Source organism: Schistocerca americana, chromosome 4 (genome assembly GCF_021461395.2).
Source record: "Schistocerca americana isolate TAMUIC-IGC-003095 chromosome 4, iqSchAmer2.1, whole genome shotgun sequence".
NCBI lineage: Eukaryota > Metazoa > Arthropoda > Insecta > Orthoptera > Acrididae > Schistocerca > Schistocerca americana.
Genome location: NC_060122.1, coordinates 562,440,863 through 563,525,432, shown reverse-complemented (window position 1 = coordinate 563,525,432; position 1,084,570 = coordinate 562,440,863). Strand labels below are relative to the sequence as shown.

The 1,084,570-nt window shown below is 41.0% G+C and overlaps 3 protein-coding genes and 1 non-coding gene across 8 annotated transcripts; 2 read left to right on the top strand and 2 right to left on the bottom strand.

Moving 5' to 3' along the window:
• Positions 1-81,472: 81,472 nt before the first annotated feature.
• Trnat-ugu lies at positions 81,473-81,547 on the bottom strand. Its single transcript has one exon. It is a non-coding gene; the product is annotated as a tRNA-Thr (tRNA).
• Positions 81,548-83,002: 1,455 nt separating this feature from the next.
• Positions 83,003-246,693, top strand: LOC124612832 (abscission/NoCut checkpoint regulator). 3 transcript variants are annotated; one of them, XM_047141258.1, is made up of 9 exons: positions 83,003-83,185; positions 83,385-83,467; positions 144,599-144,774; positions 167,586-167,826; positions 167,901-168,083; positions 186,493-186,596; positions 224,818-224,908; positions 234,770-234,847; positions 246,406-246,693. In XM_047141258.1, the coding sequence occupies exons 2-9, from the start codon at positions 83,420-83,422 to the stop codon at positions 246,553-246,555; spliced, it is 1,071 nt and encodes a 356-aa protein (XP_046997214.1). In that variant the 5' UTR covers positions 83,003-83,185; positions 83,385-83,419; the 3' UTR covers positions 246,556-246,693. The 3 variants fall into 3 exon arrangements, with proteins under 3 accessions (XP_046997214.1, XP_046997215.1, XP_046997213.1); XM_047141257.1 differs by lacking the exon at positions 83,003-83,185 and having other exon boundaries at positions 83,264-83,467; XM_047141259.1 differs by lacking the exons at positions 83,003-83,185; positions 234,770-234,847 and having other exon boundaries at positions 83,263-83,467.
• A 26,765-nt stretch (positions 246,694-273,458) lies between these two features.
• Positions 273,459-544,670, bottom strand: LOC124612921. Of its 3 annotated transcripts, none has more exons than XM_047141413.1 (13): positions 544,560-544,670; positions 520,026-520,089; positions 472,739-472,863; positions 463,898-463,987; positions 461,545-463,787; positions 455,186-455,995; positions 404,129-404,339; positions 377,456-378,288; positions 377,230-377,359; positions 352,097-352,245; positions 329,426-329,630; positions 282,983-283,105; positions 273,459-273,675 (listed from the first exon to the last, which is right to left on the bottom strand). In XM_047141413.1, exons 1-13 carry the CDS (start codon positions 544,580-544,582, stop codon positions 273,561-273,563), a joined length of 5,121 nt encoding a protein of 1,706 aa, XP_046997369.1. In that variant the 5' UTR covers positions 544,583-544,670; the 3' UTR covers positions 273,459-273,560. The 3 variants fall into 3 exon arrangements, with proteins under 3 accessions (XP_046997369.1, XP_046997368.1, XP_046997367.1); XM_047141412.1 differs by having other exon boundaries at positions 377,230-378,288; positions 455,186-455,523; positions 455,557-455,995; XM_047141411.1 differs by having other exon boundaries at positions 377,230-378,288.
• Positions 544,671-544,953: 283 nt separating this feature from the next.
• Positions 544,954-762,985, top strand: LOC124613936 (DNA-directed RNA polymerases I and III subunit RPAC1). Its single transcript, XM_047142689.1, has 9 exons — positions 544,954-545,103; positions 603,508-603,576; positions 628,145-628,252; positions 689,573-689,705; positions 710,845-710,961; positions 714,633-714,815; positions 749,299-749,421; positions 751,763-751,879; positions 762,668-762,985. Exons 1-9 carry the CDS (start codon positions 545,044-545,046, stop codon positions 762,772-762,774), a joined length of 1,017 nt encoding a protein of 338 aa, XP_046998645.1. The 5' UTR covers positions 544,954-545,043; the 3' UTR covers positions 762,775-762,985.
• The last annotated feature ends 321,585 nt before the right edge of the window (positions 762,986-1,084,570 follow it).

Genomic DNA, 1,084,570 nt, shown 5'->3' with positions numbered 1-1,084,570 from the left:
TCTAATAATGCAGAAATGTTAGCTTGATTCCTGGTTCCTCCTATAAAACTGGCTTTAGTCATTTAATAGGCTGTTTAGGTAAATTAGAAGAGTCTCAGCAATAGAGACATATGCATGTGAACAGAGACAAGAATAACTTGGTACTCAAATGTGAAGTAATACATGATATAGTAGATTCAGATGCTAGTATATAGCAAAGTAAATACATAAGTAATTATTTACCATTTGGGCCACAACTTACAACAAAATCAGACAAAATAAATAATATAGTATGATAGAGAATGGTTACATCTAATAACACAGAAATGCTAGCTTGTTCTCCAGATCCTCCTATAAAATAGGTTTTAGTTGCTTAATAAAACAGACACAGTAAATAAGAAGGGTCTCAGCAATAGAGACATATACATGTGAACGGAGGAAAGAATAGCTTGGCACTCGCATAAGAAGTAAGAAAGGAAATAGAAGGTTTGGAGTGTTGGAGTTGAAGAAGAAAAGATGACAGACCTCAAAGACAGGAAACCCCCCTATACCGCTAACCAGGGCCCCCACAGTTCCAGCACTTTACTGTAGCACAGGAGGGAGAAGAGTGTTCAGCATTCCCTGCGGAACAGACTTGCCACAGCTTCACCTTCACAGTCCCTGAAAATTAACCCCAAGACTCCCTATTGATTGATCAACGAAGGGCGAACAAATAGCATTTTGCTGGACAGAGTAAATGACAAATAAAATGCTGTATTGGTTAACCAAGTAATAAATGCTAGATCCAACAGCTGATTTACAAGCAGTCCCTCTAGTATCTGGGGTTGATCAAATATAATGAATTACATAAACATATAATATTGAAACCTGCGACATATCTGAAACATATACATGAAAATTACTGTACCTACAGAATAACTGTATCTGTTGCTGCTCAAACATAAATTATTATATAAATCTAGCAATATAGAAATAAGGTAGCCAAATGCATGAAATACAGCATATCTCACATCAAAAAAATTAAAAAAAGTCAACTGCCTCACTGGGTGGATCATCCAAGTGTTACAATGTTCACATTAAGTGAAGCACTTTCATATACATCAATATATTTGATAGACATCACAGAATCAAGTGTAACAATGACAAAAGAAATTTTTTGTTATTTTCTCAAAATTAAGCAAGAGGCAGGTCTGAGATATAAAATTAAAGTTCCCAAATGTCTTGGTATATGTAAGTCTTACATTAAGTTCAAGGACATATTTCATGTGTTTATAGTGTTACAAAATTTTACATAAGGCAAAGACAAAAGATATTTAATTTGTTTTTCAAATGGCAGTACTTATAAGTAAACAGTCATAAGTATAGTGATAGAATCAATTATGGTTATGATATTGCTGTTAATAATTTCTGGGGTACGCTGTATGCCACAAGAAAGTAGTTTATCACAAATACTATAAATAATTACAGAGAATTAAGTTGCATGTGGCAGCGCATCATAGTACATGTCAGTACATCAGTAGTTCTAATTTTTTGCGTATAAGATGTAGATTAATTATAGTACAAGCATTTCTTTTGAAAAGAAAATAGCATTGGTAGTGATTGCTGACAACAGTATATCATTGTATTAAGTATAGACAGAAAATATTACAAGCAGCAGTGCATATGAATAAACACTCAAAGTTTGAAATTACACTGAAAATAGGTGATTATAAAGGAATATGTTGCATGTAACAGTATATGATTGTATTGAGTCTAGGCAGACCAGATTAAACAGATGACTATAGTATGCATTGTATCATGTATAGGTAGTTGTCAAGCAGTTTGCAAGAAACAGTAATTGTTAGCCTTTCAGACAACAATTTTCATGGAAAAATTGTCAGTTTTAAACTGTTGAAACGTACATAGACATAACGACTGTACCACTTGTAGGTCCAAACGCCATCCCTTTAGAAGTCAAACTTCGGCTTTACAACAACTGAGCCGACATGAACATTTCAGGCCAGGAAACCACAAGGACGGATAAAAGGATTTGCCCACAATAACTGTCAAAGGCACCTTGTCCTCATAGCTTGAATGTCGTCATCCCAAATTTTTCAGCATCTTCTTGTAGAGACTGAGAGACACCATGGCCACATGTCACTGTAGAATCAGATTTACGTTGGCAAATTAAGTACCAGCAGGTTACTTCCAGGATGCATAGTGCTCAACAACTAGTTGACAGATTTCTCGTTAGTCATCACCACATCGAACATGATGTAGCAACATCATATCAGACAGTAATTAAAATTAGGCACAGATGAGGCAAATTCCAACATAGGTTAAGGCAAATGGTAAATTACTAGTGGTTAAACGCCACTGTAGAATCAGATTTACGTTGGCAAATTAAGAACCAGCAGGTTACTTCCAGGACACATACTGCTCAGCAACTAGTTGACAGATTTCTCATTAGTCATCACCACATCGAACATGATGTAGCAACATCATATCAGACAGCAATTAAAATTAGGCACAGATGAGGTAAATTCCAACATGGGTTAAGGCAACGGGTAAATTACTAGTGGTTAAACGCCACTGTAGAATCAGATTTACATTGGCAAATTAAGAACCAGCAGGTTACTTCCAGGACACATACTGCTCAGCAACTAGTTGACAGATTTCTCGTTAGTCATCACCACATTGGACATGATGTAGCAACATCAGATCAGACAGTAATTAAAATTGGGCACAGATGAGGTAAATTTCAACATAGGTTAAGGCAAAGGGTAAATTACTAGTGGTTAAATGTGAATGGGTTAATACTAGAAGTAAAATGGTTATTTCAGCTACTCTAATGGTATGATAAATAAATAAATAAATAAATATATATATATATATATATATATATATATATATATATTTCCGCATCAGGTACATATTATTGAATCAACTAGGCTTGAATTGAAAGCAGATGTCTGCAAGAACCATAACTAGATCATGAATACAAATCTTCAATTTCTAACTTTTTTTCTACTCATTACACATGAATCATTAGTGGTCATCAGAGTATTTTCAATAAGACATTGGAGAAAATTTTCATTAATAATCAGATACTAAGCTAACATTTGTATGTATTGAAAAGCATGGAGTTGCTGTAACATACAGCAGTACTGAACAGTTCAGATTTGTGTAGGCATTCTGACAAAGAACACCTCATATCTATACTGAGGAGTAAGCATGACTTGTACAGATACCAGACATGTTGTAAACATCATCCATATCTCATAGTATTAAGATGGCAAAAGAACAATTAAACAAGACTACCAATGGTTTGGTCATTGAAGTGGTAAAAATTACATGAAAATAAAACTGTGTGAATCTTAAATCCTGGGAATCAGCACACTTCTATCCCAATAACTATCTCCAACATAAAATTCCATTTTCTTTATGCTCCACAGACGAATTACAGAAGAAGTACAAACATAATAAATTTCTTTCTGATAAATATTCCTTTCCACTTACATATTGGATCTAAAACATGTTAAGGACAAGATCATGACAAAGTATTTTCAGTCTTGGTAGTAAATCAATGTCTATCCAGTGACTTTCAAATAATAGGTATAGTACAGGTGAAACCAAATGAGAACACATATATAAGGCTGCAAACAGTCTGACCTAATTGTAATCACATCTCAGTTGTAAAGTAATAGTACATTGCTATTACAGCACAGATATTTTAAGTAATCTTCATACCAACTTTAAACATTTTCTCAGCTTTTCACAAACTCATCAGCATATTGAGATTATAACTTTGACAGCATAGTGAGAATAACTGTATAGACATAAGTAAATATTACACCAACTCTCCTCAAAATTCATACTATGGTTATATTATTGAACCACACATTATTAAATCTGCCCAAAGTTTGTACTCATATGCAGATAACCAGAAAAAAACAGCTTTCCCAGTATAAAATACGTGCACCAGGTCCTTTTGGCATCCAGTCTCTTAACTACTTGGCCGAATCAGAAAGTGGAAGAGGGTGAGTTTGTACAGATAAGTAAGAGAGTATGTCACTTGAAAAGGAAAGAGTCACACCAGCTCAGAGCCTTGGGTTCGCCACCCCCAAATTGCAAAAAGAGCTTCCAACGTCCAGAGGAAAATTTAGTTAGAATGATTTGAGACTGTCATCATTTGAAATAGCATCTGTTCTTACTATCCTCACACAATTATTATGCTTGTAACTACATGTTTCATCAGAATTTATAGCTTTGACAGAATCACACATCATCTGTCAGATATTTAATATCCATACCACACAGTCAGTCACATCATCTGCTTTTTCATTGAAGGTTACATGTAACAAATCCTATTCCTTCACATAGAATGATCATATACTAAATTACTATGTTCATATTTTACTGGTACACAGTAACAAATCACTACACGATGAATCATAATAAGAAAAATGGATATCATTCATTTTTGAAAATACTAGTTTCTAAAAAAAATTGAAATTGGTGTTGTTTTGTTCTTCCACACTCTTTAGTCAAGTGCCTGGTCAAGATATAGACTTGCGTCTTACAAATTGCACACTGTATACTCTAGGACAGTAGAGGGATCTTAACTGCTCTTACTAACTAGATAGGATAGTAAATAGATAAGTGATTCCAGAAAATAAATATGGAGCCACTGGCTGGGGCAAGGCACCATATGCCACATGGTGTATCTAAGAAAGTACCACAGATCTCCTACCTGTTAAATTTCAGCACAAACTGCTGAAAAATGTTTCTGAGTGGATGTACACTCCCAGGTTTTGCCTTGACTATTCAGTGTACTGTATGATTTCTCAACTACTTCAATTCCTCAAATCACCATTTAATTTATAATTTTGATGGAGATAAGAATTTAAAAATTGTTCAAGTATTCAGTGATAACAAAAATGAAAATAAATTTCCTCTTATTGGTTATTTCACTTTCACTGCGATATAAATGGCGGTGAAAAAAGATTCACGAAAATCAAGTTCCATGAAGAACGTAAAAAAGAATGAGTCTTTATGTATTAAGTGAAAAAAAATATCGTGGTTCGACCAGGTAAGTGTTACTACTGCGAAGTTAAAGCAAAAAACGCAAACGAAATCATTACAAGATCAAAATCTAGTGAAAAAACCGTGGGAAATGCAAATTCAGTGACATCGATATGTAAATATTGCTATGATTTTCGTCTCATTTAACTGCAAAAAACAGTGAAATCAGTGAACTTGAAAGGCCTGTAGCCTTATTGGAGAAACAGCTGCAACATCTTGGTTGTAAAACTCAACAAACAGAGCATCGTCTAAACCTGGAAGAAATATCAGCTACCAGTGATGTAAAAAAAGAAAGAACGACTGTGGAAACCAGCACAAAACTTGGAAACAATAAAATAAGTGCATCAAACAGTTATAATGACAAACGTGGTTCCACAAACAATGTCATTCAGAAACCAGGTAATAATTACAAACAACAACAGCCGTGCACTGCAAAATTTTCGCGCGTCTCTCATCCTAAACAAAGAAATGTGATTAAAAAATCAGTCGACTGGCGTCAAGTGTGCAAAAAAGAACAAAAAGTGTTAATTTTTGCCGATAATCATGGACGTCAGATAGCAGAAAAGGTAGCGGATACACAAACTAATGCAAGTATCCAAGCCTTTGTCAAACCAGGAGCAGGAATTGCAGAAGTGACAAAAACAGTGGAAAAATCGTGTGAAAACCATAACCCAAAAGACTGTGTCGTAATTTGCGCAGGTGCAAATAATGTTGCCAGAGATAAAGGTAGTGAACTCATCACTGTTCTTGAAAGTGCGCTACCCAAATTAGGCAACACAAATGTAGCTCTTGTGAATCAACCACACAGATACGTCTTACCTCCTTGGTCATGTGTTAATGAATTAATAGAAAGAGTAAACAAAGAGATAGATGCTGTATGCAAAAAGTTTCTATATGTGAACTTAATAACTGTAAGCACGTTAGGCAGGTCCATGCACACCAGCCATCGCCTTTATTTAAATCACAGAGGGAAAGAACTTTTGGTTGAAGAAATCTGTAGTCTAGCAAATTTGAATCACAATAGGTATAATATAGAAGCAGTCCAAAGTACTTTGGACAAATGGGTCATAAAGAAAGATGCAACGTCTTATAAAAATGCGAAAGACATTTTTTAGAGAAGTAGGCTGTATCACAAAAAATGTGATGCAGAATTAAATTGCAAATACACACCGAAGATTACACATCAGAATGTACAGTCATTAACAAACAAAGTTGGTGCAATAAATATATTTCTCAACAGTGAATGGAAATATGCTTCAGTTTTATGTTTTTGTGAGCATTGGCTACAAAATGATTATTTTCAGTACTTAAAAATAATGCATTTTAACCTTGCAAACTGCTTTTGTAGAATGGAATCAAAGTATGGGGGAATTTGTATATATGTAAGAGAAAATGTAGATTATAAGAATATAGCATCTGTTTGCAAACTTGGTTGTGAAAGTGACTTTGAAATCTCAGTTGTTGAGTTAATGTCTGAAAATACTATTGTTTTATGTGTGTATAGATCTCCTGTTAGCAAACATAAGTGTTTTTATCAAAAAATTGGAACTTGCTTTAGGCAAACTTAAGACAACTGGGAAAACAGTGGTACTGTGTGATAATTTTAATATTGACTTTCTGAGCCCTAGCCATCACGGGGAAATGTTTTTAAATATTATAAAAGCCTACAATCTTTGTCTGACTGTTAGCTCCCCAACACATGTAACAAAAACTATTGTCGCTCTCCCTGATCAGGTATGTGTAAACATGGACAAGTGTACATCAGAAAACTTTAATACTGGCTATAGTGACCATCTTTCACAATTACTGACCACACCTGTAAATCACATTTCGAGCAGTATAGAAAATGCTATCCATAAAAGAATTTATAGTACGAAAAATATTGAATACTTCCAGTACTTAATCAGCGAACAATCTTGGAGACAAGTATATGATACTTCTAGTACCAACGAAAAGAAGGAAAATTTTTTGAACATTTTCAAGCATAACTTTGACAAAGCCTTTCCACAAAGGAAAGCGATTTCCAAAAACACAGATAGATTCAAAAACTGGATTGCATCAGGCATTAGAGTATCTTGTAAAAGGAAGCAGGAACTTTTTCTGCAGTCAAAAACTCACAGCAATCCAGAATTTATTAATTATTTCAAAAAATTCAAGTTAAATATGAAACGGGTCATGAAGGAGGCAAAAATGAAGGAAAATGACAAATATATTATGAAGTCATCCAATAAAACTAAGTCCATGTGGAAAGCTGTGCAGGATCTTATGGGGAAGAAGATAACTCACAAAAATATTGTGATGCCACATGATGGCAAGAATGTCACTGGCCCTAGGGCAGTTGCAAACAGTTTCAGTTCTTATTATGGTACTGTTGCTGGAAAATTAGTGAAGGAAAAATTTGGAAATACACCTAATAAACATGTGAAGAACTTTCATCTATAGAAATAAATAATATATCCATGTTCCTCAGTCCAGTAAGCCAAACAGAGCTCCTCAATACCATTAATTCACTGAAGAGTAAGTATTCAACAGGTATTGATGATATTCCAGATTATATTATAAAAATAACAGCAAGACAAATACTTTCGCCTTTATTGGAGATATGCAATTCATCCTTATCATGCAGTGTCTTCCCTCAGCAACTGAAAAGGGCAAAAGTAATACACCTATATAAAAAAGGTGATCATCAATATAGGGTAACTATAGGCCTGTGTCTCTATTGTCAGGGTTTTCGAAAATTATTGAAAAAGTGTTCCTTTCAAAACTAATTACATTCGTCGACAAGAATAGTATTATTTCTGAATGTCAAAATGGCTTTAGACCACAGTGATCAATTGAAACAGCCACTTTCAATGTGATAAACCACGTTTTAAATGCAGTGGACAACCACAGAAATATCTCAGGTTTATTCTTGGACCTAACAAAAGATTTTGATGTGACTGATCATTCTATACGCTTGAGGAAGCTTGAATGGTTTGGTGTAAGAGGTGTGCCAAATCAGTGGATTGAATCATATTTGGAATATCACTCTCAGGTAACTGAAATTAAGTACACGGAAGGAAATGAACTCAAGGTATACCTTTCAGAATCATGTGGACTAAGCCAAGGTGTTCCACAGGGCTCCATTTTTGGTCCCTTTCTTTTTCTGGTCGACATTAATGATTTCCCATCACATGTTAGGGATTCTGTTTCAGTACTGTTTGTAGATGACACCAGTCTATTGATTGAAGGGAATAAAGAAGAGAATTTTACTGCATCTGCAAAAGATATTACAAAAAGAGTGTCTGAATGGTTTAACAGGAACATTAGTGCAGGCATAATTATATCAGTCTTGGACAAGATCTTAGGACCTGAATTGCTCAGAAAAGTTACAATTTATGTTGGCGATATGTTAATAGCCACATCAACTTGGGCAGAACACATCAGTATAATGGAATAAGTATTTCAGAGATTTACAAAGTACAGAGTAACAGCAAATCTAAAGAAATCTGACTTTGGCAAAGAACAAGTGAAATTTTTAGGGCATATCATATCAGAACAGGGTATATTACTAGATCAAAAGAAACTAGATGCCATACGTAATTGCCCACCCCCAAGGAACAGAAAACAATTGAAAGTATATCTAGGACTAACTTCTTTTTTCCGAAAATTTATACCACAGCAGCTTACGAATAGCGATGGCCTACTTAACCTGTTGAGAAAGAATAAGCCTTTGTTATTGGATGAGAGATGCCAGGAAGACTTTATCAAAATTAAAAATGCATTAACATCAGAAAACATTTTGAGTCATCCTGACATGTCAAAGACTTTTGTTTTAAGAACAGACACCTTGTCTCAGGGGTTGGGGGCAAATTTATTACAGATACAAGAGGGAGAGGGAAAAACCATACCCAAAGTCATCAGCTTTGCCAGCTGAACTTTATCAGAGGCAGAAAGATCATATTCCGTATCAGGACTGGAAAGTTTAGCAGTAATTTGGTCGTTTAAGAAATTTGAGTATTTTCATTGGGGTAAAAACACTAAAGTATATTGTGATCACCAATCATTATCTTTTCTTTCAACATGTAAACTGCTACACCAAAGACTAGCAAGGTGGTGTTTGTACCTGTAGGAATTCAATTTCATTGGGGTTTGTTTCATACACATACATAGAAGCAGTCAATATCACTGAATTGCTGGAGAAACTTGGGACTGGTCCTTGACAGTGTACTTGAATGAGGTCTTAAGTGACGAGCTATGTAGTAAGACTTCTCTGCAACGGTACTAGTGTAGAAACAGTTAGGGCTGTATACTTTGCTCATGTACGTTCAATACTGAAGTACGATATAATTTTCTGGGGAAATGTACACCAGGTCATAACAGTTTCAGGAAACAAAAGGCAATTAAAAGAATAATGAAATGAGTGAGCAGCAGAAAACCATGCAAACCTTTCTTTAAAGATCTAACGATCCTGCCCCTTCCCTGCATTTATATACTGGAAGTAGTCATGCATGTCAAAAACAGCATACTGAGAAAAGAAAACCTTTTTCCTCAAAACAAAAGTGTCCATGATTACAGTACCAGGTCAGACAGTGACATACATGTCAATCATTGTAACACACCATTATGCCAACAAGGTGTATATCATGCTGGAACAAAACTTTACAGCAGATTACCATGAAATATAAAATCTCTTCCTGAACTATAAAGCTTTAAAAAGTCTGTGACAGCCTACTTTCTGAAAAACTGCTACTATTCAATCTCACAGTATCTTATGCAAGAAAAAATGTAATATGTATCTTTAATTGTAGAAATAAGTTATAAATATACAGTATTTCAGAAATTTGTAATTATTAACTGTATAGATCCAATTTGTCATAAAAATTTAAATCATGTATGTTTGACATTTGAAAAACCAATAGCTGAAAAAGGTGTTCTGTACAATATGCTGTGTACAATATATGTACTGAAAAAGAGATTTATATAGACAAGTAAATAAATAAATAAAAACATAGAGTTTGTGAAAGTATACAGTATGACCTTGATTGTGTAAAGTAAGATGCATAACAAATAAATTTCCAATGGTATGTCAAATATCAAAGAACAAATATTATGATGCTAAAGGGGTGATTAAGGTTGTCTGTACAATATCAGCTGTGTCACATTCCTCCAAATAACAACAAATTCAAATGGTCCTACATAAAAATCAAACAACCCCCAATCCATGCCAGGTAAAGCATACACAAATGTTCAAATATACCCTTTTCAACCCCCACTCTATGAATAGACAAAATACACATTCACTAATTGAGTTACTGTTACATACCTGTTCCAAATTACCAACACAACTTTCCTTTACTAAATGCACATTTTGACAAATGTCATTTATGGTTTAAAACTTTTGGCCACTATGGTTACATCTGTCACCATAGTCACTAACTATTTTCACCACTTTATCACAATCACTACCTTTTATTACAGAATCTACACATTTACTAATCATATTACCCCCAGGAGACAGTTCCACATTTTTCATAGCAATTTTATCATCTGAGTGCACACTTTAACCAACTTCACTTAAGACCTTACACTTTTGATCACCATACGGACATTTGCTACTATAGTCATTGACTACACTTAGTACTCTCTCACTAATTAGATCTTCCTTTCCATTTTCACAAACACATTCAGACACAACATAACTGACATCAAATTGTAACATTAATCTATCAGGCACTGCTCTACTGGTTTCTAACTCATTACTTGAACATTCACCAGAAATTCCAGAATCATTCAGCATCAAATCATCAACTTTATCTTCTACATATACCATCCCATCTAATTCTGTAAGTAACATACCATCAACATCATTATCCTTATCATCTGAATCATTCTCATTAGAAACATTATCATCACATTTAATATTATTTTCAACACCAGACTCATTTCTCTCTTCACATACTTCAGCAACCTCGACACTGTGACTACTCTGTTCTACCACATCCTCATTTTCCTGTTTATTATTTACTGTAATTTCATCTGGAATTACTCTGTCATTCTCAATCCATTGCCTAGCACATGAACATCAGCTTCCACACATACAGCACCAGTGTCAGCATTTTCACTCATTTCATAGTCACTCAACAATCTCACTATGCCATACTCATCAGATCTGTTCTCATCACCATCAACAGCTACTACTGCATTACTACTGTTAAAGAAATTTGTCAGTGTTTCCTTCTAATTCAAATTCAGATTTTTTTACTTTTTTCATCTTTGTTTTCGGATAAAAATTTTCCCATAATTCCCTATCAAACTTCATTCTACTCACTTCAGGTTGTATTCTGAGTACAAAATTTTGGTATGTTCTATTTGTTCTCCCTCTTCCACTTCTGAGATTACTCCAATGTGCCTGATTCTAATTCCTACGTCTATTTGCCCCATTTCGCCAGGCTCCGAAACAGGCAATTCTTAGTTTACTGGACCATTTCTTCTGTTTTCAAAATTGTTACTGTTGTTTCCCTGATTTTGCCCCCCACTGCCTATTGCTTGGTTCGAAATTCCTACTCTCAGGTCTCTGCCTATCATTTCTCTCCCCATTTCCTCTGTCATCATTTCTAAATCTGCTATTCAAATGATCATTGAAAGCTCAGTTATTGTTATTCCTGCTATTATCAGGTCTGTCATTATATCTGTAAGTTCTCTCCCATACTAAATCCATTTTATCTATATATCTAAAGAATTGTTCAATTGTGTCATCAGGTCCATAGACAAGACTCCACTGAACCCTATTCGGTAACCTACATTTTAGAGCGAGAATTTGGATCATTTGAAAGTTTTTAACTGTTGTTTGAAATTTGGTCCATTAAAAAATTCTGACTTAGTTCTAGCTTGTTTAGTTTCTGACCAGATTTTGTTCATGAAACCTCGTTCTACCTCATTAAACGACATTTCAGTTTTGATTGCTTGGTTCTCCCATCTAAGAACTTTTAAAAAAAATTTAATTTTCAAATTATCGCTCATTTTATCAGTCACATTGTCTTTAATCTGGAACATGAAATCAACTGGACCTATATTGCCCTCCCCTGAAAATGTTTTTATGTTTACATTACCCCACAATGGACTGTAACTACAGAAAGATTTCACAGCAACGGAATCTTCGATTTCTTGAAATTTAGATTTGAAGTTTGAAATTTCACCTAAACAAGTGCCTACATCTTCTTTTAACTCCGCGAAATTATCATTTGTAATTTTAGTGAAATTTTGTATATTTGATCTGTTTCTGTGATATTTTTTTTACAAAATCTTTGTTGAGTATTTTCAATTGCAACACTTCTACAGTAGCAACTTTTTCGAAATTTTCCAAAGAATTTTGCTTCACTTCGAATTTTGGTTTTCCTGTTTTAAGGTAACAATTTCCCCTTCTATAGCCGACACGTCTCTGGAATTTTCGTTTACTTTATTCCCAACACCTCTCTAAACTGTCTTTTGTCTCACAAATTTGGGTTCTATGGTTGTCTAATTTTTTATCGATAGAATCAAGAAAAATTTTCTGTTCTTCAATTGATCTTTTTTGCTATTCCATTAACTGCACTAACCTATCTAAGGCAGATACATTTAATTCAGATCCACAAAAGGGTGTACATACACTACTGTGGTCACTATCCCCTTCGATTTCACTGTCCTGATTAGCAACATTATTAGCAGCAATATCTACGCTGTTTTCCAAGTTTCCATTAACCTCCCCGGTATCATCAACTTGCCTATTGCTGTTAACCTCTCTATTATCCTCCATAATGCCAAAGGAGACGAAAAACAGTTTCCAAAAGTAAAATTTCAAATAAGTTTTGTACTTACAATTGGTTCTCCAAGTTGCATTCTCACATAAGTATACTTTGTAGTGTTACTCACATTCTTCTTTGTCCTGTTCTCGTAAAAATGGAATATTATTTCAACAAGCAGATTAACTCTGAAACAAAATACAAGATTAGTTTACAGATTTACACTGTGTCGCAGCTCCATACACCAATTATAACATTCTTAGGGGTTGTTTTACTTATCATAGGTGGTAGTCTGTCGCTGCATGAGTCCTGAAACAGTAACTGTAAAAAAGTAACTACAAAGTTATTTTTTAAATAATTAATCCTGTTTTTTGTTTCCACTGAATACTTATTGTATTCTCAAATTAATTAAAAAAACATCTTGACAAATCTGAAATAAGTTGTAACATACTTACAATAATGAATTAATTATGCACAACCAGCTACATGCTCTCTGTCCAAAATCACACAAAGCACTGACTCCCTATGCCAATATGGCTATCCATGTATAATTAACAATTAAAATTTATACAAAAAACTGAAAATACATATATAAAAGTATGCCTGCTCAGTACAGTCAGTACACTATGATATTAGTAGATGTCTGTTATTTCATTCGAGAATAAACTTTCAAATAAGAAATTATAAAAATATATTTATATTTTTTTATTAATTACTGGAGACTCCCTTTGTGGGAACTATTCCCTTCATTTACAGAGCTTCTACACTTTGAACTGAGATGGATTAAACAGTTATTTTTTCAGTTATAAGTTTTTCCAGGTGAGTTACGTATTTTGTTTACATGTGCGATCGTGAATTACACTGGGAAATGTTTGTTTTAAATAGGTCTTAATGGGCTGTTTCGTTTCAATTAGCGGCTGTGCAGTTATTTTTGGTGCCCAAAGGTCAGCTGCGGTACTGCATGAGGCATGGTATTGTTGCCGTGCATCAGCCACTGCTGCAGCTGACTGTTTTTATTCATCTTCAGCATAGGGCCTTGTGATGGTGAATTGTAATTCACTCATGCGGTGAAATTACCCCTGTTGTTTGGGAAATTTCTTTTAAATCTTTTGTTTTTTCCATTTCCATTAGCGTACTCATTAGCTGTAGGTATGTAATTTTGCTGTTGTGTGTACCATCCTTGCTGTGTGTTTAGATCAGTTTTACTGACTCATTTACACAACTACACAGGCGTTCAAAAAGTTTCGCACAGTCGTCTCCAATTTTTTATTATTTGCAGGAGGAGAATGAAATTTTTTGTGAACATACTTGAAACATTTAGCTATACGTTGAGCCTACTCAATGTAGCCTCCATCAGCTGTGACACATCTGGCCCAACATTCTTTCTGTGATGTAAATGCACTTTGTTAAAATGCTGGGGATTGAATTTTACACTATCGCTTGACACAGGAAATAAGGTCCTTACTATCAAATGTTTTTCCTCGCAGGTGGGCCTTCAGGCGACCAAAGAAGTAAACATCAAATGGAGCCAAGTCTGGACTGTAGGGAGGATGAGGAACAATTTTCTGACCCATTTTCCTGATTTTTTCCTGCGTCATAAGGGCAGTATGGGGTCGGCAGTGTCATGGTGTAGTCTGATGAGATGACCCCAAAGCTGTGGTCTGTGGGTCTTGATGGCACGTCACAGATTGTCCAATGACAAATGCTCCCAGTTAATTGTAGCTGGCCGTGGTGGCCGAGCGGTTCTAGGTGCTTGAGTCTGGAACCATGCGACAGCTGCGGTCGCAGGTTCGAATCCTGCCTCGGGCATGGATGTGTGTGAACTCCTTAGGTTAGTTAGGTTTAAGTAGTTCTAAGTTCTAGTGGACTGATGACCTCAGCTGTTAAATCCCATAAAGCTCAGAGCCATTTGAACCAGTTAATTGTGGAGCCAAGTTCCAAAAAGCCAATGAAAATGACACCACACTGATCCCAGAAGAAGGAGGCCATCACCTTTCGGCCTGCTGTTCGTGAAGGTACTGGTTTCATCTTCCAAGGGGAACCCGGATGACGCCACTCCATGGATTGCGTTTTGCTTTCAAGTTCGGACAAAAACAACCATGTTTCATCCTGGGTAATGACGCTGTGAGAACACTGTTTCCACTCTTCAGGAAGGTCTTCATGAGACACTCCTACAGATTCTTCCTAATTGTTTTTCCATTTCTCTTGTCTATAATCTAGGCTCCCAACATCCACAGATTTTTCTGTACCATAGTGACTGTACCAGTGATACCACACTATTCAGTGACAAACTAGTCATTTCAGCAAGCTGTCGTGTCATCACACATCTGTCATCTTGGATGATTTGATCAATGGTCTCCTTATTCACATAACTCACTGCCGTCGATAGTCTGCCGACCGCATAGTGGATTGTCCAGTAGAGAGAAATCACCTTCTTTAAACCTCTGCGACCACTGCTGGATACTACTGCGATCCTTTCTGTCCACCCCATAATCAGGGAGCAACTTTCTGTGAATCGATGTGGCAGAGGAATCGCCGATCTTGAAGAGGAACTCCATCACAGACCGTTGTCGCAACCTGACATCTACTTCACTGTCCATTATGGCTCACCTGTAAATAAAAGAAATTGCTTTTATGTACCAACTTATAGCTAAATGTTCCAAGTATGTTCACCAGAATTTCATTCTCCTCCTGCAAAAAATGAAAATATTAAAGATGGCTGTGCAAAACGTTTTGAACGCCTTTCGTATGTTGTTGTTGTGCATGATTTTCTGTTGCTCTATTGGGTACACGTTTTTCCTCATAGAATCAAGCACTGAGAAAAAGTATTCAGTGTTGTACTCTGGCGTTGTGACTAATTTTTCTCTAATGTGCGATGGTACACGACTTTTCAGCATTTTTAACACGTCCACCTGTGATTTTTGTTGCGTCCAGTAGAGTGTCTTGTTCAGCTTTCTTTTGCCATTGAATGGTGCAGGGTTGAAAACCTCGCATCTGAGTCTTTCTTGCACTGCCTCAGACCAGTATTTGTTGAGGAACGCTCGTTCAATTTGGAAATAAGTGCTGCAACATTCGACCGCTTCAGTTGCCCATAAAGGCATATCACCTTGTGTATATCCCACGACAAATCTGATTTTCTGTGCTTCCTTCCAGTTATGTGGAAATACATGACGAAAAACACTAATAAATACTACGGGATTCATTCTTTTACCTTCGGTAGTGAATATAGGAAACTGTCGAGCTCTCATCAAACCTTCGTCTGTAAAAATAGTTGATAGACACATGGCATTTTCGGTTGTATTTAGGTAGTTATTGTAGTTACTTCTAATTCCAGCTGGTAAATGTTCAGGTATTGGAGTTGTGGGTATGTTTACATTTTGCACTCTACAACTGTCACTGGTATCTGCTGTGACACTCGTGACAATTTGTGGATACATACGAACAGGTTGTGGTTTGTTCACTGTAGCCTGTGTATTATTTACGTCCGTATTTCGAGAACCAGTAACATTTTCTTCTAAAAGATTGCGGATCCTATTTTACGTAGCTTATAGATTAATGTTTACATCTGTGTACAACTTACAATCTGTAACTAAGTTCTCTGCAATGGCATTACCCTTATCTAATGTACCTGCTTCAGCTTGACTAATGATATCACTCAAATTTTCATTGATCTTCTCTCTCTCCTTCTTAGCACATGCTGAGTCAACCTCTAATGTTGCTACCCTTAATGTAAGCTCTTCTACAGCCAGTGATACACCTTCATAGTGTTTATTTAGTTTGTTAACGACAGTTCAAATGGCTCTGAGCACTTTGGGACATCTGAGGTCATCAGACTAACGACAGTGGTTACCATTTTTACTGTCGAATACAATTGGTTTTGTGTGGCTTCAATGTTTGTGTTTAAGTCTGTGATTTTCTTTATCTGTTGTTCTACTAGATCATTATGGTTGTTAAAAAATCTACCTTCTGTTTTAATTCTGTAATGTCACTGTTAACCTCCGAAAGCACTTCATGCTTTACCTGTGTTTTCATATCACACAATTTTTCGTCGATTTCAGAGCGAAAATTTTTGGCTAAGTCATCGAATCTCTTGAGACTGTATCTTGCAAATCCTTGAATACTTGTTTTTGTTCTTGTTTCATTACATTTAGATCTTATGTGATGGTGTTCAGATTTTGTGTCAAATTATCAATTTTGGTGTTCATATCTTGCTTCATATAATTGAAATTGGTGTTCGTATTGTGTTTCACATCATCAAATTTCAACTGAAACACTGCTGTAAGATTGGAAAACTGCAATAATTTGTCCAATACACAAGAAAGGAAACCGAATGGAATGTGGAAATCACAGAGGAATCGCTTTGCTGAATATAACATACAAAATACTCTCAATGATCATTCTATCATTCTGGAAAATCTTAAACCTTACGCAGAAAACATTATTCAAGATTACAAGGCTGGATTTCGAACAAACTGTTCCACAACTTATAATTTGTTTCTTATACGACAGATCTTTGAGAAATACTGGGAATTTAGTAAAATCATCCACTGTCTCTTCATTGAATTCCAGCATCCACAGAAGTAGCCTCCACAAAACATTACAAGAATTTAGTATACCCAGTAAAATCATTAGGATGATACAACTGTGCATGGATGGCTCCGAGGCAGCAGTGAAGTTAAGAGGACCTATGTCCCACACCGTTCTAATTAAAACAGGCTTACGACAGGGAAATGCTCTTTCATGTGTCCTCTTCAACCTTGCATTAGAGAAAGTGGTTTGGGAGAGTAATTTACATATATACAATGGTCTCCGATTCGAACACAGTGAAGTAAAACTCCTGGCTTAAGCAGATGATATAGTGTTGCTGAGTGAAATTGAAGAAGAACTGAAAGACATGTACAGATCTCTCAGGCAAAGTGCCAGCAAAATGGGGCTTTTGATTAACCAAGAGAAAACCGAATATATGGAAATAGGTCGAGTCATAAACCCAAAATCCTGACTTTGAAATTTATCAGTATTCTAAATTTAGAAAAGTTCTTCAGTTTAAATACCTTGAATCACGGTTCAACAGTAAAAATGTCATAAAAAGGGATATAAATGAAAGAATAGCCTAAGGGTCAAGATTTCTGTACTCACAAAGCAACTCACTCAAAATTAAATCTTTGTCAATCACCAAAAAGATGAAGATATACAACACTATCATCAGTTCCATAGTATTGTACGGTTCAGAACGTTGGACGCTTACAAAGTATGAAAAACTGAATGTTTTTGAAAGAAAAGTAATGAGAAAAATCTGGGGACCTGTGTTGCAGAATGGTGTCTGGAGAATTCAAAGAACAATGAAATTTATCAGTTAATAAAGCAACCCACTATCATCCAGAAATCAAAAAGTAGGGGACTGCAATGGGCTAGACATGTGGCTAGAATGAATAACAACAGAATCACCAAGAAAGCATTTGAAGGAACTCTCCAGGCAACAAGACCACTGGGCCGACCCCGTACAAGGTCGAAAGATGACATAGAGAAGGACATTGCAGAATTAGGAATTTCCACAGGGTGGAGAGAGGCTGTGAGAGATAGAAGGCAGTGGATGCAGATCATTGATGCAGCGCGTAGTCTACAGGGCCTGTGGTCGCTGAGAAGAGAGAGCTCATCAAATGTCAAGTTTATGTTAGATAATAACTGCTACAGTATTGTTTCAGTTGTACCACTGTGGTTGCTGTCAGTTGTACTTCCAAGTTCATGTTTGTGTTGTGACCAAGTGGTGTTTGTAACATGTAGTCAAAATTCGCATCGGATTCGCTCTCCAGTGTTTCATTCATGAGTGGTAGGTCGCTCTGGGAGATGCATGACATTGTCTCGTCAGTTGTAAACATTGTGTCGCCAACGCCGTTCTGCTGCGAAGCGTCACTACCACTTGTCACTCATCTCTGATCTACTTAAATTTTCTGCAGTAGGCATGCGTGGCTCCTGAACTTCGATTGTTCGATCTCGCAATTCCACACCATCTTGGCTGATTGTGTTTTCGCTATTGTTATCAACAATGGGCATATATTTTTCAGCCATTTTGTATGAATATGTAAAAAATAAAATTCTCACAAAAATGTTCAAAATTCCATATGCTAACCACTACACTTGACAAATGCAATTCACGTGATGTCAAAGCCTTTTTTACATCTATTATGATGCGCAAACTATTGTGTTGCAATTCTTTTTGTTTTACTGATAATATAAATCATACTGAAAAATTTCTGTAAATTTTTCGTAAATAAAATTCAAGGAAGGGAATAAAGAGGAAAAGATTTTTATCTACATCAAAAGAGGTGCTACCAAGCGTAACCATACAAGCAGCTTGCATAGCCGTCCTGTCTTTGCCCCGCCGAACAAACCAGCTTGCTATGGAAAATTTTACGTGACCTGGGTCCAATTCTTATTATTTCAAAAATGTTCTCCTCAGTGTTTGCCTTTTTGTAATACTTGCTCCTCGTCATCATTCATACGAACAGAAAATACAGGTAATTACTTTTTATGGTTCATAACAGTGCCATAGACATTTCTCACTATAACAATAGTTAACCAACTCTACTCAAAACTGGTGCCCTGAAGTCCTGGCACACAGGTCGACAGTTGTAATTAAAAAGAGGGAATGAATAAATTATTAAATATTACTAAATATAATTGACTACGCATATGAAGACCCACTTTTGTAGGCTATAATACGATTGTGTTATTAAATAATGTTCTGTGCCAAAAGGCCATCGGACTTCACTTGCATTTTAATTCTAGCTGCAGACGGCAGACTCCAAGAACACCAGCGTTTGTCGTAATCAAGAAAATCTCCTTATATGTTGTTCTCTTCACTGCAATAAATAAAAAAATACTTGATACTGTTGTTCAGTATAGGCTAATATTATTCATTCACACATATGATATATAAAGGTCGCAACATTTCATATCTAAAATCGCACATCTTCAGCATTGTTCTACATGCGAGAGAGTGTATGAGTAAAAACGAAAAAGCTATGCAAGAATTGAATGTTTTTTCTTTCATTTGTATGTACCTTATCGCACATTCATAATTAGCATCTTTGCCAACTCCTTGGTCGCTCGGTGTTTCATTTTTTGTTTTATTTTTTTAATAAACCTTAATTTTACAGCATCCTGTGGGCCTTTCAACATGTACCTACAAAAACATGAGTAACTACATGATTCCCCCTGGCTAATGTTAATGACAGTTCATGTTGAATTCAACACGACGCCCAGGACGTTTTGTCACAGCACACTTGGATCGAACGACGTCTGGTTGAGAGTTGGGTAAGCTTGGTGTTGTCCCCCGTGCAGTAATATCCGGTATCTATTGTGGCATGTCAGCAAGGCAGCACACAGAAGGGACTTCATTTGCAGCATCTCCATTTTTCGTATCTGGTGGTAGTGGCTTCTTAGTGGCGTCTTGCACATTAAGAAATGCAGGCTTGATCCAATTAACGGCAATTGTGGTCAACACACCATGAATGTCAACTCTGATCATGTTGCTGCCCTTACTTAATACTGCTTATAGTCCCTTCTATGATGGTTAAAGATGATTGCGCACAGAGGTATTGTACAAAAATATGTGTGTGCAGCAGTAAGTCTGTGGAAACGATTGGATGTCATTCAGTTTTCTCCCTGGGGACGATGAGCCAAAGCTGGCGTATATGCGCTTTCAATTTAACAGCAAAATCCAATGACGCTACGTTGTCATCTGTCCCATTATGCATGAATTCTGCTGGCAGTCGTAATGTTTCACCATTGGCTTCTTTGGCTGCCATGGCTACAAAATTATTCTTTAAAGACGTTCACAGCCTGTCTCAGTCCCATTATCTGCATAATGACACCGTAGAGCTGACTGGAGCTGCCAATGTAGGCATTCTACCATTCCATTCACCGCAGGGTGACAGGTCATGGTGCATATGAATTTAATACTTAGTAACGTTGCCAGTGCCTTGAAAAGATATGCTTCAAACCGAGGTCCTTGGTCAGTAGTGATGTGTAAAGCTACACCAAATCGAACAATCCAACCACATAAGAATATCTGCACCACCATATCGCCCTTGTCTATCAATGGGAATGCTTCCAGCCACCTGTTCAATTGGTTCACAACTGCGAGACAGAAGCTGTAGCCTTCAGTAGTGGCGAGAGGTACTACAATACCGATGTACACGTCTTCAAATCGTTGGTTCGGGGTTACAAACGCGCCCAATGTTGCCATGATATGTCACGAGATTTTATTCTTTTGACATACCATTCAGCTCTTGACAAATGCTTTGCAGTCTGAATGCAGTCCATGCCATATAAAACCTTACTTGAGTAAGTTAATGGTGCATCAAACTCCAGGATATTTATTTATTTATTTCATTCGTGTTCTGTAGACCCATTAGCGATAAATCGCTTGGGTGTGGAACGTGTCATTTACATAGATTTGAGACATTTGTTTATAATAAGGGGTTGTACAATGAATAATATATTACATACAAAAAATGTTTACAAGAATTGTAATATGTTACAATTTACATTAAACAGACTTCAATAGATCAAAATCAATTCACATATTATCATACATAAATTCATCCAGTGAGTAAATGGTTTTACTTAGAAGATATTGTTTAAGTTGATCTTTAAAAGTAGGTGGATCAGTAACTGATGTTTTCATTGCCTGAGGGAGAGCATTAAATATTTTTATGCAAGAGTAGTGTACTCCTTTTTGTACTATACTTAGATTCTTTTGTTCAAGATGTAGATCATTTTTTACCCTAGTGTCATAGTTATGATACATGTTCATTTCAAAAAGGGAATGGTTTTTACACAAGAAACACATGAGAGAGAAACTGTACTGAGATACTGTTGTGAGTATTCTAAGCTCTTGGAAGAGTTTCCTGCAGGAATGTCTGTTATTGACACCACACAGAATCCTAATGATTCTTTTCTGGGCTATGAGGATTTTGTTTTCCTTTGGCTGGTTTCCCCAGAATATAATTCCATAGGCCATCAGTGCCATAAATTGCTAAACTTAATTTTTTATATAGGTAAGGAATGTGTAAGGACCAGTTTAGATTGTTATTAACAAATAGACCCAGGAACTTTGTTGACTCCACTCTTGCTAAATTCCCGTCATTGTATTTAACATTAATCCCACCTTCGCTGTTTTGACTTGTATGGAATTAAATCAATTGAGTTTTTTCAAAATTTAGTGATAATCCATTAGAGGTAAATCAGTTAAAGGTCTCCAAGGAAAATTGCATTTACAGTGATCTCAAGATTAGTATTTGTTGAATTGTCTACCAGAATCGTCGTGTCATCGGCAAACAAAGTAAATTTTACCTTAGCCCTTGTACACATTGGAGCCGGCCGAAGTGCCGAGCGGTTCTGGGTGCTACAGTCTGTAACCGCGAGACCGCTATGGTCGCAGGATCGAATCCTGCCTCAGGCATGGATGTGGGTGTTGTCCTTAGGGCCTGAGGCATGGATGTGGGTGTTGTCCTTAGGTTAGTTAGGTTTAAGTAGTTCTAAGTTCTAAGGGGCTGATGACCTCGGAAGTTAAGTCCCATAGTGCTCAGAGCCATTTTTTGTACACATTGGAAGGTCATTTATGAAAATAAGGTAAAGTGGAGGACCCAGAATAGAGCCCTGTGGGACTCCACAGTTTATTGTGCTTCAAGAAGAGGACACTGGTTCCCCATTAGGGTCGTTTACCATGACTTTCTGTTTCCGGTCCTTTAAATAGGAGGCAAGCCACATCCCTTCTCCAGTTAATCCATAAAATTCTGCCTTTCTCAGAAAAATCTCATGGTTCATGCATATGCCAGACTGTGTGCAGCTGCTATCGTCTGCATTAGAAATTATTGTGTACAAACGGTCGCGGTCTTGTTCTGGAAGTATCACAGTTCAGACCGGCGTTATTTTTAGGTGTGGTTAGCGAGAGTAGTTTCAGTCCTGATTGTTGCGCCAGCAACTTGCGTAGTTACTCGTCATGCTTCTGTGCCTGCATAAGTGCATCAAAATCGATAGCTGTAACCATATTTTCGATCTGCACTGTTGTATACTCTGGTACATTCAAGGTTTCATCATGGTATAGTGCATCTTTGGACACATTGAGGTTGCCTTGCAGATAAACAAAACGAGTTGAAAATTGCCCAAAGTAGTCTATAACCTCACCTGTCTTGGAGATGCTTTGTTCGGTTTCATCTTAGATATCTAAGTCAAAGGTTTGTTGTCTGTATAAATACTAAATTGTCAACCTTCCAACTAATGTTTGAATTTTTTGATGGCAACATATGCAACATATAATTCACAGCCATAAGTTGCTCACTGTTGTTGGGAGGGTAACAGCTCGTGGCTGTTAAATGCGGTGGTTGCCAAAAATGATCTGCTGACTGTTCCAGTTTTGCTCCAATATCGATAGCGTCAAGCATTAATCCAAGTGTATCTTGCACCATAGGATGTGCCAAGTGCGTAGTGTTTTATGTTGCCCTTCCTGTGGCCTGGAAAGCAGAGTCTGTTTCACTCGTCCACTGTTATCTGTCACTACGTTTTGGTGCTCGCTTAAGAAGTTCATTTAATGGAGCTGTGGACAGATCATGACTGGAATTGAAGCGATTGTAAAAAATTACGATTGCCAGAAACCGATGAAGCTCTCTAATTGTGACTGGATGTGGGTATGCGATTATGTCTTGTCTTGAGGAGGTCATTTGCCATTTGGAGTGTATCCCAGGAAATGAAATTCTGTTGCGCAAAAAATACATTTTCAAGGTTTTTTTTTTTTTTTACTCGACTGTGCATCTGTTATCTGTCGAATAACAAGGTTAAATGCTGTAAATGTTCCTCCTCAGACATCGACATTATGATAACATCATCTATGTAGACATAACAGAAATCAAAGTCTCGTGTGACTTCATCCATGAAATGCTGGAACTTCGTATTAAAGAGACCGAACGGCATTTTCATGAACTGAAACAGTCCCAAGGGTGTAATGACAGCTGTTTTAGGAACATCCTCCATGGCTACAGGAATCTGCTAACATGCACGCACTAAGTCGACTGTGGAAAAGATTGTCTTATCATGCACATTGGCAGTGAAATCCTCTACATGCACCACAGGATATCGGCAAGGAATGGTCCTCATATTTGACTGGATACCAACCATTGTTTTTCTTTGTAACAATGTGCAATGGGGCTGCCCACCTGCCACTTGAAATGTGACATATGCCTTGTGCAAATATACTGCAAAAATTTTGCTTCAAAATTTTTAACTTTTTAGGTGCCAGGCATCTAGGACAGGCACAGAGTGGTGAGATGGTGCTGTACTGTCATATGCTTAAGTGGCAGTAGTGTAGGTGACTGCTTTATAATTTCAGCCCAATATATTGTGCATCCTCAGCAATTACACACATTGTCATGGGGGCTGTGTGGTTAACCTTTCCTTGACCAATTAAATTTGTCATTCCATAGTTTAAATGCTGCTGTTGTTGGTCAGGAACCAATTCGTAAAGACAGGAAATCTGTTCCCAAGATTGGCTAAGAGATGTTGGCCACTGTGAACTGACATTCTAATGTTAAGATGGACACCAAGGCTGAGTATTAATGTAACTTGTCCATAGGTCTTAATCTTCGAGTCATTGGCAGTGTATATGTAACAAACATCACAGTTGTGACATGGTAATTTAGTTGTTGTATACACCCATACTTTAGCTTCTGTATTCATTAAATATTGCGTCCTTGTGCTGTGATCTGTAATGAATAATCAGAGCACATTACTGGTGGAGATAGCTGTAGCTGCCACAGATTCTGTACTGCGTTTCCATTTACATGGTGGTGTGCATTTTCGTGTGTCCTTAACAATTTATTTTTTGTGATAACAGCAGGTGTTTGGCGCTACAGGCGAATGGTTACAACTTCTCGATGAACATTGTTGCGGCCGTTGTTTGGTAGGTGCCATTTGCAATTTGGCAACCTGTGTAGGTAGTTCTACTAACTGAGACTCCAATGATACTAAATTCAAAGCAGGTATGTAATCCTGTTGCAACATCAGTGTTGCAACGCTCGTTGAGGGATACAGTTCTGTGAGTTCTTCAGTCTGTAGTAGTTTCTCAAGGCATTTTGCTGCTGACTGAGACAGACGCATAACCAGGGCATACTTTGTACCAGCAGTGTACCAGCTGACAGTGTTATGAGGATACCATGCACGTCGGCCGCCAAATTTACCGTTAGTGTCAAAACGAACTGGCTCTCTTGCTGCACAAATCCCAGTGCTGGACTGTGCTGCCAGAAGAGCGGTGTTTTCTTCGTGACCCTTCCAATCATTCTGCTATTCTGGTCTGGCTCGGTAATAGCTGTTGAAGTTTCATTTGCATTAGAAAGTTTACCCAATGTGGCTGGTGTGGAAGGAAAACGCATGTGTGTTCTGATACGAGTTGAACTCCGAAGCTGACATGGTATCAAAACGTATTTGCATCACGTCGGGGTTCACCAAATATGTGGTAGTCTGCCCAGACACAATTTTATTTCTAATATCTATTAATTATAAGGTGCATGCTATTTGTAGCGCTAGTTAAATTAGTGAATGAAAAACAAGGAATGATAAGAACAAGGTAACATCAAAGAATACATAACAGAGAAGTAGACACAGACTATGTACGTAATTTGCATAACTGTGTCTGCACATTCACACATATAGCATGAGCCACTACACACCCTTCTGGCCGATAAATGCTCAATTGTGGTAAACACAAGTGGAAGCCATCTTCTGTTTCCACCGCTTTTTGTCAGGCATGGAACAATTCACCATACTTATTGCACAATTGGACTTAATTGTTAGTGAGCAATTAGTGGACGTGTTCCATCATCAGTCTTCCACAGTTGGGAAGAAAAAATTTTGAATGTTTTGTGCTGCTGGCAGGATCATCGTTGCGTAAGATCGTTGACAGTTAAGCAAGTGACGGTGGTACTCTTTCCCAATTGTTCTGTTCACTGCGCACTCTGGCTCAACAGGACCTACTGTCAGAACAATCTCCCAAACTGTTTTGGCTCCATCGTTTAACTCAGCATGCTTGGGCTGTTTTATGAACCTTTACAGACCAGCCTACCAACGAGCTCACACGCAAAGCTGATACTATTGCTATTGCTTATACAGACGTTAATGTGGGTGCAATGACATCAGAGGTTATGGCGGGCACCCCCAAACCATCCACAGCTGTAAAAGTTGCTTCAGGTGTCCCTGCATCATGCATTAATATGCTACTGTCTCATAGTTCGATACTAGAGCTATCTATGAGCAACTTAATCAATGAATTAGGTCTCCTCAACATTAGATTGCAGTAGCAGGAAGAGGCAGCATATGTGTCTAGGCACAAACATCAAGGCCGCAAATGTTGTTGGTTTCACCGATGTTTCGGAAAGACTGCAAGAAGATATTGAAAGGCATGTGCCTACCCAAACTCCAAATGTGAGCGCCAGTATGTGGACGCTCTCATCTCCACAGCTGAAGCACCTGCAACCAACACGAATGACAGAGTTTCTGCAGTGACAGGCACCGCTAGACTTTTTGTGGAAGACAGACTAACCGGTGGCATTTTCCAATTGATAACAGGTCAGGGATAAAGGTGTAGCCAAAATCACAAACTGGGACCCTTCTGCCAAACCAGTATCTTTCTCACAGTGGCCAACAACTTGCCAATTGTTACGTTTGGAAGGATAGATTTCACTCTATTTGGATGATAACCTCCGCCCTACTTGGACCTTCATTGCGGTCGATATTAGTGGAGCTATCTTGGGTGCTGATTTCTTACATTATTTCCCCATAATAAGTTAGAATCACACACTCTCCTGTTTGCTCTATCATGCGAAGTCGCATATTGTGTGATGTTGGCAGGTCACATCACATGAAGCTTCCTGCATTGGTTGCGTCTCCTCTATCAAGATGGCGGCGGTAGATGTAGCAATGCTGCACTGGTGATGTCACCAGATGATGCCACAGGTTCCCCCCTTGTTGCCCCCCTCCCCTTCTCTCCTCCCCCTCCCCTTCTCTTACCTCCACTGGGAAATGTCATAGCCGCCGCATCGGACCCCACACTGGTCAGATATCCCCATAGGATCTAGTGCAAGTGTGTGGTCGAACTCATCACGTCCGATTCCAAGTCGCAGACAACAGTTCTGAGGTTGGTGGTCAGCCAGTCGTAGGATTTTGTACCATTTCTTAACGACTCCAAGCTATCACTGAACTTTAAGCGATTCCACACATAGGACCATATGGCGAAAACAGAGTTGCTCTGAGAACTGTGGGTACATCTTGAAACCACCGACGACAGTTTATTTTGCATCTAACTCACTTTCTTACACTTTTAGCATCACAAAGGTAACCAAATGTATCGTCACTATCTACCTTTTTTATGTCATGTTGTATGTCATGTATTGCGAATTTTGGTGTGTGCTGTGAATGTGATTCTGATTTGTTATGCATGTAGGGTGTGGCATGTGATGTTTACAATGACTAAAGTAGGAAGTGATTTCCGGAACATCCGTACCGGAAGTGCTTCCTGTGAATAATAGCACCTCATTCCAAACACGTTAGAGTTTGCAGAACGGTGGTGTGTGCTTGGGAAACATCCCTTTCCTAATCACCGAGTCGCTAAACAAAAATGTTCTCAATGTGAACATGGAACACCTGCACCAGAAATTCTTAGTGGTATCATAAAACCCTTTGATGAAGAAAAGCCCTTGCAATCTGTATCGCTGAGGTCTTCAAACACTTCACTATTTAGCACAAATATTAACACACAAAATGAATGCAATAAAAGTAAAGCCTTGTTGTAGTACCATTTCAGTAGCAACACGGTATATTCAGACATTATGCCACATCCCCACCTCGCAAAAGCGATAATATAACGCTACCGTAAACTTCAGCTGAGCAAAAACAGCCAGAATATTCGTCTTTCACGTTACCTCACCACATGTAAAAAATATGCTTTCTGCAAAACGAGACATATCAAAAGTGTAGACATTGTGAATCACCCCATTCCAAGCGCTGGTTCTAATTAACTACGGTTACATAGGTACTCTGCAAGTCACACTTAAGTGCGTGGCAGAGGATTTATCGAACAATCTTTAAAATAATTCTTTATTATTCCACTCTCGAATAGCGCGCGGATATAATGAACACCTACATCTTTCCATCCGAGCTCTGATTTCTTCCTAGCTACGTAGACGTCAATAAAATATTCCCGCAATCTGAGGAGAAAGTTGGTGATTGAAATTTCGTGAGAAGATCCCTCCGCAACTAATGACGGCATTGTATTAATGGTATCCATCCCAGATCCTGTATCATGTTCGTGACAGTCTCTCCCATATTCGCGATAATACAGTTCTCGATATATTCCGTTAATCCTATCTGGGAAGGATCCCAGCAGCAGCAGTACTCCAACAGAGGGCGGGCAAGCGTAGTGTAGACAGTCTCTTTAGTAGACCTATTACATTTTCTAAGTGTTCCGCCAATAAAACGCAGTCTTTGGTTAGCCTTAGAGTCATTTGGCAATTTTCGCACAAAAAAACTATCTTTGCTAAATTGTTTTTCAATTTCTTTTGATCTACTCATGACTTCACTAGTTGATAAACAACAGTGTCATCCGCAAACAACCTACGACGGCTTCTCAGATTGTCTTCCAAATCGTTTATATAGATAGGGAAAACACTTTCTTGGGGAACGCCAGAAATCACTTCTGTTTTACTCAGTGACTTTCCATCAACTGCTACGAACTGTGACCTCGCTGACAGGAAATCATGAATCTAGTCACATACCTGAGACGATATTCCATAAGCACGCGATTTCATTACAAGCCACTTGTGTGGTTCACTGTCAAAAGCCTTCCGAAAATCCAGAAATACGGAATCATTTTGAAATTCCTTGTCGATAGCACTTAACACTCCGCGTAAGTAAAGAGCGAGCTGTGTTTCACAAGAATGATGTTTTCTATTTTCGTGGTGACTGTGTGTCAATAGACCGTTTTCTTCGAGGTAATTCATAATTTTCGAATGTAATATATGTTCCAAAATTCTGCTGCATATCGAGGCTAATGATATGAGGATGTAATTTAGTGGATTACTCCTACTACCGTTCTTGAATATTGGTGTGAGCTGTGCAACTTTCCAATCTTTGGGTACAGATCTTCCGTCAAGGGAACGGGTGTATATTATTGTTAAGTATGGACCTATTGCATCAGCATACTCTGATAGGAATCTAATTGGTATACAATGATGGTCAGTAAAGCAGATGTCAGACTGAGATTCATTGGAAGAATCCCTAGCCGGCCTGGGTGGCCGAGCAGTTCTAGGCGCTACAATCTGGAACCGCGCGACCGCCATTTGAACCATTTTTTTGAAGAATCCTAAGGAAATGCAGTCCGAAAACAAAGGAAGTGGGTTTCGGTACACTTGTTCAAGCAGTGGGTGTGGGATCCGTGCCAGATAGAGTTGATAGGAGAGATAGAGAAGATCCAACGGAGAGCGGCGCGCTTCGTTACAGGATCATTTAGTACTCGTGAAAGCGTTACGGAGATGATAGATAAACTCCAGTGGAAGACTCTGCAAGAGAGACGCTCAGAAGCTCAGTAACGGCTTTCGTTGAAGTTTCGATCTTGAAGATTTTGCGTCTGTTTGAATTGGGCATGTTTCTTCTGTTGTTTCTGCAACAGTGTTCTGACCCGTTTTGTGTGCCAAAGAGCTCCGTCTTTTGTTAATTTATCTGGTATAAATCTCTCAAGTGCTGCCGATATTATTTGTTTGAATTAAAGCCACATCTTTTACGAGGGTCACTCCAAAATAAATGCGCACTATTTTTGTAAAAATACAGTTTTCATTCTGCATGTGTGAAAGTTTTACAGTGTGTAGATACATCCTTCCTGCTTGTTTTCAAGCTTAGTTCAACCAGTTCCCGTGAGTGAAGCCGTCACAGCATGTCTTCAAGATGGCTGCTACATTTGACGTTCGTCAGAAGCAACGTGCTGTCATAGAATTCCTGCGCTGTGAAAACGAGACGGTGGGAAACATCCACAAGAGGTTGAAAAAGGTGTATGGAGATGCTGCTGTAGATCCCAGCACAGTTAGTCGGTGAGCAAGCAGGTTACGTGATGAAAGAGGGCACGGCAGTATTGAGGACTGTCCTCGCAGCGGCAGGCCTCGTACTGCACACACTCCAGACAATGTGCAGAGAGTTAACGATTTCGTGACTGCTGGCAGACGCATCACAGTGAAAGAATTGTCACGCTACATTGGGACAGGAGAAGGAAGTGTTTGCAGAATACTGAAAGTGTTGGCGTTAAAAAAATGTTTGTGCCAGATGGGTTCCCAGGATGTTGACAGTGACTCACAAAGAAACAAGAAAAAGGTATGCAGCGAACTTTTGAAACAGTACAAGAATGGTGGAGATGAATTTCTTGGAAGAATTGTGACAGGTGATGAAACATGGTTTGAAGATGAAGACTCCCTTGTGCACGCTGCCAAATTGTGGCTCCAATAGGATGGTCCAGAACTTTACCGTGCGGATATACAGGTTCTGGTTCCAAGATGACGTAAGGCAGTTGAGAGGGATAGAAATTATGTGGAGAAATGAAAATATTGTTCCTAAAGGATGTATCTACACACTGTAAAACTTTCAAACATGTAGAATAAAAGATGGATTTTAAAAAAAATAGTGTGCATTTCTTTTGGAGTGAACCTCGTACATTGTTAATTTGAGGGGAGTGGACATTGTCTCTCAGGAAGGCGTGAAGTGAATTTTTATCTTCTTTTTCGAATAGGTATATTTTTCGTTTATTTTTGGAAGATTTAGAGGTTACAACCCTGTGTTCATTAATCCCTGTATCCTTTTAGATGCTCTTTATTAACTCAGGATTATTTGTTGGTAAGAGGTCAACTACGTTTTCACAACCGTTTACTATTTTCGTGGGCTCATGAACCAACTGCTCGAAATAATTTTCAGTTAATGCGCTTAACACAATTTCGGATGATGTTTTTGCATGCCTCCAGAATTAAACGGGTATTTTCGCCAACATATCGATGGTAAATTAAAGTCACCACCAACTATAACTGCATGAATTGGATATGTGTTTGAAATCAAATTCAAATTTTCTTTGAATCTTTCAGCAATTGTATCATCTGAATTGGGAAGTCAGTAAAAGGATCCAATTATTATTTTATTCCGGTCGCCAACAATGACCTCTGCCCATACTAACTCACAGAAACTATCTACTTCAATTTCGCAACAAGATAAACTACTTCTAACAGCAACAAACACGCCACTGCGAGCTGTGTTTAGCCAATTCTTTCAGAACACCATTAGCTTCTTCGCAGAAATTTAGGCTGAACTTATCTCCAGCTTGAGTCAGCTTTCAGTGCCTATAACAATTTGATCATCAGTGCTTTCTATTAGTGCTTGCAGCTCTGGTACTTTCCCAACACAGCTATGAGACACCTAAGAAACTGCCCAGTCCACTCCACACAGCCCTTGCTACCCATGTCGCAGAACAGTGTGGGTCTCTGATTCAGAGTGCCCACTCAGCACTTTACCAGAGGATCGCAATTGGTCCTGTTGGCTATGCTGCAAATGCTCAGCTCTGCTTTCATTTAGCAAGCAAGACTATCAGACTTTACCATTTCTGTTAGTCATTCCAAACCAGAGAAAATTTCTTCCGATCCAAAATGACACACAACGTGAGCCACCACCTGGAGTTGACTGCACCCCATGCTCTTCATGGCATGCAGTAGGAGCCCTTCCACATCTGGAATGACTCCACCTGGTATACACACGGAATACGCATTGGCTTTCTTCCCCTTCTTGATAGCCATGGCCCTAACTGGTCCCATAACGCGCCTAATGTAGGAGATCCCAACTATTAATAATCCCACCTTCTGTGATTGCCTGGATTTTGCAGGTTTCCTCTGAAACGTCTGCCTCTGTAGTATAGCGGTAGCATCACTGCCTACCACCCAGGGGCCCGGGTTCGATTCCCAGCAGGGGACTGGGTGTTGTGTGTCCTTCATCATCATTTCATCATCATTACCAATGTGGCGTCATCTAAAAAGGACTTGCAATACAGCCGTCGAACTCCCCCGAATGGGGCGTCCCAGCCAACAATGCCATATGATCATTTCCATTTTTCCTCTGAAACTGGACAGGCGATGGCATCTGGCTTAGCAACAGTGTCAGCCACAGACAGCACCTGGAACCTGTTTGTCAGACTAACTACAGAGGCCTTACGGGTGTCCTTCGCCACCTGCAAAGCCCCAGGGCGACCGCCCACTCGAACACTGGTGAGGGGTCAACCTCAGTGCTAGCAGTAACTGTGTAAGGTGTCAGAATAGATGAAGCTCAATTTTGCACCTTACATAAGAGTTTTATACATCATATTGGGAAGGTGAATATGACACCTAACTTACTTTGGTGGTAATGACCAGATTTGCCTATAAGTATGTAATGCAAAATGGATGACACTCAATCGATGGTATTAACTCACCACTCCTATATAGTTCATTTCAATGAGCAGAAGGTGAAACAAGCAGCAAGAGGCAACGTTTTATATGGAAGCCGGCGTGGGAAGACACAGAAACCGTACCCTGGGAGGCACCACAGAAAGCTCTTAAGGAGGGCATCCTGCACGGGAGTCAGCAACCGGACAGGTGACGCATACTGCAGAGCGAGTAACGGGCCACCAGAAGTAGGACAGAAAGAAGCTTTACAAAACTGCATTTCGGAATTCCAAATGGATACGAACAATACCAGTAATGCAGTTGATCGCGTGAACAGCGAATGGTACACATGTGTAGGGGGACGAAGCGTCCGATTCGCGGAAACGAACTAGAAAAGAGTAAAGTGCCGAGATTTCGACGCAGTTCAATGGTAGGGACCTTGCGACTGGTACAGAGAGTTTCCACAAAATAAGAGGAACGCTCCTACTGGTAGAAAAAAGCCATGATGTGGAGAACGAAAGAACCCAGGTGGGGAGAGAGTTCGGCTACGAAAAAGACGAGAGTGAAATTTTCGTGGATTCTTCTCTGAACTGGCGTCAAGTGGAGAATGGAGCGCATAACGTTCTGTACGACGCAGAGGAGACATTTGAGTGAACACTGCGTTCACTGCAGCTGACATTCAGCCAGATATTAGCTGCAGCATCGTTGAGCTCCCACTGTGGAGAAACGAACCAGCCAGTTAGTTAATTGTCCTTGTGAGGATTAAGAGGGCATTTTAGTATGTATGTTGTTCCAGCCATGTGGTTGCATATCGCCATATTCCAAGACTAGGGATATGTGCATGTTTTCTGGCATCACGAGAAACATAGGCAGAATTTCTGCTGAAAAAAAAAATCAGCAAAAGCTTATATAGATTTTATAAGAATTTCAGTGGGCGAGAGCAGCCATGCAGATGACAGCTCATTGCAGCTAAGGTAAGTACCATGCGCAGAGGTGTAAACTTGCTAGTTCACCAGCTTGTGTCCACTGTAAACTCTAGGGACCTTGGGTAATCTTTTGCTCAACTTGTCACAAAACTAACCATCGTCGATAGACTTGATCATCATCCTAAATAGTATCAAACTTTGAACCAGAGTAGTATGATTTATATTAGTACTGGCCAACATCATGGTGTAGTCATAAGAATAATTTTGTAAAGAAACTTCTCGTTAAAATTTACCATTATTTTGTTTAGGATTATTTCACTTTCTGAGGACGAGATGCGTTCGTTGACAACTGTCATAACGTTGTCACATTGTAAACTGTGTAAATGCGTGTATTTCTGTGATAAGTTCATAACATTAAACTATAGTTATTTACAGCTTACACAAATGTTGTTGATCCGAAACAAACCTTACAAGTGTGCTGGCCACCAGTGAGGACAGATCAGAGGACTCGGACGTGCTGGACGTCTGCTGTTGGATCTGCACGGCTGGCCCACACAGTGCTGCTCATCCACAGCAGTTTGAAGCTGTGTAACAAAAGCCATCACAGCCTGGTGCTGAGAGCGAAGTGTCACAAACTCAGCTCGCATCCACATACAACAATCACAGTCCCTATCCATACTAAAGACTGTGGAAAACTAAAGTACCCAGATCATGGACTTTGGCATGTGCTGCGGAACTCTACTGTAGATGCTGACGAAAACACAGGAATTGTGTCTAATAAATTAGATTAATTTGCAAAGATTCAAAAACTTAACTGCCAAATCCCTCAGATAAGAGTAAATAATTCTCCCCTCATTAGGAACTTGCAATATGTCACAAAATCGGTTTACTTTCCCACGCAAATGAAAACTCGAGAACTGTGGCTATTAGATATTAAATTAACACGCAGAAACTCAAGAAACTAAACTATCAAAGCACACAGATGAAATTACAGAATTCGCTTCTGATTAGTACTCATAAAATTATAAAATTGGTTACTTTCCTGTCACTGCGTCTGTCTCGGCCAGCTGCTGCTGCCTGACTGTCAATGTATGTGTCAGTTTGCAGCATCCAATCTAATGGACAATAGAAATACATTGTGACTAAAGGCCACAAGTCCCAAGGGCTAACCATGATCTTCATTTGGATCTTCCAAGAGCCAATTATTTTTTCATTCCATCTTTTTTTTCAGTTGAACGAAACATCTGGCTGAAACTACTTTCTGACGCCATGTCCGCTATGTGACTGTTTTTCATTCGCTCTCCAGGCTTGTGTGGTTTCACTTAAGACAGTTGAATAATGCGTGTGTCTATTTGTTTTAATGCAGCCTTTGTGTGGATGTGTTTTCACTTAAACACAAGTTCATCCTTTCAAGGTAGCTGTTATATCAGCTATGCCTATACTTGCCAACTTTATCAGAGACAGATAACATAGCTTATTTCAAGGAGAGGTAAGTGAGAAGCATATTTATAGTAAAGAGTTATTGCCAAATATTATGTATTATTTACTTATATTCGAACACTTAGTACTTTTGGCACTAAAAATATTTTTTTTATTTGTTTGAAAAATTGAACAATTTTAGTTAGATTGTAAATTTATGTGTAAATAAATGTACAGTAACTTTTTTAATTTAAATTTATTGAAATTCTAACTCTCACTTTAGCCATTTTACACTCAACACCAATAATTCTCTTGCATAAAATGCTGATGTGACGTGAACAAAAAGCATAAAAGGTACAATTTTTTAAATTGTTTGGTGGCTGTATTAGTTACTTTCTAAGTTCATAACACCTTTTGTCAAAAGCAATTTTTTGTGATAAGTGCTTGCCATCATACATTAATTTTCTTTGAACTGCTTTAATTAACATAGTCTCAAATTACAAATCACTCTTGCAAATACTGTAGATCACAATAAATTTATCTTGAAGATTACTTTTCATCCAGCCACGAGACTTTTGTATCCTACTTGTATTTATGTCTAAGAAATAGTTAAGGCTTCTTTGTTTCTATTTCTTATTGACATATCAGAATCAATTGAAACACAAAAATTTGAGTGGTACAACCTAAGTTTATCTTTAAAGGTGCTTTTATTTGCTTTGAAATGTGCCTGCAACTTAGGCTCATTATGTGGGTATGATTTTTGTATTGTATGAGTGAGTGTATTTTGTAACTGAGATGGAAATGGTTAACCTTCCCAGCATTCATCTCGATGAATGCAGAGTAAATAATCAAATCTAGATGGCTCTCACCTCTCCAAGTGCGGGACAGAGAGCAGATATTCCTCCTCCCCAATGCGTCTACACTTTTAAAACAATGGCTCAAAATTATTCATCAGAATTAGTGTAAAACTTCATGCACTCTTGTTATAAGAAATTGTTGGTGTACTTGCTCAGTGTCACTATGAGCACAAATGTATTTCAGTTAATTATCTTAGGCCATTGGGTTTTATGTACTTTTGGCACATTTCATAAAACACAAAAAATGTAGATAATAATTAATTTTTGTTGATTGTGTAAAATATTATTTAAATACATTTCAATTACAACAGAAGTATTAAAATTTTAACCATACCATACTTTCCATACTACAGATTGTTTATTTAACAATGTACTTCCGATTAGCATTTTAAATACCATCTTGTTCATATTCTCTGATCTTAACCAGCCCTTCCTCTCTGCGAAGACTTGTTGGACATTCAAAGAAAATTGCTCCAAAGGGCTCAAAGTGTCTGGAATGCACAAATACTTTATGGCAGCATACCCACAAAGATGGCATGGAATCATGGTACTTGTCCAAAAAAAATATGTGAATCAGGTTTCTCCTCTATGTCTAGAACCTTTTTGGGCAAGTAGAGGTGCATATCATCTTGCACATATCTCCCTGATTCTGACTCATTTTTGCTTTTTCGTTACATGAAACAGATGCAGATCTGCTTCTTCCTCCAAATCTGTATTTCATCTTCTTCTACTTGAGCCAGCGTGCCATCTACAACACTGGTACCATTGTATGGAGTTTCGATAATCTCCACTATGAGGCCACTCGCAACATTATAGCCGTCAACGGCTTGTCTGAAACAACACTTTTGAATCTAGGGTACAAAACAGTCACTTTGGAACAGATACCTTTCGTGACACCTTCACAACGAATTATGTGTTTTGAAATGCCCTCCACCTGACGTTTTCTGAAAGCTATGCCTGTCTTTGTATTTGGGCTAGGCATTGCACTGTAAGAAGCATACGGTTCTCCTTTATCCAAGGAGCACTATGACCTTCTACAGTACAGCTATGTCTACAATGTTGCCTGACTGGCAGATATAGTCAGTGTCATTAGAACATAGTTCTGGTCAGGTTCATGCATGGGGCAACTCTGACTAGGTGCGCCAATGCGGCCGCATTACTTTACAAAGCCGTCACATGTACTGAACTAGAGAGTGGAAAGCCGCATCACAGTGAGTTGTCTTCGCCTGTCCAAAGATTGTATACGAGTGTCACGAATAGCTCTGCGGAGGTCTGCACATGTCTATTTCCTGTGCAATGCTCCACAAGCCAGCGCCCCTTGAATGGGCTTAGAATATGGGATTAGTAAATTAGTTTCTTTAAGTCCTCATATCTAAAAGGTCATTACTGAACTTGTGTGCGTTACGCTGGTACTCTTCACGAATGTTAAAACTGTGTTTTCTTTACCCGTAAAAAATGTGGCCACTTTGATTCGGTTCTGTCACTTACTTAGCTGTATAGCCACCTTGTTAAACTGAGACTAAAATGTTGCATGCAGTACATCACAGGACAACTATACAGTCACAGAAAGTTAACATGGTGATTGTCTCCTGTTTCAGACTTAACTTGCTTTTATTCAAAAGACTGTGGCAGCCTACCAGTTTCGCAAAGGCTACAGTATTTATTTTAAAAAGTCCAACGATTTTGCAACATTCCAGTCTCAAGGAGCTTAGTTTTTCTGACTCATGGTGGCTAAACGCATCTGCCACTACTAAACTGAGCAATACAACTAAAATGAACAACATTCATTTTCCTTTCTACCTCCACGATAATTCTGGCAGTGTCAGTGACATGAGGAAACACTTTCTCATTTGTTCCCCATTGAGAAACAAATTTTAAAAATCTTGACAAAGCTGTAGGAAGTGCGCCAAAGAGCAGTTTGTGCAATGGCCAGGATAGCAAACTGAAGTTTGCACTGCTCAATAAGGTTTGACATCACTTTCAAAAACCCTTGTGTATTTATGTTGGTCCACATGTCCACAGTCAGTGCAACGTATTTGGTTTCAACCAGTTTATTGCCAATAGCTTCCTTTAATTTCAGACAATGGTCACTTAACATTTTCTTTCTAAAGGTGCTCCTGAAATGTAAAAAAGACCACAATTCTAATGAAATTTGTGTTATCAACCAAAAAAAATAAAATGAAATGATCATATGGCATTGTTGGCCGAGGGTCCCATGCGGGGAAGTTCGCCCGTTGTATTGCAAGACCTTTTCAGTTGACGCCACTTCGGCGACTTGCGAGTCAATGATGATTAAATGATGATGAAGAACACACAACACCCAGTCATCACGAGGCAGAGAAAATCCCTGACCGCGCCGGGAATCGAACCCGGGATACCGTGCGCGGGAAGAGAGAACGCTACCGCAAGACCCCGAGCTGAGGACTATCAACCAAAGAACTTCCTTGTCTCAGTCACAGTATCAACAAGCAGGTTGCCATCGCTTTAAATTTACCATTAGAGAGTTCATTTGCCTTCACGATACCAAAACCCATCACCTGCCTCTCTATTTGTGTCATTGCTAGTGGGACTGCAGCACCTGGCATATTCGAGGCTTAGTTCACTACAGTCCATTCAGTTATAAAGCTTCTTAGCAAATCAGGATGCATATTGGACATACCTGCTGAATCTGTGATCGTCGCAGTGCCAAATGAGGAAGAGACAAACACCTCGAGGTCAGAGAAGGTAGATCAACTGCGGGTTGGGTGAAAGACGGTCCATTGTAGCTTCTGACGAATTAGCTACAGACACAATATTTATTAACTAGTGGTGCTTCCTTTTCAAGTGGTCCCTTAGAATACTGTGTGAAAAACGGAAATTTATTTTGTTTTTTATGATCATGCAGACCACATCATCTCAGTTAGTTTTTGTGTAAAATGCCTGTGCAAATGGACGATTCGACATTTCGGTGCACACACGAAGTTCAGTTCCAACGTGCTAAACATGGACGAAAAACTGGAATATAAAAATTCTTATTGGTACAAACAAAAAGCGAATATTGGAGGGATAATAATGAACGACAAGCTATAAAAGCATGCAGTGAAAACAATTATTTAACAAAAACAAAATGATCATTTGATTTCGCTCAGATTTGAATGAATCAAGGGTCAAGCGAATTCACTTGTTGCACCCAGTATTCCAGAAATTAGGTTAGAGACTGCTTAAACTGCTGGCTAGAGCTGAAATATAGCTAGGGAAATGCCAGGCTATGCGGAACACACTGGGTGCCAACTCTGTAGGGATGACAAAACTTGCTAGGTTTTGTGGCACAAGTTGTAAAAATATTGTTTTTTCGTGATTTCCTTCCTAACAATTATGAGATCTGGTGGGCAACTCCAGAGCTTATGGATTGGGTCCGACACAGTTGCATGCATTTTACCGTTAAAATAGTCTGTAAACAAAAGCTATTTTTACACAGTACTTGAAACAGTTATGCAAATGATCTTACTCTGATATATGTTTTTGCACATGGGACATTGTTAACACAGCTTGTCAGCCAGTCAGCCACTAAACTGGCTTTACGATTTAGCTGCATTGTGACGGTTTTCATGCTGTTCTTATTTTGTAGTAAGTAGAGATTTATTCGCCTATTAACTATGGGCCTTGCTGCTAGTGGGGTGTCTTGGCGATACGGATATCCGTACCTTAGTGCAGTCACAATGGAGGGGTATCTGTTGAGAAGCCAGACAAATGCGTGGTTTCTGACGAGAAGCAGCAGCGTTTTCAATAGTTGCAGAGGCAAAAATCTGGATGATTGACCGACCTGGCCATGCAATACCAGCAAAAAATACCCTGCTGTGCTTGTACTGTGTACAACTGAAAGCTAGGGGAAACTACAGCCATAATTTTTCTGGAGGGCATGCAGCTCTACTCTATGTTAAAATGATGATGATGTTCTCTTGGATAAAATATTCCAAAGGTAAAATAGTCCCCTATTCAGATCGACAGGCAGCAACTACTCGGGAGGATATCATCAGCAGAAGAAACAAAACTGGCATTGTATGGACTGGATTGAGGAATGTTAGATACCTTAATCAGGCAGGTAGGTTAAGAAACTTAAAAAGGGAAATGGATAGGTTGAAGTTAGATATAGCTGCAGTTCTTGAAGTTTGGTGGCAGGAGGAACAGGACTTCTGGTCAGGTAAATAAAGGATTATAAATACAAAATCAAATAATATTAATGCAGGAGAGAGTTTAATAATGAATAAGAAAGTAGGGATATGGGTAAGCTACTATGAACAGCATAGTGAACCCATTATTGTAGCCAAGATAGACACAAAGGCCATGCCTACCATAGTAATACAAGTTTACATGCCAACTAGCTCTGCAAATGATGAAGACATTGAAGTGTGATGAGATAAAAAAATTATTCAGATAATTAACAGAGAAAAAAATTTAATTGTGAAGGAGGCTGAAACTCAATAGTAGGAATAGGAAGAGAAGGAAAAATAGAGGCGAATATGGAGTGGGGGAAAGGAATGAAAGAGGAACCCACCTGGTAAAATTTTGCACAGAGCATAATTTAATCTTCGCTAACATTTGGCTTAAGAATCATAAAAGGAGGCTGTATATGTGGAAGGGACCAGGAGACACCAGAAGGTTTCAAATTGCTTGTATAATGATAAAACAAAGACTTAGGAATCAGATTTTAAATTGTAAGTCATTTCCTGGGACAGATGTGGTCATGAACTGTAGGTTAAGACTGAAGAAATTGAAAAAAGGTAATAAATTAAGGAGATGGGAACTAGATAAGTTGAAAGAAGTAGAGGTAGTTGGAATACCAGTGGGAGCATTAGACAATGGTTGACTAGTACAGGGGAAACTAATACAGTAGAAGACGAATAGGTAGCTTTAAGAGATGAAATGGTAAAGACAGCAGAGGATCAAATAGATAAAAACACAAGATCTAGTAGAAATCCTGGAATAACAAAGGAAATATTGAATTTAACTGATAAAAGGAGAAAATTGAAAAATGCAGCAAATGAAGCAAGTGAAAGGAAAAATAAACATTTAAAAATGAGATTGTCAGTAAGTGCAAAGTGGCTAAGCAGGAATGTCTAGAGTGCAAATCTAAGGATTTAGAAGCATATTTCACCAGGGGACAGGTAGATATCACCTAAGAAAATTAAAGAGGCCTTTGGGGATAAAAGAAGGGGCTATATGAATATCAAGAGCTCACATACGAAACCAGCACTAATAAAAAAATGGAACACTGAAAGGTGGAAGGAGTAGAGTGTCTATATGAGGGAGATAACCTAGAAGGCAGTATTATAGAAAGGTAAGTGAATGTAGATGAAGATGATTTGGTAGATATGATACTGTGAGAAAAATTTGATAGAGCTCTCTAAGATTTAAATCGAAATAAAGTCCTGGGAGTAGACAATATTCTCTCAGAACTACGATGGCCTTTGGAGAGCCAGCCATGACTAAACTATTCCATGTGGTGTGCAAGACATGTGAGAAAGGCGAAATACCCTCATAATTTAAGAAGAATGTAATAACTACAGCTGGAAAGAAAGCAGTTGCTGACAGATGTGAAAATTACTGAAACATCAAGTTTAAAAATTCACGGTTGCCAAATAATAACATGAATTCTGTACATAAGAATGGAAAAACTGGTAGAAGGTGACTTCAGGAAAGATTCGTTTGGATTAAAGGTAAATGCAGGAAAATGCGAGGCAACACTGACACTGTGACTTATTTTAGAAGAAAGATTAAGAAAAGGCTAACCTACACTTATAGCATTTGTAAACCAAGAGTAAGCTTGTGACAGTGTTGACTGGAACACACTATTCGAAATTCTGAAGGTAGCAGGGGTAAAATGCAAGAAGCAAACGGCTATTTACAACTTGTACAGCAACCAGATGGCAACAATAAGAGTCTAGTGGCATGAAAGTGTAGCAGTGGTTGAGAAGGGAATGAGAAGGTCCCCGATGTTATACAATCCGTACATTGAACAAGCAGTAAAGGAAACAAAAGAAAAAGGTGGAGTAGGAATCGCAGTTCAGAGAGCAGAAATAAAAACTTTTAGTTTTGCTAATGACACCGTAATTCTGTCAGAGACAGCATAGGGTTTGGAAGAGCAGTTGAACAGAATGGACATTGTCTTGAAAGGAGGATATATGTGTAGTCGAATTAAATCAGGTGAATCTAATGGCATTAGATTAGGAAACGAGACACTTAAATTAGCAAATGAGTTTTGCTGTTTAGGCAACAAAATAATTTATGTTGGCTGATGTAGAGAGGATGTAAAATGGCAATGGAAAGAAAAGCATTTCTGAAGGCGAGAAATTTGTTGCCGGTAACATCGAAAAAGATTTCAGTGTTAGGAAGTCTTTTCTGAATGTATTGGCATGGAGTGTAGCCATGAATGGAAGTGAAACATGGATGATGAACAATTCAGACAAAAAGAGAATAGAAACTTTCCAGATGTGGCGCTACAGAATAATTTTATAGATTAGATGAGTAGATCACATAACTAATAAGGATGTACTGAATAGAATTGGGGAGACAAGAAAAATTGAGGCACGACTTGATCAAAAGACATCAAGGGATCAGCAATTTAGTATTTGAGGGAAGTGTGGGAGGGTTAAAATCGTAGGATACCAAGAGATGAGTACAGTAAGCGGATTCAGAAGGATGTAGTTGCAGAAGTTATTCCTAGATGAAGAGCCTAACACAGGACAGAGTAGTGTGGAGAACAGCATCAAACCAGTCTTAGGATTGAAGACCACAACAGGGATTTATTAGTGAAGCTACTATGATCACGAAAAAATTGAGGTTGTGAGTGGAGGAGATATTCAGTGTAGATTTTCTTGCATTCAAAAAAGTATTTTTCCAAAAAATGTGTTGCTGAATGTACATACCGCTGCATGTATATTGAATTGTGGTTTCTTCAAGATCAGTTCCTCTAGTTGATCGTATGTACACTGCTGGCCACCGTAAATGCAACACCAAGAAAGACAAGAGGTAGCACAACAAGATTTATTTTGTGGATAACATGTTGACCAAGTATCAAATGATTACGTTTACAGACGTCTGTGACATGTGGTTCCTGCCAGAATCAGTAGCCAGAGTAGCCGCCATTGTTGGAGATCACCGCTGCCCCACGTCTCGGCATTGAGTCAAAGAGACGTTGGATGTGTTCCTGGGGTACAGCAGCCCAAGCAGCTTCCACACGTTGCCAAAGATCATCTGGTGTGGCAGCTGGGGATGTAATCTGGGTCACTCGTTGAGCAACCATGCACCACATGTTTTCTGTCGGCGAAAGATCCGGAGAGCGAGCTGGCCAGGGAAGCAATTCAATCTGGTTATTGACGAAGAACCTTTGGACAATGCGTGCCACGTGTGGTCGCGCATTATCCTGTTGAAATATGGCTGTGGCCGAGCCCTGAAGGTAAGGAAGGACAACTGGCTCCAGCACCTCGGATATGTAGCGCCAGCTATTTAAAGTACCGGCAATGCGTACTAGAGGGGAGCGAGAGTAATATCCAATACCCCCCCATACCATAATACCCGGTGCAAGACCAGTGTGGCGGTGCATAATGCAGCTGTCCAGCATCCTCTCTCCACGGTGTCTCCACACTCGAATCCGACCATCGTGGTGCTGCAGACAGAAGCGTGCCTCGTCAGTAAAGACAACGTCATTCCATTCTGCCGTCCACATCCGTCTGTCATCACACCATTGGCGACGGAGACGTCTGTGGTTCTGCGTCAATGGTAGACGAAGCAATGGACGTCTAGCCGACAGACCACTCTGCTGTAAACGGCGTCGAATGGTACTGGACACTGGATGATGCGTTACAGACGCAATGTGCTGTGCTATGGTTCGGGATGTCACTGAGCGATCCCTCACTGCCATGCGCACAATTTGCCTATCAGCACGTGCAGTGGTGCACCGAGGTGAATGCGATCGACCACGTTGGTCCGTCGTACCCTCCTGCATCCAACGGTCACATATCCGCATTACAGTTGTTTGGTTTCGTCCAACACGACTAGCGATTTCTCTGTATGATAATCCACAATCTCGGTAAGCCACTATCCTTCCTCTGTCGAACTCGGATACTTGATCAAAAGATGTTCGCTGTTGTCTACGAGGCATAACTGATCGTCTTGTGAAACAACCACAAGGTAAACACACGTGCCGAACGTACACTCGTCGAAATCGTCAAGCCTTAAATGGCGCTATGAGGCGGCGCCACAGGCACGCGTGATGTGCGTCTGCGCTGAAATTCTAATCAGTTGCATATCTCATCGCTGCAAACCCATGGTGTAAATTTCACTTGATTCGGATGCTTCCTTCAGGGTTTGCATTTACGGTGGCCAGCAGTGTATAATAAAGAAAAGGTCGTTATGTTTGTTAAACTATTTGAGTGTAGTAGCACTTACTTTGGTGATGACGCTGTTTCCAGAACAGTTTTAATTTTCTTTAATTATCTAATGGAGATACATCAAAATGACCTGGAGAATTTTTGTCTGCCTATTCTGAAATTACCTACTGCAATGCGATTTCATTATTGCCTAGATGTTTCGAGTGATGTAGTTAGAGTTGTTGTTAATTCAGGTACACGCATATAAAACAAATGTGTCGCCACAGCTAGTGGCATTCTGCAGTTGCATTTGTGAAGGCCCAGTATACATGCACAAGTTAGGATAGTACCATAAAACGGGTTGCTTAAGCCACTGGGGTAAAGTTAGGTTCAAACATACGTCTGATGTGGCGCCACAGCTTGCAGCCTTCTGTAGTGACATCATGAGCTACCATTCACACAGGACGCCACAAATTCTCCATTGTTGCACAGCTTTCAGTATGGCGTCAATTGAAATCAAATGAGCAGATATGAATGCTATAGTGCAGGTTATGGCTTTGTAGAGCTGTGACAAGAGTTAAATACGAGAAAGACGAAACCCAAACGTTGGATCCGAAAATAGATTTTGTACAGGGTTAAATCAGGGCCCATAAACACCTTTATAATAGAAATAACATTCGGAGCCGAAAATGCTGTCTACAGTTGCAAACTAACCAACTGCTGGCATATAAATATCATCTGCAGATGCGCCACTATTCCAATTGTAGAATTTTGCTGTATTCGTTGATGCAGGAAGTTCGAGTAACTAATATTTAGTTTAACAGCTGTAAACCACACTCTAGGGCTATTTGCTGCATATAATACACAATATATAAAAAAGCAGAATCACGAAGTTTATAAGTCTCTCTTATTTGGTCACATATATCTTCTTCTTCTTCTTCTTTTGTTACTGCCTTTATCCTGCGTTGTCGGCAGAGGTTAAGTACGGATTTGGCATGGTTAATTTTTAAGGGGTGGCCAGATGCCCTTCCTGCCGCCACCCTATACCCCCGTTAACGAAGTAATGTACCTGAGCTGTCTGCATCTAGTGTAAATCGTGAAAGAGTGTGCATGTGTTTCAAATGTCTGCGAGTCGTGTAACTGAGGCGGGACATGGGGACCGGCCCGGTATTCACCTAGTAGGACGTGGAAAACCGCCTAAAAACCACATCCAGGCTGGTCGGCACACCGGCCGTCGTCGTTAATCCGCCGGGCTCATTCGATCCGGGGCCGGCGCGCCTACCCGAGTTCAGGAAGCAGCGTGTTAAGAGCTCTTGGCTACCCTAGCAGATCATTTGGTCACATATATGAAGTTTATTTATTTACTTATCAAAATATCTTTTAAATTGTGGGATACTTCGTTGGTTTGCAAATATTGCCCACACACACACACACACACACACACACAATGCTGCTGCAGGAAGTCAAACATTGGTTGCTACTCTTGTAGTTCCAGAAGTTGCGAAAGTGTACCTGCCGACCACTGCTATCACATTTGTCCGAAATAAAGTAAAAACACACTGAAATCGAATGGAGTATGGCTGCAAGAACTCCACGATAACTGCGACAAAACGCTCTTGTTTCGAAATACAGCCACCAGGGAGCAGTGGTGGTAGGAAAGAGACGCAACAAAGTACAACCAAAGTCCAACACAGCAGTCGCGACATCAGTACCGTAAAGTTGTTAACCGTTTGACATCTGGAACGACATTGGTGCTCCAAGTGGCGAGAAAGGAGAACGTCAGATGCGTCCTAAACTTAATGTTTGTTTTTCAAACCTTTCCTTCATGATTTATGAAACATTTGAATTATTTTTTGGCCTTCAAGAGGTTGTGTAATATCAGAAGACCTACACGTTTCTAAAGATGATTCTAAAATAAGCGCAAGTAGGGATAAAAATCATGAATTAAGTCTCGAGCTATAACACATTCGCGAACAAACACTTGGGACGTTGGCTAGAACTGCAGCTTACCACGTTGTTCTCAAAAGAATGTAAACACGTAGATTCACATGTAAGAAGCACAGAAATGTTCCTCCATGGTCAAAAGGGATCGACGCCCCATTTGTCGTTCAGTAGGTCTACTTTATATTATACTAAGTGGGACAAGCTACTGCCAAATAGTGGGAGAATTATTCTGTGATGTAATCCTCAAGTCCTCAAACCCAATAACACTGTCAGAAGTGCTGCAAATGTTAAATTTGCCATGAGAGACATTTCATCCCATGACATATACACTAGTTTATCAGAGAAATACTGTACATTCTGCTTTAAAAGGTAGGATGTATTGTCACTTATCCCACATTTTATTTGTATGCCTTTCACATAACTCTGTAATGTACTCACTGATGGAAGCATAAAACATATTGGCAAAACCTGTATGCCTGAGTACTGTAATACAATAAATTTAGAACAATGAGCTTATTTTCGTCTTTCCATCTTGCAGGACGTTTCTCCTTCAGTGGCATACTAATCTGGCTTAACAGGAAATCGAGGGCATCATGTTTTTAAACATTGGGATCCTGTAGTCATCAAAATTTTTGCCCTTCTTCACTTGATCCTTCTGATACAGTTTCTGTCCCCGTCTGTACTTAAAAACATAGGCACTTCTTTTGCACATTGTCTGCACGTTGACACGCTTTTCCAAATCATGAACAACTGCACTTAATCTAACCACTTCATCGTCCAAGCAGGTCCGTGTCGACGATTCAGGCACTGATAAATGGATAGTTGAGCTGGCTGCTTCTGTACCATAATACTGTTTTACAGCTTTAGACGAATTGTGGAACCTTTGTGGCAGTTTCCTCTTCTTCATCAGTTGAGGTGGCTTATTTGAGATGACAAACAGTGTGAGTACTGAATTCCACAAGAGTTTTTCATTGTCTGCATTCATGAAATGGTTTCATAAGAATGCATAGTTTTGTAGCGACGTATTCCGACAAAATTTTGTAGGGCTTCCAGCAGCGCCCAGTGGTTTAAAACCCACGGGCTTTCGGCCGAGTTCTCCTCGCCCATTGTCAAGTGGTGACTGTCGAATGAGATTGCTGCTGCCATCCTTATATAGTCGAGCTGTCTTCAGTGACATCACTGATGCTCGCTCCAGCGCCATATATGGTAATGTTTTCATTGCCCATATGCAGCACCCTCTTCAACTTGTATAGGTACATAAGGGAAAGCCCCGACACGCTACGGTAAAAGACAAGTGATGTAAACTTTTTTCAATTTTTTTTGGCAACTATTAGAGAGACTGTCGCTTGTTCACGTGGCAAGAAGACGTATTTCTTGTGATACAGTGTCTTATCTGAATAATAATTTTATGAAAATATGAAGTCTCTGAGTTCGTCTTTGTGCAAAAGCACGAAAGTTTTCTTTTCTTCCTCGCATTATCCGAATGTTATGTCACTTTAGCTGCCTTCATCAGAAGAGGAAGTCCGATTAAGAATCAATATCATACACATGGTCAAGGATGAGAACTAATTATGGTGGAGGAGAACCATTTAACCAACTTGTGTAAATCTCAGCAGCATAGCGAGTACAGGAATCGATGTAAGTTAGAAGTGAAAGACAAAGTGCGACAAAAATCAATTTGTTTAAGTAATTATTTCATATTTTTTAATATAAATTTGCACAACTGGAGACCTGGTGACATGACATTGAGAAGCCATGAAATCAGTTGTGTAAATTATTCAAAATTATTTATGCCATAGTGTGAACATTTTTTGCATGTACTAATTATTTTCAAATTTTCATGTGCAACATCACGACTGGGAGCAAAATAACCAAATCAGAAGGGAATCAAAAGTGAAACCGGAATTTACGGAAAATTTTGGAAAACGCTGTTTGTTTTATCGCAGCAAAGGTAGGACCACTACGCAACCGCTTGCTTAGCTATGTTTGGTAGCATCTCCTGCGTAGTAAGTAGACATCCTTTTCCGTAATTTCCCTTCCTAAATGTAGTGTAGTGAATTTTTCAGAAATTTTACGTAACGATTAGCGAAAAAAGAGGTTTGAAGATTTTGTTTCATAACATTTCGTGCACCATAAAAGTAGCCAATTAACAATTGAGGACACTTAAATTGTATGTTTAAATTTACAAAAATAATATATTTCAATTTTCTGTTTTGCAAAATTTTTAATTTAACATTCAATCAAAATGGCAAAAAGTCAGTTTCCATTATTGTTGATAATGGCAAAAACGAAATGAGCCAGGATGGTGTACAATTGCAAGACAGAACATCTGAAATACTAGCGCCATGTCTTCCACACTTAGACGTATTAAGTAGTTCAGAGATGAACGTAACCGAAGTGACAAGTGCTAGTGAGCTTTCACAGCGCTCTAACTTTGATGATACGTTGATGACAATAGATGAAATTACATTACGTATCTCAGCGAGCAACAGGAAAGCATAGAAAGTGCACATAACATGATTTTTGACGACACTTTACCATCACCCATCATACAAAATCCAAATGTTGATTTACAAAGTACAATTGTTAACAATCAAAGTAAATTATATGGCAACCAAAATAGCGCACTTGCCGCGATACTTCAAAATCTTGATAGCTTGAGCATCGAAATAAAAAATACAAACACCAAGTTGCGTGCAGACATAAAAAATAGAAACACCAATTTGCGAACAGACATAAATACAAAATTTGACAGTTTGTCACAAAACCTTACCATAGTCACACAAGACATAAACAACATAAAACAAGAGCAAAAACAAATTTAAAAGATTTTCAGGATACATTAACACAACAGATCAGTGATTTGACAAAGAATTTTCGCGAGGAAATGAATGTAAAATCTAGACACATGGAAAAAAAGCTAAAGTAAGATGTACTTTCCAAAGTAAACAATGACATTACGGAAATAAATCAGAAATTAGACACTCTTTAACGAGCAGAATGTTGCAGTAGAGCAGCAAATAAAAACACTTAAAGACACACACACACACAAACCTGGAAGCTACTCAAGCACAGTTAATTTCCACAATAAAGAACATCTCTACCGCAGTGAACAAACTGCACAAGGATTACGAAAATATACGAATAGCTACTGATGAACTCACTTTAAAAGTAGCATCACTTGAAATCGAATCAGTCTGTGCCAAAAAGGAAAGAGACAAAATTAGTGAAAATTTATCTGATGTAATATCATAAGCTGAAGCCGGCACTGTGGACAAAACCAGTAACGCAGCGGAAAAGGGTGAAGGAATGTAGATTAATCAATGATGTAGTTGAAAAAGTTATTCAGCCAAAGGAAAATAACATTACTGACAAAGTGAACACCAATTTGCAAGCTACAGAGCACAGGATACGCAACTACTTAACTGAAAATGATACTTGTTGTACACATAAACAAAGTGTCAGCCACAGCAAACCAAAGTAACGTATACACACAGGTAATTGCAATCCCTACAAACAATGCCAATAGTAATGACAGAATGCAGAGTGCAAGTTTACAGGGCATAACACCAGAATCAGTACCTACGAGAAATGTAAATAATTATGACAGCTATGTAGACGCAGCACAAAGCGCAAACAGCTTGTCCACTATATTTCCTGAGGAAGGTCTATTAAAACACCATCAATTCCCAACATTTACGAGGCAGGTAAGAAGATGAACCTTGTTGTATTTATTAGTGCTTTTCGACAAGTGTTTCCTATAAATTGGACGGAAGCGCAAAAGATCAAGTTTGTTGTTGGGTACTCGCAGGGCGATGTACTTTTGTGGGCGACCGAGGTAGCTGAGCATTGTGCCACATATTTCCAATTTGAACGGGCATTTGTTGACAAATAACTGGTCAGAAGCCGTACGGGAGAGACTTAGGCGAGAGGTTTTTAATCCCGTCCCTTTTAATAGCAAATATGGTAGCTTGCGAGGGTATTTTGTGAAGTATCTCACTAAAACACGTTATTTGACGATTTCTGTTTCTCATGTTGATGTCTTAAACATTTTAAAAAGTCGTTTGCCATCACACATTCGTGAAAAATTAATTACTACAGCCGAACACGACACAGAATATTTTCTATCCATTTTGGATTCAATCGATCTAATATATGAGGAGAAAGTAATAACAAATAGGGCGTCAGACAGCCAAACACCGCAACAACATAACTCAAATGGTCAATAAAAAAGGCAAACGTGAACATACAAGGCTGGTACGCGCAACCGCAAGGATACATTAACTGTGGTAATGGGTACGGGAAAGGAAATAGCGGGAACAAGAGATTTAAACAAAACTTTCCATACAACAGGAACGATTACCATCCACAAGCTAATTTCAATCCCTCCTCTCAAAACCATGCACCACGTGTAAATAAAAACAGTCAGCCGTACCAAAGTCCTGCGCGAGGCAGCAACAATACCTTGCCGCACACCGTACCGCAGCCAACTTTTGCCCACCAAAATCACAATATGGCAACATTCCACAACAGCCATATGAACACACGAGAAAGTATGGAGCGAACTGTAAATGATACACGCCGGGGAAACAATCACACAGTTCAACTGACAGAAATTGTCCCGCGTATGGAAGTAGGTCAGACTGCACTGAAGGAAAACCTGAGTCGGTCGTAGTTGAGCCCCATACTATAGACCTTATAAGCGATGGGGTCAAATCAAATTTTCAAACATGTTTCGTACGGTTCGATGACTGTCTGAACACGATTCAGAAATCCGAACGTTATTGATGCAAAGTAATACACAAAAATCAGACTACAAAGAGTTTTGTAAACAGATGGAAATAATACAGCACCAAGACAATAGGTGGTAAAAGGTAACACAAAATCTCAACCAGAATACCCAACGATAAGGTAAGTAAATGGTATCAGTTATAAACCATTGGCGTGTATGCCTTCCAGAGGAATACATCAACGAATTTATCAAACACACGCACGAAGTATGGGGACACTACTGAGTAACAAAATATACAGACAAGATTTCCCAATTTTGTTACTTTCCTAATTTATGACGACGTGTTTCGCAAATATTAAAGAAGTGTGCTATTTACCAAAGAACAAAACCATCCAACATGTCAAAGTTTACAGAACTACACCCCATACTAACCACAGCTCTGCTGGAAATGGCTTCTCTAGATATCACAGGGCCATATCGTAGAGCAAAAGGTGGTGTCAAATACATAATAGCTCTTTATGAATACAGCCAGTAGCATCATAAGGAGAATTGAAGATGATTATTTATGAAGAGTAGGGAAACCCATTGCAATATTAACAGCCAAGGCAGCCTGTTTCGTAGGAAGAATATGGAAACAATTCATGAATACACAGGGCATTAGACACATATTGGTAAGTTTTATCGACCCAGAACCAAATCCTGTGGAGAGGGTGTTTAAAGAATTCAATAGATTTATAAGGACATACGCTCATAATAAGCATTCACGATGGATTGAATACGTGACTCCATTTAAGCAAATAGCAAGCCATCTTCCCCACTCTTCCGCAGGTTTCACTCCTAATGAACTTATGTTTAACACAAAGCAAACTGATGGATGGGAATCACCCATACCAAAATTACCTACTAAAGAGTTAACTTTACATGATAAAATCGAACGAGCAGTAATTACACTGGAGAATAGAGCAGAATACAGAAAGAGAATATACAACAAAAAGTTCAAAAGAGTTACACATTTTTTGAAGGGCAACGAGTCCTCTTGAGAACACATCCCAAATCAACAAAGATCGGTAAGCTGAACTCAGGGCCATATATTATTGCAAAAATACATTATCGTGGAACTTATAGGTTGGTATATGAAAGAACAGGGAGAGACATAGGTCTCCGGCCTCACAAAGACTTAAAGGCTTTTCACGAATAGTGACACAGTATCACAGCAGTTTTTTTGTCATAAAATATAAGTAATGTTATAGTTTTTATTATTGTTATAATGATTGTTCCCCTTTAGGAGAGCGATTGAACTGGAATTCATAATTCCATCTCCGGGCGTTTTTCTTCTTTGCTTCACAAAACTCTTCATCCCCTCAGAATGTAATCAATGAATGTAATCACTGATGCTCGCTCCAGCGCCATATATGGCAATGTTTTCATTGCCCATATGCAGCACCCTCTTCAACTTGTATAGGTACATAAGGGAAAGCCCCGACACGCTACGGTAAAAGACAAGTGATGTAAACTTTTTTCAATTTTTTTTGGCAACTATTAGAGAGACTGTCGCTTGTTCACGTGGCAAGAAGACGTATTTCTTGTGATACAGTGTCTTATCTGAATAATAATTTTATGAAAATATGAAGTCTCTGAGTTCGTCTTTGTGCAAAAGCACGAAAGTTTTCTTTTCTTCCTCGCATTATCCGAATGTTATGTCACTTTAGCTGCCTTCATCAGAAGAGGAAGTCCGATTAAGAATCAATATCATACACATGGTCAAGGATGAGAACTAATTATGGTGGAGGAGAACCATTTAACCAACTTGTGTAAATCTCAGCAGCATAGCGAGTACAGGAATCGATGTAAGTTAGAAGTGAAAGACAAAGTGCGACAAAAATCAATTTGTTTAAGTAATTATTTCATATTTTTTAATATAAATTTGCACAACTGGAGACCTGGTGACATGACATTGAGAAGCCATGAAATCAGTTGTGTAAATTATTCAAAATTATTTATGCCATAGTGTGAACATTTTTTGCATGTACTAATTATTTTCAAATTTTCATGTGCAACATCACGACTGGGAGCAAAATAACCAAATCAGAAGGGAATCAAAAGTGAAACCGGAATTTACGGAAAATTTTGGAAAACGCTGTTTGTTTTATCGCAGCAAAGGTAGGACCACTACGCAACCGCTTGCTTAGCTATGTTTGGTAGCATCTCCTGCGTAGTAAGTAGACATCCTTTTCCGTAATTTCCCTTCCTAAATGTAGTGTAGTGAATTTTTCAGAAATTTTACGTAACGATTAGCGAAAAAAGAGGTTTGAAGATTTTGTTTCATAACATTTCGTGCACCATAAAAGTAGCCAATTAACAATTGAGGACACTTAAATTGTATGTTTAAATTTACAAAAATAATATATTTCAATTTTCTGTTTTGCAAAATTTTTAATTTAACATTCAATCAAAATGGCAAAAAGTCAGTTTCCATTATTGTTGATAATGGCAAAAACGAAATGAGCCAGGATGGTGTACAATTGCAAGACAGAACATCTGAAATACTAGCGCCATGTCTTCCACACTTAGACGTATTAAGTAGTTCAGAGATGAACGTAACCGAAGTGACAAGTGCTAGTGAGCTTTCACAGCGCTCTAACTTTGATGATACGTTGATGACAATAGATGAAATTACATTACGTATCTCAGCGAGCAACAGGAAAGCATAGAAAGTGCACATAACATGATTTTTGACGACACTTTACCATCACCCATCATACAAAATCCAAATGTTGATTTACAAAGTACAATTGTTAACAATCAAAGTAAATTATATGGCAACCAAAATAGCGCACTTGCCGCGATACTTCAAAATCTTGATAGCTTGAGCATCGAAATAAAAAATACAAACACCAAGTTGCGTGCAGACATAAAAAATAGAAACACCAATTTGCGAACAGACATAAATACAAAATTTGACAGTTTGTCACAAAACCTTACCATAGTCACACAAGACATAAACAACATAAAACAAGAGCAAAAACAAATTTAAAAGATTTTCAGGATACATTAACACAACAGATCAGTGATTTGACAAAGAATTTTCGCGAGGAAATGAATGTAAAATCTAGACACATGGAAAAAAAGCTAAAGTAAGATGTACTTTCCAAAGTAAACAATGACATTACGGAAATAAATCAGAAATTAGACACTCTTTAACGAGCAGAATGTTGCAGTAGAGCAGCAAATAAAAGCACTTAAAGACACACACACACACAAACCTGGAAGCTACTCAAGCACAGTTAATTTCCACAATAAAGAACATCTCTACCGCAGTGAACAAACTGCACAAGGATTACGAAAATATACGAATAGCTACTGATGAACTCACTTTAAAAGTAGCATCACTTGAAATCGAATCAGTCTGTGCCAAAAAGGAAAGAGACAAAATTAGTGAAAATTTATCTGATGTAATATCATAAGCTGAAGCCGGCACTGTGGACAAAACCAGTAACGCAGCGGAAAAGGGTGAAGGAATGTAGATTAATCAATGATGTAGTTGAAAAAGTTATTCAGCCAAAGGAAAATAACATTACTGACAAAGTGAACACCAATTTGCAAGCTACAGAGCACAGGATACGCAACTACTTAACTGAAAATGATACTTGTTGTACACATAAACAAAGTGTCAGCCACAGCAAACCAAAGTAACGTATACACACAGGTAATTGCAATCCCTACAAACAATGCCAATAGTAATGACAGAATGCAGAGTGCAAGTTTACAGGGCATAACACCAGAATCAGTACCTACGAGAAATGTAAATAATTATGACAGCTATGTAGACGCAGCACAAAGCGCAAACAGCTTGTCCACTATATTTCCTGAGGAAGGTCTATTAAAACACCATCAATTCCCAACATTTACGAGGCAGGTAAGAAGATGAACCTTGTTGTATTTATTAGTGCTTTTCGACAAGTGTTTCCTATAAATTGGACGGAAGCGCAAAAGATCAAGTTTGTTGTTGGGTACTCGCAGGGCGATGTACTTTTGTGGGCGACCGAGGTAGCTGAGCGTTGTGCCACATATTTCCAATTTGAACGGGCATTTGTTGACAAATAACTGGTCAGAAGCCGTACGGGAGAGACATAGGCGAGAGGTTTTTAATCCCGTCCCTTTTAATAGCAAATATGGTAGCTTGCGAGGGTATTTTGTGAAGTATCTCACTAAAACACGTTATTTGACGATTTCTGTTTCTCATGTTGATGTCTTAAACATTTTAAAAAGTCGTTTGCCATCACACATTCGTGAAAAATTAATTACTACAGCCGAACACGACACAGAATATTTTCTATCCATTTTGGATTCAATCGATCTAATATATGAGGAGAAAGTAATAACAAATAGGGCGTCAGACAGCCAAACACCGCAACAACATAACTCAAATGGTCAATAAAAAAGGCAAACGTGAACATACAAGGCTGGTACGCGCAACCGCAAGGATACATTAACTGTGGTAATGGGTACGGGAAAGGAAATAGCGGGAACAAGAGATTTAAACAAAACTTTCCATACAACAGGAACGATTACCATCCACAAGCTAATTTCAATCCCTCCTCTCAAAACTATGCACCGCGTGTAAATAAAAACAGTCAGCCGTACCAAAGTCCTGCGCGAGGCAGCAACAATACCTTGCCGCACACCGTACCGCAGCCAACTTTTGCCCACCAAAATCACAATATGGCAACATTCCACAACAGCCATATGAACACACGAGAAAGTATGGAGCGAACTGTAAATGATACACGCCGGGGAAACAATCACACAGTTCAACTGACAGAAATTGTCCTGCGTATGGAAGTAGATCAGACTGCACTGAAGGAAAACCTGAGTCGGTCGTAGTTGAGCCCCATACTATAGACCTTATAAGCGATGGGGTCAAATCAAATTTTCAAACATGTTTCGTACGGTTCGATGACTGTCTGAACACGATTCAGAAATCCGAACGTTATTGATGCAAAGTAATACACAAAAATCAGACTACAAAGAGTTTTGTAAACAGATGGAAATAATACAGCACCAAGACAATAGGTGGTAAAAGGTAACACAAAATCTCAACCAGAATACCCAACGATAAGGTAAGTAAATGGTATCAGTTATAAACCATTGGCGTGTATGCCTTCCAGAGGAATACATCAACGAATTTATCAAACACACGCACGAAGTATGGGGACACTACTGAGTAACAAAATATACAGACAAGATTTCCCAATTTTGTTACTTTCCTAATTTATGACGACGTGTTTCGCAAATATTAAAGAAGTGTGCTATTTACCAAAGAACAAAACCATCCAACATGTCAAAGTTTACAGAACTACACCCCATACTAACCACAGCTCTGCTGGAAATGGCTTCTCTAGATATCACAGGGCCATATCGTAGAGCAAAAGGTGGTGTCAAATACATAATAGCTCTTTATGAATACAGCCAGTAGCATCATAAGGAGAATTGAAGATGATTATTTATGAAGAGTAGGGAAACCCATTGCAATATTAACAGCCAAGGCAGCCTGTTTCGTAGGAAGAATATGGAAACAATTCATGAATACACAGGGCATTAGACACATATTGGTAAGTTTTATCGACCCAGAACCAAATCCTGTGGAGAGGGTGTTTAAAGAATTCAATAGATTTATAAGGACATACGCTCATAATAAGCATTCACGATGGACTGAATACGTGACTCCATTTAAGCAAATAGCAAGCCATCTTCCCCACTCTTCCGCAGGTTTCACTCCTAATGAACTTATGTTTAACACAAAGCAAACTGATGGATGGGAATCACCCATACCAAAATTACCTACTAAAGAGTTAACTTTACATGATAAAATCGAACGAGCAGTAATTACACTGGAGAATAGAGCAGAATACAGAAAGAGAATATACAACAAAAAGTTCAAAAGAGTTACACATTTTTTGAAGGGCAACGAGTCCTCTTGAGAACACATCCCAAATCAACAAAGATCGGTAAGCTGAACTCAGGGCCATATATTATTGCAAAAATACATTATCGTGGAACTTATAGGTTGGTATATGAAAGAACAGGGAGAGACATAGGTCTCCGGCCTCACAAAGACTTAAAGGCTTTTCACGAATAGTGACACAGTATCACAGCAGTTTTTTTGTCATAAAATATAAGTAATGTTATAGTTTTTATTATTGTTATAATGATTGTTCCCCTTTAGGAGAGCGATTGAACTGGAATTCATAATTCCATCTCCGGGCGTTTTTCTTCTTTGCTTCACAAAACTCTTCATCCCCTCAGAATGTTTCTTCTTCCGTTCTTCTGTTCATTTATTTTACCAGGCGAGCGTGATGTTTTTTTCCTCAAATATCACATTTTCAATCTCATAATGGCACTTAGTGTGGTCTTCGAGATTTTTATGTTGATCTGCTGCAGATCCCTCTGGACCCCTCTCAGCTATTCTATGCCGCATTTACTCTTTGTTATAATATTGAAAAGTTTCCTTGCTGTGTTTGGGATCTTCCATCCTGTAGAGATGTGTATAAAATAGTATTATAAGTAAATGTCATAGTTTTATAAGTAAAATTTTTTATTATGTGTATTTTTAAATGAAATGTGTATAAACTAAAGTAATTTTATTGCTTTGTAAGCAAAGACAAACATTTGACTATAAGGATGTGTAAAAACACAGCTTCAAGCGAAGCGAAATCCAAATTGGAGCAGCGTATGGCTCAGCTGTATGTGCTGAACAATGCATGGTTACGTCAGTACTGGGGAAGAGACATTGACCTTGCGCAAGCGCAACAGGCTAACTCGCAGCACAACCAAATAGAAAGGCGAAGCTACACAAGTATCAAGCCCAATTTCAAAATACATAATAACACGTAACAACTATATTTGCTATCAGGGAACGAAAGAATGTAATATTACATTTATATCAACATGGGAAGTTGCGTCAATACTAAGATACATACATTGTAACTATAAATAAAGGAAATCATTAGTACGAAACTTACAGGACGTGTTAGCTAACAAAAAGATAAGATACCATAGGAGATGTCACAGTAACTTCGTTTGCAGTAAATGAATAAAAGGAATACAAATGCAAGTAAATAAATATATAAACAAATAAGAATGAAATATGAAAAACGTCGGCGAACGACTGTGATGACCGAGTATATGAGTTGCCTATGGTCTACGAAACACAATTAGTTTTTAAGTTAGTAACAAGTTTTTTACATTGCAGCGACCAGTGCATCGACACGGCGCAGAAGAAGAGATTTACGACGGGTGTTACAGGTACCAAATGAAAAAACGGGCTGCACCTCAAAGAAATGATTTAGTTATTAGTATGTCTATGTGTATATTTTGGTCATCACACAATTGAAGAATAAGAATACACATCATCGCAGTGCAACTACAAAACATTTACCCATACCTACTGACTACAAAATGCACACAAACACAGAGACATGTGTCCTCAAATAAAACTAATCAATTCATATCGCGTCACATGCAAATATAAACGACGATATTTCCACATAATCGTAAAGAGGTAAGCATGAGGTAATGCAAAAAGTTTTGCATTATGAACACAAAGCCACACATAAACAATTATAAGCAACACAATGGTATATAGTACATGAATCGTTAATATGTTTCGTTTCCATGAAAAAGGAATTCCCTGATAAATGATTTAAGAAAGGACGAATAGCATTTCCTTCGTAATCCATAAACCAGTAGAACATTATTCCTTATTCCCTCCCCAACGCAGGAGGCGGCGCCAAAGCCTAGTTAAGCCAGCGTCGCTTAATATAGGATCAATTTGTTTAATTAGTTACATTTTTTTATATATTAAGATAGTAACTTCTCGAAAGAACAGATACCATTGATGACAGTGCAGCTTCTCTAGAATAAATGATTAATTGAAAGCCTCAGCTGCCGACAGGTGTTGTTGGCATACCTTGATGGGGACAGCTGAAAATATGTGTCCCCACTGGGACTCGAACCCAGGTTTTTTTATATACTCCTGGCGTTCTGAGTCCAACATCATCTTTCACAGGCCACATTAGCTGTCGAATTTTAGCCAGTGCCCTAAATACCATATCAATTTTGTACTTGTATAGAAGCTGGCTAATCTTTCCTGTTACTGAGCTGCAGCACAGCAAGAAGGCAAGCTTCTTCGTGCCCTTCTGGGAGGTCTTCTGCTTATGTTTCTTTGGCAAGATGGCTTGCGACATCTGGTGGTTATTGTAGCCGTTTTCATTGAGGACTTTCCATATGTGACACAGTTTCTTCGCAAACCCACCACACAGACCGATATCTGAATGCTACCAGCTATCACCACCCTTCGCTGAAAATTTCTCTTCTGAGGATATTGGTACATCGAGCAGAAGCCGTTGCAGATGCTGGAAGCCTTCCAAAGAAACTGAGCCACTTACGGAAAGTCTTCAAAGAAAACGGCTACAAAACCCACAGACTTCGCAAGCCATCTTGCCAAAGAAACATAACCAGAAGACCTCCAAGAAGGGCACAAAGAAGCTTGCCTACTTGTCATTCTGTGGCTCAATAACAGGAAAGATTAGCGGTTTCCAAACAGGCATAAAATCGATACGTTTTTTACGGCACTGGCTAAAATTCGACAACTAATGAGGCCTGTGAAAGACGGTATTGGTCTGAGAACGCCAGAAGTATACAAAATACGATGTGGATATGGACAGTTATGTATCAGACAGGCTGCACGTGCTATTGAACAGCGCCATGTGGAACACGAGAGGTGTTTTCGGCTACAGTATCCTGATAAATCAGTGGTGGCGGAACGTGCTTTAGAAAGCGGACACCATATGGCGTTTGCAGAGATATCTGTTATTATGCAGACTACTAGTTTTTGGGACAGTATTGTAAAAGATGCGATCGAGTTAAAAATTTCTGGCAACACCCTCAATGAAGACGGCGCCTTGCGGCTAAGCACAGCTTGGAACCTGGCCATAGAAAAGTTGAAGCAGGGACGGAAAGCGCGCAATAAAAACAATACCCATGTATGGCGCTGGAGTGAGCACCAGTGATGTCGCTGAAGACAGACTGGCTACACAAGGATGGCAGTAGCAACCATTTGACAGTCACCACTTGACAACGGCCGAGGAGAACTCGGTCGAAAGCTTGTGGATTTTAATCACAGGACGCGGCTGGAAGGCCAATAAAATTTTGTCATGAACTGGTTTTGTTCGATGTGTAGCGAACAGAAATTAACATTACTATAAAGGTAAACAGTGTCTTTTATCATAAGATCTTCTCGTCTGCTATTCACTTGCTATTTTCTGCTCCAAAAATGCAAGATTAATCATTAATACACATGTAGTTTGTAAGCGAAATCTGATGATATAATTTAGTGACATGATGGTACGTATCTCTCACAATCCTTAGGAAAGCAAAAAAAAACCATTTGGTGTCTTCTTCTTGTTGTTAGTGAAATTTATTGCCCTACAGACGCTCCCGTTTGTAGAAACCATTGTACAAACCAATCTAAACAACTACTATTCGCTTTCGCTTTCTCGATCGCGCCGAACTCACAGGTTTACTTACTGGCCGCTTGGCGTGCTGCTGGAGCAGTAGGGAACAAAATTGAAGCAAAATGTAGCTACTGTTACGTTAGACTGTGGTACAATCAAGCTGAACATTTTGTGGCGTGCCAAAATTTGCGTCCCTTAAGTTGCGCCTCTAAAATCTGGGAGTTCACACATGCAACTGCACTGCAACTGTGATATGCCATTAGCTGTGGCAACACTTTTGTTCCGTGTGTGAACCCGGCTTAGAAAAAGAAAGGCATTTTGCAAGATAAACGTTGAATGCTGATATTGGGGCGACATCGCTATCCCCACCACGTCGTCCCAGCTCTAACGAAGCGACCAGTGAAAAATCCGAACTGGAAGACAAATCGGAAAGTGATATGTTTCACCCACCTGCAAGTAAACACAGCTGATTTTTGTTTAGCATCTATACTCTAATAACTCTATTGCACTACTGCTTCTTTGAAAATTTGCCTACTTATGTGTGAAAAATGTTTCCTTTGAAAATTGTATTTATTTGCAATGATTGTACTTATTTGTGAAAATTGTGTTTAGTGTTTCTTTTCGTATGGCTGTTTTAAGTAGTGAAATCAGATAAACTACAGGGTTGCGCACGAAATGTGTTACCAATTGTTCCTTTCACAATTTACGACGCACATTAGATATCCCGCTTAGATCTCTACAACAGTACCACCAGAGCTTGGAAAAACAAATGAGTTACGAAATGACGTGTAATTCACGATACTGCGTCTAGGAGACTAGTAAGCGGCAATGGCTGACAATGGAAGACTGACGACACAGCAACGATCGGCAATTGTGTTACTTTTTCATGAAACGAAAAGCCCTGTTGTGACTCAGAGGCGTTTTCGACAACAGTTTAACACACGACGAGTCCCTTGCAAGGAGACCATCCACAGGTTGTACGATAAATTTGTACAGGAAGGAACAGCATTGGAAGCGAAGCGACCTCGGCCTAAGCCTGTTTGTTCGCCAGAGAATATTGAAGCGGTACGAGTTGTTTCACAGACAAGTCTCGGGAAATCGTGTAGAAAGGCAGCAGTGCAACTGGGAATATCCAAACGCTCCGTTCAAGGCAATCTTAAAAGTGACCTCCATATGTACCCATACTAGATAACCTGTGCACAGAAGCTCATTGAAGAACACCTGCAGCAGAGACTACTGTTTGCTCAGTGGGCGGAGGATAGGGAAGAAACTCTCAACAACGTTTGGTTTTCAGACAACGCGCATTTTCATTTAGACGGTGTGGTTAACAAACAAAATGTATGCTTTTGGGCCACTGAAAACCCACAAGTGCTTCATGAACGACAACATTATGCTCCGAGGATTACAGCGTGGGCAGAAATTTCCAGTCACGGACTTATTGGACCCTTTTTCTTTGAAGAAACTGTGAACAGCGAGCGTTATTTGAGCATGCTTCGCAATAGCTTCATTCCACAGCTTCTTGCTGCAGCCTCGCCCTTCAACACGCAGTGGTTCATGCAAGATGGAGCAAGGCCACATACTGCAAACACTGTGTTGAAGTTTTTACACCAACATTTCGACATGCGGATCATTTCTCTCAGGTTTCCAGGTCGCTTCAATGACGGACAAAGTTGGCCCCCCAATAGTCCAGACCTCAGTCCATGTGACTTTTTTCTTTGGGGTACCTAAGTGATTTAATGGAGCTCAGAAGACTTATTCTTCAAGCTTGCAGTGAAATTACGGAAGACATGTGCCGTAGGGTAATCACTAACTTCAGTGTTCGTTTGAATGAAGTTAGGAAACGAAATGGTGGACATATTGAGCATGCCCTGAGTTAGAACAAATCTCCATGGACGGCTCTTCATTGTAGTATATGTTCCTTTGAGATTGTATTGACAATATAGTTTATATTAAAAAAAAACAAAATGGTAACACATTTCATGTGCCACCCTGTATGTGTGTATGAAGTGAGATGTGAAGCTTCTAGAACAGTTTCAACCACGAATGTTGAATGTCAGTGCAGTGGTACAAATCAGCCCAGTACCATGAATGCCATCAGACAGTTACCAAATAAACTATCTGAAGTGCAATTATTTACATAGTGGAAACGCATATATGGAAAATTGGTATTTTTCTTAGTAATACACAGGGTGTACACACACTGCATATTGTAAATTGATACATTTTTTGTACCAGACATTTTTACATTTTGATTGACATGTTTCATTAAAACGTTATTCTGTTACGAAATTCAGGCTTTAGTGACGTAAACCGTACCTCCTGAAGTCCTTCAAACTAAGCCCCTTATTTTTTCATGTCTAAACTCTTCCCGTATTAGTGCAAACTCTCATTCCCTTTGAATTCTCTTGTTGATTGCGAGAGGGTAATAGAGAGGGTTGATCAAAGAAAGTGGAATCTGTCTAAAATGACTAAAGCTATTGATGTAGTTCAAAATCAGGTTAGCTGAAAGAAGGCCAGTGAACTCTTATGAGTGTGTCAGACATGAAGTACAGTACACATGAGGAAGCAGCAAAAACAAAATGAGACAGACCTACACTTTTAGGTAAAGATCTTGAAGAAGAGATGGTTTAGTGTCATCTTGCTATGGAAGCTTCTTTCTTCGTGCTTACTAGCAATATCTTGTGAAGAATGACTATACAGATGTCAGAAAGTTGAATGCCCTTTCAAAGACGAAAGTGCTAGGAAATTGGGAGGAATTAAACGACACAAAACCAAACTGTGAAAAATAAATCTCTTAGGAACATCCTATGGCAGGGCTCTTGAGTTCAGCAAACAAAACACACAAGAATTCCACAACTTTCTGGAAGATGTTATATTATACCTACTCTGAAAATAGATTATGATTTCTCCGATTTAATACTATATTCTAATTTAATTAAGTGTTATTCTGATTATTTGTGCATGGCATCCGATTTTGGCAGCTATTTTTCGAACTCGCTAAGTGTATATTCTATAAGAGTATTTTTCAAAATAACTTTTATTTTATTTCCTATTACTAAACTGTAAATGGTACAAAACATTATAAAGTAAATATTATACGCTTTTAAAACACAATTTAACTATTTTCCATTTTTAAAAATAAAAGTCGAAATGGAGCCTCTTTTAGGCACTTTGCAAATATCATTGCTGCTTGTTCACTTTTAGCAGTTTAAGCCGTATTCCCAATTTGCTGCTTAGCCACACCCAAGCAAATCGGGAGATAGTCGGAAAACAACATAAAATGTTTGTAACAATTATGAATACAAATATCATTGCTAGTCTCAGAATCCATCACAAATGTGAAGATGTGACCTTAGACTCAGTAATACGATACTTCTAAGTACACGTCTAAATGGAACATTGGATACGAAGGAATAAAGTTATTGTTCATGTTTAGATCTCTTGATAACCTTTTTCGTCAGTGTGTGTTATTTGATTTTAATTATAAGACATTCCTATCAAGAGTAACATGTCTGTGATAAATTTTCAATAGGTCACAAACAACTTTAGCAAGAAAACGATATAAACCTGCACTTTTCAATTGGCCTTCCAGTTCTGACGTTTCGCCAGCCATGTGGTTAGAGATGGCATGACATACTGGAGATATTGCAAAACCCTGTGTTGTATCCATTCTGGCAATACTGGGATCCTGTTATTACAATTTAAAAGCTTTTGTTGGTGCTATTCAGTATGTAATATTCCACAGTTTATCTCAATACCTTCAAATACTGTTTGGTATTTGAAGGTAGTTTAGGTAATTATTTTTGTTCCAGATCAATTTTAGTACAACTTTATACCCTTCAGAAATTTACTTGCTGTAATGGTGTTTACTTATGAAGTTTAATATCACCACTTTCCAACATAACCTCAAATATGCTTGAACGATAGACATACATTACTAATCTGGCAAAGACATAGCTTTTACCAACGCCACCTGGGAATAAGGCCGCATCTGTAGTCTTGTGACAGGGTGTGTGGCCAGCCAATGTCATCAGCCATTGCCTCAGCTAGTGCTAAAACCTAATATCATTTTCGCCACTTTGTAGCTGAGAATCCAACATGTTAATGCAATTTTATGGGCAGACAAAAACAATTTTGCAGACAATTAAAGAAATAAGACACAGCTGCATGGTACATCAGTTTGTTAGTTGTCAAGTGCTACACACGAAAATTATTTCCTATAAACAGGAAACCATTTGAAACAAAGCAATTGAGAAAATTTTAAAGAAGGGATATTTCTCGAAGCTTTTTGCCCTGTAGCCTCCTAAATATACAAAATCTTAACATTATTTCGGTGTTTATGAGAAAAAGTCATTTACTGTGTGGACTGCTAGGTAGTAGCCATGGGCTAGGTGTAGGCCCTCAGTTACAGTGAATTTTAGGGGCAGTGTACCAGGCTACCAGTATCTTCAAGACAAATGCAGGGCTGACATGATAAAGGACTTAGGGTCTTTATGTAAGGACTTTAGAAAAGAGGACCATGCAGTGATAGTGGGTGGGGCGGGAAACGGTTTGGACAGGGATGGGGCATATGACATAGGTGGTGACCTGGACAAGATAGCATCCCTACCGGCCACGGGAACTGTCGGCAGATAGGGTTTCATTAGCCATTGTCTACACCTAAACCGGACTGAAAAGGGAAGATTGGTACAGCTGATTCATAAAAGTATAGGAGGTGTATCTCAGGCCACATATGGTCAAATACCTGTTGTCATAGGTAGGGAAAGTAGGTCTTTGTAGGATAAACCCAGACAACAGGTTCCCCTGCCTAAAGATTATCTCCAGCATTTCAAAAAATACTGAAACAATCACTCAGAAGACAGTTTTTACACTTCAAATATCAAACACATCAGATGTCACAAGGAAAAACAAACCATTGGAAAGAGTAACATGGGGCATTTCACAGACTTGACAATCCTCCGTAAAAATATGCAATCTATAAAAAAGTAAAATACAAGTATTAAAAGTTGATCTCCAATCTTTGGATTGCACAGTAGTTTGTGTTACTGAGCACTGGTGTAGAGACACAGAAATATAACATGTAGTTTTATAATTGCATGAAAGGACAAGCTCTTACTGCAGAACTACTTCAAGGGGTGGAGGATCATGCATTTATATCAGGAAAGGAACACAGTTCAAATCAAGACATGGCCTCAGTACAGTAAGTGAAGACAAACACTTTGAAATATCAGCTATTAAATTAACAGGACTTGATATCACCAAGAAATTAATCATTTTGAGTGTGTATAGATCTCCCAGTGGTAGTGTGGACACTTTTTTCAATGAAGTAACAGAAGTTCTACATAAAGTGTTTTGAGAATTTCTGCGTAAATTCTAGAACCACTAAGGCTTCAACCATCTTGGACACACAATATTTTAGATATGAGTGTGAGAGAGCACCTACTGTGCATCACATGTCTGTGTGTGTAGGTTTAAATTCAGTCATAGGAAGAATGTAGACACGGCAGTCGAATGGCACCGACAAGAACCTGTCGGGCAGTCCATGGATGTTTAGTGAGCGTGTATGAGAGAACAATGGAGTATTTATGTAACTCCGTGATAATCTTGTCAGTGGCTATTTTTAGTGAAAAAAGAACTCTTAAAAAACTCTTACTCCAGCCTTGCTAGAAGCAAGACGTATTTCATGAATCCTGTGATATGACTCTTTTGTGAATGTAATTAGATTTGTTTCTGACATGAGGCGATACGAGTGACTTACAAGAAGTCAAATGCTTATGTGAGAAGGGAGAAGTTTGTTCTGTATGAAGTTTAAATACATCGTTAGTTAATGAAAAGTAACCTTCGAGTATCTACTTACTCCACAAGTAGAGGGAGAATTTTAAATATTCCTAGCATCACTCTTTGGAGAAGTTTAAAGAGATTCCAGAAGCCAGCGAAGAAGATCGTCTGCAGACAACAAGTAAGTCATCTTGTAAAAGGAGTGAAAGTTAGTATATCTTCTTCACACTTAAATCGTCATCCAAAGCGTTAGAAAGTCACAAGTACAAAGGTCAACATAATTCTGTGTGTGGACATTAACATCAACACTAACATCATAAATGAAACCAGCAGCACCCTTACAAATATCCTTCAAAGTTTTGGCATGTCCCTATTCTCAATAGTGCAACAAGGGTTACTACAAAGACTACATAAGTAATTGACCATGTGGTCACAAATATGGACAGGGAAAACTGCGATTTAGCCACTAAAGATCTTGAACTATCAGACCATCTCTGTCAGATAACAACAGTAAAATCAGGCATCAAATCATTCCCTAAACTACATGCCTACAAAGACATCTATCAGAAATCAAAATAAAAGATTTTTCAAAAGAACTAGCAAAAAAAGCTGGGATGAAGTGTATAGATGAAACCAACTTGCATATGAAATTCTCTAAATTCTCCACATTATTTAACCTGAACTTTGAAAAAGTATTTCCAAAAGTATGCCTGTCTGTATCAATTCTCACAAAACCGGATGGATGACGGCAGGTATTAAGAAGTCCTCCCAAACACTTAAATACCTCAGTTCCATGAAAAAGAGTTGCAATAATCCAGAATTTTTAAGGTGCTGACTGCTGCAAAAAAGTCATTTAATGACAAAATAATATACAATACAGAGAATAAAAGAAAAGCTGTCTGGGATGTTATAAAAAGGAAATGGGGAGAGGCAAACAAATGCAGAATAACGTACTGCTAAGGGAGGGGGATAGTTATTAAATGATCCACAACACTTAGCAAACTATGTAAACGACCATTTTTCAACTATTGCAGACAAGATACAGCAAAAATTCCCCAAACCAAATATAACTCCTGTAAATAATGTTGCACTATATACAATAATGTTACTTCCAACCACAGAGAATGAAGTCAATAAAACTGTTCAAAAACTAAACAATAAAAAGTCAGTAGGTTTAGATGAAGTATCAAAGTGTGTACTGAAACAGTGCATGGGGATTATACAAGGACCCTTAACAAATATAATAAATGAATCCTTCAAAGAGGGGCATTTCCAGAGCAGTTAAAACAGGCAAGAGTTGCACCTTTGCTTAAGAAAGTTAATGCAGAAGACATAGAAAATTACCGGCCCATTTCCCTGCTGTCGCCATTCTCAAAAATAATAAAAGCAATTATGAAAGACAGATTAATGAACTTGTTGTTGTTGTGGTCTTCAGTCCTAAGACTGGTTTGATGCAGCTCTTCATGCTACTCTATCCTGTGCAAGCTTCTTCATCTCCCAGTACCGTACTTACTGCAAACTACATGATTCTGAATCTGCTTAGTGTATTCATCTCTTGGTCTCCCATCACTATTTTTACCCTCCATGCTGCCCTCCAATGCTAAATTTGTGATCAATTGATGTCTCAGAATATGTCCTACCAACTGATCACTCCTTCTTGTCAAGTTGTGCCACAAACTCCTCTTCTCCTCAATTCTATTCAACACCTCCTCATTAGTTATGTGATCTACCCATCTAATCTTCAGCATTCTTCTGTAGCACCACATTTCGAAAGCTTGTATTCTCTTCTTGTCCAAACTATTTATCGTCCATGTTTCACTTTCATACATGGCTACACTCCATACAAATACTTTCAGAAACGACTTCCTGACACTTCAATCTATACTTGATGTTAACAAATTTCTCTTCTTCAGAAACGCTTTCCTTCCCATTGCCAGTCTACATTTTATATCCTCTCTACTTTGACCATCATCAGTTATTTTGCTCCACAAATAGCAAAACTCCTTTACTACTTTAAGTCTCTAATTTCCTAATCTAATTCCCTCAGCATCACCTGACTTAATTCGACTACATTCCATTATCCTCATTTTGCTTTTGTTGATGTTCATCTTATATCCTCCTTTCAAGACACTGTACATTCCGTTCAACTGCTCTTCCAGGTCCTTTGCTGTCTCTGACAGAATTACAATGTCATCGGTGAACCTCAAAGTTTATATTTCATCTCCATGGATTTTAATACCTACTTAGAATTTTTCTTTTGTTTACTTTACTGCTTGCTCAATATACAGATTGAATAACATCGGGGAGAGGCTAAAACCCTGTCTCACTCCCTTCCCAACCACTGCTTCCCTTTCATGCTCCTCGACTCTTATTACTGCCATCTGGTTTCTGTACACATTGTAAATAGGTTTTCGCTCCCTGTATTTTACCCCTGCCACCTTTAGAATTTGAAAGAGAGTATTCCAGTCTACAAATGCTAGAAACGTAGGTTTGCCTTTCCTTAATCTATTTTCTAAGATGAGTCGTAGGGTCAGTATTGACTCACGTGTTCCAACATTTCTACGGAATTCACACTGATCTTCCCCGAGGTCAGCTTCCACCAGTTTCTCCATTCGTCTGTAAAGAATTCGTGCTAGTATTTTGCAGCTGTGACTTATTACACTGATAGTTTGGTAATTTTCACCTCTGTCAACACCTGCTTTCTTTGGGATTGGAATTGTTCTTCTTGAGGTCTGAGGGTATTTCGCCTATCTCATACATCTTGCTCACCAGATGGTAGAGTTTTGTCAGGACTGGCTCTCCCAAGTCCGTCAGTAGTTCCAATGGGATGTTGTCTACTCCCGGGAATTTGTTTCGACTCAGGTCTTTCAGTGCTCTGTCAAACTCTTCATGCAGTATCGTATCTCTCATTTCATCTTCATCTACATCCTCTTCCATTTCCATAATATTGTCCTCAAGTACATCGCCCTTGTATAGACCCTCTATATACTCTTTCCATCTTTCTGCTTTCTGTTCTTTGCTTAGAACTGGGTTTCCATCTGAGCTCTTGATATTCATACAAGTGGTTCTCTTTTCCCCAAAGGTCTCTTTAATTTACCTGTAGGCAGTATCTATCTTAACCCTAGTGAGATAAGCCTCTACATCCTTACATTTATCCTCTAGCCATCCCTGCTTTGCCATTTTGCACTTCCTGTCGATCTCATTTTTGAGACGTTTGTATTCCTTTTTGCCTGCTTCATTTACTGCATCTTTTATATTTTCTCCTTTCATCAATTAAATTCAATATTTCTTCTGTTGTCCAAAGATTTCTACTACCCTCGTCATCTTACCTATTTGATACTCAGCTGCCTTCACTACTTCATCCCTCAGAGCTACCTATTCTTTGTCTACTGTATTTTTCCCCCATTCCTGTCAATTGTTCCCTTATGCTCTTCGTGAAACTCTATACAACTTCTGATTTAATCAGTATATCCAGGTCCCACCTCCTTAAATTCCCACCTTTTTGCAGTTTCTTCAGTTTTAATCTACAGTTCATAACCAATAGATTGTGGTCAGAGTCCACATCTGCCCCTGGAAGTGTCTTACAATTTAAAACCTGGTTCCTAAATCTCTGTCTTACCATTATATAATCTATCTGATACCTTCCAGCATCTCCAGTATTCTTCCACGTATACAACGTTCATTTATGATTCTTCAATCAAGTGTTAGCTATGATTAAGTTATGCTCTCTGCAAAATTCTACCAAACAGTTTCCTCTTTCATTTCTTACCCCCAATCCATATTCACCTACTATGTTTCCTTCTCTCCCTTTTCCTACTCTCGAATTCCAGTCACCCATGACTATTAAATTTTCGTCTCCCTTCACTACCTGAATCATTTCTTTTATCTCATCATACATTTCATCAATTTCATCATCATCTGCAGAGCTAGTTGGGATATAAACTAGTGCTACTGTAGTAGGCATGGGCTTCGTGTCTATCTTGGCCACAATAATGTGTTCACTATGCTGTTTGTAGTAGCTTACCTGCACGCCTACTTTTTTATTCATTATTAAACCTACTCCTGCATTTCCCCTATTTGATTTTGTATTTATAACCCTGTATTCACCTGACCAAAAGTCTTGTTCCTCCTGCCACCGAACTTCACTAATTCCCACTATATCTAACTTTAACGTATCCATTTCCCTTTTTAAATTTTCTAACCTACCTGCCCGATTACGGGATCTGACATTCCATGCTCCGATCCATAGATTGCCAGTTTTCTTTCTCCTGATAACAACGTCCTCAATAGTCCCTGCCCGGAGATCCAAATCGGGGACTATTTTACCTCGGGAATATGTTACCCAAGAGGACTCCATCATCATTTAACCATACAGTAAAGCTGCATGCCCTCGGAAAAGTTATGGCTGTAGTTTCCCCTTGCTTTCAGCCATTCGCATTACCAGCACAGCAAGGCCGTTATGGTTTGGTTTTACAAGGCCAGATCAGCCAATCATCCAGACTGTTGCCCCTGAAACTACTGAAAAGGCTGCTGCCCCTCTTCAGGAACCACACGTTTGTCTGGCCTCTCAACAGATACCCCTCCATTGTGGTTGCACCTACGGTACGGCCATTTGTATCGCTGAGGCACGCAAGCCTCCCTGCCAATGGCAAGGTCCATGGTTGGGATTAATGAAGTAACTGAATAAATATAATATTTTAAGCGAATCACAGTTTGGTGTCCAAAGTGGCAAAAATACGGATTCAGGCATAGCAGAATCATAGAAGTTGTACTTGACGTTCTTGATAAAGATGAGTATGTCACAGGCATTTTTTGGATCTTTTTAAGGCCTTTGATGCAGTCGACTACAAAATTCTATTACATAAATTAGACGCATTAGGAATGAAAGGGGTAGCCAATGACTGGTTTCGATCATACATAGCAGATAGGGTACAAAGAGTAGAGATAACACATACTTCAAATAGATCTAAATATTTAGCAAAACCCCTAACAGAACCAAAATACATTAATATAGGGGTTCCACGAGGTAGCATATTAGGATCAATACTATTCCTGAAATACATCAGTGACTTTCCCAGTATGTTACTTATGATGAAAAAACTCTCTTCACTGATAACAGCAATATTATAGTCACTGAGAAAACAAGAGAATTCCTTGCAGAGAAAGCAAATGAAACTCTCAAGGAAGTTTATGATTGGTCAATAAGCAATAAAGTGACATTGAACATAAAGAAAAGTAATGCCATGAATTTCATTTTGAGGAGAAAAAATGACAATGTTAAATTAACTGTAGATGGCATCTCTATAGACTGTGAAACAAATTCAAAATTTCTAAGAATTAATATTGATTCTCAGTTGAAGTGGTGTGAACACACATAGGTACTTGCAAACAGAATGTCATCAGCATGTTATGCCCTTACAATCCTATCATCAGTGTGTAACATGTAGGGTATTTTAGTTACATATTATTCATATGTACACTCAATTGTTAGCTATGGTTTTTTTTTGGGTGGGGGACAAATGCACAAAATATGAACACAGTTTCAGAAAAGAGCCATAAGAATAATAACCAGAAATACTAGTCGAACTCATTGTTAAAGATCTGTTCAGAACACTGGGGATTTTAGCTGCTCCATGTGAATACATTTACCAGTCAGTTGTACACATAAAAAATAAAATTGGTAATAGCTATACAAACAGCATTGTCCATGACCACGGAGCAACAGCTAAGCTCAACTTACATTTTCCAAGAAAAAATGAACATAAAACTCAAAACAGCATTTTCTACCAAGGAATAAAACTATACAATAAATTACGAAAAGAGATTAAAGAAATTGCAAAAATACACTTATTTAAAAACGTAGTTAAAAAGTACCTGTTATGCAATACACTTTATACATTCAAAGATAACTTATATAAAGCAGAGTAGGGGTTTGGTAAAAACTGTTATACAAATAAATAACAATAATGATTATAAAACATCCAACATCCCACATAACACCTTCACACTATGTTTTTTTTCCTTCTATTTTTCATTTTCTAGAAATACTTAACCCCAATCTATGCATAGCACAATACTGACACCTCTTCCTCTTTCTGAGCTCAACATCTCACTCGTTATAGAGATGCGGTAGATAAAATGGCCCAGAGATCACCAGTGTGTGTGTGTCTGTGTGTGTAGTTAAACAATGTGTGTATAGTGTGTGCAGGGACTGATAGTGAGATATGAATGAATGGTGTAAATCTAATGTTTGTCTCTAACTAGGAGTCTGTAAATGAATGTGTATACGAATGACCTTATTTTAAATTGGTCTAAACTTGTAAATACTTTGACATGTCCTATATCCTTGTAAAAAGAGAGCTACTGATGAATAAAGCTACTACTACTACTACTACTTATTAGTTGTCAAATGCTAGAAACGAAACCTATTTTCAATAAAGTCGAAACTATTTGAGGTAAGACGACTTCCAATCTATTAAAGAAGGGGTTATATTTTTAAGTTTTTTTACACTGTAGCCTACTTCATGTACAAACAACTGAGGTTATTGCAATGTTTATCAGTAAAACTCTTTTACTGTATAAAAAACTTATGTAAAAACAATGAATAAATATTAACCCTTGGATTTTACTAATGATATGAATCAAACTTATTTTAATTTTTTTCAAATAATTTTTATGCAGAAAGCATAGGATTTTATTGAAAACATGATTACACATAAATTTTAGATTTTAATTCATTCACATACAAGATTATATCTTAAACTTTTTTACAATTAGTGACACTTTTGTTCAGAGCATCATTCACTTCCTCTGTGTAATTGTTCAGTAGCATATTGATTGAGAAGTAGACAATATGCTTAAGCAGAAAAATTGTACTATGGTTGTTTATACAATGGTGGCCTGCAAATAAATCATTAGGCATGTTGTGTAGGCTCTGATGCAGCAAAATTTTCCTTTGATTAGTTTGTTGCAGTAATAGATTTTCTTTTTCTGTAATTATATGTCTTACGGCAACATAAGTGTAAGCTACACATCAAACATCAGGAGAAGGATGAGACAAGCCACCAGTGTCAGCTGCAGACATAAGACTGTTATTCCTCTTTAAATTACTTTCTGTTACCGCACTCACATTTACTTTTTTAATATAATTATTTGAAGAGTAACCAGTGATGTAACGAAGCAGACGCCTCATATTTTCATGTAAAATTTCAATATCATCATCATCCACTTCCACATTTAAATCCTAAGGGTAGTTACAAATTTGTTCATCCACTGTAATTGTAACCAAACTGTTTCCACTATCACCTGATTTCAAAACTTATGAAAGATAGCTCTGAATTTTCAGTTTACTTTCTACTTCAAATATCTGATGAAATAATACATAGTAGTTGCCACCAAACATCTCTCGATATTTTCCTAATCTATCCTCTAAATTATCCAGGCAGAAAGTAGCTCCTCCCCTTTTAAGCCAATAGTAAGAAAAATCAATCTTGGCCTCAGTTATGTGCTTAAGGGCATAATTTGTCTCTCTGCTCAGTCCACAAAATGGCATTTTCTGAGATCACTTGCTTAATAATTTTGCAAATTCTTGCATAAAACTGAAAATATGGGCAGAATTTTCTGTAATTGGCTCCTGGTACCTGTTCTTCAACTCTGATCTTTCGGTAACGTTTTTAAGTTAAATACATCCCACAATTCGTATATAAGTTCAATAAATGTAACTGTATCTTTTCAGTGCTCAATATTTTCCTTGGGACCAAATTCATTGGGAGCAATGGCTGTAGATGTACTAACAACCTGGAGAAGAGTTTAACATTCAGCCTCTCTAGTCAAGTAGGACCCAAAGATTTCAAAGTCAGTGCGTTACTAAATTTGAATAGGTTTTCTTCTTCAAACATCTGCAGTGTCTTCAGATACTTGACAGCTTCAGTGCCATAAGATATTTCAGAGTTAAATGATGGGAAATGTATAACTTGCTCACTTCGATTCAGCCAGTTGTTAGATATACATTTTACAGTATGTAGTATAGACACTGTCAAAAAATAAGTACAACTGATAACTACTACTGGCCTCAAACTAGGGTGTCAACCTTAATATTCATCTCAAGAGGACAGCAGAAATACGACATGGCCTTTCTGTTAAATGTTCTGCTATCAAAAACAACACCAATGACTTCATATGCTACTTTCTCCAAGTTAATTATGAGCTTTCTCGAAAAGTCAAACAAAAACTTAGCATCAGTGGCTTTTATTAGCGGAATGTAAGTCACATCTTGATACTGTGTTTGCAGGCTATGAATCATGAAAACATGTGCAGTAGATGCACATTCAGTACCAGCATGTGCTAGGCCTACAATAGGCCTACAAAGCATCTAGCGATGCTTTAAATGTATTTCATCAATGAGAAGTAGTACTAGTCTTTCGTCTGTGTTGAGCATTTCTGTTTTTCTAGTCAAATAAACAAGAAAATGTATTGGATCTTGCTCTGTTATGACACTTGTGGAAAAATTATTACACAGGCGAGAGAATGTAGCAGGACTTGGTGAAGTTTACACACCCGTACCATGTAGAAATTTGTGTGAGTGCGCAGATATTGAATAAAGCAGTGAACACAAGATTGTTGCTTCACATGGGTATCTCGCTCTTCTTTTCGTAATGTTCAACATGCTAACTTGCTTTGTTCAAACTGGTTGAAATGGCTCTGAGCACTATGAGACTTAACTTTTGAGGTAATCAGTCGCCTAGAACTTAGAACTAATTAAACCTAACTAACCTAAGGACATCATACACATCCATGCCCGAGGCAGGATGCGAACCTGCGACCGTAGCGGTCGCTCGGCTCCAGACTGTAGGGCCTAGAACTGCACAGCCACTCCGGCCGGCTAACTTGCTTTGTGCTTTCTGTCTTACGTGGTAGCTGGAGTCAAATGTTTTGCAGTAATGCATTAACAACACAGATGATTTCTTCAATATTACAACCATTTGCACAGTTAAACTTCATATGTGTTATTTTCAAGTATTGAACTTAAGCTATATAAATCGTCAGCCATAGCTGGAAGATTGTTCTGCCCACTTGCTCCACCTGCACATCAGCAATTTTCATATAAAGAACTATGTCATTACCAATGATTACATGACACAAAATGTTTGGGGTATGGCATATCTTTCACAAGCAAGAGCTGAATAGTATTTTCAGTATTCTGAAGTAGCCACTGACTACGCATTTCACATTTGTTTATCATTCCTTTCAGTTCATGTGACACACTTTTTATATACTCAGCCTGAAGATTAATACTTTCACTTTGAGCACTTTTAAGGTTCGAGTTCTCCAAATGTATCCTATGAGCTTCAGGATGTTTCCTCCTACATCTTAGTGTAGGTAGGTATTTGGCACAGCCAGGCATCTGAGTGGGAATTGCATATGGATAATTATGCTATATGATGAAAGCTACCTACAATGAATGATTAATTGAAATATTGTTATAGTGTACAAAAGTAAATATTTCCGAAAGCGTATTGTGGATGGGGCTCCATTTAAGCTTGCAATAACGAATCTAATGTAGCTTTCGAGCAGTTTATATCATGTGGCTGAAAATCTTGTTCACACACCTGTAAGAAAAGGGAGGTAGTAGTAAAAATCGTATTCTCAACATGAATTTGAGTGACTGGTAGACTTTTTGGTAGCTTACAATACGTTTTTCAGCATGCCACACAAGACAGTATGTTCTTTAGTTATATGTTTAGAGATGAATGAAGAACAAATTTATGGCATACTTACTACATACTGTTTCGTTGGCATAAAATTTTCTCTAAGTACCAAGCATGTCAACTTCTCATGTCATATTTTGTCAGTTGGGCAACTGTATACACTAACTTTAGGGCCTTTGCAGGCAGGAACATATCACTTCCTTGTCATTACACATACAATTAACAGAACGATCAGCACTCGAAACGGTCTACACCGTTAACACACGCTACAAGAGTGGCCGCCAGGTGTGACTTCACAGCAGCTTCAAACTTTTAGTGTTCCTGCCCTATTCCCAGGTGGCGTTGCTTTTACTGAAGAATGATGTTTGGTGAGGCAAGATGGCAGCGTCAGGAAGTTTGAGTGTGGTACTAACCAAGATTTTCTGAGAGGAAATGATGTACGTTTTATGAGATGGTTTGAATTTCTGTAGCTGAGCATATATTTGCGTACTACTCGAGTTTGATGCATACGATGTAGAATTGTGTTATGACAAGAGCACCAAGTTACATATATACACGTTTAAAGCAGACTATAGTTTTTGTTAAGAACACTTAAATGAATAAAGACACTTGTTATCAACGATACATATCACGTTCTACTTAAAGCAGCACTTTCATAACGATTGTACTACTCAAAGAAAAGTTGATGTTGATCAAAACTGGTTAAAAGCATGGCATTAAGCTACGCCTGTTAATACTAGACTATTAAACCCCCTAAAATATATACAAACTATTTAAACACTGCCTGTGTTTCGGATAAGACAAACTGTAATGTAATTATTTAGGCTCACGTACAGTAGAAAAGCAACCATATGTAAGATGTTTCTAGTTATTCTTGCATTGATACATGCTCCTCTCTTTGTAATATCCGCCTGCAGTACGAAAAATTACCGCCATATATTGACCATTATGTTAAAACTGTAATGGTAACTTAGTTATATTAGTTTATTCCCATTTTTAAGAGTATTTAATCATTAAATAAACAGCTGTTTACACGTCCTTCGCGCTCGCCTCCTAATTGCTATTATATGCTGCTGTATGTCTGTGGCTTGAATTTCTTTGCTACTTCACAACATATTTTTCCAGAACATTTATTTTTTGTGTCGAAAAGCTGCCTGTGAAAGAGTGGCTTTTGTTACCACATGCTAAACAGCACAAAGCTTAAAAGAAATAATTGGCGTATTTTCACTTCTTTTAGGAAACAATAGAGCCCAAAAAGTACAGTATCAAAGGCCTGTAGGAGCACGAAAGTATACAGATTACACGGAAAATGGATTAAAAATAGCTGTAGACGTGGTGAAGAACAGTCGCTCACTAACGTAGGCTTCTGAAAAGCATGGAATTTCAAGGTTTGCACTTACTGCAGTAGTGAAAAGATGAACAAACAAAGAAGGTAGGTCTTTTGTGTTCTCCAGTGAAAAACAAGAGCAACTGGTTGGATGTGTGTGGGTGGTTGGAGATTGGGGATTCCCACTGACTGTCTTTGATATTAGGCTGGCTGTCGGGGCCTGTCTTGACTGAACTGGAAAGAGCGAACTACGATTTAAAAATTCCAGGCATTCATTTTAGTGAAGGATACATGAAGAGACACAATAGTGCCCTTACTGATCGGTGGTGCCACAATATTAAGAGAAGTAGGGCAGCTGTGAGCAAAGGAACTGTAAACAACTATGTTGACGAACTCACAGTCTCTCCTAAACGTTGACCTGTGTATGATAGTGAATTAAGATGAAATAAACATGACAGATGACCCACATCGAAAAAAAAAAAGTTGTACGAAAATGCACACTCCATTCTGAACGGAAATGTGTATCACAACTGGCTAGAAAATGGTCCAAATGGTGCTATCTGCGACAGATATAAGAATGTATAGATAACCTTAAAAACATTTCAAGACCGGTTCAGGAAGATAGCAATGCCATATTTTAGAAAGTTCGACAAGAATGCTGCTAAAGTTCTGGTAGGGGTTAACCTGGCAAGCGATGTACCATCACATATAATTGAAAAATGCAAGAAAAACGACATTAGGTTTTTGTTGTTACCCCAGAATAGTGCACACTTTACCCAACCACTAATGTAGCTTTCTTTGGGCCGTTAAAGCCAAAGTGATGTGAAATTTTTAATGCATGGAAAAATAAAAAATCGTGGCACTGTGCCTCAAGATAAGTTCGCTCGCCTTCTGAAGAAATGTACCAAGGACTTAGATGATGAAACCACCAAGAACAACTTGAAGATGGGTTTTAAAACAGCAGATATTATGCCTCTGGACTGGAAGCAAGTTCTGAAGAGGCTTATGGGTGGTAAATTGGAAGAAGAAGAAAATTTGGATTCTAGCAATAACTGGCTTCAGTCATTTGAAAATTTTCTTGAAGAGAGCAGGAAAAAAAGAGACCCACCCTGTAAGAACACGAAAGAAAAGGAAACTGAATATTCCAGTTAGAAGAGGCACTGAAGGACCTTAACCTCTGGAAGAACAAGGCTGCAGCTTCGAGCCTGAAGCAAGTGCTTCAAGAAAGAGAAGGAAACATACCAGTATTCCAGATTCAAGTTATAGTGAGTTCTCACTGCAAGATTCATGTCAGTTCTAATTGTAAATTATTCTTCAGGTGATGACTTTAATATCGTAACTGAATCAGAGGAAACACCTGTTTTGCCAAGGGAAACAAAAATACATACATAAAAAGAAGTTTTGCATCACCTCGGTTCCGAGAGTTCCAGAACTAGTGCAGAAAATTGGAACAGAGACCGATATAAACATCATTTCCACCCTTTTAATTGCTCATGAAAGCCACATTGCATGTTGTACCACCATACAGCGAGACTTTCAGAAGCGCTGGTCCAGATTTCTGTACGCACTGGTAACTCTAATACCCAGTAGCACGTCATCATGCACTGATGCATGCCTGTATTTGTCGTGGCATACCATCCACAACTTCATCAAGGCATTGTTGGTTCAGATTGTCCCACTCCTCACCCGGCGATTCGGCGTAGTTCCCTCAGAGTGGTTGGTGGGTTACGTCGTCCATAAGCAGCCCTTTTCAATCTATCCTAGGAATGTTCAACAGGGTTCGTGTCTGGAGAACATGCTGGCCACTCTAGTCGAGCGATGTCGATATCCTGAAGGAAGTCATTCACAAGATGTGCACGATGGGGGCATGAATTGTCGTCCATGAAGACGAATGCCTCGCCAATATACTGCCGATATGGTTGCACTATCAGTCAGAGGACAGCATTCACGTCTCGTACAGCTGTTAAGGCGCCTTACATGACCAGCAAAAGTGTTATGTCGTTATCATGCCACCACAAAACATGAGGGAACCTCCACCTTGCTGCATTCACTGGACAGCATGTGTAAGGCATTCAGCCTGGCTGGGTTCCATCCAAACACGTCTCTGACGATTGTGTGGTTGAAGGCATAAGCGACACTCATTGGTGAAGAGAATATGTTGCCAATCCTGAGCGGTCCATTCGGCAAGTTGTTGGGCCCATCTGTATCTCGCTGCATGGTGTCATGGTTGCAAAGATGGACCTCGCCATGGACGTCGGGAGTGAAGTTGTGCATCATGCAGCCTATTGCGCACAGTTTGAGTCGTAACACGACGTCCTGTGGCTTCACGAAAAGAATTATTCAACATGATGGCGTTACTGTCGGGGTTCCTCCGAGCCATAATCTGTAGGTAGTGGTCATCCACTGCAGTAATCTTTGGGCGGCCGCAGTGTGGCATGTCATTGACAGTTCTTGTCTCTCTGTATCTCCTCCATGTCCTAACGACATAGTTTTGGTTCACTCCAAGACACCTGGACACTTCCCTTGGTCAGAGCTCTTCCTGGCACACAGCAACAATGTGGACGCGATCGAACCGCGGTATTGACCATCTAGGAATGGTTGTTGAACTACGGACAACACGAGCTATGTACCTCCAAATGTGTGAATTCCTAAGGGACCAAACTGCTTAGGTCACTGGTCCCTAGACTTACACACTACTTAAACTAACTTATGTTAGGAACAACATATACACCCACGCCCAAGGGTGGACTCCAACCTCCTGCAGGAGGCCGTGTACCTCCTTCCTGGTGGAATGACTGGAACAGATCGGCTGTTGGATACCCTCCGTCTAATAGGTGCTGCTCATGCATAGTTGTTTACATCTTTGGGTGGGTTTAGTGACATCTCTAAACAGTCAAAGGGACTGTGTCTGGGATACAACATCCACAGTCAACGTCCATATTCAGGAGTTCTGGGAACCAGGCTGGTGCAAAACTTCTTGTGATGTGTGTACAAATATAATTTTTGAAACATGATGTTTGTGTTATTGTCTCACTCATCTTTGACTAAATGGCAAAACAGGAAGTCTCAGAAATGTTCAATGCTAATATAAAAAAAATAAACCAGAGGTAAGAAGTATAAGGGTGAATTTTTTTCTGAAAATCTCCACATCATCGGCAAATGATTGTGTGTTCCCAACTGTAGATGATGAGATGAATGGCAACATCGCAAATATTGTCAGTGTTGTAGGGGAAGCTATACAGTCCGATTTGCACTTTAAGAGTGAACTGCCAACATTGTAATGAAAATGTAGAGCTTCCTGTCTAATAAACTTGATGTGTAAACTATAAAACTGTAATTGTTTTCAATCTTTTTATCATAATACGTGTTTCAAGCAATTGATACGTCTAATTTACTACGGTATATTGAAAGCTATGCAACTATACAGAAGTTGTGGCATCCACTGGGAACTGTAGCTCATGGTGCTACTACAGAAAGCCACAAGCTGTGGCATTGTATTAGTTATGTGTCTTAATGGGGCTATAGTATTTATTATTATTTCATGTTGAACGGAACTGAACTGAATAAAAAAATTGACAATAATTTCAGGGTGTTCTTGTAGTGCCAGAAGCTGCGACAGTGTACTTGTTGGTCACTGTCCTGTTTTTTTTTTTCAGTAAGAAGATAAAAACATTCTGAAATCAAGCTAACTATAGCAGCAATAATTTAGTTAGCTAGTTAGTTAGTTACTTTCATGTTCCATAGATCATTTTGCACGATAAATCATCATGCTGTGGAACGAATCACCTTACATTCATATTGTAAATTAATTTTACATCACCATATAATTTTTTCCCCCCGACATGAAAACAAGATATACAGATTGAGCTAGCGATTCCTACCCACTATCTTTTGCACATTACAAACAGAAATTCTTCTACGGAATAGGAGTTGTCAAGGAGAAACTTTTTCAATTTATTTTCAAGTTTTACCTTGCTGTCTGTTAGACATTTTATATGGGTAAGTGGTCAAAAATTTTTGTTGCAGCTTTGTGCACACCTTTCTGTGCTAAGGACAACCTTAATGTTGAGTAATCAATGTCATTTTTTTCTTCTTCTATTATAATTTAATCAATGTCATTTTTTTCTTCTTCTATTATAATTATGTACCTTATTGTTCCTTTTGAACTGTAATGGAATATCTACAACAAATTTTGTGAGGGAATAAATATACTGTGAAACAGTAGTCAGAATGTCCAACTTCTTAAACAGATGTCTATAAGATGATCGCGGGTGAGCACCACACATTATCCTTATGCACGTTTTTGGGCAATAAAGACCTTCTATCTTAAAGATGAGTTACCCAGAACATTATTCCATATGATATTACTGAATGAAAATATCCACAATATGTCAACTTACTGATTTCTCTCTCCCCAAAATTTGCTATGATTCCAAGTGCAAATGTTGCTTAACTAAGTTGTTTTAGGAGTTCCAATTCGTTATATATGATGGTAGTATTTGTTCTCGAAAGAACAGTTTCCGTGGATGACCATGCAGCTTTGCTAGAAATGAAATGATAATTAAATAGACACCCTAGCTGCAAACAGGCGTTGATGTACTTCATTCGGGACATGTTGAAAATGTGTGCCCCGACCAGGACTCGAACCCGGGATCTCCTGCTTACAAGGCAGACGCTCTATCCATCTAAGCCACCGCGGGCACAGAGGATAGTGCGTCTGCAGGGACTTATCCCTTGCATGCTCCCCATGAGATCCACATTCCCAACATGTCCACACCACTACATTCGTAGTGCGCCTAATAGATGTTTGCCCATCATACTCATTACTCGTGGCAGATTAATCTACCAAGTCCCATACGAGTTCGGGCATAGCTTGTGCGTTCGCACAAGAAGGTCAATGGCCGGGAAGCCATGTTTTAACTATATATGATGGTAGTATCTGTTCCCGAAAGAACAGTTACCGTGGATGACCAATGCAGGTTTGCTAGAAATGAAATGATAATTAAATAGACACCCTAGCTGCAAACAGGCGTTGATGTACTTCATTGGGGACATGTTGAAAATGTGTGCCCCGACTGGGACTCGAACTCAGGATCTCCTGCTAGGGAGACTTTTGTCATTGCTTTTGAACTTGTGTTCTGTCTTAATATATATGCAACAACTCCTCATTTTCTCACATTACTTCTGCATGAGTAAGATGCTGGACTGTAATCTTTTATATGTAACTTATCTAGCCCTGTGGTTATGTGGTGCTCAGACAGGTGTCTCTCTTTTCCTCTAAATTTTGCAAGTAGGCAAGAAGCTGTTCTACCTTATTGCTCAGTCCTCTAATATTTTGGTGGAATAAGCCAACCTTACTTTTCTGTGCATTCTTGTGGGGTTCTTCTGTTACACTGACTTATTTCAAAACAGGGTGCCTGAAACTTGATTCTAACCTAAAAAAGGTACCCCTCTAACACAAGTAATCACAGGGATCTTGCATTTTGTGATGGTGGCCCCTCATACATTTCCTGCAAGATGTTCAGTCAACCTATCATTCTCTCTCCTATTCAGATGCAGGCCATATCTAGTATAACCCCCACCTCCCAATTGTAGCAACGGGCACTGCACTCATATGAGAATTCATTTAAGTCAGCAGTAACCCGCTCAATTCAGAGTTAACACGGCTCACAGCAGTATTAACCCAGGACTGGTAATGCACTGCAGGACTCCATAAACTCACAATTGTGTGTGTAGTTGCTACTCCTATTTTATGTAGGTCACCCCTAATTCTGTAATCACAGTTCTTGGCCAGGCTATTTCCTGCTCCAACTACAAGATCCTCTTTGCCAAAACCTTTGCACAATTTTCCTATTTCCTCTGTCACCTGGTTAAGGCTAGCACTGGACTTCATAATACTTGTGATCTGGTACCCTCCTCCTAACTTTTTCTGCACTGTCTGGCCTACACCCAACGAGTTAAAATTTTAACTCGTTGCCTACACCCCTCCCATGGCTACTACCTGGCAGCAAGAGTCTTTTCTTCCTACTCTCTTTTGGTATCGACCTACACTGACTTTCTTGGATAGTAGTCTGCTGCACATTACTGGAACCTACGGCTGTATGATGCTCTTCCCCTCCTACGATGACTATGGCAGAATACTGGTGTCGAAATACAGAACCTAGCTGAGAATAATTATGTGCACAGATATCTGCGCAAATAAGTCTTTGCGTATAGAGCGGGATTACTGCCTCGTGTTTTGCATCAGTACATATTCTGTCATACGCGATAAACCAACCAACCGACCAACAGAGAGACAAGCGTCCTTCGAGCTACCTTTTCGCTGTGTACAAACCGAGGATACATGTTTAAGACACTTAGAGTTGCAGCATTGTCGTGCTTGTAATTGCTTTTCGTTTGTTTTGGACTGTCAATTTTGTCAGAGATAATGACTAACAAATTGCATAATCGGCGAGTGTTTGTGTGTACAGCTCGTTGAAGCGGAATTTACAGTTCATTTAGCACAGATTGGTTGAAATCTTATATTGTTTGGTTTCAGATGTAAATTTCACGACCTTCTAAATATCCGACACGATGTCATGTCGCGGCTGTGCTTCTAACTTCGGCTTCTTCAGGAAAGAGGTATATTATACTCACTGTTGTTTGACAGCTCAGTGTGAAAGATGTTCCCACTTTAAACCACACCGTTATACTTGCTAACGGAAATTATCACACTCAATTTGCGACCGTCGCTGAAATTATATAAGCCACGAAATTCTTCGAGACTGTCAGAATCCACTTGATTCTAAGTAATTAACCGTTCATTAGTGGTTTGATGGTTGTTGTCTCCTACAGTAGATGGCTGCAAGCTATATTTGTTGCTGGACTTAAGAGCGAAAAGCGAAGATTTTTAGAGAGTTCAGGTTCAGTCCCTTGCCTCTTAAACAGACAGTCTCATTGATTTTCTGACTTTAATGTATATTTATTTAGTAGTATCTGAAAACTGCAATAGGAACATAATTAGCCGATACATTATTTTGTTCCGAAATACATTTGTGAACATTGTTGAATATTAACTTCATTTTTGCACATAATTATAAACTACTCACCTATCTCTAGAGCTCCAGTTGCTTTCTCATTTTTCTTTTCCTGTATTACACTTTTGTGTAATTGCAATGAAGTTACGTTACTGTCATCTGTTGACTTATTTTCCTTTTGCCTAAAAATATAGCTTATTTGCTGGTATGCTGAATACATTTTCTGCCACCGTATCCAGTGTTTCATCAGTGAGCTCTGTGTTTGTAGGTATTTAGACTTATGTCACTTTCCCTATGCGGCACATTTAGTTCAGAATCGGTGTCACATTGGAAACATATTCTGTTAGGTTTAACTTAATATACATTAGCATGTAAAGGAGTGAATTATTGTATACAACAATAGACGATAATAAAATTCTGATGATGTATTCTTTATTGTCATATAATTGAAGCATGTGTGTTTATTCTTGTAATACTTAATACATCCCCTATTAAGGTGAGAGTTTGTGACCATGAGCCATAGAACAATTGAGTATTAGTTGAGTACCTAATAGTAAGTTTAGATTTGTAGTTTTCCATGTAATTGTTATACTGGTATGTATCATTTATCAGGAACAATTTGGGTATTGTTGGGAAGAGCTATGAGATTATTTTCCATTTTGAAACAATGAATAGTACTATTGAAAGGTTAATCAGCTCAGTTTAGGTCATTGTATTCATTACTGATGGTGTAATCTGGAGGCCAAGTGATTCTTCTGTTGCTGCTTTAACACAGTGGTATGTGGACATTCAAGCCCAAATGTCCAGGAATGTTGATGGGTGCTATCATCCTGTTGCAGCATAATGCCTGCCCACATGTTGCCAGGATTGTTTCAGCAGTGCTTCAGAAGTTTCGCTGGAAAGCCCCTTCACACTCATTGTACAGTCCCAATTTCTTCCAATTCTGTTTCTACAAATTTGGAGTTGTGAAGGAAGACATTCATGGCCTTCGATTTGCATTAGGTGAAGAACTGCATGACTGTTTAGTCATGGTTTCATAGGTAGGCACAACCATTTTTCTATGGAAGCATTGGTCATCTTGTCTCACTGCAGTAAATGTATTAACAGTTATGGCGGTTATTTTTGAAATAATAAACATTGTTCTTACTTTTTTCCAACTGTCTTATTTTCATTTGATTTCTCCCTTATAATTTTTGTAATCAGCAAGAGAGAGGATATTTTTAATATCAGTGAGATCACTACTTCAGTTACAACTGCAGAAAATAGAATTACATTAAACAAATGAAAGAAATGCACAGTACAAACTTCTGAGAGGATTGAATAACTTCAAACACAAGTAAGAAATTAAGAAAAGTATTCAGCTCATGGGAAGGAGTGTCTGAAGAGCTTATTGAAGGCCACTCTTAAGTACTGTTTACCTTTCCAAAAGACTGGCTGAGAAGGTGAAACATCCTGTGATATTTGTGATGTCGTAGTGAAGCTCATTATGTGTAGCATTATTCCCTGAAATTACTGTGGACCTCTGGTTTTGTGCTGAGTAGAAGGCGTTCTGAAGTAACCCATGACAATCTATGCTAAAACTTTCTAGACTTGCCTTAAAAGTTTTAGCTGTAATGCCTTCCTGAATGCATAGGTGGTACATTATGTACTAGAGGTGGCTACCAGAGCTGCTGACTGTAAAATGCATATACTTTTTTGTTTGTCTTTTTTGTAATATTTATGGACAGTATGAAGCATGCAGCTGCCATTGTTCCAATGGTACCCCTGTACTTCATCTTGAACAACAAAATTGAGATTTTCACTGAAATCCATTAAAATTAACACTGATCCTTCGTCAAGTGTTTCCTTCTTCATCTTCAGATAATCAGATTGTGATACAGAAATGAAAGAGAGTGGTGATTCAAACACTTCTTTCTATCAGTTGATACCCATTGACTGTACTGAACTATCTCATCAGGATCATAGTCTTCTATTTAATTTTCTAAGTCGGTTTGAAGCAATGAACTGGTGGGGCATTTTTCACACAGACGAAGCATACAGGCTCAGTTATTTATATCACATGTTATTATTTTGACTAGATCTTTTTATGTTTCTTTAATAGAAATGGAATTTAGAAGCAATTTAACATTTTGGTGGTACATGCACACACATATGGTGTGTGTTCCTGACTTTCTGTCAAGACCAAGTAGGCAGCTTAAGAGTAAGGAACTGAATTTTTTCACAATTATTTGCATATTCAATTTTCTGTTTGATTTTGTCCATGAGTTCATCATGATGTTTTGCCTTTTCTTCCAGTTCTGTTAAATCACTGTTAGGAATAGTGCTTGCATCAGCAGCCAACTCAACTTGATATGTATGTGAAATTGTAGTTTTCAGAGCTCCAGCTGCTGATTCCAATTTTTGTTTGGCTGCTGCAAACCAGCTATGTCGAGCAACTGAATGCAGCTTTGCAGGATACTCCTGATCTAGTTAAGCTAGTATTGAGCACAGATTTTTCAGGAGTCTGCACCTTCACATTACTGTCATTTACTTTCAAATTCTGAAGGTGGCAGGGGTAAAATACAGGGAGCGAAAGGCTGTTTACAATTTGTACAGAAACCAGATGGCAGTTATAAGAGTTGAGGGACACGAAAGGGAAGCAGTGGTTGGGAAGGGAGTGAGACTGGGTTGTAGCCTCTCCCCGATGTTATTCAATCTGTATATTGAGCAAGCAGTGAAAGAAACAAAAGAAAAGTTCGGAGTAGGTATTAAAATCCATGGAGAAGAAAGAAAAACTTTGAGGTTTTTGCTGATGACATTGTAATTCTGTCAGAGACAGCAAAGGACTTGGAAGAGCAGTTGAACGAAATGGATAGTCTCTTGAAAGGAGGATATAAGATGAACATCAACAAAAGCAAAACGAGGATAATGGAATGTAGTGGAGTTAACGGGTGATGCTGAGGGAATTAGATTAGGAAATGAGACGCTTAAAGTAGTAAAGGAATTTTGCTATTTGGAGAGCAAAATAACTAATGATGGTCAAAGTAGAGAGGATATAAAATGTAGACTGGCAATGGCAAGGAAAGCGTTTCTGAAAAGAGAAATTTGTTAAAATCGAGTATAGAGTTAAGTGTCAGGAAGTAGTTTCTGAAAGTATTTGTACGGAGTGTAGCCATGTATGGAAGTTAAACATGGACGATAAATAGTTTGGACAAGAAGAGAATAGAAGCTTTTGAAATGTGATGCTACAGAAGAATGCTGAAGATTAGATGGGTAGATCACTTAACTAATGAGGAAGTATTGAATAGGATTGGGGAGAAGAGAAGTTTGTGGCACAACTTGACTAGAAGAAGGGTTCGGTTGGTAGGACATGTTTTGAGGCATCAAGGGATCACCAATTTAGTATTGGAGGGCAGCGTGGAGGGTAAAAATCGTAGAGGGAGACCAAGAGGTGAATACACTAAGCAGATTCAGAAGGATGTAGGTTGCAGTAGTTACTGCGAGATGAAGAAGCTTGCACAGGATAGAGTAGCATGGAGAGCTGCATCAAACCAGTCTCAGGACTGAAGACCACAACAACAACATATAGTTTGGTGATGAGTCGTCACTTGCTTGTTTTTCATTAATAAGTTTGAGACAGGTTAGGCACATTTTTTCCCCAGAAATAACGCTAAAGCCTCTCATTTTGAAGGTCTTTGCCTTTTCTAAACTAATTTCACAGTCCAGATGAAACAGATTGTTTATGGTGCTTGAAGGGATCACAGCAAATTTTCTTATGTAGAGAGAATCTGCGCAGGTACTTAGTGTTTGTGTTTAACACACACACACACACACACACACACACACACACACACACACACATGAAACACTTAAATTACAGTATGAATGACTGTTGCTTCGTCATAATAAAAGTTCTAGTTCTTCATTGGTCAGTTCATTCACACAAGTCAGGGCATTATCACATATCTCGCAGATACTGTCCAAGGAAAAAAACACTGCCTGCTTGTACTTTCCATACTGCTTCAGTCATAAAACCAGTATTTGTCGTAAATAATTCAAAAGATGGTTGGTGTAACCTAAAAAGTAATTAAATAATGAAAAATCATTGTCGCATTGTTTCATTACAAAAGTATTCCACATTATTATTGTAACATTAGGGGACTTACTTTTGTTTTGAAATGAATAGTTAAAAGCTGTAACAATTGAATTTTTAACCAATAATTGACTCTGGGTACAACTCAGTACAAGAGCTCAGAACTGCATGCTCAGTGAACACAACTGAAAACGAAGGAACTGGATGATGCAATATGTGTAGCGGCAATAAAACAATCTTCTCAGATATGATTTGTTCCTAGGGAAATCCAGTGTAGCCAACTTCAGCAATTTAGTGGTGACATGTTAGTCATGAATTAGTAACCAATATTTCTTTTACAATGACATTGGTTTTCACACTTCCCATTATTTCTACAAACTGATTCCTTTTGTGTGACATAATAGAATATTTATAATAATATTATAAATTTTTCAAAGGTATTTATGAGAGGGCAATACCTTAAGAAAATTATAAAGTCCATGCATGGATTTTGTTTAAAAGAAATTGTTTACAATTTTTTCTGAGATGTAAATGATGGATATTCACTACAAGAAGCATGACTATAAAAATATAAACCTTCCTCTTGAACTAAAAATTTTTTTTAAAAATTCAAGCTTCCACTGCAAAAACTGTAGGAACTAATGCATTTTTAAATTATATAGGAGCTCGTCTATGAAAGCCTGAATTCCTGAATCTATACAACTTCTTTTTATCATAAATTAAAAAGTAATTGACCTGCAACATTTGCATTTCGGAAATGTGAATATATCTAGGTAAACTTCAACTACCCAAAATTTCATGGATTTGCGTGACAATTGGTGTCATTTCCTAAAATTTCTGTATGATTTGACGTGGAATGACCTGGTCAGTATGTTGTGTTCCACATGGAATTCCTCTCCTGTGCCAAACAAAAGTATCACTTGCACTCAGTGGCCTCAATTATTTGTTACATGTGCTCCAACATGTGTCTTCTTCTACAGTTTGTAATGCTTACAGTCCCTTCTAGTACCATGGAAATTATTCCTCGATGTCTTAACATGTGCCATGTCACTTGATCCATCTCAGTGTTTTCCATTTCTTTCTTTGTTCAACAATTCTGTGGAGAACTTCATTCATTATCTTACCAGTGCACCAAATTTCCAGCCTCCTCCTATAACACCACCTCTGAAATGCTTTGATTCTCACCTTTCTAAGTTTTCCCATTGTCTGCAATTTGTCTTCATACATTGATGTGCTCCAGAAGTACATTCTAAGAAACCAGTTCCACAAATTAAGACCAATATTTGATACTGATTGACTCCTTTGGGTTAGGTGTGTCCTCTTTGCCTTTGCTAGACTGCTCTTAATATCCTCCATAGTACCTCTGCCATATATTATTTGGCTTCCTAGGTAGCAGAATTTCTTCACTTTGTCTGCTTCATGGTAGTCAGTATTGATAAGTTTTTTGCTAATCTCATTTCTGGTACTACTCGTTATTTCCATCTTCATTCAGTTTGCTCTCAGTCTCTATTTTGTGCTCAGTATATGGTTCATTCCATTCAATATATCCTGTAATTCTTCTTCAATTCTGCTGAGGACAGCAATTCCATCAGCAAATCTTATCATTGATATTATTTCACCCTGAATTTTAGTACCACTCCTTAACATATTGTTTCTATATATATTGTATATTAGGTACGGGCTTTTCTGAATGTACCACCTCCTTTTGGCTCCTCAGGGCTAAATCGGCAGAAAGAGACCTGTCCTCTTATTTCCTTCACCTGAACTGACATAACTGTGTTGTCTTAAAATCTTGTTGTAACATCCACTTCTTCATAGCAAATCTAACACATGGTTCATAGCTGTTTCACCACCTGAATCTCTGATGGGTGGCATCCTGGGTCCATTTGATTCAGGTTGTTGGCAGTCGTACAGTCTTCGGAGATGTGGCAATCTGTTAATGTTTCTCCACAGACATACCATAGGGGATCTTGTCATGCTAGAAATTCTTGAGTTATTTTGTTATGCCCAATTCTGAGATGGTGTATGGCAATACCTGCCCTTCTTCAGCTTAATAGCAATGTCTCCCAGATCTTGGTGGTGTGTTGGACGGTACATAGTTTACTGGATCTTGCCATTATCTTCCGATGTCCTCTGATTGTTGTAGGATGTGGCATTGAGTATGTCACCACTTGGAATATCTAGTTTGAGTGTTTCCATCCCCGTTCCATCCTTGGCTAGTCTGTCAGTCAGCTGATTAGATGAGATTGATAAATTGTAACAATGATTATCCAGAGTGTGGCATTCCCCCAAATCAAACCAATTCCAGCAACAATAATTCAGGTATACATGGCAACAACACAAGCAAGAAATGGGCAGGTGTGTGGGGAGAAAGAGCTGGTAGCAGCGAAAATGCTGTCCAGAAAGGAGGTACTGGGGATAATCAGAGGGAGCACACTATTTGTATCTCTGCTACTTGCTGGTTAATCAGATCTACTGCAACATCATGATTATCCAATGCAATTGCAACAGCTAATTCTGACAACTCGCTGAATTTAAACACCTAATAGCACCATGTCCAACAGTTGGTATAGCCTTGCAGGAAACCTGATTCCCAGGAGAGTACTCTCTGATTTTCAGATATTAAAAAGCTTATTATAAAACTGAGCTAGTACTGGGAGGACATTGGGTGAGATTTTAATGTTGGTCATAAGACCAATTGCATTGACTAGATAACACTCAATATCTCATTGGAACTAGAAGTCGTACAGATGTAGACACACACAGATTTTGTTTCTTAATATGTATGTATTCCCGTGGGGGGGTGTCATACTCTGGATAATCACTGTTACGATTTCAGAATGAAATTTTCACTCTGCAACGGAGTGTGCACTGATATGAAACTCCTGAAAGATTAAAACTGTGTGCCGGACCGAGACTCGAAGTGGGATCTTTGCCTTTCGTGGGCAAGTGCTCTACCATCTGAGATACCCAAGCACAACTCACGACCCATCCTCACAGTTTTAATTCCACCTAGTCTCCTACCCTCTAAACTTCACAGAAGCTCTCCTGCGAACATTTCAGAACTAGCACTCTGGGAAGAAAGGATATTGCAGAGACGTGGCATTGCCACAGCCTGAGGGATGCTTCCAGAATGAAATTTTCACTTTGCAGCGGAGTGTATGCAAGCTGTGGCTTCCCTCTACAATGTTTATGTACCCGGCTTCCCCATCCCCCGCCCCTCCCCCGCCCCCCCCCCCTCCCCCTAACCTTTCAGCATCACAATTGGACTGCAGGTCAAAGGGTGGGGTGAAAATGTGTAAATCCCACAGGTGATGCAGGAGGCAAACTCCTGTGACACAAACTGAGGGCCGTTATCAGAGAGCAGCATTGCCGGAAGCCCTTCAATGGAAAATTTTTTTGACAGCCTTGCTGCTATGACAAGAGACTGAAGTTGATGGGCAGTGAACAACATATGGAAACTGAGAGTGCATCAATTACTATTAGCCAGGAGGGAAAGGACTGTCGAAACCGATGTGGAGAAGGTCCCAGACCTCCGAAGATTGCAGCCATGGAGACAACTTTGGCTGTTGGCTGCAGGGCTGCTTGCTGCGTTGCACATTGATAACATGCCATAACCAGTTGAATGGTGTCGATGTCCAAACCAGGCCAAAAAAAAAAAAAAAAATGGCAGGCTAACGCTTTGGTGCTTGAACCTCCCTCCCCCCTGCCTTCAGTGATCAGCGTGCAGCAATTGCAGGACCTCTGAATGGATAGCCGGGGAACCACTACTTGAAGCTGTATAGTCTGTATCAAGGAGTATAAGACCATCAATGACAGAGAAATGATGCCAAAGCACAAAGTAGTTAGAGAGAGTTTTGGATGCTCGCAATGTAAGTGACACAGGCTAGCCAAGTTGTATGCAGTGTATCACTGTCCGTAATATCGGATTTATAGCACTGGTCTTCATAACCTGAGCACTAGTGATTGGAAAACCATTAACAGTTTGTTGAGTGCATTCATAAATGTGGAAATGGAGTAACTCCTCCTGATCAGAAACTGGGTCTGGACTGGCCAGAAGACGGGAGAGTGCGGCAGCGTCTGCATGTTTAGCCATGGGGCAGAAGTGAGTCTGTGAGTGAGTTGTGTTGAGAGAGGAACAGCAGCAGCCGACGTTGAAGGCAATGTGCTGCTTGGTCTGGCAACATCGCTGAAGGGTTAAACAGTGAAATTAATTGCTTGTGATCCATGACGAGATGGAATTTCACACTATTTAGGAAAACATGAAACTTCCTTAAGGCATAAACAATGGCGAGGGCTTCTTTCTCTATTTGTGAATATCTAGCCTGAGCTAAATTAACCATCTTCGACGCATGTGCATTAGGCTGCTTGGAGCCATCAGAATATTTATGAGGTAACACCACCCTATCCCACGCTGGGACACATCTGTTGCTAACACTAAATGGTGATCCTGTTGGTAGGTTATGAAGCAAGTTGCAGATAGTAACATAGACTTCGGTGTGGAAAACACTATTTCACACACCTGCGACCGATGGAAAGATGCCCCTTGTGCAGCAAGGCATGTAACAGTTGTACAACTGAAGCCACCCTGAGCAAAAACTGATGATAATAAGCAATCTTTTATCTTTTTTTTCCTTAAAAAAAAGAAAAAAAAGGGGCAACTAGAGTTCCTTGACTGATGTAGGATGTGGAAGAGCAACAATGGCAGAAACATTTGATACCAGCACTAGAGACCTTGAACCCATGATAAACTATAGGTGACTGACAGAAGCAGCAGTTTTCCAAATTACATTTTAACCTGGCAGCCTGTGGCACCAAAAAGAGTGTACATAAGTTGTTGAGGTGTTTAGTAGTTGAGCAGCCGGAGACCACAATATCATCAAGATAGTTGGCACAGCCAGGCACAGACCTCGTGAGTTGTTCAAGAAACTGTTGAAAGATTGCTAGGGTGTTATCTATGCCAAATGGTAATCACAAGTGTTGCCAAGCTGAAAGGAGTGTTAATGACAAAGAGCTGTTCAGTCAGCATCAACAGGAAGCTGCAAATGTGCATCAGAGAGGCCAATCTTGGGAAAAATACTGACCACCAGCGAGCTTAGCAAAAAGTTTGTCAGGACGTGGCAAGGGATACATGTCAATGACAGACTGAGCATTGACAGAAATGCTGCAAAGACATAACTGCCCCAATGGCTTCTTGACAATGACTAAGGGGGTAGCCCATTCGGTGGATGCGATCAGTTGGATGACTCTGGAGGATGTGAGGCAGTCGAAATCCGCCTTGATTTGGTCACGGAGCACCATTGGCTCTGGGCGAGCCTGAAAGAAATGGAATCTGGCCGAAGGTTTCGTGTTGATGTTGACTTTGAAATTATTGGCACAACCAAAGCCCGTGGAAAACGGGGCAAAAAATTCAGAGCATAAAGAGTTGAGTAGTGTATAAGGCACTTGATTAGAGGTGAGATTAACTTCTTCAGAAAGAGCAAACTTGGAAAGGTTAAAGGCGTCTAAACGAAACAAATTTTCAGTGCGTGCAGTTCACCACCAGAAAAGTCAGCAGATGAACCACAGATTTGTATGGGACTGGGGCCAAGAAACTACCTAATATCAGAATGCTTTGTTTATTGTTGGTGACTAGAGTATGTGACACTGGCGCTAAAGGGGGAGAGCCCAAGTCCATCTACGTTTGCAAGTTGAGCAATGACAGCAGCACCAGTCTCGACTTGCATGTTCAAAACCTTCTGATAAACATTAACATCAATAAAAAGCTTATTGGGTGCAATGGAGATTGCCGATACACGAGTGACATCCATGTCAGTGTCTGCAATAGGCTGCTGGAATTTTGTGTTAAGAACAGGAGCAATGTGGCCTGTTTTGTTGCATTGGCAGCAAGCAGTCCACTGCTTAGGACAATCCCGCCTATCATGAGTGACAGAATATGATTGACAAGAGGGAAGCGTGGTGCACTTGCATTTGCTGTGTTGCTGCTGCGGTCGTTGCTGTCACAGTGAGTTGGCATGGTCACTGTGATGTTTTGCTCGTGTGTGGACCCCTGTCCCATAACGTCTCTTTGTGAACTGTCCAACAAACGGTGGAGGGGAAGCAGGTTGAACTTCTTTAACCTCACACCATGATTCAGACCTCAAAACCTCAAATGATTGTGCAATAGTCAGAACTCTGGAGAGGGAGGGCTATTCACATTGACGACCCACTCACTAACCTTGTGATTGAAGGGCCAACCGAATTATTGCATCAAGAACCATATGGAAGGCATACAACTCCTTATTTACATCAGTAACAAAGTGAAGCTGATGGCATATACTATGAAGCTCAACTGCCCAAGTCTTATAGGAATGTTCTGGTTTCTTGCAGCAATGTTAGAACTCCAATCGAGCGACAATGGCATGCATTATTTACAGTAGTATTTTGAAAGACCACATATTATTAAAAGAGAGTTGATACATGCGAGGTGGTAACCATGACAAAAAGAAAGCACTGCATAAAGTAACATCAGCCCATCCAAGCAAATGGAAATGCTGCTGCAACCATTTTTTTGTAGGGTTCCCATTCTTCAACAGACTCATTGTAAGCCAGAAATTGGGGAGGGGGGTTTTAGCGAAAACAGGCAAAATAGGAGGTGCAAGGGGTGACACAGCAGACAACATAGACTGAGACTCTCATTTGGTCAGCCCGATTTTGGTTTTCCATAGATTGCTTAAAGCCCTTTGGTAAGGACATGACTCATTTTCACTTACTTCCTTCTCCAACCCAAGCATTTGGTCTGTGTCTAATGACCTTGACATCAGCAGGATGTTAAACCATAATCTTCCTTCTTTCTAGACAGTGAGTTTGTTTTATGCAGTGGGTTGACCATCAAATTTGAAAAAAATATATATATTAAAAAAAATCACTTGCTACAAGTCAAGATTAGGCCAATTCCAAGGAACAGTAGGACAACACAGAACAAAATTGTAAGACCAGGCCTAGAATACGTAAAGATAAACAAAGACAAAATTATTGAAGAAATTAATCAGAATACAACAGAGAATTGGACAGACCAGGCGAAGACAATTCAGAAGGCAATGTGTTGGGGTCAGCTCCTCCCAGGAAATACAAACATAGATGGTGGAATGCAGTTTGTGCTCAGGCAATTGAATGAAAAGTTGGAAGGCATGGAAGTAGTTTAGCAGAAACATGGCAGGATTTCCACAAAATCCAAAAACAATCCTCAAAAGATATTAGAGCAGTGAAAAGGGGATATGAGAAAAACAGACTAAATGAAAAATAATATGAGAAATTTCTACAGAATATTCAGGGAAAATATAAAGTGCTATCAGCCTCCAAATATCTGCTTCAGAAGAACAAATGGATCTCCAGAAAAAAACACTAAAGAAAATGGCAATATTCTTAAGGATACTTTGATAAACTCCTCATCTGTGAGAAGCCCAAAGAAAAATTACATGTCATGGAAACACTGCCAAACCCAGACTTGAAGTTGCCTACAGTCACATAGGTAGAGGAAGTTATAAAACAACTAAAGAACAACAGAGCCCCAAGGGAAGATGGTATTGTCGCTGAGATGTGGAAACTCACAGACCAAAATATTACTAAGAAAATTCGTAAAATTCTCTTGGAAATATGGAGTATAGAGAATATTTCATGGGAATGGAAATGCACACTGATTCACTCACTCCACAAAAAGGGAGACACGACAGACCCTAATAATTACAAAAGGATCTCATTATTACTGGTCACTTACAAAATTCTGTCCAAGGTGTTACTGAACAGACTGGAACCACAAGGGGATACAAAGATAGGTGAATGCCAGGCAGGGTTCAGAAAGGGAAGATCTTGTATTGAACAAATTTGGAACCTGTGAATGCTCTTGAAGGACAGACAGGTGAACAACACTGTAGTTACATTTATGTACTTTAAGAAGGCTTATGGCTCCATTGGCAGGCAAACTCTTTTTGACACACTAGAAGTACATAAAATAGACAGCAAAAGTAGGGCACTGATAGAACAGACGCTCACAGACACCACATCCAAAATAAAATTTATGGGAGAACTCTCGGAGCCATGTGAGATACATACAGGTGTCAGACAAGCAGATGGTCTCTCACCAGTTCTATTCAACATAGTCATGGACAAAATTATGAAGCAGTGGGAAGAAAATGAAAAAGGAATTCAGTTAGGAAGAACAAGTGCAAAGAAGACAATTGTAAAATGCCTAGCATTTCCAGATGACTTGGCAATGCAGAGAAGCAGCACAAGAAGCCCTAGAATATTTACATGAAGTCTCTGCTGAAACAGGGTTACAGACATAATACGAGAAAATACAATATACGGAAAAAAAGAACAGTAATATACAAGTCATGCACACAAAATACGGATTGGTTAACAGAGTGGAAAAATTAAAGTCGCTTGGAGAATACATACAAATAGGAGGATCAAACAAGGCATTCAATAAAGAACGAACAGAAAAATTTTAGAAAGTGTACAAACTCACATGAATGCATTGTAATAAAAGAAGCATCTCAAAAGACAGGCAAAAATCAAGCACTACAATACAGTTGTACTACCAGAAGCCCTCTATGCGTCAGAAGCAATCATGATTTGGGGCATCAAGCATCACAGAGACAGAAAAGATAGAACTTAAAATCCTTAGAATAATTTTTTGAGCATTGCGTAAAGATGGTTTGTAGATAAAAGAGACCAACCAAAGAACTATACGAACATACAGACAGACAGAGAGAATGTTTTTAGTAGTACAACAGAGAATAGGACAATTAGTTTTCAGTCATGTTACAAAGGCTGTAATGAGACTCATACTAAGGATGACTGAGAAGAAAATTGAGGAAGATCCTGGGGAAGACCACTTCAGGTTCAGAAACTGTAAAGAAGCAACAGGTGCTATAGGTTGTCTGAGGATGATTGGAGAAAGAATGATATATATGAACAAGGGTATGTATGTTTGTTTCATTGATTGGGAGAAGGCTTTCAATGGAACCAGCTGGAGTATACTGCAGACAATGTTGAAAGATTGTGGTGCAGTCTGGAAAGTTCAAGTTTAGTGAAGGAGATATACACAAAACGAAAAGTAACAAAGTAGGCAATGAGGAGGTATAAAAGATAAGCGTTGGAAGGGATAGAAGGCAGGAATGCTCATTGTCAGCAAAGCTGTTCAGCAAACATGAAGAAGAACTATTAGATAAGGCCATAGAGAAAGCAAGAAGCATTATAATTGGAGGAGAAAGGATAAAGACTATAAAGTACACAGAAGATCAAGCAGTACTGATGGAATCAGTAGAGGAGCTACAGCACATGTTGAAAAGTATTGCAAGAAAGGGCAAGGAATATAAATATAGGAAAGGCAAAAGGGATGATAATAAGCAAGAAGGGCACTCCAATGTATATTTTCTTAGATGGGAGAAAGATAGAACAAGTGAGATCTTTTCTGTACCTGGGAAGTTCAAGGACGTGGAATGAAGGCTATAAGCTGAAATATCGAGGATATCTATGGGAAAGAGAGCATTTGAAAATGTGGTTACTAACATGTAGAATAATTCCAGTGGAGCTGAACAAAAGATTTGCTAAATGTTTTGTCTGTAGTGTAGTGTTTACACAGCTGAGAACCGTGGACAGTTAAAAAGAAACAAGAGATTTAGGTAGAAAATTTTGGAATGTAGCCATGGAAAAGTATGCATAACTTGAAGCATACAGACTGACTTAAGAATGAAGGAGTAATGAAGAAAATACGGGAAGAAAGATTATTATTGAAACTGATTAGAAAGAGGAAAAAGTCATTGCTTGGACATATGCTGCTTAGGAATTGTCTGCAACAAAAAACTACTGGGGGTAAACTGGTAGAAATGAGGGAAGGGATAGAAAGAGAATTTGAAAGATTGGCGGTGTTGGAAGAGGATGAACGTTCAAACAGATGAAGGAAGACACTCAGAACAGGTCACCGTATGAGCCTCCAGTTGAAACCTGTCATAAGACATAAGAAGAGAAGAAACAGACAAAAGTCAATCTTCTCATGAACCTCTGATCTTCCAGAGTTATTTTGGATTATGCCACTGGGGGGAAAAGTGATTTGTACATGATTGAGGCCTAGTTAATTTTACACACATGGTTTAAGACCCACCAATTCTTGACCACAGTGACACTTAAATATGTAGGGGAGAATCAATTGGAAATACCAATTACTGTAATCAATCACTTTTATTCTTCTTCCCACTATTTGGGATGGAATAACAATAATATGAAATTGCTACTCACCACTTAGAGGAGATGTTTAGCAGCAGAATGGCACCTTGAAAAAAGACTTGTAGATACTATCAGCTTATCACCTATCAAAGTCCTTTGTCAGGTGTAGACTAAAACCCACATGCATAACTCACGTAGAATACTGCACAGTGATTGCAGCGAAGTTGGTAGATCACGTGTCTGAGGTCACCATTGGCTATACCTTTGATAGATCAGTAGATGCCTGTGACAGGGTTGCAGTACGTGATAGTGGAAAGCTGGGACATGACTTGCTTCTAGATCTAGTGCAGGTATATGAGCTATGTCGCTGGTTGTTGGAAGCAAGGATGAAATAGGGACAGACAAGGATATTGCTTAGTTTCGGTGTGCAGCAAAATATTACTGTGGATGGTGGCATTAGCAATAATGAGTCATGAGAGGGTTGCTCCTTTGTGGCCTGTCAGTGAGTGTGTGGGGGTGGTAGGTGATTGAGAAGACGAGAAACTTGGTATCTATTCCTGGACAAGATGAGGAGGGTAATTTTGATGTGTGGAAACATGAGGGAGACTCTCGCCATATTTGGCTCGAATCTGTGGAAGGGATTTCTTGGTGGGGAATGAGTGGTGACTGTCAAAGTGAAGGTGTTTTTGGTGGTTATATGTGGACAGAGGTACATTGAGGAGGAGGTCAACACAGAGGAGGGTGGCTTGTCAGACTGAGGACCAGTGGAGAAAATGGGAGAGAAGGTGTTCATGTGTTCTGGAGGAGTGTAGATTTGTCCCTCTCACCTACATTTCAGGTCATGAAGATACCATCAATGAATGAATCTGAACCAAGCGAGGGCTTGTGAGATTCTAGGTGGATAGGAAGGATTCCTTTAGATGGCCCACAAATGTGTTGCCATAGGATGGTGGCACGTGGATACCCATAGCAGTATCATGGATATCTTTGTCGGTGTTGTTCGAAGGAGAATTAAAATGAGGATACAGTTGCTCATGGTGACCAGGAAGGAGGTTGTAGAGTTGGAGTCATTTGGGCATTGGGAAAGGTAGTGCCCAGTACAGCAAAGCCATGGTCAATGATGTCATCAGTGAAGGAGGTGGCGGCATTGATGGTGACAAGCAAGGTGCTGGGTGGCAAAGGAACAAGAACTGTGGAGTCAGTAGAGGAAACGATTACTGTCTTTTATATAATTGGGCAGGTTACAGGCAATAGCCTGAAAGTGTTGGTACGCAGGTGCAGAGATTTTGTAAGTGGAGTCATTGTAACCAGCCACAGTTGGGCATCCTGGGTGGTTGCGTTTATGTGCATCGGGAAGCTTGTGGAAGATAGGAGTGCAAGGTCTGGTGGGTCTAAGGAGGGTGATGGACTCAGGGGAGAGGTTTGGGGACGGACCAAAGGATTTGAAGAGGAATTGGAGATACTGCTGGATTTTTGGACTGAGGTCACTGTGGCATAGCTTGAAGGTGAGCATGTCTCTCAGCTTGTGGAGCCCCTGTACAAGGATTGCCATCACTACCCACCACTGCTAAGATTGCTGCTCACTGCAGTCACAACAGGGCCGTAGTACTTGGAGAGTTGAGCATTAAAACCAAGTATGCCAGCCAAACATAACTTCCATTTTTTACCAGATTAAAAGAACAACAGGACTTGGGTAATTAAAAATCTGTCTTATCCAACGATCTCAAAACTTGTAACCATTTGGTCACTGATATCAGTAAAAACCTTAAGATTGTCCACCTACAACGTAAAGGATGTGTGTATGACCTTCTAGAAGAAATAGAAATCCTACACAATCTTAATTGTAATCCTGCCTTTCTGTTAAATGAGTAAACAGTGCTCAGATGTAGGTCTATTCTAAGTAATTATGAGTTCCTGGAGCGCCACGATGATCACCCATATCTGTGTCTTACCAGTTTCCATAACATCGGGTATTGTTTGAGTAGTTATGGCAATTGTAGCTCTGTTCATTTCATATCTTTTATTTTAACTTAACACCTCACATTTGTGTGTAAACTCTAATGTACAGGAATTTAAGTTTGTCATGCACTTTATACAGGCACTTTTTTTTGTTTATTCTGTATTTGTATCTAATCTTGGTCCTTTCAGATGTTTTCCTGTTTTTAGCTGTTGGATGCGTGGTCATGCACTGTTCGGGGTTATGCTTGTAATGTTATGATCCCTTAGGGTGATACCTATTTCATTCTTGACGACTTTTTTTGTACACTAAATTTTATTTCTCATGGATAGAGGTATTATATGTTCATTGACAACTAAGCTGGCTTCTCTTTTTGCCACACTCTACCAGATATATATCTTTTTGGCCACACGAGCGACACAGTGTGTTAACATATTGTGTATATCCTCTTCTTCCTTACCCTGTGTTTCTGCCTGATACGTCTTGTTAATTTTGCATTAAACTTTTGTATATTTGTCCACTTTTATTACTTAAATTATTAAACTTTTAACAGGTATAATTTTTCTGATATATATTAACATTTTATTCATTGTAGTTTTCCTTGGCTCCATCTCCCCTTTATTTTGTGGTTGTTATGTGCCTGTAAGTGGCACATGAAAAATACATAATACGGGCAAGGGCACATATGCATCGGTACAGCCTGCCTCAAGAAGAGCAAGGAACTAAATGGCACAGTCTAATGGCTTACCAGCTGTGTGTAGCACCAGCTGCAACTGTCCTCAGAACTAAATACATGAGAAGATAACTGGGGGAGGGGGGATGCAGGAAACAAATGCTGTGGTTGAATATGGGCATGGTGACCTTGAGTTTCATGAACTGGGTATTGGCCAATGCCGCCAGACTACTTCTACCATAAACTGTGGGTGTGCTTCAGGGACCACTGTTGGACGCGACTATGGAATGTAGTGTGTTTCAGAGAATGGAGCCCCTGACTTCACCCTCTGGACCACAACTTCGTAATAGAGCATTAGTAGTTGAAACTTCCATTCCACACCAGGTAACAAAGCTTCTGGGATGCAAGATCTTAGGTGATTACCCTATTGTGATGAATTGCGTAACCCACTTAACTTTTGTAAATGGGTGTTTACCTGCTCTGATATAATGGAGAAATTATGCGAATAATGGAAAAAAGCAGGTGTCATGGAAGTGCAGAACTGTAAAGAGAGCCAATGGCACGTGCCAGAAAAAAATTGCAATATTTATTCTAACCTTCAACACTCGGGAATTATGTGAACATATCCTTGCTGGTGTGACCATTTTTTCCTAACCCAATGTGATGCATTAAAAGTCAAAGATTTGGTCATACCGCTATGGCATGTAATTTTTGGGAATCAGCGTGTGGAAAATTGCACAGAAAAAAAAATAGTTGAAGATGGAGAAAGGAGACGATATAATGTTTCATTTAGGAAACTGAAAAGGGGACAAACAAGCAGACCTCTGTTCCTATCAAAGATGTGTAATAGCAAACAGAATAGTTTCTTCAGACCTAAAATTTGTCTTTAAACAGGATAAATTAAAAAGTTTATTATATGAAGATCTTGGGGAAAGATAACGACATGCCACAAAATGTAAATTTGTTCTGGAGAGTACATTGTAAGTTGTGATTGCCTCTCTTGGTATATGTAAAAAATGTGGATTGTCACTGTCTAGCTCCAAGCGATTCATAAATATAGTTCAGATATGTCACTCACAAGAACCTAATCACTGCAGGCAAAGAGCCACAGCTTACACATCAGTGCAGTAATTACACACAATTAGGCATATTATAAGCCAGCTGTCAGTCAGTTTTATAATAAAACCATAAACCACTTAGCAGCACTGTTGTCTGTAACGTGTCTTGTTGCCTATTTGTTTTACTCATAAATAAGAACCATTTTGCTTTCACCAATTTAGAAGAGACTTGACTTAGAATATAAGTAATTCCAGTCACTGGATTACTTTCCACCTGACATAAAATTTTGGAGGATGGAACATTACAAGAGTCATTTTCAGACCAGTGAAAGGACGAAGATGCCTGACGTGCATGCATAAATCTCGCTGTTGCATCACTTTCCTCATCATTCACTTTTCAAAACAAAACCTAGATACCAAAAGGAATCATACACACAAACAACATACCAATTAGCATGCACATGAACTTCACACATTAATGGCTCACTTAGAGAGAAATCAACAATGCACTGAAGCTGACATCACAGCTTAAGCATTTGGCTCCAATGTGAGTCACTGAAAATGATGAGAATTGATGTGTGGCTTTAGTTCCAGAAACAGTTCTTGCAGATGAAAACATGCAGAAAGACAACTACGAACTTCAGCTAGCTCCTGGTCTGAAATAAAGAAAACTTACACTTGTTTCAGGTTTCCTTGACAAAATTGAAAAACTTGAGCAGCACTAATTATTTGTCCATGAAAGAGTCTTTGCAGACATGCATTTGTAACAAGCCTTTTCAAAGTGCCACCAATTCAGTCACAGGGTGATTTATCATGGCTAGTTACAAAAAAATGATCAGGTGCATTTCATTTTGAAGTCATGTTCATGATTATGTATCTTCAAAAAATTCTTGCAGTTTTTGTACTGTGCAGCACAACCATCTTGAAACAGTCAGTATCACATATAGGCAGTTCAAGTTCTTGTTTCAATAACTGCAATAGAGTCTTCTGCATTTGATGAACCGTGGCTACAGCATGCTCTACCTCCTCAAAAATAATGCAGAGGCTTTTAGATTGCAGACTCTGGTCTTTCTTATCGTACACACAAACTGTGTGAAGAGTGGAACTGCCATTATTCCTGTGATAACCTAGCTGAAATTTTACTGACATGCATTTACATTAAAACAGATCCTTCTTGAAGATTTTATTTTCTCATTTTCAAATAATTACACTGAGATTTTGTGATGAAGGAATGAGGTGTAAGTTTCTCTATCTTCAGTACCATAAATTCACAAATTTCTGATACTGTGTTTACTTAGAGGACCAAATTTGTCCTTCCTGTAGAAACCACTGGCTATATTAAACTCATTCACCCAGGCTCAAAATCTTATATCTGATTATGATTTTGCAGGTATTCCTGAAGTAGGGATGTAGGAAGACATTTGTCACAGAGATGAAGCATACAGATTCTGTGAGCAATGTTGCAAGTTATTACTCCCATTAGATCATGGTAGTTTTTTTTAAAAAAGATTAGTGGTATGTAGTAGCAACTGAACATTTTGATGAGTGGTGCGCTTACATACAGAATGATTACCAGGTGTGCCTGCTAGTACACACTGTTTCAGCCAAAGATGAGCAAATTTTGTACTCTGTCGACTGTTTTCTGTGGTAATATCTTTCCCCTTTTATGTTCTGGCAGTGATAAAATTCCCTTTTGTTTCAAAAGGGTATGTGACTGACATACCAGATATTCAGAGATTTGAAACATTTCACATACTTTTTGTTGAACCCTAGACTCTGGCACAAGATTCAAAAGTTGATTTTTTCTGGATTATTGGAATGTTTAATTTTCTCTTTAGTTTGTTCCAGTAATTTATCAAAATGAATTGCTTTCTGTTCACGTTCATAGTTTTCATACTCCTGTTTCTCTCCCTCAGTTCAACATTGTATACATGTGAAAGCATGTTATGTAATGTCTCCATTGCAGATTACAGTTTACGTTTGGTTATTGCAGGCCTCCTGTGTTGAGAAATAGAATGCAATTTAGCTGGAGACAGTGCCAAATTTGTTAAAATTGTGTCTTTTCTTTCTTAGTTTCTTCCCTTGCCATAATGTCACTTTACGCAAACCAGAAGACCCTGTTTTTTGCGACACCTGAAAGGGCCAACATGTAGTGACCACAGCCATCATCTGGTGTATGTTGTGTTAGTGCACGAGTGTCAACCCGAGTGCAAGTGTCAATTTTTGTGTGTGCACCGAGCAGTTCTGTGCTTTCCGCTAGGGGCATTATGTTTTGTTCTTGCAGTGTGCTGAGCTTTTATTCCTTGTTTTGTTACTTTTTTATGTTGCTAATTCTGTGTTTTTTACCTTTAGTCTCATATGGATTCCTTCGTATGGTGTACCTACTGATGCAGCTGAACAACGAGCTCAATACGCACAGCTGATCTGTTCTCACATTCCTAGTCTCGTTGTGGACTCCGTATTTAGCATTCTACAATCAAGTAAAGTTCCATTTTTGTGTTGAAGATATTCTGACGTAGGTGTTATTCTTGTAGCTGGCATAGCAGATTCTCAAGGCCTGTAGCTGTGTGACCCGGCCTTGTAGTTCGCTCAGTTAGAGGCAGATTTTTTCTATTCTGATGTGACTGCAGATGCTTTTAAATTTCCAATGCAGTCAGAGATGTTGCTAGATGCTGTGACAGAATTAGCCGACAAAGTACTGGATGCCTGTGCCCCTTACTGTAAAACTGTGCAATGCTTGAGTACAACCATCATGGTATTGTGTGCAAGTTACAGGGCATTAGCGGCAACACTCGATTGGCTGATGCAACAGATTTGCCAGCTGGTAGCATTTTGCAACATCGATGGAGATTGCAGCCGAAAAGGGATAGAAGGCACTTTCGCAGCAGGGCTGTATCTGGCTCGCCTGCGATGACACCTGATGCACAGAAGGACATCAGCTGGTACTGTGGGTGTTTTAGAGAATGTGCACAATGCTGCACCAAACTGTGTGCATGCAAAAACTCCAGTGGCAATCGACCATAGGCACTTCATCAGCGATTGACGTACTGGCCGTAAGTACCTGATAGACACAAGCTCCGATTTTTGCATCTACCCACTCATGCTGCCAAATTGGTGCCAAGTGCACACGACATTATACCTGGCGGCCACCAGTACCTCGCCTACCTCCCCATGTGGCCTGCACAGACTAGAGCTGGATTTCAGCCTCTGCCGCACCTTCCCTTGAAATTTCTCTGGGGCAGATGTAGGTGAACCAGTTATAGCCCTCAGGAGCTCAGCTTTCATTTGCTGAGAACAGGCTTGATGACCCCAGGGCTCCTAAGCTGGGGACTGGTAACTGCTACCGGTCTACTATTACCATAAGCTCTGGGCATGCTTCAATGACCACTGTATGGCACGGCTGTGGAATGTTGTGTGTCACAGGGAATGGGTATCTTTGCTTGACCACCCAGATTGCAAGGATGGTAAAAACCTATAAAAAAACCCTTCAATCTCAAGGTGTGCTGCGTGCTGATGAGATGCATGGCTGTTGAGTTAGAACAGTCGTTAGCAGGCAAACTCTGGGGAACCTGCCACACCTCAGTTGTATAAGGCTTATTGAGGCACGCTTGGTGGACCCTTGTTTCCCTAGCTCCTCATGGGTCCAAGATGGAACCCTCGAAATCTTCTCCTCCCAGTGGGAAGGATGTACTGCCTGGGAGTCTTCACACCCAATCCTCCAAACGAATGAGGGAGGCTAGCCCTCCTGGTAATCTGCATCAGTTGAATTATTGTAGCAGGGCTCGAGGAGTTATAAATAAAATGTGTTTTTGGTCATTAAGAGGAAGGAGGGGGCACTTAAAGAATTGTCCATCTTCTATATCCATAATGGCTTGGAAGGACTTGCTGGAAGCCTGAATTCGATCAAGCAGCTGCAGAATGCTTTCCTACTGGTTGAGACTAACAGGGCAAAGCAAGTGGAGCTACTTACAAAGACCAAAAAATTGGGTAAATATGATGTAACTGTTGAACTGCAACTACCTTAACCTCTAGCAAGGGTGTGGTTATATGCCCTGACATTATGGATATCGACATGGCTGAACTTAAACAGGAATGGGCTTTATGGGGGATAGTGGATGTAGAACAAAGGATGCGTAGCAATAATGGAGAAATTGAGAAGACTGCCACCTTCATTGTGACCTTTAATTCTCCAACATTGCCTGACCACATCATGGCAGGTTTTCTATGACTTAGGATTAGGTCTTTCGCACCTAATCCTATGCGGTGCTACAAATGCCAGTGTTTTGGTCACACAACGTTGAGTTGTGGGGTGAAGCGACCTGTGGGAAATGTGGAAAGGCAGGCCATGTGGCTGGGATTGATTGTCCATCTCCAGCAGTCTGCATTAACTGCTCCTGGAGCTACCCAGTCTGGAGCTGAGACTGCCCTGTTTTTTCAGTGGAACGAAAAATTCAGGAACTAAAAGTCATCTAGCGAATCCCATATGCTGAAGCCAAAAAGAAATATAACATGACGAAACCACCCATCTTTACCACTTGTTATGCTTCCATGGTGCAGAAACCTGTTCCTAAGGTTGATGCCTCGATGCAGACGTCATCCAATGTACAATCATCCACAACCACAACCACCACCAGCACCTGTACTTGCATGTGTACATGCCAAGACAAAACTAGTAATGATAAACAATCCAAGCAGCCGCCACAGGAAAGATCACAACTATTCCGTAGTGAATGTCCAGGAGGTACATGACAAGCAGGCTGCCTCTCAGCACCCCCTTTCCCCCTTGTCCTTGAAGGGACAGAGTGCAGGCAAAAGTTCATGACGTTTGGGTCAGAAGCTGTCCCGAACGCAGTCAGATATCATTCTTTCACGTCTGACTGATGAGGAGGACATCATGGTGTTCGATGCCTTGGATCCAGGCAGCCTCTCCACTCCTCCGCACTCTACAAGTGCTTCACCTCCATTGTGCAGAGAAAGGGGTAAATTAAAACCACATCAATGAAATGGTTTCCATCCTACAGCGGAACTCGCAGGGGTTCAGGATGCATGTGGAGGAACTCAGTCTCTTATCTTGGAGTAGACCACTGCATCTGTGTGTCTCCAGGAGGTGCATTTCCACCAATCATACATCCCTGAGCTACAAGGCCATGTACTCCAAAAAAGGATGACCTGAGTGAAGAGAGAGCTAGAGGAGGCGTAGGTATTTTCATCCGTACTGACTACCAATCCTCACCTCTCTCACTTAAGACGACTTTACAAGCAGTTGCTCTACCAATGTGCATGAGTCATCCGTTGACAGTATGTTCCTTTTACTTACCCCCACATGATGAACTTGATGAAGAGGCCCTAACCGGCCTTATTATACAGCTCCCCTGCCCCTTCATCCTCTGTAGTGATTGTAATGCACACAGTGTGATTTGGGGCTCTGCAACTACCTGCCCCAGGGGTAGAGTAATTGAGAGGCTTCTCGTGTCATTATGTGCATACTTGCTAAATGTGGGACACGGCACTCACATCTGCACAGCAACTGGGTTGTTCTCTGCCATTGATCTCTTGCTTTGCTTACCAGCTCTTGCTCACACTGCTTAATGTGAAGTGGTCAATGACTTGCACGGAAGTGATCACTTCCTGATGTGGATTCAATTGCCAGATGGGGTGGAACGCAAAAGGAAACCTCTGCGATGGGTGCTTGGTAGAGCTGACTGGACACTTTATAGCCAGTTGGTCCAATTCGAACATTGTGCAAATGTCAAGGCATGGGTGGATCATATTACCAAAATGATCTACCACGCTGCTGCAGCATATATTTCACGGTCCATGGGACAGCAGAAGAGGCAGTCTGTCCCATGATGGAGTGCTGAATGCCACTCTGCAATCAAGACCAGGCATGTGGCTCTGTGTAGGTTCAAGTGTCAGCCAACTGCAGAGAATCTTGCAGTCTTTCAGGTGGTGAGGCCAAAGTGTCGCCAAATTACTCGAGATAGCAAGCAGACGTCGTGACAACAGTTCCTGAACACCATTAATCCTTCTGCCAAAAGTTGCATTGTGTGTGAGACCATCAGGACAATTTCTGGGAGAGGAGGCAGGTGCCCCATAGCTGCTGTAATGGGGAAAAGCACTCTCCAAACCAATCCGCAAAACATTGCCCATACTATGGTGGCGTATTTTGCCATAGTCACTGCAGCAACCAGTCAGGATCCAGATTTCCAGTGCCATAGTGTTTGCTGAGAGGTGTAGTTTGGACTTCTGGTCCACCTCTGATGAAGATTACAGCTGCCCGTTTTCCATGTGAGAGTTTGATTCTGCATTGTCTGCGGCTTGTGACACATCCCCTGGTCGTGACAGGATCCATTACAGTATGCTGTGTTACCTCACAAGGCGACACAAACCGCCCCCTTGCCTGAATCTTAGAATCCAGGCAACACCTTAGTCGCGTTCAGTGTGGGTTCAGGGTATATCGCTCCACCTTTGATAACCTCACCCTCCTGGAGGCAGCTATACAACAGGCTTTCCTACGCTGGCATCATCTTCTAGGTATATTTTTGACATCGAGAAGGCCTAGGGTACTCCTTGGAGGCATTTTATCCTGGTGCAGCTTCATGAAAGGGGTTTTCATGGTTGTCTTCCCAATTTTATTCAATCCTTCTCCTCACCACAGTATTTTAGGTAATGAGTAGAGCCCAAACAGTGAAATATGCAAGCATTTATGACCTAAAACTTGCATAAATATCACCTTAAAAAATAAAATATGACTTAATAGAAGTTTATTTAAAGCATTCTTGAATGAGATTTTCACTCTGCAGCAGAGTGTGCGCTGATATGAAACTTCCTGGCAGATTAAAACTGTGTGCCCGACCGAGACTCGAACTCGGGACCTTTGCCTTTCGTGGGCAAGTGCTCTACCATCTGAGCTACCGAAGCACGACTCACGCCCAGTACTCACAGCTTTACTTCTGCCAGTATCTCGTCTCCCACCGTCCAAACTTTACAGAAGCTCTCCTGCGATCCTTGCAGAACTAGCACTCCTGAAAGAAAGGAAACTGCGGAGACATGGCTTAGTCACAGCCTGGGGGATGTTTCCAGAATGAGATTTTCACTCTGCAGCGGAGTGTGCGCTGATATGAAACTTCCTGGCAGATTAAAACTGTGTGCCCGACCGAGACTCGAACTCGGGACCTTTGCCTTTCGCGGGCAAGTGCTCTACCATCTGAGCTACCGAAGCACGATTCACGCCCGGTACTCACAGCTTTACTTCTGCCAGTATCTCGTCTCCCACCTTCCAAACTTTACAGAAGCTTGTGTAAAGTTTGGAAGGTGGGAGACGAGATACTGGCAGAAGTAAAGCTGTGAGTACCGGCGTGAGTCGTGCTTCGGTAGCTCAGATGGTAGAGCACTTGCCCGCGAAAGGCAAAGATCCCGAGTTCGAGTCTCGGTCGGGCACACAGTTTTAATCTGCCAGGAAGTTTCGTTTTAAAGCATTCTTGTTTGTTTATTTAATTTTTTATTCACCGTAAAGTAATAAAAAATTCACTTCTCAAAATATTGTAAGTATAGTTCTTTCTTACTGTAGGGTTTGTGGCTAATTTGCACCTATTTTTTGAACGTCTGAATGTTTTATTTTCTAAACACAAAGTTCAGTGAAAAGATCATCTATCGAAATAGTAAAACAATGTTTTTATTTCTACATAGTGTTTTAACTGTTTCACATTATTTAATACTGTATGTCAATCTTCAGTATCTGCAAAGTTGCACTGGATCACAAGGTGCATTTTCAGGTTTTCCGTTTTCAAAGATCTATGGTTGTTGCTGAGGTTAGTTTTGTACCTGGAAAAGCTCCTCTTCCCATCACAAGATGTCACTGGAGCTTATTTGAAGGCAGCCAGGTCACTGGAGTTCAGCTTTGTTTCAGTATCTTCAAATGTTGCCGCATTCCCTGAAAGACTGTCACTAATTTTGCACAGTGTAGAATATCCAGGATTATGTTGGAGAACACTTTGCAATTTTGTTTTCACTTTGTCAGCCACATGACTACAAGCTCGACCCAACTCGCTCTGCACATGTTGTGCAATACTCAGGGCCTCACATAACTGAGTGCCAACAGCTTCCAGTTGTTTGATGGCTGTTGATATCACTGAAAAATTGGCGTTGATGTATGCCAAGTTTCGAGACAATGTGTCTGTAAAAACTTCTTTCACAATTTTGATAGCACTTGATTCATCACTATCAAGCTCACAGAAGATTATTTTTATTTGGGTGTAGTTGGTGCAGTAATACTCAGCAGCATTAAGGCAAGAACCCCATTGTATAAGAACAGGTTTAAGTGGGAGGGGCATTGAAGGTGCATGTTCCTTGAATTTCTGCACCCGTAGTGGAGCCTTCACATAGATTTTCTTGCCATAGGAAATTAATTTGTCCATGTCAGGTTAATTTGATCACATCTCTTCGGCAACTCTGTGCAACGCAAGTGGCGTACACCATACTGGGGTAGAGAATCTGAAACCTTTTGGCTGCTTTAGCCATATATGAAGCACCATCTGTTACAAGCAGCAAAACGTTGTCTCTTTTCACACCATCTGGCCACAGTAGCTTCAGAGAGTTGTCAAACAAAATAGCAATCGTCAAATTGTTTACCGTACTTACTGGAATCTAAGCCGCTCTTTTTTTCCAGTTTTTGTAATCCAAAAAATCACCTGCGGCTTAGAATCGAGTGCAAAGCGCAAGTTCTGAAAAATGTTGGTAGGTGCTGCCACAACTAACTTCTGTCGTCGAATATATGTAGCGCTTCGCAGGTACAAAGATAAATACTGGCACCAAAACCTCTGCGTCAGTAAATAAATTAAAAAAAAAAGTGGAAGACGAGCTTTTTTTCTCCGCCCTGAGTTTCGACCACTGCATTTTCATACATTATCCAGCGAAGTAAATACAAATTCCGTATTGTTCATCTTCGAATGTAGCAGCATTTCAATGTACTACGAGAATCTGTCTTGCGTTCTGAATTTTTTGCTACCTGTGAGAAGAGATGGTTGCTAATAGGAACTTTTATGAATTGTGAATCATATGCAGTATTCTCTTCACCATAATAATAATACGAATATATACATTTTGCCATGTATTCTTTCGTGTTTGCTGCTATCTCATTTAAATCCTGTCTGCCTAATATACTATGAAACTAGAATGAGATAACAACAAACGCGGAAGAATATACATATCATGTCATGTTTATATTCGTATTATTCTTATGCCGAATAGTGATACAGTCAGAAATGAAGCACAGCAATTGATTAGATTTTTAAATCTAAGATGACTTTAATTTATGTGCAGAATGTAATGTACTAAAGAGGCGTCTGCAAAGATTTTCAAACGGAGAAGAATTTTCGCTAAACTTTCGTTCAACCAGACAAAGCACGTGAAGAAGGAAGGGTACCCGTATAAATACGGACGGAGCGCCGGACGCATAGCAACGGATACCTGGTAAAGCTTAACTGCTAAGCTTACGACTTGAACCAAACTACTATAGCTGTATCGTCATTCATTCGACCTAAATTGTGTCTCATATTACAATGGACCAACTTTGTTTTGATTTGGAGGTGCGGCCTCTCTCCTCTTGAATTTCGAGTCTCAGGTTTCAGGTGCGGCTTAGACTCGGGAAAATTTTTTTTCCTCGATTTCGAGTCTCATTTTTCAGGTGCGGCTTAGATTCGAGTGCGCTTAAATTCTAGTAAATACGGTACTCTATTGAGAGCTTCACACGTTAGTTGGAACATATCTCCAGGGCCATCAGCTTTTAGAAGGCCAACAACAACATTTGCAATATATCGCCCACTAATATCCGTAGTTTCATCTATCGACAGCCAGATCTTTTGCTCAGCAATAGTAATTCATATTTTGTTGAGCACATCATTGTAGCATACGGATAAATAGTTCTTTCTCAGTGTAGATTCATCTGGAACTGGATGTGTTGTGTACTTCTCCAAGAACCGTCTGAAGCGTGGATTCTTCAGCTTTTCCAATGGGATGTTGCAGGACACCATCATCTCACACAAATCCTTGCAGAATGATTGCACGGTTGACGATTGACCTGTCTGTTCAAATAACAGTGTTTGCTTGCTGTTATTTTCAGCACTTCAGCTGCTGTGTTTAGCAGTATTACAATGTTGCACATTAAAGTGCTTTTCTGCACTAACTTTAACTTCACACAGTTTACAAAATAATATTTTCCCATCAGTACTAAAGAACTTCTCTCCAAATTCTCGAACATATCCTCACAATTTCACACTGTCGGAGCACTTTTCCTTAGGCATGTTGAACAAGGCAAAAGCTGTTTTCAAACTGGTTACTGGGAACACCTGTGCGACTGCGATGATTATTACGGCAGAAGCCGCCTTTGTTGGCTCTGAGAGTGTATTGTCGACTCTGCGCAACAATGTTTTATGTTCATGAAACGACTGTTGTGGTACACCGATTTTCTCCTACAGTCCTGAGAAATAAAACTGTGCACTGATTTATCTGTTTACCTTTCATGATAGCACGTTAAATATTGTGAGCAACATATTCATTTTCTTATTCGTTTGTCCCGTAAGATACGAGAAAAACAGTATATGCATTTTTGGCAAAATTTGATGGAAATATGACCTACTATATTAAAATTAGCCGCAATATGACGTATTACTAAAATTTGTTGAAATATGACTCTATATGCACAATCAAAATACATTTTTTGACACTAAAATGCCTGGATTTGTGTATAAATTGTTCTAAAATTCACCCTATAGTTAAGAAAACAATGTGACTTGTCATTAAAATCCAAGCCCTAGTAATGAGTCAGTGACGTCCTGCCTGATCTTTTCGAGCAGCAGAACGGTGTCCCTCAAGGTAGCATTTTAAGTGTGACTGTCTTTGCGATGACTATTAATAGCTTTATGTCAATACTGAAAAGTCCTGTCCAGTGTTCCTTGTTTGTGGATGACTTCTCTGTGTATTGCTCTTCTTCAAGCCTCACAATGACAACATGTCAGTTGCAACTAACTCTTTGGAGTTTGGATGGATGGGCGCAAAAGAGTGGTTTTAAGTTTTCCACTGAGAAGTCTGTATGTGTTCTTTTTAACCATTCTTATTCCGTTTTAAATTTTCCTGAGTCGAGAATGAGGGACGTTGTCCTTACTTCCTTATTTGACTCTAAGCTTACATGGTTACCAGATCTTAAGGACATGAAAAAACGGTCACTTAAGGCTTTACGTATTTTAAAACATCTTAGCCACTGTACATGGGGAGCAGACAGGAATTGTCTGCCCCAGTTTTACAGGGCATTTCTTCAATCTCAGCTTGATTACGGGTGCATGGTGTATGAGTGTGAGAGACCCTCTTATTTAAAGATGTTGGACACGGTGTACCGTGAAAGGATTGGTTGGCCACTGGGGCTTTCAGAACAAGCCCCATACCAAGCCTCTGTGCAAAGGCAGTTGAACCGCCACTTCACATCAGGCGACGGCTACTTATGGTGTGCCAGGCATATAAAATACTGTCTACACCGCACACATCCGCCTACCATACTGTTGCTCGGCCTCCACTGGAAAGGCTTTTTTGTAACTGGCAACAGACAATGAGGCCATATGGGATTTGCGCACAGGATTGCCTTCTTTAGATGGATGTGACCGGTCTTCATGTTTTACTTCGCAGTGGGAGCAGATTTCCACTTTAGCTTCTCCAGAGGCCCAGACTTATGTTAGACTTCGTGAATTTTAAGAAAAATAGTACATCATATTTTACATTTCAGTCTCTGTTTTTTAACATTTTAGATATGCATCGCGGCTACACAGTTGTGTACACTGATGGCTGCAAACAAGGCAATTCCCTTGGCTGCTCTGTCGCATTCCCCGACCATGTCACCAGGATTCGCCTTCCTGATGAGTATACCATTTTCTCAGCAGAGCTCCATTTGATCCTGAAGTCACTGGACCAGATACCTGGTATTTGGGGCAAACGGTTTCTTATTTTCTCTGATTCCCTTAGTGCCTTACAGTCATTGCGGAGCCTGTACCCAGCTGAGGAGTTGGTCCGGCTGATATATGACCAGCTGTACTTGCTCCAACGGCAGGGTAAGCAGGTGTCATTCTGCTGGGTGCCAGGTCATGTACGGATATGGGGAAATGGTCTGGCTGCTCGGGCTGCCAAGGAGGCCAGGAGGACAGGATGTGGCACAGTGTCCTATTCCCTCGCAGGCTGTCATTTCTGCACTACACACGAAGTGGAGTGCAAGTGTCAATTTTCGCATGTGCACCAAGTAGTTCCATGTGTTCAGCTAGGACACTGTGTGTTGTTCTCATGATGTGCAGAGCTTTTATTCCTTGTTTTTTTTTTTTTTTTTTACTTTGTGTTTGTTGGTTATTCTTTGTTTTTTACCTTAAGTCTTGTATGGCTTCCTACGTACAATGTACCAAGTAATGCAGGCAAATGATGGGCTCACTAAGCACAACTGGTGTGGTCTTGCGTTCCTAGTCTCACAAGTCCGATACTTAGCATTCATTGTCATGGGCTCTCTCTTTAGCTTTCTACGATCAAATAAAGTTCTGTTTTTATGTTGAAGATATTCTGGTGTATGTGTTTTTCTGCAGCTGGCATGGTAGAGTCTCAGAGCCTGATTCTCATACACAGTGACCAAAAGCACATAACTTTGTTGTGAGAGTTGTAATAAATATATTCATTTGTGTTTAGAACGTAAATACATTTGATCTAATGGGAAAGGTACAGCACAACAGTGCCATAGTAGTAACTCCTGCTCTTCTTCAGTTACCTCTGAAATTGTTGTCAGGGAACCATTACGTTCATCTGCACCTCTGAGAACATTCCCTACTAGAGCAGCCTTCCATTACTTAACCTAGAAAAGATGGGAATATTATAGTCTTAATTTAGTAAAATAATATATCAGTAACTTTTTCAGTCTGTCAATGAAAGCTATGAAGGATGTAAAGTTATGTATACTTACAATGTTGCTCCAATCTGTCCATAAACTCAATAACATATAGGGATATCATGAGCATTTACGACTTTTACATGTGAAAGAATGCTTATAAAGACAGAGGAATGTTGCCAACCCAATGAGAATAAATGGCACGCAAAAACATTGTAAATTTAAAACAATAAAAAATTCCCTAAACTTCATAACTGGGGTGCATTTTTGTTATTATTGTCATTGATATCTACTGTTGGTAGATATTTTCTTCCAATTAAACATTTTCAAAATAAGAAAATATTTCCAATATTTTCAGAATATAGAAAGCTTTATGTATATCACTGTGAATATATTTTGTTTGTGTGTGTGTGTGTGTGTGTGTGTGTGTGAGTGAGTGTGTGTGTGTGTGTGTGTGAGTGTGAGCTTTCTTAACTCATGATTATTTATTTATCGTGCCAAAAGTACAGAAATATAAAAAAAAAACTTAACTCATGATAACAAGATGTAAATAAGCTGGTGTAAACTGATAGCAACCACAAAAATTAGGAATCATTGTCTTTCAGAATATACTTTGCAGAGGAACTTGTAGGGGAAATTTTTAAGTAAAACTGGAAAGTTTTGTCAGCTAAATATTTTTTAAGTCAGCAGTTAATAACATTATGTAAAAACCAGAATAAGTAATATCAGGAGGTGAATGAAATATTGATTTCATTATGTTACCCATAAATGGTTTACTGCAGTCAACTGTTTTTTATCAAGGCATTTTCAGTGTTGCCTTTTATTTCTCCAAAACAGCTGTGTTTTCCTGTGGTATCTACGTTGGTTACTAATGATCCTGTAAAAAATCCAAGGGAGGGAAATTTTAGAAAAATATATTAATTTGCAGGCAATGATTTTGTGTCATTTTTGTAAAAACAAGTAATAATGTAGACACTTGCATATAGCTTTTGGCCCTTCGTCAGTAAAGAGTTACACACACACACACACACACACACACACACACACACACACAAAAGAAAGCAAGCAAGCACACCACTTGCACACACAACTGCCAACTCCAGCACCGGAATGCAACATTACACAGGATGCAAGCAGCACTCTGGAGGGGGGTGGGGAAGGGGAAGGGTGCACAGGTGGGGAGAGAGACTAATGCTGTCTGTTGGAGTGTGCAGGGACCAGACTGCCAATAAACGCAGTGTCAGGATGTTGTGGGGCAGGGAGGTGGGGAAAAAAGGAACAAAAAAAGGAGACTAGTGTGGAAAGATGGGTGGATCCTTTGGCAGACGGCTGCAAATAAACAGGATGGGAGGCAGCAACGGGGAGGAGATAATAGGACAGAGGGAGTGGAAGCTGTTGGGTGGAGGGTGTGGGAACAGTATGTTATTATAGGTTGAGGCTGAGATAGTTACGGGATCAGAGAGTGGAAAATGTGTTGTAAGGATAACTCCCATCTGCGCAGTTCGGAAAAGCTGATGGAGGGAAGGATCCAGATGGCTTGGGTAGTGAAGCAGCCATTGAAATCAAGTGTGTTATGTTCAGCTGCATATTGCGCCCCAAGGTGGTCTACTTTGCTCTTTGCCACAGTTTGGCGGTGGCCCTTATCCTGGTTGACAGCTGGTTGGTAGTCATACGAATATAAAAAGCTATGCAGTGATTGCAACAGAGCTGGTAAATGACATGGCTGGCTTCACAGGTGGCCCGGCCCGTGATGGGGTAGGATAAACCTGTGACCGGATTGGAGTAGGAAATGTTGGCTGGATGTATTGGGCAAGTTTTGCAGCTGGGTCTTCCACAGGGATGTGGTTCTTGTGGCAAGGGGTTGGGCTTGGGAGTGGCATAGGAATGGACTAGGATGTTGTGGAGATTGGGTGGGCGATGGAACACCACTTTAGGAATGGTGGGAAGTATCTCGGTATTTCAGGGCACAATGATAGGTAATCAAAGCCCTGGTGAAGGCTGTGGTTCAGTTGTTCCAGTCCAGGGTGGTACTGGGTAACAAAGGTGACACACCTTTGTGACTGGTTTTTGGGGTGATGGGAGGTTTGAGGTTGTGAGGGGAAATGGCACAGGAAATCTGTTTGTAGAGTTAAGTCTGGGGTATGGTGCCTGTCTGTGAAGGCCTTGGTGAGACCCTCAGCATACTGAGCAAGGGAGTTTTTGTCACTGCAGATACGCTGTCCCTGGGTAGCCAGGCTACATGGGAAGGATCTTTTGGTGTGAAAGGAATGACAGCCATCAAAATGCTGGTTCTGTTGGTGGTTTGTGGGTTTAATGTCCACAGACATGCAGATGTAGCCATCAGAGAGGAGGAGGTCAACTTCTAGAAAGGTGGAAAGCTGGGTTGAGGAGGACCACATGAAGTGGATGGGAAAGAAATTGTTGAGGTTGTGAAGGAATGGAGATAGGGTGTCTTGGCTCCGGGTCCAGATCATGAAGAAATCATCAATGAACCTAAACTAGACAAGGAGTTTGGTGTGTTGGGAGGCTGGGAGGGCCTTCTCTAGATGGCCCATGAAACGGTTGGCATAAGAAGGTGCCATGCGGGTGCCCATGGCTGTGCCATGTATTTGTTTATGTATCTTCGCTTCAAATGAGAAGTAGTTGTGGGTTAGGATAAAGTTAGTAAAGTTTACGAGAAATGAGGTAGTGGGTTTGGAATCTGAAGGATGTTGGGAAAGGTAGTGTTAATAGCAGTAAGACCATGGGCATGAGGGATGTTGGGTATAGGGAGGTGGCGTCAACAGTGGCGAATAGGGATCCATAAGGTAAAGATGTGGGGATGGTGGAGAATTGGTGAAGGAAGTGGTTGGTGTGTTTGACATGAGAGGCTAGATTATGAGCAGTGGTTGGGGGTGTTGGTCAATAAGTGCCAAAATTCTTTCAGTGGGGACATAATAACCAGCCTCAATGGTTTGTGTATTTTGGGGAGCATGTAGATGGTGGGTGTGCAGGGTGTCATAGGTGTGAGGAGGGAAATGGATTCAGGGGAGATGTTCTGGGAAGCACCTAAAGCCTTAAGCAGGGATCACTATAGCAAAGTTTATACACTCCTGGAAATTGAAATAAGAACACCGTGAATTCATTGTCCCAGGAAGGGGAAACTTTATTGACACATTCCTGGGGTCAGATACATCACATGATCACACTGACAGAACCACAGGCACATAGACACAAGCAACAGAGCATGCACAATGTCGGCACTAGTACAGTGTATATCCACCTTTCGCAGCAATGCAGGCTGCTATTCTCCCATGGAGACGATCGTAGAGATGCTGGATGTAGTCCTGTGGAACGGCTTGCCATGCCATTTCCACCTGGCGCCTCAGTTGGACCAGCGTTCGTCCTGGACGTGCAGACCGCGTGAGACGACGCTTCATCCAGTCCCAAACATGCTCAATGGGGGACAGATCCGGAGATCTTGCTGGCCAGAGTAGTTGACTTACACCTTCTAGAGCACGTTGGGTGGCACGGGATACATGCGGACGTGCATTGTCCTGTTGGAACAGCAAGTTCCCTTGCCGGTCTAGGAATGGTAGAACGATGGGTTCGATGACGGTTTGGATGTACCGTGCACTATTCAGTGTCCCCTCGACGATCACCAGTGGTGTATGGCCAGTGTAGGAGATCGCTCCCCACACCATGATGCCGGGTGTTGGCCCTGTGTGCCTCGGTCGTATGCAGTCCTGATTGTGGCGCTCACCTGCACGGCGCCAAACACGCATACGACCATCATCGGCACCAAGGCAGAATAGACTCTCATCGCTGAAGACGACACGTCTCCATTCATCCCTCCATTCACGCCTGTCGCGACACCACTGGAGGCGGGCTGCACGATGTTGGGGCGTGAGCGGAAGACGGCCTAACGGTGTGCGGGACCGTAGCCCAGCTTCATGGAGACGGTTGCGAATGGTCCTCGCCGATACCCCAGGAGCAACAGTGTCCCTAATTTGCTGGGAAGTGGCGGTGCGGTCCCCTACGGCACTGCGTAGGATCCTATGGTCTTGGCGTGCATCCGTGCGTCGCTGCAGTCCGGTCCCAGGTCGACGGGCACGTGCACCTTCCGCCGACCACTGGCGACAACATCGATGTACTGTGGAGGCCTCACGCCCCACGTGTTGAGCAATTCGGGGGTACGTCCACCCGGCCTCCCGCATGCCCACTATACGCCCTCGCTCAAAGTCCGTCAACTGCACATACGGTTCACGTCCACGCTGTCGCAGCATGCTACCAGTGTTAAAGACTGCGATGGAGCTCCGTATGCCACGGCAAACTGGCTGACACTGACGGCGGCGGTGCACAAATGCTGCGCAGCTAGCGCCATTCGACGGCCAACACCGCGGTTCCTGGTGTGTCCGCTGTGCCGTGCGTGTGATCATTGCTTGTACAGCCCTCTCGCAGTGTCCGGAGCAAGTATGGTGGGTCTGACACACCGGTGTCAATGTGTTCTTTTTTCCATTTCCAGGAGTGTAGTTGGAGGAGTCAGACAGTTGACGGAGGCCTTCTGCTAGGTAGTCACCGCGATTCATAAAAACAGTGGTGGAACCTTTGTCTACAGGTAGGATGGGTCAGGATTTGTTTTGAGGATGTATATGGCTGTTCTTTCTTCTACTGAAAAGTTGATGTTCTGAGGAAGGGAGCTGGAGAGGGATGGTGCGGCTAAGTTGGAGGCAAGGAATTCCTGGAAGGTAACCAGAAGGTAGTTAAGTTTCAGAGTGGGAGAATCTTGGCTGGTGGTACAAACTGGGGTAGGCAAGGTTCAGTGTTGGAATTAGGGTGGTTTTGGTTGAAGGGATTGGCGACAAAGAAGTGGTTGCATTGCTGGGATCAGGAGAAGGAGAGTAGGTGTTTGACAAGTCCAGCATTGTTAAATTTAGGTGTAGGGCTAAAGATGAGGTCTATGGGTAGGGCTGAAACTTCTGTGTAGCGGAGGATGTTAGTGGAAAGCTTAACAACAGTGTTATGGGAGTGTTTTGGCTCTGGATTTGGTGGAGGGTTGGTATGGAGTTTTGGGAGATGTGGCAAGTTGAAAAGGTCAGCTAGGTAGGGTTTAGTTGCTGTGAGGGATGGACGAGGAGGACCACTGCGGCTACAATAGGGGCTGGATAGTGGTGCCCTGAGGTGGCAGTAGGATGTCAGCAGGTGGAATAATTTATGGAGGTGGTGTCTGAAATGCTCCTCCAGGTGCTGGAGAGCAAGGGATTCAATTTGAGAGATGTGATATATGGAGTAGGCACTGCAGGGTAGTGGTATCTTGTGGAGGGAGCAGAGGTGGTTCTGGGATGCTTGTGCCATTGAGATGTGTTTTTTGCAGTACCAGGTTTGTGAGAGCCAGGGATTGGCAGCATGCTGGCCGGTGTGGCCAAGTGGTTCTAGGCAATTCAGTCTGGAACTGCGCGACTGCTACGGCCGCAGGTTCGAATCCTTCCTCGGGCATTGATGTGTGTGATGTCCTTAAGTTAAGTTAGGTTTAAGTAGTTCTAAGTTCTAGGGGACTGATGATCTCAGATGTTACGTCCCATAGTGCTTAGAGCCATTTGAACCATTGGCAGAACCTGAAATGGTGTAGGTTATTGTGAAAGGAGGTGTGTGCTCCTGAGGAAGGAATCTTTACAGCTAGGCCAAAAGCTATATATGAGTGTCTTTTAATTGTACCTGTCTGCAACTTGACATATCTTCTTTATGGTAAGTAGCAATCTATCTTTCCCCACATTGTTGATACTCCTACCTGGAGTTTCCATTGTTTTTAAAAACAAGCAGTGTTAGACAAAAGAAATGAATGTGTGTAAAACTCATTGTCAAAAGTATGATCATATGAGATATCAAGTGAAATTTGTGACTGGATTGAGGACTTTTTGGTAGGGAGAACACAACATGTTGTCTTGGATGGAGTCTCATTGTTAGATGTAGAAGTAACTTCAGGTGTGCTCCAGGGAAGAGTGTTGTGACCGTTGCTGTTCATGTTGTATATCAGTGACCTTACAGACTATATTAATAGTAAAATCATGTTTTTTACAGATTATGCAGTTGTCTATAATGAAGTACTATCTGAAAGAAGCTGCAGAAATATTCAGTCAGATTTTGATAAGATTTCGAAGTGATGCAGAGATTGGGAACTTGCTTTAAAAGTTCAGAAATTTAAAATCTTGCAATTCACAAAACAGAAAAAAAATGTAGTCACCTATGGCTATAATATTGGTGAGTCATTGTGAGAGTCGGCCAACTCATACATATACCTTGGTGTAACACTTTGTAGGGATATGAAATGAAATGATCACATAGATTCAGTCGTGGGTAAAGCAGGTGGTAGACTTCAGTTTATTGGTGGAATACTGGGGAAGTGCAATCAATCTGTTAAGGGATTGCTTACAAGTCACTCCTGTGACCACTTCTGGAACATTGCTCAAGTGTGTGACCCATAACAAATAGTACTAACAGGGGATATTGAATGTTTACAGAGAAGGGCAGCATGAATGGTCACAGGTTTGTTTAATCTCTGGGTGAGTGTGATGGTGGTACTGAAGGAACTGAACTGGAAGACTCATGAAGATGGACATAAATTATCCCGAGAAAGTCTATTAACAAAGTTTCAAGAACCACCTTAAATGATTACTCTAAGAATACACTACAACCCCACATGTATCACGGACATAGGAATTGTGAGGATAAGATTAGAATAATTCCTGCACGCACAGAGGCATTAAAACAATCATTCTTACTGTGCTCCATCTTTCTGCTCTCCATACATGGATGGAACAAGAACCCCAAATATTTGGTACAGTGGGATTACCCTCTGCCATGCACTTCACGGTGGTTTTCAGAGTATAGATGTAGAAGGATGTGGCTTTCAAAGACCACACTACCCAAAAAAAAAAAAAAAAACAACAATATCCTACTGCAAAGATTGTAGGAGCTATAACATTATGTTCTCAGTGACAGCTAAAGCTTTCTAAATTATGCTTACCAAAGCCCCTAATTTATTCTGACTATAGCATTGTAATCATTTAACCAAATCCAATAAAATTTTGGAATTTGTCACAGAGGTTCCTGAACTTTCATCACACACAATTTGAGAGGATTTTGTAGGGATAAGGATTTATTTTCTTGAATTTGTGGATGATGTGACATGTAATGACCCTTGCTATTATGAAAAGAAAAGAGGGTTTAATTAGTTGTTTGGAAAATGCCCTTACATGTATTTTTGTAAAATGTTTTAGAGCTTGTTGCCAGAAAATATCTAAGCATCAGAATTTGGTCAAAGTCAGAGAGTTTATTATGTACGGATGACTGCAGAGTTGTGGGTTGCGGTAAAGATAACATCTGCGGCACAGCTGGCCACTGTAAGACTCCAGCGACAGCTGCAAAAAGAAACCAACTGTTGTTAAAAGGGAGAATTGGCGTGCTACACTCGTTCATTATAAATGGTACTTGGTTTGTCCCTTGATAAATTCACTTAGTCGTCATCGGTTAGTAGCTAACTAACATCAGTCTGAATTGGGGTTAGATTGAGGATTGTTTGAGTCAAATGTTGCAATCTTATAGGAGAATTCTGTGACATTGTTATCGACATGTTTGAAAGATATTTAAGCTGATCTGTGATAATTTTGATGTCACTTTGTGGGCCAAAAAGTGTCAAGTGATTGATTTGTTTGGGAACTTAATTTTGTCTGAGGTGGCATTAGTGGCTATGGTATATTGCAGTTTAGGATTGGTTTCTTATCATCAATGGTTTATGCTAAAACAGTTACTGAATGAAGTGTAGCTTGAAAACCACTTGTTTGTTGGGGATCTGCACCTCGATTAGATTGGAAATTTTCCACTTTGCAATGGGAGATAAGTGACATTATCAAGTGAAGTCTTTATTTAAATTTGAAGGTGGAGAAAGCATGCACTGAGGAAATAGTGCCTCTGTGTTGTTGTATTAGTGGATTTGAACATGAAAGCAAGCACTTAGGAAATGGTGACTCTGTGATATTGTGTTTGGGATTATTTTGTGAATTCAGTGTGAGCGTAAATGTATTTTTGTTAAGGTTTGGAAATATCTATATAGATATGCGGACTGTGTTATCTTTGAAATTAGAGGAATGGGCATTCTATGGTTGTATGTGATATAGTGAGACCCCATGTACGAGGGTAATCCCAAAAGTAAGGTCTCCTATTTTTTTATAAGTAAATAGACCTTTTTATTGCTACAACAGTTTACATCAGTTTACAGCTTGAACATTTAGCTATTTTTCAACGTAATCACCATTTCTGACAATGCATTTTTGTAGACGCTGTGGCAGTTTTTGTATGCCCATGTCATACCAGCTCGCCGCCATGCTGTTCAGAAAGTTATGAATCTCTTCTTTCACCTCGCTGTCGGAGCTGAATCATTGCTTTGGGAAACCTCAGGAACCAACGTGCAGAGATCATCCAGGGTGACCCGCCAATCTTCACACTGTCTTGTCAGAAATTAACGGTCTCCCTCTCCTTTGTCCATGTGAATTTCGGTTGGACCAGCTGCAAACTCTTTACACCACTTATGGACATGTTTGACATCCATGAACTACTCACCATACACTTCCATCAACTGGCGATGGATTTCAATCGGCACAGTGCCCTTTGCGTACAAAAACTGAATAACTGCACACAATTCGCTCTTGGCAGTAACATCCAGCAGGAGCTCCATTCTCAACGGCTGCCAAGCCAACATTGAGCGCCTCAGCGTGGTGTGCGCATTTTTACACACAGTGCATGAAGCACTCTTTGTAATAGTATGACCAACTGCCACACAAACTGAGTTCTGTACTTATAAAAAAAATAGGAGACCTTACTTTTGGGATTACCCTCATAAGTTAGTAGGAGCTTTGCCACACAGTCTTGAATTTAGTAGCTTTACTTATAAAAGCATGAATGACAAAGCAAGAACCATTGTTATTGAGGACAAGCTAATTCTCTCTCCTATTGTGTGAGTGCTGCGTTTTTTTAAATAATTTCAGTAGTAGTGGGTCCGCAGAAAATCAACACTTGAAGCGGGATTAATTTTATGTCTGTTCTCAAATCCAAGCAGTTTAAAAGTGGTGGTGACGCCCAGGTTTTTTGTTTAAATTTCTGTTTTGTTTAATTTTTTTCCGCTTGGAGGGGTTTGTTTGACTGGCCAGCACTCATAAAACCAAAGTTGACTTGTACCAGCAAATGAAAGAAAACGGGCAACAGAGCAGTTTCAGTTTTAAAAATAAAAATAGTGTTCCGAGTCTCATTTGCCCAACATTTAATGTCCAATGATATTTTAAAAGTAATTTCAATTTTATAACATGCAAACAGTTTGCAAATATTGTAAAGTAAAGTGGTAAACAGAAGACAAAGATGAGATAAAGAAAAGCCTGCAATATTATAAAAAGTAAAGATACAAGGGTGGTTTGAAAAGTTCTCAGAATCACCATGAGAGGTCAGCACTAGCACAACGAGTTGTTCACGTGATGTTCATTGAACTGTTGCCTGTAAACATGTGCCATGTCAGTGCTTTCATAAGAGAGTTGTGGCGGTGACGTGGCTCTGTTGTTGTTCCTGCACAGTGATTTGCAAAGATGGAAAAAATCGAGGTATGAGCAGTGATTAAGTACTTCGTAAAGAAAAGTATGAAAGCAGATTTTCAGAATACACTGGGGGACTTCGCTCCTTCATATTCATCTGTTGCCAAGTGGACAGATGAATTTAAATTTGGTCGGGAGAGCTTAGATGAAGATCCACGTAGTGCTCGGCCAAGATGTGTCACCACTCCAGAAATCATTGCAAAAGTGCGCAAAATGGTCATGGAGGATTGCCAATTGAAAGTGTGTGAAATTGCTCACGTTTGCCAGATGTCATCTGAAAGGATATATCACATTTTCACTGAAAAATTAGAAATGGAAAAAAATTATCTGCAAGATGGGTGCTGCGACTCTTGACGCTGGGTCAAAAACGCATGAGAATGGACATATTGGAACAATGTTTGGCCTGTTTTAGGAGAAACAAACAAGATTTTTTTCACCGGTTTTAGACCACAGATGAAACTTGGGTGTACTAGTATACCCCAGAGACAAAACAACAGTCAAAGCAGTAGAAACTTGCTGATTCTCTGCCAACAAAGAAAGCAAAGACAATTGCTTCGGTAGGAAAGGTGTTGGCATCAGTGTTCTGGGATGTGAAGGAGATTCTGTTTGTGGATTATCTACCCACTGGGCAAACAATTACTGGAGAATACTATGCTAACCTCCTGGACAAATTGCAACAAAAGATCCTTGAAAAAATGGCAGGTTTAGCAAGGAGGAAAGTCATCTTTCATTAAGACAATGCGCACCTGCAAACGTGCAGTCACCATGGCAAAATTACACAAACTGAGGTATGAATTGTTGCCACACCTACCTTATTCACCTGATATGGCTCTGTCAGACTTCAGTCTCTTCCCAAAACTGAAAAGTTTTCTTGGTGGACAAAGATTCACTTCAAACGAAGAATTGATAGCCAGAGTTGACAACTATTTTGCAGGCCTGGAGGAAACTCATTTTTGAGATGGGATCAAATCACTGTAACATTGTTGGACCAAGTGCATTAATCTACAAGGAGATTAAATTGAGAAATAAAAAATGTTTCAGTGTTGCAAGTACTTTTTTTCTATTCCATTCTGAAACTTTTCAAACCACTTTCGTATTAATTCCCAAAGAAACAGGAATGTTATTTCAGATTTGTTAATTTTCAAGGAGAGAGTATTTCATGTCTCAAGTTAAAAAGGAGAGAAGATGGTTCATTCTAGAAAGGAAAGGAACTTAATTCATGTTTGAAAGTGTGAGAATTTTAAAAGACCTAATACATTGATATTAAAGTTACGCAACAATATTGTTGTAGTGTGGTTGTTACATAAATAAGTTATCTCTGATTAATAATGTCAGTTAAACAAGAGAGTAAAATATATTTCTGAAAGTGAGACATAAAAGAAATATAATTTAAAAATGTAGACAAGTACACTGCCATTAACTGGTTCTATGTAATTTGGTTGTGGTTTTGAATTGGAAAGATATTTGTACAGTATTACCTAGCACAACAGCTCCTCTTATATATATATATATATATATATATATATATATATATATATATATATATATATATATATATATAAAAATAGAGGGAAACATTCCACGTGGGAAAAATATATCTAAAAAGAAAGATGATGAAACTTACCAAACAAAAGCGCTGGCAGGTCGATAGACACACAAACATACACACAAAATTCTAGCTTTCGCAACCAATGGTTGCCTCGTCAGGAAAGAGGGAAGGAGAAGGAAAGACAAAAGGATATGGGTTTTAAGGGAGAGGGTAAGGAGTCATTCCAATCCCGGGAGCGGAAAGACTTACCTTAGGGGGAAAAAAGGGAAAAAAGGACAGGTATACACTCGCACACACACACATATCCATCCACACATACACAGACACAAGCAGACATTTGTAAAGGCAAAGAGTTTGGGCAGAGATGTCAGTCGGGGCAGATGTACAGAGGCAAAGATGAAGTTGAAAGACAGGTGAGGTATGAGCGGCGGCAAATTGAAATTAGAAATTAGCGGAGATTGAGGCCTGGCGGATAGCGAGAAGAAAGGATATGCTGAAGGGCAAGTTCCCATCTCCGGAGTTCTGACAGGTTGGTGTTAGTGGGAAGTATCCAGATAACCCGGACGGTGTAACACTGTGCCAAGATGTGCTGGCCGTGCACCAAGGCATGTTTAGCCACAGGATGATCCTCATTACCAACAAACACTGTCTGCCTGTGTCCATTCATGCGAATGGACAGTTTGTTGCTGGTCATTCCCACATAGAACGCTTCACAGTGTAGGCAGGTCAGTTGGTAAATCACGTGGGTGCTTTCACACGTGGCTCTGCCTTTGATCGTGTACACCTTCCGGGTTACAGGACTGGAATAGGTGGTGGTGGGAGGGTGCATGGGACAGGTTTTACACCGGGGGCGGTTACAGGGGTAGGAGCCAGAGGGTAGGGAAGGTGGTTTGGGGATTTCATAGGGATGAACTAAGAGGTTGCGAAGGTTAGGTGGACGGCGGAAAGACACTCTTGGTGGAGTGGGGAGGATTTCATGAAGGATGGATCTCATTTCAGGGCAGGATTTGAGGAAGTCGTATCCCTGCTGGAGAGCCACATTCAGAATCTGATCCAGTCCCGGAAAGTATCCCGTCACAAGTGGGGCACTTTTGGGGTTCTTCTGTGGAAGGTTCCGGGTTTGAGGAGATGAGGATGTGGCTCTGGTTATTTGCTTCTGTACCAGGTCGGGAGGGTAGTTACGGGATGCAAAAGCTGTTTTCAGGTTCTTGGTGTAATGGTTCAAGGATTCCGGACTGGAGCAGATTCGTTTGCCACGAAGACCAAGGCTGTAGGGAAGGGACCGTTTGATGTGGAATGGGTGGCAGCTGTCATAATGGAGGTACTGTTGCTTGTTGGTGGGTTTAATGTGGACGGACGTGTGAAGCTGGCCATTGGACAGGTGGAGGTCAACGTCAAGGAAAGTGGCATGGGATTTGGAGTAGGACCAGGTGAATCTGATGGAACCAAAGGAGTTAAGGTTGGAGAGGAAATTCTGGAGTTCTTCTTCACTGTGAGTCCAGATCACGAAAATGTCATCAATAAATCTGTACCAAACTTCGGGTTGGCAGGCCTGGGTAACCAGGAAGGCTTCCTCTAAGCGACCCATGAATAGGTTGGCATACGAGGGGGCCATCCTGGTACCCATGGCTGTTCCCTTTAATTGTTGGTATGTCTGGCCTTCAAAAGTGAAGAAGTTGTGGGTCAGGATGAAGCTGGCTAAGGTAATGAGGAAAGAGGTTTTAGGTAGGGCGGCAGGTGATCGGCGTGAAAGGAAGTGCTCCATCGCAGCGAGGCCCTGGACATGCGGAATATTTGTGTATAAGGAAGTGGCATCAATGGTTACAAGGATGGTTTCCGGGGGTAACAGACTGGGTAGGGATTCCAGGCGTTTGAGAAAATGGTTGGTGTCTTTGATGAAGGATGGGAGACTGCATGTAATGGGTTGAAGGTGTTGATCTACGTAGGCAGAGATGCGTTCGGTGGGGGCTTGGTAACCAGCTACAATGGGACGGCCGGGATGATTGGGTTTGTGAATTTTGGGAAGAAGGTAGAAGGTAGGGGTGCGGGGTGTTGGTGGGGTCAGGAGATTGATGGAATCGGGTGAAAGGTTTTGTAGGGGGCCTAAGGTTCTGAGGATTCCTTGAAGCTCCGCCTGGACATCAGGAATGGGATTGCCTTGGCAAACTTTGTAAGTAGTGTTGTCTGAAAGCTGACGCAGTCCCTCAGCCACATACTCCCGACGATCAAGTACCACAGTTGTGGAACCCTTGTCCGCCGGAAGAATGACGATGGATCGGTCAGCCTTCAGATCACGGATAGCCTGGGCTTCAGCAGTGGTGATGTTGGGAGTAGGATTAAGGTTTTTTAAGAAGGATTGAGAGGCAAGGCTGGAAGTCAGAAATTCCTGGAAGGTTAGGAGAGGGTGATTTTGAGGAAGAGGAGGTGGGTCCCGCTGTGACGGAGGACGGAACTGTTCCAGGCATGGTTCAATTTGGATAGTGTCTTGGGGAATTGGATCATTAGGAGTAGGATTAGGATCATTTTTCTTCGTGGCAAAGTGATATTTCCAGCAGAGAGTACGGGTGTAGGACAGTAAATCTTTGACGAGGGCTGTTTGGTTAAATCTGGGAGTGGGGCTGAAGGTGAGGCCTTTGGATAGGACAGAGGTTTCGGATTGGGAGAGAGGTTTGGAGGAAAGGTTAACTACTGAATTGGGGTGTTGTGGTTCCAGATTGCGTTGATTGGAATTTTGAGGTTTTGGAGGGAGTGGAGCTGGAAGTGGGAGATTGAGTAGATGGGAGAGACTGGGTTTGTGTGCAATGAGAGGAGGTTGAGGTTTGCTGGAAAGGTTGTGAAGGGTGAGTGAGTTGCCTTTCCGGAGGTGGGAAACCAGGAGATTGGATAGTTTTTTAAGGTGGAGGGTGGCATGCTGTTCTAATTTGCGGTTGGCCTGTAGGAGGATGCTCTGAACAACAGGTGTGGATGTGGGAGAGGAAAGATTGAGGATTTTTATAAAGGATAGGAGTTGATGGGCGTGTTGATTGGCTGAGTGGATGTGTAGGTGAAGGATTAGGTGGGTGAGGGCAATGGATTGTTTGGTTTGGAACTGGTATAGGGACTGATGGAAAGAAGGGTTGCAGCCAGAGATGGGAACTTTAAGTGTGAGGCCTTTGGGGGTGATGCCAAATGTCAGACAAGCCTGAGAAAATAAAATATGGGAGTGTAATCTGGCTAGGGCGAAGGCATGTTTGCGGAGGGAATGTAAATAAAACTTAATGGGGTCGTTGTGAAGGTGTTGTGAGGGTGACATGGTACTAGAAGGTGGAAAGTGAAACACGAGGCTGAAATGAAAATGAAAATAAATATGAAAAAATATATGGGGAGAGATAAAGGTAAAATTAGAAAGCAAATGGAGATCTGGTGTGAAAAAAGGCGAAAAAGGGTTGGTTAGGGCTGGGCTATGTTGATCCTGTGGTGAACTTGTGTAGGTAGATAATGATGTGCACATGTGATGCACATCATTATCTACCTACACAAGTTCACCACAGGATCAACATAGCCCAGCCCTAACCAACCCTTTTTCGCCTTTTTTCACACCAGATCTCCATTTGCTTTCTAATTTTACCTTTATCTCTCCCCATATAATTTTTCATATTTATTTTCATTTTCATTTCAGCCTCGTGTTCCACTTTCCACCTTCTAGTACCATGTCACCCTCACAACACCTTCACAACGACCCCATTAAGTTTTATTTACATTCCCTCCGCAAACATGCCTTCGCCCTAGCCAGATTACACTCCCATATTTTATTTTCTCAGGCTTGTCTGACATTTGGCATCACCCCCAAAGGCCTCACACTTAAAGTTCCCATCTCTGGCTGCAACCCTTCTTTCCATCAGTCCCTATACCAGTTCCAAACCAAACAATCCATTGCCCTCACCCACCTAATCCTTCACCTACACATCCACTCAGCCAATCAACACGCCCATCAACTCCTATCCTTTATAAAAATCCTCAATCTTTCCTCTCCCACATCCACACCTGTTGTTCAGAGCATCCTCCTACAGGCCAACCGCAAATTAGAACAGCATGCCACCCTCCACCTTAAAAAACTATCCAATCTCCTGGTTTCCCACCTCCGGAAAGGCAACTCACTCACCCTTCACAACCTTTCCAGCAAACCTCAACCTTCTCTCATTGCACACAAACCCAGTCTCTCCCATCTACTCAATCTCCCACTTCCAGCTCCACTCCCTCCAAAACCTCAAAATTCCAATCAACGCAATCTGGAACCACAACACCCCAATTCAGTAGTTAACCTTTCCTCCAAACCTCTCTCCCAATCCGAAACCTCTGTCCTATCCAAAGGCCTCACCTTCAGCCCCACTCCCAGATTTAACCAAACAGCCCTCGTCAAAGATTTACTGTCCTACACCCGTACTCTCTGCTGGAAATATCACTTTGCCACGAAGAAAAATGATCCTAATCCTACTCCTAATGATCCAATTCCCCAAGACACTATCCAAATTGAACCATGCCTGGAACAGTTCCGTCCTCCGTCACAGCGGGACCCACCTCCTCTTCCTCAAAATCACCCTCTCCTAACCTTCCAGGAATTTCTGACTTCCAGCCTTGCCTCTCAATCCTTCTTAAAAAACCTTAATCCTACTCCCAACATCACCACTGCTGAAGCCCAGGCTATCCGTGATCTGAAGGCTGACCGATCCATCGTCATTCTTCCGGCGGACAAGGGTTCCACAACTGTGGTACTTGATCGTCGGGAGTATGTGGCTGAGGGACTGCGTCAGCTTTCAGACAACACTACTTACAAAGTTTGCCAAGGCAATCCCATTCCTGATGTCCAGGCGGAGCTTCAAGGAATCCTCAGAACCTTAGGCCCCCTACAAAACCTTTCACCCGATTCCATCAACCTCCTGACCCCACCAACACCCCGCACCCCTACCTTCTACCTTCTTCCCAAAATTCACAAACCCAATCATCCCGGCCGTCCCATTGTAGCTGGTTACCAAGCCCCCACCGAACGCATCTCTGCCTACGTAGATCAACACCTTCAACCCATTACATGCAGTCTCCCATCCTTCATCAAAGACACCAACCACTTTCTCAAACGCCTGGAATCCCTACCCAGTCTGTTACCCCCGGAAACCATCCTTGTAACCATTGATGCCACTTCCTTATACACAAATATTCCGCATGTCCAGGGCCTCGCTGCGATGGAGCACTTCCTTTCACGCCGATCACCTGCCGCCCTACCTAAAACCTCTTTCCTCATTACCTTAGCCAGCTTCATCCTGACCCACAACTTCTTCACTTTTGAAGGCCAGACATACCAACAATTAAAGGGAACAGCCATGGGTACCAGGATGGCCCCCTCGTATGCCAACCTATTCATGGGTCGCTTAGAGGAAGCCTTCCTGGTTACCCAGGCCTGCCAACCCGAAGTTTGGTACAGATTTATTGATGACATTTTCGTGATCTGGACTCACAGTGAAGAAGAACTCCAGAATTTCCTCTCCAACCTTAACTCCTTTGGTTCCATCAGATTCACCTGGTCCTACTCCAAATCCCATGCCACTTTCCTTGACGTTGACCTCCACCTGTCCAATGGCCAGCTTCACACGTCCGTCCACATTAAACCCACCAACAAGCAACAGTACCTCCATTATGACAGCTGCCACCCATTCCACATCAAACGGTCCCTTCCCTACAGCCTTGGTCTTCGTGGCAAACGAATCTGCTCCAGTCCGGAATCCTTGAACCATTACACCAACAACCTGAAAACAGCTTTTGCATCCCGTAACTACCCTCCCGACCTGATACAGAAGCAAATAACCAGAGCCACATCCTCATCTCCTCAAACCCGAAACCTTCCACAGAAGAACCCCAAAAGTGCCCCACTTGTGACGGGATACTTTCCGGGACTGGATCAGATTCTGAATGTGGCTCTCCAGCAGGGATACGACTTCCTCAAATCCTGCCCTGAAATGAGATCCATCCTTCATGAAATCCTCCCCACTCCACCAAGAGTGTCTTTCCGCCGTCCACCTAACCTTCGCAACCTCTTAGTTCATCCCTATGAAATCCCCAAACCACCTTCCCTACCCTCTGGCTCCTACCCCTGTAACCGCCCCCGGTGTAAAACCTGTCCCATGCACCCTCCCACCACCACCTATTCCAGTCCTGTAACCCGGAAGGTGTACACGATCAAAGGCAGAGCCACGTGTGAAAGCACCCACGTGATTTACCAACTGACCTGCCTACACTGTGAAGCGTTCTATGTGGGAATGACCAGCAACAAACTGTCCATTCGCATGAATGGACACAGGCAGACAGTGTTTGTTGGTAATGAGGATCATCCTGTGGCTAAACATGCCTTGGTGCACGGCCAGCACATCTTGGCACAGTGTTACACCGTCCGGGTTATCTGGATACTTCCCACTAACACCAACCTGTCAGAACTCCGGAGATGGGAACTTGCCCTTCAGCATATCCTTTCTTCTCGCTATCCGCCAGGCCTCAATCTCCGCTAATTTCTAATTTCAATTTGCCGCCGCTCATACCTCACCTGTCTTTCAACTTCATCTTTGCCTCTGTACATCTGCCCCGACTGACATCTCTGCCCAAACTCTTTGCCTTTACAAATGTCTGCTTGTGTCTGTGTATGTGTGGATGGATATGTGTGTGTGTGCGAGTGTATACCTGTCCTTTTTTCCCTTTTTTCCCCCTAAGGTAAGTCTTTCCGCTCCCGGGATTGGAATGACTCCTTACCCTCTCCCTTAAAACCCATATCCTTTTGTCTTTCCTTCTCCTTCCCTCTTTCCTGACGAGGCAACCATTGGTTGCGAAAGCTAGAATTTTGTGTGTATGTTTGTGTTTGTTTGTGTGTCTATCGACCTGCCAGCGCTTTTGTTTGGTAAGTTTCATCATCTTTCTTTTTATATATATATATATATATATATATATATATATATATATATATATATATATATATATAATGGAAGGAAACATTCCACGTGGGAAAAATTATATATAAAAACAAAGATGAGGTGACTTACCGAACAAAAGCGCTGGCAGGTCGATAGACACACAAACAAACACAAACATACACACAAAATTCAAGCTTTCGCAACAGACTGTTGCCTCATCAGGAAAGAGGGAAGGAGAGGGGAAGACGAAAGGAAGTGGGTTTTAAGGGAGAGGGTAAGGAGTCATTCCAATCCCGGGAGCGGAAAGACTTACCTTAGGGGGAAAAAAGGACAGGTATACACTCGCACACACGCACATATCCATCCACACATACAGACACAAGCAGACATATGTGTGTATGTTTGTGTTTGTTTGTGTGTCTATCGACCTGCCAGCGCTTTTGTTCGGTAAGTCACCTCATCTTTGTTTTATATATATATATATATATATATATATATATATATATATATATATATATATATATATATGGTTATAATAGAGGGAAACATTCCACGTAGGAAATATATATCTAAAAACAAAGATGATGTGACTTACCAAATGAAAGTGCTGGCAGGTCGACAGACACACAAACAAACACAAACATACACGCAAAATTCAAGCTTTCGCAACAAACTGTTGCCTCCTGATGAGGCAACAGTTTGTTGCGAAAGCTTGAATTTTGCGTGTATGTTTGTGTTTGTTTGTTTGTGTGTCTGTCGACCTGCCAGCACTTTCATTTGGTAAGTCACATCATCTTTGTTTTTATATATATATATATATATATATATATATATATATATATATATATATATATACACACACTCCTGGAAATGGAAAAAAGAACACATTGACACCGGTATGTCAGACCCACCATACTTGCTCCGGACACTGCGAGAGGGCTGTACAAGCAATGATCACACGCACGGCCCAGCGGACACACCAGGAACCGCGGTGTTGGCCGTCGAATGGCGCTAGCTGCGCAGCATTTGTGCACCGCCGCCGTCAGTGTCAGCCAGTTTGCCGTGGCATACGGAGCTCCATCGCAGTCTTTAACACTGGTAGCATGCCGCGACAGCGTGGACGTGAACCGTATGTGCAGTTGACGGACTTTGAGCGAGGGCGTATAGTGGGCATGCGGGAGGCCGGGTGGACGTACCGCCGAATTGCTCAACACGTGGGGCGTGAGGTCTCCACAGTACATCGATGTTGTCGCCAGTGGTCGGCGGAAGGTGCACGTGCCCGTCGACCTGGGACCGGACCGCAGCGACGCACGGATGCACGCCAAGACCGTAGGATCCTACGCAGTGCCGTAGGGGACCGCACCGCCACTTCCCAGCAAATTAGGGACACTGTTGCTCCTGGGGTATCGGCGAGGACCATTCGCAACCGTCTCCATGAAGCTGGGCTACGGTCCCGCACACCGTTAGGCCGTCTTCCGCTCACGCCCCAACATCGTGCAGCCCGCCTCCAGTGGTGTCGCGACAGGCGTGAATGGAGGGACGAATGGAGACGTGTCGTCTTCAGCGATGAGAGTCGCTTCTGCCTTGGTGCCAATGATGGTCGTATGCGTGTTTGGCGCCGTGCAGGTGAGCGCCACAATCAGGACTGCATACGACCGAGGCACACAGGGCCAACACCCGGCATCATGGTGTGGGGAGCGATCTCCTACACTGGCCGTACACCACTGGTGATCGTCGAGGGGACACTGAATAGTGCACGGTACATCCAAACCGTCATCGAACCCATCGTTCTACCATTCCTAGACCGGCAAGGGAACTTGCTTTTCCAACAGGACAATGCACGTCCGCATGTATTCCGTGCCACCCAACGTGCTCTAGAAGGTGTAAGTCAACTACCCTGGCCAGCAAGATCTCCGGATCTGTCCCCCATTGAGCATGTTTGGGACTGGATGGAGCGTCGTCTCACGCGGTCTGCACGTCCAGCACGAACGCTGGTCCAACTGAGGCGCCAGGTGGAAATGGCATGGCAAGCTGTTCCACAGGACTACATCCAGCATCTCTACGATCGTCTCCATGGGAGAATAGCAGCCTGCATTGCTGCGAAAGGTAGATATACACTGTACTAGTGCCGACATTGTGCATGCTCTGTTGCCTGTGTCTATGTGCCTGTGGTTCTGTCAGTGTGGTCATGTGATGTATCTGACCCCAGGAATGTGTCAATAAAGTTTCCCCTTCCTGGGACAATGAATTCACGGTGTTCTTATTTCAATTTCCAGGAGTATATATATATATATATATATATATATATATATATATATATATATATATATATATATATATATGCATTGTATAGTAAAATTACACAATGGAAGTTTTTATTCTGTTGCTGTGAGTGGTGAGGAGGTCGAGTATACATGCATTATGACATGGGCAGCGGATATTCCCAATACAGAAGTTTACACTTGCTGGTTATCTTAGGCATAGTCTTACCTGTCAAGTCGAGGCAAGTAATTCCACGATAGAGCTAACATAGCAGATTCTTGTGTTGTGCTTCTTGAGTACAACTGAGCAGACCTAAGTTGCTGATTTCTGTTGTGCCACGTTGCTCACCCCGTTACGTGTCACTGTGCTTCTGTAGTGTTCTAATTGTTTCATTATTTTTATGAGGGTGGTTGTGTCTGTTGGGTGGTGCAGTACAAGCACCATTCCCCTCTGTTCACTGGACTGAACTGTCTTTCAATGAGAATACAAGACTCTTGACCGACTGACGTATCAAGAGACCAGGAAGAAATGTGATTCTTTGTATGCTGCACGTATGACGATGATATATGCTACAGCTACAAAGTCATCCTCTCTAGCAGCAGTATCCTTGCTCTTTGTGCCTTCTTTGTTGGCCCGTCTGGGCTGCTCAACTACACTTGCTCTGATGGTGGTTGGGGCGTCTGCACCTATTGCTTCCCCAACACACACTTTGGGAGGATTGACTTCCCACTCATTGTGGCAATTATCCCCAAACCATAGCCAGAGAAGTATCATCCTCCTCCAGCATCTATCTCTCTCCAAGAAGGGGTCCCTTGGGATGCTCCCCTACCAGGTTTCTGCCAATTTGCAGCTGGATACCAGCGAGCAGTTGAAGGAGCCACAGGCTGCTGGTTGTAGGACTTAGTGTTCCTCCTCTCTCCCTGAAACTAGAATGGACAGGCCCTTGCGGACATCAAAACCACCCATGGGGAAGAGGGACAAAAAGAAGACCTCAAAGATAGAAGTTGTTGTGGTGCTCCTCTTGCCACCAGACCCCACATGTTCTGCCACTGTATCTGCGGTAAGTTCCTGATGGATCGTGTCGAACAAGTCCCCCCCCACACACAATCTGATTCGGAACCAAAATGTATTGCTGCTTTATCCTCGCAGCTGGTGACAGCAGGTCACTCTGGAGCATGACCTGCTGCCTTTGTCCTTTTACGTCCCCACTGGATACCAATAGTGTGAATCTCCAGTAGAATTGTAGTGGTTTCTTCCACCAAGTGGCTGAGCTTCAATGCCTTTTATGCATTTACTCTGTTTTCTGAATTGACCTCCAGAAAACTTAGTTCCCAGCAATGCAGACTTCCACCCTCCATGGCTACTGGAGCTATTTTGAGAATCAAGCTGACTATAAAAGAGTGTAGGGTAATGTTTGTATGTATATTCTGAACTCTGTCTATGCCAAGCATAATGCCACTCGATACATCTTTGGAGGCTGTGGCTGTTCATGTGAGGATACCTCTGGATTTTACTATCTGTAGTGTGTATCTCCCTCCTAATGGTGAAATGTCCCAAAATGTATTGCCTGCACTGATTTCTCAGCTCCCCCCCCCCCCCCCCCCCCCCCCCACCTCACCCTTCCTCATTTTGGGTGACTTCAATGCCCACAACTCTTCGTTGGGTGGAACTACAACCACTGGCCATGGTAAAGCTGTTGATACTTTGTTCACAGAGCTCAATCTGTCTCTTGAATACAGGTGCCCTCACAAACTTGCACCTTAGCTGGCCACTGATCTTTCCATTTGCAGCCTTGGTCTTCTCTCCTCCATCCATTGCAAAGATTCATCGATAGAGCAGGTCGCCACCTTTAAATGGCTCTGTGCCCACATAATAAAACAGCAGAAACAAGAATGCTGGGAATAATATGTTGCTGCCATTGGACTGCATACCCCTAAGCCTCAAAATCTGGGAATTATCATCCTGCATTTCATGTCCTCAAACAGTGGGTGGAGTGAATTCATTTACTACACACCACGTGGAACCATACAATGCTTCATTTGGTGAGTGGGAATTCCTGTGTCTTAGGCCTTTGCCTGTTGTGGCTCCAGGGCCATACCACATTTGTAATCAAATGATCAAACACATATCAGTGCATTGCCAATGTCAAGTCTTAGCCATTTTCTTCTGCTCTGGAGTGAGGTTGAGCTCCCATCTCAGTGGTGTTAAAGCATGATCATCCCAGTCCTGAAACTTCGTGAACACCCCCTTCAGATGAATGCCTATTGCAATGGCGATCCAGCAGCTGTGTTGATACCTTGTGTCCCAGGGCCTTTTGGGTCTGTCCCAGTGCATTTTTCACCATGGCCATTCTGCCATCGACAATTTGATCTTCCTGAAGTCTGCTTTCCAGATGGCTTTTGCCCACTGACACTATCTTATCACTGTCTTCTTCGACTTGCAAATGTCTTATGACACCACGTGGCATCATCCCATCCTTGTTATCCTACTTGAATGGGTCCCTGGCCCCCCCCCCCCCCCCCCCCAACACACACACATATCACATCACATCACATCACATCACAATTCCCCCCATATACAAGCAGTGGTTCAGAAGGGAGTGAGACTAGGTTGTAGCCTACCTCGGCGTTATTCAATCTGTACATTGAGCAAGTGTTAAAGGAAACCAAAGAAAAATTTGGAGGAGTTAAAATTTAGGGAGGCAAAAAAAAAAAAAAAAAAAAAAAAAAAAAAAAAAAAAAAAAAAAAAAAAGAGTGTATAAGATGGACATCATCAAAAGCAAAATGAGGATAATGGAATGTAATTGAATTAAATCAGGTGATGCCGAGGGAATTACATTAGGAAATGAGACAGCAAAAGGAAGAGATGAGTTTTGCTGTTTGGGCAGTAAAATAAAAGATGAAGGCCAAAGTAGGTACGACAGGAAAAGTAGACTGGCTAGTCCGACAAGTAAAGTGTCTCTGAAGAAGAGAAATTACAGAAGTGAAATATGGACAATGAGTAGTTCAGACAAGAGTAGAAAAGAAGCTTTCGAAATTTGGCACTACAGAATAATGGTGTAGATTAGATGGGTAGATCACATAACTAATGAGGAAGTACTGAACAGAATTGGGGAGAAAAGAGATATGTGGCATAACTTTACTAAAAGAAGGGATTGATTGATAGGATACGTTCTGATACATCAAGAAATCACTAGTTTAGTGTTTGAGGAAGTGTGGATGGCAAAAATTGTAGATGGAGGCCAAGAGACTAATACAGCAAGCAGGTTTAAATAGATTTAGGTTGCAAAGTTATCTGGAGAAGAAGAGGCTTGCACTTGATATAGAGTAGTTGGAGAGCTGCTTCAAACCAGTCTTCAGACTGAAGACAGCAAAAACATGTCAAATACTGAATCAGATAGGAATTTAAATCAGGAGATGTGAAAATTTGATGTAGGCAGAATTTCATGCCTGGAGAAAGAGGAGATTCCCCCTGCAATAGTACATTGCCCAGGGAAGAGTGAGATTTTTCTTGCATCAGTGAAAATTACTGTTGGTTTTAGAGCACTTTAAGCTGGACATTTTCTGTATGAGTAGCTAGTGGTTGTGTTTTCAGTCAACAGCCTTGTAAAAGACGAAACCCGGAGCACTGGAGAGATGAGAATGATACGCAGTCTCCCTTAACACAGTCATCATCTGAGGTAAAATGTCCAGAAATCAATACTTACAGTTCAGGCATCACTCTGTCCCAGTTTCTCAATAAGTTAGATCTCCAGAATGAGATTTTCACTCTGCAGCGGAGTGTGCGCTGATATGAAACTTCCTGGCAGATTAAAACTGTGTGCCCGACCGAGACTCGAACTCGGGACCTTTGCCTTTCGCGGGCAAGTGCCTGCGAAAGGCAAAGGTCCCGAGTTTGAGTCTCGGTCGGACACACAGTTTTAATCTGCCAGGAAGTTTCAAGTTAGATCTTTCTGAATCTTCAGTTAACAGTCAAGAACTAAGAAAGTCATGTTAGTGATATTTTTCAAAATGTCTGTCGGTAATTTTTGTGGTCTTCACCCAAGATTTGGGTCAGAAATTTCACGTGTGGTTATGAGTGAAGTTTTCTACATTGTCTTTATAAAAGAATAAACTCTGTACTAAATTTTGATTTTTACTCCAGCAGGATACTATGGATTTGTACTGAAATTCTGTCTTGAAACATTTCTGTTTGTCTGATCTACTTTGATAGTATGATATTTAAGGCTCTGTGAGTAGCCTTTGCCCGATGCCATATTGACATGAACATCTCCCTCTTTCCATCTTAATGTGTTACAGCAGAAAATGTAGGTCATTGCTTAGCATTAGTTACATTGTTTCTCATGTCTGCGTTTCCAGCAGTATCACATTATATACATTACTGGCCATTAAAATTGCTACACCACAGAAATGATGTGCTACAGATGCGAAATTTAACCAACAGGAAGATGCTGCGATATGCAAATGATTAGCTTTTCAGAGCATTCAAACAAGGTTGGCGCCGGTGGCGACACCTACAACGTGCTGACACGAGGAAAGTTTCCAACCGATTTCTCACATACAAACAGCAGTTGACCGGCATTGCCTGGTGAAACGTTGTTTTGATGCCTTGTGTAAGAAGGTGAAGTGCATACAATCACGTTTCTGACTTTCATAAAGGTCAGATTGTAGCCTATTGCGATTGCAGTTTTTTGTATCGCAACATTGCTGCTCGCGTTGGTCGAGATCCAATGACTGTTTACAGAATATGGAATCGATGGGTTCAGGAGGGTAATACGGAACGCCTTGCTGGATCCCAATGGCCTCGTATCACCAGCAGTCGAGATGACATGCATCTTATCCGCATGGCTGTAACGGATCATGCAACCACGTCTCGATCCGTGAGTCAACAGATGGGGACGTTTGCAAGACAACAACCATCTGCATGAACAGTTCGACGATGTTTGCAGCAGCATGGACTATCAGCTTGGAGACCATGGCTGCAGTTACTCTTGACGCTGCATCGCGGACAGGAGCACCTGCGATGGTGTACTCAACAACTAACCTGGGTGCACGAATGGCAAAACGTCATTTTTTCGGATGAATCCAGGTTATGTTTACAGCATCATGATGGTCGCATCCGTGTTTGGCGACATCGCGGTGAACGCACATTGGAAGCGTGTATTCGTCATCGCCATACTGGCGTATCACTCAGCGTGATGCTATGGGGTGCCATTGGTTACACGTCTCGGTCACGTTTTGTTCGCATTGACGGCCCTTTGAACAGTGTATGTTACATTTCAGATGTGTTACGACCCGTGGCTCTACCCTTTATTCGATCCCTGCGAAACCCTACATTTCAGCAGGATAATGCACGACTGCATGTTGTAGGTCCTGTATGGGCCTTTCTGGATACAGAAAATGTTCGACTGCTGCCCTGGCCAGCACATTCTCCAAGCCTCTCACCAATTGAAAACGTCTGGTCAATGGTGGCTGAGCAACTGGCTCGTCATGATACGCCAGTCACTACTCTTGATGACCTATGGTATCGTGTTGAAGCTGCATGGGCAGCTCTACCTGCACACGCCATCCAAGCTCTGTTTGACTCAATGCCCAGGCGTATAAAGGCCGTTATTATGGCCAGAGGTGGTTGCTCTAGGTACTGGTTTCTCAGGATCTATGCACCCAAATTGCGTGAAAATGTAATCACATGTCAGTTTTAGTATAATATATTTGTCCAATGAATACCCGTTTATCATCTGCATTTCTTCTTGGTGTAGCAATTTTAATGGCCAGTAGTGTAACTAATATATTTCACTGACTGACTGTTTCCATGACACTACAGTCCTCTGAGGTCCTTAGCCTCCTCAATCACAGATTTCCAATCGTCTCAGTCTTCAGCACACCTGCGCCACCTCCTCACTCCCACTGCTCTCAGGTTGGCTTCCACATCTTCCAGGCAACTCACATGCGGTCGTCCTCTCCTTCTTCTACCATCCGGATGTCCCATCATCATCTTCTTCAGGAGCCTTTTTTCTGTCATATGCTGGACATGTCCTAACCATCTTAGGCTTCCCGCTTTGATTGAAGTTACCAAATCAGGTTCTTTGTACAGAGCCCTTATTTCTTCATTAGTCCTAATTCGCCATATCTCACCTTCCTTTACAGGACCAAAAATCTTCCTCAGCACTTTCCTTTCCCATATACTTAGTTTCTTCTCCAAAGCCTCTGTCAGTACTCGTGCCTTGCTGCTGGTTGATCACTGTTTTGTAGTGTCAGCTTTAGTTTCCTACATAGGTTCTTATTTTTGAGCATGATATATAGTGCTCAATGTGATCTGTCGGCAGCTTTAATCTGATTTGTTATATCTGCCTCCACTTTATTTTGTGATGTTATTACTGAACCAAGATAAATAAAGCTATCTACTCTTTCAAAGTTGTACGCTTCTAACTCTAGATAATCTGTGTTTCTTTTATCTATCTCTCTCAGTTACCATATACTTAGATTTTGCCCCACTGATTTCTAAACCAAGGTTCTTGGAAGCGGCTTCAAACTCTTTGAAGGCTGATGTGAGCATCTCTGTACTTCTAGCACTTATTACTACAGCATCTGCATAGGCTAAGATTTGCAGAAGTCTATTGTAAATATTGCCTCCTGGGTTTGTGGTTATTGATCTTGCTGCATTCTCTAATACTAGGTTGAATAGTACTGGGGATAGTGGGTCTCCCTGTCTCAGTCCTACTTCCGTTGGGAATGATCTTGACAGACAACACTGAACTTTAACCTGGCTTTTGCTGTTCTCCAGGGTCACCTTAGTTAATTTTATTAGCTTCTTAGGAAATTTGAATGTCTGCATTGTTTCCCATAGTGCTGATCTTTAAACTCTGTCATAGGCCTGTTTAAAGTCTATAAAGAGATGTTCTAATCTTACATTATATTCATAAGTCTTCTCCAGCATCATACATACTGTAAAGATATGGTCATCTGTAGACCTCCCAGCTCTAAAACCTGCCTGGTACTTGCCTAGAGTCCATTCTGCTCTTCTACTTACTCTCCTTGTTATAGCCGTAGAAAGGATTTTGTAGACGATACTAAGCAGAGATATTCCTCAATAGTTCTTACATTGCTTGTGTGATCCTTTCGTATGTATAGGCAGATGGTTGCTAATGTCCAGTCCTCTGTTATTTTCTCTGTTTCCCAGGCCATTGTATTTATTTTATGTATCCTCCATACTAATATTTCGCCTCTGTGTTTTATCATTTCTGCCATTACCAGGTTGTGTCCAGGAGCTTTCTTATTACCAAGTTACTTTATAATGACTCTTTTCTCTTCTATTGATGGTGGTTCTATGTCCACTGCATCATCATCATCTCCATCCACCTCTTGTTCTTCTTCAGTTTCTTCTCTAGGCCCTCCATTTTGTTCTTCACTTACGATGTGTCTGTCTGACAGTAACAATTCAAAATGTTGTGCCCATGTTTCTATTATTTTTTCCTTTCCAACTATCGAACTGCCTGCCTCATATTTCAGCATGTTCATCCTTGGCTAATATCCTCTCTTTATTTGCCCCACCCCATAAAAGAATTTCCTCCCCTGCTTTTTTTCAAAGTTCTTCTGTATTTCATCCATCCTTTCCTCTACTCTCTTCTTAATCCATGCTAAATTATTAGCTACCCTTCTCTTCTCTTTAAACATAGCCACTTTATTACATGTAGGTCTCTGTAACAAACTTTGTAGAGCTTGATTTCTATTATTTAGCGCCTTTGACATCGCTTCATCAAACCATTCATGGGTTTTTTTCTGTTTCTCCAGGTACCTCTTGAGCTGTTGTATTTAAAGCTATCTTAGTTTCCTCCCATAGTACGTTGATATCCTTTCCCTCCATCCTGCTGATCTTTTGCAACTTCTTTTGCACTTTGTTCCTACACTCTTCCTTTTTCTTCTGATCTTTGAGCGTCTCCGCATTGTAGACCTTTCATTTCTCCGACCCAGCCCTTCTGGCTTTAACTGCAATCCTTTCTAAGGTTTTGATTCTTACCAATATACGGTCTGAGTCAATATCCGCTCCTTGGCGGCTAATCACATCCAGAATATCTGAGGCATGCCATCCATCTATTAGTACATGATCTATTTGATTTCGCGACAACCCATCAGGTGATATCTAAGTCTCCTTATGAATGTCTTTATGTGTGAAACACGTGCTTTTAATTACTAGTCCATTGCTAAAAGCAAATTCAATGTTTCCAACCATTGTTATGTGACTCCAGGTGTTTACTATGAAGACCTGCCACTGGTTGGTTCTCTTTCTCTTTACCCACTTTAGCATTACAATCTCCCAGTATAATTTTGACATCATACTTTGGCAGCTTATCATATACTTGCTCCAATTTCTCATAAAGTTCTTCTTTCTCTTCTTCAGCTGCATCTTCCATTGGAGCATGCACACTAATCAGCGACAATTTGGAGAATTTTTCCTTCAGCCTCAATCGACATAATCAGGGGTTTATTGTTTCATATCCATCACGGCGTGACTGATGGCGGGTTTCTTTACCATAAAACCTGTTCACAATATATTTTCATCTTCCCTGCTATTGATCAAGGTATAGTGCTGGAGATCAACCACCTCTGTTTGTTTCCATCTTATCTCTTGCAATGCTGCAACATCAATTTGGTACCTCCTCGAGCTTCCTACTGGCTACTCCTGAAGGATACTTCTTACATTCCATGTCTTGATATACCAAAATCATTGCCATTTGACGTGCGTTGGTTGTCATAAGTTTGAGACTAGTTCAGTTCTCTCTGTGAATTGGTTGCTGAACAACGAGTTGTTTTCCGATATGGGGTTGTTAGCCCCATGATCAACCCACAACCTGGAGGACCTGGATTTTTATCTGGTTTACTTGCTTAGGGAGACTGGCTTCACCATGCCTCTAGAGCCCTCCCTGCCATATGTTGTAGGGAATTGAAAAAGACAAGCAAAAACGATAGTCTTAGGATAGGATAGGATAGGACAGGAAACAGGCTTGATAGGTCACTGTGGGACACACTTTGTCTGGCTCCTCTCTTTTGGCCTGTCCTGCATGGGTGACCCTGCTGGTAGCTTCGCTACCACTGGCATAGTCCTCTGGATCCAGAGCACACAAACCTCCTCGCTCACACGGACAGTGCTACGTTAAGGCGGTGTCCCCTGAGGAAACTAATATGTTTGCTGATGCTATTAGTCCTTCTTTAATCACATGGACTAAAAGTGTAGCCTGCACGAACAATAATGAATGCCATCCCACTCTACACAGGAACAGACATGTTTCAGACCTAGTAGCTTCCTTTTGGGGGATGAGGTTTAGCCAGTGTAGGTCTGACCTTCAGTAAGTTAACTTGTGGCCTCTGAAAATAAAATCACTACAACTGTAGTCTGTACATCTAACCTTGTCCCTGCTTAGGGTGTGCCTGATGGAGGATTAATAATCTCCATACTTTGTGAGGAAGGGAGTGGAAATCGTACATTTCAGTGTGAACTTTTTTTGTTCTAGGTTGGTTGTCCAAACTGTGGCTTCTCGTATTGTGCAAAGTGCCTCAAATATAAGGTCATTGTACCTAAGCTTGGCACATCACATCATCTTGTTTGCCAGGACTGTTACAAGAAGCTTGAAAATCAACACATTGGCTCATCTGAACCAGTGTTGCCACCCTCGCAAGCAGTTATAAAGTAAGTTATGAGTTTTATTATGATTTTTGGCTGGTACATTTTTTCACACTTTTTAGTACTGTACATTTCTTAAATGTTTACAGCTTGCATTTTGTCTGGCTGTACACTTACCTTCGGAAGAGTGGTGCCAACAAAAATGATAAACATGACTCATCTGGTGGTAGTACAATATGATATGCCTCAGAATGGCAAGTATTTGATGGGATTACTATGGGCTATCAAAATATAATTCTTAATTAGATACTGGAAAATTCTAGGTGAAGTGTAAACAGTGGGAGTTGTAAAGATGACCACTCACTTTATAGTTTACATGCTGGCCAATATATAGGCACATAAATTAGAGTGAATTTATATCTAAACTTCACATTAGTGAACATACGACTGATTGTGAGGAAATTCTACAATCTTACGTGCCTGATGACTCCTTTGTGTAATCTCCAGATTGACTTTCCTGCAGCTGAATACCTACCCACAGAAAGACCACAAGGCTCCATAGGAAACAGAATTTAATCTGGAGGGGGGAAATCTAATGATGTGCTAAATAAAGCAGCAGAAATGTCTTGAAAAAGTCATCTCATTGTGATCCAGGAGTTTGGATTGAGGTATAAGGAGCTATTGACAACATATGGTGGCCCTCCCTTTGTATGAAATTCAGGGATTGCAGTGTTTGTGTGGCAGTTATCACATTGCAGAATATTGTTAATATGATACTTATTATTTTTTATGTTCTAGACTCTAACCTTTTGAAAGGCACACCCTGGACTTATTTTCCATCTGTATTTGTATTGTTGTTGAGAGACTATACTGCAGTTTTAACTATTTTGGAATAACATGAGAAGTCAATTTGTACAATAAACAGTGTACTGACAACGCACACACACACACACACACACACACACACACACACACACACACACACCATCAAATCAAGCTCTTTGGTGGGGTTCATGTGTGGCTGTCATGGTACTTCAGCTTAGCAGCATCTTTTCTATTCTCATCTCCCCCCCCCCCCCCCATCCCCTCCCCTTGGGGAACATATCTGGGGTGTGTTTCAGAATGTGTTCCACATTTTCAGTGGCTGACATCAAAACAGACTGTTGTTGGTTTCTTTTTTCTTTCTTTATTCACCTTCTTCTATCCTTCCTCCACTTCGGCATTTGAGTCTTCATTTTCTTCTTTCTTCCTGTGTGCTCCTGAAGGCGCAACCACGAGTCTGATATGTAATAAGTGACTGGGTAAAGCATAATTCCCAGCCCCAGGTCAACAGGTGAGCTTTGCATGTGCTCCCTGGTACAGCCTAGGCCCAGGGAGGGGTGATTGCTTAAGTTGCTACCTTCCCAAATTGCCAATTGGTCCCTGTGTCAGGTGTTTGGGAGGTGTGACCTGAAGTGTGAACAATCATCTAAGGCACATAAGCCCCCCTCTGAGAGGGGTCCCCAGTTGAAAAGAGCACGCCGTCGGAGATGCTGACAATCATGGGGAATTTTCTTGCAATGAGCCAGTCATCATCTTCGCAGTCAATGTTTACCAAACGTCAACAGAATGGAGCTCCTGATTGAAAGACCCTCCCAGCAGCACCATGGTTCCTTGTGATCACAATTACTGAAGATGGTCAGTCCTTTGCAACGGAAAATCCATTTCTTATTCAGAAAGGTGTTGATGCATTTAGTGGCCTTGTGAAATCATGCTCTCGTTCATGCAGTGGGGCTTTGCTGTTGGAGACTACTTCTGATTCCCAAGCACAACTGCTTGCACTTTGCTTCTCCACAGCTATTCTGTTCTTGTTGAGGCCCATAGGACTCTGAATTCTTCCTGTGGTGTTATTTACACAAGGCCGTTTATGATCTGACTGAGGCAGAATCCTAATATACTTCTCTGATCAGGGTGTCATTTCATTACGTTGTATTATGAAAAAGGTAGATGCATCCTTAGTGCCCCAAACTGCCGTCTGCTTCACATCTCCTGTGCAGCAAGCTACGTAAATTTAAGTATTAACTGTGGTTTTCTTGCTTGTCACTCCTTTTTCCGTGTGTTTTTGCTTTTAGGAAGCTTTAATTTTCGAGTACTAGTAATAGTGTTCCATAGATTTCGTGTTTGTTTTGAATACAGTCCAGAGACAGTTAGTGCTTATTTTCATTGTTTCCAACAAGAAGTGTCTAGTAACCAAAGTTTATTCAGCCATCAGCCACCTTTAGTGAATTAGCAGTCTAGTTAAAAGTTGATTACTTAACTCTCTGCAGTAAATTGTTGATTTCTTAGGATGGATAGGATGTGTGACTGCTGTGTATGGACGCAGGAGGAGCCGGCCACTGTTCGTGAACTACCGAACGTGCTAATGGCCACGGTCAGCTGTTTTCAGGCTGCTGCCTCTGAGTGTAGTGGCAGTGGGGAGTCTGGTGCATCACATACTACACCCCAGGTGTTACATGATTCACCCATGGTCCCTGCTGTCGAGACATCTTCGCAGGTACAGGGCGTGGTTGGGCCACCCTCTCCCCAAGGGGAGTGATGGGTTCAACGGTATTCGCGTCGCATGAGGTGGAGGGTCAATTTGGAGGCTGGCTGTGTGGCATCGCCTGCTCTGCCTGTGAGTGGACATGTGGTCGCTCCTTCAGCAAGGTCCGAGCAGGCACACGGGGGAGGGGTTTATTAGTGATTGGGAGCACCAGTGTTAGGCAGGTGATTTCCCTCATGGAAATAGCGGAAAGGTCAGGGAAGAAAGCCAGTGTTCACTCTGTCTGCTTGCCAGGGGGTCTCATCTGAGATGTGGAGGAGGCCCTGCCAGCAGTGATAGAGAGCACTGGGTGCACCCGAATGCAAATTGTTGCTCATATCGGCATCAATGACTCCTGCCGTCTGGGTTCAGAGGTCATCCTCAGTTCATACAGGCGGCTGGCGGAGTTGGTAAAGGTGGAAAGCCTCGCTCGGGGGTGGAATCTGAGCTAATTATTTGTAGTGTTGTTCCCAGAACCGATCACAGTCCTCTGGTTTGGAGCCGAGTGGAAGGCTTAAACCAGAGGCTCAGACGATTCTACGGAGATCAGGGGTGCAAATTTCTCTACCTCCGCTATCAGGTGGAGAAATGTAGGGTCCCCCTGAAAAGGTCAGGCGTGCACTACACACAGGAAGCGGCTACGGGGGTAGCGGAGTACATGTGGAGTGCACATGTGGGTTTTTTAGGTTAGAGAATTCCCTCCCTAGGCCCGACAAGACGCCTCCTGAGACGCAACAAGGTAGCAGCAGGCAAAACGCAACAGGGAATGACAATATTAATGTGGTAATAGTAAACTGTGGGAGTGTCTATAGAAAGGTCCCAGAACTACTCTCATTAATAAATAGTCACAATGCCCACATATTACTAGAGATGGAAAGTTGGCTGAAACCAGATGTAAACAATAATAAAATTCTAAACTCAGATTGGAATGTATACCACAGAGACAGCCTGGACAGTGAAGGGGGAGGTGTGTTTATAGCGATAAAATGTGCAATAGTATCGAAGGAAATTGACGGAGATTTGAAGTGTGAAATAATTTGGGTGAAGGTCACAGTTAAAGCAGGCTCAAACATGGTGATTGGATATCACTATAGGCTCCCTAACACTTGAAGGAAAGTTTGGGAAATATATTGAGTAGATTCCCTGACCATTTTGGGTGGAGATTTTAATTTACCAGATATAGATTGGGAGACTCAAACGTTTATAACGGGTGGCAGGGACAAAGAATCCAGTGAAATTTTTTTTAAGTGCATTATCTGAAAACTACCTTGAGCAGAACCGACTCGTGGCGATAACAATTTAGACCTTCTGGTGACAAACAGACCCTAACTATTTGAAACAGTTAACGCAGAACAGGGAATCGGCGATCATAAAGCAGTTACAGCATCAGTGATTTCAGCCATAAATAGAAATATTAAAAAAGGTAGGAAGATTTTTCTGTTTAGCAAAAGTGACAAAAAGCAGATTTCAGAGTACTTGGCAGCTCAACACAAAAGTTTTATCTCAAGTACAGATAGTGTTGAGGATCAGTGGACAAAGTTCAGAACCATCATACAATATGCATGAGGGATAGAAAAACAATCAGAGTCACTCAAAAGAGGAGAGGCTGCTGGACCTGATCGGATACTAGTTCGATTTTACCCTGAGTACGTGAAGGAACTTGTCCCCTTTTTGCAGCGTGTACTGTAGGTCTCTAGAAGAGTGTAGTGCTCCAAAAAAATTGGAGAAGGCACAGGCCATCCCAGTTTTCAAGAAGGGATGTCGAACAGATGTGCAGAACTGATCTCTAACGTCGATCAGTTGTAGAATTTTGGAACACGTATTATGTTCGAGTATAATGACTTTTCTGGAGACTAGAAATCTACTCTGTGGGAATCAGCATGGGTTTCAAAAAAGACAATTGTGTGAAACCCAGCTTGCACTATTTGTCCACGAGACTCGGAGTGCCATAGACATGGGTTCCCAGGTAGATTCTGTGTTTCTTGACTTCCGCAAGGTGTTTGATACAGTTCCACACAGTCATTTAATGAACAAAGTAGGAGCGTATGGACTATTAGACCAATTGTGTGATTGCATTGATGAGTTCCTAGATAACAGAACGCAGCATGTCATTCCCAATAGAGAGAAGTCTTCCGAAGTAAGAGTGATTTCAGGTGTGCCACGGGGGAGTGTCGTAGGACCGTTGCTATTCACAATATATATAAATGACCTTGTGGATGACGTCGGAACTTCACTGAGGCTTTTTGCAGATGATGCTGTAGTGTATCGAGAGGTTGTAGCAATGAAAAATTGTACTGAAATGCAGGAGGATCTGCAACGAATTGACCCATGGTGCAGGGAATGGCAACTGAATCTCAATGTAGACAATGAAATGTGCTACAAATACATAGAAAGAAAGATCTTTTATCATTTAGCTGCAATATAGCAGGTCAGCAACTGGAAGCAGTCAATTCCATAAATTATCTGGGAGTAGGCATTAGGAGTATTTTAAAATGGAATGACCATATAAAATTAATTGTTGGTTAAGCAGATGCCAGACTGAGATTCATTGGAAGAATCCTAAGGAAAAGCTGTCCTAAAACAAAGGAAGTAGGTTACAGTATGCTTGTTTGCCCACTGCTTGAATACTGCTCACCAGTGTGGGATCCGTACCAGATAGGGTTGATAGAAGTGATAGAGAAGATCCAACAGAGAGCAGCTCACTTCATTGCAGGATCATTTAGTAATTGCGAAAGCGTTATAGAGATGATAGATAAACTCCAGTGGAAGCCTCTGCAGGAGAGACGCTCAGTAGCTCGGTATGGGCTTTTGTTGAAGTTTCGAGAACATACCTTCACTGAGGAGTCAAGCAGTATATTGCTCCCTCCTATGTATATCTCGCGAAGAGACCATGAGGATGAAATCAAAGAGATTAGAGCCCACACAGAGGCATACCGACAATCTTTCTTTCCACGAACAATACGAGACTGGAATAGAAGGGAGAACTTATAGAGAACCGATAGAGATACTAAAGGTACCCTCCGCCACACACCGTCAAGTGGCTTGCGGAGTATGGATGTAAATGTAGATGTTTCGATAGAGTGGTGCTTCCGTCAAAGATCAAAACAGGCTATGAAGTTATCACAGTCATCATTTCAACCACAATCAAATGTCCTGTCGACACCCGGCCAAATGTGTAACCTGTGGTGGGGATTCTCAGAAGGTCGATTTCCGCCTCCTTCTCCCCACTGTGTCAACTGCAATGGTGACCATGCTGCCTGCTCTGGGGTTTATCCTCTGTATCTCGATGAGTGGGCTGTCCAGGAGATCCGGGTAAAGGAAAAAGTGCCTTACTCAATCACTCGCAAGTTATTGGCTAGTTGCAAAATCTACAATCTGCCACTTACAGTATGGTTCTTGCTACATCTTGCTCCATGGCCACGCAGACATGTGAACTCAAATTCAGCACTGCAGTTGTGAAATCTCCAGTGTCATGGTAGCATCACCTTCTTCTTGTCCAGTTGTGCAACAAGCCACCAGTCTTTCACCTCATGGGGTGAAGTCACCTGCTACACGACCGGCAGGCTGGAAAGGACAGAAGGAATACTCCTGCAAAGACTTCCTACATCCCTTCGGCCAGAAAATATCTGAGTCTTCCTCTGTCAACCAGAAAGGCTCTAACAAATCAAACAAAGGCAAATGTTCTTCTCCTTCACCGACTCGAAGATCCTCTTTGACGGTGTCACTACATGATATCCTCATGCAGCTGGCCTCTATGTTGCTGCAGCTGACCTCTGTGTTGCCAGTGCACATTGCCAACCGTTTTTCTGCCCTTGACTCCGCAGATCGACAGGGGGAATGCCGACGCCTGTGTAGACCACATGAAGCGGGATCCTCCAGCCTCTGCACCCTGCAGCCGCCAATGTGACACTCCTTCATTTTTTTCCACCTCCCTTTCCTTGTTATGACTCTCCTTTAATGGAACATTCATGGCCATTGACGAGACAAAGAGGATTTACAGCTGCTCTTATAATGCCAGCGTGTGCTTCTTCTCTGCCTCTAGGAAACAAAATTGCGTCCTCACGACTGCTTTGAGCTCTCACATTTCTTCCTGGTCCATTTGACCTTCTCGCTGAGGACTGCATTCCTTCTTATGGTGGAGTCACGCTGCTCAATGGGATGCTGTTCATAGTCCTCCTTCACTACCTGCCTTCAAGCTGTTGCAGTTTGCCTTCTCCTTCCTCACTTGATCTTTTCCCATCCATCATTTGATGTCACCAGGGCAGACTTCCTTCAGTTTATTGGGCAGCTACCTCAACCCTTTCTGCTGCTTGGTCACTTTAATGCACACCGTCCCCTTTCGGGTTCTCCCAGAACCTGTCTGAGAGGTGCCCTCTTGGTTGACCTTCTCAATCAACTTAACCTCCTCTGCCTTAATGAAGGAGCACCCACATTCCTTTCAGACTCCACACACTCACCTGTTCCCATTTGGACCTGTTCTTCTGCACTGCCCAGCTTGCCCTTCATCATGAGTGGTCTGTTCTCTCTGACACATACTCAAGCAACCATTTCCCAAGTGCTCTCTGTTTGCTGACTCCTACCCAACCCCCATGCACGCCAAAATGGCAGCTTACTAAGGCTGACTGGAGGCTTTACTCCTCCCTGGTGACCTTCAACGAACAATACTTCCCCAGTTGTGATGACCAGGTAGGATATCTTACAAACGTTATCCTTACGACCACAAAACATTCCATTCCTCGCACTTCCTCTTTACTAAGCCGCGTCCCGGGCCCTTGGTGGACTGAGGCATGCTGCGGTGCAATTTGTGAATGGAGACGTGCTGTCCGCATTTTTAACCATCATGCTACAATGGCAAACTGCATACATTATAAACAGTTGAGTGTATAGTGTTGTGGGGTTCTTTGGGATAGCAAAAAAGCTAGCTGGATTTCATTCACTAGTTCTTTTAACAGCTCAACTCCCTCTTCTGATGTGTGGGCTAACCTCCAACGGCTCTCTGTGACCAAGATCCATTCCCCAATTTCCGGCTTGACAGTAGTAGACGTCGTAGTAGACCCTATTGCAATCTCCAACACCTTGGGTTACCATTTTGCAGAGTTTTTGAGCTCCTCCCACTACCACCCTGCCTTCCTCCATCGGAAATGAGCAGAGGAGACTTGGGCGATACCCTTCTCTTCTCAGAATCATGAGTGCTACAATGTCACCATCACTATGAGCGAGCTATATCATGCTCTCACTTCAGCCCAGTCCTCCACCCCAGGGCCAGACAATGTTCACATTCATATGTTGCAGCACCTTTCTCTGGTGGGCAAGTACTTTCTGCTTCATACTTACAACCGCATCTGGACAGAGGTCACGTTTCCCAGATGCTGGTGTGAAGCCACTGTCATACCCATACCTAAGTTCGATAAGGACAGACACCTTCCTTCCAGCTACCGCCCTATTTCTCTCACTTCAGCAGATAGGCATGCTGTTTATCGGCTTTGTGTGGCCACCCATCCTATGCCGCCTCCTTTGTTGATAACTGCTTTGATCATCTTTGATCATCAGTATGGGCTGTGTCCCTCTTCTCTGTTACCTTCTGGAGTTCACTTACAGCTCTTGCTCCGGCAGCTTAACTTCATGCTACCTGCCACTTTACCGATGGTTGTGAACTCTCCACCATCTAGGCTTCATGAGGTGGCCCGTGTTCATTTTGGCCTTCATTCGCTTCCTAAGGACTCTACTCCAGCCTCCCTCTATCGTCTTAATTTCACAAGCTTCAAACGCAACTTCGCGATAGTACCTTTGTGTACATTAATGGCTCTCGGACTGACTGTGGTGTCAGGTGTGCCTTCATCATTGGCACCAACGTTTTCTGGTATCGGCTTATGGAACACTGCTTATTACTTACAGCAGAGCTCTTCGCCCGGTATCAGACTACACAGTACATCTGGCAACACAGGCTTTTCAATTGCGTTGTCTGCTCTGACTCTCTCAGTGCCATTCAAAAGTTGTGTGTGCTGTACACCATCCATCCCTTAGAGCTACGGGTCCGGGAAAGCTTTCACTTAATCAGTCTTGATGGAGCCACTGTGATGTTTATGTGGACCTCTGGTCACATCGGCCTGTTAGGAAGCGAGGCCACTCATGCTGCCTCCAGGGCTGCAGTCCTCGTACCTCAGCCTGCTAGTTCTTACATTCCCTCCAATGATCTCTGTGTTACCGCCTGTCAACAGGTTGTGTCACTTTGGCATTACCGCTGATCCTACCTTCGTGGGAACAAGCTGTGGCTTATTAATCCTCTCAAAGTGTGCTTGGACGACCTCCTCTTGGCCCTCTCACCATGAGATCATTGTAGCTAGGTTGTGTATTATGTACTGTAGCTAGGTTGTGTATTGTATCACCATGTGTTAAGTGGAGCTTCCATTCCACTTTGTGCTCATTGCACTCAATGTTTGATGGTCTGCCATTTCCTGATGGAATGCCCTTTTTTCAACCACTTGTGTTCTTGTTTGTGTTTGCTGTCTGAGTTATTGGCCATTTTAGTGAACTAGGCGCGTGCTACTCTATCCTGTGCAAGCTTCTTCATCTCCCAGTACTTACTGCAACCTACATCCTTCTGAATCTGCTTAATGTATTCATCTCTTGGTCTCCCTCCACGCTGCTCTCCAATGCTAAATTTGTGATCCCTTGATGTCTCAGAACATGTCCTACCAACCGGTCCCTTCTTGTCAAGTTCTCATTAGTTACGTGATCTACCCATCTAATCTTCAGCATCCTTCTGTAGCTTCCATTCTCTTCTTGTCCGAACTATTTATCGTCCACATATGGCTACACTCCATACAAATACTTTCAGAAATGACTTCCTGACACTTAAATCTATGCTTGATGTTAACAAATTTCTCTTCTTCAGAAATGCTTTTCTTGCCATTGCCAGTCTACATTTTATATCCTCTCTACTTCAACCATCATCAGTTATATTGCTCCCCAAATAGCAAAACTCCTTTACTACTTTAAGTGTCACATTTCCTAATCAAATTCCCTCACCATCACCTGACTTAATTCGACTACATTACATTATCCTCGTTTCGCTTTTGTTGATGTTCATCTTATACCCTCCTTTCAAGACACTGTCCATTCCGTTCAACTGCTCTTCCAAATCCTTTGCTGTCTCTGTCAGAATTACAATGTCATCGGCGAACCTCAAAGTTTTTATTTCTTCTCCATGGATTTTAATACCTACTCCAAAATTTTCTTTTGTTTCCTTTACTGCTTGCTCAATATGCAGATTGAATAACATCGGGGAGAGGCTACAACCCAGTCTCACTCCCTTCCCAACCACTGCTTTGCTTTCATACCCCTCGACTCTTATAACTGCCATCTGGTTTCTGTATAAATTGTAAATAGCCTTTCGCTCCCTGTATTGTACCCCTTCCACCTTTAGAATTTGAAAGAGAGTATTCCAGTCAACATTGTCAACATTGTCAAAAGCTTTCTCTAAGTCTACAAATGCTAGAAACGTAGGTTTGCCTTTCCTTAATCTATTTTCTAAGATAAGTCGTAGGGTCAATATTGCCTCATGTGTTCCAGTGTTTCTATGGAATCCAAACTGATCTTCCCCGAGGTCAGCTTCTACCAGCTTTTCCATTCGTCTGTAAAGAATATGCGTTAGTATTTTGCAGCTGTGACGTATTAAACTGATAGTTTGGTAATTTTCACATCTGCCAACACCTGCTTTCTTTGGGATTGGAATTATTATATTCTTCTTGAAGTCTGAGGGAATTTCGCCTGTATCATACATCTTGCTCACAAGATGGTAGAGTTTTGTCAGGACTGGCTCTCCCAAGGCTGTCAGTAGTTCTAATGGAATGTTGTTTACTCCCGGGGCCTTGTTTTGACTCAGGTGTCTCAGTGCTCTGTCAAACTCTTCACGCAGTATCATATCTCCCATTTCATCTTCATCTACATCCTCTTCCATTTCCATAATATTGTCCTCAAGTACATCACCATTGTATAGACCCCCTATATACCCCTTCCACCTTTCTGCTTTCCCTTCTTTGCTTAGAAGTGGGTTTACATCTGAGCTCTTGATATTCATACAAGTTGTTCTCTTTTCTCCAAAGGTCTCTTCAATTTTCCTGTAGGCAGTATCTATCTTACCCCTAGTGAGATAAGCCTCTACATCCTTACATTTGTCCTCTAGCCATCCCTGCTTAGCAATTTTGGACTTCCTGTCGATCTCATTTTTGAGACGCTTGTATTCCTTTTTGCCTACTTCATTTATTGCATTTTTATATTTTCTCCTTTCATCACTTAAATTCAATATTTCTTCTGTTACCCAAGGATTTCTAGTAGCCCTCGTCTTTTTACCTACTTGATCCTCTGCTGCCTTCACTACTTCATCCCTCAAAGCTACCCATTCTTCTTCTACTGTATTTCTTTACCACATTCCTGTCAATTGTTCCCTTATGCTCTCCCTGAAACTCTGTACAACCTCTGGTTTAGTCAGTTTATCCAGGTCCCATCTCCTTAAATTCCCACCTTTTTGCAGTTTCTTCAGTTTTAATCTACAGTTCACAACCAGTAGATTGTGGTCAGAGTCCACATCTGCCCCTGGAAATGTCTTACAATTTAAAACCTGGTTCCTAAATCTCTGTCTTACCATTATATAATCTATCTGATACCTTCCAGCATCTCCAGTATTCTTCCATGTATACAACCTTCTTTTATGATTCTTGAACCAAGTGTTAGCCATGATTAAGTTATGCTCTGTGCAAAATTCTACCAGACGGCTTCCTCTTTCATTTCTCACCCACAATCCATATTCACCTACTACATTTCCTTCTCTTCCTTTTACTACTCTCGAATTCCAGTCACTCATGACTATTAAATTTTCGTCTCTCTTCACTACCTGAATAATTTCTTTTATCTCATCATACATTTCATCAATTTCATCATCATCTGCAGAGCTAGTTGGCATATAAACTTCTACTACTGTAGTAGGCATGGGCTTCATATCTATCTTGGCCACAATAATGCATTCACTATGCTGTTTGTAGTAGCTTACCTGCACTCCTATTTTTTTATTCATTGTTAAACCTACTCCTGCATTACCCCTATTTGATTTTGTATTTATAACCCTGTATTCACCTGACCAAAAGTCTTGTTCCTCCTGCCACCGAACTTCACTAATCCCCACTATATCTAACTTGAACCTATCCATTTCCCTTTTTAAATTTTCTAATCTACCTGCCCAGTTTAGGGATCTGACATTCCACGCTCCAATCCGTAGAACGCCAGTTTTCTTTCTCCTGATAACGATGTCCTCTTGAGTAGTCCCTGCCCGGAGATCTGAAGTGGGGACTATTTTACCTTTGGAATATTTTACCCAAGAGGACGCCATCATCATTTAATCATACAGTAAAGCTGCATGCCCTCGGGAAAAATTACGGCTATAGTTTCCCTTTGCTTTCAGCCGTTCACAGTACGAGCATCAGTCAATCATCGAGACTGTTGCCCCTGCAACTACTGAAAAGGCTGCTGCCCCTCTTCAGGAACCACACGTTTGTCTGGCCTCTCAACAGATACTTGTCCGTTGTGGTTGCACCTACGGTAAGGCCATCTGTATCGCTGAGGCACGCAAGCCTCCCCACCAACGGCAAGGTCCATGGTTCAAGGGGCGGGGTCTCCCTCTCTAATACATTGTCTCTTACTAATATCATTGGTTAGGGGGCACCCTAATAATGGAAGCATCTAACAGCTTTGAAGCATTTATCAGAGATCTTCAGCTCCTGTGGTGATCTTCTAGCTTCAGAATTGGTCATAACCTTATATTTTGTCTTTGTTTCATTTACACCAAGTCCATTTCTTGTTCCTTCTGCTTCCATTTGTCCATATATTTCTTTAAGTGATTGTACATCCCTTGTCATGATAGCAATATTATCTGCATATGCGCATATCTGGCCGGACTTCATCATTACTGTTCCTCTTTTATCTACTTTTTGTATGATACTATGCAGTGCTAAATTAAACAGGACTGCAGAGAGGCCATCATCCTGTTTCACTCTATCCTTAAACTCAAACTGCTTGGTAATTCTGTTAGTGACTTTTGCTTTTGTATTGTTCATTGTTAGTTCGATTAACCTTCTCAGTTTATCAAAGATGCCCAATTCTTTCAGCCCTTTATAGAATGCTAGTCTATTAATACTATCAAAAGGTTGTTTAAAATCAATGAACAGGAAGTGGAGATCTATATCATATTCATAAAATTTTTCAATTATTTGTCTAATAACAAACAACTGGTCAGATGTACCTCTGTTTGGTCGGAATCCACATTGGTATTCTCAGAGTATCTTTTGGTGCACCTCTTTATTCTTTCATTCAGCACTCCAGAGAAAATCTTATATACTGTATTCAGTAGGGTTATGCCTCTGGTTTTCACAATTGAACTTTTCTACTTTCTTATATATTGGGCATGTTTTTCTAGTATTCCACTCCTCTGGCATGTTTTCATTTACCCATATGTTCTGTAAGGTTTAAATATTTCGCGTCTTAGAGTTTGCCCCACTGATTTTATTAGCTCTGACATGATCCCATCTTCACCATGTGCATGGTTATTTTTTAGTTTATTTACCACTGTTTCCACTTCCAGCATTGTTGGGTTTTGTGGCTCATCCCTTTCAATTTCTCTTGCCTCTGTGTTCTCTTCCTGTTCCTGTGTACCTCTTGGGGCCTGATCTGAGTTTTTTTGAGTATAGGCCTATCTTCAAAGTATTCTACCCACCTCTGCAATATTTCTTGTTCATCTCTTATTATCTCGCTGTTTCTATTTCTGCATGCATTTCTTTTTGGGGTGAAAACTTTTTCTCATCTTTTCCACAGTGTGATAGAATTTCTTTGTTTCATTTTGTTCTTTTAATTCTTGTATCTCTTTAAACTTTGATTTCAGCCATTCCTTTTTCTTGCATATTTTTTGGCGTTGGATCTTAATTCTTTGTACACCTCCACGTTTCTTCTTGTTTCTCTCTGTATCATACTCAGTCTTATATATTGGGCATGTTTTTCTAGTATTCCACTCCTCTGGCATGTTTTCATTTACCCATATGTTCTGTCTAAAAGTGAATCAATTTTTAGGGGACTCTGAGCTCCAGAATGCATTAAACTGAATCCTTCCTGATAAATAGTAATATGGTAGTACAATTGATGTGGAAGGATTTTGGGAGAAATGGGTTCACTTAAGTAAGAAGTATTAGTTTCAGAGGATAGTATTTAAATGACGACACCTATGTAATAAGGTGGCATGAAAAGTCACAGATATAAATGGAAAGGACAAATAAACAGTTCCAAGAGAGATCAAAAGAGAATTCTAAGAAACAGTTAGTCTGAGCACTCAGAACCTTGGTCTAGAGGGACACAAGATGTATGAACAAAAAGGCAGGCAAACAAGAAGTAGAGGTTTATTAGTTGAATATTGGGGATAAGGGAACAAACAACAAGGTCATCAGTCCCTTAATCCAAGAGGGGTGCATCCAGAAGTAGAGACATCCACCAAGGACATTTTCTGATCTGATCGTGAAATTCATAACAGTAAAACTGAGAATATTAAAAATGTGACAGTCATTGTTTGTACTGTCAATACTAAAAACCAGTTGAAAGAGATACGGAAATCAGCAAGTGGGCATCCCCACAGCTCTGCATGGGACAGGAAGGATCCCATCCCCGAATAATTACTTAAGAGTGCCCACTATACAACAATGTGTGACACCCAGGACAAAAAATTGGGTGCAACAGAAAGGGGGAAAACTGAACCTAAAAGTGATTGAAACAGAGTAAAAGAGAGATGAAAGAGTAGCCTCGTCAAAGAAGCAGGGTCAGGTATGCCCCAGGCCTAATATAAAGTGGGAGGTGGGAGAAGTCCTATCCTCAACCTACCTCCAAGACAGGAACAGAGAGATTAAAACCTTATAACTGAGTATAAAACCTGCTTTCATGAAGAAAACTGAGAACCAGTTCAACCATCCACAAATCTACCACCAAGATTAGAGGCATTCCACCAAGATATGCGCTACTGTCTGTAAGGCTCCACAATAACAATTTAAGAGCAGCTCATTACTAGGGCCCGGATTTTAATGACAAGTCATATTTTTTTCTGAACTATAGGGTGAATTTTAGAACAATTTATACACATATCTAGGCATTTTAGTGTCAAAAAATGTATTTTGATTGTGCATATAGAGTCATATTTCAACAAATTTTATTAATAGGTCATAATGCGGCTAACTTTCAATATAATAGGTCATATTTCCATCAACTTTTGTCAAAAATGCATATACCTTTTTTCTCTATCTTAAAGGACACACGAATAAGAAAATGAATATGTTGCTCACGAGACAATATTTAACGTGCTATTATGAAAGATAAACAGATAAATTAGTACACAGCTTTATTTCTCAGGACTGTAGCAGAAAATCGGTATACCACAAAAGTCGTGTCGCGAACATAAAACATTGTTGCGCAGAGTCAACAATACGCTCTCAGAGCCAACAAAGGCGGCTTCTGCCGTAATAATCATCGCAGTCGCACAGGTGTTCCCAGTAACCAGTTTGAAAACAGCTTTTGCCTTGTTCAACATGCCTAAGGAAAAGTGCTCCGACAGTGTGAAATTGTGAGGATATGTTCGAGAATTTGGAGAGAAGTTCTTTAGTACTGATGGGAAAATATTATTTTGTAAACTGTGTGAAGTTAAAGTTAGTGCAGAAAAGCACTTTAATGTGCAACAACATTGTAATACTGCTAAACACAGCAGCTGAAGTGCTGAAAATAACAGCAAGCAAACACTGTTATTTGAACAGACAGGTCAAACGTCAACCGTGCAATCATTCTGCAAGGATTTGTGTGAGGTGATGGTGTCCTGCAACATCCCATATGGGAAAAGCTGAAGAATCCACACTTCAGAGGGTTCTTGGAGAAGTACACAACACATCCAGTTCCAGATGAATCTACACTGAGAAATAACTATTTATCCGTGCTTAACAAAATATGAATTACTATTGCTGAGCAAAAGATCTGGCTGTCGATAGATGAAACTATGGATATTATTGGGCGATATATTGCAAATGATGTTGTTGGTGTTCTAAAAGCTGATGGCCCTGGAGATATGTTCCTACTAACATGTGAACCTCTCGATAGAGTAAATAATTCGACGACTGTTATTTTGTTTGACAACTCTCTGAAGCTACTGTGGCCGGATGGTGTGAAAAGAGACAACGTTTTGCTGCTTGTAACAGATGGTGCTTCATATATGGCTAAAGCAGCCAAAAGGTTTCAGATTCTCTACCCCAGTATGGTGTATGCCACTTGCGTTGCACAGAGTTGCCAAAGAGATGCGATCAAATTAACCTGACATGGACAAATTAATTTCCTGCAGCAAGAAAATCTATGTGAAGGCTCCGCTACAGGTGCAGAAATTCAAGGAACAAGCACCTTCAATGCCCCTCCCACCTGTTCTTATATAATGGGGTTCTTGCCTTAATGCTGCTGAGTATTACTGCACCAACTACACCCAAATAAAAATAATCTTCTGTGAGCTTGATAGTGATGAATCAAGTGCTATCAAAATTGTGAAAGAAGTTTTTACAGACACATTGTCTCGAAACTTGGCATACATCAACGCCAATTTTTCAGTGATATCAAAAGCCATCAAACAACTGGAAGCTATTGGCACTCAGCTATGTGAGGCCCTGAGTATTGCACAACATGTGCAGAGTGAGTTGGGTCGAGCTCGTAGTCATGTGGCTGACAAAGTGAAAACAAAATTGCAAAGCGTTCTCCAATGGAATCCTGGATATTCTACACTGTGCAGTCCTTCAGGGAATGCTGCAACATTTGAAGATACTGAAACAAAGCTGAACTCCAGTGACCTGGCTGCCTTCAAATACGCTCCAGTGACATCTTGTGAAGTGAAGAGGAGCTTTTCCAGGTACAAAACTATCCTCAGCAACAACCATAGATCTTTGACAATGAAAAACCTGAAAATGCACCTTGTGATCCAGTGCAACTTTGCAGATACGGAAGATTGACATACGGTATTAAATAATGTGAAATGCTTTAAATACTATGTAGAAATAAAAACATTGTTTTACTGTTTCGATAGATGATCTTTTCACTGAACTTTGTGTTTAGAAAATAAAACATTCAAACGTTCAAAAAATAGGTGCAAATTAGCCACAAACCCTACAGTAAGAAAGAACTATACTTACAATATTTTGAGAAGTGAATTTTTTATTACTTTATGGTGAATAAAAAATCAAATAAACAAACAAGAATGCTTTAAATAAACTTCTATTAAGTCATATTTTATTTTTTAAGGTGATATTTATGTAAGTTTTAGGTCATAAATGCTTGCAAATTTCACTGTTTTTTAGGTAATTAAAATCCGGGCCCTACACATTACACAAAAGAAATCTGAGAGTTAACCTGGTATGACCAATGTGGAGACAACATAGCACTGTGGATTCCTTCTTGGAGAAGTGGAAGGAAGGGCCCCAGGCTGCAGATTATCCTTGACAGGAGAAATAGAAAGCAATAGCAACAGACAGTAGTACTTTGGTAGGCACTGTGATCACTGTACAAGGATAATAAAAGTTAAAGATAGACTGACAGTAAAGATGATAGTAGATAAACAAGTAACAGAAAGAACAACACAAATAAAAATGGAAAAAATACTATTAAAGGCAAAAGAATATACGAATAATAAATAAAATAAATGTTCTAAAAAACACTAATCGAAGAAGAGAGGGACAGAGACTCTTGTGACATTATCCTGACTGCCTTGTCCGAGAATTACTTCGAGCAGATAGTTAGAGAACCAACTCGTGAAGCTAACGTTTTAGACCTCATAGCAACAAATAGACCGGAACTTTTCGACTCCGTGAATGTAGAAGAGGGTATCAGTGATCATAAGTCAGTGGTTGCATCAATGACTACAAGTGTAATAAGAAATGCCAAGAAAGGAAGGAAAATATATTTGCTTAACAAGAGTGATAGGGCACAAATCGCAGAATATCTGAGTGACCACCATCAAACGTTCATTTCTGAGGAAGAGGATGTGGAACAAAAATGGAAAAAATTCAGAAACATCGTCCAGTACGCTTTAGATAAGTTTGTACTGACTAAGGTCCAAAGCGAGGGGAAAGATCCACCGTGGTATAACAATCATGTACGAAAGGTACTACGGAAACAAAGAAAGCTTCATCATAGGTTTAAGAGTAGTCGAATCATAGCTGATAAGGAAAAGCTGAACGAAGCGAAAAAGAGCGTAAAGAGAGCAATGAGAGAAGCATTCAACGAATTCGAACATAAAACATTGGCAAACAATCTAAACAAGAACCCTAAAAAGTTTTGGTCATATGTAAAATCGGTAAGCGGATCTAAATCCCCTATTCAGTCACTCGTTGACCACGATGGCACCGAAACAGAGGACGACCGAAGAAAGGCAGAAATACTGAATTCAGTGTTCCGAAACTGTTTCACTGCGGAAAATCGTAACACGGTCCCTGACTTCAGCCGTCGCACGGACGCCAAAATGGAAAATATTGAAATAAACGATATCGGAATTGAAAAACAACTGCTATCACTTAGTAGCGGAAAAGCATCCGGACCAGACGAGATACCCTTAAGATTCTACAGTGATTATGCTAAAGAACTTGCCCCCTTTCTATCAGCAATTTATCGTAGATCGCTGGAAGAACGTAAAGTACCTAGCAACTGGAAGAAAGCGCAGGTCGTTCCCATTTTCAAGAAGGGTCATAAATCAGATGCGAATAATTATAGGCCTATTTCGCTTACGTCAATCTGTTGTAGAATAATGGAACATGTTTTGTGTTCTCGTATTATGACGTTCTTAGATAATACAAATCTCCTTCATCATAACCAACATGGATTCCGCAAACAGAGATCATGTGAAACTCAGCTCGCCCTATTTGCCCAAGAAATTCACAGTGCCGTAGACACTGGCGAGCAGATTGATGCCGTATTCCTGGACTTCAGGAAGGCATTTGATACGGTTCCGCACTTACGTTTAGTGAAAAAAATACGAGCTTACGGAATATCGGACCAGGTTTGTGATTGGATTCAGGATTTCCTAGAAGAAAGAACACAACATGTCATTCTTAACGGTTCAAAATCTGCAGATGTAGAGGTAATTTCGGGAGTACCGCAGGGAAGCGTGATAGGACCTTTATTGTTTACAATATACATAAATGACTTAGTTGACAACATCGGTAGCTCCGTGAGGCTATTTGCAGATGACACGGTTGTCTACAAGAAAGTAGCAACATCAGAAGACTCGTACGTACTCCAGGAGGACCTTCAGAGGATTAATGCATGGTGCGACAGCTGGCAGCTTTCCCTAAACGTAGATAAATGTAATATAATGCGCATACATAGGGGCAGAAATCCATTCCAGTATGATTATGCCATAGGTGGTAAATCATTGGAAGCGGTAACGACTGTAAAATACTTAGGAGTTACTATCCGGAGCGATCTGAAGTGGAATGATCACATAAAACAAATAGTGGGAAAAGCAGGCGCCAGGTTGAGATTCATAGGAAGAATTCTAAGAAAATGTGACTCATCGACGAAAGAAGTAGCTTACAAAACGCTTGTTCGTCCGATTCTTGAGTATTGCTCATCAGTATGGGACCCTTACCAGGTTGGATTAATAGAAGAGATAGACATGATCCAGCGAAAAGCAGTGCGATTCGTCATGGGGACATTTAGTCAGCGCGAGAGCGTTACGGAGATGCTGAACAAGCTCCAGTGGCGGACACTTCAAGAAAGGCGTTACGCAATACGGAGAGGTTTATTATCGAAATTACGAGAGAGCACATTCCGGGAAGAGATGGGCAACATATTACTACCGCCCACATATATCTCGCGTAATGATCACAACGAAAAGATCCGAGAAATTAGAGCAAATACGGAGACTTACAAGCAGTCGTTCTTCCCACGCACAATTCGTGAATGGAACAGGGAAGGGGGGATCAGATAGTGGTACAATAAGTACCCTCCGCCACACACCGTAAGGTGGCTCGCGGAGTATAGATGTAGATGTAGAGAAGGTTACACTAATACGTAGAGTCAAGTTGTGTGGAAGACACAGTGCATGTGCTGAAGAGCAAATTTTTATCTCTGGGGTTCAGGGGAACTGGTGCTAGATGTTAAAACAGAAATGGCCCAGCAGTATAGCTCATTCCTGGAGTCATTCTACACATCATTCTCAGTATCTGGTTAATGGATTCCACCAAGACAGACAGACACAGTACTCATTACTCTGAACATGAGAGATGTTAACTCCTACCCCTCCTCCCCCCCCCCCCCCCCAAATGTATCTTCTCATCATGTGACACATCATACATACCAGGCGCACTCCGTGAGCATGCATGATAGTGTGAGTCCTGCAAGCAACTGGTGTCAGATCTGCAAGAGGGGCTAGACGTGTAAATTAGTCAAAATACTAACACAAATTATTTACAATAGAATGGAGAGACTCATAGAAACAAAAATTGGGGAAAATCAGTTTTTGTCCTAGAGAAATATAGGAATATGTGAGGCAGTACAGACCCTAAGACTTATAAAACTGCGGATATGAAAACCTACATTCACAGAATTTGCAGATTTCAAAACATCATTTGACAATATTGAATAGAATACACTCTTTAAAATTATGGAAGTAGCAGGAATCAAACACAATGAGAGAAAGGTACAGAAACAATACTACATTTAATAGTGTTGAAAGAAATTAAAGCAAGACAGTTACTGAGAAGAGAGGTAGACAGGGTTGTACATTATCTCCAATGTTATTTGGATGTAAACTCTCTCAGGGGACACTGCCTTATCGTAGGCACCTTCAGTGCCCGGTGGGAGGATTTGCTTGCTTTGATGAAGTCGAGAGCTATGCTGGTGGTACTGTCCCAGAGAAATATAGGAATATGTGAGGCAGTACTTTTAGTTTATTGAGAGCTCAGTACACCATTGTTTCTTTGTTGTCTAAGTCAACTGTAATCTTCCTCTCCTCCATTTTTAACTACGCCATATGCACTTGAAAGTTCTGTTTTGAATTAAAATCCTCAACTACTATGTTTCATTTATTAAATTCACCCCTAGCCTTTCATGTTTCCTTCTCAAACATAAAGATTTTTAGTAAATTTTCTGTTGTCGCCTTTTTATCTGTGGTTATACCCTCACTCTTTTAATTGATCCTTTAATTTTTAAGACTTTCCAATATTATGACTAAGCTGTCCTATGCTGTGGTATCAGGCATTATCAGATAAATCATGTACTGGATAAACGATTGATGTTTATATTGATAAGTTAAAGAAAAATCATTAAAACATTTAGACTTGGCACAAGTTGTGTGTTCTCTCACATAAATTGTAATTCACACTTCTGTATTGGTCATGTAGTATTGCCTTGGGTTTTGTTCAGTGTCTGTCGTCATTGCCATTTCAACCGATTGTCCAGAATTGAATCCACAATGTTCACTGTGCAAAATCACTTCCCCCCATGTAATGATGACAACTTAATCTATTAATAGGAAAACTGCAAAGTTACAATTTCAGGCTGCTGTACTGGCTTTGGTATCATTCACAGATAATTATCATAAAATTAATCATTTCTCAAATTCTTCTCTACAGTTTTGACTCGTCCTAACAGATGTGAGTATTGGAACATAATACATGTTTAGGAGCCATTCAGTTTTAGTCCCCAACCAACCAAAATATATAAAGATGTGGCTACTTCTACTGAGCTAAAAGGAATGATTGTTGAAGGAAAAAAGGAAGTTCAGATTTTGTAAGAGAAGTTTTATCATTTCTATGTAGATTCAGAAAAAAAGATGGATTCAAGAATCTACTAGAGCCTGGTATCACCTAATATGAAAGACTCGTTGCTGAATCATGTTGAGGCTCTAGGGGTTACCAAATTTATTTATAATTTGAAAAAGCCTTGCTGAAATATAAGCAAAGAAATACCAGTTTTTTCCCTTCATCACATTAAAGATTCTTTATAAATATGTTGCTGGTAGCATTTTGATATGATTGGTAATAATTTAAGTGAAAAGAGTACCAAAGAATAAAACACTTAGAGATAAGACATGTTCGATATACCTGCTACCATTGGAGATGACGTGACACAAACAAATTGCGAAATTGTCCATGACTTTCTGAATGGCTGTTTTCAGCTCAGCAATGGTTCTGGGGTTATTGATGTACACTGTGTCTCTAAAAAATGTGTTCCGATCCAGAGAATATGGTAGCCAGTCAAGGCTCATGCCAGTGGCCTTTGTGTACCCTAGATCCAGAATTCGGTCCCAAAAGTGCTCCTTCAGGACATCAAACACTCATCTGCTTTGATGAGGTTGAGCTGTGTCTTGCATGAACCACATCTTGTCGAAATCAGGGTCGCTTTGGCTAATGGGGATGAAATCATCTTCCAAAACCTTCATGTACTATTCGGTGGTCACCGTACCCTCAAGGAATATTGCACTGATAATCCTGTGACTGGACATTGCACACCACATGGTCACCAGTTGAGGATGAAGAGACTTCTCAATCGTGAAATGTGGATTCTCAGTCCCCCAAATGTGCCAGTTTTGCTTATTGACGAACCCATCCAAATGAAAGTGGAGTTTGTTGCTAAAACAAACCAGCATGCCCTGCTGCCAACCTTGTGGTATGGACATCTGAAAGCAAACAATTCAGAAGTTATGACGATTTTATTTCATATAGTTCAATAATTTTCACCCTGTACACATACATTGTTTTCTTGTATTTTCGCACCTGTGATTCATTGCTCATGGTGCTGATATGGAAGACTTTAATATTCTTCCCTGTATATCAGCTATAGCAGTGTGACAGTTTGTGCTGCCTATTTTGTAACAGAAAATAGAACTTGATGTTAGCTTACCTATAACAGCCAAATTGCTAGACAGATGAAATACCAGCTTGAAAAACAAGCGTTCTGGCCTTACTGACACTCTCACACAGTAAGGGTCTTTAGTTGGAGAACATTTCACCCTATGTCCATCACCTGAAAGAACAATTCACTATGTTTGGGTTCCCCCTCTTGTGTGAAATCTTTTCTCTGATTTCTCTGAAGCACTTGTTTAATATCTAAATTTTGGTGAGTTTCTTCATTATTAAATTAAACTGCAGTTGAGAGAAAACAGAGAGCTGCAGTACTTAAACAAACTGTATATTATTTCTTTGCAGTCTTAATTGGCTTGTAGTTACATAATAATTACAGCCCCATGGACATTATTGTTGATGTTTTGCAGGAGCTTAGAATCTTTAGAGAATCCTGCTAAACCACCTATCATTGTGTATGTACAAGATCAACGTTTGAAGAATCTAAAGCATGGAATGACCAGTGTAGATCGTGAAATTTTAAATCGGCTAGAAAAACTAAGGGAAGAAAGGAAGCAACAACCTGCACCAAATGAAGAAGAAATAGCAAGGAGGTTGGCGACCTTAAAAGGACAGGATCCAGATTACATGCAAGCCATCTCAAGAAAGCAGGTTGTGCTTATACTTAATGTGACAGAGTGAAATTACAACACTTAGATTTCCATATATTAATAATCTTTTTATAGGTTTATATGATTCCCGATACACGGACAGAAACTGAGAAGACACACGATTTAGTTAAACAATTTATGGAAGAAGATGCACTAGCAGCTAAATTAGAAAAGCCAGAAGATGAAATAACTAGAAGACTTGCCCTTTTACGTGGCAAACAGGATAATTCTCAAAAGCAGCAAGAGAAGACACTTGAGGTAAGTTAATCTCCTCATATAATAATAAATGGGTAATTGTGTCACTGTTGATTTCTACTTCTTATGATATTACATTACTCATCAGACTATGTGGCATTCCTGAGTGCTACCCAGAAATAAAAGTATTTGTTTGGTGGCCATTTTTAGCCAGTCTCCTCTGTGTGATGTTATATTTATAGCTGTTCAGCATCTCCGATTTTTTTTATTTTCCATAGACTTTACTCTTTAACATTGTAAAACACTGAAACAATGTAAACTGTAGAAACTTTTATATACTTTTGGATTAATGGAGATCACTCAGTGAAAAGCAGAAGTGTGGGGTTGTTGACGAAAGGCACACACAAAAGAAAGAAAACTTGTTAGCTTTTCGAGTTATCCTTTGACGCGCGCGTGCGCGCGCACACACACACACACACACACACACACACACACACACACACACACACACACACAATGCCCCTATGTGGTGCTGGCTGGACTACTGACAGTGTCAGTACTGCATTTTGGTAGGTGGAGTGGTTGTAGTGGGGGTAGCATAAAGAGCGGTGGGTTGATAGAGAGTGATGTGGGAGGTGAGGAGAGGGAGTAATGGTCAGTGGGTAGCAGCTCGGAAAGAGGCAGCAGGTTTGAAGCAAATTATTCAATGAAGCAAAAGTTCCTAGGCAACTAGTCCATCATTTTACGAGTAACATTTCCTCATAAATCCTTGAAACAGCAGCTGAGTATTTCCTGTCTTCCCTCCCAAACAAGGAGGTGGCACCAAGTGTAGTTAGGCCAGCAATGCGTGATGTTTTAGTCCTATTTCCAGTGCTTTTCTACCTAAGTAAGAAATGAGTGATAAAAGCCTCTAACGTATTTTGACAACGAATAGCATGTAAGGTGTATTGCACTCTTCCCACTTCTCTTATACGAGTTGACTTACTTGGTGTACACAGCCGATCTTCTTCTCTGGATAGCCGGCTTCTGGAATCTCTATAAACTACTTCTCCGAAGAATGATGATAGTTACAGGAACCTTAAAGACTCTCTCTCTCTACTTGCGAAATAATTAGGTACTCGAAGAATACTTTTCAACAACTATAGCTATATTTGAGCTTCATAAAGAACAAAATTCACACTTCACACATAACATTAGAATTCTCGTGAAGTCACTCATATCGTCTCTCATTAGAAATAGATTTAAGTACATTTAGCAAAGAGTTGGCTTAACAACCATGTCTCCACTTCAAACATATCGTAAAATATGTGTTGCCTCCAGCAAGTCCAAGATAAGAGTTTTTTCACAATTCAGAATCCCAGTTGTTTTTTTGTCACTAACAGTAGTCACAATTACAAACAGCACAGAATAACACAGAAGTCCCTTGGTTCTTCCTTGTGCTTTCACTGCGACTTCCGTGTATCACCTGACAAGTACTTGTCGGTGCCGTTCAACCCCCGCATTGGCCTTTTGCTCGTGACTGATTTCACACCTACACACACAGACAGGTGACGCACAGTAGATAGGGTTCCTTTCTCCCACTCACATCTAAAATATCGTGTGTTCGAGATGGTGGAAGGCCAAGTGGTTCTAGAATTCATGCGGAAATTCTCGAAACACTACATATCCCTCCCCCTCAGATCAGACATGCAATATTTTATAGATAATCATTATGTACACAACATCACTCACAACAACATTTCATATCATAACAATATACTTTTCTCATACATGTTTCTACATACCGCTTTCACTTCAACAACAATCTTTTTTTCTCTCTCTAGACCAATCTTCAGGTGAGCATTCCTTTATTCTGTTGTTATTTCACCTTGACATCAAGACCTGAACTATTTTCGTGTTTTTAATCATCTTTTATAGTATTTAAGAATTGTGAGGACTCTTTCCTTATTTCCAGCTGTAAACTGCAGGTGTTCATGACACTTGAGTAATCTACTTTCTGTTCTCCCCTTTTGTACTACCTTTGCTAAGTATGTACTCATTCATTATCTGTTGTAATTTGGAGGAACTTGCTTGTGTTCTCTTTGATTACTCATGTCTCCTTTTTATGTACACTCAGTGTAGAATCATCATAGTTTTTTTTATATGATTCTACATCTGTAATTTTAATGTTTGTGTTTAAATATCTTCTTGTGTGTTCATGTAGTCTGATTCCTCGGCCTTCTTATCGAAAGATAAGATGTAGGTTATTAGAAACCACGGAAAGTAGGAAGGACTTCTGTGATAGAAGTATGTGAATATGGAAAGACGGAAAAAATAGATAGGTCCTCAAATGAGAAGTAAGAAAGGAAATAAATAGAAATGGTTGCTAAGATTGAAGAAGAGAAAGAAGATAGCCCTAAAGACAGGAAACCCTTCCCACCTCCCTTCCCCAGATTCCCTACCTCGCAGGTACTTGAGTGAGACGCTGGCAGACACAGTACCTCGCGCCTGCGCATAAACTGTATGATAGTTACTTGTTGGGACAAGACGCAAACTTAGCTCCTGACCTTGAATTTACTAGTAAAGTGAAATAAAAGGTATAGCTGAGGAAAAGGGCATATATGTTATCCTGTGCAGAATGTACCTAGAACAACTGTCTTAACATTTATGAAGTATTCATTGGTCATGATATGAGGGCGACATCATTTGCTTAGAAGGTATGGCCGGTCTAGGAAAATTTTGTGCTTAAGCACAAAGTTTAATCACCTAAAAAGAACCTAGGAGTGGGAAGGGTACTATAAAACCAACATCGTCATTATTATGAATAGGTCTAGAAATTTTTAAGACGTAATTGTTAAGCACTTGCTTAGCTATGGTTACAACACATGAACAGCCTATTGACTTAGCACACAAATGGTAATGATTGAACTTATGAACAAGTCTATATCTAATCTGTAACATCCGGCAATACAGTCCATATAAAATAGATTGTCATTACTCAAGATTAGTATATTTGACCTGAAATGGTCTAGAATCAAGTCAAAAACTATTGTGCGTGCCTGATATAGTTGTTCGAGTCAGTACTTACCTCATTGATGGATGCTGTTGATCAGGGTTCTCTCTGCTGAAAATGTGAGTACGATAGGTAATAATTACACCCAGGCCGTAAGAATGGAGATCTTCTGCCACAGCGTCGGATTTTGAACAACAAACACACACCCACTGCACCCAGAATGAAGACAAATGACATGGCAATTCTTCGTATGTGACACTCAGGTGAAAGTGTGACACTCAAGTGTTAAATAAACACTAAGAAACCTAGTGTACCTGTGTGCAACAGTAGCTTCTAGCATGTTGACTGTTAGTGTCTAGCTCTTAGCCGCCATATCGGCCAGTGCACCAGTGCAAAACCTGGCAGTGAGAATGAAGCAAACTGAACATTATTGTTAGTGCGCTAAATTCAAATATGTAATGTACTATCATATTACGTATATACTCTTTTAATTTCTTGTACAAGTTTAACATACACAGGATAAGTTGACATATCCATTCTGTTAAATAAAAAAGAAGCCAGAATGCAGATTTTCACTCTGCAGCGGAGTGTGCGCTGATATGAAACTTCCTGGCAGATTAAAACTGTGTGCCGGACCGAGACTCGAACTTGGGACCTTTGCCTTTCGCGGGCAAGTGCTCTACCATCTGAGCTACCCAAGCACAACTCACGCCCTGTCCTCACAGCTTTACTTCTGCCAGTACCTCGTCTCCTACCTTCCGAACTTTGCAGAAGCTCTCCTGTGAACCTTGCAGAACTGGCATGCCTGTATGAGACTACAGTCTACCATGGCACCTTACAACTGCATCTGGACATTGTATGGAATTACCAGCCTGTTCCTTGGACTGGAACTTCTACACTGGGACAACTGCCCAGAGTTTTTGCAGCTCACAAGCACCTTCATTACTATTAACCAAAGCGCTATTGTCTCTCTCTACAATCAGCGTTATGTCTTCTGTTTCCTGCCTTGGAGTGCTATCATTTGGTTCCAACAGCCTCAGGCTTAACAGTGAGTTAGTAAATAAGTTGTCAGGACACAACAACATCTTGTATTGATAAAGCAGCATTTAATCAAAAGTAATGCTCATTAAAACTGTAGTGGTCGTTAAATTGAATATTTGTCACATTAAGAAAAAGTTACAAGTGGATGAAAAGCACATTCCTTCAACTAAAATTGAGCCAAGATTAACGATACTGTGTTAATTATGATGAAACGATCAGAAGTGGAAAATGAGAAGTACATTGCTATGCTTACAGAATAAGGGCTATTAACTTTATATTACATCAGTAATTAGATAGATTTAGCAGAAGTAGTTTGTGATAGTATAAAAAGATTGCAATGGTAGAAGCTTGACCTGTGAATTAAGAGAAATAGCTGTATTTACAACAAAATCATTCATCTAAGTGAGGCAATATGTGATGTTACACACCACTTTGCAGGAGTGATGTGTGTCTATAAATCAACGTAGAGAAGAGTGCAAATATTGTTGGGCTCTGTTATTTTACTTGCATTGAAGAATCATGCTGAGGGATAGTGTGAATCTTCAACATTTGATGGTGAATGCACTAAATTCACAAGAGGAAGTGGATGCGCTGACTCGAATATAAAAATGCTTTCTGAGCAAGATTGTTTCAAACTCCACCATCATTAGTTTCTGTGGGACCAACATACAAAGACGTGTTTAAGTTAATGTGGTTAGTAATTTCTTCTCAGTGAGGGGTAAAACAAAAATGCGCTTTGGCAAGTGCTGCATGGTGGATTGCAGAGTATCGTTGTAAATGTAGGGATAGAAAAGGTGAAGTATCATGTAATAAGTTGTCTCATATAACGGCTGCTATGAATGCCCCCACTGCAATACAATGTATTATATATGTAATCAGCATGCTGCTTTTGAGTCATCAACAAGATTGGTTAAGGGAAATTCGAGGCGGATACTGGTCAATCTGCATGCATAATCAATGGTGAAACATATAGACGTGTCAACTCATTGTCTTTGGAGGTGAGAATACAACATATCATAAAATACATTAACCAGTCTATTGCTTTAAATGGCCAAATCACACAACTGATGTAAGCTGCAAACAAGTTTGTAGATCAGTAACATTTTTCAAAATTCCTTCATGTCATACATTGAACTTTTTGCATTGGATGCCTTTACATTCCTTGGTTTTCTGACTCTTCATTCAATGAATGTCTTTTTTACCAACAGTCAAATTAGTTACTGGGACTCATTGTATAAAGATTATTCCAGTATATTTGGTCCTGACCTGTGGGAGACACAAAGTTTTCAAGATTTATACTACATTGATGCCTAATGTTAGACCTTTTTTTCCTGTGCTGTGTCTGTATTCTTTTTAAGGAAGTAAGTAATCAAAAGGCAAATGTGATAGCTTATGGGAATTGAATACAGTAATGACAATAACGGCATCTAACCAGTTGTGCTAACTATAGAGCTTATCAGAACAATGTAAAATAGTAGTGATTTTAAGTCATATATCAATGTATTATCTTAACTTTGATGTTTACCTGAAACCTACTTTGAAAGAGCTACGGGCAAAGTATAAGAGTGAAGAAGGGAGGGAGTGGAAGTAGTTCTATTCTAAAATTGTTGGTACATGCCTACAATTGCCTTTCAGAGGAAAAATCAAAGTGTTTCACGGTATTCAATATGCAATTTGGAGTTATGAATGGTGCCACAAAATTCCAGAGATACTTGAAACAGCTGCTGCAGGGGGACCTGCCACAGGCTGAAAATTACAAATTATTTCCACATCATAATCACGACAGGGGCTACCCAAGATCAACACCTTGCAGATATATGAAACCTCATTGATAAACTTTTATAATGGTTTAAAATGCAGCTATTTTTTCAATGCAGTCTCCAATACCTTGAAGCAAAGATGGTCTTCAACCCATGTCAGTCCTTAATAAAGCAATGACAATCTCCCTGCACCTAAAAATTTGAAAGAGCTATAGTTATTCATGTGTAAAACAAACTATTATGACAAATTCATTCAGAAGACTATACAGATTTTGTACAACCTCAGAAAGGGGCCTAAATTCCTCTGGTTTGAGGCTAGTCAGGCATATTTTCTAAAACTGGAAAAGTATTTGAAAATTGTGCTGGCCACATTTATACCAGGAAAGGCTTAGGACTACTTGCAGATGCCTAGAGCATGGGACAGGTTTTGTGCTGTTACTTACGAACCCTGCTGGCACTAAGTAATCTGTTGTCTACATGTCCAAAACATGATCAGTGGCACAGATGAATTACACCCTGTATGAAAAAGTTCCATGTTTTCCTACATGGGACCAAATGTACCTTACTACGAACCACAAGTTAAAAATTTTATTTTTTGACCCCTGGGTAAACTTGCCCAGTAAAATGGTGCAATATCTGCACTGATGGACCCTTTTAGCAAACATTTAAATCTACTACTGGCTTACTGCTCAACATGCGAACACCAGCACTTTATCAGGCTTAACGAGTTCTAATTATGGCTTCAGGAGGCACTTTATCTCAAGTTAAATGAAAAAGTCTATGACCAGCTGGATGAATTTCTAACTGCCCGGGAAGTTGCAAAATAAATGGGTCAGGGGTCATATTTACACAGAGTAGCTCATTATATGTGTAGTGGTTGGCTGAAGCACCTGCCAAAATCTATGGATACTGCAGAATGCACATACTTCTGGGGTACTTGTGCTAGCACTAAATACTCAGAGTACCAGATGATGTCCTGACTGAACTCCAGCCAGCCTCTCATCTTCCAACTGTGACATTGAGACACTTTAGGGGGCGTCTAAAATGAAGGTGTTGAGGTTGGTATCAGATGTGGGGCTCAGATCTGCCAACTGTGTACAGAAAACTAGTCAGTTCCAAGTTAGAAATTTGCACCCTGGCCCACTCCTGATCATCTGTGAAAGTGGCAATACGTCGATTTTGTATGCCTGTTTGAGGGGCTATGTTTTAACTTGTTGTGGACACTTTCTCAAATTGTCTACACATTGGCTAGATCTTGAATGTCATCAATGGATAATGTTGCTGTAATCAGGAGATTGGCAACTCTTGTATGCTACCTACAGTAACCATCAAGGACGTAACAGAGCTAATTGACAACCTAAAAAATAAAAGATCAGCTGGATAGGATGAATTCTCTCCTTTTCTACTGAAAAAATGCAAGGGTGAGTTAGCCAGACCATTAGTCCATCTAATAAATTGTGTACTTGAAGAAGGTGTGTTTCCGAAGAAACTGAAACTTGCTTTAGTTAAACCTTTATATAAAAAAGGGGAAAGAAAACAACCACAGAACTACAGACCAGTTGCCTTAACGTCAGTGTTTGGTAAATTAATTGAAAAAATAATGCTAGAAATCCTAATTGAGCACTATAATATGAATAACTAAATAGGAGATTTCCAGCACGGCTTTAGAAGTGGTCGGAGCACCATATCTGCAGCAGTACAGTTTGTACACTGTCTGATGGAGAAAATAAATGAGGGATACGAAACAGCAGGAGTGTTTTTAGATCTTTCCAAAGCGTTTGACAGAGTCCATCATGGCGCTCTTTTAAGTAAACTTGCTTATAATGGTGTCAGTGGGAAACTGTTGCTTTTAATAGAATCTTACCTTAAAGATAGACAACAATGCACAAAAGTTGTGTATGATAATGGAGAGGTAATTGCAAAAAGAAGATCAAAGGTAAGGAACATAAATTTTGGTGTGCCACAAGGCTCTATCTTGGGCCCCTTCTTGTTTATTTGCTACGTGAATGATTTCCCAAAAGTATTAGACACCAGTCATCGTATTACTATGTGTGCTGATGACACCTCTGGGGTTTGCTGGGCACGTAGTAATGATGACCTAAATTCAGTGGTACAGAATTTTGTTGAAAAAGCCCAAACACATTTTGAAAAAGAAAACCTGAGGGTCAGTATTAACAAAACTAATTTAATTTATTTTAAGACAAGTAGTTCAAATAAAAATACAGTTCTAAATGAGGACATTCAGGAAAATACCTGTTCAGAATGTAAATTTCTGGGGATATATATACACTCCTGGAAATGGAAAAAAGAACACATTGACACCGGTGTGTCAGACCCACCATACTTGCTCCGGACACTGCGAGAGGGCTGTACAAGCAATGATCACACGCACGGCACAGCGGACACACCAGGAACCGCGGTGTTGGCCGTCGAATGGCGCTAGCTGCGCAGCATTTGTGCACCGCCGCCGTCAGTGTCAGCCAGTTTGCCGTGGCATACGGAGCTCCATCACAGTCTTTAACACTGGTAGCATGCCGCGACAGCGTGGACGTGAACCGTATGTGCAGTTGACGGACTTTGAGCGAGGGCGTATAGTGGGCATGCGGGAGGCCGGGTGGACGTACCGCCGAATTGCTCAACACGTGGGGCGTGAGGTCTCCACAGTACATCGATGTTGTCGCCAGTGGTCGGCGGAAGGTGCACGTGCCCGTCGACCTGGGACCGGACCGCAGCGACGCACGGATGCACGCCAAGACCGTAGGATCCTACGCAGTGCCGTAGGGGACCGCACCGCCACTTCCCAGCAAATTAGGGACACTGTTGCTCCTGGGGTATCGGCGAGGACCATTCGCAACCGTCTCCATGAAGCTGGGCTACGGTCCCGCACACCGTTAGGCCGTCTTCCGCTCACGCCCCAACATCGTGCAGCCCGCCTCCAGTGGTGTCGTGACAGGCGTGAATGGAGGGACGAATGGAGACGTGTCGTCTTCAGCGATGAGAGTCGCTTCTGCCTTGGTGCCAATGATGGTCGTATGCGTGTTTGGCGCCGTGCAGGTGAGCGCCACAATCAGGACTGCATACGACCGAGGCACACAGGGCCAACACTCGGCATCATGGTGTGGGGAGCGATCTCCTACACTGGCCGTACACCACTGGTGATCGTCGAGGGGACACTGAATAGTGCACGGTACATCCAAACCGTCATCGAACCTATCGTTCTACCATTCCTAGACCGGCAAGGGAACTTGCTGTTCCAACAGGACAATGCACGTCCGCATGTATCCCGTGCCACCCAACGTGTTCTAGAAGGTGTAAGTCAACTACCCTGGCCAGCAAGATCTCCGGATCTGTCCCCCATTGAGCATGTTTGGGACTGGATGAAGCGTCGTCTCACGCGGTCTGCACGTCCAGCATGAATGCTGGTCCAACTGAGGCGCCAGGTGGAAATGGCATGGCAAACCGTTCCACAGGACTACATCCAGCATCTCTACGATCGTCTCCATGGGAGAATAGCAGCCTGCATTGCTGCGAAAGGTGGATATACACTGTACTAGTGCCGACATTGTGCATGCTCTGTTGCCTGTGTCTATGTGCCTGTGGTTCTATCAGTGTGATCATGTGATGTATCTGACCCCAGGAATGTGTCAATAAAGTTTCCCCTTCCTGGGACAATGAATTCACGGTGTTCTTATTTCAATTTCCAGGAGTGTAGATGACAGACTTTCATGGAATCAGCAAATAGATCATGTCTGTGGTAAAATAACATCTAGTCTGTATTTACTAAGGAGATTAGTTCAATATTTAGATATCGAAGCAATAAAAATAGCGTATTTTGGGTTGGTGTATCCCCATCTATCTTATGGAATTGTATTGTGGGGTGGGTGTAGCCAATACAATATAAAAAGGGTATTTGTATTGCAGAAAAGAGTAATAAGAACTATGGCAAAAGTAAGACCCAGAACTTCATGTAAAAACCTGTTTATTAAGTTTAATATTATGACTATCTATGCAGTATATATGTTTCAATCAATATTATTAGTGAAAAAAGACAAAAAAGTGGGAAACAGGAATATGGAAATCCATGATTACAATACAAGACAAAAATCAGACTTTCATATGGTGAGCAGACGATTGAATCTAACAACAAATACCCCATTCATTAAGGGAGCAATATTTTATAATTCTCTGCCAAACAACCTGAAACAGCTTTCTGGTAGAATTTTTAAAAACGAGTTAAAAAAATGGCTTGTATTGAAGTGCCCATACAGTATGGTGCTGACATGATTTGACATCAGGAATGCTATATTAAATATACTTCAATGATATTTTACTTAGTAGCATGTAATCTATTTATATTGTGTATCAATAATCTGAATGTAATTATTATAACATTGCCCATGCATGTTAAATACATGTTTCGAGCTGTAAGATAAATAAATAAATAAATAAAAAGCACAACATACTTTAGTATTAAATAATGGACTGCAATTTGCATTTGCTTTGTCAAAGGGACAGGGAATGTATCTGACCACCGCTTCTTTTTGTGCAGCATCCAGTGACTATGCAACTCTCATGCACTCGTTCATGGCATCATTGTGTAATATGACCCACGGTTTCCTTCACTTATGTATTTCACTATGCTCATAATTATTTTATTTGTGATCATACTATTTTACAAAATAATGTTTTTATGTCTTCCTTTGTGTGCTGTGTGTTCTTTAGTGGGTACAGGAGCAAGGAACAGATGCTGTTCATGGACAGAGAATCCAGATATTAATTTATTCTACATCTAATATTAAATAGAAAAATAATACATAACTTGCCTGTGTTTTCAGCGTCAGTTGCTAAAAGTAGAAGTAGATTTGAATATGTTACCTGAGACTGCAAGTGTGTGTGTGTGTGTGTGTGTGTGTGTGTGTGTGTGTGTGTGTGTGTGTACGCACGTGCGCGCGCATGTCTGTTGTTGACAAAAGCCTTAACAGCTGGAAGCTGCAATTGTGAGAGTTGTTGTGCCTATCTGTGACTCAGCATCTCCACTATGTGGTGAGTAGCAACTTTTCTTCTCATAATATTGTTAGATTTGAATATAGGTATGTATACAGATAAAAAAAATTTATAAACTCATCACTGTTCAGTACAATGTTTATTCAGATGATGTGGAGCCCTGGCCGCCATGAAAGTCTTTAAATGTTATTCAGCTGGCAAGTACGCAAAATGGGCTCAGTGTATGAAAGTTTGAACTGAAGTACTCCTGCCACTGGAGCTCCAGAGGGGGGATGCTTGCATCTCATTGACAGTGGCATAATCACTTGTGGCAGTGCCCTTGTGCCGCGGTGGTGGCTGTAGGAAATGCGGCAGTGTAACTGGTGGTGTGCTAAATGCGTATTTGAAGGTGCGGGCGACTGGATCACAGCCGATATACACCCCTCCCTGCCCAGCTTTGAAGCACGGGGGGAAGGCTTGTGCTGTGGATAGTGATGAGGGTGGTTGCTTGGCGAGGGAGGGGAGGCAGAGCAAACAAACCTGTGTCTCAACATTGTGCCTTGCGAATGCCAGTGAAACTGCCGCCAAACCAGGTGCAGGACACATCCAATGGCACAGGTAGGAGCACAGAGGGTGCCCTTGAACTACCTGACGGTGACTGCATTGATGTCCATGAGAGAGGCTACCTGCAGCATTGGTAACATTAGGGTCGAAGATGGGCAGGTGGAGACTTACTTCAGCGAGATGGCAGCAGGTAGTGGCATCCACTCGGTAAGCCATGTAGGAAGCTGCATTGTGACATCATGCAGTGAAGAAATTGAAACAGATTGGTCCTCAGCAGGGTCACTGAATTCACAGGGCCGCAGCTGATATTGGTGGCACTGATGCATGCTTCCACTGCTGCAGTTAGTATACTGGTTTCAGGATACTAATGGGCTCTGTCAGCCGATCTGAGAACAACACTTGAGTCCCATAAATGTGTGTTGTTGTACACTTGATATTTAACTCTGACGTTCGGGTGAAACTTTGTGGTGAAGTCAATTGGAGCAGAGCAGTGAGGATGAAGCAGATGCAGCAAAGTCCAGTGGCGTTGCCCTTACCAAATGCTCTGCTAATGAAATTTCAGGAGCAGGCAAAGTACGATATGAACTCAGAAACGTCAGTAAGGCATCTTCACAGGAATGTGAAGCTCATAGTTTTGACATCTGTATCTTGAACATATGAACGAAACATTTGGTCTCGCCATTAGACTGTGGTAAGAATGGTGATGTCCCGATATGCTGTATTCCATTGTGTTTGCAAAATTGTGTAAATTCCTTTGAAGAAAAATGAGGTCCATTGTTGGAAACAGTTGTTTGTGGAAAGCCTTAGAGAAAATACAGAAGTGAGGGCCTTGATAGTGCTGGCAGCATTCATCAAATGCACTGAGATAACAAAAAGGTATTTGCTGTAGGCATCAAAGATAGTCATTCAGTGTGTTTGCCTAAAGGGGCCAGAAAAGTCTATACGCCCACTATATGAAGTATCAGAATGTGGCCAGGAGAAAAATTCCTGACAGGGAGCGTCCTGATTGTCAGTGTAAGGATGACATTGTGCCTTACATGATCTATTTGCTTACCTAAAGCAAGCTATGTACAATGTTGGAGCAGTAGTTACTTAGTATGAACTATCCCCCCAATTACTCTGTGCAGAAGGCTTAACACCTGCTGTTGGAATGAAGTGGGGAATAACTCTCTTGTTCATTTGTTAGATGTGTGAATCAGAATCACGTTATTCAGAAGAGAGAAACTATTGCACATTTTCTTGTATGGCTAATCTGAAGGAATCGAACACATCCATGCTGAAAATATTTGGACTCTTGTGTGAACGAACTACGGTGCAAGGTACTTCTTTAGTCCTGTTCTTGTATTTCGCAGGTAAGTGGCATGTTCCAAGCACTGAGATGCTGTTGCCATTAAAGGCGGTGAGATGCAGACTTTTTTCATATGTATCAACGCTAAGCAATGTGACAGAAGCTCCAGTATCTAGTTGAAAAGGCACTGACAGGTTACAAATTTGTAATGTAATCCACAGTTTGCGGTGTGTTTTGCGAATACAGTTGTCCATTCCATGTTGTGAAAAACTGTTTCCGCCTGTGCACTAGAGTGCTTTCGTGAACGTTGAGATTGGGAGAGCCTTTTTGAAGTGTGTGTGGTATTTGTATTAAATATGTGTGTGTGCATTTTCTTCATTTTGAGCAGGGGGTGCAGAATCTGAACATGAAATGACATTGACTTCCATTCATTTCTACTTTGCATTATTCTCGTGTGAAACGGCGGCTTTCCAGCCTTTTGCAGGCAGACCAGTTTTATATGTTCTGTACTTTGACTTGCCTGAAGAAACAGTTCTTCCAGTCATAGGTGACAAAGCATTTCACACAGGATTTCAGTTTTTGTGGAGCTGGGGCAGTGTAATTAGTATTCTGCTGGCACTGCAAAGGCCATATGTAGTATGCCCAGCCTTGTTTACGTGGAGCTGACTTATGAGTGCAGAGGCTGGAGCTGTGGGTGGGGTTGTTTGTCTCGAGTGAAGCGATAACTGGTAGGCAGAATTCTTGCTCAGCTAAATCTTGAACTTCGTGTTCGTCGATGACTTCTAGCACTTCACTAGTGCTATGGTTGTGATGCTTTAGAATTTCATCCTTCAGTCTCTGACCCATAGATTCTGAATAATAACATTACAAATCATTTCATGCTGGTAAGCACCACAGACACAACAGAATTTACAATCTCTAGTCATGCCCTCCATCTCTGCAATCCATTCTTTATAGAACTGATTACTATAACATTGCATTTGGAAAAATTTGTACCGAGCAGCAGCAATGTGCATTTGACTCTCAAAAAATTCATCTAAACTTGCAATTAAGACCTCCTAGGACTGGGTTTGGGACTCACTGAGGGGAAACAGTTTCACTAGGAGGCGGTAAGTATACACTCCTACATATGGCAGCAAGAGAGCGGAAGAAAACCAATGTGCACTCCGTGTGCATACCGGGGGGAGTCATTCCAGATGTGGAAAGGGTCCTTCCGGATGCCATGAAGAGTACAGGGTGCACCCATCTGCAGGTGGTCGCTCATGTCGGCACCAATCATGTGTGTCGCTATGGATCGGAGGAAATCCTCTCTGGCTTCCGGCAGCTATCTGATTTGGTGAAGACTGCCAGTCTCGCTAGCGGGATGAAAGCAGAGCTCACCATCTGCAGCATCGTCAACAGGACTGACTGCGGACCTTTGGTACAGAGCCGAGTGGAGGATCTGAATCAGAGGCTGAGACGGTTCTGCGACCGTGTGGGCTGCAGATTCCTCGACTTGCGCCATAGGGTGGTGGGGTTTCGGGTTCCGCTGGATAGGTCAGGAGTCCACTACACGCAGCAAGCGGTTACATGGGTAGCAGGGGTTGTGTGGCGTGGACTGGGCGGTTTTTTAGGTTAGATGGCCTCGGGCAAGTACAGAAAGGGCAGCAGCCTCAAAGGGTGCGGGGCAAAGTCAGGACATGCGGGGGCCAAGCAGCAATCGGTATTGTAATTGTAAACTGTCGAAGCTGCATTGGTAAAGTACCGGAACTCCAAGCGCTGATAGAAAGCACCAAAGCTGAAATCGTTATAGGTACAGAAAGCTGGCTGAAGCCAGAGATAAATTCTGCCGAAATTTTTACAAAGGCACAGACGGTGTTTAGAAAGGATAGATTGCATGCAACTGGTGGTGGCATGTTTGTCGCTGTTAGTAGTAGTTTATCCTGTAGTGAAGTAGAAGTGGATAGTTCCTGTGAATTATTATGGGTGGAGGTTACACTCAACAACCGAGCTAGGTTAATAGTTGGCTCCTTTTACCGACCTCCCGACTCAGCAGCATTAGTGGCAGAACAACTGAGACAAAATTTGAAATACATTTCACATAAATTTTCTCAGCATGTTATAGTCTTAGGTGGAGATTTCAATTTACCAGATATAGACTGGGACACTCATGTTTAGGACGGGTGGTAGGGACAGAGCATCGAGTGACATTATACTGAGTGCACTATCCGAAAATTACCTCGAGCAATTAAACAGAGAACCGACTCGTGGAGATAACATCTTGGACCTACTGATAACAAACAGACCCGAACTTTTCGAATCTGTATGTACAGAACAGGGAATCAGTGATCATAAGGCCGTTCCAGCATCCCTGAATATGGAAGTTAATAGGAATATAAAAAAAAGGGAGGAAGGTTTATCTGTTTAGCAACAGTAGTAGAAGGCAGATTTCAGACTACCTAACAGATCAAAACGAAAATTTCTGTTCCAACACTGACAATGTTGAGTGTTTATGGAAAAAGTTCAAGGCAATCATAAAATGCATTTTAGACAGGTACGTGCCGAGTATAACTATGAGGGATGGGAAAAACCCACCGTGGTTCAGCAACAAAGTTATGAAACTACTGCAAAAGCATAGAGAGCTTCACTTCAAGTGTAAACACAGCCAAAACCTCTCAGACAAACAGAAGCTAAACGATGTCAAAGTTAGCGTAAGGAGGGCTATGCGTGGAGCGTTCAGTGAATTCGAAAGTAAAATTCTATGTACCGATTTGACAGATAATCCTAGGAAGTTCTGGTCATACGTTAAATCAGTAAGTGGCTCGAAACAGCATATCCAGACACTCTGGGATGATGATGGCATTGAAACAGAGGATGACACGTGTAAAGCTGAAATACTAAACACCTTTTTCCAAAGCTGTTTCACAGAGGAAGACCGCACTGCAGTTCCTTCTCTAAATCCTCGCACAAATGAAATAAGTGTCCAAGGAATAGAAAAGCAACTGGAATCACTCAACAGAGGAAAGTCCACTGGACCTGACAGGATACCAATTTGATTCTACACAGAGTACGTGAAAGAACTTGCCTCCCTTCTAACAGCCGTGTACCGCAAGTCTCTAGAGGAACGGAAGGTTCCAAATGATTGGAAAAGAGCACAGGTAGTCCCAGTCTTCAAGAAGGGTCATCGAGCAGATGCGCAAAACTATAGACCTATATCTCTGACATCGATCTGTTGTAGAATTTTAGAACATGTTTTATGCTCACGTATCATGTCGTTTTTGGAAACCCAGAATCTGCTCTGTAGGAATCAACATGGATTCCGGAAACAGCGATCGTGTGAGACCCAACTCGCCTTATTTGTTCATGAGACCCAGAAAATATTAGATACAGGCTCCCAGGTAGATGCTGTTTTTCTTGACTTCCGGAAGGCGTTCGATACAGTTCCGCACTGTCGCCTGATAAACAAAGTAAGAGCCTACGGAATATCAGACCAGCTGTGTGGCTGGATTGAAGAGTTTTTAGCAAACAGAACACAGCATGTTGTTCTCAATGGAGAGACGTCTACAGACGTTAAAGTAACATCTGGCGTGCCACAGGGGAGTGTTATGGGACCATTGCTTTTCACAATATATATAAATGACCTAGTAGATAGTGTCGGAAGTTCCATGCGGCTTCTCGTGGATGATGCTGTAGCATACAGAGAAGTTGCAGCATTAGAAAATTGTAGTGAAATCAGGAAGATATGAGCGGATAGGCACTTGGTGCAGGGAGTGGCAACTGACCCTTAACATAGACAAATGTAATGTATTGGGAATACATAGAAAGAAGGATCCTTTATTGTATGATTATATGATAGCGGAACAAACACTGGTAGCAGTTACTTCTGTAAAATATCTGGGAGTATGCGTGCATGTAGTCCATCAACAAAGGAGGTGGCTTACAAAACACTCGTTCGACCTATACTTGAGTATTGCTCATCAGTGTGGGATCCGTACCAGATCAGGTTGACGGAGGAGATAGAGAAGATCGAAAGAAGATTGGCGCATTTCGTCACAGAGTTATTTAGTAACCGTGATAGTGTTACGGAGATGTTTAGCAAACTCAAGTGGCAGACTCTGCAAGAGAGGCACTCTGCATCGCGGTGTAGCTTGCTTGCCAGGTTTCGAGAGGGTGCGTTTCTGGATGAGGTATTAAATATATTGCTTCCCCCTACTTGTACCTCCCGAGGAGATCACGAATGTAAAATTAGAGAGATTCGAGCGCGCACGGAGGCTTTCAGACAGTCGTTCTTCCCGGGAACCATACGCGACTGGAACAGAAAAGGGAGGTAATGACAGTGGCACGTAAAGTGCCCTCCGCCACACACTGTTGGGTGGCTTGCGGAGTATAAATGTAGATGTAGATGTAGATGGGGTGGGGGGAACACACAATGTAATTCACCTGTGATTTAGTAGGCATTGGAACATTTATGCAGCTGTATTATATATTCTTTCCCTGTTTCCTTCATCTCAATGAACTGTTTTAAGGGTGAAGGCGGTAGCTGAATTCCTTCTTTAGCTTATGGCACCTTTCGCTACTGTGCTGCTTGCGCTTGTATGAGACATGAAACTGCTGACAGCAGTTCTGATACTTGTTGACTCCAAACTGAACAAGAGATGTTAGAAGCTACTCAGCACTGAGATGTTGCTGTGGGGTTCTTTAGTGGATACAAGAGGAGGAACAGATGCTGTTCATGAACAGAGAATTCAGATATGTATTTATTCTACAGCTAATATTATGTAGCAAAAATAATACACAACTTTGTTGCTGTATTTGCAGGGTCAGTTGCTAACAGTAGATTTGATGCAGAAATATATACAGATACAAAAAATTTATAAATCTGTCACTCTTCAATACAGTGTCTAATCGGAAGATGTTGAGCCACGGCCGCTATGAAAGTCTGTTAATGTTATTCAACTGGCAAACACACAAAATGGGCTCAGTGTATGAATATTCAAACTTAAGTATACACACTGCTGGAGCTTCGGAGGGTTGGATGCTTACATTTCATTGGTAGAGGAATAATTGTTCATAGCAGTGACCTTGTGCCATGGTGGCAGCTGTATAACTAATTACTTGTGTATTTGAAGGTGCGGCTGACTGTGTTGAATCTGATACTTCTAATGTAACCGACAAGAACAAATAAAAGCTGTTCATTTATTCTTTCTTATGTGCTTCCTTCTCTTTCTGTTTCCTATCCTTATCATAAAAAATGTGCCTGTTTTTCCCATCCCAAATTGAAGTTAGATATTTTCTTCCTCTGCAAGTTCTCCCTCAACTGGAAAACAATCACTCTTCTTAATGAATCTGATTTTCTGTGCTTGTCACGTATGACGGTACCTACTGGCCAAACATAGAATTTTGTAAACTACAAAGTCTTATAAGAATCTGCTTGAATATTGTGTACACAATGAGTTCCACCAAGGAACAAGTGGGAGGCAATTACTTGTATAAAAATTCATATTAGTAAGTATGCTGAAATCCCTGGGAATTGTTTTAATTGTTTAAGACACGAGCTGCAAAATTACTGGATAGAATTTGTAATGAACCTGACCACTTGTACTCGTGAAAAGTTGTATCGTGTACTACCACAGCAACATGTTGATAAGTAGTGATAGGTTTTTGGCTATTGAAAAGAGACGTCTGTACAGAAATGCATAGTGGTGCTGTGATCAGGAAACCACTAAATATGCAATTTATTTTCTTTTGATTTCTGTACAAGCAAGAAATCATGACACACAAGATCTGTTGTGTTGTGTTGTAGGATGTCAGTTTATAATCCAGCAAATGATATCCAAATTCTGAAACAGTTATTTATTTTGACAGGGTGGAACAGACACTGCAGTATCTGTTGAAAATCCTGATGCGTTACTTGCGAAGCTTACAAGTGAAATGTCTGATGCTGGAGAGGCTAAGGATTTGTCAGAAAGGTAATTATACTATGTTTTGTTTTCATAATGTGTTAATCGTTGCAGAGTCAATTGCAAACTATGGTGGTACTATTCGTTTATGTTCCAAGGAGTTTGTGAATGGACGTGTCTATCAGTATTTTTATCTGAGTTAATTAACAGCTAATTAAATGGTAATGCATGCATATACTTTTTCCCCTCCAGTTCACTTCTTGTGACTCACCACTTTTTGTACCCATTGTTTGCTGTAGTACAGTGTCAATGCTAGTGTGTCTGTCGGATTGCAAAAGGGTGTTCTTGATTTGGGTGTTATACTCCAGAGCTCTCGAATGTGGGAGTTTCAGTGACTTGTTTGTCTTCTTCTCCACATTCTCTACTGTTCAGTTCCTGAAATTTTTTTGGATTTGTAGTGATTTTTTTTTTGTTATTCATTATTGCCTTTTTTGTTCATTGTTGGAGAAGACGTTTGAATCTCGAGACACTCACTTCAGTTCTGTCATGTTAAAGGCCTGTGTTTCAGTTTTCAGATACAGCATATCAAAATTTGTGATGCATAAGCCTTAGAACTCCCACAGAGTTTGTAGTGACTGCTTGAACTTCATGTCTTGAACATCAGTAGCCACTGCTAGCAGCAGAACACCATGGTAGCTAACCTAAGTTTATGTGCTAATTATGCTGGAAGATTAACTATCTTTGTTGTCTGGATGAGTACACAGTACTTCTGACACATGCAGGTGAACATACTCATTTGCAGTTGGATTGAGGTCCAGGGTTAGCCCATATAAAATTAACCACAGGTTTGATACTCTTAGAGTCAGATATTTATTACTTTTTGGTTTTGTAGACAGAACAGAACAAACTTTCAAAAATAGTTTGAAAAGTAAGAAGTCAGAAAAAGCTATGAAGAAGAAAGTTTTGTTGTTAGGTAGTTCACACGGTAGAGGTGTTGGCCAACTGTTGCAGGATGTGAACTAGGGTCAGGTTAACAGGTCACCCGATTTTTTAAACCTGGTACAAGTCTGGGTCAGATGATAGAGGATGTAGGTTCACTTTGCAAAGAATTCACAAAGCAAGACACTGTGGTAATAGTGGGTGGGGTGGGCAACAGAATATATAGGAACCCTAGTTATTCAATTGAGAGTGACCTGGTAAAGATAGCTTCAGCAGTGAGACGTACTGGTGTTGGGCTTGTGTCTGTTCTGAGGCGCCATGACCAGCCTCTTTTTAAACTCTTCTGTTAGAAGAGTTAATTTATGTGGAACGACTGCTTGGATCAGATACGGGGTCTCATATCAGTGTGGTTCCTGTTGAGTCTATCAGCAGGTGGGACTATACTAGGCGTGGCCTTCAATTCAGCAGGAAAGGGAACGAAAAACTTCATGGGCTAATAGCAAAGCCTTAGGGGGGGAGGGGGGGGGGGGGGCTTTCACAAGTGGTAACGTACCAGTGGTTACACGTGACAGATCAGCAGTTTTTTAGGGTAGGGAGGGCAGAAACAAAAGATGTTCACAGACAGGCTGAAAATGACACTCACATTGATCAAGCAGTACACAATTCTTGCAGACAGCTTCTGATTGAAACTAGAGATACTCAAAAATTGGCAGGAAAATTAGGTTCATCCAGTTGTAATTCAGCCAGTGCACAAAATCAGTTATTGTTATTGCATCAGAATATCTGAGGACTAAGGGGGTAAGCTTAATGAGTTGCTTATTTGTGTTGAAGAATTAGAGTTGAGCAAACCAGTTCATACAATCTGCCTCTTTGAACATCATGTTGCCGCTGGTATAGATACATTAAATGTTACAGGATTAAAGTTAGCTTCTTACTTCTGTAGATAAAATATGGAGAAAGGAGGAGTTACCACATTTATCAGAAACTGTTTTGATTTCAAGACTATTGATATTAATAAATTTTGCTCAGAGCAGCACTTCGAAGCTTGTGCAACAGATTCAGTATTTCATAATAAGTTCTTTCCCCTCAGGGGGCTCAGCATTTAGTTGCTGGGCAAGGGCTCGGCGACCCTGGGGTCCCTGAGCTGGGGACTGGGAAGCGCCACCAGTCCTCAATACCGTAAGCTCTGAGCGTGCTTCAACGACCACCGTAAGGCGTGACGGTGGAACGTTGTACGGTACAGAGCCTGGGAATCTTGGTTTAACTGCCTGGGTCGCGAGGATGGTATAAACCTCTATAAAAAAAACCTCAATCTCAAGGTGTGCTGCGTGCCTAGGAGACGCATGGCTGTTGAAGTAGAACAGTTGCTAGCGGGCGACCTCTGGGGAACCTGCCACCCCCAGTTGTATTAGGCTTACCCAGGCAAACGGGGCTCTGTCTGGTTGGACATTCCTTCCCCTAGCTGCTCGTGGGACCACCATGAAACGAAATACGAATAGTGCACAAGCACGAGTCTCTAAGAACGGAAAGTTCAGTGCATTATAGTATGACCCCCAACCGTTCCCTTCCCTGTCCACACCAGGGGAGGAACGGTGGTCTAAATTACCTGGTGCGACGTATTCTCCCCGATTTCTGGTTTGCAGCTGAACAGATGGGGACACATTTCTGACCACAAAGCCTCAGTTTTTTTTGGAAAATTTAGAGGATAAGTTTGGAGAAGTTGAGGGCATGTCTAAAATGAGGTCTGGAGCAGTCCTCATACAGGCAGCATCCCCAGCACAGTCACGGGCATTGCTTGCTTATGACAAGCTCGGTGATGTTACAGTCTCCATTATGCCTCATAAGAGCCTCAGTATGGTTCAGGGACTTATTTTTCATCGTGACCTGTTGTTGCAGTCTGACTACAAGCTCCGTGCAAATCTGGAACACTGCGGTGTCCACTTTGTATGACGTGTCTTCAGGGGACCTAAAGATATTAGGGTTGCCACCGGCGCCTTCATCTTGGCTTTTGAGAGAGACACCCTGCCCGAGAAGGTCAAGGTTGTGATATATCAATGTGATGTTAAGCCTCATGTCCCTCCTCCCATGCACTGCTTTAAGTGCTGGAGGTTTGGGCACATGTCGTTGAGATGTGACGCCGACCCTACCTGTTGGGATTGTGGACGTGCCTCCCACCCCATCGTCCCGTGTTCACCGCCCCCTGTTTGTGTCAGCTGCTGACAGAAACATTCACCTTGCTCGTCAGACTGCGTGGTTTATCAAAAAGAACATAAGATTATGGAGTATAAGACCTTGGACAGGCTCACTTACTCAGAGGCCAAACCCAAGTACGACCGACTTCACCCTGTCCACATTTCATCGACGTTTGGTGCAGCAGCTATGATGTCGCCATCCCTGGTGACGAGCCCCCAAGCTCAGCCACTTTTTGTGGGCCCTCCAGCCCGGCCGTCTATTCCTGCCCCCCAGGTAGTTGGGGGAACACCCTCTTCCGTTGCTCCCCTGTTATCAACATCGGGAGTAACAACCCCTCCTTCTTTGGGGACTTCAGTCCCCAACTCTGAGCCGGAGAAGTGCCTGCCTCCTCCGGCTCCCCTCACGCAGAAGAGATCTCTTGGTGCCCTCCCTTCCATGGTTACTGCCCCTCCAGATGTCAACCTGTGGCTGAAAATGCCACCACCTGAGGGCCGTAGGGCTTCCAGGTCTTCCTCAGTCCATGAGACTGGGTTGGAAAAGCCCACCCAGCCTGATAAACCGAAGGACAAATGGGACCCTACGGAAAAGAAGAAAAAGCAAAAGGAGAAGGACATAGAGACAGAAAAGGAGTTCACCACAGCGCCTGAAGATGATGTGGAGCATCTAGTGTCCACTCAGGAGCTAGATGTTGCTCAACCCGCAGCTCCTATGGAAGTTGGATCAGGCTACTTTGCAATCGGCGGCGGCGAGCGCTTCTAAGGTGTAACCTAACCCCCCCCCCCCCCCCCCCCTCCAGGTTCTCTCATGTCTTCACAGTCGGATACCATTATTCTTCAATGGAATTGCCTTGGTTTTTTCCACCACCTTGCTGAATTGAAACAGCTTTTGTGCCGCTTCCCTGCCACTTGTCTGGCCCTACAGGAAACCTCGTTTTCTGTTCGGCAGACCCCCTTCCTCTGTGGCTACCAGGGTTACTATAAGAAACGCGTAGAATACAACAGGGTGTCTGGCGATGTCTGTGTTTATGTTCTTGCCACTGTTCCTAGTGCCCCAGTGCCACTTCACACGGCTCTTGAGGCTGTGACTGTTCGAATCCAGGCAGGAATGGAGCTTATCATCTGTTCGCTCTACCTTCTCCTGGATGAGGTTGTCCCTCTTGCTGACCTAGCTGCATTGTTTGCCCAGCTCCCCCCGCCATTCCTCCTTTTAGGGGACTTTAATGCCCACCACCCTTTATGGGGTGGGGCCCAGATCTCGGGCCAGGGTAGGACCATTGAGGCTCTCTTGGCAGAGCAGGACATTTGCCTCCTTAACACTGGTGCTCCCACATATTTTAGCTTGACTCATGGCACATACTCGGCCATTGACCTCTCTCTTAGTAGCCCTACCTCAGTTAGAGGGTTCACGACGACCTCTGTGGTAGCGACCACTTTCCTATCCTGGTTTCTCTTCTTCAATCCCAACCCCCTGACCAGCTGCCACAATGGTCTCTTCATGGAGCTGATTGGGCAACCTACACCTTAGCTACTATGGCCATTGCTCCGCTTCCTGGTGACATTGATTTGGCAGTGGACGAGGTCACTATGGCCATTGTTTCTGCTGCCGAGGCAACTGTCCCCTGCTCTTCAAGTACCCTAAGGCGTAAGTCAGTCCCTTGGTGGACACCAGAGATTGCAGAAGCTATCCGGGACCGCCGGCGAGCCCTGCAACGACACCAGCGTCATCCTTCCCTAGAGAATTTGGTTGCCTTTAAACGGCTGCAGGCCCGGGCTCGGCGGTTAATCCGGCGGAGCAAACAGGGCTGCTGGGAACGATATGTTGCCACCATAGTTTCTTGCACCTCCCCATGTCAGGTGTGGTCGCGGGTTCGGCGCATTTTTGGTTTTCGCCCTCATGCGTCTGTCCCTTGCCTTTCTCTTCGGGGTACACTTTGTACTGACCCAATCGCCTTCACTGAACATCTGGCAGAGTACTTTGCTCATATTTCTGCGACAGTAGGCTACAGCGCAGAATTCCGCACCATTAAAGAGCAGGCTGACCGTATGCAGTTGTCATTTCGCACGCACCGTTGTTAACGATACAAACGCCCCATTTAGTGAATGGGAGTTCCAAAGTGCCCTTACAGCTTGCCCCGATACCTCTCCAGATCCAGACCAAATTCACAACCAGTTTCTTCACCATCTCTCGGTGCACTGTCAGGGTGAATTACTCGCCCTGTTTAACCGCATCTGGACGGAGGGCGTTTTCCCAACTCGTTGGCAGGATAACGTTACCATCCCGGTGCTGAAACCTGGTGCAGGTCCTCTGGTGGTTGATAGCTATCGCCCTATCAGCTTTACCAACATTATGTGCAAACTCCTGGAATGGATGGTGAGTTGGCAGCTCATGTGGATCTTCGAAGCTCAGGGCCTCCTAGCCCAGCAACAGGGGGGCTTCCGTCAGGACCGCTCAGTGATTGACAATTTAGTCTCGCTAGAGTCGGCTATTCGTACAGCTTTTACTCAGCGAGAGCATCTAGTTGCTGTTTTCTTTGATCTTCGGAAGGCGTACGATACCACATGGCACCATCATATCCTTGCTACGCTGCACGAATGGGGCTTACGGGGTCCACTTCTGGTTTTTCTACGGAATTTTCTCTCCAATCGCTCCTTTTGGGTTAGTGTTGGCACTTATTTTAGCTCTGCTCTTATTCAGGAGAATGGTGCCCCGCAGGGCTCGGTTCTTAGTGTTCCCCTCTGTTTGGTGGCGATTAATGGTCTTACAGCTGTGGTGGGCTCATCAGTCTGTTCCTTTCTATAGGCCGGTGACTTTTGTCTTTATTACAGTTCCCCAAGCATCAGTGTCGCTGAACGGTGGCTGCAGGGAGCTATCCGTAAGGCACATTTTTGGGCATCCAACCATGGTTTTCAGTTCTCAGCCTCCAAGACCCCACCTCCATCCAGAGCTCAACCTGGCCAATGAACTCCTTCATATTGAGGAGACGCATCGCTTCCTTGGCATGCTGTTTGATGCTCAGCTCACTTGGACACCTCATCTTCGTGAGCTTAAACAACGGTGCTGGCGGCACCTCAACATTCTTTGCTGCCTCAGCCACACCACTTGTGGGGGCTGCACGAGCAACCCTCCTATAGCTCTATAAGGCCTTAGTCCTGTCCCGTCTCGACTACGGGAGCGTGGTGTACGACTCAGCAGCACCTTGAACGTTGCAGATCCTCGACCCGATTCTCCATTGTGGCGTCAGACTGGCCACAAGTGCCTTCCGCACTAGTCCGGTGACTAGCCTTCTTGTAGAAACTGGAATCCCTCCCCTGCAATTCCGCCAACAACAGTTGCTTGCGTCGTACATCGCCTGTATCCATGCCTCGCCCGACCACCCAAACCGCAGGCACCTTTTCCCATCTTGTGCACTCCCCTCCCCATGACGGCGGCCTAGGTCAGGTCTCCCGATCGCGGTCCGCGTTCATTCCCTTCTCTCGTCACTAGAGTCCTTTCCCCTTCCTCCATCCTTCCGGCCCTCTTCTTCTACCCCTCCTTGGTCCCTCCCTTGCTTGCAGCTTTGCTTGCATGTGTCCTGTGACTCCAAGTCCTCCGTTCCACATGCCAGTCTTCGTCAACAATTCCTGGCTCTTCTTGCCTCGTTTTGCGATGCAGGTGTAGTGTACACCAATGGTTCTTTGGTCGGTGGACGCACTGGGTTTGCTTTCATCCATGGCGATTACGTTGAGCAGCATTCCCTGCCTTATGGGAGCAGTGTTTTCACTGTGGAGCTGGTTGCTTTTTATCGTGCACTCGCTCACCTTTCCTCCTCCCCTGGGGAGTCATTTGTCATATGCAGTGACTCCCTGAGTGGATTGCAAGCACTCGACCAGTGTTTCTCTCGGGACCCTTTGGTGCGCGGTATTCAAGATGCTGTTTCTGCTCTCGCTTAGTGTGGTCGTTCAGCGACGTTTGTGTGGACCCTGGGCCACATCGGCATTCCAGGAAACGAGCGTGTCAATCGGTTGACCAAGCAGGCCACCACTTTGCCACCCATGGAGCTTGGTCTCTTGTAAAGAGGCCTCCGGTCAGCCCTACATCGCAAGGTCCATGATGTCTGGAGCTCTGAATGGTCTGTCTTGAACACGCCAAATAAGCTCCGCATGGTCAAGTCGTCCACGGCCGTATGGAACTCATCCTTGAGGGGCACGAGTAGGGACTCAGTTGTTCTCTGCCGTCTCTGAATTGGACATACGCGGTTGACCCACAGCTATCTCCTTCATTGTAAGAGCCTGCCAAGTGTCGCTGTGATGCAGGGCTGACAGTGGTCCATCTTCTGATGGACTGCCCCCTTTTACCCCCCTTGCGGCAGTCCTGTAATTTACCAGCTTCACTTCCTTTAATTCTCGGTGACGATGCCTCTATAGCTGACTCAGTTGTACGTTTTATCCGTGCAGCTGGGTTTTATCACTCACTCTAGTGTGGGTGCTCTCGCATGATTTCTCAGGCAACACCCACTCCAGCGACTTTAATTGTGACGTGGATACCAAAATAGTGTCTTTTATGGTAACAAGTTGTGTTGGCACCTCTATCAATGTTTTCCAGCTGGAGGTTCTTCGTTTGTAGTTCAGTGGTTGACCTTTTACCTGATCCATCAACCACTGTAGTCTGTTTTACTCTTGTCAACTATTTGCTCTGCTCCTTTTAAGTGTCCTCTATTTTGTGTTATTGCGGTGTTCATTTTAGCTCTATACCCCGTGGTGTTCCCTCCCTTTGGGTGCAGAGGTTATGCTTTTACTGTATAGGCCTTTTACAAGTATGTCTGTTTTTAACTGGGGACTGATGACCTCGAGGTTTAGCCCCCATCAAACCCCAAAACAAATCAACCAACCAACCAATAAGTTCTTTATAATAGTAGGTATATACAGATCACCTTCAGGAAAGTTTAACCTCTTCATAAATATCTAGAAGCTCTGCTGCCCTATTTCATGATTTAAACAAAAAAAAAAAAAAAAAAAAAAAAAAAAAATACAAAACAAACGGGGAGTGGTTGCTGGTGATTTTAATGTGATTTATTGAAAGGCTGTGTAGTGAACAATTATTGCAGTTAGTAACACTATCGTTCAATTTAGTTCCTACTGTGAACTTTGCTACTAGGATATGTAAATGCTCTGAGACTGCTGTTGATTATATCTTTGTGGTCAAATCTAGGGAAAAAAGTCATATCACAAAACCACTAGAAAATGGGGCTATCTGATCATGATATGCAGCATCTTATGTTAAATGTTGAAACTTGTCAGGATAAAAAAAAAAAAAAAAAATCTATTAAATCAGAATACAGGAGGATAATAAATAAGTCAAAAATTGAGAAATTCAGGAAATTGCTCAAAGACATGAACTGGATAGATGTTTACAATACTTCTGACTCAGATGGAAAATACAAAGCATTCATTAATGAAGCTACCTCCACTTTTGAAAACTGTTTTCACTGAAGGTACCTCAAATCGTACAGAAGTCAAAAAATAAACCGTGGCTTACACAAGGAATAAAGATAGCATGCAGGACAAAAAGGAGACTGTATCTACTATCTAGGAACAGCTCTGATGTTAGAATTGTTATGCAGTACAAAGAATACAGCAAAATATTGAAGCAAGTAATCCAGAAATTGAAGCAGCTTTATTATGAGAAAAAGATAATTACATCAGGCAACAGAATAAAAACTGTATGAGACATAGTGAAGACAGACAGGTGGGGCGAAAAAGGATGAGGAACATATAGTTCTAAAAATAAATGAGACTTTGGTAACAAGTACGTGTAGTGTTGCAAACCTCTTAAACAAGTACTTCATTTCTGTTACTGACAGCTTGGGGTTATCAGGTTTGGTGAACAGTGCAATGGAGTATCTGAGACCAGTCTTCAGAAATAACTTCAGTAAAATGGAAATGACATTCACACCTCCCAAAGAAGTAGCACCCATCATAAAATCCTTAAAATCTAAATATTCCAGTGGGTACATATCAACAAAGTTAATCGAAGAGTGCTCATGTGAATTGAGTTCTGTCTTAAGTTATTTGTGTAATCAATCTCTTATCAGCAGAACGTTTCCGGGCTGGCTAAAATATGCTGAAGTTAAGCCTCTTTACAAGAAAGAGATACCATCAAACTATCAACCAATTTCACTTTTGCCAGCTTTCTTAAAAATATTTAAAATATTGTGTTGAAGCATCTCCTTAAGCATCTGACTGCAAATAATATATTGCCCAAGTCACAGATTGGATTTCTGAAGGGTTCTGATATAGAAAAAGCTATTTACACTTACAGTGAGAATGTACTTAATTCATTAGATAATAAATTAGAGGCTACTGGCATTTTCATGTCAATAGCCTTTGACTGTATGAATCACAGCATTCTCTTAAGTAAATTGGAATTTTATGGTGTCACCGGCAATGCTGTGAAATGGTTTGAGTCGTATTTATCTAACAGAAAACAAAGTGTGTCATTGCAAAATACCTGTGCAGTACACAATCTGTCTTCATCTGACAGGGAATTAATTGCATGTGGTGTTCCTCAAGGTTCCATCTTGGATCCACTGCTTTTTCTTGTGCACGTTAATGACCTCTCATCTGTTACATTGCCAGATGCTAAGTTTGTTTCGTTTGCAGATGATACAAACATTGCAATAAGTAGCAAGTCAAGTACAGATTTAGAAATAGCTGCTAATAAAATTTTCACTGACATTAATAAATGGTATAATTCAATGTCATTGAACTTTGAGAAGATCCACTATATGCTGTTCAGAACCTGTAAGAGATTTCCTTCCAGCTTGTGTATAACATATGAAGACATGCAGGTCGAAGAGGTTGACAGTGTTAAATTTCTGGCATTATAACTCGATAATAAATTCAGTTTGTGTGTCTATCGACCTGCCAGCGCTTTCGTTTGGTAAGTCACATCATCTTTGTTTTTAGATATATTTTTCCCACGTGGAATGTTTCCCTCTTACCAAACGAAAGTGCAGGTAGATCGATAGATACACAAACAGACACAAACATAGACACAAAATCAAGCTTTTGCAACCAACGGTTGCTTCATCAGGAAAGAGGGAAGGAGAGGGAAAGTCGAAAGGATGTGGGTTTTAAGGGAGAGGGTAAGGAGTCATTCCAATCCCGGGAGCGGAAAGACTTACGTTAGGGGGGAAAAAAGGACAGGAATACACTCTTGCGCGCGCGCGCGCGCGCGCACACACACGCACACACACACACACACACACGCACACACACACACACACACACACACACACACACACACACACACACACACACACACACACACACACATCCATCCGCACATACACAGACACAAGCAGACATACGAGGGGGCCATCCTGGTACCCATGGCTGTTCCCTTTAATTGTTGGTATGTCTGGCCTTCAAAAGTGAAGAAGTTGTGGGTCAGGATGAAGCTGGCTAAGGTAATGAGGAAAGAAGTTTTAGGTAGGGTGGCAGGTGATCGGGATGAAAGGAAGTGCTCCATCGCAGCGAGGCCCTGGATGTGGGGAATATTTGTGTATAAGGAAGTGGCATCAATGGTTACAAGGATGGTTTCCGGGGGTAACAGATTGGGTAAGGATTCCAGGCATTCGAGAAAGTGGTTGGTGTCTTTGATGAAGGATGGGAGACCGCATGTAATGGGTTGAAGGTGTTGATCTACGTAGGCAAGGATACGTTATATATATAGGTTTGCTGGCTGTTCAGAGCATCCTCCTACAGGCCAACTGCAAATTAGAACAGCATGCCACCCTCCACCTTAAAAAACTATCCAATCTCCTGGTTTCCCACCTCCGGAAAGGCAACTCACTCACCCTTCACAACCTTTCCAGCAAACCTCAACCTCCTCTCATTGCACACAGACCCAGTCTCTCCCATCTACTCAATCTCCCACTTCCAGCTCCACTCCCTCCAAAACCTCAAAATTCCAATCAACACAATCTGGAACCACAACACCCTAATTCAGTAGTTAACCTTTCCTCCAAACCTCTCTCCCAATCCGAAACTTCTGTCCTATCCAAAGGCCTCACCTTCAGCCCCACTCCCAGATTCAACCAAACAGCCCTCGTCAAAGATTTACTGTCCTACACTCGTACTCTCTGCTGGAAATATCACTTTGCCATGAAGAAAAATGATCCTAATCCTACTCCTAATGATCCAACTCCCCAAGACACTATCCAAATTGAACCCTGCCTGGAACAGTTCCGTCCTCCGTCACAGCGGGACCCACCTCCTCTTCCTCAAAATCACCCTCTCCAAACCTTCCAGGAATTTCTAACTTCCAGCCTTGCCTCTCACTCCTTCTTAAAAAACCTTAATCCTACTCCCAACATCACCACTGCTGAAGCCTAAGCTATCCGTGATCTGAAGGCTGACCATTCCATCGTCATTCTTCCGGAGGACAAGGGTTCCACGACCGTGGTACTTGATCGTCGGGAGTATGTGACTGAGGGACTGCGTCAGCTTTCAGACAACACCACATACAAAGTTTGCCAAGGTAATCCCATTCCTGATGTCCAGGCAGAGCTTCAAGGAATCCTCAGAACCTTAGGCCCCCTACAAAACCTTTCACCTGACTCCATCAACCTCCTGACCCCACCGACACGCCTCACCCCTACCTTCTACCTTCTTCCTAAAATTCACAAACCCAATCATCCCGGCCGTCCCATTGTAGCTGGTTACCAAGCCCCCACAGAACGTATTTCTGCCTACGTAGATCAACACTTTCAACCTATTACATGCAGTCTCCCATCCTTCATCAAAGACACCAACCACTTTCTCGAACGCCTGGAATCCTTACCCAGTTTGTTACCCCCAGAAACCATGCCACTTCTTTATACACAAATATTCCGCACGTCCAGGGCCTCGCTGCGATGGAGCACTTCCTTTCACGCCGATCACCTGCCACCCTACCTAAAACCTGTTTCCTCATTACCTTAGCCAGCTTCATCCTGACCCACAACTTCTTCACTTTTGAAGGCCAGACATACCAACAATTAAAGGGAACAGCCATGGGTACCAGGATGGCCCCCTCGTACGCCAACCTATTCATGGGTTGCTTAGAGGAAGCCTTCTTGGTTACCCAGGCCTGGCAACCCAAAGTTTGGTACAGATTTATTGATGACATCTTCATGATCTGGACTCACAGTGAAGAAGAACTCCAGAATTTCCTCTCCAACCTTAACTCCTTTGGTTCCATCAGATTCACCTGGTCCTACTCCAGATCCCATGCCAATTTCCTTGACGTTGACCTCCATCTGTCCAATGGCCAGCTTCACACGTCAGTCCACATCAAACCCGCCAACAAGCAACAGTACCTCCATTATGACAGCTGCCACCCATTCCACATCAAACGGTCCCTTTCCTACAGCTTAAGTCTTCGTGGCAAACGAATCTGCTCCAGTCCGGAATCCCTGAACCATTACACCAACAACCTGACAACAGCTTTCGCATCCCGCAACTACCCTCCCCTCCTGGTACAGAAGCAAATAACCAGAGCCACTTCCTCATCCTCTCAAACCCAGAACCCCCACAGAAGAAACACAAAAGTGCCCCACTTGTGACAGGATACTTTCCGGGACTGGATCAGACTCTGAATGTGGCTCTCCAGCAGGGATACGACTTCCTCAAATCCTTCCCTCAAATGAGATCCATCCTTCATGAAATCCTCCCCACTCCACCAAGAGTGTCTTTCCGCCGTCCACCTAACCTTCGTAACCTCTTAGTTCATCCCTATGAAATCCCCAAACCACCTTCCCTACCCTCTGGCTCCTACCCTTGTAACTGCCCCCGGTGTAAAACCTGTCCCATGCACCCTCCCACCACCACCTACTCCAGTCCTGTAACCCGGAAGGTGTACACGATCAAAGGCAGAGCCACGTGTGAAAGCACCCACGTGATTTACCAACTGACCTGCCTACACTGTGCCGCATTATATGTGGGAAAGACCAGCAACAAACTGTCCATTCACATGAATGGACACAGGCAGACAGTGTTTGTTGGTAATGAGGATCACCCTGTGGCTAAACATGCCTTGGTGCACGGCCAGCACATCTTGGCACAGTGTTACACCGTCCGGGTTATCTGGATATTTCCCACTAACACCAACCTATCCGAACTCCGGCAACGGGAACTTGCTCTTCAATATATCCTCTCTTCCCGTTATCCACCAGGCCTCAATCTCCGCTAATTTCAAGTTGCCGCCACTCATACCTCACCTGTCATTCAACATCATCTTTGCCTCTGCACTTCCGCCTCGACTGACATCTCTGCCCAAACTCTTTGCCTTTAAATATGTCTGCTTGTGTTCTGTATATGTGTGGATGGATATGTGTGTGTGTGTGCGCGCGCGCGAGTGTATACCCGTCCTTTTTTCCCCCTAAGGTAAGTCTTTCCGCTCCCGGGATTGGAATGACTCCTTACCCTCTCCCTTAAAACCCAAATTCTTTCGTCTTTCCCTCTCCTTCCCTCTTTCCTGATGAGGCAACAGTTTGTTGCGAAAGCTTGAATTTTGTGTGTATGTTTGTGTGTCTATCGACGTGCCAGCGCTTTCGTTTGGTATGTCACATCATCTTTGTTTTTAGATATATTTTTCCCACGTGGAATGTTTCCCTATTAATTTTTATATATATATATATATATATATATATATATATGTTAGAATCTACGGCATGCACAAACTTGATTCTGCATGTAAATGTCACTACAGATATTTGGATTTAGGTTATGACATGTTGTTGTGCCTGCCATCATTGGCAATGATGTGGTGCAGATGAATAGTGAAATTCTGTATAATCGTGTCAGAACATTGATGCTGTCTATGACCTAAATGGCTGTTTTCAGCTCAGCAATGGCTTTGGGATTATTGCTGTACACCTCGTCTTTAATATAGCCCCACCAAAAGGAGATTTATGTGTTGAGAGCTGGAGACTCTGGCATCCAATTGAGGCCCATGCCAGTGACCCCGGGTACCCCAGAGCCAGGATGTGCTCCTCCATTGCATCAGACACACTTCTGCTTGGATGGGTTTGAGTTCTTGAACCACATCTTGCTGAAATCAGGGTCATTTTGGATAATTGGGATGAAATCATCTTCCAAAACCTTCACACACAATTTGGTATTCACTGATTATTCTGTGATTGGACATTGCACAGCATACAGTCACCCGTCAAGGGTGAAGAGACTTCTTGATTGCGAAATGTGGATTCTCAGTCCCACAAGTGTGGCAATTTTGCTTATTGGTGAACCCATCCACATGAAAAAATGGGCTCTGTTGCTAAACCAAACCATGTGCACACACTAATTCCCTTCATGACCTGCAGCCAACTGTGTAGTTTGAACGTCGTAATGCAAACTGTTCAGAGGTTACGATGATTTTATCTCATACAGTTCAATAATTGTCATCCTGTATGTCTTAACAGTACAGCAGAATGACTGTCATCTAGCAGTGAAATAAAAGCTAGAAAAAAATTAGATATTTGTTAATTGTTGACAATTCCTTTCAATATGAATTATGAAGAAAAATCAGTGTTGCACAGTATTATATTTAAAAATTTATTTCTTTTTCAACACATCTTTTTTTACATCTTCAAATTTTATCAGAGGTAAAATGGAATATGTAAGAATCATACATATATTTCTGAGAAAAAAATAAAAAGTGTGTTTTTGAGGTTTTTTAAAACCCAGAATTGTGTTTTTTGCAAGACTGATTTAATATCGCAGTAGTGTTGTAGTGAATGTCATGTCGAAGAATAGTTAAAGAGCTTTAAAATGACACCAGAGTCAACTTTACAACTACAGTACTTGTGCATTTATATTCAAGTTTACTCATCCAATTGTTCAAAAAATCGAATGGTTTTCCATATTTTGAGATGCAGAAGTCAAAACACTGACTAGGTCAAATGCTGTTAGAGTTTCCAGTATTTGTTGACTGTATAGGAACTGTCAGATATTGAAAAATCAGGGAAACCTGGAACATTAAGTTCCAAAAAATAATGAAAGTTGGCTGATTTGATATGGACTGGTCCTCTAATAAGCAGGATAGTTTTTGTTCACTCCTGCAATACATCTGTGTATCTTCCAGCCAATTTTAAGCACATTAAGAGTCATTCCTAAGTTTTATTTCACTGTTAAGGTATTTCAGTCAAGTCAGTCACATAGTTTATTGAAATGATTCTGTGCTGCAACTTTTGATGACAATGGCTGGTAACACCTTCCAGTTATTGACTTGAGTGCGAAACCACTCTTTCCTCAACAGTTTCATAGTTGGAAGCAATTACACTTTTTTTTTTAAACTAATTTTATGCTATGATGGGTCCTTAAAGATTCCGCAGTCCATCTCTAATAACGTTGTTGCTGATGAAATGTTATCTCTTAATCCTCCTTTTTCCTGCTTGAAGTAACATTGTTACTTGCAGCAATCTGTCTTTTCAGTACAACTCCAACACTAATTTGAAGATTTCCTTATTGCTTGCTTTGAGCGTCGACCAGTTCACAATACCCAGTGCCATACGATTTCTTTAAGATAAGATTCAATGAATTGTTCCAAAGGATGAAGAGCAATTTTGAGTACAGTGGAAATTAGCATGAAAATAAAAATAAATTGAGGTTGTTGCAAAACTTCTTTTACTGCCTGTGTAAAGAGAATTAGACTTTCAGTTAGAACATATCACAGATGATTTCCCTGTCGATTTGTGGATGTCAAGTTGCATTAGCTAAATAGTAGTGACATCATCTTCTTCTTCTTCTTGCTGCTGCTGCTGCTGCTGCTGCTGCTGCATTTTCATACAAGGCTTTTTGAAGTCATTGCTTCTTCAGTGTTTTTACAAACTGTTAGTCAAGCTCTTCCCTGCATTTAGATTTTATTAACATTTTCTATGTAGTATTTATCTATTTTTATTGTGAGGATATAGGTGAGTGTTCTTTTTTTCCCTTCTGAATCCAAACTGTGATGTATTAAGTGTATAGTAATAATAATAATATAGTGAAATACTATTCTTTAATCCATTACCAGTTTTGCAAGATGAGGTGAAAAATGAAAAAGTTAGCAACTTTTTGTGTTTCACCTGCTGCCACTTTTACCAAAGTATTTAATAATGGCATATTTTAATCTTTTTGTAAAAATCTTTAAGTGCAATTGCAACAGAGCAAGATGAGACTATCCTTCCCGTTATTATACCACTCTTGACAACAATATTTTTTCTCCTCTGAACTCTTTTTGTTTAATATATATACAAGATGTATAAATTAAATAATGAGACTCCGCACCTCCTACCACACAGCTAGATGGGGTATGTTGGTATTGAAATGCAGTTGACTTTGAACCTGTAAGAGCAGCCACCATTCGTTTTGTCTTGCCTGCTTTAGTTTGCTTTTGAGCCTTGGTTGAAGAGGATGTCTCTCTGTAGTAGTGCCGCGACCATAGTGAACTTGAAAATCAAGCAGCGCATTAGCCTCAAATTCCTTGTGAGATTAAAACAGTTGCTAATGGAATGTTTTCATGTATTAATGGATGCATTTGGTGATAATGCTATGTCATGTGTTAATTTGTGAAAGGCGCAAATGGTTTTCAGAAGGTCGGAATGAGGTGAAAATGATGAACATACTAGGTGAGTTCAAGACTGAAGCAAAACTTCAGAAAATTAATGAAATTGTGTGGAACTATTGTTGTCTGAGCATTGCAATGATCACACACATGGTGAACATGATTAAGAGGTGGTAAAGAAAATTATCATGGTGAGTTAAACGCAACAAATGTTTATGCAAAACTGGTTCCAAAACACTTCTCTCAGGCATAAGAAGAACACACTCTGATTTCATGGAATGGCTCAAAGAAAAACCGCACTTGCTCACACATGTCAGCATGTGATCAAATGTGGATCTTTCATTATGACCCATAAACAAAACATCATTGGGTTCACTAAGAATGGAAAAAGCATGAATGAGCAAGTCAAAACTGAAGGCAGTGCTGCCTTTTTTTCTGATAGCAGGGATGTTATCACTACTGAATGTGTGCCTCAGGGTCAAACTGTTAATCAGAAATACTACAAAGAAGTCCTGATCAAGATGAGTGAAACAGTAAGGAAGAAAAGCCTGGATTTGCGGAAGTATAACATATGAATTCTGCTTCAGGATAAAGTGCCGACCCATAATGTTGTATCTGCGAAACAGATTTTAGTGCACAAGCATATTCCATTGCTGGAACACACTCTGTATTCACTATATCTGGCTCCTTGTGACTTTTGTCTGTTCCCAGAAGTGAAGAGTGTATGCAACGGAACACATTTTTCGTCTGTTGAAGAGTTAAAAGCAAAAACAGCAGAGTTGTTGTAGAGGGTGACAATGGAAGGCACAAATGCAGCTGTGTGCAGGTATGGCAGGGACATAAGTTGATGGGAATAAAAGTTGTAACTATGTTTGCAGTAAATCACGTTTCTGACCTCAGTCTTGATTTACCTCTACAGTAGTTAGTTGAAATATCCAAATTCTTCCAGAATGGTCCCGAGTTCGAGTCTCGGTCGGGCACACAGTTTTAATCTGCCAGGAAGTTTCATATCAGCGCACACTCCGCTGCAGAGTGAAAATCTCATTCTGGAAACATCCCCCAGGCTGTGGCTAAGCCGTGTCTCCGCTATATCCTTTCTTTCAGGAGTGCTAGTTCTGCAAGGTTCGCAGGAGAGCTTCTGTAAAGTTTGGAAGGTAGGAGACGAGATACTGGCAGAAGTAAAGCTGTGGGTACCGGGCGTGAGTCGTGCTTCGGTAGCTCAGTTGGTAGAGCACCTGCCCGTGAAAGGCAAAGGTCCCGAGTTCGAGTCTCGGTCGGGCACACAGTTTTCATCTGCCAGGAAGTTTCATCCAAATTCTTATTCAAGCAGGGATTCATGAAACTTAATTATTCTCTGTTATTTTTCAGTTACTGATGACAGTAATATCTGGAAATACTGTCATGTCGTAACTAGAATCAAATACAAATCTGAAAGCAAGGTTGTTAAAGAAATACAACACTTAGCACTAAAGCATACTTATTATGAACATCAACATGCAGCCAGAAGAGAAGTGACTTTGTAAACAGACTGTGCAGCTGTTTGCATAAACATCAAATATCACAGAATGCTGGTGTATGTACAAACATGATATTTCGAGAACCTTCCTGAAATAATAAATATTAAACAACAAATAATTGCTGGTGGTTTGGTTTGAATTGGCAGCCCACAGCATCCTGGCACTGATGATAAACATCACACTATGCAGCACCACAGCTTTCAGTATTGCTCCCTCTCCTGGGGAAACTAACCTGCTTTAGAAGTTCTCGTTGCAGGCCGACTACAAGATGTTAGATCTAGATGTCGTCAATGGTCCTCTGTATGGCAGCACTGGTAAATCCCTACTATTATGAGCATTGAAAGTAGCCACTCCTGTCAAAAGCTTCATGACGGTTGAGTGGGTCTTCAGTTTCCTTTGCATCATCTATTTGCACCTCTGGATCATGCTATGGACTTGCGCTAATGCTGTGTATTAAATAAAATCTGAGATGAGCATTAGCACTGAAGACAGAGGGCAATGCAAGGCTCTGTTTAGAATTGTGGATCAATGTAATCATCAGGTTGAGTCCTACATGTCTGCTTTCATTTCCAACAGCAAAAAAAAAAAAAAAAAAAAAAAAAAACCTACAGTAATTCACTTCAACATGAAAATAAATTAACAACAATCTTAAAATGCAGTAAAGTTTGCTTGAATGTGTAATTAAAATGGTAGCAGCTTCCACAAATACTATTTAAACAACACCGATATGCGAAAAGTGAAGTCCCACTTCCTTAAACTAGACATCATATGTTCACCAGCTCATAAATACATAATTTCTACAACAGTGATCAACATATTAAAACTTGTGAAGTCACATACAAGGGTGCACTGATTGCCTCCGAATTTTTTACATGAAAACTGGAAGTTTTTTGAATAAAATAAACTTATTAACATTCTCCAGCTTTATTCCGCATGTCAGCATATTTGCAGCCCTCTGCCACTAGAGAGGTCTGAAGTGTACCACGTGACATGACGGTGTGTAACTAAACAATGTCGGTACATGGGAAACAGCATGCTGTAATCGGCATTTGAATCTGAAGAGTTCAGCCACATATGGAGCATCGTCTTCTTCAGCACGACAATACTGGATAACATACGAGTGCTGCGAACTCTGCAACAATCTGACACCTTGGGTTTACTGTCATCATTTATCCTTCATACGGTCCCAACTTGGCCCTATCCAGTTTTCATTTTCAACTTACAGAACAACAAAAAGGGCTTCACTATAATAGTAATGAAGCATGCGAGCAGAGGTGAGATGGTGAGTCCGTCAACAAAATCAAACATTCTACAGTGACAGCATCAACAAACTGGTGTCTCATTGAGAGTATTTTTGTTTGTTACTGAGCAGGAAGGCTACACTCTTAAGAACCTCTTAACGTTAGCTGATATTTTTGAATTTGTTTTAGTTAGTAGATACATATTATTACAAAATACGGCTGAGAACCAAAGTGCTGCACAGATACTTGATACAGGCCGTGATTTGATGATCACTACTGTACTAGCTAGGCGATACTCATAGTAGTTGTGAAGGAACTCGGTGGATCCTTAAGAGTTTGTGGGGATTTCAGAAGTACAAATAATACAATAAAATAAAGCACAAATACCTCATACTATGTTTGGATGAACTTTTAACTAAATTAGTACTCATAAAATAATTTTCTAAAATCAAATTCACAGACGCTGATATACAATGTATCTTGGAAGAGGCATCACAGAGAATTGATGTAATGAATACACATCTGGGTTATAGTGGTACAGTAGGCTATGGTTTAAAATATCAAGTGCACCATAACTATTTGAAAAGATTTTGGAACAGAAAAATAACATATATTACAGTACATGAACTATCTCAATGACAAGTGCATCATCAGTCAGTTTGCAGAATGCAAACCACTTAAAACTCTTAAGACTAAGTTATGCTGTTCACTGTGACTTGTAGCATTCTTACTGGGAAAACAGTTAATTTCTACATGAGATAAGTATAATGCTATCACCCAAAAATGTAGTCAACTAGCGAGAACCATGTAGCAAACACATACAGAATGCTAATTTAGGCTCAGGTTAAATACTCCCAAATTGAAAAAAAGACACCTGCCACCATAAGTACAAAATCAAACAATCCAAGGTGGATTAACAGTTACTGGCAAGATCTGTGGCTTATGAGCAGCTGCTCGACCATGAAATCCCAGTTTTCTCACCTCCCAGCTAACTATCGTAGTACTTGCATTGGATCCTGATGCAGTCAGGAATTCCTGTGCGATGCTCTGGATATATGTCTGCTTCTTACATATTACAACTCCCTTCAACTGTTGGCGATCTCTGTCAGTCAACAGATGAGGTCAGCCTGTACGCTTTTGTGCTGTACATGTCTCTTCATGTTGAAAGGATACCTTGCTACACATCACATAGAGGTGGTGTTGCATTGCAGAAAACCACAATGGAAAACAATACTAGAAATATTTCACCTTTCAGACAAAGTTTTTCCTCTGAAATAGAACTTTCACACATCAAAACACACACACACACACACACACACACACACACACACACACACACTTGCCTACTGACTCTGGGCATTAAGACCCAACTTTTGTCTTACATAAACAGCAATCTCCTGGGATGGGTGGTAGGGCTAAGGAGGAGACATGGTGAGGAGTGGGTGGGATATTGTGATTAAAATGCCCAACGGCCGTGTGCTGTGTATGCTGCTCGGTATCTTGGGCAACATCATCCAAGTGTCCAGACCTTTCACCAGATAGTTACGTTATTTAAGGAAACAGGAAATATTCAGCCACATATGAAACGTCAACCACGACCTGTAACAAATGATGATGCCCAAGTAGGTGTTTTAGCTGCTGTTGCGGCTAATCAGCACATCAGTAGCAGACAAATTGTGTGAGAATCGGGAATCTCAAAAACGTCGGTGTTGAGAATGCTACATCAACATTGATTGCACCCGTACCATATTTCTGTGCACCAGGAATTGCATGGCGATGACTTTGAACGTCGTGTACGGTTCTGCCACTGGGCACAAGAGAAATTACGCATTCTATTTAGCGACGAAGCATCATTCGCCAACAGTGGTAACGTAAACTGACATAATATGCACTATTGGGCAACGGAAAATCCACAGTGGCTGCGACAAGTGGAACATCAGTGACCTTGGTTGATTAATGTATGGTGTGGCATTATGGGAGGAAAGATAATTGGCCCCCATTTTATCAGTGACAATCTAAATGGTGCAATGTATGCTGATTTCCTATGTAATGTTCTACCAATGTTACTACAAGATGTTTCACTGCATGACAGAATTGCGATGTACTTCCAAAATGATGGATGTCCGGCACATAGATAGTGTGTGGTTGAAGTGGTATTGAATAGCGTATTTCATGACACGTGGATTGGTTGTTGAAGCACCATGGCCCACACGTTCACCATACCTGACGTCCCCGGATTTCTTTCTGTGGGGAAAGTTCAAGGATATTAGCTATCGTGATCTACCGACAACGCCTGACAACATGCGTCAGCGCATTGTCAATGCATGTGCAAACATTATGGAAGGCGAACTACTCGCTGTTGAGAGGAATGTCGTTACACATATTGCCAAATGCATTGAGGTTGACGGACATCATTTTGAGCATTTATTGCCGTAATGTGGTATTTACAGGTAATCACGCTGTAACAGCATGTGTTCTCAGAGATTATAAGTTCACAAAGGTACATGTATCACATTGGAACAACCAAAATAAAATGTTCAAACGTACCTATATTCTGTATTTTAATTTAAAAAGCCTACCTGTTACCAACTGTTCGTCTAAAATTATGAGCCATATGTTTGTGACTATTACAGCGCCATCTATCACAAAGCGAAAATAGTGGTCCAACTAAAACATTCATATTTCTTTATGTACAACACGAATATGGAATAAAAAATGGGGGTTCCTGTTTAAAAAAATGTAGTTGATAGCCGTTTGACCTATGGCAGCGGCGCCATCTAGTGGGCCAACCATAGCGCCATCTGGTTTCCACCTTCAAGCTAGACAAGTTTCGTCCTTTGTAGTTTTTTCGTTTGACGCTTATTTCGTGAGATATTTGGCCCGGTCACGATCAGTGGACCACTCTGTATTTCCCAATCAAAATCCTGGTGGAGAATGTTATTCAGCTGCTCTAGTCCTTGGTATTACTGAACTAAGAGCTCCTTTGTGTCCAAATCTGGCGAGAAAAGGCATAGACCTTTTTCTGGATGAGGTTGGGATGGTAGTTTTGCTCTGTGAAGGGGTCAGTGAGACCCTTGGCATATTTGAAGAGTGACTGTAAGTCACTACAGTTAAGTGAAAGTATTGCTGATGGTTGATAAGTTTGACATGGATGGAGGTACTGATGTAGCCATCTTTGAGGTGGGGTCCACATCGAGGAAGGTGGCTTGTTGTGCTGTGGGGATCATGTGAAGCAAGTACGGGAGAAGGTGTAGAGGTTCTGGAGGAATGTGGATGGGGTATCATCATCAGTGAACCTGAACCATTTGAGGGGTGTGGGTTTCTGTGTGGTTAAGGGGGATTCCTCTTAGATAGCCCATGAATAGGTTGCATAGTGTGGTCCCTCATGGTTGTCCATTGCTGTACCACAGGTTTGTTTGTAGGTGATTTCTTCAAAGGTGAGGTAATTATGGGTGAGGATATAGTTGGTCATGGTAACCAGGAAGGAGGTTGTAAGGTGTTGGGAAAGATAATATTCAGTACTGATAAGACCCACAGACATTGAAAATGGGTAGGTGGCATCATCAGTGATAAGCAAGGTGGTGAGGGGAATGGTAGGGGTGAGGAGAGAGGTAGACTCAGAGGGGAGGTTGTGGGGTGTGCCTAAAAATTTGAAGGGGGAGACAGAAGATCTTGCTGAATTTCTGGAGTGGGGTCACTGTGACAGGGCTTGTAGGGGGATGTATCTGACAATTGGTGGAGTTCTCCCACCAGACAATCCCTACAGTTCATGACCACAGTGGTGGAGGTTTGTGGCAGGTAGTATTGTGAGATTGGGATCAGTTTTTAGGTAGTGTGTTGCAATTCTTTCTGTAGATGAGATGTTGATTTCCATGTTGAGGGGTTTGAGGACTGACAGTGCCCCCCTGCGGGTTCGGGGGTTAGAATAGGCCCGCGGTATTCCTGCCTGTCGTAAGAGGCGACTAAAAGGAGTCTCAAACGTTTCGGCCTTATGTGATGGTCCCCTCTCGGGTTTGACCTCCATCTATCTAAATTATTCCGAAGAGCGAGCCAATTGGGGAAGGGCACCTTACATGGTGCACTGTATCCTTCGTGCAATTAGACCTATAGCCGTCTTTCTCGTCGTTGCAATGGTTTCCCGCTCGTTTTCGATCTCTTGGGCGATTACCACGCTGCACTCTGCAGTGTTTCTTTTAACTGTGACGACGACCTTGGCCATTTTTGCACCTAAGATCCAGCACGGTAGCCAGTCCGTTGTGGTGGGGTCGCCATGTACCCTCTTGGTTGTAGCCCCCTGACAACACAGGGATCGCTCTACTGATGCCTGCGCCGTTCACTCCCCACGTATGCCAAGGAGTAGATGCCCATCTCCCTGGGGCATCAGGACTCCCGGCAATGGCCATCCTGCCAGGTGGCCTTTGCTGTGGCTGGGTGGCGCCCGTGGGGAGGGCCCTTGGTCGGAGTAGGTGGCATCAGGGCGGATGACCCGCAATGAAGCGTGGTACATCATCTGTCGCTGGCGGCCAGCCGTCAGCAGTCTCTAAGCGTTCGAGAGCCCATTTTAAAGGTAACGTTTATGACCCCAAATCGTTCCCCTCCCTCGCCACACCATGGGAGGAACGACAGGCATTGCGTGACACTGAGACGTATTCGTCCAGATATCTTGTCTGTACCAGAGCTGATGGGGAATCTTTTCTATCCGTGAAGCCTCAGTTCTTTGTAGAGCATCTAGAGGACAAGTTCGGTGAGGTGGAGGGCTTGTCCAAGATGCGGTCTGGATCGGTGTTGATAAAAACGGCATCCTCTGCCCAGTCACGGAGGTTGCTCAATTGTGACAAGTTGGGGGATGTTTCCGTTAGCATCACGCCGCATAAGAGTCTGAACATGGTCCAGGGTATTATATTCCACCGGGATCTTCTTCTGCAGTCCGACGATGAATTACGCGCCAACCTCGAACGACGAGGTATTCACTTCGTCCGGCGCGTCCATCGGGGTCCGAGGGATAATCAGGTCGCCACCGGTGCCTTCATCTTGGCCTTTGAGGGTGATGTCTTACCCGAAAAGGTTAAGGTGATGGTTTACCGTTGTGATGTGAAACCATATATCCCTCCTCCGATGCGGTGTTTTAAATGCTGGAAGTTCGGGCACATGTCATCTCGCTGTACTTCCAGCATGACGTGTCGGGATTGCGGACATCCTTCGCATCCCGATACTCCATGTGCCCCGCCTCCTATCTGTGTTAACTGCGGAGAACACCATTCCCCCTGCTCGCCGGACTGTAGGATATTGCAGAAAGAACGGAAGATAATGGAGTATAAGACCTTGGACCGGCTGACCTACCCCGAGGCTAGACGGAAATATGAGAGGCTCCATCCTGTGGCAATGCCGTCAACCTACGCCGCTGCTGCAACGACGGTTCTCCCGTCATCACGAATCGGCTCTAAGATCGGTCAGCATCCACCGGCCCCCTTGCTTGTGGGGGGCACTTCACACCCTGTTGCTCCTGCTCCATCTTCTTCAGGAGCAACACCCTCCCAACCTTCGGGGACATCAGCTCCCCCTTCCCAGCCGGAGAAGCGTAAGACTTCTTCGGCTGGTCTCGCCAGGAAGGGATCCCTTGGGGACCTCCCTTCGCAAGTTCCGACCAGTGGAAAAGCGGACGCCCGCAAGTGGTTGAAACAACCGCCAGTCCCTGGTCGTCGGGCCTCGCGGTCGTCGTCTGTCCCTGAGACTGACCCAGTGAAGCCCATGCAGCCTGAAGCGCCGAAGGCACAGCGTGACAAGCAGAAAAGGAAGAAAGTCCCCAAGACCAACGGTAATGCGGTGGCACCGATCCCGCCGCTTCCTACAAGCTCTGCCTCTGAGGACGAGGTGGAGATTCTGGCGTCCGCTGAGGATCTCGCTCTTGCCGGTCCCACAGACGCAATGGATGGCATTTGCACGGATGCTCCATCGGAGGCAGCAGGTGACTCAGTGGCGTAATCTGCCTTCCCAGTCCCGTCCCGCCTTTCCCAGCCATGGACAACACCATCCTCCAGTGGAACTGCAGCGGTTTCTTCCACCATCTAGCTGAGCTCCGCCACCTTATCAGCCTTCACCCTTTCTTCTGCATTGCTCTCCAGGAAACTTGGTTTCCAGCAATGCGAACCCCCGCCCTTCGTGGCTATCGGGGTTATTATAAGAACCGAGCAGCTTATGAAAGGGTGTCTGGCGGCGTCTGCATATATGTCCTTCACACTCTGCACAGCGAGTCTGTCCCTCTCCAGACGCCTTTAGAGGCTGTCGCTGTACGCGTGTGGACGCCACAGGCTGTTACCGTCTGCAGTCTTTACCTTCCGCCGGATGGTGATGTCTCGCAGCATGTCCTGGCTGCACTGGTCGCTCAATTGCCGCCACCTTTCTTGCTATTGGGCGACTTCAACGCCCATAACCCTCTGTGGGGTGGGTCAGTGGCAACAGGTCGAGGCGCCATCGTTGAGCATTTATTGTCGCAGCTCGATCTCTCGCTGTTAAATGATGGTGCCTTCACACACTTCAGTGTGGCGCATGGCACCTACTCCGCCATTGACCTTTCAATCTGTAGCCATAGCCTCTTACCGTCTGTCCAATGGAGTGTGCATGACGACCTGTGTGGTAGTGACCATTTTCCGATCATTTTGTCACTACCACAGCGCCACTCTTCTGGGCGCCCTAGCAGATGGGCTATGAATAAGGCTGACTGGGACTTGTTCTCCTCCACTGCCGCTTTTGAGCCGCTCTCTACCGATGACATTGATGCGGTGGTTCAATCGGTCACCACCGGCATCGTTACTGCCGCCGAATCTGCCATTCCCCATTCCTGTGGGTCCCCTCGGCGGAAGGCTGTGCCTTGGTGGTCGCCTGAGATCGCTGAAGCGATTAAAGATCGCCGGCGGGCGCTCCAGCGTCACAAGCGACATCCCTCCCTCGACCACCTTATCGCCTTCAAACGGCTGCGTGCGCGGGCCCGCCTCCTCATCCGCCAAGGCAAGAAGGAGTGCTGGGAGCGGTATGTGTCCACGATTGGCCTCCATGTCACTCCATCGCAGGTCTGGGCCAAGATTCGACGCGTCTACGGCTATCGGCCACCTGTCAGCGTCCCTGCGCTCTCACTGAATGGAGCAGTTTGTACCGACTCCGACGTCATTGCAAATCGCTTAGCAGAGCATTTTGCTATGAGTTCCGCTTCTGCGAATTACCCCCAGGCCTTCCGCTCCATTAAAGAGCGGATGGAACGTCGGAGCCTTTCGTTTCGCACCAACCACCTGGAATCTTACAATGCTCCATTCAGTGAGTGGGAATTTCGCAGTGCCCTCGCTGCTTGCCCTGATACCGCTCCTGGGCCAGATGGCATCCACTGCCAGATGCTGAAACACCTTTCAGTGGACTGCCAGCGGCGCCTTCTCGATCTTTACAACCGTCTTTGGGTCGAGGGGGAGTTTCCGTCGCAATGGCGGGAAGGCATTGTCATCCCCGTTTTGAAACCTGGAAAGAACCCTCTGGAGGTGGACAGCTACCGTCCCATTAGCCTCACCAACGTTCTTTGCAAGTTGCTTGAACGGATGGTGAGCCGGCGCTTGAATTGGGTACTGGAGTCTCGGGGCCTTCTGGCTCCATCTCAGGGTGGGTTCCGTAAAGGCCGCTCCGCCGCCGACAATCTGGTGAGCCTGGAGTCGGCCATCCGTACTGCCTTTTCCCGCCGTCAGCACCTGGTCGCTGTCTTTTTCGACATGTGGAAGGCGTACGACACGACGTGGCGTCATCACATTCTTTCTACGCTTCATGGATGGGGTCTTCGGGGTCCTCTGCCGATTTTTATCCGCAATTTTCTGTCGTGTCGTACCTTCCGCGTGCAAGTCGCGGCCTCGTATAGTTCCTCCCACGTCCAGGAGAACGGTGTGCCACAGGGTTCCGTTTTAAGTGTCTGTCTGTTTTTAATAGCCATTAACGGTCTTGCTGCGGCCGTGGGAAACTCTGTCTCCGCTTCCCTGTATGCTGACGACTTCTGCCTTTATTACAGCTCTCCCGGCATTGCAGCTGTTGAACGTCAGCTACAGGGCGCTATCCGTAGGGCGCAGTCTTGGGCTGTAGCGCATGGGTTTCAGTTTTCGGCAGCCAAGACCTGCGTTATGCATTTCTGCCGGCGACGTACTGTCCACCCGGAGCCGCAGCTTTCTCTTAACGGCGAACTTCTTTCGGTGGTGGAATCACACAGGTTTTTGGGGGTGGTTTTCGATGCCCGGTTGACTTGGCTGCCTCATATCCGGCAGCTCAAACAGACGTGTTGGCGGCATCTCAATGCACTGCGATGTTTGAGCCACACCCGCTGGGGAGCCGACAGCTCTACCCTGTTACGGCTCTACCAGGCGTTAATCCAGTCCCATCTGGATTTTGGGTGCCTGGCATATGGCTCCGCATCCCCGTCTGCGTTGCGGGTGCTGGACCCAATTCTCCACAGCGGGATACGCCTTGCCACTGGTGCTTTCCGCACCAGCCCTGTGGACAGCTTACTCGTGGAGGCAGGTGTCCCTCCACTGCGGTTCCGGCGCCAACGTTTGCTGGCCGCTTATGCTGCCCATGTTCTAAGCTCGCCCGGGCATCCTAACTATCGTCTCCTGTTCCCGCAGTCAGTCGTCCGTCTGCCGGAACGTCGGCCCCGGTCGGGTTGTCCGATCGCTATACGCATCAAGGAGCTTCTCTCCGGGCTTGGGCTTGTCCCTGTTCCACCTCCTTTCCGGGCACCTCTGCGTACACCCCCGTGGTGCGTTCCTCGCCCTTGCCTTCGGCTAGACTTGGCACAGGGCTCGAAGGACTCAGTCCCTCCAGAGGCCTTCCGCCGCCGCTTTTATTCCATCCTGGCCACGTATCAGGGCTCTGGCATTGTTTACACCGACGGCTCGATGGTTGCTGGTCGAGTCGGGTATGCGCTCACTCTAGGGGACCATTCCGAACAACGTTCCTTGCCGGCTGGCTGCAGCGTTTACACTGCTGAGCTGGTCGCCATCTTTCGAGCCCTAGTGTATATCCGCTCCTGCTCAGGTGAGTCCTTCGTTATCTGTAGCGATTCCCTGAGCAGTTTACGAGCACTCGACCAGTGTTTTCCTCGTTCCCGTCTGGTGATGGCTATCCATGAGTCCCTGCATACTCTTGCGCGTTGCGGCCGCTCTGCGGTCTTCGTGTGGACCCCAGGCCATGTTGGGATCCCCGGCAACGAGAATGTTGACCGGCTGGCGAAAGAGGCGACTAGTGCACCATCTCTGGACGTTGGCCTCCCGGAGACAGATTTGCGAGCGTTCCTACGCCGCAAAATTCTGGACCTTTGGGACACTGAATGGCGCGCCCTGCCTTCACGCAACAAACTTTGGGCCATCAAGGGGGCTACCGGTGTGTGGCGCTCCTCCTTGCGGGTCTCTCGCAAGGAGTCTGTTGTCCTCTGCCGGCTGCGCATTGGGCACACTCGGCTTACGCACGGCCACTTATTGCGCCGTGAGAATGCGCCTCTATGTCGCTGCGGCTCCGTTTTATCCGTGGTTCATGTTTTATTGGAGTGTCCGTTTTTAGCTGCGCTCAGGCAGTCGTTCGCACTGCCTGACTCGCTCCCTGCCCTTTTAACAGATGACCCGGCTATGGCTGACTTAGTTTTACGTTTTATTCGGGCAGGGGGTTTTTATTCTTTAATCTGAGTGTTTCTGTTTTTATCTTATTGTTTTGTGTTGATTCTGGCCTTTGGCCTCCGGTTTTAAACTGATTTTTTAATGTGTTTCAAGTGGTTGGCTTTTCCTTTTTATTTCTCTGGTCGGCCAACCACCGTCACACTCTGTGTGCTTTTAGTTTGTTTTGTCTGGTCTTTGTCTCAGTTTCTCTCGTTCCGTGTCGTCTGTGCTCTATTCTGTTACTCGTTTTTTATTCTCTGTGGGTGTTTTTTTAGTACTTGGACAAAGGGACCGATGACCGTGGCAGTCTGGTCCCTTTAATCCCCCAAACCATCCATCCATCCGACTGACAGTGAGGCAAGGTTTTATTAGGAAATTCTGGAAAGGTAACGGGGTGATTTTGGGGGGAGGGGGGGGGGGGGGGGGGGGAAGTACAGTTTGGATGGAATAGTGAACTGAGTGAAGAAGGTTTCAATATTGGTTGTGGATTGTATTTGATTGGTAGGGTTAGTGGCAGAAAAGTGTTTCTGCTGTAGGGACTGGAAGATGGAGAGGTGGTCTTGAACAAGCCCTCACATGATTGGATTAGGGAGTGAAACAAAAGGTAAGACTTTTTTAAAAAGTCTGATACTTCCATAGGACCAAAGTTTTCATTCACTCAGGGGCCATCTAGAGGAATCGTTGGTAACCAACAGAATCCCAAACCCCTCACCTGGTTCACATCCACGATGACATCTTCAAGTTCTGGACCGAGGGACACCTGTCTATGTTCCTCAAGAACCTCAGCACCTTCTCCCTCAGTCACTTCACCTATCTCAGTGCAGACCTCCAGTCAAGGATGGCTACATCAGTACCTCAATCCACAACAAGCCTACCAATCACCAACAATACCTCCATTTTGAAAGCTGAAATTCTTTTCGCTCCAAGAAGTCCCTTCCATACAGCGCAGCCACCCAAGGTCATTGCATTGATAATGAAAACAATCGCTCTCCAAATATGCCAAGGGTCTCACTGAGCACTACACAGACTAACATTACCCTCCCAAAATTGCCAAGAAACAGATCTCCTGTGCCTTGTCCCACTAGGCATCTACCATCCCACACATTGCACAATTTGGCCACAAAGGAGTACTCCCATTGCGATTCAGTACCATCCATGAATGGAGCAACCGTATCACATTGTCTGTCAGGGTTTCGACTATCTCTCATCTTGCCCTGCAATGAGAAATATCCTCCTTGCTATCATCCCCTCTTCTCCCACAGTAGTATTATGCTGCCCACCCAATCCATGCGGTATCGTTGTCCGCCCCTGTTCTACCTATGCTGAAAAACCCTTACCTCATATCCTTACAATAGACATGGATGCAAGACTGTCCCATACATCCTCCTACTACCACCTGTGAAAGCAGCCATATGATCTAGAAACGTAGCTGCAGTCACTGTGCCACGTTCTAAGTGGGCATGACTACTAACGAGCTGTGTTTTCTTATGAATGCCTACTGCCAAACTGCCTCCAAGAGACAGCTGGGCCGTCCAGTTACCATTCATGTCGCCTAATAAGATGTGCTCCACCTTAATTACTGCTTGACAGCCTGTGCCATTTGGATTATTTCCATAAGACTAGCTTTTCTGAACTGAACAGGTGGGACCTCTCCATAAACATGTCCTTCATTCCTGTTTGTATGTTGTGCTGTTGGGGGATATAGACTTTCATACTATGACTTTGACAGTAATAGTGACTAACATTGAAGCTTCTGTGCCGTCCGGTCAGGATCTTGTTTCGATGGATGAAACAGTGCAGTTGAAGGCCTCAAAAAAAAAACCACACACACACACACACACACACATACACCAGCTAAGAGCACTATCCAATTCCCATCACTTCCTGCTGGCTCCCACAGGCAACACAAGTATCTTTCTATCACTTCCTTCTCCCCCTCCCTGCTGCATACCTTCTTATTACTCTCATCACCCAATTTGGATTGAGGAGGGAGGTGTGCTAAGTTAGTTCATGCAGTAGTGCAAAGCCATTGTGCCAGGGTGGCATAGTGGTTAGTGCATCTGCCTAGTGTGCTTGATAGGGAATGTTCAGCAGAGACAGGGTGACCATCAGGAATGCTGCAGGGAAGTGTGCTAGGACTGTGATTATTTTCTCTATGCGTAAATTATCTGGCAGAGAGGGTGGGCAGCAGTCTGTGGTTGTTTGCTGATGATGCTGTGGTGTATGGGAAAATGCTGAAGTTGAGTGACTGTAGGAGGATACAAGGTGACTTAGACAAAATTTTGAATTGGTGCGATGAATGGCAGCTGGCTGTAAATGTAGAAAAACGTAAGTTAATGTGGATGAGTAGGAAAAACAGACTCATAATGCTCGGATGCAGCATTTGTAGTGTCCTGCTCGACACAGTCACGTCGTTTAAATATTTGGGCATAATATTGCAAAGCGATATGAAATGGAATGAGTATGTGGAGGTTGTGATAGGGAAGACGAATGTCTGACTTTGGTTTATTGGGAGGATTTTAGGAAAAATGTGGTTCATTTGTAAAGGTGACTGCATGTAGGATGCTAGTGCGACACATTCTTGAATACTGCTCGAGTGTTTGGAATCCACACCAGGTCGGATTATAGGAAGACATCAAAGCAGTTCAGAGGTGGGTTGCTAGATTTGTTACCTGTAGGACTGAACAATACGCAAGTCTTATGGAGATGGTATGGGAACTCAAATGGGAATCTGTGGAGGGAAGGTGATGTTCTTTTTGAGGAACACTAGTGAGAAAATTTAGAGAACTGCCAGCTGATTGGAGAATGATCTTACAGTCGCCAGCATACATTTTTCTTAAGGACCATGAAGATAAGGAACAAGCAATTAGCATTTATATGGAGACATGTAGGCAGTCGTTTCCCTCTCTCTGTTTGCGAGTGGTACAGGAAATGAAATGACTAGTGGTGGTACAGGGTCCCCACTGCCATGCATCATAGAGTGGCTTGTAGAATGTGGATGTAGATGTAGATGTAGATATAGACCAGGTTAGAATTTCGGTTTTTGTACAAATTTTCATTTGTTGCTTCAGTCTGCATATGTACATCATATGTGTCTCTTAAAAGGAAACATGCTCTCTTTTCATTCGCAGACAAAATAAGAGTCCTTGAGCAATTAGACAAATGCATGAGTGGTAAGCAGTTAGCCGAGATGTTTAGCATGGGAACATTAGCAATTTCAGATGTGAAAAAAAGCCCTCAATTTTAAACATGGTCTGTTCTTGAGAATGAAGATGGAGTTCACTGAGAAAAGCAATGAGAACAGTAGAAAATAAAGAACTTGAAGAGGGCTTATTCAAGTGGTTCTTGCGGTAGCCAGCATTGGGCTGATTGTTTGTGAATAACTTTTAGCTGAGAAAATCAACAGTTTGTCTTCATTTAAAGTGAGGAATGGTTGGCTACAGAATTTCAAAGCAAGGCAAGGTATCGGTGAGTTGGATGAAAGTGGTGAAAAACAATTAGTGGGCCCAAAGAAACCAGAAAATTTTATTGAAAAATTCAAAACTGAAGCAGAATCTTATGACCCTGAAATTTTATACAATGCAGATGAGACAGGTCTTATTGCCTGAAACAATTTTAATTTATAAAAGGGAAACTGTTGCTCCTGTCCATAGGGTTAGTAGAGACCATGTTACTATGTTGAACTGTGTTAACTGTTTGGTAAACCCCAAAATTCCCCCTTCTGTTGATAGGAAAATTAAAAACAGTGCTTTCAAAAATGTTAAACTTTCCATCCATTACAACAGTCAACCAAAGGCTTGGATGACTGATGCTTTGTTTGTGAACGATACAATTCAATTTTCATACCTGAAGTAAAAAAATACCAACAGGCCACAAGGAAATAGGGCAGCAAGGTGATATTAATTCTGGACAATGCACCCACCCAACCCACAAAAAGCTTTCTTGTCTGAAAAGATTGATGTTTCAAACCACTCTTCTTGCCACCAAACAAAATGAGTTTGTTGCAGCCAGTGTACTTATCAGTTATCAAAACTATGAACTGAACTGACATTACAGAAGACAGCCATTGAGGAAAATTTTGTTAGAAGATAGAAATGAAGAAGGCATGTGGCTCATCACCAAAAATTGGATTTAAAAGACTGCTCATACATGATAGCAGAGAAGCATGGAATTTGGTGAAGGCAACAACATAAAAAAGAACTTGGACCAAATTGAAAGGCATTTCAACCAAAGATGAGGTACAAAAAAATAAGGTGAAAAGGAGTGTGAAAAGGAACAGGAAGAGGGAAGTGGCAGAGGACATAACAAAGATATTTTTGAAAATTACTGGACATGCGATTGCAGTACAGTAAATATAGGTTAATGGCATGATTTTGATTCTTTGGACCCTGGATTCCAGATGCTGAGTGATGATGAAATCATTCAAAGTATGAGAGAAGAAATTGATGGCCAGGAGGGTGACACTAACTGAAACAAATGCAGGACTGTCAGTGGTGAGGGATTTGTGCATCTTGACACTGCGCTAAATGGATGGAGCCACAGCCAGAGTGTGACCATATACTGATGCTCACTATCAAACAGATGTGAGACTTGGATGGACAAAAATGAATGATGACTGCATTCTGCAGTGAACAACACAAAAATTACAAAGATGAACATTAATCTTTAACTCTTATAACTATCAGATACATTAAAGATCAGCTGTTAAATATTGGAGGGTGACATCAAGTAACTAGATATAGAGTTTGCCAAATCACCAAAGTTTACAATCATTAATTAATAAAATGGCACCAGCAGGTATTTTGTGTGACCTATCTAAGGCATTTGAATGTGTGAATCACAGTATTCTCCTAGATGAAATGAAGTTTTATGGGATTGATGGTATAACCAAACAATGGATAATGTCGTATCCAAAAGAATGTTGAAAGCTGTACGTATTAATTCAACTAATATAGTCTGGGGTGCATAATTCTAACTGGGGAGCAATCATGTATGGGGTTCCACAAAGCCATCTCTTAGATCCACTATTGTTCCTCATATATGTAAATGATCTTCCATCTAATATACAACAAGTAGAATTAGTTCTTTTTGCAGATGACTCTAGTTATGTAGTCAGTCCAAGAGCACATGTACAGAAGCAGAAGTAATGGCACACAGAGTGCTCAAAAATACCATTCACTGGTTTCCTGTGAATGGCCTTGTTCTCATTTTTAAAACCGTGCAACATATTCAGTTCTGCACATCTAGGGGTACTACAGCAGTGATAAGTGTAACACATGGTGAATAAATAATAAATAGTGTGGAAATTTCAAAATTTTTAGGCACCCATATTTATAAGAATTTAAATTGGAAACAGCTTGTTTTGGAATGCCTAAAACGACTTAGTTCAGCCACATTTCCACTTAGAATCGATGCAAATCTTGATGAGAGACAAATCAGTAAGCTTACATATTTTGCATATTTTCATTCACTAATGTCACATGGAATAATGTTCTGGGGTAAATAATATGTGCTGTTCACCCGTGATCATCTTATAGACATCTGTTTCAGGATTAAGGATTTGGGCATTCTGACTACTGCTTAAGAGTATATTTATTCTCTTGTGAAGTTTGTTGTAAATGAAAGGAACAATGGTGTGCTTAATGACAATACCAGAAGGAAATAAAATGGCATTCATAACTCCACATTATGGTTGTCTTCAGCATAAAAAGGGGGCACAATGCAGCAACAAAAATTTCTGATGACTTACCCACTGATATAAAATGTCTGACAGATTGCAAAGTAAAATTTGAAAACAAACTGCGAAAGTTTTTCTTTGACAACTATTTCTACTGCATAGAATAATTTCTGTTGCTATATATTTCAAGCTCGATAAAAATCCTAGTACAACAGTTGTTGGTTATCTTATGGCCCAAATTCTTGCCAAATTTTTGAACATGACACATCTTAAAATTACATTTTGTATTATATCATAAAGGGGTGACCCACATCAAACATCAGTAAACCTGAAATACAGCCTCTTTTCACTTGGTACTGTGTCTGTGATGCGGGCAGCTGGTCATACTCAGTTATTCGGCACCATTCGGTATGAATGAAGAATAAGCGTTATGACTTTTTTCCGATGAAGTTTTATCTGTTAACATTTTTGCCATGTGTTCTTGTGCCCATTTTGGGCACATATGGAGCGCAGATTCTCATTCTATCTCAACCAGTATACTCTGTGCCTATGTCAACTGTTGTTAGTAAAATGGAAATTGCTTGTATTGCGTATGGAGTGTGCTTCAATTTTGAGCTACTGCTATGTGTATATTATGATTGAAAGATAAACTGCACGGTGGATAACAGTCATCTGTTGTTAATGTGTTTCCATTGTATGAAGACTTACTCCTTTTTTTTTCTTTCTTGTGAAACAATGCGAGACTTCGGTACATCTTTTTAATTTGTAGGCATCATGATAGTGGAGCATAGGTACAGAAGATTTACATTGCTTACATTTGGAGTGCTACTATTTGTTTATCAACTTATGTTTGAAAGTGCTTCTCGTTTGACAAAAGTGCTTTTTATTTGGCAAAAGCAATAATATTCTGTCTTTGCATTTAATCTTCTGAACTCGTGTTAGCTTGCATTTGTTTATCATGTCACTTTTATGTTGAGAGAATCTGTCCAACCTTAACCATTGTCAAAAAAATATATAACAGTATTCTTGTTTTTCCAGGTTCTCACTTCAATTGATATGATGGCTTGACATTGAATGGCATATGATAATATTGGGATTCTTTCTACTGTGATTCTCGTGTTATTCATCACTCTTTTGATGATGTTGGGATTTTATTGATTTTTTCATTTTTGAAGATAACAGTTTTGATAATACAATTCCTTTATGTGAGGCACTCTTTTGCCATTTTACAGTGCACAGGATAGATTGATGTTCTGTGGATTGTCATGCCAGTTGCAGTTCACTTCTTCTGAATGCTCATTTTCTGTATTTATTGAGAGACCCAGAAAATTCATTGTCTTTTTGGTGTCGTGTTCTGTGATGTACATTTGCATGCCATTTGTTGAAGAATGGACACAGCTTACTTTGTTTTTCCTGTCATTTTTTAAATAATGAATACTTTAAAAAGACACAAAACTGACTGTGTAAACATTTCAGATGACAAAATTGAAAACTGTAGTTGGATTTAAGATGGACTTTACATTTGGAAGACCTCAAATCCATGCTGTTGAACTCATGTATAGACAGTGAAAGGACCTGTATGGTATATGGCTTGTTTATATATTTGTATAAATGTTTCATAAAATTATTCATAAAAAATAATATAAATTAATTTCAATATTATTAAAATTATTATGCACACATCTATAATCCTTCTGTGTTCTCTCACTGCTAGAACAGCCAATGTCAACTTGATGTAACAGTAGAATGCACTTGTTTATATTACTTTGACTTGCCATTATTTATACTTTGACTTCACCTTGTCCTTGTTTAATCTCTCAATAATATTATAATAATAATGGTGGTGAAGACTGAAAACATGTTTTTATTGAGTGGAAGCTGTACTGCAATAGCTAGTACACATTTTTCAGTTAACAATGTGGTTGCAAAATTTTCAATTTTTTGCAAGGTAAATTATGCCATCCCTGAGATTATATTAATTAATTAGTTCATTTCAGTTCCACTAGGTTTGGGACATTTAGTTTGAAAATCACTTCTTGTTTCAAAGGTGTTGATTTTTCTGGCTATTGTTTCTATGAACCCGCTCGTGAAACTGTCACTGCTGACATGTCTACATCTGACATGTCTGTATCTGAAAGTGAACCAACTAATTTAACAAACAAAAGGAATTCCACCCTATGTCAAATGCAAAACATTTGCACAACATATCTGCAACTGAAACTGCAAGTCTTGTGGTACATTGCTTTCATACATTGAGTATGAATATTTCCCAACAGAAAGTTCAGAGTCTTCTGATTTTGTGATTTTAGCTTGAAACAATAAACAATGTAAGAGAAAACAATGTGGTACTGAAACTAATGGCAATGCTGAGATACGTTACCAGCTGATGGAACAAAATTTTAAAAGGAAGAAGTGCACAAGAAATCAAATGTCTGACCCAGCAGAAACGGGCTCGTAATATTTGAGAAACAGCCAGGATACTAATGAAGTAATACAGCAGCCAGATATATGACTGAAACAACCATGTAAAGGTAAAAGAAAATGCTGTGGGAGATTTAATGAACAAGAACTGGAAATATTTTTTATGGAGTCTATAATTATCGAGTGAGGCACAAAGTCAGCAAATAGCATGCTCCATACGGCAATACCTGAAGAAAAGTGTTTACTTAAGAGAAGGGAATATACCAGGTAACAACAGATGCCATTTTTCAAGAAAAAAATTTATTGCAGAAACCTAGTTTGGAAACAGTCAAACTGTGCCAGATAATATAGCTCAACACACTAGCTTTTACCTCAACATAGTGACTACTGTGCGGCCACCGGCGGCCTCAGCAGAGCCTCACGTCTGATGCTGTGTGGCTGTTGCCTGCCACAGCTAAGCCTCACACCCAGCACCATGTAGTTGGCTTGGCCAGGCTGTGAAACCTGTTTGAGTCATTTTTAAAAGAGATGTGTCTAGTAATCGTAGCAGATTTTCTCATGAAGACAGTAGAGGAAGATATGGAAAATAAAAACATATACCAAAAGAAGCAGTACGAAGAATTAAGAATCACACGTCATGTTTCATGCTTACTGTAATCACATACAGAAAAGAAATACTTAAAATTCTGACTTACCTATATCTAAGAACCTATTACCAGGCCATCCAGGAGAGTGTGTAGAGTACCTACCAGGTGAAAGTGATGTTAAATAACATTAAAGTATGAAAACTGCAATTTATTTGAGTTTTAAAGAGTTGTTTTATCTTTCCCTACTACAGACTAATTCACACAGTGACAATTCCAAATGTAGAGTGACTTGACTCCAATATTATTTCACTTTGTATAAACGTATCAAGATAAGAGTGAAATGTAGAAACATATTTTCTCTTAAAATATTTTAAACAAATAAATCTTACAGACATTAATAAACTATACTTTTAGCTATAGGTTTAATTTTATTTATGCAAAGATGGAATATGTGCCTTTTATCCATTAATGTTTTCAGGATGAAGAAATTAAGTGTTAAAAAGAAGATGTCCATCGATGGAAGTAGTTCTGATGATGAAGAAGAAATTACTGAAGAAGTTATTAAAAGGGTATGTGATACAAAGTTCTGTTGTTGTAGTTTCTTTCTGCCGTTTCGTTTCTTGTTACATAAGTGCCTGACAAGCCTTGGCAAACACTTCAGACAGGGGCAATTTCTACCTTCTGCAATCCAGAAAAGCTAATTTTGGGGAAGGGATGGGGTAGGGGGATGAAACACAGATGGCAAGAATTGTGGAGCAGCTGCTAATTTCAGCTGTATTATTGTCTTTCCATTTCTCTTTGCTTCACTTCCGACAAGATTGATATTGAGCTTTCACTACCTTTTTCAGATTTTTCGAGCTTCTGTATAATGTACAGATGTCTGATATTCCATGCTCTGGCTCAAAGAACCCTATTATTTAGCTGGTTATAAACTTTTTCTTTTAAGGGGAGATGACCATGTGAAAAGGATTCAAACTCCAGCGAAACATTTATACCCTAAGAGTCGAAGCATGGAATGTCAGAAGTAAGTTAGAAAATCTGAAAATGGAAATAAAAGAGTCACTCTAGATGTAAGAGGAGAAATGAAGTGAAGTGGAAAAACATGGTAAAATGAATGTAGAGTAATAACAACAACAGCAGCAGAAAATAGTAAAATGGGATTAGGATTCATTATGAATAGGTGTGCTGACCAAAGCGAAACCACACAAGATAATAAAGATTCCCAGGCAGTAGTGTACAGCCAACATTTCTATTACAATGCTGAGTGTACAATAAAATAATTAATGTCTGTTAACAAACCTGAAAGATTCCCAAAGTAAACAGATCCTGAATAAATTCTACAAGGATATTTGAAAATCGCTGTTCAAAAATTTCACAAAATATGATTGATTAACACTAATAGTCAAAGTCCTGCAAGGTGTAAATCAATGACGGTAACTACTGAATTTTCACTCAGATTCTAAGTTCAACCAGGCTGTATAGTGGCCCTGAAAAACAAAGTCCAAGGAGGCAGTGGTCAGAAGAGAATGATAGTTTTCGTGACAACTGCTTGGCTGCTAATGGTGCTTCTATGTTGATTATCTGGTACTGGAGCTTCAGTTGGAGCTGGCTCCTCTGGGGCCAGTTACTTGCTTCATGCCCTGGCAGACACGTGGTCGGTATAAGCAAAATTTGTGCAATTTTAGCACTGCCACCAGTGACACAGGTGCCAGATTGGGATGCTGCTGCCTTAAGGTTTTGTAAGCTAGCATGTGTATTTGGGCCAATGTGTTTGTTTACACATCGTGTACACCAGACCATGATGAGATGCTGGCAGTGGACCTGTAGCCAAGCAATGCAGTAGTATCAGCCAAGTAGTTATAGACACAGGATATAGCAACAGAGAGGTGGTGTCAAGAGTGAGTTGCTGGAAACAATGCAGTGATAGAATTATTCACATCAGAACTGACAGAAAATCAACACCAACAACAATGATCTAGGCAAACATGCCAACACCAGATGAGGGAGAGGTGGGGGGGGGGGGGGGAGAGGGGAGAGGGGAGAGGGGAGAGGGAGAGAGTGCTGACACTGAACTCATAGCCATAATTTTAAGGGAGTTGAAAATGTAATAATCATTGAAGATTGGAACACTACTGTAGGGGAAGGGACAGAAGACAAAGATGTGGGAGAATACAGGCTTGATAGTAATAATGAGAGATGTAAAAAACTGTTTCAGGACTGCAGTGAATTTGATTGTAGTAGGACATACACTGTTCAAGAATCACTAGAAGAGGCGGAGGTAAACCTGGAAAAGGCCTAGAGACACACAAAGATATCAGCTGCGTTACATAATGGTGTGGCAGACATTCCAAAATATGATATTGGATTGTAAACCATAGCTGTGGGTGAAGAAGTGGACCAAAATTTAATGATGATGAAGACTAGGCTGAAGTTTAACAAAATAACTGAGAAGAATTGTGTTGTTGTGATGTGGGCCATTGAAGTATTGAAGAAAGGTGATGTGCATATAAAGTTATGTGAGGCAGCAGAATCTGTGATAATGAATGCTACAGTAAGCAGTTCGTTTGAAGGGAAAGGGACGTATTTAAGAAAGGCAGTCACTGTAATTGGACTGACAGATATAGGTACAAGGAAGGTGACTGCAAAGGAACCATGGTTAACAGAACGAAAACTTCATTTGATCAATGAAAGAAGGAAATAAAATAAGTTCAGGAATAGGAAGGAATACTGCAATAAAAAAACACTTTAAAATCAAATCAGTATGACATGCAGGCAAGCTGAAGTGAAATGACTGCAAGAAAAATGTGAGGAAATTGAAAGGAAAACAGTTATCAGAGGGACATTGGAAAAACAAAAATAATATTAAGAGTGCAAAAGAAATGCCAGTGTTAAATGTGGAGGAGAGACCAAATAGGTAGTAAGAGTATGTTGGTGGCCTGTATCAGGGGAGAAACTGTCAGATAAGTGATGATTGAACTAGTGGGTGCCTCCGTTTGGAAGAAATCATGGATCTGTTATTAGCATCAGATTTTGACAGAGCTTTGAAAGACTTGCTAACAAACAAAGCAGAAGGGATTGATAAAGTCCTTTGGAAGTTCTAAAATCATTCAGGGAAGAGCCAGCAAATAATTATTAAAGTTATAGTGTCTATGAGACTGGACACACACACAGTTGGACTTTTAGTTCATCATCATCTATAAAATCCTGAAGATACCTGAGGCAGATAAATGCAAGAATTATTGTGCCATCAGCTTGACACCTCATGCACCCAAGTTGCTGTCAAGAATTATATTCAGAAGATTAGTAAAGGAAACTGAGAATTTGTGCGATGACAATCAGTTTGTCTTTAGGGATGTGTTGTTCATTCCCAGTCTGAAGAAGGTTAGTTGAACGCACACATGAATCCGTAAGTCTATACTGTAGACGGCTACCTGTTTGAATTTTGGAACACATTTTATGCTCACATATTATGGCATTTCTGGAGACTGAACATATTCTCTGTGGGAATCACCATGGGTTCTGCAAGCATAAATGTGGTGCCCTTGTTATAGGATTTCCAATATTTCACAATTTAAAAATTATTTCCATTTTTTCCCCATGATTGTTGGCCACTTTGTGCAAAGAAAGTATTTACACGTTTTTGAGTGAGTAGAATAATACATAGAATGTTGAAAGACATTAGTAAATGACTTCATTTCTCTTAACATTATGTGTGAGAGCATGCATGTGCACTCCACTGTAGATTACACTTGTTGGATTTTGCTTTTTAGGCTTTCCATGTTTTTCTGTCTTGTGAAATCAAAATGTATGATGAAAAAATAGTTGCACAAAAAGATAGAATATATGGAAAAAGTTTTTGAGATAAATATTATTAAGGGTACAGCTATTAAAAGAATGTGGTACACTAACTACAATGGTAACTCTCTAGAAAAAAAATATGTTTGAGGAAACTGTGGGTAACAATTTTTAATGACATTTGTGTTAAAAATAAATTTGTTTTATTTAGTAAGTACTTAAATGTCACCACTGAGTTGAGAAAGAGAAAAGGCTTGCAATGTTAAAGACGTTTCATGATTTATCTAGCAAAAACAAACAGCCGCCCCACCCCCACTTTACCCTAACTCTCAGGTAAAGGAAAAAATATAGTGCAGTCAACTACCGAGGTTTTTAACAGTGTCAGAACTGAAATATTTATATGACAAGTCCCCAATTATCTTCCATAATATTAAAAACACTCCATACCCCCCCAGTTCTAGGCCCCCCCAAAAACTACCGTATGGGTACCCTTGCCTAGTATGGACTAATTTGTGTCATTAAAATCTTTTACGTGTACTTACTTGCTTTTGAATTGAAAATATTTCATGTTACTTAGGCAACTATTTTCTCCATTTCAAAATATAAGTAAATGTTCAGTATTATTGTGATTAATTTGTTAAAATCATGTTTGAACAGTTCTCAAAAATTTTTTGTTTGGTCATATTGCTTAATGTTGAAAAAATTACAAGTGATATATTGCATATTGTACATATGTTGTTGGATTCTGTAATTGAAAAAAGAAATTACTGGATACTATCATAAAACAAATGAAAAAGGAAATGATGAAATTTATAAATTGGTCAGCCTAAAACTTTTTTTTTTTTTTTTTTTCAAAAAATGCAAACATTGGGACTTACAAGGGGAGGCCACGACACTTGGAACGTGGATTTACTGCAAACTATGTACACTCATAGTACTCCATTAGGACAACAAAATGATCATTGGTCATACAGTATCGAGTGTATTTTAATAGCGTCTTCACGAGAAGCAATTTCTTGTTCTCTTTCGATTAAATATGAACAATTTTGAAGACACGGACAAGCATACATTTTCAGTATCACTTTATGGGCTTGGTCGTTTAATAGTCTGTAGTTATGAATATTATATTATTTGTGATAATAATAATTTGTAGACTGCCCAATAACATTGTAAATTTAATACAAGTTCATCCGATTACACGTATTTTTCCCATTACATCAATTGTAATATAAATAGTAAAGAAAATGACTGTGTTAGAAATAAAAACTAAAAATAAAAAAACTGACGAGTGGAACTCGATCCAGCTACACAGCAATATTATGGGGCTTGAACGCTAACCACTCGGCTGCCGGCACTTCATGGTAAAAATGGCCACACACAGGTGTGTGTGTATGTGTGTGTGTGTGTGTGTGTGTGTGTGTGTGTGTGTGTGTGTGTGCGCGTGTGTGTGTGTGTGTCTATATATGATGACCGAAATTACCTTGAGATTTTCTCAATGCTTGAGAAGCACGGCGCTACTGCTTACACATTTTGTTGTCCTCGTGGAGTACTAAGAGTGTACAAAGTTTGGAGTAAATCCGCATTCCAAACGTCGTGGTCTCCCGTTGTTAGTTCCATTCACCAATTCAATTTAAACGGAGCATCCACATAATACTAATCACGTGTTAGGCAGTTGCCAGACTGAAATTCATTGGAAAAGTTCACAGCAAGCGTAGTCTGCCCATGAAGGAGGTAGCTTACCAAAACCTCATTTCGCTAATAGTTGAATACTGCCGGATCCATACCTGGTAGGGTTGATAGAATAAATAGAGGAGGGTGCAAAGAACAACAGCATCTTTCATCACAGGCTCATTTAGTAAGCACAAAAGTGTCAAGGAGATTCTGAACCAGCTCCAGTGGCAGGTACTACAAGAGAGGCATTAATTTTATCTTGGAACAAACAGTATACATGCAATAGTGTTTTACAATGTTTTATAATTATGCTATTTCTGCATGTTTTAGGTCTACAGACTCCACTGATGATAGTGATATTCAATGCTGAAACTAGTTAGGGGAATAAATAAATATCAAAAGTGTTGTGCATCAAGGTGGACCCACAATTCCCATATTGTTTTTTAAGAGATGCATTGTGCATTATGATGTGGTTTACTGTTCAAATTCTGAGAGCATATATTCCTAGAAGAGTGAATCAGAATTTGCTTCCTCCTAGAAATACCTTGTAAGAAGACCATGGAGGTAAAGTTACAGCTCGGATCGAAGCTTCCCAATGATCACTCTTCCCTCAGACTGTAACAGGAAAGGAGGAAAGTAACAGTACAACACCCAAAGGACCTTCTGTTACACACTATAAAGTGGCTTGAGAAGTGTAGATGTAAGAAAAGTACAGACAGTACTGAGCTTCATAATAAAGGCTACACTTAAGAAAAATCAAAATATCTTCATAAGATTTGCCATCCAATATAAAGTACTTGATGATGACAGGGAAAGATGGGGATTGTACAACATGCATGAGAAACAACTCGGCGGGGGGGAATAAGACTGGAAGACTAAGCGCCATGTGCACGAAATAAAAAGGGCTTTGGAAAGGGATCCAATCTTTATGTCCTACTGCTCAACTTGTGCACTAAAAAAATAATTGCAGAAAGGAAAGAAAGGTTCATTAGTGGGATTAAAATTCAGGTTCAAAGGATGTTAACAATAAGATTCACTGATGACATTGGCGTCTTCATTGATAGTGAAAATGAGTTACATGACCTGGTAATGGAAATGTTGTGTGGCTAGGGCCTTCCGTCGGGTAGACCGTTCGCCTGGAGCAGGTCTTTCGATTTGACGCCACTTCGGCGACCTGCGTGTTGATGGGGATGAAATGGTGATGATTAGGACAACACAACACGCAGTCCCTGAGCGGAGAAAATCTCCGACCCAGCCAGGAATCGAACCCGGGCCCTTAGGATTGACGCTCTGTCACGCTGACCACTCAGCTACCGGGGCGGACACACGACCTGGTGAGTGGAATAAATAGTCTAATGACCACACGATATGGACTGAGAGCAAAGCAAAGAAAGAAAAAAGTAAAGAGAAGTAGCGGAAATGAGATCAGCAAAAAGCTTAACATCGAATCTCGGGCCACATTGGAAAAAAAGTGAAGAATTTCAGCTGTCTGGGAAGTAAAGTAATCATGACACATGAAGCAAGGAGGATCTAATAAGCAGATGAGCACAGGAAAAGGGAATGTCCCTCATTAAAAGAATTATTAGTATCAAACAAAGGCCCTAATTTGAAGAAGAAATATCTAAGAAAGTATGTCTGGAGTGCAGCAATGTAGCGAAGGGCTCCACTTCAAAATCTCTTCCTTCCCAGTATCATTGGAAAACTGGAAAAGAAGAGATTTTGAAGTGGAGCAGGATGTTAGGATGTTTGTTAAGAAATAAGGGAATAATTTATGTGGTAGTACAAAGGAAGATGGAGGCTAGAATATATTCAACAAATAAATGAGTGGTATTCTGAGATGAATAGGTTGACAAAGGAAAGCAAGTTTTGATGAATCACATCAAATAAGTCGAGACACTAATGGCACAAAAATGTATATGATGTGGGGCACGCTCTGCAACTGGATGGCCTTGATGGGCACAGTTTGGGGATGGCCACTCTTATGATAAAATTATTTGTCTGCGGCCATAGCCACATGGATATCGTTATAGTAGTGTTTGCAGCAAACCGAACATGTATTAAAGATAATTTCAGATATTTTGTGTCCTAATTCATCTCGTATGTTATGATTGACCTTGTACAGTTGAATTTTCTCAATGTTCATTGTTACTCTGTTCGTGCAGGATCTTCTTAATCCCTAGACTGTTAATAATTATTGGACAATAATGCAATTGGCCCCAAATACTGTTCAAATGCTCTATTTCAGAGCCATAACCTATTTCAGGCTATAATGCTCATATTTAGATAGCTAACGTTTCTGGTTACTTTGATGTTTTAGTCACCAGCATTTCCACCGCTCCTGCTCTACACAAGACTATCCGAATACTTAGCACCATTTTAGAAGTTGTTCTGATAGTAAAAATGTGCTAATGTGCCTCATTTATTTAAAAGTATAAAGCAAAACAGTTGTATTCATTTACTTATGTCCCAGTGGAGGGTGCTGTCTTGCTGTGGTCCTTATGGTTTTTCAGGACAGTGTATGTATAAGCTGTTGCAGTGCAAACCGCACACATATTCTAAATGAACCTTTGTGGCACACAAACTCTTCATAACATTCTTCATATGAATTTAAGCTTCACACATGTGCTTTAATTACCATGTTCTTCTTTACAGTGCAAAGAGCATCCACTAAGCAAAGCTATCATTCATTTTCTATTGGGCAAAGATCAAAACTGAACAAAGGAAATGTGTTGGAGGTGCAACATGTCACCAATAGAAAAATGCTTATACTTTAAGAATGAACTTATTATTAAATGATCATACGACAAAGTGTTTAATGAGATTTTTTCCCAACAACTAGCTGCAGAAATTTTAACGAAACACTCTAATGGCATCAAATTGCATACTGTGTATGCACTGGTGTTTGGCATACTACTTCCGCACCTGCGATAATCTTGGCAACTAGATCCATGCGAGTATAGACCAGAGTCTTATAATTTAGGCTCTTTACATGCGCTGAAAAGTATTAGTCCATTAATGTCATGTTTGGTGCTGAGCTGGCCATGGAACAGGAGACCCCCAACCAATCCATTGTCTTCAGTGTACTCTATTTGAATGTGGTTTCAACATTGAGAGCAAAGTGTGCTGGCTCCCTGTTATGTTGAAACCACTTGAGCTGATGAATTCTCTGTGCCGCATCTTCTAAGAACTGTGGAAGGAATCTTTTGAACATGACACCATTTAGTGTATTAGCAAGTAGATAAGGTCCAATCATAAAATAGTTGACAGTACTCAGCCCATACATTCATGGCAAACTCTGTTGATAGGAATGACAGACTGGTATATGCAGATTTTTGTCATCTCATACATGGTGATATCCTGCTGTGGAACATGCCCTCTCGTGTAAAAATGGTTCGTTTGTAAAGAAAATTAAAGCTGTAAAATTAGGATTTACCCCCCTGCAGGAACCAATGTGCAAATGCCATTCGAAATAAGTAGTTCGCTGACTGCAATAACTGCACATTCTGTTGGTGATAGGGGTGCAATTATTTGTTCATGTAAGACTTTTAAAACCATAGATAAACTTCTATTCAGACGTCATGCAGTATGCTGACTACTAAAGGCAGGAGTATTACTAATTGTGTGTAACACATATTCTTCCATATCAGATGTTATAGCATATATTATACAGCCAGTATCTATCATTCTGACATGGAAGATGCAAGTTTCTTGCAGGTACCTATGTGCAGATGCGAAAGTACCGTGACGTGGCGGCCATTGGCGCGGGAACTGCCCAGCACAGCATAATGGTGCAGATGTTCCACTGCATACTAGGTGCATATTGGCCAACTCTTCATCAGTAAACATATCCATAGCACTGCTGTGTATCACTGTTAATGCACAACTAACACAGCTGGAAAGCCAAAACCTAGACAAAATCGAACAGTACTGAACGTAAACTTCAGGGCAAGCTGAGAGGGCATTACTGTTGTCATAAGCAGATACTGCGAATGAATGAAAACAAGACACACAGTGCATACTGTCAACATTTGCACTGTTGTGCATCATTTTTGATGTGATACAGGTACAAAGCTAATTAGGGCAAGGAAAAAATAAATGCAAGATTAATATAACTATATATACAAGTTATAATGATAGCATGTTTTAGGAAATGATAAAATTAAAAATATTTAAAACTCTGTGCCGGACCGAGACTCGAACTCGGGACCTTTGCCTTTTGCGGGCAAGTGCTCTACCAACTGAGCTACCCAAGCTTGGTCCAGAGTTCGAGTCTCGGTCCGGCACACAGTTTTAATCTGCCAGAAAGTTTCATATCAGCGCACACTCTGCTGCAGAGTGAAGATTTCATTCTTAAAAATATTTGTTATTCAGTTACTCTGAGTTTCTGTTAGTGTGTTGGATTTGGTCTCTGTTCCTACTCTTCTACAATAGTTGTTAGGATGTTATGTAGTGCAGGTGGTTTTCTATTTAAGTGAGGATAGTCTTATTCATATTTCTGACTGTTGGAGGTCCATGTTGTGTTTAATTTGTGTGAACAGCCCAGGAAAGTAATGTGGAAATCATCATTGTAATCAGAACATCAGCTGTCTGAAGATGGGTGTGATAGCCCAAAACCAGTTGTGGCATTAAAATAAAGCATATGTTATTCACAGTGCTCATGGTTGCAGAGTTGGGTGTATAGTGACATGCCTACCCAATTTCTCTAGTGCCAAGAAAATGGTTTTCGTGGAATAAACAATAACCAATTACATAAATGCATTCACCTGGATCTTCAATGTGCTGTAGAATAGTTACAGTAAGTTAGAATATTTTGAGATTTTCATAACAACCTGTGAAAAGCTGAAATGCATTAGTATCCATTTTATGTCCTGTGTTCCTTAAAGGTTAACAAATTTTGGTGAGAGAAAAATGTTAATGAACTCCAAAGTGTGAGACTGAAATGAGTTTCTGTGTTCTTTATACAGGCAGTGAACGAAGTGTCTCTGCCATCAGTGGAATCATCAGAAACAGGGACTCAGAACATGCAGTTTGCAGAAGATATGGTTTGTATTCAAGCAAACATAAAAGCTATATGAATGAAATATTTGTAGAATATCTACGACTCAATGTGGTGATGTATAAACAGATGAATCTGGCATTTACATGGGCACATAGTTCAAGAATATTGTTTTCTACTGTGTGTTTTCTGTGTGGAGTTATAGAGTTGTCTGAATGTGAAGTTGTTCAGTTGCAAAATGGCTTTGAGTGGAATACCGTCTTTGATTTAGGGCAATTAGAAGTTTCATAAACAATGCCATACACTAAGATTCTGAATTTAGTCATATTTCAGATGATTGTAGGGATATTACTTTATATGTTTACAAGACTGGCCATTATTCAAATGATGAAAGCAACAAAGAAAGTGCAAAAAGTGGTGGTTGTTAGGGTATGGAAATGGACTAAAAGTTAAAACAGTGTTATAGTATTCCTTTTGAAGAATTTAGTCATGTTTCAACAACATTAGCCAAAGGTATAAATCAAAGATATTTATGAATTGTATACATTGTTACACTATAAGATACCTTTGTTCTGTAGAATTGCTAGAGGTAGATGCATATGCACTGATAACCCAGCAGAAAATATGAAAGTGACAGGAAATTATAGAAGAGTTCCATTCTTGGCTACAGAGAATCAAAAGGTTATAGCAAAAATGTCACATGGGAATGACTGTCGGGCTGTCACAGGAAATACATACCTCCTGACAGGTAGATTGACAGTGAAATTTTTGAAACTTTTTTAAAATGCTGATATCTAAATATAACTGGTATCTCCCTTTCTGGACCTGGACTTTGATTTGCAACTATGTATGATAGTTTATATTTGTTTAAGATGATTATGGCTTGTTCATTGATACTGATATGCGCTCTCATTACTTGCAGTCATGACAATATGTCTTGAATGCATTTTCAGCCATTAACTTAGCATCAATCTTGATTTCAACACAATATGTGGTTTATGGCAGTGACCTGCTTGATTAGTGTTGGGCCATGACGACAAGTAACTCAAAACCTTGCATGGTATTAATGCATCATAGATGAAAAGTTTATTTACTTGTGGTAGCAACAGATGATGCCACAGCATAAGCAACAGCAAATTCAGGGATAGTTAAAGATTTTACAGAAACAGCAGAGCGATTTGCTGAAATAAATAGCAGAGTGAACCTATATTCTGTCAGCAGTATCAATACCACTAGTAATTATACCAGCATTTCCAGTAAATTTTGGGCATTTGACGCTTCGATGGCATATATATCCAACAGTTTCTGCCAATGTACTAGATGAGTAACAGTTATGATGCTCACTTTTAATTTGCTTTCTTAAGAGTGTATATGAAATGCCTCACAATTTATGATCATTCATAAAACCTAATATCATGGAGTTTGATATCATGTGTATTTGTTGTCCACTCATATCAAAGACAGTCATATGTTGATTGCAAGAAAAAGTTTCAACCAGTGCTAGAAGTAAGTGAACCACTTTTGCAAATCCATGTTGGCCACCTGCAGGGTCATAGTGACAGTGCAGTTTTCTGTGCTAGGTCTTATGTTAAATCTTTAATTTGGGGTATGGTAGTACATCTTGGTCCTGATACATTTCAGTCACTTGAAATTTTATCAGTATCACAACTTGTATTTGTGGCAAAAGTGTATTAAATATGACATTTTCTAAAGTCAGTTACATTAGATAGTTTGAAAAATTTATTCATGAATGAATTATTCACAGATAAAGGGATAAGTACTCTTTGTGGATACAAATACTTATTTATTATTTGTAACCCAATGAATAACATAGAATACCTTTGCAGTTTCTCTTTTTATTTCTAAAACACTAACTGTGTTGTTTATAAACAATGTAAGGAGCATTGTGGCTCAGCGCATTGTGGAACAGTATGTCTTCATAGCTAAGTAGGTAAGTTCCAGCGTACACAACTGAAGGCATATGAAGCTTAAGGTTTCGGGTTCAAACATCCTTGGTGCCAAATCTTTTTTTCTGCCATGTATCACTTCTTTCACCTCTAACAATGGAAAAAAGACAACTTAAGTTAAACCGTGTTACAGAGTACATATTAAACAATAGGCCTCCTGTAACTAAGTTTATACAAAGGTCAGAGGAAGGCAAGAGCATACCACCTCCAATAAACCAATGAATTGCAGTGTTCCAACCTTAGAGTTGAACAAAGTTGTACAGTATAACAAATATAACATAAAAATACTTCATCGACAAATAGCCTTAGAAGTTACACTACCGAAGCAGCCCAGTTCAACTGACTCTGCACCTACCAGTACTTTGTCCACTCACTCCCCCTAGCAACATGCAGAAGTACTCTGCATAACTAGGCAAAGATGAGAATGCAGCCAGTGGAGACTCAAATTTTCGATACGTTCCTCAATTTTACCAAGATTGCTAACACTATTTAATACAGGTGTCTCATTAATTTGCTTTTGTTCTTACTGCTAGAAAATTAGCGAACAAATAACTTCCATAATACGAATTTGAACCTCAGTACCCCAGCAGAAATAATATCCATCATAAAATCTTTAAAATCAAAAACATCTAGTGGGTATGATGAAATATCAACAAAGTTAATTAAAGAATGTGATTCTGAGTTAAGTAACATTAAGCTATCTGTGTAACCAGTCATTTATCAGTGGAATATTTCCTGAATGGTTGAAATATGCTGAAGTTAAGCCACTGTTTAAGAAGGGAGATAAAGAAATAGCATCAAATTTCCATCCAATTTCACTTTTGCGAGCATTTTAGAAAAAGTAATGTACAATCGGCTTTATAACCCTCTTATCTCAAATAACATACTGTCAAAGTCACAGTTCGGATTTCTAAAGGGTTCTGATATTGAGAAGGCTATCTACACTTACAGTGAAAATGTGCTTAATTCATTAGACAAAAAATTGCAGGCAACTGGTATATTTTGTGATCTGTTAAAGGCATTTGACTGTGTAAATCACAATATCCTTTTAAGTAAATTGGAATATTATAGTGTAACAGGAAATGATGCAAATCTTATATCTCTGGCAGGGGGGGGGGGGGGACGACACTGCAACTGCAGATGTTCATCCCGTTCCTGTTGCAGACACCATGCTGCTGGTTCTTGTCCTGTAAATGGGGGCTGAGAGCCATTTCTTGCAAGGGAGTACTTCAGGTGGACCTGGGGCCTGATTCCTGAGTGCAAATCTTCAGTATCAGCAAGTGCTTTTTGGTGATTGAGATGACGAGCTGGAAACCACCAGAATCTGGGGGTTGTCGGCTGCCTCGTGACATGCTTTGCTGCAGTGGCAATACTGTGAGTCGAGTACATGTCTGCCTTCCGCTGGCCTGGCTGTGGCACGGCGCTTTGGAAGACAGTCCTACAGTCCTGTATTACTGCGTAATAAATATAAACTATGTCCACAACACTGCCTCCCACATGGGTGTCTCCTGACGAATTTAGGAGTCTGGGACTGGACTCCTATAAAATGCCTGTAGTTCCTCTGCGTGCATTAGATGGCTGCAGAAAGTCCACAATACCCACACTGTGACTGTCAGTTGGCTGGATCTGCTGATGAGAGATGATGTACCCAAGTATTCAATGGAGGCCTGGAAGAACTCTGACTTCTGTATGTTGCAGTTAAGACTTGCATCCCACAGTAGTAGCATCGGAAATGACAGTGTTGTGGAGGTAATTTATACAACATGGAGTCTGTTGAGTAAGCTGTTCCAAGTAATGTTGAAAAACAGCATGTGCACTTGCCATGTTAAAAACCAAGTGTTTGTGTTAGCAGAGGCCAACCCACATGTTCAAGACAAAAAGTTGGTGTCAGTTGTCATCAAGTTGTAGCTGGAGATAGGCTTCCAACTAAGGGCATCCATATCTCCAGCAAGGTGGAGCCATGGCCTCCCATAGCTTTCAAAAGGAAAAAGTACAATGTAGTCAGGTGTTTTCTTTGAAGAAAATGGTTTAAAAGTCAGTATTACAAAAGTTTTTAATAAATCAGAAAGGGAACTTATTTCTGGCTACTTAAAAGTTGCCATTCGTCTTCCAAAATATTAAAAATACTCCATAGCTCCAGGGTTAGCCTCCTCCCCCCTACAAACCATCATGCGGGCACACTTACTTCAAACAAATTGAGTTTAGGTGCGGAATGGGTTACATATCAACTGCAGACAGGGTATTCACTGTCATCTTGAAGTCACCCTCAAAGACAGAATTTGCCCATTGGTTTCTTCATAATCACTGGAGGTGTAGTCCATTGACTGGATGAAATGGGTTCTACCATGCCAAGGACTGTCCATCTGTCTTATTCTTGCTTAACTTAACCGTAAAGTGTAAATGGAGCAGGTTGATCATGGAAAAAACGGGGCACAGTTTAGGCTTTACTTTCAATACGCCTGATGTAGTCCATGGTGTTGCCTAAGCCTGGAAAAAAAACGGGGACAAATGGTCTTTAACCAAACAGATTTTTTGTAAAGGCACTGTCTACAACTGGTGCTTTGTATGTCATTACCGCAGTAAACTGGTTGTAGCAAACAAGATTGTGCAGAGTAGCCGACAGTGGGGGTGAACAAAAGGTGCAAGTAAATATTGGAATTCAGTAATGAGGTTGTTGCACTTGTATCCATCTGAAGGCACATGGGAGTCCCATTAAGACACGCATCCATCAAAAGTTGATTTGAGACAGTAACAATGTCATCACACACAGAATTAACAAAGTTAATGTCCATAGGTTGAGATGCGATTGGCAATGAAAAAGTGGACTGAGTTAGCCAGACGGTTGCGATATGACCTTTCTTATGATAAAGATAGCTTATTATCCAATACTTTGGACAAGCCAGGCAGTCATGTTTAACAAAACAAGGAGGGCAGGGACTTCTGGAAAATTTTCCATCGTGGCCATGTTTGTGGAAACAGGGTGGCCTAGTCTGCTGTACTGTCAAGACCTCTGCTTCTGAGTATGTGCTAGAACGTGACTGTCTGTTGATGTCTGAATTGTGCACGTGTATGTTAGCCCGTGAATCTAAAGTAATGGTCAGTGGCTCAAGAAACTTGAAAATCTTGAGTACTTCTGCTAAAGATAGATCCTCGAATTGCAATGCTCGCCAATGATCTTCCTTATTGAGGGCTGCCCATATAATGGCGTCTCACCTCATAGTATCTGCATAAGATTCCAGAGATTTAACAGTAACAAAATGCCACTTCTGACTTAACCTGTGCAGTCACACCACCCAGATACAACTGGATTGGTGAGATTGCTTTCTGCACTAATGAAACTCCATTCTCACGGAAATCACATGCATATTGTTGCAGTAATAACAATTGAGCAAACAGCACATTTCATCAAAAGATAAAGGTGCAGAATCCTGAAGGAGAGCTAACTTCCCTAGGAAGCAATACATTTGTGGGAAAATCTACAGCAGGAAAAGAGCTTTAATAGAACCAGAATCTCTCATCGTGAAGACTGCAGAGTGTTGCCAAAGTGTTTTTCGTGAGAGTCCGTCTTCAGCAGCGGTGGCATCATTGGCGGGGAATGGCAAAGGGTAGGCCAGTAAGGCCTGAGGCTTATTATTATATGCCCATGAACATCTTGTCCAGCATGACAGCATGCTCCCACAAAATTCAGAACATCAGTAAACAGGCAATCACATAATGCATAAACCACCACACCCCGAAATACTTAGCAAGGTTGGTTCCAAGAAAACAATGCAAGATCTATGAGCAGCATGTAATGATCAGTCTCAAACAACATTACAAAATACGGAAGAGTGTTCTCAGCTCTGGGATTAAATAGCCAAATCATGGTTGTCTCCGCATGGTGGCAGAGGGCAGTGGCTGCGCATGCTACATAAGAGGTGCAGCAGCCTGTAGCGTTTGAGGGTGCTGTCTCCTTAGCTTTGCTGGCATCGACAGATCCAATGACAAGCACCTCACGTCCTTTTGACTTCTGACAGATGGCAATTGCTGTGGTAACAGCGGTGCTGTGGTAGCAACGGGTTACCACATAGGGTGTAATTCCTTCTTTTAGACAAACTGGTTGGCGTAGGAGATAATTTTATGGTGGGCTGCATCAAAGCAGTCAGAAGACTGATAACAAAAAAAAAAAAAAAAAACTTTTATTAGAAGTGTAGTCACCAAAATATTAGCACACTGTAATATAAAAGTATGAAGAGCAGACCTTATTTAATGAGTATTATGAGAAACATCGTAAAAATGTAACACTGCATTATTTAAAACAGTGAACTAATACCAGCCTAAGTAATAATTTTAATATAACATGAAAACAGAATAAAAAATTCTTCTTTAGTGCATAATATATTCTCATTATAAAGCGCATAGGCCTAATGTATTCTCATTATAAGCCCATGACGTGAATATTTTTTATATTCTTGTATTCATTTAAAAAAAATACGTTTCCTGTTGTAGTGAAGAAGAAGCAATACAGATTAAAACATGATAGATAATATAGATTAAGGTCTCATCTAGGTGAAGCATAACATGAAAAGGAAAGTTGGTACTCCCCATATAGCGGAGATCCTGACTCTCAGATAGGCACAAATAAAGCTTTCGGCCAGGAAGGCATTCATCAAAAACAGACTACACACACACACACACACACACACACACACACACAAAACTGCAGTCTCAGGCAACTGAAGCCACACTGCTAGCAGCAGCACTGGTGCGTGATGGGAATGGCGACTGGGTGAGCGTAATGAGGAGGCTGGGATGAGGAGGGATAGTAGTGTAGGGGGTGGCATACAGTGAAGTGCTGCTGGGGAGCACAGTGAAGTGCTGCTGGGGAGCACAAAGGGATGAAGTGGAGAGAGGGTAGGGCAGCTATGTGCAGTTGGGAGGTTACATGGAGGGCAGGGGAGAGGTGGGGAAGAGAGGGAGGGTTAGTGGAAAAGGAGAGAAGTAAAAGGACTGGGTGCGATGATGGAATCAGGGCTGTGTAGTGCTAGAATGGGCTGGATAGATGAGGACAATGACTATGAAGGTTGAGGCCAGGAGGGTACAGGAATGTAGGATATATTGCAGGCAAAGTTCCTACTTGTGCAGTTCAGAAAAGCTGGTGTTGGTAGGAAGGATCCGTATGGCACAGGCTGTGAAGCAGTCATTGAAATGAAGGATGTCATGTTTGGCAGCATGCTCAGCAATAGCAGACAACTTGTTGGTTCTCATGCCCACATAGAATGCAGCACAGTGTTTGCATCTTAGTTTGTAGATCACACGACTGGTTTCATAGGTAGCCCTGCCTTTGATGGGATAGGTGATGTTTGTGACTGGACTAGAGTAGGTGGTGTTGGGAGCATGTATGGGACAGATCTTGCATCTAGATCTATTACAGGGATATGAGCCATGAGGTAAGTGTTTGAGAGCAGGGGTTGTGTTGTGGGAGTGTTGGGAAGGATAGTGGGCAGGACATTTATCATTTCATGGCACAATGAGAGATAGTCAAAACCACAGTGGAAAATGTAATTAAGTTTCTCCAGTTCTGGGTAGTACAGAGTTACGATGGGAATTCCTCACTCCTCTGTGGCCGGACAGCGGGACTTTGGCAGGTGTTGGGAGACTGGAAAGATAAGGCACAGGAGATTTGCTTTTGAACAAGGTTGGGAGGATAATCACGGTCTGCGAAGGCTTCAGTGAGACCCTCGGCATATTTTGAGAGGGTCCACTCGTCATTGCAGGTGTGACAACCATGAATGACTAGGCTGTATGGAACGGGTGGCAGCTGTCGAAGTGGGGGTATTGCTGGTGGTTAGTAGGTCTGATATGGACAGAGGTACTGATGTAACCATGTTTGAGGTGGTGGTTAACATCTGTGAAGGTGGCTTGCTGGGTTGAATAGGACCAGGTGAAGCAAATGTTAGAGAAGTAGTTGATGTTCTGGAGGAATGTGGGTAAGGTATCCTAACCCTTGATTCAGCTCGCAAAGATGTCATCAGTGAATGTGAACCAGGTAGGGGGTGGGGGGTTAGGATTGTGGCTATTTAGGAAGGGATCCTCTAGAAGGCCCATGAATAGGTTGGCATAGGACGGTACCATGCAGGTGCCCAATGCCATACCTTGCATTTGTTTGTAGGTAATGCCTTCAAAGGAGAAGTAATTGTGAGTGAGGGTATAGTTGGTCATGGTGACTAGGGAGGAGGGTTGTTGGTTTGGAATCCATTTGGCATTGGGAAAGGTAGTGTTCAAAGGTGGTAAGGCCATGGGCATTAGGGATATTAAGTGTAATGGTAGGTGGCATCAACAGTCATGAGCAAGGCACCATACGATAAAGGAACAGGAACTGTGGAGAGTCAGTGGAGGAAATGATTTGTATCTTTTATGTAGGAGGGTAGGTTCCGGGTAATAAATTGAATGTCTTGGTCTATGAGAGCAGAGTGTCTCTCAGTGGAGGCACAGTAACTGGCCACAATGGGACATCCTGGGTGGTTGGGTTTATGGACTTTAGGAAGCATGTAGAAGGTAAGAGTGCGGGGAGTGGTAGGGATGAGCAAAGAGTTGGATTCTGGGGAGAGATGGTCGTAAGGAGTGACTGGAGTAGGGTCCCTGTGGCAAGGTTTATAGGTGTATCTGACAGCTGATGGAGTCCTGCTAGGTAATCCTTGTGGTTCAAAACACAACGGTGTAGCCTTGTTGTTTTGAACCTTAGAGAACTTAAAGTGTATCTCATCATTCCTTAGTACTTCCGTGTCCCACTTCTTTACGTATTGATTCTTCCTGACTAATGTCTTAAACTTTAGCCTATTCTTCATCACTATTACATTGTTATCTGAGTCTATGTCTGCTCCTGGGTATACCTTACAATACAGTATTTGATTTCAGAATCTCTGTCTGACCATGATGTAATCTAACTGAAATCTTCCTGTATCACATGGCCTTTTGTAAGTATACCTCCTCCTCTTGTGATTCTTGAGCAGATTATTTGCTATTACTAGCTAAGATCTATTACAGAGCTCAGTCGTTTCCTCTCTCATTCCTTGTGCCAGGCCCATATTCTCCAGTAACCTTTTCTTCTACTCCTTCCCCTAAAACTGCTTCCCAGCCCCCGTGACCATTAGATTTTGATCTTCCTTTAGGTACTTTATTACCCTTTCAGTATCCTCATATATTTCAGTGTGAAATGTAAAACAGAATAGTACACAGTGTTACTGCATTGCCATATAAATGCAATGTGTTCGCAATTTTCCCCTCTTTGCACTCAGGCTGTTGGCATGGTGGTGGAGGAAATGTGAAGTAGGGCTGAGTGCTTTGGCATTTGTGCCTGGGCACGACTCATGAGCTGAAATTTTGGCTGCTCCTGCTTCAGGTGCTAAATCAATTGTTCATTAAGTATTCCACTGGGCTAATTTTTCTCAGATTAAAGACCTCTACAACTTCTAGCAGGTGAAGTGTACACGCTTTTGGAACATTGCGGAGAACTGCATACTGTTTTCTCTGTCATCCAGTTGATGTCCAGTATTGGACAAATATTTGGTCAATTTGGACCCATTTTGTAGTCGTAAGTGTTCCTTAAGACTCAAATTATATGATCTATCAGTTTGGCCTACATAATAATGGTCACACTAGTTACAGACAATCCTATATACCTCTGACCCTGAAAAATTTGTTTTTCTTTTTTATGTCATGTATAATTCTCAACCTTAAACTGTTGTTTACATGGAAGCCACTCCTGATACGGGACTTTCTGAACCATTTTTCAATTTGCTGTTACATTTTTTGATGAAATGTTATGGGTACAGTTCAAACCTTAACTCTGCTTTTGCTACTATCCATTGACTAAGACTATATTTTTCATTTCTCTTTTTGTTTCTTTCTTTTTCTTTTTAACTTCTTTCTATTACAAGGGCACATTACAACTTTTGCGGAGTACCCATTAGCTACTGCTGCTTGTTGTAAGGTATCAGTTCATTTTGTATGTCTTCGTCCTCTGAAGGTAAATAAAGCACCTGACAAATAATAGATGTGAAGAAGCCCCCCTTGTATCTTGACACATGGCTTGAATTTGCATTAACAACTGTGCCAGTGGGCTTCCAATATAAACCACAAATTTGTGCTTCTTCCTGACCCCTATGATAAAGTAAGCGAAATAATTAAAAGAACCTCCCTCTTCCAATTCGGTAATAAATTCCATTTATGAGTACTTATTACCTATAAATAGTGACAATGCTTCGATATCTGTATTATTACTCTGTCAGGAATAGAAAACCATCCATGTAACATTTGTAATACATCTTTTTCTTTAACACATGGAAATTTCTAAAATATCTACATTCCAAACCATCTACAAAAATATCAGCTATCTTTCCAAAAGACAGTTCCCTATACACAAGCCAGGCCTCTCTCTATATGTGACTGGAATCTCACATGCGCACATGGTAAGAAAGAGGTGTTCACCTACACATTTGGCTGTACTTACATGTGGGACAAGCACATGCACTTGGTGAATAAAAACAAGATGCACGGTTGTAAAAGCAGCTTAAGGTAACAAAAATCTCTAGCATGTATCTTTAAATCTATTATTTACTATAGTTTTAAGTGAGGAGTGGGGGTAATGTGACAAATGTATTGCCTCTAGCACTCAGTGACTTTTATTGTTGAGGCAGAAAGTCATGAGTAACATGCATCAGCGGGATGCTAGTTTGAGTTACCTAGAACATCAGTTGCTCTGTAGCTTATAAAGCAGATATGCATCTTTCAACACCCCTAGATCATGTGTTTCCTAACTAATATGCAAAGCTAAATGAAATAAGAGGGGAAAAACTGAGATGCTGAAGATTTAGAGTGACAAGGAACAGTAGAATGACTGACAAGTAGAAGAAAAGAAGAGGAATTTGGGATCAAGGCTGATTGAGAGTGAAGCGGAATAGATTATCAGTTATTCAAGCATGTCGAACAACTACTATCATTTGATTTCTTAAAATTGAGTATCACCAATCAAGAGGTCATAATAATGAAAAATCTGTAAAACATGGTTTATGAGGTGCAGTAGTAATTTCGACACCACTCTCATCAGTGTTCAAATTACATATAGACTAATTAAACTGATTTAAGTTTTCTGTGTTTTTGTTAAATTCCTTGGTTATACATTGGAGATTACTTCACCAAGGCCTTGGCGTAGACACTTATCTGTATTAATATTGGCATTATAAAATAGAGAGAAGGCAACCACTCACCTATAGCTGACTGACATGTGCCACATAACAGTCAACTATGTGAGCAGTTGCCTTTCCTTTATTCTATGTATTATTCCATCCAAGGATTTCTGCTGTTGTTTGACATTGATGTTAAGTAAAATTTCTCCCCTCCCCCTCCGGGCCTCCTCTAAGAACAGGGAGCATTTGACAAGAATGAAAATGATTTTATCATAAGTTCACAAATTAGCATTACACCTATCAAAACTGACTATATTAAGCTTCGATATTTCCTATAATTTATATATTATAGTGGAAATTAAAAATAAAATGAACCTCTAATTTCCAGGAATTTGTGACGCATTCAAAATTTTGCATTACTGTGGTCAGATGCTAAGTAATTAAATGTAACACTTTTGATTTGTTTTCAGGATACAGAATTACCTTGGTGCATTATTTGTAATGAAGATGCAACAAAGAGATGTCATGGCTGTAATGGTGATCTCTACTGTGATAGATGTTATGCAGAAGGCCATGATGTCTGGGACATGAAAGAGCACAAGACAAGTCCATTCAAGTGATCCATTTGTGTTACATATTACACTGCTGCAATCTGATTTTTTTGTTGCAGATATTATGTATGCACCCATGTCATTTGCTTAAAAGAAGTAATTTAGCTTTTCCAATTGATATGAATGAAAAGTTAGTCACTAACATTATATGAGCCTTATGGATAATAGCATGTTATATTATGTATGCTGTGCCTTAAGTAACTTTTGAGTCCTGTTGTTATCAAATGTTACTAAATGATTGAACCACTCTGCTGACCAATTTAAAAAATGAAAGCATTTGTTAATTATTTTCTGGGAAAACTTATTATTCATGTTTTCCTCTCACTCAAAACCTGGAAAATACGAGCAAGTTTGGTAAACATCAAAAGCTCGGGAACATTCATGTGATTTTTGCATGAGGATCTCCACATGAAATGAATGATACCAAACTAAAAGAAATTTTAAGAACATATGAGGAGGAGGACTGAATGAGATGGTGTAAGTGAAATAACAAATGAAGAAATATTTGTAAAGTAATGTGTATGTAACACGGGGTAGGAAAGGAGTACAGGTCACTCAGATACCAGGATGAGAAGGGGCCACCTATGAGGACTACAGGATGCAAAAGTGAAGGGTGAAGCATTGGAGAATGTAGGAGGTCAAGGAACTACATAAGATGATTCAGAGTTTACAAATGTACTGGCTTTGATCTCCTACTCTGTCCTACATCTTCCCTCATCCAAACAATAGGTGTGTCCCTGTCAACTAGGGGTCTGAGTGACCTTCCTTTCCTTTCTAATCTTCCACAACCTATCCCTCTTTTCTCCCCGAGAGAGGAAGTATTCTCTCTGTATGCTAGGATAGTTTTCTGAGCACTTACATGTGACTGTTGCCTGTGGGCCTGACAATCAAAAGAAAGATACTTACTTACTCCATACCTGTTTAAGAATTAGGATGCCTGGATTGCTCAGCCCTAATACCAAAAATGGGAAGCTCTGACATAGACATTACTTTGTACGCAATTTACGTCATAAGGAGTTTTAATGGATGGTGAGGTAGTTCTACAGCAGGGGCCAGGACCTGGAATGGTTCAGTAGGCCCCTGCCATCAGTCTGACGTGCGTGTGGTGGACTGTGTCTAATGGTGCAATATAGTCACATGGACACACAAGATTATGTAGATCATAGTGATGTGGCAGCCAGGTATTCTTCTGATCAAATACGAAGCTCAAGAATTTCAATGAAATTTTAAAGCCCTTAATGGTGCCAATCATCTGGTAAGTAAAAGAATGACATTAATTATTAAAATATACACAAACCATCTTTTTTGTAGAGAATTTAAAACCAGTTGTATTAGCCCTATACTCCAGTCACTGCAGGGCCAACTATTTTTGAGAAGTTGTGGTTGTGAGACTGGAGGAAGAACAGACTACAGAAAAAGTCGCCCAAAGATAACATGACTGGACTCTGTATTGTGGAAGAGAAAATATTTATTGCTTTAATAAATAGGGCATTACTTAGTACTCTGTAGAAGGAAGGATTACAGCAATATGGGGAGACGCCCACAAGATCCCCATTCATGTAGTTGACAGAGAATGTTATGTCTTCTGATGCACCATCACATTTACAGCAAAACATTTACCTGTAACAGTGCAATTAATTACATTAGCACATAAGGTTACAGCAGGTAGAGTATGTAGGAGTTATTGGAGAGTTTCATACAGTATATGGACTCCATTTAAATGTGTCTTGGAAAGCTGTTACTAGCCAATAAAATATGTATGCTAATTTCAAGGAACAATGTGGAAAACAGGATGAATGGCAAACAAACAGAGATTACGAAGTGTTTTAGTTGAGATCCATACAAAAATGTCATCAGTCAGATGTGCAAATAACTGTGTGGGTTAAACTGAAAAGGAAAGATGTGAATGAAGCACAACTTTAACAAGCTCCGGACGTTAACTCACAAACCGATAGCAATGAGGGAGCAGAAGCCACTCACAACAAAGACACTGAAATTATCTTTTAGGGTAAGAGCTGTATTAGAAACACTGTTAGATAAAGAGCTAGTTTTAAAAGATTTTGTTGTATTACACCATAATGTGAATTCACTCACGAATAAAATTATCTTGTTGGAAGTGCTACACAAATTGACATAAACAAAGGAAAGTCCAGTGTTGAATAATAACAGTATCGTGTAATTACTGTACAGCATTCTATGTGAGCGTGCCAAATAAACAACTGTTGATTCACACGAATGGTCACTGTTAAACTGTGTCAACGCGCAAACTTGACAATCCAGTTGGCGAACAGCTGAACACCACAACCCAAATGACTTCAACAGCTGCTTCACTTAGTGAGCCATTTGGAAATTCCGTTCCAGCACTAGTTTCAGTCAGCTATGCAGGTGGGAATTTTCTCTTCAGCGTACCTGTGCTTTTGCAGTCTCTCTGGTTAAAATGCTGGTAACCTGTTTCCCACAGCCTCACCTTACCTTTTCCCTTTCCTCAGCCAAGCCTCTCCTTCCCCATTCTGATCAACTGATCAAGTACCTGGCTTCTCCCACCACTCCGCTCCCCCATCCCTTCCAAGCAAGCATTCTCTCCCTCTCACTTCCTTTTGCCCCCCCCCCCCCCTCCCCGCCTTCCACCATTTCCCATGCCTCTCCCTTCCTGTCTTCCCTTCCTTTCCCCCTCATCTCCACCTCCTTTGCTCTTACACGCCCTATCCCCCGAACTCCTTTCATTTTGTTGTGCAGCTTTGAGTCATCTGTGAAAAGACCTGTCTCACGCTGTCCTAATATTACTACTTCCTTGTCTCGTGCACACTTCCCTTACCCCTCCCCATGTACATCTGCCAAGGAAACTGCTATTGATAATCAATAGCAGTCTCGCTGTAGCAGAAGCAGAACTCTCACAGACTGACAAAGAACTCCCACACCCATGATGCCTGTCTCTGGGCGCTAAGACCTGAACACGACTACATCTGATGTGACCAGTAATCTGATGGGGAGGGAGGAGCATGCACTATGGAGGGGTGGGGGAAGATGCTGCTGTTTCCTGTAAGAGTGTTCTGGGATGTTGTGGGGACAGGATAGGGCAGCTAGTTGCAGTAACTAGAGGCTGTGCTTGGGGGAGGGGGGGGGGGGGGGGGGGGTGAGAAAAGAACTTGTACATGCATTGGTGGGGCAGAAGGCACGTCTGTACTGTAGTGCGAGTAGGGAACATAATATGCAGGTGGAGGACAGGGACTAGTGAGGGTTGAGGCCAGGTGGGTTATGGGAACAAAGGATATGTTGTAAGTAGGCCCACCTGCAAAATTCTGAATAGTGTAGCAACATACCAGAAAATGCTGCAGAATGGTTCAAATTGTATCTATCTAACAGGAAATAAGCGGTATAAATATGAAAGAGTAATGTATTAAGCTATCAGGCATCATCCAACTGGGAACAAACCTCTTGTACCCCACAAGGTTATACACTATGTGATCAAAAGTATCTGGACACCCCCAAAAACATATGTTTTTCATAGTAGGTGCATTGTGCTGCCACCTACTGCCAGGTACTCCATAGCAGTGACCTCAGTCGTCAGTAGACATTGTGAGAGAGCAAAATGGGGCTGTTGGAGAGCAGAATGGGGCTGAGAGAGAGCAGAATGGGGCACTTCATGGAACTCATGGACTTCGGACGTGGTCAGATGATTGGGAGTCACTTGGAAATATCCCTAGGTCCTCTGTTTGTGATGTGATAGGGAAGTGGAAATGTGAAGGAACACATACAGCACAAAAGCGTACAGGCCATCCTCGTCTGTTGACTAACAGAGACTGCCGACAGTTGAAGAGGGTCGTAATGTGTAATAGGCAGACATCTACTCAGACCATCACACAGGAATTCCAAACTGCATCAGGATCCATTGCAAGTACTATGACAGTTAGGCGGGAGATGAGAACACTGGGAGTTCATGGTTGAGCAGCTACTCATAAGTCATACATCATGCCGGTAAATGCCAAATGATGTCTCGCTGCTTGGTGTAAGGAGCGTACACATTGCATGATTGATCAGAGGAAAAATGTTGTGTGGAGTGATGAATCATGGTATGTAATGTGGCGATCTGATGGCAAGGTGTTGGTATGGCGAATGCCCTGTAAACGTCATCTGCCGGCGTGTGAAGCGCCAACAGTAAAATTCGGAGGCAGTGGTGTTATGGTGTGGTCGTGTTTCTCACGGAGGGGGCTTGCACCCCTTATTGTTTTGCTTGGCACTATCACAGCACAGGCCTACATTGATGTTTTATGCACCTTCTTGCTTCCCACTGTTGAAGAGCAATTCGGGGATGGCAATTGCATCTTTCAACAAGATCGAGCACCTGTTTGTAATGCATGGCCTGTGGCGGAGTGGTTACATGACAATAACATCCCTGTAATGGACTGGCCTGCACAGTGACCTGACCTGAATCCTATAGAACACCTTTAGGATGTTTTGGAATGCCGACTTCGTACCAGGCCTCACCGACCGATATCTATACCTCTCCTCAGTGCAGCACTTTGTGAAGAATGAGCTGCCAATCCCCAAGAAACCTTGCAACACCTGATTGAACATATGCCGCAACACCTGATTGAACATATGCCTGCGAGTGGAAGCTGTCATCAAGGCTAAGGGTGGGCCAACATCATACTGAATTCCAGCATTACCGATGAAGGGCGCCACAAACTTGTAATTCATTTTCAGCCAGGTGTCCAGATACTTTTGATCACATAGTGTATCTTAGGGCCCTTACTATTTCTTGTTTGTATTAATGACCTTTCATTAGTACCATATCCAGATGCGAAGTTTGTTTTGTTCACAGGCGAAACGAACATTGCATTGAAAAGCAAATCAAGCTTAGCTTTACAAAGCACGGTTAATGAAATTTTTGTGGACATTATTAAATAATGACAAAGACTTGGCTTGGAACTATTTAAAGTTCCAAATCTCTTTTCCAAACTAACAGCTCAGTTCATGAAATCAAAACTAGAAATAAAAATAATTTTCACAAATAATTAGAACCAAGTATATTTTATTAATAATATAAAGTAATGTGAATATTACATGAAAGCTGACTTCTGCATATATTCAGTACAGTAACACAATCAAAACAAAGAACTGTAGTAAACTCATTATCTCTTTGATACTGTCTGGATACAACAGGCTATGAATCGTCGTGTACATGTCAGTCTATTGTACATATACATTTGAAAATTTGCTAAAGATTTTTTGACTTCTTCCACATTCATGAGGAACATTCACTTGGGATCTGTGGAAGGCACAAACATTAGCAAAATCCTTTTCTTTGTAAAAATTTATTGTGCATTCTTATCTTTTGACTTTTTCTACTTTCTTCAGAATCTCCTCACTATGAGACCATTGAGTGAAAAATACATCAAATGTAATCTAATGTTGATTTGTTGGAAATCTGTATGAATATTTAGTTACCTCTCAATAGATTTCAGTTCGTGATTCTGCACTAGCTTCGCAGACCAATGGAAGCAGAGACAACAGAGTACCACATCAAGTTGCCTGAAAATTAAAGACCGTATGCAAAGCAGTTTCAAGTGCAGGAACCATGCAAAAAATGTCGTATCTCATAAGTTGCCAAGATTAAGTTAACGTTTTAGTCAGCAGATAAAATTTTAGATACAGAATTTTGTGAATTTGACAAAGTGTGGGAAGGGGCAAAATTGTTTTGACACAACAAGTCCAACTATTTGATTGAAAGCAGCTGTCTGTATCTAAGATCTAGAGGACGTGGCGCATGATCATTCATTCCAAGGCTTTCTTATATGTTTGATGAGGACAATCCCGATAATACCTATTTGAGAATAAAAAATCTTCTCGAGCTATCTCCCATGTAGTCGTCAGGAGTAAAACCACTAACTGCTCGGGTTGGCACGGTTTTCTGCTTATATAGCCATGATTGCGGCCTGTCACCAATCAGAAAGGGATGAAACGACGTGTGTGCGAAAGGCGTGTTGGGCAGCTCCTGCCCACCGTGGGACTGAGTGACATCTGGTTGCACAGTGGGTTGGTGCCACACTTGAAACTGCTGCTCCCACCTCCATACATGCATCAAGCATCCATTGTTGCTTCCTTTCGAAGTCAGAAACCCGCCCCCATGCCCTATTATGTGTGTGCCACGGATAGGGCATGGAGGCGGGCTTTGGATATCGAAAGAACATGCCCTACCCCTGGTATGAGCATAGTAGGGTGTGTGGGTGGGCTTTGGATGTCGGAAGGAAATAACAATGGATGTTGGCACTTGTAGTGAGGTGGGAGCAGTAGTTTCAAGTGTGGCACCAGCCTCTTGCACCACCTGATGTCACTCAGTCCCATGGTGGGCAGGAGCAGCCCGACAAACCTTTCGCGGATGCATTGTTTTGCCCCCCTCTGATTGGTGTCAGAGGCTGCAATTGTTGTTATATAAGTGGAAAACTGTACCAGCAGTGGCAGTCAGTCGTTTTACTCCTGATGACAATGGCAGAGACAGCCATCAAAAGCTTGAAAATTTTATTTGAACTGACACGGCTTGAAAACCATGATGATTTTATTCAGACATGCTACTGTGAGAAACTCCGAGGACACATACTTGAGGATGCTCAGTCTGTAACGTCCCACCAGTTAGTGAGTAGTTAAAAATGGTTTAAATACCTGTGAATATCTTGCCTTCAGTATCACTCGATGACCGCATACATGAGCTAAAATATGCTTGTTCAATAAATACAGGATACCACAATGGATTTCACTACAATGATGTTGGCCACAACTGAAGTAAAGTAAGTACATAGATTTATTCACTTCAAAAGCTGTATCTTATGAGCTTGTGGTCAATCTTCAGTGTAATAAACCTCATTGTTACTACTACAGCTAACCAATGGTAGCACATACTACACTGGCGATTTTAAATAGTACAGATGCAGTAATTCAATAGAAATGCATGTGTGAGGTCCATTGCATTGTTGAACACTAATACTCAACAAAGTACGAATGTAAATTCACTTATCATTCTGCCTTTTGCGATATTAAATCAAACTGTTTAACACTCCGAAATAATTCGTCACTGCACTGTTCTAATATGCTGTTTTAGACAATGTCCAACACACGAGTTGCTCTATTGTAAATTCAGACCTGAATCATGCACCAAGAACATCTCAACTGTATGCACAAATTTATCCTCAAGTGGGCCCAACATTCATCTGTCCTAACAATACTCGAGGCCGAGTATTTATACACTTCCTACAATGTACTACTTTTTCCTATTATCAAAAAAGTAATTGAATTTAATTATAGCTGGAGATATAAGAGAATTGATCTAGTAATACATAATGCAGGGGTGGTAACCATAAGCCTGGAATGTTACAAGTCCTCCCTAGGTTTCTAGAGAAGGATTAAAAGCTTACTTCCAGGTGTTGGGCAAATGTCCTAGCAACCAGATAAAATTAAATTGGGCAGGGAGGACTTCTTTACTTTATCCTGTGAGGTGCCACAACACGCTGCAATGTATTCTATCATACTCAGGTGATGTATGTTGAGACAGACTGTGTACAAACTCCAGTTCTGACATGGTGAAATGGCAGCTGTATATTTTATCATTAGTGGAATTTAAGTAAAAAAAAAAAACAGATATCTCTCAGTGATCACACTGTGATCCCTGGAAGCTGGATTATAACCGACAGTGGCAGTAACTCTGACAAAGTGTTCTACCATTGTTTGTGCTCTGTCTTGCAGGTTTGCAGGAAACTTTTATTTCACATTACAGCAGCAGCTGGGAACCTCCCATCTCAACCCTCCTGGGAGTCTTGCTCACATATATGCACTCTAAATGGACGGTGTTTATAGTGTTCAGGAACTGCTACTACAATCACTTCTTGCTTTTTCTAATAACTCAAAGATTTTGCCCTCATTATCCAACAGGTTGTGTGTTGGATCTTGCCCACTTGTCTCATATAGAGGGTGGCTAAGGGACACTGTGTTCTCAGAATTCTATGCAACAATTCAAGCAAATAACATTAGTAGTTTTATTTCTATAAAGCTGATTTGACAATAATTAACTTGAATGTAAAAAAATGTTGTCACAAATAATGGGCAACATGCAATATAATTCAGAGTCCTTGGTTATATGCAACGGTCCTGCAAGTTGACACACAGTTCGTGATCACTACTAACGGATATCTTAGCACTCTTTGCAAGGCCATTCTAATACTCCACTAATGTCCGGCCGAGGCTGGCAGCGGCAGCACTTATATTCATTTCTTGCAGGTCTGTGGCGCGGTCCTGATCAGCACACCATTGGCTGACGTCGTTTCACCGCCTTCTCTGGTCTTGCGTTCTTCGTCTTCGTTCCAGTGCTTGTGGTTACGCCAGAACATTATGAGTCCTCTAAAGCTAGCTGGCTCTTGAACACAGGCGGAGAGCTGTCCACTCACATGAGACTGTGGAGTGGATGCTTAAGTAGCAGAGACAATTGTCTTTGTTATATAACCAATCAATTCCTGGATGCTGCAATTGTATTTGAATGCACCAACTTGGCTGTACAGCATCCAGCTTGCCTTACTGAGCACCCATTGTGGCACCTTTGATTTAGGCATTGCTGGGAGGTGAATCATAGCTGGAAAATGTTCACTACTACAAGTCATTATCATTGACTTCCCATTGGGCCACATGTGCAAGAGCTCGAGAGTAACTTAGGATCATTACCAATGAATGACGTTGTACAATGTTTGTACATGGTGAACCATAACTCTACCAACAAACTTTCAGATGTAGGTTAGGAACATCTGATTATTCATTCATTTTGTTACTGCAGTTACCTTTGTTTCTGTGAAAATTACCTTCACAACAGTGAAAAAGCCTGTAATATGCAATACCAAAAAGCACAACACAAAACCCAGAGTAATGTAACAAACCTTAAATGTTAAGGGACTCTGATGAGGATGGCATCGCTGTGGGAACAGTTTGGTATTGCGTCGTCACACTTCTCTTTCACTGCACTCACAAGGAGAGACCACGACGTTGGGATCACAGATTTACTTCAGACTTTGTGTACCTTTAGTAGGCCATTAAAACAGCATGGTGCAAGTAGTAAGATGCACGACTGTGGCAATTTCGAGAAAATTGTAAGAGAAGCTTTACACGTTTGCTATGTAGCTAATCTATTTGTGTATATGTGCTGGAAGTTGGAGTTCATGGTGGTCAAGTGGTTAGGGTTTGAGCTATGTAAGACAATATATTTTATTCATCACTGGTCATGTTATTTAATTTATCTGAAGGTAGCATAATTAAAAAAAAAAAAAAAAAAAAAAAAACCACACACATATTTGCATGAAGTTTTAGCGAATTTCATGTTATTTGACTACGTACTATTTTTAATTAAATTTAATTATTAGAACAAACATTTATAACTATCAACAAATGAAATAAGAAATGCATAGCGTTTTCCTGGAAATGTATGCGTGTTGATATATGCAAAATCCCTCATACAGGATATCTGGTAAGGTACCCGAAACTGCTTTGCACCTCACCGCTTCCAGCTGAAGAAGCGGAGGCGAGCTCCATTTGGCAATTAACCTGCGTAGCAGTCAGGACATTGCTAATGTAGCAAGAACATATAGTGTAGGTGCAAATTTTTTGAATATTACAGAGTTTAACTTGTACTACGAAAAAGGTTTGAGCATGAGTTAAACTGTTGCCTCATCATGTTCGTCTTATGAAGCTCAAACGCTAACCGCTTGACCACCATGAATTCTCATGATCCCAACGTTGTGGCCTCCCCTTCTCAGTAAACCCATGCACATGATGCACATCAGTCAACTTTTTGTAAGTAAACGTGTCCATACTGCAGTCTATCACTGTTAATGTACAACTAAGCTGCTGGAAAAACAAACTCAAAACAAAACCAAGCAGTACTGAATGCAAGCTTAAAGGCAAACAGTAGATTTTATCAATACCAATCACTAAGAGCGAATGGAAATGAGACGCACAGCACACACCATTGACATTTGCACTTTTATGCCCAAATTTTAGTGCAATGAGGATGGTTAGCGATCATAACTGGGAACTGGATGGGCATCTTACACAGCCTTGAAAAAATTCAAACCATTCTACTCTTTTATTGATATAAAAGTCAGTATTTTCTTCCCTTATTAAAACAGGAACAAAAACTTATCTTCCGTTTTGCTTTCTCATTTTGTTGCAATGCGACTTTGAAGGTTGACAAAATATAGCTGACCCTGATGGCAGGGTATGTGGCAAGAACTGGACATTGTAAATAGCTGCACTGCATGTCTGTCTCAAAACCACACACCTAATATGTGCCATTATTTTGATATAAACACAAATATTATAAATAATGTTTACAAAGTGTAAGCTAATGAAATATACATCTTCATTCTGTTCTGCTTAGTCAGGTTAGAGGCTATGTTGGTATCACTGAATGTTAGATAAACTTCAGTTGTTGGTACACAGTGTGATTTGTTATCGTTCTGATTTATGATCAAGATGGAGGACGTGTGGAATATATAAAAATCAACAAAAATTTCACACATTCAATGTGTAATTCACGTTCTGAGTACAAGGAATATTTGGTTAAATTGCATTGAGATAGAGGAAAGAAAATGAAAGAGGAATCTCTTGAAAACTCCAAAGGGAGGTCAAATCAAAGAATTTGTTATTAACAACCAAACCCAATTCAAAAGTAATAGCAGTGTGCATAACTACAATACTAGGAGGAAGGATGATCTTCACTATTCAAGATTAAATCTAACTTTGGCACAGAAAGGGGCGAATTATACTGGCACTAAAGTCTTTGGTCACTTACCAAATAGTATCAAAAGTCTGACAGATAACCAACAAGTATTTAAGAAGAAATTAAAAGAATTTCTGAATGACAACTCCTCCTACTCCATAGAGGAATTTTTAGATATAAATTAAGAAATAAATAAATAAATAAATAAATAAAAAATAAAAAAATAAAATAAAATCACAAAAAAATAAAAAAGTTGTTATATTAACTTAAGTATGTTGTTAAATTAACTTAATTATGTCATGTATTGGAAAATTTGACTCGTTCCACATCATTACGAAATATTGTATTCATGATCCATGGAACTAATATTAATCTAATCTAATCTGTAAATACAGGAAATGAGATGTTTAGCTGATGCTGCTGAAACAGAATAATCAATCTCAAAGTTATGGAAAAACAAATTACTAGTAGTGTTTTTAAAATCTTACAGGTGTGTGTTGATCTTCCGCCATTTGGTGAGTGAGTACAGTACATTGTTCTTCTCTTTATTATTTTCAAGTTTGACAAATGATACTGACAGTCAGAGAAGACACTTTAACTTTAGGAAATTTGAATGTTTAAGAACACATTTAGATTGTAAGTAGACTGTAAGGCAGTATCATTTACATACTGTAAGATAAATAAGAGACCTGGAAAAAGTAAAACTGAACCTTTAAAACCTGGAAAAAGCCTTGAATTTTAATCTGTGACTCTTGCTTGCCATCCTAGCAAAACAGATACAAAGGTAACTGGGCAAGAAGCCACACGAAATGGAGTAACTCTGTAATGAGGCACTGGAGACCATGGGTCCCATGTACCAAAATACTAGTAAGATACCCTTGAACAACCTCTGAAAGTTTGTAGGTGGAGTTCTCGTTCACCTGAAACGTTCCCTGTTCCATATAAATGTATCTAGTGACGTTATGAAACTATCAGTGGTTCTATCCCTGAGTAAGGTAGTTTCTAAGCCTCACAGTATATTATTTACATTAAAATCCCTCACATAGAAGGAATGGTCATGGGAGGTGTATAGCATACTTAGTGAGAGCCTCTTGTGTTAGGACCTAATTGCTTCTAAACCGCTGATAAGGGAAAGTGAGATATGGTGTGCATGGTTTTACAAAAATAACTACTATCTTCAGTTCTCTTCATGCTAAGGTAATCCTTTTTGTGGAGTCTGTAATCCCACAGACAGGTGCATAAGAAAATTTAGTGCTCCTGCACAGTTCTGATATCTGACGGCACTATACATAGCCATCAGAGTGACGTTTGTAATGGAGGTGTGTTCCAAACAGAAAGCTGTCATTGAGTTTCCTTTGGCAGAAAACCAGAGCATCACAGATATTCATAGGCATCTGCAGAATGTCTACGGTGACCTGGCAATGAACAAAAACATGGTGAGTCATTGGGCGAGTTGTCCGTCATCATCATAACAAGGTCTCGTAGGTCCAATTTTCCACATGCCAGACGGTTGCGACTCCTGCAATGTATGTTCATTGTTACAAAACTGCAAACGAACTTCTTCTCCATGGTAATGCAAGGCCTCACAGATAACATCATTGGATTATTCTTCCTCATCCACCCCAAAGCCCAGATCTCGCATACACCTGTTTGGCCTAAAGGATGCACTCAGTGGGAAGCAGTGCATGGATGATGGGGAGGGAGGTTATTGACGCAGCGTGAAACTGGCTCCAGTGACGACCAGCAGAGAGGTACCATGCAGCCATACAGGCCCTTCCAGTAAGGTGGCATAAGCCTGTCACATTGAACAGAGATTATGTTGAAAATTAGGGTTTTGAAGCCCAAAGAGTGCAGAATAATATACTGTATTGGAATCATGAATAAAACCAACCTGTCTTCAGAAAAAAATGTGTTCTATTACTTACTGAACACATCTCATTTATTTATGTACCATATATATAAAAGAAAAATGCAGCCTAAGCTTGTATGAATGAAGCTTGTTTGAATGTTTATTATGGTATCATGAAAAAAAGTGAAAAAAACTCCACACATGTACAATGTGCTGCATACATGTGGTCCATGGTTTGGCCTTTCTCGCCACTATTTGGCAAGTCTCACTTGTATTAGGTACAGCTTGGTTATGCTCAGGTCTTCTTGGGACTACTCAGTACAGAGTGACATTTCATTTATCAGTGTGATGTGGCTGTTTCTTACATCATTTTTCGGTTGACACAACTTTCTTCAGTTTGACAGAAACATAATGGTAGTACTGTTTATACCTTGCTATTTGCTTGTGATATAAAGGAAGTTCAGAAGTATGTCGCTGTTCATGCAACACTCGAAAACAGGCAATGTAGTTAGTTACCTATCATTGGAATCACAGTTCTTTTCCGAAGAGAGTTCTCAACATCTGTTATGCAGTCACATAATCACCAGGCATTGCAGATTAGCTGTAGAAATACACCATGCACAAACAATTTAAAAATTTAGTTGGTGATGAAAGAGGAAAAAAACTGCAATGATCAAGAAAGAACAGTACATTTTCTGAAGTTGAATGGTTTTTACAGTGCAGGTTCAACAGTTTTTGATGGAACTGAAAAAAGAATATGGAGACATTATCAGGGTGTATACATGGACAAGGAAAAAAAATTCCCGGATTTTCCCCAGATCTCCTAGTTAAAAACGCACTTTCCCCCCCCACGTGAAAATACACTTCTTCCAAGGTGAAAATGCTTTTTCCAGGATAAGCGACAGTGTACTTTCCGTCAGAGCTGTAAAAATATAAATCTTTTGAGTGGTAAAGCTTTTGTATACCAGCATTTTAGAAAATGGAACACGGAAAAGGGGGGTGGAGGGGATGTGTTTTGGAAAGATCTATGATGTGTAGCAACATATGCGCTGCATATTTTCATATTACGATACACAGCATGTTTCCGTACAATGAAAGTGTAAATTCGAATTCTATGAAACACAGTACGTTAGTTTTCCGAAGCACTGAAACGGAAATTGCAATGCGCTTTTGTAAGCCAATCATAGCTCACGTCACGTGTTCTCGTCAGCCAATGACAGTTGATATTAAGAGCATACAACACGCAATGTATAGTCAGCCAACAGCAGCATCATTGTTAAGTAGTGTGAACACACAAACAGGAAAAGTTAATGGTTTAAATTAATGTATGAGGGTAGTTTGAAAAGTTTTCAGAACAGAATAGAAAAGAAGTACTTATATTACTGAAACTTTTTTATTTTTCAATGTAGTCTCCTTGTAGATTAATGCACATGGTCCAATGATGTTCCAGTGCACTGATCCCATCCCAAAAATGAGTTTCCTCCAGCCTGCAAAATAGTTGTAAACTCCGGCTATCAGTTCTTCGTTTGAAGTGAATCTTCGTCCACCAAGAAAAATTTTCAGTTTTGGGAAGAGATCGAAGTTTGACGGAGCCATGTCAGGTGAGTAAGGTGGGTGTGGCAACAATTTATACTTTAGTTCATGTAATTTTGCCATGGCAATGGCACATGCTTTCGATCCAGTGTCAGAGTCGCAGCACCCATTTGCAGATAATTTTTTCATTTCTAATTCTTCAGTTAAAATGTGATGCACCCTTTCAGATGACATCATGTGAGCAATTTCATGCACTTACAATCGGCAATCCTCCATGACCAATTTGTGCATTTTTGCAATGATTACTGGAGTAGTGACACATCTTGGCCGACCACTGCCCGGATCATCATCTAAGTTCTCCCGACCAAAATTAAATTCAATTGTCCACTTGGTGACAGTTGAATATGAAGGAGATGAGCCCCCACTGTATTCTGGTAATCGGCATGAATGTCCTTTCCTTTCATACCTTTCTTTATGAAGTGCTTAATCACTACCGAATCTATATTTTCTATCTTTGAAAAACACTACATGGCAACAACAACAAAGCCATGTCACCGCCACAGCTCTCTTCCAAGAGCACTCACGTGGCACATTTTTAGAGGCAACAGTCCAATGAATATCACATGAACAATTCGTTGCGTTAGTGCTGACCTCTTGTGGTGATTCCGAGAACTTTTCAAACCACCCTTGTACGTAGTGCAGCAACAAGAAAAGCTAAGCTTTCACATATAATGAAGATTAACAAGCTACAAGAAAAGCTGAGATTTCACATATAATATTGGTCTTTTTAGCGTATGTTACACTTTAAGGTGCATCACACAAATGTGCCAGTAAATTTTTAAACAGTGACAATGTCTGGTCTTCTGAGCTTGACATCATTATAAGCAGCTGGTACTCAAAGTGCTAGTTCTAAATGACAGTCAAATGCTCTGTGATTTAAGAAATTAGTTGCACATTCTCACACGAAACATAATTCATCTTGAGTAAAAGGAAATTTCCTTTGAAAATAGAGCTTTTCAAAAAACCATTTGCAATATTTTTCCACTACCTCTTACACATGGGTTCATTTCAGCATCTGCCAGAGAGCGCCAGAAAAACAGGCGTTACTGTGTGTCGGCAGCTACGATGACACAAGAAGCTCGTATATTCGTACATATGTAGCATTAATAGATCTTACACGATATCATAAAAGAAACAGTACATCAGAGCTTAGGAATTTCGTAAACAATACTGAAATGCAAAATTTGGCTTAAAGGACACATTCATATGTACAGATTTACAAGGAAGTAGGCCCCAACCCTGATATCTAGCTTTCCAGTGTGCTTTTCGGGAAGCAAATTGACTTAGTGTACCAATATTGTCTGTCTCATATTTGGTTCTTTATTATGTGCCAGCAGATGAAAATGTGCACTTGAACTTCAGTGAACAGTTGAAACTAGCCAATAGAGTGGAATGAAACACTTTGTTTCTTATAAATTGACTGCATCTGTGGAAAAGATTAATAAAAACCACAGTTATTTAGCAAACCGACAAAAATGTCATTGTTGCTAATTGCCAAAAACATAGAAATAAAATAAAATTAGAAAACTGAAACTAGTATCATATTTTAGCATTCTGTAATTATTTGAATGTATTTTAATTCACTTGATAGCTCCCGGCCACAGAAATCCATTTTGTTTTCATTTGATGTGTGAACTGTGAACGAAGGGGAAGCAGGAAAATCACGAAACGCAAGCCACACTTCAAGTAGTCAGAAGTGGATGGTGTTGCTCATGCACAACTCAATTGTGCACGCGCCCGCTGGCAGCTGTTGAAAACAAACTTAATGTAAACGGTTATGACGTCATGCTCATCGGAAGCAGTTTGCTGTTAATGAAGTATTCCATGGTCTTCGTCCTAAAGCCTTTGACACATTTTGATTTTGGCAGGTGCTAGTGTGTGCACTGTTTTGTTGTTGTAAGTGGTGCATTTCCTTTGCAACTTAAGTTTTATTTTGGTTTTATTCTCTCGTTTGTATTTTATTGATGCAGCAAAATATAGGGGTTCCGCAAGAAAGCATATTAGGACAAATACTGTTCCTGATATACATCAATGACTTTCCCAGTAGTGTTACTCATGGTGAAAAAATCCTCTTCACTGATGACAGCAATATTATAGTCACTGAGAAAACAAGGGAACTCCTTGCCGAGAAACCAAATGAAACTCTCAAGGAAGTTTATGATTGGTCAATAAGCACTAAAGTGACATTGAAGATGTTGTTGTTGTGGCCTTCAGTCCTGAGACTGGTTTGATGCAGCTCTCCATGTTACTATATCCTGTGTAAGCTTCTTCATCTCCCAGTACCTACTGCAACCTACATCCTTCTGAATCTGCTTAGTGTATTCATCTCTTGGTCTCCCTCTACAATTTTTACCTTCCGCGCTGCACTCCAATACTAAATTGGTGATCCCTTGATGCCTCAGAACATATCCTACCAACTGATCTCTTCTTCTAGTCAAGTTGTGCCACAAATTTCTCTTCTCTCCAATTCTATTCAATACCTCCTCATTAGTTATGTGATTTACCCATCTAATCTTCAGCATTCTTCTGTAGCACCACATTTTGAAAGCTTCTCTTCTCTTCTTGTCCAAACTATTTATCGTCCATGTTTCACTTCCATACATGGCTACACTCCATACAAATACTTTCAGAAACACTTGAATCAATGCTCGATGTTAACAAATTTCTCTTCTTCAGAAACGCTTTCCTTGCCATTGCCAGTCTACATTTTATATCCTCTCTACTTTGACCATCATCAGTTATTTTGCTCTCCAAATAACAAAACTCATTTACTACTTTAAGCGTCTCAGTTCCTAATCAAATTCCCTCACCATCACCCGACTTAATTAGACTACATTCCATTATCCTCATTTTGCTTTTGTTGATGTACATCTTATATCCTCCTTTCAAGACACTGTCCATTCCATTCAATTGCTCTTCCAGGTCCTTCGCTGTCTGACAGAATTACAATGTCATCGGCGAGCCTCAAAGTTTTTATTTCTTCTCCATGGATTTTAATTCCTACTCCAAATTTTTCTTTTGTTTCCTTTACTGCTTGCTCAATATACAGATTGAATAACATCGGGGATAGGCTACAAACCTGTCTCACTCCCTTCCCAACCACTGCTTCCCTTTCATGCCCCTTGACGCTTATAACTGCCATCTGGTTTCTGTACAAATTGTAAATAGCCTTTTGCTCCCTGTATTTTACCCCTGCCACCTTCAGAATTTGAAAGAGAGTATTCCAGTCAACATTGTCAAAAGCTTTCTCTAAGTCTACAAATGCTAAAAATGTAGGTTTGCCTTTCCTTAACCTAGCTTCTAAGATAAGTCATAAGGTCAGTATTGCCTCACGTATTCCAACATTTCTACGGAAGCCAAACTGATCTTCCTTGAGGTCAGCTTCTACCAGTTCTTCCATTCGTCTGTAAAGAATTCGTGTTAGTATTTTGCAGCTGTGACTTATTAAACTGATAGTTTGGTAATTTTCACATTTGTCAACAACTGCTTTCTTTGGGATTGGAATTATTATATTCTTCTTGAAGTCTGAGTGTATTTTGCATGTCTCATATATCTTGCTCACTAGATGGTAGAGCTTTGTTAGGCCTGGCTCTCCAAAGGCTGTCAGTCAGTAGTTCTAATGGAATGTTGTCTACTCCCGGGGCCTTGTTTCGACTTAGGTCTTTCACTGCTCTGTTAAACTCTTCACACAGTATCATATCTCTCATTTCATCTTCATCTACATCCTTTTCCATTTATATAATAATGTCCTCAAGAACATCGCCCTTGTATAGACCCTCTATATACTCCTTCCACCTTTCTGCTTTCCCTTCTTTGCTTGGAACTGGGTTTCCATCTGAGCTCTTGATATTCATACAAGTGGTTCTCTTTCCTCCAAAGGCCTCTTTAATTTTCCTGTAGGCAGTATCTATCTTACGCCTAGTGATATGTGCCTCTACATCCTTACATTTGTCCTCTAGCCATCCCTGCTTAGCCATTTTGCACTTCCTGTCGTTCTCCTTTTTGAGACCTTTGTATTCCTTTCTGCCTGCTTCATTTACTGCATTTTTATATTTTCTCCTTTCATCAGTTAAATTCAATATCTCTTCTGTTACCCAAGGATTTCTACTAGCCCTCGTCATCTTACCTACTTGATCCTCTGCCACCTTCACTATTTCATCTCTCAAAGCTACCCATTCTTCTTCTATTGTATTTCTTTCCCCCATTCTTGTAAATCATTCCCTAATGATCTCCCTGAAGCTCTCTACAACCTCTGGTTCTTTCAGTTTATTCAGGTCCCATCTCCTGAAATTCCCACCTTTTTGCAGTTTCTTCAGTTTTAATCTACAGTTCATAACCAATAGATTATGGTCAGAGTCCACATCTGCCCCTGGAAATGTCTTACAGTTTAAAACCTGGTTCCTGAACCTGTCTTACCATTATATAATCTATCTGAGACCTTCCAGTATCTCCAGGCTTCTTCCATGTATACACCCTCCTTTTATGATTCTGGAACCAAGTGTTAGCTATGATTAAGTTATGCTCTGTGCAAAATTCTACCAGGCGGCTTCCTCTTTCATTCCTTAATCCCATTCCATATTTACGTACTACATTTCCTTCTCTCCCTTTTCCTACTACCGAGTTCCAGTCACCCATGACAATAAAATTTTCATCCCCCTTCACTATCTGAATAATTTCTTTTATCTCATCATACATTTCATCAATCTCTTCGTCATCTGCGGAGCTGGTTGGCATATAAACTTGTACTACTGTGGTAGGCATGGGCTCCGTATCTATCTTGGCCACAATAATGCGTTCACTATGCTGTTTTGTAGTAGCTTACCCGCATTCCTATTTTCCTTCTCATTATTGAACCTACTCTTGCATTACCACTCTTTGATTTTGTGTTTATAACCGTGTAGTCACATGACCAGAAGTCTTGTTCCTCCTGCCACCTAACTTCACTAATTCCCACTGTATCTAACGTTAACCTATCCATTCCCCTTTTTAAATTTTCTAACCTACCAGCCCAATTAAGGGATCTGACATTCCATGCACTGATCCATAGAATGCCAGTTTTCTTTCTCCTGATAACAATGGCCTCCTGAGTAGTCCCCGACCGGAGATCCGAATGGGGGACTATTTTACCTCCGGAATATTTTACCCCAAGAGCACTCCATCATCATTTAACCACACAGTAAAGCTGCATACCCTCGGGAAATATTAGGGCTGTAGTTTCCTCTTGCTTTCAGCTGTTCGCAGTACCAGCACAGCAAGGCCGTTTTGCAACTACTGAAAAGGCTGCTGCCCCTCTTCAGGAACCACATATTTGTCTGGCCTCTCAACAGATACCCCTCCGTTGTGGTTGCACCTACGGTACGGCTATCTGTATCACTGAGGCGCGCAAGCCTCCCCCCCAACGGCAAGGTCCATATGAATATTGATTCTCAATTGAAGTGGTGTGAACACACAAAGGTACTTGCAAACAGAATGTCATCAGCATGTTATGCCCTTAGAATCCTATCATCAGTGTGTAACATGCAGTGTCTTTTAGTTACATATTATTCAATTTTTAATTTTTTTTTTTTTTGTTGGCGGGGGGCCTAATGCACAAAATATGAACACAGTTTTCAAACTCCAGAAAAGAGCCATAAGAATAATAACCAAAAATACTAGTCGAGCTCATTGTAAAGATCTGTTCAGAACACTGGGGATTTTAACTGCTCCATGTGAATACATTTACCAGTGAGTTGTACACATCAAAAATAACATTCGTAATTACTGCACAAACAGCTCTGTCCATGACCATGCAACAAGAGATAGACTCAACTTACATTTACCAAGAAAAAATAAACATAAAACTCAAAACAGGATTTTCTATCAAGGAATAAAACTGTACAATAAATTACCAAAAGAGATTAAAGAAATTGCAAAAATACACTTATTTAAAAAGGCAGCTAAAAAGTACCTGTAATGCAATACATTTTATACACTGAAGGATTATTTAGCTAAAACAGAGTAGGGGTTTGATAAAAAAATGTTATACAAATAAATAATAATAATAATGATTATAAAATATCCAACATTCCACTAACACCTTCACTTTATGTTTTTTTCCCTTCTTTTTTCATTTCTAGAAATACTTACCCGCAAGCTATGCACAGCACAATACTAACACCTCTTCCTCTTTCTGAGCTCAACATCTCACTCATTATGGAGGGATGCTGACTCAGTTTTTCAGGATAGCAAATGGGCAGTTGCGGTACAGAAAATGGCCCAGAGATCACCAGTGTGTGTGTGTGCCCAGAGATCACCAGTGTGTGTGTGTGTATAGTGTGTGCAGTGACTGATAGCGAGATATGAGTAAACCATGTGGTATTACATTATTTAATAAGTTATTTGTAAAAAAGTATTGTATACCAGGAGTAAATCTAATGATTGTCTCTAACTAGAAGTCTGTAAATATATATGTATACGAATTAGCTTCTTTTAAATTGATCTACATTTGTGAATACTTTGACATGTCCTATACCCTTGTAAAAAGAGATCTACAGATGAATAAAGCTGCTGCTTGTAGTGGTTAATAAAAAAAGAGAAGAAAAATAAGAGAGAAGAAAAGAGGTTGAAAATGTGGAAGAAATCGTGAATAAAAAAAGGGGTTTTAAAATCGTAAATGACCGTGAAAAAAAAAGGGAAAGAATGAAAAGCAAATCGGGCTTAGTATTACAGAAAAGCTATTGTTGGGGTGGTCCTTGTGGCGTTTTTGAGCAAAAGTTAAACCAATTTCCACTACAAAAATTATTGAAAAAGAACAGAGAATAACAAAATGTAACTGACAGGGGGAAATGACGTAGATAAGAGTTCATCCTTTAGCAGGTAAACTTTCATTTCTGCGTGAAAAGTCTGCTCCGAAATCTTGCAATCGTCCAGGAATCACTAATTTATACCAATTAAAATCATCTTGATACTGTATGCAATTTAATTTACTTTGCTACTTCCATCCTCCGAATTTCTTAACAACTTCCACAATATGTCTACACATTAAAATCAGATCAAGACTAGCTAAAAAGTTTTTTTTTTAACGTCTTCATCAGATCACGTCTGCCTTAAGCTTCGGCTATCAAGAGACAAAAAAGAAACGAATAGAAAACAAAAAAAGAGTTACAATTTTAGTAGTTTCTCTGCCGTCGAGCGCTCATACCGCTGCGACGGGATATTTTTTTATCTGAGGGAACGAGTGTAGCGCGGCGAAATTCGAAGTCCTGCTACATGCTGCTGCTGCTGCTACTACTACTACTGCTACTACTAGTTGTGTAGTATTCTGCAGTAGTGGGATACAGTAAAATTCTTTGTTAGACTATCAGTTCTTACCAGTCAAAATTACAAAAATTTAACTGAAACTAAAACAATGAAAAATTCTTGGAATTCTAAAAAAATTCCAGCGTTATTGCCGGTTTTCTCCTGGATAAAAAAATTCCTGGATTTACCACTTGTCCAGGAGCATATATAACCTGGTTATATATTATTGTGAAGTACGTTGGTCAAGGCAAGGGGCTTACTTTGAACCATTTTTCGATTTAAGACCCAGTACTGCAGAATTTACAAAGGCAAAAATGGAACAGGAATCAAAATTAGAAGATCCAGAATGGATTGCAGAATAGAAGTAGAAAGACTGTGGGCGTATTGGTGGAACAGATGGCTGGAATGGGAACAGGGAAGGGGATAGGTAGGGTGAAACAAAGTGACTAACAAAGTTTGAGGCCATGAGGGTTACAGAATGTAGGATGTATTGCAGGGAGAATTCCCACCTGTTCAATTCAGAAAAGCTGGTGTTGGTAGGAAGCATCCAGATGGCATAAGCTGTGAAGCAGTCACTGAAATGAAGAATGTTGTGTTGGACAGCATGCTCAGCAACTGGATGGTCCAGCTGTTTCTTGGCCAGTTTGTCGGTGACCACTCATGCGGACAGATAGCTTGTTGGTTGTCATGCCACATAGAATGCAGCACAGTGGTTGTGGCTTAGCTCATAGATCACATGACTAATTTCACAGGAAGCCCTGTCTTTGATGGGATAGGTGATGGTTGTGACCAGACTAGAGTAGATGGTGGTGGAAGGATGTATGGGACAGGTATTGTATCTAGGTCTATTACAGGGATATGAGCCGTGAAGCACTGGGTTGGGAGCAGGGGTTGAATAGGGATGGGCAGGGATATTGTGTAGGTTTGGTGGGTTGCGAAATATTACTGTGGGAGGAAAGGGAAGGGTAGTGGGTAGAACATTTCTCTTTTCAGGGCATGATGAGAGGTAGTCCAAACCCTGGTGGAAAATGTGATTCAGTTGCTCCAGTCCTGGATGCTACTGAGTCATGAGGGGAATGCTCTTGTATGACTGGAGGGTGGGACTTTAGGAGGTGGTGGGTGACTGGAGAGATAAGGCACAGGAGATCAGTTTTTGAACAAGCTTAGAGACACTGGCTAGGGTGTATGGAAGGGACTTCTTGGTATGGAATGAGAGGCAACTGTCGAAGTGGTGGTATTGCAGGAGGTTGGTAGGTTTGATACAGACAGAGGTACTGATGCAGCCACCATCGAGATCAACATCAAGGTGGACCAGGTAAAGCAAATGGAGGAGAAGGTGTTGATGTTCTGGAGCAATGGGAATAGGGTGTCCTCACCCTTGATTCATATCAGGAAGATGTAATCAGTGTATCTGAACCAGGTGAGGGGTTTGGTATTCTGGGTTGTTAGGAAGGATTCCTTTAGATGGCCTGTGAAAAGGCTGGCATAGAATGGTGCCATGCAGGTGCCCATTTGACTGTAGGTGATGTCTTCATAGTAGCAGTAATTGTGGGTGAGGGTGTACTTGGTCATGGTGACCAGGCAGGAGGCTATACATTTGGAATCCGTCGGCTGTTGGGAAGGTAGTGTTGAATAGCGGCATTGGGGACGTCAGTGTAATGGGAGGTGGCATCAATAGTGATGAGCAGGTAATCTCCCTGTATAAGTTCAATATCATTATTAGTCTCATACAATACCAGTTACACACTACTGAGGAATAGTATTGGATGTTCTTTGGATATTCATCACATTAGCCCATTGTCCTACCAATGAACCAAACCCTGCCACCCGATTTATCAACGACCGAGCTGACACTATCTGATCATTAGTATCCGGACATCCCTAAGGAATGCAGAATTAACCACTAGATGCCACAAGAGGCGGATCTGCCCCAGTTAAAGGAGGTGGGAAGAATTTGTGTTGTCAGCAGAAAAGCAGTAACAGCAGAATGAGTCAGTCAAGAGAGTCCAGTGACTTCGAACGTGGACTAGTCGGTGAGTATCACCTGAGTAACTGATCTGTAAGGGACATTTCAAGTCTTGAACAGCTGCCCAAGTCGATGTTTGGTGATATGACTGTGAAGTGGAAATGCGAAGGAACAACCACAGCTAAACAAAGACCAAGCAGGCCTCATGCACTGATGGACTGGGATCATAAAATGTGTGTGTGTGTATATATATATATATATATATATATATATATATATATATATATATATATATATATATATATATATATATAAACCGGCAGAAGGAATCATTAATGAGTTTCAAAGTGCTGCAATCAATCCAGCTAGCACGACAACTGTGCATAGGGAGAAAACAGAATGATGGATAATGGCTGAGTAATTCTTCACAAGTGACACGTTTCTGCAGACAGTTCTAAGCGATGCGTGAGACAGCGTAATGAGCGATGCCACTGGACAGAACATGAATGGAAATGAGTGATTCGAAGTGATAAATTGTACTGTACCCTGTGGCAATTCTGGTTTGTGTTCAGGAAAACGTTATCTACATCATGCGTAGTGCCATCAGTGACGTACAGAGAAGGTGGTGGTATGGTATGAGGGTGTTTACACATTGTGTTTAAGAAAATGCTGAATGTAGAAGGGGAGAATGCATTTTAGAGCAGAAAATCGTTCATGCAGGAGAATTGTGCAAATATACTGTCATTTGATGATTGAACAGACTTGTGTATGTGCAACATTGTAATAAGCATTTGTGGCGCAGAGAAACAAGTGGAGGAGTTGAAAAAAATAAGTCAACAGGTCCGAATGAAATCCCAATTAGATTTTTCAAAAAGTACACTATGGCACTGACCCCTTGTGTAGTTTGCATTTATTGTGAATCTCTAGTCCAGCACAAAGTCCCAAGTGACTGGAAAAAAGTGCAGGCAACTCCTGTGTGCAAGAAAATTATACACCAATTTCACTAACATCAGTTTTCTGCAGAATCCTTGAACATATTCTCAGTTTGAATATAGTAAATTTTGCTTGAGGTCGAGAATCTTAGGTCCATAAATCATTATGGTTTTAGAAAGCATAGCTTATGCGAAACTCAGCGTGCACTTTTCTCAAATGCTATACTGTGAATTATGAATGAAGGGCAACAGGCAGATTCCATATTTCTAGATTTCCGGAAAATGTTTGACATGGTGCCTCATTGCAGGCTGCTAAAGAAGGTACGAACATGTGGAATAGGTTCACAGATGCCGGTGTGGCTCAAAGACTTGTTAAGTTATAGAACCAAGTGTGTTTTCCTTGAAGGTGAGTGTTCATCAGAAAACAAGAGTATTGTCAGGAGTGCCCCAGAGTAGTGTGATAGGACTGGTGTTCTTTCTCTACATACATGATGATCTGGCAGACAAGGCAGGCAGCAATCTGTGGTTGTTTACTGATGATGTCGTGGTGGACAATAAGGTGTCGAAGTTGAGTGAGTGTAAGAGGATACAAGATGAGAGACAAAATTTCTAGTTGGTGTGATGAATGGCAGCCAGCTCTAAATGTAGAGAAATGTAAGTTAATGTCGATGAGTATGAAAAACAAATCCATAATGTACGGATATAGCATTAGTAGTATCCTGCTTGACACAGTAACATTATTTAAATATGTGGGCGTAACGTAGCAAAGCGATATGAAACGGAATGAGCATGAGAGGATTGTGGTAGGAAAGGTGAATGGGCAACTTTGGTTTATTGGGAACATTTTAGGAAAGAGTGGTTCATCTGTAAAGGAGGCTGCATATAGGATGCTAGTGCGACTCATCTTGAGAGCTGCTCGAGTGTTTGGGATCCGTATCAGGTCGGACTGACAGAACACATCAAAGCGATTCAGAGGCAGGCTGCTAGATTTGTTACCAGTAGGTCTGAACAACACATAAGTATTACAGAGATGCTTCAAGATTCGAAATGGGAATCCTTGAAGGGAAGGCCACACTCTTTTCGAGGAACACTGCTGAGAAAATTTGGAGAACTGGCAACTGAAGTTGACTTCTGAATGATTCTACTACCACCAACATACACTGTGCATTAAAGACCGAGATTTGCGAGTGAAACAGGAGAGAATGGCCATGAACTATGTTGTGGTTTGTGGAATATTTACATAGATGTAGATGTAGATGTAGAGGGGTTGGTAGGATGAAGTACAAGTTTGTGTGACACAGAAAGGTACAGAAAATAATATACAAAAGTAAGTGAAAGTGTCATAGGAAGAGTGATCAATTTGAAGGTCTAGGATTAATGATATCAGAGAGAGTGATGTGGGACATGAGATAATGCACCAACAATCAACGTGGTCATGTAGCTGTGTGTTGTGCATGGACGAAACAGTTTATACAGTGTGACTCATAAGTGTGGTGTGGTTTGGAAGGCAACATGTAAAACAGCAAGGAAGAGAAACACACACACACACACACACACACACACACACACACACAAAAAAAGACAACCGTCTCTGGCTGTTGAGCAACTGCAAGCAACAAGCAACAGCACATGATGAGAGAAGCAATATAGGTGGTGGAGGTAAGGAGATGACTGGGGTGGGGAGGGATAGCCAGGTATGGGTGGGGGACAGTAAAGTGCTGCTTGTGGCAGCACACAGGGATGAGGTGAGGAGAGGGCAGGGCAGCTAGGTGTCTGCCCCCAAAAGCAGCACTTGCTTCACAGCTTGTGCCATCTGGATCCTCCCTACCAACACCAGCTTTTCTGAAATACACAGGTGGGAACTCTCCTTGCAATACATCCTACATTCCTGTAAACCTCCGGCCATCAATCTTCGTTCGTCACTATCCTTCACCCACAAATCCCCTACCCTGTTCCCACTTCAGACTACACAACATTCTGTTCCATCAACACACCCACAGTTTTTTTTACTTCTCTCCTCTCCACCTCCCACCCTCATCTAACCTCCCCACTACACTGCACCTCGCTGCCCTACCCTCTCCCCACTTTGTCCCTATATGCTCTCACAAGAAGAAGTTTATTGTCCCCCACCCTGCTATCCCTTCCCTCCTCACTGCATCCTCCTCCTTACCCCCACCATCCAGATTGCTTCCCTCATCAAGGCTGTTGCTTGCAATCTGGCCTTGGCAGCCAGGGACAGTAGTCATGTGCATGCAAGTTACATTTGTTTGAATGTGTGTGTGTTTTGTCCAATGCAGAAAAAGGTCTTGTGGCCGAAAGCTTACCCTTTGTAGTAATCTTTTTGTTAGGCTGTCTGCGACTCAACATCTTCACTATATAGTGAGTAGCACTCTGTCCTTTTCATAATACTGTGAATATTTCTATTTTTCTGAGGAATCATAACAGGAATTTTGCAAGTCACAGTTTATATATTTTATCTACTGTTTTACCAACAATGTAGAAGATAGCTTAGTTTCAACATTTTTTATTAAATCTGTTAATGGTCACGTTACATAATATTTACAAAGAATACATTTTTTTTTTAAACCAGACATTACTTTCAGCACACATCCTTATGTGAGTAAGTACCTACATATGTTTGTATCAGCAACCAAATCTTTCCAAAATTTTCACGTACTGTTTCACAGCTTTGTAATAATTTTGTAAGAAATAGGAGTTTCTTTCCACTCCATTTGCCAGGTTTTTTACTTGTGTTTCACTGGAACAAACACAAAGAAAAACAGTTAGTTGCCATCATAAAATTATGACATGTACTGGACAAAAACTAGCATATTTATGGAAATATCCACTACCTAGTAAAGTATCTTATGATTCATGCTGTGATGCATTCACTTGTCCCACTGGATATCACATGAAATAAAAACAATGCTGCCACTGGACACTGACCCACAGAAATATTCCACCAGATGATTCATGTGTGTGGGTGTGGTACAAATGGTGTGTATATAAATGTGTTTTGGTGAGAGTGAAATTTTATGGTGGATGGTGACATTTGGGCCATTACCTGTAGTTCCACTGAGTTATCAATAAACTTTAGTTATTTTTTTTTCACTATGTACAGGGTGAATAAAAAAGGACTTTACAACTTTGTAATGATATAGAAATTTACTGAGATAACTTACTTTGTAGCAGACAACCTCAAGTTTCATACAAAAATGTCAAGTGTCATTTTGGTTCAATGTGACTACCATTTGTGATGCAGCAAACATCCTACCAGTAATCAATTTCTTCCCACTTGTTGCAGCAAACTAGGCATAACTTATGCAATGGCAGTGTGGATTTGATTTTTCTGGTTGACTAAATTGTTTGGTAGGAAAGGAACATGCACTCTGTCTTTAATGAAACCCCCAGAGAAAGAAATCCAGTAGTGTCAAAGGCCCTTCACGGTCAATCCTCCAATCTGAGAAGTGATTATCCAGGAAACCTCTAACTTCTGTGAGGAAATGATGTAGTGCACTGTCGTGCTGGTAGTAAATTGTCACATCTCGGTCACCTTTATCAATCTGTGGAAGTAAAATGTTTTGAAGCATATTCAGACACACAATAACAATGACAGTTTCCTCCACTAAAAAGAAATGGCCGTACACTTTTCAATTTGCTAAGGACACCAAACATGTTATCTTTGGGGCTGTAACAAACATGTTCCAGGGTTGCACTGGATTTCCAGTGTCCCATGTTCTGCAGTTGTGGGTATTCAACGTGACAATAATGTCTAATTGTCCTCTATCTGATGCACAATTTCTGCAAAGAATTCCCATGAGCAAACTCATCTTTATAGTAATTTGCTGTACCATTGTGTATTTGTATGGTTTCATGTGCAAACATGTATGCAGTACTCACCAAACAGTCTTTTGTGGAATGCCTGTTTTGCGAGATGCATGTCTCACTGATTTTCATGGGCTGCGGGCAGAGCTCTCCCTCACCTGTGTGACATAATCATTAACACACAGGCGACCTGCTGACTTATCATTTCGCAGTGAACAACCAGCCTTGCACAAAGAGTACATTGTAGGCCTACGTAAAGGATCTTTAGTGTATCTGGTGTGAAATTTACACTGAATAGTTGTTGCAGAGTTCATTTCATGAAACCAAAACACGCAGAGAGCATGCTTTACATCAGTGAATGAAGCCATTTTAACTGCGCACTATGGGGTAGTGATGCATTACGTGAACCAGATTTTAGTTTGAAACTTCCTGGCAGATTAAAACTGTGTGCCCGACCGAGACTCGAACTCGGGTCCTGGCAGAAGTAAAGCTGTGAGTACCGGGCGTGAGTCGTGCTTCAGTAGCTCAGATGGTAGAGCACTTGCCCACGAAAGGCAAAGGACCCGAGTTCGAGTCTCGGTCGGGCACACAGTTTTAATCTGCCAGGAAGTTTCATATCAGCGCACACTCCGCTGCAGAGTGAAAATCTCATTCTGGAGATTTTAGTTTGTTTGCTACAAAATGTCACACCTAATTATGTAAGTTATTTCAATAAAGTTGTATATCATTCCAAAGTTGTAAAGCCCTTTTGACTCACCCTGTATATTTATCAAGGTAAAGATTAGCTCTTTTTCAGGCATGAATGATAATCACCTATGAAGACATCTTGGAAATTTGAAAAACCTGCTCAACAGGACTACTCAACAATGCAGTGACAGACAGTTCACCTGTCAACAAGTAGTTTCATCATGGCAAACAAAAGTTTAACAATGATGATCTTTTGCAGGATTCTTCTGTTAACTTATCTGAAGCATAAAGGTGAAAAGTCGAGTGTTTATTAACTAGGCAGGAGATGAAGGCTAAAGCATGAAAATAAAATGCCACAATAATTGACTGTTCTCAGATTTTATTTGACAGAGGGAAAACTGTGCACTTCGTTGGGCATTTGACGTAACCACAGTGGACATAAAAAGATGCATTATACTGCCATTGTTGAAAAGTGTGTGAAACAATCTCAATCAATGTTGAAGAATTACTGCTAAATGCTGTATTCAACTGGCACTAAAATTACCACTGCCAGTAACTATAGTTCAATAATAAATGCATGTTAAATTGGAAAAAAGGGGGGAAAGGGGTAAGAGACCATTTTTCATCCATGGATAATCGGAGCAGGACAAATTTCAAATTGCTAAACAATGTATTGAGTTCTACAACACACACTTAAGACTAGGGTGTTCCAGACAGACCTGATTTCAAAAGACTATACCTTCTTAGTGAAAGAAGACAGAAACTTAGGGTGGACTTCAACTTTCATGACGTTACCAGTAGGGTCTTCCAGATGCAGTAAGCTAGCTTTTTCACTACCTAATGTGCTCAGAGTTGAGATGGTAATAACACACCAACAAAATGGTTTTGCATTCTGCCTTTCCACACGTGAAACTCAGTTACGATGATATAGTGTGGTTTTCTTTGTAAATATGGTATAACGAAGACTGTTTGAGCATAAAGGGTGTACGGATTTTGCGAAGCACCATTTGCCTACAAGGCTCCCTGATAACATAACCATTTTTCGAAATATGAAAAGGCTCCTAAAATTTGAGGAGAACTGTGAAGCCACATATGAAGAGCAGTGAATGCAGCAACTCCACACATGCTTGCAAATGTATGAACCAAGTGAGACCATCACTGGAAGTCTGTTGTGCGTACATTGGAGGGCTTATTGAACTTTTGTGAAAGGCAAACAAAAACTTTGATCTATACAAAATTGTAAAAGGGTGTAAGTGCAGGCATGTAAAAGATAAACCTTTTAAAAATGAAACTGTTATTTTGAAAAAGTGAACTTCGTAGTCCTATGTGTAAGTTAAAATTCATCCTAAGTTTCTGTCTTAATTAAAAAAGAAGTTATTGGCTTGTGCAATTAAATGAATCTTTTTGAAAAACTTTTATACTGATCTATCATTAACTAAACAGTCTTCTCCATATTAACAGTAATGGGTAACAAACAAATTAATCATGTGAAAGTCAATTCAGAACTTTAAGTGACACTTTAAAATCTCAGTAATCAGGAGGACAGTGTTTACTCTTGCCTAATAAACACAGACATACTTATTGCAATAGTGTTATACAAATTTGTCAGAAAGTTATCAACAGATATAGAAATGACACTAAGAAAATACTTTTTTTACTTGATCCATCAGAGCACATTACTCCGATATTAAAATTTTCGGCAAATGTTGCCCATCTTCACACATGTTAAAAAAAATTAGAAGCAAATGACAACTGGAAACTTAATCCTGAGTCTTAATTATAACAATGATGATAATGTTTTGACAATGACATGTCATGTTATTTGCTAGGATGCTGCAGAGATCTGGAGGGTGACAGAGGGTGGGGTCGGAAGGCTACGAGGAAGAGAAGGTTTCATTTCAGGTCTTGACTTCAGAAAGTCATATGTTGAGAAATTTGTTATGACATTCAAGGCCTGGGTGGCACTGGGCGACAAGGGGTACGGCAGGTGCCTTCTCAGTTTTTTGAAAATGAAATCTGTATCAGTCAGAGGGGTAAGCAGAGGAGAGACTGCCTGGGAAACATTTTTGAGAATTTTGCAGCCAGGGATTGGTTGTTAATGTAGGTGTTGAGGGATTCAGTAGTAAAGTAGATTATGTCTGCCACATCAACAAACTCCCCCTCGCTTTCCACCACTACTGATCTTATACATTTCTCCCAGGCAGGATTCTCCACTCACCCTCTCAATAATAAAGTTACCATTTCCAAAAAAATCAGACGCACTCTCCTTGTCACCCCGGCCTTGAATGCCTCAATACATTAATCCACTAAGGTTATCACTTTCTCAAGTCAAGTCCTGAAATTATATGTTCTCTCCCAGATAGTCTCCCTACATTACCCACTGGAACTTTCTGCCTTCCCTCCTCCTCTCCCCTTCTCCAACCAGTGTAACATTCCAGTCAAAGCAAGCAGCATACCCAAACTATGATCCCTACACCATGGTTCCTACCCGTGAAACACCCCCACTATAAAAACTGACCCATGCACCCACCAGACTTCTCCAATCATAAATCTAACAATATCAAGGGCAAAGCAACTTGGGAAATTGTGGATGATGTTTATCACCTATCTTGCTACCACTGCATAGCTTTTTACATAGGAATAACCACAACTACACTGTCTGAGCACATCAGTGGGCATAGAAGAAATGTTCATCTCAGGCACATGCTGCACCCAATTACTGAATATCCTCTACAGCTCGAATCAGTAGACCATAAGACACCATGCGACTATTTGGATCCTCTCACACAATACTAGCTCTCTGAATCTAGAGCTGGGAATATGCATTCCAACACTTCCCAACAATCTCTTGAATTTAACCTCCATCAACACATCTAACCCCACCCACCCTTTTTTCTCATTATAATAATGTTTTTCATTTACATTTTTATACATATATTTTTATTTATTATATCTTTATTGCATTGCATTTAATTTTCCATCTTTGTTCTCCTTTCAGCCCTCTTTTCTATCGCCCCCCCCCCCCCCCCCCCCCTCCAGTCTCTCCTAGTTCTTAATAAATGCACTATTCATTTCTCTTCCTCTTAAATATCTTTATTACTCAGCCTGTCCTCATTTTCTCTGGAGTTCTACCAATGTACCATCCTTGACTTACTACTATCAGAGATACTGCCCGCCCCCCCTTCATCTTTGTCTTCTTTTGTGCTCATAGCAGGTGCGTCAGTCTGAATGACCTGCTCTTCTTTTTAATCTCCCCTAATCAACCCTACTCTCCTCCCTGAAGCTGGAAGCCGGAACTAGAAATCTATGATCGTGGCCTATACTTCTATGTACGCGTGTATTGGCAGTACTAGGTATAAATATTCACCTCTTGAAGGTAAATACTGACCAGCAATTCTGCCTCATATAACAGTTTTCTCATTTGAATTTTCCTTTTGATTATATAATGTTTCAGTGTATCAAAGGTAATGCAGGGAGGGGGGGGAGGGGGGGGGGGGTGTAGGGAATTATAATGAAAGGCAAGAGGGGACATTACAAAACTGTGTGTACTTACAGGACCACTATTAAAACATTAATAACAATGCCAGTACAAATTTTTAAATACAAAGTACTGAAATGTCACTTGCATTATACAGGGTGTTTAAAAAATGACCGGTATATTTGAAACGGCAATAAAAACTAAACGAGCAGCGATAGAAATACACCGTTTGTTGCAATATGCTTGGGACAACAGTACATTTTCAGGCGGACTAACTTTCGAAATTACAGTAGTTACAATTTTCAACAACAGATGGCGCTGCAAGTGATGTGAAAGATATAGAAGACAACGCAGTCTGTGGGTGCGCCATTCTGTACGTCGTCTTTCTGCTGTAAGCGTGTGCTGTTCACAACGTGCACGTGTGCTGTGGACAACATGGTTTATTCCTTAGAACAGAGGATTTTTCTGGTGTTGGAATTCCACCGCCTAGAACACAGTGTTGTTGCAACAAGACGAAGTTTTCAACGGAGGTTTAATGTAACCAAAGGACCGAAAAGCGATACAATAAAGGATCTGTTTGAAAAATTTCAACGGACTGGGAACGTGACGGATGAACGTGCTGGAAAGGTAGGGCGACCACGTACGGCAACCACAGAGGGCAACGCGCAGCTAGTGCAGCAGGTGATCCAACAGCGGCCTTGGGTTTCCGTTCGCCGTGTTGCAGCTGCGGTCCAAATGACGCCAACGTGCACGTATCGTCTCATGCGCCAGAGTTTACACCTCTATCCATACCAAATTCAAATGCGGCAACCCCTCAGCGCCGCTACCATTGCTGCACGAGAGACATTCGCTAACGATATAGAGCACAGGATTGATGACGGCGATATGCATGTGGGCAGCATTTGGTTTACTGACGAAGCTTATTTTTACCTGGACGGCTTCGTCAATAAACAGAACTGGCGCATATGGGGAACCGAAAAGCCCCACGTTGCAGTCCCATCGTCCCTGCATCCTCAAAAAGTACTGGTCTGGGCCGCCATTTCTTCCAAAGGAATCATTGGCCCATTTTTCAGATCCGAAACGATTACTGCATCACGCTATCTGGACATTCTTCGTGAATTTGTGGCGGTACAAACTGCCTTAGACGACACTGCGAACACCTCGTGGTTTATGCAAGATGGTGCCCGGCCACATCGCACGGCCGACGTCTTTAATTTCCTGAATGAATATTTCGATGATCGTGTGATTGCTTTGGGCTATCCAAAACATACAGGAGGTGGCGTGGATTGGCCTCCCTATTCGCCAGACATGAACCCCTGTGACTTCTTTCTGTGGGGACACTTGAAAGACCAGGTGTACCGCCAGAATCCAGAAACAATTGAACAGCTGAAGCAGTACATCTCATCTGCACGTGAAGCCATTGCGCCAGACACGTTGTCAAAGGTTTTGGGTAATTTCATTCAGAGACTACGCCATATTATTGCTACGCATGGTGGATATGTGGAAAATATCGTACTATAGAGTTTCCCAGACTGCAGCGCCATCTGTTGTTGAAAATTGTAACTACTGTAATTTTGAAAGTTTGTCCGCCTGAAAATGTACTGTTGTCCCAAGCATATTGCAACAAACGGTGTATTTCTATCGCTGCTCGTTTAGTTTTTATTGCCGTTTCAAATATACCGGTCAGTTTTGAAACACCCTGTATTTACGAAGTTGCTATTTCCAACCCAAAATTTCTATTTTTGGTATAACCACTATGTTACATGTTTTATATTGTTGTTGTGGTCTTCAGTCCAGAGACTAGTTTGATGCAGCTCTCTATGCTACTCTAGCCCGTGCAAGCTTCTTCATCTCCCAGTACCTACTGCAACCTACATCCTTCCGAATCTGTTTAGTGTACTCATCTCTTGGTCTCCCTCTACAATTTTTACCTTCCGTGCTGCACTCCAATACTAAATTGGTGATCCCTTGATGCCTCAGAACATATCCTACTAACTGATCTCTTCTTCTAGTCAAGTTGTGCCACAAATTTCTTTTCTCCCCAATTCTATTCAATACCTCCTCATTAGTTATGTGATCTAAATACCTAATATACAGCATTCTTCTGTAGCACAACATTTCAAAAGCTTATATTCTCTTCCTGTCCAAAGTATTTATCGTCCATGTTTCACTTCCATACATGGCTACACTCCATACAAATACTTTCAGAAACGACTTCTTGGCACTTAAATCTATACTCGATGTTAACAAATTTCTCTTCTTCAGAAACGCTTTCCTTGCCATTGTCAGTCTACATTTTATATCCTCTCTCCTTCGACCATCATCAGTTATTTTGCTCCCCAAATAGCAAAACTCATCTACTACTTTAAGTGTCTCATTTCCTAATCTAATTCCCTCAGCATTACCCGACTTAATTCGACTACATTCCATTATTCTCGTTTTGCTTTTGTTGATGTTCATTTTATATCCTCCTTTCAAGACGCCATCCCTTCCGTTCAACTGCTCTTCTAAGTCCTTTGCTGCCTCCGACAGAATTACAATGTCATAGGCGAGCCTCAAAGTTTTTATTTCTTCTCCATGGATTTTAATACCTACTCCGAATTTTTCTTTTGTTTCCTTCACGGGGATAGGCTACAACCCTGTCTCACTACCTTCCTGACCACTGCTTCCCTTTCATGCCCATCGACTCTTATAACTGCCATCTGGTTTCTGTACAAATTGTAAATAGCCTTTTGCTCCCTGTATTTTACCCCTGCCACCTTCAAAATTTGAAAGAGAGGATTCCAGTCAATATTGTCAAAAGAGTTCTCCAAGTCTACAAATGCTAGAAATGTAGCTTTGCCTTTCCTTAATCTATCTTCTAAGATGAATTGCAGGGTCAGTATTACCTCACGTGTTCCAACATTTCTACGGAATCCAAACTGATCTTCCCCGAGATCAGCTTCTACTAGTTTTTCTATTCGTATGTAAATAATTCGTGTTAGTATTTTGCAGCTGTGACTTATTAAACTGATAGTTTGGTAATTTTCACATCTGTCAACACCTGCTTTCTTTGGGATTGGAATTATTATATTCTTCTTGAAGTCTGAGGGTATTTTACCTGTCTCATACATCTTGCTCACCAGATGGTAGAGTTTTGTCAGGAATGTCTCTCCCAAGGCCATCAGTAGTTCCAATGGAATGTTGTCTATTCCCAGGGCCTTGTTTCGACTCAGGTCTTTCAGTGCTCAAATTCTTCAAGCAGTATCGTATCTCCCATTTCATCTTCATCTACATCCTCTTCCATTTCCATAATATTATCCTCAAGTACATTGCCCTTGTATAGACCCTCTATATACTCCTACCACCTTTCTGCTTTCCCTTCTTTGCTTAGAACTGGGTTTCCATCTGAGCTCTTGATATTCATACAAGTGGTTCTCTTTTCTCCAAAGGTCTCTCTAATTTTCCTGTGGGCAGTATCTATCATACACCTAGTGATATATGCCTAATTTTTCCTCTAGCCATCCCTGATTAGCCATTTTGCACTTCCTGTCGATCTCATTTTTGAGACCTCTGTATTCCTTCTTGTCTGCTTCACTTACTGCATTTTTATATTTTCTCCTTTCACCGATTAAATTCAAAATGTCTTCTGTTACCCAAGGATTTCTACTAGCCTTCGTCTTTTTACCTAATTGATCCTCTGCTGCCTTCACTATTTCATCTCTTAAAGCTACCCATTCTTCTTCTACTGTATTTCTTGCCCCCATTCTTGTCAATCGTTCCCTAATGCTTTCTCTGAAACTCTCTACAACCTCTGGTTCCGTCAGTTTATCCACGTCCCATCTCCTTAAATTCCCATCTTTTTGCAGTTTCTTTAGTTTTAATCTGCAGTTCATGACCAATAGATTGTGGTCAGAGTCCACATCTGCCCATGGAAATGTCTTACAATTTAAAACTTAAATTTTATATTAAAAATCTGTATTTCATGGAAAATAACTTTTTATGAAAATTAACATTTCTTGCTGTTTTTCACTAGTATGAAATTAAGATAATTCACTGCAATGAGAGTAGAACTCAAATAAAACAAAATGCTTACTTGACATGTCCATATTTCTGGGTTATTGTTATACTGTCTTCCAATATTTGTTCCCAGTTGCGGAGATCAATATGTAGTTTGAAACATATGGCCAACTTGTAACTCATTACGTTGAATGAAACACTGAAACAATTAAAAATTTTACTTTTACATTTAACTACCTAATTCTCCAAGTTCTCTAAAGAAAGCATACAAATGGAACATGGAGCATGATAAATAATGAACAACATAACAGGGTTTGTAAAGGAAATGTTCTACAAGAAAATCTAACATTCTCATTAGAGACTGCATCTAACATCTTTAGGTGCAACGACTGTGCAGATACATTAATGTTGAATCACAACTGAGGCATGACTAAACAAAGTCCCTATAAAACTAGCTGGCATGTTTTGACTGTCCCTAGAGTTTTGCCATAAGATATTCTAATAATCATTTAAATCCACAATATTATGAAAAGGATAGCTGCTAGTCACCATACAGTGGAGATGCTGAGTCACAGATAGGCACAACAAAAGGACTGTCACAAAATAAGCTTTTGGACAATAAGGCTTTTGTCAAAAATAGATGACACACACACACACACACACACACACACACACACACACACACACACACACACACAAAGGCGGGTATTCCATTGTTTAATTTAAATCAGTCATACAAAATAGATGCCACAGGGACAGGTCACTGTGATGTGGAAAGAGGTCAAATATGTAAATTTTATTTAAGTGCAATACAATGAAACATCTTACATTTTGCAAATATTATTGTGTTACAGTGCTAATGTTAATTCTAAAACAACCTAAAACACCAATTTTATGAGTTTAATTAAGTGGCTCTCTGCAATGGAGTAAAATGAGTTGCTCAACAGAAAGTTGTTTAACTGTCTTTTCACCACATTACCTACATTTGATATGGTCTGGCAATTTGTTGAATACATTCATACCCATTTACCTGACTCCTGGTACTAGTGTTTTCACCCTGAAATATTTCCAGAGGTCATTTTTGGTCACAGTGTTATACATGGTCCAGTCACATTAATGTGATCACCACCTGTGTTTGACGTCAATGTGAAATAACCTCTCACATATGGCAGGTGCCAGCAATAGCAGTGGAGAGTATATAAGGCTTGTCAGGGGATGCAGAAAACAGTGCAATCATTGTCATAATGCTGAAACTTAGCTATTTATCTGATGTCCAAAAGGGCATGATCATTGGCTTTTGGGTCAAGGGTGGAAGCATTTCTGAAATGACTAAGTCTGTAAACTCTTTGTGTGCCCCTGTGATTAAAGTATACTGAGCATGGCAAAATGGTGCTATCTACAACTGGTGTTGAGGCAACTGTTCCATGGGCCACAGATGACAGGGGTAAATGATGGTTGTGGAGAGTTGAGTAACTGAATGCCCAGGTGAACCAAGAGATTACCAAACAGTGTCTCCTTGATGACCGTTCAGCAAATGCTGCTGCGTATGGGTGCCTGGTTCATGCATCCATGCTCACGGCTGTTCATCAGCAATAAAGGCTGAAATTTGCATGCCAACACCGCAACTGGGTGTCCACTGGTTGGCAACAGGTGGCCTTTTCAGATGGATCACGTTTTATGCTCCACTGGACAAATGGCCGTGGGCGTGTGCAGTGCGAAATGTCTGAAAGCAAATAACTTGCAACAATCACTAGAAGGGTCCTGGTGGGAGGGCATTACCATGATGATTTCATCATTCTGGAACGTGCAGTGTATCTACGCAAGTATGCGTCTATGGTTGGGAACAATGTCTGCACATATATGCAGTTTGTTTCTCCTTGGCATCTACCAGCTGGACACTGCAATGTGTCACACAGCACACAGTGTATGTGCGTGGTTTGAAGAGCAACAGGATGATTTCCCCTTACTCCCTTGGCAACAAAAAATCTGTGGATTTAAAACCAATGGATAATCTAAAGGACCATCTCAATTTAGACACGCACCATAGCTGGCCATGGAACAGGAGTTGGCATGGCTCCACATCCCTGTTGGTACCATCCAGAACTGGGCTGAATCTCTTCCTGCACATCATGCAGTGGTCTATGCTGAAAAGGTGGTTATTCAGCCTTTTTACAGGTGGTCACATTACTGTGACTGGTCAGTGTATTTTGCTTTTCACTATTCTTAGAGAAATGTAAGTGATCAAAAATAACACTAATGAACACAAGGACCACATGTTAAGTTTTTACCAAAACAATGAAAGTAAAATTTTTATTCTGAACAGATAATTTTATTATCATTCAAAATATTCACCTTTAATATTTTTACTTTTTTGCATGTTTTTGAATCAGTCCAGGATACATTGTTTTCCATTCTAATGTTGGTACGCTAATAATGGAGCTTTGAAAGAATTGAATAGCTTCTTGAGATGATGAAAATAGCTCTTTACGTATTTTTCGTTTCATGTAAGGTAAGAACAGGAAATCTTTAGAAGATAAATCAGGTGAACATGGACAATGATACTTTATTTGATGTTTGATTCTGTCAAACAGTAAATTTTTAAATGTCTTGAAGATGGATGATGTAGTAGCCACTAGAAAGATAGCGGGAGGCGCACATTGGCATGGCGCGTAACGGACGGTAGTTGCCGCAAGTAGAGTCCCGTCCACCAGAGGGCACGCGAGAATTCGGACGCGACCTCTGCCGGCATGACAACAACAACAACAACAACAACAACAACAACTCCGGCAGCACGGGCCGTGCCCAGTCAGTTAACATCGGGCATGCCTAGGACACAGTCCCGATCTACGCTAAGTGAAGTGCGACGTAAATGTGAACAGTGTTACTACACAATTGGCGACGAGTAGGGTCGTTCTTTCGCGTGTTGCGTCGTTGTTCCGGTTTCGCAGCTTCTCCACGGCATGGAGGATTTGGTGCGAGTTTTGGTTGCGCAGCAGACGGAACTCATGGCCACCATGAAACAAGTGCTTCCGGCGTTGCTCTCCACGCCGTCTGCTCCGGCGCCGTTCCCTCCTCCCTTTCCCCCGTATGACGAGACGGCGGAGGATTGGGACGCATATGAACATCGCCTTCGGCAGCGTTTCCAGGCGTTTCATGTTGCCGATGCGGAGGTATGTCGTGCTCTCTTCTTGTCTTGGATATCTCCCTCGCTGTATCAAGTTTTGCGGCAGCTAGCGCTGTTGCAGGAACCCTCGTCCTTGTCTTTTGACGTATTGTGTTCATTGCTGTCTTCATATTATCGCCGTCGCACGCATGTTGTGGCGGCTAGGGTCGAGTTCTATCAATGCAAGAAACAGCCCCATCAGTCTTACCGGGCGTGGGCCGCTGCCCTGCACAGTCTTAGTCGCAAGTGTCATTTTGTCACGGAGCAGTCGCGAGAGTCGTACGCCCACATTATGGTACGCGACGTCATTGTTAGTTCGGCCCCTGACAGGGAGGTCCGGCAACGGGCCCTGCAGTTAGAAAACCCTTCCCTCGAGGAAGTCCTGTCCATTGCTCAATCGTATGAAGTCTCTCACGCCGCAGGTCAACAGCTGGAAGCGTGGTGCGACGTCGCGGAGGTTCAGGGCGCCGCGGCCGCGTCCACTGTGTCAGGGGTGGACGACGTGAGAGCGGTACAATCCAGCCGTTACGGCCGCTCCCACACGGCGCGTAAACAGAATTCCGGCCGCCGGCCCCTGTTGCCGTCCTGTGCGTCATGCTATATACATCATGATCGGTCAGCGTGCCCCCAGCGTTGGGCCGTTTGTCGCAAATGTAATAGAAAAGGTCACATTGCTAAAGTTTGCCGCTCAGCCTCAAAAGAATCGAAGGAAGCAGGTACAGAGGACATGGACGTTGACAATCAGGAAGTTTCATCGGGCCAGGCTCCCGACGCATCGGCACGCAAACTCTTTATCGAGGTGTCGGTTCGGTCGCGCCGGTTACAACTGCAAGTCGATACGGGCGCGGCAGTTTCGTTGTTGAATGCACAAACTTATTCCGACCTTGGATCGCCCCCGTTGGCGCCAGTTTACCGGCATCTACGCGGTTATGGTAAACAGTTCATTCCCCTACTGAGTCAATTCACTACCGACGTGACTTACAAATCAGTCACTCGGCCTGTTACTTTTATTGGTGTCAGTGATGCGAGCTCAGCTAACCTTTTTGGCCTGGATGCCTTTCAAGCTTTCGGTTTTTCTATCGCTGACACCATACAGTTGGTCTCCGAAGACGTTCCCTACCAATCATTGGAATCTTTGATCTCCGACTTTCCAGATATTTTTGAGGAGGGCCTGGGGCGTGTTTCAGATTTTGAAGCTCATGTAACGTTGAAGGCGTCGGCTCGCCCGCGTTTTCTACGTGCGAGGGAGATCCCCTTGGCTCTCCGCCCTCAGGTAAAGGAAGAGCTAGACCGGCTGACAGCCCTAGGGGTCGTTCTTCCCATTTCTTCCAGTGAGTGGGCTTCGCCCCTCGTTATTGTAAGGAAGCCCTCGGGAAAATTACGTCTTTGTGGCGATTTCAAGGCCACCATTAATTCCCAATTGGTGGTGGCACCTATCCTTTGCCTCGTGCTGATGAATTGTTCCCCTCCGTGGCGGGAGGCCAATATTTTTCGAAAATCAATCTGTCGGAGGCTTATCATCAGATACCACTTGATGAGGACTCCAAATGGTTGGCGGTCATCAACACCCCGTTTGGCCTTTACCAATACCAGCGGTTGGCCTTTGGAATATCCAGTGACCCGGCGATATTCCAGCGTTATCTTGAGCATGTCACGTCGACAATTCCTCATTGTATTAATTACCTGGATGACATAATTGTCACAGGCCGCAGCACGAAGGAGCACTTGCACAACCTTCGCACCCTCTTTCTCAAATTCAGGTCTGTGGGCTTGCGTTGCAACCTGCATAAGTCAACCTTCTTTCAACCATCCATTGAGTATGTGGGCTACACCATCTCTCGGCACGGTATCCAGCCACTAGGCAGTTTGGTCCAAGGTATCGTCAACCTTCCTTGGCCCGCTTCGCTGAAAGAGTTACAAGCTTTTTTAGGCAAGATAACCTATTACCACCGGTTCATTCCCAGGGCTTCCACTATAGCCCACCCCCTGTACTGCCTTCTACACAAGGGTGTTCCTTTTGATTGGTCGCCTGCATGCGAGCGAGCGTTCACCTCGTTGAAGGGCCTCCTCACGTCAGCCCCTTGTTTGGCTACTTTTGATCCCCATAAGCCGTTGGTCCTGGCTACAGATGCTTCGCAGTATGGGGTGGGGGCGGTCCTGGCCCATTGCAACGCAGATGGTTCCGAGCAACCACTGGCGTTTGCGTCTAAAACGCTTAGTCCCGCGCAGGCCCATTACTCCCAGGTGGAAAAAGAGGCTTTGGCCATTGTCTACGCTGTTACCAAGTTTCACCCTTTCTTGTACGGCACGAAGTTTCAGTTAATCACTGACCATAAGCCGTTAATATCGTTATTTGGCCCCGCCTCTCAGATTCCGGATGGGGCGGCCCACAGACTACAGCGCTGGGCCTTGTTCCTCTCTAAGTACCATTATGACATTCATTTTCGCCCTGCTGGACAGCATGCCAACGCCGACGCTCTTTCCCGTCTTCCGGTGGGCCCGGATCCTACGTTCGATCGAGAGGAGATTATGTGTTTTCATTTGGATGAGGCGTCCCGCCAAGCGGTTGATGGCTTCCCGATCACTAGTTCTCGAGTCGCCAGGGAAACGGCAGCTGACCCGGTTCTCCGGCAAGTAGTTCGCCTCATTCAGCAGGGGTGTCATCCCGGCCTCCGGGCCGGGCCTCGGACCCTCTTCGTAATTATTTTCTTCTACGGGACCGCCTCTCGGTCTTCGAAGGCGTTCTCCTTCTGGCTACCGATGATACAGCTCCTCACGTGGTTGTTCCTGCAAGTTTACGACGGGAGGTCCTCACGGTATTACATGCGGGGCACTGGGGTGTTTCCCGTACTAAAACCTTGGATCGCAGACATGTGTACTGGCCCAGTATTGACAGAGAAATTGAGCACTTGGTGGCCGCCTGTTCCCAGTGTGCGAGCCAACAAGCATCTCCCAGGGCAGCGTTCTCTTCATGGCCGCCGGCAACCCAAGCATGGGAACGTGTTCACATCGATTTTGCGGGCCCGTTTCTCAATGATTTTTGGCTCATTGTCATTGATGCTTATTCCCGATTCCCATATGTGGTTCGCTGCTCCTCAACCACTTCAGAAGTTGCAATCCAGGCACTAGCAAAAATCTTTTCTGTGGAAGGTCTGCCAATCACCCTGGTCGCGGACAATGGACCGGAGTTTATTTCGCAGACCTTCCAGGATTTTTGTAGGCGCTTCGGTATTCGGCACGTTTGCTCTCCACCCTTCCATCCACAATCGAATGGGGAAGCAGAGCACATGGTGCGCACATTTAAGGTGCAGATGAAAAAGTATGTGCACGAATTTCCTGCGGAGGAAGCATTGACGTTTTTCTTGACGGCATACCGGACCACACCAATGGGAGAACGCAGCCCCGCAGAGCTCCTCCATGGGCGCCAACCTAGGACTCTGCTGCACCTCCTCCGGCCTGGTCCTCGCCAGTCTTCACAAAACGGAGTACCTGGCTTTCCACTGGGTATGTCGGTCTGGGCCCGTGGGTTTGGTCGCAATCCACGTTGGATACCAGCGGTGGTCCTGCGCCGAAATGGCTGCCGGCTCTATACCTCGCAGGCGGGGGACCGGGTGGTACGTCGTCACCAAAATCAGCTACGTCCACGTTCGGGCACCCACCCTCCGCCTTCTAGGACACCGGCTTCCCCATTGCCAGCACCTGTGTTGGTTTCACAGGGGACGTTGCCTCCTCTCCTCGCTGTGCCTCTGCCGCACTGCGATGGTTCTCAGCCTTGGCAGCCTCCAGTAGCTCCAGCACCGGCATCGCCATCGTTCGAGATGCCCCAGTGAGAGCCGGCCCCCCTAGCAGGCCCGGTTTCTCAGGAGGCTGGTTCACCTGTGGTCGTCCCTTCCCCTTCGTCCCCGCCACTGGGTCTTGCCCCTCCCGGGGTGGAACAGGATCCGGAGTTCGACAGCTTGTCGCCCGTTCTGTCCCGGGCTCCGGTTGTGGGACGACGGGGGCCTCTTCGTGTGGGTCACTTCCAGCCGTATTCGAAGGTTCCGGCTTGAGGGTTGGCAGATCCCCTCGACTCCGGCCGTCCAATGGATGTGGAGGTCATCGCTCCTGCCCGACGCTCCACCTACCGACGCAGTGGATCACAGTGGCTTCACCCCCCGAAGGAGGAGGAGTGTAGTAGCCACCAGAAAGATAGCGGGAGGCGCACATTGGCATGGCGCGTAACGGACGGTAGTTGCCGCAAGTAGAGTCCCGTCCACCAGAGGCCACGCGAGAATTCGGACGCGACCTCTGCCGGCATGACAACAACAACAACAACAATTCCGGCAGCACGGGCCGTGCCCAGTCAGTTAACATCGGGCATGCCTAGGACACAGTCCCGATCTACGCTAAGTGAAGTGCGACGTAAACGTGAACAGTGTTACTACAGATGATGTGACATTTTTAGTTGTTTTCCCTAATTTCAGCAAATGACTTGTGGCATACAACCTCTTGTATACTATTTAGCATTAACTGTACTTCTAAAGCAATAATAATGTCCTGCAGTGTAACTGAAGAAACAAGCAATCATTTCAATGGAAGTGCTTCAATAACAAACCACATTTGTTGGTTTCAGTTCATCTTGGAACAATGAAACAGCCAACTGCTATTTAGTTTCTGCCTTTTATCAATATATCCACATTTTGTCTCATAATACATTATATATGAAGTTTGCATTTTATCAGTTCAATTTTTTGAACATTTTCTTACACGAGTTTACGCTGAGACTGTTCTAGGGCTTTCGTCAAATGGTGTAGAATCCATCGGGAACAGATCTTTTTCACTGCCAACTGTTCCTGCAAAATCAAATGCACTGTAGTCTTTCATATGTCTAAGAATGACTGTATGTCTTAGTACGTCAGATGCCAATCCTAAATCATATCATGCCCAGCATCAATATTTTTGGGGAGAACAATTGATTTTGGTCCAATTCACAAAATTCATTGCTTACAGAAGCAGAATCACAATTACATTCTACAATTCAATTATAAATGGTCTTTTCTGAAGATGCTTGATTACAAAATAGATAAATGAAGGAATATGAAAGATTGTTGTTTATACTTAGGTTTTCAAACAGACTATAAAAAGAAAAATAATCCAATGAAAATCCTTCAAGTGAAAGTTCCACGTTTTTTCAACATTGCTCCTTCAAACACTCAATGTAAGCAAACTGCTCAGACAGTTCTGAGCAGCAATTGTTTTAACATTCACAAATCACAAATTTTAAAACATTAGTAAAATAGTCGTTTGAAAACCTGGTGGTCTTCGTGTACATATTGTGATGCAGTTATAAAAATACCACATGTTTTAAAGTGGTCTCTGTGGCATGCGTTAAATCTAGTTTAACACGTAATTTATATAACACGGTTATGTATTCTGAAAACAGTGGTCCTGCATGTTGAGCTTCCCAAAAAATGATTCCATAACTCATTAGTAAATGGAAATATGGAGAATAAACTACCTTTTTTAAAAAAATTTTTTAAATCAGATTAAGCAGTAATTATGTGCACTACACATGTAGCTGAACTACCACAATCCATTAGTTCTAAGCAGTGGGTTCCCAAATTAAGATTGGATCTATTTGTAGTCCCGAAACCTTAACACTTTCTATTTCCTGTTTCACTTTTTGAGTAGACAAATTTTATTGCTTGTGGAATTCTATGAGAACTAATGAATTGTATGTACAGAGTTTTATCAAATTTTCTATTTGCCTGGATCCATCTGTTAATGTTTTTAAATTTTTTTTGTCAGGGACATTTTTCAGTGAGAACACTGATTGAACTTTTCCTTGTTATACTCGTATCAGAAAGGGCAAAATTTGTATACTGTGACATTGCAAGTGGAAGATCATTCATATATATCAGAAAAAAGAGGACTCAAAATAGAATTCTGCGGTAGGTGAAGGATGATTGCTTGAAATTCTGAATGCCTATTGCTATGTGAAGAACAGAAAATTTGTATGCTCTGCTTTCTTTCTTGCGAACGGGTATGTTATGAAGTGCTTTAATCAAACTTTACTGAAAGACTTTCAAATTTGGGAACCAAGTAAGTCTCTTGTTTAATATAAGACCCAGTAACTGCAATGAACTCTTAAAGACTAGAGTGCCCCATAGTTTCATGCCAGGCATACAACAAATATGATAGGAAAAATTTAAACTGACACAGTTTTGTCAGTGAAGAACTTCAAATCCTCACTGTTATTGTTGTTGTGGTCTTCATTCCGAAGGTCAGTTTGATGCAGTTCTCCATACTATCCTATCCTGTGCAAGCCTCTTCATATCTGAATAACTACTGCAACCTACATCGTTCTCAATCTGCTAACTGTATTCATCTCTTTATCTCCCTCTATGATTTTTACCCCCCCCCCCCCCCCCCCCCAATTCCCTCCAAAACTAAACTGGTGATCCCTTGATATCTCAGAATGTGTCCTGTCAACCAATCCATTCTTTTGGTCAAGTTGTGTGCCAATTTTCTTGTCTCCTTAATTCTACAGAGGGGTCCAGAAAAATGTACACACTCTTTGATAGTCAATATGAATGGTACAAAATGAAACACCATTACAATTCTTGCATGGGGGGGAGGGTTATTTTGTGTGTTCAAAGTGACGCCCATTCGAATCCAGACAATGTCGATACCACTGAACTATTGACTGAACTACAGCTGTCAGTGTTGCCGGTGTGATAGCCACACAGGACACCTCAATGGTTTCTCGTAGCTCATTCAGTGTAGCTGGATTCTGTTGATAAACTTCATTTTTGAAGGTCCCCATGGGTAGAAGTCAAGACCTGTAAGGTCTGGAGATCGTGCAGGGTACTAAACAGCTCCTCTTTGACCTATCCATTGTCTAAGTACATTTTCATCCAGGTGCTTTCTGACATCTCTGTAGTAGCGAGGTGGGGCGCTACCTTGTTGTAGGTAAAATCTTTCATTTGCAAACACCTCTTGAACGGCAGGTAAAATTGATGTTTGCAGCATATGAAGATACACTTCATCAGTTACGGTATCTTCAAACAGGAATGGGCCAGTCAAATTGTGCAATGACAGACCACACCACACATTAACACCCAGTAGATTAACATGTTTGCCCACGTGAAATTGAGGATTTTCAGGAGCCCAGTATATGCAGTTGTAGCAGTTTACAGTATCGTTTAGTTTGAACTGTGTCGTGTCAGACCAGATAACCATCCCTGAAAACCGTTCACCTTCATGAAGCATGTCTTCATACCATGTACAGTACTCCATCCTTCAATCCAATCATCCTCATTCACAGCATGCAGCAATCTTGGAATGTACACTTCCCACTTTGCAGCCTTCAGAATTCGTCATATGCTTAGTCGGCTTACCCTTTTTTCATATGGACCTTGCTTCTCAGGTTTTTGAGGTGACCTAGTAGGATGTTGCAATGTAGCAGCACTGGAAGCTAGACTTGCCCATGTTTTTGTTGGACAGACGTTTCCTTATGCGCACACTGAACAGTACCATCAGCTTTAAATTTATCCCGAATACCATAAATTGTTGTACATGTTGGTGGCTGAATTACGTACACATTATGCCACTGCTGTTGTACCTCTATCATGTTTTCGTACTTCCAGTACCACTCCAATATGGCCTTGCGTTGCTCAAAACAAAGTGCACAGTTGCCCTTTTGTCTCCATGAAAATGCACACCAAGATCTGTTGAGAAAACAATGTACTACACTACTGCACAAAATTGGAATGATATGTCATTTTGTTCCAAATACATTAACTATCCAAAGGTATCTACATTTTCTGAACTCCTTTGTATTCATAACTTTCTTATTAGTTACACGATGTACCCCTCTAATCTTCAACATCCTTCTGTAGCATCACATTTCGGAAGCTTTTATTCTCTTTTTGTCTAAACTGTTTATTGTCCATGTTTCACTGCAATACATGACTACATTCCAGACAAATGCTTTCGGAAAGGACTTCCTAACAAATCTATCTCTGATATTAACAAATTTCTCTTTTTCAGAAATGCTTTTCTTGCACTGCCAGTCTACATTTTATATCCTCTCTAATTCGGCCATTAGTTATTTTGCTGCCCAAACAGCAAAACTCATCTACTACTTTAAGGGTCTCATTCGCTAATCTAATTCCCTCAGCATTACCTGATTTAATTTGACTACATTCCATTACCCTTGCTTTGCTTTTGTTGATGTTCATCTTATATCCTCCTTTCAAAACATTGTCCATTCCATTCAACTGCTCTTTCATGTCCTTTGTTGCCTCTGACAGAATAATAATGACATCGGCAAACCTCAACATTTTTATTTCTTTTCCTACTCCAAATTTTTCTTTGGTTTCCTTTACTGCTTGTTCAATGTACAGATTGTATGACATCAGGGATAGGCTACAGCCCTGTCTCTTTCCATTCTCCACCACTCCTTCCATTTCATGCCCCTCAACTGGTACAACTGCAGTATGGTTGTACATAGCCTTTTGTGCCTTGTATTTTACCCCTCCTACCTTCAGAATTTCAAAGACAGTATTCCAGTCAACACTATGAAAAGCTTTCTCTAAGTCTACAAAAGCTATAAAAGTAGGTTTGCTTTTCCTTACCTTATCTTCTAAGGTTAGTCATAAGGTCAGTACTGCCTTGTGTGTTCCTACATTTCTCTGGAATGCAAACTCATCTTCCCTGAGGTCGGCTTCTAATAGTTTATCCATTCCCCTGTAAAGAATTTGTGTTCGTATGTTGCAACCATGCCTTATTAAACTGATAGTTTGGTAATTTTCACACTTGTCAGCAACTGCTTTGTTTGGATTTGGAATTTCTACATTCTTCTGGAAGTCTCATACATCTTACACACCACATGGAATAGTTGCATCATGGTTGGCTGTCCTAAGCCTATCAGTAGTTCTAAACAGAATACTGTCTACTCCCATTGCCTTGTTTCGACTTCACTGTAAGAATAATTTGACAAAGTTCTGATAGGTATCTCCCATTGTATCTTCATCCACATCCACTTCTTTTTCCATAATATTGCTTTCAAGTTCATCTCCCTTGTATAGACCCTCTATACACTCCTCCTCCAACTTTTCAGCTTTCTCTTCTTTGCTTAGGACTGGTTTACCATCTCAGCTCTTGGTGTTCATAGAGCTGCATCTCTTTTACTCAAAGGCCTCTTTAATTTTCCTGTAGGCAGTATTCATCTTTCCCCTAATGAAGAATGCTTCTGAATCTTTACATTTATCCTCTAGCCATTCTTACTTAGCCATTATTTTTTTAAAACATTTGTGTTCCCTTTTGTTTGTGTGTTATAATTATATAACAAAAAAAATATATACATATAATAAGAACATTCCATTAGAACTACTGATGGCCTTGGGAGAGCCAGTCCTGACAAAACTCTACCATCTGGTGAGCAAGATGTATGATACAGGAGAAATACCCTCAGACTTCAAGAAGAATATAATAATTCCAATCCCAAACAAAGCAGGTGTTGACAGATGTGAAAATTACCAAACTATCAATTTTAATAAGTCACGGCTGCAAAATACTAACATGAATTATTTACAGACGAATGGAAAAACTAGTAGAAGCCGACCTCGAGGAAGATCAGTTTGGATTCCGTAGAAATGTTGGAACATGTGGGGCAATACTGACCCTACGATTCATCTTAGAAGATAGAGTAAGGAAAGGCAAACCTACGTTTCTAGCATTTGTAGACGTAGAGAAATCTTTTGACAATGTTGACTGGAATACTCTCTTTCAAATTCTGAAGGTGTTGAGGGTAAAATACAGGGAGAGAAAGGCTATTTACAATTTGTACAGAAACCAGATGGCAGTTATAAGAGTCGAGGGGCATGAAAGGGAAGCAGTGCTTGGGAAGGGAGTGAGACAGGGTTATAGCCTCTCCCCAATGTTATTCAATCTGTATATTGAGCAAGACGTGAACGAAACAAAAGAAAAATTTGGAGTAGGTATTAAAATCCATGGAGAAGAAATAAAAACTTTGAGGTTCGCCGATGACATTGTAATTCTGTTAGAGACAGCAAAGGACTTAGAAAAGCAGTTGAATGGAATGGATAGTGTCTTGAAAGGAGGATATAAGATGAACATCAACAAAAGCAAAACGAGGATAATGGAATGCAGTCGAAATAAATCGGGTGATGCTGAGGGAATTAGATTAGGAAATGAGACACTTAAAGTAGTAAAGGAATTTTGCTATTTGGGGAGCAAAATAAATGATGAGTGTCGAAGTAGAGAGGATATAAAATGTAGACTGGCAATGGCAAGGAAAGCGTTTCTGAAGAAGAGAAATTTGTTAACATCGAGTATAGATTTAAGTGTCAGGAAGTCGTTTCTGAAAGTATTTGTATGGAGCGTAGACATGTACGGAAGTGAAACAGGGACGATAACTAGTTTGGACAAGAAGAGAATAGAAGCTTTCGAAATGTGGTGCTACAGAAGAATGCTGAAGATTAGATGGGTAGATCACGTAACTAATGAGGAGGTACTGAATAGAATTGGGAAGAAGAGGAGTTTGTGGCACAACTTGACTAGAAGAAGGGATCGATTGGTAGGACATGTTCTGAGGCATCAAGGGATCACCAATTTAGCATTGGAGGGCAGTGTGGAGGGTAAAAATCGTAGAGGGAGACCAAGAGATGAATACACTAAGCAGATTCAGAAGGATGTAGGTTGCAGTAAGTACTGGGAGATGAAGAAGCTTGCACAGGATAGAGTAGCATAGAGAGCTGCATCAAACCAGTCTCAGGACTGAAGACCACAACTACAACAACAATAATAATACATATGAATGGAAAAAATTAATTTAAAGTTTAGTACATTTCCATTATTAGAAATGTTGTGTTTGTACGGTTTTTGGCTAATCAGACTTCCTCTCTTACATTTTAATTGTAGATGCAGGCAGCAGACTTCAGGAACACCAGTGCATGTCAAAAATGAGAAAATCGTCCTTATTTGGTTCCACTTTACTTCAATAAAAAATACTTAATACTGATCTCAAATCTTCTCTTATTTCGCAACATATACGATACAAAACCTCGTAGCCCATCATACTCCGAACCACACATCTTAACAGAAACTTCTACATACGAGAACGTCAGAAACAAAAATGTGTGTAAAGAAAAATGAGTGACTATTTTTTTCATTTGCCTGCACCATACCGTTTATTCAAAATTAATGTCTTCGTCAATGTATTTGTCGATCGGTGTTTCATTTTTTGTTTTTAATAAATTTTAACTTTATGATATCCTGGGAGTCTTTCACCATGTACCTACACAATAATATCTCTTGTGTTATCCACAGATTTCTACCAGGCCTTGCCTTTTTACCTATTTGACCCTCTGCTGCCTTCATTATTTCTTCTTTTAAAGCTAACCATTTTTCTTCTACTCTATTCCTTTCCCCTGTTCTTTCAATTTTTCCATGTCCCATCTCCTTAATTTCCAACCTTTTTCCAACTTCTTCAGCTTTGATCTACAGTTCACAACCAATAAATTGTGGTGAGGGTCCACATCTGCCCCTGGAAATGTCTTACAATCTAAAATATGATTTCTATCTAATCATAACATAATCATTTGAAACCTTCCGGATTTTCCAGGTTTCTTCCACATACACAAGGTTCTTTACAATTCTTAAACCAAGTGTTAGCAATGATTACATTAAGCTCTGTGCAAAATTCTACCAGGAAGCTTCCTCTTCCAGTCCCCCCCCCCCCCCCCCCCCCCCCCCCCCAAGTACATATTCACCTACTACTTTCCCTTCTCTTCCTTTTCCTACTATCAAAGTCCAGCCTCCCATCCCAATTAAATTTTCGTCTCCTTTAACTATCTGAACAATTTCCTTCATCTCATAATACATTTCTTCGATCTCTTCATCATCTGCGAAGCTAGTAGACACGTAAAATTGCACTACTACGGTAGGCGTGGGCTTTGTGTCTACCTTGGCTACGACAATGTGTGCACTATGCTGTTCATAGTAGCTTACCGGCATTCCTATTTTCTTATTAACTATTAAACCCAAGCCTGCATTACCCGTTTTTGGCTTTGTATTTATAACTCTGTATTCACTTGTTGCAATGCCATTCTGGTCGATGTTACAAGGCCAGATCAGTCAATCATCCAAACTGTTGCCCCTGCAACTACTTGAAAAGGCTGCCACTCCTGTTCAGGAATTACACATTTCTCTGGCCTCTCAACAGATAGCCCTCCATTGTGGTTGCACTTACAATATGGTTATCTGTATCACTGAGGCACACAAGCCACCCCACTGATGGCAAGATCCTTGGTTCATGTTACCTTACCATTTCTCCATGCTCTCGAGCGTTAGACGAAGCTGTCAAGAATGTGGTTTAAATGTTTGAGAGTGAGTGACAAAAACAGAAAAATCATACGCATTAGGAATTTTTACACAGGATGAAATATTATTAAAAGACATCACCAAAAACAAGTTACTATGAAAATGTTTCCTTTGGGCAACACATTCCTGAATAAAATTATCCGAGTGTGTTATGCCAATCCTGTTTCTAAAATATCAATCCCCGAGGAAAGATAAAATATGGAAAGTAAAATGAAATCACGTCATGGAACTGACATCAAAACAGTATATTTGGGGAGTTAGTTATCTGTTCCATAGATCATTTAAACAATTATTTATGGGGAACAAGTCAGTTTACAGGGTGTTTATACTTGACCAGTGTTAACATTATTTAACACATTATTTTTTTAGTCCTACTCATGCCATTACACTTTAAAACTAGGCCTTTTTGTGTTACAAACCTTCTTTTGATCAAAGAATATATCTATAAATTATAGCTTACAAAGGAAAGGCTACTTTATAGTTACCTCCAGTTAGGGATACTTGTCCAGAGTTGAATGTTACCTTTTGAAGCCACAATGGAAGTGACTCAAAAGATTCCTTTGTTTCCAGAATACACACAAAATGGCTTCTGAACATCCACTCTAGAGTCATCATGAGAACTGGTAGGACTGACACTGCAATCACAACTTTAATACGAGTGATCCTTCCCTAGTGTCATGTGAAGGGTCAGAGCAATTATCCTGAGGAACTGGGATAATGTCCTACTGACGTGATGTTGTTAAAAAGTTCTTGAAAGATTTCTGTCGATGGGGAATTTAGTTACAACAGCATGTCACAGTAAATTCTATCATGACCAAAGGCTTTTTTCTTTGCTACAGATGTGATAGGAGAGTCATTCTAAAAGTACAGCACATTCTGATCTGACAAGCTGCACAGTCTCTTCACACCCCTATTACTGTGTCATAGGTCTTCACAATCGTTGGCGCCAGTATGACACAAACATTAAGCAGGAATTGTCATTTACTGTTTATTTGTGCAATTTTAAAATCTGTGATAAAGTTAACTATACAGCCAAGTCAGAGGTTCAGAGTATAACATGGTTTCTGAATGCAAAAAGGTCCAACCTGTCAGAAATTACAGACAGACAATCGAAGTTTATGGGAGTGTGACGAATGAAACTTCAATTTGAAAATGGTGTGTGATGATTAATGGCAGATGATCAGAGTGACCTTTAGCTGTGACTGGCGACGTTTATGCGAAAAGCTTTTGACCATTCATCTTATAGCCTGGACTTGGCTTCGAGTGATTACCACATTCTTTCAAAATTGAGGATCTTTTGGGAGGAAAGCCCTATGGAAATGATTATGAACTGCAAGAGGGTGTTAGTGACTGGTTCAACAACTTGGTGGCAACTGAGCAGAAGGAATACAAAAGCTTGTGGAGCACTATGACAAATGTTTAAATTTTAAGGAAAATATCTAAGTTCCCAAAATGTGTTGCAAAATAAGTTTTATTCAATATCTTGAATAAAAAAATCTGGCAAAACAAAAGTTCCGTATTTTTATAATGAATTATGTGTCTGTGTTGGGGGACACAAAATCCAGTTTTCTCTTTTAGAAGTCTTTCTGATACTGTTGGAATGTGGCATGTTGTCTTGGCCAAGACATTATATTATAAATATATTCTTTCACTATCTATGAAATATGATGTGGTGACATGGTAAGAACTTTATTTTGCTCTGTGACTCATTGTGGATTATAATTGTGGTGTGGTCTACCTAGTACTGGTATCTATATTAGTGTTCAAATATCTTTCTTTTGAAACCGATGTTTCTACTTGCAAGTAGATTTGGAAGTGGACCTTAGAAAGTCCCGTTGAGTATTGTCTGTGAGAGCAATTGGGAAAAAGGACAGGTTTACAATAGGAAAGACCCAGCTGCCAAAGTGCAGTGTGATTTTTTGTTTCTGTTCAAACTGCACATCCTCTGGCAAAATGATATAAGGGGTGATCAAAAAGTTTCTGTTTGAAGGCCATATGGTCCAGAATCGGTATGCTAATCAGACAAAATTGTTGTGAGCCCTGTTGAAGATATGTGTTTGATAAAACATCATTTCCTGCTGCGTGAAGAAGTCAGTAACTTCCTGCTGCAAATCCTCGTCCAATAGAAATCGTTGACTCTTCAAAGCCTTTTTCAAGGGACTGAATGTGTGATAATTGCATGGGGAGACTTGAGTTGGCATAACATTTGGGATATGGTGACATGAATTATTATGAAGCAGCAGCACCCCTTGTTGCACCATTCCACAAAGGTGGTTTTCAGCAGACATGCTGCCCCCATAAACATTCTTCATTCTCTAATGGATATCTACCAGTGTTTGTACTTCAGCTTCCGAGAAAAGAACAACAGTTTGCTGGTCCTGTTTGGATGCGTTTGGTAACAACATTGCCATAATTCACATTTCTGCATTTTGGAAACACACCAATGCCACACTAATCCTTTGCCTACGTGTTGGTACTCCTATCCCTTCAGTGAAGTCGAGCTATGTTGCACATACATTGCAGCAACACTCTCCAATGGAAACTTTTACATTACCCCTTATATCTGACTTCCTGACCCCCTTCAGCTAGTATGTGTAGGACAATTTCAAAGTAGAAGGAATAGCTCAGGAAATGTCTGACTTCATTTTCTCAGTCTCTCTATGAAATGGGGCCATAAGCTGAAATATACCCTCAACATACAGTCATGTTCGTGGACACATGAACAGACACTTTTAAGTGGGGGAGTGTGACCCTGTGGGAGTACTCTAGCTCATTAACTAGCACAGCCCCAATTTTTGTTGCTGTACCACAACCAAATTCTTCCTTTATGTAGAGATCATAGCTACTTAACACAGTGATAAGACATTTCAATTTGCAGTGTTACAAACACTGCTGTGTTTTCTGCTGGAGTGCACGTATCTACACACTAATATGGGAAACTGTGGCCTGTTGTGCCTATCAGCGACTCAGCATCTCCACTGTATAGTGAGTAGCAACTATGCTGGTCATAATATTGTTACAATCCATCGCAGATTTTCCATTCTTTAATATTTTACTGTATTTTTTATAATTATATTTCAATACAGTCACATAGATGCTCCTTTTTCGTTGTTTCATGTGGAGCTAACAGGAATCATGACCATATGAAACTGTCTTTTCCACTTGACAATTATCTCAACACTGCTGATCATTCTGATCTAGTAACCAATAGTGAGTGACCGTGAGGAAAAACGGCTGCACTCCAATACAGTACCTGTTTATTGCACTAATAAAGAAGAGCACTGAACGAAAGCCATTGCAACCAAACCATGTAACACATGCAATGAAATGTTTTAACGTTCACATGCCTGTCAAAAGTATTTTCTGTACATGAATATACGAGGGTGAGTCAAATGAAAACCTCAAACATTTTTTATTGTGCAGAAGTGGTACAAAGCTGTATCACTTTTCAACATAATCTTCCCCACGCTCAATGCAAGTCCTCAAGCGCTTACAAAGTGCATAAATTCCTTTAGAAAAAAATTCTTTTGGTAGTCCGCGCAACCACTCATGCACCACGTGGTGTACCTCTTCATCAGAACAGAACTTCTTTCCTCCTATTGCGTCTTTGAGTGGTCCAAACATATGGAAATCACTTGGGGCAAGGTCTGGTGAGTACGGTGGGTGAGAAAGACACTCAAAATGCAGGTCTGTGATTGTTGCAACTGTTGTACGGGCAGTGTGGGGCCTTGCATTGTCATGCTGCAAAAGGACACATGCTGACAGCAATCCACGTCGCTTTGATTTGATTGCAGGCCGCAGATGATTTTTTAGAAGATCTGTGTATGATGCAACTGGTGAAAATGGTCCCTCTAGGCATGTAATGCTCCAAAATGATGCCTTTTTCGTCCCAAAAGAGTGTCAGCATAACCTTCCCTGCTGATGGTTCTGTTCGAAACTTCTTTGGTTTTGGTGATGAGGAATGGCGCCATTCCTTGCTCGCTCTCTTCGTTTCCGGTAGGTGGAAGTTAACCCAGGTTTCGTCCTGAGTAACGATTCTTGCAAGGAAGCCATCACCTTCTCGTTCAAAGTACCGAAGACGTTTTTCACAAGCATCAACAAGTCATTCTCTCATTTCAGGAGTCAGCTGCTGTGGCACCCATCTTGCAGATTCTTTATGAAACATCATGCACAATGTGGTGTTCTGACCCATGACTAATCTGTAAACATGCTGCAATGTCATTCAGTGTCACTCGGCAGTTTTCCTTCACTATGGCATCAACTGCTGCTATGTTCTGTGGAGTCACAACTCGTTGTGCCTGACCTGGACGAGGAGCATCTTCCACTGAAGTCACACAATTTGCGAACTTCATAGACTTGCTGCTGTGACAAACATGCATCACCACACTGAACCTTCATTCGTCGATGAATTTCAATAGGTTTCACAGCTTCACTACGCAAAAACCGAATAACAGAACGCTGTTCTTCCCTGGTGCATGTCGCAAATGGGGCGGCCATCTTTATAATGATACTGCAACGGTATGTGTCCATCTGCCCTATGCTACCACCTACAGGCCATTCTGCACGCTGTTTGTAGCACACTTACCAATGTACAGGATAACGGCGTGACATTTGTTATTACAAATTTAAGGTTTTCATTGAACTCACCCTTGTATATTGATTCCAGATGGATTGTTGAAAATAAAATATTTTGAAACTAAGTGATCCTACTTTTTTGAAGAAATTTACTCAACTTAAAAAACTGAAACTGATCTTTGTGAATTTAAGGATAAATTCCAAATCAAATTTCCATAAACGATTGACTTTTAACTTTTATATCCACATAGTATAACACACCATTTGTTATAAAAGCAAGAGAATAATTATGAAAAAGGGGAAGGCAACCACTCACCTATAGTGGATCGATGCATGAAGCACGGAAACAGGTAACAAAAAACAGCTTTCACATTAGCTTTCAAGAACTAAGCCTTTTACTAGCAAAACACATGACTACACAGAAACCCAAACGCACAATCCTGTGGCCACAGCAAGGCAGATTAGAGAGAGAGAGAGAGAGAGAGAGAGAGAGAGAGAGAGAGAGAATGCCTGCATGGGAGTGGCAGGGAAGAGTAGTGAGGGAAGGCATTGCTTGATCTGGATGCAGAAAGAATGGTGTCTACAAAGGGAGGAGGTCTCATCTTTGACTTTTTTTAACAAATTTTCCCCCAACAATGCACCAATGAATCATTGTTCATTTACCTTCACCAATTCTGAAACTCTTCTTTGCTCTTGCAAAACTTCAACACGTATCCTATTTCTAAAATCCTGCCTGGATGGGCACTTACCAAATTGACACCTCAAGTTCTCAGCATCCTATTGCAAGAACCTCCATCTTTTCCAAAGCCATCAGTCACTCTACCATCACCAGGGTGATCCTTCATAACAATATAATCCAAGATTAAAAAGCTTAAACCATATTTGACAGCCTCTACTCTTTTTGCAAAATCTTTTCACTCTGTGGCCTCAACTTCATGTATGCCACCGTTGAAACAGAAACTCTTTCCTTTTAACAGCTGGAACAACATTCCCACCACATCTAAGGAAGCTGATCCTGCCTTACACCCGCATGGTACTGCGTGTGGCAAAGAAAAAGCCTACCATTCTGATCCAAACACTGCTCCCCTCCCTACAGCGATCTCTCATAGTTCCCCAACCTCACCTTGCTGACTTACTCTGTCTTTCAGTTCCCCAAAAACTTCCTCCAATCTCTATGAAACACACAACTCTTCAACACCGATTCCATAATATGGTTGTCAATCTTTCTGACAAAAATATGGCCCTTTCAGAAGTCTCAAAACTTCCTAAGAGCCTCACCTTCAGCCACAAACCTAATTTTAGTTATGTTAGACTTGTAAAGGACCTTCTTTTGTTTAGTCATTCTTTGCAGTGGAAACATTGCTTTGCCACACACTCCACTGACAACAGCCAACCAAAACCCCACATGGAACCTTGTTGAAAACAGATCCCCCTCCAACAGTTGTCCTCCTCCTGTTCCACCCAGTCATCCTCTGATAATCTTTCAGGAATTCCTCAATTGTAAACTGGCCTCACCTTCTTTTCTTAAATCTCTCCCCGGCAAGGCCACCACCATCCCTATGGAACAGACCGCTATCTGAAACACGTAAAACAATCCAGATCTTATCATCCTTCCGCCAGTGGCCATTAATCATAGCAGCTATGTGGCTGAGGGTCTCCACCAACTTTCCGACATCTCTGCATACAACTCTTACAGCCATGATCCCATCCCAGAAGTCCAACATGACCTTATGCAGCTCCTCAAGGCCTTAGGTCCATCCCAAAACCTGACAGCTGTACCCATCATCTCCCATCTCCAAACCCACAGACTTCCCACTGTGGCTGGGTACAATGTTCCTAAAGCGAACCTTGGCCTTTGTTGATCAACGCCTGCAAACTATTGTACATATGCTCCTATCCTGCATTCGAGACAATACTCACTACGTTCACCATCTCTTCACAGGCCCTGTCATGTTACCACCAGATTCATTATTGCTCACTGTGGATGCGAGATTTTGGGGACAACTGAAGGTTATGTTTCCATCTTCTTTTGGTAATGTTTATTCCTCTTTTTGGGTATGAAGTATGAAATTCATGTTTCTCACATTATTAAGCAATACGCTGGCGTATTTACGAAATTTAATACCTTTCCAAATTTGCCTATAACGTAATAAAAAATTTGCGTGTTTCTTTGACATACTGTTGTGCTGTGAAAATTTATTATTCTACAGATTCTATTTTATAGTAACCTAGATGCAAAATAGAGTATGTACCTATGTGAAACATAATCTGATTCTTTCATCTTATTTTCATATTATTCATAGCTAATACCACTTGGACTCTATTATTTTTCGAAACTAGTTTACGTGATGATTACAAAAACTTTATTTTTCATCAAACTAAGAACTATCATTACATTTCAAGAACACACACGTGGTATATTTTGAAATTATTAAATTTATTTTTGTAACCAAATAAAAGAACTTATGTTATTGTTTTATTTCTCAGATTTTTGTATCCATAGAACAATATCCCTTTCTTGGGTTTTTTCTGTTTGTACATCTGGACATTATTATAAAGATTTATTTTGACCAAACAGCTTCTAAGACATTCTGGAGGAACGTAAGTTGATACATAGAAGGGAATATTTGCCAAATGAGTTAGTCTCAATTAGATTGCATTTAGTCTACAATCAGGCTGCATTTTGTTGTTAGGCCGTGACCTGTACAAACTTTTACAGCATGTATAGGATGTCTTTTGTTGGGAAACATGGTTATGCAACTTGCTCTCTTGTGTGTAAAAGCGTGTGTGAAGTGCTTTACAACTGCTTCTAGATAAAAATCTGAGACAAAATGAGAAGAAATAATGTGAAATAGTGTTTTCACTGGATATGACACTGGACCAAAATCATCTCCTAGTAAAATGACAAGCACTGCAGTTTAACAAAAAAAAAAAAAAAAAAAAAAAAAAAAAGATGAATATAAATCATATGAATATAATATCCATCAAATTTTAGTGCTGAATGTGCTTACTTTCTGTTTTATCTATACGTACCATCTTGGCAATAAGAATAGCTATAAAATATATAATTTTTTTGAAAAACTTTTTAAACCTTTGACAGTTTCAGAAAGTAGGCCCATTTCGATGTCCTTATACGCAAACATCCCCCATGCCCATGCCCACGTCCATGTCCCCATAGAACACTATTGTTACCAATGTCTTCCTGATACCATATCCACCATCTACTTTCTAATTCTCCTGACCAACCACATCCTGATTCACAATTATCTCAGTTTCAGAGGCCAAATCTACGGACAAATCTGTGGTAATGCCATGCATACACAAATGGCACAACGCTCTGCCAGATTATTTATGGACCATCTAGAGGAATCCTCCCTAGCCAGTCAATATCTAAAATCTGGTTCAGATTCATTTATGATATTATGATTCACTTATGATATTTCATGATCTGGACTCATCGCAAGGACAACCTTTGCTCCTTCCCTCATAACCTTAATGCCTATTCCAAATCAGCACCACCTGGTCTTCTTCGACTAACTGAACCACCTTCCGAGGCGTCCATCTCCACCTCTCAGATGGCTCCATAAATACATATGTCCATATTAAGGACACAAACCACCAATAGTACTTCCACTTTGATGGCTGTCACCTGCTCCATGTAAAAAAAGTCTCTTTCTTGCAGCCTTGCCATCCATCGACACCACATCTGCAGCGGAAAGCAGAAGTTGTTGAATTTTACTGTTAACCTTACCAGACAATTTGCTGACAGACAATAGCCTATCCAGCTTACCCGCAATCAAATCACCTATGTCACCTGTTCCTTTGACAACAGTAAACCTATTAAACAGCCACCAACCAGCACTCCTCTGATCACCCAGTATCACCCCGGTCTTGAAAGACTCAACTATATGGCTCTACCAGGGCTTCAACTACCTCTTGTTGATATCCTACCCATAATCCTATAGAAAGTAATGCCCTTCCCCCCCCCCCCCCCCCCTCCACCTGACCTACAGAATATTCTTGACCACTCTTATTCCAATCCCACTCCCAATCTTGCAGACCATTAGTCATTCCTTTGTGGTTGGCCCAGGTGCAAGACCTGTCCCTAACAACAACCCACTCAACACCTCCTACCGCAGTCCAGTCACAGGCATTTCTTACCCAACAAAAGGCAGGCCACCTGTGAAAGCAGTGTATACAGCTACGCTGCAATTGCTGTACAGCATTCTGTGTGGCCTACCAAGTAATCAACTGCCTACTTGCATGAATGGCCACCGCTAAACTATGTAAAGAGAAAACTTCACCTTCCATTTGCTGAAAGTGCTGCACACAACAACACAAATGACTTCAACAGCTGCTTCATTATGTGAGCTATTTGATAACTATATATGACGGTAGTATCTGTTCCCGAAAGAACAGTTACCGTGGATGACCATGCAGCTTTGCTAGAAATGAAATGATAATTAAATAGACACCCTAGCTGCAAGCAGGCGTTGATACACTTCATTGGGGACATGTTGAAAATGTGTGCCCCAATCGGGACTCGAACCCGGGATCTCCTGCTTACATGGCAGACGCCCTATCCATCTGAGCCACCACGAGCCCAGAGGATAGTGCGTCTGCAGGGACTTATCCCTTGCACGCTCCCCGTGAGATCCACATTCCCAACATGTCCACAACACTACATTCGTAGTGCGCCTAATAGACGTTTGCCCATCGTACTCATTAGTCGTGGCAGATTAATCTACCAAGTCCCGTACGAATTTGGGCATAGCGTGTGCGTTCGCACAAGAAGGTCAAAGGCCGGGAACCCATATTTTTAACTATATATGACGGTAGTATCTGATCCCGAAAGAACAGTTACCGTGGATGACCATGCAGCTTTGCTAGAAATGAAATGATAATTAAATAGACACCCTAGCTGCAAGCAGGCGTTGATACACTTCATTGGGGACATGTTGAAAATGTGTGCCCCGATCGGGACTCGAACCCGGGATCTCCTGCTTACATCTATTAGGCGCACTGCGAATGTAGTGTTGTGGACATGTTGGGAATGTGGATCTCACGGGGAGCGTGCAAGGGATAAGTCCCTGCAGACGCACTATCCTCTGGGCCCGCGGTGGCTCAGATGGATAGGGCGTCTGCCATGTAAGCAGGAGATCCCGGGTTCGAGTCCCGATTGGGGCACACATTTTCAACATGTCCTCAATGAAGTGTATCAACGCCTGCTTGCAGCTAGGGTGTCTATTTAATTATCATTTCATTTCTAGCAAAGCTGCATGGTCATCCACGGTAACTGTTCTTTCGGGAACAGATACTACCGCCATATATAGTTAAAAATATGGGTTCCCGGCCTTTGACCTTCTTGTGCGAACGCACACGCTATGCCCAAACTCGTACGGGACTTGGTAGATTAATCTGCCACGAGTAATGAGTATGATGGGCAAACATCTATTAGGTGCACTACGAATTTAGTGTTGTGGACATGTTGGGAATGTGGATCTCACGGGGAGCGTGCAAGGGATAAGTCCCTGCAGACGCACTATCCTCTGTGCCCGCGGTGGCTCAGATGGATAGGACGTCTGCCATGTAAGCAGGAGATCCCGGGTTCGAGTCCCGATCGGGGCACACATTTTCAACATGTCCGCAATGAAGTGTATCAACGCCTGCTTGCAGCTAGGGTGTCTATTTAATTATCATTTCAGCTATTTGATACTACCTTCCACCACAAGTTCCCCTGAACCACGCAGGTGGGAATCATTTCTCCAGCACATCCAGTGCACTCACAACTCACCTGGCCTAAACCTTGGTTAAACTGTTTTCCGGTGCCTAACCTTACCTATTCCCTTCTCTCTTCTGTCCACACCACTCCTTCTCCATCCAGTTCATGTACTGCACTTTCCCATCACTGTCCTCCCTCCCCCACCTTCCCCCGTGCGCACTGCCCCCCCCTCCCCCCACATTTTTTTTTCAACACTTATCCCTTCACTCTCTCCTTCATTTACTTTACATCTTCACTTTTCTCTCATTTCCTCTTCTCTCTTTTTGCTTTACCCTCTGTACAGTTTTCATCTTATTGCAAAGCCACAGAGTCTTGTCTCTTTTCCACTATCCCCTCTCCACGTTTACCAGCTCAGGCAACTGTTTTCATTAATCAAGTATCAATAATCAGTCTTGCTGTGGGCATAGGAGTGTGCGTTTGGGTGTCTGTGTGCCTGCATGTGAGAATGTGCATACTTTTGCTAGAAAAAGAGCTAGTGTTTGAAAGCTAGTGTGAATGCTGTTTTCTGATATGCGTTTCTGGACGCTATGCATCAATCCACTACAAGTGAGTGATTGCCTTTCCACTATTTTACATATTGCTCCATCCAGGAATTTCCATTGTTGTTATTTTTCAGTCACTGAATCTACAGAGACTGTTTTTTTTTTAAAACCAATACAAACTACTTGAGGACATGTTCTCCGAACGCCCACGAAGGTTCCTAGCCGGAAAAAAAAATCACACACATTCTTGAGGAGATATGACGTCATAAACAATGAGATGCCACCGCGGGAAAATACCCAGATTTATGCATCCACTATTTGAGAATGAGAGCACTTAGCGACTAGCAACAAACGTTACATACAATTTCAAACCTTTACGAATATTTTTCTCGCTGACACGCCCCACAAAATAATGAAAGGAAAAAAGGTTGTCGCTTACTACATTTTCTCAGTATATACCGTAAATCTGCCGCAGTAGGCATGACCTTTTGTTCTATTATTTCTTCACTACTAACACTATTCGCAACACGTTTCACAAACAACACAGTCAGCTACGTAATGTTGGCAGCAGTCGAAACTGCGTGCCTACCAAAGCCTCCCGACGTTTACTGACTTCTGCCGATTCAGGACTAGGGAGAGGTCTGCCATCTAAAAGTTTACACACTGTATATAAATTTGATATAGTGAAGAAGACTAAAGAGAAAGAGGACCTTACTTTTGATACCAAATAACTGTTGTGCTCTGTACAATGGCAACAAGCAGAAGCAAATTCAATTGACCCTAACTGTCAGGTAGTGTTCCCTGTAACTTAAGTTGCTGCACATAGCTTCTCCTTTAAAATTTATTGTTTCATACTGTTCTTTGTTTTACATTTTCAATATTTTAAATTGTTTGATATTTAATCCCATTTAATTCTGTTTTAGGTACTCTAAATAATTCCAGTTCTATAATTTTATTATTTTATGAGGATCTTTTATACAGTTCTACTGAACATTATGATTTTATACTTTCAGTGTCTCAAATTTTTAATATTTCAATATACTAATTTTGTTTTAGTTACTTTATTTCCACTTTTATATTTCAATGATTTACACCTTTTACTGTTGTATACATCCTTTGGTCCGCACTTTTAATATTTTGAAGGAAAATCTTTACATAATTATAATATTTATAATTTTAGCATAGGTTCTTTTCTTGCTAAAGTCATGATATCTCTATCACTCCCCCATCCTGCATCCTCTCCCAATCTCCCTCACTCTATTTTCCCCTCCCTCCTCTTCCCCCTTTCCTACCTCCAGCAGATACCAGCTTACAACAATGATCACAGTTAACAGTATTCTGATATGAATTATTTTCTTGCAGTATAAATCCAAAGCTTCTGTAAATTTTTTGAAGGATTTCCTCTTGCTTTCACATGTTAGAATTTGATTTTGCAAAATTTTATTTTGCCAGTACAGATTTTGACATATAGGTTTATTTTAGCCAGAAATAACATAAACCTATATGTCAGAATCTTATGGTTGAAAATACATTAACGCCAAAATTGCAACCGCAAAATAAAATTCTGACAGCTGAATGCAAGATGAAATCCTATAAGAACCTCTGATATGAGGTTCTGACATGAACAAGGTGGGTTGCTGGTGAAATTACTTGGATAAATTCTGCATTTATGTACAACACTTTTCTACTTACTATAAAATATTAGACGGAACATATTTAGTTTTACTTTGTTTCAGATCTGAAGACCATTCAGAGACAACAAAACTTGTCATGTAATAAAAAATGTGCAACTAATACTGAAGAATAAATGACAATTATTTTAAATATCAATAAAGTTGTCAATTGTCTTGGGACAAATAATCAGCTATAGTGAAAGTATACTCATTGAAATCATTAATGGATTACTCATGGAACACATTTTTTGCCTTGCATCTAGGGCCTCAAGTTCTTTGTTAACAGCTGTATTCATTCTGGCACTGTGGTCTTTGTGTTTGTAGTTTCATTCCATAGTGCAAGAGTTTGCACTATCGAAGTATTTAATTCCTCTGTGGTGATTTGATCACCCATTTCCCCAGAAGAGCACCGTACACACAATAAAGAACGCAGCTAGTTGCACTAGCAATAAATGCTTGCCACGCAGCTTTCACCACATTGAGGACTAATGTCCATACTGTCCACTGCGGGCAGACATAGCTGTCTGCTATATGGCGACCAGCCTCTGCACTTGTGTAGCACGGAAATATATGTCCTCAAACATCAGTTACTGTCATCCAGTCATGTGCCGTAACCTACGAAACTCCTAAATGAACACTGTGGGCAAGTGAATGGGTGGGAATTTATCTTATGGTGGAAACTGTAGATGTGAAACAGCATAGTGCATGACACACATCTGGGAGGAAGGAATACTGCTGACTCAGTCTGAGGTGGACATGAACTGCATGTCAGAAAGAAAACAAACAAGAGACAAAATGTATTCAGCACTCCATGTCACTACTGACTTGGTCTGCTGAGGATAAGAAATTGGAGGACTGCGAAAACTAATGAGTTTATGTGAACACCATTTGGGAAGAAGACATGTGAGCCATGAAGTATTTCTGTAACTCCAAGTCCACCGAGGCAAAAAACTGGAGTAACACATAAACCATACTCTACTTGAGTTGGGCACAAACCGTAGGTAGTGAGGAAAATGTATGAATAATCAAAGGTTTCATGCAGTAATAAAACAGTGCTTCAAGTCGTGTGACATATTAGTTACTAAGTAATGAATACATATGATACCTGACAGCTCTAGCCAGGCTACAATACCTGTCTTTTGTCAAAGTTGCTTACACTAGTGGATTTCCCCATTTGCAGCCTATATTGTAACTAACAAACAATGGAAAATCCAGGGTGGAATGTAACAATATTATGAAAAGGGTAGTTGCTACTTACCATATAGCGAGATTTAGGCCAACAAGGTGAGGCAGGAAGTGCAAAATGGCTAAGCAGGGATGGCTAGAGGACAAATGTAAGGATGTGGAGACTTATCTCACCAGGGGAAGATAGATACTGCCTACAGGAAAATTAAAGAGACCGTTGGAGAAAAGAGAACCACTTCAATGAATATCAAGAGCTCAGTTGGAAACCCAGTTCTAAGCAAAGAAGGGAAACCAGAAACGTGAAAGGAGTATATAGAGGGTCTATACAAGCGTGATGTACTTGAGGACAATATTATGGAAATGGAAGAGGATGTAGATGAAGATGAAATGGGAGATATGATACTGCGTGAAGAGTTTGATAGAACACTGAAAGACCTCAGTTGAAACAAGGCCCCGGGAGTAGACAACATTCCATTAGAAATACTGACGGCCTTGGGAGAGCCAGACTTGACAAAACTCTACCATCTGGTGGGCAAGATATATGAGACAGGCGAAATACCCTCAAATTTCAAAAAGAATATAATAATTCCAATCTCAAAGAAAGCAGGTGCTGACAGATGTGAAAATTACCGAACAATCAGTTTAATAAATCTTCAAAGTCCTGGGATTACAACTTGATAATAAATTCAGTTGGGAGGAGCACACCACAGAACTGCAGAAAGGCCTTAACAAATCTGTATTTGCAATTCGAGTGTTAGCAGACATAGGCAACATAAAAATGAAAAAGCTTGCATACTTTCATTCCATAATGTCATATGGGATAATATTTTGGGGGTAAATCTTGAAGTCAAACAAAAGTTTTCAAGGTCCAAAAGCGTGTAACACGTATTATTTGTGGAGTAAATTCACGGACCTCCTGCAGAAACCTCTTCAAAGAACTGGGTATACTAACTACTGCCTCTCAGTATATTTACTTCTTAATGAAATTTGTCGTAAATAATATATCTCTTTTTCCAACAAACAACTCAGTTCATACATACAATACCAGGAACAAAAATGATCTGCACAAGGACTTAAAAGCACTTACTTTAGTTCAAAAAGGGGTCCACTGCTCAGGAACACTCATCTTCAATAATTTGCCAGGAAACATAAAAAATTTAGTTAGAAATAAAGATCAGTTTAAAAGGAGCCTGAAAGGCTTACTACTGGCCAACTCCTTCTACTCCATTGGCGAAATTTTTAATAGAAACAAATGATGTATTGTATTTATTCATACTATTAGTATTGTTATTTCAGCTTAAAAAAAAATCGACATGTTCCACATCCACGAGGACCTCCTCAGCACGGATCTATGGAACGAAAAACTAATCTAATCTGGGTGAAGCCGTGGGTTTTACGATGACACGATAAAAGCATTCAACAAAACTTGTTACTTGAGCTTACAGTGGAAGACGTCAAGTCGTACATCAATTACTTAAGAATGGATGAGCATACATTTCTGTATGTGCTCAATGAAGTGTATCCTCATATCACAAAGCACAATATTCACTTAAGAACTGCTACATCTTCAGAATACAGGCTCACTATAACACTCCGATTCCTTGCTACAGGAGAGGGTTATGTTAGGTTAGGTTAGGTCTCCAATCTTCTTAATCTATTTTTGTATTCAGGGTGCCTCACGTTGTAAAGCGCCTCATCAGCTTCAGACATCTCTATTAATTTTGTAGTTGTCGGCACACACCAATTGTATTTACCGGCAATGGTTATAAAAACACTACAGACGACAGAGCGCTGCAGCGATGCTAGCGCTCCAAGTGGTAACATGTCACATTGCAGTGAACAGAAGACAAGCGGTTTCTTTGATCAAATATACAGCGAGGCCCTAGATTTGATCAAATATTGGACGACATTTGACAAAGTCCCTATTACACTATCAAATATCTTTGACAAAGATATTGGACAAAGAAATTTGATAGTGTAGTACCGGCCTAATGAGGAGGTATTGAATAGAATTGGAGAGAAGAGAAATATGTGGCACAACTTGACTAGAAGAAGAGATCAGTTGGTAGGATATGTTCTGAGGCATCAAGGGATCACCAATTTAGTATTGGAGGGCAGCGTGGAGGGTAAATATCGTAGAGGGAGACCAAGAGATGAATACACTAAACAGATACAGAAGGATGTAGGTTGCAGTAGGTACTGGGAGATGAAGAAGCTTGCACAGGATAGAGTACCATGGAGAGCTGCATCAAACCAGTCTCAGGACTGAAGACCACAACAACAACAAGGCGATGTCAGTTTCTGACAAAGGCATTGTTGGTCGAAAGCTCGCTTTCTGACAATCTTTTAGTTGTGCCCATCTGCGATGCAGCACCTCTGCTACACAGTGAGTAGCAACTACCCTTTTCATAATGTTGCTATATTGTCACTAGAATGAGTCTCCTTTTGTCCCTGCTAATGTACTTTCCTTACTGACTTACGTGCCCACAGTGCCATTAGGTGGCATTCAATTTCGCAATGGGCAGTGGTCATAAAGTTTAGGCTTATTGGTGCATATATTGATATATTACAGTGGTTCTCAAACTGTGGTGCATGACCCCGAGGAAGTTGTGAGTGGTGTGCAAGGGGGGCATGTTATGTTAGGAAAAAAATTATATTCTTAGTAACAAACAATTAGGTTTATCTTTTGTCGAACAAATGACATGCTGCTGATATGGTTTGAATTTCGCCAGACGTCGGTGTTAACGCCAGACATGGTCAATGACAATGAAACGGCTGTCACATTTTCAGCATTGTTTGAAATGATTGGTCGAGCTGCACGACTTCCTTCAACACCACCTAGAAAGCCTCCACATGCGAGCTGAGTAGGCTTTGTTCCTAGGTGGCGTTGTTTCCTTCGATAGTCAGCGGAATATCCTTTGTCACCTGCGCCATTACTGTTTCCGTATCTATCCTGCACAGCGCAAGGTTTCGCTCATGTGTCTCAACGCATCCTTATAATGACGACTATAATTATAGTCTTATAATTACAGACTCAAGGAAGAATTGACTGCAGTATGAAGTGGTTCCTGATTAGTGACAAACATCAAGACAGCCGCAGCCCATCAACTGGCGGAAGGGAGGGAGATACTCCAAAGGCAAAAACGAGGAGGTATGATAACTATTCATTGCTAGGCTTCACAAAAACTACAATCAACGGTGAAAAATGTCCGCAGTGTGTAGTTTGTTTAACGATTTTAGCTGCTGATAGCAAGAAACTTACAAGTTAAAGAGACATCTTGAAACCAAACATCCAGAATTAATGGGAAAACCAAAAGATTTTTTTGTCAGCAAACTAAATGTTTTATTATCTACCAAGAAGAACTTCGCTAGAACGACAAATGTGACACCTAAGGCCCTTTTAGCCTCGTAGAAGATTTCTCACAGAATTATTAAATGCAAGAAACCACACACGGTTGCAGAAACTCTGGTTCTACCAGCAGCAATTGGTATAGTATCAACAATGTTTGGCAACTCATTTACTCAACAGTAGAAAAGTATTCCTGTCTCTAATGACACAGTGCATAGAAGAATTTTAGACTTTTTGACAATTTACTTGAGCAGTTAATCAATCGACTGCGCAACTATTTTGCACTTAAAGTGGACGAAGCAGCTGACATTCATAAAGATTCTCATTTGATTGCTTATGTTCGTTTTATTGATGAATTTAACATCTGAGAGGAATTTCTTTTCTGTGATCCAATGCTGAAACCAGCTACAGCTGAAAGCCTTTTTGACATGTTCAAAACTTTTTTAAATCAAAACGGTGGGTCAATGGAATAGGTGCATGCAGAGACAGAACTCACTTCATGTCTGGAATTTATGGTGGATTGCAAGCGAAAGTTAAAGTGCAGTTCCTGATGCTGTATGGACTCACTGCATGATATATCAGGAGGCTCTGGCCGCTAAAGAACTTAGTCCACCCCTTCAAGAAGTTCTGCAAACAGTTATACACACAGTTAATATTATTAAGGCAAAAACTATAAATTCGAGGCTTTTTAAAGTGCTATGTGAGGAATTGGTGATGAACACACTCAGTTGCTCTTTTTTAATAATGGTCGATATCCCTTGAAGCCAAGGTACTGAAAAGAATGTTTGAACTGAGGAATGAGGTATACTGTTTTTTAAAGGAGAGAAGTCACTCTTTGGTAGACTGTTTCAACAATGGAGATTGTTTATTTAAAATGGCTTACCTCACTGACATTTTTGAAGAACTAAATATTCTTAACATTTCACTTCAAGATAATCAGGCAACTTTACTACCTAGGAATGAAAAGGTGAAGGTGTCCATAAAGAAATTATAGCTGTGGCAAAACCGAATGGAGAGTGGCATACTAGATATGTTCCTTATCATAGTATCACTGTTAGAGGATACAGATAATCCTATACTTCCAATGGCGATAAAAGCTTGCTTTCTTCATCACCTGGCAACATTAAAAGTTCACTTTGAAAAATATTTAAGCAAAGATTTTGAAAAATTTAATTGGATTAAAAATCCATTCATAAACGCTCCTGGACCACAATTTCTAAATGTAGAAGAGTAAGAACAACTTATTGAACTCATTTGTGATACTTTACAGAAGAGTAAATTTAATGAAGTGTCTTTGTTGGAGTTTTGAGTACATATTAGCAAGGACTTCCCCTAGTCCAAAATGCAATAAAGATCCCGATTCCTTTTGCAACAACATACTTGTGTGAGACTGGATTTTCAGCTTCATCAGGTATGAAGTTGAACTACTGTTCAAAGCTAAATGTAAACAAAGAACTTTAAGTGGGTCTTTCTGCTATTCCTCCATGTCTTGAGAAACTTTGTTCTCAATAGCAAGCTCCTCCATCACACTGAACTTTTTTAATTTAAATTTTTATTGCTCTTGTAATTCTTGTTTACTGAATTGTAAATAATGTTTATTTCATAGCTTTTGAACAAATAAAAACTTGATAAAAAATTTATTCCATATTTTCATTATAATAAGTTGTGTAATTTTGGTTTCTGCTGCATGAAGTCCTTTTAAATTGAGTTTGGCAAACATAATAAGGATAAAATATGATTATTTTTATTAATAACAATAACCTGGGGAGGGGGGGGGGGCTGATACTATTATTCCTATGAAGGGGGCGGGGTGCAAGGAAAAACGCACATACTGATGTTCCTGTAGCTACTGTTGTCTGCAATACAGCTGATATTTTTGTAATTTGTCATCTGCAACTGACAATAGGTTGTCTATAGTACATCAATTATACTGAACTGAAATGTAAGGCCTAAAATGAAACTATTGGTGTCTGTTAATTTTATGTTATGTTGCCCCCAGTTATTTGTGTGTCAAACATAAACAGTGGATATATAAAGGAGAGATGGAAATCTAATAATCATGGAGCTCTGTGTGATACTGTATGGGAAGGAATCTACGAAAGAATGATGGGAGAAAATGGGCCTGATAGTAGGAATGAGAAAGGAGAAAAACTAAATGAGTTCTGCACTAAATGACCACCTCATGAATCCATGGACCCTTCATGTCATCAGTGGACTGTTGAAGATGGTGGAGGCTGTGTGATGGTGTGGGGCATGTGCAGTTGGAGTGATATGGGACCACTAATACATCTAGAAACGACTGACAGGTGACGTGTACGTACGCATCCTGTCTGATCACCAGCCTCCATTCATGTCCACTGTGCATTCCGACGGTCTTGGGCAATTCCAGCAGGACAATGCAAGACCATACACATCCAGAATTTCTTCTGGAACACTCTTCTGAGTTTAAACACTTCCGCTGGCCACCAAATTCCCCAGACATGAACATTATTGAGCATACCTGGGATGCCTTGCAATGTGCCTTTTATGGATTTATGGACAGCCCTGGAGGATTCATGGTGTCAGTTCCCTCTAGCACTACTTCAGACATTAGTCGAGTCCACGCCACATCGTGTTGTGGCATTTCTGGTGCTCGCGGGGGCCCTGCATGACATTAGGCAGGTGTACCAGTTTCTTTGGCTCTTCACTGTAGTACATATAATGTCAGATGATACAGGTTGATGGCAAACACAAACACACTAGGTCACAACGATATTTATTCCTTGATGAACCTAATGGCTCATTCTATTGGTGTTTCTGTGAAGAGAGAGACGTTATACCAAAGCTGGCCAATACGTCAGTTTGATGTATGACCTGTTCCTGTATAAGCTGAACAAAGTGAATTTGCATATGATTACCAGGACTCTGGAATGAGTACCCTAGCTGTGTTAGGATCAAATTCTGATGGATTTGATTAAGGATTGCATCTTCTTAATAATCTTTGCCATTGAATCACTTTTTAATTATTTGTAAATGGGATCACTTGACAAATCTACAATTTTCGATTCATACTGCATAATTTCCATTACAACCATGGCGTTTCATTTATCCACTTGCAGTACCACAATGCCCTCACTTCTTTTAAGTTCTCCTATGGTAGCTCTTTCTTTGCTCTTTGTAGGATTCTCTTTCTCATTTTTATCTTTTCAACTTCAACAACTTCTGGGGCCTGATGGAGTGTCACTCCAACAGACTGAATAATTTCTTCCACAGGGATCCTTTGAAGGCACACCACAAAATGTTTGCCCTTCGAACAGTATAACTGTTACTTATTTACTGATGATCTGTGGCAACAGTTTAAAATGTATCCAGACCTGTCCACCTACTGTGTGTCTTCCTTGTAAGTTTGTCAGATTTCTTCGTCTGACAATTCTTCCCTGACAGTAGCAGAAAAATTCATTAAAATCTTTCATCAAACTGCGTTAAGTTCTGTTCATGCTGTCAGTACATGACATCATAACTTGGTCACATAGAGAAGCAGAGCTGCACAACTTCCATATTAACAGCCCCTACCAGAACATACATACAGATCATAGCAGAACACGAAAGTAATAATGTGTTTCTGTTCCCGGATGTGGAGGTCAACAAAACTCCCAACGGCAAAGGGGGACAAGTCTACTGGAAATCAACTGTGCCTACAAGCTGAACTGTATGATCATCCATCTGAGAACTGTTCTGTCATACACACAATGACTGCCAAAACCAAGCAATCAACAATAAGAACTATATCAAGTGAGAATTGAAACAGCTGCATAATACCATCCCAAGCCAATGGATACAACAGTACAATAATAAGAAGAGCTATGAAGTTCAGTAAGAAGATACACACTGAAAAGGAAACAAAAGAACAGTTCACAGTGGTGCATTTACCTTATGTCAAGAATGTCACCTACCAAGTTCCCCTGAGGAGGCTTCAAACCAATTGTCCGGTGTGGCTGCAAGCTCAAACATACACTAGGTTTCACTAAAGATGCAGTAAAAGTCCTCAAAACAGCTGCTGTGTATGAGATACACTGTTAGTGTGGTTTGACCACACTGGGGAAACCAGAAGGTCTGTTACATTCATATAGCAGATCACAAGCAATGTTCGACTGGGGCAGCAGAACAGATCGGCACTATAGAGCGTGTGGGAAGCCTATTAAGTTACATGACCCATGAGTACTTGTTAGGCGGACATGGATGCGCGAACTTAAAATCATTTTAATAATACTGTCATCAGATGTTAATACATTTATACACTTACTCCCTAACTACATTAGTCTATGCCTCAGAGGAGGTCACTGCAACAAGTCTGAAATCACAGTTATTTTAGTTTTTTAAGATTTTAATATGTTACAAAGCACTACACCCTGAAGGATTTTAATGAGATGGACACCAGCTGCTTAAGCATAGATACACACATCAAAAAAAGTTTTGCATCACCTAGGTTCCAAGAGTTCCACAACCTGTACAGAAAATTGGAATAGAGATCAACATAATCATCATTTGTGCCCTTTTTATTGCTCGTGAAAACCACACATTGCATGTTGTACCACCATACAGCGAGACCTTCAGAGGTGGTGGTCCAGATTGCTGTACACACTGGTACCTCTAATACCCAGTAGCACATTTTCTTTGTATTGATGCATGCCTGTATTCATCTTGGCATACCTATCCACAAGTTCATCAAGGCACTGTTGGTCCATATTGTCCCATTCCTCAATGGTGATTCGGCATAGCGTGGTTGGTGCGTCACGTCACCCATAGACAACCCTTTTCAATCTATCCCAGGCATGTTTGATAGGGTTAATGTCTGGAGAACATGCTGGCCACTCTAGTCAAGCGATGTCATTCACAAGGTGTGCACGATAGGGGCGCAAATTGTCATCCATGAAGACAAATGCCTCACCAATATGGTTGCACTATCGGTTGGAGGATGGCATTCACGTATTGTATAGCTGTTACAGCACCTTCCATGACCACCAGTGGCGTACATTGGCTCCACATAATGCCACCCCAAAACAGCAGGGAACCTCCACCTTGCTGCACTCACTGGACTGTATGTCTAAGGCATATGCGACTCTCATCGGTGGAGAGAACGTGATGCCAATCCTGAGTGGTCCATTCGGCATGTTGTTGGGTCCATCTGTACTGTGCTGCATGGTGTCATGGTTGCAAAGATGGACCTCGCCATGGACGCTGGGAGTGAAGTTGCTCATCATGCAGCCTATTGCGCACAGTTTGAGTTGTAACACGATGTCCTGTGGCTGCATGAAAAGCATTATTCAACATGATGGCGTTGCTGTAAGGGTTCCTCTGAGCTATGATCCATAGGTAGGGGTCATCCTCTGCAGTAGTAGCTCTTGGGTGGCCTCAGCAAGGCACGTCATTGACAGTTCTTGTCTCTCTGTATCTCCTCCATGTCCGAACAACATCTCTTTGGTTCACTTCGAGACGCCTGGACACTTCCCTTGTTGACAGCCCTTCCTGGCACACAGTAACAACACGGATGCGATCAAACTGCAATACTGACTGACTGCCATGGTTGAACTACAGACAATACAAGCCGTGTACCTCCTTCCTGGTGGAATGACTGGAACTGATCAGCTGTCGGACTCCCTCCGCCTAATAGGCGCTGCTAATGCATGGTTGTTTACATCTTTGGGCGGGTTTAGTGACATCTGTGAACAGTCAAAGGGACTGTGTCCTTGATACAATATCCACAGTCAATGTCTATCTTCAGGAGTTCTGGGAACCGAGGTGATGCAAAACATTTTTTTGGTGTGTGTGTGTGTGTGTGTGTGTGTGTGTGTGTGTGTGTGTGTGTGTGTGTCTGTGTGAAGGAATTATTTCAACAGTGGTACAAGTTGTCCTCACATACGTACTCTCACAAGTCGTTTTTAATTTATTTGCATAGTGGGACAGCTCCAGCTTCGTCCTACTGCCAACAGAGTGCACCTCAATGCTGACGCATTAGAGAAAGCAAGCAAGAATTTATTTCAGTAGTGGTACAAGTCCGTGTGCTTTTGTGCATTGCAGCATGTTGCTATTTCTTGCGAAGATGATGGATTCAGGAGCATTATCAAGTGACTGTGATACAACTGATGATCCAGATTTTCAAACGATTGCTGATAAAAAGAATTTACTTACTTTTCTCTCAGCATTATAGACATATTGTTCCAAAAAAGGAATATGCAAGAATGAAGGTTACGTTGACAATAACAACGGAAAATGAGGGTGTCCATCTTAATGTATTTCACATATACATATGTTTTCAATCATCAGGTGCTCTATAAATCATAACTTGTGTTACTTTCTATCCGGATACCAGTTGCGATGACGATGAAACTTCCAATGAAAGTGCAAAAAATGACGAAACAGGAGACACTGTTACTGATGCCTGTGTGAATGGTGCAGCCACAAATATGCAGACAAAAAGGAAGTGTACTCAAAACAAGATGGGTACATGGAAAACGGACACATTTGAAAAGAATATTCGAAAGGAAAAAAAGGGGCACTGGGGAGTTATACGTCACAACAACTGGTAAAATAATTCCTCCAAAAACATTTCGCAATGTGGACTGAAGGTGTGCACATAAATGTTTCAACAAAATTTCAGAGGATGAGAGGAAGACGTTATTTGACAATTTCTGGGCTATGGGCAATATTAATCACCAAAATAGTTATCTGAATGGTTTATGCACATATCATTCAGATAACTGCCGACGACCAAGAAATGACTCTGGATCTCAGAAAAGCTGTATTTATGAATATCGATTACATGTGAACGGAAACTGTGCAATAGTATGCAAGAACTTTTTCTTGAATACTTTTGACATTCTAATGGACAACCCTGTAGGCTTTTAACAAAAAGCAAGGAAGAAGGTAGACCTCACCTTGATGGAAGAGGCAAACATCAGAACAAATTCTCTGTGCCAGAAGGTCTGATCAGTGATATAAAGGAACACATCAAAAAGCTTTCCAGTTTCCGAGAGACATTATGCAAGGAGAGATAATCCCCACAAAAGGTTTTTAAATCCTGAGCTGTGTGTGGCCAAAATGTACGATTTCAAAGATAAATGCATATCCCCCCCCCCCATGAACCATGGACCTTGCCGTTGGTGGGGAGGCTTGCATGCCTCAGCGATACAGATAGCCGTACCGTAGGTGCAACCACAACGGAGGGGTATCTGTTGAGAGGCCAGACAAACGTGTGGTTCCTGAAGAGGGGCAGCAGCCTTTTCGGTAGTTGCAGGGGCAACAGTCTGGATGATTTACTGATCTGGTCTTGTAACACTAACCAAAACGGCCTTACTGTGCTGGTACTACGAACGGCTGAAAGCAAGGGGAAACTACAGCCGTAATTTTTCCCGAAGGCATGCAGCTTTACTGTATGGTTAAATGATGATGGCGTCCTCTTGGGTAAAATATTCCGGAGGTAAAATAGTCCCCCATTCGGATCTCCGGGTGGGGGCTACTCAGGACGACGTCGTTATCAGGAGAAAGAAAACTGGCGTTCTACGGATCGGAGTGTGGAATGTCAGATCCCGTAATCGGGCAGGTAGGTTAGAAAATAAAGGGAAATGGATAGGTTAAAGTTAGATATAGTGGGAATTAGTGAAGTTTGGTGGCAGGAGGAAGAAGACTTTTGGTCAGGCAAATACAGGGTTATAAATGCAAGATCAAAACGGGGGAATGCAGGAGTAGGTTTAATAATGAATAAAAAAATAGGAGTGCGGGTAAGCTACTACAAACAGCATAGTGAACGCATTATTGTGGCCAAGATAGACACGAAGCCTACACCTACCACAGTAGTACAAGTTTATATGCCAACTAGCTCTGCAGATGATGAAGAAATTGAAGAAATGTATGATGAAATAAAAGAAATTATTCAGATAGTGAAGGGAGATGAAAATTTAATAGTCATGGGTGACTGGAATTCGGTAGTAGGAAAAGGAAGAGAAGGAAATGTAGTAGGTGAATATGGATTGGGGGGAAGAAATGAAAGAGGAAGCCGTCTGGTAGAATTTTGCACAGAGCACAACTGAAGGATAGCTAACACTTGATTCAAAAATCATAAAAGAAGGTTGTATACATGGAAGAAGCCTGGAGATACTGACAGGTTTCAGAAAGACAGAGATTTAGGAACCAGGTTTTAAATTGTAAGACATTTCCAGGGGCAGATGTGGACTCTGACCGCAATCTATTGGTTATGAACTGTAGATTAAAACTGAAGAAACTGCAAAAAGGTGGAAATTTAAGGAGATGGGACCTGGATAAACTGAAAGAACCAGAGGTTGTACAGAGTTTCAAGGAGAGCATAAGGGAACAATTGACAGGAATGGGGGAAAGAAATACAGTAGAAGAAGAATGGGTAGCTTTGAGGGATGAAGTAGTGAAGGCAGCAGAGGATAAAGTAGGTAAAAAGACGAGGGCTAGTAGAAATCCTTGGGTAACAGAAGAAATATTGAATTTAATTGATGAAAGGAGAAAATATAAAAATGCAGTAAATAAAGCAGGCAAAAAGGAATACAAACGTCTCAAAAATGAGATGGACAGGAAGTGCAAAATGGCTAAGCAGGCATGGATAGAGGACAAATGTAAGAATGTAGAGGCTTGTCTCACCAGGGGTAAGATAGATACTGCCTACAGGAAAATTAAAGAGACCTTTGGAGAAAAGAGAACCACTTCTATGAATATCAAGAGCTCAGATGGAAACCCAGTTCTATGCAAAGAAGGGAAAGCAGAAAGGTGGAAGGAGTATATAGAGGGTCTATACAAGGGCGAAGTACTTGAGGACAATATTATGGAAATGGAAGAGGATGTAGATGAAGATGAAATGGGAGATATGATACTGCGTGAAGAGTTTGACAGAGCACTGAGAGACCTGAGTCGAAACAAGGCCCCGGGAGTAGACAACATTCCATTAGAACTACTGACAGCCTTGGGAGAGCCAGTCCTGACAAAACTCTACCATCTGGTGAGCAAGATGTATGAGACAGGCGAAATACCCTCAGACTTCAAGAAGAATATAATAATTCCAATCCCAAAGAAAGCAGGTGTTGACAGATGTGAAAATTACCGAACTATCAGTTTAATAAGTCACGGCTGCAAAATACTAACACGAATTCTTTACAGACGAATGGAAAAACTAGTAGAAGCAGACCTCGGGGAAGATCAGTTTGGATTCCGTAGAAATATAGGAACACGTGAGGCAATATTGACCCTACGACTTATCTTAGAAGCTAGATTAAGGAAAGGCAAACCTACGTTTCTAGCATTTGTAGACTTAGAGAAAGCTTTTGACAATATTGACTGGAATACTCTCTTTCAAATTCTGAAGGTGGCAGGGGCAAAATACAGGGAGCGAAAGGCTATTTACAATTTGTACAGAAACCAGATGGCAGTTATAAGCGTCAAGGGGCATGAAAGGGAAGCAGTGGTTGGGAAGGGAGTGAGACAGGTTTGTAGCCTCTCCCCGATGTTATTAAATCTATATATTGAGCAAGCAGTGAAGGAAACAAAAGAAAAATTCAGAGTAGGTATTAAAATCCATGGAGAAGAAATAAAAACCTTGTGGTTTGCCGATGACATTGTAATTCTGTCAGAGACAGCAAAGGAGTTGGAAGAGCAGTTGAACGGAATGGATAGTGTCTTGAAAGGAGGATATAAGATGAACATCAACAAAAGTAAAACGAGGATAATGGAATGTAGTCGAATTAAGTCGGGTGATGCTGAGGGAATTAGATTAGGAAATGAGACACTTAAAGTAGTAAAGGAGTTTTGCTATTTGGGGAGCAAAATAACTGATGATGGTCGAAGTAGAGAGGATATAAAATGTAGACTGGCAATGGGAAGGAAAGCGTTTCTGAAGAAGAGAAATTTGTTAACATCGAGTATAGATTTAAATGTCAGGAAGTCGTTTCTGAAAGTATTTGTATGGAGTGTAGCCATGTATGGAAGTGAAACGTGGACGATAAATAGTTTGGACAAGAAGAGAATAGAAGCTTTTGAAATGTGGTGCTACAGAAGAATGCTGAAGATTAGATGGGTAGATCACATAACTAATGAGGAGGTATTGAATAGGATTGGGGAGAAGAGAAATTTGTGGCACAACTTGACCAGAAGAAGGGATCGGTTGGTAGGACATGTTCTGAGGCATCAAGGGATCACCAATTTAGTACTGGAGGGCAGCGTGGAGGGTAAAAATCGTAGAGGGAGACGAAGAGAAGAATACACTAAGCAGATTCAGAAGGATTTAGGTTGCAGTAGTTACTGGGAGATGAAGCAGCTTGCACAGGATGGAGTAGCATGGAGAGCTGCATCAAACCAGTCTCAGGACTGAAGACCACAACAACAACAACAACAACAACAAATGCATATCTTAGAATAAAGAAATTGTGGGGGAGCACATCTATCGAAAAATCTTTAACAAAGACTTCAACCTGTCCTTTCGACCACCACGTAAAGACACTTGCTCTTTTTGCGACAAATTGAGCTTTGAAATGGACGCTGCTACCAATGCAGAAGAAAAAAGAAAGCTTCAAACTGAAAAGGAGCTTCACCTTAGGAGGGCTGAAGCTGCAAGAACAGCAATGACTACAGAGACAGCATGTAGTAAAGAGGCAGATTCCCAGATGTGTCTGTCTACCTTTGACCTGCAAAAAGCACTTTCATTTCCTAAACTGACATCATCGATATCATAGTACAAAAGAAACATGCAGCTGTATAATTTTGGACGCCACAATTTCACTGACGGCAAAATCCATATGTATTTTTGGGATGAAACTTATGGTTCAAGGGGTTCACATGAAATTGGTACCTGTTTATTGAAACGTAATGAAAAGTGTGTCACTTCTCAAAAACAGGCAGTTGCGTACACTGACACATGTGGTGGGCAAAACAGGAACATAAACATTGCCCCAACACTAATGAAAGTGACACAATCTCCTCAATTTCATGTCAACATTATTGATTTAATGTTCCTGCTCCCGGGTCACTCATACCTGACATATGACAGAGATTTTGCCCTGATAGAAAAACAATTAAATAAGAAAGAGTTTCTGTTTTCCCCAGATGATATTGTTCAAACAATTAGGAAAATTGGCAGAAAAGATAGATTTGCATGCACAGAAATGAAGCATTCTGATTTTTTAGCATTGGAACAGTTACAAAATGCAGTGGTAAGAAGGAAGCAAAATGAGGAGTATGTTCAATGTAACTGACTGAAAATAAAATGGATGTGTTTAGAGTGGCAGAAGCCATACAAAATGCTCTACAAGGAAACACTGAATGATATGACATTGACTTCCATGTCCTCAACTTTGCTCCCTAACATGGTAGAGGGAGATCACACACATATAGTAAGTACTATTGCAGTTTCACAACTTTACCCTCACATGAGAAAAGTGTTGAAAAAGAAAAAAGCACTATATGCTTGATTTGCTCCCTTATAATCCACCTATCAAACACAGTTATTTCCTTGCTCTACAAACAGAAGACAGAGGTCTGGAACATGAAGATGATGAAGAAGAAGAAGAAGAAGAATGTAATCCTTAGTTTTACAGAAACCAGTTGACCTGAAACATAACTGACTGTGTAGTTCAATTATACATGTGAATTTAATAAGAAGGTGTACATTAAAACTGTAATAAAAACTACTTGGAATAAAAGAACTAACAGGTTTATATACAATGTTCAGTTTACTTTATTTCAATAGTGGTACAGCTCCATTACCTCCACTTTTCTGCCTATGCTGCTGCTCTAATTAATGATCCAAACAAATAGAAAGAAAGGTTCATCTCTAATAACAAGTCATGTACTTGAATATTTCTGGTATCTCAAGTACAGATTTTCAGCAGTCATTTAACTTTAGGGCTGCGTATCTCAAAATGGAAAAAAAAAGGACTTGCACTAGTATTGTCCATTTAATTTCGGGCATGCAGCCGTGCAAATAAAACTCCCTCCACTGATATTTTGGCCGCGTATTGTCCGGCCATCCTCAGAGTGAGTCACAAGACTGACAACAAGATGCGAAGCGCAGTCTTATATGCTCCACCGCGGCAGTCCTGTACATGCAGGTCACAGACGCTTGTCTTCGGCAAGGAAATATGCTTACACAAGCGCCGCCTGTGGTGAAGGTGTACTGATATTCGATTCGCTTATTGATGTATGTTCGGTGGTAGTGACACCATGACGTCTTCTCTGCAGTTTAATTACGTCAAAAGCCAGATTCCATGCTTTGTCCAAATTAAAACCATTATCTCTATTTATTAAATTATTAGCTAATCTAATCTCTATAGCTTCCTTGAAGACAGAATCCCAAAAGGAAGAGGTGGATGTTAAAATCTTCACATCACTGTAATTCATGGAATGCCCTGTATCAATACAATGTTCGGCCACAGCTGACTTGTCTGGCTGTGATAAGCGTGTGTATCTTCGATGTTCCAAACATCTCTTATGAATGGTGTGAGTTGTTTGACCTATGTATGACTTTTCACAATTTCTGCAAGGAATCTGATACACACCCGCTTTACAAAGCAGTAAATCGTCCTTTACACAGTAGAGCAAAGCAGCAATCTTTGTGGGTGGCCGGAAGATCACCTTGTCACAGTGTTTCTCAAGAATACGCCCTATCTTCGAGGAAAGAGCACCCACATAGAGCAAAAACGCGTTTGATCTGCAGGAATTACAACCTTCTTCCCCATCACATGCCTGCATTCTAGGTTTTACACTGAATGCTCAACAAATTTGTTGCAGAGAACATACATTCACTTTAAAAATGCTCCTGAGGTATGTGAGCTCTTCTTGCATATTATCTTTATCGGATATACAGTGCGCCCTATGCACTAAGGTCATAAGGACACCTATGGTCTTTGAAGGGTGATGGCGGCTACCGGCATGTAGATATAGATTTGTGTCTGTTGGTTTTCGATATACGGCATGTCCTAATGTGCTATCACCTTTACGGCGAACGACAACATCCAACATTGTACCACTATTGATATATATTTTACAGGTAGGTTTACTCACAAAGGCTTGGCCAACATGAACCTCTTATATGGGTACACTGCATGCAGTTTAAGAGTGGCACAACACTATACTGAGCTGTTCCCACAGCGACAGCAACCACACCACGGTACTTTGGGATCGCTACATAGGTGCCTACAAGAAACGGAATCCTTTTATCAGTTATAGAAATCCTTTTATCATTTACAGGCCTTTTCACACTGCAACAAGCCACATGAAGCCATTAGTTACTTTCTCCTAAATGTTGTTGGTGGAGTTCAGGCTCACCTGTGTGTGTGTGTGTGTGTGTGTGTGTGTGGGCGCGCGCACACACACACACACACACACACACACACACACACACACACACACACACACACACACACTCAAAAACTGTATTTTTCCAGGTGACTTGTGTGCTGAATATTGCTATAAATGTTAGCTATTTTGTGAGATGTTTGTATTGTCATAATGTATACAGGTATTCAAAATATTACCATGTGACAGAAAAACAGGTATACTGTGCAAAATCTGTGGTTTATACAAAGTAAATTGTCTAGACTTACTGTCTGTACAAATCATAACAGAAAGTGCAAGCAAATTTGCATAAATATTTATCTTAGATGCAATTATGTATTTCATCATCAAAGTGAACTGTACTTGAGTAACAGGTTCAATGAGAGGGGGAGGGGGGTGGGGGGGGTGGGGGTGGGGTGGGGTGGGGGGGACATAATTTGTGATTAAAGGCAGATTTTCTTTTCCTTTTTATTTTACAAATGTAAAGCACTCACTGCTTTAATAACAGGCACTATAGGAAAAATGAAGCTGTTACTCTTTGTTTCCCACACAGCATTTCACTAATGAAGCCACAATCCTCCAAGTGATAGTATATCTTACCTTGTACCAAACATTTCCATATTATATAGTAAATGAACTTTTTGGAATTCATATAGAAATGCGACCATCTGGCGAACATCAACTGAAATCTTTTCCAGAAGTTCTGGAATTTCTTCAATATCCTTACACAAAGCCTTCAGCTTATCCTTCGAGAATTTTTTCAGTAGCACAAAATGAACAAATTTCGCATCTTCATCTGCTTTACCTGAAAGGAGAAAAAGAAATTTTAAAGAATTAATATCACAGTCTTTCTGATGTTTTATGTTTCTTGGACTAATAAAAAAGCTAAAATCAATTAGAATAATGTTACTGGTCTGTTCTAAAATTTTATGCTTTTCAAGGAAGGCTACAACTGAAGGGTGCGAGGCAAAGTCAGGACGTGCGGGGACCAAGCAGCAATCGGTATTGTAATTGTAAACTGTTGAAGCTGCATTGGTAAAGTACCAGAACTTCAAGTGCTGATAGAAAGCACCGAAGCAGAAATAGTTATAGGTACGGAAAGCTGGCTGAAGCCAGAGATATATTCTGCGAAATTTTTTACAAAGGCACAGACGATGTTTAGAAAGGACACATTGCATGCAACTGGAGGTGGCGTGTTTGTGGCTGTTAGTAGTAGTTTATGCTGTAGTGAAGTAGAAGTGGATAGTTCCTGTGAATTATTATGGGTGGAGGTAAAACTCAACAACCGAGCTAGATTAATAATTGGCTCCTATTACCGACCTCCCGACTCAGCAGCACAAGTGGCAGAACAACTGAGAGAAAATCTGGAATACATTTCACATAATTTTTCTCAGCATGTTATAGTCTTAGGTGGAGATTTCAATTTACCAGATATAGACTGGGACACTCAGATGTTTAGGATGGGCGGTAGGGACAGAGCATCGAGTGACATTATACTGAGTGCACTATCTGAAAATTACCTCGAGCAATTAAACAGAGGACTGATGACCACGGATGTTTAAGTCCCATAGTGCTCAGAGGAAAAGAAAAAAAAAAAAAAAAAAAAAAAAAAAAAAAAAAAAAAAAAAAAAAAAACACACACACACAGACAACCGACTCATGGAGATAACATCTTGGACCTACTGATAACAAACAGACCCAAACTTTTCGACTCTGTAAGCGCAGAATATGGAAACAGTGATCATAAGGCCGTTGCAGCATCCCTGAATATGGAAGTAAATAGGAATATAAAAAAAGGGAGGAAGGTTTATCTGTTTAGCAAGAGTAATAGAAGGCAGATTTCAGACTACCTAACAGATCAAAACAAAAATTTCTGTTCCGACAATGACAATGTTGAGTGTTTATGGAAAAAGTTCAAGGCAATCGTAAAATGCATTTTAGACAGGTACGTCCCAAGGAAAACTGTGAGGGACGAGAAAAACCCACCGTGGTTCAACAACAAAGTTAGGAAACTACTGCGAAAGCAAAGAGAGCTTCACTGCAAGTTTAAATGCACCCTAAACCTCTCAGACAAACAGAAGCTAAACGATGTCAAAGTTAGCGTGAGGAGGGCTATGCGTGGAGCGTTCAGTGAATTTGAAAGTAAAATTCTATGTACCGACTTGACAGAAAATCCTAGGAAGATCTGGTCTTATGTTAAATCAGTAAGTGGCCCGAAACAGCATATCCAGACACTCCGGGATGATGATGGCATTGAAACAGAGGATGACACGTGTAAAGCTGAAATACTAAACACCTGTTTCCAAAGCTGTTTCACAGAGGAAGACCGCACTGCAGTTCCTTCTCTAAATCCTCGCACAAATGAAATAAGTGTCCAAGGAATAGAAAAGCAACTGGAATCACTCAACAGAGGAAAGTCCACTGAACCTGACGGGATACCAATTCGATTCTACACAGCGTACGCAAAAGAACTTGCCCCCCTTCTAAGAGCCGTGTACCGCAAGTCTCTAGAGGAATGGAAGGTTCCAAATGATTGGAAAAGAGTACAGGTAGTCCCTGTCTTCAAGAAGGGTCGTCGAGCAGATGCGCAAAACTATAGACCTATATCTCTGACGTTGATCTCTTGTAGAATTTTAGGATCTGTTTTTTGCTCGTGTATCATGTCGTTTCTGGAAACCCAGAATCTACTCTGTAGGAATCAACATGGATTCCAGAAACAGCAATCGTGTGAGGCCCAACTCGCTTTATTTGTTCATGAGACCCAGAAAATATTAGATATGGGCTCCCAGGTAGATGCCATTTTCCTTGACTTCCGGAAGGCGTTCGATACAGTTTTGCACTGTCGCCTGATAAACAAAGTAGACAAATGTAATGTATTGCGAATACATAGAAAGAAGGATCATTTATTGTATGATTATATGATAGCTGAACAAACACTCATAGCAGTTACTTCTGTAAAATATCTGGGAATATGCATGCGGAACGATCTGAAGTGGAATGATCATATAAAATTAATTGTTGGTAAGGCGAGTACCAGGTTGAGATTCATTGGGACAGTCCTTAGAAAATGTAGTCCATCAACACAGGATGTGGCTTACAAAACACTAGTTCGACCTATACTTGAGTATTGCTCATCAGTGTGGGATTCGTACCAGATCGGGTTGACAGAGGAGATAAAGAAGATCCAAAGAAGAGCGGCGCGTTTCGTCACAGGGTTATTTGGTAAGCTTGATAGCGTTACGGAGATGTTTAGCAAACTCAAGAGGCAGACTCTGCAAGAGAGGCGCTCTGCATCGCGGTGTAGCTTGTTGTCCAGGTTTCGAGAGGGTGTGTTTTTGGATGAGGTATCGAATATATTGCTTCCCCCTACTTATACCTCCCGAGGAGATCACGAATGTAAAATTAGAGAGATTCGAGCACGCACGGAGGCTTTCCGGCAGTCGTTCTTCTCACGAACCTTATGCAACTGGAACAGGAAAGGGAGCTAATGACAGTGGCACGTAAAGTGCCCTCCGCCACACACTGTTGGGTGGCTTGCGGAGTATAAATGTAGACGTAGATATTTATTTTGTAGTTAATGGAAAGCACAATCTTATTTTATACTTTGTCTTAGCACACGTTCTTATTTCACTTGCTTATTTACAGAAATGAATGACAGGAACTCTGCATTAGCCTTCTTCTTAGTTACAATAGGATTTTAAAAGTTCAACTAATGTCCTTTGTTTTACTGCTGATTGGAATTTTCAAATTTCTGATCATGGCAGTTTTTCTTCATTTACACGTTCTGCAATATAATTCAATGCTGTGCTCTCCTTGAACAGCTTCTCTAATCTCTTTGAAAATATTAGCAGTTGCAGAACACTTTTGTGTTACAGCCGCTACAATTTTATGTTCAACAGTAAATATGTCCTTTGTTGAGTACTGCAAACATTTTTAATTCCTCTGACATCACTTTTTTCTCTGGAATCAAAAGTAATAATGCAAGACCAAATTACCATATTACCAACTGCAAAGTGACTGGTTTGTGCACTTTGTCTACATAATATAGCACACGGAGCTCCTTGCTGTCAATACAGCGTTATTTTTACTTACACTCATCACAGTAGGAAAACATGTATCCATCGCACATTAAAATATGCAAATAATTAGAAAACTGTTTGAAATATGAGAGAGACAAATTATCCCAGTTGTCTCAATTCAGTATTCATTATCCATTTGAAATAATAAAAAGTAGAGTAATTCAGAATGAATGATATAATGAATACACAAAATCTCATCCCGAAATTCTACTTGAAATAGTTATACAAGAAAATGGACTGAAACATTTGTCCACTAACAGAAAAAAGAAGGGTAAGACAATACCAAGTTATACACAGTAATCAAAACTAATGACAGAACGAAAAGAATTTAAGATTATTGGAGATGCTTAGCTGCAGCAAGACACAATAACAAGGCGGAGAACTTAGAGAGAGAGAGAGAGAGAGAGAGAGAGAGAGAGAGAGAGAGAGAGAGAGAGAGAGAGGGGGGGGGGGGGGGTGTCTATAGTCCGGAAAATAATTCATTCAAAAGCTAGCGAAGAACTTAGTCTTGTTTATGAGTATCGACAAATCAGCACCACTTCTTTTATATGGTGAGTTGCTATCTTAGCTCCTTAAATTATTTATTTAAGCATAGCTGTAATTTATGCTCCTGCTACTATTCAACTAAAACTGGGATAAATTTAAGTATATGATCCGTAGAATACATACATACCCTAAGATGAAGAAACAATTGAAAATATTTCATAGAGAGTAACCATAACATTAAGTAAATGAGGCACATTCAATGATTAAAAAATGAATTGAAATAGAAATTTTAAACTTTTGTTTAGGGTTTTTCATAATGTGATGATTGCTGCTCTCTCCCTTGCACACATACCAGTGCAAGGAATAAAATCTCTCTTTACAATTTACAGTGAAATCACTGGAGGAATAAAATACTGCATCATCCTCCAAAATGCACAGTTGGCACAAAATATTTCGTGTTAGCAAAATGTCAAGAGGGGATCTCTCTTTACAATTTACAGTGAAATCACTGGAGGAATAAAATACTGCATCATCCTCCAAAATGCACAGTTGGCACAAAATATTTCGTGTTAGCAAAATGTCAAGAGGGGGGGGAATGCAATTAATGGTAAAGTCACAAGAGCAGGTTTTGCCAATTTTTTGTTCTTGTATATATTAATTTTTTGTAATTGTTTTTATGAAGTCTTTGTGGGTGAGAGTACAGCAGCAGACAGACTATAGTGTACGTTTTCAGCTGAAGTAACATCCTCCTCTACCTGGCATCTGCCTAACCTGTAATCTGAGCAGCCAATGGAGCTAAAAAAAACAAAACCATGAAACGATTATTTATGGTTGTAATTTATTTAGTTGCTTTTATTTCCTTGGACTGGAAGGACTTTTATATACATTCAAAACAGGAATTCAGACATGATAAATATTAAAGCTATTCGCTCATTCATTTTTTTATTTATGTGCTGATGTATTTATTGATTGCTAACTAGGAGCAAAATTACAATTGCTACTACAGTCATATAAGTAAGACTAAGTAGAGAAAAATTACATTCATTACACAACAAAAACTATATTCCACTAGAAAAACCGGATATCTTACGAAAATCGTAGTAAATCTAAATGAAAACTATCAACTGAATCTAAGTATCAGTTTGCAGTAAGTTCATTTTACCAATACAGTCTCATGCTCTGCTTCTTCAAAACACATGCTGCTGGTTTCCATATGTGCTACCTGCCATTGTACACCACACGTCTTCTTGCTTTATAATAATCACTTTCTTGCATTTAGTTATAGTAATGTGAAATAAATGGTTGTCTTGCACCTTATGTGTATTATCACATCTTGATATCAGCTCTTGGATCGTTATACCAATGTTACCTTGTTATCTTTCCATTTCTTGATTCTGTCAAACAATCGAAAATCTGAGATGGAAAAACAACAATGTATCAAATGGAAAGATTTCTACCACATATACGAGGCACTACGTGGCAGACAGGCACAATGAAAATAGACTGCTAGATGTTATGAGCTACTGGACTAAGTACTTCACAAGACATCGATTAAATACACACATGCATTCACGTCAGGTCTTTCTCCCCACAGATGACAGTGGCCATGTTTGTGTGAGTCTTAAATCAGTGTGTGTGTGTGTGTGTGTGTGTGTGTGTGTTTGTTGTCTACATCCGATGAAGGACTTAATCCAATAGCTAATAATATTTAGCAGTCTTGTTTTTAGTGTGCCTGTCTGCCACTCGGCACATCCTCAATGTGTCCTTTTATAATATTGTTTCTTTATTCTATCATATTTATGCCGGACAAAGCACCAAGGGCCAGCAAGACACCCAGCTAACACCAAATAATAAACATGACAGAGATAAGGAAGATGTCTGCTGTCCAGAGCTGGAGTCAGAGGCAGAAGTCAAGGAAGACACCACAGGAGACAAATCTCTCCCCCCCAACTACTATTATATGTCTGGACCTACTGGATGAGCACCCAATGGATATTGTTACACTGAGGTTATTTCATTTATCTAGTGTATGGCTAGCATCACATCGCACCAGAAAACATTTTTTTCTGTAACAGAACATACACAGATATTTAACACACAGAAAAGAAAGTCATGGTTATAAGTTGATAACATTTACAACGCACAGAAGTAGTCAGGCTTATGTCTAATTGCTGAATATACACAACTGGTGTCTTAACTGTTAAGAGGAACTCCTGCAGATCACCAGAAAAGGACTGATTTTGGGCATGTATATATGAAGTGCTGAACAGTTTGTCATTCTGCACCACAGTCCCTTCTGGGAGATGGTATTATTCCTCATTTGTACACTGAATCAGCACATTTTCCACTATTTGTTCTTAATCTATTGAGTGCAGACCAGATCGCACAATGCTCTTCAAACCCTTGTGGGCTGGTCGAGGTGAAGGGCAGTGGGCACCTTCAGCTGTTCTGGGGTAGCATTGTTCTGCCATATTTCTGTCCATCAGTCATGTAGGGCACCTTCAGGTGTTTTGGGGCAGCATTGTTCTGCCATATTTTTGCCCATCAGTCTGTTGCTGTTGTTCCATTACCCATCAGAGAATTTGAACCATGTAGAGGCGGGACACGGGAGCAAAGTCTGTTGTTACTGAGTATAGGAATGTTCTCGTGTACAATGTGGTACCGACCAACAGCTATTTCTGTAAACTCTGATCGCTTGAGAGCAGCTTCACAGTGCAAAAATGGGGGAGCTATAGGACTGAGAACAGGCACCCAGAAAATTGAAGTATTTCTGATTATTCCTGTGGTGATGAGCATAGTCTGGTTGAGCTCTGTATAGATGAGTCTGCTGTATGGACTATTGGTTCAGGCTGCTGCACAATATTCTATCACAAGGTAAACCAGCTCAACAGCAGATGTCCTTGGTGTTGGAGCTGATGATCCGCATGTCACGACACAAAGTTCTCAAGATCTTGTTTCTTGATTTCAAGGAGACGGCACGACCGTGGGGTTGGGGATTTCTCTGAAATTTTGTGTAGTGAAAGAGGACCCCTAACACCTCACATGGTTAAAATATTAGGACGCACTACCAGGAAAATCCCGGGAAAAATTGATCCAAAGTTTCTAAGGTGCCTTATGAGTATGTAATGTTAGTCTACTGCCAAGCCGCCATCCGGAGTAGATGGTTAAGACTCAGACTCTTACGCCAGAGGTCTCAGGTTCGATTCCTCCTCTGGCATTTACTTTTTTTTCTTCTGTTTCTTTTTCTTTTGTTATACCACCAATTGTTCAGGAAGTTTCCCAAACCTACATTATCTTTATCAAATTAGTTACATTATTGAATAAAAATTATTTTCTCTTTGTCCAACAACACAATTCATGGCGGTGGGTTTTCCATTTTTCATTGTAAAGTATACGAGGAGGAACATTGGGTTTTTAATCATAATAACAAAGTCGATTGGGAAACATTCAATTTTTATACATATAACAATTATAAACCAGAACATAGCATCGCGAGAGATTTCTTCCGAAGATGTCCATGCAATTAAATTATTTTCCATCAACAGCTTTTCATAATACAACACTGTGTCCTTCAATTGTAATTTTGATAGATCTCTATGAATAGATTCTTCAGGAATTTCTTCTCCTATTCCAGATGAGCCAGCAACTTCTTCAGTCGTCATGTTTAACCTCAGATCGGAATAACACGTTGAAATTTGAAACAGGCACATCTGTTCACGACGAAATCAAAAAACAAACTGCCATTTACTTCTCATGGCTTGCGCACAGTCCTATGCGCAGATGACCGTTATAATCCCAAAAGGACCCTTACAAAGCCCCTTTAAACCTTGAAACCCCATAAAACCAAATAGAACAATGAGCACATACATTATTCAGTGAATGAAAAACTTTACGTTCTTGAGCTAAAATAATGTAAGTTTGAGAAACTTTTTGAATAATTGGTGGAATAACAAAAGAAAATGAAACAGAAGAAAAAAAAAGTGTCCGAGGAGGAATCGAACCCGAGGCATCTGGCATAAGAGTCCGAGCCCTAACCATCTACTCTGGACGGCGGCTCGGCAATGGATTAACGCTGTATACTCATAAGGCACCTATGAAACTTTGGATCGATTTTTCTCGGTATTTTCCAGGTAGTGCGTCCTAATACTTTAACCATGTAAGGTGTTAGGGGTCCACTTTTACCACACAATATTTTGGACAAATTCCCGACCCCACGGTCGTGCCGTCTCCTTGTTAGTGGCGTCCGCGGCTTGTGGTCTTGCGGTATCGTTCTCGCTTCCAGTGCACGGGGTCAGGTATTTTCTCTGCCTCGACATGACTGGGTGTTGTGTGTCTTTCATCATCATTTCATCCTCATTCATTCGCAAGTCGTCGTAGTGGTGTTAAAGAACTTGTGGAGCGGCGGCCAAACCGCCCTGCGAATGGTCTCCCGGCCACCAATTCCATACGCTTATTATCATTATCTTAGTGGCAGTTTTCAGCAAATGCTCTTTGAAGCTGAGCGACCTGTCAAGAGTGATCGCTACATAATATGGACTTCTGTTATGACACAGCTTTTTCCCTTCAAAATACATCTTTATTTACCTGTTTGCAAATTTGTTGTTATGGAGTTCTAGAGATGATCACAACGTTATTTGCTACTTGCTTGAGAGTAACAAACTCTTCCTGCAGTAGCATGGGCTGGCACCTACAAGTTTTCTTAGCATGGACTAGGCTTCCCCGTTTGAGGTGTGGAAGTCTAAGGCCTCAACTGGTTTGTTCTGTTGCTTATGATGAGCTGCATTGATGCTGTACAGAAGTTCGTCACCTACTTCACAGTCATTGTTGTCACAAAACTGTTTGTACTGAGTTTCACACTTTTTCATCCATCCAGGTCTACATTCCTTTCGAAAGCCTCTTGGGATATATTTCTTTGTTGTGAATAGCTTAGCCCCAATGAACCTCTTATAGTTTGTGCTTGTTGAGGGGACCCATTATATATATTGTTCCGAATTTCAGAAACTGGAGACTAGTCGGCTTTTTTAAAAGTTCCAACTAGGTCTGGGAAATTATCTTATGACAGGTATGTTTGTACCTAATTCAAGAAGTGCTGGATGATGTTGGCTGCTGTCCAGGACTTTCCTTCTACATCTATCTACATTTATACTCCGCAAGCCACCCAACGGTGTGTGGTGGAGGGCACTTTACGTGCCATTATCATTACCTCCCCTTCCTGTTCCAGTCGCGTATGGATTGCGGAAAGAACGACTGCTGGACAGCCTCCGTGCGTGCTCGAATCTCTCTAATTTTACATTTGTGATCTCCTCGAGAGGTATAAGTAGGGGGAAGCAATATATTCGATACCTCATCCAGAAACACACCCTCTCAGAACCTGGATAGCAAGCTACACCGTGATGCAGAGCGCCTCTCTTGCAGAGTCTGTCACTTGAGTTTGCTAAACATTTTCGTAACGCTATCAAGCTTACCAAATAACCCTGTGACGAAACACGCCACTCTTCTTTGGATCTTCTCTATCTCCTCTGTCAACCCGACCTGGTACGGATCCCACACTGATGAGCAATACTCAAGTATAGGTTGAACAAGTGTTTTGTAAGCTCCTTGTTGCTGGTAATGGCAGGCCATTGTAATCAGAGGAAACAAAACATAAATCAGGGTTGTAATCTGTTCTCCAGGTACCAGAATGGAATGTACACCAATCTTTAGTGTCAGAAAGAAGATGGAGATTGTGTTCTTCAGATCAATCAACCAGCATGTTCCCATTTACATTATTACATTTGTATTTTCATAGTCTATGATGACTGCTGAAGTCTCCCAAGTACACCATATGGTCGTCATTAGAGTTTAGAACATGTGCTGGCCACATGGTTCCTGGTGATTTATCGACATTCACAGTAGTTATTTCACCAATTTTGACAGTGACTTTGTGGATACTATTCGTGGTGCTGGTAAATACAGTGTGGGCCTTTCCTATATGTTACTGAATGTACATGGCTACACCATAAACCTTATTGTATGTAGCACTAAGGAAATTGTTTCAACGTGAGTTTCCTGGAAGGCTACTAAATCAATTTCATTCTCATCTAGTATCTTGCATGGAATATGATATTTGGTTGCACTAATTCCTTCTCTGTTCTATACTCAGGTGAAACCAGTCATCTATAGATGTAAGGAATCTTTCAGAAGGCAGAGTGTAACTTCACTTCTGGGTCTTGTAACAAGGCAAACCAGGAAAAAATTTTATAAAATTATCAATGCCTGGGCTGGTGATAATTGAGATACACTGTTAGTGTATAAAATGCATATTTTGTAGACAAGTGCTAACATGTTCAATCTTGTGTCCACTTGGATATGACTTTATAATTATTTTATGACATGGTAGGCTTGTTTGTGGCTTCCAGTTCATAATTTTACTTAAATTTACTTTCATAGAAAATTCCAGAAAAATCAGTATGTCACCAGTCTCTGAAATTCCTTTTCTAAATTGCTTATCCTAGAAATGACAGATGAATAATGTTCAATGTTAAGTCAAGATTACGTATAAATATTAGTTCAAAAATTAATTTTGTAATTAAAAATTTTTTGATACTGATTGTTAACACTATGTAATGGATGAAGTTTTATACAGAAAAAAATCAAATAATTGTAAGTCCAGGATGGAATAATGACAGTATTACGGAAAGGACAGATTGCTACTCACTATATAGAGGAGACATTGTGTTGCACACTGAAAAGATGCTATACATTTTAGCTTTCGGCCAAAAGGTCTTCTCCTGAAATAGAGAACATACATATACTTACAAAGCACAACTCTCTCATGCATTACCACTGCCGCTGGCCAGTGTGGCCCAACTGTGGACAGCAACAGTACCTCATGAGAGAAGCAATCTTGTGTGGGTGGTGGGGGTATGCAGGAGGGTGGGGTTGGGAGGGATAGCAGGGTAGGGGTGGGGGGAGGTGTACTGCTGTTTGTGTGAACATGCAGGGAGGAGATGGGGACATTGGGAGGTTTGATATCAGATGTGGGGAGGTGGTGGGAGGAGGGTAGAGAAGGAGAGAAGAGGGAAAGGGGAAGGGGAGAAGCAGAGAAGGGGGGAAAAGACTTGTAGGTATGTTGGTGGAACCTAATGTTGTTTAGTGCTAGAGTATGAGCAGGGAAGGAGATAGGTAGGTGAAGGACAGTGACTAGTGCAGGCAAAGCCATGTGAGTTGCAGGAATGTATGATTACATTGCAGGGAGGGTTCCCACCTGCTCAATTCAGAAAAGCTGGTGTTTGTAGGAGATGGCGCAAACTGTGAAGCAGTCTTAAAGTGGGCACAGTTTGTCAATGGTCATTGACATGGACAGACAAGTTTTTAGTTGTCATGCCCATTTAGAAAACAGTGCAGTGGTTGCAGTTTAGGTCGTAGCTCCATGACTGCTTTCACAGGTAGCCCTCCCTTTGATGGGATAAGAGACACCTGCAACTGAACTGGAGGTGGGAGGATGTATGGGACAAGACTTGCATTTGGATCTACTGGAATGATATGAGCCATGAAGCAATGGGCTGGGAGGAGGTGTGGAGTAGGGATGGACATGACTACAGCATAGGTTCAGAAGGTGGCAGAATATCACTGTGGGAAGGATAAGAAGGGTAATGGGTAGATTATTCCTCGTATCAGGACATGACAAAATGAGGTCTAGACCCTCTCTCAGGCCTTTCACTCATTACTTAGATCACCAAGGATGGAAAACGATATTGCCCCCCCCCCCCCCCCCCCCCCGCTCCCTTTCCTTCTTTCTCAAAGTGAATTCAATCCTATAAACACTGCTCTGTTTCTAGTCTGATACAGGAAAGGCGGAGAACAAGCAGTCAAGGTAAGGAACAGAATCAACTGTTTCTTGATTTTGGAAGTGGGAGGAAGATTTTCAATGGGAGGCTCATATATGGGCCAAATTGTTGGCAACTGAAATTAGATAATTTTTGACATAGACAAAACTTGAACAGTTCAGAGAACACACTGATTTGGTATGTGTGAACAGTTTTACTTTATAATAAGAAAAATTTGTGATTTATGAAAAATGAGCAAGCTGCATTCATAGTTCGAGAGGAAGCGCTCTGGCCTTACATAAAATCACTGGGCAAATAAAAGGCTTCTATTCAGTCATTCATCAACCAGTCTGTTGTAGCAATGGAAGAGACCAGAAGAAAACCTGAAGTTTTAAATTTCATGTTTTGAAAATCATTTACGTACGAGGATCATACAGACATAACACTGTATGGAGGACGTGGAAATAGGAATCCCTGGTGTTGAGAAGCAACTGAAAGAGCTGATAGTAAGTTAATCAGCAAGTCAGAATGGAGTTGCAATTCAGTTTTACAGAAAGTGCTCTTTGGCACTGGCCGCTAAATTAGTTTGCAATTACCATAAATTTCATGGCAGTGCAAAGTTCCAAACAACTGCAAAAAAGTGCAGGTGACTCCCATGTATAAGAAGGGTAAAATAACAGACCCACAAAATTAGAGGCCAATATTCCTAACATCAGTTTGCTGCAGGATCCTTTAGCGTATTGTAAGTTTGAATGTAATAAATTTCCTTGAGACAGAAAAGCTTCGGTCTACTAATGAGCATGGATTTATAAAGCATCACTCATGCAAAGCTCAGCTTGCCTCTTTCTCGCACAATATCAGTCAAGCTGCAGATCATTGGCAACAGGCACAACCATATTTCGATTCCCAGAAAGTGTTTGACAAGGTGCCCACTACATGCTGTTAATAAAAGTCTGAGCATGCAGAATAGGTTCCCGTATAAATGAGTGACTTGAAGATTTCTTCAGAATTAGTACCCAGTGTGTTGTCCTTGAAGATGTTTTTTCTTCAGACACAAGGGTATTATCAGCAATGTCAGAGGGAAGTGTGATAGGACTACTCTTATCCTCCATAAAATAAATGATCTGTTGGACAGGGAGAGCAGAAATCTGTGGTCGTCAACTGATGATGTAGTGTATGGGAAAGTATCATTGTTAGATGACTGGAAGAATCTCAATTTGATATGATGAATAACAGCTTCCTCTAAATGTAGAAATGAGTAAGAAAAACAAACCTTTAATGTTTGAATACAGTAATGGTGGTGTGCTGCTTGACACAGTCATGAAAAATATTTAGGCTTGACACTGATAGTAATATGAAACAGAATGAGCATTTAAGATTGGTAGTTGGGAAGGCGAATGGTTGACTTTGGTTTACTGGGAGAATTCTAAGGAAATGTTGCTCACCTATAAAGGATAATGCACATGAAACATTAGTGCATTCTATTTCTGAATGCTGCTTGAGCATTTGAGGTCACCATTAGGCCAGCTTAAAGGAAGGCATCGGAGCAATTCAGAGTTACCCTGCTAGACTTTTTATCAGTAGGTCGACCAACACATGAACATTGTAGAAATGCTCAATGAAATCAAGTGGGAATCACTCGAGGGAACTAGTTATTCTTTTTGTGAAACATTATTGTGAAAATTTAGAAAATATAATGGTATTATATTGTGGTTGACTGCAGAACGTTCAACTGCTACCAAATTACATTTCATGTAAGGACCATGAAGACAAGATGCAAGAAATTAGTTCATCATGGAACTGATGAATCAAGCTACGAGATGCGTGAGGATCAATTTTTTCTCTGCTAAGTAGTTTCTTTAAAATCGTTTGAGAAAGCTAGCAGATCGGCCGGCTTGTGCGTTTGTCGGCCACCTAGTCAAGCGAGCCTGCCTGCTGTCGCGTCACTCTCTGGACCCCCTACAAATGGGCGCGAAGCAGCGCTGCAACAGCTTCCCAACGTACAGTCCCTCTCTGCTAGAGTGCGCATAGCCATATGGACAATTGTTTTCCATCGCTCAATTTGTGATTGGAACGTGAAACAGAATGACTAGTAGTGGTATAAGGCACCATCTGCCAAATCCTGTATAGTGGCTTGTGGAGTATGTACACAGACGTAGATGTTGATGAGCAATACATTAAGAACAGTAAGTGTTCAAACCCTGAGTAAAGTTCACAAAGAGGCACTTATCCATTAGGAAATGTATCATTCAAAAGGTTGCACAGTTTAAGGTATGGAAATACTTTCTAACTCAGATGGTCAATATGGGGAACACAATGTAAAAAAACTGCAGAGCAGGTGCAAGTGGCTGCATGCAGGCAGCCACTGCAGAGCAGGTGCAAGTGGCTGCATGCAGGCAGCCTGGTGCACATGGCAGCCAGCCAGCTACATGCAGGCAGCCTGGTGCACATGGCAGCCAGCCAGCTACATGATGGTGCCATGCCAGCCGAGTGTCCACACGCAGATGTGAACAAGTGACTCACATATACACAGAACGCATGTAAAATGGCGTTTGGTGGATAGCTTATTGCACTTTTTCTTGTCCACAGGTAAACCAATGGGCATTTGCAGGGACCTGTGCCGCATGGGACAGTACTTGTACAGCTTGCTCTAGACTGTTCTAGAGGCTATCTGTGAATATGCACAACTGATTCTGAAAGAGAGAGAGAGAGAGGACAGAGAGAGAGAGAGAGAGAGAGAGAGAGAGAGAGAGAGAGAGAGGAGGGGGAGATTATAAGATGCAATTCCCTCAAAGGCTTCCAGTGAACTTTGCAGTCTCATTCATCCTTCATTATGATGCATGAAGTAAAATAAATTAGGTGAAAAAAAAAAAAAAAAAAGACATTTAGCATGTAATATAGGGGATTGATATTTCTTAATTTTTCTAATATTTTATAAATTACACTGAAATCATTTTGTAAGGGGGGAAAACATATATAATAAATAAGAATTCAGAACTAATTGTTTTTCAGAAGTAATCATGATTTGAGACACATTTAATGTTAATAAATTAAAATTTAGTCATTAGGTAATTTCACTCAAAAGGAGAAAAGTTACAATAAATTAAGTACGCATGTAAATGGCTAGGACTATGAGTGGGTTATACAGGGTGTCCCATTTATCTTTACCACCCTAAATAAATGTTTGTCCAGATGCAAATTACAAAATGTTTCAAGCAATTGTTCTTTAGCCATCAGGGGGACATCAATCAGCATGATTGCCTTCGTTGTAGCATTGTTTTTTACAAACATATGAACAGCGGTATGACTTTTTAAATGACACCCTGTATTTTTATTTGGTAATTCATTTGCTCTCCTAAAGACCTATTCAAAAATGTATCACAGTGTACCATTCACTGAAACAAAACAGTATTAATTACATAACACAACACTGACTTTGAGCCTGGGATCACAAACTTGTCAACTCGCTAGAGTTGTCAGAAAACAAATGAAAACCATGAGCAAGAACATGCCACTTTAAGACTTGAGAGTTTTTACCAGTTGTTACCATTTTGAGTAAATTATTAGACCTTCTCAAAATGACAGCAGCTAAAATTTGTCTTGATTTCTCAGCTTATTAGAAATCATTACCAAGAAATTTCTTTGCCCCCAAAAAAGTTTTAATAGTTTAAATCATGACTGAACTTACAAGCATCTGAAAATAAAATCGATACAAAAATTATGGATGCACTGGCGTGTTGTTCATCATCATAGCATCCAGATTCTGTTAGCTGATTGACTGCTTATTAATTCCTACTCAACTCTTTCTTCGTTGACGACCTTACGTGGTCAACGACATGTGCATCTCAGTCCATGGCAGTTGTGGGGAAGGTTCATTAACAGTGACAGAGATTTTAAAATTTCTAGATGTATGTAGAAGTTGTACTATTTGCAAATTTGAGTGAAGACAACTGTTGTATGTGGCCATAGTGCAACATAGGTGTCTGTCACTGAAGATTTCAAAATCACAATATTTTGCAACTCTTGCAACACAATGATGGTATTGTCACAAAGTTTCTGAAAAGGCTTCAAAGATACTCATGTCTATTAATGCCATAGAATTCTTACTGGTACTTAATATTACAGTAGCATAAAATAAATTATTTTAATTACAAAATGAAATTATAATGGAAGACAGTAATATGTTTATATTATTGCACCAATACCTTAACCCAGTTACAAATATTTAATGAAAATTACAGAAATCAAATGTTGCAAAAATATCATGTATAGTTTACTACCATCAAATTTGAACATTTCAGAAACTTTAAAACTAGTTGATAGAATTGGATTCCATTTCTCATTTAAAAATTTATGTCTAGTCCACTTGTTAGGCACGAAAATCTCAAGCTCTCACTGTAGAAAACACAAAAACAATGGCAAACGTGGGGCAGAACAAAATGATACTTATTACAAAGACTACCTGGAAAATTAAAAAAAAAAAATTACAAAGCCAATCTTAACCAAACAAGCTGCCTGTGAAAACTGTGTAGAAGGAGCCCCAAACAAGTGTAAGGCTGTTTGGGATATTATAAAACAAGAACATACTTTTACCCAAACACAAGATGTTCTACTTGAGCCAGCAGAGCTCAATAAATATAGTAAATAAATTAAAATAAAAAATTGAGTCAGACATACCAGCAATTGATATACTTGCTGATCAGCCACCTAAAGGACATGAATTTCACTGGGATCCTGTCACACCCACAGATATAATAAAGATTGTTACAAAATTTTCAAACTTGAAAAGCACGGACTATTACTAGATATCGAACTACATAATAAGAAGGGCAATACACCTAATTTGCAATCCACTTGCTTTTATTATGAATAAACGCCTAGAAGTTGGAGTTTTATCTGAACAGCTCAAAATCTCCAAAGTTATACCTATATACAAAAAGGGGGAAAAGACCTACCTAAAAACTATAGAGCAGTGTCTATTGTACCAATCTTTTCCAAAATATTTGAAGCGATTTTCCACAAACAACTAAGAAACTATTTTGAAAAGTATGACCTCTTCTGTAATAGACAGCATGATTTTTGACAAGGGAAAAATACCACCTCTGCAGTCCTTGAAATAGTTAATCAGACATTAACTGCATTTGAAAATAAACAAACAGTCTCACTTGGACCTTGCGATCTGAGTAAGGCATTTGATTGAATCCCCTTTGACACCCACTAGCCAAACTGTAGTATTATGGTATAAATAACACAGATTTAGAAATAATCAACTCTTATCTAAATAACAGAAAACAATGTGTCAATTAAAAATAGACACTCTTCTATGAACAGTGTCACATCTTGTGCACATCAGGGCTCTGTCCTTGGTCCTTTCTTCTTCTTTGTTGCAATTAATGATTTGCCATCTTATGTTGGGCCTGAGTCAGTTATATGCTATGGGGATGATACAACCTTAATCAGCACAGATTGAGATTTATCAAAGTCACTCCAGAAATCACAGGACTCTCTCACATTAACACTAAACTGGTTCTCGGCTAACAAACTTCTATGTAATCCAGAGAAAACTCAGCATCTGCAGTTGGGACTGACTAAAGAGGTAGAACCAAAATCCGTAAAACTGCTTGGAATACACATTGATTCCAAACTTAACTGGCAACCCCAAATCAACCAGGTCTGCATATCATCCAGGTCTGCAAAAAGTTATCAAGGGTGTCCTACATCATCTGGAAACTGCTTGATCTAGTGAGTAACAAATATCTCAGAACAGCTTACTTTGGATTTTTTCAGTCTGATATATCTTATGGGCTGCTACTATTGGGCCACTCATGTCATGTCAGTGATGTACAACTGATGCAAGAAAAGGTGCTACGAATAATGTGCACTGTTGGTCCAAGGGAACACTCCCGTCCCTTATTCATCAAAATGAAAATAATGACAGTGATAAGTCTTTATATTTGTGCATCACTCATATATGCTAAAAAGAACAGAACAAAATTTAACACCAGAGAGAACATACACTTTCATGGCACCAGAAACAAAGAGCGTATTGACAAATCTAGACATAGGCTGACAAAAACACGCAACTCTCACAAAGTGAACTGTTTGAAATCATTTAACAAATTACCACATACTGCACTCAATACAGCTTTCAATAATTTAAAAAGTAAACTGCACAAATGGTTCATAGACAATCCATACCACAGTCTTACAGAATTCTTGGATACTTGTAACACAGAAATTGAGTTTTAAGCCTATGACTGCAATGCTGTACATTTGATTAATGTAGCATAAATAATTTGTACTTGTAATGTAAACATAAACTAATATAATAACTTCTTATGTATCTTGACATCGCTATAGAGCCTATTTTACAACATGTGGTGAATGGCAAATAAAGAATCTGAATCTGGTGCGTGGAGCACTGAAACACAACACAGAAAACAACTTTCACACTATCTTTTGAGCAGTAGTTCTTTTTCTGGCAAAAGCGCGCACATTCACTGTTATGACATGAAGTCAAATGCTGGCACACCAGCCAGGAATGACAGAGCAGAGATGGCTGTGAGAAGACATCAGCCAATCGCATGCTGACCGACTCCTCACCAGGACAACAATGCAACAGCAGCGGCCCCTATGTGGAGAGGACATGAGTGCCGCGACTGACTGGCGATGACCCAGTTGAATAGTAGATTCAAGATTAGACACTTATATAGAAGTGTCATCTCTAGTTGCTTCACTTATACTGCCTATGTAGCACAGACTTGTGATTATTTATACTGAAGAGCCTTGCTTATTTTGTATGTTGTCCTTCGCTTGTGTGACTTCTGTTTGGTTGTGAAAGTTAAGTACTGTCATTGGTTTTTTTGTAATAAAACTCATTAATAAGATTTGTTCGAACAGGGTGTATACGCGGACAAGGAAAAGAAAAAATAATACTAATAATAATAATCCCAGATTTCCCGGTTAAAAATACACTTTCTCTCGGGTGAAAATACACCTTTTTTCAATCCTTTGAATGGTTACGGTTTTATACATTGGTGTAGAACTTCCTGCACTTGAGAAAACAAAACACAAGAAAAAAATATGTTTTGGAACGATGTTTGATGTGCACCAACATATACACTACATCTTTTCGTATTAAGAAAGTATAAATTCGTATTCCACTAAACACTGCATGTTACTTTCCGAAGCATTGAAATTGAGATTGCGATGCACCTTTGTAAGCCAGTCATAGTTCATGTCACATGGTCTCACCAGCCAATGAGAGCTGATATTCAGAGCATAGGACACGTGATGTAGTCAGCCAATAGAAACATCACTGTTAAGCAGTGCAAACAAACAAATAGTAAAAGTTAATGGTTTAAATTAATATACATAGTGTTGCGAAAAGAAAAAAAAAAAGCTTTCACAGATAATATTGGTCTCTAAGATTAATAAGCTGCAAGAGAAGCTAAGCTTTCACACATAAAGTTGATCTTTTTTGCGTGTGTAAATCACACAAATGCATCAGTAAAATTTTTAACAAAAACATAAATGTCTGATCTTCTGGGCTTGAAATTCTTCTAAATGGTTGTACTCAGAGTTGATTTTTAAATGAGAGTCAAATGCTATGTGATTTAAGAAATCTGTTGTACATTCTCACACACAGGTCAGATTGCGTAAAAAGGAAATTTACTTCGAAACCACTGCTTTTCAAACAACCATTCCCAATATTTTCCCGTGACTTGTTAGAAAAAGGTTCATTTCAGCAGTTGTCAGAGAGCGCCAGATAATAGGCGTCACTGCGCTTGCGCACCTACGATGACGCGGGAAGCCTGTTGTTCGTACGTATAAAACATTGAAAGATCTTACATTATGTCATAAAAGAAACAAGACATTAAAGGATAATCCAAGTGCATCAGAATTTCGTTAACCATACTAAAATGCATAATTTGGCTTAAAGTGCAGATTTGTATCTCCAGATCTGGAGGTAAATTTTCTTAGTGTACCAGTAATGTATTATCTTATGTTTGGTTCTTTATTGTGGCATAATGCTACAGCTTCTAGAAGATGAAAATGTACACTTGAAATGCAGCGAACAGTTGAAACTAGCCAATAGTGTGGAATTAAACACTTTGTTTCAAATAAATTGACTGCCTCAGTAGAAAATATTAATAAAAGCCAAATTTCTTTAGCAAACCAACAAAAGTAACTTCATTGTTCTGCGAGGCGATTAATGCTTGACTGTCAGAAAGGTGAAAATAAAATAAAATAAAATCTGAAACTAATAACATATTTTAGTCTTCCATAGTTATGTGAATGTATTTTAATTCACTTGACAGCTCCCGGCCACTAAAATCCATTTTGTTTTCATTTGATGTGAGAGCAATAAATGAAGAGAACAGCAAAATCACTAAACGTAAACACAGGTCACCTGGAGACTACCCACCTCTCTACTACAACTCAAACTGCTCTGTGCATCAGCTGCGGATCTACGATATTTCCGGATGGGGGCAATACTAGATAGATTATGTACACTATGCACGCATTCAAAACTTAACTTAGGATTCATTCGGAAATCAACTTAGAATGTGTTCAAAAACCAACAGGGGTGCATTTCAAAATCATGTGAAAAATCGATAGATCAACGAACACTATATACTAGTTTTTTTCCCCCCCCCCTCAAGAACATGAATTTGCCGCTCCCCCCTCCTCCCCTGAAATTGCCACCTGGGGAGGATACCATGCGTGAATCTGGCAGCTTGGGTGCGCCAGTAAAATTTTTCTGGGTAGTGTCTGGCTGCTTGCTGCTACTGCTTATACAGCTAACAGCCACACTTCTGTAGCCAGAAGCGGGAGAAATTACTGCTCACACGCGACTCAACTGTGCATGCGTACAAGCTCGCTCGCAACTGCTCAAATTAATGTAATGTAAACAGTTGTGACGTCACGCTCATCGGAGGCAATTTGTCGTTATGAAGCATTGCGTTGTCTTCCTAGAGCGTTTGATGCACTTTGCTGTTGACAGAGGTTTGTATGAGCAGTGTGTTTTGATGTTGTATATGGCGCACATCGCAACTTAAGTTTTATTTTCGTCCCCCCCTCCTGGTTGTTTTATTGCTGCAGTATTATTCTGCAGTAGCGAGATACAGTAATATCATTTGTTAGCGTACTGGTTCTTACCAGTCTAAATTACAAAAAAATTAACTGTAAAATAAAACAATGAGAAGTTCCCAGAATTCTAAAAAGTTCTGTTTTCTCCCGGATGAAAAAAATTCCCAGTTTTCTCCTAGATGAAATAATTCCTCAGTTTTTCCCAGATCTTCTGGTAGTCCCGGGTCATATACACCCTGTTGAATGTTTCTGTAGCGAACTTAGTAAGAAGGATTCCTGGAAACCCCATATTTGATGACAAGGCTGGACGTAATATTTGACGATGAGTCGAACCCTGAGCCATAAGCTGCCACGGACTGTAATATTTTCTTTTGTCGTGGGGTGTGTGTTTTGCTGGAACCTCAATTCTACCTTGTCTTTTCTTTGCAATGGTGTTATTACATATTTTAACAGTGTGCCTTATGGTGTTTTTTCTATTCTGAGTTTTCAAGTGGGCGCTGCAGAAATTTTCTTTGCTTGTGTGCTTATTTTTATTGCTTGCCTCGTCTGTTTTTCGCATTTGTCTATTCCAAAATGAGCAACCCACCTCTCCCACCCCCTGCTCACACACCTCAGCTGCAAAACAGCTAACACAGATGTTTCAGTTTCACATGCAGCAGATCTCAGCACTAGTAAACACAGTACAGCAGCTCCTGGTGATTCAAGCCACTCACACAGCGCCACAAGCAACAACTGCAGCTCCGAGTGCCATTCAGCCTTTTTGCTAGTGTAATGAAAAAGAAGAGGGATGGATCGAGTGGTTGCAATTGTATGAAGCCCACACCATTGCTCACAACATACCAGGTACAGTTTTTCGCCTCATTCAGAAATAACACCTCACGTCACTCTGAGTGAACTCTGCTATGATCAGGTTGTAGATTCTTTAACTAGCTATTATGACCAACAAATGTATGTGGTGGCAGCTAGATACCAATTCTTTCTTTGCAGGAAAAGGTCAGACCCAACTTATCATGAGTGGTTAACAGATTTACAAGTACGACAAGGAAATGCATATTCAAATGTGCTTGTGGTGCTTTATATTCAGATGTAATGTTGCATGATGCGATCGTGTACAATGTAAATGATGTCAAACGTAGAGAACAGATTTTGAAAGAGTTGGATTAATCATTTTAGCATGTAGTGCAAATACTAGATTAGTATGATTCAGGTATCATGTCGGCCGATAAATTTGAGCAGCCACGACTTTGTTGGGTGGAGTCATCACTTGCTTGCGACCGGCCCATTAGGAAGGAACAGCTCGGGTGTGCAACGTCACAGCACAGGCATAGATTGATGTTTTATGTAGCTTTCTGCTTCCCACTGCTGAAGTGCAAATCAGGGATATGGCGATTGCATCTTTCAACACGATCGAGCACCTGTTCATAATGCACGGCCTGTGTCAGAGTGGTTACACAACAATAACATCCCTGTAATGGACTGGCCTGCACAAAGTCCTGACCTGAATCCTATAGAACACTTTTAGGATGTTTGGAATGCCGACTTTGTGCCAGGATTCACCGACCGACATCGATACCTCTCTTCAGTGTAGCACTCTGTAAAGAATGGGCTAGCGTTCCCCAAGAAACCTTCCAGCCTGCGAGAGTGGAAGCTGTCATCAAGGCTAAGGGTGGGAGAACTCCATATTAAATTCTGGCATTACCAATGGAGGGCGCCACAATCTTGTAAGTCATTTTCAGCCAGGTGTCCAGATACTTTTGATCAAATAATGTACATTCCAATGCAGATTCATAAACTAAGATGCAAACCTGTGAGATACGAAATAAAGTCCAGATCTTCAACAATGCCATCTTCAGTACATTTATTAAAATTAATATATAGCCTTAGTGTGTCATTGAGAAATGTGAAGATCCACTGGAACTGAGTCAAAGCTCTTATATTCCATACAACTTCTGACCTGAAAAGTAAACAAATAAAATATCTTTATCTACATTTTGATGTAGTGAGGTAGACACAAAACTATTAAATTACACAAAAATTTAAAGTAATTACAAGGTCTGTTCAAAAAATTCTAGAACATTTGTAAGTCGTGCCAGTAATGTGTTGGAGCAAACTGTGGTTGGCAACCCTTGTAGTGCTTCGAGAATTCCCACACAAATTCTAGAACCACTTGTCCTTCTACCGTCTCAAACATACGATATTTTAAAAATAAGTGTGAGAGAACATACAAACTGCACGACACTTGTTTGTATGTGCAAACTGGAAAGAAATCATGAGCACGAGGTAGACATGACGGTCAAATCATATCGACAAGTGTTTGCTGCTTGCGTCACAGAAGTAGTATTGGAAGAACAAGGAGTGTTTATGGATCTTATGGTGTTTTATATCGCTGATCATTGTAACGAGAAAAAAGAGGAACAGTTGAAAAAATTGTTAATTGTACTTCACGTGTTGGACTTGCTAGAAGCAAGACATGTTCATAAATTATGTGGTTGTAAAAAATATGCTATTGTAAATGTATTTAATCGAGTCTAATGCTAGACAAATCGGTTGACTTGCAAACATTCGGATATTTACGTGAGAAGTGATGAATTTGTTCTTTGTGGAAGTTGAAATATACCAAGACTAAACTAAAAGTATTCTGCAAGTATCCACTATTTTTCATGGGTAGAGAAAGAGAGAGAGAGAGAGAGAGAGAGAGAGAGAGAGAGAGAGAGAGAGAGAGAGAGAGAGGCTGATAAATTCCGTTAACCAGCAGCATTCTTCGGAGATGAAGTTTTATGGAGATCGACGTAGCTGCCTATCCAGAGAAGACGACCAGCTGTGCATACCTCATAAGTCAACTGACGTGAGAGAGGTGTGAATTTTGCATGCAATCCAATCTCGCACCACACTCCAGGTCATCTAAAGTATTAGAATATGGCAACCACTGAAAAGGACTCGAAAAAATGGGAATTTTGAGAGGAAATCGAAGCAGAAGATATGATGCATTGCCATAGCAACCAGGTATAACAAGACAAGAGAACTGTTTCATGGAATTGGATTCGGCCTCAAAGTTCAAATGGTGAGAATTAATAAATGCAACAAAAGAGAAGACGTAAGAAAGATATTATGGTAAAAGGAAAGAGAGAAGATTCCGACATATTAGACTAAGATGAAATACGGCAAGAATAATTCATCAAAGAAGATCCGGTGTGGTAAGTAAACGGCTCTCACCCACATCGCGGGGACGCAGACATGGAAACCAGCCGAAGTCCGACGACGCTAGCATCAGTCGCTAATCATTGGTGCTGATTCCACATATGCTCGCCGATGCTGAAACCAACATTTGGTGCTACCGGCGCTGATTACACATCCACTCACCAACACCGCTAGAACTCTATGCCGGGTGAGTGCAGAACAATAATTGTTTGAGTGTAAAGTTAAAAAGAAACTGTTGAATAATAGACTGCTAGTATAGTTATTATACTCAGTGTAGAAATTTTTTTGATGATTACTAGATCAAAAACTAAGAGAAATATGGATAATACACAGAGATTTGGGGAAACTTCAGAACCAGCCATGGCAATGAAAGTGAGTAAGGAGGCGCCTGTCTGGTCTGAAGTAGTAAATTTAAACAAAGCTCAAAGGGCAGATCCAGAGGCTTTAAGAAAGGAACCAAGTCTTAAATTAGATTCAGTAAATACATAATTAAATAATAAATTGGATGTTTAGAATGAAACTTCAGAATTGTTAAGTGATAAGGTAGATTCGCAAAGGAAAGAATTTAGTAATTTATGTGAAGGTATCGGAAATTTGAAGACTGAATTTGGTTCTTTAACTACTAAAGTAGAAAATTTTAAAGTAGATTTAAAGAGGAATTAACTAGTTCATAAAGCAGTCATATAAACCAACCGTTCACCGATTTTAGTCAGACACAGAGTAACCAATTTCAGGACTTAGCTAAAAAGTTAGAATTGGATATTGAAGATAAATACAATAATGTAGAAGCTGAACTTGGTGGAAAATTAGGATCATTTCAAAGTGCATGTAATGTTACATTTGATGCTGTAAAACATAGATTACACACTTTAAAAGAGATTGTTGAGAAGCAGGATGGGTTATTACCACTAGTCCAATCGCAAGTTACAGGTGTCAATACTTAAGCAGATTACGTGCCACTGTCATTACTTCCCTTTCCTCTTCCAGTCGCGTATGGTTCGCGGGAAGAACGACTGCCTGAAAGAACTTCAGATATGATAAATATAAGTAGCCTGGAGGAACAGGTAGAGGAAATGATAGACCTAAAAGTGGCTGCGAGAGTAACCTCCGACAATGTGTCGCCAAATCTGTCTTCTGGACTTAACGATACCAAGAGAGGTATAGATAATTTATGGAAGGAATTCAAACTTATTCAGGACAAAGTAGATAATAGGGTGACTTCTCCTAATGTGGTATTCACTAGTGAGGTAATGACGGATTTACAATGGGGAGCCAATTCAGGGTTATCCAGGCAATTCCCTAAGTTTAAGCCAGACGGGAAGTACATCCCATCCATTTTTTGAAAAGGTTCAACCAAGCCTTGCCCAAGAACTGGGAGATTTGAAAAAGATTGAATTTGCTGTGTAGTATCTATTAGGGGAAGCCTCAGAGTGGGGTACAGTAAGCAATCAAAACTCTTCCTCTTGGGAAGATTTTCAAAAGAAGTTTAAAGAGAAGTATTTGTCAGCAAGTGCCCAGGAAAACCTGTTATCGGACGTATGGGACCCAAAGTTTACAATAATACGTGGGGAACAATGAGAAAGTATTTCAACTGGCATTTAACACGAGCGAAATATTTAGATTAGCCAATGGAGGAAGAGGGGTTAGTTCGAATGTTAATAAGAAGATTGCCCATTTACGCGAGGAAGGATATAGTATGTAGTGGGTTGAAAACGGATGAAGAATTATTATTCTTTGCGGACGCACTGGATGCCTTAAATAAGGACCACAACAAGAGTGTACACTAGAACGAAAATCAGAATTACAAAAGGATTAGCAATAATAACTTTAAAAGACATGAGGCTAACTTAGCTAGAGTACACCAGTGCAACAGGAATAATAGCAAAAAGAATTACCAGAAGAAACATCCACCTTTGGATTTAGAGCCAGTAACTTCGCAGGAATTTGTGCCACGTAATAATAGAGCACAAAGTGGTAACATAGTACCCTGATTTGATAACCAACCGGTGATTACTAGTAAGGAGGAAAACAGTGCGATCTGAAACAAGGGCTGGTGCCCAGGCCGTAGAGATACACTAGGAGGCCTGGTTTATAATAGAAATGATACACATAAAATACCTACAAAAGAATGGTTGTTACTGGAAGAACCAAACTTAACTACCAATAATACACAACCAATAATAGTAAGAAACGTGAAGATTTGAAGTCAACATATTTATAGACTCAGAGAGTGAGGTGTCACTCATTTCTAGCGCATTCTTTAGCACATTACAGACTAAACATCACTTGCCTCTGTTACCAGTAACTGGAGTGTACAGAGTTGGTACAACTGGAATGAGAAGTTGGGTTGTCAAATACGAAACCCAAGTGAACTGGAATATTGGTAATGCCCCCTTTCGTCAGACACAGTTAGTCGTAAAGAACATCAATAGGGATATTTTATTCGGGTTAGATTGGCTATTAGAGAATAAAGTCATTTTAAACTTTGAGGAAAATCTTCTTTACTTTAGTAAGGATGATAGTAGATATTGGATACCATTTGTAACAGATAGCTACATTAGTAAACAAACAACTGAGTGTCAATATTTACGATTAACTGCTACAGCTCAATTGTCACCAGAGTTCGATAATGAAAATCACGTGTCACATTGAGTGGGCATACAAAACAAAGTAAATGAGTCTCCAATATTAACCAATGCACAAAAATTAGATTTATATAGAATTCTAATGGAATATGAAGAAGTATTTTCCGATTGTCCCAATAATATCAGCGATTACATATGTAAATTTAAAATCAAAGATGACACTCCATTTTTCTGTAAGCCATATCCAATACCGGTAAGTTTGAAAGAGGAAGTTAAGGAGGAAATTGACACAATTATTGACAACAATATAATAGACCGTAGTTCTAGTGTCTTGAATAACCCTTTCATAGTAGTAAAAAAGGTTACAGCAGGTGTGCGATTAGTACTAGACATGCGTACATTGAATAAGCATATAGAAACAGAATGAGACAGAGCAATTAACATTGATTAACTGTTATTAAAATTTGAGAAGGCAAAGTTTTTTTTAGCACGGTGGACCTGACCGTGGGATATTGGCAAATTAGGTTACATCCTGAATCAAAGAAGTATACCGCGTTTCTGTCTGATGGTAAATTGTATCATTTCAATGTGTTACTGTTTGGACTTAATATCTCAGTCTCGGTATTTATACGTGCGCTGGACGAAGCATTAGGGAGAGATTTGTTAAAGGATTTAATAATATATGTAGATGATATTCCCTTAATCTCAGCTACTTGGGAAGAACATTGCCTAACATCGCGTAAAACCCTGAAAAAATTTAAATAAAAAGGTATTACAGTGAAATTGTCAAAGTCACACTTTGCGAGGCAAGAGCTTCAGTTTTTAGGCCATCTTGTAGACGTACAGGGGATTAGACTGGATCCTGAGCGCATAAAAGCTATTAAAGAATGGCCACCCCGTAAAAATGTGAGACAATTGAAGGCATTTATCAGAATGGCTGGGTACTATAGACAGTATATTAGGGAACAAGAACTAAATGACACAAGAATATTATGTTTGTTAAGGAAGGGAATACCTGACAGATTAAAACAGTGTGCTGGACCGAGACTCGAACACGGGACCTTTGCCTTTCGCGGGCAAGTGCTCTACGATCTGAGCTACCCAAGCACACTTCTGCGAAGAAGAGCTTCTGTGAAGTTTGGAACGTAGGAGACGAGGTACTGGCAGAATTGAAGCTGTGGGGACAGGTTGTGAGTTATGGTTGGGTAGCTCTGATGGTAGAGCACTTTCCCGCGAAAGGCATAGGTCTCGAGTTCGAGTATCGGTCTGGCACACAGTTTTAATCTGCCAGGAAGTTTCATATCAGTGCACACTCCACTGCAGGGTGAAAATCTCATTCTGGAATACCGTGAGTTTGGGGTCAAGAGGCAAATAATGCATTTGAAAACTTAAAAAGAGCACTAATAGAAGCACCCACATTGCATCATCCAAATATGGGTGAACCATTTAAAATTGCAACTGATGCATCTGAGTATGGGATTGCGGCAGAACTATTCCAAGGACAGTGGGGTATAGATAATGTAAATCACAGATCCATAGCTTTTGCTAGCTGTAGTCTTAATAAACATGAAATAAACTACACAGCTACTGAAAAAGAACTTTTAGCAATAGTATGGAGTGTCCAAAAATTCCAAACACTAGTTTGGGGGTCAGAAATTCATATCTACACAGAACATCAAGCTCTATCTTTTTTGATGAATAATCATTTGTTACATAGTAGATTAATGCGATGGATGTTGTTCGTACATTCAAATACAGTATGTAAAAGGTTCTAAGAATATTGTACCAGACACTTTGTCTAGGTTGCCAATAGACAAGGAAGAGTTAAAACAGCCGGAAGTACCCTGCATGATTTTTGCAATCAATTTTCTGACACAATAGTATCCACATACCAGGGTACAAGAGATGGCACAAAGCGTAACAGAGAACATACATCACGATCTCTATTTTACCGAGATGTTTGCTATGTGTATTAGGAATTCCTTGCCTTCTAATCAAGCAGGAAAGTGGAAAATTATGGGTCATAATTTATTTTGGAGAGATAGTATAACATCACAACGGTGGCATTTATGCACTCCGAAGTTAATGGAAGACGAAATTGTGTGGTATGTTCATACAGGGTATGGGCACTTCGGAATACAGAAATTTATAGCTCATATGAATAAGTTCTATTACTTTAAAAGGCTAGGACACAAAGTAGCTTTTTTTAATTAGGACTTGTGAAATCTGTCAGAAGGTGAAAGAGTGTAACACTCATGTTAATTACAAAATGTATCCTATCATTCGTAAGTCTATACATGATCTTACAGCATTGGATTTCTTTGGACCAACTCCGAAAGGTAAGGGAGGAGTGTCGTACATTTTAGTTCTCATAGTGTGTTGGTCAAAGTATGTTAAGTTGTATTCTATTAAAAAAGCAAATACACCAACTGCGATGCACTGTTTGCAACAATAATTTGTGGAGGTAGGCAAACCGAAACTGTTTCTCTAGGCAAACCGAAACTGTTTCTCTACGATAATGGGCCACATTTGTTAGTAACAATTTTAAAGAATTTTTATTGTGGGAAGGTATTTGTCAAGTGTTAATGTCCAACTATAACCCGGCCTTGAATCTATGTGAACGGGTAAAGAAAGAGATTGGCCAATTATGCTGCACCTACTGCCATGAAAAACATACTTTATGGGCAACGAAGATCAAAGACTTTGAACTTATTTTAAATGAACTACCACATTTATGGTTCAAATGGCTCTGAGCACTATGGGACTTAACATCTGTGGTCATCAGTCCCCTAGAACTTAGAACTACTTAAACCTAACTAACCTAAGGACATCACACGCATCCATGCCCGAGGCAGGATTCGACCGTAGCAGTCGCGCGGTTCCGGACTGAGCGCCTAGAACCGCTACACCACCGCGGCCGACACCACATTTATCAACAGGATTAACACCTTTAGAAGTAATAGACAAACCCTTTGTAGGAGAACCTCTTATTAAATGTTTCATTTGGCTTAACAGTCTACTGAAGATTACGAACTTGAACAGGCAATGGTTTCTGAAAATTTAGCTGAAAAGTCACAACAATGGGTAACTAAACATAATACGAAGGCTACCGAACCTCCGTACAAGGTCAATGACCAGCTCTTGTAAAAAAAGCACCTTCACAGCTCTGCCCTGAGGAAACAGACACATAAGTTTTTCCAAAAGTATGAGGGACCATACCGAGTTCAAATGGTAATACATCCCAATACATTACTTTTAGTGGATCCTATAATGGGATCAAAGAAAGGAAAGTACAACGTAAAGGACATAAAATTGTATTTCCCCCAGGGACATTAACATTCTGAGTTAACGGGCAGAGTGATGACCGTCGAATTCCGAGTTGTTTTCGGTGTTTCTTCCAAGATAGTTATCCTGCACCAAATTCTCTTCAAATCTTAAACTATTCTATAATCTGTTCCTAAAAATCTTAAACTTTTCTATAATTTTAGTACGTAGGAAACCAAATATGACAGTCAAGAAGAAAACTTAAGAGAATCACGAATAAACAGTGATCTCTATAGACATGAAATGAAACGAATAGAATGTTATATTAGTGAAAAGTATAATATAATGGTACTATTTAAACAGGGTGATGTCGAGACGATTTAAAATGAATAGAGGCTTTTATTTGTGTATAAAAGATAATACAAAGTGACTAACTAGACAGCTATTTTACAGTAGTGTAGAATTTTCTATTTTGTATAGAATATTTTATACCTTTTATGAAATGTGATGTAAATGGGAGGGTTTGTACAATTTTTGGAAGGAGTGGGTATTGTAGATTAAAACATGATCTACACCAACATAAAAAATCATGGCTAACAAAGAACACACACCACACCTTTCAAACAACCCTCGCAAACAAGTAATACTGATTCATCACCATTTACAGTTCTATAGGGTTGCTAAGATTTTTTTCGGGGAAGAAAACAATCTCACCTTCACCCCAGGGTGAAGGTGAGATTGTTCGTTCTGTAGGAGACGATTGAACACCATACCTCCTCTGGCTTCTCACTCAAGTACCGGCGAGGTAGGGATCCTGGGGTAGAGGGGTGGGAAGGGTTTCCTGTCTTTGGGGCTATCTTCTTTCTCTTCTTCGATCTTAGCAACCATTTCTATTTTTTCCTTTCTTACTTCTTTTTTGAGTACCTGCCTATTTTTCCTTCTTTCTATATTCATATACTTCTATGGTAGAAGTATTTGATATTCTCCATGGTTTCCAATAACCTACAACAACAATGTCGAAGAATCAGGCAGCACAAACACACATCATTATACACACAAATATATATGAGTATGCAAACAATGAAACTACTAACTAGACACCTGTCGAGAGGTATGAACTGTCAAGTGTTGTAGGGGGACGGTAGGTGTAGATTGGGAAATATGCACACATTGTTGTTTATTGTGACGGTTCTACATTGCATGTATATACATATATGAGAACTATGATGATTTCATATCACATATATACATATGTATAGAAAAACCTTGATGATTTTACTAGAGACACAGTATATACCAAGTATGTATAAGTTGAAAATTAGGGGAGGACTCTAGGGACCAAAGAAAGTATCAAGAAGTGAGAGTGAAGTGACGCAATGAACCATGAGGCCTACTCACAAAGGATAAGGGGAGGTGTACCCGGCATTTGCTGAGGATATAGGGCAGGCGTACCTACATGGAGATACGACGACCTGTGGCCTGATGAATATGGATGTTTTAAGAAGGGGCGTACCTACCAAAACGGAAGGAGTAAGTGCACTCACAGGGTCAACCTACCTGTAAGATATAGGTACTGGTCCTAGGGGAAAAGGACAGTAACGTGACAGAAGTCACGAATTTAATAGGAATTATTCTGGTAAGTTTGAATTCTATATTCCACTAGCATTATTATGTTTTATGTGAGTTTACAAGTGTTGAGAGGAACACTTTCATTTGCCCAGAGTTCCTACAGTCTACAAACAGTTTATAATTAATGAGGCTATTACGTACTAAAGAAGCAGTACACAGAATTAGAATAAAGAGTAAAATACTCAAGTGTCATGAACACCTGGAGCTTAAGATTGGAAACCAAAGTTTTAGGCCCAACGACTCCTATATATAAAAGAATTGACTCCAACATTGAGTGAAATACTCCCGTTTTATAATCAAAGTGAAATGTATAAAGAAAAGCTAAATAGTAAATAAAAGGGTTATGCATGGTTAATAAAGGGATGTGGAATGTATACTGTGAAATAATAAATTGTTATTGTATGTAATACTAATGTACATAATGAGTATGTATAAAATATTGCGTGTTCGGTCTGAGCGGAGGGATATGTAGTGCTTCGAGAATTTCTACATAAATTCTACACAACTACCATCTTGAACACACGATATTTTAAAAATAAGTGTGAGAGAAATTACATAAACCATTCGTCCTCCTACCGTCTCGAACACACGATATTTTAAAAATAAGTTTGAGAGAACGTACATACTCCGCAACATATGTTTGTGTGCGCAGGCTGGAAAGGAGTCACAAGCACAAGGTAGATGCGACGGTCGAACGGCATCGACAAGTGTTTGCCGCTTGTGCCATGGAAGTCGTAATGGAAGAACAAGTAGTGTTTATGGATCTTATGGTGTTTTATAACATTGATTATTGTAACAAGAAAAAAGAGGAACAGTTGAAAAAAATGTTAAATGTACTTTACGCGTTGGACTTGCTAGAAGCAAGACATGTTCATAAATTATGTGGTTGTAAAAAATATGCTACTGTAAATGTATTTAATCAAGTTTACTGCTAGATGAATCGGTTGACTTGCAAACATTCGAATATTTATATGAGAAGTGGTGAATTTGTTCTTTTTGGAAGTTGAAATACACACTCCAGGTCGTCTAAAGCATTAGACCCTGCACACACCTATGTTCAATATACAACAGCTAGAAGTTTCATTTTTGTATGTCTGTTAGTTATCATTCAGTGCTGTATTGAGTAGAACATCGAGTCACACAGTTTGTGAATTTCAACATGGCAGAGCTGGGAGGAGAAATGTGCTTGCATTAAATATTGCATGGAATTAAAGAAAATCTTTACAGAGACATACCAAATGATCCAGGACGCCTACACTGATGAGTACATAAGTCACACTTGGTGGTAAGAATGGTTCACATGGTTTAAAGATGGCCAGATGGAAATTAAAGATGACCTCCGTTCAGGACGCCCTTTGACGTCTACCGACAAGGCTCATGTATGGAATGTCAACAATACTGTGTGTGCCAATCAACGACTGACTGTCCAAGAGATTGTAGAAGAATGTAACATTTCAGTCGGATTATGTCAAGAAATCCTGACAGCATTTTGGAATGTATTGTGTTGCCGCCAAGTCTGTCCCATGCCTCATGAGTCAAGACCAGAAAGACCTTTGGCTCGCAATCTATGATGAGCTTTTGGATCATACGAATGAGAACCTGTCTCCTGCGGACTTTTTTTTATTTCCAAAGTTTTTGCCTTTACAAATGTCTGCTTGTGTCTGTGTATGTGCGGATGGATGTGTGTGTGTGTGTGTGTGTGTGTGTGTGCGCGCGAGTGTATACCCGTCCTTTTTTCCCCCTAAGGTAAGTCTTTCCGCTCCCGGGATTGGAATGACTCCTTACCCTCTCCCTTAAAACCCACATCCTTTCGTCTTTCCCTCTCCTTCCCTCTTTCCTGATGAGGCAACAGTTTGTTGCAAAAGCTTGAATTTTGTGTGTATGTTTGTATTTGTTTGTTTGTGTGTCTATCGACCTGCCAGCGCTTTCGTTTGGTAAGTCACATCATCTTGAGAGAGAGAGAGAGAGAGAGAGAGAGAGAGAGAGAGAGAGAGAGAGAGAGCACGTAGAGAATGCGGGTTAGGGTGTGGGGGCACGGAGGTCAATAGAAAACACACTAAAATGTTACAACAAAGATCTGTGGATATGTCTTAGCTAAATTTGAAACAGATCTGCTAGCCACTTTACAATGTTTTAAAGCAGCTAAGCAGTTTAAAAGTTTAGGGTCGAGCCCAGACAAATCAATTGTCAAGTCCATATAACAACAGCCTTGAAGTTAGTTAATATAGAGGGCAGGTCTACACTTAAATTTGCAGCTGATTCTTTATCAAACATAAATCATACTCTGTTAAAATGTGTCATCCAGAAACAAGTACACTACAGATACTATAAAGAAACTGACGATGATGTACTGTATCAAAATAGATAAATGCTGGTGAAATACTTATATTATTTTGTGTAGTTACAAAGAACATTTTCCTCAGAGAGAAAATTAAAAAAATACGCACACACAAAATTATCTTTAAAGTTGTATTTAACAGTCCTTGCTTTATTTTCACACTTCACATAGCCAGAATTATTACCGTCCATTAAAGGTTACCTTCTTCAACTTCTCATTTTCCCTGCAGGTGGTGGATTTTGCCGTTCTTCTAATAACGATTTTAGGCCATGTGCAATTCTAATGGAAGGTCTTTTAAAGTTGTACAAACACAACACCAGAAGTAACGCCAAACAAGTTCTATACTAAAATGTAGACTTTCACGGCCGGAAATATCATGTCCATTATAATTATCCGGGCTGTTATGCCGTGGTCGGTTGATGAATTCTGTGTTGATTCCCAATGTTTCGTCTCCGACTGCGGGAGACATCTTCAAGGGGGTCCGTAACTCAATGGAAGGTCCAACACACCCACTGGCTCGCTACTGATTGAGTTACGGACCCCCTTGAAGATATCTCCCGCAGTCGGAGACGAAACGTTGGGAATCGACACAGAATTCATCAACCGACCATGGCATAACAGCCCGGATAATTATAATGGACAAACAAGTTTTATCCTGCTTCTACACGAAGAGATTCACAATAACAATGAATGAAGTACAGAATAATACAGTGTCTCATAACTGTAGAACACATCAGTACCCAATCTTGTGAGTGAGTATATACAAGGGTAATCCCAAAAGTAAGGTCTCCTATTTTTTTTATAAGTACACAGACTTGTTTATTTCTACTATAGTTTACATCAGATTACAGCTTGAACATTTAGCTATTTTTTGACATTATCACCATTTCCGTCGATGCATTTTTATAGATATTGTGGCAGTTTTTGTATGCCCATGTCTTACCAGCTCGTCGCCAGATCCGCAGCTTTGGTGGAGAAGGATGCTTCCACTGGTGTGATTGTTGCTTGGTCTCAGATGTAAAGAGGTATTCCCAGGTTTCATCACCAGTGACAACTGAGTCCAGAAAGTTGTCCTGTTCGGTTCCAAGGCGATGAAGAAACGTGCAGGAAGCATCAACTCGTTGCCGCATGTGGTCCTCAGGCAGCACGCGTGGCACCCATCTTGCGCACACCTTCTGGTAGTTCAATGTTTCTGTTAAAATTCTGTGAGTGGTGCCTCGGGAAACCTCAGGAACCAACATGCAGAGATCATCCAGGGTGATCCGCTGATCTTCACGCATGCTTTGCTCAACTTTCAACACTGTCTCCTCAGAAATTGATGATCTCCCACTCCTTTGTTTGTCGTGAATTTCGGTCCGACCAGCTGCAAACTCTATACACCAATTACGGACATCCATGCAGCACGACTCACATACACTTTTGTCAATTGGCGACTGATTTCAATCGGTGCAGTGCCCATTGCATTCAAAAACCAAATAACTGTGCACAATTCACACTTGGCAGTAACATCCAACTGGAGCCCTATTCTCAATGGCTGCCAAGCCAAGAATGAGCACCTCAGCGCGGTGTGCACATGTTTACACATAGCACGTGAAGCACCTTTCATAACAGTGAGACCAACTGCCACACAAACAGACTTCTGTACTTATAAAAAAAATAGGAGACCCTAATTTTGGCATTACCCTCGTAGTAAATAAACAAATCTAAGTGAGGCTGAGGGTCCGGTGCAGCAGGCTTACACTTGGCTGTTGTGCCCAGTGCCTGCTCCGTCTTCTGTCCAGGTTGTGGGCAATTTCTCTAGGTCGGCCATGGAGGCCATTGTATCGAATAGTGTTTGATTATGCATGCTCACACTACAGGGGTACGACATTGGTTGGAGAAAAGTGTTCACTGTGCATCTGTCCATGTCTTCATCAGTAGGTGACAACTGCTGGAACAGGTGTCATGCTATCACAGGAAAATATGGTCTGAAATGGTGCGGCCATGGACAGGCGTGGCAGCAGCCACTACTCCACGATAAGATGTAGGGGAGCAATGATGATTACGGTGCTGTATCCATGTCCACATTCCGACAGGCATTCAGCAATGGAGGCAGGACAGAAGATGATGGCGGCCCAGTGCCACGGCTACTCTGCCTGGCAACAGTGGCATCCAGAACGAAGACAGCGTAGGAGTCAGAGGAGGCATGTTCCACACTGCGGGGACTCGAGCATATGGTGGTTATGGCCATGGGGGCAGAGGGCTCTCCAGTGCATGGTTCGTGGACGGAGGTGGTTGTAGTTTTGTGACACCAAGTCATTGGAGGTGTGCATTATGCAGAGGCGGCAGCCTTGGCAATGATGGACAACCACTGGTATTCACTAAGGGCACTGGGCAAATCTGCAGGCTCAGACAGAGGGGTCCGGACAGAATCGCTGTGACATGGGTGCTGGTGGATGACCAGGCTTTAGTACCAGCAGATGATGCAGCATACTTGGCTGGCGGCCATGAAGCAGCTCCACCGAGCTATGGTCGCTGATTGGAGTGACCCTACATGAACTCAAGAAACTATCGAGGGCTTCCTCAGGAGAATATTGAATGGTGTACTTTTTCATCTGCGTATTGAATGTTCAGAATGGCGGCTCTGCCTCTCCATTGGAGTGGGGTTGAAAGAACTGAGCAGTAAAATGCCAGATGCCGTTCTTCGTACAAAAATCTTGACAATCTTGAGACAAACTGTGGGCGATTGTCTGTCACAAGTGGGTACGGCAATCCTTCTCAGGGAAAAAAATCTAACAATCGAAAATCCAGGATGGAATGTAACAATATTGTGGAAAGGAAAGTTGTTACTCACTACTCACCATATAGCGGAGATGCTGAGTCACAGATGGGCACAACAAAAAGACTGTCACAAATTAGTTTTTGACCAGTAAGGCCTCGCCAGAATTAACGGCAAACACACACATACACACTCACGCAAACGCAACTCACACACACATGACCGCAGTCTCAGGCAACTAAGGCTGCACTCAGTCTTTTTTTTGTACATATCTGCGGCTCAGCATCTCCGCTATATGGTGAGTAGCAGCTTTCCTTTTCAGAATATTGTAAGGAAAAATATCTGTGGGTGGGCCATGATCTATCCGCTGTGAATGTGGATAGGCAATGAAACACAAGGAAATTTTGAGAAAGCATCAACTACTACAAGTCAATGTGAGTTAAGAAATGGATGCACAGAATCATGATAAATACATTCCCAGGGGTATTGGGAACAGGGTACAGGGAAAAGTGGCCCATAGTACTGTTTGATGGGTGATGCACTGTGGGCAGGCTGACACAACACACGTTAACTCTATGACAATGCCCAGCCAAAACATATGGCAGCTGGCCAGCAATTTCATACAAGAAACACACCAATGGTTCAAGTGGAGAAGGTGGCATCACAACCCTGGGCGCTGACTCTTCAGTAGCCAACAGTAACACACCATCAAATACTGAGAGGCAGTGGTGGAGAGCATAATAATTACACAAAGGATCCAATGCTCAGCAAAGTGGTTTATCCGACTAGCCATGGCAGACAAACTGAACAATCTGACATAAGACAGAATTGGCCGCAACAGCCACCAAAATCCAAGAACTGGTAATGGGAAAACCATCCATGGTATTTTGGGCTCTAATATCTACATGGAAACTTAACAGATTATCCTGATCAAATGCTGGATTCAAGCCAATCAGAAATTGAGAAAGAGCATCAGCATTAGCGTTTTGTGCTGCTGGTCGGAAATTAATCTCACGGTTATAGCATGACAATACAGAGCCCTGGCGATTGGCCACTTTGCCCAGTAAAGATACTGAGGATTGGAAAGAGAATCCAGAAGTTTATGATCAGTAATCACATTAAACTTAGACATATGAAGGAAAATATTAAATTTTTTGAGCACAAACACACTATCAAGAGCTTATTTTTCATCTGTGAGTAGTGCTGTTGTGCCTGATGTACAGTTTTGGAAGTGTACGCAATAGGGTGTTTAGACCTATCCAAATATTTGTGCATGAAACTGGCGCCAAGCCATACTAGGAGGCGTCTGTGGTCAAAACAAGGTATTGGCCTGGTTGGAAGATAACTAAGTAAGATGCCAAGTGCAATTTTGACCCTAATAGAGTAAAAGTATGCTTGTAGGTGTGTGACCAGTGAAAAGGAACATCTTTATGTAAGAAAGCATGAATGGCTGGGCCAAAGTGGCTACACAAGGAAGAAACTCATGGAAATGTGTGGCCTTTCCGAGAAAGGCTTGCAACACTGACATTGGTAGGATGTGGCAAAGATGTAATGGCATCGACACGCTGGCATATAGGCTTGGTGCCAGCTTGCGAGACTTCAAAACTGAGATAGATGACGGACAGCTGAAAAAATTATATAAATATCCATCTGTTGAAGAACCTGCGATCACAATATCATCCAGGTAGTTAATGCACCCCCACATAGAAGCCATGAGTTGCTTCAAAAATTCTTGGAAAATGGCAGGGGCACTAGCCATGCTGAACGGCGGGCGCTAGTACTGGTATAACGTGAAGGGAGCATTAACAACTAGAACACATTTGAACTCATTATCCAGAGCCTTTTGACAAGTATATTTTGGAGAAATAATGACCCCTGGAAAGCTGTGCTAGGAGTTTATCTAGATGGGATAAGGGAAAGGTGGCAGTAATAGACTGTGAATTTATAAGACACTTTAAATCACCAGAGCTGAGGGTTGCTGTTATGTTTTTGACAATTACCAATAAACTAGATAATTCACTCGAGGAGACATGTGTGATAACACCCAAAGACTTATGTTGATTTAGTTCCAATATGACTTGCTCTTGTAAAGCTACTGGGAATGGGAAGCCGCGGGAAAAAAATGGGGGTGCACTATTGGTTTCACTGTAATGTGTGCCTTGAAATCGGTAGCATACTCTAAACTGTCCAGAAACGAGGAGGAATATTCTGAGCAGAGTGTGTCCAGTTGCTGGTATGCAACTTGATCCGATACCAGATGCACTTCATCAGAAATAGAGAATCCAAAAAGTTTGAAGGCATCTAAACAAATTAGGTTTTCATTGTTGGCACCATCCACTATTAGAAATCTCAAAGGCCAAATAACTGCTCTGAACACTATGTACGTAGAAAACTGTCCCAGTATAGAAATTTGTTGTTGGTTGAAACTCACCGACCTATGAGAGACGGGGGAAAATGCCGGTGATCCAAGATCCACAAAGGTTTAAGAATTAAACAAATTCACTTCTGTGCCCACGTAAACTTGCATTTCTAACATCTTGACTGTCACACATATAGAGTCATGTCAATGTAGAATTTGTTTGGAGCTACTTGGGAAATGCTGTTCACATCCATGTTCATGTCTTGTGAAGGAGGTTCGAAATTCCACAGAGAGACAATGGTTGCACATTACCCAGCGCTTAGCACATGTGGTCTGCTTATTTTGAACAAAGCACAACGGAAGAGGAGTAAGAGACCGCTGTTGTGACACTGCTGCTTAGCATGGAGACTGTGGTTTCACAGCTGCGATGCCGCTCCCCCCACCTGTGAGAGCTAACTGATGGTGTATGAGGAGGAGAAGGAAGCAGCGGCGGCTACTTCACACCATGCTTCTATCTGATTTCCTGTTGCCCTCAATACTTCAAAAGACTGAGCAATATTCAGGACATTTGTGAAAGGTGGATTTTCACATTGTACAGCACGTTCACGAACTTAACTATCAGGGGGCAAGCGTGTAGTAGCATCACAAACCATTGAGTCAGGGTATGAGTCACAGTGTGCCTCAGTAACAGACGCAATGATGGCTAAGCCCAAAGCACAAACTATGTAGACTGTTACGGCTGTTTCTGAGAATGGTAGAACTCAATGTGAGCAGCAATAACAAGAGTACATTTGCAATGATAATTAGAGAGCAATTGACACATTTAACCAAAAGAGGAACTGGCAGGTTCCTGAGGAGGAGCTAGCTGACACGAAAGGCGATAAACATAGGAGAAATCTGTGACAAAAATAAAGCCTTACACCAACTGACGTTAGTGACTCGAAAAGCTTGAAAATATGGGCGAAGGCATTTTTCATATGGGCCCCGATCTTCTCAGAGTCATCTTATGGAGGAAATGGTGAAGGTTGCTTCAATGGCAGTGAAACATGGGGCACCAACAAGGCTGCCAAACTGTTTATTGCCTTGGAGAGAGCATGCTGCTAGTCAGTGAAAGCCTGCTGCTGCTCTACAAGAGATTTAAGAATTTTTTACGATATATTGATTCATGAAATGAAACATGCAGAGCAAAATACCACAGATATCGGAATTCCTGCCAAATAATTTTTATTCTGCTTCTACATTAAGACATTCACAATAACAACGAATGAAGTATGGAACAGTACAAAGTCTCATAAGTATAGAACACATCAATATGCTATGTATCACATACAATAAACAAGTAAACCTAAGCGAGACTGAGGGTCCTGTGTGCTGAGTTCAAAAATGGTTCAAATGGCTCTGAGCACTATGCGACTTAACTTCTGAGGTCATCAGTCGCCTAGAACTTAAAACTAATTAAACCTAACTAACCTAAGGACATCACACACATCCATGCCCGAGGCAGGATTCGAACCTGCAACCGTCGCTCGCTTCCAGGCTGTAGCGCCTAGAACCGCACGGCCACTCCGGCTGGCTGCTGGGTTCATATTGGGCTGTTGCACACATGGCAGATGAACCAATGAAATTTTATGAATTTTATGAAGTCACTCACTAAGAAATAACTAACAGGTAATTTTCTATAGAAAACACTCTCCTACAAGGAATAAAGCAAAAAACTGTTCAAGTCTGAGTAAGACTCACGTGCTGAGGGTTACGATTAAACATAAACTTTATTATGTATAGAGGCAGTTCATCCATTCTGGGAATCAATAACCTTGATCATCTTTGCTTCTTATTGACATTGATACTGGCAAGATATTGGTCCCACAGATTAAAAGACTTCTGTGGATGTTTTAATTTCAGTCATACAATTGTGACAAAGTCATGCAGGAGATAAGCAACCATTATTATAATAACCAGAAGTTCTGCATTAAGGCAGACTATGTCGCAATGTTTAAACTCAAACTTCAGGGAAGGAATGACTTTATTGATTATATGATGCGTTTCGGTATTTAACCATCATCAAATATCCAGGAGCAATTGCTGCACGTAGAGACGGCATTTCAAACTGTCTGTGAATGCTTCTTATACACACAGTTTGAAACACAATATCTACATGCTGTAATCACTCTTGGTGAGGTGGTGCAGTGGTTAGACACTGGACTCGCATTCGGGAGGACAACGGTTCAATCCCGCGTCCGGCCATCCTGATTTAGGTTTTCCGTGATTTCCCTAAAATCGCTCCAGGCAAATGCCGGGATGGTTCCTTTCAAAGGGCACGGCCGACTTCCTTCCCCGTCCTTCCCTAATCCGATGAGACCGATGACCTCGCTGTTTGGTCTCCTTCCCCAAAACCAACCAACCACTCTTGGATATCTGATGATGAATAAATTCTGAAGTGCATTGTGTGAGCAATAGTCATTCTTGGCCTTAAGTTTGACTATTAACTTTGCGACCCAGTCAGCCTGAATGTAGAACTACTGGCTGTTTTAATCTCACATTTCATATTGGTTAACAAATGACAAAACAACTTTTTTTTCCCTTGTGATACAACTGCAAATTAACAATTTTTGTATTTTTCCTTTACTTGGACTGTGAAACCTTGCTTCTTGCAAAATTTCATGATTATAGGCCAATAAGAAATACCCTATAGGGTTTGATGAGTGAGTTTGCGGGTATTAGAATATGTCCACGGTAAATGATAACAGTCAAACAGTTGCAGGATAAAGATTTATTGAAATCCTTGACCACGGTTTCGTTATATCTAAATATACCTTCATCAGAAGCAAAAATACACTAAAATCACATCCTGCAGTGGAGGTGAATAAAACAATCGTGCCAAAGGTGTCACTAGTAGTTAAAATTAAAATATCACCTCCATCTGTACAGCATAATTAAGAAGAGATGGTCGATGCAAATGAGGCATACTGACAGTATTAAAATATCACCTCCACCTGTAAAGCATAATTATGAAGAGATGGTCGATGCGAACGCGGCATACTATCAGTATGCTGCATTCGCATCACCCATCTCTTCATAAATATGCTGTGCAGATGGAGGTGATATTTTAATTTTAACTACTGGTGATGCTTTGGCACGACTGTTTTATGCATCTCCACTGCAGGATGTGATTTTAGTGTATTTTTGCTTTTGATGAAGGTATATTTAGATATACCGAAACTGTGGTCAAGGATTTCAATAAATCTTTATCCTGCAACTGTTTGGCTGTTGTCATTTACCGTGAAGATTTTTAACAGTTGCTGCTTCAGCCATGTTTAAAATTTTGATTAAAATATGTGACATAAATGGTCAAATCTTTTTATTGCACTGACTTAGAAGCTTCAATTTTTTATACCACCAAGGGACCACAGACCTCAGAATGTGACATAAATTTCAACTCAATATGGGAAGCTGTTCCTGAGAAAAAGGGTTTTTAACAGTCAGATGGACAACAAAGCAATTCTATAAGGTTCCATTTTTATTGACTGAGGAATGGAATCCTAAAAACAGTAAACTTTACTTACTCTTAAATGTTTTATAATTGTTGCTTGTAAATCTTGAACTTTTGCAGAATTTCAGTATTAACTTTCAATGGGCAGACATGAGGAAATAATAAAGAAAAGATGTAAAACATGTCCTGACACCCTAATACCTATCCTTTGTCCAATAATAAAGGAGTTATATCTCTAGATCAGGATCCTAACCCACCGTGGTAGTCAAGGATGTAAGAAAGTCAAAACTGTACATTGCACAAATAAAAACTAACTTGAAACCCATGTTAATGTTTCATGGCTTTTTGATCATACATGCAAAAATTTGTAATTCCAGTTGTTCAATGAGATATCCAACTAGTGTCTGCTGTCATCGACAACTACAGAGATTTTTGGTTGTACCATTGTGTGGCGCCATAGATGATGTAACATATGTTCGGGAGAAGTGAGATGATAATTTTTAGTGACAAATGGTACAAGGATTGATGATGAAAACAAATTTACTTGACAATCTGTAATTATGATGTATGACGATGTACAAGAGAGTTAAGACATAATATCACTGAAGAGGTCAAAGGAATCTTAATTAAAATGAACATTTTCAATCTTCTTTCACTTTCTGTTATCTGTTGTGTGTTCTCAAATGAGCTACACATTAAGGAGTGTCTTCCTGAATAATTCATGACAAAATTTGTACATTTTATTAAAATATACTTCAAGCAAGTTTGAAATATTGTCTCTCTGAGTTATTTAAAAAACAGTATGCAAATATTAATCAGCGACACGAGAGAATAAGCCACAGCTAAAAAGTTCGATTATCTTGTATTAGAATTGCACACAGCATTAAATCACTATTAGAAGAACAGCAAAGTCTACCATCTCCAAGGAAAAGAAAAACTTCTTTACTGGATGTCAGTAATAGTCCCAGCTATGTGACTTGTGAAAATACAGTAAGAGATGTTAAATCCAACTATCAGGAAAACTGTAAAAAATTATTTTATTTCCTCATAATATTAATATTCCCTGTGAGAAAAGCTCTTTCTTTCTCTCTACAATTAATAATACAAATATTTCACTAGTAACATGAAAGCAGCAATAACATGTTCAGATGATTACTAGGAAGATATTTATGTCATGCTAATAGAATTTTATAACAAGGAAATAATAATAAGAATTGCTGGTTAGACTGATATCGAAGGGTACTTGGAAGACTGAAACAATGTTTCAAGAATGAATGTTCACTCTGCAGCAGAATGTGCACTGATTGGAAACTTCCTGTGGATTAAAACCATATACTGGACTGGGACTCGAACTGCCTTTCACGATCAAGTGCTGTAGTGACTTGAGTTATCAAAGCACGACTCACAACCTGCCTTCACAGCTTCACTTTTGCCATATAATGTTTTTATACAAGCAACCAGGTATTTTAATTTTCCCATCTGCAAGTTAGGAGTAAGAGTGTCTCAGTAGTAGTGTGTTAGGATACTGAGTAGAGAACCAAGAAAAGAGGACCTACACTTGTAATAAGGTGTGGGATAGAGTGACACCACCTCTGTAGAGAAAAGGGGGATGTGTATCTGAGGAATGAGGTGGTGGTGGTGGTGGGGGATGAACAATTTAATTTTACTAGTAATTAAATTTTTGATACCTACTCCAATATTGTGCAGAACAGAACCAAGCTTATCTGATTTGTAGATTGTTAAGAAAGATAAATAAATAGGAAAATATTTGAAATTGAAGTGTGTCTGATTTGTGTGATGAAAATAATAGAGGTTAAGAAGATAAAGGAATCATGGTATTAACACTATGTGAAAGTTTAAGATTTCTTAATATTCAGAATGTAGTTTCACCCAATTAAAATAAAACTCTTTCTGAAATGGAGGCGTAGCCAGTGTCTATTACTTTACTCATTATGGGTCTAATTTTTAAGACTCTTTCTTGTACACGAATGCAAATAGCAAGCAATAATATAGTGGCTATTACTGTTCAATTATTCGTCATTGCAAGTCAACCTTAGATGCAAAGGTGCATTATTCCAACTATAGTGTACTTGCCATTATGGTTCAAATACTGGTGAAAATTACGCTATATGCAAATGTACAGGCACATTACTTTGACTATAATGCAGTTGACATTAATTTTCTAGTGGCTGTCAGGATAAAACAATAATGTGTGCAAATGGGAAGCTGATCATTCCCAACATAAAGACAGTTGCTACTACCACTGTAATATAACAGTGTTCATAGAGTTGTATTTACAATAAAATTGGTGTGTGTGTGTGTGTGTGTGTGTGTGTGTGTGTGTGTGTGTGTGTGTGTGTGTGTGCGCGCGCGCGCGCGCGCGCACGGTCTTATGCAAGAAGGTGTGGAGTGATATGTGTTGATACACAGCACTCCAGAAGATTGGTGCCGATTACTATGTGTTCTTACCACCAAATATACTCGCAACTAAGGGAAAACTGCAGATGTTGTATGGGGTTGTTATTTTTATTTGCTTGTGTTATTAATTAAAACTGGAGTTCTTATGTTATTTGGTGAAAGTTAAAATAGTGTTGTAGCTTTCCTTGTAATGGAAGTACAGATGAAGTACAAGAGAAAAATCGAAGGGCAGCACGATCAGGAATGAAAAAGAAGAAATACTAAAGTAGTATTTCAGTGTTGCCCTGACACAATCTGTTAGCAAAGAACAGCTCCAATGCCAATGATTTAGCTCAATACAAGAAATACGGCAGAATATTACAGAAAGTAATCCAGACATCTAAGCAAGTGCATTATGAAAATAAGATAGCAACATATGGCAACAAAATAAAAGCAATATGGGAGTGAAAGAGGAGACTGGTGGAACTAGAAAGGAACAGGAGTTGCTAGCTTTAAGAGTGGGTGATAGGTTGCTAACAGTTGGGTGTAGTGTGTCAAATCTCTTTAACAAGTGCTTTATATCCATTACTTATAGCATGTGATTTTCAGGGTTAGTAAATACTATCCTACAATACCTGAAACCAGCCTTTACATGTAACTTCAGTTACATGAACTACTGCACTCACTTCACCAAAAGACATAACATCCATCACAAAAAATTTAAAATCAAAGGACACTAGTGGTTATGATGAAATACCAACGAAATTTTTTAAAGGGTATTCTTATCACTGGATATTTCCTGATTGGTTGAAATATGCTATCATTAAACCTAATTTCAAGAAAGGGGATAAGAAATGGCATCAAACTACAGACCAGTTTCACTTCTGCCAGCATTCTCGAAAATTTTAGAAAAGTTTATATATACCTGACCACAAGTAACATCTGTGCAAGGCGTAGTTCAGATTTCTGAAGGTTTCCAAAACTGAAAACACTATTCATACATACAGTGAGAATTTGCTTAATTCATTAGGTAATAAATTACAAGCAGCAGATATTTTCTGTGATTTGTCTAAGGAATTTACTGCATGAATTAACTCCGTTTTAAATAAATAAAAAAGTGGTTCGTCACTGGCAATGCTGCAAAACTGTTCACATATCACAAACAGGAAACAATAGACACCAGTACAAAAGACCGATTAATTAAGCTATCAGTCATTATCATATCAAGAAGTAATTAAATGTTGTGTCCCACAAGGGTCCATCTTGGACCACTGCTTTTTCTTTTGTACATCAATGACATCTCATCAGTTACATCACCAGATGTAGAAGTTCCAGCCCCCTCCCCTCCCCCACAGATGAGACAGTTACTGTGCATACAGCAAATCGAGCATAGTTTTGAAAAGAGCAGCCAATATTATTTTCATGGATGTTAATAAATAGTATATAGCCTAATTACTGTCATTTAACTTTGAAAAGACACATTGCATGCAGTTCAGAACATGTAAGAGGTTTACACGCACAGTATGAAGAAGCACAGAAAAGAGATGCCGACAGTGTTAAATTCTTGGGATTAAAACTTGATAGTAAATTTAGCTGGGAGGAGCACACTGCAGAACTGTTGGAATGTGTACACAAATCATTATTGGCAATGTGAGTGTTATCAGACATAGGTGACATAAAAGTCAGAAATAGGAGAGGCAATGTAATTGGAGTAGGAACTGAAAAAGGGGCTATAACTCTAGAGTGGGATCAGCAAAGGACTTCTAACACCGTGAGTAGCAGAAAGGTGATTTTACATTTTTGTTTGTTTTAACCATTAGCTGGTGTGTGTGTGTGTGTGTGTGTGGGTGTGTGTGTGTGTGTTTTGTGTGTGTGTGTGGAGGGGGGGGGGGGGGGTACGTGTTCATATTATACCTACTTGTTTTTATGAACAGGTACACTACCAAGCTTTAAACAGTGTTTAAACTGTCTGAGTTTGTTCTGATACAGTATGTTATTTTATTTGCTTATGGTATGCAGAAAACTACGCACTGAGGTGCGGTCAGTGATAGATGCAGAGGCTATGGGGATAGCAGGTCGCTAACCACATTGCAGCCATTGTCAATCTAGATAGAGAAGCCATCTACATACCAACTCAAAAGAAACTGATGTCCTGCAGGGTCATTGAAAGTACTAATGAGAGTGTTATAATTCTGTATGAGTTGACTGAATGTAGTTTTTGGTTCAGTTAAGTTACACTCTTACAATGCTCCTATACTCTGTGACACAGACACTACGTTTATGATTCCAGAAGAAATAAATCTGAAGATTAACTGAATTTGCTTGTATATTTATTATTCAGAAAGAGGTGTTAGCAAACATTTTAACTTATTTAGTTTGACAATACTGTATTTAAAATATTCGACAAGAGTAGAGATGCTAAGGTAGAAAATCTTGCAACATATGGGAAAAAAAGGAAAACTATGCACTTCAAGTATTAGCAATCATGTTCTCAAAAAAAGGAAGAAAACTTGTTTGCGTCAAAGAGTATTTACAGGTACAAACAAGGAATCTTTTCTGACACAGCTGATCAGATGGAATCATGACAATATTAGGAACAAATAGAATATATTTAAATTAGGGAGCGGACTCAATGAAGCCATTATTAACAGGAGACTACCTCTCAAAATAAACCAGTTGGGGTGGATCAATCAGGTTTAATGAATATGTGTGCACTGCAAAAGGCAAATGCTTAATGTATGGAAATCAGAAGAAGAAGAGGAGAAAAAAAAGAAGAAGAAGAAGGAGTCAGATTCCATTTCCGTAGCATTAACCACTATATGTGTCAAGTCTGAATTCTACAAGTATCTTGCATTTCAGTTTTTATCTTCCATGTTAACCACAGTTTAGAATAAAGATACAACCATGGCATCTTACTTACCTTTCAGCCTTGGAAATGATGAGATTCTCTATCTCCTTACACTTGTTTTTTGCTGGTGATGTTAGTTTCTCTTCTTGAATCCCAAGTACCATAACTTCTTGTTTTTCAGTTCTACTCCTCATTTTCACTGCTGTGGAGTATAATGTTTCCGAATGAACTGCAGTTTCATTATTGAAAGAATCACCCTTTGAAGTTTGTGATCTAGTACAGAAAGTTGAAGCAATACCTGCATCTCCCACCCTACCATCAATGGTCATTCTGATTTTAGCACTTTCTCTTGTTGATGTGAAGTCTCTGGCAGTCTTTGCTGATTGAGAACACTCTGTGATACACTGCACAGCTGGGCGGACAAGTGCACCACATGCTGCTGCAGCACAGTCTCCGACACTTAACGTTACTGAAGGTACATTTAGGGCTCTGTCCACTGATGGTGTGTGCTGTTCAGTACCTTGTACGACAGGAAGACAATCTTGAGCTGTGTTTGTAACTGAACAGGAGCCATGAACAACATTTGGTGTCGGCTGTCTTTGTATATTGCTGCAAGAAGCATTAGCCTCACACGAAACGATAACTTCCAGTGCCTCACATGGGAGACTGACTTCCCTGAAGTTGCTATCAGCATGATGTTTTTCTTCAGGCTCCTGTGACTTGTTTACTTCTGATGTTACATACTGCATTTCATTAACATCTGATCTGTCTATTAAATTATTATCATTTCTGAACTGTTGATTGTCCATTTCCTTTCCAGAGTTGGAATTTTTATTTTCTTGCACAGATTGTTTTAAACATTTGCTATAACAAGAACTTACTAAATAAAATTCTGACAGAGCGTCCTGTTCTCTGTTCTTGATGAGGTAATTTGATGTATTATTCTTGGCAACTGTTATCCTTTCCCTTGCTTCCGGAAGCTTTATTTCTGTGTTCAAATATCTGTCACTCATTCTGAAGTCCATTTGACTGCTGTCACAAGTCACATTTTGTCCTATTTCTTCACTCCTACTAGACAGGTCGTCACGTCTAGCAGCTTTACTTGCCACATCTGGATCTTGGGCAGGGAAGCTGTGAAGGGAAAACAACCAAAAAGCAATTAAGAATTGCAAACTGTCACGCTGCACCACACTGTGGGAGAACAAAATAGAAAATTAACATTACAAAGCAGCCATGAAAATAAATGAACACTAACAGTAAAAGCAAAATTATGGTTCAAAATGGCTCTGAGCACTATGGGACTCAACTGCTGAGGTCATTAGTCCCCTAGAACTTAGAACTAGTTAAACCTAACTAACCTAAGGACATCACAAACATCCATGCCCGAGGCAGGATTCGAACCTGCGACCGTAGCGGTCTTGCGGTTCCAGACTGCAGCGCCTTTAACCGCATGGCCACCTCGGCCGGCTCAAAATTATGGAACCATTCCATTGTTTACGTGAATAGATACGATACACAGTCGTAATTGAAAAGATAACTCAGGAATTCCTCAAATGTGTTCATCACTAAATATATTAACCTGCCAATCCTTGGGACAATGGGCTCTGTGTCTCCTTAAAAAATATTGGTCCAACTGGCCCACCTAGTTGTATCTTGTAAGGGCTTATACACAGAGTTACAGTGAAAGCTGCAATGATTTGTGAGGAAAATGGGACCCACTGCTCTTCACCACAGTTCCCAAAGCAGCAGTAGTCACCTTTCTCTTGGCATTAGTTGACAAAGAAGCTTCCATCTTAAAATATGATAACTTTTAGGAGAATGAAAAACTCCACTATACAGGGTGTTACAAAAAGGTACAGCCAAACTTTCAGGAAACATTCCTCACACACAAAGAAAGAAAATATGTTATGTGGACATGTGTCCAGAAACGTTTACTTTCCATGTTAGAGCTCATTTTATTACTTCTCTTCAAATCACATTAATCGTGGAATGGAAACACACAGCAACAGAACGTACCAGCATGACTGCAAACACTTTGTTATAGGAAATGTTCAAAATGTCCTCCGTTAGCGAGGATACATGCATCCACCCTCCGTCACATGGAATCCCTGAAGCGCTGATGCAGCCCTGGAGAATGGCGTATTGTATCACAGCCGTCCACAATACGAGCACGAAGAGTCTCTACATTTGGTACTGGGGTTGCGTAGACAAGAGATTTCAAATGCCCCCATAAATGAAAGTCAAGAGGGTTGAGGTCAGGAGAGCGTGGAGGCCATGGAATTGGTCTGCCTCTACCAACCCATCGGTCACCGAATCTGTTGTTGAGAAGCGTACAAACACTTCGACTGAAATGTGCAGCTCCATCGTGCACGAACCACATGTTGTGTCGTACTTGTAAAGGCACATGTTCTAGCAGTACAGGTAGAGTATCCCGTATGAAATCATGATAACGTGCTCCATTGAGTGTAGGTGGAAGAACATGGGGCCAAATCAAGACATCACCAACAATGCCTGCCCAAACGTTCACAGAAAATCTGTGTTGATGACGTGATTGCACAATTGCGTGCGGATTCTCGTCAGCCCACACATGTTGATTGTGAAAGTTTACAATTTGATCACGTTGGAATGAAGCCTCATCCGTAAAGAGAACATTTGCACTGAAATGAGGATTGACACATTGTTGGATGAACCATTCACAGAAGTGTACCCATGGAGGCCAATCAGCTGCTGATAGTGCCTGCACACGCTGTACATGGTACGGAAACAACTGGTTCTCCCGTAGCACTCTCCATACAGTGACGTGGTCAACATTACCTTGTACAGCAGCAACTTCTCTGACGCTGAGATTACGGTTATCGTCAACTGCACGAACAATTGCCTCGTCCATTGCAGGTGTCCTCGTCATTCTAGGTCTTCCCCAGTCGCGAGTCATAGGCTGTAATTTCCGTGCTCCCTAAGACGCCGATCAATTTCTTCAAACGTCTTCCTGTCGGGACACCTTTGTTCTGGAAATCTGTCTCGATACAAACGTACCGCACCACGGCTATTGCCCCGTGCTAATCCATACATCAAATGGGCATCTGCCAACTCCGCATTTGTAAACATTGCACTGACTGCAAAGTGATGAACACTAACCTGTTGATGCTACGTACTGATGTGCTTGATGCTAGTACTGTAGAGCAATGAGTCGCATGTCAACACAAGCACCGAAGTCAACATTACCTTCCTTCAATTGGGCCAACTGGCAGTGAATCGAGGAAGTACAGTACATACTGACGTAACTAAAATGAGCTCTAACATGGAAATTAAGCATTTCCGGACACATGTCCACATAACATCTTTTCATTATTTGTGTGTGAGGAAGGTTTCCTGAAAGTTTGCCTTTTTGTAACACCCTGTATAAATCAACATGAATTCCACATCTGAGACTTGAAAAATTCAGTTCATTCTGATATCCAGAGCACTGTCAACAATGACACCTAGGTTGATGCTGTGTTCACATTTGATACAACTCTGCATTCTCATTCAGTCCAAAATACAAGCTTACCAATTTCTGAATCAATTTTTTGATTGGACTTTGATGCAAGCAGAACTCAACACATTGCTTTTAACTTAGCAGAATCAACAGGTGTGAAATGTAATTTCAGGAGTACCCAAGGAAGTGTGGTAGGACTATTACTGTTTATATAAATGATCTAGTGGAAGCTCCACGAGGCTGTTTCCAGACTACAGAGTTTTCTATAGGAAGATAGCAGCAACTGTTTCTTAATTGCATGAATACCTACAGAGGAACGATAATTGGTGCAGGGACTGGCAACTGACCATGAACATAAATAAATGTAATGTCTTGCAACACCTACTATTTTTGATAAATGATAAATCTCAGTAAACAGCAACTAACCCACGAACCTACTATGCTGTCATAGTAGGAGAAGAGGTGATACTCCTACGTGGCGCATCCCAGGTGGTGGAAAGGGAAGTCCTCACCGGTTTACTGGCGGACTTAGAGTGAAATAAAATAGCTCTCGCAGACCAAACACACCCTCTGCGGTTAACAACCGGAGTTTTAAATCGGAGCTTGCTCCAACTAAGGTTGACAACGTTCGACAGTCAAAAATGGAAAGGTTTTTTAGGAAAAAAATTCCACCGTCCTGCTCAAAAAGGCAGGAAAAGGCTACATCGGATTCGGTGGGTAGTCAACTAGAAGACAGCAATGAATCGGAGCGTTTGCAACCATCCAAATGCACACTAAAACACAAAAAGAAGATTAAACATGAGCAAATAAATTATATAGCAACACACAACATAAACTCACTACTTCAGACCGGAAAACTCAAGGAGCTAACAGATGAACTAAATAAACAAAAAATTTTAATAACAGGGATCCAAGAAATGAGAAACACCACAGAGGACCCATTCGAATCACAAGGATACAGAATTTATAATGGGAAACCAGGACCGAGGGCAATGAAACAATGTCCCCAGTTTGGAACAGGGTTTTTAGTAAACATAAAAATAATAGATTCAGTAACGGATTTCCAAGCAGTATCACCAAGAACTGCAACTCTAAGCTTTAAAACAATGAATAAAACCTATACAATAATAAATGCTCATGCCCCAACAAATGAAAAAAAACTGTCTAACAAAAACAAAGGAAGAGGTAGATAAATTTTGGGACCTTCTAGAACAAACTGTGAACAGAGTAAATAAAAAGAATGTAAAAATCTTATTGGGAGATTTCAATGCTCAGTTGGGAAAAGAAAGGAAATATGAAGATATAATTGGAAAATGGAGTCCACATAATTTTACAAACAAAAACGGTCAAAGACTTGTAGAACTCTGCAGAGAACACAACCTTATATCTAAATCAACATACTTTAAGAGGAAGCCAAGTAAACTTAAAACATGGAAACATCCAGACTGGAGGAAGGGCGAGTGGCAGCTAGACCATGTCTGTATAGACAAAAATTTTCATAAGGAGATCCACAATGTTAAAGTACTGAGAGGAGTAGACACAGGCTCAGACCATTATATGGTTAAAATTAAAATCAAATTCACACCGTTAAAGAAGAGGACCGGAAAAACTAATAAAATAAAAAGGAGGTTTGACCCACATCAGCTAATTAAAAATAATAAGTACCAACAAATAACACAAACCATCAAATTAACAGATGATCTAGAACAACTAGTGCCTAATCTTAAAAAAGAAGCAGAGAATCTAGCTCCCTTGAATCCACGAAGGAAACATGCATGGTGGACATCAGAATGTGACAAATTCCATGAAGATAGACACCAAGCATGGTTAAAGTTTCAAACACATAAAACTGAAGAAAATGCCATCAACCTAAAAAATGAAAGAAAAAAATTCACTCAAAATATTTGAAGAATCAAGAGAAGATTTCATAAAGATATTATAAAGTCTATAGAAGGTAATTATCATAAAACCAACTCCAGTAACTACTACAAAATCTTTGGGAAACAACTACAACAATATGAGGCCCCTACACTAATACTGAAAGATGAAGATGGAAGAATGACACACAGTAACAAGGAAAATGCAGAAATCATGGCAAAAGCATTTTACAAACTTCTGAATTGCGAGGAACCCAAAGAACCCTTACAAATCAACATAAATACCCCAATAAAAACCAAAACTAACAAACTAGACCCTCCAACTTTCCAAGAAGTAGAAGAAATTCTTAAAGAACAAAAAAATTATAAGGCATGTGGAGAAGATCAGGTTTTTGTTGAAATGTGGAAATATGCAAGTGACACAGTCAAGACCTCCTTACACATGGCTCTAACAAAAATTTGGGTAACAGAACAATTTCCCGAACATTGGACCACAGCTATCATCCACCCACTACACAAAAAGGGAGATAAGAGCAACCCAGACAACTACAGAGGCATCTCCCTCCTAGATTGCACATATAAAATTCTATCCAAGATCCTATATGAAAGAATCAAGGAGCAATTAGAACAGGAGTTAGGGGAATATCAGGGAGGTTTTAGACCATGGAGAAGCTGTGCAGAGCAGATAATTAGTTTAAAATTGATTATGGCATACTACAAGAAACGGAACAAACCTCTGGCAATAACATTTGTAGATTTTAAGAAGGCATATGACTGTCTCCACAGACCTTCAGTATTAAAAATTTTAAGAAATCTAGGACTCCATGCAAAACTAATTAAAATAATACAACTCACTCTAACCAACACCATATCAAAAGTGAAGTTTAGAGGAGAAATTTCGGAACCATTCCTCATAAAAACAGGCTTAAGACAAGGTGACTGCCTATCACCATTACTTTTCAACTGTGCACTGGAATACATAATGAGAGAACGGTACAAGGACAATCCAAAGAGGATAAGAATTGGAAGTGCAAAAGATGATATTAGCTTAAACTGCTTGGGATTCGCTGATGATCTTGCTCTCCTAGCCAACACCGTTCAAGAAGCCAGGCAACAAGTGAAATCACTACAAGAAATAGCAGAGAAAGTAGGCCTTAGAATATCATTTGAAAAAACGGAGATTATGCTAACTGATCCACCACTTGCAAACAAAATTACAATAGGAGAAGAGGAAATCAAAATTGTTGATAAATTTAAATATTTAGGCGAAATAATAACAACAATCTAAATGAGAAGCCATCATGGCAAAATAGAATAAAAAAACTGAACTATGCAAATTACATTACCAAAACTACATACTACAAAAAAAAAACCTATCGATAGATGCAAAATTAAAACACTATAAAACAGTTACACAACCAGAAATAACATATACAGCTGAAACTATCTTCAAAACAACTAATACAGCAGAAATTGACAGAATACTAAAAATAGAAAGAAGAATAATTAGGACATATATAAATAAACAGTATAAAATAAATGGACATTGGGGAATAGCATCAAATGAAACAGTATATAAGAAAATAGAGCCAGTCATGAGCACAATCAGGAAGAAACGCATAAATAATACAAAAATTGTGGAATAGCAAGAGCGACATTAAATGGATCACAGAAATTAAGGAAGACATAAAAGAACTTCAAATTACAGTAGATGATCTAAAAAACAAGACAAAATGAAAATCAATAAAAGGAGTACAGGAAGAGTTGTCTCAGATGAAGAAAGAAAGAAAATATCTGAAAGAATGAAGGAATATTGGGCAGACAGAAGAGCAAAACACCTTTCATATAAGAATAGCCTCTAATAATTATATTACCTAAATATATTAAGTTATTGTCGAACCAAATTGTATCCATGTGTAACAACTTGTTTAGAACTTTGTATTTTTGACTACAGTGGTCCAATGAAGGCCATAAAATAAATAATAATAATAATAATAAAACAGCAACTAACACAAAATACCTGGGAGAAGCAACCTGGAAGGAACTAAAATGAAATGACCATATAAAACAAATTGTAGGAGGAGCAGACGCTAATCTGAGGTTTATTGAAAGAATCTTAAAGCAATGTAAAATATCATGAAAGAAGTGGGTTACAAAATAAGTTGTTTAACTTATTTTTCTGAGTGTTGCTTACTAGTTTGGGAGCCGTAACAGCTTGAATTAATATAAAAGACTGAGAAGATACATGAAAGAGAGGTGTATTTGGTTGCGGGATGACTTACTCAAGGGATCATTAAGTCAGCGCATGAACGCTATGGAGATGCTCAACATACTCAATTGGTAGACACTACAGGAGAGGTGTTGTGCATTGTGGACAGGTTTATTATTTAAATTGTAAGAGAGAATGTTTCAGGAAAATTGGGACAACATACTGCTTCCTCAGACAAATGTTTCACAAAATGACCACAATGAGAAAATCAGTGATGAAACGGAGGTTCGCCAACAATCATTCTGCTCATGCACCATTCGAGACTTGAACAGCGACGAGAGGTAAAAGATAGTTGTACCAAAAGTACCTTCTACCACAGACTGTAATGTGGCTTACAGGATATAAATGTAGATGTGGATGGCAAAGGTGACAAGAATTAAATAGTAATGGGAATGGTAAACTGTAATGCAGATGTTGGTGAAGGTCAGTGATGTAGCGTGATGGGAGACTTAGTCTCCCATGTGTTTGTGCTTAAAAAAGATGCAATATTAATTCATAACAAAAATATAAACTACTTTCTAATAAGAGCTCTGAATGTGCGAAGACAACTGTTTTGTAGCCCGCGCCACACCCTGAGTATTGGTGTATTTGCCTGCTTGAGACTCAACTGCTCTCAGTCTCTGCCTCCCTTCCCTTACCTGGCTGTGTGCACCTGCACTTTAGTGGCATTCTTGGCTCCCCACCTCTTCCCCTCTTCTACGAAGGCTGGTGCACTGCACTTGGTAGCAGATATCGAGACTAGTCTCTGCTGCTTCTATGCTGGCTTTTTAACACAGGAGTGAACAGTAGCGTGATTTGTGTTCATAGTCATTCTTTGTGTGATTTTAGTGCAATTTTCATTGTGTCACCACCATGAGTGAGCCAGCAACTGAACACCTTATAGAATTTTTATTAAAAATGCTTTTTACTACATTAACGTAAAAAAAAGTGTGAACTAAAAGAACAAACGACCTACTCCTATACTCAGTGTAGTTTTATGTGAAACCAAACAAAAACACACTTTTCAGACAGCCTCGTATGAAAAGAATACTTGGCTGACTGTGAATGCAGTTAATAACAGATTATGTTGTTATATATGTCTTCTGTATGGTGGTGATAAGGAATGGTGCAATGAGGGCATTTTTATAATAAAGAACTTTGAAAGGAAAGCACAAAAGCATCAGATATCAAAATGTCACCTGCAGAACAAAGAATCATTTCAGTTATTGGGCAAAAGTAGAATTGAGCACGCCCTTTCTGAAGCCGCTTGTCTGACAGCAATAAAATACAACGAACAGGTTGTATCCAACAGGAGAGTATTGGCTCGTCTTATTCAGGCAATTGTATTTCTTTTAACACAAGAACTGGCCTTTTGCCGCCATCATGAAGATAAATCCTCCAGCAACAAAGGTAACTATCTGGAATTGTTGGATTTACTAGCTCGAGGAGAGCAGTTAATCCGAGACCATCTGTCATCATCTTCAACCTTTAAATAAACTTCTTCAGATATACAGAAGGATGCAATAGAGATTATAACTCTGGCAGTTAATGAGAAAATAAAAGCTGAAATTCAGAACTGCAATTTCATTTCAATTCAGGCTGATGAAACATTAGATGTGTCATGCAAGAGTCAAATGAGTATAATATTCAGATACTGTAATGTAGACAAAATTGAGGAAAGATTCGTTGGATTTTGCGATGTTTTTGGAGATAAAACTGCTGCAGGTTTGTCAAACATTGTTCATGCACTACTGAAAGAATGGAATGTGGAAGGAAATGTGGTTAGTCAAACACATGATGGCGCTTCAGCAATGGCAGGCAGAGAAAGAGGACTACAACAATTGGTGAAGCAGTTCTGTCCCTATGCACTGTTAATTCATTGTTATGCACACCAACTGAATTTGGTACTGTTACATGCCTCCAAAGCCATATGACAGGTACACATGTTTGTACGTGATCTTACTGTATTCCATTCGTTTTTCAGCAAAACAAACTGTATTGCTAACTCAGAAAGTATTTAAGCTGCCACATACAAGCAATACTCGCTGTAACTTTCATTTCAGGGCATTGTCAACAATATCTAGTCATTTCTCAGGGCTATATAGTGTTTTTAATTATATAATTGATGATACAGACTCTCAGTGGGACCCAGAATCCTTGATCTGTGCTGTGGGCAATGAAACGACGGATGGATGATCCTATGTTTGTCTACTTGCTTTGTTTCTACCATGCATGCTTTGTTTATGTTGATCATCTCTTTAATGTTCTTCAGTCAAAAGCTGTCACAATAATTGCTTGCCACGACAAAATAAGTACTGTTTTGAGAAACTTAGGACAACCAAGAAGGGAAACATTTGTTGATGAATGCATTAAATGCAGCTTGTGTTTGAATGGCTACTCATCATTCTGTGACAGTCAAAAGATTTCTCTGAAGGCACTAACTTACGAGATACTGGATTTGCAAATTGTTCAGATGGAAAGAAGATTTCAAGACTTTCCCCAAATTCAGTTTGTTGAACTTTTGAACGAACAGTGTTTCCCAAACTATCAAAAAGAAATCCCAAAGTTGAAACTGCATCAGTTATTAGAACAGTACCATTTTTTCAAACAAGAACAACTTGAAAATGAACTGTGTAACTTATACGCTGATGAGAAAAAACACTTATCTCCAAAGATCTTCTTAAAGCACATTTCAACAATGATTTATACTCTGTTTATTAAGAAACAACGAAGTTCCTGCGTTTGGTTTTTACCCTACCCGCAAATACAGAAAGCAGTGAATGAAGCATGAGTACTCAAATGAGTGAAGAATTATTTAAGGAATTCAATGTCCTACACCCAGCTGTCATGTTTGAGCACATTAGCAATAGAAAAGACACTACTTGGAGAGCTATCCAGTGATCAGATCTTTGTAGACCAAACCTTTACAACCACACTACGCCACTGGTGAAGGTACGGGAAAGAAAGTAACGGTAGAGTACGCAATTGGTAAATAAAATGAGCATGAGAAAGATCAATAGAATTCTCTACTGGACTCCAGTTAGTTGTTGCTAATCTTTTTGAAATGTGTTGCAAAGGAGTATGTGGAAGGTGTCAGTCGATATAGTAGGCTGTATGGCTGCATGATTTAATGGTGATCGAGATGGAGAAAATTTTCTTGAGTTTCTTGTTGTGTCATGTTTTGAATTATTTCTTTGAAAGAACCATGAAAAGGGTCCACAACCAATAGTAGATATTAAAGTAAATGGGCACAATATACTTTAACTAAATTAATACAGCACATGGGTGACATAATACTTTTAATGTGTCTTTTGGTGTCCCAAATACACATCATGCATGTGCTGTTAACATAATTAAAGCATATTGTGCCGCTTTCATTGAATTTTTGAAGTATGTTATGGGCCCAGTCAGTGATTTTTTCAAAGAATTTGATTCTTGAAAATGTACAGTCCTCAGTCTTTTAGCTGTTCTGCTGTATGTAGATAAATCAACGATTTTCTAGGCCTTTTTTATTTGTAAACAAAACGAAATTTAATGATTGGGCTCTCAAATCTCACAGAAAACTTAATAAATTCATTTTCCTAGCAAAGACTACAATAAAACCTACTGAAAGAAGCAAAGCTTTGTTGATAAGTTTTTAATAACCACAGGAAAGTCAGTAACCAAGTAGTTTCGTTTATATTCCTAAAGATAATTTGGTTTTGTCTTGCTTTACGGAGTTAAAAAACAACTATACGTCAGTTCCAATAGACATGATAGAAGGCAGTTAAAAACAGGGATGTGGAAAAAGGGCTAAAAAAGACACCATACAGAAACGGAAGTCCAAAACTAAAAATTAAATGGCCTTCGCCATATTGCTTTGGCAGATAAAAAGTTAAACGCAGTCAACAGCCTGCACATCATTTGCTAAAACAGCAGATAAATTACACAGCAAACCCAAGTGGGAACACAAATGGTTAAAAAATGGGCATTCCATCAGGAAATGGCGGACAGTTAAAACTTGGGCGGAATGTGTACAAAGTGGTGGGGTAGCGCCATCTAGCAAATGGCGATGGCTAAAAAGGCAATGCACAATATGCAGCCAAGTTAAAATAACCTTGGCGGGAGGGCCGAGAGAAGGTCGTCTAAGCCGTTGGGAGAGGATTAATAAGCCGGAAGTTATTCTGTGAAGGGAGGACCATTGGCAATGCCAAAGGGACACCACCTCCTGACAGATGGCAACACACAGATCATCGGAGGGAATATAGGTACTTGCGGGCTGAGGTACGAGGGCTGCAGCCTTTGCAGGAACCTCGTTTCCTGAAAGACCGACATAACCAGGAACCCAAAGAAACATCGCACTAGCTCCATCAAGAGTGAGCAAGTGACAGTTTTCCTGGACCTGCTGCACTAAGGGATGGGCAGTGTACAGCACACATAGACTTTGAAGGGCACTGAGTGAGTCTGAGCAGAGGACACAATTGAAAAGGCTGTGTCGCTGCATGTACTCCATAGCCTGATACAAGGTGAAGAGCTCGGCTGTAAATACTAAGGAGTGTGCCGGAAGTCGATATCAAAAGACACGGGTGCCAATGAACAAGACATACCTGACCCCACGGACAGCCCGAGAGCCATTAATGTATACAAAGACACTATCGTGAAGGTTGCGAAACTGAAGGCGACTGACCGAGCCTGGAGTAGTTCATGAAGCCAAGGTGGTGAGGGATTCACACCCACTGGGAAAGTTGCAGGTAGTGTGAAGGTAAGCTGCTATAGCAAGTGTCAAAAGTGGACTCCAGGTGGTAACAGAGAAGAGGGACGAGCTCCACACTGACAATTGAAGGAATCATCAAAGTAGGTGGCACAGTATGGGTGGCCACACATGGCAAACAAACAGCAAGCATACCTGCTGAAGAGAAAGTCATGGCAGTAGGACAGTGGTAGTTCAGCAGATTCAGCATACAGACACTAAACTGGGCTGGTGTAAGAGGCACCCATGGCCAAACGGATGACGTGATGATGGATAGTGTTGAGACTGTATATAGTGTTGAGACTGCGTGAGAGGGATGAGCTTGTAGATGCATAAACAAAGCACCCACAGTTGAGTTTCGAACGGACAAGTGAACAGTACAAATGGAGGAGGGTGGTTCGATCGGCACCCCAGGAAGTACCATTGAGGAAACGTATGACATTGAGGAACCGCGTACAGTGGGTTGCCAGGTAAGATACATGGGAGGACCAAGACAGTTTCCTATCGAGCATGAGGCCCAGGAATTTCGTAGCTTCAACGAATGGAAGGGTAACAGCCCCAAGACGTAAAGATGGCGGGAAAACCACTTGCGTCACCAGTAATTCACACAGATGGTTCTGTCAGTGGAAAAGCGAAAGCCATCGTTGATGCTCCAGGAGTAAAGACGATCTAGACATTGCTGAAGATGCTGCTCAGTGAGACAGGTCCATGCAGAACTGCAATAGATGGCAAAATCGTCAATAAAAGGGGAGCCGGATGCCTGGCAGGAGACAGGCCAAAGAGGACTACACACAGGACGAAACCCTGAGGCACACCATTTTCCTTGGCAAATGTGTCCGACAAGGCAGAACCCACATGCACCTTGAAAACTCGATCTTTTAAAATGCCTGAAGGAATCAGGGCAGGTGGCCATGGAAGCCCCACATGTAAAGAGTACAGAGGATAGCAGTTCTTCAGCAGGCCAGCCACAGTCTGGGATTTCCACAGAAACCATTCATGACATGGGTGAACAAAGTAACAACGTAGTCAACTGCAGAACACGGCACTCGAAATCCACACTGTGCACTCATCAGTAAATAGCAAGACTCGAGCCACCATACCATCCGGGCATGAATAATATCACCTTGCACATGCAGCTGGTAAGAGATGTGGCAGTAGCCAGAAGAAAGATGTTTATCCTTTTCGGGCTTAAGTATGGGTATGACGGAGGTTTCACACCAGCATCCAGGAAATGTGCCCTCTGTCAAGATGCAGTTGTACGTGTTAAGCAGAAAGCGCTCGCCCACAAGATAAGAGTGCTACAACATCTGAACGTGGATGGTGTCTGGCCCTGGGGCGGAGGATCAGGATGAACTGAGAGCAAGATCTAGCTCCCTCATAGTAAAGGCAGCATTGTAGCACTCATGATTCGGAGAAGATAAGGCTATTGCAAGAGCCTCCTTCACTCGTTTCCGATGGAGGAAGGCACGGTCATAGTGGGAAGAGCTCAAAAGTTCCACAAAATGGTGGCCCAAGGTGTAGGAGAAAGCAATAGGGTCCACAATAACATCATTTGTTACTGTGGGGCTGGAAATTGGTGAATGGATCTTGGTCCCAGAGAACCGTTGGAGGTTGGCCCACACGACAGAGGAAGGGGTGGAACTGCTAAAAGACCTAGTAAATGAAATCCAGCTAGCTCGTTTGCTATCCTGAAGTACGCGATGACACTTTGCATGCATCTGTTTATAATAAATGCAGTTCGCCATTGTAGGATGACGGTTAAAAATGCGGAGAGCATGTCTCCATGGGCGAATTTTTGACGCAGCATGCCTCAGTCTACCAAAGGACTGGGACACAACGTGGTAAAGAGGAAGTGCAAGGAATGGAACATTCTGTAGCAGTAAGGATTATGTTGATGAGATATTCCACTTGGTCATCACAACTGGAGAAATCTTTTTCTTCGAAGGTTGCCAGGGAGGAATAAAGCTGCCATTTGAGTGTGCATGCGAATGGGGTAGGAGTCAGCATACAGAGAGCACACGGGAAATGGTCGCTCGAGTAGGTGTCAGAAAGAACAGACAACTCAAGACAACGGGCATGCTGGTCAGTGCAGAAGGATAGGTCCAAACGGGAATAGGTGTATGAGGAGTCAGTAAGGAAAGTGGGTGCTCCAGTGTTAAGGCAGAAGAGGTTAAGTTGGTTATGAAGGTCAACAAAGAGTGCACCTCTCTGACATGTCATGGGAGAACCCTCTAGGGGATGACGCGCATTAAAGTCACCGAGTAGGGCGCAATTTTGTTTCCTGAAGGCAGAGTACAAGGGGACATTGCAATGCTAAAAGCAGCCGTAAATCCTCTTTGTGGGACCAAAAGCCGCGAATGTTCCATTGGAGGACAGTCATGAGGAGGAAGAGATGTAGGGGTGTCACAACTTGGCGGCCACCGAGTGACAGCCGGTGTAGAGTCGCTATTACAGGGCACAGGAGGAGGACGATCCTGCTCCATGGGGTCCACAGAAACATCGGCTTGCTTGTGCAGTCATTCCATGGAGTCCAACACTGAAAAACGGTTGGCGGTGCATACTGGCGATACAGAGGCCAGCTGGGCTTAGGTACCAGTGGTGACATCGTCGAAGAGGATCTTCGAGTTGGCGAAGGAGAAGACTGTCTTAGGTGGACTTCTTCAGAGCCTTTCCAGTTAGATGAAGACTCTGGTGTTGTTTGGCTGGAAAGACAGAGGAAATCTACACAGGAGAACTCCTTCTGCCCTTTACGGCCTACCGGTTGTGTAGCTGGAGGCTTCACCCCTTGAGGCGAGAGTTTGACGGGTGCAGCACAGCTGGACGGGGTGATTTCACAACCTCAGAGCGGAATTTGAGGCCGCATGTCTGCGTGGCGATGTCCTTCATGGAGCGATCATGGAGTGAGGGGTAACAAGAACAGAACTGTAGGTGCCAGATGGTAGAATGCAGGATCCGTGACTAGCCAGTAACTTTCAGGCGACTGGACCTGGACCTCTTTGACAGCCCACTCATTAAGATACATGGGACAATCCCGAGAGGAGGCGGCATGGCCACCATTGCAGTTAATACAGTGGGGAGGAGCAGGTGGACAATCGCTCTCGTCTGCATACCTACCACAGGTTACACATTTGACTGGGTGTCGACAAGACAATCTAGTGTGGTTAAAATGATGACACTGGTAGCAGCGCATTGGGTTCAGAATGTACTGCTGGATTGTGGTAATTTCATAGCCTGCTTTGACCTTGGATGGCAGCACCACTCTATCAAAGGTGAGGAAAAGAGTGAGGTGGGCACTAAGGAGGAATCTACCTTTCTCATTACATGATGGACAGCCTTGACACCCTGATCAGAGAGGTAAGATTGGATTTCGGCCTTGGTTAGACCATCGAGCAGCCTGGTGTAAATTACGCCACAGGAAGAATTCAAAGTTATATGGGCCTCGACACGAACAGGGTAGCCATAAAGAAGCGAGGCAGCAAGCAGCTGTTGTACTTGAGAATGAGAAGTAGTCTCCAGAAGCAAAGTGCCATTCCGTAAACAAGAGCAGGATTTCACAGCACCAGTAACTGCATCAATACCTTTCTGAATAATAAACGGATTTACTGTGGCGAAAGACTGATCATATTACTGTGGCAAAAGTATGTGAGACCATGAGGAACCATGGTGCAGCAGGAAGGATCTTTGAATTACTAGTCTCATTATGTTTACGTTTTGTAGATGTGGATTGTGAAGATCAGTGACTCATCGCGAGGAAATCCCCCATAATTGCCAGCGTCTTCGATGGTGTGCTCCTTCCAACTGCAGGGCCCCCTTCACAAGGGGGCACACCCGCCTTAGGTGATTGTTCACACCTCAAGCCTTTTTTTTTTTTTTTTTTTTTCAATTGTCAGATTTTGATAAAATAAACCCTAAACATTGCTCCATTGGTCCAAGCTACACTCTATTTACAGGTGAGAATCACATGAAAATTCATCTAGTAGTTTTGGAATTAGCAAGTTCAATCAGACAAACACACAGACAAGACAGTTTCACAGTTTTATCATTAGTATAGATTGTTACTAATCTCTTTGACATCATTACACTGCAGATCTTGACTAACCCAATTACAACCTGTGACAAGGCTGTCTAGTTGCTAAGTGCAGGTCACCTCATAACAGCTGCTACTTTCAGTGCTAAGGGGTTCTCTTCCTTTCCCATTATGTATTGGCACCAAGTACACTTGGTGAATATAAAATAAAAATCAGGCCTCGACGAAAAATGTGTAGAAACTTGTTGTTGAGGGAAAAGGAACATTTAAAAACATGGCTACATAGGCAAACGACTAAAAACCTGGATAATGAGAAAAGAAACAAAGTTAATGTGGAACTTTTCTGGCAACCCAACAGAAAGACCACAATTTAGTGTGGCATTCTGACTTCACTGTTCTGGCTGCTAACCCCATTTCGTTTGCCGGAAGATATCTCAAATTTTATTTTTGAGAAATTGCTCAACCAGATTTATTGCACTATTTGTTGGTACAGCTGTAACAACTCTCAACAACACAAGAACTCTTCATGGTGTGGCTATCAAAACTGGAATCGGAAAAGAATAAGTCCATGAAAATTTCAAGATGGCACCACTGCCATCAACATCTTTTGATCAGGAAGTAGAATCCATACAGAAATATGTATGCAGATTGGTGCAACATTTCATCATGCACAAATTATTAGGTTGAGGGCATAGCTTTTCTTCTTGTTAACACTGGCATAAAAACTTTTAAATTAATTCAAAAAATATGTGCTGAAGTAAATCCTGTGACACTATCATATACAGATATTAAAAACAAGCCACAACATTATTTTAAAACACAAATGCACATAGCAGCAGACAGGCATAAATTTTTCAGCTATTTAAAACACCGAATCAAGGTTACAAAGAGAGGATAGTATATTTTTAGGGGCTCAGTAGAGACTGCAAATTTCTGTGTGAAGATGAGAAGTCCAAAAACTCTTACACAGATTCTCTCATTCATGAAATGCTCATTATACTCTCACACAATAAGTTAAAGAAACACTTTCTTAGTTTGACTCACCCATTGCTACAGGAATGTTTGCCTTCAGTCTGGGGTCACAAACACTTGCTTGACTCAGATGATGCATTCCAGTTCAAAGTTGCTAGTGTGTTCATGACACATGGACAACAACCTACATGGACAAGCCATGACTGCAGCAAAGGCGGACAGTCACAGGGCACAATAAGGCAACATCCACTCACAAATAGATTCAATGGATGGAACTTACATTCATGAGCATGATGTAATGTTACTCACAAGTCCAGAGACTGTTCTTCAGAAACGCACACACACTATTTGATCAAAAGTATCCAGACACCTCTATGTAATGTAGAATTGGCCACTAGGTATCATGGGATGTGGATCTGCTGTATAAAAGGAGGTGGTGTGCATTGATGTAATCAGTAATGAATCAGTTAACAGAATATCTGAGTTAGGATAGCTCAGAGACTTCGAATGCGGGCTAGTCAGTGGATGTCACCTGAGTAACAATAGCATTAGGGACATTTCAATCCTTCTAAAGACACCCAAGTCAACCACACATGCGTCAAGTACTGATGAACAGGGACCATCGAGCATTGTGTCAACTGGTTGTAAAAAAAAAAGGAACATAATAATAATAATAATAATAATAACAATAATAAAGTCACATGCAATCAAAAGAAGGAATCACTCAAGTGTGCCAAAGTGCTATCAGCAGTGCATAGGAAGTTGAAAAAAATGGGGTAACAAGAAGCTACTCACAAGCCAGACATTTCTGTAGTCAGTGCCGACTGACACTTGAGGAGTGTGAAGAGCACAGCCAATGAACAGTGGATGACTGGAAATGAGTGATAAGAATGTTATCTGCCATCATATGAACAGTGTCATACGGAGGAGGTGGTGTTACAGTATGGGGATGTTTTTCACGGTTACGGTGTGCTCCCCTTGTTGTGCTTACAAAAACACTAAATCTGGAAGGTCATGGACATGAACACATTTTACAGCATTGTGTGCTATGTAGAGGAATACTTCGGAGATGATTATTGTCTGAATCACTATTATAATGCACCCTGTCACAAATCAGCACCTGTGAGGAAGCAGTTTGTGGACATTTAACATTTCTGAAATGGACTGATCTGACCATGGTCCTGACCTGAACTCAATAGAACACCTTTTGGATTAATTAGCTCTTTAACTTTGCTCCAGACACCAGTGCCTGACAGCACTACCTTCTTTGGTTTTGGCTCTTGAGGAAGAATATAAAGTTCGATAGTAGAGTTCGAGGTGTCACAGAGGTGGCCACAAGCCATTAACAGGTGTTCAGGTACTTTTGATCAGAGTGTACTGCAAAAATAGAGTTGTTCATAAATCTGAAGTAGGCAACACAAAGGAAATTAGGCAATGTAATAAAATACTAAGCACACAAAAGCAATTCATAACAGAAATACTAATAATACAACTGATGTTCAAGATGAACACCTGCAAATCAATAAATTTTGCGGATAAAAAATAAAGTGCACGCTATGTTCTCAGCTAATGACAAAGCTTTTGTCTGTGATACTCAGAATGAATGAAGTACCACTGAAATTTCAAACTGGCGTAGGCTCTTCCTTTTCTGCAATCAATCTGCAGGCATACAAAAATCTAGGATTGAATTTAACACAATTTAGAAGTTCGATATTTAGCTACAGCGACGATCAAATACCGATCAAAAACAAATGTTGGATAGAAGAAATTCACAAAACGGATCAGAATCACAGTAATAAATTCACCCAAAGCAACAAATTTATTGGGTCATCTTTTATTCAATAAACTAAGCTTCACAATGCAAAAAGGGGTAAGTCAAGATTCACACTAATGGCAAAAACTGTTGCAAATGTACAATACCGATTTTTCTCAAGCAACAAGCAGCATTAGAAACTACAAAGCGTGTATCACTTTGAAGCCAAACATTGCGCCAAACTCTATAAAGCATGCAATATTCTATTTGCTTTAAAAGACACTGGTGAAATAGGAACTAGATTCACTCGAACAGAATATCATTACAGAAACAATTACTAGTAGCCAATGGGCAATGCCAATAAATTAGCTGTCAGCATATACTTAGAAAAGCTAAATTAGAAGGAGGATTACTTACAGATACCTCATTATGAGGAAACACACAAATTCTTGGGCATAAATACTTCATTTGGACTTGATGAATATGAAATATTGCCTTTTGGGTTCACCAGTGCACCAAATTTGTTTTAGGTATACTTTGTTATGAAAAGGAACAAAATGAATATGGAATAATGAGTGCCGACATGTATTTAACATATTAAAAAAAAGTTTACTAGGTACCACACATCTTATTACATATGAGTCAACTAAAATGTTCATCCTGCAGCAGATGTTCCTGAATATTGAATCGGCACAGTCCTGTGACACAGACAACGTGGTTTGAAACAGCTTGTTTGAGACAATCACTACTGCTCAGAATAGTCATAGTCAAACTGAAAAGGAAGCATTGTATAATAAAATCCAGAATGCTGCTACAGTAGTTTAATGTTTTTATTGTGATGGATCCATTTCAGCTAGACTGCCACCTTCAGACCACGTCCACATATCATCAGTGGTCACTGTCACTCTGTACTGTTATTAAAATATGGTGTAATTTAGGAAGGTCACAAGCCACTGGTAGCTATATTTACACCAAATACTACCATTCCTTACAGAATGGCTCAATGCTTACAGCACGGGCACTTCTTTTATCAAACTATGATTATAAAATTGCTTACAGGTCCACATCTCAACGTACAAACATAGATTTGCACGATACAAATTTCTATCCTTCTGCTGATTTGTCTTTCAGCTTTAGATATCATCAATCAAGACACTATTAAAGATTTTCCACTGAATGCCAATGTGACACTAAAACTCGTGCTGAAGTATCCACTGTTATCTAAAACAATACCTTCAATCTGAGCGGCCTTCAGAAAAAGTGTTGGTCGACCTTAAATTTCGTACTGCCGCATGAGACATGCTCTCACTGTCCACATAGACGTCACTTTGGTACTTTCAGAACCAGGAAAGACATGAGTTGTGATTACGAAAGTGTTAAAACCGAAAATGCTTCAAATGTTACAACAATGTACCAAATGCACTGCTACTGGGAAAAGAAAAAACAAAAATAAAGACCTAGAAGCGATGCTGGCAAAATGCCACCTATGCCGAATATATCAGTTAGCTCCCTCATGGCATTTTTTTCTACAGCCACAGATTGAAGAGTTTTTAGCAAACAGAACACCGCATGTTGTTCTCAATGGAGAGATGTCTACAGATGTTAAAGTAACCTCTGGCGTGCCACAGGGGAGTGTTATAGGACCATTGCTCTTCCCAATATATATAAACGACCTAGTAGACAGTGTCGGAAGTTCCATGCGGCTTTTCGCGGATGATGCTGTAGTATACAGAGAAGTTGCAGCATTAGAAAATTGCAGAGAAATGCAGGAAGATCTGCAGCGGATAGACACTTGGTGCAGGGAGTGGCAACTGATCCTTAACATAGACAAATGTAATGTATTGGGAATATATAGAAAGAAGGATCCTTTATTGTATGATTATATGATAGCGGAACAAACACTGGTAGCAGTTACTTCGGTAAAATATCTGGGAGTATGCGTACGGAATGATTTTAAGTGGAATGATTATATAAAATTAATTGTTGGTAAGGCGGGTGCCAGGTTGAGATTCATTGGGAGAGTCCTTAGAAAATGTAGTCCATCAACAAAGGAGGTGGCTTACAAAACACTCGTTCGACTTATACTTGAGTACTGCTGTGGTCATGAACAGCGTTGAATGTGGCAGGAAGCACTGTTGACCCCAAAATGCTTTATTTCAATGTCTGCTTCACAATCTCCCCAGTACAAGCTTTTCTGAACTACTTAGGTGGGCATGATCATTGCAACACATCCTCTGTTTCTGTATTTCTCCTGCCTCGATCTCTGCTAACCCTGCCATACCCACACCCTCTTCCCAAGTTTCCCCATCCTCTGTTCTTTCATCCCCTCCCGATCCACTTCCCCATGTCATCAACAGTGTATGCTGGAGGAGTTTGTTGGCTCTGGTGCTCATGTGTTGTATCCATATCCCATACACTCACTGCATATTCCTTCCGCTTTCCCGTTTTTTAAAACCTGCTATATCTCCCTGAGCTGTCAGTAACCCTTCCTCAACCCTCACTCTCACCTCTTATCTTCCAGTTACCACTCCACCGATAAAACCCCTCACCCTACGCTTTCACTGACAAAGGAGAAAATATAAAAGTATAGCAAATGAAGCAAATACAAAAGAAGTCAGATGTTGAAAAAAGACAAGCGACATTAACAGAAAGTGAAAAATAACAAAGCAACCACAGCTAGAGGAAAAAATGCAAGGCTGTAAAAACAAGCATAGAAATGTTAAAGTGGAAAACAGAAGCACCAGTATGAATATGAAGTGCTCGATGACAAGCCTGAACTAAGCAAAAAAGGAAAAGATTGTAGATGGAAGGAATACACAGAAGGGGCACTACAGAAAAAAGCCGAACACTATTTCACTTTCCGGTGATACTGATCCTATGACTTAACTTAGAAGACATACTGTAGAATGGCAAACCTGCAGTTGCAGAATTTATAGATTTAGAGAAAATTTTTGACAATCTCAACTGGAATACACACCTTGAAATCCTGAAGATAGAACAAACAAAACACAGGGACACAAGGTTATATTGAACTTGTATGAAAACTTGGCTGCAGTTATAAGATGGTTTTTATTGCAGTTATAGGAGTTGATGGACATGAAACAGAAACAGTAGTTGAGAATAGAGTGAGACAGGTGCACCCTACCCCCGACAAAGTTATTCAAACTCATGGACATTCAACAGCTCATTCAAAAAGAGGATATTAGGGTCAGTCCATGTGAAATCACATAAAAGTTTTTCTTGACATCTCAGATAGTAGTAGTTGCCTGCTTAAAACAGGCAAAATTAAGACATTTTTCAACCTTTCATTTTTAAGTTGTTAATGTTCAAAGTTTCCAAAACTATGATTTTCTGTCGTGTTTTGCAACCTTGGAACATTCATATTTTAAAAGCTCTCTGACTGAAACTTCTAAAATTTGAATTGTTTTATTCAGTTTCTTGTAAGTTTCAAAAAATATGTGCTGCTAGACTATACTCATAAAAAACAATGAATTTTCCTAAACCAATGTAGCTGTGATTGTGGATGTGAAATTGCCTGCAGCATATTCCACACGCCCATTAACACACAATTAATAGCATGCACTGTGCCCCTCACTCACTCCCCACCCTAGTCAAAGTAAGTTTTTTTTTTTAAAAAAGTCGAGGGAACACACCAACTTTGAAGCCATGTTTACAAACACACTACAGAGACATCAAATAGCTGTAGCAACGCCAGCACTCCAATTGGTTACTTTTGACATTATAATGAACAGAAGATGAACAACTTGTATGACCAACTCTATGGCAAGGCATGGAGAGCTGCATCACACCAGTCTCAGGACTGAAGACCACAACAACAACATGGCAAGGCCCTAAATTTGATCATATTTTTTTGACAACAGGTGAGATTTGACAAAATTCCCTACTGCACCATCAAATTTCTTTGACATAAATAATTGACATAACAACTTTGACAAAGAAATATGATAGCATAACACAAGCCTAAGTTGTAAAGGATGCCTTAAATGGCGAAAACTCAAATACAGCTGTCAGATCGTTATTATTTTTTATTTGGTAACAATAATTTTATTACATTACTAGAATTACACATTTAAATTTTGGTTTGCCTTTCCCATGTTAACTGTGCAATTACTATAACATACACCCTAACAACACACACTCAATAAACATTATGAGTAATTTACTTAATTGTACCTTTATTTTACAAATACATTAATATTATTAAACACTGATGTAGCTGTTACTACTTAGCTATGTGTTATTTGAGGCTTCAGATTGAGAAACTTTCTACTCATCTTGAACAAAAAAACAATATGGCATCCAGTAACAATCTTATTAGAGTCTAAGATTATACAGCCTTCCTTTGAATGAAATACTTTAGTCCTTTCAAGCAATAATGCCAAATTATTGATGTAACAATATATTCTTTTCCAACATATCTGTGAGGTTTTTTGCATCTCTTAATCTGATAAGTCTGTATGTTCTTCCAGTGGCAGTCGAGCATTGGCAACATGAGTATGAAGTTATTTTGGAACTGTCAATTTTTGTGGTGTTCTTGATTCGTTTGGAGCTGGTCAACAAAGGATGCATAAATAAAAGGTTTTAATTCTCCTACCTTTTCATATCTTGGTACCACACAGGCCACCATTTGTTGCACAAGCAATAAATCCTGTAAACACTTCAAAAGACATGCTATCTGCATAAGGACCCTCTTGAATTTTATGCTTCACTTATAGGAATCCAAGCAGATAAGCATCATAATTTGGAATACCTGTAATTTCTGTGGTATCATAAAATCTTCTTGCCAAGCTCCATTCTTCTACTGCATGCTCATCATTTGTCACACAGAAAAAAGTGACTTATGGATTATTTGCTTTACTCCATTTAAACAACTGGAATGTGTATGATATTGCACTGCCTGTGAGGTTAGGAAGAATGATGCAATGTGTCTTTGAACACGTCTGCACATTGAACAGGCAGTGCGGCAACTACAGCCATTATGAAATACATGAAATGTACTTGCAGTTGCAAATACGAACAACCACCTGCGGTACAAGGGACTGACAACAAAGAAAATATGCGCTGGACTGGGACTCGATCCTAGATTTCTCACTTAATGTGAGCAGTCATCTTAGCCACTTTGGCTATCTAAGCACAACTATTGGCCAGACCCAGACTTTCACATGGTGTCATTCCTGTGCCACAACCTCTACATAATGTGTGTATGAGTACAGGTTGTGACACAGGGATGATGATATAGAAGTTTGTGTCTGGCCATGAGTCACGCATGGACAGCCAAAGCAGTTAAGGCAACTGCTCATGTAAAGTGGGAAATTACATTTTGCGTAAAATGCCACTACTACTATTTCAAAAAGGTTGCTCTTGAAATTTAGTCAGATGTATCAGTTGGAGAGTAAATGTAATTATCCATATGGTCATCAAGGTCACTGGGTGTGGTGCAAACTAGACATGGCAGAGAAGGATGCATCCACTGGTCCCAAGTCACATGGCAGTACACTTGCAGCAGTCTTAGTGGTTGCTGTGGACTGCTGTCACCTCACTGCAACCATCCAATGGTTACAGTAAGCTCTGTGGCGTGCCTACTGATGTACCTGCAGAACATGGTTTCCTCCTGGACTGTGATTTAGACTGTTGGCACATACCACTGATGTTTGATAGTCCATGGACTTCTCCGTGTGCCTAATGTGGTACTGTCTTGTATTTCAAACAAATGAACTGATGGTATACGGGTACATCAAGAGTGTGATTTGTATTTGACTGCTTCTCAGTCGAATCTACACACATTATTATCCTGCTTTAACATGTGAGATATTCAACAAATTTTTAGAATACTGTATTGGACAAGAGGTATCCACTTCCAGAAATTTTTCATTTTGTGTATTTCCAGAAGTGTGTGATTTATTTATAAGCAATTTGTAATTAATAAAATCAACGTTGTTCACGAAGTAGATCTACATGCATGCAAACCTGCTCCAAAATCCCCACTCCCATGCTTTGCTAATTTTGATCAACAATTCATCTCTACTGAAATGTGTCAGTAAACATGAATATTTTCGACTGTAGTATAAAAATAAATAAATATATTAAAAGTTAAATAAACCAAGTAATACACAACGTCTCTTAAATTATTTATGCTAATTGTTGCAAGACATTGTTTAGCATATTGTGCTGATTAGTACTCAATAATTTCATTTTAATTTCAGTTATATGGACTGGCAAGCAAACCACACACAGCTGTGGCAACGCAAATTCCAGTAAAATAAAATTTATTTAAATATTTTCCCACTGGAATACCATCATGAAATTTGGCACATACTTTAACAAACAGTGTATGATCAAAACATTTCTCATCTGTTGTCCTTAAAAACTACTATTTTGAAATAATCAGAATTTAAAAAAAATCTTTATCAGAATTTTGCATTTTTTCTGAATGTGGCAAACAGAAAATTTTTTTAAAGCTTGTAAGAAACTGAACAAAACGGTACAAATTTCAGATCTGTTAGCCATACAGTTTTAGAGATGGCTATTTTAAGATTTGAAAACATGACAAAAATGCACAAATCTGAAAACTTTCAAAATTAGTAACTAAAAAATTAAATGTCAAAAAAATTTTAATTTTAGATTCCCCATTATTTTGATGGATAGAATAAAATGACAAAATGTGGTGTGAACTGTATCATCATAACTAGAAATAGTTTATTAAGCTTGCCCTTATGATGTGCATTACTTATTGCCAGAAAATGACAGTGCTGAATTAGTGTTGGTCACTCTACAACTTGTGGCATTGTTTGTAGGACACATCACACTCTGTGGGGATGTCCTCCATCATCAGTTTCTACCTGGACCAATACCTGACAACTTTTGAATGCACAGGCAGCTATAAAAATTTGAAGGTGCCACCAACAGCAAAATGCTGTAATGTAGTGTTCCACAAATGCCGAAGGCTCATTAATTTCATATGAAACTATTTTTACTTATGCATGCAGCTTAATTAAAATTACATCTAGTATTTTGACTATCAAGTAGCAGAAATTACTGTCATATCATTGCAGTTGAAATGGATATAGCAAAGCTAATTATTAAGGCAACTTTGGCTCTACATTACTACTTATCAGTTTTTAATGCGTGGGAGCATTCATCTACCAAGCTTTACTGTTCTCCAGCATTTCCGGATTCTGAAGACGACACACACAAATTTGCTGATGGATTGGCAGTGTAATATCTCATAAGAGGTCTGAAGGTATGACACTCATTTCTTTTGAAGATCTTTCAAACATATGGTTGCAGAGTAATTTTTTTTCTTTAACTGACTGCACTTAACAGTTTAACATAAATTTTACTTTCTGTTTTTCCCCCAACATGTACATAAATATGATGTTAATGTCACTAAATATAAGTTAACTGGTAGATATGTTTTCATTTTCAGCATGGCACTATAAAGCAATAAAATACGACAGACATTTAGAATATACAGAAATTCAAAAATATTCATTCTGAAACCAATACCAAAACTGGTAGAAAATAACACCAAAATTGTTCTTGATAAGGTAGACAATACATGTAATAGATAAATGATTTCTTGTAAGAAGGAGAGAAGTGGCAAAATGGGTTGAGTGGACAGATGGGGAAATGAGACAGAACGGCACAAGCAGGGAAAATTATACACGAGGAGATAGTTAACCAAATGAATAAACCATTATTTTCATAATTTTACCCCCACCCCAATAGGGCATTTACGTATGAATGAATGAAGTAAAACAAAATTTCCAGCAATCTTCTAACATTATAAATATACCAACAAATGCAAACAAATTATAGCTATCAGATTCACCATGAAGGTAGTCACAAATATCTTTGCATTGTACATACCATTTAATGGTACCAAAAGTCTTCTGGCAACTGTTATTGCAATCAATTTTGTCTGTAGAAGCAGAACAGTCGTTATTGACAATGGCGTCCATTCTATCACGATACCATGAATGAAAAGTTTTGTCAGCTTTGTGAATGGCTGCATCTGCTCCATGGAAAGAATAGTTATTTCCTGGAGAGCAACAGATTCCTTCTGATATCTGATCATCACCTGAAAAAATATTTCCACGATTTTACTACTAAATTGGTATGAGATCCATTAATTCTTTAAAATCGAAAACATTTATGAAACTATTACTCAAAATACAATCTTCTAGTTTCATAGTTGTCAATAATACACTAGGAAAATTAATAATTAGGGGCTAAATTTTATAAATGTACTCACATAATGTTTAATTACCTGTACTTTTGTATAATAAGAAATTAGGACTTATAACATTCATTATTATCGTCTACTGTTTGGCACTGTTACTGGAAAATGTAAGATATCACATAAATTCACCGACAACAGGACCACATGGCCATCAGATTTTTGTAATGTTTTATATTTTATTCTATGTGATGGTCAGATCTCAAACCAAAGGAGTTTACTGTAACTCTAAAAAAAATTACTAAGAAAATCAACACTGAAGCTCTCCTAGTGACTTTAATCCACTTAAGATACAATAATATTTCGGCGGACCATGTGAATCTATCGGTAGCACTTGATACTGATAATAAGTGGTTTCAACCTCATCGCCCACCCCCATTCAATTTGAATACCTATCACATGTAAATATAAAATTCATCAAATGTACGCTAATTAACACACACGAAAACTACACGTGAAAATGTGATACTAGATAGCGCCTCTATATGGAAAGAGTGAAAAGTGTTCAATGCCTGTCTGTGTTTACGAACTTTACAGTACACATTTTACTATTAGTTAATGACAGCTGCTGAAACTGAGATCTCGTCCAACTGGCCCAGCAATTACAGGAGCAGATTTACCAGTGGAGCAAATTACAGCTGTTTAAGAATAATAGATTTCAGGAAATTCCACAATGGTTGGAAGGGATATGACATCTTTTGCAAGGGATACAAAATCAATGATAGAGAAGAGTAGATAAAAATTCATTCACTAGTACATCACCAGTTGGCCTCTCCAATTTCTGGCAAAATGACGTGGCATGCCTGATTCGCTTTGAAACTTTGCAATAAAAGTGAAATCTTTAATAACATGAATGACGTCTGTTTTTCATTTCACACCTTGGAGGAGGAGGGGGCAGAGGAAGAAAGGGGGGAGGGGGGCTGCGACCGCAAAAATGCAGCATTTTTACAGTGTGCCATGTTTCTGTGACACTTATTGCTCTGATTCGTATGAGACCACTCTTGTGACCGGACACAGTCCAAAGAGAGAGTATTTGATTTCCAATCTAAAGCTTTTTTTTCTCATTTCTGAGCCAAAAACCTTAATTCATATAAATAAAAATCAATTGCCAGACGCATGAAAGATCATCACTTGAGAGCAGACAGACTGCTATTTTTGTTGTGTTCATAATTGTCAGGACAAGGTTTGTGTGAAAGAAAATTTTTGGAAAATCCACCAGAAAAGTTGGATGGTATTTTTGTATGAAAATCTCAATGAAAGAAATGAGATGGTCAGTTTTGACAACTCTGTTGTAACGTTCCCATAAAAACAACAAATTCTGCACTGAATATTGATATCTTGAGAAAAAGAAAAGAATTAAAAGCACTGTTTCAGTGCGTTATCAAACTGATGTCAGTTTGTGGTAATTTTGTGTGTTGCAAACATTCCACTGATTTCAGTTCACGGTTTATTTCTTTGGGAAAAATATCACAGTGAGGCATCTAAATGTTGGTCGGCGTACACGCTATGCAAACCAACTACCTGGTCATTGCGTCAATGAGACTGATAAAGAGCGCAGCCAGCATTTGGAGGCAAACTGAATACAAATTTCTTGAGTGCGATCCATTATGACTCCTAAACAATGGATAAAGTCACATTTGACTCACTCAGCTGGAGCTTATGCACAAAATAATTAGGAATGTCTACAAAACACATGAACAAATGTGACAATTGAAAATCAACATTTGGCGTTCAGATCCAATACTCAATTATGCTGCGGATATATAGGTTGACTTCAGAACAATGAACAATGTTTGTCAACATTGTAATTAGGGTTGCCAAAAGGTTCCCCAAGTGAAATTCCCTAATTTGCAGACAAGTTTTAGTATTTCCTTAAGGGGAAAAAGGACAGGTATACACTCGCACACACACACACACACACACACACACACACACACACACACACACACACACACATATCCATCCGCACATACACAGACATTTGTAAAGGCAAAGAGTTTGGGCAATGTCTGCTTGTGTCTGTGCATGTGCGGACAGACACGTGTGCGTGAGCGCACCCCCCCCCCCCCCCCCCCAAAGCAAGTCCCTCTACCCCCGGGACCGGAACGACTCCCCACCCTCTCCCCCCAAAACCCACATCTGCTCCCCCCACCCCACCCCGAAGAAATAACCACCGGGCGCGAAAGCCCGAACCCCGTGAGTATGCTTGTGTGTCCATCGACGTGCCAGCTGGCCCCCGCCCGGCAAGCCACACCATCCCTATTCAATCAAACACACACACACACACACACACACACACACACACACAGATATATATATATATATATATATATATATATATATATATATATATATATATATATATATATATATATATATATATATATATATATATTAAAAAGCGCTGGCAGGTCGATACCCACACAAACAAACACACAAAATTCAAGCTTTCGCAACAAACGGTTACTTCGTCAGGAAAGAGGGAAGGAGAGGGAAAGACGAAAGGATGTGGGTTTTAAGGGAGAGGGTAAGGAGTCATTCCAATCCCGGGAGCGGAAAGACTCACCTTAAGGGGAAAAAAGGACGGGTATACACTCGCGCACACACACATATCCATCCACACATATACAGACACAAGCAGACATATTCAAAGGCAAAGAGTTTGGACAGAGATGTCAGTCGAGGCAGAAGTGCAGAGGCAAAGATGTTGTTGAATGACAGGTGAGGTATGAGTGGCGGCAACTTGAAATTAGCGGAGATTGAGGCCTGGTGGATAACGGGACGAGAGGATATATTGAAGGGCAAGTTCCCATCTCCGGAGTTCGGATAGGTTGGTGTTAGTGGGAAGTATCCAGATAACCCGGACGGTGTAACACTGTGCCAAGATGTGCTGGCCGTGCACCAAGGCATGTTTAGCCACAGGGTGATCCTCATTACCAACAAACACTGTTTGCCTGTGACCATTCATGCAAATGGACAGTTTGTTGCTGGTCATTCCCACATAGAATGTGTCACAGTGTAGGCAGGTCAGTTGGTAAATCACGTGGGTGCTTTCACACGTGGCTCTGCCTTTGATCGTGTACACCTTCCGGGTTACAGGACTGGAGTAGGTGGTGGTGGGAGGGTGCATGGGACAGGTTTTACACCGGGGGCGGTTACAAGGGTAGGAGCCAGAGGGTAGGGAAGGTGGTTGGGGATTTCATAGGGATGAACTAAGAGGTTACAAAGATTAGGTGGACGGCGGGAAGACACTCTTGGTGGAGTGGGGAAGATTTCATGAAGGATGGATCTCATTTCAGGGCAGGATTTGAGGAAGTCGTATCCCTGCTGGAGAGCCACATTCAGAGTCTGATCCAGTCCCGGAAAGTATTCTGTCACAAGTGGGGCACTTTTGTGGTTTTTCTGTGGGAGGTTCCGGGTTTGAGGGGATGAGGAAGTGGCTCTGGTTATTTGCTTCTGTTCCAAGTCAGGAGGATAGTTGCGGGATGCGAAAGCTGTTTTCAGGTTGTTGGTGTAATGGTTCAGGGATTCCGGACTCGAGCAGATTCGTTTGCCACGAAGACCTGGGCTGTAGGGAAGAGACCGTTTGATGTGGAATGGGTGGCAGCTGTCATAATGCCTCGGTGCACGGCCAGCACATCTTGGCACAGTGTTACACCGTCCGGGTTACCGGATACTTTCCACTAACAGCAACCTGTCAGAACTCCGGAGATGGGAACTTGCCCTTCAGTATATCCTCTCTTCTCGTTATCCGCCAGGCCTCAACCTCCGCTAATTTCAAGTTGCCGCCGCTCATACCTCACCTGTCTTTCAACAACATCTTTGCCTCTGTACTTCCGCCTCGACTGACATCTCTGCCCAAACTCTTTGCCTTTACAAATGTCTGCTTGTGTCTGTGTATGTGCGGATGGATGTGGGTGTGTGTGCAAGTGTGTACCTGTTCTTTTTCCCCCTAGGGTGGGTCTTTCCACTCCCGGGATTGGGGTGACTCCTTGCCCTCTCCCTTGGGGCCCACATCCTTTCGTCTTTCCCTCTCCTTCCTTCTTTCCTGGTGGGGCGGCCGTTGAGATATATATATATATATATCATTCCACGTGGGAGGGATATGTCTGGGAACAGGGATGGTGTGGCTTGCCAGGTGTGGGTGCTGGCATGGGGGGGGGGGGCTGTGGGTTTTGGGGGAGAGGGTGAGGAGTCGTCCCGGGGGTGGGGGGACTTGTCCTTGGGCGGGGGGGCAGGGGGGGGGGGGGACGGGTGTGCGCTCGCACACACGTGTCCATCCGCACATGCACAGACGCAAGCAGACATTGCCCAAACTCTTTGCCTTTACAAATGTCTTCTGCTCCCAGGATTGGAATGACTCCTTACCCTCTCCCTTAAAACCCACATCCTTTCGTCTTTCCCTCTCCTTCCCTCTTTCCTTACGAAGCAACCGTTGGTTGCGAAAGCTTGAATTTTGTGTGTATGTTTGTGTGTCTATCAACCTGTCAGCACTTTCGTTTGGTAAGTAACATCATCTTTGTTTATATAAAATAGGGGCGTCAGTATTCCTAAACATGTGAGCAAAAATCTTAAGTAGTAACATCAACATCTTTTGTAATGAACTGTTTTTAGATGGGAAAAGCAAGCCAAATGGTGTATGTGTTTCATTAAGAACACTGATGTTATTTTATTTCAATAAAAGGAAACACATTTGGTGACAAAAATACACATTTCCAGATTTAAAATACCTTCACTAGTTTCAGAAATAACCTCAGAAAAAAGTAGGCCTCTTCAATGAAGTGTACAAGGCGGAGAAGAGTAGTGTAAACCGCCACTATATACGACTTCCAATACAATGTTGATTCTACTATGTTTATTATTGTCAGTTATGCCTATTATTTTAGAGGTAGGCCTGCTTAGCTGTGTGGTAACATGTTTGCCTACCATGCAGCGACACCCGGGTTCAATTCCCTGTTGGATTGGAGATTTTCTCCGCTCGTGGACTGGGTGTTGTGTTGTCCTCATCATCATTTCATGATCACCAACAAGCAAGTCACCTAGTGTGGCATCACCTGAACGAAGACTCGCAACCCAGCGAATAAACTCCCCTGGATGGGGTCTCCTGGTAATCAATGGCACACAATAATTTCATTTTACATGTGTTGTGTGATTTTTCTTTCGAAAAATATGCGAGTACATAGCGTACAAACTGCAGTCACTGCCACAATTTTCTTATCATTCATACTTTCTAATATATAAACTACTTTCAAAGTTCCAAAATGCAATAGAATAAATAAAATGTCTATAAAATGCCACACTGTACAGTGTACCTGTGGAGAGACAGTTGCAAGTCCTGAAATCCACTGGCCATAGCCTCTGGCCTGCCGAGGAGCACCACAGTCCTGGGTCCATGGATAAACCATGACTACACCACACAAAAATTGACCTGGCCTGCGGGCAGATCGGTGAGACCAGATGCGACGGGTAGGGCCTGCACATTCGCGGGAAACGAAGGGCTTCAGATAGGCACGCCCGATCCTTTAGAGATCCTTGGCCCGTCATTGAAGTCCACTCGTGTGGCCAGCTATTAATGTGTCACAGACACCATGCTGATGAAATGAGACTACAGTGATTTCCATGCAACAGATACCTTGTGCAAATACTTCGAGAATCAATACTAATGAGGATAGGTAAGAAATCTCCACAAAGATGATTGTTGAGCCACAGACAAGCACACAGGAAAGACAATCACTCACTCACTCACAACTAAATTTTCAGCCATAGCCTCTGTCAGAAAATGAAGCTCATACACTTTCACATAATCAAGCCACCTCTGGCCGCTGTGTCAACAGTCTCTGAGAATAATATCCAAACAAACCACTCGTCACACCTCCCTGGCTCTCATTGCCAGCTGCTACAAGGGGAATGGTAGGAAGGGAAGAAACAATAAGAAAGAGGGAGTAGGGAAGCAGTGCACGCATTCAGTGGTGCCCAGTGAGCGGTGATACATGACATCTCAGTACACAAAGCATTTCATCTACAGAGACAAAAAATGAGGCTTTTCCAGTGTTTTTTTCCAAATTTCCCTGAGATGTTTGAAATTACCTGATTTCCAGAACTTGTGGCAACCCTGGTAATGCTTTGAGATTTTGACATGAACCATCAGGATTATGTTGTGTGAGCAGAAAGATCAAATGACCACAACTGACACAGCCAATGGAGCCACTGGCATCGTTGCTTTCTAGCCACAAACCTCGATCAAAGTATTTCTTACAGAATATACAGAAGTTCCTTCCAAATGACATCACTTGGGGCAAATGTTATTGGTGAACGAGGTTTCAAGCATCTTATTTAATTCATTTCAATAAATTCTTGATCTTACTGAAATTGCTTTGTTTCAATTCATAAAAATTCATGGAAAGATTCGATTGGATGAATCTCTTCTCGACCAACTAACTGACTGACTGACTGACTGATGGGCAGACAGACACACAACACACAGCCTAAACCACTGGAGATGACACTGACCAGCCAGAACATTATGACCACTGACCTACTATCGATATAAATCTGTCCAGGCAATAGCAGCATCATTTAGTGAGGAATGACTGCTAGTCAGACACATGCACTGTGCATGCAGTATCAGCGTGCGTGCTGTACATGTGTATAATGGGAAGACACATAATCTATCCGAGTTTGATTGGGGGCAGAATGTGATGGCCCAGAGGCTCAGCGTGAGCATTTCAGAAAATGCAGGCACATGCGCACATATCAAAAGTGCAAAACACGAAGACAAAGAGAGGAATTAAAAATGACTACACGTCAGTCCCAATCGACGGAAGAGAAGACAGCTAAAAACAGGGGTGTGGAGAAAGGTCTAGAAAATACACCATAGAGAAACAGACGTCTAGAACTAAAAATTAAATGGCCTTCACCATATTGCTATAACAGATAAAAAGTAAAACGTAGTTGATAGCCCCCATGTTGTTTGCTAAAATGGCCGACAACTCAGACAGCAAACACAAATGGGAACGTAAGCAGCTAAAGAAAAGGGCATTCTGTCATGAAATGGCAGACAGTTAAAAGTTGAGTGCAATGTGCACAAAGTGGTGGGGGAGCACCATGTAACAAATGGTGATGGCTAAAAAGGCAGTGCCCAATAAACAACCTAGTTAAAATGACCTCCTCTCAGTGAGAGCACCAACAGAAAGTCGTCCAAGTCGCTGGGAGAGGCTTAATAATTCAGAGCTTGTTCCCATGAAGGGAAGACCAGTGATGATGCCAAAGTGACACTATGTGCTGACAGGTGGCAACACATAGATCACTGGAGGAAATGCAGGAACTAGCAGGATGAGGTGTTAGGACTGCAGCTTTGGTAGCAGTCTCATTTCCTGTCAGAGCGACATAACTAGGAACCCACATAAACATTACAGTGGCTCCAACAAGAGTTAGCAAGTGACAGCTTTCCTGGAACTGTTGCACTAAGGGATGGATGGTGTACAGCACACAGAGGTTTTGAAGGGCACTGAGAGAGTCTGAGTAGATAACACAACTGAAAAGCCTGTGTCGCCGGATGTACTGCGTGACCTGATACAACAGGGAGAAGAGCTCTGCTGTAAATACTGAGATACCGAGAAATGTCAACAGCCAATAACAAAGGCACACCCGACACCATGGTCAGCCTGAGAGCCATCAGTGTACACAAAGGTGCTATTGTGAAGTTTCGTGCGAAGGTCATGAAACTGAGGCGATAGCGTGAGGCTGGAGTAGCGTCCTTAGGGAATGAATGAAGGCCAAGGTGAACATGGGCCACCGCATGAAACCAAGGCGATGAAGGCTTCACACCCATCGGTAAAGTGGCAGGTTGCGTGAAGTTAAGCTGCGAGAGCAAGAGCAGAAAGTGAACTCCAGGAGGTAAAAGAGAAGAGGGAATCGCACATACTGGCAAGCAAAGGAGCCATTGAACAAGGAGTTATAGGATGGGTGGCCACAAATGGCAGATAAACGACATGCACATCACAGCAGTAGGATAGCCGTGGTTTGGCAGCTTCTTCATACAGACTCTGCCTACTATAAAAGGCGCCACTGTCCAAACAGATGCCACAATGGTAGAAAGTATTGAGACAGCGTAAGAGGGATGGACGTGCAGATGCATAAACGAAATACCCATAGTCTAGTTTCGAATGGACAAGGAACCGGTACAAACAGAGGAGGGTTGTTCGATCTGCTATCCAGGAGGTACCACTTAGGGCACTGAGGGACCACATACAGAGGCTGCCAGGTAAGACACATGGGAGGACCAAGGAAGTTTCCTATTAAGAATGAGCCCCAGGAATTTTACAGTTTCAATGAATGGAAGAGCAACAGGCTCAAGATGTAAAGACAGTGGAAGAAACCATTTCTGCCACCAGAAATTCATAGAAACAGTTTTGTCGGTGGAAAAACGACAGCCATTGTCGATGTTCCATGAGTAAAGACGATCAAGACACCACTGAAGACGCTGCTCAATCAGACAAGTCCGTGGAGAACTGCAATAGATGACAAAATCGTCAACAAAAAGGGAGCAGAAGGTGCTCAGTGGGAGATGGGCCATTACAGGGTTAATGGCGATAGCAAAGAGGACGACGCTCAGGACAGAGTCCTGAGGTACATTGTTTTCCTGGATAAAGGTATCTGACAAGGCAGAACCCATACGCACCTTGAAAACTTGGTCTCTTAAAAATTCCTGAAGGAAACGGGACAGGTGGCCACGGAAGCCTCACATGTAGAGCATATGGATGATACTGGTCCTCCAGCAGGTGTCATGTGTTTTCTCCAAATTCAAAAAAAATGGCCACATTCTGGGTTTTCACAGAAAACCATTCATGATGTGGGTAGACAAAGTGACGAGATGGGCAAGTGCAGAATGGTGCACTCGAAACCCACACCGTGCAGTGGTTAGTAAATAGCACGACTTGAGCCACTATACCAGCCAGACATGAATCGTATGTTCCATCACTGTGCAGTGGTTAGTAAATAGCAAGAATTGAGCCACTATACCAGCCAGACATGAATCATATGTTCCATCACCTTGCAAACACAGCTGCTGAGAGAAATGGGGCAGTAGCTAGAAGGAAGGTCTTTGTCCTTACTGTGCTTAGGTATGGGTACGACAGTGGCTTCAAACCAGCATTTGGGAAACGTGCCCTCTGCCCAGATGCAGTTGTACGTATTAAGCAGAAAGTGCTTGGCCGCAAGTGGAAGGTGCAGCAACATCTGAAAGTGAACAGCATCTGGCCATGAGGCAGAGGATAAGGATGAAGTGAGAGCAAGACCTAGCTCCCTCATAGTAATGGCGGCATTGTAGTATTTGTGATTCTGAGAAAACAAGGCTATTGCAAGAGCCGCCTCCACTCGTTTTGGATGGAGGAAGGCAGGGTGATAGTGAGAGGAGCTTGAAATCTCCGCAAACTGGTAGCCCAAGGTGTTGGAGATAGCAATAGGGTCCACGATGATGACATCATCTGTTACTGTCAGACCGGAAATCAGGGAATGGATCTTGGTCCCAGATAGCCAACTGAGATTGGCCCACATGACGGCAGAACTATTGAATGAAACCAAGATAGCTTTCTTGCTATCCTGAAAAACGTGACAACACTGTGCATGTGTCTGTTTATAATGAATGCAGTTTACCATCGTAGGATGACAGTTAAAAACATAGAGGCACGTTTCCGCACACAAATTGTGTTGCAGCATGCCTCGGTCCAACAAGCGACTGGGACATGGCATGGTAAACAAGAAGTGCGAGGAATGGAACATTCTGCAGCATTAAGGATAATGTTTGTAAGATATTACACTTGGTCATCACAACCGGAGAAACCTTTTTCATCGAAGGTCACAAGGGAGGAGTAAAGCCTCCAGTCGGCCTTAGTACGGTGCCATTTGGGTGTGCACACAGGTGGGGTAGGAGTCACCAAACAGATAGCACATGGTAAATGGTCGCTAGAGTATGTGTCAGAGAGAACTGACCACTAGAGACGATGGGCAAGCTGGGCAATGCAAAAGGATAGGTCCAGATGGGAATAGGTGTGCGAGGAGTCTGAAAGGAAAGTGGGTGCTCCTGTTTAAAGGCAGAAGAGGTTAAGCTGATTAAGAAGCCAGTCAGGAAGGGACCTCTCGGAGAGGTTCTGGGAGAACCCAAAAGGGGATGGTGTGCATTAAAGTCACCGAGCAGCAGAAAGGGGTGAGGTAGGTGCCCAATAAGCTGGAGGAAGTCTGCCCTGCTGACATCGAATGACAGATGGATGTCAATGGTACAAAGGGAAAAGATCAAGTGAGGAAGGAAAAGGCAAGCTGCAACAGCATGAAGATGGGTTGACCATGAATGTCATCCCATATGAGCAGCGTAACTCCCCCATGAGATGGAATGCCGACATCAGGGGGGGGGGGGGGGGGGGGGGGGGGGGATTAAACAGGTAATGCTGTGGTGAGTGTCTTCAGCACATGGCAAAACCAAGGTGAAACCATGTACAGACATCGTGGGGTCGGACAGTTGCCATACCTGAACCCGATCGAACACATCTGGGATGTGACTGAACTTGGCATCAGAGCTCAGGGCCCTCCTCTCTGGAATTTATGGGAATCACGTGCCTGGTTAGAGGGATGTGAGGAGAGGGAAAGGGATGGAAAACTAGTCAAGGAGGGGGTAGCGGAATGGTGTCAGGCAGGCCTTTCGATAGATGAATCAGCATCTGCGTAAAAGAACCTTCATTACAGATGTCGAACGTCGTAGGCTGGCAGACTGGTAAAAGAGAGCAGGTGACGAACTTGACAGAACTAACATCAGACTTAAATGCTGCGCATATTACAAGTGTGTGTGAACACACAGTGCACTGAAAACTCTTATCAATGAGCCTCCTCAAACAACCCATGCTTGCACCAATGTTAACAGCATGACATCAGCAGCTACGTCTGAAATGGACACGTGACCATTGGCACTGACTGGTGACACAGTAGCAGAGCACTGCATGGTCTGATGAATCCTTATACCTTCTTCATAATGCTGTTGGGAGGGCACGAATTCGTTGTCTCCCAGGGAAAGACATCTGTACTGAAGGATGGAGACAATCTGGCACCAGCTCCTTTATGGTCTCAGGAATATTCACGTGGGCATCCATTGGTCCAGCAGAGCTCGTGCAAGGCACGAAGATGGCCCAGCAGTATCAATCAGTAGTAGCAGAATACATACACCCCTCCATGACAATTGTGCTTCCCGACGGTAGTGGCATTTTTCAATAAACAATGCACCGTTACAAGGCCTGGAGTGTGATGGAGTAATTCAAGGGACACAGTGGCGAGTTCCAGTTGCTGTGCTGGCTCCCCAACTCGTCAGACCTGAACCTGATCGAACACACATGGGATGTGACTGAACTTGGCATCAGAGTTCATGGCCTCCTCCCCACAATTTACGGGAATCAGGTGACTTGTGTGTGGTAACAACTCCCTCCAGCAACCTACCAAGGGCTCATTGCTTCCATGCCATGACATGTTGCTGCTGTTATTCGCACCAAAGGTGGACATACCGGCTAGTAGGATGGTTGTTCAAATGGCTCTGAGCACTATGGGACTTAACATCTGTGGTCATCAGTCCCCTAGAACTACTTAAACCTAACCTAAGGACATCACACACATCCATACCCGACGTAGGATTCGAACCTGCGACCGTAGCGGTCACGCGGTTCCAGACTGAAGCGCCTAGAACCACACGGCCACACCGGCCGGCAGGTAGGTTGTCATAATGTTTTGGCTGATCAGTGTAGACATGTTATACAATAAAAGGTTTCTGTAAAACTGGTTGCAAGAAAGAACTAGCAAAAATACACATATTCATATTCTCTCTCTCTCTCTCTCTCTCTCTCTCTCTCTCTCTCTCTCTCTCTCTCACACACACACACACACACACACACACACACAAAATACCACCCAAACACTCACGTCAGTGGCCATGGTGAGGCTGACAATTGATTATCGAATAATGAGTATAGTTGTCTGGGTAGATGGTGGTGGGGGCATTCGCACTGGGCGGGGGAAGGAGTAGTAATAGATGGCAGTACCAGATGTGAAAGGGGAGGAAGGCATGGTGGGCACACAAGAGAGAAGGGAGAAGGTATGGTGAGGCAGTGGGAAGCAGGTTAGTGGAGGCTTAGGCCAGGAGGATTGTGAAAGAAGAGGATGTGTTGGAGAGAGAATTATTACCTGCATAGTTAAAAAAACAACCTAGTTTTGGAAGAAAGTATCCAAATGGCTTGTGTAGTAAAGAAACTGTTGGAAGTCATTTGCACTGTGGTGCACAGTATTTTCAGCAACTGCATGGTAAAGACTGTAGTTTGCCACAACTTGGCAGTGGTCAGTCATGTGAGTAGATGGTTGGTTACTTGTCATGCTCACACAGAATGCTGCAAAACAATTGCAGCATAGCTGATATATAACATGACTGCTTTCACACATGGTCATGCCTCTCATGGGTAGGAAATGGCTGTGACTGGGCTGTGGTAGGTGGTGATGGTTGGGAGTATGGGACAGGTCTTGTACATGTGCCGACCACAAAGTAATTACAGACAGAGTGCAAGATTGGAGGGGGGATGAACAAAGATATACTGTAGGTTGGGTGGGCAGCAGAACACTACTTTTGGTGATGTGGATATGATGTCCACCATCTCAGTGTATGATAAGAGATATTTGAAGCCCTGGTGAAGGAAGTGGTTGAGCTTTCCAAGGCCAGGGTGATATTGGGTGATCAGAGAAGTGCTGGTCAGTGGCTGGTTAACAGGTTTACTCATTCACAGAAGGAGATGGCATGGGAGTTACGTTTATGGATGAGTTGGTTAGGGTACTGTCCGGCAATAAATGCTCTGGTAAGGCTATTGGCATATTTCAACAGCTCCTGCTTTCCACTGCTGATGTGGCATCTACAGGTGATAAGGCTGTAAGTAAGTGACTTTTTGGGATGGAACAGGTGACAACTGTCAAAGTTCGAGGTACGGTTGGTGGCTGGTGTATTTGATATGGATGGATGAATTTATACAGCTACTTTAAAGGTAGAGGTCAACACCTAGGAAAATGGCTCAATGGGTTGAGTAGGAGGAGGTGAAGCGGATTTGGGAGTAGGTGTTGTGATTATGGAGGAAAGGCAAAGGTTGTCCTTGGTATGAGTCCAAATCATGTAAATGTTAACAATGAATCTCAACCACCAAGGGGTTTGGGGTGTTGATCGGATAGTAAGGTGGCCATAAATAAGTTGGTATAGGATAGTGCCGTGTGAGTACCCATGGCAGTACCATGGACTTGTTTACAGACTTGTTATTTGAAAGTGAAATAACTGTGGGTCAGGATGTGGTTGGCTAGGAGGATTAGGAAAGACGTAGTTGGTGTGGTATCAGAAGAATTTTGGAAAAAAGTACTGTTCCAATTTCATGGTTGGAATGACATAAGCATGGGGACGGTTTTTGTATAAGAACATCACATCCACAGAGACCAACAAGGAGTCTGGTGGTAACTGCACGGAACTGTGGAGCAGCATTGAAGGAAGTGAGTGGTGACTAAAGTGTAGGGTGGGAGGTTACGGAGAATAGTTTAGATGTGTTGGACAACAAAGACAAATGTTTATTCTGTGTTGTACCCAGCCACAATGGGATAACCAGCAGGGAGACCTGTTCGGTTGGGTTTGTCGACTTTGTAGAGTAGTAGGTGGAAGGTAGGAGTGTGGGGAAGGGGTGAGAGGGGAGGTGTTGCTGGTTTGAGGAGGGAGAGGTTATGGGATAAGTCTATGGCCTTGAGCAGCTGCTGGAAATCCTGTTGGATTTCTGGGATTGGAGCATGGTTGTAACATTTGTATGCAGAGGTGTCAGAATGTTTGTCGAGAGCCTCATCCACATAGCCACAGCGATTCATGGCCACTGTGGGTGAGCCTCTGTCTGCAGAAAAGATGATAAGACCCGGAATGGTTTCCAGTTTACTGACAGCTGAGTGTGTTATAGGTGTGAAGACAGATTCACTGGGGAGGGATTTGGGAAAAGAAGGTGAGGCTGGGTCAGAAGTGAGGAATTCCTAGATGGTTACCAGGGGACGACTGGGTGGAAGGGGAGGAAGGTCACAGTTGGGTGCAGGTTGGAACTGTTTTAGACAAGGTTCTATGTGGGGTTTTGGTTGGATGTGGTCAGAAATGTTTTCACTGGAAAGAAAGAATGAATGAAGAAAAGGAGGTCCTTCACAATTCAGCATGGCTGAACCTAAGTTTTGGGCTAGAAGTGAGGCCTTTAGAAACTACTGAGCCTTGGTCATAGCTTTGGCAGAACTGTTGACAACAGTATTATGGGATGGGTGATCATGTGCAGTGAGTTTCATGGAGGGTGAAGGACCCACCAGAATGTGCACGAGTGGGATGCAATACAGGTGTTATTGGATAACGTAGCACAATAAACCATAGATAATACAGGAATACTAAGCCAAATAGTAGTTACATATGAGCAATTATTGGTAATCTGATCGTAATAGTTCCAGCTGAGAATGTGCTGATGTTCCTAGGCCTGAAGATGTCAGCAGGGATGGGTAGTTGGTTGGATGGTCAGTTGTTGCAAGTGGCAAGTTATGAATGAGAGGAGAGGCAAAAACTTTTGTTAAGTGTTGTTAGGTTTACTGAATCATTGAAAAATGTGAAGATACTTGGGTAGTTACAATACAGCCTTCAGCAGCAATGAAGTGTGAGGTATTTTTGGAAAGTGGAATTACAAGAAGTCATGGAGGAGCAATGGAGGATTTTGTGAACAGAATATGTAAGCATATGAGGCAGGAGGGAGCATTTAGGCAAATAAGGTTATACTGCAGGAAGCAAAGCATATAGTATTCGGTGCTTTCGTAAGGGTCCTGTCACTGAATATGTTGAGAGAAGTTAGGTCTAGTGCCCAAGAAACAGTTTTCTGCTGTCAGAGTGGCAAAAGAATTTGAAGAGAGAGATTCAGCAACAGGGGTATGGGACAAACATGGAGTATTGACCGCAAATGTGAAGAGTTATTGGTGTGGATGATTGGGACATTTTCAGAGGCAGTACATGCAGCACCAGTGGGGTAGGAACAGTGTGGGTGGATACCAGCCACAGGACGATACAAGCAATGATAAGACATGGGAAGAGTGAAGTGCACAAGCAATAAACAAATCCCAAGTCCACCATGAGGCATTCCTATTAAGTATAGCTGCTGCAGATGTTTATGATGTAAATTATTACAGTCAGGAATAGTGAAATTCTAAGTGGGGACAGATCAATTTGAACAGTGTGTGGAAGTGGTGCCCCATGTAAGTGAGGGTTACTGTATGATTCTAGAGTTAGACTTTCTGATAAAACAGCATGCCAAAATTGGCCTCCAGCAACATATAGTGGAACACAGAGGAATGACATTTCAGGTAGGGGAAGCTGTCACCAGTGAAATACAATCGCAAGATTTATCTGACTTCAGGGACAAGCCAATTAAACTGTTTACAAAAATGCTACAGCTTGATTCGCACAAAGCTGCTTTGAGTGAGTGTAGAATCTCAGTTACCTGTTGATACTTTGTGTGTAATAGAGCCACTAGAAGAGACGGACCACAAAGAGTGGAAATGGGAAAGTTACTTGTGGAATTCGAAGAACTATTTTATTCTGTAGGTCCGCTGCCAGAAATGCTGGTAACTCAACACCAAACCTGACAGGGAATTAAGCACTGGCATGTTGCAAACTATATGGTGTACTTCAGAATTTTCAAGTACAACCAACTATGGAGATTTAATTGATTAACAGCTGTCCAATGGAGTAATAGAAATGAGCACTGGCCTGTGGAGTGCAGCTTTTGTCATCATGCCAAAGATGTTGGCAGATGGCTCCAAAAAATATAGTTTCTGCTGTAACTACTGGCATCTCAACAGTAAGATTGAGACAGATGTACACTCCTGGAAACTGAAATAAGAACACCGTGAATTCATTGTCCCAGGAAGGGGAAACTTTATTGACACATTCCTGGGGTCAGATACATCACATGATCACACTGACAGAACCACAGGCACATAGACACAGGCAACAGAGCAGGCACAATGTCGGCACTAGTACAGTGTATATCCACCTTTCGCAGCAATGCAGGCTGCTATTCTCCCATGGAGACGATCGTAGAGATGCTGGATGTAGTCCTGTGGAACGGCTTGCCATGCCATTTCCACCTGGCGCCTCAGTTGGACCAGCGTTCGTGCTGGACGTGCAGACCGCGTGAGACGACGCTTCATCCAGTCCCAAACATGCTCAATGGGGGACAGATCCGGAGATCTTGCTGGCCAGGGTAGTTGACTTACACCTTCTAGAGCACGTTGGGTGGCACGGGATACATGTGGACGTGCATTGTCCTGTTGGAACAGCAAGTTCCCTTGCCGGTCTAGGAATGGTAGAACGATGGGTTCGATGACGGTTTGGATGTACCGTGCACTATTCAGTGTCCCCTCGACGATCACCAGTGGTGTACGGCCAGTGTAGGAGATCGCTCCCCACACCATGATGCCGGGTGTTGGCCTTGTGTGCCTCGGTCGTATGCAGTCCTGATTGTGGCGCTCACCTGCACGGCGCCAAACACGCATACGACCATCATTGGCACCAAGGCAGAAGCGACTCTCATCGCTGAAGACGACACGTCTCCATTCGTCCCTCCATTCACGCCTGTCGCGACACCACTGGAGGCGGGCTGCACGATGTTGGGGCGTGAGCGGAAGACGGCCTAACGGTGTGCGGGACCATAGCCCAGCTTCATGGAGACGGTTGCGAATGGTCCTCGCCGATACCCCAGGAGCAACAGTGTCCCTAATTTGCTGGGAAGTGGCGGTGCAGTCCCCTACGGCACTGCGTAGGATCCTACGGTCTTGGCGTGCATCCGTGCGTCGCTGCGGTCCGGTCCCAGGTCGACGGGCACGTGCACCTTCCGCCGACCACTGGCGACAACATCGATGTACTGTGGAGACCTCACGCCCCACGTGTTGAGCACTTTGGCGGTACGTCCACCCGGCCTCCCGCATGCCCACTATACGCCCTTGCTCAAAGTCCGTCAACTGCACATACGGTTCACGTCCACGCTGTCGCGGCATGCTACCAGTGTTAAAAGACTGCGATGGAGCTCCGTATGCCACGGCAAACTGGCTGACACTGACGGCGGCGGTGCACAAATGCTGCGCAGCTAGCGCCATTCGACGGCCAACACCGCGGTTCCTGGTGTGTCCGGTGTGCCGTGCGTGTGATCATTGCTTGTACAGCCCTCTCGCAGTGTCCGGAGCAAGTATGGTGGGTCTGACACACCGGTGTCAATGTGTTCTTTTTTCCATTTCCAGGAGTGTATATCCGACACCTAACACAAGCATCATGGATTAGGACTGGTAACTTGGAACAAGGCTGGTACCTCTCTGCCAAGGATTTAAGGAGTGCATACAATCACTTGGAGGTGGCTCCAGAAGACTGACTGAAAACTGCATTCTCTCTTCCCTGGGGTCACTATCAATACCAAAGGATGCCAGTTAGGTTAAAGAAAGTGCCAGCAACATTCAAGCTGTTGTTGGATAGGGTACTAAACCTCAACAAAGTTTAGTATACCACAATGACTATTAAGTGTATTTGCGAGGGATGTGAGAGAACATGTACAATGGCTGGAGAGGTTTTCTAAAGATTACAGGCTATGTACCTCATATTGAGCAAGGAGAAATATCATTTTACCTTGGAAGAAGAAGGGTCTTTGCGACATATAATTAGTAAAGAAGGGGTAAAGACAGACCTGAGGTTGATTCACGTGGTACAAGATTTTCCATCTCTCAAGACCAGTAAGGATCTACAATCATTTTTGAATCTCAAATTATTACTGAAAATTTGTGAACAACATCACAGATGTGACAAGACCACTGACACAACTATTGAATAAAGGTGCTTAATCTAAGTGGTCGGAGGAGCACCAAGCAGCCTCCAAGGATTGAAAAAGGTGTTGACATCAAACCCGGTATTGATTTTCCCAGACCATCAAAAGGAATTTGTGCTGCAGTGCAACACTTCTAAACGGTCATTAGAGTGTGTTTCAAGTTAACTGGTGAAGGTGAAGAGCATCCAGTGGCTTATGCCTTGCAACAACTGAATCAGGCGGAAAGGAACTACTCCATGTAATAATCTCAGTGTAATTTGTGGAGTGACATACTTTTAGTGTTATTTATATGGGAAAAAAATTCAAGGTAGTAAACAACCATGCAGCTCATGAGAAGAGCGTTGAGGTTACGCAAATCTGACTATGAAGTCGTGCACAAGCCAGAGGGAGGCATGGAAATGCAGATGGCATGAGCACTGGGCAGAGGCCTTGCTGACTGCCCAACACGGCAGACCACTGATGACAACTGCAAGCAGAATATGACCAGAGAAATCCCTTGGGTAGAATTTGACCTATCTCCACAACATCTTGAAGCCAGATCTAACCCTCTCACTGAACAGGGTGTATACGCAGGTAAGAAGAAGAAGAAGAAGAAGAAGAAGAAGAAGAAGAAAAAAAAAAGTCCCCAGATTTCCCGGTTAAAAATACATTTTCTCCCAGGTGAAAATACACTTTTTCCATAGTAAGTGACAGTATACTTTTCCTCGGAACAGTCTTGTGTCTGTGTATGTGCGGATGGATATGTGTGTGTGTGTGCGCGCGCGAGTGTATACCTGCCCTTTTTCCCCCCTAAAGTAAGTCTTTCCGCTCCCGGGATTGGAATGACTCCTTACCTTCTCCTTTAAAACCCACATCCTTTCGTCTTTCCCTCTCCTTCCCTCTTTCCTGATGAAGTAACCGTTTGTTGCGAAAGCTTGAATTTTGTGTGTATATTTGTGTGTCTATCAACCTGCCAGCGCTTTTGTTCGGTAAGTCTCATCATCTTTGTTTTTAGATATATCTTTCCCACGTGGAATCTCTCTCTCTCTCTCTCTCTCTCTCTCTCTCTCTCTCTCTCTCTCTCTCTCTCTCTCTATATATATATATATATATATATATATATATATATAAGGTGACTTACCGAACAAAAGCGCAGGCAGGTCGATAGACACACAAACAAACACAAACATACACACAAAATTCAAGCTTTCGCAACAAACTGTTGCCTCATCAGGAAAGAGGGAAGGAGAGGGAAAGACGAAAGGAAGTGGGTTTTAAGGGAGAGGGTAAGGAGTCATTCCAATCCCGGGAGCGGAAAGACTTACCTTAGGGAGAAAAAAGGACAGGTATACACTCGCACACACACACATATCCATCCACACATACAGACACAAGCAGACGACAGGTATACACTCGCACACACACACATATCCATCCACACATACAGACACAAGCAGACATATGTCTGCTTGTGTCTGTATGTGTGGATGGATATGTGTGTGTGTGCGAGTGTATACCTGTCCTTTTTTCCCCCTAAGGTAAGTCTTTCCGCTCCCGGGATTGGAATGACTCCTTACCCTCTCCCTTAAAACCCACATCCTTTCGTCTTTCCCTCTCCTTTCCTCTTTCCTGATGAGGCAACAGTTTGTTGCGAAAGCTTGAATTTTGTGTGTATGTTTGTGTGTCTGTCGACCTGCCAGCACTTTCATTTGGTAAGTCACATCATCTTTGTTTTATATATATATATATATATATATATATATATATATATATATATATATATATATCTTACAAAAGCGCTGGCAGGTCGATAGACACACAAACAAACACAAACATACACACAAAATTCTAGCTTTCGCAACCAATGGTTGCCTCGTCAGGAAAGAGGGAAGGAGAAGGAAAGACAAAAGGATATGGGTTTTAAGGGATAGGGTAAGGAGTCATTCCAATCCCGGGAGCGGAAAGACTTACCTTAGGGGGAAAAAAGGACAGGTATACACTCGCACACACACACATATCCATCCACACATACACAGACACAAGCAGACATTTGTAAAGGCAAAGAGTTTGGGCATTTTTCCCACGTGGAATGTTTCCCTCTATTATATTCATATATATATATATATATATATATATATATATATATATATATATATATATATATATATAAAAATTGTTTTCGAAAGATCTTTGATGCGCAGCAACATGTACGCTGCATATTTTCGTATTATGGAAGTATAAATTTCAATTCCTCCAAACACCGCATGTTACTTTCCGAGGCATTGAAATCAAGATCGCGATGCGCTTATGTAAACCAGTCATAGCTTATGTCACATGACGTAGTCAGCCAATAGCAACATCACTGTTAAGTAGTGCATATACACAAATTGGAAAAGTTACTGGTTTAAATTAATATACATAGTGTTGCTACAAGAAAAGTAAAGCTTTTACATATAATATTGGTCTCGAAGATTAATACGCTGCAAGAGAAGCTAAGCTTTTGATCTTTTTTTGTATGTGTTACACTTTAAGATATATCAAAGAAATGTGAGAGTAAAATTTTTTATAATAACATAAATGTCTGATCTTCTGGGCTCGAAATTTTTCTAAATGGCCGTCCTCAAAGAGTTGATTTTTAAATGAGAGGCAAACTCTCTGTGATTTAAGAAATTCATTGTACATTCTCGCACACAATTCAGCTTGCATAAAAGGAAATTTACTTTGAAAGTAACACTTTTCATACAACCATTTGCAATATTTTCCTCCAACCTGTTAGAAATAGGTTTGTTTCAGCAGTTGTCAGAGAGTGCCAGGTAACAGGCGTCACCGCACTTATGCAGCTACAATGGCACAGGAAGCCCGTGTGCTCATACATGTAAGACATTAAAATATCTTACATTATGTCATAAAAGAAACAAGACATTAGAGGATACTCCAAGAGCATCGGAACTTTGTGAACCATATTAAAATCCACAATTCGGCTTACAGTGCACATTTGTATGTCCAGATTCTGATGTAAATTTTCTTGGAGAACCAGTACTGTATTATCTCATGTCTGGTTCTTTATTATGGCATAATGCCATACATGCTAGAAGATGAAAAGATGCATTTTTTGAAATACAGTGAACAGTTGAAACTAGCCAATGGTGTGGAATCAAACACTTTGTTTCAAATAAATTAACTGCCTCAGCGGAAAAGATGAAAAGTCAAATTTCTTTAGCAAACAACAAAAATTACTTCATTGTTGTGCAAGGAAATTAATGCTTTGACTGTCAGAAAGGTGGAAATAAAATCTGAAACTAATAACATATTTTAGCCTTCTGTAATTATGTGAATGTATTTTAATTCACTTGATAGCTCCTGGCCACAGAAATCCATTTTGTTTTCATTTGACGTGAGAGCAATAAATGAAGAGGAAACAGCAAAATCACTAAACGTAAACACGGGTCATGTGGAGACTATCCACCTCCCCATTACAACTCAGACTTGCTCTGTGCGTCAGCACTGGATCAATGGTATTTCTGAACAGGGGCAATACTAGATAGTAGCCACCCCCTTCCACCATTGAGCATTTGAGGTGGGGGGGGGGGGGGGGGGGGGGGGGGGGGGAGTTCATTTTGTAGCACACAACCTTCTGAAGAGTCTGATATATAAAACATGTATTCAAGGAAATGTAAGACATGTTATTTGGTCTTAAGTGCGGCAAAGTGCAATGCCACACGTTTCTACACAGCATTCTTCTATCGCACGTCATTGTATTTCGCTCTGTGGAATTCAGTTTGACATCCAATTTGTTGTTATAAAGCACTGCACAGTATTCCTAAAGACTTTTACACATTTTTCTGTTGGCAGATGCTTGTATGAGCACACTGTGTTTTGTTGTCGTATATGGCGCATTTCCTTTGCAACCTAAGTTTTATTTTCGTTTTTTTTTTTTTTTCTCTTGTTCATGTTTTATTGCAGCAATATTATTCTGAATGAAGAAGCTTGCACAGGATAGAGTAGCATGGAGAGCTGCATCAAACCAGTCTCAGGACTGAAGACCACAACAACAACATTATTCTGCATTAGTGGGATACAGTAATATCCTTTGTTAGAGTATTGTTTCTTACCAGTCAAAATTACAAAAATTTAACTGAAAACTAAAACAAAACAAAAAAGTCTTGGAATTCTAAAAAATTCGTAGGTTTTTCCCGGTTTTCTCCTGGATGAAAAAATTTCAAGGTTTTTCCCGGATCTTCTGTGTTGTATACACACTGTTGAATCAATTAAGACCTAACCAAGAAGTGTGTATTTGGTGGAACGGATGTTTCAGCCTGTTTGGCATTATGAGAAAAAGCAACACAGTATGGTCATGACCTCGAGGGTCAATATGTTAGGCACCATACTAGTCTGACTCTGTTCTGTGCAGCCTTCATCTACTTGAGGTGGTGAGTTGCCCACCCAAGTGAACTACTGGTAGTGCAGAACAAGTACCAAAAATGCAAGTGTTAAGTAAGGAAACATTGTGTATGAGTGTCTGAAAGTAGTGTTAAGAAGCAGGTTGCCTAGTATTTAAGATGTTCTAAAAATTAATGTGAGCAGAGCAAGTGACCACTGAGATTCTTGACAAACGTACACGATGCCAGGTCGGCATGGCTAACAAAGTTATGCTGGAAATTGGTGTTGAAAGATTATATAAGAACTGTTTAAACTACACAGGAATTAAGAAAGAAAACTGTAAATACTTTGTATTTGGCCTACGTTTGTAGAGTTCTGTAGCAGACAGGTCCAGGATTGAGATGCAGAGGCGGAGATCTCTGAAGAGGGGATGCAATGTAGTGCCATCAATAAATTTGGGGTGATATCAGGAAAATAGCACCTCCATCACAGTAGGGACAAAGGAAGCCATAACACCACATCAACAGTTGCAGGTGGTGCAAATGAAGTCATAACACCACATCAACAGCTGCAGGTGGTGCAAATGAAGTCATAACATCATTGCAACAAATGCTGGCCTGACACTTGCTACAATGAGGCCAGGCGCACCATTGTAGTACTAGAAAATCATCTAAACTACGAGCGAGACTCTGTAAAACCAGCCTCTTACCACATATGTGGGTTGGTTTTGTGTTTTGAGCACATGATGGAAAATGGCACCTTGGCACAAAAAATAGGTTACAGTTGAATGTAAATGCCCTTCCATTTTAGCAAGAGCAAAATCAGTACAGGACATGATGGCCAAGTTGGTGCCAAGTCAACATGGAACAGCAAGCAGCTGCTACGAGTAAATGCTACTGTCAGGCTATAAAGTACTAACTCCACCTTCCTAGACTTAATGCTCACCACTGGTGTGCCTCTTCCAGTGTCACACAAAGGCCGCTAGACATCTGCCCTGGAGGGCAGCAGCACAGATCTTTGGCACTGCAGTTGCTCATTCTAATGTGTTGCTGAAGGCTAACAGGCATCACACACCTGCACAAGAGGCTGGCTGTCACTACAACAGTTCCTGTCTCCACACCTCAGGCTCCTCATGCAAACAGCAGTAAACTGAGAAGTAGACTGTGTGTAATGTATCTGTTACCACTGGAGTCAGCAATGCTGGGTGCACTGATGCAGCCGAGGGTACGCCAGAATCAGCAACCGCTCACTGCAGGTTGTTCTAGTAATGCTGAGAGAGGCGTGGTGATCGAGCTTGCAAACATATACAGTTTTAAGTAAAATCTGGCTGATTCTATGTGGTTGGAAAATGATTATTAACAGCACATAGTATTAAAATCTTGAGATCATAATGTGGCAACAGATGTGTTTTTGGAATTAAATGTTATTTTTAATGCTATGTATAAGCCAAATATTGTTGCTTACACTTGCACTTGTAATTAAGAAGTTCAGTGGTTTTATCTATTGGGGTATTGGAGCCTTTAAGATATGAAAGTAAGAAGCTTTTGATTATCTGATTATGGGAAGTAAAACCCATAGTCTGCTAATATTAAAATATATGTACATTTGAGGTGAGAGAGATTTAAATTTGTCATTTGATACTGGAAACCAAGCATACCAGGTCCGCAGTTATTTTCTGTATACATAAATGATCTGGCATATAGGGTGGGCAGCAATCTGCAATTGTCTGCTGATCACACTTTGGTGTATGGGAAGGTGTCAAAGATAAGTGATGTAGGAGGATACAAGATAACTTAGACCCAATTTCTAGGTGGTTTGATGAATGTCAGGTAGCTCTAAATGCAGAAAAATTGCAATTCTTGTGGATGAGTAGGAAAACAGACCCGTAATGTTCAGGTACAGCATTAGTAGAGTCCAGCTTCACACAGTCACATCATTTAAATGTCTTGGCATAATGTTGCAAAGTGATATTAAATGCAACGAAGATTGTAGTCAGGAAGGCAAATGCTAAACTTCAGTTTATTGGGAGATTTTGGGAAGTGTAGTTTGTAACATATAGCACACCAGTGCAACTTATTCATGAGTACTGCTTGAGTGTTTGAGGTCCATACCAGGTCAGATAAAAGAAAGACATCAAAGCAATTCAGAGGCGGGCTGCTAGGTTTATTACTGGTAGGTTCGTACAATATGCAAGTGTTACAGAGAAGCTTCGGGAACTCAAATGGGAATCCCTGGAGGGAAGGTGAAATTCTCTTTGAGGAACACTACTGAGAAAATTTAAGGAACTGACATTTGAAGCTGACTGTGGAATGACTCTACTGCCACAAACAAACACTTTGCGTAAGTTCCATGAAGGTACGATGATGTAGGGCTCATATGGAGGCATACAGACAGGAGCTTTTACATTGCTTTATTTGCAAGTGGAACAGGAAAGGAAATTAGTAGTAGTAGTAGTAGTAGTAGTAATAGAACAAGCTACCCTTTGCCATGCATTGTATAGCGGCTTGCAGAGTATGGATGTAGAACAGATATTAGCATTTCACTTGTCATAAGAAATGCATTATTATGAAAAGATGACCTGGGCTGGCATAATTTTGTTTTTGAATAAAATAAAAGACACTTGAAAATATTATTGAAGCTAGCTGATATTGTCTTTTATGATTACTATTTATACAAAAATGTAAGAATGATTAACAATATGTTTTTGTTATGGTTTTCACTGTGGGATGTATCAGTATTGTTAATAACTGTAATTGCGTCAATGAACAGAAACATGAGTCTGCAGAAATGTAATAATATATGAAAGATGAGTGCAGTTCACAGTAGACTAAGGGACTTGGCATATGAAATGCATTAGTTTATTAACAAACTAGTTTAACTGTTATACATTAACAGAAGTATACTGGCATGAATATATTATAGCCATGCAGCCACATAGCTCAACTGAGTAGTATCTACTAATTCCTGGAAGGAATAACTTCATTTATGCTAGAATAGCATATTGTAATTGACTGGCTGTTATTGAAAGGCATTGTAGCAAACCTTAAACCCTAGTCTGCTCAGCTCAGGGTGAGAATATGTAGTGTGACATAATTTTCAAGCACACTGCTGCCTTTGCTGCCTGAACAATGAAGGAAATACATACCTTTTAAAATATAATTAAAGAGTTTTTGCACATTATGATTTTATGAAATAACCACAAAATATTTATTTTTTTGTTTAATGAGGATCAGAGCAACACAGCTGTGTGTACTTCACTGAGAGCGGACCATCGCTGCAACAGTCAGAGCAACATCTTTAGTCAATGGAGAGTGATCACAAAAAGATTACATCATTTTGTTCTGATTTCCTGTAGGAATTATAACTATAATTGAAAAACAAAAAAAGAAAATATGAAAAGGACGTATCACTTTGTTCTCTTCACATTCAGCCACACTTGCATATACATTTAAGAACTTAAGTTTTAATGTGGCATATATTGTCTGCTGTGAAGTATTCTGGGATAAAACAAACCAGCCTGCGATTGTTATGTGAGGAAAAGTATTTACAGTGTTTGAATCTGACAATAAAGTAAACAGAAAATCATTGTTTTCTTTCAAGGCATCAGCAATATGTAAAGAAAGTTTCTTAAAAATTGAAACATTGCCAATAGGAAGTATACGACCTTTGTATAGGTTAGTGTAATAATTTATTACATGACAGTAGCTCACACACATAAAATATATGTATCTAAGTGATTGTGATATAAAAAATTAATAAACATTTAAAGAAAACTTGAATATTTCTGAAAGAAATGTGACTGGAATATTGTAATCTGCATAAAAAATAATGCTAATGAAATCTCTGGTTTGGCAACACTTCACCAACGGAAATTTTACGACAGAGTATTTGATTAATAAAAGAGGGACACTATGAGTGATCATCTTGAAAAGCACAATACCTACTAATAATAAAAGTGCTCATAGTGAAAGACCAACCTGTTGACCCAAGGCTATTTTAATGGGAAATTCTGCTTTGGAATTTTTTTTACATGTGATGGGGTGCAGGTCTGCCGTCCCAAACCCCATACTGGAGGACCGAATAATTTTTACTCATGGTTTTCTTCCATTAGATTAACTGCCTCTCTAGGATTCAGCGCTCAGTATATCCCCGATGCCCAAAATCCTACAAACAGGTGAGGCATCACTCAGTTGTTGAAAACATCACTACATAGGAAGCAGAAACACGATTCTCAAGCATCAGAGAAAGAAGTAGCTTGCATTAGGGAGGGAACCAGTTTCTTGTGGCACAGAATGTTACAATCACAGAAGAATTCATCAAGTGTTACCAGAAAATCCAGGAAATGCAACATAAAAGACTCAGATATACCTATGTCCAACTCATGAATGTGGTTCCTACATCAGCTGGGGAAGAATACCTTCACCTATCTTCTCTCATATGCCAGATTGTAAGAGAAGAGCTACAACACTTTATGGCAGCCAAAACTGTCAGATTGGGTAAGCAAGAGAGCAGGCAAGAATATCAACTGCATACATCAACAGGTAACAGAGAATGTAGAAGAAGAGGTGTATTCGTTTCTAGCACCAATCTTCATCATCAATCGAATGTGCAGTAAGAATGGACTCGGCCAATTCAGACTACTAATGTGTAGCTGCGTTGCACAACCCATACAACAGTGGTGCAGTCATATGTGTTAATAAATTCGTAAATTTTTTTGTTTAGCAAACACTACTACACACAAATACATAGCACAAGTATATGAATATTGGTTTATGCCAACACTTACACAAACGAAATTCCGGTTCGAATCCAACACACATGAATCTGTCCAGGCTCAGAGCTAAGTCACATGAATGAATAATCACTTCCTGAAGTACATACCTGCCAAGAGACAAAGTAACTTACCACATCACAGCTAAGGCTGTGATGTTCCCTAACCTCATGGGCTTTCATTTGTGGGTGCAGATTCCAGGCTGATGGTCGTTCTCTTGAGACTATCCTGCATAGCTGATGCCCTCTGACCAAGAAGCAGTGAACGCAGACTCCTGTTGGCTGATGATAAACTGCTGGTTGTCAGAGAATTCACAACTCTGCCGATGATGAACTCTGCTGATCTCCCAATGAACTAGCTTCTGACTCACTGAGCCTTGAGCTATAAAGCATCGTGCATTACAACACTGAATCTGCACTATTGGATGACGCTGCATGCTATAACGGGCATCCCTCACATTGGCTCTGCAAGCAGGATGATGTCTTTATCAAGTGCAACTGGTGTAAGTGATGAGACGTGGCAAAATAATGCAGTCACTACTGGTTTCATCAGGGACCAACCACCAAAGTTCTCACCCTCTTGACTTTGTAAACAGTGATGCAGTCATACAGATTAACAAATTTGTAATTTTTCTTGTTGGAACTTTTCTTGTTAGAATTTTTGATAGTGCCTGTATCTCATTATACAATCTAGTTGGCTGAGAATACCAATTTGTAGGTAATACATTCCAGATGATGCAGCAAACTAATTTTACACAGCCAATATTGAACCTATTCCATTCCATTAAGGCTATAATGGAAAAGTTGAGTGCTACCCAGGAAAAATTGCTAGAATGTTTGATGGAACAGGAAGGATGGCAACAGGGTGTCAAATGGATGCCACCAGCTTTCCATCCATTTGACTCAGCAAAGGAACAGTAAGTTATCTATGGCTAGAGCAACACTTTAAACCATAAGAAACCAGCTGATGTAAGCAAGGTGCTTTCTTACAATCAAATTTCGGTGCTCAGATCTATAATCACTTGATGTAACAACACTTTCCGGATAAGGACCCATGTGCTTTAAGATACACGGAAGCTCTAAGTGAATATTTTGAGAGAAAGATTCTAGTGACAGCAGTATGTCATAAATTTTATAGCACATATAAGAAACCAGGACAATCATTTAGGAAATGGGTTGTCATGTTAGAAGGTCTCACTTTGGATTGTAAATTCAAGTGTGAAAACAAGACTTCAATCTTTATTATGCTGATACAGTGGTTAGAGATTTGTTTATTGTTCATGCTCTAGATGCAGGACTGCATAATGACATCATTCACTTGAATAATCCCATGTCGGCAGAGTGTTTATTGGTTATTCAAGTATTTGAATGAACTAAGAAAGCTCTCAAATGCAGAGGACTTATGATTTTTCCAACAGACTTTCACAGTGGTAACACATTCTTCAGTCACAAGGGACAGCAAAACCCATCATAGGTCTACAAGTAGTCCCACACAGAGGGAGATCAAAATACGTTGGACACCACTCTTATAAAGTTAAATCTTTTCCTAAGTTCTTCGTGAACTCGTGATAGACAGCCATGTTTTTAGGAAATTGTCAGAAGAAAGGTCATATGGAAGAGGTTGTTTACAGAAGCAACACTACATCCTCAAATATTCTGCCTGCACCAGTGACACAGAATGTATGGTGGATAAATTTGAATCTAATGTTAAAGATTTCAAAAATAAATTTTACAGTATTCTTTCTCAAGATGATAAAGCAATGTTAGTAGATGCTCAGCTAAATGGATGCAACATTCAGTCTTGACAGAACACTAGTTCCTCGAAATCTATCATAAACAGTACTACACATGCCTTTACTGGTGCTACACAGTTATCCAACTTTCATGGCATGCCAACGACTTACAGTGATTAGACAATCCATATCAAAGGTCATTGTATTATTGTTATATCAAGTATAAAAACAAAAAAGTGTAGGCTCTGCTTCTCATAGCATTCTCACATACAGCAGCTAACCTCATGGGATTATATCCCTTCCAGTGGCTGAACTTCACAATTCAAGATTCGGGCAAACACACACAGGTCACAGATGGGATGTGAACTGCGTAATGCCATACTCTTCTCTACCTTGGAGCCCTGGAGTCAGCTCCACCTTCATTACACTGGACCATTTCTGGGGATGAGCTGGCCTCATTGTTGTGGATGCCCACGTTAGCTACCCATAATGTTGTCAGGATGAAAGTACGGGAATGCCTCCAAAGGTCTGTGCTCTGGAACAAATTTTCGCTATGGAGGGTCCCCCTACAGCCAGCGTTATGGATAATGGCCTGCAGCTTACTAGTTAAGAATTCGAGGCTTTCTTCATAGGCCACAAGATACAGCACCTGCATAGTGCTTGGTTTCATCTGGAGCCAAATGGAGTAGCTGAATGCTTTTTTCACATCCAAGGAGCGAATGAAATCATGGATGACTATCTCTTAGAGGACACTTTACTGATGTTGCCCTTCTGTACCTCACCGCACCCCACCAAAGGGGCAACACCATCAACAGAGGTTTTGACACTAGAAAATGGCGTTTTGAGGTCAATGCCAAGGTCCCAGATTCAGAGGTACAGTGTGGGAAAGGGCGGGCGGGCGGGCAGACACACACACACACACACACACACACACAACACACAACAAACACACACACACACAACAAACACACACACACACACACACACACACACACACACACACACACAGAGAGAGAGAGAGAGAGAGAGAGAGAGAGAGAGAGAGAGAGAGAGAGAGAGGAAAAATGTCAATCTGCTCCAACTGTGCATCGGCACACTTTTCCCTGGCAGGAATTAGTGTCACCTTTCTGTTGCAAGCGATGGTAATGCATCTGCCCTCAATGGGGAAGTGGGAGCTTCCACCATCACAGCCTACCAGTGCCAATGCCATGCTATGCCATGCCAAGAGCCAATGGACTTAGAACCCAGCAGATTCATCAGCATGGAAGCCAAGATGGAAGGGGACATCATCAAGTGGACATCATCCACCAGACAGCAGCAGCCGAAATAAAAGGAGAAGCACAGCCTACCTTTTTTGGGAGGGGAGGGATGTTGTATTCCATGACAATATCCTTGTCAGGTAGTGCACTCTTTCATTGTAGTGGCATGTCGAAGTGCCTACCTGTAGCAGCAAAGTCAAGAGTAGTGAGAACTTCGGTGGTCATCCCCAGTACTGCCAGCAGTGAACGTGCTATCGTGCCATGCCTCATCAAGTGTGCCAATGGCACACAACGATGACATCACCCTGGTTGTGGAGCCAATGAATGGGGAATCCATTATTGTACAACCCATCAGCCAAAAGCAGATTCAGTGTAGTAAACTGCACTGCTTTAACTTGCTGCACTACAAGCCAGAAGCCAGTTCAGTAGAGCTCATATCAGTAGGGAGAATTTCCCAACAAGCAGCCAGTTTTCATCGGCTGACAGGAGTCTGTCTTCACCAGCTCTCAGTCAGAGGCAATCAGCTACGCAGGCCAAGATCACATTAGTAGCAATCTGAAGAGAGGGTCACCAGTCTTGAATCTGCTGCCCACAGATCAACAGCCCGTAGGAACAGGGGTCACCAGGGCCTTAGCAGGGACACCATATCTTACGGTGTCCTTGGATATGTCTCTACTTCAGGAAGTAACAGTTCACGTATGGTATTTAGAGCTCAGCCTGGACAGATTCATATGAGTTTAATCCAAACTGTATGTACATTTGTGTGAGTGTTGCAATAAATAAATGCTTGTCACTTAATTATTATTTGCGGCAATGTTGCCGAACCCATACAATGAAATGAATACTATTTCTGATTCTCATGAGTGTTGTACAGAATTTTATAACAGAGAGAAAATATAACGCATGATGTATTTGTATATCTGGCATGGCAATCAATCAAATTGTGTAAAGCTCATTTCTGAACCTGCAACTCTGTGCTTTATTTTAATGAGTAATTCCTTTTGTGTCTTACAACTAAATTACATGCCTCATTGCCATAGCTGTCAGATAGAACAAACAAATACTAGATAATTTATTTCACTTTTAAATACATTGCCCTATGACAAAATTAATTTAAATATATCACACATCATACACACCAGTAATACTTGTCTGATTCTGTTTAGAGTATTCACAAATCCCAGGTGACAAGATGTTGAAGCCTTGTGAAAAAACTTCAGGGCAACAGACCCTAAATGAGCTGGGACTACTATGTGAAATCACTTCCACCCCATGGATCATAGTTTCTCTTATACTATGTTCTGTTTATTAATTGAGGATTCTCTGGAACAATGACTGAACTGAGATCACGATATAGAGTATCAAACATTTTAATTAGCTATTTTATTTATTTCAAACTCCTGTGCATGGTCTAAATATTAGTCAAATATAAAGAAAATATTGTGGTTTCAGAATGTATGATGTGCTAGTGTAATATGTAAAAAATACTGACATACGTGGATTTCAGTCAAGCTATTGTTCCAGAGGATACCTCAATTGGAATTCTCCTTTGGCTAGTTCCTTGTTCTTCAAGGCTTCTATGGCTTCAGCACTGCTCGATCTCCCCTCTATTCACCAGCAGAGTGACTTAATGCATGATGACTTTGATTTTATCCATTCTACAGTGCTTCTTCCTTGAGAGGCAGTAGTGTCCTTGTGTTTGCATATGTTCTTGTATACCACTATGACATTGTATTACTGAAGTCTCAGTGTTCATCATACAGTGTTAGGTCTGGAGATGAGGATAACATGTCCTTAATGTTGTGGAAAGATCTTTCTTGCTTCTCATTCCAGGAACGTTTGGTGCTCCCTTGCAGTAGTTCTTGCAAGGGCATGCCTTGGAACTGAAATCCTTTACGAATCACTGCTAGTCCGAGCATATTGCAAGAAAACTGCTCACATAACAAATGTGTTAATGTCAGAAAATCTATGACGGCTCTTATTTTTTCTCTACTGTGTCGAACCTTTTGCTGTTCACTGCAAACCCAAGATATTTATTTCTTGAGTGGTGAAAAGGCACTTTTTCAGATTCAAGTGGAGGCCTAGGGTCTGAACACACTTCAACATGGTTTCAGGTGGCTTAGGTGTTCTAAAATGTATTTGTAAAAATGACAGTGTCATCCAGATAGCAAAGACACTATAGCAAAGACACTATCATCTGCTTATGGTGTCAAACCAGCATGTCCACCATGTGCTCGAAGGGAGCTGCAGTGTTAACATAACACAAACAGCACAACTTTGAACTCAGAGACCACCAGGAGTTATGAAGGCAGTCTTTTCCAAGTCAGCTTTGTCTGTCTCCATTTGCCAGTACCCAGTTGTGTGTCCATAGCAGAAACACGTTGATCCTCCCAGTCAGTCTAGGCTGTCATCAATGTGCAGCAGGTGGTAGATATACTTGTGATTTTGTTCAGTCATCAGTAGTTGACATAGAAACATCATCTGCCGTCCTCTTCAGGAGGACCATAGGAGAGAACCAACAACTCTCTGAAGATTCAATGTTGCCATCTTAAGGAACTTCTGCACTTCCTTCCAGCTTACTCATCATTCAGCTGTGACACCCTATATGAGTGCTGGCTAATCACTGGATGACCCCCAGTGTTGAGAAGGTGTTTTACCATGGCTGGCTAACGTTTTTCAAATGACATGAGACAGTGAGATATTGAGTTGAAAGGCTCGCACATCTCTCAAATCAGTTCACTTGCACATTGTGTAAAACCGATCCTCTTTTCTGTGTAATCAGCTACATCGATCCCACAAAAGCTTCTTCTCCGACGATTATAGCTGGTTAGAGGAATTTATTAAACTACTACTCTATTCTTGAAATAACACTGTCCAACATGGGTTCTATTTCTGATATTAAAGTATGTGCTTCTAGACCATTTTACAGTGGCAAATTCAAATATGTAAACAAAATATCGTTGTCAGGGATACTTTTTATGTAATATGTATATATATGTATATTCACAATTCATGGCAAACACAGAGACGTTATAGAGAAATACAGGCATGTTGCCGCATCCAGTAGTGATAGAACGTGATAATTTCTTGTGCAACAGCAGATGGGAAGAATCAGACATCATTAGGTTATCCCCCACCACACCTATGTCATTAAGGCCACCTGAAACATTTCATTAAGTCAAACGGCCACAGCCGGTCGCTGCCTCGGCAGTAAAGCTTCACGCCTCCTAGGGGCAGGTGCATCGAGTTTACAGCAGTGGTGTTAGCCGCAATTTGTGTCAGTCTTAACGAATGGGTGCTTTGGCTGACAAGTAACTGTCATATTTCCGAGCACGGTTGAATTTTTTAGTTCCTGTGTGTAAACTGATTGAGCCTGGTGCTGAAGGTAAAACGACTGCTTGTTTTTACACATCAGCGTTCCTCTAGCTCCCTACTATTAATTTAATACATGTGTATTACCAAAGTGGTATTTTTAAATTTGCAGAAATGCCACGTCGTGGATGTCGATATAAGCCGGACAACTTCTGCTACATCTGTGGGAAGTTCACTTTTGCCAGAAATTGGAAGAAAATTTCTTCAGTCATAAAGAAAGCGTACAAACATTACTTTGGAGTAGAGGTAGGAGACCAAGATAAAGAATGGGCACCACATTTCTGTTGTGCTACATGTTACTGCAAACTAATTCAGTGGTGGAAAGGTAAAGAGAATGAGAATGTGGCGTTGTTTGCTGTTCCCATGGTGTGGAGGGAGCCTAAGGACCATGTTACTGATTGTTATTTCTGTCTAACAAAAATTCAGGGTTTTACAAACAAAACGTCGAAGAGGCACATCGTTTACCCAGATGTGCCTTCAGCGAGAATGCCAGTGCAGCATTCCGACAACCTTCCAGTACCTTCAAGAGCTCGAGGTCAAATTCCGAGTGACAGTGAAATAAGTAGTACTGAAGAAATCGCAGATGATGATTCTTTATATCACTGCACAAGTGAGTCATCGCCACATTTATTAACACAGGCAGATTTAAATGATTTAGTACGTGATCTAGGACTAAGTAAACAAAAGGCGCAGCTGCTTGGTTCAAGATTACAAGAGTATAATCTACTGCACCAAAGTACTAAAATCAGTGTGTTCAGGCACAGAGAACATGCCTTTATTTCTTATTTTTCAACTGACAAAGCACTGACATTTTGCAATGACGTTGCTGGCCTGATGAAAGTGCTGAACTTCACTTACATTTCACAGGAGTGGAGACTTTTCATAGATGCATCGAAAACAAGTCTGGAGGGTGTTTTGCTCCATAACGGAAATAAAATACCCTCTGTTCCAGTAGCTTACGCTAGTTAGACAAAAGAGAATTACGAATTCGTACAAATGATGCTAAATTCATAAAAATACAATGAACAAAAATGGAAAATATGTGCAGATTTCAAGGTAATTGCTATGGTACTGGGAATGCAATAAAGCTACGTAAAGTCTGCCTGTTTTCTTTACGAGTGGGATAGTCGAGACCGAAATTCTCACTACATGAAAAAGAAATGGCCTAGGTGAAGATGGAAAGTTGGCGAAAAGAATGTACAACGTGAAAGTCTGGTAGCTCCTGAATATATACTACTTCCACAGCTTCACATCAAACTTTGCCTGATGAAACAATTCGTGAAGGCCATGGATCCAACAGGCTGTGGGTTTGCATATCTAGCTACCAAATTCCCTCGTCTTTCAGCTGCAAAAATAAAGGAAGGTGTATTTGTGGGCCCACAAATCAGGGAGCTGAAGAAAGATGCAAATTTTGAAGCATGTTTAACTGATAAAGAAAAAACCGCATGAGACTGTTTCAAGATGGTGTCGGAAAACTTCCTCGGAAGAAGAAGAGCTACTAACTACAAAGCAATGGTGAAGGATATGATCAAAGCATATCAGGATTTGGGGTGCAATATGTCTTTGAAGGTACATATGATGGACTCTCATCTGGACTACTTCACAGAGAGTTGTAGTGACGTATTGGATGAACATGGGGAAAGATTCCATAAAGACGTTTCTACCATAGAAAGGCGCTATGAAGGGAAGTGGGTACCTTCTATGTTAGCAGATTATTGCTGGAATATCATTCGAGAGAAGAAAGATTCACAATATAAGGAAAAAAAGTATGTGCATTACAAGGCAGTAGCTCATTGTTTGTCAATTTTCTGGAATTTCTCATGTCAAATAAATGCTTCAAAGTGTATACACAAAGGTTACTGTGTTATATGTTAGATCCCACCCTCCATTAATGTGATGAACTTATAACATCATAAAGATGTGCATTTGTTTGTCGAATTTCACCTCACGTTTGCTGCACTATATCAGAAACTGAAAAGAGAAATAAAATTGCGATTACTCATAAACTATCCCTGACAGAAAAAAACCAAAAACAGTTTTCAATTCAGCGCTCAAAATACAACTAGGATCACAATATTTTTTATCAGAAATAGAAAAAAAGGTTTTTTTTGTAGAACAGTGTAATTTGGGAACTCGTAGAATATTTTTCAGCTTTCACAGACAATAACTTCTGCAAGCTAACTTATTCCTTAAACATTAGACCATTTACAAATATTCAAATAGCATACATGTATCTTGCTTTGTTCATAGCCAAGACTTTAAGTAATTCAAAAGTCTCTAGTCTCAAGCAAGTCCTATACATGAATGAACATAGAAATCTATAGTCAATTGTTCATTAGTATTTTTACAATCAACACAGACACTAAAGAGCACAGAATACTACATAAACTTTCCTTGTTCTTCTCGAACCGTACACAGAAACTTTGTGGACCTTACAGCAGGTACTTGTCTGCTGCTGTTTGGCCGCTGGGTCCATCTTTTTCTCGTAACTGTTTTTAGTCCTGCACATACAAATAGGTGACGCACAGCAGGGTGTATTCGTTTCTCCCACTCACCTCTAAAATATCAGGTGTTCGAAAAACTGGAAAGCCTAGTGGTACTAGAATTTACTATGAAATTCTCGAAGCACTACGGCTGTTTGGCCTGTTTTGTTTCCACTGAATGTGAAAGCATCTGAAAATTGGGGCAGATGGTAACCCTTACTGGTGTAGTTCTTCAGCCAGGATGGACCCTGTTGGCAGTGCAGTAGCAGCTTCCTTCCCTGCATTGTCTGTAGTAGTAGTAGTAGTAGTAGTAGTAGTAGAATGCCATTCTTCATCAGTGGCAATAAGCTGTCCTCCCTGTACTAGTCCATTTGTTCATATGCAAATCTTTTTAGGTATGAGTAGTGGCTACTTGTGACTTAATACTCTGAAGTTCTCCTTGACAACTTGTAATGCTTATGATTGTTGCTGTATATAGATTTCCTTTGTGGGCCTGAGTAGCTTTTTGCAACTGAAAAAAGCTTCACAGCTTAACTGAGCATCTAGATTGATGACAAATTCATGACGTTGAAAATAGAGGAACAACAATGCCTCAAATGGCAAACATCCACCTACAGCAATCTATGTTATGTATGCTTCTTGAAATAGCTTCATCAATCTGGACCTCTGATTTACTCTGTGATTGCTTGTGATTCCTGCAAGAAGTCCCACCTGAGAATAAAATAATGAATACATTCTAATAAAATGACAAATACAAAGAGCTGTGTTCTGACACTGATAGTTTTTCTTGCAATATGTGTTCCTGTGGGCCGGATGTACCTCACATTTGCAACCTTCAGCATAATTAATTTCGTATCATGTAACGTAGTCTTCTTTACCTGATGACACTCCATAACCATTTAACATTTACCAAAAGGAAGCCCCTGAATCAACTACTGTCTGGACAAGTTTACCATTGATGTAGCAGGGTGTATACGCGAAAAAAGGAAAAAAAAATTCCCGGATGTTTCCTGGATTTCCCGGTTAAAAGTACACTTTCCTCCCAGGTGAAAATAAACCTTTTCTGTGTTAAGTGACAGTACATTTTCCCTCGGAACTGAAAAATTCCTTGAACGGCTATGGTTTTATACACCAGCATTGAATTTCCCAACACTTCAGAAAAGATCTTTGATGTGCAGCAAGAAATACACTGCATATTTTCGTATTACGACAGTATAAATGGGAATTTCACCGAACACCGCATGTTACTTTCCGAAGAATTGAAATCGAGATTGTGATGCGCTTTTGTAAGCCAGTCATAGTACATGCCACGTCAACTCGCCAGCCGATGACAGTGGATATTCAGAGTATAGGGTATGTGATGTAGTCAGCCAATAGCAACATCACTGCCTTATAGCGTGAACACACAAATAGGAAAAATTAATGGTTTAAATTAATATACATAGTGCTGCTACAAGTAAAGCAAAGCTTTCACATACAATATTGGTCTCGAAGATTTGTGGAGACGTAGAACTACTGGCTCTTCCTCCCAAAAATATCGCTGTCCTACCGCAGCAAGATCAGTTCTCGGTAGTACCCGCTCTATGCCACACGCATTGTGTACACGCTGCGAGAATAAAATTATTCACAATAAGTGATGGGAGTGCGAGTGATTATTCATCGTCGTAATTACCATGCCCGCTCTCTGCTACCTATAGATAAATAAGCCTCAAGGAAGGCTAAGCTTTAACATATAATGTTTATCTTTTTTGCACATGTTAGACTTTAAGAAACATTACACAAATATGGCAGTAAAATTTTTAATAACGACATACATGTCGTTTTTCTAGGCTCGAAATTATGCTAAATAGCTCGTCCTCAAAGACCTGATTTTTGAATGAGAGTCAAACGTTCCGTGATTTAAGAAATACATTGTACATTAACACACATAGTTCATCTTGCATAAAAGGAAATTTACTTTGAAAGTAACGCTTTTCAAACCACCATACACAATATTTTCCCACGACCTGCTAGAAATACATTCGTTTCAGCAGTTGCCAGAGAGCACCAGATAACAGGCTTCACCGCGCTTGCGCAGCTGCCACAATGGCCCATATGTCCGCATGTGTAAAACATTAAAATATCTTACATTATGTCATGAAAGAAACAACACATCAGAGGATATCCCAAGAGCATCAGAATTTTGTGAGCCATACTAAAATCCATAATATAGCTTAAAGTGCATATTCACACGTCCAGATTCCCAATGACATAGGCCTCTCGATCTGATTCTTTTCAGTGTGGTTTCTTGAGGTCTAAATTTTCTTGGAGTACCAGTACTGTATTATCTCATGTTTAGTTCTTTATTGTGGGATAATGCCATATGTGCTAGACGATAAAAACATGCACTCCAAATGCATTGAACAGATGAAACTAGCCAATAGTGTGGAATTAAACACTTTGTTTCAAATAAATTGACTGCCTCAGTAGAAAATATTAATAAAAGCCAAATTTCTTTAGCAAACTAACAAAAGTAACTTCATTGTTCTGCGAGGCGATTAATGCTTGACTGTAAGAAAGGTGAAAATAAAATAAAATCTGAAACTAATAACATATTTTAGCATTCCTTAATTATGTGAATGTATTTTAATTCACTTGATAGCTCCCGTCCACAGAAATCCGTTTAGTTTTCATTTGATGTCAGAGCTGTGAACGAACTGGAGGTGGCCAAAATCAATAAACATAAAAACTCCCTACTCAAACTCAGACTGCTCTGCGCATCAGCCTTCGATCTACGATATTTCTGAACCGGGCAATACTAGATAGTGGTGATGTCCCCGTTCTAACTAACAATCTTGTTATTAAGAATTCTGTAACTATTCCTGCCAGTGTCAAAACTTATTCTCTGGTTAAAGTCACTCATCCTGCCAGAATCATCGGTTTTGTTATCCAACGTTTATTCTCCGGTTAGGTGTTGTTATGTGTTCTTACAACGCATTTTCCGCGCTACTCCCAGAACTCCCTTGTAACACTAACCAAAACGGCCTTGCTGTGCTGGTACTGCGAACGGCTGAAAGCAAGGGGAAACTACGGCCGTAATTTTTCCTGAGGGCATGCAGCTTTACTGTATGGTTAAATGATGATGGCGTCCTCTTGGGTAAAACATTCCGCAGGTAAAATAGTCCCCCATTCGGATCTCCGGGCGGGGACTACTCAAGAGGATGTCGTTATCAGGAGAAAGAAAACTGGCGTTCTATGGATCGGAGCGTGGAATGTCAGATCCCTTAATCGGGCAGGTAGGTTAGAAAATTTAAAAAGGGAAATGGATAGGTTAAAGTTAGATATAGTAGGAATTAGTGAAGTTCGGTGGCAGGATGAACAAGACTTCTGGTCAGGTGAATACAAGGTTATAAACACAAAATCAAATAGGGGTAATGCAGGAGTAGGTTTAATAATGAATAGGAAAATAGGAATGCGGGTAAGCTACTACAAACAGCATAGTGAACGCATTATTGTTGCCAATATAGATACGAAGCCCACGCCTACCACAGTAGTACAAGTTTATATGCCTACTAGCTCTGTAGATGACGAAGAAATTGAAGAAATGTATGATGAAATAAAATAAATTTTTCAGATAGTGACTGGAATTCGTGAGAAGGAAACGTAGGAATATGGATGGGGGGTAAGAAACGAAAGAGGAAGCCGCTTGGAAGAATTTTGCACAGAGCACAACTTAATGATAGCTAACACTTGGTTCAAGAATCATAAAAGAAGATTATATACATGGAAGAAGCCTGGAGATACTGACAGGTTTCAGATAGATTATATACTGGTAAGACAGAGATTTAGGAACCAGGTTTTAAATTGTAAGACTTTTCCAGGGGCAGATGTGGACTCTGATCACAATCTACTGGTTATGAACTGTAGATTAAAACTGAAGAAACTGCAAAAAGGTGGGAATTTAAGGAGATGGGACCTAGATAAACTGACTAAACCAGAGGTTGTACAGAGTTTCAGGGAGAGCATAAGGGAACAATTGACAGGAATGGGGGAAAGAAATACAGTAGAAGAAGAATGGGTAGCTTTGAGGGATGAAGTAGTGAAGGCAGCAGAGGATCAAGTAGGTAAAAAGACGAGGAAAATTAAAGAGACCTTTGGAGAAAAGAGATCCACTTGTATGAATATCAAGAGCTCAGATGGAAACCCAGTTCTAAGCAATGAAGGGAAAGCAGAAAGGTGGAAGGAGTACATAGAGGGTCTATACAAGGGCGATGTACTTGAGGACAATATTATAAAAATGGAAGAGGATGTAGATGAAGATGAAATGGGAGATATGACACTGCGTGAAGAGTTTGACAGAACACTGAAGGACCTGAGTCGAAACAAAGCTCCGGGAGTACACAACATTCCATTAGAACTACTGACGGCCTTGGGAGAGTCAGCCCTGACAAAACTCTACCATCTGGTGTACAAGATGTATGAGACAAGCGAAATACCCTCAGACTTCAAGAAGAATATAATAATTCCAATCCCAAAGAAAGCAGGTGTTGACAGATGTGAAAATTACCGAACTATCAGTTTAATAAGTCACGGCTGCAAAATACTAACTCGAATTCTTTACAGAAGAATGGAAAAACTAGTAGAAGCCGATCTCGGGGAAGATCAGTTTGGATTCCGTAGAAACATCGGAACACGTGAGGCAATACTGACCCTATGACTTATCTTAGACGCTAGATTAAGGAAAGGCAAACCTACTTTTCTAGCATTTGTAGACTTAGAGAAAGCTTTTGACAATGTTGACTGGAATACTCTCTTTCAAATTCTGAAGGTGGCAGGGGTAAAATACAAAGCAGTGGTTGGGAAGGGAGTGAGACAGGGTTGTAGCCTCTTCCCTATGTTATTCAATCTCTATATTGAGCAAGCAGTGAAGGAAACAAAAGAAAAATTCGGAGTAGGTATTAAAATCGATGGAGAAGAAATAAAAACTTTAAGGTTCGTCGAAGACATTGTAATTCTGTCAGAGACAGAAAAGGACTTGGAAGAGCAGTTGAATGGAATGGATAGTGTCTTGAAAGGAGGATATAAGATGAACATCAACAAAAGCAAAACAAGGATAATGGAATTTAGTCAAATTAAGTCGGGTGATGCTGAGGGAATTAGATTAGGAAATGAGACACTTAAAGTAGTAAAGGAGTTTTGCTATTTGGGGAGCAAAATAACTGCTGATGGTCGAAGTAGAGAGGATATAAAATAAAGACTGGCAATGGCAAGGAAAGCATTTCTGAAGAAGAGAAATTTGTTAACATCGAGTATAGGTTTAAGTGTCAGGAAGTCGTTTCTGAAAATATTTGTATGGAGTGTAGCCATGTATGGAAGTGAAACATGGACGATAAATAGTTTGGACAAGAAGAGAATAGAAGCTTTCGAAATGTTGTGCTACAGAAGAATGCTGAAGATTAGATGGGTAGATCACATAACTAAAGAGGAAGTAATGAATAGGATTGGGGAGGAGAAAAGTTTGTGGCACAACTTGAGTAGAAGAAGGGATCGGTTGGTAGGACATGTTCTGAGGCACAAGGGATTACCAGTTTAGTAGTGGAGGGCAGTGTGGAGGGTAAAAATCATAGAGGGAGACCAAGATATGAATACGCTAAGCAGATTCAGAAGGATGTAGGTTGCAGTAAGTACTGGGAGATGAAGCAGCTTGCACAGGATAGAGTAGCGTGGAGAGCTGCATAAAACCAGTCTCAGGACTGAAGACCACAACAACAACAACAACAACAACAACAACAATAACTCCCAGAATAGAACTTAAGCAGCTGCTAGCCGAGGACTGAATAAATGCGCTTTTCTTACATAGTGATCTGGCCAAACATTTTCTGTCAAAATTTCATTCTCTTGGGTACAACGAGAAGATAATCCACAACCTTTCTTACTGTTATTCCTGTTTGTTGCTTATTTCCTCTGAATCTATGGATTTCGCTAGTAACTATAACAAAGCTGATCATTCGCAAACACAGTCAACCACATAAACAAAAGGTGATTGGCATTGGTCCGTTTGGGTTTATGCCGCTCAGCTCATGTAGCCCGTCCCCTTTTGTCTATAGTAAAGTTTATTTCCAAATGTGACCGTGATTCCCCTGGCAGAGACATCATGTACGCTATGCACGCATTCAAAAATGTTCAAGAACTAACAGAGATGTGTTTCAAAATCATATGAATAATCGATAGGTTTTTTTCCTCGAGAATATGAATTTGGCGACCTATGTAATTGCTGCTTGGTGCAGATAGCCCGGTTATCCTGGGACATGTACACCCTGATCATGCGAGACCCGATAATGATAACGTCAGGATGAAATCATATCAGTGCTGCATTTATACCTGTTTTGCACGCCATGTTTGACATCATTTGAACTCTTCTGTCAGGAGAGTTAATTTGGAATTGAAACTGCTGTGTGTGTCTGACATACATCCTATTGAACCTATCAGTAGTCGGATCGCACTAGACATGGCATTCACCTCTCAATGAGGTAAGGGACAACTTACTGGGCTAACAGCAAAAAAACTTGGAGGAGTGGTGGGGGGGAGCAGAGGTAGGCAGAGGTGTGCACCCCGCCACATTTACCCACCCAAGCTTGGCTGTGACTGACTGCTCCATTCTGTTGCCTGCACCACAGGTAGTCAAGCTCAAGTGTACCGGCAATGGACTGAGAAAGCAGCGATGCACTGTTGAGGACCGCGGCTCATCAGGTACCCGGCTGAGCTGAGCCCAAGTGTCAACAAGGTTTGGACAACTAGGAAACAGGTAGTGCTGGGAAGTTGCCCCTTACATGTGGAATTGCTTTCTGAATTATCTGCGCTCCTTTGAGGTTTGATGTGCTATGAACAGGATGTTCTTGATCCTTTACAAAGAAAAATGACGCGTAATGTAAAATGATGGATTTAAGATATAAATAGTACTTATTGTGACATGGAAGTAATTGAATTCAAAGCAAGTGGCTTGATATCCCTCATAATGATGGATATAAGATAAAAAAGTACTTACTGTGACATGGAAGTATTTTATACTTTTATGTTGATCTTAAAGTTTTCATTATGGAAGTTACTGGCTCAATCCTTCCTTGAGATTCTCTGAGGAGGATGTGCTTGCTTTGCATGTGACATAACTTTGAAACAAGGACCGACAGAAGGTAAAGACAGTTTCCAATTACTTTTTCTGTGAATTTTTTTTCAGGTTTATTTTTTATATACTTGCAAGAAGAAAAAGCCTTTTCATACAGATATGCAGATGAGACAGATAACAAACTTGTTACCACTTTATTTGATAGCATTGGAAACTCCACCTTTAAGAGTAACCAGAAATTTATAGGTGACAAAGATTTATTTTCTGTAAGTTAGTCACTGGAAGTTTCAAGTGGCTGCTCATTTCAATTTACACTTCATGTGGATTCCAAATTATTGTCATTCCAAGTAATTGCGACTCCAGTTGTTATTATATGAGATAGAGCAGAGAAGGGAAATAGTGTTTGAAATTTTTCGAAATCCCTTCAAATGTTCCTTAATTTTACTCTTGACATTTTCGTCCAAATTAAGTTGAATTTCTACTAGGAACTCATCAAGGGTGTTAAAGCACTCAATCTGATCTGAAAGCAGACAGATTTCCCGAACTGCAAGGCTTTTAATGAACGATTCATACAGTCTTGCACATTAACAGATTTGTGTTTGGTCTGTGAAGTAATAAATTTTAACTGTTGCATTTTAACAAAATTTCTGTCAAATAAGCCACAGTCGGAAGCCAGATTTGACATAGGGATAGGTGTACCTGGTGAGATACGGAATATGTCATACAGTATGAGAACAGTTCTGCTGTGATAAACCATCTAACATCTATGTTAGCCTATAAAAAATTTTAAACACTTAGGTTAGTATTACAAAACTTCGCTAATTAGTAGGATGACCATTAATAAAATCAACTATTTTCACAGCATCCTAAGGTGTAAAGATTTTTCACGTGCACGTAACAGTAAGTAATAATTACAAGCAATGGTGGAGATTTAAGTAACCATATTGCTGCTCACGTTACAGTCATATGTTATTTTAATATAAGACCGGCAGTGAATCAATGTGTCAGTAAACACTGCGTGAAGTAAAAAAATGTTTGCAAATGGGCAACAGAGTTTTCGTTTCATGTTTGCAACAAGTATGATGCTTGGCGGGTGCACACAGCTGCTAAGCCACATAGGTGCCCGTGTGGATTCGGGCTCTGGTGGGGCACCACATGGCTGGGCAGGGACCAATGCGGCTCAGCCGGATGACTGGACAGTGCAAGTCAAGACTTGCCTGGTAGTCAAGGCTACAGTTCCAGGCGGGCCGCGCAGGCTCAGTGGATGCCTCTGCTGGTAGGTACTGATATGAATGCTAAAATAACTGTGTGTCAACAGCAGACCTTTTGTTGTGTTCTAAGAATGGTTAGGACTGAATCAAACTTCGAGTCTGAGGAAACAACTAAACTGCACAATTCTGCCATGCAGCATTAGTGCAAAAGCCTATTAGTTGTCTATTTTTAGCTGTCAGTTACAATTGGGTCAATTTAAAATGTAACTTTTCTTACTGCAAAAAAATATTAGAGGACCTTGTAAAATTAATCAACTACTTATTTACCCTGTTAGAATAGTCATCTTTAACCTATTTCAGATAATCTGCCTCTCTGAACTTCTGTGATCACTGGCACTGACAGGTAAAATGTTACAGGATTGTGGTTAACACTTTACAAGGAGGGAAAAGGTGTGAAATGGCATAACAATTACACCACTTGACAACTGCATATGCTGCTTTGGGATAATGTTTCAGATATCACTTCCAGCCACAGAAAGCAGGCAGTATGCAATGGAAGCTAAGTGCATTATCTTCAATTCTCAAATCTGTAGGATTTGCCAAATAGGTGGCAAGCAAAAAGTAATATAAATTTTGATTTTAAACTTTTCACAGGGTGTATACGCGGACAAGGAAAAAAAATTCCCGTGTTTCCCGGTTATAAATACACTTTCTCCCGGGTGAAAACATACTTTTTCCCTGTTAACTGACAGTATATTGTCTCTTAGAACTGTATAACTCATCAATCCTTTGAATGGTTATGGTTTTATACACAGGCATAGAATTTCCCAGCCCTTTAGAAAACTAAACATAGGGGGAAAAAAACCATGTTTTGGAAAGATCTTTGATGTGCAGCAACATGTACGCTGCATATTTTTGTATTACGAAAATATAAATTGGAATTCCACCAAACACTGCATGTTACTTTCCAAATCATTGAAATCGAGATTGCGATGCGCTTTTGTAAGCCAGGCATAGCTCATGTCACGTGATCTCGCCAGCCGATGACAGCGGGTATTCAGAGCTTAGGACATGTGATGTAGTCAGCCACTAGCAACATCACTGTTAAGCAGCACGAACACATCAACAGAAAAATCTAATGGTTTAAATTAATATACATCGTGTTGCTACACGAAAAGCAAAGCTTTCACAAATGTTGGTCTTTTATGCGCATACTACAATTTAAGATATATCACACAAATGCGCCAGTAAAATTTTTAAAAACGACTTAAATGTCTGGTCTTCTGGGCTCGAAATTTATCTAAATGGCTAGTCATCAAAGAGTTGATTTTTAAATGAGAGTCAAACGCTCTGTGATTTAAGAAATTCATCGTACATAATCGCACATAGTTCAACTTGCTTAAAAGGAAATTTACTTTGATAGTAACGCTTTTCAAACCACTATTCACATTATTTTCCCGCGACCTGTTACAAATAGGTTCATTTCAGCAGTTGCCAGAGCGCGCCAGATGACAGGCATCACTGCGCTTGCGCTGCTACGATGTCGTAGGGAGCCCGTATGCTCGTACATGTAAAACATTAAAAGATCTTACATTATGTCATAAAAGAAACAAGACATCAGATGATACTCCAAGAGCACTGGAATTTCGTGGCCCATACTAAAATGTGCACATTTAAAGTGCACATTTGTATGTCCAGATTCCCAGTGAAGTAGACCACGACCTGATAATAAGCTTTTCAATGTAGTTTTCGGGATGTAAATTTTCTTGGAGTATCGGTACTATGTTATCTCATGTTTGGTTCGTTATTATGGCATATGCCACACGTGCTAGAAGTTGAAAACGTGCACTTGAAATGTAGCAAACAGTGCGTGGAATTAAACACTTTGTTTCAAGTATTTTGTCTGCCTGAGCGGAAAAGATTAATAAAAGAAAATTTCTTTAGCAAACCGACAAAAATAACTTCATTGTTCTGCTAGGCAATTAATGCTTGACTGTCAGAAAGGTGGAAATAAAATAAAATCTACAACTAACAACACATTTTGTCCTTCCGCAATTATATGAATGTATTTTAATTCATTTGATAGCCCCTGGACACAGAAATATGTTTTGTTTTCATTTGACGCGAGAGCAGTAAATGAAGAGGAAATGCAAAATCACTAAATGTAAACATGGGTCACATGGAGACTACCCTCTTCCCCACTATAACTCAGACTGCTCTGCACATTAGCTCCGGATCTATGATATTTCCAAACAGGTGCAATACGCTGCCACTCCCTCGAGCATTTGAGATAGGACGTCAAAAATTTTAAAAAATCAAATTTTCAAAAATATGTTCATTTTGTAGTGCACATCTTTCTGAAGAATCTGATGCACAAAAAATATGTGTTTGAGGAAATGTAAGACATGTTACTTGGTCGGAAGTGTGTCAAAGTGCAGTGCCACACCTCTTCACACAGCATTCTCCTACCGCACGTCACTATTTCGCTCTGTGGAACTGAAACATTTATATTTTGTAATGGATGTCATCAAACTATATTCAGGACAGTAGAAATTAAAATGTCCTGTGGTGCCTGTCATGCTTACAGTCGGCCGGTTTGACATCGTGTCCTCTCCCCCCCCCCCCCCCCCCCCACCCCTTTTTTTTTTAAACTCTTTAGAAAATTTGCACTCTTTATTCCTTATCAGCTAACAACTTGCTGCTTTGTGTGACATAAAATTAAATATAGGGTGCATAAAACCAGTAAAGAAATGAGACAAGCAAGACAGTACACAAATCTTCAATCCTTACCTCCTAGAATTTTTTTCTCTCTAATCTTGCTACAGCTTTACATGGCGTGCTTTCCTTTCTGCAAAAGAATCTATTACCTCATCAAGGTTCGTCAAACGTTTTGCTACATGAAAAATCGAACTGTCGTTGTCTAATACTGAAAAAGCTGTTAATACAAATAGGACCCAAGACTGGTGTAGTTTCTCGATCTGATTACGTCTATTTTGCTACTTTCTGCTAGATAAAACGAAATAGGCCTTTCTAATACTGCAACAATTGTAACACACACCAAATAAACGAGACTGTTTTGACACAAACAGTCATTTTTTAATGACAGAAGATAATTCACAAAGTACCAATATGAAATGCCTATTGGGCCTACTACAAGCAAAAAGCTTTACGTTAGGAAATAGTTTCACACTTCATTCATACGCTTCAGTTTCTCAAGCATGAGATCGAAAAGAAGTAGTACGAAATTTTTATACAAAATTGGAATCATCATATTTTTTCATAATTTGTGTTATGTCCCCTTTTCTTATCCTTTCTCGTTCTAACAAAGTCTTGTTATCACTAATTCTGTAACTATTCACGTCAATGTCAAAGCTTATTCGCCAGGTAACTTCACTAACTGCCAGGATCACCGGTTTAGTTATCCCGCGATTATTCTCCGGTTAGGCGTTGTTATAAGTTTGTACGATGCGTTTTCCGCGCTACTTGCAGAATAGACCTTAAAAGTGGCTGCTAGCTGGGGAATGTACAACTGGCTCTTACTAGTATAGCGATCTAGCCAAAAATTTTCTGTCAAAATTTCATTTTCTTGGATACACTGAGAAGGTAATAAGTAATATTTCTTACCTGTTATTCGTTTATTTCCACTCCGGTAGTCTGAATTTATGGATTTTGCTAGTAATTATAACAACACTCATCTTCGCAAACCCAGTCAACCACGCAATCAGACAGCAATTGACATTCATCCGTTCGGCCTTACTCTGCTCAGCTCGTATAGCCCCTTCTGTCTGTAGGTAAGTTTGTTTCTACATCCGATGAGGATTCCCCCGACGGAGACATCATGTACACTATGCACGCATTCAACAAATCAACTTATGATTCATTCAGAAATCACCTCAGAATGTGTTCAAAAATGTTCAAAAACTGACAGGGATCTCATCGGAGGCAATTTGTTGTTACGAAGTATTGCATAGTCTTCCCAATGTCTTTGACACATTTTGCTGTTGGCAGACGCTTGTATGAGCACTGTGTTTTGTTGCTGTATATGACGCATTTCCTTTGCAGTTTAAGTTTTATTTTCGTTTTTTCTCTTGTTCATGTTTTATTGCTGCAGTATTATTCTGCAGTAGCACGATACAGTAATATCCTTATGGTTTCTTACCAGTCAAAATTACAAAAATTTAACTGAAAACAAAAACAATGAGAAATTCCCGGAATTCTAAAAAATTCCCGGGTTTTTCCAGGTTTTCTCCTGGATGAAAAAATTTTCGCATTTTTTCCCGGATCTCCCGGGTTGTATACACCCTGTTTCAACATTGCAGCTTACATTTTTTTGTAATCTTTGAGCCACTTTCTGCAGTTCATATTCTGGAAATTGATACTGTTGGCGAGATGATAATAGAGATTGTGGATATGAGGTATTGTTCTAGTATCCAACAATCATTCTGTCATTTGAGCCAATGAAATGAATGAGCCGGGCCTTTAGGTTGCATAAGGTTTATCAGAGCATCATTCTGTTCCACTGATTAACGATGTTGAAATCATTTTTGTGGCTACGCAGAATAACAGAATTTAGTCAATTTTTATACAGTGCAGCTGAGACAACACTGAAGTAATATATTTTAGTGATATTTGAGTCAACAAAGGGTCAATCAATTTTCAAGTAAACACACGTACGGATACCATATCATGTCACAGTGATCTGAAATAATGCTACAACAAACACTTTGTACATCCTTGAGCAGCATCTTGAACGACAAACTAACAAATTTTAATGTCTTTGGAACTTAAAACAAGAAACCAAATTACAGTCTTGGGGCTCCATGTAAATGCCTCTTATGACAGGTAGGAGTTACCACCAGCTTTTTCTAACCATCTCTGTTGATTCTTTGTGGACTTGAAACAGCGACTGGCAAACATAACAAAGAAATTTGCCAAACACTGTGCAGATTGTGAAGTCATTTAATTTTATTTTCACTACCAGTTTTGGCAATTCCATGTGCTATCATCAGGCCCTGTATGCACCTCTCAAAAATTATAGATATTGGGATACTGGGGCTATCTGTTTCTGGATATCTACTCTTGCAGTCAAGTCTTTGAAGGAAGCAATTGAGAATTCACGATGTTCAGAAACAGGTGGCCCCAGTATGCCAATATAGATAATTATTGAGAGGTGCATACGGTGTCTGAAGATGGCCTATTGAATTGCCGAAACTGGTAGTGAAAATAAAATTAAATAACTTTCCAATCTGCATGCTTGTTTGGCAAATTTTCTTGTTAAAAATTTTCTAACCATGGTGACACAGGGGACTGTATACTGCCCAGTCACACATCAGACCTGCAGTATAAAATATGAAGTACCATAGTACCATAATGGCTCTTTGCTCATAATGAATATGTTCACAGTAGAGTTGCAAGCCCCCTGGAGGAGCCCCCATTTAACAACAGTCAGTTCAAATAAAAGCATACAAACAGACATCTTAATATGCGGTACAACAATAGGTATAATCTGCCATCCATTTTATAACAACTTGCAGAAATGTAGAAAGAAGGTCATTTAAAGAGGGATGTATGCCCGCAGGCACAGCAACAGCTATTACTGAAGAACACTAAGATTCTGTACAAGTAACGGTTTAAAGGGATACATTTCACAACTGTCAACAAATTTGGTACACTCTTGGGATTTGACTGGGATCCATCACTCGGATCACAAATGAGAATTGCAATGTCAGAAAAATTTACAGTACAGTCAATGTATGTATGAAAGTTTCATTCCAGTAAGTTAACATCAATACCTATCACTGTAACTGGCGATGAAACAGAACTGTATGAATCATACTTAGGGAAAAGTCATGCACACAATTTCAAATGATTTACATATAAAGTAGGAAGAGCAAGTGGTGTGGCTGGAAATGGAATGTCCACTTTTTCTGAGCTGTAGTTATACATTACGCCAGAATCCCCCTTCAAGTCGATAGTGCAGGAATTGGATATGCTTTACTAGTGTATGTAAGCCTTCCTAAGCTTTTAGAAAGTCTCCAAAATTAGTAGCGAGATATGGATGAGCAGTCTTTAACCATAATGAAGATGCAGCTGCTTACAGAAATGCTGAAAATCTGTTCTTTCTTGAGGAGTCTCCAATCACAAGTTAGCACATATTGTGGACCACACAGCTAGTCGTGTATGCTTTCTTTCTGTCAACAAATAGGAAAGAAGCTATCTGCTGTCATAGTCAAGTCCTAGTAAAGAGCTGTGTGTGCCCTGAGAGTGATCCTGGATATCTTTTCTATAGGAAACATACTGCGGAGTACACATTAAGTTGTCAGTTAATGTACTGTTGCATACAACTTTAAGTTCAGTTAAATATAAGATCATGAAGGTAGATTAAAACAATTAGGCAGTTTCTAAAAACTTCCATAGTCATTCGTAAGTTAATTTTTGGAAAATTTGTTTCTCAAACAAATTCAGACTTACCTTCCTTAACTGATGTGTGACTGTCATCGTATCTTGATTGGGAAAGTGAAGCTGTTTTTTCTTGCTGTTTTGAGTCAGAAAGTGAACAACTCAGATTATTTTCACTATTAACATCCCTGCTCAGTTCAGCATTGCTTTTAACTACTGATTTGTGTTTGTTCTTGTCCATTTCCATGCAATAATCTCCATTTTTAATGGCTTTGTCCATAAATGAAAGAGAAACTGTATTGCTTTCGTATCTTCTTCCTCTTCTTAGAGTAACACCTGTTTTGTCATTGCTGTCAGGTGCTGAAAGTACACTATTTTTATCATCGTCTATGCATGAACCTGAATCCTCACTGTGTTGTGGATTTTTATCCTTCCACACAGACATGTGTGGAACTTTTAACTCAGATGTATTAGATGGTGTTCCAGCAGTGTTACTTGTTTTTATTGAGTCTCTCGTGTATTTCTCTGTATCTCTATTCTGATCGTAAGTATTACTTCTCTCAATAACATCACCATAATTAACATTCATTATTAATGCTTCATTTTCTGGTAATGGCGAATTTCTTCCAGATGAGGCAGTATTCACTACATCAGGCTCAACACGAAGTGCAACAACAGCATCTCTATCACAGAATGCTTTGGTTTCCACAGCTAAGTCACCATGTTCTGTGGCATTTTGTGAGCACTGTTTATCATTAATGTGATCTGTAGTGACACACTGTTTCTTTTGAGATTTTGTGACCCCTCTTGTTTCCTCGATTTCGGATGATCCCCTCTTTTTATTCAACATCCCACTTTCTGAAGCACATAGAGGCTCATTACCTGCAACAAAAAATGCAGTTAATCACCAAATTAACAAAATTACTGCTTTTAGATTGTACTTCCATCAGTCCCGGTAAAACACTCACAAAAACAATGTTTTTCCTTCTTGCTTTTAACGAACCCCACTTTAAGAAAAATCCGCTTTTAAGGAATAAACATGAAACAGTCTGCAAATTAAAATCTATTTTTTACACAATTCATAACATGTTCAAATGAGATTCCAATTTCTTTCACTTTCATATAGTCTTTATTGTGTGATGGCAGTATAAGGTAATTGGTTCTTTCGTTCGACATACATCTGGATCAAATTTCATTGTGGCAATATTAGAAAACTGTTGAATGAACAGGAAATCTATTTCCTTTCCGCCTACAATATGACCCTGACCTGTGATCTGACATCACAGCCACTGAGTTAAGAAGTGCGAGACATGAAGAGTTGCCTTTGTTAAAGTAGAATTTATCAGTTTTGCTTTTGTGGAATTATGGCCAGCATATGTAGAAAGCTTACAATCTCGCAAAAGCCGACTATTATCTGCAATGTCAAAGACAATCACAACAGAAAACCGTCCAGCATGGTGAAGAAGAACAATGTAACACAATATACATTGTGCAGCACTCTCAAAAATTAGGTAGCGCGTTAAATGCTGAAGATAGCAGTTCCTTTGAATGCAAAAGGGGCATTCACATGTCAACATTTAGTGATGTTGAAACAATGACTTTAAAATGGTCTGAGGGAGTGAGAAGTGGTGGCATTCCTATAAGTGGAAAAACAGTGCAAGAGAAGACTCGCAAAATAACCCTAAAGATTGGTGTTGAAAATTTCAGTAGCTGAATGGCTGGTTGCATCATTTTAAAAAACATCATACACTTTCATTTCAGAATGTAGGTGGGGAAAGTAAAGCTGTGGACACAGAAAGTGTAAACCATTGGAAGAAACAATTAATACAGGATTATGAGCCCAGATACGTTTTTCACACAGATGAAACTGGTATCTTTTACAATTTACTTCCTGCAAAAACATATTCTGTTAAGAGGGGAAATACCATGGACTGCATTGTTGTGTGTAAATAGTGATGGAAGTGAGAATTCACCCCCACTAACAATAGGAAAATTTAAATCCCTAAGTTGTTTTAAAACTATAAAAATGCTAGCTTGTACTTATGAGTATAACTGCAGTGCTTGGATGGCATCGGAAATCTTTACAAGATTTCTACGGCATTTAGATGCCAAGATGGGTGCATCACGTATGAAAATGATGCTCATTATTGACCAAAGCCCTATACATGACAAGAAAACACCATTTCTGAGGAATGTAAATATTGTGTTCCCTACATCACCTGCAGCCTCTGGACCTGGGCATAATACACTCTGTTACAGACAAACACAAAGTACCATTTGGCCAGAACCCAGTTACTTTCCTTGAGAGAAAGGACTTGATGAGAGACTCAACATTATGCAGACTATGCATATGTTTGTTGTTGGTTGGAATTGTGCAAAACAACATGTTATGGTAAGTTATTTAACAAAGTCTGGTTGTGATACATCAGTTGCTGTTGAAGATGATTTTGTTCCAGAAGGCGAAATGAGTATAATCACAGATGTTCCAAAACATGTGACATTCTAGGATTTTGTTTCGTGAGAAGATTGTGTTCTGACCTCCAAATCAATATAAGTGAAAAGTGTGAAATGCTGGTGAAGGAACATTGCTAAATAGGAGGTGGTGATTAAAATGATGAAGAAGATGAGGAGATAGTTGCACAAAGTTCTGCAGCTGCTGTGCAAGGAATTGATTCTGTCAGGAACTACTATTCCTCTTTTGAAAACAAAGATGATGTGACTTACCAAACGAAAGCGCTGGCAGGTCGATAGACACACAAACAAACACAAACATACACACAAAATTCAAGCTTTCGCAACAAACTGTTGCCTCATCAGGAAAGAGGGAAGGAGAGGGAAAGACGAAAGGATGTGGGTTTTCCTGATGAGGCAACAGTTTGTTGTGAAAGCTTGAATTTTGTGTGTATGTTTGTGTTTGTTTGTGTGTCTATCGACCTGCCAGCGCTTTCGTTTGGTAAGTCACATCATCTTTGTTTTTAAATATATTTTTCCCATGTGGAATGTTTCCCTCTATTATATTAATATTCCTCTTTTAATTTAGACAAGTCAACTCTGACAAACCTCAGCCAATTGGAATGACAACTTCTGTCACTACAACATGCAGGAAGAACCAAACAAACAAGTCTTGCTCATTTTTAGAAATAATTCAATGAAATAAAAATGTGTAAGTTTAAGTTTTATTTAAACTTATTTTACACATATACAAGACAATCCCATCTTATGATATAAAAAAGTTACAACTGTGGTTCTCTTCCATAAATAATGAATTCTATGCATCTATTCTTCCTAGCAAATTGGTTAATTGCATCGTCAATAGGACAATCAATGTCAGGGTGAGTGTTCAACAGAGCTAAGCCATTACATTGATCCTCCTTCATAACGTATAGAGATCACCAGAATGGCCACGACTTTTCTTGTAGGAACGTGTTAGCTATCTATGTGCCAGACAGAAACGTATAAAATACGATGATGTGGACATGTGTGCTACATAGGAAAGTACAGCTACTCGATGATACGATTTAGTCGAGTCGACTGACGAAAGAAATGAACAAATAGTGTGCGGGCTGACTGGTGAGGGCGGCGCAGGTGGCAATGTGGGTGGCCACGCAAGGTGGAGATGCGTGCCCCAAGCCCCCCATATGTACCCACCACTGGTGTGTGTGTGTGTGTGTGTGTGTGTGTGTTGTGTAATTAAAAAGCTTTTATAACAACTAAACATTGTTGAATTATGATTCTGTGACATTTCTTTCATGTACCTAGGCAAAACCCCCATTTAAGGACAAAATATTCGGGTCCCCAGAGATTCATTAAAAAGAGGTTTTACTGTAAAGAAATAAATAGACTTTTATATTCATGGATATAACAGACATGGAAGAGACCGGGGAATGAGAAGTCAAGATGGGGGAGACAGTAACTGACGGGTGTGGTGGTGAGGGTGGAGAGACAATGGGGAGGAGAAGGGAATGAGACAGAGACAGGGTGGGAAAGGGAATGGGACAGAGACAGGGTGGAGATGAGACAGGGTAGAAACGAGACAGAGATGGGGCAAGCTGGTTTGGGGAAGGTGTGGGGTCGGTGCAAGTGAGGACAATGATGAGGTAGAGAAAGTGTGGAGATATAATGTTCTCATATTTGTTTATTCTCTCATTGTATGAAGTGAAATATGTAAATGTGGTTTGATAAGAGAACAACTTCCCCTTAACAGAAACTAATATGCTTTGCTGCAGCTGACATTAAGATGATGATGATGATAATAGATAATTTGCTATTACAATTTGTTTTTAGAACAGAAGTCACTAGAAAACCCCCCAATTCTTCAAAGAATCAAACTCTCATGTATAAAACAGATTCAAATGTCTGATTATTTTACAGCAAGTTAAGTATTTGACATTAAGCATGTAAGTGATAAAAAATTTAGGAAATATTTTAAATTATGCTTAAAGTTTGTTGGAAGTTGCTAAATACTCACATTATTAAACACTGGACGAACGTAATTTGGATAGTTTGCTCTCATTTGAAGCACAAGCAAGTTTTCACGCATCTCAGTGTTTATCATCTCATATCTCCTGACATATGTATCATATAAGGACACAATTTTGCATGAACATTTAGCGGTGTCTGTGGATGCTGCCTACACACTGTGTTGTGAATAGAATAAGTAGTAAATAAGTAAAGAATTAAAATGTCATGGCTGATGCTGAAGTTCAACTGCATGGACAGCAAAAATGTAGTAAACAATAAATTACTTTTTCCTTTAACCATTTTGTGAGGGGTGTCAGCAAGAAAAAATATGCATTAAGTGTGTTGGAAGTTGATAAGTGCTCTCACTGTCAACTTCTGGCTGCAAAGGCCACATATTTGCAAGCCGTCAGTTACCTTGACTTGACACACACACACACACACACACACACACACACACAGTTTCTAACTGTAATACTTGTCTTATTGTGTTAAACGTTTAACACAAGATTGGATCTCTAAATATATTATGATGGCATTTTAAATTTGGTCAATAACTATGCAAAATAGTGAAAATCAAATTTGTTTCCCCTGGAAGCCAATAGATAGGCAACCTGCAACTTACATTGTATTCTGGGATAGTCGAATACTACCGGTAATATGTGGAAATGAACTGGTTTTTAGCAGCAGTCTATTGTTAAATTTAGTAGCTGATAACGCACACCTGCTGAAATTATGATGCATATAAATTTATTAACAGTCCACAAACCATACGAACAGAAAATATGCTATACTTAATACTTGATCTAGCATATCAATAGCATCAGCAAATAAAAGGACACATTCAAAATTCTCATTAAAGTGAATCTTTTTTCAAAAAAATGTCAGGCAGATTGATGTGATCTTCACTAAAATTTACACTTGGTGCAATGGTGTAATATTTGAAGGCAATTTACAGAATGCAGTTACTCTGCAACAATATTACCATTATGACCTCCAGTACCCTGTGATGCACTTTCATATTGTGAAATTTATAACTAGACTGATTCTGTAGTTATTACACCTGAAAAAACTGCTGAAATGAATCACAATGAGTCATGACAAAAGACGTCATCCTTCTTTGTACTTTTTTGAGTTCTTCTGACTCAAGCTTGCTTCCTGTTTACCGGGATTTTGGATAATATCTTCCCCAGGGAGTATTAAACAACTGTAAAGTATAATAAAAATGTCACATTTAATTTGAGTATCAGAAGAATATGGGCATGTTTTCACTTCATCTTCTCCTTGTCATTTTTCAGAGCCTTAAATGCTTGCATTGCTAAACAGGATCTATTTTCTTAACAGGTTTAGAAAAAGGTCTTTCTAATGAAAATGCTTCAAACGGGCTTGCAGAAAATACTTTTGTTGTATAAGTGGGATGAAAATACCATTTTTGGCATTTTTACAAAAATCATAAACTTCCTCCTCAATTTGTAAACTATGGTACTGAAAAGCAGTAGGAGAATGAAATGTTATATCTTAAGAGCTTGTATTGGTATGTTATGACACACAGAGTTTCAGGTTAACGCACTTATTTCACACTTTTTTTCCAAGTGTCAGTTCTTTTAGCTGCCTCTCTCAAATTATCTATATGAAAATTGATCATGAAATCATTTCTAATACACAAAAAGTTGTGCACAATGGCCTAGTTTTGTTTCTTCACAGAAAATATATTATGCCTCAAAACTGCGAACAACTCAATGATACACCGCTGAAAACTATGTTATGGGATCAAACAAATGACTATATCTCTGGAAATAACGAATTGGTGATCGTGAAACTTTATCAATGTTCATAGGGAACTTGCACAAATCTTCAAAGAAAATTTCATCAAAATACGTGATGGACACGCGGAAACCTCTCAACCACTTGATGTGGAATGACCTACCATTAAGTTGTGAGTTTATTTGAGATTTATGAAATTATAAGTTTACCTGTAACTAAACAGTCTTCTACAGCCAGAGAGGGCGAATAGCGTACATCACTCCCGTCACTGCAGTATGGTTGGTGTTCTGAATATTTTGATAATATTTTGTTTGCACTCTCTCTTCTGTTGGGGATATTTTTTGTGTCAGAGATGGGCATGACACAAAATTCTATAGCATCTTGAGTGATGGAAGAGTTACTTGGCACTCTACACACACTATTTCCCACATCACCAGTCTTGTTTCCTTGTTGTATTGCTTCAGTTTTAAATTCTGGTGACATTGACGATACTGTATGTATCTTCATATTTTTGGCTGCAGTCTGACACTTGACACTCCTGTCTCCATAATGTTCTGCTTGTTTAATACTAGTATTGTCAGCCCCTTCATAGAATCTTTGTTTACAGGATCTCTCATGGGTAGTTTTCTCAGGCAACACAGGAGCAGATGTATCTGTGAAAACATCTGTTTGGATATTGCATTCAGTATGAGAAGAGAGAAATTTAACTGCCTCATTTACAGAATGGTTTGGCTTTGTATCTAAGATATGAGAACATGCACTCTCATTCTTTTGATCTTTACAGGGAGAGACTTTACTGCTTGATGTGGCAGTTACACAAATATCTGTTTGTCTCTCTGTTGCAACTACTTTACGTACACTTCTGTTATCACACAATGGGCTCCCTGTATGTGTATGGTGTATATCACATTTCAGTGTTGATTTTTCCACACATGTCACATTCTTTTTTTCAGTATTGGCGTGTTTTGTATGATTACAATGTTTTTTTTCCAAAGGCACTTGATGGTCTTGCATGGAACTGTCTTGGATATTTGCTTCTACTACTCTAGTAAATTGCATAAAGCTGTCATCCTGGTCATTTTGACAGATATCTTGGGTTGACTCCATATCAACACACATTATTATGGTTTTAGAAGCATTAAAATTATTTGTGCCATTTGGCTTGGTTTTTGTGTGCTTTTCTAAAGTATCAGGTAATTTATCTTTATTAGCAGGAGTCACTGCTGCTGTTACATTACAGCATTTTTCACCAATGATGGGGAAGATATTATCATAAGAATATTCTGAACAACTCACATTTTCATTCATCTGAAAACCTTTAACAGCTTTTCTGTAATCCATGCTACTCTCGTTCAACACGCATCCCACAGCTAGAGTTTGCTCCATACTTTCATTTATGAATAACTTTTCAGAGAATTCAGATGGATTAGAGTATTTTGCTAAATACTTGCTTGTTTTTTCCTCATTTCTGGCACTATCTTCTTTATCCATAGAAAGTCTTGAAAGTGAGAGGACATCTGAATTAACAACACCAGCTGTGTCATCATTAGGTACATCACTGTCTGAAATGCAATCAATTATTCCACATCCCTCTGTAATATCCATGCCGTTATTTGTAGAAAATCGTTTTGTTGCATTAAGTTGCTGACTTACATTTTTCATAGAGCTATAATCCTTAGAATTCTTGGTAATTTCACCATCACCACTGGCCATAAAATTATTTTTAGCCTCTGCATTATTCAGTGCAATACTTTTCTCTTCAGTCGTGCTTAATACCTCTCTGCAACAAAAAGTGTCAATTACTTTAGTTAGCTCCATGTCACTTTCTGCAGCAAATCGGAAAGACTTTGCAGTGGTATTGATACTTTTTTTCCGTTTTGTATGCAGCAATGACATTTCCTTACACTCAATGTGCCCGTAACTATAACTATCAGCCAGTTCCATATCTGCAACAGTAGCAGAATACAAATGTTGTTCACAGTTATGTGCTTCAGCCTGACTTTCTTCTTCACGCTGTTCTCTGCCATGCTTAGCAATACACTGCGACTGTTTCATGTCACCTTGCTCATGCAATCTTTGCATCTCACCTAAAACAACAGAGTTCTGTCCTACGAAGCTCTCTCTCTCAAAATAATCATTATCTTTATGCTCTGTTCTTACAACATAACTTTTGGAATTAGAAGAATCTGAGCTGTGCCTACGAGATAACCTGTCTATTGCACTGAATCCTGGGGAATCATCTAGTATTTGTTTTACTGCCACCTTCTTCAGAGAGCAGACACCAATGTCAGTATCGATGATCTTATCCACTATCTCAGCATCTTTATGTTTAGTATTATCTTGACAAAGAATTTTCGTCATGTGGGAATCTTTCTTGCAGTCTGTATTTTCTGGTGATTTATTTTTACAGTGGTGGCTGCTACTGGATGCTGACACACCATTTTCAGCAATACTGAAACAAAAATCCAATGCAACTTGTAAACAGTGAAAAACATTGGTACAGCAAAAAAAAGAAAACATGCACTGATATAAAAATATAAAATTTTGTACGTTGGGTAATACCTGTTGTTTGCTTGCATGGAAGACTCTGATTTACTAGAGTCAAAGGAATATATTGAGTCACAGACCGCACCATTTTCGTACCCAAATTTTCTGTAACAAATGAGGTTAGATCAACAGCATAAAGGTGTAATACAAACAAGAATCATTTTGATATAATAGCTAAATTCAGTGCAGAACAACAGACGACTCAATCAGAACAAGCACTCAAAACAGCTGGTAGCTACATTCAAACAGATACATGCCATTTTTATGTAATGGTATCCTAGAACAACCAAAGTGGGACTCTCAGTAACATAACCACAGTTGACATTCGGCGTTAACTAAAATGTATAGGTTAAAGACTGACAGGGACACAATGATTGGTTTGGTAATACCACATAGACATTTGCCTTTTTGCACAAGGAATAAATGAAACCTTGGGATACATTACTGCGAAACAGTAAGAAGAAATCTGAACACAAGCTGAAAAAATAAAACAATGAACAATACTGCATTTTGCCCATGCTACATGATTATATACGTGTGTGAAATGATCTACAAAAACTAATGTGTTGCGGCAGAAGTGTTGCAATTAGATTGTCCGAACACGCGAGAAGCTGACAACTAAGAAAGACTGATCCAACTTCTAGCAAACATTTGTTATCAGAAAACCATCCATATTACCTACATTGTAACAACCTATACACTTTTACGAAAAGCAGACAGATGTCACTACTACAAGTACTTGATATCAATACACAACTTTCTTTCTCCTCTGTGTTAATTAAGTTTCAGTCATGTAAATTGTACATTATAACAGTAAATTAAACTTCACTGTCCACTTTAAAATGTAATGATTTCCTTTGTTATTTTCTAATTTTATACTTTCCTTTGAAAGTAATGTTTATCTGTACCACTTATATCTCTTGAAGTCATACATTATTTTACGTTAGTTGCAAAATTCAGTTGGCAACTAACTGACATAAAAAGTAAAACACCGATTTGTCAATCAATAAATGTTACAGAATATAAAGAATGTGTTTGTTTTTTATATTACTGTCATGTTTTGTCACACTAATGGAGAACTCAGTTAATGTACTTAACAATCACTTGGGGGAGGGGAGGGTAGGGGAGGGGAGGGGAGGGTAGGGGAGGGGAGGGGAAACCAGGGATAAGATACGAACAAAGTAAGTGGATAACGAATGCATAAAAGAAAGTGAGAAAAATTTAATGCTTAGCAAAACATTAAAGTTGCTCAGAAGAAGTTTGGCTAGTTGAAAATAAAGTCATGGCACTAAACTGAATGGGAAAATAAGTACTTATTCTGAATTTTGGAATCATTTGCCTGAAATCTGAAGGAATAAATGCCCAAGTAGCCATGAAATACCAGTGGGACTCATAAGGGCACCAAACAAAAAGGATACTCATGATATATACAGGTTTACAAAATAAATTTATATGAGTGGTGAAGCACCATCAGATTTTGAAAACAATGTTATTAACAAGTCCCCAAAGAAAGTAAGAATGGATAGATATGAAAATCCCACATAACCAATCTATCATCATAAGTGTAAAGAAAGGAAAAAATTATGTCCATACTTTACTAAATGATGATGACGATGATGTCCCATACTCCGAGGAGCGTAGGGGACAATGCGGGAGACCTGCACCACTGTACTAGGCAAGGTCCTAGTGGAGGTGGTTTGCCATTGCCTTCCTCCGACCGTAATGGGGATGAATGATGATGATGAAGACGACACAACACCCAGTCATCACGAAGCAGGAAGAATCCCTGACCCCACCGGGAATCGAACCTGGGACCTCGGGTGCAGGAAGCGAGAACGCTACCGCAAGACCACGAGCTGTGGACCACTTTACTAAATAAATAGGAAGTTAAAAAAATTGAATGTATGATAACCCTCAAGCGGGCTTGCTATTTTCATAACACAAGTGGACATACAGTGTACTTCATATACATCTAAAGAACAGCTGTCTTTATGTTACGAAGATAAACATGTATGAGCAAAATCACAGTTTAATCATAGTTTAATTAAACAATGATAAAATAAACTTATATTATGTGAGGTAAATCACTGTTAAATAAAATAATAAAATAAACTTTCATTGTATCACTCTGTTGCTACACACAAGCGTTACCCCTAGTAATAACTCCCCCAGAACATTCGACAGCATAGTTCCATTAGATCCCTGCTAAAAACTTATTTGATTACTAATTATCTTGTACACGACAGTCATCTGTGAGACTGTCTCACTGCAAGATTGTGCTGCTAGCTCGGAATCTGGGTCATTTTCTTGCACGGATCATAATTTTTTTCTCACCTAGCTCATTATCTATTATATACTGCTGCTCCGTTGATGTATAACGACACAACTTATCACTATGTTAGCTGAAGAAATGATGAAGGAATAGGTATGGGCTTACAATTGTAAAACAACAATGCAACACTTCAAGGCAGTGTTATTTGTGGTTGGCACAATTTATGCATAGGTGTGCCTGCTTGAGGATCAATAAATGATCAGTTTGTTTTAAGAAGAGAATCAAATAGGTAAGAAGAAGAAGGCTAGCAGAAATCCTTGGGTAACACAAGAGATATATAATTTAACTGATGAAAGAAGAAAATATAAATATGCAGTAAACAAAGCAGGCAAAAAGGAATACAAACGTCTGAAAAGTGAGATCAACAGGAAGTGCAAAATAGCTAAGTACGAATGGTACAGGACAAATGTAAGGATGTAGGAGCATATATCACTAGGGGTAAGATAGATGCTGCCTACAGGACAATTAAAGAGACCTTTGGAGAAAAGAGAATTGCATGTATGAATATAACGAGCTCAGCTGGAAAACAAGTTATAAGTAAAGAAGGGAAGGCAAAAAGGTGGAAGGAGTATATATAGGGTCTGTACAAGGGCGATATACTTAAGGGCAATATTATGGAAATGGAAGAGGATGTAGATGAAGATGAAATGGGAGGTATGATAATGTTTAAAGAATTTGACACAGCACTGATACATAAGGCAAAACGAGGCCCCAGGAGTATAGAACGTTCTGTTGGAACTACTGATAGCCTTGGGAGAGCCAGCCATGACAAAACTCTTCCATCTGGTGAGCAGGATGTATGAGAGAGGCGAAACAGCCTCAGATTTCAAGAGGAATATAATAATTCCAATTCCAAAGAAAGCAAGTGCTGACAGGTGTGAAAATTACGGAACTATCAGTTTAATAAGTCACTGTGCAAAACACTAACACGAATTCCTTAAAGACGAATGGAAAAACTGTTGGAAGCTGACCTCGGTGATGATCAGTTAGGATTCTGTAAACATGTAGGAACACACGAGGCAATATTGAGCCTACAACTCATCTTAGAAGATAGGTTAAGGAAAGGCAAACCTTCATTTATAGCATTTGTAGACTTAGAGAAAGCTTTTGACAATGTTGACTGGAATACACTCCTGCAAATTCTGAAGGTGGAAGGGGTAAAATACAGGGAGCAAAAGGCTATTTACAACTTGTACAGCAACCAGACAGCAGTTATAAGAGTTGAGGGGCACAAAAGGAAAGCAATGCTTGAGAAGGGAGTGAGACACAGTTGTAGCCTATCCCCGAAGTTATTCAATCTGTATGCTAAGCAAGCAGTAAAGGAAAGATTAGGTGTAGGAATTGAAGTCCAGGGAGAAGAAATAGAAACTGTGATGTTAATTAAAGTCCAGGGAGAAGAAATAGAAACTGTGATGTTTGCCAGTGACATTGTAATTCTGTCAGAGACAGCAAAGGACTTGGAAGGACAGTTGAATGGAACGGATAGTGTCTTGAAAGGAGGATATAAGATGAACATCAACAAAAGCAAAACAAGGATAATGGAATGTAATCGAATTAAATCATGTAATGCTGAGAGAATTAGATTAGGAAATGAGACAAAGTAATACATGAGTTTTGCTATTTGGGTTGCAAAATAACTGATGACGGTTGACATATAATGTAGATTGGCAATGGCAACGAAAGCATTTCTGAAGAAGAGAAATAAGAAATTTGTTAACATCGAGTATAGCTTTAAGTGTGAGGACGTCTTTGCAGAAAGTCTTTGTGTGGGTGTAGCCGCATATGGAAGTGAAACGGATGATAAACAACTTAGACAAGAAGAGAATAGAAGCTTTTGAAATGTGGTGCTGCAGAAGAATGCTGAAGATTAGACAAGTAGATTACTTAACTAACGAGGAGGTACCGAACAGAATTGGGGAGAAGAGGAACTTATGGCACAACTTGACTAGAAGAAGGAATCGGTTGGTAGGACACGTTCTGAGGCATCAACGGATCAGCAATTTAGTATTTGAGGGAAGTGTGAGGGTAAATATCATAGAGGGAGACCAACAGTTTAATACACAAAGCATATTGATAAGGATGTAGGTTGCAGTAGTTACTCAGAGGTGAAGAGGCTTGCATGCATGGAGAGCTCCATAAAACCAGTCTGAACTGAAGACCACAATGACCACAACAACAACAATTAATAATTGAGAGTGGATTTGGAAAAGCAAGGAAATACAATGCACACTTAATATTTTCTTTGACACATACACAAAAATATTTTATACTTTCTTTCATTTAAAAAAAAATTACATTTTGTTTGTATGCTACATATATCTGTATTAGATAATCACAGAGATAATTTTTCATTTTCTGATGTAACAGCAATAGCACAACTTTTTCTTTTTGCAATGACATTCATGGCTGTCAGTCCCTTTTGAAACAAATTGTTTTCAATAGTTTGCCCTCAATATTACTCTACAACTTATTTCAAGTATTATTCCCATTCCATATTGGTAAATAGCGGTATCCTTTGAAATTTAAACAAACTGATAAGCTCCAGAAGTTTACTATTACTCTTGTAACACAATATGATCAGGTTCTTTTTCTTTGTTATAAGCACATTATCTTGCATCCATCCAAATTTAAAGAAAGCTCCTATTCAGCACATTAGATGTAAATACTGCCACGAGCTGTAATGCACGTGACGTAGCAGAGCTGTGAGCATTACTGGCTGGCATGCTGTGGTTCAATGGTTCAAATCCTATCACCAGTAAATATTTGTTGATCACCAGTAAATATTTGTTGCTTAGAGTTACCTGTGGCTGAACTCACACAAAACAATAGTTTTGCTAACACAGTGAGTAAATAAGGTACTGTACTTGTAATAATGTCAGTTTCCCTCATGTGTCTGCCTGTTTGCATGATGACGTGGCACACGCAATGTCACTGCGTAGCAGTGCGTGTGAAGAGGAATGGACAGGAGTGCGCATCTGTGCATTTTGCTACTGAAATAGCTATATGTTAATTATACAACATGTACACTATGCAACAAATTTAATAATTTTTCATCATTGCTATGTTCACTGATGTAAAAATAAATAAATGATGTTCCATTTCCTACTTCACCCACTTAGGGGTCAATTTTCTTTTCCTTTTGCTTTCTGAAGTATCCTATGTTCTTAATCAGGGTTCAATACTAAATTTCATAAAAATTGGTTTAGTGGTTTAGTTGTGAAAAGGTAACAAACAGACTTTCAGATTTAAAATATTATTCAATGTTTGCACAAATAGCAGTACTTCACTCTAGGAGGGAGATCAGTTCTTTCTCTAGTTAGTATCCATAATATAAGAACTGCTGAAGCGTCTTAACAAATCTCTGTTTGCAATGCGAATTTTGTCAGACATAAGGGATATAAAGATGGAAAAGCTGGCATACTATGCTTACTTTTATTCCATAATGTCATATGGGATTATTTTTTGGGGTAATTCATCAAGCCACGCTAAAGTTTTCCGGGCACAAAAACGTGCAGTAAGAGTTATATGTGGTGTGAACTCAAGAACATCCTGCAGAAGCCTGTTTAGGGAACTAGGGATACTAACTATTGCTTCCCAATACATTTATTCGTTAATGAAATTTGTCATTAAAAATATATCACTATTTCAAACCAACAGCTCAATTCATGGAATCAATACTAGAAATAAGAATAATCTTCACAAGGATTTAAAGTCACTTACTCTTGTACAGAAAGTGTGCATTATTCAGGAACATACATTTTCAATAACTTGCCAGCAGCCATAAAAAGCTTAACAACCAATGAAATTCAGTTTAACAGAAGCCTAAAGGATTTATTGGTGACCAACTCCTTCTACTCCATTGATGAATTTCTCAGCAGAACCAACTGATTTGTGTGTGTGTGCAATATAACTTCTGCACAATTTCAGTGCAGTAATGTGTTCATTGAAAATGTGTGTGTGTGTGTGTGTGTGTGTGTGTGTGTGTGTGTGTGTGTGTGTAAGTACAATCTAACTTCTGCACCATTTCAGTGCAGTAATGTGTTCATTGTAAATAAGGATTATAGTAGTTGTATTACATGTTTATTACCTTATAAATAAACAAAAACCTTTTTATTTTAAATTCAGTGCATTAGTATTTGTAAAATGACTCTTTCATATAGTGTTCATTAAAAAACGACGATCATTCCACTTGGGACCTGTGGAATGGTACATTAGCTTATTTGTTTTAGTTGTAAATATTTGTCATGTATTGTTGTTTTTCTGACATGTTCCACATCCTGGAGGACCTCCTCACTACGGATCGATTGGAATGAAAGTAAATCTAATCTAATCTAATCTAATATAGCATTTTCAGTGCTAAGTGTTGTACTTCAATGATGAATCTATTTTCAGATATGGACCTGATTGTAATTATGACATAACATTGGTTGATGGAGATACTGGGTACTTCAAGACATCTACAGCACAGTAGTTCTAATTAGGCAGTGTAAAGCCGTCACCTACACAGAAACTGGAATACAAGCAGTATGTAGCTCCTAAGGTCTGTATATTTAAGAGACAGCTGGATTCAAACAGAGCATTAAGTAAGCTGCTAATCTAGCCTACATCAATGTTTTCCACACACTGGAAGGACACACCAATATTACAAGTGGGATGGCTTGATATGTCTAGCAAATGATACGTTTCCTTGATGGCGAAGTCCAACAGTGGTTTGAGTACAACCAAGAGGAGCTCCATAGTTGGAATAATTCCAGGCTGAACTGATGAAAACATTTGGTGACAATCAACAATGAAATGTGCTCTCATTACCAGCAATTCATAAAGTACTTATGTACCAAGGCATGTCCCTTGCAAGAACTACTGCAGCAAAACTACAAACATTTTGCCACCATAATATGAACATCTCACTTATCTTTCCATTGTACAGAAAGTATTCAATCGCAACACCTCATTCTGTATTCCTCCCACTTTAAATGTACTTCACAGAAATCTTTCAGCATATTTTTTCTATTCGCATGTATTGTGCCAATGACATTTGTTTTATAATTGCTTAACAGTCACAAACAGATTTGGTGAGGAATACCAATTATCTAGGTATAAAATGCATCCTGTGTGTAACATCAACTGTGATAGCTCTTTGACAACACTTTCAGAGTTGCTATAATCACAATTTATCGTATCATAGTCTGTACATATTTTAAAGCCGTAGCAATAACTTGAATCTGACTCTAATAATTTATAAAATTTAATACTGAATAGTGCCCTTTTTGATGGATTGAAAAGTTTGTAAGATGTGTGTCCCTTAAATTTCATAAGTGGATCATCAATAGTAATGTCCTGTTTCATGGTATACACTTTTACTTGGTCATGGGTCTTATTTTGCTTAATTTGTCTGTATTCGCATCAGATCATTATGTGCAAAGTGTAAACATATTTTCAGCAACACTGTTTTTCTAAATATGGCTTTTATATAACAGCCCTCTTTGACCAGTTTAGCTCAATTCTTGCCCCCCCTCCCATACCTCTCTCATTATTATGGGACAACACAAAATATCTTTTAATTTCATTACAATCTACAGGAAACCAACTGTTGTTGATCTGTCGTAGTCTGCGTGGACTTGTTTGTATTTGTTCTGTGTACTAAACCAATCTTGGGCTACAATATTCACCCAGCAAATGTTATAAACTATTGTACTACAGCTACCTACTTCTCTTTTATTTACTCCTACTTGGAATAAGGTTGCCTCCTATAACCCATGAGACATTGTGTAATTCCAGATTTCTGGAATATTTTGTATTGCTTTCCAAATCCAGGGCTCCAGTAGTTGATCTTCATCAGCAATATCATCCTCAACAACTTAGCACGTGAGTTTTTGTTGTACAGGAGATCTGTCACTTCTTTCACTATCAATGGGAGATTATGCTAACTGTGTTCATTACAAAATCTATGTTTTGATAACATTTCATGGGGATATATTTGTAACATTTAATGACATATTTTAACATTAGTAAGAATAACATGTAACTGAGTTTGACACAAAAAGATAATAAGAATCTTATCAGGAGCCTAGCCTGTGCTGCATGTGGGGCACATCACAAGTTGTGACTGTTGTACCATGGCCCAAGCCCATGTAGTTTATATTTTGCCCTACTGACATACTGTGGGCCAGACTCATGAAGTTCACACTTCGTCCAACCAACGTACTGTGGACCAGGCTCATGAGAATCACATTTGGCCCGAATACCGGACCACAAGTCTCACATGTGACTGTAGGTTAAGCGCACACACGCGCGCCCTCGCTCACACACACACACACACACACACACACACACACACACACACACACACGTGAAATTTACAAACAAGGAAGTCATATGAAACAAGATGCACAAATATTTTTTACAAACTTCGTTTTTTCCTACATGTACACTTGTGTAAAAGGTTGAATTTAGTTTTGCTTAATCAAGTATTGAAATGAAACTCTTGCTCTGTCACAAAAGAGAGCTTAGTTACCCTTAAATACCTGACATGAAAGTGCCCAAAGCTGACTCTTCGTGATGGCCTCGCTGTTGCATCACATTTAACTTCTTGAGATGATGTAAACTGCAGCTCCTTCAGAGGGGTCCGTAGCTTAGGAGGTTTCAAAATCTACAAAAAATCAAGTAAATTTTAATACCGGGTTTACAATTGCACATTGATTAAGCAATAAACAGTACTACGACAGTTGAAAGAGTAGTCAGAACATCTTTTATGTCGTTATGCCAAAGTCTGTCACAATCTAGATAGGAACTATCATGAACCATGTGGAATGTGGAGTGGTGAAATATACTTAGAATGAAGATTCTTTTCCTTCGAGGCAAATGAAGACAGGGTATACTGTAATGTAGAGTGAGGAAAAAAACCCACATTAATGTTAGCTTTGCATTTATAAATTCTCTCCTTGCATTCATCTACAGACAGAATTGTTAGAATACTCTCAAGCAATACTGTACTATGGGATAATCTTCTGAGGCAATTCAACTAAGGTTAAAGAAAGCATTTATTCTACAGAAGCATTCAATAAGTATGTTCTGTAAAGTTGATTACCAAACATCTTACAAAAGCATCTTCAGTAAACTTGGTATTCTTAAACTCACTTGCTCCCTAATGTTACCAGTGATTAATAACAAAAGCGAATTCTGAAGAAAACTAAAGTTCACAACTGCAATACTTAAAAAAATAAATAATAAAATAATTCATTGTTGTTGTTGTGGTCTTCGGTCCTGAGACTGGTTTGATGCAGCTCTCCATGCTACTCCATCCTGTGCAAGCCCCTTCATCTCCCAGTACCTACTGCAACCTACATCCTTCTAAATCTGTTTAGTGTATTCATCTCTTGGTCTCCCTCTACGGCTCCTACCCTCCACGCTGCCCTCCAATACTAAATTGGCAATCCCCTGATGCCTGAGAACATGTCCCACCAACCGATCCCTTCTTCCAGTCAAGCAGCGCTACAAACTTCTCCTCTCCCCATCCTATTCAATACTTCCTCATTAGTTACGTGATCTACCCATCTAATCTTCAGCATTCCTCTGTAGCACCACATTTCGAAAGCTTCTATTCTCTTCGTGTCCAAACTAGTTATCGTCCATGTTTCACTTCCATACATGGCTACGCCCCATACAAATACTTTCAGAAACGACTTCCTGACACTCAAATCCATACTCGATGTTAACAAACCTCTCTTCTTCAGAAATGCCCCCCCCCCCCCCCTGCTGTTGCCAGTCCACATTTGACATCCTCTCTACTTCGACCATCATCAGTTATTTTGCTCCCCAAATAGCAAAACTCCTTTACTAATTTAAGTGTCTCATTTCCTAATCTAATTCCCTCAGCATCACCCGACTTAATTCGACCACACTCCATTATCCTTGTTTTGCTTTTGTTGATGTTCATCTTATACCCTCCCTTCACGACACTGTCCATTCTGTTCAACTGCCCTTCCAAGTTCTTTGCTGTCTCTGACAGAACTACAATGTCATCGGCAAACCTCAAAGTTTTCATTTCTTCTCCATGGATTCCAGTACCTACTCCGAATTTTTCTTTTGTTTCCTTCACTTCTTGCTCAATATACAGATTGAATAACATCGGAGAGAGGCTACAACCCCGTCTCACTCCCTTCCCAACCACTGCTTCCCTTTCATGTCCCTCGACTCTTATAACTGCCATCTGCTTTCTGTACAAATTGTAAATAGCCTTTCGCTCCCTGTATTTTACCCCTGCCACCTTCAGAATTTGAAAGAGAGTTTTCTAATCAACATTGTCAAAAGCTTTCTCTAAGTCTACAAATGCTAGAAATGTAGGTTTGCCTTTCCTTAATCTTTCTTCTAAGATAAGTCGTAGGGTCAGTATTGCCTCATGTGTTCCAACATTTCTACGGAATCCAAACTGATCTTCCCCGAGGTCGGCTTCTACCAGTTTTTCCATTCGTTTGTAAAGAAATCGCGTTAGGACCTTGCATTTGCTACTCATTAAACTGACTGTTCGGTAATTTTCACATCTGTCAGCACCTGCCTTCCTTGGGATTGGAATCATTATATTCCTCTTAAGGTCTCAGGGCATTTCGCCTGTCTCATACTTCCTGCTCACCAGATGGTAGAGTTTTCTCAGGACTGGCTCTCCCCAGGCCGTCAGCAGCTCCAATGGAATGCCGTCCACTCCCGGGGCCCTGCCTCGACTCAGGTCCTTCAGCGCTCTGTCAAACTCTTCACGCAGTATCGCATCTCCCATTTCATCTTCACCTACATCCTCTTCCATTTCCATAATATTGTCCTCAAGCACATCGCCCTTGTATAGACCCTCCATACACTCCTTCCACCTTTCTGCTTTCCCTTCTTTGCTTAGAACTGGGTTTCCATCTCAGCTCTTGATATTCATACAAGTGGTTCTCTTTTCTCCAAAGGTCTCTTTAATTTTCCTGTAGGCAGTATCTATCTTACCCCTAGTGAGATAAGCCTCTACATCCTCGCATTTGTCCTCTAGCCATCCCTGTTTAGCCATTCTGCACTTCCTGTCAATCTCATTTTTGAGACGTTTGTATTACTTTTTGCCTGCTTCATTTACTGCATTTTTATATTTTCTCCTTTCATCAATTAAATTCAATATTTCTTCTGTTACCCAAGGATTTCTACTAGCCCTCGTCTTTTTACCTACTAGATCCTCTGCTGCCTTCATCACTACTTCATCTCTCAAAGCTGCCCATTCTTCTTCTACTGTATTTCTTTCCCCCATTCCTGTCAATTGTTCCCTTATGCTCTCCCTGAAACTGTGTAAAATCTCTGGTTTAGTCAGTTTATCCAGGTCCCATCTCCTTAAATTCCCACCTTTTTGCAGTTTCTTCATTTTTAATCTACAGTTCATAACCAATAGATTGTGGTCAGAGTCCACATCTGCCCCTGGAAATATCCTACAATTTAAAACCTGGTTCCTAAATCTCTGTCTTACCATTATATAATCTATCTGAAATCTGTCAGTATCTCCAGGCTTCATCCATGTATACAATCTTCTTTTATGATTCTTGAACCAAGTGTTAGCTATGATTAAGTTGTGCTCTGTGCAAAATTCTATAGCTATGATTAAGTTGTGCTCTGTGCAAAATTCTATCAGGCGGCTTCCTCTTTCATTTCTTAGCCCCAATCCATATTCACCTTTCCTACTACCGAATTCCAGTCACCCAAGATATTAAATTTTCGTCTCCCTTCACTATCTGAATAATTTCTTTTATTTCATCATACATTTCTTCAATTTCTTTGTCATCTGCAGAGCTAGTTGGCATATAAACTTGTACTACTGTAGTAGGCGTGGACTTCGTATCTATCTTGGCCACAATAATGCGTTCACTATGCTGTTTGTAGTAGCTTACCAGTATTCCTATTTTTTTTTTTGTCATTATTAAACCGACTCATGCATTACTCCTATTTGATTTTGTATTTATAACCCTGTATTCGCCTGACCAAAAGTCTTGTTCCTCCTGCCAGCGAACTTCACTAATTCCCATTATATCCAACTTTAACCTATCCATTTCTCTTTTTAAATTTTCTAACCTACCTGCCCGATTAAGGGATCTGACATTCCACGCTCCGATCCATAGAACGCCAGTTTTCTTTCTCCTGATAGCAACGTCCTCCTGAGTAGTCCCCGCCCGGAGATCCGAATGGGGGACTATTTTACCTCTGGAATATTTTACTCAAGAGGACGCCTTGCTTTCAGCCGTTCGCAGTACCGGCACAGCAAGGCCGTTTTGGTTATTGTTACAAGGCCAGATCAGTCAATCATCCAGACTGTTACCCCTGCAACTACTGAAAAGGCTGCTGCCCCTCTTCAGGAACCACACATTTGTCTGGCCTCTCAACAGATACCCCTCCGTTGTGGTTGCAGCTACGGTACGGCTATCTGTATCGCTGAGGTACGTAAGCCTCCCCACCAACAGCAAGGTCCATGGTTCTTTGGGGGGGAATTCGTCGTATACACAATGTATCCTTCTCAAAGGTTCAGAATGGCGTTTTATGTTGTGACGCAAACATCTTGAGGGTGATGACAGGAAACTGTAAACCCTCAGATACTCTGTAAAAGAGTATCTTATTAGCTATTGTCTCTATAATTTAGAACATTTTGATTTGAGGGTGTAAAAACCTGTTAAAACTAATGTTCATATTAAAATGGTAGTTTACTTTTCCTGTATATCAACATCCACAGTGGCCTTTTTGAAGTTGCATAAAAGCTTATTAAAACAACAGCTGAGTAGAGAGTGATGTAGCTATTTTTAAGGTTTATCAATGACAAAGGACTCTTTAAGGTACATTGAACCAGATGGATAATGTCTTGGAAAGGGTTATCAGACAGAAATAAGTACAAGTAAAACGAAAGTAACAATGTGTAGTCGAATTACGTCAGGCAATACTGAGACAATTCCATTACAAAATGAGGTGCTTAAAGTAGACTAGTTTTGGATTGTTTTGGTAGCAAAATAGCCCACGATGACACAAGTAGAGAGGACATAAAACATAGAGTGGTATTAACAAGAAAAGCTTTCCAAAAGGGATAGATGTAAGAGATGAGTACTATTCTAATCTAGGTGATAAATATCGTGAACTTGAATAGTAAAGAAGTATTTTCTGAAAGTATTTGTTTGGAATGTGACCTTAATGAAACCATTTATAAGGGGGATTAAAGGAACAAACTATGAAGTCATCAGTTCCTCGTTTGCAGAGGAAGTCCACAAAGGACAGTGTCACTAACCTGAAGTAAACAGTGTTCAAGTTTGTTACCATGGTTCACAATAAATAGTAAGGCAAGGAAGTCCAGATCACTGACAGTGCTAAGTATACAACATTTACAGGAAATGAATATGAGGAATATAAGCAAACTTGTTTGTACGTCACAGACAGATAGGGGCTCCTCAGGGCTCATCTATAGTAAGAGGGAAGTCCCTCTCCCTTCCCCACCAAACCCCTTCCTCTCATCCCACACCACATCCTCAACTGACAACAGGTGTGTGTAAAACAATGACATAATAAACAAGACACCTCAGAGTACACAAAGGGAAGGTCAAAGTGAGTAAAATGGTGTAAAAACTTAAGTGAGTAGCAAATATCAGAAAAGTATGTGAAAGACAATAAAAGCAAGGTGAAAAAGGGAATGAACACATATGCAAGTGCTACAGATATGATCACTAAGATTCAAAATGCGGCAGAACATGATCCACCCACAATCACCCCCTCTGGCCTGAGTATTGGTAACAACATTTAAGCTTGAAATAAAGGTTATTCTCTCCGAGACAGTGCAAATCCTGCCTGATTGTCATTTCACAACCAGCCAGCACTGACAATAATGAGTACCTAAGACCCAATGTTTACTGCAATGCAGTTAACTGACTGAGTATGCAGTATGACAGATCAAAATGAGTAACAGATAAACTCTATTGGGTGGTGAGGACAGCAATGGTCAATAGCCTGCAGTCTAATGCAGTCACTGAATATCAAAAATTGGTTATCAATTTTTTCTTGAGGAAGTGGAGGGCTCTAAAATTTATCATCAATTCTGCTGCAAAGACAGTGCAAGGTAAAGAGAGACATTCCTGAACTTCAACACGCATGAAATTATGTCCTGTAATTTCTATATCTTCAGACTTCAGTGAAAATGACTTCACTACCTTGACACTGAGAGAAAAGTATGCTGAAAAACAATGTGTACAGACTGTTCCTAGCGGACCTGGATGAGCAACTGTCAAGTTTCAGCTATATCATCTACTTCTTGAAGGTAAAAGAGGCATTTTCACAAAAGCTACTTTCTTCACAATTAGTAACATTTGAAAAAAATTGTCATGTTTGGCAAGCCATTGTGTCTGAACTAGTAGAGCTAGGATCTTGCAGCTCATCATCTTGCAAAATAGATAAATGAGGTTCGGAAAGCATTGCCCATGGAATAGTGTCTTCAAACATGCTGAAAAAATACGTTGTCAGAAAACTAGTGAATTGTAAACTTTGCTATAAGGGTGATCTCTCAAGTTATCAGAACACAAAATTTGTCTATTTTTAACACCATGTGTCTTAAAATGGTCACTCCTGATTCTATAATTCTTAATATTACTGCATTTGAGTCTCTTCATTTTGGTGCCTTTCCAGCTAAGACGCAAAAAATGTTCTAATATTTGTAAATAAAAAAAATAATTATATTGATCCTTGTGTTGGATGTACCTCTACCAACAACATTATTACACTGTGGTGTATTGTGGATACCAAGTGTGAACCTGCTGCACCTAGCTGCACACCAGATTGGATGTAATTCACAGAATTATGAAAATCCAGCTCCAGGTCCATTTCTGTTTCATAAGCAACATTCTTTTCTCTCAAACTACCCACTAGCAAGTACTGTCGCTTCTGGGATTTTGGTCAGATGTTGAGCAGAGCGAAAACAACACTCCCTATAAATTACACAACGAGTTTTAGCCCCAATTTTCATTGCCAAACGAAGAATGAAAAATTACCAACTGGGATAAAATTCACCAGAGTGAGATCTAGTTTTGCATTATAACTAGTGATTCAAGGGAAAATTTATGTATTCCATGAAAAGCTGTGGCTAGGTATGTAGAAGAGTCAAAAAGTTCATCTCTTCAAGAACTAGCTATTTTGTGCATAAAAAGTTACATTGGTGCGATATTTAACCGTCAAATAGCCTTCCTATTAATGAAGAACTAAATATAGGACATTTCGAGAATATAAAACACTGCAAAACTTTTCTGGGAAGAGACAAAAAGATTGGTTTAATATTTTGTGAAATGATTTGTCAAAATGTGACAGAAGAGTTTAGATGCGCATTTAAATGAAACTCAAAATCATGTACAGTAAATGAAATGCGTTAAATATTTCTATAATCTGTTTTATTTCTTACTTCTATACAAATCAGATGACCTATTATTTCAAAAATATTTGTTATTCTCATTCTCGAGTGGAAACAGTCTTCTTTGACTGAAAAACAAAAAACTAAATTGCTCTATGTTTTCTAGGTGCTTCTGTCAATGGATGCCAGAGTTCCTTTTGCCATTTTCAACTTCTTCCTGCTTCTGCTATTCATTTTGAAATACAATATTCTTCCATAGTCTGTTCAACACATTCATTGCCATGAACCTGCTGTTAGCCACAGCAGAGGCTTTGCTGCTGAATTTTTTTAAAAATTCAAGCTGATGCATCTATCACTTTTCATAACTTTTTTTTCCCTTTAGGACCAATTTGCGAAATACCAGTGATGATAATCGATCTGCTGATAAGCTTGTATTTGTATCTACAGAAATATTGGTCTAATCAGCTTCACGTGTCTGATAATGAATTAATGTCTGTGGAGTCTTCTTGGTTGAAAAGTCTTTTCTGTAGGATGGGCAGTTTTGAACTAATTTTACATCAGATTTCGTCACACATTTTAGCTAAGCACCCATTTCCAGCTCAACTAAGTGCAGACATTTTCATATTGTCTAATTGTTTTTGCCATACGGATTACAATATGATCTTTGTAAAAATTAATAACCGATGTAAGAGAGTGATTTATGATGGAAGTACATTTGAACTTCTTAATGGAAGCATAACCCATTTCATCACATAAGCAATTAATGTTCTTCAACAGAAAATTTTTCTGCAGCTTTTATGCCATTATAGACACTTTACAAGTTAAATAGCATACAGTACTGTAACATTTTCAAAACTTTCATCTCTGTATAAAAAATTCACACCAATAAAATACAAGGCAGTAAACTGTCTTGGAATACTGAACGCACTGCTCAGTATAATTCAATAGAACAATGAAATAAAGACTGATTTGATGCAACTCTCCAAGTTAGCTTCACTTCTGCATAACTACTGCAATCCACACCGATTTGAGCCTGCTTACTGTAGTCAACTCTTGATCTCCCTTGACATTTTTTTATTCCCACTCTGCTTTTCTTCTGACACACACACACACACTTCTGTCTACTATGACACTGACAATTCCTTGATGTCTCAGGATTTGTCTGTCATTTGATCCCTTCTTTTAATCAAGTTGAGACATTATTCTCTTTTCTCCCCAATTCAGTTACCTGCCTTCCCACTACTTATCTGATCTATGTATGTTTAATGTCCAGCATTCTCCTGTAATACCACATTCAAAAGATATTTTTGGTTGTCTGAACTGTTTTGCCATCTCTTATCGACTTATAATGTCGCTAGCAAATCTAAAAATTTTAATTTATTCTAAGTGAACTGAACTTTTTGATTAATTTATTCATGTGTTCAACCATTTTTACTGGTTATACAAATTACTGAAAGAAATTTTACAGTGTTTCATATAGTGTATGACCATTAACATCTACTTCTAGTGCAAACAGTTCATTATTGCTTTTTTGAAATGACATGATATGAGTCCCTGTGAGATTAAGACTTAAACCATTACCTCTGAATCAGTTGTGGCTATATTTGGTTATAATACGTGCTGTCTCTTCTAAGGTTGAATGTGGACTCATGCTTGGATGATTCTGTTAGCATGAAACAGCCGTTCAAGTCACTGCTGATGTAGTGTGCTGCATTCTCAGCAGCCAGGTGGAGTGTTTGTGAATACCCATAGCTTGGTGGTGACTAGTCAATAAGGGTGGACAGCTGGTTAGTTGTTACGTCTATATACACACATTAAAAAAAAAAAGTTTTGCATCTCCTCAGTTCTGGAACCTATACAGAAAATTGGAATAGAGATCAACATAAACATCATTTCCGCCCTTTTTATTGCTCATGAAAACCACACATTGCATGTTGTACCACAATGTAGCGAGACCTCTGTACACACCGGTACCTCTAATACCTAGTAGCACGTCCTCTTGCATTGCTGAATGCCTGTATTCATCCTGGCATGCTATCCATTAGTTCATTAAGGCACTGTTGGTCCAGATTGTCCCACTCCTCAATGGCGATTCGGCGTGGATCCCTCAGAGTGGTTGGTGGATCATGTCGTCCATAAACAGACCTTCTCAATCTATCACAAGCATGTTCAATAGGGTTCATATATAGAGAACCTGCTGGTCACTCTAGTCGAGTGATGTCGTTATCGTGAAGGAAGTCATTCACAAGATGTGCACAATGCGTGTATGAACTGTCGTCCATGAAGACAAATGCCTCACCAATATGACTGCACTATCAATCAGAGGATGGCATTCACTTATCGTACAGACAGCAGGGAAAATCCACCTCACTGCACTCGCTGAACAGTGTGCCTAAGGCGTTCAGCCTGACTGGGTTGCTTCCAAACATGTCTCAGACGATTGTCTGGTTGAAAGCATATGCAACACTCATCGGTGAAGAGAACATTGTGCCAATCCTGAGCGGTCCATTTGGCAAGTTGTTGGGCCTGTCTGTACTGCGCTGCATGGTGTCGTGGTTGCAGAGATGGACCTCGCCATGGACGTCGGGAGTGAAGCTACATATCATGCAGCCTACTGTGCACAGTTTGAGTTGTAACACAATGTCCTGTGGCTTCACGAAAAGCGTTATTCAACATGATGGCATTGCTGTCAAGGTTCCTCAGAGCCATATTCCGTAGGTAGCGGTCATCCACTGCACTAGAAGCCCTTGGGTAGCCTGAGCAAGGCATGTCATCGACAGTTCCTGTCTCTCTATATCTTCTCCGTGTCCAAACAACATCGCTTTGGTTCACTCCAAGACGCCTGGGCACTTCCCTTGTTGAGAGCCCTTCCTGGCACAAAGTAACAATGGGGACGGATCAAACCGCAGTATTGAACGTCTAGGCATGGTTGAACTACAGACAAGACAAACCGTGTATCTCCTTCCTGGTGGAATGACTGGAACTGATCGGCTGTCAGACGCCCTCCATCTAATAGGCGTTGCTCGTGCATGAGCGGGTTTAGTGACATCTCTGAACGGTCAAAGGGACTGTGTCTGTGATACAATACCCACAGTCAACGGCTATCTTGAGGAGTTCTGGGAATCGGGGTGATGCAAAACTTTTTTTGATGTGTGCAGAATGTTGCACAGTATTTGTGCTGCTGCTGGCAGATGACACAGCTGTTTCCCATGTGGCCCTAGTTCTGACCAAATAGGCAATGCCCTAAAAAGGACTCCAGTTGGTGATAGTATGTGGGTATATGGAATAGGTCTTCCTCAAGGTTCTTCCATAAGATGATACCTGAGCTGTAGGTGGCTGGTAGTAGCACAGAGGTTGACTAGCATATGTTGTGTTTGGAATGGGTGGGAGAACAGCATTTTGAGGTAGAAGTGGGGGGAGTTGTCAGGAGTGAGGCTGATTCATCACAGGGAAGCAGGAGGTAGTTAAAGCAATGCTCAAGTAAGTTACAGTGAATGAAATTTTGGTAATGTTGCCACAACTTTCCAGAAGTCTCTTATATAAGACACTCAAAGAAGTGCTAGGATATCAGAAACTGTGTGGAAGATGGGTCCTAGAACGGCTGACAGAACAGCACAGGAAAAGTCGGGTCATTAGTGTCTGTGAATTTCTCGAGTGACCTGAATTGGAAGGTGAGGATTTTCTGATCTCTATTGTGATTTGAGATGGAGTGGCTTATTACACCCCTGAGATAAAAACTCGTCACAGTGGCTCACACCAATTCCCCCACCTATCGAAAAATTCAAAGCCACAATTTCAGGCCAAAAAATCAAGGCTCCAGTGTCTTGGGACCGAAAACGCATCACTTGGTTGCATTTCTGCCTCTACAGAGACCATCAATGTAGAACGATATTGTGAGACCCTAAAAAAACTCAAAAGGAATATTACAAACAAAAGGAAGGGAATGCTGACAAGAGTAGTGTGCTTTCTACATGGCAACGAGCTCCTCACATTTTGCACTATCCTTGTATTTCCCTGACTTGGGGCCATCAGATAATCCATTTTTCACCTCTGTAAAGGTACACACAAGTGGTCCAGAAAGAGGTTCCGAAGTGGGGGAAAGAGCTGATGGGAGAGTTCTTCAAGGAGGGCATACAGAAGTTTGTGCGACAGCTCACCATATGTAGTGAATAAGATGGTGATTAAGTCGAAACATTGTCAACAGAATCCTGTAATTTGTTTTTCAACTATCTGAACATGCCTTGTACACATACTGTTCGAGCCTACTTCGCTGAGTAGTCCTGGACTTGAGAGTAACAATTCGATTTATTGCCACATGTAGATACAATTGACCTTTCCAAGGTAAAGGATCTCAAACGACTGTCTGTAATATCCAACTGACATTCCTATTTATACATCATTCTGCTACACCTGTGTTGATATCACAGTATTAGTTGCTGTGCCCACAACAAATCATGCAGCCCAACGAACATGTCAAACATAAATTACAGAATGCATGCAGAAACCTAATCTAGTACAGGTACATAAATAAATCATTTATTTACAAAATTGAAATCTTATTTGACATTAACTGGAGTCATTTCAATGACACAATATAGCATTTTTGCTCATTCACAATACACACTAAGAGTACAGGAATTTAAAATTGAAAAATATTTATGACGATCTCCTAAACTAAAACCCCAAAATTTTGGTACTCCCTCAATGGCCTCTTTCACAGGTGGCCTTGCCTCTGATGGGATAAGATTAACCTGTGATGGGACTGGAGTAAGATGTGCTGAGTGAGTGTATCAGGCAGATCTTGCACACTTGGTTCTTCCACAGGGATATGACCTATGTGGCAAGAGACAGGGAGTGATTTTGGCATAATGATGAATCAGAATATTGCACTGATTGTGTTGGCAGCAAAATACCATTTTGGGAGGGATGAGAAGGATGTTCCTCATTTCCAGGAATGGTGATAAATTGTCAAAGCTCTGATGGAGGATGTGGTTGAGTTGTGCCAGTCCAGGGTGATATTTTCATCTTTTTACTGTTAGGATGCGGTGCAGGAACTCTGTCTGTGGACAATATTTGGAGGATAGTGCCAGTGTGTGTAGGCCTTAGCGAGACCTTCAGTATATTGAGCAAGGAAATTTTCATTACTGCAGACGCCCAGACTATATGGGTGTGATTTGTTTGTGTGAATATAGTGACAGCTATCAAAATAATGATACTGTTAATCATAAGTGGGCTAGATATGGACAGATATATGGATGGACCCATGTGGAGGTCAAAGTCTCATTGGGCTGAGGACACCAACACATACACTCTCTTCCCACACTTTCCACTTCCTCTGTTTCATCACGCCCTCCCAATCCACACTCCATGTCCCCATATTGTGCACCGCATAAATTCCCCAGTGCTGGTGCCCGTATTGCATTCCCGTCGTGTGCCTCTGAACCCGTCCCTCCCACATTCTTATCCCTTGAACTTGCAATCTCCTTCCAATCGGCTAGTCTTTCCTGTCGCCCTTCCCATTCCTGGCCTCCCTCTTCCATTCCACTCGACACAACCTCCCACCCCATTTAAGCTACTGGGGACAGGCTAAACTGCGATTCTTCACTGTGATTTGTCGCAGTTAATGAATTCACGACCTGTATCCCTCTGCTATTTCTGCTACTCCTGTGATTTATGCGATTTCTGCACTTTACACGATTTCTGCGATTTATCAGCATAGATGTTACACTGTCATTAGGCACAAGTAAGAAGTGAACTGTGTCAATGCAATCAAGAAATATGTTCTCGCATGTATAGGCAATTATTTATGAGGGCCTAATGTAACATTTCAGAAACCCAATTGAAAAAAAGTTGCCTGAAATGGTACTATTAATATTTCTAACGATTCTTCCTCAGTTGTCATACGGTATACGAAAGAAATGCTTGCCCACAGACAAGATTTCATCTTAACAAAACAGTCAGTATTAAGCATGTTTTACGTATGTTCTCCTTTTGGATTTAGTTTTATATTAATGGAAAATATTAAAATTGTGAAAATATTGATGTGTGATGCTGAGAATCATAACATAAATATCGCACAGAACCATAGAAGTTCATGTTTAGAACATGGATTCTAACCACATTACTACGGTCACAAGATTCTGAACAACATTGTCAGTCACTCAATATAGCAATAATTCAAAATATCTGTGACAACAGAACTGGAAAATTTGTCACAGCATCTTTATTTGGCCTTCATCAGAAATAAGGTTAGTCTTTAAGTGTGAACCCCCCCCCACCCCCCTCTCCCCCTCAACTGCTTTCATTCCCAGAAGTATTAGCAGTTGTATAATGCGAATTACATTGCTAGTAATTAGTAGCACTATAAATAATTAATAATCCTAGTGATTTTCCAGACGCAGTTCCCATTTTGATTACTGACTGTTCTATGTACCAATCCACGTCTAGAAGAGATAATTGTGAAGATTCAAAATGACCCTTGAAGAATTCGCACCATATAAGAGCCATAATTGATACCATAATTGTGCAAAATGAGTATTGGCACAGTGTGTCATTGAGAAGTCATTATGTGATTTGAAAGGGATGATAAATTAACGTGAACTACACTGTGAGTGATTTAAGAAAACTGCATTCTGATCTTTCATCCCATAACCAAAATCTTCTGCCTTGTATTTAGTGATAAAGATTTTCTAGAGTGTGATACTGATCCATCCAGCTCTCCTGTTTTGAATGTTTGCTGTGATCACAGAGTGACCTGTAGTATAGCCCAAGGTCCAGGTTAGGTTGGAAGGCTGTGTGTTTTAATATTGATGATATGCAAGTGAAAACAGTGGAAAGCACTGATCTTACAGTCACAAGTTGACATTGTGAAAAGTGCTAATGCAATAGACAAAAGTAAGGGGTGGGGGGTGGGAAAGAGAGGAGGAGGAGGAGGAGGAGGAGGAGGAGGAGGAGGAGGAGAAGAAGAAGAAGAAGAAAAAACATTTGTCTTGTGAAAACAGTTGTTAAACATTTGGTAAAACTTACACAGTAGGCACCAGATTGCATTTTTAGTAGTTTATGCACGATATGTGTTTTTGAAATTACCCTGCAGTTTTAGCTAATGAAAAGAGTGTTTAAATATGTCACAAAAATTCCAGACTATGCTAGAGGTCTATCTATTAGCACAACCTTTATTCAGTCGTCACATTTCTCAGCTGCAGCAATTCTCAACCGAGTATAAAATTGTTCTCAGAGAAAATTAGCTTCTTGGTTCATTTCTTCGACCGTAAGCATGTAATATATGCATATCGTGAGGCACAAGGTTCTTAGAACGAGGTACAGATGTAGGACAACAGATGGCATACAGCATCTAACGTTAACAGTGCTTTTTAGTTGCTACTTGCGACTTGTCACGGAAATCGCTAGACAAATGGTTCACAGGAAGAAGGACGAAATTTGCCAACAGATGGTACACAGCGTAGAATGTTAAAGGCTACCTGTGACCCCTAGTGTGACTGAAATCGCAGCTAGATTCTGTAAAATTATTGTTGTGATATCTGTGACTTCTCTATCAATGTGATTTATAACAGATATGCGATTTCTTGCTCACCCCTACAAACTGCAGGGTGTGTGTGTGTGTGTGTGTGTGTGTGTGTGTGTGTGTGTGTGTGTGTGTAAAAGCTAGGAAATGTTTAGTCTAGTATCATTTGGTAAGTTGTTGCTTTCGCTCTTAAATCATTTACATCTACAGTGGAACTTCGATTTTAATTTCTCCAATTTCATGTTTTTCACAAATGCACACTATAAATTTGTAGCCCCCTGTGAAAAATCCAGAAGAACAAATGCTGAAAATTCCCTGTTTTTACGTTTCTTCCCACCATTCTACATTCTTACTCAATGTCTCACTTGACTTCGTCGCGTTTTCTTACTATTGAAATTTGATGTGACTAAACAAGTTATAAACGGCACAAAAGACAGGCAGTTCACACCATGGGTGATGGCAGAGCTAACATTATTTTAGCGCGTTGTGGAGACGGGAGACGTGAGACGAATCCACTGTCAATGTTACAAACAGAGATATCGATTGGTCGATCGCTGTTGCGTCAAGTTGATGTTTATGGACGTGTGTGATAGGAGAATCTCAGTTGTAGCAAGAATGCTTTAGGGGATTATGTTTGGGATGCGCATCATGCGAAATATTTCTGACATGGAAGAATATGAATGTCAATGCTCATCATTTCACTTGTAGCAATTCAATCTCTCCTCTTAGGTTCCTGCCTAACCGTACACTCGGAAATCGCCACAATTCGGAAATAAACAGCAAAGTATTTGTGATAAGGAGCAACATGAATTTTATTGGTGCTCTTAATTCGCAGGAATGTAAACTGTCCTCTAACGTTTCTGACTAAAAAAATAATAATAATAATTGATGTGGCGACAGTTCCCCACGCCACCTGTTTACCGAAGATCGTACTACTGTTTCACGTCAACTCATCTGAGATATGGTTACAACGGAGAGAACACGCCATCTGGAAGGTGCTCCATACGCCATGGAAATAACTGTGACTGCGCACTATCTGTTGATAGAACTATGTACTACACTCCTGGAAACGGAAAAAAGAACACATTGACACCGGTGTGTCAGACCCACCATACTTGCTCCGGACACTGCGAGAGGGCTGTACAGGCAATGATCACACGCACGGCACAGCGGACACACCAGGAACCGCGGTGTTGGCCGTCGAATGGCGCTAGCTGCGCAGCATTTGTGCACCGCCGCCGTCAGTGTCAGCCAGTTTGCCGTGGCATACGGAGCTCCATCGCAGTCTTTAACACTGGTAGCATGCCGCGACAGTGTGGACGTGAACCGTATGTGCAGTTGACGGACTTTGAGCGAGGGCGTATAGTGGGCATGTGGGAGGCCGGGTGGACGTACCGCCGAATTGCTCAACACGTGGGGCGTGAGGTCTCCACAGTACATCGATGTTGTCGCCAGTGGTCGGCGGAAGGTGCACGTGCCCGTCGACCTGGGACCGGACCGCAGCGACGCACGGATGCACGCCAAGACCGTAGGATCCTACGCAGTGCCGTAGGGGACCGCACCGCCACTTCCCAGCAAATTAGGGACACTGTTGCTCCTGGGGTATCGGCGAGGACCATTCGCAACCGTCTCCATGAAGCTGGGCTACGGTCCCGCACACCGTTAGGCCGTATTCCGCTCACGCCCCAACATCGTGCAGCCCGCCTCCAGTGGTGTCGCGACAGGCGTGAATGGAGGGACGAATGGAGACGTGTCGTCTTCAGCGATGAGAGTCGCTTCTGCCTTGGTGCCAATGATGGTCGTATGCGTGTTTGGCGCCGTGTAGGTGAGCGCCACAATCAGGACTGCATACGACCGAGGCACACAGGGCCAACACCCGGCATCATGGTGTGGGGAGCGATCTCCTACACTGGCCGTACACCACTGGTGATCGTCGAGGGGACACTGAATAGTGCACGGTACATCCAAACCGTCATCGAACCCATCGTTCTACCATTCCTAGGCCGGCAAGGGAACTTGCTGTTCCAACAGGACAATGCACGTCCGCATGTATCCCGTGCCACCCAACGTGCTCTAGAAGGTGTAAGTCAACTACCCTGGCCAGCAAGATCTCCGGATCTGTCCCCCATTGAGCATGTTTGGGACTGGATGAAGCGTCATCTCACGCGGTCTGCACGTCCAGCACGAACGCTGGTCCAACTGAGGCGCCAGGTGGAAATGGCATGGCAAGCCGTTCCACAGGACTACATCCAGCATCTCTACGATCGTCTCCATGGGAGAATAGCAGCCTGCATTGCTGCGAAAGGTGGATATACACTGTACTAGTGCCGACATTGTGCATGCTCTGTTGCCTGTGTCTATGTGCCTGTGGTTCTGTCAGTGTGATCATGTGATGTATCTGACCCCAGGAATGTGTCAATAAAGTTTCCCCTTCCTGGGACAATGAATTCACGGTGTTCTTATTTCAATTTCCAGGAGTGTATTTTGTGCGCAGAGACAAATAAAGCTAATGTCAGAGTGGTGTCTGATGGGAGCGACCGTAAAGGCATTGCACATGTACGCTTGTTCCCTTGAGTCACCGCTTTGTGAGTCAGTTTAGTTTTGGAGGGTAGTACAAATAGTTACCATAAGGAATTCGAGCGACTATGGAAAGAAATGTCAAAGGTCAGTACTTTTCTCTAGCAGTTGTATTCACTCACAGTTCTTGTTCTCTGGCAGTTAACAGGCTCCCACAACAGGTAACCTTGAAGTTGGTAACTGTGTGCCTGACTCCATTTAAATGTTGCAGAACCCAATGATATTTCCAGTGAGGATAGTTACTGGAGTGAACAAAATACTTTCGTATTGCTCTGGAAATAACCACTGGCCATCAGGGATTCCAGAAAATTGACAAATAGCGGTATTCTGTTCTTTCCACTTCTTGTAGTTCCGGAACAGGTGTCACTCTCTTTCCGGCCTGTGGTTGCGTCAGAGGGTATTTACTTTCGTTTCGTGCTCTTGTTTTTCTCGATGTAGTTTCCACTAGGCTAGTAGTAGTAGCAGCAGTCTTATACATGCAAAGCTATGATATACTGTAAAGAGTATGCAACATGTTAATATTTTTAGCGGTTTTACACTAACTGAAATATCTGAGTATTGTAGGTGATCTAAACACGGAAAATAGTTGAGTATCTTCTAAAAGGCCCGCCCGGTTAGCCGTGCGGTCTAACGCAGTTTTCCAGGCGGGAAGGCGTGCCGGTCGCCACCACGAATCCGCCTGGCGGATCAGTGCCGAGGTCCAGTGTGCCGGCCAGTTCCCCTTATTACACCTGCTTTACACTATGTCGGCGATTACTGCGCAAACACTTTCTCCACGTACGCATACACCATAATTACTCTAACATGCAAACATTGGAGTTACACTCGTCTGGTGCGAGAAGGGGAGGGGGTGGGGTGGGGTGGGGGTGGTTCGAAGGGTTCGAACCGCACAATAGGCCTGGGTTCGGTGTGGAGCGGCAGTGGGATGAGTGGACTGCTGTAGGCTGTTGTGTACCACTGTGGGCTAAGGCGTGAACGAAGCCTCTCCATCCTTTATAGGTCCCCAGTTCCATACAACACAATACAATCTTCTAAAAGTATACCATGAACAAATGGTGGGAAAAACTTGCTCCGTATGGAAACTCAGTATGAAAGACAGCTCTAGTTTTCATAATTTCACTTGGATATCATCTAAAGATTTTGAATTTCTGGAATATATGGTATCACTGTTTCTTAAAAAAAGTAGAAATTTCAGGAAAGCAGTTACATCCAGACATGCTGTTAGTCTTAGCTTTTTGTCAACGGGAGATTCATTCCAGAGCCTTGAGTACTTCCTAAATTTCGAAGAAAGGTACGACAAATGAGCTTATTTTCTTTTCTCTGCTGTCTTTGTCAGTATTCTACCAAATGTACCAGCAGTTTCCTGCACAGCGTCTTGTTTTATTGCTGTTCTTGTACTGCTTGCTTCACATATTCCACAAGCAGCAGTCAGCTACGAACGATGATGAAATCGACAGTCTGCTGCCTCGTCCACTGTATTTTTGTTTTGTTTTTTTGGATAAATTTAATACAGCAACAGAAAACAAAACACGTAACAAATCTATGCAACAGACAACACAGTGCAACATATATATACACACTTGTGCCATGCAGCAGTGACATGCGGTAGCAGGTCTGAAATACTGCTTCCTTAGATCTGTACCGACACTGCTATAAATTGATGTTTCCATGTTTCGAAGAATGTTCACAAACAGTGTCCACATAAAGCATCTGGAAAAAAGTTTCGATAATTTCCATGGTTAGTGTGTATGCAGCTTGAGGTCTACTTGACCCAATTAAATTGCCATTGGCTACAGAAGGAAAACACACACCACCACAAGTTAGATTCAGACATCTTTCACCATACTTCAGTTTTTGGTTTAATTCACCATGTTAATCAATTTTTAGTTTTTTCTGCATGAACACACAGGAAATATGTCTCAAAAACATGTGTTTTGATGCATAATTTGTGGTTGTAGCATGTCGGAAAATAACTTGATTATCTTGTAGCCAGATACCATTTTCATTTTTTGACGAGTTTTTATTGGCTGTTACACACCTGTAATTTTTTAATAACCGATGAAATTCATTACCACAAATTATTATACACTCCTGGAAATGGAAAAAAGAACACATTGACACCGGTGTGTCAGACCCACCATACTTGCTCCGGACACTGCGAGAGGGCTGTACAAGCAATGATCACACGCACAGCACAACGGACACACCAGGAACCGCGGTGTTGGCCGTCGAATGGCGCTAGCTGCGCAGCATTTGTGCACCGCCGCCGTCAGTGTCAGCCAGTTTGCCGTGGCATACGGAGCTCCATCGCAGTCTTTAACACTGGTAGCATGCCGCGACAGCGTGGACGTGAACCGTATGTGCAGTTGACGGACTTTGAGCGAGGGCGTATAGTGGGCATGCGGGAGGCCGGGTGGACGTACCGCCGAATTGCTCAACACGTGGGGCATGAGGTCTCCACAGTACATCGATGTTGTCGCCAGTGGTCGGCGGAAGGTGCACGTGCCCGTCAACCTGGGACCGGACCGCAGCGACGCACGGATGCACGCCAAGACCGTAGGATCCTACGCAGTGCCGTAGGGGACCGCACCGCCACTTCCCAGCAAATTAGGGACACTGTTGCTCCTGGGGTATCCGCGAGGATCATTCGCAACCGTCTCCATGAAGCTGGGCTACGGTCCCACACACCGTTAGGCCGTCTTCCGCTCACGCCCCAACATCGTGCAGCCCGCCTCCAGTGGTGTCGCGACAGGCGTGAATGGAGGGACGAATGGAGACGTGTCGTCTTCAGCGATGAGAGTCGCTTCTGCCTTGGTGCCAATGATGGTCGTATGCGTGTTTGGCGCCGTGCAGGTGAGCGCCACAATCAGGACTGCAGACGACCGAGGCACACAGAGCCAACACCCGGCATCATGGTGTGGGGAGCGATCTCCTACACTGGCCGTACACCACTGGTGATCGTCGAGGGGACACTGAATAGTGCACGGTACATCCAAACCGTCATCGAACCCATCATTCTACCATTCCTAGACCGGCAAGGGAACTTGCTGTTCCAACAGGACAATGCACGTCCGCATGTATCCCGTGCCACCCAACGTGCTCTAGAAGGTGTAAGTCAACTACCCTGGCCAGCAAGATCTCCGGATCTGTCCCCCATTGAGCATGTTTGGGACTGGATGAAGCGTCGTCTCACGCGGTCTGCACGTCCAGCACGAACGCTGGTCCAACTGAGGCGCCAGGTGGAAATGGCATGGCAAGCCGTTCCACAGGACTACATCCAGCATCTCTACGATCGTCTCCATGGGAGAATAGCAGCCTGCATTGCTGCGAAAGGTGGATATACACTGTACTAGTGCCGACATTGTGCATGCTCTGTTGCCTGTGTCTATGTGCCTGTGGTTCTGTCAGTGTGATCATGTGATGTATCTGACCCCAGGAATGTGTCAATAAAGTTTCCCCTTCCTGGGACAATGAATTCACGGTGTTCTTATTTCAATTTCCAGGAGTGTATAACCATTGTATTGTACATCTGAATCGCTGAATTGCAAAATCAACCTAAATCACATTCACCTACTTTTAAGGAAGGTGAGAAAAACAATGTAAGTACTGTATAAATTTTTAGAATAAGGTGAAACTGAAGCTGAAGAGTAAAACTCCTCTACTACAGTGGGTCATATGCAACCCAGTTCAAAGTTATATTTCACGCCACGGCTAACCTAAAGGGCTCTCCATGCTGTCGTCCAAGGGCTCCTCATCACTCGTGGGGAAGCCGTTGACCAGATCACATCAATAAGGTGGGTACACTTCTTCACTTATCCCCCCCCTTTGGTCGGATCTGACCCAACGGCAATACAAATGTATCAGGCCGGATGCGACCCAATGCAGTACATATGATCAATTAAAGTATTTGCGTTCGACAGTTGTTATGTCTTTACTGGATTTTCGTTTGTGTGTGTAATGTCTATTGTAACATCGTTCATTTATGATTTCAGAAGAATGGCATTCAACACAATTTTTCCGCCCCTGAAGAGATTTTGGGAGACATCCAACGGCAATGCCTCAAAGATGATGACGACATTGCATCTGAAAATGACAGTGAAGTCGCATCTGAAAACGAAGATGAAATCTTGCCCGACATACAGGTTGCAGATGACTCTGATGGGGGCGATGATACCAAAAGCAGATCAAAACAATGAACACGATATATAATGCAGCCGACCGTCAATTTGAGTTGGGAAAAGATGGAGAAAGTATTTGGCGGAACAAACATATTCGTTCTACGTTCGCCAGAGGTCCGCCTATAAATGTCATCAAAGGGAATCCTGTATAAATAGAAGAGAGTGTTTGGAAAAACTGATATCCTGGAATTAATTTCACTTTTCATCACTGATGAAATGATACATGCAATTGTCATGCGCACAAATAAAGAGACAGATCGCGTACGCTGAAATTACAATAAAGACTATTCATTCACTGGCCACACGAATGACGTTGAATTTAGGGCGTTTATCGGCTTCCTATTTATGAGTGGCACTTTGAAAAAAACCATATCGAATACAGTTGACATGTTTTTGAAAACGTATGGGCCTTTGATTTTTCGCTCCACGATTCCAGTTCCTTTTGATGATAAAAACATAAGAGAAGAACTAAACAAAAGGACAAATATGGTGCCTTTCGGGAGATTTGGGATCTATTCAACATCAACTGTTCCCGATATTTTGCTCCCTCGCAATTCATTGCCGTCGATTAGACTCTTCTAGGGTTCTGAGGACGCTATCCTTTTAAAATATAGCTCCTGTCCAAACCGGATAAGTACGGTCTAAAAATAAAATAGCTTGTTGATGCGAAATGTTTTTCTTTCTGTGGCGGAATACTGTACGTGGGAAAAGAAACCACATAAAAGGGTGATTTGTCCTTACCAACGCAATATGTTGTGAAAATTAATGAACCACTTAGTGGCACTTGTCGGAATATCACCACTGATAATTGGTTTTTGTCGAGTGAATTGCTTGAAGTGCTGCAAAAAAGGAGACTGACGTACGTCGGTACTCTGCGAAAAAACAAGCCGCAGATTCCTCCATCGTTATTAGCCAATGGCCCTGTCTCAATCTCAACATTTGCTTATGATTATGGAAAAGCGCTTGTAGCATACACTCCCAATAAAAATAAAAAAGTAGTCCTGGTATCATCAATGCATTTCGATAAGGAGGAAGACAGTGTCTCCACATTACCAGAAATAATTTGTTATTACAACATGACTACAGAAAGAGTCGACGTGTTAAGACAATTTGTGCCGTGCTTCGTCCATGAAGAGAAAAAGCAATCGATGGCTGATACGCTGCTTTCACGTTATCCTTGATATCGCTGGGGTAAACAGCCTAGTTCTTTACAAATGGAACATGAACAGGGAGCCATATCCCAATACAATCCATTCGACTTTTCTCAAAAACTTATCCACTGTGCTGCGTCGTCGACAGGAAAGGAGATTCGTATTGTACCTCCTGTGGAAAATCGATGTGTGAGGAATATAAAATTGTCATGTGCCCTGACTGCTTGACCTATGACGAAGAATGTTTATGATAAACAATTGCGATTATTTTTTTGTGAATTTTTTGTTGTTTTGTTTGTTGAATTTTATGGTTTATTATGTGACATTAGAATTGTGTACTTTGAATAGTAGCATGTCGGTATATTTTGAGCCTGGAACTGTAAGGGCTGAATTTACCAGACTGAGGTTACCAGTTATGTGTAAATACAATTTATATTTGATTACGTTGCTGTCAAATTTATGTTTTTCATTCTATAATGTCATTAGTTTTCATTCGTATCCACTTTCCACATGCTACAAGTTTGTTTGACATATGGGTCAATAAAGGCGTAGGACCCGACTCAACAGCAGTGTATGTGTGATCTGAAACCACCGTAGTAGAGGATTGAGTAACAGTCAATAGGTTTATTGTCAACATCTCACACCTATATGCTAACCCGTTTCCATTGCAAAAAACTTTTTATGCTGTGGATTTAGGTTGTTTTTGCAATCAATGCATTTGATAAAAAAAAATTTCAAAAATACAAAAACAAATTAACTATTTTTATTTAGAATACAGTACACTGTTCTTACGTTTCCTGCAGAGCTATCATACGACATATTTGAATGCTTTCGCTAATTAACATTGTTTACAAATGGAGAAACAAGTATCAAAACAAAATAGTATTTAATGTTTACAGTAGAGAAGTCCATCCAATGTTTCTTGCATATATTGCTGTAGGCCAAGTTAATATTTCATTCCAGAAGGATGACACGCTTTCACTGCCAGGAACAAATCAAAACACATTGTTTACTGTCTTCAATTTTCTTCACCCCAACAGGTACATTCGTTGCCTTGTAACACTTTTCATATGGGAACTGTGGTTTCTTGCTTTGGTCAATTTCAAGGAGAAGTTATTGGTCTGAAGCCCATTAATGAATTCCATTGCTTCCACAACACCGGCATTGATAATTTATAATGGAAATGATGAAACTTTGAAATATTTAGAGGTACCTTGTCAGTCCTTGGAACATCTCGTTTCAATAGAAAAGCAAATCTTCTTATAAATTGATAGCCACCACTTCTTGAAGTCTACTATTTCGTCTCCATCCACTAAATGCATGGTGAAATTACAGTTTACAGTTACTATACGTTCAATTAATTCACGGATTGAGAGCTCTTTTTACTACCCCAAATACCCGTCACATGGCAGAAATGAATGACCGCAGATAGGGTAAAAATGTACACTCTTTTCAAATCGGTCTAACTCCACAAGAGATAAATGCAGGCAGATCATTGTGTTGTGTTTGTTCTGTCCTGGGCAGTTATGAGAAAACAGAAGTAAGTTGTTCACATCTTGGGCTATATATTCGTTGAGACCTTGTATGTAGATTATGTACACAAAATACTGCAACACTCAACTGGCGCAAGTAGAACAGCTCTTGCAAATGGACATGAGGAAGTTGAACATTTTGTATGTAGTCGAAACATAAAGCAGTAGTTCTAGGATTACTCTCCAACTGTATTTTCCCATCTTGCAAGGCATCATAAAACATAAATCTTGGATGTGGACAATCTTCTCTGCTACAGCTGCTCATTTTTCTGCCTCATTGAATGGTTTTGACTTAATGTTTAATGTCAACTCTTTGCAGGTGCAGCAAGTGTCTACTTTAGATCTAAAGCAAGAGAAAAGTTTTCATGAAAAATTTTATCACAGTACTCGTATTTCACTGGCTGTTAGGATGTTTGGCAATAAAAAGTTGGTGCCTTTTTTCACAGATAGTTCACAGTCAACGTAGTGCACAGGGCGGCTACCACGCTGACTTTCCTTAGTGGGGAATGATGTAATGTGATCTGCAATTTTGACAATTTCCTTTGAAGGCATAGCATTAACACACTTACATTTCCCTCTTTCGACTTTCGCTGTCTGCCCACTACACAGCAATTAGCGAATTCTTTTAGCTCCCGCATAAATACTTAGAAAAGATTTTCTACATAGCTCAAATCGTTTGTCTCCAAGGAGAACTCAGTAGCTAAAAGATTTTTCAAGCCTGCACCCCTTCTCACTCCTTGGGTGGTGTCTTTTGACATAACTAACTGTGATCATTCGTTGCAGGAAAAGGTCCTGGTCATTCTTGCATTCTATGAGCTGAAGCTTGAGTTATGTTGTTTTCTGCAACAGCACTAAAACAGCTTCTTTGACACTTGCAGTCTTCTCCTGTCACCTTTTTCGGAATTTCTTTGCCTCTATAATTTGCATGTTCCTCTCCATGAATTTTAGCTTTCTTCATAATATTTCTTTGATATTCCAAAGAATGTATCATCCTTTTCTTCTCATAACTGGTAATACACGCCACTTCATCCATTTCAACAAGAATATTAAAATCAATAATGCCAATTTCTTTCGTACAGTTGTACCGCAATTTACTGTAGAGCCAACAGTTGAGAAGAAAAATAACCGAAGTCCTGCACTTCGGACGTTTCTGCACTCTGTTCAAACCTCCTACCTCTGTTTGAATGGCAACAACTGATGAATTTGGCTGTTTTCATGCACAGTCATTTTATACATTTCTTTTTTCTGGACCCTACAAAAACGAAACACTCTCTCTCTCTCTGTGTGCGTGCGTGTGTGTGTGTGTGTGTGTGTGTGTGTGTGTGTGTGTGTGTGTGTGTGTGCCAAGCACTGAGACTTGACTGGGCTAGCAGTATAGCTACCAGGGTGATTCTGACTCCCTGGGGGTAACACTGGCGCTAGCATCAGTTTCAACTTCTTCTTTCCATTTCTGGATAAACTTATTATATCTCTATATGGAAGAGAAAATGGAAGCTGTAGCTGAATCTCTGGTTTCATACTTAAAATCTCCATGTGGGGGAAAAAATAGCCTTTTAAAATGCAAAAAGAAAGAAAATTGATGAGACCCCTGGTAAAGTTTTTTAGCTGTTCATGCAATGAACATTGGACCAAAATCATTCAAAAGGTCATCAAATGAAAATGTGTTTACTGTATAAAAAGTTCGAATTGTCTGTAGAATGAAACTGCCAGAGACTGGAAACTGCAGAAAGTGATTTGATCTTTCAGACAATCCAGTTGTTGAAAGTGACTGTCAAGATCTTTTTCCAAATGACTTTGTTTTGGTGAAGTAGTTGGTGGTAAAAGGGGGAAGCAAACTTTCCACTGCGTTTCTCTTAGTCAAAAAGTTGCAACGAAGGGAAAGTTAGTTGAAGTAAATGGGGCTTCATGCCACTGACTCAATGAAAAGTACATTTATTCCAAAAGAACACAACATATTCACTGTTCCATTCCATTATATCATTGGAAAGCTTGCTGTCTCCACCAGAATTACATGCTGATGGGCATAAAATGTAGTTTAAATTTCCAGGGAGGATTTTAGTAAAAGATTTTTTAACAGTAAAAGTTTTTTGTAGTGTATTTTAAATAGAAAATTGAAAATTATACTCACAGACGTGAGTCTTTCATTGATACCTATCTTATCAATATTTTACAAAACATTCAGTTTTCAATGGGGATCATTGTGACCCCTTTACAGGGTCATACTTTTACTGCACTACACTAACATTTATTCCAGGACCATACGGTACATTTTTATAATACAGGAAATTCGCAGGGTCAATGTAACCCCATGTCACAGAGTAACACTGACTCATTTCAATTTTTTTTTTTTCTACTAACCTGTGAAAAATTTAACATACACAGTGCACTACAGCTGTGTGTACAAAAATAATGTACAATAATAAAAATCACAATGAACAGAAATTGATATAGGTATGAGATATTGTACATTAGTCTGGGATGACCAGTGTCTTTGGAATCTATGCTAGTTGATGTGGATGAGGTCTCTGTGTTCGAGATACCCTATGTTATAACCTTTAATCCTAATAAATTGCGTGGATATACAACGTAGAGCAATAGCGAGTTACATGCTTCCAACTCCGAATCTGTCACTCCACTGCCGTGCCGTGACATGCGGCCGATGCCGTTCATATCCAGGTGGCGCTCCCGCGCTCGGCCGAGTTGCGGAGCGCCTCTATCGCCGTGTTCGCGTACTGACGTAGCGGCACTTTTAAATCTCGTGGCACTGTCACAACACTTTTCCCCCCCCTTTGGGGGGGGGGGGGAACAACCAACAACAACACTCACTTCCGTGGAGGCACGGACAGTGCGGAGACATCCATGGCCTCTTGGGAGGCCCCGAGAAGATCCCGCGGAGAAACACGAGAGTATGGTCGAAAATGTCCAGGACGGAAGCTTGTGCGTGGAACGCGCCTCTTGGACGAGATGATGGGGGAAAACTCCGGAGCAGCATCCATAGGTGTCGTGGAGCTGTGGGTGTGCCCCAGCGAGATGGGTCCCGGAGAAGGCAGCGTCGCGACTGGGGCCGATTCCGGCGTACTCGGAAGCGGTAGCGACGTCGGCTGCAGCAACACGTTCGGAAGATCGGCAGCAGCGACAGGACTGGCTTCTCGGGCTGGTGGAGACGAAAGAAGGGGCGGTGGCACCGGCGTGGCCACCACTCGTGGGCGCATCTGGTCGTAATGGCGAACAACCATGCCGTCGTCCGTACATATTTCACAAAGCCGGCGGCCGCGAAGAGCCTGGACCACCCCTGGAATCCATTTAGGGCGAGATCCATACCCCCGTGCCCACACGTTGGCGCCCACCGGGTATTTTCCCGCACTAGGGGACACAGTGCGGGTGAAGCAGGTACAGTAGAGAGCGCGGTTGGCGGCCATGCAAGAGTTCAGCAGGGCTGCGATCACCCAGAGGCGTGAAGCGATAAGAACTCAGAAATTGCAACAGAGCGTCATCTGTGGAAAAATCACTAAGGAATTTTTTCATTTGGCTTTTGAAAGTGCAGACAAGGCGCTCGACCTCCCCAATCGATTGCGGATGGAAGGGCGGTGCTGTAACATGATGAATCCCTTGTCCAGTACAAAAATCACGGAAGGCCTGCGAAGAGAACTGAGGGCCATTGTCCGTGACTATCGTGGATGGAAGACCTTCTAGCGCAAAGATTTTGGACAAAGCCAGCGTCGTCGCCGCAGTGGTGGGCGACGGACATCGAACAACAAACGGAAACTTCGAGAAGGCGTCAATCAACAGTAGCCAGTAAGTGCCGAGGAAGGGGCCGGCAAAGTCAGCGTGCACCCGTTCCCACGGCTGCGCCGGATCAGGCCACGGAGAGGGCATAGTACGAGGTGCAGCCAGTTGTTGAGCACACTGACCACACGCAGCGACCATGTGGGCGATGTCCGAATCAATACTGGGCCAATAAACGTGCCTGCGGGCCAGGGACTTAGTCCGAGAAATCCCCCAATGGACTTCATGCAATAGTTTGAGAACATCTTTGCGAAGAGAGGCTGGCACCACGACCCGTGGAGACGCGCCTTCCGTGGCCAGAAGAAAAACACCCTCACGAACAGACAGACGATTTCGTGTTTGTTTTGAATACAGTCAGAGAAAGTCCCTTTAGTCAAACATAGTGCCAGTAGTGCTAGTGTTTGTTTGCAATACAGTCCAGAGACAGGTAGTGCTATTTTCATTGTTTTCTACAAGAAGTGCCTAGCAACCACAGTTTAGTGAATAAACAGCCGCCTTTAGTGAATTAGCAGTCTAGTTAAAGGTTGATTAACTCTCTTCAGTAAATTGAATCCTTACGATGGATAGAATGTGTGACTGCTGTGTACGTACGCAGGAAGAGCTGGCCACTGTTCGCGAACAGCTGAGCGTGTTGATGGCCGCGGTCAGCCATCTTCAGGCTGCTGCCTCGGAGTGTAGCGGCAGTGGGGAGTCTGGTGCGTCGCAAGGTACACCCCAGGTGTTACATGCTTCACCCACTGTCCCTGCTGTCGAGACATCTTCGCGTGTACTGGGCGCAGTTGGGCCACCCTCTCCCCAAGGGAAGTGGCGGGTTCAGCGGCGTTCGCGGCGCACGAGGCGGAGGGTCAATGTGGAGGCTGGCCGTGTGGCATCGCCCGCTCTGCCTGTGAGTGGACATGTGGCTGCTCCTTCAGCAAGGTCCGAGCAGGCACACGGGGGGAGGGGTTTATTAGTTATTGGGAGCTCCAACGTTAGGCGGGTGATGGAGCCCCTTAGGGAAATAGCGGGAAGGTCGGGGAAGAAGGCCAGTGTTCACTCTGTCTGCTTGCCAGGTGGGTCTCATCCGAGATGTGGAGGAGGCCCTACCGGCGGCGATAGAGAGCACTGGGTGCACCCGACTGCAAATTGTTGCTCATGTCGGCACCAATGACTCCTGCCGTCTGGGTTCAGAGGTCATCCTCAGTTCGTACAGGCGGTTGGCGGAATTGGTGAAGGCGCAAAGCCTCGCTCGCGGGGTGAAATCAGAGCTAACTATTTGTAGGATCGTTCCCAGAACCGATCGCGGTCCTCTGGTTTGGAGCCGAGTGGAAGGCGTAAACCAGAGGCTCAGACGATTCTGCGGAGATCTGGGGTGCAAATTTCTCGACCTCCGCTATCGGGTGGAGAAATGTAGGGTCCCCCTGAATAGGTCAGGCGTGCACTACACGCCGGAAGCGGCTACAAGGGTAGCGGAGTACGTGTGGAGTGCACATGGGGGTTTTTTAGGTTAGAGAATCCCCTCCCTAGGCCCGACAAGACGCCTCCTGAGACGCAGCAAGGTAGGAGTAGGCAAAATGCAACAGGGAATAACAATATTAATGTGCTAATAGTAAACTGCAGGAGCATCTACAGAAAGGTCCCAGAACTGCTCTCATTAATAAACGGTCACAACGCTCATATAGTACTAGGGACAGAAAGTTGGCTGAAACCAGACGTAAATAGTAATGAAATCCTAAACTCAGATTGGAATGTATACCGCAGAGACAGGCTGGACAGTGAAGGGGGAGGCATGTTTATAGCGATAAGAAGTGCAGTAGTATCGAAGGAAATTGATGGAGATCCGAAATGTGAAATGATTTGGGTGAAGGTCACGGTTAAAGCAGGCTCAGACATGGTAATTGGGTGTCTCTATAGGCCCCCTGGCTCAGCAGCTGTTGTGGCTGAGCACCTGAAGGATAATTTCGAAAATATTTCGAGTAGATTTCCCCACCATGTTATAGTTCTGGGTGGAGATTTTAATTTGCCGGATATAGACTGGGAGACTCATACGTTCATAACGGGTGGCAGGGACAAAGAATCCAGCGAAATTTTTTTAAGTGCTTTATCTGAAAACTACCTTGAGCAGTTAAACAGAGAACCGACTCGTGGCGATAACTTATTAGACCTTCTGGTGACAAACAGACCCGAACTATTTGAAAAAGTTAACGCAGAACAGGGAATCAGCGATCATAAAGCGGTTACGGCATCGATGATTTCAGCCGTAAATAGGAATATTAAAAAGGGTAGGAAGATTTTTCTGTTTAGAAAAAGTGACAAAAAGCAGATTTCAGAGTACCTGTTGGCTCAACACAAAAGTTTTGTCTCAAGTACAGATAGTGTTGAGGATCAGTGGACAAAGTTCAAAACCGTCGTACATAATGCGTTAGATGAGTATGTGCCAAGCAAGATCGTAAGAGATGGAAAAGAGCCACCGTGGTACAACAACCGAGTTAGAAAACTGCTGCGGAAGCAAAGGGAACTTCACAGCAAACATAAACATAGCCAAAGCCTTGCAGACAAACAAAAATTACGCGAAGTGAAATGTAGTGCGAGGAGGGCTATGCGAGAGGCGTTCAATGAATTCGAAAGTAAAGTTCTATGTACTGACTTGGCAGAAAATCCTAAGAAACTTTGGTCTTATGTCAAAGCGGTAGGTGAAATGTCCAGACACTCTGTGACCAAAATGGTACTGAAACAGAGGATGACAGACTAAAGGCCGAAATACTAAATGTCTTTTTCCAAAGTTGTTTCACAGAGGAAGATTGCACTGTAGTTCCTTCTCTAGATCGTCGCACAGATGACAAAATGGTAGATATCGAAATAGATGACAGAGGGATAGAGAAACAATTAAAATTCGCTCAAAAGAGGAAAGGCCTCTGGACCTGATAGGATACCAGTTCAATTTTACACAGAGTACGCGAAGGAACTTGCCCCCCTTCTTGCAGCGGTGTACCGTAGGTCTCTAGAAGAGCGTAGCGGTCCAAAGGATCGGAAAAGGGCACAGGTCATCCCCGTCTTCAAGAAGGGACGTCGAGCAGATGTGCAGAACTATAGACCTATATCTCTAGCGTCGATCAGTTGTAGAATTTTGGAACACGTACTGTGTTAGAGTATAATGACTTTTCTGGAGACTAGAAATCTACTCTGTAGGAATCAGCATGGGTTTCGAAAAAGACGGTCATGTGAAACCCAGCTCGCGCTATAGTCCACGAGACTCAGAGGGCCATAGACACGGGTTCACAGGTAGATGCCGTGTTTCTTGACTTCCACAAGGCGTTCGATACAGTTCCCCACAGTCGTTTAATGAACAAAGTAAGAGCATATGGACTATCAGACCAATTGTGTGATTGGATTGAGGAGTTCCTAGATAACAGGACGCAGCATGTCATTCTCAATGGAGAGAAGTCTTCCGAAGTAAGAGTGATTTCAGGTGTGCTGCAGGGGAGTGTCATAGGACCGTTGCTATTCACAATATACATAAATGACCTTGTGGATGACATCGGAAGTTCACTGAGGCTTTTTGCAGATGATGCTGTGGTGTATCGAGTGGTTGTAACAATGGAAAATTGTACTGAAATGCAGGAGGATCTGCAGCGAATTGACGCATGGTGCAGGTAATGGCAATTGAATCTCAATGTAGACAAGTGTAATGTGCTGCGAATACACAGAAAGATAGATCCTTTATCATTTAGCTACAAAATAGCAGGTCAGCAACTGGAAGCAGTTAATACCATAAATTATCTGGGAGTACGCATTAGGAGTGATTTAAAATGGAATGATCATATAATGTTGATAGTCGGTAAAGCAGACGCCAGACTGAGATTCATTGGAAGAATCCTAAGGAAATGCAATCCGAAAACAAAGGAAGTAGGTTACAGTACGCTTGTTCGCCCACTGCTTGAATACTGCTCAGCAGTGTGGGATCCGTACCAGATAGGGTTGATAGAAGATATAGAGAAGATCCAACGGAGAGCAGCGCGCTTCATTACGGGATCATTTAGTAATTGCGAAAGCGTTATGGAGATGATAGACAAACTCCAGTGGAAGACTCTGCAGGAGAGACGCTCAGTAGCTCGGTACGGGCTTTTGTCAAAGTTTCGAGAACATACCTTCACCGAAGAGTCAAGCAGTATATTGCTCCCTCCTACGTATATCTCGTGAAGAGACCATGAGGATAAAATCAGAGAGATTAGAGCCCACACAGAGGCATACCGACAATCCTTCTTTCCACGAACAATACGAGACTGGAATAGAAGGGAGAACCGATAGAGGTACTCAAGGTACCCTCCGCCACACACCGTCGGGTGGCTTGCGGAGTATGGATGTAGATGTAGATGTAGAAGAAGGCGCAAGGCATGGTAGTTGCGAAGGGGATCCGATGCCCGGGCCTTGGTCCTGTCCGGCCAACCCCGTTGAACAAAACCAATCACCTGACGCAGGACCGGGTCCCGCGAAGTAGCCGACGCGACCTGCGAACCTGTAAGGGGAAAACCCTCGACCGCACGACGCTCTTCCTCATCAATGTGGAAACAGAGTAGTTCAACTCGATCGAAAACCGGGTCGGGGCCCATCGGCAAACGCGACAACGCGTCAGCGTTGGCGTGCTGGGCCGTGGGGCGATAGTGAATCTCATAGTGAAAACGAGACAAGCATAAGGCCCAACGTTGCAGGCGGTGAGCTGCCTTATCCGGAAGCGACGCCGAGGGGCTGAATAGAGAGACCAGCGGCTTGTGGTCGGTGATGAGGTGAAACTTAGAACCATACAAAAAAATGCTGAACTTTTGTAGAGCATAAATGATAGCAAGCGCCTCCTTTTCGATTTGAGAGTAACGCCACTGGGCATCGTTGAGGGTCTTGGAAGCGTAGGCGATGGGTCGTTCCGACCCATCCTCATACCGATGGGCGAGAACAGCCCCTAGGCCATACTGTGACGCGTCAGTCGCCAGAACCAAGTGCTGACCCGGATGGAATGTGGCAAGACAAGGCGCCGACTGCAAATGAGCCTTCAGGCGGACAAAAGCCTGCTCACACTTGTCGGACCAGCAGAAAGGAACGTTTTTGCGTAACAGCTGATGCAGAGGATGAGCCACCGTCGCCGCGGAGCGAATGAATTTGTGACAATAAGCAATCTTGCCTAGAAACGTCTGAAGTTCTATGACCGTAGACGGCCGGGGTAGAGCGGTAATGGCCGCAACGTGCTGTCGTAGAAGACGTATCCCCTCACGGGACAAGTGGAAACCAAGATAAACAATGGAGGGTTGGAAGAACTGTGACTTGTCCAGATTGCACTTCAACCCAGCCGAATGCGGAACCCGAAACAGCGAACGCAAATTGCGAAGGTGCTCCTCGGTGGAGGCCCCCATGACAACAATGTCATCCAGGTAGTTGATGCAGCCGGGAACGGAAGCCATGAGCTGTTCCAAAAACCGCTGAAAAATGGCCGGCGCGCTAGCGACGCCAAATGGTAACCGCTGGTACTGATACAACCCACAAGGAGTGTTGATGACGAGAAATTCCTTGGAAGAAGCATCCAACGGCAACTGATGGTATGCCTCTGATAAGTCAAGTTTGGAAAAGAACTGGCCCCCAGCGAGCTTGGTAAATAACTCCTCAGGACGGGGAAGAGGATAAGTGTCAATGTGGCTCTGAGCGTTGACAGTGGCTTTAAAATCACCACGATTGGCGATGCCCATTCGCTGGAGGTAACAGGAAGGAGAATCCCCGAAGCTGTTAACCTGTCTGTCTCAGCCTTGACAGGTGCACGCAGCACCATCAGAATAGGGCGTGCCAGGAAAAACTTAGGGCGAGCCGTAGGCTTAAGAGTGATGTGGGCTTCAAAATCCTTGGCACGACCCAGACCAGCAGAAAACACGGACAAGAATTCAGAACACAATCCATCCAGCTGTTGATACGGAATATCCTCAGATATGAGGTGCACATCATCATCAATGGAGAACCTGAACAACTGGAAAGCATCATAACCGAACAGGTTTCCAGTGCCGGCATGATCCACCACATAAAACGTGAAGGGCCGAACAACAGACTTGTAGGCAGTGGAAGCATCAAACTGGCCAACGATAGGAATTTTCTGCTTATTATAAGTTCTCAGATTTCGTGTAACTGGGGACAAGGGAGGGGAGCCCAGCTCCAAATACGTGCGAGAATTAATGAGAGTTACTGCAGAGCCAGTGTCCACTTGCATGCGAATGTCTTTATCCAGAACACGAACAGTAACAAACAACTTATTTCTTTGAGAAAGCACACAGTTAACGTCCATGTCCGATGCCTCGTCCTCGTCGACAGGGACTTTGGGGGACTGACACACAGAAGCAATGTGGCCTTTTTTCCTGCATGAATTACATGTGGCCCAACGTTTTGGACACTCGGCCCTGTCATGCTGTACGAAACAATGTGGACAAGAAGGAAGTGCGGAACGAACCTGCTTCTGTGGTTGCTGTTTTCGCTGAGAGCATGGCGGCCCAACGCGACGTTGTTGACGCAAGTGAACCGCCGCCACATCGTCGTTCCCCTGTGAAACAGGCAAATTGTCCGTGTCGAAAGTGGTCTGTACAGCGCCTACATCACACCACGCGTCTATTTGCGGACCAGCAGCGTGAGACACTTCAAAAGATTGAGCGATGATTAGAACTTCCGACAACGACAGGTTTGGCAGTTGTAAGGCACGTTGCCGAACTTTATCAGGAGCAAGCCGGAGAATAGCATCCCTAACCATTGAATCAGCATAAGACTCATGATGAGTGTCCGTGACAAACTGACATTTCCTACTCAGACCGTGTAGTTCCGCCGCCCAAGCCCGGTAGGATTGATGGGGCTGTTTACGACACCGGTAGAACGACACGCGGGCGGCAACGACATGGGTGTTTTTTCGGTAATAGTTAGACAATAAATCACACATTTCTTGGAAGGACAAAGAGGCTGGTTCCCGCAGAGGGGCTAACTGAGATAGCAGCTGGTAGATCCGTGGGGAAATTCAAGCTAGAAATAACGACTTACACATAGGAGCGTCGACAACGCCGAAAGCCAAGAAGTGTTGCCGCAAACGCTTCTCATAATCCTCCCAGTCTTCAGCGGCCTCGTCGTAAGGAGGGAACGGAGGCGGAGAAGAGGAAGACAGACGATGAGTAAGCGACGTCGACAACGCCTGAATAGCAGCCGTCAGCTGTGTCTGTTCCACCTGAATAGCAGCCGTCAGCTGTGTTTGTTGGTCAATGAGCGCTTGCAGAAGCTGTTCCATGTCTGCCCCGACACGAACACACAATTCCACAACGCAGGAAAAAAAATATCCGACCTCGTCGCCAAAAAGTGTTATAACCTTTAATCCTAATAAATTGCGTGGATATACAACGTAGAGCAATAGCAAGTTACATGCTTCCAACTCCGAATCTGTCACTCCACTGCCGTGCCGTGACATGCGGCCGACGCCGTTCATAGACAGGTGGCGCTCCCGCGCTCGGCCAAGTTGCGGAGCGCCTCTATCGCCGTGTTCGCGTACTGACGTAGCGGCACTTTTAAATCTCGTGGCACTGTCACAACACCTTATTACATTTGACCTCGGGATATGCTCTAAGAATCTACAACAGTTGAATATGAAAGATGTTGGATGGTAGTTTTGTGAATCACTTCTGCTACCCTTCTTGTAGAAAGGTGTGACATGCACATTATTTTGTTTACTGGGCACAGATTTTTGTTTGAAACATTTACAATATGTAAGGTTAAAAGAAAAGCTAACTCAGGTGCAGTTTTGGAACAGTATCTGACAGGTATTCTATAAGGCCCCTGTGGCCTAATTCAATTGGCTGTTTTTCACTACTACAGATACCAATATCTATGGTCCTCACCTTTTCAGTGGTGCAAGACTCTTCCTTTGTTACGATGGATTTGAAAATGGTGTTTGGCATTTCTGCTTTTATTTTACTAATCTCAATTTCAGTTGTAGTGGAAGACAAGACCTAAAAACTTTTTAGGGGGTTGGGTGTAATAACTTATGTTCTCCCGACTTATGTCTTCCTTGTACAAGGCCCCTCAACCTACCACTGACATACCACTCGAAGTGGATGAGGGCAGACATATCCTACTCTTCTGGTAGAGGAGACATTATCTACAGGACAGGGTAGTACATGGTGGTATTAATTAAACTTGTACTACTTGAGATGGCCCCCATGAAAATTGAGTGATCATACGACAATGAAACTGTGGAAACATTTGTAAGTATATGTGGAAGAGAAATAACTAATGAACCATTGAAAGAAAGACATTTTAATTCCCAAAAGAGGGTAACATTTATTAACTGCATACCGTGTTATGTTCCAGGTTACAAATGTTGCTTAATGTGACAACCATCTGCATTCACAATAGCCTGAAAGTGTACAGATACCACTCACTATTTTTCAGTTTCAACATTTTGTTGATACAGAATCAGCAATCTTCTTTTAATATTTCCTGAAGCCTGTATTAACAAATCTGCCACAGTAGCATTACATATGTCTGGTGACTAGTTTCAAACCAACTGGCCATTCTCAATCTAACCTACTGAGACTGCACTGAAAGTGCCTGATCTTAATAATGAACAATCTTAATAACGAACATCACAATGGCAATATATACTTTACAGAGTAACCATTGATAACTGTCACAATCAACAAGTGCTTACTTTGCAAGTCAGCACATGTTGATTATGACAGTCATCTGTGATTATTTTGTGAGACTTCTGTAGGTCAAACTTGGGAATGAACCAGCTGATTTGAAATTAATCGCCAAACATATGCACAGCAACTGTGACAGATTTGTTAATAGACACTTCATGAAACATTTCACAATTGTTCACAGCACTTTTCGAATGGTGGGGTATGGAATGTTCAGCTGTCATGGCAGCTGGTGCATACTGCTTCATGGTTGCACACCATCCTCAGCCATGTCAACAATAACTTCTTCAACAATTTGTGGTCCAATAGGCTGTTGGTCTCTCCTAGGAGCAATTTCCAAATTGACAGTTAATTTGCACTTCTGAATCATGTTCTCCAATGCCTGTGCAGAAAAAGGACCTCTCTGTATTCCTTTAGTGCACCGATACTCATGAAGAGCAGCAGCACAATTGCTGCTGTTTCGCTAAAACAGCTTCACAAGTAAAGCTCTGTTCACATTGTCCAGATCCATGTTTACTATCTGCATGTGCAATGCAGACTGATGCTTGTTTTTCAACACTACGTACCAGTACCAGTGCCTCATGACAAGTCATCACACAAACACTATTAACACACAAAACCTGCAGCAAACAGTCTTAACATCATTTCTATTAAGATGGGAACCCATCAAGTAATAGTTTTCCGTCTACACTGGCTTGAATAGTGAAAGTTTAATTATAACCACATTGTACTTGAGGTAACTTTGGGATAAATCTTTTGGTAGCCAACCCATGACATCCGTTCACAGCAGCTTCCAATTGCTTGAAAGCAGCCACAACACACTCTAGCTGATTAAAAACAGCAACTAACTCATCCCGTATCCAAGAACAATGTTCATAGCTTTCTGTTCACTGCTGCTATGACTGTGTAAACCATAAACAGCGCCAAAGTCATTGTAAGCTATGCACTGAATGAAGACCAATAGTGCAAACCAGGAAATCAAGCAACAGAGCTGGTTTATAGCTGGGGTATGTGTAGTAATATGACGATGTAAGAAACACTTCATATGGTACAGAACAGAAAGATACTGGATGCCCTGAGGACCTAGCATTGTGTGAGCAGTATGACCCATGCACCACACCAGTTCTGTCATCTTGCAGCTCGTGGCAGAGACCGCTGCAGAATCTAGATGTCCCTATCAATATCTGCTAAAGGTGGGAATACTATTCGCTCTCCTCCTGTCCCCAAATCAGTTCCTCACATAGGCCTAATACTGGCAGGAATTGTGTCGTTTAAAGCATGAATCGGGGGTGGGGGATGGGGGGCAGGGGGAGGTGTAGTAGCATGGCCTCATCTGTACTGGCCAATTCTGATAGCTTGGATTGGTATTGCAGTGGCAGTGTTGAGGAGCTGCCATCATATAATAGGCAGAGTGCTATGCTGGTACAACTGGGGCTAGACCTGTCTGCGTGCTTCAGGTTGTACTGGAGAGTAGAGGCACTGGGTGATGGCTGGTTTTATTGGTGGATCAAGAGAGTGTGATCAGCCAAGACATCAAATAGCTGATGTCCACTGTAGACTTTGACCACCTGGGTGCATCCTGAGTGTCAGCCAAAAGTGTGCACCTAGACCTACATGCAGGCCGGATTTTACTTAGGTTGGGATCACTGCAAAGGGCACGGGAGGTCCAACAGACTTTGATGCCTGTGCACATGCGAGATTTTGGCTGAACTGAACCACTGATGGTGGTGGATAGGTTTGCAATGAGTTAGCTGTGGAGTGCTTCCTCAGTTGATAATGTCAGCATTTCTTACGCACTTGAGTCTTAAGCATCATTACCATTCACTAAGCCTCTGTGTTAGAGGCTGAGTGGAAGCAGCACTGGTCAGGTGCTCACTACTGTTGCATTGACAGGAATCTTCTAACAGCTGTTACATAAACTGGGGATTGTTGTCAAGACACTAGTGCATGTAGCACTCTCTCGATCACAAAGCTTGCAAGAAGGGCACATATCGTATGGTAGCATGAGAGGTCGTTGATGGCATCTCTGCCATAAAGGAAAAGTTGGAGAGATTAACCCCTGAAAGGCCTGGCAAAATAAATGAGTACACTCTACTGGGAGTGGTCTGGGGATAACTGAAGATAAATTTAATGGTAGGGCTTGCTGATTAAGGCATCAGAACAACTAATTTTTACACATGCTTGGATTGTCAGGCTCAGTCTTGTTTTTTATAAAAATTCAGCTAATATGGATGGAGCAATTTTTTTGCAGTGACGGAGAAGTAGAAATATTAGTCTGAGCATGTAGCTATCTACATCTATTAGGTAATTAAGGAGAAATAGCACTTGTGCTGACTGAATCAAAATCTGGAATATCTGTTTTCCAGACACTGTATTTGACTGAACTAGCAAATCCACTTAAGGCCCTAATATGTAAACATGAGAGAGAAGACAGTTTCTCAAGTCCAGTTTTAATTTTCTGAAAGGTGTGCACTTGTAAACACAGGCACTGACAAAACTTTGCACAGCACAGGGTTGTGGGCTGACACTGTGGCTACTTTGTGTGCTGTAAGTGGATAGTCGTCCAGAGTTCATTGCAAGTGTTGATCATTTGTAAAACAAACTATTTTCAGGTGATCCAACTCTGCGTCAAGGTCAATAGGCAGGTGGGACAGAGTGCCTGCACTGGATGTTGGGTAGTGGGGTGAAAGTGAATTTCATAGTTATATCCATTTAAAAACAATGTCCACTGCTGCAGACACAGCTCTGGCTGTTCCAAGAGCTTAGACCATTGACAAAAAATCAAAAGTAAAGGTTTGTGGTTGGTTAACAGGTAGACTTTGCTGCTACACAAATGTACATAAAACTTCCCAACCCGATAGCTTATTGCTAAGGCTGCCTCCTCAACTTGAGAACAGCTCATCTGCATCACAGCTAATGTTTTGGAAGCACAGGTGATTGGTCTTTCGGAGTCGTCCAACAGTTTATGGGACAAAACTACCACAATCCAGAATTGGGATTTATTCACTGCAAGCATAAACTGCAAGAGTGTTGTATACAGCACCATGTACTGTTTGATTCTGAGACACACCTTAAGGGGGTTGAAAAGCCCGTTGATAGGCAGCTGACCACATAACTTGATGCCCCTTTTTGTGCTGCCGATTCAATGAGTGCGTGGTTTGTGCTGTTTGGAAATAAACTATGCATAGTATGTGATCTTCCACAGAGAAGACTATAACTGTTTCAGGTTAGTAGGTGCTGGCATATTTATCATTGCATGAACAGTGTTGCACATGGGCATAATACCTTCACTACTTAAGAGATGCCCCAGATATTTAAAACTGGGATTGAAAGAATGACACTTGTTTAACTGATAACATAAGCAGTTTTCGAAGAGCTTCCTGGAAGGAGATTCAGGGTTCCTGCAATATTCCACATGCATTGCTAGTACAATGATGATGTATAAATAGATAATGCATTGTAATATCCTGAGTCAACTGCAGCAAGTATTTTTGGAATATGGGGAGGATACCAGCAACCCCAAATGATAAATAACAATACTGGTAAAGCCAATTGTGTATTTAAGACCAGCAGCTGTTTTGATTTGCTATCTTATGGAGTTGCTTGTTTTAAACTGATTTTTTTAAAAATATTGTCCACCAGCTAGTTTTGTTAATAATCCTATGGGAGAAACCTAGGACAGATGTATGATGATTATGGGTTAAACAGACAAAACATCTTTATCAGTATCTCATTGCACTGTAAATTCGTGTAAAATTGAGTGCAACAAGAAGAGAATTGACAGTTCCAGGGTTTGTGACCTTATCATCATGGTTGAAAATCTGCATGACAGTAGTTCGTGTCAAATGGTTACAAGTGAGGTAAAAGCTGCAGTCATCACTGAAGGATACTCCAAGAAGGGTTATCATAGTCAGTAATACTAAAATGGGGTGATAAATGAAGACTATAATGACTAGAAAGTCAGTTAGCTTAAACTGCTAGAGAAATAAAACATATACATAAAAAATTCAAAATTATATAGCAGTGCAGATGTAAAAAGTAGCTGGAGGCCACTATGCCATTCCAAGTAGTAGTAACCCCCCCCCCCCCTACACATCCACCTGACACCAAGCATTGAGGTGTTATAAATTTTACTATAAAAATCCGCTTTCTCTCAAGAAATATGTACTTTTTTTTTTAGCTGCTATCCTATCATCCACAAGTAAATGGCTGATTGCTTGTGTCAGATCAGCCAGCAGTGGACATTCTGTTATGATGTGGGGTATTGTGAGATAACAATCACATCTGCATTGGAGGAGTCCTCATCAATCTGCATTGGTGGAGTCCTCTTGACTTAGAACAAACTTGTGAGTCTCGTGTACCTGATACGTAGTCACCACTGTAAAATGGCATCGTCTTTAGAGAAATATGTCATGATTTGGTGGACCTCTTGATTGGCTTCAGCTTGTTGAGGTTCGTGGTAGCTTGCCTTTCCATAACCCAGGTTTTCAAAATTTCCTGCAACAGCTGAAATCATAGGTCTGTGCCCAGTATTTGTGAGTTTGCATTGGTTCTCTAGCTAATTTGTTGGCAAGCTCAATTCCTGGAATACTCACATGGCTCAGAACCCAGATGAATGTTACAGTGGTTCTGCAGCTGTGGATGTCAACTAATAGGTTTTGGAAGTAAGTGACCAACACATTTCTGCAGTTTCACTGAGATATGCCTTGTAAGCAGCTCATGAAGTCGCAACAAACAAGGAAGTCCTTTGTGGTGAGAGATTTAATGGACTGCAGAGCCCATGATATGCCACCCAACTCTGCAGTATATATACTGTATGGACTCAGCAGAGAATACTTTTCAGGCCTCTTTGTGTATATATAAGCATAATCTATCGTGCCAATTTTCAATCCATCTTTGAAGATGAATGTCAAATTTGGGTACTTGTGGAGAACTGAATGGGAAAAGCACCCAAGAATGATGGAATCAGCATTTTCCTTAGGTCCACAGAAAAGGTCCATTGAAATCACAGGACTGTGCACACACTACAGTGTGCTGAGAAGGAACTCATGTTTACAGAGAATACGGGATAGCTGGAGGTCCTTATATAGAACTTCCAATCGTGTCCCAACTGGTCTACCTATTTTTGGGTGTAAACAGTGTGAATTGTTGGCTGTAAAACAAGAATTGAGTAACATGGATAGGCAGGCACCTGACAGATTGTGACCGCATAGTTCATCAAGAGTTGCTGGTGTCTGGCCCTCATGAGGGTGGAACACCAGCTTCCACTAAGAAGGCTGTCAACATTGCCTTTAAGGAAGTCACTAGTCACCACCTGCATACAACTGTGATGGACAGGGTCTAATAAGCAGAGTACTGACGGTGCTACCGATCCATAGGCAACGCATCCATAGACCAAAATCAAAGCTCCATATAATCACAGAAGAGCCATGTGTAAGTACAGGTTTCCACGGTGATTGTCACTGTCAATAAAATTCTTCTGGGCTGTTGATTGCATTGTCAATATATAAAATTGTCTGACATTTCAGCCAATTACAATAGTGGCCAAAACATCAGAGAATTTCATGTACTGACAATGTGGTCAACAGCCCAGAAGAATTTTACTGACAAGAACTGTGTGGTCTATGTACCTTAAGGAGCTGTCGAGAAATCTGAGTATATTAATTTCCCTCAGACAATTTGCCTTGAGCTGGTATACCTGTTGTCACCTGTTAACTTACTGTCAAATAACAGGCCTAAAAATTTGAAAGTTTTGATGACTTCAAGTAACTGGTTAACAAGGTAAAGTACAGAGTGCGGATTGCAGATGCACAGTCCTGAGTCTACAAAAATCCGTAACACAAGTTTTTGCAGGAGAAAATTGAAACATAAGATTCAGGGTCCAGTCATGTACTTTCTACAAGGCCTCCTGAAGTTGGTGTTCTGTGGTGCACAATGATGTTGAGCTATAATACACGTAAAGGTCATTCACCTGCAGTAACAGTGAGATTTAACATCCCATGGTAGTCAGGGTACACTAACTGCGATGGTGAAGAGGGTTACGCTCAGAACTGCCCTTGAGGAACCCTCAATTTCCTTTATGTATTGGTTTCTGAGGTTTGAACCTATACAGACCTGGAACAATGGGAGGGATCAGAAATTCTGTATAAGCAACCCTGGAATCACCACTCATGCAGAGTAGTCAGAAGCTGATAGAGCCAGGTGGTATCAAATGCTTTCTACAAGTCAAAGAACACAGCAATCAGGTATTGGTGATGTGCAAAAGCATTGCTCACGCTAGATTCCAAGCAAATCGGTTGGTTTGTGTTGGACTGGAATGCCCGAAAGCCACTTTTAAATTGAAATACATGTCATCTGACTTCTAGGCACCAACACAGTTGTCAGTTGACCATTCTTTTGAATAATTTACATAGCCATTCATTAGAGAGATTAGTTGATAATTATTCAAAATCAGAGTATCTTTCCCAGAACAATAATACCCTCCCACCACTGGAGAGGAAACTCCTCTTCCTGCCTAATACAACTTAAAAACCTGAGGATGTGTTTCATGTTTTCGTTGCTAAGGCATTTAAACATTTGACTGTGGATTCTTTCGGGTCCAGAGGCTGTGTCGCGACACTCTGCTAAAGTGCTGTGGGATTCCCAGTCTCTAAATGAAACATTGTATGATTAAAGGCCTTGTGCACAGAAGGATAAATAGTTTCACTCCAGCACACAATTCCAACTTAGGAAATTAAGATGGTAGTCACTGCATACAGCCAATTAGGTGAAATGTGCCACGAAACTTACAGCAATGACTTCAGGATCAGTACAGATGTTGCCACAGAGAGAGAGAGAGAGAGAGAGGACAGGTACTACTACAGATACTCAGTGGTTGGAAATGCGGCGGAGTGTAGTCATATTTGCAATAAGTGGGTGTTGGCTCTCATAAACTATATATGTTGATCCCAACACTCCAACTTTCTCTTCTTTATTAAAAATTGTGCTCTTGCAAAAAGTCTCTTGAATGATATTAACATAGTAGGATGCCATTCAGTCAATGAAGTGCACTTCGACTCCCTTTGATAGCTGCAGCTATTTCTTCAGATCAACAAGGCACTGGTTTCCAGCAGGAAGAGCCTTAAGAATAGAGTATTGTTGCTTCATGAAAATAGTATCTTATACCACTGCTGCGTCATCCTTTTCTTGACTGGTTTTAAAAATTGCTCTGGTGATATAAGCTTGCTAGTTGGCTTTCCAAAGCAACCAATTTTGTGCATGTTCTGTTGGTTGGTGGTTGGAGAAAGAGAGAGTAATAGGAAAGTGATTGCTGTCACGAGGTCACCATGGACATACCAATGGATTGAGTGTGAGATGCTAGGGCTACTGCCGAGTATGTTCCATACGCTGTAATGAAACATGTTGTAGCTCCTGTGTTAACCAGGCATGCTATCAATTCTGAAATTCATTGCTCGATTACTTGGCCCCTGCTAGGTGTGGCGTAGCTGTCTCATAGAAGATTGTCAGCATTGAAGACTGCCAGAAAAGCCAGAGCTTGTAATGCAGTGGCACCTGATCACTAAAAGTGTCGAACCTTATGAGCATGCAGACTGCAATAGGTGCCCTCTCAGAGTTAATGCAATTTACGCAGTAGGATTTGTAATAGCAAGGAACTGGGTTTCTGAGAGCTACATCTCCTGAAGTTCCATTCCCAGCTGTAAAGTAGCCATTAACTGATGGAGTTAAGCCAGCTGATGATATGGTAGCCATTACAGTTTCACCAAAGGAATGTCAGATTGGGGTCAGAGAAAGCAGTGAAAGCAAAAAGGAACTACAAATTACTTTGCTGCTGAGTCGTACTCCACCTGAATGGGCAATTCTTCATCGGCATTCGTGTGTTTCACCACAGAGCTGGGGAGAAGGGTATAGGGGTTTGGATCAATGAGAGCAGTAAAATTTAGTTTAACTTTTGATTTATCCTTCTTGTCCTCTCAGGTTTCAGTTGCTGCGACTCTGTCACCCACTGGATGGTGGTACACTATTGGTCTCCATTTTCCTGGGAGGAAGAAACCTTGACAGGTGTTCTCTTCCCTGATGATGCACCAGGGGAAAACAAGGTATCTCTAGCTGCACTCAAGTGCTGGTTACCACAGGTGCTGTGTGTCTGGGAGTCTAGGAAGCTGATGCCCTCTATATTGGCACTGACTTGAGGCTAGGTCCAAAGATCTTGCCATCGCATTATGGGTGGATTTTGGCACAATATTTGCAAAGTTTGACATCTTATTGACTGGAGTAGAGTCATTCAAAATTTCTCTTACTATCTTGATAAGACAGGCGGTCATTTTTTTTATATCTCTGGATGTTTTCCTCTCTTTTGAAAACAGAAAATGTCAGCGAACAAAGGGGGTGTGGTTCGCATTCTGGGTGGTTTAAGCTTGTAATGGGGTGTTAATGAAGGCTGCCGTCATGCCCTGTCCTTCTGCACACACCCCAAAAGTAGTTTCACTAGTTTTGTGGGAGAACATGTGGATAAAACTCAGGGCACCTAAAACATCTTATAGGAGTGGGAGAATAGGGTCTGACACCAATCTTATAAAGCATGGCCTTAACTTGCTCACAGATATAAAACTTCCATCAAAGGCTAGGCTGAAAGCTTCAGTGTCCAACCTGTTATCCTTAGGTTCTCTCTGAATGAGACGAACAAAATGAAGTCCATGCTGCTCTAGGCTGGCACACAGTTCTTAATGTTTTTGTAGCATTAGGTCCATACAGAGACTGACTAATTGAATCCTGTTGGGTTTGTTATGAGGAGAGATGGTAACCAGTATATCATCAAGCTAGCAACAGGCTTGAAGGGCATGTGACTGGTGGGCATTCAAAGTTTTGATCAATAGATACCATTTTTCATTTTCCTTTTTGCAGCAACTTCTCAGAGCCTCCCATTACATTTTCAGCAAAAAAAAAACATTGGCTTCATTGTTGCAAAAGATTCTCCATCAGCTCTGGAGCATATCTAGAACTGGGTGAACTGTCCACCTCCATTTCTCCTTGCTTGCCCCTCATCCCATGGTGTGGCCAAAGAAGGTAACATCAGGGGTTGTAAGTCTTTGCATTAAAATATCTGCTGAGATGGCCGTGTTGGCAGAGACACCAGTGTGGGTGAGACTGATCCATTTCACTGCGGATCTTCCGACCTGATGGTACTCGTTCTAGCAGAATGCTGTGCCCTGTGGTGCTACGCCACCATGACAAAGGCTACCTCGCATAGCAGTTCCAGTGCTCAGGAATGGACAGGCACCTACTTCTCAGCATACATGGGGAGGTTACAGCTCAGGCATCAGCAGTGTGATCCCTGCATTGCCAGGAGGCTACTTCTGTGAGGGTACATAACAAACCCCAACCCCTCCCAAATGCTGATTGGCTATCATAATGGATTTCAGGTGCGAACATAAATCCACTTTCGTAGTAGGTACAGATCACAGTGCAAGGTGTATAAATTACACACCACTAAAATGTTCTTCCACAAATGCCCCACACTTCTGCGAAATTTAGAAAAGTGGAGATCAAACCCTGAACGTGGACTATAAGTAATTAAGCCAAACAGGTTGAGGGAAAGGTTGTAAAAGGAGCTACACCTGACAGGCATCATAATAATAGCCATGTTATCAATGTAATATCAATGTAAAAGCTTGACTAGGTATAGGACTCCTTTTAGCCTCTCGCCTCTTACAACAAGCAATAAATAACAGCAGATCTATTCTAGTCCAAGACTGCATATGATAGAGATCAATGGTGGACTGAGCATTGATAATCACATAGAAATCACCACATTTGCATAAAGACCTATTAGCTTTTTTAATGACAACCATAGGTGTCATCCATTGACTGGATGATGCCAGTGCAATGACGTCCATCCTGAAGCCACACGAGTCGGCCTGAACCTCATTTCTACCAGCAAACGATAGTGGCAAGCTTTACTAAATTTTGGCACCACTGATGGTTCTATAGATACACTATGCAATAAAATTTGTTACACAATTTAGTGATGGTTCAAATGTTTCTCTGTACGAGTTGCAAAGAGAATCTAGATAAAAAAGGGTACTGTTGTGTACACTAAATTGACTTGGCCCACTATTTTCAAAACCAAATGCTGTAAAAACATCTAAAACAAAATCAGAACAATATTAGGCAAATCTGCTACTAAGAATGTTTCTGAACTTAGCTGTAAGTGACAATTCTCTGAGGAGAGGAACTGTCTTCTGGTAGTAAGATATGTCTTGCCCTTCACTGAGCCCTTTACAGTAAAGGTGAACGACTCACCTATACCTGTTTCCATTGATCATGGCAGTTCTGGTGTCTAGCTGGAACTCCAGTGTCTGGCCAAAAATGGTACAGGCCGACAGCAGCTTCTGCGATGATGGTGGCATGGCCTGATCAGCTACCATGACTGCGTGGAGCAATGCAGTGACATCGGGCCATGTTGGTAGAGGATGCCTGAGAACAGCTTCTTGACACACAATTGCCAAGTGCCCAAGTTTGCAACACATCAAATAGGGTGTGGCATACGTGTGCAACAGACTCTCGAATGACAGCTGTTGCAGTCTGTGCATGACTGGAGCGTCATCGGCCTGCATGATTAAAATTTCAAAATCGCAGAGTGTGGGCGTTTTTGATCCACTCATTTAGAATTAAAAAATGGTTTACTCAACACAGAGGGAGGATCGTCATTAATTCTATCATGAGACACCGGTGAAGTGGACTTTTTCTACCATTTCTGCCTGAATCAAAATGGTCTGAACAGACATTATATCCTCTATACATTCTATTACATTCTATTTGTGGTTGGTCAGAATATAATCCATCATGGATTTAGAATATCTTGAACTTCACCTTAAATTTCCTATTTCTTTATGCAGGGTTTATATTCAATTCACTTAGGGAGACCAAATTAATCAAATGGTTCGCCTTCGTTTAAAAATCCTTGCCACTGTTTCCCCAAATAAAATTATTTAAAAACAAATACTTACTGATGTCCTCCGTTTCTCTTTACCACTTTCCCGATTGCAACTTGAAGGTGATGTATCAGAAGCACTGTAAAAAATAGAAAAGAGCTTTTATTTTATACATTCCACTGATAATGTTATGATGTAGAATGTGTCCAGTGTATTTCATGCATTTTAGTACTAAATGGCTGTTCAGTCAGTGATATGACGTAAACCAACCTTCTTTCTAGTAGTGTATTAGTAAATGTCATTCTCATTGATGGATACTTTTTCATAGTAAACCTAACTACAGAAAATGTTTACTTCAAAGCTGTTATTACGTGATTTCAATACATTCCTATACAACATGAAGAGCACATACAAACTGGCATATAACACTTTAGTGACAAAGAGTCTTTGTTATCACAAAAGAGAATTTACAAAGCTCACACTCTTGGTTAAGCACACTGATTTAGCATCTCTTCACCTGTCAAAATGATAACAAATAAACACAGAACACATATACTGGCAATAGAAAAGGTATGTCCAAAAGTTACAGGAATTTTATAATTCAAGTGATGTATTAATTTGATTTGTGGCAATTGTCATTGGTTGGTTGGTTTGGGGTATAAAGGGACCAAACAACAGGGTCATCAGTCCCTTTTTCCTTATGCAAGCAAGGCTCAAGGTACAAAAACACTTAAAGTATGTTTGAGAAAGTAAAAGGGGGAAATGGAACGGGGAAATCACACCTAAAAAGAAAACGAATGGAATGAACAAGGAAAAGTAGAAGAAGATATTAAAACCATAGAACACATGGTCTGGGTTGGATGATCAAATTATAAAAAGAGGATGAGCCAGCCACTCCGCAACACATTAAAATTTCTACCCCCAAAACAACAGGGCGAGATGAACACATGCAGGGAAAAGACAACTACCAAGACAAACAAATGCAAAGAAAGTGCAACAGAGTTAAAATGGAGGGAGGGTGGCGGCCTCTGAGAGAAGGCAAAATGCCCAACATTAGATGGTATAGTAAAAACCTTCCTCAAGAATAAAATGTAGAACTAAATTTGCTGTTGAGGCATTGTCGCCCAACTCCGAAGGTAGGATGCTGGGACGTTTAAAAGTACGCTGCAGAGGGGCTAGAAGTGGGCAGTCCGGCAAGATGTGGAAGACAGTCATACGTGAGCCACAGTGACATCGGGGTGGGTCCTCGCGACGGAGGAGGTAGCCATGTGTTAGCCACGTATGGCCGATGCGAAGCCGGCAGAGAACCACAGTCTCTGCGAGCGGCCCACATGGAGGACTTCCACACATACGTAGTCTTCTTAATAGCATGCAGTTTATTGTGCATACCAAGATTATGCCATTCCATCTCCCAGAGCTGAAAAACCTTGCAGCGTAGTTACGGGGATGCCAATCACCATAAGCAGTTTCCGTGTAGAGTGTTTGGCCAACCTGTCAGCAAGTTCATACCCAGGGACTCCAACCTGGCCTGGGGTCCACACAAACACCATGGAACAAATGGACAGTTCCAAGGTATAGATGGACACCTGGATCGTCCCTACTAAGGATAACGGGGGTAGCATTGGTCGATAGCTTGTAGGCTGCTCAGGGAGTCAGTACAGAGAAGAAATGACTCGTCACGGCATGAGTGGATGCGCTCAAGAGCAAAAGAAATGGTCGCCAGCTCTGCAGTGAAAACACTGCAGCCGTCTGGCAAGGAGTGCTGTTCAGTACGTCCTCCATGAACATACGTGAAGCCAACGTGCCCATCAGCCATCGAGCCGTTGGTGTAAACCACTTCATGGTCCCGGTACATGACAAAAATTGAGAGGAAGTGACAGTGGACAGCTGCGGGTTTAACTGAGTCCTTATGACCATGTGAAAGGTTCAAGTTATGCTTCGGCCTAGGTGTGCATCATGGAAGTGCACGTGAATGGACTCGAGTATAGGTGGTAAAGGCAAGGACTCCATTTCAGACAGAAGAGATAGGACCAGAACCACAATCGTAAGCCCTGACCTGGGATGCCGATGCGGGAGACGAACTGCAGTAGGTGGGAAAAAGGAGACGATAATTCGGATGCTCAGGAGAACTATGAATGTCTGCAACGTAACTAGCAAGCAGTTGTACATGCGTAACCTTCAATGGAGGGACTCCGGCCTCCACCAGGACGCTGGTCATTGGACTCGTTAAAAGCTCCCATTGCCAGTCGAACACCACAGTGGTGCACTGGGTCAAGTAAACGCAACACTGAGGCCGCTGCTAAACCATAAACCAGACTCCCATAGACAAGGCGGGATCAAACAAGGGCTCTGTCTGTAGAGCTGCATCAGCATAGAGCAATCTGCACCCTAGTTGGTATTGCTCAGGCTGCGGAGGGCACTGAGGTGCTGCCAGCACTTCCGCTTCAGCTGACGAAGATGAGGAAGCCAGGTCAATTGGGTGTCGAAAACGAGTCCTAAGAATCGATATGTCTCCATTACAGTGAGTGGATCGTCATTAAGGTAAAGTTCTGGTTCTGGATGAAAGGTACAATGCCGACAGAAGTGCATGACACATGCCTTCCTGGCTGAAAACTGGTAGCTGTGGGCTAGAGCCCATGACTGCGCCTTGTGGATGGCTCCCTGTAGGCGCCGCTCCGCAGCACCAGTACTGGAGGAGCAGTACGAAATGCAAAACTCGTCTGCATACAAAGAAGGTGAGACGGACAGCCCTACAGCTGCTGCTAGACCGTTAATGGCCAGTGAAAGTAGAGACACACTCAATACAGAGCCCATTTTCCTGGATATGGGGGGAACTATGGGAGGCACCTACTTGGAAACGGAGAGTACAGAGAAATAGGAAATTTTAGATAAAAATCAAGAGCGGGCCCTGGAGACCCCACTCATATAATGTGGCAAGGATACAATGTTGCCAGATCATCTCGTAAGCTTTTCTTAAATAAAATAAAAAAAAAAAGACAGCAACCATGTGTTGGCTGGAAAAGGCTGTTTGGATGGCAGACTTGAGGGAAACTAGATTATCAATGGTAGAGCGACCCTGGCGGAAACTGTCCTGGCATGGAGCCAGTAGGCCATGAGACTCCAGGACCCAACACAACCGCCGACTCACCATACATTCTAACAGCTTACAAAGAACATTGGTGAGGCTGATGGGCCCGATAGGTTTCAGCACTGGAATGGTGGTGCTCTGCCGCCACTGTGATGGAAAGACGTCATCGCACCAGATCCAGCTGATGATGAGGAGATGTCGCTTGTAGTCAGATGAGAGATGTTTGATCTTCTGACTGTGGATCCGATCTGGTCCCGGAGCTGTGTCGGGGCAATGTGACATTCAGTGAACAAGAGGGCTTTCCTTTCCAGCCGCTGTTTGAGGATGCGAAATGCTGGGGGATAATTCTCAGATGTGGAGGCTCAAGCATGTATTCTGGGGGCCTGGAAGGCCTACTGTTCATGGGACAGAGTGTGGTAAGACTGGTACTTGAGATATGGTAATATAGCTGCAGAATATTTGGACGTCAACCGAACGGAGTGTAATCGTTCAAATTTACGTTCAGCCTCTTGGTAAGTCAACTGGCCCAGAGACTTGTACTCCATGACTTTTCGCTCCTTTTGGAGTACAGTGCAATCTGGTGAGCAGAGGGAGTGCTGCTCTCCACAGCTGATACAAGTGGGAGGAGGCAAACATGGAGTATCTGGATGTAGTGGATGTCCGCAGTCTCGACATGTGGCACTGGAAGTGCAGCGGGAAGACATGTGCCCGAACTTCCAGCACTTAAAGCACTGCATAAGAGAAGAGACATATGGTTTAACGTCACAGCAGTAAACCATCACCTTGACCTTTTCAGGCAATGAATCACTCTCAGGGCCAAGGTGAAGGCACTGGTAGCAACCTGCTATCTTTGGATCCCTTATAAATGCGCCTGATGAAATGAACACACCACCGTTTTAGACTGGCATGGAGCTCATCGTTAGACTGCAAGAGGAGGTCGCGATGGACCACGTTGAGGCTTTTATGGGGAGTGACGGAAACAGGAATATCACCCAGCCGGTCACAAGTGAGTACTGCCCAGTACTGGTATGGGGATGCTGTCTGAATCAAGACTGCACTGCTTCTCATCTTGGACAGCGTTGTCACTTCCCCAAACTCATCCTCAAGATGTTCAAAGAAAAATTGAGGCTTCATAGGTAGAAAGGAGACCCCGCCCATTCTGCAACAGACTAAATATCGAGGCGAATATGGCTGTCTTCTTTCTGTAGCTCTATGTTCCTCCTGTGGTGTAGTGAGGGAGAGAAATGATTTAGGGTCATATGTGTCGGCATTGTACTTGATCTTGCCCTTCTTAAGAGACTGCTGGCACTGTACAGTCACCAGCAAGAGATGACTCAGTCCACTTCATTGCAGGTCATCCGCCCCGATGCCACCCACTCTGATCAGGGGCTCTCCCCACAGGCACCACCCAGCCACAGGAAAGGCCACCTGGCATGATGGCCGTTGCCGCGAGTCCTGATGCCCCAGGAAGACAGGACTCTACTCCTTGACATACATGGGGAGTTTACAGCTCAGGCATCAGCAGTGCGATTCCTACCAACAAATGGGTACATGATGGCCCTGCCACAACAGACTGGCTACCGTGCTGGATACTGGGCGTAGAGAACTCCAATATTGCCATGGGGGTGAAAGAGGACAGGAGACAGAAGAATATGACATACCCCAGAAAGTGTCCTCACCCAAATAGTTGAATTGCAGGTGGAGGTGCAAAGCCATGACAAGAGGTTCAGGAGATTGAATCTAAGGGCTCTATGGATAAGTCATGCACCACGTAAGGCATCCTTCCCCATATGACCCGCACTTCTGTTGAATTTGGGGGCAGGTCAAACCATAAAATGGGACTTGAACTTATAGGGCTGGAAAGGGTACGAATCCTTTTAGTCGCCTCTTACAACAGGCAGGGATATGTCACGCCTATTCTAACCCTCAGACCCGCAGGGGGATTGTTGTTGGTGAGCATATCTGAGAAGTATATGTATATCTGTCATATCAACAAAATGAAAAGGAAAGATTCCTTTTCACACCTAGAGGAGGTGTTGAGTCATAGAATGAAGAAGGCTGCTAAACATTTAAGTTATTGGACAGAAAAAGTCATTCTTCTGCTGACTGCGCCGTCAGGCCCCAGTGACGGGAGACAGCTACTCTCTCTCTCTCTCTCTCTCTCTCTCTCTCTCTGCGCGCGCGGGTGTGTGTGTGTGTGTGTGTGTGTGTGTGTGTGTGTGTGTGTGTGTGCGTGTGTGTGTGTGTGTGAGAGAGAGAGAGAGAGAGAGAGAGAGAGAGAGAGAGAGAGAGAGAGAGAGAGAGAATGATTAAATTTTTTGTAGCAGGTGATGGAACACGGTGTTAACAATATGAATTTTTGAAACTATGTCTCAATTGTCTCAGGGGAAGGATTCTGTATCATCGGAGAAGACCACAAAATGTTGGTTGGTTTAAAAGAGGGGGGAAGGGACCAAACAGCTAGGTCATCAGTCCCTTGTTCCAAATAAAACAAGCCACAAAGGTGAGAATAAAACAAGCAAGACTTACAACACAAAACAGAGAGAAAGGAAAAAAACTACAAGAACAATGGAAAGGCAACAAACACTTAAAGGGATAAAAACCAGAGAAAAAAATTGAGAGAAAGGCAAGAAACAGGTAGAAGAGAATAAAATGACGAAACAGATTACCATGGGTGGCTGACCATGAGAATAAAAAGGAGAAGCCAGCTACTCTGTAACATATTAAACCTCCACCCTAAAAGCACTAGGGTGGAGGACACAGAGGGACAAAGGAGATGCACTAAAATTTAGATAAAATGATAAAACCCATCTTCACAAACAAAATGTGAAACTAAATCAGCCGATGAGGCGTTGTCATATGAAATTAGCGGCAACAAGTCCAGTAACTGAAGATTTTGTCGCAGGGCAGGAAAAAGCGGGATAGTGCATCAGAATATGGGCCACTGTCAACCGGGCACCGCATCGACACTAAGGCCGGTCTTCACGGTGCCGGAGGTAGCTGTGGGTCGCCCAAGTGTGGCCAATGTGGAGCTGGCAGAGAACCAGAGTCCCTTCGAGAGGCCCGCATGGAGGACTGCCACACATTCGTAGTCTCCTTAATGGCACGCAGTTTGTTGTGCGTACTGAGACTATGCCATTCCGTCTCCCAAAGCCGAAATCCTGCTGACGTAAAAACAAACGCAGGTCAGTTATTGGAATGCCGATCTACATAAGCAGTTTCCAGTAGCCTGTTTGGCCAGCCTGGGATTCTGACGTGTCCTGGGGTCCACACAAACACCACTGAACGACCGGACCATTCCAGAGCATAGATGGACTCCTGTATGGCCGCTACCAAAGGATGACGAGGGTAGCTCTGGTCAATAGCTTGTAGGCTGCTCAAGGAGTCAGTACACAGAAGAAACGACTCCCCAGGGCATGAAGGGATGTGCTCAAGAGCACGAGATATAGCCACCAGTTCTGCAGTGAAAACACTGCAGCCATCGAGCAAGGAATGCTGTTCAGTATGTCCTCCATGGACATACACTAAGCCAACGTGACCATCAGCCATCAAGCACGGTGTAAATCACTTCATGGCCTTGGTACATGTCAAGAATCGAGAGGAAGTGACAGTGGAGAGCTGCGGGGTGAACTGAGTCCTTTGGGCCATGTGGAAGGTCCAGGCGAAGCCGCAGCCTAGGTGTACACCATGGAGGTGTATGCGATTGGACCTCAGGTAAATGTGGTAAAGGCAAGTACTCCAGTTCAGACAGAAGAAATCAGACGCGAACTGCAATTGGAAGCTCTGATCTGGGCCACCGAAGCGGACATGAACTGCCGTGGGTGGGAAAAGGAGAAGGTAATTCGGATGCGCAGGAGAACTACGAACATGTGCAACGTAACTGGCGTGCAGTTGTGCACACCTGAAATGCAATGGAGCAACTCCAGCCTCTGCAAGGACGCTGGTCACCAGACTCGTCCTAATAATTCACGTCGCTAGTCTAACACCACAGTGGTGCACTGGATCGAGTAAATGCAACTCTGAGGGCACCGCCAAACCATAAACCAGACTCCCAGAGTCAAGGTGGGATTGAAAAAGGGCTCTGTATAGCTGCAGCAGCATAGAGCGATCTGAACCTCAGTTGGTGTTGCTCAGGCAGCGGAAGGCATTGAGGTGCTACCAGCAATTCCGCTTAAGCTGATGAAGGTGAGGAAGCCAAGTCAATCGGGCATCGAAAACCAGTCCTAAAAATCAATACGTCTCCACTACAGTGAGTGGATCGTCCTTAAGGTAAAGTTCTGGTTGCAGATGAACAGTACGACGCCAACAAAAGTGCATAACATATGACTTTGCGGCTGAAAACTGAAAGCCGTGGGGTAGAGCCCATGACTGTGCCTTGTAGATGGCTCCCTGTAGGTGCTGCTCAGCAACACCAGTATTTGTGGAGCAGTACAAAATGCAGAAGTCACCTACATACAAAGAGGGTGAGACTGATGGCCCTACAGCTGCTGCTAGACCGTTAATGGCCACTAAAAATTAAGATACACTCATTACAGAGCCCTATGGGAACCCATGCTCCTGGATATGGGGGGGTGGGGGGGGGTGGGGTGGGAGGAGGACTATGGAAGGCACCAATGACACGAAGTGACAGGAAATTGTGTATAAAAATCAGGAGCGGACCTCAGAGACCGCACTCGTATAATGTGGCAAGGATATTCGCACTCGTATAATATGGCAAGTATACGAGTATACGATGTTGCCAGGAGGTGTCATATGCTTTTCATAAATCAAGAAAGATGGCAACAAGGTGTTGGCGTCTGGAGAAGGCTGGAGGGATGGCAGACTCGAGGGACCCAAGATTATCAGTGGCAGAGAGATCCAGATGGAAGCCACCCTGGCACGGAGCCAGTAGTCAACTTGACTCTAGGACCCAACCCAACCGACGACACACCGCATGTTCCAGCAGCTTACAAAGAACATTGGTGAGGCTGATAGCTATCACCATCAAGCGGATTTTTGCCGGATCTGAGCACCGGTATGATGGTACTCTCTTGCCAGTGCGATGGAAAGATGCCATCGGACCAGATACGGTTGGAGATCACGAGGAGATATCGCTTGTAGTCGGACAAGAGATGTTTAATCATCTGACTGTGGATCCAATCTGGCCCAGGAGCTGTGTTGGGGCAATGTGCAAGGGCACTAATGAGCTCCCATTCAGAAAATGTGGTGTTATAGAATTTGCTGTGGCGTTCAGTGAACGGGAGGACTTTCCCTTCCAGCTGCTGTTTGAGAGTGGGAAAGGCTGGGGGAGTAAATGTGGCGTTATAGGATTCGCTGTAGCATGTAGTGAACGAGAGGACTTTCCCTTCCAGCTGCTGTTGAAGTGGGATAGGCTGTGGGGGTGAGAGAGGGGGGGAGGGGGGGGTAATTCTCCAACACGGAGGCGCGAGCATAGTGCTCAGCAAAGTGCTTGGCAATCGCGTTTCTGTCAGTAGATAACACGACATTTATGTTAACACCAGGAACACCTGTTGGGGTCTGGTACCCAAAAACATGTTTGATCTTTGCCCAGACTTGGGAAGATGACGTATGGCACCAATGGTTGACAGGTACCTCTACCAACACTCCTGTTTCCGCATTTTGATAAGCTGGCAAACGCGGGCACGGAGCCGTTTAAACGCTATGAGGTGCTCCAGAGAAGGTTGCCGCTTATGCCGCTGTAGAGCTCGCCGACGTTCCTTCATTGCCTTAGCGATTTCTGGTGACCACCAAGGGACTGTCTTTCGCTCCGGGCACCCTAAAGAATGAGGGATTGTGTTTTCCACTGCAGAAACAATCGTTCTAGTTACCTGCTCAACCACCTCGTCGATGTTACCATGTGGGAGATGGTTGGTTGGTTGTGTCGGGGAAGGAGACCAGACAGCGAGGTCATCGGTCTTATCGGGTTAGGGAAGGACGGGGAAGGAAGTCGGCCGTGCCCTTTAAAAGGAACCATCCCGGCATTTGCCTGGAGCGATTTAGGGAAATCACGGAAAACCTAAATCAGGATGGCCGGACGCGGGATTGAACCGTCGTCCTCCCGAATGCGAGTCCAGTGTCTAACCACTGTGCCACCTCGCTCGGTATGTGGGAGAGACTCAACGGGTACAGCAGAGGTGAAAGTTTCCCAGTTCGCCTTGTTTAAAGACCATCTGGGCAGGCATACGTGGGCCTGATATTGGGGCAGTGACAGGAAGATGAGGAAGTGGTCACTACCACACATGTCGTCATGTGATCTCCAGTGGATAGATGGGAGAAGGCCAGGACTGCAAACCGAGAGATCAATGGCTGAATATGCCCCATGTGCCACACTGAAATGTGTGCTGGCCCGTATTTAAGAGGCAGAGGTCGAGCTGTGACAGTAAATTTTCGACCTGTCTGCCTCGGTCAGTATGAACTGTGCCACCCCACAAGGGGTTATGAGCATTAATATCTCCCAAAATTAGGAAAGGTTTAGGGAGTAGATCAATCAGTGCAGCCAATGCGTTAAGGGGTACTGCACCACCTGGAGGAAGATATACGTTGCAGACAGTTATTTCCTGAGTTGTCCATATCCTGACAGCCACAGCTTCAAGAGAGGCTTGAAGGAGCATAGGTACACTGCAAACTGAGTTCAGGACATAGACGCAAACTCCACCTGATACTCTATTATAGTTGCTACAGTTCCTGTAATATCCCTAATAGCCACGAAGGGCAGGGGTCTGCATTGCCAGGAACCAGGTTTCCTGGAGGGCAATGCAGATAGCAGGTGTTAAGCTTAACAGTTGCCGTAGCTCAGCCAGGTGGTGGAAAAAACCGCCACAATTCCACTGGAGGATGACGTTATTGTGAGGCTGGGAAAGCATGAAGTGCGCAAGGAGGCTGGTTATGCCTCAGGGTCTCCTGCTGCCTCCGACTGAGTATTTGTAGCCTTTTCTAAGGTGGATGAGGCATCAGTGAGATCCTGGTCTGCAGCGGATGCTAAGATCTCCACTGCATCCTCAGATGCAGATTGATAGGGAATGCTGGTGTTGGGGCCACAGAGTGTCCTCTTCTCTTTAGGGGCTTCCTGGGAAGATTTCTCCAAAGCAGCTTCAGGAACGGAGGAAAACCATGAAGTCCTTCATCCAGCAGCTTTTGGCTCCTTGAGCCACGGGCGAGTGTCCGCCGTGGCATTAGTGGAGACCTTGGAAGAGAGGGCCGCAAGGGAACCCTTCCACACGAGAGGAGCCGCAGGAGGCTGTTGCTTCTCGGGCAAGGGGGGGGATCGATGTCCCCTCCATTTGGGGGGATCTTGCTCCCGAAGTAGATGCTTTGGGAGCAACAGAGGAAGACTTGCCCCCTACGACCAGGGGGGCAGTTGCATTCTGGTGGCCCGGAGGGCCCACTGTGCATGGCACTCAGTGAGGAACCACTGGAACTTGGGACAGCAACGGTGATGTAGCTGCAGCATATGCCGACGTCAACCGAATGAGGTGTTATCTTTCGAATGTGTAAGTCAACCAGACCAGGGTATTGTACTCCATAATTTTCCACTCCTTTTGGAGTACTGGGCAGTCTGGTGAGCAGGGGGAGTGGTGCCCTCCACAGTTGATGCAAGTGGGAGGTAGCACACATGGAGTATCTGGGTGCAGTGGATGTCCGCAGTATCGACATGTGGCACTGGAAGTGCAGCAGGAAGACATGTGCCCAAACTTCCAGCACCAAAGCAGTGCATAAGGGGAGGGACTTATGGTTTAACATCACAGTGGTAAACCATCACCTTGACCTTTTCAGGCAATGAATCACTCTCAAAGGCCAAAATGAAGACAACCCTGTTGTTTTGGGTCCCCCGTAAACGCACCAGATGAGATGAACAGATCGCCATTCTAAATTGGCGCAGAGCTTGTTGTCAGACTGCAAGAGGAGGTCACGATGGAAAATAATCCCCTGGACCATGTTGAGGCTTTTATGGGGAGTGACGGAAAAAGGAATATCACCCAGATTTGTCACAGGCGAGTAACGCTTGGGACTGGGCTGGGGATGCTGTCTGAATCAAGACTGTGTTGTTTCACATCTTGGACAGCACTGTCACTTTTCCAAACATATCCTCAAGGTGTTCAACAAAAAATTGAGGCTTCATTGGTAGAAAAGAGTCCCCATCAGTTCTGCTACAGACTAAAAACCGAGGCAGATTTAGCTCTTTCTTTTCTGTAGCTCTATGTTCCTCCCATGGGGTAGCAAGGGAGGGAAACGATTTAGGGCTATACCTGTCAGCATTGTACTCTGTGTTGCCCTTCTTGGAGACTGCTGGTACCATACGATCACCAGCAAGAGACAAATTAGTCTGCTTCATTGCGGGTCATCCACCCTGATGCCACCCACTCCGATCAGGGGCTCTGCCCATGGTCGACACCCAGCCACAGCAAAGGCCAACTGGCATGACGGCCATTGCCAGGAGTCCTGATGTCCCAGGAAGGCAGGCATCTACTCCATGGCATACGTGGAGAGTTTACAGCTCAGGAATCAGCAATGCAATCCTTGTGTTGTCAGGGGGCTACCACCAAATGGGTGCATGACGGCCCCACCACAACGGACTGGCTACCGTGCTGGATATTGGTTGCAGAGATATCCAATATTGTCATGGGGGCAAAAGAGGACAGGAGACAATGGAAGAAGATGACATACCCCGGAAAGTGTCCTTCCCCAAATAATTGAATTGCAGATGGAGATGCAAAGCCTTGACAAGAGATTCAAGAGATCGAATCTAAGGGCACCCATGCACCGTGTAAGGCGTCCTTCCCCATATGGCTCACACTCCTGTAGAATTTTGAAAGTGGTAGGTCAAACCATAGAATGGGACCTGAACTCATAGGGCCTAAAAGTGTGAAACTCCTTTTAGTCGCCTCTTACGACAGGCAGGAATACCTCAGACCTATTCTAACCCCGGGAGCTGTAGGGGGGACCAAAAAAAATCTTGAAAAGTGTGGTCAAATGCAATTTGTTATGTTTTGCTCACAGTGCTTTTCAATTTTTACGGCACAGTGTCTCCTGAGTCCTTCCCATATGGTTAAACGATATTATAAGTCCAATGCCACTTCCATGAAGCATTTTTAAAACACTTGCCCAAATCTGTGGCAAAACAATTCATGGTATCTGCACCATGATAATGCAAACAAGAAATGTTAAATGACCATGGGAAGAAGACAATATATGCAGAAAAAGGAGAAGGAAGTTTGGAGGGATTATGTGGAAGAATTTTATGGCGCATAGGTGGATAAAAACACACACACACACACACACACACACACACACACAGAAAGCGAGTGTGTGTCCAAGTTCAGTGATGAGGTGGGCACAAAAATACTCATATAGTGTGTGTGTGTGTGTGTGTGTGTGTGTGTGTGAGAGAGAGAGAGAGAGAGAGAGAGAGAGAGAGAGAGAGAGAGATTAGAAATTAAATAATGTATTAAGAACATTCTACGTGTCAATAAAAAAGTTTTTGTTCCAAGAGTAATACAGAGGTGGCATATTTTATTTGTGACAGCAAATTAAAACTAAATTCTGACTGAAAAGGCCTTGGAAGGCCCAACAGTACTGACAAACCACTGTGTCATCCTCAGACAAGAGGCCTCATTTGATGCGAATATGTAGGGGCATGTGGTCAACACACCGCTCTCCGGGCCGTTGTCAGTTTTCAAGTCCGGAGCTGCCACTTCTTAGTAAAATAGAGTCTTAACTGGCCTCATGAGAGCTGAGTGCACCCCACTTGGCAACAGTGTTTGTCAGACCTGAACAATCACCCATCGACATGCTAGGCAAGCCTAACAGCACTTAACTTCAGTGATCTGATGGGAACTGGTGTTACCACTGTGGCAAGGCCATTGGCACTTGTGATAATACAAGTTCAGAAATATTTTAGCTAGTAGAGCTGTAATCAGAAACAACCATTATCATTTCTTTTACATTTTTGTACAAGAGAATAACTAAATTAAATTCATGAAAAAAACTTTTTGGTTGGTTGGTTGGTTGATTTGGGGCAGAGCCCAAACAGCAAGGTCATCGGTCCCATCGGATTGGGGAAGGAAATCGGCCACGTCTTTTTCAAAGAAACTATAACAGCATTTGCCTGAAGTGATCTAAGGAAATCACAGAAAACCTAAATCATGCCAGTCATCCCCCCGAATGAGAGTTAAGTGTGCTAACCACTGTGCCACCTACCTCAGTAATAACATGTTTCTTACACAACTCTACTCTTGGGAAAAGGAAGGAAGATTAGATTTTAACATCCCATTGATAGCACGTTCAATAGAGGCGGAACACAAGCTCAGATGACGAAATGATTGGGCAGGAGATAGGCTATGCCTTTTTCAAAGTAACTACCCTTGCATTTTCCTGGAGTGGTTTAGGGTAATAATGGAAAACCTAAATCTCAATGGCAGGCATATGTCTGAACCACTGTCCTCCCAAATGCAAATCTAGTGTGTTAACCACAGACCTACCTCGCTCAGTCCCAATCTTGGTATCAGATGTTGCAAAGTTTACTGTGAAATTCCCTCAGCTGTTGAGGAAGAAATGTCAACATCATCAAAAGGTCATTCTGTTTCGCAACTGATTAATGTGGCTGGTCTTTCGGATCAAGTATGTCATGGCATACCTCTGCCATGGTCTTTCCTTGTTTGAATAAACTGACATTTTCCCATTCTTCTGCTTCAGAGTAAGAATTTTTAATAGCTATTTGAGATTGATGACTATGAGACATTTTGATCATACGGCACTGATGACAAAGTTTTCTTTAAAATCAAATAAGTCAGTTGTGTGAATTGGAACGGCATTTGCAGCTCCTAAGGGAAGCACCACTTGGCACAAATACCATGTATCTTATAGTAACCAATGTCTGAATCATATCTTTAGAACTGAAAATGTGTGTTTTTTGACAAAATGGCACTAAGAATATTTACCATTTCCACTCTTCAAATAGTGAGGGCAGAATTCTTTGGATAACATGAGACAATGAATTTAAATTATGAAATGAGAAAATATAAAGCTGGAACAAAGATGTATAAAGCTAAGCTGGAATGGCTGGAGAGAATGTGCAAGGCTGTGAAAGCATCTATAAGTAAGGGAAAGATATACGCTGTCTTTATCATCGCAGCCAACAGCAGAACCACAACCACCATAAGACACATTAAGAGAGTCATCGTCACCAGCTGCAGCAGCATCAACATCCCCAGAATCATTATCATAAGGAACACAAGTAACAAGGGAAGAAGCAACAGCAACATCAGAAGAAGCAACACCAACTATGGAAAATGCAGCATCACCAATGGCAGAAGCACTATGAACCACTTGTCCCCTTAACAAGGGAAGAATTTCACCACTATGCCAGCTGAAGTGTTTTTTCTCTAAAAACTGGTATGAAGAAAACTCTGAGATACAAAATCTAAGAGAAGTTATGCTTACACAGATAAACAAAAGTTACTTAATGCATTGGAATATAAATGGCTTGAAGGCAGATAGTAACAAAATTGATGAACTGCAGACAATCCTTACTGAAAATATCAAAGTTGTGTGCTTAAATAAACAATGGTTAGCTAGTGATTTTTTTAGAAAATTGAAATAGACTGGAACACTTTAATGTGGCAAGTAGTTTTTGCAGAAGAGAGTGATCCCATGCAGGCTAGTGCACACTTCTCGATACCTACTTTACACATAAAAATAAGACACATTTTGTTCACTTAAATGAGAAGTGCTCTTCTGAAAGCTACAGAGTTGAATTGAAAGAAAAGAACACATTAGTTATATCAATTTACAGAATCCCAGGTAGTATAATATCTAAAAGTTTCTTGTAAAACTCCTGTGTCTTCTCAATAAAATTAACAAAGAAAGGAAGAAGGATATTATCATAGAACCCGATTTTAACATAAATCTGATAAGTCATGACAATAGCTCAAACCAGTTTATTGACTTAGTTCAGAGCTCAGTTTTTAAAGTAAATTTTTGTAAATTTACTAAAGGAAATGCTCATTCAGCTACATGCATAGAAGAATTCCCAACAAATTACCTTTTTGGAATGGAAACAAGTTTTGGTTAGACCTAGGAATTTCTGAACCAGTGTGGCTATCAAACTTGGAAAAAAAAAAAGTTCCCTGCAAATTCCAGGTGAGAGGAGGAAGATGGTCTCAAGAATATTCTGATAAACTAAAGGAAATTAATTGTTAGTAGGGGTGGGGTGGGGAGCACGAGATGGGGGCGAGGCAACATATGGTTATAATGGATGACTTTTCTTGCCTCTAAGGTGAGCTCTATGTCAGCCTTAAGCAGAAGTTTCACTCCAGCTTTTAAACATTGACGATCATGGAACAATATCCAAATAATTAACACACTTTTAAGTATTAAGTATTTTAAAAGTCAATTTCAACGCTAGGTTATAAACAAATGGTTCCCTAGGATATTATGAAATTCCTCAATTTTTCCTGGTATAATTTAATTCCTTGAGAATTACAGTTCAAGTACAATCACCACCCTGCTGAACATTGTGGACTGTTTATTCAGCTCCCAGCAATAAATAAACCAAATGTTAACAAAGGACTTAAGGAAAGAAACTTCTTTTTAAATACAATTGGGAACTGTTCCATGACAAGACAGGTGCACACAGACAACAGTATGTCAAGCACTGAGAAATCTGATAAACTTCTAAGAAGTTCTCTAGAGGTATTCAATGAATCATTCCTACTTATCATCTGGCATTGAAAAGCCAAAAGTAAACTAAACTAAATTACTCTAGTTTTAAAAATATCTCGTGTAAAAAGTGGTTGGCTGGCAGATGGAACCAAACAGTGAGGTTATCAGTCATATGATCTAAGGGGGCGGAAACCAGGGGAAGAATTACACAAACAGCACAGTCCAGTTACGGGAAAGAGAGAAACAGGCAGACCGAGAGGTTAAAGGAACGTCCAGGCAGCAGGAAGAATAAAGAACAGAGGGGGGGATGGGGAGGAGGGGGAAGGGAGGGATGGCGAGGGCAGGGGCGCCCCAGAACCGATACTTGCACTGGGGCATCAGAACCTCCTCCGAACCTTCCCTATACCCACACCATATGATTGTCGACACAATGGGGACAACAGCCGGGGACCAAACAACTGGAGCGAAAAGGAGGGGGGATGAGAACCTGGCCAATGTATAGACTAGGCCAAGACCTCTACAACCAATGCCACTGCTAACTGATGAACTCCAGATCCAGAGTGAAATTACGACACTTAAACCTGGGAGAGCATATTACTTTCGCGAAAAAAACCAAAGACAAATGTAACCACGTGAGGGTCGACCACTGGGGCAAGAAGGGTGGGAATGTGTATTTAGAATGACAGATATGTCTGCTTGTGTCTGTATATGAGGTGCGGACTGATGCTGGAAAAAACATTTATTTACAATTATTTACAATTTCATGTTATCTCCTTCAATGTACTCTCCTCCTCGGTCTCTACACCGCTCCATACGAATTTTCCACTGTTCATAGCAATGCTGCAGATCATTTTCGGTAAGTCCATACATTACTTCCGTCGCTTTTTCTTTTACTGCTTCAACAGTCTCAAATCTAGTTCCTTTCAAAGCTGACTTGACTTTAGGGAAAAGAAAAAAGTCACAGGGGGCCGAACCAGGTGAGTAGGGTGGATGATCTAAGATGGGAATGTTGTGTTTTGCCAAAAACGTCTTCACTGACAACGCACTGTGAGCTGGGGCATTGTCTTGGTGAAGGATCCATGACTTTTTTCTCCACAAATCGTTCCGTTTTCTCCGTACTCGCTCACGTAGGGTAGCCAGGACGCTAATGTAATAATGCTGATTCACTGTTTGTCCCTCTGGTACCCAATCAATGTGCACAATCCCTTTGATGTCAAAAAAAAAACAATCATCATTGCCTTGAATTTCGATTTTGACATTCGTGCTTTTTTTTTGTCGTGGAAAACCAGGAGTTTTCCAATGCATCGATTTTGTAAGAAGGTGGGATCACTTTCAATGTTTTCCAGGATGTCAGAACAAATCATTCTTCGGCGTTCCTTCTGTTCAATTGTGAGACACTTTGGAACCATTTCTGAACACACTTTGTTCATGTTGAAACTTTCATGAAGAATCTGCCTAACACTTTCCTTGTCAACTCCTGTTAACTCAGACGCTGCTCTGATTGTTAAACGGCGATCTTGTCGAACAAGTTTACCGATTTTTTCAATGTTTGCATCAGTTTTTGCTGACAATGGTCTGCCAGTGCGAGTGTCATCACTGGTGTCTTCGCGGCCATCTTTAAATCGTTTAAACCACTCAAACACTTGTGTTCGCGATAAACAATCATCGCCATACACTTGTTGTAACATTACAAACGTTTCACTTGCAGATTTTCCTAGTTTGAAACAAAATTTGATGTTAACACGCTGTTCTTTCTGTACACTCAACATTTTCCGACGCACAGACAAAACGTTAACTACTTAAAACAGACGCCACGGGCAGACTGAGTGCAGGAGGCAGATGAAACTCAAGCAGTAGGCGGAGCGAGAGTCACGTGACAGGCCACGCGACTTTCAGCCTTATTGCATTCGTTTTATTGTTTCACCAGTACTAGTCCGGTTTTTTTCTAGCCACACCTCGTATGTGCGGATGGATATGTGTGTGTGCGAATGTATACCTGTCCCCCAAAGGTAAGTCTTTCCGCTCCCGGGATTGGAATGACTCCTTACGCTCTCCTTTAAAACCCACATCCTTTCGTCTTTCCCTCTCCTTCCCTCTTTCCTGATGAAGCAACCGTGGGTTGCAAAAGCTTGAGATTTGTGTGTGTGTTTGTGTTTGTTGTTGTCTCTATCAACGTACCTACGCTTTCGTTTGGTAAGTTACAGAATCTTTGTTTTTAGATATATTTTTCCCACGTGGAATGTTTCCCTCAAAAAACAGTAAAAGCCGAACTTGGGGAAGATTAGTTTGAGTATGGGGGAAATGAATTAACATGCAATACTGACTCCATGCCTCATCCTAAAAGACGGGCTGAAAGGAAAACCTATACTCATAGCATTTGTCAATTTAGAGAAAGCAGTGATGATTAGAAAACACTCTTAAAAAAAGTGATGGTGGCAGGGATAAAATACAGACCATGAAAGGCTATGCACAGCTTGTACAGAAACTAGACTGCAGTTATACGAATCAAAAGTTCATAGAAAAGAGAAGCAGTGGTAGATATGGGAGTGAGACAGGTTTGTAGTTTATCCCCAATGTTATTCAATCTGGAACGGAATCAAAGAAAAATTTGGAGAAGAGATTAAGTTTTGGGAGGAGAAATAAAAATTTTGAGAATTGATGGTCCCTTTGTAATTGTTTCAGAGCCAGCTAAGGACCTGGAAGAGCAGCTGAATGGAACAGATAGTGACTTGAAAAGATGTTACAAGATGAACAACAACAAAAGCAAAATAATGATAATGGTATATAGTGGAAGATGAACAACAACAAAATTGAAACAACAACAATGTATAATGGTAAGTAGGCTAATCAAAACAGGTGATGGTGGGTGAATTATACTGAGACACGACACACTAAAAGTAGTAAATGTGATTTTTGCTATTTAGAACAAAATAACTAATGATGGCCGAAGTAGAGAGGATATAAACTGCAGACTGTCTACAGGAAGAAAAGCATTCCCGAAAAAGATGAATTTGTTAACACTGAATACAAATTCAAGTTGTTAGGAAGTATTTTTTTAATGTATTTGCCTCGAGTGTGTTGAACAGAAGTGGAACATGGATGATAAACAGGTACGACAAGAAGAGAAGAGATGCATTTAAAATGTGGCACTACAGAAGAATGCCGAAGATGAGACAAGCAGGTAGTGTAACTTCAACCAAACTGAGGAAAACAAACGTGATGACATAATTCGACTAAAAGAACGGATCGAATGACAGAACACATCCTGAACAGTTTAGTAATAGAGTGAACTGGGGGTGATAAGAACTGTAGAGGGGAGTAAGCAGATTCAAAGGGATGTAGGTGCAGTAGTTAGCAGAGATGAAGAGACTTACACGTGATAGACTATCGTGTAGAACTGAATCAAACCAGCCTTCAGACTAAAAACAACAACATATCAGATGAAGTTAAGTAAAACAGAATAATTCAACACTTGTGGTGAATAAATGATAAAGTGGCAGAAAAGAATTGTGTAAGTCATCAAAAAGTAAGGTTTTTTTGATAGAAAAATTTTAAATGTGTCGATTCTTCCATTATAGTACTAAGAACCTTTGAACCAATAACACTATCTTTATATTTACATGATTATTCATATTTATCATATAAGAGTGGTTTGTCATCAGAGTTCTGTTTATATAGAACATCCCTTGCTGTCACGTGAGTACTCATTAGTATGCAGCCTATTCATAAGGTTAATTCAGTTACCAGCAAAGCTTACCCACTGGAATACTTAGATTTTAAGGATTTTATGATGGATTCTACATCTTCCAAAGAAGTAGCATCCATCAAAAATCCTTAAAATCTAAGTATTCCAGTGGATTTGATAACATATAAACAAAGTTAATCAAAGAGTGCTCATGCGAGTTAAGTTCTATCTTAAGTTATTTGTGTAATCAATCTCATATCAGTGGGTCATTCCATGTCAATTCAACCAAATTGAGAAAATGTTCCTGCTTCAGATTTGGCTGAAATTTAGCACACCAATGCTACCAAGTGTGGAACACTCATGAACAAAGGTTTAAGTTCCCCTGCCAATTAGTTTCAGAATTATGGCTTGTGAAAGAAGGTGGCGTAACCCGGAAATTGCGAACCGTATCTGGCAATCTATCTTCAGATCCAATTTCAGGTCTTAATAACTTTGGAACTATTCCACACAGTCCACTGAAATTTTTACAACCCAGTAACATCCACTTAGAGAACACTCACTAAGAATCAAAACACCAACACATTTCTGAGGGAAAATAAAAAATTGCAAAATGTGATTAAAAAACTGTAATAAGTTAAAAGGTACATATTGTAGGTGCCTTCTATGCCAAATATTATTCACTCAAAAAGGGAGTGTGTGTGTGGGTTTTTTTTTTTTGTGGTAAGTTTAATGTGGCCTAAACACACAAAGAACTCATCTTGCCCATATCAGTCACACAAACAGAGTTACATGCACACAAAAATAAAAAAAAAAAAGATTGAAAAATTACCTGAAAAATGTGGATTTTTATAAGTGTGGTAGCACAAAGGGGGCAAATGATATCCGAGCCAAATTTCAAACACTGCATAAGTAGACCATAACATAATATGTGGCAAAATTTCAACTTGTTATTGCAAGGCACTTGTGTACAATAAAAGTTGACAGAGATGTATTTGGTTACCTTTCTTTTAACATGATTTAGCAAGTAATTGTTGGGAACCATTAGGCAACAGAAAGTTAAACAATGGTAGTTTTCAGGGACAGAGTGAGTCATTGTTAGGCAGGAACAATAAAGGAAATAAGCAACAATTACAGGTTACTCATGTTTTAAAGATTCTAGTTCAGACTGGTCAGTACTGTTGTGGAAAGTCAAGGCAGTAGAGTGTACTAGTGGTGCTTTTGTTCAAATAAGTTGCAGTATTGGTAGAGCACAAGCATCTGAATGTAATAAAAGAACATATGGAACAAAATGTGGCATTCGCTTTGTATTGTATGATCTGGATGAATCGAGCCAAGACTTGTCACTATGGAGATCCGGGATACACCCTGTGGGCACAAGAAGTACAGTTCCAGGAAACTTTAGTGTTTGTTATCATCATATGAAAGTGTTTCTGGAAAAATATTCTTTCCTACAAAGAAGTTGTTTTGATCCATTTCAGATTCATGAGAAGACAGTGAAGTGTAGCCTCAGAGAAACTGATACAAAATCAGTATTGAAAGTGAATGGGACTTATCATGAAATCAGGACAAAAGTTATGTTCCAAGTGTGTTACACTACTAAAAAATGAAGAATATTCTGATAATTTACATGACAGTTACCAGGAGTATCAGCCGCCTCCAACCACAGCGGATGAGCAATTAAATACTTCAGTGACTGCTCTTGGTTTGTCTCCCATGAAGACACACAAAGTTGGGAAAAAGAGGCAGGCCCAGTTATGGTAGAAGAAAAACACAAGAAGCTCAAATGGAATTAAAACACAAAATAGCTGACACATGATGGTGGAAGAGGAAGAACTATCTGCTCCAAAGGAACAGAAATCATGCCAGAAATGCTCTGACTTGGACAAAACTGTGCATGATTTGAAAGAAAAATGTGCCATATCCACACGCCAGAAAAAAAAGTAGCTATTCTTACCTTTGCACCTTCCAGCTGGTCTACTGACTACACTGCAAAGGAATTCAATGTTTCTACGTATGTGGTAAAGCAAGCTAGGAAAATAAAAGCAACCCAAGGAGTGCTTCCACAACTTCAGAAGGCTCAGGGTAAGCAGTTGCGTTCAGAAATAAAGGTGCTTGTGTCTGAGTTTTATGAAAATAATGACTCCCAGCCGAATATTGCCCGAAAAAAAAACACTATGTAACAGTGTAAATGGGATGTACATGTACAGATGCAAAAAACACTGTTGCTATGCAACATATCAGAACTATATGTAGAATTCAAGGAAAAGTATCCCAATACCAAAGCAGGTTTATCATCTTTTTTCAATCTTCGGCCAAAATGGGTTGCGCCTGTAAGTGCAAGGGGCACACACAATGTTAGTGTATGTGAGACCCATCAAAATGCTAAGCTGATGTTTGCTGCTATAAAGGATTCTGGTCTGGATTACAAAGGTGCAATGAAGCTGCTAGTGTGTGACATCAGTTCCTACCAGTGCATGATACATAGATGTGAAAAGTGACCTGGTAAGGTAAATCTTGCAGAACACATAAATAACAAACTGTATGGTGAACTCCTTATGGATGACGATGAACTTGTTTCTTATAAACAACGGTGACACATGGATCCCACAAGTCTTGAAACAAAGTAAAGTACAGAGGAAGATTTTGTAGAAATGTGTTGTCATTCCATGTCAGTTCAACCAGGGGCTTCGGCTCATAACCTCAGATTTGACTGAAATTCAGTACACTAATTCTAACATGTGTGGAACACTCGTGTACAAAGTATTAGTTTCCCCTGCCAATTAGTTCCAGAATTATGACCTGTGAAAGAAGATGGCGTGACCTGGAAATTGCAACCCACATCTGGCGATATATCTTCAGACCCAACTTCAGGTCTTAATAACTTTGGAACTATTCCAAACAGTCCAGTGAAATTTTTACAACCCAGTAACATCCATTTAGAGAACACACTCCATGAATCAAAACACCAACAGCATATTTCTGAGGGAAAATAAAAAATTTCAAAATGTGATTAAAAATGTAATATGTTAAAAGGCACGTATTGCAGGTCTCTATGCCAAATATAATTCACTCAAAAAGGGTATAAATTTTGTGTGGTAAGCTTAATGTGGCCTAAACACACACAGAACTCATCATGCCCATATCAGTCACAAAAATTGAGTTACATGCACATGAAAATACAAAAATTTGAAAAATTACCTGAAAAACATAGATCTTCGAAGTGTGGTAGCACAAAAGCTGGCTAAAATATGCTGAAGTTAGGCCTCTTTACAAGAAGGGGGATAAAGAGATAGCCTACCAATAAACTATTGTCTTATTTCACTTTTGCTGGTTTTCACAAAAATATTTGAAAAGGTTGTGTTCAAGCATCTCCTTAAGCATCTGACTGAAAATAATATTTTGTCCAAGTCACAGTTTGGATTTCTGATGGGTTCTGATATAGAGAAAGCTATTTACACTTGCAGTGAGAGTACTTAATTCATTAGATAACAAATTACAGGCTACTGGCATTTTCTGTGGCCTGTCAAAGGCCTTTGTATGAACCACAGCATTCTGCTGAGTAAATTAGAATATTATGGTGTCACCGGTAATGCTGCAAAATGGTTTGAGTCTTATCTATCTAACAGGAAACAAAGGGTGTCGTTGCAAAACACCTGTGCAGTAAGCAGTCAGTCTTCATCTGACTGGGAATTAATTACATGTGGTGTTCCTCAAGGTTCCATTTTGAGTCTATTGCTTTTTCTTGTGTATATTAATGACCTCTCATCTGTTACATTGCTAGATGCTAAGTTTGTTTTGTTTGCAGATACAAACATTGCAATAAGTAGCAAGTCAAGTACAGATTTAGAAATAGCTGCAAATCATTTTTTCACTGACATTAACAAGTGGTTTAAAGCTAATTCATTGTCACTAAACTTTGAGGAGACCCACTATATGCAGTTCAGAACCTGTAAGAGATTACCTTGCAGCATAACGTATGAAGACATGCAGATCGAAGAGGATGCTGTGTTAAATTTCTGAGATTACAATTTGACGATAAATTCAGTTGGGAAGGGCATATCACAGAAGTGTTTAAGTGCCTAAACAAGGCTGTATTTGCAGTGAGAATGACGTCAGATGTAGAAGATATATATATATATATATATATATATATATATATATATATATATATATATATAAAACCCTTGCATACTTTACTTACTTTCATTCTATTATGTCGTATGGGATCATATTCTGGGGCAATTCATCAAACCAAGCAAAAGTATTTAGGGTGCAAAAGCATGTGATAAGAATCATTTGTGGTGTAAATTCGAAAATATCTTGTAGAAACCTGTTCAAGGAACTTTATATTCTAACCACTGCTTCACAGTATATTTATTCCTTAATGAAATTTGTTGCAAGTAATACATCTCCAACCAATAGCTCAGTACACAGTATCAATACTAGGAATAAAAAGAACGTAGGCCTACATAAAGGCCTGAAATCACTTACCTTAGTCCAAAAAGGGGTCCAATATTCAGGAACACACATTTTTTAATAAATTGCCAGCAATCATTAAAAACTTGGTTTCTGATAAAGCGAGGTTTAAACAGAGTTTGAAAGACTTTTTTGATAGGCAACTCCCTCTACTCCATAGATGAATATATTAACAGAGACTGTTAAGTCAGCTTATGTAAAAACATCTGTTACATTTCAGTTTTGACAACACTTGGTCGCAAAAGTCAAGATTAGGAATTTTGCGTAGTATGATAAATTTATTAAAAGTGCACAACAATGTTTCATTCTGACAGTGTGTTAATTCTGTAAATATTAGCTGTTCCAGTTTACTGGATTGTATTAACTTATTTTCGACTATCTCGTGGCAAACGGTCAGGGTAGTACGTATTATATTCAAACGTTTTAAGTTTTTATGTCATACTTTCTGACATGTTCCACACCCACGAGAAACACTCGTTTTTTGAGTCTATGGAACGAAAACCGAGTCCCATGTCATCTAAACGAGTACAGGTTGCATCTGTAGCTGTTTTAGGAAATATTATTCACAAATACATACAAAAAATCATCAGTTACTGACACTAAGACTATTTGCAAATCCACAGTAGCCTACAAAAATATTCACTTCCTATATTGTATTGTTTGTCAGTATTTGATTACGTGATATTGTGAAAAAACTTACTTTTTTATAGTTTGCTCTTCCATATTTTTACATGACAGGTACGTGGCACAGAATTTTCTTACTCCTTAATAATAAACACCGCCCGAAAATACGTATTACCGCCTGTTTGGGAAAATTTAAATTTCATGTCAAAGATGTTAGTTAACTTTCATTTCCACCAACAGTAATAATAACTATTCATGCACATTTAGGAAATTTTGTAACTAAATAATTTCATTTAAATAATTTTAATGAACTTAAGTCAAGAAAAAATGAGTAAACTCTGACATGTCATGATTAATATACTAGGAGTATTGACATTTTAAGCAGATTCATGGTTCGCAATGTTGGTATTGAACACCAAGGGCCCTATAATTTTACAGCAGTTTATTTACACTTTACTGTGTGTGTAGCTATTAGCTGTGGCCTGTGTAGTTTGTACGTTGTTGTTGTGGATGAGTGGTGTGTGAATACGAATTGGTTACGTTGTAGGAGTTTCTTAGCAATGGATATAATTGAAGAAGCGCGATCCCGCATTACCCATAAGGAGACTGGAGTACTAAATGTTCGTGCATGTTTATTTTACTTTGGTATTTATTTATTAAATGTCCTTGCGTTAAATATTACTTAAATGAGCAACTTCAATTCACGTGGCATGCCAGTTCGTTAGCTGAAAACAATAATAATATATTCTGTTTATGGTGGAAAGTAATCACGTTATTGTCAACTTCTTTTTATTTCTACGTACAGAATCACAGTTACATCCTTACCCTAAAAACCACTTTGAAGTACATTGCAGGAGCTATAGTTTTCCTTGTACTTACAAGGTTTCTTTCCGTTAATTGGCGTATGGATCTTTCGAAGAATGAGTACTTAAATGTCTCTGTGCGCACTGTAATTAGTCGTGCCGTCGTGATGGGTACGGAAGCGGAATGTACAGGACTGTGGTATATTCTTATAGATTCTTCACATAGGCTAATACTGTTTCTTAAAACTATGTAGTGGGTTTTCGCGAGATAGCGTTAATCTTCAAGCGTCTTCCAGTTCGGCTGTTAACCATCACCGTGACACACTGTAGTGGGTCAGACAAACCTATGACCGTTCGCGCTGCTTTTCTTCGTTTCGGTCAATATCCCTTGTTGGTCCTATTTATAACAGGCCCACACACATGAGTATTATTGTAACTTGCGTCACGAGTGTTTTGTAAGTGATCTCCAGTGTAGAGTCATTGCGTTTACCAAGTATCCTACCAATGAAAACGTCCGATTCCACCCGTCTGCTTTGACTCGTGACGTAATGGTGTTGTGTGTGTTGACGTCATTACGGCGCGGAGTATGAGTTGTACTACTTCAAAGCTGGGGTTCATAGTCATGTATAATTGGCCACAGGAAGGTAATTAGACATGTCCCTAGTCAGGCATATGCAGTTTTGCTGCAGTACCAGTGAAGATACAGTTGCTGAAAACAAAGAAGGGTATACAACATAATAAACAATGTTGCACCAATAACATAACTACAAAATATATCAAAGTTAAAATCAAAAGAACAACAGTGGAAGGGAAATGAGGAAAGAAGTTTTCAGTATTCCACTTGATAATGGCCACAAGACCAAAATTGAAAATGGGGATTTTGAATAATTTATATTACAGTCAAACGTGACCATGATCCATGTAAAGAAGTATTGCTTTCTCCTGTCTCTGCTTGGTGAAAAAGCATTCTGATACGTATTATGTGTGTAACGTCACTGTACTCTCCAAAACATCCTTTCCAGGCTACAAGTTGTGTAGTCACTACGTAAGTATGGACTACTCTGAAAACATGATCCTTGCATCACCAAGTCCAAACCAAACTACGCAGGACTTGTCAAGGAACTGCACTCCTTATCCCATTTGCCACTAACCTTCCTGACCACTCACCACTTAAAGTATAGGTCTGTATCAAACCCTGTCTTAGGATTATTCCAAGTCAGTTCAATGAGAAAAAAAAAGCATTGTCTCATCCATAATTTCAGATTTATACGAAACTCAGTGAACATTTTTCTCAGTAGTTGCATAATTAACCGGAAATACGGAAGCGTCCGATCCCACCCGTCTGCTTTGACCCATGACGTCACAAATATGGCGGAAACAAAAACACACACACACACACACTTTCCACAAGAAGCCTAATGACACTAACGGGACAAGCGCGGGAAATGGGGTGTTTTGGGTGGGGGGCAAACTAAATATAAACAAATTTAGACGCCTTGCGTACCTACAACGTGTAAGTGAAGACAGCCATGCATGAATACCGACCCACCTCCCCAGGGGTCGTAACCCCTGCAACCCATAGAAGATAAAGATGCTTCAGTAGCTGATTAGTGTTTTTTGTCTTTAAAAAAAAAAAAAAAAAAAAAAAAAAAAAATCTCACGGGATAGAACGAATAGATCAAAGATAAATATAATAAACTAAAACAGAAACTCGAGGAAACAGATAATTAAAATAAGTAATAAGTGTTTTTAAATTTAAAAAAATCTTACGAGATAGAACGAACAGATCAGAAAAGTAAATAAAATAAGATAAAACGGAACTGGAGACAGCCACATTCAAACCAAACTCCGCGCCGTCATGACGTCACACACAACACCCTTACGTCACGGGTCAAAGCCGACGCGTTGGATCGGACGCTTCTGTTGACCCAATTAACCACACTAAATTGTAGCATTATCTCTCTCTCTCTCTCTCTCTCTCTCTATCTATCTATCTATCTATCTATCTATCTCTCCCTCTCTCTCTCTCTCTCTCTCTCTCTCTCTCTCCAATATTTGGATGTTTTCTCATTTTTAACATTGTGATGGCATAAAATGACACTAACATTTTAGAAACAAATTCCCATTTTTTTATCGCCCAAACAAGTTAAATTGGGAGGATGTATACTCTGTATTATAAAGATTCCAGAACAAAATTCCCAGTTTTAAAAATGGTTAATTCAGTCTTTTTAAAATACGCTACATAGAGTAGACATCATTTTCAACAGTAGCAATTTATTGTGAGTCAAGCACATACGGCACAGTCTCTGTTAAGTTCTTCCAGTTGATGCTTTGGGACGTTCAACAACAGCATGTCCATGAGGGATGAGAATGAGGCAAGTATCTTCTTATCTGGGTCAACGGAATGACAGCAAAGGTCCAAGGATCCATAAATTTTATGGTAACACCATGTTCTGTTTTATTTAGTTTAATGATTATGCCGTAGTACCACAGACTGGAATATATACAAGCTACATATCACGATGGTGTCAGGAATATGCTGCTTGAAGAAAGAATTATTCAGTGTTCTAAAATCAACAGTCCATTACTCTTAGCAACACGCACACAATATCAACAACTGAGAACTGCAAAGAAATAGAAATTACAGAGCAACAGTGATACTCTCACACAGTTATTATAAAATGTTTAGTTTAAATTTACCTATATAGTTTTCAACATTCTCCCGCAATGTTCATATTTTATTATTGCATCAAAGATTTAATTCAGTCATTCCAACCAAAGTTTTCATTCTTGATAACTTCTTCACTGATAAACCCATAGTAAAAATGTTTGCTGCCTGATCTTGTGCTGAAACATATTCCACACTGTACCTCTTCTCAATCACCAAGTGTTGTAACATGTTTCAATATGTTTAGAGCATTCATAGAATCCAGTACCTTTCATGTACTTAATAGTGCTTTGATTATCAATATGTAATGCTGGAATTGAATTTTATTAAATAATATTAATTTGTTTGAATTAAGTGATCCAGCCACACTAATGATTTATTGCCTTACTTGCAGCAACAAATTCACCTTCCATTAATGACTGTGCAGCATATTTTTGGAGTTTACTTTTCCACATTACCGGTACACCGCAATACTTCATTAAAACTCCACTTTTTGAACATCTGGTCAGTTTTTCACCTGTGTGATCAGCATACCTATAAGCTTCTGAAGCAGAACCTGTCAGTTCACCAAACTGCATTCCATCATCAATTGTACACCTCAGATGGCTAAGAATTCATTTAACCAATTTAAGGTGGACACCAGTAAGGTGAGTCTTTTGCTCTTGAAGCAAGATTTATGGTGTAAGTTGGATCGGGACAGGTTCCCATTATTAAATATGTGAGGCGCTACCAATAGTCTCTCGGTAATCGTCATTGTAACAAGCTGGTGGTTAATAGCCAAGTATCTACCCAGGTTCAGTTGGCAATAAAACTGGACCTGTGTCAGTCCATGCCGACACTCTCTTTGCATATGCAGCTTGATTAATCTTCACACGATTTTCAAATAGCTGGATTCGAAGGCCAAGAAAGCAATCCATTTCACTTATCACAATATTAGTGTCTTCTTGTAATTTTTTTGTGCAGCTATGAACCATTTCATCAGGTCCCCATTATTAATCCATCATTCACGTGAAATAAAAGGATTAAATTTTCTTTAAAATACATAGAGGGATCAGCACTGCTCTCCTGTAAATTGGATTTCTGAAGACATTCTTTAAAACACTCACCAATGTTTTGCTGGTTGCTTCAGTCTGTACAAACGTTGTAATAATAAGCACACACAACCTGTACCATAATCATAATTTGTAGCTGTTGTATGTAAATTTCTTTCTCCAGTGTACCATTCAGAATTGCCGTTTTAACATTAAAATGTTTAATGTTCCAGTTTCATTGAACAGCAACACAAAAGAAAGCTCTCATTGTTTGAGACCTAACCACAGATCTAAATGTTTCAGAAAAATCAAATCTGTGCCTCTGACTACCCCCTTTCGCAACTCATCTTGCCTTGTAGCAGATCATGTCGTTGTTGTTATTCAGTTTTGTTGCAAAAACCTATCAGTTACCTATACCTTTCCTTCCAGCTGGTAAATCAACCTATTTCCAGGTACAAAACTTTTGATGTGACTGCATTTCTTCATCTATTACAGCTTTCCAATTTTCTGCAGTGGAACAATTTGTGTCACAGGAACGGGGATCTTGGCTTAACTGTCCAGATTGTGAGGGTGGGAATAAACATCTCTATAAAATAACCTCAGTCTCAAGGTGTGCTGTGCGCTGATGAGGTGCACGACTGTTGAGATGGAACTGTCATTGGAGGACAACCTCTGGGGAACCTGCTGCACCTCAATTGTGCAAAGCTTACCGAGGCACAAGGGGCTCTGTCTAGGTGGACTTTTACTTCCCTAGCTGCTAGTGGAACCGAGATGGATCCTTCGAAATTTTCTTTTCATCATCCCAGTGGAAAGGGTGGGCTGCTGGTAGGTACTAACATCCATTCTAACAAGAGGGTTCATGTTACCAATCCTCCCTAGTCAGGGGTTATACAGAGTTCTTCAGTATGTTGCAACAGGACACATGCTGCTGATGAAAATGTGTTTTTGACTGTGAAGCAAAAAGAGGGCGGCTTTGAGAAGGTTTCACCTTTTTATATTCAGAAAGTTTTAGAAAGCACTGCAAGTTCTGTGAAATCCATCAGGTGATTGCTTAACGGAACGCTATTAGTTGAAACTGCTGGTTCCCAATAAGTCACCAACTTCTGGGAAGCTAAGTGCCTTGGGGAATGTGCCATAGAAACAAATCTCCACAACAGTTTGAACTATAGGGAAGGTGGTGTGACCTGTAGAGATCTTGTTGACATTCCCAAGGAGTAATTGAAGGATGAGTGGGCTCAGGAAGGGATGTGCAAAATATATTGAAAGGTTGGATGGGAATCTCATATTATATGACTCCTTCACTCTTACCTACCATAGCACCAAAGTCCTTGAGCTTATCAAGGCAGGTTTCCTTTGTCTAAGCATATGGCCATATGTCCCTAACCCAGTGCACTATTTTAAATGCCAGGGCTTTTTGCATGTCACCTTAGGATGTAAGGGTGAAGCTACTGTGGCAAATGTGGGAAGACCACCCATGACCGTGTGGGTGCTCCTCCCTCCAAAGTGTGTAAATTGCTATAGGGACCACCCAGTCTAGTGTAGGGATTGTAGTGTCTTCCTTGAAGAATGGAAGATAAAGGAGATTAGGACATTTAAACACATCCCATGTGGAGATAAGGCCCTGCAGCCTCCCACATTCACTTTATCTTTTGCTTTCGCCTTGCCTAGTTTAACAGCCAACGCTTCTACGTAAATGGAGATTACTAGTATCATCACCACTACCTGCATTCGTCAGTTCACATGTCGAGCTGCAGTTGTTTCAGAGAACATAGCCCTCCCATGAAAATAAGATAAAGTGACAGTTGGTGCCACTGTGTACCTGCCAGTACTTCCAAAGGCAGAGCTGGGTAAAAGATATGGCACTGCCTCCAGTGCAGATGCGGTTACTCCTCCAAAGTCCTCCCAGTCTAAAAAGCAAATGGGATGCTTCCACCACAAGCGAACATAGACAGTAAATTATCAAATGTCATTCGACTTGATGGCTCTGTTGCTTCTGCTTCAGAGCCAGTGGACTGCAAAGTCTGCCCAGGCCAACCATCTTGCCCCAAGGCTGAAACTCCACCCATTGTGGGATCCCACCATGGCGGAAAGACAGGGGCAAAAGTACAACCACCATGATAGATGGCTCCCATACTACAATGGAACATGTATGGGATCAGGACTCATGTGGAAGAACTGAAATTCCTGGCACAGGCATGGCTCCTGTGCTAGTGTTTGCAGGAAACACCTTTCATGTGCAACTGGGCTGTGTCCTCCTCCGAAAGGATGGCCTGACTGGGGACAAGGCCAAGGGAGGCATCAATAATGCACACCACCTCTGGTGTCTATTTGGTTACTGACCTACAAGCAGCAGCTGTTGCAGTTCAGAAGACTACTGTTTGCTCCCTGTATTTACCTCTGAGGCTCTCACAGGCCTTCTTGAACAACTCCGCTGTCCATTTCTCATCCTGGGTGATTTCAAAGCCCATACTGTATTATGGGGCTCAAGCTATGCTTGCCTCATGGGTGGAGTCTTGGAGAACCTCATGATGTCTCAAGAGCTGTGCATCGTCAACATGAGCAGTCGCACCCATTTCTCGGCTGCTACAGGGTCATCCTCAGCCATTGACTTCACTTTCCACTCTCACGCCCTTTCAGGTTAGCACAGTGGGAAGCAATTGATGACCTTCATTCCAGTGAGCACTTCTCACTGTGGATCCACGTAATGAACCGGGGATTGGTTGAACAGAAGCCACCACAATGTGTGATCAGGGAGGCTAACTGGGAGATATGTTCAGCCAGCTGACTGTGCTTGAACACCACAACAGGTGGGTAGGAATGGGTGGACCACGTCATACGAGTGATCCATTATGCTGCTGAGCTAGCCATCCCAAAGTCCTCAGGTAACCTTAGGAGGCGACCTGTAGTGAACAGATGAGTGCCATTCAACAATCCGGGACAGGCATGCTGCTCTTGAGCCATTTAAATGCTGGCCAACAAAGGATAACCTCAGGGCCTTTTGAGTGACGAGGGTCAAGGCTTGATGCGTCATTGAGGAGAGCAGGAAATGGTTATGGCAAGTGTTCCTGGACTGTGTCAGCCATTCCACTTCTGTACTAAAGTATGGGAAGCCATCTGGCAGATTTTTATTAAACACAGTTGTTTACCAATAGCAACAGTGCTGAAACAGGGGTATCTCCAAACAACACCCAGAGACATCGCTCAGATACTGGCCGAGCGTTTTGCAAAAACTACTGCCAATGCAAGCCAGGATCCAGTGTTTCATTGGTACCATGCAACTGTCGAGAGGGGCAAGTTGGACTTCAGATCCAACAGTTATGAGTCCTGCAACTCCTGTTTCTCCATATGGCAACTGGAATTGGCATTGGCTGAGACTCGTGACACTGCACCCAGTCATGACCAAATCCGGTACTGCATGCTTCAACATTTGCCAGCGTCATCAAAGGAAATCCTCCTGACATGTTTTAGTCTTACATGGCAGACAGGCAACTTCCCCCAACGTGTAGAGGGAGGCAATTTTAGTACCTCTCCTCAAACAAGGAAATGACCACTTGTGTCCCAATAGTTACAGGATTATCGCATTAACAAGCCGTGTAGGAAAGATCCTGGAGTGAACGGTTAACCATTGTCTGATCTTGTTGTTGGAGACCAGGCAACTCCTTAGCCACTCTCAGTGTGGATTCCGCAGAGTTCAGTCCACTGTCAACAAACTGACCCTGCTGGAGGTGGCTTTTCAGCAGGCATTCCTACATAAACATCACTGTATTGGCATATTCTTCGATATCAGTAAGGCGTACAATACTACTAGGAGAGACAGTATTCCCACACAACTGCATCAATGGGGCTTTCACGGCCACCTCCCCATCTTCCTATGGTCTTTTTTGTCTCGGTGGTTTTTTAGGGCCCAAGTTGGTGGTATGCTGTCAGATCGTTTTGACCAGGAGAATGGTTTTCCTCAGGGCAGTATTTGCCAAAGTCATAAACAGTATCACAACTACAGTAAGGAGTCCTGCACAGTGATCCTTATTTTTAGAAAATGATGCTGTTTTCTGTTCCCCCACCAGTATTGCAACAGGCAGCTGTCACTTGCAACTTACATTGTGGAGGTTAGAGGAGTGGTCTGGAAAGACAGGGTTTCAGTTTTCACCAGATAAGTGTGTGTGTGTGTGTGTGTGTGTGTGTGTGTGTGTGTGTGTGTGTGTGTGTGTGTGTTCATTTTAATTGTTTCCATCATATTTTTAATTTACCTGACTTGCATATGAGGGACACCAGTCTACATTTTAGAGACTTAGTGAGGTTTCTGGGCCTCATTTTTCACTCAAAATTGTCGTGGTTGCCACACCTGAGAGACCTGAAAGCCAGAACCCTCAAGGTACTGAACATCATAAAGTTCCATAGTCACAAGTCTTGGGAAGCAGACAGGGCATGTCTGCTCCAGTTTTATAGGGCTCTTGTGCACTGTGTATGGATCAATGAGGCCTTCTTAAGTGCACAGTGTATGAATCGGCGAGGCCTTCTTATTTTGAAGATCATTGACACTGTCCACTATGAGGGGATTAGGCTTGCCATTGGTGCTTATAGGCCCAGTCCCATACCCAGTCTGGCCAGGGAATTGCCACTCACAATCTGATGACAGTTCCTTATGGTGTGTCTTGCATGTAAGTTCCTTGCAGCTCCCATTTCACTGTATATCGTACTGTTGCTCACCCACCTCTGGAATACCTTTTCTCCAACCAACCATGAGCCACAACACTATTTGGGATCCTTGTGTGATGTATGCTGGAGTCAATCAGTGTGGAGCAAGTACAACTACATCTCCAGGGTTTTAACCATCTGTCACCTTGATTACTGCAAAGGACCAGGATAATTTTAGATTTGGTGCAGTACAGGAGTGATTGCACTCTTGCTTGTGTTTTTAATGCAAGGTTTTCTGACATTTTGTATAAGCACCAGAACTATGTAGCTGTCTTTACAGATGTGTCCAAACAAGGGGGACTACATTGGTTGCTCTGTTGTTTTCTCAGATCATGTCCTCAACGTCTGATTGCCTCAACACTTTACTGCTTTCGACACAGAATTATATGCAATCTAGCAGGCACTGCAGCAGATGAGGCATTCTTACTTACTTACTTACTTACTTACTTACTCCTTGGCTCTATAGTCCTTGATGGGCCTTGGTCTGCATCACAATATTGTGCCATTCTATTCGGTCCATGGCTTTCTGTTTCCATCCTCTGACACCCAGCTTTTTCATGTCTTCTTTAGTTCCATCCACCTATCATCTGCCTCCAGCCTTGCCTGCCATCAAAAGACTTCTTACACAGTCTATCTTCCTCCATTCTTACCACGTGTCCTGCACATCACAGCCTTCTTATTTTAATGCTAGTGACAATGTCAGGTTTTTCAGAAAGTTGTTCTAGTTCTATATTCATATGGATGCGCCAATCTTCTTGATAGTATATTGGGCCATATATTGTATGCAGAACCTTTCTCTCCCAAATGCTATGGATCCTTTCCTCATTTGCTGTCATGGTCCACTTCTTGGCACCATACATAACAACTGGTCTTATAATTGTTTTATAAATGAGGATTTTAGATTTTAATGGTAGAAGGAAGCTTTTAAGCGTGGATAGTGTGGCAAAGTGGCATCTGTTACCTGCTGCTATTCTAGCTTTCACCTCGCTGCTGATGTCACTTGTCTCTGTGACAGCCGAAGCGAGGTACTTGAAGTCTCTCACCCTCTTAAACTTCTTGCCGGCTATCCTGAGATTTGGTAGATTTCGTTGGTTGGTCATTGCCATATATTTGGTCGTTTCAACATTGAGTACCAGGCCAAGTTCCCTTGTACCTCCCTCCAGTTGTCAATAGGTGTCAGCCAGTACAGCAGTGTTTCATACGATTAATGCTACATAGACTAGATACTGCAGTGAACTATTAAAAGTGGGCCCTCCTCTATTTAACTCTATCTGACTTAAGATTTTTTTAGGCAGAGGTTGAATAGCAGTAAGGAGATATTGTCACCCTGTCTCAGTCCTTTCTGCTTCTCTGGAGATTTCACCCTGTATTTTTACTTTACAGTTGGTTTCACAGAGAGTCATCATAGTAAGTTTAAAGATCTTCTTGTGTATTCCAGCCTCTTTCCATCACATACCACAATTCCACTCTTGAGATGCTGTCATAGGCTTGTTTAAAATCGATATAAAGCTGGTGTATATTTATTTGATGTTCATAACATTTTTCAAGTAGTATGTGTAAGGTGAATATTTGGTCAGTTGTTGACCTATTTCTTCGACAACCACTCTGGTAGTCTCCAGTTCTCTGTTCCACATAGGGAGTAAGCCTTCTAGTTATGATCTTGGAGGACGCTTTACATGTAGTATTTAGCAGGGAGATTTCTTTGTGATTCTGGCAGTTTAATTTATCTCATTTTTTATGTGTGGAGCACATAATAGCTGTTTGCCACTCCGCTGGCATGCTCTCCTTGTGCCAGATGCTCAGTATTACTTTATGTATTGCTTTCCACAGTGCTTCCCCACCATGCTTGAGAAGTTCCGCCTGGATCAAATCTTCTCCCGGTGCCTTATTATTTTTTTAGGTCTTAATGGCTTGTATCACTTCCTTCATTGTGGGTTCTGGTGTTAAGACCTCTGGTCCATAATAAGTTATTTCCACCAGTACTTATTGCTCTAATCCTTCTACTTATGGGTTCAATAACGCTTGGAAGCATTCTGCCCATCTGTCAAGTATTTTGTCACTCTCCCCTATCAAATCCCTTCTTTACTTCTGCATACGAGGTGGAATCCAAAATTTTCGGGACTGGTACTGCCATCTGGAAATTAGGAGTAGTAGATCTTTGCACCGCTAGGTGGCGAGAGCTGCATATCTGATGAGTCAGTGTGCGGAATGGCATTCAGCTGGGAGGTCGTGTTGCATGTCCACAGTGATTTCCGTAATACTCGTGTGTTTGGTGTGTGGCGATTTTACAATGGATCCGCGAACAGAACAGTGTGTGTGTGTATCAAATTCAGTGCGGATCTCGGGAAAAGTGCTACGGAGACCAGTGTTTGGGGGACAGAGCATGAGCTGTATGCGTGTGTTTGAGTGGCATGCTCTGTTAAGGGCTGGCTGTACAGATGTCAAAGATGATGCTTACACTGGAAGGCCCATTAGCCACACAACGCCAGACATTGTTGCCAAACTTCAACAGTTGGTTTGCGCGGATCGACGTCGAACCATTCAAGGCCTTGCGGATGAAGTGGGTATTGGTTATGGGACATGTCAATAAATGTTGACATGAATTGGTCATGCATCGTGTTGCTGCAAAATTTGTGCCAAGGATCTTGACTGCTGATCAGAAGGCACAGCATGTTGAAGTGTGCACGGACCTTCGTCAGACCGCATCTGATGAACCAACCTTCTTGTCACGGGTTGTCACCGGCGATGAGAGCTGGATTTATGGTTACGACCTAGAGACAAAGCAAGTGGAAGAGCCCAGGCTCTCCAAGACCCAAAAAAGCGAGACAGGTGAAGAGCAAAGTGAAGAGCATGGTCATCGTTTTCTTTGATACCAAGGGAATTGTGCACAAAGAATTCGTCCCACCAACCAAACAGTGAATTCCACATACTACTGTGACATTTTGCGACGGCTCCGTGAAAACGTGGTGACGACAGCCCAAACTTTGTCGTCAAGGGAACTGGCTGCTGCATTATGACAATGCGCTCTTGTCACACGTCCTTGCTCACCAGGACCTTTTTGGCAAAAACAACATGGCGGTTGTACCCCACCCACCGTACTCACCAGATTTGGCACCTTGCGACTTCGCGCTATTCCCATAACTGAAACTCAAGTTGAAAGGCCATCGGTTCGACACTCTAGAGAGGATTCAAGAATCATCGCTGCCGGTGATAAACACCCACAAAGAACAGGACTTCCAGGAAACGTTTGGCCATTGGCAGAAGCGCTGGGACCGTTGTGTACATGCAGATAGGAACTACTTCGAGGGTGATGGTGACCATTAGCCCAAAGGTAAGGTTTTCAACAGATGGCAGCACCAGTCCCGAAAATTTTGGATAGCATCTCGCATATTTGTTCTGGTTTGAAACCCAGCCTTTCCTTCTTTAATCTTTTGGTACATTTCATGTACTTGCTTCTATTCTCCTAGCTGTTCAATTTCGTCCATTTTTTTTTTTTTCTTTTCTAGTGATCTTTTCTTCTGTCTACAAACCCTCTTAGCTACATGGCGCTTCTCATTATATTCATTCAGAATTGCTCTAGTTCTTAGAAATAATTTCATTTGTGCTATGTTACGCTCTTCAATTCTTTTCATACATTCTTCATCAAACCAACCTGTCTTCCTTTGAGCCCATACATCTCCAAAAACCTCCCCAGCTGCCTTGAGGATTGCAGTCATACATTGTTTCCACATTATTTCTATATGTTCAGTGTTGGTATTATCATTCTTAGTCCCCTCTTCTATTTTTGTCTGATACGCTCTCCGAATTTCTTGTAACTTCCTAATGTCAAAACTCTTCTGTTTGTGGCCTTTTTGTTTACTCAATAGTGAGATCCTTTGCCTGTACTTAATTCTCACTAGTTGATGGTCTGATTTGCAGTCAGCTCAAACATTGGTTCCTAACATCCATTACATTCGATCCATGCCTCCGGTCAATCAATATGTGGCCTATCTGATTTCTAGTTTGTCCATCTTGTGACAGCCTTGTTTCTTTGTATATCTTTTTGTGTGGAAAACATGTACTGCAGACAGTCATGTTTTTACTTATAGCAAAAACAACCCTAATTCCATTTGATATTTCATGAAGGCTCTGTCTTACTATAGTTGGCTGATAAGCCTCTTCTTTTCCTATTTTTGCACTCAAGTCTCCTATTAAGATCTTAACATCATGTTTGGGAGCCTGATCATACGACTGCTCTACCTTGCTATAAAAGTCATCCTTCTGTTGTTGTTATTCTCCCTCCCCTGTGGGTGGGTGTACGTTTATAATTGTTATGTTGAAAAATTTCCCCCTTAACCTTAACATGGACATCTGTTCATTGATTGGTTCAAAGTGCATTACAGCATGTTTCAGTCTTTAGCGACGACAAAACCTGTATCAAAGGTATTTGTCCTCCCGCCACTATAGAAGATATCGATATTTCCTGAGTCCATTAGGCTGTGTCACTTCCTGTCCACCTGATTTCCTGGAGAGCCAATAGTTTTGTATCGTAGTTGTTTACTTGGGTTAGCAGCTGCCGTAGGATTCCAGCTTGGTATAGGCTCTGCACATTCCATGTTCCTATGTACATCTCTCTTATCTTTTTTTTGTTTGCTGGGGTCATCTTCAAAATATCTGCCCAGCTTATTCATTTGTTAGCATCCGCAACAAGTAATTTTTTACAGGGGAAGATTGTTAATCTTCCATCCAACCATTTGAGGGTTTGCCCCTTACAGCTTGCCGGGTAGCTGGTTCCATTTTCAGGGGAACATCCTTAGCCTTTCTAGATCCCTCTACTGACTGCAAAGCAGCAGTTGATGATTGGGGACTCCTCTGCCTCTCTTCCAAGCCATTGGCCCTCATACATACTGACTTTGGTCTGCCCCAGGTATTTGTTTTCCCTGGTACCCTCAATATCTGGAGAACATTCCCTTATCTGCCACTTGGGGAGGTGCCCGATGGGGGACCAGCAATCCCACATGGGGATGAGACGTTCTTCTGGTGCTAAATTTCATGTCTGTTCCAATACTCTGAGGGCCCTTCACTCTCTCCAACATTTGTACCCAGCAGATAAAGTTGTCCAGAATACCCAAGATGCCTTCCTCCAACTACAACAACTGAGGCAGCAGGTGTCTTTCTGCTGCATACCAGGGTACATGGGTATCGCAGAGGAAAAAAGAGCAGATCTAGCAGCCAGGGAGCGTTTCGTGATCCTTAGCTATTTCAGTGTGTCATCCCCCTGCATGCTTTTCACCTCACCACCGAGATACAAAGTCACGTGTTAGGGGGAAGATGGGTGGCTGGAACTGACAGATGACAAGCTCCATCTAGTAAAGCCCACCACACATCTGAGGTATACCTCCTCCCAGCCAAGTTGACAGAATAGATCCTCTTTAATTATCTTCACGTAGGCCACAGCCCTGTGATGCATGACTTCTTGCTCTGTCAACAGGGCCTTCCAATATGTGGTGCTTGTGACATAAGATGACTGTGTGCCCCATTTTATTGGGCTGTGTTTTATTTTCCGACCAGTGGGCTACGGTGGATTTGCCGACATATCTGTCCTCTATTTTAAGTAACATTCAAATGAATGTAGTTCAAATTTGCAGTTTTGTGAATTGTTCAACATTTTTCCCAAGATTTTAAGGAGATGGTTTTAATGTGTTAACAGGATGACTGCCTCATCCAAGTTTTTGTAAGTGGTCAGCTAGTCACATTTCCTTGTGCTTTTCTTTTAGCTCGTCTGCGTTTTGTTTTCTCTGTTTTTTAATTTCGTGTGTAGCTACTTTTTCTCTTTCTGAGTTGTTTTAGTGCATTTGACATAGAGTGGTGTGAGATCATTTCGAGTGCAAGAGTGTGCAACTGTTTTAGAGATTCTCTACACATTCATTTGCTTTAATGAGTGTAAGGGTGCTGATGACCTCACTGTTGAGCATCCATGGTATCCAACGCACACACACACACACACACACACACACACACACACACACACACACACACACACACACACACAAACTTTGTGCATCTGAAGACTTCACTGCTTGGGCTTCTAATTGTTTCTCTAGTTCTCAAAACTGGATATCCATCTATACTTCCAGCTCCCATTAAAGAGATGTCATTTGCATCTTCATTCACTTCAGCACGATAATGATGGTTCAATCATTTAATAATTTGTTCTGTAGTGTCTCTGTCATTCAGATTACAGATAGTCTCATGTGTAAAATTATCCATGGTAGAGATGTCAATTAACTCGGTTACATCACTCTTCAGTGTTTGTTGTGATGTTTCATTATTGAATTTTACATCTCAGCTGACAGTAACTGAATCCCTGTCTGGAAGGTATAAGTGATAGCCACAGACATCATAGCCAAATATATAACCTTCCAAATATTGGCATCAAACTTCATCTGTTTCTGTGCTTCAGTCCAAATAAAGCATTATGTCCTAAATACTTTCAGGTGGTCAGACTGACTCTTCTTTCTCAAAAATAATTCAGTTGGTGTTTTTCCTTTAACCCTTGTCGGCCCAGTTCAGATACAGATATGAGTTGCAACAAGCACCACTTCATCTCACAATGCATTTGGAATATGCCTTGCTGACTGAAGCCACAGACATACTATTTCACAGATCATCCTGTTCTCATATTCACCAACTCCATTTTGCCATTGTGTGTATGACGCAGTCAGAGGATGTGCCCACCCAGTTGACTCAGCATATTTTTTTTTACATCACAGTTATCAAACCCCTTGCCACCACCAGCTCACAGTTCTTTAATATCAGTTGAGCTTGTGTTTTCAACATCTCAGTATATATTGGTAACTGCTGTCTAAGCTATCTTTTGGTCTTAAAATATATGTCACCCTAAAACCAGGAAAATTGTCCTTAAAAACAAGAAAATACCAATAGCCAGCTAAATCCTTTCCTTCTGTTGGACCACAGACATCAGCGAAGATTAATTCTCCTGGGTTAGTTGATTTATCAACTTGGTTACCAAACCTCGTCGATATAGTTTACGTAGCATACAACCTTCACAAAATTCACCATCGACCTTTATATCAATGCCATGTGCTGTTGGGAATGATTGTACATGGCATGCACTCTGCTGTCCAAATCTTTCTGAAGAGTATCCATAGCTTCTTGCACATCAAAAGACTTTTTTTGGTAAATCACTTTCACTGCCAAAGGATAAAGCTCATTTTTGCTTTCAGACAGAGGAATAGTAGTTGGTATGGTGTCTGTGACATAACCATATTTCACCATTATTATTGATACTTTGATCAGTATCATTTTCTCCAGCCTTTATAACTGAGAAAAAATTACAAACACCATCTGGACAGTACCACACATCTTGAAAATACCGTGTAGTCCATGTTTTTCCATCAAAGGTTTCAACGTCAGTATGGCCACCAAACACATTATTCTGAGCACTGTCCAGTTTCTTTGTTGTTTCAAAAGGATTGCTTGAAACAAACCAGTCTCTGCAGTTTGTTACATGATGTGTAGTACCACTTGGCAGTTTGATACTTGATGTGTAGCACCACTGTCAGTGAACCATTCATCACACGCTGATATATCGATATTTAAATGTAAGTTGGCTAGCTTGGACAAAAGCTTTCTTGCATTTACTTCTGATGATATTTTCACAACTGATAACATTGAAGAATCACCACAGTAAGGGCAGTTACCACAGGAAAAATACTTCTCAATATCTTGTTTGCTTGAATTTTACCGTTTTTGTGTACTACAATTTTTTTATTTATTATTTTCCCTCATAGATAGAATGATTTACCTGATTTTGATTTTAAAATCATTGCAGTTGCTACATTTGTTTCATATCTTACTTGTGTCTACAACATATAGTTCAAACATCTTTTCTTCAATTTATGCCTGGTTTTGTCTTCTTGTGTAAGATCATACCAAGTCACCTAAATGTGTCAAACTCTGTTGGCATTGTCTGAAGTAAATGTGCACACTAATCAGAAAGCTGTACTTAGTAATTCAACCAATATTGTCCAGGGACATAATTCTGACTGGAGAGAATTCATGTACGAGTTTCCCCAAGGTCCAATCCTATGTACAGATGACACTAGTATTGCAATTGATCCGTGCTTACATAAAAAAAAGAAAAGGTAAGTAAAGTTCTGAAAAGTGTAATTGACTGGTCTTCTGCAAGTTATCTCACCCTCATTTTTGAAAAGCCTCAAAATATTCAGTTCTGCACATCTAGAGATACTCCATCAGTGATAAGTGTAACACATGGTGAGGAAATAATAAATAGAGTGGAAACTTCATAGTTCTTAGGGGTCCATATTGATTTGAATTTAAATTGAAAAAAGGAGAAAAAAAAACGCATTTTGGAACTCCCATTTGCACTTAGAATCATTGCAAATCTTGGGGAGAGACAAATCAGTTAGCAAACATTTTGCATATTTTCATTCAGTAATGTCGTGGAATAATGTTCTGGCATAATTCATATTTAAGGAAAAAAGTCTTCATTTTGCAAAAATATGCCTTGAGAATAGTAAGTGGTTTTTGTGGTGCTCACCCATCATCGGCTTGTAGACATCTGTTTATTTAAGAGTGGGGCATTCTGCTTACTGCTTCACAGTATATTTATTCCTTCATGAAGTTTGTTGCAAATAATCTACTGCAGTTTAAGTATGTATGTATGTATGTATGTATGTATGTATGTATGAGGGTAATCCCAAAAGTAAGGTCTCCTATTTTTTATAAGTACATAGGCCTGTTTATTTCTACAATGGTTTACATCAGTTTACAGCTTGAACAGTTAGCTATTTTTCAACATAATCACCATTTCTGTCGATGCATTTTTGTAGACGCTGTGACAGTTTTTGTATGCCCATGTCATACTAGCTCGCCGCCATGCTGTTCAGAATGTTATGAACCTCTTCTTTCACCTCGTCGTCAGAGCTGAATCACTTTATGTCCAAATGTTCTTTTAACCTAGGGAACAGGTCATAGTCACTGGGCGCCAAGTCAGGACTATAGGGTGGGTGGGTGATTATACTCCGCTGAAGCTGTTGCAGGAGAGCAATGCTTTGCTGAGCGATGTGTGGGCGAGTGTTGACACGGAGAACGTGTACGCCCTTGCTCAGCATTCCTCATCTCTGGTTCTGAATTGCCCATTGGATTTTTTTCAGAGTCTCACAGTACCTCTCAGTGTTAATTGTGGTCCCAGCGATTCAGCTCTGACTACGAGGTGAAAGAAGAGGTTCATAACTTCCTGAACAGCATGGCGGCGAGCTGGTGTGACATGGGCATACAAAACCTGCCACAGCATCAACAAAAATGCATCAACAGAAATGGTGATTATGTTGAAAAATAGCTAAATGTTCAAGCTGTAAACAGATGTAAACCATTGTAGAAATAAACAGGTCTATGTACTTACAAAAAAATAGGAGACTTTACTTTTGGGATTACCCTCGTATATGTATGGGTCAATGAGGTAATAATTACATTACCAGAAGGAAGAATGACATTCATTATACCACATTAATGTTGTCTTTAGCACAAAATACGGTGGACAGTTTTGCAACAAAAATTTTTGTTCATTTATTCATTGATACAAAATGTCTGGAGACAGCAAAGTAAAATTTGATAACAAACTGTGAAAGTTTCTCCCTGGCAACTTCTTTTATTGTGTAGAATAATTTCTATTATTGTAATGAGTAAGAGGTGGTGGGTGTATGTTAGATGTATTGACCCTGGCTGTTGAGACATTTGTCCCACTGTAACACAAGGTGAAGAATGGCTGTCTTATAAAATTTCCGGGGCTGTGATGTTAACCAGTCCCGCACGTACAGGTGGATGTCATAGTCCGTGGTGAACAGTTTGCCCCTCAGAGTCTTTTTAAGGTGGACAAAAAATGGCCCCCTTCTGATTTACTTCCTGCAGCATGGGACAACAGTGAATGCCTAGTGTTACTCGCAAACCTTGACCACCATTTGCCAAGCAATCAAATCAAAATGACCAGGAAACCTCACTTGTGGGTTCATTCTGCTCCACGGCTATGCAAAGCCTCATGCAGCCAACACGTTCGCTGCACTCCTGCAGAAATTCAAATGGGAGGTTCTCGGCCACCCTCGATAGAGTCCGGACCTCTCTTCCTGGGATTACACCATTTTTGGTCCCCTTAAAAAGGCTCTGAGGGGCAAACGATTCACCTCAGATGACGACGTCCAGCTGCATGTGCGGAACTGGTTAACATAGCAGCCCTGGGAATCCTATGAGACAGCCATTAACCACCTTGTGTCACAGTGAGACAATTGTCTCAACAGCCAGGGTCAATACTTCTAACACCCCCCCCCCCCCCCCACCCCACCACACACACACACACACACTGATCTTGCCTCCGGGGTACCTGAAGAATCTAATGAATTAAAGTTATGGTTCCAGGAAGTGTTTGACGATCTACAATTTCGTAAGTGCCTCATTTACAACTTCTTCAGAAAGAAAATGAAACTTGACTCTTGTGATGTTAACACTATGAAACTGAAACTAATCTGATGCAAATATTGTAGTATTTGATTTCCTAGAGGTCTTTGTCAAATTTCTTTTCATGCTAATCTTGTAACTGTCCATCCTCTGCCATTCTCACAGCTTTTTGTTGGCTATTGTCAAAGAATGACCATTCTGGACTGATGTTAACCCTGGTGTGTTTGCATTAGCAACCTCAAGACTGATTAAAAATGCTAAAGAAGTGACATTAGCAGCTGTGCACTGCAACAGTAAACTTCACCACAGTGTTAAAATCATTTTGTAGAAGGCATGGCTTTAGAGAATTAATTTTTTTATTGGATTACAAATTCATCAGGAAAATAGATGTTTTTTAGCATTTGAATGTAATTCTTAGCTGAATTCAGTCACAGTTTCTTGCATTTTGTGGACCACACTGACATCATGTTTCATGTTATTAGATGTAACACAGTCTTTCACTTCCTGTATTTTTTAATTTAAACTAATTACAAATAGGATGTACTGTGCAGCTGTGTCCAGTGGACTTCATCCTATGCAGGGAAAGAGAATTTTCACTTAAGGTTGTGATACTGAGGCAGCTTTTGCACTTGATAATTATTTAAGTGTTGTATAATATTTTGATCAAGATTTGGCTGTGTAACAATGTGGAACAAATTTTTCTAATTTAGTTGAAAGATATTCTGGAAAGTCAGCAATGTAAGCAGTACACATGATAATTTGTATTCTGCTAGTTGAAATCGATTGATTAAGGTCAGTGGTTCCTAGTCATTCAGTACAGTGTCAGGTTTTCAAATACAATAATTTTTGTGAGATCTGATCTTTATAACTTCCTTCAAATTGTAGTGGTACTGCATGAGTTAGTAAAATTATGTTCTGATGAATGGTAGCCTATGGACACATACAGAGTGTGTTCTGTTAGCACTTGATAGCCTAAAACTCCCAATTTGGGGACAAAGTGAGCCCAGTTTAGAAAAACTTACTTTAGTTTTTGGATTTAACTTTTAAAAGTTGAATGAAGTATGTGCAAATTGCCAAAATCAACAATTTTCTGTTACACTGCTTTTTTCTGTGATCCCAATAATTTTTGTACCTGATAAATCACTAGACTGCTCACCATTTTGGTGAAAAATTATTACTAAATCAGTTACTTCAAGTTTTATTTTCTGTCGTCTATTCAGGCCTGTTTTGAGATATTTTGCCAAGATCACTTCAGTGACACAGGAACAGTCTGCAGATGAATTTGTTTCTTCTTTTTACCTAGGTATAAATTTCTCCTTATGTTGTCAACTGACAAATCCAAATCCTATAAAGACATACAGCTGTAAATATTCCTGTCTGTGTTACTCTAGAATAATAGTTGAACTAAATACATTAGCTCTAATGTTACTGTTACTGTACAATTTATGCATTCTTTATGACTTTTGCTATCAGTCCATTGGCCCAAATGAGAGGGTATTTGCCGAGTTCCCATTCCCCCCGTGCTTGCATTTGTTGAACTGCAAGTTGTTATCGATTTTCAGAGGATTGTATGTGCCCTATTTCAAATATAAAAAATAAATAATTAAATTACTGCTATAAATAACATCGAATGTATGTGTTGCAAATATGGTCAAGCGTTCTGAATAATGTACTGTGGACATTAATAAAATGTCTGTTGCTGTGCTATCATTGGCCTACTGTACAGCAGACTACTGTGCGCCAGTAAGAAAAAGCGTTACACATCCACGCACAGTTGATGTTAAATTAAATTAAGTAATGACAATAATTAGTGGCACTACTAAATCAACTCTATTTCCACAGTTGGCCGTGTCATGTAATACTGTACCACCATCAATTAAACAAGAAGCAGCAACTGTAAGAGAGGCCCGGAAGTGTACTACTCACCAGAACTCACTTTTGTACAAAAAGTTACAGAACATACCTGTAACAGACTTAAATCCAGAAAATGTCCCTGGCCAGTGCAAGATGCGCCTCTTGTATAAGATGTGTGCCAAGAGTGGAAAGAGATTTGGCAGAAATTTTGTCCACCAGATTCTCAACTTATTGCTGCTTCTCCTAATCGTATGCATGGATTTGCTCTTCCCAGGAAACTACAGGCATCTTTGAATTGATCCAGTATAGGGCAAGGAAAGTATTGTGCTTATTTGTGTAAATGGAGGTTCAAAAAATGCTCCAACATGTGACTGTGGGGCTATCGTACAAACTAAATAGAACCTGACTGAAGAGTGTTTGCTAGGGAAATTTCCTGGTGGACGCAATTAATTACATTTGTTGACACCAAGATCTACGGATTCGTTAAGAGACCGAGATATTCAGCTAGACATTTTGTTTGTTGATATTATGTATAGTAAACCATTTGTATAATATCAAGTCTTTGTATGAGAATGTAAACTGAGCAAGTAAACCAATCGATGATGATGATGATGATGATGATGATGAGCCCTGGAAATTTCAGTGGTTTGTTTTAGGTTCTCAAGAAAAAATAAAAATGTTATTTGCTACAAAAACAAAAATGTTAAAATGTCAAACAATTGAAAACCCCATTGATTTTATTTTTCCAAGTGAAAGAAAAGCAATTTTAAGAATTACCTCATTCCCTTTCTATAATATTTGACATAATGGCTATCCATGATTTTTGCAAAGTAAAATACAGAAATATTAGTATACAATTTTTCCCTGTTTTGATGGTTTTACTAAATAGGAAGAGTCTTGAAGATAGGTGTGAACTATCCTGAGAAAGTCTATTAACAAAGATTCAAGAACCACCTTTAAATGATTACTCTAGAAATAAACTACAACCCGCTACGTATTACTCACAAATAGATTGTGATGATAAGGTTACAGTAATTACCGCATGCACACACACATCCAGTCAATCTTTCTTCCCGCACTCTGTACGTGAATGGAACAGGAAGAAACTTTAATAATAATAATAATAATAATAATAATAATAGTCAATATCAGATGATTCATTACATGAGTATAAAAACAGGTTACAATTCTTGATACATAGCATAATAATACATTTTTCTGAATATGCCATTGAATTACAAATAAGATGATTCTTGATTCTGTTCACATATTTTTTCAAAGCACTTCTTATTTAAATATGGTATTCTTCTAATGTGTAAAATGGATTATGTAACAGGAATTTCTTTAACTGAAATCTTAGCTTGATTGTGGGTAGGGTCATAACTTTACTAGGCAGTGCATTGGCTAACTTTAAACCTGCATATTGTGGACCCTTTTTATAGAGTGCTGTTCTGTGGCTGCTAATGTAAAATTTTTCTTGATGTCTGGTACTTTACTGATACAAATTACAACAAATGTTGGGCTGCAGTATTTTAACAATTAATATAGCTTTTAGAATGTACACCAGTTTTTGGAAACAAACCATGGCATGATTCCTTATATTTTGCTCCGCAGATGATTCTTATAGCTCTTTTTTTGAAGTAGCAATAGCTTATTCAGATTTTCTTTGGTTGTTTCTCCCCAAATTTCTATTCCGTATTCAGGTGAGAGGAAAATCAGAGCATGGTACGCTGTCTTTTGAACAACAGTGTCTTTGCAGAACTTGCTAACCGTGTCAATTGCAAATATATTCTTAGACAACTTACATGCCAGAGTGTCAACTTGTATGTGCTGTTTTAGATTGCTCTGAATTGCTAAACTGAGGAATTTTACTTTAAACTCAGTTTTTACTAATTCATTGCCTATGTATAGTTTAATTTCATCATTAAAACCACTGTTGTTAAGCCCCATGAGACCTGTTTTACTACTGCTTACCTGTAAGTGGCTCTTATTAAAGTACTGAACAATTTCGTTTGTCACTTTATTACATTGGGTCTCTAGTTCATTAAATGATTCCGTTTCACACACAATGGATGTATCATCCACCTAAAGAACTATTTTGGAACTCTGAGTGCAATATCTTATCTCATGTGCATAAATCAAAAACAGAAGAGGACCCAGTACTGAGCCCAGGGGCACTCCGTATTTTATGTTAGTGATTTTGGATTTGTGAACATCCCTTTCAGTTTTAAGCAGTAAAAACTGTTTTTGTGTGCTCATGTAAGATTTTATTAGGTCATGAGCAGTGCCTGTGATGCCAATGTTCCATAGCTTTTCTAATAGTGGTGTTCACACAGTCTAAAGCTTTCTCAAGATCGAGGTGTATACCGGCAACATGTTGCTTGTTCTCAATGCCACTTATTATCTCTTCAATTAACTGAGCATCTGTTGTGCTTGTTGATTTACATTTTAAGAAACCATTTTGATTTTCAAACATCAGATTGTGCATCTGGAGAAAGTTTATAATTCTGCTGTATATGACTTTTTCCAACTGTTCTGGAAAAGACAGGAAGTGTTGAGATTTGTCTGTAGTTTTGAATCTTTTTTAAAGATGAGCTATTTTTAGTCTGTCTGAGAAGGTACCTGATTCTGTTATGTTATTTACTGCTATAGATAGTGGCACAGAGACATTTTGTCGCACACTTTTAGTACATCAATAGGGCCTACTGAGGCCATCATGCCCTGCAGAATTGGAAGATTTTAGAGAGCTAATGATGATAACTATTTCTTTGCAGTTTGTGGGGGCTAGATATATGCCATGCTCAGATGGATTGCCTTTAAAATTGTACTGCAGGTTATTATGTTTGTCATTGATAGCTTCTCTTACTGAAGAAAAAGTTCATTGAATATATTATCAATGGTTAAGTTGATCTTTTTCTACAATCCCATTGTGGTCAATAATAAAGTCCATACAGGTTTTTGTAGGGAAGCAGTATGCTCACGCCTTATAAAATTCTCATCAGTCTTTCCATTGTGTACCAGCCTAGTCCGCTGTAACTAGCTCTGACGTCATAAATATTGCACAATACTTTAAAATGAAGTAAATAACCTGAAACGTTTCTAACATGTCAGGAATAATACAAAATCAATGTGTTGGATATAGGTTCAATAACTTTAACCATTTTCGAAATTTGGATGTTTTTCTGTAAAAATCATTGGCGCAACAGAAAAGAGCTAGAAACTTAAAAATTTATATTTAGATTCCTTTTGCATAATAATTTAGTAGAAACTGTGTTCTGGATCTCATAAATTAAAATTTTAGTTGAAATTCATGATTTTCTGGTTTTTCTCTTAGAAATTAAGGAAGCAAGATAGATTAAGTAGGCGAATAAATAAAGCTAGGATGTTTAAATTTAAGTAGAAGGGAGATCCGCTATAATCATAAAGATATGAGAAGTTTCAACTGAATAACTATAAAACTATAGCGATAGCGTATCACCAAAGAGCAAGTTCAGAGCTCGTCTACTGCGTGTAGTGTAATTAAATTAATTCTCTCGCCCAAAATATTTGACTTAGCCATGTCAGACTTTTATTATGATTACTTACTTGTATGCTGATTGCACAATTAAATTGAAAGCTTCATTGCCCATCAGCAAAGGAAGCAATAGATTTATTCGATAACTTAAAGTGGTGCATTACTAGCCCAGTGGCTAGACGGGAGAGCAGATTTGATCAGGCGTTCCCTTAGCCGTCCGCACCGCGGCTTTATATGTAAGAATGCTGCGCGAGAAAGGCAGGCCCCAGTTCTCTCCAGATGCTGATTAGCGCACCACCTGTGCCAGGAGTCGCGTCGTATCGGTATCGTTGGTATAAACAGCCTCGGATGCAGTAATAAGTTACTCGGGATACGCGTAGCCATGAAATCATTCTCGAGTGAAGTGTTAATTTTGGGATGACGTTAATGATCTATCTTTAGTTTGCGTATGTCGTATTTTCACGTGCCGCTGCAGGACAGACATTCTACTATTATTAGCGTGGCGTTTGATGAACATTATCATCAAATTATGGAGAGCATTCACTTAAACATTTAATTTGAACAGTTATAGTTGCATCAGCGCATTAGACTCTGAACTGCTCTGGTAATTGGATTGTGTGGATTCTTCTTGGTCTGTGACTTTCAGAAAATAGTGAACATTTTAGCGAGAATGGTTTTTGATTATGAATCCCAGACAATCTCCTAATTCCTCAGAGCTATAAGCTGTAGCTATAAATGTATTTCTCAGAGGAAGTGGGCACTAGGAATTCTAATTACAGTCTTCACGTTTTGCTAATTACTTTCTGGTTGCCAATATTGTAGTTAGAGAGCCAGTGTTGAGAACAGCAAACAACAGCATTAAATAAATAATAGGAACATTAACAATTATTCCACCTGCCGCTCCACAATTTGTCTATTCTTGTTCTAAAATTGTTTATCACTCCCCAGACACCAGTAGTAAGACTGTGTGAAACCTGAAGCTTGTTTGCAACGTAGTTGATCCTGGTCTGCATTAATAAATCTTTAAAGTATTCTTCACAAGTTTTGAAGACCTCCTTTAGCTTGAGATTTTGTCTATTATTCAACATTGCACTGTGGAATAATTTTTCCTTACTTCAATGACATTACTTATCTAGATACTTTCGTTTATAGTTTCAGTTTGTTTAACTTTTGTGGCTACAACTGGACATGTGGCATCAAAACAGTAGTAGAAGTCAGCAGCAAAGCTATCATAGGAAAAGCTATCATTCTCAAACCTTGGTATGTGTGCTAACATGCAGTTCAGACTGTTGATGTTATCATTATACATAATTCTTTTGCTTACGTGTAGTTTTTAGTGACAAAGGGTATCTCATTTGCCTCCAATTGAAGCTGTACAGCATGGTGATCAGAGATAGCTAGTTTTAGAACAGATGTACCAAATGAAAGATGGGTCATGTTTGTTGTTATATTATCTAGACATGTTTTGCTGTTGCCAGTCTCTTTAGTTGGCTCATGGATAAGTGGAGCGAAACTGGATTTGTCGAATAGGAGGTGTAGCTTTTTGGTGGTGGCATCATTGGTTAATAAGTCTATATTTTTATCCCCTGTTATTGTATTTACATGGCCATTTAACCCAGAAAATGTACTGTCTACATATATTGGTAAATCAAATAAATTTTTGAAAAATATATTCATACTTGCCCCAGGTGACCTATACACACCTGTAATTGCTATATTTTCTCTACCCCATTTTAGATTTATTGCAGCAAACTCTGTGAGTCCGTCTATGCAATATGCACTTACATCAGTAACACTGAAATTACTTGCTTTAACAGTGAACTTCGCTACAGCACCTCCAGACTTGTTTTTTGTACTAAAGGCAGAACAAAACTTCATGGAGACTGGTTGACTAATGCTAATTAAGTCTTCAGTGTACCAGTGTTCAGTTATGACTAAAATATCAGGTTTATCAAGACAGGTAATAATATCCAGATCATTACGCTTGTTTTTAAGACTACCAAAATTCTGGTGTATGATGTTAAATCTGAGTTTCTCCCGCTTGACTATATAGGATGACATAGGGCTACCAAGCTGTCGAGCAGGCTTTACAAGTTTTCCAAGTTTGCCTGTTGTGGCCATTTTTGTAGCAGATTCTGATTTGATGGGTTGAGCCATTCCATGGTAGTGCACTTATTTACACTGCTTTGTGGATAATTTCTTCTAATTTCCTTGATAGTTGTGTCATTTCAGCCATTGACCTATACTTCTGTTCTCCAGCCCTAGTAGTCTCTGTTCAGAGGGAAGTCATTGATGACCTTCATTCCAGTGACCACTTGCCACTTTGTATTCACCTACTGTTTGGAGGATTGCTTGATCAGAACCCATCAAAATGGATGGTCAGCAGGATGCTAACTGGACGCTGTTCAGCCAGCTGGCTGTGTTCAAACATGGTGACAGCATTGAGCAATGGGTGTACCACATCACACAAGTAATCCATCATGCTGTTGACTTATCCACACCAAAGTATTCAGGTTATCTTAGGAGGTGACCTGTACGTTGGTGGACTGATGAGTACGTTCAGCAATGTGGGACAGTCATCCATCTTTTCGACGGTGTAAATGCTGCCCAACAGCAGATAACCTCGCAGCCTTTTGAGGCGCAAGAGCCAAGGCTTGATGAGTAGTTAAGGAGAGCAGGGTAAGATCATAGCATGCCTTCCTGGACTCCATCAACTGTTCCACTTGTTCTACAAAAAAATGGGAAGCCATCAGATAAACACAATCATTTACCAATAGTCTCTAGACAACACCTGGAGACTTAGCTCAGACAATGGCAGAGCATTATACAGTAACTAGAACCGACCCCAGCCAGGATCTGGTGTTTCGCCACTACTGTGTGACTGCAGGGAGGGGCAAGTTGTACTTCAGATCACACATTTCTCAATCTTACATCAGCCCTTTCTCCATGTGGGAGCTGAAATCAGCATACTCGTGATACTGCACCTTGTCACGATCAATCCGGTACTGCAAGCTTCGAGGTCTGCCAGCAGTTTCAAAGGGATTCTTCCTCACATGTTTTAATCTTGTTTGGCAGACAGGCCACTTTCACAACTCATGGAGAGAGACAGTACTGATACCTCTCCTCAAGCCAAGAAAGGATTGCGCATGTACCAGTAGTTATCAAAACATCTCCTTAATGAGTTGTGTATGAAAAACCCTGGAGCAAACAGGTAACTGTCACCTGATCTGGTTGTTAGAGGCCAGGCAACTCCTTAGCCATTCTCGGTGTGGATTCCAGAGATTTGGTTCCACTGTCGACAATCTGACCCTACTAGAGGCGGCTATTCAGCAGGCTTTCCTTCATAAACATCACTACCTCACTGTATTCTTTGATATCAGCAAGGCATACAACACTATTTGGAGACAGTAGTCTTGAGCAACTCTATCAATGGGGCTTTCTTAGCCACTTCCCCATCTTCATACAGGCCTTCTTGTCTAAGTGCTTTTTAGGGCCCAAGTTCGTGACGTGCTGTTAGATCGTTTTGAGCAGGAGAAAGGTTTTCCTCAGGGCAGTGCTTTAAGTGTTACCCTCTGCGCCGTAGCCATAAATGACATCATGATTATGTTAAGGAGTCGTAAATGCCATGTTACTGTTTTTGTACAGTTATCAGCATCAACAAATAACTCTCATTTCCCTTCACAGATGCAACACTAATGAATGCCAAGACCATAGGAGAGGAAACATTCTCTACATCTACAGTACATGTGTACTTCACAAGCCATCATATGGTGCATGGTGGATAGTACCTTGAACCATTGCAAATCATTCCCTTTCCTGTTCCACTTGCTAAGGAAGTGAGGTGAAAACAACTGTCTATGTTAGGCTGCTCTAGAGTCAGGAAAACACTGTTTTATTTTATGGCAAATGTAAATGTTATTTTCTGCCAATTTTGGTATTAGTTCCTGTCTGCTTATTTTTGAAGTACCATACATCCCTTATGTTTGTTTTATTTCATTGTTGTTCACTGTTGTGTTGAAAATGAAAACATACCCATTCAATTAAGTTATATTTATTGGTATCACAGACCACATTTACTTTCACTATTAAAAAAGAAATATTTTATGTTAAACCCATTAAATCTGATCAGTTCAAGGAAATTATTACCTTTTAACCACACGCTATTGAAAGTTTTTCAAAAGAAAGCAGTGTCATAACTCCAAAGTTTTCTTCTGAGGTATTACGTTGCCCATCCATCAACATTTCAATATAGTGTGAAAATAGCCACTCAGAGTCTCAAATAAAACATGGAAAAAAGAAAAAAAAACCAACTTCAACACCACACCAGACATTTTCCAGTGTCCACCTATCCTGCTGGCATGGAAAGCTGCTTTTTCATTAAATTATGAAGGGTTTGTTTCCCTTTACAATATATTACAGATTTGCCATTCTAGGTACACTCAACAGATCTTTTTGCCATGTTGTCATTAATAAAATTCATTACCATTTCCTGGGTGAAAGAACAACTTACAGCTGTGAACACATGTTGCATGAATCTGTGGACATAAGAATTTGTTAGCGTAATATGAAGGTTAAAACCAATATTTTTCAGTGTTTCCTTCACATCTCCTTGAAGTACGATACGGAGTGAAGCAGAAGAAATGAATTAAAATTTGTGTTGTGGTGATGTTATGGTTATCATTTTTGCCTAGCAAGCAAGAAGACCCGGGCTCGAGTCCCGGCCGCAGCATACATTTTAATTCATTCCTTCTGCTTCGATCACTATCGTAGATAAAGAAGAGACTTAAATGTCTCAGGGAAACATTTAATCATAATATCTATAAGATCACCTCTGATACAGGACTTTCCCGTTATTTCCAATGCTGGGGTGCTATTCCAATGCCGGAGAGCCGTGGCAGTAGTGACACTGTAAAAGAAAATAAGCTGAAGATATGAATTGAAATTTGTGTTGGGGAGGTCACTCAGCTTGGGTAGTTTGTGCAGCAATGTTGACCATTGTGTTGTGGTGGTGTAATGGTTAGCATTTCTGCCTAGCAACAAGAAGACCCAAGTTTGAGTCCTGGCTCCAGCACAAATTTTAATTCATTTCCTCTGATTCGATCATTGTTGTAAATAAAGAACAGACTGAAGTGCCTCAGGGAAACATTTAATTATAAGATCTTAAGATCTCCTTGCAGTATTTGTCCCTTCGTATTTCACAAAAACTTGCTGGTTTAATCACCACAAATTCATTTTCCCACAATAATGCAGTAATCTTCTTGTTTAATTTGGAATGCAGACAACATCAGATTTCCCAACATTATTGTGCAATAAATCATGCCGTAAATGTGCAGTTTTTGGAAGTTCTTTATGGCAGGATATCAACGAAACTGCACATTTTTTCTAGTAGGCCAGTACAAATGTGGAAATCAACTACTAAACTTAAATCAACATGGCACCTTTGCATCGGAGCGCAGGGCACCTGACAACACTCAAATGTATTACCGGGAGGAGGAGAGAAAAAAAAAAGTAGAATGTTTGTTCCAGTATTTATTCAACACTATATTTACTATTTTGTGAATGAAGTTTGTGGTGACAGCATTATTTATTGTGCAAGCTGGGGCCTAGATTAGATTGAAATGTTATCAGATGCAATGTTGATTTATGTGGTTGCACAACTAAAGTGCCATACTTGTTGTTTTTCATGCTTGCCTACTACAAGATTACAAGTTTAATTGATTCACTGCATTAAAAATTCCTCAAAAATGTATTATTTTCTGTACGATAGGTTGTGCAAAAGAGTCAGGCATTGTCATGTTGACAGTGAAGATGGTTACTGGAATGTAAATGATTGGAAATATGATATTTTCATTTGTAATTCCCTCTAGAGCTGTAGTTCTTTATGCTGATTATCAGTTTTCATTACACACAATCCCAGAGTTGAGAAAAAAATCAAAATTTACTTCAGCGTTCAATAACTATTAGTTACCTATATCACATACGCTTGCCCTCAGCGGGCACTGCTGTAAGCTACCCACCAAGCAGCAGTATTGCGTGCATTCTGCACACTTGACTACCCCTGCCCACACACACTTGACCGTGCAGGACAGCTGCCCGACTGCTGTTTGCCCACCTGTGCCCATAGATGCCTGGCAGCACACTGCAATGCACTACAGCTAGAACCAAGTGGTCTACATGCTTCTGTGTGAGCACTGATTTCTCTTGTCTTCGCGTCCTTGAGCAAGATGTATGTTGCTGGCAGTGGAATCATCCTGCAGTCAGTCGCAAATGCCAGGTTTTGTGTGTGTGTGTGTGTGTGTGTGTGTGTGTGTGTGTGTGTGTGTGTGTGTGTGGAGCTTACGGGCACTCAACGCCAAAGTTACCAGTGCCCTTTGACATATTACAGGAAACAAATGTGGAAGTCTGAGATTGAACGTGAGAAGGAAAACTTTAAAATGACATTCATTCACCCACTCCCACCCAACTCATGCAGACTCATGTAATCACTCTGTCTCACAGGACATGACGTGGTGGAGAAGGGGTAAAGGTGCTATGTGTGGAATTACAAAAAAAAGTATAGCCACAGAAGAGCTAAAAGAAATACACGTGTTGTTTCAACGTCACTTAAGGCAGAGAGCTGAAAAGGCCGCAAATTGGCAGCTGCCCTCTGGTCTGAAAATAAAACACATTGAGTAAAATGTGGCACACAATGATTTGTACATGTCAAGCACTGCACATCGATGGGTCCTCTCACCAGAGCCAGTAGCCATGCATCATAGGGCTGTGGCCTGGGTGGAGACAAGCAAGAAAGACCTCATCCCATCTTCTTGGCTGAAAGGAAGTATGCCACGGCCATGTAGTGGGCGTTACTAGACACAACTTATTATCAGTCACTTCTAGCCACTTGTCTTCCCATCGACACATGACTCTGTACCTCAGCAGCGAGGCTGTAGCATGCATGGAGTATAACACTACAATAACTGAGAGTCGCTACACCTCTGCTTGGCTTCTACATTCTCCCTTTCATTCCCTGCAATATCCATGTGCCCAGGTATCTCGCAGAAAGATGCCTCCTTCCCTAGTCGTTGCAGTTGGAGGAGAGCATCCGGATATTCCAAACTACTTTATCTGAAGGATACAAAAATGCAGAGTGAAGGGCACTCAAAGAATCAGAACGGACAAGGAATTTAGCACTCAAAGAACATCTCTGCAGCTTCAGTGCTCACAAGATCTCCTACAATTCCAAGTTGAATACAGAGACCCCCCCCCCCCCCCCCAATAATTGAAAAACATTTTAGTTATATTATGCTTTGTAAAATCACAAAATTAGGTTGGAATTTTTTTTCCCTTGTTTGATGATAGTTACTTTTTAAAATACTTTCAGTATTGAGTTAAAACAAATAATTATTACATTAGTAAGCAGGTTAACTGAAAATAATGGTGTGAATCATGATAGTGTTATGATGCTGCGGGCTCACTTCGAATTTGTCCCGGTGTGCAAACCTTCGGGTAAAGTCTGGCACCAGCGCTGCGACCGCGGCAACATCAAAAGGACTGGAGCAGAAGCGCCTGGAACCTTCTGCCTTATGTGGAGGACTATATGTAGGGCTATATGTAGAGACATGCTGAATGAAATGCATTTGCCGTCAAGAGAGCAGCGCATGATGCTTCCAATGACTACCGTAGCAGAATATGGTCAAGTGATCTTTCTCAGTACCCAAAGAAATTCTGGTTGTGTGTAAAGGCTGTTAGTGGCACCAAAGATAGCGTCAAGTCTCTAGCAAATGAGACATGAACTGAAATTGAGGGTAGCAAAGAAAAATCTGAAATGCTTAGCTCAGTTTTCAAGCATTCCTTTACAAAGAAAAACCCAGAAAAATTGCTCCAGTTTATCCCCATAGATGAATGAAATAAGTAATGGTGTCAGCGGTGTTGAGAAGCAGCTAAATTGAACAAAGCCCCAGAGACCAAAGGAATCCCTGTAGATACTATACTGAATTTGTAGCTAAGTTAGCTCCTCTTCTAATTATAATCCATTCTATCTTGAATGAAGAGTCATTGTTAGATGTAGAAGTAACTTTGGGTGTGCCCCAGGGAAGTTTGTTGGTATCCTTGCTGTTCATGTTATATATTAATGACCTTGCAGACAACATTAATAGTAAAATCAGGCTTTTTGCAGATGATGCAGTGTCATGTCCCACACATGGGTTTTGTCTGGGATTGAGTGACATGGTTCGGAACAGAAGGTTACCTGATTGGGCATGATGATAAGGAGACTTTTGACACAACTAAGAAGTTAGTCTATGCCATGAAAGATAAAAGGCTGAGAAGTAACTAAAGTAACTCTTCAAAAATGTTTACCAATCTGAGATTTATTCAGAAATAAAGCAAGTAAATTCTAATTGCTCTGGTTTAGGTGCTTCCAGTAAGTGGCTAAGTCTGATACAGGAATGGTGAATGACAAACACCATTCCATTTGTTCTAGCAAATGCGGCCCAGACGACTAAACTCAAGAGTCCCACACCTACTGACTATATGCCTATCAGTTCTTGTTGCTAACTCTGTAACAAACTCTGGGTATCCTCAACTTCTCTGTAGCCCTCTCTTATAGATCTCCCTTGGAGCATCCTGCTCCCGAGTTTTGTTCACAGTTACCTTTCGACCCCACCAGCTGTCACCATGACATAATGTCAGTGGCTACTTGCCTCCTTATTGGCTGTATACGTGCTCTGTTGTTGGAGGGGTAAAGGCACCTCTATTAATATGGTCACACAATTTCGGAAACACTAAAAATTAATAACTAAAATATGAATTGTCCAAAAAATCTTTTCTTATTTTGATAGTAAGAATAAAATGACAAAATGTTACAGAATTCTAAACCATCAGAGTCCAATTTCTTTTAATTTGGTTAATTTCACATGGAATGACCTGATTTACATTAAATTTTCCATTTTTGATGGCCAGTCATGAGCTGTAAACACTGATGGGTGCAGCACAAATGATTGTGTAGTGTTTTTTAAGGTAGTGCCAACAAATGTTGATGCCACAGGCTGCTGTTTTGTTTTGAAATGTAAGCAATTTGCAGACATCTGATGCATGTACATTATTCATTCACGATCTTGCACCACCTTCTGGCATTCGCCTGCTTTACTTCTTCATTGAGAGGCCTCGGTGTCGACGTACTGCATTGTCATACTGGCTGGAAAATGAGGGGTGGAAGTTCAGCACTGACTACTGTAAACGATGTAGCCAACTGTTGCACAGTTGCGTTTCACAGTTCTTTTCTTTCACTGTGCACAACCCCTAATATTACACAGTTATAAGGCCAGTTCACTACTGATAAATTTTGATAAACATCATTAATAAGTTAGAGGCAAACATCAGCATACTGCTACAATAGTTTGCTATTGAACATCTATGAGCAGTTAAATCTTAACCTCACAGTTCTTGCAGAATAATTAGGTACATGTGACACTATTTTTTAAATAGATTGAACAGACGCCATAGAACTTTGAATTCTTTCTGTTGGGTTGGCACAAGAGCCAACACCGTGTTACAGCAAATGTGGTATCTGGCAGTGACACCACACTTTCCATAGTGTAATTTACACACGGCCTTAGAATTCTTCCCGTGGTGTGATTTACACATGGTCTATTTGTGTTACCCTAATTCCACTTGAAACAGTACATAATTTCATTCTGAAATTTGGCCTGACTGTCTCAAGACCAGAAATTGGGCCTTTATATCTTCTCACAATAGTAGGTGCTGAAACTATTCATTGTTCAATGTTTAATTTACAGAAATTACAGTTAAAACATAACTCATTCTATTAACTGAATATATAGAAAAATTCCTTCTTTTTAACACAGTTTCTTCTACTACAAGGCTTAGGCCGAATTACACTAGTTAACAAATTTAAACTTATTTTCTGTAACTGGTTTGTAAATGTCTAATTTTGGGGTGCTGATTACACTGGTAAAATCAGTTTTACTCCATGACACCACATTTCCTAGATACTCAACAGAATAAAAAAAGGTAATAACGAAAATTGATAAATTAAGTCAAACAAAAATACACATTCAGAACGTTTGAAATTGATACTCTTTTGTATGTATATATGGGTATGGTGCCAATAAAAGGTCCAAATCAGTTCAGAAGATATTTTCACCTTTAATTGTCTTTGGTTTTTGGAAAATGCGATGATGGAGCTCTTCTTTTGTTTGCTGTTTCATCACTCTCCCCAACAAGACCCCAGCAGTTTTCACGCATCCTTGAAGGGTCCCAGTGGCCTTGGTAACAGTGTTCCATGGTAAGAATGTCTTGGTGAAAGCGTTCACCATGCTCATCACTTACAGCTCCCAAATTTTCCATGAAGAAATAAAGGTGAGAGTATAAAAAGAGAATTTCAAGCCACATTCCATGTTCTTATAGTTCTCCAACAGATCATTCACCATTGTAACATAGTTTTTGTCTTTTCTGTTACCCAAGCAGCCATTCACAATTGCTTTAAAAGAAGACCAAGCAACTAATTGGATATCTGTGAGTTTTGGTATCAAAGGTTGGATCTTTCAGCAATTTTCTTATTTGTGGCCCAACAAATATACCCTCTTTCATCTTTGCCTCAATTAATTTGGGAAACTTTCCTTTTAAGTGACAAAATGCCTCACATTCTTTATCCAGAGCTTTTACAAAGTCCTTCATAAGGCCCAACTTGATATGAAGAGAAGGAAAAATGATTTTATCGGGCTCAATCAATGGGGTATTGTTCACATTTACATTTCCAGGAACATATGACTTCCATATAGGCCATTCCTTGACTGTATAGTGGTTCTTGGTGCACGGCTGTCCCAAAGGCACAAAAAGCAGCAGTATTTCGTGAATCCAACTTGTAAACTTGTAATGAGTGCAACAACTTTTAAATCACAGCAGAGCTGCCATTCATAATCCTTATATTTAATTGCCTCTAGCAGCAAAGCCATGGTTTCATAAGTTTCTTTCATATCTACTGCATAAGCCAAAGGTACCAATGGAAAAGCATTGCCATTATGCTGTAGTACTGCTTTCAAACTGGTTTTACTGGAGTCAAAAAATAGTCGCCACTCCTGTGAATTATGTTGTACACCTAGCTGCATCATCAGACCATTGACATCTATACTTACACACATTGAATTTTGCATATCGAAATATTGAGCGAAGGAAGCACCTCTTGATCTGAAACAGGAAATTTTTATCCCTGGAGCTATAAGGTTCTGTTGTTGCAGTCTCGACCCCAAGAGGTGAGATTGGTGTTTCGAAAGTTTTAGATTGTGAACCAAATCATTCAATTCCTTTTGATTAAGGAGCAGAGGTGAAGTGTCATGGTATTGAGGGCAGTACTCATCTATATGTTCAACACTTTGATTCACTTGACGTGGTGTCTGGTTCTGTGGCTTTCAAGTTACAGATAGGAACGGGCAACCCCTCATCATGACACTCAGGCAAATGCACCGAACATACATTTGGATACTTTATTTTATGTCTTGTTTTGTGTGAATGTCCCGAAATATTTGTAAGACAGAAGTAACAGTCTGAATTATGGTCATTACGCTCACACCACACCATCGGAACAACAAATGGCATGGCTCGACGTTTTCCTTTCAACCACTCAGTTTAGGCTGTAGTACAGGTTATGCAGGCAATATGAGGTGCAAAATTTTTATCTTGATCACCAACAGGACAAAGAAAATACAATTTATGTGCCTTCTCAACCAAATCAGTGATTGATTTCTTTGGTCTTTTGGAGTGAATTTCCCATACACATAACAAAAGTTGTCGGGGTGATTTAGACAGCAATGAGATGTACTAATTGCCATGTTTCTTCATGTAAGTTTTAAACACAAAAAGTTTGCACTATCTTTCACAAGAAACACTCACTGAGGATCTCTTTCACACCACTGGATTACCACACCAACCATTTAGTGACGATTTGTAGATCTTCTAGCTCTCCTCTGCAGATTAAAAATAAACAACTAAACATCAAAACAGAAGAACAGCAAAAGGAGAAATAGTGAATATGAAAAATAAAAAACCTTTAAAAACTCAAAAATGGTACGTGCTAAAACATTTTGAAAGGTATATATGGATTCTACACACCAAAATACATACTTGTTGATGTATCACATCCCAGATGCAAAATGGCCGTTGACTAGTGTTATTTGTTTAAATGATGAAATTAACAGCTATAGTTGCGCATACAATGCTTTTGACAAATCTGGTAATTATTTTGGAATTAATTAAGGGCCAGCTTTGCTAACATGTTTTCGAATAGAGCTAAATAAATACTTAAAGAATCCTAGTAATGTTTCTTCCAAATATTTATAGTTATTACAGAATTTATATCTGTTTATAAGTCAACAATAGAATCTAAGCCACAGAAAAATAACTGATTGCATCCTGTAACAAAAGATATTAACAAGGAATAGTCCAAATAAATTAGGAAATTGATTACATACACAAAACTAAGCACAAAATTAGATCTGTTGCTACATTTCTTAAGACTTTTTATGAAAATGCAGATGTATGTTCATGGCAATTAGTCAAAAATGGAAAAAGTTAATTTAAGGAGACAGATGGGAAAACAAGAGAGGAAGTAAAGAGATCGCAGCTTGATTCGCTACAGTACCCCCTCATTGGATTACCAGATAGATATTGCAAATATCTAACTGGGGCAATTCAATGACCACAAGTGAGCCCAGAAAGTGAATTTAACAATCTACAGACAAAAATATTACGTAAGAAATATGAAACTGACCATATGAAAAACCACATCCAAAATATTTACATATAGTGTATTGTACAATGGCACAAATATCCTCAAGTTATATTTTTAATAAAAACAGGCATCTTCATAATAAGTGATGTCTTTCTTGGATAAACAAAGATTACATTCTAAGTTACATATCACTTTATACAAGCCAATCTTGCTTCAGAGAATAAATGATCATGGGTCGCAAGAAGTTAAATTATGCTGCACATTGCAGTTCATTTTCAGACAGAAAACTTCACTTTTTCAGTGTTTAGTATTTTTCACAAACACTTTCACTCTTTTAATGAGCTTTAACACAAGTTGTCCACACCTTCAACAGGTCCAAGTTGCAGTTAATTAGGAAATGCACTGCTATCAGTTGCTGTGGAGGTGATTCTCCTCCACCACAGTACATGAAAAAATTAGACAACTTACCCTGCTTTAGTATACTCAATTTTACTTCTATGTATAAGGAAAAATGTTTCACACTAATGGCAAATAATGGTCATTACTTCATAAATAAATACATTACATAGTTGTCATAACCCACAATAATTAGCACTAAAATTGACTGTAGTATGAAAGGTGGGGACTAATAAAAATTTACAATCAAGTGCACATTACACTACAAAACATTACACTGTTTCATAATTCTGTCTCAGACTGGTTAAACTTGAAAGATTTGGGTTTCTTTTCCATTTGCAAAATCAAAAATGCCAAGTCCTGGTTTGAAACTCACATAATTTATGGGCTCATATCACCTTAATGCCCCAAATATGTACATTACCTCTAGCAGACACTCAAGATGTGCAGTAGCATAGCATCTTTTTTCTTCTTTCTCCCTGTATGCTCTTGAAGGCCAATCCATACGTCTCGACGCATAACAGGTGACTGGGTAATGCGTAATTCCCAGCCCTGGGTCAACAGGTAGGGTTCGCACGTACCCACTGTTGCAGGGCAGGCCCAGGGTGGGTTGATTGCCTGAACTGTAACCTTCCCAAATTGCTGATTGGTCCCTGTGTCAGGCGTTCGGGAAGTGTGACCCGAGGTGTGAACAATCACCTAAGGCGGGTGTGCCCCCTTGTGAAGGGGGGCCCCAGTTGGAAGGTGTGTGCCATTGGAGATGCTGGCAATCACGGAGGATTTCATCATGATGAACCAATCATATTCACAATTAACGTCTACGAAACAGAAGTGTAATGAGGCTAATGATTCAAAGACCCTTCCCGCTACACCATAGTTCCTTGTGGTCTCACATACTGAAGACGCTCAGTCCTTCACCATGGTAAATCCATTTATTATTCAGAAAGGTGTTGATCCAAGTGCTGGCCCTGTAAAATCCAGCTCTCATTTACGGAATGGCACTTTGCTTTTGGAGACCACTTCTTATTGTCAAGCACAACAACTGTTTGCTGCCTCGCTTCTCGACAGTTACCCTGTTCGTGTTGAGGCCCATAGAACTTTGAATTCTTCCCATGGTGTAATTTACACCATACTGCTAGACAGTCTAACCGAGGCTGAAATCCAATCTTACCTCTCTGAATTTTGATAGAGTGGTGCTTCCATCCAAGCTCAAAGCAGGCTATGAAATTCACAGTCCAGCTGTACATTCCGAACCTGATGCGCTGCTACTTGTGTCATCATTTCAACCGCACTAGAACATCTTGTCGACACCCATCCAAGGTGTCACCTGTGGTAGGGATGCACACGAGGGCGATTTTCCACCTTCTACTATCCACTGTATCAACTGCAGTGGTGGCCATGCTCCCTCCTCTCTGGATTGTTCTATGTATCTAGGTAAGCGGGCTGTTCAAGAAATCCTCATAAAGGGAAAGTTGCCTTACACAGTCGCTTGCAAGTTACTGGCTAGTCGCAAACCCTGCGTTCTCCCATCTGGTACCTGTAGTTCTGTTCTTGTTACTCCTCACTCCATGAAGGACTTGGCCCTGCAGACTTGCGACCTCCAGTTCAGCTCTGAGGTTGTGAAATCGCCCAGTGTCAAGGTAGTGGATTTTGAGCGCAGCGTTCTGCACTTGACCATCTGGTTACTTTGTCCACCCATGTCATGAAGGGTTTTCTGCGGAAATCCCCAGACTTTGGAAGTGTTTTTCGATTTAGAGAAGGCCTACAACACCTGCTGGAGAACTGGTATCCTCCATACTCTTTACACGTGGGGCTTCTGTCGGTGCCTGCCTTGTTTCCTCAGGCATTTTTACAAGACCGAGTTTTCAGGGTGCTTGTGGGCTCTGCCTTGTCGGACACCTTTATCCAGGAAAATGGTGTGCCTCAGGGTTCTGTCCTGAGCATTGTCATCTTTGCTATCGCCATTAACCCTATAATGGCCTGTCCCCTGCCGGGCATCTCTGGCTCCCTTTTTGTTGATGATTTTGCCATCTATTGCAGTTCTTCATGGACCTGTCTCACTGAGCGGCATTTTCAGCACTGTCTTGATCATCTTTACTCCTGGAGCATCAACAGTGGCTTTCGCTTTTCCATTGACAAAATGGTCTGTGTGAATTTCTGGCGGTGCAAATAGTTTCTCCCACCATCCCTACATCTTGGGCCTGTTGCCCTTCCATTCATTGAAACTACGAAATTCCTGGGGCTCGTGCTCAATAGGAAACTGTCTTTGTCCTCCCATGTATCTTACCTGGCAGACTGCTGTGTGCGATTCCTCAATGTCCTGCATGTCCTCAATGGTAGTTCTTGGGGTGCCGATCGAACCACCCTCCTCCGTTTGTATCAGTCCCCTGTCTGTTCGAAACTCGCGTATGGGTGCTTTGTTTATGCATCTGCACGCCCATCCCTATTATGCTGTCTCAACACTATCCACCATTATGGAATCCGTTTGGCCATGGCTACCTTTTACACCAGCCCGGTTGAGAGTGTGTATGCTGAAGCTGTTGAACTACCACTGTCCTACCGCCATGACTTTCTCCTCAGCATGTATGCATGCTGTTTGTCTGCCATGCTTGGCCACCCTTCCTATGCCTCCTTCTTTGATGATTCCTTTGATTGTCAGTATGGGGCTTGTTCATCTTCTCTGTTACCTCCTGGAGTCTGCTTTCGACACTTGCTACGGCGGCTTAACTTCACACTACCTGCAACTTTCCCGGTGGGTCTGAACCCTTCACCACCTTGGCTTCGTGAAGTGGCCCATGTTAACCTTGGCCTTCATTCGCTTCCTAAGGACACTACTCTAGCCTCAGTCTATTGCCTTCAGGTTCATGACCTTCGCATGGAACTTCACTTTGTATACACTCATGGCTCTCAGACTAACCATGGGGTTGGGTGTGCCTTCGTCATTGGCACCCGTGTCTTTCGATATTGGCTTCCAGCACACTCCTCAGTATTTACAGCCGAGCTCTTCTCCTTATGTCAGGCCACGGAGTACATCCGGTGACACAGCCTTTTCAATTGTGTCCTCTGCTCAGACTCACTCACTCAGTGCCCTTCAAAGTCTATGTGCACTGCACACTGCCCGTCCCTTGGTGCAGCGGGTCCAGGAAAACTGTCACTTGTTCACTCTTGATGGAGCCAGTGTGATGTTTCTGTGGGTTCCGGTCATGTCGGTCTGCCAGAACAAGGCTGCTGACGCTGCTGCTAAGGCTGCAGTCCTTGTACGTGAGCCCATGAGTACCTATATATCCTCCGTGTTGCCGTCTGTCAGGAGGTGGTGTCCCTTTGGCATTACCAATGGTTCTTCCTTCACGGGAATAAGGTCTGGCTTATTAAGCCTCTCCCTGCGTCTTGGACGACCTCCTCTCGGCCCTCCTGCCGAGAGGAGATTATTTTAACTTGGCTGCGTATTGGGCACTGCCTTTTTAGCCATCATCATCTGATAAGTGACACTACCCCACCACTTCGTACACATTGCACCCAAGTTTTAACTGTACACCACTTTCTGATGGAATGCCTTTTTTTTAACCACTTATGTTCCTGCATGGGTTTGCCGTCTGATTTATCTGCCATTTTAGCAAATTATGCGTGGACGGTTGACCGCGTTTTACTTTTTATCTGCCAAAGTAATATGACAAAGGCCATTTAATTTGTAGTTTTGGACCTCTGTTTCTGTATGGTGTCCTTCTTAGCCCTTTTCCACGTGCCTGTTTTTAGCTTTCTGCTGTTATGACAGTTTAACACCTCTCTGTGTTTGTGACTTGGCGCGTATGGCCCCAGTTGTTTTTTTTTTTCGCCCTAAAGCAAAACAAAAACAAACCAACATCACTCTAGCACAACATTTATCAGTTAATCAGCAAAATTACTTTTGTTCATTCCAGTAAAGCTCATAATTCCTCAGAACACAAATATAAGTTTTCAGATAACCTATAGAGCCAATAATGCAGCATCATATGACTTAAACCTCACTGAAATATTGCTCTTTCCTGATAAGCTCTCATTCCTAGCTGCAGTGTCATGAATTGCACAATATACACAGTACCCAATGTTGCCTAGTTCAAAAATAGCTTATCAATATAGTTACGCCACATTTGTTTGTATACAGTTATCTTTTTCATTACTCAGTCTTGTCTGTCAGCTCCATTATTTTACTTACATTTATTACCTCGTTATGTAGTGGAGTGCGTTCTCAAAAAATGTCCCTACTGCAGAGACAGCCTCCTTAACCATTAAGACCCTAACTTTATTCATTATTTTATTATTTCATAATTGCTTCATTATCTAATAATTAAACACCTGCTCTGCTTAACCAATGCAAAATTGATTCTACTGAAAACCACTCCACAGTAACAGATCCTTATGCTAAGGCAAACTTAACTGTCATTACTGATCACACTAAATTATTATGGTACTTAGAAAAACTATTATTTCACTGTATTCCATCAAATTGCTTGAGATTCTAGCCTGAAGGGTGATATATGTACAAATCTTGCTTATTATTTCCACACACATTACTCCAGGCAACTATGTTTAAATTTTTATTTTCTTAATGTTAGAAGAGGCTGGACCATGACACACTTTTGTAGGTAGATGGTTATTTTTATATACTGATTGCACTGAACACAAACACTTCTGTTATACCACAATTAATATCGAGATCTAATATTCAAGATGTTTTTACTGCATATTGCCTCTGCTATTGCACCAAATTATACTAATTTCATACAAGGGCTGATTACTTCAGATGTTATAGTTTTTCAGATAATCTGCACCTTTTCCTTCAGATATGCTGACACCTTTCATTTTGTGATTGTTGTTGTTGTTGTTGTTGTGGTCTTCAGTCCTGAGACTGGTTTGATGCAGCTCTCCATGCTACTCTATCCTGTGCAAGCTTCTTCATCTCCCAGTACCTACTGCAACCTACATCCTTCTGAATCTGCTTAGTGTATTCATCTCTTGGTCTCCCTCTACGATTTTTACCTTCCACGCTGCCCTCCAATACTAAATTGGTGATCCCTTGATGCCTCAGAACATGTCCTACCAACCGATCCCTTCTTCTGGTCAAGTTGTGCCACAAACTTCTCTTCTCCCCAATCCTGTTCAATACTTCCTCATTAGTTATGTGATCTACCCATCTAATCTTCAGAATTCTTCTGTAGCACCACATTTCGAAAGCTTCTATTCTCTTCTTGTCCAAACTATTTATCGTCCATGTTTCACTTCCATACATGGCTACACTCCATACAAATACTTTCAGAAAAGACTTCCTGATACTTAAATCTATACTCGATGTTAACAAATTTCTCTTCTTCAGAAACACTTTCCTTGCCATTGCCAGTCTACATTTTATATCCTCTCTACTTCGACCATCATCAGTTATTTTGCTCCCCAAATAGCAAAACTCCTTTACTACTTTAAGTGTCCCATTTCCTAATCTAATTCCCTCAGCATCACCCAGCTTAATTCGACTACATTCCATTATCCTCGTTTTGCTTTTGTTGATGTTCATCTTATGTCCTCCTTTCAAGACGCTATCCATTCCATTCAACTGCTCTTCCAAGTCCTTTGCTGTCTCTGACAGAATTACAACGTCATCGGCGAACCTCAAAGTTTTTATTTCTTCTCCATGGATTTTAATACCTACTCCAAATTTTTCTTTTGTTTCCTTTACTGCTTGCTCAATATACAGATTGAATAACATCGGGGAGAGGCTACAACCCCGTCTTACTCCCTTCCCAACAACTGCTTCCCTTTCATGTCCCTCGACTCTTATAACTGCCATCTGGTTTCTGTACAAATTGTAAATAGCCTTTCGCTCCCTGTATTTTACCCCTACCACCTTCAGAATCTGAAAGAGAGTATTCCAGTCAACATTGTCAAAAGCTTTCTCTAAGTCTACAAATGCTAGAAACGTAGGTTTGCCTTTCCTTAATCTTTCTTCTAAGATAAGTCGTAAGGTCAGTATTGCCTCGCGTGTTCCAGTATTTCTACGGAATCCAAACTGATCTTCCCCGAGGTCGGCTTCTACTAGTTTTTCCATTCGTCTGTAAAGAATTTGTGTTAGTATTTTGCAGCTATGGCTTATTAAAATGACTGTTCGGTAATTTTCACATCTGTCAACACCTGCTTTCTTTGGGATTGGAATAATTATATTGTTGTTGAAGTCTGAGGGTATTTCGCCTGTCTCATACATCTTGCTCACCAGATGGTAGAGTTTTGTCAGGACTGGCTCTCCCAAGGCCGTCAGTAGTTCCAATGGAATGTTGTCTACTCCGGGAGCCTTGTTTCGACTCAGGTCTTTCAGTGCTCTGTCAAACTCTTCACGCAGATTCATATCTCCCATTTCATCTTCATCTACATCCTCTTCCATTTCCACAATATTGTCCTCAAGTACATCGCCCTTGTATAGACCCTCTATATACTCCTTCCACCTTTCTGCTTTCCCTTCTTTGCTTAGAACTGGGTTTCCATCTGAGCTCTTGATATTCATACAAGTCGTTCTCTTATCTCCAAAGGTCTCTTTAATTTTCCTGTAGGCAGTATCTATCTTACCCCTAGTGAGATAAGCCTCTACATCCTTACATTTGTCCTCTATCCATGCCTGCTTAGCCATTTTGCACTTCCTGTCGATCTCATTTTTGAGACGTTTGTATTCCTTTTTGCCTGCTTTATTTACTGCATTTTTATATTTTCTCCTTTCATCAATTAAATTCAATATTTCTTCTGTTACCCAAGGATTTCTACTAGCCCTCGTCTTTTTACCTACTTGATCCTCTGCTGCCTTCACTACTTCATCCCTCAGAGCTACCCATTCTTCTTCTACTGTATTTCTTTCCCCCATTCCTGTCAATTGTTCCCTTATGCTCTCCCTGAATCTCTCTACAACCTCTGGTTCTTTCAGTTTATCCAGGTCCCATCTCCTTAACTTCCCACCTTTTTGCAGTTCCTTCAGTTTTAATCTACAGGTCATAACCAATAGATTGTGGTCAGAGTCCACATCTGCCCCTGGAAATGTCTTACAATTTAAAACCTGGTTCCTAAATCTCTGTCTTACCATTATATAATCTATCTGATACCTTTTAGTATCTCCAGGATTCTTCCATGTATACAACCTTATTTCATGATTCTTAAACCAAGAGTTAGCTATGATTAAGTTATGCTCTGTGCAAAATTCTACCAGATGGCTTCCTCTTTCATTTCTCTCCCCCAATCCATATTCACCCACTACGTTTCCTTCTCTCCCTTTTCCTACTCTCGAATTCCAGTCACCCATGACTATTAAATTTTCGTCACCCTTGACTATCTGAATAATTTCTTTTATCTCATCATACATTTCTTCAATTTCTTCTTCATCTGCAGAGCTAGTTGGCATATAAACTTGTACTACTGTAGTAGGTGTGGGCTTCGTATCTATCTTGGCCACAATAATGCGTTCACTATGCTGTTTGTAATAGCTTACCCGCATTCCTATTTTCCTATTCATTATTAAACCTACTCCTGCATTACCCCTATTTGATTTTGTGTTTATAACCCTGTAGTCACCTGACCAGAAGTCTTGTTCCTCCTGCCACCAAACTTCACTAATTCCCACTATATCTAACTTTAACCTATCCATTTCCCTTTTTCCATTTTCTAACCTACCTGCCCGATTAAGGGATCTGACATTCCACGCTCCGATCCGTAGAACGCCAGTTTTCTTTCTCCTGATAACGACATCCTCTTGAGTAGTCCCCGCCCGGAGATCCGAATGGGGGACTATTTTACCTCCGGAGTATTTTACCCAAGAGGACGCCATCATCATTTAATCATACAGTAAAGCTGCATGCCCTCGGGAAAAATTACGGCCGTAGTCTCCTCTTGCTTTCAGCCGTTCACAGTACCAACACAGCAAAGCCGTTTTGGTTGTTGTTACAAGGCCAGATCAGTCAATCATCCAGACTGTTGCCCTTGCAACTACTGAAAAGGCTGCTGCCCCTCTTCAGGAACCACACGTTTGTCTGGCCTCTCAACAAATACCCCTCCGTTGTGGTTGCACCTACGGTACGGCTATCTGTATCGCTGAGGCACGCAAGCCTCCCCACCAATGGCAAGGTCCATGGTTCATGGACCTTACCTATTTGTTTGATAGAAATTCTTTAACCATGACACCAATTTACTTTCATCATATTTCATAAAACCAGAATAAACCGCCCATTTAAGACCAAAGAAACGTAACTCCAAAAACAGTGTTTTAAGATAATTCGATTTAAAGGTTTTGTCCAAAAATCTGAGTACTTTTTAACAGTTTTTCACAAACCTTTCTACAGTAAATAAAAAGTATTCTTCATTGACTGTTGTGTTCTTTCAGGTGTTACATATTCAAGTCACTCGGTGGACACTAATGAAATATTTTATGAAATTATATAAGTAGTTACGTTTGTCTGATTCTTAACTTAATGGCTGCTGCTGTGTAACATCTGAATGTCAAACAACTAATATGCAGCTTTAAGCAATATTGTCATATTAAAGATTACACTGAACAAGCTGTGGGAATGTGTGTCAGTGCTATTCAATGAGTACTATAAGCAAGAGAACCGTTTCTCAGGAAGTTTATCATCAGTGTATGATGGAGAATACATAAAAGCCATTATTATTTTCACTTTGCATTATTTGTCTACAGTAAAATTGAACTTACAATAAGTAACTTACAGTAACAGAAATAATAATCTTGTATTTTAATCTTCACATAACAAATGTAGGAAAAATTATTTTAACAAAATACAGTGCTCCCTCACACCTGCTTTTCTGTTTTTGGATTCCTGTTTCAAAAATAATGCAACACAGACATTTAAACGAGTCAAATTAGTGGTTGACGTGAAATAACTAAGGTGATGAACTAGCAACAATAATAAGGAAGACAAAAAACGGAAAATAAACACCAAGTCTATTCCTGTGAGTCTTCCACATTTTCCTCATTTTCTGAATTGTTAGCAGTATTGAGTCCTTGGTATAATGTGTGATACCTAGAAGCTATAATACCCTTATTACATAAATCTAGAAATCTTTTTTCTTTTCTTTACGTGTGCAGAGAGGACCGTCATATGCTGGGTGCAGAGTATTGTCTTTAGGTCCTGAATTCGAAGAATTTTGTAGGCCCTGTCTTTTCTTGGTGTGCAAAACTTGAAAGTCACGATCATCGTAGGAATACTTGAAAAAACGTCTCGTCAGACTAATCCTTCATATATTGCATCCAAACAATCTTAAGCCATTTCACAGATTCTCCATTCTCAGCAGTTTTTCTGTTCCGAATTATATTCTTCTTAAGCTGGTTGAAATATATAATTTGAGTGTTATCTATTTCTGTCACTCTGTGCTTGTTGGAGGTCATTCTTGCAATTGTATACCTGCCAGTGGGATCAAAAACGTCCACATGTTTACTTTTTCTTTCAGTGCTCGCATGCACTGAGTCTACTTCCGTTTGTGAATGTCCAGTCTCAAAAAAGCATTGGTCGATAGTTGGAATGTCCAGTGTATTCACTGCATGCAGAAACATAGTGCTCATGTTGTCATTCCTGTTCTGGCCCTGACATGTATCAGAAAACAAGATTATCGGTTTTCCTTCTGCATGATTTTTCAAAAAATCCCGCAGATATGAGGCCACTTCTGTGGACCGCCTTTTTGCTGTTGTCTCGTCCCACATGTAGCAATCGGTTTTGTTTTCTCCTACATTAAGAACTGTGACATTGTACACAGAGAGTATCCTTTTATAGAATACTGCCTTTGCATTCACTTTAGGGCAATAAAGCACAGATTTTAAGTCAAATTCAGCTAGCAAAGATTCGGATTTTCTTGCACTTTCTTTCTTCATGTTCTTAAATTCCATTGCCATTTCTTTCCTTTTCAAATGCTGTCCCTGTTCCCTTTTAAAATCTTTGTCTTCCTTTTCCTCATCCAAAAGATGTTAAAATTTTAAACATTTATAACACATCTTTTGTGGCCTCTAGAATTTCAGATTAAATTCCTTTGTGAATATCTCCCTATGCAGCCATACTTTGTCATCTGTCTTTCCTTCCTCATAGCATTGTTCCCAATATAATTAATGCATTATCTTAATACCCATATCGGCAGGTAAATAATCTGCTGTACATTCTTTCCTCTTGTAATGAGAAGAATGGGTAGAAAAACTCTTAATGAGTTTCCTTATAGCCTCTTCACTTTCTTCTGGTCTCTTTATACCTGGCTCATGACATCCTCTTAACATCTTTCTTAATAGTATTTCTTACGAAGGTTTCAGAAATGTCAAATGTATTGAGAAAAAACTGCATAGACACTTGAATCTTATCAAATCCCTTTTATTATTATTGTTGTTATTATTTACATTTTATGGCCTTCATTGGACCACTCTAGCCAACTTTATACAAAGAATTTTTCAGTTTCCTGTCAGCCCAATATTTCTTCATTCTCTCGGATCTCATGCTTCTTTCTTCATCGGAAATCACTCTTCCTATTGTCTGTCTGTTGATTCTCGTTTGCAGTCTGGTTTGTTTGTCTGTGAGTTTCCTGATTTTGTTAGCTTTGTTTCTTAGGTCTTACAATGTAATTTGTAGCTCATCCAAATCTTCCTTGATTTCTGTAATCCACTTAATGTTGCACTTACTATTCCACAATTTTTCTATTATTCTCCTGATGATCCCGTTCTCTGGTGTTCTAATTAGATGTCCAAATAAATGAAATGTGTTTCTTCCTGATTGTACTCATTACTGGTTCTATTTCCACTGATACTCTCCAGTGTCCATCTCTCTCGTACGATTTGTTGATACACATTCTGACGATTCTTCTCTCTATTTTGAGTATTTTGTCTCTTTGTGCAATGTTAGTAGTTTTGAAGATGGTTTCACTTGCGTGTGTTATTTCTGGTTGAGTGGCTGTTTTGTAGTGTTTTAATTTTGTTGCTATTGACAGGCTCTTTTTGTTGTAAGTGTTCTTGGTGATATATTGTGCTCTAGTCAATTTGTTTATTCTGTTATACCATGTTGGCTTTTCATTGAGGTTATACATTATGATTTCTCTCAGATATTTAAATTTATCTACAATTTTTATTTCTTGGATTCCTATGGCAATTTTGCTTATGAGTGGTGAGTCAGTTAACATGATGACTGTTTTTTCAAAGGATATTCCAAGACCAATTTTCTGTGCTATTTCCTGTAGTGAGATAACTTGTTGTTTGGTTTCCTGAATACTGTTGGACAAGAGAGCAAGGTCATCAGCAAATCCTAGACAATTGAAACTTATATGAAACTTCCTGGCAGATTAAAACTGTGTGCCCGACCGAGACTCGAACTCGGGAACTTTGCCTTTCGCGGGCAAGTGCTCGCGAAAGGCAAAGGTCCCGAGTTCGAGTCTCGGTCGGGCACACAGTTTTAATCTGCCAGGAAGTTTCATATCAGCGCACACTCCGCTGCAGAGTGAAAATCTCATTCTGGAAACATCCCCCAGGCTGTGGCTAAGCCACGTCTCCGCAATATCCTTTCTTTCAGGAGTGCTAGTCATGCAAGGTTCGCAGGAGAGCTTCTGTAAAGTTTGGAAGGTAGGAGACGAGGTACTGGCAGAAGTAAAGCTGTGAGTACCGGGCGTGAGTCGTGCTTCGGTAGCTCAGTTGGTAGAGCACTTGCCCGCGAAAGGCAAAGGTCCCGAGTTCGAGTCTCGGTCGGGCACACAGTTTTAATCTGCCAGGAAGTTTCATATCAGCGCACACTCCGCTGCAGAGTGAAAATCTCATTCTGGAAACATCCCCCAGTCTGTGGCTAAGCCATGTCTCCGCAATATCCTTTCTTTCAGGAGTGCTAGTTCTGCAAGGTTCGCAGGAGAGCTTCTGTAAAGTTTGGAAGGTAGGAGACGAGGTACTGGCAGAAGTAAAGCTGTGAGTACTGGGCGTGAGTCGTGCTTGGGTAGCTCAGTTGGTAGAGCACTTGCCCGCGAAAGGCAAAGGTCCCGAGTTCGAGTTTCGGTCGGGCACACAGTTTTAATCTGCCAGGAAGTTTCATATCAGCGCACACTCCGCTGCAGAGTGAAAATCTCATTCTGGAAACATCCCCCAGTCTGTGGCTAAGCCATGTCTCCGCAATATCCTTTCTTTCAGGAGTGCTAGTTCTGCAAGGTTCGCAGGAGAGCTTCTGTAAAGTTTGGAAGGTAGGAGACGAGGTACTGGCAGAAGTAAAGCTGTGAGTACTGGGCGTGAGTCGTGCTTGGGTAGCTCAGTTGGTAGAGCACTTGCCCGCGAAAGGCAAAGGTCCCGAGTTCGAGTTTCGGTCGGGCACACAGTTTTAATCTGCCAGGAAGTTTCATATCAGCGCACACTCCGCTGCAGAGTGAAAATCTCATTCTGGAATTGAAACTTATGTTTCCATCCAATTTGGATGTTCTTTGGGTTAGTCTTGTACCATTCCCTCATTATGTATTCTAAAGTGCAGTTGAACAGCAGGGGTGCCAAGCAATCTCCTTGTCTTAAACCTGTTTTTATGATGAACGGCTCAGAGAGTCTTACCCCCCCCCCCCCCCCCCCCTCGAACCTGACTTTTGATACAGTGTTGGTTAAGGTGAGTTCTATCAATTTGATTACTTTTGTATGGAGCCTGAAATTTCATAAGATTTTTAACATTGAAGGTCTATGGATACAGTCATATGCTTTTTTAAAGTCCACGAAGGTTATTACAAGAGGTTTCTTTCATTTCTTGTAATATGCTATGGCTAATTTTAAAGTGATGATCTGTTCTGCACAGATTCTCCAAAGTCTGAAGCCTCCTTGGTATTCACCTAAGTCTTCCACTAGTTGCTCTTTGATCCTCTTGTATAGGAGTTGCTTTATTAGATAGAATTTCTTGGTCCTCTTCCTTCATGAGTTATGCGATTTGGTCCTCACCCTTTGTTTCTCTTCTTCTTCCACTATCTGATTTAGGTACTGCCTTTGTAGCTCAACTGATCCAAGATCCCAGTAGTCTCTATGGATATTTTGTATGTCTTGCTCAGCAAACTTACTACTGCACTGTCATGGACATTTAGAGCAATCTTTTGGCTTCACATTTCTTGCAGGAAGTTCGGAATTCTTCATAGAAATATATGCCCTACCATGCTTTCGATTGATTTTTCTTTGATTTCTTTTCCATTCCTCTTCAACCGCTACCCTTTACCGTTTTCTTGTTTTGTTACTATTCTCAATACCAGCAATGTCACCTGTAATTTACGTGTCCTGATTGTGATGATTTACTTGTGCACTAGTTGCATCCTCAGCATTTTTTGTGACATTTCGTGCAAGGGACGTTCCGTGTTCAACACTGCTGTCTGTAAAAATAACATGACAGGTATTCAGAGAAATGGAAAAGAAAATTAACTGGAACTGCTATAGTATCTAGTAATTGTTTCATCACTCACCACAATCTGTAGTGTTGTTTTGTTCATAGGAAGGATTATCATCTGTATCTGAACCAATGAATGTCCTGAGCATCTCCACATGATGTTCTTCCTCAGCTATGAATATAAACAATAATAATAATAATAATGATAATGACAACAGTAATAATAATAATAATAATAACAATCCACCAAACATAACAGACATGGAACACTTCTGGAGCAACATATGGTCAAACCCGGTACAACATAACAGGCATGCACGGTGGATACAAGCAGAAACAGACACATACAAGATGATACCACAAGTGCCTGAAGTGACAATTTTGCAACATGAAGTCACCCAAGCAATTAATTCTACTCACAATTGGAAAGCCCCTGGAAATGATAAAATAGCAAATTTCTGGTTAAAGAAGTTCACCTCAACACATTCACATCTAACTAAATTATTTAACAGTTACATTGCAGACCCATACACATTCCCTGATACACTTACGCATGGAATAACTTATCTGAAACCTAAAGATCAAGCAGACACAGCGAACCCAGCTAAATATCGCCCCATAACATGCCTACCAACGATATACAAAATATTAACTTCAGTCATTAAACAGAAACTAGTGACGCATACAACACAGAACAAAATTATAAATGAAGAACAAAAAGGCTGTTGCAAAGGAGCACGAGGATGTAAAGAGCAACTGATAATAGATGCAGAGGTGACATATCAAGCTAAAAGTAAACAAAGGTCGCTACACTACGCATACATCGATTACCAAAAAGCTTTTGATAGTGTACCCCACTCATGGTTACTACAAATATTGGAAATATTTAAAGTAGATCCTAAATTGATACAGTTCCTAAACATAGTAATGAAAAACTGGAAAACCACACTTAATATCCAAACAAATTCAAATAATATCACATCACAGCCAATACAGATTAAGCGTGGAATATACCAAGGAGATTCATTAAGTCCTTTCTGGTTCTGCCTTGCTCTGAACCCACTATCCAACATGCTAAATAATACAAATTATGGTTACAATATTACTGGAACATACCCACACAAAATCACACATTTGCTATACATGGATGATCTAAAACTACTGGCAGCAACAAATCAACAACTCAACCAATTACTAAAGATAACAGAAGTATTTAGCAATGATATAAATATGGCTTTTGGAACAGACAAATGTAAGAAAAATAGCATAGTCAAGGGAAAACACACTAAACAAGAAGATTACATATTGGATAACCACAGCGACTGCATAGAAGCGATGGAAAAAACAGATGCCTATAAATATCTAGGATACAGACAAAAAATAGGAATAGATTATAGAAATATTAAGGAAGAGCTAAAAGAAAAATATAGACAAAGACTAACAAAAATACTGAAAACAGAATTGACAGCAAGAAACAAGACAAAAGCTATAAATACCTATGCTATACCAATATTGACCTCATTTGGAGTAGTGAAATGGAGTAACACAGACCTAGAAGCACTCAATACACTTACACGATCACAATGCCACAAATATAGAATACATCACATACATTCAGCAACAGAAAGATTCACATTAAGCAGAAAGGAAGGAGGAAGGGGATTTATCGACATTTAAAACTTACATTATGGACAGGTAGACAATTTAAGAAAATTCTTTCTAGAACGAGCAGAAACTAGCAAAATACACAAAGCAATCACCCACATAAATACATCGGCTACACCACTACAATTTCATAACCACCTCTACAACCCTTTAGATCACATAACATCAACAGATACAAAGAAAGTAAATTGGAAAAAGAAAACACTACATGGCAAGCACCCGTATCATCTAACACAGCCACACATCGATCAAGACGCATCCAACACATGGCTAAGAAGAGGCAATATATACAGTGAGACGGAAGGATTCATGATTGCAATACAGGATCAAACAATAAACACCAGATATTACAGCAAGCATATTATTAAAGATCCCAACACCACAACAGATAAATGCAGACTTTGCAAACAACAAATAGAAACAGTAGATCACATCACAAGCGGATGTACAATACTAGCAAATACAGAATACCCCAGAAGACATGACAATGTAGCAAAAATAATACATCAACAACTTGCCATACAACATAAACTAATAAAACAACACGTTCCCACATACAAGTATGCACCACAAAATGTACTGGAGAATGATGAATACAAATTATACTGGAACAGAACCATTATAACAGATAAAACAACGCCACATAACAAACCTGACATCATACTCACCAATAAAAAGAAGAAATTAACACAACTAATTGAAATATCCATACCCAATACAGCAAATATACAGAAGAAAACAGGAGAAAAAATTGAAAAATACATCCAACTGGCTGAGGATGTCAAGGACATGTGGCATCAGGATAAAGTTGACATTATACCAATTATACTTTCAACTACAGGAGTCATACCACGCAATATCCACCAGTACATCAATGCAATACAGCTACATCCAAACTTATATATACAACTTCAGAAATCCGTAATTATTGATACATGTTCAATTACCCGAAAGTTCCTAAAAGCAATGTAACATATACCGTACAGTTAAAAGGAAGTGACGCTTGAGCAAGGTCCGCGTCACTTTCATTCCGAACCAGACCTAAGGTCTGAGAAAGAAAAGATAATAATAATAATAATTATTATTATTATTATTATTATTATAGTACTTATTACCGAAATATATACAGTAAGAAACAGGTTCTAATACTTACAAGATTCCATTACATTCTGTTCCTTCTTTAGGCACATTTTCACCATCGTTCTTCCTCTGGACTCCATAGTGGTCCTACTTGCTTGTAAACCCATTCACAATGAAACAATATTTATCTTCCTTGCCAGGAAGTCAGTTGCATTTCATTGTTGTCACAGAGCGACGGCGACAATGCGTGTAAAGATAAGTAGTGGGAAAAGCAACTTCTAACAATTCTATTAGGATCAGAGAAATGTAGGAGCTGTTCCGTTTCACAAATTAACACTGGGTCCTGTGATCTAAAAACAGATCAGCTCTTCCATCTGACTGATCCTTACTATTTTTCGTAAAATGTAGATACGTTGACAACTAAAACGGAAACCACATAAGATAGAGTTACACTTGTTTAATTGTAATGTGGGTCTTGATTCCATGTACCTTATTGTACTAACGACTCAAAAGTAGCAAAAATGTAGTTCTGTCTGTCCGATCCTTAATGGGAGGAACACAGTATCTCATAGATTTTTATCAAATGCCACTGCTTTATCATTTTATATTGTCTTTTCTCCCATCCTCTTATGATTCCATTGCTTATCACTTACACAATGTGATATGAATAGATAACACCAGAGAAACCTTTTCTAAAATATTCCTATACTAAAGTATCCTGCTGTACAAAATCACATGAAAGTCAAAGATAGAATGTTTCTGATTCACGTATAAACTACAGATAGAATAGGAGAAGATTTTGACTGCCTCAGGAAACACGAAAAATGAGATTGACAGCTGGAGTAAGCATTATCATCACATAATAATCCAACACAGAATGTTGAATCCCGTATTTGTTATTTGTACAAGAAATTAGTCCTAAATATTACATCAATGCAGAGATTTTGAATCACCAAGAATTTGCACTCCAACAGCTGTCCTGCCAATTCCACAGTTAATAGTACCTCTTGTTTCACGCTATTTGGTAGCTTACCAGTAGCACCAATAATATTTATTGCGGAAACATGCATCACTGCTATACCCTCTGTGGGCTTAATAGATTCAAAAAATGCTTGTAAAATGCCGTTCACCTTACTACCACTGTGTCCAGTAAACACTTAACATGTATACCTTGTACACTTTCTGTTATTATAGGGTGTCACACTTCCTTTTTACTTACCTTGTGATCTTCTTCATACAACAAATCTTCATCAATCTTTTCCCTGGAAAAACTGTCGTCCTGCTTACCAAAGCAAGTATCACGACACAGTCAAATGACAGATCGCATGGTCCTCTTCCTCCTTACCACTCCCATTTAACTCTTCATTAGGCCTAATATTATCCTCCTTTGTCCTCATCACTGCTGGATTCGTCATTACTATCATCATTACAACTACTGTCAGAATCGGACCCACAGTCACTTTCTCTGTGCATTAGATTTTGTACCTTCTCCACATTTTTCTCTATTTCAGCCAATTTTGAATCTATTTTTATTTACTTTTACCCATTTTTCTCTACCACTACTGCACACTTGGTTTCCACCTCTGTTTCTAAATCATTTGTAATCTGATTGATTTGGTTCTTAAGTTTAATCCCACTTTCAGCACAAAATTCCCTGGCTGGTTTGACTTCATCTTTACATTGTTTCTCGGAAGCCTCCACCCTCCTACTATAGTCTTCACAAAGCTTCATTCTCTCTTCTACACATTTACTACTCATTAATGTTAATTTCTCATTAGCATTTTGTACTACTTTCTTTATACTATTTTCCAAGCTACCAACGTCTTCTTTCAAACTGTTAATGTCTTGTTTCATACTCATACTACTCATAATTTGCCTTCACATCGGTTCCAATTTTCCATAACAACTATCGTCCTCCAAATTAGTCCCCATTAAGTCTTTCTATTCATTTAAATATTTAACCCTTTACAGCTTTATTATCAATCATATAACCCCCCTGTTGTCCATTTCCACCCACCACACTGTCTTGTTTGTTAAGGGCATTCATTATGCATTGATTAATACCTCCTGCTCCTGCTACTGCTGCTGCTGCTGCTGCTGCTGCTGCAGTTGTCATCTCGATTCGTTGTCTGACGGCTGCTGCAAGTTGTAATTTTCTCAGTAAAGCAAGTTGTTTATCCCAGTAGGCTGTGTCAACCTGCATGCTGATTGGTTGCTCCTGTACTCAATGGCTGATTCCATAGAACCCACTCACTGATTGGTTGTTGCACCTCCCTATTTAATGGTGGCTTCATCAATTCCGATATTTCAAAAATAATTGAATTTCACACTCCCGTAATATTGTCTGTTCACTGTCCTCGACAAAATTCTGATGACGCTTATATCACACAGTCAATTCGTTAAAATCACTGTACTGTAAATGGTTCTTGAGTTCACTGTTCAAAGTTTGCGAGTCCTAGTTTATTGTGTTCAAATACAATAGTCCTCACCTGTAAAGGCACCATATGTGACATTCGTCTGCTGTACTTCTTTGTTGATAGTCCTCGGTGTCGACGTACTGCATTGTTATGCTGGCTGAAAAATGAGGAGGGGGGCTGGGGAGGGGGGGTGAGAGTTCAACACTGACTACTGTAAACGATGTAGCCGACAGTTGCATTTCACAGTTCTTTACTTTCACTGTTCACGACCCCCCCAATATTACACAGTAATATGGCCAGTTCACTATTGATAAGTTCTGATAAGCCTCATTAATAAGTTACAGGCAAACATCAATGTACTGCTACCATAGTTTGCTGTTGAACATCTATGAGCAGTAAAAACTTAACAACACGATTCACAGTTCTTGCATAATAATAAGGTATGTGTGACACTATTTTTCAAATGGATTGAACAGACATGATCATTATTTTAACACACGGCTTATTTGTGTTATCCTAATTCCACTTGGAACTGTACACAATTCCCATCTGAAATTTGGCTGTGGACTGACTGCTTTGGACCAAAAATTGGGTCTCTACATCTCCTCACAATAATAGGTACTGAAACTATACATTGTTTGATGATTAATTTACAGAAATTGCAATTAAAACATAACTCATTCAATTACCTGAATATATAGAAAAATTCCTTCTTTTTAACAGTTTCTTCTGCTACAAGGTTTAGGCCGAATTATTTGTTTAAATGATTAAATTAACAGATATAATTATGCATATAATGCGTTTGACAAATCTGGTAATTATTTTGGATTTAATTAAGGGCCAGCTTTGCAAACATTTTCAAATAGAGCCAAATAAATACTTAAAGAATCCTAGTAGTTCTTCTATCCAATCATTTATAATTATTACAGAATTTATATTTGTTTGTAAGTCAACAGTAGAATCGAAGTCACAAAACAGTTACTGATTTCACCCTATAACAAAAGATATTTACTAGGAGTAGTCAAAATAAATTAGGAAATTGCTTACATACACAAAACTGAGCACAAAATTAGATCTGGTGCTATATTTCTTAAGACAGAGAGCCAACCTTTCTCTTTTATGAAAATGCATATGTATGTTAATGGTAATTAGTCAAAAGTGAAAAAATGAATTTAAAGAGGCAAAATGCAAAACAAGAGGGGAAGTAAAGAGATCTGAGCTTGCTTCGCCACAACCTGTTGGTAAACAACATTCAGTTTCTCTTGTTACTCTGCCTTTAATATTGTTGGGTGTACTGTAGTTGGGCCAGAGCAAGTAATAGTGAGTACGTGAAATATTCTTTACAGTGGGCATACTTGCAGGGATAGGAACCTTAAGGGATAGTGGCCTAGGATTATCATATATAAGGAGAAATCAAAAAGTTTCCATTGAAGGGCATTGATGCAGTGTATATGCAATGTAGCAAGACTCCGATGTGGGTATATAAACACTTACATGTAGGCAAGGGATTAGTGTGCCATTTGCATCTTTCCGATGTGTGCACAATAAATGCAGAAACATGAACTATGGCAACAGTATTACCAATTTTATTTTATTTTATTTATTTATTTATTTTTCGAGACAGAACCAACATGCTGTGATTCTTTTCTTGGCTGCCAGAGTACAAACACAGTAGACGTCCATCGGGGAATGAAGAATGTGTATGGGGCAGCATTTCTGTCAAAAACCACCATATAGGAAAACTGTGACATGGGGTGGTGCTGATTCGTGATAACTGACATTCCATATCGCAAATGCCATAAAGCAGAAGTTTTACCAACTCAAGTGGGGGACACTTGAACACCTGCCCTATAGTTCTGCTCTGTCCCTATGCAATTACCATGCCTGTGAACCCTTAAAAAAGGAGTTGAAGGGTCAACTTTTCCTGTTGGATGAGGATATGCAGCAAGCAATTTTCTTCACGGAACAAGGCATTGTGTTTTACCAAAAGAGTATCTTCAAGCTGGTGTGTTGGCGGGACAACTGCCTCAGTGCTCACAGTGATTTTGCCTGATTGGCGTACCGAAAATAGACTGTAGGCTTCCAAACAAAAATACATCAAAACTCGGGGGAGCATTGACACAAAAGAATTTACAGCTGTTGAAGAGAAGATAATAGGTCTTTTTGGTTGTTTTGATGTGGATTGAGTTTTGGTTGTGAGTCCGAGGTTTGAGTCAATCTGAATATTCCATTTTGTTCAGTCAGTGTAGTATTCCTTAAGTAAATATATTAAGTTTCAATGTACCAAGACAAATAAACCTAACCATATACTGTATGTTCCGTCTCTTTTAGGCTTGTGCTTCAGACTACCCTGGCACTTGTGGCATTGATGACACATGGAAACTCTCAAAATTTAAAAAGGTAAGTTATGCGTAGCTTCTGCAGCTAACCTTGAAGACTGATTATGAAAGATTGTTCCAGTTAATTTAGACAGTTGTATGATCCTCATATAAAGTTCATGGTATCTTGCTGTGATGTGGTCCATATCAGTTGTATAAAATATTTTCTTGTTGTGTATACGTGGTGGCACTTTGCTTGTATGTGTGTTAACAGTTCACTTTAGTGTTAAATTTACTAACTATATGTTGAAACACAAACACTATGACACTACATATTTTTGAAGAAAGCAATCAAAATAGTGGGCAACCTGTACTTTTTCTCTTTACGTAAAAAAATTAAATTCATAAACCAGTCTATATTTCACCAGGGAATATCCTTTTATTGCTAAATGATTTACATAAATCTGCTCCAGAGCAGAGTTAGTCCTAAACGTACTCAGCTCTTTTCAGATTGTACCATTTGAGTATACCACATGAGTCAGAAAGTAGGCCTATTTTTATTTTGTCATTATTACATTTACAAAAACTGCTGCTGTTTCCAAATTCAGATCTTTGTGCTGGCAAATTTCAGAAGGGAGTAATAAGTAGCAAGTATATGTAATTAATAGAGGTAGTTCACAGATGGTGCAAGAAAATATATCAGATGTGCATCAAAATGATAGCTAGCCTCTAGTGTTGTTCCATAATATCACAAATTGTATGTAATATAATCAACCTTCATAAATCTGGAAATATATAATACAATTGTTAGCTTTTCCGTAATATTTAAGAATGTGTTCAATTACTACATAGTTAAAATCAACAATGTTTTATTTTCATTTATTGGTAGATCTTTACTTACATTGCTGTTTTTGGATACCAAGGTGTCTGATGTGACCTTTCCTGGTACTGTACTACAATCTCCTTAAAACAAATGTTTCACAGTCTAGCTTTCAACAGTGTTATTACTTGTCTAAGCAATCTGTTTCAGTAAAGTAATTTTTGATTGAACACTCCTGAATATTATTCAGTGATTCAGACATCAGAAGATGACATTATATGCTCCTTAATAATTTTTTATAAAATCGGGTCAGTCCATTAGACAAGATACTAACAAATGACTAAGATTTCTTTCACATCACTCTTAATTTCAAAAACAAAAGAATAAATATTTTTATTATTTTTCATTGATGATTCATCATAACCAATTGGCTCTATTCGCCCTCAGGATCATCTTCGTAAAACCAACCTTTGCACATGGGTTTATATCTTCTGTTACTGCTTTTTGTCTGGGTAATGTAATGCATTCCAGACACCAAAGGACATGAAGAAGGGGCGAGGAAGGGCTGATAACACACACTATTTTTCTCACTTACTAATGGATTCTATCATGATATCCTGAGGTTGACAAATTATTAAAAATGTGCATTAATTACCTGTGCTTGCTCCATGATGAAAATACTGGGTATAAACAACCTTGGTGTGACCATAGTAAGTAGATTATCTTTCTGTCATTTTTGTGATCTAAAACAGCCATTGTACACACAATAAAAGGAACTGAAGTAGGCTCATGTTAAACAAGTTGTGCTAGTGCATTGTCTTTTAACGCTGCCAGTTGTTAAGATCAGTGTTGGTGCTGGGATTGTGATTGTATGAGCATTTACGAAACTGGGAAATTGGCATTGCACACATGTTAAGCATTCTTAATGCATCCAGAAGAATTCATTTTGTGGCACTGGTTGTACAGAACACTATTATGAGGTGCATTTTGTAAGCCTCCTACCTTTTCTTGCTCACATTCAGACTATTTTCCAATAATAGCCTTCCTGCATCTATCTTGGACTTGTGTTTTATGAACTCTGTTCTCAGTCGTGAAATTCATTCTCATGTCAATGACTACAAGTCATTCCACACAAACAAACATTTTAACCTCTACCTGACAGTTGCTAGAAATTAACTCTCACACTTCTTGGTGCTCAAATACTGTTTTGGCCCAAAGAGAATTTTCAATACTTTCTCAAATTTGGCTGCTAAAAATTAGGGTGCAGCTTATCTGCACAACCCTACGTATTCTGGTATATTTTTGCATCATAGGAACTTGAACTGTAGTGCTTGTTCCTTAGTTTGAAATGAAGCAACAGAAAAGCTAGTATTTGAAACTAATTAGCTAGAATCTGGAAATTGATCGTTAGTCTTCACCAGTGATTGGGTTTTATCAGAAGAAAAACCAACAAAATTTAGGATTCAGTGAAGTTACAACGCAGTTTCAAAATTGCTGTTATGTACTATGTGAAGAGTATATCTAAGAGAAAAGCTGGCAAAAAGTACAGTTTAAATAAATCTAATGTGTGGTGTGGGACCACAGTGGAAAATAGGCTGCAATGTGCTGTTTTATGAGGGAAATTTACAGAGGTTGAAAAGCTGGGAAATATCCTAATTGAAGCTAGGTCTCTTCCCTTTGCTGAAGGTAAAAGGAAAGACGCGGTACCAATCTCTTGACAAATAATTTGGTTAAAGGTCGTGGAAATTGCAAAGACTTTACACAAATGGAATTCCATGGAAGTTTCAAAGATACTCCAAATTTATGCATAAAAGTGGTCTCGCTATACAGTAAAGTGCTTTAGTTGAACAGAAATGGTCAGAAAATTTTTACCAAGAAACTCATCAATTTCCAGAGGCGCATGATACAAATGTAACAACAGCATTCATACCCTCTGTGTCAGATCGGCAATGCCAAGATGTCAGTCTTTTGAGACCTACCGAATAATATGACACTGAAAAGTGCCTCATTAACAGCTTGAACAAAAAGTAAAGTATTGCCATGATTTCGGCAGTTAATGCAGAGGGAGGAAAGTTCTCCATATGCTCCACTCCCTATGTCATCCTGAAGCATAAAACTTTCCCCAAGGAAAATTTCCACCAAGGGGTTAGTGATTCAGTGCTAAGAAAATGTTTGGATGACAACAGAATTAATGATGTAATGCCTAGGTTCTGTTTGCAGTTGCATTGTGCTGTTCACTAAGAGAACTGCACTAGTATCGGATGTCTTTAAAGATCATTTCTCACCTGAAGTAAAGAATAAAGTTTTTGTGTTACAGACAGATCTAATTGCTGCACCTGGAGGTACGACATCAAAACTGCAGTTTCTTAATGTCTCTGTGAACAAGCTATTTAGAGACCATTTCCAAGAACATTATTCCAGTTTGTTTTTAGAACTCCTCAGGGGCTTAGCATTTGTTTGCCAAGTATGGACATGGCAACTGCGGAGTTCCTGAGCTGGGGACTGGTAAGTGCCACCAGCCCTATCTCCATAAGCATGCTTCAGTGACCACCATGTGGCGTGGTGGTAGAATGTTGTGTGACATACAGAATGGGGATCTTGGCTTGACTGCTTGGATCATGAGGATGGTACAAACCTCAGAAAGGTTGTATAAGGTTTATCTAGGCATACAGGTCGCTTTCTACATGAACTTTCTATGTTCCTAGCTGCTCATGGGACCAGCTTGGATCCTTTGAAATCTTCTGTTTGTTCTCCCAGCAGAAAGGGTAGGTTGCTGGTGGGTACTAACATTCAGTCAAACAAGAGGGCTCATGTATCCACTCTTGACTCTTTCGGGATGATTACACAGACTCTTTCAGTATCAAGTAACAGAACACATGCTGGTGGCCAGAATGTGTTTCTTATAATTAAGCAGAAAGAGGGTAACTTTGAGAAATTTTCACCTTTTTACATACAAAAAGGCTTACAGGGAATAGCTGGAACTTTAAAATCTGTCAAACGCTTGCAAAACGGCACTGTGTTGGTAGGAATATCCAATTCCCAGCAAGTGAAACACATCCTGAAAGCTTAGTGCCTTGGGGAGTAGTGAACTGCACAAAACCTTGAACTATAGCAAAGGTGTTGTGACTTGCAGGGATCTGGTTGACATTCCCTGAGAAAAACTGAAAGCTGAGTGGTCCCAAGAAGGCATCATTGATGCGTGGAACATAATGAAATGGGTGGCTCGTGATCTTGTGAAATCGGACTCTTTTGTACTGACATTCAGTAGCACGAAACTTCCAGAGCCCATTAATACTGGTTTCCTCCACCTCAGCATGTGGCCTTATTTTCCAAGCCCAATGCACTGTTTTACATGTCAACACTTAGGGCACACCGCCTTAAGTTGTAATGGAACAGCTGCTTGCGGCAAATATGGTAAGGTCTCCCACGAAGATGGTGGTTGTTCATCTACTCCAAAGTGTGTAAACTGCTCTGGGGATCAACTTGTCTGGAGTAGGGACTGCAGTGTATTTTTTGAAGAAATGAAGATACAAGAGATCCAAACAACTTAGCATATCTCATATGGTGAAGCCAAAAAGACCTATAAGGTCATGCAGTCCCCGAAATTTGCTACCTCCTTTGTGTCTTTTCTTAAACAGCAAGTTCAGAAGGCAGGTGCTGCTATCCAAACAGAGGTTGCTAGTGTCTGCCTAGTACCTGTGTTTGCCAGTGCACTTGTGCTGCTGCAGTCCTTTCAAAGCCTACATTTCCTCCCAAAGTCTGTGATATCTGATGATGCAGACCTCCCTGCTCCTCCAAAAGTTCAGTCTGGCCCACCACTGCTGTAGTTGTGGCTCTAAAGCCTACCCAGGGCAAAAAAATTAAAGGTCAACCATCCCCCACCAGTGGAGCCAGGAAAAAAATAGTCTGATGATGTCAACATCATCCTATCTGTCATATATCTTGACTCTTCAGTAGAGCTAACACTCATTATGAGCTCCCCTCCCCAGCAGAAAGACAGGGTGGAAGTGCATCCCTCATGATAGATGGCTCTCATATTACAGTGGAATATTAATGGATTCAGGACACATGTGGGAGATCTGAAACGGCTAGCACAGGAATGCCCCCTGTGGCTGTGTTTACAAGAACCACATTTTAAAGCCACTGATGCCCATGTGCTACTGGGCTATACCCTTCACCAAAAGGATGACCTGACTGGGGACAGAGCCAAGGGAGGGGTTGCTGTGTTCGTCAATAATACGCATCACTCCTCTGCTCTCTTCCTGGCTACTGACCTGCAAGCAATTACTGTCGAACATTGTGTGTGTCGAAGGATCACTGTTTGCTCATACCTCCACAAGTTGCAATAGGCTCTGAGGCTCTCATAAATGTGGAACAGCTCTCCCAACAATTTCTCCGGGGACTTCAGTGCCCATCATGTCTTATGGGGCTTATAATGGGTCACCCTCCTCTAACATTACCTTTAACCAGTACCACGTATACTAGCGAGTCTTGTATAGGTGAATATTATATCATATATCTAAAAACAAAGATGATGTGACTTACCAAATGAAAGTGCTGGCAGGTCGACAGACACACAAACAAACACAAACATACACACACAATTCAAGCTTTCGCAACAAACTGTTGCCTCATCAGGAAAGAGGGAAGGAGAGGGAAAGACGAAAGGAAGTGGGTTTTAAGGGAGAGGGTAAGGAGTCATTCCAATCCCGGGAGCGGAAAGACTTACCTTAGGGGGAAAAAAGGACGGGTATACACTCGCGCGCGCACACACACACACACACACACACACACACACACACACACACATATCTCCATCCACACATATACAGACACAAGCAGACATATTTAAAGACAAAGAGTTTGGGCAGAGACGTCAGTCGAGGCGGAAGTGCAGAGGCAAAGATTATGTTGAATGACAGGTGAGGTATGAGTGGTGGCAACTTGAAATTAGTGGAGATTGAGGCCTGGTGGGTAACGGGAAGAGAGGATATATTGAAGAGCAAGTTCCCATCTCCGGAGTTCGGATAGGTTGGTGTTGGTGGGAAGTATCCAGATAACCCGGACGGTGTAACACTGTGCCAAGATGTGCTGGCCATGCACCAAGGCATGTTTAGCCACAGGGTGATCCTCATTACCAACAAACACTGTCTGCCTGTGTCCATTCATGCGAATGGACAGTTTGTTGCTGGTCATTCCCACATAGAATGCGTCACAGTGTAGGCAGGTCAGTTGGTAGATCACGTGGGTGCTTTCACATGTGGCTCTGCCTTTGATCGTGTACACCTTCCGGGTTACAGGACTGGAGTAGGTGGTGATGGGAAGGTGCATGGGACAGGCTTTACACCGGGGGCGGTTACAAGGGTAGGAGCCAGAGGGTAGGGAAGGTGGTTTGGGGATTTCATAGGGATGAACTAAGAGGTTACGAAGGTTAGGTGGACGGCGGAAAGACACTCTTGGTGGAGTGGGGAGGATTTCATGAAGGATGGATCTCATTTCAGGGCAGGATTTGAGGAAGTCGTATCCCTGCTGGAGAGCCACATTCAGAATCTGATCCAGTCCCGGAAAGTATCCTGTCACAAGTGGGGCACTTTTGTGGTTCTTCTGTGGGAGAGTCTGGGTTTGAGAGGATGAGGAAGTGGCTCTGGTTATTTGCTTCTGTACCAGGTCGGGAGGGTAGTTGCGGGATGCGAAAGCTGTTGTCAGGTTGTTGGTGTAATGCTTCAGGGATTCCGGACTGGAGCAGATTCGTTTGCCACGAAGACCTAGGCTGTAGGGAAGGGACCGTTTGATGTGGAATGGGTGGCAGCTGTCGTAGTGGAGGTACTGTTGCTTGTTGGTGGGTTTGATGTGGACGGACGTGTGAAGCTGGCCGTTGGACAGGTGGAGGTCAACATCAAGGAAAGTGGCATGGGATTTGGAGTAGGACCAGGTGAATCTGATGGAACCAAAGGAGTTGAGGTTGGAGAGGAAATTCTGGAGTTCTTCTTCACTGTGAGTCCAGATCATGAAGGTGTCATCAATAAATCTGTACCAAACTTTGGGTTGGCAGGCCTGGGTAACCAAGAAGGCTTCCTCTAAGCGACCCATGAATAGGTTGGCGTATGAAGGGGCCATCCTGGTACCCATGGCTGTTCCCTTTAATTGTTCGTATGTCTGGCCTTCAAAAGTGAAGAAGTTGTGGGTCAGGATGAAGCTGGCTAAGGTAATGAGGAAAGAGGTTTTAGGTAGGGTGGCAGGTGATTGGCGTGAAAGGAAGTGCTCCATCGCAGCGAGGCCCTGGACGTGCGGGATATTTGTGTATAAGGAAGTGGCATCAATGGTTTCAAGGATGGTTTCTGGGGGTAACGGATTGGGTAAGGATTCCAGGCGTTCGAGAAAGTGGTTGGTGTCTTTGATGAAGGATGGGAGACTGGATGTAATGGGTTGAAGGTGTTGATCTACGTAGGCAGAGATCAGCTATATCAGCTAACTGAATGAACTTCATATGATTTTGTATACAATGTGTTATGTTTCATGCTAAAATATTTGTTAGTACTCTGTATGTGCAGTTAAAATTACTCTTCTTTTAAAAATATATGAAATTACAAAATTTCTGGCATATTTAAAATTTGATTAACTTCACATGGTTGGGATTCACAGTCATATAATATTTCTTAAAACACATCATAGTCGCCGTTGACTGTATAAAAGAAATATTTAAAATTCGTATTATAAATTGCGCAGTCTAATGCTAATTATTAAATTTATTTCTGGACACATTTATAAAATAATGATTCTTCCTTTATCAAGAAAATTTGTAAACTCTTTTGCTTTGTAAACTCTATGGAATATTGTTAGTACTGTGAAAGTAGTAGTGGTGGGTGGACATGCCTCTGATGGAAATGCACATATTTTGCTAAACTTGTCAACAAAAATGTAATTTTCGTTGTGATAGAAGTGAAAATTGTAAAGTTGGTGTGATTTAGAAAAATGGGATCAAATAAAAAGGTATTCATAGCAACAGGCAAATCTTCATCAGTTATTTCGTCTTCAGGTACCCAGAACGTTAAATCAAAATTTCAGCTGCAAGAATGTACCCCTAGACACAACAAGACTTTCAGACAACAACAACGACATAATGAAGATAAGTAAAAAAAGTTTTTCTTTTGTATCTCTCATCTCTCGGAGCTTTTGAAAATAGTGAACAGACTAAGAGGAATGTAATGGTGATAAATTGCCCTCAGGGTCATGTTTTGGAGATCCTCATGACATCTCATTAGCTGTACACCCTCAACACAGGTACTCCCACCCATTTCTGTGCTAGTACTGGACATTCTTAGCCATTGACCTCTTTATGTGCTCTCCAGGCCTTGTAGACTTTGTTCAATGGCAGGACATTGATGATCTTCATTCTAGTGACCATTCATTGACGACCTTCGTTCTAGTGACCATTTCCCACTCCGCATTCACCCAATGGATGGAACATTACCTGAATAGAAGCCACCAAAATGGATGGTGAGCAAGGCTGATTGGATGCTAATCATCCAGCTGGCTATGTTTGAACACCATGACAGCATCCAGGAATGGGTGAACCACATCACACGAGTGATCCATCATGCCACTGACTTATCCATCCCAAAGCTCTCAAGTCTACTGCCGAAATCTAAGAACCTTTGTTTAACTTGTGCAAGAAGGCCAAGAGGAAGGATAATCACCCTGTTACTTGGACTGACGAAACAGAAATATTGTTCAAGAAGGTAAAAAAACAACTAGCTAATACATCTCTGCTTGTTCATCCCTCAACAGATCTTCCCTTGATTTTGATGGTTGAGGCTTCTTTGCACCAATTACGAGAAGGAACACCTGAACAACTTGCGCTTTTCTCCAGGTCTCTCACTGATACATGACATAACTATTGTATCTATGACAGTGAATTGTTGACAGCTTATTTAGCAGTCAAATATTTTTGTTATCTTCTGGAAGGCAGAGAGTTCACAATATTCACAGACCACAAGCCACTAACATTTGCTTTTAAACAGCACCCAAAAAAAGCAACACACAGACAGCTGCGCCATCTGGAATTCATCAGTCAATTCACCAGTTATTTGAAAACTTCTAAGAGGAAAGGACATTCCTGCTGTCGTAGTCCATATCAATTCAGGCAGGCTCGGAAAAAAATCACCTCAATGCCCTCCACTGCCTGAGCAACACCAACTGTTATGCAGGTTGCTCTACACTGCTGCAGCTCTACAGAGCCCTTGTTCAGTCCCACCTTGACTATGGGAGTCTGGTTTATGATTCGGTGGTGTCCTCAGCATTGCGTTTACTTGACCCAGTGCACCACTGTGGCGTTTGCTTAGCAACAGGAGCTTTTAGGATGAGTCCAGTGACCAGTGTCCTGGCGGAGGCCAGAGTCCCTCCATTGCAGGTTAGGCATGCGCAGCTGCTGGCCAGTTACGTTGCACATGTTCGTAGATCTCCTGCGCATCTGAATTACCGTCTCCTTTTCCCATCCATGGTGGTTCATCTCCTGCATCAGCAGCCCAGGTCAGGGCTTCCAATTGCAGTTCGTGTCCGATCCCTTCTTTCTCAACTGGAGTCCTTGGCTTTACTACCTATACTTGAGGTCCATTCACATACACCTAGGCTTCAGGTTTGCCTTGACCTTTCACATGACCCTAAGGACTCAGTTAACCCTGCGTCTCTCCGCTGCCACTTCCTCTCTATTCTTGACGTGTACCAAGGCTCTTGAGCACATCCGTTCATGCCCTGGGGAGTCATTACTTCTGTATACTGACTCCTTGAGCAGCCTACAAGCTGTCGACCAGTGCTACCCTCATCATCCTTTGGTAGCGACCCTCCGGGTGTCCGTCTATGCCCTGGAACGGTCCAGTCATTCAGTAGTGTTTCTTGACCCCAGGTCACGTTGGAGTCCCAGGCAACAAACTTGCCGGCAGGTTGGACAAACAGGCTATGTGGAAACCGCTTATGGAGATCGGCTTCTCTGCAACTGACATGCATACAGTACTACGCCACAAGGCTTTGTGGCTATGGGAGACAGAATGGCATAACCTCAGTACGCACAACAAACTGCATGCCATTAAGGAGACTACGAATGTGTGGAAGACCTCCATGCGGGCCTCTCGCAGGGACTCTGTGGTTCTCTGCTGGCTTCACATTGGCCACGCTTGGGTGATCCATGACTACATCCTGCACCGTGAAGACCCGCCTCAGTGTTGATGCGGCTCCTGATTGACAGTGGCCCATATTCTGGTGCACTGTCCCATTTTGACTGCCCTGCTACGAAATCGTCAGTTACCAGACTCATTGCCGCTAATTTTATCTGACAACGCCTCGTCGGCTGATTTAGTGTTACATTTCATTCATGAGGGTGGGTTTTATCACCCTATATAAGTTTTTGCACATGTCCTTTGTCACTTTGTGTTCTCCTCTCTAATGCCCTTAGGCTGAATGTTCTAATGTGTCGCAGAGTGGCTGGCCTTTCCTTTTTATTCTCATGGTCGGCCAGCTACAATCATCTGCTTTCCTGTTTTTATCCCTTCTGCCTGTTTCTTGCTTCTCTCTATGGTCAAGTAGTCTAGAATATTCAGGATGTCCACCTCCAAATACGACAACTTGGGAACAAGGTATCTTTCTGCTGGGAACCAGGGCACGTGGGTATTGCGGGGAACAAGAGAGTGGATCTAGCAGACAAGCTGGCACATTGTGATCCTCCTTTATTTCAGTTTCCCGTCGCTCTGCATGCTATAGCCTCACTTTTGAAATTGAGAATTTGTGGGAGGATGAGTGACTGGAAGTGACAGACAATAAGCTCCATCTAGTAAGGCCCACAAAATGGCCGTGGCATGGCTCCTTCTAGCCACATCGAAGGGTATGGTCCTCCTTACTCGTCTTTGCAAAGGCCACAGCCCTATGATGCATGGCTTCTTGCTCTGTTGAGAGGACCTCCAGTGTTTGGTGCTTGTGGCATACAGATGACTGTGCACCACATTTTATTGGACCTGTTTTATTTTCCAATTAGTGGGCCACAGCGGATTTGCCAATGGATCTGCCATCTATTTTAAGTGACAACATTTGAAGACACTGGTCCAACAAAACGGATATTCTGAGAGACAGATACGAAATGCATTCAGGCCCAGGCGAGTTCAATCTATGGAACAGAATGAAGATACGAAGACACCCACCACTTCGGCATTTTTACCGTATTTTAGTGCCATGTCGTCAAGAATCAGAAGAGTCCTCGGAAGATATGGAATTAAGTGTGTTTTTCAACCATCTGCAAAACTGAGAAACCTGTTGGGTTTGGTTAAGAATGATCTTGGACTGAGGAAATGTGGTGTGTACAAGATTCCGTGTCAGTGTGGGGCAGCGTATATAGGCCAGACATGCCGTACAGTACAAGAACGCTACAATGAACATCAGCATCATAGACGCCTTCGTCAACCGGAAAAGTCGGCAATTGCGGAACACTGCCTGAATACAGGCAGAATACAGAAACCAGATGGCAGTTATAAGAGCCGAGGGACATGAAAGGGAAGCAGTGGTTGGGAAGGGAGTGAGACAGAGTTGTAGACTCTCCCCAATGTTATTCAATCCGTATATCGAGCAAGCAATAAAGGAAACAAAAGAAAAATTCGGAGTGGATCCATGGAGAAGAAATAAAAACTTCAAGGTTCGCCGATGACATTGTAATTCTGTCAGAGACAGCAAAGGACTTGGAAGAGCAGTTGAACAGAATGGACAGTGTCTTGAAAGGAGGATATAAAATGAACATCAACAAAAGCAATACGAGGATAATGGAATGTAGTCGAGTTAACTGGGCTGATGCTGAGGGAATTAGATTAGGGAATGAGACACTTAAAGTAGTAAAGGAATTTTGCTATTTGGGTTGCAAAATAACTGATGACGGTCGAAGTAGAGATGATATAAAATGTAGACTGGCAGTGGCAAGGAAAGCGTTTCTGAAGAAGAGAAATTTGTTAACATCGAGTATAGATTTAAGTGTTAGGAAGTTGTTTCTGAAAGTATTTGTATGGAGTGTAGTCATGTATGGAAGTGAAACATGGACGATATATAGTTTGGGCAAGAAGAGAATAGAAGCTTTCCAAATGTGGTGATACAGAAGAATTCTGAAGATTAGATGGGTAGATCACATAACTAATGAGGAGGTATTGAATAGAATTGGGGAGAAGAGGAGTTTGTGGCACAACTTGACTAGACGTAGGGATTGGGTGATAGGACATGTTCTGAGGCATCAAGGGATCACCAATTTAGTATTGGAGGGCAGCGTGGAGGGCAAAAATCATAGAGGGAGACCAAGAGATGAATACACTAAGCAGATTCAGAAGGATATAGGCTGCAGTACGTACTGGGAGATGAAGCAGCTTGCACAGGATAGAGTAGCATGGAGAGCTGCATCAAACCAGTCTTAGGACTGAAGACCACAACAACAACTGCCTGAATACAGGACATCATATGATTTATGAAAAGACGAAAGTTTTATCCCCGGCATCATCTCTCTGGGATTGCGTCATTAAGGAAGCAATACATATCAATACAGCCGATAATCTCATCAAGAAGTATAAGGGATTTCAGCTGAGCACAGCGTGGAACCCTGCATTGGCTGCTATTAAATCACGACATGAAAAATCAAGATTCTTCGATAACAGGTCCGTCGTAACACTGGCGTGGTACAGCCGTTGGTGAGTAATGTCTGGCCGCACTTGACAAACACAGCGTACAGCGCATGTGCGGGAGACCCACTCTGCGATTTTTGGCAGCGGGAGTTTGAATATGGCAAATCATTGTGCATGCGCAATGTGCGCAGCTGCGCATTCTTCACACGCATGTTCTAAAAACGGGGCGTCGGTGTGCGGATACCGTCAGTTGTACCTAACCACAAGCTAGGTTGAACCACCTGAAGATGTCAGAAAGTTGCTCCGAGGAAATATTGTGGAATTTGCACAACGTGATCCTGTGGGAAACCCATGAAGACTATTTACAACACATCTGCCGGGAAAGCTGGAAGAGTCACAAATGTAGTTCAAGTTTGAATTTTTGTGAAATGCCCAGTATTTTTCCCAAGATTTTAGGCAGATGGCTTTAATCTGTTAACAGGATGACTGGCTCTCTCATGTTTTTTTTGTAAATTGTCAGCCAGTGTCATTTCTCTGTGCCTTACTTTTAACTCCTTTGTCATCTTATTTTTATTTTAATCTCATGTACAGCTACTTTTACTATTTCTCCATTGTTTTAGAGCATGTGAGATAGTAGTGACGTGTGGTCAGTGCAAGTGGGTTGGGAGTGAGAACATGAGTGTGCGGCAGTTTTAGAAATTGTATCCACATTCATTTGTTTTAATGAGTGTAAGGGTGCTAATGACCTCTCTTTTGGACACCCATAAGCTTCCCCCCTCCTCCCCCCCCCCCCCCCAACACACACACACACACACACACACACACACACACACACTCTCTCTCTCTCTCTCTCTCTCTCTCTCTCTCTCTTTCTTTCTTTTAGGTTGGGATCATGCACTTACTCCATCTGGCAAGATGAAAAAGCCTTCAGCCAGACTTTATCATACTGGATTCTCTCTTCATTATTCATACAAAGTATGACCAGGGGCCTGGATGGTAGCGAAGGTAATGTGCATAGGGAGCAGAGTGAAGAAAATATTGGTAATCATCAGTGATGACTGTAACTAGAAAGCTGGTATATCTGTATAATTTATCTACATTAAAAAGTAAATGAATATGATTAAGAATATAAATATTTCTCCACTGGCTTTCTCTTTTTCATTTTTTCCTCCCTGCCTCAAATTGTAGGGTGTGGCATATACTTTGGCTAACATTGCAAATAATATTTGATATGTCTCTGCTGTTGTTAGTGGTTCAGTCGTGTGTAACCTGTACCTCTGTAAGTCGTGCTAGTGATTAATTCTGCACCACATTGAACTTGTGGCCGTTTTCAGTGTGTAGTGTTATCAACAGCTCCTGTTCAGTGTCATTGTATTCCTGTCCATGTATGGGTTAGGTAAGTGATGCCACTTGGTACTCATTTCTGTGCGCTGTTATATTTAATAAAACTCTACTACTGCAGGTCAGTTAGTGATGACCTCATTTGGTTGATTCATGTGTGTAGTGATCAAGATTGAATCTACATCTGCACTTTGCTGGCCAGCTTTCTGCTAACACAGTCTTTTTTTTTCTCTTCCCTGTTCCATTTATGAATGGTGTGTGTCAAAAATATTATCAATAAACTTCCATCTGAGCTGTCATTTCTTTAATTTTCCTCATTTTGGTTATTTCACTAGACATGTGTGGAAGGAACTAATATGTTGCCCAACTCTTTTTTGAACATACACTTTTGGAATGTCATCTGTGTGATGCACAATGTTTCTCCTGTTGCGTATGCCACTGGACATTGTTGAGCATCTCCAAAACACTCTTCGTTAGTTCTTCACCGTCTGTTCTATTAATTCAACTTGGTGAGAGCCACAGTATATTGAGACAGCACTCAAGGATCAGTCTACCAAGTGTTTTGTAAGCCATTTTTTTCATGAATAAACTACATTTCCTTAATGTCTATAAATTAATCTCAGTCTGGCATCTGCTTTTCCTATAATTAGTTTTATGTGGTCATTCCACTTTAGGTTGCTCTGGATGATTACTCCTAGATATTTTAGATTTTTGCAATTCTCAGTGATTTTTCAGCAATAGCATTATCAACCAGTACTGGATCTCTTCACCTATTGGAGCTGCAGCACTCTAGTTTTCATGGACAGAGTGGGAGGTATTTCGTAAGATCTTTTATTACAAAGTCAATATACTTTCTTATAGAGCAGATTTTTATCCTCCACAAATTAGATAAGGCATAATGGAACATGTTCGATAATTCTGTAATAGATTGACATTAGTCATGTAGGTAACTTCCCAAACAACAGCAAATGCTGTGAGGTTCAGTGAAAGCAAGTGCAGGTAGTATGTTGACAACAACGCTGTTCCCTTCCACGCCAGCTCACCTGTAACTGCCGACAATAAACCCACCTGCACCTCTGATGTTTTTGTTTTTTCAAGATATGTATGAAGACTAGGAAGGGTATACTTAGAAGTTAGGTCACCACTTGTCTGCTAATGTGGTACATGAACCAAATCCACAGAAAGCTTTTCTCATTTGTTGGATAGCCTTCTACACCCATGACTTTTTAAATGAAGTTAACTCTATTAATGAACTCCGTAGTGTTCTATTTTGATTAAATTTCTTCGTGTACATCTACATATATATTCTGCAAGCAGCATGGCAGAGGGTACCTTGTACCATTACTAGTCATTTCCTTTCCTATTCCACTGGAAAATAGACCTAGGTAAAAACATCTGTCCATATGTCTCCATACAAGCCCTAATTTCTTTCATCTAGCTTCATGGTTCTTATGTGAAATGTAAATAGGCAGTGTCAGAATTGTTCTACAGTCAGCTCCAAATGCCAATTTTTTTTCTCAGTAGCATTCATTTTCCCTTAAGGTATTCCCATTTGAGTTCCCAAAGCATCTTCATAATACTTGTGTGTTGATTGAACCTACAGGTAGCAATTCTTGGAGCCTGCCTTTGAATTGCTTTGATGTCTTCCTTTAATCTGACCTGGTGGGGATCCCAAATACTTCAGCAGTACTCAAGAATGGGTCATACTAGTGTTCTTTGAACGGTCTCCTTTACAGATGATATATTGCTAACATTCTCCCAATAAACCGAAGTTGACCATTTGCCTTCCCCACTACAGTCCCTACATGCTCATTCCATTTCATATCGATTTGCAAAGTTGTGCCTGGACATTTCATCAAAATGACTATGTCAAGCAGCACATTACTGATACTGTATTTGAACATTGCAGATTGTTTCTCCCATTCATCTGCATTAATTTACATTTTTATACATTTAGAGCTAGCTGCCATTCATCACACCAACTAGAGAGTTTGTCCAAGTCATCTTGTATCCTCATACAGCCACTCAATAACAACAACTTCCTCCATACTGCAGCATCATCAACCAATAGCTACAGATTGCTGCTCAACCTGTCTGTCAGATTGTTTATGTGTATAAAAAATAATAGTGGTCCTATCACACTTCTCTGAGGCACTCCTCACTATATCCTTGTCTCTGATGAACACTCACTGTCAAGGACAATGTACTAGTTTCTATTACTGAAGAAATGTTCAGGTCACCCACATATCCGGAAACCTACACAGTCCGCTCATACCTTCTTTAACAGTCTACAGTGGGACACCACGTCAAATGCTTTTCAGAAATATAAGAATATGGAATCTTCCTGTTACCCTTCATCCATACTTCACAGGGTATCATGCGAGAAAATGGCAGGCTGAGTTTTATAAAAGTGATGCCTTCTAAATCTGTGCTGATTTGTGGGCAGAAGTTTTCCCAACTCAAGAAAATTTATTATATTTAACTGAGAATATGTTCAAGAATTCCGTAGCAAATCGATGTTAAGTATATTGATTTGTAATTTTGTGGGCCCGTTCTTTTACCCATCTTGTATACGAGATTCATCTGGGCTTTTTACCAGTCACTCAGGGCTCTGTGCTGAGTGAGCGATTCACGATAAATGCAAACTAAATAAGGGGCCAATGCCATGGAGGACTCATTGTAGAAGCAAATTGGGATTTCATCCAGACCTTGCAACTTATTTGTTTTCAACTCTTCCCGTTGTCTCTCTATGCTGGGGATACCTATTATTATGTCTTTCATATGGGAGTCTGTGCAGTGGTCAAACGACAGTATGTGTACGATCCTCCTGCATGAATGGTGTCTTATATTTGAAATTTAAAACTTCAGCTTTCCTTTGCTGTTGTCAGTTGCACCACCTGGAAGGTCAACAAGCAACTGTATAAAAGCTTTCAACCCGCTTAGCGATTTTATGTAGGACTTGCATTTTCTCAGCTAGATCCTTCACTAAGGTATGACAGTGGTTGTTGTGCCTGGTACATACTGTGCCCAATGCTCTTCACACAAATCAGAAATATACTTCTGCCTACTAAGCCGCTTTCCAGTTACTTCCTTATACAATGCCCAGGAATTTATGGCAGCCAAATTAAGACTATTGTAGAATACTTGCATTAGCCGACGTCTTTTACTGGCTTTTGTGGAGTATATTCATGCCATTTGATCCACAATGTTGACCTCAAATTTTATTTCATTGTAAAATTGCACTGTTTCTGGAGTCTTCCTCTGACACACATACATAGGAGTGAAGTGAATTCAATAACAAAACATTCTTATTTGTTTTCTCTTTATAAACTGTTGTGGTTGTGCCATCATCCATTTTATATACTGTAATCGAATGGAATGGTCGTTTTCTGGTCTTTGCTGTACTAGGCATCTCCCTTCCATTGTGGTTCACAGTTCAAATTAAAGTTATGGATACTGCTCTCAGGTGGTTTGCAAGGCTTAGTGTAGCAAAGTGGGAGTCTGTTCAGTCTATCAGTAGTGACATTCAAACTTTTGTCTAGGTATGGTACTATAAGCCTATGAACAACATTTCACTTGTGCCTTGGTCAAATCATTGAAGGGGGTCAGCACTGGTGTATGGGAATCCATTCAGTATATGTTTACTAGAAATTTGTCTGGCTTACTTGCAATATATTGTGTGAAGGGGCATCTTATTTTCGATGGTAAAAGTTATTCATCAGTTGTAAGATAAGGTTCTGATTTATAGCGTGATGCACTATTTGCTATGGAAATATTTCAGATACCTGAAACAAGACCAAATCTGTCAGTTTTGAGGCGTTCAGATCTCATGAAATTTGTGTCAAACTTAATGTACTTCATTATTTCCGTAATTGTGTTTCACTCCATAGTTTGTATGAAAAAAGGAAGGCAGTATACATTTGACCATATTCTTTTGAGACAAAAATACTTTAACCCACGCACTCCTCTTGCATGCATTATGGTGTCAAAATCATCCAATTCTTCAATGTCCAATGCCTGCTCTTCAGAAATCGTCTTGTGTTCACTGATAAGCTTCTGATTTTGAATTTTCTTTTTAGCACATGGTGTTGGTCCTGGGCCCTCGCAAAAAGCTATGACTTTACAGATGATCTAAAAACATATGAAAGAGTCCTCCTAGTATTTCTGTATTTGTTAGACACTTCTTGCATTTACAGATTATGTTTGTGGGGACGACTACCTGATGCTGTCATAACAGTAATAAGTAAAATCTTGCTTTAACCAACAAACAATCCGTACTGGAACTAATGGCAGTGTTGTGACATATTTGAACAACAAAGGGACGACAGTTGGTTTCATTTCATACATGGTATTGCAAAGAAGTCGCTTGAAAATACAGAGAGAGAGGTTAAGAGTGGCCAAATTGGTCCTGCAATTCTTCTAGGTAGTAAACTTCGAATTTCACAACTAATAAAAATAGTGCACTTCAAAAAAGTGTGATTAATGTTTCATATAACTGATGAAAAGTCACAAAATATTAAGTCAATCCAGTTAACAGTTTTTTCAGAATGCAAGTGAAAAGTCCGTGAAGGGGCCAGTTTCGCCCTTCATTCCTTCTAATGTTAAGCCAACTGTACTATGCAATATTCAAGACCATACAGGTTCGACATTATACAATTTTTGCACTGTCAGATAGCTAATCTCAGCTACCACGGCAAGGTTGTACCACATTGGATGGGAAAATCGGTGTGTAACTGTCCAGAGGACAAAGACAGCTTAAATAGCTACAAAGACATCAGTTCTCAAATGTCTATAGACCAAAAACCATACAAAAAGCAACAGTGACATCGGTTTTTGCACTACAGAGAAAAATTGGGAATTATCCAAATGGGACAGAAATTGGTAGATGTGATGCACATGTACTGACAGACAAATGATAAAAATTTCAGAAAAAATGGATGATTTATTCAGGAGAAAAAGCTACACAAATTGAGCAAGTCAGTAACACATTGGTCCACCTGTGGCACTTATGCAAACAGCTATTCTCGATTTGGGAGAGATGCGGTGACCTTGCTGGCCAAGGTAGAGTTTGGCAAGCACAAAGACAAGCAGTAGCAACTCTCACTATGTGAGAGCAGGCATTATCTTGCTGAAATGTAAGCTCAGGATCGCTTGCCACAGAGGGCAACAAAGTGAGTTGAGAATACCATCACTGTACTGCTGTGCTGTAAGGGTGCCGCGGATGACAACCAAAGGGGCCTGTTGTGACATGAAATGGCACCCCAAACCATCACTCTTAGTTGTCGAGCCGTATGGTAAGCGACGGTCAGGTTGGTATCCCACTGCTGTATGGATCATCTTCAGACATATCTTTCGCCTGGAATCTTATGGACTGGATAGAATTGTCTTCAGTGATGAACCTCACTTCAAATTGAGCCCCAATGACCAGTAAAGATATGTCTGGAGATATCCCAGACAGCAGTGGGACACAACCTGACTGTCACTGCCATATGACCCAACAGCCAGAAGTGATGGTCTGGCGTGCTGTCATTTCATAGCAGGACCCCTTTGTTTGTCATCTGTGACATCCTAATAGCAGCAGTACGTCAATGGTGTTCCATGTCTGGTTCTTTTGTCCTTCATGGCAAGCCGTCCTGGGCTTACATTTCAGCAACATAATGCCTGCCCACACACGACAATAATTTCTACTGCTTATCTTAATGCTTACCTTTTAAGAGTGTAATTGTACTGAGGCCAGAAACCATATAAAAAGCAACTATGAAATCTCTTTTTGATTGCTTTGATGCCAAAAACTGCATAAAAAGCAACAATGAAATCGGTTTTCAATTGTTATGAGACTGGTGCAAGACAAGTTGTGCACTGTCTACCGTTTTCTGCCACAAGCTGAAATCAAGAAACAGCCTGTTCTACAACAGATCAAAGTGTCTCAGGGGTCACGTTCAGAATTTATTGCACAGTGTGTGCATTCGGTTCAACTACTTTTATGATCAGAGCACTGAACACTACATCTTTCAGATAATCCCATAGCGGAATTCATCCAAATAAAGATCCGGTGATCTGTATGGCCAGGCTGTACAAAAATGACAATTAATAGTTTAGTATTTCCAAAATGCCTCTGCAGCAGCTTCTTCACCGGCTGTACAATGTACGGAGGATTGCTATCTCACATAAAAATGATCCTACCCACACATCCATGCTGTTGAATGGTTGGAATGATGTCAGTGTGCAAAAGAGTCTCATAGCATTTACCAGTGATGGTACAGGACCTATCCCCTCAAAAGAAATATTGCCCTGCAATAAATGATGCCATCAACCCCCACCACAGAATTATCTTTGTAGAATGAACAGCTCCCGCTTCATATGTGAGTGGCCTTTCTGTTGCCCACATTCAGCAATTCTGTGTACTGACATGACATTGGAAATAGATTTGAGGTTCATCTGTCCACAGAATGTTCCTTGGCCACTCATTGTCCACTTCCATGGGAGGAAGAAATTGTAGAGCAAATGTTTGTCATTGGCAGGTAAACATGAAGTGAATCTCGAACATGGATAATTTTGTGAGGTTAGCAGTGCAGGATGTTTTATAAAATTTTATGCACTATGCTCACAGGCATGTCCTAAGTTCAGTCAATTATTTGTGCAATGCATGTTTACACACCACCAATTGACTCTTCCTACAGTGCTGTGGCCACACCTTCTGCTGACATTACATCAATTGTTGTCATCCCTCTGCCACATTGATCTTCAGTATAATCTGTCTTTTCAGATTCCGTAATCATTTTCTGCAGACCTTTGGCAGGTCTGGATCAGTGCCTTTTTTTTTCATATCCTTGAGTGCCCAGAGCTATTGGTACACAGTTATCATTCATTCACAGCTTTACCAGCTGCAAGTGATCCTGCATTGAGAACTGAGGAACAGCTGCGCACCCTACGTCATTTATTTTGCATATTCTGCCACATAAAGTGCCATCTAGTGGTTCAATCCCCCCCCCCCCCCCCCCCCCCCCCCCCCCCACACACACACACACTACGTTTCCCCCTTCTTCAGTACCATCCCATTCAAATTTATTTGACATCTTTCTGAGTATTGATTGTTTTTACAGCATTCTGAAACTGTAACTTTAATTATAATCACTTTGTAAATTTAGATATTGGGGAAGAACACTTGATAATCAGCTATCAAAAGAGTATGGGCTGTTGGGGATACAGTATATAGTAGAATCTCACTAATGCAATTTGAGATGATCCAACTCTCCACTTAGTTTGACCATCCCATTCCCGGTGTTTGTTAGGATTTGTTGGTGACTTATTGTGTGCGATATGGATCAGTAGGCTGTTGGCCATTGATAAATGTGGTAGCTAGGTAAGTTTTGACATAAGTTGTTCCTAACTAGGTCAGTAAGTTTATTGTGAATGCATTTGTTTTATAAATTTGCAACAGTGTTTCTCTCACATGTGAAAGTATGTAAAATTAAATTCTGTTGTCAACTAAATGTAAGTATGTGATGATATCTTCACTGGGGAAACTGAAAGTGCTTGAAAGGTTAGGTAAGGAAAATCTCTTCAAAACATTGCAAGTCAGGTAGCGGGTTGGCATAACAACTGTTGAAGACTGAGGAGGGGAAATGGAATGCAAAACTCCTGAAAGTCATGCATTGATTAGGTGAAAGAACTGTAAATGTGCTAGACTTAGAAGCCTAAAAGTGATATTCTATACAATGCATTGTGTATATGGTTTGAGCAGGATAGGAGAAAAGGAACTCCATTGTCCAGCGTAAAAGAAAAGGCACTGACTTTGTGTGAAAAATTACATGAAAATGAAAAGTTTGCAACAAATGAAGACTTGTTACATTGATGAAAAAAATTACAAATGGCATTCTAAATGTAATTATTTTGGGCAAGAAGCTGTCTACTGTAACAACTCTCAATGAATTTGTTCCAAAATTTTAAAACTTCTTGAAGAGCTTAATCTGAGCGCTGATCAGGCAGATAACATTGGTGAGTCTCACTTGAACTATAAAATATCAGGCAGATAACATTGACAGGTCTCGCTTGAAATACAAAATGCTTGTTACAAGAAATGTTTCTATACAAAATCAGTATTTAAGAGGTACAAAAGTTGCCAAAGTAGAATTACTATTTCTGTCTGTAGTACCACAGATGGCAGTCACAAGATGCCATTCTTTGTGATCAGAAAAGCAAAAGAATTAATGACATTCAGAAACATTAATATAGCTTCACTACCCGTATGTTATAGTAATCAAAAGTCGACATGGCTGGAATCCAGCCTCTTTAGAGAATGGTTTTATGACCAGTTACTCCCTGCAGTTATAAAATACCTAAATGGAAAGTAGGGGCCTTCCTAAACGTGCCATATTGTCATGAACATGACATCTCATCCATCTGAAGATGACCGTTAAAAGGTGAAATAAAAGCATTATCTCTTCCTACCAACGTAACAAGTGTAATCCAACCCGTGGACCATGGGGTCAGTGGGTGGCTGAAAAGATTATATCATCAAAAATAAGTTTGATCAGTGTTAGAGAGGACACAAGAAGGCAGCAGCTTGTTTCAAGTGATGAAATCAATAAAGATGTGATGTATGCAATTGCCAAAGTTGCAAAGAAATTCTGGCGCCCAATGCTTAAAAAATCTTGGCTCCAACTGTGGCCAAAAATGAATGAAATTAATGATGAAACATCAAAAGAAATGAGTGAAGAGAATTAAGATGAAACAGACCATGTAACAACTGTGGAAAGTTAAGATATAGACTCCCCAGCAGTTTTGAAGAATTTACAAACTTTACAACTGGACATTGAGGCCAGTGATGTGAGTGAGAGGATCAATACAGCTGATCTTGACTACACAATGGAAGAAAACTTAACTTGTGGTGTCACCGCCAGACACCACACTTGCTAGGTGGTAGCTTTAAATCGGCCGCAGTCCATTAGTACATGTCGGACCCGCGTGTCGCCACTGTCAGTGATAGCAGACCGAGCGCCACCACACGGCAGGTCTCGAGAGACTTACTAGCACTCGCCCCAGTTGTACGGACGACTTAGCTAGCGATGCAACACTGACGAAGCCTCGCTTATTTGCAGAGAAGATAGTTAGAATAGCCTTCAGCTAAGTTAATGGCTACAACCTAGCAAGGCGCCATTAACAGTTCATATTCTTTATACCGTACCGTCAAGAACGATGTATACAAATGATGGATTAAAGTTAAGTATTCCAGCAGCTACGTACTTTTCTTTATAGCATTCATTCCGTATCCTGTTTCAGACCTCACGCCAGCCTGCGTGAGTTTAACGCGTGCATTTCGGCCTCCTCTCTCAATTAGTGTGCGTAGTGTTGGCTAACTGCCAACACTACATAACTGATCATTCAATCAGTGGTGCTGTAATTTGAAGAACTGATGAGAACAAGGAAGATTATGAAGGCAATGAAGACAATGAATATATGGCTTGAGTATCAAATACAGATGGCAAAAATGCATTTGATACAGCCTTTCAATACATCAGACAAAGTTGTATGTCCACTCCAAAAGCCATTTTGTGGATTGATAATGTTGGAACCTTGCAGCAAAATTGAGATTCTTGGTTGCTAATCAAAAGCTCACTACAGATGTTTTTCATCCTGTTTAAGAACAGAACGTTTTTTCCCGTGTGATATCTTGATTTAAACAGTTAAATGCAAATCGGCTGTGTGTCACTGCAGTACTGTAATGAGATATGTACAGCTGTTTAACTTTCTCTCACAGCAGCAATGTCTTACCATTGATACAGACATATTTTATAGTACAGACTCTACTCTACACTTTTGCACAAGATTGTTTAGTGTGTCAACATTTTCTTTTAATTTTGTTACTGTTTTTAACATGGAACAATGTTTTGTACAGTATTTACAGTTGAAAATTAAAGTTTCTGATAATCTGACAATGGTTTCAGTCGCGTAGGGGATGGATTAGCAAGGTTCTACCCTGTGTGTGTGTGTGTGTGTGTGTGTGTGTGTGTGTGTGTCCAGATCTGCTACAGTTACTTTAGCCCTGTGCAGGCTATTATTAATGTGCATACCCAAGGTTTAGAGAATTCAGTACATCCAGGACTAAGTCATTTTTTTAGCATAATCTTATAAAAGAAATGTCATTATTGCACCACTCTTACACAGAGAAGACAGTTGCCACAGGCATCACAGTTAGGTTCAGTTTTAAAACCAACCCTTACACTTTTGTATTGCACTATAGTACTGTGAGCCTAAGCAATCACATCTTCAAAAGCTTGACTTACAGAATGATTTGACAGATGGTCATATGGAAGGAATTGCCAAAATATGATAGTAAAAACAAAAATGTTCAAGGTAGATTAGGAAAAGCTGGACCTGTTTATGAATAAGCCCAGTGAAGTTGGAAACTTATGCTGTGGTGCTTACCATAAGCATAAAAATTTAACTTCTTTATGCACGTGATACCAGATATTCTAAGGCAGACACCAAGTGTATTAGTTGATGTCAAAAAGTAAACTGTAATGTGATTGAAAATAGGTCATCCCAAAGACAAAATATATAATGCATTTTTAGATCTGAGTGATAGTAATTGCTTTGTAAAATCTTTTCTCTGTTGTGTATGTGTGAATTATCAGGTTACAAAACTTCTTTCTCACCTTACATCTAATTTTGACATTGGTATGTTGCTATTGATGGAGAAAGTAATGTTTAAGTTTAGCACATGTTAGAATTGGAATATTTTGTAAGCAGACATGTAATTTTATTAAAATGTTTAACTCAACAATATTTACTTTATAAATTTCTGTAATATACTGCATCATAGTAACAGCTGTCTTTATTTGTTACAGAATTTCCGAATAGTCATAATCAGACACAATAACCTGGAAATGGAATTTGATATGATTGGCATTCATGCTGGTATTGCAAATGCTTTGAGGCGAATTCTTCTTTCGGAGGTGAGAAAATAATATCTACCTTTCAGTGTGTGAGATTGTATCACAAGCAAAGACAGCAAACAGTTGACAAAAGCATATTTGGGAACTACATATTCAGTGTGAATAATTACTCTAATAAGTTTCACAAGTTTTTCTAGTAGATGATGGTAGTGTCCTAATTTTACAGTGTTTCCAGTGCCATAAACAAAAGCAGCCTTAATAAAATTCAATAAAATCTTGAACACATCTAATTCTGAAAATTTTAGCAGTCAATCTTCATCAATCGGTTATATTTTAATTGTTCTCCAGTCTTCCAGTAATAACGTTCAAAGCAGGCAAAAAGTTCCATTTCCAGTGGTAGACAATATAGAGGCTGGTAGTAAGTAATGATGGGTTTGCTCATCTGTTTGTCTGAAAAGACCTAACTTTTCTTACAAAAGTTGGTCTAATCTGTTGTGATGAAATGAAAAAACTAAATATGAAGGATTAATTGTACATAATTAGTAACCATTTTTAAATCATACCATATACTAGTTGCCTATTTCTTTCCATGCAATTTCTACTGCTTCATTTTGTACAGTGTAGTTTTGCTAACTGTTACGTGACCACTGGATGAGTGTTACCACATCTCACAGCATTCTACATCTGTGCATAAAACATAAATTTCCGGTGTAAGCTACTGAAAATATGTTTTCTTGTCAGCAAGACCAGTTTAATCAAACCAATGTCTCCATTACAGTTTAGTTTCTCCACTTTCCCATGAGTCTTTTACAAATGGCCAATTCTGCTGTAAAAATCAGTATACTGCAAGATAAAAAGTAACTGATTAGGCAAATTGCGAGGGTATTTTCTTTGGAAAGGACATTTTTCCTTCCTGATCCTTACAGTATTTCTTTGCAGATTAATACCATAATCAACACAGTATGTTTAGGAAATATTGGTGTGTGGCACATCGCACATGCTCTGTTAAATGTGCCAAATGTCATGTTTCCAAGTGAGCTCTGACATTTTTAACTGGTATGAGTGTGGTGAACGTGAGGTACATGAGTTGGGGGACTCTCCTGTGGCCATAAGCTCTATTGATCTACTTCAGTTTCCACAATGTGACCTTATGAGGGAACATTGGGTGTCACAAGAAATGGAAGTCTTGGTTTAACTGCATAAATAATGAGTTCTGTGCTAACAGAGTGGTTGGTTGTTGAAGTGAATCACTCATTTAGAGAGCTACCTCTTGGCACCTGCTGCTCCTCAGTTATAGTTGGCTTACAAAGCAAACTTGGTTCTACCTGAGAGGACAGTGAAACTCCCTAGATTTTTGTGGTAATAACTTGGTTCTAAATTTACAAATGAAAAACGCTTGGCAGGATGGAAGTAAAATAGGGGCATCTAGAGAGAATGTGCAGAGACTAGTCATCACAATTATGCCTCTCTTAGTGATAACAACAAAACACCTCCATAATACAATATTTGTTTATAACACTGAATTCTAGTAGAGATGTTTTTATATGCTGTGGTGTAATGGATATAGGTACAGGAGATTTGCAAAACTAGAAGATGTCACAGATGTACTTAATGATACTTTGAATAAGGTTAATCATATCTGCTGGAAACTGCTGTCTTCATTATGAAATTGAGTACACTGACATTAACTGAGTATCTTAACCATCAATCCATTGATTGTAAAGCTTTTATCCCATTTTCCATAAAGTGTTTCGGATACCCGGTGTTTGGGTTGTTAATTTTCACATTGGAATCATGTTACATGTGGAAGGTTTGGCAGCCCATGAACCAGTGGTATATTTTTTCCTGTCACTGTGCATTACATGTATAGGTTGGCAAACTGTCTGGAGTCAGCAAAGCCTAAAATTTGTAGAAGAGGAGAAAAAAATTGATGTTGAAGACATGCAAGTTTTCAAGACAGTACAGCCTCAATACATTTTTTGCATCCACACTCACAGGAAAAGAAACTATTTTCCTAGCTGCCTCAAAACAAACAGTAACTATACATTCTGGAACCAGCAAATCGATATGTAAGGCAACTGTATTTTGAAAAAATTTAATGAGTATTCCAGTTTGGTTCAAGCAGCAAAAGAGGTGCATCGGTCAGTGATTAACAAAAAAAAGTGTGTATAATGTTTCCCAACAAAACTTTAATTTACTCGCCACAGAAGGGTAAAGTTACAACCATAAGTAAATACGAGACCAAGAAACTAGAGCCATTATTATCAGATCAGAAAAGGCCAACAAGTTGTAATAGCTATGAATGTAGGAAGTGTTAATGACAGAACAGTCAATCTCCCTTCCCCTGCTCCCCCTCATTTTGCATTTACTATTGCATTGAAGTGAAAAGGGGAAGGAGAAACAACTGTGGAAGAGAGGTAGCAATACTTCAATGGAGTTTGAACAGTTACAGGACTTCTGTAGGAAATCTAAAGATCCTAGCAGAGGTGAAACATGTCTGTACGTATCTACAAGAAACATACTTCAAATGATCTGACATGCCAGTGCTAATATGTTACAATTTCAATAGAAAGGACATTTTCAATTGTGAAAGGATCACCACTATTCATGTATTAACCTTAACATTTGGCTGCATCATTGTCTCTCATTAGCAAAAACAGTGTGCTATGTCTGTTTTCCCTCTCACGAACTTGTGGGCACTCGAGTCCTCAAAGATGTCATTCTACAACTTCCCCAACCATACTTCCTGGAATGTTAATACACATTTCAACATCTCCTACTCAAGCCCTTCCTGCTCCCTCCCGTCCCCCACTTTCCCAGCCACTAGCCACCACCACCACCACCACCACCACCACCACCACCACTTACAAATAAAATAATGGTCTCTTGTGTCTAGTCTTACATGAGCCATTCTGATCGATATTTGCACGCTATCTCACGGAACTGAATAAACAATATTTTTTTCCCCTAATGGGATACAGTAAAATGTCTGATTTTGGATGAGGCATAGATTTGAGTAATGAAGAAGAAAGTCCATCATACAAAGAAAAAAGCTCCCCATTTCTCCCCCCTTTCCACCTCACTTTGTCCTTCTCTGTCTCCTCCATCTCTCCCTCCCTCCCTCCCACTCTCTCTCTCTCTCTCTCTCTCTCTCTCTCTCTCTCTCTTTCTCTCTCTCATGTATGCTTTACCCTCTCAGTGCCTCCCCCACACTGGGCAACATTAAGCTGTTACTATTCGATTTCACTACTGCAGTCTAGTATTTGGGAACTTTGAGAGTGCATAATTCACAGCTTCCTGTATCTATATCTAAAGTACTCCATACTCCGTCACTGGATTGCATCCATAGTATGTATACTTTTCATCCCACGTTTGCTCCTTCACACAACGTGCCAATTTTGTGTTTATCCTTAGTGTGGCAACTGCAGTTTCATTTACTATACAGTACTCCTCTTCACTAGCCACATTCCTCCATGTTGTTCCCCATTGAAGGGATTATGTGTTGGTTATAGGTGATAATCCTGAGCTTTGTTTTCACTCCAGGTTGATTCTTATACTTTTATCTTACTTGCATACAAGGGCAATGCTGCAGTTGTGTTGACCATCTGGTCCAGCGTATCACAAGCCTTAGTGCTGTCTCTGCAAAAAGGGTTGACAGGAAGAGTAACAATATCCTGAAGAAATGTTTCTTGTTACTAGAGACTGCCAAGAGTCTTTAACTATTATTGTGCTGTCCCCCTTACATTATATGACCTTCAGAAGATCTATAAGGAAGGGGTTCCTCCTAGGCTTATTGTCAATAACATTGATTCTTGACATACAGTGTAACAAAACATCTTGTGTCATGTTGAGCACGCTAGTAGGTCGGTGTGTACATCACATTAAGAACTCGTGGATTTCTTAGCTCAGTTAGAGGGCTGCAGTTGAATGACTGATATTTTGACAAGGTTTGATGTGGTGTCTCTATTCACATTCATTGCTCTTTCTGATTCATTTGGTTTTGAGTTAATTAAACTGTTTCGACATGTGCTGATTTTCACTTACTTTTTACTCAGTGTCCAGTTCTGTGAATAAACAGATGGGAGTTGCGATGGGTAGTTCATTCTCATCTGTTATTGCCAATCTGTGTAGAGAAGATTTCGAGGGATATGCCCTGGATGGCGGTGAGGGGGGGGTCTCATTGAAATTTTGTATATATGTTGTTGTTGTTGTGTTTGGCGGGGAGGGTTAAGAAGAAACAGGCGTAGTTCTGGGGGAGGGGGGCTGCAGCCCCATCCCTGTCACCCCCCTCCATGATTCATCTCTGGCATGAAATTCTGCAGAATATGAATGCAACAGGGAGAGAAGAAAGCAAAACTTTGTGTGTCGAACTAGTGTCAATGCAGGCTGAATGAAGTGCAACATGGGTCTGGATCTGTTACAGACATACCTACATAGAGTTGCTGTTTTCATTATCTTCTAAAATATACTAAATCTCTGTGTGTAAAATAACTACTTATTGTATTTGTTTGTAGCCACATTACTTTACTGAAGAAAAGACGTTCTCAACATTGTTAATAGTGCATGTTTAACATTACTTCAACCTGTTCATGACAAGAGCGTACTTTTCTTACTTCCTTCTTACAAAATTTTCATTATAATGTATAGTTTGACTTTATACAAAACTTTTCTCTTCCAGTGGTTAACAAATATTTCAAAGTATAAAGGGAACACCTGTTCTACATAACAAATTCTTCCTAACTTCACAACTAAATCATGACAGTCGAAATTACAAGTCTTACCTCCCTTTCTTCCTGTAAATTGGTTCCATTATAATTATAATTTTGCTAGTAATATCATGCTACTAATTGGAATGAAAATGAAAATGAAAGCCTTGAGCAGCCGCTGGTGAAGTATCAGTGCAGCAGTAGTGCAGCAACAGTGCAGTTGGGAGTCGCATATTTAGCTTTCATATTTGTTTTGTAGTTTGATTCTTAATTTCTTTCCAAGTGTTTGTGCACTTGCATATTTAATTACATAAAATCCTTGCGTATTCTCGTATTTGAGAGGAGTTATATTGCTTATTGATAGCTGTAAAGTATAAATTAGCGGAGTCGTTAGTCAATTGTTTATTTTGCACAGCCAGTGCTTTCTGTTTATTTTGTAGAGTCAGTTAACAGCAGACAGAGGCCAGTGCAGTTTCATCTGTCCTTGCAGAGTGATGTGTGCAAGCAGCAGTAGCAGAAACTAGTCATATATTCAGTTTTTCGTATTAGTTCCGCAGGTTTAATTCAAATTAATTTGTGTGTTTGTGTGCTTGCGTGGTGAAATTTTTTGGATCTTTGCATATTTTCGAATTAGAAAGGGGTAGTATCAAATTTTAATAACGGTAGAGTGTAACATCGCGTAGGTGGTTGTCATTTGTCCTAAGACGGGTAGGATCGCATTGTAATATCTGTATAGTGGCGTAGTCGTGGTAATTTGATTGCTTGGTTCGTAAGTAATTGTTCATATATCACAGCTCAATCTGGCGCTGGTGACGCAACTGTGCAGTCACATATTGCTGTTTTATTTGTCGCAACTCTGTACGTCCAGATATTAGCAGTAGGATGGATAGGGTGCGTGGGTGCTGTGTGCGGGCACAGCAGGAACTGGCCACGGTTCGCGAGCAGCTGAGCATGCTGTTGGCCACGGTCAGCCTCCTTCAGGCTGCTGCCTCAAGGTACAGTGACGGCGGAGGGTCTGGCGTGTCGCTTGAGACACCACAGGTGTCACTTGCTGCATCCACTGACTCAGCCGCTGAGGCACCTTCTAGTGTACCCGGTGCATTGGGGCTGCCCTCACCTCAGGATGAGTGGTGGACTGCAACGCGTCCGTGTCGCTCGAGGCGGTGGGTCAATGTGGAGGCTGGTCGGCTGGCCTCACCCGTTCATCCTGTCAGTGGGCAGGTGGCTGCTCCTTCAGCAGGGCCAGCCCAAGCAGGCACACGGGGCAAAGCCTTGCTTGGTTATTGGGAGCTCCAACGTTAGGCGGGTGATGGAGCCCCTTAGGGAAATAACGTACAGGGCTGGAAAGAATTCCAACGTGCACTCGGTTTGTCTACCGGGGGACTCATCCGAGATGTGGAGGCGGCCTTGCCTGTGGCTATCGAGCGTACAGGGTGCAGTCGTCTGCAAGTAGTTGCTCACGTTGGCACCAATGATGCCTGTTGCTTGGGTTCTGAGGCGATCCTCAGCTCGTACAGGCGGCTGGTGGATTTGCTGAAGACCGCTGGCCTCGCACGCGGGGTGCAAACAGAGCTCTCTATTTGCAGCATTGTTCCCAGAGTGGATCGGGGTCCTTTGGTTTGGAGCCGAGTGGAGGGTCTCAACCAGAGGCTTCATCGACTCTGTGGCGGTCTTGGCTGTAGATTTCTAGACTTGCACTATTGGGTGGGGAATTGTGGGACGCCCCTAGATATCAGGGGTGCACTACACAAAGGAAGTGGCTACTCGGGTAGCAGAGTACTTGTGGCTTGCACATGGGGGTTTTTTAGGCTAGGCAGTAGTGCGGGGTGTCCTGATGAACACTCACCAGTCAACGTGCAGGCAGGGAAATCAGGACGCGCTCAGTGTAAAGACACTTCAGCTATCAAGATATTAGCAGTAAATTTTCAGAGTGTTCGGCTTAAAGTTCCTGAATTTACTGCCCTCCAGGAAGTGTGTGGCACATGAATTATTCTCGGGACTGAGACCTGGCTGAACCCCGAGATAGGAAGTTCTGAAAATTTAGTGAGGGTTGGAACTTGTATCGGAAAGACAGATTAGACACCGTAGGAGGTGGTGTCTTCATTGCAGTTGTCAAAGAATTGTGTCTGCTGAGGCTGAAGTAGAGTGTGATTGTGAAGTTATCTGGACACGTTTAACATGGCTAGGAGAAATAAAGTTAATTGTTGGGTGTTATTACCGGCCACCAGGTTCCACCGTGACGGTTCTAGAATCATTCAAAGGGACTCTACATTCTGTATCGCAGAAGTACCCGGATCATGCTATATTAGTTGGAGGTGGCTTCTACCTACCTAGTATAGACTGGGATGTCTATGGATTCATTACAGGTGGTACAGACAAGCTGTAATGTGAATTACTTTTGAACACATTATCCGAAAACTGTCTTGAGCAGCTAAATCTACAGCCAACGCGTATTGTAAATATTTTAGATCTGGTTGCCACGAACAGACCAGACCTCATCGACGGTGTAAGTGTTGAGACAGGGATTAGTGATCATGATGTTGTCATTACGACTATGGTTACGAAAGTTAAAAAGTTGGTCAAGAAGGCTAGGAGAGTATTCTTACTAGAAAGAGCAGATAAGCAGTTGGTAACATCCCACGTAGTGAATGAATCGACTTCATATACTTCCGGTACGATGGACGTGGAAGAATTATGGGCAAATTTTAAACACATTGTAAATCACGCATTGGAGAAGTATGTGCCGATAAAGTGGATTACGGACAGAAAAGACCCACCGTGGTTTAACAGCGCAATTTGGAGAATGCTAAGGAAGCAAAGACAGTTGCACTCGTGGTACAAGATAGATCGGGAGAATGAGGACAGGCAAAAGTTAGTAGAGGTTTGTGCTGCTGTAAAAAGAGCAATGCGCGAAGCATACAACCACTACCACCACCATACCTTAGCAAAAGATCTTGCTGAAAACCCAAGGAAATTCTAGTCTTACGTAAAATTGGTAAGCGGGTCAAAGGCTTCCACCCAGCCACTCACTGATCAGTCTGGCCTGGCAACAGAAGACAGCAAAACGAAAGCTGAAATTTTAAATTTAACATTTGAGAAATCTTTCACGCAGGAGGATCGTACAAACATACCGCCGTTTGAGTCTCTCACAGATTCCCGTATGGAGGACATAGTGATAGACATCCATGGGGTTGTGAAGCAGCTGAATGGGTTGAAAATAAATAAATCACCAGGTCCTGATGGGATTCCAATTCAGTTTTACTGCATTGGCTCCTTACTTAGCTTGCATTTATCGCGAATCTCTTGCCCAACGTAAAGTCCCGAGTGACTGGAAAAAAGTGCAGGTGATGCCTGTATATAAGAAGGGTAGAAGGACGGATCCTCAAAATTACAGACCAATATCCTTAACATCGGTTTGTTGCAGGATTCTTGAACACATTCTCAGTTCGAATATAATGAATTTCCTTGAGACAGAGAAATTGCTGCCCATGCATCAGCACGGCTTTAGAAGGCATCGCTCCTGCGAAACGCAACTCACCCTTTTTTCACATGATATCTTGCAAGCCATGGATGAAGGGTATCAGACGGGTGCCATATTCCTTGACTTCCAGAAAGCGTTTGACTCGGTGCCCCACTTCAGACTCCTAAGGTACGAGCATATGGGATTGGTTCCCAAATATGTGAGTGGCTTGAAGACTTCTTAAGTAATAGAACCCAGTACGTTGTCCTCGATGGTGAGTGTTCATCGGAGGTGAGGGTATCATCAGGAGTGCCCCAGGGAAGTATGGTAGGTCCGCTGTTGATTTCTATCTACATAAATGATCTTTTGGATAGGGTGGATAGTGGATAGCAATGTGCGGCTGTTTGCTGATGATGCTGTGGTGTACGAGAAGGTGTCGTCGTTGAGTGACTGTAGGAGGATACAAGATGACTTGGACAGGATTTGTGATTGGTGTAAAGAATGGCAGCTAACTCTATATATAGATTAATGTAAATTAATGCAGATGAATAGGAAAAATAATCCCATCATGTTTGAATACTCCATTAGTAGTGTAGTGCTTGACACAGTCACATTGATTAAATATTTGGGCGTAAAATTAGAGAGCGATATGAAGTGAGACAAGCATGTAATGGCAGTTGTGGGGAAGGCGGATAGTCATCTTCAGTTCATTCGTAGAATTGTGGGAAGATGTGGTTCATCTGTAAAGGAGACCACTTATAAAACACTAATACGATCTATTCTTGAGTACTGCTCGAGAGTTTGGGATCCCTATCAGGTCGGATTAAGGGAGGACATTGAAGCAATTCAGAGGCAGGCTGCTAGATTTCTTACTGGTAGGTTTGATCATCACGCGAGTGTTACGGAAATGCTTCAGGAACTCGGGTGGGAGTCACTGGAGGAAAGGAGGCGTTCTTTTCGTGATTGGCTGCTGAGGAAATTTAGAGAACCAGCATTTGGGGCTGACTGCAGTACAATTTTACTGCCGCCAACTTATATTTCGCGGAAAGACCACAAAGATAAGATGAGAGATTAGGGCTCATACAGAGTCACATAGGCAGTCATTTTTCCCTCATTCTGTTTGGGCGTGGAACAGGGAGAGAAGATGCTAGTTGCACAAAACACATTAAATTTTGGAGAGTCCTTCTCATGTTGTACAACTTCATGTGGTTGTTCTGTACCCCATATTCTCACATTATGACAGTTCATCGTTCCATTTAAATGGAATGTTGCTTCATCAACAAACACTCAGGATGGAAGAAAACTGTCATCCTCCATCTTGCCAAGAAAGAAATTACAGAATTCATCACGTTGTTGTTTGTCACCTTCACCAAGAGCTTTCAGTAGCTGAATTTTGTATGTTGTCATGTGTAAAAGTCTATGCAACACATGAGAAAGATCTTGGTGGCATGTTGAGCTGTCGAACTGCACAGCAAATGGATTTCTGCAGACTTCCTGCGAAACTATGGCAGATGCGCTCGACATCTGTCAGACACTCGGGGAAGGCCCGGCAATTTGCCTTTACACAAACGACCTGTTTCTCGGAATTGTTCATGCTATCATCTAATGCACTGTGCTGTAGGAGCATCCACACCATACGTAGTATGAAAGTCACACTGAACAGTTATTACTGACCCGCACAGCACAAAGCGTGGAACACAAAACGCTTTCTGTTGCCCTGACACCATTTTTACTAGAACTGAAGTGGGCGCAACTGCAGCTACCTAGCAGGAACCATGTAAAACTCAAGAGTTTGCTGTTTCCAACAGTACGTTGTTCGTGCACATATCTATAATAACATAGTAGTTATGATTTTTTTAAGTTGGATGATTCTTTTTGATACATTCTGTGTTTCCAATGTTTGTTGTAGATATGTATAAGATTTTCTGTTTCACTTTTTATTCTTTTAGTAGTTTTATTTTCTTATGGATGTCACTCTATGCTGATTTGGTGTATTTTTTTATCGAGTTGAGAGGTTGATTATATTTAGGTTATAGTGATTTTGCTATGTTGTATATTGTAGAATTGCTAGTTCCTTCTATGTCACAGCCTGTTCTAGTGGCAGGTCAGTTAGTCTGTTCATTGTATAGAAATAGACATGTTTATTTGCTTTAGGGCAACATGATTTTGAGTTTATGATGTCTGTCATGTGGATTTTGTCAAAATTTTGAATGTGGATCTGAAAAAATTTGCTTCTAAGGTGTTTAAAAGACGCTATTGTGCCTGCAATGCTGCAACCCATGCCTACCCCATCTTCTTGTGTATAGATTTCATTATTGAATTTGAAGTAATTTTGTGTTAATATTATTTTCAGCAGTTCAGTAATGTAATATATACTGATTATAGATGTTTTTCTGTTTTGGAGTAAGTTGTGCTCTATAGTTCTTATGGTTTCATAGACCAGTATATTTATGTAGAGGATGGTTATGGAAAAAGACAACAAATTTCCCATTTGCTGGAATTTTGATGTCTTTTATTTTGTTTGCCAGCATTTGGGAATTTTGTTGTTGTATGTGTAACACTTCGTAAGTGGGTTCTTTAGTTTTTGGTGATGTGGTAGGTGTTGCTGTCTATGCAGTTGGTCTATGCAGTTGGCCACTGGATGCATAGGAATAAATTCTTTGTGAATCTTAGGTTGCCCATATAATTTTGGTGTCTTTGGATTGAAAACTATATTTGTTCTTTTTTCATGATCTGTGAGTATTGTATTGCAAGATTCGATGACCTTTTAGTTTGTACTGGAAATTTATTACTACGGCCCCTATTGATTTTTGTGGCATTGTTAGCTGTAAAGTTGATTACTTTGGTTATGTAATCATTTTGATTTTGGTGTATTATAGCCAGACTATTGCCATTATGGCTATTGCGTTGTTTTGACGAGTTTGTGGTTTATTTGATTTAGTATAGTGTGGTGTGTTTTCTTGTAGCGGCCTTACGTATGTTTATAGGTAATGGTTTTTTCTGTTATATTTTATGCCTGTACTGTTATTTTGTTCTGTTTTGTTATTGGCTGTTTCGCTGTTGCAATTGGGACTCTTGTTGTTGCCATAAGTTTTTATTGTTGGGAAATGTGGTTCAGTCTATATATTATAGTCAAGTCCTTGTCAAATAGTTTTTGCTTGTCACCTGTGGATGTAATATTTATTGAATTTTTTAAAATTCTCTTATAGAATTTAAATCGGGATCTGTATTTTTGGACTGGTTTCATTATGGGGTGTTGTGTATTTATCAGGTGTTGTATTTTCCTTAAGTGGTTTACACGTACTTGCTGGCTGGTATAGGCTACATATTTGTCTATGAATCTAGCTATGCAGTCATATATTAAAGAATTAGTACTATTGCTAATTTTTAAGTGAGCTACATACATTTCTTGATTTAGGTGATTTTTGTGGTAATGTTTGTCTCTGATTTCTTGCTGCATCCATAATTTTCTCTAAAATTCTTGATTCTTGTCACTAGTTTTGGTGTCACCGTGATCTTGATGTACACAATTTTATACTTTGTATTAGTTTACTAGTATACACTTGTTGACGCAGGATGTTCCCCGTGATGTGGTATGACATGAGAATCAATAGTTCTTGTACTTGAGGACTTGCGGCATGATATATGACTTACAGAGACATTATATGTAAAGAAATCCAAATCACTGCTAAGCTGAAAGTATTTAGTGCTTTATTGTTTTGTTTCAGGTGCAGTGTGCCATTTTCTAACTGCCTGCAAGTTATACATATATTCGTTAACCTTTGTTTCTATTCTTATGTATAACTTTGACAATATTAGATGATTATATAGTAGTACTCACAAAACATGGCAGTATAGCTGCCGCAGTCATATATCTTGCCACCTATAAGACATAATAATCAAATCATTAGACAATGACAGCTCCAACCAGTGTTTTGTGGATGTCTGAAACAATTAGATGTAAGTACTGTTGTATAATCACCCAATATTGTCAACAGTTATACATAAGAATAGAAACAAAGGTTAACAAAGTCGTGTATTATTCACAGGCAGCTAGAAAATGGCACTGAAGCCAAAATAGGTTTATTGTGAACCAAATAGTAAAGCACTAAATACTTTGAACATGGCGGCAATGTGGATGTCTCTGCTTATAATGGCTGTTCAAGACATGTATCCTGCTGCAGGCCCTCGAGCACAAAAACTAGTATTTCAGTTTTAAATTTTACTGAAATATGAAACATGGCTCAGTTCTCAGATCATGAAGTCCATGCAATGTATCACAGTCCCTAGCACCACCAACATAATCAGTAAATTAAACAGCATAACAAATCCTCAAGTCAGTATCATGTAAAATAGTACCTAGTATAAAATCCTATAATGCATATCGGTAAGTCACACGGCGTAATATAACACAATTTCTGCTACTAACCACTATATAAAATAATTAGTAAGTTCCTCAGCATACGGCTACATATTTCCTTGTAATAATCACTGTGTAATATAATTAGTAAATTGACCTGTGTAACTAGTTGTGTTTTTCAATATAGGCATGAGAATGACAAAAACATTGAACATTCATAGTGTGACATTAGCCCTAGCACAATGTAATTAAACAATTAAAGAACAGTGTAGTAATCATTAGAGAAATCATAATACAGCATAAATCTGAGTGCAAATCAGAAAAAAAGTATCAACTGATAATCAAGTAACCTCAGTGTATCATAAATCGTAACATGAACCATAGTGTAGCACCCCCCCAGGGGCTCAGCATTCATTTGCTGAGTACGGGCTTGGCGACCCTGGGGTCCTGAGCTGGGGACTGGTCAGCGCCGCCAGTCTCCTGTCACCGTAACCCCCGGACATGCTTCAGCGACCACCGCATGGCGTGGCGGTGGAATGTTGTGTGCTGCAGGGAATGGTAATCTTGGCTTGACCGCCTGGATTGTGAGGAAGGTAAACCTCTATAAAAACCCCTCAATCTTACGGTGTGCTGCGCGCCTTTAAGATGCATGGCTGTTGGGGTGGAACAGTCGCAAGCGGGCAACCTCTGGGGCACCTGGCGCACCCCAGTTGTATAAGGCTTACCTAGGCACGCGGGGCTCTGTCTAGGTGGACTTCTAGTTCCCTAGCTGTTCATGGGACCGAGATGGAACCCTCGAACTTTTATTCTTCTGCCAGCGGAAAGGGTGGACCCCTGGTGGGTTCTAACACCCAATCCAACAAGAGGGCTCGTGTAGCCAGTCCTCCTGATTCAGGTAGTAGTAACAGAACGCATGCTGCTTCGCAGAATGTGTTTTTCATAATTAAAAGAAAACATGGGAGTTTTGAAAAAGTTTCACCATTTTATATACAGAAGGGCTTAGAAGGTGTTGCTGGCACATTAAAATCTGTAAAGCACTTGCGAAATGGCACCTTGTTGGTTGAAACATCTAGCTTCCAGCAAGTCCAGAACCTTCAGAAGGCACAATTTCTTGGGGAGTTTGCGATAGAGACTGAATTTCACAACACCTTGAACTACAGCAAGGGTGTTGTGACTTGCAGAGATCTCGTTGACATTCCCCAAGACGAACTGAAGGCTGAATGGTCCCGGGAAGGAATTGTCGACGTGCAACACATTATGAAACGGGTGGATGGTGCTTTCATAAAGACTGACTCATTTATCCTTACATTTAACAGCACCAAATTGCCAGAGCATGTGAAGGCAGGTTTCCTACGTCTCAGTGTACGGCCTTATTACCCCAACCCCATGTGGTGTTTTGAATGCCAACACTTTGGACACACTACTCTCGGCTGTAGAGGGTAAGCCACTTGTGGGAATTGTGGTAAAGCCGCCCATGAGGGAGTTGGTTGCTCCTCTCCTCCCAAGTGTGTCAACTGCTCTGGGGATCACCCTGTGTGGAGTAGGGAATGCAGAGTTTTCCATGAGGAATGGAAGATCCAGGAACTAAAAACTACAAAACGCATCCCGTATAGTGAGGCGAAGAAAATTTACAAGTCCATGCAGCCACCCACGTTCGCTGCTTCCTTTTCTTCTGTTCTCAAACAACCAGTCTTGAAAACCATTGCCGCTACACAAACGGAGGTTGCTACTGTCAGCACTAGCACCTGCGCTTGTCAATGTACGTGTGCTGCTGCCGTTCCTGTGAAACCTGTCCCCCCCCCCCCCCCCCCCCCCCCCTCCCCGACCTTCTGACCAGGCCGTGGTAGCTGACATCATGGAACTTCCTGCCCCTTCCCGGGTCCAGTCTTGTGCACTGCCCAGCGCTGCTACACCCCCTACTGCTTCTGAGGTTTTGGCTCCAATGCCACCTCAGCCCAGAACATCGAAGCCAAAGACAAAGGTGAAGACTCGCCCACTAAAGGAGACTGCAGTTATACAGTCTCCTGATGTGGATGTCATTCTCTCTGACGTCTCTCTCGACTCCTCTTCTGAGGCGATGGAGGTTGATGTCAGACTGGGTCAATCATCTCGCCCCAAAACTGAGCCTCCACCTGTTGTGGGCTCTCCTCCCCGACAGAAAGTGAGAATGAAGGTACTCCCACCCTGATAGATGGCTCCCATTATACAGTGGAACATGAATGGATTCCGGGCACATGTGGAGGAACTGAACCTCCTAGCACGGCAACGCCCCCTGTGCTTGTGTTTACAGGAAACACATTTAAAACCATCTGATGCTCCTGTACTAAGGGGCTATACGTCATATCGCAAAGATGACCTGACTGGAGAAAGGGCCAAAGGCGGAGTCGCTGTGTTTGTCAATAATGACCACCACTCCTCTGCTCTCCCCCTGGATACTGACCTGCAAGCAGTTGCAGTTGAAATTCATTCACCTCGGAGGCTTACCGTTTGCTCCCTTTATTTACCCCCTCTGGATGCAATGACCTTAGACGCTCTCACAGATCTTATCGACCAACTCCCCCACCCATTTCTCCTTCTGGGAGACTTCAATGCCTGTCATGTCCTGTGGGGCTCCACTTCTCTTTGCGCTCAAGGTCGAATTTTGGAGAGCCTCCTAACATCTCAAGTGTTGTGCATCCTCAACACAGGTACTCCGACTCATTTCTCTACTGCTACAGGGTCATTCTCAGCCATTGACCTATCTTTATGCTCTCCAACCCTCACCGACTCTGTTCACTGGGAGGTCAGTGACGACCTTCATTCCAGCGATCACTTCCCTATCCGCATTTATCTCCTGGATGGTGTACTGCTGGAGCAGCGGCCACCATCGTGGATGATTGGCAGGGCTAACTGGCCACTGTTCACTCGGTTGGCTGTCTTTGACCGCCACAATAACATACAGGAATGGGTGGATCACATCACGCTTGTGGTCCATCATGCTGCTGACCTGTCCATACCACAGTCTTCTGGCACTCTTAAGCGGCGCCTTGTTCCTTGGTGGACAGAAGAGTGCCGTTCAGCCATCCGGGACAGGCGTGCGGCTCTTCGCCGATTTAAATGCCGCCCAACAGTGGTCAATCTTACCGCCTTTCGAATCGTGAGAGCCAGGGCACGCCGTGTCATTAAAGAGAGCAAGAAAAGGTCATGGCAGGAGTTCCTGGACTCCATCAACTGTTCCAGTTGTTCCACAAGAGTATGGGAAGCCATCCGGAGGATTTCCGGTAAACATAGCCGTTTACCAATAGCTGCTGTCCTGAACCAGGGATGCCTCCAAACGACACCCAGAGCCATTGCTCAGACACTGGCAGAGCATTTTGCACAAAGTACTGCCACTGCAAATCAGGATCCAGCGTTTCGTCGCTACTGTGCGACTGTCGAAAGAGCGACCTTGGACTTTCGGTCGAACAGTTCTGAGGCCTACAATTCCCCTTTCTCCATGTGGGAACTTGAATCGGCACTTACTGAGACTTCTGACACTGCACCAGGTTACGACCGCATCCGGTACTCCATGCTTCGACATCTGCCAGCGGCATCAAAGGAAATCCTCCTCGAATGTTTTAATCTAATATGGCAGACAGGAGTGTTCCCCACCTCGTGCAGGGAGGCAATCCTCATCCCTCTCCTCAAACCAGGAAAGGACCGCACATGTCCCGGTAGTTATCGTAGTATCGCCTTGACAAGCTGTGTCGGAAAGACCCTGGAATGGATGGTTAACCGGCGTCTGGTCTGGCTGTTAGAGACCAGACAGCTCCTTAGCCGCTTTCAGTGTGGATTCCGAAAATTTCGGTCCACGGTCGACAACCTGACCCTCCTAGAGGCGGCTATTCAGCAGGCTTTTCTCCGTCAGCATCACTGTATCTGTATCTTCTTTGATATCAGTAAGGCATATGATACTACTTGGAGACACTGTATTCTTGCACAAATGCATCAATGGGGCTTTCGTGGCCGCCTCCCAATTTTCATTCGGTCTTTTCTGTCTCAGCGGTTTTCTCGGACCCGCGTTGATAACACACTGTCTGATCGCTTTGAGCAAGAGAATGGTGTCCCCCAGGGCAGTGTTTTAAGCGTTACCCTCTTTGCCATAGCCATCAACAGTATAACGTCTACAGTGAGGAGTCCAGTACAGTGCTCGTTATTTGTGGACGACTTTGCTGTTTTCTGTTCCTCCACCAGTGTTGCAACCATGAGCCGTCAGTTGCAGCTAACAGTGCGGCGGTTAGAGGAGTGGGCTGCAAAGACGGGTTTTCGGTTTTCTGCCGGTAAGTGTGTTTGTGTTCATTGTAATCGTTCTCGTCATCTTTTTACTTTGCCTGCCTTGCATATGGGGGATACTGCCCTACATTTTAGAGACACAGTGCGGTTTCTGGGCCTAATTTTTGACTCCAGGTTGTCATGGCTGCCAAACCTACGTGACTTGAAAGCCAGAACGCTGAAGGCACTGAACATCCTCAAGTGCCTCAGCCACAGGTCTTGGGGTGCAGACAGGGCGCGTCTCCTTCAGTTTTATGGAGCTTTTGTGCATTCACGGCTGGACTATGGGTGCACAGTATATGGGTCAGTGAGGCCATCTTATTTGCGGATCCTTAACGCTGTTCACCATGCTGGGATCCGACTGGCCATGGGTGCTTATCGGACCAGTCCCGTACCCAGCCTCTGTGCTGAGGCTGGCGAACCGCCACTTACCATCCGGCGGCAGCTCCTGCTGGTGCGCCAGGCTTGTAAGTTTCTTCCAGCTCCCAGCTCGCCTGCTCAACGTCTTGTTGCCCATCCACCTCTGGACCGCCTTTTTTCCCACCGTCCTCGGGCTTCGTTGCCGTTTGGGATCCGTGTGCAACGTGTACTAGAGTCCCTCGGTGTGGAGTCTGTACAACCCCAAATCCAAGGTTTTAACCGCCTGCCACCCTGGTTACGGAAGAGGCCCGGAGTGGTTTTAGATTTATTGCAGTACAAGAGAGATTTCATTCCTGCCACCGTTTTTAATGCAGCATTTTCTGCCATTTTATCTGAGCACCACGACTGTGTAACTGTTTTCACGGATGGGTCAAAACAAGGGGATTCTGTTGGTTGCTCAGTTGTTTTTCCATATCGTGTCCTCAAGGTCTGACTGCCTCAGACTTTTACTGTCTTTGATGCAGAATTGTTTGCGATCTTGCGGGCACTGGAGCACACGAGACATTCTTCCTCTCCTAAATTTCTTGCCTGTTCCGATTCACTCAGTGCCCTTCACTCATTGCAACGTTTGTATCTGGCAGACAAAATAGTCTATACCATCCAGGATGCCCTCCTCCGACTACAGCGACTGGGGAAGGTTGTAGCTTTCTGCTGGGTTCCGGGGCATGTTGGCATTGCTGGGAATGAAAGGGCAGATCTCGCAGCCAAGGATGCGTGTCTCGCCCCACAAGTATCTCAGTGTGCTATCCCCTTGCACGCACTCGCCTCGCTGTTGAGCTCACGGGTCATGCGCCAGTGGGAGGGTGAGTGGCTGGAAGTGACTGACAATAAGCTCCGTATAGTCAAGCCCACAACGCATGTGTGGTGTACTTCCTTTCAGCCCCATCGACGGGACGAGGTTCTCCTCACTCGACTTCGAATAGGCCACAGCCCTGTGACGCACGGCTTCCTGCCCCGGCGAGAGGACCCTCCAATTTGTGGTGCTTGCGGCGTCCAGGTCACTGTGCGCCACATTTTATTGGATTGCGTTTTATTTTCTGGCCAGCGGGTCGCGGCTGACTTGCCAGCGGACCTGCCATCTCTTTTAGGCAACACTCGGATGAATGTGGTTAAAGTTTTAAAGTTCTGTGCCCTGTCAAATGTTTTTACGAAGATTTTAGGGAGAGGATTTTAATTTGCTCACTGTGTGACAAGCTCGCCCATATTTTATGTAAGTGGCCAGCCAATAACAATTTCCTGTGACATTCTTGTTGCTATGTTTCCCCTTTCCTTAGGTTTTACTTTCTTATGTAGCATTTTCCTTCTTTTCCTGCTTTCTTTGAGTGTGTGCTTTAGTTTTCTTAGGTCTGTCCACATTCGTTCTTTTTAATGTGTGTCAGGGCGCTGATGACCTCGATGTTGAGCGCCCATAAGCCCCAACACACCACCACCACCATAGTGTAGCAGTAAATTAAAATTGCATTCAGTGAATTAAGAAAAGAAGTAAAATTAATTTGCCATTGGAGAGAAATCTGTATACACCACTGTTATTTCTGTATCACCCATTAAGCTATCTGGTGGTGTTATATTCTTTCATTAATACATTCTGTAGTACCTTTTCCTTTACACTCTCTTAACTACACATAATCCTGCTTTTACATTTTACAGTTACTTGTTCCCTTAAATCAACTGTCAAATCAAAACTGTGAACATTTCTAGCAAAAACAAACCTTAACATTACTTTCACAAAAATGCACTTACTCTCCCTTAATGTTGTTGACAAGTGAAAAGTATCACGTACTTTATTGTCCCGAAGTTAAAATTAATTTTAAACTGTTGACAAAATCCGCTCTGATGTTTCTCCCAACATCAAGCAACATTTATTTACAAAATTGACTTAGCCTTTCCCATGTAGATTCATTTTTATAACATTTAGAGTTTAAATAGTTTTCTGCACTTAATGTTGAAAATTTATATACCTTTGCCAACTCAGATACTAATTCATCATTACATAAATTAATTACATGATCATCATAAGCATCAGACACATTCTACTATTGCAGAACATTCTCTTGGCACCAGTCATCCTATGGAATATAACAACACAGAGTCTAGCATTCAGTTCAAGCCACTGGGATAGTATTATTAAGGAAGCAGTTGAGATTCAGGCAGCAAGTGGCCCTATAAACACGGGTGGAGGTTTTTGCTTAAATTCTGCTTGGAATGTTGCTGTCCCCCTGGTCAAACAACAGAGGAACAGAATTAATGTTACCTCCTCACCTGGTGGTACTCCTTATTCACTATCGATAACTTCTGCTGGTCATCTTTGGGGGTGTGATGCCACTAGTTTTTTTATAGTGCTTGTGTTGTCTTTCTGCGTATGCCCCACATACCGAGGTTTTTAAATTTTCTTGCACAGTGCTCTCTCATTGAATTTGTGCCTTGAAAGGGATGGGGTACACACCTGCCGAAATATCAGCGGTTATTAAAGACATCATGCGGCTGCATTCCTATAAGTTGTCTGAACATTATATACAATGTGTGGTAGCTGGAACGGAGGTGTTTGTTCATACCCGGCTTAGGTATTGGAATGACAATGGCTTCACACCAGTGACAGAAATGTGCCATCTGTCCAAATGTGTGGAGGAGAAAGCATAGGCCCTCAGGAGACAGGTATTGCAAAATTGAAACATGAATGGTGCCTGGTCCTAGAGTGGATGACCGGGATGAAGAGAGTGCTTGCTTAAGCTCCCTCATAGTAAAAGCAATATTCTAACATTCAAGATTCTGGGAGGAGAAAGATATTGTCCTTGCCTCCATCATCTGTTTCAGGGGGTGGAAGACAGGATGTTAGTGGATGGAACTTGAAATGTGGGCAAAATATTGGCCGAAGGTACGGAGGTATCAAGAGGGTTTACAATGAAATTGTTCGCTATAGACAGATCAGGAACCGGGGAATGAACAACGGTTCCTGATATCTGACAGAGATTACCCCAAACAACAGAAGAGGGAATAAAACTGTTAAAAGAGCATTGAAAAGAAAGACAACTAGCATTTTTGCTATCCCCGAAAATGCAGTGGCACTGCGCACGTAGCTGTTTACAATGGATACAGTTTGCCATCATGGGATGGCATTTAAAAATGCGGAGAGCTTGTCTCAGTGTTCATGTTGCGTTGCAGCAGGCCTACATTGTAATACTACAACCCTTTTTGGGATCCTGTATCCTCTTCGTCTCATCCATACTTTCCCGAAGAGAGTGTATGTGTAGTATCAGTAATTTACACCAATTTAAGTGGCTGCTTTGATTTTGTCTTTTCTAGTTATCTGGATTTGAATACACTGAAGATTTTTTTCAACAAATTAGTAATTTGCACTAATTTAACCTATTGTTTTGACATTGTTTACATTGGGTCTCAGCAGTATCAGAGTGAAGGAAACATGTTGGATTAAAAACAGATGTACCATCACAATTTGTACATTATACAAACTTCAGGCACATGGTAGGAGAAATTTTGCTATTGTAATTATGGAGTAATTAATGATTAAAGTTCCAATATTTCTTGTCATTGAAAGATATCTTTTTTTATGTTTTCAAGCTAAAAAATTGTTTGTATCCCTAATAGAAATATGACATCATGATTTTTCATTCAGAACCAAATATGCCCATGGTCTAATTGGTGTTAGTTAACAGAACTGTAATTTCATCTGTATAAGAATGTAAAATTTTACTTGTACAAAAATTAACTAACCGAATCTGGGCCTTTCACTCAATATAACTAATCGCCCTGTTCACCTGTACATGATAAGGCGATCATTCTTTAAGTAAGTAAAATGATATATGCAAATTAATGAAATATATTGTTGCAATGATAAAAAGTCTAATTTTAGTCTTAATGGAAACAGATTCTTCTTTGTCTTTTGTACGAAATTATTCACTTTTATTTCATGTAAATTTCTATGTAATTTGGGAAGATGTATGTAAAAATTGTAATTGTATGAATCTAAAAATTTAATATGTAATAATGACAGTAATTGTTTAAAACCATATAAATAGAGGTGATTTGTACACTGCCATAGGTTGGTATCAGGTCAGTTTGAAGTCACTCTTACATCAGTCATGAGACAATGTTAAGTCAATTTTGCACATGTAGTTCGCTGCTGAACATCTAATGTGCGAAATAAAACTCTTTTTGAACAAGAAATACTGGAATTTTTTTTAACCATTGCATGATTTCCTTGTGGCGATGCAGTAACATCAAGATGAACGTATAGCAGCATTAAGAACCAGCACCCCCGATTGCACAAGATACATATTATTTATTTTAGCCACGGTATATTACACAGTCCACCAGGGCACAGGGGCACATCGCAGCATGGAAACGGTGCGAGATGTGGAACATTCTGCAGCAGTAAGGATAGCCTTTGTAAGGTATTCTACCTGATAATCAATGCAGAGGAAATGATGTTCATTGAAGCGGCCAAAGAGGGGCAAAGCTGCCAGTCAGCTTTGGAAAGCTGCTAGTTGGTTGGATGCACAGATGGGTTAGACATTAGCAAACAAATGACAGAGGGGAAATGGTCACTCAAGTGTTTGTTGGAGAGAAAGGACCACTCGAGACAATGAGCAAGCTGAGCAGTACAGATCGAAAGGTCCAGGTGGTAATAGGAGTGCGTGATATCGGAAAGAAACTTGAGTGTATCCTTGTTCAAACAGGTTAGGCTGATCTTGTTGAAGAGAGATACTAGGAGAGAGCCTCTCTGACAGGAGTGTGGAGAGCCCCAAAGGGGGTGGTGGGCATTGAAGTTGCTGAGCAGCAAAAAGGTAGGAGGAAGTTGAGCAATAACTTGCAAAATGTCTGCCACGGAAACAGCAGAAGACAAGGGTGAGTAGGCATTGCAAAGAGAGAAGATGAAACTGGGAAGGGGAATACAAGTAGCAACAGCTTGAAGCTGGGTGTGCAAGGATATGATGTGACAATAGACATCCTCTCAAATGAGCAACATGGCTCCCCCATGAGCCAGAGTTCCAGCCTCAGGGAGAGGTCAAAATGGACTGAAGTGAAGTGTGGGAGATGAAAGCGATTGTGAGGGTGTAAATTTGTTTCCTGGAGGCAGAAATAAACTGGATAGTATGATCGCAAGAGGAGCTGTAATTCAACCCTATTGGATCTGATGATAGAAAGGAGATGGGTCAAATAAGGGGGTAGTCATCATGGTGGCTGCCGAGGGCCAGAATTTGACCACTTGATTGCCCACATGCTGGAACAGCTTCATCCACTCCTTTGTCTCCTTGCTACCAAACAGCAACATGGTGGGTAAGAATCTTATTGCACTGTTTGTAGCTCATTCATATTTCAAACATCTTTCTGGGGAGGGCAACCACAGCTCAGAGACATTGTGAATAACAATGAGAAACTCTCAGCACACAATAACCATTTAAATTATTTTCAAAACTGTAGCAGTTAGAAATGTCAAGAATGATAAAGTTTCTTCAAAAGATGCATAGCTGTGTGAAGGTGCTTTATTTGCGACTAGCAGTTTCACATTAGTATGGACACAGCTTCTGGTTTATGGTTTTATTTTCATAATGTATGAAGGTGATAACCTCCACCAGCTGCCTTCACCGCATCAACCTGTTACCAATGTTGCATATGTAGGCACATCATATAGAATTTTCAGTTTTACAGATTTTATTTTAAGTTTGCATACAGCTGGTATATACCGAATCCTGTAATATATCCTATGTAGTGTTATTTGGCCTGGGTCATTCAATAGGTTTGGCAGAAATTTTTTGGGTGCACTCAATTTTAGTGTAGCAACCCACCAATGTAGTTTGATTCTTAATGTGGATGACTTCCCAAATGCTTGGATGCAGTAATTATCCATCTTCATTATGAAAATATACTCATTATAAACCTGAAGATGTGTGTATACTGACATGAATCTGGTAGCTGTGCATAAAGCCCCTTTGTACAGCTATGCAGCTTTTGGAAACACCTCATCATTCTTCACTTTTTTAATTATTGTAATTTTTAAGATAACTGAAATTGTTATTGAGTGCTTTTTACAGTCATTCATAATTGTCTCACAGTTTTGTAGGTTTTGCATCACATGCTTTGCTTCTAAGAACAGTAGGTTTGTACGAATCTGTTTGGCTCCCCAAACACTTTCTACAGATTTATATTGGGATGGTATCATGAAATCATTATTTGGCCAATACCATTGTTTTGTGAGGGGTAGGAACAGGTGGGGGAGTGTTGCCAATTCCATTTAGCTCCTGTAAACTGCAAGTGTTTGTGACTTATGACCTGTTTAGCCATGCCGTCTTTCAGCAGATAATTGCCTTGCAACCAGTTAGCAATCGACATGCTTACTGCATCTTTCAAAGTATGAAGTTTTATTTGTAGCATGTCGGTACGTAGCTTACAATGCCCAGACCCTTTGGCAGAGGGCTACATATATCTGTAGCAACAATGTGAAGCTGAATCTTGGGTGGTATCGGGTGTAGAATATCTTTGCACCACAGGTTCATTGGCTTGCACTTCTGGCATAGTATACACCATTCAATTATCATTTGCACCATTCTGCACATGCAAAAGAAGTAGAAGTATTTTGTAGCATACCTTATTGCACTGGCATGCCACCAGTCATAGTGTGTGTGTCAAACTAGCACATGTTTGCATTGTGCTGGGATGCATATATACCAGATTTCTGTGTCACCACAATTGTGATAAGACAGTTCTCCATCCTTTAGTGCTGCCTATAAAAGGCACTAGTGTCATGCCTTTCTTCAGTTCATCTTTAACATACCTCCACCTACTATTGTGGTCCAGTCAGTCACCAGATATAACGTATTTTTGTTGGAACATTGCATGACTTCCTCCTGAATATAATGTATCCTTGATGCTAGGTGGGTGGTACCATAAACTTTTATACCTTAAAACAGCATGTTTTAATAGTGAATAACGTAGCTGAGATGTGTCTTTTTTTTAGCTCTCTATTTTTTATTTGTTTATCAGTATCATATGCTCTGTAACTACAAACATGTCTGCTCCACTCAGTGGCAGAGGTGAACTCTTCTTCAATTTTTGTCAGAGAAAGGCCAGCCGTTATGGCTGAGCAGTTCTAGGCGCTTCAGTCTGGACCCGCGCAACCACTATGGTTGCAGGTTCGAATCCTGCCTCTGGCATGGATGTGTGTGGTGTCCTTAGGTTAGTTAGGTTTATTTAGTTCTAAGTTCTGGGGGACTGATGACCACAGATGTTAAGTCCCATAGTGCTCAGAGCCATTTGAACCTCTCTCTCTCTCTCTCTCTCTCTCTCTCTCTCTCTCTCTCTCTCTCTCTCTCTCTCTCTCTTCCCCCCCCCCCCCCCCCCTTCCCCCGGAGAAAACTAGTGACAACAATGTTTCTGCATATAACTAACTGCTCAAACCTATTCTCAAAGATAACTAAACAAATTTTACTAAAATAATTTTTTTTAATCATCAACCTTCTGACTGATTTGAAGCCACCAACCCCCTTCTGCACAGGTTTCTCTCCTGCACTAACCTTCTCTTCTCAGAATGGCGCTTGCAGTCTGTGTCCTCATTTATTTGTTGCGTGTCTTTGAATCTCTGTATTCCCCTATAGTTTTTACCCTCTACAGATCCCTCTAGTGCCTTAATGTCTAATGCCTTAATAAATGTTCTGTCACTGTGTCCCTTCTTCTTGTCAGTGTTTTCTATATGTTCCTGTTTTTGCCGATTCTGCAGAGAACCTCCTCATTCCTTATCTCATCAGTCTACCTAATTTTCAACAGTCTTCTGCCGCACCTTATCTCATATACTTCGATTCTCTTCTGTTCCAGTTTTCATAAAGTCAGTGATTCACTACTGTACAATACTGTGCTCCAAATGTACTCTCTCAGAAATTTCTATCTCATATTAGGGCCCATGTTTGCCACTAGTGGACTTCTTTGTCTAGCAGTGCTGTCATTGCCTGTGCTAGTCTGCTTTCCTGTGTCAATTTTTATATTGAACTTCTCACTATTTTCTTTACTTTCATCTTTCTTCTGTTTGCCCTCGGTCCCTATTCTGAGCTCATTAGACTGTTCATTCCATTCAACAGAGCCAGTAATTCTACTTCACTTTCACTGACGATAGCATGTCACCAAAGAATCTTATCATTGATATCCTTTCACCCTAAATTTTAACCACACTCTTTATCATTTCTTTGATTTCCGTAATTCCTTCTTTGATGTGTAGATTGAACAGTAGGGGTGAAAGACTGCACCCCTGTCATACACACTTTGTAATCCAAGCATTTCCTTTTTTGTCTTCCAGTCTTATTGTTCTCTTCTGGTTCTTGTACATATTGTGTATGACCTGTCTTTTTCTATAGCTCACTCCTATTTTTCAAAGAATTTAGAGCATCTCACACCATTTTACATTGTCAAACAATTTTTATAGTTTGACAAATCTGGAGCCAGTCTTTATCTTTCATGTGTTGCTTCCATTATCAGGCACAACTTCAGAACTGTCTCTCTCGTTCCTTTACCTTTCCTGAAGCCAAACTGATTGTCATCTAATAGATCCTCAATTTTCTTTACCATTTTTCTGTACATTATTTTTATCAGCAGCTTAGATGCATGAGCTGTCAAGGGAGTAGCCTTGTACACTTGAAAAATAGGTGATCTTTGTGATGTTTTTATCAAGTAAAATAAAAAATAATTCTAAATCTGATGATATAGTTTTATTTCTTTACACTTTTCTCTTTAAAAAATACTTTTTGTCTCCATATTGGTCACTCCCTGCAACCACTGCACCAGGTGGAGAGACCCCGTGCAGCTCAACACTGGTCATTGGCAGGAATTCCGTAAGCCCTCCTATTGAATCTGTAGCAAACTAATTTTATATAAGTAATTTTCAATATATACTGAAGAGCCAAAGAAACTGGTACACATACCTAATATTGTGTAGGGCCCCCAAGGCACGCAGAAGTACCACAACACAATGTGGCATGGACTCGACTAATGTCTGAAGTAGTGCTGGAGGGAAGTGACACCAAGAATACTGCAGGGCTTTCCGTAAATTCGTAAGAGTACAAGGGGATGGAGATCTCTCCTGAACAGCACATTGTAAGGCATCCCAGATATGCTCAATAATGTTCATGTTTGTGGAGTTTGGCGGCCAGCAGAAGTGATTAAACTCAGAAGTGTGTTCCTGGAGCCACTTTATAGCAATTCTGGACGTGTGGGGTGCCGCATTGTCCTACTGGAATTTCCCAAGTCTGTCGGAATGCACAATGCACATGAATGGATGTGGGTAATTAGACAGGATGGTTATGTACGTGTCACCTGTCAGAGTTGTATCTAGACGTATCAGGCCTCCCATACCACTCCAACTGCACACGCCCCACACCATTACAGAGCCTTCATCAGCTTGAACAGTCCCCTGCTGACATGCAGCATCCATGGACTCGTGAGGTTGTCTCCAAACCCATACACGTCCATCCGCTTGATACAATTTGAAATGAGACTCGTCCGGCCTGGCAACATGTTTCCAGTCATCAACAGTTCCGTGTTGGCGTTGATGGGCCCAAGCAAGGAGTAAAGCTTAAGTGTCGTGCAGTCATCAAGGGTACACGAGTGGGCCTTCGGCTCCGAAAGCCCATATAGATGATGTTTTGTTGAATGGTTCACAGGCTGTCACTTGTTGATGGGCCAGCATTGAAATCTGCAGCAGTTTGCGAAAGAGCTGCACTCCTTTCATGTTGTGAACAATTCTCATGATTTGCCGTTTGCCCTGTTCTTGCAGGATCTTTTTCCAGCCACAGCGATGTCGGATATTTGATGTTTTACTGGATTGCTGATATGCATGGTACACTCATGAAATGGTTGTACTGGAAAATCCCCACTTGATCGCTACCTCTGAGATACTGTGCCCCATTGCTGGTGGGCCGACTATACCACCACGTTCAAACTCACTTAATCTTGATAACCAGCCATCGACCATCGTAGCATCAGTAACCGACCTAACAACTGCGCCATACACTTGTTGTCTTATATTGGTGTTGCCATCCACAGCACTGTATTCTGCCTGATTATATATCTCTGAATTTGAATACATATGCCTATACCAGTTTCTTTGGCACTTCAGTGTATTTCCTATCAGCAATTAAGTATTAGGAAAATGATGAAATTTTGAAACAAATGTCACTTCTTCTTCTTCTTCCAATACATCAAGACAAAAGCATGCAGCAAAAATAGGCTTTTGAAGACATCACAAAATGGCTTGGTACACAGGTAGAGAATTTAATTTACAGTGCCGGCTTCAAATTCTAATCGAAATTTTATGTACCATTCTCAAGTTATATTTCCCTCCAATTTGAAAAAAAAAAAAAAAAGTTTTGAGAAAAACATGTTTGATGTTTCAGGTTACATTTTTTGTAGGTAAGTCAAACATGCCTCTAGACAGCTATCCATGAACCACACAGCAATCCTTCCAGGTCCTGAAGGAGGTCCTCCATTTTCTTTGCAGCCATGGTGGTCCTGCGGGCCTCTTTGCCAGATTCTGTCATCCTCTGCTCTGCCACTCAATACACTTTTCATTTGCTTCTTTCCAGAAGTTGTAACAGGCTGGCCTGATCTCAAGTTCAGGTCATAAATTCTATAATGCCTGTTAGGCCATCATTGAAGTTACATCGTGACACAATGACTGTGGTGTTGATTATTTTTGTCCCACTGTCAGTGGTTTTTGGAGATACTTATTCACAAATCGCCTTGTAACTTGATAAAGGAGTTTTGGTGAACTTGGGAAGAGCACTAGAATAAAGTAGACATCCCAAAGAACATATTTTTAGATTTTCAAAGAGGACTAACCTCTTAAGTTGATTGTGCAATAGTTCTCGCACTTATCTGTCCGTCTGTGTGCTGTAGAGAGCAAAAACCTGGATTTTATATCGATTAATATAGGATGTGCGACCAACCATTCACATTATGGGAAATGGAATCAGCTATTTTAGTGACTCATAGTGCCACATTTGAAGAATAAAAGATTCAGAATAGCTTACTACAACATGTCAGTTTGCGATCAAAAGAAAGTCTCGTACTGCTTTCACAATTTATGACCACTACCCTCCTGACTCGTGATAAGAACCAATATTAGTACCATTTCTAAAATCAGGGAGGGATCTTACTCTCCCTGACAGCAGTTGTTGTATCGCCATAATCCCATGCTTGGGAAGACTCTTCAGCGAATTGTTAACTATCACCTTGCCTTGGTTTTGGTATCCAGAAATCCGCTTAGTTGCTCGCAGCATGGGTTTAGGATCTGAGAGGTTGGACAATGGGCAAGTGGGGGAATTTTAATCTGGAAAAAAATTATTTGCATAGATTTTAACCATTCATTTTAACAGATAAAACTCCTTGTAAATGGTACCACTTTAAGTTTTAACCACTCAGTTAGATTTTTGGGTCTAGTTTTTGCTGATAAATTGACTTGGCTGCCACATCTCAAGGAGTTGAAATCAGAAACCAGAAGAAACTTAACATCCTGAGGTGCTGGAGGAAATAAACACAGACATGTCTCAAGTACAGCAATTGTACAAGGTGTTTATTTGGTCTTGCCTTGAATGCAGTAGCATTGTGTATGGATTTGCAAGGCAGACTTACCTACAGATGTTAGACACTGTCCACAATGAGGGCATTAGGTTGGCGATCAGTGCCAACAAAACCAGCTTGGCTGGCAAATCACCAGTCTCCGAAAGGTGGCGTCTTCTCAAGGTGATACATGTTACATAGGTCCTTTCACTGCCACAATTATCAGCATAAAATAAATTTGATAATCTTCCATTCAAGTGGATGTTTAGAAAGAGGCAGCATATAACAAAAGCAATCAGGATTTGAGTACAAGAACGCCTTGTGGGATTTGAAGTATGAAACATTAAGACTTTGAATTACAGTTGTAGCAGTTCACAATTCTGGGTAGTAAAAAGTTCAAATCTAATTTTAGAAATTTCAGAACAGAAGGAACACTTCCCAGGACATTTGCTAATCAGCCGAATCCTCCTCAGTTGCTCTATCCTTCTTCCACATTAGCTCTTCATGTTCAATGTCCCAAACATGTGTACTATTCATTATTGAACTTTACAGATTATAAGGGCACTATAGGGAATCAGAAGTCATCCTAATATGCAATTTTGTATTTACTCATATATCTATGTGCTGTTCAGTTAGTATTTAAAATGATTCAGATATTTGAGATACCCTTGAAAAATTAGACCCAAGAGAAATTAGGTTCTTTCTCTTTGTACCAGTGCCTGTGGGAATTAAGGCAACAGTGTAAAGCTGTTCTTTTCTCATGCATTATGTATCAGGGGGCAGAAGAGTCATTGCAAGTAACGAATAAGGAGTTATGACTAATATAGACAAAAATTTGACCCTTAGAGTTCATTGTCTCAACTATAAGGGTGAAAATGGGTGCTCATTGCTTTTTGAGTAAGACAGTGCCACATGACCCACAACTACCTTTTTAGACTACCCTGCAATATGCAGTGCTTCAATTGTAACCCAATCTATATTGCAATATTTTATTAGATATGTTTTATTTGCTAACAAGACAGCAGCCCTCAGGTTTGCTAATGGTCTGCAATTAATCTTATGAAAAACAAAAGTTGCAGAAATTGGATCTCCTGCCTAAACATTTATGAGGTGTGACTTTAAAATATAGCAGAGTGAGTGCCTTTTTTTATTATTATTAGGTGATGAGCCTAACACAATAATCTACAGTAATTTTATTTATTTCGTGTTTTCGTATGTTCAAAGAGTTCCAGTTGTAGAGCAGACGGAAGCTCAGCACCAGCAACTCACAATTTGTACATACCTTTCAGTTTAATATTATTGTTACATGCTTTTGGGTAGAAGTAAACATTTGTGCATTTTTAGGAGTGCTACTTAAGTGTTTGCATGTTCTTCAATTCATAACACAGAAAGTGTAGTGTAGTTCCCCATGCTCTAAGCATTAATCTTACTTTATTTACTTGAGTTCTGTAACCACTGCAATCTGCTTGTTCTCTCTTCAGTCCATGACATGTTGGTATTTTTTGTGATTTTATGTAGTTTTTACATAGAAGGAAATGGATAGAAACTGTTCTTGTTGTATGCAGGCAAAAGGTGAATTGGCCATTGTTTGGAAACAACTAGAAGCTGCATTATCCACAGTTCACAAGCTCCAGGCGTTAACTGTGGCAATGTTGTTGCACCAATGGTGAAAGATGTGACACCTCTGATGCTGTGAAAATCTCTGGAAACCCTAATGTCATTGTGTCTTCTTGTACACATTATCTAGCAACAAATAATCCTGGACAAATAGTGAGTATTGTGATGAATGCAGGGATTAGCGACCACAAGGAAATTGCTGCTAGGCTGAATATCGTAACACCTACAACCATCAAAAAGAAACGTAAACTATATCTGTTTAAAAAAGCTGATAGAAATGCTCTTAACATGCCTTTTTAAGAGACAGTCTTCACTCCTTCCGAGCTGATCATGTAAGTGTAGAAAAGTTGTGGAATGTTTTCAAAGAGATAGTATCGACAGCAGTTGAGATATATATACCACGTAAATTAATAAGTGATGGTACTGATCCCCCATGGTACACAAAACGGGTCAGATCATTGTCGCAGAAACAACAAAAAAAGCATGCCAAATTTAAAGAACACAAAATCCCCAAGATTGGCAAAGTTTTGCAGAAGTTCGAAATATAGTGCGTACTTCAATGTGAGATGCTTTTAATAATTTCCACAGTGAAGTTCTGTCTCGAAATCTGGCAGAAAGCCCAAAGAGATTCTGGTCATACATAAAGCACACCAGTGGCAAGACGCAATCAGTACCTTCACTGCGCAATGACAACGGTGAAGTCACTGATGACAGTGCCACTAAAGCAGAGTTATTAAACATGGTTTTCTGAAACTCCTTAACCAAAGAAGACAAAGTAAATATTCCTGAATTCCAATCAAGAACAACTGCCAAGATGAGAAACATAGAAGTAGATATCCTCAGTGTAACAAAGCAGCTTAAATCACTAAATAAAGGCAAGGCCTCTGGTCCAGATTGTATACCAATCAGGTTCCTCTCAGAGTATGCTGATAAAATAGCTCCATATTTAGCAATTATATACAACCCCTCGCCCACAGAAAGATCTGTACTAAAGACTGGAAAATTGCTCAAGTCACACCAATACCCAAAAAGGGAAGTAGGAGTAATCCACTGAATTACAGGCCTATATCACTAATGTCGATTTGCAGTAGGATTTTGGAACATATACTGTATTCTAACATTATGAAATACATAGAAGAAAATGATTTATTGATACACAGTCAGCACGGATTCAGAAAATATCGTTCTTGTGACAGGAGATGTCAAATTGAATCCATATTTTTAGATTTCCAGAAGGCTTTTGACACCATTCCTCACAAGTGTCTTCTAACCAAACTGCGTGCCTATGGAATATCGTCTCAGTTGTGCAACTGGATTTGTGATTTAGATAAGATATCTGTATGATGCGAAAAGTGGCAATTGAACCTTAATAAAGAAAAGTGCGAAGTTATTCATGTGAGTACTAAAAGAAATCAGCTAAATTTCGATTATGCGATAAGTCACACAAATCTGATTTCTGTAAATTCAGCTAAATACTTAGGGATTACAATTAGAAATAACCTAAATTGGAACACTCACATAGATAGCATTGAGGGTAGAGCAAAACTAAAGACTGTGATTCATTGGCAGAACACGTAGAAGTTGCAACAGGTCTACTAAAGAGACTGCTTACACCACGCTTGTCCGCCCTATTCTGGAGTATTGCTGTGCAGTTTGGGATCCGCATCAGGTGGGACTGATGGATAACATCAAAAAAGTACAAAGAATGGCAGCTAAATTTGTATTATCGTGAAATAGGGGAGATGTGTCACAGACATGATACATGAATTGGAGTGGCAATCATTATAACAAAGACGTTTTTCGTTGCGATGGGATCTTCTCATGAAATTTCAATCACCAGTTTTCTCCTTCAATTGCGAAAACATTCTGTTGGCACTCACCTACATAGGGAGAAATGATCATCACAATAAAATAAGAGAAATCAGGGCCCGCACAGAAAAATTTAAGTGCTCATTTTTCCTGTATGCTGTTCATGAGTGGAACAGGAGAGAGACAACTTGAAGGTGGTTCATTGAACCCTCTGCCAAGCACTTTATTGTGAATAGCAGAGTAATCACGTAGATGTAAAGAGTTTGTCCTCACTGGAGGGTGAGCAATAGACTATGGTGGGTTGGATGTCTCTGGGTGGTAGACAAGAGTGGGAACTGACTACACTGACTGCCCCCTTTATGCCTTAGCAGCAAGTACAAATGACTGCCAGGCGTTGATCACATATCTGAGCCAACATGGGGTGCCTCATCTGGTGGGCCATTGGTCAGTTACCTGCTAATTCCAGACAATCACAGATGGTGGATTTGTTGGTTATTGGGAGCTCAGATGTTAAGCAGGTAATGGAAATAGCAGCCAGGTTGGGAAAGAATGCCAGTGTGTATTTGGTATGCTTGCTGGGAGGTCTTTCTAGATGTTGAGGATATTCTGTTGACAAAAGCTGGACAAGCTGCATGCAACTGTCTGCAAATAGTGGCTCATGTCATCCACTGATTAATTAATAATTTTAAGAAAATAATTATGATGGAAATTTGCTGGTGCCGCGCAAGAGGTGAAACTATAGTGATTTCACTCAGGAGCTTGTGTCTCAGCTAATTTATGCACAACAAAGCACACTCCAGACAGTCTTGCTCATGATTTTTCATGTACATGAAAAATCTGTTACATATAATATTGGAGTATTAGATGATAGTTCTTAGAGCCTATCTCCTTTTCTTCCTTGAAGACAATGTTACAGCTTCTAGCTTGCTGTGCTTAAATTTCTTGCTTCTCTGAAGTATTACAGATACCGATAAAGCAGACGATAGATAAATCAGGTGAAATAAGGAACTAGTAAAAGAACTTGACTTTTTACTGTAAGAATTAATGTATTTCATATAAGAATTAATTTATTTTTTATTATTATTGAACTAAACAGAAATCCATGTTCTCTCTCTGTTATGGACTGAAAAAGATGAACAGTACAAAATCGAAGAAACCTACAACAAGAGTTTTTACAAAATAAGAAAATTAAAGTTCTTCATCTTTTTCCACTACCTCCAAAGGCTCAATTGCTGCAGGCATACCCTGTTTCAATCTTTGCTGTAAACTCCTTAGGCGAACGAATGAATAAAAAGAGACAGAAAAAATAAAACATATAACCATGTAGGTAAACCAGCATAAGTTCCAATATAGGTGCAACCCCCTGCCCACTTTACACTGGCTTGGTCCATGATTAGTGGATGACAATAGTGGTGCCCTTTCTACATAAATCAAAATATATTAAAATTTATTTTCAGTTATAACATATACGGTATCTTTGGCCTGATTGTATTTAAAATACCTTTATTCACTGCCAATCTTATTTTAATGTATACCCTAGACATACCAGCTCTCTTTTATTTTACAGTTTTATTTACGTATTCTGAAAGTTTAATTTTCCAAGTCCACACCATAACAAAAAGCACGTTCAAAGTTAGAGTCTGTGACTCGATTAGTGCTGAATAACCGCTACACGCCACCTGCCAGGCTACACTCACATGCATTAAGCAATGTTTGTTGTGCATGCACCTCGTATGTCCGTTGGTACAACATGGCTAGGTGGTACAGTTTTATTTCACAGATATTAGTTTAACAACGAATTTCATGTTGTCAAAATGTCCATAAAGCTGCTCTGTAGGATAGTGTGTAATAGGCGAGTGTGTGATTGAGAGTATCCAACTCTGCAACAGAAAGGCCCATCATTTCCGAGCTGTGGTACTGGAACCACATTGTGCATCAAGTATTTCTGTGTCCAAGCCTGGCTGTACATCCAGCATCACGTTGAGAACTTGCCAAACTTCAGATAAATCCAGAAACGTTTTCATCTTATATGGTCCCTTGTAGCAAAGTCTAGTCCCCCTCGCTGCTACAAACAAACTGAAAACGTTTGACTTGTTGTAAGCACCTGCATCTTCATTCACTATAATACACGTAAATGTAGCCTTTTTTACAGCACACGCCAAGTGGGGTCCCGGGATCGATTCCTGGCCGGGTTGGGTATTTTCTCTGCCTGGGGATTGGGTGTTTGTGTTGTCCTCATCATTCCATCATCGTCATCATCATCATCATCATCATCATTGATGACAGTTGCTCAATTGGATTGAGTTAAAAATTGGATTGTATAAAAATTGGGACATTGTACAGGCACTGATGACTGGGCAGCTGAGCGCCCCACAAACCAATCGTCATCAAACCAAACATGCCAAGTGTTCGATAATTGAATAGTTCCTCTTGACATCTGTTTTGCCAACGCATATATGGTTTCATATAACATATACTAAATAAGCTTTACAGTTCAACATCATTTGATTTTATCTAAGCATACATAAGCCCATATATATATGTATTGCTGACACGTTGGGTACATATATGGTACAATTGGTACATGTTAACTTCTAGATTTGTTATAACATTTATAAGTTGTGCAGAAAACAACGTTTCAGTACCGTTTTTATCTCCTTTAAAACTTCATTTTCGCCCTTAGGACCCACATAACATCATCTTATGACATTTTAAATACACAATACTTCACATTTTCTCTGACCATTCAAAGGCTGCTACAGATTTGTGCTGAGCGGGTAACTCTCTTAATCTTTGAGTTCGTACAGTGAGAGAGAGAGAGAGAGAGAGAGAGTGAGTGTGAATGAGTCTATATAAAAAACCAGTGTCCGCACATTTCATCTGAGTCATACACCTGTAAATGGAAAGAAGCACTTTTTTTTTTCTGCTGCTGAAATCCATCATCCACACACCATAGAATAATTGAGTAAACTCTTTACATACACTTGTTTGTAACTTTGTGAAACTACTTACTTAGTAGTTTCTGAACTAATTGCAGAATTCTGACAGTGCAATATCACATAAATTATCAACACTACTTGTTTGAAAGAACCTGTAGTGAGTGTAATTCAGTGTACGTAACTTATATCCATATCTTCAGGATAATTCTCTTGTGTATGTAACATACTTAAACATGCCACTATGAAGGTTGTGACAAGAAAATATTGTAGAAGAATATTCACATAAGTCATGCTCCCATGTAAATACATAATGAATACTCATATTTAGTGCTCATATTTGTAGCTTGCACTTTTTAATATGTGGTCTGACCCCCTTTTACGTTGGTAGTACTAGACCTAAACTTCATTTAACAACATTTAACATACTGCATTCTCTTCATATACACACACTCATTCACACTGTCACATTTATACACATGTTTATATACATACTTATATTATGGTGCTGCTCCATGACTAACAAGCATAATATTTTTCTCCTCACGCACACACATATCTGTTTACCTTAAGTACATGGATGTGTAAATTCATCAGCTCCTTTTTACTTTTCATAACTAATACTTCTATAAGAGCTCAAATATCCAGAGTATGTCTGTTGCCTTGATTTCCCTCTTTCAGGCCTTCCATATTCATGCTGCAATTACATCTGCAGTCAGTAAGTGGTGTTGTCAACAAGCACAGCCTCATTATCTTCCATAGTTTGTTCACTGGGTGAACATACTCCTACAGTTATTCTTTCTTTCGTTCGATGTAGATACTCTCCTTATAGTGTTGATATTTATTGTGTATATAACTACCATGTAAATTTGTATATACTGTAAATAGTAGAGTACTGTGTAGATAGGTTTCTGTAGTTAGTTGTTCTTACTTACTCTGTAAATTTTCGTTTATTTTAAACCTCCTTACTGTATTAGTTTTATCCTTTTAGTCTAGAACCCTTCGTTTTGATAGAAATTAATTTATATTAAAACCTCCAGAGTATAGCTTGTTTGGCGCCTAGATGCCAAGTTTGCGTTGCATCTGGTGTGCTAAGCTACGTGTTGGAGTAATGTGTTTCTGTGCATGATCTGACATCACTGACCTATGCGTTACCTCCTACTACACCTGTTTGTCCTCTCCCTGTCGTAATAGTACTTCACATGTTTTCATCTCAAGTGCATCATCATATTGTATTTGGGAAATGTACGTATTGTAGAATTAATTGGTACCATTGCAATCGTGTTTGATTTTCAGACTTCATACAGCCTTTTGACATGAAACAGAATCTTAAACTACTGTAACTTACCTTGCTTCCATTTAAAAACATATAAATAAATAAAATGGGAAATTTTCTCTTAAAAGTAAATTAACAATTGTTATATACATATTATATTGAAATATTTTTTTCATTTGTTCGTGTGCAGGGCTTCAAGTGAGGTTTGACCTTTTCCAATCCTTTTAGTGTACAAATTCTCTAATATCCTTGTGTGGTAAAGTCCCTTGTCCTTTCCACTATTATAGCAGGCTAATCTATATGCACCTTGGGGTAAAATCTGGATACTAATATATGTTTTATCGTGTTTTTGTTAGTAAATTCCTTCCACCTATCACCTGTGAAGTATGGTGCATTATCTATTAACAATACCTGTGGCTTCCCCACTCCTGGGAGATAATCTTTTGTAATCCTCCTAATAATAGAACCTGCAGTCACAGACTGCATTGCATTCAACTTAACATATTTTGTGAAAACATCATACAAGGCAATAACACATTTGACACATCCCTTCCCTGGATTGGGCACTATAGGATGTAGTTCATTCAACTTTGACTTGTTTGAGTGTTTCGTCTTTTGGCAAGTAATGTACTTTCGAATTGCTTAGAACTCTTCTCTGCAAGTTGGGAGAATATCAGTATGTATTTATCTTGTTGGTGCATTTGGAAACTCCATAGTGACCGTATACATTGTGAGTGTACAACATAAAATCATCTACGTAACTTTCCAATAAGCACACACAAACACACCACTGTTCTTGATTCGGTGTATGCTAACGAAAGATGACTCCCTTGTATAAAGTATAGAATTTCTTCAAATTCTCATTGTTATTTTCAGACAGTTTTGATCTTACCTTTCTTCATCGCAGGTCTCCCTCTTACAGTTGCTCCAAACTCTTACACATCTTTACATAATATGGTTGTTGTATCTTGTCGTGCATAAGCAGAACCCTAATTTCAGAATTCTGTTCTGTGAATTCTAAAAACTCATTGACCCCTTGAGCAATTAGTTTTTGATTACCCTTGATGTATACAATTTCAAAACTGAAATGAAAGTACATGCACCACCTCGCTAACCTTTGATATAATAATGTGCATGTCAACAGAAAAGAAAGTGTTTGGTGGTCATGTAGTCTTTATTGTGCTTGCCCCATAAGTAGTACTCAGATTTCTTAAATGCCCATATAACCCCGAGAGCCTCGAGCTCTGTCACAGAATATGACTGCTCAGATTCAGAAAGTGTTCGACTAGCAAAACTGATTATCTTGGGTGTCGGTTCCCCATCATCTACAGTGATCTGAAATAAGCATGGTCCTAGTCCCTATGAAGATGCATCTGTACTCAAGCAAGAATCCTTTGATATGTCATAGTAGTGTCGTATGTTTGCACATAGTAAGGCTTCCTTTATTTTGTTGAATCCATGGGTTGCTTCTTCTCAAAAGATTCAGCAATGCGACACTATTTAATAAGTGATCTGTAATGAATTTTCAAAAAAATGAAACCAAACCCAAATATGCCTTGAACTGTTTTTATATTCTGTGGTGGTGGGAAATGTTTGATCGCATCACATTTTCCTGGATCAGGTCATATACCCTGTGGCAAGATAATATGACCCAGGAATTTGACTTTTTCTTTTCCAAACTCAGACTTTGTTAAATTAGCTTTGACCCCATATTCTGCAAATTGGTACCTGTGCCAAATCATCACATGTTCTTCCCATTTGTGAGTAGCTTTTAACAGGTTGTCAACATTGAGAGTGACTCTACTGAGGAGTTCTGGTTCCAAAACTTTGATGCGGAAATGAAAACACCCTTGCTCATGTTCAAGCTGAATGGCAAAACACAAAATTTGTAGCTCCTGCTCCCACACACAAAGGCTGTTTAGTACTTCCTACCATCTTAATGTAATGCTGTTTGCCAATATGATGCTTTTAAATGAATTATACAGAGTGTGGCAGCGTTCATAGTGTAATTTGACTTACATAGTACAATGACGTACTGCAGGATTGCTTTGCAGCTCGTGCCGCATTTGTGAATTAATGACCTGCCATTTTGAGTGTGACAGTGATCTGGTGCAGTGGACTGCACAGCATCGTGCCTTTGCTGTTGAAAGTTATTTCAAGAATAACGACTTTGTTATTGCTACCCAGCGTCTATTTTGGCAACATTTCAACTTGTGACGTCGTGGGAAAGTTCCAGATGGACGGACCATTGTGAGGTGGGTACGAACATTTCGAACAACAGGTTCTGTTTGCAATGGCAAACCTGTAAGAAGTGAAAGAACTGTGCGTACACCAGAATCCGTGGAAAATGTTCATGCTGCAGTATTGCGTAGCCCAAAAAGATCTGCTCATCAGGAGAATATTGCACGAAGATCTCCATTTTCACCGATATAAGCTGCAGATTGTTTAGGAAATTAGGCCTCACGATTGGGTTTCATGCAAAACATTCTGCTTAAACATGAGTAATCTCCTTTGCCAAAATCCACAAATGTTGCACACCATCCGATGTCAGATGAAGCTCATTTTGAGTTATGTGGTACAGTGAATAAACAGAATATGTGTTACTGGAGTGATGTAAACCCGCATGAACTGCACATTAAGCCCTGCACAGTTCTCGTGTCACACTGTGGTGTGGAGTTGCTTCCTAAAAATGCTGCAAGACTTCATTCTTCCCCAATTCGGTATGGTCGATGTGGATGTGAAACAATTATGGTTTCAACAAGATGGAGCGACATTGCATACAGCCAGAATTTGCATGAGTTTCTTGCGACAGACATTTCCTGGTAGAGTAATTTCCTGTTTTTGTGACATTTCCTGGCCACCTCTCACCTGACCTTTCATGTGTAGACTTTTTCCTTTGGGGCTACAAGAAGCAAGAAGTGTTCTGAACATGTTGTTCCACCATTCCTGAGTTGAAGAATCACATCAGACCTACTGTCAGCAATGTCCCAGGGTATATGTTACACCAAGTTATGGTAAGCTTCCAACACGAATGTGTTGTGCAGCGGGGACATTATTTGACAGGAGTCATATTCAAAAAGTAATCCACACGATGGACAATGACTTACACATTTGTAAATGGCATACCTTTAACTTTTAATTGACATAAGATGTAATAAATGGTGTGTTTTTAATATCCTACTATGAACACTGCCGCACCCTGTAGTTAGGCATTTAACATTGTGAAATTTCAGTAATGCTCTTGAAGGATGTTATGGCATTTCCTGATAGGAACCGCCCTCTTTTTTTTTTTTTTACACTTCGGGCATCAAACACAAGCCTGACATTACCCTCGGGCTTGGCAACAGCTAAAATAGGGCTACAATATGAGGAATAGGAGGAATGTATGATCGTACAATTTATCGTCCTTTCAATTTCTTTCCACACAACTTTTCTTTTTGCCCAAGGAATTGGGTATGAAGAAAAATAGAATGATTCGTGTGGGTAAATGCCCATTTTATACTTGTAGCCCTTTATTACCCTGGGGTGCTTTCTAAATACTTGCACATACCGAAGTATTACTTCTTGTAACTCCACCTTATGAGCCTCTGACAAACAAGCAGATTCACTTGGTTCAGACAGTTTCCAGGTACATGTCTTTTTCAGACACTGCGCACACTTTTGTGTATCAAGAAACAGTACCTTTGGACGGGACAGTTGTACTCTCATATCAGGACTTGGTTTGAGTGCATTTTTTGTTGTGCTGGTTTTAATTAAATTTATTGATGACTTCTGTTCATTGATTGTAAATAAACATTTTCTTGCACTATGTTAATCTGTAGTGTGTACTGTCTAAAGGTGTCCGTTCCTGTTAGACATTTTACTAAAAGTTTTTCCACTGCCAGAAAAAAATACACTTTAGAGGAAAAAATGCTGATAGTAATGGGCATTAAAAACTGAGGTTTAACTCCTTTTGACTTGCTCCACTCTGTGCTCAGTATACAATAATTCTGCACTGGAAAAGTTTGGTGTATAACATCGTCTTTGCAGCTCGTTAAACAGACCTAGTGTTATTATATTTGTCGATGCACCCATGTCAAGTACTACAGATACATAGATACATTTAGATCAAATGTCTGGGCATTAATTACAGCTTGCACTGACTCCTCATTGTCTTTGTCTAATTTGTTAGCATCTTCCCAACACAGTTCTTCTTTCATATCTACCACTTGGTCATATCTGAGAAAATATTTGGAATAAACTGCATGCCCCCACTCCTTTTATTGGTCTGCAAATTGTGGCTTATCATTACCTGTTCAAGTTTTCCTGTTTCGTTGTAGGGTTAACGTCTTCATGGGGCTAACTTCAACTATCTGCACATTGTGGGTTTGTATCCTGTATTGCTGTGGAATTAAATTCTCCTTGACCTTGACCCAAACTGGATGCATAATCATTATTCCATTGATTGTAATTACTGGGCGGAGGCATGCCAGATGGTCTACCTGTGGTCATTGTCTGCCAATTACTGTTTTGGTTATTGCCACCTGCTTATTGGCCATAGTCCCTCTGTTTGGTGTAAGCCAGTCTATTGCAATTCTGTTTATGATTTCCTTTGAAACCTCCTTTGTACTTTTAATTTTCCCCATTACCATAATTATTTCTTGTATTACTGTTGTTGCTCGGGGCATATGGGTACCAAACACTCTTTGTCAGACTTTTATCAAGATATCGATATTGTCTTTTGATTTGTTATTACTTTCATCTCGATATTGAGGAAACAATTGACATTCCAGCAACAAAAATGTGTTGTGAAGTGGTTTGTGAAGTTTGTTAATGCCATTGAAGTGTAACATCAGTGGAGGTGGGAGTTTGAAACAGAACCACCAACCCGCCTAACAATTAAACACATCATTGACAAGTTTGAATTGCATGGAATGATTTGTGATATTCACAAAGGAAGATCAGGAAGACAGCGTACAGCTACAAGTCCTGCTTTGACCTAATGGAACCATGAATCAGCATTACAGTGTGTACTGGGCACTGGAAAATCCACATGCTTATGTGGATAAAGCGGTCAATCTACCAGGGGTTCATGTGTGATGTGGACTATCATCTAGGGGCTTAGTAGGACACTTTTTCTTTGATGTTACTGTCACTGGATAAGTGTACCTGGAAATGTTACGCACATCAGTTTTGCCAGGCATACGTGCACCCTAAGGAACTGATGAGGAGTTCTTCTACCAACAGGACAGGGCACCACCACCCTACCACCTAGCTGTACGAGCTTTCCTGGATGACAATGTTGCGGGTAATTGGATTGTATGAAGAGGGCCAATTGAGTTCCATCCACTGTTGCCAGCTCTTAACACCTATTGATTTTTACTTGTGGGGGAACTGTGAAAGGTAATGTCTATCGACATAAGCCATGCATGCTGGAACTTTGCCAGGAGATTACAGCGACATGTGCAGCGATCTCCACTGTAACACTTACTGACATAGTTGCGGCGACCGCTCATCGTTCTGTTATGTGTATAGCCACCAACGATGAACATTTTGAACATTTAAAGAAACCATGTGCTAAACTGGAGGTTGTGCAACATATGGGACCAATTTTTAAATCTAAAATAAACACATAAGTAATGAGGGGTTAGAATGGCCCCTCTTCATATATTAGGTCAATCGAGTTGAGCACAGGTAAGAAATACTCTTATATCATTTTCAGGTGTAGTGATCAACTTTTCCCTGATATTGGCAGGCACGCGACTTTCCAGTATTTTCAGTATGTCCATGTGGGAAAATGGGTTTGTCAAATACCTCATTTTGTTTAAGTAGTTTTTGAAATATTTACTTAGTCTCCCATGTTTACTACTGAATGGTGATCGGTTGAAAACCTTTTGATGTAGCCTCTCTTGGACTGCTGTGGACTAGAAAGACCATTGAAATAGCTCATAGGTGTGGCATCTCTCGGCCATATCTGTTGCCCACGGTAAAACATTGCCCACTGTGTACCCCTCAGTGATCCAGATATTTTGTGCTTCTGTCCACTTGTGGGAAAACATGTTATGAAAAGCTCTGATAAACATTACGAAGTTCATTCTCTTATCCTCTGTTGAGAAAATTGGAAATTGCCTATGACAGAGCAGACCCTCATCCACTAATACAGTAGACAAATACGCAGCATTGTCTGTTGCTGCTGTAGCATTATTTGAATGCACATGATTATACTCTGGATATACTATGTGATCAAAAGTGTTGGAACACCCCCTAAAACATATGTTTTTCATACTAGGTGCATTGTCCTATATCATGATGTGCTTTGCTGTACAAATTGTATGATCTACAGGACCAATAATAAATCAAGTCAAATCAAATTGTGCTACCACCTACTGCGAGGTATTCCATATCAGCAACCTCAGTAGTCATTAGACATCGTGAGAAAGCAGATTAGGGCACTCTGCGGAACTCACGGACTTCGAACATTGTCAGGTGATTGGGTGTCACTTGTGTCATATATCTGTAGATTAGATTTCCACAATCCTAAACATCCCTAGGTCCACTGTGAAGTGGAAACGTGAAGGGACACATACAGCACAAAAGCGTACAGGCTGACCTGTCTGTTGACTGACAGAGACCTCCAAAAGTTGAAGAGGGTCATAATGTGTAATAGGCAGACATCAACCATCACACAGGAATTCCAAACTGCATCAGGATCCACGGCAAGTACTATAACAGTTCGGCAAGAGGTGAGAAAACTTGGATTTCATGTTGCGTGGCAGCTCATAAGTCATACATCAAGCAGGTAAATGCCAAACAATGCCTCGCTTGGTGTAAGGAGTGTAAACATTGGATGATTGAACAGTGAAAAACTGTAGAGTAGAGTGACGAATCACGGTACACAATGTGGTGATCCAATGGCAGGTGTGGGTGTAGCAAATGCCCGGTGAACGTCATCTGCCAGCATGTGTAGTGCCAACAGTAAAACTCAAAGGTGATGGTATTATAATGTGATAGTGTTTCTCACAAAGGGGGCTTGCACCCCTTGTTATTTTGCATGGCACTACCACAGCACAGGTCTACATTGATGTTTTAAGCACCTTCTTGCTTCCCTCTGTTGAAGAGCAATTCAGGGATGGCTATTGCATCTTTCAATGCGATTAAGCACCTGGTCATAATGCACTGCCTGTGGTGGAGCGGTTACATGACAATAACATCCTTGTAATGGACTGGCCTGCACAGAGTCTTGACCTGAATCCTATAGAACACTTTTGGGATGTTTTGGAACGCAGACTTCGTGCCAGGACTCACCGACCAACCTCTCCTCAGTGCAGCACTCTGTGAAGAATGAGCTGCCATTTCTCAAGAAACCTTCCAACACCTGATTGAACATATGCCTGCGAGAGTGGATGCTGTCATCAAGGCTAAGGGTGGGCCAACACTACACTGAATTCTAGCATTACCGACGGAGGGTGCACGAACTTGTAAGTCATTTTCAGCCAGGTGTCCAGATACTTTTGATCATATAGTGTATGTTTGCACAACTGGTATTGACATTGTCAGTGCCTGTTGCATTTTTTTAATTCCTTTCTTCCCTATCTGAAGGGCTGGTAACAAATGGTTGGAAAGTATTACCGCTATCTATCCTGCCTGACTGCACCTCATTGCTTGTTATTGGCATCTCTCTTGTGACGTATGCAATGTTAATTAGACTGCTCTGCAACTTCTCTTTCACTGCCTGTAATTCTAGCTCAATCCTAGCAATCAGTTCATTTTCCCTTTCCTTTACTGCCTTTTCAACTGCTTCACCATAGGTCTTATGCTATTGTATTACCTTCTGTGCAAGGTTCTTATCCTTATCTAGCATTCCTGCTTCAGCTCTGTCCTTTAAATTTTATACCTCCTTTTTTAGTTTTTCTTGTGCTTTCTTTATGAGCATGGTGCCTAAATCATAACTACTCAGTATTACTGGCAGTTCCTATACTTCTTCTGGCCAATATTTACATAGAATCGCAACTTATTAACAGTACCTCTCATAGTTTCTAAATTTATGCAAATTTCTGACTGAGCCTCTTGTGTCTGAGTCTGCTTGTCACTCACGATTTTTAGCCTATCTGTTATTACCCCTTGTGCCTTGTCTATAGATGAAACTTTTTTTAATCTGGGTTGTTTACCTCCTGAGACAAATCAGTGAATAATTCCATCTTTAATTTCTTCTCCATATCTGCAGTTTGCACATTAAATCATTAGAATGGTCATTACATAGATTTTGACTTAAATTATCGAACCTCTGTGATAGGTCATTTTTAAAACCATCAAATGTCTGCTTTTGTTCATTTTTAAATTGAAGAAACTTTTCATCAATTTCTTTGGTTTGTTGTGTTTAGTGCCATGTAAACCTACTGTCTCTTGTTCCATCACATTTGAAACACGTTCTTGTGACATGGAGAAATTGAAATTTACTGATTCCGCACTACCGGGTCTTTCATTGGCTTCATGTGAGAAAATGCTTCTCGATGAGATTTGGTATTTAGTCTTGTCTACTGTGAGCATAGTATCATCATGAGGTAAGACATTGTCATCAGCATAAATTGAATTTGTGTAATGTTCTCGGCCATTGTCAATATGATTGACATTTTCGGTCTCATTATTACTTGTCGGCACAACCTTTTTGACTGGTTCCACTTTGCAAATATAAATACGAAATAAAATTGAGTTTTAATCTTAAAATTCATTATGAGTATTTTCCTGATCAGTACATGATGTATTTTATGCTAGTGTTGCAGCTTATTGTTGCTGTTTACGATTTTTTTATCCACATTCCAAAAAATCAAAACAATGTTAAACCAAATCTCTGATGCTTTAAAAAATGCTTCAAATTTGTGATTGGGTAAGCTAAGGTACTGATACTATTTTTGATCAAGGCGTCAATAGTGGACATGAACTTCCTCAAATTGAGAGACATGTGAGCTTATTACATAGAACAGAAAAGGGAAATTATCATGATCTGCTAGAGGATATGGAGATCTTTTGTCATCATAGATCAGCTTGCGTGTGCCTTCTCAATGAGCAGGTGAATGTGAGGGGAGTTCATTTTTGGGAGCTCTTCGCCGAGCATTTGCTTGATGGGAATGGAAATGATAGGACAAGGAAAAACGAGAAGGGGGTGGTGGAGGGAAGAGTGAAAGGGGGGGGGGGGTAAGTTAAATAGATTGGTGATATGAATTATGTTATTGTGACTAAGTTTGCGTTGGCGCCCTTTAGTTGGGCTTTTGCCGTCTTTGTCGGCTACACCAACAGACATATGGTGTGGATTCACATCTCATGATATACGAGCACACCGTAAGAGCCCTTACGAGTTCTCAATTCATCCTATCGAGCCTGTGTTAATTATCTGTGTTAGCACTTTATTTCTGCATTTGGTCTTGTTTCTTTAATACCTCCGTTTCGTTCGTGTCCGTAATTTTCTTATCTCAACTTAGTTTACTTTACATGTGCATTCAGCAATGTGGCACCATCTGCCGGAAAAAATCCGATCCTCCTGAATATCATTAACTGCACGCTAGATCGATGCCAACAACGTTTTTACATTTTGGCATTATGATAAACTTTTGCTCTTCGATAATATGATAAATAATTTTAAAAAAATTTTTTAAAGTTTTTTAAAATTTTTTCTATGGTGTGCCTCTCACCTATGTTTGTTCCTTTTTTACTTATTTGTACAATCGCTTTTTGGCGTATATAACTGTACTATGTGGTTGACAAAATCTTTGTCAATGTATCCATTTTTGTAAAATTTTTCAGTATTTTATCATTATATTTTACTGCACTTTGTATGTCATTTCTTCTTCTCATTTTTATTTTCACTATATTTTTTGCATAGAGGGCAGTTTTTCTTTGCAGCGCCCCCTTATGGTTTCTCATTGTCATAGTCAATTTTCTATGTATCACTTTATGTTTAACTTCTGCTTAAGACAGTGATACTACTCAGGGAACATATATGTTGAAAGGTAAATTTGTATGTGCATTTTAAATGTTGCAATGCGTCTGTATACATTTAATTGGTTTTACATTCCTTTATTTACATTTTACCTCAGGAAGTCACACCTAGTGATACGTGGCTGGCGACCACGGGGCCCCGAGCTGAGTCCTGGCATTGCTTCCACTTACTTATGCCAGGCTCCTCACTCTTATCTTTCCTATCTGACCACCCTCGGCCAGCTCTTGTTCTTTTCCGACCCTTACGCTATTAGGTTTCGTGGGCTAGGGGTCTTTCGTTTTCCAACCTATACTTCTCATGCAGCGTCTGACCCGGAGCGGGCGGCTGCAAAAGGCATCTGTATCCCATGTTAGGGGCGGCCTCCAGAACTGCGGAAGGCAACGGAATACCACCGCAGATTATCTTCCCTGCATAATGCAGTCTCCATTTTATGCACAAAAAATGGCTTCCTCTCATGTTAAATCAGTGTCCGGAGGTAAAATAGTCCCCCATTTGGATCTCCGGGGGGGACAACTTGAAAGGAGGCAAAAAATCAAAACGAGAATTGGCGCCTGGAATGTCAGAACTCTGCTACAAGCAGGAAAACTAGAAAACCTTAAAAGAGAGATGGAAAAGAATCATATGGACCTCGTAGGAGTTGCTGAGGTAAGATGGAATGGACATGGAGAGTTGCAGTCAGATGAATATGTATTCTACTACTCAGGAGGAGAAGTAAAAGGAATTAATGGAGTAGGAATGATTATGACAAAGGAATTGGCTAAATGTGTGGAATATGTAGACTATGCAAATGACCGGGTTATTGGTGTAAGGCTGAAAGGAGCACAAAAAGATTTACTGATTGTCCAGGTGTATATGCCAACTTCAGAACATGATGACCAAATTGTAGAGGAAACGTACAATGTAATAGAGAGAATAATGGACGAAAATGAAAAATGCTGCAAAATAGTAATGGGAGACTGGAACGCCATTGTGGGAGAAGGGAAAGAGGGAAACATAGTAGGCAGTCATGATCTTGGAAAGAGAAATGACAGAGGTGAATGGTTAATTGACTTCTGCAGGGAAAGGCAGCTGATAGTGGCAAACACATGATTCAAGAACCATAAGAGGAGGCTCTACACTTGGAAATCACCAGGGGATAAATATAGAAACCAAATCGATTTTATACTGGTAGAAGAAAGATTCAGGAATGGAATCAAGAAGGTGCACACATTACCAGGTGCAGATATTAATAGTGACCACAACTTACTTACGGCAGAAATAGAAATAAGAATGAAAAAACTGAAAAAGGCGACAATGGTGAAGAAATGGGATCTAGAGAAGACAAGGTCCAACAAAGAACAAATTACAGAAATGCTGTCTCGGGACTTTCTAAACACATTACGAGACAAAGAAGCACCTGACAATGCCAACGAGTACTGGAATATGCTGAAAGAAGGAATCATTAAAGCAGGACAGCAAAATATAGGATATGTAAAAGGGAAAAAGTCAAAAAAACCATGGGTCACACAAGAAATGATTTCCAAGATGTAGGAGAGAAGAAAATTGAAAAACAAGAACACTGAAGATGCAAGAAAGATATACCGAAGGTTAAATAACGAACTGCGAAGAGAAACAGAGCAGGCTAGGAAAAAATGGCTAAAAGAGGAATGTGATGAAATTGAAGAACTGGACAGGAAAGGAAGATACGACTTACTATACAACAGAGTAAAGACTATGACATGGGAACAAAACAGAGCAGGAAGTGCTACTATGGAAATTTTGAGTAAAGACGAAGAGGTAGTGTATAAAGATTGTGACGATGTCCTCCAGAGATGGGAAGAATATATAAAAGAGCTATATGACACAAATAGCAAACCAGAAACTCTGGAACTTGAATCACACAACAGTGTAAGTGATGAAGAGAAAGGACCGACCATCATAATGGAAGAAGTAAAGTCTGCCATTGCTGCAATGAAAAATGGCAAAGCAGTAGGTACAGATACAATACTGGGAGAAATACTAAAATGCTTGAACCACAATGGAATAAGAGAAATATTGAGGTTATGTAATAAAATATATGACAGTGGTGAATGACCTGAGGACTTTTTGACAACAGTAATGATTCCATTACCGAAAAAACAAGGAACCAAGAAATGCAGCGAGCACAGGACAATCAGCCTCATTTCACATGCAGCCAAAGTGATGTTAAGAATAATTAATAAAAGACTTGAAAATGTAATAGAGGAGAATGTCGGCGAGGAGCAGTTTGGCTTTAGACGGAATACGGGCACCAGAGACGCAATAGGGCTCCTACGAATCTTGGGAGAAAGGTTTATTGAAAAAGGAAGAGACCTATATATGTGCTTCATCGATTTAGAAAAGGCATTTGACAATGTGGTTTGGGACAAGCTGGCGACTATTATGAGGGAAAAGAGAGTGGACTGGAAAACCAGAAGACTTATAAACTCATTGTACCTTAATCAAAAAGTTTCAGTTAAAGTGAGAGGAGAAAGTACAAACTGGATCAGACTAGGGAAAGGAGTAAGACAAGGATGCTGTTTATCACCTACTCTTTTCAACCTGTACTTGAAAAATGTGATTGACCAATGCTCATTAGATGACAAAGGAGTAGAAATTGGAGGAAGAAGAGTAGGGTGCTTGAGATTTGCTGATGACATGGTCCTTCTAGCCACAGGGGAAAAAGAATTACAGGATTTGGTGGACACCATTGCAACTAACGGAAAAAAATATGGAATGAAAATTAACACAAATAAAACAAAAGTATTGGCAATAGGAGGAAATAAGGAAATAAAAATTGTGCTGAATGGAGAAACACTAGAACAGGTGCAAAATTTTAAGTATCTCGGAAGCAGGATAGACACCGACTGGAAGTGCACCACAGAAATTAAAACAAGGATAGCAATGGCAAAAGAGGCATTTTATAAGAAAAGGAGAATCTTCTGCAGCGGTATGGACAGAGAACTCAGAAAGAGACTCATAAAATGTCTTGTATGGAGTGTTCTTCTATATGGCGCTGAAACATGGACTATGAGGAAAAAAGACAGAGAAAGGCTGGAGGCTTTTGAGATCTTGACATGGCGGAAGATGGAAAGAATAAGTTGGATGGACAGAGTAAAAAATGAAGAGGTACTGAGAAGAGTGGGAGAGAAAAGGCAGTTTCTAGATGTAATAAAGAGAAGAAAAAGAAATTGGATTGGGCATATATTAAGAAAGAATGACGGACTGATGAAAACAGTTTTAGAATGTTATGTAGAAGGGAAAAGGAAGCGAGGAAGGAAGAGATTCCAGATACTGGATGACATGATGGACGGTACAACATACAGCAGCCTTAAGAAGGAAGCAATGGATCGCAGAAAATGGAGAGGCAAAGGACCTGCTAATATTGCAGATAACTGATGATGATGATTTACATTTATTCATTTGGTCACTGTTATTAATTATTTTTATTTTTACTCTTGTATTTGTAGCACCGATGATGGCTGTTAATCAGTTGAAATTGATTTGCAAAAGTAAATAAAAAAAACATGATTTTGCGGGTGGTTGCTGATTATTTGGTAATTTTATGGTTTACGATCGCTGCACAACTTGGGTACCATATGGAGCCCACCATTCAGATTCTTCTTTGAAGACATTGTTATGGCCACCAGCTTGCTGTGCTTAAATTTATTGCCTCTCCGAAGTATTACAGACACTGTTAACATAGCTAGGTAGATCAGATGAAATATGGAACTAGTAAAGAAGTTGACTTCATACTATAAGAATTAATGTAGTTTTCTTTATTATTGAACTAAACAGAAATCCACATTCTCTCTCGATCATGGACAGGGAAAATATATATGGTACACGATCGGTGAAACTTCTGATAGGAGTTTTTACAAACATAAGAAAATTAATGTTCTTCATCTTTTTTCACTAGCTCCATGGGCTTCATTGCTGTGGGCATACCATTTTTTAAGCTTTGCTGGAAACTATTTAGGCGAATGAATGGATAAAAATAGACAGAAGAAATAAAACGTACCGTTATAGGTAAACCAATGTAAGTTCCAATGTGGTCCTCAGGAAGGCACATTCCTTCAGTATTCTGTGGCCATCCTTGGCTCTTTAAGGTAGCTAGTTGAACTGATGAAGGCAGCTAGCATAACTCAATGAGTGCATGCACAGCTCATCATTTGCATTGTTATACCCTGAGTCAATTGCAGTCATCTGGTTTAGAACTCAGTGGAAGGTCTAAACCAGAGGCTCATTTGATTCTGTGACTGTGATGGGCGCAAATTTCTCAACCTTCACTTTGGAAAAGAGAGTAGTAGAATCTCCTTTAATAGTTGCTCTTAGACACTTCTAGTTTTTCTGGTACATATTGTGGATTGTTTCAAAACAGAAAAGTTTTGTAGTCCATTCCAGAGCATATTAGTCCATAGTATAAGAGGATAGTGTTATAACTTCAAGTTGAACAAATATATTTCAAGGAAGACACAATACATGAAAGACACAGATCAAGTAAACAGAGTAAGACGTGTGTACACTTTAACAGTCAAATCATAACTGAGTCCGAGTCTAGCAGCCGCTGGCTGGCTGGCCGCTTAGGTGGCGCTGCTGCTGCATGGCTGGCAGACAGCGCCGCATGTAGAGGACGCGCGTAACTCCGTGGCGGCACTTTGAAAGATTGGTGAGTCACAACACTTGCCCCTCCTCCCCCCCCCCTCCCCCCCCCCCCCCCCCTTTGAAGTTTTTCCACAGGTCCTGATGGAGGTGGCCTGTAGGTTGCTAATGTCCATAGGTGTTGTTTGGCTGGCTGTAAAGTCTTGAGGAGGAGGCTTCCCGTACGGACGGAAGTGTCCCCGATGATAACGGGTTGAGATGACAGGAGACATGAGGGTCAAATCTGCTGGGGCTCTGTGCACCAATCTGCCCATTGCGGGAAGTCCGGTTGTTATAACAGGAGACATGTGTCCGCGTCCGTAGGAGAAGGAAGCGAGTAGAGTTGCTCTGACAGATGATGGTCATCTGCATGGGCACATCTCCTGGTGGCATCAGTTCCTGTGCTGGCACCAATATGATGGTGAGAGGACTGCGTTGTGAGTAATGAAAGATTCCAGTATCTCGAGCATCACGTAGAGCCGAACGTGGTGTAACGGCATCTGGAACAGGCGTTTCTGGAACACGAGGCCGAAGCTGGTCTGAATGACGCACTGCAACACCCATGTCTCTCTGGATTTCATACAGGCATTGGCCACGGTGTCATAAGATGCGGGCAGGACTCCATTTTGGCCACCTGCCATATCCTCGTACCCATACAAGGTCGTCGTCGGTGAACTGCCAAGCGAAGGCACCCACAGCCGTGAGGTGGAAGGCCGCAGAAGATGAAGTAGCGTGTGGGGCTGTCGGCCATGTAAGAGCTCAGCCGGGCCATGGGGGTGAAACGGTAAGAAGCCAGAAATTGGAGAAGCGCATCATCAGCAGCGGAAGAAGTCAGGAGTTTCCTCATCTGAGCCTCAAATGTGTGGACCAGTCGTTCAGCCTCACCGTTTGACTGTGGATGGAACGAAGGGGCCGTGACATGCATGACAGCATGACGGGCACAAAAATCCGCAAAATCGGAAGAGGCAAATTGCGGACCATTATCAGTAACAAGAGTAGAGGGAAGGCCTTCCAAAGAGAAAATGCAAGCTAGAACATTGGTGGTTGCCGCGGTGGTAGGCGATGTGCAACGGACAATGAAAGGAAAGTTAGAGTAGGCGTCAATAACGAGAAGCCAATAAGTACCTAAAAAGGTCCCGCGAAGTCAGCATGAATATACTCCCAGGGCTTCTCAGGCAAAGGCCACGGTGACAAAGATGACTTCGGGGCGGTGGCCTGTGATGCACAAGGGCCGCAGGCAGCGACCATGTGTGCGGTTTCAGTCGATGCCGGGCCAGTACACATGACGGCGCATCAGAGATTTTGTGCGAGAGACACCCCAGTGCCCTTGGTGAAGGAGGCGCAAGACCAAAGCACGCAAAGACGCAGGTACCACAACACGTGCGAATTATTTTCGGTGGAAAGGAGGATAACACCATCCCTAGCAGTGAGGCGGTAATGCAAAGTGTAGTAGTTCCTCAATGGATCAGAAGTCTTAGCGTAAAACCCAGGAGAGGGTAGGGTCAGAACCCGTAGCAGCCGCCAGCCGGTCCCTGGTGATGGGGAACCCGTCCACAACACGCTGCTCGGCAACATCCAGGTGGAATCACAAAAGTTTGTCCCTATCGAATGCCAGATCAGGACCCATGGGAAGGCGAGACAGTGCATCAGCATTCGCATCATTCGCATGTTGTGCCATCGGCCGGAAATGAATCTAATAATTGAAATGAGACAAGTAAAGAGCCCAATGCTGGAGGTGGTGTGCAGCCTTGTTGGGAAGTGACATTGATGGATGAAACAAGGAAACAAGTGGTTTGTGATCCGTAACAAGATGAAATTTGGATCCATAGAGAAAAACACCAAACTTATGAGAGCATAAATAATTGCCAAAGCTTCTTTTTCAATTTGAGAATACTTTTGTTGGGCACCCGTGAGCATTTTGGAGGTATAAGCAATGGATTGTTCAGAACCGTTGGAAAAATGGTGCGCAAGGACTGCACCGACGCCGTATTGAGAGGCGTCCGTGGCAAGAACAAGATGTTGGCCAAGTCGATAAGTAGCCAGGCACGGGGCCTGTTTCAGCATAGTCTTCAATTTCTGGAAAGTCGCATCGCATGACGCGCACCAGTGAAAAGGCACGTTTTTATGCAACAGGCGATGCAACGGCTGAGCCACTGAAGCAGCAGACAGTAAAAACTTGTGATAGTATGCTATTTTCTCCAAGAAGGCCTGCAGTTCCTTAACAGATGTAGGGCGAGGAAGGGCACCGATCGGAGCGACAATTTGCTGAAGTGAACAAATACCATCCTGAGAGAGTTGAAACCCCAAGTACGTGATAGATGCCTAAAAAAATTTTGATTTCTGAAGAGTACACTTAAGACCGGCAGTCTGTAAGACATGAAAAAGTGTGCGGAGATTTTGAAGATGTTCGTCAGTGGTGGAGCCAGTGACAACAGTGTCATCCTGGTAATTTATACACCCAGGGACAGTGAGCAATAATTGTTCCAAGAATTGCTGAAAGAGAGCAGAGGCACTGGCAACCCCGAATGGCAATCATTGGTATTGATAGAGGCCAAAAGGCGTGTTAAGGACAGAAACTGCCGGGAAGCAGCGTCGAGAGGAAGTTGATGATAAGCTTCTGACGGGTCAGGTTTAGAAAAATACTGGCCTCCAGCAAGTTTAGTGAACAATTCTTCAGGTTGAGGCATAGGGTAAGTGTTGATAAGGCATTGAGCATTTACAGTGGGTTTGAAATTGCCACAGAGACAAATATCACCATTTGGCTTAGCAACGACGACAGGAGAGGACCACTCACTGGAAGTGACAGGAAGCAGGACCCCTGATGCAGTGAGGCGATCCAGCTCCCGTTTGACCTGATCAAGAAAGGCCACAGAAATGGGCCGAGCCCGAAATAACTTAGGCCGAGCAGTGGATTTGAGTGTGATATGAGCTTCAAAGTCGTTTGCATGGCCTAGCCCAGGAGAAAAAAAGGGATGAAAATGTCGTCGACAAGGAATCCAATTGAGCATAAGGAATAGCATCAGAGATGATATTGACAGAGTCCTCTATGGAGAACCCAAAAACGCAAAAGGCATTGAAACCAAAAACATTCTCTGCGTTACTATGGTCGACCACAAATATGGGAACAGTGCAAACGACAGATTTGTAAAATACCTCAGCATCAAATTGTCCTAAGAGAGAAATCTTATGTTTATTGTAAGTCCTTAATTGCCGAGTGACAGTTGACAGGATTGGAGAATCCAACTGAAGATACGTCTGAGAATTGATGATAGTGGCAGCAGAACCAGTATTCACTTGCATGTGTACATCTCGACCAATTATTTGGACAGTGAAGAATAACTTCCCTGAAAGGGAAGAAGTACAATTGACAGACAACACAGAATCAGAATCAGCGTCATGTTCATGAACATCATGTATGCGGTCGGATTTGCAAACGGATGACACTTGACCCCCCCCCCCCCCCCCCCCTTTTTTTTTTTTTTTGTCACATGGCCCAACATTGTGGACAGCCTTCTCGTGAATGTTTCGTAAAGGACCGCAGACATGAAGGAAGTTGCCGTGGGTTTTGCTGCAGTTTCTTAGAGGTTTGTTTACAGTTAGGCTGAGGCTGCGCTTGGGAGCATACTGCAGCCACGTCGGCCGGCGGGTACACGCCACACGCTTCCTCAACATCGCACAGAGGTTGTATTTCCCCGACATTACCCCATGCCTCTATTTGCGCTCCAGCGGTGCGAGAAATTTCAAAAGACTGAGATTTGGATAGGACTTCATCTAGAGTCGGATTTGCCAACTGAAGGGCACATTGCTTAACTTCTTTGTCGGGCGCCGATCGGATAATAGCATCCCGTACCATGGAATCGGCATAGGATTCTTTGTGAACTTCAGTAACAAATTGACACTTTCTACTGAGGCAGTGAAATTTAGCAGCCCAAGCACGATAGGATTGATTTGGTTGTTTTGGACAATGATAAAAGGCAACACGAGAGGCTATCACATGCATTTGCTTTTGAAAATAGACGGACAGAAGTGAGCACATTTCCGCAAAGGACAAAGACACAGGATCTTTCAAAGGCGCCAATTGTGACAACAACTGATACATTTCTGGTGAAATCCATGAAAGGAACAGAGACTTACATGTTTGTTCGTCCTCAACATGAAATGCCAAGAAATGCTGTCGAAGACATTTTTCGTAATCAGACCAGTCCTCTACCGTCTCGTCACAAGGAGGAAAAGGAGGTAGAGACAGCGACGTGAGACACACCACTTTGATGCCACGATGAAATCACGAATCTCATTTGTGAGAAGCATTTGCTCTATGAGACCTTGTAATAGTTGCTCTAAAGTAGCCATGGAAACATGTGGGTCAACAATGGAAAAGAAAAATCGCTACCTCATCACCAATTGTTATAACTTCAAGTTGAACAAATATATTTCAAGGAAGACACAATACATGAGAGGCACAGATCAAGTAAACAGAGTATGGCGTGTGTACACTTTAACAGTCAAATCATAACTGAGTCCGAGTCTAGCGGCCGCTGGCTGGCTGGCCACTTAGGTAGCGCTGCTGCTGCATGGCTGGCAGACAGCGCCACATGTAGAGGACCCGCGTAACTGCACGGCGGCACTTTGAAAGATCGGTGATTCACAACAGATAGTGTGTCCAGTTGGGCTCTCCACCACACAACTTACAGCATGTAAGATATTCAGAGCTTTATCTGTTTTTATAAGATTACAAATAATGTGTTCACTCCAGGATAGTCTGCTGTCCAGAAAAAGCCCTGATACCTTCGCTGATGTTTGTATATTAAATCTAAAAGATCCCAGACTTATCATATTCATTGGGTATGTTTGGTGTTATTGTCTAAAGAAAAATACAGAAGATTTTTAATGTAACAAATCAATACCATTCCTCAAGGTCCTTTCAGGTAGTAGATAAGCTGATATTCATCCATCAGCAAGACACTTCCAGGCTGATACATCTATTCTACTATACAAAGAAAACTCATTGCTTAACATTGTTACCAAAAATCTCTAAAAGTTATTGACCAATTTACTTCAAAGTTTTACACGATACTGTAATAAACATTTGGAAGGGTATAGGCTAATATGGAAAAGATGCCAGCAAAAATTTCTTCCTTATTGACTGCAAGAAATAAAATGCTCTGCTGTGTAAATGAATGGCTTTATTTTCTTTCTCGCAGTCAGTTTTAACTAAGATATCAGGGTATTTAAAGCATTAGACAAATCATTTCTCTCATATATATTCCTTCTCCTTATTTATAATTTTCAAAACACATTTTATACTCAGTTATGTGTTTTCTTTGCTTCCTTGCAGCTGGTTTTGACAGGGAACAGGAAATTTGTATTTATGGCTTTTTGGCTTATGATTAGAATACTACAATGGAATCTCAATCATCTGAAATTTTGTAATCCTACCAGTTCACAAAATAGAACTCTGTGAAATACTGTCAATGAAGCAACTATCCTCACAGATCCAGCAGCAGAAGAGGCCTCTCATACCCATTTCTTTTAAGTGACTTCTTTTCCCAATCAAGGTTTCATTTGCTATAGTAGTATACAAGGATCGGGGGAGGGGCGGGGAGGGGGGGGGGGGGGGAAGCACACATGGACAGAGAGGAAGGAGGTGAAGGAGATTAGGACGTTTATCCATTTCCCATACATACACTCCAAGGTAAGAGTGAGAGAGAGAGAGAGGGGGGGGGGGGGGGGGGGAGATACGATTTACCACAAAGGACTTAACCGAATGGGATAGACATCCATAGATGAGATGTACATGTACAGACAAACAAATGAGTATAGTTTCAGAAATATAGCATGATTCATTCAACAGAAAGTGATTCACAAATTGAGCAGTCAGTGATGTGTTGGTCCCCCTGTTCCCATGTGCAATCAGTTATTCAGCTTGGCATTGATTGATAGAATTGTTGGCTGTCCTCCTGCGGGATATCAAGTCAAATTTTGTCCAGTTAGTGCATTAGATCATCAAAATCCCAAGCTGATTTGAGGGTCCTGCTCATAATGCTCCCAATGTTCTCAGTTGGATAGAGATATGGTAACGTTCCTGGCTGAGGTAGGGTTAACAAGCTTGAAGGCAAGCAGTAGAAACTCTCACCTTGTGTGGACGAGCATTATCTTGCTGAAGTATAAGCCCAGGATTGCTTGCCATGGAGCACAAAAAAAGGACATACAACATCATCAACAAGTCGCTGTTCTGTAAGGGTGCCATGGATGACAACCAAGGGGTCTCGCTACGAAATTAAATGAGATCGCAGACCATCATCCCTGGTGTTGGGCCATATGGCAGGCGACAGTCAGGTTGATATCCCACCGCTGTCCAGGGTACCTCCAGATACATCTTCCCTGGTCACAGGAGCTCAATTGGAAGCTTGACTCATCACTTAAGATAACACTTCCCCAGTCAATGAGATTGCAGGCTCAATTTGTCTGCCATCACTGTAAATGGGCTCGTTGATGTACATAGATCAATAGTACTTGACACAAGAGGCACTGTGAGCTCAGTCCTCTTTCTATGAGCTGCCTGTTAATGGTGATTGTGGTTACTAAAGCACCAGTTGCACATTGGATTGATGATAATGATGAATCTCTGCCTCTGAGTGAGTACCTCTCAGACAATCGCTCGCTCCCCTAATTCTGTCGTCTCTCTGTAGGTCGGCAGCTTCATTCTTGGCACTGTGTACAGCCATGGTTCACCCGTTCCTGACAACATTGTCAAATAGTGTTCTCCCTCCTATTTAAACTTCGAGCAATGACATCTGTGTATATTGTTCATCCACCTGTCTGCGAGGCATAGGTACTGTTCAACTGAGTAAATGGAATGAAATTCATGAAGAATTCATGCCCCTGCTTATGTATGTGTCACCTGTCAGAGTCAGATCTAGACGTATCAGGGGTCCCTTATCACTCCAACTGCACACGCCCCATGTCATTACAGAGCCTCCAGCTTGAACAGTCCCCTGCTGACAAGCAGGGTCCATGGATTAATGAGGTTGTCTCCATATCTGTATACGTCCGTCCTCTTGATACAACTTGAAACAAGATTCGTCCGGCAAGGCAACATGTTTCCAGTCATCAACAGTCTAATGTCGGTGTTGACGGGCCCAGGCAACATGTAAAGCTTTGTGTCTTGCAGTCATCAAGGGTATGCAAGTGGGCCTTCGGCTCTGAAAGCCTGTATTGATGATGTTTCATTGAATGGTTCACACCAAGGTACTTTTTGATGGGCCAGCATTGAAATCTGCAGCAATTTGCAGAAGGGTTGCACGTGTGTCACATTGAATGATTTTCTTCAGTCTTCATCATCCTGTTCTTGCAGGATATTTTTCCGGTCTCAGCAATGTCAGAGATTTGATATTTTACCAGTTTCTTGATATTCACGATACACTCGTGAATTGGTCATACAGGAAAATCCCCACTTTATCACTACCTCAGAGGTGCTCTGTCCCATCACTCATGTGCCAACTACAACACCAAGTTCAAACTCATTCAGATCTTGATAACCTGCCATTGTAGCAGCAGTAACTGATTAACAACTGCACGAGACACTTGTTGTCTTGTATAAGTGTTGCCGAACGCAGTCCTGTATCTGCCTGTTTACATATCTCTGTATTTGAATACCCATGCCTATACTAGTTTCTTTGGTGCTTCAGTGTAGAAGAAGTGGAATTTATGCGGCTGCACACCTGAAATTTAATGGAGCATTCATTGCTTCGGGAAGATGAGAAGAGATATGTTTCTATTCATCAGTGGAGAATGATGCTCTTCATCTTTCCCCCTCAACACCAACATGGAAGCATTTGCTGCAATAGGATATGTGCCATATTTAATAACAGAATGCCCCCTATACCTGCCCGCAAATAACAACATAGTTACTGAGACTCTCAGTGGTTTTATTAAGCTGCTCACCCATTCATTCGTGCTTTGCACTGTGCATTTAATGTGTCATTGGAATCTATGACCATTTGTCCCCTGGGTCAAGTTGTTGAAAATCTCATCTGTTCAGAAGCATTATGCCTCCTGAACACGGGCAGAGCACGCCATTCACCACAGATATGCTCTATTCTCTGTCATAGATCCAACCATGCTCTCTCTTGCCCTTACCAATGCTGCTCAGAAGTCAATGGTTGGTGATCTGCAGTCCAGTGACCTCTTCCCCATGTGGATGCATCTGAAGAATAAAAAGTGCCTGGTAGTAAGACACGAAAGTGCAATAAGCCAACTAGACGATGTGCAGTTGACTGGCTGTGTTTGAGCACGGAGATAGTGTCCAGGAACAGATGGATCCATCAAGCTGATGATGCAGACTTTTCCAAAGTCTTTGTTGCATCTGTGAAGACTGCTTGTGCCTTGATGGAATGAAGACTGCCACTCTGCAATCAGGGTCAAGCAGGTGGCATTGCGCAGGTTCATGTGCTAACCTACTGCAGAAACCTGCGCAGCTCTTTGGATGTCAAGGGCTGAATGGCACTTTATTATGAAGGATATGAAGAAGAGATTGTGGTGGGAATTCCCGAACACATTTTACTGATACCAGTGACTGAGTTTAATTTGTACAGCACTGAAGATGATCACCATGTGATCGAAAATCGATTCTGCTGTCAATAAAACATCAGTATTATGGCCAATGCTGTCCTTCCTGTTAATTTAACATATATGGTCGTTGTGCACACAGCACTCCATGGAGTCGCCAATAAACATTTTACTGTTTTACCAGCTCAACACAAGTATGGGGAGCCATCGGAAGGATTTCTGGAATTCAAGGTGGGCCACTCACAGCAGCCATAGTGAATTAGGGATATCTCCAAACAACACCCAGAGACATCGCCCAGACAGTGGCAGAGCATTTTGCCAAAACTGTTTGTAATGCGAGCCTAAATCCCGCAACATGTTGACATCACTATCTGAACCTTGAAGGGACTGGTGGGATTGCAAGTCCAATAACGCCAAGTCCTATAACGACCCCTTTTCCATGTGGGAGCTAGAGATTCAGCACTGTCTGAGGCTCGTGATACTGCACCCAGTCAAAACAAAATCAAGCACAGAATTCTGTGGCAACTTGGAGAAAAATCCTTCTAGCACTTTTTAATACAATATGGCAGACAGGACAATGTCCCAGTTCATGAAGGGAGGCTGTATTGGTTCCCCTCTTCAAAACAGGGAAGGACTAAACATCCCTCAATTGTTATTGAAACACAACATGAATTAACTGGTTAGGAAAGACCTTGAGGCGAATTGTTAACCATTGTTTGGTCTGTCCATTAGAGACCTGACAGCTACTTAGCTGCTCTCAGTGTGGATCTTGGTGGTGTGTATTACACTGTCAACAAACTGACCCTGCTAGATGGGGCTATGCAGCACAATATTTTATGACCTTTTAAATGAGCACCAGTACTATAAAGATACATTTACAACCAGGTCTAAACGATAGGACTCCCTTGGCTGCTGTGTTGTGTGCTCTGATCATGTCCTCAAGCTCCATCTATCTAAAGAAATCACTATGGTGCAGAATGTTACATGGTCTTGGGGGCTATGGAACAGATGAGGTGTGCTGAGACTGCTAAATTCCTCATCTGCACCATCTCCCTGAGTGTCCTTCACTATCTTCAAAGCATGCAGACAAAATAGTGTAGAATATCCAGGACACACTTCTCTGCCTACAAAGTCTGTTGGGCATGTGGTTATTAAGGGAAAAGATGTAGCAGCGAAGGAAGTGTGTAGTGCTAATGAGATAGCCCAGTGCGCTGGCCTCTTGTATGCCGTCACCTCACTGTTTAGGTATAGAGTTATGCCTGGCTGAAAACGTGAATAGCTGGAAGAGATCAACTGCAGTTAGTAAAGTCAACAACATGACAGTGGTGTAGCTCCTTCCAGCCACAGGTGAGACAAGGTGTTTCTCACTTGGCTTCACATGGGACACAGCCACATGATGCATGGCTTCTTGCTCCAGCAAGAAGGCCCTCAAGTATGCAATGCTTGTGACATGCAAGTCGCAGTGTGTCACATTTTAGTTGACTGTGTTTCACACACACACACACACACACACTTACTTTTTTCATGTGCATTTATCTTGTTTTGTGTGGACTAATGTTGTTGTGTTTGCTCTTGTTATTTACCTTGTTTTAGTGGAAGTGAAACACTGTCGGTGGATGGCCCTTCTGTTAGCTTTGTGATTTGCTGATGAGCTCACTTGATCTTATCATCATATCTAGAACTTTACGGTACAACCAGATCAATCAGATTAGTTATATTTATTTAGCTGCAAAGAGCGTCACTTTTTAATTGGCCTTTCACGTTTTAGGTTCCAAGTATGGCAATTGAAAAGGTTTTTGTATACAACAATACAAGTATTATCCAGGATGAAGTTTTGGCCCATAGATTAGGACTGATTCCATTAAAAGCAGATCCACGTTTATTTGAATACAGGCAAAAAGGTTAGTAAATTTATTACTTTTGTAATTAATGTTTATTTGATGTTTTCTATAAATTTTACGCTATACGGAATGATGAAAGGAGAAAAGTTAACCATATGCTATATGATGTTTTAATTTATTACTTATTTACTAATGACTCAATTTATAACACAGTTTGCAGATAGTATCCACATATACCACTGAATTTACTTGCAAAATTATATCAGTGTATGACAAATAGTCCAGGAGACATGATTGCATAAACATTGGGATGTGTGGAGAACTTACTTATGCCACTGAATTTACTTGCAAAATTATATCAGCGTATGACAAATAGTTCAGGAGACATGATTGCATGGAGCACAAATTATACAGACTTATCCAGTGTTTTATAATGAGAGCACTTAGCAACTTCCAACAATCACCAAGTGTAATTTCAGACCTTTTCTAAACTTTTTCTCGATAATGTCAAATATTTAACACATGAATTCACTTGTAAAGTAATCAGATGTTTGCAATTGTTTTATACATGGTAATTCTCTTCTTTAAAGTCTCAGAGGCTACTGGTAATCACCGAGCGAGGTGGCGCAGTGGTTAACACACTGGACTCGCATTCGGGAGGACGACGGTTCAATCCCATCTCCGGCCATCCTGATTTAGGTTTTCCGTGGTTTCCCTAAATCGTTTCAGGCGAATGCCGAGATGGTTCCTTTGAAAGGGCACGGCCGATTTCCTTCCCAATCCTTCCCTAACCCGAGCTTGCGCTCCGTCTCTAATGACCTCGTTGTCGACGGGACGTTAAACACTAACCACCACCACCACCACCACCACTACTAGTAATCACTAAGCAACTCTGCATTACCGCCAGGTATCGAAATAACTATCCACTTGCTGTCACATCTTGCAGTAAACTAATAAAATGCAAGAAGCCACTACTACAAGTACATAAACATACATTGCCAGCTCTCCCCCCCCCCCCCCCCTCTCTCTCTCTCTCTCTCTCTCTCTCTCTCTCTCTCTCTAATTCAATCATTAATTCAATCGTTATGAAATCAACTCCCAGAACTTAAGAGTAATTTTCTTCAACAGCTGGTTTCACCAAGATTCTGTACTGTTTTGAGCATAAGTTTTATCTTTGCTTCCATTTTGAACATATAACTAGTTTTATACATGTAACCAGACTGAAAATTTTGTATAGATTTGAGTTCTTGCAGTACACATCTACAGTACAAAGCACCCTTCAACTTTAAAACAAACTAATAGCTACATATCAGATTCTTCAATATTTCGTGTCTCAGGTCAATGTCATTGTTGCTTCAGTAGTGATCACTCTTCTGCTCTAATCATCCATCATACTGCCTACCTTGGTTGAAAGTACGACCTCCACACCTGCCGCCGCCACCTCCACCACCACCACCACCACCACCACCACCACCACCAAGTGCCTTTTGGTGTTTTCATGATCAAGCAGGGTTGTGCACTCACGTCTGAAATGCTCATTCTGTGTTGAATACCATACCCCTTACTGCTACAACATCAATAACATCTGTCCTAGTATAGTGGATTGGGAGATCATTTTTTTAAACTTGTAAACTGTACGATCCAAACTATTATCTCATTACTGTATCCTCTTCATGATCTTATTGCTTTGAGTCTTTTAACAGTCTTCTTTGTTCAAGCAGATGCTTTTTCATCTGAATGATATATTTTTACGTATTTGTTTTTGATCGCACGTGTGAATACTGTCACAATTTATCTGAACCATCTTGCATTGATGCACATAATGGCGCACGTTGAACACCCCATAGTTATCTGCTAAGAAAGTACAGTTCCAATGTCTAAACAATGTGTTATGCTCTTCTTTAATAGTGTCTGTGAGCAGCCATCAAACCATTCCAGCTGGTTGCTTTGAGGGCACAGAATTAGAATAAATATAATTTGTCTATTTTCTCGTAAATCTTAGAGGTGCGAAGAAACTTTCTGTACCCTTGTCATCTATAAATGATTATTCATGTGTACAACTAATTTTATTATAATTTTAATAATAATTAAATGGGACAAAAACTGTTGTTTACATGTAGATTACATTCTATGCATCATCAGATGTTTGTTTTGTATTTTTATTATTCATTTGAGGTACCCCTTGGGTAACGTGCAACGTATTGAGTTAGGCAGTAGGAATTCCCATGTCACACGAGCTGCTGCTTGGAGCTACGACGCTCCGGTCGCAGGTTCGAATCCTGCCTCGGGCATGGGTGTGTGTGATGTCCTTAGGTTAGTTAGGTTTAAGTAGTTCTAAGTTCTAGGGGACTGATGACCTCAGATGTTAAGTCCCATAGTGCTCAGAGCCATTTGAACCTTTTTTTTTTTTGGAGCTACGAACACCATACCGATTACCAAGGAGGACTTTAAGAGTACTCTGTTTCTGTGTAAAACCCAGGATGAGCCATTTAACAATATAAATGAAGAACAAAGAAATTTTATGTACAACTTTTACTGTGATTTAGTAGGAGCTTAGGTCCTTCTCAAACCACATATCTGTACGGACATGTAATAAAAGTTCATCACTATTTAAAAATGATAGAAGTTATTTACAGCAGATGATAATAATAATAATAATAATAATAATAATAGAAGATAAGAAAATACTCATGTATTATTGTTTAAGAAGAGGCTTACTATTGTAAATGTTGAAAAGTGAAGTTGCAATAATTGCAGAAACAAGATAATGAAAGAAGAACGAGTTTATTAAATGTTAGAGGGTTTTTAATTTCAAAATTCAGAAAGAAAAAGCAATATATTTAAAAACAAATATTGATCATTTTCATTTTGTCTCCTATCCTTGCAGATATTCACCTTTCACTGCATATATTACTAATTGCCTTGTTTCCAAGGTAAACTTTGAAATTAAATGTGCTTAGGTAAAAACTTAAAAATTGAAAATCCTGTTGTGCTACCATCATCCTGATGACGATTATTAACTATTGAAATAGGAAACTATAATAAAGGCTTCCATTTCAGGTGATAGTGGTACAACATGATTTTCAGAGTTTTTTACAGGTGTCTATCAGAACTATTTCACCATAGCTTTACACCAACCTTGGCTACAAACATTCCTTGTTTATAATATTGTCACTGGATACTAAATTATTATGTATAACCTAAGCTGTAGGAAACAATCAGTTATGTCACAGAGTGATGTACTTCGGGCAAGTGAGAGACTGTTTGTTTAGTCTTAGGACACTGTATCTTTGACATGTTATATTGTATGTTCTGTGACTATGAAATAAAGCATTGTTAGACTGCTAATCGCTGCTCTACTGTGATTCACGACATAAGAATTTGGTGCCGAAACCCGGGAGACAATGAATTTCCAAGTAATACCATGGTGGGCGATGAACTGATAAGTTTTTGTGGTGATTAATGCCTTCCAAAGTTGAGCTAGTTCCATATTCGTGGCGTGGAATGTTTTCGCGTTATCTGTATATATCGTGTGGGGTAGTCCGCGTCTTCCAGCGAATCGCTGAAGTGCCATAAGAAACTTGTCCGTTGACAAGTCTGTACAGAGTTCGAGCTGTACAGCTCATGTGGTAGCACATGTGAAAAGAGTGATACATGACTTGTGCGTTTCCTTCCCCACTTTGATGAATAGTGGGCAAGCAAAGTCTATTCCGGTTACAGCAAATGGTTTGGCAGGCGAAACTCATTGAGGTGGCAGCGGTGCTTCAATCTGTTGCCCTCGTGGATTCTTCAAGATCTTGCATGCGAGGCATGAGTGTAGGATTCTTTTGATTGCCTGACAAGCTCTAAGGATCCAAAATTCGGTTCGCAGTTCGGATAGTACAGAACGAACACCAAAGTGATGGAGACGGATGTGTGTCTCTCGAATAACCAATCGTGTGAAGTGGTGGGAACTGTCAAGGAGTACAGGATGTTTTTGTTACCTATTTAGGCTAGTGCACTGCAGTTGACCTCCTAGACGTATCAGTCCATCTTCTATGAAAGGATTGTATCATGCGATTTTTGACTCTCAAACCCAATACATTTTGGCAGCTGATAATTCGGTGGCTGTAAGTTCTCCTGAAGATTTATTCTTCTGACGAATGTTGTGTAGGAAGTGGAGAGTCCATGCTGTGATATGAATGAGCTTCCAGTATGAACTGAATTTAAGTAAGTTCAAAAGGCGTTTTGGCATAGATATTAATAAGACTCGGCTCTGGGTTTTCTTCCTCTCTTCATCGGGAGGAAGTCGTACCATTGTTGGAGTATTGTTTGGCCAGCATTCGGGAGGGCTTGTAAGCCAAGGCGGCCCATGCCACCAAATATCCAGAGAATTCATTTGGTAGCCGAGGAGACCACGTGAGAGGTGGTCAGCAGTATTGTCTGTTCCTGAGCAGTGTTTCCATTGCATGGGAGTTGTGTGTGTTTGTATCTCAGTTACACGACTACAAACAAAGGTCTTCCATCTGTTAGGATCACAGCAAATCCAACTTAGTGTTATTGTAGAATCCGTCCACAATATCGCATGGGCAATTTCAATGTCTGTTGCGTGGCAAAAGTAACACAATAGTCTAGTCCCAACTACTGCCGCTAAAAGTTCGATTCGAGGCAATCGTCACCTTCTTCATAGGAGCAAGTCTGTCCTTGCTACAGGCTAAATGGGTTACGACGTCATCATATAAGATGTTCACATTTCACATATGCGCGAAATCTAAAAGATCGATTCCAAAGGCTACCAGCGTAAAGGAACAATTCTGCATCTTTTGCGAATCTTGCGGTCATTGGGCGCAAGACGGTAAGAAGATCGTATGCGTTAATGATCGAATAGATAAATTGAAACTAGCAAACAGATGCTTTCTTTGTCTTCAACGTGGGCACAAAGTCTCAAATTGCAAAAAGAAAGAAAAGGCTCGGTGTGTTAACTGTAAAAGACTGCATCATAAGTCCATTAGGAGTCCTGCGGGTCAGACATACGTTACTTCCGTGGGAATTGTATCTGTCGCTCCCCACGAATACACGTACCTTCAGACAGCTCAAGTATGCTTCTCAGGACCTACAGGATTGAGCAGGACAATGCGATGTCTACTGGACCCAGGTAGTCAGTCCAGCTACATAGCAAAATCGCTGATTGATCTGAAACTGCAAACAATAGACCGACAAGAACTAACCGTGTGTTCCTTTGAATCAAACCCTACACGCCCACGCCACCACAGGCTTGTTCAGTTTAATATGAAGGGCCTTTGGCAGAATTCTTCAGTGCCACTTACTGCCTTTGAAAGTAGTCACATTATTTCTCACCAGCCTTCGGTTCCACAACATATAAAGAGTTTACCAGATGCCCGTGAGATTATGCTAGCAGATCCGAAAACCGATTCAACAGAAGATCTTCCCGTGGAGATTCTTGTAGGAAGCGATTTGTATTGGAAGATAGTGAAGCATAATTCGCCCATACGCATCTCTGAAACCTTAGTGTTAGTTCCTTCTCTGTTTGGTTGTATACTTAGTGGTAAGTCACAAGCCTGTGTGCATGCAACCATGGTAAATTTTACTCAGACTGACCGATCTCCTCTGCACTTGGATAATGATTTCAGACGTTTTTGGGACTTGGAAACTATAGGGATTACTGCTGATCAGAATCTACCTGTGAACAACAAGGATACAAGACTTCTTGGAGAGTTTAGAGCGTCTTTCTCTATAAAGGATCATCGAGCAGTGGTTACACTTCCCAAAAGACAACATACAGTGCTTTTGAGTAACAGACCGATCGCGGAAAAACGATTCAAGCACCTTAGGGAAAGATTTCAACGTCAAGACACCTTTAAGCAAATGTATTTCGATCTTATGCTAGACTACATTACGAAGGGGCAAGTAGAGGTCGCTCCCACCCCACTCTCAGGAAAGGAGCTATTTTATCTCCCTCGTCATGCAGTGAAGAAGGAGAAATATGGAACCATTAAGTGGAGAATAGTCTTTGACGCTTCATCTCACAAAAACAATGCTCCTTCTCTGAATGAGGTATTAGAAGTAGGACTGAACCTATTACCAGAGATTCTGGAAATTTTACTGCATTTCAGACTATATTCTACGGCTATTGTCACGGACATCACACAAGCTTTCCTTCAATTAACCTTGAGCAAATAGGACAAAGACTTGACCAGATTCTTCTGGTTCAAAATCAGCCAGGATCAAACAGGAAATCTTCAAACGACGGATGAACTAACAGAATACCGTTTTAACAGACTCCCATTCGGCCTGACCTACAGCCCATTTTTACTTTTGCAACACCAAGAGAACTTGCCGTTTTAACAGACTCCTATTCGGCCTAACCTTCAGCCCATTTTTACTTTCTGCAACACTAAGGGAACTTGCCAACAAGTGTATGATAGCATTTCCCACCGTAGCGCCACTTATAAACAAGACTGCATACATGGATGACTTTGTGGTCTCAGTAGAAGGTGATAATTTGGTGATAACTATATAGTATGAACTTGTAACCCTAATGAAATTGAACAGTCCCTCACTTGCCCGAAGTACATCACTCTGTGACAAGTTATATATGAATTGCTCATTGTGAAAGACGGAAAGTCATGAGAGCTTGTCTCCTTTCGTTTTAATTAATTGAATTAATGAGTATGTGTACATTTTAATGCATTTTTATCTAAATAGGGAAGCGCTAGGGCAGTTATGATGTTTAATAAAGTGGGTTGAGAGAGAGCATACTGCTTGTCTCAGTATCTCATTGCACTGAGTAATTAGGAGTGACACTTCTTTCTTTCTGTTGACTGAAAGTTTGTGATCTGTTTGTGTTGTCACTGTGTGGGGAAGGCCACCTTAATGGGCTGGAATTGTGATAGGTGGAAGCATCCAGCTAGAGGTACAATGGCAGGACTTGTGCGTGGGCTAGTCGCTGCTCTCACTTTACAGGAGAGGCTTGCGGAAGGCCCTCGGTAACGGGGAGTCACCATGCCACGAGCAGTGTCCTGCTGTTAATGCACTCCAGTATATTGTTCCTAATGCCTTTTACAAATTTCAGGCTTTATCACTCGATGGGACGGTACTTTGGAAATTGTTCCATGAAGGGGGAGAAACTTTCTTACACTGATGGGTGCTCGATAGTGTGCCATCAGTGCAGCTAATGTATTTTTTGAGATGTTTGGGTATTTGTGCCATTGATTTCCCACACACACTGAAAATAAGTGTCATGATTTGGAATCAGATAGTGACATCAGAAGACATACTTGGGGCATGAGTAACTTTTGGCAGCAAGCCACCCTATTGGAGGAGTGATAATTGCCTGTCTCATGGAGGAAAGCTGTGTTATGCTGGTATTTGATTATGCTGTTGGCTTGGTGAAATCCTGCCACGTGCAATTAGGCTGATTTTTTTTTTTTTTTTTTTATGTGCTCCATGTGGAGAGTTTTTGGAAAAAGTGGGTTCTAGTTCGCATGGGGCAGCGTGGTATGAAGATGAGAGAGTTTGCTTAGGTCCAGCAATAGAGTCAGAGCCCAGTGTTTGAATCTGAGCGTGGCTGCCCAGGTTGCAGACTTGTAGATTTTGCAGTACTGAGCACGGGATTCAGTCATGGTGGGCAACTGTCTGTAGTCAGCATCTTTGCAGCTCCAGCACTTGGGGAATTTTCTGTAGTGATATAATTAAATTTTCTTTGAGAAGTTTGAGTCTTCATCTTCTGTTATTTTCCATATTGCTTTACACCCTCTGCGGGATGTTCTTTCGATTTGCAGTAACAGTTATTCAATTAATGCGTGTAGCACAATCTTACAGTTCAATGGTTCACAATCACTGTCGCTTAAGATAGTCAGTCAGATAGCACTAATGCTTATACTCACAGAGGGAGGCAGTGCGTAGAGAATCTCAATTATTCATACCAACCTTGCCAATTGACCTTTACTATTTGCATACTAATTGTGATTTATAGGTGTATTATTGGATATGGGTGGTTGTTATTATTATTATTATTATTATTATTATTAATCTGAAACAACATACTCCATGCACATTTCTTTGACAATAAATCATTCATTTCAATAGAAAATACAGCTTGTTCATATGATGTTTTTTGGTCTTTTTCTGTGGGATATTTGATATAATTTATTAATTTTTCACAAGTTGTCAACTTGGGATTCACTGCTAGGGTCAAATAATATTAATATGCGTTCAGATAGTCCTTTGTGCACAGACATCAGTATTGTATCTTAATGCTGGTTCTGCATCGGGGGTGATTCTGGTGCAGAAATTAACCATATGTAATTCCCACATTACCATACCACCATGGCATCTTCTAACTGTTCATAATTTCTTATGGTGATGGTGTACCTGTAGAACTTGTTAATATCTCAATATCATAAATAACAAAAAAGAGATCTGAATGTCACATAAATATACAGAGTACAACTATGTGGAATAATCGGAGTACACATTTAAAATTGACTTCTTTTCTTTGAGTGTGTAGTAAAATATTTCATGCAAGCTGAATTAATATACATGAAGCTTCTATTGCATACAGAGTCTGGATATTAAATGTATTTTTCACACATGATTGTACATAACATAATTTTTTGAACAAGGAAAACACAATTATTGATGATTTGATATTTTATCTCTCTTTCTCTTGACCATTCATTTCATTTTGACCAGAGACATCTTCATTCAACTGGCCTTAAAGCTGTGCCTGCTACTGGACAGGGAGATGCTTGATAGTGACCATGACTGTGACTCTGATTCCAAGAACCTTTGAGCCAACCATGAGAGAGAAAATGTGCATTAGTCTCTTATCATTGTCCAGATATATTTTAGAAATCATTACATCATACTAATTGAATCTTCAAGTCCAGAATGGAATTTCCACTGTGCAGGGGAGTGTACACGGTATGAAACTTGCTGGCCGATTAAAACTGTGTGCAGACCAAGAATCGAACTCGGGACCTTTGAATCTTAAATTGTTACTTATGTGCATGGCATAGCTATCTGTTTTTATTCTGTGGTGAGGAGACCTTGTGGAAATAGCTTTTGGGCTTTGTGAAACATGTTTTATCACACTCTACTCGCGCCCTATCCCCTTTTCGTACATACCCCGTTCCACCCTCCTGAAACCACACTAATATCACAGTCCTATCACTATTATACTTGACATTACTTTGAATGCCATGTGTTTCCTTCATCTTTTTCAACATCTTCCCCCTATACTTATTTTTCTCAAAATTTAGCCTGCGGACCTTCTACATTGCTCCCTGCATTAATGCTTGCTATCTTCCATCGTAAATACATGCTTGTTCCTCATTCACATGACCTTCAATCTCCTGTCCTGCTTCTCCTCGTCCCAATCCTACACACCTTCCATTACCCCACAACCCATCCCAGCCGAGATACCTACTTGTTCTAGTTAACAGTTAACTGCAGCATCAGGTGTGTGTGAGGGAGTGGGGGCTGCCAATTCACAGTTCAATACTTTTATTCAGTGAATAGTAATCTAGCCTCTTATATATACAATATATGATTGTAAAATGATTCTTTCGGGGACAATTCTCATCCACAGAAATTGAAGATTGAATGTAGACATCACATATTTCATTATTTGGAATGCGTATCATGAGCTGCTGACTGTGTCTGACCCTTAAATAATTACACACAATGGACACACATTCAGTGCTGCATAATGCCACATTGTTCATTGGCAGAACATGCTTCACTTTTGTTGGTGGTGGTAACCTGTAGTGGTGACAAAGTACTTCCCTGCCCACTATTTTTTTCCAAATGTTTTTCAGTCATTTTACTTGACTTTTGAACCACTACTTTTGATTTTACTTTTTGCCTTAAAATATCACTGTTTAACCCGTATTTTGTTTCACAAGATAACTGAGAAATTTGAGGATCATAGAGTGAGTATTCATATCAGACACATGCACTGTTACCATAATCATCATCATCATCATCATTCATTTGACATATACTGCTGGATAAAGACCTGCGCAAGGCCACTCCATGCATTACTGGCTCCAATTTATGACAACAAAGGGAATTCTAGGACATTAAATGTGCAGGTACAGAAAAATTAGATTGTAACTCATTCTAAAACGAATTGTAAATGTTTAATTCACTCTTTTCAGAAAATTGATAAATTTTTTCATACATCAAACTTGCTGTTTTCTTCAGAAAATAAAAATCTTGAGGCGGATCATTCACTCTTTGAAACTTGACTAAAATTTCCTCACTTCATTCACCTCATTCATTGTGACTGTCTGTCTGTCACTTCTGACTTAAGTTTTGTTGTGGTATCAGTCTTCCCTGTGGTTGTTTATTGCAGGAAATATTGCATAAATTAAATATGCAAATGCTAGATTTGGTAATCCTCTCCCAACTGGGACTCTCTTTGCCCTTCTGCCAGCTTACCTTACCTGGTTTTTGGCTGCAAACTCCCTGACTCTATGGTTCATTAATCGTACTGCCCACTCAGTAATTAGCAACAGGGAATGAAATGTGAAAAAAATGTAGTAAAATAACTGCAAAAAATGCCCACACATCAATCGCAATGCAACATTTTCATTTGTTGAACATAATTCCTGCACACCAATATCTGTCCTTATACTTTCCTTTTGTGATTGTGTAGCCTTTCACACTGCCCAACAGTATAATAAAGTATGAACTTTTCTTAGATTCACTATCAACCAGGTTGTGTGATATTTTGGTAGAATGGAATAATTTACACCGATGGAGTCGTGTGTGACTAGGTTACAAATATTTACACATAAAAAGAAGTAAGAGGTCTTCTGGGCAACTAATTCTGTTTTGTGAAGCAACAACTTCCTCTTCAGACATCTTCATAATTAAATTAGCTGTCCTGGTGATAGTTGGCAGCACATTGGCTATGTTGGTATTTTGATCATAATTTGCATCAAACAGGAAGAAAGGTTCCAGCAACATGAATCCAAATAATTCTGTCATTGAGAGATTGAACTATGCTTCATTGAGACTTAGGGCCAATTGTATAAAGCATTTGACCTTAGATTAACACAGAAAATGATCTCAGATCAAGCCTAACTCAGAAATCTGGGTTGTATAAATGTTAATCCCAGATTATATCGCCTTGAAGCAGGATCAACTTTGATTGCCAAAAATTCTTGTGTCAAATTCAGGTCCACATGTAATCATCAGTTTACAATGTAGTGATATTGCACAACAATGCTTTTGTTTCGTGGAATACAAATTGAAATAATAAAGAAATTGCTATTAAAACTTAAATATGGAACTATACTACTCCCACACTAATGAAGCCCGATCCCCCCCTCCCCCCCCTCCCCCCGATATGGTTGGGTTAAGGGAGTTACCATTTATGTACATAATGAGTGCAGATAATAATTTATCTCATAACAGTTCATGGAGACATCCTGCAATTTCTGTAATTACTTTTGAGGCATTTTATAGACATTCGACAACAGAGCACGAAAGGAAAATTAGAAATATTTGTCATGAACAGTTAGGTATGTTGATATTGACAACAGCCGGCCGGAGTGGCTGAGCGGTTCTAGGCGCTACAGTCCAGAGCTGCGCGACCACTACGGTCGCAGGTTTGAATCCTGCCTCGGGCATGGATGTGTGTGATGTCCTTAGGTTAGGTTTAAGTAGTTCTAAGTTCTAGGGGACTGATGACCTCAGAAGTTAAGTCCCACAGTGCTCAGAGCCATTTGAACCATTTGATACTGACAACAGCCAATAATGATTGAACATCTCTTATAAATGTGCTCTCTCGGCTCTAGTAGCAATTACTATACAACATGTGTTAATTTTTGAACTCCCGAACAAGTGACTAAACAGCTGTGGCAGCTGCATGAGCACTGATGAGCAGAGGAGAAATAAGCACTTACACACAAGTTGTTTGCAAGTTCTTATTTATCAAGCACATTTTGTACAAATGATTGGGTAGCTCAAAGCTTGTGTTTTGGTCTCTCATATAAAGGAACTCTAGTTAAATCCAGCCCAATTCTAGGAATTTTTTTCGATTTGCTACTACTTTCTCTGCTGTATTGGCCATAAAGATAATAATAACAACACTGCATTCTGAAACCATGACACTCTTTCCATTTTCCAAGTATTCTGGGCCACGGCAAAGGGCAGCATTCTGTGTGATGTGTTATCTCCTGTCGTGTACTTTGGAGAAGTGTGCTTAATTTGATGTGTCTGCTGAGGACGATAAAGGGCACACTCATTCTCTAAATCAAGTGATAAATCATTTAAACTTGGGTGGAAAAAAAACTACGCAGCTGTTAGAACTAAGGCTGAGGGAGTATGAATCTGCTGAAACGATGAAAAGTAACTAGCTACTGACTCCAATATGTATGCTACTTTTAACATTCCTAGTTCATGCTTCAGGAAGCTTTCAGATGATGGTTGGCAATTTGTTCAAACAATGTAGTAACAGTTTGCAGAGTCGTCCTCACGGAATTGGCTTGCATTGCCTTACTGAAGAAAGAATTCATCATATGGAAGGAAATAACATGATGAAAATACAACGTGGTTTTCATAAAATATCACATTTTCCTGGTATTTTAGGCACTGTGGACTGCACCCACATCCCCATCATATCTCCTAGTGGCAAAGGTGCAGAGATATTTAGTAATCATCACTGGTGGTTTTCGTTAAATATACAAACAATTTCAGGTGCTGAGCTTAATCACAGCATATTAAAATGTACAAAAGCATCACACGCAATTTCCAGAAGAAATCTTTCTATGAAGAAAACCCAAAACCAACAGAAAATGAAGCTAACAGGAGTTACAATGCAATGAGTGCAGAATTCACAAATAAAGTATTTACAAAAAGAAGAAGAAGTTACTGATACACCTTTTCCTTGTTGGTCATAGTAACTTTATCAGTTTTCTTGCATTCCATAGTGTCATTATATTGTCTGAACACAATTTCAAGCAAAAAATCTGTTTTGTACCCGGAGAAGTTCAAAGATTGGTCCTTTTTCTGTTTACTTCCTCCATCCTCATAACACAACACTTTTGATAATAAGTACTGTGTATCTACAATGTACGGTTAATGTCTGCATTCGAAGTGGGATAATCGGTTGATAGCCAATTTCTGCGGTGTTCCCAAGCATGTTTCTTGCTATCTTAGATCAACACTGAACCTCCTTTGATGGATCCAGGTTCAGTGTTATACAATAGAGCGGAACAATAGAGCAGAGTGTGTGTGTGTGTGTGTGTGTGTGTGTGTGTGTGTGTGTGTGTGTGTGTGTGTGAGTCAGATATCACAGTCTATGATGTGAGCTGCTTTGACCTAGATGTAGGTTCTGAAAGTGCTTGACAAGAAATGCTTAATTCTGTATGAAGTGGTGGCATTTGTCAATGAATGGGCTAACAATACTTGTTAAGTACATTACTAGAGCAAACATTGTTGCCCTGATGTTTTAGATGATGAGATAGAGTGTTACAGTTTCTTTCTCCATGAGTTAATTAATAATTTTCAGTAGATCCCGTCAAGAAGGGGAACCTTCAGTGACATGGAGTGAGCCAAGGTATACATTAACATAAAACAAGGATGTCATGGAGACATTTTATATACTGTATTAACAATAAACTATCATTATACAGCTTAATGCTATTCACACTGTCTAAGTTTAACTGAGTAGAGTAGTAAGAAAACTGGTATTTTTAAAAAAGCTGATGCCTCCTCAGTTTTACTTCAGAGCTACTGTTTGTCTGCTGTTTGTAGCTTTATTACAATGACATTTTTCAAATAAAATATTTTCTTACATCTACAAATACTGAATACTATTTACAGTACATTACATTTATCACGCGACTTTATAACAAACACTACTACTTGCCATGTTGCTAACATAACTTTTCAGTCCCAGACCATAGATTTTGAGATAATTTATTGGAGGATTTGCTAATGAGGTATTTTATAATTATCTTTTGAATTGGTACAGATTCACAACTTCTTGCTTTGTGTTAGATTGGAGCTTGTCGAATACCTCTGGACCTGAGTACATAACTTCACTCTGAACCCTAAAAAGGAAACAAATACCACATGTAATTTATTTTTGTGTCATGTATTGTAATTGTGCAAACCACAGTTCAGTCGAGACTGATTTTTACTGTCGACAACAAAGACCATTAAGGAGTGAATATATTGGAATATGAGTGTAAGAATCCAAAGAACTTTAAAAAGCTTTTGCCAGCTGTACTGTCTCTACTATAAACAATATTCTTACTGCTAGCTTCTGCTGAATGAGCACTTTATTTACTTTAGATGCATTGCCTCACCTCAGAAAGTAATTCCATAACATGACATGGATTGAAAATTTGCTAAATAAACCAACACTCCTGTCTTAAGGCTAAGGAGAGATGTTTTTAAAGACATGACACAATCAACTTCATTCTTGATTAGTTCAACCATGTGTCAACTCCATTTTAACTAATTATTTTGCCATACAGCAAGGAATCTTACACTGTTTGTTTCATTTAGTGTATAACCATTACTTTATATTTCTTGTGCTGGCAGGTCATTATTATTTATGACTCTCTGTGAAACTATGACTTAAATTTTTAGGTGTGAAAAATTTGTAGATTTCTTCTGTCATCATATAAGCTGTGTCCATTGAGGTTGAGTTCAGACTCTTAATTAGTGTGCTTGTATCATCAGACAACAAAACCGTTTTTGACCTGCCCTACAGAGTGTATTTTAGTAACAACAGTGGACCCAGTTCCAAACCCTGTGTTAGTTCACATGTATGTTCCTCAATTCTGACGTTATTTCCACACCCGAGATAACCATGTGTTAATGAGACCCTCTGCTTTCTGTTATGAAGCTGAAATTTCATCATGCTAAAGGAACACCATTAATGTCACAACATTTTAGTTTACTGAGTCGAATTTAGTGATCACAGCAAAGGGTTTGGCAAGGGGGCAGAATATACCAGCAGGATGATTTTTCTTTTTTAGCTCTGCTAGCTCTTCATTTGTCAGGTCTGGTATTGCTTTCTACTATGTGCCTTGTATTAGCCACACTGAAAGCAGCTAACAAGTTCTACTGAGTTAAATAAGTCAATATTCTATCACAGGCCACTTTCTTGGACACTTTTGAAAAGAGGGGAAAGAGTAATATAGGCCTTCAGTTGGAGGTGGTTTGCTTATCTTCAGTTTTGTAAGTGGTTGTAGTTACAGCTTATTTAAGTCTGTCGGGATATATGCCCCAAGTCATTGATTACAAAGATAGCTTAAGAGGAATTCTATCAAGTCAGCATAAGATTTTACTATTATATTACACACTTCTTTGTAGCCATCTGAGCTATTACTTTTTAGTTAACTGAAGAATTCTGTGGTCTCCTTAAAGGTTATATTTTTGATACAAATGTCTTTTGATGGTGTATGCAGTGTCTACACAAGTAAATCTAATGAATTGGTGTTGGTAAATAATTTATGAGTAAAGGATACCACTCGCTGAATAGCAGAAATATTGAGTCATCAAGAGGCACACACAAAAGCCGAAAATTTTGCTATTTTTTGGAAGTAACCCTTTGGCAAACTAAGTACAAAGACACCCCCACCCACCCACATGCACATGCACACTCATTGCCAGCTTGACATACAGTGCTGGGATTGCATTTCAACAGGTGAACTGGGGTGGGGGTTATGTCAGGTGGGGTGGGATGGGCAGAAGGAGAAAGAGGCAGGAAGCCAGAGGAGGGATTGCGGACAGGTAGCTAGCAAATCAGTAGGAGACAGCAGGTGTGCGGACTAGGAAGGGGGGATGGGGAGAGAGGGTGGTGGCAAGTACATGGGCTATGCATGCAACACACAGCCACTGGAGCCAATGAGGTGCAGTATGCAATGAAAATGAAGTGGAATTGTGGATTGGAAGGGGGTGACTGGACAGAGGAGGAGGAGACTGTTGGATTGAGATTGTGGGGGCAGTGGGTGAGCAGAGACGGGCTAGGAGGATTACAGGAGCAAACAATGATTTCCAAGGATAACTACCATCTATATTGTTCAGAAAAGCTGGTGCTGAGGGGAAGGATCCAGATGACATGGGTTGTACAGCAGCCATTCAACTTGAGCACAATATGCTCAGCAGTGTGTTGTTCCAATGGGTGGTTAACACTGTTCCTCGCTACAGTTTCACGGTGGACTTTCCTACTGGTGGATAGCTTTTAGGTGCTTATGCCCACATAAAATGTTGTGTGGAACTTGACAACAGAGCTAATATGACAAGGCTGTTTTCGCAGATGGCCCTGCCTCATGGGATAGGATAAGCCCATGACAGGACTGGAGTAAGATGTGCTATGTGGATGAATCAGGCAGGTCTTGCCCCCTGGATCTTTCACAGGGAAATGATAGTGGGCTTGGCATAGAAATGGACTAGGATACTTTGTAAGTTGGGAGGGTGATGGAATACCACTTTAGGAAGGGTCGAAAGATTGTGGTTAGGATGTCCCTTATTTCTGTCTATGATGACATTAATCAATGTTTTGGCAATGGGTATAGTTCAGTTGCTTCAATTCAGGATGATATTGGGTGATAAGGAGGCCACTCCTTTGCAGCTGATTCTCGTGGTTGATGGGATAGTTTACGTTCTGCCAGAACTATCCTTACTATGTCATTGCAATCTTCCAATGTCTTCTTCATCCTTGGAGCCAGGAGACTTTTAAACTTGTAGTACTGTGATGGGTTTTGGCATTCTGTCTATCTTGGCCACAGTAATGCAGCCACTATGCTGTTCATAGCAGCTTATGTGCATTCCTATTTTCTTATCATTGTTGGGCCTACTCCTGCATTGTTCCTGTCCAATTTTTGTGTTGATGACCTGAGCAGAAGTACTGTACTTCCTGCCACCACACTTCACCAGTCCCCATTCTATCAAACTTCAACCTATCTATTCCTTTTTTTCTAATTGTCTAACCCATCTGCCCAATTAAGGGATCTAACATTCCACAATTCAACCTGTAGAACACCAGTTTTGGTTTTTATGATGACAACATCCTCCTGAGTAGTCCCAATCCAGAGATCCAAATAGAGAACTAGTTTACTTCCAGAATATTTTACCCAATAGTGTGCCATCATCATTAAACCTTACAGCAGAGCTGAGACCTCTTGGAAAAAAAAGTACTAGTTATATTTTCCCCTTGCTTTCAGCCATTTTAAATAAGATACATCATGCAAAAAGATAAATCACAGGCCTTAATGATTTTATACACCATCTCTGTATGACATAGCTAAAATATGATTGTCTACCTCATGCTTTCTAATGGTGGTTATAGTATTTGCTGTTACAAAACATTAAATTTAGTCTGCCATAGTGTACTTATTACAGGTAAGCTGTACTGCAACTCCAAAACAATTTTAAAACATTATTAACTTTGAATAGTCTCTCTCTCTCTCTCTCTCTCTCTCTCTCTCTCTCTCTCTCTCTCTCTCTCTGCAAATGCACACAGATACACTCACTAAAACTCATTGAAGAAAAGTATGGTCCCTCACTGAGAAAACTCTTTCTATTTGCATTCATGGAAACCTCCTTATATATTGATGACTAGGAATCTTATTCTGTTAGTTGCCATTATGCATGTGAAATATGTCAGTATGGTTGACCCAAGGATGATGTTGTCTAAACATCATAGTTGGGATGGATGTGATAAAATTTTTAAAAAGTAATGTGGTTCTTACACGTATTGAGAACGGTATGTACCCTTGGAGTGCTCTATTGCCAAATTACCAGTAAACCCTTGATTCTTTAAAGAATCGAACTTCTGTGTATAAAACAGCTTCTGAAGTCTGATTACTTTACAAATGAGGTAATGTGCTAAATGTATGACATTAAGCATGTAAGCAAGAAAAAGTTTAGAAAAGGTTTGAAATTATTCCTAAAGTTTGTTCGAAGTCAGTCAGTGGTCTAATTATGAAACACTGGATGAACATAGTCTGGTAATTTGCACTCCATTGTAAGCAAAAGCAAGTTCTTCATGCATTTAACTGTTAATGACATCATATCTCCTGAACCGAGTGTCATACAGTGATATACACAATAAGCCAAAACATTATGACCATTGCCCACTGCGACATTGGATGCCGTCTGGTTGGTGGCTGGTATGTGATGCAGTAACAAAAGTATGTAAGCCGAGCAGACACAGACGGAGGATTACTCTAGCAAAGATATTGGCCACAAATGGGGCAATCCATTGAGATAAGAGGCTTTGACAAAGGGCAGATTATTATTGTGCAGAACCTGTGAACGAGTATCTCGAAAATGGCGAAGCTGGTCGAATGTTCATGTGCTCCTATTGTGAGCATCTATGGAAAGGGATAGGAGGACAGTGAAACTACCACTAGGTGCTAAATGGTTGTACATCCACGACTCTTCACAGAATGTGGAATTCGGAGGCTTGTTTTCTCTGTAAAGTAGTATAGATGATGATGTTTGGCATCTCTGCCGAAAGAGTACAATGCTGGTGCACGCACAAGTGTTTCAGAGCACACAGCTAATCGTACATCATTGAACATGGAGCTCCACATCAGACCACACCTACATGTTCACATATTGGCCCAATGACATCATCAATTATGATTGCAGAGGGCCTGGGAACATCAAGATTTGACTGTCAATCAATGGAAACATATCGGCTCTTCAGCTCAGTCACATTTTTGCTACACTAGGCTGATGGTCATCTCCACTAGTGCCGTCATCATGGTGAATGGCAGCTCAAAACGTGCAGTGCGCCACAGACACAGCTGGTGGGATCAGTATTTTGCTGTGGGAGAATTTCTCCTCTGCTTGCATGGGACGTGTGGTAGTAATCGAAGACATGCTGTCAGCTGCAAACCACCTGCATCCTTTCATGTTAGATGTCTTCCCCAACAGCATTGTCATCTTTCAACAGTGAAACTGCCCATGTCCCAGAGCCAGAAATCTGCTGCAGTGGGTTGAGGAGCATTTTAGTGAATGCATGCTGATGTTTCGGCGACCAGAGTCGCCTAATATGAATCTTATGAAACCCAATTGGGTAGCTATCGGGCACCATCACTGTGCACACAAATCAGTGGCCTGTTATTTATGTGAATTACATGACTTCTGTGTAGACATATAATGCCACATACCTCCACAAACTTACCAACATGCTGTGGTATCCCTGATATGCAGAATCATTGATGTATTTAATTCCAAAGATTGGCAAACAAGCTATGAAACAGGTGGTCCTGATTTTTTGGCTCATCAGTGTAATTTTGCAGCTGCTGTACATTCAATGATATATGTAGATACTGCCTACAGTGTGTGTTTTTAAGTAATAAATTAGAAATTCATGTCTCGTGCTGAAGTTTTACTGCATGAACAGTGAAAATGTAGTAAGCGATACAGTTTTTTCCTTTCATCATTTTGTGTGTATGGGGGGGGGGGGGGTTACTGAGAGGAAGTTTCACAAAGGTTTGAAATTATGTGCTAAGTGCTTTTATTCTCAAATACTGCGTGAATAAAATCCAGGTAATTCTGCACTTCAGTTACATTGCCTCACAATTTCTAATTGTAATATCTGACTTATCATGTAAAACTTTTAACATAAGATTAAACCTCTTAGTGAGTAGGCATAATTATACCAAATACTGAAAATCAAATTTTGTTACTCTTGGAAGCAGTTGGATAGGCTACTGGCTCTGAGTTCTGTGGTAATCACTTAGTAATACAGATGATGTTGTGGCTGTTACATTGTGCAACACTAAGGCAGAATAATGATGACATATTTATGCAAAGAACATTATTATTGCTGTTTGTAATTGTGTCCTCAACTCAGATTGTTGTACAATTGTATGGAATGAAGTGTGTCTGTTAATGTTTTTTAAGCCATTAATCATACTTGAATTCTCAAGTGTGGCTGCTAATAAGTCTACCATGAAATACTTTACTGCTTTTGATTTTTGCTGTCTTGAGTTTAGTGATAGCCTTAGTAATTATTTAGTGATTGTAGATTGTATTTTATTGGTCCTGTTGTCTACATACAGCTTATGCATAAGACATTGGACAAGTCAAGTTATAAATATACAGGTTGAAAGTAATTTCAAGGCATACATATTTAAGCTTACAATAATACACTTTACACGTAAGTATTTATATAACACATTTCATAAATTTAAATATTCTTCAATGGAGTAAAAGCAGTGATGCTGTAAATATGACTTTAGAGATTTTCCAAATGTATTGACCTCAGTGATAGCTTTTATGTTTTCAGGAAGTTTGTTATAAAGCTTAACTCCCATGTGAGAAGTATCTTTTTGGCACAGTGCTGTGCTGATTTGAGTCATATGTAAGTTTCTGTTTTGTCTGGTGAAGTGCTCATGTATATCACAGTTTTTTTGTAGTCTCCGGTCCTTGCCTATTACATTTAATTTAAAGAACAAAAGGGTTTCCATAATGTATACACACGGTAATGGGGGAATACCAGATTTCTTAAACAAGGGTTTACAGGAGTCTCTAGGCTTGCACCCAAACAAGATTCTAATGGCCCTTTTTTGTAGTTTAAAAGTGCTATTAGCTGTTTTAGAGTTTCCCCAGAAGGTGACCCCATTTCTAAGACGAGAATGAAAGTACGCATGATATGCATTCAATACTGTTTTCTCACTACAGCATGATTTTAATGAACAAAGAAGATAACATGTTTTGCTCAGTTCTGTATTGAGATATTCAATATGCTTATTCCATCTGATGTTACTCTGCAGCCAAAGTCCTAAGAATTTGGTTTCAGTACTGTTACCAAATAAACATGTCCTTGTTAGGAACATTGTGGAATTTTAGAGCAACGGTTTTCTTACTGTTTATTACAAGCTGATTACTCTGTGCCCAGCTGCTAAGTTGTTTCGTGACCGTGTTTACTATCTGCTGTAACTGTTCATCATTGTCTCCTTTTAGTAGAATCATGGTGTCATCTGCAAATATGATGATGCCGTAAAGTAAGTTATTATTGTCTGCAACTTAAAATATGCTGGAGGGAAATAACATGCACTGAAAACATACTGGGATTAATTTGTACAAGAAAAGGAAGCACCATCTAGTATGTAAATCATGATGAAATAAATTTTGGACATTAGGAGACATAATCTTGACAGTCATTATTTTGAATTTATCTTCCTTCATAAATTTGATAAATAACTTGCAGATGATGAAGATGGAACAGAACAGGACACCTTGGAATTCGAACTGAAAGTTAAATGTACTCTTGATCCATCTGTGGATGCCTCTGCACCTGTCCGTGACAAGAAAATAAATGGAAGTGGTAAGTTAACTTCGTGTTTATTTGATAGACCAAAAAAAAAAAAGAAAAAAAAAACTTTTAATTTGTATTACAATGTCATTCTGTTGGAAAATATTATAACAAAACTTCTTTGATATGTCTTCAGCAAGTTCTTCAGACACAGTTATGGCACACTAGTTCTGGCTGATTGTGTATAACTGTAAAATAAGGCTGACAAAAATGAAAGTGTAAAAAAAAGTTCTCATTGTTTAAACAGACAGAAGAAGTGAACTTCGATATTATTTGCCTTTATAGTCCTTCATAAAGGAAGATGTACCATAATCTATGCATATTATAAATTGAAGTCCCCTGCCACATTTCTCTGTCTGAAATACGTATAATCTCAGGAACTACATTAGAGATTTTGATATGGTTTTCACTACTAGACTGATTCGTGAGAAAGATTTGTATATGTCACTAGATGTTATAAACAGGTCATCTGGCGATTGATACTTAGTGCCTCCCATCTGAAGCCAAGGTAGGCCACTACTATAAACATAATCATGAAATTTTTACCTGAGTGTCTAGTCAGTGGTCCACTAAAAGCTTTGTCTTATATTCAGTTCTAAAAGGCTTTCCTCCTAATGTCTAGATACACGTGTCAAAAGATGTGGGAGCTACTTCTTGTGAGGTTTGGCAATAATGTGCGGTGCATTATTTAATAATTGTGCAGCATTAGCATGTAACATCAAATGGAATAATTCCAGTTATACATGCTCCTTATGGAAATTGTACATACGTATGGGGGACAGTTCTGAGCGTTGAAACATGCTCTGAAACTCACACATTCCGAACAGAGTTATGCGTTTCTAAATTTAATATTCATCAGTTACAAAGAAAAGGTAGTTGCCATAGGAATATAAGGAGAAAATGTGCATGTATAGATTTTATTAGAAAAAATACACCCTTGTTTTTTTTTTTTTTTAGTATATTCTTGTGGTGGCGAATGAAAAATCCTTCTCAAAGAAAATTTTATTCAGTTTCATTTGTATCATAGTGTGTTTGCGTATTTTAATGTATAATTAAATATTAACACAATAAGAATGTCACCTTGGGATAAATACCTAATCATCAAAGAAGATGCAGTTAGCCACCATCTGTTACCTGGAAAAGTGAACTGAATATTTGGTCAGGATGGCAGCACCGTTGCATTTACCGTGTGTCTAAGAAGGAGGCATATGAGGTAGTAATTGCATATACTCCAGTCTTGTTACAAGTGGGATGCTCTGAAACGCTACGTGTCTGTATGCACCACTGAATGAAATGAACAAACAGGACATACAGTGTATCATGCCTTGGCTGCTCAGGGAATTTTGCTGGCAGTATCTGTAAAACCACCTTTCATGACGATTTTGCTATCTTCCTCAGTTCGTCTATGGATTTGTTCTCTGTTGTTTCAGCTGCAAATTAAAATGTTGTCCATGTTCAAATAAGTGCCAATTGGTTTTTGGTGTTTGCAGTTTCCTCATTCATCAGTGTGTTTCTCTTCCAGTAGTTATCACATTGTTCCTTGGCATGATATGTGTCTTTCCTACTTTCACAGCTGCAAAAGCAGGCTGACTGCAAGGTCAAGAGCTAGAGTTTTTGGCTAGTGACACCGAGGGCCTGGGTTTGATTACCAGTAACCACATAAAATTTTTCCCTGGTGGGAAGATATGGAAGGAGGTCTACTCAGCCTTGCGAGACCAAATTAAGAGCAGCAAAATTGATGTGCAAGTTGCCAAAGTGGCATTATGTCGAAAAGTTTGCACCAAGTGAACGTTACACAGCATTTGTTAATTGGCAAAAAAGTCTCTCTCTCTCTCTCTCTCTCTCTCTCTCTCTCTCTCTCTCTCTCTCTCATTCTCTTTCTCCGGGTTAGAGAGCAAGGCGCTTGCTGCTCTGCGACTACAGATGTAATTTTTTTTAATATTCCAGAACAGTTGTATAGAATTTATCCCTAGATGATATGATGGCACTAGAAGGAGAGTCATTTTTATGCAATAGTTTTATCAGTGGAATAAACAGGGAAAGGTTAGTGCTCATTAATTAATGCAAAAGTTTTGTTTTTAATTTTTACTGTCCATTTATGTATGATCATCCAAAGTTAGCCTGTTATAGTCGCTTATCACGGCCTACATTCAGAACAGTGAAATGTTGGCTGATACTGTCATTTGACAATACTCTTTCCACACTGTCACTTTGCCAACATTTATTCACAGTTTAATGTGCTTGAATCCACAATTTATCTAAATAAACTACTGGCCACTATAATTCTGATGCTTCATTTTTCCGTCAAAGACCTAATGTATTGTGCCATTTTTGTATGATCTCTCATATGTCAGTGAAGTCGCCATTGGAGCCTCAAGCAAGTAATTATAACATATGAATCACTCGCACACCATGCAACAGTACTGTGTTTTTGTATGATCTCTCATCCAAACATGGTGACTTGTTTATTCTTGCACCCTTTAAAATCAAATACTGTAAGTGGGTAAGGGTGGTTTCATCCCCTCCCCCCGAGTATCTTTGGTAACTTGGGAGCCTGTTCTCTGTGACAGAAGCTGTGAAGATTTTGCAAATATCACATTTGCTTCTCCTGCTTTGGGGGCAGATACCTGAATGCAGTGCCACTGTGCATTATGTTCCTCCTTCCATACTTGGCACTACTGACTTAGATATCGTACATATCATACACCTGTCAACACTTGCTTGCACCTTCTCTGTTGGCACTATTGCATCTTTCTCGTTCTCATTGTCAGTAAAATTCATGACACTAACAGCAAATTAGCCCAGCTGCCTGTGAAGTTATTTCCCACATTATCTGTGCTCACACTGTGAACTAGCAAAGTGTAATACTTTGCATTGGATAGTGGCTGTGCCTAATCACATGACCAAGATTTGTAACAACAAAATGGAAGTTTTTTAAAAAAACGACTTTTGTATTTGTTGTGCTAATGTTATTAACATAGAGTGGAGGTGTAATATAAAAGATGTAAACATCAATTTCCAGAATGTGTGCGTCATATGTTTGCTACAGTTTAATCGTATTATGATTGTCAAATCATACAGATACCATGGAATTACATATCAATATGGGAAATGTTTGCTTTTTAATTGAAAAAGTGTTGTGCAGTGGATTCACATATCATTGTTTCTTGAATCAGGATTTCGAAGAAGTTGATCATTCTACCAGTGAGCTGTAATCTTTCACTTTATTTATGAAAAATGTAATACAGATTATGTAAGTCTGGGCCGGCCGAAGTGGCCGTGCAGTTAAAGGCGCTGCAGTCTGGAACCGCAAGACCGCTACGGTCGCAGGTTCGAATCCTGCCTCGGGCATGGATGTTTGTGATGTCCTTAGGTTAGTTAGGTTTAACTAGTTCTAAGCTCTGGGGGACTAATGACCTCAGCAGTTGAGTCCCATAGTGCTCAGAGCCATTTGAACCATTTTTGAACCATATGTAAGTCTGGAATTTGAACAAAGTCAAGCTAAAAGGACTCTAAAAGGATGATAACAAATCTCACATTTATCTATGAGACTGATAAAATTGATTGTCTAATTGAAATTGGACTACCACAGTGTTGGGGGATTAAATATTGAGAAACTTCTATCAGAATACTTCTTGTAGGATTGCTTTAAAATTATAAATTTGTTTCATACTTCTTTCCAGTTTACACAAAACATATAAAATGGCTACCAATTGGAGCCCAAGGAAACATGTACACAGCACAAGATGTTGGACCGATACATGATGATATTCTCATTAGCAAAATGATGCCAGGACATGAACTAGATCTAAAGTTACATGCTGTCAAGGGCATTGGCAAAGACCATGCAAAATTTTCTCCTGTGGGTATGTACAACATTTTGCTAGGCGTTCAGCCTACATAATAATTTAGCATTAGTACTCAACCACTCAATGTGTTCCAGTTTTTCTTAGTTAACACTTTTGTATACCTTTTCTTGGTTGAATTGTCATTGAACTAACACTTCTCCCTTCTCATCCAACCATTCAGGATGAGCTTATTTCATATACTGCTATTATTTACTGGATAATTCTTTCCAGTCTTGATATCACTGTAAGCTACATATTCCGCAAAAACGAATATACCAGGTGTCTGTCCTAACATTAGTTAGGCACATTTTTCCACTGTTTCTGCAGATTTTTAGAGTTCAATTTTTGTGAGGTGTGAATATTTATCACATACAAATACTGCTCATTGCGTGTTTCATGTGACACCCAATGTCAGTGGAGGAACTTCGTTTTGTTCCATATTAGAATTTTTTTATATCAGAATTTTATATGCCCATTCAGTAGAATGACCCTAAGTCTGTCTAGTGTAATATTCAGTTTAATATGTGTGGACAAGAACAGCTCTACTTGGAATATAACCAGTACTCCAGCTGCTACTGGATGTTGCTGCTGCATGGCAGTAGGCGTAAGTGGCACAATAAAAGGGCAAGTAGTCCAGTTAAGAGGTTACAAATTTACTTACCAATAGGACAAGTCCTAGATGATCCTGGGGCTGGCTGCCCCCCCCCCCCCCTCCAAAAAAAAGGAAAAAAAAAAAAAAACCTTGGAAGTGATACTGCATGAAGTGGTATTAATACATTGGCTCCATGGCTTGTTCTCAGTCTGTCTTAGCAATGCAATTGAAGACAACAAGAGGCTATACTTATAGGTATTTAAACATGTGTTCCTCATGTCTTCCTTGCTCAGCTTGTCCTGTTTTGTGTGCCAGAGTGCACCCCACTGTCTCTCTGCTACTATCATGCAGCAGCACTACTCAGTCACTGGTGGAATACTGGTTATTCTTCATATCATGCTGTTTGTGTTAACACACATTATTAAGCCAAAATTCTGCTAACTAATGTGAGGCCATTCTATCGGATGTGCATATAAACTTCAACTTTAAAAAAAATTTAGTTTTTAAGAAGAACCAACCCTAAATTTTCCATTGAGTTCGAACATCACACGGAAAATGTGATGATATGTATTCGTTTGGGCTGACTGTATCTACATGTTACAAATATCCATGGAAACACCACAGAAAATGCTCTTTACAGCTCTCAAGGGACACATCCAGGTAAGCAATACTTTTTTAGTGACAGGTAAAGGCTTAGGAAAAGAAAGATGGAATTCCTAATTATAAACTAGCCTATCAAAATTAGATAATTAGAAACTGAGAATAAAGTTTTCTGATATTTATGGGTCGTGCGGTAGCATTCTTTCTTCCCGTGCCCGGGTTCGATTCCCGGCGGGGTCAGGGATTTTCTCTGCCTCGTGATGACTGGGTTAGTTAGGTTTAAGTAGTTCTAAGTTCTAGGGGACTGATGACCATAGCTCTTAAGTCCCATAGTGCTCAGAGCCATTTGAACCATTTTATATTTACTTTTACATATTCTCATATACACACTGCAGTAATAAAGAACCAGACATCTTAGAAAATTCCAACATTGGCATTATCGTACATAACACAACCAAAAGTCAATGTGAATATGAGGACAGAGTTTGCTAGTGTGAAACTGTACCACAACTAAGTGACTGTCAACCATAGGCAAAAGAACAAGTAACACTGTGCAGAAGTGTGTCCAGTTTTACAATTAATTTCATCCATATTATCCCAGTGAGTGAGAAGGAACTAAACACCATCTGAATATATAAGATACACCAAAGATATCTCAGCAAGTGTTATACAGCTAACAGTGCAACACAGTTTCATATAAAAGCAAAATTCCCTTGCCAATCTAAATCCCAAACAAGATACCTAGTTCATTAGCAACAAGGAAAGGCATACAATTGTCTCCTCACATCCATGTCGTGATTTGCATGCATCCAGATCGGGACCAGTGTTACAATATATAATTGTATTAACATGTCCAAAAGAAAAGAAGTTGAATAGTGGCAGGGGGACTAAAATGTGATATATATATATATTGGAAACTGATTAAAAATTGCTGCTTAAATAATTAAAACGAAAATTTTGTAAGAATAATTGAAAAAAAAAAAAAGTTTGGAAGGTACACAGATCCTGAGGGAACTTTAACTGGCATTAACATCAACAGGCCCTCAATATTCAATACATATATTCAGCATTTAAATTTACGCACTTCTTTTTCTTGTTACCGCCATTGTGCACTGAGCTGGGTATGACAATACTGGTTCCGGATTGCCCGTCTTCTGCTCACGCAAATTATTCTTGGATGCTTTTACCCTTTTGATGCAAGATTCTTGGTGCATCGCAGAATAATGAACAGTCGGGTGTGGTCGTTGGTCGGGTATGGTCGTCATGAATGTACGAATAAATTTTTCTGTCTCGGTCAGTTTCTACTACACCTGTTAATGTACAATTGGAATACACACTTTTTAACAATATTAAGTTGGTGGAACTCGTCATACGTCCACCCACTACCACGTACAGGGACAGACAGATGAATGTATAGAGATTAAAAAATCAAAGAGCGTATCTCTACTTGTTTTGTTTGTGACCCATAGTATCACTGGTACAAAATAACGTATTATTTTGTATGTATAAAAAGAAAAGAACAAGAGGAAGGAAAAAAAAAATAATAATGTGCCTCTTCACAACTGCTTCCCACAGTGCACTGACGTCATACAGAGGTGCACAGTGTCTGGGCTTATTTCCCTTTTTATGGGTTGATAACCCTAGCCAGTATGGGCATAGCCTTTATTTTTCAGCCATTGGAATTATCCTATATGGTTACCAATTTATATAGGCATGTCAGCTCCCTTAACACATACGTACATAAATTTTCCTTAATAATAAAGTGCTTGTTATAAGCGCGTAGTCCCATTATTGTCAGTCAGTATCTGCCCAGTGTTTAGCTTGTGAAGCATGCACGTGGAGCTCGAGGTCCATTACTGTCCCTGCTCGCTTTCATGTGTTTAATACAAAGTAAGAGTGCCCATGTTGTGTGTTCACATAGTCTACAATGCACAAGTTTGTGAAGCTTTTGTTCAGAGGCATGTTGCATGAAGTATTGTCGTTTTTAGTTCTTCACGCGCTACCCACATATCTCACACTCATACTTAAAACTTTTCAGGCAGGTTTCGTTTGTTTTATAGCATCTTTCATATCGTTGCATTACACAAAATTTCTATAGCGTCCTTTCCATGTACTATAAACATAAAAAAAATACAATTACAAGAATAAACTTATCCTATTCTTTTGGCGACATGCTACTTTCACTATTAATATACATTGTAGTCTGATTGTCATTTTGTTTTCGTACATTTTATTAAATTATAATTTCGTTACATTGTTCAATTACAATTATATGAGTAAACTTTCTACTCTAATTTTGTTTTACATTCTTTACATAACATTTATACAATAATAAAATCCTCCCCCCCCCCCCTCCATGAACTATAGACCTTGCCGTTGGTGGGGAGGCTTGCGTGCCTCAACGATACAGATGGCCGTACCGTAGGTGCAACCACAACGGAGGGGTATCTGTTGAGAGACCAGACAGACGTGTGGTCCCTGAAGAGGGGCAGCAGCCTTTTCAGTAGTTGCAGGGGCAACAGTCCGGATGATTGACTGATCTGGCCTTGTAACACTAATCCAAACGGCCTTGCTGTGCTGGTACTGCGAACGGCTGAAAGCAAGGGGAAACTAAAGCTGTAATTTTTCCCGAGGGCATGCAGCTTTACCGTATGGTTAAATGATGATGGCGTCCTCTTGGCTTAAACATTCTGGAGGTAAAATAGTCCTCCATTAGGATCTCTGGGCGGGGACTACTCAAGAGGACGTTGTTATCAGGAGAAAGAAAACTGGTGTTCTACGGATCGGAGCGTGGAATGTCAGCTCCCTTAATCGAGCAGGTAGGATAGAAAATTTAAAAAGAGAAATGGATAGGTTAAAGTTAGATATAGTGGGAATTAGTGAAATTCGGTGGCAGGAGGAACAAGACTTTTGGTCAGGTGAATACAGGGCTATAAATATAAAATCAAATAGAGGTAATGCAGGAGTAGGTTTAATAATGAAAAAAAAAAAAAAAAATAGGCGTGCGGGTAAGCTACTACAAACAGCATTGTTGTTGTCTTCAGTGCTCTGTCAAACTCTTCACGCAGTATCTTATCTCCCATTTCGTCTTCATCTACATCCTAAATAGCATCCAAACAGCATAGTGAACGCATTATTGTGGCCAAGATAGACACGAAGTCCACGCCTACTACAGTAGTACAAGTTTATATGCCATCTAGCTCTGCAGATGATGAAGAAATTGATGAAATGTATGATGAGATAAAAGAAATTATTCAGATAGTGAAGGGAGACGAAAATTTAAAAGTCATGGTTGACTGGAATTCGAGTGTAGGAAAAGGGAGAGAAGAAAACATAGTAGGTGAATATGGATTGGGGGTAAGAAATGAAAGAGGAAACTGTCTGGTAGAATTTTGCACAGAGCATAACACTTGGTTCAAGAATCATAAAAGAAGGTTGTATACATGGAAGACTCCCAGAGATACTAAAAGGTATCAGATAGATTATATAATGGTAAGACAGAGATTTAGGAACCAGGTTTTAAATTATAAGACATTTCCAGGGGCAGATGTGGACTCTGACCACAACCTATTGGTTATGAACTGCAGATTAAAATTGAAGAAACTGCAAAAAGGTGGGAATTTAAGGAGATGGGACCTGGACAACTGACTAAACCAGAGGTTGTACACAGTTTCAGGAAGAGCATAAGGGAACAATTGACAGGAATGGGGGAAAGAAATACAGTAGAAGAAGAATGGGCAGCTTTGAGAGATGAAGTAGTCAAGGCAGCAGAGGATCTAGTAGATAAAAAGACGAGGGCTAGTAGAAATCCTTGGGTAACAGAAGAAATATTGAATTTAACTGATGAAAGGAGAAAACATAAAAACGCAGTAAATGAAGCAGGCAGAAAGGAATACAAACGTCTCAAAAATGAGATCGACAGGAAGTGTAAAATGGCTAAGCAGGAATGGCTAGAGGACAAATGTAAGGATGTAGAGGCTTATCTCACTAGGGGTAAGATAGATACTGCCTACAGGAAAATTAAAGAGACCTTTGGAGAAAAGAGAACCTTTTGTATGAATATCAAGAGCTCAGATGGAAACCCAGTTCTAAGCAAAGAAGGGAAAGCAGAAAGATGGAAGGAGTATATAGAGGGCCCATACAAGGGCGATGTACTTGTGGACAATATTATAGAAATGGAAGAGAATGTAGATGAAGATGAAATGGGAGATACAATACTGCGTGAGGAGTTTGACAGAGCACTGAAAGACCTGAGTCGAAACAAGGCCCCGGGAGTTGACAACATTCCATTAGAACTACTGATGACTTTGGGAGAGCCAGTCATGACAAAACTCTGCCATCTGGTAAGCAAAATGTATGAGACAGGCGAAATACCTTCAGACTTCAAGAAGAATGTAATAATTCCAATTCCAAAGACAGCAGTCGTTGACAGATGTGAAAATTACTGAACTAACAGTTTAACAAGTCACGGCTGGAAAATACTAAATCGAATTCTTTACAGACAAATGGAACATCTAGTAGAAGCCGAACTCGGGGAAGATCAGTTTGGATTCCGTAGAAATATGGGAACACGTCAGGCAATACTGACCCTACGATTTATTTTAGAAGATAGATTAAGAAAAGGCAAACCTACATTTGTAGCATTTGTAGACTTAGAGAAAGCTTTTGACAATGTTGATTGCAATACTCTCTTTCAAATTCTGAAGGTGGCAGGGGTAAAGTACAAGGAGTGAAAGGCTATTTACAATTTGTACAGAAACCAGATGGCAGTTATAAAAGTTAAGGGGCATGAAAGGGAGGCAGTGGTTGGGAAGGGAGTGAGACAGGGTTGTAACCTCTCCCCGATGTTGTCAACAGTCAAGGAAACAAAAGAAAAATTTGGTGCAGGTATTAATATCCATGGAGAAGAAATAAAAACTTTGAGGTTCGCCGATGACATTGTAATTCTGTCAGAGACAGCAAAGGACTTGGAAAAGCAGTTCAACTAAATGGACAGTGTCTTGAAAGGAGGATATAAGATGAACATCAACAAAAGCAAAACAAGGATAATGGAATGTAATCAAATTAAGTCGGGTGATGCTGAGGGAATTAGATTAGGAAATGAGACACTTAAAATAGTAAAGGAGTTTTGCTATTTGGGGAGCAAAATAACTGATGATGGTCGAAGTAGAGAAGATATAAAATGCAGACTGGCAATGGCAAGGAAAGCGTTTCTGAAGAAGAGAAATTTGTTAACATCGAGTATAGATTTAAATGTCAGGAAGTCGTTTCTGAAAGTATTTTTATGGAGTGTAGCCATGTACGGAAGTGAAACATGGACGATAAATAGTTTGGACGGGAAGAGAATAGAAGCTTTCGAAATGTGGTGCTACAGAAGAATGGTGAAGATTAGATGGGTAGATCACATAACTAATCAGGAGGTATTGAATATAATTGGGGAGATGAGGAGTTTGTGGCACAACTTGACGAGAAGAGGAGACCGGTTGGTAAGACATGTTCTGAGGCATCAAGGGATCACAAATTTAGCATTGGAGGGCAGCGTGGAGGGTAAAAATCATAGAGGGAGACCAAGAGATGAATACACTAAGCAGATTTAGAAGCATGTAGGTTGCAGTAGGTACTGGGAAATGAAGAAACTTGCACAGGATAGGGTAGCATGGAGAGCTGCATCAAACCAGTCTCAGGACTGAAGACCACAACAACAACAACAACAACAACAACAACAGCAACAACAGCAGATTCCTGTTTCCTTCATGGTATAAATTGACATACATTTCATGACAAATTCTCAGTGACTTCTTGTCGGAGCATATTTATCAAGTTCAAAGAATTAAAAAAAGTAAACAATAGATGCTACAACAGATTCTATGTGCTGCTTAAATAACTACATGTGGCCTTGCCTTTCTAGCATTCTCCAGGAAGGATCTACACACTACAGGGTTGAGGAAATTTCACAGAAAGGCATTTATGTGCTCAGTTACGTCTCGTTGCTGGTCTTAATTGTGTTCCCAGAAACAAAATGCAAGCATGACAATACCATTCGTATCAAATACTTATTCAGTGTTTAAAGTGCACCTCAGTATTTACTTGTTATTTTCATTGTATAGAGGATAATCATTTCATATGCTGAGGTACACAGAGTTGTATCATCAGTACTGTATGCCATGTACAATGAGCGTAAAATAGTGTTTATATATGTAACAAATGAGCAAAAATAGTTCAGTGTTAATCAGGTGTTTGATGCTTTCATGAGTAGTCCACACTGACAGTAGTTAGGTTTTGACCCCTTGACTATCTGGTAGTGATCCGCCTTAATTCAGCATTGTGATATGCGATGTACTGCAACTGTATTGTTCTACAAATATTTTCACACTATCACATTCATACATATAATAAACTTACAACTATATTTAGTTGTGGTGTGGCTCTTTCTAATGTTTATACGGTACCTAACACTTGACAGGCTTTTATCTTTCTTCACTTATAGGAGGTGTTGATGCATCGTTCTCTGGAAAAAAAAAACTTAATACTAACCTAAAACTAAATCTTCTTAAATAAGTGTACAGTGGCTTGATGGTCACTAGTACCTCTTTTATATATTGAACCATGTATTCATTTACTTAAATGTGCAGCCGTGCTATCACAAACTCATTTAATGTCATGTGTGCATCTCTACTTACCTTATAAATCTAAAAGATAAAGTGTGTTATAGGCGTGGTGCGACCTCTTATTCAGTTTGTAACTTATATTGTACTCACTTGTTTATCTGCAGCAAGAGTTTTCTGGTCCCTCAATTACAATTAGTGCTGTACTTTCAATACTTAAATTTGTAAATATATATATATAATGTACAGAGTAGCACAATTTCAGTAAATATTTCGTAGTTTAGGATCCCTTTCCGTGTATATAATCCCTTAGCTTATCTCTTTTTGTGTGTGTAGTGTAGATAGTCGTAGTTGTAGTATAGACTCTCCATTAATTTTCTATTTCCAGTTTATGCAATAGGGTTTAAAAATGCTAGTGCAGGCTGTAACTCATAGGGTTTGTTTGTTTTGGATGCTCCAACCCTTTCAGCTGTGTACCGCGCGCACGTCCTTACAGTTTGTTGACTAGCTTTCTCCCCAATGCGCATGCACTGTGTCGCTCTGTTACCACTAACATCATGGCGAGTTGTGTATTGCATTGCGCGTTACCGTGCGTTTCACAAGTTTGTTTATTCATTTACAAATGGGCTAAGTGCAAGCCGAAGCATTGTGTTAAAAGTATCGTCGTCCCTAGACACATGAAAGTAAAGTTCTTCCACTCACCTTACCATTTACACATTTTACATACAAGAAAAAACAAAAATTTTCTTTATCGATTAACAATATAAATTCTGAAATGTGATTTTCCAACATCCTAAATCTAATATTATTATACATATATACAACTTAGAGGGTATACCTACCTTGATCGTATCTGATAAAGCAAGTCTCGATCAAGCCCGTCCCCCACTCCCCTCCAAGCTCACAGAACGGTGGCCTACCATGACCAGTTAAAGTTTTCCGGCATTGCGGTGACATCGATCTGTGGGCTAGGCACAACTTCCACTATATTGACCATTGGTGTTTGGTTATGCCAATTAGTATCTTGAGAGCCTCTAGACTGAAATTCTCTTTGCCACTGCGTGTTATTCGGCATATGTGTGTTACTTTGCTGACCAAATTTAACCGCCTGTTGGTTGTTTAGTTGTCTGTTATTGTTTTGCGTTTGCCAACCAAGTGGCTGATTATTGTTGGTAGCTTGTGTCTGCACGTATTGTACAGGCTGGCCATACATTACTCACCCATTGTAGTTGTTTTTGCTAAATCTTTGCCCATTTCTTTTATGTCGACCTTTGTATATACAGCTTTCTCCATTGCCATTATCATAGGTCTGTGTGGGGTAAGGTTGCCATCCATGTTGTACTACGAATCCGTTGTTTACTTGTTGGTCTGTAAATCTCTGTGTCGTCTCTCTTTGTATATTAAATCTATTGAGTCTAGTACAGATAGAAACTATTTGGTGTTCCGGGATGGTAATGAGTTTTTCCCTAATGTGAGCAGGAAGACGGCTCTTTAAAATTTTCAGCATGTCTACTTGAGATACCAGGTTCATCCAGTGTCTGGTTTTATTCAAATATTTTTCAAAATAGCCCCTGAAGCTTCCATACTTGCTATTGATCTGAGTTGAATACTTCACGTCTGAGCCTCTCTTGTACGACCTCTGACCAATACTTATCCAGAAATGCTCTCTCAAATTGGTCATAATAGTGGCAACATGCCCCCATGTCTGTAGCCCATGTCAGAATGTCACCGTGTGTGTATCCAACAACAAATCTAATTTTGTGGGCTTTGGTCCAGGTACAAGGTAAAACACTTCGAAATGCTCTGATAAAGACCTCAGGGTGTGTTCTTTTCCCTTCAGAAGTAAATATGCTAAATTGTCAATGCCTAAGTAACCCTCATCTGCAAGTAACACACTGTGTTGTCAGTGACAGGCTTGTTTATGTTCACTTGTGGGGTAGTGCATGGCAACTGCACTTGCTCGACAGGAGCAACTGCTGGCAAGTGTTATTGCATTGTGCAACCTTCGCTATTTTCCTTCGACGGGCTAACCCCGTGTTATGGGTAACCAGTGAAGGTATCTAACTTCCCTAAAAACATAGGTTTGTTTTCTGTCATATGTTGTTTTGGAATGTCAGTAGTTTTAGCAACACCGCCTCATAACCTTTCCTCTGCTTCCATTAAACCCAAGTCTATTTTAGCTAGAAGGACTGACTGCGGACCTTTGGTACAGAGCCGAGTGGAGGGTCTGAATCAGAGGCTGAGACAGTTCTGTGACCGTGTGGGCTGCAGATTCCTCGACTTGCGACATAGGGTGGTGGGGTTTCGGGTTCCGCTGGATAGGTCAGGAGTCCACTACACGCAGCAAGTGGCTACACGGGTAGCAGGGGTTGTGTGGCGTGGACTGGGCGGTTTTTTAGGTTAAATGGCCTCGGGCAAGTACAGAAAGGGCAGCAGCCTGAAAGGGTGCAGGGCAAAGTCAGGACATGCAGGGGCCAAGCAGCAATCGGTATTGTAATTGTAAACTGTCGAAGCTGCATTGTTAAAGTACCGGAACTTCAAGCGCTGATAGAAAGTACCAAAGGTGAAATCGTTATAGGTACAGAAAGCTGGCTGAAGCCAGAGATAAATTCTACCGAAATTTTTACAAAGGCACAGACGGTGTTTAGAAAGGATAGATTGCATGCAACTGGTGGTGGCGTGTTTGTCGCTGTTAGTAGTAGTTTATACTGTAGTGAAATAGAAGTGGATAGTTCCTGTGAATTATTATGGGTGGAGGTTACACTCAACAACTGAGCTAGATTAATAGTTGGCTCCTTTTACCGACCTCCCGACTCAGCAGCATTAGTGGCAGAACAACTGAGAGAAAATTTGGAATACATTTCACATAAATTTTCTCAGAATGTTATAGTCTTAGGTGGAGATTTCAATTTACCAGATATAGACTGGGACACTCAGATGTTTAGGACGGGTGGTAGGGACAGAGCATCGAGTGACATTATACTGAGTGCACTATCCGAAAATTACCTCAAGCAATTAAACAGAGAACCGACTCGTGGAGATAACATCTTGGACCTACTGATAAGAAACAGACCCGAACTTTTCGACTCTGTAAGTGCAGAACAGGGAATCAGTGATCATAAGGCCGTTGCAGCATCCCTGAATATGGAAGTAAATAGGAATATAAAAAAAGGGAAGAAGGTTTATCTGTTTAGCAAGAGTAATAGAAGGCAGATTTCAGACTACCTAACAGATCAAAACGAAAATTTCTGTTCCGACACTGACAATGTTGAGTGTTTATGGAAAAAGTTCAAGGCAATCGTAAAATGCATTTTAGACAGGTACGTGCCGAGTAAAACTGTGAGGGACGGGAAAAACCCGCCGGGGTTCAATAACAAAGTTAGGAAACTACTGCGAAAGCAAAGAGAGCTTCACCCCAAGTGTAAACACAGCCAAAACCTCTCAGACAAACAGAAGCTAAACGATGTCAAAGTTAGCGTAAGGAGGGCTATGCGTGAAGCGTCCAGTGAATTCGAAAGTAAAATTCTATTTACCGACTTGACAGAAAATCCTAGAAAGTTCTGGTCTAACGTTAAATCAGTAAGTGGCTCAAAACAGCATATCCAGACACTCCGGGATGATGATGGCATTGAAACAGAGGATGACACGCGTAAAGCTGAAATACTAAGCACCTTTTTCCAAAGCTGTTTCACAGAGGAAGACCGCACTGCAGTTCCTTCTATAAATCCTCGCACAAACAAAAAAATGGCTGACATCGAAATAAGTGTCCAAGGAATAGAAAAGCAACTGGAATCACTCAACAGAGGAAAGTCCACTGAACCTGACGGGATACCAATTCGATTCTACACAGAGTACGTGAAAGAACTTGCCCCCCTTCTAACAGCCATGTACCGCAAGTCTCTAGAGGAACGGAAGGTTCCAAATGATTGGAAAAGAGCACAGGTAGTCCCAGTCTTCAAGAAGGGTCATCAAGCAGATGCGCAAAACTATAGACCTATATCTCTGACGTCGATCTGTTGTAGAATTTTAGAACATGTTTTTTGCTTGCGTATCATGTCGTTTTTGGAAACCCAGAATCTACTCTGTAGGAATCAACATGGATTCTGGAAACAGCGATCGTGTGAGACCCAACTCACTTTATTTGTTCATGAGACCCAGAAAATATTAGATACAGGCCCCCAGGTAGATGCTATTTTCCCTGACTTCCGGAAGGCGTTCGATACAGTTCCGCACTGTCGCCTGATAAACAAAGTAGGAACTTACGGAATATCAGACCAGCTGTGTGGCTGGATTGAAGAGTTTTTGGCAAACAGAACGCAGCATGTTGTTATCAATGGAGAGGCGTCTACAGACATTAAAGTAACCTCTGGCGTGCCACAGGGGAGTGTTATGGGGCCATTGCTTTTCACAATATATATAAATGACCTAGTAGATAGTGTCGGAAGTTCCATGCGGCTTTTCGCGGATGATGCTGTAGTATACAGAGAAGTTGCAGCATTAGAAAATTGTAGCGAAATGCAGGAAGATCTGCAGCGGATAGGCACTTGGTGCAGGGAGTGGCAACTGATCCTTAACATAGACAAATGTAATGTATTGCGAATACATAGAAAGTAGGAACCTTTATTGTATGATTATATGATAGCGGAACAACCACTAGTAGCAGTTACTTCTGTAAAATATCTGGGAGTATGCGTGCGGAACGATTTGAAGTGCAATGATCATATAAAATTAATTGTTGGTAAGGCGGGTACTAGGATGAGATTCATTGGGAGAGTCCTTAGAAAATGTGGTCCATCAACAAAGGAGGTGGCTTACAAAACACTCGTTCGACCTGTACTTGAGTATTGCTCATCAATGTGGAATCCGTACCAGATTGGGTTGATGGAGGAGCTAGAGAAGATCCAAAGAAGAGCGGCACGTTTTGTCACAGGGTTATGTGGTAACCATGATAGTGTTACGGAGATGTTTAGCAAACTCAAGTGGCAGACTCTGCAAGAGAGGCGCTCTGCATCGTGGTGTAGCTTGCTCGCCAGGTTTCGAGAGGGTGCGTTTCTGGATGAGGTATCGAATATATTGCTTCCCCCTACTTATACCTCCCGAGGAGATCACGAATGTAAAATTAGGGAGATTCGAGCGTGCTCGGAGGCTTTCAGACAGTCATTCTTCCCGCGAACCATATGCAACTGGAACAGAAAAGGGAGGTAATGACAGTGGCACGTAAAGTGCCCTCCGCCACACACTGTTGGGTGGCTTGCAGAGTATAAATGTAGATGTAGATGTAGAAGTCGTCTTTCTTTCTTTTTTAGAGCTGCTTCTGCAGTATCTACATGAGTTTTGCATCCTGACACTACCTTTTCAGCGAGGGTGCTGCCCTTATCTAGCATTCCGGCTTCAACTTTTTGAGTTATTTCCTTTACATCTGCCTCTCTGTTTTTCGGCAAATTGTGACTCTAAACTTAACTGATCTACTCTTAGACTCATCTTGTGAATTTTGTAGGTAGGTTTTTGTATATGTCTTGCAGCTTGTTGACTCAATTTGTCACATTTTTTATTGAAGCATCCACTTGGGATTGCATCTCCTGAATTTGAGAATTTGCTTCACTGAGGTTTTGCAACTCACCTACAAGTTTTTCCTGTTTACAATTTATGGATGTTACCTTTTCTGTTAACGTATTTGTATTGTGGGACATGTCGGTAATTATTTCTTGTTTTAGTTGTTTACCGAGCTCTGTCAACTTCCCCGATAGTTAGCCAGATAACTCAGTGCCTATAGCTTTGCTCACCTCACTGAACTGATGACTAATAGTGTTCTTGAAATCGTTAAAAGCTTGATTTTGCTGTGTAACCTGTCACCCTATATTTTTCTGATGTTTTGTGAAGTGCTGTATAAACTGTTGTCCAATATTTTCTTGATGTCTTGTGAACTGCTGTGTTACACTCTTAAGCTGTTGTGTTACACTATCTTGAAATTCCTGTTGTCTTGGAAGCCGTTGTGTTATTAGTTGTATGAGTTGTGTCAAATTGTGGGTGTCACTAGTATTTACATTGCTTTTTCAAACTGTTTCCTGCTCTTGCATTCATGACATTGTGAGCAAATAATCAAAGAAATTCTCGCTGTCATACACTTCACTTCCACTATTTGGAAAAAACGTTTCCTGGTGAGAACTGAGAAGTTGTCTCATCAAGCATCATAAAAGTGACATCATGATTAGTTATATTACCAGTCATTATTTTTTAATAGTAAGTCGCCAACTTATTTGTTGTGGTAGCTGTTGGCCAGTTCACGAGTTGGCATGTTACTTTCAACTGTTCCCAAACTCGGATTTCCGACATCTTGGCATACTGCATTTTTTAATGAGTTTTCAACAATGGCCATTTTCGTTGAAAGAAAAAAAATTATTTTGTTTGTATCAGTTCTTTTCAATTAAAGCAGATTTATATGCCCATTCATTAATGATCCTGATTATTCTGTGATACGGCCTTACAGAATTTGAATGAATTATGTTGTACTCTTATGTTGACTATACACAATTTTTTGTCTTTCCTATAGAAATGCACATTCCATAAAGGATATTAATTGGAAGGAAAAGAGATTACCTACTGTGAGGGAGACGGCATCAAGCGCGGCCATATAAGCATACAGCGTAGCAGCTTCCTACCTTAACTGCTGAAATCCACATTCGTGGCACGTCTCGTTTGTAGGCAGAATTTAATTTTAATTTGCTCATTCAAGTTGTTAATAGTCCCAATCTCGCGAACATGTAACAAACACAACAAAGGCCTCATTAGTTTCTTGTAAGAAAAAGATGAAATCATTTATCTCAAAAAAAATTTATCTCAACAATTGGAAGTTCTGTTCGTATACCGCTCGGTGCCGTCCTGTCACGGTGGCTATTGAATAGAAGGGGCAGGAATAAAATGTGATATATATATTGGAAGATGATTAAAAATTGGTGCTTAAATATTTAAAAGGGAAATTTTATAAGAATCATTGGAAAGAAAAAAAGTTGGACCATATACATATCCTGAGTGAACTTTAACTGGCATTAATATCAACAGGCCCTCAATATTCAATACATATATTGGGCATTTAAAATTAAGTACTTCTTTTTCTTGCTACCGCCATTGTTCATAGAGCTTTGTATGACAATACTGGTTCTGGATCGCCCCTCTTCTGCTCACTCAAATTATTCTTGTATGCTTCAACCCTCGCAGGATTCTCGGCATGTCGCGGAATGATGAACAGTTGGGCATGGTCATTGCGAATGTACGAATAAACTTCTCTATCTCAATCAGTTTCTATTACGCCTTTTAATGTACAATTGAAATACACATTTTTTAGCAATATTAACTCAGCAGAACTCATCATACATCCACCTGCTACCATTTATGGAGGCAGACAGATGAATATATAGAGATTAAAAAAGCGAAGAGCGTATCTCTACTTGGTTTGTTTGTGACCCAGTAGGGAAACATTCCATGTGGGAAAAATATATCTAAAAACAAGGATGATGTAACTTACAAAATGAAAGCATTGGTATGTTGATAGATACACAAACAAACAGAACCACACACACAAAATTCAAGCTTTCGCAACCCACGGTTGCTTCATCAGGAAAGAGGGAAGGAGAGGGAAAGACGAAAGGATGTGGGTTTTAAGGGAGAGGGTCGGCTTATGTTTGTATATGTGCGGATGGATATGTGTGTGTGTGCGCGCGAGTGTATACCTGTCCCTTTTTTCCCCTAACGTAAGTCTTTCCGCTCCCGGGATTGGAATGACTCCTTACCCTCTCCCTTAAAACCCACATCCTTTCGTCTTTCCCTCTCCTTCCCTCTTTCCTGATGAAGCAACCGTGGGTTGCGAAAGCTTGAATTTTGTGTGTGTGTTTGTGTTTGTTTGTATCTCTATCAACATACCAATGCTTTCGTTTGGTAAGTTACATCATCTTTGTTTTTTTATATATATATAAAGAGAAGAAGGAAAAAAAATTATAATATGATTTTTCACAATGTATTATGTATTATAATCAAACAACGAAAATCCAGGATGGAATGTGACAGTATTATGAAAAGAATAGTTGATACTCACCATATTGCGGAGGTGCTGAGTCCCAGATAGGCATAACAAAAAGACTATCAGAAGTGAGCTTTTGGCCAACAAGGCCTTCATCAAAAATAGACAACACACACACACACACACACACACACACACACACACACACACACACTCAAAAGCAATTCACAGACACATGATCACAGTATGTGGCTGCTGAGGCCACTCTGGCCTCAGCAGCCAGAGACTGTGGTCGTGTTTGTGTGAGTTGCGTTTGCGCGCACGTGCGCGTTGTGTGTGTGTGTGTGTGTGTGTGTGTGTGTGTGTGTGTGTGTGTGTGTGTGTGTTGGTATTGTATTGTATAATATTCATTACAAAATGCAATAACAAATCTACTGACCAAGTGACAGGAGGACAAAACACACAAGCTTTCAGAGCCTGTGGCCCCTTTTTGTGGCAGAATGGTTAAATGGAAAGGAAGAGGGATGTAGAAAAAGGACTAGTGAGAGTTAGGATGTGGGAAGAGTTAGTGGAAAGTTGCCCTGAACCCTGGGTGAGCGGGGCCTTACTGGATGGGATCTGAAGGGATGACTGATCGTTGGTGCCTGCACTGGACAAGATTTGAAAACCTGAGGAATTAAAGGTAGAAGATGTGGTAATAAGCATGACAGAGATTACTGAAAATACATTGTGAAAGACTCAATAACAACAGAAAGCATAGTGGATTCTATGTATTAAACAGATAAGGGCAGAGGTTGGGAAAAATAGACAGGTCAGAAAATAAAACATATAGAAAAACCAGAATGAAAAATGCTCTTATTATAGCACAAAAAGGCGAATATGTGCTGGGTAGAGTAGGGACATAAAAGAGGCATACTAGCTTTTCGACTTACCTGGCAACTTCAAAGAGATTTAAATCGAAATATCTTGACATATTCATGTTTTTTACTTATTAGTATTAGTACCCTTGTTACATAATATAATTCATCATGTCAAATAAAGTAACATGATATATGACATCATGTCTTATAACATGACACATGTGATCATGTCATCCATCCAACATGGCATGCAGTATGACACGTGATGTTACTAAAGTTTAGGATACTTGCATCCACACTCTGGGATACTTCGTATTATAGATGCACCTCTCATTCTTAGATACTTCTTATTATAGATGCATCCCACTCTCTTGAAGCACATACATTTATGTTTATTTGTTCTTACACACTTCACCATACATGAAACGGGGTGGGATATCTGGCGGAGAAATGATCATCTTGGGGAGGGGGGGGGGGGGGGGGGGAATCAACCCTTTCCCCCATCCAGAAATCAAAATATTGTGTTAGCGTCCCCCAGGAACAAATCCACTCCCAGAAAACTTTTTTAACTATCAAGATCTTCAGCCATATGATATCATATATTGTTTAGTACGGCAGGAGAATCTATTGGATTTTGGGCATGGTATCAGAAACTTTAGCATATAAATTGCAAGGTGCAGGTGTGCCAGTACTTTAAAATGTAAAAAATTGTGAATATGTCAAAATGTTTTAATTTTAAAGTTTTTGAAGCTGCCTGATAAATCAAAAAGCAAGTTCCCTTCTTTACATCCCTAATTCTGCCCAGGACATATTTGACTTTTTGTGCTATGATAGGAGCATTTTTCACTTTGGCTCCCAAATTGTACTCTACCATAATTTTGACATTAGACCTCCACAGCTTGGCAATCGGTGTCGATTTTTGTTGACTCAGGAGCAATGACTGAACTGGTATAAGGCTTTTTATTGTCTTCTGAACAATGCTGCTTATATCGTGGTAACAGATAAAGCTTTCACAAAACAACAGGAGGACCATTAATTACAAGTATTTGTCTACCTTCTTACAAAATTTTAACTGATTCGCAGAAGTTTTAAACATAGAAGTTATGCACTTCAATAACCACCCAGAGAAATGTGTTTTTTGTATGTAAAATCTGGTGCACATGAGAAACTCGCAAAAAAAAAAAAAAAAAAAAAAAAAAAAAAAAAAAAAAAAAAAAAAAACATGTTTTTTGCACGTAGAATCTGAACAGAGCTTGATTTAAGTTTCCAGTTTTATTGTTAGAATGCATTTCTTATTTTATTTATTTGATTCACTTTAAACCACTTTCACACATTCATATCAAGTAAGAACAAATGTGATGTGCTATATTTAGCTCAGCAGTGAACCATTGTGTCCCAACAATGGATAAAGTTTAATGGGAAAAAAAATCGTTTTTACTTTATCCATTTATCTGCCTTCGAACAAAGTTTGAATTTTATTGTGAGAATGCATTTTTTATTTATTTGATTAACTATAAACTGTTTTTGTACCTTCAGTTCATGTAAGAACATATTTTACATGCTGCATTTAGCTTGAATTTAAATCATCATATATCAACTATGCATAAAGGTTATGAAAAAAAAAGCTTTGTCTTTATGTATATATCTACCTTCATGCTAAGTTCGAACCAGTTCATACAAGTTTAAAGTATTGGAGTTGCTTGCTCTAAAAACTTCCCAGAAAAAAGTGTTTTTGCATGTAACGTCTGAATGGTGCATGTACAAATAGTGGCATTAGCTGGGCATTAATTGCAAAGGCAACCAATCAGTTCACACAATTTGCCTGGTCACCAGTACTCGTTCATCATTCAAACCTTGCTTAATATACTGTAACATAGCTAGACAGATGTTCGAATGGTTCTACAAATGGCCACTGGTCCAGGCTAAACCAAAAACTTTTTATCCTATGTTCCTAGCTCAAATAAGAACCGAGCACCAAGACAAAAAGTGCAATTCTATGAACAGCATTTTCAGACATATTTGTTACAGCTCTTCCATGCTGTAATGATAAAAGGGAGTGAAGAAATGTAATAGTTACTGAGAAGAAGTGCTGAGACCACAGATATTGACATTAATTTAGGCCAGGTGAGTGGCAAGAACCAGGCACTTGTTGTAAAGCCAGTCCCACCTGCAGAGTTCAGAGAAACTGGTGTTAGGAGGGAGAACCCACACGGCACGTGTCGAAACAGGCCTCAAGTTTACACCTGTTATGTGGAGCATGCTGTGTAGCAGGATATTGTATGTTTCTAGTGACTGGATACCATAACATCTATTTATAGCAAAATTTGCCCCCTCCTCTCTCTCTCTCTCTCTCTCTCTCTCTCTCTCTCTCTCTCTCTCTCTCTTTCTTTCCCCCCTCCCTCCCTCCCCCCCCCCTTCCCCCTTCCCCTCCCCCTCTCCTTTTATGTATACATGCACAAATTTAAAAGTTTGTCATGCTTTATGAGTAAAGACAGAGCCTTAGTACATTGAAATTGACCATTAAAAGTAGTGTTGATATTTTTTGACTTCAACAGTTCCACCCCCCAAATGGACTTTGTTTTCTTGTTTTGGCTGTTTGAAGCTTTCAAGAAGAGGAGGAATTTCGGCACGTTCGCTCGTTGTTGTGCACAGTGCAGACACTATATACTAGCAGACAGCTGCAAGTGTAAACAAACTATAATTTGGACCACTAGGGAGAGGAATGATGTGGGGAAACAAGCCACACCTCCCTCTTGTAGGGTAGTAACCCTACACAAGTGTTCTGTTTTTCTGTGAACGCTCAACTGACTCATGGCCACAGGGAACGTTGATTCCTCTTGTTGTTGTGAGGCTTGTTATGAAAACTGGAATGGATAAGGATTAGTTGCTTCACTCATTTAAAAATAAGAAAAGAAAACAATGAGCAAGGCATTCAGGAACAGGTGATGTGCAATTGCTTGTTGAAGTTGGCAGAGTATCATTAATGAGGTAGTTCAGGTTGAACTTCAGCAGTATTCAACACTCTCCCTGTTGAAAGCATCTGCCCTCTAAAACTGCCATGTTAAAAGTGTCCACATTATACCAGCTTTTGAACTTTAGCTACTAAACAAACACATGTGTTTCTTTTTTCTATGATGCTAGGTCCCACAGCTGATTACTATATTACATTATGCATTGTGTATCTTAAACAGATCACTCAAATGTCCACAATTGGCACAGCACCACAGCATCGAGTGCACTGAAAAGTTGTTGTGTTTGTTCTCTGTTTATTTTGTGAACACATTCTTATGCACATTCCCTTCCCAAATTGGGCTTCAGCAGATGATATGCAATACCAGTAACTGCAAATTGGTTACATTTATTATATTTATATGCAGAACATAAAGCGATTTCAAACTATGATAAAATAGTTCATCTGGATACAGTTCGCTATGAAATACCATCCATCAGGTAATGTGTCAGGCTGAGCAGAATTCAGATCTATATTTGCATTAATCATAATATGCAAGTTTATCTGGTCCATGGTTGCCATTATACACCCTTTGTCTGTTCCCACTCATAACTTGATGGTGGTCATACCAGTATAGAAGGCTGAACAGTGTTTACATAACAGCTGCTAAACAACCTGTCATTTCACACATGGCTCTTCCTTCGATAGTATATGTTTTGTCAGTTACAGGAATGGTGCAAGTGGTGGTAGGAGGCACATCAGGCAAATCGTACAGTAGAGACAGTCACAAGGGCAGGAGTCATAGGATGGTGAAATGAGTGCTGAAGGAGTTTGGGGTCTGACCGGAATACTGTATTTGTTCAGACATATTCTCCGTACAGCAGTACCCTACCACTAACTGACAAAACATATACTATCAAAGAGTAAGCCATCTGTGAAATGTCACATGTTGTGTACTAGCTGTTATGTAAGTACTGTTTGGCCTTCTGTATTGATATACCTGCCACCAAGTTACCAATTTGGGTGAAAGGGATAGACAGGGGTATATACTGGCAACAGTCAAGCTCCACAATATGACAGTCATGACCTCGAAGCCTGTTTCATCACATGGTCCTTCTGGATCCCCTCTCCCGACACCAAATATCAGAACTCCACAGTTGGGAATTGGTGTTACAACATGTGCGTTTTTCTCGCCACCTACATGTCCTAAATTTACATTAATTTCTGTAGCTTCAGCATTTCTTTTCGGGAACTATTCCTTTTCTTCACTCCCTTTTCAGACCTTCCCCTATCTTGAAGGGCACACAAACATACACTAACACAGCCATATAGTGGCTGAAGACTGTTTATAATATAGCATGGAGTTGTTAGAATGTTGTAATTCAGTATAGAACTTTAAAAATATTGTAATTAATACATTATGCTGAGCAGTTAATGTGACCATTGCCTTGTGTAAATACTGAATGAGTAAATAAATAAATAATTTATCAAACATGACAGTGGTTCAAAAGGTACAGTTATTGATAATGCAAGTTGATGTTACCATTGTTTTAGCTCCAGAAACAAGATAAATAAGAGATTAACTAAATTTATGAAATTCAAGAAAGAGTTCCGCAAGGTGCAGTGCCCAGTCTTAACATTGAGGGGAGCTCCTCTGGGTGTTCTGACCAGTCTGACATTGAAGAGTGTTCTTCAAGGTGGTTTGATCAGTCCACCATTATTTAATACTTTCATCAATGACCTCTCCTCAGGAGAAGCAAAAACCACACTGTATGCAGATGATCTAGTTATTTGGATTTCATTTCCAAATAACAAAAGGAATTAATTACCAATAAAATGAACCAAGTGGTAAAATGCATTGAAGAGTGGTTATATGAAAACCGTAACAAAGTAAACACTCAGAAAACCTACTAACCATATATTTTCTTCACATTGCTCTCATCCAACAGCAACTCTAAAAATTGTAGGGGAAGATATACAGCACTATGAACACTCCAAATATGTATTGGTACATATGGGTCACAAATTAAACTGGCAAATCTACACAAATAAAACTGCTGGGAAAGCCAAAAACAGAATCGGCATTTTTAGGAGATTAGCTGATGGGTATGTTCAAGGATGGTGATATCCGTGAGAATTCTTTCTATCTAGGTTAGAAACAACTGAAATAAGTATTCAAAGGTTAACACTGCTTTTGTATGAGAAACAGATTTATCTGCCCAATCATATTAAATGCCAAAATTATAAAGATTAATGTAACAGTAATAGTAACCACTGGAAAGACAAATTTGCTTCCTCAGTTTCAGTACCAGCTGGACATAATGCATAATTGTAAAAAAGTGGAAAAGATAAATTAATAATGAGGGCTACAGCATTAAAAACCATTAATGTGAGATACCCTGAAGAATAGTGACTCCATCTGCACAGATGTTTCATTTATTGAAAAAGAAAAAACATTGGCATTGGAATATGCAGCAAAGTTTTCTCTTTCTATCAAACTTTAGGACTGCACCACACAGATTTTGAAGGCGAAGTTGAAGCCATCATAACTGTAACATGTCAGCTAATCAACTATATACACACATTTGACAAAGCAGTTATATTTTGTAATTCCAGGGCAGCAGTATTAGCAGTTATCGTCACACATGAACCAAAAATCCTTCAGCTTAAAGAAGTCCAAGAAGTAAATAAATGTCTACAATAGAAAGACAAGGCAATTGCAGTTTAATGGGTATCATCTGGCTGTGGCTTAGGAAGTAATGAGGAAGGAGATTTTCTGGCCAAAAAAGGCACACAAATTTAAAAAAAGAAAAACTGGAAAAAACTAACATGCTATGTTTTGCACTGAAACACATTATTAACAACACATTTCCAGAAACATGAAAATGATCTAATAAAATTTGAAGTGATAGAAAGATCTAGAAAAACCTTGTAAGGACCTGATGTAGCAAGAAGCAAACAAGAGCCATTTTCCGCATGACTACTGGACATGACTGTTGGGCTACCCGTCTGCATAAGATCTCCATCCTGCCATCTCCAGAATGTGTTCCATGTCACAAGATTAGTTTGATCATGAACAAAAGCATTTAAAAGAATGTACAAAATTAAGTGACTCTAATTCAGATTTAACTGCATTGATTTCGGAAGCAAGTAGGTGAATGACATTAAGTGGAATGCCTGAACATTACAACACTAATGTAGCCATTGTTGCCACTGAAACAGAAATGGCACTGATTGATCCTGTAGGTTATTTTGGATTTGGTGTTTTAGTAAGTTGTGCTACAGAGTTTCCTTCATGTAGAAGAAAGTGCAGTACAGTTCAGCGATTTGTTTTTTGCCTTTGGATGATAAAATGTGTGACAAGATAGAGATGACAGTGCATGCTGTGTATGGTGACCCTTCACGTCAGTGGCAACAGCTAGCTCTTCCATGCACTTAACATGCATGCTGTTGCATTTTCAGTTGCATGTATTATGAAATATTAAAAAGTATGTAATATTTTGAAACTTTTTAAAAGATTTTTTAGTAACTGGCTATTTGATGGACTGAATCTTCCATAATATGTACCAGTGTGATACTCAGCTGCTAGTTTTGGCCCTAGAGTGCAACTGAGGTGCAGGTGTTTGTTTTCTGTTGTGGCCTATGTTTTTTATATTTGTATTTTTGTAATAAAGATATTCAGGGTATCTACGACCCGCGACAGCTTGGAGATCCGGGAAAAACCCGGGAATTTTTTCATCTGGGAGCAAACGGGGAATAACCTGGGAATTTTTTTGAATTCCGAGAATTTTTCATTGTTTTTGTTCTCAGTTAAATTTTTGTAATTTTGACTGGTAAGAACCAATGCTGCAGCAATAAAACATGAATGAGAGAAAAAACTGAAATAAAACTTAAATTGCAGAGGAAATGCACCATATACAGCAACGAAACACAGTGCTCTTACAAGCGTCTGCCAACAGCAAAATATGTCCAAGGCTTTAGGAAGACTATACAGTGCTTTGTAACAACAAATTGCCTCTGATGAGCATGATGTCACAACTGTTAACATTAGATTTGTTTTAGCAGTTAAAAGTGGGATCATGCCCATGCGCAGTTGAGCAGTATCTTATTCCGCTTCTGGCTACAGAAACGTGGCTGTTGGCTATGTAAGCAGTCACAGCAAAAAAAAGGGGGGGAAGGCAGCTAGGTGCTACCGGGAAAAATTTTACTGGCACACCCAAGCTGCCAGATTGCGCAGCAGCCCTGGATCTAGGAGTGGATTGGGGGGGGGGGGGGCAAATTCATATTCTTGAGGAAAAAAAACATTGTTTCACAAAGCGCCTAGCATCCAGCGCACGTTTGATCTATCGATTATTTGTATGAATTTGAAACCTGTCCCTGTCAGTTTTTGAACATTGTTGAACACGTTCTAAGTTGATTTCTGAATGAATCATAAGTTGATTTGTGAATGCGTGCATAGTGTACGTGATGTGTCTGTCAGTGGAATCCTCATCACATCTAGAAATAAACTTTCCTGCAGACAAAAGGGGCTATACGAGCTGAGCAGAGTATAGCCGAACGAAAGAAAGCCAACCACTGTCTGATTATGTGGTTGATAGGGTTTGCGAATGATGAGTGTTGTTATGATTACCAGTGAAATTCATAGATTCAGACAACCTGGGTGTGAATAAACGACCAACAGGAATAACAGGCAAGAAAGATTATGTATTATCTTCTCGGTGTAACCAGGAAAATGAGATTTTGACAGAAAATTTTTGGCCAGATCACTATACTAGCAAGAGCCAGTTGTACAGTCTCCGGCTAGCAGCCGCTTTAAGTTCTATTCTGGAAGTAGCGCGGAAAACGCATTGTACAGACACGTAACAATGCCTAACCAGAGAATAATCGTGGGATAACTAAATTGGTGATTTTGGCAGACTTAGTGAAATTAACCGGCGAATAAGCTTTGACATTGGCAGGAATGGATACAGAATTAGTCATGACAACATTGTTTGTTAGAATGAGGAAGGAGAAGAAATGGTGACATCGCATAAATTATGGAAAAATATGACTAATTCCAAATTTATATAAAAATTTTGCACTACTACTTTTCGATCTCATGCTTGAGAAACTGGAGCATATGAATGAAGTGTAAAACTATTTCCTAACCTAAAGCTTTTTGCTTGTAGTAGACCTAATAGGCATTTGATATTGGTACTTTGTGAATTATATCCTGCCGCGTTATAAAAATGACCATTTCTGCAAAACAGTCTTTTTTATTTGGCGTGTGTTAACAATTGCTGCAGTATTATATGGCCTATTTTGTTTTATCTCACAGACAGTGACAAAATACAGGTAATCAGGTCAAGAAACCACACCAGTCTTGGGTCTATTTGTAATTACACCTTTTTCAGTATTAGACAACGACATTTCGATTTTTCATGTAGCAAAAAGTTTGACAAACTTTGATGAGGTAACAGATCCTTTCGCAGAAAGGAAAGTATGCCATGTAAAGCTGTAGCAAGATTATAGAGAAAAAAATTCTAGGAGCTAAGGATTGAAGAAATGTGCACTGTCTTGCTTGTCTCTTCTCTTTACTGGTTTTATGTATCCTATACTTAATTTTATGTGACACAAAGTAGCAAGTTGTTAGCTAATAGGGAATAAAGAGCGCAAATTTTCTGAAGAGGGGGCAGGATGTCAAACCGGCCAACTGGAAGCAGGAGAGGCACCATAGGACATTTTAATTTCCACTGGCCTGAGTATAGTTTGATGGCATCCAGTACAAAATATACACGTTTCAATTCCACAGACCGAAATACAGTGACGTCCGATAGAAGAATGCTGTGTGAAGAGGTGTGGCACTGCACTTTGGCACACTTAAGATCAAATAACATGTCTTACAATTCCTCGGACACGTATGTTTTATGTATCAGACTCTTCAGAAAGATGTGCACTACAAAATGAAGATATTTTTGAAAATTCGATATTTTTTTTTTTTTTTTAATTTTTGATGTCCTATCTCAAACACTCGAGGGACGCCACTATCTACTATTGCCCCTGTTCGGAAATATTGTAGATACGGGTCTGATGTGCAGAGCAGTCTGATTTATAATAGGGAAGCAAGTAGTCTCCATGTGACCCGTGTTTACATTTAGTGATTTTGCTGATTTCTCTTTGTCTACTGCACTCACATCAAATGAAAACAAAATTGATTTCTTTGGCCGGGAACAATCATGTGAATACATGTAATACATTCACATAATTACGGAAGACTAAAATACGTTATTAGTTTCACATTTTGTTTTATTTCCACCTTTCTTGACTAAGCATTAATTGCCATGCAGAACAATGAAGTTATTTTTATCGGTTTGCTGAAGAAATTTTCTTTTATTAATCTTTTCCGCTGAGGCAGTCAATATATTTGAAACAAAGGGTTTAGTTCCATAACTATTGGCTAGTTTCAATTGTTCGGTGCATTTCAAGTGAACGTTTTCATCTTCTAGCATGTATGGCATTATTCCATAACAAAGAACCAGACATGAGATAATGAAGTACTGGTACCCAAGGAAATTTACATCCCGAAACCACATTGAAAGGCTTAATATCAGATCAGTGCCTACTTCACTGGGAATCTGAGACTCATTTAAAAATCAGCTGTTTGATGACGAGCCATTTAGAAGAATTTATAGCCCAGAAGATCACACTTTTATGTCGTCGTTAAAAAATTTACTGGCACATTTGTGTGATATATCTTAAAACGTAATACGTGCATAAAAGACCAACATTATATGTGAAAGCTTAGCTTCTCTTGCAGTGTATTGGCCTTAGAGACAAATATTATATGTGAAAGCTTTGTTTTTCTTGTAGCATCATATGTATTAATTTAAACCATTAACTTTTCCTGTTCGTGTGTTCGTGCTACTTGACAGTGATGTTGCTATTGGCTGACTACACTTTATGTCCGAAGCTCTGAATATCCGCTGTCATTGGCTGGTGAGATCACATGACATGAGCTACGAACGGCTTAGAAAAGCGCAACAAACATCTTTCCAAAAGGTGTTTTTTTCCCCGGAGTTTCTTTTTCTAAACCGCCGGGAAATTCTACGCCCATGCATAAAACCATAACCATTCAAAGGATTGATAAGTTATACAGTTCCGAGAGAAAATATACTGTCAATTCAGAGGGAAAAACTATGTTTCCACCTGGGAGAAAGAGTATTTTTAACCGGGAAATCCAAGAGAAATTCAGGAATTTTTTTTCCTTGTCCGCATATACACCCTGATGTTTTTTCTCGTATTCTGTAATATTTCTTACACTTTAAACTTCCTGGCATATTAAAACTGTGTGTCGGACCGATACTCGAACTCGGGACCTATTGCATTTCGCGGGCAAGTGCTGTACCATCTGAGCTACTCAAGCACAACTCACGCCCCGTCTGCACTGCTTTACTTCTGCCATTACCTCATCTCTTACCTTTCAAACTTTACAGAAGCTCTCGTGCGAACCTTGCAGACGTAGCACTTCTGAAAGAAAGGATATTGCAGAGACATGGCTTAGCCACAGCCTGGGGGATGTTTCCAGAATGAGATTTTCGCTCTGCAGTGGGAAAATCTCATTGTTTCTACACTTCTTCAGAAAGTGATCTATGATACGTGATACAAATGTATAGTGTTTTCATAATTTTTCAGCTCTGGATGTAAAACTATTATCCTTCCCTTGTTCGTCATAAATCATAGGCATATTTGTGATTCTGTTTATCGTGAGAATTTTGCCTATCTCAAAAATTTTGACATATTGAGAATCGTGAGGGGACTTTCAATAAGTAACAAAATACTTTTTTCCTCAGCTAGTTTTGCGTGAAAAATTTCAGAATTTATTGTGGGGCATCATGGAATATTCCTGCATCAGCTCCTACATAGTTTCATGAAGTACTAATAGGTGGCGGCATTATATGTAGCCTTCAAAATGGTGTCTGAAAGAGAGGTGGATTCCAAGCACAGAGCTATCATTGAGTTTCTTTCAGCGGAAAACCAGAGCTTCACAGGTATCCGTAGGCTGCTGCAGAATGTCTGTGGAGACCTAGCAGTGAACAAAAGCACAGTGAGTTGTTGGGAGAGGCGTCTGTCATTGTCACAACAAGGTCATGCAAATCTTTTTGATCTCCTGGATGCCAGACAACCACAGAGAGCTGCGACTCCTGTAATGTTGGAATGTGCAGGTACTCTCATTCGAGAAGATTGACAGATTATAATCAAACACCAACAACTGAATGTCTCTGTTGGTAGTGCTGGCGTGCTTGTCCACCAGTTGGTGTACTCAAATGTATGCACCTGCAGGGTTCTTTGTTGCCTATCAGAAGACCATAAAGAGCAACAAAGGGCCATCTGTGTAGAGTTACTTACACAGTACAAGGCTAATTGTCATAATTTTTGTTGAACATCATCACAGGCGATGAAACATGGGCTCATCACTTCAAATTGGAACCAAAAGGGCAATCCGTGGAGTGGCATTGCACCACATCTCCTCCAAAGAAAAAGTTAAAAGCTGCATCCTCAGCTGATAAAGTCAAGGTGACAGTCATCTAGGACACTGAAGGGGTTATTCTATTTAATGTCCTCCGTCATGGTGAAGCAGTCAGCTCTGAAGTGAATTGTGCTAACCTCAGGAAATTGAAGAAATGACTTAGCGTTTTCATTGCCACAAAAATGCAAATGAATTTTTCCTTTTCCTTAATAACGTAAGGCCTCACACAAGTCTGCACACCTGAGAAGAGCTCACAAACCTTTATTGGACTATTCTTCCTCATTCACCCAAAAGCCTTTATCTCACGTCTACTGATTTCCATCTGTTTGGCCCAGTGGAGGATGCACTCTGTGGGAAGCAGTACATGGGTAATTGGGAGGGTATCGATGCAGCAAGATGTCGGTTCTGACGTTGACCAGTACAGTGGTACCATGTGGGCATGCCGACCCTCGCAGTCAGCTGGTGTAAGGCCATCACATTGAATGGAGATTATGTTGCATAGTAGGGTTTTGTAGCGAGAAGAGTGGGGAATAATATTGTGTATTGGTGTTCTGAATATTCAGAAAAAAGTGTTGCGGTACTTATTGAATGCCCTTCTTACATGACCTGTTTAGATATCTTTGGCATATTTTGGGTACATAGTTAGTCTCTTACCACTCAATTTACTATGGCGTAGTCTTCTGAGGCCATGCAGGACAAGTAAAAAAATATTTATTATGTAGTATAAATATCGTGCAGTGTTGATAACCGAACATCTTGCAGAAATGTTTTCAGAGAACTTGGTGTTATTACACTCATGTGCCAACAGTTTTATGACCTATGATATTTATGACTACTAATACCAATACCTTTGGGACAAACTGTAAAATTCTCATCTACAATATTAGAAGTAAAAATAAATTGCATTGAATACTGTGTGTACCTGTCTAGGGTTGGGAATTTAATTTTACTGTCCAGTGCAGAAAGTCTTTAGTAGATTTCTTGTAGACATAATACACAAAATCAGAAATCCCTAGATATTAAAAAAACAAGATACCTTATCAATATGATATGGAAAGTCCTGGTGGAATGTATTTTAAGGAGTAAAGATAACAACTCACTGAATAGCAGAGCACTGAGTCATCAAAAGGCACATAAAATGAGAGAGAACTGTGCTAGTTTTCAAATGAAACCCTTCATAGAACTATAATTATAGAACACACAGAGAGAAACACATCTCTCTCTCTCTCTCTCTCTCTCTCTCTCTCTCTCTCTCTCTGTCTCTCTCTCTCTGTCTCTCTCTCTCTCCCCCTCCCCCCTCTCTCTCTCTCTCTCTCTCTCTCTCTCCCCCCCCCTCTCCCTCTCTCCCTCCCTCTCCCCCCTCCCCTCCCCCTCCTCCCTATTCCTATCCCCCCCCCCCCTGCCCTCACTCTCGTATGGGATAGGGATGTGGCTCTGGTAGCTGATACTCTTCCCAAAATGGTTGTTGGCCACTCACACAATCTACACAGTATTCTAATCCATCTGAATGCAACAGCTATATGCAAAAGCTATTCCTCAGCTTTACTACATGAGGTGCAAGTCCTGCCCAATACACATACCCAGATCTTCCTCCCAAAGTCCCAGCTCAAGGATTATCCTATCCTATCAGACACTGGGCCACTTCTCGAAATAGTGATGCCATACACCTGCTCAGCTGTAATTTCTACACAGCATTTGATTTGGTTATGACTGCCAACTAGCTGTCCACCCTAACAAATGATTACCACCAAACTGTGACAAAGACCAGAATTGACCACCCAGTAGCAGAACATGATGCAGAACATGATATGCACGATTTCAGAGGCTGTTTCACAACCTGTGCCATTTGGAGCCTTCCCCGAAACACCAACTTCCGTGAATTTCATAAATAGTAGTTGTCCTTTCAACACATCCTTCACTCTTGTAATTGGCCTGACCTCAATCTTCACTAGCCCCTGCTTCTCACCCATGTCCACCTCTGCCCTGAAATCGTAACTGCACTTATCCTGCACTGTCACCCTCGTCCCCTGTTCTATCTCCCCCTCCTAAACCACTCCTCCACATTACTGTGTACTCTGCATAATTCACAGTACTTGTGACCAGAACAAGCCACTGGAACCACATTCCTATTCTAAGCACCTGCTGCCTCTCACTCCCAGCTGTCTACCACTCTTCCCCAACCAACCTCTCATTCTCCATCTCCTTTACTGAGCGAGGTGGCGCAGTGGTTAGACACTGGACTTGCATTTGGAAGGTCGACATTTCAATCTCATATGCGGCCATCCTGAATTAGGTTTTCCGTGATTTCCCTGAATCGCTCCAGGCAAATGCCAGGATGGTTCCTTTGCAAGGGCACGGGCTACATCTTTCCCTAATCTGATGAGAATGATGACCTCACAGTTTGGTCTCTTCCCCCGAACGACCCAAACCTCCAACCCCCCCCCCCCCCCCCCTCTCCCCACCTCCTTTCTTGTGTTGCCCACCCTCCACCCTCCACTGGACACATTACTCCATTTGACCTATAGTGCCAGCACAAGCCTAGGCCATGTAGCTCTAAGGTGTGTGTGTGTGGGGGGGGGGGGGGGTGCACGTTGTAGTAGTAGTAGTAGTAGTAGTAGTAGCAGCAGCAGCAGCAGCAGCAGCAGTAGCAGTAGCATTATACATGAATGGGATAACATGTTGGGGCATTCATGTACCATCTAACCTGTTGTTTTAGTTTTTGGTGTGACTTCCCAGCAGGGATTAAATTTTGTGCTACAAGTACACATTTATGTACTTCATGTGAAATAGTGACATTGGATTTTAATTATATTATATACAGGGAAATCAGTTTTCCTGAAGTAATCTGCTATGTCTGGATCTTCTGTATGGCATCATGTACAGTCTGTAAATGCTGTATGTGTGACCATCTTAACATGATGGCAGTATGTGTCTTTATTTTCAGTTTTTAATTGTTCAATTTTGGCTATATTTGATTATAGTTCATGTGGCTGCTTGTTGTAAAGGAAAGCTCTGTCTTCCTTTTTCTGATCTTATATTGTCATGTTGATATTGCTAGGTCCATTTGAATATAACTGAATGGTTGCAGTTAGCTAATGGTGTGAAATAGGACACTTTATTTCAAATAAATAACAGCCTCACTCAGTAAGAAGCAAAAAAAGCCTTCTCCTAAATTCCTAGACGAAGTGTATTCCTGCTAAAATGTTCACTGTCTTTCACATTTGGTCCCACTTAATAACCTGTAAAACTAAACAGCTTCAATCCAGTTTATCTGTGTCAAATTACGACCTTCCATCTTGGGTTACCGCCCACATAATAACCTGTAAAACTGAACAACTTCAATCCAGTTTTTCTTTGTCAAATTACGACCTTCCATCTTGGGTTACTGTGTACATTATCCACCATCTGCAAATTCTCCTAACAGAAGACCCTCCCCCAGAAGACTATCACAAATCAGATATTAGGAGAACAGTGGATGTGATGCTAGGTGCAGTGGGTATCCTCATCAATCCTGCTCTGCTCGAGCACAAATTTTGTATTCCTTGGACATGGTTGTTGTTGAATGTAAGTACAACTTCCATTTTCAACAGAAAAGTAGTAGTATAATTCCTAAATGGCTTATACATTTGCTAAAGACACTGATTTTCACTCAAAACACTTTGAAACATTAAAAATCATGAGGCTGGAGACTGGAATACGGTGGCTGAGAATGCCTGTATATTGTCTGGTAAATAATAATAATAATAATAATAATAATAATAATAATAGAAACCTAAAGATCAAGCAGACACAGCAAACCCAGCTAAATATCGCCTCATAACATGGCTACCAACAATATACAAAATATTAACTTCAGTCATTACGCAGAAATTAATGACACATACAACACAGAACAAAATTATAAATGAAGAACAAAAAGGCTGTTGCAAAGGAGCACGAGGATGTAAAGAGCAACTGATAATAGATGCAGAGGTGACATACCAAGCTAAAACTAAGCAACGGTCGCTACACTACGCATACATTGATTACCAAAAAGCTTTTGATAGTGTACCCCACTCATGGTTACTACAAATATTGGAAATACACGAAGTAGATCCTAAATTGATACAGTTTCTAAACATAGTAATGAAAAATTGGAAAACCACACTTAATATCCAAACAAATTCAAATAATATCACATCACAGCCAATACAGATTAAGCGTGGAATATACCAAGGAGACTCATTAAGTCCTTTCTGGTTCTGCCTTGCTTTGAATCCACTATCCAACATGTTAAATAATACAAATTATGGATACAATATTACTTGAACATACCAACACAAAATCACACATTTTCTATACATGGATGATCTAAAACTACTGGCAGCAACAAATCAACAACTCAACGAATTACTAAAGATAACAGAAATATTCAGCAATGACATAAATATGGCTTTTGGAACTGACAAATGTAAGAAAAATAGCATAGTCAAGGGAAAACACACTAAACAAGAAGATTACATACTGGATAACCACAGCGACTGCATAGAAGCGATGGAAAAAACAGATGCCTATAAATATCTAGGATACAGACAAAAAATAGGAATAGATAATACAAATATTAAAGAGGAACTAAAAGGAAAATACAGACAAAGACTAACAAAAATACTGAAAACAGAATTGACAGCAAGAAACAAGACAAAAGCTATAAATACCTATGCTTTACCAATATTGACCTACTCATTTGGAGTAGTGAAATGGAGTAACACAGACCTAGAAGCACTCAATACACTTACACGATCACAATGCCACAAATATAGAATACATCACATACATTCAGCAACAGAAAGATTCACATTAAGCAGAAAGGAAGGAGGAAGGGGATTTATTGACATAAAAAACCTACATTATGGACAGGTAGACAATTTCAGAAAATTCTTTATAGAACGAGCAGAAACTAGCAAAATACACAAAGTAATTACTCATATAAATACATCGGCTACACCACTACAATTTCATAAGCAGCTCTACAACCCTTTAGGTCACATAACATCAACAGATACGAAGAAAGTAAATTGGAAAAAGAAAACACTACAAGGTAAGCACCCGTATCATCTAACACAGCCACACATCGATCAAGATGCATCCAACACATGGCTAAGAAAAGGCAATATATACAGTGAGACGGAAGGATTCATGATTGCAATACAGGATCAAACAATAAACTCCAGATATTACAGCAAGCATATTATTAAAGATCCCAATACCACAACAGATAAATGCAGACTTATCAAACAACAAATAGAAACAGTATATCACATCACAAGCGGATGTACAATACTAGCAAATGCAGAATACCCCAGAAGACATGACAGTGTAGCAAAAATAATACATCAACAACTTTCCATACAACATAAACTAATAAAACAACACATTCCCACATACAAGTATGCACCACAAAATGTACTGGAGAATGATGAATACAAATTATACTGGAACAGAACCATTATAACAGATAAAACACCACCGCATAACAAACCTGACATCATATTCACCAATAAAAAGAAGAAATTAACACAACTAATCGAAATATCCATACCCAATACAACAAGTATACAGAAGAAAACAGGAGAAAAAATTGAAAAATACATCCAACTGGCTGAGGAAATCAAGGACATGTGGCTTCAGGATAAAGTTGACATTATATCGATTATACTATCAACTACAGGAGTCATACCACACAATATCCACCAGTACATCAACGCAATACAGCTACATCCAAACTTATATATACAACTATAGAAATCTGTAACTATTGATACTTGTTCAATTACCTGAAAGTTCCTAAATGCAATGTAACATATACCGTACAGTTAAAAGGAAGTCACGCTTGATCAAGGTCCACGTCACTTTCCATTTTTAACCAGACATAACGTCTGAGAAAAGGATAGTAATAATAATAATATGTTGATGATGATTAAGCTGATTATGATGACAGAGGATGTCTCTCCACTGCAACATTGATTCAAAACCCAGACTTTCATAATTTTACATGGTCTTCTTATCAGTTTACTTACCATAGAGAGAGAGAGAGAGAGAGAGAGAGAGAGAGAGAGAGAGGAGGGGGGAAACCATAACTGATTTACTACAAGAAATTTTGTGATGAAAGTGATATGGTATATGATCATAATACGTTTTTGAGTAACAATGAAAAATTTGAAAAACATGATGATTTTCTATTGAAGTGTGTTTACAATAAAAAGAAAAAAAGTCCTTTTCCGTGGTTTAGTTGCATGCCTAAGTGATTGTTCTTGTTAAATTCAAATATATAAATTAAAATTTTGTTTAGATTAGTGGTGTTTGTATTATCTATGTTTACTCTGAAACTTTTGTAGCTACAGCCTTCTACCGGTTGCATCCAGAAGTTACTCTTCTGAAAGATATTGAAGGAGAAGCAGCCGAGCGATTACAAAAGTGCTTTTCTCCGGGTGTCATTGGTCTAGAAGATGGAAAAAATGGTAAGCAAATAAGTTTTTTTTTAATTTGATAGACATGTTTTGTTTTGTATAAAAGCTATGGCACCATGTCACTGTGAAAGAAATTCGGAGTCCACGAACTCGAAAGGTTGACATTAGTGTTGGAAACACCCTTTATTGGGTATGGAGGTGTCACAGAATGACATACAGAGATGTCTGGACATGAGTTTGACTAAAACATTTGTTTCTCAGTGGGAAGTATCATGAAAATAGTGTGCGGCCACTCAGCACTTCAAGAAGTTTTGGTGCACCTTCTCTTGCTCTCCAAAATGTTGCTAGATGAACACTAACATTGCTCCCTGGGAGAAACTGGAGGATTGTCATTTAAGGTGCACCTTTCAGACTTGGCTAGCATTACTCAGGTTTTGGCTGTTGCAAGCTTACATGATGCCAGGTGTCATCACTTTCGATATTTTATAGATATGCAATTAACAGTATAAATACTGTGTACAGATTTTGGGAAAGTGTTAAGAATGGGTGAGCTCACTTAAATGTGAATGCCAAATGATTGCATTTTAGGTTTACTATACAGCATAAATTTCATTGTGTCAGTGTGGAACTGTTTGGGCATAAAAATTAGCAATTTTTCAACATTATTATTTCTGGAATATTAACTCCTTTTCATGGTTTTGATGTACCACAGGACAGGAATCTGTAAGGTGTATGTCTCACTCACCACATTCATTTTTGTAGATCAAAAGTTCAAGCATTAACACAACTCATCTCATACAGCCTCATACTATTCCAGTTTAGTATCAAAACTGAAAAACTGCTGTACTATAAATATTTCTGTGTATGAGCAGACACTACAAAAGCAAAACTGAGTAGACTATTAGTAATAAGCAGTTGGCAATCCAAATGGTTGCCTTGAGAAGTGTTAATGCAGACACCGTTGGTGAATAATTCAGCATTAAAGTGTATCGTTTTACAGTTGACAACTTGGTTGTTGCAAGAGGAAACAAAGATTTCTCGTACCATTAATTAATAATTGTAGGTCATAGAATGTTCATTCGCCTGTTGCCACAAGTAAATTTTGAACTCCTTGGTGAGCAACATTTTTGGTTGCCATGACTATGTGAAATGGCACATTTTTAAGTGTTTACAAAAATAATGAAATAAAAATTCTTTGGACCAATCATATTATTGTCTCTAAAAATATTAACCTTTAAAACTCATACACTTTTTCATGCATTCAAACCAATTCTGGTAACCTTTATTTCCACACTGGTGTTGGTGTTGCAAAAATGGGGTATTGGTATGATGCAACATCTTTTTGATGTGATGAAAATCACTGTACGCACATTTTTTGTTTCACATAAGAAAGTCCTTTCTTGAAAAATCAAGTGAATACATGCAGAATACTGAAAAGTTAGGCATGGTATTTGAAAAATCGCATAATTTTGTTGGAAGTTCTTTGTGAACAATCCATCTTCGTTAGCTCTGGTTCATCTTGGAACACTCAAGCTATTGATTTCCACCTTGTTTTTATGAATACATCCAAGTTATGATAATGTACACAGATTTTGTGTTTCTTCAATCAAGTTTTCGGGCATTTTGTTTCATCAATTGACATGAACCTGCTTTTAATATTCAGTTAAACTGTGCAAAATTGGTGATCTTTTTCAGTTGAATTTTCATCTAAAATTTGAAGTACTAGATTCTTTAATGAGTGTAAGTATGCCTCTATCTTACAGGAAGTCACATGTCAAATTCTTTAGTCATGTTGTACACAGCTTTGATATTTGTCAACCTTCATGAAATTCATTGTTGACTGCAGTATTTCCATGATGACCTTCTGTAAACCACGCAAAAGACTTTTCTGGAGGTGATTGGTTACCAAAAGTTGAACAAAGTCGTTCAAGGAATTGTTGTTGAGGTAGACCTTTACGGAAATCGTAATAAAATTGCTCAGCAAAATTCTTCATGTGATATTGCCATTCTTTTGACAAAACTGTTTGTTAAAACACTCACTGTAAATAAACAACTCAGCCAGTTTATGATCAGTCATTGTTTTAACAGTAACAAATGGCAAATTTTAAAACAGTATAAATGGCCTGTTCTCAATAGATCACTTAGTGATCATTTGTGAAAACTTACAAAGCGACCCTCATAAGAAATATCATGTAATGATGTATTTGCTGCATTTTTACGTTTAAATGAGATGTCTCTTGCTTAAATTGTTCACAGACTTGTTTTCCTGAACCATACTTACAAAGTAGTAGTTGTTCATATATTACAAAATTGACAAAATCAATTCTATTTATGTAGTTTGATGATATTTTGTAATAAGTCTTGTTGCTTATTCTGTATCTTTATTTATCAGGTAAAAAGAAAGCCAAAGTTTTAAGTGCAAGGTATGACACATGCAGTAGAAATGTCTTCAGATATGACGACTTAAAAAATGCAGTTAAAATGGAGAGGATAAGGGATCATTATATTTGTAAGTACACAGTATTGTGAATTTTTAGTTTACCACCTTTTATATGGTTGATATATCTATTGCTACAATTCTTTTAGTATCAATTTTAATTATCAAATAGTGAGAAGCCATGTTACTACTTAATTCAGCTGTTTGTGATAAATGTAGATGCATTATTGAACTACCTGTCAAGCAAGAAGAAAGTTAGTAGCTTGTACCGATTTCAGTGTAGATTTCTTTAAAGATAAATACAGGCAGGAAAGATGAACTGTAATCATTATTTAGATATTTCAGTCTAATTTCAGTAGTTATTTTCCAACTCGTCTACTACAGGATAACAGGAAGAAATGCTAATGTCAAATTAAATTTATTTAGTATAGGATTTGTATCAATATTTGAAAGTAGCTTTCCTAAAAAGTTATCAAGAAAACCCATTTAAAACAAGTAACCGTGGATAACTAAGGAAATTAAAACCTCATGTAATATGTAGAGAGAAATTTGAGTAATGGCCAGAATAAGTCATGATCTGACAGCACTTTTATACAACGAAAGCATTGTCGTATTTTAAGGAAAGTCATTAAAATGTCCATAAGTCTGCACATTCTGACTGAAATAAATAATGGAGGTAATAAAATTGAAACTATATGGATTGTTGTCAAATGAGAAAGAGGACAACTATTAACAATTAAACTGAATGACAATGTTGAGACAGATATTTCACAAGTTACAAATACATTTAGCAAACACTTTCTAAATATAGCAGGAAAAATAGGATTAAATGGTTTAGTTGAAGAAGCAAGAGAATGTATTACAAGTGTCATTCCAAAAAACTTTAAGCCACTAGAAGTAGTGCCAACACCCTACACCAAAATTAATAGTATCATAAAAACTCTTAAACATGAAAGCTTATATGGTGTTGATAGAATTTCAAACAGAATTCTGAAAAGTTGCTGTAGGTAATGTCCTCAGTGATAACATATGTAATGCATCACAGACACATGGAATTTTCCCAGATAGATTAAAATATGCAGTTGTTAACTGCTTTACAAGAGGTGTGGCAAGAAAAAAATAATTATCATCAGATTTTCTTGCTGACTTCTTTTTACATAGTATTTGGAAAAGTACTGTACTCAAGAATAGTGTCACATTTAAGTAGAAACAATTACGTAACATATCACAGTTTGGATTTCAGAAGGATTGCTTGAGTGAGAATGCTATTTATACATTCAGCCACCAAGTATTACAAGTCTTACATAATAATGATCGCCAGTTGCTGTTCCTTGTGATCTTTGTAAGGTATTTGGTTGTGTAGAAAACCTTGCACTCTTAAAAAGACTCAAGTTTTATGAACTTAATAGATTTACACACAAATGGTTTGAATCATACTTAAAAAACAGAATGCAAAAAGTTGTGCTGAATAATTCAAACAATGTTGGAAAGATAGAAAGTTTTAGTGTGGGGAGAGTCCAAAAGGGAGTCCCACAAGGCTCAATTTGGGGTCCATTGCTATCCCTTATATACATGAATGAATGACCTTCCACTTAACATTCAACATGCAGAATTGGTACTTTTTGGAGATGTAATCCCATTAGGGAGAAAGCAACACATGAGATTGTTAATATTTTTTTCAGAGAATTATTAAGTGGTTCTCTGAAAATGGACTCGTCCTTAAATTTAAGAAAACACATTTTATTCAGTTCTGTACAACAAGTAAGAGTCATAGCAACAATTGATGTAGCACATGAACAGGAGTCAGTAAACACAGTAGAATGCTTCAAATTTTTGGCTGTAAATATTGACAAAAAAAAATTAAAAAAAAAAAAAAAAAAGAATTGGAAGTAGTCTGGCTAGTACTGGAAACAATTGAATCAACCTCCTGACATATTTTGTGTATTCCCATTTAATAATATCTTATGGAATAATTTTCTGGGGTAACTCATCACTTAGAAAGACAGCACTGATTCTACAAAAAGGTATAGTGAAAATAATATTTGGTGTTAACCTATCTATGGGACATGTGACATATGACAACTAACACCTATGAACATGTTATTCAGCACAGATGAGTAAATTGTTCCCTTGGAGTGCTGAGAGTTGATAAGGGACTGTTTCTAAGTGCAGGTTTGCCATGTAAAGAATTGCTCAAGTTTTCCTCCACAGTAAGAACTTCATCTCGGTTGGTATATCAATATCCAAGACCAAGTGTAAGTCTTACAAACCATAATGATTTTGACATGGAGATATGGCCTGATGCCAGAATTTATATAGTTGTTGTGTCTTCTTGTTGGTGTTTCTTTTTCCCCCGGTGGATTCAAATGTCAGCCATTACAGTCTTGATCTAGCCACTGTATCCACTGGAACAGGGAGGAACAGGCTTTTGCAGTACAATAAGCAAGTGAAATGTAGCATATACTCGATCTCACAGAACTACACATCTTCTCTGCTATTTGGCTGTTGATGTATAATTTTTTGTCCCTCTTTACCAGCTTCGTAATTTAGGGGAGAGAAAAAACTATGTAATATATCTTTCTTTAATAACAGTATTTGTTATGTTCAGCTTGGTTGGGATTGTATTGATTGGCAAGATGACAAAAATTCATAATAATGACTTACACAAAATTGGTGCAATTGACTTTTCATGTGGTAAACTAAGGTGTATAAGTTCCAAAATACAAAAGAAGAAAAGAAAGAAAAATGCAGATCACAAATTTTACAAAAGAAAATTACAAACTATGAATTAAAAGCCACATATCCTACAAAAAATAGATTTGACACAATATTCCACAGTTATACACCTATATAAATATTTGATATCCATTTAACTTCATCAGCTGTAATTTCCAGGACATCATTCCATTCCTAACATATCTTCTCTTGAAGTTTTGTTGGCCAGTGTGCTCTGTGATCTGCTCTACAGACACTTTCAAGATTATCAATCATCCCCCTTTTATGAATGGGTATGTTAGAACTGATATGACCTTTTTTGACCATACCTAGGTGGCACCAAATTTTCTTGGATAGTTCAGTCCCTGACTCTTCATGGTGTTACCGAAGAAACCTTTGTTAGGCTCCCATCTCTCCTCTCCATGCAAGCTCCCGGATGAAGAGCTAATGCTGCAACAGGATGTCATCAACACACCCCCCCCCCCCCCCCCTCCCTCTGCCGCCGCCCTGCTGCCCCAGGTCTGTGAAACAGACTTCAAGCAAGAGCGTTATTCAGGACAGTGTGGACTGGAAGTACTGGTGGGAATACTGAAACATGAAACTTGTTTCATTTTCTAATTGTGGTCTGTTGTCACGTCACATCTGGCAGAGGGATGTCCACAAGTGTATGGAGCCAAATATTGGTGGGGATTTTATCATTCCAGCTATAATGCACAATGGCTCATTGAGGTGTTCACTTATTTTGTTGCTGTGGCGTCTGCATCCATGCTAGTGTACAATACTCAGCAGCTGAGTGCACTAGCTATTGTGCAAAATTACATAGGAAATCTGCTTGCACTCCCATAGTTTTTTGTGACAATTTATTTATTATGTTATTTCTGGTTTTTTGCATTCATCCAATCTGCTGCAGATGTTTTTTAGATGTCCTAGAACAGTCAAAAGTGATGATGCCAGTATATTTTAGATAATTGGTGTGGTTTATTTGTTTGTTGTCAAATGAAACATTTGAGCCTTGTGACACCCAGATGGTTATGTAAGTGGAATGTACAACACTTTACTTTCAGGGTTTTGCCACATTCAACTGTTCTTATAATATTCACTCAGCTGCTCAAAATCTTCCGTTAGATTGTGTTCCCTTTCATGTATGAGGATGTGCTGAAAAGTAATGCCTCTGAATTTTTTATTCTGTTATCAGTATAGTTCATGTGTTACATGTTGTTCATATTAGTTGGTTGACTTTCGTGCTGTGCTGATGCAAGTTGCAACACTATGTCATTAGAGGGCTGTGAATTGTAGTGAGTAATATGGTGGTGTGTAATGTAACTATATCAGTGCATGAGAGCGACCTCAGAAAACTGAAAGCACGAGTTTAAAGAGTTCATCTGAACTTAGAGCACCCTCTTCTTCAGCATGACAATGCCAGGCCACACAAAAGCACTGCAACATCTGCAACAGTCTGATGCCATGAGTTCACTGTGATCAAGAGGTAAGGTTGTGACTCTGTCAACAAAGTCAAACATTCTACAGTGATGGTATCAATAAACTCTATCTCGGAGAAATGTGTTTGTTGCCAGGGTGACTATATTGCAAAATAAATGTGTAGACATTAAGAATATAAAATAAGAATGTTAATGAAGCGTGTTTCAATTACAGGACAATATACAGCCATTTCGGTTGCACGAAATTTTGTCAATTGACCACGGTTTTGATTGCAGTAGGGTTGGGCAGTTTTCATCAGAATAAAATGTTACATGGAATACCTAAAGTATAATGATGTGGATTGAAATAATATACACTTAGTAGGATTAGTTCCATAAATTACGTACAAACAGAATGTACTTACATGTAATCAAACCATGGTCCAATACATTTGAGCAAAAGTGCTCCCATCAATGTCATAAGAATAGAAACTAAAATGTAAAAGTATAAGATGATTGTCTACCAGATAAAATACTCGATCGAACATAATGATAACTGCAAGGTCATAAGGACCAAGAGGAGCGTAATAGAGCTGCAACCATCAGACTAAACGGCTAAGACGCCGTAGGCAGGCACAAGGTGGATACAAGAACAGATTCACACCATGTAGCAGAAGGCTGTAGGTTGCAGTAAGTACTGGGAGATGATGAAGCTTGCACAGGATAGAGTAGCATGGAGAGCTGCATCAAACCAGTCTCAGGACTGAAGACCACAACAACAACAGCAGAAGGTAATCAAAATACAGACAACTTAAGAGCAAATGAGGTATTACAAGGACAATTTTAAACACTATTGGTAAGAAACAGTAACCCACATATGAAATTTACAACATAACATAACAGTTTATTTAAAAAATAAAATACAGTTCAGTTAATATACAGAGGAAACATAAGATTAGAAGGAAAAACCATGTTTAGGAGAGTACATTGAGGAGAATATCACCAGTCAGACATTTTTAATTAGTGGTTCTATACCTTGAAAAAAGATTTGTTGCGTAACTGCAAACTGTTCATTAAGAATGAGACCGACCTTCAGAGATAGGTGTTTAAGGATTTTATAACTTTTCTAAGATGTTAAGCCTAAAGCCTTTTTTCTCTTAGTACAAAATCTGGATGTCTTGTACATCTTTAGGATTACACCCTGTGACTAATAAATGATTGGCAAAAGTTGGTTCATGAACATTGGTGCCTTTTTTCCCTAGAAGATGTTCCTTGAATCTTATCAAAATAGCTCAGCCTGTTTGCCCTATGTAATAGGTGGAACAACTGTAACAATTCTATAAACACCAGAATTTTGCGAAGGGGAAAATGTAGGTTTCAAGTTATGTATGATGTTACTTTTTAAGAAATTATTAGTGGAAAAGTCTGCTCTACAGTTATACTTATTTTGAAGCAGGCACTGTATTTTGTAAGAATCTGGACCCAGAAATGGTGTATGGAAAAATCTTTTCTTTTCATTAGGTTCATTATTAGAAATGCCTAGGGTGGTGATTTTCTTATTGGTTTTAGTGAAAATCATTAGAGCCACCTCCATCCCCCTTTCTAGTGAAAATCTCAAATTTTAAATCAGTCTGATTAAAACTATTGCAGTCAATAATGGCTATGACCCTTCCATAGTAGATAATATTTGTAGTAGTAAAACCAATAAGAGACCATGGTGTCATTACATGTGAGTACATTCTGTTTTCATGTAATTTATGGAAGTAATACTGTTAAGTATATATTATTTCAATCCATGTCATTATATTTTAGGTATTGCATGTAACTTTTTATTCTGATGAAGATTGCTCTAGAGCAATCAAAACTGTGGTCAGTTGACAAAATTTCGTGCAACCTAAGTGGCTGTATGTACGTTCTGTAATTAAAAAGCATACGGTTGCTAGATAAGACCCAATAGAATGCTTAAAATTGAAAGTTTGTTTTATTTAAAAAGCTTTAAGAGTTTTCTCATAAAACATCCAGAGGTATTACTTTTCTACATGCCTTTTTAGGTGATTTGTTTGGATGTCTAGTGCCATCTCATCATTATAAATATTTGTTGTGTATTCAGTGGTACAAACGTGTGGTTCCTGAAGAGGGGCAGCAGCCTTTTCAGTAGTTGCAAGGGCAACAGTCTCGATGACTGACTGATCTGGCCTTGTAACAATAACCAAAACGACCTTGCTGTGCTGGTACTGCGAACGGCTGAAAGCAAGGGGAAACTACAGCCGTAATCTTTCCCGAGGGCATGCAGCTTTACTGTATGATTAAATGATGATGGCGTCCTCTTGGGTAAAATATTCCGGAGGTAAAATAGTCCCCCATTCGGATCTCCGGGCGGGGACTACTCAAGAGGATGTCGTTACCAGGAGAAAGAAAACTGGCGTTCTACGGATCGGAGTGTGGAATGTCAGATCCCTTAATCGGGCAGGTAGGTTAGAAAATTTAAAAAGGGAAATGGATAGGCTGAAGTTAGATATAGTGGGAATTAGTGAAGTTCGGTGGCAGGAGGAACAAGACTTCTGGTCAGGTGACTACAGGGTTATAAACACAAAATCAAATAGGGGTAATGCAGGAGTAGGTTCAATAATGAATAGGAAAATAGGAATGCGGGTAAGCTACTACAAACAGCATAGTGAACGCATTATTGTGGCCAAGATAGATACGAAGCCCACACCTACTACAGTAGTACTAGTTTATGTGCCAACTGGCTCTGCAGATGACGAAGAAATTGAAGAAATGTATGATGAAATAAAAGAAATTATTCAGATTGTGAAGGGAGACGAAAATTTAATAGTCATGGGTGACTGGAATTCGAGTGTAGGTAAAGGGAGAGAAGGAAACATAGTAGCTGAATATGGATTGGGGCTAAAAAATGAAAGAGGAAGCCGCCTGGTAGAATTTTGCACAGAGCACAACATAATCATAACTAACACTTGGTTTAAGAATCATGAAAGAAGGTTGTATACATGGAAGAACCCTGGAGATACTAAAAGGTATCAGATAGATTATATAATGGTAAGACAGAGATTTAGGAACCAGGTTTTAAATTGTAAGACATTTCCAGGGGCAGATGTGGACTCTGACCACAATCTATTGGTTATGACCTGTAGAGTAAAACTGAAGAAACTGCAAAAAGGTGGGAATTTAAGGAGATGGGACCTGGATAAACTGACTAAACCAGAGGTTGTACAGAGTTTCAGGGAGAGCGTAAGGGAACAATTGCTACAAATGGGGGAAAGAAATACAGTAGAAGAAGAATGGGTAGCTTTGAGGGATGAAGTAGCGAAGGCAGCAGAGGATCAAGTAGGTAAAAAGACGAGGGCTAGTAGAAATCCTTGGGTAACAGAAGAAATATTGAATTTAATTGATGAAAGGAGAAAATATAAAAATGCAGTAAATGAAGCAGGCAAAAAGGAATACAAACGTCTCAAAAATGAGATCGACAGGAAGTGCAAAATGGCTAAGCAGGGATGGCTAGAGGACAAATGTAAGGATGTAGAGGCTTATCTCACTAGGGGTAAGATAGATACTGCCTACAGGAAAATTAAAGAGACCTTTGGAGATAAGAGAACGACTTGTATGAATATCAAGAGCTCAGATGGAAACCCAGTTCTAAGCAAAGAAGGGAAAGCAGAAAGGTGGAAGGAGTATATAGAGGGTCTATACAAGGGCGATGTACTTGAGGACAATATTATGGAAATGGAAGAGGATGTAGATGAAGATGAAATGGGAGATATGATACTGCGTGAAGAGTTTGACAGAGCACTGAAAGACCTGAGTCGAGGCAGGGCCCCGGGAGTTGACAACATTCCGTTAGAACTACTGACAGCCTTGGGAGAGCCAGTCCTGACAAAACTCTACCATCTGGTGAGCAAGATCTACGAGACAGGCAAAATACCCTCAGACTTCAAGAAGAATATAATAATTCCAATCCCAAAGAAAGCAGGTGTTGACAGATGTGAAAATCACCGAACTATCAGTTTAATAAGCCACAGCTGCAAAATACTAACGCGAATTCTTTACAGACGAATGGAAAAACTAGTAGAAGCCAACCTTAGGGAAAATGAGTTTGGATTCCGTAGAAATATTGGGACACGTGAGGCAATACTGACCTTACGACTTATCTTAGAAGAAAGATTAATGAAAGGCAAACCTACGTTTCTAGCATTTGTAGACTTAGAGAAAGCTTTTGACAATGTTGACTGGAATACTCTCTTTCAAATTCTAAAGGTGGCAGGGGTAAAATACAGGGAGCGAAAGGCTATTTACAATTTGTACAGAAACCAGATGGCAGTTATAAGAGTCGAGGGGCATGAAAGGGAAGCAGTGGTTGGGAAGGGAGTAAGACAGGGTTGTAGCCTCTCCCCGATGTTGTTCAATCTGTATATTGAGCAAGCAGTAAAGAAAACAAAAGAAAAATTCGGAGTAGGTGTTAAAATTCATGGAGAAGAAATAAAAACTTTGAGGTTCGCCGATGACATTGTAATTCTGTCAGAGACAGCAAAGGACTTGGAAGAGCAGTTGAACGAAATGGGCAGTGTCTTGAAAGGAGGATATAAGATGAACATCAACAAAAGCAAAACAATGATAATGGAATGTAGTCGAATTAAGTCGGGTGATGCTGAGGGAATTAGATTAGGAAATGAGGCACTTAAAGTAGTAAAGGAGTTTTGCTATTTGTGGAGCAAAATAACTGATGATGGTCGAAGTAGAGAGGATATAAAATGTAGGCTGGCAATGGCAAGGAAAGCGTTTCTGAAGAAGAGAAATTTGTTAACATCGAGTATAGATTTAAGTGTCAGGAAGTTATTTCTGAAAGTATTCGTATGGAGTGTAGCCATGTATGGAAGTGAAACATGGACAATAAATAGTTTGGACAAGAAGAGAATAGAAGCTTTCGAAATGTGGTGCTACAGAAGAATGCTGAAGATTAGATGGGTAGATCACATAACTAATGAGGAAGTATTGAATAGGATTGGGGAGAAGAGAAGTTTGTGGCACAACTTGACCAGAAGAAGGGATCGGTTGGTAGGACATGTTCTGAGGCATCAAGGGATCACCAATTTAGTATTGGAGGGCAGCGTGGAGGGTAAAAATCATAGAGGGAGACCAAGAGATGAATACACTAAGCAGATTCAGAAGGATGTAGGTTGCAGTAGGTACCGGGAGATGAAAAAGCTTGCACAGGATAGAGTAGCATGGAGAGCTGCATCAAACCAGTCTCAGGACTGAAGACCACAACAACAACAACAATTCAGTGGTACAGTGTGTTCATCCATTAAATATTGTTCTGGTGTTGTTGAAGCTCAGAGCCATGCCTCAGTATTCTAATTTGCTGGAAGAGAAAAACAATAGGCTACTACTGATGCACCCTATGATGATGTGGCTGTGGCTTACCTCCTTTGACCACTCATTTATGATGAAATGATCTAAACCCTTTGAAAGAGGACCTAGCATTTAGCCCATGGATTCCTTCTGTGGTTCACCAATTTTCAGTGAGACACCAATTGTCTTAATGATTTTTACTTGTATTCGGACGTGTGTTCACTACCAGTTTACCAGCTAATGTACTGTACATCCATGTTAGCAGCAGTGAGGTAATCCTAGTCTAGAGTTTGGATTTTATGAAGGATTGGAAGCAGAGGTAAGGCTGTAGCTCCATCAATAAAATCAAACATAGTTTATACTCAAACATAATTTATGAAAGTCATAAATTATTGGGAAGGTGTTATCAGTGTTTCCTGCAGTGTTTTTGTAAGTAATCGTCCTGACAAAATTTTCCATAGTTAATTTTTTAGTCTCTGTTCTGTAAATCAGGCTTGTTTTTAACATCATACTTTAAAACTAGAATCATGCTCATAATTTTGCATTCTTTGAATCTATGTATGAATGTGTGATGGAATGTGAGAAGCTTGGAACAGGCAAGTGCAATTCAAGCTTCAGATTTTTCACTTTTTTATGTTTGGATATTTTAATCATTTATGCCTCAGAATCTTTTGATAAGGGTACATATGGCCACATTGTTCGAGCTCTGAACAATAGTATTTATAAATAGTATTGTTTTAACAAGATAGTCAGTAGACAGATCTAGTGCAGTAAGATAGAAGTTAATCATCATTACTTTTTATGTAATTTCATTGATAATTTAGTGTTGTTTTTATCACTGTTATGCAGCATTGCTTCATATAAAATTTATAATTTCTAGATGAAAAAGAACACATTATTGTGCCTCATATTCTTTATACTATTTGCTTCTGTATTCGCAAACAGAAAATCATCATCTCACAGCCCTATGTAGCTTTCATATTAACTAACTGCAATGGTATTTTGGTAACACTCCTCTTTAATTGTTTCTTCCTGACCGTGGATGTACAGTACAGTTCTTTGTCGTATATGACATGAAAGAAGGATGATAAATTTGTGACATCACATGATAAAATCTATTTGTCATGTTCTTAAAGTACCCTTACATAAATTATTTTAGCATGTTCATACGAACTCACTCAGCCATTAACCAAAAATCAAAATCTAATTACGTTTGCAGAATGTGTTTAAATGTGCTTTGTAAGTGGGAGGTACATACGTTTCATGAACCCACTTTATTGACCAACAAAATAATTAACTGCCTGAAATATCAAAATATTCTGTTTTCATACTATTGATATACTCTTCATTCTAATTTCAGTCACTATTGAGTCTGTTGGAGCACTTCCTCCTGATGTTTTGTTCACTGAAGCAGTCAAAGTTTTGAAGCAAAAATGCAGGACATTTTTGGAAGAACTGAATCGCTGATTGAAGAAAATGCGTGTGGATGTAAAATAAGAATGTTCACCGTGAAGGATCTGTGATGTGATCATGTAGAGGGCACTGTTCATCATTATTTAAGATAAAATTAAATACTTTGATATAATTGATGTATAAATCTTTCAGTGTATTTGTTTGTTCATCTCTAGACAATCTCCAGTGTATACCTTTAATCAAAATACACGTTATTTCCATTAAATCTGTACATACAGCATTTCAGACACACACCCTAACCAATATTTAAAAAAATGAAAATCACATTTGGATGCCTAAACCAATTTATTCACAAACCTTCACAATTTTACTCTTTGGCAACTTCAGTTTTTGCAGCACAGTGTATGTCGAAAAATTTTTAGAACATTCAAAATAGAACAGCAGCAGCAGGATCATTCTTGTCTCAAGGAGAAACACATACCCTGTATGCCTTTCTTGGTTTATAGATGCACAAAGATCTTACTAATTTCTTCTTTGAAACAATTCTTCTATAATGTCTAGCTTGTACATATTATTGTAGGTTACATGGACAGGATGAGGCTAAGTACCCTCTTGATTTACTTCTGAAAATTCTTTTTACGTTCACTCAGTTCTGCACAGTAATGTACTGTTTAAAATGTTATGGTTAATTTAAAACTGTTTGCTATGTAGGTGATCATTATCTCTGTGTCTTGTTTTGTAGTCAGGTATTTGTCTATTTAAAAGAACAGTACTGTTTATTTTAAAGTTTAATCATCACAAATTTATGGAATGAGGGAGGTTATTTCTAAAGGATTGTGTTAGGATCAAAGGGCCGTTGAAAAAGAGATGAGCCGGAGGCATAATTACAGAAACCAGTACCTGTATGGTAGAAGTATTGACCCTGGCTGTTGAGACAGGTGAATGGCTGAAATGTTAACCAGTTCTGCACGTATAGCTGGACATCGTCGTCCAAGGTGAATCATTTGCCCCTCAGAGCCTTTTTAAGGAGACCAAAAATGGCATAATCACAGGGAGACAGGTCCAGGCTGTACGGAGGGTGGTCGAGAACATCCCATTTGAATTTCTGCAGGAGTGCCACGACTGTGTTGGCCATATGAGGCTTTGCATTGTCATGGAGCAGAATGACCCCATGGGTGAGATTGCCTGGTTGTTTTGATTTGATCGCTTGGTGAACAGTGGTCAAGGTTTGTGAGTAATGCTGGGCATTGACCGTTGTCCCTGTGATTACGCTATTTTTGGTCCGCTTAAAAAGGCTCTGAGGGGCAAACGATTCATCTCGGACGACGACTTCCAGCTGTATGTGCAGAACTGGTTAACATCACAGCCTCGGGAATTTTATGAGACAGCTGTTCACCGCCTTGTGACACATTGGGACAAGTGTCAATACTTCTAACATACAGGTACTGGTTTCTGTAATTACACCTTTTCTTTTTGAATGCCTCTTATACAGAAACACATTTTCCATGCCTTATCTCTCCAGTCATACCCCACCTCCCCCAGTCCCACCATCCAGCCACAGAGGAGCATTCACTTCATGACTCAGTATGACCTGTGACTAGAGCAATCGAATCAAGTTCTTTGCCAGGCTTTCAACTACTTCTCATCATGCCCTGAACTGAGGAACGTCCTACCCAGTATCCTTCCCACCCCTCACATAGCGGTATTCCAGCACACACCAAAGCTACACAATATTCTCATCCATTCCTACACGTTTCCTCCCAACCCCTTGCCTCGTAACTCAGGGATAGACCTAAATGCAAGACCTGTCCCCTACATCCTCCTACCACCATCTACTCCAGTCTGATCACAATCATCACCTATTCCAGCAGAGACAGGGCTACGTGCAAAACCAGTCATGTGATCTACAAGCTAAGCCATAAACACTGTGCTGCTTTGTATGTGCATTTGACAAATGATGAGCTGTGTGTCCACATGAATGGCCACTGACAAACTGTGGCCAAGAAACAGCTGGACCACCCCATTGCTGGACATGCTGTCCAACACAACATTCTTCATTTCAATGATGGCTTTACAGCCTTTGCCATCTGGATCCTTCCCACCACCACCAGTTTTTCTGAATTGTGCAGGTGGGAATTCCCCCTGCGATATATCCTACATTCCCGTAACCGTCCTAGCCTCAACCTTCGTTAGTCATTGTCCTTACCCTCTAGCCCCTTCCCTGTTCCCATTCCAGCACTAAAGTGTCGTCTATTCTACCAAGCATCCACAGTCTTTTTACCTCTCTCCTTTTCTTGTGCCCCCCCCCCCCCCCCCCCCGTCCTCTGTATAACCTCCTGACTGCACGTAGCTACCCTATCCTCTCTCCACCTCACCCCTGTATGCTCCCACAAGAAGCACTTTATTGTCCCCCATTCCTAATCTAGTATCCCTCCCCCTCCCTGCCCCAGCCTCCTCCTTACCCCCCCAACCACCCCGATTGCTTCTCCCATCATGCACTGCTGTTCAGTCTGGCTTCGGCAACCATATACTGCTGTCGTGTGTGTGTGTGTGTGTGTGTGTGTGTGTGTGTGTGCATGTGTGTGTTGTCTAATTCTGAAGAACGCCTTTTTGGCTGAAAGCTTAGTTGTTTGACTGTCTTTTTCTTGTGCCTATCTGCGAATCAGCATCTCCACTATACGATGATTAGCTGTCTATACTTTCCACAATATTCTCATTATTCCATCCTGGATTTTCCATTGTTTGATTTTGTCAGTTTTTCTGTGTTATATTTGATTTAATGAGATGATAAAAGACTGGCCTCAAGCTGCAAGTAGACAAGAATGGAGAAGGAAATTGTCCATGTTCCTTTCAAAGGAACCATCATAGTATTTCCCTCAATTGTAGTGAAGAAATAACAGGAAACATTGATCTCAGTGTCCAGACAGAAATTTAAACTTCACCTCCCCCAAATGGAAATCCGTTCTCTCAGCTGCTGCACCAACTTTCTTAGTTGTTGTATTTGAGATATTTCCTCTTTCAGCTGCTGACATTTTCATCACTATAAGGAAGAAATCAGTCATGCTTAAAAAAATACATGCCTGACAACAACAACATGAACAATGTTCAAACAACATTAAAATTCACAACATGAACAATTTTTTTTTTTTTTCTGTTGGCGCAGTAGGTTAGGATACAGAAGACATAGCTCAAAAGTAACCCTCATTAAGTGCACAGTAAAAACAAATGCAGCCTTGAAGATGTGTAATTAAATTAGTATCAAATAGAAACATTCAGAAAATTTCTAATTATTACATAGTTAAAGGACTATTGTTGGAAATAAAGAAGCCTAAAAGAAGAGAAATTATTTTCAGTTGTTTGGAAATATTACCAGAAGTATGATGAACTGTTAGTGCTTTGCAATTAATAACATAAATTTTATTCAGTGTGCAGTTTATTTGAGTCAAATAAAGCAGTCATATGCACAAAAAACAGGTGCTAAGAACAGGTCTTCAGAACCTGACAACCCTATCGTATGCGGAAAAAAAAGTTATTCGGGAATAAATCTTGAAAGTCATTCAAGATCCAGTCATTCAAGATCCCAAGTTAGCTATTTGGTTTTGAAAAGAAATTCTCATTGTCTTCTTACGTTGGTAATGCACTAGTAAAACTACTTACTGCAGTAGTTGGACCCATGTTCAGAAGAATGATGCATCAACTGCAGACGTACATTTTCTGTGAATTCCCTAGAGCCTCAAAGCAAACTGAGGGATGGTGCCTTTTAAGAAAATTCAGCAATCCACACTTGTACTTCATCTCTAATGACCTTTTCATCGATGGGACATTAAACACTAATCTTTCTCCATTCTTATGCAGATATCATATTGAAAAGGGGGTGGCATGTGCAATTTTGTGTAAGAGTGAGCCTGACTTTTTTTTAAGCATTTTTTGGTGAGCGTCAGCTTACAGGAGTTATAGATGTCAGATCTTCGTCAGGAGAAACACATTTTTTTGCACAGTTTGAAGGTACAAACACAATCTATATACAGGTGAATCTTTTTTGCTTTCCAGTTGTTTGTTTTATCCTAATAATGGTAGATGTAAGTTGCTGTCTAATAGTGATAAGTATTAACAAAATGTAAAGTGTAAATGCAAGCTCTGTTGTCACCTTTCTCAGCATATTTCATATCTATGCACATAATCTACATAAAGCACTAATATCACATCTTTAATTTATTTGCTTTTGTGTCTTTATGCTTCTCATGCTCACGTATTCTGTTTTGTGGGACCACTGAACAATATTTCCATTTCCTTGTTCAATGTTTTCATTGGGGCTTCCTGTCAGATAGGAAACAATCATGCTCCCATATTAGCTGCCTTGTATTTGCATGAAACCAAGCGTAATTTGTGGAATTGTGAAAAGTCTATAGTGATTAGTGCAGGTGCTTACTTTGAGGCCGAAAAAGAACAGTGCAAGGGCATCACAGCCAGTAAAGAGAACTTTTGAATGTTTTGCTATTTGTGAAAATACAGTGAAGCGAAAAAAGAGTTCTGGCAGATGACAGAAGTTTGGATTGGACCAAGTTTACACAGGAGATCATAAGAAGAAAATCCCATGACATCTATGTAGAAAAGCAGTAGTAGCTATACTCTGAAGTGGAGATTTTCCTTATATGAGTAAACAACCCATTGGTGTGCTGTTTGAAAATTGGGCTTCATATACAAGTTCAACAAAAAACCTTTACTAATTGAAAATAGCCAAGTAACAGGAAAATTAGACAAGTTGTTGCGGGAAACAAGGCACTTGCGAAACACTTGATGGACTTTTTATTATGCTGAGTTGGTGTGCTGCAAATCATACCAGGAAGTTTTAATGGCTGGAACAAAAAATGCCTTTACATCAGAAAATGTATACGGTTATCTTAGAGGAAGTGTGGAATCACTGGAAAGGTGGAATTCAAACACTGACAATTCTGGAAAAATGATTATACTGTACAATACTGGAAACAAAGATGGGTTCATGCAAAATGCGGGGTTATGTTTTATTGGGCAAAATGGAGATGAACACTGGGCTGTATGAATAAAACTGAAGCACAGGTTTGCAAGATAAAGATAGAAGTCAGAGCATTTACTTGCAAGCAAAAAGGAGGAGGTTAGCTTTTGCTTCAGACTGTATGAATTATCTTTACATTTTCCTGCTGCCTTTTACATCTAACACAAAATCAAAAGCTTCTAGTGATCTACTTCGTCACCTTTGTCAGCAAGTTTCATTGAGTAAGCATAGGCTTCGGAGTTCACAGTTTTGTTGGCATACCTTTTGATTTATTTGTTGTGAGTAAGCATATGTGAGTGCCAATTAAAGATCCCTCATCCGATTCTGGTGAAAGCACAGTATTTGCAGAAAGAACAATGGTGTTTTTAACCATAGCTTTACAAATGTATGCTGAATTACTATAGAAATCACAATATCTGGAAGCAAAAAGAAAGAGGAAGCAACTCAGCAAGTAATATACTATGCTAATTTGAGCACACAAATTGGCAGAAAACAGTTGCTACAGAAAATCTGGGATGGAATAATGACATTATTATGAAAAGGGTGGATTGCTACTCACTGTAGTGAAGATACTGAGTCACAGACAGGCACAACAAAAAGACTGCTAAACAAATAAGCTTTTGGCCAACAGGCCGCCTCCTGAATTAGAAAACATACTCTCACACATCCACACAAATACACCTCACACACGCATGACCATCTTCTCTGGCTGCCGAAGTCAGATTCCTTGAGTAGTAATCTATCCTTTCTACAATATTCTCTGTTGCTACAGTTAGTGTCTTGAAAACCAGGTTAAAAAGGAAAATGGATAGGAACCGATCAGGAACTAAACCAATACCTTAAATGTTTGGGAGTAAAAGCCTTACAGCCTTCAAGGAGATGGGAATACCACAATAAACCAGATTACAGTTAAGTTAAAACATAAACTGGTGTAATACCAATATTTAATTGGTTGCAGGTTAAACAAATTACACCTATTCTCAACTATTAAAATAAAAATGTTTTTTCAGTTTTTTTCCCCCAAACTGTAATTTTCAGGAGCGGTGACACTGGGGCCTGCACTGTTCATGTTAATACATTGCTTGCAGACCATATGAAGTCATGTCATAAAGGTTTAGATCCAGTTTTTCTTAGGTAAACAAAATTAATCACGGCTACCTTATAAAGGTTGAAGGTTAGTGTCTTTGACTAGTAATGAAAATGTCCTGGGTTTGGACCTTGTCACTGCTTAAATTCAGAATAAAAACCAAAGGCAGGGGTAGCTGAAGATTTCCAGCATAATAAGTCATCCTTGTTCTGCCAATGGTCTTGTCAAAAATGGCGGAGGAGCAGAAAGAGGTTCAGGTCACATGCTTACCCTTGTGGGGGAATCTGCCTGTAAAAGGCAGAAGAATCAGCAATGATCAATGGCATGAGAATGCAGAAGGCAATTGAAACCATTGCATTAAAGACACACAATGTGTATCCACGAGATGTGTATGTGTGACCTGTAACTGAAAAAATGTCATGATGATTTCTCCATTGGCAAAAGATTCCAGACCAGTCCCCTGTTTGGATCTCCAGGAGGGACTGCCAAGGAGGTGACCATGAGAAAAAGATTGAATAACCAACAAGAAGCTAACTTTCAATGAGTTGGGACATGGACTGTCAGAAGCCACAACGTGGTAGGGAAGCTAGAAAATCTGGAAAGGGAAATGCTAAGGCTCAATCTGGATACAGTGGGGGTCAGTTAAGTGAAATTGAAAGAATACAAGGATTTCTGATCAGATGATTATAGGATAATATCAACAGCAGCAGAAAATGGTATAACAGGAATAGGAATGTAGGGCAGAGAGTGAGTTACTGTGTACAGGTCAGTGATAGGGTTGCTCTCATCAGAATCGACAGCAAACCAACACCAACAACGGTAGTTCAGGTACGCATGCTGACTTTGCAAGCAGAAGATGAAGAGATGGAGAAATTGTATGAGGTATTGAATGGGTAATTCAGTACAAAAATCTAATAGTCAGGGGGTCTGGAATGGGGTTGTAGTGTAAAAAGAATGTGTTACTGGATAATACGGGCTTGGTATGAGGAACGAGAGAGAGAGAGAGAGGAAAGACTCATTGAGTTCTACAGTACATTTCAGTAGTAATAGTTAATACTCTATTCAAAAATCACAATAATGGGAGGTATTCTTGGAAAAGCAGGCAATACGGGAAGATTTCTGTTAAGTTAGATCATGGTCAGGCAGAGATTCTGAAATCAGACATTGGACTGTAAGGCATACCCAGGAGCAGATATAGACTCATATCACAGTCTAGTAATGATGAACAGTAGGCTGAAGTCAGAATGAATCATTGTGCAAAGAAGTGAGATACAGAAGTATTAAAGCATGAAAAGACATGCTTGAAGTTCTCTGAGGCTATACATACCGTGATAAGGAACAGCTCAGTTGACAGTTCAATTGAAGAGGAATGTTTTCACAGTAGTTGGAAACAAAAACATGGGTAACTGCGAAGAAACAATGAGTAACAGAAAGAAATTCTCCAATTGAGTGTCAAAAGAAGGAAGTAAAAAATGCTCAGGAATACAGAAATACAAATCACTTCGGAATAAAATAAATAGGAAGTGCATGGAAACTAAGACGAAATGGCTGCATGAAAAATGTGAAGAAATCAAAAAAAGGAATGGTTGTCTAAGGTACTGACTAAGCATATAGAAAAGTCAGACCAACCTTTGGCGAAATTAAAAACAAGGGTGATAACACTGAGACAGGTGGAAAAATATATATTGGATTTGGATTTGGGGGGGGGGGGGGGGGGGGAGACACCTATCTGAAGATGTGATGGAAGTAACAGAAGTCAACAAGGAAGGGAAGAGATAGGGGATCCAGTATTAGAATCAGAATTTAAAAGAGCTTTGGAAGACCTGAGATCAAAGAAGGCAGAAGAGATGGCTAACATTCCATCGAAATTTCTAAAATAATTGGCAATAGCAGCATCATAACAACTATTTATGTTGGTTGGTAGAATGTATATGAATGTGATATACCTTCAGAGTTTCAAAAAAACAACGTCCACACAATTCCGAATATAGCAAGAGCTGACAGGTGTGGGAATTATCGCACAATCAGCTTAGCACATCATGCATCCATGTTGCTGACAAGAATAATATACAGATGAATGGAAAAAAAATTGAGGATCTGTTAGATGACAATTGGTGTGGCTTTAGGAACAGTAAAGGCACCACAAGAATCATATAAACCAAAATGACAAGCACATTTAACTCAAAATTTTCTAGATGTATAAATAGTTCCCCTATCGGATCTCGTGGGGGAACTGCATTAAATGCTGCTTAGGGTAGGAACATGAATCTTCGAAACAAAGCAAGGATTGGTACCTGGAATGTACAGAGTTTATATGAAGCTGGGAAATTAGCTAAATTAATGCAGGAAATGGGAAGACAGAAAATAGATATTCTAGGAGTGGCAGAGACGTTATGGCCAGATGCTGGAATGTGTGAGGTTCACGGAGGAACCATCCACTATTCAGGGAACCAAGACAATAGACACAGGAAAGGTGTGGGAATAATTGTCTCAGAAAAAGTTTTGAAATCTGTAATAAATTTCTTCCCACATTGAGACCAAATGCCTTTAATTAAACTTAATGTCCTTCCAATTAATGTCAACATCATCCAAGAATACACGCCCACATCAGATGCAGCTGAAGATGAAATTGAGGTGTTCTATGAAGAGTTGAAACAACTTCTTAGGCTGGTAAAAGAACATGATATAAACTTAATAATGGGTGATTTTAATTCTAAAATAGGAGAAGGATGATTTAAAGAACCAGTCAGTCCATATTGACGGAATACAAAATGATAGAGACAAATGGCTTTGTCAATTTTGTCAACAGAAAAAGATGAAGATAACAAACACTTGATTTGAGGTACCACCTAGACGCTTGTACACATGGAGAGCTCCTGCTGATCACTGCAACAATACAATACAGAATCAAATACATTACAATCTGATTAACAAGTGCTTTGGACCGTCAGTAATGAGGGCATGCACCGATCCGGGAGCTGACGTTCCCTCAGACCATGTCCTGCTAGTAGCAGAGATAAAAATAAAAATTACGAATATCAAATAACATACACAACAGCGGAAAATAGAATACAATCACCTTAAAGATGAAGCCCCCCCCCCCTGACCCATGGACCTTGCCGTTGGTGGGGAGGCTTGGGTGCCTCAGCAATACAGATGGCCGTACCGTAGGTGCAACCACAACGGAGGGGTATCTGTTGAGAGGCCAGACAAACGTGTGGTTCCTGAAGAGGGGCAGCAGCCTTTTCAGTAGTTGCAGGGGCAACAGTCTGGATGATTGACTGATCTGGCCTTGCAACACTGACCAAAATGGCCTTGCTGTGCTGGTACTGCGAATGGCTGAAAGCAAGGGGAAACTACAGCCATAATTTTTCCCGAGGGCATGCAGCTTTACTGTATGGTTAAATGATGATGGCGTCCTCTTGGGTAAAATATTCCGGAGGTAAAGTAGTCCCCCATTTGGATCTCCGGGCGGGGACTACTCAAGAGGACGTCGTTACCAGGAGAAAGAAAACTGGCATTCTGCGAATCGGAGCGTGGAATGTCAGATCCCTTAATCGGGCAGGTAGGTTAGAAAACTTAAAAAGGGAAATGGATAGGTTAAAGTTAGATATAGTGGGAATTAGTGAAGTTTGCTGGCAGGAGAAACAAGACTTCTGGTCAGGTGAATACAGGGTTATAAATACAAAATCAAATAGGGGTAATGCAGGAGTAGGTTTAATAATGAATAAAAAAATAGGAATGTGGCTAAGCTACTACAAACAGCATAGTGAACGCATTATTGTGGCCAAGATAGACACAAAGCACACACCTACTACAATAGTACAAGTTTATATGCCAACTAGCTCTGCAGATGATGAAGAAATTGATGAAATGTATGATGAGATAAAAGAAATTATTCAGATAGTGAAGGGAGATGAAAATTTAATACGAGGTGCGGCTAGAAAAAAACCGGACTGATGCTGGAAAAAACATTTATTTACAATTATTTACAATTTCATGTTATCTCCTTCAATGTACTCTCCTCCTCGGTCTCTACACCGCTCCATACGAATTTTCCACTGTTCATAGCAATGCTGCAGATCATTTTCGGTAAGTCCATACATTACTTCCGTCGCTTTTTCTTTTACTGCTTCAACAGTCTCAAATCTAGTTCCTTTCAAAGCTGACTTGACTTTAGGGAAAAGAAAAAAGTCACATGGGGCCGAACCAGGTGAGTAGGGTGGATGATCTAAGATGGGAATGTTGTGTTTTGCCAAAAACGTCTTCACTGACAACGCACTGTGAGCTGGGGCATTGTCTTGGTGAAGGATCCATGACTTTTTTCTCCACAAATCGTTCCGTTTTCTCTGTACTCGCTCACGTAGGGTAGCCAGGACGCTAATGTAATAATGCTGATTCACTGTTTGTCCCTCTGGTACCCAATCAATGTGCACAATCCCTTTGATGTCAAAAAAAAACTATCATCATTGCCTTGAATTTCGATTTTGACATTCGTGCTTTTTTTTGTCGTGGAGAACCAGGAGTTTTCTAATGCATCGATTGGCGTTTAGTTTCGGGATCGTAAGTAAAAAACCACGATTCATCGCAAGTAATAACATTTTGTAAGAAGGTGGGATCACTTTCAATGTTTTCCAGGGTGTCAGAACAAATCATTCTTCGGCGTTCCTTCTGTTCAATTGTGAGACACTTTGGAAACATTTTTGAACACACTTTGTTCATGTTCAAACTTTCATGAAGAATCTGCCTAACACTTTCCTTGTCAACTCCTGTTAACTCAGACACTGCTCTGATTGTTAAACGGCGATCTTGTCGAACAAGTTAACCAATTTTTTCAATGTTTGCATCAGTTTTTGCTGACAATGGTCTGCCAGTGCGAGTGTCATCACTGGTGTCTTGGCGGCCATCTTTAAATCGTTTAAACCACTCAAACACTTGTGTTCGCGATAAACAATCATCGCCGTACACTTGTTGTAACATTACAAACGTTTCACTTGCAGATTTTCCTAGTTTGAAACAAAATTTGATGTTAACACGCTGTTCTTTCTGTACACTCAACATTTTCCGACGCACAGACAAAACGTCAACTACTTAAAACAAACGCCACGGGCAGACTGAGTGCAGGAGGCAGATGAAACTCGAGCAGTAGGCGGAGCGAGAGTCACGTGACAGGCCACGCGACTTTCAGCCGTATTGCATTCGTTTTATTGTTTCACCAGTACTAGTCTGGTTTTTTTCTAGCCACACCTCGTAGTCATGGGTGTCTGGCATTCGAGAGTAGGAAAAGGGAGAGAAGGAAACATAGTAGGTGAATATGGATTGGGGGAAAGAAATGAAAGAGGAAGCCGTCTGGTAGAATTTTGCACAGAGCATAACTTAATCATAGCTAGCACTTGGTTCAAGAATCATAAAAGAAGGTTGTACACATGGAAGAATCCTGGAAATACTAGAACGTATCAGAGAGATTATATAATGGTAAGACAGAGATTTAGGAACCAGGTATTAAATTGTAAGACATTTCCAGGGGCAGATGTGGATTCTGACCACAATCTATTGGTTTTGAGCTGTAGATTAAAACTGAAGAAACTGCAAAAAGATGGGAATTTAAGGAGATGGGACCTGGACAAACTGATTAAATCAGAGGTAGTACAGAGTTTCAGGGAGAGCATAAGGGAACAATTGTTACAAATGGGGGAAAGAAATACAGTAGAAGAAGAATGGGTAGCTTTGAGGGATGAAGTAGCAAAGGCAGCAGAGGATCAAGTAGGTAAAAAGACGAGGGCTAGTAGAAATCCTTGGATAACAGAAGAAATATTGAATTTAATTGATGAAAGGAGAAAATATAAAAATGCAGTAAATGAAGCAGGCAAAAAGGAATACAAACGTCTCAAAAATGAGATCGACAGGAAGTGCAAAATGGCTAAGCAGGGATGGCTAGAGGACAAATGTAAGGATGTAGAGGCTTATCTCACTAGGGGTAAGATAGATACTGCCTACAGGAAAATTAAAGAGACCTTTGGAGAAAAGAGAACCTCTTGTATGAATATCAAGAGCTCAGATGGAAACCCAGTTCTAAGCAAAGAAGGGAAAGCAGAAAGGTGGAAGGAGTATATAGAGGGTCTATGCAAGGGCGACATACTTGAGGACAATATTCTGGAAATGGAAGAGAATGTAGATGAAGACGAAATTGGAGATACGATACTGCGTGAAGAGTTTGGCAGAGCACTGAAAGACCTGAGTCGAGGCAGGGCCCCGGGAGTTGACAACATTCCGTTAGAACTACTGACAGCCTTGGGAGAGCCAGTCCTGACAAAACTCTACCATCTGGTGAGCAAGATCTACGAGACAGGCAAAATACCCTCAGACTTCAAGAAGAATATAATAATTCCAATCCCAAAGAAAGCAGGTGTTGACAGATGTGAAAATCACCGAACTATCAGTTTAATAAGCCACAGCTGCAAAATACTAACGCGAATTCTTTACAGACGAATGGAAAAACTAGTAGAAGCCAACCTTAGGGAAAATGAGTTTGGATTCCGTAGAAATATTGGGACACGTGAGGCAATACTGACCTTACGACTTATCTTAGAAGAAAGATTAATGAAAGGCAAACCTACATTTCTAGCATTTGTAGACTTGGCGAAAGCTTTTGACAATGTTGACTCGAATACTCTCTTTCAAATTCTAAAGATGGCAGGGGTAATATACAGGGAGCGAAAGGCTATTTACAATTTGTACAGAAACCGGATTATGAGTCGAGGAACATGAAAGAGAAGCAGTGATTGGGAAGGGAGTGAGACAGGGTTGTAGCCTCTCCCCGATGCTATTCAATCTATATATTGAGCAAGCAGTAAGAAAAATCTGGAGTAGGTATTAAAATCGATGGAGAAGAAATAAAAACTTTGAGGTTCGCCGATGACATTGTAATTCTGTCAGAGACAGCAAAGGACTTGGAAGAGCAGTTGAATGGAATGGACAGTGTCTTGAAAGGAGGATATAAGATGAACATCAACAAAACCAAGACGAGGATAATAGAATGTAGTCGAATTAAGTCGGGTGATGCTGAGGGAATTAGATTAGGAAATGAGACACTTAAAGTAGTAAAGGAGTTTTGCTATTTGGGGAGCAAAATAACTGATGATGGTCGAAATAGAGAGGATATAAAATGTAGACTGCCAATGGCAAGGAAAGTGTTTCTGAAGAAGAGAAATTTGTTAACATCGAGTATAGATTTAAGTGTCAGGAAGTCTTTTCTGAAAGTATTTGTATGGAGTGTAGCCATGTATGGAAGTGAAACATGGATGATAAATAGTTTGGACAGTAAGAGAATAGAAGCTTTCGAAATGTGGTGCTACAGAAGAATGCTGAAGATTAGATGGGTAGATCACATAACTAATGCGGAGGTACTGAATAGAATTGGGGAGAAGAGTAGTTTATGGCACAACTTGACAAGAAGATGGGACCGGTTGGTAGGACATGTTCTGAGGCATCAAGGGATCACAAATTTAGCATTGGAGGGCAGTGTGGAGGGTAAAAATCATAGAGGGAGACCAAGAGATGAATACACTAAGCAGATTCAGAAGGATGTAGGTTGCAGTAAGTACTGGGAGATGCAGAAGCTTGCACAGGATAGAGTAGCATGGAGAGCTGCATCAAACCATTCTCAGGACTGAAGACCACAACAACAACAAAGATGCAGATATCCAAAACAGGATAACCACAAAAATCAGAAAAAGAGTTACAGATACAGTCAAACCATGACTAGAAGAAGGAACAGATATAAACAACATATGGGAGGAAGTACATAAAATTGTGACAGATGTTGTTAAAAATGAAATAGGTTACAAACAGGAAACACAAAAGAAAAATTGGATGACAGATGAAATTTTGGCATTATTCCAAAAAAGAAGAAAATATAAAAAAGAAAGAAACCAGGACAAATACAGGGACGTGCAGAAAGTCATAAGAAAGGAGATAAGAGCAGCAAAAAATAACTGGCTGAAACAACAATGTCAAGAGTTGAAACGACTGCAACAAATACATGACGACATAAGCTTACACAAGAAGATAAAGGAAATGGCTGGTATATATCATAAGAAAACCTTCTCAAATATAAAAAATTACCGAGGAGAAATAGCATAGGATGATCAGCCAAAAAAATGGGAGGACTATATAAACAATCTTTTTACAAATAAAAGACCTGAAATAAAAAATAAAGATGATGAGGGTCTACCAGGTCATGCCATCAGAAAAGATGAAATCACAAGTGCAATAGGAATGTCAAAAGATAGAAAAGCATTTGGTCCAGATCAAATACCAGTTGAAATTCTGAAATTATTAGATGATAACAGCATCTCAGTTCTCCAAAAATGTTTAATCAAATTTATAATACGAGTAAATTTCCTAACAAATGGCTGACATCACACTTCATACCTTTGCCCAAGAAGGACAATGCAAGAAAATGTGGTGACTACAGACTAATTAGCCTGATAAGCCATACCCTGAATATATTTCTCAAGATCATTCAATACATCATCACAGCCAAATGTGAAAGGGATATGGGATATTCACAGTTTGGATTTAGACGGGGTCTAGATACAAGGGAAACATTGGTCACAATTCAGGTATTTGTTTAAAAGTGCTACAATCAGAGGAATAATGTAGTGCTGTGCTTCATATACTATGAAAAAGTGTCTGTCAGAGTGCAACACTGTAAACTTGTACAAATTTTGAGAAAACTGGACATAGACAGAAAATATAGTCGTTGTATAGAAACTCTGTACTGGAATCAAACTTGTGAGGTCAGAACTGGCAGCCAATTGACAGAAGCACAAAAAATCTGTAAAGGAGTAAGACAAAGCTGTGTACTCTCACCGCTCCTCTTTAAACAGTACTCAGAACATATATTCCAGGAGGCACTTGAAGATTGTCAGATAAGTATAGAAGTAAATGGGGTATGGATTAAGAACATAAGATACACAGATGACACAGTCTTAATTGCAGATAACATGAATGATCTGCAAGACATTCCCCCTGCAGTGGGAGAACACAGCAGGAATATGGGTCTCAATATCAACACCAAATTTGTAATAGTTACTCGCAATTCAGATGAGCATCAAGATGCAGAATTAATGCATAATAATCAACCCATAGACAGGGTGAATAGATGTGGTTGTGCGAAAATTGTTCATTGGACTTGGAAATCAGATGCAGAATAGAGAAGGCCCACAGTGCATTCATGAAATTTAACAAAGTTTTACCTAGAACTGACTTTGATCTTATCATCAGAGTTAGAGTTATGAAGAGCTATGTGTGGTCAGTGCTTTTGTGTGGCGTGGAAAGTTGGATATTGAAAGTGAACACTGTGAACAAGTTGGAAGCATTTGAAATGTTATAGTGAAGAATACTTAAAATTCCATGGACAGCAAGGAAATCTTATTTAGAGCATGTGATATGAAATGAAAGGTATCTCCTTCTTAAACTGATAATCAAGATGAATATTGAGGGCAAAAGAGGAAATGGCACGAAAAAGGTGTTGTGGCTCCACATCAGTCAGTGGACAGAAATAAGAAATACCAGCGACTTGATCCATGCTCGAAGAGGTGAAGAAGACTGGGCAAATGTGATCGCAAACATCCATTACTGGATGTGCAGCAGCGGAAGAAGAAGAAAGGCACCAGAGAAGCAGTTCTGACTCTGTGGTTGATGATGGAAGCAAGACTGAAGAAAAATCAAGATACCTTCATAGGATTTGTCAACCTAGAAAAAGCATTCAGCAGGTGCAAGATGTTCGAAATTCTTAGAAATATGGTTATGCTACAAGGAAAGATGGGTAATATACCATATATACAAGAACCAAGGTGGAGCACTAAGAGTGGAAGACCAAGAATGAAGTGCTCAGATAATACAGGGTGTAAGGCAGGGATGTAGTCTTTCACCCCAGCTGTTCAACTATTCAGTTAAGTGAAAGTGAAAGTGAAGAAGTAATACAGGATCTGTTGAGTGAATCGGCTAATGAGTACAGAAAATGGACGGAGAGTAAGTTGAGGAAAGACAAAAATAGTGAGAAGTAGCTGAAATGAGAACAGTGATGGGGATCATGAAGTTGACGAAGTTAAGAAATTCTGCTACCTAGGCAGCAAAATAACCCATGAAGGATGGAGCAAGGAGGACACAAAAAGCAGTCAAGCACTGGCTAAAATGGCATTCCTGGCCAAGAGAAGTATCAAATATGGGCCCTAATTTGAGGAAGAAATTTCTGAGAATGTACGTTTGCAGCGCAGCATTTTATGATTGTGAAACATGGACTGTGAAAAAACCAGAACAGAAGACAGTTGAGGCATTTGTGTGATACAGAAGAAAGTTGGAAATTGTGTGGAGTGATAAGGAAAGGAATGAGGAGGTTCTCTGCAGAACTGATGAGGAAAGGAATACCTGGAAAACACTGACAAGAAGGGACAGGATGGGTTGGTTGGTTGGTTGGTTGGTTTGGGGAAGGAGACCAGACAGCGTGGTCATCGGTCTCATCGAATTAGGGAAGGATGGGGAAGGAAGTCGGCCGTGCCCTTTCAGAGGAACCATCCCAGCATTTGCCTGGATTGATTTAGGGAAATCACGGAAAACCTAACTCAGGATGGCCGGACGCGGGATTGAACCGTCGTCCTTCCGAATGCGAGTCCAGGACAGGATGGGAAGGCATCTGTTAAGGCACCAGGAAATACCTTCCATGGTACTAGAGAGAGCTGTAGAGGGTAAAAACTGTAAAGGAAGACAGATATTGAAATACATTTCTCAAGGAAAAAACAGAAATGTTATTTCCATATTACTTTATCATATCCACGGGTGTATATGACCCAGGACAACTGGGAGATCCGGGAAGAACCCGGGAATTTTTTCATCCGGGAGAAAACCGAGAAAAACCCAGGATATTTTTAGAATTCCTGGAATTTTTCATTATTTTAGTTTTCAGTTAAATTTTTGTATTTTTGACTGGTAAGAACTGATACTCTAACAAAGGATATTACTGTATCCCGCAGCTGCAGAATAATACTTCAACAATAAAACATAAATGAGAGGAAAAAAACGAAAACAACTTAAACTGCAAAGGAAATGCGCCATATACAACAACAACAACAACAACACCACACAGTGCTGATCCAAGCGTCTCCCAATTGAAAATGTGTCAAAGGCTTTAGAAAGACTATGCAGTGCTTCATAACAACAAATTGCCTCCAATGAGCGTGAAGTCACAACTGCTTACATTCGATTTGTTTTAGCAGTTATGCACGGGCTCAAGCGCATGCGCAGTTGAGTCATGTTTGGGTAGTAGATTCTCCCGCTTCTGGCAACAGGAGTGTGGCTGTTGGCTGTGCAAGCAGTCGCAGCTAGATGCTACTGGGAAAAGGGGGCCCCAAATTCATATTCTTGAGGAAAACAACTTGTTTCACAAAGCACCTAGCATCCAGCACATCGATTATTCATATCATTTTGAAACGCTTTCCTGTTGGGTTTTGAGCACATTTTAAGTTGATTTCAGAATTAATTATAATTTGACTTTTTAATGCATGCATAGTGTACGTGTTGTCTCTGTCAGGAGAATCCTCGCCGCATCTAGAAATAAACTTTCCACAGATAAAAGGGGACGGGGCTATACGAACTGAGGGAGTAAAGCCGAACGGATGAATGCCAATAGCTCTCTGATTATGTGGTTGATTGGGTTTGCGAATCATCAGTGTTGTTATAATTACTAGCGAAATCCATAGATTCAGACTACCAGAAGGGAAATGAACGACAGACAGGAATAACAGGTGAGAAATATTACGTATTATCTTCTCGGTGTATCCAAGAAAACGAAATTTTGACAGAAAATTTTTGGCCAGATCACTACACTAGTAAGGACCAGCAGTACAGTCCCCGGCTAGCAACTGCATAAATTCTATTCTGGAAGTAACGCGGAAAACGTGTTGTTCGAACACATAATAACAACTAACCGGAAAATAATCGCGGGATAACTAAACCTGGGATTCTGGCAGTGTTAGTGAAGTTAATCGGCGAACAGATTTTGACAGTGGCAGCAATAGCTACAGAATTGGTGATGACAAGATTGTTTGTAAGAAGGAGAAGGAACGGGGGCATCACACAAATTATAGAAGAATAAGACGATTCCAAATTTATATAAAAAATTCGTAATACTACTTTTCGATGTCATGCTTGAGAAGCTGATGCGTACAAATGAAATGTGAAACTATTTCCTAACATTAAGCTTTTTGCTTGTAGTAGGTGTAATAGGCATTTGATATTGGTACTTATTGGATTATATTATGTCGTGTTATAAAAATGGCCATATGTGCCAAAACAGTCTGGTTTATTTGGTGTGTTACAAAATTGCTGCCACATTAGAAAGGCCTATTTTGTTTTATCTAGCAGACAGTGACAAAATAGACGTAATCAGATCGAGAAACCACACCAGTCTTGGATATTATTTGTATTAACAGCTTTTTCAGTATTAGATAATGACATTTCGATTTTTCATGTAACAAAACGATTGACGACCTTTGATGAGGTAATAGATTCTTTCGCAGAAAGGAAAGCACGCCATGTAAAGCTGTAGCAAGATTAGAGAGAAAAAAAAAAATGCTAGGAGCTAAGGTTTGAAGAAATGTGTAATTTCTTGCTTATCTCTTGTCAGTAATGGTTTTATATATAGTATATTTAATTGTATGTCACACAAAACAGCAAATTATTAGCTATTAGGCAATAAAGAATTCAGATTTTCTTAAGAGTTCTTGTTCTCTCAAGTACAAATAATCCCATCCGCTATTAATTGTGAGATTTTTTTAAAGAGGGGTAGGGCTGTCAAACCGGCCGACGGGGAGCAGGAGAGGCACCATAGGACATTTCAATTTCCACTCTCCTGAATGTAGTTTGGACGTGCGGTAGAAAAATGCTTTATGAAGAGGTGTGGCACTGCACTTTGGCATACTTACGACCAAATAATATGTCTTACATTTCCTCGAATACATATGTTTTATGTTTCAGACTTTTCAGAAAGATGTGCACTACAAGATGAACATATTTTGAAAATTCGATTTTTTTTTTAAATATTGACACAGTTCGCAAATGTAGATCTGGGGCTGATGCGCAGAGCAGTCTGAGCTATAGTGGGTAGTCTCCACATGACCCATGTTTACATTTAGTGATTTTGCTGTTTCCCCTTCGTTTACTCTCACGTTAAATGAAAACAAAACGAATATCTGTGGCCGGGAGCTATCAAGTGAGTTGAAATACATTCACATAATTGCGGAAGGCTGAAATATGTCATTAGTTTCAGATTTTATTTTATTTCCACCTTTCTGAGAGTCAAGCATTAATCGCCTTGCAGAACAATGAAGTTATTTTTGTCTGTTTGCTATAGAAATTAGGCTTTTGTTAACCTTTTCCGCAGAGGCAGTCAATGTATTTGAAACGAAATGTTTAATTCCACAGTACTGGCTAGTTTCAACTATTCGCTGCATTTCAAGTGCACGTTTTCATTTTCTAGCATGTATGGCATTATGCCATAATGAAGACCCAAACATGGTATAATACAGTACTGGTGCTCCAAGAAAATTTACATCCCGAAAACCACACTGAAAAGCTTAATATCAGGTCGAGGTCTATTTCATTGCTAATCTGGACATACGACTGTGCCCTTTAAGTATGCACTTTAAATGTGCACATATTAATATGGTTCACGAAATTCTGATGCTCTTGCAGTATCCTCTGATCCCTTGTTTCTTTTATGACATAATGTATGATCTTTCAATGTTTTACACGTATGTACATACGGGCTTCCTACGTCATGATAGCTACCCAAGCGCGGTGTCGCCTGTTATGTGTGCTCCCTGGCAACTGCTGAAATGAACCTGTTTTTAACAGGTCACGGAAAAATATTGCGAATGGTGGTTTGAAAAGCGTTACTTTCAAATAAATATCCTTTTAAGTAAGTTGAGCTATGTGCAAGAATACACCATGAATTTATTAAATCACATAGCGTTTGACTCTCATTTAAAAATATACTCTTTGATGACGAGCCATTTAGAATAATTTCGAACCCTGAAGATCAGACATTTATGTCATTATTAAAAATTTTACTGGCACATTTGTGTGATATATCTTAAAGTGTAACATGCGCAAAAAAGATCAACAGTATATGCGAAAGCTTAGCTTCTCTTGCAGCTTGAGACCGATATTATATGTGAAAGATGTGAAAGCTTTGCTTTTCTTCTAGCAACACTATGTATATTAATTTAAACTATTAACTTTCCCTGTTTGTGTGTTCGTGCTTCTTAACTATGATGTTGCTGTTGGCTGACTACATCACGTGTCCTATGCTCTGAATATGCGTTGTCATCGGCTGGCGAGATCACGTGACATGAGCTACGAACGGCTTAGAAAAGTGCATCGAAATCTCGATTTCAATGATTCGGAAAGTAACAAGCGGTGTTTGGTGGAATTCCAATGTGTGCTGTCGTAATACGAAAATACGCAGCCTACGTGTTGCTGCACATCAAAGATATTTCCAAAACGTGTCTTTTTCCCTGAGTTTCTTTTTCTAAAGTGCCGGGAAATTGTTCGCCCGTGTATAAAACCATAACCATTCAAAGGATTGATAAGGGAAAATATACTGTCACCTGGGAGAAAGTGTATTTTTAACCGGGAAATCCGGGAATTTTTTTTCCTTGTCCACGTATACACTCTGACCCACTAATTATTATTATTATTATTATTAGTAGTAGTAGTAGTAGTAGTAGTAGTAAAAAACTCTGCCATTAAATGTTGGGGAATTTTGCATTGTTGCATTAATCATTCTTTATTTCAGAAATACTGCATTATAATGAGTTTAGAAGCCATACACAACTGATTATATTTATAGACTATATTATACTATTTATAATGCTTTATTCATTGAGAGAATTCCAGTTTGGATGCTGATTATGGTAATTATATGAGCCTAATCTGATATGTAAGAACCATGTGTATTACTCAGTATTATTCAGTGTGATGTCTAGAGTTCACTTTGGTTGCCAACATTTTGTAGCCCTTTACAAAAAAATGTTTCCGCTATTATCTTTGTGAAATACGTCTTTATAAAAATGCAAACACGCATTAAATTCTATTGCTGTATACATCTTCTGCGTACATATATATATTTAGGAACAGATGTTACACTTTGTGCTGCCCCATCGTCCTCTATTTCTAGGTAAAGTTCATATGACAGGCCACCACTCATGAAGAGAGCGAAATGTTTGCCAGAAACAGTTGATACAAAGATTCTCAGTACCACAGCATTACAAAGGGCTACTGAAGCAACTGAAACTAAAAATGATGAAAACAGAAAAAGAAGCTATGATAATGAACTTCCTTATCCAAAGACTAACAATAAAAACAATGCACAAGAGGAGGCAAGTAAAAATAGTTTTAATTTACAGGATGGACATTAATAAAACTGACAAACTGCAGAGATGGATTTCTGACTGGAAATGGAGGAAAAAAGGACCAATTATCATGTGTTCGGAAAGGCACCATTACCACAGTAGATGGTCCTGATGAAGGAAAGTTCATCTGACCACGTGGCTGTGTTCCTTGTACGTTACAGACTGTGTGATTGACACAGCTTACTGTAAGCAGCAGATTGGTCTGGTATTCATATTGGTAACAAGCTGAGATGGTGTTTGTGTACGGTCAAGCAGATGGAAACATTTGAGACACGGCACGGCTAGACCAAAACAAGTACTCTGACAGACACCAACCATGTTACACAACATTTCAAGCCGTTTTTGGGCCTTCGTTTGATCATGGGTCCCTTCAGACAGGTGAACGTGCATGGAGGCAGCAGACTGCGCGTACACCAGCTTTGGAGGACCGCATTCTACAGGATATTGAAATGAACCCTAGTACAAGCTCCAGATGACTGGCCCACCAAGATGGTGTAAGTCAAAGGACAATCATGTGTATCTTGCATGACAACCACCACTTTGAACATCTGTTGTGACATGGATGCAATGCAGCTCTGTACTGTGTTCCAGGACAATTTGTTGTCATTGCATGCACACCGTCTCCATTTACAGACACATGTTCATAGGCCTTTTTTCCTCCATTTCCAGTCAGGAGTCTGTCCCTGCTGTTTGTCAGTTTTATTAATGTTCACCCTCTATATACTGTTCCTTAGACTGTGTTACCAGTAGATTTTGTAGACAACTAGCAGTGTTGTATGTTTTCATAAGTAAAATAATTCAAAGTACTGAATTTTGTATGAGAACTGCAGTTTGTTGTCTTTTTTCATGTCCTCTCATAGGAATTTCCTTCTCTGTTAGAGGTTCCTCTTCATTGCCGCCAACGTCATGGAAATCCTGTGCAGTATCTTCAGAACCTTAGTCCTATAGGTGTTTTGCAACATTATTCAGTAAAAAGCAGGAAGTTGTAGTTATTGAGACATTTTATAGGAGAGTGCTACACACATATTGCAAAATAGGAAACTGCCTCTTCAGCTGACCTAAACAATGCTCTGTCAAGACCCCTTCTTGCTCTAGGGAATAGTCTTCATCGCCCAAAATAAAAGTGTTCTTAAATACAAGTAGCACTTCCTGGACACTTGAATGTCTCTATATTCTATTGTCATGTGCTGATCTGGGCCAGCTAGCTTCAGTGCTAGTGAACTTTTCCTTTACATTGTACATGGCCTACATATTTATGCTATCATAACCCTTTCTGTTGATATATTCATCACCATACTGCACAGGTTCCAGAATTCTCACATGTGTAAGTCAATTACACCAACAGCACTTGGAAATGCTCATTTTTATAACCTGCTAGTGTGTTGAGTGTTCTCTTGCAACTTTACATATTATTGCCCTGTACTCACAACAACTGAATGTGAAAATGCTGTGTTGGAATACGACTACATAGTTACCACTCTTTGCTGGTGAATAGGCACTTATTGTACATCACAGCAGTGGAGGTGTGCTGGTATGCAACTATGCCCCATGACAGCCTTGCATATATTGCAACTACTAACATTTCAAGTGAGGTGGCACAGTGGTTAGCACACTAGACTTGCATTCGGGAGGACGTCAGTGCAAACCCAAGTCCAGCCATCAAGATTTAGGTTTTATGTGACTTCCCTAAATCACTCCAGGTAAATTCTGGGATAGTTCCTACAAAAGGAGCACAGCTGATTTCCTTCCCCACCCTTGACACAATCCGAAGTTGTACTCTGTCTCTAATGACCTCGATGTTGATGGGACATTAAACTCAATCTTCCTTCCTTTCCTTCAGCTACTAAAACGATGGCTTTAGAAACTCTTAACTGACAAACACAGAGAGGATTCATCAGCAATAATATATGACGTAACCCACTAAAGTTCAAGTTTTATACCTCTACTTTCTCTCCCATAATAGCAACAATGGTAAGCTCAGTTGCAGTGACTTGTGTCTGACATTATAGTGATGAGACAACTAATCAGGAAATAACAAAAATATGCCTGCAATTAGAGCAAGGTTGTAGTATCCTTAAGTTGTGCAAAGGAACTTTTTCTACCAATTACCATGTGACCAATTACCAAGTTGACACTCGAAATAAAAAGAATGCCGTAAAAAAATATGCTTTCTCTTAAATATTACCGCATACGTTGCTCCCCTTTCAGTTGAAATGTAATATTCATACACTAAATAAAAGTATACTTTTCCATGATTCCAGCAAGTTACAGCATGTCAATGTTTGTCATGCGATGTAACCATAATATGATCTAAGTCAGGGGTCAGTCATTATGAAATTGATAATAATTTGAGAGCTCGTTTAATGTTACCATTGTTCAGGTTAGGTCCTCTCCACCTTCCCTCACTCCCTCCCTGTAAGTGTCGCCTTCTTTGTTGGTGAATAGGCACTTATTGTATATTATGGCAGTGGAAGCGTGCTGGTATGACAACTGTGCTCCACCACAGCCTTGCGTATATTGCACTTGCTAACTTAATAAGTCAGTTGGCGCAGTGGTTAGTGCGGTAGACTCTTGTTTGGGAGGACGGTGGTTCAAGCCCACGTCTGGTCATCCAGATTTAGATTTTCTGTGGTTTCCCTAAATAGCTCCAGGCAAATGCATATATATTTTACGTATTAGTTTAAACATATAACACACTCTGGAAAAGGAAGTGTGTTATTTCAACAAAATTTATTCTGTCACTGCCATCTATTACTTTTCAAAGGAGGCGTCTATCAGGCCTGGAGGGATATTCCAATAAAATGTACAGGATGGCAGCCAGTCAAGGAATATTTTAGGGAATTAGTTAAAAAAAAATTTATTTCAAGGGCCCAGTGGAATCTTTACAAGTTTTCTCCCAGAGTAATTCACGCCATGTCTACGTTACACAATTCGCTTGCCTTTCAAAACTGAGGCGGTTCTGCCCAGTTAAAGCTGCTGACAGAAGATGCCCTGAGCCCTCTGCTGAAACTGCTAGTAAATTTAAACCATTTGTTCTAGCCAGTGGTGTGCATGGGATACCGATCACGTGTGTGGATGCTGGAGTGGTTCGCGGTTCAGAACACAGTTGCTTCTCTCTCTTGGAATCCACACTTCGAGCAGAACAGACGTCTGTTTGGAAGGCAGAGCCTCTGGCTCTGCTTTTCATGACCGGCCACCAACGTAAGTTAACATGAACCGCCTCCCCTTCCGTTGCCCATTTTAATTAATTGTTCGACCTCCTAGACTGGCCTAAACCTGCTAACTTCCGACCCTAGGCACGCCCTTTGTACTCTCTATATTGAAATATATCCTCTTTATTGTACTTAATTTCCTGTTTTGTCATTTAACGGCAGCCCTGGATGGCCACACTCTAATCATGACCGCTCGACCTCCTGCACACTGCCATCACGAGGCATATTTAACAACCTTCTTCCCCCCTTCCCTGCCATTTTGTACATTAACATTGGTGTCAGAAGTTTCTCTCCCCATCCCCAAACCATGTACTGTTTTACAATTGGTGTCAGGAGTGGGATTTAACAATTATATCCCCCCTTCCCGACTCATACTCTTTTACAGAAAAGTTGGAAACCATTTTCCAACTTATAGTTCCATGTGTAGCTCAATAAAGGTTAGTTTAATTGCTACTAATTGGAAACATCCTCATATGAGATTCTGAAAACTAACACCACAGATCTTATGAACATGCTGAAACTGAACTTTCTGTGCTGAGGAACATTGTCATAACTATAAGCACATAGCACTAATAGTATGACAGTGTTTATCGCATTCATTGTGTAGAAGATATCTCATTTGTGGAATAAAATGTATAAATTAGTTGTGTGGCTGAAGTGGCAGACATCTCTGTGAACATTGAAGTACAAACAAATGAAAATGTACTTGCCAAATTATTATATTGTTTTATAATTTAAATTCAACAATACCATTTCACCATCAATATAATGTGCTAAAATCCTAATTGTTGAATACAAGGTTTTGTGCACTGTCAGTATAGCAGGAGTAAGACTTCCTACAATATCCCTATATTTTGTCAGTCAGATCCCATGTAGTTTCATGGCTACCATTTTCACTTTTTTGGAAATGTAGTATAATTTAATGTCCATACAGAAAACACAACTGATGGATAGAGTGCACACATTGTCAAAGATGATCAGAGCCTTTGGAGTTTAGTAACAGTTGCTTTGTCTCCACAGTTACATTTCAATTACAAGATGACTACAATCTCCAGACATCTGGAGAGGAAGATGTATGAAACACGCGAAATACCCTCAGACTTCAAGAAGAATATTAAAATTCCAATCCCAAAGAAAGCAGGTGTTGACAGATGTGAAAATTGCCGAACAATCAGTTTAATAAGCCACAGCTGCAAAATACTAACACGAATTCTTTACAGACGAATGGAAAAACTGGTAGAAGCCGACCTCGGGGAAGATCAGTGTGGATTTCATAGAAATACTGGAACACGTGAGGCAATACTGACCTTAAGACTTATCTTAGACGCAGTGGTTAGCACACTGGACTCGCATTCGGGAGGACGACGGTTCAATCCCGTCTCCAACCATCCTGATTTAGGTTTTCCATGATTTCCCTAAATCGTTTCAGGCAAATGCCGGGATGGTTCCTTTGAAAGGGCATGGCCGATTTCCTTCCCGATCCTTCCCTAACCCAAGCTTGCGCTCCGTCTCTAATGACCTCGTTGTCGACGGGACGTTAAACACTAACCACCTACCTACCTACCTACTTATCTTAGAAGAAAGATTAAGGAAAGGCAAACCTATGTTTCTAGCATTTGTAGACTTAGAGAAAGCTTTTGACAATGTTGACTGGGATACTCTCTTTCAAATTCTAAAGGTGGCCGGGGTAAAATACAGGGAGCGAAAGGCTATTTACAATTTGTACAGAAACCAGATAGCAGTTATAATAGTCGAGGGGCATGAAAGGGAAGCAGTGGTTGGGAAGGGAGTAAGACAGGGTTGTAGCCTCTCCCCGATGCTATTCAATCTGTATATTGAGCAAGCAGTAAAGGAAACAAAAGAAAAATTCGGAGTAGGTATTAAAATCCATGGAGAAGAAAAAAAAACTTTGAGGTTCACCCATGACATTGTAATTCTGTCAGAGACAGCAAAGGACTTGGAAGAGCAGTTGAATGGAATGGACAGTGTCTTGAGAGGAGTATATAAGATGAACATCAACAAAAGCAAAACGAGGATAATGGAATGTGGTAGAATTAAGTCGGGTGATGCTGAGGGAATTAGATTAGGAAATGAGACACTTAAAGTAGTAAAGGAGTTTTGCTATTTGGGGAGCAAAATAACTGATGATGGTCGAAGTAGAGAGGATATAAAATGTAGACTGGCAATGGCAAGGAAAGCGTTTCTGAAGAAGAGAAATTTGTTAACATCGAGTATATATTTAAGTGTCAGGAAGTCTTTTCTGAAAGTATTTGTATGGAGTGTAGCCATGTATGGAAGTGAAACATGGACGATAAATAGTTTGGACAAGAAGAGAATAGAAGCTTTCTAAATGTGGTGCTACAGAAGAATGCTGTTGATTAGATGGGTAGATCACATGACTAATGAGAAAGTATTGAATAGGGTTGGGGAGAAGAGAAGTTTGTGGCACAACTTGACCAGAAGAAGGGATCGGTTGGTAGCACATGTTCTGAGGCATCAAGGGATCACCAATTTAGTATTGGAGGGCAGCGTGGAGGGTAAAAATCATAGAGGGAGGCCAAGAGATGAATACACTAAGCAGATTCAGAAGGATGTAGGTTGCAGTAGGTACTGGAGATGAAGAACCTTGCACAGGATAGAGTAGCATGGAGAGCTGCATCAAACCAGTCTCAGGACTGAAGACCACAACAACAACAACAACAACAACAACAACAAATTTGTTGCATCTGAAGTCATCACAAAGTCACATGTTACATTAGAACAAAACTGTGTCGCATATACTGGTAAAGTCTTTGGGGAGAAAGGAGAGAATGAGAATCAAGGAGATGGAGAGAGAAGGCAGCACAGAAGACTGTCTTTACCACACATCAGATTCTCTGTATATACATTAAACAAGATATCATTGTTGTGGTATTGAAAAAGTCTAGATAGTGTCCCTTGAAGCAAGATCTCAAGGTGCCAAACTATTTAATTGGAAAAGTAACTATGTTATGCTAGAATTACTGCAGCTGTGTTCAGGTAGATAGTTGGTAATCAAAATTGTTCAAGATAAAGAGAGGTGTCCAGGTAGGAAGTACCCTGTTGCCACTCTTCTTCATACTAGTAATAGTCAAATTATAAAATCTGCTATGAAATAGACAATGAATGCAACGCCCTAGTATTTGCCAACAGTGTTCTGCTGTTTGGAAAAACAGAGCTGAAGTGCAGAAAAAGCTAATTGAATGGAACAGTATGTTAAAAAAATTTTGGACTGAAGATAAGCAACACCAAATTACTGTTGACAGGGAACGAACAAGCTCAGATTTATATTTGGAAGGAACAAAATTAGAATCAGTTTCCTGTTTCAAATATCTCAGAAGCACTACGTCCAAAGACAAGACTATTAACCAGGAAATACTCAAAAGGATGCAGAAAACATCCAGTTTTTACAACCAAGTCAGAAATCTTCCGTGAGATGCAAAATACCACAGTAAGCAAAAACAACCATGTACCGCAAATACTTTGCACTAGTTCTCTCTTATGGTTTAGAGACATGAGCCCTCCTGAAAAAAGATTATAGCAGAATTCAGTGACAGAAATGAGGTGAATGGGAATGTAGCTGTCCTCAGACACTTTAATACTAATGGAATAAAGGAATGTAGACTGTAGTGGTGTGGGCACATTGTGAAATTGGATGAGGCTAAGACCAGCTGGAAAATATTTCGAAATAATGTCCATGGCAAAGACCACACAAAGACTCACAAGATGCTGGATGAATACAGTAAAATCAGATGGGGTAAATAAATGATTAGATTGGAGAAACATCCAGAAGTGTGAAGGCAGAAGGAGATGGTAAGCACTTTTACACCACATCTGGGAAATGATAATGGTGATGGTGAATGTGTCTTTGGTCTGAAGACTGGTTTGATGCATCTCTCTATGCTATCTATCCTCTGCAAGCCTCTTTAAGTCAGCATAACTGCCAAAAACTACACCCATTTGAACCTGCTTGCTATAATCAAGCCTTGGTCTTCCTCTATAATTTTTACTACTCTCTCTCTCTCTCTCTCTCTCTCTCTCTCTCTCTCTCTCTCTCTCTCTCTCTCTCTCTCTCCCCCTCTCCCCCTCCCCCTCCCCCTCCCCCTCCCCCCCCCCCCCCCCACACACACACACACTTACTTCCATTACCGTATTGACAACTCCTTTGTCTCGGGATGCATCCTGTCAAGGAATCCCTTCTTGTAGTTACGTTGAGCCAGAAATGTCTTCTTCCTAAATCTGTTCAGTATCTTCTCATTTGTTATTTGATCTATCCATCTAATCTTGGGCCTTCTTTTATAGCTCCACATTTCAAAAGTTTCTATTCTCTTTTTGTCTGAACTTCTTATCATCCATGTTCCACTTCCAGGAAAGACTGTATTATAAAAACACCTTCTGAAAAGACTTGAAGCATTACATGGACAGACCCAAATTATTTTATGTAAATATAATGTCACAAAAACAATGGAATGCACAAAAATGTCCACTTATGTATTATCAATTGTAAATAACTTCAAATTTAAATGACCTACATAAATTAATTTTGCAAAATGTATTAATATTAGTACTTAAAAAAATGTAGCAGCAATCAGCATGTGGATGATTGTGACCAATTGTAATACTTTTTATTTATTTATTTAATTTTAATCAAGTTAAGAGCATTCCTACTCGAATCTCTCTCTTGTCTGTTAGCTTTTATACTGATAGCTGCATTCCTTCCGAATCAGTAATTAACCTTTCTTTTGCGTAGACAGATCTGATGCAAGTGATATGTACTAGCTTTAGAACCATTTGCAATTAAATTAATGTAAATTTGTTAAGTCTCATGAGTTTTCATTTTAACAATTCTCCTAACAGCTGTAAGATACATGAAATATTTTAACGCTTTACTGTGCAGCCAACAATCAATACAAGCTTACCAGATTGTGGCTTGGAAACGCAATGGCTGAATACAATCAGTATTCTGCCTTTTATTCATTTGCAACTTGCTACAGCATCCCTGAGATTAATTGCCAATCATCACAAAGCATTTTGCAAACTCGAATGCAAGTGCAGAACCTCAAAAGATCTGACCAAGGTCTCCAAGTTATGATTCTGTTTCACCTGTAAATAACAGATACACTCCACAAAATTGAAGCTGGTATTAAAAGGTGTAATCTTTTCTAAATTTTATAGCATTTTTCTAGAAGTCAGTTTGGCCACTAACAAAAATGCATCCACCATCAACAATGGGCATAGGCTTCAGTTAACTTCAACAGTTTGTTTCCAGGTATTAATTTCAATTTCTACTTAAAACCAATTGTTAGAAATACTTTACTTGCCATTGGTAGCCTACATTCTATATCTTTTACTCAGTTACTACATTCAGTGTCTCATTTTCTAATCTAACTCCCTCAGCATCACCTTGATATAATTCAACAACATTAACCCTGTTTTACTTTTGTTGATATTCTGCTTATCATATCTTTTTAAGAGACAATTTATTCTGTCCAGCTCTTCCATCGTTTCTGTACAAGATGGAAGTAATATTTTCATTCCTTTGTATTTCATACATGCTACTGTTAAAATTTCATCACACAGAAAGGACATACAAGAGGCCTCAATCAGCACTGCTCTGTGCATATATATATATGCATGAATCGCTGGCAGATGGTGCAAAGGGGACTTCGTCATACGCAAACATCCCACAGTCGATCTCCAATGGCCAGCCTGTGCTAATACATTGGCAGCCGATTCAAACACACATGCACAGTGACACCACCCATTGTGCACTCACACTCATATGCACTAGTCGCAGAATACAACACACTGCACCCCATACGAAGCGGGTGCACAGGCGACAGAGGAGATGCCAGCAGCCCGACGAGAGACACATCCGTCAGATCCAGCTCTTGAGCATGGGGCTGGAACACATGGCACGCCTGAAGGTTGCGGGCCAACGCAATGCCCAGTAACAGTGCTGGAGAGGATGGTACCATCACAATCTTGATGTCATTATCTACAGGCAGGTCCCAGTGCAGAAATGGCAGGGCTGGATGGTGATGATGGCTGATGTGATGATGGAGAGGGGGCCTGACTGAAACAGCAGGCTGTTGCATCGGACCCAAGGCTGGAGACAGACTAATACTGAGACTGGAACCCCAGTGCGCCACACATGGAGGAGCCAGCCCATGGGGCAGTTGTACCTCCACAGCAGATGGTGGGGTGGACTGTGGCGACAGGAGCCACCTCTATGAACTGGTAGCTTCTGGTGGCAACCGGGGCTGCAGCTGATGGAAGCGCCACACTACCAGCCCACTGGCTGTTGGGAAGTCAGACCTGAATGAACCCGACTGTAGCAGGTGTGACAGATTGCAAAAGGTAAAGCGGTGTGTTGGCTGCCAGCTGTGGAGCAACTCTACTGGGGCTCTGCTCCCCCATAGGCATGAAGTAATAGGTGCTCAGAAATGGAGAAGGGCACTGTCTGGCACAGAATCCACAACAAACTTTCTCATTGGGGACCTGAACATACACACTTGTCATTCTACCTTGCCATTTGATTGAGGGTGGAATGATGGAGCTGTAACATGATGAATGTCATGATAGGAACAAAACAATTGAAAGGTCTGAGAAACAAACTGGGGCCCATTATTGGAAACTAAGACACAAGGTAACCCTTCAACAGAAAAAAGAACCTGAAAAGCACATGTATTGTGACCGCAGTCCACGTCGATGCATACCAGAGTAGGTGTAAGGAGACTATGAAATGCATCCACACCAAGAACCATTAGGAATTCAAGAAGGGATCTGCAAAGTTGACATGAATGCATTCCCGTGGCTATCATGGAGCGCACCAGGGGAACAGAGATGCCCTGGGACCCACCTGTTGTTGGGCACAGTGCTCACAAGCCACGGCAAAATGGACAATTTCGTCTTAAGTCACTGGCCATAAAATGTCTCCTAGCTAACAGTTAGGTGCGTAAAACCCCCCATGGCCCTGGTGGTGAGGGTGTAGGACCTTATGCTATAACACAGGGAATATAAGTTCAAACTATTTGTTAAGTCAATTTGTTTGTGGACTCATGTGCTTTTTAAGAAAATGAACAGGGATGAGGATAGGACTGAGGTAGAAATGAAAGCTATAGAATCCAGCCAGGACATGTCTGAGCCAAGTGAAATTGTAGTTTGTAAAGAAACAGTAAAAACTGATATTTTGCAGTTAATTTTGACAAAACTAGAGGAAATGAAGACAGATAACAATAGCAAATGTAGTGCAGTTAATGATCAGTTAACTGAAATAAGAAACTGAAAACAGCAGCAAAATGGACAAAGTAGAAGATTAGATATGTCAACTTTGTAATCAAGTTTCAGAGTTAAAAAATGGGTTGTCAAAGGGATTAAAAATTGTGAATGAAAAAGATGATGTTTCAGAAAATAAATGTACTGTTTTGGAAAATGAATTGGTAGTTGAGTCAGTGAGACAATTGAAAAATGGTGATGACGTCGGAGTTGAACAGAAGGCTGTAGCAGAAAAAATGGAACAAAATATCGCCAGCTTAAACCAAAAAATTTTAAATGTTGAAAACAATGTGCAAATTAATGTAACTGTTTTAGATCAAAAAAATTTCAGCAGTTCAGGAAATTTATGTGAACCAATGTCTATGTGCAAACAATGGTATTCCATGGTCCAACACTCCTATCAAAAGTTTTCCAATGTATAATTTACATCCAGTGGCTTTTCTGAACCCTTGCAGAGAGAGTTTTGTGTCAGGCATGGGTGACAATCAAAACATTAAATTTGTTTAAAGGTGTCTTTTAGGCAAAGCTCTGTTATGAGTTAATTTTAAATGTAAGACAACGGGAAAATATCAGAGTTTCGAGAAAAGTTTTTTAAATAAATTTTGGTCAGTAGCTGAACAGGGGAGAATCAAAAGTGAATTTTGAACGGTTGTAATTATAGGAATATGGACGGCACTTTGAAAGAGTTTTGTAAGAACCAACTTAAAAAATTAGCACACCCTGACAAAACATTTAACGAAATGACCTTGATTGATGCACTTAAAAGGAGATTACCAGAAAGACTGCAGTGGGATTTAGTACACAGACCTGATGGCTATCTTGACCAATTTTTACAATATGTTAACAGGCTGGATAGGGCAGTAGAAAGAAGTATGCTCCATAATAATAGGAATGATAGAAATCACAATGGGAGTAATTAAAGAAACAGATAAAAGTAACTCCAATCAGAATTAAAGTGTCAATAGAGAGAGAAATTTAATCTTGAGCAGAATAGGAATAAACGGGATAATCATGTGCATTTTAGTAGAAGAAACAATCACAGAAGTAACTACTCAGGAAACAGCAGTTAGCCGCACTGAAGGTCCACGGTTTTGGACCAAGGAAACACAACAAGACAGGACCCCCAAGTTACATTTGCTTTCAGACAATAATAACTGTGTTAATGATAAGGCACATTTATCTGAAATTGAATAGTAAGAATATCAGATTTCTCCAGAGTTCTCATTTACTGTTCTGATGAAAAGTTTTGGGATACTATGTTTAATTATGGTGATGTAGGTACCAATCAAAAACCAGAATGTGAGAGTAGTGAGAATTTTGATACAGTATGTACTAATGACTTCTTCTCTTGGCTAGAAAACAGTGTTACTGATGTATGTAAATCAGGTGATGGCTGTATTGGATCAGAACTAGATGATATCTTTGATGTAGATGTGAATCGGAGCAGTGAAATAACTGAGGTTGGTAAGTCTAAGACTGCTGGCTTATTACAAATGAATATAGGTGAGGTAAGTGACTTTGATGGAGATGAGACCTGTATTGTTAGTGAGGAATATAAAGATGATGATGATCATCATCATGATGAGTATTTGTGGAATTTAAGAATAATGAAGTTTCAGAGTTAGTTATGAATGATGTTGACAATACAGGTAAGGCTAGTTATGTATGTGATGTTGTAAGTGAGAGCCATTGAATACTAGTCCTGTCAAAACAGTTTTTCATTAATGTCATGCAGAGTAATGATCCAAACGGTAAAGGTGAGTTATCTTTGAGCCTAGAGAATAAAAGTGAAAACTTTTTGAAGTTTGTTTGGGACCAGATTGATGATAACATAGATAAATGTGCATCCTGGGATAAGTTAGCTGTGGTTAGTCAGAATTTGTGTCCAAATTGGTGGAATGAGGCAGGAAGTGTAATTTTGACAATAATGTGTTTTATGTTTCTTCTGTAATAAGTGATGTTAGTTATGGCATGCAATCTATTCATTGCGTTCAATCTTTACTTGTCAACATAAGTAACCAAAGTAATGCTATGATACCAGTAAAGTTGATAAAACCCTGTAAAGACAGTGCGGATGTAGCATTTGATGAAATTGAAAGTTGTCTTTTACATGAAGTGTCTGACCAAAAAAAAGAGGATGATTGAGATTTTGTTTGTCCTTACATTAAAATTAAGACTGATCAGTGGGAAGGTAACTGTTTTATTGATACAGGTAACCCGACCTGTGGCGTATCAGAACAGTTTAGGGACAAGATCAAGTATAGTAAGAATTTTGTGGATATGTCCACATGTAAAGAGAAGAGGAGCTTCTGGTAAGCAAGGCATGTTGTTAAAATCTCAAGCGCTGTTAACTTTTAGTGCAGAAGACAAGACGTTTGAACATGGATGCGTAGTGACCCCTAGTTTGGAAGAAAATATAGACTATGCTTGCAGATTCATACAACTATATAACTGTGTTTTGTTTGTCAGGAATGTAGTATGTAAGATGATGTGATTTCTAAGGTTCTGTCTTATCTATTGACTGAGTTTAAATCTGTGCTACACTATATTTGCTGGTTCATACAACCATATAATTACATTTTGTAATAGAGTTATGCTTTAGAATTAGGTAATATATGCCATGATACTAAATGAGTAGATCCTTTTGAAATAGGACAATGCCATTAAATATCTAGTAATAAATTTTCATATCTTGTACTGTAAAAATTAGGAATAGTGTCTCATATCTGTTTGTATCACTTTACTAGTTCATTTTCTCATTGCATTTTGCTGTATTTATTAAAGTTTCATATGTAAACACTTTTTAATCCAGTCTGATGTAAACTCTGTGTACATGTTTTTTCAATATAAATAGGTAGAGCATATGCTGTATGATGTGAGGGAGGTACTGAACAGCATACTTAGTACATAAAACAATGATGCGCAGGGTTTGATGTGAATGCTAGACAGGAAGTAACTTATCCATCGGAGTGTGTGATGGTCCAGTCGACTTTCAAGAGATCATAGGTGCTAGGTAATGTACTCAAGCATCTGACAACTAAATCAGTGTTGTGGCTGAGAACTGTAAATTGTTAGCCAAGAATGACGAATTCATGGAACTATTTGTTAGAAATGTCACCACTGCCATGGACAGTGTTATTCCACATAAATATATATGTTTTTAATCAAGTTGTGGAATTAACTTCCCAATACATTATGTAACTTTAAAGCAGTATGTATTATTTTTTTATCAATTGTAAATTAATCTTCCAGGCTTCTGTGTACATAGATTAGTTTGTATGGACAGTTAGCAAATAGTGTGGAAGACATTTACATGTATAGACAGTATAACAAGATATATATGTTCCTGATTTCACACACTGATTTTGGTCCCCAAGCTACTCGATTATGTCATCATTCAAAGCTATTTATGCCTGTGATTACCTGTATTTATCCTGAGTACTGCATTATGGTATCTCATCAAGATGCGCACGGTAAAACAGTAAATGAGCACGGCTCTGATAAATGTGACTATAAAAGTGTGACCAATTGTAAGAAGTGTTACAAAAAAGTGATTAAAGGTATTTGGTGTAAAGGCTGTCACTGCGGGTTTCACGAGAAGTGTGCTAATTAAGCATAAAATTTGTAAACAAGGACTACATATGGACTCTTTTCATGTGTGTTAGTGATGCTGTGGAAAACAAATTTAGAAACACCATCAAGGAAAAAGATGAAAAAATCAGAGCACTTGAAAGTGATTTACTTACTCTAAATGGCAAATACACTACTCTGAAGAATAAGTGTACATGTGGAGCAAAGGTACATCTTCAATACAAGGAACCAGGTGTAAACAAACCAGACTCTTCTCGGTAAGAGAAGACGATTTCTCGATTAAGGAAGATTATGGACATAAAGAAACGCCGAAAGAAGTCTTCTCAGTGTCGTGTAAAAACGATTCTACAAAGAATATACAACAGAAGAAGATGGCGAAAATATTCGGCGACAATCATGGCTGCAACATATGGGAACTCTTGACAAACTGTGAAATAACAATGTTCAAATCTCAGGCATTGTAAAGCCTGGTGCCAATTTTGACAATGTAAAATAGTGTTAACGAAGATTGCTTAGAACTCATAAAAAAAGACAGTGTGGTGATAATATGAGGTGCAAACAATGTTTACAGAAATGAAGCCATGCTCTTTGTTAAGATTAAAACTGTGTGCCGGACTGAGACTGGAAGTCGGGAGTTCGAGTTCGAGTCTCGGTCCGGCACACAGTTTTAATCTGCCAGGAAGTTTCATATCAGCACACACTCCGCTGCAGAGTGAAAATCTCAATCTTCCAGACTGGTCGTGTGTTAACAAAGAAATTCGATGGATGAATTATAAGTTAAAAGTTTCTGTGCCAAATTTGTAAATGTAAAGCTCATAGATACTGATACTTACAAAAGAAACTGTTTTACACGGCATGGAATGCATCACAACAAACATGGTAGGAAAAGATTAGCTCTGAGTATTAATGATATACGTGAACAGATTTCTCATGATAACGAAAACAGACCTGTTATTGCAATGGAAGCGCCTTCACAGGGAAACTAACACGGTGGACCAGTTCCTATGGAATTAGGTCCGAATGACCTAACAAAGTGAGGGACCGTAAATTAGCAGTAAAAACTCACATAGGTGTAAACTTTGCTGGCAGTTTAATAGATACTGTAAATTCTTTAGTCAGTAAAAATAGTTTCATAATGCAATTAAACATAGGTGGTGTGTCAGGAGAAATGATGAACAAACTATATGACCAAGAAATACTCTTAGGGCAAATAAACTCTGTAAAATTCATATGTTTGAATGAACATTGGTGTAAATGGGACAATGTCAAGCTACTAAATTCACTCTCAGGATACAAGTTAGCATCGAGTTTTTGCAGAAAAATGGGGTATGGGGGATCATGTATATTAGTTGAACAAACACAAAACTTCAAAGCCAAAACAACTTTCGATTGTTCAAATGAGGAACAGGTATTCAAAAGCTGTTGTATTGAGCTGTCTAAATACGGTTTACTAATCATAAGCATACATCATGTCCCAGAATACTGGGCTACTAGGGCGTTTCTAGAGAAATTTGAAACTCTACTAAGTAGGTTGCAGGTAGGGAAACCATGTAAAAATGTAATTTGTTCTGATTTTAATGTACATATAAGAGATGAAAACAGATTTCTTACCACCCTGAAGGATTTTTTGGCTACAAACGGCTTAACACTAAATTTTACTGAGTGCACCAGGCTAACAGTCACTTCTGCCACAAGCATTGATGGTATATTGAGCAGCAAAAATTATGGGAATACAGAAAAACATGTATTAGAATTAGGAATATCTGATCACTCAGCACTTTTTAGGTCATTGCCATACATAGACAAAACATATAGGCCCACAGTAAAATTCATCAGAAATTTCAGCCAGCCAAATATAAACACGTTTATCTTGAAATTAAAGGAAACCCACTGGACCTTCAGCAACCAGTGTTCAGTAAATAATAATTACAACACTTTCATATTTGAATTCAAGAACATTTTCAATGAATGCTTTCCCCTCGTATCAACACGTGACAAATACAATAAAAGTAAGTCATGTATTATGGAGGTATCAGGATCTCTAGTATCAGAAAGAGGGAAATGCATAAGGAAGCGAAAACCAACCATGATGCTGAATTTATTAGATACAAAATCAAATACAAAAAAATATTTGATTGGGTAATTAAACAAGCAAAACAAATGGCAAATGGTAAATATATAGCTAATGCCTCAAATAAATCAAAAGCAGTATGGCAGGTTGTCAAGAAAGAAACAGGTACTGAAGAAACAAAACATTTTAATTACAAACTAGAAATTGGTAGGAATACTGTTACTAACACTCGGCACATCTGTGAAAAATTTAATAAGTACTTCATAACCACAAACAAAATTCATAACTTCTTGCTTCACAAATAAGATCTGATGCAGCACTGCAGGAATCAAGAGAGTTTAAATTTACTGCAATATCGTGTCATGAAGTAGCTAACATCATACAATCCCTAAAAAATCTAAAATCTGTGGGCTGGGTTGAATTCCAACAAATATCATAAAGGCAGGAAGTGACGGCATTGTACCTCAACTCTGTAAAATAATAAACCAATCATTTGATGACGGACTGCTTTCCAGACAGACTGAAATATGCTGAAGTCTGTCCAATCTACAAAAAGGGAAAACAAGATGATTTAGTAAATTCCACCCAGTGTCTATATTCCCAGTTTTCTCTAAAATAGTTGAATGAATAGTATGTAATCAATTAGAAAAGTACAATAAAGAAGGTAACATTATTCTCAATAACCAATATGGGTTTAGGAAGGGACGAAACACTCTACAAGCTGTAAATGAACTAATCTCTAAAGTAAGTAAATGCCTCGACAACAAACAAAGTGTATCTGGTATTTTTTGTGACCTCTCAAAGGCGTTTGTCACAGTAAACCATAAGCTACTGCTCCAAAAACTGGGTACCTATGGCTTCCATGGAAAATCTGTAAGATGGTTTTCATCTTATCTCAAAAACAGATACCAAAGGGTGGTGATACATCAAAAGGGAGAGAAAACTTGCTCTACCTGGAAAGAAATTCAAGCAGGCGTGCCCCAAGGCTCGATATTAGGACCACTTCTGTTCTTATATTACATAAATGACATGCCTATCAAAGTAAATACAGATACAATACTTTACGCAGATGACTCAACTGCTGTAATCTGCTGCAAAAACACTGATGAATTAATAAGGACCATGAAACAAACTCTACAAGAACTTGAACAATGGATAAAAGATAGTGCTATGAAATTAAATCTTGAAAAAACCCAAATCATACACTTCAGGACCAAACAAACTACTGAATGTATATCGCAAATAGAATATTCTGGTAAATAACTGACCACAGTTGATTCTGTAAAATTTCTTGGGATAACTTTAACTAAAAACGTGCAATGAATCAACCATGTGGACAGTTTACTGAAGAGATCAAATAGTTTAGTTTATGCAATAAGGGTACTACACAAAGTAACGGATTTAATGGTGAAGAAAACTGTATACCACGCATATTTCATAACACTTATAAGATAGGGAATAATATTTTGGGGTGCTGAAAAGACAAACCTCCTTCGAATCTTCAAACTAAAAAAAAATACACTCCTGGAAATGGAAAAAAGAACACATTGACACCGGTGTGTCAGACCCACCATACTTGCTCCGGACACTGCGAGAGGGCTGTACAAGCAATGATCACACGCACGGCACAGCGGACACACCAGGAACCGCGGTGTTGGCCGTCGAATGGCGCTAGCTGCGCAGCATTTGTGCACCGCCGCCGTCAGTGTCAGCCAGTTTGCCGTGGCATACGGAGCTCCATCGCAGTCTTTAACACTGGTAGCATGCCGCGACAGCGTGGACGTGAACCGTATGTGCAGTTGACGGACTTTGAGCGAGGGCGTATAGTGGGCATGCGGGAGGCTGGGTGGACGTACCGCCGAATTGCTCAACATGTGGGGCGTGAGGTCTCCACAGTACATCGATGTTGTCGCCAGTGGTCGGCGGAAGGTGCACGTGCCCGTCGACCTGGGACCGGACCGCAGCGACGCACGGATGCACGCCAAGACCGTAGGATCCTACGCAGTGCCGTAGGGGACCGCACCGCCACTTCCCAGCAAATTAGGGACACTGTTGCTCCTGGGGTATCGGCGAGGACCATTCGCAACCGTCTCCATGAAGCTGGGCTACGACCCCGCACACCGTTAGGCCGTCTTCCGCTCACGCCCCAACATTGTGCAGCACGCCTCCAGTGGTGTCGCGACAGGCGTGAATGGAGGGACAAATGGAGACGTGTCGTCTTCAGCGATGAGAGTCGCTTCTGCCTTGGTGCCAATGATGGTCGTATGCGTGTTTGGCGCCGTGCAGGTGAGCGCCACAATCAGGACTGCATACGACCGAGGCACACAGGGCCAACACCCGGCATCATGGTGTGGGGAGCGATCTCCTACACTGGCCGTACGCCACTGGTGATCTTCGAGGGGACACTGAATAGTGCACGGTACATCCAAACCGTCATCGAACCCATCGTTGTACCATTCCTAGACCGGCAAGGGAACTTGCTGTTCCAACAGGACAATGCACGTCCGCATGTATCCCGTGCCACCCAACGTGCTCTAGAAGGTGTAAGTCAACTACCCTGGCCAGCAAGATCTCCGGATCTGTCCCCCATTGAGCATGTTTGGGACTGGATGAAGCGTCGTCTCACGCGGTCTGCACGTCCAGCACGAACGCTGGTCCAACTGAGGCGCCAGGTGGAAATGGCATGGCAAGCCGTTCCACAGGACTACATCCAGCATCTCTACAATCGTCTCCATGGGAGAATAGCAGCCTGCATTGCTGCGAAAGGTGGATATACACTGTACTAGTGCCGACATTGTGCATGCTCTGTTGCCTGTGTCTATGTGCCTGTGGTTCTGTCAGTGTGATCATGTGATGTATCTGACCCCAGGAATGTGTCAATAAAGTTTCCCCTTCCTGGGACAATGAATTCACGGTGTTCTTATTTCAATTTCCAGGAGTGTATATATATATATAATCAGAGCAATGACAGGAACCAATAGTAGACATTCATGCAAACCACTATTCAAAAGCCTGGACTTCATGACAATCCCTTCCATCTTCATATATGAAATACTTCTCTTTGAACAGAAAAACACGTATCTGTTTGAAGGAAATACAGTCACACATGCCTATGAAACTAGACATAAATTGAAATACATGCTAACTTGTCACCGACTCACAGTATATGAAAATACTCCATATTACATGGCTCTGAAGATCAGAAATAAGTTAAGGTCAATATTTGGGGAATCCACATTGGAAACCATTGGCACATACCTAAAAAGCAAATGTTGTTATAGTCTGGAAGAATTTCTAAATGAATAAAAAGCAATGTTATAGTTTAGATGAATTTATAAACAGGAATAGGGAGTAAAGGTACAAGTACAAATGGTATGCTTTCGAAGCCATATAGATACAAAGTATACACGTTCACTGTATATTCATGTTTATATATAGAATTATAGTTTGAATGGCTGTTTGTATCCTGTTCAGTACATCCATACTTCATATAGGTGTGTGAAGGCTGTGGTAATGATTCAATGAGTTACGAAAAGATTTAAAATATAATGTTGTATTTTTATTATAATAAGCAATGTATGTATTACGTATTTCCTGTAGTATATAAAATACTGTAACAACTTAGGTTAAAGACTGACGAGTCACCAATGTTCTCAATCGAATGATTGTATAAAAACATGTCATGTGATGATAAAGTATCTTACCATTGAAACTTGAGTTGTGTGCAAACTCATGCTTAACTCTGTTTTGGATACCCCTGGTCATTGCAACTGTGTGCATGTGTTCAGGAAGAGAGTGCAGCTGTTGATTGAGGCTGGATGCTTCCCATGATTATTCTTTTCATATGACTGAACTTATTGATGTATGATTATGAACTTTATTGATTTTGTTGTGGTCAAAACATCTCTTCTGTTCTGCACCCGGTGTTGGTCCCCACATAGTAAGCTTAGGCCCTAATATTTTTTCATTATTTTCTCCTTTCACGAGTCAAAATATCCGTAAATACTCTGGTTTATGTAGGTGATTGATTTTGTGCTATATTCCTACTCATGACTGAGTATACTCTTCTGCTCTGTACCTGTCGTCATGAGTTTTTCAAGTTGGCTCCCTCGTTGTAGACTTAGGCTCTGATTTTCTTTTCTTCTCTTTTGAAGATTTTGAAGGTGTGATTTTATAGATGTAAAATTGCAATTTGTAATTTTAGTAAATTACATTGTTTCTACACTTATTTCTGTAGTTTAGTGTTGCAATGTTGTAGTTTTGGTTTTGTACCATTTTCTTGTGACAGAATGTTCTACAGATCTGAAAATCTGAATGCCATGTCCTGATATATGTATAAATTATGACTTGTATAGTAGATATTTTTCTTATGTTTTCTGTGATATGTTATGTATCAGATACTTCTAAACATCTGCATTGTATTTTTTGGCATCATTTTGTACACCATTTGCAAACCTTATAGTAGGTCATAAAATATTGTAAACACATTGTTTCCCAAATTTTGTGAGGGGAATATTGTAAAGGGACATCCTCCTCTAACACTGCTTTTCCTCAACAATAGTTGCCCATGCCAGCATTTTTTTTTTTTTTAAATTTTGAATAGGTTGGTATTATTTCAGCTGATTTTTTAAAAAAGTTCATATGATTTTGTACACAATGCATTATATTTCAAGGTAAAATCTATGAGAAGAAATTGCTTTATTTTCGTTATTACGATCGATATGTACTAGCTCTGAATGTACAGTTAAAATCTTTTTTTATAGTACTGTTTATTATGTTTATTTCTGGATTCGTTTATAAAATAATAATAATAGTAAACTAATACAAATTCATTTGTCAAGAAAGATTGTAAACCCTTTGGAATGTTGTTATTACTGCAGAGTGAAGGCATTAGTGGGAATGCCTCTGTGATCAGACAAGTTTTTGTATTTTAGACAAACAATGTAATTTCAACTTTGTTAATGTGAAAATTTAAAAGACAGTGTGATATAGTAAAATGTGATGGAAATAAACATTAAAAAAAAAATTCTGTGCAGATATTCCTCAAATTTATTTAGATCAATTGGACCATGAGAACCTAAAATGTGAAAATTTCAGCTTCAAGAATCAGACCCCTAGAAATGAAGAACTGGAACAAACTACAAGAGAAAAGATAAGCAAAAAGTTTATTGTAAATCTTACTCCTCTCGAATCTTATTGAAAGACTTAACCATAAAGACAGTTGCTATGACAAAGGAGGGTGGGGTAGATTACTAGTGAAATGTAAATGTGCTCAGTAGAAACCATGCACTAGTCACATTCTTTTTATGGACAGAAGGCAACATTTACCCAAATTGATCTTTGGAAATTAGTGATTTGATTAGCAATGTATGTTGTAAAAATATGAATGTGTCAAAGATATTGTCAGATGTGACTCTTCATGAAGATTTGAGATAGCTCCACACCAGTTCACACGTTCGACCCATTACAGCACTAAATTTGAGATACCCATGTTTTAGAATTCGTCCAGGTGACTGTGGAACCACTGTTGGACTGCTGTTTTGGCTTCATCATTACTTGTGAATTGCTGTCCTGCCAGGAACTTCAGCAGTCCGAAAACGTGGAAATCACTAGGGGAAAGCTTTGGACTGTATGGTGGGTGGTTCAGAGTCTCCCAGTGAAATACCCGGACTTTTTTGGCAGTTCTGATTGCTACATATGGTCTCGCATTGTCATGGAGCAGAATCACGATGTCCACATTGAGAATTCCTTGGTGCCTTTGTCTGATGGCAGCCCTCAGTTGTGACACTGTGGAACATTAGCTGTAGGCATTGGTGGTTGCACCTTGTGGCAGGAAATCCAGCAGGAGTGATGGATGGCTATCCCGGAAGGCTGTTAACATCACTTTCCCAACAAATAGCACTGAACGGAATTTTTTTTATCACAGGTGAATGAGGGTGTTTCCATGCTATGCTCTGCTGCTTGGATACTGGCATGAAATGCAGTATCCATGTTTCATCGTCAGTAACAATGTGATCCAGGAAATTTCCACCCTCTTTTGAGTAACATTCCAGATGATTCCATGAAGAAATCGTTCGCTTGCCTTTCATCATGTCATCCAACCGCTTAGGCACCCATCATATGAAACTTTCTGGTACCCTAAGGACCTGAGAACGATGTTGGAATCACTCCCATACAATATGCCAAGCCTCCAGGAAATGGCCATGATTGTGCAAATGCCAATCTGCTATCACCATTGCATCTACATGGGAAATTTTGTCGTCAGTCAGTGATGAACGCAGTCTCCCTGACCACTCATTGTCATGAATGACTTCAAGGCCTTTGTCAAACTGAACTCACAATGTCACCACTACCTTACATTTCTATAGGCAAGACAGTTTCCTTCATATATGGGCTGCATTTCCCTGTAGACTTTGATGGGTGTTTGTCCCTTGCTCTATAGTAAAAGAATCACACTTCATTGTTCTAACATCTTGGACGCATAACAACTGATAGCAGTGCCATGCAGGAGCTACCAGCGCTACTGTGTTGGGTGATGATGGCTGATGGCGCGGAAGTACAGGTCGGTGTGGTTGGAATTTCTACAGATGCTGTGAGCAAGGCATCCATTTCATTTGTGCAGATGAGAGGCATTGCCCTTCAAGCGCCACTATTCTGATTTCTTGTCGAGGAGTGTGACTGGGTGCCTTTCATTGAGCTCCTCTCGCATATATTGCAATTTCAAATCACGTACCCTTTATGACAGACACATCATATCCTAAGTTCTCTGTTGGATGACAATATACTAAAATGATCCATGAAGCCATTTATCTGCAGATAGTACGCTGCTGTCGTCCTGTGACTGATGCTGCATCACGAAGTTACTTCTGAGACCAGTCTTCACTGAAATATTTTCCACAACCATAACTCATCATACTTCATGCTCTGTGCTTCAAAATTACCTCTTCTACAATAAATCTGGCAAGCTCTGGGCTTTGGCAGTGAGCCTTGGTGAAACTGTAGCAAACAAGGTAGCCAGTGCACACTGCCATCCATTTACTCCCAACCCAGTAAAATGGAACAGCTGCAGGAGGAATATCAGGAGTTGTGGGGTAACAGTAATATGTGTTTCCATTCCTTACAGTAGCTTGCAAAATGTCTGTCATATTGGTAGAGGCCTGCCCAATGATACATACTGTTGATTTTATTGTCGCACGAACATCAAAATGATAAATATCGAAATAAGTGACTATGGGATTGAAAATCAACTTAAACACTCAACTGAGAAAAGGCCACTGGACCTGATGGGATACCAACATGACTCTACAAAATGTATGCGAAAGAGCTTCTTCTCTCCTAGCCGTAGTGTATCGCAGGTCTCAGGAGGAGTGCAAAGAGTTCCTATGATTGGAAGAAAGTGCTGGTCATTCCCATTTTCAAGAAGTCACTGAACAGACACATAAAATTACAGGCCTATAGCTCTGATACTAGAGCGTTGTAGAATTTCAGAACTTGTTCCAAGCTCACATACTATGACATTACTAGAGTCCGAAAACCACCCCTGTAGTAATCAACATGGTTTCCAAAAAACAACAATAGTGTAGAAACCAGCTCAATCTGTTTGTCCATGAGACCCAAAAAGCAATAGACACCTACGCCCAGGCTGATGCTTTGTTTGTTGACTTCTCCAAATTGTTCAATACAGTTCTGCACTGCCAACTAATGAACAGAATATGAGCATGCAGATATCATACTATCTGTGTGTTTGGACTGAAGAGTTTCTAGTAAACAGAACTCAGCACATCATTCTCAATAGAGAGAAATCTTCTGGCATAATGGAAGCTTTGAGAGTACCCCAAGGGAGGTTTATAATAGCATTACATACGAACCATGAGAGAGCTTCGGATACTTCAAAGCCTACTACAGCAAGAAGCATAAAAATCAGGTTGATAAAGTATCCGATTTTGAAGACATAATCAATATCATTGCTCATAAAAGTACTGAATCACTTCCTTGTAGGTTAATGCTTGAGAAGAAACTAGACCATAGCTTTGAGGAATTAATAAAGTTCCCTGACAGCCAATAAATAACTTTATGAAAGATGCAGGCAAAAGCATTTACACACAATGCAGCTCATGATCGCCTGGTTAAACCTATCATTTACAAAAGTTGAGATTATGTTCTCATCTGCTTCATACACAAGGTTCCCATCCACAGAGGAAGTGCTACAGAAATTCCTCCCTTAACATATAGTATAATTTCAAGTATTCCTTATTATATACACACATTCTGTCAATTTAGAGAAATCAAATGGTGGGAAGTACCATAGGAAACGCACTGTGGAGAATTCAAAGTTGCAGCATGGAAGAAATGAGTGTTTTAATAATAAGTAAGTTTAAAGGATGCAGTATTTGTTTTGAAGTAACTTTTCCTATGTATGTTTATAGACTGCTTGAGGTCACTCTCTGTGATAATATACGTGAACTGTGTGTTTTAGTGCCAGAATTAAATAATCTCATTTCTGTGCCAGTAGTCACTTTGTGCGACGTGTGTAAAATGCCAAATACTTTCGTAATTTAGTGAAGTGGTCCACCACAAGTGTGTATTAGTTTTTTATTATCAGTCATTCCTGGATGGAGATATTAGCAGCACAAATACTTTAGTAAAGATTTGAATACAATCGTTATCAGCATGTGCAATTTACTGTTTTGTAGCATGCTCTGGCCTAATTTTAATGCTGGAGTGGTGCTGTTAGAAGTTTATTATTCTTTATCAAGAGGCACATAAACATCAGAGAAGAGGAGTGGGTTGCATATTGCGTACCAGCATGCAGGAGATTCATGGGAGATGTACTATGTCATGTCATGTGACCTTGCAATCAGTCCTTGAGGCTTTGTAATTCCAGCAGCAGCCACCTGCAAGTCTGGTGCTCTGGGATCGCCTCTGTTGAGATGTTTCTGTCCTATTCACCTGTCCCAAACCTATGCTCCCCCTGCAGGTCCAGGGGTTAGAATAGACCCGCTGTATTCCTGTGTCTTAAGCAGCGGCTAAAAGGAGTCTCACACATTTTGGCGTTTGTGATGGTCCCCCGTAGTGTTTGATCTTCATACTTCCAAATTTTTCCGAAGAGTGAGTCACTTGGGGAAGGGTGCCTTACATGGTGCATCATGTCCATTGTGCATTGAGATCTTTAGCCTGCTTCCTTTTTGTCGCATTGCAGTCCTGCTCACTCTCCATCTCTTGGACGAGGATACATTCCTGGGTGCAGTTTCTGCCATCCATTGTGCTGTGTCGCTTTCTGTGCCGACGATGACCATGGACTTTTTTGCACCTGATATCCAGCGTGGTAGCCAGTCCATTGTGGTGGGGCTGCCATGTACCTTGTTGGTTGTAGCCCCATGACAACACAGGGATCGCTCTGCTGATGCCTGTGCCGTTAACTCCCCACGTATGCCAAGGAGTAGATGCTTACCTCCCTAGGGCATTGGGACTCCTGGCAATGGCCATCCTGCCTTGCTGCAACTGGGTGGTGCCTGTGCGGAGGGGCCTTGATCGGAATGGGTGGCATCAGGGTGGATGACATGCAATGAAATGTGGCACATCTTTTCTTGCTGATGGCCAGCCGTCAGCAGTCTCTAAGTGTTCCAGGGCTCAATTTAATGCAAACACGTATGACCCCAAATCGTTTTCCTCCCTGGCCACACCTTAGGAGGAAAGAAAGGCTAAGGATGGCAGCGAAACTTTTTCACCTTGGTACCTAGTATGTACAAGAGCTGATGGGGAACCCTTTGTGTCCATGAAACCTCAGATCTTTGTAGAACATTTAGAGGACAAATTTGGGGAGGTGGAGGTCTTGTTCAAAATGCGGTCTGGGTCAGTCTTGATAAAAACAGCGTCCTCTTCCCACGGGCATTACTCGCTTGTGACAAGCTGGGGGATGTTTCTGTTACTATCACGCCCCATTAAAGCTTAAATATGGTCCAGGGTATTATCTTCCAAAGGGATCTTCTTTTATAGTCTGATGATGAGCTGCACACGAACTTAGAGTGATGAGGTGTCTATTTCATCTGGTGCGTCCACTAGGGTCCGAGAGATAATCAGGTTCCCACTGGTGCCTTCATCTTGGGCTTCGAAGGTGACACATTATCCGAGAAGATGAAGGTGATGGTCTACCGCTGTGATGTCAAGCCATATATCCCTTCCCCAGTGCGGTGCTTTAAATGTTGGAAGTTCAGCCATATGTCTTCCCACTGTGCTTCCAGCCTCATATGTCGAGGTTGTGGTCGTCCATCCCATCCCCATACTCCATCTGCCCCGTCTCCCATTTGTGTCAACTGTGGAGGAAATTTCAAAGGCTCCATTCTGTGCGCATGACAACATTGTACACCGCCGCTATCACTACTGTTACAGCCTCATCTGTTGCACCAATTCGAGTCAGCTCTCAGAGCTACATCTTCCCCCTTGATGATGAGGGGCACTTCCCTCCCTGTTGCTCCAGCACCATCTACCTCAGGAGCAGCACCCCCCTCCCCCCCGCAACCACTGGGGACATCAGTCCCCACTTCTCAGCAAGAGAAGCGAGCGTAAGTCTTCTTCGGCTTGGGTCACTCCCTTCCTAGGTTCCTACCAGTGGCAAAGCAGACACCCGCCAGTGGCTGAAGAGGCCAAAGGTAGCTGGTCGTAGGGCTTCGCGGTCCTCCTCAGTCCCGGAGACTGAATCAAATAAGCCCACCCAGCTAGAGCAACCCAAGGAACAGTGCGAGAAATCGAAACCAAATGCCCCTAAGAGCAAGGAAATGGCGGTGGCACCCACACCACCACTACCTACAAGCTCTGCATCAGAGGATGAAGTGGAGATTCTGGCGTCCAAATCTCATCGGACCCTCATACACGATGGATGTCGCTCCCACAGGTACTCAGTCGGTGGCGGCAGGTGACCCAGTGGTGTAATCTGACTCCTCAGTCCCATCATGCCTTTTCGGCCACAGACAATGTCATTCTCCACTGGAATTGCAGTGGTTTTTTTGCACCACCTTGCTGAGCTCTGCCAACTTATCAGCCTTCACCCTTTCTTCTGTATTGATCTGCAGGAACCCCCGACCTCTGTGGATTATTATAACAATTGAGCAGCTTATGCGAGGATATCTGGCATAGTCTGCGTCTACGTCCTTAACTCTCTTAACAGCGAATGTGTACCTATTCAAGCACCTTTAGAGGCCGTCGCTGTTCGGGTGTGGACGTCTTGGGCTGTTACTGTCTGCAGTATCTATCTTCCGCTGAATGGTGATGTCCCACAGAATGTATTGGCTGCACCGATAGCCCAACTGCCGCTCCCTTTTCTGTTACTGACTACAACGCCCATAACCCTTTGTGGGGTGGATTGGTGGCAACAGGCTGAGGCACTATCATTGAGCAAGTGTTCTCACAGCTCGACCTTTCCCTCTAAAATAATGGTGCCCCCACACATTTCAGTGTGGAGCATGGCACATACTCACCTATCAACCTTTCAGTCTGCATCCCTAGCCTTCTACCAATGGAGTGTGCATGATGACTTGTGCGGTAGTGACCACTTTCCAATCTTTCTGTCACTGCCACAGCATCACTCTTCTGGGCACCTCCCCAGATGGGCTTTGAACATGGCTGACTGGGATTCGTTCACCTCGATTGCCACTATTGAGCCTCTTTCTCATCATGCCACTGATGCGGTGATTCAAACGATGACCACTGGCATCGTTTTGGCAGCGGAATTTCCTGTTCTTCCGGGTCCCCTCGGTGGAGGACTGTGCCTTGATGGTCACCAGAGATTGCTGAGGTGATTAGAGATCACAGGCAGGCCCTCTAAAGTCATAAGTGGCACCCATCACTGGAACACCTCATTACCTTTAAGCAGCTCTGTGCCTGAGCCTGACCCCTTATTTGCCATTGGAAGCAGGACTGCTGCGAATGGTACATCTCCACCATTGGCATCCGTACCTCTCCATTGCAGGTTTGGAGTGAAGTTAGGCGACTCTATCAGTATGTGACACCCCTCAGCGTACCTTGGCTTTCCCTGAATGGAGCAGTCAGTACTGAATCAGACACAATTGCAGAACTCTTAGCAGAGCATTATGCTCAGAGTTCCGCTTCTACAAATTACCCACTTATCTTCCGCTCCCTGAAAGAGTGGTTGGAATGTTGGAGCCTTTCATTCCATATGCACCACCCCGAATTGTACAATGCTCCCTTCAGTGAGTGGGAATTCCAGAGTGCCCTAGCCACTTGCCCTGATACGGCTCCCGGGCTGGATTGCATCCACTATCAGATGCTCAAACGCCTCTTGGTGGACTGCCAGCAATACCTCCTCGACCTTTTCAACCATATCTGGGTTGAGGGTGAGTTCCCATCACAATGGCGGAAAAGCATAATCATCCGCATCTTGAAACCTGGCAAGAACCCACTGGAGGCAGACAGTTACCACCCCATTAGCCCCACCAACATTCCGTGCAAGTTGCTCGAATGCATGGTGAGCCAGAGGTTGAGTTGGCTACTTGAGTCTCGGGGCCTTCTGGCTCTGCCGCAGGGTGGGTTCCATAAGGGCCGCTCTGCCACTGATAATCTGGTCTGCCTGGAGTCTGCCATCTGCATGGCATTTGCCTGCCATCAGTATCTGGTTGCCATGTTTTTTGACATGCAGAAGGCATATGATACAATATATGATACAATGTGGCGACATCACATCCTCACCACGCTTAATGGGTTGGGCCTTAGGGACCTGCTCCTAATTTTTATTCAAAATTTTCTGTCACTTTGTTCCTTCCGTGTGCAAGTTGGCTCCTCCCACAGTTCCTCCTGAGTCCAGGAGACTGGGGTCCCGCAAGGCTCTGTCTTGAGTGTCTGCCTGTTTTTAGCTGCCATCAATGGTAAGTCCTTCATTATCTGTAGTGACTCCCTGAGCAGTTTACGAGCTATCGACCAGTGTTTTCCTCACTCTTATCTGGTGATGGCTATCCAGAAGTCCCTCCATACTCTTGCCCATTGCTGCTGCTCCGTGGTCTTTGTGTGGAGCCCGGGTCATGTTGGCATCTCGGGTAATGAACATGTTGACATGCTGGCCAAACAGGCTGTCGGTGCACCGTTCTTGGAGATTGGCCTTTCGGGGTGTGATCTCCAGTCAATTTTGTGGCAGAAGGTCCATGGTACTTGGGGGTGATGAATGGCACACCCTGCCTTCACCCAAAAAACTTCGAGTCGTCAAGGAGACTACTGGTGTGTGATGCTCCTCCTTGTGGGTGTCTCACAAGGACTCTGTTGTACCCTGCCAGCTGCACACTGGCCACACCTGGATGACGCACTGTTATTTATTGCGCCACGAGCACCTACCTCTCTGTCGCTGTGGTTCAGCGTTGACAGTGGTCCACATTTTGTTGGACTGTCCACTTTTAACTGCACTCAGGCAGACGTTTTCACTGCCTGATACACTCGCTGCAATTTTAACAGATGATGCTGCCATGGCAGACTTATTTTTGCATTTTATTCAAGCAGAGGCTTTTATCGGACAATCTGAGGGTTTGTTTCTTTTGTGTGTTGTTTCTGGCCTTTGGCCTCTGGTTTTAAATTGGGGTTTTTAGTGTGTTTCTAGGTGGTTGGCTTTTCCTTTTTTTTGTTTCCACGGTCGGCCAACCACTGTAGCACTCTGTGTGCTTTTCCTTCCTTTTCTCTGGTCTTTGTCTGTGTCTTTCTTGTTCTGTGTAGTTCCTTGTCATCTCCGCTGCTTGTTTTTATTCCTTGTGGGTGTTTCAGGGTCGTGAAAAAGGGTACCAATGGCCTTTCTAGTCTGGTCCCTTCAATCGCCACAAACCAACCAACCAACGAAACCTATGCTGCCCTTGATCTCTGCGCAGTTATCATGCTGTAACCCGCAATGCCACATGACCTTATTGGCTACCTCCCACAATGCTGTTGTGCCAACTGTCACTGTCTACATACCCAGTGCACTGAGATTGCGTCTGATGGGTCGTATTTGTCAGCATTTTCAATTGCTGCCAACAGCAAATGCAATGTCTTAGAAGCCCAGCATTCTGATACATTGCTCGCCTCTTGTTGACGAACGATGTTTGAAGACGGGATGACAGTGATATCACCAGTGAGCAGTGCAATTTCATAATGCTTACCATCTGTTAACATTGTACTCTTTCATATTTAGAGTCTATAATCTGTTTAAATCTTTTGAACTTATTCCCAGGATATTGTATTTATAGCTTGTAACTAGCGGCAGTTCAATATTTACATTACTTGTCTACACTAGTATTTTGAGAACAAGGGGATATTTTCAATCTTGCTTAATATTGGTTCATATTCATTGCTTAAAGAATTGTCTGTTCCTTTCATTTATCCGGTACAGCTTGTGCTCAAATGTGTTCATTTATAATTGCTGATAGGTTCTGCTTTGTGTGCATGTAAGTGTTGTTATAGCTTTCGCAATTTTACTTTTCTAGCATTTCCTGTGGGATCATTGAGCGCCATATGTTTTTGTGATGGACGTGTCTTGTTTCTTGTTACACCTTTCCTTTTTTTATGAAGATTCTTCCCTTTTCATTAAACGCATTTCGAACTGAAATTTTACGAGACCTTACATTTTCAGAATGAAATTTTTTTGTGCCTGGTGGATGTGTGGCGTTTCAGCATCCTCACATATCTAGAAATGTGAGTTTTGAAATGATTTTTTTATTTCATGTTTTCAGTTATTTGTATCTCTGGTGAGTGGTGCACCGTATCTGGCTGATATTTGTCTAACAATCATGATGTGTGAGTGGACAGTGCTGCAAATGGCTATCAAGACAGTCATAGCATCTTGTTGTACAGCACAGTATGAGTCTGGTCGTGGAAGTGATGAGGTTCATAGTCAAATGGAATGACGATAATTATTTGTATGTTAATAATGATGTTTATAACTAAATTATAATTTGCTACTATTCTTACTTGTATAAGTTTAGTGTGCATCACTTGTCAAGAACATTAAATTCAGAAACAAATCCTGCTCATTTTCCATCATAAATAAGATTCGTCTCAATAACAATGGTAAAGGGAAAGATATGTTCAGTAGCTGTGAAGGACAAAGAATTGTAATAAGAGGTGGACAGCATCTTAGGGAGTGTCATAGGAGGAAAGGTCAATATTCAGAGATATGACAGGAACTATCATTTGAAGCAAGAAACTTCACATGGATGACTTATGTCAACAGGATAGAACACAGATTATCACTGGTGTGACCAGCCTTACTTGCATGTATTCATTATCAGGATTACATAAATACAAAAAAAGTGAAGTACAAAGCATGTGGCAGATTTATGTTACGCTACCTTCAAAAGTATGTTTCCTGCCTTCGTTTAGATTTGACACAAGGTGTCCCTCATGGGTCTTTTCCCAGTCCGATTTTTTTTCTTTAATTTGTTAATGATTTGCCAGTTAGTATCAACATTCTGTCGGTTATTTTTGCATATGATACATCTGCATTATTTGAACACAGGTAGGATGGGTAGACACATATATGCATGCCACTAGCCCAAAACAATACATTAAAAGTTTTCTATCTCGAAAAGTTTTTTTCTTCCAAGAAGTGTTCCTGTCATATCCCTGAATGTTGACTATCCCTCCTGGGACACCTTGTACAATACCACAAAGGAGGAAACTTACAAAGCCTCGTTTGACCAATATTTGAAATGCTCTTCTGTCTGGAATCCGTATCAGATATGAATGACAGAGGAAATCGATATTAACCTAGGGAGAGCATCGTGTTTCGTTACAGATAAATTTAGCAAGTTCAAAAATGTCATGGAGATGCTCAGACAACCCCAGTGGCAAACACTGCAAGGTAAGAGTTCTGTATCACGATATGGATTGCTGTTAAAATTCCGAGGGGTGTGTTCCTAGAATAGACATTCTACCTCACATGGAGGCTCGTCAGCAATCGTTCTTTCTGCGAACCATTCGCGACTGACACAGGAAAGGGGAAGCGGGGAGTGACAGTGGTATATAAAGTGTCCTCTGCCACACAGCTTAGGGTGGCTTGTAAAGTGTAGATGTATGCATGATGCCACACTAGTGAATGCAAATCTCAGGGCTCGCCTGTCTGGTTTTATTACAAGGAACAGAGCACTAGGTTCATAATAGATCCATTATTATACTTTCCAATAAACTTTCTACTTACTTGTAATATAACCAAAAAAAACCTGTTGCTCAAGGTGGAAGAATGCTGATGCAAAATACACTATCTCAGTATTATGACAAATGTCATGCAAACATTGAATTTCTTTTCTACTATTAGTGACTAACTGCACTAATGCTGATTAAAAAGCAAGATAACCGAGGGTCCCGTGATCATGGTTAAGACTTAGTCACGATTAAGTTGTCTCTGTGCTGCACCAATGTTAAACACTGATTATCAAAACGTGGATAGCTAATCAGGAGTTTGACTGCAGTTAACTCCCATGTGTTACAAAAGAAAGCGCCCATATACATGCAAAGATAATGATATTTGCTGTCTGCCTTTCGCAAAGGTGTTGTAACCCTTGGTCTGTGGTACTTACGCGTGGTTTTCATATTGTTGGCGTAATGTGAGCGTTGTTACTGCACTATGGAGGACAAGAAAAGGAAGCCGAATTTTTTCCAAATTCGAAGTAGACATACTTTTGTAGTTGACTGCCTCCAATTCAAGTATATTAGAGTGTAAAAAAACGGATGATTGCACAGTTAGGGAAAAACTGGATGCATGGGAAAATATAGCAACACAATTTAGTTCAACTCCAGGTAAGATTAAATTTTTATTTGAATCATAAATCGATAAATATCTGTTAATAATCTAAATTAAAACACTATTTTTCATGGTGCTTAGATTGATACTGAATAACAATTCAAGATACACACAACAAAAATGATATCAGCTACTACAGAATATATCCATTTTAGATGTAACAAAAAGAAGGCATGAACGGCTTAAAACATGTTACGAGAATCTGAAGAGGAGGTTGGGAAAGGATTTGCTGAAGAGAAGGTTCAAACAGGAGGAGGGAAGGCAGCGCCAGTGCCTAAAAAGAGTCCACACGAGGCAAAACTACTGGAAACAGTTGGCTCATCATTGAAGCCACTGGAAAATAGCTTTGATTCAGATGCACAGTACAGTGTAATAATGGATCTAAATGTAGATTTAGTTGATGATGCAGCAGTTGGCGATGCGAGCAGTACCACAAACAGTAATGGAACTGTAATTGCTGCTGAAGCTGGCGAAAGCCTGATATCAGCACAGGTTGTTATGGAGAATGTTCAACAACCTTCTCCAAACCTTCAAGTGCAGGAAGACAAGAAACATGTAATTGGAGAAGGATGCCACCGAGACCTAAACCAACTTCCTCCTCTGCACTGGACAGTGTGATGCAGAAGAGGGTGGAAGTACTCCAGCAGCAGCTGGAAATAATGAAGAGAGGACATATGAAATAAATGAGAATAAAAAATCTCAACATTTTGGCACTAAAAGAAAAATTGAAATATTGGAAGCAGAAAAATTTTACCAAATGTAATGCAAATGTTTAAAAAACATTTTGTTATTTGTGCACTATAATAATTTCAAATAAAAATAATTACATATTTTATGTGTATTAAGTAACAGTTCATCAATTATAGTGCAACGAAGTGCTCGTCCAGATAATGTCATCATAATACATTTGTTGACCAGGAGCCATTGGCTCATTAACGTCGATATCGGGGCCCCTCTCGCTACGTAATAACCTCAGCGGCCGCTTAATTTCCTTTCATCTGGTGGCTCTTCCTTGCTTGTGCTTCTTGCAATATTATGCAAGACAGCTGTACTCACTATAATTGCCATTGTCTTTTGTGGAATACACCTCATTCCCATAGATAAAATGAGGAATCTCCTCTTCCACAAACCATATTGTCTCTCCGCAGTGTTCCTTGTTGTAATGTGAGACCTATTATGTCAGTGCTCTGCCACACACTGTGGATTTGAAAATGGTGTCAATAAGTAAGGTCTGCATGCATAGCCACTATCTCCTAGTACAAGTAAGTGACCGACTGGTATTTCACCACTTTCAAACTGTGCCCTTCAATGCAATTACAAAATATTGTACTATTGTGCACACAGCCAGGACACCGAGCCACAATGTCCTGTATTATTAAATTGTGGTCGCTGATTGATTGACAATTAAAGGAGAAATATGATTTCCTATTGTGGAAAAGTTTTGCATTCTGTCCCCCAGGTGACTGAATCCTTATGTGAATGCAATCCACTGTACCAATGACTCAAGGAAATCCAGCCAGTGTGTTGAAACTATCCATCACAGAGTGTACTTCTACTCGAGAAAGAAACTTTATGTATTGACGAGACATTGTTGCTATGATTCCCGACACTTCACTTATAATTCTTTGTGCCATTGTAAAATGTATATTAGCACTGTCACCAATTATTATATTAAATGCTCCAGTTGCGTATGCTCTTAATGTCATCAGAAGTCTGTTCATGGGTGAGACTTGATTATTTCGGTAAGTTGGAAATTCTAACCTAGCGTGGATTTGATCCAATAACCACTACACTGTTTCTTTTGAAAGACGAAACCTCTCTTCAAATTTCCGGTCACTGTAATCTTCGAAAGGATTTCACCTTTCTGCATGTACACCAACACGGTTGCGATGATTTATAAGTTGAAGACATAGAATTTCTTCGTTTTCTATGCCATCTAAAACGTCATAATGCGCTGCCATGTTATGTGTTTACAATAAGTTCACTGCGATCACTTCAAGATAATCGACCCTTCGAGCTCAGTTAACTTTAATCGCGATCAAATCCCTCGATTAACTTTGATCGAGGCAGCCGAATATCGAGTTAATCAGGGTTAAATGCTGACTTGACTGCAGTTAACTTTTAGTGCAGTCAGCCCCAGGAGTGAGTTTCAGAGATAAATATCGTTTAGACTCACCTGGTGATAGCAGCCTTCTTATCAACAAAACTTAGCGATAAAAAACTGGATACATGAAACATACAGTTGAATCCACTTGCGTGTCTTTTTTTGTGATGACAATAGAAAAATTGTGTTACTCTCGGCACTACAACAGATGCATAAAGTGACATTGTCTCTGCCAATTATTTAATGAAGCGATCATTTTCTCTAACAATGCAATGTGTGTGATTGATGACTTTCTTCCTGCCTGCTGTACACATAGGGCATTGTTGTATGTTTTGTCGAATCAGACACAGCAGAATGCGCTGTTCAAGCAATTCTGAATTGTAATCAAGGTGTGCTTTTTTTGTATTTGTCAGATTAAAAAAAAAATATTAGATCGAAAAGTAGACAAGTAGATCTCCGTTTTTTTGCTGAAAAGGGAGAAAGAAGAAGTAGAATCGAGCGAAAATGAAACAGTGTTACCTGGAAACAATGTTGGTGACTTATCATTGTCGACTTAACGTTCAGCAGATACATCTTTCTCTATGTACTTGATGAAATTCATAGAAACACGATTAGTCGAGTTTATGACTTTTATTGGGTTGAGTTCGTTGATCTTTCAGTTGGTGTGGTGTGGGTGGCTGTGGAATGGACTCTGTAACAGTATTGCGAAGTTAACGATTTTTCTGACTAAATTTGATGGTTTTGAGCACCTGTCTAATGTGCAGAATTTGCATCTACTGGCTGGTGTAATTTATGGTGGATTTTAAAAAGATTTGGATGGTTTATGGTAAAATTATTTTTTAAAATCACTTGATCCATTCTACGTACAGCAAACAGCAATATTTAATTTGCTACTTGCCATTGGTGGGAGGGCTTATGTGCCTCAGTTATACAGATAGCCGTACCGTAGGTGCAACCACAATGGAGGGGTGTCTGTTGAGAGGCCAGACAAATGTGTGGTTCCTGAAGAGGGGCAGCAGCCTTTTCAGTAGTTGCAGGAGCAACAGTCTGTGTAATTGACTGATCTGTCCTTGTATCATTAACAAAAAACGCCCTTGCTGTGCTGATACTGTGAACTGCTGAAAGCAAGGGGAACTACAGCCGTAATTTTTCCTGAGGGCATGCAGCTTTACTGTATGGTTAAATGATGATGGCATCCTCTTGGTTAAAATATTCCGGAGGTAAAATAGTCACCCATTCGGATCTCCGGGTGGGGACTGCTCAGAAGGATATCGTTATCTGGAGAAAGGAAACGCGTTCTACGAATTGGACCATGGAATGTCAGACCCCTTAATCTGACAAGTAGACTATAAAATTTTAAAAGGGAAGTGGATAGGTTAAAGTTAGATATAGTGGGAATTAGTGAAGTTCAGTTGCAGGAGGAACAAGACTTCTGGTCAGGTGAATACAGGGTTTAATAGTCATTGGGGACTGGAATTCGATAGCAGGAAAACAAAGGGAAAGAAAAGTAATAGGTGAATATGAAATGGGTTAAGAAATGAAAGAGGAAGCTGCCTGGTATATTTTGCACACAGCATAAGTTAATCAAAGCTAACACTTGGTTTAAGAATCAAATGGCTCTGAGTACTATGGGACTGAACATCTCAGGTCATCAGTCCCCTATAACTTAGAACTACTTAAACCCAACTAACCTGAGGACAGCACACACATCAATGCCTGAAGCAGGATTCGAACCTTTGACTGCAGCGGTCGCGCCGTTCCATATTGTAGCGCCTAGAACCGCTGGGTCACATGGGCAGGATTTAAGAAACATGAAGGCAGATTGTATATGTGGAAGAGGCCGGAAGACACTGGAAGATTTCAGACAGATTATATAAAGGTTAAACAGAGGTTTAGGTACCAGGTTTTAAATTGTAAGACATATCCAGTGGCAGATGTGGACTCTGACCACAGTTTACTGGTTGTGAACTGTAGATTAAAACTGAAGAAACTGCAAAAAAGGTCGCGTTTTAAGGAGATGGGACTTGAATAAACTGAAAGAACCAGAGGTTGTAGAGAATTTCAGAGACAGCATTAAGGAACAATTGACACGAACAGAGCAAAGAAATTCAGTAGAAGAAGAATGGGTAGCTTTGAGAGATGAAATAATGAAGGCAGCAGAGGATCAAGTAGGTAAAAAGACGAGGGCTAGTAGAAATCCTTGTGTAACAGAAGATATATTGAATTTAATTGACGAAAGGAGAAAATATAAAAATTTAGTAAATGAAGCAGGCAAAAAGGAGTACAGACATCTCAAAAATGAGATCGACAGGAAGTGCAAAATGGCTAAGCTGGGATGGCTTGAGAACAAATGTAAGGATGTAGAGGTGTATATCACTAGGGATAAGTTAGATACAACCTACAGGAAAATTAAGGAGACCTTTGGAGAAAATAGAACCACCTGTATGAATATCAAGGGCTCATGTGGAATACCAGTTGTAAGCGAAGATAGGAAAGCAGAAAGGTGAAAGGAGTATACAGAGGGTCTATACGAGGGCGATGTTCTTGAGGGTAATATTATGGAAATGGAAGAGGATGTAGATGAAGATGAAATGGAAGATATGATATTGCATGAAGAATTTGACAGAGCATTGAAAGATTTAAGCCGAAACACGGCTCCGTGAGTAGACAACATTCCATTAGAGCTACTGATAGCCTTGGGAGAGCTAACCATGACAAAACTCTGACATCTGGTGATCAAGATGTATGAGACAGGCGAAATACCCTCAGACTTCAAGGAGAATATAATAATTCCAATCCCGAAGAAAGCAGGTGTTGACGGGTGTAAAAATTACCAAACTATCAGTTTAATAAGTGACGGCTGCAAAATACTGACACAAATTTTGTACAGACAAATGGAAAAACTGGTAGAAGCCAACCTCAGGGCAGATCAGTTTGGATTCCGTAAAAATGTTGGAACACACAAGGCAATACTGACCCTACAACTTATCTTAGAAGAGAGATTAAGGAAAGGCAAATCTACTTTTCTAACATTTGTAGACTTAGAAAAAGCTTTTGACAAGGGTACTGGTATACCCTCTTTCAAATTCTGAAGGTGACAGGGGTCAAATACATGGGGTGAAAGTCTATTGACAATTTGTACAGAAACCAGATGGCAGTTATAAGAGTCGAGGGGCATGAAAGGGAAGCAGTGGTTGGGTAGGGAGTGAGACAGTGTTGTAGCCTCTCCCCGATGTTATTCAATCTGTACATTGAGCAAGCAGTAAAGGAAACAAAAGAAAAATTCGGAGTAGGTATTAAAATCCATGGAGAAGAAATTAAAACTTTGAGGTTTGCCGATGACACTATAGTTCTGTCTGAGACAGCAAAGGACCTGGAAGAGCAGTTGAACGGAATAGACAGTTTACTGAAAAGAGGATATAAGATGAACATCAACAAAAGCAAAACGAGGATAATGGAATGTAGTCAAATTAAGTCGGGTGATGCTGAAGGAATTAGATTAGCAAATAAGACACTTAAAGTAATAGATGAGTTTTGCTATTTGGGGATCAAAATAACTGATGATAGTCGAGCCAGAGAGGATATAAAATGTAGACTAGCAATAGCAAGGAAATCGTTTTTAAAGAAGAGATTTTTGTTAACATCGAGTACAGATCCAAGTGTCAGGCAGTCCTTTCTGAAAGTATTCGTATGGAGTGTGGAAATGTATGGAAGTGAAACACGGACAATAAATAATTTGGACATGAAGAGAATAGAAACATTCGAAATGTGGTGCTACAGAAGAATGCTGAAGGTTGAGGTTCACGCAACTAATGAGGAGGTACTGAACAGAATTGTGGAGAAGAGGAATTTGTGGTACAACTTGACTAGAAGAAGGAATCGATTGGTAGGACACGATCTGAGACATCAAGGGATCACCAATTTAGTATTGGAGGGACGCGTGGGGGGTAAAAATCGTTGAGGGAGACCAAGGGATGAATACGCTAAGCAAATTCAGAAGGATGTAGGTTGCAATAGTTATTCAAAGACGAAGAAGCTTGCACAGGATATGGTAGCATGGAAAGTGCATCAATCCAGTCTCAGGACTGAAGACCATAACAACAACAACAACAACAACAAAAACAACGTCTTGTAGCTCTAAAATTTATATCACCTAAACATTAATAATACACGGTATTTTGTCTTCATTTCCATGTTGTTTTGTGGCCTTATTTTTGTGCATCTGTTTTGTTATGCTATTACTATTAATAAATCTGCAATAGCATGCACAGTGTATATCTGTGGTTCCGGTGGTAATGTGGTTTTCTTAAATCACTTGCTGTTGTTTTAGTGTTAAACATATGTAAAGTTAAGGGACTGCGTATCCGGAAATTTCGTGCAGAATTGCTACGCGATAGTAAATTTGCAGACTGGCTAGAAAGAATTCAAGGCGATGAAGACAGAGCATATTGTAAATTTTGCCGTAATATTCTGTTAGCGTGTTCTGCTGCAATAAGAAGCCACAGTGACTTTAAAGGCAAGCACAAGACAGGGGGAGTAAGGGAGACTGTCGCACAGTGGGCACTTTTTTTTTTCAAGAATTTGTTGTGATGAAATTTGAATATCGTTTTGGATTATTTCCTGCCTGGCAGGAAGCCTAAATCATCTATTATCTATGTAAATTTAATTGTTTTGCTCTTATAAAAATTTTACATATAAAATAAATGAAAGCGAATTCATGTAAAAGTGCCCACTGTGCCCCAATCATGGGGCACTTTGAGCATTGGTATGGGACACAGTGAGCACTAGTAAAAAAATCCTCACACAAGTTGAAAACATTTATTTTAGTGCTAAACATTATTTGATACATTGAGTTGATACACTGTACAATCACTGGATATTTTATGATTCCATGTCAGTGGGGAATACAAACATTCCTACTGTTCGTTTTGTGCTGCCAACTGTGGAAAGCTTTGGTAATTTACAAATGACATCTGTCAAACAAATTTCACCTGCTTCTGCACCTGCAGGAAGTGAAAAATGTCTGTCAAACTTCCGTGACTTTTGCAAATAAGTCACAATTGCAGTGCCTTCATTTTTATTCATTGAATTAATATGCGCAACAAAGTAGCGAAATGGTATTTCTTTCCCTTATGTTGGCACTTTTACAATAACAAAGTCATTCTCTTCAGGCTCACCTTCCATGTTAAATTCTTCTTCACTGTGAAGACTCAAAATATCATCACTATCATTAACATGAAGAATAGCAGAGCCTTCACTGTCTGATGAGCTACTCTCTGGCTGCAGTTGCCTTCTGATTTTTTTAAAAATGTGCTTCTGGGCTGTTTTGTTTGTAGAGTTTAGTCTGTTTCTTTTTTCCCTAATGTTCTTAGATTGTAGAAGCTCCTGCTTCTCTGGGGTGGCAATAAGAATTCTTGTCCTTCCTCTTTTTCTTCCATGCTGAGGTGTCTTATGGATGGTTGGTTTTGGAAGAGGTAGAATTTCCATGGTGATACTAGGGATCCTGACGTACTTGAACTGCTACTATTTGCTGGCAGACTTACTGCTGGAACAGTATTGTGTTGTTGCGGTCTGTTATATTTGTTCCATTGGCATCATCAACAGTAATTTCTGGTACACTTGCAACTACTGCACCTTGTTGACCATATGTGACCTGTCTCTCTTCTGTCCTGTCAGTAACATATGAGCCCAAGAAATCCTCATCAGAGAAAACATCAGGATTAAATGGCCAAATACCAGTACAGTGAAAACACTGCAGCTACTGCAAAAACAACTAACCTTTGAAGAGTCTGCCTTGGGGTATTGTGTAGTTCTGCTGCTGCCAAAACTGTCATTCCATCTGCAATAATACTATTCACAGATTTCTTCATTTCTTCAACAGGTGTTAGCCCAAAAGACGTTTTCCTCTTTCTGTAGCGAAACATTTTTCTTTTCTGAAAGTTATGGAATAGGCTACTATTTAGAAATGGAACGAAACATGGGTCACAGTGAGCACCTATGCTCACTTTGCCCCACGAAAAATTGCTCACTCTGCCCCATACTCCATCTCCACAATCAAACACATTTTTTTCAGTCACAATAGGCGTAATAATTCTGTATTTTACGTGATATCTAGAAACAATATGTATTAACAACTACTTACATTTTCAATCTTTTGTTTCTGCAAAACGTAGAAGTACAGTCCCTCACACAAGATGCAGCAAAATTTACTGTGGAAGATCGTAAAACCAAAGAGTCACAATTTCAAATCTACAGTATCATTCCGCCATCTTGTTTTCACTGCCCTCTATATGCTCAGAAACTGTAGATCCAATGAGCAAAACTTTGTTGGAATCCTGGGAGTCATTGATATATATAATCGACTGCTCACAGTGCCCGTCACTCGCTGAGTGGCAGTGAAGGGTTGAGCATTGCTCCTCTTACTAGCACACCTTCAGCCATAGGCCCCCACTTGTACAGGTGACAAACCAGGAGAACCCTCGGCTTTGCTTTTATAAAAGCATTGGCGGGATCTCAGCAGAGGTCTGCAGTAAGAAATTACGGCAGGCAGGATATTTTTTGGCGACGCTCGACAGCAGAGTTGTCGTGTTTCTTTTTCGAATTGCGGGATGGTGCTCCATTGGTGCCTTGGGGTCGAAATGGTCTACTGCTGTCGATAAGAGGCGCATGTTGTTGTTGCTGCAGGCAGCGTCTCTGGCCGTTTCGAGCACTCCAGCTGCTGCAGAGCCAGGTTCTGCCCCCCCCCCCCCCCCACAAGGTTAGGGAAAATGTGGGCCAGTACCTGGAAGCCAGCCACAGAACCGCAGAGGTGGTTTCCACTGCCGCCGTCCAGACCTCCAGTTCACCAGGAAAATAGTGCCAGCAATGCAGCTGTGCCACCTAACAGTGTCAACAATGGCTGTAACTGGCACCCCTTTGGCAGCAGCCCCCTTTCCACTCCAGACATGGCAAATAACATGAGAAACATGAACGTACACAAAACTCCAACAACCTCATACATAGTCAGTAATTGCGATTCCACCCCTCCTCCCCTTGTCCTAAGTCCACTCCTGCTTGGCAACGCTACCAACAACATAGAGAATACATCACTTCCCTAGATAAAGGCAATCAGGCAACCCGTCTACTGGTCGAAATCCTCCCCAAACTTACCCCCTCATCCCAGCCCTCCACCTGATCCAAATACCTTAAATACCCCCCCCCCCCCCCTCCCCACACACACACAAGTCCACCTCACCCAAACAGTGGCGTGCAAGCAAGGACAGGAAGGAGAAGCACTCCAAGGGAAAGAAGCACTCCACCACCCCAGCCCCAACCACTCCCTCACCCTCTGAGGAACCTGCGCCCTCGACAGCACCTGTCGTCGCCCTGGGAAGGGACCAGGAAACAACTGCCCTGGAAGGGAACCACGTAACTGGGCAGGACTCGGATGGTTTCGTGTTGGTGAAGAAAACCTTTCACCAGCTGAATTTTCAGACAGCTTGGGGAGTGGAAACCACCCCAAATAGTTCCAGGCGGTGGCTGATGAGTCAGAGATAACACATAACACAACACAAACACAAAAACATGTCACCCATCACCTCCCTCCGATTGTCGCAGAGTTTACTCAGAACTATGAGTACTCTTCAAGATGCTAAAAACAGAAATTGGGGGAGGCAGTTTCCAAGCAGAACCTGCCGGTGGTGACAAAATAAAAAAAAAAAAAAAGAAAACAGTACACACACTTTAAGACTACACCACAGTCAAAACACTCTTCAACGACAAAAACATACCCCACTACATATTCCCCACAACAAAAACACAAAACAAGAACATCGTGATCAGAGACCTCCGAGACAACTGTCCCCCCCAGGCGATCAAAATAGACTTGACTGCCCAGGGGTATGTCATCAAGGCGGTCCAGCAGATGGGCATAGGAAGCAAATGGCCCCTATACCAGGTCACACTGCCAGATATCCCGCAAAACAAACAGGAAATAAAAATGATCCTGGCTGTGCCTGTGACCAATGAATCACTGCACTGCAAGAACAAGACGGTGCACAAAAGATACTCACAGCAGGCAAAGGGCACTAAGGCCGCCCCCCATACATGCAAACAAAACACCACCAACCCATCCAGCCACACAAGGAAACAAAACACGACAACACACACCGACAAGGCCTGGGTAAAACCAAGACTGGACACACCAAGGGCAACATACGCAGAAGTTGTTTCTCCTTCGAGAAGACATGAAAACGTAGTTCCACCACCACATTAGACACAGTCACAAGAACAACACCGGGAAACACACAGCAACAATGACCAGGTCCACCATGACAGAGAGAGCTCTAGGGAACCCCACACACAGCCCACCCCCTGGGATCATGTATTAGGTATTATGGTGCAGACCATGAACCTCGTCATGGAAATGATAAAGGAATTCAGGGAGGCCCAGAGGCAGAACACACATATCTTCGATGCACTTCATGCAGCAGTCCAGCAGTCGCTCCCCTCTGCAACTTCCTCAGTAGTTTCAGAACCCCATCATGGATAAACAACCAGACATCCAAGGCCTGACAATGTGCGTCTTTAACGCAGACGGCATTGTTAATCCAGAGGTCGAGTTCAGAGATCTCATGAAGGAGTTTTCCATCAACATATGCATGATGGGGGAAACCCACCTAAAACTGGGAATAAAAGCGACAGTTTCCAACTACGTTAGCTACCATAAAGACAGGCCAACCCAAGGTGGAGGAGTGGCCATATACATAAAAAAAGGGATCCCCCACCACCAGGTATTGTTACCAGCTACCAACAGAATCGAAGCAGTCGTGGTGGAAGTAACCATCGCCACCAGATCCCTAATAATTGTTACAATTTACCGACCCCCACAGGACCAGATGGATGAGGGAGACATAGCTACTCTAGGGCAAATTGAAGGCAAACTCATAAAAGGGGGCGACTTCAATGCCAAACACCCTGATTGGAATTCTAGGGTAACCTCCAGAGCAGGCGCCAAACTGCAACAACTAATGTGCACTCACCACTTCGAAACATTGGGTCCGGTCGAGCCCACACATTTTCCAAAAAATGGAGGCAGACCCAACGTGTTAGACATAGCTCTCACTAGGAGGATTGCAGGATTTGTGGCCACAAGGACAACCAACAGAATGTCCTCCGACCACAACCCAGTGATTCTAGAGGTAGATGTGGGAGAATGGGTAGCACCCCCACGGTACCAGACGTCTTACAAACATACAGACTGGGACCGATACCAAGAAACTGTCGCCTCTGATATCGCTCATGCTCTGCCACCTACTACCGAAACAGTAGAACAAGCGCTACAAGACTTAACAGGCATCATCTTGCAGGCAGCAGAAGAGGCTACCCTTCCACAAAGGGATGGCCCACCGCCGCAAGTACAGCTCCCGGAACACTTGATAGCTCAAATTCGACGTAAGAACAGAGTGGCAAAAGAATGGAAGATCACCAGAAATCAGGGCACCAGGAGGCTGCTCAATCATCTACAGAGAGAACTGAAGGTAGCGCTCAATGAGCACAAAAACCAGCAATGGCAAAACCGTCTCACAGCTCTCAAAGTAGACGATCATACACTTTGGCAAGCAACCCAACAGTTCACAAAAAGACGCGCTAGGATGCCGCCACTGCACGGTGAGCGGGGTCTGGTCTACAGCCATGCTGAGAAGGCCAACGCCCTCGCCGTCTCCTTCAAGAAGCAGTTTCAAGCGGCAGAACCCCAGGATGAAGAGCATGAAGAGGTAGTCAGTCATCAACTGGCTGTCTTCCTGAATGCTGACGAGGCCCCAGAGGACAAACCCACACTTTTCGCCCCTGAGGACATGGCAAAATAAATAAGCCCCCTTCCCCCCCCCTCCCCCCCACAAAGAAGGCGCCAGGACACGACAGTGTCACCAATCAGTTAGTCAAAAATCTCCCACCCACAGCGATCACACACCTCGCAAACATCCTCAACAAGATTACTCTATCCCGCGAGTTCCCAGCTTGCTGGAAACATGTGGAAGTAGTCGCCACAGAGGGCTTCAACAACAGAGGCTACTGGAGGATAGTGCTACTAGATTTAGCCAAAGCCTTTGACTTGGTGTGGCATAGACAGCTACTCTAGAAGTTGTACACACAAGGGTTTCCCGGGAGCATAGTTAAACTGATCAAAAGCTATCTCACGAACAGAACTTTCTCCGTCAAAGTAGAAACTGCCACCTCCACCAAAAGGTGTATTTGTGCTGGGGTGCCACAGGGATCGGTCCTGGGGCCCGTTTTGTATAGCCGGTACACTGCGGACACACCAGCGGACCCCCTGGTGCACACTGCACAGTACGCAGACGACACAGCCTTCTACAATAGAAATACGACAAGGACCTGGTCATCCATAGGCTACAAATACTTTTAGATGACACAGAAACTTGGGCTCATTGCTGGTGCATCACCATCAACTCTGAAAAGATGCTGGCTATGCTGATTACCCAGAGGCTCAGAAGGCGCGAACCTGCTCAATGCCCCCCACCCCCCCTTTCACCTTCACCTAAACGGAACTCAACTCCCCTGGCGCAGAAACGCCAAGTACCTTGGAGTGACCTTGGACTCTCGACTTATGTGGAAACCCCGCATAGACGAGGTCCACAGGAAGGTCTGCGCCAGAATGTCCATCCTATATCCAATCTTGAACTCAACCATCTCCCTTCCCTGCCCAGTAGGAGAAAATGTGTACCAGGCCCTGATCCAGCCAGTAATGGAATACACATGCCCTGTCTGGGGATAGGCGGCAAAGCAGCATCTGGACAAACTCCAGAGACTGCAAAACCGCGCCCTCAGGAGGGCACTGCATCTACCCCTTGGATTCCCCACTGATGATCTGCACGCTGCTGCCGAAATCTCACTCCTCAAAGAAAGATTCCGAGATCTGGCAAGGGCTTTCTGTGAGAGCTCTTCCAGATCTGGAAATCACCTCATCCACTCCTTAGGGCGGTATGACATGTCCCGAGACAAACACAAACGCCCTATGACGCTCTTCGACGAGTAAGTCGAAGAGAACATCCCTATATCCAAATCCTAATCCTCTTCCCGCCCCCAAAATAACAATCATCTCGCCAACCTCAGGAAAGTACCCGACACATACAGAACATTCATAATATTTCACACAAAAAAGCACACAGAGGAGTAAAAACCGCAAGGCTACAAACTCTCCACAGGCTTCCCCAAAGAGGGGAAAGTGTTAGATGAGAGCAGCAGTGTCTCGCTGCCCACTGTGCCCCAGTCTCCCCTACCAATGTCAACAAACAACAATACCTTTCAAAACTGTGAAATGGTTTTCAGAAGTGAATCAAGCTGAGGGTTTCCTTACATTACTTGTTACCACACAATGTCCGATTATGTCATGTCATCACTTAAAATGTAGTGCAGCTATAAAACATGTAATATGGAGGTATTTTGTGGAAAATTTGTGGCAAGGTATCGGTGATAAGATATCAGTGACAGTATGTATATCATTATAATTGATGAATCAACAGACATCAGTGTGATAAAATTTTTAGTAATAACAATAATATATTACAGTTCTGCACTCAATGCGATCATTTCAACATTTTTAAAACATTATAATTCACAGTCTAGTGTAACAGCAAGTAAAATTGGATCTAAACAAGCTGCAGGGTATACACACATACAATACAAGTAGAATTGTAGATGTCCACAATGGTGTCAATCAAATATTGAAAAATGTAATTCTGGATTTGATTGTTATAAAATGTGTAAGCCATTCAGCTCAACTTGCTATTTCTGCTGCAAGTGAGACGCTCCAGGAAATGTGGACTTCTTAGTTAGATAAACGTATAATTGGTTTTTGCATTCTTCAACTTACTAACAGTTGAATAGTGATATTTATCAGACTATCAAAGGAGCAGAAATCCTTAAGGATGCAGGGTACTTATAACTGGTGGAAAATGGAAACTTTTTATCACTTCATTAAATTGTATAGTCTTTCCTGGTTACATTTATATATACATTAAAGGGTTTCAAATGAAAAATGACCTATATATATATATATATATATCAAATTTTAAAGTTACAGTCATGTATGCCGCCATGCCCCCTTTATTTCTGTTACAGAAACCAGTATTATTTCGAAAAGAACTGTGAACTTTCTGTTTCCAGTGATTTTACGTATGATACATTGTATATGTTGGTTACAGTGCAGGTTTCTAACGTCTGTAAACGATTATCTTTGCTTTTATTTACTTTTGCTTCGCTGAAGCAGTTTGTTCACGTGTTACTGAATGTTTGTTTGCCCAAGTGCTACATACATTTGTGGAAGTACATATCCTTTAGTGTGCAATAAACACAAATTATGCCACACAGCAAGCCACACTGTTGAAAGTAACCTATGTATCAATTCTTCAGGGAAGACACTTCCACGTGGCACACCTCCTGGTGATTCAAATTTTTGTGTTAACAACGACACTGTTTGTAGTGGATTTGTTGTTACTGATATGGGCATCTTATCTACTTTGATAAAGGAAGTGGCGAAATGTATACAATGTGATGGTGTAGACTGTCTGGAAATAGCTGACAAACAAGGTAGTAGGAAGGGTTTAGCGTCAAAATTAGTTGTTCTGTGTAGATCCTGCAATAAATCTCCCTCGAAAACGACTTTGAACATTGTGCATAATTCATACGATGTGAATTTGAAGTTAGTGCATGCAGTGCGTGCAATAGGGAAAGGAAAAAAGGCTGCTCAAACGTTTTATGGTTTGATGGACCTTCCTCTTCTTCCCAGTAGGTTCAGCAAGTACATAAAAATACTTTTAGGTGCCTCGATGGTTGTGTCTAAAGCATATATGAAACGTGCAGTAGAAGAAACTGTAAATATTAGTTTAACCAGGAACATTGCTGTTGCACTTGGTGGGACATGGCAACGTCAAGGACATCATTCCTTGAATGGGGTTGTAAGTGCTACTTCTCTGGAGAATGAAAAAGTTGTTGATGTTGAGTGCTTATCTAAGTACTTCCACACCAGCCATGGTAGCACTGAAGGACATATTGAACATTGAACAACAGTGTTCTATGAATTATGATGGTTACAGTGGAGGTATGGAGTGTGATGGAGCTCTAAAAATACTTCAGAGGTCCGCGCTCATTTATAACATCAGATATATGAAGTACCTAGGCGATGGGGGCTATAAAGCTTTCAATAAAATTAATGAGGTCAATGTTTTGTTGGTAACAAAACTGGAGTGTTGTGGACATGTGCAAATGAGGATGGGTGCTAGCGTGAGGAAGCTACGAAGAGAAATGAAAGGAAAGTTGCTATCTGATCGAAAATCTCTGTCTGACCGAGACAGATTAACAGAAACTAAAATAGACCTCCTTCAGAATTATTATGGACTGGCTATTAGACGAACTGCACCTCCGAATGGTGTTGCAGCAATGTGAAAAACTGTATGGGCCACCTACTTTCGTAAGTTGTCCACAGATTACCACCCTTTTCATGGACCTTGCCCTAAAGGAGCAGATTCTTGGTGTGGTTACCAAAAAGCAAGAGAAAGTAGTCAAGTATACCATCCTAAGCATTCTCTTCCTGAGTCTGTTATGAATGAAATAAAACCAGTTTTTAGACACCTCGGTGACCCTGTTTTGCTTAGTAAATGTCTTCATGGGGGCACTCAGAATGAAAGTTTCAACCATTGCATATGTGAAAGATTACCCAAGAATGTTTCTGTAGGACTAAATACATTAAAAGTTGGTGTATTGTATTGTATGGAACTGGGGACCTAGAAATGACAGAGAGGCTGTGTCCCTGCCATAGCCCTCAGTGGCTCACAACCCCACAACAGGCTACAGCAGTCCACTCACCCCACCGCCACCCCACACTGAACAGGGTTATTGTGCAGTTCGGCCCACAGTGGACCCCCTGGGAACGTCTCACACCAGACGAGTGTAGCCCCAAATGTTTGCATGGTAGAGTAATTATGGTGTACCCTTAGGTGGAGGCAGTGTTTGCACAGCAATCGCTGACATAGTGTAACTGAGACGGAATAAGGGGAACCAGCCACATTCGCCGAGGCAGATGAAAAACTGCCTTAAAAACCATCCACAGACTGCCTGGCACACCGGACCTCAACACTAATCTGCCAGGCGGATTTGTGTCGGGGACCAGCATGGCTTCCCACTCAGAAAAAAGTGCGTTAGACTGCACGGCTAATCGGGTGAGCAGAGTTGGTGTACTAGATGCAGTAATATGTTACAATGATGGAGTGACAGGAAGGTTGGAAGTCCTGAGCAATTTAGGCATAAAATGTGGCTCTTTTATGGAAGATCAATTGCTTGCGTGTGACAGACAACGGGTGCATAAAGCTGAAAGACTCGCTCTTCTAGTTACCAAAGAAGCAAGAAGTGCTAAACGGAATGCCAAGAGGAAGCTTGAAGATGAAAAAATGCTGCAGGATAAGATTATGCTTCTGGAATGTTCTCAGGAACAGTTTAATTGGATTCATATCTTCATTCGCAATTTCTCGCAAGTTGTATTTTTCGGAATTCAGGTACAAATATTTCCTAAAGTTTATAAAGCACTGCTCTAATTTTTTTCTGTTACTTGCAATAGTCCATACTTTTGTAGTAGACCTAAGCTTTATTGCAGAATCAACTAAATTATAGAAAAAATAACATTTTTATTAGGAAAAAAATTATAAAAATTAAAATGTAAGATGTGATGTTTTTTATCCTTATAATACACATAATAGGTGGAATTAAATAGGTATCGTACCTCAGCCATCATGTCATGCATATCTGGCAGAAATTTGGTCTCCTTCAAATGTATAACATTGGATTAAATGGCACCTCAGTTTGAGGAAGCATTTTGGAAAAAAATTGCTTCACTTTCTTTACAATTTTTTTAATAACCCTAAGAAGGTTCAAAAATATTCAAAATACTTCTAATTTATTTGGAAAGTGTGCTGCATTACCTGATATCAACAAAAAATCTGTGAAACATGTAGATTATAAACAGTGCCTGAAAGAAATAGGTGTCGATTTTTACATAATATTGAGCCAGAAAAGTATCCTGTATCCTTAAAATTGCATGCGCATGTGATACGCAGTGGTTGTCCATAGAGCTTGTGGTAACAAGAACTACAGACTAGTGATTAGAGCTTAGAATGTGCATTGAAATAACGTGAAACAAAGACAACTTGTACATTGCAGAAATGCTTTATTCAGTGTTTTCTAATGAATCCAGTTCGGCGTATTTAAATACTTTCCGAGATGATTCTTTCAAATTTGCATCTGCTTAATAACATTTTGAACCCAACACAGAGGATCCGTGTAAGCTGTTAAATAATCACATTGTGATAACAGAATCATTAATTAAAAAACGTTTTTGTTGCTAAATATCCTAGGCAAAGAAAATTAAATTTAGACTTTGAAAACCACTTAGATCCCAAAACATATCTAGGATATTAGTTCGAAAATAAGATTAATGAATAGAGATAATCTTAATTATACCCAGAACAAGAACATGTCCTACGTCCGACATGCATCCAGTTTGTCTACCAATTAATAATCCAGTTGTTGCAACGACTTCCAGACAACAAAGAAATTTTGAGGAGAATTTCACTTCTTCCAGAGTCCAAAGCTCTTAGTGTCGTTAAGGAGTCATTGATTCTTCTCCTAGAATCGTGTAATATTGATCCTGGCACAATAACAAAAACTGATTTTCAATGAAAAAATTCAGGTCTTGTCAAATGGTCCGAGACATACGCTGTTAATTTCTGGTATGAAGTGCTTCAACACAGAGATGCAAATGACATCAGTCCATTTCACGAATTGACCATTTTTGCACTGTCACGACTAATGTTACCTGTTCGAATACCGAAGTGCAAAGACTTTTTAGCCAGATGAACATTATCAAAACTAAAGCAAAAAATAAAATTAAATCCGAAATGATGAATTCGCACTTGTCGATTCCAGCAGGAATTGGAAAGAAGAAACAATATTGCCACAATAATGAACTGCCAACAGAAGTGCTGATGCAAGTAGGACATGGGCAGCAACAGCCATTGAAATTCATGGCTACTTAAAACTGAAACTGCAGACAGCTGCTAACTGATGGTTTATTGAGCTGACCGGTTTCACTGCGTTAAAGCAGCGTATTCAGATGTAAGTGGTGTCACATAAATTAGCACTTGGAGATGCTCCCAGTGTTTGTGGTCAGAGAATTCACTAGCGCTTTACCCTAACGACTACGGACTACAGTTGCCACATCCCCTGCACTATTCGCCCCAATCTTTCGGCGATTTTTAACCATTGAGCACTTCCCTCTTCATGGGGTTCCATTCTCTGACTACGGACGATGGGGTGTCTCCATGTGCTAATTTATGTGACACCACTTACACTTGAAGATGTTGTTTTAACGCCGCGAAACCGATCGTGTTAATAGACCATCAATTAACATCTGTTTACGGTTTCGTTCAATTTCATGTGACCTGATAGGAAGTATTAACATCATGTAGAGCATCTGAGCATACTTTATCTTCAACTACCTCTGCCTCAGGTGTTGAAACTTCTGTCGAGGAAGACATTAATAACCCCAAGCTCTTCATTTTCTCTTAGGTAATTAAGTTCACTGTGCCACATTTCATAATATTGCTCTAGCTTTAAACAAAGGGATAAATTGAGTAGTCTCATACTTTTGGTCGCTCATCATACTCAGTGCTTAAAAAATAACAGTATCATCATCATCATCTTCATTTCCCTTCTATCCAATATCTGGTCAGGTTGGGGTATCAATGGTACTTCGCCACTTTCCTCGGTCTTTCCACCATTCTTCTTCCACAATCTGGTTCCATAGCAGGTTTCTCCTCCTTAAACTCATCTTTATTGTATCAACCCATCTTGTTCTCGGTCTTTCTCTGGGCCTTTTGCTCTCAATCTTGGACTCAATCATTCTTCTTGGTATTCTTCCCTCTCCTATCCTCTTCACATGACCAAACCATTTTAATCTATCTTTTCAATTTTCTCAGTCACCTTCTCCACTCCAGTTTCCTTCCTAACATCTTCGTTTTTCACTCTTTCTCTCCTCATCTTCCCTAGCATACTTCTCAGAAACTTCATTTCACTGGATTGTATCCTACTCTCCTCTCTTCTAGTCATAGTCCAAGTCTCTGAGCCGAAAATTACTATGGGTGTGAAGTAAGGCTTGCATAGCACCAGCTTGCACCTCATTGTCACTTCCCTTCGGCACACCAAGCCCTACACACACTGGTAAAATGTACTACTCTGTTGCATCCTTTTGTTAATTTCTTTCTCCAAACAGGCATTCCCCATTAATACACTTCCCAAATAGATAAGTTGTCCACTATTTCAATATCCCGTCTCTTAATATGAATTCGTCCCTTGCCCTCTCTATCCCCTCCGGTTACCACCATGGTTTTTTCTCCACACTACATTTCATTCCATATTTCTCGATCTTTTCATTTAGGATGTCTATTTGTTTTTGTTCCTCCTTACTGCTTGTTCCCCACACCACAATACCATCAACAAATAGTAACAGCTTCATCCCCCTTCTTCTGTGGGCTTCTTTCGTCTCTTTGACAATTTCATCCATCGCCATTATAAATAGCAGTGGTGATATCACACTTCCTTGTCTTAGTCCCATAACATTCTTAAACCATACAGTTCTTCCAACTGGTGTCTGCACACAACTAGAGTTTTTTTTATTCATTGCCCAGATGACTTCAAGTGTTTGCTTTCCAACTCCCTTTCTCTTCAAGGTTGCTCATACCTTTTCCCTGGGAACACTGTCATATGCTTTCACTAGGTCGAGAAATGTCATCACCAGATCTTTCCCATACTCCCAATGTCTTTCCATCAACTGTCTCATACTAAAGATTGGGTCAACTGTTGATCTACCATGACGAAAGCCATAATGCTCCTCTTCTAACTGCCCTTACACTTTTTCCCTCACTCTTCTTTCCACTATCCTCTCCATTATTTTTGCTGCTTGGGATATGAGTGGGATCCCTCGATAGTTGGTACATACTTTCCTGTCACCCTTCATGAAAACTGGGATTATTATTCCCTTTCCCCATTCTTCAAGTACACATTTTTGGGTCCAAATACATCTTATTAGTCTATATAGCCACTGTAGCCCAATTGGTCCAGCTGCCTTTATCATCTCCACAGTAATTTCATCTATCCCAGGTGCCTTTCCTGTTTTCGTTCTTCTCAGAGCAAGTTCCACTTGTTGTTGTTGTGGTCTTCAGTCCTGAGACTGGTTTGATGCAGCTCTCCATGCTACTCTATCCTGTGCAAGCTTCTTCACCTCCCAGTACCTACTGCAACCTACATCCTTCTGAATCTGCTTAGTGTATTCATCTCTTGGTCTCCCTCTACGATTTTTACCCTCTACGCTTCCCTCCAATACTAAATTGGTGATCCCTTGATGCCTCAGAACATGTCCTACCAACTGATCCCTTCTTCTGGTCAAGTTGTGCCACAAACTTCTCTTCTCCCAAATCCTATTCAATACTTCCTCATTAGTTATGTGATCTACCCATCTAATCTTCAGCATTCTTCTGTAGCACCAGATTTGGAAAGCTTCTATTCTCTTCTTGTCCAAACTATTTATCGTCCATGTTTCACTTCCATACATGGCTACACTCCATACAAATACTTTCAGAAATGACTTCCTGACACTTAAATCTATACTCGATGTTAACAAATTTCTCTTCTTCAGAAACGCTTTCCTTGCCATTGCCAGTCTACATTTTATACCCTCTCTACTTCGACCATCATCATTTATTTCGCTCCCCAAATAGCAAAACTCCTTTACTACTTTAAGTGTCTCATTTCCTAATCTAATTCCCTCAGCATCAACCGACTTAATTCGACTACATTCCATTATTCTCGTTTTGCTTTTGTTGATGTTCATTTTATATCCTCCTTTCAAGACACTGTCCATTCCATTCAACTGCTCTTCCAAGTTCTTTGCTGTCTCTGACAGAATTACAATGTCACTGGCAAACCTCAAAGTTTTTATTTCTTCTCCATCGATTTTAATACCTACTCCGAATTTTTCTTTTGTTTCCTTTACTGCTTGCTCAATATACAGATTGAATAACATCAGGGAGAGGCTACAACCCTGTCTTACTCCCTTCCCAACCACTGCCTCCCTTTCATGCCCCTCAACTTTTATAACTGCCATATCGTTTCTGTACAAATTGCAAATAGCCTTTCGCTCCCTGTATTTTACCCCTGCCACCTTTAGAATTTGAAAGAGAGTATTCCAGTCAACATTGTCAAAAGCTTTCTCTAAGTCTACAAATGCTTGAAACATAGGTTTGCCTTTCCTTAATCTTTCTTCTAAGATGAGTGGTAAGGTCAGTATTGCCTCACGTGTTCCAGTGTTTCTACGGAATCCAAACTGATCTTTCCCGAGGTCGGCTTCTGCTAGTTTTTCCATTCGTCTGTAAATAATTCGTGTTAGTATTTTGCAGCTGTGGCTTATTAAACTGATTGTTCGATAATTTTCACATCTGTCAATACCTGCTCTCTTTGGGATTGGAATTATTATTTCTTCTTGAAGTCTGAGGGTATTTCGCCTGTTTCGTACATCTTGCTCACCAGATGGTAGAGTTTTGTCAGGACTGGCTCTCCCAAGGCCGTCAGTAGTTCCAATGGAATGTTGTCTACTCCGGGGGCCTTGTTTCGACTCACGTCTTTCAGTGCTCTGACAAACTCTTCATGCAGTATCGTATCTCCCATTTTATCTTCATCTACATTCTGTTCCATTTCCATAATATTGTCCTCAAGTACATTGCCCTTGTATAGACCCTCTATATACTCCTTCCATCTTTCTGCTTTCCCTTCTTTGGTTAGAACTGGGTTTCCATCTGAGCTCTTGATGTTCATACAAGTGGTTCTCTTATCTCCAAAGGTCTCTTTAATTTTCCTGTAGGCAGCATCTATCTTACCCCTAGTGAGATAAGCCTCTACATCCTTACATTTGTCCTCTAGCCATCCCTGCTTAGCCATTTTGCACTTCCCGTCGATCTCATTTTTGAGACGTTTGTATTCCTTTTTGCCTGCTTCATTTACTGCATTTTTATATTTTCTCCTTTCATCAATTAAATTCAATATTTCTTCTGTTACCCAAGGAGTTGTACTAGCCCTCGTCTTTTTACCTACTTGATCCTCTGCTGCCTTCACTACTTCATCCCTCAAAGCTACCCATTCTTCTTCTGCTGTATTTCTTTCCCCCATTCTTGTCAGTCATTCCCTAATGCTCTCCCTGAAACTCTGTACAACCTCTGGTTTAGTCAGTTTATCCAGGTCCCATCTCCTTAACTTCCCACCTTTTTGCAGTTCCTTCAGTTTTAATCTACAGGTCATAACCAATAGATTGTGGTCAGAGTCCACATCTGCCCCTGGAAATGTCTTACAATTTAAAACCTGGTTCCTAAATCTCTGTCTCACCATTATATAATCTATCTGATACCTTTTAGTATCTCCGGGATTCTTCCATGTATACAGCCTTCTTTTATGATTCTTGAACCAAGTGTTAGCTATGATTAAGTTATGCTCTGTGCAAAATTCTACCAGACGGCTTCCTCTTTCATTTCTTAGCCCCAATCCATATTCACCTACTACGTTTCCTTCGCTCCCTTTTCCTACACTCGAATTCCAGTCACCCATGATTATTAAATTTTCGTCTCCCTTCACTATCTGAATAATTTCTTTTATTTCATCATACATTTCTCCAATTTCTTCGTCATCTGCAGAGCTAGTTGGCATATAAACTTGTACTACTGTAGTAGGTGTGGGCTTCGTATCTATCTTGGGCACAATAATGCGTTCACTATGCTGTTTGTAGTAGCTTACCCGCATTCCTATTTTCCTATTCATTATTAAACCTACTCCTGCGTTACCCCTATTTGATTTTGTATTTATAACCCTGTATTCACCTGACCAGAAGTCTTGTTCCTCCTGCCACCGAACTTCACTAATTCCCACTATATCTAACTTTAACCTATCCATTTCCATTTTTAAATTTTCTAACCTACCTGCCCGATTAAGGGATCTGACATTCCACGCTCCGATCCGTAGAACGCCAGTTTTCTTTCTCCTGATAACGACATCCTCTTGAGTAGTCCCCGCCTGGAGATCCGAATGGGGGACTATTTTACCTCCGGAGTATTTTACCCAAGAGGACGCCATCATCATTTAATCATACAGTAAAGCTGCATGCCCTCGGGAAAAATTACGGCCGTAGTCTCCTCTTGCTTTCAGCCGTTCGCAGTACCAGCGCAGCAAGGCCATTTTGGTTATTGTTACAAGGCCAGATCAGTCAATCATCCAGACTGTTGCCCTTGCAACTACTGAGAAGGCTGCTGCCCCTCTTCAGGAACCACACGTTTGTCTGGCCTCTCAACAGATACCCCTCCGTTGTGGTTGTACCTACGGTACGGCTATCTGTATTGCTGGGGCACGCAAGCCTCCCCACCAACGGGAATGTTCATGGGAGGGGAGTTCCACTTATAGCATCGTTATATACTCCTCTTCTTCCAGACCCCTCTCCCCCTGCTATACTTCTATTCCCTTTCTATTGCCGTTCTTCACATTTAGTAATTTATCAAAGTACTCTTTCCATCTTTTCCTTATGTCCTCTGGTTGCATTAACAGCTCTCCGCTTTCCCCGTTCACTAGCTTTGTGTATGTTTTTTCCTTCCTCATACTCTTTGTAATTCCATATATCATCCTCTTACCACTAGTAACATCCTTTTCCAACTCTCAGGTGAATTTCTCCCAGCTTTTCCTCTTTTCTTCTGCTACCACTTTCTTACAATTATTTTACTAACCTGGTATTTCCTTTTACTTTCAGCTGTTCAGTCTCTGTTCTATTCATAAAATAAAATAAGAAATAACAGTAACGGTTTTGTTAAAGGCACGATAAAAAAGTAGTGGTTTATAGTGGTTTTGAATAAGTTCTTTTGGCGGGAAATCTGATTTCACTGTTGGCAACAAAAATGCTCTGAGCACTCGATCCTATCTGCTTGCCCTACAAGGGACAATGTGTAGTAATATTTAGCATAAATGATGTAATGTAATATCAGTCATCGGGTTTGTTCGGTTTTGAATTCTTTTTAAACTAGCGTTCTTCGCGGGTATGCCGATGTTGCCGTGAATTTCATACTTATTTACCTAAAATCGGTAAATAATCCTTTTTTTAATGGGTTAAAGTACTTATAAATAAGAACAAATTTTACTGTGGGACCAACTTCAAAATCGCGAAAAATCTGCTGTTTCATACATTTTGGGCGAGTAGATTAGTTTGTATGTAACTTTTACAGGGACTAGCAGATTTCAAGTTTGTCCCATAATAAAAGAAAAGCTTCATATTAATGAGTTTTATTTTAAATCCTTAAATGATTATTGGCCTTTTTAAATAACTCTGTAATATGTACATTTTCAACTTCTCGCGGCGTAATGAATAGTCCATTAAATTTCGGGCATGCAGATGCGCAAATAAAATTTTCTCCACTGATATTTCGGCCGCGTATCGTCCGGCCATCCTCCTTCGGTAGTGATAAGCGTTCAGCAAGGCAGCAATCCTTATTGTCACCTTGTTAGTAGGATCTTTGTTAATCTTCCGGTATGCACCAGAACTAAGTAGACCACATATCTTTTCCCTGTAGTCTTCCTGAGGCAAAAGGACGGCAGCATTACCTTTATCAGCACGCAGAACGACTATCAGTATCCTCACGCAGCTTTCGTATTGCACATCTTTCTTCCTTGGAAACATTGCTTCTTTGTGGACGATGCTTCATTATTGCTTGACAGGTTTCTCGTCTGATTTCTTCAGCAGAATCCTCTGATAGTGGTCGGACAGCTTCTTCAATGGCACTGATGAAAGATGATATCGGCAAAGTCTTTGAAGTAGGGGCAAAATTTAGCCCTTTACTTAGAACAGACAATGTAGCTTCGTCCAAATCCTTACCTGTCAAATTTATGACAGGGCGTTGAATAACAGAGTACACCTGAGAAGGCTGGTCCAATCGGCTGTACTTGGTAATCTGTCTTTTTGTGGCCACTTCGCGAACCCAGTCAGACTTAGCCCATGTTGTGCCATCAATCCAGTACCATGGAGATGGTGACAAGCGATGGAACCTTGGTTCACCATTTTGACATAAAAAACAAGAGAGAATCAGTGGAGTTCCGCCAAATAGGATAATTGACACCAAAAAGCATCAAGACCGTGTCATGACCGAGCACAGACATATTCATGGTATTCTGGGATGTTCAAGTTGTGGTCATTTGGAATTCATGCCTAAAAGAACCGACATAAACTCTGAAAAGTACTGCAAAACCCTCTGAAAACTGAAACCATGAATGTGAAGAGCTCGTCCACACATGGAGCACTCTCTCTTCCAGAATGACAATAATGCCAGAACACACACGAGCGCTGCGACATGTGCTCAATCAGGCGCTTCACTATCATCGATCACCCTCCATACATCCCGACTTGGCCCCATCCGATTTTCATCTGTTTTCAAAACTTAAAGAACAGGTTCGATGAATGCACTGTGATAGTGATGTAGTAGTGAAAACATATGTGAGGTTGTGGCTCTGTCAACAAAGTCAAACATTCTACAGCGATGTTATCAACAACCGGTCTCTCGTTGGAGATTTTTTTTTTTTTTTTTTTTTTTTTGCCAGGGTGGCTACGTTGAGAAATAAATATGTAGACATTAAGAATAAAGATGTAGGATGTTAATAACGTGTAGACAGGCATTTTCCATAGGTGTCTTATTCGAAAGGCAGGACAGTACCTACTGAAAGATCAACAAGTCAACTGCAAATGAATTTTTTTCTAGTGAGCTTTTGGCCTCCTCTGTGCCGTTGATTTATTCTTTCCTCATTGCGTGAAAATACGAGCTTAATTTTTTTTTTTAATTCCATCGACTGAACAATATTATTGGTGGACATAGTATTTTTTCAACAATAAGGCGTTCTGCATATCAGCATCAAATTTCAATTTATTTTTTTACGACCAGTAACCAAAAATAAAAAGATGTTGTTTTTATTAGAAAATTATGATTCAGTTTTTAAGGTTGAGTAACAAGTAAACTGTTTTTACCCTACTGATTTTTGATCATTTCTAAATAGTTTTTAGCTTACTGGGCCACCTTCAGGAAACAACTGATTAGCATCTGAAAACTAGTTAGAAATAAACAAAATCATTAGAACAAAAACAGTTTACTAGTTATTCAAATAAAATGTGATTGTTCTGTCAAGAAGTGACAGAAGAATCGATCAATAAGATACAGTATTTGTTTATTATCATTTATAATTGATAACAAATGCAGCATTTAAATAAAAGTAGAAAGAAATTATTGACTCCAACAAGGTTCAAACCAGAGACCTTGCTACCACCAGCCTGTGACGGTACACAGTCGCTAGCAATTATTTTGATAAGTGCAATATGTGTTATACTCAACAGCTCTCAGAAATCGTGTCATTTACAAATCGATTTATTCGGGTTTTACTAAGAACTACAGCTTACAGCAACAGGGAACTGACTCCTAGGTGTTGACCTCCAAATCCATGAAGAGGGCCAGTCTGTCAGATAAAATAACTCAGAGACATTTCAATAATTTTCACAACGCTTGAAAAGTATGTGCCTACAGCTGGAAACACTGAAAACATGCGATTCGAAAGAGACTGGCGAACGAAACGCGGCATTGTAGCTGATCAGATGTCACGTGCAACTTCACCTATGGCCACTCTCTCTCTCTCTCTCTCTCTCTCTCTCTCTCTCTCTCTCTCTCTTTCTGGTGCAGGGTCTCACAATTAACAAAAACTACTACTGTGCGGGCTGCTTTTCCCGCTATCTGTGTGTGACTGTCTTTTCTACGTACACGCCATTTCTGAAGTCTTATAACAAAAATTTTTAATGTTACTCTTCACGTACAATGTTCTGAAGTTAACCAAGAAAGCAAAAACTAGTGACAACATCATTAACTTAGAATGGATTTAGGCTCGCATACGCTTTCGTAACAAAGAAATTATAGGGCAGTTGATAATGTTTGGCACTGAGGACTGGAATCCTTGATTAATTCAGCTGTCTTACACAGACTTTATCCACATTAACAACTGCCACAAATTCTTCCTACTGTGTGGAGAGCACCAGCATTAAATTTTCGATCTGGAGCATTTACTTCAAGGGTTCTGGAAGTATTAATAACAAAGCAAGGAACTGTCTGCAGCAAAATTATGTACCAAAATTTATTTATCGTCCACAGTTGTGGATATTTCACGAAAGTTTGGAGCTGTCATGTAAGTATATACCAGACGTGACTTCTAGTGTGAAAAACTGTATTGTTTACTTACGTACAAAAAATACTTTTTTGTAATGTCTAAAACTTGGAATACGAGGACCAAAAAGTAATAATAAAAGTTGTATCAAATATCTTTTGAGTGTGTGGATTCGGACACAGGCGACTATCAATACTGTGAAGTAAATTTTGTGAAATCTGCAAAAACTGAATTGCGAAATCTGAGATGAGGCCCAGGAAATCGGCGCGTAAAGAATCTGTATCTTAAAAATGCATAGCACCACATAAAAGATTGCATTTACAATAGGAAGCTATCGCTTAGTTATTATCATTTCTGTATATTTTATTTTACGAAGACAAGATCATTTATTTGTACCGACTCCAGCTCTAAATCAATCGTACAATTCAAAACATTAAATTTCACATTGAATGTAGAGTTGTCACTTCGTTTGTGTTAACTACCACTCAGCGATTGTAATGCTAGCTCTGATTTTTAAGAAAGAACGTTGTCATTACCCGAGAACGCCTCTTGTAGACAGAGTCGGCTCGAAGAATTTTGGATCCCCATGCGAAAGTTTCAAGCGCCTTTGCCTTGGCCCCCCTCGTTGCATTTTCAAACATAGTCAACCTTTCTCACAATATCATTTGTCCAAGACGTCTTGTTTTCACATACCACAAGTACTCATATGTCTTTTTGATGTGATTACCTCTTTAAGCACAGATCCGGGTTAGGGCTGAAGTGAAACGTTTACAGTGTAATACGTTTGAGTTATAGCTCCAAAATTAATTTTTATCGCTTACAGAATATACAACTAGCAGCGGTATACCGCATAAGTTGGCAGAAGTTGCAAAAGGCACGAAACGTTCCTAATTAAGTCAACGAATTCCGAGCAGAACTGTGGGTCTCATCGCAGGGAAAAAGAAAATATTAAACACAATATAGTATGCGAAATAGAACTTCCAACAAAGGGTTTGCATAAACAGTTGACATTTGGCAACCTATTTAGATATTAGACAGAACAAATGTAAGCCTACCCTACAACAAATTTATATATTAAGTAAATGAACTAATAAGCACGATATACATAAATAAATCAAAACTAAAATGAACTATTAACAAACGTTTTCACACTTAGTGAACGTCGATGAATTACGTGAGCTCAGTGTATGCGGGGGAGAGGGTCTGGCAAAATCTCACCAAATCTTATTTAAGAGGGGTGGGGACCAATGAAAATCTCACGCCAACTTTTTAATTCAGAAACTATACGTTATTATAACGGATAACATTTTGTTTTATAAAATTAATCCCGAGCCTAGACAATATAAAAGTGCCGTCTTTATGACCTCTCTGAACTGAACTAAATGCTTTACACATAAGCATGCTCGGGAGTCCCCGATTTGAAACAAAGTGCTGCCAAAGTGTCAGATTTCATTCCAGGAATTCCCTGCAGCACCGATCGAAATCACTGCGTGTTAGTCAGTGAGGCAGTAGCGATATTCTACAGCTCATATAAAGCTAATGTTACTGTGTTCAGCATCGCTTTGTATCAATACCATTACAGCGCGTATGTTATGTGGAATGCGGGTAAGTCGAAACATGTGTGTGAGCAATAAGTTAATCGTTTGTGGAAGGAAGCTAAGCTGAAGTTCATCGGAAAGAATTTTCTTAGTGATCATATGAACCAAGAGATTGAAAAGCTACATAATCATATGGTGCGCAGGAAGGTATAATCAGTATTGTGTTTCATCTGCAATGTAAGTGAAGGCTAAATGACTTAATTTGTATGATATATCAATAAAAGGTCAATTTTGTAGGGATCCTTCAGATGTCTGTCTGACCGAGTACTACTCAGGGTTGGTATGTTTAAAATAAATCATTTTTAATCACATGTTAAAAACACTGTTTGATACACTTTCTCAATAAAACACGTGTTTATTAAAGATTTCAATGAATGTTTAAAACAAATCAAAAATCATATTTACTTATCTTTAACTGACTACAGGATAAACCCACGTGTGGGAGAGTGGGGAGGGGGCGGGGTCCCACCAAGGCGGAGGGGCATCCAAATGAAAAAAAATTCACGTAATTAATGGATGTCCCCTTACCTTATATGATATTTTTCTTGCTCTGGCATCAGCGAACTCCTGTATGACTTCGTCGAAATCTGAACATTCAGCTACCTCATGTTCAATCGACGCCGTTGCCAGCCCACAAAAACGTACTTAGCCCTTTGTTGACCTCAGGTACGTGTAATCAGTTTAAACTTCGAAAAGCATTTTTCTTCACTTGCCACCGGTTGTGTAAACAAAATTCAGAAGACTGCACTTATATTGGACACAGAGCAATACTCGTATGAGTTTGAGAGTTTTAGTTGGTGTGCTAGCAGACTTTACCAACTCTGAAACTAACTGAAGTTCATCTATCAAGTCGACAAGACAGATGTCTTTAGCCTGCCCATGACTAAAACTGTCATACCGTTTGGATCACGTATCATATAGAACGTCAGGTGAGATGTGTTTAATTTCACTAATGTGGTACAAAAAATCGAAAAGTTAGTGACTTTTAAGCTGTTGAAATCTCTTACTGAGAGCGTATATTACAATATCCAGCACTTTCCAAGTAAAATTCTATTTTGTACTGCATTTCTAAATCTTCAATATTCCCACCTTCTGCCTCATACTCGAAATGTTTCTTCTTCCGTCTCTTTCGTATCTGCATTGTGCCACCTGCGGTCGGGTTTTCTATATCTATTTGGATTATCTGTTCCTTAGGGCGTTGCTCGTAATCTAGGAATTTGAGGTACTCCCTGCAGTTAGTGTAATACTCTAGAATGAGATTTTCACTCTACAGCGGAGTGTGTGCTGTTATGAAACTTCCTGGCAGATCAAAACTGTGTGCCGGACCGAGACTCGAACTCGGGACCTTTGCCTTTCGCGGGCAAGTGCACTACCAACTGAGCTACCCAAGCACGACTCACACCCCGTCCTTACAGCCTTACTTCTGCCAGTACCTCGCCTCCTACCTTCCAAACTTTACAGAAGCTCTCCTGCGAACCTTGCAGAACTAACACTCCTGAAAGAAAGGATATTGCGGAGACATGGCTTAGCCACAGCCTGGGGGATGTTTCCAGTTTGGAAGGTAGGAGACGAGGCACTGGCAGAAGTAAAGCTGTGAGGAGGGGTCGTGAATCATGCTTGGGTAGCCCAGTTGGTAGAGCACTTGCCCGCGAAAGGCAAAGGTCTCGAGTGCGAGTCTCGGTCCGGCACACAGTTTTGATCTGCCAGGAAGTTTCATTACAGCGCACACTCCGCTGCAGAGTGAAAATCTCATTCTGGAAACATCCTCCAGGCTGTGGCTAAGCCATGTCTCCGCAATATCCTTTCTTTCAGGAGTGCTAGTTCTGCAAGGTTCGCAGGAGAGCTTCTGTAAAGTTTGGAAGGTAGGAGGCGAGGTACTGGCAGAAGTAAGGCTGTGAGGACGGGGCGTGAGTCGTGCTTGGGTAGCTCAGTTGGTAGAGCACTTGCCCGCGAAAGGCAAAGGTCCCGAGTTCGAGTCTCGGTCCGGCACACAGTTTTGATCTGCCAGGAAGTTTCAGTGTAATACTCTGTTGTCTTTTCGAGTAGTTCAATAGCTTTCGATACACCGATATCTGTGGTAATATTTTTCAGGTTTTTACTGACAACATTAATATCGAGCAATATATCATGCCATATCACCACTGAACAAAGAAACGTAAAGTCACGAATAAGGTTTGCCGAACGGCCAGCCTCATGTGCAGCCATTCTACCCACATTGTTGTCTTCGTTTATTTCAATCAATTCATCATAGACCTTTCCTATGTTATACTGAAGAAGGGTGATTGCGTCTGTCCTACTTTCCCATCTTGTTGCAGTATAGGTACATGACCAAGCCCGCCCAGAGGTGCGTAGACTCAGAAAAGAAATCATACATTTTTCTCAGCAAACAAAAGAATGAAATTGCATATTCCGATGCCTTTGCTGCATCATTCACAACTATACTTGGGAATGATTATGTTCTTGCCTTTCATATTAGAACCATTATCACAGCATTGCTCCATAGGTATTTTCATCTTCTACCTCTTAAGATCTCTGTAAGCCCCAAGTATCTCAAACACGAACAAAGCGAAGAAAATGTTCACTAATATATGTATCACAACTTTCAACACTAGTAGAATTCGCATTAGCGAAACGCATTCCGATTGTCAATTGTCCAGCACCAAAAATATCTGGAGTACAGTCCAAAATACACTACAATCTTTAGCAGCTTTCAGTACAGACAATACTTTTCTTATTTTTTTTTCACGGGGAATGTGAATTGTTTCACTTTACACGAAGAGTTGTTATGTAGAAATGAATCAAATTTTCCAAGTAATTCGAACAACGTTAAGAAATTCCCATTGTGGTGCGTAAACAGTTTGTCTGAAGCTCCTCTTAAAAGAAGGTACTGTCTAGCCGATACATGAATAATTGCTATAAGGCGTTCTATTACACCTTTCCAGTGCCGGATTTCCACATTTTTTATCTGCAGAGTTTCTGCATCGCCGGAGTTGCTATATTTTAATATTCTGAAGAACTCCGCTCACTTTTGACATTATTCTAAGTGATCTTCGGGCCTACCGTGGCTAACTAACACCATAGAAATGCGCCGCTAGTCACTGTGACCACCCGAGTGACTACGTAATATCTGAATGTTAGAAAAGAGAGTGCAGCAGAAATAAAAAACATCTGCAGTTTTTGAATATACTAACCAGTTAACGTGAACAATTTCAACGTTGCAAAAACTGTAATGGGAATTTTTAGAAGTAAAGCGACTATAAGAATCATCCTTAGCACAGCTGTCAAATTCATTTATTTGTTTCGGAGGGCCTCATACAGCAGAGGTTGTTCTAACGAAGTCGTCTATGTTGTCGTACCGTTTTACTGGATCTGGATCAACTACATAGCTTCAAATTTGTGTATGAGATGTGCAGCTTCTAGACTGAGCTGAAACAGTTTCGCATTCATAAGAAATCTCGCACACAACGTTCATTTTACCCTGTAACGAGGGCTTGCCCTGATTTAAGTCTGCATCTGCATTGGTGCCTGAAACATCTTGATCAAAAGCTTCTTTAGATGAAACAAATTATCTAACGAAAATTTCAATTTCTTATTCAGATTTTCATTTTTCTGACTGCCTGAGAGACGCTTTCTGTCGTGACATTGTAAGAGTTTATGACATTTGCAATATTGCCTAATGAAAACGCGTCGTATCACACTGTGAAAGCCTTTTCACACGAAACCACTAGCCCCTGGACACTGTTAGCTGAATGTACAAATAACTCCTAACACAATCGTTGCTGACGTGTTAACTGGGCAGCCTACAAAAGGAATGATGAGACTACTGACAGAATATTTTTCACCTACATGATTATTGTTACATGTTAGTAGATAAAAATAAATTGTGTGGCAGATTAAATGTTCCCAACAAGCACAGCACATGCAGACCTGTATCAGTGACAGAAACCACAGTTTGAGCACTATATCACACTTCACTTGACACTTAACTACACACATCAAAGAAAGTTTTGCATCACCTCTGTTCCGAGAGTTCCGGAACCTGTACAGAAAATTGGAATAGAGATCACTATAAACATCATTTCCGCCCTTTTTATCGTTCATGAAAGCCACTCATTGTATGTTGTACCACCTTCAGAGGTGGTGGTCCAGATTGCTGTACACACCAGTTCCTCTAATACCCAGTAGCACGTCCTCTTGCATTGATACATGCCTGTATTCGTCGTGGCATACTATCCACTAGTTCATCAAGGCACTGTTGGTCCAGATTGTCCCACTTCGGCGTAGATCACTCAGAGTGGTTGATGGGTCACGTCGTCCATAAACAGCCCTTTTCAATCGATCTCAGGCATGTTCGATAGGGTTCATGTCTGGAGAATATGCTGGCCACTCTAGTCGAGCGATGTCGTTATCCTGAGGGAAGTCATTCACAAGATGTGCACGATGGGGGCGCGAATGGTCGTCCATGAAGACGAATGCCTCGCCAATATGTTTCTGATGTGGTTGCACTATCAGACAGAGGATAGCATTCACGTATCGTACAGCCGTTACGGCGCCTTCCATGACCACCAGCGGCATACGTCGGCCCCACATAATCCCACCCCAAAACAGCAGGAAACCTCCGCCTTGTTGCACTCGCTGGACAGTGTGCCTAAGGCGTTCAATCTAATCGGATTGCCTCGAAACACGTCTCAGACGATTGTCTGCTTGAAGGCATATGCGACACACGTCGGTGAAGAGAAAATGATGCCAATCCTCAGCGGTCCTTTCGGCATATTGTTGGGCCCATCCGCACCCCGCTGCATGGTGTCGTGGTTGCAAAGATGGACCTCGCCATGGACGTCGGGAGTGAAGTTGCGCATCATGCAGCCTGCACGACTTCCTGTGGCTGCACGAAAAAAAGTTATTCAACATGATGGCGTTGCTGTCAGTGTTCATCCGAACCATAATCCGTAGGTAGCGGTCATCCATTGCAAGTAGTAGCCCTTGGCCGGCCTGAGCGAGGCATGTGATCGACAGTTCCTGTCTCTCCGTATCTGCTCCATGTCCGAGAAACATCGCTTTGGCTCACTCCGAGACGCCTGGACACTTCCCTTGTTGAGAGCCCTTCCTGGCTCAAAGCAACAATGCGGACGCGATCGAACCGCGGTACTGACTGTCTAGCCATTGTTGAACTACAGGCAACACGAGCCGTATACCTCCTTCCTGATGGAATGACCGGAACTGATCGGCTGTTGGACTCCATCCGTCTAAGAGGCACTGCTCATGCATGGTTGTTTACATCTTTGGGTGGGTTTAGTGACGTCTCTGAACAGTCGAAGGGACCGTGTCTGTGATACAATATCCACAGTCAACGTCTATCTTCGGGAGTTCTGGGAGTCGGGGTGATGTAAAACTATTTTTAATGTGTGTATTACTAGTAGTCTATTAACAAACAAAGCAAGCAAACACCGTTTCTCTATTATGAAAGTACCAACCGGGGAGAGATGAGATCGCAACACTGCCGTAGAGACGATGTGGTAGTGCCGAGACATTTGCGGCGCGATACCTGTGGCAACCAGACTAGCTGAGTACTACGTTGTCGGTGGTACCATTGGCGCTTCTTCTGTTCAAACTGGAAGGTCATAACAGTGATTGACCGAGGTGAGAAAGTCATGGGATATCGATATGCACATATACAGGTGGCGATGGTACCGCGTACACAAGGTATAACAGGGCAATGCAATGGCGTAGCTGTCATCTGTACTCAGGTGATACATGTGAAAAAAATTTCAACGTGTTTATGGCCGCACGACGGGAATTAACAGATTTTGAACACGGAATGATAGCTGGAGCTAGACGCATGAGCATTACATTTGAGAAATAGTTAGGGAATGCAATATTCCGAGATTCACAGCATCAAGAATATGCCAAGAATACCAAATGCACTGCCACTACGGACAATGCAATGGCCGACGGTCTTCACTTAACGACCGAGACCAGTGACGTTTGCGTAGAGTTGTCAGTGCTAACAAAAAACCAACACTGCGTGAAATGCGCGCAGAAATCAGTGTAGAGCGTACGACGAACATATCAGTTAGGACAGTGCAAGAAAATGTGGCATTAAAGGGCTGCGTGAGCAGACGACCGACGCGAGTGCCTTTGCTAACAGCAAACACCTGCAGTGCCTTTCGTGGGATCGTGACAATGTCGGTTGGACCATACACGACTGGAAACCCACGGCCGGATCAGATGAGTCTCGATTTCAGTTGTTAAGAGATGATGATAGGTTTCGAGTGTGGCGCAGACTCCACGAAGCCATGGAACTAGGTTGTAAGCTGGTGGTGGTTCCATGATGGTGTGAGCTGTGTTTACATGGAATGGACTGGGTCCCCTGATCCAACTGAACCTGTCATTGAGTGGAAGTGGTTATGTTCGGCTACTTGGAGACCATTTGCAGCCATTCATTGACTTCAGTTTCCCAAGCAACAACTGAATTTTTATGGATGACAATACGCCATGTCAAAGGGCCCGAATTGTTCACGTTTGATTTGAAGAACATTCTGAAGAATCCCATCGAACATTTGTGGGACATAATCGAGAGGTTAGTCCAGACACAAAATGCTGCACCATCAACACTTTCGCAATTATGGACAGCTATAGAGGCAGCACTGTTCAATAATTCTGCAGGGGACATCCATCAACTTATTGCGTCCATGCCACATTGAGTTGCTGCACTACACGTAGCAAAAGGAGGTCCGAAATGATGTTAGGATGCATCCCATGACTTTTACCATCTCAGAGTATAGATGCTTTACTTGATGGACAAAGGTGTATAAACCATCAGTGCCTGTGTGTGTCCAGAGCGTAAAAAGGAAAAATAGCTATGGTCAGATGTCGAGAATGGGTGCTTTATGACAAGACTCTGCCTCTGAGACCACATCCAGCTACTACAAGCTGCCCCTGGTATTTGGCTACTACCGCTTTTAAAGAAGATGTAGATGAGAGTGGGCTTTCCCGTGGTGAAGGCCATATCAAATGACTGGAAACTACAGCCTACATCCTGTTGGGGAGACACATGAGTGCTGTAAAATTTAACATTTTCCCGGCGAATCACTGTTCAAAGAGATTTCAGGCTTGCAGCCGGTCGTCGTAAACTTATTTCGGCTGGACAACTGCCAGCCATCTTCAGGTGAGCCGAACGAGGACTGACGAAGACGTTCTCCTCTCCGCCTTATATAGTGCTCTGATGGTACTGCCGCGCATGCGTTAGAAGTCACGGAGACAGAAGGACCACACCGCCCAGCGACAGCGACCTCGCTGGTGGAACTGCAAGACTCAATTGCCGTCGGTATTATCGCTGGCCGCAGCTATCGAAGTCTTCTGGCGTCTTCGTCTCGAGCAAATTTCGGAGATGACGCGAATCCACGCGTTATTCAGTTGGTAACCACTGTCACGGTTCATTAGATTTTCCGCAATGCGTATTTCAACAGATTCTTTGATAATGGAGTCCCAAAAGGTTGTTACTGTAGCTAAAATCGAAGTTTTGTCGTACTCCATGGAATATCCGTTGGACATACAATGTTCTGCAACTGCAGGCTTACTGGGTTGAAGTACACGAGTGCAACGTTGATGTTCCGTATAACAGTCTTCCACTGTTCGCGTTGTCTGTCCTATATAGGCCATACCACATTGACACAGTATTTTATAAATTCCCGCTTTCCGCAGTAACAGATCATCCTTCACCGATCCCAGCAAATCCGAAATCTTAGAAGGTGGACGAAAAACCACTTCCACATGAAAATGATTAAGAATACTCGCTATTTCGAAGGAGATATTTCCAACGAAGGGAAGAAAAGCCAGGGACTTGGTTGGCGCGTTCTCCTCTTCATCCACTTCTCGGTTCTACTTCTACTTCTACATGATTACTCTGCAATTCACATTTAAGTGCTTGGCAGAGGGTTCATCGAACCACAATCATACTATCTCTTTACCATTCCACTCCCGAACAGCGCGCGGGAAATACGAACACCTAAAACTTTCTGTTCGAGCTCTGATTTCTCTTACTTTATTTTGAAGATCATTCCTACCTATGTAGGTTGGGCTCAGCAAAATATTTTCGCATTCGGAAGAGAATGTTGGTGAGTGAAATTTCGTAAATAGATCTCGCCTTGACGAAAAACGTCTTTGCTTTAATGACTTCCATCCCAACTCGCGTATCATATCTGCCACACTCTCTCCCCTATTACGTGATAATACAAAACGAGCTGCCCTTTTTTGCACCCTTTCGATGCCCTCCGTCAATCCCGCCTGGTAAGGATCCCACACCGCGCAGCAATATTCTAACAGAGGACGAACGAGTGTAGTGTGAGCTGTCTCTTTAGTGGACTTGTTGCATCTTCTAAGTGTCCTGCCAATGAAACGCAACCTTTGGCTCGCCTTCCCCACAATATTATCTATGTGGTCTTTCCAACTGAAGTTGTTCGTAATTTTAACACCCAAGTACTTAGTTGAATTGACAGCCTTGAGAATTGTACTATTTATCGAGTAATCGAATTCCAACGGATTTCTTTTGGAACTCATGTGGATCACCTCACACTTTTCGTTATTTAGCGTCACTGCCACCTGCCACACCATACAGCAATCTTTTCTAAATCGCTTTGCAACTGATACTGGTCTTCGAATGACCTTACTAGACGGTAAATTACAGCATCATCTGCGAACAACCTAAGAGAACAGCTCAGATTGTCACCCAGGTCATTTATATAGATCAGGAACAGCAGAGGTCCCAGGACGCTTCCCTGGGGAGCACTTGATATCACTTCAGTTTTACTCGATGATTTGCCGTCTATTACTACGAACTGCGACGTTCCTGACAGGAAATCACGAATCCAGTCGCACAACTGAGACGATACACCATAGGCCCATAGCTTGATTAGAAGTCGCTTGTGAGGAACGGTGACAAGAGCTTTCCGGAAATCTAGAAATACGGAATCAACTTGAGATCCCCTGTCGATAGCGGCCATTACTTCGTGCGAATAAAGAACTAGCTGCGTTGCACAAGAACGATGTTTTCTGAAACCATGCTGATTACGTGTCAATAGATCGTTCCCTTCGAGGTGATTCATAATGTTTGAATACAGTATATGCTCCAAAACTATACTGCAAACCGATGTCAATGATATAGGTCTGTAGTTCGATGGATTACTCCTACTACTCTTCTTAAACCCTGGTGCGACCTGCGCAATTTTCCAATCTGTAGGTACAGATCTGAGCGAGCTGTTGTTGAAAATAAACTCCACTGCTATATGCACATTTCTCTCATCTCTCCGGCAGGCTATGAATGCCACGCCAAAAAAACAGTACTTCTTTTGAAGTGAACCAGTCGGCGAGCCGTTTTAGTTCATTTTCATACTAATTGAAGCGTTGTTCAGTGAGAGCGTGTCTCAGTGATGCGAATAGATGATAAAGGGAAGGAGCCAAGTCAGCAGAATAAGCTGCATGCCCTAGTATTTCCCAACTGCATGCCTCGATCGTTTCCCTGACCCGTTTTGTTGTGTGTGATAGGGCGTTATCATGGAGGAATATGACTGTGTAGCCTTTTCCCATATTCCAGTCGTTTTTCACATAATGCTCGATTCAGATAGATCATTTTCTGTTGGTAGCAATCAGTGTTAACGGCTTCACCAGGTTTTAGCAGCTCATAATTGATGACACCCTTCTGATCGCACCAAACACAGAACAGTGTCTTCTTTCCAAAGCGATTTGGTCTTGCAGTGGATGGTGGCGTTTGCCTGGATTCACCTATGATTTATGACGCTCAGGATTCTCAAAATATAGCCGTTTTCATCACCTGTCGCTATTCGATGGAGAAACGACTTTCTTTTGTATCTGGCGAGCAGCATTTCACAAGTGCTCTTTAGAACTGTTTGCTGTCTTTCATTCGGTTCATGCGGAATCCATTTTACCATTGTCTGCACCATTCGCATACCTTTCAGCCGAAGAGAAATGGTTTTCTGCGTCACGTTCAATTGAGTTTGGGTATCATCTTCATTCGATAAGGACTGCAATTCGTTGTCTTCGAACTTCTTCAGTGGTTTCCTGAGCTGGTCGTTTCTCATGTCAAAATCACCACTTTTGAATTTTTTGAACTACCCGAAACACTGTTTTCCCAAGAGCATGCCGGCCGGAGTGGCCGAGCGGTTCCAGGCGCTTCAGTCCGGAACCGCGCGACCGCTAATGTCGCAGGTTCGAATCCCGCCCCGGGCACGGACGCTCGCGACGTCCCCAGGCTAGTCAGGCCCAAGTAGCACCAATTTCTAGGGGACCGATGACCTCAGACCTGGCTTTAGTTGAGAAAGCCCTGTTAATTTGCCGGGTCGAGTATCCATTGTCTCTGAACACCATCCTTAAATGTGCAAGTTCCTTAGGCAAATTCTCTGCATCAACGTTGCTCTCGCTTACTTCAACCCAGTAAGTTCGCAGTTTCAGAACATTGTATGTCCAACGGATATTCCATGGAGTATGACAAAACTTCGATTTTAGCTACAGCAACAACCTTTTGGGACTCCATTATCAAAGAATCCGTTGAAATACGCATTGCGGAAAATCTAATGAACCGTGACAGTGGTTACCAACTGAAGAACGCGTGGATTCCCGTCATCTCCGAAATTTGCTCGAGACGAAGACGCCAGAAGACTTCGATAGCTGCGGCCAGCGACAATACCGACGGCAGCTGAGTCTTGCAGTTCCACCAGCGAGGTCGCTGTCGCTGGGCGGTGTGGTCCTTCTGTCTCCGCGACTTCCACGAATGCGCGGCAGTACCATCAGCGCACTATATGAGACGGAGCGCAGGACGCCTTCGTCATTTCCCATTCGGCTCACCTGAAGATGGCTGGCAGTTGTCCAGCCGAAATATCGCGTGATAAAGTTTACAACGACCGGCTGCAAGCCCGAAATCTCTTTGAACACATTGAGTGCTGCCTCCCTAACTGTGCAGGGTACCGCTGCCTCCCTGGCTGTACGCCGTGTTGCTGATTTGGGTCCCGGTTTCCACCTTCATGAGACCCGCCGTCAGTGATATGCTGTTGGCTAGCGACTCCTGCCCCACCCACCAGCACGACAGCGCCGGTAGGTCCTGACCCGCACAGTAGCCCCAGTTGATGAAGCACTGTGTCCAGACTCCTTGTCACAAGTGAGTGTGCGAATCAGCGCGCCTTCCACCGCTCCAGCGAAGTCAATTTGTAATAAATATTATTCCAGACAATGCTGTTTCACTTACGCCTTAAGGCTTTTGAGGGCATCCATACCAACTCCCAAGCTTGGCGTCCTGCACCAGCTCTCCAACTCAGCTTTCACATGCATTAAAAATCCTGGCCCAAGGGATGACCGCTACATCACTTTGCTGATACTTGAGGCTCGAGTAGGAAATGCATTAGCTCTGATTAGGGAAGGGGAGGGGGAAATGAAAAATGGTTCAAATGGCTCTGAACACTATGGGATTTAACATCTGAGGTCATCAGTCCCCTAGACTTAGAACTACTTAAACCTAACTAACCTAAGGACATCACACACATCCATGCCCGAGGCAGGATTAGAACCTGCGACCGTAGCAGCAGCGCGGCTCCGGACTGAAGCGCCTAGAACCGCTCGGCGGGGAAATAGAGTGGAAACTGTCAGGGATAAATATATTTGCCAGGAATATTGCGCAAGATTTTATTGAAAATTGTTCAACACACAGTTACACAAAAAAAAACTGCAGTCAAAAAATGAACAGATAATTTGCTTAAAATAACTGTAGAAAACTCAGTAAGCAATAACAAGAGTATGCAGAGGGCATTTTAAGAGATTTTTAAACAGAAGATCAACAGACAATTCTTTTTAAAATTACTGAAGGAAATTAAAAAAAAATAACAGAATATGCAGAAGGCATTTTGACAAACATTTTAAAAAATTTTAATGAAAAGATCAGTAGACAACCTTTTTAAAGTTACTGAAGAAAATTAAAAACAATAACAGACTACGCACAAGGCGATCAAAGGAACCAGAAGACTTGGCAATTTATAAAACTATCTCTATTTCTAAAGACGTCATAGCAGACGACTTACTGCATTTAGAAAATAATACACTAATAAAAGTTTTTGTCAAGGTACTGAAAGACGTCCGCTTATCTGAGTACATCTTTCATTAGAGTATAGCCTATCAACTAGATACGGTATTTTATCATTTTCGTATGTCACCTTCGTCATTTTTTACTCGGACCAATACCTATAGCAAGTGATCTGCGGGGGTATGTGTTTTATTTAATCCTTACTTTCCTTTTACGATCAGGAGCCTCTGTTCCATGAACACTCCCTGTCTTGCACTAAATTCGTTCTCTTAGTTTGGCTGCGGGATAAGCGGAATTTTCTGCTCTTTCCAAGTTTAGAAACGGACGGCTGAACCGTTGGAATGCACAGGACAACAGCAAGGGGAGAAATCAAAGAACAAGAAGAGAGATGGCGGCAGAGGACATTAGCCCCCCCCCACTCTGTCTTGGATCAAGTGATTTGGGGTGCATAGGTGGAATGATCTATCCCGCCGAACTTTTGGGCTTGTGTTTCCATTGGGAGAGACCGTCCATTAAAACGGACGAACAAGGAATCCATAGGGCACAATTCGGATGCGAGCCGATTGGGCTATCACGTTGCACCTGGAAGCTAGAGCTGTGATTGACTGGAAGATGCGCCAAAAAATGCAACCGCCTGCGGGTGTAGAGAAGTGAGTGGGGTCAGTTGAAAATGGGATGTGCTACAGGCTAGACGTGTTGGAGATGCCATTGGCCAGTGCACGCATGCTGTGCATCTGTACGCCGAGGCAGTGTTAACGAGACGCAATGCAACTGCTTGTTGGAGTACCGCTAGTTCGTGATGAGAACTGGTTAGGAGCCCCAATTCTTGGTACCAAACTCTTTCCGAATTGCTGATGTCTTCGCCACTTGTGTCGTAAGCTACAGTCTTTACACCGCTTTGTTTCAAGCTGAACAAAATGTTCGTTCTCTTGTTTCAATGACTGTAATTCACTTCAATTTTTCTCTTGTTCTGATCTTGTCCCGTGCAAATCCGTTAAGGAAATTTTGAATTTATCAGCATCGCGAATTTCTGTGAATGAGTCATAACAGTTTTCTCTCTTGTTCTTTGCCCTCAGTAGTGCTTATCTGTGTTGCAGCACGTTGGATCACCACAAGCTTGTAAGATCCTTTCCCTTGTTCCCCCATGTTGATCATTTGGTCAAGTCTGCATCTCATAAGGGACAGTAGCACATTGTTATGCAGTTAAACTTCTTTCATGTCCAATTAACTGTAATAAATCCAAGGGTTTTAAATTCTCTTTTTTTGCTTCAAGCTTCTCAGCTCATTTTCCGATGCATCATGCAATAGATTAAGAAAATTATATGCGGTACTGCTAAGCACTGGGTTCATCTCCGTAAGACCATACTTAGCGGTTTGTTTCCGTTGCATCAGGGTAAAGAAATTGTTTTACTTGTTTTCAGCCACAGTGTGGCCACTGCTCTTACAGAATATCACACCATCAGTGGATGTGATTAAAAAAAAAGCAATAGGGATTAGTATTTAAATACATTCGAGTCCCATTTTTGCCTATTTTTAACCAGAAACACAGATTAAGATTATTAGTTTACCGTCAGATCAATCCATACTACCACACTTTAGAACACAGCCGGCACCTTATAATACATCTTTAATAACAAACCCACTTAACGACGCATAAGCAAATTAAAAGCAAACGTAAGGACTGACCGGTTGAAGGGTATTAAGTAGAAAGCAGGAATACTATTTTGCAATGCAATTTTAATGAAATGCTGGATTACTCAAATTGCATAGCAGTCAACTTACCGTGCTAAGAAATTATGTTATGAGTTATAAACATAAATAATAAAATAGAAACCTAGTAGACACTAGTTTCTGTCCCCCCCCCCCCCCCCCCCCCCCCACGTCCATTTTTTTTAAAGGACATGAGTAAATTACCAAAGTTGACGTAATGCCATATTTCAGCGAGCCGAATGTTCGAAGAATAATAGTAAAATTAAATTTGTATTCAACTGAAAAGACGTTCAAAGTACAGAGATCCTGGGCTGCTTCCGCTTATTGACGACAATTCAAAATTTGCAGTGAACTACGTGACTCCCAGCCAATAGCCTATCACGAACTTATCTGCGCCAGATTAACTGCAGCTGAATGGCCAGGCAGAAAAGTCCTCAAAACGATAGTAATTACAGGCCAGACAACAGTGACCAGTACTTCAACAGACAAAGCACACAAGTAAAGACAAGTATAAAAAACACATTGTTAAACTGTATAGAATTTAGGTGGCAAATCCGGGGAAGCATATATATCTAGTTAGTACACAAAAGTCTTATTTTGCTTTAGCAACTTATCCACCTGATGTTGAAGGTGAATTAACTATTGTTCCGCTGTCTGACACGCTTGAAATTATGAATCAGCCTCGTTAACAGCCTTCAATAACACAGGGAGCATAATACTCACAATTTGGTCACTATACAATCTTTTCTCGGTGACATCCAGTCCACATTCGTTACAGAAGTTGCTCAACATTAATAAGTCCAGGCTGTCTTCCCCTCTGAGAGACAATGTCATGCAGCCAGTGACGCTTGGAAATATACAACAACGTAGATCCGAGTCCTGTGCGGAGCCTCGAACACAGTTATCTTCCTCGGCCATGCCGTCTTTCGGCCAGCTAGAGAGCAAAGACAGGCAAGAGTAATAACCTTCGATACGCGAACTCGCACGGATCAAGTGCCCACTGCAGTATTCCACTGCGGTGCTCCTACTCAATTCGGCTGTACCGCACAACATACAGCATTCCGGCGGCTGTCTCGTCCCAACTCGGCCGCCAGAAAGCAAATACTATCCCACCAGGATGTTATTGCACTGGTCTCCCGTGACCATTATCGTAAACACGTAGTGAAGTTACAGTGCACAAGTACAGTTGTGACCACTGAAAGCGCATCTCACTGTGAATAATTTCAGGAAAGTTGTGTGTATGTTATGAAATGGTTCAGCGTGTATTGGTGAAATATCACGATAAAAACTCATTATAAGCTGATCGAAGCGCCCTCGCTCCAAGGTGCAATAATTAGGGCTGTTGGTGAAACCAATACATCGATATTTATCCCAAGCAGTATCGATATATATCGTCGATATATCTGTCACCGATATATCGATATCGGAATGGGAATACCGACTGCTGATATTTTTATTTTACATTATATTTTTTTCCGCAATTTTCGATAAATATTCGAAGATGTTCTTTTGAAATTGTGGTAAAACATAATTTTACTTTCACTGTGTGAAGGAGTCTTACTACATTTTTAGCTTTCATCACGTCCAGTCTTGCACTTTGACTATGTGAAACAAGTATAGATAACACAAAGAAGTAGTCCAATTGCACAGGGGGGGGGGGGGGGGGGGGAGGGGGACGGTGAATGGATTAAGAAGATATCTTATGTGAAGAAACAGCACACCAGTTGTGTTAAAAAAACAATTTTTATCTCAACTAGTGTGCTATTTCTTTTTATCGGCGTTCTTCAAAAACAGCTGCTGAAACTGTTTAACAAAAACGTAAATAACAAGTCTGGTTTTTGTTATGGGCGGAGCCATGTGAGGGGGAATGCTGACGTAATTGGCGGTCGGTGCTACTAACAGAAAATGCAACATTTAACCTCACCACGCAATTTTGACACTACAATTGCTAGGTCGCTAGCGTTTGCAGAAATGAAAAAACAGTGAAATCGACATGAAGTGTTCCAGACAAATCCGATATGTGACATAACCGAATGACGGACCTATCGGACACCTTTTACGTGCTTCTTACCTGCAGTTACCTTACTAGCAAATTAGTTATCGCTAAGCGTGAATACGCATCGTTTTCCTTTAAATTCTCGATCTAAGGGGGATAAGTAGCTGCTAGCTTGCTGATGTACAGAATATCCAATAATAAATCATTACTTAAATATACAGCTCTAAAACTGGCAATATATTTAGAATGCACCGTCGCAGCGAAGAAGAAGACGACGACGACGGGCACAGACCAACGCGACTCAGCTGAGGGACAGCGCAGGAGCAGCTCACCCCGCCAGCAGGGGGGGGGGGGGGGGGGGGCGACCGACCAGAGGCGGACGTACGGTACGAAGAACAGCGGCGTCGACTTCCGCACCGCCGTGGAGGAAGTCACGGCGGGCCCCAAAGCCGCCATGGCGGCAGAGATGGCCGCCTTAGCAGCCGCCCTGGCTGCAGAGAGGGCAGCCTTCGCAGCCGCCCTGGCTGCAGTGAAGGAGGAAAGGAGGAGGCCTCGAGGCAGCTGCGCGCAGTCCTTGCCCAAGGCCTACGATCGACAGAAGGGGTGCAAACTGCGGCGAACGCTCCTGCGCCCACGCAGAAGAGCGCAAGGTTCAAATGGCTCTGAGCACTATGGGACTTGACTTCTGAGGTCATCAGTCCTCTAGAACTTAGAACTAATTAAACCTAACTAACCTAAGGATATCGCCGGCCGAAGTGGCCGTGCGCTTAAAGGCGCTGCAGTCTGGAACCGCAAGACCGCTACGGTCGCAGGTTCGAATCCTGCCTCGGGCATGGATGTTTGTGACGTCCTTAGGTTAGTTAGGTTTAACTAGTTCTAAGTTCTAGGGGACTAATGACCTCAGCAGTTGAGTCCCATAGTGCTCAGAGTCATTTTGAACCTAGGGATATCACACACATCCATGCCCGAGGCAGGATTCTAACCTGCGACTGTAGCGGTCGCGCGGTTCCAGACTGTAGCGCCTAGAACCGCTCGGCCACTCTGGCCGGCAAGAGCGCAAGGGTGCCACGGTCCAGCAGAGGGCTCAAGGTAGCGCTGTTATCGCAACACTAATGCTTATGCAGAGATAGCAGTAGATCGTTTGTGTTGACCATCAAGCTTCGCGTCTTAGGGGAAAAAAAAGAAAAAAAAAAAAAGACAGCCAGCCACTCAGTGTCGCTTCGAGCGGTGAGTCCAGCGCCTTAAGCCCTCGGAACACAAATCGTTCATTCGAACGTTGGGCGTTGGGAGTGCAGAGTTTCTGACCTCATAACGTGGAAAAAACACATTGGGGGGGGGGGGGGGGGGGGGCTTTCTGTACGTACAGGGCAATATCTATCATGTCAGATATTCTCAACGTGCGTTTGAACGTAGACCAATGAGATGGAAGAACGCCACATACGTCAGATGACGACATCTCTCTTCAGTACAGAGTCGCGAGATGCCATTTTGGCTTTCAGTTAAAGCCCTTATATATACTGTTTCTAAGCACCAGAAAATTGTGGATCTCTGATAAACCCATCGTTAATTGTACGATTTGTTGTAATAAAATCTACATCTACATCCATACTCCGCAAGCCACCTGTCGGTGTGTGGCGGAGGTTACCTTGAGTACATCTATCGGTTCTCCCTTCTATTCCAGTCTCTTATTGTTCGCGGAAAGAAAGATTGACGGTATGCCTCTGTGTGGGCTCTAATCTCTCTGATTTTATCCTCATGGTCTCTTCGCAAGATATACGTAGGAGGGAGCAATATACTGCTTGACTCCTCGGTGAAGGTATGTTTTCGAAACTTTAAGAAAAGCCTGTATCGAGCTACTGAGCGTCTCTCTTGCAGAGTCTTCCACTGGAGTTTATCATCTCCGTAACGCTTTCGCGATTACTAAATGATCCTGTAACGAAGCGCGCTGCTCTCCGTTGGATCTTCTCGATCTCTTCTATCAACCCTATCTGTTACGGATCCCACACCGGTGAGCAGTATTCAAGCAGTGGGCGAACAAATGTACTGTAACCTACTTCCTTTGTTTTCGGTCTGCATTTCCTTAGGATTCAACCTATGAATCTCAGTCTGGCATCTGCTTTACCGGCGATTAATTTTATATGGTCATTCCATTTTAAATTACTCCTAATGCCTACTCCCAGATTATTTATGGAATTAACTGCTTCCAGTTGCTGACATCCTATATTGTAGCTAAATGATAAAGGATCTTTCTTAGTATGTATTCGCAGCACATTACATTGTCTACATTGAGATTCAATTGCCATTCCCTGCACCATGCGTCAAAAAATGGCTCTGAGCACTATGGGACTTAACTTCTGAGGTCATCAGTCTCCTAGAACGTGGAACTACTTAATCCTAACTAACCTAAGGACACCACACACATCCATGCCCAAGGCAGGATTCGAACCTGCGACCGTAGTGGTCGCGTGGTTCCAGACTGTAGGGCCTAGAACTGCTCGGCCACTTCGGGCGGCGCACCATGCGTCAATTCGTTGCAGACCCTCCTGCTTTTCATTACAGTTTTCCATTGTTACAACCTCTCGATATACTACATCATCATCCGCAAAAAGCCTCAGTGAACTTCCGATGTTATCCACAAAGTCATTTATATACATTGTGAATAGCAACGGTCCTACGACACTCCCCTGAGAATCATGATAAACGTCATATTTGTGGTTAAAGAATTATTGTAACTTGTGCATTATGAGAGTATACCCTTTCGAGGCAACGGAACATTGAGGATCCATTAGAAACGCAATGTTCTTAGCACAATTTGTTATAATTAATTTACGATTAAAGCTTTCAGGAGCTGGTGATTTACAGAGACTGGTGGTAAATCAGTTATAATCGGCGTACCGTAAAGAGTAGAGCTCCAGATTTGTAGTGTAATTCCTGATGTTTCGCTGGTTCGTGCCCCACTTATTTTTTTCCAACCTCCGCATTTTAAATGTAAGTGCACTGTTCTGAGGAACGAGTTTGTTCAGTTGGCTTTATCTACAAGACAGCTTGTACTGCTTGCAGTAAGATATTTTGCACTTTTTTGTTTCAAGTTTTATATTCCACATGTTGTAAAGATTCCTCTACTCAATATGAAAAGTGATCAAGTAAGAATGACATTAGGGTTTCACTAAAAATCGAGAATGATGAAGTAATTCTTATCTTACATGGAGAATATTGTACTTCTGTATCGCACTATTTGCTAAGGAACATTTAGAAGCCTACGTCGTTATTCACTGGACTTCGTACTTTCCTTTTTGCTTCATACTGTGTTCATGGATACTGTACTTTTATTTATGTATACTACAGACAGAACAACACGACTAGCATATGGACAAGAGAGGAAATGTGTGTTTTAATAGAACTAACGTAGTACTTTTACTCCCGTCCATTTCGTAAACGGTGTGATTTGAGAGCTGTTTACAGCCGACAACTGCAATTGAGCATGTTCTGCGCTAGTAGCCGTCTTTGGCGGTAGCGTTATCTCGTCTCCGCTATAGAGCGCTGTTGTCGCCTGGTCTGACAACTCAGTCTCTAGTCCCTGTCTTGTTATCAGACGTGGCCCTCAGCTCATTTGGTTTGTTTATTCGCTTTGGTTTGTTAATGTTTCTTTTTCACCACGATGGAGAACCAGAAAGGAAATACGTACAAGTGGTCGGGCAACGACGTGTTGAAATTTTTGAATGGTTATCGGAAATATGAATGCTTCGGACCCAAATAACAGGAATTACATGGAGAAGAATGCACGGCAAAATAGTAGTATAAGATTACTTGTAGAACTGAATGAAATTGGGTTGAAACTCCCTCTGAGGAACAATTGAGGAAAAAAATTAAGAATATTACAGACGCGTTTAGAAATGAATTAAACAAAGTTAAGAAATCCTTGAAAAGTGGCATGGAAGCTGAAAACGTGCATAAACCCAAGTTGGTTCGACGAAGCGGATTCTGTTTCGAGGAATGTCAAGAGTGGTCGTCAATCCAGCTAAATCTTGGTAAGTTAAAAATTTTACAAATAATTATGCATTGCGGGCGCCATACTCTTAGCTGGTCGATTGCTCCCACAAACTGAAGATGACCGTCTGTTCAATGAACATTCACCAATCCATGTTGCCCCTTTGGAATCGGCCAACTAAAAATGCGGCGCCTGTATTTCATCCGTCTCGAGTATTGACATGGTTTTATTCGTGTTTTGCTCTTGACAAGACAAGGTTTGTATGTCGTTAAACATGAACTAGCAATAGTATTAACAATTTTGAACAGGCTTCAGTTACCACGGCACAGATAATGCATTTGCGAGGGCTCTAGAGTAACTTTCTCTCACTGATTTTGCATCACTGGAATAGTGGTTAGATAAATATCCCATTATCCGAGTAATTGATGGAAGTGTCTTTATCACCTCCTGCTCCGCTGTCCTACGTTAATTTCGCCTGTATTCAAATCGTCTTCATCAACACACCTGCTTCGGAAATAGTCTCTCGCAGCCGTCACGCGCAGCCACTTGTGCAGGGCACGTGCAGCCTTTACGAGCACTTCAGTTGTCTCAACTTTGTGATCAATTGGCCTTCAAAAGATATGAAATCGTGAAACCAGTATTCCGAAACAATTTTCACTGACTCTTCGCTCTCATGACAAGCTATAATTAAAATTTTGTTCTTCCAGTGAAAGTTGCCTATGGCTGTATGACTTTAGTAAGTTTATCCAAGTGGAAAAGCGTCATCTCCCACACAAAGTCCACCTGCAAACCAATTGAGCAAATTCTTCACAAGTGCAGTATTCGGTTTAGACATTCAGAGTATAGTACTGTCGGAGGCCTTCTATCATTTCCGCCATCTGTGTATCTGAAGCAGTATTCAGCATCGACCATTGTAAACAGCACAATACTGTAAAATCCTTTGTAATTGTAAAAATTTAAAGTGATGTTCTTGGACTCGTTGTGGCAAAGTGCTTCCATATAAAGCACCACAGAAAATAGGAAAGTTCCATTTCGTTTCAAATGACTTTTGGATAGCTCGCCACTCTTCAACTTTGTCAGGTTCAAAAATGGCGCTGAGCACTATGGGACTTAACTTCTAAGGTCATCAGTCCCCTAGAACTTAGAACTAATTAAACCTAACTAACCTAAGGACATCACACACATCCATGCCCGAGGCAGGATTCGAACCTGCGACCGTAGCGGTCGCGCGGTTCCAGACTGTAGCGCCTAGAACCGCTCGGCCACCCCGGCCGGCAACTTTGTCAGGAACCTGAAAAAACAGAAAATAATACTAGACCTGTTTATCATGTACGTGCAGTATATTCACCTCACCTACCTATACATAACTCATCAATAAATTAATTATTTATGGTGATGTTTTAAACTGACTCAAGCAGGACAAGTATCCATTAAGTACTGTATACTTTGATATTGCTTCCTTCCCGACTACCTACTAACATTTTGATTGATAATTGTAAACGTGCTTCTATATCACAATGTTTTTATTTATTGACGGGATGATGTGTCTGTGATGACAGATGATGGTGCCAACAGCGATGAAGTTCGTATCAATGAGAGTCCTCTACCTTCTACCGTCCACCAAGAAAATAATATGGTTCGTGTCTCTCAGTCAGATTATTTTTCAACAGTGGACAGCAAGCAGTTAATGGCACCACCAACTCCGGCGATAAAAGGCGATAATAAAGAATGAAAGGACAATATGGTTCCCTGCCAAATCTAAACCAATCTGTTGCAAAACTGCAAGAAATCGCAGCAATGCCATCACAAGATGGTACTCGAGATGAATACGACCATTTTGCAATGCACATTGCATCTCAACTGAGAAAACTTCCAGCGGGAAGTTTCATTATACTTCAGGACAAAATGCGAAGCCTCGTCACAGAAGAAAGATTGAACACCTTGGTTTTTCCGCACGGAAGTGCACACATAACTCCATCGTCAGTTACTCAGTCATCACCAGGCAGTCCATTTAGTGGATACCCTTCACCTGGCACTACTTGGTAGCCTGTTACCGATGTTCAGTACGAAGCTGACCGGGGAAAAAGTAATAAAAAAGCTGTTTTCGATGCAGATCAACACACACAATCCAGTCAAACAAATATCAGCCCTTTCCAACATGCGATTCTGAACATTTTGCAGTAATGCTACAAAATCGTCATAAGTTCATGGTAAAAGTTAATTTATATTATGCCTGTTTGTTTCTTAATGTACATCAGAAATCTAAACGTATAAAACTTATAAAAAATGTACGTAACAGGAATAAAGTTGCATTCAAATGTATGTCTTCACTTAATCTAGAGTAATAAATCTAGAATAAATAAGGTAAACAAATAATCCTTACCTTGATAAATTGTGACAAGGGATTGTAAATGGTTTGATAAACATCAGGCAGAGAAGTAGATATTGTGCTGTAAGGAACTCTGAATAATTACTGCAAAGATTTCTATCACCACTCGCTAAATAAGGCAAGGCGATTTCTAATTTGATCTTACGTGGAACTGCATTTCTCATCAGTGTATCTTTTTCATTAGCTGTGGAATAACCATTTCAAGTAATTCATCAAACTTCCCTTCAGTTAACCGTAGAGTATTTCTGTAGGTAAGATGATCCTCCGAAGCTAGTTCTCTCAAAAGTAACGCAGAAATATCCACTTAGTCTCTTCGACTAATCCACTCACGAATCCATTTCGTTTCTTTCGAAGTCTTTCTATTTTACTTAAATGTTTACCCAACTCAGCACAACCCGAAAGAATCAATCGTTTCAGAATTATCGGAATAGGATTGTTCGACATATAAGCGAGGAATGAGGTTTGTATGACTCTTCTAGCTACTGACTACTCGTAAAAACCAACAGCTCAGTGTGTCCAGCTGGTAGCGTCTGCATGAAGTGGCGACCACTCGCTGCGAGTTGTAACAGCTACAAAAATCGTTCCATGTGACATCCTCAACACGCTCAGGTGTCACCTAGTGCTCCCATCACTCACTAAGGATCCCTGTCCCGTGGGGCTAGGCAGCTACGAACGCTATGGGACAATCTTACTTCACTGATTAAATTTAGACTTGACTGAGCCTTCTTACTGGTAAATACAGTGTAATCTTATTTCTTGTTGTCTAGAAGCGACTGTTTTCTTCTTATCATAAAGCAGTGACTCTTTATTTTTCTATTACTCATGTTCCATGTTTACTATCTTAATAAACTGTTGTTCATCGTTATCTGTTGGACATCAATAAGTGTTCTCCCCCTGTGGTCACAGACACAAAACACATCTCCGCGTATCATACAATATTTTTATAAACTAGGTGAAATCTCCAGAATGAATTTTCACTTAATAGGGAGTGTGCGCTAATATGAAACTTCCTGGCAGATCAAAACTATGTGCTGGAACAGTACTCCGAGAAGAACGCACGTTCAACTACCGCCCCCTCTGCAATCTTTTAGGACGTCGATTTTCCCCAGTACAAGTGTTTATTATTACTCGTTCATTACGAGTGCTGTTCTTTTTTTTTCACGACAACTAGAACAGTGATGCATTTTCCATCAGTCGAGGTAGCATGTATTGGCCTCGATTACTTGGACTGCAGGATGATTGACTAACAGGCGTCTATAGCGAACTCTGACGTCAAACAGCAATAGGTACAGTCCTCATCTGTACGCTTGAGGTAATTCACTTACTAAACTCCTCTTTGTCCAACACCAGCGTCTCGTCAGCTGAACATATTTGCTGCCAAAAAGAATAAAGATAATATCTACACCCCAGCCTTTTTCCCGCTAGCTTGTAGGTGAAGAGTAGAGTTTGTGTGCGTCTGCCGCTAGTTTCGAGCGGTACTGTTAAACCTTTTCCCCGGGGGTATGGCATCGTCAGTTTTTTTAGCTGTATAGCGATTTTAGGCAGTCCTTGTGTAGTGCTAAGGGTACAGTTGTGTAACTAGGACCAGTCTTTATGATTAATTACGTAATTAGGACCGATCTCTACTTCAGTTCCCCAACCAAAACATATTAAGTACAATAACCTAACCTTCCACTCCTGCATCTGGACAGCTTCCACGTGTTGGGAGGCTGCATTTGGGCTTTCTGTTCAGAAGGACCAAGGACCAGGGTTTGAGTTCAGGAAAGGGCACCGCCATGTTAATTTCCTGTCAGTTCTCTCGTGGGGGGGGGGGGGGGGCATGGGACGTCAGCACAGCCCTGGGATAAAGAAATTCCCATCAAAATTCGAGATTCTTGCCAATAGAGTAGGTGAGGGAGGGGGAGACGGGGTGGGGACCCACGTGCCAGCTGAGGAAAACACATGACGTTATTTGGCGCTGGGGGTGGGCAAGGTCGGGGTGGTAATTAATTAATCTGAATATCAATTTGATATCAAAATTGCATCCGCGGTCCCATCTCCCAATTACTCCTCTACAAACTGAGCTACCGAGCATGACTCACTCCCCATTTTCACATCGTAACTTCCACCAGTACCTCGTCTCCTACATCGAAGTAAAGCTGTGGGAAGAGGTCTTGAGACGTAGTTGGGTAGCTCACTTCGTAGAAAACTTGCCCATCACGAGTTCGACTTTCGGTCCGGGAAACAGTTTTTAATCTGCTAAGAAGTCTCATGTCAGCACACACTTCGCTGCAGAGCGAAAATTCATTCTATAAACAGTCACCCAGTCTGTGGCTAAGCCATGTCTCCATAATATCCTTTCTGCCGGGAATATTAGTCCTGTAAGTTTCGCTGGAAGGTAGGAGATAAAGAAGGTAAAGCTGTGGGAAGAGGTCTTGAGACGTAGTTGGGTAGCTCACTTCGTAGAAAACTTGCCCATCACGAGTTCGACTTTCGGTCCGGGAAACAGTTTTTAATCTGCTAAGAAGTCTCATGTCAGCACACACTTCACTGCAGAGCGAAAATTCATTCTAGAAACAGTCACCCAGTCTGTGGCTAAGCCATGTCTCCATAATATCCTTTCTGCCGGGAATATTAGTCCTGTAAGTTTCGCTGGAAGGTAGGAGATGAGGTACTGGCGGAAGTAAAACTGTGATGATGGGTTGTGGGTCGTGCCCGTGTAGCATAATTCGTAAAGCACTTGGCTACTAAAAGTGGAGGTCTCGCCTTCGAGTTTCGATCTAGTATACAGTTTTAATCTGCTAGGAACTTTTAGGGAAAATCTGATAGCGGCGCCTTGTACGAACAAGAAGTTACGGTCAACACGTACAGCTATACGCTAATACAATTAATAGATAGTTCATCAACTTATTTCCAGTGCATTACAACCAGCATTAAGCTGTTAGCACAGTTCCCAAGCCATAATCCATGAGCAGTACGAATGGTCTGAAAGGACAGGCAGCTCATTGTACGGTATCACAGACGGGTTGGGATGCACAGGAAGTGTGGAAGAAGGAAGGAAGACGAGAACAGAATGTCTCACGGATGCCAATATCAGAGACGGAACATACATTCGGATAGAGCAAGGATACATAGGAATTTAGGCGTGGATTGGTTGCAGGACACATCCCAACAAGTACCTCGAACGATGTAGGAAAATGAGAGAAAGTCTGAGGCAGAAATGAACGAACAGGGATTTGAATCTCATCCGCCAGAATTTGACTCTGATGTATTAACTATTGCCTCATCGGGCTTGGTGATAGCGCTTCAATGGTGAGGATATTACTTACTTGCAACTGATAGGAGTTTTGTTGGAACAGCTGATAAATAAGTAATTCAAAAGAGTTTCTGGTTTCAAGGTGCTGTGTTTGTCCGTACTTACAGGGCGTATAACAAACTGGAGAAAATATTACACATTATACTAATAACGAGTGATGGACTCGTCCTTACTGATCTTAAGTGGGCAAAGAAGAGACTCCACAAATACCTTCGCGTATGTCATATCCAGCTGAAGCCCCTCATTAATGATTGCTACGTTTCACCTCCTGTTCCAAATACTACCAAACATTAGTTATGGACCTAAGATCTAATGACTTAAAGGCTTCGAGTGCACTGCAGCGTGTGAAGTAAAATTACATGTGATAGAAAAATGTGTATTCATATTGCTGAATAGGGACACGATTTACTATGGTTGAGGCTTGAGTTATCTGCTGTCAGAGAGACGAGGGACACGGTAGAAGGGAAATGCCCTGTGCACATGCGTAACATGAGCGGAGAAGTCCTAGCGGCTAACATCAATCGCCTCTTTGTTAATGTGGTGAGAGGGCCAATGTTGGTAGACATGGCTGTAGCACCGGCATCAGCTTAAGTTTCTACAAACTGCTGTGACTTCTCCTGGAGCTCGTACGGTAACTTGAACTGGCACTATTCCTGCTGATACAGAGAAAATTTGCCGGGCGGTGTGGTCGAGCGGTTCTAGGCGCTTCAGTCCGGAACCATGCTGCTGCTACAGTAGCAGGTTCGAATCCTGCCTCGGGTATTGATGTGTGTGATGTCCATAGGTTAGTTAGGTTTAAGTAATTCTAAGTCTAGGGGACTGATGACCTCAAATGTTAAGTCCCATAGTGCTTAGAGCCATTTGAATCATTTGAGCAGAGAAAATTTGGAGAAATGTTTCACACTGGAGGTAGCAGAAAGTATTGTGTGTCGATCTCCAGAACAAAAAATACAGGAAATTATATGCAGCAAAAAACAGTACGGCAGGTCAGTTAAAATCACATGTCGTTATCAGACTTTAATAGTTTCGGTAGTTATGCTAAAGAAAATAATAAGCAGATGTAGGAATTTGACCTATTATGTGCTCCAGTTACTTCTCTCTGTATTGAGAATGAAGAAAATTCGTTTCTCAGTTTCTTGTTTACCATATGAAACGTCTTTTATTTGGGAAATATGAAGAACAAAGTTTGAATGAAAAAACGGTTATAAAGATTGACTGAGGAATGAATGTGGAACAGATAACCAACATTAAAACTTTGATTACTCGTTTATGGAAGAATTTGTAAAAATTGATAAACTAATTTGTAGTCAACTGAAAGAATTCTATAAGACGTGTCGTTTTGATCCTGAGGAAGCGTTATATTCCTTTTTCCTGTTCAAAAAATGGCTCTGAGCACCATGGGACTTAACTTCTGAGGTCATCAGCCCCTAGAACTTAGAACTATTTAAACCTAACTAACCAAGGACATCACACACATCCATGCCCGAGGCAGGATTCGAACCTGCGAGCGAAGTGGTCGCGCGGTTCCAGACTGTAGCGCGTAGAACCGCTCGGCCACCCCGACCGGGCCCAGGGGTTTACCACCGCTGCTGCTGCTGCCGCAACCAGTGAGGAGGTTACATCGTGTAAACAGTATAAGACTCATCAGTTAGCCCATACAACTAGTACATTTCAGAATGCTGTTTACCGCTACATATAAACTGACTTCTATTGGTTTGAACTGTGTTAATGTCGCTTAATAGCTGTAATTCTTCAGGCTTTCCCGGCGATCTAATGACATCTTGGGTTGTCGGGTGTTCTGCCGGATATCAGCGTCATACCTGCAACGGGGACAGCTGCTGCACTCCACAAATAGAAGAACTGAAGGTGTGAACAGAGAGAACGATCTCCATACAGAGTTCCAGGCGCACCAGATCGAAGCTAGAACGCCCAGTGTCGAGTCTGACGACTGCGGACCGCAGAGGGAACATCTAGAATCTCAGCGGACCGACAATGGAACGGCAACGCTACAGCAGATCTCCGACGGCTCCAGCGGATCATCCAACAACAAGCCATATTACCGCCGGAGCTTTCGCCGCGGTCACTCTACCACTCAGCTAGTCCTTCGCGTGGTAGAGTACATTACCACAGCTTTCAACCGGTGAGAGTTCTGTGGGTCTGTCTTCCTCGATGTCCAGAAAGCCTTCGACAGCGTATGGCATGAGGGTCTGCTGTGGAAACTTCACTGCTTTGGCTTCCCGGTCCACCTGGTGAAGCTTATAGTAACCTACATCCAGGGCCGCACCTTTTGTGTTAAGGTGGGCGATGCGCTCTTAGCGGCACGGCACATTGCAGCAGGAGTTCCCCAGGGCTTCGTCCTTGGACCTGTCTTGTATACGATATTCACCTCCGACCTTCCGACGGTGCCTCGTGTGGAGAAGGCTGTATATGCAGACGACACCGTGATCTACTCCCGAAGCCGGTGGAAAGAGGTCTTAGGTTCCAGACTACAGAGTGCCTGCAACGCCTTGGAAGACTGGCCTGCAAAATGGCGTGTTGGCTTCAATCCTGCTAAGACTCACGCCATCATTTTCACGTGGAAGAGGACGATGCCCCAACGACAGTTACGCCTTTACAATACCGACCTACCGTGGCAGGTGACGGTGAAATACCTTGGAGTCCTCCTGGACAAGAAGCTGACTTGGCGGCTGCATATCGAAGAAGTCCGATATTAATATCAACTGCCGCATGGGTGCTCTCTACCCTGTTTTAAATGAGCATTCCGCCTTATCCGTCGAGAATGGCCTTCTTATCTTCCGGCTGTACCTTCGCCCGATTTTTGACTACGCCTGCGAGGTCTGGGGAGGAGCAGCCCCCACCTACCTTCACAGGCTACAGACGCTGCAAAACAAGATCCTGCGTCGGATCTATCATGTTCCTGCGAGGTTCCCGCATCGATACCTACATGACGCCGCCGACGAGCTGGAGGTTATGCAACGCCATCGAGACATCGCTCGACGATTTAATGCCAAACTGGATTCATCTACTAACCCCCTCATCCGACGACTGGGGGTACCAAACCTACAGCGAGGACCGCATAGCATAGGCGTCCCCTCGCACCGCTCGACCATTAGAGTTGCCGGGGAACACCCCCCCCCCCCCCCCCGCCTGCAGTTAATTTCTGGAAATAGATGATCCAAACCATCGTCCCACACACACCTCTGACAAACACTACACTAAAGACGTCCACTTCCTATCAGTCCCAGATGACCTCATGCTGAAGGAAATGCTATTGAGCAAACCCTTCGTTCATTAGCTGTCAGAAGAAGCCAGCAGAATGTGGGCTGGAGCTACAGCAGATCACAGTGAGCGGGAGAGGACCACAGGGGGAATCCCTGGTACCACAGACGGGATACGGGATTCCAAACGCATCAGACCGAAGATGGAACACACAGGAGCGTGTCTGGCGGTCGCGGACCGCAAAGAGAATACCCAGGACTGCAGTGGACGGAAAAGGGAACGGCAATGCTCCAGAAGATCGCAGCAAGCGGGCGCGGAGCGCAGAGGGAGCGCCTGGTGAAGGGGGAAGGCCACAAGCATAAATACTGGACCGGTCCACTCGAGGAGTAGTCTCAGGTCGCACCTGATGAAGGTAACGAGCTACGTTGCCGAAATGTCGTGCAAATACGTCGCTGATATCCAGCAGAACACCCGACAACCCAAGATGTCGCTTAATAGCTGTTAGAGATTGGGAGGTAATTACACACGTTGGAAATGCTCAATGGGGTGGTACGGTGCTGTTCACTAAGATGAAATGGAGCCATCTTCATCTTCATAGCAAGCTGAGATAAATAACAGATCTTATGACGACAGATTATCACTCACTTCATACAATCATAAATATATGGGATTGTGGTCCGCTTCGATGTAAAACATTTTTGTTTATTTTCTACCCCAAATTAGATTCTGTGACATACTGCTATACTCAATGGGTTTCTTTACTCTAAAACAAGCAAAAATTAGCATCGTTACGGAACATTGCGAAAAACGTTGCTACAGGCAAGCTGTTTGCTTCCAGATACTGTATTGTGTGAATAGTTTTATAATAAATACTGTTGTGTATGCAATTTTGGTAGATGGTAGGCTATAACGTAATCATGTCTTGTGCTAAGGTTAGCTGGTCGGCTTTTTGTTGCTCTAAAAACACAGGAAAACATAAATTATTACCTTGACAGTAATTTAAAATATAATCCATCTTGCTGTTGTGTGTCATGAGATGTATCGCATATCATGAGTTTTTGAAAGCCGTAGTGGGAGTTCACGTTTTTGCCTTCCACTATAGTCTTTTGTATGTAATAGTTTCTTTCTAATGGTAATTTACGTTGTAAACTGTGGCTGTGTTTCAAGATGCGTAGATCAGTTTCGATATTTGAGGGGTGGTGGTTTCATTTGTTGCGTGTTCTGCGAAAGTGGAATATGTGCTGTCGCTCTTCAGTGCTCTCATGTGTTCTGTGTACCTTGTTCGGGATTCCGGATTGTTTATCCTTTGTAGTGGGATTGATAGGAGTTGCATGTGAGTTGGTATACTGCTATATTGCAATATATGTCTGCAGTTCTTTTGTCTTCTCTTAGTGTTTGTTGTACTATGTTGTTTGTTCTGAAAGCTACAGGGATCTGCTGTTCCTTCACTATTTTTCCAATTGTATGAACTATTTATTATATGTTAATGTCTACCATTTGTGTATTTTTCCTGATATTTCGTGATCTGCTGTGTTGTCTGTGCATTCTGTCTCTGTGTTTTCAGATCCTTTGGTTGTGCACTTGTATGGGTGGTCACTTTAATTATTTATTATTTCCATCTTGTTATTGAGCTCTCCGGTTTGTATTTATTTTTAACAGCGAATTGTTTGATGATATTCAGTTTGTGTAGATTTGAGGTTTAGGACGTGTTTGTGTAACATGTGGAGCCTGTGTGTGAAACTGGCGTGGTTATGAGCTGCCAGATGGTTGGATGTGTTATCGATAACAGAACTTGCGAATGTAGGTTTTCTGTACATGTAAAATCCACAAACATACAGCGCCAAGTTGAATTGTGTATCTGGTGGGGGGACGTCACTTCCAGCACCTCCTGTAATGTATTTTATTTCTCAACCATAAAGGTGGGTCATGAAAATTTTCGAATCCTCTTATTAAAATCTTTATGATACTTTTCCTGGATTCCTTACAAGTGGGACATCCTGTGCAATTCGCCGTTTGTGGGTTATTTGCTTTGGAGTGTCTATGAAAACATTGACGAAGCCCCCACGAATCCCACCCAAAAAGAACCACAGCATATCAACGTCGGTTATAAGCTCGAGTTCGACACCTGTGGTTTAGAGCATCTCATCACATGATAACACAGGTGAGATGTAGTAGTAGGCAGCTACCAGCTTGTACGTTGCCAATCATACAGCCTTGCGTATTTACCTAAGTTAGAGATACTACATTCCTACCAAACACACAAAGTGTGCTCATATCCTGCATCTGTTATGAGATTGCCTGCAAGTTTACTGGAGAATGCAGATATATCAAATAGTGTGCCTTTGTAGAGTTTCTCAAAGGAATATCCAGGTCTTTGTAAAGAGCTGGAACTTAGAACCACTGGTATGTGCACCTCGAGAGAGAATCATATCCCCATGCGGCAGAGTTCCATCAAGTCCCTGAAGCCGTGCCTGCATGAATATTAATAAATTCAGGAAGCACAGCATTATATACTCAGCGACCCTCTTCAAAACAGGAATATATTTCTCTTTGCTCTCAGGTAGGACAGTAACCTGGTCATTGCTTGGATCAAAAGAGCCAAGTGCTCAATAAGGAAATGAGCGTCGTATCCGCTCCAGTTGCGGAAAAAAAAACAAAAAAAAAACCGGACACGTGTCGTGGGAACTTGCATGAATTGTGTGCCGCAGTGAAAAATATACCTGTTTGATGACAATGATTTTTTACCTGTATTTGCTAATGGCAGCTCAAATACAGCTCTCAACAGCTTTATCCTACATCGATTTAATTCATATCACGTAGTTAAGGGAATGACGGTGTACTTATTCTGATTTACTTCCTCTGCAAGTGCTTGAAGCTTTTACAGGATCTTCCCCATTATATAATTTAAAATAATTACGATTTGTGCCATGTGAACATACAATCTGATACGCTGAAGTAAATGATACGTATCATTCTGTGAGAGTTGTATGTGACGCAGGGTCGTCACCCTCACACGCCGCCACAGGAATGATAAGATCTTCAGAGTCAGCATACATTACTGACAGTACTCGCTCCTTGTGAAGGAAATTCTTAAACTTCAAGAACTTTTGCATCTCAGTAGGCATCCTGGGTAGAGCAGTCCCTCATGTGCTCTGTCGATTGATTATTAATATAGAAGGGATCCAGACTCCTAGAACAAGTACGTCATTATTAACCTGTGCTGTCAGCTGGGCTGAAATAAGGTGGGACATATTTTTGATCCATCTGTAATGTTATTCAGAGTCATGAGAGATGAGCAACAAAGCAGCATGTTTTTCATTATGACCTGGGAACTGGGAAAAATGAAGTGGTCTGACAATTTTATGCTCAGTCTTCTTCTTAGACTAGTCTTTGTCCAGGCTGAATATACGTACTAAAATGCAGGGATTCTGCCTCTCAAATCTGGTAACGTTCTAGAGTTTGACAGGTAATTCAGACCCATCATGATTATAGTAGGTATAAACATCAACTATGTAATATTTACTCATACTTTTTTCATCTTCCTTGAAATTTTATCACAAGCCAGAAGAGACCAAACAAAGCAAGTGTTGTTAGAATTTGCAACATTGATAATATCCTGCTTATTAGCTATATCTCCTGGAAGAGGAATGTAGGAAAAATCTCTGTGTCATGGATCATGGACACGCGTATGAGTGTCAAGCCACAGAAGCCTATTTAGGGGTTTCCTCGCTCTCTTTCTTCAGAGAGCCTCATCTGTTTTCTAGTTATGACTTATTTCTCGTGACGCTCAACCAACGGTGTGCCCTGCGGTATCGCTCCAATTTGGCTCCATTAGTGTATAGGAGCTGCAGCACAATGCCATGTTTTGTGACAACAAACTCACAGTTTAGTGTTGCATTCTGTTTTATGGTAGGATATCATGGATCATCGAGGACCTTCCAAAATTTCTGTTTCCAAACAAATTGTACTTCCACGGGTCGCTGCAGAGGAAATACAATCTGAACTTATTAGGGCTATTCCTCTGAACCTAAATATCTCCAAGGAAAAGAGGTAAGCACTACAGTAGCTCCTAAATGACTCCGGGACAGTCATTCTCCCAGCAGAGAAAGGAAATTGCATGGTGCCACAAGAAAAAAAAAGAGAGAGAGAGAGAAAAGGGAGCTAATAGAGGACGACTCTTACGCGAGAACTGAAGTGGACAGGAAGACCACCATCGAGCTTCTTCAACACACGTTCCTAGATAAGAAGATGGTGAAGAGACTTCGTCGACAGGCAGCTGCACCAACTAGATTTTATGGGATAACTAAAGTCCACATGAAAGGAATGCTATTCTGCCCAATTGTTAGCAACATTGGTGCATCAACATATGAATTAGCAAAACAACTGACGGCAATACTCAGTCCCTTTGTAGGCAAGTGTCAGCACCACATACAGAATTTGTAACATTTCATCCAGCAGTTCCACAACTTCTAACTGGGCCAAGAAGACCTCATGGTGAGCTGTGACATATTTCTCTTCACAATGGTACTTCTAAGAGACATCCTAAGTCTCATACCACAAAAATTTGGACCAGCGCTAACAAAACTATTTGAACTCATGATTAAGTGAATCTACTTTCTATTCAATAGAAATTACTAAGAACAAACAGGTGGCATAGGGATGGGCTGCCCGCTGTCACCTGTGGTGATCAATATGTTCATGGAGGCATTTGAAGAAGAAGCCTTGGAGTCAGGAGTCTACAAGCCTTCATACTTTTTTCGATATGTGGACGATATTTTTGTAAACTGGCCGCTCGTACGACATAACCCACAAGACTTACTGCAACATTTGAATTCGCTGCACCAGAACATCAAATTCACAATATAGATAGAACAAAACAACCAACTTCCATTTATAGATGTGCTCGTCAAGCGAAGGCCAGATGGCATACTAGGGCACGGCATCTAGTGTAAACTTACACTTATAGATTTGTAATTGCATGCCTCTAGCTGTCATGCCCCTTCACAACACGAAGGTGTCCTAAGCAACTGTATCTGAGCCCCTGACAGTTGCAGCGGGCTGGTTGCGGATGCTTCGCGGCCTACCTCAACTAGTAATGTACTGCGATTTTGTAAACGTCTCTATGGAAATGCCTCAGTGTTGTCACAGTTCTGCAGATGCTACTATTTTCTTCTGCAGCCGTTAGTGCTTCACAGTTGAAAGCTGGCAACAGCACTCTTGGCTGTCAGGGGTCCTTCCTTCACTGGTTCAACTATAGCGCACAGAGCACGCGAAATCTCAGACCATGACAGTCTACCAGCCGAATTGAAGCACCTGCAGGCCGTGTTCCATGTGAATGGTTAGAGTCACTGCCGAATACAGCGTGCCTTAAGGCCAAAGAAGCTAAAACAACAGCCTGCTGAGGTCGAAGAGAAACCTTAACTCGAAGAAAATCATCAGCAAAAATCGGAAGAATATTCCGGAAAAATAACGTCAAATTCGTGTTGGGATCACGCAAGGATGACCTAGCACTCCGTAAAACGGGATTCTACCAGGTCCTTTGTGTGGGAAAATGTATGTTGGCCAGACTGTCCCAACGGCACAGGAAAGATACACTGTGCATTAATGCCAGACAGACAACAAAAAGCCAACAAAGCTCGCTGTGACTGAGCTCTGCATCTCTCATGGACATGCCATGAATTACGATGGCATCAAGTTGTTGCAGCAGTGCAGAACCTTCAGGGATTGTATTCTAAAAGAGGGTGCACAGATCCGACTACATGATGAACTAAAGAATAAAGACAGCCGCTTTCAATTAAGCAATGCCTGTGACCCAGCCTTGAGCATGGGCAAAGCACAGCGGCAGTTTACATGGAAATTCGCTCCGTCATAGTATTTGAAGAGGATCAGGACGCATTATCGGCACACAGAGACCTGCGGCCGGCGCCGGCCGCGGCGCGACTGAGGCCGTTGGATCGAAGCCCTGTCACGCTTTCCCCACCATCGTACCAAGTCCGCGTCCATAGCCGGTCGACTGGAGGCTGCGGGCGGGAGGTTTTAAAGGTGGCACCGCCCAGCAGAAGAAAACATTCGCTGAGTGGCAGTCTGGCGTCGAGCATCGTCTCTGTCAGTCTGTGACACAAAGCTATAGGCCCCCGCTTGCACGGGAGGTAAACCAAGAGTGCTTCCGGCCGTGCTTTTATTAAAGCTCAGACGATAACTTACATCGTGTTGACACCAGCGGCTGGAGCAGCAGCTGGTGAGCAAAATTGTCGTTATGTCTTGTTAGCTGCGGGTCGGCGCGTTTTGGCGGGCGTCTTCCTGTTGTTGCGGGCCGCTTTTCCGGCCACTTCGAGAGTCTCGTCACTGCCGCACTGCCGCAGGTACTCTACCTGCCTCCCCCCATCATCACCATCCCCACCATCATCACCATCCCCACCATCATCACCATCCCCACCATCATCACCATCCCCACCATCATCACCATCCCCACCATCATCACCATCCCCACCATCATCACCATCCACACCATCATCACCATCCCCACCATCATCACCATCCCCACCATCATCACCATCCCCACCATCATCACATCCCCACCATCACCATCAAACGTCCCTCCCACCACTCTATCCCCCACAGCACTCCGCCAACCCATCAGAGCCCTTCCTGCTCCATCCAACTCCCTCTCGAAAGGGCAGCAACCGTCAATGTGTCCCCCCCCCCCACCCCAGACCCGAAAGGTACATTCTCCCAAAAACGACGCCTTCATCAATACGACATACGTCAGTCGGGGGGCAGGCACCCAGACAACAATCGCTAGAAAGAGAAAAAGGCTCCCTCAAAAGAAACAGGCGTGATAGGGAATCGGACGAGATAGCCGCAGGCGTGCTAAGAAATGCACGCGGTCGGAAGACTCACTAGAAAAGTCCCCCGCAGCCAAGCGAGGCGCTCAAGAAACAGCCCCCCCAAAAGCACCCTTGGGCATGCCGATTGTGGACGACACAATCCCAGAGGCTAACATCAGCCTATCATTCGACGGCGAGCAAGCCAACGAGCAGGGCTACAAGTCGCCCTTCGAAATGGCCAGAGAAACTGCTCGCCGCGCGCCACATCCAGTAACAACCCACACCCACCTCCCTACAGCAAACAGGTTTGACGCAACTGCGTCATTCTCTGTACCGGCAATAGTCGGGCCAACACGTCCACCTCCACCAGCCAAAAAGTATAAAATCCCTCCCACAGTCGCAGAATTCCCGAACACATACTCGGATTTCTATAACACCATCAAACAGGCCCTGGGAACCAGACTTCCAAGCTAACTCAGCAGGGGGAAGATAGGATTCAAATCACCCTGTCAAACACCGAAGACTATCTCACAGTCGAAAACGTTCTGAAAGAGGAGAACATCCCTCACTACACGTTTAGTATAATCACAGAAAATCCAGTAAAGCCAGTCTTCAGAGGAATACGTATCAAAACAGCCACTGAAGACATCAAAAAAGACCTCATCTCCCAAGGCTTTGAAGTACGCTCCGTTGGGCTACTCAGAAAACCAGGGAGAAGGAAAAGAATGCCACGGTTCCTAGCGACACTCTCTGACACCCCTCAGAATAGGAGAATCTTTCAAGTCACGAGAGTAATGGCTCTAGACGTGACCGTAGAGCCACTCAGACAAAAAACAGGCCTCAGGCAGTGCTACAATTGCCAAGGGCTTTAACATGTCGCAAAAGACTGCGACCTGCCCCCCCCCCCCCCCAAATGCGTACGCTGTGCAGAACAACACACATCACGAGACTGCCCCACGAAAGAAATGGGGGACAAAGTAAAATGCGTCAATTGTAAACAGACAGGACACCCCGCTAGCTACCAAGGCTGAGAGGTAATAAAACGAGCAACAGAACACATAAGAAGAAAAAAGCAACAAAACTTCCATAAAACAAACAACCGAGCGGCACACTCGCAAACCAGGTTGGGGAACAACATAGCTAGGAGGCACCAACTAGGCAAGCTCCCTCTACCACCACAACTACACCAGCAAGAAACAGTGACAGGGAATCACCGACCTACGCTAAAATAGTGTACCCCAGAGCCAGAACCGATCCGCCAGGAAAGGTCAACAGACCAGGCGACCAGCACCACTCCACGTTCTCTGCGTCTGAACCAGTACGCCAGTCTAAGGACGCAGCAGGCATGCAAGCACGAACGGCCGGGAACGACATAGTTTGTCACCCGCAACAAATAGCCGCAGTCGATCCTGCAGCATGCAGCAGCCATCCCAATTTCCAAAAGGACACGCAGGTTGCACAGCTGGCCAGTTCAATGAACACAATCACGTCAGCTGTCACCAAGACTCTTGACATGATGCAGGTACTAGCAAAGCAACTTGCGCAGATTTCAGCCTCTATGGCAGCCATGTCTTCGTACTTCGCTGCGACAACCACAGCAAACACCACCTCCCACAAACATGAATAGAACACAAATTCAAGGCCTAACCTTTTGCATCTTCAATGCAAACGGTCTCACTCATCAGGTTCAGGAATTCAGACAATTCCTAAAAGACGAAGACATCGACGTATGTTTGGTATCGGAAACTCACCTGAAGCCAGGCATTAAAGCCTCGGTGCCAAACTTCTCTAGCTACCGACAAGATAGGCCATCGGCAGGGGGCGAGGTAGCCATATTCGTAAAACGAAGAATCCCCCACCACCAAGTCCACCTCCCAGACACTCAGCTAGAGTCAGTTGCCATAGAGACAGCCACGGCCACAGGGCCACTGACCACCATAGCAGTATATAACAAAAGCTCCCAGAGCATACGAGATGAAGATATTGCGTCAATGGGTCAGCTGAGAGGCAAACTCCTCATTGGAGGAGACCTCAATGCCAAACACCCGGACTGGCACTCCAGAACAACCAACAGAGCCGCCGCCAGCTCCGCGGGCACACACAACTTCAATGTGTGGGCATGTGATGTTACAAAATAAAAGTGATGTTGTTATTCAATGGAAAGTTGGAAATTGAGATTTAGCTTACTGTTTTATCAATCACAGTTGGCGTAAGAATCATGGATTGACCATTGTCATAAAATATTGCATTATGAGATGTGATTAGTTTTTACTTGCAGTTTCGCGTGGCTTGAGGCAGTCACAACTAGCGTGCCATGGATTAAGAAATCGCATTATCGTCTTTCTAATTACCTCATGATCGTAGATACGATCATACCCGGTTGTGAAGTTATTGTTATGACAAAACAATTTCCTAAGGGACCAGAAAGTTCTTAAGGGCGCAAAAACAACTGTAACATCACACAAAAGGGAAATTCAATATTAAAGCTGATGCAAGAAGACGATAAAACAGTTTTCTTTTTATCAATGTAACACACACATTGGAATGCGAATCTCTGGGTCTGTAATCTTAGCAAAATGCATAATTAAAATGAAAATAATAATGAGGAGATGATAGGAATGAGCACTGCTAAATGATTCAGTATTCCCAGAACAAATATTTATTATAAACTAAAGCATATATCGTACCTTAAGCTTAGTACTACAATGACGGTAGATTTTTATGTCCGTATCACGTCCATTGAGCGCTCTTTTATATAGCCATTGTCCTCTTGAGTCGCTCGTGCGTCGTCACGATAAGTTATAACAGTTCTTTACACTTCACTCAAACTTAGACATAACACGTTTTTATACATTTAGTAAAAATTGGATCAGACTGCCACAAATCTGCACCCGTCTTACTTGAGAAAAACAGTACAAGTATTTTTAGCGCTCAAGGCTTCATTTGTTCTCCAGCGAACAAAATAGTGAAGGATCGCGTATCTATCCGTATTTTTCTGTTTGCCGCCCAAAGACGACGAATTACATTATTTAGAAAATTCCACAGTCGCCATGCGACTCCTCATTATACATTAATCATTATTTATAGACAAGTATTTGCCTTCTGGCTGAAAGTATTAACTACTCGTATTTGCTGTTTTAATGAAGTCAAAAATAGCGAATATCGCATTGCCTCCCATGAGGAGAGAGGGAATGCCCAAGGATTACCTCGATCCTCATGTCCTCATGAGATATTCGTGATTTTTGGTGTGACATTTACATAATGTTACTGGCGTACTATGTACATAAATTGAAATTACATTTATAAACATATATGAGATATTTATCATTTTTCAAAATAAAGTTTTTCATTCTTTGTTCGTCAGTCACTTCATTCCATAATACCAAGATTAACATTTATGTGCATATTTAAGTTTGGTCCATATTTGCTTATAACAATAAGTGAACGTTCATTTCGCACTTCAGGGGATAGAATTCAGAAATTACTTTCTCTTGAGCTTAACAACTAATACATGAGTACAGTGAGTGCTTATTTTCACTAAACTAGAGTGGACAATGTTCGAGCATCTGTTGACTCATTGTGGTTCAATTACAGTTTAATAACGTAGCACTACACTTCGTGATGCTTTCACTTTCTGTGTTAGCTGTCTACGGAGCTCATCATGCAGTACATCTGTCCTTTCCACTGTGGTGCCAGGAATTCAAGTGGCTTCCCGGGTTTTTATTTACAATATGAAACAGAAGAAGTGTAAAATTATTAGTATAACTTACAACCTATTGGATACATTTGTTAAGGATCGGGACTGGTCTGGAGTTTAGGGTCTTCCTATAGTGCACATTCATTTTCTTTGTCCATCAAGAGACAGGATTATAATTCATTTTAGCAGTGTTCAGGAGTGCCGGTATTAATGGCTTTAAGGTCTGAGCAATCTAACAATCTACTTCTTACTCATCTTAACTTCAACTCAAGAAAATTGCTTAATTTACGTATGAAGATGTAGTCACACAAGTGTACAAATGTCTTTCCTCCTGTATGTACGATAGAAGTCATGGCGGTTAGCAGTTTAAAGTTTGGATTGTTTCGTCACCCACACGTCAGCCACTCACAGCGGCTGCACAGTGTTGCGTGAGCTCCAATACTCAGTATCCGTCGCGCGCGTTTTCCATCGGAGGAGCCGGACACTGAAGCTGCCTCCATACTTCTCTGTCAAGTGCCTCCCATGAGGCTCACAGGTAAGTGACGACGAATGTTTTAGCTGTCGCTGCACTTAGAACAACACTGAACTTTGCGTTGCACCTGTTGTCGTAGCCTTGACTTCTTTTTACACTTGCAGTACAACACTACCACTAATATACAGTGAACAGTTATTTTTATTATGCACGTCGCACTTTAGTGTGCATCTTCACACAGCATTCGTGCTTAGTTCCTTCGCCGATAGAGTTCATTTACAAAACAACCAATTTTGCAGGTTTCCTCCATTGGTACAGAAAGACTTATATTCTACTATTTACAAAAGATCACTTACGAGCTAATATTTACAATTAATGGTCACTCCTTTTGTTTAAGTCCAGTGAACAACTGCTTTATGAATGGACTCTTTATATCTCAAGGTTTACTTTCTTTTAAGGGCTCATCTCCTCATTATGAAAACTACAGGTTTCGCAACACTCGTTGCATTTGTTCTTTAGTGCACCCAAGATCATTTTCTACTGCCACGCAGCATATCTACTACTTAACGAGTACGCATTTAACGCTGAATCTTTTTTTCTTTTTTTTTTGTGCTTTCCTTTGTGCTTGCCAATTTTTTTTTATATTTGAGGGCAGACTGGTTAACAATAGGTCTCCCTCTTCGCTTCATGTACTCTCAGCAATCGTTCTCTGTTAAAAAAAATTGGGTAACGCGTGTCTACTATTTTTCGCATGAATGGAATTACCGACAGTTCACTGGGTTTACGCAACCGGTCCATAACAAACATTACCAAAGCTAGCGAAGTTCATCACGCTACGTGTCTCATTTCTCATAAGCACTGCTTTGCCTCGAGGCACACGTGCCTTTTACAAGTCGACCCTTGGTCTGGGTTAATGAACCAGGATCAAAAGGAACCGGCACAAGGAAAATGGATTTCATAAGAGGAGTGTCTCAGGAGACATTTTTGCAATAAAATCTGCATGTAAATAAAATTATCATAATAAACATAGGCACATATATAAATTTCAACCTCTTTCATTACAGCATGCGTTGCTACTTCAAGTCTTACTCTGGTTATAGTCAGTGTTAAGTTTAAATATCACTGCATTGCTTGTTCTTTAGATTAGCCTTCAATTAGGATATTGAATGGTCGCTAGATTACACTACAAATCTTCTGAAGATCTTTACTTGGACACAGGGGGCTTGCTGTGTGGTTATTTAGTACCTTGATTCTACTGAAATCAATTCGTCAGCTAACATTCCTCATATACTCTTTACATTGGGCTCAGATCACAGGGAGATAGTTTACTTTCATAGCAATTAATGGCCTCGTGGAGTACTTACGCTACATTATTGATGCTTCATGGTTTGCCTCTATTTGTACTGTATTTCACCTAACTTAGTTTACTACAGCTTATTGTCTCCTTGCGTGAACACATGCGGGTTACCACTTGTTTTTCCATTTAACAGCACACTTTATCTGAACTTTAAGCTATTTCTTCTACTCCTATCCACTGTCTGGAGTGTTTGAACATGTACCTTTTTTTTTTTAAGCAGGTAATTTGGGCTTTTACAACAGAACTTCAAGTACTTACATTACTAAAAATAAATCTATAAATCTTCTTGTACCTTGAGAGAAGTGCTTATTTACGCATTCTTCTCCATTTCTCACCTTTACATATTTATATAGCTCCGGGAAATCGCCTCGCAAGCACTTTTTTTCCTTAATACTAACTTAAAATTAAATTGAAATTCTTGGTGCAACCCCAATTTCCTGCTTCAGCTTGTTGAAGAAATATCAGTTCAATGTCCATCACTATAAACAATTTTTCCATACTTAACATTTAATACTTAAAGTTTACATGTAGTAGCCGTTACCATGTAGTTAGTGCGCTGTTCAACACAATACTTATCATTAACAGTTCACACAAGGAAATTTCCAGTAAGCAAGAATTCATTTCCACGACAGTATTTAACCACTACCATTATAAAATTTCTTTAAGTCTTGGTGGTGAAATAAGCCTTTTACTCTCCCCGTAGCCGGGTCAGTTAATAAATAACTCCCTATGTGCGGTTTCCTTAAAATAAGGTAAGGACCTTGGTACATATGTTGCCACTTGCGATTTTTCTTACATATTAAGGATGGCTTGAAATGAGTCTTAAGTAATACCTTTTCACCTACATGGTAACTTACAACTTTGTTTACTTTTTTATCATAGCCTTTCTTCCTTAATTGAGCATTGGTGGTAATGGAACTTAAAGCTTCTCGAATTTTGACATCTAGATCTACCTCAGGGCTAGGTATCTTGGGAAGAGGATCAACCCACTCATTCTGTTCCTTTTTTCGAGACATCAACTCGTGTGGAGTAAAACCTGTGGAAGTGTGTGGCAAATTATTAACTATCTCCTCAAAAGGTGTCACAAAATCAACCCAACGAGTTTGCTTGTCTGGAATGTACGTCCGAACAAATCTGTTAAACTCCTTGAAGATCCGCTCAGTCAAATTCGACTGAGGCCTAAAACGTGATATTAAGATCTGCTTGACATTGTGATGGGCCAAAAACTCACACCATTTGCGGCAAGTAAAGTTGGATGCATTATCTGAAAGTATAGATTCGGGGACTCCGAATCGAGGGAAATAGTCATTTTCAAGACAGCGTATAATAGGCGGAGCACAAGATGTCTTCATAACATACATTCGAACGTATTTAGTGAAGTTGTCGAGAACAGCAACGAGGTATTTGACACCTCCCCTACCCATCGGTAGAGGGCCAGCCAGGTCAATGCTAATGAGCTGATTAGGTCTTTCTGCGATGATCGGATTCAATGGAATTAAAGTAGGAATATTCAGAGCTTTCACCTTTTGGCAGAGGACACAGAATTTTAGCAACTTGTGTATCCGACGATGTAGGTTGGGCACATAACAGTAAGTAGCAATCTTCTTTTTACACTTCTCTGGACCACAGTGGCCCCAAGAAATGTGGGTATACCACAAAAGATGGTCGACAAAACTGCTAGGTATACAAACAAGCCAGTGTCTGATGACACAGAGGTACGATGAAATAATACCTGATTATGAATCTTGAAGAATTTGGACAACTTATGGTTTGGATTTTCTTGAAGAAGTCTGATTACTTTTCCCCACTTAGGATCTGTGCTCTGTAGTGTCTGGATTTGCTTGCACAGTTCCAAGAAATATTTTCTATGAATGGGATCCTGCATAAGAAGAACTTTGTAATTCGACATCTGTTCTACCAACTCACTTGTCTCAGGCAGACCTTCTGGTGAACGAGAAAGTGCGTCTGCAATAATGTTATCCTTGCCCTTTATATACACAATATCAAAGTCGTATTCTTGCAAAAATAAACACCACCTGGTCAGGCGCGGATGTTGTAATTTACAGGTCAAAAGATACGAAAGTGCTTGATGGTCCGTAAACACTTTTATCTTTCTGCCAAAAATGTAATAATTAAACCTCTTGAAGGACCAAATAACTGCAAGTGCCTCCAGCTCAGTAACTGAATAGGACTTTTCACATTCTGTTAAGACCCTACTCGCAAAACTAATCACTCTGATCTGCTCTGTTTCGTCTGCTAATTCAATCTGAAACAAACAAGATCCAATTCCAACAAACGAAGCATCTGAGGTGATACAAAATTCTTTGTCCATTTGTGGATGACAGAGAATGTTATTGTTTAAAAGACCATTTTTAATTGCCTGAAAAGCTTTCTGACACTCTGGTGTCCAAATCCAATGCGTACTTTTCTTCAGAAGATTGTGCAAAGCGGGATTGTTCATTACTTGACCAGACAGAAATCGTCGAAAGAAAGACGAAAGATCGAGAAATCCTCTTAGTTGCCTCTTAGTTACCGGCGTAGGGAAATTATTAATCCCAGACAACTTTTCCGGGTCGGGTTTAATCCCTTCAGGTGTAATCACATGACCTAAAAACTTTACCTCACGTTTTCCAAATTTTGACTTTTTCAGGTTTGCTGTAACACCATGTTCTTGAAATCTGTGAAACACCTTTCGTAGAATAGCTAAATGATCTTCCCAGTTCTTAGTGGCTATCAACACATCATCTACATAAACAGTTACCTCATCCAGAAGTTCAGGTCCTAACACAAAATCGAGAGCAGAAATAAATAATCCCGAGCTTACATTTAAACCAAAAGGCATGACCTTAAACTGATATGAGCGGCCGGCAAATATAAAAGCAGTATATTTTCTGGATTCCTTGGCCAATTTCACCTGCCAATAGCTACTTCTTAAATCAAGTGTACTCAAAAATCTAATGCCATGAAATTTTTGCAAGTGCTCCTCAAGTGCTTCAGGTCGAGTCCTTATCGGTACAATTATTTTGTTTATTGATCTGGCGTCCAGTACTAGTCTGACACTACCGTCCTGTTTAAGTACGGACAACAAGGGACTTGAGTACGGCGAATTCGATAACTCGATAACATCCCAACACAGCATTTTCCTAATCTCATGCTTTACAGCTTCTCGTCGGGCGTAGGGTACTGAATAGCTTGCTTTGCAGAACGTTGAGTGGGGAAGCACTTCCATTTTATACTCGAACCCTTTTATTACTCCTGGTTTCTTTGAAAAGATTTTCTTGTAACTTACTAATAAATGGAACAACTCATATTTCTGCTCCCCCCTGAGTTCAGTCGATTCCTTGGCTTTAGCATCGATCTCGTCTGTGTCAGGCAGTTAAGTCTTCATACTCATTGTCATTTATGTCATCCCATTTACTCAGGTCATTTGTCTGATCAAAGCACGGTTTGCCGGTCCTCTGTCGTCTCCAAACCTGATGCAATGCCTTCACTTTACTCCTTAACAAGTTAACAACAACTTGTTGTTGATTTACGATAAAGGTACACATTCCAGATTCAATATCTATCACTGCTTTTGTTTGTCGAAGAAACTCCATCCCCAAGAGACATGGAACTGACAAGTTCTTTACTATTAGAAAGTGGCAAAAAACCAAAACAGATTCTATCTGCAGTTGAAGCTGCGTCTGTAAAATAACTCTCTGTTTCAATGGACCAATCGCTCCCGATATGGAGCAACCTTGAATCGGCAATGATAAAACTTTTGAAACAGAAGACACCTGTCTGAAGAGACATGATGACATCACATTGATGTTTGCTCCTGTATCAACAATGGCTGTGACAGGAATGTTGGCAATAGAAATCTTAATCGAAGCCTGGACCTGTTCATCACAAATGTCATTAATGTCTTGAGCTTCTAGGTCAGGGGCAAGGTCATCTCGTAAGTCGGTCTCATGGTCGTACCGTATTGCATTAACATACTCAGAATCAGAGTATTCGTTAGTACCCCCACTGGAACCGGCAGCGACCTCTAGGAGGCTGAAAGGCGCTGCCTCTAATTTTCCGCAGGATGATTAACCTGTTTGTCATTCATGGCCTTAAGTGTTTGTTCCGTTTCATATTGGTGCTGGTTATGTGGTACAAATGCCGGTGTAGAGGGGTAAAATCCACTGGGTGCATTCACTTGTGAATAAAATACTTGAGACGGCTGCTGTCGCCCGATCTTTTGGTTGCCGGCAGAACCATTTCCTTGTGAAGGAAAGTTCGCATTTGGTACCGTTTGAAAATTGTTCCGCGGTCCTCTATTCTGTGAAAAGTTGTTCTGATGTGTTGGGTGGCCTCCGCCTTGCCCATGCCACTTGCTATTTTTCGACCTATAACTTTGGTTGTACACTGGCCCATTTGAAAAATTACCAATCGTTTGTGGAGAATTTCCATACTGCTCAGGCGCAGAATTAAAGGGTGGGTTTCCGTACTGATGTTGTACCTGGTGGTTGTAAATTGGGTGGTATCTCTGCTGATTACTGTAATTGGTTTTCTGCTTCCATTTAAAGTTATTGCCGTTTGCGTTTTTATAACGGCTGGCAGGTTGGCAACAGCGGTCGCAGTAGCTCGCTCTCTCCTTCGGCGCATTGTTGTCCGCGTGCGATGCATTCTGCTGGCTGCCAGGGAAGAATTTGCCGCTGCCAACCTTGGAGCGCACGTCCTCGCTAATTAAATCTAAGGAATCCAGCACAGAAAGGAATGCATCAGTGTCTTCTTCGGACACATTTACTAGTTTCTCACTAATAGACACAGGGAGTTTGCTTTTGAGAATCATAATTACGTCCTTGGAAGAAATCGGAGAATCCCAGAATTTAATTTTTGCTAGATACTTCTCGAAGTATCGCCGGAGACTTCCATGCTTCTCATTGAAAATTTCCGCGCCATACACCTCCTTCCTTAATCTTTGCTGTACCCCATTACTCCAAAATTTTGCCAAGAACATTTTCTCAAACTCTTCATAATTCCTACACGTGTCTACCATTTCCGTTCCCCATAATGCTGCATCACCAGAAATAAAGCCAGTGACGAACTGAATACGCAGTCTGTCTGTCCAGCTCCTGGGAAATATGCCGGAAAAATTCTTTAGGAACACGATGGGGTGTATTTCTCGCTTCTGCGGATGAAAAACAGGAAAAGTGCGATGCTTAATCACACTTTCCTCTTGCATTAAACTCACGATTGTGGGCGGATCATTTATTTTCCCTACTCAGGACTCAACAGGACTGTTGTTTTGCATGTAATCAGGCGGTGAACGATAAGGAGTTGACTGACATTCGTCACCGTCTAAAGAGTTGTTCCCTATAATTTGCGTATGCGTGTATGGATTTTCTACCCAGTTTCTCAGCATTCTGACTTCGTCCACTACTTGCTGCTTCCACTCGGGAAGATCCCGTGTAAGTGTCCTCCGAATCTGTCCCAATTCGGAAACCACTGTGTCTCCCGACTTACCAGGAGCAGCTAAGATTTCATAAGTTACATCCTTGACAGTCTCCCTAAGCTCCTCCCTGACCTTCTTTTCGATAAAAATATCTTTACCCTTTATCCATTCACCGTAGTGTTCCGACAATGCCTCCGCGTGTGCTTTCACGGTGCTCTTAACCTGTTCTTCAATATTGATTGAGTCTATCTGCCTCGACAGATCCTCCACTACACCTTCAATGTCAGATACTGCATTTCTAACTGAGTTTATTTCTTTGGTAGCTGCCTGAATTTTTGTGTTTAATGTTTCAGATACTTCAGCTATTTCACTTTTCACCTGTTTCTGCATTTTCTGAATTTGATCACTGATCTTAGTTTGCACCTCACCCAAATGGGTATTTAATTCAGCCGTTATTTCATTATGCAGATCCGTTTTGATTGTGCCTAGCTGTGTTTTTAATGATTCGCTTACAGCATCTAATCGGGCGTTGACAGTCTCATTTTGTGTTTGTATAGTCTCATTTTGTGTTTTTACTGATTCGCTTACAGCATCTAATCGGGCGTTAACAGTCTCATTTTGTGTTTTTACTGATTCGCTTACAGCATCTAATCGGGCGTTAACAGTCTCATTTTGTGTTTTTACTGATTCGCTTACTGCATCTAATCGGGCGTTAACAGTCTCATTTTGTGTTTTTACTGATTCGCTTACAGCATCTAATCGGGCGTTAACAGTCTCATTTTGTGTTTTTATAGTCTCATTTACTGCGTCAAACTGTTGTTTCAGCATTTCCATTAACGCACCGAGGTCATTTGTAGCTGCAGCTGGAAGAATTTGGACTTTAGGGTCACTTTCCCCTGTTACAGACATGGTTAGTTCAGTTTCCACACGGGAACCTACCGTTCGCGATCGTAAAGGGTATGGAATACTATTAACGTCTTCACTCCCGTCTTCTGCTGTCACCTGTCTCTGTTTACTATCTGCCATTTTCGTCAGTAAACCACGTGCTACGCAAGGCTTTCGTCGTTTGTCAGTGACGTGGTGAGTCTGCTAAGAGCACCGCTCTCGCGTGAGCAACAAATGAAATTCTATCTGGCGAGAAGACAAAATGGAACCTAAACGTTTCAGACAAATGAATGAAGATGCTCTTCACTGCAAATCGCACACACTATCCACCATGTTGAAAATGTAATACAGCTATACTAACAATGGGGAGAAATAATTTCTATTATCAGACTACGAAGAATTTTACTTTGAAAGATAAAATAAAGCAGATTTTCTATAGCGGGAAGGAGATAGAAAGGATGTGGATCGACTTGGAAAGGCAACGTTGCTACTGAAGCACTACACTGCGTATGCAAAATTCTGACTTACTTTTTGATGGCTTGGTTTGCACTAGGTTGTCTCAGCAAATTCGCGTCTCTTTTATTTTCCTTTCTCTCGATAATTAAACTGCGTTATCGACCAGCGTATTTTCTGTGTTACTCACAGAGAGATGATGTGTACATGAAACGACAGAACATTTATTAACACAAGCACATAGAAAATTTTCCAAGTATCTGAACTAATTTTTGGTCAAGTCCCTGTTCGGGCGCCAAGTGTGATGTTACAAAATAAAAGTGATGTTGTTATTCAATGGAAAGTTGGAAATTGAGATTTAGCTTACTGTTTTATCAATCACAGTTGGCGTAAGAATCATGGATTGACCATTGTCATAAAATATTGCATTATGAGATGTGATTAGTTTTTACTTGCAGTTTCGCGTGGCTTGAGGCAGTCACAACTAGCGTGCCATGGATTAAGAAATCGCATTATCGTCTTTCTAATTACCTCATGATCGTAGATACGATCATACCCGGTTGTGAAGTTATTGTTATGACAAAACAATTTCCTAAGGGACCAGAAAGTTCTTAAGGGCGCAAAAACAACTGTAACATCACACAAAAGGGAAATTCAATATTAAAGCTGATGCAAGAAGACGATAAAACAGTTTTCTTTTTATCAATGTAACACACACATTGGAATGCGAATCTCTGGGTCTGTAATCTTAGCAAAATGCATAATTAAAATGAAAATAATAATGAGGAGATGATAGGAATGAGCACTGCTAAATGATTCAGTATTCCCAGAACAAATATTTATTATAAACTAAAGCATATATCGTACCTTAAGCTTAGTACTACAATGACGGTAGATTTTTATGTCCGTATCACGTCCATTGAGCGCTCTTTTATATAGCCATTGTCCTCTTGAGTCGCTCGTGCGTCGTCACGATAAGTTATAACAGTTCTTTACACTTCACTCAAACTTAGACATAACACGTTTTTATACATTTAGTAAAAATTGGATCAGACTGCCACAAATCTGCGCCCGTCTTACTTGAGAAAAACAGTACAAGTATTTTTAGCGCTCAAGGCTTCATTTGTTCTCCAGCGAACAAAATAGTGAAGGATCGCATATCTATCCGTATTTTTCTGTTTGCCGCCCAAAGACGACGAATTACATTATTTAGAAAATTCCACAGTCGCCATGCGACTCCTCATTATACATTAATCATTATTTATAGACAAGTATTTGCCTTCTGGCTGAAAGTATTAACTACTCGTATTTGCTGTTTTAATGAAGTCAAAAATAGCGAATATCGCAGGCTCCAGGTTTTGTGGCCGCGAGTTCACTCAACAGAATGTCATCAGACCACAATCCAGTCGTCCTCGAATTCGACGTAGGCGAATGGCTACCCATAATGCATCGCCTGTACTCATACAAACACACCAACTGGAATCAATTCCGTTTTGACTTGGCCACTGACATTGCCGACACCCCGCCTCCCACAGCAGAATCCACAGAACAGGCGCTGCATCACCTCACCGGAACGATCCTACAAGCAGCTCAGGAAACCACACCCAGGCCTTCAGAAAGCGACCTCCCCTCTAAACAGCTTCCACCGCCCGTGCTTGCTCAGATTAGGAACAAAAACAGGATCGTGAAGGAATGGAAATTAACAAGAAACCCAGGCACCGGAAGACTGCTTAACAGGCTCCAGAGAGCTGAAAACAGCCCTCATCGAACACAGAAACCAGGAATGATCCGCACGTTTCTCCACTCTTAAAGTGGAAGACAACAGCCTTTGGCAGGCAACCAAACAGTTTACCAAAGACGCGCAAAAATGCCCTCTCTGCACGGTGAGCGAGGCTTCGCGTTCAGTGCTGCTGACAGGGCTAACGCGCTCGAGGACATCTTCGAAAAACAATTCCAACCAGCAGAGTCACAGGATAAGGAACACGACGCCATCGTCAGAAGGCAGTTGGCCGCCTTCCTTGCAGGAGAAGACGATGAAGTTGACGCGTTACCGCTCTTCACCGCAGATGACGTAGTAGCAGTCATAAAATCGCTACCAACTAGCTAGGCGCCTGGCCACGATAAAGTCACAAACGAGCTGTTGAAACAACTCCCTCCGGTAGCGATTACGCACGTCGCGAACATCTTCAATGAGATCGCGCGATCACGCAAGTTCCCTAAGGAATGGAAACATGCAGAAGTGATCGCGATCGCGAAACTAGGCAAAGATCCAATCTTTCCACAACATTACAGGCCACTAAGTTTGCTACCAGCACTAAACAAACTATTCGAACGCCTCCTGTTTCTCCCCATACAGCAGCACCTAGCAGGAGAGCAGATACTCCCCAGGACGCACTTTGGCTTTCAGAGAGGCCATGCTGCCCCACAACAACTAATGAGGGTGACAGAAGCCGTCACCCAAGCCCTTAACCGCAGAGGCTACTGTTGAATGGTTCTACTAGACGCAGCTAAAGCTTTTGACACGGTCTGGCACGAGGACCTATTATATAAACTGTACACGCAGGGCTTCCCAGGGCCCATAGTAAAACTCATAAAAAGCTACCTGTCAGGCAGAAGTTTCGCAGTAAAATTAGACAACACACACTCGAGAAAAAGACACATCCAAGCAGGAGTACCCGAAGGTAGCGTCATAGGACCCATCCTATACAATATATACACAGCGGACACCCCCACCGAACCGGTAGTAGAAACAGCGCAGTACGCTGATGATTCTGCCTTTTTCGCACAGAGCTCAAACAGCAACCTAGTAACAAGACGATTACAAAACGTCCTCGACAAAACAGACAGATGGGCCAAGAAATGGCGCATAACACTGAACAGTGAAAAAACTCAAGCAATTATGTTTACGCATAGAAAAGGGAAGAGACCTCCACGCCGCCGCCCACACCCCACCCACCGTCTCCACAGGCGCAACACAGAGTGGCGGCCCGACGTACAGTACCTCGGGGTGACTATGGACCAACGCCTCACATGGCGTGGACACACAGAAGCCATGAGGGTAAAAGCAAGTCAAAGGCTCCACGTACTATACTCCATTCTAAACAGAGAGAGAGAGCAGCCTAGCAGCGAACGTAGGGGTTAGGGTGTACTGCAGTCTAGTACACCTATCCTCGAATACGCCTGTCCTGTATGGGGCTACGCTGCAAAAGCCCACATCAAAAGATTGCAAGCAATACAGAACAGAGCCTTGAAAAGAGCCATACATGTAGACTCCCGTTTCCCGACTGCAGACTTGCACACTGTCTTCAACATAGAACCTCTTAAAACAAGGTATAAAAATCTCGCCCAAGCCTTCTACGATAGAGCTAGACAATCCCCGAACGCGCTGATAAGTCCCTTGGTAACTACAACCCAAGGAAATTCAGGATCAAAACCCCCAAATCCCTACTCACATGAAAGTTCACAAACGCACTACCTAATCCCAGATAAACCCAGGAAAATAAAACACTTCTCTCACAAACCACAGGACCCCGGAGAAAAGCCATGACCATTACCCCTCCACTCCAAAAGGCAGAAGTAAATGTCGCAAAGACAAAACACTTGACCAATTCAGCCTTCAAGTAAGGCTTATAGTAAGAGAGAGAGAGAGAGAGAGAGAGAGCAGAAGAAAACAGTCATCAGCAACGCCTGAAGAGGACAAGAAGTTGGATTACCGAAATATAACGCCTTCTGGAGAAGGACACCAAGCTGAAGAACGAGACAGATTCAGAATTTTACTACGCTGGGAAAAATCTAAAATCGTGCGTTGACATGGGTTCAGGAACAATCTGACCTTGACATCCAACCGAATTGTCGATCTAGGCACGAAAGATCATATTTCCAAGTGTGCTCAAAATTAGTGTAAGTGGTAATTCTGTGGCGTGACATATCTAGTGCTCATTATCATACTTCTCGGTATGTGCTGATGAGCTGTTGATGTCCGATTATTATAATAGCCCACTCCAAAGGTAGAGGTAGAGGTAGAGGCTGTAGATGGTTTGGGTGTGTGCTCTGCCTCTGACACCCGCAATGGGCTAATGCAGGCCCTGGCACTTCGACATTTTAGGTGTCAGTTGCAGAGTCTACCAACAGTCCCCCACCTCATCGTCTAGTATTTCTAGGATAAAGAAAAGAAACCAAGAGGTAACCATCATGTAAGCGTCACTTTTGTTTGTAGCAACGACATATATAGACATACTTAAACATGTATTCATTGTGGGTTTAACGACGGTGGCTCTGCAGCCCCCATCCATCGTCCTGATGGTATTGGATCATCCACAAAAAATTGTTGTATTAGTGTATATTCTGATTTAAATACACATTTATAGGACAATGTAGTGCTTACTCACTAGTACTTCCTGACTAAAAGCTTTAGCGGAACAGGAACTTAACCTCAGAGGTGCGTTTGATTGGAACAAACCAGAATATACAGTTAAAGTTTGAGCAATTTATGAGTATTTAATTGAATAAACACATATTTACACCAAATCTTAAAACCATTAAAATGTCTTTGAGAGAATCATCTTACTCCAGGTGGAAGCTCTTTTTCTTTTTTTTTTTTCGTGCTTGCAAGTTAGATTTGTGATTTGTGTTTCTAAACTCTGCACCATGAAAAACACAAAATATATTTAATTTCTGTTAACGCAAACATGTTTCGACACTTATATATCATATTTGAAGGTCTCGATTTATTTATGTAAAACATCAGAAAAACAACCATTAACTTTGTACTATATTTTACAGAAATAAGTTGAGGTCCTCAGAACATGGCACATAGGTATCGAAGCATGTCTGAGTAAACAGACAATGAAATATATTGCATGCCGCGCGGGATTAGCAGAGCGGTCTCAGGCGCTGCTGTCATGGACTGTGCGGCTGGTTCCGGAGGAGGTTCGAGTTTGTAAAGCCGGAAATGCATATCCTCCTATTTCCATCTATTGTACTATAAAATTTTTCCTTATTTTGTTACCTGAAGATATGACATTTCTGTGTATTTATATATTGTAATTGTTTTACAATTTGTATATATATTTATGCATTACGTCGATGTATAATTGGTTTGTTTTGTAAATATTATTTGTATTTTACACTGGGTCTTGCCTAGGGAAAACTATGCTATCGAACGATTACATCGATAGGTCGTGTGGAGAACCAAAGTGTTCAGGATCTTGGGAATGTTAACTCTGCTGCATGGGGCGCGGGCAGAGCAGAGTGTGGCTGGAGTAGGGCGGTGGAGCAGGTGTGTTGTGTGACGCTCCCGCGAGTTGCCGCGCTTTCGGGGTTTGGCAGCATGTAATTGCGCTCGACTTGCTATGATAGTTTCTGGCACGGTGTCGCGGACGGGAAACATTAGCTGGCACACATCAAGAGCCTGTTTCGCCTGGTGACCGCGTCGAGAAGAAGGCGCGCCAACATCCAGATTCTGCAACAGCGACGGCCGACAATAAGTGATTGCCGCCACCTCCTCGATCGACGACTTCAAACCTTCAATCAACCAACAAGTAAGACTGAAAGCACGTAAAGTCTTAGAACTGTATGGCAGACCTCAGCTTTTCAAATCGTTCCAATTGCATCACTAAAATACAGCAACTTAACATGAACCTTTGTTACTCATTGTCCCAATTGCATTACCAAGCAGGGTCCCTTCCTTTTCCGAAATGAACCCAAGTGTCATTGAAATTCAAACGCTAGCATTAAAATAATATCATTCCATTTCACTGCTTTAATTTCAAAGTTTAGTTGAAGTATTCATTGCTGGCTACAGTAACTATATTTAGATTACACAAGCACAAATTAAGAGTGCGAGTTTTGTTACCGTATTTTACTTTACCTGTGACTGTAGCTCAGCTTGGTATGTACTAAATTTTACTATTGTCAATTGATCAAAATCATTTAATTTAAGTTCAAAGTTAAATCTCTTATTTCTAAATTGCGTAGATTCAAGTTATGATTGTTGAGGTAGCCCAAGACTAACCTTATTTAATTTAATTTCGTAGTACTTCAGAAACAAAGTTCACTATTAATTTCAGTCACTAAATTGACTTTCAATTTTCCGGTTTTATTAATTGTTTTGCTAGATTAAGTCAGAGTGTAGCGAAATTTATTACTTCAGACAAACATTCAGTTTTCACACTACACGTGTCAACTTTCAGTTGCCACGCATTTAGTGCTAATTATATGTGCATTAACCTTTCTTTTTCAGTTATTATAGTAGTTGTCCATAGGACTGGCGACCGTAATTTTCCCCAAATCTCAAATATCTAATTAACGCTAGTTAATTGTTAACGTAACGACTGCACATTTACTTTCTTTATTAACTTTACCGTTTTTCAAAATTAATTTCCACCAACTTCATTTGCATTTTTCCTTTCATTTGGATGTAACCCTTCCTCCCTCTTTACCGACAGATTAACTTGGGTGACTATTGCTTTTCCCAAATTTCCATTAGGTACACACGGTTTAATTTTTCACTGTCATTAAGGTCGATAAGTGAGGGGGAGGTTAGAAGTCCTCCCTTGGGCATGGGTGTGTGTGTTTGTCCTTAGGTTAATGTAGGTTAAGTAGTGTGTAAGCTTAGGGACTGATGACCTTAGCAGTTAAGTACCATAAGATTTCACACACATTTGAACATTATATTGCATTTTGGATAAGGCGGAGTTTAAAAACCCAAAAGGAAACCATTCTTTGTTTACAAGAAATGTCATTAATTTAACGATTGTTTGTTTGCTAAAACGCTTCTCTTGCTGACTTTGCAGAACAGCAAACCGTAAGCCTTTTTTCTCTGCAATTAAACAACATCTAACACCTATAAGACAATACTTAAACTTTTCAAAACTGTAATGTTTGAATGAAATATTTTACTAGCCTTAAAAGAATGGGCAATATAACTTTAACAACTACTTGTTAATCAACGTCAGTCACTGGCTGCCTCAGAAAAACAAACAACTTTAACAACTTTCTTTAAAACTGAATGATCCCTCAGAATATAGTTCAGACAATTATTTCTTTGTCAATGATTGAGTAAGTACTTCCTCCGTACATCACTGCTATTTCAGTCTAAGCAATCTGTTGACACAGTTAAAACGTATTAACTGCGTACCGTTACTAAACAACTCGGGTACTTAATAGGTCCACCGCCACTTCACTTTTCCGTTGCCTTGTCTTGTACCGAGTAGCCGTCCCACATCTGCTGCTTATACCTCAATTCGACAGTTCACCCTGCTTGTTCGCGCATTCAACAGGGCCCAGGGCTGCTCCCCGGATTCTTGATAAGCTGTTGTGATAAAAATCGCTCTGGAAGCCGCACAGAGCGGGACAGACTTTCATGCGTCTCGGAGCAACCTTCAGAAGCCGCAGGTAAGCTATCCAATCTTGACTTCAACGGCCACGGTGTCCATTCCACAACAGTGCCTGGTCGCACCTTCACTGATCGTCTAAAAGTAGTTCTCTTTTCAACCGCCCAGCACTCACTGTCCAAGGCAACATACAATCTCTGTCCACGCTGTGGAGGGCTTCTGTTGGGGTAGTGGCCGAAATTAAACATGAATAAAATATATTAATGTGGTAGTGACGGCTAACTACCACTGATTACTGAATCAAAAGCGATATTGCAAATAACTTGTATTTATTGTAAATTATCTCATGATAGAAATTAGATCATATTGAACAAATCATGAATGAAAACAAATTAAACAAGTTGTACACTGTTCTTAGATATACTACACTGGTAAGATTGGGTCTCAGCTCTTAATGTTAAGTTGATGTGAAGTTAGATTTAATTATGCCCCTGGATAAGCAAATGGTAAATGCGATCTGACTGCGTTCCTATAATCTCTTTTGTGTCTGAAATAATACGCACTTCGGACACCACCACCAAGAAACAAACCAAACAACATGCAAAAAGACAAATAACCAATAACGAATCGTAAGTAAAACTGCACGGATACTCACTGGATGGCAAGAACGCGATCCAACAACTATTTCTGAACTTTACTGCCGCTGCTGCAAGTTTGACAATACCGTCTACCAGCGTGCTGGCTCCGTCGATACTGCTGGGGCGACGACTGCAGCTGCGAAGTCGCTGAATTAGGATAAGTCTCTCAAACATCTTGAGCAGAATAAACTACTCAAACGGCTAATACCACAAGCCCTATATTTCCTCTAAATGGTATACAACGCTTTCAAGACTGGCTCAACAACCTTTAAGGTGCAGCCCAGTGTGTCTTGTACTAACGTGCAATACCAGTATGATAGTTCTGTGCACTGATTGACTACGTTCAATGGTGACTGCCAGCCTATAAGGTGGAATCAACTGCAATTATACTAGTAGTCAATGCAATGCCTATCGTGGACGCTGATGTCCTACTGTAGCTGCAGACTCTAGATCATACACAGCACAGTATTCAGAATCTAAGTCCTTATCTCAGAGCTACCGAACCTTGCGACTGTCCGCTTTCATGCCACAAGATGCTCTCCAACCTGTCCCTCTCTGCCCGATGCTCTTGCGACAATCTTGCCGCCAAACTCTAATCAGCCAATCCCGACGCTGCAAAGGCCTCCCACATCTCCCTCGCGGAGTGATACAATTTCTCCACATATCCAAAAATGTCTCTGCCCAAACAGCGGGCGTTGACCCTTAGCGGTTCCCGCACTTTCTTATGAACTGCCCAACCAGAGCTCAGCCCATTTGCCGCTGAAACAGCGCGCGCCGGGCGGCGCCAGAGCATACATTGTACGCTCTCTGTATGCTCGACATTTCCCCTCTCTCTCTTACCTGGCACCCGGAGGCGTTCCTTTTGATGCTTGCAGGTCAATGGCCGCACCCCCTGGGACACCCGGCCCTTGCACAATGCTCTTCCGCCGCTCACCGGCCTTCGCCTCCCCGCCTCCACTGGCAAATCCACTTTGCTTACACCTACAGCATGCAACTAAATATTATCATTACCAAAGCCCATATTATTTCAGGCATGCGTCTAATCACGTATCTCTCTTTCTAATCCACCTAATAAGACTAATTAACCATTATATGGGTTTATTTACTCCAAATATGCAGAATAATCTGCGAAATGAATGTCACAAATGAAAGCCACCTTTCAACGCTAATACATAGTCAATCAATGTATAGCACTAACATGCCGTGAAGCACGCTAATGTTACCCTCTGAGAGGATTTAAGAGTTTGACAGCATGTACGTATAATGGACAAAGCTGTGGGACTTTCGAATTTGGTGAAATTAACAGAAAAATAAAACGTACTTTAACACTGGGAGTTAGCGACAGTGGTAAAATCAAAAATGAATGACAAAAAAATGAACTGTCGTCAGCCCAATTAGGTACATTAATTTGGAAATATATATTTGAGAAAACTGAGTATTAGTTATTGAAGTTATTTTTGTTGAGATTTCCCTTTGAATAGCAAACAGTGCACTCTGTACCGGGTGCAGCAGTAGTTACTAATAACATACACACCAGTAAATTACGGGGAGTAGATTTGCACCAAGCTCATACTAATGACAGCCACACTCAAGAGCATTACATAATCAAATACTGAAATGTCACTGCATGAAGTGCAGAACTAAATTTGGACATGAGGGGTTTCTATCTTGCCTGACATGATAAACACAAATAAAGATGAATAATATCATAAATAAATTATTTAAGCTCCTCTACATATAACAGTTTTCCTTTTCTTAATATGTGGAGGATATAATGGGCTCCCATAAACTAATGCAGTTTCTCTAACCAAAACTCTTTGATTATTACAATAGTAAAGACTAACTCTAAAAGCTATCATTCACTTCACTTGGAGTAGTCCATAAATTACTTTGGAAGACAAGAAAATTCCACACTGGGCTTAATTAACTTCAAAAAAGGAACCATTAATGATAAAAACCAAACCACACTATTTTTGAAAATGAACATAACTTCACTTCTAACATTACCATCGTAAATCTGTCCATTAAAGATTTGTATGTATTTGCCTTTTAATCACCTGTGAAACAGGTATTCTAGACAATAATATTTACACAATCTTGCACTGTAATCCTACAAAACTATATTTTATAATAAACTAAAGATACTTCAGCAAAAACCTATCCAACTTCACTTTTGTGGTTTTAGCTTTAACTTTTACTACTCCTTTTACTTTAGACAAAAAATCGCTTTTAAACACATGAATGCAAGAATTGTTCAATTAAATCAGGATACACGGTTTTAGTAGCACTTAGGCGAGGACTCTGCGTAGGTTCGTGATCAGGATTGAAATTATGATTCCGGACACGAATTTAGGGTTTATATGGTTATTATTGAAACAACACACAAATTAACTGGCCCATACCCATATACATTACTTAACTAAATGTATGACGTTTGTGAAGCTGTTGCGATGATTGGTGGCATGCGACATGGCGGCTAATTGTACTCACGGCTCTTTATGTACGAATGCTCTATAAAATCTCTTCTTGGCGTCGGATTTTCAACATATTACAGACGTTCCATTATGCCGTGAATACCAAATAATAGCCAGCCCACATCCGAGGAAAATCCTGTACAATGCAGCTTTCAGTTGCCTTTCTTAACACCGCCGAAGTGTACCGTGCTAAGGCTAGCCACATACTGCCTGCCGTTCATACAAAGGAGCCGCTCAGTTTGACAGCCAAACCCACCTTTTACATCGCGCCATGACACTTCCGTTGCGAATTTACTTCCCTACACCGTTTACATGTTACAAATACAAGTACCCTAAGGATAAACCAGCTTTTAACAAGATTTTCTTTATATAAACATATTCATATTACAATAATTTACCATTTCAACATATTCTTTTGCTTTTTTTCATATATACATTACAAAACTAATTTTCTTGCCATTGATCAAGGAGTTTAAACAACACAGAAGAGGCACTTTTTAACTTTCAGATACACAGCTACATAATATAAATTTACTTCTAATCGATATAAGTGTTACTAAAGGACAGGAAATCCTGAGAGGTTGTGCTGAAAAGTAATGACTCCGAATTTTATATTCTGTTGTCAATATCGGTTGAGGTATTACGTGTCATACATATTACTCTGTCTGACTTCGTCGCAAGCTGCAGCTCTTGCCGCTAGAGAGCTTCGAGTTGCAGCGTGTAACATGGCGTTGTGTAACGCAGCTGTTTCGGTGCATAAGGAACAGCGTGCTGTAATCGAGTTTTTAACCTCAGAAAACGTGCCTCCAATTGAATCAATAGTTTGAAGAAGGGAACTAGCGCCAAAACTGTTTTTTTTTTTTCGCCAAAGGTGTGTTAGCATATAGATGCACATTGTGAGGTATAAAAAGGAAACCAAAAACCACTAATATGCCGGCTTAATCGGACTTGGAAACATTCGTTGTTCAATGTTACTCAAATTGCAGCTGAAAGTACCACAGACTTCATGAACTGGTGTTCAAATCAACAAGTGCCTGGAAAAGTCGTCACTTACGATTTCCAAGTACAGGCAATTAGGATATTTTACTGAGCGGTTATTTAATTGTATCTGAGTTCGCTGATGTTGTGGTGAAAAACACGTCCTTGCTGCAAAATAACAACACGGGAGTGCCCCACTTTCCAACAAAAATGCGTACAATGAAAAATCCCGATACAAAGCGTGAAAATCCATCATGTGCACCAGGTAGTTACATACATTATATATGAGCACAGATAATTTTGTGAAGAAGTGTTGATGCGACCAACAACAGCTACTCTGCAGAGGACGGAGATTGTGAAAGACAGAGATGAGTTACAGATTATATTTCATAGATAACGTTTTCAAAACGTCTGAGAAGTATACATATTTCCTGTATGTGCTGTATTATGAACCTTTTGTGAAAATATAACTATCTGTGGTGTGGTAATAAGAAGTTTTAATGCCTAATTCATAATCAGTTTGAAGAAGCGAACAAATCTTACGTTGCTAATATCGTGATGCCTCCTCCAAGACAAACCAGTTCGTCTTTCCTAGGTACTGAGGTAGCAGGTTAATACAAATAATCACATATAACTGTTTGGTTAAGACAAAAATTAAAAATAAGAACAGGAGAAAGTTTCTTGTATTTCGACACAAACGCAGGTTTTGAATTCGTTCCCTTCTTCGCACTACCGATTCAATTGAAATCCATAGAAGAATGAAAGCATTTATGTTGATGATTGTACCGACATCAGTAATGTTCGATGTTTGGTGTTTTGTGCTCGTAATGAAGGAAACAGTGGTGTTATTCTCAGCATGCGTGACGAAGGTCGAAGTAGATGACCGCGTACGCCAATCGACGAGACTCATCGGAATCTGGTTGATGAACTCACCAGAGAAAATCATCCGATAACATAGACGCAGCTCTCAGGTAAGTGTGGCAATCTTTATCGAGAAGTGGTTGCAAAATTTATTACCTGCAAACAAAATATGAGCCTATATAAAATTTTTGGGCTTAAAAAGATCTGTAGAATTCTTTTTAAAAAGTATCGATTGATTTGTTACATTTCGATTTATATATATTGAAAAAACCGTTAAAAATTCGTTATCATTCACGTTAAAAATCTCGTTAATGTTCACGTTTCCCACTTTCTATTTACTATAACTATAACCCGCGGTATGACAGAAAAATACCTGTTCCAAAAATTTAAAAATATTAATTATTTTTGGAGATATGTCGATTTTCTGAAAAAAAAAGGTTCTCGTAATAATTGGCTAGATCTTCTCAGCAGATGGCCCTACAGAAACAGTTTTGGGCTTATTTCCTTCGCAAAGAGATGTGCTACCATGTTATTAAATAAGTTTGTAAGTACCAAAAAATGATTTGCAAAAACTCGCAGATTTGTTAGTTGTATTTTTTAACTAATTGTCTCAATTTTTATTTTATGAAAAAACTTTTAAAGAAAGAAGTTGATCAAATTTTTTTCACGGATTGTAAAGAAAAGTTTGCTTTTCTACGACCTTCTAGAGCTAAGAAACCCTTTTTTCTCTTAAAAATCTAGTGGACGTATTTGACATTTTGCAGAGGTATTGCCGGTGCAGTTCAATATTGAATACTTACATTTTCAAGAAAAAATACTTGGATTTGTTTAACTGACCGGTAGTATTAGTAACTGTGTAATAAAGTGAAGCGTTCTAGCACTAAAGTGTGTCAGGTGGAGCGGATGGCGAAGAGGGAGGAACCGGCGCGCCCTCGATCTGAAAACTGATTCTAAACCATCCGTGCTTACATAATCTGTGATATCTAGCCTTCTCGAACATGTACAAAAATCCTTTTTTACTTACTCTAGGATAAACTGGCGACATAAGCACAAATGTTATATTTACCACACAAAAAAGTCATGCAGAGATGTGTCCTACACAATAATCCCCTACACAGATATTTTGTCTATTTGTTATTGCATTAATGTGTAGAAATGTGTAGAGTTTCGCAGTGACGTAAAATAATGAAAAATGTGTGCAGGATTTTCATGTGGTAAATATCCGTGTAGAATTTATACGTGTAGAAATCATGCTTGGGTAGACTATTTTAACTGTCCCTGAATCCTACACCGTCATATTGCAATAAATTAATGTTCACCAAAAGTTATAAAAATATCTCATTATTTGTAGTTTACGTACATTTTGTAACACACTGATCACTATTTCGTAAATTATTCACAAAACAGAATGAGATTTTCACTCTGCAGCGGAGTGTGCGCTGATATGAAACTTCCTGGCAGATTAAAACTGTGTGCCCGACCGAGACTCGAACTTTTTTTTTTTTTTTTTTTTTTTTTTTTTTTTTTGTAACCATATATATTTATTTAAATATTTTAACAACGATACATTTAAAAAAAAAAGACATTTTTCTATTAATCTATTATCCTAGTGATGGTTAATATTATTGTCATTTTTATATGTTTTCGTTTTTATATTTTCCTTTTTCGTTTTTCTCTTATTGTTTGTTCCTTAAACCCTTTTACATGGCCATTTGTCGTCTTTTTTTTTTTTTTTTTGAGGGGGTAGACATTGCAGGACAGGCATAACAGTTTATATTTGGCATCGTTGCATTGATTTGAGTTTATGTTTCTGTATGTGATGCACTTGTGATGACATAGGCACATTGTGTATTCTGGTTTGATCTCTTCCTCTAGTTACACTGTTTAGTGGGACAGTATGAAGGAGCGTCACCATGATAGATGGAGCAGAAGTGGAAGAAACTTTTTTTTTTTTTACATATACTACAGAATATACCTAACTGAAGAAGGGAGAAAATTTTGTCATATTACATAAGAGAAGCAGAAAGGATAGTGTGAGTAATCAATAGAATTTTGTAGGCACAAAGTATAGGAAATCAAATATCTAATAATAATGAGTAGTTGGCACTTTTCACTAGGGAGCACTTTGTGTCACTGATTCCACTAGGAAGGAACACTTTATACTACTATACTTCACTATTTGATGCGAGAAGAGAAAGCTCTTTATCTTTTGTGTTGCACTTGTTCACTATCACTGCACACGTTATTCTTGTGGTGAGTGCGGTGAGGTGGCTGGTGGCGGTGCTGGGGGTCACAGGCTGGGGAGGACTCTGGCGATTGCTGTCTGCAGTGGAATCTGCAGGAAGTTTCTGAAGTTCTCGTGGTATCGCCTGTGCTGCTGGGCCGTCTTGTTCTCCTCCCAGAGGTCCATCAGGAAGGCCAGCCGGTCGGTCTGCCTCCGCGCTACGATGGCGTGTGCCGTCATGGCGAGGATCCAGAGAGTCACCAGTCGCTTGGGTCGTGGAAATGGGTTGCAGTCTGGGGCGGTGATTGCTTCCACTGTGATGCTTCCCGGCGCCGTTCTGTTGATGTGGGCCACCATCTGCTGGCACGCTTCCCAGATGTTGATGGCATTCCCGCACGTGAATCGGTGCTCGAGGGTGTCGGTCATGCCACATACGTCACACTTGTCACTTGCGACGAGTTTTATCTCCGCCAGTCTTTGGTTGGTTGGTACCGTTCTGTTAATTATTTTGTACCACGTCTCCTTCGCATGTTTAGGTAGCACGTTTTCTGAGACGTTCCCCCATATTTGTTTCCAATTGTATTGCGGGAGTTTTTGTTCAATTTTGTTTTTTTCCGGCTTCCCCCTGAGGGCCCAGTATATTCTCTTGGCTGTTCTGTGGCTGGGATTCGCCACGGTGTCCAGAACGTAACTTTTGTTGGCGTAGTGCAGCCTGACGTGTCGCATTCTGCAGGGAATGTGTCTCGTGTCGACCGGCGCTTCTTGTGATGCGGGCTTGTATCTTCCAATTATCTTGGCTGTGACGCTGTCAGGGTTTTTGTCCTGGATGGCGAGCGTTCGTTTCAGTAGAAGGGCTGCACATTTGGTCTTTATATCAACTAGACCTAGTCCCCCTTCTTTTGTTGGCAGCGAGCACGTTGCTTGCGCCACTTTGAATATATTTCGACGCCACAACAGGTAGTACACTGCGCTCGTTAGTGCTCGCGCAATTTCTGTCGGATGCTTAAGATTTGCGCCAGGTACCAAGCTTTCGACAGGATCGTCGTGTTTATCAGTTCTGTTTTCTGGTGGATTGTTAGCTTCCGGTTCGCGTGCTGTCTGGAGAGACCTCTTATGGTGTGTAGCACGTCCCTCCAGTTGTATGCGGCCATTCTAAGTGGACAAGACTGTATATATATTCCAAGAACTTTATGGCTTTCTGCTATTTTATACCATTGGCTGTCTGGTTTGAGTCGTTGATTCCCTATCGGCAGTAGCACTGTTTTTTTGGGGTTGGTTTGGGCGCCTGACGCTTTTTGGAATGTATTCATGATGGTTTCTACTCTCCCAATATCTTCCTGGTCTTCAATAAAGATGCCTAGGTCGTCAGCGTAGGCTACACATGCTACTGCTTTGCCTCCTACGGAGAAGCCTCTGATGTCGTTTGTGAGTTTCCGCAGGAGTGGGTCCAGTGCTATAGCGAATAGAGCCATTGACAATGGACAGCCTTGCCTCACGGATCTGTCCAGTTTTATCAGTTTTGTTTCCCAACTATTGATTATTACTGTCGATCTTGCAGTACTTAGTATCTTATGGATGATTGCGATGAATTTTTGCCCAAAACCGAGTCTATTTAGTGTCTCTACGAGATATTTGTGGTCGATCCTGTCGAACTCGGGACCTTTGCCTTTCGCGGGCAAGTGCTCTACCAACTGAGCTACCGAAGCACGACTCACGCCCGGTACTCACAGCTTTACTTCTGCCAGTATCTCGTCTCCTACCTTCCAAACTTTACAGAAGCTCTCCTGCGAACCTTGCAGAACTAGCACTCCTGAAAGAAAGGATATAGTGGAGACATGGCTTAGCCACAGCCTGGGGGATGTTTCCAGAATGAGATTTCCACTCTGCAGCGGAGTGTGCGCTGATATGAAACTTCCTGGCAGATTAAAACTGTGTGCCCGACCGAGACTCGAACTCGGGACCTTTGCCTTTCGCGGGCAAGTGCTCTACCAACTGAGCTACCGAAGCACGACTCACGCCCGGTACTCACAGCTGTACTTCTGCCAGTACCTCGTCTCCTACCTTCCAAACTTTACAGAAGCTCTCCTGCGAACCTTGCAGAAGGAGAGCTTCTGTAAAGTTTGGAAGGTAGGAGACGAGGTACTGGCAGAAGTAAAGCTGTGAGTACTGGGCGTGTGTCGTGCTTCGGTAGCTCAGTTGGTAGAGCACTTGCCCGCGAAAGGCAAAGGTCCCGAGTTCGAGTCTCGGTCGGGCACACAGTTTTAATCTGCCAGGAAGTTTCATTCACAAAACAGTTTCATTTCCGGACAATAGATATCAAAGATTAAGCAACTGCGGGCTGTTTAGAACCAATTTTCGTACCGAGTGCGCGCTGGTTCTTCCCACACCACCGTTCGCTACATCTGGAGCACTCCTCGCTAGCATGCTTCACTTTACTGCCCAATTACTAACACTAAAATTCAGTTAAATATGTCCTAGTATGTTTTCTTGAAAATATCAATATTGTATATCAAATCCCATTAAGCTCATCAATTTAAAATGCCCTAAATACCTTCATTTTATTTTAAAAAATATTATCTTGGCTCCAGAAGGTCGTAGAAATGGTCTTTTTTTTTAAATTCATGAGAAAATGTTAGCAGTTTCTTTCTTTAAAAGTTACTTACACAAAAAATTAAGATAGTTAATATAAAGACACTCCCAAAAAACTGAAAATTTTTCGAAGTAATTTTTTTGAGCCTTACAGTTATTAAAATCATAAGAAATTATTTATTAGCGTGGTAGTAAAATTCTTTGCGAGGGTATAAGCCTAAAACCGTTGCAATAGAGCCATCTGCTTAGTAGACATAACCAGTTACGGTAACGACAACGCCTTTTTTTTTTTAAAAAAAAGGTCGATATGTCCAAAAATTATTAACGTTTTTTTTAATTTTTCGAGCAGATACTTTTTTGACATACCACAGACTACACTTACAGTAAATAGCATGCACGGGAACGTGAATGTTAATGAGGTGTTTAACATAAATGTTAACGATATTTTAACGGTGTTTTCGGAAACGTAACAAATCAGGCGATACTTCTACAAAAAAGCAATCGATAGATCTTTTAAATCTCAACAGTTTTCTTCTTTAACATTTTCCCAACTGAGTTATAGCAGCTTTTTACTTATTTAAGAAAACCAGTTTTTTACAACTTTACGGATTTTTTGGCCACGTTCGCCAACTTGGATAGAGAGACAAACTCTATTTAAAATTTACTATCCTATCCGCTCATTTATTTATTGTTTTCAGGTAATATTTTTTTTTCAAAGTTAACATTAGGCCGTCGCAGAATGCTTGGACTATACCCCGAGATCATTGCAGAACGGTGGTACAGAAAATAGAGAAGATTAGACATGTGTCAACAATTTCTTTTGTGTTTTCAGCCTGAGAGTGATGGGTTCCATAATAACATTGTAACAGGTGATGAAAGCTAAGTTCACCAATTGGACCAAGAAAGCAAGAGAGCATCCATCAATGGACTTACACCTCAAAGGACTACTGAGAGAAAAAATTACAATTGAAATAAAAACAGCCCTCGGTCACTATTTTTTACAAATTAACCAGGTTTCAACAATGCTAGAAGTATCTTCCTCAGAATTTAAATCAAAGAATTGTCTGTATTCTATAACACGGTCACAGAATTATGACTAAAAACGTATGATAGGGTATAAGTACGGAATCATCGTGACAGACTGGCAGTACTTATATGCCATTTATAAAATAATAAATATGCCAAAAGAGCATCAGTCACAAAGATATTTAAGATAAAGAAAACTGTGATGGCGAGCCACTAAGGGCTGCTCGTTACTTGCGTGGTTCAGGTTGCAAAACGGACCGAGGTGCCCGCGTTAACAAATGCGGCCCGGTGAACATGGCACTGCAAACAGGGCGAACCATCTAGTAGCCGTAGATACAATTAGGCTTCTTCACATTGAAATATAGGCAGAAATGATTATAAATAAACAGTATTTGGCACATAATGGAAAGCAATGTTTGATATTAGCATACAACGTAACATTTTGTCTACATCAAAGCTTGTAACAGTACGATAAAACATGAAAACATCATTATGAAAATGTAGGTAGGACTGAATGACAACTTGTAGAAAGCACGTCCTGTGTCTCCTGTATAGTAAGAGGAGCAAGTATCGCAGACAATTTTGTAGACACCAGAATTTCCTAAAGGGGAACGGATAGAATGTAAATTATGAATGAAGTTCTTTTTCAAATTCTTATTAGTAGAAAAAGCAACGTTGCAATCGTATTTCTTTCGATAGAATGCGTTGGATCTGATAATAGATAGGCCCCACGAAAGGAATAGAGAAATATTTTTTTTTAGTTAGATTTGATAACAGAAGTGCCTAGCGTAGTACGTCTTTTAGCAGTTTTCTTTTTAAGGACGTTATCTACTATGTTAGGTTTGTAATCTTTGTTAACTGCTATTGTTTTAAGTAAATTGATTTCGTCGTTGAAGTTTTCTTTAGAAAGTGGGATGGAAATGCTCGGTGAACAGCAGAATGAAAGAAGGCTTTTTTATGCGTTTGTGGATGAGTAGAAGATGCAGGAACGATCTGGTCGGAATATGTTACTTTACGAAAAATATTGAAAGAAATTTTATTTGTTTCTATAGTAATCGTCAAGTCTAGGAAATTTAATTGACGGGCCTCATTTTCAAATTCGTAGTGAAAGAAATTTTCTCATGAAGATCATTGAATAGATTAAAGATACGATCAACACGGTCAGCAGGTCCTTTGTAGATGATTAGAATATCATCAACGTATCTGAAATAAGAACGACTGCCTAGAGACGTAGCTGGAAAACAATTAAAAAATTTTTCTTCTAGGGAGTTGATGAAAATCAGCAAGGATACCAGCTAACGGATTTCCCGTAGCAAGACCGTCGGATTGCTGGTACTTATGTCCATTAAATTCGAAATAGTTGTGCTCGACTACGACTGAGATGAGACTCATGAAGTCTGTGATTTGTTCATCTGAAATATCTTTTTTGAAGCGACGTAAATTTTTTTCTACAATTGTAAGCGTTTCCTGTACGGGGACGTTAGTATAAAGATTTTTGATATCGAAAGAAACTAACTTGGTGTCTGAACTGCATTCTAAATCTTTTATTTTTTGGACTAAGGTGTGACTATTTGGGACGGAAAAATTGTTTACAAAAACGAATGATTTTTTCAGAATTTCATGTAGAAATTTGGCCAGATCATGGTATGCACTATACATACTACTAGATATCGGGCGTATCGGATGATTAGATTTGTGGATTTTAAATTGAGACCGACGTTTTGGGGGCTGAGGGTTTATATTAATGAGCATTTTCTTCTGAAGCGGTTGGAGTAGGAAATTTGCGCTGTTGATAGCTGTCCTGACCTCTTTTTGTATAACTGGACTCGGATCCTCGTGCAATTCCGAAGTATTATTTTCGTTAAAGAAATGCAAGGTTTTGGAAATATATTCATAGTTATAAGCAATAACTAAAGAGCACCCTTTGTCTGACTTAGTAATTAGGGCTTCTGCTTCTTTAAGTTTATTATTAATGGAAATGACCAATTTTCTATAATTATGCGGAACGTTACGAATAGGGGCTGTATTTTTCATGCAAATGTTATCTACGTCATAAGCAAGGCGAGTTTGACAACCATTATCTATTGTTTTTTTTTTACTATCGAGATCAACTTTACGATCTACAAGCACTTTTTCAATCGCATTTCTATCTGACAAGTTGGGCGAAACATTATGCTTCAGCCCTTTTTCCAGCAGGAGAATTTCATTTTGTGTAAAAATAATGTTAGTTTTGTTCAGAATTCTTTTGTAAAAAGTGTGACTGCTTTTTTTTAAACGTACTCTGAGGACACTTTTCGCTAGAAAACAGACAGAAAAGCTTGCTGAGTTTCTTTTCATGCTTCTGTGTTACGCCTAGTTTACAAGTTTCTAAATGTTCATTAATTATCGTCCTAGAACTTAGAACTACTTAAACCTAACTAACCTAAGGACATCACACAAATCCATGCCCGAGGCAGGATTCCAACCTGCGACCATAGCGGTCACGCGGTTCCAGACTGAAGCGCCTAGAACCGCACGGCCACACCGGTCGGCTATGAATCTCATCTCAGTCGTAGTCGAGTACGACTATTTCGAATTTAATGGACATTTGCACCAGCAATCCGACGGTCTCGCTTTGGGAAATCCGTTAGCTGGTATCCTTTCTGATATTTTCATCAACTCCCTAGAAGAAAAAGTTTTTAGTTGTTTTCCAGCTGCGTCATTAGGCATTCTTTCTTATTCCAGATACGTTGATGATATTTTAATCATCTACAAAGGACCTGCTGACCGTGTTGATCGTATCTTTAATCTATTCAATGATCTTCATGAGAAAATTTCTTTCACTACGAATTTGAAAATGAGGCCCGTCAATTAAATTTCCTAGACTTGACGATTACTATAGAAACAAATAAAATTTCTTTCAATATTTTTCGTAAAGTAACATATTCCGACCAGATCGTTCCTGCATCTTCTACTCATCCACAAACGCATAAAAAAGCCTTCTTTCATTCTGCTGTTCACCGAGCATTTCCATCCCACTTTCTAAAGAAAACTTCAACGACGAAATCAATTTACTTAAAACAATAGCAGTTATCAAAGATTACAAACCTAACATAGTAGATAACGTCCTTAAAAAGAAAACTGCTAAAAGACGCACTACGCTAGGCACTTCTGTTATCAAATCTAACTAAAAAAAATATTTCTCTATTCCTTTCGTGGGGCCTATCTATTATCAGATCCAACGCATTCTATCGAAAGAAATACGATTGCAACGTTGCTTTTTCTAGTAATAAGAATTTGAAAAAGAACTTCATTCATAATTTACATTCTATCCGTTCCCCTTTAGAAAATTCTGGTGCTCCTCTTGCTATATAGGACAAACAGGGCGTGCCTTCACTACCAGATATAAAGAACACTTGCTAAGAAAAAATGACACTAGCCCCCAAAATTCGTCTTTTGCCAACCGTCTTCTAATTACAGGTCATTCACGTAAAGCCATCTGCGATAGCAACATTTTGCACAACGAGAAGAAAGGGCGTAGACTAGATATTCTAGAAGAATTAGAGATTTTTAAGCATTTTGCTCGAAATGATAGCGTCATCCTTAACGAACAGCTACAGCTACGTAACAAAATTTTTTTCAACGGTATAAAGCCGTTACTCGATATCTGACTTCGGGTCTCCTTGTGCAGGTTACCGAAATGTTCTTTTCCTTCTAAGATAGTCCTATGTTTTTCAGTTATCAAATGTTTCTTGGCTGCATTTCACGTCAATATTGTTTTATCAAACAAACATTGCTTTCCATTATGCACCAAATACTGTTTATTTATAATCATTGCTGCCTATATTTCAATGTGAAGTAGCCTAATTGTGTCTACGGCTACTAGATGGCGCGCTCGTTGCAGTGCCATGTTCACCTGGCTGCATTTGTTAACGCGGGCACCTCAGTCCGTTTTGCAACCTGCACCACGCAAGTAACGAGCAACCCTTAGTGGCTCGCCATCACAGTTTTCTTTATCTTAAATATCTTTGTGACTAATGCCCATTTGGCACATTTATTATTTTATAAATGACATATAAGTACTGCCAGTCTGTCACAATGATTCCGTACTTATACCCTATCATACGTTTTTGGTCATAATTCTGTGACCATGTTATAGAATACAGACCATTCTTTGATTTAAATTCTGAGGAAGACACTCCTAGCAGTGTTGAAACCAGTATAAATTGTTAAAATTCATGGTCTCTGAACGTGTAGCTATGTACAAAAAAAAAAAAAAATTGTGAAAGCAAAAATGTTCACGTCCATGACCACAGCAGCAAAGCCATGTTTTAGTGTTCTGGCAAGGTGTGGTGCATTTTGAATTTTTGCCTTACGGCACTCTCTGTAAGGTACTGGGAGACCCTCAGAAAACTGAAAGCACGGATTGAAAGAGATCGCCCACACATGGGGCACCCTCTCCTTCAGCAAGACAATGCCAGACCTGATACGCGAGCTGTGACATCTGCGACAATCCATTGCCTCGGGTTCACTGTCATCCATCATCCTCCATACAGTCCCGACTTGGCCCCATCTGACTTTCACCCGTTTCCAGAACTTAAAGGACACCTTCGGGGACTTTTCCTTGATAGTGATGAAGCGGTGCAAGCAGAGGTGAGATTGTGGCTCCGTCAACGAAGTCAAACGTTCCATAGTGACGGTGTCAAAAATGGTTCAAATGGCTCTGAGCACTATGGGACTTAACTTTTGTGGTCATCAGTCCCCTAGAACTTAGAACTACTTAAATCTAACTAACCTAAGGACATCACACACATCCATGCCCGAGGCAGGATTCGAACCTGCGACGTAGCGGTCGCGCGGTTCCAGACTGAAGCGCCTAGAACCGCTCGGCTACTCTGGCCGGCTAGTGACAGTGTCAACAAACTGGTCTCTCACTGGGAGAAAGACGTTCGTCTCTTGGGTAACTATGTTGAGAAATAAATGTGTAGACGCGAAGAATAAAGATATAGAAGGTTAATGAAGTTTGTTTCATCATAAAGGTTTGAGAGTTTTCACACACAAAATTCGAATCACACCCTCGTAGTATACTAACTGAAATATGGAGTGCTTTTAACCAGCGGCACAGGACCAGGAACATTGTCGAAAGTCAGCATAGGAAACTAAAGCCTTCAACAAATCAGAAACATCCGAACGTACACTTTCTGCTAACTAAACTGAAGAAGAAAGCAGTAAGTGCTGTATTTGGCATCACAAAGATTCCATTGGCCTGCTTTTTCATAAAAGAAGACTAGCCAGGTTCGAGTAGGACTCGCGCACAGAGGGTTCCGTGAAACTTTACTGTATAGACAGTGATACCGACACGATATCGGTCCCAGGGATTCCAGAATTTTCGAGAATGTTTTAATTTCAGTAATATAAATGTGATACAAAGTCATGCAGGAAGCAGATGGATATTTTTATAATAATCAATAGTTCTCCATTCAGGCTGAGTCGGTCGCAATGGTAAAAATCAAACATCATGCAAGGGGTGACTTTATTGCTCATACGACGCGCTTCGGAATATAATATACATCATGAGATATCCAGCAGCGATTGCTGCAAGTAGATATGGCGTTTCAAATTGTATGTGAGACAAACATTCGCAGACTCCTGGATATCTGCCGATTAATGAGCAATAAAGTCATTTCTTGCCTGATGCCTGACTTTTAGCTATTGCGACACAGTCAGCCTGAATTTAGAATTACTGATAGTTTTAATTTCAAGGTTGAATTGGGATAACAAATGACAAAAGGAAGACTTTTGGTGTGATATAATTGCAAATTAATGTTAGGATTTTTTCCTTTACTTATACTACCCGATCTTCTGTTTTCCGAATTTCACGATTCTAGGTCAAAAAGAAGTACCCTATAGGTTTTGATGAGTTTGTATCAAAATATGTGACGTAAATGGCCATATATTTTGATTGCACTGACTTAGAAACTTCAATGCTTTATACCGGCAAGGGATCACAAACCTCAGCATGTGACGTAGACTTCAACTGGGTACGTCTACCAGACATACATACAGACCGACCGACAACAATGCGATTATATAAGGGTTCCATTTTTACTTGTTGAAATACGGAACCATAAGAACAGGTACATAAATCATGACAAAACGATAAAAGTCATTATTAAAATATGTAACGTTCTGGGGGATTTAATAAGATGTTTCAAATTTCTGGCTTCCTTACAGATAATGAGTGAAAAATTAAAATTCATAAAATGAGACCAAAAGTTTAATCATTTGCTGCAGTAACGCTGAGAATGAAAAAAAGTAAAAATAAATAAAAATAAAAAGTTGCATTCAGACATACCTAATATGCACTAAGTACACAGCCAGTCATAAGCCTGGATAAATGTGAAAGGATGTTCTTGGTGCTAAAACGGTTGGAAAATCCACAGCGAAAATATTTGTGGTCGGACACAGCAGGTTGACGTCATGGGTCGCAAAATCATCGACACCGCTGCTTCCTCCGCACCATTGCAGTTACTTCTAGAGGAAAAAGTATGCTAACAATATGTTTATCTGGCGGTTTTTTTTTCTCTAGGAATGATTGAAAGGGTTGATGAGGAGCAGGTAGTGGATGAAATGCCCTAGTCCCAAGACTATAAGTATTGAAAACGTTTTGGTTCAAATGGTTCAAATGGCTCTGAGCACTATGGGACTTAACATCTGAGGTCATCAGTCCCCTAGAACTTAGAACTACTTAAACCTAACTAACCTAAGGACATCACACACATCCATGCTCGAGGCAGGATTCGAACCTGCGACCGCAGCAATCGCGCGGTTCCAGACTGAAGTGCCTAGAACCTATCGCCCACACAGGCCGGCGAAAACGTTTTGGGCTTATGTACAGTCTTAGACATAAAACCTGACCGCCGGCCGGCCGCCACAGAGACTAAGTCTGAGTCGTTCACTTAAGGTGGCCAATAAATCTGACCGCCCCGGACAACTCTAAGTACGGCCATCTGCACAATCTGGCAACACTGTAAGATGGGGTAGCGTCAAGAGGAAGTGTTGTCTACTTCCGAGGTGTTATTGGAGTGTGTGAGCCCATGGTCTAGTATGCCGACACGGTAGCTCAGCGTGTTCGGTCAGAGGGTTACGTGCCCTCTGTAATAAAAAAAACTGAGTTAATCAATCAACAACGAACTTCAATGGATGTCTTAAGACGTCCGCCCCGAGCAGATGCAACGAACGGAAGCGAACAAAATGAGATAAAAAAAAGTGGAAACCGTCGTGCATTCTAAACTTACGGTCGCCTGTTCGAGTCCAAGTGTAATTTTTTTTTTTTTTTTTTTTTTACATTTCGGCCCTCGTCTAAAGTTATGAGCCTGATTGAACATCGAACATAATTCGTCGAACATAATTCGCTTCACAGTCTACCCACCAGCAATAACAAGTATTCCAGAAACAATTCCGCAGGACAGCTCGTGGCTGCGTCGGGATCATTAACAACTCACGCTCGAGCGTTTACTCGCGCTGTAACGGCTACCGACCACCGGCCAGACGCCACCCGCCGCCTGAAATCCGGCGCCGCCCAGGTGAACGCGGCGCCACGCTGTCAGTGTATGTATCAACTGTCATTATCGAATTTGAAGTTCTAGTTATCATTTTGCAGTCAAGCATTGGATTTTTCATACTCGAAAATCATGAACTACAGTTAAATATTATAAAATTGAGTCGCAAGTGGAAAAAGGTGTACCATCTGCAACACAACGTTTACTTTTGGCATAACAGAGGGGTGAATGCAGAGGAGGCAGCTAGAAAGATTTGAACTGTGTGTGGAGCGAGTGCTTTTGGGAAAAAATACGCCATAAACATATTCTTGTTTCAACAAAGGTCTTTCTGGCATGAATGATTTTACACATTAATGAAGTCTCGACTACTGATATATGTGATAGATTACCATTTTACCATAATGCGACATTTGCATTCAACAGGCAAAGTTCAGAAATCTGGTATAGGAGTACTGCATGCTCTAATTCGAAACAACAAAAATCAACGGAGTGACTATTATTGAACGTCATCAGGTCGCTCATTGAGCATTCCTATGCAGTACTGTTACTGGTGACGTGTTATGATGCCTTTATCGTTAACTTCCTAAGAAGAAATGAAAGGCTGAGCCCCACCAAAAGACATAAACTCGAGCAAAGGGTAGTGTGAACATAATAGTTTACATCTGATGGCTCCAAAATGTGTTTTGGGCTACGAATTCTGCTCCAAGGGGTGCGTGCATCACAGCAGGAATTTGTTGCCAACAACTGAGACACCTTTCGGTCGCAGTGGAAATCGACCGACAAAACTACATCACCTGTGCTACTGCATGTTAACGCACTCTGTTGATTTGAGAAACAAAACTATCCAGGATATTGATAGGAAAGTCGTCTCTCAGGCACTTGTATTGATAGGGAAGTCCTCTCACAAGCAGTTGTCCCTCTCGTCATATACTCGTAGAATTTTACGTTTCCCGCTCTTGATCGATCAACCGTCAAGGCAATTCGTTTTTAGACGAAAATACTCTTCTAACCACACTGGTTTAAAGACATCGTTAGAAGCAGTAGATTACTACGGGCATGGAATTTGTAAACTACTTTAGCATTGTCAGATTGTTTTAGATATCGTGAAAGAAACTTCTGCTGCTGATTAATTTCTCTTTGATGATTAGTTGGTTGGTTGGTTGTTTGGGCAAGGAGACCAGACTGCGTGGTCATCGGTCTCATCGGTTTAGGGAAGGATGTGGAAGAAAGTCGGCCGTGCCCTTTCAGAGGAACCATCCCGGCATTTGCCTGGAGTGATTTAGGGAAATCACGGAAAACCTAAATCAGGATGGCCGGACCCGGGGTTGAACCGTCGTCCTCCCGAATGCGAGTCCAGTGTCTAACCACTGCGCCACCTCGCTCGGTTTGATGATTAGTGTTGCGTTCAGTAAACTAATGGTAAACGCAATTAAAATATTCACTGAACTAACCCAAATTAAAATCAGCTTACTGCAGAAACATCACGACGGCAGCCTATCATAATAAAGCATCAAGTATCTGTAAGACGATTGCGCCTATTTTAACACTAATTAGTAGGACATTACCCACTTTTGACTTCAAAAAGGTCTGTATTTACTTCATTTCCTGTACCATTCGCAAGTGTTATGAAAATGTGGCCGTTCATAGATAAAATTATGTATTCACAACAAAAAATATGTCGGCTGAAAACAAAAGTGGTATTATGACTTTTGCAGTACCGTAAGGTTTTCTCTCTGACAGTAAGAGGTACTAAAAGTAGCAAGACGAATTTTGCTCGAGCGTTGTCTTACGATCCCCTTATTGAGTTTGTATCTGCCTGCTTGTAGCTCTGCTACAAAAGAATAAAAAAATCTGGCTTTCAGCGAGTCTCGAAAGGCGGAATAAAGCAGCTTGCACCTGGTAGCCAAGCATGTTACCTGAGAACTGGTTTTTTCCTAAAGTGGGTGGACATCATTTTGAAGTTGAATTGTTGGCAAATGTCAGTCAGACGTGTGCCGTTGGTGTAGTAAGTGTTTCGGAGTGATGAATTTGTAACAATGATTATTCTATAGGTTTTTTCTGTCCCAAATAGAGAGTTGAAGTCTCCCATCAGTAATTTCACGTCTCTTGGTCAATTTTGCTCATAGTTTTTTCGAGTATGTTACAGAAGTTTTCGACATTTTCGGTGTTTTTCTTATTTTCAATGTTGGTTGTTCAAATGGATCAAATGGCTCTGAGCACTATGGGACTTAACTTCTGAGGTCATCAGTCCCCTAGAGCTTAGAATTACTTAAACCTAACTAACCTAAGGACATCACACACATCCATGTCCGAAGCAGGATTCGAACCTGCGACCGTAGCGGTCGCATGGTGGATGTTGGTGGGGGCATGTGCATTGGGGAGTGTATATTTTTTGGGGGGGCTCTGAATGACCATAGTCATAAGTCGATTGTTGATGGGTGTGATTTCTTTGACAGGGTTGATGATAGATCTGTGTTCGAGAAATGCCATACCGAAGATTGGTGCGCATTTCGCTACGTTTTGTTGTGTTTTGCTCTTGAAGATGCGATGGTTCCTGTAATGCAAGGTTTCATTGTCAGTTAGTCGTGGTTCTGGAAGAACAAGTATGAGAATTTTTTGTCGGTCGATTTCTTATGTGAGATTATGTAGCTCTCGTGTTTGGATCAATGTATCAATGTTTAGTTTGCAAATGCATGTTTTCTGCTTGTAGGGAAATTTACCAGAGATCTCCGATATTCTCTGCCGTGCTAGCCTGGACTCCCCAGAATCCGAAAATCCAGCTGCCGCCTTTCGACGGGCGGTTTGTGTACCACCTGGGGTAAAGTTGACGTTGCTTGCACAGTTCATGTTTGTTTCTGTTTCATTGGTATGGCCTGGGTGATACCTGGACCAGACAGGACTAGAGAGTGCTGAAGCCTTTGGAAGAAAATATTTTCAGCCGAGCTCATTGAGCTAAAAGACGGTGACCAGAGTACTGGCGATTTTCACTCATACGTGTCTGGATTTCGTGTTCAACGGATTGAGTAGTTCAGAATTGTGTTAGTATTTGGTTCACCCCAAGTATTTGATTTCCTCGCTACCACCCATATGTGAGAGGCTTTCCCCTATCCCCCACACTGGATTATTATTATTACTATTATTATTATTATTATTATTATTATTATTATTATTATGTCATCAGCAAGTCCGATATGGTGTATCTTCCCACCACTGACATAAATGTGTATTGTTCGATTCAATATTCCCATCACATAAATGTGGGTTATAATTACGTTACATTGCTCCTAGTAGACATATTTCTCACTTTTTTTTAGACAGTTGCTAAATGTTACTCCATCAAAGGAATTATGTGTCCAGCATTGTTGCAATACAGACGCTCAAATTATCCGATTTCTGTAAATTCATTTCGATACCAGATCGTTCTTATCGGATTCAGCCAGTCAGTCTTAATGTGGATATCCGACTACGGCTCTCATCACACGATTGACTGGGTAAACCACATTCTTAATCGGACTGTTGAATCTGGATCACTTATCTATGACAGGGCCTGAATTCTTAAACACTATGGAAAATACTAATACAATGTGCTTATTACAAATACGTTATTTGAATATAAATATATGAAGTAACGAGAGAACAATTTATTTACAGGAGCAGTGCCCCATCCATCACAGCAGAGCAGTGCAAGATTGGTTTCAGGGCCAAGAGAGGATAAATCTGTTGCCGTTTGTTACACGATCATCGAACATCAACCAGATAGAGAATATGTGGGCAGAGGTAACAAGGTCATTGTCATGTGGACCTACAAATGCAAGCGTCCTTTGGGCGAATGTAGAAAACGTATGGTGGGAAGTAAACCATGACGCTACACTATCGATGACTTAATTAAATCAATGCCCCTACGCCTTCGGGACATCTTACGCAATGATGGTGGGTGGGTTGGTTACTAAAAGTACACTCATCCACAAAACCCATGTGGGCAATTATCTGATAATCGGTCAAGCTTTGCTTTGTAGCAGCTCTTTAGCATACAAGTCCATTTCCTTTCAGTCTCCTCCTTACAATTCTTGCAATGCAAGGTAATTGAAAAATCTCATCCACTCGACGCCAAGTGAGGAATTGATTGGAGCATGTGTTGTTCATCACACAGTAGTCGTCACCCGCACTGGAATCAATGACTGTTTGTGCGTGTGTGTGTGTGTGTGTTTTCGTGTTCACGCACAATCTGAATCAATACTATTAACGTTAGAGAGACAACCAACAATAAATATTGCATCATATATGACTATACAGTATTTTAATGCGATGGTAAGTTACAAACTGAATTTTTACCCAACCCACGTCCTGCATATTTCGTTGAGTAAGTAAGATGTATTAACTCCATAATATCGTTAGGAGAGACAGTGCGCTCCTGTTGTCGCGGCTCGTAAGTGCAGCGGCTAGCAGTGCCCAATGCCGCCGCGATTTGTTTATGTTGGCTGAGCCTGGACACTGCAGCAGACGCTTCGCCATAAACGGAAAGAAATCACCTTGACTCTGACTGCAGTGAGCGGACATCACTGCCTGCGTGTTCTTATAGTAACAAACGTGAGACTCTGCTCACATGTGCCATGGAGGAATTGCAACGGGTATCATCAGAATATTTACCAGTGATGAAATGTCCACTCTATTTGAATCCCAAAAATATGGGAACATTCTCACAAATTAATGTGAGATGATACCAAAATGTATCTATGACGCAAAAATTAACTGCAGAGCTTCCATGCAGGCAATAGTAGCACATAAGGAAATATTATGTCTTGGAAGCGTATATTTCAATTCCTCTTCTCATATCAACGCCCTTGTTTTAGTATGAAGTGAGAAAATAAACACGAAAAACTAAAGTTCCTGAGAAGCATATAAGTCAATTCCTCATCTCATATCATAGCTTTTGTTTTAGTATGAAGTAAAAAATAAACAGTTTATGGTTCTGAAGCATAATATGACACCAGATTCTTATCTTAGGCGCTATCGGACAAGCAAAAAAGCAGAGAGCTGTCCATTCTTTTGTCCAACAGTATGTTTTGTTTCATGCATTACTACCGCTCGGAGATTCTTATTTAAGGACTTTTGGGCATCAAGTTCTTCAGCAGAATAAGCCTTATGTTATTGTGCTAATTACAGTATGGGAAAAATGCAACAAAGACGAGTTCCCCTAGAGCAGTGAGGATATTTGGACATGTCGTATTCAGCAGTGTTTGCCTCTTGCCACAACACTTCACAGAATCCATGAGGCAGACAACACAACTGTGCGTGCACATCAGACTTCATTCAGTAAGACGTCAGTAGATGGACGGAAACGTCAAATTAACGTCACTTTTCGAGTTGTATTCAATCCAGAATGACGTGTTATTAAAGTAGTTGAGCGTTCTAGCAATTACGCTTTGATAATTTCCTATGAGTATTTCGGTAACCAAAAGAACCCGTTATTGTGAAACCATCGGGAACTGCATTAATATTAAACAGCAAGAAGTTGAGACAATTCGTAGACTCCTCTCTTGGCTGGGTGACCAATTACTATTATTTAGGATTCTCTCCGTCCTAGGCGTAATGCAAATGTAACTTCACATTTATGAGGCGTTTGCCGCTATTGTTGACAAACATCAGCAACTTGTAATCTCTGCGAGTTACAACTTCGTGTTGATAATGGTACAGGTCGTCAGTAGCTGTGGTGGTGTTGTTGTCAAACTGCTTACAGTGACGTTATTGGTTGCGCACATAATTTAGCGCTGACTACCTACTTAAGTAAAGATATTGTGGTGGCGTCGTCGCTTCTCTTTATTTGGTATCAGCTTGAGTAATCCGATTTAACGAACATAGTACTCTATCCGCGAGCTGCTAATAATACAGTGTGACTACAGAGATCATCGTACGTGTATTACATTAATTCTGCAGTGAATTGCTTAACAAATATTACCCTCAGCTATGCAGCTGGAATGACTCATTACACAGGTACTCTACGTTGCACTTGGTTAAGTGATCAGTTCGGTGCAATCCTGCTTCTACTGTTCGTAAATACTCTTATACTGACCATTCGTTATTTGACTAAATATGCGCTACAATCTGATTCCCATGTATCGCAGAGACATTCACTGGACTGATGTTTACAGTGCTCATGGCATGCATGAAAAATATAACACTTTTGCTAATAAAGTGCTTACCTTATTCGAACACTGCTTTCCCCCAAAACTTACCAAGGCTAGAGCAAAGTCTACAAAGAAGCCATGGATTACTCAAGGAATAGGGGTATCTTGTAAAACAAAAAGAAAACTGTATCTGTCAATCCGAAACATTTCCAATGTTGATGCTATAGCGCATTATAAGAAATACTGCAGAATATTAAAGACTGTAATACGGATGTCAAAGCAAATATATTACAAGGAAAAGATAGTCATATCAGATAACAAAATAAAGAGAATATGGGATATAGTGAAGAGGAGACCGGTAGAACCAGACATGAAGAGGAACAAATAGCAATTAGAGTAAATGATACATTGGTGACAGATGTGTATAGTGTTGCAGAACTTTTTAACAAACATTTTATAACTGTTACTGAAAAGATGGGGCTGTCAGGTTCGGTAGATGCTGCTATGGAATACCTCAGATCATACATTTCAAGTAACTTCCGTAGTATGAATTTGACTCTCACTACCCCAACAGAAATAATGTCCATCATAAAATCTTTAAAATCAAAAACATCTAGTGGGTATGATGAAATATCAACAAAGTTAATTAAAGAATGTGATTCTGAGCTGAGTAACATATTAACCTATCTGTGTAACCAGTCGTTTATCAGTGGAATATTTCCTGAATGGCTGAAATATGCTGAAGTTAAGCCACTGTTTAAGAAGGGAGATAAAGAAATAGCATCAAATTTCCGTCCAATTTCACTGTTGCCAGCATTCTCAAAAATTTTCGAAAAAGTAATGTACAGTCGTCTTTATAACAATCTTATCTCAAATAACATACTTCGCGGCACACTATTGCACGTCCTGTCCAGCGATCAGATGTCCTTGGGGGGACCCAACAACATCAGAACTGCGTTATGTCGTTACAGAGATCTCATCTCCCTTGCACGGGTGAGACGTTTGCCGGCAGCCCTGGCATCTATCGACTTTAGCCAGGCTTTTGACCGTGTGGGCCACACTTTCCTCACGGCCGTTCTACGGCACATGGAATATCCCGCCCCCTTTATCACAGTGTTGACACGCCTTCTGCGTGGGGCTACTTCTCCAGTTCTTGTTAATGGAAGACTGACGGCACCCATGCCGATCCGCCGATCAGTACGACAAGGATGTCCATTGTCAACATTGTTATTTGCATTGGCCTTAGAACCTTTGTTGTGTGGTCTCCGAGACAGGCTCACTGGGATACAGTTCGGCGGCTCCATCTATCGCTGCACCGCATATGCGAATGATTTGATGATCGTCATACGAGGAGCTGACGATATGGCCGCGGCGTTGGACTGGATTGCAACCTACGGCACAGCTTCTGGTAGCCAAATCAACGTTGACAAGTCTGTCGCCTTGAGCATCGGGATTGGGCTACCGCAGGAACACTTTGCCCCCTTACGCCTCAGTGATACTGTCCGCTGCTTGGGCTTAAATTTCATGAACGACATGCGACGCGCGACGACGCTCAATTATCGACGCCTTCTTCACCAAATTAGGGCCGGTATTGCAAATCAGCGCTTGCGATCCCTCAACATCGTTCAGCGGGCGTATTATGCCAATGTATACCTTGCGTCCCGCATACCGCATCTCGCCCAAACGCTACCCATTCCGAAACCCTCGGCTCGTAGCATTATGGCAGCGCTGGGATACTTCGTCACCGCTGGTATGTTACTGAAGATCAGATACGTATCTCTTACCCTCCCCAAGGAAAAAGGTGGTCTCGGCCTAGTTAACGTCCATGATAGGGCCACTGCCCTCTATGTTAGCTCACATTTATGTCTGCTGCGCCGTTGTCCTACGAGCCTCACGAGACTGCTTCTGACGGCGCTACGAGCTGCTTCACTAAGAGCGCCGGTGCCACTACAGGACATCCCAGCGCCCCTCTTTATATAGGACGTTTCTATTTAGAACAAAGTTATTGCAGTGTAGCGCTCACGACACCACAAATGGGCACGACTCGACGCCTATATCACGACATGCTGCAACGCCGCCCCCTAAATGTGGTCGAACTAAAATATCCTGACGTACGGTGGCGGGTGGTGTGGAAGACTGTACACGATGCCATGCTTGATTCTGATGTTGTTTCCCAATGGTACGTAGTCGTTAATGGGAAGCTGGTGACGCAAGAACGTCTCTACAATATCCACATGGCAGAATCTCCCAATTGTGTGGGTTGTAATACAGTAGATTCTGACGAGCACCACCTCAGCTGTGGAGGGGCGGAACCGGTTTGGCACCTAGTGCGGCAGATGCTGGCTTATCTCTTGCGAGTTATGTCGGAGCATATATCTGCACGCACATTATTGTTTCCGGATGAGACATTTTACCCCATGACTCCAACCAACTCCGTCACCTGGATACGTGGACATGCGGTCCATTACCTCTGTCGTGACGAACACAAGAATTTCCTTGACTTCTGGCTCTATTTGCGAGAAAGACATCATGCTATTTCCGGGCATACCAGGTATCTACAACGCTTCGCAAACTACCTATGGAGTGCCTTTCACAGCCCGCCAGGAATGTTCCAGGCAGTGTCAGATGAGGTCAGAACGAACTGCAAACGAGCATATATTGAACAATCTTTATCAGTGGGCGCAGCCGCTGGGAAGCCTAACTACGACGTGGTACCTTTTTTTTCATGTTATTTATGTTTAATGTCTTCGATGTTGTCTTCATTCTGTTTTAGTTTTCCAGGCTTCATTAACTATGACTGTTCGCACATTGACAGCTATATAAATAAAAAAAAAGATAAAAAAAGTGGGCAGGAGACCTGCTTCCGAATCCAAACAAATACACAAGAACAAACTAAGAACAAAATGAACAACAAATATAATATAATAAAGTTGTTGTTGTTGTGGTCTTCAGTCCTGAGACTGGTTTGATGGAGCTCTCCATGCTACTATAATAAAGTATTATACCCTTTCCTTTCTCCTTTTATCATTTTTTTTATAGAAAGTTCAGAGGCATATTTAATTTTTGTTTCGTTGGCGGAACCTGAAGTGGTGGCGAACGGCCGTCCTAGTTAGCTTTGTTTTTGTTTTTAGGCTGGATAGGTTTATGGGGGTAGTATGGGTGATAGGGGCCAACGATTAAAGTGGGATAGATAATTTTCTTTTCTTATTTATATATAAATAGGAAACCAAAATGGTCATAAAAAAGGGGTTTGACTCCTGCTTAGGGTATTATAATAATAAAAAAAAGAAAAAAAAGGTAACGTGCTTGCCTCTCAGGTGCACACTGCCTTTGTTCGTCTTTCGAGACTCACCGAAGCCAAAATGTTTAATTCTTTTGTAGCAGGACTACAAGCAAGCAGATACAAACTCAATAACGGAATCGTAAGACAATACTCGAGCAAAATTATGTGAAGTGTTGTGGCAGTTACCAAACACTGCTGAATACGACATGTCCAAATATCCTCACTGCTCTAGGGGAACTCGTCTTTGTTGCATTTTTCCCATACTGTAATTAGCACAATAACATAAGGCTTATTCTGCTGAAGAACTTGATGCCCAAAAGTCCTTAAATAAGAATCTCCGAGCGGTAGTAATGCATGAAACGAAACATACTGTTGGACAAAAGAATGGACAGCTCTCTGCTTTTTTGCTTGTCCGATAGCGCCTAAGATAAGAATCTGGTGTCATATTATGCTTCAGAACCATAAACAGTTTATTTTTTACTTCATACTAAAACAAAAGCTATGATATGAGATGAGGAATTGACTTATATGCTTCTCAGGAACTTTAGTTTTTCGTGTTTATTTTCTCACTTCATACTAAAACAAGGGCGTTGATATGAGAAGAGGAATTGAAATATACGCTTCCAAGACATAATATTTCCTTATGTGCTACTATTGCCTGCATGGAAGCTCTGCAGTTAATTTTTGCGTCATAGATACATTTTGGTATCATCTCACATTAATTTGTGAGAATGTTCCCATATTTTTGGGATTCAAATAGAGTGGACATTTCATCACTGGTAAATATTCTGATGATACCCGTTGCAATTCCTCCATGGCACATGTGAGCAGAGTCTCACGTTTGTTACTATAAGAACACGCAGGCAGTGATGTCCGCTCACTGCAGTCAGAGTCAAGGTGGTTTCTTTCCGTTTATGGCGAAGCGTCTGCTGCAGTGTCCAGGCTCAGCCAACATAAACAAATCGCGGCGGCATTGGGCACTGCTAGCCGCTGCACTTACGAGCCGCGACAACAGGAGCGCACTGTCTCTCCTAACGATATTATGGAGTTAATACATCTTACTTACTCAACGTAATATGCAGGACGTGGGTTGGATAAAAATTCAGTTTGTAACTTACCATCGCATTAAAATACTGTACATCATATATGATGCAATATTTATTGTTGGTTGTCTCTCTAACGTTAATAGTATTGATTCAGATTGTGCGTGAACACGAAAACACACACACACACACACGCACAAACAGTCATTGATTCCAGTGCGGGTGACGACTACTGTGTGATGAACAACACATGCTCCAATCAATTCCTCACTTGGCGTCGAGTGGATGAGATTTTTCAATTACCTTGCATTGCAAGAATTGTAAGGAGGAGACTGAAAGGAAATGGACTTGTATGCTAAAGAGCTGCTACAAAGCAAAGCTTGACCGATTATCAGATAATTGCCCACATGGGTTTTGTGGATGAGTGTACTTTTAGTAACCAACCCACCCACCATCATTGCGTAAGATGTCCCGAAGGCGTAGGGGCATTGATTTAATTAAGTCATCGATAGTGTAGCGTCATGGTTTACTTCCCACCATACGTTTTCTACATTCGCCCAAAGGACGCTTGCATTTGTAGGTCCACATGACAATGACCTTGTTACCTCTGCCCACATATTCTCTATCTGGTTGATGTTCGATGATCGTGTAACAAACGGCAACAGATTTATCCTCCCTTGGCCCTGAAACCAATCTTGCACTGCTCTGCTGTGATGGATGGGGCACTGCTCCTGTAAATAAATTGTTCTCTCGTTACTTCATATATTTATATTCAAATAACGTATTTGTAATAAGCACATTGTATTAGTATTTTCCATAGTGTTTAAGAATTCAGGCCCTGTCATAGATAAGTGATCCAGATTCAACAGTCCGATTAAGAATGTGGTTTACCCAGTCAATCGTGTGATGAGAGCCGTAGTCGGATATCCACATTAAGACTGACTGGCTGAATCCGATAAGAACGATCTGGTATCGAAATGAATTTACAGAAACCGGATAATTTGAGCGTCTGTATTGCAACAATGCTGGACACATAATTCCATTGATGGAGTAACATTTAGCAACTGCCTAAAAAAAAGTGAGAAATATGTCTACTAGGAGCAATGTAACGTAATTATAACCCACATTTATGTGATGGAAATATTGAATCGAACAATACACATTTATGTCAGTGGTGGGAAGATACACCATATCGGACTTGCTGATGACATAATAATAATAATAATAATAATAATAATAATAATAGTAATAATAATAATCCAGTGTGGGGGATAGGGGAGATACATACTCAATAAGGGGATCGTAAGACAACGCTCGAGCAAAATTCGTCTTGCTACTTTTAGTACCTCTTACTGTCAGAGAGAAAACCTTACGGTACTGCAAAAGTCATAATACCACTTTTGTTTTCAGCCGACATATTTTTTGTTGTGAATACATAATTTTATCTATGAACGGCCACATTTTCATAACACTTGCGAATGGTACAGGAAATGAAGTAAATACAGACCTTTTTGAAGTCAAAAGTGGGTAATGTCCTACTAATTAGTGTTAAAATAGGCGCAATCGTCTTACAGATACTTGATGCTTTATTATGATAGGCTGCCGTCGTGATGTTTCTGCAGTAAGCTGATTTTAATTTGGGTTAGTTCAGTGAATATTTTAATTGCGTTTACCATTAGTTTACTGAACGCAACACTAATCATCAAAGAGAAATTAATCAGCAGCAGAAGTTTCTTTCACGATATCTAAAACAATCTGACAATGCTAAAGTAGTTTACAAATTCCATGCCCGTAGTAATCTACTGCTTCTAACGATGTCTTTAAACCAGTGTGGTTAGAAGAGTATTTTCGTCTAGAAACGAATTGCCTTGACGGTTGATCGATCAAGAGCGGGAAACGTAAAATTCTACGAGTATATGACGAGAGGGACAACTGCTTGTGAGAGGACTTCCCTATCAATACAAGTGCCTGAGAGACGACTTTCCTATCAATATCCTGGATAGTTTTGTTTCTCAAATCAACAGAGTGCGTTAACATGCAGTAGCACAGGTGATGTAGTTTTGTCGGTCGATTTCCACTGCGACCGAAAGGTGTCTCAGTTGTTGGCAACAAATTCCTGCTGTGATGCACGCACCCCTTGGAGCAGAATTCGTAGCCCAAAACACATTTTGGAGCCATCAGATGTAAACTATTATGTTCACACTACCCTTTGCTCGAGTTTATGTCTTTTGGTGGGGCTCAGCCTTTCATTTCTTCTTAGGAAGTTAACGATAAAGGCATCATAACACGTCACCAGTAACAGTACTGCATAGGAATGCTCAATGAGCGACCTGATGACGTTCAATAATAGTCACTCCGTTGATTTTTGTTGTTTCGAATTAGAGCATGCAGTACTCCTATACCAGATTTCTGAACTTTGCCTGTTGAATGCAAATGTCGCATTATGGTAAAATGGTAATCTATCACATATATCAGTAGTCGAGACTTCATTAATGTGTAAAATCATTCATGCCAGAAAGACCTTTGTTGAAACAAGAATATGTTTATGGCGTATTTTTTCCCAAAAGCACTCGCTCCACACACAGTTCAAATCTTTCTAGCTGCCTCCTCTGCATTCACCCCTCTGTTATGCCAAAAGTAAACGTTGTGTTGCAGATGGTACACCTTTTTCCACTTGCGACTCAATTTTATAATATTTAACTGTAGTTCATGATTTTCGAGTATGAAAAATCCAATGCTTGACTGCAAAATGATAACTAGAACTTCAAATTCGATAATGACAGTTGATACATACACTGACAGCGTGGCGCCGCGTTCACCTGGGCGGCGCCGGATTTCAGGCGGCGGGTGGCGTCTGGCCGGTGGTCGGTAGCCGTTACAGCGCGAGTAAACGCTCGAGCGTGAGTTGTTAATGATCCTGACGCAGCCACGAGCTGTCCTGCGGAATTGTTTCTGGAATACTTGTTATTGCTGGTGGGTAGACTGTGAAGCGAATTATCTTCGATGTTCAATCAGACCCATAACTTTAGACCGAAATGTGGTAAAAAAAAAATACAGTTGGACGCGAACACGCGACTATAAGTTTACAAAGCACGACGATTACCACCAGACCACGGGCTCACACAGTAGGAGAACATATCGGAAGTAGATAACACTTCCACATCTTACAGTGTTGCCAGATTGTGCAGATGGCCGGACTTAAGAGTCGTCAGGGGCGGTCAGTTTTATTGGCCACCTTAAGTGAACGACTCGGACTTAGTCTCTGTGGCTGCCGGCCGGCGATCAGTTTTTATGTCTAAGACTGTACGTATGTTTATTTATAATCTAATGATACTTCCTACATGTTACAGTTGATTTTGATGATGAGACGAACTTCATATTCAGGTCTGCGCTAGATAGCGTATTTACAATTGTTGCAGGACAGATGGCCATGTGTAAGTGAATATTACTTTGTTTCTCTTACTTCACGATTTTTTTTTCATAGGATTATATTGCTTAGGACTTCTCTTATACTTGGTAACAGCCAGTTTCTTAATGATTCTATGAAGCCATCTTCCCCAGATGCATTGTGTTTTTGTAGCTTTGGCCTATTTCTCTATGTCTTCTAACAACGGATCAAGAAGAAATCACAGCGCAAATTGAAAGTATTTGGCCGAAGTGGCCGTGCGGTTAAAGGCGCTGCAGTCTGGAACCGCAAGACCGCTACGGTCGCAGGTTCGAATCCTGCCTCGGGCATGGATGTTTGTGATGTTCTTAGGTTAGTTAGGTTTAACTAGTTCTAAGTTCTAGGGGACTAATGACCTCAGCAGTTGAGTCCCATAGTGCTCAGAGCCATTTTTGAAAGTATTTGGAAGGCTAGTTTTTCTGTCTCTTCTGTGATTTTAAAAAAGTTTGTTGAAAGACAAGTAAACCGGTATATCGGTGTGCAAAATGTAAGGACGAGAGTAACTTCCCAAAAAAAAATAAATAAATAAATAAATAAATAAATAAATAAATAAATAAATAAAAATAAAATAATGCTAGGGTGATCTCGCGCGGCAGAGTAACTTTCTCAAAATGTGTCACTGCCAAGTAACATAGCTTGATGAAACTTGGAGGATACACAGAACTGCTACCGTATAGCGCAGAAGATAACTGAAAGAAACAGAGCATGACACGAACAGAAATGATGCTTTTATTCAAAGACAGTAATTACACTGCAGTCACTGGGATGTGTGTCCCCTGGACAGTGCAAAGGGCAGGACTTGGTTGTTATTAGTGTGTGCGATCGCTACGCGTGGCAGTGCATGCCGGGCAACATGCTCGCATGTTGGCCCCAACGTCGGTAGGTTCTTGTTCTCGGGCGTTCCATTCCTTCACCAGCGCGCTTGACAACGGCTGGGCGTGCACTGCCGCATGCGACCGTGCTTCAAGAGGTCTCCCCAGCGCATCGCGCTAGTGCCCGATAGTATTCAAGACGGGGCGGGTGAGAAGCAGCCCAGTCAATTCGCCGAGTATCCTCACGTTCCAAGACGCCTCCGCCTGCGCTGTTCGAGGCGGTCGCGCGTTTTCATCCGTAAAAAAGAAGTCATAGCGAATTCAGCGCTGAAAAGATGCTCATGGCCAAGGAGTACAATGTCACAATAACAGTGACACTATACTCCTTCGACATACACACCTTTCGAAAGGTGCATTGTGCCCTCATTTCGTTTTACGTCAGTATCGAGTTGGGCACGTGTAGGAGCCCTCGGAACGAGAGAATATTAGGCGAACGGACTGGCGTGCCCCTTCTTTCGACTTAACCCATATCGAGTACATGTGGGAGCCGTTGGGGAGACTTAATCGTAGAATGACTACATGCACAAACAATCATCCAGGAGTTGTGAACTGCGCTGCTGGAGGAATGGAACGTCGTACCACAAGAACAGCTTACCCACCTTGTGGCCATCGTGGGAGCACTTTGCAGAGCATGCATTTCGGCTCGCCGCCACATACTATTAAGAACCATGGCTCGCATTTTGTAGCGCCCCAGGTGCCATCATAAATCGCGATGAGTTCAGTGCAGTTATTTTGTTTTTGTTCGTTTCATCGTGCATTTCTTTCAGTTACCTTCTGTACTATACTGTGGCAGGTCTCTCTCTGTGTGGTCCAACTTTCATCGAGCTATGTTACTTGGCAGTAACATATGATGTGAAACTTTCATCTTTAAGTTTCGCTCGTTGTATGTTGCTATGTTCGTTTCGTATGGACGTTTAACCACGGTTACATATATGGCATTGAGAGGCTCCAAGAATTGCCCGAGGGGAAATCATAGAGCTTGAATCCCATGGAGTGAGCATTCAGACGCGCAGAACAAAATTTTTGTTACCACATACATTGACTCCAAAAGTCAGAACACCAGGATGCTGTGGAAGGCTTCTTCGTAGGTGTTCTGCACGCTTTGAATGGCATTACATCTCTATTACAGACAGATCCCATTTAAAAGTAAGCGTTTCATAGGCATCCTAACTATATGCGTTAGACATCTGGAAGTAACACGGCTTAGGCCTGTGAAGAGAGACACATAAGAGCATTTCGCTTGCTTGCGAAAAGCGACTCAACTCGAATGTCGCATATTTTGATACTGATTAGAAAAAGAAAAGGTGTCCGCCGTTATCTCTTTTTAAGGATTTGTGCTGCACTTTATCGTTTTGGCGTGTCTCTGCTTTCATAAATAATGTTGCGTTGTCATTGCAAATTTGCTTCCTAGTACGCCAAACTGAAAGTGTCCCGTAAACTTTGAATTTGGAGCAAATTAGCGATTTATCTCGTTTCGAAATATTTTTGGGGACAAAATTATTCCGTTTTCTGTTACTGATACCATCTTCTTAATCTTTATTCATCCTTGTGGTTGTTGTGGTCTTCAGTCCTGAGACTGGTTTGATGCAGCTCTCCATGCTACTCTATCCCGTGCAAACTTCTTCATCTCCCGGTACCTACTGCAACCTACATCCTTCTGAATCTGCCTAGTGTATTCATCTCTTGGTCTCCCTCTACGAGTTTTACCCTCCACGCTGCCCTCCAAAACTAAATTGGTAATCCCTTGATGCCTCAGAATATATCCTACCAACCGGTCCCTTCTTCTTCTCAAGTTGTGCCACAAATTTCTCTTACCAATTCTATTCAGTACCTCTTCATTGGTTATGTGATCTACTCATCTAATCTTCAGCATTCTTCTGTAGCACCACATTTCGAAAGCTTCTATTCTCTTCTTGTCCAAACTATTTATCGCCCATGTTTCACTTCCATACATGGCTACACTCCATACAAATACTTTCAGAAACGACTTCCTGACACTTAGATCTATACTCGATGTTAACAAATTTCTGTTCTTCGTAAATGGTTTCCTTGCCATTGCCAGTCTACATTTTATATCCTCTCTACTTCGACCATCAGCAGTCATTTTGCTCCCCAAATAGCAAAAATCCTTTACTACGTTAAGTGTCTTATCTCCTAATCTAATTCCCTCAGCATCACCCGACTTAATTCGACTACATTCCATTATCCTCGTTTTGCTTTTGTTGATGTTCATCTTATATCCTCCTTTCAAGACACTGTCCATTCCGTTCAACTGCTCTTCCAAGTCCTTTGCTGTCTCTGACAGAATTGCAATGTCATTGGCGAACCTCAAAGTTTTTATTTCTTCTCCATGGATTTTAATACCTACTCCGAATTTGTCTTTTGTTTCCTTTACTGCTTGCTCAATATACAGATTGAATAACATCGGGGATAGGCTACAACCCTGTCTCACTCCCTTCCCAACCACTGCTTCCCTTTCATGTCCCTCGACTCTTATAACTGCCATCTGGTTTCTGTACAAATTGTAAATAGCCTTTCACTCCCTGTATTTTACCCCTGCCACCTTCAGAATTTGAAAGAGAGTATTCCAATCAACATTGTCAAAAGCTTTCTCTAAGTCTACAAATGCTAGAAACGTAGGTTTGCCTTTCCTTAATCTAGCTTCTAAGATAAGTCGTAGGGTCAGTATTGCCTCACGTGTTCCAACATTTCTACGGAATCCAAACTGATCTTCCCCGAGGTCGGCTTTTACCAGTTTTTCCATTCGTCTGTAAAGAATTCGCGTTAGTATTTTGGAGCCGTGACTTATTAAACTGATAGTTCGGTAATTTTCATATTTGTCAACACCTGCTTTCTTTGGGATTCGTCCTTAGAGAAACTAAAATATTGATCGCATATAATCATTCACCGAGTCATAGGAACATTGGTTACAATGAGGCGACAACAGTCATGGGATAGCGATATGGACATATACAAATCGCGGTAGTGTCGTGTACATAAAGTACATAAAAGGGCAGTGCACTGTCGGAGCTGTCATTTGTACTCAGGAGATTCGCATGAAGAGGTATCCGACGTGGTTATTGGCGCACGACGGGAGTTAACAGACTTTGAACGTGGAATGGTAGCTGGAGCTAGCCGCATGGGGCATTCCATTTCGGAAATCGTTAGGGATTTCAATATACCGAAATCCACAGAGTGAAGAGTGTGCCGCAAATACTAAATTTCAAGTATTACCCCTCACCATAGACAACGCAGTGGCCGACGGCCCTCATTTAACGATCGAGAGCAGCGGCGATTGCGTAGATTTGTCAGTGCTAACTGACAAACAGCAGTGCTTGAAACGCCGGTAACCGCAGAAAGCAATGTGGGACGTACGACGAACGTATCCGTTACGATAGTACTCCAAAATTTGGTGTTACTGCGCTACGGCAGCGGACGACTGACGCGAGTGCCCTTACTGAGACCACAACATTGATTGCAGCGCTTTCCTGGGCTCGTGACCATGTCATTTGGACCCTAGACGGCTAGAAAACTATGGCCTGGTCAGATGAATTCCAATTTCAGTTGGTAAGAGGTGACAGTAGATGTCGAATGAGGCGAAAAACACCACGAGACCATGGGCCCTAGTTGTCAACAAGGCACAGTGCAAGCTGGTGGAGCCTCCAAAATGGTATGGGTTGCGTTTACAAGGAATAGACTAGGTTCTGTGGTCCAACTGAACCGATCATTGACGATTTGCAGCCATTCATGGACGTCATATCCCCAAACAACGATGAAATTTTTGTGGATGACAAAGGGCCATGTCAGCGGGGCACAATTGCTCACGATTGACTTGAAGAACATTCCGGACAATTCGAGCGAGTGATTTGGTTACCCAGATCGCCCAGCAAGAATCCCATCGAACGTGAACGGGAGGTAATCGAGAGGTTATGTGCACAAAATCCTGCATCGGCAACAGTTGCGCAATTATGGACGGCTGTAGAATGAGCATGGCTGGATATTTCTGCAGGAGACTTCCATCGGTTTGTTGATTCCACTGCACTTGAGTTGGTGCACTATGCCTGGCGAGAGGAGGTCAGACACGGTCTCTGGAGAGGAATCCCGTGACTTTTGTCACCTCGGTGTACGTAAGGTAAGGACGACTGTTTGGAGAAATGAATAATACGAAAGAGGTGCCACAGACCCTCACTCATAACTATTATCTGCTGCTGAACGTTGTTGCAAATGCATATACATTCAGCGGATTGACTAATACCAAACTTACGCACTAACGAATTTATCCAGCATCTGCATCATAAATATAGGGCCATACACTCACATAAATTAGTTCTACAATTTTGTGTCTTATTTACTCTATGTTTAGATATTAATCACACATAAAGCGTCTCTTACTAGTATATTAATTGCAATTTAACCGCGTAATACATACCTGTTCTGCTCTGACGAATTTCGATTTGCATCCGTAGATATAACGATTCAGCACCATGCTGCTACTAATAAATAAATATGTGAAAATGAGTAAATACGTATTTTATCAAAGTTTCGTAAATAACGACGTCTCATCAACGACATCTGACTGTTAAGTCTGACGTAGGCGACATGCGCACCACACTACGATCAGTCTGTAGATATTGCTCGTCTAAGGAGGTCGAGCGATATGGCGCAATCGTTAGCACGCTGGACTCACATTCTTGAGGACAACGGTTCAGAACCCTCTCTGGTCATCCTGATATAGGTTTTCCGCGATTTCACTAGATATCTCTGGGAAAATGCTGGGACTGTTCCTTTCAAAATTATGTGAGTTAACGAGCATTGCGCTTCCATTTAAATATATGGCCGAAAGAGTCCGCCTTCGGGAATTGTGAAACGAGCCCTGTCGTCCAGAACCGGTCGCCACGAAGGGTGCAGATTCACCACGAGATGGGGAAACTCACATTGTCTATTGAGTGTAGTGTGCGAGTGGGACAGACGAGAACCTACGTCATAGGGAAACGCAGTAGAAGGCTTTTGTGGCCAAGGAGATGTAGCAGTGTTAAATATGGCGGACCTAAGATCAGCCATAAAGGGAAACATTTATGAAAACTATTTAATTCTGCAGTGGTGCAGGCAATGAAGCCACAGTAATTTTAATCTGTCTTCTTCCATAAATTTTCATGGTGATCCCAATAAAACTTGAGTATTGATCATATCCATAATGGTTTAGGATTTACTGGTAAAGTGAAATTCACAAGTCTTGTAACAAAGACCTGAATGCTAAAATCTGAACGCTTTGGTCGATCTTAACGATCGACATTTCATATAGAAGCGCATCATTAAAATGACAAATGGTGTAAATATTGACTCTGTAACTTTATTTGTTCAAACGATATAGTGAATTTAAATTATTAGTATTTTCAGTTAACACCAGATCATCATTTCCTCCACACAAAACAAAATGAACGATGAGAGCATGACACAATATTGAATCATTAGGTAATAGAATATATGTGGTAAAGTTTAGTGCATAATACTAACTTTGTTCTTTATTAATTTATCAGAAAGCAGATTGGTGCAAGGCTACTGGCCGTAACATTCAAAGTTAAGAAGGAAACTGTACTGGTTTGATGTAAGAGAATTTAACGTTTATTATGTAATGGGGAATATTGTTACTTTATTTAGGACGTGAAAGTGGTCAAGCTTTGACTGTTTAGATATGTTAAAACGTAAAATAATGTAGAATAAGCTGTAGACAATCAGATGGGCAGCTTCAGGAAAGGGAACTGCCCTAGTCAGTTGAGTGATATTCGGCACATGGGAAAATCGGCCGGTGATGGGCAGAGGGACAATTTGGCTGGATACACCAAAGGGTACAGTTTGGATTGAGATGCGAAAGCAGACAGTCGGTCTTTAGGCAATTAGTAAGTGAAACGACTTAGAAAATTTCGCGTTGTGTGGTATCGCGGGACTTTATCCCTGAACGGTGAGCAGCCGCGCGCCTGGTGCGAACACTAACTTTTCGCGTAGAAAACTCGTATTTCGCGATGAGACTGTGAATGATCGAACTGTGTCAAATGGATATGCGCTCGAGTGTAACTGTAACTCTAAATACGATCACTTTCGCTATTAGTTTGCTTTCTGAATTATCATTATTCTAACCAAAGCGCAACTGTGTGGCCTACATCATTTATGTGTCGTTAATTTAGTTCCCGATATTATTATTACTGTTATTATATGTTATGTTAGCTTTGTATTTCGCAAACTTGCCAACAGCCAGACAATTTAACCAAAGGGTCACAAGTGTCTAATTTAGGGCGTGTAATGCGACACGTGCGCTTCAACCCCTAGACGAGTTTGAGCCAAGAAATTTCGGCGAAGAGGAACCGCGTGTGAGCCCCAACATCTTTGAGATGTTAGATCGCAATGACATGGTCGATTTGATTCCCATACTTCCCCAGTTCGAGCTCGATCTTCCTCTCTAATTGCTTCGCAGTCGATGGGACTTTAAATTCTGATCTTCCTTCCTCCCTTTTCCTTTGTAGGAATTATTGTAATTCATGCTACGACTTTTGGCGTACTATTCTTTATTTGAGAGTCGCGAGAGTATTACTAATGACTGTATTATGTTGGTGCATAAGTTTGGAGCGTTTTTGTTTTGCATGTTGGTATTCCGGTTTGTTAGGGGCTTATTTACCGATTATCATTTTCATTTGTAGTCCACTGTTGCTATTTGTGTTTACATATCCTTATTTTGTTATTTGAAAATAGCGACTGGAGCTGTAGACGATAGAAAATGGAGTGCCAAGTGGAGAAATCAGAACATTTCCGGCATAGTCTTCTGCTCGGATTCAATAGAGGGGTGACAGTAGCGGAGGCAACCAGAAATATTTGCCCCGTTTTAAGAAGTATCGTTTTGACGTTAGTGACTCTCCACTTTCAGGCAGACTTTCGGTTTTTGATATAAATCGTTTAAACACGTAACCCACAATGATCCAGGCCAGAGTACTCAGAAACTGGAAAATGTGATGAACTGCGGTCATTCCACCATCGTGCAACATTCGCATGCTACGGGGAGGGTTGAGAAATTGGGTGTATGGGTACCGCATGCTCTAAGACAAAATCTCAAAAATCAGCATATCTACTAGCTTGTCTTCAATTGACTCGTGAACAACACCGACCATTCCCATCCTGTATCGTTACTGGTGACGGAAAGTGGTGTCTTTCTGCTAACGTAAGGAAAAGAAAGGAATGGTTTGCGCCCAAACAAAGCAGCAACTCCCCATACAAAGACATGCGCGCGTCCTTAAAATATAATATTATGCATCTGGTGGAACAGTGACGGTGTAACGTACTACGAACTACTACCCCGAGGTGAAACCACCACTGCTCACATTTATTCTCAGCGGCTGAGACGTCTTGCAGACGCAGTCCAAGAACGACGGCCGCGCGGGATTAGCCGAGCGGTCTCAGGCGCTGCAGTCATGGACTGTGCGGCTGGTTCCGGCGGAGGTTCGAGTCCTCCCTGGGGCATGGGTGTGTGTGTTTGTCCTTAGGATAATTTAGGTTAAGTAGTGTGTAAGCTTAGGGACTGATGAGCTTACCAGTTAAGTCCCATACGATTTCACACACATTCGAACAAGAATGACGACCGGAAGACAGCTTGAAGTGATGCTGATCCACGACAACGGCCGCCCGTATTCTGCTAGCCAGACAAAAGACGATATACAGGATTGGGTTTGAGAAGTCTTCCCACACCCACGTTTTTCACCTGATCTTGTGTCCTCAGATTTTCACCTTTCCCGCTCTCTATCGAACAACCTATAAGGAACTTCCTTTCCGGATGAAAATACACTCCGAACATGGGTCGACAAGTTCTTCGCCTCAAAACCAAATGATTTCCACAGTCGCGGGATCGAAAAGTTACCCAACGTTTGCAGATTGTTGTAAATAATGAAGGAGAATAAATCATTGATGACTAAAATCTCTGTTACGTATATCATTTGCGTGCGTGTAAAACTTGGTAAAACGCTACGAACTTACGCACCATTCCAATAAGAACGTGGAAGTTCTAAGGCACGCAATGTTGTGATATGCACGAGCGGGTAACGGGGGCAAATACGTAATGATTTTCCCGCTGTGGGAGCAGCAGCGGCGGCAGCGCGTTTACCTTCACCTAATCTCCAGTGCCCCCCTCCCCTCCCGCCTCCCTAACGTAGGATTCGGCTTCGGGCGGCCCCTCCTCCCCACCCATCGCTTTCGGTTCCCTCCCCTTCCCCCCCCCCCCCCCGACATCGATCAGTCTGCTGTGTCTGCCGGCCGCACTAGCAGCATTAATCTAGTGCTGGGTGAGTACAGCATTTGGTTTCTTTGCCTTCACGCCAGAAAACCTTCCTGGTTGCTACAATGACTTCACGGTGATCTAGGAAGATTGCTCATCGTCACCTTAATTGGACTGTTTTCTGCTCGTATGTGGGCTGCCGGTTACTTTACGAATACGCCATACAATTTTTCTCCGTCTTTGATTTAAGCGTTTAGAGCAAAATGGTCTGCGACCTTCAGAACTACGTAATTGCGGCAGTTAATAACTTAAAGAGAGTTGCCGTAAGTCTGGCCACCATCATATAACAGCCAGCATCTTAGACTTTTGAACATGAATTAGATACGTATCCGTATATAAACCTATGCATATTGTATAGCCCTCATATGACAGAGTGGTGTAAGCACTGTGTGATGTAGCCACAGCCCGGTGTTATGGATGTAAGGATGACAATACATATTGCCGGAACTAGTAATCCAGTAATTGTGTTTACATAGCGAATATGGTAAACAAAGTGGTTTTCAAAAGAAGAGTACAATTCAAGTAATATTACAACTAAACCATTCCCTATAATAGGTAATGCCCCGACTGCCTTGTGGCGAAAATGCATTTTCGAAGAAGAGTGCCGAACCAGTGTTTCCTTAATCACATTGAGTTGTAAAGGCAATAGGATATTTTGTAATTAATTTTCATCTTTGCCTGGAAATGTGGTGCAAGTTAAGAGATATTTCAGCTCAAGTTCACTATTCATTTGACAGTGAAGGTAGTAAAGGGACGGTATCTGCGAGAGAATTAAAGGTTTCAACGCTGTTTAAATTACACAGTTCAGTAGCATTAACGTGACCACCGGCTGTGTTCCACGTCAACGAACAATAACCACTCACAGACGGCAGGTGGCAGCACTAGCAGTGGAGGGTATATAAAGTGTGTCGTGGAAAGGGGAGGGGGGACAGTGCATTCGTTGTCGCAATGCGGAAATGGAGCACTTTATCTGATATCCGAGAGGCCATGATCACTGGCTTTCGAGCCAAGGATGGAAGCATTCCAGGCTAAGTTAGTGAACTGTTCGCGTGCCGCTGTGGTTAAAGTATACAGTGCATGGCATAATGGGGCTATGCAAAACTGGAGACGAGGCAACTGTGATGCACCACGGGCCTCAGTTGACAGGGGTTGAACGATGGCTGCGGAGAATAGACGTGCAACTGGCGAGCAACTGACCGCCCAAATGAACCAAGGGGCATCAGTGTCTCCTCAACGACCAGGTGCCTCTGCAGCAGGCACCTGGTTCATGCAGTCATGCTGGCTGCTGTTTGTCGGTAACGAAGGCTGGAATTTGCACGCCAATACCACAACTGGACGTCCACTGACGGGCGCCAGGTGGCCTTTTCAAATTTATTACGTTTTATGGTTCATTGGACAGATAGCCGTTGGCATGACGGCCTGAGAAGTCTGAAAGCAAACGCCCTGTCACAAACGTCGGATGGGTCCAGAACGGAGGATGGAGCGTTACAGTCTGGGGAATGTTTTCGCGACATTCCCTGGGCGATCTCGTCATTCTGGAAGAGCCAGCCGGAGTGGCCGAGCGGTTCTAGGCGCTACAGTCTGGAACCGCGTGACCGCTACGGTCGCTGGTTCGAATCCTGCCTCGGGCATGGATGTGTGTGATGTCCTTAGGTTACTTAGGTTTAAGTAGTTGTAAGTTCTAGGGGACCTCAGAAGTTAAGCCCCATAGTGCTCAGAGGCATTTGAACCATTCTGGAAGGCACAGTGGGTCAACACAAATATGTGTCTATCCTTGGGGACCATGTCCACCTCAACATACAGCTTGTTTTTCTCCAGCTCTATGCCATTTACCAGCAGGACAACGTAATGTGTCACATTGCTCGCAGTGTATGTGTGTGGTTCTGACTCCACACCACAGTCGGTACCTCCCAGAACCTCAAAAATGGTTCAGATGGCTCTGAGCACTATGGGACTTAACATCTGAGGTCATCAGTCCCCTAGAACTTAGAACTACTTAAACCTACCTAACCTAAGGACATCACACACATCCATGCCCTAGGCAGGATTCGAACCAGCGACCGTTCCGGTCGCTCGGTTCCAGACTGATGCGCCTAGAATCGCACGGCCACCAGCGGCCGGCCCCAGAACCTCACTGACTCTCTTCCTCCACTTCTCCCAGTGGTCCGCACTACAAAACGTTGTTATTCAAGCTTTTGACAGGTTATCACATTAATGTGGGTGAGACCTCTGGCGCACAGTGTTTACAGAAGGCTCGAAAAGATCAAGCGTCTCTTTAAGCACTGCCTTCTTCGATCCGATAGCTGGGTGTTGTTGACGCTTCTCACTACCCGTAGAATCGTACGTGATAACAGTTGTTTTTAGACGCAAGAGAAGTACCATTTTGTCTTGATTACAAGAGTGCTCTGCTGTCACTTACGAGAGTAGCTTTGGAAAAAAGTACAAACTGTCTAGAGCCGAATGTTTCACTGGACCTTGCTAAAGTGAATAGGTTACGTAAAAGACATAAAGTAAATGGGCAGACTTCTGGAAAAACTAGGAGATACAGGTAACTGGTTTTTCCAACAGGTGCGACCAGCCACAACTGTCGCGATTGCTGCCACTGAGTAAAAATGTTACTCTAAGCGGAACAAAATCGACAGAGGTAATTTCAAGAGTATTCCAGTGGAGTCTTATGGGGTCATTAGAGTTTACAAATAATATCAATCATTTAGTGGACAATGGTGGAGGCTCTTGAGGCTATTCGCGTGCGTTGCTGTTGGCTATAGGAAAGTCGCAATGCCAGAAGACTGCAGTGAAATGCAGAAAGTTCTGCAGAGAATTGACGTCTGGTGTAGGGACTGGCGGTTGACCTGAACTTAGATAAATGTAACGCATTGCACACAGATTGGCGAATAGATGCGCTGCTGATTCTGGTTTGGTTAACAATAGGCGACAAATCACTGGAAAGAGTGGTACACAAATATATCTGTGAGTAACCCCACCGAGTGGAATGGCCATGCAAAACAAATTCTGCTTGGTTCTAATTGAAGTGCGGCTACTCACAGAGGTCAACTGTGGGCTGTAGTATCGTGTCACATTAATGTGGAATCGGTTTACGGTGAAAAAATATTAATTTCAGTTTTGGCCACCAGGTTCATCTGCCGCTGTGAATCCAAGAAAGACGTATACAAAATTTCCACTTGTAATGGGTTAGGAACAGGACCTGGACAGTACAGATCAAGCAAATAAGAAAGGTACAATGCTTAAAGTATTAACCGGCTCTTACACAGCTTGTTCAATAGGAGCAACAGACACGTCAAGGAGATTCTGTAACTAGATGCTGTACAGCATCAGATTTTCACCTGGTGGCCACAATTGGAACCGCTTTAACACATTAACATACCCACCACGTTCGCTGCCATTCCATACTTACAGCACACACTGGACCTCCGCGAGTAACTCCACTTTAAAATCGCCCTGTAGTAGGTAAAAGCAGACGCCAGGCTGAGTTTCATTGGGAAAACTTTAATTAAATTTAATTCGTCCACGAAAGAAGTTGCCTACAGAACACTCATTCGACCAATTTTTGAGTACTGTTCGTACTTATCAAGTTGGATTAATAGAAGAGATGGAGAAAACAAATGAAGAGCGGAAGAGCGTTGCATTTCATCACGGCATCAGTTAGTAGGTGCCAGACCGTTACGGAGACGCTCGCATAACCCCAGTGATAGATGCTACGAGAGATATGTCGTGCGTCACGGAGAGGTTTACTATTGAAGTTACGAGAGCGTATGTTCCTAGAAGAGCCGGGTAACATATTTCTTCCTCTCACATACGTTTGGCGAAATGTCAGAACGAGAAAATCAGGGAATTAGAGCTGATACGGAGCATTACCGGCAATCAGTCTTCTTTAGAGGGTAGAAGACTGTGGTACCAGAAACACCCTCGATCATACGGTGTAAGGTGGCTTGCAGATTACAAATGTGGATGCAGAAACAGTGAAGCCATCTGTACTGCGTCTTGTGATTGAATTGCAAGACTCTCGCACGATAGTCATTTACGTGCGGATACTGTACGTTTCCAGGAATTCTGTTAGGATATCAGAATCCTCTGTCTCTGGTTGCGGCATCCGGTCTCTCCACTTGGACCCGTGACAAATGGTCAGTGGCTGCTGTGTCAACAAACAGGAGATGTGTGGTGCCCTCTCCGCCGGTTTGGCATCTGCAGCGATGTCTCAGGCCCTGGACTGGTTGTACCGCTGTTGACTGAGTGGCCGTTGTTGGGCTTTTTGGGGATCTGATGAGTTACTGACGTCAGGAGGGACCCAAAGTGGAAAGAAACCGGCTCGCCGTCTCTCATACAAGTAACGAGTTACAACTTCATTTAAGATCAACTTTTTGTGTTATACACATAGTGAGCATTTTGGAGCTATGTAAAAACAGTTACAGACAAGTTATGAAATCATTCTTGTTATACCACAGATTTCGACGTTTTAGTCTTCGAGATCTTGCGTTTCCCTTAACTTCGGGCTTCCGTCTGACGTAAAGGTCGGGAAAGAATTTCGAATCCTCAAAATTTATATATGGGATTAAACAGATAAAGGGATATTTGTTACAGATATGCATGGACGTAAAATATCCACAGTTGTTAACCAGAAATGGCACTTGACATGTCTTTATTTAAGAAAATCATAGCGACAATGATCAAATAAAAAATAATGTTGTATCCAGAAGATTATTTACATAGGCATAATACAGGGTGCTCGAGAAGTCCCTAACCATTTCTGGGAAGAAGTACTTTATTTAATTCAAATGAAATGTTTATAATTCGAAAGAATGTGAATATAAAATGGAATAAAACACTGTAACTGAGGATTGTCCTCCAGATCCATACAGAGTTTCCATGTCTCCTTGGTTCAAATGAACACTCGCTGCAAGATTGTTCTGTGAAAGAATGTGAATATAAAATGGAATAAGACACTGTAACTGAGTGAAATCGCTTTTGTTCGACAGGACTGTCCTCCAGATCCATACAGAGTTGCCATGTCTCCCTTGTTCAAATGAACACTTGCTGCAACATTGTTGGGGAAATGGTACACACCGCTGCCGAAATCCTTTCAAGTAGGTGCTGCAAATCCCTAATCTGCTCTTAGAGGCCTGACTCTTGATTTAATCCCGGGGAAATATGTCCAGGGCGTTAGATCAGGAGAATATGCTGCTCACAACCAAACGTCCAGGTGCCAGACACTCAAATCGGTACCGAAAGTTGTATGTCGATAGAGTACCAGCCAAAAGACCGATTTAATTCGTGCTATGTGCTGTCGTCCAGGAGAACATTCAGCAAAAGAGTAAACCTCGACAGATTACGTGGAAGGTTGAGATCCGTTCATTGACTTTACTTATGGCCAGAACATTATGGGATTTTTAGTTAGATCTTTCACCATGATCTGACAGCAGAAAATATTCTGGTCCAAAGCACAGAACATCTAACAAATGAACGAGCTGCATTAAGGTTTCTACAACAGTTTCCCAGCAATCTCTGGTGGTGAGAGTGTAGTCTCTTATTTCCGCAACATTCGCCGAATCGTACGATTAAACCAAGGACGGCCTTTCAGTTTTGTTATTACTTTACTTGATAGGCACCCTGAAGTGACAAATGTCGTGGAATAGCGATGTGCATATATGTAAATGGCGGTAGTATAGCGTACACAAGGTATAAAAGGCCAGTGCAATGGCGGAGCTACCATTTATACTCAGGTGATTAATGAGAAAACGTATCCGACGTGATTGTGCCTGCACGACGGGAATTAACGTACTTTGAACGCGGAGTGGTAGCTGGAGGTAGTCGCACGGAACATTCCATTTCAGTAATATTCCGAGATTCACAATGTCAAAGAGTGCGTCGAGAATACCAAATTTCAGGCACTACCTCTCAACACAGACAACGCAGTGGCCAACAGCCTTCACTTAACGACCGAGAGCAGCGGCGTTTGCGTTGAGCTATCAGTGCTAACAGACAAGCAACACTGTGTGTCATAACTGCAGACGTCAGGAGAATGTGGCGAAACTTGCCGTTAATGGGCTATGACAGCAGACGACTGACGCGAATGCCTTTGATGACACCACAACATCGGCTGCAGCGCTTCTCCTGGGCTCATGATCATACCAGTTGGTTCCTAGACCACTGCAAAACCGTGATCTGGTCAGATGAGTACCGATTTCTAAGAGCTGATGGTAGGTTTCGAGTATGGCGCTGACCCAACGAAGCCATGGACCCAAGTTATCAACAAGGCACTGTGCAATCTGGTGGCGGCTCAATAATGGTGTAGGCTGTGTTTACATGGAATCGACCAGGTCCTCTGGTCCAACTGAAGTGACCTTTGACTGGAAATGGTTATGTTCGATAACTTAGAGACCATCTGCAGCCATTCGTGGACTTCATGTTCGCCGGTCGAAGTGGCCGTGCGGTTAAAGGCGCTGCAGTCTGGAACCGCAAGACCGCTACGGTCACAGGTTCGAATCCTGCCTCGGGCATGGATGTTTGTGATGTCCTTAGGTTAGTTAGGTTTAACTAGTTCTAAGTTCTAGGGGACTAATGACCTCAGCAGTTGAGTCCCATAGTGCTCAGAGCCATTTGAACCATTTTTGACTTCATGTTCCAAAACAATGATGGAATTTTTAAGAATGACAATGCGCCATGTCACCAGGACACAACTGTTCGCAGTTGGTTTGAAGAACATTCTGAACAATCTGAGCGAATGACTTGGCCACCCCGACAGTGCAACATGAATACCGTCGAACGTTTATGGGACATAATCGAGAGATCAGTTCGTGCACAAAATACTGCACCGGCAACACTTTCACAATTATGGGCGCCTGTAGAGGCAGCATGGTTCAATATTTCCGCAGGAGACTTCCAACGACCTGTTGAGTCCATGATACGCCCAGCCGCTGCGCTACGCCAGACGAAAGGAGGTCCGACCCTATATTAGGGGGTAGTTCATGACTTTTGTCATCTCAGTATACTTTTCTGAAGCGTAGTTACTAATATCTTTGAGTTTTAACAATAGTTAAGTGTTTGACGGTTTTGAATTAGACGTTCCCAGTCTGCTAAGTAGTTTGTTGTTGACTATCAGTTTCATAGCTACATAAAACCTTCAAGCTGTACTCCACTCTTACGTGTAACCATTAGAAAGCTGCTAAATATGTTAATTCCTCTGCAGCTAGTTACGATACTAGGTCTATTACGTCGTCTCGCAGACTCTGAAATGAATGTCGTGACATCATCTAGCCCATACTGTATCGAAACTGGGTGTAAACAGATTTTTCGTGGTTATAGGCCTACCTAAAAATGCCAGCTATTATTTCGCTTGCAGTCGTTTGCGCTTTGCAAAAACATGGTTCAAATGGCTCTGAGCACTATGGGACTTAACTTCTGAGGTCATCAGTCCCCTAGAACTTAGAACTACTTAAACCTAACTAACCTAAGGACATCAACACATCCAAGCCCGATGCAGGATTTGAACCTGCGGCCGTAGCTGTCGCGCGGTTCCAGACTGTAGCGCCTAGAACCGCTCGGCCACCCCTGCCGGCTGCGTTTTGAAGTTGATAGCTGCCAAGAGCGCTGCCAGCTCTCAGGGATCATTTCCGCAGACTCGATTATTGCTCTATTGACGACATTTTTGTCTTAGGTGGTGATCGCGTTTCTGTCATACCATCATTCTCGCACTTTTGACTGTCGCAAATAGATCTGGTCTGCCAGCAGGCATAAAATTTGAACTGTGCCACTTGTTACTCCAAGCTGCTGTTTGACAATCCAGACATTATTACTTCACCAGATTAAGTCAGATGTTCTTACCGCCAATAATGCATGCATAATTTTTCAAGTCGATGCTGAGCAGCCTGAGGTCATCGTGTCGTTCCACCATGTGGTAGCGAGGTTGCCGTAGTACTGAGTTCAGGCTGTCTTACAATGACTCTATAATTGATTTTTCCGCATCTGGCGACCGGTGGGGGCATCCCATTTTTTTATAAACCCTCTGGCACCAGTCAGTCTTGTCCATCCTATTCATGGATTCATTTCGCTCCTCATTGGAGCTAATATTTTTGCTTGTTGCCACAAACAGCTTTACCTACTGCGGAGTTCTGTCTATGTAACTACTCTATAGTTCGGGATTCAACCTACTCTCAGTTTCTAATATGATGTAGTGGGGACTGCTTTCTACGGGAGGAATAACTTCTGAGACTTGGCGAGAATGTTCCGGTCACCTGACAGCTAATATACACTACTGGCCATTAAAATTGCTACACCAAGAAGAAATGCAGATGATAAACGGGTCTTCACCGCAGAAATATATCATACTAGAACTGACATGTGATTACAATTTCACGAAATTTGCATGGATAGATACTGAGAAATCAGTACCCAGAACAACCACTTCTGGCCGTAATAACGGCCTTGATACACCTGGGCATTGAATCAAACATAGCTCGGATGGCGTGTACAGGTACAGCTACCCATGCAGCTTCAACACGATACCACAGTTCATCAAGAGTAGTGACTGGCGTATTGTGACGAGCCAGTTGCTCGGCCACCATTGACCAGACGTTTTCAATTGGTGAGAGATCTGGAGAATGTGCTGGCCAGGGCAGCAGTCGAACATTTTCTGTATCCACAAAGGCCCGTACAGGACCTGCAACATGCGGTCGTGCATTATCCTGCTGAAATGTAGGGTTTCGCAGGGATCGAATGATGGGTAGAGCCACTGGTCGTAACACATCTGAAATGTAACGTCCACTGTTCAAAGTGCCGTCAATGCGAACAAGAGGTGACCCAGACGCGTAACCAATGGCACCCCATACATCACGCCGGGCGATGCGCCACTATGGCGATGACGAATACAAGCTTCCAACGTGCGTTCACAGCGATGTCGCCAAACACGGATGCGACCATCATGATGCTGTAAACAGAACTTGGATTCATCCGGAAAAATGACGTTTTGCCATTCGTGCACCCAGGTTCGTCGTTGAGTGCACCATCGCAGGCACTCCTGTCTGTGATGCAGCGTGAAGGGTAACCGCAGCCATGGTCTCCGAGCTGATAGTCCATGCTGCTGCAAACGTCGTCGAACTGTTTGTGCAGATGGTTGTTGTCTTGCAAACGCCCCCATCTGTTGACTCAGGGATCGAGACGTGGCTACACGATCCGTTGCAGCCATGCGGATAAGATTCCTGTCATCTCGCCTGCTAGTGATACGAGGCCGTAGGGATCCATTACGGCGTTCCGTATTGCCCTCCTGAACCCACCGATTCCATATTCTGCTAACAGTCATTGGATCTCGACCAACGCGAGCAGCAGTGTCGCGATACAATAAACCGCAATCGCGATAGGCTACAATTCGAACTTTATGAAAGTCGGAAACGTGATGGTACGTATTTCTCCTCATTACACGAGGCATCACAACAAAGTTTCACCAGCTGCTGTTTGTGTATGAGAAATCGGTTGGAAAATTTCCTCATGTCAGCACGTTGTAGGTGTCGCCACCGGCGTCAACCTTGTGTGAATGCTCTGAAAAAATAATCATTTGCATATCACAGCATCTTCTTCCTGCCGGTTAAATTTCGCGTCTGTAGCACGTCATCTTCGTGGTGTAGCAATTTTAATGGCCAGTAGTGTATTAAAATTTTCTCTCTGTTCTACCAAGCCTGATTTAGTAACTGATTTATGTACTGGAAGACCTCATGCAAAGTTCTTTCCACAGATACCCTGTCCCTCAAGTGGCGGTTTACGCTGCACGCTGCACACGCTGCAGCCTGAATTATCCAGTCGACTTACGAAGTCTCCACTGTGTAGCGTAGGGAGAAGACCTGATCAGAGCTAGGAACGATGCTTGTAGTCTACAGCTGTGCAGAGACTAGCATACTCATCAAGATACAGAAAAAGGGGAACACTTGATCTTTGATATGACTGAAATGAACATCCTGGGCTATGGTAATGATAACCTGAATGAGTGGACCCAGGTCATAGTATGAACAACCCTCTCAAAAAAAGAAAAAACTGTCTCCGCCATGATCTACAACCTCCACATCCCGTGTCAGCATTGAACTGTCACATGACCGTCTGGTACCAGCTCTCCCTTATCAACGACGTTCCAAAGTGATAAGTACTTCTTGAAGGAGGTGATTAATATTCTATCGGTGGGCTTACCTTTATAATTACAAGTAGAAACGCTTGGTTGTGCAAATCCCATAGAGCTGTAGTTCCGACCTCTCGCTTTATGAGGGTACGTAATACATCGAGGACCATTGTCGAACATTATTGTCTAGGGGACCATTATAAATCGCGGTGACTGGAGAGTGATTATTGTCTTTGAATAAAAGTGTCATTCCTGTTCGTCTAATTGCGTATTTCTTTCAATTTCATTCTGTACGATCGAAGCGTGGAATGTCAGATCCCTTAAACGGGCAGGTAGGTTAAAAAATTTAAAAAAGAAAATGGATAGATATAGTGGGAATATAGTGGGAATTAGTGAAGTTCGGTGGCAGGAGGAACAAGACTATTGGTCAGGTGAATACAGGGTTATAAATACAAAATCAAATAGGGATAATGCAGGAGTAGGTGTAATAATGAATAAAAAAATAGGAGTGCGGGTAAGCTACTACAAACAGCATAGTGAACGCAATAATTGTGGCCAAGATAGACACGAAGTCCACGCCTACTACAGTAGTACAAGTTTATATGTCAACCAACTCTGCAGATGATGAAGAAATTGATGAAATGTATGATGGGATAAAAGAAATTATTCGGGTAGTGAAGAGAGACGAAAATTTAATAGTGATGGGTGACTGGAATTCGAGAGTAGGAAAAGAGAGAGAAGGAAACATAGTAGGTGAATATGGATTGGGGGAAAGAAATGAAAGAGGAAGCCGTCTGGTAGAATTTTGCACAGAGCATAACTTAATCATAGCTAACACTTAGTTCAAGAATCATGAAAGGAGCTTGTATACATGGAAGAATCCTGGAGATACTAGAAGGTATCAGATAGATTATATGATGGTAATACAGAGATTTAGGAACCAGGTTTTAAATTGTAAGACATTTCCAGGGGCAGATGTGGAATCTGACCACAATCTATTGGTTATGAACTGTAGATTATTAAAACTGAAGAAACTGCAAAAAGGTGGGAATTTAAGGAGATGGGACATGGATAAACTGACTAAACCAGAGGTTGTACAGAGTTTCAGGGAGATCATAAGGGAACAATTGACACGAATGGGGGAAAGAAATACAGTAGAAGAAGAATGGGTAGCTCTGCGGGATGAAGTTGTGAAGGCAGCAGAGAATCAAGTAGGTAAATAGACGAAGGCTAGTAGAAATCCTTGGGTAACAGAAGAAATATTGAATTTAATTGATGAAAGTAGAAAATATAAAAATGCAGTAAATGACGCAGGCAAAAAGGAATACAAACGTCTCAAAAATGAGATCGACTGGAAGTGCAAAATGGCTAAGCAGGCATGGCTAGAGGACAAATGTAAGGATGTAGAGGCTTATCTCACTAGGGGTAAGATAGATACAGCCTACAGGGAAATTAAAGAGACCTTTGGAGAAAAGAGAGCCACTTGTATGAATATCAAGAGCTCAGATGGAAACCCAGTTCTAAGCAAAGAGGGGAAAGCAGAAAGATGGAAGGAGTATATAGAGGGTCTATACAAGGACGATGTACTTGAGGACAATATTATGGAAATGGAAGAGGATGTAGATGAAGATGAAATGGGAGATACAATACTGCGTGAAGAGTTTGACAGAGCACTGAAAAACCTGAGTCGAAACAAGGCCCCGGGAGTAGACAATATTCCATTAGAACTACTGACGGCCTTGGGAGAGCCAGTCTTGACAAAATTCTACCACCTGGTGAGCAAGATGTACGAGACAGGCGAAATACCCTCAGACTTCAAGCAGAATATAATAATTCCAATCCCAAAGAAAGCAGGTGTTGACAGATGTGAAAATTACTGAACTATCAGTTTAATAAGCCACAGCTGCAAAATACTAACGCGAATTCTTTACAGACTAATGGAAAAACTGGTAGCAGTCGACCTCGGGGAAGATCAGTTTGGAATCCATAGAAATATTGGAACACATGAGACAATACTGACCTTACAATTTATCTTAGAAGAAAGATTAAGGAAAGGCAAACCTACGTTTCTAGCATTTGTAGACACTTTGACAGCTCTTTGACGAAGACAACAGTAAGAATGAATGTCGGCCGTCTCAACAACTGAAGAAGTTATCAGAATTCCACTTCTCATTACATTAGAAATAGTGGACTTGTTTCTTTCATAAAGAAAAAATATAATACATATCACATCACAGCTTAAGTTGAAACCTTTCTGTTTTGTCTTCATCCCTATACTCTTAATAGTAATTGAATATCAATCTATGTTTACATACATTGTACACTGCTTGATGTTGCTAAGGAACAGTGACATTGTTGGATAGGAATAATCACAGGCAATGACATACGACATGAAACACAGTATATATGTAACAGAGGTGAAGTGGTATATTTATTACGAGCAATGGTACAGATTTCATGTCTTGGGAAATCAGGATGAAAGATATAAGTAACGTTCATATTTGACAAAGGTCACACTCACAATGTAAATACGATATTGTGTTGTTAAGAAGCACAGTGCAATACATGCATGTCAGAAGAAACAGGCACTGCGGTAGCTACAGCCGTTATGAAAAACATGAAATGTATTCGCAATTTCGAATACGAACGATCATCAGTTGTGTGAGACATTGACAACAATGGAAATCTGTGCCGGACAGAGACCCGAACTCAACGATTTACGAGAGCGGTCGCGTCAACTGCTTTAGCTGTCAGTGCACAACTCACTGCCAGACCCGAACTTCCATACGTCGTCGTTACTGCGTCACAACCTGTACTCGTACAAACATTATGCAATTCCTGAAATGAAAAAGGAATACAAACGTCTCAAAAAATGAGATCGACAGGAAATACAAAATGGCTAAACAGGGATGGCTAGAGGACAAATGTAAGGATTTAGGAGCATATATCGCTAGGGTTAAGACAGATTCTGCCTACAGACAAATTAAAAGAGACCTTCGGAGAAAAGAGAACTACCTGTATGAATATCAAGAGCTCAGACGGAAAACCAGTCCTAAGCAAAGAAAGGAAAGCAGAAAGGTGGAAGGAGTATGTAGAGGATCTACACAAGGGCGATGCGCTTGACGGCAATGTTATGGAAATGGAAAAGGACGTAGATGCGAGATGTGAAACAGTCACGTAGAAGAAGGTGTAATTAGATGAATGACGAACACTAACATCACTTAACGAAGGTTTATTCAGCACTTGGACATACAAGTGCACGGAGCGAACTGCCTCCGGACAGAAGATGTACAGGGCATATGCAGCTACAGAACATTCCAGTACAATGATTCTTGACATTTGTGGATACTTCTAGAATGTACTCGAACCGAATATAGAAATTAAACTTCTACCGTCCAGGGGAGTTTTGAACGCACGACGGTCCATCCAACAGTTTGGTATCATACCCACTACACCACGGTGCTACTCAGCTTCTACTGCGACAATATGGCGTGAAGCATTTGACAGAGCACTGAAAGATCTAAGTCTAAGTCGAAACAAGACCCCGGAAGTAGACAACATTCCATTAGAACTACTGATAGCCTTGGGAGAGCCAGCCCTGACAAAACTCTTCCATCTGTTGAGCAAGATGTATGATATATATATATATATATATATATATATATATATATATATATATATATATATATATATATTATATATATATATGTCGTGTGACAAGGACCTCCCGCCGGGTAGACCGTTCACCTGGTGCAAGTCTTTCGAGTTGACGCCACTTCGGCGACTTGCGTGTCGATGGGGATGAAATGATGATGATTAGGACAACACAACACCCAGTCCCTGAGCGGAGAAAATCTCCGACCCACCCGCGAATCGAACCCGGGCCCTTAATATGATAATTACAACTCGAACGAAAGCAGATACTGACAGGTGTGAAAATTACCGAACTATCAGTTTAATAAGTCGCGTCTGCAAAATACTAACACGAATTCTTTACAGACGAATGCAAAAATTGATAGGGGCCGACCTTGGAGAAGATCAGTTTGGAATCCGTAGAAATGTTGGAACACGTGAGCCAATACTGACCCTACGACTTATCTTAGAAGAAAGATTAAGGAAAGGCAAACCTACGTTTTTAGCATCTGTAGACTTAGATAAATCTTTTGACAATGTTGACTGGAATACTCTCTTTCAAATTCTAAAGGTGGTAGGGGTGAAATGCAGGGAGCGAAAGCTATTTACAATTTGTACAGAAACCAGACGGCAGCTATGAGAGTCGAGGGAATGAAAGGTAAGCAGTGGTTGGGAAGGGAGTAGGACAGGGTTGTAGCCTATCGCAGATGTTACTCAATCTATACATTGAGTAAGCAGTAAGGAGTCAAAAGAAAACTTTGAGGTTTACCGATGACATTATAATTCTGTCAGAGACAGCAAAGGACCTGGAAGAGCAGCTGAACACAATGGACCGTGTCTTGAAAGGAGGATATAAGACGAACATCAACAAAAGCAAAACGAGGGTAATGGAATGTAGTCGAATTAAATCGGGTGATGCTGAGGGAATTAGATTAGGAAATGAGACACTTAAAGTAGTAGATGAGTTTTGCGTTTTGGGGAGCAAAATAACTGATGAGTTGTAGTAGCTAGGATATAAAATGTAGGCTGGCAATGGGAAGAAAAGCGTTTCTGATGAAGAGAAGTTTGTTAACATGGAGTATAGATGTGTCGGGAAGTCCGTTCTCAAAGTATTTGTATGGAGTGTAGCCATGTATGGAGTGTAGCCATGTATGGATGTGAAACGTGGACGGTAAGTAGCTTAGACAAGAAGAGAACAGAAACTTTCTAAATATAGTGCTACAGAAGAATGTTGAAGATTAGATAGGTAGATCATGTAACTAATAAGGAGGTACTGAATAGAATTGGGGAGAAGAGGAATTTTTGGCACAACTTGTCTAGAAGAAGGGATCAGTTGGTACAACGTGTTCTGAGGCAACAAGGTATCACCAATTTAATATTGGAGGGCAGCGTGGAGGGTAAAAATCGCAGAGGGAGACCAAGAGGTGAATACACTAAGCAGATCCAGAAGGATGTAGGGTGCAGTAGTTACTTGGAAATGAAGAAGCTTGCACAGGATAGAGTAACATGGAGAGCCGTATCAAACCAGTCTCTGGACTGAAGACCACAACAACAACAATTCCTGTATGGTGGAGAATATTTTAAACTGAAAATCGCTGCCTCATATTGGCAGATAACTATGATTTTGCAATACCTGTGTTGTTAAGAAGGACGACGGAATGTTCCTTGGGACAAGCATCCTTGCATTAATGCACATGGGAGTTTTGGTCTGGCCGTGGCTCGTGCACGGATGACCAAAACTTTTAAGGAAACCGCTCGCTTAAAGTGGGAAATCCGGGTTCGAGTACCGTGCGGCACAGTTTCCACTGTCGTCGTTCCCTTATACAGCTGATGGTTGTTCGTATTCACAACTTCGAATACATTCCATGTATGCCGACATAAAGGTCGACATCAGACTATCAGTAAGGAACTTCCCTCCTCGGGTGCTGATGTACGTTTTGCACCCGTTCTTCACGCAGGCTACTAAACTCTTGAGGAGTCCTTGGGGGATATTGCCCCACTCTTCTCTCAAGGCGGTTTCCAGTTCTTGCACGGTTCGTTGATAAACACGTCTGCTAACAGCATCCCAGTCATCCACAATAGGGTTTAGGTCTGGGGAGTATGCAGGCCATTCCATAAGTTCTGTATCTTCAATTCCCAGTGTGTCCGACATCTTATCGGTCTACTGTGGGCGGGTATTGTCATCAATAAACAGAAATACTGGATTACCGCACCCCTAAACAGAGGAACATGATCCAGAAAAATCTCGCTGCAATACAACTCTAAGTTGTAACGGTACCTCGTGCAATGTAAAGCGGTGTTCGGCCATTGTGCATGTCTGCCGAAACCATTACGCCTAGGCCGTACCGATGACGTTCATGAACATTCTGTGGTGTGTAATGTGTTCTCCCCTCTCACCACATTGTGCTCAGAAGCACTTGCCACAATGAAACGGCATTCATCACTCTGGACCACTGTTGCTGACCACAACCATCATGCTCCATATACAAACGAACACTTTCTCAACGATGGGTAACTCAAGTGGGATGCCTTTAAGAGGCTTCCGAGCATACAACCCAGCCTGATTTGGTCACCGTGAAATTTTTTTGGCAGAGACACATGTATCAGTACGGTTGCAAGGCCTGCAGCAATCTGCCTAGGAGTGAGATGTCTGTACCTTTTGGCCACCAGGGCTACGTATCGATCCTTCTGCAGTGTGGTTGTATATCTGCGACCACGGGCATGCTTTCTGATAGCGTTTCCATATTCAGTGGCCTTTTTAGATCGCGAGATGACACTTTTGGATGCACCCATTACTGTTGCCACAATAGTGGCACTTTGACCGGCCTCGAGACGTCCAACTGCTCGTCCACGATCGTAAGCACTCAAATGACGTCTTACAGGCATGTTGTCGTAACATATGGAATATCATACTACTCGGATCCACAATAGCTTTCATCAAACAATGGTATTGCATGAACTGTCGAAGGCATACAGAGCGTTCGTGCACAGGCTTCGCCGGAGTTAATACGTCCACCCCCTACATTTCAAAATGGCTCTGAGCACTATGGGACTCAACTGCTGAGGTCATTAGTCCCCTAGAACTTAGAACTAGTTAAACCTAACTAACCTAAGGACATCACAAACATCCATGCCCGAGGCAGGATTCGAACCTGCGACCGTAGCGGTCTTGCGGTTCCAGACTGCAGCGCCTTTAACCGCACGGCCACTTCGGCCGGCCTCTACATTTCCTTTCATCGTTATTGGTTAGGTGTTCCGTAAAAATTGGCAGGTGTTTCTTATATATTCTATTACATTCTATTACATTTACGCCCGTCTTGCTTAGTTTGTTGTTCATAACTGTTGGCATCAATCTGTATGTCTTTATATACTCTACCCTTATATAATGTCCGTCCAAATGTGGTATTCAGTGTCCATAGTGAGTGCATTCCACAAACCTCTATAGGTACCGTCTCAGGCCGTACGGGGTAGCCGAGCGATCTAGGGCGTCTTGTCACGGTCCGCGCGGCTTCCCCCGTCGGAGGCTCAAGTCCGCCCTCGGGCATGGTTGTGTGTGTGTCGTCCTTAGCGTAAGTTACTTTAAGTTATATTAAGTAGAGTGTAAGCTTATGGGCCGATGACCTCAGCAGTTTGGTCCCATAAGACCTTACCACAAATTTCCAATTTTGCAGTCTCAGGAATAACAAGTAATATGTACTATTGGACATTTGCCCTGACCACCAGTTCTTTGTCTTCTTACTGTGACAGTACTGTCTGATACGACCAGGAAGTGTGGCCATTTAACGTTTCATAGTAATAGAATGTACACAAGATGACCTGCGTACCGCAGAGGTCAATTAGACAGGGCCTTATCGTTGTCATGTAGCCATGATTATGCCCAGGGCTATAATTAGACTTTAAATATTTTCGGGGATCTATGTTTTCTAGATGCATATCATTTTAATCACCATTAAGATTTTATGCTTGACAGACATTTAGTCTGATGCGCCCAGTATGTAAGTAATCTTACGTTTGTACTTTATTGTATACAAAACGTTATTGTCTTTCAATTTGCGTATATATTTTTGTTTATCCTCTGTGTCGGATACTACTGATGATGGGCTATATTCCTGAATATTGGTCTGACGAATAAATACTTTTTAAGTGCAGCTCATGTTGTATAACAAAAAGTCCTCCACCAAATACAGAAAGCCATGGAACAGCCAACATATAAGATTTCCAAAACGCATTATACTTCTATATTCTGCTGAGTACATTTGAAATAGGTCCTGCTGGTTGGTACCAACCAATCCCATTTACAAAGTGTAAGAAAGAATAGTTTTAGGCGCCAAGGTGATTTCCATCAGGGGAGGGGTCCCGAATATCGGATGGTTATTATAAACTGACTTTTAGAATACTTTATTCTATTACTATACTTCAACAAACCCTATTAATGGATGCTGGAAACATTTTAGAAGAGCAATACAGAAAAAAATTACCAATCTGCAATATTTCTTTTTAAAAATGTTGGATGCTTTAATATGTGTGTATAGATCTGAATTTTTCCTGGATGCCTAATGGCTGATGCTGACAATTATTAATTTACAAATTAGTATTATTCAGTTCAATGAACTTTATACATCCAAAAATACACTGCAGCGCCGAAGAAACTGGCATAGGCATGAGTATTCAAATACAGAATGTGTAAACGGGCAGAATACGGCGCTGCAGTCGCCAACGATTGTATAAGACAAGTGTCTGGCTCAGTTGTTAGATCGGTTATGTCTGCTACAATGACAAGTTATAAAGATTTAAGTGAGTTTGAACATAGTCGGTACATGAGAGATGTGACACAGCATCTCTGAGCGATGAAGCGGGGATTTTCGTGTAGGACCATTCCACGAGTGTACCGTGAATGTCAGAAATCTGATAAAACATCAAATCTCCGACATCGCTGCGGCCGGAAAAAGATCCTGCAAGAACGGGACCCACGACGACTGGAGAGAATCGTTCAACGTGACAAAAGTGCAACCCTTCCGCAAGTTGCTGCAGATTTCAGTACTGGGCCATCAATAAGTGTCAGCGTGCGAACCATTCAACGAAACATTATCGATACGGTCTTTCGGAGCCGAAGGCCCACTCGTGTACCCTTGATGACTGCACGACACAAAGCTTTACGCCTCACCCGAGCCCGTCGACATCGACATTGGACGGTTGATTACTGGAAATTTGTTGCCTGGTCGGACGAATCTCATTTCAAATCGTATCGAGCGGACAGACATGGGTATGGAGATTACCCCATGAATCCATGGACCCTGCATGTCAGCAGGGGACTATTCAAACTGGTGGAGGCTCTGTAATGGTGTGGCGTGTGTGCAGTCGGAGTGATATGGGACACCTGATATGTGTAGATACAACTCCGACATGTGACACGTACGTAAGCCTTCTGTCTGGTCACCTGCATTAGTTCATGTTCACTGTGCATTCAAGCGGACTTGGGCAATTCCAGCAAGACAATGCGACGCCCCACATGTCCAGAATTGCTAGAGTGGCTCCAGGAACACACTTCCAAATTTAAACACTTCCGCTGGCCAAACTCCCCAGACGTGAACATTATTGAGCATATCTGTGATACCTTGCAAGAGATCTTCACCCCCTCGTACTCTTACGGATTTATGGACAGCCCTGCAGGATTCATGGCCTCAGTTCCGCCAGCACTACTTCAGACATTAGTCGAGTCCATACCACGTCGTGCTGCCGCACTTCCGCACGCTCGCGGAGGCCCCACACGATATCACGCAAGTGCACCTGTTTCTTTGGCGCTTCAGTGTAATTAGTATATGTTTCCAAACAGCACTTTCATTGTTCTTTCACTGAATAAAAATTTATGGGTCAAGCTACTAAATGCTCGATTTAAAAAATCTTAATTATTGGCAGACAACACAAACGAAAGACTTCCGTCCCTTCTCTCCGACACCAGTAGACAGTTCATGGGCCCACCACGAAATTTGAAACAGCCTATCTAATGTTACCCACTTTTGTCTAAGTGATGTGAAGATAAACACATTATTTACCTGCACTGTCCTCGGCGTCAGTTGAGACCAGAAGAACACAATCGTTCTCAGCTGATGATGAAGATGAGCTGCAGCCTCTCTTGTTTTGTTTCCGCTGGTCTGATGGTTGGCTGTCGTGGATGCTTTAGGGGTGACAGTTGCAACAGTCTTGGATGATTATTCTGACGATAGGCATAGGATTTCCAGTGCCCTAATTGATTTGCTAGACCCTCTTGGATCGCCATTTTTTTACGGTTTTCATTCAAGACTCTTTTGAATGAGGAGGTTGTTATGGTATGATGTACTGGAGGTTCGCCATACTGTGTTAGCCCTATTAGACTGACCTGCTGTGTTGAAGAGTGAGATTGCCTTGCTAGCACATCTCCCTTCTGGTGCACGCGCCTCTTCAGCAGCATCATTGTCATTTTCTAGTGGAAGGAATTCATGATCAAAGAAGATATGCCTGTTGGAGGGAATTATGCCACATTATTGAAACCCTTCCACAACAATTTCACAGGTCCTACATTTTATTATATACACATCAAAAAACTTTTGAATCGCCTCTGTTCCGAGAGTTCCGGAACATGTACAGAAAATTGGGATAGAGATCAACATAAACATCATTGCAGCCCTTGCTCATGGAAACTACACATTGCATGTTGTACCACCATACAGCGAGACCTTCAGAGGTGCTGGTACCTGTAATACCCAGTAGCACATCCTATTGCATTGATGTATGCCTGTATTAGTCGTGGCATACTATCCACAAGTTCACCAAGGCACTGTTGGTCCAGATTGTCCCACTCCTCAACGGCGATTCTGCGTAGATCGCGCAGAGTGGTTGATGCGTCACGTCGTCAAAAAACGGCCCTTTTCAATCTATCTTAGGCATGTTCGATAGGGTTCATGTCTGGAGAACATTCTGGCCACTCTAGTCGAGCGATGTCGTTATCCTGAAGGAAATCATTCACAAGATGCGCACGATGGTGGCGCGAATTGTCGTCCATGAAGACGGATGCCTCGCCAGTATGCTGCCGAAATGGTTGCACTGTCGGTCGGGGGATGGCATTCAGGTATCGTACATCTGTTACGGACCCTTCTATGACCACCAGCGGCGTACGTCGGCCTCACACAATAACACCCCAAAACAGCAGGGAAAATCCACCTCGCTGCACTCGCTGGACAGTGTGCATAAGGCGTTCAGCCTGACAGGGTTGGCTCCAAACACGTCTCCGACGATAGTCTGGTAGAAGGCATATGCGACACTCATCGGTGAAGAGAACGTGATGGCAATCCTGAGCGGTCAATTCGGCATATTGTTGGGCCCATCTGTACTGCGCTGCATGGTGTCGTGGTTCCAAAGATGGACTTCACCATGGAGGTCGGGAGTGAAGGTGTGCATCATGCAGCCTATTGCGCACAGTTTGAGTCGTAACACGACGCCCTGTGGCTGCACGAAAAGCATTATTCAACATGGTGGCGTTGCTGCCAGTGTTCCTCCGCGCCATAATCTGTACGTAGCGGTCATGCACTGCAGTAGTAGCCCTTGGGCGGCCTGAGCGAGGCATGTCGTTGACAGTTCCTGTTTTTCTGTATCTCCTCCATGTTCGAACAACATCGCTTTGGTTCACTCCGACACGCCTGGACACTACCCTTGATGAGAGCCCTTCCTGGCACAAAGTAAGAATGCGGGCGGGATCGAACCGCGGTATTGACTGTCTAGCATGGTTGAATTACAGGCAACACGAGCCGTGTACCTCCTTCCTGGTGGACGGCTGTTGGACATCCTCCGTCTAATAGGCGCTGCTCAAGCACGGTTGTTTACATGTTTGGGCGGGTTTAGAGACATCCCTGAATAGTCAAAGGGACTGCGTCTGTTATACAATATCCACACTCAATGTGATGCAAAACTTTTTTTGATGTGTGTGTTTCCCATCAGTTCACCTGCCTGATGGGAAGTTATTGCTCTGAATGGATGGTCACACACCCAAGACTCTGTAACTTGGCTCCAGTAAGTCTTGAAGTGAACCCATGAAGGACACGTCCAAAGGGTGCAGCTTGTGAGTCATACAATAAATCCATACTATCTTGCTAGTTGGATGACATCAATGTTCCTTGTGTCGGAGAAATGCCCATCCGAGGTGAAAATACTGGGTTCTCTGTAGTCAGCGTTATCTACTCCAAGAAATGACGGAACTAGTCCACGAAGATATGGAGATGAATCCATTCAGAAGGGTGACAGCAAGTTATAAATCCTGGATGGCAACCATCCAGCAGCCAGTTTTTACGTTCTGTCGAGGAGAGACTATCAAAGGTGGAATGAATATACCGACCGCACTCATGCAGGAAGCCACTGTCATAGCTCGTGTTCGTGCGGTAGCGTTCTCGCTTCCCGCGCCCGGGTTCCCGGGTTCGATTCCCGGCGGGGTCAGGGATTTTCTCTGCCTCGTGATGACTGGGTGTTGTGTGCTGTCCTTAGGTTAGTTAGGTTTAAGTAGTTCTAAGTTCTAGGGGACTGATGACCATAGATGTTAAGTCCCGTAGTGCTCAGAGCCATTTGAACCATTTTGAACCACTGTCATAAGACCCTCGTTCCTCAGAAGACAGACTTTCAATCTGTTTCTTCCCTTTAACACTAATTCGACCTCCGACTCTGAAAAACACTTATTCCAGTTTCGTGCACAGTGAATACTTTCATTGAACTGAAATTTACTTTCGAGAGCTCCAGCTTTAGTATGTCGAAAAACAAATTAAACCTTTCCTTCGAAAAGCCTCTCACTCTAGCCAGCAATGCTGGGTCTGGTCTTCTCAAGCTGAGAGCTGGATGTCGCTTTAAAACAATTCCTTAACCAGCTTTTTCCCCGTCGCTTCTTTTGAGACTGGAAATGAATGATCAATATTGTTTCTCTCAGTGATTTTGAACGCTAATTGCTTCATATCGGAAGATCTTAATCCATGATGCCTGCTCTCCATGACCTTGCAGCAGCTAACTAACTCTTCCTCCATTTCATCTCCTAGAATACACTTTCGTCCAAACTTCGTATTAATTAAATCAGTTATGACCTTTGTTATATGTTTTAAATAGACTTCTACAGTTGATTTCGGCACACTGCACACTTTCGAAGCATTAAATACTGCTAATTCAGTTGTGTCCGCTTCTCTGCATTTTTTAAAGCTGACGTCTGTAATATAAAGTTGTCAGTATGAAATAACTAACCGAAGCTATCCGATATTGATAATCCGGTAACTATCCGATAACCAGACCTTCCACTTCACAAAAACCAACGTATGTCGTATGGAAACCACATATGTATTAAATAAATTGGAAATCATGAAGTTGTTTCGAAACATATACTTTAAGACTACAATACATGATAAACGCTTACATTTAGCTGGTATCTTCAGACACACTAAACGCTGCAAAATATTTCTCAAATGCCATTTCACAATGCTTCCCACTGAACTAGCACGTGCTCTTTTCCCTGTAAGCAAACTCCAGATGGTCACAGAAGGCAAAGAATTTTATGCATACTCCGGCAGAGTGCAGCAGTTACAAGAAAGAAAATCCTACTGTCTGATACTGGGGAACCACCATATAATGGCACTCTCCCCTACTAACAATACTTATGAACAACATTAGTTGTAATCTCAGACTTCTTGTAGATGATGCTGTTATTAACGTTGAAGTACTATATGATAATAACTGCGCGAATACGCAGTCAGATCTTTATAAAATTACAACTGGTACAGAAACTGATAGTTACCCATTGAATGTACAGAAATATGAAATTAAGCACTTCACAAACCTCAGAAAAGTTTTATGGAAGGAAGGAGTTTGCGGGCGCTCAACGCCGAGGGTATCAGAAGCAGACTTCGGTTCATTAACAAAATACTCGGAAAATTCAGTCTACAGTGCTGACTGCTTACGTTAGCACTTGTGCGTCTCACCTGCTCAGGTATTTTGGGCCTATACTAGACCTGCCTAACAGGGGAGTTTGGACGCGAACAAAGAAGAACAGCAAGAATGGTCACGAGCTTGTTGCCTCACGGGAGAGCGCCACGGATATAGTGATAATTATGATTGACTATCGTTTGGAGATAGATAGCAGTTATCCCGCTAAAACCCTTTTTGCTAAGCTTTAGCAACCAGTGTCAAGTGAAGAAACAAAGAATATAGTTTAGCCTGGTATGTACATCTCCTGTACGGACTGCGAGGGCAGGATTACACTAATTACAACGCTCACATAGGCTTTGTAGTAGTCATTCTTCTCGCGCCCCGAATAACACTACCAGCTACTAATGAATTAGCAGTTCGCCGATAACGCAATTCTTGTGAAATGATTTTAATTTGACTGTGATAGTGCATAATGAAAAGGTGGCGGACTGTTTTCGTTTCTCGAAAGATTAATATTGAAAGGAATCAATATCAGTACAAACGGGATTCGAATCAGGGTTCTGTTATTTATCTTTAAAACTGCAGTTAAGTAAAAGAGAACGGTCGCTAGCCTAATTAGGCAAATTTGAACCATGTAATAGCACTGTTTATAAAGAAAGTTAACTACTGGAATGGTCTTTACTTGATACTGACGTTATGTTTTGCAAATTGGATACGAGACAGTAGCACACTTCAGCTAGCAATGTACGAGTGGTTTGGCATGAACAACGTAGGTGTATTAAAACGTTTTGATAAGAACTGGCTGTCAGTAACACTATCTGAATATTAAAGCAGAAAGCTAATTATCATTGCTATTAAATGAGTACTAAGAGTGGAGCACTAATAACTTGAATATGAGGATGTGTTATTAGTTTGATTATTGGGAAATATTGTCACTGAAATAGTTTTTAGGTAATTATATTATTTGTATTGATTACTATTTGTATTCTCGAGCAGCAATCATTTCCTTGTACTATTTAACTCAAATGGGGCTTTTGAACCTGGATCTAGTATAGTTTGAATAGTTGTAGCCAGCTGCTTATTATAGGACACAAATGTTACAGAATTGACAAGCCCTCTTCATTAATGGTAGTTCCAATACGAAATTTAAGTCTCGCTCAACAATTGGTACGGGGACCCAGAAATATCTATCAGTAGATTCAGACCTAGGCTGAACATTTTAGTCTCAACACAATATACACTTGGAATTATAAACACTGCTACTTCCAGACCTGCACATTAATTAATCCTTATGATGATCCGTCAAGTCTGCTAGCCAGTAGCTGTCATGGATCATCACAGTTTTTGCAAGTAACTGTAGTACTGTACTGAGATTTCAATGAGAACAATTTTTAAGCTGAATATTTTTAATTTTTTCTTGGCAGCTGTAAAATAATGTAGCTAACCTTCTATTTAAACCACGCTGAGTACCTCAGAAACACGATTTGCTGAATGGTAAAGAAATCTACTGCTCCGCAAATGGTATTAAATGGTGTTACATACATCAGCTACTTTATGTTCAATAAAAGAGGATACTCAGAATCATCGCAAGACTTCGAACAGGACCATCCCCAGGTACATGACTAAGTATAAGCTATGGATGCTCAACACAGAGTTCACAGACCAAAAGAATTATTGGATAATAAAATACGTAACTGGTCCATACAGTTATACAGTACTCAACTGATTCTTTGAGGGGAAGGCGGTAGCTGTTGCGATTTTTTGGGGATATTCCATAGCTAAGGCTATGTTAAATAATCTTGCTCCTCTTCTTTCAGCACACAAGATGCGAACACTTTGCGTGCCAGCCACCAATTAACTCTTGCCACAAAGGTGCCTTGCAGTTCAACCGCCACATCCATCTTTTCTATCCACCTTTTATAGCGGAGGGACTTCCCTCCAGCTTTTACATGATTACAAACCAAAGTACCCTATGCACGAATCAGTGTTGCAAATAAAGATTAACATTTCCGTTCTTTTGTTGAACATCATAGATTACTTACAATGACATAAATAGATATAAATAATGAATAAAAGGTTTACATAGACGTTACGTCGAAGAGAATGGTTATGTAGATATCATATTAAGTAAAAGCACACAATGAAGTTATATGAGGTAAGTACAGATAATACTAATATTGGTGTTATACCCATACACGAATGGAACAGGAAGAAATCGCGACCTTCCAAGTCCACAGTCTTATTATCACTAACCGCCTGCGCCCCATTCTGCTGGCATCAAGACCTTCACTAAAACCGATGCACGCTTAGTTTGTACTGAAGGCTATTGAAATCCTCCTAATTTTGAAATATAGAATATGCTTCATGTTCCTATCGTGTTTTAATAGGAAATATGATACTTATGGAACCTGACGCAACGCGTGATAATGCAATCCTGAAAATAAACAACCTTTGGAAGAATTAAAAAAAACTAAACAGCTTCAACCAAGAAACAAACTGGGGCCTCTCCTTTCTCTCTCAACCATTGCCATTTTAACATCCTATTCGAAACGAGGCAAATGCTGACAGCTGTGAATTGTATACAACTATCATTTTAATAAATCATGGTTACAAAATACTGAAACGAATTATTCACAGAAGAAAGAAAAAAAATAGGTGAAGCCGACTTCGGGGAATATGTCTGGGCTCTGGAAAATGCAGGGACATGCGAGGTCCTACGACTTACATCTTAGAAGATACGAGGGGCGTTCAATAAATAAAGCAACAAATTTTTTCCTCGGCCAATATCGGTTGAAAAATTGCGCAATTTGTTGTACTTTTTAATTCATTAATTTTCTTTCACGGGAAACCGAAGCTTCTCAGATATTCATAGGCGCTCGCAGAATGTGTACGGAGACCTGTCATGAAGAAAAGCATGGTGAGTCGGTTGGGCGAGGCGTCTGTCATCATTGCAACAAGGTCGCGCAAACCTGCCCTATGTCTCGTCTACCGGCCGGCTGCATTAAACCAGTCATCAGACTAGAGATTACAACAACACGCCAGACGCAGAAATGAATGCATGTTGACTAACCGTAACAGTTTACTCTCAAATTACAGAAAAAGTAGCTGCTGATGAGTCTTCCGGGTTGTATGGCTATAGTCTAAGTTCTATTCCTCACGTTTTGTCTAGATCTGCGGTGGACGTCTTCGGAGATGCGACTCTTGGCGACAGACGAATCGGGTGTCGGAGAGCAACATAAATACTGTGTAAAGTGGGCGTGGTTGTGTTTACATTTGATCAGCTTAAATAATCTTTGTCAGAGATAAAACTTGACTATCGATTGTCGCCTGTCAAGGATAAAAAAGTTATCTATCGATTCTGCAGAGTCACTGTCCGTATATTATTGAATTTCATGGCTGCTCCTTTTTTGTTAAAATTATCAGTATGTTTATGTATTTCCATGGCTCCACTATATAGTCGTGGATAATAGTTTGTCACAGTAGATAAAATTTTGGTTTCGGAACACTTCACTTCATGATTTCTTAACTGAAAAGCACGCTGTACTACAGCTGATTTTTTCAGTTTCTCCTAGTCGGCAAAGACTTTTATGTTCTTTCAGTCTTATATTTACGTTTTTCTTGGTAGTTCCTATGTAGAGCTTTTCACAAGTACGTGAAATCTTATACACTCCACTTGCTGGATGAGGAGGGCGTTTGTCCTTTGCATATCAGAGTGCTTGACATATTTTCTTAGTTGGTCTAAAAATCGGCCTGATGTAATGTTTTTGTGAAATCTTGCCGATGTAATCAGTTGCTTTTTTGACAAAAGGAAGAGAAACAGTATTCTTCCATGTTGTGTTTTATCGTTGTTATACAGAGAAGCCATCGAAATGTATCATACTCCTCTGCGTCCGAAGAGGTCTTGGAAAGCTGAACGGATCGACCGACCGTCGCGTCATCCCCAGCCGATAGGCGTCACTGGATTATGATACGGAGGGGCATGTGGTCAGCACAGCGGTCCCCCTTGTGTTGTGGTTTTCGTGGCCGTAGTCGCTGCTTCAAAATCGAGTAGCTCCTCCGTTGGCCTCACAAGGGTTCAGTACACCCCCCTGGTCAACAGCACTCAACAAACTCGGACGGTCACCTACCCAAGTACTAGCTAAGCTTGACAGCGCTTAACATCGGTGGTCTGACGGGAACCGGTGTTACCACTGTGGCAAGGTCGTTGGCAAATGTATAAACATAGTGATGATTTTAACAGAAAAGAAGAAGCCATGAGTCAATGATATATGGACAGTGGCTCTGGAGAATCGATAGATTTGTTTTTATCCTTGACACGCGGCAATCGATAGTTAAGTTTTATCTCTGACGAAGATTATCTCTGCTGATTACGTACAGACTAGACCACGCCCAGTTCACACAGTATTTATGTCGCTCTCCGACGTCCAACTCGTCAGTCGACAAGATTCAGCACCTCCGGAAAAGTCAGGCGCATAACCGACAAGTTTCTTCGAACGCGGTCATACAGCCCGGAAGGCTCATTAGCAGCAGTGATATACGCTCGTGAAAACCTTCAGTGTATTACAGAAAAAGTTACATAAACAAATACTTTCATAACGATAGCGGAGACGAAGGTGAAAGCTGAATGTCGCCAAACAGCATCACTTGGTGCGTGTCATTAAATAGGTTGATGATTTAAAGAGAGCACCAGCAAAAGTGGGCGGAAGAATATCAACGGCTACGAAACGCAAGCGCGTGGAATGGAGGAGTTAGGGCGCCGTGACAGACTGCCTGCACGCTGGACCCGCGCTCCCGCGGCCTAATTGCATTAGCCAGCGCCGCGCCGCGCCGCGCCGCGCCATGGGGCGGCTGGGACATCGATCTGCCGGCGACGCCCCCATTAATTACCGCTGTCGCCGCGTGCTGCCGGCGCGAGGCCGCCCGCAAGGATTCCTCTGGAAAACTCCGGGCACAGCCTTCAACAACACCCCACAACGTACAGGCCTTCCCCTGTCACGGGTTTCCATGTTTTCGTTGAGATTCGCCTATTCTGAATTTAACCCGTTATTGTCTGTTGGTACTTTTGCGTACCGCTTCTTTCAGTCCTTGTTATTCTTCTTGTACATATATTTTCCCCACCCTGGGCTGGTGGTACAATTAAGTACATGTTTATGTTGAATTGGAAACACTTCAGTGCCTGCCAGATGTCGTTTTCTAGTCAAAGAGTATGTTTATATAATCTTTGGTGACAGCTGAAGGTTTACTTTGGAGAGACGGTATTGGGTTGTCCACTCTGTCATACAAATTTTGTGTTTACTACCACAGATACGATGCAGGTTAGGTCCTTTTTTCTCCTTGTGCAGCTGGTTTGTTAAATCTGTAGTTTTTATTTACGAAATAAGCCGAAAGAAATGTGGTATTTTAGAGTACGTCTGAATGTATGCGCATTTTTCGTGCTCTGCCACACGTGGTTGTCAGCTTATGTGATAATTTTCGCTAAATTTTACTAACTTTATTGATCTAACTGCACATGGGTGATGCTTTTTTTGGTCTTAGCACGATTCTCATAGTTGTAAACGTTGTTTCACGGAGAAGCACTACTTCCTAGCCACTGGAAATACTGAGTATAAGAGATGATGGAATTGTTGCGCTTTTCTAAAAGATTTGCCGAACATAAGACGTCACGGAAGCAGAGGATGATGAAAACAATGATACTGATGCAAAAGCTGCTAATAATTCTGCAGGTTCAGGTCTTGATGAGATTTATGAAAAACTTTAGATTTTGATGCAATTTTTGAAGGAGTTTTGGTAGAATGTGCACCAGTGGATCTCGAAACTAGTTTACCTGAAACTATAGGAAACGTGAAAAACAAGGCATAAATGACTGCTTCCATGAAAACCCTCTCAAAAGTAGGAAGATGTCTGAGGCTAAAATTGGCAGAGAGTGGAGGAGAAGTAGACAACTCAATTATTTTCTTCGAAAGGAGTAACTGTGAAACAATACAATACAAGCCTGTTCAAGGCGGTTACAAACTGGTGTACTGCAGTCCAGAAAGGCTACGTTCTTCTTCTGATTTTTATCAAGGCAGAAATTAAGCTTTGAAGAGGGAACTTAAAAATTGGATGTTAGGGTAGTTTTAGATTTTTCAAAGAAGTTTCCGGGCAAAAATAGGAAACAGGACTTTGATAACTTTTTTACTTGCTTTTCCTTGCCTGGAGGGTAAACAGTAGAGAAAATTTTGGTTTGTGGTATAATGAGGATAAATAGGGAAATTTCGCATGAGGTCTTTCATCTTCTAAGGAAATGAAGATAGTATAGTTTCGTTATGGGATGTCACCCCTTGGAATTGGGATACTTTGTTGAAAGACAATAAAATTGTGAGTGTGGCTTCCAATTACCATGGAACAAAAGTAATATTTATCTGCAGAGAGCAGGAGTATGGCATTGCTCTTCTGTAGTACAGGACTACAGTTGTAATACGGGACTTGTGAATCATGCTGACGGACTTAGATCTACATACGGGCTGGGAAGAAGATCCAAAAAGTACAGAGCGCGGCAGTCAAACATGCATTTTTTAAATGGGTGTAAAATAAACACGGACTCAGATATCAAAATTTTATTCATACAATCTTATTCTACGTTAAAAAGCATTTAAGAAACATCAACACATTTTTTCATTGTTTGAAAATAATATCAGCAAGATGGCGTCCTTCTCGATCACGGCATTCTCGCAGGCGATTTACGAAGCTGTCCATCACATGACGGAGCATTCCCTAAGGAATTCTCTCGATTTCCAGCCGAATTATTGCTTTGAGATCACCAACGTTATGAGGTCTTTCTTCGTACAATTTGCTCTTAACGCCCCCATAAAGAAAAATAAAGTGGTGTGCATAAAAGTGTGTTGTAAAAAACATAAAAAATGGATAGTGCTGCAGAACATCTAAAAATTACACCAAAATTGTCAGTGTCTAACGCAGAAAAACAACGATGTGCTAGCAGGCAGAATTTTCCGATGTAAGCACGAAATCAACTGAAAATCACCGTAAGTACAAATCAATTTATTCTTAACGGACTGTTTTTCGATCTAAAAGCAAATCAAAATGTAAATAACTTAATTACAGAACACTGATGCTGCTTTACCTCAATAAAGCGAAACGCATCTGGTGAAAATAATCACGCATTTTTGTAGTCGCAACGACATAACAAAAATACCCTCATGAAACAAAATGCAATGGAAATAAAAACATTTTTGCTTATTTCCATGTAATAACTGTATAATTACCTTCCTGGTGTTCATAGATCTGTAGCCTTAGTGCATTCTAACACTATTCGATTTAATAGTAAGGAAAAGTACTGTGCTGGTTGACAAGCCACTGTAGGGCTAGACGGTACTCAAGAGTACCACTTTCATAAAATGGTAAAGAAATAAAATTAAAAGTCCGAAAAATTCACTGTTATTTTGTTGTTGTTTACTGCTGTTATCACGAAAAAACTGGGAAATCAATGTGTTTTTGATAGTTCATGCAAAAAGGGTTAACAATCCTTATTTTACAGCCGAATGTGTTTCTACATCTATGAATGCAGAGGTTGTACAAAAATATGGGAACACTGCGAGATATGCGTGTTTGAATATAAATGCAGATGCTAGCCAACCCTGCAGGTTGCTCTGTTGTATTTGGGAGCGAACGGCAACTGTGCAATGTCCTCAATACGATGCAAGCGTCAGTCGTGATCCGGTCTGAATAGTGCTCTGTGTGGCTAAAAGTGAATTCGGAAGTGAGCGTTTTGTTGGTGCTCGTGTGGTGTGTACATCCGTAACCAAGGTAGCCGAAGTGTTCGGTATTTCAAGAGGCACCGTATCGAAGATCATACAGCATACAAAGAAAGCGGAAAAACATCATCCTCTAAGTCACAACGTGGAGGAAATGGTGTGTCGAGTGATCGTGACAGAAGGTCATTGAAGAGAATTGTGACGAAAAATAAGGGGACAACAGCTGCAAAAGTCACTGCAGACCTGAACGTCGTATGCAGGAACCATGTCAGCAGGAAGCAACATGAAGGGAGCTCAATTAGCAGTGTGGACTGGAATTTCAGAAGCACTCATCTGTGATGCAAATGCCCGTACCAGGAAAACGTGGTGCCGAAGCCACAAAACTTGGACTGTGAACCAATGGAAGAGTAATTTGTTTGGATGAGTCTTGTTTCACATGGTTTTCAACTTCTGGACGAGCTTACGTCCCAAGAGTGAAACATGGCGAGGGTTCGGTGACGATGTGGGTAGCGAAATCGTTTATCCTATGGGCCCCTTTGTTATTCAACAAGGTTGCATTACTGCCGAGGATTTTGTGACCATTTTGGCTGATCAGATCCATCCCATGGTACAACGTTTGTTTCGCGACATAGATCTTGTCCACAAGAAGATATGACCTCTGTTCACACAACTCGCATTGTCCAGGACTGGTTTTGTTATCACGAGCATCAACTGTCGCATCTCCCCTGGCCACCGCAGTCACTAGGTCTCAGTATTGTTGTATCTTAGTGATTTACTTCGGAGAGAAATGTACATGATCGCTATCCGCTTCCATCATCTTTACTCTAACTTCCCACTAATTTTCAGGAGGAATGGTGTAAGAGTCCCTTGAAAAAAATACAGGACCTGTATTTGACCATTCCGAGCTGTTTTGAATGTCAACGGTTTTCCTGCAGCGTATTACGCATGTGGATATGTTTGTTTTTCAAGTTTCCTTCTTTTTGTCCAAATCCTGCACAACTACATCTATACTCCACAAGCCACTTTACTGCGTGTCGCGGAGGGTGCTTTGTGTAACATTGTTACTTGCTCCTTGCCTGTTCCAGTTGTGAATACTTCGCTGGAATATCGATTGTTGGTAATCTTCCGTGTGAGCTCTGTTCTCTGTGATTATTACCTTCAAGGTCTTTTGGCGAAGTATTAGGGAGAAGCAGTATATTGATTTAATGCTGTAGGAAGGGATGCACTTTCTCATAATTTTAAAAGCAAACCACACAATGATCCAGAACGCCTCTCTTGCAGCGTCTACCACTCGGCTGAGCATATCTGTGACGCTTTCACGCTCACTAAATGAACCTGCAACGATATGCGCTGCTCTTGTTTATATCTTCTCTGTTTTACGATTAGTCTTGTATTGTTCGTCTTTAAATCACTCCGTAAACTAGCTCCTGGATATTTAATAAATGTGACTGTTTCCAATGATTGTTCTGCAGTCTTGTAATCAGACAACAAAGAGTCATTCTGTGTGCTGATTTTTTAGCGTTGCGACTTCTCTGTACACTACAACGTCACCCGTGAAGAGCCTCATTGAAATTCTGAAATTACCTACTAAATCATTTACATGTACAGTGAAGAACAATGACCTTATAACACTCCCTTGGCGTACGCCGAAGTTACTTTTACATCTGAAGATTTCTCTCTCGACCGATATTAACTACGAATTGTTCACTGACAATTATTTTATAAATCTTCTTCCGCAAGTAGAAATACTGTCTTAGATGTTTCAATCACATTTTTCCGGTCAACGACAGAGAACTGCTGTTTTTTGGTCACACAAGATAACCAGAACATACACGTTCCCCCTCGGAATCTTTCTTAGTTTCAAGGCATTTCAAAAATTTTATTCTACCTCCTGTTAATATAGTTAGTTTAGTATCTCTACAGTTGTCTTTATCAGTTACGTATGTGCAATCGAAAGTTACGTATGTGGAATCGAAAGCTGTTTGAGATTGATGTAATCGTAGATTTGATGACAAGAGAACGTGCACTGCCGGAAAAAAATTATTAGTCCTGGAAAGATAACGTCGGTTTTGATCTGGTAATGGCATATGCCACCTGGGGGATAGTAGATGTAGTGATAACGGTTTCGACGACGTCCGCCAACAGATAGCGTAGTGGCATGACTACCAGAGCGCCACCTGTGGCTACCCTTCAACAGGGAATGCTTACAGCCAGAAAGCTCAGTGTGGTACAAACGTGTGAAGCAGCCAAAGAGCCAAGCCATGGAGATGCATTCGTCTTTCCTACAACAACTGAACGAGTTTGAAAGGGGTCAAGTTGTGGCCTTCCGAGTGGCGGGATGGTCGTTTCGGAAAATTGCGCACAAGTTGAACGTGCTGCGTCAGTTGTGCAACGATGCTGGTATCAGTGGTCTCGTGAGCATTCTCAGACCCGTAGACAAGGTTCTGGACATCCATGCAGCATAGACGGCCGCCGGGATCGTCGTATTGTAAAGGCAGCAGAGGCGATTTTACATCTACCACAATACAGACAAGAAGGCTTGTGAGCACTGTGGGACTACGGGCAAGCACACCTATAGTCCGTCTTCCACTAGCGCCACAGCATCGACGTGCACGGCTCGACTGCTGCCGTCAGAGCGTCACTTGGAGGATGGAATGGCGAGCCGTGGTCTTCAACGATGAAAGCAGTTATGGTTGCACGCAAGCGATGGTCGTTTGTGCGTACGACGTGGATCTGATGAGCGCTGTCTCGTAGAGTGCATTCATCCAAGACACATTGGCTCCACTCCGTGGCTTTCGGTCAGGGGTGCGATAAGCTACAACTCTCATTCATTTTGGTGTTCTTGGAAGGGACGCTAACCAGTGCTCGATAAGTGCAGAATGTTGTTACACCCGTTATTTTGCTGTTCTTGCAACAGGAAGCGGGTGTGTTGTTCCAATAGGAGAATATTCACCAACGCACTGATTGTGAAACTCAACGTGCTCTGAAAGTTGTGCAGCAACTTCCCTGGCTAGCAAAATCTCCAGACTCATTTGCAATCGAGCGTGTGTCGGATATGATGGAACGAGAAGTGTCTCGTGTGAGTCGTCAACCAACAACTCTTGCAGAATGACATAAACTGGTCGAACATGCGTAGCGTAACGTATCGCAGGACATTACTCGCCATCTTTACGGTCGACTGGAGGCCAGAATCAGCACCTGCATTGCCACCGGTAGAGTCTACACCACTTGTACTACTGGTAAGTGTAATCATTTCAAGTACTCCATATGCACTGTTTCAACGATAACTCTAGTGAATTGGAAACCTCTAAAAGTGTGTAGTAATTTTTTCTAGCAGTTTATTTATCAAGTGGTATCAAAAAACTGTTACCTATGTATCTTCCCAGTCACGCTGCTGACACTGTCTGAAAGCTAGTTACTATGGACATCAACGTTAAGAGGCATTAAAAAGACCGATCTTCATTTCATTGTCATTAGAACCTGTTTGCTTGTTTTTATGTGTCTCCTAGTACCTACCAATATGTACCTCTCCACTGACGGCGACACTTACTTCTTGAATGGATTTAGCAAAAAAGCCCATGTGCCACTACCGTTAAGTCACAAAATCTAATACACAATTGAGAGTCAAGCTTTCTTTTCGAACTTGGAAGTTTGCTTTTGAAAACTCTATTTAGTTTACCAAATACCGCAGGCTACTTTTACTCTTATCTTTGCTTTGTCTGCTCTCCACCCAATCGCTGCCTCCGTCTTTCCGTAACACAAAAACTCTGTGTATTAGTATCTGGTTGGTCTACCGAATTGACGAGCAATATTCGAGTTTCTGTCAACATAGCGTCATTTACCCTAAGTCTAGAAAGCTACTGAGGCGACAGATCGTGGGCGGCTCACTGTGAGTCACTTTCAAAAGTAAATAATTCACGTTCCGTCGACGTCGATATTATTAGAGACATAGCACAAGCTCGGACTGGAGAAGGACTGGAAAGGGAATCGGCTGTGTCCTTACCGAGAGAATCATCCCAACATTTGCCCTCAGCGATTTTGGTTAAAAAAAAATGGCTCTGAGTACTATGGGACTTAACTGCTGTGATCATCAGTCCTCTAGAACTTAGAACTACTTAAACCTAACTAACCTAAGGACATCACACACATCCATGCCCGAGGCAGGATTCGAACCTGCCACCGTAGCGGTCGCGCGGTTCCAGACTGTAGCGCCTAGAACCGCTCGGTCACTCCGGCCGGCAGCGATTTGCGCAAACAGTCGAAAACCTAAATGTTGGTGACTGGACGAGGGATCCTACACTATCCTCCCGAATGCAGGTTTATTATATGTACCTCTGCACCCCATCCCTTTTTCCGTTCTCCATTCCATGGATCAGAGCTAGTTGTTTGTCACCCAACTCCTTACCGAATCGCAATTCTTTTCAGCTAGTTATCAGGCGAGCTGAGAATGGGACAAAAAAAGTTCCCAATGGAGAATAAAAAAATGGAAGGGCTTCACGAGTTTCAACATTTGTCCCACGATCATAGGAAACCTCCAGTGAACTTTTATCGGGAATGGGGGATAGAAGCTATTTCAAATTTCTTTTCTTGTAATTCTCTATGCATGAGAAAGTATATATTGTGACAGTGCTATCACATATATCGGTTTGCGATAATAAGTGAAATTGACAGCTTAATGTTCTTAACATTGCTAGAGGGAAATATATCGTTAGTGGCTTCTGGTGTCAGATTCGAGAATTTCCCTTCACTGAGGCAGACCTGAGAGGGCGCAGTGATGGAAGTGGTCACAGCGCTATGAATACGCGACGGTTGAAGCCTTCCCCTGCTGTGCTACTGGATCGCACAAGATTTGTGGCCGCACGCTGGCCGGTCTCCATTGTCCGTGAGGTGGCGAGGTCTTGGAAGATACAGCATGACGACCACAGGTCCCCTGATCATTTCTGGTGTGATGATCTGCATTTCCTGTTGGCGGTTGTGCCGTGTCAGTGTGGGAAGATTTCAGAGTCTAACCGTTTGTGATGACGTCAGCCAATTAGAAGGGTCATCAGCATTGGCGCTGTAGCGTGAATGTCTAAACCAATGAGCGGTAACACACCTTATACAGTTTACCAACCTCTGGCCAGTTAATAAGCTTACTGTAAGCGATAGTGGAGAAGTTTTGGCAAGCTTCCCTGCGTTTTCATGAGAGTCGGTGCGAGGACGTGTGGCCGAGAGGGCATATCGAGACAGAGAGAGAGATTGAGAGAGAGAGAGAGGGGGGGGGGGGGGGGGGGCTTGGTGCAGCCTGAATAAATATTCATTTTAATTGTGAAGCAATTCAGAGAAAAGAAAACCAGTGTTTTAAAGAACTGATTTGTTTTTCCCCCTTTTTAATTCTCCTACAACAGTTCATTAAATAACAAATATGAGCTATTTTTTCTGCGTGACTGGATTGGGCTCTTACTGGGACGCCGTTCTGTTGTAAAGAGGGTGTCCGTACCGAGAACTATATAATGTGTAGTAGGAAATTTAATTAATTTGTATGACAAATTACTAATGAGAACTGCTCTCATTTACATTCAATGCAGTCTTGAGAACACAGAACTTTTCAGTTGCTGCCCTTAAATTTGCTGGGTTAAGGCAAGATAAGGCTTACACCATCTGAATATGAGTTGTGTGTTGAGCATGCCCTTTCATAGTATTTGCATCAACGTCTAGGGGTGACAGACCACGTCAAGGGGAACAACTTTTGTCAGAGGGAAAATGTTCACTGAGACTTCACGTCGACTTTAGAGGTCCTTTTGTATTGGATGTGTTCCTGAGAGACATCGGGGCGTAGGCTCTCTGCAGCCTGCGCATGGTTTGTGTATTGCGTATAATTCAGTCACCTGCTTCGTTTGAAAGGACTAGGCTCAACAAAATTAGTTTCTGGTTCCCACCTCAAATATCTTTCTCCGCTTAAAGATACTCATTTTTAAGATTTTCTCGTTGATAAATACCCTGTAAATTTACTGAGATAGGTAGTATGCAGGACTCCTGGTTAGTATACCCTGTTAGTTGCAATCTCCTCGTCTCAGGGGCGGCGAATACGATAAGACGCCTAGCGTGACTGGAAAGTGCTAGCGAACATTTGGTCTCTACCGAAAGTTGTTCCACATGACGAGTTCAGTCACCCCCAGACGGTTGATCCAAAAACTTTGCAACACCTTGCTCTTGTACAAAAAACTTTGTCATTTGTACTCATCTGGGCCCACTGCGTCGTATATATCATGGAAAAATATTGTATGTTATGCTATGATACCAAGAAGCTGCTGTGTTCCATTGTGTTGTTTATTACAAGAAGCCTATTTCGGTGTGATTTCCATCTTCATGTTATGTGTGGAAAGTACTTAGTTAGGTACAATATTTTAAATTTTGTACAAGATAATAGAATTATTGTTTCCTGCGTTCATCTCGACATCCATATGACGTCGATGTCTCAGTTGCTGTCATACTACTGTATAAGTTTGTTTAACGCCTACTATAGCTCCACCGATATCAAAGGAGCAAACATATATGTAGAGTCACAGCAACTGAAACATAGGTGTCATATGGATATCAAGACCACCTTATGTACGTAGCAAGCAATAATTCAATAATTCGTTAAATTATCCACTTCAAAATTTAAAATATTGCAACAATACATGTTCTTTAGGAACATAGTGTGCCACCTGGTTTGGTTTCCGACTTCTAAACCATGACTTTTTATACGCTACTGGGTGAGAACTGATAGTTTCAAAATAGAGAGTAAAGAGATGGAAATTCTCTTAGTCCATCATATTCATTGTTGTAAAAAGGAGAGGAAAATGTACACCATGTTCTTGGGATGTACAACAAAATATTGGTTCCGTGCACAAATACTCAACAATGACTCGTTCGTGTTTCACAGTGAAGGACGATATGAAAAATGAAAGAATAACTGTTGATATTAAAATTAATCAGTCGTATAATTATGACCACTGCCGACCACGAGACTGAGTGCCGCTTGGTGGCGCTATGATCACGTGACGCGGTAAGAAAAGTATGTAAGCGGCGCAGAGAAGAATGGGGAATCGCTCTAGCGGCCATACGGACCGCAAATAGGAAAATCCACAGACATTAAGCGACTTTTTCTGGGAGAGCGTTCTGTTACGGCCCGGCGCTTGGAACCGATGGTTCAAGGACGCTAAAACCACGAGTGGGCCACAAGGTGTCGGAACGCCACGCCTCACTGCGGAACAAGGCGCTCAGAGGCTCGCTCGCTCTGTAAAGCAGGACAGGCGGTGATCTGTGGCAGATGTCTCTCGTACGCTCTTCAAATTCACTTCACTCACACTAGGATTTCCGCTTCTCTTTGCCGGGCACAAGGAAGCCGTCGTAACGAATTTGTTATGCCAGTGGTAAATGGCCTTCCTTGCTGGTGGCTTCTTACCGTACTTGGTTCTAAACATCCGTTGAATAGCTGTAGCAAACTTGCTTTTGTCGAACTCCAGCACACAGAAAGCTCGCTCCGCACCTGAACTCGCCATTTTTGGGATTAGCGCTGACTATCGGCAAATTACCAAACTACGCGCTGTGGCGGTGAACATGAAAAAAAAAAAAAAAAAACTTTCAGGATTTCTCTTCAAAATGACATATGTATGATATCTGTACAATGTTTGGTTCTTGTGCAACAAGTAATTGAAAGTGTTCTCAGACTTTATGTACAACCGTAATTCCTCCGGATAAAGACTTTTTTCTCGTTGTTTTGTTGTTGTTGTGGTCTTCAGTCCAAAGAGTGGTTTGATGCAGCTTCTTCGGTTACCGCCCCCCTCCCCCGCTAAATTGGTGATCTCTTGATGCGTCAGAATTTGACCTACCAACTGATCCCTTCTTCTAGTCAGGTTGTGCCACAAATTTCTCTTCTCCCCAGTTCTATTTAGTACCTCCTCACATTTCTTTTCATTCATTATTAAACCTACTCCAGCATTACCTCTGTTTGATTTTTTAGTTATAGCCCTGTATTCACCTGACCAGGCCTGTTTTTCTGCCACCAAACTTCACTAATCCCCACTGTATCTTACTTTATGCTATCCATTTCCAAATTTTCTAACCTACCTGCTCCATTAACGGATCTGACATTCCACACTCTATCCGTAGAACGCCAGTTTTGTTTCTTCTGATAACGACGCCCTCCTGAGTAGTTCCCGCCTGGAGATCCGAATGGGGGACTATTTCACCTCCGGAATATGTTACCCAAGAGGATGCCATCATCATTTAACCATAGAGTAGAGTTGCATGCCCTCGGGAAGAATTACGGGCTGTAGTTTCCCCTTGCTTTCAGCCGTTCGCAGTACCAGCACAGCAAGGCCATTTTGGTTGATGTTTCAAGGCCAGATTAGTCAATCATCTAGACTCTTGTCCGTGCACCTACTGAAAAAGCTGCTGCCCCTCTTCAGGAACCACATGATTGTGTGGCCTCTCAACAGATACCCCACCGTTGAGGTTGCACCGCTGGTACGGCTATCTGAATCGCTGAGGGAGGCAAGGCTCCCCGCCAACGCAAGGTCCATGGTTCATAGGGGGCTCGTTGTTTTAGCTATCGTATTTCGATACATCATTCAACAATAAAGAACTTCAGACGTCGTATTCCAATATATCATTCAACAATAAAGAACACATTTCTCATAGAAAGCACATTTTCGCTTACATTTCATGTCAAAATAGCGAAGCCAATAATTGGAATGTTTCTCGATCCAATCAGAAAAGTGCAACCCTAACAAAGAGTAGTATCTATAACGAAAATTTGAGTACTGCAGAAAAAAAATGTAGCAATCAATCGTATGTAAGAATCATTTATTGTATAACAACTGTTTTGGAATTCTTATGAATGTTAAGTCCTTCCAGCTTTCTTCTTCTTCTGCTTCTCCAGTGCTAGGCCTAGAGCCTCTTCCGGTCTCATAATCTCATCCTCGCTCTTCCTTCACTTCTCTTGCCTCATGATCTGTAATTCTGTTGCCTGTTGCTAGTTTAAGAAAACTTTTTAGTGACATACGAAGTGCATGTTCTCTCCATTTTTCTTTGTATGAATTGCCATTTGGATTATTGGTTGGATTCCTAATTCTTCTCTTATTACTGCGTTTCTGATATCGTCTTTCCAAGTGCATCCTTTTAGAGATCTTGGAAATTTCTTTTCTAATGCTTCTACTTATCGTTTCTGCCCCATATAATAGAGCAGGAATTGCCTTGACTTTATAAAATTTCAGTTGTGTCTCTTTTCTTGTTTTACCTGTAAGTGTTCTTATTGTGCACACATCCGCTGGTAAGTATTAGTTTTTTCTGTGTATGCATATTTTGATCACATGATGGGCCACATCCTAAATACTTGAGATGGGCTACCTGTTCTACCGGTTTGATATTGAGGACTATTTTTGTTCGCACTGAGTGAATACCTAAAATAAAGGCCATGGTTATAGTTTTATTTATAGGTGTAGTCGGACTGTTGCTTTCACTTATCTCTTTTATTTATGTAACGCCACTTGTAATTTATCTTTGCTTGATCGTCAGCATATAACATCGTGTTAATATTTTAATTCCTCCCTATATTATGCTTGATGGTGTTGTATCTCCTTTCCATTCCATGATCATATCATCTGTATAGATAACCAATAATGTTGGCTACAAGCTACACTCCCGTTTTAGTCCCTGAATTGTTTTTATTTTGGGTGTTATCTCGTTATCTATGTCAATTCTAATTCTGGTGTTCATGTAGAGACTTTTTGCGACTTGGATCACATGTTTAGGGATTCGTTTTTTTCATTATTGCCCATAGCTTGTGTCTGTAAATTATGTCAAATGCTTTTTCATAATCCACAAATGTTAGGTGAGTTTCCATATTAAATTTTGTCTCTTTTGAATTAACTGTTTCAGTGCAAAACCATCATCTATGCATGAACTTCCATTTCGGAAACCTGCTTGTTCCCCTTTAAAATTACATCCGATATATTTCGCAGTCTTTCATTTAGTATTCTGCTGTAGATTTCGTGAGCATTATTCATAATACTTATACCCCTGTAGTTAGATGTATTACATCTTTCGCCTTTTTCTTATATATTGAAATGATGCTATTTTCCATTCTTCTGGTATCTCATATTTTACCAGCACTTGTTAAAGAGATGTAGCATTCATAATTCTAAGATAATTCCTCCGTGTTTAATCGGTTCGGTAATTATTCCAGCTAGTCCTGGAGATTTTAGATTTTTCATATTTTTAAAACTGTCTTCTGTTCCGTCAGTTCAGAGCAGTTTGTACCCTGCAGTTGTTCTTTTTATTTGTTTGCTTGACTTCTGGATTGTATCAAAATCTTATACAAAGTGTAATCCAGTCAGATGGTTCTTCTTTGTTGAGGTGTTTCTTTAATTTGTATGCTACTTCTTGTCACCCTTGGATATCATGTTCTACTATCCAGAATGAGATTTTCACTCTGCAGCGGAGTGTGCGCTGATATGAAACTTCCTGGCAGATTAAAACTGTGTGCCCGACCGAGACTCGAACTCGGGACCTTTGCCTTTCGCGGATAAGTGCTCTACCAACTTTTTTTTTTTTTTTTTTTTTTTTTTTATAAAAAGAAGATATAATTGGTTTCTAAAGCAAACAACAAAGGGTGGTTTTGTACCTCAATTTTGATATACTAGGAGTGCATAATAAATTCATATTTTTTTCATTGTGTAAAGTTAGAGGTGACAGTGAGATTCAGGCCTGCGGAAGCAAAGTGGGCAGGGGTCGAAGCCCGAGGCCTGGCCACGATGACCCCACCGTCCTGTTTCCGAAAGGCACCTGTACAAGGGCGTCGTATTATCCCCTACTGTCTCGGTTCTTGGTCTCTCGTTTGTTTTTCTTGTGCGCCCTAAAGGTCTACGAAAACTTCAGTCCTGGTGTAGAGAAGAAACATACATGAAGGCGGCAAATCCAGAAACAGTATAAAAGAAAATGGCTCACACAGGTGACCTTAGCCAACACCTTCTCTTTCAAATGTCAGGCTAAGCATATTTGCAAAATCATCACGGAGGCCTGGCAATCGCAAGCGCTGCCAGTAAGCAGTAAGCATGTACTGCCGAAACGCTAGGTGTCCATCCTCTTCATGACAACTGTTGACAAAATGTACGAAATGTCCAATCAACCACATGACGGTATGGAGCTTCGTTCGCGGAAAAAAGGAAGAATCGGGCCGGACGATGATGTCAATAGTATAAGCAGCTTCAGCAGACCTAGTGACAAAAGCAAGTTGTTTCCTGAGCCAACGCCAATTAGCAAGGTGCCCACAGCAGGTGAATCGATGCTCAAGGGTATCCAGGAGACCACACCGAGTACAGTTGTCCGTGTCAGAAAGACCAATACGGTGCAGTCGTACATTGGTGGGGGCCAAATTATTTATTACCCTATACCACGTGGACGCCACGGCCATAGAGTGGATCGGCAGACTAACATTCTTCCAGACGTTCCTCCAGGACACGGATGGAGACGCCAGTTCTATTGGATTGGGACCGGCCATCCCCTCCCAGCGGGCAATCAAGCCCTTGGTCGTTGGCACCGGTCGTCGCAAGAAGACGTCACCGAGGTAACTCACCGCAATGTAAAATTCCCGAATGTGTTTCAACTTAAAATTGAGGCGTCCGACATCGACAGGTGGAGCAAGGCTCGCCGGACGCACAACAGTAAAAAGCCTGGATGTAATTGAAGTCACTTCTTGCGTTACAATTACAGTCGTACGGCGGACGTACAAAGCAGACGCCTTGCGAGTAATGTCAGAGAGGCCCAAGCCTCCGGAAATGCGCGGTTTCGTCATAACCTCGTAACGTAACTTGAATAGATGGCCCTTCCATATAAACCTGCTAGACAATTGGCGCAACCTTTTTGCCACCATCATGGGCAGTGGGAACAGCTGAGCAACATAATAAGCTTTACATAGAACGTTGTTGTTGTTGTTGTGGTCTTCAGTCCTGAGACTGGTTTGATGCAGCTCTCCATGCTACTCTATCCTGTGCAAGCTTCTTCATCTCCCAGTACCTACTGCAACCTACATCCTTCTGAATCTGCTTAGTGTATTCATCTCTTGGTCTCCCCCTATGATTTTTACCCTCCACGCTGCCCTCCAATACTAAATTGCTGATCCCTTGATGCCTCAGAACATGTCCTACCAACCGATCCCTTCTTCTGGTCAAGTTGTGCCACAAACTTCTCTTCTCCTCAATCCTATTCAATACTTCCTCATTAGTTATGTGATCTACCCATCTAATCTTCAGCATTCTTCTGTAGCACCACATTTCAAAAGCTTCTATTCTCTTCTTGTCCAAACTATTTACCGTCCATGTTTCGCTTCCATACATGGCTACACTCCATACAAATACTTTCAGAAATAACTTCCTTACACTTAAATCTATACTCGATGTTAACAAATTTCTCTTCTTCAGAAACGCTTTCCTTGCCATTGCCAGTCTACATTTTATATCCTCTCTACTTCGTCCATCATCAGTTATTTTGCTCCCCAAATAGCAAAACTCCTTTACTACTTTAAGTGTCTCATTTCCTAATCTAATACCCTCAGCATCACCCGACTTAATTCGACTACATTCCATTATCCTCGTTTTGCTTTTGTTGATGTTCATCTTATATCCTCCCTTCAAGACACCATCCATTCCGTTCAACTGCTCTTCCAAGTCCTTTGCTGTCTCTGACAGAATTACAATGTCATCGGCGAACCTCAAAGTTTTTATTTCTTCTCCATGGATTTTAATACCTACTCCAAATTTTTCTTTTGTTTCCTTCACTGCTTGCTCAATATAGAGATTGAATAACATCGGGGAGAGGCTACAACCCTGTCTTACTCCCTTCCCAACCACTGCTTCCCTTTCATGTCCCTCAACTCTTATAACTGCCATCTGGTTTCTGTACAAGTTGTAAATAGCCTTTCGCTCCCTGTATTTTACCCCTGCCACCTTTAGAATTTGAAAGAGAGTATTCCAGTCAACATTGTCAAAAGCTTTCTCTAAGTCTACAAATGCTAGAAACGTAGGTTTGCCTTTCCTTAATCTTTCTTCTAAGATAAGTCGTAAGGTCAGTATTGCCTCACGTGTTCCAGTATTTCTACGGAATCCAAACTGATCTTCCCCGAGGTCGGCTTCTACTAGTTTTTCCATTCGTCTGTAAAGAATTCGTGTTAGTACTTTGCAGCTGTGGCTTATTAAACTGATTGTTCGGTAATTTTCACATCTGTCAACACCTGCTTTCTTTGGGATTGTAATTATTATATTCTTCTTGAAGTCTGAGGGTATTTCGCCTGTTTCATACATCTTGCTCACCAGATGGTAGAGTTTTGTCAGAACTGGCTCTCCCAAGGCCGTCAGTAGTTCCAATGGAATGTTGTCTACTCCGGGGGCCTTGTTTCGACTCAGGTCCTTTAGTGCTCTGTCAAACTCTTCACGCAGTATCGTATCTCCCATTTCATCTTCATCTACATCCTCTTCCATTTCCATAATATTGTCCTCAAGTGCATCGCCCTTGTATAGACTCTCTATATACTCCTTCCACCTTTCTGCTTTCCCTTCTTTGCTTAGAACTGGGTTTCCATCTGAGCTCTTGATGTTCATACAAGTGGTTCTCTTTTCTCCAAAGGTCTCTTTAATTTTCGTGTAGGCAGTATCTATCTTACCCCTAGTGAGATAAGCCTCTACATCCTTACATTTGTCCTCTAGCCATCCCTGCTTAGCCATTTTGCACTTCCTGTCGATCTCATTTTTGAGACGTTTGTATTCCTTTTTGCCTGCTTCATTTACTGCATTTTTATATTTTCTCCTTTCATCAATTAAATTCAATATTTCTTCTGTTACCCAAGGATTTCTACTAACCCTCTTCTTTTTACCTACTTGATCGTCTGCTGCCTTCACTACTTCATCCCGCAGAGCTACCCATTCTTCTTCTACTGTATTTCTTTCCCCCATTCCTTTCAATTGTTCCCTTATGCTCTCCCTGAAACTCTGTGCAACCTCTGGTTCTTTCAGTTTATCCGGGTCCCATCTCCTTAAATTCCCACCTTTTTGCAGTTTCTTCAGTTTTAATCTACAGGTCATAACCAATAGATTGTGGTCAGAGTCCACATCTGCCCCTGGAAATGTCTTACAATTTAAAACCTGGTTCCTAAATCTCTGTCTTACCATTATATAATCTATCTGATACCTTTTAGTATCTCCAGGGTTCTTCCATGTATACAACCTTCTATCATGATTCTTAAACCAAGTGTTAGCTATGATTAAGTTGTGTTCTGTGCAAAATTCTACCAGACGGCTTCCTCTTTTATTTCTTAGCCCCAATCCATATTCACCTACTACGTTTCCTTCTCTCCCTTTTCCTACACTCGAATTCCAGTCACCCATGACTATTAAATTTTCGTCTCCCTTCACTATCTGAATAATTTCTTTTATTTCATCATACATTTCTTCAATTTCTTCGTCATCTGCAGAGCTAGTTGGCATATAAACTTGTACTACTGTAGTAAGTGTGGGCTTCGTATCTATCTTGGCCACAATAATGCGCTCACTAAGCTGTTTGTAGTAGCTTACCCGCGTTCCTATTTTCCTATTCATTATTAAACCTACTCCTGCATTACCCCTATTTGACTTTGTGTTTATAACCCTGTAGTCACCTGACCAAAAGTTTGTAACCGTTAGAACGTAGGTGTCTAAAATTTTGACTTTTTGCAAAATGGTAGCACAGCGCTGCTCATGGACCATCAGAGCCCCCTGTATCTTCTCGGTGACAGATTTCCAATTGAGAGCCGCCATTTTTAGAGGACACCGATCAATGATAATCCCCAAGGACGTATGGCGATCGACAAAAGTGGCCCAAGGGACACCAGCATCGCGAAATCCTCGAATATTAAGGAACTTACATTTACCCTGATTGAGACGCGCTCCAGAGACACGACAGTATGCATCAACTGCCCCTTTCAACAATGGGATATCATCATGTTGACGGAGGAGAACAACGACATCATCCGCATATGCCTTAACAGAGAGCTTCCCACCAGAGAGGGACATACCCTGAAGCTTGAGAGCAATAGTCCGAAGCAGCGGTTCCAGGGGCAATACGAATAAAGACATAGAGAGCGGACTACCCTGAGGCACCCCGCGGCGGATAGCAATGGGCGGCGTCAGCTGCCCATTGACTGACACCCGAGCTGTTATTGGCTCTGAGCACTATGGGACTTAACATCTGCGGTCATCAGTCCCCTAGAACCTAGAACTACTTAAACCTAACTAACCTAAGGACATCACACACATCCATGCCCGAGGCAGGATTCGAACCTGCGACCGGAGCGGTCACGCGGTTCCAGACTGAAGCGCCTTTAACCGCACGGCCACACCGGCCGGCTCCCGAGCTGTTATTCCCCTATACAAATTGCCAAAAACACCACGTGATGAAGCGTTAAAACCTATTGTACCTAAAACACGATCTAAAAACACATGACTGACGTGATCAAAAGCCTTATAAAAATCAAGGAAGGCAAAGGCACAATGTACGTTTGTAACCGCCGCAACCGAGACAACATCCCGATATTCGGCTACTGGTGTCAGAATAGATCGATCATGAAAACAACATTGATGTGCACCAATCACACCCCGAAGCAGAGAAGATAATTGGCTATTGATCGCTCTAGCAGCTGTCTTGTAGTCAAAGTTCAGCAATGTGAGCGGACGAAGATTGGCAGCAGATAAACGACCAGAGGACTTTGGAATTAAAACAATTTTCCCTACTTTAAAATCGGCAGGCACATCCATCCCCCTGACAATCTCATTTAAAATCTGCGTAAAAATGCCACCCAAAAGAGGCCAAAAACGGAGGTAAAATTCTTTAGGCAGGCCGTCTGGACCCGGCGATTTACTGGACGGAGAGCGAGCAATAAAATCGAAAACATCATCTACCTGGAATTCCCGGAGAAATTCGCCGTTCGCGTCAGGCGTGATCGTCGCAGCTAGATCCCCAAGGACATCATCCCAAAGAGACTCACCAGAATCATCGGCAGAATAGAGACTAGCGTAATACTGATGGAGAGCACGAACCATTTCCTCCTGTGCAATAAGCTGCCGTCCATCATCCACCATAAGAGAAGAGATGAAGGAGCGACGACGACGAGTCTGATGCCGTAGCAGGTGGTACAAGGATGTCAGCTCACCTTCAACAAGAGAGTGAGGTTTCGACTTAACTCGCAGACCATCCATCTGTCGTCGTTTAAGGCTCAAGAGCTTGGCTTTAATACGACGAACATCATGGATCCGCAGAGGAGAGGTACCCGCCGCGTCATATAGTTCACGCAGGACAGAGTAGTAAAATTCGTACGTGTTCTTAAAATCACGCGCCCTTGCAGCACAGTAAAAAATCAAAGTCTGACGAATCTTGGGCTTGGCAAACGCAGTCCACCAAACCAGCAAGGAGGGGTAACGCGGAACAGAGCGAAGACATCGCTCCCACACGGCACTTATAACATCATCTATAGCACTGTCGGCAAGGTGGGAAACATTTAACATCCACTGGGAACGATAAAGTTTTGCAGGTTGGTGACTAAGATTTACAGTTGCAGTAAAAGCACAATGGTCAGAAAAACTAGTAGGAATAACATCGACAGAAAGAATTTTATCACATAAAAAATCAGAGAAGTAGAATCTGTCGAGTCTACTGCATGAGGACGCGGTAAAAAACGTATATTTCACCAGGGTTGGATATTTGCGTTCCCAAACATCACGCAGATGCATCGTACGAACTAAGTCATGTAAATCACGCCAATAATTAAAATTGGGGGACTGGTCTTCAGGGCGTAAAACACAATTAAAATCGCCTCCGAGCAGGAGACTCCGTGGACTCTGGCGCAAAAGATAAATAAGCTCTTCTTTATAAAAGCGCGATCGAGCCACAGTGTGACCCGAACCAGAGGGGGCATAAAAAACAACGAGGCGGAGATCAAAAAGACGACAACCAATCCCACGGCCAGAGTCAAGGAATTCAATGTCAGTAATAGGAATACCTTCTCGAAAGAAAAGAGCAGTTCCTGTTGAATGTTCCGGTGCGACATTAAAAACAGTTTGAAATCCAGGCAGAGAGAGATCAGAAAACAACACTTCCTGCAAAAACACTACGTCCGCACAGGAGTCGTAAATAAACTGCCGCAAAGAGGCAACGCGAACGTCAGACTCAATACCGTTAACATTTAAGGTAAGAAAGGTGTATGCTTGAACCATGTAGAGAAAGGCGAGAGAAGAAATCACCTACACCGACGCACCAACGTCGCAGTCCATAGCAGGGGAGACGGAGGCATCCGAGGGAGGGGGACTGCTACCCCGTTCCGCGGATCCCTTACGCTTCGGTTTTTTGCGAACAGCATTAACGTTCGGCTGAACGCGTAACTTGCGTCGGCTGACGGGCAAGGAAGCTTCAGCCGCCGGTGACGTGGGAGGGTCAAGTTCCGTATCCGACACCACCCGCGCCGGTCCACATGCGGGATCCGGGGTCGCGGGGGAAACATCCGACAAAACGGAATGGTCAACACCTACACTAGCATCCGGCAAACATGGACTACACGGAGGCGAAACGTGAGCAGGAAGGTCCGAGGCCGGAAAGTTGGAAGGAAGCGGAGCAGCTCCGCTGGCAGAGGTATGGGGCAGCGAAGCAGGAAGTTGTCGCGGCTCCACTTGTTGTGACAACGAAGTCGGTTCGGAAGACGGCGCCAACAGGCCCGACCGACGATCCGACTCGAGAGAAGCTGCGTCGGAGGCCGGAGGGGCACCAGCAGCCGCCACCGGAACCGCTACCTCAGGAGGGCAGGGAGCAGCTATAGTACACGGTGGCTCCGAGGATGCCGGTCGCTCGGACTGGGGCATCTCAGGGAGATCCTCATCCGTACTATTTCCATCGTGTGAGCGACGCCTCTTGTTATTCAAAAGTGGCACACCCACCTGAGGGACAGACGGAACAACATCAGATTTAGCACGCAAAGGAAGAAATTCTGTGTCAGGGGTGCGCAAAACCTGTGGCGGGGCGCTACTACCATTGGACTGTGCTACACCAAGAGCAGAACCACCTGCAACGAGGTCAGCGACCGTTAACTTGCAACGCTGATCGAGAGAATTTTTTAAAACAAAAACCCTCCGCGGACAGTCGGTACGCACGTAACCACTTTCATTGCACAAAAAACAGGTGCCAACCTGACCACTATACGTTACATGCACACGATATACACCGATCTGAAGGTGAGATGGTATATTCTGCTTAACGTGCATTTCGACTGAACGAATACCACTGTAACATTGCAGGCGATGTTGGCTTGACCAGCGTTCAAGGCGAATGCTCTTTACATCACCATACTTCTGTAGACCCTCCTTAAGATAGACATTATCCACCTCCGGTGGTAGGTTGTAAACACGAACACTGGTGTACGTAATGGAAGCATTGGAAAGCAGCACGGTACTTACAGAATCATCCCGATGCCGAAAGATAACTTGATGACCATATTTAGAGAGAATTTTATCAACCTGAAGTGGGTCCATAAACTTAACAAAGAAAACATACAGTTCGGTATCAAAATAAGCAGTGTGCATCTGATCCGAATGAATACCAAAGGTATCTACCAACCAATCATGAATCTCAAGAGAACTAGGTTGCACATGGCGGGTTGACTTGTCAAAAGCAAAACTAACTGTAGCCTGACGAGGAATAACCTGGGACGACATTTTCAAAATATGCGGTCGAAACAGCTACACAAAACACACTGAAATAAGGACAGAAAGTAACACAAGGTACGAAACAACGACGGAGAAACACTCACAGAAGTTGCAACACAACACATAAACAAAAACGATAGTCCACTATACGTAACGCTACGGCGGAGCGGAAGACTAGGCACGTCCACACTGCACGGCGTCTAAAGCGGAACTACCTTCCAAACTTTACAGAAGCTCTCCTGCGAACCTTGCAGAACTAGCACTCCTGAAAGAAAGGATATTGCGGAGACATGGCTTAGCCACAGCCTGGGGGATGTTTCCAGAATGAGATTTTCACTCTGCAGCGGAGTGTGCGCTGATATGAAACTTCCTGGCAGATTAAAACTGTGTGCCCAACCGAGACTCGAACTCGGGACCGTTGCCTTTCGCGGGCAAGTGCTCTACCAACTGAGCTACCGAAGCACGACTCACGCCCGGTACTCACAGCTTTACTTCTGCCAGTACCTCGTCTCCTACCTTCCAAACTTTCTTTCAGGAGTGCTAGTTCTGCAAGGTTCGCAGGAGAGCTTCTGTAAAGTTTGGAAGGTAGGAGACGAGGTACTGGCAGAAGTAAAGCTGTGAGTACCGGGCGTGAGTCGTGCTTCGGTAGCTCAGTTGGTAGAGCACTTGCCCGCGAAAGGCAAAGGTCCCGAGTTCGAGTCTCGGTCGGGCACACAGTTTTAATCTGCCAGGAAGTTTCATATGTTCTACTGTGCTTTTAAACGCGTTCAACAATGTACTGCTTGCTGATCTTAATATCGCTTTTGCTTCATTTCTTTTCCAATGGTGGTTTCTTTTTAATTTTATTTAAAATGGCTCTGAGCACCATGGGACATCTGATGTCATCTTTCCCCTGGAACTTAGAACTACTTGAACCTAACTAACCTAAGGACATTAAACACATCCATGCCCGAGACAGGATTCGAACCTGCGACCGTAGCGGTCACGCGGCTCCAGACTGAAGCGCCTAGAACCACTCGGTCACTGCGGCCGGATGATGGTGTTGATCTTTTGCGTTTAATGATTTCTTCTGTAAGTATTTCTGTTTATCGTTTATGGCTTTTCCTATCTCTTTGTTCGATATTTTAAAAACTGTTCTCCGACTGGTCCTATGGCTTACACATAGCACATCTCTTGTTATCTGTCTTATAGCGTTTTTAATATTAGACCATTCTTGTTTATGTCTTCACTGGATAGTATTTCGTTGAACAGTTGTGTGAATCTGTTCTGATACAGATTTCTTAAGCTCTTTTCTTGCAACTGATGTGCCTTAAATCTTTTGTTTATACTGTTTTCATCTTTATTTTTGTTTACTTTATTTCTAATTGCTTTTTCCATATTGACCACAGCTAGAAAATTAATTTTATAAAGTAGTGGCTTATATTTATATTTTTACCTCCATGCATTTGAGTGTCTATTGTTCTTGGAGATAACTTTTGGTTAATTATTATATAATTTATTAGTGAACAGTTACCTCGTGTTAACTCTGTAAATTCGTCAATGACTTTGTTCTTAAAGAAGGTGTTTGTTATCTTCAATTCAGTATATATTATGAATTGCCTTAGTTTTGCTCCATTCTGGTTTATAGTTTCTTCCCCGTTAGGAATTGGCACTTTTCCAGTTCTAGCATTTAAACATCGCGTTAAAATTAAAGGCCCTTATTGTTTGTTTTATTTAGACATTTATGAAGTTTTTCAGTAAAGTTCTGTTTCTTCCTTCTTCCATTCTACTGACACATATGTTCCTGTTAGTATTAGATGTCCCTTGTCGAATTTTAATCTTACTGTTGAGAGTCTTTCATTTATTAAAGAATAATCTCTTATTTTATCTTTTCATTTCCTATCTATTAAAATTGCTACTCCACAACATGCTCTTGTTGTTCGTGTCACTCCATTATAAAGCATGACGTAGTCTTCCAGCTCTTTTGTGCCTTTAAGCTGCTTCTTTGTTTCTGTGATCACACGATATTTATTTTATGTTCCTTGACAATTCTATTCAATCCGGTTTCATTTGTCGCTAGTCCCTGTACATCCCACGTGGCCACGTTTTGTGCATCCGTTAATCCTTTTCTCGTGTCCTTATTCATGGCTGGTCATTTTCCATTCTGCCCGGCTTTGTTCCGAGGCTCGATTTGAGACTTTCGGCTGTGTATTTTGTTATATTTATGTGTTATCAACCCATAGCAAAAACCGCGTACGACAGGGACAGGTAATTTTTGTTCGAAGATTTCTTCCTCTAGCCCACCTGCAAGGCAGCCGTGTTTTCAGTTGATTTGAAGATACCTCTTCCACCAGTTAAGTCGCTGAAGAGGACTCCTCTGCCACACTAACTACCATTGGGTTCCTCGCCGTTACAGACGGAAAAGGAAAATGAAAAACACCCTCAAGCCTCGGGGACCTAATACCGTTGGGTCTAAAAATAGTGTTGGCCTAGGGAGGCGGATAGAAAACAGAAAAATTCTGTCACTAGTAAGTGGAAGAAATGTCAGACTTAGCTAAGGGCACATGTGGTTACCATTCACATACTCCCAAGGGAGCCCCATATGGTGACTACACTTTGTCTGGAATATCACCAACTGACCAATCTGGTGGCATGAGTGATCCTACTAGGCGTATTGCTCCCGCCAGCGTGGCTCAGTGGATCGACAAGGCACACAGACCTCCTCACAAACTTTAAGATTGTAGTCCGGGAGGTCTTCCAGCTTTAGGTGATACAAACAATTTAGAAGTTATTTACACATTACAAATGCAAGTGTTCATCTAACGAACATGTTGTCAGTTGCGTATTGCAGTACTGACATGTAATTTGCTGGTATATTTTACCGAATGTAAAAGAATGATTTTTGTTTGCTACATTTTTTGAGAAACAATTCGAACAAAGAGAAGATATTATTGATTTGTTTCTCTTCTGTGAAAGATATTCAGTGGTGAGGGCACACATTTAGGCCTGATTCAAACTTTCACTGTCACTGAAACTTCTATACCCTACAATAGACACAATATATTCATTAGATCCCAGGTTTTTTTCTGGCTGGTTTTCGCTGTTGTCATTTCGTCTTCGTTGATTTCATTCCCAACGATACATTCATTTAATTTCAGTGCAATTAATTAGATTCAGTCGCACATTGCACACCTGACGATTTACAAATGAAAAATACTTCAATTTCATTGTTTCCACTGTCTTTTATTTCTACCAGTAATGCTCCTGGATATCTGCTTGTAGGAATAACTAAAATAAAAGATTATTTTTTGCTTATAACATAGCCCAAGTAAAATTTCTTGAATATATATAGTTACTAATATCAAAAAGTAGTGTGAAACGAAGCTCCTGAGAATATATACCTCAAGCGAAGATTTGTTTCATGGTAAAACATGGAACAGAGGAAAACTCGAGAAGAACAGGAAGGGTTTGACTTATGCTGCTGAAGGATGCGAAAAATTAAGCGGAAAAATAAAGCACGAAATGAGGGAGTTCTCCTAAGAGTAGGCGAGAAAAAGGGAAAAATCGCGTTGAAAAAGTGGCAGATTACTAGTAACCTAAGACGACAATGAACAGTTAGTCTTCCAAAGGTGTAAAAGAGGCTATCGATGAACTTGGATATGACAGTCTTGTGGATTTGGAACGACTAGCGAGTGTAGGAGGAGAGGACAGTATGAAACCAGTCTGATGACTTAAGCAATCCAAAAGGAAAAAGACATGATTAATGTCTTCGTAAACAACTTACATATGCTTCGTATAATCTTTGATTCCGAAAATGATGGGATCTTAGGAGAAAAAAGCCCGCCTGGCTAGCCGCGCGGTCTAACGCGCTGCTCCCTGAGCGAGAAGGCGTGCCGGTCCCCGGCACGAATCCGCCCGGCGGATTAGTGTCGAGGTCCGGTGTGCCGGCCAGCCTGTAGATGGATTTTAACACGGTTTTCCAATTACCTCGGGGAATGCGAGCTGGTTCCCCTTATTCCGCCTCAGTTACAATGTTTCGGCGATTGCTGCGCATAAACACCGTTTCCACGTACGCGTACACAATAATTACTCAACCAAGCAAACATTTGGGGTTAAACCCGTCTGGTATGAGACGTTAAGGGGGGCGGGGGGGAGTCCACTGGGGGCCGAATCGCACAATAACCCTGGGTTCGGTGTTGGGCGGCGGAGGGGTGAATGGACTGCTGTGGCCTGTTGTGGGGTTGTGAATCTCGGAGGGCTACACCGGGACGAAGCCTCTCCGTGGTATCTAGGTCTCAGTTTTAATTCATACTTACATACATAGTGGCCGGCCGCGGTGGCCGAGCGGTTCTAGGCGCTTCAGTCCGGAACCGCGCGACTGCTACGGTCGCAGGTTCGAATCCTGCCTCGGACATGGATGTGTGTGATGTCCTTAGGTTAGTTGGGTTTAAGTAATTCTAAGTTCTAGGGGACTGATGACCTCAGATGTTAAGTCCCATAGTGCTCAGAGCCATTTGAACCATTTGAACATACATAGTGGACAAAACTGACAGTCTTTCCATACGTTAAATTCAGGACTTACAATAGACATTAGACGTTTGCAGCACAACTGAATGTATCTTAAATTTGCACTTGCACATCCTCGCATACGAAAGATTTGAGAAACCCTCAGCACACATGTCCGTGATTGAATGGTAGCAATGGAGCTCGACAGCGACACTGCAGCTGCTGGAAAAATACACTGATAAGCCAAAACGTTATTTCAACCCGCTTAATAGAGGAGTTATTCTCTTTTGGAACGCAGTACAGCAGCGACGGTGCATGGTATAGATCTGAGAAGCCGTGAGTAGCTTTCCGGAACTTAGTTGCACCAAATACCTACTTATAGGTACGAGATCCCTGTAAATTACGGTTCGATGAATCTTCCCGGAAGGCTGAAACTGTGTACCGGACCGAGACTCGTACTCGGGACCTTTGCCTTTGGCGAGCAAGTGCTCTAACGACTGAGTTACCCAAGCTTGACTCAGGACCCGACGTCACAGCTTTACTTCCGCAAGTACCTCGCCTGCTACCTTCCAAACTCCACAGAAGCTCTTTTTCCAATTCATGACAGTATGTACTGCAACCACAGATAAATGTTTTGAAGAGATGTACAGTCTTGGCTGCTAAACAGGCTTTAATATTTTATATTTTGCCAAAAAAGCGTTTCGCCTTGTTTAAGGCTTCTTCATACTGGCTGTCGAAACAAGTGTTAAACACAGATGTCGTCCATGCAAATATCTTAGCAGCCAACAGTGTTTGCCTGCTTACACGTTTGCATGGACGGCAGCATATGTGTTTAACACCTGTTATGCTAGCCAATATGAAGATGATTTGGACAAGACCAAAAGCGTCACTGGTGAAATGTTAAATAACAGAGCCTGTTTTTCGGGCAAGACTGATGTCCACAGAAATTCTCTTGCGAAAGTCGGTGGAGCACTTGCCCGCGTAACGCAAAGATTCCAAGTTAGAATCTCGGTCCGATATACAGTTTTATTCTTCTAGGAAGTTTCATATCGGCGCACACTCCGGTACTGAGTGAAAATTTCATTCTACGGTTCGGTGGTTTGTGGGCGTGGATGTGCTCCGTTGGTTTCAGATCAGATGAATTTGGTGATCAAGAAATCAACATGAGTTTACTATCATCCTCCTCAACCACCGTAGCACGATTCTGGCCTTGTTACACGGGAAGTTGCGCTGATGGAAGATGCTATTGATTTCGGGGAAGACATTAAGCATTGAAAGATGCAGGTAGTCCTCAATAATGTTTGCTTAGTCGACAGCTGCCATGGTGCCTTCCGTTACTACCATAAGTCCCAAGGAAATCCAGCTGAATGTTTCTCCTGGTATAATACTACTTTCACCCTCCTGCCTTTGTAGTGAAGCGCATGTTTCGAGCAGACGTTCGCCCGAATCTCAGCATTCGCGCACGACCATCGACCTGGTGTTATAAGAAGCCTGATTTGTCAGACCAGACGGCACAAATGTGTCATTGATCCACAGGCCAGTCTTGGTGATCTGGTACCCACTGCGGTCGTAATCGGCGATGTCGTTGGATCAACATGGGAACACGGAAGTGTCACCTGCTGCGGAGCATGTTCAGTAATGTTCGCCGAACAGAGTACTCTAAAACATTTGTGTCCGCGGAAGTGTTGTATTCTGACGTCAGATCTGCCACAAGTCGCCGTCTTTTCTCCTTCTGAATCGTTCGCTCCCTGGCGCCGGGTCATAGTAATCTGCCCTTTGTAAAAATCGCTTATGTCACTGGATTTCCCCATTTGCAGCTTATATCGTCGCTAGACTGATTCCCCATTCCTCTCTACCCCGCATATACAGGGTATACAAAAACTATGTATTTGTAAATTTTAGTTTCTTTATAAAAGATAACAGAAAGACCCTTTTGTATCAAAAAAATGTCACAGGCGCACCGTTTCCCCGCTAGGGATCCATGAAGGTTTAGACGCTAGCGATGTTCGGAACGGCGTTCAAACTTTGGAGTGATCAATATTGTTTTAGAAAAAAATGGCTCTGAGCACTATGGGACTCAACTGCTGTGGTCATAAGTCCCCTAGAACTTAGAACTACTTAAACCTAACTAACCTAAGGACAGCACACAACACCCAGCCATCACGAGGCAGAGAAAATCCCTGACCCCGCCGGGAATCGAACCCGGGAACCCGGGCGTTATTGTTTTAGAGATGTTGCTGAAAATTTCGTCTGTTTACATTAACGCGCAACTGGAATCTGCGTGCTAATGATTGTCTAGAACGCCCGAAACAACCAGGTGCAGCTTCAGCAAAACGGGAAACATGTTCTTCTGTAGTGCCTATCTTTATCTCGTACATCAAATGCTTCATCTCCATCAACAAAACGAGAGAGGTAGGGAGAACGTGGTGGCCTCGGTACTAGCCTACCCGTCACAGTCTAACGATTGGCGAAAACACTGTATAAATATTCTCGTGATATAGCAAAGTGTGTGTACGTGGGGGAGGGGGCGACAGTACCGTCATGATGGAACCAAAATCGTTGCATAACTGCCAGCAGGATATTCTCCAACTTTTCCAGTAGTAGTGGTTCACGGTAATTTCCCTCACTGAGCGGGTTCGGCGGCAGACGGTCTTGAAACAATACCAGACCACATATTTATGGTAAATCGCTGCTGATGGTGGAACACACAAGTTGCCTTAGGATTTTCCAGTTTCCAGATATGGCTACTGTGGCTGTTGAATATTCCTTTCTTATGAAGACAGCTTCGTCAATATAGAAAAACACACGTCTGTAAGCCAAAAATGTTTACAGTACTGTGTAGCTACCATTGACAGAATTTCACGCGCTAAGAAAAGCCATCAGCTGATAGGTCTTGTACCTTCTGATACTTCAATGGATGCATTCCCGTCTGGTGCACGATGTCGCAAATAGTGGCGTTGGAGGTGTTTAGTTCTTTGGCTATGGGTCGTGTGCTGGTGCTGGAGTTGTGTTCAGTTCACTCTAAGGGATTCTGTTTCAGAAGACGGCGCCGGCTGGAGTGGCTGAGCGGTTCTAGGCGCTACAGTCTGGAGCTTCGCGACCGCTACGGTCGCAGGTTCAAATCCTGCCTCGGGCATGGATGTGTGTGATCCTTAGGTTAGTTAAGTTTAAGTAGTTCTAAGTTATAGGGGACTGATGACCTCAGAAGTTAAGTCCCATAGTGCTCAGAGCCATTCAGAAGACGGCCGTTAAGTCTTTGAAATGTGACGCGATTTGGTAACCTCATCCCCACAAAGCGTTTTACTTATAAGCACCTTGTTGCTCGGCTGTTGCATCTTACCTCCGCGTAAATGAGATACCTGAAACTAACTTAGAGCATCATCAGTCATTAACTATCTGCAAGCATCGGTAGAAACTTTCATGTTGGCACTACATAATATAAATAATGAATAATAACAATAATAACAATAACATAATATAAATAATGAATAATAACAATAGTAATAATAATAATAATAATAATAATAATAACAATAATAATAAAGAACTACAAGAGAAAAACATCGAAGATATCCATCCAGGACAAGAAAGAGAGAGATCTGAGGTGAAATATCTCGCTTTTGCTGATAATATTCCAATATTTTCTAAAGGACAAAAACAGATGCAAAGATAATGATAGATGCACCTCCCAGAATTGCATCTAAAACCGGATTACAAATATCGTATGAGAAAACAGAATATAATGAACGTAAACGTAGCAGAGAAAAATACATATAAGCACAACATAGAAACTTCAAAACAGTTCATAAGTTTTAAGTATTTGCATGATTGGATACGATCAAATGGATTAGATAACACCTCAAGTAAAGAAAGATCGTAGAAAATAGAGTTAGTATATAGCTTCATCCAACACCGACGTAATAAAAGATCAGTATCATTCGAGGCACAAATTAAACACTTTCCAAGAGTAATTATTTGGGAAGCACATTACAGATCTGAATGCCTAACACAGAATAAAAGAGATGAGCAAGAACAACTGGAAAAAATTTAGGGCCACAAAATACCAAAGATAACGACTTTATGAAGAAAGAAATGAACATCTATGCAGAAACACAAAAACACCCACGGACGCAAGGAAGAGGAAATTAAAGTTTTGCAGTCATACTTACAGAATAAATGATAGTAGGTAAACGAAGAAAAATTTTAATTTCATTTCCAAATTAAAAGAAACACCATGGAATGGCTGGAAGAGACAAGAAGGGAATTGAGACAACTTAACGTCACAGAGGACGCCATACAGGACGGGGAAAATTTCAGGCTACTTACTGCCCAATACTGCAGAATTACCTATCAACATCGAAAAAAAAAAAAAAAAAACCACGACCTAGGAACGTGAAGTCGAGCAGAGACGGACCACCAGCTATTGCATGAAGAAATTCTGGGAAGAAGAGAAGAAACAGATTGTGTCATAGTCTTAGATGCGGCCTATTATTGGCCGAATTCTGTAATTGTTTATCCAGGGACACGAACGCTGCTTACAGTAATGAAAACTTGCCCTTCCTAGAATTAAAATATACCACGCCCGCCCGGCTAGCCGCACACTATAACGCGCTGCTCCCCGAACGGAAAGGCGTGCAGGTCCCCGGCACGAATCCGCCCGGCGGATTAGTGTCTAGGTCCAGTGTGCTGGCCAGCCTGTGGATGGTCTTCAAGGGGGTTTTCCATCTGCCTCGGAGAATGCGGGCAGGCTCCCCTTATTGCGCCTCAGTCACACTATGTCGGCGATTGCTGCGCAAACACTGTCTCTACGTACGTGTACACCATAATTACTCTACCACGCAAACATTTGGGTTTACACTCGTCTGTTATGAGACGTTCCCGGGGAATCGACTGGGGGCCGAGCCGTACAATAACCCTGGGTTCAGTGGGGGCTATGGTGGGGTGGGTGGACTGCTGTGGCCTGTTGTGGGTTTGTGAACCACGGAAGGCTACGGCGGGACGAAGCCTCTCTGTCGTTTCTTGGTCCCTGGCTCAATACACAATACACAAAATGTTCCACATTCTGGCCCTAGGTTGGCCAATCGTGTCCAGTCGACTGTCGTGTCATCCTCTGCCAATGACGTCATCGGATACATAGAGGCATGTCGTCAGCACACCGCTCTCCCGGCCGTTGTCGGGTTTCTCGACCTTGGGACAGCTACCACTAGGTAGAGCAGATACTCTGTTGGCCTCGCGAGGCTAAGTGCACCCCGTTCCACTCCTACCAGCAAGGAAAAATCACTGGCGGTACTGGGAAACGAGCCAGGATCCCCCGTATAGTAGCCAACAGCGCTGACCACTCAGCTGAAGAGGTAGGCAGAAATAACATGTAACTGTGTTGCAAATCAGGTTCCATTGTCGATATGTTTCATATGAAGTAGTTAAAACAACTATGAACGTTGGCCTAAGGGAATTTAGGGTAAAATCCTTCAAGGACACCTAGCGGGGAAACAGTGCACTTTTGACACTTGTGTCACATAGCAAAGGCGTTTATTTACATCTCTTCTAGTAATTCTACAAATATGTGTACATTGTTTTTTTACACCCTGTATATTTTCCTTGCCTCGTGACTTGCCCTCAGTGCCATCAGGAAGAATTCATACTCGTCGTGGGCAGTTATCATAATGCTTCACCTCATCTGTGTATACGTCAAAGAATTCCTTTATTGCAATACCGTCACTTCTGTCGCTGAACGCAGCTTTCACAAACAATCTCCATTCCATTCGATAATACAATTAACGGGTGACGTTTCTACGCACGCTATTCTCAGAGTGCCATCGTCGTTGTTTACTGACGTCAGCCCGTAGTAATCGAGTTGATGGGATTTACATGCGCAAATGCCGGTTGAAGTACCAGAACGGGCGTGGTTCCCTGCAGATCTCCCATCCTAACCTTTTTCCCCAACCAGGACTGTGATGGGATGAGGTGCCACTTGACACAGACCGCAGGGAACAGATTTTTCGTTCTCCATACACACATCCGTCCCCTATATGACAACTGAACGAAACTGCGACTCATCTGAAAGTACAATTTGACGCTGAAAGCTCAAAAGACACAGTTACTCATTGACTATTGGTGTATTTTAAATTAAAACTTCCTCGTGGTGGCTTAGAAAATGAGCATATTACAACAGCCAGATTGCTACTGGTATTTGCTGTCACAATGAGTTTTGCAGCCCTTTCCCGTCTTGTTGACGGTACGGAAAGGGCTGAATGTAACTTGTTCATTTCTCTCCTGTTTTGAGCTGCAAATATTTATGTTTACTTAATGTGGCCAGAGAACTACTTATATTTTTCAAGTAGTCTGGCTATTCGTTTTGTTTTTAAAATCCTTCATTTATTTAACATCAGGAGTTCCACGGAACATTTTTTGAACCAGATGATCTCATCGCCCACTAACATGTAAAATGAAGATAATTTAACGCAATTATTATCGCAAAAAAGAGTAACGTAATAGGCTTCTAGCATCGTTACTGTTCACTGTATGTACAGTTAGCCTCGTGAATAACGTCTGGCCGGCCGGAGTGGCCGAGCGGTTCTAGGCGCTTCAGTCTGAAACCGCGCGACCACTACGGTCGCAGGTTCGAATCCTGCGTCGGGCATGGATGTGTGTGATGTCCTTAGGTTAGTTAGGTTTAAGTAGTTCTAGGTTCTAGGGGACTGACGACCTCAGATGTTAAGTCCCATAGTGCTCAGAGCCATTTGAACTAATAACGTCTGAAGGTAATTGGAGCTGTTGCCAAACGCTGCTATTGTATAGAGAGAAACTGTAACGCCAGAAAAGCCTACAAAAGATTGGCTATAGGTGCAGGAACTAGCATTAATAACGCTCTGCGTAAAAAAAATTGTAACATACATAGGTGGAAAGACCCGTTAATCATTCATTACCAGACTGGCAATTAATCTCTGGAAACAATCAAAAGCGTTAAATACCTAATAGTAAGCGTCCAGAGTGATATAAAGGGGAACCAGAAAGATCAGGAAAGGAGATTCACTGCAAGCATTTATCCGCGAAGGAGGTCGCTAGCAAAACCCTCGTTCGATGAGTCTTGTAGGAATTTTGCTTGTCAGTGTAGGATCCTTTCCAGGTAGCGCTAATAGGGGAGGTCTGAGAGGAGCAACACGTTTCGTAACGGGCTCGTTTGGCAAGCTCAAAGGCTTCAAGGAAAAACTCGTGTAAGCCCAGTGACAGACACTACGAGAGAGGCTTTGTGAATCACGGACAATTTTCGTGTTAAAATTCAGAAAGACTACATTCCAAGAAGTGTCTATCAGTACACAGTGTGTACGGGTTAAACAAATATTAAAATATAGCGGCAGTCAAATGAAATGGGGCCGCGCGGGATTAGCCGAGCGGTCTCAGGCGCTGCAGTCATGGACTGTGCGGCTGGTCCCGGCGGAGGTTCGAGTCCTCCCTCGGGCATGGGTGTGTGTGTTTGTCCTTAGGATAATTTAGGTTAAGTAGTGTGTAAGCTTAGGGACTGATGACCTTAGCAGTTAAGTCCCATAAGATTTCACACACATTTGAACAAATGAAAACGGGATGGATGGAAAAAATTGAGTAAGCTATTTCAAAAGTAATCGTCATTAACTTTTAATACATTTATCCAATTGTGAGACAAGATGGGCAACACTAACATGGAAAAATGCTTATAATATAAAATATAATAACTTGAGACGTTATTACAACATTTATTGACGCTTTGCTTCTACAAGTATGGTAATTCAAAAAGTTTTCTGTATATGCTTGAGGCAGATGGTGCCGCTTGCGCTTGACTGTAATTACTTCGTTGACTTCAACGCGCGTCTGTAGGCATGTGTATTCCACAGCAGAAGGCGTTCTTTGTGCTTTCTCTCCCGGAGCTAAAGTCTGTTACAATGGTACAACGGTGTTTTCGGTGTGAGTGGATTGCGATCAACTGACGATGTTACCACTCACGTAAAAGATCAAGAAAAGGAAACTTATTGTTCGATTTCGACGTCGGGCCAGAATACCAAGCACACAGTTTCAGAGGCTACTGTTGAATAAATCCATACATCCTTCCAGCGAAACTCTCGTAAACCAATCCGACAAGCAAGTAGGCAGTTACAATAGGCTCGTTCAACAGTACATGATGTCATCAATAAAACGTGATGGGCGATTTCTTGGCTTACGAGTTCCCGGACCGCTAGATCGAGAGACGTAGTCCATCGATTGTTTGGGCCCCTAAAATCCCAGATATTTTTTGACTTTTTGTGGGGGTCTATCAAGAATCAAGTCTACTAGACACCAATTCGTGATCTACTAGATTTGTGCCATCACATGGCGTGCAATTATCGTAAATGTTACGTCTGCAACGCTGAAAAACAATTGAAGAGATGTGGACACAGATTAGATGTCTGTTGAGCAACTAATGGTGCGCATCTCGAGATGTATTGGGGATACTAAAAACATTTTGAACTGGCATACCTGCAGACACATACCGTCAATAAATATCTCAATTACTTCACAAGTTGTTACATTTTATGTTATTAGATGTTTAATTCGGCTACGTAGTAATTGCCCCTGAGTACGTGTAACGAAGCGTCCATGACAATAAAAATCAGAGGAATTATTTAAAGAGCAGTCAGAATAAAATGAGACGAATGGGAGCAAGTTAGTAAACTGTTTGTTATTCAAATGTAATCGCCATAACACGTGCATTACACTGTGAGACAGAACGGTCAATGCTTTTAAGGAAAAAATTCCTGTGTTTCCTTACGGAAATATGATTGTACCCAGGCATCTCTTCGTCCAAAGCAAATCGACGGCCACGAATGGCTTTCTTCAGAACACCAAAAATATGGAAACTGCATGGGGTGGGATCGGGACTATTTGAAGGATGTCTAAGGGCTTCCCAGAGAAAATTCTGCAGCGTAGTCGAAACAACCTTGGCAACATGTGGACGGGCATTATCCTACAACAGAATGATGCCGTCCGTCAGCATTCCTCGGTGTTTGGACTTGATTGCGCGCTTCAATTTTTGCAAAGCGTTCACAAACCACTGTGCGTTATTGTGGCGCTGTGTTCCAGAAAGTCAATGAGTAGTGTACCCTTGCAGTCGAAGAAAAAGTCGTCGTGACTTTCCCGGAGCTGGCATGGCTGTTATTTCGAGTACGCTGCAGAAGTTGCGCTGGGAAGCCCTTACACATGCTCCATACAGTCCCGATCTGCCCCCTGTGATTTCCATGTTTTTGGTGTCCTGAAGAAAGACATTCGTGAGCGTCGATTTGCTTCTGACGAAGAGATGAGTGAGAGGGTGTAATCAAGGTTACATAGTATATTGTTCCATATCCCTTAGTATCAAAATGTTCATAGATGTATAGACAGTGAATATCCTATGTTAAATTAATTATTGTAGTGTTAACAACTTTTACACAATTTCATAAGTGTAAAAACATTATGTTAGCAGATAAATGTTGCCTATCTTGCTATAGCTGTAACGCTGTCTACGGCGTCGGTTCCTGTTTATGCCTCCCAGTTAACAGTTCCAGGGTTTTCTGTTTCAGTAAAAGTCGCTGGAATTCATCAGTATTTAGTCATAAATTCTTGACACTTTCTACAACGTCACTTGTTAAGCAAATGCATTCTGCAAAATTTCAACACAGCACAAAGAACGTGATGGTTACTCTGACCAATCTCGACATCAACTGCAACATGTGGCACGTCTAGCGACTAAAATTGTTATAAGTATTACGTACACAACTTCCAGATTCTTCTAGAGCAGGATGTAGTTCAAATGAATTTCATTACGACTGTCGTAACTGAAATTACTTTACAGATATAATTTATATCATGTTTTCTTGAAATAATTATTTATATAAAAATTTATGCGCCAGTAATTAATACTCAAAGTTTCAAGTTTTTATAATATAAGAACTATCAGCTTTCTGTCTTTGTATAATTATCTACTGAATTATCAATAATAAAATTAGAAAAATTAAAAATGGAAACAGAAATTTTGTTCACATGGAAAATAACCATAATAATATTAATTTCACTGTAAAGTGATTTTTGACTCATTTCAGTTAACAATAGTGATTATTAATTTTCATGGCTCAAGACCGACGTTGCTAGATGGATCTATATGAAAAATAAAATTGCATTATCAGAAAAATAGACTGTTGGTTATCAAATATATGCAAAATTATCTTAAAATGTGGAATGTATAATTTAAGTACAAGAATTAACTCAAATCAGGCCGATTTTTGTACGAAATCGAACCCTTCAATTGAAGTACGAAAGTTCTGAGGACGCAAGATTCATTATAGTACGCAACCGCAAACATTTTTCCATGAAAGCTTTGGTCATATTGTCTCACAATAGGATAAATGTATTAACAGTTTTGGCATTTACTTTTGAAGTAGTAAACCGTTTACTACTTTTTTCCATTAGACTCGTTTTTCAATTAGCCTAGTTTTCATTGGACTGCTCTTTATTCATTGTCCAGTGACGTTTAAGTTACCATCTCTCAGAAGCCTGAAGAACGACATTCTGCAGCGCCGGCCGCTGCGAGACGTGGGGGAAGGGAATTTAGTGAGGTTCTGGAAGGAACCGACAGGGATGTGAAGCCATGGTGGCTCCAGTGCCGAGGCCACCTGATGTACATTTCTGCTGAGGGTCCACGGCGCGAAGTGCCCGATCGAGGTGCTCCCACAATCCATCACCCAGACTGTTGCCCCTGCAATTACTGAAAAGGCTGCTGCCCCTCTTCAGGAATCACACGTTTGTCTGGCCTCTCAACCGATACCCCTCCGTTGCGGTTGCACCTACAGTTCTGCTATCTGTATCGCTGAGGCACGCAAGAATCCCCACCAACGGCAAGGTCCATGGTTAATGCTGTACTGATACACGGATAAATTTCAACAATACTTCTAATGTATTAATCCATGTTAATACAGTTTTCGATGCTAATAAAGTTCTGTACGATCTATAATATACGTTGTCTATAGATGACGTTTATTTTCGAATATGTTAGAGTTGTGACTGTTCGACTCACTGTTCCAACGAATAAGACATTTCAAGTAGAACATCGTTCATGTGGTAAAACTTGAAGACCTGATATATCTCCGTTCCTCAGGTTAGCCATCTTTATGCACAGATATATAGAACAAAATGACGAACGCTAACTGCCTTCCAGAGTAGATATGGCGTTTAGTGCCGGTTGTCTCGGAAGGGATGTTCGACTCGCCTTCGATGCAGAGAGGCTACATTTTCAAGGGACTTCGAACCTGTCAGGAAAGTAAGGAATTGGCTGTAGGAAATAGTACGGACCCAGCCTCGGGATTTACCTAAATTGAAAGTGGGAAACCACAAAACCATTTTCAAGGCTGCTAGTGGATGGATTGGAACCATCTGGCCTCCCGAATCCAGTGATTGCTGGCACTGCATCTCAAGGCGCAGAGCTGTCCCAGTCGGTGGAGAATTAGGGAAAAATGGTTGTTTTACATTGTTTTCAAATAAAATGAAATGCTTCACAACGAAAGATGTAATTGTGCAGAGAATTCGTGGCTTAAGTTATTATTATATTACAAGAGCGTAAATAGATTTTGGACGAAAGGGGGTGAGGGATGCAGGACGCAGTGGTCTCGGACGAATTGAAACAGCTCGCTGAAAAAACCTTTTAGAAACGGACGAATTATAGAATGTGCTGTCATCACATACCCTTCCTGCTCTCCATAAACCCCTCTTCGTCGTCCCGTATTGGAACCGGTTTTCATAACTGAGTACCGCTTGCGTGACCAGATTTGGCAAAATTATGCCACTTGGGCTAATAATTATGCAATTTTGGGCATTTTTTTTGTAGTAATGCAACTGTCGCCTTTGTTGGTCAACGCGGTTTTTGGGCGACACAAATTTTAATTTAATGTTTTTTGTAATGATTTATACCGCTCAGCTTTCCTGTAAAATACTGAAATATTGTTACCTCAACGTTCTTCAAGTCTCCAAATAACGACTACAGTGCTAACATCGAACGGCTACAGATAGGTAATCAGTCTTCTGACTGGTTTGATGCGGCCCACCACAAATTCCTCTCCTATCTAAACCTTGTCATCTCATGGTAGCACTTGCACACAACGTCTTCAGTTGTTTGCTGGCAATCTCTGTCTTCCTCTACAGTTTTTACTCTCTACAGTTCCCTCTAGTTCAAATGGTTCAAACGGCTCTGAGCACTATGGGACTGAACATCTGAGGTCATCAGTCCCCTAGAACTTAGAACTACTTAAACCTAACTAACCTAAGGACATCACACACATCCGTGACCGAGGCAGGATTCGAACCCGCAACCGTAGCGGGCGCGCGGTTCCAGACTGAAGCGCCTAAAACCGCTTGGCCACTGCGGCTGGCGGTTCCCTCTAGTACTATGGAAGTTATTCCCCCATGTCTTAACAGATGTCCTATCACCTTTCCCTTCTCCTTGTCAGTGTTTTCAACATATTCCTTTCCTCTCCGATTCTGCGAAAAACCTCCTCATTCCTTACCTTACCAGTCCACCTAATTTTCAACATTCGTCCGTAGCATCATGTCTCAGATGCTTCGATCCTCTTCTGTTCTGCTTTTCCCACAGCCCATGTTTCACTACGAAAAGATGCTGTACTCCAAAGACACGTTTTCAGAAATTTCTTCCTCAAATTACGACCTATTTTAGATACTAGTAGATTTCTCTTGGCCAGAAATGCACTTTTTGGTATTGCTGGTCTGCTTTTGATGTCCTCCTTGCTCCGTCCGTCATTGGTTATTTTACAGCCTAGGCAATAGAATTCCTTAACTTTATGTGCTTCGTGACCATCAATCCTGGAGTTAAGTTTTTCGCTGTTCTCATTTCTGCTACTTCCCATTACTTTCGTCTTTCTTCGATTTAGCCTCAATTCACGTTCTGTACTTATTAGACCATCCATTCCATTCAGCAGCTCCTGTAAGTCTTCTTCACTTTCACTGAGGATAGCAAAGTCATGAGCAAATCTTATCGTTAATATTCTTTCAATTTTAATTTTAACTCCACTCATGGACCTTCCTGTAATTACAATTGTTGCTTCTGTGATGTACAGATTGAACAGTAGGGACGAAATACTACATCCCTGTCTTACTCCCTTTTTAATTCGATCACTTTTTCGTCTTACACTCTTATTATTCCCTCTTGGGTCTTTTACATGTTGTATATTACCCGTCCCTCTCTATAGTTAACCCTGTTTTCCTCAGAATTTCGATCAGCTTGCACCATTTGACACTGTCGAATGCTTATTCCAAATCGACAAATCCTATGAAACTGTCATGATTTCTCTTTAGAAGATTGCCTCTCTGGTCCTTTTAACTTTCCTAAAGCCAAACTGATCGTCATCTAACACATCCGTAATTTTCTTTTCCATTCTTCTGTGTTTTATTCTATTTAACAACTCTGATGCATTAGCTGTTAAGCTGATTGTGATATAATTCTCGATTTTGTCGTTTTTTGTGACCTCTGGAACTGTGTTGATGATATTTTTCCGAAAGTCAAATGGTATACCGCCAGACTCAGACATTCTACATACCAACGTAAATAGTCGTTTTGTTGCCGCTTCCCTCGGGCGTTATTTGATCTTAAGTCTTCCAAAGCTCTTTTAAATTCCGACTCTAATACTGGGTCCCCTATTTCTTCTATATCACCACCTGTTTCCTCTTCTATCACACCAGACATAGAGGCCGCCAAGGTGCTCAGTCGACCTATCCCCTCTCTCCTCTACATTTAACACAGGAATTCCCATTGCGCTCTTAATATTACCACTCTTCCTTTTAATGTCACCAAACGCTGTTTTGACTTTTCTATATGCTGATTCAGTCCTTCCGACGATAATTTCTTTTTCGGTTTCTTCACATTTTTCTTATAGCCACTTCGTCTTAGTTCCCCTGCACTTGCTATTTATTTCATTCCTCAGGGACTTGTATTTATTTATTCGAGAATTTCCCTGAACATTTTTGTACTTCCTTCTTTCATCGATCAGCTCAAACATTCCTTCTGTTAACCATTATTTCTTCGCAGTTATCTTCTTTATACCTATTTTTTCCTTTCCAACGGTTGTGATCACCCTTTTTAGGGAATTCCGTTCCCCTTCAGCTGCGCTGCCTACTCAACTATTCCTTAACGCAGTACCTATAGCCTTAGAGAACTTATGTAGTGTCTCTTCATTCCTTAGCATTTCCTTATCAATCTTCTTTGCATATTGATTCTTCCTTGCTAATCTTTCAAACTTCAGACTACTCTTCATCGCTACTAAATTGTGATCTTAGTCTATGTCTGCTTCTGGGCACGCCTTACAATTCAGTATCTGATTCGGGAATCACTGCCTGTCCATGACGAATTTTACCTGGAATCTTCCCGTTTCTCACGGCCTCTTACAAGTATACCCTGTCCTCTTGTGATTCTTGAACGGAGTATTCGCAATTTACTAGCTGAAATTTACTGAAGAACTCAGCTAGTCTTTCTCCTCTCTCATCCCTAGTACCAAGCCCATTTTCTTCCATAACCTACTCATTCCCCTACAACCGCATTCTAGGCCCCCATGAGTATTAAATTTTCATCTCCCTTTACGTACTGAATTACCAGTTCAATATTCTCATATACTTTCTCTAACTCTTCAACTTGCGACGTCGGCTTATATGCCTGAACTATTGCTGTCGGTATTGGTTTACTGCCAATTCTAATAAGAACAAGTCTGTCACTGAACTGTTCACAGTAACTCACTCTCTGTCCTATCTTCCTGAGGGGACTGATCACCTCAGATGTTAAGTCCCATAGTGCTTAGAGCCATTTGAACTATCTTCCTGTTCGTAACGAATGCTACTACCGTTATACCGTTTTCTGCTGCTGCCGATATTACCCTACACTCATCTGACCTGAAACCCTTGTCTTCTTTCCATTTCACTTCGCTGATCCTCACTATATATAGATTGAGCCTTAGTATTTCCCTTTTCAGATTTCCTAGTTTTCCTACCACGTTCATAGTTCCGACAATTCCACCTCCGACTCGTAGAACATTATTGATTAGTTGATTATTTAATCTTTTCTCATGGTCACCTCCCCCTTGGCAATCCCCTTCCGGAAATCCGAACGGGGGGGACTATTCCGGAATCTTTTGCCAATGGAGAGATCATCACGTCACTTTTTCAATTACAGGCCACATGTTCTGGGGATACACGTTATGTGTCTTTAACGCAGTGTTTCGGTTGCCTTCTGCATCCTCATATTGTCGATCATTCCTGATTCTGCCGTCTTTAGTGGCAGTTTCCCACCCACAAAGGCAAGAGAGTGCCCTGAACCTCTATCCGCTGCTCCGCACTCTTTGACAAGGCCGTTGCACAAAGAGGGTTACTTCTTACGGCGTAAATCTTCGGCCACCAATACTGGTGACTATTATTCAAAATTTAAGCGGCGGCGGGGTTCAAACCCGGGACCGAGGACATTTTGATTACTAGTCAAGGACGCTATCCCTAGACCATGGGTGTAGGAAAATTTTAGTAATGGGTACATATTTTTAACTTAACACTAGTGGACAGATCAAAATTGGTTTTCCTTTTCTTTCTTTTTACAAACCTACCCATAATTAGAAACAATCAGAGCAGCGCACAGCTCAAAAACAAAGAACGGCAGCACTTGCATTAAATTCAGTTGAGCTGATTAACAAAACAACAAGAGAAGCCCAGTAAGGCCAACAATTTGGAATTGTTAGTCTTGGTTAAAGCAGGGATGGGCGATAACGGACACTGTTACCCATATATCGATAGTTCAGTTTTATCGACAGACTTCGTAACTATCGATAGTGCGCTCACCTTTATCATCATATAACAGAAAATCAAAACTGTTCGGAAAGGATGCTGTCTTGAAATGAGGTTATGTAAGACAAGCATCAACAAAAGTACAACAAGGGTGCTGTAATGTAGTCGAATTAAGTTAGGTGATTCTGAGGGAATTAGATTAGAAAACGAGCACTAAAAGTAAAGGAGCGATTGAACGGTTTCCGTTCGGAAGCCATACAGTCCAGAATAAGTATGTCATTCAGGCAAAATCGCCTTGAGCATTGAGGCAATCGTTCCATCGACGCGCCAGGTTAAAGCTACCGGTTTAGTAAAACAATTGCCCTGCTGCGCACGTTTCGTAAATCGCCTTGGCCTGATGCGTGAAGTCCCTAATTGTCTGCTGCAGATCCTCGTCCGACAGGAATCGACCCTTCAAGGCCTTTTTTAAGGAACCGAGGGCGTGATAATCGCATGGGGAGACATTTGGACTGTAGCGCGAATACTCGAGTGTCTTCTACTTGAGTTGCCCTAACTACTGCTTTACTACGTTTGCTATATGGCGACATGCGTTATCGTGGAGCAGCAACATCCGTTGTCGCACCATTCTACAACGGTAGTTATCGACAGACATGCTGTCCCTCATAGATTCTTAATTCTGCTATGGATATTTGCCAGTGTTTGTCCTACGACAGCCAGAAAAAGAATAAGAGCACGTTCTTCCTGTTTAGACGGATTTAATAATATCGTCGCCATAGTTCAAGTTCCCACATTTATAGCACGCACGTTGGTCAGATACGAGTGCCACACTAATCCACCTACATATCGGTGCTTATATACCTGCATCCGAGTCATGCTACGTTGCGTATACGCTGCAGCATCGCCCTCAAATGGAAACTTTTTGATCGCCCCTGATATCTTTCCATTTCACTGCAACGCAATTAGGTCGTATGTAATTTCATTTGGGTGATAAGGAGGAGGGGAGGGGGGGGCTCTGGATCCCATGGACCCTCTTTGGCTACGTCCTTAGTATCTGCCGTCTGTGAGTAGTTATTGCACTTTGACGTTCAACATACGGCGTGGTCACATTAATGTGACTGGACTGTGTGAATCACGGAAAGGCAGACCGGCCGCCATTGTTTACATGCAACATTTAAAAATGGAAGAGGAAAGGGGCGTAGTAATATTATCCTTACCCACAAAACCGTGAGATTAAGTGTAGACTTACCCGTATTCATTTATGGATTGACCTCATATCCAGCAAAAGGTGACAGAGAGAGACTGGACAAGATGGCACACTGCGCTCGCATTCCAGAGTTCATATTCCCACCCGCTCGTCGATATTAAGGATCTTTGCAATTTATAAATCACTTTAAGGCGAATTTCAGTATGGTACACTTGAAAAAGGCGCAGCTGACATCCTTGTCCTTCCCGAACGTACGCTCCGTCTCTCATCACGTTCTCGTCTACTTGATCCTACTCCCTAATCTACATTCCTCTACTGTTCGATTGGACATACAGCACTCATGTACTGAGAGCCTAGTTACTCGTGAGTTTCACTATCCTTTGCTACACTATTATATTATGTAAAATAAATAAAGGGACGTGTACAAGACGTTTATTCTGAAGAAGCATAAGCGTTATTAAGTCCCAAAGAGATAAACGAGGTTATTAGAAATGATTGAAGCGATTTCATAGTGCTTCGCACACACATAGAAAAAGTCATTTTTTTTTACATTTTAAAAAAACGGTTTCTACAGAAGATGTCAAGTCAATAATCATGTTCAACCTACGTTCAGCGCAGGTATGTCTCTATCAACGTGTTCGAAAACAACGTTAATGCGAGCTTTCAGATCTGGTATTGTTGGTAGAGGAGACGTAAACACCAAACCTTTCAGGTAACTCCATAAAAAAGATCGCATTGGGTTAGGTAGGGAGAATGTGGAGGTCATGTCACGAATTGCTGATCATCAAGCCCACCATGACCGATCCATCGGTTTCTGTGTTTACTGCTTAAGAATTCACGAACATCATGATGAAAGTAGGGTGAAGCACCATTCTGTTGGTAGATGAAGTTCGCACTATCGGTCTTCAGTTGTGGCATGACCCAGTTTTCCAGTATGTCCAGATACACGTGTCGTGTAACGGTCTTTTCGCGATAGAAAAAGGGACCGTAGAACACGGTAACTTCTGGTGAATCTCGAACTAAAAAAAAGGGAAAAAACGTTGCTTCGTCGCTGTAGATGAGTTTCTCAGATAATCTATACTCTTCCATAAGCTGTTGCACGTGCGCCGAAAATTAAAAACGTCTCACTTTGTCACGGAGAGTCGGGGTTTGTAGCAATTGCAAGCGGTAAGGCGCTAGCTTCGCTTCCCACGTGTGTATATGGCACACGAAACTGGTGACAGTTTCTCTATTCAGAACCCTTGCAACGGCAAAGATACACGAGCCAGTACTTTGCTGACCTACCGCAAGGTGTCATTACCTAATGCAACAAGTTTCAGCGCTCTGTCTAATACAAATAGTAGATGGGTAAACATACTTCTCTACTAGTGGAAGTGAAGAGGTTAAACTCTTCAGAATGATCCTGTGGTATGTTCAGCTCCCTGCTCGCTCTGTTCGTCGTCTTCTGTGGGCGACGTACGAAACGCCCGCACGTCGTGGTCAACCGCTTCTTCACTCACTGCAGGCCGACCTGTCGATTTTTCCTTGCAGAAGCACCTTGAAGCTTTAAACTGCTCATACGTTAGCCGGATGGAGTTGGCTGCTGATAGATCTTTGTTGACCTTCGTTCTGAAGTGTCGTCGAACTACTACGGAAGACTGAAGTGAACGCATTAAAAACACAACGTACGCTTCCTCGGCGGCTGCCGCCGTCTTGCGGAACTGCTCATTGCTGGGCTCTCGGGGCAGGAAGCGGAAGTGCGGCTGCAACAATACAAAACTTTTTGTAGCTACAGTGAATTTGTGAAATCGCTTCAGCCACTTATAACAACCGTGTATTGTCCTAAGTGGAGCAGAAATTCTTGGGCAAATCGGAATGAGCGTCATGACAAGATTGAGAAGTGAACGACTACCACCTTCATGCACCCAGACCACGAACGCTGAGCGAGGGAAATCAAAGCAATTTTTGCTCGTGTATGGGCTTAAGCAGATATTCTTAATCCATGGGAGCTTCAGCATGCGAGCACTTCGCACAGCACGTTAATATTTCCTGCCCGATGCAGCTGTCACGCCTCTCGTGTCACACGAAAAGACCACCTGTTGAACGCAGCCTCAAACAACCCGGACAGAGCTTTCAGCAAGAGCCTCCGCTTACTTTGCATCTCATAACCGAACGTCTCAGGCGAAAGAGGAATTAATAGTGCTTTTTCATGTTTCACTGCAAAATGAGACGTTGTAAAAACTCATCATACTAAATTTTGTACGTGTTGTCAACAAACTCTGTGTCTGTAGAGAATTCATTAAGGGGACTAATACGTGATGTATACGTCTCTATGTGGCCAATGTTAATTTTACGTTAGATGTTTGCCCCATTTGTGAAAAACCTATTGAATGCACAGCAGTGAAATTTCTACCAGACATTAAGTGTCTATTGTCGAATATACTGAACTTCAAATGTGTAGTTTCCATTGCATACTTTCAACAGAAAAAATAGGTAGAGAACAAAAGGATTCAAATTTCTGACACAAAAGTATATTTAATTATAGCCTTATTTAGAGAAAAACTAATGTAAATTTTCACATGATTGGCTGTTTCCTCGTTGCGGTTCTATGCTTGCTATTTATATGTCTACAAGATTTTACAGCATTATCTTGAGTAGTTCTGGAGAAAAAGAGGAGTATTTCCAGCAGAGATCGTTGTACCCAAGAAATCACCTCTACAGAAAATGAAACGAGTCCGTTTATAGAAAATTGTCTGAGTTCTTTTGCCTCTGGAGAATCCTGCAGCTGTCTTTTTTAACATCTAGTCATCTTCTTTATGTTTTTTGCTATGACTATCACAGTCCTTTCATCATTCTGCACTCTGTAACTGAAGGAGTTGGTGGAAGAAAGTGCTAACCTTCAGTTTAACAAAGATTAGTCAGATCACACAGTCAGTTGTGATTTTGAATACACCACGTACTGACAACGATTATTTACCTGTGTACAGTCAGGAAACACTGTCTACTATATATATAGCTTTGTCTCACTATATTTATTTTACTATCGCTGAATTTAAATTAAGAGTGAGCGCAAAGGAAAGATAACACGCAATCACTCAATGTGGTTGTGGTTGTGGGTTGCACTGTCTTCTGTCGATCCCTTCAGTTGTCACAATGACGAAGATTCAAGATCGTATTCTTCCCAGGAACACTACCTAATTTTTATAGTACCAAACACTTGGAAATATTCCCACAGATGTGTGTTATATCGCATCATGTGCAACTATTTTTAGTGTCCGCATACCAACATGTAGTCGATTCCAAACCAAGCTGCCCAAACACTCATTTCGAGTTTGTGTCTACTTCTGCAAAGATTTTTTCAGTAGATCAGACTTGACCAAATTCAGACCAGTTTTCAGATAAAAATAACATAATATAGGATGGTGATTGGACGTACTTTTAGTGGTAAAAAGGCAAGAAGTCAGCTTTGAAAAAATAATATGTATGCTTTCTGCATCCAGAAAGATCTAGATGGGATTGCTGACGCTTTAGAAAAAGGTATCCGTCTGACAAATTGACCTTTATTGACAGGAACTTCGGCTTTCCAACAGACACAAAAAATTGCAAATAGCTAAATGCCCGAGACATGATTCGAACCTGAGACCGTAGCAGTCGCACGGTTCCGGACTGAAGCGCCTAGAACCGCTGGGCCACAGCGGCCGGCAAGAGTTTGTCGATTCAGGTTTATTAGCATTTTCGTGATGCTCCCCCGTCAGCCAGACAAGCCTGTGACAATTCTCGTACCGCCCTTCTTTGGATACGTTAGCCCTGTTTGTCCTATTTCGTACAGGTCCCATATACTTGAGCGGTATCCTAAGATGGGATGTATGATTGATTTGGAAGTAGTCTTCACCTACTTGACCTACGACAATGTGATCATCCCATTTCACACACCTACAAGTTGTTAGGCACAGGTACTTGTATACGCTGATTGTTTGTAGTTGTCAGTCATTGATGTTGTAGTCATAGGAGATCAAATTTTCTCGTTTTGTAAAGTGAATAACATTTTTCTGTACGTTTAAAACCATCACTCGGCATCGCTTTGAAATTTTGAAATCTTATCAAGACCTGATTTCTTCACTTTTATCACACAGTACTTCATTATAGATAAATGCATCATCTGCAAAAAGTACGAGGCTACTGTGACGTTACTGTCACATACTGCTATGCGATAGTAATTCATTTTCTGCTGCTAGTTTGTGGTTATTTTAGAGAGAAAAATGTGCGAGGTTACTGTGACGTTACATACTGCTATGCGATAGTAATTCATTTTCTACCGCTATTTTGTGGTTATTTTAGTGAAAATACTTGAGCTGTGCACTTGGAAATGTAGCGTTGAGCCTTCCCCGCTGAAGTGTTATGTGACTGGAAACTCCTCTATGGCCTCGTTTTCGGCAGAAGGCAGTCAGTGAATCTCATGAGTTTAAGAGCGGCTCCTTTGGGGATACGGGTACTTTACACGTAATTCGGGTAGCGACTTGCTTCGAGGGTTTCGAAAGCAGATGTGTTGTCCACACCCCCTGTAGTCAGTGAATACTGAGGCTGCCCAATAGTCCTCAGAGAACGATTAAACATGGCATTTTTGCCTTTCTGTGCAGAACATTAAAGAGCAAGACATTGCGGGCGCATAAGGCTGACCAGTCGTGAAGACTGTTTCGGCCCACTACCAACAGCGTGTTTAAAAATGTGTATCTTGCACACATTACAGCTTTTCCTGGTTAGGCGACAGATTAAACATAAATATGACCCGCTGTGTATCCAGTTGATTAACTTCACTGTGTTGGCACTGTACTTGAGCACAGTGGCTAAGAACAAGATTAATTTACTTATTATTTTCTGAAGGCAATGAGTCTTGTACTCACTCGTCTGGTATCAGTACGATTTAGTTTCAGTTGCTATTCTTTTACAGCAATGAGCGTTGTACTCGCTCGCCTTTATTACTATTTTATTAGTTAGAGAGAGTTGGGTTCACTTTCACTAGTAGGCTAGCATTAATTCACAGTTTAACCACCAGCCAAGGTGCATTCGTTCTCTTAATACTGACTACGAGGTCATTACTTACACAGCATGTCTACGAGGATCCCAACACACGTGCCTGGGGAACAACCGAAGTTATTTCCACTTCTGTCGATCAGTCTATATCCAAGATAATATTCTGCGTCCTGCCTCACAAGAAATTCTCAATCTAGCCAGAACTTTTTTTGATGGACATGTATCCGTTCTTTTGTTAATAAACGTTGGCGTGGTGCCGAATCAAACGCATTTCGGAAGTCAATACAGTAATTATATGCAACTGACAATCTTTACATATGGCCGGAACCAGCAACTAAGACAACAAACTTTCAAGGGGTAAACACGTATGAAACAACTGAGCATCACATTATGATGTTACAGATTATGCACAACGTTTCTGGATAGAGGGTTGGGTTGGTTAGGGGAAGAGACCAAACAGCGAGGTCATCTGTCTCACCGGATTAGGGAAGGAAGTCGATCGTGCCCTTTCAAAGGAACCATCCCGGCATTTACCTGGACCTATTTAGGGAAATCAAGAAAAACCTAAATCAGGATGGCCGGACGCGGGATTGAACCGTCGTCCTACCGAATGCGAGTCCAGTGTGCTAACCACTGCACCACCTCGCTCGGTTTTTTGGATAGAAAGGAAATGCTCCCACTTAAGAGTCACCGAAAAAGAAAGATAAAACGTTGAATCTCAGAGTAACAGCAAATGTGGCCCTGGCCGACTATCACAAAATATTGAATAAAACTCAAAAAGAAAAGCCATAAAACTATTTTCGCAGGTGAATCGTCTGAAGGGTATGTGAACTAGATCATAAAGAGTCAAAATCTGTAAAAATCTCCGTTTTTTTAAACCACCAGTACCTAACGATCATCTTAAACAAATTATAGCAAGAATAACAAATTATTTTTAATAATAAGGTTTTTTGAAGTTTCCGGAAACTTCTCCGTTCTCGCTGTTTTCGAATATGGAGTGTCGTGAAATCATGTCAAGAGTTAGTTATAAATACGATACTTCAGTTGTAACCTCCCCACAAAATTTTTAAAGAAAAAGGACGATACTAATTAGAAATGCTAATGGACATTGCTCTATGCGTAACCTGCCCACAATCAAATGTACTGACAATGGCAACAAAAATGTGAAATTCGCAATCTGACTCAAATATAAATCCTTCAAAAAATTAAAGTCCATTCAGTGACAAGAAAATTCAATTAAACCGAAATATCGGTCTTTGGCCCTGTGTAAAACAATCAGAATTAAAGTCTTACCTCAGAATAAATGGATGTCACATATCTGCTCTTGTTGTTGCGCACCGCTTGGAGGAACTGCATTGCAAATAATAATATTGTCTTTTTTTGTGATTTTAGTGGAATTTTTCTTCAAAAGAAGTGGAATGAAATGGGAAGTGCAACGAAATCTTGAGTTCAATAAAAAATTAAATTTTTGAGAAAATGCTTTTGAAATAAAAAAATTATTATTGGGAGACTTGTTGGAGAATAATTACAATAAATAAAATTTTTCATTATCTAATGATTATATTAATTAACAGTATACCTTATTCCTCATCTTGACCATTGTTGCCGACCGCCTACATCACACAACCGCACTGGGCTGCTACTACTGACCGACCGCTCTGCATGACGACTACAGACTGAGTACTGCTCTCAACTAGACAGAGCTACAGACTCGCGACGACTGACCGTACTGCACTGGCCTACAGCTACTAACAGACTCGCAACGACTACTGCAGACTGAGAACCGCTCGCAACACTCGCGCGGTCAAGCGCATACTCTCTGGTCACAGATGCTACAATGCCTCGCCATCGCTGCTGCGTTACATACGTGTTTCATAACCCTCCACTCGGGGGGCAAAAATTTGGCAGCGATGGTGAGTCATTTGGACTTGCCAAGCGCGGCAAAATTTTTCTTTAATTAACAAAATCCTACAACTTACAGAATATTTAAATGTTGTGCACACGCACTAAGTACAAAATATATCAGACAAGGACAAAATGTGAATACTAAACATAGTAGCAAATCAGAAAAGTATATACAAACTTTTTGACAGATAAAGTGCACAGGCACTGAAAAAATTCTTTAGCATATTCAGAACAAATAAACAGACTGGCAAGAATAATTAGATGTAGTACATAAAGTAAATGTTGTGCACACGCACTAAGTACAAAATATATCAGACAAAGACAAAATGTGAGTACAAAACATAGTAGCAAATCAGAAAAGTATATACAAATTATTTGACAGATAACAAAGTGCACAGGCACTGAAAAATTCTTTAGCATATTCAGAACAAATAAACAGACTGGCAAAAAATATTATGTTGACAAGTGTACATGCACTGAAAAATGTCTTTAGCATTTTCACAACAAATAAACATAATGGCAAAAAAAAAAAAAAAATTCATGTCCAAAGTGCACATGCACTGAAAAATGTCTTTAGTATTTTCACAACAAATAAACATAATGGCAAACATCATGTCGACCAGTGACATAAGTGTACTCACACTGGAGTTTAGCGAATCGAAAAATGTATAACCTATGAACATAAATGATGTTACCAAAAAAAAATTTTTTCTTTATGTGACAAGAATCAGGATAGGAATGGGAAGGATTGAATCATGGTTGTAGCACTTTAGATTGCACACAGCTGCTCTGAAAGTCCATATCTTTCCACAGTAGTACAACACCAAGTGACACAACTTGAAGTTCTTTTCCCATCAGAATTTATCAGTGTAGCCAAGACACTGAACTGTCGTAGTAATGTTCCATGTTTTCATTTTGGCAGTACATTAGGTACACCAAACAGAGGGACCATAATAATGTCTTCATCGCTCATGGTGGTGGACAGCATGTCGTGTCAACACCACACTCTTACAAGGCACACCAACGTAGAATTAGTGCAAAACCAAATATAGTGCTCCATGATCACTGGGATAAACAGGACAAATGGACATTGCAGTAATTCAGGGTAGTCAGCTTATGAGGTGAAGGACATCAAGTCACATAATATTGACAATTACAGTCTTCATTGATAGTTCGTGGCATTCATAGCCCAGTTATTGAACATTTCTGTACCAAGTATGTAGTATTACAGAAAAATGTTCATTAATTGTTTTACATAGAATCAGTAGCCTTCTTTTCCTGGTTACAAAATATTATGAAATAATCGCATTCTTTTCAGTTACAGAGTATAATCAAGAATCATTAACCTTCTCCTAATTACAGTTAATTAATCATTTGTCTTTAATTAATCATTTGTCTAATTACAGTTAATTAATCATTTGTATAATTACAGTTAATTAATCATTTGTCTAATTACAGTTAATTAATTAATCATTTGTCATTTCAATATACTAAGAATTATTAGCCTTAATTAATTACAAAGCATTATTAAACAGTACCATAGTTAATTAATTATGTGTCATTCCAATCTATTAAGAATCATTAGTCTTTTCCTAATTACAAAGCATTATGAAACAGTCACATTCATTTCAAATTACAAAGTATCAACATTGGAAACAAGAGTTAATTAATGGCATAATTAATAACAATTTCGTTGATTGACATTAATTATTGGCACTCAGTGGCCATCAAGTATTGAATAGAATAAAACATAGTTCATCATTCAGTATTATTCAGATCATTACAAAGTCATTATTAAAAATCAGTTAATTACAGTCAAATCATTAGTAATCACAGGCATTACAATAAACAGTGGCAGTTATTAGCTAGTGACAAAGCATTATTTTGAATATAGTCTCATTAAGAGGTCATTACTCGAGAGACATGCTATTCAGAGTTGTTCAGTATTATTCAGAATTATCATAAACTAGTGACATTATGTGGGACTGGTAATACATTTTTTTGGTAGCAATGCATTGCGTTGGGATCGATAATTAATTGCTGAGGCATAATACTTTTTGCTTTTGACCTATTGCTGCAAATGAGGATAGGTAACGTCATTCGTCATGAGTCAGCTGTAGCAAGATTATGTAACAAGGCAGTACATGTGATCACATTTATAAATGATAAACACAAATGGGTAAAAAATATAAAAATGCAAGTACTAGAACAGGTATAATAAGTAACAGGTTTAGTAAGTGTCATGAAAAACTTCTCCTGGAAAAAATACAAAAACGGATTATTGACCTGAAAGAAGAAACGCACACTATGCTGAAAAGTAGTGAACTTCGAATTAACAGGTAGTGAAATGTGTATAAAAATGTGTTTCATAGCTGTCCTTTCCAAAACTTTCAGTCATCCTACTATGCAATGTAACACCTGCTGTCAAAGCAAACTGCAACAAATACTTAAATAACTACGTAGCATAAATACATAACTTCAACATTATCCTCATCTGTAAAGAAAAAACTTCATTATCCATCACTTCATTATCCATATTATCATAACTTCATTATTATCATCACCTGTAGAGAAAAACTTCATTATTCATAATACCATTTCCTTCATCATTATTCATCAGTATTCATTATCATCTGCAAAAAATCACTTCATTACTCATTTCATAACTATTCCTTATCTCTAGCATATTTCATCACTAAAACTAAGATGTGTAGTTCTCTCTGACAGCCTGCATCAATCACCTTGTATTCTGAAAGAAAAAATTAGTTAAGACTGCTATTCTGTGATGAGTATAGTATATTCTTGTTAATGTTTGTTAATCCTGATCCATTTACTCTTCCTCATAAAGTTATTGCATCTCCTTTCGTTTATTCCGTAGGTGAAATTCCCATTTATGTTAAATTTATTTCTTAGAATCATCATTCCTTTCTGAAATTGATGAACAAAGATTAATGTCTTGCATTTAAATCCTATACCCACTAAATAATGACTGGTTTATGGTGACACAATTAACCATACAGCATAACATGACAGAAAACGTAATATGTCCAAGACATTGACAGTGTTCGGATGCGAAAAATGTACACAGAATAATACAATGCAGTAGCAAAAAAATGTGAAACAGTCACGATGTTGAGATGTCATAAGGCAAAAAAAAAAAAAAAAATGTCAAAGTCGACTGGTGTGTGTTATATCTTAACTATTTCATAGTGCATACAAACAAAACTGGAGTACAGTCATATACACAAAAAAAAATGGAAAATGTGCACGGTCTGATGTGTAACGACAAGAAAAGCGACCTGCTAACCTTACCTTGCCGGGCACTTGCCAAGAAAAAAAATACGATAATCATCAATAATTAGTCAGGTGAATTAATTGCATTAGTAAATGGCATCATAGTGTGTTGAATCATACAGTGGTTTCACTCAATAAACGGTTTAATGTTTGAGATATGGTGATTGCCTTTCGATTTTCTGGTTCTCAAAGTTTCGACGTGTACAACATTGGGGTGAGGGATGCTGCGAATCCGATACGGACCTGCGTATAGAAGTTCAAATTTACTGCACTTACCTTTTAATTTGCTGGATAAATAGTGTGTACGTACTAATATCTTCTGTCCAACGTGAAAGTCGCGGCGTGTACAAACCTGTTTTTGCTGTCTTCTCCGGCGCTCTGCGGCACGTTTGATGTTGTTCAGCGCAATGTCAATTATTTCGTGGTGTCGTAGGCGACGATTTTTGGGGAATTCTATTAATTCTTTAATTTTGTTCGGTGGTTCAACGTTTTTCAGTATAACAGTCGGAGATAGCATAGTGGATTCATTTGGAATGGAATTAATTACATCTTGGAATGAGAGTATGTGTGTATCCCAATCAATATGTCTTTTGTGGCAGTATATTCTGCACAGCTTACCAATTTCCTTCATTAATCTTTCACAAGGGTTCGAAGAAGCGTGGTACTTGGATATATAGATCGGAGAAATGTTTCTAGCTCGTAACATGCGTGTCCATACACTACTACGAAATTGAGATCCATTATCAGAAATTACTTTCATTACATGCCCTACATGAAATAGAAAATGTTTTACAAATGCTTTCGAAACAGTTTTAGCAGTAGCTTTGCGTAACGGAGTGAAAGTAACAAATTTTGAAGTGAGCTCAACAGCGACAAAAATGTAGCAAAAACCTCTGTTAGTTCTCGGAATCGGACCAAAAATGTCTACTGCGGCCATGTGTCTTAATTTAACAGGTATAATGGGATATAAAGGAGGAATATGTGAAGTGGTGTCTGATTTAGCTTTCTGGCAAATTTTACAAGACGCTAAAACTCGTCGTATACGTTTTTCCATGTTGGTAAAATAACAGTTCTGTCTCAGTATAAGAAAACATTTTCGTGCTCCGTAATGTGCGTAACTTAAATGAGTGTACCAAATTAGTTTGTTAACCAGTTCGTCAGGAATGCATAATAACCAATTGTTGCTGTCTGGATGAGAGCGGCGAAACAGAATGTCATTGCGTACAGTGTAGTGGTTCCTAATCGTAACATTTTTCCTATCTTGCCAAAGGTGTTTAATTTCTTTCCACACATTGTCCTTATTTTGTTCTTGTGCTATGTCCTGTAATGACGATGAAATAAAATTTTCAAATGCAACTTGCTGAATGTACATGACACTGAAATTTGTTTTGCAGAAGTTGGTTGCTACTTCTTGCTGATTGTTACTGAGAGAACGCGATAGTGCGTCTGCTATAACATTTTGTGTGCCGGGAATGTGAACAATCGTAAAATTAAATTCCTGTAAATACAGCTTCCATCTACTTAATCTATCGTGAGTGAATTTGGCTGAAAGCAAAAATTGTATGGCTCTATGGTCAGTGTAAACGGTGGTGTGTCTGCCATAAAGAAAATGCCTAAATCTCGTGAAAGCCCATACAACACATAATGTTTCAAGTTCTGTAACAGAATAATTTCGCTCAGCAGGTGACAAAATGCGACTTGCAAATGCGATGTTTTTAATTACTATTGAACCATCTTCTTCAATTTCCTGGAAAATATGTACGCCTAAAGCGGTGTTAGAACTGTCGGTGGCAATGGAAAAATTTCTAGTAAGATCTGGGTGCGATAATAGTGGTGCATTCAACAAAGCATGTTTCAGGTTCATGAATTCAGAATGTGCTTGCTTATCCCAAGACCAAATAGTGTTTTTACCTGTTAATTGGCATAGTCTAGGCGTGTCTAAAGCGGAGTGATGAATAAATTTGCGAAAAAAGTTAATTAAGCCCAAAAAACTGCGTAATTGCTTTTTTGTTGTAGGAACAGTAATGTCACGTAGAGCCTGAAGTTTTTCCGGATCAGGTGCAATGCCTTCTGCTGAAATCACGTGTCCAAGAAATTTTATACAAGTTTTGCCAAAGTGCGATTTACTAAGATTAACTGTAAGTCCTTGTGCATAAAAAGTTTGTAACAGTTGTTCAAGAATCAGATTGTGTTCAGACCAGTTAGCTTCTGCGATAAGAATGTCGTCTACATACGTCGTGATTCTGTCTCTAAGTTCTGTCGGAAGTATTGTGTTCAAACCGCGAATAAAAGCTGCAGAAGAAATAGTTAAGCCGAACGGTAGTTTGCAAAATTGATAACAGTCGCCGAAACAGAGAAAAGCTATATATTTTCTACAATTCGGATGAAGTTGAATTTGCCAAAATCCCGATTTCAAATCTAATGTGGAATAAATAGCTGTACCGTGAAATTTCTGTAAAAGTTCCTCTAATGTCTGTGGTCGATCTGTTTCATTAATAATAATGTCATTAATGTGACGTGAATCAAGTACAAGGCGAAGTGAGCCATCTTTTTTCTTAACAATATGTAGCGGGTTTATGTACGGACTAACTGCTGGTTCTATAATTCCTTGGTCGAGCATATCCTGCAATTCTTTTTTAACCTGTTCTCTGTGAATGTATGGAATAGGATAATGCTTTGCTTTAAATGTGTCATGCGGTTTGACTTGAAATTCATACATAAAGCCGGACATAGTACCAGGGATGTTGTCAAAAACTGGAGCTTGCTGTAAAAGAATTTTGTGTAATTGCGTTCGTTCGTCGTCTGTAATTGCACTACTCTCTTTAACTTTATCGGAAATCATTTGTATTACGTCGTAGTCCATTTCGTCTGGAGTATTATAGTTGTGTACGTACGTATCCGTTAACAATGTGGGATTACAGTCTATGTCACGTGTTGCGGAAATGACCTCTGTGCGGTTAATTGTTTGTTCTTCCGCAGATAATGAGTGCTGAAATTCTAAAGCAAGTTGTACATTTTCATCCTTTAACATTAAATAAGAATTCTGAAAATCAATGACTGCTTCGTGTTGTACCAGAAAATTCGTGCCTAAAATAACGTCTGTTGTCAATAAAGGAACAATCCAAAAATTAGAGTGAAACGTGTGACCTGCGATACAAAATGATAAATGTGTCTGTAATTTAACGTCTACTCCTTTACTCGATACTGCTCCTTTCACTTTTGTTTTGCCTAAAGGTAATGTCGGATAAGTATTCTCTTTGTTGCACTCATTAAAAGTCTCCTCATTTATTACTGATATAGGTGATCCGGAATCAATTACTGCTGAGAATTTCGATGAACCAATTTTAATTTCGATAACAGGATGTGAAATGGTTTTCTGAATAACTGGTCTTTCCTGTAAAAGAGTGTCTCTGATGTCGTCAAAAGTAATTACATTTTCGTGAACAACATTTTGCGTGTCTAAGGTAGTGCTTGTATTATTGCAAGATGCGTCCTGTACATTATCTAGTCAGATTCTATCTGACGTGTTATTATTATTAGGAGGATTCTGTGGCATTTCGACTATTTGAACTGTCCTATTACTTCTTCCAGGCGTGTTACGCTCTGGATGGTACCTACTGTCGGGTTCATTCATGAGAATATGTTCTTGCGTATGATTTTGCTGTTGGTATGACCGACTGTTGTTAGATGTTCGCTGAAAATTGTCCTCATTATTTTTACGTCTGTCGTAATAGTCATTCCTATACGGTGCATTACGATAGGAATTGAAATACTGTCTTCTTTGTACGTAGTTGTTTCCTTGCTGACGTACGTTACTATTTGTTGTACCAGGGGCTATACGTCCACGCGGCGAAACATTAAAGTTTGGTTGACCTTGTAGACTGCATTGTTGGTTACGTATGCTAAGCGGTTGACTTTCATGCTATTGTGGTGAAAAACATCTATTGTTACCAAAAAATGCGTTTGCTGTTAATTTTACTTTTACACATACTGATGATTACGATTTTATCTGTAATTAAAATTACGGCGGTAGTTGTCATTACGGGAGTGCCTACTGAAAATTGTCACATTCGGTAAAATATTTGTCATATCCGGTTTTCATTACATATTCTTAATCCTACAAAGAGCAATAGTTAAAGAGCAGTTTTGATAGATATAAAGGATAGTAGAAGAAAAGGCAGCAGTGCAGAAAACTAAAGATGAAACAGCACTACTACAGCTCGGGGCCCTATGCTCGCTACGGCACATATTCATTAAAGCGTAATGAATCCCCTGAGGTCGATTACGCACTGCAAATAAATTTTAGCTTTTGCGTTGCAAGCAATAGCGGTAAAATTCCGAAAGTAAATCGCTGTATTCTTGCTAATTCCAGTTTCTGCATAATACGTAATGCTGATGAAAATACAATAGCAAATTGTCGCCTCTGGTTCAAAGCTAGTTTCTGCATTACAGGTAATAGCGGTGAATGTACAAAGATAAATTGTCGTATACAGTGCAAATCGTGTACCTGTACGCTGTCATTATTAAATTCCTTACATTTTCTGCCGGATAAAAATTGCTCGTAATCTACGTTCTCGTCATTGAATTTGAAAACACGTTCGGGTTTGTGAGTGAATCTGTTCGTCTGTGTCATTTCGGATTTCAAGTTGCATAGCTTTTCAGATTTTAAGTCGCGTGGCTTTTCGGATTTTAATTCTCGTAGTCTCTGTAAATTGCTCACATTATACGCGCTGCGTAAGTCTGACAAATGTTCGCAAATTGGCGGGTTCTGTGACGTGTTGATGACTGAAATAATCTCGTCTTTATGTGATTCTGTTGTGTCTACAAGTGTGCTACTTAATTCTTGTGCAACAGTGCCAACTTCTTCATTACTGTTATTAGCACAAGTCTTAGTATCTACACGTAAATGTACTTTATTGTCCCGACATTGCACGGTAACAGCTGTAATCTGCTCACTAACTTGTTTGTTCTGTTCTTTAAGATCGTCTTGTTTCTCGTTTGTGAATTCGAAACTTTTATCAATTGTTTCGCTAAGTTGTTTGTAATGGTTGTCGAAACTTTCACTCTGTTGTCCGATCCGTTCAATAAGTTTGTCTAGTTTCTTGTTCTGTTCACTAAATAGTTGTTTGAAATTTTCCTCAATATCGTTCTTAAACTGTAGCATTATTGCCATAAATTGATTCAAATCAAATGTAGCATTACCTACTCCATTATCTGTGCTGTTTGAATGTGTACCTGGAATTGTCGCGCTTTGTGTGACCATTTGGTCATTCTGCAATTTACAAAAAGGATTATCAGTCGGACCTACACTGTCACTCACTATTTCGGAATTAAATAAATCCGTCGTACTTTGTGTACCCTGTTCATTTTCATTAGACAAATTTGTCTGTACATTACTTGGATTTTCTGAATCGGGTGTGTTAAGCTCGACAGCGCTCATTACTATAGACCGCTCTGCGTCATCAATTGTCGTCAAGTTAATAGACGAGACAATTGAGTTCGTTTGTTCATCATTAAGGTGAAAGTCATCATTAGTAGTTGTAATGCACTGATTGTTAGTGGACGCAGGATTGTCATCATTACACTGCGTGTCACATGTCCTATCGATAAAGTTGTTTGAGTCGGTAATTTCATTCATAATACCTCGCGATACACTATTCACAGTCTTTCGCGGCATTTTTACAAAAGTCAAAATTTTTCACAAAATAAATCAACACAATGCAAAAGCAACACACAAATACAACAAAGCAACAAATTGCCGTTGACCTGTAGAGAGAAAGTCACAATATTATTAAAAGCGTTGCGCTAAATCCTAATTATATCTAAGCAAACAAGAGCAGATATCTAACTGTTGCTCAAAAGACTCTCAACGAAATACGATCCTGGACTGGGTGTCGCCAAGTGTAACCTCCCCACCGCAATTTTTAAAAGAAGAAAATATAGCAATACTTAATAGAAATGGGGGCCAAGTGTAACCTCCCCACAAAAAAATTTTTAAAGAAAATAACGATACTAATTAGAAATGCTGATGGACATTGCTCTATGCGTAACCTGCCCACAATCAAATGTACTGACAATGGCAACAAAAATGTGAAATTCGCAATCTGACTCAAATATAAATCCTTCAAAAAATTAAAGTCCATTCAGTGACAAGAAAATTCAATTAAACCGAAATATCGGTCTTTGGCCCTGTGTAAAACAATCAGAATTAAAGTCTTACCTCAGAATAAATGGATGTCACATATCTGCTCTTGTTGTTGCGCACCGCTTGGAGGAACTGCATTGCAAATAATAATATTGTCTTTTTTTGTGATTTTAGTGGAATTTTTCTTCAAAAGAAGTGGAATGAAATGGGAAGTGCAACGAAATCTTGAGTTCAATAAAAAATTAAATTTTTGAGAAAATGCTTTTGAAATAAAAAAATTATTATTGGGAGACTTGTTGGAGAATAATTACAATAAATAAAATTTTTCATTATCTAATGATTATATTAATTAACAGTATACCTTATTCCTCATCTTGACCATTGTTGCCGACCGCCTACATCACACAACCGCACTGGGCTGCTACTACTGACCGACCGCTCTGCATGACGACTACAGACTGAGTACTGCTCTCAACTAGACAGAGCTACAGACTCGCGACGACTGACCGTACTGCACTGGCCTACAGCTACTAACAGACTCGCAACGACTACTGCAGACTGAGAACCGCTCGCAACACTCGCGCGGTCAAGCGCATACTCTCTGGTCACAGATGCTACAATGCCTCGCCATCGCTGCTGCGTTACATACGTGTTTCACAGTGCCTACGTTGTTAAGCAGAACGATGCAATGTTCCTTCAGACATGCATGCATGTCCGAAGGAACAGGCACTGCGGCGACTACAGCCGTTATCAAATATATTAAAGGTATTCGCAGTTGTGACAACGAACAATATAAGGGAATGTCGACATTCTAAATTTGTGCTGGGCCGGGACTCGAACCCAGATTTCCCGCTTTACACGAGCGGTCGCCTTAAGCGCTTTGGCTATCCGTGCACGACTTACGGCCAGACCCAGACTTTCATATATCGTCGTTGCTGCGTCACAGCCTGTACTCATACATACGCGTACATGTATGCATCTCCGTAGGAGCAGTGCATCGTTCTGCTTAATAACACAGGCACTGCTGTAATGCATTTATCCGCCGATACCAGGCAGCCACTTCAATGAAAAGGTCCTCCCCTGTACGGGAATTGCATAACGTGTAGACAATACAGCTTGTGACGCAGAGACAAGTTTGTGTCTGGCCGTGAGTCGCGCACGGCAAATTAAGGCGACCGCTCCCGTACAGGAAATCTGGGTTCGATTCCGGCTCCGCCACAAATTTTCACTGACGTCATTCCCTTATATAGCTGATGGTTGTTCGTATTCGCAACTATGAATACATTTCATATATTAATTACAAATGTCAACTGATGATGCACTGTATTTCACAAGCCGAAGTCAGCTCGTAGGATAGGGGTTCAAGTAGCTTACTCTCATCTGTAATTTCCTTAAATCTTTTCAAACTGACGTCAGAATGCCTCATTGAGCAGGTCGGTAACCTATCTGGTCTCCAACGAAACATCCTGCTTTAGGGGATGGGGATGCAGTGCATCATTAACTCAGGATATTGTTTCAGAGGTTGATATATGCCCTTGTTAAACACCTCCATAATAAAAGTGGTGGGAGAGACTTCAGTAACTGATATCATTTTCCAAAATTTTTATAAGGTCATGTATCCTAGAATAGTATCCCACTTAATCAAAAATAATATACTCTGTAAATCACAGTTTGGATTTCAGAAGAGTTGCTCAACTAAGAGACCTATTTACAACTTCACTCATAAAATTTTCTATGCACTAAATAGCAAAACAGCACCAGTTTGTATTTTCTGTGAGCTGTCTTAGGTATTTGACTGTATGAATCATAATAACCGGCTTTTGTGGCCGAGCGGATCTAGGCGCTTCAGTCCGGAACCGCGCTGCTGCTACGTTCGCAGGTTCGAATCCTGCCTCGGGCATGGATGTGTGTGATGTCGTTAAGTTTAAGTAGTTCTAAGACTAGGGGACTGATGACCTCAGATGTTAAGTCCCATAGTGCTTAGAGTCATTTGAACCATTTGAATCATAATACTCCCCTGGATAACTAAGGTTTTATGGAACCGATGGTACACCAAACAACGCATAATATCCTATCTTACTAAAAGAATTCAGATAGTTATACTTAATAATTCAACCAATGTAAGCAGGGAAGATTCTTCTGACTTGGAAGAAATCTCTTTTGGGGTTGAACAAGGCTCAGTCTTAGGTCCACTATTGTTCCTCCCATATGTAAAGGATCTTCTGTCCGATATACAACAAACAGTATTAGTTCCTTTTGCCGATGACACTATATCTACATCTATACTTTACAAATCGCCGTGAGGTGCATGGAAGAGGGTACTTCCCATTGAACTAGTTATTAGGGTTTCTTCCTGATCCATTCATGTATGGAGCGCAGGAAGAATTACTGTCTGAATGCCTTCGTGCGTATAGTAATTATTCTAATATTATCCTCACGATCCCTTTGTGAGCAATGAATAGGGGGTTGGGGGGGGGTTGGGGGGGGGGGCCTGTAGCATATCCCTAGAGTAATCATTTAAAGCCGGTTCTTGAATCTTTGTTCCTTCAGTATCTCTGTGACACTCTCCGACGGATTAAACTAATCTGTGACCTTTCTTGCTGACCTTCTCTGCACAAGTTCAAAATTGTCTGTTAGTCCCATCTGGTACGGGTCTCACACACTTGAGCAATATTCTACAGCCAGTCGCAGGAGTGTTTCTAAGCAGTCTCTTTTGTGGACTACTGCACTTCCCCGGTATTCTACCAATAAACCGAAGTCTACCACCTGCTTTACCCACGACTGAACCTATGAGATCATTCCATTTAATATCCATACAAAGTGTTACACCCAGGTATTTGTATGAGTTGGCCGATTCCAGCAGTGATTCATTGATATTATAGTAATAGGATGCTACGTATTTTCGTTTTGTGAAGCGCCAAATTTTACATTTCTGAACATTTAGAGTAAGTTGCTAATTTCTGCACCACGTTGAAATCTTATCAAAATCTGACTGAATGTTTATGCAGCTTCTCTGAGATAGTACTTCATTATAGATAACTGTATCATCTGCAAAAAAACGCTATTTTACTATTAATATTGTCTGCAATGTCATTAATATTCAACATGAACAGCAAGGGTCCCAACACACTTCCGTGGAGCACAACCTAAGTTACTTTTACATCTGGCGACGACTCTCCATACAGGATAACACGCTGTGTCCTCCCTACAAAAAAAAGTCCTCATCCAGTCACAAATTTCACTTGATACCTCAGTTTGATCGTACTTTTGACAATAGCGCAGGTGCGGTACTGAGTTTTTCGGAAATCAGGAAACACTGTATCTGCCTGCTTGCCTTGATCCAAAGTTTTCAGTATGTCATGTAAGAAAGTGCGAGTTGGGTTTCACATGATCGATGTTTTCGAAATCCATGCTGGTTGGCATAGAGGAGGTCATTCTGTTCAAGATACCTCATTATGTTTGAACTCAGTATATGTTCTAAGATTCTACAATAACTCGATGTAAAGGGTACTCGACGGTAGTCTTATGGATCACTTCTACTACCCTATTTGTAGGTGGGTGTGACCCTTACCTTTTTCGCAGAACTAGGCACGATGTTTTGTTCTAGGGATCTACGATAGAGTGTAGTTAGAAGAGGGGCTAACTCAGTCGCAAACTCAGTATGGGATCTGACAGGCTTTCCATCAGTCCTGGAGCTTTGTTCAGTGTCACTAATACTTACACTCCTGGAAATGGAAAAAAGAACACATTGACACCGGTGTGTCAGACCCACCATACTTGCTCCGGACACTGCGAGAGGGCTGTACAAGCAATGATCACACGCACGGCACAGCGGACACACCAGGAACCGCGGTGTTGGCCGTCGAATGGCGCTAGCTGCGCAGCATTTGTGCACCGCCGCCGTCAGTGTCAGCCAGTTTGCCGTGGCATACGGAGCTCCATCGCAGTCTTTAACACTGGTAGCATGCCGCGACAGCGTGGACGTGAACCGTATGTGCAGTTGACGGACTTTGAGCGAGGGCGTATAGTGGACATGCGGGAGGCCGGGTGGACGTACCGCCGAATTGCTCAACACGTGGGGCGTGAGGTCTCCACAGTACATCGATGTTGTCGCCAGTGGTCGGCGGAAGGTGCACGTGCCCGTCGACCTGGGACCGGACCGCAGCGACGCACGGATGCACGCCAAGACCGTAGGATCCTACGCAGTGCCGTAGGGGACCGCACCGCCACTTCCCAGCAAATTAGGGACACTGTTGCTCCTGGGGTATCGGCGAGGACCATTCGCAACCGTCTCCATGAAGCTGGGCTACGGTCCCGCACACCGTTAGGCCGTCTTCCGCTCACGCCCCAACATCGTGCAGCCCGCCTCCAGTGGTGTCGCGACAGGCGTGAATGGAGGGACGAATGGAGACGTGTCGTCTTCAGCGATGAGAGTCGCTTCTGCCTTGGTGCCAATGATGGTCGTATGCGTGTTTGGCGCCGTGCAGGTGAGCGCCACAATCAGGACTGCATACGACCGAGGCACACAGGGCCAACACCCGGCATCATGGTGTGGGGAACGATCTCCTACACTGGCCGTACACCACTGGTGATCGTCGAGGGGACACTGAATAGTGCACGGTACATCCAAACCGTCATCGAAGCCATCGTTCTACCATTCCTAGACCGGCAAGGGAACTTGCTGTTCCAACAGGACAATGCACGTCCGCATGTATCCCGTGCCACCCAACGTGCTCTAGAAGGTGTAAGTCAACTACCCTGGCCAGCAAGATCTCCGGATCTGTCCCTCATTGAGCATGTTTGGGACTGGATGAAGCGTCGTCTCACGCGGTCTGCACGTCCAGCACGAACGCTGGTCCAACTGAGGGGCCAGGTGGAAATGGCATGGCAAGCCGTTCCACAGGACTACATCCAGCATCTCTACGATCGTCTCCATGGGAGAATAGCGGCCTGCATTGCTGCGAAAGGTGGATATACACTGTACTAGTGCCGACATTGTGCATGCTCTGTTGCCTGTGTCTATGTGCCTGTGATTCTGTCAGTGTGATCATGTGATGTATCTGACCCCAGGAATGTGTCAATAAAGTTTCCCCTTCCTGGGACAATGAATTCACGGTGTTCTTATTTCAATTTCCAGGAGTGTATTTCATTCACCTTTTCAGAGGTACGTGGATCAAATTGGGGTAGTTCTCCGGGGTTTCCTTTGTAAAGGAACATGTGAAAATGGTGTTAAGCATTTCAGCTTTTGCTTTACTACTCTCAATTTCAGTTCCTGTCTCATTCGCTACAGACTGGACACGAACTTTGGTGCCACTAACAGCCTTTACATACGATCAGAATTTCTTTGTGTTCTGCGAAAGATGACTTGAAAATATTCTGCTACGACAGTCACTGAAGGCATCATGAATTGCTCTCATTTCATCCAAACGCATTTCATGCAGCATTTCTCTATCAATAGCCCTACTCTTTGTTTTGCACCTGTTATGCAGTAATCTCTGTTTCTTTAGAAGTTTCTTTACAGTGAATGTATACCATGGAGGTTCCCTCCCATTATGAACTGTTCTACTGGGTACATATCTATCCAGTGCGTGGTCAACATTCTTTTAAACTTGAGCCAGAGTTCCTCTACATGCTCCTGCCCTGTGCTCAAAGTTTCAAGTTCATCATTGAGATAAGACACTACTGATTTTATCTGGTGTATATAACTTCCTGGTTATATAACTTTCTGCTTGTTTTCGTGAAATTTCGTATTTTGGTAATCATTGTTGCCAAAACCACGTCATGGTTACTGATACCAGCTTCAATACGGACATTGTTGCTATTAGATCCAATATATTACCATCTTGAGTGGGGTTCCTAACTGTCTGTTCTAGGTACTTATCGGAGAGGGCATTTAGTAAAGTTTCACAGGACGTCTTATCACCCCATTCGCTAACAAAAGTGTACTTTTCCCAATTAAGTGTTGGATGAATAAAGTCTGCCGCGCGAGATTAGCCGAGCGGTCTCCGACGTTACAGTCATGTACTGTGCGGCTGGTCGCGACGGAGGTTCGAGTCTTCCCTCGGGCATGGGTATGTGTGTTTGCCTTAAAATAATTTAGGTTAAGTAGTGTGTAAGCTTAGGGACTGATGACCTCAGCAGTTAAGTCCCATAAGATTTCACATGCATTTGAACATTTTTTTGATTAAAGTCTCCACTGATGATTACAGTATGTTTAGGGAACTTACGTGCAATTGAACTGGGGTTTTCTGTAATGTTTTCAGTTACATCAAGAGATGACTCTGGTGGGTGATAGAAGGATCCAATTATCATTTTATGCCCACCCCTAATACTGAGCCTTGCCCAAACAATATCGCATGCAGCTTCAATTTCTATCTCCGTGGATTTGAGTTTCTTGTCTACTGCGACAAATGCACCACCTCCATTTCACGTTTGCCTATCCTTCAGATATCAGCTTAAATTCTTCCTAAAAATCTCGCTGCTATCAATTTCAGGTTTCAACCAGATTTCTGTACCTAGTATTACGTGAACCGCACTGCTTTTCATGAGTGCTTCAAGCTGTGGCACTTTGTTGCGAATGATTTGGCACTTTACCATTAGGATTTTAATACTCTCACTTGTGGAAGGCATTTCTTTCGATCTTACACTGATGCTTCTGGGTTTCCTACAGCTATCGGTATCTGGATCGGGCGGAGAGTCGCCTAATCTATAAAGCCCTTTTGTGCCTCTGATGTGTAGTGCACGTATTGTAATCAGTTCAAACATACATACAGCAACAGAAGAAGTGGTAAATACAGTTCTTAAAAATATTAATGAGAGTTTCAAAATGACGCAACATATTCAGTTCTGCTCATCTAAAGGTACGGTACTACATCGAGAGTAACAAGCAGTGAGTAAATAACAACTAGGGTGGAAACGTCAGACTTTTTTGGCTTCCATATTGATGAGAATTTAAACTGGAAAATATACGTTTTGGACCCCTAAAATATCTTAGTTCAGCCACATTTGCTCTGGAATCATCGCAAATCTTGGTGAGAGACAAATCAGTAAGTAAACACATTTTTCGCAATTTCATTCAGTAATATCGTATGCAATAATATTCTGGAATAACTCAATTTCAAGAAAGTAAGTTTTCATTGTCCAAAACCGCGCTGTAAGACTAATATGTGGTGCTCATCCAATGTTGATGGACTGCTGCGAAGCAGTTGTTCCTACAAGTAATGAACTGCAGTATCGTTAGAGATTTTACAAATACGGTCAAATTCGCAGACATTCTCGCCGTTATGGATGGTATCTTTTCGAAAGTACTTTCTTCTTTGCAATGTCAGTAATTTCGACAAATGGGCGTGGTCTGTTACGGTACCTAGTTTTTCCTTTGAGGGTGCCTGCTCCCGCGCTCTTTACTGACCTGGTGTGCTCACTGTCCACTGGACCACTTTCGCTACCGAAAATAATGTTTTCAAAATTACTGTGCGCTATTTCGTTCTCACAAGAGTCTGGCAACATACATGTCGATTCAACCTGAACTCAGCTTATCTGAGACTTCTTCCTGCAACAGGATGCGGCAGGTGCCGCTAACAACTGCTTCGCCTCGACAGTCGAACACACCGTCGGCACGTAACATCCGTTGAGACTGAAATTTTTGATAAACGGAACTTCCTGGTGGATTAAAACTGTTTGCCTGGCCGAGACTCGAATTGGGGACCTATGCCTTTCGCGGCAAGAGCTTTATTGGTAGTATAGCACTTGCCTGCGAAAGGCTGATGTCCCGAATTCGGGTCTCGATCCTGCACACAGTTTTAGTCTGCCAGGAAGTTTTATATCAGCACACACTTCGATGCAGAGTGAAAATTTCATTCTTTTTGGTAGAAGATCGACTCTGCATATTAAAACTGGTTCTCGTCCCATGGCCTTTCTCGAAGTTTGGCCGTCAGCTGTTTCGTTTCTGACAGTGTGTTCCCATTTAGAACAATGCACTGAGCTTTGTTTACAAGACGGACTTATGTTTAGTCGCATACCTACTCCAAATATTCTGTAAAAACATAAACACATCGGACAAGAAGCTAGCAATCCCCAGGATATATGCTAATACCCTGTAACACCAGTTCCAAACTTGACAATGGCCTCAATTCGGCACGAAAGAGGTTCCGCAAGTTTCTACAGGCATGTAACATCGAGCTGAAACCATTCATTCATAATTACATGTCGTAGAACTACCAAACTGTGGGGCTTTTGAGTGCAATGTTTTAACTGCAGTTCCAAACATTCCAGGCATTTTCTAAAGGAATAAGACAGGGTGATTTGGCGGGTCAGGCGAGGTGGGATATGATCCCTGAGTGTTCGTCAAACTAGGCATGTATGTGGGCAACCCTGTGAACACGGCTGTTCGAATTTCGGAAAACGGGAGTGTCCAAATCACAGTCATTAGAAGCTGTAGAAGAAAGGGTGACACTTGGTCGCCAAGAGGGTGCAATAAACATCATGTATCGCGTTTACAGCAACAGTGTGAGCGCATTCGTAGTACGGTTAACACCCCCGAAACATCACGCAACCAGCTTCGTCCTGATCTACATCCGTCACACACTGGAGGTTAAATGCCTCACTTGTCGTCGGTGCACTCGACTCCTTGCCCCACTTGAAAAGGGGGAAACTCCAATTTGTCGAATCACATTACACGCTTCCTGCAGCAACTGTTCAGGTTGTATGTAGTTTGGTTCATTCAAGACGTGCTGCTTTGAGCAACAGCTTTTTGCGAGGTACCTGATCGCAAATGTCCTTTGCATGCTATTCCCTTCGCATTCTTCGCTCGTAAAATTGGGTGAAGTGGATCTGCATTCACTAACAGCAGCAATTCTTGTCCAGTTCGAAACCTGTTATCAGCGACTAGGCTTGACACTCGTCTCCGGCCCCTGTGGGTTAGATATTTTTACGGCCACTCTTCTTATGCTCTGATACATACTTGCGAGTGGTACACCATTCGCTGTAGACACGTTGTATAGTCTGCGTTAATACACCAACAAATGGAGAAACTTCTTTCTTGGTGTGGTCGCTGACTGATCCAAACACAATAGACTGTTTCTGACATTCTGTCAGATCCCGACATCGGCACATTTTACCGAACAGTCTCCTTACAATGGACTGGAGCATACACACCGTTTCATTCGTTTGACTGAAGTCAGTGGTGGAGTATGACATACTCTCACGGTACCATTCCTACACCATGCGGCTTTCAAATAAAATGATGAATGGATGTGGCCCTCAACTACGCACCCACAGACTCAGAGTTGAAAAATTTAAAAGTTTTGGCTGGTTTCGTTGTCTAGGGGATGGGATATGTAGTTGCCGCATTACAGGCCAAATACTGCTGAGTCTACAGTATACAATATACACATGAATCGAATGGTCGAAGGTTCCTATCACTCGGCAATTGCGAATTTAGAACGTAACAAAGACGTTTGTAAATGAAACATTGCAATTAAAGAAAATCTGCAGTTACTTTCTTAACGACTTTAAATGATGAGTACGACAGTAGAGATACTTTTGAAAATGCGGTATATTTCTGCAAAACACTTATAGGTGTCGATGGTCCAGCAATTAAATAAAATACAAAGTAAATTTGTATTTGCATTACAGGGAAACAACAGATTCCTACTTCACGTAATTAGTTATGAACAACAACATAGCTTGTGAGATATTCACTTCCAAACACGTACTATGTCTTCACTGCAGAAGCCACAGAAATCTCACAAGTTCACAAGTCCGCTCTCCGAAGTATTTCTATCTCTCACGACCACGCACAAAACGCACCACACTCCAAGTCTCTCTTGCGACTGCGCATCTCCATCGCGTCTCCGCGTCCAGCACTCACTCCCATGTCCTCTCCCGTACTGTCCCTTGCGCCGCACTCTTCAGAACAGCCCCTCCATTCACTTTGGTAGTCGCCTCCCTTAGTAACGAGCGCTGTGATTGGCGATAGCGCTTCCATCATGTCTCCAAGCCAATGCACACTCACAAACATTTTAAAACACATTCAAAATTCAGGATTTACATTTAAATAACTTGAAATTAAATAAATATTCCTACAGCTGAACCATAAACAAGCTCTAACACATTATTTAATACACAGAGAAATTAAATAAACATATATCAAAGGGATAGAACAGAAGGTAGGCCAGTAGCCTAATGTCTCTGTGCTTTCTAAAACACAGTAAATATTTAACCAATTTCTTCATGAATAGTATATATCAGATATAAACAAAGACATAGATGAATAAATATATTTATAAGCATGTTACTACCGTTTTTCGTGTAACTGTGGAGTACGTATGGCCTGACACGATCGATAGTAATCGGCCACTTTGACCTCCAATAACTCAAGTACTATTAAAGTTACATGCCTGTAATTTATACCAATTTAGGCTTACACTAACAGCTTTCTGAAAAACGTTGATCGTCAAAATCGGATGTAGCGTTTAGGCTTTGGAAATTCGTTGCTGGGTGTTATTTGTATAATTTATCATCAGATACTAAACTTTAAACTAATAAAGATATTAAAAATCTGATTACACCATCAGAATCGTCGTGCAAATAATGGTAATATACATATTTCTTTTTGAGGTATCATGATTCATCTGGCCATTATTAATTTCTATACAAACTGTATAACTGCCATTAAGGTTTCACAAAGTCGGCCGTCTTTGGCCTTCCCTGCATGTCTCCTTCATCGACACAGCATCACCACGGAATTCCCAGCCACGCGGCTGATGGACGCCGGCTAACATTCGGCCCCATGTGGCCACTGACGAGCTGCGGCCGGCCCGCCGAGATGCCCCAGTGCGGCCATGCCAACTCCGAACGTAGAATATTTTTAGGGCGCCATAACTCGCCTTTTACCTCACGACTATCAAAAGAGCTCCAAGGCGACTAGTGTGTTTTTATAAGGGAGTGACTAATATTTCGTTGGTGAACTTATTTTGTTTACCATGCAGCTGCGCGAAAATATTTTTGGTGATTTCTGTAAGTGTAGGCTCTCAACGGATTGGGATCTGCTTCTGCAGATTTCTGGAATTCGAAAATGAACAGAGAGGCAAACACGAACGGCGTTTCTGGAACTAAAGTTTATATAGCAGTTTTTCAGTCTCGCAAGGAAGTCATCGTATACATGCACAAAATATTTTCTGTAATTCTTGTAGAAGCCGTTTTTTTATAGTAAAAAGAGTCAACTGGAAACGAGATAGAACATTGTAGTCTATTAGTACTGTGACAACACTAACATTAGACCCTGGAACAGTGAAAAGTTGTTCCTATAAATAAATCTATATGAAGCGGTGTACCTTATTTAGTAATTGTTTTTAGAATCGTAATAGTTCGGTATGAAGAGATGCACTTAATTTCCGTAACCGACCAACGGCCTGCGATCCAAATGTCATATCGAGAATATTCAGCACTGCCTCACGTACGTGGTGCATCGAACCACGCGACTCGACCTGACGTTATGGCAGCTAGATGAAAGAATTATCGAATATCTCTTTTACTGGAAGTATCAAAGTGGGTCGATAGTTCGACATCAGATCAGGTCATCAAAAGTATTCGGGATATTGAAATATTATTGTGTTTTACGTTTTCCATTCCTGATGCCATCCTGTTACAGAGGGCTCGGATTCGATTCTGACCCTTGGCGCTTGCTCGTGAGAGTCCCATCCCACACTGGGTAGAGAACTGGCGTTGTCGCCACAGAACGCCATACTACTGTATTACCTCGCGTCTTCCCAATTCGGAACTTAACATACTTATAGCAGTACCCCTGTTAAGGGAGTAACACCGATCTAATGTACCTTTGTTTTGTGACAAATTGCGGCAGTCGGGCAACATTTTTATTCTTGTCATCAGTATTTTGATGAAAAGCGATACAACGTCCAAACTGATCATAATTCTCACAGCCGTTCTTTAAGTAAGTGCAATTCTGTACACTTAATTAATTAATGAAGCGCAGCTCCAGTTGCTTTTTGTAGAACTTAGTTAGATTCACACAATCGGTTTCAGCATTTATTTAGGCCATTATCAAGAGTATCTGAAATTGCCAAGTGTATTACACGTAATATGATAATCATAAAGATATTTTTGTTTTTCGTAATATTAGATGAAAGACAATGCTTATATCTGTACAGAACAACAGCAGAAACACACCACAACTTACGTTGTGCTGTAGGGTAGCGTCATCAAATGATTAAAACAGTAGAAGTCAAGTGAATTTAAAAGAGTTTGCACCCAGTGACGTCATGAGAAAAATGGGCGTGTCGTAATTATAAAAACTACACAATCCGACACTTGAAATTGTTAACAGGCTTTAGCTTAACATGTTGTTCACATTACTCGAAGCGCCGTCCGAAGTGGCCGTGCGGTTAAAGGCGCTGCAGTCTGGAACCGCAAGACCGCTACGGTCGCAGGTTCGAATCCTGCCTCGGGCATGGATATTTGTGATGTCCTTAGGTTAGTTAGGTTTAACTAGTTCTAAGTTCTATGGGACTAATGACCTCAGCAGTTGAGTCCCATAGTGCTCAGAGCCATTTGAACCATTTAAATAACATTACTCGAAGTTGAGAACAGTTGTAATTTTCCTGGGTATTCCTCCCTAATTACACTAGGAATAATTGAGAACTTTACCTTCCAGATACATCAGTGGTAACTAACCGCTCGTGACCACACATTTATAATTAGTTCGCAAACAGCTCGTTTATAGACCCACGTTTACTGGAACGTTTATGTTTCCTTTATCGTAGTCAGTTCGTTGATTAATTAGTTGTAAGTTTCATAAATCATTTGAATGATTTTTTATCGACATGTTGCGAAACGAGTCCGTTTACAGGACATGTGTACACGATTTGTTTCAGTGGATGTATACATAGTGGCCATTTGCAAGTTCCTAAATGGCACGCTGGTTTACAATTGACATTAATGAACACTTTATTTTTCAGTTTTTTCTTAGATTTACAACCTGCTTCACTAGTCAGCAACTGATCACAACAGCTTCTGGATGCATAATGAACTCCTTTTTGGGCCACTGTCAACTTTCATACCTAGTGTTGTGTGTATGGACGTGGCATTTTTCCTCAAACTGTGAAGCTTCGTTTATGACAAATTTTACGATAGTGAGGTGCAATTAAGATATCTAACTCCTTAACATGAGCATGCAAGATGACTGCGGATGAAAGCTACGTATTATTCTTACCGCTTGCTTTTGCGCAATCAACACTTTATGTCTAAGTGACGAGTTACCACATACCACACCTCCGCCCCCCCCCCCCCCCCCCCCTCTCACACACGCACTGTTGTGTGTTGGCGCTGGTACTCATGTGTATGTGAATGTGTGCGTGTGTGACGTCTTTCCCCATATACTCTGCAAAATGAGGTTTTAAATTTCCCTCTACGCGGTATCTCGTTGCACTTGGCTTTGAAAATGACAGTGCGTACACGTTTCGAAATACCGGCGGTCGTCGAAGACGTCAGGTGCATTCCCGTAAGTTATTTGAATATTTCACACGTCGAGAAGAAGTCCAGTTTCATATGATAGAAGGTTGATTACTTGATTTCCAAGACCAGCAGTTGTGTTGTTATTGTATTCAGCTGGAAGACTCTTTTGATTTAACTCTCGACCATAATCTATTCTGCGCAAGGCTCCTGATCTCTGTATGACTACCGCAACCTACAATCCTTCGGCATGCCTGCTGTGCCTATCTCTTGGTCTTTCTCTGCACTTCCCTTCCCGCCTTCGCTCTTCCCTCCATTAGAAAACTGACGGTTCCTTGATTGCCTCAGGATTTCTCCTGTCAACTGATTCTTACTTTTAGTCAAATTGTTACACACATTTCTGTTTTACCCATCTGGATTCAGTACCTCTTCACTAGTTATTCTATCATACCGTCTAATCTTCAGCATTATTCAACAGTTATAAGAATAACAAAAGTAGCCGAACTAAATGGTTTGAGCGCCTCAGCAATACGTTTCTTCCAGTTAAAAGTTTTCGTAAATACACTGACGAAAAAAATCGCAGTATCAAAAAATAATTAATGTCGACTAATGAATTTTTGGGAATACATTTGTCTAAGTATTATATTTAAGTGATTTATGAAATGATAATGTTAACGAAAGTGCGAGATAAGCCATTGCAAATGTGAAATGCTGGTTCACTAATAACCAGTGTAACCACCAGAGCGTTGAACGCGAGCATGCATTGTGTTGTACAGGTGCCGGATGTCAGTTTGTGGGATGGAATTCTCCCCCTTTCACGCTTAGTCTGTCAGTACAGGGCCAGTTAATGGTGTACATGAATGACGCCGGAGTTGTCAGCCTAGGATGCCCAACATAGGCTCGACTGGAGACAGATCTGGTGATCGAGCAGCCCAAGGCAACGTGTGGACACTCTCTAAAGCATGTTGGGCAGCACAACAGATCGAACCACCAGACTGAAGTACAGATTTGCAGTCAGAGCGCGTGTTATAACCACGGGAGTGCTCCTGCTGTCGTACAAAATCGCACCTCCGACCATAACTTCAGTTGAGGTCCAGTGTGTCTAGCACCCAGACAGGTTGGTTACAGGCCCTCAACTGGCTCCCTCCTAACCAACATAAGGTCGTCACAGACCTCCATCCTGCCCTCCAACGAGCTCTCCCTCGACACCACTGAAGTTGTGAACAGCGTTACAGGGCGTCTGGCTTGGAGCTCTCCTTGAAGCAACCGATTTGTAACAGTTCTTTGTGTCACTGTGGTGCCAACTGATGCTCAAATTGCTGCTGCAGATGCAGTTCGGTGCGCCAGAGCCTCACTGCACGTCTTCCCTCTCGGCTGCGCCACGTGGCCGTCAGGACAGCTCAGTTTGTGCTCAGAATCCTGCAGCGCCGACATTTTCTTAATTATGGAGTGCTGTAAAGGCAGCGTCGTTCCATATTTCTGCAGGGGACTTCTAACGACTTGTTGAGCCAATGCCACGTCGAGTTGCTGCAGCAAGCCGGACAAAAGGAAGTCCTACACGATATTAGGAGGTATCCCACGACTTTTGCCACCTCAGTGTATTACGTCCGGCCCAAAAATACTAGTCTTTATCCAGCGTGGCCCACGTAAACTAAAAGGTTGGAGACCCCTGGTGTACAACCATACGCGAAACCATTTGAGCGAAATTTGCTTCACGAAACCCAATTCCGTCGTGTAAAATAGCTTTATCGCCGAGAGTGGTTAGGGCAGCGGCCACGGCACACGTGCCGTCACCTCGGCCAGGCATGCGGTCGCGGTCGCGGTGCGGCGGGGCCAGCCGGGTGTGCCGAGCGCCGCCGGCCTTGGCCGCTATCTGGCGCTGGAGCGGCCTCCGCACGCCCAGCCAGCAATCATCTGCCGCCACATCGCCCCCCTCCTCCCACTCAAGGGCTCCCACACAGCTGTCAGCGGGCGGCGCTTGTGCGTCTACCGAGGACTATCGTCACTGCAGCTGGCAGCGCAGTGGACGAATTAGCGTGGGGCAGGCGCATTGATTACGCGTTTTGCTGACGTCTGGTAGCCTGTACGCACTACGTATTACTGCCGCTATTTATTACACTGCTGCCCCTAAATAAGACAATAAACCCTGCACAATTAATACTAAAGTTCAGAGTGTTGTTAGTACAGAACACCTACATCGCATCAACACTCCGCAGGCCACCTAACGGTGTGGCGCGCAGGGTACTTTGACTACTATCTGATCCCCCTTTCCCTATTCCATTCGCGAACGGCACATCCAAGTTCTCGAATTTTCTCGTAGTGCTCACTTCGAGAGACGTATATAGGAGGAAGTAATATGGGGTTCGAAATTTCCTGTAACGTACTTGCTCGGAATATTAATAATAAACCAATCCGTGACGCACACCACCTTCCTTGTAGCGTCTTCCACTGGAATTTGTTGATCATCTCTGCAACGCTCTCGAGCCGATTAAACAATCCTCTGAGGATACGCACGGTTCTTCTTTTGATCTTCTCTGTCTCGTCTATTAGTCCTACCTAACAATCTCAGTCCCGTATCTGCGTTTTTTACCATTTGTTTTATGTCATCATTTCACTTAAGGTCTCTCCAGATGGTTGCTCCTAGATATTTTACGTTAGATACTTTTTTCAGCAATTTGTCATCAGTTGTGTGGTTTTATAGTTGTTCTCCTATGTATGGGCAATATTTTACATTTATTTACGTTCAGAGTCAACTGCCAGTCCCCACACCATTCATATATCGTCTGTAGGTGAGCCTGCAAATCGAGACTGTCTTCTGGTGTTGCTATTTCGTTGTGGTCAACCACATCATTTGCGAATAGCTTGCTGAAGCTCCCGACGTTTCCTACAGACCATTTATACAGGGTGAGGCAGCTAAGTCATAACACCCCTTGTATCTCCCCAACCGTAATAGATGCAAAGATGCCGTTTGGATGGTGAGTTGCAGGGACAGGGACTACTCGAATACATCACATTTCATGTTTGTGCTATTTTTTATTACAGAGATACGAGGCCATCTTTGGTTTTCTTAAATGGAACCCTATATTAAATTTTATCGTAAAATGAAAGGCTTAAAAAGACGGTTTCAAATATGTGTATATCATAATATTTAGGCGAATAGTTTTTCAGACACAGTTATGTTCTCGTATCGTGTTCGTCCTTCGAAGCAGCGTTGTCCAATGCGGCCTTTCCTGTTGTATAGAGTACATGGTAAACGTCGCGAGTCCATCCTTACACAAACACGCCCATTTACCCGACAATAGTAATACATACTGCGATATTTCGAGCAAAAATTAACTGATGATGTCGCGAAAATATTATTCAGTTATTTGACAACTGTGATACCAAAATAGTAGACAACATACAGTATTAAAATACTAGAAGATGTAAATAAATTTTACGTAACAGAAATACAAATGTAAATGTAAAATACAAATGTATTTGTTTTTTATTTTAAAATATTTACTATTGATCACAATACGAAGCAAATACACACAAAGAAGCAAAATACAGGGTTATTACAAATGATTGAAGCGATTTCACAGCTCTACAATAACTTTATTATTTGAGATATTTTCACAATGCTTTGCACACACATACAAAAAAATCAAAAAGTTTTTTTAGGCATTCACAAATGTTCGATATGTGCCCCTTTAGTGATTCGGCAGACATCAAGCCGATAATCAAGCTCCTCCCACACTCGGCGCAGCATGTCCCCATCAATGAGTTCGAAAGCATCGTTGATGCGAGCTCGCATTTCTGGCACGTTTCTTGGTAGAGGAGGTTTAAACACTGAATCTTTCACATAACCCCACAGAAAGAAATCGCATGGGGTTAAGTCGGGAGAGCGTGGAGGCGATGACATGAATTGCTGATCATGATCTCCACCACGACCGATCCATCGGTTTTCCAGTCTTCTGTTTAAGAAATGCCGAACATTATGATGGAAATGCGGTGGAGCACCATCCTGTTGAAAGATGAAGTCGGCGCTGTCGGTCTCCAGTTGTGGCATGAGCCAATTTTCCAGCATGTCCAGATACACGAGTCCTGTAACGTTTTTTTCGCAGAAGAAAAAGGGGCCGTAAACTTTAAACCGTGAGATTGCACAAAACACGTTAACTTTTGGTGAATTGCGAATTTGCTGCACGAATGCGTGAGGATTCTCTACCGCCCAGATTCGCACATTGTGTCTGTTCACTTCACCATTAAGAAAAAATGTTGCTTCATCACTGAAAACAAGTTTCGCACTGAACGCATCCTCTTCCATGAGCTGTTGCAACCGCGCCGAAAATTCAAAGCGTTTGACTTTGTCATCGGGTGTCAGGGCTTGTAGCAGTTGTAAACGGTAAGCCTTCTGCTTTAGCCTTTTCCGTAAGATTTTCCAAACCGTTGGCTGTGGTACGTTTAGCTCCCTGCTTGCTTTATTCGTCGACTTCCGCGGGCTACACGTGAAACTTGCCCGCACGCGTTCAACCGTTTCTTCGCTCACTGCAGGCCGACCGGCTGATTTCCCCTTACAGAGGCATCCAGAAGCTTTAAACTGCGCATACCATCGCCGAATGGAGTTAGCAGTTGGTGGATCTTTGTTGAACTTCGTCCTGAAGTGTCGTTGCACTGTTATGACTGACTGATGTGAGTGCATTTCAAGCACGACATACGCTTTCTCGGCTCCTGTCGCCATTTTGTCTCACTGCGCTCTCGAGCGCTCTGGCGGCAGAAACCTGAAGTGCGGCTTCAACTGAACAAAACTTTATGAGTTTTTCTACGTATCTGTAGTGTGTCGTGACCATATGTCAATGAATGGAGCTACAGTGAATTTATGAAATCGCTTCAATCATTTGTAATAGCCCTGTACATACTGTACATGATACAAAACGTCACTGAAGCACGTGCTCAAAATGCTTCCCCTCTGCTGCAGTGCACATTTGTAGTCGCCGTTCGAATGATCTGTGAACGGCTGCGAGGCTGTCATGTGACATACCAGCGCAAGCTTCGATGATACGTTGCTTCATATCATCTGGCGTAGCTGGCATTTGAGCACACACTTTATGTTTGATTGCTCCTCACGAAAAAAAAACTCAAGAGGGGTCAGATCAGGAGACAGGGCTATCCACTTCACTTCCGTACCTCGTCCAATCCAACAACCCGGGAACTTTTCATTTAACAGCTCTGTAGCCACACGGGAAGAGTGAGCAGGGCAGCCGTCATGTTGGAACCACATGCACTGACGCGTAGTTAGTGGTACCTCTTCCAGCAAAATGGGCAGAACGTTTCGCGGGAACTGTGCATAGTTATTGCCATTTAGTATACCCGGAATGACGTGCGGCCCCACAATGATATTTCCGACGATGCCGCACCACACGTTAACACTCCACGGTTGCTGATGCTGTACCTGTCGAAGCCAATGAGGGTTCTCTATTGACCAGTAATGCATATTATCCAAATTCACATTACCGTGGTAAGTGAAAGTCGCTTCATCAGTAAAAAGCACTCGTTGAAAAAACGTTAGATCATCTTGCAGGCGCTGCAGACCAAAGAGGCAAAAGTTCGAAATCCACACTGGAGAGTGCTTGATGTAAGGAGAGGTGAAACGGGTGAAATCTATGCCGGTGCAATATGCGTAGAACACTTCTCTGGCCTATACCACAGTCCGAGGCGATACGTCGCTACGAAACAGTAGGGTCGTTATGCACGGACACTAGAACGCCCTCTTCATGTACCTCGCCAGTTGCAGTTTTCTGCCTTGTCCTCTGTATGGCGTTCCATGATACCGATTCAAGTAGTTTCTTGCTAATACGTGCAATAAGCTGGCGCGTAGGACGATCACGATCAGGATACAGCTCTCCATATCGGTTTATTGCTCTAACAGCATTTCTTCTGCTTTCACCATACATTAGAAGCATATCTACCTTTTCTTCGTTGTGAATTGCCCCCTATGTTTATTGACTGCATAGCCACTGAATTGCTATTTATTTATTTAATGGGATAATAATAATTATTAAAAGATGGCAATTTTATTTGAGCCCCGTTTTTTACTCTTTCGATTGTTGCGAGTCAGTGATAGTGCAATGCTGCTTGCTTTGGAGAATACACATTTTATAAGAATTATTTGGTCCAGGAAACACTTTTGCGATCACGGTTGCGATTTAGACGGCATTCGCGTAACTGTACTGATTAAAAGTTATAGTTTCCGAAGGACGCAGGTTCGATTAAAGCTGTGTGCACTTTCGCGCTTATAATGAAAATATTCATAACACATCGCGTAAGAAAAAGAAACATGCGAATCACAACCGTGGTCAAACGAAGAAAATATATGATAACATAAATGTTCTTCGCTGTTATTCAGGGCCGGCCGCGGTGGCCGTGCGGTTCTAGGCGCTTCAGTCCGGAACCGCGGCACTGCTACGGTCGCAGGTTCGAATCCTGCCTCGGGTATGGATGTGTGTGATGTCCTTAGGTTAGGTAGATTTAAGCAGTTCTAAGTTCTAGGGGACTGATGACCTAAAATGTTATGTCCCATAGTGCCCAGAGCCTTTTGAAGCATTTGTTATTCAGGACAGGCTCAGATTAGACCTTGCAATTTTTAGTTATAGGAAATGACAAGACGTTACACTTAGGAGATATTTGTTTTGAATAACTTGTATTTACCTTCTCTCTCTCTCTCTCCCCTTTTTACAGCCTTTATACCTTCACATCGATTAAGGAACTTTTCCTTCTCTACCGACCAGTACGAGAACAAAATTCAGACTCAACAAAATGTCTTACATCGAATTATTACATGCTTAACCCTTAACAATCATATATAGTTTCGTAGTACAAACAATGCTAATTTATTCCGTGCACTAGAATGTCTTTGGTATACTGAGCACAAAAATGAAAATAATAAAATTATAATTACATTTTTAATATCATGAATACTTCATCATGAAAATAAGGTTGGACATCGTCGTAATATTAATTTTCATCGTTGTAGCACTACATTGCCCCCTTTGGATGTATAGTCACACTTGTTTGACTGGACATCCAAGCAGGCTTATTTTCCTTGTCTGTTCTGTTTAAAGTTCACTGTGTTCTTTCACTTGGAAGCATGTGCTTTGTTTACTTTTAAGTCTCAGGGATTTTGAGTTACGCTCCCCCATTCGGGCAAAGGCCAATGGGAAAAACCCCGGAAAAAAACCACGGTGGAGCGAGCACATCTTCCATACCCCCTTTTTTTTAATTTTCAACATTTGAATATTCACTTCGTATGACATTTAATAATGGTACAATTTCGTGATAGTGCTGCTGGTGACGACGACTGGCGACTTGGTGTTCTGCAACACCGATGTCTCGCCCCATTAGGTAAGTCTGTGATGGACTGCGATGACGTGGCAGGGTGCGGCAAGGGATGACGGATGATGTCGCTGCAGTATGCTGCCCTCACCGACACGTGTGCTCAGCATCCCAGCATACAGTCACATGAAATTCAAACAGCAGTATCAGTTCCTTAAATTAACATCTAAATTACATCATATATCACGCACTCTTTCACTCAACAAGAAGAATGTGGTTTTTTTTTTTTTTTTTTTTTTTTTTTGTTAGGTGTTCGACTGTTTGTGAGTTTCTTTATCACGATGCAAGTCCATTCGTCCTTCCGACGTAACTGACTATCTGCAATTAAAGGTTCATGTAATTACGTTCCAACATTGATACAGTTCTGCAACGGGTTTAATGATACAGTCAGTAGCAGTTCACAACCCTGTTACGACTCACCACTGTTGCTGATTGATCGATAAAAACACTTGCTCTTGCGTTTTAGTTTGCCTAGAATGTTACGTCCACGCATGTGGTCCCAATAACACTCTGAATATTTGGCATTACTAAACACTCGTAGCACAAAATTTGAAAACGAAATCATGGGATCACAACGCACTCATTGAACATCCACTTTTGTGTTAAATCCCACTCTTTCGCCAGTGAAGTAAAGTTCGTACGCTAGAGGATAATGTTCACAAGAAGTCTTTGTTCATATGTCATCTGTGACATGTTCACTACACCACGTAGTCACGTGATCACAGTTATCAAGTCTGACAAGGTAAAGTCCTTGTGCTACCCATAAGAACGTCTTTACACAGTCTGGTTATATAATGATAAATAACTGAATGATTGTGCATATCAAATAAAGTACATAATTGTAGTCATTTACAATATAAAAGCAAATCCTAAGTCATATATTTTCTCGAAAAGGCGCTCCTGGACTTACAAAGAATTGTGCAGTGATAAACCCAAGTCTGTATATGTTTGTCTGTGTAATGATCTGTTCAGTCATGGACAACATCTTGTTCGACCTGGTTTATAGCTCATGCAAGTCCGAGCACTAACTTACGGTGGAAAATTTGTTAAACCTATACGTAACTCGCGTAAACTTTACATGTTGTAAGTGTATCCTGTACATAGTCTCAAAGAAAAAAAAAAGAACATAACCTGCTCACCCTAGTGAGTTCAAAATAGTTAACAATCAACAAAATGAAACGTTTATTTTCTAAAGTCACTATATCCTACTGTTGTGCGAAATATGCAGTTCTGTTCACTGTTCGTAGTTTCACACGCATTAAGTTCCTGAAAGTTTACTAAATCTCAACAAGTTTGTATTATGTTTGATTAAGTGTCTTAGGGTGGAATCATCTTGAAGCAATTCTTCTTCTCCTTGCTGCAGCTCGGCGTCCTTTTCTCCGTCGAACTGGAGCTGAAATTTTCTTACAACTAATTGGTATTCTGAGAGTCTCTTCCTCCAAGCAGTACTGATGCTTCCAATGTTGTATGTTCCTATTCTCCCACACGCCACATCGCAGTGTTTGATGACAGTAAATTTCATGGGGAAACACTTGCATGTCGTACACGTAACCTTTAATTAGTCCAGGTTTTTTCAAAACTACTTTATGATAATTAGTGTGTCTAATAATTGCTTTTGTTGCAGACTGTCAAGACCAAAGGTTTGTTGTCCTTTTTCTACTATTTCCGAGAGGTGGATATTCTCCTCGTCCTTCACATCTTCCATGATCGGGAATGTACTGCAATTGAAACTATCTTGAAGCCGCCATAAATGTGCGCGAATCGGTTCTATCTTTAAAATTTGACAATATTTGCCATGTAATTCTTTGGTCTTTACCAAGTCTTACCTGACTCTCGTGTCACCGAAACACATGCTGCATTCACCCTTTGCGAGATCGATTATAGTTTCCGTCTCTCGCAAAATATCTAATCCGAGGAGACAGTTCACGGCTAAATTCTTTACAATAAGGAAGGTGCACTCTTTGGCTCCCATTCCAAAATTAATACAAATCCGTGTCTGTTCCCGAACTAGTTGGGCTTTCTGACTAATGGCTCCTGTAATTCGACAATTAGTGACTGGAAAAGCCGAAATCTTTCTAATCTTCCTTAAGTGACGAAAGAACGATTCATTCAGCATAGAAATAGATGCTCCAGTATCTAAAATCACCGTAGTTTGAATGCCATAAATATCAAAAACTATAGCTGCTTGTACAACTTCCCGTTCTTCCGAAAATCTTGACATAATTCCTATCGTATATCGACTCCGTCATTATATCTTAACATCTGCATAGTTGAACTACGTTGCTGATCAACATCAACAGAATTATTCTTACACACTGCATTTTTCGCGTCGTTCGACCCGATCGCTACTGATTCTATGCGACACACATTCTCCTTGTTACTACAGCTGGTTGCCTGCACGCTTGGTTGCTCGTTGTTACTAACATCATTCATGCAAGTGCCCCCTAGACACCCTGCGACTGACACACGGGAGCAGAGTGTTGTCGCATCTACACTCCTGGAAATGGAAAAAAGAACACATTGACACCGGTGTGTCAGACCCACCATACTTGCTCCGGACACTGCGAGAGGGCTGTACAAGCAATGATCACACGCACGGCACAGCGGACACACCAGGAACCGCGGTGTTGGCCGTCGAATGGCGCTAGCTGCGCAGCATTTGTGCACCGCCGCCGTCAGTGTCAGCCAGTTTGCTGTGGCATACGGAGCTCCATCGCAGTCTTTAACACTGGTAGCATGCCGCGACAGCGTGGACGTGAACAGTATGTGCAGTTGATGGACTTTGAGCGAGGGCGTATAGTGGGCATGCGGGAGGCCGGGTGGACGTACCGCCGAATTGCTCAACACGCGGGGCGTGAGGTCTCCACAGTACATCGATGTTGTCGCCAGTGGTCGGCGGAAGGTGCACGTGCCCGTCGACCTGGGACCGGACCACAGCGACGCACGGATGCACGCCAAGACCGTAGGATCCTACGCAGTGCCGTAGGGGACCGCACCGCCACTTCCCAGCAAATTAGGGACACTGTTGCTCCTGGGGTATCGGCGAGGACCATTCGCAACCGTCTCCATGAAGCTGGGCTACGGTCCCGCACACCGTTAGGCCGTCTTCCGCTCACGCCCCAACATCGTGCAGCCCGCCTCCAGTGGTGTCGCGACAGGCGTGAATGGAGGGACGAATGGAGACGTGTCGTCTTCAGCGATGAGAGTCGCTTCTGCCTTGGTGCCAATGATGGTCGTACGCGTGTTTGGCGCCGTGCAGGTGAGCGCCACAATCAGGACTGCATACGACCGAGGCACACAGGGCCAACACCTGGCATCATGGTGTGGGGAGCGATCTCCTACACTGGCCGTACACCACTGGTGATCGTCGAGGGGACACTGAATAGTGCACGGTACATCCAAACCGTCATCGAACCCATCGTTCTACCATTCCTAGACCGGCAAGGGAACTTGCTGTTCCAACAGGACAATGCTCGTCCGCATGTATCCCGTGCCACCCAACGTGCTCTAGAAGGTGTAAGTCAACTACCCTGGCCAGCAAGATCTCCGGATCTGTCCCCCATTGAGCATGTTTGGGACTGGATGAAGCGTCGTCTCACGCGGTCTGCACGTCCAGCACGAACGCTGGTCCAACTGAGGCGCCAGGTGGAAATGGCATGGCAAGCCGTTCCACAGGACTACATCCAGCATCTCTACGATCGTCTCCATGGGAGAATAGCAGCCTGCATTGCTGCGAAAGGTGGATGTAACTGTACTAGTGCCGACATTGTGCATGCTCTGTTGCCTGTGTCTATGTGCCTGTGGTTCTGTCAGTGTGATCATGTGATGTATCTGACCCCAGGAATGTGTCAATAAAGTTTCCCCTTCCTGGGACAATGAATTCACGGTGTTCTTATTTCAATTTCCAGGAGTGTAGTTTGACTGACAGGTACTGGTTGATGGTTGCGGTTCACTTACCTCAGTGATCTTGATATTTTGATTCGGTGGTTGCCACGGCTGCGCATTCATATGCTGCTGCATGTTATTTGACATATTTGTATTGTACGGGGGTTGTACATGATTGTTGTTGTGATATTGCGGTGGCCTAAGCTGCTGCCATTGCTGTTGTGCATAATGCTGTGTTGACCAGTTATGTGGTGGTTGCATGTTTTGCTAATTATTTGAAAAATTACCGTTATTGTAATTGGCGTTAGCTCTAAAATCTCGTTTCCGTTTCTTTGAAAAGTTTCCGTTATTGTTTTGTCCACTATTGTTCTGTGGATGATAATTGTGATTCGGTGCATTCTCGTGCTGTCCATTTGTGTTCATATTGTGGTTCTGCCATCCTGAATAATTCGGACTATTCCAATGATTTTGATTCCCATAGTAGGTGTTTCTATTACTGTTGTTCTTGTGGTTTCGCCCGTTGCCATTACCATTACCATTATTCGACGAATTATTCCCCTAATGGTGTCTGTCCTCTTCGATAACCAAATCTAAAGAGTCCAGTACAGATAGAAAATGTTCCACGTTGTCTTCAGGAATGTGAAACAATTTCTCCTTTAGATCACGCGGTAACTTCTCCTTTAATATCTTTAAAACATCACACTCAGGAATTGGTGTGGGTAAATATTTCACTTTGTCCAGATACTTTTCGAAATATTTCCGCAAAGTACCGCCTTTTCTATTAAATGGCTCAGGACTATAAACTTCTTTTCTTAATCGTTCTTGTACCCCACGCGACCAATACTTGTTTAGAAAAGCTTGTTCAAATTCATCGAAGGAGCTGCATTGTTCAGCTTTCTGTGTTGCGAACAACGCTGGCTCACCTTGAATATGGGTAATGGTAAAGACAATTTTCTCCCTTTCGTTCCAACTTTTTGGCATTATTCCGCGGATCCCTTTGATAAACACAATTGGATGGGGTCCGTTCTTATCATTGGTAATCTTCTGAAACTGTGAATTCTTCATCCTGAGTCACCAATGATTGTGTATGGTCTTGATAAACGGATGTTACTCTACGTGTTGGATTGAAATTATTGCCCGACTGCCCCCTACATTCAGTTAAAGGCGTTTCATAATGATCAGGGTGTGTTTCTGTGATACTAACACACTCCGGTGAACTGTTATGAGATGTTTGCATACGTGTTTCAGTAAGCACTTTCTGCACGTTTTGTAATTCAGTCTGGAGTTCATGAATCTTTGTGTTGTTTTCATGTATCAGTTGTGTTCCTGCTTGTTGTAACATCACAGGTAGTTCCTTCTGTATAACCGTACTAATTTGTTTGTCTTTGTCATTTAGCCATGTGTTAAATGTGGTCACAACGCGTTCTTCTTGTTCTTTGCATTTTTGTTCTGTTACGTTTTGATTGTGGCTGTGCGGTTAAAGGCGCTGCAGTCTGGAACCGCAGGACCGCTACGGTCGCAGGTTCGAATCCTGCCTCGGGCATGGATGTTTGTGATGTCCTTAGGTTAGTTAGGTTTAACTAGTTCTAAGTTCTAGGGGACTAATGACCTCAGCAGTTGAGTCCCATAGTGCTCAGAGCCATTTGAACCACGTTTTGATTATCAACCGTAAGGTTTTCTATACGTGTACTTATGTTGCGTATTCCTGCTTCCAAAGAAGTGTGTGTTTGTTGTAATTTGTCCACATCCTGGGTTACTTGCTTTACATTCTGTGGTAAATCATGATATGTTTGTTGCATACTTGAAATGTTGTTCTGTATAGCAGACAACTGGGTATCTATTTGCTGTCGCAGCTGGCGATCGTGTTCTTTTAACCGGTTTTCAAGCTTTTGATATATCTCTTTTGAGAACTGTGAAAAGCTTAACTGCGTACGCTCGTGTAATTGACTGATGCGTTCATCCAAGGTCCTAATCCGTTATCTACTCTGCTAATACGTTTATCTAAATTATTATTAATCTCAGTTGCAAGCTGTTTAGCAGTTTCTTGTTCACGCTGTATCTGTGATTGTTCCTGTATTTTAAACATTTGTTCCTGTGATTGTTCCTGTATACTAAACATATGTTCCATTTTCATCATTAAGAGAGAAAATGGATCCATTACGGTTTGTGTTGGCTCTACCGGTGGTAAATCGACTGTAACTGGTGTTTCGTGTGGTTCTGCTTCAATATGCACTTGAACTACCGTCTGTATTCTGCTTGAGTGTTCTACAGCAGATGGATCACTGACTTTAATATTAGTGTCCTGTTCTATATCCTCTGTCTGATCTGAAAAAATATTATCAATTTCTACATCACTAGTTATTCCTTCCTCCTCTGAATGTTCTACAGTTACTTCCTGCTATGTAGCTTTTCTTACACGTCGCACTGTTTTCACCATGTTTGCAAATGTTTGGGTGCAAGTCTAATCGGGAAAACGTCACACGCAACACATCAATTATTCCGTCACACAAAACATAAAAGAATTACTACACTGCACCAGATTGGAATCAGTACTATAAATGTTCACTTTCGTTTGATTAAAATTCAGGTCCAATCTCGTTCAGTTAACCTCTACTGAAAACACTTGATGCTGTATTTTACTGATCCTTCTCGCAGTTATTTAAATATAATTGACTCTTATAGCTTCCTAAGAGGACACACTCTTAAAATGTAAAATGTTTTTTGTTTCTGTAGTATGTTACAGCACCAGGTTGAAGAATATGTGTTTACCTTCTGCAGTGTTTCTTTCTGCTGCCAATGGGATGGAATGGAACAGCAAAAATATCGTACTTAGGGTCGTCGTAGATTTCCGCTCATTACAGCATGAAACAAATAGAAAAAACACACATTAGCACACACATATAAGCTAGTCCTGTCACGGTCGCCACTGAATTGCCCCCTCTGTTTATTGATTGTATAGCCACTGAATTGCTATGTATCTATTTTATGGGATAATAATAATTATTAAAATGTGGCAATTTTATTTGAGCCCCTTTTTTTACTCTTTCGATTGTTGCGAGTCAGCGATAGTGCAATGCTGCTCGCTTTGGAGAATACACATTTTATAAGAATTATTTGGTCCAAGAAACACATTTGCGATTTAGACGGTATTCGCGTAATTGTACTGATTAAAAGTTATCGTTTCCGAAACACGCAGGTTCGATTAAAGCTGTATGCACTTTTGCGCTTATAATGAAAATATTCATAAAACGCCGCGTAACAAAAAGAAACATGCGAATCACAACGGTGGTCAAATGAAGAAAATATATGATAACATAAATGTTCTTCGCTGTTATTCAGGACAGGCTCAGATTAGACCTTGCAATTTTTAGTTATAGGAAATGACAAGACGTTACTATTAGGAGATATTTGTTTTGAATAACTTGTATTTACCTTCTCTCTCTCTCTCTCTCTCTCTCCTTTTTACAGCCTTTATACCTTTACATCGATTAAGGAACTTTTCCTTCTCTACCGACCAGTACGAGAACAAAATTCAGACTCAACAAAATGTCTTACATCGAATTATTACATGCTTAACCCTTAAAAATCATATATAGTATCGTAGTACAAACAATGCTAATTTATTCCGTGCACTAGAAAGTCTTTGATATACTGAGCACAAAAATGAAAATAATAAAATTATAATTACATTTTTAATATCATGAATACTTCTTTAAATCATGAAAATAAGGTTAGACATCGTCGTAATATTACTTTTCATCGTTGTAGTACTACAGTTGGTGTACATGTCTGCTCCAAGAAATTGTGACGGAAATGCGATGTCTCATTACCCCAGCAGCACATTTATACCCTTCTCTCCAGCTACCTCGTGCGTCACCTTGCGGCGTTATCGAGAAGCAGGAAAACAACGCCTTCCCTTTTAAGTTCCTCAGCGGTCAACAGGAAAGATCGCATTGGACAACGCCGCTTCGAAGGACGAACACAATACGAGAACATATCTGTGTCTCAAAAACTATTCGCCTAAATATTATGAAATATACATATTTGAAAACGTCTTTTTTAGCCCATCAGGTTATGCTAAAATTTAACAAAGAGTTCCATTAAAAAAAGGATGGCTTCGTATCTCTGTAACAAAAAATAGCACAAACATGAAATGTGATGTATTCAAGTAGTCACTGTCCCTGCAATTCACTGTCCAAACGGCATCTTAGTATCTACTACGGTTGGGGTGATACAAGGGGTGTTATGACTTAGCTGCCTCACCCTGCATATACTGTAAACAGTAATTGCTCTATAACACTTCTTTGGAGTACTCCTGAAATTACCTTTAGACCTGTCGGTTTTTTCCATTATGGGAAACGTACTGAGTTCTGTTCTCTCTCCAAGGAAGTCTTGAGTCCAGTCGCAAATCTCGCCCGATACTCGGTAGGCTTTTATTTTTTCATTAAATGGCAGTTCGGGACGATGTAAAATGCATGATGTCAACTAGAGCGCTAATATCTACAAGACAGTGGATCTCATGGAGGGACAGAGCGAGCTGAGTTGCGCAAGAGCTCTCTTTGAGAAATCCATGCAGATTCTTGTGGAGGAGATTTGTGATCTCCGAAAACGTCATAATACTTGTGCATAGAACATGTTTCATAATTCTACAACAGGCTGACGTCAGCGAGTAGGCCTGTAATTGAAACTTCCTGGCAGATTAAAACTGTGTGCCCGACCGAGACTCGAACTCGGGACCTTTGCCTTTCGCGGGCAAGTGCTCTACCATCTGAGCTACCGAAGCACGACTCACGCCTCGTACTCACAGCTTTACTTCTGCCAGTATCTTGTCTCCTACCTTCCAAACTTTACAGAAGCTCTCCTGCTGAACTTGCAGAACTAGCACTCCTGAAAGAAAGGATATTGCGGAGACATGGCTTAGCCACAGCCTGGGGGATGTTTCCAGAATGAGATTTTCACTCTGCAGCGGAGTGTGCGCTGATATGAAACTTCCTGGCAGATTAAAACTGTGTGCCCGACCGAGACGGTAGGAGACGAGATACTGGCAGAAGTAACGCTGTGAGTACCGGCCGTGAGTCGTCCTTCGGTAGCTCAGATGGTAGAGCACTTGCCCGCGGAAGGCAAAGGTCCCGAGTTCGAGTCTCGGTCGGGCACACAGTTTTAATCTGCCAGGAAGTTTCATATCAGCGCACACTCCGCTGCAGAGTGAAAATCTCATTCAGGCCTGTAATTGTGTGCATCTGTCCCATGACCCTCCTTGAAAACGGGAATGACCTGCCCTTTTTTGCAGTCGCTGGGTAACCTGTGGAATGTGCACTTAAGTTCTAAGGTTTTAGATTGTATTTTTCACATAATAGTCACACAGGAAATTTGAATCTTCTGTCATTTCTCAACGTAATCTCCCTACAGCCGTATAAATTTGTCAACGTATAACGCCATGATTTCATAACCGCAGCGAAAGCTCCTTTAGGAGTTTGTTTTGGCCGCTGAAAAACCGCTGACGCAGTAGTAGCGCTACGGGAAAATGCTTTACCGAAGAATGTGTCTTTCATCACTGGAAAAAGCCAAGCATGAGAAACCACTTCAAAGTTGTTTTGAAGAAAAAACTCCTGGCCGCGTTCGCCTAGTGAACTGGTTTATTGGCTTGGTGAAACAGCACATGCGCAGCCATTTTCTGGCCATTACCCTTCGATGCTGATGGGAGAAGCTTTTATTTATTAATTTGGCTTTAGGAGGCATTGGCTATACAGCCAGCAACAGTTACAACGGTACAAAGTTAACATAATTCAAAATTTCACAGTGGAACAATAAATTGAGCTTTTACATACAAATTTAAGTTCTTAATTTAAGTTACAAAGCAGTTTTTAACCTGGATGATTCATGAGAATACTTGCGCCACACAAACTTATAGTTCAGCTCTGTATATCAATTTCTTTTATATATTTCGCAAGCAAATTGCATTTATGTGCAAAGAATCGGTAGAGTAGAGAGGTTGTGTTTGGGGAAGGGCAAACCGCTTTGCAAGTAGTTTCCTATACAATACTTATTACGTATCTTTGTGTTTAGTGGGACCCAGTGTTATATGATTCAAATCAGCCACGTTAGACAGATCCTCATCGCAATGTCCAGAATCTAGAATTTTTAATCGGTGTAAATGTGATCGGTAGCATCCGTGCCCCAGCCTCATTCGAATGACGTAAGTCACATGACGCCAAGTAAACTTCAAACAGTCGAAGTATAGTCGAGGAGAGATGTCTTGTTGTATGGCCGCTGGGTGCCTGGCCTTATATTGCTGAATTATGATAAATAAATTACGGTCCCTCCCATTGAAATGTTTTGAAATCAAAATGTAACAACAACAAACCAGAACAAATCAAAGATTTAGTCTGCGCTCTCCGCAGATTAAGAGCGATGCGTGGGGCCAGCGTGTTCTTCAGAACATCTTGGTAGTCCTCACCTGTCGTTTTAGTGTCCTTTCGAGCACGGTGAGTGATGATCACGTCACTGCTGTCGCAATAGGTGGCCACTGTTTTTCCCGCTCTGGCTCTTATTTGCGATTGCTTTTGTTGGCTCTGGCGCTTCGCTACAGCCTTGACAGATGACAGATATGCCTTATCTGTTGTACAATTGTTGAAAAGGAAGTCCCATTCCTGGTTTCACAACGTTACAGCATCACTTGACGAATTGCCGCGCATTCAGCACTGAGTTCGTCCCTCAGCGTTCGTGGCACCTAGCAGGTTGATACCTTCTGCATTTTCGGATGATCATGCAGGACTGTGAGCACAGATGCCTTGTAAATGTCAACGATAGAAGTGATATCGTTCTCATTCAATTGATGATCCTCCAAAGCAAGTATTTCCTCTCCATTGATCATGTTGTCAGATCGACTGAAGTGAGGCCGAAATGGTTTTTGTTCATTGTCACCCGATGTTCGGCTTTTTTTTTTTGAACTGTCGCACCCACGAACGCATTCATGACAACGTCACCACAGTTCTGTCAGCTGATGATTAATTTTAATGAGCTTCGCACCACAAAAGTGCAGAAGACGAATGATTACTTGCTAAAATGAAAACGTCGCAACTTCATGTATGACAATCACTCTTCACTCTAGCGTTCACCGCAACTGCTAGTTGTGTTTGCCGTACGGTGCTGTCATTTGTGTCACACGCACACAAAGTAGAGATGGGTAGAAACGAGAACCTCAAAAGTAATCAAATTTTCTGTAGTCCTTCTAACAGGGCAAAACGAAATTAACACTTAAGGTATTCCCAGACAAGTTGAAGACGATGTCCGAAGCGTTTGGATGGAAGCTGTTTCTAGTTGATAAAAGTTATATTCACCTGTGAAGAACGCTATTTAAAAATACAACAGGATCGAAAAAGTCTTCCATTTCAGTTTCTTGTATAAGGTACCGAAGAATTCTCTTCCTTTTTAAATATTTTCAGGATGTTCTATTTGACTTAACTTAGCCATGTTTTCAGTCTGCCTAGAAACAACGGAAATTGTGACAGTCATACTAATATTGGTCGTTTTCAATATATAATTTTTTTCTACTGCCACCCTCCGCCCACATCAAACCCTCCCAAACCCCACCCTAAGGTACGTGAGTGACTCGAAGACTTTTTAAGTAACAGGCCCAGTACGTTGTCTTGGACGGCGAGTGTTCGTCAGAGATGATGGTATCGTCAGGAGTGCCTCAGGGAAGTGCGATAGGACCTCTGTTATTTTCTGTATACATAAAAGATGTGCCATATAGATGGGGCTGCAATCTGCGGTTTTATGCTGGTGTTGTGGCGCACGGGAAGGTGTTGTCGCTGAGTGGCTGTAGGAGGATACAAGATGACTTGGACAAAATTTCCACTTGGTGTAATGAATAGCAGCTAGCTATAAATATCGAAAAATGTAATTTAATGCAAATGAATGAGAAAAACAAATCCGTAATGCTCGAATACATCTTTAGCAGTGTCCTGCTTGACACAGTCACTTCGTTTAATTATCTGGGCACAACGTTGCAAAGCAATAAGAAATGGAACGAACATGTGAGAACTGTGGTAGGGAAAGTGACTGGTCGACTTCGGTTTATTGGGAGAAATTTGGAAAGTGTTGTTCATCTATAAAGATGACAGCATATAGGACGCTGGTGAAACTCATTCTTGAGTGCTGCTCGAGTGTTTGGGATCCGCACCAGGTCAGATTAAAGCAATACATCGAAGCAATTCAGAGGCGGACTGCTATATTTGTTACCGATAGATTCGAGCAACACGCAAATATTACGGAGATGCTTCGGTAACTCAAATGGGAGTCATTGGAAGGAAGCAGACGTTCTTTTGGAGCAGTACTACTGAGAAAATGTGAGGAACCGGCATTTGAGGGTGACTGCAGAATTATTCTACTGCCACCACCACAACATACATTTCGCGTAGGGATCACGAAGGTACGAGAAGTTAGGGCTCATACGGAGGCAAGTAGACAGTCGTTTCCCTTCACTCTGTTTGCGAGTGGAACAAGAAAGGAATTGACTAGTAGTGGTACATGCACTGTACGGTGGAACACAGAATACGTTTGTAGTTGTAGATGTAGAAGTGCCCCTATCGTACTTCTTCTCAAACAAGAGATAGTCTTTTGACAAAGGAATTCGCCAAACAGCTGTGCAAATTAAGAAGTTACTTTATTTTGTTTTCGCTACCAGTTTCGGCAATTCAATACGCTATCTTGAGGTTCCATACGTACCTCTAAAAAATTATTGTCATTGGCTTACTGGGGCCATCTGTTTTTGGATGTGAACTGACTGAAACATTAGAGAATCCAGAAACAGATGGCCCCAGTGCGCCAATGTTGATAATATTTCAGAGGTGCATGTGCGGCCTGAAGATGGCATATTGAATTGCCGAAGCTAGTAGCGGAAACTAAATAAAATGACTTCTCAATTTGCACAGCTGTTTGGCGAATTCCTTTGTTAAATATTTGACCAGCTGCTGTTCCACGTCCACAATGGGTCTACAGAGAGTAAATAGTCTGCTTAATGTTGCTCCAAACCATCCAGTCATACGCAGAAACATACATCCACATAGTCATTTGAATTCGCTCATTATTGCGAAATTACGTAACACACGTTGTGCATTATTTCTATCATAACTATTTTACACATATGAACACCACATCTGATTGAAGTCTAACGGGCGGACGGACAGCGGACAGATATCCATGGCGTTTCCTGGAGTTTTTATTTTTTTATTTTACACGTCTATTTCCGTAGGGCCAAATTGAGGAGAAAATCTCCAAGGTCATGGAACGTGTCAGTATATGAAATTACAAATAAAAGTAATAACAGATACAATAGATTGTTTATGAACCCAAAAAAAGACAAGCCGTAAGTTTATGTAAACGTTGTCAACGATGTTGTTGTTGTGCTCTTCAGTCCAAAGACTGGTTTGATGCAGCCCTCCATGATACTCTATCCTCTGGAAGCCTCTTCATCTCCGAGTAACCAATGCAACTTACATCCTTCTGAATCTGCTTAGTGTATTCATCTCTACGATTTTTACCCTCCACGATTCCCTCCAATACCAGGTTGGTGATCCCTTGATGCCTCAGAACTTGTACTACCAACCGATCCCTTCATCCAGTCAAGTTGCGCCACAAATTCCTCTTCTACCCAATTCGATTCAGTACCTCCTCATTAGTTACACAATCTACCCATCTAATCTTCAGCATTTTTCTGCTGCACCACATTTCAAAAGCTTTTATTCTCTTTTCGTCTAAACTATTTGTCGTCTATGTTTCACTTCCATACATGGCTACAATACATACAAATACTTTCAGAAAAGACTACCTGACACTTAAATCTATATTCTATGTTAACAAATTTCTCTTCCTCAGAAACGCTTTCCTCGACATCGCCAACATACACTTTATATATTCCTTACTTCGACCATAATCAGTTATTTTGCTACCCAAATAGCAATACTCATGTACTACTTTACGTGTCTCATCTCCTAATCTAATTCCTTCAGCATCAGCTGATTTGATTAGACTACATTCCATTATCCTCATTTTGCTTTCGTGTAAGTTCACCTTATTCCTCCTTTCAGGACACTGTCCATTCAATTGTTCTTCCAAGTCCTTTGCCGTTTCTGACAGAACTACAATGTCATCGGCTAACCTCAATGTTTTTATTTCTTCTCCCTGGATTTTAACTCCTACCCAAATTTTTCTTTTGTTTGCTTTACTGCCTGCTCAATATGCAGATTGAATAACAGCCACCTTCAGAATTTGAAAGAGAATGTTCCAGTCAAAACAGTCAACAGTTTTCTATAAGTCTACAAATGCTAGAAACGTAGATTTGCCTTTTCTTAACCTATCTTCTAATGTAAGTCGTACGGTTAGTATTGCCTCACGAGTTCCTCCATTTCTACGGAATCCAAACTAATCTTCCCCAAAGTCTGCCTCTATCAATTTTTGCATTCGTCTGTAAAGAATTCGTGTTAGTATTTTGCAGCCGCTGGTTATTAAACTGATAGTTCGGTAATTTTCACACCTGTCAGCATCTGCTTTCGTTCGAGTTGTAGTTATTATGTTCTTGTTGAAGTCTGAGGGTATTTCGCCTGTGTCATACATCTTGCTCACCAAATGGTAGAGTTTTGTCATGGCTGGCTCTCCCGAGGCTATCAGTAGTTCTAACGGAATGTTGTCTATTTCCGGGGCCTTGTCCAGACTTAGGTCTTTCAGTGCTCTGTCAAATTCTTCAGGGAGTATCATATCTCCTATCTCATCTTCATCTACGTCCTTTTCCATTTCCATAACATTGCCCTCAAGCACATCGCCCTTGTATACATACTCCACATACTCCTTCCACCTTTCTGATTTCCTTTCTTTGCTTAGAACTGGTTTTCCATCTGAGTTCTTGATATTCATACAGGTAGTTCTCTTTTCTCCACAGGTCTCTTTAATTTGCCTGTAGACAGCATCTGTCTTAACCCTAATGATATATGCTTCTATATCCTTACATTTGTCCTCTAGCCATTCCCGCTTAGCCATTTTGCACTTCCTGTCGGTCTCCTTTTTAATACGTTTATATTCCTTTCTGCCAGCCTCATTTAATGCATTTTTATATTTTTTCCTTTCATAAATTAAGTTTAATGTCTCTTTACCTACTTGATTCTCTGTTGCCTTCACTATTTCGTCTCTCACAGCTACCCATTCTTTTTCTACTAGATTTCTTTCCCCTGTTTTCGTCAATCGTTCCCTAATGCTTCATCTGAAACTCTCTACAACCTCAGGTTCTTTCAGTTTAGATTCCTTTTTGCAGTTTCTTCAGTTTTAATCTACAGTTCATAAGCAATAAATTGTAGTCAGAGTCCACATCTGCCTCTGGAAATGTCTTACAATTTAAAACCTGGTTCCTAAGTCTCTGTATTACTATTATGTAACGAATATGAAACCTTCCGGTGTCCCCAGGTCGCTTTCACGTATACAACGTTCTTTCATGATTCTTAAACCAAGAGTTAGCGGTGACTAAGTTATGCATCGTGCAAAATTATACCAGGCGGCTTCGTCTTTCATTTCTTACCCCCAGCGCATATTCAACTACTACTTTTCCTTCTCTTGTTTTTCCTACTACCGAATTCCAGTCGACCGTGACTATTAAATTTTCGCCTCGCTTAACTATCTGAATGATTTCTTTTATCTGATCATACATTTCTTCAATCTCTTCATCATCTGCGGAGCTAGCTGACAAATAAACTTGTACTACTCTGGCAGGTGAGGGCTTCGTGTCTATCTTGGCTACAATAATGCTTTCACTATGCTGTTCGTAGTAACTTACCCGCGTTCCTATTTTTTTTATTCATTATTAAACCTACTCCTACATTACCTCTATTTGATGTTGTATTTATAACCCTGTATTCACATGACCATCAGTTCACTTCCTCTTGTCACCGAACTTCTCTAATCTCCACCACATCTAACTTTAACCTACCAATATCTCTTTTTTAAGTTTCTAACCTACCTGCCAGATTAAGGAATCTAACATTCACGCCCCGATCCGTAGAACGTCAGTTTTGTTTCTCCTGAGAACGAGATCCTCCTTAGTTGTCCCCGCCCGGAGATCTGAGTGGGGGACTATTTTATCTCCGGAATATTTGACGCAAAAGGACACCATCATCATTTAACCATATAGTAAAGCTGCACGCCCTCGGGAAAAATTACGGCTGTAGTTTTCCCTTGCTTTCAGCCGTTCGCAGTACCAGCACAGCAATGCTGTTTTGGTTGATGTTACAAGGCCGATTCAATTAATCATCCAGTCTCTTGCCTCTGCAACTACTGAAAAGGCTGCTGCCCCTCTTCAGGAACCACTCGCTTGTCTGGCCTCTTAACAGATACCCCTCCGTTGTGGTTGTACCTACGATACGACTATCTGTATCGCTGTGGCACGCAAGCCTCTCCGCCAATGGTAAGGTCCATGGTTCATGGGGGCAATCAACAATATAACACAAGAATCAGCTTAATTTTTCAAATAACTCCTCGACAGAACTGCAGGAGCGACCCACAGGAAACTCTTAAGTTTCGATTTGAAAGCGCGTGGATTGCTGCTAAAACTTTTGAATTCTTGTGGTAGCTTATTGAAACTGGTTGCAGCGGTATGCTGTATCCCTTTCTGCGCAGAAGTCAAGCAAGTGCAATCCAAATGCAGATTGGATTTCTGCCTAGCATTAACTGAGTGAAAGCTAGCAATTCTCGGGAATAAACTGATATTGTTAACAAGAAACGACAGTAAAGGATGTATTGAGAGGCCAATGTCAGAATATCCAGACTAATGAACAGGGGTCGGCAAGAGTTTCGCGAACTTACACAACTTCTTGCCCGAACCGCCCGCCGCTGAGCCAAAAATATTATTTGAGAATGGTAAGAGTTATCCCAAAATATGATGCCATATACCTTAAGCGAATGAAAATAAGCAAAGTGGACTACTTTTCGTGTCGAACAATCACTTACTGCAGATGCAATTCGAATAGTAAAAACGGCAGGATTAAGTCATTGAACAAGATCCTTAACAAGAGCTTTCCACTACAGTTTACTATCTATCTGAACACATAGAAATGTGAACTGTTAAGTCTCACTTATCATATGCAGAGTCTGTGAAATTAAAACGTCGGGTTTTGTTGCATTGTGTGGTAGAAACTATAAAAACTGAGTCTTAATGTGATTTAGCGTCTGTTTATTTTCTATAAGCCATGAACTTATGTCTTGAACTGCACTATTTGAAACAGTGCCAACGTTGCACACAACATCCTTTACTATCAACCTAGTGCCATCAGTAAATCACCTGTAATACTAGAGGGCATATCATTCATTTAAATAAGGGACAGGAGTGGCCCCAACACTGATCACTGGGGCGCGCCCCATTTAACCGTGCCACACTCAGACCCCACTTCATAGCCACTCTCAACACTGTGGCGAATGACCTGCTGTCTATTATTAAAGCAAGAGGTGAATAAATTGTGAGCCACTCCCCGTATTCCTTAACTGTCCAACTTGTGGAGCATTATTTTGTGATCAACACAATCAAACGGCTTAGTTAAATCAAAACAGATGCCCAGCGTTCGAAACCTTTTGTTTAATCCATCCAGTATCTCATAGAGAAAAGAGAATACAGCATTCTCAGTTGTTAAACCAATTCTAAAACCGAAATGTACATTTGGGAGCAAATTATATGAAATAAAACGATCAATTATCCTTACATTCACAACCTTTTCAATAAATTCAGCAAATACTGATGGCATAGAAATATGTCAAAAATTGTCTACATTATCCCTATCTCCCTTTTTATAAAGCGGCTTTACCGCTGAGTACTTTAATCGTTCAGGAAACTGATTATTCGTAAGAGAAAAATTACAAATGTGGTTAAGCACAGGGCTAACATGTGCAGCACAGTACTTTAATATTCTGCTAGGTATTCCATCGTAGCCACGAGAATCCCTATTCTTCAGTAATTTAATTATTGACTCAATCTTCCCCTTGGCAGTATCACAGAGGAGTACCTCAGACATGATTCTCGGAAAGGCATTTTCCAAGAGAGTTATATGATTCCCTGTAGAAACTAAGTTTTTATTTAATTCACTAGCAATGTTCAGAAAGTGATTGTTAAATACTGCACATATATCTGACTTATAAGTAACAGAAACATTTTTACTACGAACGGACTTTATATTGTCCACCTTGTGCTGCTGACCACACTTCCTTCACAACTGACCATATGGTTTTCATTTTATCCTGTGAATTAGCTATTCTATTTGAGTACCACACACTCTTTGCCTTCCTAATAACATTTTTAAGCACCTTACAATACTGTTCGTAATGGTCTGCTGTAGATCGATTGTGACTGCTTCTAACATTTGTCCATGCAGATCAGGCCATTTCTTATATCATTAGTCCTCAAACAACTTCATTACTTTTATCTTCATGATGATTTTTGAAAGTTAATGGAACATTTCGTTCCTTAATTCCATGTTTTGGTGATGTAAATACATTGTATGTCTTAACACATACCGAGCGAGGTGGCTCAATGATTAGCACACTGGACTCGCATTCTGGAGGACGACGGTTCAAACCCACGTCCGGTGATCCTGACTTAGGTTTTCCTTGATTTATCTAGACCGCTTCAGGTAAATGACGGGACGGTTTCTTCGAAAGGGCAAGGCTGATTGGCTTCTCCATCCGGCCCTAATCCGAACTCCAGCGCCGTCTCTGATGATCTCGTTGTCAACGGGACGTTGAACACTAATCTCCTTTCTTCCTTCAGTTCAATGATAAAGTCATTGACGTTACCGAAATTCCCAAGCAAGAACTGAAAAGTGAAACCTGAAAACCGAGAGCTTAGGAAAGAGTACTAAAACCGAAAACCTAGATCGTTTCTCGACTACGTTCTCGATGAGCACCACGTATTATAAGCGAAACTACGTTTCCACTTCTCCTAGTCATGTGTAAGAAAATCGGCGATATTGCAACTTGTACAGAACTCGTAGCGCTACGTGATCTAGCTTGTGCAAACCAGCGGTACAGCAACCTGCGTGCATGGTCTGCATGTAGAGTGCGGAGTGTGGCAGAAGGCACATAGCGTACCACAACAGCCCTCTCTCCCCATATTTTCGGTTCCACTCACTGGTGTTGCCTGAGAACGACCATTGTTGGTACACTCAGACTACGCCCAATTATTTCCTAATTCCGGCAATTATGCTTTTATGGGAACATCGGATTTATGAAAGTAATTGCTTCGTCGTCTATTTACACGTGTCACATAACACTTATTAATATTTACACCAGGCACTGGCCATTTATTCGTCATCTTGAATTTCATAGCAATATTTCGCCTACTGCATTCCAAGTTCATAATTACGTCGTTCGGAAACACCCACAATCTTCTTCGAGCTATGTTACTTTCAGTTCTAAATATGTCCTCCACTAAAACAGATAAATGAGTTCCGTTTGCTAGAAAGGCGTTAGTCAAATTGAGTACCTGTTCCGACAGGCCATAAATTCATTTTTGTTTGCTCGGTAATGTCACATAACTGCATCGTGTATTTCCGGAAAGTCAAGAAACACTGTGTCAACGTAGATTCCATTATCTACCGTATTCTGGGTTTCGACAACGGACAGGACAAGCTGAATTTCACAAGTGTCGATGTTTGCGAAATTTATGCTCATTTCTATGGAGTGATAAGTGGTATATCTTTAGATGAAATCACACACCGCACTGCCTTTCCGAGTCAATAGAGGCAGCACTCTTCATTTTGAGAACATTTTGACACCAAAACCTCAAAATGTGAACGTTCAACCACACAGGTTTCATCTCGTGGACCAGTGTCTGCAGTAGTATACAATTAAACAAATAGCGTGTTCCATGAGCTGCTGATATAAGGTGTGTTGCTACTTGAAGAATTTTCGATAAAAGTTGTTGACATTGACCAGTGACATAGGAAACATGCGACAATCGCCATAAACAATATGGTGACTATAACATGATGATATTGGCGATTTTTTTCAAATGAGCTAAGGTGCAGATCAGTCTGTCACCGCAGTCAAGTTTTTTTTTAATATCACATTCGTTGGCTTCGCCAACTCACAACTTCCGACCTAACCTAGACTTCGGGCAAACCTGCAGATCAGTGTGTCACCATAACCAGACTTCGCCAACTACCAAAAAAACTGAATATATGCACAAAAAGGTGATGTGACAGTAGGCTTTAAAATTACGTCATTAGCCAAAGCCGACAACTCGTATCGAACGTATTTCTTGGCCCGGTAAAGACTTCCTGTAGTTGATATTTTGTGTTACAACTCGTTTACTACGAAAGTAATCGGTTTCACTGCTACGGCACAAAGCTTTATCAAAAGCACGTCTTTTTGGTACACTGAAGCATCAAATAATGACTTTAGTTGTTCAATATTTACACAGTCTATGCTATGTACGGAGGTCTGCTCGGTTTGACGAAGCTGTAGCATAGTGAGCTCTGCGTTGTAACGAGAAAGGTGATTCTCTGCTGCCCCCCTCTCCACATATTTTTTGCTCACCTATTGTTTTATAAACGATTTTGGGTCTTTCTTATTCATTTAATAGAAGTATTACTTTAAAAATCGATTTTATTTATTATAAATCATGTGTTTGCTTCATTTGTTGTTGCAAAGGTCAACGAATGGAATGTTTCTACAGGCCCAATTTGCCAAAGATCTTAACGTGACTTTATCAGTAAACTCTTCCGGGCTAAGTTGCCGTGGTCGATCTGTAGAACTTCTTCTCCCTGACGTTTCGTTCTCAACTACGGAGAACATCTTCCGAGGTGAGTCGACGCACCTCGGAAGATGTTCTCCGTAGTTGAGAACGAAACGTCAGGGAGAAGAAGTTCTACAGATCGACCACGGCAACTTAGCCAGGAAGAGTTTACTGATAAAGACGCCGGCCGTGAAAGCCTACATGGAATGATTAACGTGACTGTCAGTCTGCCTGAAAGTAAACACAAGTTACACACTAGAAGTTTTAGCCATTATGAAACTTTCTGTAAAATATGTATACCTATCGCTGGGCTCATGTTTGTATCTTGCCAGTAAATATCTTTTCCGATGATGGTGAGCTGCTTCGAAGAACTCTTCTCCTCCATTCGAATGAAATTATGAAACGAATCTTGATCGTGAAATCTATGTATTGAGGTAGGTACGTTATTTCAGAGAGGCGGGAGCCAATGTAACATCGAGAATATGAATATGATGTATGCGCAAACTGATAGACACCATATTTTAACTATATTCAATTTAAAACCGAAAGTGGGATGAAAATTCATCTAAATAACGAACAACTTCTCCTAGTATGTATCTCAGATCGCAGTACAGCATTATTTAGTGCTTCTCTACAATCAATTCGCTAATATTCAAGCCATCGACGAGTCCAGAATCTGCTTCGCGATTTTCTCTGCTCTTCGACGATCGATAACAGTGTTAACGCAGCTATTTTAGCGTTCCATTTTCGTAAAGAAACTGTGTGATTTGCGAGACAAATTGAGCCGACAAAGGCCGCTGGTGAGCACTGAGAGCACAAATCACGTTAACCAGCTCGTCCCGTGTGACGACGGCGCTCTGTCTCGTGAGGTCGGATGTCCCGTCTGTGTCCACGTCAACGTTGGCTGCCTTGTCCCATGTAGCGACGGCTTAACGCGGAACGTAGTAACTTGCGATACAGGGAGATACGCTAAACACAAATCGAAACCGCGCAGCGGATTAACGACCACGGGCAAGTACATCGGCCAACCTGAGTGTGGTTTTTAGGCGATATCTCACGCTCCTTTGGACAAATGCTGGGCTGGTCTCCATCTCCTGTCTCAGAGAATACGGTGCGCAGATTGTTAAAATACAACATACAGAACAAAGTTTACACGATTCACGGACCGATGTCGCACACGACTTTTCTCTCTTAGGTTACCTTGACTGTGGCGTCAAAAAGGGCATCCGGCCACACAGGGAAATAATAAAAAAAAATTGCCAAATCTAGAAAAAGAGGATAAATGTTAAGAAAAAGAAGAAATTCGTTGACCGTGGTCACGGTGACAGGAGAGCCATAACAGTTACAGCGAGCTTGGCGCGACAGCTTCGCGCAAATGTTACTATCTATCAGGTACGAGTAACAGAATTTTGCATACTTCTCTACGGTAATGCCTCAGTGTTGTCGCAGCTCTGTAGATGACTATGTTTTACAGCCAGGTAGATTTGGTACCAACAGATCCTCTAATGCTTCACGAAGCTGCCAGATGTCAGAGCTGTTCATTTGCTGTACGAAGTACAATGTGTAAGGGGCAGTCATTTAGGAAACGAGACAGTCATTACAACGAGCATGGCACGGATCTTCGTAACACATGTAGGTGTGTGTACAGAAGTTTCCTCTATTGGGAATCAGGATGGAATATTAATGACATGCTCCTAATACTGTTTCGCCTAGGCTGTAGAAGGTTCGCAGGGAGGCCCCCTACACAACGTCCATGCAGTCCCGATTTCTCTCCATACGATTTCCATATTTTTGAAGCCCTGAAAAAGGAAAGATATTCGAGGACGTCGATTTGCTTCGAACGAAGTGGCGCACTCCTGGGTACAATCACAGTAAGTAACCGCAAGCAGTGACCGTCTTACGTCACGGTGCGCCCGACTTCACTACGGAGGCCGAAAAAGAGAAACAGCGAAGTGTAGTGCGGTTTTTTGACTGCAGAAGGAGTCTCAGGAAGTGAAACTCATGTCCGAATGTCTGCTTGTATGGCGAACACGGTACATCATTTATGGCCATTGCTTTTGAAATAATAAACTGTTTAACTGCTTTTTCTCCTTCTGTCTCATTTTCATTTGACTGCCCTGTAGGTTAGGTTCACATAAACTAAGTACCGTTTGTCTTGGTGTAAAACTCAGGAGTGTTGCCCCAGCTGAACTCTCGTACCACTGGAAAGACGCGTGAAATACTAGAAGCTCGAAATTTAGCACCGACTTCAGTGCAAGATGCTTATAATAGCTTGCATAACGAAACTTTGTCTCGAAATCCGACAAAAAATCCAAAGAGATTATGGTCATATTTAAAGTATGTTAGCAGCAAGACACAATCAATGCTCTCTCTGTTCGATGGCGATGGATATACTATCGATGACAGTGCTGCTAAAGCAGAGTTACCAAACACAGCCTTCCGAAATACCTTGATCGAAGAAGACGAAGTAAATACTCCAGAGTTCGAAGCAAGAACAGCTGCCACCATGAGTAACATAGAAGTATATATCCTCGCAATAGTGAGGCGGATGAAATCACTTTACAAATGCAAGTCTTCCGGTGCAGATTGTATACCAGTTAGGTTCCTTTCGGCGTATGCTGATTCAATAGCTCCATATTTAACTATCACATTCAATCGAACGCTCGGCGAAAGAATCGTACCCACAGGCTGGAAAACTGTACTCGTCACACCAATATTCAAGATAGGTAATAGGACTAATTCACTAAATTACAGGCTCATATCATTAACATCGATACCCATCAGGGTTTTGGAGCACATATTGTGTCAGAACATTGTGAATTATCTCGAACAGAATGATCCATTGACACACAGTCAACACGGATTTAGAAAACATCGTTCTTGCGGAACACACTCAGCTCTTTACTCACACGAAGTGTTGAGTGTTGTCGTCAAGGGATTTCAGATCGATTCCGTATTTCTAGATTCCCAGATAGCTTTCGACACCGTTCCTCACCAGCGGTTTGCAATAAAACTGCGTTCTTATGGAATATCCTCTCAGTTATAGTTAGTATTACAGGCCCACCGCTGCTCCTTATCTATATAAACGATTTAGGAGACAATCTGAGCAGCTTTCTTAGATTGCTTGCAGACGGTTCAGATGACTCTAAGCACTATGGGACTTAACATCTGAGGGTATCAGTCCCCTAGACTTAGAACTACTTAGACCTAACTAACCTAAGGACATCACACACATCTATGCCCGAGGCAGGATTCGAAAATGCGACCGTAGCAGCAGCGCGGTTCCGGACTGAAGCGCCTAGAACCGCTCGTCCACTGCGGCCGGCGCTTGCAGATGGTGCCGTCGTTTATCGTCTAGTAAAGTCATCAGAAGATCAAAATAAATTGCAAAACGATTTAGAAAAGATATCTGTGTAGTGCGAAAATTAGCAGTTGACCCTAAATAATGAAAAGTGTAAGGTCATCAACACGAGTTCTTAAATGAATCTGTTGAATTTCGGTTACACGATAAATCAATCAAATCTAAAGACCATAAATTCAACTAAATACCTAGAAATTACTATTAGGAACAACTGAAAGTGGAAGAACACATAGAAAATGTTGTGGAGAAGGCGAACCAAAGACTGCATTTTATTGGCAGAACACTTAGAAGATGCAACAGATCCACTAAACAGAGTGTCTACACTATCCTTGTACGGCCTCTTTTGGAGCACTGCTGCGCTATGTGGGATCCTTACTAGATAGGATTAACAGAGTACATCGAGAAAGTTCAAAGAAGGGCACTGAGTTTTATATTATCGAGAAATAGAGGAGAGAGTGTCACAGACATGATACAGGATTTGGGGTGGATATCCTTAAAACAAAGGAGTTTCTCGTTGCGGGGGCATCTTCTCACCAAATTTCAATCACCAACTTTCTCCTCCTAATGCGAAACTATTTTGCTGACGCTGACCTACATAGAGAGAAAAATCATCATAATAAAATAAGGAAACTCAAAGTTCGCACGGAAAGATACACTGAAGAGCCAAAGAAACTGGTACATCTGCCTAACATCTGTAGGGCCCCCGCGAGCACGCAGAAGTGCCGCAACATGACATGGCATGGTCTCGACTATTGTGTGAAGTAGTACTGGAGGGAACTGACACCATAAATCCTGCAGTGCTGTCCATAAATCCGTAAGAGTACGAGGGGATGGAGATCTCTTCTGAACAGCACGCTGCAAGGCATCAGAGATATGCTCAGTGATGTTCCTGTCTGGTGAGTTTGGTGGCTGGCGGAAGTGTTTAAATTCAGAAAAGTGTTCCTGGAGCCACTCTAGCAATACCGGACGTTTGGGGTGTCGCATTTTCCTGCTGGAATTCCCCAAGTCCGTCTTAATGTACAATGGACATGAATAGATGTAGGCGATCAGACAGGATGTTTACATACGTGTCACCTGTCAGAGTCGGACCTAGACGTGTCAGGTGTCCCATATCACTCCAGCCGCACACGCGCCAGAGCCATTACAGAGCCTCCACCAGCTTGAATAGACCCCTGCTGACATGCAGGGTCCATGGATTCATGAGGTAATCTCCATACCACGTCTATCCGCTCTGTACGATTTGAAAAGACTCGTCCGTCCAGGCAACAAGTTTCCAGTAATCAACCGTCGAATGTCGGTACTGACTGGCCCAGACGAAGCGTAAAGCTTTGTGTTGTGCAGTCATCAAGGGTACACGCGTGGGCCTTCGGCTCCGAAAGCCCATATCGATGATGTTTCGTCGAATGGTTCGCACATTGACTCTTGTTGATGGACCAGCATTGAAATCTGCAGCAGTTTGCGAAAGGATTGCACTTGCGTCACGTTGAACGATTCTCTTCAGTCGTCGTTGGTCCTGTTCTGGTAGGATATTTTTCCAGCAGCAGCGATGTCGGAGATTTGCTGTTTACCAGATTTCTGATATTCACTGTGTACCCGTAAATTGTCCCACGGGAAAATGCCCGCTTTGTCGCTACCTCGGAAATGTTGTGTCCCATCGCTCGTGCGTCGGCTATAATACCACGTACAAACTCACTTAAATCTTAATAACCTGCCATTGTAGCAGCAGTAACCGATCTAACAACGGCACCAGACCCTTGTTGTCATATATAGGTGTTGACGACCGCAGCGCCGTATTCTGCCTGTTTACATATCTCTGTATTTTAATACGCATGCCTATACCAGTTTCATTGGCGCTTCAGCGTATATGGGTTCGTTTCTTCTGTACTGTTTCAGTGTTTAATAATATAGAATTATTGAGAAGGTTATTCGTGTGTTAAGTGTGATTTGCAGAGTATCCATGTAGAAGCAGAGGTAGATATTAATGTTGGTGGCGTTAAGAAACACTTTACATCGTTAAAACCGAACAAAGCCCCAGGGGCTGATGGATTATTTATCAATTTCTGTACCCATTTGTGACTGCTTTAGCCCCTTGTTAACTATAATCTATAGTAGATCCATCATACAATAAACCATGCCCAGTAGTTGGAAGAAAGGGAAGGTCACTCCCATCTACAAGAAGGGTAACAGAAGTAATCCACGAAACTACTGTCCAGTATTCTTCACATTCACTTGTTGTAAAATTTTAGGACGTAATTTAAGCTCAAATATAATGACGCATCTCGAACAGAATTACCTCCGTCATGCTAACCAGCATGTATTTCGAAAACGGGGATCAAGTGAAGCCCAACTCGCACTTTTGTCGCATGACCTACTGAAAGCCATTAATCAAGCCAGTGGTAGATGCAGTACTTCTTGATTTCCGAAATGAATTTGACTGAGTACTACGCCTACGCTTATTATCAAAAACGATCCTGTAGTGCGTCAAGCGAAATTTGTAATTGACTTGAGGATTTTTTGATAGGAAGGACACAACAAGTTATCTTGGATGGAAAATCATCGACAGATGCTCGTATAACTTCGCGTGTACGCCGGGGAAGTGTGTCGGGTCTCTTGCTGTTTATGTAGTGTAGTAATGACCATGCGGGCAGTATTAGTAAGTTCAGACTTTTCGGAGATGATGCGGCCAGCTGGAGTGGCCAAGCGGTTCTAGGCGCTACAGTCTGGAACGGCGCGACCGCTGCGGTCGCAGGTTTGAATCCTGCCTCGGGCATGGATGTGTGTGATATCCTTAGGTTACTTAGGTTTAAGTAGTTCTAAGTTCTAGGGGACTGATGACCTCAGAAGTTAAGGGGATACGGAATCACCTATCCCCGCAATGTTAATATATGCCTACTATAGGGAACATTTTCTCACAAACTACTGGAGACAGAGAGGTAAAAATTTTACTGTATGTGCATTCATATGTTACAACAATACTGAAACAACAGTTTATTGTCAAAGTATTTTCTTACAGAGATATTGTACATTTATTTTTAAGTAAATTTTTTCCATCGCTTTTTACTAGACTATCACCCCTAAGTCTTTTGTAAATCAAGTAATTAAAAAATCGTTGTTTCAGTATGTAATAGGGACCTATGTCACTACGTCATAAAAATTTCAGACTTCTAGGTTGACCAGTACCTGAGATAATGTTCCTAGATGAAGTAAAAAGTAAACTTACGGGAAACGGAGAAAGAAGATTAAAACATTCCTGATCCGTAGCTAATACCCCCTTCACAGTCTTCATAATCATCTTCAAGTCTTCTTTTGGCACCCCTCTGCACCTGTCTTGCTTTTTTCACTAATGTCTTGATTATATTATCAGCATGCCTTAGTCTGTGCTGATCTAAAAAGAACATAGCACGTACCGTACGGGAACCAACACACATACCCAACTTTTGAAGGACCTGGCATTTAGTTATATTTCCAAGATTGAAGGTTGCCACAGCATCATACACACCAAAATGTAGTGTATTAATTCCGACAAACACTGTTTTTGGGAGACGATGCCATATCACACTATTCAAGCACTCGTTGGGGTTCTGCGTTTTTCCGTGAAGACATTTCATCAGAAGACTTCTGTCAGCCAGATCTCTGAAAATGGGCTTTATTTCTGCCATGATGGCTGATGGTAGACTGTGGTGGTGAATGTATTTCTCTCCTGTTGTTAGTCCCCTATTGTATTTACACCAGCTGTTTTCACCTTTGGGGCACAAACCATGTTGTGGATGCTCATCCGTGGATGCGGTGTGGAAATATAAAGCCCATATAGCTCTCCTCATTTCTTCAAGATTGCCTGTATTTTGCCTGATTGCAAGGCCATAGCAGTTCTGAATGTGGTCTATTATGGAATCAGTCAATCTTCCTCTGCCATCCAAGGTTTTCCCATCATCTAGTTTTTTCCCTTTCATAACTGATTTTAACCTTCTCAGCCTGGCACCCATTCTCTTCTGCACATGTCCTATACATTCAAGTTTGCTTATATTTACACTGTTCCCATATGGTTTGCTTTCCAAAACTTCTTTGAATGCTTTAGAGTCACCATCTCCCAGATATTTGACATAGCGAACATTATACCACTGTGAAGAGCGATGAAAAATTTTCTTCACCCCAGCAACCTCCATGCCACCACTACTACCATAATAATTAGCAATACAGTCATCACTGTGTTCATTTTTCAGCCTGCCTGTGCACCTACAGTATTTAGACATTATTGCAACATCAATAACCTTGCCAGTATCAACACTAGTTGCTGTTACAACACCATTGTTGGAGGTGTGGCCCCTTTTCTGCCACGTGCCATCAAACGCCACTGTGAGGTCACGACTGCCGTCATTTTCTTCCACTGCTTCTTCCACAGCAACCTGCATTGACTTCTGTGCTACATCTTCAACTGCAGATCCTAGTACATAATTGTAAGCTTCAAACTTTGAAGGTGCACTTGGAAGATTTAGAACACCACATAGCATATCACCAGCTGCTTTGCCCTTACCAATTGCTCGCAATCCATAAACTAACCTAATATTTACACTATAAAGTTCAGTTTTTTTGTATCCATTATTTACAGTTACTGAAACCGAACTTGGAAACTTACAGCTGTATTTACAAACACTGCATATTAAATTAAATTGGGCAGCCAGGCCAACATGGGATTCTACTTTCAGAGAAACGTTTCCATGACATTTTTTGCAGCACAAACTGTTTTCAAGAGCTTCACACAATATATTCATATCAATGAGTTCAAAAACTTCATTCCCTCTATCAAGTAAATTATATTTCTCTTCCAAATCTCTTAGTTTTTTATGAGAAGCACTGTTTTCATTTGGTGTAAGTTCGTTCGGCAAATCAGTAATAAGTGGATTCACATTTTCCAACAGTGATGATGATGAACTGCTTTGCTTTGCTAATGAATCATTATTTCTTTTCTTTTGCCAGTTCACACGCTTTTTAAATACTTTTGCTTTAGCTCTAGGCATTTTCACTGCGAAAAATGAAGCACTAAATACGAAATAACTCAACAACAACTACTTTCTTATATCACACTGTTTACAAAACAGTCCCGCCACAAAGTCAAAGAGTAACTTGAGGAAACCAGAGAGAAACATTTTCGGGCAACTAGTGTATAAATAGTCGCTGGAAACCGGGATATTTGAATTCATGTCACTTTAAAGGTACTGCCAAAAAGTTCATGGTCAGCCACGAGAGACGTGTATAACTAAAGCGCAATACCCGATCTCACAAATATATAAAAATAAAATAGTTATAATTGTAGTAGAGCTATGTATGATACGTCATTTTAAAGAGGAAACATGGCAGAATATAATACGCCAATAAAAAAAAATTCGATTTTTTAACCCAAAATCCGATTCCGTATCCCCTTAAGTCCCATAGTGCTCAGAGCAATTTGAACCATTTTTTTTTTTTTTTTTTTTTTTTTTTTTGAGATGATAGATGATGCAGTTACGTATAATGAAGTACAGTCTCAAATAATCTGCAAAAATTTCAAAATGTTCCAGAGATAGGCAGCTTACTTTAAATGTTCAAAAATATAAAATTTTACAGGTCACAAATCGTAAAAGACAGAGTACCCTGTGACTACTGTATCAACGAGTCACAGGTGGAGTCGATAAACTCCTAAAAATTCCTGGGTGTAAAATTTGTAGGGGCATGAAATGGAACGCTGACATAGACTCAGTCTTGGGTAAAGTAGGTAGCATACTTTGTGTTTATTGGTAGAATACCAAGCAAACACAATCAATCAGCAAAAGAAATTGCTTACAAAACACTCGTGCGACCCATCCCAGAATACAACGTAAGTGTGTGGGACAGGTACCAAATAGGACTAGCAGGGGATACTGAACGCGTACAGAAACGGTCAGCACGAACAGTCACATGTCTTATTACGGTATGTTGATCATTTTTGCTTTTGGGCCATCTAATTACAACAGAATGAAACGCAATTTTTGTGCCATAAACGTTTCGCTTTTATTCTGTGCATGTATCGTCATTAGCCTGGAATATGTACATATTTTTGTTTATATTATTTAATTTACATTTTGGGACAATGTATATAGGGGTACGTCAGTTCTGGTGGTTTGCTTTTCTATGATGTAATAAAAATTTAACATACTATTTACAGCTTCCGTGGCTGTTATTCTACATGCTGTGTTTTTGTTCCATTTTTGGTGCTGTTCTTTTTCTTGCAACTGCCATTAGAAATTTTGTTTTTCAGATTTAACAGTACTAAGAACGGAACACTCATTTTGACCCTATGTTTTGGTTGGTGTTGCCGACTGGCGAATGTTATTGCCAAAGATCGAACGTTTGTGCCAACTATTGAGTGTAATTTTGTGATATATATATATATATATATAAAAGGTGTTAAAACTTTGTCGAATACTTTGAGAGGTGGTAGTACTCACTGAAACAAGAATAAAATTCCGGAATTGCTCACATTCTGCTATAGAAACGTGTTTACTGGTGGTGTTCAACATGTGGCGTCCATTCATGACAAAGCACCCCTTTCCCTCCGGCGTAAGGAATGACGCACCCTTTGAAGTGTACCTGGTTGTTGTACCTGCTGGCATGCATTGAAGCCGCGACTCTATTAGTGGCCACACATCATTGATTGGCGTGCCGTAGACCAATTCCATCAAGTGTCCCCATAACCAAAAGTCTAGGATATTGAGGTGTGGGGAACGAGCAGGCGAAAGAGTCCCCCCCCCCCCAACTCCCCCACCCTCCGGACCAACACAGAAATGTCCGCGTCGGATGTTCGCGCACATACTGACGAAAGAGTGCTGGTGCCCCATCATGCATGAACCACATTTGGATTCATTGCTGCAATGGCGCAGCCTCCAGTAAGGTGGACAATACGTTAATGAGAAAGTCCAGATAATGCGAGCTAGTTAACCTCGATGGAAGTACATAGGGATAATTTGTCGCCAAGTACGCCTGTGCATACACTGTTTGAGAATCAGTGTTGATGCCCTCTTTCTTGAATTGCTTGAGGATTTATACCTGCCCATACATGCTGGTTATGGAAATTCACAACACCATCTCTTATGAACCCCATTTCATAGGTAAATAAAGTCTTGCATGTGAACAGTGGATCTGCGGCTCACTTCTGCAGCAGCCATTGGCAGAACCGCTGTCTGCCATGATGATCCTCTGGCCTTACGGCCTGATCGCACTGAAGATGTTATGGGTACAGCAATTATTCATGAAGTATCCCCCCCCCCCCCCAGATAAGAGACTGATAGAGGCGTTCTGCTGCTGCTAAGCGTCGCACACTGATTCCAGGTGTTTCTTCCAATGAACGTAGCACACGCTCCTCCATGTCAGGTGTGTGGACTATGCGGGGCCTCCCACTGTGACTCTTCCGAGATGAGAAGGTAACTGTGTCCCTCAGACGCTGGGAAAGTCTGCTGAACAGCTTATCAGAGGACACTCTACGCTGTGGATATTTTTCAGTATCGAGGGCACGAGCTCGCAGGTTATGTTCATTTGCTAAACCACAGCAGAGATCGTATTCGCTATTTCACTTGTCACGTAGTAAGCTTCCATTGCTAACAAATGGTGGTAGAGAGAAAACGTAAATGTATTACACCATTTGTATGTACAAACAGTGCAATAACAGTAAACACAAAAGTGAATCCGCGTTTGGAATACGAACACTATGATATGTACCCAGGGTTGACAGTATTGTATGAGGGCAAATCAGAAGGTATTTGCCCCTATTTTTTATTAGCCAAAGTAATGTACACACGGGTAATGACAAATATATCTTCTGTTCTATGTACGGTACACTATTTTTCCACATAGTCCCCACCCTGTTCACATGTTTGTCCCATCGCAGCACAGTTCTACTGGCTGGCTATGGAAACACTGTCACACTGCTTTCTTGGTTTCATCGTTACTTGTGAATCGCTGTCCTGCCAGGAACTGCTTCGGCAGCCCGAAAACGTGGAAATCTCTAGGGGCGAGGTGAGAATTTATGGTGGGTGGTCCAGAAACTCCCAGTGAAATTTCCGGAGCTTTCCGGCAGTTCTGATTGCCACATCTGGTTTCGTATTGTCGTGGAGCAGAACCACACTGTTCACATCAAGAATCTCTCGACACCTTCGCTTGATGGCAGCCCTCAGACGTGACAGTATGGAACAATAAGTGTCGGCATTGATGGGTGCACCTTGTGGCATGAAATCCAGCAGAAGCGGTTCACGGCTATCCCAGAAAGCCGTTAACATCACTTTCCCAACAGAAGACGCTGAACGGAACTTTTTTTCACTAGCGAGCCCGGATGTTTCCACACCGTGCTATGCTGCTTGGGATCCGGCATGAAATGCAGTATCCACGCTTCATAGACAGTAACAATGCGTTCCGAGAAACCTTCACCCTCCTTAGTGTATAGTTCCAGATGATTCAGTGAAGATATCATTCGCTTGCCTTTCATCGTGTCATCCAACAGCTTAGTTACCCACCGACATGAAACCTTCCAGTACCCTAAGGACGCATAAACAATGTCGTAAGCACTTCCATGCGATATGCCAAGCTCTCGGGAAATAACCGTGATGTGCACACTCCTATCTGCTTTCACCATTGCACCCACACGGGAAATGTCGTCAGTCAGCGACGTACGCTGCCTCTCCGACCGCTCGCTGCCATGCAAAACTTACAGCCTTTGTTGAACTCGCATTACCTCACAGCTGTTGCTCTAACACTATGGACATGTGGAGCACAACCGCCGTCTTTGACAACTGACAGCAGCGCCGTGGGGCGGAGCTACCGGCAGATAAGGCCAGCGCGAACCAAGAAAGGTCCAACGCTGGGAATGGATACGTTGAC

Bases quoted from the DNA above. Each gene is read 5' to 3' on its own strand.
- LOC124612832 (XM_047141258.1), top strand. From the start codon at position 83,420: ATGTCATGTCGCGGCTGTGCTTCTAACTTCGGCTTCTTCAGGAAAGAG. The intron at 186,597-224,817 runs GTAATTATACTA...TAATGTTTTCAG, and splicing joins GCTAAGGATTTGTCAGAAAG to GATGAAGAAATTAAGTGTTA. The intron at 234,848-246,405 runs GTTTGTATTCAA...ATTTGTTTTCAG, and splicing joins TGCAGTTTGCAGAAGATATG to GATACAGAATTACCTTGGTG.
- LOC124612921 (XM_047141411.1), bottom strand. From the start codon at position 544,582: ATGGAAGAGCAAACTATAAAAAA. The intron at 352,246-377,229 runs GTAAGTAAGATG...TTTACTTTTCAG, and splicing joins ATCATTTCCAAGGCTGAAAG to GTCAGAAGTTGTATGGAATA. The intron at 273,676-282,982 runs GTAAGCATTTTG...TGTTTGTTCCAG, and splicing joins CAGAAATATGGACATGTCAA to TGAAACACAAGTAAAAAACC.
- LOC124613936 (XM_047142689.1), top strand. From the start codon at position 545,044: ATGGATATAATTGAAGAAGCGCGATCCCGCATTACCCATAAGGAGACT. The intron at 603,577-628,144 runs GTAAGTTATGCG...TATTTGTTACAG, and splicing joins AACTCTCAAAATTTAAAAAG to AATTTCCGAATAGTCATAAT. The intron at 689,706-710,844 runs GTTAGTAAATTT...AATAACTTGCAG, and splicing joins ATTTGAATACAGGCAAAAAG to ATGATGAAGATGGAACAGAA.